General features: G+C 42.8%; 3 protein-coding genes, 3 non-coding genes and 1 pseudogene across 6 annotated transcripts; 3 read left to right on the top strand and 4 right to left on the bottom strand.

Moving 5' to 3' along the window:
• The first annotated feature begins 6,598 nt into the window (after positions 1-6,598).
• On the top strand, positions 6,599-7,587 carry LOC101119693 (uncharacterized; annotated as a pseudogene).
• A 174,975-nt stretch (positions 7,588-182,562) lies between these two features.
• TRNAW-CCA (transfer RNA tryptophan (anticodon CCA)) lies at positions 182,563-182,634 on the bottom strand. The gene has a single exon. It is a non-coding gene; the product is annotated as a tRNA-Trp (tRNA).
• A 70,033-nt stretch (positions 182,635-252,667) lies between these two features.
• On the top strand, positions 252,668-1,079,764 carry DSCAM (DS cell adhesion molecule). The gene is made up of 34 exons (XM_042237343.2): positions 252,668-252,851; positions 253,076-253,372; positions 404,584-404,901; positions 422,883-423,029; positions 743,111-743,257; positions 754,854-755,132; positions 760,521-760,796; positions 771,364-771,660; positions 772,398-772,673; positions 802,163-802,441; positions 821,935-822,054; positions 850,567-850,740; positions 921,537-921,733; positions 923,528-923,624; positions 924,358-924,486; positions 933,452-933,619; positions 943,660-943,730; positions 961,232-961,472; positions 963,115-963,261; positions 971,509-971,664; positions 981,578-981,711; positions 1,006,186-1,006,339; positions 1,009,838-1,009,955; positions 1,012,207-1,012,370; positions 1,014,051-1,014,149; positions 1,018,248-1,018,436; positions 1,020,081-1,020,371; positions 1,023,749-1,023,925; positions 1,036,791-1,036,821; positions 1,043,614-1,043,729; positions 1,048,601-1,048,750; positions 1,058,809-1,059,006; positions 1,060,503-1,060,805; positions 1,077,290-1,079,764. The coding sequence occupies exons 1-34, from the start codon at positions 252,668-252,670 to the stop codon at positions 1,077,640-1,077,642; spliced, it is 6,477 nt and encodes a 2,158-aa protein (XP_042093277.2). The 3' UTR covers positions 1,077,643-1,079,764.
• Positions 296,921-296,992, bottom strand: TRNAF-GAA (transfer RNA phenylalanine (anticodon GAA)). The gene has a single exon. It is a non-coding gene; the product is annotated as a tRNA-Phe (tRNA).
• Positions 491,263-492,055, bottom strand: LOC105604598 (mediator of RNA polymerase II transcription subunit 21). Its single transcript, XM_027960690.3, has one exon. It carries the CDS (start codon positions 492,031-492,033, stop codon positions 491,599-491,601), a length of 435 nt encoding a protein of 144 aa, XP_027816491.1. The 5' UTR covers positions 492,034-492,055; the 3' UTR covers positions 491,263-491,598.
• Positions 492,341-492,722, bottom strand: LOC114110401 (small ribosomal subunit protein eS1-like). The gene has a single exon (XM_060405787.1). It carries the CDS (start codon positions 492,694-492,696, stop codon positions 492,439-492,441), a length of 258 nt encoding a protein of 85 aa, XP_060261770.1. The 5' UTR covers positions 492,697-492,722; the 3' UTR covers positions 492,341-492,438.
• On the top strand, positions 554,506-554,608 carry LOC114111146 (U6 spliceosomal RNA). The gene has a single exon (XR_003587250.1). It is a non-coding gene; the product is annotated as a U6 spliceosomal RNA (small nuclear RNA).
• Positions 1,079,765-1,153,433: the final 73,669 nt, after the last annotated feature.

Below are 1,153,433 nucleotides of genomic sequence, written 5' to 3'. Positions count from 1 at the left end.
CATGGTGCCCAGAGGTGGTTAATTTTGCCTCCTAGGGCACATCTAGTAAGGTCTAGAGACACCGTGGGTTGTCAGATCTGGTGTGAATGAATGCCGTGATCCAGGTAGTAGAAATCAGGGATACTGCTAAATACCCTATAAGGCACAGTACCACCCCTCCATGCACACACACACACACACACACACAGCAAAAAAACTACCTGATTCCAGGTGGCCATGGTGCTGAGGCTAAGAAACCAGGATCAAGTCCCTAAAGTCCCCACACACTTCCTCTGGCATTATGAAAGATGTCTGGAGAGAAGCTGTGTGTGGAGAGGTATATGTTTGGCTGGGGCCTCCTGCAAATTTTTGCCTAGGAGATTGCAGTGTAATTAGATGGGGCATCCACATTCTGTTTGGGAAGAATAGGAAGAATTATCTTGTCATCACAGGACAATTATCCCGTGAATATTTTGGCAGCACATTATGTTTTGCTGTGTAATTGCAATTAACATGTAAGTGATCTAGGGCTTCTGGTGTGTGTCATTCCAATGCTGGGAAATATGTGACTAATGCTAGAGTGCTTGCACATATGTGTGACCCGTGATTGAGGAAGACCTGGCACAGGAGTCAGCCACACTGCGGGCTCTTACCTGTCCTCCGAGCTCCCACACAATCATGTTTTTAGATGAATTTTAGGTAGGAAGGTACAAAAGAGCTTTAAAGGAGTGGGAAATTATCCATGTTGAGGGCGGTCACGTGAATTTGTGATTTCTCTCTCTCTTAGATGCACTTTCAGGTTCAAAAGCGATTCTTTTGAAAGACCAGCACATTCTCGGTGGCAGGGAATAGTCTCTCTCGTATCAACAGGATACAGTTTCTCTTCTCTTAACTTTAAATGTTCCAATCTGGATTTAAAAAGAAAACTATTTTTATTTTAACCAACATAGATGTCATTTTCCATTAGTTCCTGGGAATGTACATTTTTCAGTAGCGCGTAGCTCTGATAGAGTTTCTGCCACTGTGTGCATTTCAGTATCTAAACAAAACAATAACCTCTACTCTGAATTTTCAATCATGAGATGCTAATTTTCTTCAATGAGTAAATTTTCAGAAAATGTTTTATGTTGAATTGAATTTGTCATTTGCAGCAGAAAACAGGGAAGTTGGAGTTGAGAGGGGCTTTGGCCAGGCCCTGGCCTGCTTGCTGAATCTAAGTGGAGTGTCCTGGAGTGATGGGTGTGCTCGACTCCCCGGGGGTAGCTGGTTTGTGCTAAACCTGGTTGCCCTGGCTCGCACATAGCTGAGACTCAGGCTGGTAGGGTCACTCCAGCTCTGTTTCCCATCCTTCTGGATCTAGGAACTCAGTTTCATCAGAACCTGTGGGGATCCTCAGGCCCTTAATTTTATTTACTCAATAAACCTGCACAAGCTGAATGTATAAACCCTTAGGCGAAGATGCTGGTTTCCAGCACTCTGGCTCTTCCAAGACGAATCAGTTATGGTATCCTGTCTCATCATCCATATACTCCAGCCTGGCTACCCTTCCCCCGCAACCAGCACAATCGTCTCCAGCCTGTCTGCAACCACCCACCCCGCCCACAAAACCAGCAGCAGCATCTCCAGCCTGTCTCCCCCTGCCTCCCCAGCCAGCAGCATTTCCTAGTCACCCAGGCACACTTGGCTTGATTCCTGATGCCAAAGGTCTTTGTCTGCTTTTATAATCAGACCCCAGATTGTTTTCACTATTTCTTTTATTTAAATTTTGTTGGAGTACAGCTGCTTTACAAAGTTGTGTTCATTTCTGCTGTACAGCAAAGTGAATCAGCTCTATGTATACAAACATCCCCTCCTTTCTGAATTTTCTTTCCATTTACTCACCACAGAGCACTGAGTTCCCTGTGCTCTGCAGTAGGTTCTCATTAATTATCTATTTGATACTTAGATATTGCATTGGTTATCTATGTTATACTTAGGTATCTCTTTGATCTAATGGCTATGTAGTTTTTAATGTTCACTTATATGCAGTGTATATATGTCAATCCCAATCTCCCAATTCATCCCACCCGTCTCCATTTTCCCCTTGGTGTCCATACATCTGTGTCCCTATTTCTGCTTCACAAATAGGTTTGAGACATGTTTGGACCTAGAGACCATCACACAGAGAGAAGTAAGTCAGAAAGAGGAAAACGAATGTCATATATTTACTATTTCTTTATTATGCCTCCTGCATCTACGCATTGTCTTTTGGTTCCCACAGCCTCGCATCCTAAGTCAGGTCTGGGCTGCTGCCATAAACTTGTTCCCAAGCCACCACACCCTGGATGCTAGCAGCCAGTTTCATCTTCTAAAGCACTGCTACTGCTGCTAAGTCACTTCAGTCATGTCCGACTCTGTGCGACCCCATAGACCGCAGCCCACCAGGCTCCCCCATCCCTGGGATTCTCCAGACAAGAACACTGGAGTGGGTTGCCATTTCCTTTTCCAATGCATGAAAGTGAAAAATGAAAGTGAAGTCACTCCGTCATGCCCTACCCTCAGCGACCCCATGGACTGCAGCCTACCAGGCTTCTCCGTCCATGGGATTTTCCAGGCAAGAGCACTGGAGTGGGGTGCCATTGCCTTCTCCATTCTAAAGCAGGGCACATGCAAAACAAAACAAGGGGAGAGCATTGTTTTCCGTGAGAATTCTGCATATATGAAAGAGATAATCATTATTTATTTTGCTATCATTATGGTTTTCAATATCAAGTTTTTAAAATCAAATCAAAATGGGTCACAGATCAGCTATACAGACCTTGCTATTACTAAGCACTGATATTTTTGTCCTTTAAAACATTTCAAAACATACACGCATTGTCTCCCCTGGCATACTTAAAGAATAGTTTGGCCAAAAAGAATTATTTGCACATAATTTTTAAACAATGTACAGAAAATACCTGCTAGAATTGTATAAGGTGACGTTTGTGCATGTATGTGAGTTTGATATGGTCTTTATGATACAGTTTTAGACTCAACATTCAAAAAATTAAGATCATGGTATTCTGTCCCATCACTTTGTGGCAAATAGATGGGGAAAAATTGAAAACAGGGGCAGATTTTATCTTCTTGGACTCCAAAGTCACTGAAGGTGGTGACCACACCCACAAAATTAAAAGACTCTTGCTCCTTGGAAGAAAAGCTATGACAAATTTAGACAGTATATTAAAAAGCAGACACATCTTTGCCTACAAAGGTCTGCATAATCAAAGCTATGGATTTTCCGGGAGTTGTGTACAGGTGTGAGAGTTGGACCATAAGAAAGGCTGAGTGCTGAAGAACTGATGCTTTCAAGTTGTGGTGCTGGAGAAGACTTGAGAGTCCCTTGGGCTGCAAGGAGATCAAACCAGTCAATCCTAAAGGAAATCAACCCTGAATATTCATTGGAAAGACTGATACTGAAGCTCCAATACTTTGGCCACCTGATGCAAAGAGCAGACTCATTGGAAAAGACCCTGATGCTGGGGAAAATTGAGGACAGGAGGAGAAGGTGGTGACAGAGGATGAGATGACTGGATGGCATTACTGATTTAATGGACATAAATTTCAGTGGGCTATGGGAGATAGTGAAGGACAGGGAAGCCTGGTGTGCGGCAGTCCATCAGGTTACAAAGAGTTGGATATGACTTAGTGACTGAACAACAACAATAAATACAATTTTATGGTCAAACAAAGGACCAAAAGTGAGGCCTCACTCTGAATCCATACCCTTTCTCCAGATCCACTTGTTAGCTTCTGCCACTCATCAGGTTTCCTGCATCCTGTCTAATTATGTTCCAGTCCTGCCATGTCCCTTCTGCACAATCATTTCAAAACAGATGCATCTGAGCTGGTAGTTTAATAATCTAGATAACAACATAGTTTATGAGGATCACTGATAATAGCTGCATATTTGGAATCCACACTGTGAATGTTTTCATTTTTAGAAACACATTATGTATTTTTCTTAACCAGTTGTGAACTAAGCACATGATCTTATTCTCTTCCCAAGGGCTGATTTTTTTTTTTTTCTCTTGTCACTACTTTTGCTTCCATCATCTGTCAAGACTCTGCTAGAGAAGCCTCTCTGGCTTGCTGTCCACATATTTGCGGTATTTCACCTGTGCCCCTTGCCTGCATCTGCTCAGGTTTCATCAATGATCGTGCACCTCATTCAGTGCTTATTGCATCAGGGGACTGATCCTATTGCTTCTGGGTTTATCTTGCATGTTCTAATTTTCAGAATTAAAAACATTCACAGTCCACTTTCTGTGCATGTGAAGTGGTTTTTGTAGATTGCCTTGTGCCTCCCTTCACCTCTGAGGAGGTGACATACCTGCTCATGGAGAGGCCACCCTGGTTATCCTGCTGATCTGGTTTGATGTAGTCACACTCTGATGGCTCAGTCAGTAAAGAATCTGCCTGCATGTACAAGATGTTGGAGACCCAGGTTTGACCCCTGGGTTGGGAAGATCCCCTGGAGCAGGAAATGGCAACCCACTCCATTACTCTTGCCTGGGAAATCCCATGGACAGAGATCCTGGCGGGCTACAGTTCGTGGGGTCACAAGAGTTGGACATAATTCACCTTGGCCCCACCCAGGAGAGCAGTGGGGATCATGGGTAGCTGGCTGTCTCATGGGGGATGGGAAAGCTGTCGCTGACCCTTCTAAGACTGACTACTCTGACCAGCCGCATCTTGAGTCATTTATTAATTTTGTTTTTAAAACATTCTAACTGGTAACTCTACTGTTCCACCCGAAGTTGGTGTAAAACTTTTATGAGGATAAAATTTTGGTATTCTTGAGAAAAGCACAACAGTTTTGATCAGGCTGCTATGAGCAGATAATAGATCAAAGATCTGGGTTGAACTCTGGCTTGGTTTTAATGCCATTAACAATAAATCAAGAATTTATAGAAGAAATATCTAACAGGTGCTTTGCAAATACATTGGAAAAGGAGTATCCATCCCCAGGAGCTAAATGGAATTTGCTCCACAAACCAGGTTACACAGACTAAATTCCTCCCCTGAGAGGCTAGCCCAGTCCCAGTGCATCATGGGTCGTGTAACAGACTCTGCTCCTCCCTTTCTATGAGCCCAGGTCCATTTTGACTCAATGTTGTTCCCAGGTGGTGCTAGTGATATTGAACCTGCTTGCCAATGCAGAAGACATAGCAATGCAAATTCGATCCCTGGATTGGGAGGATCCCCTGGAGGAGGAAATGGTAGCCTACTCCAGTATTCCATGGATGGAGGAGCCTGGCAGCCTGCAGTCCATGGGTTGCAAAAGAGGTGGACATGACTAAGCAATGGGTTTAATTATTAACCTACTAGTAAATAAGCTTCCCTGGTGGCTCAGACAGTAAAGAATCTGCATGCAATGCTTGAGACCTGGGTTTGATCCCTGGGTTAGAAAGATCCCCAGGAAGAGGGCATGGCAACCCACTCCAGTATTCTTGCCTGGAGAATCCCATGGACAGAGGAGCCTGGAGGGCTACAATCCATGGAGTCGCAAAGAGTCAGACACAACTGAGCCACTAAGCACAGCACAACAGTAGTAAATTATGTTTTTGAAATTATAGTAAACCTTGAGATAATATGGCAATTAAGATGAATTTAACCACAAACTAGTTACTTTTTAAATATTTAAGTAATTCTGTCTTACAGGTAGTAGACTGAAAGAGTACTTTATAGTTCTTTTATTTAAAGTAGGAAAAGGCAACCAATTCCAGTATTCTTGCCTGGAGAATCCCATGGACAGAGGAGCCTGGTGGGCTATAGTTCATAGGGTCATGAAGAGTCAGACACTACTAAAGTGACTTAGCACAATATATATTGCCAAACGTGACTATTATTTGAAATTGTTCAATTTTCATCCTAATGGAAATAAATCATTAAAACCAAGCCAAAATTTAAGATCCAATCCTTCCTTGTGCTTCAAAACATCTGAACTTGGGGCATTTCCCAGTGGCATTGGGTCTGGATGGGCTGTGAAGAGAATGGGTGATAGAACTGAAAGATTTGTTTTACAGATGTTTATCCCTTCGCTTTCGTAGGAATTATTGCTCAGTGTAGAATATTGTGAATGCAACAAAAATGTGAAGGGGCGGAACGTCACCAAAAACCCAACACCTTGAAACAACTTTTGTTGGCATTTTTGCATACTTCCATCCAGACTTTTTTCATACACTTTTTCCTTTTTTTAAACATAGTTAAGAACAAACACATGTAATAATTCTGACAGGCAGGAAGAGGGGGCAGAAAATAAGTACAATAAGGATAATGGAAATTCTGATATTTTATTTGATAAATATTTTTACAGATACAAGTTTAGAGAGGCCTCATTTAACATATGTTAAAATGAACAATATCTTTTTTAAAAAAATTTGGGACTGGGCCAGAGGACGCGAAGGTGCGAGAGGCTGCGCAGCGAACATTAGCGGCCGGGACGACAGGGCGCGGAACCTCCCCGCTCCCGACACCCAGACGGCTTGTGGCGCCAGAGGGCTCTTGAAGGGACGCAGCAAGGCCGCAGCGCGAAGTCTCTCACAGTCCGTTTAAAAGGATGGCCACGTTTGTCAAATTGTAATAGAAAACATTGATGAAACCGTATTACTACATGAAGCGAGGCAGGAAGAGGAGAACGAAAAACCTGAATCACCTCCAGAACAGCCTCCGCCCCGGACAAAAAAGCCAAAACCACCCGAAAAGGTGGTTATAAGCAATGAGCTGCAAGCAATAAAAATCCAGGCCTGGTGGCGGGGCACCCTGGTACGCAGGACGCTACTGCCTGCGGCTCTCAGAGCATGTGTTATTCAATACTGGGGGAAACAGAAGCTGGCAGAGCTGCTGGAGAAGAAACGACGGGCTATGCTGCAGTATTATGCTCGGGAAAAATGGGCAGTGGTCAGGCTACAGCCCTGGGTTCGCATGTGGGGCGTCCGGGTTCGTTACTGCCGTTTGCTCCATGCTGTCCGCATCATCCAAGTCTACTGGCGCTGGCATAATTGCCATACCCGCGGCATTTTTAGGGGCAGCTATGAACTCACAGCAAGCCAGCTAGGACTTGAGCTTGAGATCTTTCTGGGATCACACATCTGTCGGATTACAGACTGGATCCCCTTCCCATAAAGAACTGATCAGAAGACTGAACCTGATAATGACGATCTAGAGAAAGAGAGGAAAAGGAAGTTGCTTCTTGCAAAACAATGTCAGATAGCAAGGATGAAGGCGGCTGGGAAGATACAGGCCTGGTGGCGTGGAACCCTGGTACGTAGGACCCTGCTGGCAGCCGCCATCAGGGCCTGGATGATTCAGTGCTGGTGGAGAACAGTCCTGTGGAGGAAGTTGTATAAGCGACGGCAGAACTCACTGAAGATCTATATAATCCAGGAGCAGGCAGCAGTCAAGCTCCAGTCCTGGGTTCGCATGTGGCAGTGCCATCAACGTTACTGCCAAGTGTGCAACGCTGTATGCATACTACAAGCTCCAAAGAACTGTTTCACCTTTCAGACCAGTGATGTCTCACAGGCACAATACAGGGGTGCTTTCAACCGGCCAGAGTTCCATATTGAAATCCTATCAATCTAAGAGAATACTATAAGGTGGAGAACTGGCTCCACCACCCCAATAAATGTCTGACCAGGTTTTGTGTATTTCAGTGACTCTCTCAGGATGGGGACCCCAAAGATTCAAGCCCTGCCCCTCTTCTACTCAGAGAATACTTCAATATAGGTATCTCTCCCTCCTACCCCCACTCCCGCCCCTCAGTGCCTGTGGCCCCTATTTGGACCCACAGTAGCCATGTGCCGCTCTATCCAAATCAGCAACTGCTGCCTGAGGGTGACCTCATATATGCAGAGCCAGCTGTCCCATTCCACATCTCCATCATCAGCCTTGTCTCCTAAACTCGCAATTGGGAGGCATTGGGCTTCGTATTTCTGAAGACTCTGGGTACCTGCTCATATGAGAGTGAAGACATGCTACACACTCTCAGCCTGCCACTAGGACCCAGCGAGGACTGCACCCATCGGCTTTGTGTTTAGCAAGCTCCAGACAGAAGTCAGCCACTTGACTGGCTCTCCTGGGAACAGAGCAGCCCAAAGAAACCACAGGAGGTTGGCCTGAGTGATGACTGACACAGGTTTTGCAAGCTTCATGCTAATTTAGATTCAATTTTCTTTTTTAAAATTAATTTATTTGGCTGTGTTGGGTCTTAGTTGCAGCACATTATGGGGTCTTTGTTGTATCTGGATGCTATTTTCTTTGGGAAATAGCAGATACCATGATCTTAAGGAACCTCAGTACTGCCTCTACCCTCCCCCATCATTGCAAGCTTCTCAAGGGTGCTAAACACAAATAAGGCTCCCACTGATATCAAACACCTCCACTCTATGTATGACACCATTCTTAGTGACGTCCACATTGACTGCATGATGCCCCCATGCTTCTTGCCTCTCACCTGTGATTTTGACTTCCACCCTAGCTTAGTCATTCACTCCTGTGATTGCACTAAAGACCATTGTTTCTGAGGCTGTCTATGGGGAAGGACCATTTTTTTAAATGTTCAATCCATCGTAGGCCAATTATTTTGTAAAACAATCAAATTTTGATGAAAATAAATGGAAAAGCATATAGAAAAAAAAATTTGATTGCATTCTGAATGTGAGGAAGTGTTGCAAAAACTATCTTAAAATTAACTGAGGAAAACACAATGTCCAGATGAAGGGAAGTAAGTCAGAGCGTTTTGGATTGTACACTACCATTTGGAAAGATTTTTGGAGGATGTGCTCCAATATACATTAATTTATGTATATGTTTATCTATTAATATACATGTTAACTAAATTGTAATATGTTACTTTTATGTATAATCATTTTTACCCATCACATATATATATACATACATGTATATCTAATTATACACATGCAAGTATAATACATTTTACATTTATGCATATAAAATATGTAAAATACATATATAAAATATATTGTTATAGTTACATGTACATAATAGATATATCTATCTGATATAAGGAAATCAAACCAGTCAATCCTAAAGGAAATCAACGCTGAATATTCATTGAAAGGACTGATGCAGAAGCTGAAGCTCCAATACTTTGGCCACCAGATGAGAAGAGCCAAGTCATTGGAAAAGACCCTGATGCTGGGAAAGATTGAAGACAGGAGGAGAACGGGACGACAGAGGATGAGGTAGCGTGATGGCATCACCGACTCCATGGGCATGAGTTTGAGCAAATTCCGGGAGACAGTGAAGGACAGGGGAACTTGATATGCTGCAGTCCATGGGGTTGCAGAGGGCCAGACAGGACTGAGCAACTGAATAACAACAATGATAGCACAGCGCTTGATGGAAGAGCACACACTGGGCTTGCCGGAGACCCAGGCACTCCTGAATTTTCATCCACTCTTCAGGATGTACTGTGTGGGTGCTCTGAGAAAGAGCTCCTCCTTCCTGAGTCTACCTGGCTTCCTCTTTATTCCATCGCCAGCACTGGCCAGTGGCCAGCTTTTGTGGCCATTTATTTTTCCAGGAGGAGGAAGACTTCAGCAGTTTATAAGCGCTTCTCACCATGACAGGGAGCAGAGAACCACTGGGGTTTTTGGAAATGGGGATGCTGGGTAGTCAGCAGGTGCCTTCCTCAGCCAAATGATTTGCTCCAATTTGCCAGCTTCCTCGCTAGCATCCAAATTATGGTCCTCAGCAAAGCCACAAATGATCACATGTCATGGACAGTGAGGATTGGGAAGAATAGGAAACATCATTCTTGACTGTTGAAGAGCATGTGTGATCCCTGCTATTTTTTCTCAGTTACTTGGGATCGTGGGGACTTCCTCAACCTCCCTGAGAGGTAGTCACCCTGTAGCAGAGTCTTAAGGCATCATGGGGCTTCCTAGGTGATGCAGGGGTAAAGAATCTGCCTTCCATTGCAGGAGATGTGGGCTTGATCCCTGGGTCAGGAAGATCCCCTGGAAAAAGAGTTACAGTCCATGGGGTTGCAAAGAGTCAGACACAACTGAGCAACTGAACACACACACAAGAAATCTTAAGTATTATCTGATTACCCATCTCATTTGATGGAAGAGGAATTTGGATTTGAAGCTTGTCATAGTGGACTGTTGCCAACCAGGCTCCTCTGTCCACGGAATTCTACAGCCAAGACTACTGGAGTGGGTAGCAATTCCCTTCCCCAGGGGGTCTTCCTGACTCAGGGATCGAACTCAGGTCCTGCACTGCAGGCAGATTCTTTATCATCTGAGCCACCAGGGAAGCTCCAGTGAGTTAGTAGGAGAAACCAACCTCACGATTCACTCATCCTCTGTTTCCTTATCTGCACGATGGCACAATGGGAAGAAAATTGGAGGTACTTTGCATGACACGTCAGAATTAATAAACCAATCTATGGAGAGATGATCCCTCCTAAACCAGGACTAGAATCCAGAATTCCTAAGTAAGTCATGATCCTGGTGCTTCCTAGAAGCTGAAGCTGGGGCATTGCCCATCTGTCCAAGGCTATAAGCTTGACCAGAGGTCTGGGAAATGCTGCTCGCAGTTTGTAATAACATATGGCACTATCTTTCTAAAAATCACATTTTCCCATTTGGTTTCTATCTGTACAGTCATTTGTAAGAGCCCTGAATTCAGAGGCAATAATGCCCTGTGTGAGTTATGTAAGTCAGTACAAAAATTTCCTATCAGTGAGATAGGAACGAAAAGTCTCTGTGTAATAAACAAAAAGTATTGTGTATAATTTCCCACTGGTCTTTTTTGTTAATTGGGCTCTTACTGTTGAAGCCTTTAATGTAGAGAATAAATGAATAACTGACTTTTATGCACAGCCTCCTTTCATTATGTTCAAGGGTTCAAAATTGAAAATGAACTATTTTTAGATCTTACATGATGATATAAAAGATTGTTTATTGCTGGTAATGCAGGAAGCAAATTGCATTTCTACTTGCCTGGTTTTTCTGTGGAGGCTTGAACGAGCTCCCGTTCTTGCTGATTCATTAATTATGGTCCCAAATGACTCAAGTAAAGTCTGATGATTTTTAAACATGGAAAATTGTTCTCAAACGTTTCTAGTACAATTCAAGTTCAGGTCCTGCTTTGGCCAATCAGGACGATGGTTCTTAGAAAAATTAAAATGTTTGTACGTGAGCCCTGTCTGGGAAGAGGAACATGGGATATTATGTCAAAAGGAAGGGGTAAGTCATCATGATGGTTTTTGCCCCAAAGGCTGGTGCTTTGCATCCTCTTTCCCTCCTCCTTCTCCTTCAAGTCCCAACTTCCTCTTCAACTTTTTTTTCCTCTCTCTCTCCTTCTGATTCATGCTCCAATATTACAACTCTCTTTTTTAAAAATGTGGCCAATGTCATGGAATGTCACCCAGTGGTTCTTGAACTTCTGGTATCTGATGTGAATGAAATAGAAATAGCATCCAGAAAACAACCATGAAGTTGTGTGTGAATGCTAAGTTGCTTCAGTCTTGTCCAACTCTTTGTAACCCTATGGACCATAGCCTGCCAGCCTCCTCTGTCCACAGGATTCTCCAGGCAAGAATACTGGAGACGGTTGCCATCTTCTTCTCCAGAGGATCTTTCTGAACCAGGGATCGAACCCATGTCTCCTGCATTTCCCATATTGCAGGCAGATTCTTTACCACTGAGCCACAGGGGAAGCCCATGAACTCATCAACCTCTTACAGTGAATTTTATTTAATTTATCACAATAGCTTCTACACATTATACATTTAAAAAACATTATGGATAAACATGCAAAGAATTATTTTTCCACTTGTGGGCTAAGGACATCTCACAATACAGCTGTAGTTGCCCACAGATTGGGAACCAATGAAGTCATGGTACTTGAATTTCCCTTTGTTTATCCATTAACTGTTTCAGTTCAGTTCAGTTCAGTTCAGTGGCTCAGTCGTGTCCAATTCTTTGCGACCCCATGAACCACAGCATGCCAGGCCTCCCTGTCCATCACCAAATCCTGGAGTCCACCCAAACCCATGTCCATTGAGTTAGTGATGCCATCCAACCATCTCATCCTCTGTTGTCCCCTTCTTCTTCTGCCCTCAATCTTTCTCAGCATCAGGGTCTTTTCTAGTGAGTCAGCTCTTCGCATCAGGTGACCAGAGTATTGGAGTTTCAGCTTCAGCAGCAGTCCTTCCAATGAATATTCAGGACTGATCTTCTTTAGGATTGACTGGTTGGATTTCCTTGCAGTCCAAGGGACTCTCAAGAGTCTCCTCTAACACCACAGTTCAAAAGCATCAATTCTTCAGTGCTCAGCTTTCTTTATAGTCCAACTCTCACGTCCATACATGACCACTGGAAAAATTATAGCCTTGACTCGATGGACCTTTGTTGACAAACTAATGTCTCTGCTTTTTAATATGCTGTCTACTTGCTGCCAGTGATGTGCTGGGCACTGTGGGCAAACATAGACAGGAAGTAATTCTTGCCTTCGGGAGGACACATGGGGGTCAATGAGAGGCTGCGTGGGGCAGGGCCTGTGCTGGTATCCTTCTCCCAGCGCTTAGTAGCTTTGTGACTCTGGGCAAGTTGGTTCACCTCTTTGTATGCCAGTTTTCTCACCCATGAAGTAGAGATAAGATTAGTAGCCTCCTTCACTGGACTGTGAGGCTCTCCTGGTGGCTCAGATGGTAAAGAATCTGCCTGCAATGCAGGAGACCTGGGTTTAATCCCTGGGTTGAGAAGATCCCCTGGAGAAGGGAATGGCTACCCACTCTGGTATTCTTGCCTAGAGAATGCCATGGATAGAGGAGCCTGGCAAGTTACAGTCCATGGGGTCACAAAGAGTTGGACACGACTGAGTGATAAACACTTTCACCTTCATTGGATTGTGGCAGGAATTAAATGAGTGACAGCTCATGAAGAGTTGTGAGGTGACTGGTGCATAAGCGCTAAGTGATGCCATTATATTTGTACATAGGTGTGGCCATGGGTCCAGCCACTGCCCCCCACCCCAGCTCCCCCAGCCTGAGCGGGGGATACCAGGATCTCACTGTCAGAACTATGCTAGCTCTTAGCCTTCTTAGCAGGATGTGTCCCTCCAGGTCTTCTGGAAAGCAGGTGCCAAGGTGGAATAGGAAGTCCAAAGATTTGCTGGGAAGTCAAGGAGGAGCAGGGTGGAGGGGGGAAGCCTCAGATTGTGATGCTGAGCGACACTTGTAAAGCCAAGGAAGGAGCAAAGAGGAAGGGTGGGAAGAGCCTCAGATTGCCCTGCCCCGCTGAGAAAGCTCAGTGTTGCTGGAGTAGCCCTGGCGAGCTTGGCATCAGGTAATGGCTGAGGTGGTCCTGAAGGTGATGCAGCTGGAGGTCAGCTGCTCCCAGCTCCTCGTGGGAGGTTCTTCCGGCAGGAAGGTCTGAGCAGCACATCTCCAAGGTGGCTCCCAGGACCCTCGGCCTTCCCTTGAGTCTCCAGGAACTTTCCTAGAAAGTCTTAGGGTATGTGGCGGTGAGGGGAGGAAAGTCTGCCCAAGGCTCCTGTCCCAGCCCCATCCCCTTCAGCTCCCTGTTGCCTGGGGGAGTGGGGATGCCTCTGCCCAGGAGCTGGCTTTTCACTGTCTCAGCCACATGGGCACCTGCTCTGGTCCTGGGCCTCCAGGGCGCTCCTGGCGCCCAAAGTCTCCATGAACAAGTGTCTCGTGGGCACAGCTCTCTCAGCTCTAGTCTAGCCCCTCTGCTCAAGCCCAGTCCTTCATATGGTGCAGGAATGGCCACTACCCCCATAGCCTCCTCCTCTCCATCCCATCTCCTCTCTCCTCCAGATGCCCCCTGGGAAAGCAGGTGAGCAGGCCCACTTGCTCTCCACTTGCTTCTCTACACAACCCCTGAGCCCTATATGCCAGCTCAGCAGTGCTCATGGGTCACCAGCTCTCAGGCAGTCACCTGGTGGGGCTCAGTGAAGGTGCCCCAACCATCGAGGAGCCCCAGAGTTCCAGGGAAAGCTTCCCTGCCAAGGGACCCCTTCCCGAAGGACAGGCAGCAGACGGAGGCAGGTGACTCCAGGAGATGACCTGCAGGGGCCACGGATGAAACCTCTTCTGTCCCTTTACTTCTGTGGAGCATGTGGCCATCCCAGCCTTGGTTTCTAGGGAACAGAGAAGGCATTGCTACAGCGAGAAGGAAGCCACTAGTTGAGATTCTCCTGGACAAAGGCTTGCAACTCAAAGAACAAAAAGGCCATTTTTGATGCACATTTTCTTTGGTTTCTCTGAGGCAGGTGTTGGCACTACCTGGTGGGAACAGGCAACACAGCCCAGTAGGTGTTTTTCTAGCTGTTGCTAGGAGCTCAGTGGTCCTCAGGCTTGGGGTGCCTGGAGGGCTTGCTAAAAACTCAGGTAGCTTGGCCACCTTCCAGACTTCCTCAGGCAGTGGGTGTGGGGTGGGAACCAGCAATGGCCTTCTTAAATTCCCAAGTGAGGCTGCAACTGCTGCTCCAGGGACTACACTTTGAGAAGCACCATGTACACCGTATCCCAGTCTTTCTACATCCTGACTCTCTGAAAATACTGCTTCCCTGATGACACCAAAATGTTACTACTTCTTTGGCGAGGGCTGGTGGTTACCAATTTATGATGAGCTTCTTGGACTATTTCATGAAGACACCCTCTTTTTTTACCCAACTATCTTGGGGCTTCCCTTGTAACTCAGTCAGTAAAGAATCTGCCTGCAATGCAGGAGATCTGGGTTTGATTCCTGCGTCAGGAAGATCCCCTGGAGAAAGAAATGGCAACCCACTCCAGTATTCTTGCCTGGGAAATCTCATGGACAGAGGAGCCTGGCGGGGTACAATCCATGAGGTCACAAGAGTCAGACACACCTTAGCAACTAAACCACCACCATTCCTTTCTTGGTCAGTGTAGGCAACTTAATGTTCTTATGTTAGAACATAACAGTGAAGGTCTTTATTCTCTCTCTTTTTTTAAAAAATTAATTCTTCTTGGAGTATAGTTGCTTTACAATGCTGTGTTAGTTTCTGTTGTACAGAAAAATGAATCAGCTATTCATATACACATGTCTCCTCATTCTTTGGATTTCTTTCCCATCACAAAGCACTGAGTAGAGTTCCCTGTGCTACACGTAGGTTCACATTAGTTATCCGTTTTATACTTAGCAGTGTATATATGTCAATTGCAGTGTATATATGTCAATTGCAGTGTATATATGTCAATAGTAGTACTGTAAATGTCAATCCCAATCTTCCAGTCTCTCCCACGCCGACTTTCCCCCCTTGATGCCCATACATTTATGCTCTACATCTGTGTCTCTATTTCTGTTTTGCAGGTAAGGTTATTTATACCACTTATTTCCCATTTTGTCAAATTTTATGTGCTTCTTTGTATTTGCCTCTGGATTCAAGGTGCTGGCTGATTGATTCGAAGTGATCAAGCCTTCCCAGTCCCCCATGTTTGGAGTCCCCAGTTGCACTCCTTTTCCTTAAAACGGCCAAGTCCATCAATTTGCTGGTCAAGACACAGGAAATGAGATGGTCAAGTTCACTCTGTGTTGGATAAGACTTAAAGTTTCATTTATCTGGTCCAGGAGTCCATTGTATATCTGCCAAGGTGCAGGCAAAGTTCCATTCTCGCCTTTTCACAGCCCCAGTCCTGCCACCCCTTTCTAGAAGGCACAGCTCCTAATTTGAAGGGTCAGAGTTGTGGTCAGAGTACTATTCTTTGGTTAAATCCTTCAAGTGCAAAGAACACCCTCTCAGTGTCTGAGCAGTAAGCTTTTTGGATATCAAAACACCTCAGTCCCCCCAAACAGCAATAAGATTCTTTCTGTTGTTTCTAATGAGAAAGTGAAGTTATTTCTGGAACTGAATGGAAGGTTTCATTCAAAACTGCTGCTGAGTTGGCATCATGAAAGATTGACCATCCACTCCATAACCTTCTGTTCTCCCATACAGCCTAGAACTTCCCGTGGCGATGGAGATACATTTCAGAAGCGACGTGAGGGATGGGAATCGTTTAGCCTTATTCAGAGCCTTTTCTGTGCCACGTTTTTTGGTTTCCAAATAAGAGGAAGTCAAGCAGAATAGGGCTTCCAGGTGTGCCCTGCATTTCAGAAAGCTGCCAGCAGGTGGGAGAGGAGCCGTGTGGCTCCGGGCGGAGTTGAGGACTGCAGACAGCCCTGAGCAGAGCGTCAGGCTGCTCTCGGCCAAACAAACCGCTTTAGGACGCAGTGAGCTATCGCAACACGTAAGTGCAGCGTGCTGACTTCACGGTGGGCTCTCCCACCCTGCAACCTCGCACCCTGCCTGCTGGGCGCCTGAAGCCATCTTGTGGCTCTGACTGCCAGCCTCTGACCATCGGCATCGCGGGAACATCCATCCATCCGTAGGCAGGTCCATTGGCTGTCTCCCTGAGCCTCCCCTTCTGCCACCCCACCTGTTTTTTTTCCAAAACAGTTTCTCTTTTTGCTCACCCCACTTCTGTCCATATTCCATCCTACTTCTGCCTTCATTAAAATTTAAACACCAAATATATGTAAAATAGTACACCTGCCTTCAGGAGGTGAAATGGCTAATTTTTTCTTTGTACCTGCTTGTGCTCAGATAGAATGGTTATGAAAGGACTCTGAGCCAGACCAAAGACATCAGATAAATGCCAGCATAAGCAATTAAAATGCACCGAGTCGGAGAGGTACCCAGCGGCGCTGCCCTAGTTAGGGGTCTATCTGGGGCTCAATTATAAAGACGCTTTATGAGAGGCTGGTCATCGTTACTCATTCTGGGCTGCAATAATTGGGCACAGTTTCACATCCTTAGAATTTCTCTAATTCTGCAAATGCTATTTGTCTTTTAGAAACATGCGGTTTAAAATAGCCATTTATTCTGGTATAGGGGCATGAAGTCCCTATAGCACGAATTTAAAAATTCCTGCTCAGAGATGTCCCTCATTCTTCCTGAAACTTGCCTCTCTGCCTCCCTGCCCTCTCCTGCTCCCTCCACCTGTCCCCCTCCCCAAGTGAGTGATTCTGTGCAAGCAGACCAGGAGCTAGAGTTTGCACAATTAGAATTGCACAATTACCTGTCTATATACACAGAAATTGCTTTTTTTAAAAATAAAAATGTTTTTCTGTGTGAATTAGACTTCATTATATTAAACTTCATGCCAAGAGCTGTCTCATTGGAAAAGACTCTGATGCTGGGAGGGATTGGAGGCAGGAGGAGAAGGGCACGACAGAGGATGAGATGGCTGGATGGCATCACTGACTCGATGGACGTGAGTGAGTGAACTCTGGGAGTTGGTGATGGACAGGGAGGCCTGGCGTGCTGCGATTCATGGGGTCGCAAAGAGTCGGACACGACTGAGCGACTGAACTGAACTGAACTGAACTGATATTAAACTTCAACTTTATTATAGCTAAACTTCTTATTCCTTTTTGTGGATGACTCATGTTAAGGATTTATAGCTTTTATTTATTTATTTAAAATTATTATTTTTGCATTGTAACCACACCATACTGCATGTGGGATCTTGGAGACAGGAATGGCAACTCACTCCAGTGTTCTTGCCTGGGAAATCCTATGGGCAGTGGAGCCTGGCAGGAGTCTCCCAGTCCATGGGATCGTAGAGTCAGACACAGCTTAGCGGTTAAAACAAAACATTTTTATTTTTTGGCCACACTGCACTGCATGTGGGATCTTGCTTACCTGACCAGGGATTGAACCAGTGGCCCCTGCAGTGGAAGCATGAGTCTTAATTGCTGGACTGCACGGGAAGTCCCTATAGCACTTTTGACCATGTTAAATAGAGGACCAGTAAGGAGATGTGATGGAGAAGGTAATAGCACCCTACTCCAGTACTCTTGCCTGGAGAATCCCATGGACGGAGGAGCCTGGTAGGCTGCAGTCCATGAGGTCGCGGAGAGTTGGACACAACTGAGGGACTTCTCTTTCATGCATTGGAGAAGGAAATGGCAACCCGCTCCAGTGTTCTTGCCTGGAGAATCCCAGGGACTGGGGAGCCTGGTGGGCTGCCGTCGAGGGGTCGCACAGAGTTGGACACAACTGAAGCGACTTAGCAGCAGCAGCAGTGAGGAGGTGTGAACAAATTTTCAACTTGTGGCAGGTCAAATATTTGAAGGATATTACTCTCTTCTTCCAACACAATGTTTGGAGAAATGCAAAGGCAGGTGGGAAATCAGGGTCTATGTTAGCCTCTGCAGCTGTTACAGGAGAGGGTGCTTGGGCGGAAGCAGCTTTCTGTCTGGGTTTCTCCATCTGCTCGGCTTTATCTTGCACCTTCTCCATTTGATTTCCTAAGCCTCACTCACCTGCTTGTGAAACTCCAGACGCTGTGTCCACCTGCAGGCAGCCTTCTCTCTGTGCATTCTTTTCACTTTTGCTTTCTGATTTTTGCTTTACTACCTCTACATGTCCCCATTCTCCAGGTATTTTTCTAACTTCTATTTTCCCTTTATTTTTATCATTTGATATTAATAAACACCTAAGTTAAGTTGTAGAGCAGAAGTTACCACCTCCACGAAGCTTTTTTTCTACCCCCACAGGGTGGAATTTACAGCTGATTATCTCCTGGGGCATTTACCCTTTATAACTACCCATGTCTTCTTGAGAAATTGTAGCTCCTTGGGTCAATAAGCTGTTTGCCTCATGGAAATTCCACAGGGTAGACTGAAGGATTTTATTTTAAAATAAAATTTTTTAAAAAGAGGAAGAAAAAAGAAACTTTCACAGCTTCATGAGAGAAACGAGAGTGGCCCCACTGAAAACAGAGGCAAGAAAAGCTATGACCAACCTAGATAGTGTATTAAAAAGGAGAGACATCAAGGTCTGTATAGTCAAAGCTATGATTTTTCCAGTAGTCATGTACAGATGTGAGAGTTGGATCATAAAGAAGGCTGAGAATAGAAGAATTGTTGCTTTTGAATTGTGGTGCTAGAGAAGACTCTTGGACTGAAAGGAGATCAAACCAGTCAATCCTAAAGGAAATCAACCTTGAATATTCATTGGAAGGACTAATGCTGAAGCTCCAATACTTTGGCCACCAGATGGGAAGAGCCAGCTCATTGGAAAAGACCCTGATTCTGGGAAAGATTGAGGGCAGGAGGAGAAGGGAATGACAGAGAATGAGATGATTGGATGGCATCACCAACTCAATGGACATGAGTTTGAGCAAACTCTGGAAGATGGTGAAGGACAGGGAAGCCTGGTGTGCTGCAGTCCAGGGGTCACAAAGAGTCGGACATGACTTAGTGATTGAACAACAGCAAATTAATAAGAAACTGGGTTCCTGAAGCATGAAAGTGCCCTCCACCGGAGGCAGGCTTCTCTTTGTCAGGGGAAGAGAAAGGTCAGTGGAGAGTCCCCAGGGCATCATGCTCATTGGCATATGTCTCATCCAGAAGCTTCAGCTATTGATTCTTGGCCATTTGTCTTTCCACAGAGTCCCTCTGGGGTGATCATCATCCACTTGGGGGCCACAGGGTCATGTGTGTATATCCTCAAGGATGTTACTACTGAACCATGGTGATGAGACTGGCATCTTGGGGAAATACACAAACCCAGCAGGAGAAAGGAGAGGTGTGGGTTGCTGGTGTGCTGACATCTGTGAGGGCAATCAGAAGGTACTGATCTCATGCTCTCTCAGACACTCAGATCCAGGCAAATGAGAAAGAAACCCAGGTGTTAGTACTTTTGGAAATCAGTGTGGGTCTTTCTTCTGTGCAGTCATGGTTGAAAAGCAATGGATTAGATAAATGAATGGAGCTGAATGAAGCTTAGGACAGAGGTGGAGGTTGATGACATGGTTAAAACTCAGTGAGAGCAGGCAGAGGGAGCAAGGGAGTGGCCACTGACAGATGAGTGGGACCAACCAATCCTGAAGGGTAGAAAGAAGGAAAGGAGTTATTTTGGGGAACATCAACAGAGAACAAGGGTTTTCCTTGTGGCTCAGCAGTAAAGGGCCCGCCTGCCAATGCAGGAGACTTGAGTGCGATCCCTGAATCAGGAAGATCCTCTGGAGTAGGAAATGGCAACTCACTCCAGTATGCTCACCTAGGAAACCCTATGAACAGAGGAGCCTGGAGGGCTACAGTCTATGGGGTCACAAGGACATGACTTAGTGACTAAACAGCAGCAACAAAACATCAGAGCAGTAGAGAACCAAGGGGAGGTAGCAGCATCCTGATCCAGAAAGGGAGACCTACAGCTTCCATGGTAGTTGTTGCCATGAATACATGTGCAAAACACCTATGTATGAACTTGAACCACCTGGTCAAGTAAACACACCAACCTTTCCTACTGTGTGCTGCTTGCTGCCCCCGGGCCAGGGAGAAACACAGCCCCATGTCATTTGCGAGGAATGGCCATTCTATCTTATTGATCATGTGACATTATTTAACTAAAGGACCTCCTGCAGAGAGATGGCTTTCATTCAGTGAAAAATGAATGGCAGAGTACCAAATGAAGTGGAAAATCAAATATTTAAGTTCTGGGTAATAACCCTGAAGGAAGGAATGTGGCAGAAGACATTTATTAGAGGAAGATATTTTGTTTGTAATTAGATAGGCTGAATAGTTATTATTTTTAAGACTATAAGAATGTTAGGTGGAACAGATATTTTTTATGGCTCCATTTCTTTTATTGACAATAATTCTAGAATCATGGCTACTTGGTTTTTAATCAGTGCCTGCTTGGCTTGGAGAAGTCAGAGTTTTCATCTTCCCAGACCTGCCCAGATGTGTGTAACTTTAACTTTGAACAAGATAAGCTCATGAAGAGACTTTATTCTTTCCTTCTACTGTCTGATATGCCATTCCCCTTATCCCTCCTCTTGGCTGAAATCTTGAGCAGCTCAATAACTCCTTAAAAATCTCTGTTGGATAGTAAAAAGGAGTTCTAGACAATTTTAGACCCCTAAATAGGACTGTGAAGAAGGCTGAGTGCCGAAGAATTGATGCTTTTGAACTGTGGTGTTGGAGAAGACTCTTGAGAGTCCCTTGGACTACAAGGAGGTCCAACCAGTCCATTCTGAAGGAGATCAGCCCTGGGTGTTCTTTTGGAAGGAATGATGCTAAAGCTGAAACTCCAGTACTTTGGCCACCTCATGTGAAGTGTTGACTCACTGGAAAAGACTCTGATGTTGGGAGGGATTGGGGGCAGGAGGAGAAGGGCACGACCGAGGATGAGATGGCTGAATGGCATCACGGACTCGATGGACATGAGTCCGAGTGGATTCTGGGAGTTGGTGATGGACAGGGAGGCCTGGCGTGCTGCGATTCATGGGATCTCAAAGAGTCGGACACGACTGAGCGACTGAACTGAACTGAACTGAAAATAGTCTTGGCTCAGTATTTAAAATGTCAAATATAGTTCAGTAGCCAAAACTCCACACGGCATTGAAAGCTGAAGTTTCTCCTCTTCCTGATTGGAATACCATAAGATGGAAGCCCTGCGAGGATAGAGGGTTCAGACAATTTTTCCAATTCCCCACTCTGGTCATTTTGTAAAAAGGTATCTAGCAATTTATTTATTTAAAATATCTATTCTTTTATTTATTTATTTGCCTGCCTCAGGTCCTAGTTGCAGCATGTGGGATCTTTTGTGGCAGCTTGTAGGTGGGTTTAGTTGTTGCTAGGCACGTGGGATATTAGTTCCCTGGCCAGGGATCAAACTTATGTCCCCTGCATTGCAAGGTAGATTCTGTCTGCTGTGCTAAGTTACTTCCTTCAGTCATGGGCAGCTCTTTGCAACCCCATGGACTGTAGCCAGCCAGGCTCCTCTGTCCATGGGATTCTCCAGGTAAGAATACTGGAGTGAGTTGCCATGCCCTCCTCCAGGAGATCTTCCCAACCCAGGGATCGAACCCAAATGTCTCACGTCTCCTGCATTGGCAGCAGGTTCTTTACCGCTAGCTCCATCTGGAAAGCTCAGTTCAGTTCAGTTCATTTCAGTCGCTCAGTCGTGTCCAACTCTTTGTGACCCCATGGACTGCAGTACGCCAGGCCTCCCTGTCCATCACCAACTCCTGGAGTTTACTCAAACTCATGTCCATTGAGTCGGTGATGCCATCCAACCATCTCATCTTCTGTCATCCTCTTCTCCTCCCACCTTCAATCTTTCCCAGCATCAGAGTCTTTTCCAATGAGTCAGTTCTTCGCACCAGGTAGCCAAAGTATTGGAGTTTCAGTTTCAGCATCAGTCCTTCCAATGAATATTCAGGATTGATTTCCTTTAGGATGGACTGGTTGGATCTCCTCACAGTCCAAGGGACTCTCAAGAGTCTTCTCCAACACCACAATTCAAAAGCATCAATTCTTCAGTGCTCAGCTTTCTTCACAGTCCAACTCTCACATCCAATACATGACTACTGAAAAAACATAGCCTTGACTAGACAGACCTTTATTGGCAAAGTAATGTCTCTGCTTTTTAATATGCTGTCTAGGTTGGTCTTAACTTTTCTTTCAAGGAGCAAGCATCTTTTAATTTCATGGCAGTAGTCACCATCCGTAGTGTTTTTAGAGCCCCCCAAATTAAGTCTTTCACTGTTTCCACTGTTTCCCCATCTATTTGCCATGAAGTGATAGGACCAGATGCCATGATCTTAGTTTTCTTAACATTGAGTTTTAAGCCAGCTTTTTCACTCTCCTCTTTCACTTTCATCAAAAGGCTCTTTAGTTCTTTGTGTTCTGCTCTAAGTGTGGTGTCATCAGCATATCTGAAGTTACTGATATTTCTCTCAGCAATCTTGATTCCAGCTTGTACTTCATCCAGTCCAGCATTTCTCATGATATACTCTGCATATATGTTAAATAAGCAGGGTGACAATATACAGCCTTGACGTATATTCTACTTTTTTTAATTGGAGGATAAATGCTTTACAATGTTATGTTAGTTTCTGTTGTACAACAACATGAATCAACTGTGAGTATACATATATCCCCACCCTTTTGAGTCTCCCTACCACCCCACCCCCATCCCACCCCTCTAGTTCATGAGAGTGGGGCGAATTGAGAGAGTAGGATTGATATGTGTATACTACCGTGTGTAAATAGATAGCTCGTGGGAATCTTCTTGATAACACAGGGAGCTCAGCATGGTGCTCTGTGATGGAAGGTGAATTCTTAACCACTGGACCCCCAGGACAGTCTCTCTCCCTCTGGTCTTCTGCAGCCTTCCCAGTCCCACCTCCCTGGCCCCTTCAGGGTTAGGGCTGAGACAGAGGGGGTAAAGGGAGGACGTGGGAGTCAATGACTGCTGTGGTTAAACTGGTATAGCCACTGTGGAGAATAGTGTGGAGATTCCTTCAAAACCTGGGAATAGACAGGAGAACAAGCTGGCAGAGGAGTAGGTGGATGTGGAGTACATCTCTTTCCACAGATACACCAGGAATACACCTTCAAACACAGAAGTACATGCAGAACACCAGCTGAGAGTGGACAGGAGTACCTGACTGAGGGGGAAGGAATATATAGAAGCATGCAAAACTTGGTGGGATGAAGGAACTAGGGAGAAAAACAGGAGTGTTAGCAGGACTGGATCTGCCCTTGGCAGGTAGGGGAACTGAAGCAAGGGTCCGATCCCCACATCAGGGCAATTGTCTGAGTCAGAGGAGAAACATTTAAGGCTGAGGGTGAAACAGCTGGTCTGTAGCAGCTTAAGTGGAATGAGAATCAGACAGTCCTTGCTTCAGCCATACATACCCCAGACAGGGATGCTGGTCCCCTGGAAGGTGCAGTGGCTGAGAGCTGGAGTTTAGGGATTGTGGAGAAATCCCAGGGTGAGGGCTGCTGTTGACTGCAGAGAGATGGCTCAAGGGGATGTGAGGAGGAGATTGTGGTGGAAAATGCCTGTGGAGGAAAGCCAGTCAGCAGTGGAAGCAAGGTGATACTGATGAGTCATATGTAGGGGGTGGAGCCATCACCATAGCCTCTCTCCCCCCACACGCCAGCATTGGCAGCTGAACAATAGAGAGGCTGGACCATCAAATGCTTGATGCACTGAACCACAGAGCAGGAACCCACCCAGGGTGCTCCTTCAAGGGACCGATGAGCTGATCTACAGAGTAGGACCCCAGCTAGGGGGGCCCCTCTATGTGCCTGATATGCTGAAAACAAAGATGGACTCCAGGCAAGGAAGCCCTGTAAGTGCCTGAATGGGTGAATCTATAGAGAAAGACTGGCCAAAGAGGCCTTCTGATTGCCAGCTATAAGAGGCTGGCTAAAACACTCTGATAGGGCCATAACTCCTGCAGTGGAGGCAGTCCATGTCCCTGCACACTTGGTGCCACCAGGGTCGCCTCAAGCCAAGCAGCTGTGCTACCTTCTTGCTCATCTCTCACTGGGGCAGAGCTGCCACAGGGAAAAAAATCTTGCATCTATGTGCGCAGGGTCACTTTGGTAGTGTCCGACTCTTTGCAACCCAGTAGACTGTGGCCTGCCAGGCTTCTCTGTCAGGGAGTGGGGTTCTCCAGGCAAAAGTACTGGGGTGTAATGGTCAATACTGGTTGCCATACCCTTCTAGAGCACTATATTTCCTGCTGCCCCAGCAGCCAACTCCCCTGAGTACCTGGTGCTGCCAGAACCCCTGCAATCCAAGCAGCTGCACCACCTCCACACCTGGCCCTCACAGGGGCAAACCCAAGTCCTCCAGGGCAGCCTCAGGAGCAAACTCCAGTGGACAATCCACATGCAGAGGTGGAAGTGAAACCACAATTGAAATCTAGTGGCAGTGTGGCTAAGGAAGACCCAAAACCTTCCCGCCAGCTGTACAAGCTGCAGATTAAATCCACGCAATCAACTAGGCAGACTCTATCTCTATGGAATATATAAAAGGTCACTGAAAGCTCCAACAAAAGAAAACACACTAGTTTTGATAGCTGTGGACACTGGAGGCAAGAACACACAGGAGTAGGACCAGGTTAGAATCTGAGCTGCCACTACAGCAGGTCCAGAGATCAGCACGGTGTACCGGCCCTGAGCGCCCTGTCTCATGCATCGAACCTGGATTGTCGATGATCTATTTCACATATGGTAATATACATGTTTCAATGCTATTCTCTGAAATCATCCCACCCTCGCCTTCTCCCACAGAGTCCAAAAGTCTGTTTTTTACATCTGTGTTTCTTTTGCTGTCTCACATATAGGGTCATTGTTACCATCTTTTTAAATTCCACATATATATATGTGTTAATATACTGTATTGGTGTTTTTCTTTCTGACTTACCTCACTCTGTACAATAGGCTCCAGTTTCATCCACCTCATTAGAACTGATTCAAATGCATTCTTTTTAACAGCTGGGTAATATTCCATTGTGTATATGTAGCACAGCTTTCTTATCCATTCGTCTGCTGATGGAAATCTAGGATGCTTCCATGTCCCAGCTATTGTAAACAGTGCTGTGATGAACACTGAGGTACATGTGTCTCTTTCAATTCTGGTTTCCTCTGTGTATATGCCCAGCAGTGGGATTACTGGGTCATATGACAGTTCTATTTCCAGTTTGTTAAGAAGTCTCCACACTGTTCTCCATAGTGGCTGTACTAGTTTGCATTCCTACCAACAGTGTAAGAGGGCTCCCTTTTCTCTGCACACTCTCCAGCATTTATTGTTTGTAGACTTTTTGATAGCAGCCATTCTGACTGGCATGAGATGGTACCTCATTGTGGTTTTATTTTGCATTTCTCTGATAATGAGTGATGTTGAGCATTTTTCATGTGTTTGTTAGCCATCTGTACATCTTCTTTGGAGAAATGTCTATTTAGTTCTTTTGCCCATTTTTTGATTGGGTCATTTATCTTTCTGGTATTTAGCTGCATGAGCTGTTTGTATATTTTTGAGACTAATTCTTTGTCAGTTGCTTCGTTTGATATTATTTTCTTCCACTCTGAAGGCTGTCTTTTCACCTTGCTTATAGTTTCTTTCATCATGCAAAAGCTTTTAAGTTTAACTAGGTCCCATTTGTTTATTTTTGCTTTTATTTCCATTACTCTAAGAGGTGGGTCATAGAGGATCCTGCTGTGATTTATGTCAGAGAGTGTTTTGCTTACGTTTTCCTCTAGGAGTTTTATAATTTCTGGTCTTACATTTAGATCTTTAATCCATTTTGAATGTATTTTTGTGTATGGTGTTAGAAAGTGTTCTAGAGTCATTCTTTTACAAGTGGTTGACTAGTTTTCCCAGCACCACTTGTTAAAGAGATTGTCCTTTCTCCATTGTATATTCTTGCCTCCTTTGTCAAAGATAAGGTGTCTGTAGGTGCATGGATTTATCTATGGGCTTTCTATTTTGTTCCATTGATCTATATTTCTGTCTTTGTGCCAGTACCGTATTGTCTTGATGACTGTAGCTTTGTAGTAGAGACTGAAGTCAGGCAGGGTTTATTCCTCCAGTTCCATTCTTCTTTCTCAAGATTGCTTTGGCTATTCGAGGTTTTTTGTATTTCCATACAAATTGTGAAATTATTTGTTCTAGTTCTCTGAAAAATGTCATTGGTAGCTTGATAGGGATTGCATTGAATCTATAGATTGCTTTGGGTAGTATATTCATTTTTACTATATTGATTCTTCCGATCCATGAATATGGTATATTTCTCCATCCATTTGTGTTATCTTTGATTTCTTTCATCAGTGTTTTATAGTTTTCTATATAGGTCTTTTGTTTCTTTAGGTAGATTTATTCTTAAGTATTTTATTCTTTTTGTCGCAATGATGAATGGAATTGTTTTTTAAAATTTCTCTTTCTGTTTTCTCATTGTTAGTGTATAGGAATGCAAGGGATTTCTGTCTGTTAATTTTATATTCTATAACTTTACTATATTCATTGATTAGCTCTAGTAATTTTCTGGTGTTGTTGTTAGGGTTTTCTATGTAGAGGTTCATGTCATCTGCAAACAGTCAGAGTTTTACTTCTTTTCCAATCTGGATTCCTTTTATTTCTTTTTCTTTTCTGATTGCTGTGGCTAAAACTTTCAAAACTGTGTTGAATAGTAGAGGTGAGAGTGTGCATCCTTGTCTTGTTTCTGACTTTAGGGGAAATGCTTTCAATTTTTCACCATTGAGGATAATGTTTGCTCTGGGTTTATTATATATGGCTTTTATTTTGTTGAGGTATGTTCCTTCTATCCCTGTTTTCTGGAGGGTTTTTATCATAAATTGATGTTGAATTTTGTCAAAGGCTTTCTCTGCATCTATTGAGATAATCATATGATTTTTATCTTTCAATTTGTTAATGTGGTATATCACATTAATTGATTTGTGAATATTGAAAAATCCTTGCATCCCTGGGATACAACCCACTTGGTCATGATGTATGATCTTTTTAATATGTTGTTGGATTCTGTTTGCTAGAATTTTGTTAAGGAGTTTTGCATCTATGTTCATCAGTGATATTGGCCTGTGGTTTTCTTTTTTTATGGCATCCTTGTCTGGTTTTGATATTAGGGTCATTGAATGAGTTTGGCAGTTTACTTTCCTCTGCAATTTCCTGGAAAAGTTTGAGTAGGATGGATGTTAGCTCTTCTCTAAATTTTTGGTAGACTTCACCTGGGAAGCCATCTGGTCCTGGGCTTTTATTTGTTGGAAGATTTTTGATTACAGTTTTGATTTCTGTGCTTGTGATGGATCTTTTAAGATTTTCTATTTCTTCCTGGTTCAGTTTTGGAAAGTTATACTTGTCTAAGAATTCGTCCATCTCTACCAAGTTGTCTGTTTTATTTGTATATAGTTGCTGATAGTAGTCTCTTATGACCCTTTGTATTTCCATGTTGTTTGTTGTGATTTCTCCATTTTCATTTCTAATTTTGTTGATTTGATTCTTTCCCCTTTTTTTTCTTGATGGGTCTGGCTAATGGTTTGTCTATTTTATTTATCTCCTCAAAGAACCAGCTTTTAGTTTTGTTGATTTTTGCTATAGTCTCCTTTGTTTCTTTTTAATTTATTTCTGCCCTAATTTTTATGATTTCTTTGCTTCCACTAACCCTGGGGCTTCATTTCTTCTTTTTCTAGTTGCTTTAGGTGTAAAGTTAGGTTATTTATTTGATTTTTCTCTTGTTTATTAAGGTAAGCTTGTATGGCTATGAACCTTCCCCTTAGTACTGCTCTTACTGAATCCCATAGGTTTTGGATTGTTGTGTTTTCATTTTCATTCGTTTCTATGCATATTTTGATTTAGTTTTTGATTTCTGCTGTGATTTGTTGGTTATTCAGAAGCATGTTGTTTAGCCTCTATGTGTTTGTATTTTTAATATTTTTTTCCTGTAGTTGACATCTAATCTTCCTGCAATCTTACCATGATCAGAAAAGATGCTTGAAATTTCAATTTTTTGAATTTACCAAGGCTAGATTTGTGGCCCAGGATGTTATCTATCTTGGAGAAGGTCCGTGTGCCCTTGAGAATTGTGAAATTGATTGTTTTGGGGTGAAATGTCCTATAGATATCAATTAGGTCTAACTGGTTCATTGTATCATTTAAAGTTTGTGTTTCCTTGCTAATTTTCTATTTAGTTGATCTATCCATAGGTGTGAGGGAAGTATTAAAGTGTCCCACTATTATTGTGTTACTGTTAATTCCCCCTTTCATACTTGTTAGCATTTGCTTTACATATTGCAGTGCTCCTATGTTGGGTGCATATATATTTATAATTGTTATATCTTCTTGTTGGATTGATCCTTTGATTGTTATGTAGTGTCCTTCTTTGTCTCTTCATGGCCTTTATTTCAAAATCAATTTTATCTGATATGAGTATTGCAACTCCTGCTTTCTTTTGGTCTCCATTTGCATGAAATATCTTTTCCAGCCCTTCACTTTCAGTCTGTATGTGTCCCTTGTTTTGAGGTAGGTCTCTTGTAGACAGCATATATAGGGGTCTGTTTTTGTATCCATTCAGCCAGTCTTTGTATTTTGGTTGGGGCATTCAACCCATTTACATTTAAGGTAATTATTGGTAAGTATGACCTCATTGCCATTTACTTTGTTGTTCTGGGTTCGAGTTTATAAACCTTTTCTGTGTTTCCTGTCTAGAGAAGATCCTTTAGCATTTGGTGGTGCTGAATTCTCTCAGCTTTTGCTTGTCTGTAAAGATTCTGATTTCTCCTTCATATTTGAATGAGATCCTTGCTGGGTACAGTAATCTGGGTTGTAGGTTTTTCTCTTTCATCACTTTAAGTATGTCCTGCTTTCCCTTCTGGCCAGAAGAGTTTCTTTTGAAAGGTCAACTGTTATCCTTACAGGAATCCCCTTATGTGTTATTTGTTGCTTTCCCCTTGCTGCTTTTAATATTTGCTCTTTGTGTTTGATTTTCATTAATTTGATTAATAGGTGTCTTGGGGTGTTTTGCCTTGAGTTTATCCTGTTTGGGACCCTCTGGGTTTTTTGGACTTGGGTGGCTATTTCCTCCCCCATTTTAGGGAAGTTTTCAACTATTATCTCAAGTATTTTCTCATGACCTTTCTTTTTGTCTTCTACTTCTGGGACTCCTATGAGTCGAATGTTGGGGGCATTTAACATTGTCCCAGAAGTCTCTGAGGTTGTCCTCATTTCTTTTAAGTCTTTTTTCTTTTTTCCTCTCTGCTTCATTTATTTCCACCACTCTATCTTCCACCTCACTTATCCTATCTTCTGCCTCAGTTATTCTACTGTTGGTTCCTTCCAGAGTGCTTTTGATCTCGGTTATTTCATTATCTGTTATTGACTGACTCTTTTTTATTTCTTCTAGGACCTTGTTAAACATTTCTTGCCTCTTCTCAATCCTTGTCTCTAGTCTATTTATCTGTAACTCCATTTTGTTTTGACGGTTTGGGATCATCTTTACTATCATTATTCTGAATTCTTTTTCAGGTAGACTCCCTATCTCCTCTTTTGTTTGGTTTGGTGGGCATTTATCATGCTCCTTTACCTGCTGAATATTTCTCTGCCTTTTCATTTTGTTTAGATTGCTCTGTTTGGGGTGGCCTTTCTGTATTCTGGGTTTGTGGTCCCTCTTTATTGTGGAAGTTCCTCCCTGTAGATAGGGTTGGACGAGTGGCTTGTCAAGGTTTCCTGGTTAGGGAAGCTTGCTTCGGTGTTCTGGTGGGTGGAGCTGGATCTCTTCTCTCTGGAGTGCAATGAAGTGTCCAATAGTGAGTTTTGAGGTGTCTTTGGGTTTGGTGTGACTTTGGGCAGCCTGTATTTTGATGCTCAGGGCTATGTTCCTGCACTGCTGGAGAATTAGTGTGGTATGTCTTGCTCTGGAACTTGTTGGCTCTTGGGTGGAGCTTGGTTTCAGTGTAAGTATGGAGGCTTTTGGATGAGCTCTTGTCGATTAATGTTCCTTGGAGTCAGGAGCTCTCTGGTGTTCTCAAGTTTTGGATTTAAGCCTCCCCCCTCTGGCTTTCAGTCTTATACTTACAGTAGCCTCAAGACTTCTCCATCCATATATCACTGGTGATAAAGTGAAAGTGAAGTTATTCAGTCGTGTCTGACTCTTTGTGACCCCATGGACTGTAGCCTACCAGGCTTCTCCATCCATGGGATTTTCCAGGCAAGAGCAGTGGAGTGGGTTGCCATTTCCTTCCCCAAGGGATCTTCCCAACCCAGGGATCGAACCCAGGTCTCCTGCATTGCAGGCAGACGCTTTACTACCTGAGCCACCAGGGAAGCCCGCTGATGATAAAACATCTAGGTTAATGGTGAAACAATTCTCCACAGTGAGGGACACCCAGAGGTTCACAGAGTTACATGGAGAAGAGAAGGGGGAGGAGGGAGATAGAGGTGACCAGGAGGAGAAGAGGGGCAGTCAAAAGGGGAGAGACCAATCTAGCTAGTAATCAGTTCCCTAAGTGTTCTCCACAGCCTGGAACACCCAGAGAGACTCACAGAGTTAAGTGGGGGGGGGGGGGGGGGGGGGGGGAGGAGATAGAGGTGACCTGGGGGAAAACAGGGAGAGTCAAAAGGGGAGAGAGCAATCAAGCCAGTAATCACACCCCTAAGTAAAAATGGGTACTGAAGATTAGATTCTTAAAGGTACAAAATTAATAACAAATAACAAAGAGCAAAGATTAAAAATCTAGAGTAGAGGTTAAACTCTCAAAAATACAATATTAAAAATATAAAACAAGATCAACCACAAAAATTATAAAAATATATATGTGAAATTTGCTTTAAAAATAGGGTCTTTTTTTGCAAGGTAATAGTAGGCTATAAAAGTGAAAATTAAAGGAGTAATAAAGAACTTAAAATTTAAAAATGATAATAGTAAAAATATGTCTAGGAATTCCTCTGGAGCTGTTGAGAGCAGTGTGGGATCAGTTCAGTTTCAGATAGTTCCTTGTTCCAGCTTATACTTCTCAAGGTCTATAGGCCCCTTCCAATGCTTAGTCAATGCTAACTACAGGGTTTTAATCTGTTGTACCTGTCACTTCCAGAGTGGCTCCCTCTTCTTTTTTATTTTAGCTTCCTCTGTTTGCAAGTCTCTTCAGTGTCGAATTTCCATCCTGATACAGGGGGTAAAGGTAGTCACTTATTTAGGCTCACTTGTTCAGTTGTGCTGTGGGGAGGGAGGGACACTGCAAACAAATATCACTGACATGTGTGGGGAGTGCTTGAGTGTCTGGTCCACTATGGGTTTGTCCCCACTCACGGTGTGTGTGCTTTCCTGGTCTACACTGCGCAGCCTCCAGGTTGCTCTGTAGGGGAACTGTCCAAAGCAGGCCCTGGGTTGCATGTACTTCCCAGGTCTAAGCTGCTCAGGTTCAGGTTCTAGTGTACTCCACAAAGGCACAGACTCAGTTGGGCCTGCATTTTGTGCCCTTCCCAGGTCTGAGGAGTTCAGGCGACCAGGTGCTTGGCAAGCACACGATCCCAGGTGTATGGTGCATCTTATCACCTCCCAGGTCCCGACCACTCAGTTTCCTGGGTGCATCACAAGAGCGCCATCTCACGTGTTCCGTGTGTCTCCTCTGGTGGCCTGAGCTCAGACTGCAACCCTCCTGGAAGATGTCAACCATCCAGGATCCCAGGAAGACTTGGTTAGCAGTCTTGGGAGCCTGTTCACAGTTTGATGGAGGATGCAGTCTCTGGGGCAAAGACTGCGTCTTGCCTCTGGCTCTGGTTGTCACCTGCCTGCCTCTCTGCCTCTGGCGGGGGGAGGGGCTGGTCCAAAGCCAGCTAGCTCTCCTTTGGTATTCAGTCAATCCGTTGTTCTGTGAGCTGGCCAGGCTGTGCCTTAAGTTAGAGCTTTACGCAGGAAAATTCTCTCTCTCTTCTTTTCCCCCTATCTCTCTGACTATCCCACAGTTTGGGTTGCTATCTCAGGTTAGTTCCTCCTGATTGTCCTCAGGGCATTCAGGCCCAGTCCTTACCCTAAGCATGCAACCCGCACCTCCCCTGCTCGCTGGTGGAAGACATGAGCATGTGGGCTATTTCTCCGCTGGGAGTTGTGGTTAAGGCACGTATTCTGTGGGTTTTGTTTCGTTTTTTTTTTTTTTTTTACCCTCCCTGTTATGTTGCCCTCTGAGATTCCAAAACTCCCCACAGACCCACTGGTGAGAGGGTTTCCTGGTGTTTGGACATTTCTCCTTCACGGCCCCCTCCCCGAGCCAGGTTTCCATCCCTAACTCTTTTGTCTCTCTTTTTATCTTTTATATTTTGTCCTACCTCCTTTTGTAATGCCCAAGTCGCAAAATCTCCCAATGACCACCAGGGAGCCGGTATCCGATGCAAAAGCAAGAGAGTTTTTATTACCAAGCTCGAGCTGGGGCTCCCACCGATACTGACGCAGCAGCTATAGGGAGGAGCCCTGAGCTCTGGGTTACATTGCTTATATAGGGTATTATCGCGCGAAAAATTCGAAAAACGGGTGTCTCCGGGTCTGATTGGTCACCTTCTGGTGAAGGGTTAGGTGTTGAGTTCTGATTGGTTCTCCTTTCCCGGGCTTGATTCGAATTTCCCGGGCTGGCCAAGGGTTCTGATTGGTTTGCAGGTGGTGGGGTGAGGTCAGGGAATTTCCAAAGGCTCTTTTCCTGGAAGCTTACAAAATGGAGTAGCTTTGATTCTTCACTTTCAAAGAGAATGGACTACCTTTCTGGGTGCCTGGTGTCCTCCGCCAGCGTTCAGAGGTTGTTTTGTGGAAGTTGCTCAGCATTCAAATGATCTTTTGATGAATTTGTGAGGGAGAAAGTGGTCTCACTGTCCTATTCCTCCACCATCTTAGGACCACCCCCGCTCCCCCCACCCATTTATTATTCTTATGTTTTGACTTGTTCTGTAGATTCTTTTGGATTTTTTTCTTTTTGTTGTTTTCCCCTCTTTTGTAGTTGTCGATTTTATTGGCACTATGAAATCTAATTAAGCTTTTGAGTTTTTTTTTTTTCTCAATCACTTTTTTTATTGTTGTAAACCTCTGCCTCTACGTTGGGCTTTTGCAGTTCTGTGGAGATTTCCTTTATCTTCTCTCTCTCTTTTTAATTTTTAAAACCTATTATTAGTTTTTCTACATTTATTCCTTTACTTGCTTTTCCTACTATTCTTTTCGCCTTGCTTAATCTTTAATGTGTATATAAATTTGTTCATACTCTACTTAACTTTGCATATCTATCCTTTCTTTCTTTCCTTTCCTCTCAATATATTTGTTAGTTTTATTTTCATTGCTCTATTCCCCAGTTGGCACCTTGCTTTAGTTTTGTTTTCCAGTTTGTGCTTTACCCAGCCTTATTCTGGTAGATATAATTTTTGGTTTCCTTTGTTCTTTTGTTCGCCAGACCAACCTATTGTACTTTATTTTTGTTGGACTGTTTTGGTTTTGCTTATGGGTGTATATGAATATGTGTATATTCAATCACACTTTTTATTGCTGTTATAAATCTCTGCCTCTATGTTGAGCTTTTGTAGATTTATGGAGTTTCCCCCTCCTTTTTTCTTTATTCTTCCATCTTTCTCTTTTCTATTTTATAACTTTAATTTTTAACTTTTTTAAACCTATTATATTTTTTCTACATTTATTCCTTTGTTTGCCTTCCTTCCTGTTCTTTTCCCCTTGCAGTTACTCTTTAATGTATATAAATCTTCTTCATCTATCTCTATTAACTTTGCATATCTATTCTTTCTTTCCTTTCCTCTCAACATATTTGTTAGTTTCCATTGCTTTATTCCCCACTTGGCATCTTGTTTTAGTTTTATTTTCCAGTTTGTGTTTTAGTTAGTTTTGTTCTTAACTGGTAAATATAAATTTTTATTTCCTTGGTTTACTGGGTCAATCTACTGTTTTTTGTTGGTCTCTTTTGACTTTGCTCATGGGTATATATGTGTATATTTCATTATTTTAATTATTATTTGTTTAATTTTGTAACTACCATTTGTTGGGGGTTCATCTTTGGCTTCTCATTTTTGGATATTTGTTTTAATCTCACTTAATGCCGTAACAAACCCCTTGTGGAATCTTTGTTCCTGACCATAGATCAAGCCTGAGCCTTTGGGGTGGGAGTGCTGACTCCAAGACCCTAGACTACCAAAGAAAACCCTAGGGAGTATCAAATAGTGAGAACTCACACAGAGGAAGCCACTTAAATACAAGACCACCCAACCATCAGCAGCATCCTGTGCAGGATGCCTCATCTAAACAACAAACAAAACAAAAATGCAAAATTAATAATCAGCAGACAGGGTTACCACCTCACTCAGTTTTGCCCATCAGAGGAAAGACAAACAAACAAACAAAAACTCAGCATAAATCTCACCCTCTATGAAGTTTACACAAACCACTGGACCAACCTTCAGAGGGCAGAAACCGAAAGGAAAAAAGAATTCAACCTTGAAGCCTGAGAAAAGGAGACCTCAAACACAATAAATTTTAAAAAATAATGAAGACGCAGAGAGATACTACACAAATGAAGGAACAAACTAGAAACACAGAAGTCCAAATAAATGAAGAGGAAATAGGAAACTCCCTGAAAGAGAATTCAGAATAATGATGATAAAGATGATAAAAAACCTTGAAAACAAAATGGAAAAAATGCAAGAATAAATTAAAAAACACCTCAAAGAATTAAAGAATAAACATACAGAGACAAGCAACACAATTACTGAAATTAAAAATACTCTCAGTTCAGTTCAGTTGCTCAGTCATGTCCGACTCTTTGCGACCCCATGAATCGCAGCACACCAGGCCTCCCTGTCTATCACCAACTCCCGGAGTTCACTCAGACTCACGTCCATCAAGTCCATGATGCCATCCAGCCATCTCATCCTCTGTTGTCCCCTTCTTCTCCTGCCCCTAATCCCTCCCAGCATCAGAGTCTTTTCCAATGAGTTAATTCTTCACATGAGGTGGCCAAAGTGCTGGAGTTTCAGCTTCAGCATAATTTCCTCCAAAGAAATCCCAGGGCTGATCCCCTTCAGAATGGACTGGTTGGATCTCCTTGCAGTCCAAGGGACTCTCAAGAGTATTCTCCAACCCCACAGTTCAAAAGCATCAATTCTTCAGCGCTCAGCTTTCTTCACAGTCCAACTCTCACATCCATACATGACCACAGGATAAACCATAGCCTTGATTAGACGGACCTTCGTTGGCAAAGTAATGTCTCTGCTTTTGAATATGCTATGTAGGTTGGTCATAACTTTTCTTCCAAGGAGTAAGCGTCTTTTAATTTCATGGCTGCAGTCACCATCTGCAGTGATTTTCTAAAAGGAATCAATAGCAGAATATCTGAATCAGAAGAACCAAACACACCAAAATTTGAATTATAGGGATCCCAGAGGAAGAAGAGAAAAAGAAAGGGTATGAGAAAAATTTTGAAGACATTATAGGTGAAAATTTCCCCAACATGGAAAAGGAAATAATCAAGTCCAAGAGGCACAAAGAGTCCCATACAGGATAAACCCAGGGAGAAACACACCAAGACACACACTAATCAAACTAACAAAGACTAAACGCAAAGAAAGAATATTAAAAGCAGCAAGGGAGAAGCAATAAGTGACATGCAATGGAAACCCCATATGCTTAACAGCTGATCTCTCAGCAGAAACTCCGCAGGCCAGAAGGGAATGACAGGATATATTTAAAGTACTGAAATGGAAAAATCTACAACCAAGATTACTGTACCCAGCAAGGATCTCATTCAAAATTAACAGAGAAATAAAAAGCTTTTGAGACAAGCAAAAGTGAAGAGAATTCAGTACCACCAAACTAGCTTTACAACAAATATTAAATGGACTTATACAAGAGAAGAAAAAAGATCTACAAAATCAACCCCAAACAATTAAGAAAATGGCAATAGGAACATATATATTAATAATTAGTTTAAATGTAAATGGATTAAATGTTCCAACCAAAAGACACAGACTGGCTGAATGGATACAAAAACAAGACCCATATATATGCTGTCTATAAGAAACCCTCTTCAGACCTCAAGACACATATAGACTGAAAGTGAGAGGATGGAAAAATATATTCCATGCAAATAGGAAGCAAAAGAAAGCTGGAGCAGCAATCCTCATATCAGACAAAACAGACATTAAAATAAAGAAGGTTACAAGAGATGAGGGAGAACACCACATAATGATCAAAGGCTCAATCCAAGAGAAAGACATAACAACTGTAAATATCTATGCACCCAACATAAGAGCACCTCAATACATAAGACAAACACTAACAGACATAAAAGGGGAAATGGACAGTAACACAATAATAGTGGGAGACTTTAACACCTCACCCACACCAAGGACAGGTCATCAAAAAAGAAACTTAAAAAGGAAAACACATGTTTTAAATGATACATTAGATGAGATGGATCTCATTGATATCTTCAGGATGTTTCATCCAAATGCAGAAGAATACACCTTCTTCTCAAGTGCACATGGAACATTCTCCAGAATAGACCACATCTTGGGTCACAAATCAAACCTCACTAAATTTAGAAAAATTTGAATCATATCAAACATCTTCTCTGACCACAATACTGTGAGACTACATATCAATTAAAAGAAAAAACTGTAAGAAACACAAAAGTGGAGATTAAGCAACATATTTCTAAATAACCAACAGGTTACTAAAGAAATCAAAAGGGAAATCAAAAAATTTCTAGAAACAAATGACAATGAAAACATGACAACTCAAAACCTGTGAGATGCAGCAAAAGCAGTTCTAAGAGATATATTTATAGCAATACAGTCCTACCTCAAGAAACACGAAACACATTGAATAGATAACCTAAGTGTACACCTAAAACAATTGGAAAAAGAAGAACAAAAACCCCCCAAAATTAGTAGGAGGAAAGATATCATAAATATCTGAGCAGAAATAAATGAAAAAGAAATTAAAGAAATAATAGTAAAGATTAATAAAACTAAAAGCTGGTTCTTTGAGAAGATAAAATTGACAAAGCTTTAGCCAGACTCATCAATAAAAAAAGAGAGAAGAATCAAATCAAGAAAATTAGAAATGAAAAAGGAGAGGTTACAACAGTTACTGCAGAAATACAAAGTTTTATGAGACTATTATGAACAACTATATGGCAATAAAATGGATAAGCTGGAAGAAATGGACAGATTCTTAGAAAAGTTCAATCTTCTAAGAATGAACCAGGAAGAAATAGAAATTATGAATGACCCAGTTATAAGCACTGAAATTAAAGCTGTGGTCAAAAATCCCCCCAAAAACAAATGCCCAGGACCAGATGGCTTTACAGGTGAATTCTATCAAACATTTAGAGAAGAGCTAATGCCTATCCTTCTAAAACCCTTTCAAAAAATCGCAGAGGAAGGAACACCTCCAAACTCATTCTACAAGGCCACCATCACCTTAATACCAAAACCAGACAAAGACAACACACAAAAAAGAAAACTACAGGCCAATATCACTGAAGAACATAGATGCAAAAATCGTCAATGAAATTTTAGCAAACAGAATTCAGCAACACATCAAAAAGCTCATATACCATGATCATGTTGGGTTTATTCCAAGGATGCAAGGATTCTTCAATATATGCAAAACAAACAATGTGATATCCCATATTAATAAACTGAAAGATAAAAATCATATGATAATCTCAATATATGCAGAAAAAGCCTTTGACAAAATTCAGCATCCATTTATGATTAAAACTCTTCAAAAAAATGGGCATAAAAGGACCCTACCTCAACATAATAAAGGCCAAATATGATAAGCCTACAGCAAGAAGAAAGTAGGGGAAACCGCTAGACCATTCAAATATGACCTAAATCAAATCCCTTATGATTATACAGTGGAAGTGAGAAATAGATTTAAGGGCCTAGATCTGATAGATAGAGTGCCTGATGAACTATGGACTGAGGTTCATGACATTGTACAGGAGACAGGGATCAAGACCATCCCCATGGAATAGAAATGCGAAAAAGCAAAATGACTGTCTGGGGAGGCCTTACAAATAGCTGTGAAAAGAAGAGAGGCGAAAAGCAAAGGAGAAAAGGAAAGATATAAGCATCTGAATGCAGAGTTCCAAAGAATAGCAAGGAGAGATAAGAAAGCCTTCTTCAGCAATCAATGCAAAGAAATAGAGGAAAAGAACAGAATGGGAAAGACTAGAGATCTCTTCAAGAAAATTAGAGATACCAAGGGAACATTTCATGTAAGGATGGGTTCGATAAAGGACAGAAATGGTATGGACCTAACAGAAGCAGAAGATATTAAGAAGAGGTGGCAAGAATACACAGAACTGTACAAAAAAGATCTTCACGACCCAGATAATCATGATGATGTGATCACTCATCTAGAGCCAGACATCTTGGAATGTGAAGTCAAGTGGGCCTTAGAAAGCATCACTACGAACAAAGCTAGTGGAGGTGATGGAATTCCAGCTGAGCTGTTTCAAATCCTGAAAGATGATGCTGTGAAAGTGCTGCACTCAATATGCCAGCAAATTTGGAAAACTCAGCAGTGGCCACAGGCCTGGAAAAGGTCAGTTTTCATTCCAATTCCAAAGAAAGGCAATGCAATAGAATGCTCAAACTACTGCACAATTGCAGTCATCTCACATGCTAGTAAAGTAATGCTCAAAATTCTCCAAGCCAGGCTTCAGCAATACGTGAACCATGAACTCCCTGATGTTCAAGCTGGTTTTAGAAAAGGCAGAGGAACCAGAGATCAAATTGCCAACATCCGCTGGATCATCGAAAAAGCAAGAGAGTTCCAGAAAAACATCTATCTCTGCTTTATTGACTATACCAATGCTTTTGACTGTGTGGATCACAATAAACTGTGGAAAGTTCTGAAAGAGATGGGAATACAGACCACCTGACCTGCCTCTTGAGAAATCTGTATACAGGTCAGGAAGCAACAGTTTGAACTGGACATGGAACAACAGACTGGTTCCAAATAGGAAAAGGAGTACGTCAAGGCTGTATATTGTCACCCTGCTTATTTAACTTCTATGCAGAGTACATCATGAGAAACACTGGACTGGAAAAAACACAAGCTGGAATCAAGATTGCCAGGAGAAATATCAATAACCTCAGATATGCAGATGACACAACCTCATGGCAGAAAGTGAAGAGGAGCTTAAAAGCCTCTTGATGAAAGTGAAAGAGGAGAGCGAAAAAGTTGGCTTAAAGCTCAACATTCAGAAAACGAAGATCATGGTATCCAGTCCCATCACTTCATGGGAAATAGATGGGAAACAGTGGAAACAGTGTCAGACTTTATTTTTTCGGCCCCCAAATCACTGCAGATGGTGACTGCAGCCATGAAATTAAAAGACGCTTACTCCTTGGAAGAAAAGTTATGACCAACCTACATAGCATATTCAAAAGCAGAGACATTACTTTGCCAACGAAGGTCCGTCTAGTCAAGGCTATGGTTTATCCTGTGGTCATGTATGGATGTGAGAGTTGGTCTGTGAAGAAGGCTGAGCACCGAAGAATTGATGCTTTTGAACTGTGGTGTTGGAGAAGACTCTTGAGAGTCCCTTGGACTGCAAGGAGATCCAACCAGTCCATTCTGAAGGAGATCAGCCCTGGGATTTCTTTGGAAGGAATGATGCTAAAGCTGAAACTCCAGTACTTTGGCCACCTCATGTGAGGAATTGAGTCATTGGAAAAGACTCTGATGCTGGGAGGGACTAGGGGCAGCAGGAGAAGGGGACGACCAAGGATGAGATGGCTGGATGGCATCACTGACTCGATGGACATGAGTCTGAGTGATCTCCGGGAGATGGTGATGAACAGGGAGGCCTGGTGTTCTGCGATTCATGGGGTCGTAAAGAGTCGGACACGACTGAGCGGCTGAACTGAACTGAACTGAACAGCAAACCTTATTCTCAATGGTGAAAAACTGAAAGAATTCCCCCTAAGATCAGGAACAAGACCAGGTGTCCACATGCACCACTATTATCCAACATAGTCTGGAAGTCCTAGCTACAGCAATCAGAGAAGAAAAGAAAAGGAATCCAGATTGGAAAAGAAGAAGTAAAGCTCTCACTGTTTTCACATGACATGATACTGTGCATGGAAAACCCTAAAGATAGTATTAGAAAATTGCTAGAGCTAATCAGTGAATTTAGCAAAGTTGCAGGATACAAAATCAATGCACAGAAATCACTTAAATTTCTATATACTAACAATGAAAAATCAGAAAGAAAAGTTAAGGAATCAATCCCATTCATCATTGCAACAAAAATAACTAAATATCTAGGAATAAACTTACCTAAGGAGACAAAAGAACTGTACACAGAAAATTATAAGATACTAATGAAAGAAATCAAAGATAACATAAACAGATGGAGAGATATTCCATGTTCCTGGGTAGGAAGAATCAGTATTGTGAAAATGACTATACTACCAAACACAAGCTACAGATTCCATGTGATCCCTGTCGAATTACCAATGGCATTTTTCACAGAACTAGACTAGAACAAAAAATTTCACAATTCTTATGGAAACACAAAAGACCCTGAATAGCCAAAACAGTCTTGAGAAAGAAGAATGGAGCTGGAGAAATGAACCTTCCTGACTTCAGATTATACTACAAAGCTTCAGTCACCAAGACAGTATGGTACTGGCCCCCAAACAGAAATATAGACCAATGGAACAAGACAGAAAGCCCAGAAATAAACCCATGCCCCTATGGGTATCTGATTTTTGACAAAGGAGGCAAGAATATACAAGAGGGCAAATACAGCCTCTTCAATAAGTGGTTCTGGGAAAACTGAACAGTGACATGTAAAAGAATGAAATTAGAACACTTCCTAACACCGTACACAAAGATACACTCAACATGGATTAAAGACCTAAATGTAAGACCAGAGACTATAAAACTCTTAGAGGAAAACATACATAGGCAGAACACTCGATGACATAAATCAAAGCGAGATCCCCTATGACACACCTCCTAGAGTTATGGAAATAAAAACAAAAGTAAACAAGTGGGACCTGATTCAACTTAAAAGCTTTTGCACAGCAAAGGAAACTATAAGCAAGGTGAAAAGACAACCCTCAGAAAGGGAGGAAATAATAGCAAATGATACAACTGACAAAGGACGAATTTCCAAAATATACAAGCAGCTCATACAACTCAATGCCAGAAAAACCAACAACCCAAAAAAGTGGGAAAAAGACCTAAATAGTCATTTCTCCAAAGAAGATATACAGATGGCTAACAAACACATGAAAATATGTTCAACATCGTTCATTATTAGAGAAATGCAAATCAAAACTACAATGAGATGTTACTCCACACTGGCCATCATCAAAAAGTCTACAAACAATAAATGCTGGAGAGGGTGTGGAGAAAAGGGAATGCTCTTTCACTGTTGGTGGGAATGTAAACTGATACAGCCACTATGGAAGACAGTATGGAGATTCTTTAAAAAACTAGGAATAAAACCACCATATGACCCAGCAATATGCCCCCACTTCTAGGCAGATACCCTGAGAAAACCAAAATTGAAAAAGACACATGTTTCTTATTGTTCATTGCAGTGCTATTTACAACAGCTAGAACGTGGAAGTAACCTAGATGTCCATCGACAAATGAATGGATAAAGAAGTTGTGGTATATATATACAATGGAATATTGCTGCTAAGTCACTTCAGTCGTCTCCGACTCTGTGCAACCCCGTAGACGGCAGCCCACCAGGCTCCGCCGTCCCTGGGATTCTCCAGGCAAGAATACTGGAGTGGGTTGCCATTTCCTTCTCCAACGCATGAAAGTGAAAAGTGAAAGGGAATTTGCTCAGTTGTGTCCGACCCTTAGCATGGACTGCAGCCTACCAGACCCCTCCATCCATGGGATTTTCCAGGCAAGAGTACTGGAGTGGGGTGCCATTGCCTTCTCCACAACAGAATATTACTCAGCCCTAAAAAGGAACATATTTGAGCCAGTTCTGATGAGGTGGATGAACCTAGAACCTGTTATACAGAGTGAAGTGAATCAGAAAGAGAAAGATAAATATTGTATTACAATGCATATATGGAGAAGGAAATGGCAACCCACTCCAGTATTCTTGCCTGCAGAATCCTGTGTGGACAGAGGAGCCTGGTGGGCTGCTGTCCATGGGGTCGCATAGAGTCAGACACAACTGAAGTGATTTAGCAGCAGCAGCAACGCATATATATGGAATCTAGAAGAATGGTACTGAAGAATTTATTTGCAGGGCAGCAGTGGAGAAACAGACACAGAGAATAGACTTATGGACATGGGGAAAGGGGAGGACAGGGTGAGATGTATGGAAAGAGTAACATGGAAACTTATATTACCATATGTAAAATAGATAGCCAATGGGAATTTGCTGTATGGCCCAGGAAACTCAAACAGGGGCTCTGTATCAATCTCAAGAGGTGGGATGGGCAGGATATGGTAGGGAGGTTCAAAAAGGAGGGGATATATGTATACCTATGGCTGATTCATGTTGAGGTTTGATAGAAAACAACAAAATTTTGTAAAGCAATTATCCTTCAATTAAAAAAAGTAAATTAAAAAAAGAAAAGGGTATAGAACTGCCATATCACCCAGCAATCCCACTGCTGGGCATATACCCCAAGGAAACCAGAATTGAAGATTCTGGTTGTGCACCAGATATGTATCATATGTACATATCTGAAGATATATACCCCAATGTTCATTGCAGCACTATTTACAATAGTACTTTGCTTATTTAACTTCTATGCAGACTATATCATGGGAAATGCTGGGCTGGATGAAGCACAAGCTAAAATCAAGATTTCTGGGAGAAATATCAATAATCTCAGATATGCTGATGATACCAGCCTTATGGCAGAAAGCAAAGAAGAACTAAAGAGTGTCTTGAAAGTGAAAGAGTAGAGTGGAAAAGCTGGCTTAAAACTCAACATTCAAAAAATGAAGATCATGGCATCCGGTCCCATCACTTCATGGCAAATAGATGGGGAAACAATGGAAACAGTGAGAGACTTTATTTTGGGGGGCTCCAAAAACACTACAGATGGTGACTGCAGCCATGAAATTAAAAAACGCTTGCTCCTTGGGAGAAAAGCTATGACCAACCTAGATAGCATATTAAAAAGCAGAGACATTATTTTGTCAACAAAGGTCCGTCTAGTCAAAGCTATGACTTTTCCAGTAGACATGTATGGATGTGACAGTTGGACTATAATGAAAGCTGAGCGCTGAAGAATTAATGCTTTTGAACTGTGGTGTTGGAGAAGGCTCTTGAGAGTCCAAGGGACTGAAAGGAGATCCAACAAGTCCATCCTAAAGGAGATCAGTCCTGAATATTCTTTGGAAGGACTGATGCTGAAGCTGAAACTCCAATACTTTGGCCACCTGATGTGATGAACTGACTCATTGGAAAAGACCCTGATGCTGGGAAAGATTGAAGGTAGGAGGAGAAGGGGACAACAGAGGATGAAATGGCTGGATAGCATTACTGACTCAATGGACATGAGTTTGAGCAAGCTCCAGGGGTTGGAGTAGGACAGGAAACCCCTTCATTCCATCGGGTGCCATAGACCCCGACGTGACTGAGCGACTGAAGTGAGCTGAACTGAAGAGATGGGAGCAATCTAGATGTCCATTAACAGATGAATGGATAAGGAAGTTGTGGTACATATACACAATGGAATATTACTCAGCTATAAGAAGGAACATATTTGAGTAAGTTCTAATGAGCTGGATGAACCTGGAGCCTATTATACAGAGTGAAGTAAGTCAGAAAGAGAAAGACACATACTGTATATTAATGCATATAATGGAATTTAGCAAGATGATACTGATGATGCAGGTTAGCAAAGGAGACACATATTAAGAACAGACTTTTGGACTCAGTGGGAGAAGGTGAGGGTGGGATAATTTGAGAGAATAGCACTGAAACTTGTACATTACCATATGTAAAACAGATGACCAGTGCAAGTTAGATGCATGAAGCAGGGCACCCAAAGTCAGTGCTCTGGGACAACCCAGGGGAATGGGATGGGGAGGGAGGTGGGAGGAGGTTTGGGATGGGGGAGACATATGTATACCTGTGGCCGATTTTGTTGAATCGGTAAAAACCATCACAATATTGTAAAGTAATTATTCACCAATTAATTAATTTTAAAAAATGACCACAATGGTGGTGATGAGGTTTGGGTGTTTCCTGGGCCTCACGTATGGTGACTGCTGACGCTTCCCCTCGAAGGTGTTCCTTTCCACTGGGAACATCCACGTGTGGATCCTATGTTGTGGGCACTGGCTGTCACTCAGGAACTTCCCCTCAGCTTCTGCATCCCATAGAATCCCTCCACCCTCTTTCTGCTGAGCTTGTCTCACCCCTGACCAGAGGCACTTCTGGGTGTTGTTGTTTAGTCCCTCAATCATGTCCAACTCTTTGCAGCCACATGGACTGCAGCATGTCAGGTTTCCTTATCCTTCACTATCTCCCAGAGTTTGCTTAAACTCATGTCCATTGAGTTGGTGATGCCATCCAACCATCTCACCCTCTATCACTCCTTTCTCCTGCCCTCAATCTTTCCCAGCATCAGGGTCTTTTCCAGTAAGTCGTCTCTTCACATCAGGTGGCCGAAGCATTGGAGCTTCAGCTTCAGCATCAGTCCTTCCAATGAATATTTAGGGTTGATGATTTCCTTTAGGATTGACTAGTTTGATGGTCCAGTCCTTGCAGTCCAAGGGCTCTCAAGAGTTCTCTAGTACCAGTTTAAAGGCATCAATTCTTCAGTGCTGATCAATTTCAGTCACTTTAAAAGATGCTACTCAGTGCCCTGACTCTACCCTTGGACCCTAAGCAACTTGGTACTACCTGTGACTGTCCTACTGGGGCCAGATGATACATGTCCCAGCTTCATTGTGCCTCAGGTGGGCAGTGTCTCTGTGGCTCCTTAGCAGGTGTGAGCCACAGGTGCTTACAAAAGGAAGCTGTTCACTACTTCCGGCTCTTTGGCTGCCTTCCCTTTCCTGGATAACTTCCTCACTTTCTTATAAGGAACCTCCGCAGTCGCCTCCTGTGTAGACACCTGCTCTCAGATCTGTGTCCAGGGGGAAGTCACCAGGAGGATACCTGAGAGGAAGCACAGCTACTCTCCCTTTGATGGATGCGTAATTGGCTCCCACCATCACCACTGCTGTTTGTTTAGCCGCCAAGCCCAGCCATAGCCTCTCACTCCCACTGTTCCCAGTCACTGGGTCTTTCGGATCCTTCAGTTCCAAAGGACACCTGATAAGATCTCTGAGAGGTCCCCTGGGATCCTGCACTGGACTCTGAATCATATGATGGCACAGTCTCCCACCCCTTCCTCATAGAGGGTGAGATAGAAAGAAACCACAGCCATGCAAAAATCTCTCCCAAATGAATCTCTTTAGAGCAGAGCTTTTGGTTTTGGGTGCAAGATGCATTTGTTCTTCAGCATCTTTTTCAAGGCCCCGTAGGTACTAGCCCCTCACTTTAGAATAGTGGGTTGGAGGCACCTGCAGTTTTGAGCTTTATCCAGTTTTAACCCGCTGTTGTCAATGTGAGTGCTCAGTGCTATAGAGGGGCTCCAAGGACAGGAGGAGGTGAGAGCATTGTGAAGGTGGGGCCTTGGTTGCCTCCTGGGCACCTGTGACAAGGAGATGCTCCATCAGTGATGTTAGTGGAAAGTACTCTTGTGTGCTCAGACTTTAGAGGTCAGCTCTGTGGTCAGTACTGCACTAGTCAGGGTTCCCAAGGAGATACATATCTATATCCCTCTATGTATGTATCTGTGTCTCAAACTCCCCACCTATGTATTTCTGTATGTATCTATGTCTCTACCTACCTGTGTATCTACCTGTCTACCTATGCGTCTATCTGCATATATATCTGGGCTTCCCCTGTGGCTCAGCAGGAAAGAATCTGCTTGCAATGCAGGAGACGTGGATTTGATCCCTGGGCTGGGAAGATCCCCTGGAGGAGGAAAAGGCAATCCACTCCAGTGTTCTTGCCAGGATAATCCCATGGACAGAGGAGCCTGGCAGGCTACTGTCCATAGGGTTGCAAAGAGTCAGACATGACTGAAGCAACTTAGCATTCAGGTACCTGTGTATCTATCTGCCTACTGATGTATCTATTTATCTATGTATGTACCTATATATGTACCTGTCTACCTACCTATGTATCTGTCTACCTGTTATGTATGTATGAATGTATCTATCTATGTATCTATCTGTCTACCTATGTATCTTTCTGTAGGTCTGTATCTATGAATCTATCTATGTATCTGTAGCTCTATGTCTATCCATCTATCTATCTATGTATCTTTCTCCTTCTATCACAGAGTTATTACAAGGGTTCTGCTCATATGATTATGGAGGCTGCCAAGTCCCAAATCTGTAGGCCCAATATCCCAGTGTGAGTCTGAAGGCTGGGAGCTGCTGTAGAACCAGGAAGAGCTTAGAAGCAGTGAGGCAGGACAATGTGCTTTCTCAGGGAAAGGTTTTGGCTTCCAACAGATTGAACAAGGCCCACCCACCCTGGGGAGGGCAATCGGCTTTACTCCATCTGGTGATTCAAATGTTGATCTCATCCAGAAACACTTACAGATACACCCAGAATATTGTTTGAGCAGACAACTGGGCATATCATGATCCAGTCATATTGACACAGAAAATTAACCATTGCAGCTACCAAATTAAGAAAAAAGAACTCAGCAGGTTTTAGAATCATTGACAAATGTTTAAAATCTTGATCAAACTTCTATGAGAGTTTGAAGACAGTAGAGGAGAGACATTCGACTATATTTAGAACTTTCTTGTGTTTGCTCACTGAATGTTGCCAATCAACTTGTGCGGTGAGAAATATTATTTGCAGTATATCAAGGAGGAAGCTGATGCTCAGAGAGGTGAAGGAACTCACCCAAGCCCACGTGAACAGTGATCTGTGAAGAGGACAGGATGAGGCAGATGGCGTCTGGAAATTTACCATCAGAAACTAAGAATTTTGGAAGAAGGACTTATTGTCTTTACAGAGCAAAGTTCACGTGCAGCTATATTATGATCCACATATTGGTTTAGTTTCCTAGGGCTGGAATAACAAATTACTATTAATTGGATTCTTTAAGACAACAGGTATTCTCTTACAGTTCAGGCCAGAGCTCCAAAATGAAGGTGTCAGCAGGGCCACATTCTCTCTGAAGGCTCCAGGGAAAGAGCCATTTCTGCTTCTTCCTACATTGTGGCCAGTGTGCCAGCATTCCCTGGCATGTAGGTGCATCACCTCAACCATGTGGTGTTCTCCCTGTGTGTCTGCACCTTATTCTCCCTCTGCATCTGGGTTCAAATCTGCATCTTCTTAGAAGGACACCAGTCACTGAATTTAGGGCTCACCCCAAACCAGAATGACCTTGTCTTGACTTGATTACATCTGCAAAGAGCCTATTTCCAAGTAAGGTCACATTCACAAGGACCAGGGGGTTAGGACTTCAAGTCTTTGGGGTGATGAAATTCTGCCCACTGTACCCACTAACAGGCACTTTCCCTTTGAGTTAGGATTTCCTGTTGGAGGAGACTGGACAGGGCTGTGTGGTTTGAAGCCACAGTGCCAAGGGTCATGGAGCCAGATTTCTGGGAAAAGGCATGGGAGCTGTAGGTTCCTTTTTGGTTTCCCGGGACACTCCTGGGATTACTTGTACACATAGTACAAGTGATGACCACCAACACCTTGCCTGTCATTTTATCTTTGTCTGTTTCACAGTTTTCCCCAGATACAACCCTGGACAAAAAAGCCCCACATGTGTGACATTGAAATTCTTCCCTGTACACTTACTATATTAAAAACTGTTTAGTTTGGGATTGACGTGTACACACTGCTGTATTTAAAATAGATAACCAAAAAGAATTTCCTGTATAGCACAGGGAACTCTGTTCAGTAATCTATAATAACCTAAATGGGAAAATAATTTGAAAAATTATATTATATATATATATATATATATATATATATATATATATATATATAGCTGTACACTTTGCTGTACACCTAAAACTAAAGTAACATTGCTAATCAACCATGCTACAATATAAAATAAAAAATTTTAAATTATCTTCCAAATTAATAATCCAATTTAGGAAAACTTCAAATATTTTAGAGTTGGAGCTGTCCTAAGAGGAAAATTTAGGGAGTGGAGTAAGAATTCTCCAAACTAGAAAGCCATAATTTTTCTAATTGTGAACTAAGGAGTGAAGCTTGTCAGATCTGTCTTAACTTGAACTCCATCCTTCTGTGTCAACCCATCCTGACAAGAAGTGCTACATCTCATAGACCCTGTTCACACTGTTTTTAAGACATCTCCTATCCCTTAATAGCTGGAATGAACAAACACATTCTGGAGAAATTATAAAAAGCTATGAGCAATGAATACAGAGTTCACCTCTTTTGGTACAAATAAGGCAAAATGATAGGATATCCAAAGAGGAACTCCCCAGGTCATTAGGTGCCCAATATGCTACTGGAGATCAGTGGAGAAATAACTCCAAAAAAAGAAGGGATGGAGCCAAAGCAAAAACAATACCCAGCTGTTGATGTGACTGGTGATAGAAGCAAGATCCAGTGCTGTAAAGACCAATATTGCATAGGAACCTGGAATGTCAGGCCCATGAATCAAGGCAAATTGGAAGTGGTCAAACAAGAGATGGCAAGGGTGAACATCGACATTCTAGGAATCAGCGAACTAAAATGGACTGGAATGGGTGAATTTAACTCAGATGACCATTATGTCTACTACTGCGGGCAGGAATCCCTCAGAAGAAATGGAGTAGCCATTGTGGTTAATGAAAGAGTCCGAAATGCAGTACTTGGATGCAGTCTCAAAAACGACAGAATGATCTCTGTTCGTTTCCAAGGCAAACCATTCAATATCACCATAATCCAAGTCTATGCCCCAACCAGTAATGCTGAAGAAACTGAAGTTGAACGGTTTCATGAAGACCTACAAGACCTTTTAGAACTAATACCCCAAAAAGATGTCCTTTTCATTATAGGGTACTGGAATGCAAAAGTAGGAAGTCAAGAAACACCTAGAGTAACAGGCAAATTTGGCCTCGGAATAAGGAATGAAGCAGGCCAAAGACTAATAGAGTTTTGCCAAGAAAATGCACTGGTCATAGCAAACACCCTCTTCCCACAACACAAGAGAAGACTCTACACATGGACATCACCAGATGGTCAACACCGAAATCAGATTGATTATATTATTTGTATCCAAAGATGGAGAAGCTCTATACAGTCAACAAAAACAAGACCAGGAGCTGACTGTGGCTCAGATCATGAACTCCTTATTACCAAATTCAGACTTAAATTGAAGAAAGTAGGGAAAACCACTAGACCATTCAGGTATGACCTAAATCAAATCCCTTATGATTATACAGTGGAAGTGAGAAATAGATTTAAGGGCCTAGATCTGATAGATAGAGTGCCTGATGAACTATGGACTGAGGTTTGTGACATTGTACATGAGACACGGATCAAGACCATCCTCATGGAAAAGAAATGCAAAAAAGCAAAATGGCTGTCTGGGGAGGCCTTACAAATAGCTGTGAAAAGAAGAGAAGCAAAAAGCCAAGGAGAAATGGAAAGATATAAGCATCTGAATGCAGAGTTCCAAAGAATAGCAAGAAGAGATAAGAAAGCCTTCTTCAGTGATCAATGCAAAGAAATAGAGGAAAAGAACAGAATGGGAAAGACTAGAGATCTCTTCAAGAAAATTAGAGATACCAAGGGAACATTTCATGCAAAGATGGGCTCGATAAAGGACAGAAATGGTATGGACCTAACAGAAGCAGAAGATATTAAGAAGAGGTGGCAAGAATACACAGAAGAAGTGTACAAAAAAGATCTCCACGACCCAGATAATCATGATGATATAATCACTCATCTAGAGCCAGACATCTTGGAATGTGAAGTCAAGTGGGCCTTAGAAAGCATCACTATGAACAAAGCTAGTGGAGGTGATGGAATTCCAGCTGAGCTGTTTCAAATCCTGAAAGATGATGCTGTGAAAGTGCTGCACTCAATATGCCAGCAAATTTGGAAAACTCAGCAGTGGCCACAGGACTGGAAAATGTCAGTTTTCATTCCAATTCCAAAGAAAGGCAATGCTAAAGAATGCCCAAACTACTGCACAATTGCACTCATCTCACATGCTAGTAAAGTAATGCTCAAAATTCTCCAAGCCAGGCTTCAGCAATATGTGAACCGTGAACTCCCTGATGTTCAAGCTGGTTTTAGAAAAGGCAGAGGAACCAGAGATCAAATTGCCAACATACTCTGGATCATGGAAAAAGCAAGAGAGTTCCAGAAAAACATCAATTTCTGCTTTATTGACTATGCCAAAGCCTTTGACTATGTGGATCACAATAAACTGTGGAAAATTCTGAAAGAGATGGGAATACCAGACCACCTAACCTGCCTCTTGAGAAATCTGTATGCAGGTCAGGAAGCAACAGCTAGAACTGGACATGGAACAACAGGCTGGTTCCAAATAGGAAAAGGAGTACGTCAAGGCTGTATATTGTCACCCTGCTTATTTAACTTCTATGCAGAGTACATCATGAGAAACACTGGACTGGAAGAAACACAAGCTGGAATCAAGATTGCCAGGAGAAATATCAATAACCTCAGATATGCAGATGACACCACCCTTATGGCAGAAAGTGAAGAGGAACTCAAAAGCCTCTTGATGAAAGTGAAAGGGGAGAGCAAAAAAGTTGGCTTAAAGCTCAGCATTCAGAAAACAAAGATCATGGCATCTGGTCCCATCACTTCATGGCAAATAGATGGGGAAACAGTAGAAACAGTGTCAGACTTTATGTTTTGGGGCCCCAAAATCACTGCAGATGGTGACTGCAGCCATGAAATTAAAAGAAGCTTACTCCTTGGAAGAAAAGTTATGACCAACCTAGATAGCATATTCAAAAGCAGAGACATTACTTTGCCAACTAAGATCCGTCTAGTCAAGGCTATGGTTTTCCTGTGGTCATGTATGGATGTGAGAATTGGTGTGAAGAAGGCTGAGCGCTGAAGAATTGATGCTTTTGAACTGTGGTGTTGGAGAAGACTCTTGAGAGTCCCTTGGACTGCAAGGAGATCCAACCGGTCCATTCTGAAGGAGATCAACCCTGGGATTTCCTTGGAAGGAATGATGCTAACGCTGAAGCTCCAGCACTTTGGCCACCTCATGCAAAGAGTTGACTCATTGGAAAAGACTCTGATGCTGGGAGGGATTGACGGCAGGAGGAGAAGGGGACGACCGAGCATGAGATGGCTGGATGGCATCACGGACTTGATGGACGTGAGTCTGAGTGAACTCCGGGAGATGGTGATGGACAGGGGGGCCTGGCGTGCTGCGATTCATGGGGTCGCAAAGAGTCGGACACGACTGAGCGACTAAACTGAACTGATACTCAAGGCTATACAAAATCTGGGTGATTAAGAATAAGATGTGGTTAGATCACCTTTATTAAGTTTTTTTTTTTCTTGTCTATATTTTCTCTGGAAACATTTCCTTTAGGATAAGTACCAGATCTTTAAAATGTATTGCCTAAAGGTAAGTGTTGGAAAGTTTTCAATAATTCAAAATACAGGTGTATGATGGAATCAGGTTTGAAAACTGCACAACCTTCATTTGGGAGCATCTGTGGAGTTCTGCTGTGCTGATTGCAAGGGTCAAGGATAAAAACAAATGGGGTTACCAAGATTCTTGGTGCTTTAGGTGGGAGATAAGAATGAAGTAGTTCATCTCTGTATACTCCTAAGGCGTATACAGACAGGATGATCCTGTAAGGTATTATTATTTTGAATGAAGTGTAGTTTCTAGGACTACAATCTTGCTTTTCCTCATTTTGCCAAAATATGAAAATGGCTCTATTGTATTAATTGAAATTCCATGGTATAAATAAGATTTTTTCCTCTTTCACAGCTTTTGCTCATTATTAAACTTGTCAAGACCACTTCTCATTTTTATCAATTCATTTTGAAATTTTCAGTAAAGTAGACAGTAAACCATCTGTATCCATAGGAGCAGCCTCTTCAGTTTCAACCAAGCTCATATTGAAAACTACAGAGAAAAATAAAGTTCCAGAAAGCAAAACTTGAATTGGCTCCTCCTTGGCAACTATTTACATGGCATTTACATTGTATTTACAACTATTTACCTAGCATTTACATTGAATTAAGTGTTACAAGCAATCTGTTGTTGTTGTTCAGTCACCCAGTCCTGTCGGACTCTTTTCAACCCTATGGACTGTAGCACATCAGGCTTCCCTGTCCTTCACCATCTCCCAGAGCTGCTCAAACTCATATTCATTGAGATGTTGATGCCATCCACCATCTTGTCCTCTGTCATCCCCTTCTCCTTCCACCATCAATCTTTCCCAGCATCAGGGCCTTTTCTAATGAGTCAGCTCTTTGTATCAGGTGGCCAAAGTATTGGAACTTCAGTTTTAGCATGAGTCTTTCCAAAGAATATTCAGGATTGATTTCCCTAAGGGTTGACTGGCTTGATCTCCTAGCAGTCCAAGGGACTTTCAAGAGTCTTTTCCAACACCACAGTTCAAAAGCATCAATTCTTTGGTGCTCAACCTTCTCTATGGTCCAATTCTCACATCCATACCTGACTATGTGGGAGGATGTGCATAGGGTATGTGCAAACAGAATACCATTTACATAAGGAACTTGAGCATCCATGAATTTTGGCACCCCAAGGGTGCCAATCCTGGATCCAGCTCCTTGTAGATACCAAGGGATGTTTATACAAATAGGTAGCTATTAGATGTTTAGACTACAGAAGTACCCTATATCGGAGAAGGCAATGGCACCCCAGTCCAGTACTCTTGCCTGGAAAATCCCATGGATGGTGGAGCCTAGTAGGCTGCAGTCCATGGGGTCGCAAAGAGTCAGACACAACTGAGCGACTTCCCTTTCACTTTTCACTTTCATGCATTGCAGAAGGAAATGACAGCCCACTCCAGTGTTCTTGCCTGGAGAATCCCAGGGACAGGAGAGCCTGGTGGGCTGCCATCTATGAGGTCACACAGAGTCGAACATGAATGAATTGACGCAGCAGCAGCAGCAGCAGCAGCAGCAGCAGCAGCAGCAGCAGCACCCTATATACAAACGAGTTCCATTCCAAGAGTCCAATTTCTTCATAAATCCAAGAAAGTTAGCTGAGATACCCAACTAACACAATCATCTATATAGTACTGTACTGTAATAATAGGTTTATAATACTTAGCACACAAATTATACATAAAAAGTAAATGAACACACAAAATAAAGAAAACATTTTCAATCTTACAGCACAGTACCATCAAAAGTATAGTATAGAAATACAAAGGCTGGATCAAGTGAACAGACAAGAAGAGTTACAGACTGGAGGAGGGACAGGAGGTGGGAGATGGTAGAGCTGAAGGGTCATCAGCAGTAGGAGACAGAGGGCAAACTGCCATTTTATTCACACCTGACATTGATGGAACACACGTTCAGATCTTTGACAGTTCACACTTTCAGGTTTGTATGTAGGGGACCTACTGCATTGCTTGCTACAACTTATGGAACATCAACCCATGTTGGGGATTTAGGTTGGTTGTTGGTAGCTCTGGAAACAAAACAAGGACATTTCAAGTATCTCCTTACAGATCCTTCTTAGCACAAGGATCACCTTGGAACCCACGGCGCTGTGTGCTTGGAAACATTCATTCCTACCTAGGACTGGAGGTCGTGTGGAAAGAGAAGTGCTAGAGCTTGCAGCTCCTTCCTTCAACCCAAGTCCTGAGACTTTTCAGGGCTGGAATCCAAGATACTCACATTGACCCACATCTGCTCACAACATGCCATATCCAAGCTGGAGTGTGAACACTTCCCTTTCTGATTTATCTTTTCCCCCCATGTTTTATCACCAAGTGTAAAACTTAGACATGGCCAGTCAGAAGCAGCCAGGGCTTCCCAGGCTAGTGGTAAAGAACCTTCCTGCCAATGCAGGAGACAAGAGAAAAGTGGGTTCAGTCCCTAGGTTGGGAAGATACCCTGGAGCGGGAAATGGCAACCCCACTGTGGCATTCTGGCCATGAACAGAGGAGCTGGTAGTCTACAGTTCACGGGGTTGCAAGGAGTCAGACATAACCAAAGTGACTTAGGACACACACATACACAGCCAGAAGCATAAATGAAGTGATGTGACAATGTGGGGGTGGTCAGCCACCAGGTGTGCAGATGTTTCATGGGGGAGGAGAAGGTGTGACAAGAGCTGTCCCCTTAGATGCCTGGTGGAGCTTCAGGGGCATGGGCAGGGGTCTTGGGGGATAACGATCACTTCTCACTCTGCTCTAAGAAGTAGCAGCCGTGTGATGTTGGATGAAGCACATCTTCTCTCTGGGGTTCAGCTCCCTCATCTGCAAAATAAATAATGGGAGAAGACACCTCACCCAACAGGGTTATCACAGTATCAAGTGGAGGATGGGAAGCAGAGGAACTGAACAGGGTATCAACCCATGAGAAGTCACAATCATATCATGGCAGTGGTAGTCTGCATATCATGCCCAACTCTCTGTGATCCCCTGGACTGTAGCCCTCCAGGCTCCTCTGTCCATGGGATTCTCCAGGCAAGAATACTGGAGTGGGTTGCCATTTCCTTCTCCAGGGGATCTTCCAGACCCAGGGATCTAACCCAGGTCTCCCACATTGCAGATGGATTCCTCTCCATCTGAGCCACCAGGAAAGTCCAATCACATCATGTGCATCTAACAAAGTTCCTGGTATGTAATGGATACTTTTAAAAAAGACTGTGGAATTAATTCAGAATGAATAAATGAAGGGTTACAGGGAGGAGTTCAGAGACCAGAGCTGGAGGAGGGTATTTCTAGGTTCAAGGTTCACTGCTGAAGTAGGAAAGAAAACAGGATATGTAATTTCACCTGTATTTATAAGGCAGATACTGTTTTCAGAGCTTTGTGCTGGGCAAGTTGGGAGAGAGGTGAGCTTTGTGAAACATGGAAACTACATTTCAGCTGGCAGTCTTCAGCCACCTCTGAGAAAAGGAGGTGAAAACATAAGTCACAGTTTTATGTGTATATATGTGAGACTGTTCTGTTGTTCAGCTGCTAAGTCATGTCCAACTATCTGCGACCCTGTAGACTGTAGCATGCCAGGCTCCTCTGTCCTCCTCTATCTCTAAGAGTGTGTTAAGATTCATGTCCATTGAGTTGGTGATGCCATCTAAGCATTTCATCCTCTGCCTCCCCCTTCTCCTTTTGCCTTCAATCTTTCCCAGCATCAGAGTTTTCTCCAAAGAGTCGGCTCTTCACATCAGGTGGCCAAAGTACTGGAGCTTCAGCCACAGCCTTCCCAGTGAATATTCAGGGTTGATTTCCTTTAGAATTGGCTGGTTTGATCTCCTTGCTGTCCAAGGGATTCTCAAGAGTCTTCTCCAATACCATAATTCGAAAGCATCAAGCCTGTACTTCTGGTCTATTTGTATTTGAGCCATTACTGAAGTGTCTCAATTAATATACTTCTATACTTCTACTTGAAATGCGGTGTGTAAGTCCTCCCACTTCCTGCTTCCATATGGTCTTGACTCTTCTAGGTCCTACATACTCCTATGTTTGTTTTAGAATCACATTGTTAAATTCCACCAAAAAACCTGTTGGAATTTTGGATGGTATTAGGTTGATTTCATAGATCAGCTTAGGGGGTGGAGAAGAGCTGTCATGACAATATCAGCTTCCCTATTTGTGATCACAATCTATTTTTCCATTAAGTTGTCTTCTTTCATTTCTTAGTAATATATTTTTACTTTCACAATGGTGATCACACACAGACTTTGGCAGAATTATTCCTAGGTATTTATTTTTTGGATGCTATTGTGAAAAGTATTTTTTTTAATTTACTTTAAGATTATGTGTCACTTTAGAAGCCTTTCTGGTAGCTTCCATGATGGCTCAGATGGTAAAGAATCTGCTTGCAATGCAGGAGACCTGAGTTCAATCCCTGTGTCAGGAAGATCCCCTGAAACAGGGCATGGCAACCCACTCCAGTATTCCTGCCTGGAGAATTCCATGGAAAGAGGAGCCTGGCAGGCTACAATTTATGGGGTTACAAAGACTTGGACACAACTGAATGACTAACACTTTTACTTTAGAAGCCTCAGCTTGAGTTCAGACTCTCCCATTTACTAGCTGTGTGTCTGGGGACACTTGCCCTTACCTGCCTCAGTTTCCTCATCTATAACTGGAGTTGTAACAGTTCCTCCATTACCATATTATTGAGCGAATCACCTAGGAGTGCCAGACCAAGATATTCTCCAAAGCTGCCTGGATGATGTAATACCTTGGGTAAGTTGGTTGTAGGCCTTTTGGGGGTTCAAAGTTTGTGAAAATTCAGTAAGTATTAGCGTCTTTCTTGGAGAAGGCAATGGCAACCCACTCCAGTACTCTTGCCTGGAAAATCCCATGGACGGAGGAGCCTGGTAGGCTGCAGTCCATGGGGTCGCTAAGAGTCGGACATGACTGAAGCGATTTAGCAGCAGCAGCAGCAGCAGCGTCTTTCTAGATGTGCATTCATGCAAGCCACTTCAGTCGTGTCTGACTCTTTGTGACTTCATGGACTGTAGTCCGTCAGGCTCCTCTATCCATGGGAATCTCCAGGCAAGAATACTGGAGTGAGTTGCTATGCCCTCCTCCAGGGGATCTTCCTGAGCCAGGTATTGAACCTCTCATTTCTTATGTCTCCTGTATTGGCAGATGGGTTCTTTACCACTAGTGCCATCTGCGAAGCCCTTTTTCCAAATATTCTCTTGTAAAGCCTTTTTTTTTTTTAATTTCTGCAAGAGAAACAAACCATCAGATTTTTAAAGTGAGAGAATTCCTGAAAGATGAGTGGATCTATATTGTTGTCAAAGTTTTCACAATTTGGAGGAGGCAAACACTTTTCCATTTTGTATTTTTGCAATTCCTAGCAAGGACACCATTGAGAGCTCAATGGAGACCTTTTGCAGAAGCCTTCTGTCTCATGACCACCATTTAGGACCACTTAGTGCCTAAATGTACCAGGCCAGTGTTCTGCATGAGTTATTTGCTAAGTAGATGGTTTCCTTTTCATCATAGGAATTGAAACTCCAACACCCTGAAGGGGACTGGAACATGTGAGTCGACAGTGGCCCACAAAGCCAGGGAAATAGTCTGAGAGGCTGTTCTTTCTGGTATGTCTTTGATTATGGAAAATCAGCTTCCTGCAAACACGTGCATCTGCTCAGTGCTCAGCTGGCCACTTTGATGGCCCATTGCCCATATTTTTAAGTCTGTTGGGGGTCCTTGCTTCCCCACCCCCTATCTTTAAATGTCCTTTAGGCTTTCACTTGTGTGGATCATTTGGGGGAGTCAGTCCATTGAGGGGATGGTGGACTAAAATCCACCTTTCTGTCTCCCAGAGATGTCCTTTCCCTGTCCACATGGACACCTGCATTCCCATGAAAGTGCCCATCTTCACGGCTGGGGAAGACAGGGTACTTGGTGTACTCCTTTCCCAGTTTTGAAACAGTTCATTGCTCCATGTCCAGTTCTAACTGTTGCTTCTTGACCTGCATATTGGTTTCTCAGAACACAGGGAAGGTGGTCTGGTATTCCTATCTATTGAAGAATTTTCCATAGTTTGTTATGGTCCACTAGTCAAAGGCTTTAGAACAGTCAATGAAGCAGAAGTAGATGTTTTTCTGGAATTCCCTGCTTTTTCTATGATCCAACCAATATTGGTAATTTGATCTCTGGTTCCTTTGCCTTTTCTAAATCCAGCATGTACATCTGGAAGTTCTTGGTTCACATACTGATGAAGCCCAGCTTGAAAGAACAATATTGCTTAGGAACCTGGAATGCTAGGTGTATGAATCAAGGTAAACAGGACATGGTCAAGCAAGAGATGGCAAGAGCAAACATCGAGATTTTAGGAATCAGTGAACTAAAATGGACAGGAATGAACAAATTTAATTCAGATGATGATTATATCTACTGCTGTGGGCAAAAATCCCTTAGAAGAAATGGAGTAGCCCTCATTGTTAACAAAAAAGTCTGAAATGCAGTAGTTGGATACAGTCTCAAAAATGACATAATTCCATACCTAAATGCTTACAAATGTAACCTCTTTGGGTATGTTTGGCCCTCTCTGTTTACCATATGACCAGCAATCCCACTACTGGGCATATACCCTGAGAAAACCTTAATTGAAAAAGACACATGCATCCCAATGCTCACTGCAGCACTATTTATAATAGATAGGACATGGAGGCAACCTAGATACCCATCAACAGATGGATGGATGAAGAAGTTGTGGTACATATATACAATGGAATATTACTCAGCCATAAAAAGGAACACATTTCAGTCAGTTCTAGTGAGGAGGATGAATTTGAAAGTGAAAGTGAAAGTCACTCAGTCATGTCTGACTCTTTGCAACTCCATCCATGGAATTCTCCAGGTCAGAATACTGGAGTGGGTAGCCTTTTCCTTCTCCAGGAGATCTTCCCAACCCAGAGATGGAATGCAGGTCTCCCACATTCCAGGTGGATTCTTTACCAGCTGAGTCACAAGGGAAGCTCATAAAAAGGAGTACATTTCAGTCAGTTCTAGTGAGGCAGATGAACTTAGAGTCCATTATGTAGAGTGAAGTAAGTCAGAAAGAGAAAAACAAATACCGTATATTAACACATATATAAGGAATCTGGAAAAATGGTACTGATGAATATTTGCAGGGCAGTAATAGGTACAAAGATATCGAGAACAGATTTTGGAGACAGTGGGGGGAAGGAATGGGGTCAAATTGAGAGAGTAGCATTCAAACATATGCACTACCATATGTAGAATAGATAGCAAATCAGAAGTTGCTGTATAACACAGGAAGCTCAACCAGGTGCTCTGCGACAACCCAGAGCTGTGGGATGGGGTGAGGTGTGGGCAGGAGGTTCAAGAGGCAGGGGACATATGTATACTTATGGCTGATTCACATTGTTGTACGGCAGAAGCCAACACAATATTATAAAGCAATTATGCTCCAATTAAAAAAATAATAATCTGTAAACCCTTCTATAGAAAGAAGGATTATATTCCCAGAGCTTCTCCCCACCCCATACTTTTTAATCAGATGGGCTTCCCAGGTAGCTCTAGTGTTAAAAAAGCCACCTGCCAATGCAGGAGACAACAGGTTCCATCCCTGGGCCGGGAAGATTCCTGGAGAAGGAAATGGCAACCCACTCCACTACTTTTGCCTGGAGAATAACATGGACAGTAGAGCTTGGCAGGCTACAGTCCATGGGGTCACAAAGAGTCAGACATGACTGAGCACCTGACTGCATTTTAATCAGATGCTATGTGGCAAATACATGAGATGTTCTATTCTCTCGTACTGGCGATACTTGGAAAGCTAGAATCACTTCAACTTCTTATTTTCTTAAAAAAAAAAAAAACCCAAAACTTAAAAAGCCTTCATCTCAGTTTACACCCACAAAGTTAAATTTTAAATCAGAGTCAGATTATCAACGTTCACCCAGAGGATTGAAGCAGAGTCATTAAATCTTATTACAAAGCCAAGTGCAGAAAGTAATTGCACATATTTGTAAGTAGCTTAGAATTGATTAAAAATGCATAAAGAAAAGCTGCAAAATTCTCCACAGGCCCAAGAATGCTACCCCCTCAGGGAGACCATTACAGCTGCTCATTCTCTGAGTACCCTTCATGGTTTCCCTGTGAACGGGCAGGAGGGCGGGCTCCTCGCTGGTCAGTTCTTTGGAGCAGAGGCTGTGGCAGGCTGGAGAGGTCACTATGGCTTGGCCAGCCCAGGAGGAATGGAATTTGTATTCTTTTCAGGAAGCATTGAGGAAAGTCATCATTATACTGAAATGAAAAGTCATTCCCAGCGCATTGTCCCCACCTCAGACTGCATTTCTGCAGGGTAACCTGTACTACAGGGAGGGTTGGAAAAGGAAAAAGCAGACCAAATATTAAAGGGGATTCTGGGAGCATCCACTCAGACGCAGGGGGCAAGGGCAGCAGATGAGCTGATATTTTTAGTGAGATTTCAGCTAATTTCTAAGAACATCCACTGATATTTGTCTTCCCTGCTTACAATCTCTTGGAAATCACTTCATGCAGCCTCCAGTCAATCATTAGGTTGGTTTGGGGCCAGTCACACACGAACCACTGTGATTGGCTCTTGAGGGTGAATGATGATTTCATTCAACAAACTTTTCATAAAACACCTGTCATGGTGGCGCTAGTGGTAAAGACCGCGCCTGCCAAGGCAGGAGGCATAAGAGACGCGGATTCGATCCCTGCATCAGGAAGATGCCCTGGAGGAGGGCATGGCAACCCACTCCAGTACTCTTGCCTGAAGAATCCCATGGACAGAGGAGACTGGCGGGCTACAGTCTATAGGGTCGCAAAGAGTCGGACACGACTGCAGCGACATAGCATGCACACACCTGGGTCAAGCAGGGCTTCCGCGGTGGCTCAGTTACTAAAGAATTCACCTGTAATGCAGCAGACCGCCTGCAGTGCAGGAGACCTGGGCTCAGACCCTGGGTCGGAAAGATCCCCTGGAGAAGGAAATGGCAACCCACTCCAGTATTCTTGCCTGGGCAATCCCATGGACAGAGGAGCCTGGTGGGCTTACGGTCCATGGAGTTGCCAAGAGTCGGACTTGACTTAGCGGCTAAACCACCACCATAGTTCGAGAACTGTTCAAAGTGTAGAGAAACAGTCCCAACCTCAAGAAGTGAGTATTCTGGGGGAAGGAGGGATGTATTCTATCAGTGGATGTGGGTACATGGCCCCACAAATGATTATGGGATTCTTTAGGCAAGCATACTGGAGTGGATAGCCATTCCCTTCTCCAAGGGATCTTCCTGACCCAGAGATTGAACCGGGGTTTCCCACAGTGTAGGCGAACTCTTCACCATCTGAACCACCAGGAAAGACTAACAATAACAACAACAAAAAGCAATAACAAAAGACATCTGCATCTCAGCGGCTGACACATCAGGGTTTCTCTCCTCCCTCCCTCTCCCTTCTCTTCCTCATTCTTTCTTCCCTCACTCTCTCTTTCTCTCTTTTATCTTTTTTGTACAAACACATATGAAGCACTCACCATGGGGCAGACATTCTGCTAGGTGCCAGCAACACAATGTTAGCAGCCCATTTCTTAGTAACTCATGGCCTGTGCTCTAGACTTTCCCCTTGGAATAAATTCTAAATAGAAGGTTACCTGAACTATTTGGCCTCACTTTTATTTTTATTTCTTCTTTTTAAAAGAAACGCATATTGAAATGAATATTAGAAACCCTGTGAGTATGGCTGGAGGAAATTTTCTGAACTAAACCTACTCCTGAAAACAACACCCAGATCAAGAAGTGAAGCATGTTATTCACCCCAAAATCCTTATTTTTGCTCGCCCCCCCAAGCATTACTCCCAAACATTACTTTGGCCATCTGATGCAAAGAGCTGACTCATTTGAAAAGACCCTGATGGTGGGAAAGATTGAAGGTGGGAGGAGAAGGGGATGAGATGGTTGGATGGCATCACCGACTCAATGGACATGACTTTGGGTAAACTCTGGGAGTTGGTGATGGACAGGGAGGCCTGGCGTGCTGGGGTTCGTGGGATTGCAAAGGGTCGGAAACAACTGAGTGACTGAACTGAACTGAATCATTACTGCCCCTAAATAATGCTATAGATGACGGTTCTTTTTTTTTTTTTTTTTGACCTTTATAAATACAGTTATACAATTTACAAAAGAGGATTACAAAGTACATTTGACTGCATATTGATTTTTTTTAAATGACTACATAGATCCTGATGCATCTAGGTATGGTTTTAGATATGATATTCTTTATTAAAACATAGTTATTTTTAAAGTATATATATATATTTAATTTTTTAAGTCTTTTTTGAATTTGTTACAGTATAACTTCTATTTTATGTTTTGTTTTTTGGCTGCAAGTCATGTGGAATTTTAGCTCCCTGGCCAGGGATTGAGCCCACATCTCCTTCATTGGAAGGTGAAGCCTTAACCCCTGGACCACCAGGGAAGTCTCAGTACCACATGGCTGCTGACGTCACAGCTAATGGTAGACACACCACCTCCATCAGATTTCCTTTGACTAATGCAAAAGCCATGTTTACCCAGAGTGTGATTCAAGGTCTCCACCTCTGGAATCCCACCTTCTCTTCCTTCTCTGCCCTTTTCTATTCTTTTTTTTTTTTTCCCCTAGCAACTCACATTTGTAACCAATTTAGAATATTACATTAGAAATCATACCTAGGTGCATTCAGGAATATTTAGTCATTTCCTAAAAGCAGCATACAGTCAAATATATGGTTAGAGCATGCTGATGACTCTCTCTCACTAGCCGCAGAAGGTAAATTCCCTTGAACAAGGACCAAATCCCCAGTCTATTTTGTAAGCTACCTGCCACCCTCCCTCCCCCGTAGTCCCATGCTTGACCCCAGTGGTAACCTAAGAAAATGTTGCTGAGTGGAATCTTCTGATTGTATTTGAGTTTTTGAATAATTACATAAATCACATTCATTTTGGGGGAGTTAATGACTTCAAATAGTGGCTTCCACTCCAGAATGAGAGGCTGAGAACCTGTGTTTCTTTTCTCTTCTCAAAATCCTATTAAAATGAGAGTTGGGGAATGATAAGTGATTTAGCTTATAACCATAAAGAGGATGGGAGGGAAACCATCATTGATGGACAGCTTTCCATACGTTTTCCAAAGACAAAGGCAGGTGAAGTAATAGTGATGGAGAAGTCGGGGAGGAAGGTCCAGAGGGGACTGTAACAGGGAGAGACCCCAAAGGCCCATCTGTTCACATGCCCAGTGGGATCCATGGAGCTTTTGAACTCCCAGATGCTTTTGAGAGTGGGAGTGAGACATGGGAGGATCAATCAGGACTTGCGCCCAGACAAGCCCCTTCATAGACTTTGAGGACAGAACAGCCAATAGGCAGATGTTTACCCCTCAGGCAAAAAAGCAAAGGATTCTTCCCTAAAGCAAATTGAACAAATTGTCTGAGAAAAAGCAGAGCTGCCAGTGAGGGCTGCTGCCCCAAAGCAATGCATCCTGGTCTGGCTTGTTTCCATCCTACTCTAGCTGGAGCGGAACCTTCCAGAGGAGGGGCCTCGTTTACAGACCCCAAGATCACTGCCATTGCAGTGTTTTAAAATATGAGTGGACAACAAGGGCTCAAGGGCACTTGAGAGGATTAACTAAGAAAGGCAAAGAGAAGCAAGAAAAAGAAAATGACCCCAAAGAAAGCAAATAATTCAAGAAATAAAAGTGTACTTTGAAAAATCCTAATGGGTGTCCTCAGAGAGATTTGAGACGGTATGAAATCCATAATACATAAACAGGATTTTAAAAAGATGTCTAGAGAACAAGAATGGTCCCTCGTTGAGCAAAGAAAAGTCTTCAAACTGAAAAATTCGACAGAAAGTTTAACAATGAAATCAAGGAACTCTCTTACAAGAGAGATTCTAAAGTTTATAAAGTGGAACAAAAACAGAATGAGACGGATACAGAAATGTGTGCAAGCACCTAAGTGACAGGAGAAAATGAACTTACCGTTACCAAGGAGAAGGGATACTTAGGGACTGTGGGATGGACATGTACACACCACTATATTTAAAATGGATAACCAACAAGGACTTAATGTATAGCACATGGAACTCTGCTCAATGTTATGGGGTAGCCTGGATATGAAGGGGGTCTGAGGGAGAACAGATACATGTATATGTATGGCTGAGTCCCTTTGCTGTTCACTTGAAAATATCATAATCTTGTTAATTGGCCATACCCCAATACAACATGTTTTAGGTGTTAAAAAATTAAAATTAAAAACAAAGAAATATGTACAGGCACCTAAATGACAAGAGACCAACAAAGACAAATTAAAAGGCCAACAGATGAGAGAAACTAAAGAAAGCACAAGGGAATCAGGTTTTGAAGGAATATTAGAAGATAATTTCCTAGAGCTGAAGAAGGTAGGTCCTTGGACTGAAATGACCGTCTGATCCTACCATTAAGCAGGAGAAAAATGACATTGAAATGCATTTTTATGAAAGATCGAAATATGCCAATTAATAGAAGATTCTGAAATCCTCCAGAGAGTAGGAACTGTCCACTTACAAAGGATCTTAGTCAGTCTCCTGGTGGAATTCTTACAAGCTTAATGTCACAAGACAAGGAGGAATGTCTTCTAAGTTCTGAGATAAATGATATACAGCCTAGAATTCTATGTGCAATAAAATTACCAACTAAGTATGAAGGCAGATTATGAAAGAATCTAGAAATTTTATTTTCAAGACAACCTTGGTGACAAGGCTATTCAAGGATATGTTCCAGCAAAAGAAGGAAGTAAACCAGAAAAGGAAGACTTAAAGTCCAAGAAGAATAGATTTTTACGAAGATGGCAGCTCTGCAACAAAACTAGAGAGAGATTATTGATTGTTACCTTTTAGAACTGGAAACTAATCACAATAGGGGTCACAGAACAAAACACATGTACTATTAATCCCGATATTGAAAAAACAACAGTTTTTAGCAGTCTGGAAAGGGTTTAAACCTGGATTAAAAATTAATCTCCTTTTCCTTGGCTTTCCTCCTTAATATTCCCGAGTAAGAAGCTCAGTGTATTCTGAACACTGCATTTTCTTGGATGCTTCCATGGCATACCAGTAACAAGGATACATGTCCAGAACATCCCCACTTCCTAAGAGCTTCAGTTCCAGTCGGAAAATAATGAACAGGCTTCCGTTTGGCACATGTCCTGCCCTGCCACCCTCAGGTCATGTCCAAGGTGACTATCTTCAGGGATCAGTCTGGCTTGTCTATTTCCTTTTCATTTTAACTGTTTTCTACCCGTGCAGCCTTTCTGGCCTGTGGCTGTACTTCTGCTGAATGCTGCATTCCCTGTGCACCTGTGTGGTGATGGCTTCATATCCACAGTACAGAACTGTCCCCCAACATAGTGGAGAGACACGGACCCTAGGAAGAACTCAACCCCTATATTTGGCTTTAGCCTTGGAGTGTCACTGACACTGTGCTGTATTTATTCACCCTGGCCTGGCTTTCTTTTGAGAGAATGTCACATTCAGAATGAAAACCAATGCAGATGATGATCCAGGTGTCTTTGCTGATGGGTACAGTTGTATTCCTGCAGTTGGATATTGCAAGTGGGTAGAGGTCCCTGAATTTGCCTTCCTCCATATTTTATTTGTCTGCCTTATTAAGTGCCCTTTCTTGATATCTGAGACTAGTTTTCACTTTGATTAAACAGCTATAAATGCCTATAGCACAAAGCATCACACCCATAGTGTCTATTTTTTAAAGGGAGTAAACATGGGCCTCTCTAAATTCCTCCACCCAGATCCCCTAGAGGGGACCTGTCTCAGCTTGTTCAACCTCCCTCAACAGGACATGATGATGGTGAGAGTGTGGGGGAAGATGCGGGGTCAAAAACCTGATGGGACACTTTGACCCTGGGGAGAAAGGGCTATCTCCTCTCAGTGATACAGGTATCTCCCCTTCCTCCAACAGGAAAGCCTGGGTCAGCCTGGTTAGTGCTCCACAAAGCTGAGAGGGCTCAGAACCTGGAGCAGCACTCCCCTGTGTCTCCCTGGCATCAGGGACCAGCATGGAGTGAGCAAGGGATGAGGATGTTGAGAAGAGGAGGTAAAGACTGGGGCGTGGGGGGCGGGGTGGGCAGAGTGTGGCCTGTGCCCCCTGACATGCATGCATTACACTGTTGTCATTGTTGACATTCTTTTAAGACATATTTACGGATCAGTGCTATGAGAGGAGGTGACAGCCTAGCAGAGGAGATACGATGCATGCAGGGAGCACATGGTCAGAGCTGGGTTTCCCTAAGATGAGTCTAACATGGTGGGTGAAGTCGGCTGGACTTAGGAAGAGATGGAGGAAGCCAAGTGGCCATTGACATCAGGCAGGTGAGGAAGGAAGAGGTGTGAGGGGCTGTTGAGGCGGCACCCAGGGGACTTGGATGGGGTCTGGACATTGGGAGTGAGGGAAAGGGAAGCAGGTGATTTAGACATGTAGCAGGGGCCCCGACATAAATGGAGAGAGCAACAGAGCAGGTCTGAGAAAGGAAATGAAGATGGGTGCACACAATTCTACTGCATGTTTTTGCTTTTGTTTTTTCACATTTAATTTGCAAAATATGCATGTTCATTGTAGAAAGAAAAACACTTCATAAATACAGCCAGTTGCTCTGCAGGAAAGGCAGCTCTCCTCTGTGTTGGGTGTGTATCCCCTGGGCATTTTTCTCCTCTTGTTCTGAAACTTCCTACCCCCACCTTCCGAAGCATTTCTGCCATGGAAGCACGTCTGACTCTGAGGGGGGCTGCTCCCCGCATTCTCCCCCATGCTTGCCTATAACACCTCTTCTCTCTACTCAGCCACCTCTGCCAGCAACCTGCTTGGCATCTCAGCTCTCATTTCTGAAGCTCTGGGGCTCTGGCTGGCATCCTGACCACTCTCCAAGGTCAGCAGCACACAGGGCTATGCCCAGAGAGGACATTTGCTTACCGCTCTGTGGGTGCCTCACTGTCCTGCTGCCCAGGAGCCAAACAACACTGAGTCATTCCTTGACTCAGCTTTCTTAATGGAAGCCACCTGTGGGTGTGTGACTGCATGTATGTGCTTATAATGAGTTTGGAAACATTTCAAATAGAATCTCACACACACACACACACAAACAAGCATCACACAAGCTCCTAGGAAAAGACTTCAGGTCCCTAAATGCCCAGATCTCAGACAAGGCAGGGTGCAAACATTGTACATTACACTCAAGCAAAATGATGTTATTTCTCTTCCCTACAGTGTCTGAGTCTCTTTTCTAGTCACAGGGCTGAGGCTGTCTGTCTCTACCTCACTGTCAGAGCATGATCATTTATATGGAGGCACAGTTCTCATTTTCATATCGTCTCCTCTTTGTACCAACAGTACATGGTGGGAGAAATAGGGAGACTAGAACTGTTTCTCGTCTACTTAGGGGTACAGCAGGTCTGGGCCAAACAATAGGATCTTTACCAGCTTTTGGTAAAGAAGGAAGAAAAAATTGCTTTCTCCAACTGATGAGATTTACTACATGAGATTTTAGTTGGAGGGCTGATGCTTGGTGAGTCCTATTATTAAGAGAATTAATCATGGCGGCTGGAAGTCAGATGGTGATGATGGTGATGATGACGGTGACCCAGCTGGTGTCTAAGAACGGAGTTAAGGACGCAGCCTTTCTGAGTTTGTTAGGAACACATTTCTCTCCTGCTTCTGGCAGTGACCATCAGTGTAATAAAGGGAAGCCAAAAACATGTCTCTTTTCTCTTACCTATTATTATAGTTTATAGGCTTGTTCTAAAAAGGCTCATTAGAGCCACTAATTTTTTTGAACATTAAAGAGTTTAAATGTTTCCTTTTTATAAAAGCAATGCTTTTTAAGTGAAAAAAAAAATCAGAAAAATAAAGACAAACAACACTCATTACCTCCCCCGTTCTCAGCCCCTCTGGTTTATGTAATTTTCAGCTTTTATGCACACACGCATGGGCATGCTCAGTCACTTCAGTTGTGTCTGACTCTTTGTGACCTAGAACGGTAGCCCACCAGGCTCCTCTGGCCGTGAGATTCTCAAGGCAAGTATGCTGGAGTGGGTTGCCATGCCCTCCTCCAGTGGATCTTCCCAATCCAGGGGTAAACCCCATGGCTCCTGTGGCTCCTGAATTGCAGGCAGATTCTTAACCACTGAGCCATCGGGGAAGCCCTTTCACATACACAGAAATCGCTAAGAATTGCATCATGCCGTCTATGGGGTCGCGCAGAGTCGGACACGACTGAAGTGACTTAGCAGCAGCAGCAGCAGAACTTTTTCAACTGCTTTTTCACTGAAATTTGGAACACTGATGTCCCTGAATTGCTGGTATCTGCACTCATCTTAGGAGTATTCTGTCAATTTCTTTTGATAGCAGAATTGAAGGTCTCTAGTTTGATATTTAGTTTGTCAATGTGAGAAATGAATTAATAAGTATTACTGTACACTGAAGTGAAACTACGAATGATCCAGCTGTAAATTCTGTTTTGACTTTAAGTATCAAAATAATGAATGAGAGAAAAATAAGATAGTTGGTGCAGCATGCATGCATGTGCTCGGGGGGAAGTCTGCGTCCTTAGGTAAATCATTTACTTTCCACTTTCACCAGGTCTAATTACCAGTTACCTGGCAGCCTTGCGTTCTCTGGGAGTTGGAGGGGGTGCCACAGGGAGGTGCCTTTCAGACTGTATTGTGATGTTCACATTCTAGAAACCTATGGTCAGGTTTTTCTCTATATGAGATGCAGTTGAATACACTCTTTGCCCTTCAGCCAAAATCCCAGTGCTTTCCAACCTAGAATGAAGCAGGCATGCCTTCATGAAAAATCACGACCTCAGTGGAGACTCTCAGCACTGGTCCCCTAACCTTCACAACCGATGGACCGCAGTTGTATGGTAGAGCTCACCCTAATGATATCTCTAGAAGCCAGAGGTTTCCAAGGCAACTGAAGTGATAACCAGTCCCTCAGAACGAAGTGTCACACACAGACCCATGAACCGGAGAGAATAATGGATGTGATTGGGAGATGGGTGGAAGACCCCCCAGGAGACCTCTTTTCCTGCCTTTCCCCATACTAGAGGTGGGCTAGCATTAGCGCCTTCCTGACTCCCTTTCTCCTCAATTTCTCACCTCCATGCTGTTGGGGCTTCTTATGAATTCCACCTGACATCCTCAGCTAGGGAGCATCCCACGGACAAACCCTGTCCATTCCACTTTTCCCTGCTGCTCTACTCCTCCAGTAAAGATCGAGGCTGCCCTGGAAGTACTACTACACTGAGGGCGGTGGAGGGCAAATATCCACTGATGAAATATTCTTGACAATATTTTGCATAACTAAGTGATTTCCATAGACAGGCTGTGTTATCCAGAATTGGCCAATGACTGTAATTCCTTGGGAGTTCCCATCTAGCCTTGATAGTTAGAGACTAGGTTGAGAATGATGAGCTGAGAAGGATGGCACTGTGACCAACTAGTGGTGTCTGCCCGGTGGGTAGGAAGGGAGCTGGTGATGGGCAAGCCCAGCACATGCTGACCTGTCTTTCGTCGAATTGCAAATATCAGATGGTAGGGAGGCTGTGGGGTAGAAACAACACACAAACAGAAACAACAACAGTTGAGGGGCTCTGTGAGCTCCCTGCATGTAAGTGTCCTTGTTTGCACACCCGTTTCAAAGCTCTTCTCTTGCACGAGTGCTCAGGCACTTAGTCGTGTCGACTCTTGGTGACCTCATGAACTGTGGTCTACTAGGCGCCTCTGTCCTGGGATTTCCTAAGAAGAATACTGGAGTGGGTTACCATGCCCTCCTCCAGGGGATCTTCCTACCCAGGGATCTAACCTGCATGTGCTGTGTTTCCTACATTGCAGGTGGATTCTTACAGTTGAGTCAGCGGAGAAGCTCACCCTTCTCTTACTACACATTTTACATCATCAAAGTCCCAGGGAAAATTGACAATTCAGATGGTAAAGAAAAACAGAACAAACTTTTTTGTTCGTAGTTGTCTCCACGACTCTGTGACTCTCCAAGTCGCAGTTGTCTCCATGACTCACATCTACATGGATATGTTGGTCTGAAAAGGATGGCTTTTTCTTATTTCTGATCATCTTGATTGTCCCCTGAAGTCTTAAGAAAGCACCTTCTACAACTTGAAAAGTAGTGTCCTCTTGCTTTGGAGGAATGAATGGCTTTATGATAATGGCCTACGTCCTCTTCAAAGTTTACTACTCGGCACTTCCAGCAGTTAAAAATCCACCTGCCAGTGCAGGGAACATGGGTTCGATCCCTGGTGAGGGAACTAAGATGCCACGTGTCTCAGGGCAACTAAGCCCACATGCCTCACCTACTGAACCTCAGCACCAGAGCAAAAGATCCCCCAGGATTCAATAACATTCCATGTGCCTCAACTAAGACCCGACACAGCCAAATAAATAAATATTTTTTAAAAGTCTGCTTCCCATTTTCACAGACAGGGAAAGACAGGGCCTGGAAGACAGGGCCAGACATCCACCCAATCAGAATTACCTGTGACTTCTAGGATACAGTCTATTAGAAGCTTAAAACTATCCTCAAATTTCATTCTTATTTAGTTATACTTCTGCCAAAAATGGAGCATGGCCCTGATGAATACTAACTGCATTTCAAGAGTATCTGATTTGGGATGAAAAATTGAGAGTGTAGAGAGGTATAATCAACTCTGAAGATGGATGGAGGAAAGGACATTTCTTCTGTGTCTAAATGGGGTGACAGTGAGCCCCCATGAATGAGGCGCCCATGCAGTGAGCAAGGGAGGGTCCTTTGTACACTTTTCCCCTGATTACTCAGGACGCTAGTTCCTTATTGCTGTTGTAACAACTACAGTCCTAGTTGCTTGAAATAACACACAATATTTACAGTTTTTAGGTCAGAAGTCCTGAAATTAGATGGTATTTTTAGGGACACAGGTAGGGTTTGTTTTTATCATAAAAGAAAACAAGAACTCCTCAGAGATGTTGACAAAGGAAGGGAATATTTCACACTCAGAGAATAGACACCAGGGCATGAAATGAATGAGTGTTTTGCCTCCAGACCAGTCCCTCTCTTCTCCAAGAGCAGAGATGAGAAGCAGACAGCTGAAGCAAACAAGCAATTCTGTAAAACAAAGACTTAGGAACCCTGTAAATATGGTTAAAATCTAGGTCTGATTCCTTCCAAAGTCTCAAAGGTAGACTTTGCCTTTTCCAGCTTCTAGAAGTTTCCTGCATTTCTTACCTCATGGGCCTTTCCTCCATCCTTAAGGACAACAGCATAGCACCATCCAGGCTGTCTCCCATCTCCTACGTGGACCTCTGTTTCCACCAGCACATCTCTCTGGATCTCTGATCCTCCTGCCTCCTTCTTATAAGTCTCATCATGATTAGATTGAGCCCAGCTCAGATAACCTGGCTTCCCACATGGCACTAGTGGTAAAGAATCCACTTGCCAATGCAGGAGATGTAAGATATTCAGGTTCAGTTCGTGGGTTACGAAGATCCCCTGGAGGAGGGCATGGCAACCCACTCAAGTGTTCTTGCCTGGAGAATCCCAGGGATGGGGGAGCCTGCCATCTATGGGGTTGCGCAGAGTCAGACATGACTGAAGCAACTTAGCAGCAGCAGCAGTCTTCAGTTCCAGGGTCTGTTTGTTTCCATTTCTTTGAGGCCAAATCTAAGAACTGTGGCAGCTTATCTCATGGCTACAGTCTGGCCATCATGTAGTTAACTGTTTGTACCTGGTGGGGGTTTCAGCTCACAGACATGGCTCTGAATATTATCTATAGCTCTTGAGGAGGAACTAAAGGTCCTTGACTATGCTTACTGATGAAACTGTTATTACTTTGTCTGGTTTGACGGCTTTCCTTTTACTCTGCATCTTCTCATTTCTCTGATTAAACTTATTCACAAAATTTTTTCTGCAGATGAAAGGCAGGTGGAGTCCATGGTGAGGAAGGACCAGAGAGTTCTGCTCTATTTCACTGGCTTTTCATGGGTAAAGGCAACTAGACCTTTATGAACAAAACCAGCACTCTCAAGACCTCTGATTCTCACAGGTGTGTTTTTCCAATTATAGCTCTTGGAAATATTTGCATGACCTGCTAGCTGTCCTGCTTCAAAAAGAGCTGATGGTGCTTCCCCAGGTTTTTGTTTTGTTTTGTTTTGTTTTGTTTTGTTTTGTTTTTCAGAATTCCACTTCTGATGTGGAGAGGTCTAATCTGAAAGTTCTGTGAACTGATCCCAGCAGAGGGCAGGGCTATTGATTTTGTGCTCTGGTATGCTTTTTCCTTTCTCAGAGCTTAAGTCACTTTCAACAAACACTGAGAGAGGTTTGATTACCTCTGGAAACAGAGGGTTCAGATATGTAATCAGAATTTAGCTGGAAGTAAAGGCTAAAGCCTGAGTTTGACCCAGGCTAGTGCAGGCGGGCTCAGTCATGTCCAACTCTTTTGCAACCTTGTGGACTGTAGCACACCAGGCTCCTCTGTCCATGGGATTTCCCAGGCAAGAATTCTGTAGTGGGTTGTCATTTCCTACTCCAGGGAATCTTCCCGATCCAGGGATTGAACTGACATCTCCTGTGTTCCCTCCATTAGCAGGTGAATTCTTTACCTTCACATTGCCTAGGAAGCCCTGAGTCTGACCCATAGTAGATTTTCAAACACTGGGAAATGCTGGTGAAGACTGGAGAAAATGAAAATTTGGATCTCCTCTCTGGGTCGATCGCACTATGCAAAATTGCCAGCTTAAGGGCTTACTGTGGGCTTCCCAGGTGTCGCTAGCAGTAAAGAACCTGCCTGCCAGTGCAGGAGACATGAGATGCAAGTTCGATCCCTGGGTCTGGAAGATCCCATGGAGAAGGGCAGGGTAACCCACTCCAGTATTCTTGCCTGTAGAATCCTGTGGACAGAGAATCCTGGCGCCTGCAGTCCATAGGGTCGCACAGAGTTGGACATGACTGAAGAGACTTAGCACACATGCAAGGTTTTACTTTGTTTTCAGAATTTATTATTTTTGGAACATCACTCATAAGGTTTATGTAAAGTAAATATGTGATTAACTTATTCATAATGATTTTATTTTCAAGAATGCCTTGCTGTTATCCACCAGAACAACACACTGCCATAAACATGGTGAGAGGTGCAGGCCAGAGGGAATGATCAGGACTTGACCATTTATTTCCTAAATTCTCCTGCCCCAGTAACAGGAAATGTCCACCTCAGCCTCTCATTCCAGTGGCAGGGCTACCCATTCCCACCTTCAATGTGAGGTCAAAGGATTCCTCAAGACAGTCACATCTTTCTGCTGATGGCTAAGCTATTTTCCAAGAATTCTGGCAGTGTTCTCTCTTTTCCCACTTGACCGTGGCTATTCACTTTTCACACTTGAAGATCTATGGAAACTTAAATTTCCAAATAAAGCCCAGGAAAGAGTCCCTGGTTTGTAGCACTGTTATCTGTCTCATAGCATCAGACATGCCCTTCCCTTGGTTGTTCATGAACTCTTTGAGAGCAAACCAATAAGTTGCTATTGAATAAGTTTTTCTTAAATATTTTTATTAAATGAAGCTAGCAATAATAATAACTTCCCTTTCTTTTTCTCCTATTTTCCTCCTCAGCCCTCTCACCTGACCCTCCTCCTCATTCCTAACATTTCTTAAGCATTAGCTACACGGCAGATGCAGGGCGTAGTGCTTTATGTATTTCAAAAGTTAAGAAATTTCCCCAGTGCTCTGGTGCTTAAGATGCCAAGCTTCCATTGAAGGGGCTGTAAGTTCAACCCCTGATCTGGGAGGTAAGATCCCACATGCCTTATGACACAGAAATTTTAAAAAAAAATTAACTTTGAGGTATAATTTACATGTAGTAAAAGTAAAACCTTTTGAAATACATGTTTCAAGAGTTTTAATGACTTTATAGTCATATAACAACCACAATCATGTCATAGAACATCTCATCACTCTAAAAATTCCCCTTTTATCTATTTGCAATACAGGCAGCCAATGATTTGTTTTCTGTTACCATAAATTAGTTTTGCTTTTCTAGAACATCATGGGTCTGGAATCATCATTATGCATTCTTTGGGGTTTGATTCTTTTGCTTAGCATATTTTTGAGAGTCATCCATGCAGTTGCATGTATCAATAATTAATTCCTTCCCTCTCTTCTTCTTCTTCTTCTTTTTTTTTTTTTTTACTGAACTGTATCTATTTTGTGGATATGTTATAGTTGATTTACCCCTTCACCTATTTTCAACAGTTGGCCTGTTTCCTGTCTTGGGCTGCTTTATCTATAATAAAGCTGGTATGAACATCCATGTACAAGTTTTTATGTGGATGTCTATTTTCATTGGGATAAACACTTAGGACTGAAAGTGTGGGTTGCATGATAAGTGTATGTATAATTTTCTTATTTTCTTCAAATATTGAAAAAAATATAGCCATTATTTTTTAAAATATTTTTTCCTCATTATATTTCTGGCTTCTCTTATTTTTCTAGAACTCCAATGATCTTTATGTTAGAATGATATGATTATTGATGATATCTTGATATAATCTCCCACTCTACTGAAGCTTTTTTTTTCTGATTTTTTCCCTCTAGAGTTTGAGTAGATTGTATTGCTGTCTTCAAGTTTATTGACCTTGCTTCTTGTGTTCTGCAGTATCTAATTTACTGTTTCCTTTATTTATTTAGTGAAATTTTAATTTCAGATACTGTATTTTTAAAATTTCTAAAAGTTTCACTTGGTCTTTTATTTATATTTTTATTTTGCACACAATATTCATGTTTTACTTTAAATCCTTAAACATATTTATAGTATTTATAGTAACTTTTTAATGAATTTTCTGCTCATGTTGTTATTTTTTGATCTGTTTCTATTGATAGATTCTTTATTTTGGTTCTTGATTGCATTTTTCAGCTCTTCTATATGTCAGTAATCTTTTAATTGTGTTTTATGCTATTGAGCACTGAGTTTTGTTGCTTTTTAAAAGAGAACATTGACATTTATTCTAGTTAATAGTGAAGTTACTTGTAAATTTGCTTGATCTTTTCAAGTTCTTTTAAAAAAGATTATGTCATGGGTGAAAGTAGCCTATTTTTGGAGCTGGTTTATCCCCCCTACTAAGATGAAGCCCTTCTGATGTCTGTAAGGAATGCCCTATATATGTAATGAACAGCTATTGCCTGGTGGGTACCTGAATAATTTCCAGTCATGAGTGAACTCTGGAAATTTTTGAGCCTATGGTTACCAAAAATCCACATCCCAATTCTGAAGAAGTGTAGCGCTAAAGAATGTTTTAAAACCATCAGGACCATTGCACTCATTTCCCACGCTAGTAAGGTCATGCTTAAAATCTTATATGCTGGCTTCAGTATTATACGAACCAATGTCCAAGCTGGATTTAGAAAAGGCAGCAGAACCAGAGATCAAACTGCACCATTAAGAAAGGAAAGGAATTCCAGAAAAACATCTACCTCTGTTTCAGGAAACATCACTTCATGGGAAATAGATGGGGGAACAGTGGAAACACTGTCAGACTTTATTTTGGGGGGCTCCAGAATCACTGCAGATGGTGACTGCAGCCATGAAATTAAAAGACGCTTACTCCTTGGAAGGAAAGTTATGACCAACCTAGATAGCATATTCAAAAGCAGAGACATTACTTTGCCAACAAAGGTCCGTCTAGTCAAGGATATGGTTTCTCCAGTGGTCATGTATGGACGTGAGAGTTGGACTGTGAAGAAAGCTGAGTGCCAAAGAATGGATGCTTTTGAACTGTGGTGTTGGAGAAGACTCTGGAGAGTCCCTTGGACTACAAGGAGATCCAACCAGTCCATCCTAAAGGAGATCAGTCCTGGGTGTTCATTGGAAAGACTGATCCTAAAGCTGAAATTCCAGTACTTTGGCCACCTCATGTGAAGAGTTGACTCACTGGAAAAGACCCTGATGCTGGGAGGGATTGGGGCCAGGAGAAGGGGACAGCAGTGGATGATATGGCTGGATGGTATCACTGACTCGATGGACATGAGTTTGGGTGGACTCTGGGAGTTGGTGATGGACAGGGAGGCCTGGCAGGCTGCAATTCATGGGGTCGCAAAGAGTTGGACACGACTGAGTGACTGAACTGAACTGAATTGTTTCATTGACTTTGCTAAAGCCTTTGACTGTGTAGATCATAACAAACTGTAGAAAGCTCTTAAAGAGATGGGAATACCAGGCCATTTTATCTGTCTCCTGAGAAACCTGTATGCAGGTCAAGAAGCAACAATTGGAACCCTGTATGGAAAAACTGATTGGTTCAAGATTGAGGAAGGAGTACCACAGGGCTATCTGTTGTCACCCTTTTTGTTTAACCCATATGCTGAAAACATCATGAGAAATGTTGGGCTGAATGAGTTACAAGCTGGAATCAAGACAGGCAAGAGAAACATCAACAGCCTCAGATATGAGGATGATACCACTCTAATGGCAGAAAGCAAAGAGGAATTAAAGAGGCTATTGATGAGGGTGAAGGAGAAGAGTGAAAGAGGCAGCTTAAAAGTAAACATTTAAAAAACTAAGGTCATGTCATCTGGCCCCATTACTTCACAGCAAATAGGAAGGGAAAATGTAGAAGTAGTGACATATTTCCTCTTCTTGGGCTCTAAAATCACTGGATGATGACTACACCCATGAAATCAGAAGGCAATTGCTTCTTGACAGAAAAGCTGCAACAAATCTAGACAGTGTGTTGAAAAGCAGAGATGTTACTCTGCAGACAAAGGTCCATACAGTCAAGGCTATGGTCTTCCCAGTGGTCATATACAGTTGTGAGAGCTGGGCTGTAAAGAAGGCAGAGCACCAAAGAATTGACACCGTTGAACTGTGTTGCTGGAGAAGACTCCTGAAAGTCCCTTGGACAGCAAGGAGATCAAACCAGTCAATCTTAAGGGAAATCCACCCTGAATATTTGTTGGAAAGACTGATGCTGAAGCTGAAGCTCCAGTATTTTGGTCATCTGATGTGAACAGCCAACTCATTGGAAAAGTCCCTGATGCTGGGAAAGATTGAGGGCAGAAGGCAAAGAGGGAGTCATAGGATGAGCAGGCTAGATGGTATCACTGATACAATGGACATGAACTTGGGCAGAGGAACCAGAGATCAAATGGCCAACTTCCATTGGATCATAGAAAGAGCAAGAGAATTCCAGAAAAACATCTACTTCTTCTTCATTCAGTATGTTAAAGCCTTTGACTGTGGACCACAGCAAACTGGAAAATTCTTCAAGAGATGGGCATACCAAACCATAGCTTTATCTGTATGGACCTGATTGATGATATCACTTAGCTAACCATCACTTAGCTTTGTAAGTGATTCATTCATTCATTCAGCAAACACTGATCATTTTGCTCCAAGCAAGAAAGCACACATGGTCCTTGTGCTTATTCTTTGTGTGTGTGTCTTTTATTCCCTTTCTTTTTTTAAAAAAATTATGGATGTGTCATGACATATGTGTCATGTCATAAAAAATTATGGGATCTTACTTCCCTAACCAGGGATGGACTCTATACCACTTGCACTGTAAGTGCAGAGTCGTAACCATTGAAGTTAACGTGGAGTCCCTGTACTTACTTATTCTATGCGCAATTTCATGGTAATATGCAATAGACTGTTTGGTATATTGTCAAAAATAAAGATTTGTTTAGTTGATATCTATATACAATTGATGTCATAAAGGTCATTGTTCGTGTTGATGGGGGCCATCAGCCTCCTTCCCTGCTCTGTGTACTTCTAGAGGGTTCCTGGCTCATCGTTGTGTGGCTTTGACTTGGTTACTTCCCATGACAGGAACCTTGTTATCACAGAAAGCACTTTCACATCCCATTTTGGACTCTAGTTAACTGCAAAGTCCCCAGCCAGGAAATTAAATGGATACTAGGCTGATGAAAAAGTATAGAGATTTTTCTGCAGAAGAGAAAGGGCATAGGGATCTTGGAAGCCACAAAGATAGACTTCATTTATCATTTTTCTCAGGGCTCAAGGGTTCTTTATCCTCAAGCCTTCTGAGTCCCTCTCTCTGTGTCCTTGCTCAGCAGCTAGATGACAGCTTGTCAGAGATGCTTGCAAAGAATTCACGTATGCTGAGAGAGTAGTGAGCTGGTGCCTGGCAGGGTGACCTCTGAGATTCTTCTGACTTCTGGGTTGCTTCAGCTGGAGTTTTCTTTTTCCACTTCTCTTCAGAAGCTTTGTTACAGCCAGATCCAAACAAGTATAAAAGGCTAATCCCTGAAAATATACCATCCAACACGTTTTGTTTTCTTGCTAGAATTTATGAAAGGTTTATTTATGAAGGGTCTTTGCAATATATGATTCAATTGTATCTGGCCTGATTCTACATTTTTCTTCTCAGATTTCTGAATCTTTGCTTCCACTCTTACATTCTACTGTATGCAGTTGATCTGGAATCTCAGAGCAACAAGACTGTTCTCAGCAGCGAAGTCCCTAGAAATCCATGCCTCCATGTTTCCATTTTTCTCAGGCATTGCTAGTGGTAAAGAACCTGCCTGCCAATGCAGGAGATGTAAGAGATGTGAGTTCCATTCCTGGGTCAGGAAGATCCCCTGGAGGAGGGCATGGCAACCCACTCCAGTATTCTTGCCTGGAGAGTCCCACGGACAGAGGAGCCTGGGGGGGGGGGGGGGGGGGGCAGTGGTCCATAGTGTCACAAAGAGTCAGACAACTGAAGGGACTTTGCATGGATGCATGAATATTTCCACTTGGGCCTTGGACACATAGTCAGGAAACAGGGTCTACTGTATAGGTGCTGTGTTTGCTACCTGAGAAGTTTCTTATGAAAGTTGCATTAATTTTAATAAAGCATTTTCATTTACTTTGGAGAAAATAACAAAAATATCTAATTAAAAATCAGGAATAAAATTACCCTGTGAATAACATTCCTTTATCACAGAGATTTCAGGCTTTGAATAACCTTGTTAATTCAATTCAGTGATGTGCCTGGGCCAGCTGAGCTGATGCCTAATCCAAGGAGACAATGGGGTAAATTGGATTGCCAGGAGCTAAACTCACTTCCTGCTATGCTGGCCTCCTCCCTCAGAGCACAGCAGATGATGCAAGACCCTTGGCTTTAGCCATAAATAGACCACCTGCTCAGCTAACAGAAAAATATATTTTAAAGGTTTGTGGGTATGAGCCTTCAGAATAAAATACTATTATAGATTCCTTTTCATGCAAATATTTCAAATGAAATGTAGGAGACAAAAATATTGATTGCTAAGACTGAAGCACAGTTGTGTCTCTGCTGTACCTAATGGTCAAACTTAATTCAGTTGTCTAGCTGGACTAGTCACTATGCCTAATTTGCAAGTCTCTAGTGAAGGATTTTCTATCAGCAAATCTATCAGCAATCCTGGTAGAAAGTCCAGAATTCTGACCTTTAAATGGTATTATGCAGCAATTATATTAAAGAAGACTAAGCTACCCTCTATGGTCTTGTTACTCAAATGTTTTGGTCAATACACATTCTTAACATTCATCTAATTAATGCACAATCAAAATACTTAGTATGATAAAAAATGTGGTGCTATGTTCTGATACTTGGAATGCATGACCTTTGTATGGTTAGAAAGTTAGTTTCCCCATTATTATTTTTTCTGCTTAATGTAACTACTTTGGCTGTTTGCACCTCTCATTAGCCATACATACATTGTAGTCCTCAAAATCAAGTAATTGATTCTGTAAGAAATTCTCTTGACATGGTCTTGCATGAATAGTATTAATTATTTTTGCTTTACATTCTTCACCTCAAGCCACATTCTGACCTCCTATCTTTTCTTTTTTTCTCTAAAGATTTAGCCCTGTACAAGAAAACAGATTGGCTTTTTGAGGGGAAAGACAACTTTGAAGATCGTCCAGATGATTATTTTTAATTTTTTTTCACTTTAAAATCTTATTGTAAAACATAGGAAATCCAGTTCAGTTCAGTTCAGTTGCTCAGTTATGTCCAACTCTTTGCGACCCTATGAACTGCAGCACACCAGGCTTCCCTGTCCATCACCAATTCCCAGAGCTTGCTCAAACTCATGTCTGTTGAGTCGGTGATGCCATCCAACCGTCTCATCCTCTGTCATCTCCTTCTCCTCCTGCCTTCAATCTTTCCCAGCATCAGGGTCTTTTCCAATGAGCCAGTTCTTGGCAAAGAACTGTCAGGTGGCCAAAGTATTAGAGTTTCAGCTTCAGCATCAGTCCTTCCAATGAATATTCAGGACTGATTTTTTTTTTTAGGATTGACTGGTTTGATCTTGCAGTCCAAGGGACTCTAAGGAGCTTTCTCCAATACCACAGTTCAAAAGCATCAATTCTTCAGCACTCAGCTTTCTTTACAGGAAATCCAGAAAGCCACACAAAACACAAAACTAATTAAACTTTGTTTAATTAGTCACCATAATGAAAAGAAATGGAATATTTCCTGCCATACTGTAACAGAATAACAGAGAAGAGTCAATTTTGACTCTTCCTTGCTAGATACATTTCTTTGACTTCTTTTGTTATTATAATCACACATAATGGCTGAGAATCCTGCCTCTCTGCCTGACTATTAAACTAAAGTAACTTTGTTCAGAACCCTGTCCATCTGCAGATGGTAGCAAGGAAGAAATTAACACATCCCCTAATCTTGTCATTCTTGGAGATATTTGCAAGATTAAATGGTCATTTTACTTGTATCCTCATTCCCCTCCATCTCTGATCCATAAAAGAACCTGGCATTCAGACCCCGACAAGATGGTTATTTTGAGACATTAGTCTGCCATCTTCTAGGTCATCCAGCTTTCTGGAGAAAGTCACATCCCTTGCCTCAACATCTCATATGTCTCTCAAATTCATTAGCCTGTCATGTGGCAAGCTGGGCAAGCATGGACTCAGTAACAATCTCAGTAAACAAAGATGTCACAGCCATCAGCAATTACAGCAACCACGGTTGGTGAGCTGGTGAGCCTGAAGACAATCAGTAAGAAGAGCACCTGCTATCTGGCAGCCACCAGACGGCAGCCACCAGACGGCAGCCAATACTTGCAGTGAGCCCTGAGGAACTCAGGATGTGAAAACACAGAATTCTGGCCCCAGATAGCTGAGGTGCATGTCAAAGGAAGGATTTCAGTGGGCCCACACTCTTGCATCTTCCCAAACATAGAAAAGACCTCACTTCTTTGAGTTATCTGGTTTTCTTTCATTAAAAATCATCTTTTGATGTTCTGACTACCTACTCTTTGTTGCAAAACTTCTATATAATCTGAATCTTTCTCTCACCTCCTTGGAGTACTTCCTCAGAGCTATCTGAAACACTCCCTCCTGGGCTGCTGTCCTCATTTTGCCCTAAGCAAAACTTAACTTCCAATTCTCATGTTATCCAAAGATGTTTGAACAATGGGGACACACTTGTAGCTGATATCCAGATCAAAAGTGGCCCCATTCCATCCACACAGACTCTTCTCCGTGTGTACTTTTTCCATGGCAGCACCCCCCCCCCACAAAGTAGTCCACTATTCTGACTTTTATGACAACTTCCTTCCAATTTTTTTAAAGTTTAATCTCCAACTGTGTCTCCCTAAATAGAATTGCTTAGTTTCATCTATTTTTTCCCCTAATTTGACAGTTTCTTACATATCTTTTAATTTACAACCTTCCTAATGAATCTGTCTGCCAATACAGAAGACACAAGAGACATGGGTTCGACTTCTGAGTTGGGAAGATCCCTTGGAGGAGATAATGGCAACCCACTCCAATTTTCTTGGAAATTTCCTTGGACAGGAGAGCCTGTTGGGCTACAGTCAATGGGGTTGCGAAAGAGTAGGACATGACTTAAACAACTGAGCACACACCTGATGGAAATATAGCCAGCCCTCTGCCTCTGAGGATGTGGAACCAACCTGAGGGCCAACTGTAGGGCACTTGAGCATCCTTGGATTTGAACACTGGAGGAAGATTTTGCATGCACAGAGCCTGTTTTGAGCGTTATTAACTTGAAGATAGCACTGGGCAGGTTGTAGTCTTTATTTTCTACTATTGTTTTATTGTTTTGGGGCATGGTGCAAAGAACATGTTTTAAGGGCCAAATAACATATTTTGGGGGTTATTAACTCACTGAACTCACTGGGCAGGGCATAGGTCCCATTGTCACCATTGTTTTATTGTTTTGGGGGTATGTCTCCTGCTTCTGTTACATGGTTTTGTTGCTAAGCAAGTTTGCTTGATTTTATTGTTAAGCAACCAATCTGACTTATATTATTTATGAGTCAAGCAGGCCCATATTGTTGCAGAATTTTCCCATTACTTTCTTGAGTGATCATTAGTCTTACTGTGGTCTCCTCAATCCCTCTAAAGCTCTTTCTCTATCTACAATTCCTTAATGGGGTATCTAAGCTAACTGTTTTATCATTCGATTCTGTCCCTATCACTTTCATCAGAAGACAAATGATACCTGGTTATCTTTATATATATATATATATATATATATATATATATATATACACACATATATACATACATACATATATACATATATACATATATATACATATATACATATACACATACATATATATATATATATATATATACACACACACACATACATGTAGTCATTGATGCTCATTGCCTCACTCTGTTAATTCTCGTTTGTTTTGTGATGGGAGCGATTTGCATGTTGGTGATTTCCTTTACATTTGTTAAAAGGAATATCTTTATAAGGGAGACTTCTTCACATCTACTATCTGGATGCTCAGTAGCTTTGTTCATATAGAAACAGCAATAACTGTTGTGTGTTCTTTTTAAACAGCTTTCAATATTTGCTTTACCTTTCCTCATTATTTTCCAGTTTTTAAAATAATTAATTGATTTTCTATCATTTTCCAAAGGTGACCAGTAGTTTTTAAAATAATCTGTAATTATATGAAAGAAGGGATATAAATATATTTGATAAGTTTTAATCCCTGTTTTTGGCTAATGAAAACTTCTGCAACTTGTCCTTCATTTGACATCATTCTAGTAATTTTTAGTGCCACCATACTTTTTGATGAGAGAAATATTTTAAGCTTTTTCCAGTGCATGTCTTGTCCCAAACTTGAAATCGTCCATTTCTATAAGAAATATTTTATTTTAATGGATAATGTTATTTCCAATAACAAAGCAATAATCTGGTTTGAGGGATGCTGATGTTATTGGAGTCAGTCATTCTTTCAAAGACTCTCAGTGTTTTTAATAAAAGCATGTGTGCTATGTGCATATAGACACACACATACATATATTCTTTTAAAATTTATCTACATATTGTTTTTTGCACTGGGTTCTCATTGCTATGTGTGAGCTTTATCTGGTTGTGGCAAGTAGGGGCTAATGTTTGCTCTGGTACCCAGGCTTTTCATTGTGGTGGCTGCTCTTGTTGCAGAGCACAGTCTCTAGGTGGGCGGGTTGCAGCACTTGGGCTCAGCAGTTGCAGTGTTTGGCTCTAGAGCATGTGGGTTTCAGTAGTTGTAGCACATAGGCTCAGTAGTTGTGGTGCATGGTCTTAGTTGCTCCGAAGTATGCGGAATCTTCCCAGGACAGGAATCAAACCCGTGTTCCTTGCATTGGCAGGCAGATTCCTATCCACTGCACCACCAGAGAAGTCCAGTCTTTATAAGTACATATGGACAAAGTTATGACCAACCTAGATAGCATATTCAAAAGCAGAGACATTACTGTGCCAACAAAGATCCGTCTAGTCAGTTCAGTTCAGTTCAGTCACTCAGTTGTGTCCGACTCTTTGCCACCCCATGAATCGCAGCACGCCAGGCCTCCCTGTCCATCACCAACTCCTGGAGTTCACTCAGACTCGCGTCCATGGAGTCCGTGATGCCATCCAGCCATCTCATCCTCGGTCGTCCCTTCTTCTCCTGCCCCCAATCCCTCCCAGCATTAAAGTCTTTTCCAATGAGCCAACTCTTCACATGAGGTGGCCAAAGTACTGGAGTTTCAGGTTTAGCATCATTCCTTCCAAAGAAATTCCAAAAAAAAAAAAAGAAAAGAAATTCCAGGGCTGATCTCCTTCTGAATGGACTGGTTGGATCTCCTTGCAGTCCAAGGGACTCTCAAGAGTCTTCTCCAACACCACAGTTCAAAAGTATCAATTCTTCGGCGCTCAGCCTTCTTCACAGTCCATCTCTCACATCCATACGTAACTACTGGAAAAACCATAGCCTTGACTAGACGGACCTTAGTCAGCAAAGTAATTTTTTCCAGTAGTCATGTGTGGATGTGAGAGTTTGACTGTGAAGAAAGTTGAGCACTGAAGAATTGATGCTTTTGAACTGTGGTGTTGGAGAAGACTCTTGAGAGTCCCTTGGCCTTGGGCTGCAAGGAGATCCAATCAGTCCATTCTAAAGGAGATCAGTCCTGGGTGTTCTTTGGAAGGGCTGATGCTAAAGCTGAAACTCCAATACTTTGGCTACCTCATGCAAAGAGTTGACTCACTGGAAAAGATTCTGATGCTGGGAGAGATTGGGGCAGGAGGAGAAGGGGACAACAGAGGATGAGATGGCTGGATGGCATCACCAGCTCAATAGACATGAGTTTGGGTGAACTCCGGGAGTTGGTTTTGGACAGGGAGGCCTGATGTGCTGCAATTCATGGGGTTGCAAAGAGTCGGACATGACTGAGCAACTGAACTGACTGACTGAACTGACACTTCCAATTGAAAATAAAACTACAGCATATTCTTCCCCTGCCTTCTGCCTCCTAAGTTGTTTTAGTCGTCTGACTCTTTGAGACCCGGTTTACTATAGCCCACCTGGTTCCTCTGTCCCTGGGATTCTCCATGTAAGAATATTGGAAAGGGTTGCCATTTCCTTCTCCAAGAGAATCTTCCTGACCCAGGAATCAAACCCAGGTCTCATTTGTCTCCTTCAATGGCAGGCAAGTTCTTTGCCACTGGTGCTAACTGGCAGGCCTATTTTCTTGCCATATGATCTGGCAATTCCCTCTTTGGTATTTACCCAAAGGAGCTGAGAACTTATGTCCACACAAAAACCTGCAACTGGGTATTTATTGCAACTTAGTTCATAATTCGGAGAAGGCAATGGCACCCCACTCTAGTACTCTTGCCTGGAAAATCCCATAGATGGAGGAACCTGGTAGCCTACAGTCCATGGGGTTGCTAAGAGTTGGACACGACTGAGTAACTTCACTTTCACTTTTCACTTTCATGAATTGGAGAAGGAAATGGCAACCCACTCCAGTGTTCTTGCCTGGAGAATCCCAGGGATGGGGGAGCCTGATGGGCTGTCGTCTATGGGGTCGCACAGAGTCGGACGCTACTAAAGCGACTTAGCAGCAGCAGCAACAGTTCATAACTGCCAAAACTTGAAATCAATCAAGATGTCCTTCAACCAGTGTATAGTACATAAGACTATGAAATGGACTAAGAGATGCCCTAAAAAGAAATGTGCTATCAAGTCATGAAAAGACATGGAGAAAAGGTAAACATATATTACTAAGTAACCAAAACTAATCTGAAAAGGCTACATCCTGTGTGATTACAACTAAATGAGACACTCTAGAAAAAGAAAACTATGGAGACAGTAAAAAGATCAATAGTTGCTAGGGGCTGGAAGAAGAGGGATGAAAAGCTACACCACAGAGGACTTTTAGGGTAGGGAAATACTCTGTATGATACTACAGAGACCGATGCATGTCATTATATATTTGTCGAAATCTATAGAGCATACACCAAGAGTGAGCCATATGATAAACTATGGGCTCTGGGAGATAAAGATGTGTCGTTGTGGATCTATCAATAGTAAGAAACATATCTTGATAGTGGGGGATGCTGATGATGGGAGAGGCTGGGCATGTTGAGGGGGCATCTCTGTACTTTCTGCTCAGTTTTTCTGTGAACCTAAAACTGCTCTAAAAACAAAACCTTAACAAAAATATGAACAAATCATAAAGACACTTGCTCCTAGAAAGGCTAGCTATGACAAACCTAGACAGCATGTTAAAAAGCAGAAACATCAATTTTCCCACAAAGGTCCAAATAATCAAAGCTATGGTTTCTCCAGTAGTCATGTATAGATGTGAGAGTTGGACCAGAAAGAAGGTTGAGCACAAAAGAATTAATGCAATCGAACTGTGGTGCTGGAGAAGACCCTTGAGAGTCTACAAGGAGATCAAAAAAGTCAATCCTAAAGGAAGTCAACTCTGAATATTCATTGGAAGGACTGATGATGAAGATGAAGTTCCAATACTTTGGCCACCTGATGTGAAGAGTTAACTCATTGGAAAAGACTCTGATGCTGGGAGAGCAGGAGGAGAAGGGGATGACAGAATGAGATGGTTGGATGGCATCACCAACTCAATGGACATGAGTTTGAGCAAACTCTGGGAGATAGTGAAGGACAGGGAAGCTTGGTGTGCTGCAGTCCATGTTGTCACAAAGAGTTGGACATGACTTACTGACTGAAGAACAAATTATAAGTAAACTACAGGGAGAGGCCCTAACCTCTCCTATACTACATCTGTCTCTCCTTTCTCCAAAACTGAGAATCCTGGCTCTCAATGACAAACAGGATGACAGGCATAAAATGCCCATAATTGCATGTTTATTCATCCCACTTTTTACACACAGAGTTCTCAGAATAGCAATACCAATACTATCATCACCAATATGATTACTGGATGTTGTAAACATCTTGCTTTCATGGCTGCCCCTATTTTTCTATGGTACTAGATCTCCGTTGTCAGAACATGTAGCCATCATACTACCTTCTTGCTTTTCATTCACACTGAGACTTAATCATAGAAGTAACTATATGATCACCACCAGTGCTTATATCAGCATCTTAGAGTCATTTTGGTTTTTTGAGGTCATTACCTTAGAAAGTACCAAAAGAGGGCTCATGAGTGATGATAGCAATTTCTCTGTGCTTTTTTATATTTGAAAGTCAGTTTGTTTGACTATTAGGCTTTGATTCACATTTTCTTTCATATTTTTGTACTGTAGTTATTTTTGAGTTGTTTTCTCTTATAGATTACTATAAGATAGTGAAGATAGTTCCCTGTGCTATACAATAGATTCTTGTTGGTTATCTATCGTCTCTTGCAGTGTAGGTGGACTCTTTACCTTCTGAGCCACCAACAAAGCTCATTTTATATGTAGTTGTGCCTATATGTTAATTCCAACCTCCTAATATACCCACCTCTTCCCCATTTGGTAACTATAGATTTTTCTATGTCTGTGAGTCTATTTCTGTTTCCTAAATATGTTCCTTTTTTTTTTTCTTTTTAGATTCCACATACCAGACATATCATAAAGAGACTTGTCTTTGTCCGGCTTATTTCTTTCATATTTTAAATGTTAGTCTATTTCTTATGGTATAAACCATTCCTGCCAAATCTCCTGTTATTGATTCTACTTCCCCCCTTACAGTGATCTTGCTCTTTTGCCCAGATACCTGTTCATTTCCTTTAAGTTCAGTAGTGTTACTAGCATGTATCTTGGTCATTCTGGGTCAGTATTGTCAAATACGCGGTGTCTTTTTCAATCTGTAGCTTCCATGTGTAGTGTGTGAATGTAATTGTTTTGCAGACATATTTTTATGCGCATAATTAATTCTCAGCATTTTATTGTACAGTAGAATGGATTCTGGAATTCTGCAACCAAGTTTGGGGAAGATTGCAGAACAAGGCTCATCAAACCACAGCCTGTAGACTGAATGCATACAACTTCCTGTTTCCTCGTGGCCCACAATCTAAGAGCAGTTTTTATATTTTAAATAATTAAATTTTAAATTGTTGCCTAAGTTCCTACATAATATCCTCCATTTTGCCTCACGATGCTCAAAGCCTAAAACATTTACTATCCGACTTTTAAGAAAAAGTACGTAGACCCCTTTTTCTAAAAGGACCATTGCAATAAATGAGGGAAAGTGCCCAGAAGACAAGATGAGGCCCATCCAACCATGACCTGTCCCCGACACTGTAGGCCTGTGTGTCTTGGTTCCTTGTGCCTTAGACAAACTCTGCTAGAGCTTCCTATAGAAACCGTAGTCCTGTCTCTCTCTCTACCTCTCTGGATGCTCCTCTCCCTGAGGGGGTCCATGAGTTAGTTCACATTAAAAAGCTCCCTGGGAAATGTGACTCATTCAGATAATTTTTCATCTTTATAGGGAATAATGACTTTAAGACAAAGGAATTGGTATTTGATTTTTAATACCTAGATTCAGCCTGTGTGTGTGTGTGTGTGTGTGTGTGTGTGTGTGTGTATAAGTGTGTGGTGTGGTTGTGTGTGGTCTCTGTGTGTGTGTGTATGTGGTGCATATGTAGGATGTGTGTGGCTTCTGTGTGTGTGCATGTAGTATTTATATGTGTGTATGGTGTGTGTGTATGTCTGTTTTTGTGCGTGTGGTATGTGTATGTGTGTTTCTGTGTGTGGTTATGAGGTGTATGTGTGTGTGGAGTGTGTGGTATGTGTGTATATGTGTGATGTGTTTGTGTGTGCAAATAGTATGTATATGGGTATGTGGTGTGTGTGTATGTATATGTTTCTGTGTGCTTGGTATCTGGGAGCTTCTGTGTATGTGTTTGTGGTATGTGGTGTGTGTGTGTTTGTGTTTGGCGGTAATGGTGTGGCAGACCGGGCCTTTCCTTAGCCTCTGATGTGCATGGTGGCTTTTTCCTGGATTCACCATGGGAACTGGTCTATGGATCTCACTGGTGGTTCTAAATCTTACCCAATATCCCCCTGGAAGAGCAGGCCTGGGTGGCAGGTGTTCTGGAAGAAGGTAGGGGCAAAGGCTCTTTCTCACCCCGACCTGTAACTCACTTCCGTCTCCCAGACTCAGCCAAGGGCCCTCAGGGCACCAGGATATAGGCCTCAGGGTCTGCCACGGTTTTTTTGAGTAAGCCCTGAGTAAATGGAAAGTTAGATCATGTTCTTGGATAGAAAGACATAATCTTATAAAAATACTGATTATTTCAAATGAGAATCTCAAGAGGATTTGGGGGGAATAGAATTAAATAATAATATGGGGGGGGGGGAGCCTAAAAAGAATTAGAACACTAGTGAGAGAAAATTTATATTTTAGAGTCATCAAATCAATATTGTTTTAACATACCAACAGATGAATTAATGTAATAGAATAGAGAATCTGAAAGTCAATTCTAATAAAATATAGGGAAATTTAATTTATGGTAAAGGTAGAATTGACATTTATTTGAAAAATTCAACTTACTTGAAAAGTGATGCTGGCACAAATGTACTGGTTGTCTGCCTGGAAAAAAAATAACTCTTATGTCAGGCCATATCCCTAAATAAATTGCAGATAGATTAAGGAAATATGATTTTGAAAACTCGAAGTAGTAAAAGTAGTTCTAAGGGTAAGGTGATTTTGTTAACAAAATGGAAAAGTCACAAAGTAATACATAACACATATACATCTATATAGACACGCATATGGTAGGAAGATGTCATGCTGTGGTTGTTCAGCTGCTAAGCTGTGCCTGACTCTTTGCAACCCCATGGACTGTAGTCCACCAGTCTCATCTGTCCATGGGATTTCCCAGGCAAGAATACTGGAGTAGGCTGCCATTTCCTTCTCCAGGGGGATCTTCCTGACCCAGGGATTGAACCCAAGTCCCTTGTGTCTACTGCATTACAGGCAGGTTCTTTACCATTGAGCCGCTGGGGAAGCCCAGAAGATTCCACAGACAAAACAAAAAGATGAATTCATTGTTTTGGAAAATGTATTTGCAATGGGAATGATAAATAAAACCTTTAATGTCAAAAATAACAAGAAGAAAGGGAGCAGCACAGCAGAAAAATGCACTAAAGGTGAACAGGCAGACTGGAGACTCAGTCCCCGGAGGCATGGGTGGCGCAGACTGTGGAGGGAAATGTCGCTTCCCACCTCAGGGACTCCTGTGCTCCGACCCATGCTCCTCTTTACCCTCCTCATGTGGGTGCTGGGTTCCCCCTCCACACCCTGCCCTGCCCAGAAGCTCCTGCATTTCCTCAGAGTCCCCTCCCGGAGTCTGCCCTGCATCCCAGCCAGGTCTCCCCACCTTCACCTCACAGCTGTTGCATTTTCCTGCAAAACTTGTGGATGAAAAATCTGCTTCAGATTCCATATATATATGGTATTGACTGACGTATATATACTATCATGCATAATTTAGACAGCTAGTGTGAAACTGCTGTATAACACAGGGAGCATAGCTTGGTGCTCTGAGATGACCTGGAGGGGTGGGATGGGAGGGGGAAGGAGGTTCAAGAAGAAAGGGATATATACAATTATAACTGATTCATGTTGTTGTCTGGCAGAAACCAACACAAAAGCAATTATCCTCCAACTAAAAAAATAAGCTGCTTTTAAAACAGGAAGAACTGGCAGCCATGTGCCTACACCCCAATGGCTGCACATGCCTTCATGAAGTTTCTGAGTGCTCCCTCCCCACCCATACCCCAGGTCCCTGTCTGGCCTGTGGGCATTTGAGCTTGAAACCATAGAATCTGGCCTCTCACATGCTCTGGGCCCTCTGCAGTTTGTCTTGGTTTAGAGTCTGCTCTATTAGATTGGCCCTGAGGTTTTTGGAATGACACTACTGTGGGCATTGACTGTACTTGAAGCTAAGTTTGCTTTGATGGTTTCTACGGTTTCTACCTTTAGACTCAGTGGATCTGGTTCCTGGATTCCCAGGTCCTGAAAATGCGAGTTCTATGGTCTATACCTACATATCATCTCTATCTATCTATCTATTTATATATCTATCTGCCTATCTATATTTATATCTATCTACCTGTCTATCATGTATCTGTCTCTATCATCCATCCATATCTATCTGTTATCTAATTATAACATTATGATTTATAAATAAATAAATAAATAAATAAATATATATATATATATATATATATATATTTGGCCATTCAAGACCCTTGGAATTTCCAGTGTTGAGAATGACAAAGGTGTCTCTTCTTACGTTAATGAAGTGACTTTTGGACCCCTCATTAACATAACAAGAGACATCTTCCCATGCCTGCTCTCTGCATCTCTTCCATCTGACTGTTCCTAAGTTGCATCCTTTTATAATAAACCAGTAATCTAGTAAGTAAAATGTTTTCTGAGTTCTGCTCCAGAAAATTAATGGAACCCAAGAAAGATGCTGGGAAAGACTGAAGCAGGAGAAGGGGACAACAGAGGATGAGATGGTTGGATGGCATCACTGATTCAATGGACAAGAGTTTGAGCGAGCTCCTGGAGATGGTGAAGGTCAGGGAAGCCTGGTGTGCTGTAGTTCATGGGGTCACAAAGAGTCAGACACAACTGAGCAACTGAACAACAACAGCAAGAAAGGGTCCGTGGAAACCTCTTTTCTGTCTGTCCCTCAGAAGCACAGGAGATAAGTTGGACCATCGATTGACACCTGAATGGGTGGGACCATTTCCTGTGACAGAGCCCTTAACCTGTGGGATCCAATGAAATCTCTGAGTAGATGGTCTCAGAACTGAGTTGAATTGAATTAAGTTGTAGGACACCTCACCGGTGTCATACAATTGCTTCTTGTGAGTGTGGGGAGCCTTGCTTCTTACACTGGAATTGGTGACAGGATCTATTTATTATCTATCCTCTGTCTATGCATCATCAGTCTATCTATTTGTATACACATATATTTACATGTGAAGAGGAACTAAAAAGCCTCTTGATGAAAGTGAAAGAGGAGAGTGAAAAAGTTAGCTTAAAGTTCAACATTCAGAAAATGAAGATCATGGCATCCGGTCCCATCACTTCATGGGAAATAGATGGGGAAACAGTGGAAACACTGTCAGACTTTATTTTTGGGGGCTCCAAAATCACTGCAGATGGTGATTGCAGTCATGAAATTAAAAGATGCTTACTCCTTGGAAGAAAAGTTATGACCAACCTAGACAGCATATTCAAAAGCAGAGACATTACTTTGCCAACGAAGGTCCGTCTAGTCAAGGCTATGGTTTATTCCAGTGGTCATGTATGGATGTGAGAGTTGGACTGTGAAGAAAGCTGAGTGCCGAAGAATTGATGCTTTTGAACTGTGGTGTTGGAGAAGACTCTTGAGGGTCCCTTGGACTGCAAGGAGATCCAACCAGTCCATTCTGAAGGAGATCAGCCCTGGGATTTCTTTGGAAGGAATGATGCTAAAGCTGAAGCTCCAGTACTTTGGCCACCTCATGCGAAGAGTTGACTCATTGGAAAAGACTCTGATGCTGGGAGGGACTGGGGGCAGGAGGAGAAGGGGACGACAGAGGATGAGATGGCTGGATGGCATCACGGACCCGATGGAAGCGAGTCTGAGTGAACTCCGGGAGTTGGTGATGGACTGGGAGGCCTGGCATGCTGCGATTCATGGGGTCGCAAAGAGTCAGACATGACTGAGCGACTAAACTGAACTGATGCTTCATGTACACAGCAACATTTGTGTATCCTGCATATGAATATATGTATGTATGTGTATACATATACACATATGTGGGCTATACATGTATTTTTACATTTAATACATGTGTACAAACATATTCTTTCTCACATGTATATCTGTGGATCTCCATCTCTACCTATAGTGTGCTGCAGTCCATGGGGGTTACAAAGAGCTGGACATGACTTAGCAACTGAACAATTAAAAACCAACAGTAGTTTGTATGCTGTTTTATTCTCAGGAACTAGGATCTGATTCTCCTAAGCTGCAGACTCTCCTGTAGTTTATTTAGGGGATGCATTCTTCCCTCCTCCACTTTCTCTCTGATTTGGGGCCAGCCCTCCAGAGCCTCACTGTGAATCCCCAGTGGGCCTCAGTGGACCTCCATACCTGCTAGTTCTTCAGAGGGGCTCCAGTCTCATTGGCTCTTATGGGAAAAAAAAAATCCTTGGGCTCATTTTTTTTTTTTAAAAAGCTTCTTTTTCTTATGATATATGACCTGTCAAGCTTAATATTCCTTATCTGCAAAAAAAATTAGAAACACTTTTGAGGTAAGCCACTTAAAACATATGTATTTATTTTTTAATTATAAGATTTTAATCAAGCTTTCAAGTCTGTTGTTTAGATGCAGAAGCCTTATCACATTGGGCTTAGATTTCATCAGAAATACACTGGCAACAAGACAGGACTGATAGGCTTGCATTTCAGACTCCATTGTCTCTGGGATCTGGCTGGTATTTTGGCCACATCTGCAAGATACCTTGGCCTGACTCACTCATTCCTAATTCTTCTCTCTCAAAAGAAGTTTCAATGGGGCCATTTTCTGTATTTGTAGATGCCTGATGAACTGCCTCCTTCAGTTTTTCTAGATCCTCCTGTCAGCTGATTGGAGGTGTCCGTCATCCAGTCAACTCTTGATATAATTTGCAGGCTTGACTCAAGGAAGTGGCTATTTCCCCAGTCTTCTCTTTTTGAAACCCTCCCAGAGACAGTGGTTTTCATCATCTCAAAACCAGCCACCCAGCCTGGTGGCCCCACTCGCTAAGAGTCTCATAGCAGTGTTGCACCAAATGGCAGGTTTCTGGAATGAAGCTGAGCTGGCTGATTCACTGCTGCAGGTGAAGAGAAAGGACTTCATGAAATTCTGCCAGCATCCATGGGTGGGGATGTGGAGGCTTCCTGCTGGGAACCCTGCAGGTTTGCCCTGCTGAAGCAGAGATGGCCCCTCTAGCACTTTCTGTTTCTTTAGTTGCTCTTTTCTGCTGCATGTGTGCAATCTGAACCCTGCCTGTGTTTGTTCCTGCTGCTGACCCAGATAGTGGTCGTAATGGTGATGTACAAGTACAGCTCAGGTCTCATCTTGAGCTGGAAGAGCTACTGTTGCAGTGAAAAGGAAGAAAAGGGGAATGAGTTTATCTTTTCTTTCCTGAGAACAAAGAAGATGGAGAGAATAGTGAGCAGACCTCACTGCTAATTTTCACTTTAACTGTTGCTGATTAGGAACAGGACAGATTTTCTCTTCTTGGGCTCCAAAATCACTGTGAATGGTGACTGCAACCATGAAATTAGAAGATGCTTTTTCCTTGGAAGAAAAGCTATAGTAAACCTGGACAGCATATTAAAAAGCAAAGACATCACTTTGCTGACAAAGGTCTGTATAGTCAAAGCTATAGTTTTTACAGTAGTCATGTATGGATGGATGTGAGTTGGATCATAAAGAAGGCTGAACACCAAAGAATTAATTTTTTCTAATTGTGGTGTTGGAAAAGACTCATGAGAGTCCCCTGGACAAAAAAGAGATCAAACCAGTCAATACTGAGGAAAATTAACCCTGTATACTCATTGGAAGGACTGATGCTGAAGCTGAAGCTCCAATGCTTTGGTCACCTGATGAAAACAGCTGACTCATTGGAAAAGAACCTGATGCTGGGAAAGATTGAAGGCAAGAGTAGAAGGGGGTGCAGAGGATGAGATAGTTGGATGCCATCACCAATTCAATGGACATGAACTTGGGTGAACTCCGAGATGGTGAGCAACATGAAGGCCTGGTGTGCTGCAGTCCATGGAGTTGCAAAGAGTTGGACATGACTTAGCAACTGGAAAACAACAACAATCTGTTGTCTATAACTAAGCTTGCTGTTCTGCCCCCTAGCTCTTCGAGAGCTACATTCTGCACTTATTATCCTTTATGCTAATCACATCCTATATCTGGTGCTCAACTTTATAGCACTCTCTTTGCAAACCATTCCTGTAGTTCCTCTCTTTTCGAATTATAGAAAGAAGACCACAGCGTGATATACAAATAACAATGGCCCCAACCAATGGGCTACCTAACACCAGCCTATGACTGTTTTTGAAACAATGCAAGAGAAGAAGGATACAAGATACTTAAACCTTTGTTCCTCATCACCAACCCCTGACTGTAAGCCCTCATCTTATATAATCCCCTAGATTCCTCATGGAAGAGAGGGCACAGTTCTTGAGGCACAAGCCTGCTGAATCTCTCCTCTAATAAGGATTAAAGTCAGTTTCTATTTCCTCTAAATTCTCTCTCTGTATTTTTTTATTCAGCTTTGGCAGGCAGAGAAAGCCAAGACTTTGGTAGCATTGCTACTGCTTTCAACTCTGATAGAGATGTATTTGTTCATACACATGACAACTGAGCACATAGAGTCCCTGAAAATCTCAGTACCTGGCCATGGCAGGGTGAAGTTTGTTCCCGAGGCTGCCTACCTCCCAGTCAGGGTGATCCCTGTAGCAGAGAGCATCCCCTATGGCCTGGGGTAACACTGGTCTTTCCCCTACTGGCTGGGTGCTTCCCTCTCAGCATCTCTACATTTTTTTTTTTTTCTATAGAACATAGATGATAAAGTACCTCTTCATAGGATTGGTGAAGCTGTAATGAATTTATACATCTAGGCTCTTGGAAAGGAATTCAACACATCAGTGCCACGTAAAGATAGATGTCTTCCTGTCAGGAAGAGAATGTTTCCTAGGGAGAAACCAAGCTGATAATTTTTTTAAGGGTTTGTTAAATAAATGTTCATTTTTTTCTATTCTATGTTTTCCATTTTTTTGTTCTTTTTTAGAACTGTAATCTAGATTTTAATTGTTCACAGTTCCTATTTTTCACACCCCCATGTCCAGATTATAAGCACATGCATCATACATTTTTATGAGTTCTTGTGTGTCTCATCCTTGTGAATGGAGACCAACTTCTCACGGTAGTTACACTGCATTTTGGCAAGATGTCTCTTTAGAGAGACAACCCTTGTTTTTACAGGGAGCACACAAATTCCAGTGACAAGGGATGTCAGAACCAGGTAGCCATGTGCTCATCATCTCCAATTTGGACCTTAATGCTCACCTTGTGTTTAAGACCCTGCAGGGGCCTCTTAGAGTCTGTGAGACCACCTCCAAGGACCATGGCTCTTGTGTTCCTCACCCCCTCCACACCTCCTAATCTATGCTGGGCATCCACTCTTGGAGTGGACCCAGGAGCCCAGGCAGATAATGAGAAGTTTTCATTGTATCTCTTGTTTGCCCAGGCTCTCTGGGATGTTGACTTAAGAAAATAGTCACAACTTAAAAGTTAAGAGTTATGTTTTATCTGGTGGGAATTTTTTAGGACTTCAAGCCTGGGAGACAGCATCTCAAGTAACCCTGAGAGAACGGTTTTGTAGAGGTAGGAAAAGGAGTCAGACTATATAGAAGATAGCAACAAAAGGAGCAGGTAGCCTGAACATCAAAGATTAAGGAAAACCAGACATCTTAAATTAAAACATTGAGTGCTCTTCTATGTATGAGAAGGTGCAAACCTCTGGGCTCTCTCATATGCTCCCTTTCATATGCATCTCAGCTATCTGGGACCAGCATCCTGTTTCCTGGTTTATTCAAATTCCTCATTTCCTTGCCCACTGTTCAGTTCAGTGCAGTTCAGACGCTCCATCATGTCCGACTCTTTGCAACCCCATGAATCACAGCACGTCAGGCCTCCCTGTCTATCACTAACTCCCGGAGTTCACTCAGACTCGCTTCCATCAAGTCAGTGATGGCATCCAGCCATCTCATCCTCTGTCGTCCCCTTCTCCTCCAGCCCCCAACCCCTCCCAGCATCAGAGTCTTTTCCAATGAGTCAACTCTTTGCATGAGGTGGCCAAAGTACTGGAGCGTCAGCTTTTGCATCTTTCCTTCCAAAGAAATCCCAGGGTTGATCTCCTTCGAATGGACTGGTTGGATCTCCTTGCAGTCCAAGGGACTCTCAAGAGTCTTCTCCAACACCACAGTTCAAACGCATCAATTCTTCGGCGCTCAGCCTTCTTCACAGTCCAATTCTCACATCCATACATGACTACTGGAAAACCATAGCCTTGACTAGACGGACCTTAGTCGGCAAAGTAATGTCTCTGCTTTTGAATATGCTATCTAGGTTGGTCATAACTTTTCTTCCAAGGAGTGAGCATCTTTTAATTTCATGGCTGCAATCACCATCTGCAGTGATTTTGGAGACCCAAAAAATAAAGCCTGACACTGTTTCCACTGTTTCCCCATCTATTTCCCATGAAGTGATGGGACCGGATGCCATGATCTTCATTTTCTGAATGTTGAGCTTTATGCCAATGTTTTCACTCTCCTCTTTCACTTTCATCAAGAGGCTTTTGAGTTCCTCTTCACTTTCTGCCATAAGGGTATTGTCATCTGCATATCTGAGGTTATTGATATTTCTCCCGGCAATCTTGATTGCAGCTTTTGTTTCTTCCAGTCCAGCGTTTCTCATGATGTACTCTGCGTAGAAGTTAAATAAGCAAGGTGACACTATACAGCCTTGATGTGCTCCTTTTCCTGTTTGGAACCAGTCTATTGTTCCATGCCCAGTTCTAACTGTTGCTTCCTGGCCTGCATACAGATTTCTCAAGAGGCAGGTTAGGTGGTCTGGTATTCCCATCTCTCTCAGAATTTTCCACAGTTGATTGTGATCCACACAGTCAAAGGCTTTGGCATAGTCAATAAAGCAGAAATTGATGTTTTTCTGGAACTCTCCTGCTTTTTCCATGATCCAGCGAACGTTGGCAATTTGATCTCTGGTTCCTCTGCCTTTTCTAAAACCACCTTGAATATCAGGAAGTTCATGGTTCACATATTGCTGAAGCCTGGCTTGGAGAATTTTGAGCATTACTTTACTAGCATGTGAGATGAGTGCAATTGTGCGGTAGTTTGAGCATTCTTTGGCATTGCCTTTCTTTGGAATTGGAATGAAAACTGACCTTTTCCGGTCCTGTGGCCACTGCTGAGTTTTCCAAATTTGCTGGCATATTGAGTGCAGAACTTTCACAGCATCATCTTCCAGGATTTGAAATAACTCTACTGGAATTCCATCACCTCCACTAGCTTTGTTCGTAGTAATGCTTTCTAAGGCCCACTTGACTTCACATTCCAGGATGTCTGGCTCTAGATGAGTGATCACACCATCGTGATTATCCAGGTCTTGAAGATCCTTTTTGTAGAGTTCTTCCATGTATTCTTGCCATCTCTTCTTAATATCTTCTGCTTCTGTTAGGTCCATACCATTTCTGTCCTTTATCAAGCCCATCTTTGCATGAAATGTTCCCTTGGTATCTCTAATTTTCTTGAAGAGATCTCTAGTCTTTCCCATTCTGCTCTTTTCCTCTATTTCTTTGCATTGATCACTGAAGAAGGCTTTCTTATCTCTTGTTGCTATTCTTTGGAACTCTGCATTCAGATGCTTATATCTTTCCATTTCTCCTTGGCTTTTTGCTTCTCTTCTTTTCACAGCTATTTTTAAGGCTTCCCCAGACAGCAATTTTGCTTTTTTGCATTTCTTTTTCATGGGGATGGTCTTGATCCCTGTCTCCTGTACAATGTCACGAATCTCAGTCCATAGTTCATCAGGCACTCTCTATCAGATCTAGGCCCTTAAATCTATTCCTCACTTCCACTGTATAATCATAAAGGATTTGATTTAGGTCATACCTAAATGGTCTAGTGGTTTTCCCTGCTTTCTTCAATTTCAGTCTGAATTTGGCAATAAGAAGTTCATGATCTGAGCCACAGTCAGCTCCTGGTCTTTTTTTGTTGACTGTATAGAGCTTCTCCATCTTTTGCTGCAGAGGATATAATCAATCTGATTTCAGTGTTGACCATCTGGTGATGTCCATGTGTAGAGTCTTCTCTTGTGTTGTTGGAAGAGGGTGTTTGGTATGACCAGTGCATTTTCTTGGGAAAACTCTATTAGTCTTTGCCCTGCTTCATTCCATATTCCAAGGCCAAATTTTCCTGTTACTCCAGGTGTTTCTTGACTTCCTACTTTTGCATTCCAGTCCCCTATAATGAAAAGGACATCTTTTTGGGGTGTTAGTTCTAAAAGGTCTTGTAGTACGGAGTGGCAGATGATTACCTGATAACCGGCACTGTTCATCTGTTTTGGAAGCCCTCGGGGCTCAGAAATTCACATTTGGAGGACTAAGATCACTGATGGCTGTGACATCCTTGTGTATTGATATGGCAGAAAGTACTCCATTTCACTGGGACTTTGGACTCTCCAGGCCTCCTCTGGGGGTCATATCAACATGCCTCCACTTGTACTGCGTGTTGTTATGGAATGAACTATGTCCTCTACAAAATTCATACATCAGGACCTATCTGAAATATGGTTAAGGTAAATGATGTCATTTAGGGTGGGCCCTAGTCCAATATGATCTAAATATCTTTATAAGAAGAGACGAGGACACAGACACACACAGATGGAAGAGCCTGTGAAGACACAGGGAAAAGACAGCCACCTGCAAGCCCAGCAGTGAACCTCAGAAGAAACCAACCTTACAGACATTTGGAGCTCAGACTTCTGGCCGCTGGGAATGTGAACCCACACATCTCTGTTCTTTAAGCTGCCCTGTCGGTAGAGCTTTGTTATGGCAGCCATAAGGCAGCATTAAAAGCAAGGTATCTAGTCAGTTTTGATTCTCTCTCATCCTGGGTGAGCAGATGGAGCAGTTAGCAAACCTTTTCTCTGGCTTTGTCTTGAATAACGTATTTTTAGGGAGAGCTTGGGAAAGACAGAGGATGCATTCAGGACAGCCTCATATTATTTTTACATTGAGTGCTTCCCCTCCCTCCATTCTAAATTGAATAACAACAATCCCTAAGTACAATCCCATTTAAATGGATGGTATGTACGTTTTAATAAGAAAAATAGTATTTTATTCATAATTAAGCATTTTTACTGTTGTATTTTGAGAAAACTGAGGGTGGTTGGTAATCAGAGTTCTGGCAATAAATTGTAAGACTCCTCATTGAATTCAAAAGAAATAGCTCTTTAGTTGGCATCTTTTTGCCTTACATCCTGTCTTATGAGAATGAATTAAGCAGAGGAAATATGTGTACAAAAAAGTACTTGAGGTAAGAAGAAAAGTTTGTTTTAACACTCACAGCTTTTTTAAGAAACCACATGCAGTATCATGCTAATCTATTTCATCTGAGGAACAAAATACCCTTCGATAAAATATCTCACTGGTTTCTCTTGAAATCTTACTGTATTTTCATGCTGCGTGCATGTTCAAACATCTTTCTATGGCATTGCTTCCCAGACATTCTGTGGCTTTGGACAAGGATGGAAAACAGATGACATCCAGCTCTCAAAGCTCTTGTAGTGACAACCACAGGCCTGCACACTCAGTATAGGTCTTTAACAAGTGTGCTCACATCTGGTTGGTACACAAACAAGTTTAGGGCAAAGTTCACTTGCTTACTTCCTTGAATACACTGAACAGTGAAACTGCAGCCCAAATAACATAGTGGTGTGCTGCTGCTGCTGCTGCTGCTAAGTCACTTCAGTCGTGTCCAACTCTGTGTGACCCCATAGACGGCAGCCCACCAGGCTCCCCCATCCCTGGGATTCTCCAGGCAAGAACACTGGAGTGGGTTGCTGTTTCCTTCTCCAATGCATGAAAGTGAAAAGTGAAAGTGAAGTTGCTCAGTCGTGTCCGACCTCAGCGACCCCATGGACTGCAGCCTTCCAGGCTCCTCCTTCCATGGGATTTTCCAGGCAGAAGTACTAGAGTGGGGTGCCAATGCCTTCTCTGACATGGTGGTGTAAGCCTTGTTATACATATGATGAAACATCATTAAATCTAGTTGCCCTTAGAAGCCCAGCCTCCTAGTCCAGCCCTCCTTTAGTCCTCCATTAAAATATACACCACACACTGTTTGCAATAGCCAAGACATGGAAACAATCTAATTGCCCATTGACAGAGGAATGGGTAAAGAATATGCATAAATATACAATGGAACATTGTTCATCCATAGAAAAGAATGAAATTGTGTCATTTGCAGCAAGGGCTTCCCAGGTGGCTCAGTGGTAAAGAATCTGCCTGCCAATGCAGGAGATGTAGGTTTGATCCCTGGGTCTGGAAGATCCCTTGGAAGAGGAAGTGGCAACCCACTCTAGTGTTCTTGCTGGGGAAATCTCATGGAGAGAGGAGTCTGGCTGGTTATAGTCCCTGGGATCGCAAAACAGTTGGACACGACTGAGAAACTGGGCACGAGCATGAGCATGGATGGACCTAGAGAGGATCATACTAGGTGACGTAAGAGAAAGATGTGCACCATATGGTATCACTTATATGTTGAACCTAAAAAAAGTGATACACATGAACTAATTTACAAAACAGAAATAGACTCACAGACACAGAAAACAAGATTATGGTTACTAAAGGGGAAAGTGGAAGGCATAAACTAGGAATTTGGGGTTAAAATATACACAGTGTTATATATAAAATAAATAACCAACCAAGACCTACTGTATAGCACAGGGAACTATATTCAATATCTTATAATGACCTATAGAGAATGAGAATGTAAGAAAAGGAATATATATGTGTGTGTGTGTGTATAATTGAATCACTGTGCTGTACACCTGAAGTTAATGCCACACTGTAAATCAAATATACTTCAATGAAAAAGTAATTAAAAAACTCATAAAATATATACACCACAGAGTGATGGTCCCCAGCTCTAAACCCCTCAGAGACCCTCTCTTGCACAAAGAATGAAGTTCAAAGTCCTCACTAGAGCCAAGGAGGTCTTGCAAGATTTACAACATTAATCTTTTCTTTAAAAAAATTTATTTATTTTTAATTGATTGATGATTGGTTTACAACATTGGTTTGATTTCTGCCTTATATCAATATGAATTAACCATAGGTGTACATATGTCCTTTCTCTCTTGAATCTCCCTCCTACCTTTTGCACATTCCCACCTCTCTAGGTTATTACAGAGCCCCCATTTGATTTCCTGGACTCATACAGCAAATCCCCATTGGCTATTTACATATGTTAGTATATATGCATCCACACTACTCTCTCCACTTATCTCACCCTCTCCCTTTTCTCCCCCACCCTTGTCCATAAGTCTATTCTCTATGCCTGCATCTCCATTGCTGCTCTGCAAACAGATCTTGACCCACCCTATTTATCCTCAATGTATGTGGTTCCAAAGACCACTGAGGGTTTTCAAAAGATTCCAAGCCCTTTCCAGCTTCAGACTTGTCCCATCAATAGAATGGAGAGGCAGCTCCAACTTCCAATGTGAATCATGAGTCCTGTTCAGCTATGTCTTGGTGTCCATTCTTTTCCCTTATGGCTCCTGTCTTGTTATGAAAATGCAGTTTTTTAATATGGTCAGGCAGCATCTATCTTACCCTTAAAACTGTAAGTTCCACAGGAAAGTCATCTTATATAGTTTGTACATTGTTTTCCTATGAACTAATGTCCCTCCTTACAGACTCACTAGTTTTTGAAAAAAGTGAATTAATGAAGGACAGAGCTATTGCCCAACACCTATTGTTATTTTCATGAAAATGTATACAGATTTCCTGAGCTTTTCTTCTTCAGGAAAAGAATGCTATCTTGGGATATTCCATATTTTGCTAATTGACATTCATTAGCAGCTGGAAATGAATTTTTAAACAGTTTGAACTTGAGGACATGTTCACCACAGAGTAGAGGAAATTACTCCTTAGTGGTCGTAAAGGAGGTCTGCTACTAATTGGGTCTTATGCAGTTCGTTTGACCTTGGGCAATTGTGAATTTTCCTTACATGCAAATGAGCTAGCTTAGATACCCTTTCCTGGCCCTGACCTTGACATTTGATGAGACCATAAACAACTGTAATAGGATGTAGAATGCACTATATTTGTGTGAGTATTTAATAGTTTACAAAGTGGAAGTTTTGATTTGTGCATATATTCCAGAAAGGAAAGTGTTCTCCTGCATACCTCATTATAATTAATCCTCATCTTAGCTTTCAGGGCTTCCCAGGTGGTTCAATGGTAAAGAATCTACCTGCCAATGTAGGAGACTCATGTTCAATCCTTGGGTTGGGAAGATCCCCCAGAGCAGGAAATGGCAACCCACTCCAGGACTCTTGCCTGGGAAATACCATGGGCAGAGGAGACTGGCAGGCTACTGTCTATGGAGTCACAAAAGAGTCAGACAACTTAGCCACTCAACAACAACTAGTGTCTTTCAACCAGGCTGTCCACTGCCAACCACAAACTCCTTATTGGTTTACTCCAGGGTCTATGCTCTACAAACCCAGAGTCCAATCTTGTCTAGTATCTGTTCTTGTATAACTTGGGAGCTAAGAATGTTTTTCTTAGATCTTCAATTGGTTACAAAAAACTCATCAAAGGAAAACTGTTGAGATACATGAAAATTAGATGAAATTCAAATTTCAGTATCCATAAATACACTCCACTGGAGCATGGCCACTGCTTTTTGTTTGTTTACTTGTTGTCTACGGCTTGTTCTACAATGACAGAGCTGAGTAGTGGTGACATTGATCTATATTTCTTTCTCTGTGCCAGTACCATACTGTCTTGATGACTGTGGCTTTGTAGTAGACCCTGAAGTCAGGCAGGTTGGTTCTTCTAGTTCCATTCTTCTTTCTCAAGATTGCTTTGGCTATTTGAGGTTTTTTTGTATTTCCATACAAATTGTGAAATTATTTGTTCTAGTTCTCTGAAAAATATCGTTGGTAGCTTGATAGGGATTGCATTGAATCTATAGATTGTTTTGGGTAGTATACTTATTTTCACTATATTGATTCTTCTGATCCATGAACACAGTATATTTCTCCATCTATTTGTGTCCTCTTTGATTTCTTTCAACAGTGTTTTGCAGTTTTCTACATATAGGTCTTTTGTTTCTTTATGTAGATATATTCCTAATTATTTTATTATTTTTGTGGCAATGGTGAAAGGAATTGTTTCCCTAATTTCACTTTCTGTTTTCTCATTGTTAGTGTATAGCAATGCAAGGGATTTCTGTGTGTTGATTTTATATCCTGCAGCTTTACTATACTCATTGATTAGCTCTAGTAATTTTCTGGTGGAGTCTTTAGGGTTTTCTATGTAGAGGATCATGTCATCTGCAAACAGAGAGTTTTACTTCTTTTCCAATCTGAATTCCTTTTATCTCTTTTTCTGCTCTGATTGCTGTGGCCAAAACTTCCAAAACTATGTTGAACAGTAGTGGTGAGAGTGGGCACCCTTGTCTTGTTCCTGACTTTAGGGGAAATGCTTTCAATTTTTCACCATTAAGAATATTGTTTGCTGTGGGTTTGTCATATATAGCTTTTATTATGTTGAGATATGTTCTTTCTATGCCTGCTTTCTGGAGGGTTTTTTTTTTTTATCATAAATGGATACTGAATTTTGTCAAAGGCTTTCTCTGCATCTATTGAGATAATCATATGGCTTTTATTTTTCAATTTGTTAACGTGGTGTATTACATTGATTGATTTGCAGATATTGAAGAATCCTTGCATCCCTGGGATAAAGCCCACTTGGTCATGATGTATGATCTTTTTAATATGTTGTTGGATTCTGTTTGCTAGAATTTTGTTAAGCATTTTTGCATCTATGTTCATCAGTGATATTGGCCTGTAGTTTTCTTTTTTTGTGGCATCTTTGTCAGGTTTTGGTATCAGAGTGATGGTGGCTTCATAGAATGAGTTTGGAAGTTTACCTTCCTCTGCAATTTTCTGGAAGAATTTGAGTAGGATAGGTGTTAGCTCTTCTTCAATACGTTTTTATTGAGTGAAAAATGGAGTATCTCCTGCCATATCGGTAAACTACGATGTTACATTCATCAGTGATTGTAGCCCTCCAGTGTGTTTTTGAGCCCTAAGGGTACCCAGGAAAGAGAAGAATATCTGTGATCTAACAACCATCAGGACCACAACCACTCCCTAAGGTGAGCCCCAATGGAGCTCAGGATGTGAAAAACACAAGATACTGGCCCCAGATAGCTGAGATACATATGAAAGGAATGATTTCAGTGAGCCCAGACTCTTCTCATAAATAGAAACTTGCTAAATCCTTAACTGGGGTTATCTAGTGTTCTGTAATTAACAATAATCTCTTGATTTTCAGACTACCTACCCTTTGTTGTAAAGTTTCTATATAACCTGGCTCCTCCCCTCACCTCCTCAGAGCAGTTCTTTCAGAGTCACTTGAGATGTTGCCTCCCAGGCCTGAAGTCCTAGAAATTCCCACCAAATGGAACATATACACAGTGGAATATTACTCAGCTATTAAAAAGAATGTATTTGAGTCAGTTCTAATGAGGTGGTTGAAACTGGAGCCTATTATATAGAGTGAAGTAAGTCAGAAAGAAAAACAATACAGTATATTAACACATATATATGGAATTTAGAAAGATGGTAATGATGACCCTGTATATGAGACAGCAGAAGAGACATAGATATAAAGAATAGACTTTGGGATTCTGTGGGAGAAGGCAAGGGTGGGATTGAAACCGTTTGTATCACGTTGGGACTTGAATCCGCATGACTGGGACTCAAATCCAGCCAAAACCTGCTTGGGACTTGAACCCACGTGACTTGGACTCAAACCCAGCCAAAACCCAGGGTACCTGGTTTCAGGACCTAATGAAGCTCAGGTTCTTGATGTTTCATTGCAGAAAGAATTCAGTGAGAAACAAAGTGATAGCTAAGAAGTGGATTTATTCAGATACAGCGAGAGGCACACTCCACTAACAGAGTGTGGGCCATTGCAGAGGGCGAGTAAGGCCTTGAAATTTGGTGTGGTTACTTTTCATAGGCTGGGTAATTTCATATGCTAATGAGTGGGAAGATTATTCCAACTACTTTGGGGAAGGAGTGAAGATTTCTAGGATCTGGGCCACTGCTCACTCCTTGGTTTTTAATAGTGTCTAGGAACTGTCATGGAATCTCTGGATGTGTCATTTCACTTGCTGATTGAGGATCAAGGTCTAGTCTTATCTGCCATCTTGGTCCCATTTGATTCTAATCGGTTTTGCATTGTGTCCTTGGGCTATGTCATGCTTTCAATAGTTGTGCCCTGCCCTTTTCCCTCCTGCTACAGGATGATTTGAGAGAATAGCACTGAAACATGTATATTACCTTATGTGAAGTAGGTGACCAGTCCAAGCTTGATGCATTAAACAGGGCACTCATAGCTGGTACATTGAGACTGTCAGGCGAGTGTATTCTCTTTGGTTCTGTCTTGTCACAACAAAGATTTGAAGTGACAGACATTAAAGCCCTCAACACGTCACAGCTCTTGGGTCTTCGACAAACCATGTTATAGACCTTAGACAAATCAGTGTTACAGCTCTATTTTATTTAGAAATTAGCAGAAGATTCCATCCTCAAAGCGTGAGGGCATGCCAACCCAAAGACGTGAAGAGAAGAGGGTGGAGGAGTGCGCCAGCACGTGGGAGAGAGTGTGCCAGTGCGCGGGAGAGAGTGTGTGTGTGAGAGAGAGCTCTTTGGCTCCTCTTTTTATATGTTTTTCATCCCCCTGGGCTTGCCCTATGCAAATTGGGCTAGCCAGGAGTGCTGTTTGTTCTACCTGAAGTCCTCTCTCAGGTCCTCGGACCTTCCTTTGACTTTCCTTTGTTCTATTTTCGCAGGCTTTTCCCTTCCTTGTCTTTTAGCCACCACCATTTTGGACTCCTGTTTCCTATTCTAACTACCTAACAGGACAACTCAGAGGGATGGGTTGGGGAGGGAACTGGGAGGGTTGTTTGGGACAGGGGGACATATGTACACCTGTGGCTGATTCATGTCAATGTATGGCAAAAACTACCACAATATTGTAAAGTAATTAGCCTCCAATTAAAATAAATTAATTGATTAAAAGAAAAAACATAACTCTCAACTTTTAGGGTGATTGTATCAAAAGTAATACAATTAACATCCCCGTGCACAGTTGTTAGAGCTTAAAACTGATCAAGGGTTCGTTATACAATATATGATTGCCATTATTATTTACATTCTGCTCTGTTAGGTTTTTGTTACAACCTTGTGTATATTGTCACCCTGCTTATTTAACTTCTATGCAGAGTACATCATGAGAAACACTGGGCTGGAAGAAGCACAAGCTGGAATCAAGATTGCTGGGAAAAATATCAATAACCTCAGATATGCAGATGACACCACCCCTAAGGCAGAAAGTGAAGAGAAACTCAAAAGCCTCTTGATGAAAGTGAAAGAGGAAAGTGAGAAAGTTGGCTTAAAGCTCAACATTCAGAAAACGAAGATGATGGCATCCGGTCCCATCACTTCATGGGAAATAGATGGGGAAACAGGAGAAACAGTGGCAGACTTTATTTTTTGCGGCTTCAAAATCACTGCAGATGGTGATTGCAGCCATGAAACTAAAAGACGCTTACTTCTTAGAAGGAAAGTTATGACCAACCTAGATAGCATATTCAAAAGCAGAGACATTACTTTGCCAACAAAGGTCCGTCTAGTCAAGGCTATGGTTTATCCTGTGGTCATGTATGGATGTGAGAGTTGGACTGTGAAGAAAGCTGAGCACCAAAGAATTGAAGCTTTTGGACTGTGGTGTTTGAGAAGACTCTTGAGAGTCCCTTGGACTGCAAGGAGATCCAACCAGTCCATTCTAAAGGAGATCGGTCCTGGGTGTTCATTGGAAGGACTGATGCTAAAGCTGAAACTCCAATACTTTGGCCACCTCATGTGAAGAGTTGACTCACTGGAAAAGACCCTGATGCTGGGAGGGATTGGGGGCAGAGGAGAAGGGGATGACAGAGGATGAGATGGCTGGATGGCATCACTGACTCAATGAACATGAGTTTGAGTAAGTCCGGGAGTTGGTGATGGACAGGGAGGCCTGGTGTGCTGCAATTAATGGGGTCACAAAGAGTCCGACACGACTTAGCAATTGAACTGAACTGTGTATATTATAAACAGAAATTTATTACCAGAAAATTTTAAAAAATGACATATCATGAAATTTTTCATTTCTAAAAGATCTGCCCAGAATGATTCACCTTGTTGAGTATCAGATCAAATAATACAAAAACAATAATAATTTAAAAAGAGGAAATAATACCCACAGGACTTTAAAAAAATGTTGCCAGAAAATGTAGAGTCTGCTCTTTCAGGGAAAAGTGCAGTGAAACATGGTGTATTTATAATAGATGTTCTGTCCCTTGCACAGAGGTGTCTGCTACACGGCCTGCCACACTCTAATGAAATACCAGAATGCTTTAATAAGACATGTACAAAGTTTCAAATAAATACATTAAGTGCAAAAATAGTTGTTGGTATCTACTCAAACTCAGGTGTTTCATATTCACTTATGTAACAAATCATCAGCCACAGGTGTTAGTTTTCTGTGACAATCCCCCAGTCAGTAATGTGATACCTCATGTATAGCTAAATCATTTTGCTCTTCACCTGAAACACTGTCAACTGTACTTCAATAAATGTATATATTAAGATAAAAAATAATATAATATCTTCATCCAGAATCTGAATTAAAATCTAGATCTATTGGTCCTATCAGTTAGTCAGTTCAGTTGCTCAGTCATGTCCAACTCTTTGCGACCCTATGGGCTGTAGCACGCCAGGCTTCCCTGTTCATCACCAACTCCCAGAGCATGCCCATCGAGTTGGTGATGCCACCCAACACTCGTATCTTCTGTCATCCCCTTCTCCTCCTGCCTTCAATTTTTCACAATACCAACATCGTTTCTGAGGAGTCAGTTCCTCACATCAGGTGGTCAAAGTATTGGAGCATCAGCTTTAGCATCAGTCCTTCCAATGAATATTTAGGACTGATTTCCTTTAGGATTGACCATTCCTCCATAATGGATAAGTAGCTCCAGAATAGGCTTGAGTGTAAGTCACCTTCACTAAATACTGATTCCACATGTCTGCCAACACCTAGGCCTTTCTGGGGAATTTTGGATGATGTCAATCACATGTGAAGAGTGGGCTCCAATGCCCAGCCATTGGAACATTTCAAGCCCAGTAGCTGCTGATGCTGCAGGACACCTTCTTTGCAACTAAGGATGTGTTTACAACTCAGTGCTGCTAAAATTACCCATTTAGAAAGTCTTTTTCTTAAGATTTCCCTTGGGTAAGCCTGAGGGGCAAAGTAATTTTGAACCTAAAGGCCCACAGTGTACACTACCTTGTAATGGAAATAATGTCAGCTTAACTACTCAGGGCCTCTGGACTCAAAATTGAGCTAAGGATGCCATTAAGAGACTGTTTTTTGAATAATGGCTAGTGCTTATAAACCACAAATACTGTATACAGTGGATAAAACTTTTGATGATCATCAGCTAAACAACTCTCAATCAATAAAATCAATCAATATAATTTTTCTCATCTTGATATCCAACTTGAAAGTAAGCTTGAGCTTTTTTTTTTTTTTTTTGCCTCATGGATTGTAGCCCACCAGGCTCCTCTGTCCTTGCAATTCTCTAGGCAAGAATACTGGAGTGGGTTGCCATTCCCTTTTCCAGGGGATCTTCTAGACTCAGAGACCAAACCTGGGTCTCCTGCGCTGCAGGCAGATTCTTTATCATCTGAGCCACCAGGGAAGCCCCCATAAATAAGTAAATATACATATATCCAGGCCTTTCAGTTTCTGCTTCAAAATGTTAAGAGCTTGAAAGTCATTACAGTAATCTTTGTAAGACACAGCTCAAAAAGCTGAAAATCAACAACTTTTTGGACCTATCGTAGAACTGACATTGAAGGAAAACTGACACTCCAGACAGAATTATGTAGAGATACAGCCACTACAATCTACTTACCTGGAGCGAATTCACTGGAGCCATTCACGCTTAAACGGTCATTTTGATGAAATGTGGAGTCTGAGTATGGACTTATTACTAGGGTAAGGAACACCTGGGAGTAGCAGTCTTTGGGAACCCCCACGCTTTTGATAGTGTACTGCCAGGAACACCATCTAGATCTCTCTTTGAAGAGCAGAGGTTCTCCTGTGTCCCTGACCAGAAGAGGGGCCAGGTAACTACTCTGAAATAGTCCCCAGGCATTCTCCTAAACCAAGGCCAACTCAGCATAGGAAAGGTTTATCAGAACCTTATCCCAACACAGAGGAAAGGAAATGTCTCATCCTGGCTCCCTTTAACCTTCTTGTCTCACAGAAGGGGTGAGAAAGCTAAGAAATACTTGAAACAATCACAGTTCAGGAGCACGAGCCCACTAAAGTACCAAGACTTAAATCATAATATTTTATAACACTTCCTCTCCCCATCTTTCCACATCAACATGGTGCCCAAGTGACACTAGTTGTAAAGAATCTACCTGCCAACGCAGGAGACATAAAAGAGACTTGGGTTCAATCCCTGGATTGGAAAGATCTCCTGGAGGAGGGCATAGCAACCCACTCGAGTACTCTTGCCTGGAGAATCCCATGGACAGAGGAGCCTGGAGGGCTACCATCCATAGGGTCACAAAGAGTCAGATACAAATGAAGTGACTGAGCATGCTTGGAGCTAAAGATTGTAACACGCAGATGAAAGTTCTTAGGGAAGCACTAACATGTAGTAGAGATGTTAGATGTTTAGTGCTATGAACTGAGTACATTTATTGTAGCTCCAGCTCCTTTGTATTAACAGTAAACAACTGTGATCATAATATTTCCTTTGAACTAAAAAGTCAATACATCTCAGAATTTGGAAAAATAGATAAAATATCCATTATGCCTCCACATTGATAAGTTCAGTCCAGTTCAGTCGCTCAGTCACGTCCAACTCTTTGCAACCCCATGAATCACAGCACGCCAGGCCTCCCTGTCCATCACCATCTCCCAGAGTTCACTCAGACTCACGTCCATCGAGTCCGTGATGCCATCCAGCCATCTCATCCTCTGTCGTCCCCTTCTCCTCCTGCCCCCAATCCCTCCCAGCATCAGATCTTTTCCAATGAGTCAACTCTTCACATGAGGTGGCCAAAGTACTGGAGCTTCAGCTTTAGCATCATTCCTTCCAAAGAAATCCCAGGGCTGATCTCCTTCAGAATGGACTGGTTGGATCTCCTTGCAGTCCAAGGGACTCTCAAGAGTCTTCTCCAACACCACAGTTCAAAAGCATCAGTTCTTCGGTGCTCAGCCTTCTTCACAGTCCAACTCTCACATCCATACGTGACCACAGGATAAACCATAGCCTTGACTAGACGGACCTTTGTTGGCAAAGGAATGTCTCTGCTTTTGAATATGCTATCTAGGTTGCTCATAACTTTTCTTCCAAGGAGTAAGCGTCTTTTAATTTCATGGCTGCCATCACCATCTGCAGTGATTTTGGAGCCCCCAAAAATAAAGTCTGACACTGTTTCCACTGTTTCTCCATCTATTTCCCATGAAGTGATGGGACCAGATGCCATGATCTTCCTTTTCTGAATGTTGAGCTTTAAGCCAACTTTTTCACTCTCCTCTTTCACTTTCATCAAGAGGCTTTTGAGTTCCTCTTCACTTTCTGCCATAAGGGTGATGTCATCTGCATATCTGAGGTTATTGATATTTCTCCCAGAAATCTTGATTCCAGCTTGTGTTTCTTCCAGCCCAGCATTTCTCATGATGTACTCTGCATATAAATTAAATAAGCAGGGTGACAATATACAGCCTTGACGTACTCCTTTTCCTATTTGGAACCAGTCTGTTGTTCTGTGTCCAGTTCTAACTGTTGCTTCCTGACCTGCATACAGATTTCTCAAGAGGCAGGTTAGGTGGTCTTGTATTCAGAAGTTTTCCACAGTTTCTTGTGATCCACGCAGTCAAAGGCTTTGGCATAGTCAATAAAGCAGAAATTGATGTTTTTCTGGAACTCTCTTGCTTTTTCCATGATCCAGCGGATGTTGGCAATTTGATCTCTGGTTCCTCTGCCTTTTCTAAAACCAGCTTGAACATCAGGGAGTTCACGGTTCACGTATTACTGAAGCCTGGCTCGGAGAATTTTGAGCATTACTTTACTAGCATGTGAGATGAGTGCAATTGTGCGGTAGTTTGAGCATTCTTTGGCATTGCCTTTCTTTGGAATTGGAATGAAAACTGACCTTTTCCAGTCCTGTGGCCACTGCTGAGTTTTCCAAATTTGCTGGCATATTGAGTGCAGAACTTTCACAGCATCATCTTTCAGGATTTGAAACAACTCAACTGGAATTCCATCACCTCCACTAGCTTTGTTCATAGTGATGCTTTCTAAGGCCCACTTGACTTCACATTCCAAGATATCTGGCTCTAGATGAGTGATCACATCTTCATGATTATCTGGGTCGTGAAGATCTTTTTGGTACAGTTCTTCCATGTATTCTTGCCACCTCTTCTTAATATCTTCTGCTTCTGTTAGGTCCATACCATTTCTGTCCTTTATCGAGCCCATCTTTGCATGAAATGTTACACTTTAAAAAATATTTAGCTTTATTTACTTAACATGCTGGGTCTTTGTTGTGGTACTCAGGATTGGCACGTGGGATGCAGTTCCCCCACCAGGGGTCAAAGTTGGGCCCTCTGCACTGGTAGCGTGGAATCTTAGCCACTAGACCACCAGTGAGGTCCTTACAAAACACTTTAAAAACACTTTTAAAAGTTCTTTTCCTCATCATTCCAATCTGGGCCAGATGAATCTATATAAAATGACATCAACATGCAAGAGAAAGGAACTGTATTTATTTAATTCAAGTGTTCTAATAGCCAGTCTCAGCTGCTTTATGTTGAAGATCAGAAGACAAGAAAAAGAGAAGTAGAACACCCTTGATGGTTTCCTCAAGGAAAGCAGAAATTACAGGATTTTCCCAATGTAGCTCTTTTCAGAGGAAAATGAGTTTCGTCAAAGAGGTTTGTAAAAGCATACATCAGGATATATAGATATCCAGATCCTCTGATATTCACATGCATCTTGTAAAACATTCCATAGTTTGGAATACTTCTTTTGCAAAACATATTTTCCCCTCAAAATGCCCCTAGCGGGGGTTCATGACATGAATATTTCGGAAACATTGCCAGGATGTGTGGTCCATGACAAGCAAGGAAGATGATTTTAAATAGGAAAGGAGACCCTTGGGACTCTGACTGAGAAGGGATAGAATCACTGAAGTTCTTCCTAAGAAAAGCAGTGAAGGCTAAAAAGAATCTGTTCTGATGTCTTAGCTTGCACTGCACTCCTCTCCACTGCAGCAGACATGTCCTGTCCAGCCCCCAGCTGGCCAGATTCCACATGTGTGCTTGGGGCAGAAAGGAGAAGGCTGGTTTTATTTGCACTGACATATGGTGGTTTTATTCTCAGAATATTCTGGTCTCCAAAGGGTCATGTGAGGTTTAAAGCAATATTTTGTTGTTGTTCAGTCAATAAGTCACGTTCAGTTCTTTGTGACCCCATGGACTGCAGCACACCAGGCTTCCCCATCCTTCACCATCTCCTGGAGTTTGCTCAAACTCAAGTTCATTGAGTCCGTGATGCCATCCAACCATCTCATCCTCTGTCACCCCCTTCTCCTCTTGCCCTCAATCTTTCTCAGCATCAGGGTCTTTTCCAATGAATTGGTTCTTGGCATCAGGTGGCTAAAGTATTCAAATTACTCACGTGGTCAAATTAAGAAAAGATAGCTCCCCAAGAATCACACCCAGTCTCTGCTCTGAGGTGACAAACTCCTCAGAGGTTCTTTGCTTTTATTTCTCTCTGTTACATTAGATAACCCTTTTCTCTGATCTCTTATTCTCAGTGTTTTCACCAATAAAAATCTGTAGACAACCCTTTGTGCAGATCTGCTTTACAGCCCACTTTTCACACTTGGTCTCATTTCATCCTTGCAGCGTCATTTTATGGGTGAGCAAATGGAGACTTCCAGATATTTGGTTGCTAGAAAGTGGTGTCTGGAGGCTCACATTCACATGCTGTGATTGTGGAACCAGTTAGTCTTGATTATTGGACATGCTCACCAGCTCCTCTTCAGGGCTGTAGGAAGTCGCTTCTGTCCTCTGCCCTGTCCATCCCTTTTAAAGGGGGCACCTACATGAGCTTGTTTCTGCCACTGTTGGTAAACTAGGCAAAACCTGTCTATTCTCGAGCTAATGAATATCTTCTAAGGACTCCCTCCACTGTTATACATCACCTTTCCCATCCTGTATTATGATCACATTAAAATTCTACAGGTTAAAGGGAAATAAAGTCATTTAAAGGGAAATATCAAGAACATTGTCTATTCTTTTCTTTTCATTCTAGTGAAAGAGTTATTAGTATTTGTGGTGTATATGTGTGTGGTGTGTGTGTGATGAAGGTATGGTGTGTGTGCACATTATGGGGGCTGTGCGTGTGTGTGGTATGTATGTATGTGGTATGTGTATGTGAAGTGTGTATGGTGTGTATGCACATTGATGTGTGTGCAAGTACGTGTGTATAGTGTGCTCTGTGTGTGCACTTTTACTTTCTCTTCCCAAGGTGAGGGCAGGAAGCTTTAACAGAACAGCTCGCATATATAGGAAAATTGAGCAGAGTACAGTGAAAGAGTGCTGGAGAATTTATTTGGCGTTCTCTTCCTCAAATAAATAATGCACAGGGTGTGTTTTCATCTTGCTCCAGAGTTAAAAATGATAGTTCAGATCCTCTTTTAATCACTGGTGGAAAATTTTTTTCCTGCAAGTAACAAGGATGCATACAAATTCAATCCAGGATTGTGTAAATGAAAATACAACTTGTCTCTTTATATCAGAAAAATATGTCAAATGTGCCACTAATCTTCAGATATTTCAAATAGAATAAACACACTCAATAAAAGCTACAGATTAAATAAGTTAATTCCTGTACTATTAAATCCGGAGAAGGCAATGGCACCCCAGTCCAGTGCTCTTGCCTGGAAAATCCCATGGATGGAGGAGCCTGGTAGGCTGCAGTCCATGGGGTCGCTAAGATTCTGACACGACTGAGCGACTTCACTTTGACTTTTCACTTTCATGCATTGGAGAAGGAAATGGCAACCCACTCCAGTGTTCTTGCCTGGAGAATCCCAGGGACGGGGGAGCCTGGTGGGCTGCCATCTATGGGGTTGCACAGAGTCAGACACGACTGAAGCGACTTAGCAGCAGCAGCAGCAGCAGCAGTACTATTAAATAGAAGAGATTGAGATTCTGAAATGGAGACCTGAAGAAAGAAGAAAAAGGAAGATGAATTCAACTTTGAAGCTTGCTTAAGTTCCACAGTTTAGGTCAGTTCAGTTCAGTAGCTCAGTCGTGTCTGACTCTGCGACCCCATGAATCGCAGCACACCAGGCCTTCCTGTCCATCACCAACTCCCGGAGTTCACTCAAACTCACATCCATCGAGTCGGTGATGCCATCATCCTCTGTTGTCCCCTTCTCCTCCTGCCCCCAATCCCTCCCAGCATCAGGGTCTTTTCCAGTGAGTCAACTCTTCACATGAGGTGGCCAAAGTACTGGAGTTTCAGCGTTAGCATCAGTCCTTCCAAAGAAATCCCAGGGTTGATCTCCTTCGAATGGACTGGTTGGATCTCCTTGCAGTCCAAGGGACTCTCAAGAATCTTCTCCAACACCACAGTTCAAAAGCATCAATTCTTCGGCACTCAGCTTTCTTCAAAGTCCAACTCTCACATCCATACATTACTGGAAAAATCATAGCCTTGACTAGATGGACCTTTGTTGGCAAAGTAATGTCTCTGCTTTTGAATATGCTATCTAGGTTGGTCATAATTTTTCTTCCAAGGAATAAGCATCTTTTAATTTCATGGCTGCAATCACCATCTGCAGTGATTTTGGAGCCCCCCAAAATAAAGTCTGACAGTGTTTCCACTGTTTCCCCATCTATTTCCCATGAGGTGATGGGATGTAACATAAATAGCCAACAGGAATTTGCTGTATGGATCAGGAATCTCATACAGGGGCTCTGTATCAGTCTAGAGGGGTGGGATGGGGAGGGAGATGGGAGGGAGGTTAAAAAGGCAGGAGATATACATATACCTATGGCTGATTCATGTTGAGGCTTGACAGAAAACAACACAATTCTGTAAAGCAATTACTCTACCATTAAAAAAAAAGAAATATGCAGAAGGAACATTTGAACATAATCGAAAGAATTTTTAAATGAATAACAAACACCGAACTACAGATCCGGGAAGTTCAGAGAACACAAAATAGGATAAATACCCATCCCTCAAAAAAAAAAAAAAAAAAAGAACAGAAAACCATACCAAATCACACCAGGTTCAAATGACAGAAAACCCATAGAAAGAGAAAATCTCCCAAAAAGCCAGAGAAAGGGGAAAATTACCAGAGTGGGAAATTCACTTATCCTTGGAGCAATTTCTCATTGTAGCAAAGAATGAGGCTTTTTTTTCCAAAGAATAAAACTAAAGCAAAGGTTAAGAACTACAAAATAATAGGAAATATCCTGATTCCTAGTCGAAAACAATGTAAGCAAAAGAGTGTGACATGATATACCAAATTTTTTGAAAGATGTAAAGAATCAACTTGGAGAAGAAAATGGCCACCTACTCCAGTATTCTTTCTGGGAAATCCCACGGACAGAGAAGCCTGGTGGGCTACAGTCCATGGGGTCCCCAAAGAGTCAGACATGACTTAGTGACTAAACAGCAGAAAGAATCAACTTAGAATCCTATACAAGCAATTTATCCTTTAAAAGTGACAGATAGGGATCACATGTACACCTGTGGTGGATTCATGTCAATGTATGGCAAAACCAATATAGTATTATAAAGTAAAAATAAAAAGTTTAAAAAAAAAGTGACAGATAGGATAGGATATTTCATATGATTCAAAAGAGTCACAAACACTACATATTTAGATGTTGTCCTGCCTGGGAAGGGCACCTAGGAATGTTATAGCCATTTGGTACACAAAAGAAGAGATGACCTTGATGAAATACAGCATACAAAGAAGGGTAGGAATGAAGGTGTGGTTGCAGCACTGACTACTCTCTGCATGAAATAGCTCTAAGTTTGGATTCATGCTCTGTAAAATATTTTCTGTCAATTGATTCAATTGAGCTAGAGTGTGCTTGAGATTGAAGACTTCCTTACTAATACGTTTTTCTAATTTTTTCTAAACATTTTTCCATTTTAATGATTTAAAGTAACTTCAAAAGTTATTCTTCGGTTTATTTTTGAGTTCTCTAAATCTCAAGTTGCATCTGAAACCAACTGGCTCTACTGCTTCGACAATAAAACCTCTCCTCTAAACGCAACTTTGTTTCTATTACATTTTGATGTTTATCCATCTCATTATTAAAAGCTATTTTTATTATTTAGGATTCTGTGTGTCTATCATATATGTATATATATTTAAATGCTTATGTTTGAGTTTTTTTTTTTAATGTATTGATAACACATTTCAGTCTCACTGAATCCTGGTTTAAAAAAATTGTAGCCTGTACAATTATTGTTTTTGATAATTAAAGATATTTTGTTTGTTGCCTAATATATGATTAACAGTTTGTGCCATGAATATATTTAATTAATAATCATAAAGTTCAATGCCTTTTTTTAAATGAAAGAAAAATGGAGACTTTTTCAGGCCTACAAAGACCAAATGAATACATGGATGGTAAATCTGCCCCCCAAGACGTGTTAAAATAAGTCATTCAGGAAGGAGAAAAATGATGCAAGCCAGAACCTGGAATCAACATAACCAAAGAGTGTTGTGAGGAAAAAATAAAGAATAAAATCATGTATTTTTATTTTAATTATTCTGAAAGATGACTTTATATAAAGCAATATTAGAACAATTTATTGAGTGTATATAGCCCAGGGAACTTGACTTGATACTCTGTAATGACCTATCTGGGGAAAAAAATCTGAAAATAAATAGATATATGCATGTGTGCATGCTAAGTTGCTTCAGTCATGTCTGACTCAGTTAAACCCTGTGGACCATAGCCCACCAGGCTCCTCTGTACCTGGGATTCTCTGGGCAAGAACACTGAAGTGGGTTGCCATGCCCTCCTTCAGGATACCTTACCAACCCAGGGATCAAACCCAGGTCTACTATGTCTCCTGCAACGGCAGGCAGGTTATCACCAAGGCCACCTGGGAAGCCCAAATATATGTAAACATATAACTAATTCACTTTGCTGTACAGCAGAAACTATCTCAATAGTGTAAATCAACTGTTCAGTTCAGTTCAGTTCAGTTCAGTCACTCAGTCGTGTCCGACTCTTTGCGACCCCATGAATCGCAGCACACCAGGCCTCCCTGTCCATCACCATCTCCCAGAGTTCACTCAGACTCGTGTCCTTCGAGTCAGTGATGTCATCCAGCCATCTCATCCTCTGTCATCCCCTTCTCCTCCTGCCCCCAATCCCTCCCAGCATCAGAGGCTTTTCCAATGAGTCAACTCTTCGCATGAGGTGGCCAAAGTATTGGAGTTTCAGCCTCAGCATCAGTCCTTCCAATGAACACCCAGGACCGATCTCCTTCAGAATGGACTGGTTGGATCTCCCTGCAGTCCAAGGGACTCTCAAGAGTCTTCTTCAACACCACAGTTCAAAAGCATCAATTCTTCAGTGCTCAGCTTTCTTCACAGTCCAACTCTCACATCCATACATGACCACAGGAAAAACCATAGCCTTGACTAGATGGACCTTTGTTGGCAAAGTAATGTCTCTGCTTTTGAATATGCTCTCTAGGTTGGTCATAACTTTCCTTCCAAGGAGTAAGCGTCTTTTAATTTCATGGTTGCAGTCACCATCTGCAGTGATTTTGGAGCCCCCAAAAAATAAAGTCTGACAGTGTTTCCACTGTTTCCCCATCTATTTGCCATGAAGTGATTGGACTAGCATGCCATGATCGAATGCTGAGCTTTAAGCCAACTTTCTCACTCTCCTCTTTCACTTTCATTAAGAGGCTTTTTAGCTCCTCTTCACTTTCTGCCATAAGGGTGGAGTCATCTGCATATCTGAGGTTATTGATATTTCTACCAGCAATCTCAGTTCCAGCTTGTGCTTCTTGCAGCCCAGCATTTCTCATGATATTCTCTGCATAGAAGTTAAATAAGCAGGGTGACAGTATACAGCCTTGACGTACTCCTTTTCCTATTTGGAACCAGTCTGTTGTTCCATGCCCAGTTCTAACTGTTGCTTCCTGACCTGCAACTGTACTCCAATAAAAATTAATTCAAACAAACAGAAAACAACCTTAACTCTTACCTCCTATAACAACCTAGTATGAAAATTAATCTGAAATACAACTAAATGAAAAAAAGAAACTTATTAAATTTCTATAAAATAAGACAAGAGGATATCTTCTTGACCTTTGCATAATATCTTCTTGACCTTTATATGTGACTCAAAATACTAACCATAAAGAGATTTTGATCCATTGGATTAATTAAGTTGTGCCAATCAAAAGATACCATAAAAAAGAGTGAAAGGACAAATGGATTAGAAGAAAATATTTTCAGTACTTACATTTGACTAATGCCTCATATTCCAAATATTTAAAGCAATTCTAAAACTATAAGACAAGAAAAGGACAACCCATTTCTTCATGGGCAAAAGAACAGAGTAGCCACTTGTCAAAAGAGTACATTCAAAGTCTATTAGACATACTGAAACATGCCCAATGTCATTGTTTATCAAGCAAATACAAAGAAAGAACACAATGAGACATCATTACATGCCCACCAGAATGGAATAAATTTGTGGAAGTTTTTTTAATGAATCTTGGTCCTTAGTTCAATTTCTTGTAGCATCCCAGAAAACCCTAAGTAAGATGTATATGCATGTGTGTTGGCAGGCGTGGGAGTGGAGGTGCAATTAATCTCCACAATTGCAAAATGAATTTTGGCATTTGGAAATTAATCATACAAACTGAAAAATATAAATACAAGAAATTTCTTTGAACTTAAAACTTCATTTCCCTAAAGGAATATAGGAGCCATATTTCTTACCTTTTAAAGCAGCAAATTTGAGTTTTCTACTAAGGTTCACATTGGGTAAGAATGTGTTTCCAGAACTCAAATTTTAGCCCTGAAGTTCTCAATAATATTTGTCTGGTCTTCCTGAGATTTTTTTGTTCCCCAGTCTTTCTTACTGTAATTATTTCCAAATGGAGTTTATTACTGCCACGTTAGATACTGGTCTTGCGGAACTTAAGCAAACTTCAAAGCTCAACATTCAGAAAACGAAGATCATGGCACCTGGTCCCATCATTTCATGGGAAATAGATGGGAAAACAGTGGAAACAGTGTCAGACTTTATTTTTTGGGCTCCAAAATCACTGCAGATGGTGATTGCAGCCATGAAATTAAAAGACGCTTACTCCTTGGAAGAAAAGTTATGACCAACCTAGATAGCATATTCAAAAGCAGACATTACTCTGCCAACTAAGGTCCATCTAGTCAAGGCTATGGTTTTTCCTGTGGTCATGTATGGATGTGAGAGTTGGATTGTGAAGAAAGCTGAGCACTGAAGAATTGATGCTTTTGAACTGTGGTGTTGGAGAAGACTCTTGAGAGTCCCTTGGACTGCAAGGAGATCCAACCAGTCCATTCTGAAGCAGATCAGCCCTGGGATTTCTTTGGAAGGACTGATGCTAACGCTGAAACTCCAGTACTTTGGCCACCTCATGCAAAGAGTTGACTCATTGGAAAAGACCCTGATGCTGGGAGGGATTGGGGGCAGAAGGAGAAGGGGACAGCAGAGGATGATGGCATCACTGGCTCGATGAACATGAGTCTGAGTGAACTCCGGGAGTTGATGGTGGACAGGGAGGCCTGGCGTGCTGCGATTCATGGGGTCTCAGAGAGTTGGACATGACTGAGTGACTGAACGGAACTGAACTGAATGTAAATTTCCATTTTGGTCTCTCCATACATCTCACCCTCTCCTCCCCTCTCCCCATGTCCATAAGTCTATTCTCTGTGTCTGTTTCTCCACTGCTGCTCTGTAAATAAATTCTTCAGTACCATTTTTCTAGATTCCATGTATATGCATTAGAATACAATATTTATCTTTCTCTTTCTGACTCACTTCACTCTGTATAATAGATTCTATGTTCATCCACCTCATTAGAACTGACTATTTCAAATGTGTTCCTGTTAATGGCTGAGTAATATTCCATTGTGTGTATGTACCACAACTTCTTTATCCATTCATCTAGGTTGCTTCCATGCTCTAGCTATTGTAAATAGTGCTTCAATGAACAATGGACACGTGTCTTTTTCAGTTTTGGTTTCCTCAGGGTATATGCCTAGGAGTGGGATTGCTGGGTCATATGATGGTTTTATTCCTAGTTTTTAAAGGAATCTCCATACCATCTTCCACAGTGGCAGTGTCAATTTACATTCCCACCAACAGTGAAAGAGCATTCCCTTTTTCTACACCCTCTCCAGTATTTGTTGTTTGTAGATTTTTTCATGATTGCCATTCTGACCGGTACGATGTGATATCTCATGGTAGTTTTGATCTGCATTTCTCTAATAATGAGCGATGTTGAGCATCTTTTCAGTCTGTTTGTTAGCCATCTGTATGTCTTCTTTGGAGAAATGTCTGTTTAGGTCTTTACCCCACTTTTTGATTGGATTGCTTGTTTTTCTTGCATTGAGTTGTATGAGCTTCTTGATATTTTGGAAATTAACCCTTTGTCAATTGTATCATTTACTATTACTTTCTCCCATTCTGAGGGTTGTCTTTTCACCTTGCTTATAGTTTCCTTTGTTGTGCAAAAGCTTTCAAATTTAATCAGGTCCCACTTGTTTACTTTTGTTATTATTTCTGTTACTCTAGGAGGTTGGTCATAGAGGATCTTGCTTTGATTTATGTCATCGAGTGTTCTGCCTATGTTTTCCTCTAAGAGTTTTATGGTTTCTGGTCTTACATTTAGCTCTTTAATCCATTTTGAGTTTATCTTTGTGTATGGTGTTAGGAAGTGTTATAATTTCATTCTTTTACGTGGAGCTGTCCAGTTTTCCCAGCACCATTTATTGAAGAGGCTGTCTTTGCCCCATTGTATATTTTTGCCTCCTTTCTCAAAAATAAGGTACTCATAGGTGCATGGGTTTATTTCCGGGCTTTCTATCTTGTTCCAATTGTCTATAGTTCTGTTTTTGTGCCAGTACCATATTGTCTTGATGACTGTAGCTTTGTAGTATAATCTGAAGTTAGGAAGGTTGATTCCTCCAGGTCCATTCTTCTTTCTCAAGACTGTTTTGACTATTCAGGGTCTTTTGTGTTTCCGTATGAATTGTGAAATTTTTCGTTTTGTTCTGTGAAAAATGCCATTGGTAATTTGACAGGGATCACATTGAATCTGTAGATTGTGTTTGATAGTATAGCCATTTTCACAATATTGATTCTTCCTAACCAAGAACATGGAGTATCTCTCCATCTGTTTATGTTGTCTTTGATTTCTTTCACTAGTGTCATAATTTTCTGTGTACAGCTCTTTTGTCTCCTTAGGTATGTTTATCTTAGACATTTAATTCTTTTTGTTGAGATGGTTAATGGGATTGATTCCTTAATTTCTCTTTCAGATTTTTCATTGTTGGTATATAGAAGTGCAAGTGATTTCTGTGTATTGATTTTGTATCCTGCAACTTTGCTAAATTCACAGATTAGCTCTAATAATTTTCTGATGCAATCTTTAGGGTTTTCTATGTACAGTATCATGTCATTTGCAAGCAGTGATGCACATTTCTTGTTTTCTTTTTGTGGTGTATCAATTGAACATATGCTACACCTTTCAAATTGTCTCACCATTTAGGGATGTTCTGCTTCTTCCTCTGGCCCCCACCCCCCAATATCTTTTTCCTCTGTATTTCAGTTTAAGAAGCTTTTACTTACCTGTCTTCAAGTTCACTAGTACCTTTGCTATGTAGCACCAATGGATCAACCCATCAAAATGGCCTTAATATCTCTTATGGTGTTCTGAATTTCTAACATTTTTCTTTTGATTCTTTCTTAGGGTTTCCAACTCTGCTCACATTACTAATCCTTTCTTACTTGCCTGCCATTTCTCTCAGAGACATTAACATAGGAGTCATAGTTATTTTAAATTTGTGGTCTGACAATTCCAACATTTATGTCATATATAGTTATTCTTTGGTACCCATTGTGTACCAAAGTTGTTCTTTGGTATCCAAAAGGCTCCACAGATACCAAAATCTCTGGGTGCTCAGTTCCTTATATGTTGGGCTGGCCAAAAAGTTCATTTGGGTTGTTAGTAAGATGTTACGGAAAAAATCCAAACAGAATTTTTGGCCAACCCTAGAAAGTGGCATAATACAGTAAATACAGTTGGTCCTTTATATTCATGGGTTTGACATCCATAAACGCAGAGGGCCAACTATACACCTCTGGTTCTGATGCTTGCTTTGTCTTTTCAGGGTTTGCTTTTTCATGCTTTGTTGCATGTTTTACAATTTTTTTGTTGAAGGCTGGTTGTTCCCAGTCAACAGGAACTATAGTAAATAGGACTATGATGCTGGGTTTTGTGTTCATCTGGCCAGAAGTTATAGGATATTTGCTCTTGCTATCAGGGCCAGAGGCTTCCTATTCCTTCTGCATCATTTGTTTTCTTTCCCCCTGTTGACTTCAGATACCTGTACCCCCACCACACATAAAATCTGCATTCTGCACCTCTTTTAGCTATAATCCAGTGTTTTTCATACTAGATCACTGATGGTAATGAGGGGGAAAACTCTAAGTCATTCAGTCATGTCCAACTCTTTGCAACTGCTTAGACTGTAGCCTGCCAGGCTCCTCTGTCCATGGATTTCTCCAGGCAAGAATCAACTGGACTGGGTTACCATTCCCTTCTCCAGGGGATCTTCCCAACCCAGGGATCAAACCTGGGTCTCCTGTACTGCAGGTGGATTCTTACCATCTGAGCCAGCAAGAAAGGCCAGTGAAGAGGAAGGGGAAGCATTTTATAACATTGTGATTAAATCTCAGTGTTTTAGTGAGTCATGTCTCTGGGCTGTGACTTTCACAAAAGCTTTTGCATTAGCTTAGCTTTTTTGTTGTTAGCTTAGTTGTTGTTCTTGCTTCCCACTCTCTTCCTTGGATGAAGCATTTCTAACCTACTTCTTTGAAGCTTTGACCCCTGATGAGAGCATCGTTTCCCCCATAGGTGAGATTGGAAGTCTCATCTAAGTCTCATATGCATGAGACTTGATTGGATGGATTGGACTTTCTGCTGCTGGGATAAGGTTCTGGGAAGTTCTTCTGTACTGGAGAGTAGCCCTCTGCTGTGGAGAAGTAACTTACTGTATTTCACAATGACTGATGCTGATGCTGAAGCTCCGGTACTTTGGCCACCTGCTGTGAAGAACTGACTCCTTAGAGAAGACCCTGATGCTGGGAAAAATTGAAGGCAGGAGGAGAAGGGGATATCAGAAGACAAGATGACCGGATGGTATCACCAACTCAATGGACATGAATTTGAGCAAACTCCAGGAGATAGTGAAGGACTGGGAGCCTGGTGTGCTGCAGTCCATGGGGTCACAAAGAGTCAGGCATGACTGAATGACTGAACAACAGAAACCTTTCCCCTACCAGAGCTGGGAACACTTTCCGCAAATCCTCACCACAAAAACGACTTGTGATTTCTAGAAGCAAAGCCTATGAGTATCTGGGGCCTCCTTCCGGAGTTTCTCATTCTTGTGCTGGCTTACCCTGAAGCCTCTAGCAATTTATTAAAATTCACATTTAAACTTCTTACCAGTTTAGGGCTTTGGTGGCTTCTGCCCCAGATAAGCAGATATTAACAATGATTCACTGTATTTGGCTGTGTCTCCAAAATCTGTGGTGATGTTTTATCCTGTGACCTCAATTTTCTGAGGCATTCAAGTAAAGTTATTAATTTTTACTATGTTCAGATTTTTCTCAGACTTCCAAGCTCTTTACATGTGAGAGCTGAAATCAAACACCTCTAATTTTTAAATAACCTCTTTTTGGCTATTGGTCAAAATAGATGTTTAATGGTATTTTTTTATATCCCAGGCTTTGCATATAAATAAATCAAATGGTCTAGATAAAATTTTTCATCAGTGAGGTCTCCTCTCTCTTGTGGTCATATAGGATGAGGGGCTGATCACCTCCATCCAACCAAGATTATCTTGGTCTGAATGGGTGCTCGGTTGTGTCTGACTCTTTGTGACCCCAGGGGCTGTAGCCCACCGGGCTCCTCTGTCCATGGTGTTTCCAAGGAAAGAATCCTGGAGAGGGCTGCTGTTTCCTCCTCAGGAGAGCTTCCCAGCCCAGGAATCAACCTGATTCTCTTTTGTCTCCTGCACTGGGAGGTGGGTTCTTTACCACTAGCCACCAAGGAAGCCTATTTTGGTCTCTGAATTTCGATTTTAGCAAGATTTGCTTTGCATCTGGTAAGTCCCTGTTTTTAGTGTGAATCTCCTAGATTTTTGCTTTGTCTCCTCATGCCGGAATGTTCTGTTCTTCAGAGAGTGAGTTTACCTCTTGAATATTTCACTTTAAAGTTGTGTCCGACTCTTTGCAACCCCATGGACTGTAGCCCACCAGGCTCCTCTGTCCATGGGATTTTCTAGGCAAGAGTACTGGAGTGGGTTGCCATTTCCTTCTCCAGGGGATCTTCCAGACCCAGGGATCGAACCCAGGTCTCCCACACTGCAGGCAAACGCTTCATCATCTGAGCCACCAGGGAAGCCCTATTTCACTTTATACAAGGTCAAAACTCTACCTATTGTTTTGATCTATCATTGGGGCCTAACAGGTGGTGCTGGCAGCAAAGAACCCAACTGCCAATGCAAGAGGTTTAAGAGATGTCTGTTCAACCCCTGGGTTGAGAATATACCCTAGAGGAGGGCATGGCAACCCACTCCAGTATTCTTGCCTGGAGAATTTCATGAACAGAGGAGCCTGTCAGGCTGCATTCATGGAGCCACAGAGAGTCAGACACGACTGAAGCAACTTAGCATGCACACACATCTTTTTCCAGGCCTCCTCCTTCTCATGGGATGTTGTCTCCTAAGGGAGCCTCAGGGAGAATTCACTCTGCTTCAATGCCAAGCTCCCTCATCAGGTATGCCTTTCCTAGGTGTGTAACTGGAAACTCTCTGTTTTCTCAGCTCTGGATGCTTTGCCCTTCAGAGTTTTTGAGCATAACCCTCCCCTTGCCCAGGTTGAAACATGGTTAATGCTTTGAGAGAGCTACTAGATTTGTGTTAGTTTCAAAGCTTCCCTTCCTTGGACTGCTCTGGGGATTCATTGGTTAAGAATCTGCCTGCCAATGAAGAGAATGGATTTGATCCCTGATCCAGGAAGATCCCACAGGAGCAACTAAGCTTGTGTGGCACAACTACTGAGCCTGAGCTTTAGAGCCTGGGAGCTACAACTGCTGAAGCCGGTGTGCCTAGAGTCCATACCCTGCAACAAGAGAAGCCACTGCAAAGAGAAGCCTGAGCACAGCAACTAGAGAAAGCCCCTGCTTGCTGCAACTAGAGAAAGCCCGAGGGCAACAACCAAGACCCAGCACAGCCAGAAATAGATAAATAAAAGAATTTTTTCTTAAGCTTCTCCTTCTGATGGGACTTGGGTCTCTTGAGCATATACACAACTTATATGAAGTTGAAGTCTGTCTTTGCGTCTAGGTTCCCCAGTTTCCAGCAGAGTTCAGCAAATATCTTATGGGGAAGATGTTCTTGTTTGAAATTTCTACTATATTCGAATCCATCATTCCATCCCAGAGTGACTGCCTAAAGTCTACCAGTAACATCCGTCAATTTGGGCCAAGCCTGATCCTCAACTCATGTCTAGAACTGGCAAATATGCCAAGAGATGCTAGAGTCAGTAATAACCATCTTATCAAGGAGGAACTATGCCTCTGGTGGGAATTTACTTCTTCTAGTCTTCAGTACTTCCTTAGCTCAGTTCAGCTCACTTCAGTTTCTCAGTCATGTCCAACTCTTTGCAACCCCATGGACTGTAGCACACCAGGCTTCCCTGTCCATCACCAACTCCGAGTCTACCCAAACTCATGTTCATTGAGTCAGTGATGCCATCCAATCATCTCATCCTCTGTTGTCCCCTTCTCCTCCCGCCCTCAATCTTTCCCAGCATCAGGGTCTTTTCAAATGAGTCATCTCTTCGAATCAGGTGGCCAAAGTATTGGGGTTTCAGCTTCACCATCAATCCTTCCAATGAATAGTCAGGACTGATCTCCTTTAGGATGGATTTGTTGGATCTCCTTGCAGTCCAAGGGATTCTCAAGAGTTTTCTCCAACACCACAGTTCAAAAGCATCAGTTCTTCGGTGCTCAGCTCTCTTTATGGTCCAACTCTCACATCCATACATAACTACTGGAAAAACCATAGCCTTGACTAGATGGATTTTTGTTGGCAAAGTAATGTCTCTACTTTTTAATATGCTGTCTAGGTTGGTCATAACTTTCCTTCCAAAGAGCAAGCATCTTTTAATTTCATGGCTGCAGTCACCATCTGCAGTGATTTTGGAGCCCCCCAAAAATAAAGTCTGACACTGTTTCCACTGTTTCTCCATCTATTTGCCATGAAGTGACAGGATAAGATGCCATGATCTTAGTTTCCTGAATGTTGAGCTTTAAGCCAACTTTCTCACTCTCCTCTTTCACTTTCATTAAGAGCCTCTTTAGTTCTTCTTCACTTTCTGCCATAAGGGTTGTGTCATCTGCATATCTGAGGTTATTGATATTTCTCCCAGCAATCTTGATTCCATCTTGTGCTTCATCCAGTGCAGTATTTCTCATGATGTACTCTGCATATAAGTTAAATAAGCAGGGTGACAATATACAGCCTTGACGTGCTCCTTTCCCAATTTGGTCCCAAGTTGGAACCATGTCTGGTTCTAACTGTTGTTTCTTGACTTGCATACAGATTTCTCAGGAGCCAGGTCAGGTTGTTTGGTATTCCCATCTCTTGAAGAATTTTCCACAGTTTCTTGTGATCCACACAGTCAAAGGCATTGGCATAGTCAATAAAGCAAAAATAGATGTTTTTTTCTGGAACTCTCTTGCTTTTTTGATGATCCAGCGAATGTTGGCAATTTGATCTCTGGTTCCTCTGCCTTTTCTAAAACCAGCTTGAACATCAGGGAGTTCACGGTTCATGTATTGTTGAAGCCTGCCTTGGAGAATTTTGAGCATTACTTTTCTAGCATGTGAGATGAGTGCAATTGTGCGGTAGTTTGAGCATTCTTTGGCATTGCCTTTCTTTGGGATTGGAATGAAAACTGACCTTTTCCAGTCCTGTGGCCACTGCTGAGTTTTGAAAATTTGCTGGCATATTGAGTGCAGCACTTTCACAGCATCATTTTTTAGGATTTGAAATAGCTCAACTAGAATTCCATCACCTCCACTAGCTTTGTTCGTAGTGATGCTTCCTAAGGCCCGCTTGACTTCACATTCCAGGATGTCTGGCTCTAGGTGAGTGATCACACCTTTGTGATTATCTGGGTTGTGAAGATCGTTTTTGTACAGTTCTGTGTATTCTTGCTACCTCTTCTAAATATCTTCTGCTTCTGTTAGGTCCTTACCATTTCTGTCCTTTATTGCTTAGCTCACTGACCCCTTAAAAATATGAGCTGGATAACTTATCCAGCTTTAAAAAATTTTTGTATTGTTAGTATAGTTCCATCGTGTCTTACTATATTTACCTAGAATCAGAAGCCATAGAATGTCACTTTTAACAAGAACAATTAGAATTCTTTTATTTTGCCTTTTCCTGCAATATATCATCTCTAGTAGCAGATCTCAGAACAGCTAACGAATCCTCAGCTATTGGCTCATCAAGTTAGCAGGGGATATGCAATCATGCCACGTTTGGTGTTGGATTGTCAAGAAAAGAGGAATGCAACATTTGTGTTTCAAACTTTGAAAAGTTTAATAAACATCTACATGGCTATGGTTCTTATGGGCATTAAAGGAGACACAGTAGAGGGGAATTCAGCATCCATAAAGAAGAGAAGGAAACACGACAGGAAAAATTGCACAATATTACATGGAGCAGAAGAAAACTGGGGTATCCTGTGGGGTGCTTTAATTAGAGCCAGAAAATTGAAATTTCTTTAGAAACAACACAGAGAACAGAAAGCATCCAGGGTAGATTCACGAAGGACCACTTAGAGGTATGCCAAAAATATTATACTGGAAATGGTAAACTGGGGAGAGAAACTCAAAAAATAAAAGGAAAAAGAAAAATTCACTTCAACGAAAAAATCCTCAAAATATTTCAACATTCTATACTGCCAATTAGGTCATCATGCTGCAGAAGACCCAAAAGACCATCACATTAATTTCTCAGCATCTTTGGCAAGGATGTGAATTGTTAGGTACTTGTGAAAACAGAAACAGTCTATGCGGATTCAGCTTGGTTGGATGACAAGATAGATAGTGAGAGAGGGGATGGGGAAGGATGGTAGGAGTCTTTGAATGCAAATAGATCGTTGTGCATTTTGGGTTGAAATGACTGCCTCTTCAAAATATGGAGGTGTGTTATACACATGCATTTGTGGTGTGTGTGTGTGTGTGTGCACTAAGGCAAAGGCTAAAGAATTGTATGCCATGGAGAAGGCAATGGCACCCCACTCCAGTACTCTTGCCTGGAAAATCCCATGGATGGAGGAGCCTGGTGGGCTGCAGTCCATGGGGTTGCTAAGAGTTGGACATGACTGACTTCACTTTCACTCTCCACTTTCATGCATTGGAGAAGGAAATGGCAACCCACTCCAGTGTTCTTGCCTGGAGAATCTCAGGGACGGGACAGCCTGGTGGGCTGCCGTCTATGGGGTCGCACAGAGTAGGACACGACTGAAGCGACTTAGCAGCAGCAGCAGCAAGTGTTACTTGTAGATACAGAAGCTGTCTTTCAAAACACAAATGAGAACAGATCATCTGACACACGTGTTTGTATATTAAGGGGTCCCAAGGGACAGAGCATCTGAAGTCTGTAACAATGTCCTGGAAAAGTCAAAGCATGGGGGCTGCCATGTTGAAACAGTACAGAGAAAGTGGATTCTGATATCAGAAGTGAAAGTGTTAGTTGCTCAGTTGGTGTCTGACCTTTGCAATCTCCTGGACTGTAGCCTGCCCCCCTCTGACACCCTCACCCAGGGTCCTCTATCCATGGGATTCTCCAGGCAAGAATGCTGGAGTGGGTAGACATTCCCTTCTTCAGGGGATCTTCTTGACCCAGGGATTGAACCTGGGTCTCCTGCATTGACAGGTAGATTCTTTACCATCTGAGCCACCAGAGAAGGCCTTGTGGGTTCATATTCAGACACCACACTTAACAGATGGATAAAAATGAGGAAATACTTAACCTTTCTGAGATGCAGCCTCCTTGTGTGTAGAGTGAGGATAACATCCACCTCACTTGTCTGCAAAACAGAAGCAGGCTCATAGGCATAGAGAATAGACCTGTGGCCAACAGGGAGTGCATCAGGGAGGAAAGGATGGGAGAAAGGAATTAGCTGATGTAAACCATTATATATAGGATGGATAAACAGCAAGGTCCTACTGCATAGCCCAAGGAATTGTATTCAGTATCCTGTGATAAACTGTAAAGGAAAATAATATAAAAAAGAATGTATATATGTGTATAACTGAGTTACTTTACTGTACAGCAGAGACTGGCACAACCTTGTAAATCAACTATACTTCACTGAAAAAAATTAAATAAAAAAAAAAGAATTTATGATGCCTTGGTGCAGTGGCAAATAATCTACCTGCAGGAGATACAGAAGCTGCAGGTTCAAATTCCTAGGACAGGAAGATCCCCTGGAATAGAAAAGGACAACTCACTCCAGTACTCTTGCCTGGAACATTCCATGGACAGAGGAGCCTGGCGAGCTACAGTCCATCGGGTCATAAAGAGTCGGACATGACTGAGTAACTGAACACACACACACAAGTTAAAAAAATACCTAATAATTTTTTTAAAATAAAAAATGTAAGGGGAAAAGTGTAAAAATGTAACATGCAAAGAGGAGGCAAAACAAATAACAAATGACTACAGTGAGAATAAGAAGAAAACAAAGGAAAGAAAGAAAACAAAGAAAGCAAAGGTCATAGTGGGCCACCAGCTAGACACGCATCATCATTCAAGGGCTTGCTAAGGAACAGACAGTAATGGGGGATGGGGGATGGGGAGATGCAGCAATTCCAATTTGTGCAATAAGGTTAAATAACTCTTGGCAGAGTGGAATGGCGGTGGGCAGTGAAAGTCAGGAGGAAGAGACATTATTAGCTCAGAACCCAGTGCTTCCAGGAAGTGAGAAAGGTGGCTACTTCCTCCTTGACAAGGGTCACTGTACAGAGAAGTTTAGAATGTAACTCACATTTGCTTCTATGGTTGGAAGGCTTCTTCCTCCTTCATTGTTTAGCCTTTGGCCCTGGCATGATTTGGCTTGCTGAGTATCTCTTAATTCAATTTACCTGATGAAGGAGACCTTTTGTGGTTAGTCAAACAGTGGATGAGGACAGAATTGGGAAGCACATAGGTGAGATGGAACAAACCACTTTTCCTGAGAAGAATTCTAAGGAGAATCCAAAAGAAATTAGTGCGGATGAAGGAAGGACTGATCTTCAGACTATCTGGAATAGAAGGTTCTGGGTGTGATGTGCACAAATACTAAGTTTAGGACTTTAGGTTCTGCCCAGGGATGGAAAAATGAGGAGTCAGCGTGATTCTGGGTTTCCTGCCACTGAAATTTATTGTGCAACAAAAGGTTATAATGCAGCATTTTAATTTATGGTTTCTGCAGTGGTTGGACTTTATTCCCCTCATCCCAGTATCATGCTGTAAGTCAAAGTGATGGTTTTGTTGTTGTTTAGTCACAGTCTTGTCTGACTGTTTTGCAACCCCATGGACGGTAGCCTGCCAGGTTCCTCTGTTCATAGTATTTCCTAGGCAAGAGTACTGGAGTGGGCTGTAATTTCCCTCTCCAGAGGATCTTCCTGACATGTGTCTCCTGAACTGACAGACAGATTCTTTACCACTGAGTCACCAGAAAAGCCCTATAGGTCTGTACGGTCAAAGTCATGGTTTTTCCAGTAATCATGTATAGATGTGAGAGTTGGTCCATATAGAAGGCTGAGCACCAAAGAACTCATGCTTTTGAACTGCGGTGCTGGAGAAGACTCTTAAGGGTCACTTGACTTCAAGGAGATCAAACTAGTTAATCCTAAAGGAAATCAACCCTAAATATTCATTGGTAGGACTGATGCTGAAACTAAAGCTCTGATATTTTGGCCACCTGATGCAAAGAGTCGACTCACTGGAAAATACTCTAACACTGGGAAATACTGAAGGCAGGAGGAGAAGGGATGACAAGGGATGAGATGATCAGAAAGCATCACCAAGTAACTTACTGGACAAGAATTTGAGCAACCTCAGGGAAACAGTGGACGACAGAGGAGCCTGGCATGGCTACAGTCCTTGGTTTCTCAAAGAGTTGGACATGAGTTAGCAACTCAGCAACGATAAGATGCTATTCCCTCCCATGAGAACACTAATGCAGGGTAACCTGCTACATAGAAAAGCAGAGGGCTATCCTGCAGTTCACTTTTTTCTCCTTAGCATTTCCTTCAATGGTGAATAATCAGAATTGCTGCAAGGTGATGGTAACAGCCTCTCCTTTGAACAGTTGCAGGGGAGCCATGCAGGGGAGAAACACTGAGTCTTCTCTATCTTATTCTCTCCTGCAGTGGACAGATCCTAGGGTGATTCCCTGTGATCCCTGTCTCATGCCTTTGTGAAATCCGCTCCTGTTGAGTTTGGTCAGGATCTTGCTCTTCACCAGAAGTACATGGTTCCTATGGTTGATTCATGTTAAGGTTTGACAGAAAACAGCAAAATTCTATAAGGCAATTCTCCTTCAATAAAAAAATTAATTAAAAAAACTACATGAAATGCTAAAAAAAAAAAAAAGTACGTGGTAAAGGTGTTAAGATATCTCTCCTGTGATTACATTGTATCAGACTTTATTTGACTAGTGACTGACCCTCACTCTCCTGCAGGTCATATTGGAGAAACAATATGCCATGTGGTGCACAGATTAGGAGAAGGGCTCCTTGGTGGGAATCTGTGAGCACCTGTAGGAGCTATGGACAGCCTTCAGCCTATAGCCATCAGGAATTCTGTGGAAGCTTCAAAGTGAATTCCTCCTCAGTCTAGCTTCCAGATGAGAGCATAGCCCAGCTGACAGCTTGATGTCAGCTTTGTGAGATCCCTGAGCAAGGAACTCAGGTAAGTTGTGCTTGGAAATCCTGAACAACAGAAACTGAGATAATGAATGGGTATTGTTTTAAGCCACTAAGTTGTTAACTTGTTATGCAACCTAGAAAACCATCACACCTCCCCAGGCCATATTCTGCTTGGGGATTTTGACAGCTTTGTGGTGAGAACCCTTGAAACCTTGGATGATGGTATCCAGCTCAGCATCTTTCAGGCTGTCTACAGTGGCAGGGATGAGCCACTACCCATGATGGTATGACCTTCTGAAACACATCTTTAATCTTGAAACACAGCTACAATCAGTGCATATACAGTAGGCAAAGCTTAATGAACAGAGGATGAGATGGTGGATGGTATCACTGACTCAGTGGACACGAGTTTGAGCAAACTCTTGGAGATACTGAAGAACAGGGAAGCCTGGGATGCTGCAGTCTTTGGGGTCACAAAGAGTCAGACATGACTGAGTGACTGAACAATGAACACAATGCTTCCTTTCTGCATGGATTCACCTGTTTTCTGATCCTCCTGTTCTTGTCAGATCCTGGTTTAAGAAACTCAGCAAAAACATTAATGGTGAAGACAAGAAACTGCCCAAACTCTGGAATCCAGTGGAGGAGAGGAGTGTTTAGATAAATAACCTCACTTTAAGGCACATCTGTGGTGTAAGAATGAAACAAATTGAAGAAAATATAAGATGCTTTTGTATTCATTCCTCTCTCAGCATCTTCTCGATGGTTTTAACCTCATTTTCTAAGGGACTAGGCTTCTGGCCCTTCTATACTCACTTGCCCTCTCTTGAGCTGATTTCTCTGACCATTCCCCGATGTTCTAAAACAGGAGTCATAAATGGACCTCATTACCGATGCTAAAGCTGGCTGGCTTTTACGGCATTCTCAAACGCTATGCATTCTGCTTTCTAAATGTTTTGATACCCAGGGGTGCTCATTCTGCAAAATTTTGTGTTCAACTAATCTAGGTGTCTGTGGCATCTGTATCCTTTTCCTGTCACAGTGGTCTTCCTTTTCCATCCAGGAATCTGATGTCTTCTTCTCTGTCAAATGCTGAACTCAAGGAAAGCATCTTCATGCCAGCCATTTGTCTCATGTGCTATTTCAGGTCGACCTACATGTCTGTGATAATCTTCCCAGGGGTATTGGTAGATGAAGTTTCATCACTGTAGGTTGAAAGACTTGGTTACCATTTACATGCATAACATATGGGAATGTCTAGGAAGACCTCTTCAGACTAGAAAGAAATACTCCAATTTGCTGATTGCCTAGTCACTCAATTGACTTTTTGCAACCCCATGGACTGTAGCCCACGAGGCTCCTCAGTCCATGGGATTCTCCAGGCAAGAACAATGGATTGCCATTTTCTTCTCCATCAATTTGCTGATTGCGTAAGACCAACTCCTCCAGTTTCACCCATGACTACCATGTGAAAACACACTTACCCTGTCACTTGTGCATGAGTGGTTCTCAACCAGAGCAATTTTGCCCCCTCCTGGGAATTTGACAAAGTTTTTTGTTGTCACAACTTAGGAGTGGGATTCTTTCTATTGGCATCTGTCCTACAATAAACAAAACACCCTCCACACAAAGAATTATCCAGCCCCAATTCTTAGCCATGGAATTAAAAGACATTTGCTCCTTGGAAGGAAAATTGACAAATCTAGACAGCATATTAAAAAGCAGAGACCTCACTTTGCTGACAAAAGCCTGCATAGTCAAAGCAATGGTTTTTCCGGTAGTCATGTAGGGATGTGAGAGCTGAAACATAAAGTTGGCTGGGCACTGAAGAATTGGTGCTTTTGAATTGTTGTGTTGAAGAAGACTCTTGAGAGTACCTGGGACAGCAAAGAGGTCAAGCCAGTCAATCCTAAAGGAAAACAGTTCCGAAGATTCATTGAAAAGACTGATGCTGGAGCTGAAGCTCTAATGCTTTGTCCACCTGATTCAAAGAGTCAATTCAATGGAAAAGACCCTGATGCTTGGAAAGATTGAAGGCAAAAGTAGAAAGGGGCAGCAGAGGATGAGATGGTTAGATAGCATCACCTACTCAATTGACATGAATTTGAGCAAACTACGGGACATATGGAGGACAGGGCCTGGACTGGTGCGCTATAGTCCATAGGGTTGCAAAGAGTTAGATATGACTGAGTGACTGAACAATAACAGCAACAACAACAATCGTTAGCTGTGCTGAGGTTGAGAATCTCTTACCTAACAGACTCACATTCAACTCCATATATTTGGCAAAGAAAACAACAATGATAACAAAAATTGATTAAGTGAGAATTCCCTCCATATATCCCATTCTTTTCCTTCAAGCTGGTGAAGCTCAAAGAGAAAGAAAGTATGTGCTGTTTTTCCTTTTGAGTTGCTGTTAGGTTTTAATATTCATTTTTATTAACTTTATCCTGAATAGCCACACGAGGTTCTCTGGATAAGTGACAGATGATCATTATTTCTGAAAGCAAAAAATGACCTCACCTCGATTCTTATCCCTGGGGTGTTGTGATGACAACCAGGCCAAATGTCCTACGCACACACATTTCTAAGTCTGTATCTAAATGAAGAGTGAATTTTCTCTCCTCCTGTACAGGAGAAAGAGGCAGTTGCCTTCCCTTCTCTCCTAAAGGAGGAAGGGGAAAATCTTTGCTGCTTGAAGATGGGAGAGAAAGGGCCTTTGGTTCTCATTCTAACCTTTTGGAGTGTAAATGCATCCCTTCCAGGGTCAGGTGAGCCCTGGTGTCCAGCTTTTATGACTTGGAGATGTTTCCAAGTTCCAAGGCTTCATTTCTTCCTTGAAAGGTTCTCTCAAGTCTCTCTTGAGCTGTGAATTAACTTCCCAAGGCTTACTCTAAACCCAGGGCCCCCAACTTGCAGACAAATTTATCCAAAAAGCCCCAAAACCGCATGTGCATGCTCAGTTTTTGTCTGACTCTATCTGCGACCCCATGCACTGCAGCTCACCAGAGTCCTCTGTCTGGAATTTTCCAGGCAAGAATACTAGAGTGGTTGCCATTTCTACCTTCAGGGCATCTTCCTGACTCAGGGATGGGACCCGCATTTCCTGCATTGCAGGCAGATTCTTTACCACTGAGCCACCTTGGAAGCCCTCCTACCATTGTACAGATGGTATATTTACAGTTTAGAAAGAGCCTGGTAGAGTTCAATATCCACACCCAAAAGATTATGTCAGGGTGGAAATCTGTTCCTACAGGTAGCTAGTGGTAGGTACACTTGTAAATGCCCCTGGAATCAGTCTCAAGGGAGCTACCACTTGCACCCGAGAGACTAGCATCTGTGTGTTCCCATCAAGACAGCCCCAACCAGGGAGGATATCTCCTTTTCCTGGATGCTTTGTGCCTTTGCTGTAGACACAGCCAGCTTCTCTGTTCTTCCTGGCAGTCAAGGACAGTCGTAGTATGCTCTTTGCATTCAGAGATTACTAAAAGCAGTGTTAAAATTAAGGCAAAGTTTTTCTATGATTCCTTCCAACTGCACAATACGGGGGGTCAATGTGTTCTAAATTATTTCCCAGGGGTGGGGGAAATAGAGCTGTAAGTCACTAGTAAATCCATAGAATAGAAGAGACTGAATAGCAGATACCAAGAAGCAGGTGTTTATTAAATAAAACTTGAAGGTGAAACATATTAAATGTATGACTCACACCCTGTTTCAGACATTTAAGTATTCACTGGTGAGAACTGATGATAAGAAATCAGAAGCTGAGCTTGGATTCTCATCCACACTGAGCCTCCCCAGTGAGAAGGGCCATTCAGTCTGAGACCATTTTTCAGGAGGTTGGTGACAAGCAGGTTGTCAGAGTCTAACCTTAATGCCAAGTCCCCTAATGGCAGTAAATTGTAAAGATTAGCTACCAACCACTCTATCCTGTGATTTTATCATGCAACAAGAAACACATTCTGGATGTTTTAAAGCAATTGTTGCTGTTGTTCAGTTGCTAAGTCATGTCTGACTCTGCAGCCCCATGGACTTCACAGCACACCAGGCTCCTCTGTCCTCCACTTTCTCCCGAAGTTTGCTTAAATTAATGTCCATTGAGTAGGCTATAGTATCTAATCATCTCATCCTGTGCTACCTCCTTCTCCTCCTGTCTTCAATCTTTCCCAGCATTGGAGTGTTTTCCAATGAGTTGGCTCTTTGCATCATGTGGCCAAAGTACTGGAGCTTCAGCTTCAGCATCAGTCCTTCCAGTGAAAATTCAGGGTTGATTTCCTTTAGGATTGACTGTTTTGATCTCTTTCCCATCCAAAGGACTCTCAAGAGTCTTCTCCAACACCACAGTTTGAAAGCATCAATTTTTCTGCACTCAACCTTCTTTATGGTCCAACTCTCACATCTGTACATGACTACTAGAAAAACCATGGTTTGACTATGTGGACTTTTGTTGACAAAGTAATGTCTCTGCTTTATAATATAGTGTCTATTTTTGTCATAGCTTTCCTTCCAAGGAGCAATTTAATTTAAAGCAATAAGTAGATATTTTCTGAGTGGGTTCCATTTACCCTGAAGCACAGCTGTCATCCAAAGGTGCCCATTGAGTGTGTAATTGTCCTCTGACTACATGAGTTAATATAACCCTGTCCTGCCTCCTGGGAGCTTCCAATCTGTAACAGACAGAAAAACTACTGAAAAAAAAATGGTGCATCTGCCCTGGGATTTATTTCAACCAGAAAACTTTGTTTTAGGATGGAGGGTGAGATGTATCTCTGAAAACATGTAGTAGACTAATGTTTCTCTTTCTCTAAGAGCAGCTCAGACATGGCCTAATCTGACGTCACTATTGGGTGAGATGCCCTCAAGATTCTTAGATTCCACCCCAGATAAACTAACTGCACTTGGGACTCAGGCTGAGAAGATTGTCAAGGCAGGCAGCCAAGGAAGCTCCTCTGTGGTATGGTCACTGGTCTTCTCTCAAAGTCCCCAGGGTAAAGCCAAGTCATGTTTGCAACAGTTGAGTATATGGTAGACTTGGGAAAAGTCTACAAAAGGGTACACTATCCTCTTTGATCTCAGGAGAGATCAACCACCTGCATGTAAATAAGCATAAATGTCTTCAGTGACAGCCTCTGAGCTCATTGATTGAGTAATTGTCAGGGAGGGTTGACCAGATGGCTCTGGGGATGAGCCTATGTATAAGACAGATACAGTGTCTCTCTCACAGAGTTTATAATTCAATGGAGAAAAAAGAACCTGAAAGATGATGGCAGCCACAGTGAGTCATGTGCATGTAAGGGAAGGGCTCAGCTAGCTTCAGGGTTCATGGACAGTCTTCCCAAGCAAGCACTGTCAGGACAGAAATAGCAGGGTGGAGCAAGCTGGTCAAGCAGATAGCCTTCAGGGCAGCTGCTGCTCAGGGACCTGTTCGGCACAGTGAGGGACACAGAGCCATGAGGGGCTTTTCAGGTAAAATAGCTGAGGATTTATTCTTTTGTTCCCTACAGTCAGGGAAATCATGATACCCCTCCCACTGCAACCATGGAGACCGGTTTATGGGAGGCAGTGTTTGTTGTTGTTTTTTAATTTCCCCTCCTTCCCTCCCTTCCTCCTCTCCTTCCCGCCTTCTTTCTTCTCTCCCTTCTTCTCTTCCTTCCTCCCTCTCCATCTTTCTCTTCCTCCCTCCCTCCTTCTTTCTTCCTTCCTCCTTTTCTTCCTTCCTTGCCTCCCTCCCTTCTTTCATCTTTTTTTTTTTTTTGTAGAAAACATCGGCGTAACCCATTCCCACCTGTCAGGAATCATCCCTCTGGACTTTCAGTTCCTGCCCAGAACTGTTTGGCAACTGGACATCCTGCAGGAGAATCAGAGGTGGGAAAGCAAAGAGACTGAACATTTGTTACCTAAGGAAGAAGCCAGCAGTCAGGTGAGAGAGATTGATAGCTCCCACCAGAAACACCCTCCAGTTGTATATGTATTTTTTATCTGCTCTCGGAAAACTATATTTATTATTGATCCTTGAGGTCTATTTGGCCCTGGTCTACTAATTCTTGTGCACTCTGTAAAGCCTGATGACTCAGCCCTTTATGGCTCATAAAGGATGAAATCTGGGACTGCTGAGCTGGTGTGGGAGCCACTGAGCTGGTGTCTAGGGAGGCAAAGCTGTCCTTGATACAAAATGGTACCTGGATCGGACAGTACAGTCTGGTTCTTCTTCCATTACATGCCCCCAACACAGGTTTACTGGAAAGAGAACATGAGGTAAGATGGCTTCGCTCCTCCTCTTTCTCTGAGATGTTTGGTTTGTGAACATGGAGCCTGGCCAGGCTCGGTGCCCACCTGCAGATAAGGGAGGAAGACCTGCAGCCCTGGTAAGGAGAGCAGGACATCTCTGGAGGCACTCAGTGCAGAGGGTCAGGTGAAACTAGCTACGACCCCACTTCACAATGACTCATTAATTAAGGGGTGAAAAATAGGTCAGATTTCCATTTTTGAGGGGCGTGCAGAAATTCAATACTATGCAAATCAGAATTTTGTACAACAAAACAGTATTTTTCCATGTAAGTTTGGTTGGACAGTTGTGGTAATATAAGTGCTATTAGCGAGTACACTCTCTTAGCCCTGGGGTATGACTTAATGGTCCCAGGTACACAAAATTTCAATCATTTAGTGAGCTTTTTTTTTTTTAAGAAAAGCGAATGTGGGCCATTATTGCTATGGCCCTACATTCATGCTGGCATGCTTTGCAAGAAATCTCATTGCATTATTTATTTCAGAGTCAAAGTGCTTACTTTATAGAGAAGGTAAAATTTCACCTGTAGGAAAATTGGCACAATTTCTTATTTTAACATCCTCAGTGCCAAGCATTAAAAAAGGCCCTTTCTGTTCGGGTAATTTTCCACAACAGGAACTTTAAATTATTTACAGCTTCTCTTATCTGAAACCAGAGGAAACACACCGCTTTCCATGCCACGATTTATACTGTGAACTGTTTGTAGGAAAAAAAAGGTTGAGGGGGGCTGGGCAGTAAATTACAGATGTGAGCAAGAATCAGAGAAAGAACAAAGGATTTTCACAAAACCATGGTATCTTTCTCTTGTGGAAGCCGAGGTGGGTCTAAGGGACCCTGGGAGGGCAGGGAACAGCAAGATAGATAGAAATTGCCTTGTTTTGGGGAGCTTCTGCAGTGTTTCCCAAATAAGTAACAGTGAATGACCAAAAGCTGGAATGAAATGAGCAAAACCTGGGGGGGTAATTGGAGGGAGTGCTTGACAGTGACCTTGATCCCTGGGTCAGGAAGATCCCCTGGAGTAGGAAATGTCAACAGTTCCATGAGCAGAGAAGCCTAGTGGGCTACAGTCATTCACAAAGTCTCACATGACCAGGCACGAGTTCTAGCTAGCTAGACCAGGGCTCAGGTTGTAGCAATAAGGCTTGGCTGTGACTTATGGGAAATGCCAGCAAAGTATACTGGTGGACAGAGCATCTGTGTTTCTGCAGAGGCCAGAGGCATTTTCCCTTCCTCCCTTCTCAGCCTTCAGCCTTCCTCAGCCTTCTTACCACACTCCCTTCCTACTGAATTGCGCTGTCCTGAAGGCATCCTCTGAATAGTGTTGCCAGATGTTCCGGGTCTTGGTCCCCTCCTCTGATTAAGTCACATCTTGGTTTTGAACTGATCTCCTGTCAGTTTAATTAGTGAGGGTGAGTCCATTGAGCCTGATTTTCTGGACCTGTATGTTCAGAATCACACCTTACAACTGAGAGAGGAGACTCTCTGCAGTTCTCCTGTGCCCTCCTTCTGCTTCTATTAATTGACCCAGTTCAACTAAACACAACAGTAACAACAGGGGTTTATACCGATTAAGCTGCATTATGATGAGTATGAAAAGGATTGTCTCCCTTGATTCTTAGCCCAATGAAATACATAGACTAATACACATTTTGCAGCTAGAGAAATTGAAGTTCCCACAGGTAGGGAGAGGTGTTAGCAGGATTTACATGAGACACCTGCCTGCAGAAAACAACTTCCCCACTTCAGAAACCACCTGTGATGCCAAGGAGCAAGTGAGCCTTCCTCGCTGGACCTCATCATGTGTTTGATGTCATTCAGGAGGCTTTGCCTCACTATCCATTTAACCCATTATTACCAACTGTGATACTATTGTTAATAACAGAACATGTATTGCTGTGCTGTGCTACGTCACGTCTGACTCTGTGATCCCATGGACTGAAGCCTGCCAGGCTCCTCTGTCCATGGAATTTCCCAGGAAAGAATACTGGAGTAGGTGTCCATTTCCCCCTCCAGGGGATTTCTTGATTAGTGATCAAATCCACGTCTCCTGCATCTCCTGCTTTGGCAGGTGGATTCTTTACCACTGAGCCACTTGGGAAACCTGAACATTTATTGAGTATGTTATCATTTTCAGAATGTTTCCTTATCATGCTCTCTTTTGAACCTCACAACAGGAGCAGGACAAATGTTTTCACATTCTTTTATGGGAGAATAGCATAACTCACGGAGAAGGCAATGGCAACCCACTCCAGTACTCTGGCCTGGAAAATCCCATGGATGGAGGAGCCTGGGAGGCTGTAGTCCATGGGGTCGTGAAGAGCCGGACACCACTGAGCGACTTCACTTTCACTTTTCACTTTCATGCATTGGAGAAGGAAATGGCAACACACTCCAGTGTTCTTACTTGGAGAATCCCAGGGATGGGGGAGCCTGGTGGGCTGCTGTCTCTGGGGTCACACAGAGTCAGACACGACTGAAGCAACTTAGCAGCAGCAGCAGCAGCAGAATAACTCAGGAGTGTATGCCTAATGTTACCTGCCAAATGAGCAAAGGATGAAACAGAGCCCTCTGATCATGAGGCCTGAGCATGTTGCCCTCCCTCATAAGCCCACTATACCTCTCCTGTTCCAAGACTTCTGTTTCCAATCACAACAGTCATTCATTCAATTTTGGCAACAATGAGTGTCAGGGTGTCAGGGCTTCAGGTGAGGGGACCACAGTGATGGGCAGCCAGGGAGCGGAAGGGCTCATATTATCTTTTCATTTCTGTGACAGTCTACACCCCAACCAGGAGACATGCTAGGACTCAGGGCAAGGAAGATTTGAGTCTTGAAAAAAAGTTGCCCCTAAGAAGGCTGGGCACAATCTCCTAGCGACTGTGCTGGGGGAGAGCAGAGCGATTCTTTAATCAGAGAAGGACTGATACAGAAGACCCATCCCATGAAGTCAAAGGCAGTGTACAGACTGGCAAATGGTGAGGAGAAGCAAAAAGCAAAGGGGAGATAAGTGCCACGTGCTTGAGCAACAGGAGCTTCACTGTGATTGCTGTTGTGATAAGAGAATCTTTGTCTAAATAACAGCTGTTTAGACATAGGGTGGAATGAAGAAACAGCTTGGGAGGCCTTGGAGGTCCTGCCAATAGTGAACTTTGGAGTCATCAGAATTCTACTGCATTACATTCTGGATCTGCAATCTGGACCAAGGAGCTTATTCCTCTTTGCTCCAAGTTGTCCAACTGAAAAACAGGAATAATACTTCATTCATGGCAATGTTCTGAGAATTAAATGTGATGCCATACACAGACAGCCTCACAGAGGATCTAGCACACGCTGGAGCATCAGTCCATGCGATTACCTGTCTTTCTTGTCTCTTCTTCCACACCGTGAATGAGGACCATGGCTCCATCTCATGGGATAAATGACTTAGTCCAAACCCAACAGTTGGCATGTTCAGAAATCTGCCTAGTAGTGATCCAGTCCAGGCCAGGAGAAATATATCTTTCCTTTGGGAAGCTTCTGATCTTCATTGGATGGGGAGAAGCATATCCTAAAATAACTAAACCACATTCGGTCCACAGGGTCACAAAGAGTCAGACACGACTGAGCGATTCACACGTTCGTATATAAACTGAATCACTTTGTTGTACACCTGAAACTAACACAATTTATAAATTAACTATACTTCAATAAACAAATGGTTTTAAAAAAGAACTCACCTCGTTCTAGATAACTAATCAATAATAAACTACCATAAAAGCACTTTAAGAGAAAAGCAAGAAAAAAATGTCAGGTCAAGAGCACTCAGCAGAAGAAAGCTGTCATAGAACAGATCAAAATTGAGGCTGAGCCCATTTTCAGCAAGATGAAGATACTGATAATATTAATTTAGTTATGAAATGCTGATATTAATTTAGTTATCAGTATCTAGCAATGTGGGGCTTCCCAGGTGGTGCTAGTGGTAAAGAACCCAACTGCCAATGCAGGTAGTTCTAAGAGACGTGGGTTTGATCCCTGAGTTGGGAAGATCCTCTAGAGAAGGGCACAGCAACCCATTCTAGTATTCTTGCCTGGAGAATCCCATGGACAGAAGAGCCTGACAGGCTACAGTCCATGGGGTCACAAAGAGTCAGACACGAATGAAACAACTTAGCAGGCACACATGCACATTAAGCCATGTAAAGTAAAATAAACAAACAAGCAGAAAAAAGAGAGATATAAGAGCTCAGGGGAAGATAGCAAGAGAGAGAAGGTGAGACATGAAAGTGATACAGTGCGGAGTGTAAACCGAACTTACGCCGTTTCCAGGGTTTACAGGTGTTACCAGCGGGAGAACTGGCTTGCTGGGGGAATGCATCACCACAGTCGAAGCAGAACTGCCTCCAACCGATATTTAAATTACACCGGAGCATAGATAGACAAGAAAATCTTACTTTTTAAAACACTGAAACAAACATAACTTTGTCATCAAAGGTAAAAAAAAAAAAAAAAAAAGAAATAGTATGCCAAACAGAAACCATGGGCGAGTCTCACTGAGTGACATTAAACAACACATTGGAAAAAAAGAACACCATGAGAGTTCTATTTGCATAATGTAGAATTCCTACAATATTAGGAAATCTTTCAGCAATAATTCACCACGTTAATAGAGCAAAAGAGAAAAGGTTTATAACCCTCTTCTTGGATGCTGAAAAAACAGTAAATTCAACATCTAAATTATTAACAAGAAAAAATACACCTCCTCATCAGTCTGAAATATATCCAACTTAAGACATAGCAGCCAAATGCCATTTGTGATCTCTGATTATTTCTTGCCACAAAAGCAATTTGGGGATCAATTGGACATATTTGAAAATGAACTAGCTATTATAATGATTAATTTTATTTTGGATAATGATTTGTGTCTATTAAAAATCTTAATTTTTTGACAATCCATGATTTCTGTAATTTATTTTATTAATAAAAAAATTGAAAATATATCTTTATTTTTCTGGTCACACCACACGGCATGTGGGATCTTGGTTCCCAGACCAGAGATCAAACCCATATCCCCAACAGTGGAAGCATGGAGTCTTAACCACTGGACTGCCAGGAAAGTTCCTACAATTTACTTTAAATCATTCAGATACAGATAGATATAGATAATGTGTGTGTATGTGTGTGAGGCAATTCAGATAGAATGCTAACAACTGTTGAATCTAGGTTCTTGCATTTATGTTTATTGTACCATACTTTCTAAATTTCTGTATGTTTTAAAATTTTTATGATAAAATATTTTTAAAATATTCATCTCAATCCAAAAGATATTCAGTGCTTTACAGGAAAATGTTGAGAGTATTCCCATATAATCAGTAATAAGACAAAAGAATATTAAATATTACCACTCATTTATTTTAATCTGGACCTAATGGTCAATTAAATTAGAGGGGAAAAAGAAATAAGGATGGAAGTAACACTTTTTACTATGGAAAAAATTGGAAAGCCAAAAGGAAACAGTTGAAAAGCAATAAGTAAAAAATAAGAGAATCCAGAAAATGTCAGAATAGAGCTGTTAATATTCAAGTATCAGTTGCCATCTTATAAACAGCATAGAGAGGTTACAGTGGAAGAGAAAGACCATTTATGACATTAACATGACATAATCGGGGATAAGCTTACCAAGAAATGGTTATCATCATGATGAAGAAAATGCTAAAACACTGTGAAAGGACAAGACAGAAGACAGAAAAATATACTCCATGCTGAAACAGAACTCAGCTTTATAGAGTTGTCTATTTTCCCTTAGTTAATCTATACATTTATTATCACCAGAAAAAAAAAAAAACTTAGTAGCAATTTTTAGAAGGGAGGAATAAACAATCTTTCTGAAAAAAACTTTCAAATAAAATTGCAATATTAAATCAATGTGATGCTCATATTAAAAAAGATAGATAATTGGGAAAGAACCTCATGCATGCTTACATGCTCAGTCCTGTCCAACTGTCTGCAACCCTCTGAACTGTAGCCCACCAGGCTCCTCTATCCATGGGATTTCCCAGGCAAGAATACTGGACTGGGTTGCCATTTCCTCTTCCATGGGATCGTTCTGACCCAGGGATTGAACCTGTCTCCTGCCGTCTCCTGCACTGGCAGGCAGATTCTTCACCACTGAGCCACCTGGGAAGCACAAAGAACCTCATGTTCAGTGGCTCAGTCACGTCCGACTCTTTGCAACCCCATGCACTGCAGTACGCCGGGCCTCCCTGTCTTTCACCATCTCCCAGTGTTTGCTCAAACTCATGTCCATTGAGTTGGTGATATCATCCAACCATCTCGTCCTCTGCCATCTGCTTCTCCTCCTGCCTTCAATCTTTCCCATCATCAAAGTCTTTTCCAATAAGTCCACTCTACACATCAGGTGGCTGAAGTATTAGACCTTAAGATTTAGCATCAGCCTTTCCAACTAATATTCAGGACTGATTTCTTTTAGGATTGACCTGTTTGATCTCCTTTCAGTTCAAGGGACTCTCAAGAGTCTTCTCCAACACCACAGCTCAAAGGCATCAGTTCTGCAGAGCTCAGCCTTCTTTATGGTCCAATTCTCATATCCATACGTGGCTACTGGAAAAACCATTTCTTTGACTATATGCACCTTTGTCAGTAAAGTAATGTCTCTGCTTTTAAACATGCTGTCTAGGTTTGTCATCGCTTTCCTTCCAAAGAGCAAGTGTCTTTTTATTTCATGGCTTCAGTCATCATTTGCAGTGATTTTGGAGCCCAAGAAAATAAAATCTGCTACTGTTTCCATTGTTTCCCCATCTACTTGCTATGACGTGATGGGACTGGATGCTATGATCTTAGTTTTCTGAATGTTGAGTTTTATGCCAGCTTTTTCACTCTTTCACTTTCATAAAGAAACTCTTCAGTTCCTCTTGGCTTTCTGCCATAAGGGTGGTGTCATCTGTGTTCCTGAGGTTATTGATATTTCTCCCGGCAATCTTGATTCCAGCTTATGCTTCATCCAACCTGGCATTTTGCATGATGTACTCTGCATATAAGTTAAATAAGCAGGGTGGCAATATACAGCCTTGATGTACTCCTTCCCCAGTTTGGAACCAGTCTTTTGTTCCATGTCCAGTTCTCACTATTGCTTCTTGAGCTGCATACAGGTTTCTCAGGAGGTAGGTCAGGTGGTGTGGTACTCCCATCTCTTGAAGAATTTTCTACAGTTTGTTGTGATCCACACAGTCAAAGCATAGTCAATGAAGTTGAAGTAGATGTTTTTCTGGGATTCTCTTGCTTTTTCTATGATCCAACAGATGTTGGTAGTTTGATCTCTGGTTCCTCTGCCTTTTCTAAATCCAGCTTGAACTTCTGGAAGTTCTTGGTTCGTACTCACACCAAATTAGATATAAGAATTTAAAGATGATGTTTTAAGTTAGAGAGAAAAATGTTAATTAATAAGTAAGGACTATGGAAATAACTATACAGTTTTCAGAAAAATGATTTGTAGAAAGAAAATGTTAAATAGCTTAACTATAAACATACAAAATAGAAACAATGAAAACACTGAAAGAAAATGAAAATGAGGAACTTCTCTATAAGTATTACACATGAGTTTGGTAAATTTGACTACATAAAGCCCTGAATTGGGAAGCATTTAACAAACAAATTCAAAAATCAAATGGCAATCTTGAAAAAAATTTTGCAATTTTTATCATGATCAAAGTGTTACTTATTCTAACAAACCAATGAAAAAATGCCTACCATAAAATAGACACTGCATAAGGGATAGAGTTTCCACCCTTCCTCCCAACATGAATATAAACTTCTGAACATGTGGAAATGTATTCCTTCTCACTTAATTTAAGAAAGTTGCAGATTGAAACTATATTGCAATTCTGTTGTTCATCAACCAAATTGACATGGATCTTCCAACTGTGGTCCTAGAGAAGACTCTTGAGAGTCCCTTGGACAGCACAGAGATCAAACCAGTCAATGATAAGGGAAGTCAACCCTGAATACTCAGTTTTTCTAATGAACTGAGGCTGAAGCTGAAGTTCCAATACTTTGGTCAACTGATGTGAAGAGCCGACTCACTGGAAAAGACCTTGATGCAGGGTAAGGCTGAGGGCAAGAGGAGAAGGAGGGCAAAAGAGGATGAGATAGTTGGAGGTCATCACAGACTTGATGGACATGAGTTTGAGCAAACTCTGGGAGAGGGTGACGGATGTGGAAGCTTGGTGTGCTGCAATCCATGGGGTCGCAAAGAGCTGGACATGACTTAGCAACTGAAAAAGAACAACAAAAGCAATACCACTTGTTGGGGGAAATAGGAGGAAAGACACAGGCTCTCTTTTCTCTGGGAATTATCACTTGGCACATCTTCTGAAGCAAATTTGGTAATATTGATGACAAATTTTAACTGTGTTTAATTATGTTTACTATATATCAATAATATTACTAATAATATATTACTGTTAAATATTTATAATATTTACTTATAAAATAGAAGTACAGCTTTCCTTTGACTTGGAAATTTCCTCTTCTAGTCATTCATCACATACATAAATTCCTTGTAAGGCCTTGTAAGATATTTTTATAGAAAGCTGGTAAGAAAAATAAGAAACAAACAAACCCTAAATATCTTATTCAGGAAACAGGTAAATTAGGTGACACATTCATTTAGTGCCAGCAGTTAAAAAGGATGAGGTAAGTCTTTGATACTGACATTGAAACATCTCCAAAATAAATATAATGTGGAAAAAAATCAAGAATACCGTGTTCAGGAGGCTCTTCTGTGTAGAATTTTCTTTCCCACGATTTTTTTTTTTTGCATAAAAGCACAGATAAATTCCATTTCTGTGAGGATGAGCCTATAGCTGGTAATGATGCTTGCCTCTGGAGTAAGGCTGTGAAAAGGTGATTGGGGAGAAACTTACATCCTCCTGTATAATGTTTTTATATGAAGTTGTTTTTAATCATTTGCATATATTTTTTATCCCTGGTGGCTCAGTGGGTAAAGAATTGGCCTGCAATGCAGGACACATGGGTTTGATCTGTAGGTCAGGAAGAGCCCCTGGAGAAGGCAATGACAACCCATTCCAGTATTCCTACCTGGAGAATTGCATGGATAGAGGAGCCTGGTGGGCTACAGTTCATGGGGTCGCAAAGAGTCAGACATGACTGAATGACTAACACTGTCACTTTCATTTTTTATCCAAATTGTGAACGTCATGTTGACAATAGTAACTAAGAGAGCAGACACAAGCGTTTACTGTGTGCTGGGCGTGGCTCTAATTGCTTCAGAGACGTCAGCTCATGCCATCCTCACCAGAGCCTCAGGAGATAGGAACGTTATAGATGCTGAAACACACTGCAAGGAGCACAGCTTGGTAAGTGAGCAGCAGCACTGGATACCTTCCAGCCATTTGCCTCCGAGTTTCCATCCTATCGATGTTTCTGGAGGAAACCCTTGCAGAATGGGAGTTCTTCTATGGTTGCTGATACAGATAAGAAAGAGGGTACAGGTTATGGAATGGAAGTGTCCAAGAGGTGTGAGGAGATGGGGTCCAGGACCAAGACAGAGATCGATCTGATTCAGGAGGAAGGACCCCTCTCTTTGGAGAAGGATCTGGTAGAGACTGGGGCTGTCAGCGCAGGATTTAATGCTGATGTCAGATGTTTTAATGTCAGTACCAGAGACTTACCTCATCCTTTACACTGCTCCCACCAGATGAATGTGTCCTAATGGATTTACAGGTTTCTTAATGTAAGTATTTAGGGTTTGCTAATTTTTCTATTTTGTTATATTTTTACTACATTTTATGTATTATACATCACAATCCTAAAGGAAATCAGTCCTGAATATTAATTGGAAGGACTGATGTTGAAACTGAAGCTCCAACATTTTAGCCACCTGATGTGAAGAGTCAATTCATTGGAAAAGACCCTCATGCTGGGAAAGATTGAGGGCAGAGGAAGAAGGGGGTGACAGAGGATGAGATGGTTGGATGGCGTCACCAACTCAATGGATATGAATTTGAGCAAACTCCAGGAGATAGTGAAGGACAGGGGAGCATGGCATGCTGTAATCCATGGGGTCACAATGAGTTGGACATGACTTAGCAACTGAACAACAACAACAAATATTTTTATTTATGTTTTGCATAATATATAATCACATAATTCATATTGATGTGATTGCATGGAATCAGTAGTGAAAGAGGTGGTTCAAAAACTTGAAGACTTGCCCTGCAAATCAAAATCACATGAGATAATCAATCAGGATGGCTAGAATCCAAAAGACAGACAGTAACAGGTATTGGTTAGGATGTAGAAAAATTGTAGCCCTCATTCACTGCAGGTGGGAATGTAACTGCAGGCACTTTGAAAACAATCTGTCAAAGCTTTAAGTGCCTAAATGAAGTTACCAAGTGCATGGTTGGTGACTAAGTGCTAAGTGACTTCAGTGGTGTCCACTCTTTGCAATCCTATGGACTATAGCCTTTCAGGCTCCTCTGTCCATGGGACTCTCTAGGCAAGAATACTGGAGTAGGTTGCCATGCCTTTCTCCAGATCTTCCCAACCCAGGGATCAAACCCGAGTCTTTGACATCTCCTGTGCTGACAGGTGGGTTCTTTACCACTAGCACCACCTGGGAAGCCCCACAGTTATCATGTGACCCAGCAATTCCATTCCTAGGTGTATATCCAAGATAAATAAAACTATATGTCCACATGAAACTCTGTGCAAGAATATTTATAGCAGCTTCCCCTCCCCCCATAATAGCCAAAAAAAGTAAAAATAAGGCAAATATCCATCACTAATACATGGATAAATAAAGTGTGGTTTATTCATACCGTGGAATATTATTCTGCCTTTAAAAGGAAAGACACTGACACATGGTACAAAATGGATGAATCTTGAAAGCATTCTGCTGAGTGAAGAGAGTCACAAATGCTGCATGTTATATGATCTCACTATTATGAAGTGTCCAGAATGGGCAAATATTTAAATACTTAGCATAGATTCTTAGTGGCCTAGGCTGTGGATGGGATAAGGGGTAAATGGGGAGTGGGTGCTTAATGGGTCCAAGGTTTCTTTTCAGGGAGATGAAAATGTTCTATGATGGACTGAGGTGATGGTTGCCCATGCCCAACTCTGTGAATATACTAAAACCATTGAACTGTATACTTCCAAGGACAAATTGTATGGCATGTGAACTGCATCTCCGCAAGCAACTCTGGTTTCTCTGTGAAACAGACAAAAGAGGTTGTCTCCTAGAACCCAGGGTAGGCAGTGAGGAGCTGTTTCAAGTGAAAAGTGAAAGTGAAGCCGCTTCAGTCATGTTTGACTCTTTGCAACACCATAAACTGTAGCCCACCAGGCTCCTCTGTTTATGAGATTTTCCAGGCAAGAATACTGGAGTGGGTTGCCATTTCCTTCTCCAAGGGATCTTCTAGACCCAGGGATAGAACCTGGTTCTCCCGCATTGCAGCCAGAATCTTGACGATCTGAGCCACCAGGAGCAGCCTTAAGGAGACAGGCAAAGGTGTGAAACAGCTGCTATGGGGCTAAGCAATGCCTGAGAAGGCCCCCAGGGCTGCTGGCTGCTGGATCAGATGACATTAGCATCCCAGAGCTCGTGGCCACAGCAATCATTGCAGGTATGCTGTTTCTCCAGCATTCAAGGTACAGGTGCGCCCTCCTAGATGAAACTCCAACAACGCAGATTTCCTCTTCACTTGCTGAACATTGGGTGTCCCCTCAACTGGGTGGAGCCCAGCCTGGGGTACCACACCCTGAGGACACAGTCATCGCCATTCCCAGTGTCCCCTAGGGTGACGTACCCCTGAATCTGCCCATCAGCTCAGTCTTTCCCAGTGGAAATCACCATAGTTTAAAAAAATACACTGTGCCCTGATTTTGCTCCTGGAACTGTGCAGCCAGTGGGCATAGATCTCTTTAAATTTCCACAGCAAGAGGCGTGTTGTTACAGTCACTATGTGGATGATGGACCGAGACTCAGGCATGGGTGACCTGCTCAGACCCCTGCACCTGCAGTCTGGAGTGGAGGGTGAGTTTGGTCTTGCTCCTGGTTGGTAGGGTTTCCACGGTTCCGTGCCCCCTCTTCATGATTTCAATGGGTACTTACTGACCACCCCCCCACCATGTGCCATGCTCCTGGCTGGGAGGTGAGAATGTAGAGATGACTTTAAGGAATTTGCAAAGCAGACAGGAGACCTGGTCCTCCCACGTGGCACTCATCATGACAGAGTGTCTGCACAGGAAGCAAGACAATTTCCTGTGGCTGTTTGACTTGGAGAATGTTTTGACACATGCGTTTTGATGTCATGGTTTGGGTCATGAGTTGGGTCACAATGCCCCTGTCTACGTGTAAAAACTGCTTGCAACAGGTGTTCCTGGGCCTGACCATATCCCTGACTCCTGCCCTTGCCAAAAGGTTTTTCCACTTTCTATAGCAGCATTTCTATAGCCTGCCATTCTTTTCTCCCTGGAAGGTATTGCTTTTATGATCAGAAGAGTAATAAGGATTTTTAAAAACTTTATTAGAACTAGACTCTCTTCCAAGGAATGTCAGCCTAGTCGCCCCAAATCATTTTTAAAGGAATTTATGATATTAAATTCATTACCAAGAGTATAGAAAGGACATTTGATTGTTTTTGAGGATTTCCTGCCACATCTAGACTCAGTAAAGAATAATTTTGTGGCACAAATTTTCTTTCCTTCTTATTCTCCAGGCTCAGTGGCTAATGTGTCAGCATTTAGTCAGTTAAAAAAAAAAAAAAAGTGAGTACAGTTGTGAAGCCAAGGCAAAGCAAGGTTTACAGTTCTGCTTTTAATAATGTTTGTTTTTAGATGCTACATTTTTACAATTTTTAGATGATTCATTTTACAATGCCTGTAAAATTCAGAAGAGAATGCGAGATTTCCTCCAGATCTGTCCTCCAGCTCACTTCCCTTGAGGCAGCTGTGCTGTGCTCAGTCGCTCAGTCATGTCTGACTCCTTATGACCCCATGGACTGTAGCCCGCCAGGCTCTTCTGTCCGTGGGATTCTCTGGGCAAGAATACTGGAGTGGGTTGCCATTTCTTCCACCGGGGGTTAGGCAGCTGAGGTTACCAGAATCCTGCCAGAGCTGTTATACACATATACAAACAAGACATTTAGATGTGAACACATATACATATACATATACACACATACATATACATATATTATGTATATACATATATATTGCAAAGTTTCATGCTTTGCTTTCATGTTTTATCCTGACTCCTGTTAAAATAAATGATCTTCCTACAAACTGACATAAACTAATCTAAGATGCTTTGATAATAAGACACCCTATTATTTTATGTGCCATTTTATGTGTTTTTAACAAAGAAAAGATACAGAAGTATTGATTACAAAACTCATTTCAATTTCCAAGATGCATCTTCAAAAATTGATAAAATACATCATATTGTCACTCAAGGCTGTAGGGTAAACTCCCAGGAGTAGGACTGCAAGTTTAAAGTGTAGACTTATTTGTAACTTTTAAAAACTTAACTGTGTCCACCAAGGCACTCCCTGTCCATTTACAACTGAACAACCCAGTAAATGAAAATGCACCATTTCCTCAAATTCAGTGTTGTAAACAAAGGCAAAAAATTTCCTCAAATTCAGTGTGTTGTAAACAAAGGCAAAAAATCATTTTTCAACATAATAGAGCAAAAAATGGTATATAAGTATAGTTTCATTTTGTCCTTTTTTTTTTATAAGCGGTGACGTATTTCACTGAAGAGCTAACGCTGGAGATTTTGTTTTATTTTGTTTTCTGAGAACTTTTTTATAATCTTTGCTCATTTTCTCATTGATTTGTGGCTTTTCATTTGGCTTTATAGTGCTTTTTCTATTTTCAGGAATTTGGTCCCTTGTCATATGAGCTGCAAACTTTAAGAATTTTCCATTTTGATTATGGTGTTTTGTTGGCAGATAAAAAAAATCTTTATCTTCTCTCATGACTTCTAGATTTATTATCTTACTTACAGAAGCCTTTGAACTTTAAGATAATTCCATTCATCCATACTTATGATATTTTTATCATTCCTATTTTTTTAAATATAGAATTTGTTTTGATTTATGGTTTTAACTATAGATTCATTTTTTTTCCCTGAATGGCTGTAAGTTTTCCCCTGTGATATGAAATGTCCACTCTAAACATATAATAAAGTTCCACATGTGTCTGGATCTATTCTTGGAATCCTCTCAGGTTCTTACTTGCATTCTCCCTGAAATCTTGTATCTTTCTACTGGATTCTATCCACTGGATTTTGGAATCGAACAGTGGTTTTGTTTTGTTTTTGTTTTCCCGGAAAATAATACCCTTCCTCAACCCTACACTGAGCCACATCTGAGACTACCCTTTTTCACCTTTGTATTACCAAATTTCTAGAAAGAAGAAAATTACACTTTCTGTTTCTTTTTCCTGACTTTTGGTTGGCTCTTCAGTTCTCTGCAACCTGGATCCCACCCAACATTGCAATGAAATAGTTATTAAAGCCATCAATGGGGTTTCCAGGTGGCTCTAGTGGTAAAGAACCCGCAGGAGACATAAGAACCATGGGTTTGACCCCTGGTTCATGAAGATCCCCTGGAGGAGGGCATGGCAACCCACTCCAGTATTCTTGCCTGGAGAATCCCATGGACAGAGGAGCCTGGGGGCTACAGTCCATAGGGTCAGGCAGAGTCAGACTCGACTGAAGCAGCACACACACACAGAGACATCAAAAACCTCAGGTTCTCGTCTTCTATCTCTTGGGAGCTTTCAATGCTGCTGACTTTCTGCCGCAGCATCTGTTCTCAGCCTCTTTAGCACCATATCTGGGTTTCCTCTCATCCCTTGGGTGAACAACCTTCTATTTAATTTGTAGGCGTGTCCTTATCTGGCCATTGAAGGTAGCATTTCAAGGTTGGGACTTAGCTCTTCTTTTTTCACTGTATACTCTCTCCCTAGGGAAGCTCTCCTGCATCCGCAGCTGCTTTTCATATAGAAGCCGATGACTCACGCCTTTATTTCTCCATCCTTGCCTTTCCTCTGTGCTCCAGATGCATGTATCCAATTATTGACTGGGCATCTCCACTTGGATGTTTTGTTGACATGTCTGATACTAATTTCATGAGCCCAACCCTTACCTCCCTGTCCAAGCTGGAGTGATTCTCTGCTGTGCTTCTTTTCTCAGTCACAGACCATCTACCTATGCAACCCAAGCTTCTAGCATCATTGCTGTAAGCATTCTCTCTATGCTATTTGTGTGACAGTGTTGACTCCTATTGACTTGCGACAGCTGATGGCTAAATTTTCGAGAATCTTGTGAGCTGATTTTTAAGTATCAAATTATAAAAACTAAATGATTAAAAATTAAATGATATTAATGTACAAGTAAATAAAACTAAGCAAAGGTAATAAATAGTCAAAACCATCATTTCTGATTTTCCTATACTTTACTATTATCTGTGGCCTTGAGATTATTGTGGTTCACCTGTAGTCCCTGCATGGAAAGCCTATCCAGCCTGTATCCCTTCCCCACACTGCCTACAGTGATGTCACATTGGATCTTGAAATCCGCCATGGTGAGGATAGCTTAGCCATGGAAATTGGCAAATGTTACCAATTGGAGCTTGATTAAGCTTGACTCCTCCTCCTCTCCATGCTGGAGTGATTCTCTAAGTTTAAGAGAGAACTGCGGGAAATGTATTAACATTTAAACTTGATAGTATGTCGTGTCTTTAGCCATGATGGTGAGAATAACTTCAAATTTTGAAAAAGTAGCCTCTGTTCAAAATTATTAACCCATTCAGCAAAGAAATAGGTCAGGTCATTGACCAATGAGTGAATTCTTCCACACATCTTCATTATCTCACTTTGTTTCTCTTATAAACCAATATTCAGGTCAGAAATTTTATCAGTTAGAACACAGTGTCTCTCTCTATATAAGAGTTCTACCAAAATAGATAAAAACATATTGTAAGAATCAACTTGCTATGTGGAATGTAGAACCCATTTGCTATGTGGAATTAACAATAAAGAATATTATATATGTTATAATTATTTGTAAATTGTGTCCTTTTGTCCTTTATGAGAGGAAAATTCACTACTTTAATCATTACCATTCTCGAACAGTTTACTGTGTTAAGCCAATCTCCACTCTTACTGCCCTCCCCCCACCCAATCTTTCTAAAGTCCAGATGTGATCACCAATTAATACTTTATACAGGAATTTATGGGCTTTCCTGGTGGCTCAGACAGTAAAGAATCTGCCTGCAATGCAAGAGACCCGGGTTTGATCCCTGGATCAGGAAGATCCCCTGGAGGAGGAAATGGAAACTCACTCCAGTATTCTTGCCTGGGAAATCCTGTGGACAGAGGAGCCTGGTGGGCTCCAGTCCACGGGGTCAGAAAGAGTTGTACACAACTTAGCAACAAGGCATGCGTACACACACATGTATAGTTACATACCATTGCTCCAGGAACCTGCTCTAGCTCTGCCCTGCTGTCACCTCTGAAGCCAGCTGCTCCATCCGACTTGACCTTGGCCACAGGTCTCCCCAACTCCAGCTTTCCCTGTTCTCTCTTCGCAGTTCCCACTCAGACATTGAGAACCCAGCCCGGGTGAAAGCTTCGGGCTTATCGTTGGCTTGGGAAAAGAATTTTAATAAAATGCTGGCACCTTATTCTTGTTTCAAATAAAATGTGTTACCCAACAGTGATTGCTAGAGGGGAAATGTCTTGCGTGAACAAAAATGTCCTTGAAAGTGCACGTATTTTAAACTAAGGAGATGACATTATCTTGTGCTGCATGATGACTGTCAGAAGTCGTGTCTTATGCAAGTGAGCTTCTCTTTCAGGCTGTTCCTCTTGCTGCTGGAGGAGGAACCAAGGCCGGCAAACTGGGGATTGTCTTGCCTGGTGAGAGGTGGGGCCTTCTCTCCACAGTGGCTGAGAAGGTATCTTCTTTTTCTATTGTTGCTGTAACAAATTACCATACACTCAGCAGCTTATGACACAAATCTATTTTATAGTAAGTCCCCTACATATGGATGAGTTTCATGGCAAGAGCATATTTGGAAGTCCAGTTTGTTCATAAGTCCAACAAACTTAGCCTAGTTACCCAACTAACACATCAGCTATATAGTACTGTATGGTAATAGGTTTATAAAACTTTTCATACAAATAAAAACAAACACAAAACATAAAGAAAACATTTTCAATCTTACAATACAGTACCTTGAAAAGTCCAGTAGTCTAGTACAACAGCTGGCATACAGGGGTTGGCATCGAATGAACAAGCAAGAAGAGGTACTGATTGGAGGAGGGAGAAGTGGGAGATGGTAGAGCTGAAGGGTCATCAGCAATAGGAGATGGAGGGCAAGATGCAGTTTCACTCATGCTTGACATTGATGGAACGCAAGTTCAAATTTTTGAAAGTTCGCAACTTGAAGGCTTGTGAATAGGGGACTTACTGTAATTCACATTTCTATGGATCAGAAATCCATAGCATGGCTGGATTCTCTTTTTCAGGCTCCGCAAAACCAAAATCAGGATGTTGGCCAGACTGTGTTTATATCTGGAGTCTGTGTGGAAGAGGGAAAGAAGTGCTACAAGGCTGTATATTGTCATCCTGCTTATTTAACTTTTATGCCGAGCACATCGTATGAAATGCCAAGTTGGATGAATCACAAGCTGGAATCAAGATTGCTGGGAGAAATATCAATAACCTCAGATATGCAGATAATACCACTGTAATGTAGCAAGTGAAGAAAAACTAAAGAACTTCTTGATCAGGGTGAAAGACAAGAGTGATAAAGCTGGCTTAAAACTCAGCATTAAAAAAACTAAGATCATGGCATCTGGTCCCATCACTTCATGGCAAATAGAAGGGGGAAAAGTGAAAGCAGTTACAGATTTTATTTTCTTGGGCTCCAAAATCACTGAGGATGGTGAATGCATTCATGAAATTAAAAGACACTTGCTCCTTGGAAGAAAAGCTATGACAAACCTAGACAGTGTGTTAAAATGCAGAGACATCACTTTGCCAACAAAGGTCTGTATAGTCAAAACAATGGTTTTTCCAGTAGTCATATGAATGTGAGGCTGAATGAGTGTGAAGAACTGATGCTTTCAAATGTAGTGCTGGAGAAGACTTTTGAGAGTCCCTTGACTGCAAGGAGATCAAACTAGTCCTAAAGGAAATTAACCCTGAATATTCATTGGAAGGACTGATGCTGAACCTGAAGCTCCAATATTTTGGCCACCTGATGTGAAGAGTTGACTCATTGGAAGAGACCCTGATGTTGGGAAAGATTGAAGACAAAAGGAGAAAGGAGTGGCAAGGAATGAGATGCTTGGATAATATCACTGACTCAATGGACATTAATTTGAGCAAGCTCCAGGAGAAAGGGAAAACAGAGGAATGTGGCGTGCTGAAGTCCATGGGGTTGCAAAGAGTTGGACATGACTGAGTGACTGAACAACAACAACTGCGAGAGAATCCTCTTCCAGGTTTACTCAAATAGGAAAATTCTATTTCATGCATTTCTAGGACAGAAGTCCCCATTTCCTCACTGGCTGGTGGTCAGTCTTCCTTAATTTCTAGAGGCTTTCCTAGAGGCTCGTGTCTCCTACCTGTTCAAAGCCAGCAGTGGCCTATTGAATACTTCTCAGGTTTCAAGTCTCTCCACCTTCCCCTTCTGCCTTTTTAAAGAGCTCATGTGATTACCCAGATAGCCCATCATAATCTTTCTATCTTAAGGCCACTTTATTAGTAGCCTTAATTCCATCTGAAAAGTATGTAACATATTCAGTCATAACACCAGCGGTCAAAGTCATGGGGACCAAAATTCTGCCTATCACCGTCTGTCCTCTGGTTTCCAAGATCCATGCCCATCCCTCATGCTTCCAAAAGCCCCCAAGGCTCATCTGGTCACAGCATCAACTCAAAGTCCCCAAATCTCATCTAAATCTCATCCTTTCTAAAGTACCAGAGTTCACCGTCTGAAGCAAGTGCAGATGAGTAACCCATTAAGGGCATAATTCCTCCCAACTTACAGATATGTGTGTCTTGCCCCCAAGATACAGCCAAGGGACAGGTGTAGGTTACCAGTTGTTCTAAGACATCAGTTGTTCTAAGTGGTGGGAAATGGAGGGTTAGAAGAATACATCAATCCAAAGCAGTTTTAAAATTCAGCCAGGCAAACTCAATAAGATTTCAAGGACTTGGAATAATTTTCCATGACTTTCAGTTCTGCCTCTGGACTCTCAGTTTTATACTGAGCCATCTCTCTTTTCTCAAGAAAGGTAGCATCACTTTCAGCTGAATTGTTTTATTAACCTGCTTCCTGCCAGTAAGATTGGGGGTGGAGGGTGGGGATGAGGATGAGAGTGGGCAGGACAGGAAGGCTGCCCAATAGCCTCCTTTTGTTTCATCCTCTATCCCTTTTGTTCCAAACTAGTAGTGCTTCCACTCATGAAATTATTCAGAACATTGTGGGCCTCCTGGGAATGTCCCGGGGGTTCATTCCAGTGGACAAAAGACCAGGTCACGAATCCCTCATCCTAAAAATGCTATTATCATCATAAAATTATTACCATTGAATTTGCTATTTAGGGTGTTTTCTTTAGAAAACTTTTAGTCCTTAAGTCACGAAGTGAGAGGAGAGCACAGGTATTCATTTGTCATAAGCAAACTTGATCTCTGGAAATCTGATTTAAGGAGAATAATAGAAGGGAAGTAATGTGATTCCCTTTACTCTTGTAGCTTACCGAATCTGGATACTATTGAAGCCTCAGCCTCTGCAGAAGATTTGCTATTTGTTTTCTACAACCAGGAGTCATTTCCTGTTATGAAAAACAATTTTATAAAATATCACTCACAAGTCTATTTTGAGAGCCACTGGTTGAAGATAAATAATAAAATATTACATATATAAATGAGATAGACAGGAAGTATACGCATTCCTGGTTGGCTCTTGAATGGATATTCTGGAATTTAAATTGAGTAACCACTGAGATATTCGTTCAAACACAGAAGATCATAAATGACAAACAGCAAACTGAAAGTGACTTAATGTCAAAGAAATACACAGCTATTATTAAACATAGAGCGTCGTTGGAAAAGCCCCTGATGCTGGGAAAGATTGAGGGCAGAAGGAGAAGGGGGCAACAGAGGATGAGATGGTTGGTTGGATAGCATCACTGACTCAGTGGACATGAGTTTGAGCAAGCTCTGGAAGACAGTGAAGGACAGAGAAGCCTGGCGTGCTGCTCTTCATGGGGTCACAAAGAGTCGGACACGACTTAGTGACTGAACAACAACAGCAAAAATTTAACAGAGGAATTAATAGAAAATCAAGACCTTTAAGAGGAAAACAGAAAAAGATTATAGAAACATTTTGTTTGGGGGTACCAAACATAGGGGCCACTGTTGAAAGCAATGTTTTAGAGGGAGTCTAACTTTCTGTCTGTGAACTTTAATCAGAATTTTTGAGGGTGAAGAAGATTTGAGAAGAATATCATTGGAAGATTAATAAAATATAAGCCAAAAATAGGAAAACTACAAGAATAAGTGGAGAAGGCAATGGCATCCCACTCCAATACTCTTGCCTGGAAAATCCCATGGACGGAGGAGCCTGGTGGGCTGCAGTCCATGGGGTCGCGAAGAGCCGGACATGACTGAGCGACTTCACTTTCACTTTTCACTTTCATGCATTAGAGAAGGAAATGGCAACCCACTCCAGTGTTCTTGCCTGGAGAATCCCAGGGATAGTGGAGCCTGATGGGCTGCCGTCTATGGGGTCGCACAGAGTTGGACACAACTGAAGCGACTTAGCAGCAGCAGCAAGAATAAGTGTTAGGATAACAAACTAGTAACTGTATATATGTGTGTGCAAGCACATGTGTGCATACAAATATACATGTGTGAAATGAAATGTTTTCTGTTTTATGCTCTATCAGTATACAAGCCTTTTCCAAATGCAAATTTCTGAGCTGAGGTGAAACAAAGTCAGCTATTTAGAAGCCATCAGCTATTTCTTCCCCTGTAAGCTCCAAGGAGGGCTACTTTGGTGGCTCAAATGGTAAAGAATCCGCCTGCAATATGACTTGGGAGACTTGGGTTCGATCCCTGGCTTGGGAAGATCCCCTGGACGAGGGCATGGCAACCCATTCCAGTATTTTCACCTGGACAATACCCATGGACAGGGGAGCCTGGCGGACTACAGTCCATGGGGTTGCAAAGACTTGGACATAACTGAGCAACTAAGCACAGCACACATGCACACACACATATGTAGGCACAAATACATGCAACCTCCACATGTTTGATTCTGCCATTGTTCTCAGGTACTTGAACTGAAATCTGAGTGCAGCCACAAAATAATAGGAAAAGTCCATCATTTGTCAAGTTGGATATTTATCATTACATTTCAAGAATCAGGGAAGGCTTTGAATTAAAGCCCAAGGACCAAAGGGTGAGATGAATGGGGAGAGTATCATGGAAGCGTATACACGAACATATGTAACTAGATAGCCAATGGGAATTTGCTGTATGACTCAGGAAACTCAAACTGGCCCTCTGTAATAACCCAGAGGGGTGGGAATCGGTAGGAGGTGGGAGGGAGGTTCAAGAAGGAGGGCCATATGTACACCTATGGTTAATTCACATTGGTGTATGATGGAAATCAAACCACTATTGTAAAACAATCATCAATCTCCTAAAAATAAATAAATATTTTTAAAAAAGAAAATAAGGACGATACACTTAAGGATCTCACTCACATCATTTAATCCTAAAATCCATAGCGATTTTCATAAAGAAATAACTACCCAATTTTCAGAGTGCAATGCCAAATTAAAATGCAAGACTTCTTATTCAAATTGTTAAGAATTTCAAAATGGCATTAATCTAATTTCAGGGTCCTTCTAACCTTGGAACCCTTTGTAGCCTCACAGATCACACACACTATTTGTATAATAATAGAGCTTTATGGAGTGTGTATTTTACAACCCTCAATTCACAAATGAGGAAGTATAAATTCAGAAAGCTTAAGTGGTTCACCAATGATCACAGAAGTTTTGGAGATGGGACATCCTAGGTTTCAAACTTCAAAATAAAATTTGTGTTGCTTTTTAAAATATTTGTGATGACATCCTATAACTAAATAAAATTTGTAACTAAAAACAGAAAAGGAAACATAACTGAAAGGTTTTCAAAAATTGTTGATAATATCTAAAATATGGAACAGAGTTATTAATTATCCAATGAATAGTGTAATGTTTACATAACCTTGTGAATGTACTTAATGCCACTCAGTTGTACACTTAAAATGTAGATTTTATGCTATGTATGTTCTAACATAATAAATTTCTCTCTGTGTATGTAACTGAATGAACATTTTGCCCAACGCTCTGTGTGTGTGTGTATGTGTGTGTGTGTGTGTGTGTGTGTGTGTGTGTATGTGTGTAATCTACACATAGCCTAGTTATGTTTCTCTGGAGAACTTCAACTATAACACCCCAGGATCTCTATATTTAAAATAACAAAAATAAAATCAACTTTCAAGACCCCCCCCCAAAAAAAAATAAAGCCCCCAGGACCATCCCAAAGGTGAGAATTCCTGAGATCCTGATATTATTGACAGAGGTTCCCAGCCTTGGTGATAGATGACCTTGGAAAGTCCTGTGTCAATTGGACTGGGGCATGAATATTTCTTGTCAGCATAAGAAAAGATAACTTTTCTGAATTACTTATTTATCAGTTTATGTGGGGAAAAAATGCAGTTGACAGAGTGAAATGGGTCTCTAGCACCTTTCCTTCCCCCAGCCCACTGGGGAGATTTCTTTTTAAGTGTACTGGGAGGAGGGCCAGTCGTCAGGGGTCCAGACGCTCCGCATCACTTCACACAGGACAGAGAAAGGAATTAGTTGGCATAGAGGGCAAGGAGAAGGAGAAAAGGGGCAAGTGGGCAGTGTTAAGAGGATTGAGGGGAGGTGGTGGAGACAAATCAGAGACGTTGTACTGCTGGACATCTGAGAGATACCTTGTGTGGGGGGCACATGGTGACCCCCAAAAGATATGTCGAACAGAAACCTGGAGATGTGAACTTTTTGGGAAAAAGTATCTTTGAGCATGTAATTAAGAGTCTCAGATGAGATCATGCTGATTTGGAGTGGACCTAAATGAATGGCAAGGGTCATTACCAGAGAAGAGAAGGGAAGAAAAGAGATGAGGAGATGATAATGGTGAAGATGGTATGAAGAAGGGGTGGAAATCAGGGTGATTTGACTATAAATAAAAGAACACCAAGGATTAGCACAGCCACAAGAAACTAGAAGATGGGTAAGGAATGACTTCTCCCTCAGAACCCAGAAGAAACCAACTCTGGGATACCCTGATTTCAGACCTCTGGCCTGGAGACTTGTGAGAAAATATGTTCCTCTTGTTGTAAGCCGCCAGGTTTGTGGGAAATTATCACTGTGGCTGCAGGAACCTCATAAATCATGAAGCATGGGCTCAGGGGGAGGGGAGAGTGAGAGAGAAAGACAAAGGAGGGAGGGAGAAGAAGCAAAGAACTGAAAAAGACATTTCCCCCTTTAAAGGGTTTTAGTAAATACATTTCCCTTCAATATTTTTAATTCATTTAATACAAGTTTCTTAAGTTCCTACTCTGCGCTTGGGATCACTCCAGACTCTTAGGATTCCAGAATCGATAAAAGAGTTACCAAAACCCTTGGTCCCGTGGAAGTTACACTTTATTTGAATATCACATTGTCCTAAAATGAGGACCAAAACATACATCTCTGTATGAGTTAGACATGTTCCTGCCCCACTGTCCTCTGACTCGCCATCAGCCTCGATTCTGGCAGTGTCCAAAGTCTTCCTTAGAGATGTCAACTACATATGGTAACTGTTTTTAGTGTCTTAAGGAGCCTCCATCCTATTCTCTTTAAAAAGTTAAAAATAGAATCACCATATTATCCACCAATCCTGCTCCTTGGTATGTATTTTAAAAAGGTGAAATACAGGCACCTCAGTGTTCATAGCAGCACTGTTTGCAATAGCCAAGACATGGAAGCAATCTAAGTTTCCATCAACAGATGAATGGATAAAGAAGATGTTGTACATATATACAATGGAATGCTACTCAGGCATAGGCAAGAATGATATTTTGCCATTTGCAGTATCATGGATAGAACTAGAGATTATACTAAGTGAAATAAGTCAGATAAACATTGTGTGATATTACTTATATGTGGGTCTAAAAATGATACAAATGAGCATATTTACAAAACAGAAATAGACTCACAGACATAGAATACAAACTTATGGTTACTAAAGGTGAAAAGTGGGGAGGGATGAATTGGGAGTTTGGGATTAGCAGATATAAACTGCTGCTGCTGCTGCTGCTGCTAAGTCGCTTCAGTTGTGTCCTACTCTGTGCGATCCCATAGACCGCAGCCCCCCAGGCTCCCCCGTCCCTGGGATTCTCCAGGCAAGAACACTGGAGTGGGTTGCCATTTCCTTCTCCAATGCATGAAAGTGAAAAGGGAAATGGAAGTCGCTCAGTCGTGTCCGACTCTTAGCGACCCCATAGACTGCAGCCTACCAGGCTCCTCCACCCATGGGATTTTCCGGGCAAGAGTACTGGAGTGGGGTGCCATTGCCTTCTCCCAGATACAAACTACTATATATAAAATAGATAAACAACAGGGACTAACTGTATAGCACAGGGAACTATATTCAGTATCTTGTAATAACCAGAAAAGAATCTGAAAAAGTATATATATACATATATATATATACATATATTTGTATATAACTGAATCACTTTGTTGTACACCTGAAACATTGTAAATCAAGTATACTTCAATTAGAATTTCTTCAAAGACGTAAATTGCCTTCCAATAATTTTCTGGATGGTAGGATGGCATCACTGACTCAATGGACATGAGTTTGAGCAAACTCTGGGAGACAGTGAAGGACAAGGAAGCCTGGCATGCTGCAGTCCATGAGGTCGCAAAGAATTTCACACAACTTAGCAACTGAACAACAATTTTTCTGGTAACAAGCCTGGGGAGTCTTTGATGTTGTCACCATGTACAGATGGTCCTTCAGGCAGAAACAAGAGGTTCTGGTTTTATATGCTATATATTCAGCTATTTTTGGAGCAGACCTACAACAACTTGCCCTCCACAAAGGCTACTATTCAATAAACCCTGTATTGTTTTGTATATATACCCCATAAGGCAGAAAGGGTTCAAAGGAACCAATAGGCATTGCCCCATCACCTGGGGAATCTGAATCATAACAACTGAGATAATACAATAAGATTCTGATGCTGAGTCATTTATCTCTCTGCATCTCATGCTCAACTATTAGTCTCTCTTCATCTGTAGAAACAGATTTTCTGTAAGAATCAAGCTTACAGGCCTCTGCTTTCCCCTGGTGGACATCCATGTTTAGAGGATTCTGATTCTCTTTTAGAAATGCTCTTCAGTAAATCTGATTCACCCTAGAGCAGAGAGCACCTGCCTGCCCTAGGAAGCCTTAACTTGCCTGGCAAAGAGGAGAGCCACATCTTAGAGAGTTTCAATAACAGCACAGATGATACACTCAGGATAAGGCCATCAAAGCATCATCACATGTGGTATGAAACTGGAGTATTACATACTTTATTGGGCAGTCTTATTTTATATTTTTTATCTGTAAAAGCAGATACTGCATGCAAGAATATTAATTAAAATTTTATCCCATGGATAAATGATTCTTTATATCTTCCAGTTTTAATTGAGTTTATTTTCATTCATCCAGCAATTATTTCTTAAATTCCTACTCTGCACCAAACTTGTCTGAGCTGGTGGATCAGATCTTCCCTGTAGTTCATATGGTAAAGAAACTGCCTACAATGCAGGAGACCTGGGTTCGACCCCTGGGTCAGGAAGAACCTCTGGAGAAGGGAATGGCAATCCTCTCCAGTATTTTTGCCTGGAGAATCCCATGGACAGAGGAGCCTGGCAGGTTACAGTTGGTGGGGTGGCGAAGAGTAGGACATGACAGCGACTAGCACTACTATTACTGTTTTTCCTGGCTTGATTTGTATGTCAGAACTCATTGTTTCTCTTTTTCTGTTTTGGTAGATGGCCTCATTTGGTTTTCTGTTTATTGAGAAGTGTATTGTTAACATCTGAATTCACCTCTTCCACTTTGCTAGATCAACATCAGTAATGATTGTGATTCTAAGAGGTCAAGCTGATTCAATCTATTAAAATGTTAACCTGCTTGCCAATTTCAGTGCCAACAGATTTTAAATCACTCATATAAAAAGGGTTAAATGTGACAAGAAAAATAGAAAACCCAGGTACATTGTGCCCATCAATGACCTTGGGAACCTGTTATGAAATCTTTTCAATTTTGAAAGGATAAAATAAATGGCTGGAAAGAGACATTTAAAAATCATATGCAGTTCTAACAATATAGTCAGCCAACTAATTGGGGCCTGTTTGAGGTAATGATCTAAACTGACATCCATCTCCGAGGCATCCGTCAGCATTAACAATGGTGACATTGTGTGTTCACGGGACCCGCAAGGTTGTGATGTGAAAATTATCCTTCATTTGGCTCCTTCAACCCCGATTCCAAAATGAACCCTTCGAGAAATATTTGCTTAAGACTGAGGTTTCAAAATAAAGCAAATGTGCTTTTAAAAAATCAAAAGAAGTTAGAGATGATGGTTTTACCAGAGCAAATGAGTTAGGTAGAGTTAGGTATAATTTTCAACTAAACAAGGTTAGTTTCAGGAGAGTCACCAACAGGAGTTTTAAAAAGTTAAACAAAGCACACTAATGCCATGGAATTCCACACTGGCTGCCCAGTGATGAAATGAAGGTACAGGCTCAGAGAGGACCAGCTCAGAACAGTAATAAATGACTTATTAAGACCAAGGGAAATGAAAAGATTCAGAATACACTTACAGTTTTTAAAGGAATGTCATGGGTTTTGACCAAAATTGCTTAATATCACTAGAAAAAGCTAAATTTTCATAAGGTCTTCTAAAGGAAGATGAAATCAAGAACTGGACAATATAGGTCAAGGGGAGCAACTCTCTGAAGTAAAAACAAAAGTTGTACCTGTGGAGAAATGTCTATTTAGATCTTCTGCCCATTTTTTGATTCCTGGTGGCTCAGATGGTAAATAATCTGCCTGTAATGCAGGAGACCAGGTTTAATCCCTAGGTGGGGAATATCCTCTGGAGAAGGGAATGGCAACCCACTCCAGTGTTCTGGCCTGGAGAATTCCATGGACAGAGGAGCCTGGTGGGCTATAGTTTGTGGGGTCACAAAGAGTTAGAGTCCACTGAGTGACTAACACTTTCACTTTAATATTGAGTCTTTTTTTTTTTTAATACTGAGTCTTATAAATTGTTTGTATATTTTGGAGATTAATCCATTGGTGGTCCTGTCATTTGCGAGTACTTTCTCCCATTCCATAGGTTAACTTCTCATTTTGATTATAGTTTCCTTTGCTGTGCAAAAAGATGAGTTAAGATGAATTAAGTCCTATTTGTTTATTTTTGTTTTTATTTCTCTTACTCCAAAAGATGGATCTAAAAAGATTTTGCTGTAATTTATGTCAAAGAGTGTTCTGCCTGTGTGTTCCCCTAGGAATTTTAGAGTGTTTGGTCTTACATTTAGGTCTTTAACCCATTTTGAGTTTATTTTTGTGTATGATGTTAGAGTGTTCTAATTTCATTCTTTTACACACAGCTATCCAGTTTTCCCAGCACCAATTATTGAAGAGACTGTCTTTTCTCCATTGTATGTTCTTACCTCTTTTGTCATAGATTTATTGACCATAGGTTTATTTCTGGGCTTTCCAACCTGTTCCATTGATCTATATTTTTGTTTTTGTGCCAGTATTATTTTGATTTCTGTAACTTTGATATCAAAGCAAAAACAGAAATCGGTTTGCCCAAGGTATCGGGATTAACCAGTATCACTGGGTGATGGCCTCATCACACACAACAGCTGGCTGGATCTTCGTGGCAGTACTATTATTGCAAGTTCAGTCTGAGCATGTAGTATTTTCTTAATAGCCACACAAAAGTCATGCTCTTCAACCAGGAATTCAAAGACTCCTCAGTCTAGCCTCGTGTCACCTGTGATCTTGGATTCTTCTAGCATGTACACTACTGATTGATGAGTCCTTTCCTCTTTCCTTTCCTTGCTTTTTGCTGTCCTGTCTTTTCTCACCACTCCCCACCCCCCCAAAAGTTATTAAGACCATGAGCCCTTGGCTTATATTAAGCCTGGAATCCCCTCTAGCTTCCCTGTTGTTAAAGGCCTCTACTTGTTTCCCCATGGCTTAAATTCAAGGCTTAAAACAGCAAAAATTAGGAACATATATACAATGGAATATTACTAAGTCATTAAAAAGAATGAAATAATGCCATCTGCAGGAACATGGATGGATCTAGCGATTGTCATAATGAGTGAAGTAAGTCAGACAGAAAAGGAGAAATATCATATGACACTCCTTATATCTAAAAGGGAATCTAAAAAGAAATTATGCAAATGAACTTATTTAGAAAACATAAACAGACTCACAGACTTAGAGAAAAACTTATGGTTGCCAGGTTGGGGGGCTGAGAAGAAATAGGGAGTTTGGGATGGACGTGTACACACCGCTACATTTAAGCAACATAACCAACAAGGACCTCCTGTATAGCACAGGCAAGTCTGCTCAATGTTATGTGGCAGTCTGAAAGAAAGGCTGGAGAAGGCAATGGCACCCCACTCCAGTACTCTTGCCTGGAAAATCCCATGGATGGAGAAGCCTGGTAGGCTGCAGTCCATGGGGTCGCTAAGAGTCGGACATGACTGAGTGACTTCCTTTTCACCTTTCACTTTCATGCATTGGAGAAGGAAATGGCAACCCACTCCAGTGTTCTTGTCTGGAGAATCCCAGGGATGGGGGAGCCTGGTGGGCTGCTATCTATGGGGTCGCACAGAGAAAGAAAGGCCAGTTTGAGGGAGAATGGATACATGTATATGTTTGGCTGAGTCCCTTTACTGTTCACCTGAAACCATCACAACATTGCTAATCATTTATCCCCCATTGCAAAATAAAAAGCTAAAATTAAATTTCAAAAATATAAAATATATCCAGATCTTAAAAAAAAAGCACAAAATACATTCTCCTGTGACTCTGGAGGTCAGAAGTCCAAAGTGGGTCTCACAGAGCTCATTTTGGAGATGCCTGGGAAGAATCTGTTCATTTGCTATTATGGATTGAATGTTTGTGTCCCCCCAAAATTCATATGCTGAAATCAGTCCCCAGTGTGACAGTTGTTTGGAGGTAGGGCTTTGGAGGTAATTAGTTTATGAAGATGGAGCCCTCATGACTGGGATCAATGGCCTTACAAAAGGGACCACAGAAAGCTCTCTAGTTCCTTCTGCCAGGTGAGAACTCCTGGAAGTCCACCATCTGCAGCTTGAAACTGACCAAACTGGCAGACTGGTTTCAAACTTCCTGCCTCCGGGACTGTGAGAAATAAATGCCTGTTGTTTAAGCCACTGGGTCTGTGGTATCGTGTTATAGAAGCTCAGACTAAGTCACTTGCCTTTCTCAGCTTCTAGAAGTTGCCCACAGTCTTTGGCTTGTGGTCCCTTCTTGGAACACCCTGACCTCTGCTTGTCATCACGCCTTCCACTGTCCCCCTGGTGTCCTTCCTCTAACTTTCCTAGAGACCCTCATGTTTACACTGGACTCATCCAGATAATCCAGGTGTTCTCCCCATTACAAGATCTTGAACTTATCCAACCTGCGCATTCTTTCACCATGAAAAGAAACATATCAACCAGCTCTGGGGATAGGGTGTTCCATTCGGCCCACGGCAGGGCTCACTAAATTCTCCATCATGAGGTCTGTCCTATCTCCTGCAACCCAGCGGTGTTCCCCTCACTGCTCGGCTCCTCCAGCTGTGGTGATCAGATGGTTTTAGTCATTGACTTGTTTGAGGTTTGCAGCACTCACGATGTGCTGGACGCCCCCCCCACCCCCCCACACCACTCTGCTGTCAGGTTCCCTCCTTTGACTTTCTGATCTCTGCTCCCTAACATAATGATGCTGACCTCATCACCAGGCTTCCAGGACTGTCAGCTGGCTTCAGGATAAGTTCCTGTAGTGGAAGGAAAGGGGAAGCCAGGGCGATTCCCACCTCCCCTCTGGGTTGGAGGAGCTCCAGGCATGATCTGCTCAACCTCCGTGGTTTCCCTCCTGCTACTGGCCCCACTTCCTCTTCTCTTTCCCCTCCTAGTCCCTCCAGCCCCTCTGGTGCCTGGGGTTTCCTTGTATTGCTCATTCATGAGTTGCCTTAATTCTCTTCCCTTCTTTCAATTTTTCCAAACATCTCTGTGTTTAATTCAATGAATTATATCCCCTCTATTTAATCAGCGGATAGGGATTTTGCTTTCCCAGCGAGTCCCTAACAGATAAGCCATTTTAGCAGGATGAGAGAGGTGGAGATGAGACCTCACTGCATCTGTGCTCTCAGAGGCTGATGACACAGCTGATGATGCATGGGAGCAAGCGGCGTCCTGTGATACAGGATGAAGCATTCGCAAGATCCTGGGGACACAGAGATGGGTTCTTCTAGAGACATTAAGCTTAATGTCAATTTGGTTTGGAAGGATGGGGAGAATGTAGAACAATAAGGAGGGGAAAGGACATTTCAGGAGGGGCAGAGGAATTTGCAGAAGAGACTTTAAAAGTACAGAGCCTAAAAGTTGAGAGTTATGTGCTATTCACAGGAATGTTTAGGACTTTAAGCCTGGCAGACAGCATCTCAAATGACCCTGAGAGAACTGCTCCAAGGAGGCAAGGGGAGGAGCCAGGTCATATAGATGTTTTGCAACAAAGGGCAAGCAATCTGAACATCAAAAATTATTGTTAATGAAAGAAAACCAGATAAGCCAAGTTAAGGAATTTAGTGCTTTTCCATGTACGGGAACATGCAAGAGTCAGGGCTCGCTGAAATCTTTCCTTTGATATGCATCTCAGCTATCTTGGAGAAGGAAATGGCAGCCCATTCCAGTATCCTTGCCTGGAAATTCTCTTGGACAGAGGAGCCTGGTGGACTGCAGTCCATGGAGTCACAAAGAGTTGGTCACAACTGAGCGACTAACACACTTCAGCTATCTGGGGCCAATATTCTGTTTTCACCTTCTGAGCTTTTTCAGGGCTCACCATAGGGAGTGGCTGCAGTCTTATGACTGCTAGATTACAGCTTCTTTCCTTCCTGAGTTCCCTTAGGACACACAGGCTCACCTTAGGGGCTGTGGCTGCTGATGACTATGACATGCTTGTTTACTGGTATGACAGGAAATATTCCATTTCCCGTGGGGCAAGGGGCAGCTGGAGGTGGAGAGTAGCCCAGTGTGACTTGGGGTTGAGGGAGGGAGGGTACACACAAACTCCCTAGTGAGGGAGGGGAAAGGAAAGGACAGAGAAAGGTGGGTGGGACTGGGTACCAGTTTCCACTAACCAGATTGTTTAAGACAACAGAAGTGTATTGTGTCTCATCCCTGAATGCTGGAGGAACCCTATCGAGGTGTCAGCAGTGCTGTGCTGTCTGAAAGCTCTTTCATCTTCTGATGTTTTTCCCAACCATCCTTACTTCATTGCCTGTACATGCATCACTCCAGTCTCTGCCTCTATTGGCTCATAGCATCCCCCAGTGTGTATCTCTGTCTTTGCCCAAATTTTCCTCTTTTTATAAGGAATTTTTGTTGTTGTTCAGTTGCTAAGTCATGTCTGGCTCTTTGTGATCCCATGGATGGCATCATACCAGTCTTCCCTGTCCTTCACCATCTCCCAAACTTTGCTCAAACTCATGTTCATTGAGTCAGTGATACTATCCAAATATCTCAACCTCTGTCATCCCCTTCTTCATTCCCTTCTCATGCCTTCAGTCTTTCCCAGCATCAGGGTCTTTTCCAGTGAGTCAGCTCTTTGCATCAGGTGGCCAAAGCATTGGATCTTCAGCTTCAACATCAGTCATTCCAACGAATATTCAGGGTTTATTTCTTGGATTGACTGGTTTGATCTCCCTGCTGTCCATGGGACTCTCTAGATCTTCTCCAGCACCACAGTTCAAAGACATCAATTCCTAGTGCTCAGCACTTTTTATTGTCCAGCTCTCACATCTATACATGACTAGTGGGAAAACCACAGCTATGACTATGCAGACCTTTGTTGGCAAAGTAATGTCTCTGCTTTTTAATATTCTTTCAGATTTGTCATAGCTTTTCTTCCAAGGATTAAGAGTCTTTTAATTTCATGGCTGCAGGCACCACCTGCAGTGATTTTGGAGCCCAAGATAAGGATTTAGGGTCCACCCTAATCCAGTCTGATGTGAATGGATGACTCATCAGAAAAGTCCCTGAAGCTGGAAAAGGTTGAGGGCAGAAGGAAGAGAGGGCATCAGAGGATGAGGTGGCTGGACAGCATCACTGATGCAATGAACATGAACTGGGGCAAATTCTGGGAGATGGTGAGGGACAGGGAGGCCTGGTGTGCTGCAGTCTGGGGTCACAAAGAGTTGGGTACTACTGGAAAGCTGAAAAACAACGAAAACTAATCCAGTCCAACCTCATCCTAATTTGATGACATCTTCAAAGACCCTATTTCCAATAACACTTTCAAGTATGAGGGTTAGGGCTTTATGTATTTGGGAGGAACTTGACAGCCCATCACAGGCTGGTTAATGGAGAGCCCTCAGTGCCATGCTGAGGTGTGTATGTTTGATGACCTGCTGAGATTTCAGCTGGAGAGTGATACAAGGGGACTCCTATAACTAGTACATTTTCATGAGCATTTACAGCAAACTCATGCTCCTCTTTATTAACAAAAGCAAAAGAAAAATAGCAATGTGCCCAAACCCACATTTCCATGTGTTTGTTTTCCCTTTAGGAGAGAAGTGACCCACACCTGCTATCCTCCTGTCCCCACCCCATCCTCTCTCCAACCTGCTGAAATATAGATTCTGTTCCCACCTCTCCCACTAGCTCTCTGTGCCACCCTCATCATTTTTGCGTCTCTTTACTGATGGCACTGGGTGCTGAGGGCTTCCCAGGTGGCACTAGTGGTAAAGAACCTGCCTGTCAATGCAGGAGAAATAAGATGTGAGTTTAATCCCATGGGTTGGGAAGATCCCATGGAGAAGGGCCTGGCAACCCATGCCTGTATTGTATCCTGAGAATCCCATGGACAGAGGAGCCTGGCAGGCTACAGTCCATAGGGTCATAAGGAATCAGACACACTGAAGTGACTTAACATGTTCTGGGAAATGGCACTGCCCACCTGTCCTGCAACTCAACGTCTCCAAAACAGACTATTTGCCTCTCCAGCCTGTTCCTCATCTCCAGTCCCCTTGGGCAATGACCCCTCAAGGCCTCCAGCTTTCACACCAGCTTGAGAGTTACCTTTTTGCCTTCCTCTCACTCATGCAACATCGCCACCATTCCAAAATACCCTCTGGATTGTAGCAATTGTTCCTAAATGATTCCCAGACCCTAAAATGCTCATAGCAGCCACAGCAATCATCGGAATGTGAATCTGTCATGTGATTCTTCTACTTGAACCTCTGCTTGCCTCCAGTTGCCTACAAGATACACACTGGCTCCTAGAGCTGTGAGCAGACCCCATGGGCCTGGACCTGGCTGTTTTTATTTCTCACCAGGTAGGAAGTATGTCGCCAAGTGTTGGCTCACATAAATACTATGCTATACACACTGTTGTTGTTGTTATTATTCTTTAGTTGTCTCAGTCACATCTGACTCTTCGCAACTCTATGAAATGTAACCCCACCAGGCTCCTCTGTCCATGGGATTTCCCAGGCAAGAATACCGGTGCTTGTCACTCAGTCATGGCTGACTCTTTCCAACCCCATGGGCTGTAGCCCACCATGCTCTTCTGTCCATGGAATTTTCCAGGCAAGAATACTGGAGTGGGTTGCCATTTCCTTCTTCAGGAGGAAAACTGAACCCACATCTCCTGAATTGGCAGGTGGATTCTTTACCACTGAGCAACCTGGGAAGCCCCACCATACTCACATTTCTGTCCCATAAAATATGCTGCTTTCTTCTCTTCCTACAAGATCGTTGTGCAACAGAGAAATTCTTCTTCCCTGTTCGCCTAGCCAGTGCCTGCACATTCCATTTTAATAAGGCCTTAAGCAGAGAGAACGTGTAAACAGCGGAATACTATAATTATCTTTCCATAACTACCTACTCTCCCTCCCTCCAATTCTCTTCACTTAGGACAAAACCCAGGTGGCTCCTCTCCCAACATCACAGGACCAAGCAGACATGAATGCAGAACCAGCAGTTAGTTTACATCCATCATGCACCCTGAGAGGCCTTTTCCTCAGTGATGGGAGCATTTCAGACACTTGTCAGACCCCAAATGTAGGGGGCAGAATTGGCTGTTCAAATAACTCTTTGATTTCCAAGCCAAGAAGAGATACTTTACACAAATGACAGAAAACACAGGTTCCTTTACATCAAAGTCCTGTGCCATTCAGCATGGATCTGACCATCTATGGAGGGTTTGTTTAAACAGAATCCACTCCTAAGAGCACATCCCACTGAAATTCATTAATTTATATTTGGGGGAGACCAATAGTATCAGTGGGCTTCCCAGGTGGTGCAGTGGTAAAGAATGCGCTTGCTGATGCAGAAGATCCAGGAGACACTGGTTTGATCCTTGGGTTGGGAAGATCCTCTGGAGGAGGAAATGGCAACCCACTCCAGTATTCTTGCCTAGGAAATCCCATGGACACAGGAACTTGGTGTGATACGTTCTATGGGATCACAAAGAGTCAAATATGGCTGAACATGCATGCACATAAATGCATAATAGCATCAATGCTGAGAAGGGCCATCACCTGATGCAACCACTCCACTCTCTGCAGACAAGAACAGATGGGAGCAGAGAAAGGAGATGCCTCACCCAAGGTGGTCTGGCTCCGCAAAGGACTGGAGACACAGCCGTGCTGGTCTCAAGCCCCATCCTGGCATTTCTTTCACAGGCACCTGGTCTCTCTGATGACACTCCCCACTCTCAGCATAGTCTAGGGAAGAAAAAGTCAAAGGAGATTGAGATGTGGACCTGATGAGCTGCTCACTGGCTCTGAGATCCTGGGGAAGATGCTTGTCTAAAATGCCAGGTTTCCATTCTGTATCGTGTATAGGTATCTCTTTCCCAACCATCTCAAGCGGTCTGTGCATTCGTCTGTCCTGATATTTATGCATCATCTTGCCAAGTCTTGGGCATTGTGCTGTGTGCAGTAATACTGGGCCAAAAAAGAATGTGATCTCAGCCTGAGCCCCCAGCATAGCGTTTCTCTAACTTTGCCCCTCACGGCTTCATGACACCTCAGAATCTCTTGACACCCACAGAAGTGCTGTGGGCAAGGGTTCCTGTCACTGCTGCTGGTAGGGAGAGGCCGGCCTGGGCTCTGACGTCAGGTCCCGCTGCATGGGCTTCCAGGTGCCTCTGTCCCCTGCTGCTGCGATACTAGGTATCTTCGTCTGTTGCTGTTCAGTGTCCCAGTTGTGTTCGACTCTTTGTGAACCCACGGTCTACTGGGGCTTAAAAAGCAGACATTTATTTTATCAGAGGGCTGAAGGCTGGAAATCCAAGATCAAAATGCAGGTGGACTAGGCTTCTGATGAGGCCTCTCTTCCTGGTTTACCGACAGCTACCCTCTCCCCGTATCCTCATCTGGCCTTTCCTCAATTCATGTGAGCACCTGGTGTCTCTTCTTATATGGACATTCGTCCTATTTGTATGGGCTTTCCCGGTGGTTCAGTGTTAAAGAACCTGCCTGCAATGTAGGAGATGTGCAGACATGGGCTCCCTGGCTGGGAAGATCTCCTGGAGAAGGGAATGGCTACCCAATCCAGTATTCTTGCCTGGAGAATTCTATGGGCAGAGGAGTTGGGCAGGCTACAGTCCATGGAGTTGAAAAGAGTCAGACATGACTGAAGACATGACTTAGCAACTAAACAACAACTACTTAGGAACTAAACAACAACAACAACAAATCTTAGCTCGTCAAAGTCACTCCGTGTCCTTGTTTATCCTTAATTACCTTCTCTGAGGCCCCATCTGCAAATACAGCCACACTGGGGGTTAGGACTTCAATGTATGAATTTGGGGAGTGCTTCACAAACCAAAGGTCAGTGGTGGACTCTATTTGATGTTGTTAATGTTCTTTCGCTGACCAGTTTGCTGGTAATGCACATCCTGTATTTTTGACATTCCCAGAAAAATAAATGGCTCTTTTAGGCTTTATTTTTATTTGTTCAGATGAGTGGGGAATCAATCTTTGACACATTGAACTTTTCTTTTTGAAATGAATGTTACTGCCAGAATACTAGAGTGGGGAGCCTTTCCCTTCTCCAGGGGATCTTCCCAACACAGGATTCGAACTGGGGTTTCCTGCATTGAAGGTGATTCTTTACCAACTGAGCTATCAGGGAAAGCCATTCAGTTCAGTTCAGTTCAGTTCAGTCACTCAGTCGTGCCTGACTCTTTGTGACCCCATGAATTGCAGCACGCCAGGCCTCCCTGTCCATCACCAACTCCCGGAGTTCACTCACACTCACGTCTGTTGATTCGGTGATGCCATTCAGCCATCTCATCTTCTGTTGTCCCTTCTCCTCCTGCCCCAATCCCTCTCAGCATCAGAGTCTTTTCCAATGAGTCATCTCTTCACATGAGGTGTCCAGAGTATTGGAATTTCAGCTTTAGCATCAGTCCTTCCAATGAACACCCAGGATTGATCTCCTTCAGAATGGACTGGTTGGATCTCCTTGCAGTCCAAGGGACTCTCAAGAGTCTTCTCAAACACCACAGTCCAAAAGCTTCAATTCTTTGGTGCTCAGCTTTCTTCACAGTCCAACTCTCACATCCATACATGACTACTGGAAAAGCCATAGCCTTGACTAGATGGACCTTTGTTGGCAAAGTAATGTCTCTGCTTTTGAATATGCTGTCTAGGTTGGTCATAACTTTCCTTCTAAGGAGTAAGCATCTTTTAATTTCATGGCTGCAGTCACCATCTGCAGTGATTTTGCAGCCCAAAAAAGTAAAGTCTGGCACTGTTTCCACTGTTTCCCCTGTTTCCCCATCTATTTCCCATGAAGTGATGGGACCAGATGCCATGATCTTCCTTTTCTGAATGTTGAGCTTTAAGCCAACTTTTTCACTCTCCTCTTTCACCATCATCAAGAGGCTTTTTAGTTCCTCTTCATTTTCTGCCATAAGGGTGGTGTCATCTGCATATCTGAGGTTATTGATATTTCTCCCAGGAATCTTGATTCCAGTTTGTGCTTCTTCCAGTCCAGTGTTTCTCATGATGTACTCTGCATATAAATTAAATAAGCAGGGTGACAATATAGCCTTGACCCCAACCAGTAATGCTGAAGAAGCTGAAGTTGAACAGTTCTATGAAGACCTACAAGACCTTTTAGAACTAACACCCAAAAAAGATGTCCTTTTCATTATAGGGGACTGGAATGCAAAAGTAGGAAGGCAATAAACACTAGTGAGAAATAGATTTAAAGGTCTAGATCTGATAGATAGAGTGCCTGATGAAATATGGATGGAGGTTCATGACATTGTACAGGAGACAGGGATCAAGACCATCCCCATGGAAAAGAAATGCAAAAGAGCAAAATGGCTGTCTGGCGAGGCCTTACAAATAGCTGTGAAAAGGGTAGCCCATTACTACCCTTCAGTTCACTAAATCAACATGGGTCAGGGTTGTGACAACATGGCTGGTTACCTACTGACATCCTCCTCTTCCTCCAAGCTGTAGGAACTTCAGGTTAGTTGGGCCCATCCTGTCCTGATGAAAGTCTCCATTTTTCAGTTTGCCTTGCAGAGTGGAAGTGCTGACTCCCACTGCAGATCCTGGTTGAAAGTTCAACTACAAAACATACTTTGGCAAATCAAAAGTGGACCAGGAGGGAGAGAATGAAAAATAATGGTGATCACAGATAGGGATAAAACATGCTTATAAAGTGAAATTCACAATGAACTATATATATAACTAGTTTTTAATGTCCATTCATGTGGATTTAAAACTAGACAACAATGGTAAGCCAAAATCACTGTGAATGGTGACTGCAGGGTACCAGAGAAGACTCTTAAGGGTCCTTTGGACTGCAAGGAGATCAAACCAGTCAATCCTAAGGAAAAGCAACTCAGAATATTCATTGAAGGGACTGTTGCTGAAGCTGAACCTCCAATCCCTTGGCCACCTGATGCGAAGAGCTGACTCACTGGAAAAGACCCAGATGCTGGGAAAAATTGAGGGCAGGAGGAGAAGGGAGTGACAGAGGATGAGATGGTTGGATGGCATCATCTACTCAATGGACATGAGTTTGAGCAAACTCTGGGAGATAGTGGAGGAGAGGGAGGCCTGGCCTGCAGTTGTTCATGGGGTTGCAAAGAGTCGAACACAACTTAGAGACTGAACAACAACAACAATGGTCAGAAAAAAGGATCTTCATCTCATTGAGGGATTTGCTAGATATACTGAGAAAGGAAAAGCTTTATATTCTGCTAGAGTTATAATCAAGTTTGTACATTAACAATTTAAGATTAAAAACCAAAGCACAGAAAATAATATATAATTTCCTAACCAATGGAACTAAGTGCTGGTGAAGAAAAATATAGAAATCAATTCAACCAAAAGCAGGTATGGAGAAAAAGTAAAGCAAAGGAAAAGTGCATGATCACAGAAAATAAGATGGAAGTAATAAATCAAAATATGTCACAGTAAATGTTAGGTTGAATGAGATGGGATTGCTAGTGTTTAGGTAAGAATATTTGCATATTGGTAATTACATGCGGTTTAAAGACTAAGAGTTTTGCCAAGAAGATGCACTGGCCATAGCAAACACCCTCTTCCAACAACACAAGAGAAGACTCTACACACGGACATCACCAGATGGTCAACACCGAAATCAGATTGATTATATTCTTTGCAGCCAAAGATGGAGAAGGTCTGTACAGTCAACAAAAACAAGCCCAGGAGCTGACTATGGCTCAGATCATGAACTCCTTATTACCAAATTCAGACTCAAATAGAAGAAAGTAGGGAAAACCACTAGACCATTCAGGTATGACCTAAATCAAATCCCTTATGATTATACAGTGGAAGTGAGAAATAGATTTAAGGGCCTAGATCTGATAGATAGAGTGCCTGATGAACTGTGGACGGAGGTTCGTGACATTGTACAGGAGACAGGGATCAAGAAAATCCCCATGAAAAAGAAATGCAAAAAAGCAAAATAGCTGTCTGGGGAGGCCTTGCAAATAGCTGTGAAAAGAAGAGAGGCGAAAAGCAAAGGAGAAAAGGAAAGATATAAGCATCTGAATGCAGAGTTCCAAAGAATAGCAAGAAGAGATAAGAAAGCCTTCTTCAGCAATCAATGCAAAGAAATAGAGGAAAACAACAGAATGGGAAAGACTAGAGATCTCTTCAAGAAAATTAGAGATACCAAGGGAACATTTCATGCAAAGATGGGCTTGATACAGGACAGAAATGGTAACAGAAGCAGAAGATATCAGGAAGAGGTGGCAAGAATACACGGAATAACTGTACAAAAAAGATCTCCACGACCCAGATAATCATGATGATGTGATCACTAATCTAGAGCCAGACATCTTGGAATGTGAAGTCAAGTGGGCCTTAGAAAGCATCACTATGAACAAAGCTAGTGGAGGTGATGGAATTCCAGTTGAGCTGTTTCAAATCCTGAAAGTGCTGCACTCAATATACCAGCAAATTTGGAAAACTCAGCAGTGGCCACAGGACTGGAAAAGGTCAGTTTTCATTCCAATTCCAAAGAAAGGCAATGCCAAAGAATGCTCAAACTACCGCACAATTGCACTCATCTCACATGTTGATAAAGTAATGCTCAAAATTCTCCAAGCCAGGCTTCAGCAATACATTAACCGTGAACTCCTTGATGTTCAAGCTGGTTTTAGAAAAGGCAGAGGAACCAGAGATCAAATTGCCAACATCTGCTGGATCATGGAAAAAGCAAGAGAGTTCCAGAAAAACATTTATTTCTGCTTTATTGACTATGCCAAAGCCTTTGACTGTGTGGATCACAACAAACTGTGGAAAATTCTGAAAGAGATGGGAATACCAGACCACCTAACCTGCTTCTTGAGAAATCTGTATGCAGGTCAGGAAGCAATAGTTAGAACTGGACATGGAACAACAGACTGGTTCCAAATAGGAAAAGGAGTACGTCAAGGCTGTATATTGTCACCCTGCTTATTTAACTTCTATGCAGAGTACATCATGAGAAATGCTGGACTGGAAGAAACACAAGCTGAAATCAAGATTGCTGGGAGAAATATCAATAACCTCAGATATGCAGATGACACCACCCTTATGGCAGAAAGTGAAGAGGAGCTAAAAAGCCTCTTGATGAAAGTGAAAGAGGAGAGCAAAAAAGTTGGCTTAAAGCTCGACATTCAGAAAACAAAGATCATGGCATCCGGTCCCATCACTTCATGGGAAATAGATGGGGAAACAGGGGAAACAGTGTCAGAATTTATTTTTTGGGCTCCAAAATCACTGCAGATGGTGACTGCAGCCATGGAATTAAAACATGCTTACTCCTTGGAAGAAAAGTTATGACCAACCTAGATAGCATATTCAAAAGCAGAGACATTACTTTGCCGACTAAGGTCCGTCTAGTCAAGGCTATGGTTTTTCCTGTGGTCACGTATGGATGTGAGAGTCAGACTGTGAAGAAGGCTGAGCGCCCAAGAATTGATGCGTTTGAACTGTGGTGTTGGAGAAGACTCTTGAGAGTCCCTTGGACTGCAAGGAGATCCAATCAGTCCATTCTGAAGGAGATCAGCCCTGGGATTTCTTTGGAAGGAATGATGCTAAAGCTGAAACTCCAGTACTTTGGCTACCTCATGGAAAGAGTTGACTCATTGGAAAAGACTCTGATGCTGGGAGTTATTGGGCACAGGAGGAGAAGGGAACGACAGAGGATGAGATGGCTGGATGGCATCACGGACTCGATGGACGTGAGTCTGAGTGAACTCTGGGAGATGGTGATGGACAGGGAGGCCTGGTGTGCTGCGATTCATGGGGTCGCAAAGAGTCGGACACGACTGAGTGACTGAACTGAACTAACTTTTTATAAGCAGGATTGTATTTCCTTATTAAATGACAACAAATAAGGGGATGGACTTTTGAAAAATCAACTACATGAACGGTGAAAAGGGGCAGACTTAGAATGTGGGAGAAAGACCGAAAGCAATGCTGAATGAAATCTACAACAGTAAGGAGGATTCTTTACTGACTGAGCCACCAGTGTAGCCCTGATAGAACAGTTAATATGAACCAAAGGAAGCTGATGTAGCTGGAGTTACATCCCCAAAATAGAACTTAAGGTGAAAAGCACCAGTAGGGGTGAAGAGCGATGAACTAAGGCTAAACCAAACATTTTCCTCCAGAGAACATGCAACGATTACAAACCTGTACATGTCTGACAAACATCTGGGTTCCAATGTATGAAAAGGACAAACTATAAAACTGATTCACTCAATCATCTATCTCAAAAATTACAAAAGCAAGTTGACATATGAGCAATCTTAGGAAATTTAACGCAACTCTATCAGAAACCAGTAGAATAAACAGAAACAATTGCAATATTATTAAATATAAAAATACCATTTACGCAGTGGCTGAATATTTGCTGAAGCTGAAGCTCCAATACTTTGGCCACCCAGGTAGGAAGAGCTGACTCTTTGGAAAAAAATCTGATCTGGGAAAATCTGAAGGCAAAAGGGGAAGGGGTTGGCAGAGGATGAGATGGTTAGGTAGTATCACTGACTCAATGGACATGAATTTGAGCAAACTTTGGGAGACAGCGAAGGACAGAGGAGATGAGCGTGCTGCAGTCCATGGGGTCATAGAGTCAGACATGACTTAGCAACTGAACAGTGACAGCGACAAATAATCCTGCACTTAAAAATACACATTTTTAAGAGAATAAACATTCTTTTCAAGTTCATGTTGAACATTGACAAAAATAGTGATGTGTTAGATCATAAAGAAAAGTCTTCAACAAATAACAAATAATTAATTGCATTTAGGTTATGATGGAATAAAATTAAATTAGTGGAATAGAAACTTTTTACAAAACTGTATAGATAGTTGATGCAACAATAGCTCCCAAGTACACTAACTGGCAGTGCATTTGGAGGGAACATAGACCATTTTAAGATGCTTGAACCTCACAGTTCATTAAATCAACCTGAATCACACAGAGGCACCAGGTGGAAAAAGGGTTAGCTAACACAGTTCTGAGCAGATATGAGCAGTGAGCTTCCTGACCCCTGGACTCCTCGGTGTCCTGAGTCCTGTCTCTCTTCTGCCACATCAGCCTTCCCCAAGGGCATGACCATGAGAGCTAAAATTGAGGTCTGAGCATGACGCTCACTCAGTAGAAGGTTGCCTTGGTCACTGTCCCATCCCTGCTCCATTGGCAGGAATAAGGAGGCCTGGCTTAGCTGTGGCTCACTAGTAGTCTGCTGAGAAGCTGTGATTTTCATGTGTTTCTTTGGCAGAGCAGAGGAACCATGAAGAGGCCATAATGGGTGTCTCTGATGACTGGCTAGGTCTGGGGGAGACACAGTCACCAGTCCAGAGGTTAATGCCCATGACCTGTTTTCCATCCCTCTCCTTCTGTTAACTATGATCTTCTTTATTACTGTATATTTTAAGAATTTGTCCTACCTAACCATGACATGTCTTATTCGCTACTAATGTACTTTATATATTTAAGGTATCTTATCAACTTTCCCTGTTTCACAAGCTTCTTCATTATCTACATTTAATCCACTCTGGTTTCACTCTATCTCATAAATAGCTTACTTGAGATCTACGCTTAAGGGTAAGGTAAGGTAAGGTGAAGCTCAGTCGTGTCTGACTCTTTGCGACCCCGTGGACTGTAACCTACTAGGCTTCTCCATCCATGGGATTCTCCAGGCAAGAATACTGGAGTGGATTTCCATTTCCTTCTCCAGGGGATCTTCCCGACCCAGGGATCGAACCTGGGTCTTCCGCATTGGAGGCAGATGCTTTAACCTCTGAGCCACCAGGGAAGTATATCTCATAAAAAGTTCTGTATGATCTCCAGGGCACCTGAATTACCTTCTTTGCATGAAATGTTTGTTCCCTTTGTAGCTCTAATTTTCTCGAAGAGATCTCTAGTCTTCCCCATTCTATTGTTTTCCTCTATTTCTTTACATTGATCACTGAGGAAGGCTTTCTTATCTCTCCTTGCTATTCTTTGGAACTCTGTATTCAAATGGGCATATCTTTCCCTTTCTCCTTTGCTTAACTTCTCTTCTATTCACAGCTATTTGTAAAGCCTCCTCAGACAACCATTTTGTCTTTTTGCATTTCATTTTCTTGGGAATGGTCTTGATCCCTGCCTCCTGTACAGTGTCACAAACCTCCGTCCATAGTTCTTCAGGCACTGTGTCTATCATATCTAATCCCTTGAATATATTTCTCACTTCCACTGTATAATCGTAAGGGATTTGATTTAGGTCAGACCTGAATGGTCTAGCGGTTTTCCCTACTTTCTTCAATTTCAGTCTGAATTTGTCAGTAAGGAGTTCACGATCTGAGCCACATTCATTCAGCTCCTGGTCTTGTTTTTGCTGACTGTATAGAGTTTCTCCATCTTTGGCTGCAAAGAATATAATGAATCTGATTTCGGTACTGACCATCTGGTGATGTCCATGTGTAGAGTTGTCTTCTCTTGTGTTGTTAGAAGAGGTATTTGCTATGACCAGTGTGTTCACTTGGCAAAACTCTGTTAGCCTTTGACCTGCTTCATTTTGTACTCCAAGGCCAAATTTGCCTGTTACTCCAGGTATTTCTCGACTTTCTACTTTTGCATTCCAGTCCCCTATAATGAAAAAGACATCTTTTTTGAGTTTTAATTCTAGAAGGTCTTGTAGGTCTTGATAGAACTGTTCAGCTTCTTCAGCATTAATGGTCAGGGCATAGACTTGGATTACTGTGATATTGAATGGTTTGCCTTGGAAACGAACAGACATCATTCTGTCATTTTTGAGATTGCATCCAAGTACTGCATTTTGGACTCTTTTGTTGACTACGATGGCCACTCCATTTCTTCTAAGGGATTCTTGCCCACACTAGTAAATATAATGGTCATCTGAGTTAAATTCACCATCACCAGTCACATCCACAACTGGGTGCTGTTTTTGCTTTGGCTCCATCTCTTCATTCTTTCTGGAGTTATTTCTCCACAGATCTCCAGGAGCATATTGGGCACCTACCGACCTGAAGAGTTCATCTTTCACTGTCATATCTCACCTTTTCATACTGTTCATGGGGTTCTCAAGGCAAGAATACTTATGGTTTGCCATTCCCTGCTCCAGTGGACCACATTTTGTCAGAACACTCCACCTATCTATCTTCTATTCCTAAGTAGGAATAATTAATTAATACTCATCATTCAATCTCGAAGTGCTCTTTTCATTTTGTTCTTTGAGCCAAGCTAGGAAATTGGCTAAGAGTGACTTTTTTATTTGGAGGGCAGAGGTCCAGTGTGGGGAGGGGATGTTGGGCAAAAAACATAGCTACTACTGCCAACTTCAGGAGGTAATTTTTAACTGGTTAGAAGAACAAAATCTGTTTAAATCAAGAACTCAGACCATGCACTGGAGAGAGATTGCATTTTCATAAGCCTTGTCCCCCGAAGCGTATGTTAATCTTTTCGTATGTGGAGCATTTAGGATTTTCAGTAATTAAAAGAAAGCTCAGAGCCAGACATTTACTTGAGGAGCCCCGAGAGACTTCGGCTCCAGGTTCCATATAAGCCCTGTGGCACTTGGTAAAACCTCCAATATACTGGTTTAAACTGGGCATTTTGGATACATTTGGTGGTAAGCACTGGTAGCTTCATGCCGGGAGCCAGCGTGAGGAATTCCACCCGTGACAAGGTCATGTGGCAGAGCTCTGATGGGAAGGCTAATCAGACCTCAGGTTTTCCCCCTGGAATTCCCTGAGCATCCACCCTCCAAAAATAAGAATCTGCCTGCTTTTCCATTCAGGGCTTTAGTCTTCTGCATTTGAAAGAGTGTTTCAATCCAAAAACCCCTCTGATGGCTTTCTAGCCTGCCTGCAGGACTCGAACAGCTGCGTATGTGATTGTTTGAGGCCTCCTGACCGCAGGAGGCACAGGAAGCTTAAAACGTCCTAGGAATGTAGGGGCTTCCGAGGAGTCAAAATCATTAGAATAGGACTGATTAAAAGTTTCATTTGTTGAGTCAATACTTGCTGCCAAATTTTCATATCCTTTATTTTTAGATATAGTTGGTATATAGAAAAACAAGTAGTAGACCTGGTATTAGCAACATTAGATCTTTGAGTTAAGTACCTTCTTTGTTATAACCCACTGCACCTTTGTTCTATAGAGATGTAACTTTAATGCTTTAAGGAGATGCAGATTAAAGAAAAACACTTCAGGGGAAACGAAATTAACATCCATTAAGGAAGAGAGCCAAAAAGTGTTAACAAGCCTCCTGGCCAGAAGATAATGTAAATCAACTGAGACCTTTTGTATACAAAAATGATATACAGAAAGGGTCAGGACTGCTGCCCCCGCGTGACTCTGTATCTTCCATTATGTAAAATTTAGGGTATATAAACACCTTTTAAATAATAAAGTTGGAGGGGGTTTTTGCACAAGTCTGGCCTCCCCCCTGTCGATTTTTTCTCTGGCTTCCTCCCTCTCCTTTTCAAGCTGATCCCTTGGAACGTGGAGGCTCACTGTGTCTACTTACTTGTCCTGGCTTCTAAGATCCGTAAGAGAGAGAGCCCAAGGCAGGGAACTCTCCGATATTCAAACGGGCGCCGGCGGCCTAACGTAGACGGTGCAAGCTCCTTGTCTGGAGCTTTATTGGTTTTCCACGTAACCCAAGTTAATCAGCCTCTTCTCTCCACTTAATCTTCCTACTACACTATTTCTTCCTAATCCAATCTTATATTAATAAATAAATAAGTCCTTCCTCGCCGACTCCGTCCACCCTTCGAATTCCCTGGATCCACCGGGGCTGGACCCCTGCAGCTTCAGTGCAGTTGGAATGAATAAATAAAGACCGATGACAGGTGGGAAGAAAGAGGGATGGGCTGGTCTCAGGTACAACCCCTCAGAGGAACATGTTTCCCTAGGTTATTTACTTGAGCTGCCGGTGGTCCTGGCAGGTCAGAGTCCAGCAGCATCTCTGCTCTGGTCTCGGTCAGCCCCCTGCTGCTGCCCCATTTCTCCACTCCAGCCTGTGTCATTCCCAGTGAGAGCTGGAAGGCACTCCCTGGTCCCACACAGGATGCCAGCACTCAGTGCCTTCTGCCTCTCCTCCCAGCGTTTGTGACCAAACAGCCTCTGTATCTTGCCACCTTTCTTTATTTCTCCTCCCGGGTTTGCTTTTTCTGAATGTTTCTAATCAATGGAATTTATGGGGTCACAATTCTCCAGGCTAAGTGGGAATTTCCTCCCCTCAACCCAACACCACATTTGAAAAGGGGACATTTTCCCCAGCTGCAATTCACAGAATGTTTGCATTTGGCCTTGACGTTCCTGGCTCATCTGTCTTTCAAAGCCTTCTAGTGTGAAAGTTTGAAAGAGCATACACGGTTGTCAGCTTTAAAAATGCACAACATGAGAGTTGCAAGTTAAGTTTTGTTATTTCAGTCTTTCAGTCGCTAAGTCATGTCTGACTCTTTGCAACCCCGTGAAGTGCAGCATTCCAGGCTTCCCTGTCCTTCACCATCTCCCAGAGCTTCCTCAAACTCATGTCATCAAGTTGGTGATGCCATCCAGCCATCTCATCCTCTTTTGGGGCAAAATGATGACTATAGCATGTCAGATAGTGCCAAGAAACCACTCCAAATTGAAAGTGGGGAGTACATGCAATCAAGCATATATTTTTTCAGATTTCTGCTAGTCTCCTGAAGCTTTCTGCTAGTCACGAGGAACAGCCATCATCAAGAGTTTTGGTGCTTTTCTAGGTTGGAGGAGATACAAGAACTGTGCTCATAAAATCGGCTTATGAAAATATCTGTCTAAAGACCTGTTCTGACAATTTCCCCCAGAGCACAGAGGGCCTTTTTTTTGGTCTCCATCCTGAACTCCTTCCAGGGGATATTGAAGGTCAGCAGCTGCAGCAGCTCATGAATTAATCTTTGTAGAGTTAGATGGCAAGCACCCATGGCAAGTGCAAATTTGCAGCTGTCTGGTAGTCACCCAGATACTCTCTGAAGCTAAAGGACGGAGTATGAATTGAAGTGCACTATGCATCCCTGCAAATAGGCGCCTCTCATGGGCAGGGCAGTCCCAAGGTGACTGTACCACTAGTAATGAACCAAGCTCCCCACTAGCAGCTGCGCCTTGAGTTCATGCTCACCCTGGAGTCTCCTTGGATTCATAACAGGCTGTGTATTTATGCAGAAAGGATTGGGTGACAAGCAAGTGTGCTCCCTTCAAAGCTAACACTGTGCATGTCAATTATACCTCTTCTCTCAGGAAATCGACAAGGTGAGCCATCATCAGTCGCTGGTCAGAACTCACAGACTGAGTGTCAGGCCATGGCAGCCACAGAGCTCCTCCTTGGGTCCTCCTGACTGTGTAAACCTTTTCTTCCCAATGAACATAAGTGAGTCGCCCTCCTTACAGCAAAATGAAGCAATTGGTCTCTTTACCTGATACCAAAGGAAAATTGAGGCAAAGAGGGAAAAAATTAGAATGGCAAACACTCTTCAGAGCCCCAGAGCAAGAAACATATATACTTTTTGCATTTTCTAGAGACATGCAAAGCCATTTCTGAACTTTAAAAATTGTGCATCCATTTGGAATAATTGAAACTGAAATGTGAGGGTCGTTACATTCACTAATACAGTTACAATGGGATGAACTGCTTCTCAGAGGAACTGCCAATCGAACTGCTGTATTTAATAACTTGAATACTGAAGTTTCCCCAGGCGAGGAGACAGTTTTGCCACCAACTGGGGGATTTTTTCCCCTCCTCTTACTCCTTTCTCCTATGGTGGCCTGGCTGTGGTCCAAGCCCTCTGGAGATCTCAGCCAACAGGAGGAACCCCTGCTCAGCTGTTTCCCAGGAGAGCCAGTCGCTGAGTGTGGAGGAGACAAAAAGGATAGGAAGCCCTAGTCCCATTTTATTCCCAAGCAGTGACGGCTCAATTTCTCATAATCCATGGGAATGAAATGTGCATGGCTGCCACACATGGAGAGCAGGATGAGGAATCGTTAGGTCTTGGTCTACAAATAAAATCATCAGGAAAAGCTCTGAACCCAGTTTCCCTGGGGGTCATAGAAAGGTCACCATGATGACATATTTGGACCCACTTGGTTAACATGAAAAATTTCATTGAAGAGGGGAGGCGGATGAGAATGAGTCTGGAAATTAGGGCAAAACTGCTAATTCTAGGCTTCTCTGGTGGCTCAGTGGTAAAGAATCCACCTGCCAATGCAGAAAACATGGGTTCAATTCCTGATCCAAGAAGATCCCACATGCCACGGAGCAACTAAGCCCTTGCACCTCAACTATGAAGCCTGCTCGCTAGAGCCTGGGAGCTGCAGCAAGAGAAGCTACTGCAGTGAGAAGCCTGTACGCAGCAACTAGAGCGTAGCCCCCACTCTCTGCAACTAGAGAAAGGCCACGTGACAACAAAGGCCCAGTACAGTCAAAAATAAATAAAATTATTTTAAAAAACTACTAATTCCAACATGAGCAATGGGGTCTCCTCCTTGCTGTAGTCTGCTGGCTTTAGTAAGGATGATGGCCAGCCTACCCAAAGCCCAGGACCCATTAACACTTCTGCCATAGTTTTGTTTACAGAGTTGCAATCCAACATGCCTGCTGATCCATTAATCAGGGGTGACAGTGACCCAGGGCTTGAGCCACACATGAGGGGTGGTGCCTAATGGGAAAAGACATGCCTCTAGAGCAGTGTGAGGAGGACCCTCAGGGTGTGAAATGCTGAGCCAATGGCTGAGCTTGAGCTTCCATTTCATAAGAATCTTCTTAAAGTCTGTGTCTTAACCCCTTTGGGCAGCTGTAATGAAATACCATAGACTGGGTATACACAGTGCTTATACACACAGACATTTAATGTTCATGGTTCCAGAGACGTGAAGCCAGAGAACAAGGTGACAACAGGGTTGAGGGGGCCTCATCTGGGTCCCAGACATCTCACTGTGTCCTCACATAGTGGAATGGTTGAGGGTGCCCTCGGGTCTCTTTTACAAGAGATCTGAGCCCATTTGTGAGGGCTTCACCCTCACAACCTCCTACCTGTATGCGTGGTCAGTTGTTCAGTCATGTCCAACTCATTTTGACGCTATGGAACGACTCTATGGGAGCTGCCAGGCTCCTCTGTCCATGGGATTCGCCAGGCAAGAATACTGGAGTGTATTGCCATTTCCTTCTCCATGGGATCTTCCTGATCCAGGGATTGAACTCAAGTCTCTTATGTCTCCTGCATTGGCAGGTGGGTTCTTACCACTAGCACCACCTGAGTATCACCTCCCAAAGGCCCCACCTCCTAAGACCATCACATTGGGTGTTCAGTTCAGTCGCTCATTCATGTTCGACTCTTTGCGACCCCATGAATTGCAGCACACCAGGCCTCCCTGTCCATCACCATCTCCCAGAGTTGACTCAAACTCATGTCCATCGAGTCGGTGATGCCATCCAGCCATCTCATCCTCTGTCATCCCCTTCTCCCCCTGCCCCCAATCCCTCCCAGCATCAGAGTCTTTTCCAATGAGTCAACTCTTTGCATGAAGTGGCCAAAGTACTGGAGTTTCAGCTTTAGCATCAGTTCTTCCAAAGAACACCCAGGACCGATCGATCTCTCTTAGAATGGACTGATTGGATCTCCTTGCGGTGCAAGCGACTCTCAAGAGTCTTCTCCAATATCACAGTTCAAAAGCATCAATTCTTCGGTGCTCAGCTTTCTTCACAGTCCAACTCTCACATCCATACATAACCACAGGAAAAACCATAGCCTTGACTAGACGGACCTTTGTTGGCAAAGTAATGTCTCTGCTTTTGAATATGCTATGTAGGTTGGTCATAACTTTCCTTCCAAGGAGTAAGCGTCTTTTAATTTCATGGCTGCAATCACCATCTGCAGTGATTTTGAAGCCCCCAGAAATAAAGTCTGACACTGTTTCCACTGTTTCTCCATGTATTTCCCATGAAGTGATGAGACCAGATGACATGATCTTCGTTTTCTGAATGTTGATCTTTAAGCCAACATTTTTACTCTCTTCTTTCACCTTCATCAAGAGACTTTTTAGTTCCTCCTCATTTTCTGCTATAAGGCTGGTGACATCTGCTTATCTGAGATTATTGATATTTCTCCCAGCAATCTTGATTCCTGCTTGTGCTTCATCCAGCCCAACATTTCTCATGATGTACTATGCATATAAGTTAAATAAGCAGATGACAGTATACGGCCTTGATGTACTCCTTTTCCTATTTGGAACCAGTCTGTTGTTCCATGCCCAGTTCTAACTATTGCTTCCTGACCTGCGTATAGGTTTCTCAAGAGGCAGGTCAGGTAGTCTGGTATTCTCATCTCTCAGAATTTTCCAGTTTCTTGTGAACATTGGGTATTAGGAGTTCAACAGATGGATTGTGACGGGACACATTCTGGCTATCTCAGTCTGAGTTTACTATTATCACCAAAAACTCATGTTATTTTCCTACCAAATGTTAAAACTATTTCCTTTTCTTAATCCTACATCCACTTTCTCTTATTTTCATCTTTGACCACATCAGAGTGAAAATTGATGGCTGGAAAAACCATTTCATTTGGTAAGACAGTTTAATAGTTTTATTTCTGCAGTACCTTACTTTGTAACAAGTCAATGAAGAAATAAGAATAACTTATTGCTATAAGAATAACTTGTTAGTATAACTTGTTAGAAGCTCAGGTGTGGAGTTTGCTAGTATAAACAATCTTGCTGGTGAGAATAGGAAAGACACAGGTGTCTTCTGAGCTGGTTGCTCTTGATCTATCTATCCATCCCCTGGGGGTGTTCTCTGCTAAACGTGGCTGACCTCAGTGGCTGAATACACCCAGTGCCCTTACCCTCTAGCTTCTGATGGGGTCAGCAAGGGGAAGCTGGGGCAGAAGACCTGCCGGTGCAAGGGGAGAGAGATTTGGAAATTGTTTCCCATGTTAGTCTCTGGGCCCGTGGTATCCTTTTGGTCTGCTGTGTCTCAGGAAACGGTCCTCTCATTGCACTTTCTCCCCAGAGACCTCTGGGAAGCAGCTGAAGCCATTTCAACCTCTCACCTTTTTTAAGGATTAATTTTATTGGAGCACAGCTGATTTACAATGTTGTATCAGTTTCAGGTGTACGGCATAGTAAATCACATATATCCACTCTTTTTTAGATTTTATTTTCATATAGATCATTATAAATTATTGAGTAGAATCCCCTGTCCATGCAGTAGGTTCTTATTAGGTTTCTATTGATATTTTCTATATAATAGTTTGCATAGCTCTTGATGGGAGAGGGACGTCCAGTTGTTGTTGTAGAGTCTCTCAGTCATGTCTCCTTGTGACACCATGGATGGCAGCATGCCAGGCTTCCTGGTCCATCACCATCTCCCAGAGTTTGCTCAAACTCATGTTCATTGAGCTGGTGATGTCATACAACCATCTCATCCTCTGTCACCCCTTTCTCTCCCTGTCCTCAACCTTTCCCAGCCTCAGGGTCTTTTCCAACGAGTTGGCGCTTCACATCACACGGCCAAAGTATTGTTTGTAGCTTCTGCTTCAGCATCAGTCCTTCCAATGAATATTCAGGACTGATTTCCTTTAGGATTGACTGGTTTGATCTTCTTGCTGTCCAAGGGACTCCCAAGAGTATTCTCTGGCATCACATTTCAAAAGCATCAGTTCTTTGGCACTCAGCTTTCTTTACGGTCTAGCTCTCGCATCTGTACATGGCTACTGGAAAAACCATAGCTTGACTGTGTGGGCCTCTGTCAGCAAAGTGATGTCTCTTTTTTTAATATGCTGTTGAGCTTTACTTCCAAGGAGCAAGTGTCTTAATTTCATGGCTGTGGTCACCATCTGCAGTGATTTTGGAGCCCAAGAAAATTAAGTCTGTCACCGTTTCCATTTTCCCCAATAATCTATTTGCCATGAAGTGATGGGACTGGATGTCCATCCCTGTAATAGTGTGTACAGGTCTTGGTGGTGGAGGGACTTTCAGTAAAAGAGCTAATCCCTTCTGCAAAGTCTGCATCAGGTGCTAAGCAGAGAGTGCATTAATTGCATGCCTCCATTTGTTTCTTACTCACAACAATCCTTTTTTGATCCAGGCCATTTAACAGAGGGGAAAGTTGAGGCACAAACCCAAGGTCTCCAACCACAGCCCACATCTAACTATATCTAAATTTCCCCTATTTAGAGTTTTTTCACTTCCTGATTTTTTTCAGTAAAATTTTTCCTTTTTTTTGGTATCCATTAATAGCTAAATGAGCACCATTTGAAATATTGAGTATGGTAAATTACTTAACTCATATCATTAAAATAAAAATCCTCGTCATTTGCTTAATTTCACAATTTTATTAATATTTAGTCACTTGATTTGGTCATTTACTTAATTTCACAATATTAATATTTTTTGAATTAAATTTGCCAAATGACTCCACTTCATTTTTGACAGCACAACTAGTAAATACTGAATATTATAAACAAATAATATGGTACCATTTCTACATTTCATGGAGATGGGTGATTAAAAAGTAGTTATACAAAGTTCAAATGAAGCAGATTCAAAATATTACATGAAAACTCTTTTGGATATGCCATGTATACGTCAAACTTTCTCATATGTTTTGTTAGTATAATTTGTTACAATTATTTTTTACATGTAAATTGATCAATCACAATTGTTTTCAATTCTGGATTCTTATTTGAATTTGTTAGTTATATTAAAATGATGGCTTTAAGTTGCTTTTACATAAGTAGTCTTCACTGAACCTCGAACATCGTGTATCCAAAACCAACACAAACAGGAAGTGAAAACTCCCCAGTCCTGTCTATAAATATGTTCTTGCTTTTAAACTCATCTGAACTGAGAACTTATCACCAAAATATGCCACAGCAGAGCCAGAAATGAGACATGTGTACTTCAGCTTTTAGACCTTCCATTAAACAGAATTTATATAATAGATTTATTTCTCTCAACTGTAACATTTTGTAACTTTTTTATTATAGTAAAACATATGTAATAAAACACCATTTAAACCACTTTCAGGTGATAAGTTCATTGACATTAAGTGCATGCACCGTCCATCCCAGAACGTTTTCATTTCTCCCACTGAAATTACGTACCCCGTGTAGCAGTCTTTGTGACGTTGATTCTGCCTTCAGTGTGGTGCCTCCTATAAGAGCCAGTGTCGTGAAAGCAGCTCCACCAACTACTCACCCACCTTGTTGACAACGCATCAACACCAGCAGCCAAGATCATGGCTCTTTAATGAGCCAATAGAGAACCCATGATGCTGGGAAAAGACCCTGATGCAGGGAAGGATTGAAGGCAAAAGGAGAAGAGGGAGGCAGAGGATGAGATTGTTAGATAGCATCATAGACTCAATGGACACGAACTTGAGCAAACTCTGGGAGATAGTGGAGAATAGGGAAGCCTGGCATGCTTCAGTCCATGGGGTTGCAGAATCAGACATGACTTAGTAGCTGAACAACAACAACAACAAAAGAACCCATGATCTCCATAATGCCCTGTCAATCAGCACTCTGGATGCAGTTGTCCAACCAGCTACAAGCCCTCTAATTACCTCCACCTTCTCCTCACAGCTCTCTGCTATAGTCATAAGAACAGCACATCTTTGTCAAAAGGATCTGCTGGAGATCCCCCTAACATCCAACCTAACATCCCCCTGTGATCTTGGTCCCTGAGACCTGACAGAAGTTACCCTGATCTAACAGTCTTGCTTTTTTTTTTTTTTTTTTTGAAGGATGCTTTTGGCAGGACTTTCTCTTCATTATCCTCTGCTGGCTCTTAATGATCATCTTTTGCTGGTAAACACACCGGCAATACTTGTGTGTGTCCAGCATGTTCCTTTGGTTCGTCAAGGGAATCAGTCTAAGTCCATGTGGTAAAACAGCAGGTGTGGTTCAGCCTCATCTATCGAATCAAGTTCCCAGCACCTGCCACCTCCTCCAGCACTGGCTGCCCACTGCCTGGCATGGCCTGCCCATCAATACCCTTCATCACCTGATACCCTCCGTGAGGGCTGCCCATCAGTCCCTTAGAGACCTCCAGATCCTCCCAGGTGCCACCTCCTCTGCAATTATTCTGTGACAGCATTCCTTTATTTTTTAGATTTTTTTTTATGCATCATATGGCATGTGGGATCTTCGTTTCCAGACCAGGGATCAGACCCATGCCCCTGCAATGGAAGCATTGAGCCTTAACCACTGGGCAACCAGGGAACTCCCTGTGACAGTATTCATCCTGAATTTTCCTATCAACTCCGATTCATCTTTTCTAAACCAAATACATCTGACTCATCTTCATAAAACCCACAGCTTGCCAGACATTGTTCTAGGCTCTTTAAACCCTCATACCAATCTTTTGAGCGAAGTACTATTTATTTCCTACATTTTCAGATGTGGAATTGATAAAGAAAAGGGGAAGTAACTTGCCCAGGAACTGGGAGGCTGTCACGCTCTTAGCCCAGTGCTCTGCTGAGGCTCCTGAACAAACCCGTTCTTTCTTGGCATATGTATGAAAAGCCCCTCTTCTTTTCTTACAGCTTCTGAGACATAATTGTTAGCATCACTGATAAGCCAGTGATGTATTGGATGTTCTTGTTTAGATGAGTGGGACTTCCATCAAATGCTCACACATTGGAAACCCCCAAGACCATCGCTATACAAAGATACAGATGGTGCTTCCCAGAGACCGGTTACAGGAGAGTCCCTTTTCATTCTCATTCACATGATCTTCAGGGAAGTTCCTGCCATTATAATTTTAGATCAAAGACATGAGTAGTCTTATTTTGAAAGATGTGAATACTTTCTTTTAAAGTCTGCAAATCAAAAGTACAATGAAGTATCACCTCACACAAGTCAGAATGGTTTCATCAAATATTCCATAAACAATAAATATTGGAGAGGATGTGGAGAGAAGGGAATCCTCCTACATTGTTGATGAGAATGTAAATTGGTGCAGCCACTTTGGAGAACAGTATGGAGGTTCCTTGAAAAACTAAAACCAGAGCTAACATATGACTCTACCAGAAGGCAGAATGCCAAAGAACTGAAGCCTTCCAACTGCGGTGCTGGAGAAGACTCCTGAAAGTCCCCTGGATTGCAAGGAGATCAAACCGGTCAATCTTAAGGGAGAGCAACCCTGAATATCCACTGGAAGGACTGAAGCTGAAGCTGAAGCTCTAGTATTTTGGTCATCTGATACAAACAGATGACTCATTGAAAAAGCTCCTGATGCTGGGAAAGATTGAGAGCAGAAGGAGAAGAGGGCATCAGAAGATGAGATGGCTGGACAGCGTCACTGATACAATGAACGTGAACTTGGGCAAACTCTGAGAGATGGTGATGGACAGGGAGGCCTCGAATGCTGCAGTCCATGGAGTTGCAAAGAGTTGGACACGACTGGGTGACTGAACAACAATGACCCTACAATCCCACTTCCGGGCATATACCCAGAGAAAAACACGGTCCGAAAGGATACATGCACCCCAATATTCATTGCAGTGCTGTTTACAATAGCCAAGAAATGGAAGCAAACTAAATGTCCATCAACAGAGGAATGGATAAAGAAAATGTGTGCATATATGCAATGGAATATTATTCAGGCATCAGATGGAATGAAATTGTGCCATTTATGGAGACACAGATGGACCTAGAGACTGTCAGACAGAGTGAAGTGAGTCAGAAAGAGGAAAATGAATACTGTGCATTAACACATATAGGTGGAATCTAGAAAAATGGTATAGACCATCTTATTTGCAAAGCAGAGGTAGACACACAGACACAGAGAACAAATACCAAGGGGGAAGGGTGGGAGGAGCTGAGAGACTGGGATTGACGTATATACACTACTGATACTCTGTCTAAAATAGATAACTAATGAGAACCTACTGTACAGCTCAGGGCACTCAGTGCTCTGTGGCGACTTAAATGAGAAGGAAATCCACAAAAGAGGGAATACATGTATATAAATGGGCTCCCCTGGTAGCTCAGCTGGTAAAGAATCTGCCTTCAATGCAGGAGACCCCAATTTGATTCCTGGGTCTGTAAGATATGCTGGAGAAGGGATAGGCTACCCACTCCTGGCTGATTCACTTTGCTATACAGCAGAAACTAACACAACCTTAAAAGACGAATGCAGAATATTGATTCCAGGGATAATAGGTCACATAAAAATAAAAGCGTTTATTTTGCTTTTAGAGGTGGGGAAGGAATGTTACCTCAACAAGATATAGAAATCATTAGAGAGATTAGGCATGAATGACACATGCTTTAGGGCTCAAAAACAAAGCTATGATATGTCATTGGGATAAAAATTTTGAGGATGTATCTTAGATGAGCTTTACTGAAAAAAGCACCTTCTCTGCAAACAAAAATCAAGAAGTCACAAAAAGCTTGGCTTTCTTGTTTGTTCTCCCTTATATTCTACGCCTTTGTGTGGGTTTGTCCGCTTAGAGGTACAAATACATGATCACCGCAATACTCAAATACTCAAAACTCTCCTTCAATGAGTCCCTGTGGAGCAGAACTAAATGCAACTGGCTCATCAGCACCCTCGAAGCAGGTCCTGGCTACAGAGCATTGCTCAGCTCTAAGTTGTTGATTATAGTATCTCTCCACCTTGGTTCTGCTCGGCTTGGTGGTAACTCACTGATCTACTTTCCAGGTCCCTGATTCCTTTTTGCTAATATAAGGTGTTGTTGTTGTTGTTGTTGTTCAGTCATTAAGTCCTGTCTGACTCTTTGTGACCCCATGAAATGCAGCACGCCAGGCCTCCCTGTCCGGCCCTATCTCCCAAAGTTTGCCCAAGTTCATGTCCATTGCGTTGGTGATGCCATCCAATCATCTCATCCTCTGTCACCCTCTTCTCCTTTGTCTTCAATCTTTCCCAGCATCAAGATCTTTTCCAATGAGTCCATTGCTGGCTTCAAGTTAAATCTAAGGAAAGGTTCAACAGCAAAGTTAATGTGTGAGCTTGCCCTCCATGTGTATGGCCCATATGGGTACCGAATAGGGAGAGGTTAGCATGGATGTTGAACTTCTCTCTGGGGCAGCTGAAGACAGCTGGACAGGTCAAATCTCAACTGACTTTTCTATGATGTCATCTGTCAATAGCAGGTCTATTCCCAACATGTTCTGAACATGCTTCACTTGGGTGAGTGCTCATAGCATCTCTCTTCCCGAGCGAGCAGTGTAAGCATGGCAGCCTCTGCACACTAGCCTTCTCTACTCACTCTGTTCCCTCTGCTCAGGACTTTTGGACAGAACCAAGCTGCCCTCCACTTCCTTCCTCCTATAGGCATGAAGTTTCACATGGAATGACCAGTATTATTGAGAATCGTAGAGAATACATTATAGCCTCTGATGTTCGCCAAGCACTCACCACGCCCCAAGCTGTTCTGAACACTCTCAGGGAACAGACTCACTTCATGCTCTCAGCAAGTCTGTGAGGCCAGGCATCAATCAGGCTTGCTTGGGATGGCGGTGATGGCGAGGTTGGTGTTCTCATGCCCCCACAGCAACCGAGCACTTGATTCTTCAGAGGCAGCTTGGAAGCCCTGGCACATCTCCAGACCTGTCCTGAGCTAATGCCCACACAGCTGCCTTGACTGATGCCTAGCCTGATGCTGAGCAGCTTGTGACCCCATGATGGACAGAATCTAACTGGATCCCTCAGGCAGAAAGGTGGACAGTGGGTCTTGGGGCTCTGCCCCTATGGAGTAGGGGAGAACTTGGGGGGCAATGAGCTGCTGAATGTCAACACACGGGGTCCAGAATTCTGAGGTCCTGCTGTTATCTCCACTGTACAGTGAGGAAACTGAGGCACCAGAGGTCAACTCACTTGTTTTGTGCAGCATTGTTCGGCTCATGAGGGTCATTCGAGATGCTCCCAACCACCGCAGCTGTGCAACCTATCTGCCAATTGGCACCTGAGCCAGCTGTGCGGCAAGGGCATCAGCAGGCCACCTTGATTGACCCTCAGGGCAGCTGACGAGGGAGACAGCAGAGACCAGAGGCTGTGGTTGTCCCCCTGGGAAGGGCCAGCAGTGGTGCTTGGAGTGACACAGAGGGAGGAGCTGGACCACGTCCTTCTTCCCTCGGGGCTGACTCTACAGAAGGAGGCTGGACCAAGATTGTCAAGAAGGTGCGTCTGGGTCAGAAGGGTGCTTGGCATGAGCCCCAGAAGCAGCTGAGGTGAGTCACAAGGCGTGTCCAGCAGAGATCTCCTGGCTGGTGAGGGTGGCGGACGTGTGGTGAAGGTTCCAGAGAAAACTATGAAAGCAGCCAAAAGAAAGCTGGTATTTGAGCATCTGCCGTGATGAAGGCCCATGGACAGCACCGGCTGACTCGGGAGACAGCCTCGGGTCTCCAGCTAACCCTCTTCCTTCCTTCTCAGTCCTGGGGGTCTCAGCGAGGAGGCAATGAGAGGGTGGTCAAAACATGAAGAGATACCTTATGTTTCCCTTGTGGATTTTCAAACCTAAGTCACAGCTGAACTGTGGGAAAATCAATGAGATACTGAAATTTAGAATTAGACTAGATTGAGTTTTTAGTATCCAAGATGGAGGTCTCACAAATACCTGACATTGATGAGAAAGGCTGTGGGTCTGTCTGAGACATTGTCCAACTCTGGTACAGAGACTTAAAAGTAGGAGATCATAGTGGGTTAAAAATAAGCCTATTTCCTGACTATGTATTTTCCACATTCAGCCCCTTCCAGAAACTGGCATCATCACACAGACATCATCAACCTTGATCCTCATTTTACAGGCAAGAAAACTGAGGATTAAAAGCATCAGCTGATTTACTTGACATGGGGTCATGAACCTGAAACAAACAAAAACCTAGGCAAGCAAACACATGTCACTGGGTTAATACAGTTAGGTTTGATGGAGAAAGGCCGCCTGAGATTGCATGTACTGTTGATTTCTCCTGAGAGAGTCTGTTCCTGTCTACATGTTAGACACTTGGCTATGATATTGCCATAAAATTCTAAGGAAGCAATTATATCAGCATTTAATAAAAAACTGGTGTGTAATCAATGAATCATTAATATTCTAGCAAGGTAGCCACGAAGAGGGATATTTGGTAAAGAATCCAAGTTTAAGGTATGATTAATGCTTGAATCTGACATTGATCTATTCAGAAAGGCATGGAAAGTAGTATTTTATTACTTGGCATGAGAAGGGACTCGACTGAAATGACAGAACTGGGAGATCAATAGTCCCTTGGGGATCAATGAGCAGTTAGGGAATAAAAAGAAAGCTGGTGAAAATGACAGGAGTGGAAAGACCATTGTCCCAGACTCCGTTCCACCCAGGATGATGGCTCAAGTCAACAGCCAGTGCACCTGGCATTTTGATGCTTGGAATCCAGAAAACAATGTTATGGTAAGTAAAGTTCTTTCATTCGCTGAGAATAAAAACATATCCTTAGATTGATAGCATCTGAAGGTTAACTAACTTTTGCTTTTATTCAACCTTTTTTTATTCAAAGAATAATAAGCATTTATTTTTATTTTAGAGGTGGGAAAGGAATGCTACCTTAACAATACATGGAAATTATTAGAGATTAGGCATAAATAACACATAATTTAGGGTTCAAAAATAAAGCTAGGACATGTCATTGGGATAAAAAGTTTTGAGGATGTATCTTAGATGAACTTTATTGAAAAAAGCAGATTTTTTTCTCTACAAGCAAAAAATCAAGGAATCACAAAAAGCTTGTTTGTTTTCCCTTACATTCTAGGCCCTTATATAGGTTTGTCCATCTTAGAGCCAGACCCAGCTGCAGCAATAATTTGGTTCTGATTCAATTGAAATGTTTGCCTCCAGCTCCTGGGTGTTTATGCCTGCAGGGCCCTTGTATCTGCATATGGCTTTAACGTTCATATACGCACAATTACTATTATTGTCTTGATTGTTGCCACCATGATCACCATCATCTTCACTACACTGTAACTTACTCCTTCCTCCCAGAATATTTACAGTTCTTTCATAATCAAATTAAGTTAATTCTGGAAGTCCTATAATTTTACCCCATGGAACATCCTGAATCATTGGGAAAAAACACTGATGGTGGGAAAGATTGAGAGCAAGAGGAGAAGGGGGCAACAGAGGATGAGATGGTTGGATGGCATCACTGACTCAATGGGCATGAATTGTTTGAGCAAACTCAGGAAGATAGTGAAGGACAGGGGAGCCTGGCATGCTGCAGTTCATGGGTCATAAAGAGTCAGACATGACTTAGTGACTGAATAATGAACAATAACATGCTTACAATCTCTAAGCAGAGCCAACCCAAAAAGTTCTATAATGCCCACAGATTAAATTTACATGAAAATACAATATGGTGTAATAAAATTGCATGGATTGGGACTCTTTTATAAATGAAATATAGGAAGGATAGTGTGGAATAGTCGAGTGAAAAACTGCATATTAGCTTCAAGATACCATTATGTTCCTTTTTAAAATCTAGCTTTGTATATTTGAATCCATTTGCCTACTAAAAAGATAAAAGATAAATTTTGCCCATGTCTTTGGGCAAAAATTTCTAAATTGGAGTAAAATTTAACTAATTACTATTAAATAAATGCGTACCAATGATTCATAGTTCTGCACCTCAGGCCATTAAGAAAGATTTAAGGCAGGTCAAAATGGCACTTTCCTTGCCTCTAACCCACAGCATTACACAGCGATCGTAAAACATTGGTTGTACCGTCAGCGGGGATATGGTCCCTTCTGGCCTGAGACCCCGGAGAGCTCTGGCAAGTGATGCTAGTGAAAGATCGAGGCTGATTCAATTTTCTTTGACATAAGATCCCAAGCAAAAATGGGGGCACAGAAGTTATTTTCCAAGGTAAAACATAAAGATTTGTTAGAATATCCAAAGTGCTTATGACTTGTTCCAGTACAGTAATGACATAGATGTAAAAAACACAAGGGAAGGAACAGAATAGAACCGGGTGAACTTGCCATTCAGTGTTTACTATTTGATAGAACAGTTATTTTGTGGCTTATGGGTTTTAGTGCATTTTGCTTCCAAATCAAATAGAAGCTGTTTTCAATTCTTCACACAATCCTTTTCTCCTTTACGGAGACAGACCTCTTAAAAATAGAGTGGGTGGCTGACCTGAAATGAATGGGGTCACAAGTAAGGTATATGGTGATGATTCTAGAGTCATTATCCGGCCAATAAAATGCTAATGCACATTACTTTCAAGACATATTTAAGGATGTAATTACTTGGCAGTGGTGAATTATAAGATAATCGTTGTGATCAGTTTAGATAGGAACAGGATAAAAATCTTTGATGCTAATATTACATCATTCAGGAGCCTAAAATATCTTCTTGAATCATTTAAAATAAAACTAAATCACTTTAATTACATGTCCGCATATTAATACTTTGAACTAAATATTTTCAAGTGTGAAAATCATTAATAATGAATACATCTCTTCAAATAAATTTTATTTGTATTATTTTAAAATATTTAATTAATTAATTTGGCTGCACCAGGTCTTCATTGTGGCATGTAGGATCTTTAGTTGCTGCATGTGGGATCTAGTTCCCTTGAAGGAGGAAACAGACAGAACAGGCTCCATCTTGAAAGTGGACTCCATTTTGGGCTGGACTGTGAACTTTGAGCTATATGCACAGTATCTATGGAAACAACATACCAACTGGAAAACCAGGCACTGGAAGAAAGAGCTACAGGGCTTGTACCTAGACTCTCTGGGGCCTAAAAGAATACCCTAATTATCTGTGTAACCAAATAGAATCATACATTCTATTGTGCTTATTGGGGAACTTATATGCAGAGTACATCATGAGAAACGCTGGGCTGGAAGAAGCACAAGCTGGAATCAAGATTGCCCGGAGAAATAGCAATAACCTCAGATATGCAGATGACACTACCCTTATGGCAGAAAGTGAAGAGGAATTCAAAAGCCTCTTGATGAAAGTGAAAGAGGAGAGTGAAAAAGTTGGCTTAAAGCTCAACATTCAGAAAACAAAGATCATGGCATCTGGTCCCATAACTTCATGGGAAATAGATAGGGAAACAGTGGAAACAGTCTCAGACTTTATTTTTTGGGCTCCAAAATCACTGCAGATGGTGATTGCAGCCATGAAATTAAAAGACGCTTACTCCTTGGAAGAAAAGTTACAACCAACCTAGATAGCATATTGAAAAGCAGAGAGATTACTTTGCCAACAAAGTTCTGTCTAATCAAGGCTACGGTTTTTCCTGTGGTCATGTATGGATGTGAGAGTTGGACTGAAAAGAAAGCTGATTGCTGAAGAATTGATGCTTTTGAACTGTGGTGTTGGAGAAGACTCTTGGGAGTCCCTTGGACTGCAAGGAGATCCAACCAGTCCATTCTGAAGGAGATCAGCCCTGGGATAATTCTTTGGAGGGAATGATGCTGAAGCTGAAACTCCAGTACTTTGGCCACCTCATGTGAAGAGTTGACTCATTGGAAAAGACTCTGATGCTGGGAGGGATTGGGGGCAGGAAGAGAAGGGGATGACAGAGGATGAGATGGCTGGATGGCATCATTGACTCGATGGATGTGAGTCTGAGTGAACTCTGGGAGTTGGTGATGGACAGGGAGGCCTGACGTACTGCAATTCATGGGGTTGCAAAGAATCGGACACGACTGAGTGACTGAACTGAACTGAACTTGTTGCAGCCATGCGTTCTGGGAAACAAACTCACTCAGAAGGACAATGCAGATAGTGGAGTGCAGTTTATTACACCAGCAGGCCCAAGGCAGAGTCTCCTCTTAGCCAAGGACCCTGACCAGCATTTGTGAAAATCTTTTATACCCCATGTGTACGTGTCTGAACCCACCATCCCAAATTCCCTGAGATGTACATAAACCAAGGAAAATACAATCCCCCAAACCCCATCATTCTCGTGCTATGTGCTCATGTGCTCAAACAGTCAAATAATTAGCCAATAGTCAATAAACCCGAAGTTACACTCCGACTGATACAGAAACATTTATGGCCTGTCTGGAGAAAGGGGTGATTAGTGTATGTTTTCTCTTAGGCAATGAGTAACCTAGATATGATCTTCAAGGTTCCCCTGTCTAGAGGGGGTCTTATCCTTCTGTTGTTTTCATAGGCACTAAACACAGAGTTCAGAGTCCATTGGAAAGGTGGCCGAGCATGATCAGCATGAACAGGCCCAAGATGGAATCTAGGCCCTATGAATTCCTTCTTCAAACTGACAGGCCTATTGATAATTGTCCACTGTTAATGACCTAGGCTTAAGGCATATGAATCATGGGTTAACTTTCTTTTTTTTTTTTTTTTCCAATTAGTATTATTTATTTATTTATTTATTTTACTTTATTTTACTTTACAATACTGTATTGGTTTTGCCATACATTGACATGAATCCACCACGGGTGTACATGCGATCCCAAACATGAACCCCCCTCCCACCTCCCTCCCCATAACATCTCTCTGGGTCATCACCATGCACCAGCCGCAAGCATGCTGTATCCTGCGTCGGACATAGACTGGCGATTTGATTCTTACATGATAGTATACATGTTACAATGCCATTCTCCCAAATCATCCCACCCTCTCCCTCTCCGTCTGAGTCCAAAAGTCCATTATACACATCTGTGTCTTTTTTGCTGTCTTGCATACAGGGTCGTCATTGCCATCTTTCTAAATTCCATATATATGTGTTAGTATACTGTATTGGTGTTTTTCTTTCTGGCTTACTTCACTCTGTATAATCGCCTCCAGTTTCATCCATCTCATCAGAACTGATTCAAATGTATTCTTTTTAACAGCTGAGTAATACTCCACTGTGTATATGTACCACAGCTTTCCTTGTATCTTTCTTTTCCTTTGTTTAGACTAGTTTCAGGGAATTTGGGTTTGGGCACAGACACATAGGGTATATAAGGTTTTCACAAAAAGTGTTCAGGGTCCTCTGCCGTGGGCCCACTGGTGTAATAAACTGCACTCCACTATCTGCATTATCCTTCTGAATAAGTTTGTTTTCCAGAACGTGTGGCTAGAACACCCTGACCAGTGATCGAACCCCAGGTCTCATGCATTAGGAGCATGGAGTCTAAGCCACCAGATCATCAGGGAAGGCCCACAGGTAGGAATTTACACTTCCATTATGACACATCAAAATCTTCAACCTTGAAGAGCACCAATATTTTAAACATAACAAGCTTATTATCCAACTTCCTTTAAACATGAACTGTCTGTTGGCCATTAAAAAAAAAAAATCTCTTCACTATGAAAACTGGTGTCCAGAGTAATGACCATGAAGCTGAATAACCAGAGAAAACTGGTTCAGTTTGACTTTGAGGGCTTTGACCTGATTTCTGGATTCTTCTCCCAGGATGGTTAGTGTCTGTGAGTGTGTGTGTGTCTGTGTGTGTCTGTGTGTCTGTGTGTTTCCTTCACTCAGAGCTTAAGTGCCTTTTCCTTTCCCAAAAAAAGTTCTGCTTTTAAACCAATAAGTGCATATGCTTAAGGAGGTGTGCAGGTGTAGCTGAGATCTATTACTACTTGCAGGCAGAAGTTCAAATCCCAGAAATGAAATACCATTGAAGAAGTTCTAGGCACCACTGAATTGTTGGGAAAACATTTGTTCTTGCATCTCTGAAGCCATGTTATATAAACTGCTGTCTCAAGTTGGAAGTGTCCTTGGAATCATACAGACCAAACTGTATTCAAATGGTTCGGACTTAAGGTGTTTTGGTGCAGTTTCTTGCATTTAAAGGGCTCCCTGCATAGCTCAGTCAGTAAAGCAGCTTGCATGTAAAAAGCAGTGATCTTCTCCTATAGGATAATATTTTTTAAAAAATCTGCAGCGGGGAAGCACCAAGCATCATGATAAATCTTGTTGCATCTGTTCTGTCACTTAAGCAAACTCTTGAATACATCTGGATCCTGCTGCCCCCTCCTCCCCCCGAACCCCCTACTCTTCTTGGATCCACTCAAGTCCTTAACCTTCAGTAGCTTTTTTTTTTTTTTTTTTACCCTGCCATGTAGCATACAAGATCTTAGTTCCCTGACCAGGGATTGAACTCACACCCCTGCAGTGGAAGCACAGAGTCTTAACCTCTGGACCATCAGGGAAGTACCTCCAATGACATTTCAGAACCTTTCCTGCCACAGTGATACTTAACTCTTTATCTCCATGATGTTGTGGTCCATGCTAGAGTTAGAAAAGAATTTCCAGATGTAAGGCAGAATGAGAGGAGAATACTTTTAGAGTGGAAGACTTACACCAGCTAGTAGCTAATTTTTACAGCCTCAAGACAGAGAAAATTCTTACTGGAAGGGTGGCATTAGGTGATTGGTTAGGATGCTATAGGGTGAGTATTCTACATAATACGGGGGTCAGGGAACTGGCTGGTTTACATCTGGAGGTTCATGGCAGCAGTTGGAAAGGAGTTTGGGTCAGTTCAAAGATTTTAGCCCTGTGACCTTGGAAAGGGCTCCACACCGGTGACCTTTGTAGGGCTCCACATTTGAGAGCATTAATTTTTTGGTTAATACAATAGTTCAGGGGTCTGCAAACTACAACCCAGCCACAAAATGGTTTAAACATTAAGTGGTTGGGAAAATACAGAAGAGGGATATTTGTGACATGAGAAAGTTATTTGAAATTTAGATTGGAACACAGTTACGCCTGTTCCTTTCCATGTTATCTTTGGTTGCCTTTGTGTTCCTCATGCAGAGCTGAGGAGTTGAGACTGTGGTCATAAGATCTAAAATAGTTACCATGAGGTCCTTTCAGACAAAGTTTGCCGACCTTGTCCTCCGTCATCACTCGCAGCCCACGGCTTCACCATCTCAGTTCATGCCTCGAACTGTAACTGAGCTTCTCCCATACTGAAAAGCATCAACAGAGTATCGGCTTTAGTCTAGGTTGATTTGAAGCCTAAGAAGGGATTCCCAAGAGAAAAGAGGGGATGATTCATTAGCGGATAACATAGATTCGAGTAAATATTGGAAATTTTAGTTAAAGCAGTAAATAATACCAGACTGCAACTGTCGGTAAGGAATCTGCCTGCAATGCAGGAGACCCGGGTTCAATCGCTGGGTTGGGGAGATCCCCTGGAGAGGGAAACAGCAACCCACTCCAGTATTCTTGCCTGGAGATCCTTGGACAGAAGAGCCTGGCAGGCTACAGTTCTTGGGGTTGTAAGAGTCAGAAATGACTTAGCAACTAAACCACCACATGATATAAACTCTACAAGTATCTCATTTAATCATCACTGTGTTATAGGAAAAAAATGAATTCTTGCTCCATCTTAGATCTGTTTCTTTTACCTTAACCTTTGCTTCCCATTGTTTTGTTCACTAAAAGAATGCTGTCCATACATAATGGTCTGCCTTAGGGAACCCTGCCCCTCTGCCTGAATGTTAAACCAAATTGCCTTTGTTCAGGACTATGTCCATCTGTGGATGGCTAAAGGAAGGAAGAAATTAACACATCCCCACCCTGAGGCTTACTGATTCTAGGAGATATTTGTAAGATTAATAGCCTTTTTTTTTACTTTATTTCTTCACACCCTCCCTTCTATAAAAGAACCTGGAATCCAGACCCAAATAAAGTGGTTATTTTGAGACATTGGCACTCCCTGGTGGTTCAGACAGTAAAGAATCTGCCTGCAATACAGAAGATCCAGGTACAGTCCCTAAGTCAAAAAGATCCCCTGGAGAAGGGAATGGCAACTCACTGGAATATTCTTGCCTGGAGAATTCCATGGACAGAGGATCCTGGTGGGCTACAGTCCATGGGGTCGCAAGAGTCTGACACAACTGAGCAGCTAACACTTTCACTTTCTCTCGAGACATGAGTCAGCCATCTTCAGGGTCAGCCAGCTTTCCATATTCCTTGCCTCAACACCTTGCCTCTCAGCCTGTGGCATGGAGAGCAGAGTGAGCTTGGACTCAGCAACAACTTCAGTCCAATTGATGGGACATATTTTAATACCCATTTTACAGTTAAGAAAACTCAGATACATATTGGTTAAGGGATTTCTAAGGGTCAGCTAGTTAAGGAAACAGCCTTGGAAAGAAATCCATCAGACACTATAGACCACGGTCTTAGCCATGTTGCAGTGAAAAGGAAAAAAGAGGAATGAGTTTTCTCTTTCCCTTTCCTGAGAACAAAGATAAAGAGAACAGGGAGCAGTCCTGAACATTCCTGGATTTTTCCCTTTGACTGCTCTTAACTCGGAATGTTTATAACTAGGTTTGCTTTCCTGCCCCCCCTAACTCTGCAGGAGCTACACTTCACAGCTATTTTCCTCTGACACTATGCTAGATACATCCTGTATCTGGTATTTACTCTTACAACACCCTTCCCCTTGTAGTTACATATCAGAAAGAAGGCTGCAGAGCCACTGAACTGCCAGACTCAATCAGTGGGTTACTGACTCCAGTTTATGACTGTCTTTGAAAAATTGCAAGACGAAGAAATCAAAATCTTATCACCTTTGTTCCTCATTGCTGACTCCTGACTGCAAGCCCTTGCCTTATTAAGCCCTAGACTGCTCATGGCACCCCACTTCAGTACTCTTGCCAGGAAAATCCCATAGACGGAGGAGCCTGGTGGGCTGTAGTCCATGGGGTTGAGAAGAGTCAGACACAACTTAGCAACTTCACTTTCACTTTTCACTTTCATGCATTGGAGAAGGAAATGGCAACCCACTCCAGTGTTCTTGCCTGGAGAATCCCAGGGACGGGGGAGCCTGGTAGGCTACTGTCTATGGGGTCACACAGAGTCAGACAAGACTGAAGCGACTTAGCAGCAGCAGCAGCAGACTGCTCATGGAGGGAGGAGTCTTCAGGCATGAGCCTACCAAATTCCCCTCTCTGCTGGCTGAGAATATAAAAATATAATTTTTTAAGCTGTTACATATTAAATGCTTTACATATTAAATAAGATCTTAAATGGAAGAAGTGTTACAGATCTATCTGAAAAAAAAATAGGAAAAAGTCTAAGTTCAGAATGCTTATTTTTACCAACAATGAAACAAAACATTCTACTGTTACTGCATCTGTCCATACACAATAATCTGACTGGATTAAGAAAAAGGTTAAATTTGGTGACATTGCCTGACACCCAGTTCTGATCTTTTGTCCTTTGATGATATTGATATTGTAGATGCAACATGTGGGAGGTCAAGCATGAGAGAAGAGTGTCCAGGAGGGTTCTGACCACTGTTTCTACCTGAGCTTGCAAAGAGGCTGATTTCTGCTCATGGTTGGGGGGGGGGAGGTGTTCCAGCTGCTATGAGTCATGCCATCCTTTTCAATGGTGGAGAAGTATTTGAGGGGCAAAAGAATATGATCTTGTACCTCTAAAGCTGTGTTACAGAACTTGCTGACCCATGCTGAAAATGTCCCTGAAATCATAAAGACTGAATTGGATTCAAATGGTTTAGATGTCAGGTGTCTTAGCATAGTTTCTTGTATTTAGAAAACAGCAATTTCCTCATACAGGAAGATAATGCTTTATTGACGGATGTTTATGGAAATGCTTCCCAGGCCAACCTGAGATTTGCAGCCCAAAAGAACAAGGGAGAGCTTGGAGAGAAGTCAACCAAATATCTAAAATCTGAGAGGAAAGACAAGTGAAGGGCCACTCAGGAGGTGACTTTAAGATTGTCCCCAAGGTTACCAAGGTCCTTTTATGGACAATAATGCCTGTTCCAGAATTTCACTGAATATATGGGTGCAAATTGTTACAATGAGCTGGGGGAGGAATGAAAGGCTTGAACATTTTTTTTTTTTCCTATAAGAAAAGGTTTGTTAAAGACTGAACTGATCACACACAAAAGGTCATGTAATTTGCCTTGAGCAACCCACTCCAGTACTCTTGCCTGGAAAATCCCATGGACGGAGGAGCCTGGTAGGCTGCAGTCCATGGGGTCGCTAAGGGTCGGACAGGACTGAGCAAATTCACTTTCACTTTTCATTTTCACGCTATGGAGAAGGAAATGGCAACCCACTCCAGTGTTCTCACCTAGAGAATCCCAAGGATAGGGGAGCCTGGTGGGCTGCCGTCTATGGGGTCACACAGAGTTGGACACGACTGAAGTGACTTAGCAGTAGCAGTTAAAGAAATATATTGTCATCTTTTTAAGAACTGAGACAATATATCTAAAATCTGCTAACAAGTGTGAAAAGGAACAAGCAGAGGGTTCATGAAATGGAAATGTAACAACTTTGAAGTCTTCTGTTTATTCTACCCTTGCACATGAGTTTGATGGTTGGGACTGGTTAGTTAGACTGGTGGTTCTTTTTCTTCAAATATTTGGTCATTTTTCCTGGCTTATGACACTTTTGTCCCTTAAATATTTTACTATTTTTATTATTTAAAAAAGTAATATAGGTACTTGGAGTAGGTTAAAGTTAAAAACAATAATCAACAATATGTGTTAGCAATAACAAATAATTTTTAAAAATTTGGATGTAACACAAATGGTCTTCAGCCCAGATTCTCTCCCAGGGGAGGAAAGACTTAAAGAAAAGGTTAAAATCAAGAGGGGAAATGGCAGGAGATCCCAGTTTGATAAATGGGAAGACAAAGAATAAATTTCCATGTCCCCAGTACCTCCCAGTTCACCCTCCTCAGATCACAAGAAACACCATCAATCTGGTGCCCAATCCCCAGGAGAATTCAGGAGCTACAGACACTTTCCTGGGTATCCAGGCAACCATACAACCCAGTCCATCCCAGGTCAACAGGTCATGTCTGTGGCATCTTGGCCACCAGGTGGTGCTCGACTGCACAAAGGACCCACATGGATTGGGCCAAGTACCCTGACCTCCAGTAAGGGCAGGCTCACCCTGGCCATTCATATATACATACATACATACATACATACATACATACATACATATATATATATATATATATATATGCAATTTGCTCAGTCGTGTCCAACTCTCTGCAACCCCATGGACACTAGCCCTCCAGGCTCCTCTGTTCATGGGCTTCTCCATGCAAGAACACTGGAGTGGGTTGCCATTTCCTTTTCCAGGGGATCTTCCAGACCCAGGGATAGAACCCCGGTCTCCCACATTGCAGGTGGATTCTTTACCAGCTGAGCTACCAGGGGAATCTGTCACCCTCATGACATGACTTATTTTTAATAGCACTTTTTTTTTTTCAGTGCCATTTTACTCTAGCATCTCTGGCTTTAAAAAATAAATAAATAAATAACATATCTTTACCCCTTCCTGTCCCCAACTTGCACTACTGAGAAACTATTTTCAATTTTTAAAAGGTTTTTTTTTTCCCTTTTCTGGTGTTTACCTCCATTTTTTGAATGCAGTAAACTTGATTTCATTGTGATTTCTTCATTTCATTCTTGAAGAAGTTATCTACTGGCTTCACACTATGGATGATGGAGTTACAGAATGATGAAATTCATCCATTACACTTCTTTCTTCTACCAAGTAAGAAGGCACTTCTCCTCCCTGCCCTTCTAATATACTAGTGTGCTGACTTTACTCCAGTACTCTTGCCAGGAAAATCCCATGGACAGAGGAGCCTGGTAGGCTGCGGTCCATGGGGTCGCGAAGAGTCGGACAGGACTGAGTGACTTCCCTTTCACTTTTCACTTTCATGCATTGGAGAAGGAAATGGCAACCTACTCCAGTGTTCTTGCCTGGAGAATCCCAGGGATGGGGGAGCCTGGTGGGCTGCTGTCTATGGGGTCACACGGAGTGGGACATGACTGAAGTGACTTAGCAGCAGCAGCTGACTTCAGGTCAATTCATTTTCAGCATTTTTGTGATCACTGAGCACAGTTGGCCAGTAGAGTCCTGCAATTTTATTTCCTTTCTTGTACAAATTTTGCTATTCCTGAGGGTATCAAGTGCTTCCTTTCTTCCTCTGGCTTTGTATTCTATGTAACTATCATTTTTGGTCCTACACATGCAAACAGAACTATCAGTCTTTCCATTCATTCAGACACATCACGTAGTCTGTTATCATCTACAAATTTTTTTCTTAGAGTCCTCATTCTTGCTCTCTGTGCCCTGCCCCAGTGTGGACTGGTTGCACTTGATAATGATCGACAGCTCTCCTCCTGGGACCCTGCTTCTCAGTCCTCCTGCCTCTGCCTGTCTCTCTTAGGGATCCCTGCCTTCTTAGGGAGCGTGTGGGGGGATATCTTTCTCTTCCATGCTTCATGACTTAGTTTTGGTGAAGTAAGTCTTCAACTAGTTTTATGAGAAAGGATTCATGGAAGGTGACATTTTAGAGATGTTTATCTTTTTTCTACCCTACACGTAGAAGGTTGATGAATAGGCCAGGGTAAACTAGCCATTCCTCTTCTTCGGGTTTTTAGACTTTGCTTCTCTGTGTTCTAGCATTATTATTGAGAAATATGATGCCCTTCTCAACCATGATCTTTAATGGGAAAGATTTTAGGAAACTTTTAGGATATTTTCCTTCTTCCTAGGGGTCAGAAATTTCATAATGAAGTGTTTGGGAATCCTTTATTTATTTTGGTTTAAAGGTCTACTCCAGGTTTATCTCTTTTTTTTTTATACATATACATGTATCTGTTCTTTTTTCAAATTCTTTTCCCATTTAGGTTCTTTCAGAGCACTGAGCAGAGCTTCCTGTGCTATATAGTAGGTCTTTGTTGGTTATCTGTTTTAAATATAGCAGTGTGTACATTTTAGTTATGGGTATTCAAAGTACCTTTGTGTTCCCAAAGCACATGTCCTTCAGTTCTTGGAAATTTTCTTGAATAATTTTCTTGATAATATGTTTTCTCTCCACAGACTTGATTCTCTTTTTCAGAAGCTCTTATAATTCAGCCATTGGCTCCCTTTGATTCATGTTCTAGCTTTTTTTTCTTCTTCTGCATTCCATCCTTTTTCTTTGGGGGAAACTACCTGACAACTTTATTTTCCAATAATTTTATTGATTTTTTTTTAAAATTTCTGCTCTCATATTTTCACTTTTCCAGAGCTCATTTTTATGTAAGTAATTATTTTCACATCATGACATATCTGTTTCATGGTTGAAAATGGTTTGGTTATTTCTCAAGGGTCATTAATCATAAGACTTTCCTTATACTTAGTCTGGGCTTTTCTTAAAATGTATGTCGTTCCTTGGATGTACATTTATATTTCAGAAAGTGAACCAAAGTCGTTAATAGGAAAACTACATATCATGTGCATAAGTTGGGAGGAAGAGCTTGTTAATTAGCAGGCTTCTCTCTAGGCTTTTCCACTGGGGAGCCCTGCCCCCTCACCAAATGCCAGCATCTGTGGATCTTTTCTCCTATGAAAATCACTTCCCCAAAGAGCAATCTGTGGTTTCATGGAGGGAGTGGAGGTTGCAGGCACAGGTGGCGGAAGCTTGGCTGCCTACATTCTGTAGTCTGAGCAAGGAGAAGGGAGGCACTCCACTCTCAACTGAATTCCTTTTTGTTCCCTGACAACCTAACCCCATCCAGTTTTCCAGGGTTTCTAATACTGCTTCCAGATGCTCTCTGGAGGTCTGTCCAAGTCTCCTGCCAGGATCTTCTGGGAGACGACTGTGGAGGGGGTCACCTGGGTTACCACCTCTCCTTGAAGACTCCCCTTCAGAGCACCTGGTACCTCCAGGACCCTCAGTCTTTCCAGGTTCCTAAAGCCCAACCTGGAAAAAACCCTGACACTGGGAAAGATTGAGGGCAAGAGGAAAAGAGGGCGACAGACAATGAGATGGTTGGATGGCATCACTGACTCAATGGATATGAGTTTGAGCAACCTCTGGGAGATGGTAAAAGATAGGAAAGCCTGGTGCTGCAAAGAATCAGACATGACTGAGCAACTGAACAACGAAACCCAACCTCTTTGCCTCTCATGGATCCCTCCCCACAGACAAAGCTTTCAGCTTCTTCTAGAGTCAAGTCAACACACAAACTGCCCTCTCAAGGCTTTTCAAGCTAAATTGGCATTTTCCACACATGGTCATCTCCCCTCCCATCCTCTCTGTCTTTTGGGGCTCAATGAAGATCCCCTGGAGGAGGGCATGGCAACCCACTCCAGTATTCTTGCCTGGTGAATCCCATGGACAGAGGAGCCTGGCAGGCTACAGTCCAGGGGGTTGCACAGAGTAAGACACGACTGAGCGACATTCTGTCACTGGAGTCAGCTTCCTAGGGGGAGCTTGTGTCTGGCTCTCCATGGTTAACTGGAAACCCTCTAGCTTCTAGGAAGCGTTGTCTATTATTAGACCATTAGGGAATGACCCACAAAGGATTTAGAAAGTGTTTCCTACACAGTTTAGGGCATGTGAGGACAATACGGGCAGCCACCGAGGGTAACAGGGGCCTTATCTATACCTACCTGCAGCTGGAAAGACATGAGCGAGCCTCGTTCCTCAAGCGCTTGCTTATTAGCCTACAAATCAGTTCTCCAAGCCTGTTTCCTCTGCTGGAGAATGAGCCCAGTCTACTAATATAACACCTCCCTCACACAGCTATCCCAGGAGGAGGAGCAGCTCTCTGAAAAGCAGGAAGTGTCACAGGTAATTTGATCACCTGTTGGCTCGTTTATGAGTGCAGTATAATATCTCTTTAGTTTTATTAAAAAAAAAAAAAAAAACAGACGCCATCAACAATGACGTAAGACTAGCTTTCCATGAAGGACCGGGAATATAGGTAGGCAGGCCAGTCCACTGTTTCGTTTTCCGGGTTGAACGGACTCCATCCCCGGGGTTCCTGCCTCCCTCCCTCTCCGGAGGCTGGGCTGAGCTTTAAGGCTGCAGAGCGCCCCAGCGGCCAGAGGCAGGGGAGTTGGGGGTGGGGGGGTCCCCGCTCGCCTCCGCTCCGCTCGCTCCTCGCCCGCCCGCCCGCCTCCCAGCCAGGGAAGGTTAGCGAGGGATCAATGTGATTCAGGCCGCAGGAGAGGAAAAGATGAGCCTGCCCGCCCGCCTGCTGCCTGGATGCGGAGGCTGAGGGCCGGCGCACGGGAGGCCGCTTGCTGCGCAGTCGGGGCGCCGGGCGCCCGGGATGAGCTCACGCCCGCGTGTGCGGCTCGGTCCACCTGCCGACCTGCCGGCGGCCCCCTGAGCTGACGGCGCACCTGGGCTGCAGCCCCGCCGGCCCGCTCTGGCCGCAGCGTTGGGCGCGGCGCCCGGGAGCAGGTGTGCAGGAGCGCGGCGCGCGGCGAGCGCAGCCCTCGCCCCGGAGCCCGGCCGCGCCGCGTGCCCGGGCGGCTCGGCAGCAGCGGCGGCGGCGGGCGGGCGGCGGCTCCCGGGCGGGTGGCGAGCGAGCGGAGCCGGGCGGAGCGCGGGGGGCGAGGCCGGCGCGGCCCTAGCGGGCGGAGCTTCACTCAGGTGAGCGGCTGGTGCCCTGCTGCTGTTGCTCCTTTTCGATCTCTGCTAATTAAAAGGATCCACAAACAGACCCCCGAGCATCTAAGCAGGATTTCAGCGATGAACCCCTCTTTTGTGTTGGCAGGTGATAAACTGCAAACAACTATGCCATTTTCAAGCTGGTTGCACCAGTAAAGCTGCAGCTTCGTCGGACTTTCACTAAGTGGGCCTTTATGTCCTCAACACTCTGGTTCCCCACAGTCCTCTCTCAGAATGTTTCAGCAGAGTCTCCACTTGCTGCCAAGTTCCTCCTCGCTGTGGTTCCTAGTGATGGATGGATTCCGGGGCTGTGCTAAGAAGTTGCTCAGTCCTGTCCAACTCTGCGACCTCATGGACTGTAGCCCACCAGGCTCCTCTCTCTGTCCATGGAATTCTCCTGGCCAGAATACTGGAGTGGGTTGCCATGCCCTCCTCTAGGGGATCTCCCCGACCCAGGGATCGAACCACGGTCTCCTGCATTGCAGGCAGATTCTTTACCACTGAGCCATCAGGGAAGCCCCCAAATGTAATTGCCGTGCTCAACTGTGTTTTGTTGAAAAAGCTTAGAGTAGTCTGTCAGGGGCCCGTATAGCGAGGTCTGTGCCCCACCTGGCTTAAATTAGGGGTGACCACCACCCATCGCTGTTTTACCTTTGCAGTTGATTTGGGAGTTTCCTGGATGAGTTTTCTCCTGACAGAACAGGAAGTGAAATGGACTCTTACTCATCTTTCTCGCCTAATGTTGGTCTTTCATGGAACCCAGGATGCTGTAGGCTTGAGTTCTTCCGTATCTGTTCTTCTGTTGGGGAAAGGGATCCAGGTGAACCTGTTGTTTCAAGGGTTGGGCAGGACACGACCACCTCGCTCTACTGGCTGGCTTGGGTCTTCTCCTTGCACAGTCCCCATGCTCTTTCCCTACTAATATCTGGGCACAATCCTGCTGTTTCCTGCCTGTGCCCCGGTCAGAGAAGAGGTAGGGGTTCATCCTCATTCAAAAGCTGGCTCCTGTACGTGAGACCTGTCTGCCCTAAATTACTTGTACTCTCTCCTGGAGATGCATAATGGTGTTGTTGCTGTTCAGCTGCTCTGTTGTGTCTGACTCTGCGACCCCGTGGACTGCCACACACCAGGCTTCCCTGTCCATCACCATCTCCTAGAGTTTGCTCAAACTCATGTCCATTGTGTCAGTGATGCTATCTCATCCTCTGCCTCCCCCTTCTCCATTTGACTTCCATCTTTCCCAGCATCAGGGTCTTCTTCCCATCAGGAGGCCAGAATATTGGAGCTTCAGCTTTAGCATCAGTCCTTCCAATGCATATTTCAGGGCTGATTTCCTTTAGGTTTGACTGGTTTCATCTCCTTACAGTCCAAGGGACTCTCAAGAGGATAGTGATAATTGTTCTGTAACTCATATGTCTTTATTACCTATGTTTTTCCTACTAAGGACCAGCAATGGCAGACCTCCAACCCTGCCTGAAGATCTACCCTGGGCTGCTGCCCTGTGACTGATTTGATCCACACACGGGCCTTCAGAGACAGATAATATTCTCACAAGATACAGGTCCACTAGCGTTTTTGGACACACACACTCAAGGTCACACAGCAGTGGATCTGAGCACATGTCATGTAAGAGAGGAGCTTACAGATTAAGCTTCCAAAATCATCCCTGACCCTCATCCATTGCTCATGGGTATGTAAAATTGTGCAACCACCTTGGACAGTGTTAAAACGCCTCAGAAATTTTAAAATGGAATTACCGTATGACCTAGCCGTTCCATGCCTAGGTATTAAAGTGAAATGCAAAGACTCTCCACGCAAACAAATGTGTACATGAATATTCATAGCAGCATTATTCATAATGTCCATCAACTGATGATTGGATAAATAAAATATGGGACATTAACACAATGAAATATTATTCAGCCACAGAAAGGAATGACTTATAACACACACTACAACTTGAACAGACCTTGAAAATGCTGTGCTAAGTGAAAGAAACCAATCATAAATAACCCTATACTGCAAGATTTCATTTATATGAAATGTCCAGAATTGGCATATCCATAGAGAAGGTGGGTAGAAAGGTACTTGCCCAGGGCTGGGGGGTCAGGGGCAGTGGTAGTGGAGGAATGGGCATGAGGTTTCTTTCTGGGGTGACCAACATCTTATAAAATTGGATTTGGTGATGGTTGCATAACTCTGTGAATCGTAACAAGCTACTGAAATGCATGATTTAAACGGGTTGAATGTGGGATATGTGAATTCTCTCTATTGTATTGGATCTGTGGGTGATCTGGCTGCGACATCTGTCATCCCATGATCGCCAGGGTTGGTTGGACTGATCTTCCTCCCTCATCACTCCATGTGCGTCCCTCCTGAAGCTGTGTGCTCCATCCAAGAGGACGACCTTCCCAGATAGAGGAGGACTATTCCCTGGTCAAGGTTATACAAGTGGCTGCACTTCCCTGGTAGAACCTCCAAACAAGCTCTTGGGATTCATTTGTAGGAGGACATTGGATGGTCAAGCTTCCAAGACTCCAGCTTACATCCAAATAAGGTGTTGCATGTGGCACTCTGCCTTTCTTTAAATCTCTTAAAAATTAATTTATTTATTTTAATTGGAAGCTAATTACTTTACAATATTGTGGTGGCTTTTGCCATACATTGACATGAATCAGCCACAGGTGTACATGTGTCCCCCATCCCAAACCCCCTCCCAACTCTCTCCCCATCCCACCCCTCTCCCCATCCCACCCCTCTAGGTTGTCCTAGTCCACTGGCTTTGAGTGCCCTGTTTCATGCATTGAACTTGGACTGGTGATCTATTTCATATATGGTAATATACATGTTTCAATGTTGTTCTCTCAAATCATCCCACCCTCACCTTCTCCCACAGAGTCCAAAGTGTGTTCTTTATATCTGTGTTCTCTTTTGCTGTCTTGCAAATAGGGTCATTATTACCATCTTTCTAAATTCCATGAAACGTGAAAAGTGAAAGTGAAGTCACTCAGTTGTAACCAACACTTTTCCACCCCATGGACTATAGACTGCTAGGCTCCTCCATCTGTCGAATTTTCCAGGCAAGAATACTGGAGTGGGTTGCCATTGCCTTCTCCAGGGGATCTTCCCAACACAGGATCTTACTGGGTCTTCCCGACCCAGAAATCAAACCAGGGTCTCCCGCAATGCAGGCAGACTCTTTACCGTCTGAGCCACTAGGGGCTCCATGTGTTAATATACTGTACTGGTGTTCTTCTTTCTTTCTTTTTCTTAATTTTTATTTTTTAAAATTTATTTATTTTAATAGGAGGCTAATTACTTTACAATATTGTAGCGGTTTTGCCATACATTGACATGAATCAGCCATGGGTGTACATGCATTCCCCATTCTGAACCCGCCTCCCACCTCCCTCCTCATCCCATCCCTCTGGGTCATCCCAGTGCACCAGCCCTGAGCACCCTGTCTCATGCATTGAACCTGGACTGGCGAATTGTTTCACATATGGTAATATACACGTTTCAATACTTTTCTCTCAAATCATCCCACCCTCGCCTTCTCCCACAGAGTTCAAAAGACTGTTCTATACATATGTGTCTCTTATGCTGCCTCACATATAGGGTTATCGTTACCATTTTTCTAAATTCTATATATATGCATTAGTATATTATATTGGTGTTTTTCTTTCTGGCTTATTTCACTCTGTATAATAGGCTCCAGTTTCATCCACCTCATTAGAACTGATTCAAATGTATTCTTTTAATGGCTGAATAATACTCCATTGTGTATATGTAAAAGGAGTATGTCAAGGCTGTATATTGTCACCCTGCTTATTTAACTTATATGCAGAGTACATCATGAGAAACACTGGACTGGAAGAAACACAAGCTGGAATCAAGATTGCCAGGAGAAATATCAATAACCTTAGATATGCAGATGACACCACCCTTATGGCAGAAAGTGAAGAGGAATTAAAAAGCCTCTTGATGAAAGTGAAAGAGGAGAGTGAAAAAGTTGTCTTAAAGCTCAACATTCAGAAAAGGAAGATCATGGCATCTGGTCCCATCACTTCATGGGAAATAGATGGGGAAACAGTGGAAACAGTGTCAGACTTTACTTTTTTGGGCTCCAAAATCACTGCAGATGGTGACTGTAGCCATGAAATTAAAAGACACTTACTCCTTGGAAGAAAAGTTATGACCAACCTAGATAGCATATTCAAAAGCAGAGACATTACTCTGCCGACTAAGGTCCGTCTAGTCAAGGCTATGGTTTTTCCAGTGGTCATGTATGGATGTGAGAGTTGGACTGTGAAGAAGGCTGAGCCCCGAAGAATTGATGCTTTTGGACTGTGGTGTTGGAGAAGACTCTTGAGAGTCCCTTGGACTGCAAAGAGATCCAACCAGTCCATTCTGAAGGAGATCAGCCCTGGGATTTTTTTTGAAAAGAATGATGCTAAAGCTGAAACTCCAGTACTTTGGCCACCTCATGAGAAGAGTTGACTCATTGGAAAAGACTCTGATGCTGGGAGGGATTGGTGGCAGGAGGAGAAGGGGACGACAGAGGATGAGATGGCTGGATGGCATCACCGACTCGATGGACATGAGTGTGAGTGAACTCCGGGAGATGGTGATGGACAGGGAGGCCTGGCGTGCTGTGATTCATGGGGTTGCAGAGTCAGACACGACTGAGCAACTGAACTGAACTGAACTGAACCACAGCTTTTTTATCCATTGTCTGCCAATGGACATGTAGCTTGCTTCCATGTCCTAGCTATTGCAAACAGTGCTGTGATGAACATTGGGGTCCACGTGTCTCTTTCAGTTCTGGTTTCCTCAGTGTGTATGCCCAGCAGTGGGATTGCTGGGTCATATGACAGATTTATTTCCAGTTTTTCAAGGAATCTCCATGCTGTTCTCCATAATGGCTGTACTAGTTTGCATTCCCACCAACAGTGTCAGAGGGTTCCCTTTTCTCTGCACCCTCTCCAGCATTTATTGTTTGTAGATTTTTTGATAACAGCCATTCTGACTGGCATGAGATGGTACCTCATTGTGGTTTTGATTTGCATTTCTCTGATAAGGAGTGATGTTGAGTATCTTTTCATGTGTTTGTTTGTCTTCTTTGGGGAAATGTCTATTTAGTTCTTTGGCCCATTTTTTGATTGGGTCATTTATTTTTCTGATATTGAACTACATGAGCTGTTTGTATATCTTTGAGATTAATTGTCAGTTGCTTCATTTGCTACTATTTCCTCCCACTCTGAAGGCTGTCTTTTAACCTTGCTTATAGTTTCCTTCATTGTGTAAAATCTTTTAAGTTTAATTAGGTCCCATTTGTTTATTTTTGCTTTTATTTCCATTACTCTGGGAGGTGGGTCATAGAGGATCTTGCTGTGATTTTATGTCAGAGAGTGTTTTGCCTATGCTTTCTTCTAGGAGTTTTATAGTTTCTGGTCATACATTTAGATCTTTAATCCATTTTGAGTTTATTTTTGTGTATGGTGTTAGAAAGTGTTCTAGTTTCATTGTTATACAGGTGGCTGACCAGTTTTCCCAGCGCCACTTGTTAAAGAGTTTGTCTTTTCTCCATTGTATATTTTGCCTCCTTGTCAAAGATAAGGTGTCCATAGGTGTGTGGGTTTATCTCTGGGCTTTCTATTTTGTTCCATTGATCTATATTTCTGTCTTTGTGCCAGTACCATACTGTCCTGATGACTGTAGCTTTGTAGTATAGTCTGAAGTCAGTCTGTTCTTTCTCAAGTTTGCTTTGGCTATTCAAGTTTTGTGTTTTTTTTTTTTTTTAATTTCCATACAAATTGTGAAATTGTTTGTTCTAGTTCTGTGAAAAATGCCATTGGTAGGTTGATAGGGAAGGCATTGAATCCATAGATTGCTTTGGGTAATACACTCATTTTTACTATATTTAAAAAAAATCATCACTGTAGATCACAGTCACTTACGTATAAGGGATTTAGAGCTGGAGAAAAATACTTGTCGTTAAGAGTGAGGAGCAAAAAGAACTTGCCCTTTTGTAATCTTAGAGTCATTATTATTTTTGAGGATTTATTGATGCATAGACTAAGGATTTGAAAAAAATGTAATCATTCTTTCCAAAATAAAATATTAATCTATATTTGCACAGATGAGCAATAACCAACCCACACCCTTTGTTCTCTGTTTTGGTTCAATGAAGGAACAAATCATTGCTTTCTAGAGCACCATGGAATAAAAACTTAATTATTTGAAAATATTTTGACCTATATAATTTAAACATTAATATACAAAGCATATTTTTTCTATTTCTAATTCATAATAATAAAAACAGAATTAATAACAATAGCCTGATATTCCTATGAAAGTGTTAGTCACCTAGTCATGTCCAACTCTGTGATTTCATGGCCTGTAGCCCACCAGTCTCCTCTGTCCATGGCATTTTCTGAGCAAGAATACTGGAGTGTGTTGCCATTCCCTTCTCCAGTGGATCTTCCCAACCCAGGGATTGAACCTGTGTCCCCTGCATTGCAGGCAGATTCTTTACTATCTGAGCCACCAGGGTGGTCTTGGGACTGAGAGGTGGAGCTACAAAGGGAAAACAAGCAAAGTCAGACCCTTTCTCTGTTAATTATCTGTGTCTGGTGATGGGAAATATATCCAGAGAGGGGTCACTGCCTGAAGAGTTGGAGATCTGGATTGGGGCCCAAGAGACCCAGGTTTGATCTTCAGCTCTGACCGCAGCTGGCAGTCATCTCCAAGGGCTGAGCCCTTCTCAGTTCCCATTATCACCTACATACAAGAGCCGGGCAGTTGGAGATTTTCTTTGAGATGGTGCACGTGAAGGCAGTTTAACCCCAAGCCATATTTGATTGTCCACAGTGGATGTTTTGGTGAATGAGGCCAGACTAGATACTTCCCGTGACTTTAACACTGAGCACAGTACTAATGGGGACAGTGGGGTGGCGAGGGCTGGCTATGATGTCCTCTCCATTCTCCACCAGTGTCCTCTGGGCAGGCTGTGACCCTCCTATACCTTGTAGGTCCCACCTCCATCCTTCAGCTTTAGGAGAAAAGTAGGTATTTTCTGAGTGTACCAAGTCTCCAGCACTGTATCAGGAATATATCCATCCAGTCACTCCAGCCATCCAGCTTCTGTTGATAACAGAAGCTATATCTGTAATTTCATAAGGGATTAGGTGGGGCCCTGCCCAGAAGTAATACAGTCTTAATAGTGAGAAGTTAAAAGGAATCAAATCTTAACTTTATTTGTTCAAGGATCAGTTATTAAATATTCATCAAGTGCAGGCCTTCCAGCTTCTATGGGGAGATGAAGATAAGAGGCTTATACTGGCATCCTTGCTAGGAGCTAGTGGTTCAAGCTCATGCCCCCCAGGTTGAGTTTGGGTGTCTAAACCTGGTCAGTGGGGTCACGGGCTGGGCATCTTGTCTACACATCAGTGTCGGTAGCTGTGCGACTTTGGGCAAGTTCTGTAACTTTTCCAAATTTGGGATTCCTAACTGATAAAAATGGGGACAGACTCCTCACCGCCTCCTAGGCATTAGGGAGGACCCTTGTATAGAGCTTCAGGTGGGAGGGGCAAGAGGTGCTCAGGAAAGACTTGCTATTCTTGAGTGTGATTCAGGCATGTAAACCCTCCATGGATCCCAGAACATGAGGTGGGTCAAAGGAAAGCAGGTGGGATGTGTGGGCACACCGAGAAGGCTCCAGGTCTCAGCCTGGGTATGGGGAGGTGACATCTGAATTGGCTCCAGTGTGTGGAAGGTGAGCTCTCCCCAGGTAAGGGGTCCAGCATGATGTGCTCAGTTTTAAATAAATGTAACGAGATGTAATTCATATATCATGCAATTCATGCATCTAAAGTGTATAATTCAAAGGTTTTTAGCTTATTCACCCGAGATAGACAGATATCAGCACATCTAATTTTAGGACATTTTTGTCAACCACCCTCCCCCCGCTGGCAAAAGAAACTTAAATTCCCTTTATTGCACCTCCCCCAGCCATAGGCAACCACTAATATATCCTTTATCTCTATGAGGGGCTTCACTGGTGGCTCAGATGGTAAAGAATCTGCCTGTAACATAGGAGACGTGGGTTTGATCCCTGGGTCTGGAAGATCCCCTGGAGAAGGGCATGGCAATCCACTCTAGTATTCTTGCCTGGAGAATTGCATGGAAAGAGAAGCCAGAGGGCTATGGTCTCTGGAGTCACAGAAAGTCAGAGACTTGCCTAGTCTGGTTATTTCAAATAAATGGAGTTGCACGATATGTGGTTCTTTGTAACCAGCTTCTTTCACTTAACATAGTATTTTTAAGATTCATTTATATTGATCATCAATACTTCCTTCCTTTTTATTTCAGAATAACATTTCATTGTATCAACATACCATATTTTCTTTACTCATCAGTTGATATACATTAGAATTGTTTCATTTTTTGGCTATTATGACTAATACTTCTGAAATATTCATATACAAATTTTTTATGTGGAAGTAAGTTTTAATTTCTCTTGAGTAGGTTCCTAGGAGTGAAATCGCTAGATCGTATGGTTAACATCTTAATTCTATGCTTAACATCTTAAAAAAATGACAAGTTGTTTTACAAAATGACTGTACTGTTTCACATTTCTAGCAACAGTGAATGAGAGTTTCAGTTTCTTCAAATCCTTTCAGGCATTTGTTATCTGATACTTTGTGAAGCAGCTTCTCGTTGAGGTTTTGATTTCTGTTTCCCTGATGACTAATGACACTGAGTGGTTTTTCATGTGTTATTGGCCAACTGCATATCTTCTTTGGAGGAATGTGTAATTAGATCCCATTATTTTAATTGAAATATTTGTTTTTTAATCTTTGTGCTATAAGAGTTTTCACTCTGTCCCGGATATAAGTGGTTTATCCAATATATGATTTGGAAATGGGTTGTGTTTTCACTTTCTTGATGTATCATTTGCAGCAAAAAAAAAAAAAAAAAGCACTTTTAATTTTGATACAGTGTGATTTATGCATTTTTCTTTTGTCACTTGTGCTTTTGATTTTGTGTATAATAAGACTTGCAAATTTACAAAGATTTACTCCCATCTTTTTTTCTAGGAGTTTTATAGATGTGCTCTCACATTTACATCTGTGGTTCATTTGAGTTAGTTTTCATGCGTGGTGTGAGGAAGGAGCCCAATTTCAATCTTTTGCATGTGGGCATCCAGTTATCTCAACACTTTGTTGAAAAGATGGGGGTATTCTTTCCTCCTTGAATTGTCTTAGCATTCTTGTTGAAATTAACTCACTCAAAATTAAAAGGTTTACTTCTGGACTCTCATTTCTGTTCCGTTCATTTCCAGACTACACTATCTTGATAACTGTAGCTTTGCAGTAAGTTTTCCCCTCCTAGTTTTATTGAGATATAATTTGGCATATAACATTGTGCCCAGTATTCTTGCTTGAAAAATTCCATGGACAGAGGAACCTGGCACGCTACAGTCTGTGGGGTTGCACAGAGTCAGATACAAGTGAGCACATGTGAATGCATTGTACAAGTTTAAGTGTACAACATAATGACTTGATATATGTATGTGCTGTGAAATGATTACCATAGTAAGTTTAGTTAAGATCTATCAACCGCACATAGTCATATATATATTTTTTCCTTTCAGTGAGGACTTTTAAAATCTATTCTTATCATAGTCAGTTATGGAATTAGAAAGTGTGAGTCCTCCAACTTTATTCTTCCTTTTCAATATTGTTTTGACCATTTTCCTTTCTATTTGTTTTGAATTTTAGGACTAATTTAGTAATTTCTATAGAAAACCATCTAGTATTTGCAAAGGGATTACACTGAATCTGTAGATCAATTTAGGAAGTATTGTCATCTTAATAATATACTTTGGAGAAAAGGCAGCCTCTTCAATAAATGGTGTTAGGAAAAGTAATAGTCACATGAAAAATAATTAAACTGGATTACTTTCTCACACCTTATACAAAAATAAACTCATAAGGGAGTTATGGAATTATGACTTTAACTCATATAAAGACAAATGTAAGACCCGAAACAATGAAACTTCCAGAAGAAACTAGTGGCAGTATGCACTTTGACATTGGTCTCAGCAATATTTTTTTAATGTCTCCTCAGGCAAAGGAAACAAAGCAAAAATAAACAAATGAGACAACATCAAACTAAAAAGCATTTTTACAGCAAAGGAAGCTATCAATGAGGAAAAAAGTTTGCCTACTGAATAGGAAAAGACATTTGCAAATGACATAGCCAATAAGGGATTTACATCCACAATATACAAAGGACTTAAAAATATACAAAGAACTCAACATAAAAAAATTTAAAAACAGTAAGAGAATCTGAATAGTTTTCTAAACACATCTCAACAGGCACATGAAAAGATGCTCGATCATCTGGGAAATGCAAATTAAATCAATAAAGATATCACTTCACACACGTCAGAATTGCTGTTATCAAAAAGATGGCAAACAACTAATGTTGGTGAGAATATGGAGAAAAGGGAAACTTTGTATACTGTTCGTGTAAAAATAAATAGATGCAGCTATTATGGAAACTGTAGGAAAATTTTCCAAAATATTCAAAATCGAACTATCATACAACCCAGCAATTCCTCTTTTGGGTATTTATCTGAAGCAAACAAAAACACTAATTGGGAGAGATATATATATACCCCTAAGTTCATTACAGTATTATTTAAGTTGCCAAGATATGGACACCATTTAAGTACCCAACAATAGTTGAATGGATAAGAAAATGTGGCGGGGTGTGTGTGTGTGTGTGTGTGTGTGTGTGTGTAGCATATTAACCATAAAAAGAATGAAATTTTGCCATTTGCAACGATATGGACGGACCTAAAGGATATTATGCTAAGTGGGAAAAGTCAGAGAAAGACAAATACGGTATGATTTCACTTAAATGTGGAATCTAAAAACTACAACAAATAAACAAACATAATAAGATGAAATAATTATAGATACAGAGATCAAGATACAAGATCCCTTCCTTACTGGGAAGGTAAGGAGGGGAGTTAAGAGAAACAGGTGAGGTTAAGAGGTACCAACATCTACTTACAAGATAATTGAGTCAATGGTATCAAATGTACAGCATGCGGAATATAGTTAATAACAATATGTTTATATGATGACAGATGGTAACTAGAACTATCATCATGTGTGTGCTGAGTCACTCAGTTGTGGCTGACACTTTGCAACCTCATGGACTGTAGCCCAGTGTCCTCTGTCCATGGGATTTTCCAGGCAAGTATACTAGAGTGGGTTGTCATGCCCTCCTCGAGGGGATCCTCTCAACCTACCAGTTGAACCCAGGTCTCCCGCATTGCAGGCGGAATCTTTACTGTCTGAGCTACAGGAAGTCCACAGAAACTGTATTCCATGCTGTGCTAAAAGGTTTCAGCCATATCCGACTCTGCAACCCAGTAGACTGTTGCCTGCCAGGCTCCTCTGTCCATGGGATTCTCCAGGCAAGAATACTGGAGTGGTTTGCCACGCCCTCCTCTTGGGGATCTTCCTGACCCAGGGATGGAACCCCTGTGTCTCTTACTTTTCCTGCATAGGCAGGAGGGCTCTTAACCACTAGCACCACCTGGGAAGCCCAGAAACTAACATGCTATGCACCAGGAACTAATGTCAATTATACTTCAAAAACAAACATACTCATAGAAAAACGGATCAGATTTGCTATGAGAGGGGTACAAGGAGGGAGAATTGCCTGAAGGTGTTCAAAAGGTACAAAATTTCATACCGATGAATAAATACTGATAAGAAGAATCAGTGTTAGAAATGTAATGTACATGATAAATATAAGTAACACTAGTAACACTGCTGTATGTTATATATGAAAGTTGTTAAGAAGTATATCCTTAGAGTTTTCACCACAAGGAAAAATGGTTTTCTTTTCTTTTATTTTGTTTAATATGTGACATGATGGATGTTCACTTGACTTATTGTGTAAACAAGTCATGATGTAGGTAAGTCAAATCATTATGCTTAAAATTCTACAAAGCTTTATGTCAATCATATCTCAATAAAACTTAAACTGAAAGGGAAACAATAAAACTATTGAATACAATGTTTAAAAATGTCTTCAGCTTGTGTCATTCATAAAAATATGCCATCAAAGAAATATCCCATAGTTTTTCTCCAAAAAAACTCAATATTGTCTTCTAATCTATAAACTTGAGATTTTTTCATTTAATTTTCTCAACTTTTTTTAGCAATGTTTCATAGTTTCTAGAACACATATTTTTAATTTCTTTCATTAAATATATTTCCAAATATTGATATTTCATGCTTCTTGGTGCTATTATAAAAGCACCAAGAAAGAATTCCTTTCTTAAAATTGTGTTCAGGTTGTTTATCAAAATTGTATAGAGCGACAATTGAGTTTTATATATTTACCTTTATCTTGCATCCTTCCTCAAACTGTTTACTTGTTCTAATAATTTTATGGTGAATGTCTCAGGATTTTCTATATACAAGATTGTCTCATTTGCAAAGAGAGATAGTTTTGTGTCTTCCTTTCCGGTCTGGATGTCTTGTATTTCCTTTCTTGCCCAATTTCCTGGATAAGAGCTTCCATTCAACATTGAATAGAAATGGTGAGAACAAACTTCCTTTCCACTTTCTTGATCTTGGGGAGGAAGCTATTCAGTTTTCCACCATTAATTCTGGTGTCAGCTATGGGTTTTCTGTAGACGCCCTTTATCATACTGAGAAAGTTTTCTTCTGTTCCTAGTTTGCTGAGTGCTTTTATTACAAAAGAGTTCTGAATTCTGTGAAATACTATCTCTGCATGTTTTAAGATGATCCTGTGGTTTTTTGGTCCTTTATTCTATTGACATGTGTTACATTAATTGATTTTCAGATGTTAAACCATCTCGCCTCTTAGTCCAAACGCTGTTTGTTCATGATGTACACTTTCTTGTTGTCTTTAGGTTGCCAGATTCATTTTCCAGCATGTGGGTGAAGATTTTTGCATCTGTATTCGTAAGCAATATTGGTCTATAGTTTTCTCATGATACCTTTGGCTGATTTTAGTACATTGGCCTAATGTAATGAAATGTAAGATGTTCTCTTTACTTCCAAGCTTTGGAAGTTTATGAAAAACTGGTATTAGTTATTTTCTAAATGTTTGGTAGAATTCACTAGGGAAGTCATCTGGGCCTAAATATTTTTTGTGGGTTTTAATTGCTAATTCAGATTTTCTGTTTCTTTTTGAGTCAGTTTCAGGAGTTTGTATTCTTCTAGGAATTTACCCTTTTCAGGTAAGTTATATATACAATTTACCAGCACATATTTTTTTCATAGTGTGTCTGTGGTGTCACTCCTAGCTATTAGCCTCCAGTAATTGCAAGCTGATTGCTCTATTGTTTTAACAACACTCTAGGGCATAACTTACTCCATGGGCATGCTAATTTGCTTCAGTCCTGTCTGACTCTGTGACGCTATGGACTGTACCCAACCAGGCTCCTCTGTCCATGGGATTCACCAGGCAAGAATACTGGAGTGGGTCACCATTTCCTCCTCCAGGAGATCTTCTTGACGCACAGATCGAACCACCTTTATCTTAAGTCTGCATTGGCAGGCGGGTCCTTTACTACCAACACCACCTGGGAACCCCAAATTACTCCACAGTCTGAGCCAATGAAAGTCAGACCCCTTTGCAGGGGTGTTATTTGAAGCCGGTCTTTGAGGCTCCTTCTGACCGTGGAATGGCTCGTCCTAGACTCTTCCCATATTTTCTCTCTGTTAAACTTCCAGTTTGTCTTCTGTTTCAGTCGCTGCTATCTTGAAGCTGTTAGTTCCATGCTCTTCTTAATTGTTTGCTAACACAATCTCTCTTGTTTTAGCCACTTTACCCTGTGGGTTGAAGTTTCCTATACTCCATTCCAAATGAAGCAAGTGCCCTTAGGGATACCTGTGGAGCTCTCTGTTTTTACAACCTGTCTCTGCCCCTGGGAAGAGCTTCTGTGATACTGCTCTGGAGCTGGGAGTGGGAATGGTGGCCTGCTCATCCTGGAGTCACTCCAAGGTTTCAAACTCCTTAATTATGAGAGTTCCTTGGACTGCAAGCGATCAAACGAGTCAATCCTAAAGGAAATCAGTCCTGAATATTCTTTGGAAGGACTGATGCTGTAGCTGAAACTCCAGTACTTTGGCCATCTGATGCAAAGAACTGACTCATTGGGAAAGACCCTGGTGCTGGGAAAGACTGAAGGCTGGAGGAGAAGGGGATGACAGAGGATGAGATGGTTGGATGGCATCACTGACTAAATGGACATGAGTTTGAGGAAGCTCCAGGAGTTGGTGATGGACAGGGAAGCCTGGTGTGCTGCAGTCTATGGGGTCCTTACTGAGTGACTGAACTGAATTATGAGTGGGGTGTGGAGCAGGAGTATTAGCTTCTGGTATTCTTGTTACTGAGTCCAAGCTAACTCTGCTTGCTACACGATAGGCCAATAAATCTGAGAGATGAGGGCTTGAGACAAGGAAGGGAGTTTATTCAGAGAGTTGGCTGACCAAGAAGATGGCAACCTCAAAATAGTGCCTCAAAATAACCATCTTGTCAGGGCCTGGTTGCCAAGTTCTTCTATGGATCAGAGATGGGGGAGGAGAGGAAACAGAGTAAAAAGACTACTCAGTCCTTGCAAATATCCCCTAGAGTCTCGGGCAGGGAATGTGTTACTTTCACTTCCTTACAGTCCTCCACAGGTGGGCTCAGGTTATCTTCCTGAGGCAGCCCATCCTATATGCTTACAGTAACAAGAAGAGAAGGGGGAGACAAAGGATAAGGTGGTTGGATGGCACTACTGACTCAATGGACTAGAGTTTGAGCAAACTCAGGGCGATAGTGAAGGACAGAAGCCTGGCGTGCTGCAGTCCATGGGGTTGCAAAGAGTCGGACAAAACCTAGCGAATGAACAGCAACAATAGCGAAAGTGGTAAGATGGGAGAGTTACAGAAGCGGATCAGCATGAATTCAGAGTTAACCCTTCCAGGTCACCTTCTCAGCTTGCTTCTCCTAGTGTGGAATCTTCCTCCAACAAGAGAGGTGGGTGAAGGTAGTTAGGACCCAGTATTCTCAGCCTGCTATGCCAGCAAGGGGTAGCACTTCTAGCCTATGAGTTGGGGCTCAGTGGAGGCGGGAGCCCCAGACAACTTGGCAACACTTGTCTGGAAGAGAACTGTGGAGCCCTACACCAAGGTCACAGACGTGGGCCCTGTACAGAATAAAAGTCTCTGGAACTGACTGACCCTCATAGCAACTGCTGCCATGAGCCTCTGGATCTAAACATGCCAGTTCCCTGACCCAATATTAGGTAAAAGGCCTACTCTATTATACGCCCTATAGCATCCTAACCAATCACCTAATGCCACCATTCCAGTAGGAATTTTCTCTGTCTTGAGCCTATAAAAATTGACCACTAGCCTATGAAAGGGTTTAGTTCTCCCATGAGCCAGCCTGCTGTTCTAACAGCATTTTGCACACTAATGAATTCTATTCTTTTCTCTTTCTGCCTCATTTCTGGAAATTCTTTCCCAACCTACATGTGGACCACAAGAACTTCTGCTACATAGACCTGGGGGAAAGGGAGTGAGAAATGTCTGTGATTTCCTTGTCCTGGGGAGGAACTGTAGCTTTGGGATGAGAATTGAGGGAAGTGGGAGCCTTGTGTCTTTATTTATTTATTTATTTATTTGCTTTAATTGATTTAGTTTTTAAGTGCTTGAAGGATAAGTGCTTTACAGAATTTTGTTGTTTTCTGTCAAATCTCAACATGAATCAGCCATAGGTATGATTATATAGGTATACATATATGTATACATAGGTATACATATATCCCCTCCCTTTTGAACCTCCCTCCCATCTCCCTCCCATCCCACCTCTCTAGGTTGATACAGAGCCCCTGTTTGAGTTTCCTGAGCCATACAGCAAATTCCCATTGGCTGTCTATTTTACACAAGGTAATGTAAGTTTCCATGGTACTCTTTCCATACATTTCACCCTCTCCTCCCCTTTCCCCATGTCCATAAATCTATTCTCTATGTCTGTTTCTCCATTACTGCCCTGTAACTAAATTCTTCAGTACCGTTTTTCTAGATTCTGTCTATATGCGTTAAAATATGATATTTATCTTTCTCTTTCTGACTTACTTCACTCTGTATAATAGATTCCAGGTTCATCCACCTCATTAGAACTGACTCAAATGCATTCCTTTTTATGGCTGAGTAATACTCCATTGTGTATATGTACCAGAATTTCTTTATCCATTCATCTGCCGATGGACATCTAGGTTGCTTCCATGTTCTAGCTATTATAAATAGTGCTGCAATGAACAATGGGATACATGTATCTTTTCCAATTTTGGTTTTCTCAGAGCCTTGTGTTTTTGGTTGTATTTGCCTGGAGTAGAGCTTCTGTCACACTGAGGTGGGAGTTGGGTGGAGAGGGAGTAGGTTATGGCTCAGATGTTTCAAAAACACTCATTGTTCTTATTGAGATTTAGTACGTTTTCTGAGATAAATGTTGCTCTCTTTGCTGTATGCCTTTAGAATGATTTCTAGAGAGTCAATTTCTTAAAATATAACTTTCATTAATTATGATTATCTCTTTGGGGAGAAGGTCCATGTAGCTCAACATGCCACCCTTTCAGAAATGTTTCTTTATATGCTACTATTCATTTTTGGTTATATTTTAGACATTTCTGTTTTAAAATTTTTTCTCAGAGTTATATATGTACTTATTTTGAAGTTACATAGTTTACTTGGGGCTTCCCAGCTGGCTCAGTGATAAAGAACCTGCCTAACAATGCAACAGATATGCATTGCAAGAAACATGGGTTTGATCCCTGAGGAAGGAAATGTCAACCCACTCCTGTATTCTTGCCTGGGAAATCCCATGGACAGAGGAGGCTGGCGGGCTACAGTCTGCAGGGTCTCAGAGTCACACTCGACTGAGCACATTCAGTTTGCTAGGTTTGCTACAGAATCAGCATCCCATTGTCTCTTTCCTAAGCACTGGAAAAACAATCACTTTCAATTCTTTAATTGACTTAAAAATGATCTCTTTGTTTAGGAATAACAGGTTTGCATAATAACATTTTTTTTTCCATTCTGGTTTGGGCCATGATTTATTACCTTCTCATGATTGGGGCTTCCCCTGGTGGCTCAGATGGTAAAGAATCTGCCTGCAGGAGACCTGGGTTCCATCTCTGGGTTGGGAAGATCCCCCAGAGAAGGGAAAGGCAGCGCACTCCAGTATTCTTGCCTGGAGAATCCCATGGACAGAGGAGCCTGGTGGGCTATAGTCCATGGAGTTGCAAAGATGCGAACACCACTGAGCAACTAACACGTTCACTTTACTTTCATGATAGATGATGCTTGGTCTCCATTTAATTCTAACATTTCCGCATACACCAGTGCTTCTGTCTGGCCCCTTTCAAGACAATTGTCATGTTGATTAGACCAATATCCCATGTTTTATTTACTGTACCCTGGCCTTCTTCTCACCTCTCTGTGCAGGCAGTGGTTTGGGGCCATGTCTGTCTGATTCGCCAACACATTCCATGTGTCTAGTATCAGGCCCAGAACACAGCAAGCAACCTCAGTTTACACTGATTGAAGGAATGAGTTTTCCCTAATACCTCTTCATTGCCTTTCCTGGAGGGCTGGAGTTGTCTTTGGGTTTGTAAAGCATCCTGTGACCTTAGGTCTGCCTGGACAGGATGTCCTGAACCTCCCCTTCCACCACACTTGCTACAACTTGGTTCCCACTCTGCCTCCTGGACCACCAGCAGTGGATGAGGGAACTGCCCTTGACTGCAGTTGTTACCACCCACCTGCCTATTGGAATCATCTGGAGAACTTAGGAAATGCCAGAGCCTTGACCCACTCCAGTCCAATCTCCCAAGGGAATTCTAACGTGAAAATCACAAACTTTAACCTACTTATACTTGTTTTAAGTAGAAAAGTAACTAATCTGGATTCCTGACTCCTGCAGGTGGATATACATGAATATGGTGGGGAGTGGATGTGGCAGCAGCTGGTCCCAGACACCAAACAGTAGAGTTCTCCCAAATGCAACTAAGCACAGGGACAAGTGTACAAGTGCACTAAGTAGACTGTGGTGTTCATAATGATGGGCTTTGATCCTTAGCAAGATTCGTTTATGCTCCATATGGGTTCCTTAAGGACATAGGGACTTCCCTGGTGGTCCAGTGGCTAAGATTCCATGCTCCCAATGCAGGGGGCCCGGGTTCCATCCCTGGTCAGGGAACTAGCTCCCACGTTCTGCACTTAAGAGTACACATGCCACAAGGAAGCTCAAAGATCCCACATGCTGCAACTAAGACCCAGTGCAGCCAAAGAAATCAGTTTAAATAAAAATTTAATAAATAAATAATTTAAATTATCAGTGCCAACATTTCTGATGTACCAGATGCAGTTCTGAGCAGAGATGGTTCTTTATTTAAGCGTCACAAGAACCTTACCAGTGATAATCTGTTGATATTCCCATTTTGCAGATGAGGAAACTGAGGCCTTGAGAGAAAGAGTGAGTTGCTAAAGATCCCAATACTAGTAAGTGGAGGGATGAGTTGTGGCCCTGATTGTCCAACTCTAAAGTGAAAATGTTCATCTTTATTTGAGCAAGTTCCTTTTGTTCACAAAAAAAGACAACTTTGTTGGAAAAATGAAGAACACATTATTGTATGTTAGCGTTACCATGTTCAGTTCAGTTCAGTCACTCAGTTGTGTCCGACTCTTTGCGACCCCATGAATCACAGCACACCAGGCCTCCCTGGCCCAGGCCTCCCTGTCCATCACCAACTCCCAGAGTTTATCCAAACTCATGTCCATTGAGTCCGTGATGCCATCCAGCATCTCATCCTCTGTTGTCCCCTTCTCATCCTGCCCCTAATCCCTCTCAGCATCAGGGAGGGATGAGTCAACTCTTCTCATCAGGTGGCCAAAGTATTGGAGTTTCAGCTTCAACATCAGTCCTTCCAATGAACACCCAGGACTAATCTCCTTTAGGATGGACTGGTTGGATCTCCTTGCAGTCCAAAGGACTCTCAAGAGTCTTCTTCAACACCACAGTTCAAAAGCATCAGTTCTTCGGTGCTCAGCTTTCTTCACAGTTCAGCTCTCACATTCATACATAACCACTGGGAAAACCATAGCCCTGACTAGACAGACCTTTGTTGGCAAAGTAATGTCCTTGCTTTTGAATATGCTATCTAGGTTGTTCATAACTTTCCTTCCAAGGAGTAAACATCTTTTAATTCCATGGCTGCAATCACCATTTGAAGTGATTTTGGAGGCCCCAAAATAAAGTCTGACACTATTTCCACTGTTTCCCCATCCATTTCCCATGAAGTGATGGGACCAGATGCTATGATCTTCCTTTTCTGAATGTTGAGCTTTAAGCCAACTTTTTCACTCTCCTCTTTCACTTTCATCAAGAGGCTCTTTATTCTTCTTCACTTTCTGCCATAAGGGTGGTGTCATCTGCATATCTGAGGTTATTGATATTTCTCCTGGCAATCTTGATTCCAGCTTGTGCTTCTTCCAGCCCAGCATTTCTCTTGATGTACTCTGCAGAGAAGTTAAATAAGCAGGGTGACAATATATAGCCTTGATGTACTCCTTTTCCTATTTGAGACCAGTCTGTTGTTCCATGTCCAGTTCTAACTGTTGCTTCCTGACCTGCATATAGGTTTCTCACGAGGCAGGTCAGGCGGTCTGGTATTCCCATCTCTTTCAGAATTTTCTACAGTTGATTGTGATCCACACAGTCAAAGGCTTTGGCATAGCCAATAAAGCAGAAATAGATGTTTTTCTGGAACTCTCTTGCTTTTTCGATGATCCAGTGGATGTTGGCAATTTGATCTCTGGTTACCATGTTAGTGAACCTTAAATGTTTCCTTAAATATTGCCCACAGAGGGACTTTCCTGGTGGTCCAGTGGTTGAGACTCTGTGCTTCAACTGCAGGGACCAAGGGTTTGAAACCTGGATGGGGAATGAAAACCCCACATGCTGTGGCCAAAAAAATAAATTAAATTAAATTAAAATACTATACAAGTTTCCCATAGGAATAAACTGGATTGTGGTTGACAAGTATAACATTTTCAATACTTTAAAAAATTTCATTCAAAGCACTTTAGTGGATAAAGAAAAATAAACTGATTCTAATGTGTCTTACTGTTTTGCACCTTGTAAACTGAGGTAGATCCATACAAGGACTGTATTTGCTGGATTTTCGCAGCCTGATTAACAGTGAACAACAGGAATGTGCTGTTTTACCCATCTCCCCGCTCTGCCTATTCTGAGGCTTCCTCACTGAGTGCCTGTCCGAGACAAGATACTCTTTGCGAGCTGGGCTGGTCCCCATTTTGGCCTCCCTTTCCTCCATGGTGAGTTCAGATCAATCACTTTTATAAGCCAATTCTCATAAAAGTCTGTGAATAAGGAAAGGGGGAACCTGTAGTGTTAGATTAATATTTCTCTTGTGGTACCAATAAGGTCATTCTGAATAACTGCTTGCAGGTAAATACAAAGCTTTGCACGTTCTCTGCAAGCTCTGTTTTCTCCTCTAAGATGGGTCATTGCAGTGTCTTCTGGGAAGCCCAAAGATAGAAAAGAAAAACTGAGTAGAAGAGCATTTTATATTCATCCACACTTCTTCAAGTAGTTGATTAGGGAAACCCCAGCTAAGGGCTGACTGGGTGTGGGGCTTAGTGTGGAAAGATACTGTATTCAACAGGGAGTTCTTAGGAGATCATATCTTCAGCCAGATGATGCTCTGAGGTCCTATTAGTTGGGAGTATGGTGGCTCCCTGCATGGAGCAAAGAATTTTACAATCAGCCATCTTCACTCTAAAAGGCAAGGATAAGAACTAATTTTGCATTTTATCTTTCACTGATTGAAAGAAGACTTACTGAGTCTTAAAGTTGACTTCCTTGGCATTTGATTGACCAAGATTACAGTTTGAGTGCAGTTTGAGTGCTGGAGAAGGTTTAAATTGATACTGGGCTGATTAAGACACACAAATGAAACCTTCAGAGTACAAATCGATGAGGAATCACTAACTGATTCACTGGTTCATTGTTTATTGAATCAAATATACTGCTCACATCCCTTGTATGCTATGCTATGCTAAGTCGCTTCAGTTTTGTCCAACATTGCAACCCCATGAGCTGCAGTCCACCAGGCTCCTCTGTCCATTGGATTCTCCAGGCAAGAATACTGGAGTGTGTTGCCATGTTACTCAAGCTTCACTCTCAGTCAGGGCTTCTTGGAGTGGAGAGGGAGCTCAGAAACCTGAACAAATTAGAGGATGAGGGATCTGAAAAGGTGAGGAGGTACCAGTATTTTCACAGTAATAAAAAGATCAGATGATTTTTGACTTGCTAGTTATGTTTTATTATATGCTTTCAAATAGCATCCATAAACATTAATTTAGATTTCCATGGTGCAAAAGCACACAGACATTTAAATAATACTTAAAATTTATACAAAATAACAAAGAGCCTTAAGACACTGTAGATGGTTGAAGGAACGAGTTTTTCACTTTTCTGCTGATTAATGAATGGGGAGAGAGGAAGAAATGTATGTTACATTTAAGGAAATGCCTGTCCTGTTCAGTAATGCAAAATCTGTATCAGTTTGTTGTTTGTTTGTTTTGCATTGAGTCTACTATGAAGAATGAAAGCTTAGATGTTTCAAGAAAAGCTCTCCAGCTCTAGGTTCATCAAGCACTGTCCAGTGTAACTTCTGCAATAATGGAAACCCTTTCAACTCACCTCTAAATATAAACAGCCACGTGTGGCCAGTGGTAGAGATACTGGTTGTGACGTATTGGACAGAAATATAGATAATGATTTCTTAAAGCTCATTGATATCTTTTTATGATGATAACTTTTAATCGAAAAAGTGCATGTATGCATAATAAAATGAAATAGAAGTATCAAAACCCATCTATTTGAGGGAAAATACTATTTCATGGGGGCTTCCCTGGTGGCTCAGACGGTAAAGCGTCTGCCTGCAATGAGGGAGAGCTGGGTTCGATCCCTGGGTCGGGAAGATCCCCTGGAGAAGGAAATGGCAACCCACTCCAGTATTCTTGCCTGGAAAATCTCATGGATGGAGCCTGGTAGGCTACAATCCATGGGGTCGCAAAGACTTGGACATGACTGAACGACTTCACTTCACTTCACTATTTCATGAAATTATGCACCCATCCCATGTTTTGGTAGCTCAAATGGTAAAGAATCTGCCTGCAATGTGGGAGTCCTGGATTCAATCCCTGCGTCGGGAAGATTCCATGGAAAAAGAAATTGCAACCCACTCTAGTATTTTTTTGTGCAGAATTCCAAGGAGGAGACTGGCAGGCTATAGTCCATGGGATTGCAAAGAGTTGGACATAACTGAGGGACTAACACTTTCTTTTTTTTTTAATTTTTATTTTTACTTTATTTTACTTTACAATACTGTATTTGTTTTGCCATACATTGACATGAATCCACCACAAGTGTACATGCATTCCCAAACATGAACCCCCCTCCCACCGCCCTCCCCATAACATCCCTCTGGATCATCCCCGTGCACCAGCCCCAAGCATGCTGTATCCTGCATCGGACATAGACTGGCAATTCGATTCTTACATGATAGTATACATGTTTCAATGCCATTCTCCCAAATCATCCCACCCTCTCCCTCTCCCTCTGAGTCCAAAAGTCCGCTATACACATCTGTGTCTTTTTTGCTGTCTTGCATACAGGGTCATCATTGCCATCTTTCTAAATTCCATATATATGTGTTAGTATCCTGTATTGGTGTTTTTCTTTCTGGCTTACCTCACTCTGTATAATCGGCTCCAGTTTCATCCATCTCATCAGAACTGATTCAAATGTATTCTTTTTAACGGCTGAGTAATACTCCATTGTGTATATGTACCACAGTTTTCTTATATGATCCACCTCCCAGAATTCTGGAAATAAAAGCAAAAATAAACAAATGGGATCTAATTAAAATTAAAAGCTTCTGCACAACAAAGGAAAATATAAGCAAGGTGAAAAGATAGCCTTCTGAATGGGAGAAAATAATAGCAAATGAAGCAACTGACAAACAACTGATCCCAAAAATATACAAGCAACTTATGCAGCTCAATTCCAGAAAAATAAAGGACCCAATCAAAAAATGGGCCAAAGAACTAAATAGACATTTCTCCAAAGAAGACATATGGATGGCTAACAAACACATGAAAAGATGCTCAACATCACTCATTATCAGAGAAATGCAAATCAAAACCACAATGAGGTACCACTTCACACCAGTCAGAATGTCTGCGATCCAAAAATCTGCAAACAATAAATGCTGGAGAGGGTGTGAAGAAAAGGGAACCCTCCTACACTGTTGGTGGGAATGCAAACTAGTACAGCCACTATGGAGAACAGTGTGGAGATTCCTTAAAAAATTGCAAATAGAACTGCCTTATGACCCAGCAATCCCACTGCTGGGCATACACACCGAGGAAACCAGAATTGAAAGAGACACATGTACCCCAATGTTCATCGCAGCACTGTTTATAATAGCCAGGACATGGAAACAACCTAGATGTCCACCAGCAGATGAATGGATAAGAAAGCTGTGGCACATATACACAAGGGACTAACACTTTCATTTTTTCACTTTTCATGTCCTACTCCACTCCCCCTTCTGAGATGCAACATTGGTTAATAGCTTCTCTCCTCTCCCCATGAGTTGTCTAGCCATGTATAATTGAGTAAACATATATGCATTTCACTATATAAGTGGGCACATCAAATACCCACCATTTCCCCTACCTTACTTCTTTCATTTCAAAACATCCAGGAATCTTGAACTCTAAAGCCTCTTCATATTTTTAAATGACTACATAATACTCCGTTATCTCGATGCACCATTACTTATTTGACCGGTCCCCAATAATGGATATTTTGGTTTTTTACTTCCACTTCTATATAGCAAACATAACTTGAATGATCATCCATTCACCTACATCTTTGCATACTATGTTCTTGTGGCTGGTATTTTCCAGAAGAGCATAATAAATTGCATGAGAAGATGACTCTCAAAGACAAGACCAGGATACAGATCAGTTAGGACTGAATGTTCTCCTCCTTGATTTGCTCTCAGAAACAAACCAGTGAGCAGTTTCCCTCTGAAGGGTGGGATGCTGGCTGTCAGTACCTCAAGAGAAGTTGTTCCGTTATGTTCACTAATGTATCCCATGTACCCTTATTCCTAGCCAGTATCAGGAATTTAATAAATATTTGTGAAGTGAATGGGTAAATATCCTAGCTTTAGATCGTATTTTGAGGTTTCTCACCTACTTTGGAAAGGATCTGATGAAGATTGAATGGGTAACCTTCCTCATAGATAGAAAAACTATTGATAACTCATTGTTGTTCAATCACTCAGTTATGTCCGACTCTTTGCCACCCCAAAGGCTTCCCTGTCCTTCACTATCTTCTGAAGACTGCTCAAACTCATGTCCACAGAGTCAGTGATGCCATCCAGCCATCTCATCCTCTGTCATCCCCTTCTCCTCCTGCCTTCATTCTTTCCCAACATCCCAGTCTTTTCCAGTGAGTCGGCTCTTCAAATCAGGTTGCCAAAGTATTAGAGCTTCGCTTCAGCATCAGTCCTGAATATTCAGGACTGATTTCCTTCAGGATTAACTGATTTGATCTCCTTGCTATCCAAAGGACTCTCAAGAGTCTTCTCCAGCATCAGTTTGAAAGCATTAACATCAAATATTATTTATTTTTAATTGATTCATATTCAACCCTGGAATAACATCCAACACTGTGCTTAGAGTAGTGGCACTGAAGAAGTTAAAATGTTGTGACCTGTTCTTCAGAACTTTCCTTCAAATTTGATAGAGCTACAAAGAAATTGGTATAGATATAGGTGTCACTGCCCATTTGTGAGCTGAGTTTTTGCAGGTTGCTCCTTTGGGTTCTTGGTGCAGAGGACTAGTCCTCGGCCACCCGTGACGCTTCTGCAAGCTGAAGCACTGCACTGTGGCACAGAAGGGGAGGCCGAGGTTGTGTGGCTGGTCTTGGGCAAGGTCTCCAGGTGGATTTGAACTTGGCCTTCTCTTTCTCTCATTCCAATGTCTTCACCCACTGCAGATCTTCACAAACACTCTGTGCCCTTTCTTCTATAGACACGCAATCTCTCTCCCACTCCCCTAAACCAAAACTTGCACCTTGAAGCCCTGGACACAGCACCCTCCCCTCTTTTTTCTGTCACCTCTTCTGGGTTTGCCTTCTGATCCCTCTCTACCCCATGGCTCAGCCTTCTTTAGGAGAGTGGGGGGAGTGAACAGGATAAGACTTGCTACTTTTTAGGGGCCTTTATGATATGAAAAGGTAAAAATGGAGTCTGATTCAATACGTTATCTGAGCAATGGGAGCATTGCCCTTAGACAAAGTTTAAGTCTCATATCCAGAAGGGTTTCCAGAAAAAGTGGACAAGCAGGAGAAGTAACCAACAGTGTGGGAGAACAGGCCCTTGAGCCCACAGGTGTGGAGGAAACTGGGCTCCCATCTGATCTCTGTGAGGTAGGTCCTTCAGAAACCATCACAACAGTGTAAAGAAATTACCCTCCAATTTGAAAAAAAAAACTAATTTTTTTAAAGTCAGGAGGAAAAGAGATGAGAAAATACTATTCCCCAATTAAAAAAAAAATATATATATATATTTTAATTAGGAGAAAAGGAGATGAGAAAGCACTGCCCTCTAGGCCAGTATATGCCCTCTAAGGTATCATGGTATGGTACATCCCCCACATACAAAAGATTCTGTTTTGAGAGCACGTTCACGAGTTCAACTTTGTTCATAAGTTGAACAAAGTTAGCCTAGACACCCAACTAACACAACTGGCTATGTAGTACTCTACTGTAATAGGTAGAGTATTTTTCACACAAATAATATGCTATAAAACACAAAATAAAACATCTTTTATCTTAAGTACAGTACATTGAAAAGTACAGTAGCCCAGTACACCAGCTGGCATGCAGGGGCTGGCAAAGGGTGAAGAGTAAAGAACAGTTACCGACTGGAGCAGGGAGAGGATGAGGGAGATGCTAGAGCTTCAGGGTCATCAGCTGCATCTGACAGAGGGCAAGAGATGGAGGAGATGGACGAGGGCCAGCTGTAATGCCACTCACACCTGATATTGATGTCACAGGTTCTGGTTCCTTCCTGGAACTAGATGCATGTTTGCATCTTCGAAAGTTCTCAGCTTGAAGGTTTGTGTAGGAGACTTGTATGTACGTGGACTTCCTAGCTGGTTCAGTGGTAAAGAATCTGCCTGTCAATGCAGGAGATCCAGTTTCCATCACTGAGTTGGGAAGAACCCCTGCAGGAGGAAATGGTACCCTACACCAGTACTTTTGCTGGAAAATTCCTCTGGTAAAGCAGTCGGCTGGGCTCCAGTCCATGGGGTCACAAAGAGTTGGACACAATGGAGTGACTGAGCAGAGCAGCGTGAATGTAGGAGGCTAACTGTACTCAGACCTTGTCAGGCTTCCAAATGTCCTTTATTTTATGGTGAGTGAGTGAGTGAGTGAAGTCGCTCAGCATGTCCAACTCTTTGCGACCCCATGGACTGTAGCCTACCAGGCTCTTCCATCCATAGGATTCTCCAGGCAAGAATACTGGAGTGGGTTACCATTTCCTTCTCCAGGGGATCTTCCCGACCCAGGGATCAAACCTGGATCTTCCGCATTGGAGGCAGACACTTTAACTCTGAGCCACCAGTTTCATCTTCAGTTCAGTTCAGTTCAATTCAGTCGCTCAGTCGTGTCCAACTCTTTGCGACCCCATGAATTGCAGCACGCAGGGCCTCCCTGTCCATCACCATCTCCCGGAGTTCACTCAGATTCACGTTCATCGAGTCTGTGATGCCATCCAGCCATCTCATCCTCGGTCGTCCCCTTCTCCTCCTGCCCCCAATCCCTCCCAGCATCAGAGTCTTTTCCAATGAGTCAACTCTTCGCATGAGGTGGCCAAAGTACTGGAGTTTCAGCTTTAGCATCATTCCTTCCAAAGAAATCCCAGGGTTGATCTCCTTCAGAATGGACTGGTTGGATCTCCTTGTAGTCCAAGGGACTCTCAAGAGTCTTCTCCAACACCACAGTCCAAAAGCGTCAATTCTTCAGTGCTCAGCCTTCTTCACAGTCCAACTCTCACATCCATACATGACCACAGGAAAAACCATAGCCTTGACTAGATGGACCTTAGTTGGCAAAGTAATATCTCTGCTTTTGAATATACTATCTAGGTTGATCATAACTTTTCTTCCAAGGAGTAAGCGTCTTTTAATTTCATGGCTGCAGTCACCATCTGCAGTGATTTTGGAGCCCCAAAAAATAAAGTCTGACACTTTCTACTGTTTCCCCATCTATTTCCCATGAAGTGATGGGACCGGATGCCATGATCTTCGTTTTCTGAATGTTGAGCTTTCTACTACGTAGATAACAAAAATTTTCATTTTGACATTTATATTTTACATACATGAGCTCATGTAATACATACTGTCTTCTCTAAATCAACCTTTTCTTAATTTCTTTGAGTTATTTTTTCTTTTTTCTCCCACTCTTCCCACTTCAACTCCATGAGTAACAAACATTTGTGTTGGGATTGGGGGCATCGTTTTCATAGCATTGCAAGATTGCTTACAAACAGAGGGTTTCTGTCGTTTTTTCTGTTACTGAGACATTCTGCATCTTGCTTTTCTCAATTAAATATGGTGGAAATGTCTTTACATCACTGATTTTGTTATTATCATTTTTTATTATTTTTACATCATCACTGCTATTTTACTGTTGTAGTTCAGCTGCTCAGTTATGTCCCAGTCTCTGTGACCCCATGGACGTCAGCATGCCAGGCTTCCCTGTCCATCTCTCAGAGCTTGTTCAAACCCATGTCCATTGAGTCAGTGGTGGCATCCAACCATCTTGTCCTCTGTCGTCCCCTTCTTATCCTACCTTAAATCTTTCCCAGCATCAGGGTCTTTTCTAATGAGTTAGCTCTTCTCATTAGGTGGCCAAAGTATAGGAGCTTTTCTCAGAATCAGTCCTTCTAATGAATATTCAGGACTGATTTCATTTAGGATTGGCTGGTTTGATCTCGTTCCAGTCCAAGGGACTCTCAAGAGTCTCATTCAATACCACAGCTCCAAAGCATCAATTCTTTAGAGTTCAGCCTTCTTCATGGTCCAACTCGCACATCCATACATGACCACTGGAAAAACCATAGCTAGATGGACCTTTATTGGCAAAGTAATTTCTCTGCTTTTTAATATGCTCTCTAGGTTGGTCATAGCTTTTCTTCCAAGAAGCAAGGGTCTTTTAATTTCATGGCTGCAGTCACCATCTGCAGTGATTCTGTTGCAATATTTTTGCATTCTAAATTTCATTCAATATCCCTTATTGATGGGCAATTAAGTATTGGTTCTTTTTACCTCAGTAGGAGAGATTCACAAGAGCAGAATTGCTAAGTGGAAGGAGAAGTATATTTTTTTCATTTTTTAAAAATACATAGTGTCAGAATCTATTAAAAATAAAGAAAGCTACAGAAGCATCACATTGCCATCAGTAACATCTGAAAGTGCCCTTTCTCCCTGCATCTTGCCAACGTTAGAATCTCCGTTTCCTTTTATCCTTTTGATCTGATGGTGATAAGCACTCTCTCGTTGGTATTTAAACTTACATTCTGTTGCCTACTAATGGTAGTTAAGCAACCACTCAGGTTAACTGGCTATGTTCTCTTCTTCTGTGAAGTGTCAAATTGAAATCCTGAGCCCATTGTCCTATTGGATTGATTGACTTTTTGTTATCCATTGTAAATGTTCAGACATTAGGCCTTTACCTGTCCTGCCTGTGTCCCCAGACCAACCCGCATTTGTCCTCCACCCTTTTCTTGATATTTTGCAGTTCAAAGCATGCACTTTTCTAGGTGCTTTACAAGACTGCCTCATCTAATCATCTCTGTGGCTCTGCGGCATGTGCTGTGTGTCCTCTCACTTCAATTGTGTCCAACTTTTTGCAACCCTATAGACTGTAGTCCTCCAGGGTCCTCTGTACATGGGATTCTCCAGGCAAGAATACTGTGTCCTCCTCCAGGGGATCTTCCCAACCAAGGGATTGAACTCACAAATCATTATGTCTTGTGCATTGGCAGGCTGGTTCTTTACCACTAGTGCCCCCTGGGAAGCCTGATCCTGTGGCATTGGCAGGATTAATAGAGCAGTCTTTGAGGCCAGAAGCTAAGCCACCCCCAGGACCATGCAGCTCATTGCTGGTGCCAAGGCCTGAGTCCACAGTCCCCATCTGTATCACATCCACCTGGGCACTCAAGGGGTCCCCCCAGCCTTTCCCACTGGTGTTTGGTCCCTTGTCCTCCCTGCCCACTATTCCCCCAGTAATGATGGGACCCTCTTGGCCATTCCATCTCTCTCCAGTGGTGTCTGGTGTGCAGTCCATGGGGCCCCAGGGCTGAGCTGTGGCTGGAGACTCAGGGCTCACTCGTGACCCGAGCATCTTTCCCTAAGGCTGCTCTTAAGGCTGCGCGGGGTCACGTTCCATGACATCAAAGATCTATGCTAGACCCAGAAGGGTTCCTTCCCCTCATTCAGAGCTGAAGCACCTTCTACAGTGAGGTGTAAATCACAGCAGCCTGTAATTCTTACCTAGCCAGAAATTCTGTGTGAACACTAGTCTTTCAAGAGGGGGCTGTTTGTCTCCCCTGGTTTCAGGCCCCTGGTCAGACCTACAAGGGATGTTCCTGGATCCCACAGGATCCACAGTTCTGCTCACGCATCTCCCCTCTCCTGCCAGTCCCTCCCTGGCCTCCCTCTCCCCTCGGCTCGAATCCCAGTGGGCTGCCGTGATCAGCACTCTCCACACAGGCCTATGTTTCCCTTTGAAGTGTTCTCTGCTTCTAAAATGTATTTGATGTGAACCCCGCCTCGCCCTTCTCTTACAATCCAAATCCCCAGACTCAGTAACTGTCTTCATTTGAAAATAATGGTTAGTGTGCCATTAGCAAGCTGCCTACCCAGTGGGGAGTAAGAGAATATTTATTTTGATGAATTGTTTATGCACATTGAGACTATTTGACAGGTAGGAAGTTCGTTTTTCCCGCATCGGCTGGGTGTCCTTTGGCTATTCTGGTGTTTTAGTCTCCTGGAAAGTGAAACGGAGGAGCTGGAGCTGAGGGTCCATGAAGTTTTGCCTTCTCTGAAGTTTCTCTTGAACATCTAGTCTTTCTTTTCCATCACTCAGCAGCTGGTCATTGAGCACTTACTATGTGCTATTAAGCATTGCTGTGGGTGTGGTGAGCATCATAGTCACAGCTTTCACAGAGTTAGGGGGCCTGTGAGTAAACACATGTATTTCTGTGGAGAAATAAAGCTCAGGGGACAAATAGTGACAGGGGAGAAATGTTATGTGTGTGGAAAGTTGTTAGGAAAAGCCTCTCTGAGGAGAAGACTTTGAAGTTGGGAGTGATGGCAGTAGGAGGGAGCCGTGGGGGCATCCAAGGGAAATGTGTTTTATGTGCAGGATGGCAATGTGCTGGTTGTGTTTAAGAAAAATCAAGGATGCCAGTGCTGTGTGTGCAACTGAGAAAGAAGCAGGAACCCAATGGACAGAGTGGAGGTGAGGGTGATGGCGGTGGTGGGGGTAGGGTGGTGATGAGCCTTCAGACCAAGGGCCATGGTGGGAGGGCAGTGGGAGGACTTTAAATTCTATGCTGTGAAAGATCAGAAGGCAGTGGAGAATTTTGAATGGGGCTTCCTATAATCTGTGTGCATCTGTGCCTATGTGTGTGTCTGTGTGTGTGTGTGTGTATTAAAAGATCATGCTGGCTGCATATTGAGAACAGACTATGGATATGAGAGTAGAAATGGAAGCAACACGAAAAGCCTCGGAGAGATGATGGTTAGTAAACCATCTTTGTAAACACAGGCATCCCGATGGACCCCTAGGAGTGGTCTTGGAGTTCTCAGTACCTCTCACTACCTCCTTCCTACCTCTCACCGCTTCCTTCCTATTTCTCATCACTTCCTTCCTACTTCTCCCTACTTCCTGCCTGTCTCTCGCCATTTTCTGCATTTCTCTAACCACCTCCTGCCTCTCACCACTTCCAACCTGCCTCTCATCATTTCCTGCCTGTCTTTAACCACTTCCTGTCTGTCTCTCACTATTTCCTGCTTGTCTCTCACAACTTCCTGCCTGTCTCTCACCACTCCCCCGCCCCCATTTCCTGTCTCTTACCTGTCTCTTCCTGTCTCTTACCGCTTCCTATCTGTCTCTCATCACTTCCTGCTTATCTCTCACCACCTCCTACCTCTGACCGCTTCCTGCCTCTCTCACCCTTTCCTGCCTGTCTTTAACCACTTCCTACCACTGTCTCTCATTTTCTGCTTACCTCTTCCTGATTATCTCTCAGTACCTCCCGCCTGTCTCTCACCAACCCCCTCCCTATCTCACCCCATGATGTTTAGAGGAGACCCACCTATATAGGCCTGGGAGAGCTGTGCTTGGACTCAGGCTAAGCTCTCTGACTGGTTAGGCTATAGTGCAAACTTCTGGGCCTCTCTGATTTGAGCTTCCCTGTTTGAAGAATGGGAAAGACAGTAACAGCCCTTGTCTCACAGACAAGAATTTTAACTGAATATAGAACTGGATGCACCAGTGCTGAGGAGATAAAGAACCACCAAGCTGATAGCGACAGCAACTATCATCACCATTAGTAGGATTTCTGACTGATCATCTCACCTTTTAAATATCTCCTTATATTATACCATACAAATGTCTTCATCCCAAGGCCATGGCTTTCATCAGGTCTTACTCATTTCCCCTCTGGATTCAGGGTAATTCTCTAAGTGTCTTCCTGTGTCCTTCTTGAGACCCTCAGGCCATTTTCCAATGTACCTCTAAAGGAATGTTTGCAAAACAAATCTAATTTGTCTTACTTCCTGCTTAGTACCATCAAAGCTTCCTTTTGCCTTCAGTATGAAGTCCAAAACCTCATCTTACCAATTCTTCCATTCCTGTCCCGTTTCCTATTACACCTAATCCACCCACCCCCAATTTCTCTCTCTCTCTCTCTCTCTCTCTCTCTCTCTCTCTCACACACACACACACACATACACACACACATATCAGCTGGCTGAGTTAGATGTGCTGATTATAAAGTCCCCATTACAGAGTTTTTCTGATCAATTGGTTTTAACTTCTCTGAATCCTCCACTGAATTGTGAGATCAGTAGGAACTGTGTTATAGTCTCTATGCAGTCCAGTGTATAAAGGGCACTAATCTTCAGTGTACAACTTGATGAATGTTTATATATGTATGTATTCTTGTAACTTCCAACCAGACATTGCCAGACACAGAACATTTCAAGCAGCCCAGGGGCTCCCTACTGCCCTTCCCCAACCAGACTTATTCACTGTTAAGCTCCCAGGAATTGTTAGAACAACTTGGAGGTGGCAGGCATCTCCAGACATGTGTTGAGGGTCTCCATCAGTTTACTGGAGGAAGAAATGGATTGGCCATTGCTGTCAGTCTTGATCATCTCTGCCCTTTGTAGTTCTGAGGCCAGAGGTGTAATAGTGCCTGATTTCAACTTAATCAAAGCACTAGCAGCCAAAATGAAGCTTTATCAAGTAATAAGTTTACTCAAAATGCTTCTGCAGGTCCGCTTGTACACAGTAATGATTCTGTGTAGCTGTTCTCTGTGTAATATTTATCTCAGAAAATTCTCACATCTTAATCATCTCAATAATCAAGAAGAGCAGACATAATTATCTCAATTTCCAAGGGGGGAAACTGAGACTTCAGGGTGAAGTTTGAACTTCTGCTTTGGTCACATGCTCCACAAATGGACCTCAGGTCCACAAGGTGAAAGTGAGAGGTGGGGCGTAAGAGAGGTCCCCATCTAACTCCTGTTCTTTTCTCTAGGAAACCCTTCTCATGCCTTTTGTCTTTTGATTTTGGAACCTGTTACAGCTTGAAATGGGTCTTTTCCAAAGGTATTGAAAGCCTAAGCCCCAGTATCTTGATGTGACCTTGTTTGGAAATAGGTTCATTGCAGGATGGTGAGGGACAGGGAGGCCTGGGATGCTGAAGTCCATGGGGTCACAAAGAGCTACTACTTGGCAACTGAACAACAACAACTTGCACATGTAATCAGTTAAGATAAGGTCACACCAGAGTTCAGTGAGTCCCTCTTGAATATTACTGCTGTCCCTCTAAGAAGAAGGGAAGAGACACAGAGATGTGCAGAGGGAGAAGTTTAAGCAAAGGCAGAGCCTGGAGTGAGGTATGTGCAAGCTGGGGAATGCTAAGGACTTCTGGCACCATCAGAATCTAGGAGAGGCCTGGAAGGATTCAGCCTTGCAGATTTCAGAAGTGTAGCCCTGCCCACCCCTTGATTTTGGACTTCTGTCCTCCAGGACTAACAGTGCACATCTGTTCTGTCGAGTCATCTAGTATGTGGGGCTCATTTCAGTAGCTCAAGGACGCTATCACAGCTTCCATTTGGGCAACTGTGTATCCTCTTGGTCAGAATGACCTCCATGCACCAGAAAGGGGGAGAACCACCTCTCTTTGACGGCTCTCTTTACTCATCCCTGTCTCCTCCTTTAGAACTCAGCTCAATGCTACTATTTCCGAAATGCTCTTCTTGATCCAACAGAAAACAGAGGAACCTCAGACCATGTAATTAGAATGATTATGCTCCCCAAATGAGTATTATTTCTTATTTAGTATCATTCAAGTGGACACAAAAGCAGCTTCTTTGACTTTCTCTCTCTTCTGCTGAGAAGGCTGACCCAGAGCAGGAGGAGGACAGAGTGTGTATGTGTAGGGGCTTGTATGTTAAGTTATTTTAGTTCTGACTCTTTGTGACTCCATGGACTGTAGTCCGCCAGGCTCCTCTATCCATGATATTCTCCAGGCAAGAATACTGGAGTAGGTTGCCATGCCCTCCTCCAAAGTATCTTCCCTGACCCAAGGATTGAACCCATATATCTTATGTCTCTTGCACTGGCAGGCAAGAGACATTTACCACCTGACCTGAGAAGTCCATGTGTAGGGTCAAGGTTAACTCCATGGGGTATGGCTTCAGGCCAAAAGTTGGTCTTCAGGAGGCCATAAATTACATTAATTGGGAATACTGAGAAGAATCACATTGTTGGAGAAGGACATCCAGAGGACCCCACAGTTCATTTACCTCTAAGCTAGACCCAGGCAATCAGATGCTCTTTCTCTCCAGCCCCTCATCTCATGCCCTTTTTGTGCTAAGAGGTGCTTCAAGGATGTAACCTTGAGAAAGAAAGGTGTTGAGACCATCAGGATAGGATATGTGATTGAACCCCATCAAAGCCTCTGTTGTTATAAACTCAAGATTCTGGGGGTGGGTGCAAAGATGTATCCAAGACAAGCCTCCTATGTAAGTTCCTTTGCTTATTACACCTGCCACCTACATTCTGATGTGGCTGACTTTGCCTTCTGTTTCTCTTGTCCTCCATGTACTGGCATGCATGCTCAGTTGCTTCAGTGGTGTCCAACTCTTTGTGACCCCATGGACTGTAGCCCACCAGGATCCTCTGTCCATCGGATTTCCCAGGCAAGAATACTGGAGTGGGTTGCTATTTCCTTTCTCCAGGGGATCTTCCCTGCCCAGGGATTGAACTGGTATCTCCTGTGTCTCCTGCATTGGCAGGCAGATTCTTTACCGCTGAGCCACTGGAGAAGCATGTTTGGAGTCAGTGTCAAATCTCACCCAGGGAACTCCTAAGGAGATTCCTGCCAACACACATTAAGTGTATTTGATGAAATTGGCTTCTCCTGATGGCTGTTTTATCAGGGTAGAATGCCCCCTTCCCTTGACTCAGTTTTACTTGTTGACATCTTAACATGCTCAGCTATATTACCCTTTCCTCCAAAAGACTTCCCCAAGGGTGAGCATGAGGCATTTATGCGTATGTATCGCAGAGCAGGCTCCACCTTCTCCCTGCATCAGAGCTCTGCCTTCCATTCCATTTGTACTCACTGAGTGTGCGCATGTGACAGGCACTGTGTTGGCTTAGGGGACAGCTTCTGGAACAGAAGAAATGTAGTGTCTAAGCCTATGGAGCTCACAGTTTTGTGGGATGTAAGGTATTTTTTTTTAATTTTTTATTTTTTTTTGGCTGTGCTGGGTCTTGCCACATGGGCTTTTCTGCAGTTGTGGCGAGTAGGGGCTATTTATTCTAGTTGTGGTGCACCGGCTTCTCATTGCAGTGGCTTCTCCCTAGAGCTCAAGGCTCTAGGGTGCTTAAGCTTCGGAAGTCCTAGCTTGTGGTCTCAGTAGCTGTGGCTTCTGGGCTCTAAAGCACTGACTTCATAGTTGTGGTGCATGGGCTTAGTTGCTCTGCAGCATGTGGGAGCTTCCCTGATCAGGGATGGAAACCTGTGTCTCCTGCACTGGGAGGCAGGTTCTTTACCACTGAGTCATCAGGGAAACCCTGAAGTGTGTTATGAAAACACTTGTGAAAAGAGAGCTTGGTGCTCTGTCAGGCTCATTCTTCACTGTTAACTCACTCAGTCTGCTGCAGATGCATTAGCTGGACAACCACAGAGGGTTGACTTCATGGAGTTTAGACCAATGTGTTATAAACCCTTTTGAGTTGGTGTCTTCTGTGTGGTGTCACTTATCAATAAAAGGAGACCAAGTTGTGTTCAAAAGCAAAGGATAGTAATATTCTTTGGTCAAAGAATGGAGAGATGGAAGCAAGTTCTAGAACACACACTTTCCCAGACAGGCTGGGGATGGGGCGTCTTTGCGGAGTTCTGGTCTGTGGAGGGAGGGGCGGAGGCATCTCTGGTCCTGCTCATGCCTGTTGCCCACAGCCCCATGCGGGTGCAGCATCTCTGCACACGGCCGTTTCTGCCATCTTGAATCGAGGTGCCATGTGCGGTGCTTCGGCAGTTCCCTGCTGGGAGCTCTAACCTGATGTGTTATTCACAAGGCCTCTGCACTGGGCACTCTGTCGGCCAGTTAAAACTAGACTGAACACAGAAGAGGTTTGAACTTATCTCCTACATGCCATCTTATTTTCCTCACGGGACCCCAATGGGATTTGCTGGTGACAGATACTCTTGCCCTGGGATCCCCCTTCCCAGAGAGGTCTGTTCTTGGGGTTAAATGCTCTGTGGTTGCCATCTTAAACATCTTTATCAATTTTAAAAAGCAATTTTATTCCTGAGCTTATGGCTCTCCCACCGTTCTGTCCTGTCACTTCCCGGAAAGGTTCTAGGCAGCGCATCAACCCCCCACCCCGTGATGCTCTTGGCCTTGATCAGCCTCCACCTCCCCATCTGGCAATCATTCCTACGTTCTGATCAGGAGACACTGGGTCATGTTGGAAGAGCAGGCTTGGGTCATGCTGACGCCCTTAGTCTACTGGTGGGGACTGGGTACCACACAGGGGGTGCTGAGGTTGGGCATTTGAATCAGCATAGTGTTTTAGGGTGCTCCTCCCCTAGGCCACCCTTGCTATGGCGTATTCCACATCGAACTTGACCAGGCTCCCCTCCCCCCCGCCGCCATGTAGATCTGTCATCAGACCTGCACAACTATAGGAGGTTTGAGTGCTGCCCAGCATGGAGATTGCAGTCCCTTTGGGGATCTCCTGTCTACCCCACACTGGGGCAACAACCTGCAGGAAAGGGAGGTGGACTTCCCCCTCTCTGCTCTGATGGGAGCACAGCCATGTGTCCAGTGAAGGGTGGCGGATATGGGCCACTGGAACTTCTCTGAGTCACATGCACTCAGCCGGGACTATTCCTGTGCCCAAGGGGGCGTGGCATTAAATAGCAAATAAAAAGCTTTATATTTATCTCTTTAAATAGCACCTTTTTCCTTTTGGTAAAAGAAGCCCTCTCCCCCCACTAACACCACCATTTTTATTTGGCACTAAACCTTGCAAATTATGTAGCCCGTCTTGCTCCCAAACTCAGTAATAACCATGGTTATCATTTATCACAGTGACCATGTGCTAGGAATATGTCATCAGATCTGCACAACTGTAGGAGCCAGGAACCTTGATAATTTCCATTCTGTATGAGGATGAGGCCCAAGCAATGTGCACAAGCCCCACCCAAGTCAGGCAAGTGGCCAAGCTGGGCTCTGACCCCCAGTGTGTCTAACCCCAGTGCTGGAGTGCCTGACTGCTAAGGCTGAGTGGAGCCTCACAGATGGCTGGGATGCAGTTAAGAATCTGTGAATTGAATGAATGGATAGAGGAGGTGGATGCAGGAATAGAAATCACCCCAGTACCTGCCTTCTTAGGCTGTGTTTAGGAGAGCCCAGAGTCTGAGCACCCGGGGCCTTTGAAGCCGGAGGACATTAGGGAGCGTGGCAGGGCGCAGGGCTGGGCTGGCGGTCCTGAGTGGGTGGCAGCACGTGACCACCTGCAGCTGCAGAGCGATGGCGAGTGAGCAGCATCACTGGCTCTGCTGGCCCTTCCTCATACACAGGGCCTGGCCATCTTGTGCCCAACTCTGGTAAAACACCATTTTGTTTCTGCCTCACCATCTGCTTCTCCTATTTTGTGAGCTGTTCTAGGTGTACTGAATTCCTGTTTGTGTTTGGAGGAGAGCATGGAGCTTAGGCAAAAGGTACACAGTGTCCAGGAAACCCAATTCATTTGCCACGGGACTGCCCTCCCCACCTCAAAGGCTCCTCCTCAGTCTTTCTTGCCTAGCCCCTGAAACTCTACCTTGGATCCTAAATTGAGTGCGTTCAAACCCTGTTGGTTGTTATTTTCCCAAGTGATGGAATATGGAAGCATGTCCTTTCTCAAGGTTTTATTTAAATATTATTATGACTTCAACCACTGTACAGAACATTCAGGAAATGTTGCCATATTGGCTTTTCACACTAAAGTAGAAGGGATTATATGTTTGGAATTACTCAGATTATCAGCAATTTTAATCAGATTTTTTTTTTTTTTTGGCACCATTCGGAGAGCAAAATTAGAATTGCCTGTGTTTGTAGTCTACTATGTATTTGAGATAATTAAAAATTAGCCCGTGAAACCATAGAGATCTTTATAGTAGCAGCAGGATTGGAAAGCTGCATTCCCCTTTAGGCAAATGAACTGGACTTTCATGACAGTAAATAACGAAAGCGAAATCCAGCTGCACATTTTATTAAAACTGCCACCGTTTCCTGGTCACCTCTGCTTATCTGGTAACCTTCTGGAAGAGTCACCTCTGGTCATATCTTATTAGCAACCGGCAAGAAAATAACTAAAAATAATCGGCTGTTGAAACGAGTATTTAAGCCTCGAAGATATGCATCCTGATGACTGTGCGTGACTGTGCGGTGGCTGCGCTCTCGCCGGTCCTGCCTCCAGTTCGGTTCCACTTCTCCGCTGCTGCTTTAAGACTGCAGAGCGCCCCAGCGGCCAGAGGCAGGGGAGGGGGGTCCCCGCTCGCCTCCGCTCCGCTCGCTCCTCGCCCGCCCGCCCGCCTCCCAGCCAGGGAAGGTTAGCGAGGGATCAATGTGATTCGGGCCGCAGGAGAGGAAAAGATGAGCCTGCCCGCCCGCCTGCTGCCTGGATGCGGAGGCTGAGGGCCGGCGCACGGGAGGCCGCTTGCTGCGCAGTCGGGGCGCCGGGCGCCCGGGATGAGCTCACGCCCGCGTGTGCGGCTCGGTCCACCTGCCGACCTGCCGGCGGCCCCCTGAGCTGACGGCGCACCTGGGCTGCAGCCCCGCCGGCCCGCTCTGGCCGCAGCGTTGGGCGCGGCGCCCGGGAGCAGGTGTGCAGGAGCGCGGCGCGCGGCGAGCGCAGCCCTCGCCCCGGAGCCCGGCCGCGCCGCGTGCCCGGGCGGCTCGGCAGCAGCGGCGGCGGCGGCGGCGGGCGGGCGGCGGCCCCCGGGCGGGTGGCGAGCGAGCGGAGCCGGGCGGAGCGCGTGGGGCGAGGCCGGCGCGGCGCTCGCGGGAGGCCGGGGAGCAGCAGGGGCATGTGGATACTGGCCCTCTCCTTGTTCCAGAGCTTCGCGAATGGTGAGCCTTTCGGTTTGTGATGAATTTCATTTCTTGGATGGACCGGGACGTGGGGGGAGTGGATGCATGGACGAAGTCTCTCCCTTTTCCTCCCCCACCAGGGTTGACATTTTCAGGCTTTTATTTTTAAGAAATATTATTTATATTTCTTGGGGGGAGGAGAGGAAGCAATGAAGAGAGACCGGGGGAAAAATTGCTCTGTAATCATTTAAAGGCGCTTACCTAGCAAAGTGACAGCTCGAGCTAACTCCTATACTAGCTAGCTGCCTCATTCAGAATAAACCAGGTTTGGTAATAAGAGAGACGGCAGGATGGCCACTTGGACACCTCACAGCCTCCAAGGGACATGGCATTCCAAGTGCAGGCAGGTGGAAGGGTCATTTCAGAGCGTCTGCCTTGAGATTCTAAGCTTTTTGAGCTTTTAAAACATGTGCTTTAATTCTGCTGCAATTCATTTCCAGCAGCAAGAGAAGCCTTTAAGAAAGATCTGTCCTTCTACCCGCCCCCGCACCCTCCCCCCACCCCCCAACCTTCTTGGTACTACAGAGTCCCCACCATCATTTATGTAAAAATATGCACTGATAAGCATTACATCATCTGAAATGTTGACAAATTCTGCAAAACACCTGTATAGTTGTAAAAATGAAATCCGTGAATATTGCAAACAGCATTCCTTTTCTTATACCGACCTGATATTTTATCTTGAAATGCTTTCTTCCTCGATATTTGAAAAGCTATTGCTCTTGACTGACTCAGATCCAATTAGCAAGTGTGACTGCACCTTCAGTTGCCTGTCACCGCGTAAATATGAACTCGCATGTATGAATGGCTTCCTCTCATTTGGGAACGAGAGGAAATTGTCATCATTTGGCATTGCCTGGGAGTAGCTACAGCTGAAATTCCCATTTCAAATTTCAGAACACAAATCTGCATAAAATGTATGACTTGCTGACAGTTAAAATTAAACCATTAAGCAGAATCCCCTACCCAGAAGGGAGGAAGTGGGAGGGAGGAGATAGAAGGAAAGAAAATCTCGCCCTTGTGAGAAAATACCAGAAGCCAAAGGGAGGCTGGAAGATTCTCCTGAAAGATGCACAGGGCAGCTCTGAGTGTCAGCTGCATTGAGGTGCATTTTCTTTGCCTACCAAGATAGTACTTAAAAAATCAACACACTGACAGGCCAGGGGAAATGCATAAACTTTGTAAAATTAAGGGGGAAAAAAGATGACTAAGAAAAGGTAAGACTGTGAGAAGGGAAGCCTGAAATTAACGTTAAGATGACACTTCACTCTCTAATATCACCTAAAGCAACGTGTTCAAAACTTTCATGTTGAGATTTCCTAGCAGGAAAGAATTGCAACAAGTTCTGACATGACACCCATCTTTCCCAGAGGGCACTATGCCTCCTCTGCAGCCTCGCGGGAATTTACCTAGGGGGATAGATCTGCCGGAGCTAATGTGTGGTGATGCATGAGGAAAGGCGGCCCTTTCTGCTGCTCTGCCAACATGAACTCAGGGAACACAGAGAAATGCTCACATACATGTTTCAGAGCCACAGAGCCCTGATGGCCTGTCTCACCTATCAGGGCGTACACCCCTGGGGTTCCCTAGAAAGGCCTGGGCTCTGGGATGAAACATCATTTCTACCCTATTGGGAAGAATGTATTCCAGGAGGAGCAAAGAGGTTGTGCTTCTGATTGTCAGTCAATTGGTATCTGTTCTACAGTTTGATACTTATATATGACAGAAATAGGTCTGGTACTGTTTCTGAGACAGAGATGCTGAGATGAGTGACTTTTTTTTTTAGAACCAGTTTTACTAAAATAATGAGCAAATTGTATAAAATCTCAAATAATCTACTTGGTGGACAATATGTACAAAGGCTATGTAAGTGCATTTATATTGAGTCTTATGAGCCTTGTCTTACACTTTTTTCAGGACCCTTAAAATTGATTAATAATCACCATTATTGATACTATAGTGAATACATGTGGATTTCACAATATGAGACATGGACTGCACGTGCAAATGAAAATTTTACTTTGCTGTATTACATGTTGTGATCCAGAAGGATATGGAATCTTCTATATAAAAATGGCCCTCTTTATAAGATGAGGCATTAAAAAAAAAACAAAAAAACAGGCCTGACTGTAGAGCTTTAGACTCTTTCATTTGTGGGGGGAACTAACTTTAAGGAGTTTCAAGGAATGATGTTCAATGCATACTGTAGAAAGGATCATAAAAATATATAGGCATGTCAAAATGAAATAAGAGTCCAGTTTGGAATGATGTTTGTTCATAGGACCATATTTCAAAATGTGAAATTAAATGGTTCTTACCTAACTGAATGAGACTTGAAAAACATTGAGTTTTTTTTTTTAATGACTGTCATTTTTTGGCCTACCTTAATTTAAAAAAATTCCTAAATGTGTGTGGTAAAAGATCTATGAATTCTAATAACCAGGACCGATTACTACTAGGCCTCAGACATCAAAATGTCTGACATGATAAAAAAAAAAAAACCTAGTTGTGAAAGATTATGCAGTTTGATATTTTAGGGTACTCATAAAATAAGCCCACAGTGTGTCTGCATGTTAACTATAGACAACAACATTTTTCCTACAGATGTAATGGAATGTACTTTTTTTTTTTTTTTTTTTTTTAGTGAAAGCATCATTGCTGAACAGGCTGCAGACAGTATTGGGGGTAAAACAGAGAACAGTCCCTTCATGGGTTAAACCCTTGAATGAATTACCTCACCTGATCAGGTGCAGTCATCATGCTTTAAAGCAGACAACTTGTCCCGAAATGTTCTGGAAATACTCGGAGGGAGCTTCAGCTACAGAGCTGGGGAAGGGGGAGTTCCTATATGTACAGATCCATCTCTCAACCTTTCCTTGGAATGGGATCACACTGCATTGTTTTATCACAGTTTCTCTGGGCTTTAACCCTGGTGAGAACATTCTAGTTTACGGTTCTTGTTAAAAGCATAGGTGGGCCTGCAGACAAGCAGAATAATGACTAATAAGCAGATTTATTAGTATAATACATTTTTGCGAGTACCCTTGTGTCTCTGTTGTTAGGGACACATATGTCCCTGACAGTATATTTTTTCCTGAGCCATGCGGTACTGGGCTTTGCCATTTTCAGGGAGCTTGTGGAGCTTAGAGAGGGTGGGTGCTGGGGAGAGAAGGGTGTTTGTCAAAGGGCAAGTGGGCACTGCAGAGCCTTTCAGCAGCCTCTGTCATCTCCACAGGGAATTATGGACCCAAAACTTGTATTTTATTTAAATTTAGGAGCAGGCATTTATGAGTGCAAATTCACCTTCAGGGTTTTAAGGTGATTTTTATTTATGTAAATATGTGGAAGTAAGGGAAAAAAAATGTTATCAGGTGAATACTTCCAGGGCTTCCTCCTCATTTCTCCCTCTCCTATTTTTATTAAGCAGATTTAAATTCTACCCCAGAATTATACGGTCCATAAAAAATTTCTAGGTCTCTTAAGCTTGTGTGCCCCTACAAGATGCCCTATGTAAGAAAACAAAATCCCATGCAGACCTTTATTAAATGCCAGCCAATCCTTCTCCACTTCTTACTCTCTCCTGGATGTCTCTTTGGTGTGACTGCAGTTTGGTGCTGCCTCGGAGACTCAGTGACTTACTGGGCAGAATTGGTAGGCTGATCCAGGAAATAATGGTGACCGAGGGGGGAGGGGAAACCTATCTAAATCCCTAATTCCTGGACCTCCAGGTAGCTGTCAGAGTGCTTTATCATTGATGTGTCTGAATGAGATGCGAGGAATATTTCCTAAGGAGACTCAGTGCAATGGGCCTTGAACCTTCATGTAAAGCAGAGAGGTTGTGCACGCGCGAGAAAAATAAATAGGGAAGGTCATTTTATAGAGGGAAACCTAAGACTACAGCAGGAAACTGGAAATTGATGTTGGAAAAAGAAAACGGTGGATCGTCCCAGTGGATGCATTTACAAAATCTACGGCATCCAGATTTCACAAAATGAGCTGAATTCTACGGCTGAGATTATGAATGCGCCTCATAAATAATTAATAGGCAGTGGAAATAATACAATTAGCATTAGGTAGGGCAGAGCAGTCGGCACGCCCCCGTGCCGGGTCTCAGGGGGGGTCTCGGCGGGGCAGCGGGGAGGCCCCCGGCGCTCGCTGGTGGACGCGGCGTCTGGGCATCTTCGCGGCACCGCGCTGCGCTCCTGCGGGCTCCGGGGACTGGCTGCACCGGCGGCCGGGGAAATGGGGAGATGGCGAGGTGGTGCTACCTGCATGTCAACTGTGTCCCTGCCACAGGACACTAGTGGGCGGCAAACCTCACAAGACTGGTGCGGACGCCTTCAGCCGAGCAGACGCAGGCTCCTCGCCGCCCCCGAGGCGCAGGGCTGAGCGCCGCGGCCGGAGCCTCTCCTCCCCGCGGCATCTTAAGTTCGCCTGGTCCAGCCTCAGCGGTCCGGAGTTCAGCCCAACGGGATCAACCGATGCGCGGGCTACGTCCGCGGCCGGCGAGGCAGGGTCCGCAGTCTTTGTTCCCAACGTTCCCCAGGAGGCCCGTAGCAATCTACTGAAACCCAGGAGGTGCAGAGAAGCGGGGAGGCGGTGTCCGGGGCTGGGAGGGGGGCCCGCGGAGGGCGCGCTCACTTCCCCCTCCCCTCCAGCTTGGCTGGGGAGCCGGGCCCGCGAGCGCCTCCTGTCGGCGGAGGTGGCCGCTCGGGCGCAGCCATGCGCCTGATTGGCTGACCTTCCAATGTCATTCCGGAGGCGTCTCCACCGCCTCTTCCCCCCTCCCCCCACACCCCCCACCTCCACCCCAGCTCGGGGTGCTGGGGACAGGGGTGAGCCCGGCGCGCCGCTCCTCTGCAGTCCGGCCATCCCTGCTGACCAGGGCTCCGAGCCCAGCGGCCGCCCCCCCCCGCCCCCCCTTGCTCCACCAGGCACACTGGGCATCACCTGTTCGCCTGGAACTGGGCATCACCTGTTAACTCTTCACAGTCCAGGGTACCCAGCACAGAAATTCTCATCTTATCTCTCCTACCCCTCCCGCATACTTATGTTCTGTTCCTTAATGTTTGCAAAATATGACAACATTCAGATCTGCACCCCCTTGCTGAATTTACCGGTTAAGTAAGATAAGACATGAGGATGGAAGGTTCTAGCAACTCGACTTGTACCCACTGTGCAGTTCTGAGTTCCTTCCGTCGGTGGCTCAAGGTCCACCCTCGCGGTGCGAAGGCTGCGCCACAGGGCTGGTGCTGATAACCGGTTTTGGGTTCAGAGGTTAGATAGCATCTGGTCAGGAGGTTCAGAAAGACTGAATTCAGAGACCTGCTCCCCCTCCCCCTCAAAATTAGATTCCTGCATTATCCTGTTTCCTGATACCTTGGGCATTTCCTTGATAGTGTCTAGGGTAATCTGTAACTCTTGTCTATTAGGTGCTTGGTTGGCTAGTGTCTGCCTCCCTCACTGGAATGCGAGATCCATAAACGAGGCTCCTACCATGTCAGCCTGTGTCCTTAGCACAGAGCAAAGTGCTTGCAGGGTGGCTACAAACAGATGTCCACCGACCAACAGAAAGAAGGGCGAGAGTGGTGGGCAGAGCTTCTCCCCTCCTCCGATCCCTCTTCCCTCCCGTCTGCCTCTCTCTAATGCCTCTGTCTGTCCTTCTTTGCTGTCCTTGTTTGCTTCGTCTCTCTCCGCGTCTCTAATTCTTCTGTATAAGCCACGATGAGAAATGCGCTAAAGCAGCAGTGTGGATTCCTTGGCTTCTGCCATCTTGTCTTATGTACTGACTCCCTGGCTTTAGAAATGTTTATTTTCTAAAACTGCTTCTGGGGCATTTTCTTCGCTTTTCCAAACTGGATTCACATTCGGAATATGGGATAGGGCCTCATCACAGTTACATACCAACGGTGTAATTACGTTAGGTGCTCTCTGTGACCTGGATTGGGTCAAGTGTCACAGAAAATAAGTCAATAAACGCATCGGACCCCTTGTTCTCCAGTGTACACGGCTAAGTGGCACGATTCAAACATCCTATTCGAGGTTTAAAGCCCTGTCGCATTCTGAAAGCCAGTCAGAAACATCAAACCGGCACATAAGTTTCCCTAGGGGTTCCTGGGAATTCATTTCTCCATCAAAGAGCCACCCAGGACATCAAAACGAAGCTCAGCTTCTTAGGCCATAATCGTCTTTTAAAAAAATCACATTACTGTTTTCTTAAGCATTCTATTGATGTATGGGTGTCTGTCTCATCACACTCTTTTTTTCTTATTTTGGAGCAGAACCAAATGTAAAAGTTGGTTCCTTTGTCAAAGTAACATGAAAGGAATATGATTTAACATTAAAATTGCAATTTGTATTCCAATACAAGAATCAAATTAGCTGTCCTGGAGATTACAGTATTTATCATTGTTAGACTTTTTTGGAGATCTGTCTTTATCCTATATTGATCAATACTTACAATTTAAAAAATCATTCATTTGGATTAATTTTTGGTCTTTAAGCCCCCTGTGTTATATAAATACATATCTTGGTGTAATGGAGAGGGATAAATGGGGCTGACAAGAAAGATGATGAGATAAGAAGAGGGAAGAGGCTACTACATAGAGAGAAAGGATGACAGGGATTAATGAATCTTGCCTGCATCCCTATTTAAGTTATTTTTACGCAGAAGACAGTGAGTAAGATTTAAGAGTGAGCAAGCAGTCCTATTTATAGAAAGCTGTTTTAAAATGCAGTAGCTGGAAAAGCGAAAGAATTGAAAACGTGAGATCACCTCCATAGGAAATGTGGGCTTCCCTTACCTTGCCAGCACCTTAGAGACTTTTTTTTTCTTTTGGAGGGGAAAATGAAGCACACCAACCCTTGCAGAAATATTGAGAAATTGCTTTGAACTCTGCAGAGTTCAAAGCATTTCTTGAAATGCTCTCAGGACTTAAGTCCATGTCAGACTTGGGAGGTGGGGGTGGGGAGCCAGTATCTGTATTATTTGGAAACTGAGCTTGGGTAGGTCTGAACAGAGGAATGAAGAGAAGGGAGCATGTTGACCTTGCAAGGCTGCTACAGGTGCTTACTTCACAGTGAGCATCGCCTGTCTTGAAGATGCTCAGCAGCAGAGGATAGGAGAGTAAGTCCGCATGCATGTTTAAAGGAGAGCGATTAAGAGAAGTGTTCACGTTTAGGATCTTGTGATTATTGCAGGCTCCTCTGTTAATCAGATATTACATTTTGGAGATTTAAAAAATTGCGGTATATACTCTTCTAATTGGCCAGTCCAGATGGGGTCGGCCGTGTCACACAGGCTGACTTGATAGACATTAACGTTCCCAGACAAAGACAAATGAACACACTTGCTCTTAGGAATGAGATAGTCTTCCTTACTCAGACTGCATTTATTCCAGATAATATTTTGGTTTTACTAGCCCCAAGTATACATTGTTTTCTATTAATGATAGAATCCTTGAATTTGTGTTGAAATGCTGCTGGTTTGTAGATAGGCTGAACATCTGAACAGAAGCCAGCGCTACCCCAGATTATGATACGTGAAAGGCATTATTATTATTTTTTTTAATTTTGTGAAGAAATGTCTATGCAGTGGGTTGTTTTGTAGCCCATCTTCCCAGACTGTGGAACCTTCCCAGGCATGTTTGATGAGGTGATAGAAAGAGGCTTGAATGAGTTCATTGCAGATTTTGGTTCATATGAGCCTTGCCTCTTTTAATATTAAAATGGTGAACCAGGGAACAATTTTAAGCTTGGCTTTACAGAAAACTTAAGGAAGTCTTTTTGTTGTCCACTGTGCATTAATATTAATACTAAACACAGTGAAGTTAGTTTATAGTTTTTTTTCCTGGATACCTGAATCTCAAATTATTGGATGCTTCTGGAAAACAACACTAGTGATAAATAACACTCTTAGTGAAGAGCCCGATGACCTCAGGGTCCCCAGGTGTCTTATGCATCCTCATGGACTAAGTGATGAAGCAGCCTCTGTGTGTGGCTGCTGGTTCATTGGATGCTGACCGAGATGGCCTATGTCAAGTGCTGCGGAGCTATGTCACTTGAAATGGCTGAAGGCAGTGGAGATTCTTGCCATTGATTCCTTTTCCTAATATTGAAGAAAGCATTGATTATTCTCATGAGACCTGTTTTATCACTCATCACAGGGACTTCAGGGCGATGGGAAATTTTTTACAATTATGTTGTAAGAGAAAGGCAAAGCATGAAGATAATTAGAAGCACAGCAATTTGCTGTGTTTTTAAATTTTACTTTTTTTTTTTTTTTTTTTAATGTAGACCTGAGCTCTATTGTGGAAGCCTTTGAGTAAACACATTTCTCATTAGGGAAACTTGAGACTCATTTCTTCTCTCCACTCTAGCCCCACTGTGGCATGATTTGATCTTGAGTTCCCATAAGACACCCCAAACCCCAAGTCCCAGTCTGCCTAATTACCATGTTTATTTCTTAATATCAGCTGTAGAGCATTTTTAATAACTGATTTGTAGCTGCCAGGATAGAAATAACAATGCCTTGTAATATTACCTGGGAGACTTCAGGAATGAACTGAAGACCCCAACAATAACAACCACAACTGACATTACTAGTGAAATGAGCAACTTGACTCCATAGACAGGGTACAGTAGTGTTTTTATCACCCTTCCTGGACCTTGTCACAGCTGGTTCCTGCAAAGGGTAGCCGTTTGTCTAGTTCTTCGGCCAGTGAAAGGAAATGTGTAAAACATATGAAATGCTCTCTCGTGTACAGAATTATTCTTTCATAAATGATTCAAGTTGGTAAATCCAAAGGTAGCAGGTGCCTCTGTGGTACCTTGACATGGGGGCAGAAGGTGAGGAGGGTGGTGAATTACCAGTCATGTGCATGCATATGTTATGACTCACCAAGATCAATAGCTATCAAATCTTTGGTGGCTACTGTTTTACAATAGGTTTGGTGGATACTTTTATGTAGAAACGAGGGTAGAAAATTTTGACCTAGAAGTGATCTTGGTATTTGTTTGGGGTAATTACTTTGATCAGTAGGTGGTGGTTCATCTATGTCCGATGAGATCTCATATCACCGACCACCACCCGCTCTAACTTGGAATCACAAGAGACTCTTTCTCCTTCTCCCACCCACACTGCCACATCACTCTGCCGCCCCATCACTGGCGATGGGAAGGTGAGAATATGCTGTAGACCTCTGTCTGGGGATATCAGGTTCCTGGAGGCCTTGCAAGTTAAGGTTTATGGGAAGACTGAGCATATGGAGGAAGGGACTCCCATATCCAGACAGCAGTTTTGTGAGTGGGGAGGAGAGAGCCACGCTGACCGGAAGCCAGTCTGTGGATGCCTTGAACCATGTTCCAGTTTATGGTGCCTCCAGGCCAGGATCAGGGCTGCTGGTTCTCAAAGTGCAAGTGGGCTGGGTCAGGGAGGAAGTTTGGGCATTTCCTAGATGGTTTTTCTCCCATGAGCCTCTCAGAGGAGACTGGTTTGTTGTTATCACGGCTGTTCACACAGTCAGTCGTGTCCGACTCTTTGTGACCCCAGGCACTGCAGCACTCCAGGCTTCCCTGTCCTTCACTGTCTTCCAGAGTTTGCTCAGATTCATGTCCTTTGAGTCGGTGATGCTATCCAACCATCTCATCCTCAGCCACCCCCTTCTCATCCTGCCCTCCGTCTTTCCCAGCATCAGGGTCTTTTACAATGAGATGGCTCTTCAAATCATGTGGCCAACATGTTGGAGCTTCAACTTCAGCATCAGCCTTTCCAATACTCAAGGTTGATTTCCTTTAGGGTTGACTGATTTGATCTCCTTGCAGTCTGCAGTTTGAAAAGCTCCTGAGGTCTAACTCTGATATGTGTTTTTGCCATTTTTCCCCCTCCCCCAGGGCACCTTCAACTTAACTATGTGTAAGGCTCATGTGATCTTTTGTGTAGCTGGTTGTATAGTTTCCAGCTCTGATCACTGGAGGGTCTGGTTCAATAGTTCTGGGGTGTGCAGGCTGAAGTCTCTGTGTTATTATTATCCGGGTGGTGAAACCCAACCCCAGAAAAGCATGCTTGGGAAGAGACTGCCCAACCCCTGATGGAGCTAGAGGGTCAGTCAGACAATAGCTAGAATGTTGACCTGATAAAGCTTCATGGCCCCCAGTGCACTGTTGGGGAGCTTTGTTTGTGAAGTGATTTACTGAGAGGGCATGCGTATGTGGGGCTGGGCTTCATTGATTCCCACAAAGATTTGGACAGCTTTGGGGAGAGTTACTCATGGGGGCTGGCAACAGGGAAGACCCTGAGTACAGGGACTTGTGATCCCAACCAGGGACTTCTAATTTAGATGCTAGTAGCTTGAGAATGCAGGTGGCAGTAGTGGTAAAGAACCCACCTGGCAGTGCAGGAGATGTAAGAGACGTAGGTTTGATCCCAGGGTCAGGAAAATCCCCTGGAGGAGGAAATGGCAACCCACTCCAGTATTTTTACCTGGAGAATCCCATGGACAGAGGCACCTTGCAGGCTACAGTCCATGGGGGTTACAGAGTCAAACACAGCTTAGCCTACAGGCAGCTTGAGAATCATCTGTATATGTATCTACTGTCTGTGCTTATTTGTGTCCAAATGTGTGTATGTGTGCATACGCATGTACATAATTTTTTCCTTATGGTTTTAGCACAGTTGATATCCAGGTTTATTGCTAGCATGTGCTATGCTGATGGACTTGGTTCTGTTCGTGTTTTCTCATACTGACCCTTCTTTGCTAGCAGCTGGAGTCCTGGCAGCTGGATTCCCACCTTTTGAGCCTAAATGTAACCGCTTTCAGTGATCTCCCAGCAAGAGATCAATGGTGGGAAACCATTTGGGTTATCATATTGAGAAAGCTTAAAAGATGCACCAGGGCCAGGCAGATTTGGGTCTGTTTGCAGTTTGAGGTTCTGCCTGCACCAACCTGGGAACATCACACATGCCTTCTTTCCCATATCAGGGCACAGAAACTCCTTCCAAAGCCAGGAATAAGGGACTTGGGGATCATTTGCTCATTGGGGTTTTCTTGACCTCTGCTCCCTTCTTTTAGGTAAATGACCCCACGTGGACTGTGTTTGTCATATGAAGTATTGTCGATAATGCTGGGTTGTCATGAAAAGAGAAAATGGCACATGAGGACATATATTCATTTTAGACCTTGTCATGTGTATGATAAAATTGAGGACAGTTATTAGTGGCAGAATAATCTTTTCAAAACTCCATGTCCTTGATTTTTTAACTAAAATAGACATGAACGTGTGCTGGAGAGAGGCCTCAATTCAGAACCTTTAAAAATAAATTTTTGTGTCCTGAGATCTTATTTTAGATAATATTAAAAATAACTTTCCCTCCTAGGCATCTGAAACAAGTTGGATGTTATAAACCTTGGGAGATTTTATTGTGATTCATGATAGAAATTATTCTTTCAGAGCAGCTGTTTTGATTTTTAGCTTTAGAAGAAAAGCAGTGTGAAAGACATTGTGGGCTGGAAAAAGTGTAATTTCTGCTTACTCATAAGTCCCTGAATTAGGGTAGACACTGCTTCTGTGCAACAAAGGGCTCCCGCACCTCTGTTCCTTTAAAAAGGAGGGAGGGCTTTAGGTTCAGAAGTCACAAGCTCTGCCAAGGGAGTTCATAGAAGAAGATATCTGTTTAAAATAGCTCACAATTCCTCTCTGATTTGGAGTTTTCACAGCCTCCACAGCTTGGACAGACTGCTCTCTTTTAAATTTTGTGCAGATGAGGTCAACCTTTTTCCATGTCTCCTCCATGGGAAAGGTCATAAATAAGTCTATCAGCAAGTTTAATAACTTTCAAGAGATTTCTCCAGTAATTGTAAATGGTTAAATCCTTTCTTTAGAAAAATTTAAGTGACAGATGGTGTGACTCAGATTTATTATTAGAACAAATCACCTTAACCCATAGGAAGTATTTATTACAGGCTTTAATAAGCGTTGGGTGTTTCTCCCTTAGGCTTCTAACATCTCTCCGTAAGAATAAACATGATTAGGTACCATCCGACTAATGGCCAAGGAAGTGCAATGAATCTATTGTAAGTGGAGATGCATTTGCAAGAACTGGAGGGGCCTTTTGTATTTATTCACTCATAATCATTTTCACCTCTCTCTCGCCCTCCTTAGATACTGGGAGCAAATAATCAGGGCTTTCATGAATACAGTGAGAGTGCAGGAAGAAAGTGATATTTCCCTGGGGTCTAGGGGCCTTCCCTGCCTCTGCTGATTAACTAAGTCACAGGTGGTTTGCCCTGACATTGATGAGTGGGGTACACTGATTTGGTCCCCCAGCTGCTCAGGACACACTGAAGTCCGAAAGCAAGGAATGGTGTTCTCTCAGCCTGGGAGGGTCCCCCGCCGGGGTTGCCTGTAGAAGCCTGCTGTGTCTTTCTAGAGATCCCTGGATGGGGAGAGGCTGGTATTTATAATTATTTTTTCCAAATTGCACAAGCATAGGTGTTATGAGTTATTATAAAACTCTAACCAGAGACAGCAGATATCAACTGCATGGAATTCTGTGGAATTTTTATTTTAGGCTCATTATTTTGGGCAGATGGGAATAAAAGACTCCTTCCCTCCTTTTATGATTTGATCATTTTTAATGCTCCTGACAAATTGTGTTCTTGAGTTAAATCAGCGTTCTAACCAGCGCAGTGTCACTCCCTCAGGGATATTGGGCAAAATCTGGAAACACTTTGAGTTGTCACAACTCTGGGGAGAAGGGGATGCCCCTGGCATCTGGAGGGTAGGCAGTGTCCTACAGTGGACAGGACCGCTTGCCCCCACCCCCATGACAGATAATTTTCCGGCCCAAGATGTCAACATGCAGAGGTTGAGGGGTACTAAGTTAAATAGTCTGGAGCCTCGCCTACAATGTAATATTGGTTTTGTGCTTTTCTATGGATGCTACGGCTTCCCGGGTGGCTCAGTGGTTATGAAGCCCCCTGTTGATGCAGGAGACCCTGGTGTGATGCCTGGGTTGGGAAAATCCCCTGGAGGAGGGCATTCTAACCCAGTCCAATATTCTTGCCTGGAGAATCCCATGGCCAGAGGAGCCTGGCAGGCTACAGTCCATAGGGTCACAGAGTCATACGTGCCTAGTGCCTAACCAACAGCATGAGTGCTAGTAGCATGCTGCAGAGAAAGAAAGATATTTCTTCTGCATCTCAGTTGTAATTCCTTTGGCTGCAAAAACCATAGCTGGTAATGCTTGCCATTGATTAAGCTTTATTTACTATTTTTTTAATGAGCAAAAGAGAAAAAAAACCCAAATCTCTGTGTCCCCTTCTTTTGTCAGTCACTAAGAATATGGGATGCCAAGGTGTTCCTGGCTTCCTCCAGCCATTTTCCTTTCACATGATTATGCTAATTAGTATTTGATCAGATGATTATATTATAATTCGATTAATCCTGTGTGCTAACCGCTCCAAATGCATTTTCTCTCTCGCCTGATTACTTCATGTCCGGAGAGCCCTAAGCCGCAGGCCGTGGAGCTCTGCTCTTCCTGGAGATGTGATCCTCTTTGTTGCCTGATGAAGGGAGTGGGGAAATTTTGTCACCTGCTCTCCCAGGCGGAGGCTGGACTGCAGAAGCGTCTGAGAAGTAGAAGCCCTGGTTAGAAATCGCCTGTTATGTGAGGACATTAGATGCAGAGAAACACGGAGGAGGAGGAAGCTGTGTGGCTTCAAAGGCCACCAGCCATTTTCTGGGGGGAGAGGGACTGCCCTGTTTGCATCTCTCTCTTTTTCATGTGTCCTGTGCACACAAGCTTTTGCTGTCTGTGGTGGTCCGGGAGGGGTGTCTCTGTGTTTATTTCAAGTGTGTATTTGCTTAAAGAAGGAGCCCACCATTTTGTTTTTCTCTGCTTTGTGTTTTAACAACATGGCTCAGGGTGTTGGTGAACTCATGAAGCCTGAGCTCACTTGGTTTGCTTTTCCAAGTGGGGTATTTTAGGTTGGGTGACTTTGAGGTCTGTTGAGTTAAATGCCTATGAAATGCTTTTTTGACATAAGGAAGTTTCAAATGTATGAGAAAGAATGTGAGTGAAAAGTATGGATGGTGGTGTTGTTATTAGTGGATTTCTACTCTATGGTGAGAGGTTAGCAGGGCTCATTTTTGCAGTTCAGTGGGCTTAGTAAGTTTCCCAGGTGGTACTAGTGATAAAGAACCTGCCTGGCAATGAATGCAGGAGATGTAAGAGGTGTGGGTTCAATCCCTCGGTTGGGACGATCCCCTGGAAAAGGAAATGGCAAACCTTCTCCGGTATTCTTGCCTGGAAAATCCCATGGACAGAGGAACTAGGTGGGCTACAGTCCATGGGGCTAGAAAGAGTCAGACACAAATAAGCACTGAGCTTAGTAATAATTGGATTTTTTCTTTATACTCTGTCACTTTTTTGCCCTTTCAGATCATTTCAGTTGCTCAGTCGTGTCCGACTCTGTGATCCCATGGACTGTAGCACACCAGGCTTCCCTGTCCATCACCGACTCCTGAAGCATGCTCAAACTCATGTCCATAGAGTCGGTGATGCCATCTAACCATCTCATCCTCTGTCATCCCCTTCTCCTTCTGCCTTCAATCTTTCCCAGCATCAGTCTTTTCCAGTGAGTCAGTTATTCACATCAGGTGGCCAAAGTATTAGAGTTTCAGCTTCAGCATCAGTCCTTCCACTGAATATTCAGGACTGATTTCCTTTAGGATAGACTGGTTGGATCGCTTTACAGTCCAAGGGACTTTCAAGCGTCTTCTCCAACACCACAGTTCAAAAGCATCAATTCTTCAGCACTCAGCTTTCTTTATAGTCCAACTCTCATGTCCATACATGACTACTGGAAAAACCATAGCTTTGGCTAGCTGAATCTTTGTTGGCAAAGTAATGTCTCTGCTTTTTAATAGCTGTCTAGGCTTGTCATAGTTTTTCTTCCAAGGATCAAGGGTCTTTTTATTTCATGGCTGCTGTTACCATCTGCAGTGATTTTGGAGCCTCCCAAAATAAAGTCTCACTGTTTCCATTGTTTCCCCATCTATTTGCCATGAAGTGATGGGACCAGATGCCATGATCTTCATTTTTTGAATGTTGAGTTTCAAGCCAACGTTTTCACTCTCCTCTTTCGTGTTCATCAAGAGGCTCATAGTTCTTCACTTTCTGCCATAAGGGTGGTGTCAACTGTGTATCTGAGGTTATTGATATTTCTCCCAGAAATCTTGGTTCCAACTTGTGCTTCATCCAGCCTGGCATTTTGCATGATATACTCAACATATAAGTTAAACAAGCAAGATGACAATATACAGCCTTGACCTACTGATTTCCCGATTTGGAACCAGTCTGTTGTTCCATGTCCAGTTCTAATTGTTGCTTCTTTACCTGCATACAGATTTCTCAAGAGGCAGGTCAGTTGGTCTGGTATTCCCATATCTTTAAATATTTTCCACAGTTTGTTGTTATCTACACAGTCAAAGGCTTTGGTGTAGTCAATAAAGCAGAAGTAGATGGTTTGTCCTTTGCGTTAGCATAATGGGATAGTCTGGTTACAAGAAAGGTGACTAGACTATGTATAGTTGTTTTTCCTATCAAATGGGTATGTGTTTTGATCTTGCTGGAACTTATGACATCTTTAAGAAGGGGCCACATGGTGATACTATACATCATTGGTTCCCTATACCTCCTCCTAAGAATTCTGGGCCATAAGAATTAATGACAATATAGGTAGCCAATACCTGCTTAAATTTTTACATCCTGCTACTCCAAAAATTGTGCCCATGTCATTTGAGAAATTAAAATCTCATGGTTTTCTTTGAAGAGAGAAATTCTGCTTGTGACTTCTGAACCCAGAGCCCTCCCTCCTTTTTAAAGGAACAGAGGTGCGGGAGGAAATTCACATTTATTGTTAAAAGGCAGAACAAAGACTAAGTCTGTGTCTGTTTACAAACTCACTCTGCCAAATGACCATCATTCATTCCAAACAGTCTAATGACTAAGTACTTTGAATCTCAGTTTTACGGAATTTGAGGCAAGAGTTTGGAGATATTGATCATTGGCCCGAGGTCAATGGGATCTGGTGTTCAAGGGCAGAATTTTGAGCTCCTGTCTTCTGAAGTCATAGATTTGTTTACTCCACATCACAAGCGTTCCCAAATCTTCCAAATAAATCCATACTACTATATTTTTTACTTTACAATATTATATTGATTTTGCCGTACATCAGCATGAATCAGCCACGAGTGTACACGTGTTCCCCATCCTGAACCCCCCTCCCACCTCCCTCTCCATACCATCCCTCTGGGTCATCCCAGTGCACCAGCCCCAAGCATCCTGTATCATGCATTGAACCTGGACTGGCGATTCATTTCGCATATGATATTATACATGTTTCAATGCCATTCTCCCAAATCATCCCACCCTCTCCCTCTCCCATAGAGTCCAAAAGACTGTTCTATACATCTGTGTCTCTTTTGCTGTCTCACATACAGGATTATCATTACCATATTTCTAAGTTCCATATATATGCGTTAGTATACTGTATTGGTGTTTTTCTTTCTGGCTTACTTCTGTATGATAGGCTCCAGTTTCATCCACCTCATCAGAACTGATTCAGATGTGTTCTTTTTAATGGCTGAGTATCAACTGTTTTTAAACTTTGAAGATGATGATGTTAAATTTGCTTTAAAGTTGAACGATAGTTGTTTTGAGAATGTGCATATCAACCTTTAAGAATCAGTGTGTAAATGAGGAAAACTCATTTAATTTTCCCTGTCAATCCCCATTCACTTATTTAAGTTAAGTAAGTAAGAGACAGGTTAATTAACATTTATCCACTTTGGTGGTAGAATTATGTCCTGGTATTATGTTCTATTGTTGGTGTGCTTAAGAGTGAAATTGGAGGAAGGTGACACTTATATTACATTCATTATATGGAGGGTCCTCCCCCGCCCTCTAAGTTAAATCAGGTGTCTGCCTTTAAGTATATTATATTTCATTTGTCCTCAACTGACCACAGTTTTCTCAATGTCAAAATTTTAGAATAAAAAGGATCTTGAAATTAGTAATTGGAGACTGAAATTGGTTGCGAGTTTTGTATCAGTTGAGGCTCTTATGAGGACACAAATCAATTTTGTGCCTACAGGTCTGAGTCTTATTGTTTGTGGCTGAATTATTTCACTGAAGTATCCACAGGGCACATATCTTGAAGAATTCAGAAAGCACTACTTAGTCTTACTTCTTGAGCTTGAATGGAAGTTCTTCTAATAAGAGTAATACCTATGTGTGCCTGCGTGTGTGTGTGTGTGCACGCCCTTGCACATGTGCCGTGTGGTGGTGACAGTCTTCTTGTTCTCTGACATTTAGATGATGTACAGACTAATTATGCGTACATGACGTGTTTACCCTCTATGGAGTGCACATGTGATGAAAATTGTCCAGCTCTCTGAGTTCTCAGAGCTTGGATGGCCCAAACTTTCCTTATCCTTAGTTGGTGGCTGTAAGGCCATGAAGCTCTGCTTATTGTCTGGATGACCTCCTCACATGACAAACACTGCCTGGGGTTCATTAGTATGAGGTTCTAGCAGAGTCATGGCCTGGATCCCCAATTAGACCTCTGGTTTGGAGTTGGCCTTCAATCCTATCTGCTAGCCATATCTTAAACCTTGGGTCATGGTCCCAAGGAGGACCTGACTGAAAATAGATGAAAAGATATTTGGTTATTGATTAAGTAACCTAAAGTTTATAATTATGATGAAGTCTACAGAGTCACTGTTTTATCGAGTGCTAGATGAACCTATCTGGTTATACTTACCAAGCTCTTACCATATGCCACGAACTGGGCTAAATGCTTTATTGTATCAGTGCAGTTCAGTTCTGTCGCTCGGTCGTGTCCGACTCTTTGCGACTCCATAGACCACAGCACACCAGGACTCCCTGTCCATTACCAACTCCCAGAGCTTGCTCAAACTCATGTCCATCGAGTTGGTGATGCCATCCACCATCTCATCCTCTGTCGTCCCATTCTCCTCCTGTCTTCAATCTTTCTCAACCTCAAAGTCTTTTCCAATGAGTCAATTCTTTGCATCAGATGGCTAAAGTATTGGTTCAGCATTAGTCCTTCCAATGAATATTCAGGTCTGATCTTTAGGATTGACTGGTTGGATCTTCTTGCAGTCCAAGGAACTCTAAAGTGTCTTCTCCAACACCACAGTTCAAAAGCATCAATTTTTTAGCACTCAGCTTTCTCTATGGTCCAATTCTCACATCCATACATGACTACTGTGAAAACCATAGCTTTGACTAGACAGATCTTTGTAGGCAAAGTAATGTCTCTGCTGTCTCTTTTTTTTTCTTTTATTTTTAATTTATTTTACTTTATAATACAGTATTGGTTTTTTTTTTAATTTTTAATTTTTTTATTTTTTAAATTTTAATATCTTTAATTCTTACATTCATTCCCAAACATGAACCCCCCTCCCACCTCCCTCCCCATAACATCTCTCTGGGTCATCCCCATGCAGCAGCCCCAAGCATGCTGCATCCTGCGTCAGACATAGACTGGCGATTCAATTCTTACATGATAGTATACATGTTAGAATGTCATTCTCCCAAATCATCCCACCCTCTCCCTCTCCCTCTGAGTCCAAAAGTCCGTTATACACATCTGTGTCTCTTTCCCTGTCTTGCATACTGGGTCGTCATTGCCATCTTCCTAAATTCCATATATATGTGTTAGTATACTGTATTGGTGTTTTTCTTTCTGGCTTACTTCACTCTGTATAATCGGCTCCAGTTTCATCCATCTCATCAGAACTGATTCAAATGAATTCTTTTTTACGGCTGAGTAATACTCCATTGTGTATATGTACAACATCTCTTATCCATTTATCTGCTGATGGACATCTAGGTTGTTTCCATGTCCTGGCTATTATAAACAGTGCTGCGATGAACATTGGGGTACATGTGTCTCTTTCAATTCTGGTTTCCTCGGTGTGTATGCCCAGCAGAGGGATTGCTGGGTCATAAGGCAGTTCTATTTGCAATTTTTTAAGGAATCTCCACACTGTTCTCCATAGTGGCTGTACTAGTTTGCATTCCCACCAACATTGTAGGAGGGTTCCCTTTTCTCCACACCCTCTCCAGCTTTTTTAATGTCTCTTTTTAATATGCTGTCTAGGTTTGTCATAGCTTTTCTTCCAAGGAGCAAGCATCTTTCAGTTTCAGGGCTGCAGTCACCATCTGCAGTGATTTTGGAGCCCAAGAAGTCTCTCACTGTTTCCGTTGTTTCCATCTATTTGCCATGAAGTGATGGGGCTGGATGCCATGATCTTAGTTTTTTGGATGTTGAGTTTTAAGCCAGCTTTTTCACTCTCCTTTTTCATATTCACCAAGAGGCTCTTCAGTTCCTCTTCACTTTCTGCCATAAGGGTGGTGTCTTCTGCATATCTGAGGTTATTAATATTTCTCCCAGCAATCTTGATTCTAGCTTGTGCTTCATCCAGCTTCGTTGTATAATCTCATTTAATCTTCAAGTGAGTCTTTGAGATAATTATTTACATTATCCTCATTTTATACTTGGGGGAAATCAAGTCTTACAAAGGTAAAGTGACTCCTCTAAAGCCATCATCATCGTCATCCCAGTCGCTCAGTTGTGTCCGACCCTTTGCGACCTCATGGACTGTAGACTGCAGGCTCCTCTGTTCATGGAATTTTCTGGGCAAGAATACTGGAGCAGGTTGCCATTTCCTTCTCTAGGGGGTCTTCTTGACTCAGGGGTCAACCCTACATCTCTTTTGTCTCCTGCATTGGCAGTTGGGTTCTTTACCACTGCAGCACCTCCAAAGCCATCTAAAGTCAGAGATTCAGCTAGTGGTAAAGGCAGGATTTGAACCTGTGCAGTTCCAGAACTTGAATGCTATACTGTCCTCATCAACTAATGAGCTCCTGATACCTGGGCTGGCTCCTGAGCCCACACACTCCTTAAAGAAGCTTTCTGGAGAGCTGGAAGTACGAGTTATCCCAGAGAGTGGGGATGGGCCAGAGAGCAAACAATGCTTTCTTCAGGTTTTTTTCTGAAGAAAGATGGAAGAATGTGGCAATGCAAGCACCGTTTTGGAAGTTTCAGAGCTGGTTTGTTCTAATCACAGCATTTCTAGAATCTCAACTCATTCTGAGAAGGGACGATCAGTCAGTAAAATGTGACCAAGCACCTACTACCCCCACTTTGTTGTGAAGCACAGATTACCCCACTTCCCAAGGTGCAGCCTGTGTCCCATGTCATGTGTCCATTGTGCCTGGATTAGACGTGAAGCACTCCAGATTTCCGTGGACAGAACAAGGTGGCTATGCCCTGTAGTGACCTCAGAACCTGTCCATGCATCACCTGACTGCTGCTATTGCTGTGTGTCTTCTCTCCAAAGTGTCCCCTCTACCCATTTCACATAAGTGCCCATGTCGGCCCCATCTCTCCTTGTGTTGGAGATGTTAAACTTCAGGAAGCCCCTGATGAAACCCAAGCCAGCCTATACACTGCCACGTCAGAGCAGCAGAGATCTCTGCTCAGCAGAAGCTCTGCACACTGCCTTTCTGATTGATCTCATTGTACGTTGTGACCACAAACCTCCAGTGAGCCCTTGGCTCTGCTCTCAGTCCCACTTGACCACCCTGTTGCTTCCTGTTCCTGTGGGAAGAAGATTTTACACCTTCTCCCTCCTCTGGAAGCCTCAGACCCTGCTTCCCTTTCCAGACTCTCAGTCGATGACCTCTTGTCTCTTATCAAGATATCAGGAGACCCGAGTGAGTTCCTTAGCATATGTCTTTCTTACCCCACACACTGAGGTGTCTGCACCTATACTGATGGCTCACCATCATTTTCACCCCATTGGAGAGGGAGAGATTCAGTTATGGGGATGACCCAACATTGACTCCTGGCCTGGACAGGTGAGATCGACAGCATTACTTTAGTCAGGGATAATCCGTACAGGGCCACATAGGGGTTGGACTTGCAAACAGAATGAACAGCAGGGGCTGCGGGAGGAGCTGTGTAGTATCACGAGGGTGGGGTGCCCCTGGTTCCTGTAAGGGGATGTGATTGGCTTGTTTGAATAGTTCTTGCAGGCTCGCAGGAAACTAAGCCTGATAGGAAAACGCAGACACTGTGCCCGATCCCTTGACAAGGAAGGTCATTTAGAGAGGAGTTTGTGAGAGCAGAGGGAAAGGGGGAGCCCGTGAGTGAGTCATTTGAGGCCCTCCCCATTTTGCCAGATGGCAGCACTGAGCTGTCTCAATATAAGGCTGAGACCTCTCCCCATGCCCAGAATCCCACCATCTCTCATCCATAGAAGGACTTTGCCTTCATGTTTGTGATCTCATTCTCAAGTATCTCCCCACTTTCCTCTCTTCCAGGTAACATACCACTGCCAGATGAGCTCTCCTGTAAATATACTAGCATGTAAAATATACTAACATACAAACCCCCTACTCTTGTCACAGTTTCTTCACCTTCCTCACTCTCTTACACTCTTTGTAGCAAAATCACTGGCGAGAGCTGCACGAGTTAACTGAGGTCTGGGATTCTGTTTTCCACTTCCAGTCTGTGGCAGATGGATGTGAAGTCCTAGAGGACACGCTGGGGACACAGGCTGCTCCACATGCTGCTCACCATGGGGGTTCAGCAGTCAGCGGAGTTGTCTGCACCCCAAGCACCGAGAACAGAGGGTACAGATCACACACTTGGAAGTTGCAGCGGCATCTCAGTTTCTATACTTGTCTGATTGCAGACAGGAGACGAGCAGCTGGTCTGTGCACAATTGGACTAGGGCTGTCTGAGTCCACTTTGTGTCTTCATCTCTCAGTGTCTCTTAAATACACCTGATCAGTGTCCTCTCTATGACTCTGTTGAATCTGCTTTTGACAAGGTCACCTATGACCTCTGTATTTCTAGTCTTCATCTTGTTCAACTACTGAGCAGCTTTCGACACCGCAGACTCTTTCCTTGAATCCTGGATATCGCGCTCTTTAGCTTTCCCTTCTGCCTCGCTAGTTTCTCCTCCTTGTTGTCTTTTCTAAATTCTCCTCTCTAGCTGAATGGTAAATGATTCAATACCCCAGGTCTCTGTCCTCAGCCCTCTCCTCTCCCCATCTCTCCCATCCACATTGCTTTCCTATCTACACTTACTCTCCATATGATTTAATTTAGGCTAAGACATTAAATCTGATGTATATGCTGATGACATCCATATTCATATCTTTATCAAAGACTTCCCCTCTGAGCTCTTAGAGGGCTTCAGCACTTCAAATCCAACTGCATACTCATCATTTCCTCTTACAGATTTTTGGGGTCTTTCAGACCCTAACCTGTCAACACAGAACTCCTTGATCCTTCTGCCCATACCTGCTCCTGTCTCAGTATTTGTCATCCAAGTTGAGCATCACTAGAGAACCACTGTTCAGGATGAAAACCTTGGAGCCATCCTTGATTACTTTGCTTCCTTTATATCTCACATCCAATCCCCCAGTACGTCCTAGTGACTCGACACTCAGAATAGGACCATTTCGTCCACCTCCATTTCAATTCAAGCTGGTCTTCTTGCTTGCCTGGTCTGGCCTCTGCAACAACCTGCCAACTCTTCTCTCTGTTTCCACCCCTGCTTTCAACAGTTGGGGGTCCATGAACTAGCCAGAGGGACCTCTTTGAATTTTAAATCAGGTCTTGTCACTCTTCTGCTCAAAGCCTGTAGGGATGCCCCATCACCCCTAAAATAAACTCAGCATCCAGTTGTATCCGACTCTTTCCAACCCCATGGACTGCAGCACTCCAGGCTTCCCCTGTCCTTCACCATCTCCTGGAGCTTGTTCCAACTCCTGTCAATTGAGTCAGTGATGCCATCCAACCATCTCATCCTCTGTCAACCCCTTTTCCTCCTGCTTTCAGTCTTTCCCAGCAGCAGAGTCTTTTATAATGAGTTGGCTCTTTGCATCAGATGGCCAAAGTATTGGAGCTTCAGCTTAAGTCCTTCAGTGAATAGTCAGGATTCATCCTTACTATCCTCTAAAGGGCCCTGGGTGGTTTGACTCTGGCTGGCCACACCACAACCCACCCCATTTCAGACACACTGGCCTTCTGGGTGTTTCTCCAGTATTATGAGCTTATCCTATATCAACAAGTTTCACTACTGCCCCCCCTTTTTTTTTAATTGGGGTATAGGTATTTTGCAGTGTTGTAGAGCAAAGTGAATCAGCTATATGTATACATATATCCCCTCCCTCCTGGGTCTCTCTCTCCCCTTCCCCGTCATACCCATCCAGGTCATCGCATAACACCAAACTGAGCTCCGTGTGCTATGCAGCAGCTTCCTTCTAGCTATCTGTCTTATACACAGTAGTGTATACATATCAATCCTAATTGCCCAGTTTATCCTACCTTCCCCTTGCCCCTCTGTGTCTACATATCCATTCACTGTATCTGTGTCACTATTTGTACCCTGCAGATAGGTTAATCTGTACCATTTTTCTAGAGTCCACATATATGAATTAATATACTATATCTGTTTTTCTCTTTCTGACTTGCTTCACTCTGTATGACAGACTCTAGGTCCATCCACATCTCTGCAAATGACCCAGTTCTGTTCCTTTTAATGGCTAAGTAATATTCCATTGAATGTGTGTACCGCATCTCTATCCACTCCTCTGTCGATGGACGTTTAGGTTGCTTCCATGTCCTGGCTATTATAAATTCACTCACTGCTCTTCCTTCCTGGAAAGTTCTACCCTAGGCCTTTTATGCTCTGTTTTCTTATTTCACTCAGGTTTCTGCCCAAATATCACCTGCTAAGAGAGGCCTCCCATTTAGTCTAAAATAAAGTGGCCTCCTTGTTAATTCTATTTCTCCTTGTTGTGCTTTGTATTTCTTCATAGTGGCTGTAACTATTGGAATAACATGGTGATTTGTTTATCATCTTATGGGTTGTGGTCACTTGGAAGAGTTACTAAAAAATTCAGGTGCCCAGTGTGTATTTACTGAATAAATAATTAAGTATTGAAATGCTGTCTGGAAGGGTGTGACTCTTATGGACCTGAAGTCATTGCTCTTTCCATAATTCTGCTTTTATTTTTCTCCTGATGGACTCACAGTTTGTCCTGGTATGCCAGGTTTTCTTCACGTGGAAGATCTGGACCTGTGTATTGATTGAAGGGTCAACCAGCCTAGCATTTTCAGCTCTGACCCATTCCTAGAGGTATATCAAAAAGAATACCTTGATTTAAAAAAATCTAAAAAATCTTCATCAAATAACTATGTAATTGTGGAAATATGTGTATTTTGAGAAATATGAAATATCTGGTTCAGCAATTTTCTAGGTATTTACTGAGCACCTATTATGTGCACTAAACTCTAAGCTCCATGAAATCAGAGATTCTGTGTCATTCATCACAGTATCTCCAGATTCTCGAATAGGGCTTGGCATGTAAGTTACTCCATAAACATTTGCTGAATGAATACATGATGAAACATCATTAAACTGAGGACTATGCAAGAAACGGGCCATTTCCTGTTTCATAGGCCATGGCAAAGTCCCAAGGAAGATAGAACAAACTCACAACTATAAGTCACAGCTGGACTTGACAGTGATTGCCATGCAGGACCCACAGATAAATTTCTGGAGCATGTATGGAAGCAGATACAATTTCTGATTTTTTGTAAAAGGCCTCAAAGAGAAGGTTTCAAAACTGTACTTTTAAGGATGTGTATGTGTTTGATTGGACAAGTGGACAGCAAAGAGACTAGCCAGAGTCAAAGTGAGGAGCAGGGAGATTCCTGAATGTGGTTTGGTGGGGCAGGGGAGGGGGTCGCTCTTCTAGAATTGTTACCTCATAGTGGCAGATACATCTAAGAATGGGGTAGGGAGCAGAATATGAATGCATTTGAATTCAAGTTAATTTAATATACTTTTTTTTAAAATTTTATTGGGAGATAGTTATTTTACAATATTGTGTCAGTTTCAGCTGTACAGCAAAGTGAATCATCAATACACACACACACACACACACACACACACACACATTTGGATTTCTTTCCCATTCAGGTCATGCCATGTAAGGTTTCAGAGAAGGCAATGGCACCCCAGTCCAGTACTCTTGCCTGGAAAATCCCATGGACGGAAGAGCCTGGTGGGCTGCAGTCCATGTGGTCGCTAAGAGTCGGACACGACTGAGCAACTTCACTTTCATGTTTCACTTTCATGCATTGGAGAAGGCAATGGCAACCCACTCCAGTGTTCTTGCCTGGAGAATCCCAGGGACGGGGGAGCCTGGTGGGCTGCCGTCTCTGGGGTCGCACAGAGTCGGACATGACTGAAGCGCTCAGCAGCAGCAGCAGCACGTAAGGTTTATGTGTTGAATCCATGATCCCCATATTGATCTCCATATCATGCGAGCAACCGATGCTGAATTTCAGTTGTAGCACCTGGGGAGGTTTGTGGAGTAGAGAGACGGGATGGACATGTGACCAAACATAGCCTATTTCAGTGCTGCAGGAAGGAGTCTCACTGCCAGGACAGTGGTGGATGACCGGGTGCCAGTAGAGGGGGGAGGTAAGAGGGAGATGGATGGGGAGAAACTAGCCTCAACTACAAGTAAAGTCAGGGCTAGATCATCCCCACGGAAGCATCTCACTACATGAACTTACTAAACTAAAGGCATGAATAGCTTCATAGCCATGAGGACCCTGGTGGGGCTACAGTCCATGGGATCACAAAGAGTTGGATATAACTGAGCAACTGAGCACAATACAGCCTTAATTAACTCCTATACTACTCTCTTTCAGTCCTTTTCTTCTTGAGACCCTGTGAAATCTGCCTGTCTGCAAACTGTGTGTCAGAATGGAATCATTGACAGGGAATTTTATTGTCATTGATAAGAGCCATTCTGTAGCTTAGATATCACAGTATAACCTCAGAGACGCTGAAAACTGGATCACAATCAGAGGGCATACCCCCAAGAGATTAACTAATCAGCTTAAATCAACAAATAACTATTAATAAAAAACCTTAATTTCTTCTAATTTTTATATATCTTTGCAAAGTAAGCATATAAAAATTTAAAATTGATGGTAAATTTGGGTTAAGTTTCCACTGTAGCAATCACAATCTATTATTTTATAGATAATTGAGCTAAACTTTGGTTCCCTTTAGTGAGAACCTGTTTGGGTTCTAAAATCACCAGAAAAGGCAGAATGAAGATTTTTAATTTCTGTTGACAATATAATTAAATTAACCTTAGCATGCAACAGTTGAAAATGTCATTGCCTGAAGATCCATTTTCTCTTATTTATACACCATGCTCCATAGAACTATAGGGTGGGGTTAAAAAATGTAAATTAAAAACTATTCCATGCTGTGAGTTTCTAAAATCTCACCCTTCTTAAACTAGTCAAATTTAGATTTAGCAGAATCTAAATTAGTCGCCCAGGTAGTGTTCGTGGTATAAAACCTGCCTGCCAGTGCAGGAGATGTAAGAGACACAGGTTCGATCCCTTGGTTGGGAAGATGCTCCTCCAGGAAAGATGCTCTAGTAGCAACCCACTCCAGTATTGTTGCCTGGAGAATCCCATGGACAGAACAGCCAGGCTGGCTATAGTCCATAGGGTCGCAAAGAGTCAGATAGGACTGAAGTGACTTAGAACAGCATGAGTTAGTATAACTTCGACCTCAAAATAACCTATGACTCAGTTCTTATTAATATTCTCGGTCTCACTTTAAAGTGTGTGTGCAACTTATAGGGTTTCTTTTATGATTTACTTCTTATTCTCATCTCCTTTTATTTCTTCCTTTCTGTCTTCAACCTCCACACTGGCTCATATACATACTCAATCTATGTGTCTTTACATAAGCATTATTTTTTATGTTTATTAAAATATCCTTGCTCTTGTATTTACTGATGAAGAGTTGTGTTTCAAAACTGAAGACTGAGACGAGGAGTAAGATTAAAGGGTTGTGATCATGACTGGTTGGTATTATCTACAGTGGCTGATCATTAGTGACTGTTAGCAGCATCACTAAGGACTGATTATAAAACCAGCGGAAACTCACCAAGGAGCTTTCTGAGAAGGAGAATGTTTCTTAATTAACCTGAAAATATTTACTGTGCTTATTTTATGCCCTTTGGGGAATATGGAATAAGAATAAAGATTTATGTCCTTAAAGTATTGGCTATTTAATTGGGAAATAATGACATATACAAGTACAAGGAAATAAGATCTTTTAAAATTTAAGGTATTATGAACGAATAAAATAAAGAGATAAACTAGGTAATCTAATTTAGTTAAATTAAAAAGTGCGTTACTCATGGTTCACAAAAGGCATTTAATTTAAAAAGAGAAGAAGGAGCAAGCTTTGTTAGCTGATACCAAGGAAGACTTCCTGGAAGAGGAGCAGCTTCAGCAGACTCCTAGAGGTCATAAATCACTGTTGGACAGCAATTTGAGGAATAGGGGTAGGTGCTGTGTGTGTGTGTGTGTGTGTGTGTGTGTGTGTGTGTGTGTGTGTGAATGTGTTTGTGTGTGTGAATGTGTTTGTGTATAGACATGTGTGCAACTTGCGAGTTTGGAAACAGAGGTCAGTACTATAAATCTGGAGACTGATCCATGGGTCTATAGGAGGCTGAGGAGCTAACTTCAGGCTGTGGAAAGAAGCTTTCAGACTCTCAGAGCAAGGCTTAGTGGGAGAAATTCACTTTTTAACTTTATGGTGAGGTGTTTAGAAATAGTCCGAGGCACTTCTACAGAAGTCATGCTTGTGGCAACCAGCTGTGGTCTGGAGGTTGCAGTGACTGTTGCTATTTTAAGCCCCAGAATTGGCACTAAATTTCAAAAACATGGGCTTCCCTGATAGCTCAGTTGGTAAAGAATCTGCCTGCAATTCAGGAGAGCCCAGACTGATTCCTAGAACGGGAAGATCCACTGGAGAAGGGATAGGCTACCCACTCCAGTATTCTTGGGCTTCCCTGGTGGCTCAGCTGGTAAAGAATCTGCCTGCAATGTGGGAGACCTGGTTCAGTCCCTGGGTTTGGAAGATCCCCTGGAGAAGGGAAAGGCTATCTACTCCAGTATTCTGGCCTAGAGAATTCCGTGGACTATATAGTCCATGGGGTCACAAAGAGTCAGGCACAGCTGAGTGACTTTCACTTTCACAAACATGTAAAGAGTTTTAGTTCAGGCAGGAAAAGATGACAGTGAGTTCCTCGTCAGTTACAAATGAATGAAATGAAGAGATTTACAAGAGGTAATTTTTATGACCTCTTAGTATTCTAACACTAGCCATGTTTTATGATTTCCATAATTATCTTAAATATGTCTCATAGACCTTGATGTGTGAACACACAGAGTTCACGACACAGATACAGTAAGTAAAGGCAAAATCTGTGCTAAGATCATTTAACCAGAAGAGGACCCTATCCACCTATGTGAGGAGTGTCATGGAAAAAATGATCTTTATTAAGCTAAATTATAACTTAGTCAGGTGGCTCAGGCAGTAAAGAATCTGTCTGCAATGTAGAAGACCCAGGTTTGATCCCTGGGTCAGGAAGATCCCCTTGAGAAGTGACTGGCTACCCACTCTAGTATTCTTGACAGTAAAGTTCCATGGACAGAGGAGCCTGGCTGGCTACAATCCATGGGGTCACAAAAGAGTCAGACATGACTTAGCGACTAACACTCATCACTTTCATAACCTAGTCACGTTTAGTGTTACCTGAGATCTTCACAGCAATTCTTTTAGTGAGCAAATAGGATTTACAGTTTAGGCCTCTGTCTTCTAAAGGCTCAACATCTTTTAGCTTTCTTAGCCACGCATCTGAATGTCTGGGAGATTTTCTGCTGTTTCCCTTCAATTAATGTAGACTCGTTTCCTAAACCGCAACCTCCATTTCTTACTCCATATTTTCACTTTTTAAAAAGAATGATTCTCCTACAGAGTGAAGTCAGTCAGAAAGAGAAAGATAAATATTGTGTATTGACACATATATGTGGAGTCTAGACATGGTACAGATGATCTTATTTACAAAGCAGAAATGGAGACACAGATGTACACACACCAGGAGGGAAGAGGGGATGGAATGAATTGGGAGATTGGGATTGGCATATATGTACTACTATGTATTAATTAGGTAACTAATGAGAATCTACTGTATAGCCCAGGAAACGCTACTTATTGCTCTGCAGTGACCTACATGGGGGAGGAAATGCAAGAAAGAGGGATATATATGTAAACATATAAATGATTCACTTTGCTGTATGGCAGAAACTAATACAACATTGTAAAGCAACTGTATTCCAGTAAAAAATTAATTTAAAAAAGAATGATTCTACTTTTTAAATTTCTACTGTATGACTCACTGAATGGTGTTTTAGAAAGATACTTTGAAAGTGAAATAAAAGAATGATTGGGAAGTGGGGTGGTGAATATTTAGTGGGGCTATTGACGTAGTAACCACTGCCATGAGAAGATGAACACTTAGACTGAGTAGGGCTCATGCAAGGGAGAAACAAAGATAAAAGTGAAAATGTCCCAATTGATAGGGCATAAAAGTAAGAAATGATGACTTGACATATCCACAGAGTAAAGATAATTTAAGAAATTGGAGTATACTCATACGCCACACTGGGCTAAAGATATTTGCTAATGAAATTATTGATAGATTTGAAGCAATTTACTAAGTTAAAGGCATAATGAAATGTACGTAATCTGCAGAGAAGTTAGATCCCTTGGAGAAGGGAATGGCCTCCCCTGGAGAAGGAAACACTCCAATATTCTTGCCTGGAGAATTCCACGGACAGAGGAGCCTGGCGGGCTACAGTCCATGGGGTTGTAAAGAGTCATATGTGACTTAGCGACTAAACAACAAGAACAGCAGCAACAACGGAGAAGTCACTGTTTAATCAAGAGATTAACTCAAACCTCTGAGGTCACTGATATTTACAATGGGAAGAACATGGGCTCCAGCCATATTGTGCCGCTTACTCTTGTTTTTTCCTTTCTTTATCTTTGCTCATGGTTCTGTGGCTTAACTTTTAAGATGATGTTTTGCTTTTTCTTGATACGCCTTATGACTCTAATATTTTATCCAAGTTCCCTTATATTTCTGGTCACATGCAGGGAGCTTCATTTATCCATCCTAATGCATGTTATCTTCCTTCACAAATTTCACCTTCCACAAATATGCACCTTAGCACATTTCTGACAATGACACCCTACTTTTGGGGGATTAAGGCTTCAGAACCTTCAAACCATGGACTGTTAGTAACAGAAAGGACTTTGACAATCACCTGTCAAACTATAGTGTGAGAGATGAGAGGGGAGAGAGATGTAAACTGACCGCTTTCAAAAAAATGCAGTAGGATTCGGCCAGAGCTAGGCTTCAAACCAAGCTGATCTGCCTCCAACCTCTAGGTAGTTTCCATTGTGCCAGATGCATGAAAAGAGAGGAGAGGAGAAGACACTGGGAAGAAACAGTTAGGTCAAAACACCTCTGTCTACACATGCGATCTTGTGTGATCTTTCCTGACAGAGTGGCTCACTACGATCTCCTTGGTCAACTGCAGTGGATTTGGTATAATAGAAGATTGTGAGAATTAGCAATTATGTAGCATTGGCTCCGTGTTTTATTTATTTATTTTTACAGAATTTTGCTACCTTTTGTCTTGTTGATGTTAGTTTCTTAACTGATTTTCATACTTAATGCATTGCTTGAGTTTTCACAAATAAAATATTTTTTAATTAATGTTTTGTTGGAGTAAGAGTCAGACATGCCTGAGCGACTGAACAACATCAAAATAGTTGCTTTACAAACTTATGTTCGCTTCTGCTGTAAAGTGAAAGCAAAGTGAAGCAGTTATATGTATACAAATATCCCCTCTTTTTTCGGATTTCCTTTCCTTTTAGGTCACCAGAGCATCAAGTAGAGTTCCCTTTGTTATAATGTAGGTTCCCATTAGCTATCTATTTTATAGTAACAATGGTAATAGTCATGTCTGACTCTGCAACCCCACAGACTGTAGCCCACCAGGCTCCTCTGTCCATGGAATTTCCCAGGCAAGAATATTGGAGTGGGTTGCCATTTTTTTCTCCAGGGGAATCTTCCTGATCCAGGGATCGAACCTGCGTCTATTGGGCCTCCTGCATTGGCAGGCAGATTCTTTACCACTAGTGCCACCTGGGAAGCTCCAGTAGGTTCTCATTAGCTATCTATTTTATACATAGTATCAATAGCATATATAAATTCTTGGCTTAATGGATGCTAAATAAGACTGCTAACTGGATGCACGTACACAGTTATTACCTTGTTTGGTCCTCGCATTTTTCTCCTGGGTTTTGTGAAGGTCCAAGAAGATGTCCTGGTGACCAGATTTTACTTCCCTGTTTGGGAGGGATTAGCACAGAGTTGGAAATTGCTCGTCCCTGGGTGCAGCCAACACACAGTCCTGGCTCCAGGCGATCTGTGTTCAATTATGATAAAATGTTAAATTAGCTGAAAGACAATTTTTCTGGTTACTTGAGTCTGCCTTTTGGACTCCATTAATTGTTCACTCATTAAATTGTTTACATTAGCCCTTTTCAACTAGTCCTAATCATCAGCTTTCAGACACCTCTCTGCTATTCCTCATTTAGGTTTTCTTGGATAGGTAGCCCTGGCTGCTGGTAAAGAATCCACACACAGAAGGTGCTCAGTGTTAAATGAAGTGGGGATGGAAGGAGAAGGATGGTGCATATTCAATTGCAAGCCCCTGATTTCCTTTCCTGCTTCAATGGGAAAAGTTGCATTTGTACTTCAGTTCTAAATTTTATTCTACATCCAGAAAAAAAGTGTTTTCTTTTAAAATAATTGGTCATTTAAAAATAACAATGTCTCATTCCAAAGAAGGTCTATTTTCATTTTTGGTTCAGCCGTGTTTTTTTTTTTTTTTTTGTTACATAAATTCAGTGCTATCTTAGACTTTATCATTTCTTCTAAAAGTGATGTTTTAGAATGAAGAATGTTTCCAATGCTTTGCCACAGTTAACTCACTGCAGTCCTGGTGAATTGGAGAAGCGTGTATGAAGCTGGAAATTTGTTTCTAGATCTACAGTTAACCTGGGCTATTCTCAGAGTAAATCATTCTGCTCCTTTTGGAGCATGGAAGGAACATGTTACTTGGCTTTCTATCTTTCTTTCTTTCTTTTAAAGGAAAATCAGTGCTTGGCTTGGGGAGGGTTTGCATGCATGCATGCAGCTCCCCCCCCACCCCTACCCCCACCCCCATTGCCACCCCGCTTGCAGGGACTGACTGCTGCTTTATTGCAGTGTAGGCCTGGGAGCATTCGTCACCAGGAGGTTTGTGAAGTGATGAACTGTGCGGTATTATACTCCTTTTACCTTCTTCCCTCTCATATAAATGATGACAAATTGCCTGGCTGTAAATTTGAAAGTCCCTAAATGGCATTTTTGTCAAAGCCTTTAGAACAAAATGCTTACTCGGAGAGATTTTTAAGTCTTGGGAGACAGGGTGGCAGGGAGCAGGCCTAATTATTATGCATCATGACACAATGCATTATGCATCATGCTTGCTTTTCTGCTCTTTAAACACTTGTTATGGATGATGAAACTAATTTAAATGGACAAACAGGGCGCGCTCCTGCACATTTTCCCTGTGATGTCATATTTTTCTTCCAGGGGGTTTTCATCTCCAACTCCCATAGAAACCCCTCAAACATGCACATTTTAATAAGACACTTTAATAATTAGCTTCGAGATAATTGTCAGTCGAGGGAAAATAACCTTTTATCAAAGGTGCCTTGAAAGTGGCGTGTTCACAGATGAAACAAGTGATCTCATTTGCATCTATGCTCGCTTCCCTTTCCTCCTGGCATTTATATGGAATAAGATACTGCAAGTGGGGAAGAGAGTAAAGGAGGAAAAGTGTGGGTGTGGAAGGGGAAGCCAGAGCTGTCAAATTGTTAAGACAAATGGGGCTTAGAGAATCCTAATTAAACCTGAAATTGCTGAGAAATAGGAAGTATGTATTCCTAATTGTTGGCACCAAGAAAAAAAAATCTAATTTACTGCATATCTTTAAATAAAGATAACCCATTATTTGGCTTAGGAGATTTCAATCCTTACCTCTTGCAGAAGAGAGTGCAGAGACTTTCAGTGCTGTGAAATTCACCTTCAGTGTTCAGCGTGAGATATAATAGAGAAGCTCAGAAAGCAGTAGTGCCGGAAAATATTTATAGATTTTGGGGTTTGTATTTCCTTCTCCTGGATGTATTCTCATTATATCTTGGGAAAGTTTTGGTATGTTTGAGCCCTTGAAAGTATAGCATTGGAAAAGCAAAATGAATGCAAGTGTATATTCTCAAGACTCAAGGTATCTATTCTTAAGAAAGAAGTTTGCTCTGCAGGCAACCCTGTCATGCTGCTTTCAGAGAAACACAGTGCTATCTGCTGGCTTAGCACTTTAGTATCCAGGATGGTGCTGAGGGTCTCTGGTGTAGATGATTCTGTCACCTCTGCCTGGTTCTCCTGTCATGATGATCAACACCCCCTCTTTACCCCAAAATTTTTTTTTTTATTTCAGAGCCAGTAAAAACTTCCAACATCTTGATATCCTGAATTCATCATCACACAATTTGGGTGCAGAGTTAAGGACAAACCATAGTCATTTTTTTTTTTTTCACTTTAAGCCACACTACCACTCTCTCTGTAGGCTTTTGGCTTCCATTTATTTAAAAATACACATTTATAACTAATGAGAACCTACTGTATAACCCAGGGAACTCTACTCAATGCTTGACCTAAATGGGGAGGAAATCTAAAAAAGAGAGGATATCAGTTCAGTTCAGTCTCTCAGTTGTGTCTGACTCTTTGTGACCCCATGGACTATAGCACACCAGGCTCTCATCTTCTCAGGTAAAGAACCCACCTGCCAATGTAGGAAATGCAGAAGATGTGGTTTTGATCCCTGGGTTGGGAAGATCCCCTGGAGAAGAACATGGCAACTCTAGTATTCTTGCCTGGAGAATTCCATGGACAGGGGAGCCCTGTGGGCTACAGTCCAGAGTCACAAAAAGTTGGACACAACTGAAGCAACTTAGCATGCATGCAGGCAAAAGTGTTCAGTGCATTTGTAAACCCTGACAACTCTGTTTCTATAAATCAGCAAACACTGTGGAAATGGGGAAAATCCTTCTGTGGCATTAAGTTTGCTGTGCAGCTCTTGGGTCAATTTTAATGTAGTCACTCAACAAATAGTTCTTGAGCTCCTGTAGTGAATCAGGCTCTGTTCCAGGTATAGGGAGTAAATGGGGAAAAAAGGCCTGGCATGTGTCTGTGTGGACATAATCCTAATGAAGGAATCAGACAATAGACAAATAAATAAATTTGAGTCAGAGTTTACAATGAAAGTTGGCCTCTGTTCCAGGCACTATGAAATTTGCTGAGTACCTATAAAAAACTGAGGAGAGAAAAAATACCAGCCAAGAATCGATGAAAACCTTTTCATCAGTTCAGTGTGATACTGATGGCTGCTTTGAGATGTCAGAGCATCCTTTTCAGATTTTGGAGTGCCTATGAATCACTGCAGATGGTGATTGCTGCCATGAAATTAAAAGACGCTTACTCCTTGGAAGAAAAGTTATGATCAACCTAGATAGCATATTCAAAAGCAGGGACATTACTTTGCCAACATAGGTCCATCTAGTCAAGGCTATGGTTTTTCCAGTGGTCATGTATGGATGTGAGAGTTGGACTGTGAAGAAAGCTGAGCACCGAAGAATTGATGCTTTTGAACTGTGGTGTTGGAGAAGACTATTGAGAGTCCCTTGGACTGCAAGGAGATCCAACCAGTCCATTCTGAAGGAGATCAGCCCTGGGTGTTCTTTGGAAGGACTGATGCTAAAGCTGAAACTCCAGTATTTTGGCCACCTCATGCTAAGAGTTGCCTCATTGGTAAAGACTCTGATGCTGGGAGGGATTGAGGGCAGGAGGAGAAGGGGACAACTGAGGATGAGATGGCTGGATGGCATCATGGCCTCAATGGACGTGAGTCTGAGTAAACTCCGGGAGTTGTTGATGGACAGGGAGGCCTGGTGTGCTGCAATTCATGGGGTGGCAAAGAGTCAGACACGACTGAACGACTGAACTGAACTGAAAGATTTGATGAATCAGGCCTGCCCCGCCACCCTGTCTTCATGTGCCACTTATTTAGATTGATGCCCATATGTTCAATCTACTGGACTTCCGTTCTCTTGACCAACCATAGTCTTTAGGTCAAAGAGATTTGGCTTCAGATTGGATTATTTCATTGTCTAGTGTTCTATGGAACGAAATAGTATTTCATTTCTGCTGGTTTGACCATCATCTTTATTATACTTTTTAGTGTATATTTGGCTACATTTTCATACAGATTTGCTCTTTGTTTATTACTTCACTTTCTGTTATCCTCTTTTCTCTATTTTTGTACTTCAAAGTCGGATTCCTCTAAAAATATGTCAACATTAATTGGCCCCATGTTCTTACCTTGTATTCACTCAACACCCAATCCGCCTACACCAATCAGCCCTTTCCCTTCAGTCAGTCTATTGCAAAGTCACCAGTGGCTTCCTGCTACATGTAGTGGGCCGTTCTCCATCCTCACAGTCATGTTCAACACCAGTGGCCTCTCTTTCCTCATTGCAACAGTCTCTTCCTTTGGCTTCCAGCTTCTCTTACTCTTCTGCTTTCTCATGTTTTTTTCTGGTCTCTATCTCATTCCACTTTGCCAGCTCATGTACAGCCTTTCGGTGTTAGAATTTCTTAATGGTCAGGCCCAGCCTCTCACCTGTCTTTATTCTCTGCTCTTTCCGTGGATGGTAACATGCATGCCCATTGCTTACTGCGTCTAGCTCTAACCGAGTTTCAGTTGACTAGATGTATCCACTTGGAACTCTCAAAGTCACTTCTCAAGCTAATTATTGTTCAGTCGTCACTCAAGTAGTGTCCAACTCTTTGCAACCCCATGGACTGCAGCACACTAGGCCTCCCTGTCCTTCACTATCTCCTCGAGTTTGCTCAAATTCATGTCCATTGAGTCAGTGATGCTGCAGTTAAATAAATAAATAAATAAATAAAGCGTCACTCCCTATTTAGTCAATTACATTTTCCATAGACACCGTAAAGCCTTTTCTTGATCTATGGTTCTTCTCCCTGTAAGCCGTGTCTTCTATTCTCCAGTACTAGGAAAGTGGGGGACAGAGAAGGGATGCTCTGTTTTCACTGGAGTGCTGATGCTTCAAGTGGAGAACATAGTGAGTCATATCCAAGACCAAGTGGACTTGTAGGGACCCAGAGGCCTCTCCTGTGTGAGACACTATATGAGTGATCAGGAAGCCTACTCTGTGTGGCTCAGCATGAAGAGCTAGGTGGCAGATACAGATTTCTCAAGATGAGAAAGTAAGGCAGGCTTGAGAGTGACCCACAGCTGAGCTGGTTGCCCTCTGGTCCACAGGCTCTCTGTCTCTCTCAGGTGCACTGACTTCATCCTCCCTGTCTACTCTTGACCTCCCTTCTTCTCTTCTCTTTCCTGGACCCTCCTCTCTCTTCTTGACCCACCAGCTCTGCCGCAATTTCAAGCCCCCTTCCCAGTTCCTATAGAAGAGATTCTGTCCTTGTTTAGGCTCGTTTTGCGGTGAAATTGAAGTCTTGTTATGTTTTTTTCTTCATGATTCATGTTGGTGAATTTGTGGCAACAACTAAGTGAATTAAAACTCAACAAGCATTATTAAGCTCTTGGTAAGTATCAGATACTTTAGTGCATGAAGCCAGGATTTATTTATGAAGAGTAAAAGTTTTAAAACAGAAATGCTCACTTAAAGTGCTGGCTCTCTAAAATGCAGAGCTGCTGATTTTGGGATTCTGGCTGATATATAATGTTATGGAACCGACCTTGAGTCCACTTGTGCAAATTACCATAAAATCAGTCTACTAACATGGTGTTTATTACAGGGTGAAGCAAGAAGAATGGGCAGTTTATGCTCAGAAGAACTCAGCTCCCTGCTGGCTTTCAGGGAAGAGTTTTTTTTAAGTCAGTATAGGGGTGAGCATTGTACGGGGCCTGGTCAGCTCTTAGACATTCTTCTGATGGATTGCTGGTGAGGTAATAGGGTGGTACTTAGGAGTCAAGATGATCAACCTTGGGCTTCCCTGTGGCTCAGGTTACAGCATCTGCCTGCAATACAGGAGACCATCCAGAATGCAAGAGATACAGGTTTGATCCCTGGGTCAGTAAAGTCCCCTGGAGAAGGAAATGGCAGCCCACTCCAGTATTCTCTAGAATCCCATGGACAGAGGGACCTGGTAGGCTACAATCCATGGGGTCGCAAATAGTCAGACATGACTTAGTGACTGAACAACAGCAAGCCCTCCTGAGTGCAGTCCTGGGGGTGTGCGATCCCACTCAGGGACTTGTGATGGGTCCAGTCCCAGCTTCATCAGAACCCATCACAAATTCATGAGTGGGATTCTCTGTTCTTCCGTGTCCCACGAGCAGAAGCACAGTAACACTTCGACTAAACTTAAAAGCAGCTTCAGCTGTCTTCTTTGTCCACATGCTCAGCCATGTGGGGTGTAATCTGACAGCTTTAGCAGAGGAGCCAGCAGCCTCTGGCATTGTGGAGTGGGGACGGATGGCTGCCCCTTCTGGAGCGCCACCGTCATCTGGCTCGAAATCAGGAAGTGGCACACATTCACTGCTGCTGTATTTTTTCCCCCAAAGACAGACTTGCTGGGGCTTTTAGCTAAATGTCATATCTGCTTCTCACACCCACGTCATCACCCTTTCCTGCATCACCTACATGGGGATGCTGAGGGGAAGCATTTTGTGAAAACTTTTTTTTTTTATAAAGCATTCTTTTGATGTCCAGAAAAATGCCTTTTTAAACTTTCACTGGAGTTCAATTCAACAAATAATTATTGTGTGCTCACTGTAGTCAAGAGACTCTGCTGTGGATATAACAAAAATGAAAATGCCAGATGGCAAGAAGCACTAGTCTCAATGGGGACACAGACACGCATCAGTTGACTATAGTCCAAGGCAAGGTGGGGTCTGTACTGGGTAATCACAAAGCTCATTTTATTGGCCATTTATCTACTTTTTAATTGTATTTTAATTTAATTATATTGTTAGCATCTTTTTTTGAGGCATAATTTACATAGCACATGACTCTCTTGTTTTAAGTACAATTCACTGATTTTTAGTAAGTTTATAGAGTTGTGCCTACCCTGGTGGCTCAGAGGTTAAAGCGCCTGCCTGCAATGTGGGAGACCTGGGTTCCATCCTTGGGTCGGGAAGATCCCCTGGAGAAGGAAATGGCAAGCCACTCCAGTATTCTTGCCTGGAGAATCCCATGGACGGAGGAGCCTGGAGGGCTAGAGTCCACGGGGTCGCAAAGAGTCGGACACGATTTCACTTTCACTTTCACAAACACCGCCACAGTCCAACTTTAGAAATATTTTAGTAAAGCATTTCTCCACCACCCAAAAGTATTTATCATGTTTATTTGCATTCACTCCACATCCCCACCCTCAGCCCCCAGGCTTGGGCAACAACCTCTACTCAACTTTTTTTTTTTTTAATTGAAAACATTCTTTATTGAAGTATAGTTGATTTACAATGTTGTGTTAGTTTCAGGCATTGTGTTTCAAAGTGTTTCACTTATTTATATGTGTATCACACATATATAATAAATATATATATTCTTTTCCATTATAGGTGGTTGTTCAGTTGCTAAATCATATCTGACTCTTTGCCACCCCCATGAACTTCAGCAGCCCAGGCTTCCCTGTCCTTCACTATCTCCTGCAATTTGCTCAAACTCAGGTCCACTCAGTTGGTGATGCCATCCAACCATCTCATCCTCTGTTGCCTCTTTCATTACAGATTGTTACAGGATATTGAATACAGTTCCCTGGGCTATACAGTTAGGTCCTTGTTGTTAATCTGCTTTATATATCATCGTGTGTATATGTTAATCCTCAACTCCTAATTTATCCCTCTCCTCCTTCGCTTTGGTGACCAGAAGTTTGTTTTCTCTGTTTGTGAGTTCTATTCTCCTGCTTTTATAGAGACGTCTTTTCTGTGTATTTCACACAATGTATGGTCTACTGACTGGTTTCTCTCGCAAACGATAGTGTTTCTAGAGTTCCTCCGTTCCGTAGCACACACCAACCCTTCATTCCTTTCTGTTGCCAAATATATTCTATCATACGGACGAGCCACACGTTGTTTACTCACTCTCCAGTTGATGGACATTTGGATGGTTTCCGCTTTTGGCTATGAATAATACTGCTATGAAAATCTGTGTACAAGTTTTTGTGTGGAGATGTATTTTCATTTCTCTTGGGTCTGTACCGAGGAGCAGACATGCTGTGTCACGTGATAAGCTTATGTGCACCTTTTTAAGAAGCCATCAAACTGTTTCCAAAATAGAGGCACCACGTTACATTCGCACCAGCTGTGTTGTAAGGGTTTCAGTGTCTTCACATCCTTGTCAACACTGATACTGTTTATCTTATCTATTATAGCCATTCTGCTAACTGCTACTGCTAAGTCACTTCAGTCGTGTCCGACTCTGTGCAACCCCATAGAGGGCAGCCCACCTGGCTCCCCCGTCCCTGGGATTCTCCAGGCAAGAACACTGGAGTGGGGTGCCATTTCCTTCTCCAGTGCATGAAAGTGAAACGTGAAAGTCAAGTTGCTCAGGTGTGTCCGACTCTTAGCGACCCCATGGACTGTAGCCCACCAGGCTCCTCCATCCATGGGATTTTCCAGGCAAGAGTACTGGAGTGGGGTGCCATTCTACTGGGTGTGAAATGGTATCTCAGGATGGTTTTAATTTGCATTTCCCTAAAGACATACTGTTGAATATCTTTTCATGTGCTTACTAGCTATTTTTATATATATTTTAGGTAGATGTCCCTTCAAATCTTTTGCTTATTTTTTCCTATTTTAAAAATCGGGATATAGTTGCTTTGCAATGTTGTGTTACTTTCTGCTGTACAATGAAGTGAATAGCTATATGTATACATATCTCCCTCCTTCTTGAGTTCTCCCTCCCAACTCCTCCATCCCACTCCTCTGGTCTAGGGAGAGGACTGAAATTTTCCAAGGGGTGTTCACAGGAGAACTGTCCCCCAGAGAGTGTAAGGGTGGGAGCACCAAGAACCTGCGATTAGGTTGACAGTAGTTAAGGGCAATCAAAAAACCAAGGACATAGCACAACACTGTAAGTCAACTATATCCCAATAAAAATGAAAAAAAAAAAAAGGAAAAAGAAAAAAGATCAAGGACAAGAACCAGTTCCCTAGTAGCCATCAAAAGGCTCAGAAGGCCGACCTGAAAGGAGGCAGATATGAGAACCTGTGTTTGGACTACAGGCTTGTAGGACATAGACATTTTCATATATAAAGGAATTTGGACTCCATAGGGTTATGTGGTCAACAGAGTTCAATAATAATAAACCACTAATAAAATATTTATGATGCTTTTCATTATATATTACTTTGGGTCTGCTATGCAAGACTAATTTCTTATGAAGATGAAACTAATTGGAATCTAGCCCTCAAATCTATTTATACATATCCTAGCACTCATAAATTTTTTGGACTTTATGACTGTCAAAATGAAGGATGAGTTTTGACTACCTCTGGAATTTGGAAATGAATGATGTCACTTTTTACTCAAGGTCATCCAAAGCTATTTGTGCAGCAATTCTACATGTGTAATATGTAAGCTAGAATGCAACTTTCAATATCAATCAGGTTATCCACTAGGTAAACTTGGAGAAATGAGTATGTTGTTGTTTAGTTGCTAAGTTGTGTCCAGCTCTTTGCAACCCATGGACTGAAGCACACCAGGCTTCCCTGTCCTCCACCATCTCCCAAGTTTGCTCAAACTCTTGTCCATTGAGTTGGTGGTGCCAACCAACCATCTTATCCTTTGTTACCCCCTTGTCCTCCTGCCCTCAATCTTTCACAGTATCCAGCATCAGGGTCTTTTCCAATGAGTCAGCTGTTCATATCAGGTGGCCAGAGTCTTGGAGCTTTAGCTATAGCATCAGTCCTTCCAATGAATATTCAGGATTGATTTTCTTTGGGATTGACTGAGTTTGATCTCAAACTGGGAGAAATGAGTGTGTGTTGGTTAATGTGTACTGATTGAGCATCTGCTGGGTGCCAGGCACTGGAGGAATCGGGTACCACTGACATGGTCCCTGTCTTTGTGGAGCTAATTAAAGAGATACATCAGTAATGGCAGCAATGTGGAGTGTGTCATTGGCAGAGGAGATTGCACACTGGGAGTGCACAGTGGAGCATTTAGTCAGGCCTGTGGGTCAGGTGGAGCACAAGGACCAGCTTCAGTTGTGGCGAGGCTGAATGTTTGGAGAAAAGGTCAGAGGGCAGGAGTACTGAGGATGAAGATATACCAGGCAGAATCCCTACAGGAAGTAGATGGTGCTCATGGATGAGAAAATTCCAGGAGTGTGTAATAAAGGCACTGTTTTTGAAGGTGTGGGCTGGATGTCAGGAGAGCACAAAGGCTGAGCAGTGCCCCGAGTCCTGTGATGATTGCCTTGTCACTGTCCGTAAGCCTGGTAGGCTCAGGCGAGGATGTAGTGGGTCCCAGCACCTAGAAGGAGAGGCCCACTTCCCAGGAGGAGTGATTTTTGGTTGGAAAATGCAGCAAGCTAAGGAAACCCATCAGGAAATGAGCCGGGGATTAGTGACTGCCTTGACTCTCCTCCCTTCCTCTGATCTTCTGTGGGGGTTCCCACTGCCCTGAGCCTGCAGAAGTCAGAGGGTGTGGGCAGCTTGGTGATGTCCTCAGGACTGGTCAGACTCATGGGCCAGGAAACAGGGTGAACAGGGGAGGTGGACGAGCAAACAGAAGGGATCATCCCAGAGAAAGAAGAATGACACAGACTGGACTGGAGAAGTAGATGGGGGCCTGTTAGAAAGAGATGGCTGGCTCAAATTAAGGTTAAGTTTTGTTCAAAAGCCTTTGGGCAGTTATTAAAGTATTTAAGCAAAGGAGTCATGTGATCATGTTATTTTCGGAAGATAAGGTGGTATCAGAGTAGAAAATGGATTTCAGGGGAGCGAGATGGGTTCTCAGAGGCCATTAGGAGGTCATTACCACTCCCAGGAGAAAGGATGGGAGTTTGGACTGCCAAGCAGTGCAGCTGGGGAAAAGGAGCCAATTCGAGGTGTGTTTGAGGGAGTCTACTGTGGAAGGCTGGGTGGATGTGCTTTTCCCTGATGCAGGGGCCACTGGAGTTGGAGCAGTTTAGGGGTGAGCAAGGAGAAAGCATAGGATCAGGTGTGGCCCTGATCAGTGTGAGATGCTGTGAATGCATCTGAGTGGAAGAGTAGATGTGGAGCTCAGAGCACAGGCTTGGGTCAAGCTGGTGGAGAGCTGGTTGATATACCTGATATACCGTCATCTGGGCCAGGGCATGGCCAGCACCTCTAAGAGCAAGTGTACAGTAAGATGGGAGAAGAGCCAGAGTGAGAATCCTGGGGAACACCAACATTTTGGGATCCAGCCCAGAAATATGACTCAGAAAAGGAAAATGAGAAGCAGTGGCCATCAATGGCAAAATGTCAAGAGGATGGGGACAGGAAGCACCTTGGGGTGAGAGGTGGAGCGACTGGGGAAGAAGAGACCAGCCTGGATGCTGGCGTCTCCTCAGTGCAGGTTTACTGGGAATGGGGAGAAATGGGTCAGTAGCGGGAGGTGATGGGATCCAGGGGGAACCCTGCTCAGTGAGGGGCCAGAGCTTATGGAAATGGTGAGAATCGGTGACCACTGAGTAGATGGGGACCCAGGAGGGATCAGGTAGCAGGAGAAAGGCTGGACTGGAAGAAGCCTCACTCCCCTGCAGAAAGCCTCCTCCCCAGGCTTTCTTACCCTCGGGAAGAAGAGCCTTTGTGCTTATGTTTCAAGAAGGTTGGCAGACTTTGGGTTTTTCTGACACTGAACCAGACTCAGCATCAGCAAGGCCACCTCCACACTCTGATCTTCACACCCCATCTCGCTGTGGACAGAACTGGAGGAGGGCCTAGTGTAACACATCAGTGTCTCCATCCCAACCCAAGTGAGGGAAGGAGGGACCTGATCCTGGAGTGTTTGGAGACTTGGGGATGGTAGTGAGATGAGTAAAGGCATTTTTTCACTCTTTTCTCCTCCTTTTTCTGAAGAGAGAGGTCAGATCGGCTCCTGAGTGTGAGGGGCCTGAGGCTTGGGATGTTAGAAAAGGTGAAAAGACCATGACCTTTACTGGGATGGAGCCTAGGTAGGTAAGTGCCTGTGTGTTTGTGGTGGTGGTTTAGTCACTAATTTGTGTCCGACTCTTGTGACCCCATGGACTGTAGCCCACCAGGCTTCTCTGTCCCTGGCATTTCCCAGGCATGAATATTGGAGTGGGGTGCCATTTCCTTCTCCAGGGAATTTTCCCAACCCAGGGATCGAACCTGGGTCTCCTGCATTTCAGGCAGATTCTTTACCACTGAGTCACAGGGAAGCCCGGACCCCGTGTTTACTGTGACACAGATCCTCCCATCTGTGTGATTTTCTCCAGTGAAACTGAAGGGTCCAGATACGGGCTTCCATTCTCCCCTTCCTCTCTCCCTTCCTTCCCAATCTCTCCAAGTCGGAGTTCAGTGTTTTTGTCTTATTTTTCATTTCAGTAAGTAGTTACACTACTAATTACCAGCTTCCCAAACAACTCAGTGGTTCCATGATCGCAGACACACAAATGTGTCACCTTTCCAGATGATGAGGAGAAAGAGAAGGGGCAGCCTGGAGGCCCGCCGTGGGTCACTTGTGAGTGTGGCAGTGGTAGGACATTTCCATCTTGGGGGTGATCAGCCTTGTCGCATGACCCTGCTGCATTAAGGAACCTGAAGGCCCCATGTTTGCCTTTACAGATTTTCAGTCACCTCCACTGACGGCTGTAGTCAGCCTCTGTTGTTTCCTCTGGCCTTGTGTGGGCGATCGGAGTGGCACGCTTGACAGGGGGCGTTCTCTTCCTTTCACTGCCTTCTTGGCAGACACAGGCCACACGGAGGCAAAGGCATCATTTGCATTTTTTAAGCAGGAGCCACTGATCACATCTGTATCTGCCAGATGGCAGTTGTGCTGTAATTGTTCTTAAAAACATACTTGTTTTCAGCTGTGCATCCCTTCTTGGAGACTTGGGGAAACAACAGGAAGTTCAAGAATGAGTATTTCTTTTCCTCTCAGAAGCCCACTTATCTGACTTACTTTCAATTTAGTGCTTCTGAAGATAATCATAGTGTGTCAGGACTTTGAAACATCAATAAAAATGTACTGAGTTGCTGCTCTAAGAAGAGGAATTCTGTGGGCTGGGACTTCTTTACGCCCAGAACCTCTGAATATTTTCTTATGTGGCCAAAGAGATTTTGCAAATGTATATATTTATTTTTTATTCATTTTTAATTGGGGGATGATTGCTTTACAATATTGTGATGGTTTCTGCCATACATCAACATGAATCAACCATAGGCATACATATGTCCCCTCCCTCCTGAACCTTCCTCCCATGCCCCACCCCATCCTACCCCTCTAGGATATCACAGAGCACCAGGTTTGAGCTCTCTGTATCATACAGCAAATTCCCACTGGTTACCTATTTTACATATGATGATATATTTATTTCCATGTCGCTCTCTCAATTCATCCCAACCTCTCCTTCCTCCACTATGTCCACTAGTCTGTATCTCTATTCAGTTCAGTTCAGTTCAGTTGCTCAGTCGTATCCGACTCTTTGTGACCCCATGAATCACAGCACGCCAGGCCTCCCTGTTCATCACCAACTCCCGGAGTTCACCCAAACTCATGTCCATTGAGTTGGTGATGCCATCCAGCCATCTCATCCTCTGTCGTCCCCTTCTCCTCCTGCCCCCAATCCCTCCCAGCATCAGGGTCTTTTCCAATGAGTCAACTCTTTGCATGAGGTGGCCAAAGTACTGGAGTTTCAGCTTCAGCATCAGTCCTTCCAATGAACACCCAGGACTGATCTCCTTTAGGATGGACTGGTTGGATCTCCTTGCAGTCCAAGGGACTCTCAAGAGTCTTCTCCAACACCACAGTTCAAAAGCATCAATTCTTCGGCGCTCAGCTTTCTTCACAGTCCAACTCTCACATCCATACTACCCTGCAAATACTTTCATCCATCCTTCTAGATTCCACACACATATATATATATATATATGCATTAATATACACTATTTGTTTTTCTCTTTCTGACTTACTTCACTCTTTACAATAGGTGCTAGGTTCATCCAGCTAATTAGAGTTGACTCAAATGTGTTCCCTTTTATGCCTAATATTCCATTATGTATACATACCACAGATTTATCAGTTCATCTCTCGATGGATACTTAGGTTGCTTCCATGTTCTAGATATTATAAATAGTGCTGTAATGAACATTGGCGTACATGTGTCTTTTTCAATTATGGTTTCCTCAAGGTACAGATGGCTAATAAACACATGAAAAGATGCTCAACATGGCTCATTATTAGAGAAATGCAAATCTAAACTGCAATGAGGAGTCACCTTACACCAGTCAGAATGGCCATCATGAAAAAGTCTACGAATAAATGCTGGAGAGGATGTGCAGAAAAGGGAACCTTTTGCACTGTTGATGGGAATGTAAATTGATACAGCCGCTATGAAGAACAGTATGCTGCTGCTGCTGCTAAGTCGCTTCAGTCGTGTCCGACTCTGTGCGACCCCATAGATGGCAGCCCACCAGGCTCCCCCATCCCTGGGATTCTCCAGGCAAGAACACTGGAGTGGGTTGCCATTTCATTCTCCAATGCATGAAAGTGAAAAGTAAAAGTGAAGTCGCTCCGTCGTGTCTGACTCTTAGCGACCCCATGGACTGCAGCCTACCAAGCTCCTCTGTCCATGGGATTTTCAGTATAGAGATTCCTTTAAAAACTAGGAATAGAACTGCTAAGTCACTTGAGTCATGTCTGACTCTTTGTGACACTATGGACTGTAGTCTGCCAGGCTTCTGTGTCCATGGGATTCTCCAGGCAAGAATACTGGAGTGGGTTGCCATGCCCTCCTCCAGGGAATTTGTCTAACCTAGGGAATCTAACCTGAGTCTCCTGTGGCTCCTGCAGGCAGATTCTTTACTGCTGAGCCATGGAGGAAGCCCAGGAATAGAACTACCCTTTGATACAACAAACCTAATAGATCCTTCTGAGAGGAAGTGGGGAGACCAGTGGGGCAGTAGGAGATGTGAAGACAAAGCAAAAGATTAGAGTGATGCAAGGAAGGGATCACAAGCCAAGGAACGTTAGCAGCCCCAAGAAGCTGAAAAGTTCCAGGAGATAGATTGCCACCTGCCCCCCACCCCCACCCCGTGGAGCCTCCAGAGAAAGCTCGGGGCTGCTGACACCTTGACCTTAGTCCTGTGAAACATTAGTCTTAGACTTCTGGTCTCTACAACTATAAGAGAATACATTTGAGTTGTTTTAAGTCACCAAATTTGTGTTAGGTCATGACAGTAATGAGACACTGATATTGTAGGGTAGTTTATTTTGAGATTGTTTTCCTCGTGTTTTACTGATCAGTTACCCTGATGGCGTCCCTGGTGGCTCAGAGGTGAAACTGTCTGCCTGCAATGCAGGAGACATGGGTTCGATCCCTGGGTTGGGAAGATCCCTTGGAGAAGGAAATGGCAACCCACTCTAGTATTCGTGCCTGGAGAATCCCATGGACGGAGGGGTCTGGCGGGCTACAGTCCGTGGGGTCGCAAAGAGTCGGACACGACTGAGCGACTTCACTTTTTCACCCTGATGGTTGGCTTTCATGTGAGAGGATGGGGGGATGATGCATGCAGTAAACTTGAGTTGATGTGTTAGCTCTCATCTCAACCTACTGACAGTGTGGAATCAGTTGGTGAGGAGGTATCACCCAATCTAAAACCCAGCAGTCTGGTCCTGTCAAGCAGCTCAGTCCAGAACAGAGCAGGCGTTTTGGCAAGACTGTCACTGATGTGGTAAACACAGATTCTGAATGAAGCACAAGGAACCTCCTACTGGTCCAGCTTTCTCCTTATATTTATGAATCAACATTGTCCTTTGCCTACAAACACAGCTCCTGATGAATGTCAGCCTAGGGTAAAGACACTCTTCTAAGATACTATCTCACTTTACTCTTGAAAGCAACATACCTCAATGGCTTAGGCTATAACTTTATAAGATTGAGAAGAGTATCTCTCACACTTAGCTAAAATCTTTTCTCTAAATGGTTCTAGTTTTAAACCCTTTAAAATTTTTCACAATGTTTGTTATCATTTTTCAAATTGAAAAACAACATAAAATGAATGTAAATTTTGTTAAATATTTGTGCACAAGTCAAAAAGACAAGAAAACACTTCTAGTTCTACAATGTAGAGATATATACTGTTAATATTTGGGGATATCTCTTTTAAATATTCATCTTATCTGATTTTTTTTTTTACTGTTTTCTGAACATTTTCCGACATCAATATGTATTCTTCTAAAATTTTTTAATGGTTCAGTTCAGTTCAGTCACTCAGTTGTGTCTGACTCTTTGCGACTCCATGGACTGCAGCACGCCAGGCCTCCCGGTCCATCACCACCTCCCAGAGTGTGCTCAAATTCATGTCCAGTGAGTCGGTGATGCCATCCAACCATCTTATCCTCTGTCATTCCCTTCTCCTCCCACCTTCAATCTTTCTCAGCATCAGAGTCTTTTCAAATGAGTCAATTCTTCACATTAGGTGGCCCAAGTATTGGAGTTTCAGCTTCAGCATCAGTACTTCCAATGAATATTCAGAACTGATTTCCTTTAGGATGGACTGGTTGGATCTCCTTGCAGTCCAAGGGACTCTCAAGAGCCTTCTCCAACACCACAGTTCAAAAGCATCAATTCTTCGGTGCAAGGCTTTCTTTATAGTCCAACACTCACATAGCATTCTGTTTTATTATATGTAAATATATGTCCACAATTTATTAGCCAATTCCCCTGTTGTGCATTTAGGTTATTTTTGGAATTTTATTGCTGCCTATTCATGTGCTTTGCCCATTTCTTTTTTTTTTTTTTTTTTGCTGTTTTATTTGAAAAATAAGTTTACTATCTTTCTGTTGTTGTGTATTAGGGTTATTAATTTTTTAACAGGATGTAAAAGTTTGAAACTCATTGCATTCTAATTTTGTTTATGGGACACCTCTTTGGAATATAAATATTACTAAATTTTATGTACTCTAAAATATTTGCCTTTCCTTTTTGGGTGCATCTATGGTGATTTCTATTCTCTATGATTTACGAATTGATTTTCTTCAATTCTGATGTTATACTAGATTTTTTAAAAAAATATAAATTTATTTAGATTTTAATCAGCTTCTCCTTTTAGATCAAATACAGCATTTCTTCTTTGTGGTGCAGCCATAATATTTCTAATCCTTAACCAGCCACTCAGTTCATTCCTATGTTAAGAATAGTTTCTTTTCCCCCTTAGCATATTTTTGACCTAAAACTCCTCAATTGGCTAATTTGATTGTTTGACCATATAATCTCATCCTTTAGCAGCTCCAGGCTGATAAATACATAAGGATCAGTATAATGTGAGTTTGTGAATGTGCACATATTTATAAGTGAATTAGATACCTATGAAGAGTCATTTGCATATAATAAAGGGTCTTCTTTTTCCCCTGCACAATAATGAGAGAGAAAATCTCAGTGTATGACTCTCATTTCCCACATTAAAGTGATGTTCTGTACTCTCAAGAACATAAACTGATAAATTAGAAAAAAATCAGATTCTTCCAATTGCACTAAAATTTGAAGAAAAAGAAATGATTTCTTTCTAACAAGGCAGGAAAGAAAAACAAGTTGAACAAGCTCTGGGCTTCCGGAATTTCCCATTCAGCTCTTTCTCTGCTTATGTTCCAAACAATTGCATAAAAGCAATCCTAAACAAATGTTTATAGAGGCTGCACTCTGAAATACTGTTAATGAATTCTACATAACAAGCACACTCTTTCCCCCGGCTGTTTGAATTTAAAGTATACATTTTGCAGTAATTTTGATGACTTCATTTTGAAACGGTTCTTAACAGACAGTTTGGAAATGTCTCATGTCATGAATTTATTCATAAACCAGCCTGTCAAAAACCTTAGCTTTCACAGGGGACAAACTGTCTCAGATGTGTGGGTAGTTGTTCCACCTGAATTATCCACCATCTTGAAAGGTCATTACTCATTTCCATGTCTACTTGGATACTCTTGCTCACCGTGACTGGTTTTAGGGCCATGTGGAGAGGAGACCGTGATACTGAGTTCTGCAGCACTGGGTATGGGCTATGCTGTTGCTGCTGCTAAGTCACTTCAGTCGTGTCCGACTCTGTGCGACCCCATAGACGGCAGCCCATCAGGCTCCCCTGTCCCTGGGATTCTCCAAGCAAGAACACTGGAGTGGGTTGCCATTTCCTTCTTCAATGCATGAAAGTGAAAAGTGAAAGTGAAGTCGCTCAGTCGTGTTGGACTCTTAGCGACCTCATGGACTGCAGCCTACCAGGCTCCTCCGTCCATGGGATTTCCCAGGCAAGAGTACTGAAGTGGGGTGCCATTGCCTTCTCTGGGGTATGGGCTATGTTCCTCTACTAATTATGATGATAGCTTTGTGTTTGGGAAGCTATGGTGTTTACTGTTGTGGTAATGATCACTGTCATTCATCAAAAGGGTGATAAACCAATAATGGGATCTTGGAACGGGAGAGAAAAGAAAAGTGTGATATGTCATTTTTTCACATGCTGACAGCCACTAATGAGGACTGATAGGATCTAATGTTTATTTGTTCAGTAAACAAGCTACTGGGTTGTGAACAAGAGGTCAGTATAGCCAGGAGTGAGTGTGAGCTGCTCCATCAAAGAGCATTGTTTAGTGTCTAGAGCAAGTCCTAGAAAGTCTTAAAATAATGATAGTACAGCACATAGGTCCTCCCCCTCTAATTCCTAGAAAAACAAGTAGATGCTTGTGCATTTCCAGTTCATGGCCCTGGACCTTGTCCTGTCCTGAAGCTAGATAGTCATGCAGATGGGTTAAACCAGCACATCTCATATGTAGTGATTCTGTTATAATACAGATCCTGGAGTGGTGGGCTGAGATTCTGCATATCTAACCAACTTCCAGAACTTGTAGGACCGAACTTGCAGGAAGGAGGGGACAAAGCCCAACAGAAGTAGACTTGGGGTATCTTCTAATAATAGGGCATGAGCTTAAGAGAACAGAAGATTGTGATGGATGAACATGTAGGCTCTGGCTGTGAATCTTGGCTTGGCCATTGCTAAGTTCTGAGTAGTAACCATGAACCCCAAAGTCTTGCATGGTGTGTTGGGTTGAATGTTGGCTACAGCTCTGCTCCCCTAGGGCCCACCCAGAGGCAGTGTTACTTGGGGCAGGCCATTTCCCCCAGACCTTTTGGGAACCTTCTAAAACTTCTGCTTGGATTTGCATACTTCATGCCTGCTCACTTGCCATTATCTGCCATAGCATGTCACCTCTCCAAGCCTGATGTCAGTAGACAGGGCAGCTGACTCCTCCCGCAGGGTGGCAGACGGGGAAGTATCATCCTCTACAGGAAAGGAGCCGAAGTGTTAGGATAAGAACAGTCTCTTAGAAGCCGCTCAGCTGCTGTGTACTCTTGTTACCTTCAGAGGGTTGTTTTTACGATTGAATAAGCTGAGGTGGATAGGACATGGCACCTCTCATAAGAGAAGCTCAGTAAATGTTTGTAATTGTACTTGATATTGCTTTTGTTCTTATACCCCACCCTGATCCTCATGGTCAAGTTACTGTATCTTCCAGGCCAAGGAAAGTCCCTATCCTTTCCTGCTGGGACACCTGGAACTTGTGGAGGCCCACTGTGGACCAAGCAATCAGATCACTTGAAGTGTTGTCAGTTAGGCACTTGCTTGTATGCAGTTCTAGGTTATTGACACAGTCAGTTATTTCTGAATCATTCTAGGCAGTGGCTGAATCTTCCTGTCCGTCATACTGTCTGTGTTTTTGGCTTGAGTTTCACATTACTTGATTATTCTATTCTCTGTATTTTGTTTTTGACCCATTCTTTGATCATGTATTCTACAGATATTTGTTGAGTATCCAAGTATATCAGACATTCTGTGAGCAGCAAAGACATACTTGTTGTATATCAAGGGGCCTACTGTTGAATAAGGTCTTACATGTAAGCCCTGGTTTGTCACTATCCAGTTGCCAAGTACTAGTGGATGAAGCTTGGAGAAGGCAATGGCAACCCACTCCAGTACTCTTGCCTGGAAAATCCCATGGGTGGAGGAGCCTGGTAGGCTGCAGTCCATGGGGTTGCTAAGAGTTGGACATGACTGAGCGACTTCACTTTTACTTTTCACTTTCATGCATTGGAGAAGGAAATGGCAACCCACTCCAGTGTTCTTGCCTGGAGAATCCCAGAGACGGTGGAGCCTGGTGGGCTGCCGTCTGTGGGGTCGCACAGAGTCAGACACGACTGAAGCGACTGAGCAGCAGCAGCAGCAGTGGATGAAGCTGCAGAGGTAGGACTCAGTCTGAATAAATGGGAATCTGGGAAGCTTGAGCATATCCATTGAGTCAAAGGGTAACTTTATAGGTTTGTGAGCAGAGCAGGTGCATTACGTGGGCATTAGGGGGAAAGAGTGGGTAGTATGTACATGTATTGGCTGTAGGGTTTTCCAGTGGCTGGGAACTTGGTGGAGGAAGAGATTATCAGGGTGTTATATGGAGCAATGGTGGAATGAACAAGGCTGGGACAGTATGTGTGTCCAGGAGCAGATGCCATAATGAGAAAGAGGAAACATGAGCAGGCAGATGGTTAGGTGGGAGGAAATGATGCATTCAGTTTGGTCCTGAGTTTGTGCTGCAAGAGAGATATCCAGATAGAGATGCTGGAAAAAAAGTTTTAGATAATATTTAGACCGGTTAACCAGATCAATTAGTTACATGTTCAGTCACTTCAGTCATGTCCTACTCTGTGTGACCCTATGGACTATAGCCCACCAGGCTCCTTTGTCCATGGGATCTCTCAGGCAAGAAGAGTAGAGTGGGTTGCCGTTTACTTTTCCAGGGGATCTTCCCAACGCAGGGACTGAACCCATGTCTCTTAGGTCTCCTGCGTTGGCAGGCTGGCTCTTTACCAGTAGTGCCACCTGCTAGTGGTGTCAGCTAGTTGAGGATCTACTCTGTAACACATGTGAAATGTATGTTAATCTTATCAGTCTTAACTCAAGTAAGAATGCAGACCAAAGCATACACAGTCCTTAAATGATGAAGAATGAGATCTTTGTTAATACAATAATTCATCTTACCAGGTGGGTAACTTTTTTTAAATTTGACTAAAAATAGGCATGATCTATTTATGAATCTCTTTTTGGAGCACTGTATTATAAAACAAAGTAAATGTGTTAAATTTAACTGTGATTTAAATTCATGTAGCCTCAGTCCCCTGGGACCAATGAAACACAAGAAGTGCAGAAAAAAAACAGTCATTTCTGTTGTTGCTTAATGATAGGAAAGATTTGAAAATCAAACACATTGAGTTAGCCTCACTGTGCAGCAAGGAACAAAACCGAATTAATTATAAATAAGATGAATAAATAATTTAAACCTATCACTTATTGCCTTTTTATTGCTCAACACTTGAAAAATTATTTCAATTAGAAACTTAAATTCAGTTTGATAGACGATGAAGAGTATGCAGTCCAAGATAAATGTAAATCCCTTTGTGATATAAAAATTTGATTTTGCAGTATGAGGTCTATTAAAAAGAAATTAATAATCTCCAGAAGAAAGAGGTAGTGCCAAGAAAGGTTGGCCTTTTCTCACAGAATATTGCTTATTTTAAGAGGAGAAAATCCGTAAGATTATTACAGAGATTTTCTTTTTAAATCAAAACCATAAAACTAACAACCAACTTCCTGAACAAACCAAAAAAAAAAAAAAACCACTCAATACACATTTGTTTCTTTGGATTTTGTATTAAAATCGTAGAATATATATGCTACTTTTATTTCACATGATCTTGATTTGTCTTCCAATCCCAAAGAAATAATTTGGATTTTTTTTTCTGTGTCTCTGTGTGCTTATTGGTCCCATAAAACACCGCAGAGCCCTCACCCCTTTGTTGCACCTACAAAGTGAGGGATTTGTTTGTCTGGCTGGTGCCACACTGGATCTTATCCAAGACAAGAGTGTCCTAGACAAGCTGCTAATTCTCTAGGCTTTCATATTCTGGTTCCTCAAAGCCCTCCTTCTGTCTGTCATCCCTGATAGATGCAGTTGATTGATGAGAGCACTGTATTTATTAATTTGATCTGAAACTTCAGAGTCCTTCTCAGCACAGGACCCCAGGCAGTCATGGCTAGTGGACCAGAACAGTTTCATGTGGCATGAAACCTACTTGTCTTCTGACTGGGGATCTGAAGAATTAAGAATTTGGTAACATCTATCTGGCATATTGGGGCTTCCCAGGTGGCTCATTGGTAAAGAATCCACCTGCAAATGCAGGAGACAAGGGTTCGATCCCTGGGTCAAGAGGATATGGCAACCCACTTCGGTATTCTTCCTGGGAAATCCCATGGACAGAGGACCCTGGTGGGCTACAATCCATGGGGTCACAAAGAGTCGAGCACAACTTAGCTACTAAACAGCAACAACAACAAATCTGGCATATTAGCTGTGTGTCTGATTTCTTATAGATGCAAACATCTATTAACTGAGCTTTCAGTTCAGGCTGTAGAAATGAGTTCTTTCTACTCTATATGTGGAAATTAAAGGCCAGAGGTAAATGTTGAAGGAAATTGACACACATGCCTTACCTTCTGAAACTCTGTGTCCATCTGAAGGAAGTAAAGGTGTGCAGCTGTCTCTCTGCCCCTCATCCCAAAGCCAACAGAATTCTCATCACCCAACAGAAAGCAAAGGCAGAACAAGTGAACACTAGCTGAGCCACTGATGCTTGCCCAAGCAGTTTTCAATGAATGTCGAAAGTTTCCAGAAATTCTATAGCAGAGATTGAAAACAGCTGTGTTGTGTTTGGCCAGTGGGGGGTTTATTTCTTTAATTTGCCCATTTGTGGGGCCTCTACTCCAGACGTCACAGGCTCCACCACTGCCCTGTCTTGATCCTGGAAATGTCTGAAGACAACTGACTCTGACACACTGACTCCTTCATCCTTCCCACTTTGGACTGGAATGTGCCCTCCCAAAATCCATAAGGTGAAGCTCTAAGCCCACAATGTGACTATATTCAAGAGAAGGGCTTTAGGTGGGCGTGCTCTACTGTGTCAGACTAAGCCGCTCGTTCACATGTGACTCTTTGCAACCCCGTGGACTGTAGCCCACCAGGCTCCTCTGTCCACGGGATTCTCCAGGCAAGAATACTGGAGTGGGTTAGGGAGGTTATTAAGGTCAAGTGAAGTCGTAAGGGTGGGGCCCTAATCCTAAAGAACTGGTGTCCTTATAAGAAGAGGGAGAGACACCAGGAATGCCCATGCTCAGTGAAGAGGCCATGTGAGGACAGTGAGAAGGTGGCCACCCACGAGCCATGGGGAGAGGTCTCAAGAGAAACCAGACCTGATGGTGCTTTGATCTTGAACTTCCTGCCTCCAGAACTGTGAGAAGTAAATATCTGTGTTCAAGCCTCCCTTGACTGCTTCGTCACTCAGTCGTGTCTCTTTGTGACCTCATGGATTATACCCTGCCAAGCTCCTCTGCCCATCGAATTTTCCAGGCAAGAGTACTGGATTGGGTTGCCATTTTCTTCTCCAGGGGGTCTTCCTTGCCCAGGGGTCAAACCCATGTCTCTTACATAAGCCGCTCAGTCTATGGTGTTTATTCAGACACCTCCCCTACTCCTAAAAATGTGGATGAAACAGCAGAAATCTCTGATCAGAGCTGTGGGGTGGAGTTGGGGGAGACCCACACCAGTGTGCTCTGCCTCTGAGGGACTCCTTAGACTTCTTGTTTCTCTTCTTTTCTGAGAGTCCAATGAACCAGCTTGATACCTGAGCAGGCAGAGTCATACCTGAAAGTCTGAAGGACCTGGGGCTTCTTGCAAGACATTTGACTTTATTTTTTTGAAAGGGTGACAGCAGTTTTTACTTTGGACATTTGGCAAGGGAGATGGAAAAGATACAGCATTAAAAGTAATTGCTGCCCACTTCCCCTTGCCTCCCCCTGCTGAGCAGTCTCCTGTGTTGGACAGGAATTTACTGACTTGAGGCTTCCTGGGGAGGCATAGGCCAAAATGAACTCAAAGTTAGGGAACCCAGAAAAGAAAGCTGAGAGCTGCTGAGAGCTCTGATAGAGGGGAGCTGCTGATAGAGAAGATGGATCCTTCTTGAAAAGGAGATAGTAGAACCCAGGTGGCTACTGGAGATGGAGTGTCTAGAGGACTTGGAATATGATGGAAGAGTGTTTGGTCAGCAGCTATGTGTGTGTGTGTGTGTTGGGGGTTGTAATGGAGAATGAGGACTCTACATTTTTTGGACTTTATAAAACAGGCCTAATTGTCTTCTGGCATACTCCCAGAGACATCCATAAAGCCTCAATCTTACCCTTTCGTGCTATTTTTTTAAAAAATGTACTGTGCTCTGCCTAATATCATGGATGAGACCGTATTAGAGGCTTTGCACAATACACATGTGTATGTATATATTTGTATTAATGTAAACATAACATACATACAAACATATGTGGAGATATATATATATGTATATATCAGCCATTTCAGTCATTCAGTCATGTTCCACGGGGTCTATCTGTGGCTTCATGGACTCCAGCACTGCAGGCTTCCCTGTCCATCACCAACTCTGTGAACTTGCTCAAACTCATGTCCATCAAGTCAGTGATGCTATCCAACCATTTCATCCTCTGTCACCCCTTCTCCTCCTGCCTTCAGTCTTTCCCAGCACCAGGGTCTTTTCCAATGAGTCAGTTCTTTGCATCAGGTGGCCAAAGTATTGGAGCTTCAGCTTCAGCTTCAACATCAGTTGTTCCAATCAATATTCAGGACTGATTTCCTTTAGGATTGACTGTTTGGATCTCAGTTGCCATAGTTGCACCAATCATGTTAAAGGTCAAGTCGTCATGTGCCTTCATTGTAACAGGAGTCTATGGTGCATCAGTCCTTCCAATCAATATTCAGGACTGATTTCCTTTAGGATTGACTGTTTTGGAAGTCCATAGCATCTTTGAGCATAAAATGTGCTCAGCTTTTTAGTTATGCTGTCTAAGTTTGTCATAGCTTTTCTTCCAAGGAGCAAGCGTCTTTTAATTTCATGGCTTCAGTCACCATCTGCAGTGATTTTGGAGCCCAATAAAATAGTCTCTCACTGTTTCCATTATTTCCCCATCTATTTTCCATGAAGTGGTGGGACCAGATGCCATGATCTTAGTTGTTTGAATGTTGAGTTTTAAGTCAGCTTTTTCACTCTCTTCTTTCACTTATATCAGGAGGCTCATTAGTGCCTCTTCACTTTCTGCCATAAGGGTGGTGTCATCTGCATGTCTGAGGTTATTGATATTTCTCCTGGCAATCATACTCCTTTCCCAATTTGGAACCAGTCCATTGTTCCATGTCCAGTTCTAATTGTTGCTTCTTGACTTTCATACAGCTTCCTTAGGAGGCAGGTAAGGTGGTCTGGTATTTCTGAGTCTCTAAGAATTTTCCACAGTTTGTTGTGATTCACACATTCAAAGGCTTTGGCATAGTCAATAAAGCAAAAGTAGATGTTTTTCTGGAATTCTCTTGCTTTTTCTATGATCAGACAGATGTTGGCCATTTGATCTCTGGTTCCCCTGCCTTTTCTAAATCCAGCTTGAACATCTGAAAGTTATCTGTTCACATACTGTTGAAGCCTCACTTGAAGAATTTTGAGCATTACTTTGCTAGCATGTGAGATGAGTGCAGCTGTGCGGTAGTTTGAATATTCTTTAGCATTGCCTTTCTTTGGGATTGAAGTGAAAATTGATCTTTCCCGGTCCTGTGGCCACAGCTGACTTCCAAATTTGCTGGCATATATATATTGGCTTTCCAGGTAGCACTAGTTTTGGTAGAACTGGCCTACCAATGCAGGAGACATAAGAGACGTGGATTTGATCCCTGGGTTGTGAATATTGCCTGGAAAAGGGCATGGCAACCCATTCCTGTATGCTTGCCTGGAGAATCCCATGGACAGAGGAGCCTGGCAGGCTACATATAACTTAGGAACTAAACAACAATTGTATAAAATGCTTTTGGTTTAGAACAGGCTTAATAATGAATAAGATTTGACCAATATTCTTTTAGGCAAGACCCAAAGAAGTGACTTCCACATTTTTAATTGCAGACAATTTCTTCCTTCATTCACAGTTTCTGTCATCAAGTAACTTTGACTCCATGCAGACATTGGTCTTTTGTTAGCAGATCATCATTACTTTTCAGGAGGAAATACTTGCCTTTGCCAGGTCAATGTATTTCACTAACTTCATTTATGTGAAGAACCTATTTTTATCCACAGAGATACTGTTGCTCTTAAACTTATAAGGAAGGAGAGAGGACAAAGCCATAAGGGGTCAGCCTAATAAAGACAATTATTATATTACAGGGCTTCCCAGGTGGCTCAGTGGTAAAGAATCCGCCTGCCATTGCAGGAGACATAAGAGACAAGGGTTCGATCCCTGAATCGGGGAGATCCCCTGAAAGAGGGCATGGCAACCCACTCCAATATTCTTGCCTGGGGAATCCCATGGACAGAGGATCCTGATGGGCTACCGTCCATGGAGTTGCAAAGAGTCGGATAGGACTGAGCATGCACATGATATTACAATCAAATCAACTGAGAGCGCATATGCTGTGTACGCGTCCTAGGGCGGCTGCAGCAAAGCACCAGAGACTGGGAGCTGAGAACACACAACTCACTCTCTCACAGTCTGGAGGCCAGAAGTCTGAGGTCAAGGTGTGGGCAGGGCTGACTCCTTCTGAGGCTTCGAGGAAGACTGTCCCCGCTCTGCCTCAGCCTCTGGGCTCTGCTGATGACTTTAGTGACCCGCACCCCCACAGCCTATAGATTCTGCCTTCATCATTACAATGAGCACTTCCTGTGTGCATGTTTCTGTGTCCACATGTCCACTTCGTATAAGGACACCAGTCATGTTGGATTAGGGGCCCCCTAATCCAGACCCCACTTTAGTCTGACCTTGTCTTAACTAATTACATCTGCAACAGTTCTGCTTCCAAACAAGGTCACGTTCTGAGTTTCTGAGGGTTAGGACTACAACACAGGATTTTGAGGGGACGCAATCCAGCCCACAGCACAGGCTGATCTACATACCTTTGTTTATTCACCCAGTTGTGTCTGGCTCTTTGTGAGCCCTTGGACTGTAGCCCACCAGACTCCTCTGTCCAAGGGATTTCCCAATTAAGAATGGGTTTCCATTTCCTTCTCCAGGAGATCTTTCTAGCTCAGGGACTGAACCTGCATCTCTTGCATTGGCAGATGGAGTCTTTACCACTGAGCCACCTGGGAAACTCGATCCAGGTACCTCAGTTCAGTTCAGTTGCTCAGTCGTGTCCGACTTTTTGCGACCCCATGAATCACAGCATGCCAGGCCTCCCTGTCAATCACCAACTCCCAGAATTCACTCAAACTCATGTCTGTCGAGTTGGAGATGCCATCCAGCCATCTCATCCCCTGTTATCCCCTTCTCCTCCTGCCCCCAATCCCTCCCAGCATCAGGGTCTTTTCCAGCGAGTCAACTCTTCGCATGAGGTGGCCAGCGTATTGGAGTTTCAGCTTCAGCATCAGTCCTTCCAATGAACACCCAGGACTGATCTCCTTCAGGATGGATTGGTTGAATCTCCTTGCAGCCCAAGGGACTCTCAAGAGTCTTCTCTAACACCACAGTTTAAAAGCATCAATTATTCAGCACTCAGCTTTCTTCATAGTCCAACTCTCACATCCATACATGACCACTGGAAAAACCATAGCTTTGACTAGATGGATCTTTGTTGGCAAAGTAATATCACTGCTTTTCAATATGCTATCTAGGTTGGTCATAATTGTACTCATCTCACACACTAGTAAAGTAATGCTCAAAATTCTCCAAACCAGGCTTCAGCAATATGTGAACCGTGAACTTCCAGATGTTCAAGATGGATTTAGAAAAGGCAGAGGAACCAGAGATCAAATTGCCAACATTCGCTGGATCATCCAAAAAGCAAGAGAGTTCCAGAAAAACATCTATATCTGCTTTATTGACTATGCCAAAGCCTTGTGTGGGTCACAAGAAACTGTGGAAAATTCTGAAAGAGATGGGAATACAGACCACCTGACCTGCCTCTTGAGAAACCTATATGCAGGTCAGGATGCAACAGTTAGAACTGGACATGGAACAATAGACTGGTTCCAAATAGGAAAAGGAGTACGTCAAGGCTATATATTGTCACCCTGCTTATTTAACTTATATGCAGAGTACATCATGAGAAACGCTGGCCTGGAAGAAGCACAAGCTGGAATCAAGATTGCCAGAGAAATATCAATAACCTCAGATATGCAGATGATACCAGCCTTATGGCAGAAAGTGAAAAGGAACTAAAAAGCCTCTTGATGAAAGTGAAAGAGGAGAGTGAAAAAGTTGGCTTAAAGCTCAACATTCAGAAAATGAAGATCATGGCATCTAGTCCCATCACTTCATGGGAAATAGATGGGTAAACAGTGGAAACAGTGTCAGACTATGTTTTTGGGCTCCGAAATCACTGCAGATGGTGATTACAGACATGAAATTAAAAGATGCTTACTCCTTGGAAGGAAAGTTATGACCAACCTAGGTAGCATATTCAAAAGCAGAGATATTACTTTGCCTAACAGCTATTAAATAAGAATCCTCTAGAAATCTAAAGAAAATCCAGTGGGCCTCAAATGAAATGAGCACCTATGTTCCCTTTTTGAGTGTGGTGTTGAAGGAGGTGTTCTTCAGTCCCCTCAACTTGAGCGCTGTGAAGATGGAGGGGCAGAATGGGCTTGGGAAGCATGATCGAGGGTCAAGTCAGTCCATGCCTACAGTTCTGTGCTTCACATCCCTGGTGCTTGGGGTTGGGAGTAAGACAGTGTGAAGGGAAGCACATTCATTCATAGCCTCTTAGGAGTAGGATAAGAACCATTTCACCGTATCCTGACTGTAAGAACAAAAATGATATATTTTGATGTTTCATTATCCTATTTATTATGCAAATAACTCTTGGCAATGTGAAATGTGACTACTTAAGAGGATGTTGTCAGAGGATTACAGGTTATCTATTTTCCTCTTCAATTTATTAGAACCTCTTGGGAGATAGATATAAACCAGCCTGCCCTCCATGCATCTGAGTGAGTGCTCGTAAAGGCCTTTGCTTCCATCATCAGGCAGTCACTGCGGAGTGTATTTCCATAGAGATATTTTCCTCATTACATGAAGCGTGAAGTGCGTGTTCTGAGCAAATAACAAATATGAATAGAATAGTCACTAGAAATTTTTATAAATTCTTAAGTTTTTTGTTATAGTATATCCTATAGCATCACAGACATCTTCAGTGCTTTATTGCACAAGAGACCACATACTCACATGTGTACATGTAAACATACATATACCCGTGCGTGATTATTCTCTTCAAAAGTCAACCAACCCCAATTTCCTATTCCAGTGATCAGAATAACAGGGTGATATATATATAAGCATCAGAAAGCCTCAGTGGAAATCATTTAAACAAATTTATTCCATAGCATTTTGTTTAAATGTCAAGCACATAGAAGGATGATGAATTCTGAAGGTAATTCTCTTGTAGAGAGCAAGTAAGTCATCAAGGCTAGTATTGGTTCCATTGTGTAAGAAAAACTGGAGTTCTCATTCGAGTCTATGAGAAAAGTCACCTATGATAAGCTCACTAAAGGTAAACATGTACATACTGGGGGGAGGGGGTTTAAATAAGAAGTTTGAGGCTTCTCTGAGTTCTGGATGCTCAGTCATGTCTGCCTCTTTCTGGCACCATGACCCGCCAGGCTCCAATGCCTATGGAATTTTCCAGGCAAGAATACTGGAGTGGGGTGCCATTTCCTACTCCAGTGAGTTCAGGATAGTGGTTTATGAATCTTTTAAATTAGGAGCTTGGGATTAACCTACACATATGACTACTGTATATAAAATAGATAACCAACAAGACCTGCTGCTTAGCACAGGGAGTTGTCATCAACATTGTGTAATAACGTAATAACTTATAATAGAAAATAACCTGAAAAAGAAAAAAATATGTAATATGTGTGCATGTGCACGCTCAGCACTCAGACATGTCCGATTCTTTGTGACCCCATGGACTGCAGCCTGTTAGGCTCCTTTGTCCATGGGATTCTCCAGGTAAGACTAATGGAGTGGGTTGTCATTTCCTCCTCCAGGGGATCTTCCCAACCTAGGGAACCACCCGTGTCTCTTGCATCGCCTGCATTAGCAGGCAGATTCTTACCACTGCGCCACCTGGGAAGCATATATGATATATATATATATATGTGCTGAATATGTATATATTATATATAAACTGAATCACTTTGCTGTACACCTGTAACTAACACAGCATTGTAAATCAACTATACTCCAATAAAAATAAATCAATTAAAAAAAAGACATTGGGAAGTAATAAGGATTGTCCATTCCTCTCCTGAACTTTAAAAGCAAAGGCTCAGCCTTCCTTGGTATGTACACACAAGACCTACTCATGCTGAACTGGCAGAGGCACCAATCGGAACCATGCAAACTGTGTGCTGGGTCAGGCTCCTGGCACCAAGGCTGAGAATGAACATCTGACTTTAAGAAATGGAGCAGAAACATTAATCTACTCTTCTGCATCATGTGTGACATTGTAATTACCTAGGCAGCTTATCAGGACATAATGAAGCAGCTGCTACGATTATGGAATTTTGTCCCACTTATTTACAAAGCTGCACAGATACTTAAATACTATCTTTGTTGCATCTAGCATGCTTAGATTCTAGAGCAGGTGTTAACCTTGATTTATTGTCCAACTCAGACAATCACTCCATCAATGTCAGTTTTTGTTTGGAGCCAAAGAAAACTTTGAGTTTTCCTCTAAAGCGTGATTCATTTTTCTCTCAGTCTGTCTTTTGTCTTTAGCTGTTAGTTATCTTTCCTCATCTTCCTGATCATTTTAATGATTCTCTGGTTTCATTTTATCTTCTCAATATATCATCAAAATATCTCTTCTGCCAGCAGCCTTCCAACAGATGAGTGTATAGTATTCTCTAATTATCCCAAAGGATAAGATGAAGTATTTATAGCAAAATACATTTTCCAAGTCCTTAGCAATATTTTATCATTATTTCAACTTTCATGAGTGCCAACTACGTATGGAGCAATGACATTAAAATATTAATATTTTTCTAGTAGAAATTCTTGACTTGGACTATGATTGCTAAGTAGGAAACCATTCATTTAGTGTTAAATATAAAACTATGGCACTATTTAATTGTTGTTGTTTAGTCAATAAGTCATGTCTGATTCTTTTGCAATCCCATGGACTGTAGTCCCCCAGCCTCCTCTGACTGTGGGATTTCCCAGGAAAGAATACTGGAGTAAGTTCCAGGAAGGAAATAGAAACCTTCCTTTGATTCCCACCCCAGGGATCAAATTCATATCTCCTGCCTTGGAGGGCAGATTCTTTACTAATAAGCCACCAGGGAAGCCCTCTTAATTATTACATTATACCATAAATAGTGTAAAATAGGTAAATTGCTAAATTAATTTTTGATTGAATACATGTACTCCTATTAATCTGGGTTAAATTAAAAGTTGGATTGTGGCTGTAGATTTATACCAGCATAAACACCTCTATACGTTTTTACAGTAGAAGAGTTGTTATATTAAAGCACAGCCCACACATGGTATTCTCTGAAGAGTTAAGATATTGTGGATCCAAACCACTCAAAATTGGTAGAACACTGAAGTTTGGAGAAAGGGGTTAAAATAGCTATTGTCAGAAATTTACTTAATGTTCCTAACTCTAGGGCAAGTTGAGACAGTAACCAGTGATTCAAGCTCAAAATGAAATAGAAGAGATGGAGCAATCTGGTAAAAGGTGTCTTAGGTTCTGCGGGCCTGTAATTGTGCTTCCATTTTTCCTGGGATTACAGAGATTCAGTACCTCCTGTAGTGAAGCTGTAAGTTCTTTGTGTCAAAAATCAAAGTTACACTTTTATCTAAATAAAGAACCAAATTTATTTACAAACAAAGTAAATTAGGATAAGCAGAGTCATGTCCCTAATTGAATTCTCCTGATGTCCTTCTAGAAGAAAAAGAAATGCGTGTAGATTGAACATTTATTTATTTATTATTTAAAAATGTTAACTGGAGGATAATTACAATATTGCATTAGTTTCTGCTGTACAACGTCATGAGTCAGCTGTATGTACACATATATTCCCTCCCTCTCAAGCTTCCTCCGCCACTCCCGCATCCCACCCCTCCAGGCCATCACTGAGCACTGAGCTGAGCTCCCTGTGCCCTACAGCGGCTTCCCGGCTGGCTGGCTATTTCACACGTGGTAGCGTATATATTTCAATGTTACTCTCTCATTTGTCCCATCCTCTCCTTCTCCCCCTGTATCCACAAGACCATTCTGTATGTCTACAGTTCTCTTCCTGCCCTGGGAATCTGTTCATCAGTATCATTTCTCTAGACTCTCTATATATGCCTCAATATAGGATACTTATTTTTCTCTTTCTGACTTACTTCACTCAGAACACAGAAATACGGATCTGGAAAAATTTGAGAGGTGTTTGTGTACCAATGTTTTCTCAGTGAAGAGCATGTACTCATTTCAGAACTAAACACATTTCGGTAATTGTGAACATTTAAGGAATTCTTGGAAGGGAGGTGAAGAAAGTGAAAGGCATTTTTGATTCTGGTGTTAATTTGCTTGGGTGTTATACACAGAGATAGAGTTTCCTGGAGGGCAAGACAAATCCTTACCTCGGGGTCAGCTTTGTCAGTCGGCGGAGGGCTCTTCCCACCTGCTTCCATGCCAAAATGTCTATTTTCCTGTGATTTCTTCTCCTACTTCAGGTTTGCTGTCAATGATCATTTTAAACACATCTCCTCAGCATAAACTTGTGGAGGGAGTGGAGAAAATGAATATTTTAGAGTTATTTTCCCTCATATATTCTGGACTTGACCTTGAATTCTGATCTTTCCATTCTTCTAAGTCTCTCCGTGGCTATTGTATTCTATCACACTATGCTTGAAAGGCATCATTGAGTGTTAAGTGATTTTAGGTTATCTGGGCTTCCTTGGCGGCTTAGCTGGTAAAGAATCCACCTGCAATATGGGAGACCCCAGTTCAATTCCTGGGTCAGGGAGATCCACTGGAGAATGGATAGGCTACCTAGTCCAATATTCTTGGGCTTCCCTGGTGGCTCAGCTGGTGAAGAATCTGCCTACAATATGGAAGACCTGGGTTGAGTAGATCATAATTTTAGGTTGAGTAGATCATAATTGTAAATGTGAAGTGCCTCATGTTACATTGAACTGCTTCTTGGCAGATAGTAGGAACTCAAACAGGTGTGGAGGGGTGAATACTACTTAAAGCATGTGCATAAACCATGAATGGATGAATCCCTGTGAGGGGCCACCATATAATTTTAAACAATACAAGCATTTTGACACTATAAGGTGCTTGACTCTTCACTTGAGAAATGGTATAAAGTATAAGCTGCAAGCCTGATATGAGCAAAAAGTTCAGAAGTCCACTGTGTGTCTGGACGAGGCCACATGTGATTATTATGTTATATATGGTAGTGGCATGTCAGTATAGAGAAAGATACTTTGAACGGGTATAACTGATGTTCTGGGCCGCCCAGGTGGTTCAGTAGCTCAGAATCTGCCAGTGCAGGAGACCCCGGTTCAATCCTTGGGTTGGGAAGATGCCCTGGAGGAGGAAATGGCAACCAACTCCAGTATTCTTGCCTGAGAAATCCTATGGAGAGAGGAGCCTGGCTGGCTACAGTCCATGGGGTCATAAAAGAGTTGGATACGACTTAGATACTAAACAACAACCACCACTGATGTCCCAGGTCTGAAGGAAACACTTAAACTGTTTTGTGACCCCCTGAGTTGCTGAAATGCAAGGCACCCATTTAGAGTGTGTTTTTCTTTTTTTGGCTGCATTGGGTAGCCTGTGGGATTTTTCTTTAACGAGGAATCCAAACCTGTCCCCCTTGCATTGGGAGCGTGGGGTCTTAAACACTGGACTGCTGGGAAAGTCCCACCCATTTAAAATAGGACATCACATTTGATAGTACACTGACCTCACCCCACTGGGGGCTTCTTTGCCTGGAGTAGGGGTAACCAGCCAATCTTAAAGGAAATCAACCCTGAGTACTCATTGGAAGGACTGATGCTGAAGCTGGAGCTCTAATGTTTTGGTCACTTGATGCAAAGAACTGACTCATTAGAAAACACCCTGATGCTGGGAAAGATTGAAGGCAAAAGGAGAAGAGAGTGACCAGAGATTGAGAAGGTTGGATGGCATTACTGATGCAATGGACATGAACCTGGGCAAACTCCGGGAGATGGTGAGGGACAGGGAAGCCTGGCATGCTGCAGTCATGGGGTACACAGCAGCATGTACCCTATGGGGTTGCAAAGAGTCAGGCACAGCTGGAAACTGAACAACAACAACAAGGGGTTTGACACACTTTGGGAAGTATTGGGTTTTTATCAAAGACTTTCCCAATCATTTAATGGACTAGTCCTATATGACCTTTACAAAATAGAAAGATGCTTTGCCTATGTTGGGGGAAGGTCAGTGATCACATATGTTTAAAAAACTGGTACAAATTTCTAACTGAATCAGTGGGCTGTGGAATCAAAACTGGCAGCGTCAGAGTCACTTGGGAACTTTCTAGAAACACAGAGTCTGCTTGATTAGAACTCCAGGTTCTAATCCCAGGTGGTAAGTTTTTAGCTGTGACATCTTGGAAAAATCACATAGCTTCAGATTCTAGGACTTCCCTGGTGGCTCAGTGGTAAAGTATCTGCCTGCAGTGCAGGAGATCTGGGTTCAATCCCTGAGTCAGGAAGATTCCCTAGAGAAGGGAATGGCAACCCACTCCGGTATTCTTGCCTGGAGAATCCGAGGACAGAGGAGCCTGGTGGGCTGCAGTTCATGGGGTGGCAGAGTCAGACATGATGAGTGACTTTTACTTCATTTCAGATTCCCAATTTGAAAAATGAGAAGAATAATTTCTAATTTTTCATTTTGTCTGAGAGTTAAATATGCACTGTTGTCTGGAATGCACTTTAGGAAAAGCATCTTAGAGTAGTTCTTCTCTAAATTTGATGTGCATACAGATCGCCTGGGGCTTATGTTGAAGTGCAGGTCCTGAATTCATTTGGTTCAGGGTTGGCTCAAGACCCTATGTTTCTAGGGAGCTCCCAAGTGACTCTGATGCTACCAGCTCATGGACCTCCTTATAGGGAGTAAGGACTCAGAGCATGTAGATATTGTAACTTTACATGTGAAATTTTTATCTAAGTGATTTTCTTAGATGAAATAATCCTATATCAGCCATAAGGACAGAATGTCAGCTACATGGAAGACATATGGGGAATGGGGGAGAGAAGAGACACACTGGGAGCAGTGTTTTGTGTGAGGCTTTGGTGAGATGACTGTCTCCACCCTTCTAGACGATGCCCTCTGAGAAGAGAGACATGTTACTTTTCTCACCGTTGTGTCCCTGGTACTCAGAGCTGTTCCTGGCGTCACATAGGCATGTCAGTGCATAGCTAATGACTGAATAAGTGAGTGAACGAATGAATGTGAGGACTCCAAGTCTGTTGTTCTTTTCCTGGATGTCTCAGATGCCATGCCCCAGAGGTTGGGGAGAGCTAGATTATGTTGTTCAGTTACTCAGTCGTGTCTGACTCTTTGCAACCCCATGGACTGCAACACGCCAGGCTTCCTTCTCTTTCACCATCTCCTGGAGCTTGCTCAAACTCATGTCCATTGAGACGGTGATGCCATCCAGCCATCTTATATCCTGCCGTCCCCTTCTCCTGCCTTCAATCTTTCCCAGCATCAGGGTCTTTTCCAATGAGTCAGCTCTTCACATCAGGTGGCCAAAGTACTGGAGCTTCAGTTTCAGCATAGTCCTTCCAAAGACTATTCAGGGTTGATCTCCTTTAGGATGGACTAGTTTGACCTCCTTGCAGTCCAAGGGACTCTCAAGAGTCTTCTCCAGCACCACAGTTCAAAAGCATAAGTTCTTCAGCACTCAGCTTTCTTTATGGTCCAACTCTTACATCCACATGTGACTATAGTCAAACCATAGATTTGACTGTAGGTACCTTTGTTGGCAAGGTAATGTCTCTGCTTTTTAATACACTGTCTAGGTTTGTCATAGCTTTTCTTCCAAGGGGCAAGCGTCTTTCTTTTCTTTTCTTTCTTTTTTTTTTTTTTTTTGTGGCTGCAGTCACCTCTGCAGTGATTTTGGAGCCCAAGAAAATAAAGTCTGTCATTGTTTCTGTTGTTTCCCCATCTATTTGCTGTGAAGTGATGGGATTGGATGCTGTGATCATAGTTTTTTGAATGTTGAGTTTTAAGCCAACTTAGCCTCTTTAGCGCTTTGCTTTCTGCCCTAAGTGTGGTATCAAACATACAAAAACATTACTTCTCTATATCACTTCCCCAGTGACTCAGCAGTTCGAAGAGTCAGACACAACGGAGCAAACACGCTGCACTGTAAATCATTTACTTACAGTATTTTTTGTTTTCTGTCAGTAAAGTCTTTTCTATTAGTAATATTCTTCTAATTAGAGTGCTGCCCTGCAGAAGCCATACCTGCATCTTCTTTCAGACATCTTTATGAACCCCAGAAACAGGTTGGACAAGGAAAGCAGTTTTCTATGAGAGAAATTCCAGTGAGCTCAGGGTAGGCTCACGGGTGGGTCCAACTATTTCTTCACTTACAGCCCCTCAAGATTTCTGCACGAGAGCATTCTCTTATTGGCAGTTGATCTCAGCTTCTGGGGGACAGGACACAATCAGCTGGGCAGGTCCTCAAATGCAGATTTCCTGCAGACTTCTCCAAAGTGTGAGGTAGGCTCCTATTTACAGCTTTGCACTTCTCCAAAAATAGTTGATGTCTGTGGCTCAAAGCAAATTGCATTGCCCTGATGTAGCACAGAGGCTTCCCTAGTGGCTCAGATGGTAAAGAATCTGCCTGCAGTGTAGGAGACCCAGGTGTGATCACTGGTTGGGAAGATTCCCTGGTGTAGGAAATGGCAACCCACTTCAGTAGTCTTGCCTGGGAAATCCCATGGACAGAGGAGCCTGGTGAGTTATAGTCCATGGGGTTGCAAAGAGTTGGACACAACTGAGCGACTAACACAATGCAGCCTACACACAACGTAACTGTATTTCTGCTGTAATTGTGTTGCCCTCTACTCCCCTTAAAATTTTTAGTGCAGAATCATTCCATTTGGTTGGAAACTATCTTTCTGTGTATTGAGACCTCATGAACCAGAGGACTAAATGGTGAACTTTGAGTAACCAAATCATCGAATTAATAAAATATGCCATGACACGCACTCGTCTAGAAGGACTGGTGGTTAGGTCACTAAGTCATGTCCGCCTCTTGCGACCCCATGGACTGTAACCCACCAGGCTCCTCTGTCCGTGGGATTTCTTAGACAAGAATACTGGAGTGGTTGCCATTTCCTTCTCCAGGAAATCTTCCTGACCCAGGGATCAAACCTGCTTCTCCTGCTTTGGCAAGTCAATTCTTTACCACGGAGCCATCAGGGAAGCCTTAGATTGCTGCATGCATTATTACAATTGCATATGCTGTTCCTGGTCAGAATTGGAGAAGGCAGTGACCACCCCTCTTATGTGGTGAGTCAACCCCAGACTTTGGGTAGATTAGCTCCCTGACTGCGATGGGGAGCAGTGTAGGAGTCTCAGCAGTCTCTGATCCCTTCACTGCTGTTACTGATTTGGGCTTTCTCTGAGGCCTGTCTTCATTCCTTCTTTTTTCCTACCCTAATTTGGTTGCACTGTTTTTCTGGAGGATGGGGAACAATCCCAATAAAACCACAAACTGGCTACCTCCCTTAGGGGTTTAGATCATGAGCTCTGTGGTCTGAACTTTGTGTGTTCCATGAAGGAAGATGGCTTTATGGCTGCAGTGGTCGGGCTTGGGGTCATAACCTTAATGCATGACCTACCTGGATTATCAACCAGAATGTACTGTACAAAATATGTGAAAAGTGCCTCTACTGAGTTATTTTTAAACCCTGATAATAACTCAAGGCATAAGTGTTTAACAGCCTATTTTGTTTTTGCAGAATTTAACTAAATGGATCATTTAAATGTGACCTTAGAAATATACCAATATTGTATAGCACCTTTAGTATATATTGTTGTTGTTGCTCAATATTGTATATTGTTTAGTATATGTTGCTGTTACTCAGTCACTAAGTCATGTCTAGCTCTGTAACCTCATGGACTGCAGCATGCCAGGCTTCCCCGTACTTCACTATCTCCTGGAGTTGCTCAGATCCAGGTCCATTGAGTTGGTGATGCTATCTAACCATCTCATCCTCTGCCACCCCCTTGTCCTTTTGCCTTAAGTCTTTCCCAGCATCAGGGTCTTTTCCAATGAGTCAGCTCTTCCCATCAGGTGGCCAAAGTATTGGAGTTTCAACTTCTACATCAGCCCTTCCAATGAATAGACAGGGTTGATTTCCTTTAGGCTTGACTGGTTTGATCTCCTTGTATTCCAGGGGACTCTCAAGATTCTTCTCCAGCACCACAATTCAATTTGATTCATATAAATTCCATGTATTAGTTTGCTAGGGCTGCCATAACAGAGTGCCACAGACTCGGTGACTTCAATGACAGAAACCTATTAATTCACATTTCTGGAGGCTGGGAGACTGAGATCAAAACATTGGCAAAGGTGGTTTCTCCTGAGGCCTCCATCTTGGTCTTACAGGTGGCCATCTTCCCCGTGTCCTCACCTGGTCATCTCTCTGTGTGTTTGGGTCCTAATCTCTTTTTGTAAGGCCACCAGTCATATTGGATTAGGGCCCAGCCAGTGAGCTCATTTTAATTGCCTCTTTAAAGGCTGTGTCTTCAAAAAGTTACATTCTAAGGCACTAGGTGGCGGGTAGGAAGGGGCAAGGGCGGGGGTCAGGACTTCAACACATAAATTTGAAGGAAGGACACAAATCAGCCGATCATTTTCCACATATTTGGCTTTTTAGTGCCTGAAATGTTAAGACAGAAAAATGAATTGTTGCTACAAAGAAGCAGTTAGATTAGTGGACCTAAACAATGTTTCTTTGGACTGTTCCTATTTGTCAAATTCAACACAATCATTTTGGGGAAAAGTCTTCACTGTGTAGGTCAGAACCTGAATACAGGCTCCTGGAACTCACTCCTCAAGGTAGGAGATTTGCTCCTTCTTTGGGATCATGAAAGTAATCCCTTTACCAGTTGACTGTTATTTCCTCCTCTGGGTGAAACTATTAAAGGCCCACAAGGTGCTGGAAACAGGTTACCTGGCTTGCTGTTCCCATTAGCATTCCCAGCCCTTAGTCATCTCCAAATTTCTTTCAACATAGCAGTTGAAAGATGACTGATAGTCTCCTCCTGGTTACCTTGGGAAGGTGGTTCCATATTGAAGGGCTTCTTGTGAATACACAGGAAAACCAAGTTGTTATAAACTCAAGTCATGCGCTTGGGTTTTTCTTTGTTCTCCTTTCCTTCGCTGCCCTCGGCTCTTTAATCTCCCTTCAAAGAGAAAAAGAAATCTACTGTGTGTCTCTTGTTTCAGCCTGTGACATTAACGTTTGAAGATGGAAGCCAGTGTTTCATTTTTGCAAATCTAAAGAACATTTTCTAAGCTCAGTCTTTCCAAGTAAGACAGGCAATCCATCCAAAAGATGATAAAACAGAGCCCTCTGTTCTTCAGTGCCCTTTTCCTCCAAGCAGCCCAAATGGTGGCAGGGGAAAGATAAATCTTTCCCATACCACACTCACACAGGTAGGTGGTAGCGAATTTGTAGTTTGATCTTCTCCTATTTTGCCATTTTTCCAACTCTGTTGGATTAATGCAGGTATTTGATATAAATGGTACATGATGCAGATTTAAGCTGAGACCTCTGGTTTCTTACATAAGAAATGGCAGATGGATGGCAGAAGTCACTTGGAAGTCTTCCTAGGCTGATTTTTTTGGTGTGTTGGACAGAGTTCCATAATTATCCACTGAATAGGCCCAAGTCCCACTTGAGGTGGATGAGTGGCAGCTGTGATCAGAGACACTTAGGTCATTTTGTGTATAGATGTAAGACCCCAAATTACTCAGGAGACATCACAGCCTAGTTAGGGAGCTAGGATCCTGGAGTCCCTGCCGTGCTTGACTTCAAATCCTGGTACATTACTAAGGAACAACTTAATGGAAGTTACTGAATCTCTGGCTCAAGCCTCCCATCTGTAAAAGAAGGTTAATAATAATGTTACTTTGTAGGACTGTTATGATGATTAAAAGAATAAATGTAGGGCTTTCCTGGTGGCTCAGTAGTAAAGAATCTGCCTGCCAATGCAGGGGACATGGGTTCGATCTCTGATCCAGGAAGATCCCACACGGTACTGAGCAGCTAAGCCCGTGCACCACAGCTACTAAGCCTGTGCTCTGGAGCCCGGGAGCCATAACTGCTGAGCCCACATTCTACAGCTACTAAAGCCCATGGGCCCTAGATCCCATGTTCCACAATGAGGGAAGCCACAGCAGTGAGAAGTCTGTGTACCGCAACTAGAGAGAAGCCCTGCTCACTGCAACTTGAGAAAGCCCACGTGCAGCAGTGAAGACCCCGTATAGCAAAGAATGAGTAAATTATAAAAAAAGAAAGTAAAGGTATAAGACACTTAGAGTAGTACTTGGCACATGGAAGGGCTACATAAGTGTTGGCCTCTGCTACCCTTTCCTGTTGGCATAGTGCCTCACCTTGAAGCTCCAGACTGTCCAGAGCACTCTGGTGCTCATATAAGGGGTATGTGGCATGTCCTGTAAGAAAGGATGGTTCTTATCAATGTTTCTTGACGTGTGGTGATTACCTTTTGGGAATTTACCCCCTGCAAGTAATGAACCTGGTCACTTCTCACCGAAGTTTGTACCCTTAGGGGATTGGCATCCCCATCCCCTACCTGGATAAACGTGGCTGGTGTCATTAAAAAAACACACACACACACATTAAAATAATGCAATCAGAGCTCAGCTCTAAGTTTGCATGAGTACACAGATGCTTCTTAAATTTTACTAACACTGCAGTGAAATTAGGGCTTCCCTGGTGGCCCAGATGGTAAAGAATCTACCTGCAACTCAGGAGACTCGGGTTCGATTCCTGGGTCAGGAAGGTCCCTGGGCGAATGTAATGACTACCCACTCTAGTATTCTTGCCTGGAGAATTCCATGGACAGAGGTACAGTCCATGGGGTCACAAAGAGTCAGACATGACTGAGCGACTAACACTATCGGTACAGAGAAATTAAATTGGAGATGAGAGCTGGGGTTAGATGGCTCAGTGGGGCTGGGTCCAAAACCTCTTTCCTCCAAGCATTAATGCACTAAGTGAAGCTCAGCGATGTTACAGGGCCAGAAACTAACAACTAGGCAGGAGGGAATGGATGCCTTCATCAACCTGGGTCCTCTTCAGGTGAGGGGAGAAAATCAGTATCAGGGAGTATCCTGACCCTAGCTTTCACTCCTGCCCCAGGCAGAAGGGTCAGGGGTGTTGAGTGGGCAAAGTTTTGAAAAATCTCCAGGTTATCGACATCGCCATCACCATTCGTACTATATCTGGGGAGAAGGAGATCAGTTTTGAGTTGAGAGGCCACATGAAGCTGATACAAATGCAGGCTGCATTTGTTAAAGATGCCTGTTAAATGTGAATTACAGATAAACAATGGATTCTCTTTCAATCTAAGTATTTCCCCAGTGATCCCCAGTGATGCATGGGATATCACATTGGTTTCCAAGGCTGCCCTAATAAAGCATCCCAGTCTGTGTTGTCTAAGCAACAGAGATTTATCCTCTGACAGTTCCAGAATTCCAGGAGTCAGAGGTCAAAGTGTCATCTGTCTGGGTTCCTTAAGAGGGTTTTGTGCTTCTTCCCTGGCTTTTAGGAGCCCCAATTCAGTTCACTTCAGTTCAATCACTCAGCCATGTCTGACAGTTTGCGACCCCATGAACTGCAGCACGCCAGGCCTCCCTGTCCATCACCAACTCCCGGAGTTCACTCAGACTCACATCCATCGAGTCAGTGATGCCATCCAGCCATCTCATCCTCTGTTGTCCCCTTCTCCTTCTGCCCCCAATCCCTTCTAGCATCAGAGTCTTTTCCAATGAGTCAACTCTTCGCATGAGGTGGCCAAAGTACTGGAGTTTCAGCTTTAGCATCATTCCTTCCAAAGAAATCCCAGGGCTGATCTCCTTCAGAATAGACTGGTTGGATCTCCTTGCAGTCCAAGGGACTCTCAAGAGTCTTCTCCAACACCACAGTCCAAAAGCATCAATTCTTTGGCACTCAGCCTTCTTCACAGTCCAACTCTCACATCCATACATGACCATTGGAAAAACCATAGCCATGACTAGACGGATCTTAGTCGGCAAAGCCCTGGATGTTCCTTATCTTGTCACTGCATCCCCCCAGACTTCCATGCTGTTCTCCCCCTGTGTGTGGCTGTATCCACATTCCCCCTTGCAACAGGACCCCAGTCATAAAGGATTGGGGCTTCCCAGGTGGCGCAGTGGTAAAGATTACACCTACCAATGGAGGAGACACAAGAGATGCAGGTTCGATCCCTGTGTCAGAAAGATCCCCTGGAGAGGGAAATGGCAACCCACTCCAGTATTCTTGCCTGGAGAATCCCATGGACAGAGGAGCCTGGCAGGTTGCAGTCCATGGGATCACAAATAACTGGACATGACTGAGTGACTGAACACCGTCCTATAGGATTAGGGGCTACCCTCCTTCAGTCTGGCCTCATCTTAACCAATTGCATCTGCAGTGACCCTGTTTCCAAACAAGGTCCCATTCTGAGATGAGGACTCAACATGGTAGCTCTGACGGTAAAGCATCTGCCTGCAGTGTGGGAACCCCAGGTTCTATCCCTGGTTTTGGAAGATCCCCTGGAGGAGAGAATGGCTACCCATTCCAGTATTCTTGCTTGGAGAATTCCACGGACAGAGGAGCCTGGTGGGCTACAGTCCGTGGGGTCGCAGAGTTGCACATGACTGAGCAAATAACACTTTCCCTTTCTGTGAATTTAGGGTGATGCAATTCAGTCTGTAACAAGCATTCTTATATTTGAAACATATTTATTATTTACCCAAAATTCAAATTTAACTGGGTCACGTATTTTTATTTGCTAAATCTGGGAACCCTTGGGGGAGATTTGATTACCTACTGACGCTTGGAGAATCTGAAACCTTTTTACCACCTCAAAGCCCTGAGGGAAAAACCACTACAAACTTTTTTTTTTTTTTCTAATAGGCTTGTGGGAAAGAGAAGAAGGGATGTGGATCACTGTAATTGACCATAATTAATTGCATCCAGTGATAAAGAAGCACTCAGCAGAAGGTGTTGGCAGGAGGCCTATGGCTCAGGGGCAAAGGGCCACAAAACATCTTCCTGAAATCCTTTCTCTTCACTGCAAGATAACTGGGCCTAAGTGAAAAGTGTGCTCAGTTGTTCAGTCTTTGTGACCCCATGGACTATAGCCCTCCAGGCTCCTCTGTCCAAGGAATTCTCCAGGCAAAAATACTGGAGTGGGTAGCCATTCCCTTCTGCAGGGGATCTTCCCAACCCAGGGATTCTTTACTGTCTGAGTCACCAGGGTAGTCCAACTGTACCCAAACCTGTGACTTTCTCTTTCCTTTTTCCACTCAGAGAAGTAAAGATGAGGAGGCTTTGGGGATCAATAAGGGGCTTGTCATTTTTGGCACCAAGTTTCCAGTCACATGTTGGGGAGAATTATATGAATTTGGTACTCACCCCTCTCCCACACAAGAGGGCTATGCCCTTGAGTAGGTGGAGTGAACCTGGGGCCAGGTTACAAGAGAAAAGCAGAAACTGGGGCTTTGGGTCCTAGGTTCTTATGACCACTTCTGGAGACCAGCACCCAAAACAACCTCCGTCCTACAGGTAGAAAATGACCTCAGCTACCGACAAATATATGGAAGGCAAACCACTTGAATTCAAATCAGGTTTTCTGAAAGGAAGATGGGTATGTTTCAGTTAAAGTTGGAGAAGACTCAGGAGAAATTTATCTACATCACACAGAGAGTGAACAGAAAGTTGTACTTGAGATGCCCTAGTTAAATGTGATGCGTATAAAAAGAAATTGCATAGGAGGTATGCACAAACAATTATAGAAAGAAAAGCAAAGAAACATAACATGCATATGAAAAATAGATATATGAGAAATCCATTTTGGAATAAAAATTTTCTGAAAGAGAAGAGAAGCCAGTATTTTGTTTGTAATAGAAGTTTTAGTCATACGAAGTCAAATGAAAGAAAAATTTAAGAATGTTGATAAAAGAAGAAATTAATTTAAAAAATGTAATTGTGATGGTTGTGGTTTAGTCACTAATTTGTGTCCTACTTTTGCGACTCCATGGACTGTAGCTTAAAGGGCTCCTCTGTCCATGGGATTCTCCAGGCAAGAGTACTGGAGTGGTTTGCCATTTCCTTCTCCAGGGGATCTTCCCGACCCAGGAATCGAACCTGGGTCTCCTGCATTGCAGGCAGATTCTTCACCGACTGAGCTATGAGGGAAGCAAAAAAGTAATTATGCCTATTAAAAACAGGATAAAAACTAAACTAACCATCTTTCCAAACTAATAATTAAGACTTAGGAAGAAAAACAGATACTTAGGAAAACTAAGTCATTTGGATGACACATGATAGGTATAGTATTTGTTGTGTGAATAGAACAAATACCTAAGATAATCACAAAAATAAATCAACTACAGATAAGTATAAGCACAGAAGGGACAGGAAGGCCTGGCGTGCTTCCGTCCATGGGGTCACAAAGAGTCAGGCATGACTGGGCAACTGAACAACAACAATAAATAAAGACATAGGGGGCTTCCCTATTGGCTCAGATGGTGAAGAATCTGCCTGCACTGCGAGACACCTGGGTTTAATTCCTGGGTCAGGAAGATCCCCTGGAGAAGGGAATGGCTACCCACTCCATTATTCTTGCCTGGAGAATCCCATAGACAGAGGAGCCTGACAGGCTACTGTCCATTTGGTAACAAAGAGTCGGACAGGACTGAACTACTAACACACACCCACACACATAAAGACAGAGGGCATGCAACAACCGTAGGAAGTTAATACCACTGGGAAAATAGCAAATGGTCAAAGCTAGATAAAGTATGCACACAAATGAAAAAGAAATCCTAAAAAGAAAGAAGATCTGGATGTAGCCTAGAACAGCGCTCACTCATGGTCGCTACTCAATAAACATATGACCAATTAAGAGAGAACTAATGGATACTGCTTGAAATCACTAATGAAGTAATAAAATGTTAACATTAACACAATTATAAATGTAACCAGTAGAACTAAAACTAAACATAAAGCTTCAAAATTAATACAAAATGCACACAACCAAACAGCATCAATCACAGGCAAACGAATAATGATGACAATGGTGGACACACTGGGTGCTTATTTAACCTGCTGTGTTCTAGCTGCTTATAGTGCAGTGTATTCTATTCATATCGATATTTTCTATATAAGAATACCCAGGTAGAGAGGCATGTGGCTTACGCTTAAGTAGAAGCTTCCCAGGTGGTGCTAGTGGTAAAAAACTCACCTGCCAATGCAGGAGACTCAAGGGACATGGGTTCCAACCCTGGGCCTGGAAGATGCCCTGGAGAAGGAAATGGTGTTCCTCAGTATTGGTATGATATTCAGTATGATATTCAATATTCTGGCCTGAAAAATCACATGGGCAGAGGACCCTGGAGGGCTACAGTCCATGGGGTCACAAAGAGTCGGACACAACTGAGCACACACTGAGCTTGGAATCACACCCAGTAAACGGAAGCAGTATGATTTGATCAGAGTCTAGTCCTTTTAGGAGAAAACAGAAACGTTTCTAAAAGAGGAACTATGAAGTGGGAATTGAATGATTTGTATCTATTATTCAGCTTGTCTTAGGTGTGGACCAGTTAATGGGATAGAAGTATGTTTAGAAATAGGTCCAAACACATGTGGGGATTTCTCATACAGGCGGCTCAAATTGGCAAGGGAAGGAAGAATCTTCAGTGAATGAAGTTGGTTCAACAATGTGATTATGATTTAGGGAAAAAAACATATATAGCTGAGTCTGTACCTTGCTTCTCAAACAAAAATGAATTGTAACTGAAATAAATATTTCTATCTAAAATGTTAACCAAAAAAGTGCTAGAAAAATGTTTGTGTTAAAAAATATATTGTAGTGGGGAAAAACTCACTAGTCAGAGCAAAACACTACAAGACTACCTACAATTTAATAAGTATTATGAAATCCTAGGTGGCGCTAGTGGTAACGCATCTGCCTGTCAATTCAGGAGATGTAGGAGCACCCCACTCCAGTACTCTTGCCTGGAAAATCCCATGGAAGGTGGAGCCTGGAAGGCTGCAGTCCATGGGGTCGCTGAGGGTCAGACACAACTGAGCAACTTCACTTTCACTTTTCACTTTCATGCATTGGAGAAGGAAATGGCAACCCACTCCAGTGTTCTTGCCTGGAGAATCCCAGGGACGGGGGAGCCTGGTGGGTTACCGTCGATGGGGTCGCACAGAGTCGGACACGACTGAAGCGACTTAGCAGCAGCAGCAGCAAGAGATGTGAGTTAGATCCCTGGGTTACAAAGATCCCTTGGAGGAGGGCATGGCAACCACTCCAGTATTCTTTCCTGGAGAATCCTATGGACAGAGGAGACTGGCAGGCCACAGTTTATAGGGCTGTGCAGGGTCGGACACAACCGAAGTGACTTAGCACACACACATGCATAAGATCACTGTGCACATGTAATTCTGGGAAAATATTCCTAAAATAACATGGGAGACATATAACAAAGGGATAATTGTATTCTTTTATAAGGAATGCTTAGAATGAATAAGACCAAGATGAATAACCCCCTAGAAAAATGAGCAAAGCACATGGACATGCAGATACCCAAGACACAATCTGAATGTCCAGTAAGGACATGAAAAATGGACTCAGCTCCTCTTGTAGTTAAAGAATCGGAAATCAAAACAATAATATCATACCCTGTTTTATCTTCCAAATGGGCAAATATGGAAATGTACCACTGCAGTAATCTAGGTACGGGAACCAGTGTTCCACGCTGCCCGCTTCTGGTGGGAGTTTTGTTGGAGCAACCTTGCAGGAGGCAGTGTCTCTCAAAATTCAAAATGGAAACACACAATAAATTGTCTACTTGGAATTTACTCTATGATATTCTCATACAAGAAATATAAATAACAATATTCATGCAGCAAATATTGGTAATACAAAATAGGATACAACCATATCATATTCATGTAGTGAATATTGGTAATACAAAATAGGAAACAATTATATCATATCATAAAATAAAATGTCATATTGCCACTAAAAAGATCTGTGCACATTTTCCATTCTCCCCCAAACTCCCCTCCCATCCAGGCTGCCACATAACACTGAGCAGAATTCCATGTGCTATACAGGAGGCCCTTGTTGTTTATCCATTTTAAATATAGCAATGTGTGCATGTCCATCCCAAACTCTCTAACTATCCCTTCCCCTGCTTTATCCCCCTGGTGAACATAAGTTCATTCTCTTAAGTCTGTGAGTTTTTTTCTGTTTTGTAAATAAGTTCATTTGTATCGTTTCCTTTTGGATTCCACATAGAAGGGATGTCATATGATATTTCTCCTCCTCTGTCTGACTGACTTCACTCAATACGATAATCTCTAGGTCCACCAATGTTGCTGCAAATGGTGTCATTGCTTATTTTTAATGGCTGAGTAATATTCCATTGTATATATGTACCATATCTTCTTTATCCATTCCTCTGTGGATGGACATCTAGGTGGCTTCCATGTCTTGGCTGTTGTAAACAGTGCTGCAGTGAACACTGGGGTGCGTGTATCCTTTTGGATCATGTTTTTCTCTGGATATATACTCAGGACTGTGATTGCAGGTTGGGTGCGTAAAGGCACATTTTTGCTCTTAATTTATACCTTTCTGAACTTTAAAAAAGTTTTGCTATAACATTAGAAAAAAATAAGCTATCAATTAAAAAAAATTGAATGAATGGGTTTGACTGGAGAAGCCTGGGGATGGTTACAGTCCATAGGGTTGCAAAGAGTTGGACACAAATGAAGTGACTTAGCATGAGTTAAGAGGTTTGGGGTTCATCTGTGCTTGTTGAAGATGACATTGTCTCTAGTGGTGACCAAGAATGGTAGTTTGTGCCCCATCAAGGCTCTGCCTCTCTGTTCAGTCCAGAGTCCTCCTCAGCAGTGATTCGATGATCATGCTGTAGAGCCTAAAAATCAAATCCGTCTCCTCCAGCCACAGACAAGGATTCAGGAGATTTGTTCTCGCTAGCATCTGCTACATCTGCTCCTGGATGATGGGTGCAGATCTTTGTTGAACTCTTTCCTCTGTTTAATTATGCAAGCATCCTTTCTTTAGTGTGATCTCACAGTGTAGTCAGCCCTGTGTTCAAAATAGAAACCCTGGAGTTTCCTGATACCACACACTCATAAATTCGATGGATTTTCCTCTCAAATGTTTTCTCAAGTTTTCTTTACTAGTCATTGTGGTGCCTGTCTTGGGGGATGCCATCACTGACTCGATGGACGTGAGTCTGAGTGAACTCCGGGAGTTGGTGATGGACAGGGAGGCCTGGCGTGCTGCAATTCATGGGGTGGCAAAGAGCCAGACACGACTGAGCGACTGAACTGAACTGAACTGATATATAAAGTGGATAACTAAGAAGGACATACTGTATAGCACAAAGAACTCTATTCATTACTCTGCAATGACTTATATGAGAAAATAATCGAAAAGAGTGGATATATGTGTATGTACACTTGAAACTAATACATTGTAAATCAACTATACTCCAATACAAATTGTTTTTAAAAGATGAGTTAGTGATGAATACAACCAGTATTTGTTATTATTTGAAGTAACAAGACTACCAGGCACAGCAGTTTTTAGCTGGAGCCTAAATGTAGCAATGACTAACTGGAGATAAATTTGATTCCTACTTGTAACGCCGATTCACCCTAGGAGGTGTGCATGCTCAGTCGTCCAGTCATGTCCAATTGTTTGCAACCCCTTAGACTGCAGCGCCCCCCTCCACCCCCCAGGCTCCTCTGTCTATGGAGTTTTCCAGGCAAGAATACTGGAGTGGGTTGCCATTTCCTACTCCAGGGGCTCTTCCCGACCCAGGGATCGGATCTGTGTCTCTTGCACTGGCAGGTAAATTCTTTACCACTGAGCCACCAGGGAAGTCCACCCCAGGATGATGCTGTACTTATTCTGTCTGCTCTCTAGTTTCCCCTAATAATTATCTTTAGGTTATCGGTAGGATATATATTAAATACTATATACAATAGTTGGTATATATAACTTGGAAATAGGTGGTTCCTAAAATTATAAATGGTAAATCAAATCATGAAAACCACCTTACCTTTACAAGTTTTTGTGGTCAAGATGTTGCATGTCAGTTTCTAAAGCTCATCACAAGGTCAGAGTCCACATGGGTCGTCCCTCTGCTGATGATGGGAAAACCCTACAGACTCTGGAGTCAGAACAACTTGGGTGTAAAGCCAGATTCCACTACTTACAAGCTGTGTGAAATGTCCCCCTCTGACTGTTTCCTCAACATTAAAATGGAGGTAATGGTGTCTGTCTGTGATTCTGTTACAGTTGAAGAAAAGTGAAAATGAAAGTGTTAGTTGCTCAGTCCGATGCAACTCTCTGTGACTCCATGGACTGTAGCCTGCTGGGCTCCTCCGTCCATGGAATTCTCCTGGAGAGAATACTGGAGTGGTTGCCGTGACATTCCCCAGGGAATCTTCCTGACCCAGGGATTGAACCTGGGTCTCCTGCATTGCAGGCAGATTCTTTACTGTCTGAGCCACCAGGGAAGCCTGTAATTGAAGAGATGGTGTATATAAAGTCCCAAGCACATAAGAATGCTCACTAAAGGTGAGATCCCAATGTTGTGTGAATGAAGGCACACTTACGGGTTTGATCTGACCATCAGTTATCTTTGTCTTCCCCCTCCCTTCCGTATGGACATGGGTGTATATGTAAATCGTAGTCATCTATTTGAAAGAAAAGCCCAGCCCCCTCTCCTTCACTGCACACTGGCCACAGGGGCATTTTTCTATTCCTGGCCATGTCCATTGAGTCCCACTGGGCAGCCTTCCCTGCTGTCTCTCTGGCGCTCCTCCTCCAGGTCAATCAATTCCTGGCTCAAAGAGACCTTCACTGACTACACACTGTGAAGTCACTGCCATTAACTCATCTGCCTTATTTTCCTCAGGATATTGTATCTGAAATTATGATTTCTTGATTTACTTTTTAGTCCCCTCCACACATGGAACAGTAGATGCATGAGGGGATTTTTCTGTTTCATTCCCTCTAGAGAAAGGACTGATGGTGAAGCTCCAATACTTTGGCCACCTGATGCAAAGACTCAACTCATTGGAAAAGACCCTACTGCTGGGAAAGATAGAGGGCAAAAGGAGAAAGGAACAGCAGAAGATGAGATGGCTGGATGGCATCACTGACTCAATGGACATGAGTTTAAGCAAACTCCAGGAGACAGTGGAGGACAGGGAAGCCTGGTGTGCTGCAGTTCATGGGGTCACAGAGTCAGACACTACTTAACGACTGAACAAACAACCCTCTATGAATGAGAACAGTGCCTGTCCTTGGTAAATTGCAACAGGAACTTTAACAAAATATTGATAAATATGTAGCAGTATTCAAGTATGCAAACTTCCCGCAGGGAAACTTGACAATACATATTAAATATTACTAATACTGGCGTCTGTTTGACCTCAAAATTTTTCTTCCTTGGAATTTATTCCATGGACGTAATTTAAGATATCCTCAAAAAGTTAAATTTAATATGCTTATCATCACTCACTCAGGTTACTGCGATAACAGCCTGACATGTAGTCTTTCATCTCTCCTTTCTCCTTTTGCATATTTCAACCAAGAATATCTTTTCCTCCTTTTAAAAAAAAATCCTATGAAAACGATCACGCTCAGAAGTTAGTCTTCATACCTGAAAACAATAGTTTGGCCTCTTAAACTAGGGTTGTGATTATTCAGTTGCTAAGTCATGTCCAGTTGGTTTTGACGCCATGGATTACAGCACACCAGGCTGCCTGCCCTTCATCATCTCCTGGAATTTGCTCAAACTCATGTCCATCGAGTTGGTGTTGCATCCAACCATCTCATCTTCTGCTGTCCCTTCTCCTTTTGCCCTCTATCTTTCCCAGCATTGGAGTCTTTTCCAGTGAATCAAGCTCTTCCCATCAGGTGGCTGAAGTATTGGAGCTTCACTTTCCAGCATCAGTCCTTTCAATGAATATTCGGGGTTGATTAAGCTAGGTCAGGAGTATCCAAACTCAGGTGTAGTCTGCTTGCATTCATTGTGATGACTGATTATTGGATTTCTTTCTCTTGTCTTGCTTTTTGACTTTATTGTATTTATACTTCGACCTTTATTTCTTTGTTGAATGAATTTTTCTTTTTTTGTCCTACGTATTTAGGACTTGTGTTTTCTATTTTTACCATGTGCATTTAAATTAGCAAAAATTTACAGTCAAGTAAGAACCTAGCCACCTTCCCCCATGGGAAAAACAAAAAAAAACAGAACAAAACACGTGTGAACTGTTGGTGAACTGTTTCCATCCACCCAGTATTCCTCGCTTGAAGCCTGATGCCTGATGTGATGGTGTTAGGAGGCAGGGCCTTTGGGAGGTGATGCGGTCATGAGGGTGGAGCCCTCACAAATGGGATTAATGCCCTTATAAAGGAATGCCAGAGAGCTCCCTCACCTTTTCCACCAAGTGAGGGTACAGGGAGAAGGTGCCTTCCATAAACCAGAAGGAGAGCCCTCACCAGACACTGAGTGCTGGTTCCTTGCCCTTCCAACCTCCAGGACTATGGGAAACAAAGTTTCTGTGGTTCATAAGCCACCTGGTCTGTGGTCTGCTGGAGACAGGTTTGGAGCCACATTGATTCTGATTACCCATCTCAAGATGTGCGTGCCGTTGTTTTGTTTTTTTAATCCAGAAATTAGGCATTATCTTATTAGGACCTGACTCAGATGATATTTATTTGGATTTGCATATAGTTTTGTTTCATTTGTTCATTCCTGCTTGGATCTCAGACCATCCTTGTGGGATCATTGTTCCTTTTTCTTGAAGTATGTTCTTTAGAGTTTCCTTTATATCTGGTCTCTTTGGAGTATACTCTCTAAGTTTCTCTTATCTCTAACTGTTCTTATTTCTCCTTTTCATGAAAGAGTCTTTTGCCGGCTACATATTTCTACATGGACTGTTATTTCCTTTCTACCCTTTGAAGGTAATACATCCCTGTCTCTGGATTTGATGGGAATAGTTGGGATGTCAGCTCTCATTTAAATTGTTTCCTTTTTATAGATCATTTGCCCTTTTTTTCTCTAGCTGCAGTTAATATCTTCTCCTTGTATTTGAGTTCTGTAATTTTTTATCCAAGTGTGCTTAAACATGATTTTTAAAATCTAACCTTTGCCTTTTATGTAACTTAGTATATTGAGCTTTGTGTGTGTGTGGGGGGGGGAGGTTGGTCCATGTTTACGTCAGTCCAAAAAATTTTACTGTTATTTTATTTCTTCTCTTTCATTTTTTACATTCCTGAGGTTCCAGTTAGATGTACATCTGATCTTTTCATTCAGATCTTCATTTCTGTTACTATCTCTCATAGTTTCCATTATTTTCCTATTTCTTACAAATAAATTTTCTTCTAGAATTCCCTGCTGAGTATTTATTAGAGATGATGATGGCGATAATTTGCTTTCTTCCATTTTCTGAATTATGTCTCGTTCAGGGTTTGCATTTTCGTGTGTATTTCTCTCAGTCTTTCTCTTTTACCATGAGAGCATGCCTTGACTATCTGGTGGACATTGACTGTCTATTCATATTGAAGGTTGAGCACGTGCAAAGGGGAAGTGGGAGCTGTGAGTAAGTGGTCAGGGCTCGTGGAACAAGCATCTCTGCTCTCTGCTCAGAGGGATCTGCTCTTCTGAATCTGTTGACATCTTCTGATTGTTAATCACTCCATTTTGTTGGCCATAATGGTCTATTTTTCCTTTTTCTTAGTCTATTTGCTCTTATTTGAAGGAAGCTTTGGCAGAGAAGAGGGAATGTGAATTGACTTATTCTGACATCTTGAATTAAAACCCCAGTGTGATTTTTTTTAAAAAAAGAATACTCGTCTCATCATATTAACCTCTTGCTTAAAGCATGCAGATTGCCCGTAGAACAAAGACGAGGATCCTTACCTCAGTTCCATAAACCTCCGGATAGCTTTCTCCCCAGATGGACTTTCAGCCTGGTTTTAAATTAAGCTCCACCCTGATTCCAGTACCCTTTCTGCTTCCTTTAGTGTTTCAGGAATTTGCATGCGTCTTATTCTCTCTGTCCAAAAGACCTTTTTCTCCTTATGGTCCTCTCAACCCCTGACTCCAGAATAGATAAAATTACCCTCATAAATGGCCTCATAACATCATATATCCTTTATAGCATATTATCAGAGATGTACTTTTACTTTTGTTTCTGTGATCATGTGGTTAAATCTACCTCATCCATAAATATAAGCACCATAATAATTATATATGACTTTGCTCCCTGCTTTACTCCCTGGTCTCCACTAAGTGAGCAAATGCATAAAGAATATAGGTGGATAGTAGTAACAAAGGACCTTGGGAGGGCTACCTCAGCCTGATTTTTTTGAGGCCATTTAGAAGATGTGAGCTTACTGAGTGATCATGGCAAAATGTTCTACTAAACTGAGTCTCAGACTTCATCTGAGACAGGGCTTCCCAGGTGGCACAATGGTAAAGGGCACCTGCCAAAGCAGGAGATGCCAGACACACAGATTAGATCCCTGGGTCAGGAAGATCCCCTGGAGGAGGTATTCTTGCCTGGGAAAATTCCATGGACAGAGGAGCCCGGCGGGCTCATAGGGTCCTACATGACTGAATACACACATACATGTTAAAAGACACAAAAATATTAAGTAATGGTTAATGTGGCTTGCAGCATAAACATGCTTTATGTGTAAGGTTTTGGGACATATTTGGACTCATTTTATCGCCCTAACTTGATGGGATATTCTGTTGGCTCATTTCAGTGCACTGGAATAAGACTGACTCATGTCACTGCAAAGGACGAGAGTTTACTGTAGAATACCCATTGGAAGTGAACATGTTAAGATCCTCAGCTACACGACTATGTATCAGGGAAGAAAAGGAATTGTTGCGCAAGTGGACCATCCGTGGGCTAGAAGGCTGCTGAGGCTCCCGGCGGTCCCAGAGCCCACGTCGTCTCGCTGGCCCCTTGTGCGCATGCGCAGGGCTGCACTCGGTGCTCTGTGCAGGCTGTGCTCTGGTTCCCACTGTTCACTCAGAGGTTATGGGCATGGCTGCTTTCACCTGCACGCCTCCGACTTCACTGCCCATTGTGAAGTATGCCTGTTCTTTCTCTTTATCACTTTGATGCTCTTTGACTCTCTATTTTTTATTAGAGTCTCAGAGAGAAAGAATAGAACATGACAGGGCTCTCGCCATCAGCAAGTCCCGGGCTGACGTCTTTGTAGGGTATGGTGTAAAAGCACAGTTGCCTGAAGGGGCTCTGGGAGTCTCTCCTGCCTGCCGGACAGAGTCTCAGTTGGCACTTCTCCCAGTGTGTGTATGGGGGCCCGGGCCATGCTCAAACCAATTTTAGCCTCCTGTGGGACCAATGGCTTCCTTCCTATTGGGGGTGCACCTGATCCCAGCTTCCAGTGCATCCCCAAGGCTCCGAGGTGCTGGCATCCAGCCTCCCCAAACAACTGCTGCAAACAGCTGGCAGCCAACAGGCCCACCCTTGGGCCCCTCTCACCTGCTTCTCCCCTTGCATGCATGATTGCTCTTATACTTGCATTAATAGAAGAACAGCAGCATGGAGGGGACCTCCCTGGAATTCACAGCCTCACTGCATGTCCATCAGAGCATGCTAGCTCAACATACCTTCCTGTGGAGTCAGACTGAAGATGGGGGACCCATGCCTTCTCTTGCTAACCCTGGGTTGGAGGTACTTTGCTCCATTGTCTTAGTTTTGGTGTAGTGGGTTGAAGTGCCCCCAGAATTTGTGTCTGCCTAGAACCTCAGGACATGGGACCTTGTTTGAAAATAGGATCTCTGGACCTAGGAAAAATCTAGAGATGCAGCCATCATGGCCTGAGGGTGGAGTCTAAATCTGATAGCTTATGTAGAGGGAAAGCAGAGGGAGTTTTGGACCCAGAGACACAGAGAGAGGAAGCTGTGTGAAAAGGGTGGTAGATATTGGGAGAATGCAGCCGCATGCCAGGGGCTTCCAAGGATGGCTGGCAAACACCAGGAGCCAGGAAAGGCATGGAAATTCCTTCCTCAAGCCTCCAGAAAATACCTACCCTGCCTGCACCCTAATTCCAGACTTCTGCTCTCCAGGCTGTGAGAGAGTTACTTGCTATTGTTTTAACCTTCTCTCCCACCTCCTAGTTTGTGGTCACTTGTCACAGCAGCCTGGGGAACCTACTGCAGTTGGTTCTAGTAGCAGAATGGGAGAAGGGGATTCGTGGGGCTTGCAGGGCTATGAGAGGGGCCAGGTGAGTCAGGGATGGTTTCAGCTGGAGACTGGACTCAACTTGACCTCACAGGAGAGCTCTGGAGCACAGTGTCTTTCTGCAGGACTCATGTCCCCTGTAGCAGGGGCAGCACTCTTTGAAGCCTGGGTTCACCAGTTACTGACTGGGCTGCCGGGAGGAGTGGGGTGAGCTGGTTCTCCTTTGCAAAGGATTTCCTGGGGCAGGGGGAGGAGTGAGGTCCTGTGAGAGGCATGAGGTGCTAACACTTGGAGCCGCTAGGAGACAGGTGAACCAGCTTGGGAAAGGGGCCCGGTGCTGGGTAGCACAGCTTCTTGTATGCCAGTTGTTGTTCAGTCGCCAACTCATGTCTGACTCCTTACTGCACCATGGACTGCAGCACACCAGGCTTCCCTGTCCTCCACCATCTCCTGGAGCTTGCTCAAACTCATGTCCATTGAGTCAGTGATGCCATCCAGCCATCTCATCCTCTGTCACCCACTTCTCCTCCTTCCCTCAATCTTCCCCAGCATCAGGGTCATTTCTAATGAGTCAGCTCTTCTCTTCAGATGGCCAAAGTATTGGAGTCTCAGCTTCAGCATCAGTCTTTCCAATGAATAGTCAGGGTTGATTTTTCTTTAGGATTGACTGGTATGGTTTCCACTGATCTCCCACAGACTCTCAAGAGTATTCTCCAGCATCACAATTAGAAAGCATCCATTCTTTGGCACTTAGCCTTCTTTATGATCCAACTCCCACATCCTTACACGACTCCTGGAAAAACCATAGCTTTGAGTAGATGGACCTTTGTCGACAAAGTGATGTGTCTGCTTTTAATATGTTGTCTAGGCTTGTCATGGTTTTTCTTCCATGGAGCAAGCGTCTTTTAATTTTCGGGCTGCAGTCACCGTCCACCCAAGAAAATAAAATCTGACACTGTTTTCCACTTTTTCCCCATCTATTTGCCAAGAAGAGATGAGACTATGCCAGTGCTTCTTGATCCCAATCAGGTGAGGCTGTGGAAGTCCTTGTTGGTCCTGTTGCGTGATGAGTGGTGACCACTTTGCACGGCAGGAGACACCCACATGGGAACTATGTTGCGCAGCTCCTCAGATGCCCACCACTCCTCCAGTTCTCTGCAACTGGGATGAGGGAGGGGAGTCACATGATGCAGAGAAGTGCAGGGGACTTGGCTGGAGATGCCCTGGGGGAGGGGCAGAGCTGTGGCAAGGGAGCACTGAGGCAGTCTCAGGAACTGGGGGAGCTCCATACGGAAGCAGGACCAGCTGATGGTGTGGGATGTGGATCTGAAGCACATTTACCTTAGAAGAAGGAGACAGGCGATAAGCACTGCGCTGTTCTTTCATCCCATCACTCACAAAACATTTCATAACAAAAAATGAGGAATGGACTTTGTGTTGACACAACAGGACATAGTATCAGTTCTTATAAAAATTCTGTATGACTTCCAATCCATCTTATTTTGCGGTTACCAGCTCATGTGGAAAGAATGAATATTTTTTCCATGGCCTCTTTCCCATTAACATGGTCACATTTTATTAAATAATAAAGAGCATGCACGTAAAGATGACAACATAAGCTCCAGTCTCTGATAGTTCTTCCTCTTCATTGGGTGCAACATATGCATTTTCTGTGGAAATAAAATGGGCATGTAAAATGAAGTCACCTGGCCATCTTAGACTGTGTTTTCCCTGTTCCTCCATGGAAATGCCTTTCCAAATCAAAACTAGTTTTTGATGCAGTAATGATGGCATCAGAAATCAAACTGGCATTCGAATTTTACCCAAGTAACTGATAACAAAAATGTATTGTTCTGGCTTCCCCGTCATATCTTCATGCTTTCTTTAGCTTGTGCTTGATTCACTTAGAGGCGCAGTTTGAATAGAAAAGAACCAGGCACCGAGGGACAGTGGTGGCAGGCATAGCAAGTGCTGGTGTAGCTTCCGTCAGCCATGGGGGCAGGGGATCTGGCAGAACGAGGGTTAAGGAGGCTCCCTGTCTCAGCCAGTATTGGTGCCAAGAGGTAACTTATTCATGGTCCCAGGGAGCAGCACGGCACGCATCTTCAAGGAGCTCTGCTTTCAGAACTCCAGCTTTCAGAAAAATTGCAAAAGGCACGCTGTTCTTTGAGATGCCCTTCAGTCCTTCCAGTTCCCGGTACTGCCTGCACCCCCATCTAGTCGTCTCTGTCTCAGTTCATAACGGCATCATGACAGCAGCTGAGCGGGCATGGAGGTCCTTGAAGGACACACAGCCCAGCATGTGCTCAAAGAGCTCCTGGAAAATGAGCCACGTGGTTCTCCTACTGATGAAAACTCCTTTCTCATCACAGCCCCTCTGTCCCTGCTGTACTCTGTACACCTTGCCAGCCGGTTTCCTCTTGCATCAGGCCTAAAGTCTCCATCCACCCACGTGCCCACCCTGTTTCCCTGGCGACTGTGCAGCCACACAGCCAAGGAGAGATGTCGCCCTCACCCCATCCCGGGCAGCCTTGTGTGTATTCCATTCGCCTCCCTTCAAAGGCTGCTTTTCCCTGCTAAATCTTCCTGAGAGTTTCCAGAAGAAAAGGCTTCCCAGGTCCTCGTGTGCACCTCAATTTGGCTGCTTTTTGCCTCTTCTTTTATTTTTTACACTGAAACTATGCCTCCAACATGTTTATTGTGCTTTATCAGCTTTTAGTAACTCTGAAAAAGGTTTCCTAATTTGATGTTCAATCTCTTAAGTCATGTCTGACTCTTTGCGACCCCATGGACTGCAGCACTCCAGGCTTCCCTGTCCTTCACTGTCTCCTGGGGTTTGCTCAAACTCGCATCCATTGAGTCAGTGATGCTATCTAACCATCTCATCCTCTGTTACTCCCTTCTACTTTTGCCTTCAGTCTTTCCCAGCATCAGGATCTTTCCAGTGAAGTGGCTCTTTGCATCTGGTGGCCAAAGTATTGGGGCTTCAGCTTCAGTGTCAGTCCTTCCAATGAATATTCAGGACTGATTTCCTTTAGGATTGACTGTTTTGATCTCCTTGCAGTTCAAGGGACTCTCAAGAGTCTTCTTCAACACCACAGCTCAGAAGCATCAATTCTTTGGTGCTCAGGCTTACATATTTCAGGGGTTGAAGCTGTGTTCCATTTCTTATCAGCTCTATGGCCTGGGCAGCTTACCTAACAGTTCTGTGCCTCAGTTTTCCCATCCAGAGAGTGGGGAAAAGGATATACACCACCTCCTATAGGGCTGCTGTGAGAATTTGTGAGTTTGTGAGTACAAAAGGTTCCGAGCAGCATCTGGCCAGTTGCAGGTATTGAGTGTTAGCTATTATTTCTTCTCCTGAATACCCAGCCATGCTACCCAACCCAGAAGATGCATAGGGCTTCATGGCCTAATTGGCCAGACCAGTGACTGACAACACCATATGCTGATTTCATGCATGGAGAAAACTCAAATAATGAGTTTTTTAAAAATATTTATTTATTTGGCTGTATCAGGTCTTAGTTGCAGCATGCAGGATCTCTGACCTTTGTTGTGGCTTGTGGAATTTAGCTCCCTGACCAGGGGTCGAGCCTGGGCCCCCTGCATTGGGAACGAGGAATCTTAGCCACTGGACTACTAGAGAAATCCCAGTAACAAGTTCTTATGGGCAAATTCTGAAGTTGGTGCAGGGTAATTCCAGGAAGAGGTACTTACATGTAAACTAACAGTCTCATCGGACTGGAGCTGTGAGCCTCAATGCAATGTCTTACACTGTGACCCTAATCTGCCAGCAGAGAAAAGAGATGGTGAAAAGGTGTGGAAAGCCGATGCAAACTTTGGTTCTCACCTTTCAGCAAATATGAGGAAAAACTGGAAAATTGGAAGGAATAGAGTGTTTTTGTTTTGTGATAAAAAGACCAGTAAGTAAACATTCACTATTATGTTAGGAAGGTGATGGGTATAATTTAGATGGAGTTTCTTGGTTTGACTTGGGGAAGAGCTCTGGGTTCCACTCAGCTAAACACAAGGCTGTGAGACCATGTCTCTAGGGGTGAGTGAAGGGGGCTTACCTAGGACTTGCGGGTCTTTGCAGGGGTGTTATTCAGTCTCTCAGTTGTGTCCCACTTTTTTTGACCCCATGGACTGCAGCACGCCAGGCTTCCCTGTCCTTCACCATCTCCCAGAGATTGCTCAGATGCATGTCTATTGAGTTGGTGATGTCATCCAACCATATCATCCTCTGTTGCCCCCTTCTCCTCCTTCTTTCAATCCTTCCCAGCATCAAGGTCTTTTCTAAGGAGCTGGCTCTTTGCATCAGGTAGCCAAAGTTGGAGCTTCAGCTTCAGCATCAGTCCTTCCAATGAATAGTCAGGACTGATTTCCTTTAGTATTGGCTAGTTTGATCTTCTTGAAGTCCAAGGGACTCTCAAGAGTCTTCTCCAACACCACAGTTCAAAAGCATCAATTCTTAAGTGCTCAGCATTCTTTATAGTCCCCCTGTCACATCCATACATGACCACTGGAAAAACCATAGCTTTGACTAGATGGACCTTGGTTGGCAAAGTAACGTCTCTGCTTTTTAACATGCTATCTAGGTTGGTCATAGCTTTTCTTCCAAGGAGCAAGTGCCTTTTCATTGCATGGCTGCAGTCACCATCTGGAGTGATTTTGGAGCTGAAGAAAATAGAGTCTGTCATTATTTCCATTGTTTCCAATCTATTTGCCATAAAGTGATGGGACAGGATCCCATGATCTTCAATTTTTGAATGTTGAGTTTTAAGCCAGCTCTTTCACCTTCATCGAAAGATTCTTTAGTTTCTCTTTGATTCCTCCCATAAGGGTGGTGTCATCTACATATCCGAGGTTATTGATAGTTCTCCTAGCAATCTTGATTCCATTGAAGAGACAGACAAAGGAGAAAAGGAACAGTATACCCATATGAATGCAGAATTCCAAAGAATAGCAAGAAGAGATAAGAAAGCCTTCCTCAGTGATCAATGCGAAGAAAGAGGAAAACAATAGAATGGGAAAGTCTAGATATCCCTTCAAGAAAATTAGAGATACCAAGGGAACATTTCATGCAAAGATGGGCACAATAAAGGATAGAAATGGTATGGACTTAACAGAAGCAGAAGATATTAAGAAGAGGTGGCAAGAATACACAGAAGAACTATACAAAACAGATCTTCATGAGCCAGATACCCACCATGGTGTGAACACTCACCTGGAGCCAGACATCCTGGAAAGTGAAGTCAAGTGGGCCTTAGGAAGCATAACTACAAACAAAGCTAGTGGAGGTGATGGAATTCCAGATGAGCTATTTCAAATCCTAAAAGATGATGCTTTGAAAGTGCTGTGCTCAATATAGCAGCAAATTTGGAAAACTCAGCAGTGGCCACAGGACTGGAAAAGGTCAGTTTTCATTCTCAAAGAAAGACAATGCCAAAGAATGCTCAAACTACCACACAGTTGCACTCATCTCACACGCTAGCAAAGTAATGCTCAAAATTCTCCAAGCCAGGCTTCAGCAATACGTGAACTGTGAACTTCCATATGTTCAAGCTGGATTTAGAAAAGGCAGAGGAACTAGAGATCAAATTGCCAACATCCCTGGGATCATCAAAAAAGCAAGAGAGTTCCAGAAAAACATCTACTTCTGCTTCATGACTACACCAAAGCCTTTGACTGTGTGGATCACAACAAACTGTGGAAAATTCTTCAAGAGATGGGAATACTAGACCACCTGACCTGTCTCCTGAGAAATATGTATGCAGGTCAGGAAGCAACAGTTAGAACTGAACATGGAACAACAGACTGGTTCCAAATAGGAAAAGGAGTACGTCAAGGCTGTATATTGTCACCCTGATTATTTAACTTCTATGCAGGGTACATCATGAGAAATGCTAGGCTGGATGAAGCACAAGCTAGAATCAAGATTGTCTGGAGAAATATCAGTAACCTCAGATATGCAGATGGCACCACCCTTATGGCAGAAAGTGAAGAGGAACTAAAGAGATTCTTGATGAAAGTGAAAGAGGAGAGTGAAAATGTTGGCTTAAAGCTCAGCATTCAGAAAACTGAGATCATGGCATCTGGTCCCATCACTTCATGGCAATTAGATGGGGAAACAATGGAAACAGTGACAGACTATTTTTGGGGGCTCCAAAATCACTCCAGATGGTGACTGTAGCCTTGAAATTAAAAGACGCTTGCTCCTTGGAAGAAAAGCTATGACCTAGGCAGCATATTAAAAAGCAGAGATGCTGCTTTGCCAACCAAGGTCCATCTAGTCAAAGATATGGTTTTTCCAGTGGTCATGTATGGATGTGAGAGTTGGACTATAAAGAAAGCTGCATGCCGAAGAATTGATGCTTTTGAACTGTGGTGTTGGAGAAGACTCTTGAGAGTCCCTTGGACTGCAAGGAGATCCAGCCAGTCCATCCTAAAGGAAATCAGTTCTGACTATTCATTGGAAGGACTGATGCTGAAGCTGAAACTCCAATATTTTGGCCACCTGATACGAAGAACTGACTCATTTGAAAAGACCCTGATGCTGGGAAAGATTGCAGGATAAGAAGGGGACGGCAGAGGCTGAGATGGTTGGATGGCATTACCATTCAATGTACATGAGTTTGAGTAAGCTCCAGGATTTGGTTCTGTACAGGGAAGCCTGGCATGCTGTGGTTCATGGGGTCGCAAAGAGTTGGACACAACTGAGCGACTGAACTGAACTGAATCTTGACTTCAGCTTATTCTTCATCCAACCCTGCCTTTCCCACATCTGTAGCGTTTTCACTGCCTGACATGTGCTGCTTACACTCATCTTCTGTGCTCTGGAGATACAGGACTCACCCTCTTCTGCTCCATTGAGGCAGCACAATTGGCCAGTTTTCATAACTGATGTCCTTTGATCGTGTCACCAGAGTGTTCACATTCCCTAAGAAAAGAATGGAGTTTGAGTATTTAATATGCTACACCATCTTCTCTAGAACTGCTCTGAAAGTTCAAATCATGAAGAATATTTATAGAGAAGCAAGCAGTTTATCACAGAGATGTAAATGTCACTCTGTTCTGGAATGCTGTGGGTTTTGGGGAGGTTGCATCTGACACTCACGGTCACTCAAAGCCTTAGATGGGGCTATAGAGGGCAGGGGCAGGATCCCTGAGTGTCTAACATGGACAGTCAGGTGAGTTAACATGAACAAGTATCCCCAACTACCCTGGAGAAATGGGTCTAATTTTATAGCCCCCAAACACTTCACCTTGACATTGAAGGAGGTCTTTAACTGCTATATTTAATGCCAGTCTCTCTGATAATGTCTCCCTAAAGATAACTTCAGCTGTATCACTCATAGACTTCCACTTCCTTTTCCAAAGAAAAAAAGCAGTTTTCTTCACTGTCCATGCGTGTGTGTGTTCTCAGTCACTCCGTTATGTCCAACTCTTTGCAACCCTATGTATGATAGCACACCAGGCTTCTCTGTCTATGGGATTTTCCAAGCAAGAATAATGATGTGGGTTGCCGTTTCCTCCTCCAGGGGATCTTTCTGACCCATGTCTCCTGCATCTCTTACATTGGCAGGCAGATTCTTTATCACTGAGCTACCTGGGAAGCCCCTATTCACCATAAGCTCCTCCATACTCCCAGGTCATGCTCAACGTTCAGTGCTCTCAACTTCTGTCCCTGATGAGCTGTGGCTTCATTGATTATAAGCAACAAGTTCCTTGGGAAGCCTGCTTTTACTGTGAAACACTTAGAATCTGGTGATCAAAGTGCATCAGGGCTTCTAGCAGCAGATGGGTTTCTAAATTTACCAGGGAAAGACCTTGGCATGATGTTTGATGAAACTTCTGAACACCTGGAGGTGGAAATTGTGTTCAATGAGAATAAACTCAGGTCAAGTTCATTCATTAAGCCTAGATGCTGGCTGGTCACTAGTTTTGTCCTTACTGGTTATGCCCTGAAAGAATTGTCAGTAGAGATGGAGAACAATCATTTCTGTTGGTGGAAGAAAAGATGATGTAATTGTGGCAAGCATTAGATTAGATAATGCCCATAAAATTTGGATGTTTGCATAAACATACAGGACAAATGTAAGTTATGATGTGCTCAGAAAGATCACACTGCAGCCCCCTGGGGAGTGTCACCATAAAACAATGGGGCAGGTGAGTGGGCCCCCCTTAGTGGCCCCTATCTGTAATCTGGTTGCAGAGTGGCTTGGGGTGACCTGTTTTCTTTAGTGAAGTCAAAGCCTATGTGTTAAAAGCCTGGATGAATCTGCAGAATAACTTTTACATTGTTTACTGTTATTAGTCAACATTGGAATATATTATGAATACCTTTCCACTTAATCATGCTTTATTTTCCTTGACTGAGTTTTTTCCTTTTTGCCCATGTTACCAAGCCTCTGCATGTGTAGAAAAAATAAATATGTGATCAATTTTTTTGTAAAACCACACACGCATACACACAAGGAGAGAGAGAAGGAGAGAGGGAGGGGAAAAGACAAGGGGGCTGGGGAGGGAGGGGGAGGCAAGCGAGGTACCACGGATCTTAATTGGCAGACTGGCACCATCCAGTGACTGTGGGTTCTGGCACTGAGACAACCCCAAATGTCAGTCGGGGCCGCCATCAGCAGAACTGGCAGTTCATCCCGCCAATTAGCCATGATGGACCAAACATGAGCAAGGCTGAAATTAATACCAAGTGGTCATTTGCATCTGAAATTTGCCAGGAGCCCTTGTCAGATTTCCAGTCCTGAGGTCGCTGTTCTGAATGTCAGCTAGCCGATACTTTAAGGACTGTTTATTTTCCCTCATGCACATCCCTTGCATTTTCCCTCCCATCCTAGCTGCAGAAGCTTCTTTATGTATGTCATCCTAAAGGTCACCCTTCTCTGGCTGAGAAAGAAAACAGGCATCAGGTGAAACAGGCCTGTGCCAGGGGCGTCAGGCGTGCAGTGGGTGGGGGCAGAGAGCACGGATCATCCCCGCACAGCAGCCGCTCCTTGTCCAGGACCTGCTTTGTGCTTGGCCATGCGCTTGGCTCAAAGGGATCTGCACCCCGAGTTACTGGCAGGCTTCTCAATGCCCTAGTTTTTGCCCTATTCTATCCGCAAATACAACTCCATCCCCTGTATCTCATACTGAAGAGTTATTATGGAAGTACACCTACAGTCTGAAGGCAGTTGCAGTTACTCACGTATGATAATAGAAATAGGAATGCATACTGCTTTTCTCAGAGTAGAATTCTTTAAAATTTTATGTTTTATTTTTCTGGACTCACCCCTCCCACCGAGCACCTAACATATTTTTTAGTTGATAATGAAATATCTTTGAGAATTACTTTCCTTTCCCTCTCCAGTGCTCCCCGCCAGATCAGTTTTTCATATCCCTCAGTTGAGTATCTTAAAATAGAGAGTGAAAGAATTGAGGGTTTTATTACTGTTTTTGTTTTAAAAAATTCACAATGGTGATCAAAACTTGGAAACTGTTGTTTCAGGAAGGTTTTCAAGGCTGTTTTTCTATTTGATGCCTCACCTGTGATAACTTTTCTGGCAATAAAAATCATATGGAAAAAGAATTTGCAGTGACCCACTTTATAAGTGATATCAAGCCTTAATGTTCATATCGAAGTATTGTTACACAGTCTCTCACTGGTCACTTTATCACGTGTTACCTTCCGTTAGGTTTAGGAATGTCATGGATCAGATATGCTGTTCTGGTATGTGTTTAATTCTTTGATATATATGAAAGAATGTATCTACATTGAGTATACAACCACATATACTCAATGCATATACTATGAGAGGGATATACTGTGTTATTTTTATGTATGGGGAAAATTGGGAGAATTTCACATGGCTTTGCAAACTCATCCTAACAGTTCATTATTTTTAACAAGTAGCAATCTTACCAGTAGCGTTTTCTCGCTGTAGATTTAATTAGTCTTTTTCCCCCTCCCTTTCGCTCCTTGACAGAGCGGAGCGGAGGGAAACGGCGGCAATTTGAAACCTTGTTAGAAATTTATGAAGTGCTAAAATGTTTCATTCCCAGAGGCTGCCTTGCAGCTGTCACTGGATTGCGCTCACTGCCGGCCTCCCCGCGGTCTGGGGAAGGCGGGCTGGAGATGGGCTGCGCATGCGTGCACGCAGTTGCCTAAATGATGCGCTGGGTAATGAGCTCTGTGGGGAGGGAAGCTAATTATATTATTTCCCCCATAATTGACCAGTAAGTAATTCCCCATAATTGGTATGTAAGATGAGAAATGAGAGGCCATTTGACGTTTAAGACCCTTCGCTGGCTTTAAAAAACACACTGGAAGCACAGTGAGAGGGGTCAGCTTTGGGCGTGGACATCAAAATTTTCAACACCCATAGTTCTGGTGGCCTCCAGCAGATACTTAGCCTATTTCTAGTAAAATGACCCTGAACTAATTTCTTCTGAAGCAAATCCCTTCCAGAACATCCCACATGCATGCTCAGTTGCTTTAATTGTGTCTGACTCTTTGTGACACCATGGACTGTAGCCCACCAGGCTCCTTTGTCCTGGGAATTCTCCAGTCAAGGATACTGGACTGGGTTGCAATTTTTAGTGTGAAATATTTCTGGTGGCACAGAACTTTCTGGCAGATTCTTTTTTTTTTTTTTCCTTTCTTTTAAATCTTACTTTCAGCATACTAGTTCAGTTCAGTTCAGTTGCTCAATCATGTCAGACTCCTTGTGACCCCACGGACTGCAGCGCACCAGGCTTCCCTGGACAGCAGCAAATTCCAAAGCTTACTAAGACTCATGTCCAATGAGTCAGTGATGCCAACCAATCATCTCATCCTCTGTCATCCCCTTCTCCTCCTGCCTTCAATCTTTCCTAGCATCAGGGTCTTTTCAAATGAGTCAGTTCTTCGAATCAGATGGCCAGCTTGGAGCTTCAGCCAGCGTCAGTCCTTTCAATGATTATTCAGGACTGATTTCCTTTAGTATGGACTGGTTGTATCTCCTTGCAGTCCAAGGGACTCTCAAGAGTCTTCTCCAACACCACAGTTCAAAAGAATCAATTCTTCAGTGCTCAGCATTCTTTATAGTCTAACTCTCACATCCATACATGACCACTGGAAAAACCATAGCTTTGTCTAGATTGACCTTGGTTGGCAAAGTAACATCTCTGCTTTTTAATATGCTGTCTATGTTTATCATAGCTTTTCTTCCAAGGAGCAAGCGTCTTTTAATTTCAAGGCTGTGGTCACTATCTGCAGTGGTTTTGGAGCCCAAGAAAGTAAAGTCTGTCACTGTTTCCACTGTTTCCCATCTATTTCCCATGAAGTGATAGGACCAGATGCCATGATCTTAGTTTTCTGAATGTTGAAGTTTAAGCCAACTTTTTCACTCTCCTCTTTCACTTTCATCAAGAGGCTCTTTATTCTTCTTCACTTTCTGCCATAAGGGAGGTGTCATCTGCATATCTGAGGTTATTGATATTTATCCCGGCAATCGTGATTCCAGCTTGTGCTTCATCCAGCCAGGCATTTCATATGATACACTCTGCATATAAATTAGATAATCAGGGTGACAATATATACCCCTGACATACTCCTTTCCTGATTCAGAAGCAGTCTGTTATTCCATATCCAGTTCTAACTGTTGCTTTTTGACCTGCATACAGATTTCTCGGGAGGCAGGTCAGCTGGTCTGGTATTCCCATATCTTTAAGAATTTTCCACAGTTTGTTGTGCTCCACATAAAGACTTTGGCATAGTCAATGAAGCAGAAGTAGATGTTTTTCTAATGTTGGCAATTTGATCTCTTGTTCCTCTGCCTTTTCTAAATCCAGCTTGAACATCTGGAAGTTCACGGTTCACACACTGTTTAAGCCAGGCTTGGAGAATTTTGAGCATTACTTTGCTAGCGTGTGAGATGAGTGCAACTGTATGGTAGTTTGAGCATTCTTTGGCATTGTCTTTCTTTGAGGTTGGGATGAAAATTGACCTATTCCAGTCCTGTGGCCACTGCTGAGTTTTCCAAATTTGCTGGCATATTGAGTGCAGCACTTTCAAAGCATCATCTTTTAGGATTTGAAATAGCTCAACTGGAATTCCATCACCTCCTCTAGCTTTGTTTGTAGTGATGCTTTCTAAGGCCCCGTTGGCTTCACTTTCCAGGATGTCTGGCTCTAGGTGAGTGATCACACCATCGTGATTATCTGGGTCATGAAGCTCTTTTTTGTACAGTTCTCTTGTGTATTCTTGCCACCTCTTCTTAATATCTTCTGCTTCTGTTAGGTCCATACTTTTTCTGTCCTTTATTGTACCCATCTTTGCATGAAATGTTCCCTTGGTATCTCTGATTTTCTTGACGTGATCTCTAGCCTTTCCCAATCTATTGTTCTCCTCTATTTCTTCACATTGATCACTGAGGAAAGCTTTCTTATCTCTCCTTGCTATTCTTTGGAACTCTGCATTCAAATGGGTATACCTTTTCCTTTTCTCCTTTGCCTTTAGCTTATCTTCTTTCTCAGCTATTTGTAAGGCCTCCCCAGACAGCCATTTTGCCTTTTTGCATTTTTTTTTCCTTGGGGATAGTCTTGATCTCTGCCTCCTATACAATGTCATGAACCTTCATGCATAGTTCTTCAGGCACTGTGTCTATCAGATCTAATCCCATGCATCTATTTCTCACTTCCACTGTATAATTGTAAGGGATTTGATTTAGGTCATACCTGAATGGTCTAGTGGTTTTCCCTACTTTCTTCAATTTCAGTCTGAATTTGGCAATAAGAAGTTCATGATCTGAGCCACAGTCAGCTCCTGGTCTTGTTTTTGCTGACTGTATAGAGCTTCTTCATCTTTGGCTGCAAAGAATATAATCAATCTGATATCGGTGTTGACCATCTGGTGATGTCCATGTGTAGAGTCTTCTCTTGTGTTGTTGGAAGAGGGCATTTGCTACAACCAGTGTGTTCTCTTGGCAAAACTATATTAGCCTTGTCCTGCTTCATTTTGTACTCCATGGCCAAATGTGCCTGTTACTCCAAGTATCTCTTGACTTCCTACTTTTGCTTTCCCATCCCCTATAATGAAAAGGATATCTTTGGGGGGGGTGTTAGTTCTAGAAGATATTGTAGGACATCATAGAACTGTTCAACTTCAGCTTCTTCAGCATTACTGGTTGGGGCATAGACTTGGATTACCGTGAGACTGAAATGTTTGCCTTGGAAGTGAACAGAGATCATTCTGTTGTTTTTGAGGTTGCTTCCGAGTACTGCATTTAGGACTCTTTTGTTGACTATGATGGCCACTCCATTTCCTCCAAGGGATTCTTGCCTACAGTGGTAGATATAATGGTCATCTGAGTTAACTCACCCATTCCAGTCCATTTTAGTTCACTGATTTCTAAAATGTTGATATTCACTCTTGTCATCTTTTGTTTGATCACTTCCAGTTTTCCTTGTTCATAGACCTAAGATTCCAGGTTCCTTGGACTGCAAGGAGATCCAAACTGTCCATTCTGAAGGAGATCAACCCTGGGATTTCTTTGGAAGGAATGATGCTAAAGCTGAAGCTCCAGTACTTTGGCCACCTCATGTGAAGAGTTGACTCACTGGAAAAGACTCTGATGCCGGGAGGGATTGAGGGCAGGAGGAGAAGGGGACGACCAAGGATGAGATGGCTGGATGGCATCATGGACTCAATGGATGTGAGTCTTGAGTGAACTCCAGGAGATGGTGATGGACAGGGAGGCCTGGTGTGCTGCGATTCATGGGGTCGACACAACTGAGCAACTGAACTGAACTGAACTGAACTGAACTGATGCAATATTGTTCTTTACAGCATCGGACTTTACTTCCATCACCAGTCCCATCCACAGCTGGGGGCTATTTTTGCTTTGGCTCCGTCTCTTCATTCTTTCTGGAGTTATTTCTCCACTGATCTCCAGTAGCATATTGGGAGCCTACCCACCTGGGGAGTTCATCTTTCAGTGTCTTATCTTTTGCCTTTTCATACTGTTCATGGGGTTTTCAAGGCAAGAATACTAAGTGGTTTGCCATTCCCTTCTCCAGTGGACCACATTCTGTCAGACCTCTCCACCATGACCCATCCATCTTGGGTGGCCCTACATGGCATGGCTCATAGTTTCATTGAGTTAGACGAGGCTGTGGTCCATGTGATCAGTTTGGTTAGTTTTCTATGATTGTGCTTTTCATTCTGTCTGCCCTCTGATGGTTAAGGATAAGAAGCTTCCTGATGGAAGAGACTGACTGAGGAGGAAATTGGGTCTTGTTCTGATGGAAGGGGCCATGCTCAGTAAATCTTTAATCCAATTTTCTGTTGATGGGCGTGGCTGTGTTCCCTCCCTGTTGTTTGACTTGAGGCCAAACTATGGCGGGGGTAAGGAGCATACTGGGGACCTCCTTCAAAAGGTCCTGTGCGTGCACTGTTGCACTCAGTACCCCTGACCCTGAAGCAGGACGCTAGGCAGCAGTGTACCAGGACACTAGCAAATTAGTTTTACCATCTGCATTCATGTGCTGCTGCTGCTGCTAAGTCGCTTCAGTCGTGTCCGACTCTGTGCGACCCCATAGACGGCAGCCCACCAGGCTCCCCTGTCCCTGGGATTCTCAGGCAAGAACACTGGAGTGGGTTGCCATTTCCTTCTCCAATGCATGAAAGTGAAAAGTGAAAGTGAAGTCGCTCAGTCGTGTCCGACTCTTAGCGACCCCATGGACTGCAGCCTACCAGGCTCCTCCGTCCAAGGGATTTGCTAGGGCTGTAGTAACAAGCATTGCAAGCTGGGTGACTTTAGCAGAAGACATTCCAGGTGCTGGATTTTTAGGAGGACTGAGGAAGCAGAATATGCTCCATGCCTCCTTGCCTTGTAGATATAGAGGAGACCTGTGTGTGTCTATGTCCTTTTTTATAAGATAAAATCTTATTGGATTAGAGTCCACCCCATGAGCTCATTTTACCTTGATAACTTCTGAAAAAATGCTGTGTTTAAGTAAGGTCACTTTCTGACCTTATAGGGGTTATGAAAGTGAAGCCGCTCAGTCATGTCAGACTCTTTGGGACCCTGTGGACTGTAGCCTACCAAGCTCCTTGGTCCATGGGATTTTCCAGGCAAGAGTACTGAAGTGGGTTGCCATTTCCTTATCTACGGGATCTTCCTGACCCAGGGATCGAACCCATATCTCCTGCATTGCAGGCCAATGCTTTGCTGTCTGAGCCACCAGGGAAGCTAGGGGATATGAAAGGACACAGTTTAGTTCACACATTATCCATTGGTTTATCCAATAACTACATGTCAAATAACCATCAAGGACAAAGTCCTGTGAGATACACAACTATAGAAGATACAGTTCCTGCCCTGTGGGTCCACAGGGCCTTCTGTGGGCCATGGCACTTAGGGTATTGTATGTGTGTGTGTGCGTGCTAAGTTGCTTCAGCTGTGTCCTACTGTTTGCAACCCTATGGAATATAGCCCGCCACATTTCTCTGTCTTGGGGTTCTCCAGGCAAGAATACTTGAGTGGATTGCCGTGCTCTCCCCTAGTGGATATTCCCAAGCCAGAGATCAAACCTATATCTCATGTCTCCTACATGACAGGAAGATTCTGTACCACTAAGTCACCAGGCAAGACCCCCTATGGGTATTGTGCTGGACCCCAAATGCCCATGTTCTAATCCTGGAACCTGTGAATATGCTACCTTACAAGACAATGAAGCCTTTGCACGTGGAGGTCAGTTAAGAAACTTGCATGAGGAGATTACCTAGGTGAGCCCAATGTAACCACACAGGAAAGTAGGAGGGAGGAAGAGAATGAGAGAAGAAGAGAGAGGGAAGAGATTGAAGAGGGGGCCACAAGCCAAGGACAGTGGGCAAAGACAAGGAAGCAATTCTCCTTCACATCTTAGGAAGGAGCATAGCTCTGCCCACTCATGTGATCTTCTAACCTCTAGAACTGTAAGGTAATAAGTCTGTGTTATTTAAAGCCACTAAATATGTGATGGGCTTCCCTGGTGACACCAGTGGTAAAGAACCCATTTCCCAGTACAGGAGATGTAAGAGACACAGGTTTGATCCTGGGTCAGGAAGATCCCCTGGAGAAGGGCATGGCAACTCATTCCAGGAATTCCAGAGAATTCCTGTGGGCAGAAGAGCCTGATAGGCTACAGTCCATAAGGTCCCAATGAGCTGAACACGACTGAGTGACTTAGCACACATACAAATAGGTGGTGAATTGTTACAACAGCAAATAGGAAACTAATGCAGGTACCAAGCTGGTAGGCTTGGAGCCAGAGCTGTACTTGGGTTTAACAAAGTTGCACAGAGTAATGAATGATAAAGCCCACCACCTGGAAGGAGGATGGAAAAAGCCTAATGCTTGACTTAGAGTTGCTCACTAACAATTTTCAAGTCCACACCCCCACCTAGGTTCTACTCAATTAAGATCCTACACCAGCTTGTTCCATAGGGGGGTGGCAGGTTACAGATAGAATGAAGTGAAGTGAAGTGAAGTCACCCAGTCGTGTCCAATTCTTTGCAACCCCGTGGACTGTAGCCCACCAGGCTTCTCTGTCGGTCCATGGGATATTCCAGGCAAGAGTACTGGGGTGGGTTGCCATTTCCTTCTCCATAGAATCTCCACAGATAGAATGGAGACATTGAAACCGGGAAGGTAGACATTCAGCAGTGATTCCTACATCACGAGAGGGAAAGAAGTACCAAGTACCAAGTACCAAGTACCTGAGTACCAAGCTGTGATCCAGGAATCTCAAGATTTTAAATTAGTCCTTCCATCTGTTTTGAAGCCCAGCCCAGAGCCCCCCAGTCGGTCTGTCTGTCTGTCTGTCTATCTTTCTCTTTCTCTGTCTCCACACACACTTACTGGTGCTGGTGATTGACTTGACTGTGTCTTGGGGAACCCTGTTGTAACTAAGCTGTGGCTCCAGTGGGAGGATGAAGGGGTGGATGGGATGGGCAGTTGGGGGGTTAGGCACAGCAGGTGGAGGTGCAGGAGAGCTGGGGTGCCAACATAGGCACAGTTGGTGCAGATCCCTTGAGACCCTGTGTGGAAGTCACATGAAGCTCCAGGAAGTGGAGCCAGGCAAGGCACCAGGCAAGGCAGCCAGGCCAAGCACTGGCCAGTGGGGATGCAGTGGGTCACAGGGAACCTCTGCAGCCAAATGTCAGCTGTGGTAACTTCCCAGGCGCTGGCCTGTGGCAAAGCAGTGATCCTGCTGATGGCTTTGGGTGTCTGTAAGTGACAATTTTTAACTCCACGAATGGGCTGCAGCTGACGCCTCCATGGTCTGGTGGAAAGAGCCTTGTCTCTGGGCAGGACTGACTAGGAAGCAAATCTCAATTACGCTCCATATGATCCATGGATTTCTGTGTAGGTTACAGGCCTCTTCAGCCTCAGTTTCCTTATCTTTAAAATGTGGATGGCCTTGTAATATTTGGAGCAGTATTGAGGCAAGGATCAGTGGAATAGATGAATGTAGAAGGATCAGATGTGGTGCCTGATTCTCAGTGGGGTTCAGAAAGGTGAGTGCTGCCTCTCACTTCCTCCTTTCTACGGGCTGTGGAGGGGGATGGCTGCATTCCTTTCTTGGACAGTGATGCTGAGATGCAGCGGGGGCAGGAGAAGGTGGTGCTAAAAGCAAATACCCCACGCTGTGCTGTGTATTGGCCGCCCCCAGCGAGCATCTCAGAGATGGGAGAGAGAGAGGGATTGTGGGCACACTTTGACCACTTGCATTTGAATCTGAATTAACTGGCTCGCATGCTTTTATGGGCTTCCTGGGTGGTGCGAGAGGTAAAGAACCCAACTGCCAGTGCAGGAGGCATAAGAGACGTAGGTTCGATCCCTGGGTCAGAAAGATCCCCTGGAGGAGGGCATGGCAATCCCCTCCAGTATTCTTGCCTGGGAAATCCCATGGACAGAGGAGCCTGGTGGGCTACAGTCCATAGGGTCGCAAAGAGTCGGACATGACTGAAGTGACTCAGCATGCATGCACACATGTTCTCACAGCAAAAGCTCTGGGATCCACTGACAACCAACCCCACAGTCTGAGAATAGGACCAGACCTGTGTCGAAGAAGGCATAGAAGTGTCTTCTCAGCTCAACTCCCCATTGACAGGAGTGTTAACCTACAGCACATTCCCATGGTGGCCTCACTTATAAGAGAAAGAGCCTGAGACAGATGGGTCAGCATGTACTATCATTATCATGGTTATTTATCAGTGATTGAAAGGGCATGGAGGGGACACACACTTTAAATGTTGTTCAGCTGATTCTTTTCTTCAGGTGTCAAAAAGACATAAACCAATCCATAGAGACTCCTAAGTACCATGAGAAACCCAGAGGAGTGTTGGCCACAAGGCTGCCATGATGTTGGAAGAATCAGGGGATGCTGAGGGGTCTTGATTGATGGGGTTTTGGGGAGTGGTGGGAGGTGAAATGGGACACACAGGATAGAATTAGAATAAGAGACAATTTGAAAGGCTCTGAGGAGTGTGGAATTGAGCCTGGGCAATTAATTCTCATTCCAGGAAGACTCAGCACCCAGGAGATGGGACGGGGCAAAGGCAGAGACCTGGGCTGGGAGGAGCTGCGGTGATTTCTCCTGCCTCCCCTACTCTCCTCACCTTTCTCTGCCCCTTCTCTCTTGCACGTGATTCTGTCCCCCATCCCACACCTCATACCCCTACACGCTTTCAGGCAAGGGAACACCACAAGTGCATCAGAGTTCTTGGTTTAGGGGTAAGTTAGTAACTAGGACAAGTGTTTGGTGGGTGCAGGCCAGATGAAGAGCTGCAGATCAGATGCCTGCCTTCACATCACCCACTAAGGTAGGACAGAGTCTTAACCTCTAAAGAAGCCCATTTCTCCTGAACTTCTGCCAGATGTGTCTTGGTTGGAAGAGAGACAAGACCACTTGAGATATAAAGGTTCTTTTAGGAGCTGAGCTAGCACTTCTTTCCCAAGGTAACCAAGGTGGCTTTCCTAGTTCTCAACCAGGCAAGCAGCTGACTGCAAAGCCAGTTGTTGTTATTGTTCAGTTGCTCATTCCTGTCCCATGGACTGCAGCACTCCAGGCTTCCCTGTCCTTCATCAGCTCCTGGAGTTTGCTCAGACTCATGTCCATTGAGTCAGTGATGCCATCCAATCATCTCATCCTCTGTTGTTTCTTCTCCTTCTGTGACCTTTGACCAACGTTTCTGTGCCTTAGTTTTCTTGTGTATAAAATGGGGATAAAAATACCTCCTTTTTAGGGATATGGGTGGTAAGCAATGAGTTAAAATAGGAAAGTGTGTCTTGAGTGCAGTACTTAGCACATTTCAGCTGCTAAAATAAGTGGCATCTGTTTTAATTAACGTCTTGGTTTGTTCTTGAACTCACCTGTCTGCTAATGTCTATATGGTCTGTGTGAGTGTGTGTGTGGGATGGGGGGTGTCACCTCCACACCATTTCTAGGACACAGGGGAGCCTGTGGGACCCCAGCTCTCCTCTGCCACATCCTCTCATCCCACCATGTCCATCCTCTCCTCCGTGGTCTCTCAAGGGAGTGTTTCCAGTAACCTGGACAGTGGTGGTTTAGTCACTCAGTCATGTCCAACTCTTGTGACCCCATGGACTGTGACCTGCTAGGCGCCTCTGTCCAAGAGATTGTCCAGGCAAGACTATTGGAGTGGGTTGCCACTTCTTTCTCCTGGGGATCTTCCCGACCCAGGAATTGAACCTGGGTCTCCTGCATGGCAGGGGTACTTTTTACTGACTCAGCTCTGTCATTTCCAATCAGCGCCCCACACTGCACCTCAGGAACCTGGGCAGCAGCTCCCCTCAGTCTTATCCCCAGCAAGTCTCCCTGTGGGATCCAGCCTGCTGTGTCATCCTGGTCTCTCTTCCACGTGGCAGGAACTCTGAGGTCATGTTCTTACTGCCCCCAAAACCATGTCCTATGACTACACTCCATTCTCACATCTCCAAACTCCTTTGTCCTTCGTACTGGACAAGGATTTGGGGAATTTAGAAAATCCTTTTCCCTCTCAATCACTCCCTCATAAAGCCACAGACTCAAGAAACCAAGTCAGAAACTCAAAGCTGAGCCGTGACCCCTCATTCTCGAAGAATCTGTGTTCACTGATGCATCTGCACAGAAGTCACTGCTCAGTGTGAAAAGAAGCCACAGGATCATTAGGAAATGGAGATGCTTGCTTTTGTAGCAGGCACTGTGGGGACCAGCCCAGGCCCCCTCAGTCCCGAGCATCCCCGTGGCCAGCAGGGGCCAGACTTTGCCTGAGATTCTCCTTGATCAACTGTAGAGCCTGGGGACTGACTCCTAGCAGCAGCCCCCTGCCGATGACTGCCAGGGGTTGGGGATGAGTACCTGGACCTCTCAAGTGGACTGATGTGCTGTGGTTCTACGCTGACTCTCAGGATGGCCAAAGATTCAGCTGTGGTTGCTTGTAGTGGTGACTGGCTTGATAACTCAGCCTTTCCTGGCCATCTTCCCCCGCCTGTCTTATTTGCTCCATTTCCTGCCTTTATTTCCTGAAAGCACTTCCCAAATAAACTGCTTTCCTTGCATCCCTGTCTCGGGGTCTTCTAGGGCAATCCAGAGGGAGGACTGCCTCCATTGCAAGTGTTTCGGGATGTGCTTGTTGACACAGTGGAGGGTGGCTTGGAGAAGTGACAGAGAGGAGGCTCCTGCGGTCCTGGAGGAGGGCCCTGCTTGGTCAGTGGGTGGTGATGCAATCAGGAGAATGGGTAGTGGCAAGGTCAGTGGAAGGACAGAGCCTCAGTCCAAGGTGTCTGAGAAGACACTGGTGCTTCCACCTGGGCAGAGCACAGGAGGAGCTGGTCTGATGGGGAGGAAGATTTGGCCACTCTCCCTTCCAATCTCTGTTGCTGCCACGGCTGCAGACTCACTGCCCGCAGGAACCGGAAGAAATGTCAAACACTCAGATGGCCTCTTTCACTTTGCAGATGGAAATTTGAAGTGCAGGGAGTCTCAGTAGCAAACTCAAGGTCACAAAGCTCACAGGTGTAGAACCATGAGTGTGAAGGTTGACCAGCCCGACTCTGCTGCAAGGGCAGTGTAGATTGTTGGCTGTCTTAATTCACTCTACAAAGACTCATTAAATTTTTTTTTTTTTTTTTTTTTTTTTACTTCTTGGCTCTTCAGTTGTCTTCCGTATACATGTTAGGTATGTGTCGCCATTAGGCTGATCTATAGCCTTATTTCTGTAGTAGAAAAGGGATTTAAATAAGGCATTTGAGATGACTGTACTCATCTTAAGGTTATTTAAAAACAATTATTACCCTTAGTTGGAAGTGTTACCTCAGGCTGTGGATAGTAATGTGCACCTCGCAATCCAATTAGTTTATAAATGGATTAATATATTTCTTGACCAATTTCTTTGCTTTAAATTCAGTGTAACAGGACAGAGGGACCTGACAGGCTATAGTCCATGGGGTCACAAGAGTTGTGTCCATGGACACGGCCTAAGGACTCAACAGCAACATATGACAGGTCTAAAGAGTGTCAGTTGTATCTGTTTGTACTTTGTATAAATGTGTTGCCTCATCTTTAAGTAGATTTATTCATCTTCTTCCCTCATTGGGCTTCCTGGATGGTGCTAGTGGTAAAGATCCCATCTGCCAACGCAGGAGACATCAGGGACACAGTCCCTGGGTTGGGGAGATCCTCTGGAGTAGGGCATGGCTGTCCACTCCAGTATTCTTGCCTGGAGAATCCCATGAACAGAGGAGCCTGGTGGGCTACAGTCCCTAGGGGTTGCACAGAGTCAGACTCGACTGAAGCAATTTATCATGCCCGCACTTCCCTCATTAGATGTCACTTCATTTATTTTTGCTTCCTAAACTTCCCTTCTTCATTTACTTAATTACTTACCATCTACCTATCTATCATCTATCAATCATCTATCATTTATGTACCAAACTGTCATTTCTATCTGTCACCTAATTTATCTCCTTGAACTTATTCACAGGGCTTCATTTGAACATTTGTGTCTTTATCTAATGTTATAGGGCTTCCGGATAGCTCAAACGGTAAAGAAACTGCCTGCAGTGCGCAAGACCTGGGTTCCATCCCTGGGTCAGGAAGATCCCCTGGAGAAGGTCATGACAACCCACTCCAGTATTCTTGCCTGGAGAATCAGATGGACAGAAGAGCCTGGTGGGCTACAGTCCATGGGCTTGCAATGAATCAGACACGACTGAACGACTAACACTTTCACTTTCTTCCAGTGTTGCAACAATATTTTTAAAATAACCACATGCTTTTTTACAGTTCAGTGCAGTGCTCAGTTGTGGCTGACTCTTTGTGACCCCATGGACTGCAGCACGCCAGGCTTCCAACTCCCAGAGCTTACTCAAACTCAAGTCCATCGAGTCAGTGATGCCATCCAACTGTCTCATTCATCCTCTGTCCTCCCCTTCTCCTTCTGCCTTCAATCTTTGCCAGCACCAGGGTCTTTTCAAATGAATCAGTTCCTCATATCAGGTGACCAAAGTATTGGAGTTTCAGCTTCAGCATCAGTCCTTCCAATGAGAATTCAGGGCTGACTTCCTTTAGAATGAACTGGATGGATCTCCTTGCAGTCCAAAGGACACTCAAGAATCTTCCCCAACACTACAGTTCAAATGCATCAATACTTCCGCTCTCAGCTTTCTCTGTAGTCCAAATCTCACATCCATACATGACTACTGGAAAACCCATAGCTTTGACTAGATGAAGCTTTGTCAGCAAAGTAATGTCTCTACTTTTTAATATGCTATCTAGGTTTATCATAGCTTTCCTTCCAAGGGGCAAGCATCTTTTAATTTCATGGCTTCAGTCACCATCTGCAGTGATTTTGGAGCCCCCCCAAATAAAGTCTGTCACTGTTTCCATTGTTTCTCCATCTGTTTGCCGTGAAGTGATGGGACTGGATGCCATGATCTTAGTTTTCTGAATGTTGAGTTTTAAGCCAACTTTTTCACTCTCCTCTTTCACGTTCATCAAGAGTCTCTTTAGTTCTTCACTTTCTGCCATAAGGGTGGTGTCATCTGAGGTTATTAATATTTCTCCCGATCATCTTGATTCCAGCTTGTGCTTCAGCCAGCCTGGCATTTCGCATGATGTACCCTGCATGGAAGTTAAATAAGCAGGGTGACACTATGCAGCCTTGATGTATTCCTTTCCCAATTTGGAACTAGGCTGTTGTTCTGTATCCAGTTCTAACTGTTGCTTCTTGATGTGCATACAGATTTCTCAGGAGGCAGGTCAGGTGGTCTGGTATTCCCATATCTTTAAGTATTTTCCACAGTTTGTTGTATCCACATAAAGATTTTGGCATAGTCACTGAAATAGAAGTAGATGTTGTTCTGGAACTCTCTTGCTTTTTTGATGATCCAACAGATGTTGACAACTTGATCTCTGGTTCCTCTGCCTTTTCTAAATACAGCTTGAACATCTGGAAGTTCACGATTCACCTATTGTTTAAGCCTGGCTTGGAGAATTTTGAGCATTACTTTGCTAGCGTGTGAGATGAGTGCAACTGTGCAGTAGTTTGAGCATTCTTTAGCATTGTCTTTCTTTGGGATTGGAATGAAAACTAACCTTTTCCAGTCCTGTGGCCACTGCTGAGTTTTCCAAATTTGCTGGCATACTGAGTGCAGCCCTTTAATGGCATCATCTTTTAGGATTTGAAATAACTCAACTGGAATTCCATCACCTCCACTAGCTTTGTTTGTAGTAATGTTTCCTAAGGCCCACCTGACTTTGCATTCCAGGATGTCTGGCTCTAGGTGAGTGATCACACCATCGTGATTATCTGGGTCATGAAGATCTTTTTTGTACAGTTCTTCTGTGTATTTCTGCCACCTCTTCTTAATATCTTCTGCTTCTGTCAGGTCCATACCGTTTCTTTCCTTTATTGTGACTATCTTTACATGAAATGTTCCCTTGGTACCTCTAATTTTCTTGATGAGATCTCTAGTCTTTCCCAATCTGTTGTTTTCTTCTATTTCTTCGCATTGATCACTGAGGAAGTCTTTAGTATATCTCCTCGCTCTGCCTTGGAACTCTGATTTCAAACTCTGGTTTCTCACCTAGTGTTGCAAATGTTTTTGGTTTTCAGGCCAAGTTGTTAGATGTCAGTGGAGCCACAGGTAATTTTCCCGAGGAAGAACACTTGGTGGAATCTTTGCCTTGCATGCAGTTTTCAGCTGTGAAAGGCTGTGAGAACCCTTTTGTGTGAGTGTGTGTGTGTGTGTGTGTGTGTAGGGGGTTGCTGGTGGTTGGGGGTGGCTGCTCTCAGGCAGGAGGGAGAGCTGAGCTGGCAGTTGAGAGCAGGATTGGGTGCAGCAGGGAGGAAGCATCCTCTCTTGAGAAAGTCTTGGGGAATCCAGTCTCCTTTATTGATATAAATCCTCATGTAAATTCAAAGGGAAAGTAATTCTTTGAGCTCTTAATGGGAATACGGTTGAATACTGTTGTGGGTTGGCAGTCCCTTCTCCAGGGGGTCTTCCCCCACCCAGGGATTGAACCTGGTCTCCTGCATTGCAGGCAGATTCTTTACCATCTAAGCCACCAGGGAAGCTCTGAAATGATGTATGCATGTGCATTTGCTAAGTTGCTTCAGTTGTGTCCAATTATTTGTGACCCTATGGACTGCAGCCTGCCAGGCTCCTCTGTCCATTGGATTCTCCAGGCAAAAATACTGGAGTAGACTGCCATTTTCTTCTCCAGATAAACCTTCATACCACTAGGTAAAACTTTGTGGTTTGTGTAATATGTCAGTAGTTTTTTTTTTTTTTTCCCCCCATTACCATGTACACAGTGCTGTCAGAGGATACAAAATCAGAAATAACCTTTACCTTCTTTTTGCCTTGATTTTTCCTAGAAGTCAGTCTCTTGGGTAAGTTTTGCCATCCAGCTGGGCTGTGCAACAAGAATAAGTAGATTGATTTTGCTGCACAGTGAGTTTGTAATATGGCCAAGTCAGCAGAAGAGAGCATTGTATCCACGACAGGACCATATTTGTAATCCCATATTATGAATATTGGATCCCAAAAAGGCAATGTGGTCTGGTGTGCTCTAAATGGTTTTTCTTGCCTTTTTTTTTTAAAACATTTGGTATATTAACAAAATAAAAGCACATAGGGAACCCTTGCCAAAGTTAAGAAGCTGAAGAGCGTCCTTGAATATTCCCCATGTGCTCCTTCCCAGTCACATGCCCTCCCCCAGAGGGAACCTCACTCTTGAATTTGATGTTAGTTAATCCTTGATTTTCTTTGTAGTTGTGCCAACCTATGTTTGTAGCCCTAAGTAATATCGTGCTAAGATGTGCATGCTCTTGAACTTTGTGTAATTAGAATCACAGAGGAGGTGTTCTTCTGGGACTGGCTTTGTTCTCAACATTATTGCTTTGAGATTTATCCACGATGATGAGTGTACTTTGTTCATCCATTCAACAAATAATTGCTTGTGCAGTTGCTGTGCACATTGATTCTAGGTCTGGAGATAGGCGGCAAGCAAAACAGGCAAGTCCACGTCCCAAGGTAGCTTCTTTCTGGTGCCTGAAGGGATGAGGGCAGTAAAAATGGAATATGTAGCTTATTAGATTATAGTTAGTATAAGGGGAAAACTAAGCAAGTGAAGGATAATTTTATAGGGGATATGAGTTTCAGGTGAGGGGACATTTGCATGGAAACCCTTACCCCAGGAATGGTAAGGAAGAAGGTCAGGGTGTTGCTGATGAACATGAGGTTCTTTCTTTGCGGGAAAGAATTTGGAGATGAAGCAGAGATGTTAAGAAAGTAAAGTGACACATTTGAGTCTGTTCTAAGGAGGTGGATGAACAGAGTGAAGTAAGTCAGAAAGTAGAAAAACAAATTTTGTGTATTAAATATATATATATATGGAATCTAGAAAGATGTTACTGATAAACCTATTTGCAAGGCAGCAGTGGAGACACAGACATAGAGAGCAGACTTGTGGACATGGGGGGCTGGGTAGGGGAGGGAAGGAGAGAGGAGCATGAAAACTACACACTACCAAATGTAAAATAGATAGCCACTGGGAATTTGCTGTTTGACTCAGGGAGCTCAGGACTTTCCAGGTGGCACTAGAGATAAAGAAACTGCCTAACAATGCAGGAGACATAAGAGATTCAGGTTTGACCCCTGGGTTGGAAAGATCCCCTAGAGGAGGACACGCAACCCACTCCAGTATTCTTGCCTGGAGAATCCCATGGATAGAGGAGCCTGGTGGGCTATAGTCTGTAGGGTCACAGAGTCAGACATGACTGAAGCAACTTAGCACTCAGACTTGTAGGGAGCTCAACCTGGTGCTCTGTGACAACTTGAGGGGTGGGATGGAGTTGGGGGTGGAAGGAAAGAAGGAGGTTCAGAGGGGACATAGTATACCTATGGCTGATTCATATTGATGTATGGCAGAAACCAACTCAACATTGTAAACCAATTATCCTTCAATTGAAAATAAAGAATTAAAAATACATTTATACACATTAAAATAAAGTGAGAGTTTACTTAAGTAGAGATACACTCTCAGAAGGACAGCAGGCAGACAGGTTGCTTTAAAGAAGTGTCATGGGTCAGCACTTAATGAATGCTTCTTATCTGTTCAGTTCAGTTCAGTTCAGTTCAGTCGCTCAGCCGAGTCCTACTCTTTGCGACCCCATGAATCGCAGCACGCCAGGCCTCCCTGTCCATCACCATCTCCCGGAGTTCACCGAGACCCACGTCCATCGAGTCCGTGATGCCATCCAGCCATCTCATTCTTGGTCGTCCCCTTCTCCTCCTGCCCCCAATCCCTCCCAGCATCAGAGTGTTTTCCAATGAGTCAACTCTTCGCATGAGGTGGGCAAAGTACTGGAGTTTCAGCTTTAGCATCGTTCCCTCCAGAGAAATTCCAGGGTTGATCTCCTTCAGAATGGACTATTTGGATCTCCTTGCAGTCCAAGGGACTCTCAAGAGTCTTCTCCAACACCACAGTTCAAAAGTATCAATTCTTCAGCGCTCAGCCTTCTTCACAGTCCAGCTCTCACATCCATACATGACCACAGGAAAAACCATAGCCTTGACTAGATGGACCTTAGTCGGCAAAGTAATGTCTCTGCTTTTGAATATGCTATCTAGGTTGATCATAACTTTTCTTCCAAGGAGTAAGCGTCTTTTTATTTCATGGCTGCAGTCACCATCTGCAGTGATTCTGGAGCCCAAAAAAATAAAGTCTGACACTGTTTCCACTGTTTCCCATCTATTTCCCATAAAGTGGTGGGACTGGATGCCATGATCTTCGTTTTCTGAATGTTGAGCTTTAGGCCAACTTGTTCGCTCTCCTCTTTCACTTTCATCAAGAGGCTTTTTAGCTCCTCTTCACTTTCTGCCAAAAGGGTGGTGTCATCTGCATATCTGAGGTTATTGATATTTCTCCCGGCAATCTTGATTCCAGCTTGTGTTTCTTCCAGTCCAGCATTTCTCATGATGTACTCTGCATATAAGTTAAATAAGCAGGGTGACAATATACAGCCTCGACGGACTCCTTTTCTTATTTGGAACCAGTCTGTTGTTCCATGTGCAGTTCTAACTGTTGCTTCCTGTCCTACATTAGGCTAATCTTATTACAGTGAGGGAACAGTGCTGAGAAGGTTACATTTGGACTTAGGAGATTCCTGCCTCGCCCCACCTTTCTTTGTCTGTTACTTGGACTCTTATCACCCAAAATGTGTAGTTTCTGGTCAGTCTGGAGGTCCCTGCCTTCCTCTCTCTGTCTGTGGACCCCCCGTGTCTACAAGATTCATGATTTCCTGCCACCTGGCCCCCGCCCCCATTTCTCTGCTTAGACCTAGCTGCCTGCCTGCTGTAACAATACGGACATCCGTGCAACTGACTTCATGCTGGATCTGGTTCTTTAACCTTTGCTTCCCACTGCTTTGGTTCACTAAAAGCCTACTGTCTTTACGTAATGGCTTGCCTTGGGGAACCCTGCCCCTCTATCTGAATATTAAACCAAAGTGCCTTTGTTCAGGGACCTGCCCTGTCCACCTGTGGAGGATGGGAAGGAAGAAATGAAAAATCCCCTCTGAGGCTTGCCATTCTAGGAGATATTTGCAAGATTAATGGCCTTTTTACTGTATTTCCTTACCCCCACCCCCACCTTGTGCTCAGTCACATCTGACTGTGACCCTATTGACTATAGCCCACCAGGCTTCTCTGTCCCTGAAATTTTCCAGGCAGGAATACTGGAGTGAGTTGCCATTTCCTACTCCAGGGGATCTTCTGGATCCAGGGAGTCTCTTGCATGTCCTGCATTGGCAGGCAGATTCTTTACCATTGTGTCACCTGGGAAGTCCCACTTCTCCCCATCTCTGTTCTATAAAACAAACTGGTGTCCAGATCCCCTTAAGATGGTTATTTTGAAACATTAGTCTGCCATCTTCTCCATCAGCTGGCATTCTGAATATAGTCAGATTCCTTGTCTCAACCCCTGTTCTCGGATTTAATGACCTGTCCTGCAGTAAGAATAGTGAGCTTGGACTTGGTAATAGAACTTCCTAGGTAGAGAAAACAGGAAGCACCAAAGCCTTGCAGCAGTGTTGCCTCTGATGTGTTTCAAGTACCACCTAAGGAGGCCACTGTGGAGACGGCGTGAGCAAAGCAGGTGCAGGAGGAGAGGAGGATGGAAAGAGAGTGGGAGGTGTTGGAGGAGAGTGGCCTTCATTCTGTGACCAGAGTTGTGACCAGATTCCTCCATCCATTGCCTGGCACCCACGGGCCAAGCAGGAGTCACTGCAGTGATGCTCAGGAGGGATGATGCAGCTGTAGTTTTGAGCATTAAGGTTGAGCATTAAGGTTTTCTGATGAATTGGATTTGCAGCTTCTGATCAGAGGGAAACCAGGCATAATCGATAGTGTCAAACATTCCTGCCGGGGTGACATGCAGGCCACAGTGATGTCTACAAGAGCAGTGGGGACAGAAACTAGCTTAGGACGTGAGAACAGGAAGCTGCAGGGGAAAGTAAAACCAAGGAAGAATTTGAGATGTGAAGATAAGACGGGAGCGGGAACCTCACAGGGCTTAATATGCCATCAGGAATGATCTAGTAGAGAAAGGGAATTTAATGATTTGGAAAAGAAAAGGAAAGTTTTGTTTCTGTGAGATGCCTACTAATGCCTTTATCCCATTCATTATTGGGTCATTTACCTTCTTCCTCTCTCCTTGTAGTTTATTATAGATTCTTTATTCAGATTCTTTGTTAGGAACATGGTTATGGATGCTGTAAATATCTTCCTGTTTGTGCTTTATATTTCACCTTTTTGTTGTTTTTCTTGATGAATAGGTGATCATAGATTTAAAAGTTTTAATTAGTGTTTTATGTTTTAAAAAAATGTGTTCCTACTACACATTTTCCATTTTTTTTCTAGAATAGTTTGTATTGACTTGCATTTTATTAAGTCCTTAATTCATCTGGAACTGATTTCTGTAGGGTGAGAGATAGGGATTGAGTTTCATTTGCTTCCATATGGTACCATATAGTCCTGCCATCATTTACTGAATGTTTCCTCTTTTCCCTTCTTCTCTCCTGCACAGAGCAGGTCTCTTCTGCTTCCTCATTATTCTGGAGACCCACTGGCCCATTCCCGCCCCAGCACCACACTGGTTTAATGACCATGGTTTATCTTTAAGGCTTGGTATCAGTTAGAGTGAGTCCTTGCTGTTCTTAGCTCTTCAGACTTTTGTGTAAATTTCGGAGTAAGATCAAGTTTCTCAGACACAGATGAGGATGAGCATGTGTAAGGTGTCAAATTATTGTTAATTTGTTATTTTTTATTGGACTTTCTTTTAAACTATGGATTAGACTTAGGGAATGTTGCCCTCTTTATGGGCCTTCCCCAGTGGCTCACTGATAAAGAATCCACTTGCAATGCCAGAGACGCAGGAGACCAGGTTTGATCCCTGGATCAGGAAGATCTCCTGGGGAAGGAAATGGCAACCCACTCCAGTATTCCTGCTTGGAAAATCCCATGGACAGAGCAGGCCAGCAGGCTACAGTCTGTGGGGCTGCAAGGAGTCAAACACGACTGAAGCGACTTAGCACCTAGCACATAGCCCTCTTTATATCGCAAAGACAAAGTTTGAGGGATTTTCAGTGAAAGTTCCTCAGAGTCAGGGCTTCTGAGAGATGCTAAAACATTCTAACCACATAGAAACATAGTATCTGAGAAAGTCTCTGTGCCATGAAAAAATTTTACCAATATAAGTATAAATTATAAAATAAATTTTATAAAATTTTATTTATAACAAGTGAAATTTATTTGTTATTCTTTAGAATAAGTTTTCTTTATCTCAGATTTTACTTTTGATATAAATTGGGTTTTTTCCTTATATGAGCAGTCCTCACTGCATTTTTATGGGGGTTGCTCGTATTTTGGGGGAATGGGAATGCAACCTTTCCAGCAGGTTAACCCCTCATATTATGTCAGGGTAGGGAATAAGTAAAAAATAATATAGTTTGTGGAGAAAATTCTCTCATTTTCTGGGACTTGTAAAGACCTTATTTGTTCCAGGTGACAGGTTCCAAGTGGGATAAAAGGCCATTATTTGTGAGAAATGGCAGTTCAAATACAGCAAAGTTGCTGCCAGGAGTTGATGATGCAGAAACAATTTCTTTGGGTCATGACGGTACTGAATGGGGAATTATTAATGGCATTTAACCCTGTTCATTGCTGTATGAACAGTGGCTGTGGGACCACCCACCACATTCATCTCTGGGGTGGGCTGCCCTTTGTAGGTTGCTGTAAAAGCAGTCTGCTCTATGGCTCTTCAGAAGTGGTTGCTTTTGACACTCTGCTTTCAGGCCATGAAGACCATTAGTTGGTCACTTGCAATGCTCCAATCAGAGCAGAATTTTAAATTTCAAAGAAAAACCTTCCTGCAGGGTTGATGATGGTTTAGTCATTGTGTCTGACTCTTTGCAGTCCCATGACTGTAGCCTGGCAGGCTCCTCTGTCCATGGGGTTCTCCAGGCAAGAATACTGGAGTGGGTTGCCATTTCCTCCTCCAGGGGGTCTTCCTGACCCACAGATCAAACCCATAGCTCCTGAGTAGCAGGTAGATACTTTACCACTGAGCCACCAGGGAAACCTTTGGTGATATTAAGTGTTAATTTTTCAGTGGAAGGTACCTTTTGGAAATTGTAGTTATGAGTCAAACAGGAGTGGGTTCAAACTCTGACCATGGGTGATTTACAGGACATTACTTAACCTTTTCTATATTTGATTTTCTTCATATTGAAAACTGAAATTTGGTGGTCCAGTGGTTAGGACTTGGGGCTCTCACTGCCGAGGGCCTGCGTTCAATCCCTGGTCAGGGAACTGAGATCCCACAAGCTGTGTGGAATTGCCGAAAATAAATAGATAGATAAATGAATAAGAAAAGAAAAAGAAAAGAGGTGATGGTGATGATAAGTGATTTTGATGATGAAGACAGTGATAACGATGGTGATGGTGATGGTGATGGTGAGAGCCCCTTTCTCCTGTGACTGCAGTGGGGTTGAGACCTAGTCCATGTAAAGTAACAAGCACAGAGCCTGGACTGTTTTGGGGGTGCCTTTAACTTCTCTCCCAAACCTTCCACTCTATTCTTCCGGGTTTTGTTTATTTGGGTATATTAGCAGCTCTATGGGCTTTCTTGGAGGCTCAGTGGTAAAGGATCCACCTGCCAATTCAGGGGACACAGGAGATGCATGTTCGATCCCTGGGTCAGGAAGACACCCTGGAGGAGGACATGGCAACCCACCCCAGTATTCTTGCTGAGAAAATCCCGTGGGCAGAGGAGCCTGGTGGACTATGGTCCATGCATCGCTAAAAGTCAGATATGACAAGTGACTGAGCATGCACGCATACTAGTTTTATATTGCTGCTGCATCAAATATTAATAACTATAGTCTTTGTGGTTTAAAACACCTTTATTCTCATATAGTGTCTGAAATCAGGTTCACGGAGTGAAAAGCAGTGTCAGGAGGACTGTGTTCCCTCTAGAAGCTACAGGAGAACATTCATCCTCTTGTCTTTACTTTCCCTAGAGCTGCATTCCTTGGCTACTAGCTCCTTCCCCAGCCTTTAAAGGCCCCAGGATAGCCTCATTTTTCACTGGTCTCCTTGTTTTCTGTATTGTATCTCTGCACCTCTCTGTGAAGACACCTGTGATTACGTCTATGCCCACCTGGATTATTTAGGATAATCTCACCATCTCAGTGTAATCACATCTGCAAAGTTCTTGTTGCTACATAAGAAAAGGTTTGCTGGTTCCAGGGCTTAAGACCTTTATATCTTTTGGGACCATTATTCAGCCTACCACAGTAAGAATGGCTTCCCAGGTGGCGCTAGTGTGAAAGAACCTGCCTGCTGTGCAGCAGACAGAAGAGACGTGGGTTTGATCCCTGGGTCAGGAAGATTCCCTGGAGGAGAGCATGGCAACCCATTTCAGTATTCTTGCCTGGGAAATCCCATGGAGAGAAGTGCTTGGTGAGCTAGAGTCTGTGGGGTCTCACAGAGTTGGACATGACTGAAGTGACTTAGCACACGTGCACAGTTCTTACTGTAAGTACTTACTAAAGTAAGTTCAAAATGCAAACACTCTATAATGGCCCCAGTTCATTATAAAACCATGCTCAGCAAAGTCATATTTGACATCATGTCCCTTGTCAATTAAAAAATGTGGTGATTATTCCTAACAGAGTGATAAGAAATCAATTTGCTGGCCTGGATCCTGCTGGGACTTTCTGGGAAGCTGGTCACAGTGCCAAGAGTAGAGGCCAAAGCTGCTTGGAAATTAGTATATAGTCTACATCTTTTGGTGCCAAGATTAACCTGGGCTGTGACCTCAGATGCTATGTGTGTTTACCGGTTGTATATAAAGGTATGAGGCATATTCTCAGACAGTAAAGAATCTGCCTGTAATTCAGGAGACGTGGGTTCAATCCCTGGGTTGGGAAGATCCCCTGGAGAAGGGAATGGCTACCCACTCCAGTATTCTTACCTGAAGAATTCCATGGACAGAGGAGCCTGGTGGACTACAGTCCATAGAGTTGCAAAGAGTTGGACATGACTGAGTGACTAACTTTCATGAAGTTATGCAGTGCACAAACTGTGTGGCTGTAAATGGTGGACTCTTTGATGTCAGCTAGACTGTAAACTCTAGAAATGCATGGCCCAGAACCTGGTACAGAACACTTTTTCAGGGAAACAAAAACATGAAAGGTGGATATATTCAACCCAAGAACCACCAAATAAATCCATATCTGTTGCCCAAAAGGGTCATTTCTCAGCATTGGCCACACATCAGAATCACCTGAGAAAGATCTTTAAGAAGAAGGTTCTAAGGGGATTCCCTGGTGGCTCAGTGGATAAGTATCTGTTTGATAATGCAGGGGACATGGGCTTGATCCCTGATCTGGGAAGATCCCACATACCATGGAACAACTAAGCCTGTGTACCACAAGTACTGAGCCCCTATTCTAGAGCTCGTGCTCCACAAAGAGAAGCGACTGCAAAGAGAAGTCTGCCTGCTGCAGTGAAGAGTAGCCCCTGCTTGCCACAACTAGAGAAAGCCCAGGTGAGGAACAAAGACCCAGCACAGCCAAAAATAAAAGCTGGCTTAAACCTCAACATTCAGAAAACAAAGATAATGGCATCCGGTCCCATCACTTCATGGGAAGCAGATGGGGAAACAGTAGAAACAGTGTCAGACTTTATATTTTGGGGCTCCAAAATCACTACAGATGGTGATTGCAGCCATGAAATTAAAAGACGCTTACTCCTTGGAAGAAAAGTTATGACCAACCTAGATAGCATATTCAAAAGCAGAGACATTACTTTGCCGACTAAGGTCCATCTAGTCAAGGCTATGGTTTTTCCAGCAGTCATGTATGGATGTGAGAGTTGGACTGCGAAGAAAGCTGAGCACCAGATAATTGATGCTTTTGAACTGTGGTGTTGGAGAAGACTCTTGAGAGTCCCTTGAACTGCAAGGAGATCCAACCAGTCCATTCTGAAGGAGATCAGCCCTGGGATTTCTTTGGAAGGACTGATGCTAAAGCTGAAACTCCAGTACTTTGGCCACCTCATGCGAAGAGTTGACTCATTGGAAAAGACTCTGATTTTGGGAGGGATTGGAGGCAGGAGGAGAAGGGGACGACAGAGGATGAGATGGTTGGATGGCATCGCTAACTCGATGGACGTGAGTCTGAGTGAACTCCGGGAGATGGTGATGGACAGGGAGGCCTGGCGTGCTGCGATTCATGGGGTCGCAAAGAGTCGGACATGACTGAGCGACTGAACTGAACCGATATTTAAAAGAAGGCTCTGGGGCTGGAATCTGGCTTTCCTCCACTGGCATTTTCCACCATGATCTTCTTCCTTATACCCTCTAAAGCCACCTCTCCACAGTCATCAGCAGCCCTTGCCCTGTGTTTGCTCCACAATCACTCCAGCTCCCAGCCACTGCGCCTTCTAGGGGAACCGCGTTCCTGTCCGGGGTATGTATGGCTGCGGCAGGGAGTGTCTGATTCTCATTCCATTTAGGCTGCCACAGATCAGCTGTTTCGCTCTTAACCTTGAATGTTTCTCCTCTGACTCAGACAGTTGCCCCAAAGTGAGGATCAGACCCCTGATTCAGTTCCCTCTGCGGGTCCAGTCTGACTAACACTCCTGTTTCTCCCCCTAGTTCCTTTGTCCTACCGAGTTGTGCGTGGTTCTATATATTCTTTTTGTCTGGTCAGGTACTCCTGTCAGGAGTATAAGGAGGTATAAGGAGAGTATACTCCTCTCATCTGGTGTTCTGCATGCACTTCTGTGTCTGAAGGTGTATTCCTGATGTATCTGTGGAGGGAGATGTATTCCACGTCCACCTACTCCTCTGCCAGCTTGTTCTGTCTGGGGCTGGACTCTGTTCACAGTGCTTCAGACTTATTTGGTCTGGGTGGAGCCATGGTATTACTGTTTTAAAGAAGTATCCCAGGTGACTTCTCTGCAGCTAGGCAGCTAATCGTTGGTCTAGCGTAGTGGTTTTCAAACATCAGTATCTATTAAAATCACCTGGAGGGCTCATGGAAACAGGTTTTCTGATTCCACTGGGCTGGGATTGAGGACTGAGACACACATTCTAAGAAGCTCCCAGGTCAGACTGATGCTGTTAGTGCGGGGACTTTACTTTGAGAACCACTGCTCTGGAGGATAGTAGGTAAGTCTGTTTGATGGGCATTAGGGCAAATAGTTCAGGCACCACTCTGGAAGTGTGTGTGTGTGTGTGTGTGTGTGTGGGCGCGCGCGCGTGTGCGTGCATGCCGATACAAAAGATATTATGCACCCATTTTAAATATCTAATTTTATTCTTTCTATCCAACATCCTTTCAAGGTAGGCATGTTTAACCTTCAGTTTTTAGCTGACAAACTAGAAAAGCAGGGAGGTGAGTTTTGTTTGAGTCATGCTTTTCAGAATGTCACAAAGTCACAGCCTCCAGGAGATGAGTGACATTTTCAGTATTTTGCACTCGTCTTCATTTCCAATTTCTGATCACGGTGCATGCCCTGACCTTGGTGACCACTCAGAGAGTCCTGAGAGCTTATCCTAGGCCCCCTCCCTGTAGGGCACAGGTAGCTGCTTAGTCAAACTGTGTTGAATCCACTTGGATAGAGACACTGCACACTGACTAACCTAGATTTGGGAACTGACACCGATTTGAGATTTGATGAGCTTAGCGTAGTTCTCAGCTTCTGATAATTTTGACTTGGACCTTGTAAAACAAAAGAGACTTTTTTTCTTCAGGACCATATGGCTGTCTCAAGGCTTCTGGGCAAAATTACAAAGGGGTCATTCCTTGCTGGCCGTCCTTGCTGTTCTTGTGAGCCATCCACCCATTTCCAGTGTTCCTACCACCCCAAAATCTGTGGTCTCCAGTCTCCCTTGCTTGGGTCAGAAACCAGGACTCCGTCCAGGTGGATCCCGATATACCTTTCTTCCAACCACTGTATCCAAACTATCTACTCGAAACGCACAGCATGTGTGCATTCTCAGTCGTGTCCAGCTCTTTGTGACCCCATGGACTGTAGCCCGCCAGGCTCCTCTGTCCATGGGATTTTCCAGGCAAGAATACTGGAGTGGGTTGCTGTTTCATACTCCAACAGCAGCTCTCAGAAACACATAGCGGCACTCAGTTAATGCAGAAGATTCTATGATGAAAGTGATTTGCACTCAGATGCAAATAACGGAAGTATTTCTGTGCATTCCATGGATTCTCCATGGAGGTCTTGAATTTTAAAGAGGAGCTTGTAATGACGCTCGCATATAGGACTATATTGCTTTAGGGAACACCCATGGACAGCAAAACTCTGTGGACAGTTTCCTGACCTCCTCACCTGAACTGCCCTTAGTTTGGTGAGGATTAAATACAGTATTTTGTCTTTCTGACTGCCCATCCTCTCCACTCCTTTGAAAGGCAGTTGCATTGAGGCATATCATACTTTGGTTGGTCAGGCTTAAAGTGAACTGTGAATATTTGAAACCTTACATCTCAAATCTGGTAGAAGGTAGAAACTCCTTCTGCATCAGTTTTTTTTCCTCCTTACAAGGACTTGACAGAGCACCAGTTTAGGTCTTCCAAGTAGTTGCTTTGAAGGGTTGTTGACTATGGGGGTTTCATCTGCTCACAGGCCAGTGTTCCCACAGTTCTTGGGCAAGAGACTAGTCAGTGCTTGCTCTTGGTTGAAACGTTGACAGGAGGAAGCCTCACTCGCATCTTTCTTGAGAAACATTTCCACCTGTGACATCAGGCTTGTTGAAAATCACATCTGAAAACTGTAGGGTAAAGTGTAAAAAAAGCAACCAAGACTAAACTGCCTGCCAGAGTTAGGTTTGCTTTGCTGGAGAAAGCTGTAATTTACAGATTTTAAGTGACGCGGTGACTGTGGGAAATAAAAGCTACATTTTGTCCTCCACGTTTCCGACTGAGTCATGTCCCTCACCCCAAATTCTTACACAGAAGCTCTAACTCCCAGAATCTCAGAGTGTGACTGGACTTGGAGATGGGGCCTTTCAAGAGATGAGTAAGCTGCAGTGAGGTCCTTAGTGCGTGCATGTGTGCGGGCTAATTCGCTTCAGTTGTGCCCGACTCTTTGCGACCTTATGGGCTTGTAGCCCACCAGGCTCTGATTCAATATCATGGTGTCCTTATACAATGAAGAGTTTAGGGTGCAGGCACTCACAAAAGGAAGACCCTCCGTGGACACAGGCAGGAGGCAGCCAACTACAGTCCCAGGAGAGAGGCTTCAGAAGAAATGAGCCCTGGTGACCCCTAAACATGTAGGTTATTACAAGATATTAAATAGAGTTTTCCTTGCTGTATATCCTTGTTGTTTATTTTATACACAGCAGTGTGTCTCTCTTAATCTTAACCTCCTAATTTATCTATTCCCTGACCCCACTATCTCCTTTGCTAACTGTAAGTTTGTTTTCTATGTCTGGTGGTGCTATCTCTGTTTTGTAAATAAGTTCATTTGTATCTTTTTTTTTTTTTTTTTTAGATTCCACATACGAGTGATATCATATGATATTTGTCTTTCTCTGTTTGACTTACTTCACTTAGTATGATACTTTCCAGGTCTATAGATGTTGCTGCCAATGGCATTATTTCATTCTTTCTATGGCTGAGTAGTATTGCTTTGGATACATGTACCGCATCTTCTTTAGCCATCCATCTGTGGATTAGGCTGTTTTCATGTCTTGGCTGTTGTGAATAGCGCTGCTGTGAACAGAGGGGTGTGTGCATCTTTGACGATCCGCATCCTAATGAAGATATAAAACTGTGGTGACTGACCATGTGCTACTTGCCCACGCCGTTCTGAGTGCTCCTCCGTGCTGGCCACTTAGTGATCATAATAACCCTGTGAAATCAGTTCTGTAATCTTAAAGTTGTAGAAAGAGAGACACCCAGAAGGCCACTACCTTTCCCATAATCATATTGTTAGAGTGTGGTGGGGCCAAGATGGAAACCTGGGTAGTCTAGTCTAGTTCTAGAGTGTTCTTCACCATCGCTGTTTGAGGTCTTGTAGGGGGAATCAGGGTGTGTGTGTGTGTGTGTGTGTGTGTGTGTGTGTGTGTGTGTGTGTGTGTGTGTGTGTGTGTCTTCAAACATGGGGAGGGAAGGAAAGAGGGAGGGAGAAAGATCTAGAAATAAACACCTGCTGGTAAGAGCCATTCATCAATACTATTGGATTCATTAAAACACAGCAATTTTTAGTCAGGTGGCTATATTAGTATAAGAATTGATGGCTCAGACAGTAAAGAATCCACCTGCAATGCAGGAGTTGCAAGAGATGTGAGTTCAATCCCTGGGTTGGGAAGATCCCCTGGAGGAGGAAATGACAACCCACTCCAGTATTCTTGCTTGGGAAATTCCATGGACAGAGGAGCCTGCCAGGCTATAGTCCATAGGGTTGCAGAGATTTGGACATGACTGAGCACATTTTCTCTATTATGGCTACTGTTTTTATACTAATAGTAGTATTTATCCTTAATAAAACATTTTATTGGCCAGGAAAAAAAACACTAAAATGCATATTTATTTATATAACTGTGTCAGTTATATTCAGTCCCATTTTAATTATAACTTAATTGAGGCTTGGCTAAGTTCTTTTCTCCTGAGTCCCATTGCTGTTAGGCTACACAGAGACCCAGCAGAGCAGAACAGCAATAGAATTGCCCCAGAAAATGTCAGCAAGAGGTTGGTGAGTCCAGTACTGTCAGGGGAAGCAAACAGACAATCACACAATCACACAGTTGGGAGAAGGCTGCTGCAGGCTCTCTGGTCCCAATGAGTCCAGACTTTCAGGTCATTGGAAGGGGACCTAGACTCACTCCTCCTCATGACTTAGCACCACCAGACCTCTTAATAGCTGTTGACCCAAGATGTGGAGCTTGCTGAGCTTTCAAATGCAAACTTCTCCTGTGGCCGGGTAAAGTGTTGATTTAATAAGCATGTGATCCTATGATATATTAACACATCATTTCTGCTTTAAAGTGAAATAAAAACCTGTCTTTATAAATAATAGATAGAATTCAAGAAATCCTTTAATGAAATCCTCTGTTGGTAAGATGAGACTTTAGAATAACAGAAAATATCTTTTATAGTCTTAACTCTAATAATGCTAAACTATTTGTTATAGCTTTCTTTTTCTACATTTAAGCTTGTTTTTCTACTTGAAACCACAGTGAAATCACAATTGTGCTTTTTGCTTAACATGATATCTTAAATCTATAGTATTTCATATCTAATTTTAAGTATGTTTTATAAACTATATATATATGTATATATATTTACATATAAACTTTGTTGCTCACCTGCATCTGACTCTTTGTGACCCTATGGATTGTGGCCCCCCAAGACTCCTCAGTCCTTGGGATTTCCCAGGCAAGAATACTGGAGTGGGTTGCCATTTTTTTCTCCAGTGGACCTTCCCCATCCAGGGATAGAACCCATGTCTCCTGCATTAGCAAGTGGATTCTTTACCATCTGAGCCACCAGGGAAGAAGGAGGGTAGAGGGTGCGTCTATTCATTCCCTGTACAGTTTACATTTTCATATGGCATTCTTGAAGAAATAAGATATTAACTGAAAAGATGGTCCTGGAAAATCAAATGGGAACCAACTGTATTCCAAAAGTGGAAGGAAGGGCTTAATTGAATTCTCAGAGAAACTTCTGGTGGTACTTTGTGTGCAGATTTTGCAAACTATTCTATTTACATTCAAAGAGATAGAGCTGGCTCACACTGAAATAAGGTGAAAAGAAAGTGCAATGATTTATATACTGCTCAGACCTTGGAAGGAAGGAAGGACATTTGTTCTCAGGAGTCTGGTCTCTGGCACTGTATATTAAAAAGACCTTTTGCCATAGTGGTTATTGAACATTTAAAAAACATCATTTTTTGAAATTTAAGTTTTTATTAAGATTAGTTTCAGATTCATTACTTAATGATTTTATGTATATATATGAAATGATATATTTGAAATGATCACCACAATAAATCTAGTTAACATCCATTACCATATAGAGTTACACCTTTTTTTTAATTGAAAAATACTTTAAAGGTTCTTCTAGAGTATACCTACAGTCTGGTCTCTTCAGAAGCTATCAAAACCAAGAGCCTCTAATGAGGGTTGCCTTGGATTGGAGATCCTTGGTTTCATCTTCAGATCACTTTCAGAATCACTTGGGGCTACACAGGTCTCCAGATGACCTCAAGTCAGTGCACATCTAATACAATTCTCCCCAAGTTTAATCTCTTCATCACTTATTAAGTGCTCACATTTGGAGAATTTAAGGCCTGTCATATATTTCAGGTTCGAGGGTAATGGATGTTGGTATTCAAAGGAAGCCAATGAAACATCAGAGTTGGTTGGTGGTGCCAATGCCAAAGAATGCTCAAACTACCGCAAAATTGCACTCCTCTCACACGCTAGCAAAGTAATGCTCAAAATTCTCCAAGCCAGGCTTCAACAATACATGAACTATGAATTTCCAGATGTTCAAGCTGGATTTAGAAAAGGCAGAGGAACCAGAGATCAAATTGCCAACATCCGCTGGATCCTCAAAAAAGCAAGAGAGTTCCAGAAAAACATCTATTTCTACTTTATTGACTATGCCACAGCCTTTGACTGTGTGGATCACAGTAAACTGTGGAAAATTCTTAAAGAGGTGGGAATACCAGATCACCTGATCTGCCACTTGAGAAACCTGTATGCAGGTCAGGAAGCAACAGTTAGAACTGGACATGGAACAGCAGACAGGTTCCAAATAGGAAAAGGAGTACGTCAAGGCTGTATATTGTCACCCTGCTTATTTAACTTATATGCAGAGTACATCATGAGACACACTGGGCTGGATGAAGCACAAGATGGAATCAAGATTGCTGGGAGAGAGATATCAGTAACCTCAGATATGCAGATGACATCACCCTTATGGCAGAAAGTGAAGAAGAACTAAAGAACCTCTTGATGAAAGTGAAAGAAGAGAGTGGAAAACAAAGATCATGGCATCCAGTCCCATCACTTCATGGCAAATAGATGGGGAAACAATGGAAACAATGAAAGACTATTTTGGGGGGCTCCAAAATCACTGCAGATGGTGACTGCAGCCATGAAATTAAAAGATGGTTACTCCTTGGAAGAAAAGTTATGACCAACCTAGATAGCATATTCAAAAGCAGAGACATTACTTTGCCGACTAAGGTCCATCTAGTCAAGGCTATGGTTTTTCCTGTGGTCATGTATGGATGTGAGAGTTGGACTGTGAAGAAGGCGGAGCGCCGAAGAATCAATGCTTTTGAACTGTGGTGTTGGAGAAGACTCTTGAGAGTCCCTTGGACTACAACGAGATCCAACCAGTCCATTCTGAAGGAGATCAACCCTGAGATTTCTTTGGAGGGAATGATGCTGAAGCTGAAACTCCAGTACTTTGGCCACCTCATGCAAAGAGTTGACTCATTGGAAAAAACTCTGATGATGCTGGGAGGGATTGGGGGCAGGAGGAGAAGGGGACGACCAAGGATGGGATGGCTGGATGGCATCACGGACTCGATGGACATGAGTCTGAGTGAACTCCGGGAGTTGGTGATGGACAGGGAGGCCTGGCGTGCTGCGATTCATGGGGTCACAAAGAGTCAGACACGACTGAGCAACTGAACTGAACTGAACTGAAAATCACTGCAGATGGTGATGGCAGCCATGAAATTAAAAGACGCTTACTCCTTGGGAGAAAAGTTATGACCAACCTAGATAGCATATTCAAGAGCAGAGACATTACTTTGCCAACTAAGGTCCATCTAGTCAAGTCTATCGTTTTTCCTGTGGTCATGTATGGATGTGAGAGTTGGACTATAAATAAAGCTGCATGCTCAAGAATTGATGCTTTTGAATTGTGGGGTTGGAGAAGACTCTTGAGGATCCCTTGCACTGCAAGGAAATTCAGCCAGTCCATCCTAAAGGAAATCAGTCCTGGGTGTTCCTTGGAGGGGCTGATGTTGAAGCTGAAACTCCAAATCTTTGGCCACCTGATGCGAAGAGCTGACTCATTTGAAAAGACCCTGATGCTGGGAGGGATTGGGGGCAGGAGGAGAAGGGGATGACAGAGGATGGGATGGTTGGATGGCATCACTGACTCAATGGACATGAGTCTGAGTGAACTCCAGGAGTTGGTGATGGACAGGGAGGCCTGGCATGATGCAGTCCATGGGGTCACAAAGAGTCCAACATGACTGAGTGACTGAACTGAATGAAACATCCTGGTTTTCTTTCCACACTTGGAACCAGTTAGGAGAGAGAACCAAATAGAGAGATAGCAGGTCAAAATACCATCTTTTTATGATGGAGTTAGTCTCAGCTTGAACTCCAGAAACAGGCCAAGCTGCCCCCTGCTCCATTCACCACACAGAGGACAGCAGACCTAAAGGACGTGTTCCCTGCAGGCAGGCAGACAGACGCCAGAAGGAGAAAGGAAAAAAAGAAGGTGTGCTACTTTCTTCTCCCAGACTCACCTCTTGTCTGTGGTGAAGGAGGGAAGGACAGATAGTTTGTGGGTCTTATACTCCAGAGCACAGGTTCTCAACTGTGGGACTACTGATATTTGGGGCAGAGGGTTGTTCATTACAGGGGCTTCTGCTGGGCATCCTAGGATGTTCAGCAGTACCTCTGGCCTCTACTCACTGGATACCATCCCACCGCCTCCTAGTTGGCATAATCAGCAGTCTCTTGTTTTTGTTTAGTCACTCAGTCCTGTCTGACTCTTCGCGACCCCATGGACTGCAACAGGCCAGACTCCTCTGTCCTCTGCTATCTCCAGGAATTTGCTCAAACTCATGTCCATCGAGTTGTTGATACCATCCAACAATTTCATCCTCTGTCACCCTCTTCTCCTGCCTTCAATCTTTCCCAGCACCGAGGTCTTTTCTAGTGAATCGGCTTTTTGCAGGAGGTGGCCAAGTATTGGAGCTTCAGCATCAGTCCTTCCAAAGAATATTCAGGGTTGATTTCTTTTAGGATTGACTGGTTTGATCTGCTTGCTGTCCAAGGGAATCTCAAGAGTCTTCTCTAGCACCACAATTTGAAATCAACAATTCTTCAGCTCTCAGACTTCTTTATGGTCCAACTCTCGTAAACATACATGACTACTGGAGAAACCATAGCTTTGACTCTGTGGACTCTTGTTGGCAAAGTGATATCTCTGCTTTTTAATATGTTGTCTAGATTTATTATAGCAACAGTCTCTAAGCATTGCCAAATGTTCCATGAAGAGCAAAACTGCCTCCAGTAGAGAACAATTTCTTCAATACAAGAACCCTCCAGATGAAAGAAGAGCCCTTGAGTGGGGAGTAAACCTGCCAAATATACTCCCAGCAGCATCTTCCCCAGTCCTCCTCCTGATCCCAGCAGGCAGGACCCACTGCCGCCCTCTGCTCCATCCCATGTTCTCCAGCTTCCCTTCTTACAATTACTGTGACCTGAGGATGATTGTGAATACAGCAGCTACCTGTCTTTGTATTTCCTGAGCACCTACCTGTGTCCTTTACTTCTCCCAATGTCTGCATGGCCCTTGGCATAGAAGAGTCTTGTGTGCATGTGGTGGTACTGGTTTTAGAGAATTTTTTTCTGATATTGGAAGAAAAATGAATGTGACTATTTTCCCAGAGATACTTTTAGCTATCAATGTATTTCCCCCTAATTGTTTTATGCATTAATCCAAGCCACCAAATGCATAGATCTTACCCAGCACAAGACAGCAGGGACTCTTTAAAAGGTGGAAGGAGTAGCAAGTGGCTGTCATGGCTGAGGTCCTAGCTCCAATCACAATCCTAGTACAAGGTATCATTAAATAATGATAATTGCCATACAGATTGCCTTCTTAGTTTTTGCATGCATCCTAAGTCATTTCAGTCATGTCCAACTCTTGATGATTCTATGGACTATAGCCCACCAGGCTCCTCTGTCCAAGGGCTTCTCTAGGCAAGAATACTGGAGTGGGTTGTCATGCTGTCCTCCAGGGGATCTTCCCAACCCAGAGACCAAACCTGCATCTCCTGTGTCTCCCGCATTGGCAGGTGGATCCCTGGTAGCTTATGTGGTAAAGAATCTGCCTACAATGCAGGAGACCCTGGTTCAATTCCAGGGTTAGGAAGATCTGCTGGAGAAGGCATAGGCTACCCACCCCAGTATTCCTGGGCTTCCATGGTGTCTTAGCTGGTAAAGAATCTGCCTGCAATGCGGGAGACCTGGGTTTGATCTCTGGTTTGGGAAGATCCCCTGGAGATGGGAATGGCTACTTATTCTAGTATTCTGGCCTGGAGAATTCCATGAACTGTATAGTCCATGGGGTTGCAAAGAGTTGGACACGACTGAGCAATATTCGCTATTTACTTTTCTTTATAATTAGTGCCACATGGAAGCCTCTCAAAAAGTGTTTTTAATATATCATTCCTATGCCTTTTCTTGGATTCAAGCTATGAACTTCCAGTTATATGAAACACGTAGGTAATTAGTACCAGTTTATGGGTAAATGCTAACTTATTTTGTACAGCATGCTCACTTGAAATTCTATCAATAATTGTGTAAATTTTTTCAGAAATCATGGCTAATATGTAATTAATTCAGTTCAATTCAGTTCAGTCGCTCAGTTGTGTCCGACTCTTTGCGACCCCATGAATCATAGCACGCCAGGCCTCCCTGTCCAGCACCAACTCCCGGAGTTCACCCAAACTCATGTCCATCGAGTTGGTGATGCCATCCAGCCATCTCATCCTCTGTCGTCCCCTTCTCCTCCTGCCCCCAATCCCTCCCAGCATCAGAGTCTTTTCCAATGAGTCAGCTCGTCTCATGAGGTGGCCAAAGTACTGGAGTTTCAGTTTTAGCATCAGTCCTTCCAAAGAACACCCAGGACTGATCTCCTTTACAATGGACTGGTTGGATCTCTTTGCAGTCCAAGGGATCTCAACAGTCTTCTTCAACACCACAGTTCAAAAGTATCAATTCTTTGGTGCTCAGCTTTCTTCACAGTCCAACTTTCACATCCATACATGACCACTGGAAAAACCATAGCCATGACTAGACAGACCTTTGTTGGCAAAGTAATGTCTCTGCTTTTTAATATGCTATCTAAGTTGGTCATAAGTTTCCTTCCAAGGAATAAGCGTCTTTTAATTTCATGGCTGCAGTCACCATCTGCAGTGATTTTGGAGCCCCAGAAAATAAAGTCTGACACTGTTTCCACTGTTTCCCATCTATTTCCCATGAAATGATGGGACCGGATGCCATGATCTTAGTTTTCTGAATGTTGAGGTTTAAGCCAACTTTTTTCACTCTCCTCTCTCACTTTCATCAAGAGGCTTTTTAGTTCCTCTTCACTTTCTGCCGTAAGGGTGGTGTCATCTGCATATCTGAGGTTATTGATACTTCTCCTGGCAATCTTGATTCCAGCTTGTGCTTCTTCCAGCCCAGCGTTTCTCATGATGTATTCTGTATATAAGTTAAATAAGCAGGGTGACAATATACAGCCTTGACATACTCCTTTTCCTATTTGGAACCAGTCTGTTGTTCCATGTCCAGTTCTAACTGTTGCTTCCTGACCTGCATATAGGTTTCTCAAGAGGCAGGTCAGGCGGTCTGGTATTCCTATTTCTTACAGAATTTTCCACAGTTTATTGTGATCCACACAGTCAAAGGCTTTGGCATAGTCAGTAAAGCAGAAATAGATGTTTTTCTGGAACTCTCTTGCTTTTTCGAGGACCCAGCAGATGTTGGCAATTTGATCTCTGGTTCCTCTGCCTTTTCTAAAACCAGCTTGAACATCTGGAAGTTCACAGTACATGTATTGCTGACAAGACCTTTATTCACATTACTCAGAAAAGGAGCTTCCAAGGGAATTAGGTTATAAAATCAGCATGTCTATTTCCAAGGCTGAGAAATATGCATGACTTTTGTTATTTCATGCTTCTTAGTAAAAAGGTGTTTTGTAATCCAGACATTGTCCAATCAACCCTCATGGCCCTCAGCTGCATCAGTATAACATTCCCCTCTGAAACACTGCAGCCTCAAAGTTAGGCAGTTCTATTCGTCAGAATATTCTGCCACTCATGGAGGCAAACATCTGCCTGCTTTTAACTTTGCTCTTGAGGGTTTGGACTCCTAGAGTACATTTCATCTTCTTACTCATAGCAGTCATTGCAGAATCCTCAGCATCCTTTTATCACAGTGGTTTCAAATTTTCGTTTTCTCATGCCTCCATCATCTTTGTTTCCTTCGGATATGGGCCAAAGTGTGTCTTTGCCAAAACCCCATGTTGAAGCCTTAACCTTCAGATTTTCAGCATTTGACTGTATTGGAGATGGATCCTTTAAAGGGCCAGTTAAGTTAAAGTGAGGTCTTAGTTTGAGGCTCTAATCTAATGTGACTGGTGTCCTTTTAAGAAGAGGAAATTTGGATGCAGAGAGCGCAGGGGTGCACACGCACAGTGGGATGGCCACATGAGGACACAGTGAGAAGACCGTTATCCACAAACCAAGGAGGGAGACCTCGGGAGAAAACAACCCTGCCGTCAACTTAATTTTGGACTTCAACCTCCAGAACTGTCGGAAAATAAAATTCTGTTGCTCAAGCTATCCGGTCTGTGATATTTTGTTATAGCAGCCTAAGCAGACTGATACATCCTGTCCCCACCAGCCCCCTGCATCCCCCATGAGTGTAGCTTGTCATGTCCTGGCTCACGTTCTCTCTGTGTGATAAGGGCACCTGCCACGTGAGCTGATGGGGTTGCAGGAAACAATGGATGGGCTAGGCATGGTACTAAATGAATGCTCCTCTTATTAATATGATTCTCTTGATCATTCCTATCATTATATGATCTTTGGTTAAGTAAGTAAGGAATTGTCATGTAAGACAAGTTTTGTGCCAGTCTAATTCCACTTCAACATTTCTGTAAAATTGACTTTGACCCTTTCCCAAATACCTCTTATAAGATTCTTGCTTGGAGCTCCATCAGTGTGTTCTTACAGTCTTTACTGAAATTTAGCATGTTGCCTTTGGCATTCTTCTAATTTACTGGCCTCTTATATTGCAAATAAATGATTCAAAAACAGTTAAATTATTTTAAGTGCATAGACATTCTTGTGATGATCACTTGGGATCATGGTGTTACTTTCTATTGGCTAAAACTTGTCTAATGGTAATAGAATTTGCTTTATACCATTTCCTCATGATATCTGTGTTGGGGTTCAGTAATCATGCGTGAGTTTCATGCACTGTGTTTTCAGTATGATACTGTAGTCATCCCACAAAGTGCAAATGAAGGCATCACTGATTTAGAAGCTGGTGTTGAGTCTGATCTTCGCCTCCAGTCTCCTCTCCTGAACCTTCTTTCCAGTAGCTCACACCAGGTTATTCTGTCTGTAGAGACAGTCATAATGTGATGAAGAGTATGCCAGGCCTGTGGTCCTGGGGCATCCTTGGATAAGTTGTGTGATCATTATTTCCTCCCTATGAACCATTTGTTGTGGTTTAGTCACTAAGCCGTGTTGATTCTTTGTAACCCCATGGACTATATAGCTCACCAGGCTCCTCTGTCCATGAAGACTTTCCCAGGCAAATTTTTCTAGGGTTGCCATTTCCTTCTCCAGGTAGTGTCCTGACTCAGGGATTGAACCCACATCTCTTGCATTGGCAGGCAGATTCTTTATCACTGAACCACCTGGGAAGCCCTGTGATCCATTTAGGTTAGAGCTATTTTGTCTTTACAAATATGATTTGGATTTTTTTTTTTTTTTTTTTGGCAAACACTGGAAAACGCTATGACTGGCACTGTGTCATACTCCCTCTTGGGAATGAGTGGTACCACATTGGTTTAATTTAAAACATTCCAGTAATCACTTTCAGATGTTATAACTCAATTTGATTTTCAGAAGTTATCATGAAGGGAATATTTTAAAAGTCTTACTCCTTTCCATTTAAAAGTGCTCTGCAGAGTTAATTTGGCAACTGTCTGCCACCCATTCCAACCCCAGCCTCCTAGAAAGGATATGCCTCTAGGACATTTCTGCAAATGAAGTGTCAAATCCAAATCTAGTCAAGTTTCCAATGTGGAATAATAGGCTCTATTTTGTGACCTTCTTCTGTGCCCCAGGGGGTATGTGGGCCCATTACACAGCTGGCGGGTATATATTAGCTTTATTAGGAAAGGGACTTTGAGTGCAGCGAAGCCCAAGCTGAGTTTCATAGGTTCTGGGGTTATTAATGGTGCAGTCTGGTTGCCTTGAGAATGTCCAAACCCCACTATGTTATGAATATTTACAAGCAAGGAGAATGTGATTCTCCGCTTTTTAGAAAAGTTTCTGTGACTCAGTGAATCCATTCTACTGTGATAGGCAAACAGTCAAAATAAATGCGTTCCAACTGAGATTCGGTCCCTTAAGGGCAAAACTTCTTGCAATTGTACATGAGCATTAATGCTACCATGTATTTTGAACAGGCTACATTTTTACCATGGATTTGGACCTAGAGGATGTCTTTAGGAAAAAAAAAAAACCAACAGTCTGAAAATTGTGTTTTCTGGTTTGGTTGTTCCAATCCTTAATCATAGTTTTAATTTTCAGAAGAAGGACTCTATGGTCAATTATCAGGATTTTCTAGGAAAAAAAAAGAAAAGGAAAAGAAAAAAGAAATAAGAGCTGTAATCAAAGACATTTCAGTCACAGAGTTTTCTTTTTTTCATGTTTTGTTCAGTTCTGGTCTAAGGATACCATTCCTGATCCTCTATCTAAAGGTAAAAGATTAGAAAGATGAAAGATGACAAAGACTTTGAAATGAAGCCTGAGAAATGCAGTGTACCTAGCCAAGCACAGCTTATTATGAGCATCATCAACCGTTATTTTGCAGTGATGTCTAGATCAAAGGTAGCTAACTTGGGAATCTCGACCCTTAAGGAATTGAACTCAGAATTGTAGACACCCTTACCTCCCTTCAGAGGAGAAAGCCCAGATGAGCCTCTTGTTCTCAGAGGGGTCTGAGCTCAAACACAATCCTTGTTTCAGTGACTCCTGAATCATACCCTATGTCTCTCCCTCACTACACGGTTCAAAGTTCACGTGGTTTCTTATCCCTCATGTGAACATCGCAATAATAGCCACCTATGAGCTTTGTTTTGAGGATTTGTGAAATTTTGTATTAAACAACTTAGCATAGTCCCAGCACATAATACATATTCAGCAAATGTTAGTTCTTCAATTATATCCCAAATGAAAGCAAGAATAATAGATTTAAACTAAATTTAAAGTTTAATAATGTACTTGGTGACGCGGTTTTGCTTGAAATGAGACTAGCAAGCTGCTGGAGAGATTACAGTAGTGTCATGCATAGATGCAGGGGGCACGCAGTCATCTTTGTACGCACAGCGTGAGATCCTGGGTAACCAGCCTCCTTCCCCTCTCTGTGCCTCTGTCTTCTGAAAGCAACAAACACTCTGGTGACTTACTGAAACAGTGGTGGGAGAGAATGCTTTGGACTTAAATCCATCCACTGTCTACCCTTCAGGAACTAAAATGTTAAAGGGAAGGAGAGAGAGACAGACAATAAAAAGTATTGTAAATAAGTACATGATGCAGGATACCAGGTGACATGCTGCAGAGAAAAAGCAAATAAGGACCCCCGGAATACTCACTGTGGTGGCGGCAGGGCCACTTAAATAAGACAGTGGGAGCAAACCTCGTGGCCTGGGAGACGGCTCAGCAAAGCCTTGAAAAGGGAGTGGGTGAGCCAGGTTGGGAAGAGCCATCCTGGGAAGAGGGAGAGGGATGCTTAAAGGCCCAGAGATCAGAGCTCATGGAGATGCTCTTGATGACAAGAAGGTCATGTGGCTAGAGTGGAGTGAGCGAGGGAGAGGAGCAGGGATTCACATCAGGGGAAGTGCGCTCATGGGTCACAGAGCAAGATTGGCTTTCATGTGAGAGACTGGGGGCCCTGGATGATTCTCAGCAAAGGAGAGAGAGGACCTGATGTGTTTCCCTGGATCACTTTGGCTGATGGATAGAGCGTATGGGGAGGGGCGATGGTGGAGGTGGAAAGCTCCTTGGGGAGGTAATCCAGGGGAGAGAGGATGGTGACTCGGACCAGGGAGGTGGCAGAAGAGATGACAAGTAGGTGACTCTGAGTCTGTTTTGAAGGTGCATCTAAAGGACTTCCTGATACAGTGAATAAAAAACACCAGAGAAAAGGGGTATTGGGGAGGAGCCTGAGTATTTGCTCGGAGCAGCTAAGAATGGATTGCCATTAGCTCCTTTATTTAAAAACTATTATTTTATAGATACATATTTTTGTATGTACCTTGGGTAGTTCTGATATCTCTTTCTGAAATCTTCAGGCTTAGATAGCTATTTAACTTATTGTTTGGACTATGAATACCTTCCCTTCCTACCTTCTGCTCTTTTTTCCATATAATGGTATTACTCTTTGGGGTTAAATCAATATTTGGGGTTTGCACTATTGTAACTTTGTAAATATTTATACATAGCTCAGCTACAGCTGAGCCACACAGCATATTATGAACGCTTTCTGTTGTAGCTTTGAGCGTCCCCTGGGATTAATAATTGCTTACTTTTTTGTTTACTTAGTTTTCACAGTTTGTATAACTAATTTATCCCCCCAAATTCTCCAACAGGACAGAGTACTGCTTTAAATACATTCAGATACATCAGGGTCTTTTTTTTTTCCTTTAATTGATTTTTATTGGAGTATAGTTGTTTTACAATGTAGTGTTAGTTTATATTGCACAGCAAAATGAATCAGCACACATATACCCACCCCCCGTTTTGGTCTTCCTTCCCCTCGAGTCTCCACAGTTAGATGATTTTTTTTTTCTTCAAAGCATATTTCTGGGAGCCTCCTTTCTTCATTAATCTGATCTACTTTCCGCTATCCAGTTGCTGTCTTGGTATCTTTCAGAGTTACTCTGGAAACTCCTTTCTGTTTCTCATCACCTGTGTCTGAGCCCCCATTTCCTCTCTGTCATATGCTCCTCTTTCCTGGTTTGCTGCCTTTTTATTCATCTCCCAGAAGCTTTTTGAATAGGGTACATGAGAGGTAGAAGTTTTGACTTTGCATTGTCTAAAAAGGTCTTCGTTCACTTGCTTAATACTCTGGGTGTAGTATTCTAGGTCAGTCCCCCTTCTTTTGCTATAAATGGTCACACTGAGGAGAAGGGCTGGCCCTTGGCCTCCATACTGATCAGTCGTAGAGCATAACAGCAGGTTCCAACTGTGGAGAAGCCCCAGGAGGAAGGCACTTTTTGTCCCAAAGAAATGCCCTTTCTACCTCAAGGGAGACTGACCTGAGTTGTATTTAAGTGTCCACTGCATTGTCTATGTACTCAGTGCTGTGTAAGCCGATGGATTACAGGGATGACAGTGTCCCTCTGCTGCATTTGAGGAACTAGTATTTAGCAATGAGCAAAGTCACACTGATGAGCAATATCTTGATGAAGTAAAAGCAGAAAGTGCAAGAATGGATTAGCTGGTATGAAAGAAGAACAGGAACTATGAAGTCAAGGGGACTCTATGTAATGTTCCCCAAAATTCTATGGGAAGATAGAGGAGTGTTATTCTACCTGAAACCCAGACACAGGTTTTGTTTTTTGTTTTTTTTTTGTTTTTTTGTTTTTGTTTTTTTTCCCATCACTGCTCTGGAGAGAGCAGGCATTCATGGCAGGACAAAATAACTGAACATCTATGTTCGATCACTGTTCACCCACCCTGCCTCTGAAGCTCCATCAGAATGATAGTGAGGGAATATTAACATAATCCTCAGGATAAAGAGGAAGAGAGCTAAAGTGATGGCAGTCATAAGACGCCGACGGTGGTAGATGACTGGTCCCTTACTTAATACCCTAGAGAGAACTCAAGGAATCACCTAGTGAAGGGAGAAAATGACTCAGGCTGATGAGCTGGAGGAGTGAGACTAGACTAGAATCAATTCTCTAACAGCCTTTCTAATTCCAAAGATTGTTGCCACTTACAACTCAGGGTACATTTGCCATTGTGAGACTATGCATTTTAGTACTGAAACACAAAGTAAAACCCATACACTATCTGAAAAAAAAAATTACCTTAAAAATTAGACTTATACAAGTCCTTAGACCAGAGCAAAATGGAAAGTTGGATGCCTCTGAGCATGGTGAAATTCTAGCAAAAGAAAATGATTCTGAATATGGCCATAGCGAAGAGATTAACTAGGAAGAACATGTATATTTTTATCATTTCACTTCATTGCTTTCACTCAACACTGAAGCTTGAAGTTTCTTGCAGGACTTAGACTTTACGTTTTTCTGTTGAGGTACCATTGCTGTCTCTGACTTTAATTCACTTTGCTCTTTGAAAATTCTTTTAAAATTTTTCCTATTTTATTTTTTAATTTTTCTTTTACATTGAGGTATAGCTGATTAACAATGTTGTGTTAGTTTTAGGTGTATAGCAAAGTGACTCCGTTATACCCTTTTAGGTTGGTACAGAATATTGAACAGTGTTCCTGTGCTAGACAATAGGTCCTTGTTGGTTGTCTATTTTAAATATAGTAGTGTGTGTTAATTCCATATTCTCAATTTATTTTGTTCTTTATTCATAGCAAAGGTGACTCATTAGGCTTCAGTGAATTTCAGTCTTTCCTTCCCATAAATAGTCTGATCTTATTATTGCTTTGCTATTTTGTTTCTAGTTCATATTGCTATATTTTTGGACATTCTCCTTTTGTAATTTTTCCCCTCTCTCCAAGCCTTTTAATCTGCAGGAAGCAAGTCTGTTATTATTATGATATCAGCTCCATTTCCCACTCTCTTTTTCTGATGGTTTTCTTAATTTATAATTCCCTATGGGACTCTGCACTTAACGTTCATTCTTTGTTAATTGGCTCTATTTTTGTTCCCATTTTTTTGTGCACCCTGATCCTAAGGAATTATTTACATCATTTTGGTTTATCCATGTGCTGCTTCTGATCGTGAATCCAAGAAAGCATTCTGCTTCTTTCAAATCATTCACCTCGTTCATGCCTCTTGAAAGCTTTGAGCTTAAAATGTAAATGTTGGAGAATAGCAAACTACATACATATTATTCATTACAGAGTCTGTATTCTTCTCTGAAACTGTGCACTTAACTGCCAGCAATGTTACTGAGGGTGACTTTCATCCATCTGAAGGGACAGAGAGACTTCATCTCTGAAATGAATTCCCTAGACACACATGGAACTAATTCTCTAGAAGGATATTGCAAACAATACATAGACATTTTATGGGTAAAATGCTAACATTTTTTCTTATTTCTTTTCTCTAGAGATTTGTAAAACATATAGTAAAATTGAGCTTCTTTTCTTCCTTACTGCAAAATCAGCACACATATTGGATAAAAAGAACATTCTTAGAGTGGCTAACATCTCATACATGTGTTCTTTTTATAATATCTGAGAGATTCTTTTTTATCAGTCACTAATTCTTATTGTCTCTAGGCATCTTTATAATGGAATTTAGATTATAATAGATGATGCGTATGAAATAAAAAATAAATATATTTTTCTAAAAGGAATCTTTTAGCTATATGTGATATCAAAACCATAATATTTTAGCATTTATTTAGTCGATAAAAATATGAGGGCTTCTCTTATGTACTAGTCAGCACATTAAGTACTAAGGAACAAGGCTGCATACCCGGTATGCAGTGCCTGTCTTGTAGATTTCAATAGAGTTGGGGACATACATCGAACACTAAAATGAGACTGTTAAATGAAGCAGGAAGCTGAGAGGTGGAGCATGGAGTCTAGTATAGGAGGCAGAAGACCAGGAGTAAATCCTGAGGGACTGATGTTTAAGCTGAGGGTGAAGGATGTAAAGTATTCCAGCAAGGCATTCAGTATTCGTGTTGGTCCTGAGGTGGGAATGGACTTGGGGACTTAAGACACTGAGGAGACTGGCATGGCAGGACCCTAGGAAGCCATCAGCGTTACTAAGTTTGGATTTTTTCTATGCACCGTTTGTTAATATCAAAATATACAAGAAGGCAGATAAAATCTCAACTGAAAAGCATAAATACATCAACCCAGTGGCAGTCAGCACTAAAAAGAAGGAAACCTAGTCCTCAGTTCTCCTTTTAGATTTGATATTCCCCTCCCTGATTCTAGTGGAATTGCTTTATGTACCATGAAGTTTTTATAGATACATAAACATTTCAGATTGTTAATGTATTCTTGATGAGCTGATCACTTTACCATTAGAAAATAGCTATCCTAGCAATATCTCTTTTCCTAAAATCTATTTTGATATTACTGTAGTTACTCAGCTTTCTTTTGAGTGGTATTATTATGGTATATTTTTTTTATCCTTTTACTTTTAATCCACTTGTTTCCTTGTATTTAAAAAGGGGTTCTCTTGGATTAAATATAGTTAAATCTTAAATTTTTCATCCAATCTGACAATTTCTGCCTTTTAATTGGAGTGTTTAGGCCATTTATATTTAATGCAAACAGCAATTTGGTTAGATTTAAGCATACCACCTTGATAATTACTTCCTATTTATTTCATCTATTCTTCTTTTTTTTTCTTTTTTTCTTATTTCTTTTAGGATTAATGAAACTATTTTGATGATCAGTTTATCTACATTAATGGTTTAATATCTAATTTTTTTATTTTTGAAGTATTTGCTTTAGGGTTTACAATATAAATCTTTACACTGACATGGTCTATTTTCAAATAATAATACAAAGCAATGTGTAGTAAAAGAAACCGAAACAGTAGACTTTCATTTTCCTCCTCCCACCTGCCTTTGAGCCAATATTGTCATTCATTTTATTTCTCCATATATGTTGTAATCCCAAAACACATTATCATCAGTTTTGCTTTAAACAGTAAATTGTCTTTTGATCATTTTTTTAAGTGAAGATTCTTTTTTTTTAATATTTACCCATATGTTTATCATTTTTGGCACTCTTCATTTTTTTGAGAAGTCAAAAATGTCTGTTTGGTATTGTTTTACTTTTGTCTGAAAGAATTCCTTTAACTTTCCTTGTACTGCTGACCTACTGTATGCTGTTCCTTAATATTTGAATGTCTGAAAAACTCATTATTTTATCTTCATTTATTATTTTTTATTGGGAATGTAATTTTAGATTGTAAGGTGTTTTCCATTTTAAATAATACTTTTTTTCTCTAGTTCCTCTGGCTTGCATTGTTTCTGAAAAGTCTGACATATTCTTCCCTTTGTTTCTCCACATTATATATATTTTTCAAAATGCCTGCCTTTAATAATTTTTCTCTTTATTAATAGCTTTCAGCTATATAATTTTTATGTGTTGTGGTATGATTTTCTTTGTGTTTCTTCTGTTTGATATTCATTGAGCTTTTGGGATATTTGGCGTTCTGGAATTATTAAATTTTGAAATAATAATTATTAAATTTTTTGGTGATTTCCTCCTTCTGGAACTCCAATTATGCATATATTAGGTCACAAGATATTGTCCCATATCTCACTAATTTTATGTTTATTGTTTTAAACATTTTTTTCTTTGTTTTTCCATTTGTATAATTTCTATTAGTTTGCCTTCTGATTTGTTGACGTTTTCTTCTCCAAGGTCTAATCTGCTATTAATTACGTTTGCTTGTATTTCATTTTTTGTACTGTATTTCTCATCTCAAGAGGTTTCATTTTGGCTAGTTTTATGTTGTCCATTTCTCTCATCAGTATGCTTTCCTTTATTATCTTGATGATGCCGAGGGAACAGCCATTCTAGTCATTTCAATGCCCATACCTGCTGATACCGTCACCTGCCATCTCTGTGTCTGCTTCTAGTGAATAATTTTACTTCTGATAATGGGTCATATTCTCCTGCTTGTTTCCAATTTTTACCAGATGTCAGATATTGTAAATAGTGCATTTACACATTAGACGTTAAACGTTACAGATATTGTAAACATTACATCAAAACTGCTGGGTTTGGTTTCTTTTCATTAACCAGCATTGAAATTTGTTCATTGTGCAGTTAAGTTCCTTGGGTTCAACTTGATTCCTTCTGGAATCCATCCCTTTTAAACATTTTTTGTGATTAATTTGGCTCCTAGTAGTGATGAAATATACTTTTGAGTGCTCTGTCTGATACCTCGTATACTAGTTCTTTCCTCTCTGGTTGGAACATGAACTAACCCCTCCTCTATGCTGGAATTCCCTTTCCATGTAACTTCCTTCTCTTTGCTTTCTTTTTAAAAATTTATTTTCTGATTAGAGTATGATTGCTTTACAATGTTGTGCAGTTTCTGCTGTACAATAATGTGAATCAGCTATGTTGCTGTTGTTCAGTCTCTGAGTAATGTCCGACTCTTTGTGGCCTCATGGACTGCAGCATATCAGGCTCCTCTGTCCTCCACTGTCTCCTGGATTTGTCAAATTCTTGTCCATTGAGTCAGCAATGCTATCTAACCATCTCACCTTCTGCTGCCCTCTTCTCCTTTTACCTTCCATCTTTCCCAGCATCAGTGTCTCTTCCAATGAGTTGGCTCTTTGAATCAGGTGGCAAAGTACTGGAGCTTCAGCTTCAGCATCAGTCCTTCTAATGAATATTCAGAGTTGATTTCCTTTCGGATTGACTGGTTAGATCTCTTAGCATCAATTCTTTGACGTTCAGGCTTCTTTATGGTCCAACTGTCACATCTGTACATGACTACCGGAAAAACCATAGCTTTGACTATATTGACTATATCGGCAAAGTGGTATCTCTGCTTTTTAATAAGCTGTCTATTAGATGAACTAGCCCCTCCCCTATGTGAGGTTCAGGGGTTTTCCACCTGCTCCTTTCTAGTGTTTCTTAACCAGCATCAGTAGTTTAATCACACACATGTAAGTGTCAGTCCAAACGTAAGACTCATCAAAGGGAACTTTCTCCAGTTCTCTGGGATTCCCTCTCCATGCAACTTCCTTCTCTTTGCTTTTCAAATCCAGGGTGTTTGTCCTCCTCAGGCCCAACTCAGAAATTCTACCAAGTTCTATTTAGATTTCCTTCCTTTTGGGATGACTTGGGAACCATCTCCAGGCTTTACCCTGGAGAAGGAAATGGCAACCCACTCCAGTATACTTGCCTGGAGGATTCCATGGACAGAGGAGCCCAGTGGGCTCCAGGCCATGGGGTCACACAGAGTCAGACATAACTGAGTGACTAACACTTTGATTTCCAGGCTTTAAGCTGACTGCTAGTGGGACATAGCTCATTTCTTTCCTTCTTTTAGAACTTACTGTTTTGTATTGCCTGAATGTTTACTTACAAGAGGGTAAATCTAGTTCCTGTTTTGCTTTGTTTTTTCATGGACAGAGACAGAATTTTATATTTTTAAGTTCTATGTCACTGTGAAGTTTTATCCAGTTCTTATTCATGAGGACAGTGACATTGTATCTTCAGTGATGGGGAACAGATAGAATGATTGAAATATATTAGAGTTAAATGAAGAATTGCTCTAACATATGAGTGTATTTTATAACCTAACTTGGGGTTATTTCGTAGACTTTTGGAATGCTTTCCCAGTCACTCTGAGACCATCTATTTATCTGCTTTCAGGTTGTCTGATCAAGATGACACTAAATTTCAAAGCACTTGTGCTAATGTGAAAATAGTCTAGAGTCCAGGAATCAGCTAAGGGTTATGCTTTCTATGTAATATTTACTGAAGGCTTAGGTAGCTTCCTTTTCATTTTGGAAGACCTTTATCAAAGCAGTTCATTCTACTAAGCACATCCAATCACATCTTCCTGTGAAAACAATAGAAGCATTTTGGTCTTAAATGGCATTTCTATTCAAAATAAATATACCCAGTTTGCTAATCTAATGGTCTGTTTTGGTTTTCATGTTTTCTGATCTCTGTGAAGCAGCTGACACTATTGAAAACTGCTGGTTGACTTTTCAAAATGTTGTCTTTTGTTTGTAGGGCATCATTCTCACTAGGATTTGGGCTACTAAGCTCATACTTTATTCTTTATCTTCATGATGGTTCTTTCTTTCCCCATTTGTTTGAAATATTGTTTTAATTGAAGTACAGAATACATACAGAGAAGTGTGCATATTCACAGAGTACAGCTTAATGAAATTTTCATGAGCTAAATTCATCAGTGTTCCCAGCAGCCAGGTCAAGAAAATGAAGAGAGCCAGCAGTCTGGATAGACCCTCATCTCATTTCTATTCTGTCTGTCCACCCTACCCCATGAATCATCACTATCTTGAGTCTTAACATCATGGATGATTTTTTTTTCTATTTTATGCTTGATATGAATAGAATAATAAGTTATGCACTCTCATTGTATCTGCTTTCCTTCAACATTATGGTTGTGAGATTCACAACCGTTTTGTTCGTAATGGTTCATTCTTATTTTTGTTTAGTTATTTGATGTCCAAATGTGTAACAATACACTCATCCAGTTTTTATTATTGATTAGGCTTTCCAGATTGTGCTAGTGGTAAAGATCTGCCTGCCAATGCAGGAGATGCAAGAGATGGCAGGTTCCATTCCTGGGTCAGAAGAAACCTGGAGTAAGAAGTGGCAACCCACTCCAGTATTCTTGCCTGGAAAATTCCAGAGACAGAGAAGCCTGGTGGGCTACAGTCCTCGGGGCCACAAAGAGTTGGACATGACTGAGTGTCCAACTGCTGGTTGATTGTATCTGAGTGGTTTCCAGTTTGGGACTCACAAATAGTACTGCTGTGAATGCAATGTTTATTTTTTATGAGTGTGTGTGTAGATTTCTGTTGGATAAATACCTATGAACTGAATTGTTGAGTCATGGGGTATGCATAGGTTTAGCTATAGCAGTTACTGATGAATAGTTTCCACAATAATTTTACCAGTTTACATTTCCACCTGCAATGTCTGTGTTTTGTGTTGCCTCACACCTTTGAGACACTCGTTATAATCTGTCTTTTCTGTTTTAGTCATTCAGTTATATGTGTATTGGTAAGCCCTATGCTTTTAATTTACATTTCCATGATGACTATTGCCATTGAGTATTTTTTCATGTGTTTATTGGCCGTTTATATATTGGCCTTTATGAAGTGAGCATCCAAGTCTTTTGCCCATTTTTAATTTAGATTATTTTTTTATTGTTGACTTGCAGGAGTTCATTATGTATTTTGGTGCAAGTCCATGGTCAGATATCCATTGCTCACTTTTTATATATTAACTATCCCTGAGAATCCATCTCTGGTTTTTGTCTCTTCTTGTTCTTCACCTTGGTATACAGTGGTAGCTGGCATCTTCTCACTTCCCTCCTGCCTTTGATAACTCAGTGTCCTGCTGTGTCTATGCCTTCTGCCTAGAATCTTCTTTTCCTTCCCCTTTAAGAAACTACCTTCATCTTTCCCACATTGGGTTAGTTTCTCTATCATTTATGAGTCTGTAGCACACTGTTGATAATCCCTGATGGTTCAGTGACAAAGAACTTGCCTGCTAATGCGGGAGACTCAGGTTCAATCCCTAGGTCAAGAAGATACCTTGGAGAAGGAAATGGCAACCCACTCTAGTATTCTTGCCTGGGAAATCCCGTGGACAGAGGAACCTGGTGGGCTACACTGTCTATGGGGTCACAAAAGAGTTGGACAAGACTTTGCAACTAAACAACAAGAAAAATAATTATCACTGATCTTGTTTAATGACCTTGCAGCCCTCTAGACCAGAAATTCCTAGAGAACAGTGGCATGACTCCTGCAAATGTGTGTGACTGTGACCTTGCATGAGGCCTGGCAAGAGCAGATGCTCAGTAAATACTGTTGCATGCGTGGATGGTTGTGTCATTGCACCCTGTAAAGTTTCTTCCACGTTACTTCTTTCACTTTGCCATATTTGAATTTTAAAGAGAGCAATATTGACTTAATTTTCTTTTAAGTGAAACATTCTCCTTTATGTTTGTCATTGGAGTCTTGATTATACCATCTGTTATAACTGTATAAAATATGGGAAATCTGCAAATGAAAAAACAATTCTCCAAAGCTCCTTCCTTTACTACCCTTAGAGTTTACACCCCATGATTTTATACCTTGAATCTCACAGCAAGATTCTGCCAAGTGTTTTGCTGAGTGCTAATAAACTGCAATTATTTTCAAAGAACTTTTTTTCTTTCTCTCTCTCTCTCCCTCACACACACACACACACACACACACACACACACACACACACACACACACACACAGACACCACATTAAGATTGCCTGTGTCCTTATTGGAGGGAGCAAACATTACTGTGTATAAAGTGTATACTGCTGCTTCTAAGTTGCTTCAGTCATGTCCAACTCTGTGCGACCCCAGAGATGGCAGCCCACCAGGCTCCCCTGTCCCTGGGATTCTCCAGGGGAGAACACTAGAGTGGGTTGCCATTTCCTTCTCCAATGCATCAAAGTGAAAAGTGAAAGTGAAGTTGCTCAGTTGTGTCCGGCTCTTAGCGACCTCATGTACTACAGCCCTCCAGGCTCCTCCATCCATGGGATTTTCCAGGCAAGAGTACTGGAGTAGGTTGCTATTGCCTTCTCCATAAAGCAGCACTCCATAAATAAAGTACTACTATTTAAGCAGATGGATGGGCCCTTGGATGAAAGAAATAAAAGCTGTTGGAATGTAGTTTGGATTTTCTTTTGCCTGTGGCCATACGACGTGTATCTTAGAAAGCAAGTTTGTGTTACATTATTAAACCCAGTGGTGTGAAATAGAAAGACTCAAGTGGAATATCTAAAAAATGTAAGGAGAAGTGACAGTAATCCCCCAGAGGTCACTTATCTCTTTAACTGCGAGGATTAAACATTTAATTTGCATTTTCTCAAAGCCATTTAAATAATTTCATAAGCTGCCTCTTGGAATGTGGCTTATAGTAGAAAATATACATTTAATTAAGAAATATTTCTTACATGCATTCACATTTTCAAAGACTGCTATTCTTCACAAGGCAACTTTTATGACACAAAAGAGTAAATTCAAATATGACTAAATTTTACTTGGTTTGAATCACCTACAATTCAGTTGACAGAGGAGTAATGTGGGTAGTGAAAGAAAGAATTGGGGTGGAATTAATTAGCCTCAAGAGTGACAGTTACCTCGTTCCTAACAATATGTTTGGGGTGATGTCAGTTTCCTAAAAAGCTCAAACTCACAGTGCTACTATCAGCATTTTCATTTGAGTTGGAAGCTGCAATGTTTAGCTACTAACTGTGCTTCTGGTCTGAGCCAATTACTTAGTTAGCAATAGCTTCCATATTCTGCTTTACCGAGTATTGTTAAGACTTTAGGTATGGGTGGGAGAGAAAACCATCAAATCGTTACTACTTGCCGAACACCTCTTCCTTCCTCTCTTTGGGTAAATCTGTCCCTTTATGCTGTATTTTTCTCTGCCATCTCTTGATGAATGGTGTTCACGCTGCTGCCTGCTCAGAGACAGCCAGCACTGACTATGGCCAGACTTCTGGTTACTGCTGGTGACAGTGACCTAGAGAAAGCAGGTGGGTCTCAAGGAACACATGTGGAGGATGGCAAATCTCAGGCACAGAGCTTTCCCAAGATTTGCCTTTGAACAATAAGGGCAGTTGAGTAATGAAATAAAATCTTCATCACGGAGCCTGAGTTCTGGTTCTGCAATCTCCTACCCTGAGTGCTCCAGGGACAACCTCTCTGAGTCTCCACCTCATCTTCTGTGGAGCAGAGCCTGGTCTAACCTGGCAGGGTTATTGTACACAGGAGTAAATGAAATAACACCTCAGTCTCATAATATTGCCTGATATGGCAGGAGCACTCGGCAAATATTATTCTCATCTCTGCCCAGTGAGGTTAATTCTCAGTATATAACCTCATGTGAAGAGTTGACTCATTGGAAAAGACTCTGATGCTGGGAGGGATTGGAGGCACGAGGAGAAGGGGATGACAGAGGATGAGATATGGCTGGATGGTATCACTGACTCGACGGACGTGAGTCTGAGTGAACTCCGGGAGTTGGTGATGGACAGGGAGGCCTGGCATGCTGCGATTCATGGGGTCGCAAAGAGTCGGACACGACTGAGCGACTGAACTGAACTGAACTGAGGGCTTCTTTGGGCTTCCCTGGTAGCTCAGCTAGCAAAGAATCTGCCTACAATGCAGGAAACCCTGGTTTGATTCCTGTGTCAGAAAGATCCCCTGGAGAAAGGATAGGCTACCCACTCTAATATTCTTGGGCTTCCCTGGTGGCTCAAATGTTAAAGGCTCTGCCTGCAATGTGGGAGACCTAGGTTCAATCCCTGGATTGGGACGATCCCCTGGAGAAGGGCATGGCAACCCACTTCAATAGTCTTGCCTGGAGAATCCCTATGGACAGAGGAGCTTGGCAGGCTGTAGTCCCTGGGGTCACAAAGAGTCGGACATGACTGAGTGACTAAGCGTAGCACAGGGCTCCTTTACTGTCTTGTGAACTGGTGACAGAGTATGCATTTGTTTTTAGAAGGCCGCACAGAAACATAAATGTCTGAGAAGTGGGTCTTCATTGCACTTGTACATCTTTTGTTTAATTTTTGGATTCTAGAAGTTGGATTTTTTTTGCTTCATGGAGAGAACACTCCACAGCTGTCAATGAGTACAATGTAGTCTCTCAATAAATTCCTGGAAACCTTTGCAGACATTTTATTTGCAGGAATTAAAACAGAAACAAGTGAAGCAACCCGAGTCAGGGAACTAGTTTAGAAAATCATCTTATATTAAATGTGCATACACCTATAACTTACAGTCTGCTCTCTCTGTCCACAGTTCATCTATATCCAAAGATCCAACCAACCAAGGATGGTATAACACTGTAGTATTTCCTATTGAAAAGTGCCTGTGTATAAGCGGACTCACCCAGTTCATATTAGTGTTGTTCAGAGTCATCTGTACTTATGAAGCCTGAAACATGACATTATGTGTATGAAAGTGTTAAGAGTATGAAGCAGAGTCTGTAACAACTGCCTGTTTCATGTGTGCATATTATGACATAGTTTAACCCTATAGGCTGTAGGTGGATGGACCAGAAGAGTCAGTGAAACAGAATCTGCCATAGGCTGGTGGAATTGAATGATGCTTTGGTCAAAGTTCTCTTTACTATTGCAACATATTTTCAACAAAAACAAAAAATCGCATTGTTGATTGGATTGGATTTTCAGAAAACAAACTGGCCTTTCCAAAATGCTTTACATCCAGATCTTCAATTTTAATTTTAAAAATTTGTGACTAATTTCATTCAAAATTAGTTCTCAATGTACGCTTTCAACCAGAGCAATTTGATTCTAGCAACCGGATCTAGTGATTCACTCATGTAGCTTCTCCTTATAAAACCCCCATGGCTTGTTTTGTTCTGTGCCCTAGGCAATAGTGTGAGCAAATTATGGCTTTCTTTCTTGAGCTTTACATTCTAGACAGGTCAACAAACAACAAATGAATACAAAACCCAAAATAAATTCCAATAGTGGTTAGTACCATGGAGACAGAATAGGGCTCTGGACACGGGGCTGAAAAGTCACCTATTCAAAGTTTAAGTTCCAGGTTAACTTAATTTGTGTTGTGCTTCCCACGTGACAAAGTGGTAAAGAACCCACCTGTCAATGCAGGAGATGCAGGAGACACGGGTTGGATCCCTGGGTCTGGAGGATCCCCTGGAGTCAGAAATGGCAACCCTCTCCAGTATTCTTGCCTGAAAAATTCCATGGACAGAGGAGCTGGTGGGCTACAGTCCGTGGGGTTGCAGAGTTGGACACCACTGAGCACATCCACAACTTAATTTGTGAACAAACTGTGAAATGAAGCTGGTACCTCTCTGTGGTAGGCTGAGCAATTTTGAACGATTAAGTTTCGAGTCTTGTGACTATTTCTCCAAATAACCTCTTGTGGCCAGGTTGACCCGTCAATATGTTGATATTCTATGTTGAAAGATAAGCGCACAAGGTGCACTTTTCTGACACACTCTTGTGTTGTCTCCTTGCAGTTTTCAGTGAGGACCTTCACTCCAGCCTCTACTTTGTCAATGCATCTCTGCAAGAGGTAGTGTTTGCGAGCACCACGGGGACCCTGGTGCCCTGCCCCGCAGCAGGGATCCCTCCTGTGTCTCTCAGATGGTACCTAGCGACGGGCGAGGAGATCTACGATGTCCCCGGAATCCGCCACGTCCACCCCAACGGCACTCTCCAGATTTTCCCCTTCCCTCCTTCAAGCTTTAGTACCTTAATCCATGATAATACTTACTATTGCACAGCTGAAAATCCTTCAGGGAAAATTAGAAGTCAGGATGTCCACATCAAGGCTGGTGAGTACAGCTCCTCCAACTTTATCCCTTCTCTGCCTGCTGGGGGTCTGGGAGGGCAATGATAAGTACTAGGATGCCATCAGCTGGGAACTGGTGAAAATCCTGTCATTAGTTCATTATTTTGATGGATGCTTTGAGATGTCAAAGTGCCTTAAATGAAAACGCTGGAATTAATCGTTTTAGTTTTAATTAATTGCTAGAAAAATTAATGGTTCTTTCTCCCAGTGAAACAAACACATGAATACTGTAAATATCACCTTTAGCTTCTTGTTTTTATGAGACAGTTTTCTTGAGATTCAACATTTTGCTGTTTGAATAACATGTATGTCAAAAGTGTTTGGGATTCTCAGGTAAAGAACCCACCTGCCAATGTAGGAAATGCAGAAGATGTGGTTTTGATCCCTGGCTTGGGAAGATCCCCTGGAGAAGAACATGGCAACTCTAGTATTCTTGCCTGGAGAATTCCATGGACAGAGGAGCCCGGTGGGCTACAGTCCAGAGTCACAAAGAGTTGGACACAACTGAAGCAACTTAGCATGCATGCAGGCAAAAGTGTTCAGTGCATTTGTAAACCGTGACAACTCTGTTTCTATAAATCAGCAAACACTGTGGAAATGGGGAAAATCCTTCTGTGGCATTATGTTTGCTGTGCAGCTCTTGGGTCAGTTTTAATGTAGTCACTCAACAAATAGTCCTTGAGCTCCTGTAGTGAATCAGGCTCTGTTTCAGGTACAGGGAGTAGATGGGGAAAAAAGGCCTTGCGTGTGTTTACATGGACATAATCCTAATGAAAGAGTCAGACAATGGACAAATAAATAAATTTGAGTCAGAGTTTACAATGAAAGTTGGCCTCTGTTCTAGGCACTATGAAATTTGCTGAGTACGTGTAAAAAACTGAGGAGAGAAAAAATGCCAGCCAAGAATCGATGAAAACCTTTTCATCAGTTCAGTGTGATACTGATGGCTGCTTTGAGATGTCAGAGCATCTTTTTCAGAGTTTGGAGTGCCTATGTTGCTGGAACTAAAACTTGAATTAGTGATATCAAGTTGCAAAAGTCAAAATGATAACCTAGACTTGTATTTTGACCAACTGATACAGTAACTGAAACTTGAGTGTCTCCAAGTCATTGTTCCCCATTCCCCTTTCTGCTCCTTCCCCCACACTCTCTCTCAGAGTGAAAGGTTGTTGTTGAATCACAACGCCGGGATTCTTGGCCCCTGGAGGAGAAGAATTCAATCGGGGCCAGAGACAAGGCTTGATCGCTCAGAGCTTTTGTGTAATAAAGTTTTATTAAAGTATAAAGGAGATAGAGAAAGCTTCTGACATAGGCATCAGAAGAGGGTAGAAAGAGTACCCACTTGTTAGTGTTAGCAATGAAATTATATACTCTCCAGTAAATCCAAAGAATGTCTGGATATTGTAAAGACCTTACCAGACCTACTCCCATAATTTACATTTTAAGATAACAGAATTAGCCAGAAGGTTTAATCCAGAGACTGTCCTCAGACAGAATACATTGTTGTTATATAATCCTTGTAAAGAGCAGGTCTCCTCCCATAATTTACAGAATTAGCCAGAAGGTTTAATCCAGAGACTGTCCTCAGACAGAATACATTGTTGTTATATAATCCTTGTAAAGAGCAGGTCTCCTCCCATAATTTACAGAATTAGCCAGAAGGTTTAATCCAGAGACTGTCCGCAGGCAGAATACATTGTTGTTATATAATCCTAAGGAATGCAGAGAAGAAAAAAGTTTGTCCTTTCTTCCTCCTTGAGAATTCCAGACCCCTCTCTCCTTGGGGACCCCTAGACTTCTTATCAACCTGCCCAGGAAATGACTCTCTCAAGAGGCAGAGGGTGGAGGTAGAGGATAGCAAGACAAGAGGACAAGGAACTTAACTGGAATAAAGCCATAGCATCAATGTTTATTGTCAGTGAAACAGCATTAGTCTAATATTCTTATATTTCATGTGAAATACAAAAGGCTCTTTAAACAGTTTTGACTGCATCACATGTTGCTGGAATGTTATCAGTAAATTAACCCTGAATTGATAATGTTCCTTTCAACATCATACTATATATTTTTTTAAATTGTCATAGCTACCAGCCAAACCAGGAATATAGCCTGAGGTTCACAGACATCAGAAGTTGTACAGACAGGACATATTGTGTCATTCTATAGGTATAATCAAGCCCGGAAAAACACACACACAGCTAGACTCCAGTTACCAAGCAGTGTTTTCTTTTTGTTTTTGAAGCCTAGCCTTTCAAATTCTATGGCAGTCTGGCACAGCATAATGACGAATAGATGAGAATGTGACTTTGATGATTGTCTTACACACCAGATAGCTGGGAGAACTTTGTAATAATTTCTGCAGCAAGTGTGAAGGTGAGATTTGAAGACATCATAACATGAGCACAATGTGAAATGTTTCTGAATTTCTGCGTATGATCTCTTTGATGTGAGCAATCAGACATTAGACTGACTCATCCTGCTAGCTACTCATTTCCCGGCTATATTTTGATCTCCATGACACGCTCGTGAATTCCAAGATGTGCACAAAAATGCACTTCAGAAAGGAAGAAAAATTGGCTTTAATCAAAAGATATGAAAAATTGATATCCCAAATAATTAAAATGAAGCAAATGAAATTTGTATAGCAACTTCTAAACCTGACAAATAGGGAGACATAGCGAAGGCCTTTTACCTGGCAGGCTAACAAGTTTAATGATGTGTCATAAAAATGTATTTATAAACTACAAAGTACCACTTAGAGTAAAATCTGGAACTTCAAACAGCTGTACTTGTCTGTGTTAATCTACTTCTGTCTTGGGTTTCCTGTCAGATGAAAGAATTAAATGCTTACTTCTGTTTTAACTGCTATTCTCTACATTTGTCACAGGACTGATTGTTTTTGCACTACCATGTAGGTTTTACAGGGATGGAAATTCCATCATCTTATCCGGCATCTAAGCTATGTTCCCACTTCCAGGGAGTTACATGATGGCTGTTTGTGCGCTGGTATTCTTGACATCTGAAGCCACAGAAGCACATGATGTCTGTGTCAGTTTGAACTTACAAGATGGGCGTTTTGTTGTCCAAATGAGATTTCCTTTCTCACTTATTACGAACACATTATGGTACAGAAGGTGATACCTGGTGAAGGATGCACTTGCTAATTCAGGAGATGCAGGAGACATGGGTTTGATTACTGAGTCAGCAGTATCCTCTGGAGGAGGAAGTGGAAACCCACTAAAATGTTCTTGCCTGGGAAATCCCAAGGACAGAGGAGTCTGGCAGGCTACAGTCCAGGGGGGTTGCAAAGAGGCAGACATGACTGAATGACTGAGCGTGGATGCACAATGGTGGTAATAGTCTGTTAGATTGTTAACTGGCTGTTGGACAGTCTGGTGTCACCATTTTTATGTCGATGCTGTTCAGAAGGGCAGGGGAGGGATACGTATGTTCCACAGAGATGACTGTGTAGCAGATCTGAGCAGGATGAGCTTTGACTCAGGGGGACCTGCCTGCGAATCAGTTCAGTTCAGTTCAGTTGCTCAGTCTTGTCCGACTCTTTGGGACCCTGTGGACCCCAGCACACCGGGCTTCCCTGTCCCATCACCAGCTCCCGGAGCTTGCTCAAATTCATGTCCATCGAGTCAGTGATGCCATACAACCATCTCATCCTCTGTCGTCCCCTTTTCCTCCAGCCTTTAATCTTTCCCAGCATCGGGGTCTCTTCTAATGAATCAGTTCTTCACATTAGGTGGCCAAAATATTGGAGTTTCAGCTTCAGCATCAGTCCTTCCAATGAATATTCAGGACTGATTTCCTGTGTATCGGGTCATCCTAAATGTCTGAGTGTCCCTCTAGATTGACACTGGGATTTTCTGGAATAATCCATTAGGTAAATGGTCTCATAATCTCTCCTTTGTAAGTACAAGGAATTCTTATTCTTAACAGTTTTCACTGACTTTGTCTTAGGTTTGACTGTCAGCAAAACAAGGAAGTTTCATCCATCATGTCTTCTTAATCAGCTGTCCTAGTTCTCCTTCACATAAAACACTTTCTTGTCCCTTTGTCCTAGGGACTGAAATGCAGATGGGTTATGTGAAGCACTGCTTCTCTGCCCATGCTGTATTTCTACTTAGCAAATAGTTATCAGCTATATGACCTTGGGCAAGTCAAAAAATTTCTAGTGACTATTTTCTCCTTAGTAGACTGTGGTTAATAACATTTGACTGGGGCTTCTGCTTATAGCTGAAATGGAATAGCAGAGACCAAATTTACCCTTTATCTGAAACAACAAGAGCACACAGACAAAAATCAAATCATCAAACATATCAATCTAATTAAAAGAAAATATCAAAAGAAAGCTGGAGTAACTATGTTAATATCAAAGTATATTTCAGAGCAAAGAATATTACCAAGGCTAAAGAGGGTCATTATGTAAAAAAGGTCAGTTAGTTGAGTATGACTATTATAAATTTTATTTACCTATAAGATAACTTCAAAATACATGAAGTAAAAATTGTTAGAGCTGGCAGAAGAAATAGGCAAGTCAATATTTATAGCTGGAGATTTTAATAATCCTCTGTTAATAACTGGCAGAAAAAGACAGAAAATGAGCAAGAACAAAGAATACTTATATGACACTGCTAATCAACTTGACCCAATTGACATTTAAATATAGAACATTCCATCTAAGGATAGCACAATACACATTCTCTTTAAGAACACACAGATATTTACTAAAATCATAGTATGAATGAAACAAATTTCAGATGAATTTCTAAAAATATTAGTCATATGAAGTATGTTCTTTGACTACAATGGAAGTAAATTAGAATCACTAAGATCTCTGGGAAGTCTCCAAATATTTGGATACTAAAATAACATGCTTCTAAATGGTGTCAAATAAAAAAACAAATGATAAATGAGAAAGTATTTTGAACTGTATAAAAATGAAAGTACAGTATCTAATAATTTGAGGAATGCCACTAAAACAATGTTTAGGGGGAAAAATAAGTTCTAAAAACTTACATTAGCAATGAAAAATGATCTCAAATAGCAATCACTAAAAAATGATCTTAACTTCAGAAAAATGAATACATTAAAACCAATATAAGCAAAAAGAAAATAATAAAGATCAGAGTGGAAAATAATGTATTATAAAATGGGGGAAATCTATGAAGCAAAAAGTTGTTTCTTTGAGAAAGATCAGTAAAATCAATACATTGATAAGCTGACTAGACTGAAGAGCAAATGAGAGCAAAGACAAATTATCAGGAATGAGAGAGATTGCTTTTATATATATATATATATATATATATATATATATTCGTCTAGTCAAGGCTATGGTTTTTCCAGTGGTCATGTATGGATGTGAGAGTTGGACTGTGAAGAAAGCTGAGCGCCCAAGAATTGATGTTTTTGAACTGTGGTGTTGGATAAGACTCTTGAGAGTCCCTTGGACTGCAAGGAGATCCAACCAGTCCATCCTAAAGGAGATCAGTCCTGGGTGTTCTTTGGAAAGACTGATGCTGAAGCTGAAACTCCAATACTTTGGCCACTTCATGTGAAGAGTTGACTCATTGGAAAAGATCCTGATGCTGGGAGGGATTGTGAGGCAGGAGGAGAAGGGGACAGCAGAGGATGAGATGGCTGGATGGCATCACCGACTCAATGGACATAAGTTTGGGTAAACTCCGGGAGTTGGTGATGGACAGGGAGGCCTGGCTTGCTGCAATTCATGGGGTCGCAAAAAGTTGGACACAACTGAGCGACTGAACTAAACTGATGGGACCAGATGCCATAATCTTTGTTTTTGAATGTTGAGTTTTAAGCCAGCTTTTTCACTCTCTTCTTTCACTTTCATCAAGAGGCTTTCTAGTTCCTATTTGTTCTCTTCCATAAGGGTGGTGTCATCTGCATATCTGAGGTTATTGATATTTCTCATGACAATCTTGATTCCAGCTTGAACTTTATCCAGCCCGGCATTTCACATGATGTACTCTGCCGCCACTGCTGCTGCTGCTAAGTTGCTTCAGTCATGTCCGACTCTGTGCAACCACATGGATGGCAGCCCACCAAACTCCCCCATCCCTGGGATTCTCCAGGCAAGAACACTGGAGTGGTTTGCCATTTCCTTCTCCAATGCATGAAAGTGAAAAGGGAAAGTGAAGTCACTCAGTCGTGTCCGACTCTTAGCGACCTCATGGACTGCAGCCTACCAGACTCCTCCGTCCATGGGATTTTCCAGGCAAGAGTACTGGAGTGGGGTGCCATTGCCTTCTCCAATGTACTCTGCATAGAAGTTAAATAAGCAGCGTGACAATATACAGCCTTGATGTACCCCCTTCCCAATTTAGAACCATTCCGTTTTTCCATGTCCACTTTTCACTATTGCTTCTTGACCTGCATTCAAATTTCTCAGGAGGCAGGTAAAGTGGTCTGGTATTCCCATCTCTAAGAATTTTCCTGCTTGTTGTGATCCACACAGTCAAAGGCTTTAGCATTGTCAATGAAGCAGAAGTAGATATTTTTCTGGAACTCTCTTGCTTTTTCCATGATCCAACAGATGTTGGCAATTTGATCCCTGGTTCCTCTGCCTTTTCTAAATCCAGCTTGAACATCTGGAAGCTCATGGTTCATATACTGTTGAAGCTTGACTTGGAGAATTTTGAGTATTACTTTACTAGCATGTGAGATGAGTGCAATTTTGCAGTAGTTTGAACATTCCTTGGCATTGCCTTTCTTTGGGATTGGAATGAAAACTGACTTTTTCTAGTCCTGTGGCCACTGCTGAGTTTTCTAAATTTGCTGGCATATTTAGTACAACATCTTTGGAACCAGTAAGTGAGTTAGTTTATCAATATGGTGGTATATAAGACCAACACACACACAAACACACAAAACACACACAGTCAGATTGCAAATAGAAAAAAATATGCTCTGTATAATAGCACCAAAACCTAGGAATACTTAGGAATAAGCATAATGTTAAGTGTGAAAGACACACTAAAAATTACAAAATAGTTCTGAGAAAAGTGAAAGGAGAGAAAAAGCTGTTTTGTTGAGTCAGAGAATATGGTATTGTTCAATGTCCTTTCTCTCCAAAATGATCTATAGAATCTATACAACCCAAGTGAAAACCCAGTGGCCTTTCTTTATAACAAATATAAACTAATGAGTTGATTCTAAAATTTTTGTTGAAATTTCAAAGGACCTAGGAGAGGTAGTTGAGATGACTCAAGCACATTTACATTTATTGTGCACTTTATATCTAATCTAATGACATGGCTGACCTGATAGGAGGCAGTGGTCTGTGTTCCAGATGTTGGGGACCCCCCATATAGATACTCTGTATATTTAAAATTAAAAACAATGACCAGACCAAGTGTAAGTGAGAATACACAGCACCTAGCTCTATCAGAAATTCATGGTGGGAATATAAATAATACAGGCTCTTAGGAATAACAATTTGATAGTTTCTTCAAAGCTGTTATATATATCCCATCCATTTGATACTTAGGTATTTACGCAAAGCACAAAGAGTTTTAAAAGAATGTTCACAGCAGCCTTATTTGATAAATGAGTAACCAAATTGTTATTTATCCACACAAGGGAATGCAAAATAATGAATTATTCATAAGACAATAGCAGGGAGGAATCTCAAAATAGTTATACTGAATAGAAGAAGCCAGGTGAGAATATATGTCCCATATGATTTCATTTACATAAAATTCTGAAAACATGCAGACTAATCTTCAATAATGGTTGCCTGTAAAGAGGATGGGAAGGAGGGATTACATGGGAAAATAAGTCAACTTTTGGATGACGGATTTGTTTTTATCTTGGTTATGGTAGTGACTTTGTAGGTGTATACATATGGTAAAACATCAACAAACGTGCAGCCTGTGTGTGTGCTCAGCTGCTTCAGTCCTGTCTGACTCTTTGCCATGCTATGGATTGAAGCCCACCAGGCTTCTCAGTCTGTGGGATTCTCCAGACAAGAGTACTACAGTGGGATGCCATGTCCTCCTCCCGGGGATCTTCCCAACCCAGGGGTTGAACCTGAGTCTCCTACATTACAGGCAGATTCTTTACCACTGAGCCACCAGGGAAGCCCCATGCAGCTTGCAGAAAGTCAATTATCTCATACAAAGTTGTTTTAAGAAAAAGCCAGTGATAGCACATTTCCGATGTATTAGAGTTGTCTTGATGTTCACATAACAGAAGCTAGTAATAACTGCTCATATGGTGGGCATCTCTATACCTCTCTGCCCAGCCCACAATAACCCCCTTAATTGTCTCTTGCATCATCATTATAGAAAATGGTCCTGAATCCCTGGTAACAGATGATTGTACTAAGCGAGGGCGGTTAACCAAGTTAGTCTATTAGTTCCTGTGTCCTCTGAAATTGAAACTGAAATCTTGAGAGAGAGATTTCGAGAATGTGGGGTAGATAACGTTTCATCATCCATGTGACCCAGAAAAGGAGAGGAAGACTATTTGTGGGAATAGAGAAGGATGAAGTCTGGATCAAGCGATACAGGCTGTGATACTCTTCCTAAGGCCCACTTGCAGGTACCAGAGCTCTTACTCTCTTCAGAAAATGTTTTCTGTTTCAACTCAAGGCAGCTCAAACAGGCTTCTCCCACCAGCAGTCAGAGAGACTCAATAAATAGATTGTGTGCTAGACATTGTGCAGAGTCCTCTAAGCTGCACAACCATGTGGAGTAGATGCTTTTTCCATCTTCAGATGAAGGAAATAGAAGCCTCTGTGAACCTGTTGTTGGCTGTTTGCAGGGGTTGTGGTTGGGAGGGCAGTTTAGCTAAACAGCGCTGGGCTGGTATCTCACAGTCTCCAGAACATTTTGTGCTCATTCTCACCTTTTCTTTGCTGCCTATTTCCTCTCTGCCTCCTAAGTCCCTCCGGTCCTTCAGGGCCAACTCAAGGCTCAGGTTCCCTGATTCCCTAGACTCCTGTTACTGTTGGTCATTTTCAGACCCATGCATAGTCTGACTGTTTTCTTCTAGTTGTTCTGTCATGTGAATTTTCTTCTTTTCTTCAGCTAATTATTCTATACAGTGTGGGGATTTCCTTACTCCCTGAGCACTGCTTGACATGAGGGTGTGTACTATATGTAACTGATAATTTGAGGCATCTCCCAATTTAGGTAATCAGCTACAAAATAGAAGGAAAAAAAAACCCAATTTTCATAAAAGTGATACAGTGCCTTAGGGTTACATTGTACCTCTGATAACCATTTCCCCAACAGGAAAGACATCAGGCACAACCCCTTCTACCTCCCAAAGTCCTCTGGTGTTCCCAAGAAATCCAACACAGGGGCATTTGTTTGTGTTTTGCCTCTTCAGACCCAGGGATCAAAGGGGTTAGGAGTAGTCTGAATCCAGCCTTCAGGAAAGGACCTGCCTTCCTTGGCAATGTTCAGTTCTCCAAACTTTCTCCTTAATCCCCTCTACCCCATCTTCCACCATCCTCTGATTCTTTCATAGACATATTGGGATCAGGGCTGACTTCACGGGATGGGGCCAGCCACACAGGGCCCGGTTCTGAGGGCCTTGTCCTCAAGCTTAGAGCTCTGCTGTTGCTGTCTTGAAATATAAATGTTTTTCTCTTTCCATTTCTGGGGGAAGTGTTTTGGGGCCATGGGACATGCTCCTGAGGCTTGTAGGGAGTTTAAGCTATGTTTCAGCTTTTGTAGGGTCCCACCCCTTGCCACCCTCTGGGATGGGTTCTCAGCCACCTCTCCTGAAGTTCTTGGTGCCCCAGTCCCCATTTTGCCTCCACCTCCCTAGCCACACCCAATGACCCTTGCTGCCCCTGTGATCCCTGGTATGCTGAACCTTTCCCAACCTCTTCCTCATTGCCCTGTCAAGCAAACACTGGAATCCTGCCTCCTGGTGGAAGCCTGGACAAGTGTGGGTGGAGTGAGTGCATACACTCTGAAGTGTGATGGAGCCTGTCTCTGCCCCAGCAGGCAGCACCACAGTGCATTAGCAAGTAACTCGCTGAGGGTGAGCCTCTTGTCCACCTCCCATCCAGAAACCAAGAGTGTCCAGACACTGAGATTGCAGTCCCTTAGGCATCATTTTTCCACTGTGGGTTGGGGCACCATGGGTATGGGAAGGGGAGATTACCTTTCTCATCCCTGGCTGTGACATGGTGCCTCAACCCAACAACTGGCAGGAAGCTGGCCCTGCAGCTGGTGGGCTGTGTGTGCTGAGTCATGGAGTGGGTTCTGGGAGCCTATAAGCATCTTTACTTGACCATCAATGATCCCTGCATCCCAGCGAGTGCAAAGTAAGTAGAAAAAAAGTTGAGCGCAAGACCATAGAAGAAAGAAAGCGTTTTATATTTTATTAATGTTGTTTAGTCACTAAGTCATATCTAACTCCTTGTGAACCCGTTGACTATAGCCTGCCAGGCTCCTCTGTCCATGGAATTTTCCAGGCAAGAATACTGGGATGGGTTGCCATTTCCTTCTCCAGGGGATCTTCCTGACCCAGGGATTGAACCTACATCTGCTGCATTGGCAGGTGGATTATTATCAGCCACCTGGGAAGCTCTTATTTTATTCATATGTTTAACTTTTCCCTTCTTTCTAAATAAGGGCCTTGGATTTTCATCTTGCTCTAGGCCCCACAAATTATGTAGCTGGCCCCCTGTGGTTAAATTAATCTTCATAGATTAATGAAGGGTATGGGGTTCTTCCTTATTTACTAATTATTTGCATTTAAAGGGTTTTCCACTTTAAAGAATGAATTCTAACATTGAGGGTTGGATTAACGCACATTAGCTGTGTGGTCCCTTGCTCCGTGTATGTGCCTGGTTTTGCCCCAAAGTCATATCACTATAGATCCTCTCTCTCTGACCCTGCTATGATATTACATTTTAGGGAAGGATTTTACAGCTTGTAGAGTGACCAAGGGACACTGAACTGACTGTAGTGGATGCTGTTGAGAGTCAGATCCCCCAGGTCTTCAGGCTTGTGGCTGAGAACTTGGATTTACAGTTTTCAGAGCACTGCATATGCCCTGGCACTCCTGAACACAGAGAGTGGAAAGGGCCTGGTAATGCAATGCTCTTGGGCCCTTGGAACCAGCCCCAGGCTGTCAGAATACAAAGTCCTAGCTCCTGGCATGAGGTGGAGTGGCTCTGAGGTATAAGTTATGTTCAGAATTTCCCTCTTCTCAGGGTCTGCTCCTGGGAAGATCCCAACCTAGGACACAAAGCACAATACTTGAGTAACACCACCTTGTAAAGGACACACCAATCATGTTTAAAGCAATAATTACTTTTTGCCAGTTTTGGGTTTCTTGCCTAGTTTCTGTTATACAGTCAACCCTCAGTATACTTGGGTTCCAGATCTTCAGATGGGGAGGGCTGAGTGTACTATGTCATATTATCAATATATAAGAGATTTGAGCATCCATGGAATGTGGTATCTGCAGAGGTTGGGGTCCAAGAACCAATCTGGTGCAGATATTTAAGAATGACCATGGTTAGCGGTAGTTGGATGTAGATTGAAGACTGCTGCTGATGCTGCTAAGTTGCGACAGTTGTGTCCGACTCTGTGCGACCCCAGAGACGGCAGCCCACCAGGCTCCCCTGTCCCTGGGATTTTCCAGGCAAGAACACTGGAGTGGGTTGCCATTTCCTTCTCCAATGCATGAAAGTGAAAAGTGAAAGTGAAGTCGCTCAGTCGTGTCCGACTCTACACAAATCTCTTGGGAGGGTTATGATGTCCTCAGAAGAATTTTATTCTACCATAAGAGGTATGTCCCAATAGATAAGCATGACCTTGTAAATTATGGTCTCCCCAGAAACAAACATATTTCCATTAATATGACAGAGCTCTCTAATGAAAACCCAAGTCACTTTTTTTGAAACAATAGATAATGGCTATACATTCAAATGTTAATGCATGTATTATCTACAGTAAGGTTAGAAAGACTTTCAAAAGGGAAGCTCTGTTTTTTTCTATATTAATTCATCAAGTAGTTAGTAGAAATGCCTTAGTGTATGCCAAGCATTGTTAAATGTTCTAAGATAGTTTTGTAAAAGACTGGATGCATGGTCTGTGCTTGCGGAGTGAATAATCTAGTGAGGGGAGTGGAGAATTTCCTTCCATGTCCCATTCTCTCTGAGCTGGATGGGCTTCAATGCACCATAGTTACGTCCCTGCTTTGAAAAGGTACATCCCTGGGTCTGGCTTGGGATATGGGGAGGAGGCAGAATCACAGAAATTGTAAACTGTGAAGGCTGCAGTGGTCGTGATGCTAGTGAGGCCTCTGGCGAGCTCAGAGAAGAAGGCGCTCCATGGTACTATGTGGGTTCCATGAACGAGGGGATCCAGGAGATGACTGTGGGTAATAACAGAGAAGGTGCCCAGCTGGTCACTCTTAAGTTGTGGTTCCAGTAATGCAGCGTCATGCATAAGTGCATGCCTGGAGGGAAGACCCTTCCATCTCTCCCTGGGCATGTTCCTTGTCCCTGCCCTTTCCTGTCTGAGACTCCTTTCCTTGATTTCCATTAGAAATTCCCCCACCATTTGTTCACCACTTGTTGCCATTTGTTTATTGAAGCTTTGGGGAGATGGAGTGATTTTGCAGTTTAGAAACAGACATCAGCAGACACCCAAACTTAAATTTGACTCTTACAGCTTCTTAGGTGACCCCATACTTGGGATAATGGATTCTTTCTGCGGGCTTTTTGCCACCCTGTCCAGTCCCCCGTTCTCTTCTGTTCTCTGCTCATTTTCCTATTTTCTGTCTTGTACTCTCCCACTGAGACCAGATTCTCATTCATTGATGAGTTTGATGAATTCATCTGTTGTCTCTTTCCAATTTATGATTTTAGACTTCCTCTCTTCCAAGAGGGCTATTTATCAAGGCGTTTTTCTGTACAAAGTCAGTTTCCTACCCTGTGTATAGCAGTGACATTTCTGAGGTCAGGCCCTCGGGTACTCTGAATGATTGCCCAGTGAACCCCCTGCAGGTGTGGCACTACCACCTGGACCATCACATCACACCACACAAAGAGTGCAGAAGATGCCTAAGCTTCTGACAATCTCTCTGGTTTGGGATAGGAATGAAAAAATTCTCAAGTTAGGAAAATATTAAATGTTAATACTAAAAAGCAAGACTGGGAGCTATCCTCTTGTGAATTCTCTTAATAATGACTTTTACTGTTGTTGTCACTAAGCCACGTCTGACTCTTGGGACTCCATGGACTAGAGCCCTCCAGGCTCCTCTGTCCATGAGATTTCCCAGGCAAGAATACTGGAGTGGGTTGCCATTTCCTTCTGCAGGACATCTTCCCGACCCAGGGATCAAACCCTCATCTTTGGCTTGGCAGGTGGATTCTCTACCACTGAGCCACCAGAGAAGCCCTGATAATGACACTCTAATACTAAAAGCCTTAGCATATCGCAGAGCTAGCACTAATCTTAAAAGCGCTTCTTCTAGAGCATTGCTTACAACTGCCTATTAGGAGATTTCCCTTCACACTCATTCTCAAAGCTGTCAGTATATTTATTTCTTTTGAAGTTAATTTCCTGGCCAGTTTTCTTGACTCAGACTTGTCCAATAAATGACTAAAACTTTAAGAGAGCTAATTGAAGGGTAAGATAAGTTGTCTCTATAGATATCTTAGAAAAATCATAGACTTCACAGAATTCAGAATTTGAATCTTGCTATCCCAACCCCCTCATTTTAAATGTGAGGAAATAAAACTCTGGAGAAGTAAGGCTTTCACCCAGGTTTACAGACGTGGAAGGAGGCATAACCTGGATTAGACACACTGAAGTCTCCTTATCCTGGAGGCAGGGGTCTTCTGGACAGATGGGAGATGGTGTGGATCCAAGTAGCTTTATCCAAACTCTTCACAGCAGGCACGGTTCTGGGAGCTTTATCAACATTAACTGTTTGAGTCATCACCATTGACTTACTTGGTAGATATTTTTTATCAAAATTATCATTAAATGGATATGAAGAGAACTTGCTCACTGTAAAGTGGTAGGGCCTGGATTTGAACCTGGGCAGTTGGGCTTGCAGGGTGGGCACTGGCCCCCAGCACCCCTTCTTCTGGCCTAGACAGCTAGCTTGTGGAAGTCCCCTGAGCTTTCACTGGGCCATGTCTGTTGTTGGGAGTGCCTGGTCAGGCTCCATTATCAGCATCCTTGCCTAAGTGACAGGAAGCAGAACCATCATTTCCCAAACTGCTTTGCCACTGTCAGAAATTCACTTGCAAAGAGTTATTATAATTATCACATAGTTTTAAGGATTCCCAGGAGAGGTTGCCTTTTTTGATTTTTTAAAAAATTCTTTCTGTTCATAGTCTGAAATTTTTTTCCTTGTTCCTCACAGGACATGGAAGTTTCCTATCATTATAACTCCAGTTTAAGAAACTACTTCCCTTTTTTTAAAAAAAATGTAGTGGTATGGCTGCTTTCCAGGTGGCTCAGTAAAAATCTGCCTACCAATGCAGGAGAAGTGAGTTCCATCCTTGTGTGAGGAAGATCCCCTAGGGAAGGGAATGGCAACCCACTCTAGTATTCTTGCCTGGAGAATTCCATGGATAGAGGAGACTGCGAGGCTACAGTCCATGGAGTTGCAAAGAGTCAGACATGAAACTGAGCAACTAACATTTTCACTTTCACTTGTATCATTTTCTTAATTAGATTCCACTACAAGCATCATCATATGATATTTCCCTTTCTCTCTGACTTACTCAGTATGACAATCTTTAGGTCTATCCATGGATAACCAACAAGGACCTACTGTATAGCAAAGGGAACTCTCCTCAATATTCTATAACAGCATAACTGGGAAAAGAATTTGAAAAAAAATAGATTCATGCATATTTTTGGCTGAGCCTCTTTGTTGTGCACTTGAAAGTAATAAAAGATTGTTAATCAACTATACTCCAATGTTAAGAAAACAAAGCAAAATGAACAAAAACTACTCACATCTGGGTACATTTAGAGGTTAGATAAACTGGTTTTCTTTTCATGTACAGTAATGAGAAAATTTATTAAATGCTTTATAGATTATAACATTTAAAAGTTCAGCAAAGCTCTAAACATTTAGAGTTTTTAAGACTTATAACCTTTTAGTTTTGAAACTTTAAAAAAATCATTTGAAGAATCAGTAAGTAAACACTCTGAAAAAGGAAGAAAACAGTATCAAGATTCAATTACAGATATTCACAGATTTTGTTCTTTTGCCTTCAAGAGCCAGCAAATAATAATTTCTCATAAACAAGGTTATGCCTTTAAGTGTCTTTGGTCCTATTCATTTCTTCACACCATATATATATACCTACCCACACATATCACTTGAAACTTCTTCTAATCTGCCTTAACTAGAAGATAACTGAATGGACAGACTGCTTGAAATAAAGACACACGAGAAGTGCTACGACTAAGTTAACACAATAAGAAGGAATCCAGGAAACTAAATGAACACCATCTCCTCCTGCCACTACCATTATCCAGTGAAAGATCATGAACACTTGAACTAGGGGAGCAGCAGGAGTGTGGGAGACAATCCGCAGGCCATGCAACTGATTGCATTTGAGGGAACAAGGAGAAGGACAGAGCGCAAGAAAAGATCCAGGTGTTGTTTGTAGAAGAAAAATTGCTGCAGAAAGGAGAAAATGCTAGCTTAATTGGCTCAACATCACTTATAATTAACAACAAATACGCAATGCCATAATTAATAATTGATAAATACACATCTAAACAAGATACTTTTTCTTAACAAACAAGTTGGTTAACACCCATTATTGGTGAGCATGTGGTGAACTCCTTCACACTGTTGAAAGGAAGGTAAATAACAGAACCTTTAAAGAGGAAAATTTTCAAAATTAAAAATATAAACACATTTTGGCCCAGCAATTCTAATTCTAGGAATTGTTGATAATAATATGCTCCAAAACCAACCAACCAAGATAAATGCATACTAATGTTCATGATCAGTTATTCATAACAGTAAATAACTAAAAACAACTTTACATATTCATTCAGGGAGAATTATTTAAAGCCATTATGATATACCTTGTCAACGGACTCTTAGGCAGATGTTTAACAGAACATAGGAAGACTGGATTAAGTTAAGGGGAAAAAAAGCAAGGCTCCTATTTTTATATATTACCGTTTGTGTGAATTTTTGAAAGTCCACATGTACACACATCTGTGTACACACAGATATTATTCTGGTATTGTCATAAATATTTTTCTGGTAGACAACGTGAGAAACTTAGCAATGGCTATCTCGGAGGAAGACAATATGGCGGAGGAGCAGGTGGAGGGGGCGTACTCCTCTCTCCACGCATGCGTCAGGAATACCTCTTCAGATGCAGAGGATCTCACAGAGCACCCGCTGAGAGTGGGCAGGAGTCCCTGACCGCCCAAAAGGAATATACAGATCCACACAGAACTCGGTCTTCCCTGTGGATGTGGAAGCATGAGATGACGTGGGACTTGCTCAGTAACACATGTGTACAGCCTGGAAGTTTAGGGGAATTTCCCCTATGCTGGGTAATCCTTTGACCCTTGAGAGAAGCAGCAGGTAAATCCTCTTAAGATCCTTCTGTCTTGAAGGCCAATCCTGAGATATAAATGTGTCTGTAACCTCTTGGTGGGTCAAGTGTACGAAAAAGTCAAGCAATCAGTGACGCTTGATACCAAGCAAAAGTCAGCTTGATAATTGACGCTTCTTCCATTGCTGCCTAGGAGAAGGCAATGGCACCCCACTCCAGTACTCTTGCCTGGAAAATCCCATGGACGGAGGAGCCTGGTAGGCTGCAGTCCATGGGGTCGCTGAGTCAGACATGACTGAGCGACTCCCCTTTCACTTTTCACTTTCATGCATTGGAGAAGGAAATGGCAACCCACTCCAGTGTTCTTGCCTGGAGAATCCCAGGGACGGGGGAGCCTGGTGGGCTGCCCTCTATGGGGTCGCACGGAGTCGGACACGACTGACGCAACTTAGCAGCAGCAGCCGTTGCTGCCTCACTCTCATTTTCCCTCACTCCTGCTTCTCCTCGGTTATGTTTTCTGATATAATGGTAGCACACAGCCTTTGCTTTCTGGGGGTTAAAGATAAGAGGGTTTGCAGCTATGAAACTTTGACCTACTATATTCATCTTCCCAACACCAGAGGAATTTGCTGAAGGATGAAGCCAACATAGGTGGGTGAGGATATACTAATCACAAAGAAAAGGAGCTGGGCTCACTGGATTATGTCAATGCTTGGCAATTCCAGACTCCAGTTTCATGAAATAATATAATTTCTTACTGTCTCAGTCAAGTAAGTAATTGTACATGCTGTCAATTTCAACTGAAAGGATACTACCTATATCTTGTTTAATATTTCAATCATTATTTGTGATTTCTCCCATTACTTTTAATTCCATTTAATTCCACAATGGGAAACAATTGTGAGATTAAACAAATATCTACCTTTTTTTCTTGGCTTCGAAAAAAAAAAAAAAAAAAAGCAACGTCTTTCCATAAGAGGCCAGGGAAGGATACTTTCAATAATGGTTTTATTTTGTGTGTGACAGTAATATATATTTAAGAATATAATTCTTACAGAGAATTTATTTAAGAAGTCTTTACACTATGGGTGTATCTTTAATAATTTCTAGGGATCAACCACCCTTCTTGAAAAGATTCCCTTGATGTGTTTAACAATCAGTGTGGCAAACAACTCAATTAAGATAAACTGTTCTTAGATATACACATGCCCTTTAGTTCTTAATGTAGTTTATTATTAAGAGACTGAAAGTCTTTTAAGACATGAAATACAGGTTTCTTAATTTTTTTTCCAGTAAATATTATACTTGATGCAGTTGATATGTGAAAGATACAGTGAGTATATTCAGATGAGATCGTCTGAGAATGAGCCTGTGTGTGTGACCAGGGTCCTCTTCTTACCTTCCAGTTTTACGGGAGCCCTATACAGTCCGTGTGGAGGACCAGAAAACCATGAGAGGCAATGTCGCGGTCTTCAAGTGCATTATCCCCTCCTCGGTGGAGGCCTACATCGCCGTGGTCTCATGGGAGAAAGACACCGTGTCACTCATCTCAGGTAGGGCGTGGGCTTCCTCGGGCCAGGGGGCGCCAGGCTCTCCTGCGCACAGCTCCTTCTGGATAACGAATCGGGTCTCCATGTATTCGCGCACTGTAATGAAGAATGTATATGCTTCGAGTTGACGCTGTTTTAGATTAAACGTGGTATCAGTGTTTTCTTTCGGTTTGTATGGCTGGATTCATAGGCTCCAGTGAATTGACTGATGGATAGAAATTTGTTCCGTGCATTATGTGTGTAGTCACTGAGTTACTTTTGGTTTCCAAGTTACCAAGGAAACATTTTGGTTTCATTTCTGCTCCTGGGAATAGAAATAGAGGATTGTTGTTATCTGTGAGAAACCTCAGAACTGATATCCTTATATTCTCTGTAATCTGGAAAATGGAAATCCTGATTTTACGCTATTCTCAGCCTTTCAAGTGTCTTCAGAGTCATGTGATATCTCTGGCCTCTTAAAGATTTTATTTGGGATATGTAGTCAGTGGCTGAAATACATACAGATAGATAGGTAGATAGATAGATATGTACATAAATAGCTTACTGGTTTACTTTTGGTATTTAGAAAAGATACCACTGAAATCTAACTTTGAAGACATTGTGGTTCTTCTTTTCTCATGGTTTTTAAGCTGAGTTCTTGCGCCTGGCAACTTAATTGGAAAGCCATGCAGAACTTGGCTCAGTTTTCCTGTGTTGCACATCTTTGGATAATGCCTGTTAGATGCTTTTGGAAAACCGTCGTGATGAGCATTGAATGTGACATAATGGGTTATAAATGATTGGTTTTCTTTACATGTCCTTGTGCACACGTGCGTGAGTGCATGCCCACGCACACATTCTAATGTCACTATTGAATACCACCAACTTTGTGTCAGTTTATAGAGATAGGAAACTGGAGCTAAACCCCCATGGTGAAAGAGCGTTTGTGTTACTTGTTTTATTGATTTGCCAGATAGTATAGGTTACTATTACCACTAGGATCATTAACAAATCATTAAACTAGTACAAACTCCAAATCAAAAATTTAATTTTTCATTTTTATCATGTATTACAGTGAACTCTAGGGGATAATTGATATTTTTGGCTTTCTTTAATATTATCTGATAGTGAATTTAAAGTCCCTCACACTTCACTGAACAATAAATTCCTTGCTAGTGTGTTTATTAATCATAGTAATTTGTTAACTTACAGTATTGAAAAAAATACTGAGTTTAAGACTTAAATGTGATTGCAATAATCAGAATAGAGACTCACCTGTACAGTTTTATTTGCTAATTTTGATTGTTTAAAGATCTTAACTGCTTTACTTTAGAGGTCATTTTAGTTTCTTGACCACAGATGGAGAAGCTTGATGACAAGTTAGTCTGGCTGAGCCCCAAATTGGAGTCAGGAACATTCAGATGTACATGGCAAGGGTTTGTGGGTTCAGGGAAGGGGAGAAATTGGTGTGATGTATGGAACCTCCCACACTCGAGGGCCTAAGCTCAGGGATCCCCTACCACCTTATAGCCACCATCAAATGCGCAACCTCAGCGTCTGCCCTAGAAGAGGAAGAGAGCCAGGGAGAGTGACAAGCTGCCTTTAAGCGCTTCTCCTTGGAGGTGACAGATGTTGCTTCTGTTACATTTATTTGATGAAGCAAGTCACACAGCCATGTCTGAATTTAATGGGGCATGTGGCTGAAAGGAGAGAACTGGAAATCTCGGTGAGAAATAGAAATACCTACCATGAGGTTATATATCTATATCTATGCTCAGTCACCAAGTCATGTCCAACTCTTTGCAACCCCATGGACTGTAGCCCGCCAGGCTCCTCTGTCCATTGAATTTTCCAAGCAAGCATGCTACAATGGGTTGCCATTTCCTCCTCAAATCTGTATCTATATCTGTGTCTATATAAACATCTATATCTATTCTTATGTTTCCCAGATACCTTTAATTAATGGTACGCTTTCATTCATGTTTCACCTTTTTGTAATCTATGTGAAGAGACTTTTTTCTTCTGCCAACATGGTGCCTAATGAAACTAAAATGAGAGGAGTTTTATATCTGGTGAGTGGAGGGGATGCTGACATGCATATAACCCCTAGTGCAGTGAGGTCAGGGGTGGGTCAGAGGGGGCTGGTGGGGCTGCCTTGAGATAGCTCAGAGCTGAGAGCAGTCAGGAGAGAGTGAAGCAGCTGTGCAGGTGGAGCCCTGTCCATCCACCATGGTGATGTTTGGGAGCCACTGCTCAGCCCCATGGGGCCAGAGTACCCCTAGGGGAAGCAGAGTAGCAAAGGTCTGCTGTTAACAGGTGAGTCTTGGGGCTCAAGGCTGGGTCTCTTGGGAAATCTTGGCTAATTTAAATGGGTATCTATTGTCCAGGCATTTCTTTGAAATGAAAAAGAAATTTAAGATGGGTATATTCCTATAAAAATAAACAAAATGGCTTCTATTGGCACAACATACTAATCTTGCCCTTCATCTTGGGTAAATAAGGCTGAAAGAATAAGGCTGGGTTACATCCTTTCAGGGGTGAGTATACCACCCAAGGTCTATCAGCATTTCCACGGGAGCGGCATGGTGTCATTGGCCATTTCTACCGTGGTGTCACTCCTGGAGTGGGGCTTAGAAACCCACTCCAGTATTCTTGCCTGAAGAATCCCATAGACCAAGGAGCCTGGTGTGCTATGGTCCATGGGGTTGCAGAGTTGAACACAATGGAAGTGACTTAGCACGTGCGCATGTTCCATGGTGTCGCTAGCTTCATGCACATGAGGTCATACACCAATTTCTTCCCAGGGGAGGTCTGAGTTGGCCCAAATGTGGACTCAGGGATCAAGGTGCACCTTTTTGTTGTGTGAGTTCGTTATGTCACTGATGTTAAGAATGTAAATGAGTTCATTAATATTTTGATCAGTCTTTGAAAGGAATTCAGTTATAGGCTGAATGTTTGCATCCTGCCCCCCACTCCAAATCCACGTTGAAGTCCTCACCTGCTGAGATGGTGTTAGGAGGGGAGGCCTTTGGAAGGTGATTAGGGTTAGGTGAGGTCCTGAGGGATTGGATCCCCCCCATGGTGGGATTAATGACCTTGTAAGAGGAGAATGGAACTCTTTTGCAACACGTGAACACAGGGTGTGAAGGTGGCTGTCTGCATCCCAGAAACCAAGAGGGCCCTCACCACCCCCCAACCATGCCAGCACTCTAACCTCCAACTTCCCATGTCCGGAACTGTCAAGAGTAAATATCTGTTTTTGACATTTTGTGTACTTTGTTATAGCAGCAGAGCTGAGACAGGTGGCAAGAAGGAATCTCAGTCTCCCTGGGGAGGAAGGTGCCTTGTATCCGATGCTGCTTTATCCTCTGCTCTGTGGTCTACCTGGGCTCCTCACCTGAGCCACAGGACACCCCGTGGTTGACCTTGACCCTCAGACTCTGGCACAGTGAAAGATGAAAGTGAAAGCGTTAGTCACTCATTTGTGTCCGATCCTGTGGACTGTAACCCACCAGGTTCCTCTATGCATAGGATTCTCCAGGCAAGAATACTGACTGCAGCCCGTTGCATTGCCCTTCTCCGGGGGATCTTCCTGACCCAGGGTTGGAACCTGGGTCTCCCGCATTGCAGGTAGATTCTTTACCATCTGAGCCACCAGAGAAGACCCCAAAAGCATGCACCCAACATGGGGCTCAAAACCAGGACCCTGATGAGAGGCTAGCAATTGTGTGGAGAGAAAAAAATCTCAGCCACATACCTGGCATGTAGTGTCCTCTTTTAATATGATGGTTCTTGTCTTACTGCCTTTCTGAAATAAGCCAGGAAAAGCAAGCGTGATGAGGTCTGAAGGCATTTTTAAAGCACCCTTATCACTTCTCATCCTCTAAGCAAAAATGAGAGCCTTTGACTATCAGATATGAATGTAGCCCAATAAAAATGTACTCGGAGGAGGGATGGGCTTCAGGGGGTATTGTTGATATGAAGATGGATATGTAGGACCCCGCTGGAGAAAGACAATATCCGCAACTCTGTGTCCAGGTTTCACTCAATAGCCTGTTGTGAATTTCTTCCTGGCTAGGGAGGCTGGCAGTCAGAGAGCCCAGCACTCTACGTCTGTTTCCTCTGATAAAATTTTGAAAATCTCACTGGGGGTTTAGCCACATTAACATCAAAGACACAGCCCAAGGGTAACCGGATTTGGAAAATTGAAAGAGCAAACATGTTACTGTTCCCCCATTCCTGGAGAATCTGCCTCCCTCTTTTGCATTGGCCTGATATTTCCCATCTGAACACCTCTGTTAGTGATGGCTCAAGGAGAATTTCATCTCTGAGGATCAATGAGTTTAAGTCCAAGGATGATTATCTTCTTCCTGTATTTAGAGTAAAAGTGAACAATTTTCTGCCCACATTAAATATCAAAGGATGTCAGCCTAGCACTTCGCATGAAAAACGTGTGTTGTGGGTTTCGGCTGCTGTCTTTGGGTCTGGTCGTCACAGATAAGGCAGGGCTGTGCTTTAAGGAGCATCGCCCGCCCGAGTTCCCCGCCCCCAGCCCCACCGCGGAGATGGCTTTGGCTTGTGGGAAGCTCAGGGGAGAGATTACTGTTCCGTGTGGCAGGTGAGAGCTGTGGGCCCCTATGTGGGCAACCATTACATGAACAGACACTTTTGAATCATTTTGCCTGGGGAGACATGGAAGGTTTCACAAAAGAAGTGATCGTTTAAGACAGTCTTTGCATTTTAGTATGCGGAAAATAATTATATTGTATATATGAGGCCTGAAGGTTGTCTTAAGAACACTTCAGCAAGCTTAAAACTAAAAGCAGATTTGATGTGATATGTTTTCATTTGGACTTTCTTTTAGGCTTCCCTCCTGGCTCAGCTGGTAAAGAATCTGCCTGCAGTGCAGGAGACCTGGGTTTGATCCCTGGGTTGGGAAGATCCCCTGGAGAAGGGAAAGGCTATCCACTCCAGTATTCTAGCCTGGAGAATTCCATGGACTGTTTAGTCCATGGAGTCACAAAGAGTTGGACACGACTGAGCAACTTTCACTTTCTTTTAGATGGAGAGAGGCACAGAGCTGTTGGGGGCAGGAATAGTGATGCTGCAGTGGGTGGTGTGTTTGCCTGCTCCGTTCTGCTCCTGTCACACAGAGCTCTGCGAGCCTGTGGCCCCTCTTTCTAAGGTGCTTACATTTTAATTTGACTTCTAGTCACTGGGCATTTTCAAGGCATTCTCTTAGATCGTTCTTTGTGTTGCCATGGCGATGAGACTCAGTTCTGCCCTCAAGGTGCTTATGAGCAAAAGGAATCAGATCAACATCAAAATGATATAAGGAGTAGACCTATAGTCATTTGAAAGCTTTGTCTTTGATTTTTAAGGTACCAGAGAGTTGCAGAACTAAGAAGCATTTCTTTAACACTCATTAAAAGTAAATTTATAGGGCCAAATGGAAACTGTAAGAGAAATATCTTTATATCTATCTATCCACTCATCCATTCCACTACCTATCTATTATCTATATTGATCTTCAGCACATAGGAGCCTTATTTCAAACACTGGAAATTATTCTTAGCGCCAAGAAGTATGCAGCAAACTGGAATTGAAAGGGTGGCTGTTTTTGTTCAGTCACTAAGTTGTGTCTGACTCTGCGACTCCATGGACTACAGCTGCCAGACTTCCCTGTTCTTCACTGTCTCCCAGAGTTTGCTCAGATTCGGGTCCATTGAGTGGGTGATGCTATCTAGCCATCTCATCCTCTGCCACTCCCTTCTCTTTTTACCTTCAATCTTTCCCAGCATCAAGGTCTTTTAGAATGAATTGGTGCTTTGCATCAGGTGGCCAAAGTATTGGAGCTTCAGCTTCAGCATCAGTCCTTCCAGTGAATATTTAGGAATATTCAAAGAGTGGGGAGATGTAATATTTTCACTGTGCTGTATTTTGGGGATCAGGCTAACTGAAAAATATATTCCACGTGAAAGTTGACCAGAAGGGAAGGTCCTGTTCTCTTTCTTTTTAAAAGCCATTAATTGATTATAACTTTGCCTTTTAAGTCAGTTGCTCACTAAATTAGTTTTTACATGTTATTCTACTGCCACCTGGAAGTAATTAAAACCCAGGTTGTTTACAGATCTGGAGAAAGCTCACATAACGTGAGGCTGGACGTCGTACTGATGACGTACACAAGCCTGGCTTTCTAAAAATGACCCAGTAATCAGACCCTAAAAGACTCAGAATAAACAGGGAGCCTTCTGATAGTCATCATGAAGAAGACAAATTCCCACACTCAGAATTAGAAACTGTACTTTGTAGATCGTATCCTGAAACAATTAAAAAATATGTTTCTGACTTCTGAACTACTGAGAGAGAGTGTGTGACTCATGCGATAGGCATGTTAACATAATATTTAAACAAACAAAAAGAGAAACAAGAAAGTTTGGTACCAAATTTAGCCCAGAGCGTCTGTGGAGTATGTTTGTGTGAGGGTGTGTGTGTGAGGGTGTGTGTGTGTGAGGATGTGTGTGTGTGTGAGGGTGTGTGTGTGAGGGGTGTGTGTGTGTGTGAGGGTGTGTGTGAGTGTGTGTGTGAGGGTGTGTGTGTGTGTGAGGGTGTGTGAGGGTGTGAGGGTGTGTGAGGGTATGTGTGTGTATGTGTGAGGGTGTGTGTGTGAGGGGTGTGTGTGTATGTGTGAGGGTGTGTGAGGGTGTGTGTGTATGTATGTGAGGATGTGTGTGTATGTGTGAGGGTGTGTGTGTGAGGGGTGTGTGTGTGTGTGTGTGTGAGGGTGTGTGTGTGAGGGTGGGTGTGGGTGTGTGTGTGTAAGATCCCTGGTCTGCTATGATGGCATGAGTCATTAGGTCAGCCAACAGTACCCCCTGCTTTCCTACTCTGAGTGTTACCAGGAGAATATGGTTTCCAATTACAACTCTGACACTGATTCTCTGGGAAACACTGGGCAACTGCCTCTTTCTCTTGCTGCAGCTTCCTCATGGGATAAAGGTTGGTTTCAGTGGTTCCCCTTACAATACAATAGCAGAATACTAAAATTGCAAATTAAATAATCTCCTTCTGAGCCAACTACTGTCTAAGTTATTTTTCTTCATCTTAGATTTAATCTCATAGAATTTTAATTTGATGTGTGTGTCAAGGGTTCAGTTATTTACTGGGAAGACTCCCAAGACCCTGCAGCCAGGCCTTCTGTTCTCACTGCTGAGGTTTTTCCCACCATGAAAGGGTGCAGAGCACAATCAGCATAGGGAAAAGGCACCCGGGGAGAAATCGGAAGGAAACCAGGTATAAGCTTCCTAGAGTTCATTCTCCCTGGAGTCATAGGGTATGCGCTTATTCCCCCAGCAAAGAGCAGTGATGGATATGAAATGCTGTCTATCAGGAAGCTCATTAAAGACTTGCTATCCACAGTTTTTACTGGGGTGGGGGGGCTTGTCACATAGGCATGTTCCTGGTATGTCCCCAGATTCCACAGTCCTAGAAGGAAAGCAGGTGTTCAGCATAAGCAGTATTTTTACATTTTAGGCACAGTGAGCCACTCTTATCCACTGTGGGAGTAGTAACCCTTCTGGAATTCTCCAAGGGTAGCAGCCTCAGACCAACTGTGTTAACTCTTCTCTTACAAGGCAGCTTCTTCAATGATGGTGCCTTGCCATTTTCACTTGTTTTCTCATTCAACCATCACTTTTCAAATATGCCCAGTACCAAAGGCTGGAAGAACCACACGAATAAGACATACTCTGAGGACTTTATCACCTCCTACTCATATTTCACAGCCTATAGATAGATCTCACCCCAAATTCTTTAATATCTCCAAGCACATTGACCCAGATTCTTTCCTGGCTCCACTTGAATGTCAATATAGTTTCATTTTATGCTCAGCTATTAGCGATCGCCTGCCTGTTCTCCTCTCTATCTGTTATTTTGGTTCTCTCTAGACTTCAGAAACAGATGGTAAACCTAGTCATTCAGATGTCATTTGGACCCAAGTGCATTTTCTGGTCTCTTGCTCATTTGTGAAGTTTCATTTCAGCAAAATTGAAGAGACTAACAGGATCGTTCATGAAATATTATCAGGCAGTGATGACAATAAATAAGATTGTTTTTATTATCACTATAATCAAGTTAAACCAGATGTCATTAATTGAAATTTGCTGAGCAATGTGCCATAGTATAAGAAAGTAGGATTCAAGATTTCCAAACATAGTTTTTGACTCAGAATAAGAAAAATAAAAGTGAGGTCACTTCAATCGTGTCCAACTCTTTGCGACCCCATGGACTGTAGCCTGCCCAGTCTCCTCCATCCATGGGATTTTCCAGGCAAGAATACTGGAGTGGGGTGCCATTTCCTTCTCCAGGGGATCTTCCCAACCCAGGGATTGAACCTGGTTCTCCTGCATTGCAGGCAGATTCTTTACTATCTGAGTCACCAGGGAATTCCTTCAGAATAAGAGATCAATGTGAAATCAAGACCGAGACCTGAGATAAACATGAATAATGCTGGACTCTTCATGCTGCGTCCTCTTATGTACTGGGCGAGTCCAAGTGGATGAAGGTCCCTCACTTGGTATGTTTGTGACAGGAGCTCCAAGCAGAGGCACCATGCTTGTCTGCCCTTTCTGGTTTAACTTCCGGGCAGATGGGGCAGGACAGTAAAACTTCCAGCATCCCAGACTTCTTCCCTCCTCAGCATCCCCATCAGCAGCAGAATCCCCCAGTTCAGAGAGTTGCATCATGGTCTTTTCCCTCCCTGAGCCTGCTGAGCCTGGCTGACCATTCACACCAATTAATTTTGACTACCCTTCACTGTCTCTCCAGATCTTTGGATATTTCTGTCATTCTTTTCCGTGTTGTTGAAAGGGGCTTCCGAGCTTTTCCTAGTTCTTGGGCTCCCCACTCCCAGCCTCTTGTGGATCTGCTCTCTAATGTTCAAAAAATAATATCTTTTACAACATTGTGTCTGAAACCAGCTCTCTCCCGTGACCTCTCCTACCTCAAACATTGGATTCATTGTGGGTTTTTTTTCTTCTGTTTGTTTCCAGTCTACTCCCGACCAGTGCTGTGGTCACGACCCCCCTGACTTTTCTAGGACCTGTTTCCATCTGTTTTCTCCACTGTGGCCTCTGCCATCACCTCTTCAGTGATTACTGTATGTCTTATGACACAGGTGCTCAGCTCCCCCAATTTTTTTTTAATTTTAATTTTTTAATTTTTAAAATTTTTATTTTTACTTTATTTTACTTTTACAATACTGTATTGGTTTTGCCATACATCGACATGAATCCACTATGGGTGTACATGACTTCCCAATCCTGAACCCACCTCCCACCTCCCACCCCATATCATCTCTCTGAATCATCCCCGTGCACCAGCCCCAAGCATCCTGTATCCTGTATCGAACCTAGACTGGCGATTCATTTCTTACATGATAGTATACATGTTTCAGTGCCATTCTCCCAAATCATCCCACCCTGTCCATCTCCCTCAGAGTCCAAAAGTCCGTTCTATACATCTTTGTCTCTTTTGCTGTCTTGCATACAGGGTTATCATTACCATCTTCTAAATTCCATATATATGTGTTAGTATACTGTATTGGTGTTTTTCTTTCTACTTACTTCACTCTGTATAATCGGCTCCAGTTTCATCCATCTCATTAGAACTGATTCAAATGTATTCTTTTTAATGGCTGAGTAATACTCCATTGTGTATATGTACCACAGCTTTCTTATCCATTCATCTGCTGATGGACATCTAGGTTGTTTCCATGTCCTGGCTATTATAAACAGTGCTGTGATGAACATTGGGGTACATGTGTCTCCTTCAACTCTGGTTTCCTTGGTGTGTATGCCCAGCAGTGGGATTGCTCCTTTGCTAGCTTCCATATCATAATGAAGGATAGGGAAACCTGGTGTGCTACAGTCCACGGGGTCGCAAAGTGTTGGACACAACCTAGCCACTGAACAACAACAACAACAACGCTTTCATTTATTCATTTTTTCCCTGGAAAATTTGCTAAAAGAATAGTCTATACTCATCATTATTCTTAATCTGTAGTGATTTGGTCTATGCCCCTTACGTTCTACTGAAGCTTACCTTGTCAAGGTTCCTCAAGGCTTCCTAATATGTGTCTCTTGGTGAGACATTCTCTCTGACCTCCTCCACTGGCCGCCCCTCTACACAGCCATGGGGAACTTTCTCCTGTCTGTTTCTTCACTTTCTCTTTCCGTGAGTTCACATCTTTTCTTCCCTGCTCAGAAATGTGAATAGACCCCCAAACTCAGTCCTCACCACCTCCCTTTCTCAGTCTTCACTTTCTCTATTTTTCATTTCATCCCTTTGCCAGACGTCATCCATCGCTTCTGCAGATCCTGACTTTGGATCTGTCTTCTCTTCTGGGATTGATCAATTCCAATCTCTGCCTGCTCCCTTCCTGCCACTTCCAGAAGAACATAACTAACGTAGAACTAAACTTTCCCCCCAATCATGAGTGAATTTACCTTTACATTACTCTTTTATTTTGATAAGAACTATTAGTTTCCAAACAGTCACTGCCTTGGTGGCTTAAAATAACAGGAATTTGCTCTGTCACAGTTGAGGAATCCAGAAGTCCAAGGTCAAGGTGTCAGGAAGTCCGTGCTCTCTGAGACATCTAGGGGAGCAGTTGTTCCATGGGTCTCTCCCAGGTTTGGTGCTTCCTGCTGTCCTTGGTGTTCCTTAGCTTATGGACACACACTCCACTCTCTGTCTCTGTCATCACTTGGCTTCCTATGTGTGTGACTCTGTGTCTCTTCTCTGTTTATAAGGACACCAGTTATGTTGAATTAAGGGCCCACCTACTCCAGTATGACCGCTTTTTGAAAAATTCCATCTGCAATGACCCTATTTCCAAATAAGGTTACATTCTGAGCTCCCAGGAAGGGTATGAATTTGGGGAGAACATTGTTCGACCCAAAACATTAACAAATCATTTTAATTTTTTTTTACTCTCTCTCTCCTATTCTACATCTTTCTATTTCCTGCTTGACCCATAATAGACAACTGATAAATACTTATTAAAGAGGATCCTTAAACACATTTTTTTTAAAGGAAGGAAACAAAATCAGAAAGTCTCAGGGTATGGCAAGAGGTGCCAGCACCCAGCAGTTCCTGGGCTGCCCCCAGCCCCGCTCCAGCCGAGTCAGAGTGCCAGCTGGCAGCTGCCCACTTCCCCCCAGCTGCCTCTCCTTCAGCTTTGAGGAGCTCACACTCACAATCACGCTGGGCTGGGGGCCAGGATGGGACAGAATCAAGGTGGTCCTGGGCCAAGACACCAGGCCTCTAGGGAAACTGCTTGATTTGCATTTTCAGATCACGCTATGGACAGAATTGTGTCCCTCACACCCAAATGCAAAAGTTCTAATCCCCATGTGTCTGTATCTGGAAATGGGGTCTATAGATGGTAAGTAAGGTTGGATGAGGTGGTAAGCGTTGAGCCCTTATCCCTTAGGACTGTGGCTGTGTAAGAGAAGAGACCTGGTGTCCACGGTGAGAAAGGAAAAGATCTCACCAGACCTTGATCTTGCTGGGATCCTCGTCTTGGACGTCCAGCCTCCAGAATTATGAGAAATAGACATGTGCTGGTTAAGCCACTGAGTCTGTGGTGTTGTGTTAGGGCAGCCCAATCTAACACAAATAATATATACATAAACTCAGTTTCTGAATTTAATTCTGCAATTCTTGAGCTCCAAGTGTTACTGTACTTCCCTACTCAACTTTTTGGGTTGTGTGGTACTGCATAGGGCTTTCCCTGTGGTTCAGTGGTAAAAAAAATCCGCCTGCCAGGGCAGGAGACACAAGAGACATGGGTTCGATTCCTGGGTGGGGAAGATTCCCTGTAATAGGAAATGGCAACCCACTTCAGTATTCTTGCCTGAGAATTCCGTGGACCGAGGAGTCTGGCAGCCTACAGTCTATGGGCTTGCAGTGAGTTGGACACGAGTGAGCATTCTTAGGATACTGTATCAGTTCAGTTCACTTCAGCCTCTCAGTCGTGTCCGACTCTTTGCAACCCCATGAATCGCAGCACGCCAGACCTCCCTGTTCATTACCAACTCCCGCAGTTCACTCAGACTCGCGTCCATCGAGTCAGTGATGCCATCCAGCCATCTCATCCTCTACTGGTCACCGTGTTATACAGGATACTGTATAACATGTATATAATACCATATCACACATATGAAGCAATCTGATGATTCAGTGAGCACTCCTATTTTCAATGAATGATACAGTTTTCATGTGCAGTGGATTATTTGACATCTCAGAGTCCCGTGTTTCCCTTCTCTTAAAGAAACTGAGTCCTTTATTAATAGAAAAATGAAGAATACAATGCCCCCTTATCCATAGGGGATACAATCCAAGACCTCCAGTGGATGCCTGAAACTGTGGAGTGTACCAAGCCCTATATATGCTGTATTTTTCCTATTCATAGCTACTTTTGATACAGTTTAACTGATAAATTGGCACAGTAAGAGAATATCTGAATTGCCAGTATCACTATTCTTGCTTTGGGGCCTTTATTAAGCAAAATAAAGTTTCTTAGAACCAAGAGGGTTCCTAAGTGACAGAGCAGTGTGTAGCTTGTTCCATGTGGGTACGCCGGACAGAGGGATGAGTCACATCCCATATGGGATGGAGCAGGTGGGGCGGAATTTCACCATGCTACTGACAACAGTGCACAGTTGAAAAGTTATGAATTATTTATTTCTGAAATTTTCCACTTAATGTTTTTGGACTGCAGTTGATAGCGGGTAACTGAAACCTTAGAGAGCCAAACCATGGATAAGTGGGGTTGATTCTAAACCTCCCAAATGACTAGCAGTCTGAAAATTTACACGCAGTACAATCTTTTTTCCGTAAATACCCCAAGTTCCAAAGTCAGTTCCAAGGGAACTGTAGTTTCATTCGATGAACTTAGTAGTGAAACATCTACAACCAAGCTGTATTTGGACAATTGCATTGACTGTGCTGTGTCCATGTGTCGGGAAGTAGAAAGAATATTCACAAAATATTTCAGGCTGTTTAGTTTCTGGAATATTGTGAGGATGCCTAGTATTGCCCATTCAGAACTGGGCTGTATAAAGATGGTGGCGCAGTTGGTAAAGAATCTGCCTGCCGTTGCAGGAGATGTAGGTTCCATCTCTGGGTCAGGAAGATCCCTGGAGGAGGAAATGACAGTATTCTTGCCTGGGAAATCCCATGGACAGAGGAGCCTGGCGGGCTAGAGAGTCAGACAGGACTGAGCAACTGAGCATGTGCATGCGTGCGCGTGCACACACACACACACACACACACACCCTCACACACACACACACACAGATTGAAAGTCTCAGCATGCATTGCTGTGCAGGAGGGCATAGCTGTGATGTTCTTTTCAGAGAAGCTGATAAGCATACACAGTAATTAAGGAAATATGAACTTCCTAACATCTCTCAATAGGGCCACATGCTCTTCCAGAGAAAGTTTCAGGCTTCTGTTCACCTTCCATTTTGCAGTCCGCATGAGGGCTTGAGTTTAAACTCGGAGAGACCAGGCTTTGAATCTCAGTTTCACAGCTGTGAGAGCTTCATTAATTAATTGCCTCTCTGTGGGATTGAACACAGTGTTTTTATAAAGACTGGAAATGCCAGGAAGGGTGTTCCATGAATTATACATTTTTAGCCAGTTCTCACTCTCTGGTTGTACACTCGGCTCTCTCATCAGAGGTTGCAAGGATGGAGTCTGAAGCCATCAGCCGCTTTCAGGTTCCAGATCCATCCTGGACCAAGCTGTGTGACCTTGGGTTTATCACACTGTCTTTCTATATCTCAACTTCCTCAATGATAACATGGGGACAACAATAAAATGTTGTAACATTTCAATGATTTAATACATGTAATGTACTTAGAACAGTGGTTGACATAAAATTTGGCATTATTACTGTTGTCATTATTATCTCTTCTCTGTCTAAAGTGTTCCTGCTGCAGAAACTGGGTGGTCAGAACCCATGCCATAGTCCAAGGCAAATAAGACATTCCTTACATGGAGCTTGTTAGGGATGGGAACAGAAGTAATTCTATTTAAAATTGTTAAAATACAAGGCATCCTGAAGAAAAAGAAAAGTGAAAATGTTAGCTGCTCAGTGAACTCTAGCCCTCCAGGCTCTGCTCTCCATGGGGTTTCCCAGGCAAGAATACTGGAGTGGGGTGTCATTCCCTTCCCAACCCACGGATCAAATCCAGATCTCCTGCATTGCAGGCAGATTCTTCACCATCTGAGCCACCAGGGAATCCTGAAGAAGTTGCAGGTAAATGATCTGAAATCTTCCAAATTCAAAGCATTAGAGTGCTACCAAGTAGTCACATTGGATTTTATCAAAATAAACAACTCTTTATTAAACGTTTTCTTAAACAAAAATTTGGTGACATAAAATAAGCAACAAACTAGAATGTTAATAATCCTATTTTTTGCCTTAACCATCAGAAATAAATCAGAATATATGCTTATAGGAAGGGTTTGGACTTAGATTAAAATATTTGGGTTATTAAATAGCTAAAAGTATAACTCAGGTTCTATCTGATGACTTCACCTCATAGGTCAGTATTCTCATCAGCCCCTTTTACCGGTGAAGAAACTGAGGCACAAGGATTTCTGTAATTCCTACCTTGCAATTCTCTTTCTCTAAAAGATAGAGGTTTTGCATTAAAAGAAACCTTCTTTCAGTCCATAGTCCGTAAATGCATAATAGTCAACACAAGTTGTCAACTGCCTGACACACAACTTCAGCAGCCTTAACTTGAGAGCAGGAACTTGTGTAAGCAAATAAAACATGTTCAGATATGGCACGATCCAAACCAGGCTTAGCTTTCTGGACGTTTAATCTATCTAGAGCATTTTATTGCAGTTTGAGGACAATAAACCTAGTATTCTTTGAAATAGTATTACACATCTACAGAAAAATCAAAATAGATGAAATTGAATAGGATAAAAAACAATTTTCTTAATTTCAATTTTATTTAGAACTGGCCTGGGACTTCCTTGACAGTCCAGTGGTTAAGAACTGCACCTTCCAATATGGGGGTGTGGGTTTGATCCCTGGTGGGAGAGCTGAGATGCCACATGCCTCCTGGCCAAAAACAAAACAAAACAAAACAAAGCATAAAAGCAGAAACAATATTGTAACAAATTCAATAAAGACTTTAAAATGGTCCACATCATAAAAAGGAAATCATTTGAGTCAGTTTTAATGAGGTGGATGAACCTAGAACCTATTATACAGAGAGAAGTAAGTCAGAAAGAGAAAGATAAACATCATATTCTAACACATATATATGGAATCTAGAAAAATGGTACTGAAGAATTTATTTACAGGGCAACAATGGAGAAACAGACATAGAGAATACACTTATGGACATGGGGAGAGTGGAGGAGAGGGTGAGATGTATCATGGAAACTTACATTATCATATGTAAAGTAGATAGCCAATGGGAATATGCTGTATGGCTCAGGAAACTCAAACAGGGGCTCTGTATCAACCTAGAGGGGTGGGATGGGAGGCAGATGGGAAGCAGGTTCAAAAAGGAGGGGATATATGCATATCTATAGCTGATTCATGTTGAGGTTTGACAGAAAACAACAAAATTCTGTAAAGCAGTTATCCTTCAATAAAAAATAAATTAATTTAAATAAATAAATAAATAGGCCCTTCCCATTGACTTCAAGTATGGTTTACAATGCCTGATACATGTTGTTGTTTAGTCTCTAAGTCACGTATGCCTCTTTGGGACCAAATGGACTGTAGCCTGCTGGGTTCCCCTGTCCATGGGATTTCCCAGGTAAGAATACTAGAGTGCATAGCCATTTCCTTCTCCAGGGGATCTTCCCGACCCAGGGATCTAACATGCATCTCGTGCATCGGCCGAAAGATTCTTTGCCACTGAGCCACCAGGGAAGCCTGCCTGTTAAACAGTAGGAGTTTAATAAATATTTGTTGAATGAATATCAGATGAGCAACTTTTCCATCAAAGTGGTGGTGCTATTCCCTTTTGAATTATTCTTAACGCTTTATGGAGAGATCTTACTTTCCTATACATTATTTTCTTCTTCTGCTAAGAACAACCTTATATCAGCCTCTTCACCCAAGGCAGAGTGTCTGGGCAGGCACATCACAGGTAACCCTGGAGTTCTCAGCTCACTTCTGCACATAGATATCCAAATTTCCAGTATTTAGTAGTCTCAAAGCAAAAGCTGTCTCCTTTTATTTTCATGAAATGATTTTATTTTTGTAACAGCCTTACAATTTTATATTGCAGTATCTCCTGAAGAAGGGCATGGCAATCCACTCCAGTATTTTTGCCTGGAAAATCCCATGGACAGCGGAGCCTGGCAGGCTATAGTCCATAGGGTTGCAAAGAGTTGGACATGACTGCAATGACTTCAGTTGTTTTTGTTAGCACGCATCTGTTAAAATATAGCACAGTATAAGTCAATAAAAATCCTTATTTCAAGATATTTAGAGGCGTTTTATAGCATTTGTTGATGCACTGGGTCCACAGTCAAGACATTGTTCTTGAGACATCACCTTTTTTTTGTTCATTTGAAGTGGGCACACACCCTGGTGTGCACAGAGTGTCAGCTCTTTATGGCTGTTGTGTGTGGGTGTGCCTGTTTCAAATAGGTATCAGTGTGCTCCACGAATTTATGATGCTGCCCCCCAAACTGTAGAATTTCTGAGTGGAAGAGTTTCAGTATCTTTCTGACCTTGACAGTGGCGCCCTGGAAAGGTCACATGGTGAGCAGTAGGAACAGTAGTCCTTAGCCAGGGGCCCCCCTACATGAGCCAGGATGAGGATGTGAATGCTGCCTGGACCATTCTTCCAGATCCATCATGGGATCAGGTTTCTCATCTGAAAATGGTGTATTGGAAGAGGAAAGAGTCATCTGGGCAGCTAGTGGCAAAGAGGGCTCAAACCTGGGATTTTGGGTGGCTGTTTTGGCACAAGTGATTTTAAATTCCTTCCTTGCTGTCATCTAAGCATTGCATAAGCATATGCATAAGATATTGCTTTTAAAGTTGCCATTAAAAATTATATGACCCATTTAAAAAGGGCACAGATGAGATAGAGGCACAAGGAAATAACTTGCTTAAAGTGAATAGATTTACCTTGTTGAAGAACAAGCAAAGACTAATGGGGCACTTTTAATTATTGATTTAAAAGAAATTCATTGAAAACTGTATAACTTGAATCATTTTGAAACAGACCTAAAATTCTGAGTTTCTAAGTCTTGTTTCAGTATCAAATATTTAAAATGCATTTTGCATTTTGATGCAAATAATATGTTGTATGTCTGGGAATGTTTAGTGGTGGTTTCAGAAAAGAAAAACCATATATATATACACATACACATATATGTATGTATATATATGTATTCTATTAATAGAAATGTCCTTAGATCAATGTTTCTTGACCTTTTTTTGGATCAGGGATGTGCTGAGGAGATAATGAAGACTATAGAACAGTGGATCCACAGGAAAACACGTTAGCACCCAAACCTGCATTAATTCCAGGCCTTTTCCCTTCCCTTCAGCCTCACCACCCGTTTGCACCCTCTCAACCCCATCGTCCTCCCCGTGACCTAGATTAACTAGGCATTCATACCACCTGCAGTAGAGATGTTAGGTAGCCTCTTTTTCTGTCTCTCTGCTCACCCCTCTCTTTTTGAATTCAGTTTTATATGGAAAACTGCAGCCTTCCTCTTTGTCTGATGTCTTATTTGTCCTTGCTCCTTCGGTCCCATCTGTTCCATGTACATTTCCCCCTTCTGTGCCCTGTGCATTGTACCAGTAACTTTCACTGCAATTGTTCTTGTACCCGGAAGAGCAAGGGGTTTTTATAAGAAGCCTTCATCAAGTCATTTTCAAACTGCAGATGATATTAAGAGAGAAAGGCCATACTGAGTACCCCCCTCCATAATTAGATGGTGAAATTTTTAGTTCTTGGCACTGTTATCTGTTCAAATTGAAACCCTATCATTGAAAAAACCAAATGAACTTGAAACTGCAGAGGGCCATTTCCCAAAAGGGAAGGCAGCCAGACGCTAGCCCTCCGTGGGGAGCCAGAGCACACGCTGTCTACACGCACGTGACATGATTCCACAGCTCCCATCTCTGAGTTAAGTCATTTGCTGGAAGGGAAAATTATCCTAGGATTCAGGATCTTTAAAAAATGGTCTGTATGACAGGTCACTCCATGAATCACCAGATGCTGAGGAAAAGTATATTTCAGGCTTCCTTCCTCCCCGTGTGCTCAGTCGTGCTGACTCTCTGTGATGCCGTGGGCTACAGCCCGCCACGTATCTCTGTCCATGGAATTCGCCAGGCAAGAATACTGGAGTGGGTTGCCATTTTCTCCTCCTTATGACAAGTTACTCCATGAACAACCAAATATTGAAGAAAAGCATATTTCAGGCTTGCGGGTAATTTTTAGATGATTCGCAGAGTTCGTTCGGGGCTCATAAACTGCGCATTATTTTCTGTGAATCTGTGTCCCGGTCATTCCTTCTTCTGTTGAATTCTACTGGATCTATTGTCATTAAATGAAAAGACATACGAATGTATGTTTCAATCACTTCCTCTTCTGCTGAATTCTAACCTTCCCATCACTCATTGAGGGACATATAAACATCCTGTTATGGTCAAGCAAGCCTTCAGTGATTCTGCAGTGAGCGGTTTCCATGGAACTCTGAGTCAGTTTTAGATGTGAGATGTAGAACCTCTGGTTTCTTTGAGGTCTGATGCACACTCTTCACTGGACTCCTTACATGATTTATTCATGTCTTGAACATGTGAATCCAGATTTATTTCCCCGAATTGCTTGCTCTTGTTTACTGGGTTTGATTTGTTGGGGGGGGGGGGGAAGATGAATACGTACACTTTGGCTTCTCTGCATATCATATAAATCTTTCACATTTTACAAAAGATAAATATATATGTGTTCCTCTCCTCCTTTATGAAAATTACCACATGTTTATGAATACCTTTGACTTTTATTGAAATTTTAAAAAGTTGTAGATAGTAAGTTCAGGCATCATTATTAATCTTCTATGTAAGACAGCACAAGAGACACAGATGTATAGAACAGTCTTTTGGACTCTGTGGGAGAGGGTGAGGTGGGATGATTTGGGAGAATGGCATTGAAACACGTATAATATCATATATGAAATGAATCGCCAGTCCAGGTTCTATGCATGATACTGGATGCTTGGGGCTGGTGCACTGAGATGACCCAGAGGGATGGTATGGAGAGGGAGGAGGGAAGGGGGTTCAGGATGGGGAACACATGTATACCTGTGGTGGATTCATGTTGATGTATGGCAAAACCAATACAATATTGTAAAGTAATCAACCTCCAATTAAAATAAATAGATTTATATTAAAATCCCCCAAAAAATAAAAATAAAAAACCAAAGGAAACCATAAAGAAAAATCTTCTAAAGAAAAATAATGAAGCTGAAAAACTAATTTCATGTATTTAAAACCTATACTGATTACACATTCATCACTAATCTCAAGTCTTTTTTATCTATTTTCTGTACATGGGGAAAAATATATCCAAAGTTGCTTTTGTTTTGGGATCTTTTAATAACAATAAGCTGGAATTCCCAGGTGGTTCAGTGGTCAAGAATCCACCTGCCAATGCAGGAGACACAGGAGATTTGATCCCTGGGTTTGATCCCTGGGTAAAGAAGATCACTTGGAGGAGGAAATGGCCACCCACTCCAGTATTCTTGCCTGGAGAACCCCATGGACAGAGGGGCTACAGTCCATGGGGCTGCAAACAGTCAGATATGACTTAGCAACTAAGCATGAGCATAAGCACACCATGAGGATTAAGCTACATTTTATTAATAGTGGCTATTGATTTATAGATCTTTTATGTATGTCCTTTGGAAATAGTTATCCAGGAGGGCCTATAGACATGGGGTTTAGGATATTTCTGTTTTGAATGGTCTACTACACTGAGATAGAATGAATGTCTGGTGTTTTAAACCCCATGAGTAACAGCAGAAGTATTAACGGTGATGAGATTCAGAGCCTACACAAAGCTTCAGTAAAATTTTTTGTATATATCAGGTTATTACATAGGATCCCAAATCCAGTTTTGCAGAGAAATTTATTAATAACTACTCTATGAAACACGAATTTAAAGAATAATGGGAAAAAAGAGCAATTTAGAGTGGACTTTTCCCTTTAATTTAAATTTGGGGTATTTACCTTTAGTCTCAAATCCTTTTTAAAAAGAATTAGGTGGGACAGAAACTGTAAATTAGGGACAGTTATCTGAACTTGGTTGTAGAAGGGAAGTCATTGAAGTTGAGGTCCTGGAAGAGGAACTGCATGCATATTGGACAGAAATGAAGGAAAAGTAGAAGGAGAAAGGGAAAGCAAGTAGGCCACATGTGTACACTTCATTCTCTGCTCCCGTATTCTCTCTGACGACTGCATGATTTATTCAAAGATTTATTGATTTTCTTCTCTGCTCTAGCCTGCTGACCTGCTTTTGCTGACAGGTTTGTGTGCCCCAAACCAATCTGACACTCATGAGTATAAGTCCCCGTGGTCTGCAGCAAATATTTTATATCTAGTCCTTATCAACAAGAAGTGAACACAAGAAGAGAGCCATTGGCACACCTTCCTTTAATGTGCCGTGAAAGGAATTCAGAGATGCCACCCTGGAACAGATGTGAATGTGTGTGTGTGTGTGTGTGTGTGTGTGTGTGTGTGTGTGTGTGTTTATGTATGTATAAATGTTAGAGTGGAAGTTGTGGCTGTTTTTACTCTTAGTACCAGACTTTAAGTGATACTTAGTTCTGTAAAAACACCCTATGAGATCTGTGGTTTGCTTCAGGTTAATTCAGTGATCCCCTAAAAGAGATCAGTCCTGGGTGTTCCTTGGAGGGACTGATGCTGAAGCTGAAACTCCAATACTTTGGCCACGTCATGTGAAGAGTTGACTCACTGGAAAAGACTCTGATGCTGGGAGGGATTGGGGGCAGGAGGAAAAGGGGACGACAGAGGATGAGATGGCTGGATGGCATCACCAACTCGATGGATATGAGTTTGGGTGGACTCCAGGAGTTGGTGATGGACAGGGAGGCCTGGCATGCTGCAATTCATGGGGTCGCAAAAAGTCAGACAGTTCAGTTGACTGAGCGACTGAACTGAACTTAACTGAATTGAATTCAGTGCATGGGGATGGGGTTCAGCAGGACTTGACCAGTGTTGAAATAGATGATGGATACAAGCAGGTTCCTTATTCTTATTTTTGTATTTTGTGTATATTTAAAATATTCTATAAGGAAACATTGAAGAATGCACACCTGCATAACACACCATGATCATTTTTTATTTGAACCTTCAGAGCACACGGTTCAACACGAGCAATTGGCACATCAAGCCAGGAGTAGGCAGATTATGAATGTCATATATTAAAAATTAATGCTATATTAAATGAAGTGTTGTTTTCCTGCTGGTTATGAGCTCAGAAATTCTGGTACAAGACTAGAGCCATAAAAATGTCCTTTAAATCAGTGCTGCTTCTCCAAGTTGAGGGTATTCCCTCTCAGTTAATAAAATGGAATATTTTTAACCAGCATTTTTTCAAGCTGAGTCCATGGGAGGGGCTAAGAAAACAGGGAAAAGGTCATGTTGGTTCTGGGTTCAGAATTTTTAGAAAGTAATGTGTTAAACAGTAGCAACACAGTTCTTTACTTTGGAACCAGGGCAGTACAATGAATGGATGCTCAGTTGTGTCTGACTCTGTGAGTCTGTGGACTGTAGCCCACCAGGCTCCCCTGTCCATGGAATTTTTCAGGCAAGAACACTGGAGTGTGTTACCATTTCCTCCTCCAGGGGATCTTCCCTACTCAGGGATTAAAGCCACATCTCTTGTGTCTCCTGCACTGCACATGGATTCTTTACCACTGAACCACCTGGGAGGCCCATTTTGGAACCATGTACCATAAATTCATGTTGATTGTTATTTTTATTAACTTTTTTATTTTCTTAGATAGCCCATGATACTCCTTTGGATACAACTTGGGAAACAATGCTTTAGAATTTTAGGCAACTAAGTTCAGTTCAGTCGCTCAGTTGTGTCCAACTCTTTTTGACCCCATGGACTACAGCATGCCAGGCTTCTCTGTCCATCACCAACTCCCTGATCTTGCTCAAACTCATGTCCATTGAGTCCGTGATGCCATCTAATCATCTCATCCTCTGTCAACCCCTTCTTCTCCTGCCTTCAATCTTTCCCAGCATCAGAGTCTTTTCCAATGAGTCAGTTCTTTGCATCAGGTAGCCAAAGTATTGGAGCTTCAGCTTCAGCATCAGTCCTTCCAATGAATATTCAGGACTAATTTCCTTTAGGATTGACTGGTTTGATCTTCTTGCAGTCCATGGGACTCTCAAGAGTCTTCTCCAACACCACAGTTCAAAAGTATCAATTCTTTGGTGGTGCTCAGTTTTCTTTGTGGTCTGCCTCTCATATCCATACATGACCACTGGAAAAACCATAGCTTTGACTAGAAGGACCTTTGTTGGGAAAGTAATGTCTCTGCTTTTAAATATGCTGTCTAGATTTGTCATAGCTTTTCTTCCGAGGAGCAAGTGTTTTTCAGTTTCATGGCTGCAGTCACCATCTGCAGTGATTTTGGAGCTCAGAAAATAAAGTCTGTCACTGTTTCCATTGTTTCCCCATCTATTTGCCATGAAGTGATGGGACCAAATGCCATGATCTTCGTTCTTTGAATGTTGAGTTTTAAGCCAGTTTTTCACCCTCCTCTTTCACTTTCATCAAGATGCTCTTCAGTTCCTCTTCATTTCTGCCCTAAGAGTGGTGCCATCTGCATATCTGAGGTTATTGATATTTCTCCCAGCAATCTTGATTCCAGCCTGTGCTTCTTCCTGCCCGGCATTTCGCATGATGTACTCTGCATATAAGTTAAATAAGCAGGGTCACAATATACAGCCTTGACATACTTCTTTCCCAATTTGGAACCTGTCCATTGTTCCATGTCCAGTTCTAACTGTTGCTTCTTGACCTGCATACAGATTTCTCAGGAGGCAGGTAAGGTGGTCTGGCATTCCCCATTCTTTTAAAGTTTTCCACGGTTTGTTGTGATCCACACAGTCAAAGGCTTTGGCATAGTCAATAAAGCAGAAGTAGATGTTTTGTGGAACTTTTTCTATGATTCAAGATTTTTGCAATTTGATCTCTGTTTCCTCTGCCTTTTCTAAATCCAAGTTGAACATCTAGAAGTTCTAGTTCATGTACTGTTGAAGCCTCGCTTGGAGAATTTTGAGCATTACTTTGCTAGCATGTGAGATGAGTGCAGTTGTGCACTAGTTTGAAAATTCATAGGCAACTAAAGGTTATTTATATAACAGTAGCATTTTTAAGCCTTATTTTACGTTCAGTGACTGAAGATTAAGCATGAACTCAGTGTTTTCATAGGAACAAACATCACTTACGGGTAGAACAAATCTGAAAATTCTACTTTTCTAAAATCTAATTTATAGGTCTTTGGGGTTTTATTAGATTCAGATCCTGGTTTGTACCTTTTTGGGCATCATTTTTATTGTTATGACTGTACAACAAGATACCGGCTTGCTGAGTCCAGAATGGCCAAGAATAGAGTGAGCAGGAAGGCTAAGCAAAAGAAAACCCGTCATGTGTGGGCACTCAGGAGGCAAAGACTCCTTAGAGGGCTGAGCTTGGAGAGGAAGGGCTGGGATGTGGGCAAGGTGTCAGTAAATGGAAGGACCTGCTCAGACCAGTAAGGGAGGATGCAGGGATAACGGAAAACGGTTGAATCATGGGACGACGTGGCCATGGTTACTGTAGAGAGAACAGCGTTGCATGGAGGACAGAACAGATCATTGAGTAAGTAATTGCAAGACACATTGGAGACTTGGCCACAGCAGTAGATTTGGGGAGAGAGGAATGAGGACAGATTTAGGAAATGTTTTTAGATGATTTGGTACACTGGGTAAACCGGATGTGAGCATGAAAGAATGTTGAGCACCAGCAATGACTCAGGTTTTTGCCTTAAGGAATTTAGTCAATGGTGGTTAACTGGTGGCAGAACATTATTATTTAATCTTATTAATCAGAAGTTTATCAGAAATAGCTTTAACAATAGGACAAGCCCTTAGGAAGTCTCTTCTTGACGGGCATGAGAGAGGAGTGCTTTTGGCCCAGTAATCTCACTAAAATTATTTCTGAAGCTGGCTTTGCACAGACATTCAGAGGACACTCAAGTACTGCCTCTGACCTTCACTCACAGTGCTTTCCTGTTCTCTTTCACTGGGGGCTTGATCTGACTGCCTCTGACTCTTCCTCACCACTGACCTCAGTACATTCTCTTCACTGATTTCAGGTTAGTCAAGAAAGTGAGTATTTGAGACAAGAAGGGAGATGGTGGCCTCTGTTCTCAGTTGCCCCAGCCTGAAAAGTCTGGATGCAACAGCTGATGACTTATTGTTCACTGTTTCATTTGCTTCATTGCTTTAAGCTGAATGTAGTGATGCTCAGGGATTCCCTGGTAGCTCAGCTAATAAAGAATCCTCCTGCATTGCAGGAGATTCCGGAGACCCTTTCTGCTCTTGTGTCTGAATGTGGTTTCTCAAAGGGCTGTCTTTTGTTCCCCATACTTGTCTGTGTTCAATTTCCAAGGAACTTTCAGATCATCTAACTTTAATTCATCTTTAAAAGTTTGAAGTAGTTTTTTTTGTTTCACCCATAGTCATCTCCTTCCTTATTGCTGTTTAGTGAGTAGAGACTGTTTTCTTAATCCCTCCAGCTACCTTCTTTAGCGTTTTCTTCTTTAGAAAAACTCTTAACCTCTCCTTATAAGTTTCACAGTTTCCAAACTTTAGGTCATTTTCTTTGCTCACTTTGATCTCCTTCCAAATATTCCTCCATTAAAAACAGTGCATACATTTTCTTCTAAAATCATGCAGTGAGGAAAGTGAACTTTTATCTCTTCAAGAAAGTAAATGTGGTGAAAGGCTATAATTGAGTTTCTTCGGAGAAACGATGGGGTTAATTTTCTAATTAGAACATATATATTAATCCTTTTCAACCTGTTTCACACTTCTGCATTGAGGAGTAATGTTTTTAGAGCCTTCTTATTTCTACTTTCAAATCAGGATGCATTTTCTCATAATGGAAGGGTGCTGTTACTTGATGAAGTCTGCTAATCTCTTTTGTGCAAGTTACATGAAAAATATGTGTTTGACTTGTCTCTATTTGGTCTCACTTGTGTTTTGAGTAGGAATGCGTGGTTGTCTTTGCAAAGGTAACTGGAGACGAATTTTTTAAAAATAAGTTGTTGAAGGGATATTTGTACACCCATGTTCATAGCAGCATTATTTGCAGCACCCAAGGTGGGAAGCAATCCAACGTCCACCAACAGAGGACTGAATAAACAAAATATGCCATACACATGCAAGAGAATATCATTCAGGCTTAAAGTTAAAAAAAAAATAAAGAAATTCTAACACATGCAACATGAGTTAACTTTGAGGACATTGTGCTGAGTGAAATAAGCCAGTCACCAAACGGTAAATACTGTATGGTTCCACTTATGTGAGGTACCCGGTGTAGTCATAGACACACAAAGTATAATGGAGGGGGCCAGGGACTTGGGGAAGGTGAGAAATCGGGTTTAATTGATACAGAGTTTCAGTTTTGCAAGAAGAAAAACTTCTGGAGTTTGGACACACGATAGTGGGAATATACTTAAAATCACTGAACCCTATTCTTAAAAGTAGTTAAGATGGTTGAGTTTTATATAATATGTGAAAGTGTTAGTCTCTCAGTCATGTCTGACTCTTTTGGACCTCTTGGACTGTAGCCTGCTAGGCTCCTCTGTCCATGGGATTTCCCAGGCAAGAATGCTGGAGTGAGTTGCCATTCCCTTCTCCTGGGGATCTTCTTGAACCAGGGATCAAACTCGTGTCTCCTACTTTGCAGGCAGATTCTGTCCCATCTGAGCCACTATGTATTTAACCACAATTAAACTTTCAAAAGGTAAATTATTGCACCTTTTCCCTTTAAATAGCTTCATGAGAAAATTGATTTTGTTCTTAAAAACCTGGATGAGCTGTCTTTAAATAGCATTGCATGTGTAACATTGTATTTTACAAATAGCTTCAAAACTCATCATAAGAATTACCTTTTCCTAGTATTTTTTAAAAGAATATAATTGGTGATACTGAATCTGGATTTTTAAAAATTATTGCCATGAGTAGATTTGAAAATTGTAATACCATTTGGGGAAAATATGATAGTAATTTTGCTAGTCTTTATTTTCTTTAACACTATGGTTGGCTAAATGATACATAAAAGGTACACAAACCACAAGAAAGCAAGCGTTTGGATCTGTTTGGTTAGTACCTAGAATAGTCACTGGGGCATAGTATAAGCTCAGTGCACATGCGTTTATTGAGTGCACATCCAGGCTATCTGTGTACTAAATGCCACTTGAGCGTTTGGTCTGTAGAATCGTGGATTCCTCAACAAGGCACAGGGCACTTCTAGATACTAGGACCCTTCCTTTTGTTCATTTATCACATAATTACTCACCAGGGAGCTTTTGGTTGCTAAGCATTTTGTATTTCAAAGTAAATAATTTGAGCAGATCACAGATGAAAATGCTCCAAAACATAGAGTTAGAGAAACTGGCCCATTGTCTCAATATAAATACGTAACAGTACTGACAGTTCTGGACACTAAGTTTGTTGTTATTTTAGCTACTGAGTTGTGTCTGAATATTTGGGATCCAATGGACTGTAGACTGCCAGGCTTCTCTGTCCAGGTAAGAATACTGGAGTGGGTTGCCATTCTGTCCTCCAGGGTATCTTCCCGACCCTGGGATCGAACCTGTGTCTTCTGCATCGGCAGGTGGATTCTTTACCACTCAGCTACCAGGGAAGCCCAGACACTAAATTAGGCAGTACTTATTTAGTGAGCACCTACTCTGCACAAACCCTGTCTGCAACATTGCCTCATGTTAGCCCCAAATTTCATCCTGTAATTTTACTTTTTTTCTCATCACCGCCTTTTGGTGGGATTATCCTAGAAAAAGGAAGTAGGGTCCTTTGGTCTCTCTGAGTGGTTTGGAGGAAGCTGTATCTTACATTCAATTTGCTATGCAGGTGCTAGTTTCTGAAAGTGATGTGACAGGCAGCCGTCTGTAACACGGCCTACTAATTCAACCGATGAAGTTTTATCTTCTAATTTCCCAGAACAGTGTTCATTAAACCAGATGAATGTGAATCACCCAGGGAGGGTCCAGGTAAAACAGATTCTGATTCGGGAGTTCAGGACGGGGTCTGAGACTCAGCATTTCTGATAGGCTCGCAGGTGCTACCAGATCTGCTGGTCCAAGGGCTGCACTGTGGCTGCACGACTGTAGGTTCTAGGCCCTGGTGTGCACAGTTGTAGGTTCTCAGCCCTGGCTGTACCAGTAAACACCTGGGTAGATTTTTGTAAACACTGATGCCTTGTTCTTTGAAGTTCACTTTTGTTGATCTGGGCATTCATGTGTTTAAAAGTTCTCAAATTAGTTTAGTGTGCTTCAGGTGCTGAAGACCACTGCCCTGGACAAACATGACTGGATATTGTCTATAATCATGACACTGAATCCACCGGTGGGATTTAGGCAATGGCGCCCCACTCCAGTACTCTTGCTGGAAAATCCCATGGATGGAGGAGCCTCGTAGGCTGCAGTCCATGGGGTTACTGAGAGTCAGACATGACTGAGCGACTTCACTTTCACTTTTCACTTTCATGAATTGGAGAAGGAAATGGCAACCCACTCCAGTGTTCTTACCTGGAGAATCCCAGGGATGGGGGAGCCTGGTGGGCTGCTGTCTATGGGGTTGCACAGAGTCGGACACAACTGAAGCAACTTAGCAGCAGCAGCAGCAGTGTCTTATAGAGAGGCTTTCCTGGTGGCTCTGCAGGAAAGAATCTGCCTGTCAATGCAGGAGCCACAGGAGACGTGAGTTTGACTCCTGGGTGGGGAAGATCCCCTGGAGGAGGAAATGGCAACCCACTCCAGTATTCTTGCTTGCAGAATCCCATGGACAGAGGAGCCTGGTGGGCTACAGTCCATGGGGTCTCAAAGAGTCAGCACAACTTAATAACTAAGCATGCAATGTCTTCTAGGGATTCAAAGAAAGCTAGAGGAATTGTCCGCAGGCACTGATGCTAAGAAATGTGTTGGCTGGGCAAGTGAGTGATTATTTGCAGACATTATAGCTTATGGTCAGTGACTTGATCCCGGGGCAGTGGTCTAGTGCTACAGCCCTAGTCCATCAATATCCCCAAACATGCGAGTCATTGGATGGTGCTGTTGTTGGGAGAGGAGGAGAAAGAGGCCTTGTACACCCGAATAAAAACTGGGAGAGGCATGGGAAAGAAGGCGGTGGAAAAATGTTTACATCTATGATACATAGATGATAGATGGATGGATGATGGACATGATACTGACCCAGGGTTCTTGGCCTCCTAAACAATGGAAATTGACTAGAGGCCAGACCAGAAATTCAGGCGAGGCTTCAGTGGGGCCCTTGCTGCAAAATGGGGAGCAAGAACAAACAACAGGTTCCCTTGTTTGCTCACCAGGTGGGGGGTACGCTTGTTCCTTATGTGGGATAAAGGGAGTAGTGTGTCCGGGGGTCAAGCTAGAGGGGGGCTTGGGTGGTTTGCCCACCCCTCAGGTGGTGTTGAGTGCAAGAGACATGCACAGCGCCTGCTTTCTCTCCCAAGACACTGTTTTTCCTCCATGCTCTTCAGAAGCGGAAGCTGAGTGTTTTGTATAGTTTCTTAGTATTTTGTTACTCAAGGAGAGGTATGTCCAGGTGCAAGCATTGCAGCACCACAGCAAAGGGCCCCAGGTTGCAGCCTGTCTCGGATGGATAGATAAATGGATAGAAAGATAGAAGGCAGGAAGGAGACACACCGAAGATGAACCACTCAGAATGGAGAAGCATAGATCACCAGTAGCTTTTGAGGGACTGAAGTTGGAGAGGCATAGTTGGGCACTATGGATACAAAGTTGCAATGAACATTCAGCTAAGCACGCAAGCCTTTTTGTATAATGATGTGTTTAAGTAGTGCAAAGAGAAGCAAAGGCTTACCCAACTCCTCCTGGATAGAAATCTCTTTCTCTGCTAAAGACTGCTTTTCAGACACTGTCCCATTGCTCCTGAGCCATGATGGATGCTCAGAGAATCCTGACCTCACTGTATAGATGGGGAGGGGAGCACACATTTTTCCAGCTGAGCAGAAAGCACTGTTTGACTTTCTTCTAAGGCAGTATTTTTACTGCAGTGTGAGACCTGCGCAAGAAGTAACTTTCATGGGGCTTGATCTTCCCAATCATGTTGGTGTGCGCATGTCTCTGTTGGGAACGTCTTCTAGGGCAGGCCTGCTTCTTAGGACTTCCCAGGTAGCTCAGATGGTAAAGAATCTGCCTGCCAATGTAGGAGCTGCCTGAGACAAGAGTTCAATCCCTGGGTGGGGAAGATCCCATGGAGGAGGGCATGGCAACCCACTCCAGTATTCTTGCCTGGAGAATCCCATTCACAGAGGGGTCTGGTGGGCTACACTCCGTGGGGTTGCAAAGAGCTGGGCACAGCTGGAGTGACTTAGCCCATGCCTTGGTGCACATCACTATCAAGTAGCCTGCGAGGTCCTGGCTTCTGATTCTTGGGCTCTTTGGTTAGTTTTGAGTCTCTGTGTTTAATCCTAGTGACATCTGGCCCCTTGCAGCAGACTGTGAGAGTAGAGAGATAGAGAGGTGCCCGGGGCAGGAGTGCTGATGGCCTCTGTGACTCAAGGACAGAGGAACAGTCAAACACCCACCACGGACTTCCCCATTTTTGGAAAATGAACCATTCCTCATGAAGGCATGTGTGTCCTGACTGTGTGCAGAGGGAGCAATGGCTTTGCAGAGGGAGGAAGTGTGGGTAAGGTCAGATGGGAGAGGGTCTGGGTCATAGCAGGGCAGTGTCACACAGGGGTTGAGCACAGACACGTCTGCAACTCTGCCTCCAGGGATCCAGGCTCTGCAGCAGCCCTGCTCTGTGATCCTGGCCCAGTGTCTTGGCCTCTCTGGCCCTCAGTTTTCTCCTCTGGAACATAAGGATGATAACCACCCTTTGGTGTGCGCATGCTAAGTCACTCAGTCATGTCTGACTCTTTATGACTCCCTGAATGGTAGCACGCCAGGCTCCTCTGTGGGATTCTTCAGGCAAGAATACTGGGTTGCCACTTCCTCCTCCAGGGGATCTTCCCGACCCAGGGACTGAACCCTCGTCTCTTACGTCTCCTGTTTTGGCAGTGGTTTCTTTACCATTAGCACCATCTGGGAAGCCCACCACTCCTTTGTTTTAAGGATTAGATGATCTTTTGCACAGAAAGTACTCATGTCCTGTTGTATCACGCATGGTGTATGAACAGCACCTTCCTTATGATCTGTGTGCTTTACTGTGGCCATCCACAGTCAGTCTGGTGTGAGGATGAGGGGCGGAAGAAAAGCATCTTCCTCTCTTACCTGGCCATTTCCAGGTGGGACTGGTCCTGCCAAGTCACCATGGGATGACTAGAGGTCCCCACCAAGGAGAGGCAGCCAGCTGCATAAGCGTGTGCCATCCTGGGTTGGTCCTCAGGCAGGTGTGAACTAGGGAGAAGCAGGGGCTGACCCTGCTTCTCATCACCTGTAGGCCAAAAGAACAGGTGTCGTGAGATTATCACACAAGGCCGTGGCAGGGGTCTAACCATCCTTCTGCGAGCTCCCATCTGAGGCTCCACAACCAGCATCATGGCCAACAAAGCGCACTGTCTTTTGGAGAGAACAGGCTGCAGATGGTAGTCAGCACTTACTCAGGGGTTCTTTCAGCAGGATGTAGTCATGAGCTGGGCAGCACGTGGATGCAGGATGAGGTTCAGCGTGGCAAGGGCCAGGGGTGTCCAGGCTTCTGCACTCATCAGCCTGTGGTCCCAGGAAGGCCTCAGATATTCATGCAGATAACTCTGGTCATGATATTCAGACATGCTGGCAATGAGAAGAGGGTGGGACTTGTAAGAGGGATTCTTGGGGACCAGCCTCGGGGAGTCCAGGGACATGTCTGCGACAGACAGTCCTTTAGATCAGTGAGAGATGAGGTGGAGCAGGGACATACTGGGCAGAGGAGCAAGGGAGAGGCTGAGGCCCGTGCTGACAGTGGCCAGGAGCCTGCCCTGGCCTGAGAAGGAGGGGACGGCCCATTCTTGTCCCCTGAGTCAGTCCTATCACCTTGTTTCTGCTTAGGTACTTCGCATCAGTCTTTCTCCCCCCAGGATATTCTGTCCCCAAGGATTCACCTGACCTTGCTGGTCACGTCTTCCCACTCATGTGATGACTCAGACACACTTACCCAGAAGGCTCCTCTGGCACCCTCTCTGCACCCACCCCCTCCTCGCACCCAGCTGCACTCCCAGTTTCTTCACAGCGGTTGCCACCAGCTGAGGTTCTGGGGTTCTGTTGTGCCTTTGGTTGCTCAGAACAACAGCATCTGAAAGTAGGTCCTTTGTTGAGTCTGGCGCTGCTCCCTGCGTTTAGAAAATTCCATGGCATGTAATGCTGTTGTTGATTTGCTAAGTCATGTCCGACTCCTTGCGACCCCATGGACTGCAGCAGATTAGGCTTCCCTGTCCTTCTCTTTCTCCAGGAGTTTGCTCAAATTCATGTCCATTGAGTCGGTGATGCCATCCAACCCTCTCATCCTCTGTCCTCCCCTTCTCCTCCTGCCTTCAGTCTTGCCCAGCATTAGGGCCTTTTCCAATGAGTTGGCTCTTCACATCAGGTGGCCAAGCTATTGGAGCTTCAATGTCAGCATCAGTCCTGCCAATGAATATTCAGGGGTGATTTACTTTAGGATTGACAGGTTTGGTCTCCTTGCAGTCCAAGGGACTTTCAAGAGTCATCTTCAGCACCACAATTTGAAAGTCCTTGGGAGCTCAGCCTTCTTCGTGGTCCAACTCTCACATCCATAACTGACTACTGGAGAAAACATAGCTTTGACTATGTGGACCTTTGTCAGCAAGGTGATGTTTCTGCTTTTTAATATGCTCTCTAGGTTTGTCTTTACTACCAAAGAGCCAGCGTCTTTTGAGTTCATGGCTACAGTCACCATCTGCAGTGATTTTCAAGCACAGGAAAATAAAATACGTTGCTGCTTCCCCTTTTTGCCTATCTGCCATGAAGTGATGGGACTGGATGGCATGATCTTTGTTTTTTGAATGATGAATTTTGAGCCAGCTTTTTCAGTCTTCTCTTTCACCCTCATTAAGAGGCTGTTCAGTACCTCTTCCCTTTCTACCATCAGAGTGGTATCATCAGCATATCTGAAATTGATATTTCTCCTGGCAATCTTGATTCCAGCTTATGCTTCATCCAGCCTGGCATTTAGAATGATGTATTCTGTATATCAGTTAAATAAGTAGGGTGACAGTATGAAGCCTCGACATACTCCTTTCCCAATTTGGAACCAGTCCATTGTTCCATGTCCAGTTCCAACTGTTGCTTCTTGACCTGCATACAGGTTTCTCAGGGGATAGGTAAGGTGGTCTGGTATTCCCATCTCCTTAAGAATTTTCCACAGTTAGTTGTGATTCATGCAGTCAAAGGCTTTAGCATAGTCAATAAAGTAGAAGTGGATGTTTTTCTGGAATTCCCTTGTTTTCTGGGAGGAAGGAATGGCAAACAACTCCAGTATTCTTACCGAGAGAATCCCATGAATAGTATGAAAAGGCACATAGTGGGAATACCCTATTTATCAAATAAGAGACATTGGTTTCTTTTCCATTATGGCCAAAGTTTCACTAATAAAACAACCTAAAAGACTCCTTCACTCACAGGTCAAATACACAGTACAAGTTTGCAACTCGATTCTGGGCACAGATGGCTCACTCTGCCTATATTGATAGTTGACAGAGATCACCTGTTTGGGGTCCTTGAGCTTGGGAAGCAGCTGGAATGGATGGGCAGGAACTGAGAGGGAGAACTTTGCTCTCTTACCCTGCTTGCTGTCTCAGTGTTTTTATCAGCATACCTTTGCACCCCAGGATGTTTCATGGGCAATCACTGGCTGCTCTCCTAGCAAATATGCAAACACCTTCTCTCCAGAGGGTGAGTGTTGTCAGGAATGGGGCATCCTCTCTCAAGACCACCACCGTGCAGATCCCTGTCACTTCAGTTCAGTTCCTTTCAGTGGATCAGTCATGTCCAACTCTTCGCAACCCAATGGACTGCAGCCTGCCAGGCTTCCCTGTCCATCACCAACTTCCGGAGTATACTCAAACTCATGTCCATTGAGTCGGTGATGCCATCCAAACGTCTCATCCTCTGTCATCCCCTTCTCAAGCCTTCAATCTTTCCCAGCATCAGGATCCTGTCAAATGAGTCAGTTCTTTGCATCAGGTGGCCAAAGTATTGGAGTTTCAGCTTCAGCATCAGTCCTTCCGATGAATATTCAGGACTGATTTCCTTCAGGATTGACTGGTTGGATCTCCTTGGAGTCCAAGGGACTTCTCCAACACCACAGTTCAAAAACATCAATTGTTCAGCACTCAGCTTCCTTTATAGTCCAAATCTCAGATCCATACATGACTACTGGAAAAACCATAGCTTTGACTAGAAGAACCTTTGTTGGCAAACTAATGTCTCTATTTTTAATATGCTGTCTAGGTTGGTCATAGCTTTTCTTCCAAGGAGTAAGCGTCCTTTAATTTCATGGGTGCAGTCACAATCTGAAATGATTTTGGAGCTCAAAAATATAAAGTCTGTTACTGTTTCCACTGTTTCCCCCATCTATTTGCCGTGAAGTGATGGTACCAGATACTATGATCTTAGTTTTCTGAATGTTGAGGTTTTTTTTTTTTTTTTACATTTATTTTTTATTTATTTATTTTTATTTTTTTATTTTTTTAATTTTAAAATCTTTAATTCTTACATGCGTTCCCAAACATGAACCCCCTCCCACCTCCCTCCCCATAACATCTCTCTGGGTCATCCCCATGCACCAGCCCCAAGCATGCTGTATCCTGCGTCAGACATAGACTGGCGATTCAATTCTTACATGATAGTATACATGTTAGATTGCCATTTGGAATGAATGTTGAGTTTTAAGCCAACTTTTTCACTCTCCTCTTTCACTTTTATCAAGAGGCTCTTTAGTTCTTCTTTGGTTTATGCCATAAGGGTGGTGTCATCTGCATATCTGAGGTTATTGATATTTCTCCCAGCAATCTTGATTCCACCTGTGCTTCAGCCCAACATTTCTCATGAGGCACTCTGCACATGAGTTAAATAAGCAGTGTGACAATATACAGGCTTGACATACTCCTTTTCCTATTTGGAACCAGTCTGTTGTTCCATGTCTTGTTCTACTGTTGTTTTCTGATCTTGACAGATTTCTCAAGAACGTGGTAAGGTGGACTGGTATTCCTACCTCTTTCAGAATTTTCCATAGTTTGTTGTGATCCACACAGTCGTAGGGTTTGGCATACTCAATAAAACAGAAGTAGATGTTTTTCTGGAACTCTCTTGTTTTTTTGATGATCCCAGGGATGTTGACAATTTGATCTCTGGTTCCTCTGACTTTTCTAAATCTAGCTTGAACATATGGAAGTTCACAGTTCATGTACTGTTTAAGCCTGGCTTGGAGAATTTTGAGCATTACTTTGCTATCATGTGAGATGAGTGCAATTGTGCAGTAGTTTGAGCACTTTTTGGCATTGCCTTTCTTTGGAACTGGAATGAAAACTGACCATTTCCAGTCCTGTGGCCACTGCTGAGTTTTCCAAATTTGTTGGCATATTGAGTGCAGCACTTTCACAGCATCATCTTTTAGGATTTGAAATAGCTCAACTGGAATTCCATCACCTCCACTAGCTTTGATCGTAATGATGCTTCCTAAGGCCCACCTGACTTTGCATTCCAGGATGTCTGGCTCTAGGTAAGTGATCACACCATGGTGGTTATCTGGATCATGAAGATTTTTTGTATAGTTCTTCGGTGTATTCTTGCCATCTCTTCTTAATATCTTCTGCTTCTGTTAGGTCCATACCATTTCTGTCCTTTATCGTGGCTGTCTTTGCGTGGAATCTTCCCTCAGTATCTCTAATTTTCTTAAAGAGATCTCTAGTCTTTCCCATTGTATTGTTTTCCTCTATTTCTTGGCATTGATCACTGAGGAAGACTTTCTTATCTCTCTTTGCTATTCTCTGGAACTCTGCATTCAGATGCTTATATCTTTCCTTTTCTCCTTTCCTTTTCACTCCTCTTCTTTTCACAGCTATTTGTAAGGCCTCCTCAGACAACCATTTTGCCTTTTTGTATTTCTTTTTCTTGGAGATGGTCTTGATCCCTGTTTCCTGTACAATGTACGAACCTCTGTCCATAGTTCATTAGGCACTCTGTCTATCAAATCTAATCCCTTGAATTTATTTGTCACTCCCACTGTATAATTGTAAGGGATTTCATTTACGTCATACCTGAATGGTCTAGTGGTTTTCCCTACTTTCTTCGATTTAAATCTGAATTTGGCAGTAAGGAATCAGCAAACTAAAATGGACTGGAATGGTTGAATGTAAAACCCTTATATCTACTACTGTGGGCAAGAATCCCATAGAAGAAATGGAGTAGCCATCATGGTCAACAAAAGCATCAGAACTGCAGTACTTGGATGCAGTCTCAAAAATGACAGAATGATCTCTGTTCATTTCCAAGGCAAACCATTCAATATCACAGTAATCCAAGTCTATGCCTCTACCAGTAATCCTGAAGAAGTTGAAGTTGAATGGTTCTATCAAGACCTTCTAGAACTAACACCCAAAAAAGATGTCCTCTTCTTTCTAAGGGACTGGAATACAAAAGTAGGAGGTCAAGAAATGCCTGAAGTAACAGGCAAGTTTGACCTTGGAATACAGAATGAAGCAGGACAAAGGCTAACAGAGTTCTGCCAAGAGAACGCACTGGTCATAGCAAACACTGTCTTCCAACAACACAAGAGAAGACTCTACACATGGACATCACCAGATGGTCAATACCAAAATCAGATTGATTCTATTCTTTGCAGCCAAAAATGGAGAAGCTCTACACAGTCAGCAAAATCAAGACTTGGAGCTGACTGTGGCTCAGATCATAAACTCCTTATTGCCAAATTCAGACTAAAATGAAAGAAAGTAGGTCCCTGCCAGTCTGAACCCAATGATTTCCACCAGTTTCCCTGGAGGCAGATGTGCAGTCCAAGTAATCAGCACCTTATTATGTAGGGAAACAGGCAGGAACCTGCTTCCTCAATGATTGACAATGTAGAAAAGCAAACCCATGAGGAAAAAACACACATTGGGATGGCAATGACTGCACAGGGAGGGACCTAGACCTTTGTAAATATGGCGCAAAACCTCAGAGTCATCATTGAAGGGCTGCCCTTATCCCTCCCTCGAAAGCACAGATTTCCCAGACCTCACAGCTGGCTCTGTGTTAATGTGCTGGATACAGATGTGTGCCACAGCCTGTAAAAAGGACCCACTGTGTCATCTCAGTCTGTGGACTAGCAGGCACTTGCAGGTGAGGATAGACAGTTAAGAATGGGAAGGCAGGATATGTGTATATGAATATATCATTTGTGCTTCACTGCAGCCTGCCAGTGTTTGGGCAGATGGGCATCTGAATACATATTTAACAGCATGTTATAAACTTATACTTCAGAAGCAATGTGCTTTACTTATCTTGCTAACAATAAGGTGAGTTTAGGATTTGGACATTCATTTGCATTGGTTGGGACTCTTTGATGATGAGTGACAAGTAAGAACCAGAAAAAAAAATGTTACTGGATCACATAATTAAAAATTACAGGAGTCATCACCTTCAGGTCTGACTGGATCAAGGTGTACATGTAATCTCTACCAGGGGCGCATCTCAGTTTTGCTCAGTCTTGCTGTATTGGGGTTTCCTGCAGGTTAGACTTGCCCCTCTGCAGGCCAGGAATAGCACATTGTTCACCACCAGAAGCAGCTTGGCAACGGGGCGGGGGGGGAGGAGGGGGGCAGAGTTCTCTTTCTCCATGCTAGCTGAGGTGGGCTCATGTCACATACCCATCTATGAAGCAGTCACTCTATATAGGGATGTGGTGGTTGTAAACTTTGTCTCACACCAGAGATGGATGGCTCCTCCCAGGAAGGCCCAGGGGCTCTTACCTTAAGGGGGATGTGGATGCCTTGAGTCAAAAATGACAGATTTGTCCATCAGCCAGCCTTTAAGGTGGCAGAAGAGTGTCAGCCATGTAGATTCCATGTTGTGTGGGACTGACCCATGCATGGTGGGGTGGCCCTGGAACACTCATGCCAGTGGTACACACACACACACACACACACACACACACACACAGACACACACAGACACACACACACAGACACACACAGACACACAGACACACACACCGTTGACACCCAAAGGAAGCCCTTGCAGCTCGTCCAGAGCCTCTGTAAAGCTGGACTTCTGATGAGCATCTGAGCACTCACCCCTGTCTATTGTTTCTAAATTTACTTCCATTTTTGGAAGGGAGGATTGGAAGGGAGGTAACCAATCCCAGTGGTATATTTTGAGGGAAAGCAGAGCCTGGTGAAGCCTGTGCCTGACACCCAGTCTCCAAAGGTGCACTTGGAGGTCAGATTGGGAGCTGGAATTGACTTCAGGCCATAGTACAATACTCTCATGTCTGCTCTCAGAGGCAAATACACCATGGTCTACATAAATCAGGGAACTCAGTATGGTTAAAGAAAGCACATATTTAGATCGTGATATCTGTCAGGATAATAATTTCGATAGGAAAAAGATCTATAAAGAAGGAAAATTTTTATAGAATTGAAGGATACAAGGTAGCCAGGATTATACCTTTTATGGAAGAAATATTAGCAGCAAACTTCCTTTAGACATTTATTTCTCATATAGTTGCTAACGTTCATAGATTCTAATGCTTTCTCTCTAATTCTAACGTTTCTATTCACAAAATTTTTTAACCACTTAGCACCTTCAGTCTTGTTACTTTCAGGGCGTCTTTTTAACCCTTATCATTCACTAATCCCCATGGTTATATGATTTTTTATGCTCTAATCCTATGGGTACAATAAGTGCCTTGAAAAAAACCCTTGATAGGAATATCCTAAATCATGAAAAATCTCAATTTTATAGTTTTATTACTTCAAGTGCTTATTTACTATCTTGTTTACATTGACATATCAAGGAAGGACTCTTGTTTAAAGAAATAGGCCTAGTTTTGGAAAATAAAATCAAACATCTCTGTTTTTTTGTTGCCTAATCTCTTTGCACTTGATAATACTCTGATATTTTTGCATAATTTGAGTGTATATCCTTTTGTTAGGGAAATTATGTTATCAGTGTAAATGCCATTAAAAGCAAATAAATAGATCAAATGCCATTCTCATCTGTACTAAGAAAACTTAAGTTTGTTTTATAGTCCTGCTGCTTCTGCTGGTAAGTTGCTTCAGTTGTGTCCGACTTTGTGTGACCCCATGGCCTGTAGCCTACCAGGCTCCTCCGTTGATGGGCAAGAACACTGGAGTGGGGTGCCATTGCCTTCTCCATTTTATAGTCCTGCTGCTGCTGCTGCTAAGTCGCTTCAGTTGTGTCCGACTTTGTGTGACCCCATGGACTGCAGCCCACCAGGCTCCTCCGTCCATGGGATTCTCCAGGCAAGAACACTGGAGTGGGTTGCCATTTCCCTCTCCAATGCATGAAAGTGAAAAGTGAAAGTGAAGTTGCTCAGTCGTGTCCAACTCTTAGTGACCCCATGGACTGCCGCCTACCAGGCTCCTCCATCCATGGGATTTTCCAGGCAAGAGTACTGGAGTGGGTTGCCATTGCCTTCTCCATTTATAGTCCTAATAAGACACAAAAATAATGTATCATAAGTTTTTAATTATGAAAACTTTAGAACAGGCATTTCTCTCAGTATTTGCCCTCATCTTGTTCTATGTCTGGCAAAATTTTTTTATGAAAATTATTTTTTTGAAGTGAATGTTGAAAGAATAAGTGTATTTTAAGTGAAAAGGACAGAGAATAATAAGACAAGCCCTTAAAGCTAACAGAGACATTTATACTTTGGCAAATTTCATTCACTTTTTTCATAAATAATGTTAGAAAAAAACAAAGTCCCACCTACATTTTCTGTGCATATTTTTGATGCCTTTACTATCTATTTGTGAGACCACAAAGCAGAGAAGCTGTTGCTCGGTGAATATAAGTGATATCATATATATAAGTGATGTCATGTATGTTATGGTTAATCTTTAGGTGTCTTTTAAATCATTTCTCCAGATTTTCCCTTTTTGTCTACAGAACCTGTGCACCAAAATATCCTGCTTCCTAAAACCTCAGGGTCAAGGGTTGGTGAGGCTGGGGCTTGCAGATGTAATCAGGGTTGAGAAGTGGCTCTCCTTGGACTCAACTAAACTGGGCTATGACATTAACCCAAAGGAGAGAGAGGATGATGCCAGATCTTACTGTGGTAATTCTGCCCTGGTTTCTCCTTGCAGTAGAGCAAGCTGCTTTTTTAAAAGTTAGGTATTGAGTGGTACATTCCTTTCCTCATAAAGGTTCTCTCATTGGTGGTTTGGCTTTGACTCCAGGTCTTTTTCTGGTCACTTTGACCATTAAGGACATTTCATGTCAGAGGTGTTTCCCAGGTCAGTGGATACTACACACTCTCAGCTCTTATCCAGACCTTGGAAGCCAAATGTATTTTAGGATTCCTCGCATTTTAGACAGACAATGCTATGCATGTTCTGAATGCTTCCTATACCCCTGGTGGACCATGGAAAAGTATTGCTTCAATATTTCTGCAGCAGGACTTTGGAATTTTCATTCTGAGTAGGGGGTAAACAAGGTCTAAATAGAGTACTCTGTCCATTTTGGGTGAACCATGAAAATTCTTGTTCTATTTTCAGAGAATTTTGAATTTTGAAATTGCAGATAAGGGGCTGTAGATGATGATGACGATGATGATTTAAATGCATACACTGTCTGGACAGTTGATAGCATCACCTCCTGCTTTTCAGCACTGACTCAGATCCTTCCCTCCCTCTCTCCCTCCCTCTCTTTCCTTCCTTCTTCTTTCCTCTCTTCCTCCCCCCCCTTTTTTTTCTCTCTTCCTCTCTTTGCTTACTTCATTAAGATTGGGAGAGAGGTGACCTTGTACTAAGGACTCAGATTTCCAAGCCACTCAGACCTTTGGACACATTCTGCTTCTGCTCCTCACTGCCTGCCTGGCCATTGTTCCATATCACCCTCAGTGCTATTTTCCTGAGATGATCGTCATATCCACTTATTCCTCAAGTGTGATATTTTGTGAAGACACAAGAAGGTGATGGGTGTGATGGCTCCCAGGGCATAGCTAGTGCTCAGTGAATGACGCTGGCGATTACCGCTGCTGTTGTTATCACTCCTTACAACATCACTCCGCATTTGCTCTTCCTTTTTAAACAGTAGATTTATTCACATGAATTTGTGTGTCTGTGTGTGTGTGAAATACATTTGGTCTTTGCTTACATGCAAATTATTTGACCATACCTGCTTGCAAATAGCATCCATTGTAGTTTAAATGTTATCTGAGGGGTGTTGCACACAGCCATGCTTGCCCACGTATAGACTGCTGTTCCCTGTGAGTTGTAGTTGGATAGATAGTTAAACAGACATGGATGATAAATAAATAAATAGATAGATGTGGATGATAGGAAGATGGACAGATAGAGATGGATGATGGATAGGTGGATAGATAGATAGAGACACATAGACAGAAATTTTCATCAGAACCCCAAATTGTGGACATGAACCAACAAGAGATTCTGAATTTACTATGGGTCAGAGCACACCAGAGAATCTTCCCAATAGAGTGAATGGAAGAATTCATCTTATTCATGTTATTTCCTTACTTGGAAACCATAGCCCTGCCAGTGTAATTGGCTCAGTTTTTTATCAACTATTAGACATGTGGGGCTTCCCAGGTGGCGCTAATGGTAAAGAACCTGACTGCCAATATAGGAGATATAAGAAACACAAGTTAGATCCCTGGGTCAGGAAGATCCCCTGGAGGAGGGCATAGCAACCCACTCCAGTATTCCTGCCTGGAGAGTCCCCTGGATCGAGGAGCCTGGCGGGCTACAGTCCATAGGCTCTCACAGAGTTGGGCACGCCTGAAGTGACTTATCATGCATGTACGCAGACATATATTTTTGATCCCCAAATATATGGCAGATCTCTGTAGGCAAATCGATTCTTATCATTTATTACTGAAGGCCCTCAATCCTGGTTATTTCAAGATGCTTCACCTCTTCTCCAAAGGAGCTCTTAGGATTTCGAGCTGATTATTGCAGACGCTTAAAGACAAAGCCTCATTTGGCCTATTATTGAACAGGTGGGATATGCATGTAGTTTTTGCAACTTTCTATTTGTCTCAGTAACTAAAATTTGTATTGTCTTTAGGACTAATATCTTAAATTCATAATTTTATTCGATTCTTTATTCACCAGATTGAATATTATGGTTAATTATGAGTACATAATGACACCCTGTCTGTGACTGGCACTTCGGTTTTTCTGGGTAAATAGAGTTCCTCTTGATCTGATTTTAGTTCTCTCACTCCCTCCCCCAACCTCCCCCCTGCCCCCCGCCCAGTTCCCTTTCACTTGTGTTTCTCCGCACACACTGCAGGGGTGTCTCCAGGGGACCTAATCTCCTTGTTCATGTTTCAGACTTGAAAGTGGTATTCAAATGCAGCCGTATTTTACAGATTGGCAATTTTGATGTAATTAAGCTTCATGAATATGAAGATTTTTGTCGAATTCCCCCATGCCCCATGGTAAGAATTCGAAATGAAACTCCTTCTCAGCTCACTGTGACCGGTACATGTCCACTGGGTTCAAGGGCAGCCTCGTGTTTACTCATACGAAGTGCAAACCATGGATTAGTTCATTTTAACCTTGTCAGAAGCAGCCTGAGAAGCACATTTGTCCAGAGGGCTCAACAAAACACAACGAGAAGGTCTGTGTCTTCCTGGATCCAGGGTCTTTCGGGAATGAAATGCTACTCTGTGAACTTGAGCAGGGATGACATTTGTGGAATTGCCTTTGCTATGTTTTCTTCTGCTGTGATTGGCTTTGTCCCGCGAAATCTCAGAAGGAGCCAAGTTCTCTGTAACTGGATTGGGCTTTTTCCTCCCTTCAGGGCTCTGGTGCAGCTCCTGGTAGGAAAGCTTTGCCTGACCAACCTGACCCACCCAGCAGCATCTTCTGCACTGGAGATGATTGCTGGTTTGTCCTTGATATTTTATTTTCTTTTGGAAATAGATAATCATTCAAAACTCAAAAGTATTTTTTAAAGTATGCAGAGGAAATTCCAGTCCCAACCCAAGCCCTTCACCCCTCTATTCCCAGGTCTGCATACCCGCTTTCAAATCCACACCTGATGTTATTCATTTGTTGTTCTTCCAGAAATTCTCTGTGTGTAAGCAAATGAGTAAAAATGGATCACTTGTTTTTTTATTGGAGTCTAATCACTTTATGATGTTGTGTTAGTTTCTGCTGTAAATCAAGGTGCATCAGCCATATGTGTACATATATCCCCTCCTTCTTGAACTCCCTCCCCTCGCCCCCGTCCCCCTCCTCTCGGCCATCACAGAGCGCTGCGCTGGGCTCCCCGTGTTGCACAGCAGCCTCCCACTAGCCATCTGGCTTACACAGAGCAGTGTGTTGCACAGAGCAGTGCTGCCCTCCATTCGTCCCACCTCCTCCTTCCCCCAGTGTGTCCACAGGTTTTTTTTTCTACATCTGCGTCTCTATTCCTGCCCCGAAATCGGTCCATCTGTACCATTGTTCTAGATTCTATATATATGCCCTGGTATATGATATTTGTTTTTCTCTTTCTGACTTACTTCACTCCCTATGACAGACACATGGAGCACTCTAATCCAGCCCTCACATTCTAGCAGATCCGTTTCTGCCTGTCAGTGTGGAACTAGTGGCTGTGTAGCTTCAGGATAAGTCTTCTGAGCAGGAATGTGGTTATTCCTATTTTGTGCAGCTTTCTGGCTCTCAGCTGAAAAGAAGACCTTGGATTGGCTCCATTTGACTGTCTTTTTATTTTTCAATTTGAAAGTCACTGGAACTAGCCCTCCGATGTTGCCATTAACTCCTTTCACAATTGTCAGTGAAAATGGCCCGAATAATTAGGCCAAGGAAGAATCGCATCTTAAGGGCTAATTATTGATGCATTCTTCCTGTCAGCCTGAAAGTTACCTCTGGGGATGGAGATTAGGCCCCTGAGTGAACACAGCTCATCGCTAAGCTTCAGTCTACCCAAGGTCACCAGAAGGTGATTTTATATACTCCTCTATGACCCAGAAAGAGAGCAAATCTTGCACAGAACTTTCTAATAATAAAGATTTAGCTAAAATAGGCATTTGAAAATTTTTTTCTAAATATAATCAAGCAAATATTTTAATTTTTTAAATAGTTGCTTTTGTGTTTCTTGTAAGTCGCTCTATCCTGTCTAACTCTCTGTGACCCCAAGGTCTGTAGCCTGCCAGGCTCCTCTGTCCATGGAATTCTCCAGGCAAGAATACTGGAGTGGGCTGCCATTTCCTCCTCCAGGGCATCTTTCCAACCCAGGAATCAAACTTGGGTCTCCTGCATTGCGGGCAGATTCTTTACCATCTGAGCCAATAGGAAAGCCCCTGCTTTTTGTATAGATAGGCACAAAATGACTAGCATGCCATACTTGCATCAAAAGCTAATATAGATACAGTTGACCTTATTAGTCTTTGTTTAATGAACAAATTGATATGTTCCCAGTTTTGATCCACATTAGTTGAGATATGCTACAAGAGGACACATCTGCCACCACACCCGTACTTAAGCTGCCCTGATAGAATTCTGTTGGTTTCTATTTCTTGCTTTCCTTGCTACAGGCCTGAAATCAGTAGGCATGACCATTTCTGTCCGCATGTCATATGTAATTAAACTCCAGCCTTTAAACTGCCAACATCAAAGATGGTTAGGAAGAAAAATTATATTATTGCAATTCATTGTCTTGAGGTAGCGGCCACAACAAAAGTGAGGGCAGACATGTGGCAGAGAGAGCACAAAAATTATCCATCTTGTTCTTTAAACAAGAAAAACATAGCAGGCTTGTACCCACATACACTTATATTGAAGCATCTAATTGCGCATCCTGGCTTCTCCCTATCAGCTTGGGGTCAGAGTAAGTAACTAACACAATGCTCCTTGACAGTGCAGCCACTAGCAGAGCAAGTGACAGTAGCGCTGGCTGTTGTGCAACAGGGCGGGGCTACATTGTTTGCAAAAATAGATTCTACATTAGGATTTTGAAGGGACTCGTGAGGAACCTGAAAGTCATTAGCATTTGTATTTGAACATAATGTAGACATTTCAAGACAGACAGAATGTGGGCTCTAAAAGGGTGTAGAGGAGGGGACAAAAAGAAATGAGAGTGCTGATTTAGCTTCCTGAAGCTGGGACTAAGAGATATGCCTGATTCTTGAACATCTCGTTTCTGGAAGAATGTCTGCCAGTGTGCTGTCTGCCTTGGTGCCCGACGCATGCAGACGGACACAGGCTTGGGCTTCTGAGGCTCTAAGCCTGACTATAATGACTCAAAGTAATCTGACTCTATTATTCTTCCATAATTGGTTGCAGTTTTTACCCAGAAGAAAGAATACGTGTGGGCATGCTCAGTTGCACCCGACCCTTTGTGGCATCATGGACTGTAGCCGGCCAGGCTCCTCTCTCTCCCCAGGCGAACTCTTTACCATCTGAGCCACAAGTGCCTCGTGTGGCACTAATGGTAAAGAAACTGCTTGCCAATGCAGGAGACCAGGGTTCAATCCCTGTGTTGGGAAGATGTCCTGGACAAGGGCATGGCAGCCCTCTCCAGGATTCTTGCCTGGAGAATCGCATGGACAGAGGAGCCTGGCGGGCTACAGTCTATGGGGTCACAAAGAGGCAGACATGACTGAAGTCACTTATCATGGACTCTACCTTTGTTCTTCTTAAAGAGGAAAACATTTCCCCAGTGCCCTCAGAAGATTTCCCCTTTTTATCTTCTTGGTAGAGTTGAGTCACATGCCCACCTCCAGACCAACCACTGGCAGATGGAATTAGTTTTAGTGTGTTTGACTTAAACATAATTCACCCACTAAAAAAATATAGTGATATTTGCTTCAGAACTGAATCAAAATATCTCTTGGGTAATCAACCAACTATTCCTGCTGTAGAAAAGATGTGGAGTATAATACACTGCAGTCCTGGTTACGCTGAGGTAGAAGTGGGTTCCCAGTGCTAAGAGGATTTATGTCTTTAAATGAATGAGTAACTTTATTTTAACTTCATAACAGCCTTCAGGTTGGAAGAAGCAAGGGAGTTGCTCTTACAAATGTGTAAATCAGAGGAGTGGGAAATCACTGATGAGATGATACAGACAAGACATGAGCAGATATTTAGGATTTGTCTGCTTTTCAAATGATAACCAAGACTTGTCAGTTCTTAGAGCAGTTCATTGGGCTTCCCAGGTGGTGCTAACAGTAGAGAACCTGTCTCCCAATGCAGATGTGAGAGACGTGGATTCGAAAGTCTGTATAATCAAAGCTATGATTTTTCCAATAGCCACGTACGGATGTTGGACCCTAAGTGTGGAAGAACTGATGCTTTCGAACTGTGGTGCTAGAGAAGACTCTTGAGAGTCCCTTGGACAGCAAGGAGATCAGGAAATCAACCCTGACTATTTATTGGCAGGACTGATGCTGAAGCTGAAACTCTGAGACTTTGGCCACCTGATGCGAAGAGCCACCTCATTGGAAAAGACCCTGATGCTGGGATAGATTGAGGGCAGGAGAAGCGGGCAGAATGAGATGATTAGATAGCATCACTGATTCAGTGATAACAATTTGAGCAAACTCCAGGAGATAGTGAAGAACAGGTAAGCCTGGCGTGCTGCAGGCTGTGGGGTCACAAAGAGTCGGACATGACTTCCTGACTGAAACAATAATAGCACAGTTCAAGGCCAGGTGTCAAAATCGTCAAGGGACTGGACAAAGAGGTGTGACACTGTGAACCATTTAGGAGGCTCAAAATAAATGTATTTCATAGACTTCTGCACCCCCACAGCTGCCCCACAGCCAGCCATGCTGCCCAGGAGAGTCTGGGCTCTTCCTCCAGGCCAGGCTTGTGCTCTGGCTCCTGAGCTGGACAGTCAGTTTTGGGAACTGCCTACCTCAGCCTAGGAAAGCTCCTGAACCAAGCCCCTGCCTGACCCACTCCCCTTTGAATGATGTTCTGGCACATTCAAGGCTGTCTCCTTGGGGCTGGGATGCTGATGCAGGTGAGAAGGGCTTAAACACCTCCACCACTGGGAAGTGGATGAACATCCTCACTTATGTCTGAGCCAAAAAGCGCTAAGAGAGTGATAAGTGGAAATGTTGCCTCAAGCATTGGGCGAAATGTGAGGAGTAGATGGGAACTGATTAGAGATGCTTGGGAGAAAATGAAGCCTTCCCCAAAGAGAAGGGTGTTGTTTTTGATATTTGACCTCTGGAAGCGGTTCAGTTCCAAAGGAGACAGAGGAAGTCATCACTCATGGTTCCATGGCACCCATAACGTGGTCAGTGATGGCTCCCCATTCCTCTCCTCCTCCATCCCCCTCACCAAGAAGCTGGACCCTATCCTGCTAGAGCCCCACTTTCTCCATCAAAGCGGCTGCCTCTCCAGATAGGTACCTGGGGGGGGACCCCACTTCCCTTTCCACATCTCTTTCCAGAAGCTGATACGCACAGGTGGAACTACAGGGCAGGCAAAGTGAAGTGCAAAGAGAACTGGTGCCAACCAACCCAGAGAGGGGCCAGCCTCACCTGCAGTGATTGTGGGTCCATCATTCCTGCACAGCTTCTCAGTCTGGTGCCTTCACCGGGGCTCGTTACCCCTCAAACTTCTTCCTTGACCATCTCTAACATGGAACCCCCAGGTCACATGGTTTTTAACCACTGCTTACCACTGTCCTCATTCCCAGATTATCACATTGAGGTTTCATTGCCAGGGCGAAAAGGATCATCTATTCAGAGCAAGTATTTTGCTGATCCACAACAGTGTAACATTATCTGTGGTTAAATATTCTTTTAAAATTCTTTTTAAAATTCTTAAAAATTCTTCTTTTAAATTTCTGTTTACAGAAATAGTCTAAACAGAAAACAGAAATAGTAAATAGCAATAGTCTACTTATTGAGACTACAAAGAGTCTAATGGCATTGCCAGCAGAGGATGCAAAAGTGGTGAGGAAGTAGGAATGGGGCTGTCTTGGATGGGGACGGATATGGAGGTGAGGAGCAGGGCATGTAGGATGCCCCTGCTGTTAGGGGGCAGGGTGTCCAGAGGTGGGAGAGGCAGGTGAGCTGGGGTTGGAGCAGAGATACCAGTCTTTAAGTCCTGGTAATGTGGAGTGTGGCTGGCATCTGGGGGCATACCCAGGCCGACTCCTCCTCTGCAGCCAGGTGCAGGGGCTGAATTACTGTCGACTTTAGGGGTGATGAGTGACTTGGGGCGATGAAAGCATGTGATGCCCAGTCATGGCTCAGCGAGGGGTACCATTCGGCTCAGGACAGCCTGGGCAAAGGAACCATCATGCTGGCAGTTTCTAAAATCAGACGTATAGGGATAATTTGGTAAGCAATGTGTTCTATGACTCCGGTCACCTGATGAAAACTTCTAGTGTGCATTTGTGTTTGTGTGTGCAGACATGTGTGTGTGTGTGTGTGTATGTTGTATGTTCTGTCACTCAGGGTGACCCCGTGGACTGTAGCCCACCAGGTTTCTCTGTCCATGGGATTTCCCAGGCAAGAATACCGGAATGGGTTGCTATTTTTCTCCTCTGTGTCTCCTGCATTGGCAGGCAGATTCTTTACCAATAGCACCACCTGGAAAGCCTGTGTGTACTCTGGGAGTAGGTGATGGACAGGGAGGCCTGGTGTGCTGTGATTCATGGGGTCGCAAAGAGTCGGACACGACTGAACGACTGAACTGAACTGGTGTATATATATATATATATATACACACACACACACAAATAGAGCAAAAGGTTGGAGAAAGCTTTTAAATTTTTGCCTTAATTAATGATCAAGATAATCATGCAAGTTGTTGAGTATTTTTAATGTTGTGCCTAGAAGTATGTGCAGTGTGGTAGTTACCGAATCTGTCGTACTACTTTTTCAAAATCCTAATTTTTAACTGTTACAAGAATGTGCAGTATACCAGTTTGCCATCTTTGTTTTTCCATATATTTTTCTTGTCAATCTGCACATGTTCCCTTGCATGCACGAACTGAACTCTCTTTATTTCTCCAGCTTGCATCAGTGCCTTCCCCTCCCCCATGTAGTACATTACTGCCCAGCCTACATTGTGTGGGCACTTTCAATGTGCAGGATGCTTGAGTGGGTCATTCCAGGACCTCTGGACATTTGGAAGCAGCTGGATGGTATTCAGTGTCTTGTTTTTCATGCAAATGAATGGAATCATATAAATCAGCCACATTTGGTTAGTGTTGAAAGCCTTTTTTGAGTGTCTGAGTCATAAAATGACAGACAGATGTCGCTTACTATAATCTGATGAATTTTGAAGGTAAACAGTGATAGAAGCAGTATTTTGAATGGACATAGTTTCTCAAGCAATTTGTAGTTTATATTCTAGCTATACTGAAATTTCTGTCTTATAACTTATGCTGTTAAATCTACGTCTTATCTCTAGAAATGTTGCCATTTTAGATTTGAAAGAAAGAAAAGTGAAGTCACTCAGTTGTGTCTAACTCTTTGTGACCCCATGAATTGTAGCCTATCAGGCTCCTCCATCCATGGGATTTTCAAGGCAAGAATACTAAAGTGGGTTACCATACCCTCCTCCAGGGGATCGTCCTAACCCAGGGGAAGATCCACTTTAGATAGGAGAACCAGATCTTGAACTGTGGTTTAGGTAATGGAATTTCTTGGACAGTAGTAACATTTATTTAATAATAATTGAAACATAAAATTCACCATATTACATCAATTGTTACTTTGTGTCATTAATCTAAGACCAATGTTTAATCAGATATTTTGAACTATTCAATTTAGAACATTTAATAGGCTATTTTTATAATTATTTTCTTAAATATGCCTGATGGAGAAACACTAGAGAAGATTCAAAACCACTTTGCATAAATAGGATATAAATAAAATGCTTCCCTAATAGCTCAGTTGGTAAAGAATCCTCCTGCAATGCAGGCGACCTCAGTTTGATTCCTGGGTCAGGAAGATGTGCTGGAGAAGGGATAGGCTACTCGCTCCAGGACTCTTGGGCTTCCACTGTGGTTCAGCTGGTAAAGAATCTGCCTGCAATGTGGGAGACCTGGGTTCGATGCCTGGGTTGAGAAGATTCCCTGGAGAAGGGAAAGGCTACCCACTTCAGTATTCTGGCCTGGACAATTCCAGGGACTGTAAAGTCCATGGGGTCGCAAAGAGTCAGACAGGACTGAGCAACTTTCACTTTGACTTTCACTGTGGACTGTAGCCCGGCAGGCTCCTCTGTCCATGGAGTTTTCCTGGCAAGAATACTGGAGAGGGTTGCCATTCCCTTCTCCAGGGGATCTTCCTGATGCAAGGATTGACCCAGGATCTCCTGAGGCTTCTGCATCGCAGGCGGTTCTTTACTGCTGAGCCACTATGCTTAGGTAGCACATTAAATCATCAAAATCGCGAGAAATGATGCTGATTGTTATTCCCGTGCCTGGAAACATTTTCCTTAATTGCCCTAACTTCCAGGACATCAAACAACTACCACAGAGGGAAGAAAAGAGAAATATTAGGGAGAAAAGGTGCAGGAAGAGAGCATAAATTCTTCATGAAAGAGTCCATTAGACTGTAATCCTAGGAAAATGTCATCGATTTGACAGCTCCCAGTGTGCGCATCTGCGGCCAGACCTGAAGCTGGAACAAAATGAGTCTTTTCTTTTTTCTTTCATTTCCTGTGTCTGTATTTGTACAATGGAATAAGAGTATGAGGGTGTGATTTCTGGTACTTCAAAAATAATTTTTAAACCTTGCAGCTTTATCTTTTAATCCATTTTTAAGAGAAAAAAATATTGTAAATTCCCTTAGATTTTAAATTATGCGTCTCATTTTTTCATGTTCCAAGCTTTTCATGTTTTGTATATGCTAATGAGAGGCCTAATTGCAGATAATTTGCCTCGATCTTTCCCCAGATGCTACTTGCTGAAGTGAGAAACATTGTAAATTCTGAGTTTGGCTTTACACTCTTATTAGAAAGGGTTAGTTCATTCATCCATTTAGAAAGCATTTATTGAGCACATACTACATACTGGCTTTTCTCACTCTGTCAAACTGGAACCTCCAATTGGATTTCTCCAACCACATTCATTTTGAATCTCTGTCTTGGCCCAGTGAGATCAGAATCTCAGACCTGGATTTTGGGAACCCAGGAGTTCAAGAAAGTCCACATGATTCTTAATTTTCTCACTTTATTCTTTTTTTTAGTTTTATTAAAAAATTAGTTTATATAGGTTTAAGGTACACAGCATGATGGTTTGAATTATATATATTGTGAAATGATTACCACAATAGGTTTAGATAATATCCACCATCTTTGTTGTTGTTCAGTTGTGTCCAACTCTGTGTGATGTCATGGACTGCAGCACACCAGGCTTCCCTGTGCTTCAATAACACTAGGAGCTTGCACAAACTGACATCCATCGAGTCACATATGCCATCCAACCATCTCATCTTCTGTCATCCCCTTCTCCTCCCGCCTTCAATCTTTCCCAGCATCAGTATGTTTTCTGTTGAGTCGGCACTTTGCATCAGGTGGCCAAAGTGTTGGAGCTTCAGCTTCAGCATAAGTCCTTCCAATAAATATTCAGGGTCGATTTCCTTTAGGATCGACTGGTTTGATCTCCTTGCTAACTAGGGACTCTCAAGAATCTTCTCCAACACCACAGTTCAAAAGCATCAATTCTTCAGTCTTCAGCTTTCTTTATGGCCCAGTTCTCACATCTGTGTATGATTACTAGAAAAGCCATAGCTTTGACTAGATGGAACTTTGTCAGAAAAGTGAATTCTCTACTTTTTAATACGATGCCTAGGCTTGTCATTCAGTTCAGACTTAAACTGAAGATAGTAGGGAAAACCACTAGACCATTCAGGTATGACCTAAATCAAATCCCTATGATTATACAGTGGAAGTGAGAAATAGATTTAAGGGACTAGATCTAATAGATATAGTGCCTGATGAACTATGGATGGAGGTTCATGACATTGTACAGGGGACAGGGATCAAGACCATCCCCATGGAAAAAAATGCAAAAAAGCAAAATGGCTGTCTGGGGAGGCCTTACAAATAGCTGTGAAAAGAAGAGAAGTGAAAAGCAAAGGAGAAAAGGAAAGATATAAGCATCTGAATGCAGAGTTCCAAAGAATAGCAAAGAGAGAAAAGAAAGCCTTCCTCAGCGATCAATGCAAGGAAATAGAGGAAAACAACAGAGCAGGAAAGACTATAGATCTCTTCAAGAAAATTAAGACACCAAGGGAACATTTCATGTAAGGATGGGCTCTATAAAGGATAGAAATGGTATGGACCTAACAGAAGCAGAAGATACTAAGAAGAGGTGGCAAGAATACACAGAACTTACAAAAAAGATCTTCACGACCAAGATAACGACGGTGGTGTGATCACTCACCTAGAGCCAGACATCCTGGAGTGTGAAGTCAAGTGGGCCTTAGAAAGCATCACTATGAACAAAGCTAGTGGAGGTGATGGAATTCCAGTTGACCTATTTCAAATCCTGAAAGTTGATGCTGTGAAAGTGCTGCACTCAATATGCCAGAAAATTTGGAAAAGTCAGCAGTGGCCACAGGACTGGAAAAGGTCAGTTTACATTCCAATCCCAAAGAAAGGCAATGCCAAAGAATGCTCAAACTACTGCATAATTGCACTCATCTCACACGCTAGTAAAGTAATACTCAAAATTCTCTAAGCCAGGCTTCAACAATACGTGAACTGTGAACTCCCAGATGTTCAAGCTGGTTTTAGAAAAGGCAGAGGAACCAGAGATCAAATTGCCAACATCCACTGGATCATGGAAAAAGCAAGGGAGTTCCAGAAAACATCTATTTCTGCTTTATTGACTATGCCAAAGCCTTTGACTGTGTGGATCACAAGAAACTGGAAAATTCTGAAAGAGATGGGAATACCAGACCACCTGACCTGCCTCTTGAGAAACGTATATGCAGGTCAGGAAGCGCCAGTTAGAACTGGACATGGAACAGCAGACAGGTTCCAAATAGGAAAAGGAGTATGTCAAGGCTGTATATTGTCACCCTGCTTATTTAACTTATATGCAGAGTACATCATGAGAAATGCTGGACTGGAAGAAGCACAAGTTGGAATCACGATTGCCGGGAGAAATATCAATAACCTCAGATATGCAGATGACACCACCCTTTTGGCAGAAAGTGAAGAGGAACTCAAGGGCCTCTTGATAAAAGTGAAAGAGGAGAGTGAAAAAGTTGGCTTAAACCTCAACATTCAGAAAACGAAGATCATGGCATCAGGTCCCATCACTTCATGGGAAATAGATGGGAAACAGTGGAAACAGTGTCAGACTTTATTTTTTGGGGCTCCAAAATCACTGCAGATGGTGATTGCAGCCGTGAAATTAAAAGATGCTTACTCCTTGGAAGGAAAGTTATGACCAACCTAGATAGCATATTGAAAAGCAGAGACATGACTTTGCCAACAAAGGTCCGTCTAGTCAAGGCTCTGGTTTTTCCAGTGGTCATGTATGGATGTGAGAGTTGGACTGTGAAGAAAGCTGAGCGCCAAAGAATTGATGGTTTTGAACTGTGGTGTTGGAGAAGACTCTTGAGAGTCCCTTGGACTGCAAGGAGATCCAACCAGTCCATTCTGAAGGAGATCAGTCCTGGGTGTTCTTTGGAAGGAATGATGCTAAAGCTGAAATTCCAGTACTTTGGCCGCCACCTCGTGCAAAGAGTTGACTCATTGGAAAAGACTCTGATGCTGGGAGGGATTGGGGACAGGAGGAGAAGGGGACGACAGAGGATGAGATGGCTGAATGGCATCACTGACTCTATGGACAGGAGTTTGAGTGAACTCCGGAAGCTAGTGATGGACAGGGAGGCCTGGCGTGCTGCGATTCATGGGGTCGCCAAGAGTTGGACATGACTGAGCAACTGAACTGAACTGAACTGAGGCTTGTCATAGCTTTTCTTCCAAGGAGCAATCATCTTTTAATTTCAAGGCTGTAGTGACCATCTGCAATGATTTTGGAGCCCCCCAAAATATAGTTTGTCACTGTTTCCATTGGTTCCCCATCCATTTGCCATGAAATGATGGGAACAGATGACATGATCTTCATTTTCTGAATGTTGAGTTTTAAGCCAGCTTTTCCACTCTCCTCTTCACTTTTATGAAGAGGCTCTTTAGTTCCTCTTTCCTTCTGCCATAAAGGTGGTAATATCTGCATTTCTGAGTTTATTGATATTTCTCCTGGCAATCTTGATTCCAGCTTGTGCCTCATCCAGCCCAGCATTTTGCATGATGTACTCTGTTTATAAGTTAAATAAGCAGGCTGAAAATATACAACCTTGAAGTACTCCTTTCCCAATTTAGAACCAGTGTGTTGTTCCCATGTCCAGTTCTGTTGCTTCTTGACCTGCATAAAGGTTTCTCAGGAGGCAGGTCAGGTGGTCTGGTATGCCCATCTCTTTAAGAATTTTCCAGTTTTGATGCACACAGTCAAAGCTTTAGTGTAGTCCATGAATCAGAAGTAGATGTTTTATCTGGAACTCTCTTGCTACTTTTATGATCCAACAGATGTTGGCAATTTGATCTCTGATTCTTCTGCCTTTTCTAAATCCAGCTTCTACATCTGGCAGTTCTTGGTTCATTTACTGCTTGAAGCCTAATTGGAAGGATTTTGAGCATTACCTTGCTAGCATGTGAAATGAATGCAATTGTGTGGTCGTTTGAGCATTCTTTGAAATTGCCCTCCTTCGGGATTGGAGTGAAAACTGACCTTTTCTAGTCCTGTGGCCACTGCTGAGTTTTCCAAATTTCCAGCAGGCATATTGAGTGCAGCACTTTCACAGCATCCTCTTTTAGGATTTGAAATAGCTCAGCTGGAACAATCAGTTCCACTAGCTTTTGTTGTAGTGATGCTTCCTAAGGCCAACTTGGCTTCACACCACAGGGTGTCTGGCTCTAGGTGAGTGATCACACCTTCATGGTTCAGTTCAGTTCAGTTGCTCAGTCGTGTCCAACTCTTTGCGACCTCATGGACTGCAGCACATCAGGCCTCCCTGTCCATCACCAATCCCCAGAGTTTACTCAACTCATATCCATTGAGTCAGTGATGCCATCCAACCATTTCATTCTCTGTTGTCCCCTTCTCCTCCCATCTTCAATCTTTCCAAACATCAGGGTCTTTTCAAATGAGTCAGTTCTTTGCATCAGGTGGCCAGAGTATTGGAGTTTCAGCTTCAGCATCAGTCCTTCCAAGGAATATTCAGGACTGATTTCCTCTGTGATGGACTGTTTGGATCTCCTTGCAGTCCAAGGGACTCTCAAGAGTCTTCTCCAACACCACAATTCAAAAGCATCAATTCTTCAGCTCTCAACTTCCTTTATAGTCCTAATCTCACATCCATATATGACTACTGGAAAAACCATAGCCTTGATTAGATGGACATTTGTTGGCAAAGTAATGTCTCTGCTTTTTAATATGCTGTCTACGTTGATCATAGAAGGCATCTTTCAATTTCATGGCTGAAGTCACGATCTCCAGTGATTCTTGAGCCCAAAATAATACAATCTGTCACTGCTTCCACTGTTTCCCTATCTGTTAGCCATGAAGTGATGGAAACAGATGCCATGATCTTAGTTTCTGAATGTTGAGTTTTTAGCCAACATTTTCACTCTCCTCTTTCACTTTCATCAAGATTCTCTTTAGTTTTTTCTTCGCTTTCTGCCATAGGGGTGGTGTCGTCTGCATGTCTGAGGTTATTGGTATATGATTCCAGCTTATGCTTCATCCAGCCCAGGGTTTCTCATGATGCACTCTGCGTATAAGTTAAATAAGCAGGGTGATAGTATACAGCCTTGACATACTCTTTTCCTGATTTGGAACCAGTCTGTTGTTCCATGTCCAGTTCTAACTGTTGCTTCCTGACCTACATACACATTTCTCAAGAGCCTCGTCAGGTGGTCTGGTATTCCCATCTCTTTCAGAATTTTCCACAGTTTATTGTGATCCACACAGTCAAAGACTTTGGCATAGTCAATAAAGCAGAAATAGATGTTTTTCTGGAAGTCTCTTGCTTTTTGATAATCCAGTGGGTGTTGGCAATTTGATCTCTGGTTCCTCTGCCTTTTCTAAAACCAGCATGAACATTTGGAGTCTCACGGTTCACATACTGTTGAGATCTGGCTTGGAGAATTTTGAGCATTACTTTACTAGCATGTGAGATGAGTGCAAATGTGCGGTAGTTTGAGTATTCTTTGGCATTGCCTTTCTTTGGGATTGGAATGTAAACTGACCTTTTCCAGTCCTGTGGCCACTGCTGAGCTTTCCAAATTTGCTGGCATATTGAGTGCAGCACTTTCACAGCATCAACTTTTAGAATTTGAAATAGGTCAGCTGAAATTCCATCACCTCCACTAGCTTTGTTCATTGTGATGCTTCCTAAGGCCCACTTGACTTCACATTCCAAGATGTCTGGCTCTAGGTGAGTGATCACACCATTGTGATTTTCTGAGTCATTAAGATCTTTTTTGTATAGTTCTGTGTATTCTTGCCATCCATCTTCTTATATGGATACAATTGTGAAATGAAATGTTTTCTGCTTTATGCTCTACCAGTAAACAGTTCTTTTCCCAATGCAAGTTTCTGAGCCCTGGTAAAGCAAAGATAGCTGTCTAGAAGCCATTAGCTCTTTCCTTCCAGGTAAGCACTCAGGAGCTCAGGGGGTTGGGAAGGATGTAGGAGGAACAGTAATCTTTTAACATTCAGATTACCTGAGCCTTCCTGCAAACTAGTATATAGCCTGACTCCTCCCCTCGTCCTTTGAGTCAGCTCTCTTGTGGTCACCTGAGATACTGTCTCCCAGGCTGCAGTCCTAAGATTCCCAACAGTTCTCCTTGGGATGAGCAGTCATAGGATCTACTTTCCCAGCATGTTTCCTATACATCACACAGCAGTTGTAAGTATTTAGTCATCATGTTGCGTTTATACCCCTAGGACTTATTTATCTTCCAACTGGAAGTTTGTGCCTTTTGACCACCTTCCTCTCACCCTCCTCCCCACAATGAGCCTCATGTTCACTGTAGAGCAGATGTGGATGAAGTGGACCATATGTCAGGTCAGCTCATGCTGTAACAACAAAATGGGACAGAGTAGGTGGCTTAAACAGCAGAAATTTATTTTCTCACTGTCATGGAGGCTGGAAGTCCAAGATCAAGGTGTGGGCTGGGTTGGTTTCTCCTGAGACCTTCTCCTTGGCTTCTCACTTCACCATCACATGGTCTTCCATCTGTGAGTGCACCACTGGCATCTCTCCATATGTCTGTATTTCCTCTTCTTATTAGGACAGAAGTCGGAATGTGTTGGGACCCACTCTAACAGCCCTATTTTAACTCAATTACCTCTTTGAATATCCCAGCTGCAGTCACATTCTGAAGTACGGAGAAGGGATAGAAATGGAGGGGAGTGAAAAAATTCAGCCTGTAACCGGGCATAAGAGCCCACCGTTGGCTGCAATAGGCCAGTTAGCTGAGTCTCAGCCATTCCGAGCCAGTGTTTCCCAGTCTGCTCTGTTAAAGCTTCAGGTGTTCTGTGAGTATAATTTTCTCGCTTTAAATCATCACAGCTCAGTTAAGGCTCTGAGAAGTCCTCCAAAGGGGACTAGTGTAACTGAATCTAACCCAGGGTATCCCAAGATTATTGAATCATGGTGCTCCAATGTTTGCAAAATTCCTAAACAAAGTGAAACAAGAGGTCAGTGTCGTGAAGAAAGGCCACCCAAGTGTGAGTTACAAGTGGGACTGACAACTTGCTTTACCAAGTTCAAGATATTGGAACATATTAAGTGTCTACTACTTGCCTACTAGTTGCAGGCAGTAGCCATCATGCAAATCCAACTCACACCAACATGGCCTGCAGTCAGGAACAGCTATCTTCTATTACACGCCATAGTTTCTCCCTCCATCCACCCATCTATCCATCCACTTGTTTTTCAGTGGCTAAATCATGTCCAACTCTTGGATACCCCAGGGACTTCAACAGGCCAGGCTCCCCTGTCCTTCACTATGTCCTGGAGTGTGCTCAAATTCATGTCCTTTGAGTCAGTGGTGCTATCTAAACATCTCATCCTCTGTCACACCCTTCACCTTTTCCCCTCAGTCTTGCCCAGCATCAGGGTCTTTACCAATAAGTCAGCTCTTCACATCAGGTGGCTAAAGTATTGGAGCTTCAGCATCAGTCCTTCAGTGAATATTCAGGGTTGATTTCCTTTAGGATGGGGCTTCCCTTGTAGCTCAGCTGGTAAGAACCCTCCTGCAAAGCAGGGGACCTGGGTTCGATCCCTGGGTTGGGAAGGTCCCCTGGAGAAGGGAAAGGCTACCCACTTCAGTATTCTGACCTGGACAATTCCATGGACTAGGCTTGATCTCCTTGCAGTCCAAGGGACTCTCAAGAGTCTACTGCAGCACCACAGTTCAAAAGCATCAATTCTTTAGTACGCAGCTTTCTTTATAGTCCAACTCTGACGTCCATACATGACTACTGGAAAACCTATAGCTTTGACTATATAGACTGTTGGCAAAGTGATGTCTATGCTTTTTAATATGCTATCTAGGTTTGTCATAGCTTTCCTTCCAAAGAACAAGTGTCTTTTAATTTCATGCCTGCAGTCATCATCCACAGGGGTTTTGGGGCCCAAGGAAACAATATCTGTCACTGCTTCCTCATTTCCCCCTCCCTATGTGCTTCCAAATGATGAGACTAGATCCCATGATCTTAGTTTTTTGAATGTTGAGTTTTAAGCCAACTTATCCACTCTTGTCTTCCACTCTCATAAAGAGGCTCTTTAGTTCCTCTTCACTTTCTGCCATTAGAGTGTTGTCATCTGCCTATCTGTTCAGTTCAGTCTCTCAGTTGTGTCTGACTCTTTGCAACCCTATGAACTGCAGCACGCCAGGCTTCCCTGTCCATCACCAGCTCCCAGAGCCTGCTCAAACTCATGTCCCTCGAGTCAGTGATGCCATCTAACTATCTTCTCTGTTGTTCCCTTCTCCTCCTGCCTTTAATCTTTCCCAGCATCATAGTCTTTTCCAATGAGTTGGCTCTTTGCATCAGGTGGCCAAAGTTTTGGAGCTTCAGCTTCAAGTATCAGTCCTTCCAATGAATATTCAGGACTGATTTCATTTAGGATTGACTAATTTCATCTCCTTGCTGTCCAAGAGGTTGTTGATATTTCTTCTGGCAATCTTGATTCCAGCTTGTGATTCATTCAACCCGGCATTTCACATGATGTACTCTGCACAGAATTTAAATAAGCAGGGTGACAAAATATAGCCTTGATGTACTCCTTTCCCAATTTAGGAGTTCCATGTCCAGTTCTAACTGTTCCTTCTTGACCTGCCCACAGATTTCTCAGGAGGCAGGTCAGGTGGCCTTGTATGCCCATCTCTTTAAGAATTTTCCAGTTTTGGTGCACACAGTCAAAGGATTTAGTTTAGTCAATGAAGCAGAATTAGATGTTTTTCTGGACCTCTCTTGCTTTTCTTATGGTCCAACAGATGTTGGCAATTTGGTCTCTGGTTCCTCTGCCTTTTCTAAATCCAGCTTGTACACCCGGCAATTTATGTTCCCAGTACTGTTGAAGTCTAGCTTGAAAGATTTTGAGCATTACCTTGCTAGCATGTGAAATGAGTGAAATTGTATGGTAGTTTGAACGTTCTTTGCTCTTCTTTGGGATTGGATTTGCTCTTCTTTGCTCTTCATTGCTCTTCTTTGGGATTGGCGTGAAAACTGACCTTTTCTAGTCCTGTGGCCACTGCTGAGTTTTCTAAATTTGCTGGCATATTGAGTGCAGCACTTTCACACCATCATCTTTTAGAATCTGAAACAGCTCAGCTGGAATTCCATCACCTCCTTCTGTATCCATCCAGTGGAATGCACTTTATTGTACTCCTGATTCTGTGCTCTGTGCTAGAACACAACACAGCCTAGTCTCTGCAGTCTCGGAGTCCCGATTCTGTTCTTTCCCACACACTCTGAACGTCTCATCAGGTAATGAAGGAAAGAGAGAAAGTGCACGCTGACTGAAACACATGAGTTTCATGCAGCGCCTTCCCTCGTGTGTTGTTAAGAGTGGATACCTCACATGAAGACAGGCTTTCTCCTCCCCAAGTTGTGGGGTTTCTTGTCCCTGTTTTCTCCTTACATGAGTGCAATGAAGCAGTGAGGATTATCTGAGTATATTTCTTTGTGAAAGTAGAAATGCTTTCCTAAATTTCCTTTTACCTACTATTAAAAAATGTAAAAGTTCTTAGTGGCTTATCTAGTGTTTGCATCACTGTCTGGGGTGTGTGTGTGTGTGTCTGGTGTTGGGGGGACATGTATTTTGTGGTGGGGGGTGTATCTGTGTGTTTGTATGTTTTGGAGTGTATATGTGTTTGTATATATAGGGAGTATATTTGTGTGTTTGTATGTGTGTGGTGTGTGTGTGTCTGCATATGCTTTGTGTGGTATGTGTATATGGTGTGTGGTAGATGTATGATGTGTATGTGATGTGTGTGTGCATGTAGTATGTGTGGTACATATGTGGGGTGTATTTTGTGCAGTGTGTATGGCGTGTCTATGGTGTGTGTGTGGTATGTGGCAAATGGTGTGTTGCATATGTATGTGTATGTATATATGTGTGGTAAGTGTGTGGTGTGTGTATATGACATTTGGTATATGTGTGGTGTGTGTATATGTGTGTGTGGTGCGTGTATATCTGATGTGTGTGTGCTATGTTTGCATGTGCAGATGTGTATATGGTATATGTGTGTGATGTGTATGTATGGTGTGTGCTATGTGTGTATAGTGTGTTTGCATGTCTGCTGTGTATATGTGTGATGTGTGGAGTGAGTATATGGTATGTGTTATGTGTGTGGTGTATATATGGTGTGTGTGTCTGCATATGGTGTGTGTATATGGTATGTGATGTGTGTGTGGTGAGTGTGTGGTGTATGTGGTATATGTGTGGTATGCAGATGGCGTGTGTGTCTGTGTGTGGTACATGTATTTGTACATGGTCTGTGGTATATGTGTGGGTATGTGTATGGTATATATGTCTGTGTGTGGTGTGTGTATGTGGTATATGTGTGGTATGCAGATGGCGTGTGTGTCTGTGTGTGGTATATGTATTTGTACATGGTCTGTGGTATATGTGTGGGTATGTGTATGGTATATATGTCTGTGTGTGGTGTGTGTATGTGGTATATGTGTGGTATGCAGATGGCGTGTGTGTCTGTGTGTGGTATATGTATTTGTACATGGTCTGTGGTATATGTGTGGGTATGTGTATGGTATATATGTCTGTGTGTGGTGTGTGTATGTGGTATATGTGTGGTATGCAGATGGCGTGTGTGTCTGTGTGTGGTATATGTATTTGTACACGGTCTGTGGTATATGTGTGGGTATGTGTATGGTATATATGTCTGTGTGTGGTGTGTGTATATGTGTCATGTGTTATATGCTGCATGTGTGTCTGGTGTATGTGGTGTGCATATGGTATATACATGGCTGCATGTGTTGCGTGTATATGATGTGCGATGTGTGCATATGGTGTGTGTGTGTCTGCCTGTGGTGTGTGTGTGTATATGGTGTGTGGTATATGTGTGTGGTGTGTATATAAGGTGTGTGTGTGTCAGGGGGTGGTGAGGACCGAGAAAGGAGAGCTCTCTGATTCTGCTCTTTCCCTCCTTCCTTTCTCTGTGCTTTCTGAGGTTTTGACACCACCCTTGGCAGTCGGCCCAGCACACGGAGCGTGTGAGCTGGCCTCCTGCTCACAGCCTGTGATTCCTGGGCTCCCTTAGCCTCCATAGCCAGCTTCCTGGGTCACCCACTGCCCCCGAAGGTTCCCACTCACACACACCACCCTGGCTGTCCAATACGCACCTGACTTTCTTACCAGCTTCCTATTACTTCCTCTCTCAGTATGTTTATGGATACAATTTTGTGACCCAGTTTATACATATACGCAGGTAAGGTGGCAACACAATTGCCGTCTTTCCTGGATCACAGGAAGCTGTGGATCAGGGGGCAGAGGGCTAGGGCTCTACCACAGTAAGGGGCAGAGGCGAGGGTCACCCCTGGCTGTTCTCAGGGCTGCATGTGGTCACTGCAGCATCACTACTGGGTTCTGAGCATCACCTGCTTTGTCGGGGAGAAAGCCAGACACGCAGACACTGCGGCATCACCTACGGGAGAAAGGCCCTCTTGCCTCCCTAGCTCCCCTCCAGCTCCGCCCCGCCCACGTTTTCTGCTCCTGCGCTTCCCTCTCCAGGGCTGCTCCGAGGTGAGGTGGTTTTCTCCAGCTGCACACTCACCCTGCTTTGCATTCTGCACCCCAGTCCAGCACCATCTGAGGCTCATTAAGGAAACTAATCAATTCCATGCATCGCACCAGCACAGCAGATTACCGCACAGGCAGGGCCATTAGCGGGTCCGTGCATTAACACTTGGCATTTCCATGAATCAATATGCGGCCCTTGTAGAACAGAGCCTATTTATTTTTTTTGTTTTCTTCCATTAAGAAAAACTGAGGCCAAACATCACTTCTCAGATATTTCCAAGTGTGTCTTTTAGGAAGGAGGAACAGCATTTTTTTTTTTTTCCTGCAAAATCATGCGTTTGTATGGGCCAATTGTAGACCGTTAATGGCTTTTATTAATATTTCTCCTGGGACTGACTGTGTCATCCATGGGTAGAATTTGGACTCCATCCTCAGGAATCATGGTTCACAATTTTTTTTTGAAGCATCGGAGGGAATCATAGGAGTGGTGCACGTGTCATTTTACTCACAGGGACCTACTTTAAAATGGATTCTATGTTTAATATTGGCTGAAATCTATGTGCAGTGAATGAAATTTCTATATGCGCTCTTTTCTCATTAATATTTCTTTAAAACTAGTGCAAGTTTCTAGCCTACATAAATTAATGAATAACACCAGTTAGGAAACATGGTGGCTGAAAATGATTTCAAGTATATTCCCCCCACTGGTATTATCAATACTGCTTATGCCTTGTCAGCAAGTAAAATGTAAATGTTATGTGATCTTAGAATTGGTGAGATTTATTTACAGGGCTTCAGAGGGAAGTTTTAGTAGGCAGCTCTTACTCTCATTGTTTCCCACACAATGTATATGAAATTATTTTACAAGGTTGGGAGGGGAAATAAACTTCTCTTCCTAAAAACCAGGAAAACGATAGCAATGATCTGTTTCTACAGTAATTCCTTTATTCTGGGCAAAGGTGAATTTCTGCTCTACTTGGTCACTGGCACGAAAGGAATACAGATGAGGGAAAAGGAGGCTTTTGTAAGAGAACAAGTCAGTATTTGTGGCCTGTGATGATCCAAATAATCAGTAAGCTTGGAAATTCCCTGCTGAAGAGCTATCACAGAACCGAAGGCTGACTCAAGATTTCTTGAGAACGCTGGTATCCTTTCAACAGAATCTAAAATGAGAGCTCCGGCAAGACAGATCGAGGAAAAGGGCCTCTTTCTATTTTTTAAAAATACCCAACATTCATGGTTTTCATATTTTCCTAGCCTGTAATTACTCTTAATCAAAGTACAACAAATAGTAAACAGTAAAAATGAAATAAATGTGGTGACAGTTTGCCAATAACGAGAAGAAAATGTTCCATCTGTCTAGCCGCGAGTGAAATGGGTGTAATTACTGCTCATTTTTCTCGTAATTGCTGAGTTATTAGTTTAAAGCTTACACCCAACTGGTGAACAGTGAGTACTGCCCGTTCCCTAATTATAGCTCTGCTTTGCCGAGCTTGAATCAGAGAAGGCGAGAGTGGGGAAAGCGATCTGAATTAACCCTGACAGCATGCAGAGAATGGTGACTGGCTATTTAATTTGAATTTTATAAACTCCGGGTGCCTGTGCCACCCAAATATTAAACTACAGAGCTTGTCATTCTGTTTCAGATTATGTTTTATTTTTTAATGAATCATCTTGAATCCATTTCCAGTGATGAACTTGGGAGGCGGTTTTTGCTGGAAACCATCCAAGCCGACCACCACCCTTTAAATCATATTTGTTAAAGTGACACACAGTTTATTTGTACCCAGGGCTCTAGGAGTGGTTATGTTCCTATCTTTTGATCAAGGAACTTCCTTTAGGAAGTTTAGGATTACATACAGGTAGTCTGACTGACAGTACAGAGTACACAGCAGGGAAAGTATAAAAAAGAAGCATCTTCTTTAATCATTTCTGTCTGGGGCATGTTAAAGCATTCAGGCAAATATAGCTGCAATTTATTTATTTCCCTAATACATGATCTTATCTCTGAGGTTCACTTAAATTAAGAAAGACCGTTCTTATCAGAATGAAGACTATAGATGCCTTTGCCTATGACTGTTTTAGCAAGAGTAGACATTTCTGGGGTAATTTTATTTGGATCTTTTTCTTTGGGCTGCATGCAGGCCTGTAGCTCCCTTCAGACCAAGACAGTGTTTGTAAAACGAAGGTGGGCTCTATTATGCACTGAACCCTACTCTGGGGGTATTCCTAACAAAACCTGGGTTTGCAGCACACCTGGATCTAAGAACTCTGGTGACAGGAACGCCTGTAGAAAGGCATAGTCACCAGCCACGGGGTATTTGTCGAATGAGACAGTGTAAAATGAAGTCGTGGAATCCTAGATTAAAACAGTTGGATTGGAGTGATTTTTTTTTCCCCCTGGCAAATCAAGTCATTTGAGGTACAGAAGAGGAGACAGTGAAAATATAGCATTTTATTTCTCTGAGCCTAAATGATGCAAGACATTTTTCTATGCTAGAGAGGTTATTATAAAAATAATAATTATGGCAAAACTTAGTGCAGGATATTCGCTGGTGTAAACCTTACACTTTCAAAAAGGGGAGATGAAGGAAGGTCTTAGTCGTTATTGGATAACCTAGAATCAGAGTCAAAGTCATTACCATTCCTAGCTGCAGAAGCAGCAAATTCCTCCCTGCTTCCTTCTCTCTCTGAAAGAGCAAGGTGCAGAAGAGAGAGCATATTTAACCTCCTGGTTGAGATAAGCTGGTGAAAATCATGGAACTGTATTTAAAAAATCTTCCTTCTAAGCCCCTGAGAACTGCAGCATCCCAGAGTTTTTTGAGCTGCGCATAAATGTCTTTGCTGCCAGGGATCACGGACGCATTATGCATAATCCTTTGGTTGTGCTCACCAGCTGGGGAACAGAGATAGTGAGTGCTGGGGGTTTTCAGCTTTAAAAACGGTGCCCATGCTTCACCCAAAAGCAGAGAAATGGAATGAGTATTTGCATAATCTATCCAGAGTTCCCTCGGTTTCTTTCAATCTTCTTATCATGTTTTTTAAAAAATCTATTAAGAGAATATTAGAACAAAATGCATTTTCCTCTTCAGAGAATTTATTTCGCCTCTGTTTTCAGGTCCTATAGGGCTTTTATTTGCTTTATTTATTTATTTTATGCAAGGCTTTGTCTTTTTTTTTTTAATTTGTTCCCACCATTTTCTATTTGCATCAACAGCACATGTATAGGTCAGTTCTTTTGACGTGGAAACTTAGTTCTGAGCTGCCATAAAATTATTGTCTAAAAAGATCCCCAATAAAGTGAAGTGTGAACATTGTGGTACCTTAAATCCTGGGAGGGAAACAGAAAAATGAAAAATTCACAGTGTCAATGGCTTCTTAATTCTATGTTGATTTCTGTCATTTACTCATAAAAGAAAATTTGGTGAAGTGGGTTCTTGTGTACTTGAAAGGACTACTCCTGGGTCATCCTACACTCACACACACACAGACACACACAGACAACATACACAATTGCACACACACAGACACACAGTCACACAGATACATACATGATCACATACACACTCACTCACTCACAGATACACTCAGGTACACAAACTGAGACACACACACACTGGTACACAGCCTCTGATGTATCAATAATAAGCCTTCTTTCCAAAGTCTGTGCTGCTAAGACCAGCTGGCCAATCTGCCTCCCTGTCTCCCTCTTTCTTTCTCAGTTGGATTATTTTCATTAGCTCTACTTTTAATTTCTTCCCTTTGTGCTATGCTCTGCTAAGTCGCTTCAGTCATGTCTGACTCGTTGCGACCCCATGGACTGTAGCCCTCTAGGCTCCTCTGTCCATGGGGATTCTCTCGGCAAGGATACTGGAGTGGGTTGCCACGCCCTCCTCCAGGGAATATTCCAAACCCAGGGATCGAACCCACGTTTCTTACGTCTCCTGCATTGGTAGGTGGGTTCTCTACCACCAACTCCACCTTTAACTCCTGGCAATTGTCAGCCTGGATCGTCTACTGAAACCATGTTGTTGAGAGTCACCCACAACCATTTCGTTCTGAAAGGCCACGGTCGTCCCCTCTGGACCCCACCCTGGCATCTGGTGCTGCTGTCCTGGCCTCTCCTACTAAGAGCCCTGTGCCTCACTCTCCTCTGTTTCTCTCCCTTTTCTTTATTCACCCCTTTCTCTCCTGTGGATGGAATTCCTCTTGGTTTTTCTGCCCTGGCTGCCCCCTTTATCTGTTCCCCTTCTTCCTTAAATTATGACCTCATACAAGCTATCCCCAAATGCATTCATTCTTTCATTCCACAGATGCATTCTGAGACCCTCCTGTGTGCTGGGTGCTGTCTCAGGGACTGGGGATATGATATATATTGTGCTCAGTCACTCAGTCATATCCCTGACTCTTTGTGAACTCATGGACTGTAGCCTGCCCCACCCCCCCAGCCTCCTCTCTCCATGGGATTTTTCAGGCAAGAATTCTGGAGAGGATTGCCATTTCCTACTCCAGGATCTCTTTCCAACCCAGGGATTGAACCCACATCTCCTGTGTCTTGTACACTGGCAGATATATTATTTTACCACTGAACCACTTGTGAATTGGGGATGATAGGACAATTTTAAAAAGGTAAAAATTCCTGTCTTAATGAAGCCTGAATTCCAATGGGAGAATAAAACAGAAGTATTGAGGTAAACGTGTAAAATATGATACATTTGCTAATAATAAACCAAGAAAGGGTAAGAATTTGGGGCTGTTAAACACTATCTCAGGGAGATAGTAAAGGACAGGGAAGCCTGGCATGCTGCAGACCATGGGGTCACAAAGAGTCGGGCATGACTGAGCGACTGAACAACAACAAAGCACTTTAAATTGGGTGGTTGGTGAGGATGTTTTGGAGAGGTGATAGCAGAGCAGCAGTCTGACAGGGAAGATGCTAATACATTTGGAGGAAGAGCCATCCAGGCAGATAGAACCTTGTGTGTGAAAGTGGAAAATTAGTGCCATTGCCTTCCCTGATCGCTCAGTTGGTAAAGAACCCACCTGCAATGCAGGACACCCAGGTTCGATTCCTGGGTTGGGAAGATCTCCTGGAGGAGGGAACGGCTACCCACTCTAGTATTCTGGCCTAGATAATTCCATGGACTGTATAATCCATGGGATCACAAAGAGTAGGACACAACTGAGAGACTTTCACTTTCAAAAGAAGCCACAGTACACCCTGAGCTGGAAGTGAAGACCCCAAGAGCCAAAGTTCATGTTGCTGTCAGGAAGTCCCCCTGCCCACGGGGCAATGCGTGGAGAGCGAACGCCATGGTCATGGGCAGATGAGCATGCTGGCCATTCTCCAGTAAACTTTAAAGAGACATGCTTACATGATGTATCTTTGAGATTATTTTGAAGGACTATATCCCAATGTACTGCAGCAAAAATAGCTACAAACGTATTTTAATCTTTAAAAATTAGTGTATGTTCCTGGATCAAGAAAGTGAGTGAGTGAAGTCACTCAGTCATGTCCAACTCTTTGTGACCCCGTGGACTGTAGCCTACCATGCTCCTCTGTTCATGGGATTTTCCAAGCAATACTACTGGAGTAGGTTGCCATTTCCTTCTCCAGGGGATCTTCCTGACCCAAGAATCGAACCCAGGTCTCCCTCATTGTAGGCAGATGCTTTACCATCTGAGCCACCAGGAAAGAAAAAGAAATGGCAAATCCATCATGTCCATCCTTTGACAGAAAGCATGCTTGTTTCCTGTCTCTTTGAGTCCCACACACCCGAACGTCTTATTCTGTTCAACACTTGCTTCCACAACTCACCTAGCCCCTCATGGCCTTGCTCTATTTCTCAAATTATCCCCACATTGCGCTTATGTCACTCTTCTAACCAATGCCCTTTATGTTGTTGTTGTTTAGTTGCTAAGTTGTGTCCAGCTCTTTGTGACTCCATGGACTGCAGCATGCCAGGTTTCTCTGTCCTCCAGTATCTTCCAGAGTTTGCTCAAACTCATGTCCATTGAGTCAGTGATGCTATCTAACCATCTCATCTTCTGCTGCCCCTTTGCCTTTTGCCTTCAGTCTTTCCCAGCATCAGGGTCTTTTCCAAAGAGTCGGCTCTTCCCATCAGGTGGCCAGAGTATTGGAGCTTCAGCTCAGCATCAGTCCTTCCAATGAATATTCAGGGTTGATTTCCTTTAGGATTGACTAACTTTTTTTTTTTTAACCACAAATAAAATCTTCTATTTGTCACCATTAAGAGTCAGCCTTTTAAGCTGATTCTTGGACTGGTGGCTTGTATCCATCAGCTTGTTCAACTTTAGCACCTGTCTTATCCCCAGTAGCTTTTCTAGAACTACTACCTTCACCATGTAGCTCCACGAATTTTCCCAATTCAAACTTGGGCTTCTTCAGCATTTTTACTTTTCTTTCTTTTTTTTTTTTTTTTTTTACAGTACATCTGTTTATTAATTATATTATGAACATTAATGCAATATTGGCCTCGATAATTTCACTCAGATAATAAAAAATAGTGGCATAGTGACAGTTTTAAAGCTGGTTCATTCATGATTTTACAGGCTTATTTATTAAGAGTGAAAACAGAAGACTATTTAAAATAGATGAAAAGATAACATGTGTCATAGTGCTCAATGCTTCTGAAACTGTTGGTAAGGCTTACACCTAAATCTGATGCAGAATTCCTACTGGCATTGAAACAGTTCTTCCTCACCCGCAGTATGTATACACTGGTGCTATGAGTCTGGAAGAGACTGGCTATGGGTGCCGCTTCTCGTCTTTAGCTGGGACTGTGCAATATCAGCAAGAGCGCTCTGTATCTTTTCCAGAAGCATGTCCCCTCGGTAGACAACATCCTCCAGACTGGTAGCAGCCTCGTGGTTTTCCTCTTCAAGCTTATATAAGCTAGCAGCCTGTAAAGCAGCTGTAGATTCTTCACTGGGTAAGGAATCTATCAGAACATCAATGTCTTTTGCTGTTCGTGCAATCAGCGCTGCAAAAAGCTGGGCATATTCTTCTGTAGGGTTAGCCGGCTGATCTTTGTTAATGGCTGTCTGAATATTACTAAAGGAGGCAGGAGGGCCACACTGCTGCAGCACTCCAATGGCGTTACAAAACTGATCCGCAAGCGAGTTCACAGCGTCCTGCAGCTGCGTGAGCCGATCCGCCATGTTCCTCCCGCAAACAAAGAGCTACTTTTCTAACAAAGACATCATGGAGTGGATAAATCGATTGGCAAGCCTTTTCTATGTCTTTTCCGGTGCTATCTGGAATCAATTTATTGACCACCTCTCTCAAGTCATCTGTCTGCACCTCTCGGGTCTTGCTTTCCATCGTCTTGCGGATCTGGTACCCCTGCTGGTTCTGGGCGTAAGAGGTCTTCCGAATCTGATTGTTGCGCTTTTTAGTAAAACCCACACAGAAGAGATGAAGCAAGTAACCATCCGTAGTCTTGACGTCAACGTGAGCTTTAATCATGGTCTGCCATTTTTTGACCATGGAGCACATTTTGTCACGGGTAAGATCCATACCATGAAAATTAGTCAGGCAGTTTTTGCCCTGAACATCCTCAGTAGTTAGCTTGAATTTCTAAATGTTACTTCATCATTCTGCAGGTCAGCAAGACTCACTTTAAAAACACGACCTTTGAGGCCATCAGACGTGATTTTGGTTCCTTGAGTTCTCGTGACCAGTGTTTTCCCAATATTCCTTATATGGAACATAGCTGGTGCTTTCACATCATACCAATCTTTTTTAGAAAATGGGTCAACCACTTTCTTCTTGGCTCCCTTTTTGCCTCTTTTCATAAGGCACTTGTTCTTGCCGACCACCATGGTGCCACTCAGAGAGCCAAAAGGGCTAGGATTGATTACTTTAATCTTGTTGTCCAAGGGATTCTCAAGGCTCTTCAGCACCACTGTTTGAAAGCCCTTTATAGGTTGTGATCTTATCCCCAGTTTCTAGCCACCCCCTCCTTTCTTCCCTGTGTATGCACTGCCCGGATAGAAAAATCTGCATGTGTGTTTCCTGAGGAAGTAATGTTGGATGCACTGGCTTTAAACTAATACATTAACATTCACATGTTTCTTTCTCTTGGCATTTGCCATGTAATTGTTTGAGATTTTTGCATATCTTATCTTGTTGTTATTTTACTGATTGCTAATTTGATTTATTCACAAGCTATCTGCCCAACTTAGGAATTTCCAGGACATGTTGAGAGTGAAGAGTGAGGGAAGATATTTGGAACTCTAATTGCACTGTTGCATCTGAGCTGTGGTGAGTGTGAATAATATCCATGTGTCAAGTACCACACACTCAGACGTGACCTGAAATGGGTATTGCTGTCTGATTGGGTGGTCACCCCCTGCCTCCTAGGACTACCAGGATTTGATTGGGTGGGATACGGTTCCTCTATTACCATATGAGATGCTATAGAAAAAATCAGTTCGGACTGCCACTCCCCTCTTCTGAAACCCAAGCATCACATTCAGAGTTGGAATCTATTAAAGTAACTGTGATTCAGCATTTACTTTTATTCTCTGGTGTTGTATTCATTGTGTGTTGCTCAGTCATGTCCTACTCTTTGTGACCCAATGGGGTGCAGCCTGCCCGGCTTCTCTGTCCTTGGAATTTTCCAAGCAAGAATACTGGAGTGGGTTGCCATTCCCTTCTCCAGGAGATCTTCTTGACCCAGGGATTGAACCTTGGCCTCCTGCATTGGCAGGCAAACTCTTTACCATCTGAGCCACCTACCTGTGAACATATACGGGCTTCCCCAGTGGCTCAGCAGTAAAGAATCTGCTTTCAATGCAGGAGGTGCGGGTTTGATCCCTGGGTTAGGAAGATCTCTTAGAGAAGGAAATGGCAACCCACTCCAGTATTCTTTCCTGGAAAATTCGATGGTCAGCCTGGCAGGCTGCAATCCACTGAGTCACAAAGAGTTGGATAAGCCTGAGCACACACTAAGAATATATATATATTATTTGTTTTATATGTATGTACATATATAACACAATTATTTAATAGATGCACACACATGTACATGTCCATATACATGTCTTGCATGTACATGTGTGTCTACATGTATAAGACAGCCCTTTTGCACAAGTGTATATGTGTAAAAGATCCGGCAGAGTAGGGACTGTTATTCTTACCATTTTACAGACAGAATCTCTGCTTGCTGAGGGGCCCTGTCCACTCGGTGGGGACCCCCAGCCCACAGAGATCAGATTTCACCTCACTTCATCAGAGTGGACAATTCTGATGGATCAGTACATAAGCAGGTAGTTTTTTTCTCTCCAGTTGTGCCTGTGGACTCTTAATTGACTGCGGCCATAGGGAAACATGTCTTTCTAATCAACGCTTGCATATAGTCCTGAGGTGGTTCCTGGTGAAGAGATAGAAGGGAAGGCGCAGTGCTGCCTGCTCTGGGCGCTCAGTCCCCTCCCCAGACCCCGTGCCCTCTGCTCTCACATGCCAGGTCAGGGCCTTGAGGGTCTCTTCACTTGCTGAAAGAGCTCCATGGCCTTTCCCTGGTTAATAATTACAGTCTTACATGTACCCCATTGTTTACTGCAGCACTGCTTACAATAGCTAGGGCATGGAAGTAAACTAGGTGTCCATCAACAGATGAGTGGGTAAGGAAGTTGTGGTACATATACACAATGGAATATTACTCAGCCATAAAAAAGAATGCATGTGAGTCAGTTCTAATGACGTGGATGATCCCAGAGCCTATTATATGGAGTGAAGTAAGTCAGAAAGAGAGAAATAAAGAGCATGTATTCACACATATATATGGAATCTAGACAGATGGCACTGATGAGCCTATTTGCAGGGCAGCAGACGAGACACAGACATAAGGAAAGGACTTGACGCAGTGGGGCGAGGAGAGGGCAGGGTGAATGGCGAGAGCAGGATGGAGACTTATCCACCACCATACGTAAAACAGAGAGCCAGTGCAACTATGCTGCATGACTCGAGGAACTCAAACCCGGGTTCTGTGACAACCTAGAAGGATGGCATGTTGTGAGAGGCAGGAGGAAGGACCAAGAGGAAGGGGACATGTGTGTTTCTATGGCTGATTCATGTTGATGTATGGCAGAAACCAGCACAGTGTTGTAAAGCAACTATCCTTCAATTAAAAATTAATTTTAAAGAAACAAGAAAAGCTACAGTCTTATACTGTCATTCATCATGTTTTTGTGTTATAGTCAGTTCACCATGTAAGACTTAAAAGAAATGATATTTAATGTGCTTTTTCTGATTAACCCAAAAATAACTAAGCTTTTCTGCCCTTACTTACATATTCCACTCCACTTATCTGGGTAAATATTTACTGAGTGCCTAATATATGACAGTATATGTTAGGGTCCAGAGATGCTCATGGTTTTTACAGTCCAAGAGATACTTAAATTAAGGCTACTAGCCCCATGATAGTGGATATCACAGTTCTGTGAACATCACCATTTGTGTCTTTGAGCCCAGCTCTGACAGATGAAAAGGTGCCAAGCAGGAGGACAGAAAAGGAAGGACATGGGAATGTCAGGGCTATGCCTTATGCAGACTCATGGGACCAGAAGAGCGTGTGTGTGTGTGTGTGTGTGTGTGTGCGTGTGTGTGTGTGCGCACGCGTGTGTGTGTGCACAGGTGCAATATATGCACAGTGACATATTTATTCACTCTTTGCTTCAAAGCTATTTTTGAGCACTCACTTTATACAGCACGGCCTCATGTTAAACTTAGTTCCTCTCTTCAAGGGGATCAGAATTAAGTAGGTGGAAAAATAGATATGGTCACAAACTATAAAATAAAATTCTGAGGCAACAGTATGGGAGAGGAGAGTAATAAAACCACTCGAGAAGTTCGTATGCCCCCACTGTCAGGCAGCAGGGATGTGTCAGAAAATGCTACGGTGAGCTGGGCCTTAATCTCTGCCCGAATCCTACAGCCCTGCTCCTAGACGCTGACTTTCCCTTCCTTGCCATACTTCCTAACCGCCTCACTCTGGCTCACTTTCTGGGTTATAGTCTCAGTGCTACTTGACTCTCTCAGTATAAATTAATTTCATTAGAATGTTGCCTTATTAATTTACTTCTAGCCTCTGGCATCACTTGTCTATGGAGTGAACTGTTGGGTCACATCAGAATCTGCTTTAACGAATGTGTTTCTAAAAGGGATTTTATCTCAGTATCGAATCTCAGACTTTATAGGAGCTACATCCCTTTCTGTACATTTCTTATGGTTTCTATATAAACCACTAATTTAATATTTACGACATTCTACAGATCACATCCAAGTTAGGGCTGTACTATTTAGGAATCTCCAAAGTGTATGAAAGCTTGGTGTTTTAGAAAAGAACACCAATTCCAGTTTTTTTGTTCAGACTGGCAGCAGCGCGTGGTTGCATACTGCATTCATTCTCCTTTCTTTGCTCTAAGGTGAGAGTGGTGTGGATGCAGACTCCTCTTATTTTAAAACCTGGAAGACGAAACGTGACTGAAAGAGTTACTTGCGTTTTCAAGCCCCTGGAAAGAGAAACAGAAAACATGAAGAGCAGTGATCTTTCTATGCACTGAAGACGACTTTGTCATTTTACTTCTCAATAGATACAACTTTCCTTTCAACATGTAATAAATAACAAGAGAGCCAGGAGTCTTGCAATAAAGTATTGTTACATACTATTTTCCTGGAGGGGTTTCCCAGGTGGCACAGTGGTAAAGAACCTGTCTGCCAGTGTAGGAGATGTGGGTTTGATCCCTGGGTCAGGAAGATTCCCTGGAGTAGGAAATGGCAGTATTCTTGCCTGGGAAATCCCACGGCCACAGGAGCCTTGTGGGCTACAATCCAAGGGGTTGCAAAGAGTCAGACATGACCGAGCACAAGCTTGGGAGAGGGTGAGGGTGGCGCTTGGCAGAGACCTCGTTACTCAGGACTGTTTGGAAGGCAGGCGGGGCCCTGGTTTCATTGTTGAGAGTCCGAGCAGGGCTAAGATGCTGCTGTGCCTGTGATGGGAGAAGAGGGGATGGATAAAGGCTTGGGGTAGATATTGTGCCTGAGATATGTTGCTAAAGGAACAATGGAGCCACTGCGATGCTTCCTGCTTTTGAGGCTGAGTGGCCAGGTCTCAAAGCCAGGGATGCATTGAGGAGAGAGGATTGGTGAAAGAGCCATGGGTGTGTCCAGGCCATCTTGGCTCTCAGGCGGCCTAGATGGGGCAGCTGTAGTGAGGAAAGCACCCTCCATCCCACCTCCTCACTTGGGCTTATGGGCTGCTTGTGAGGTGAGGGGGTGCCCACAGGGGATGCTCCAGTGGGTCCCAGCTCAGCGGGTGGCACGGAGTATCCCTCCTCGCCAGTGGATGACTGCTGTGAGTGCTGCTGCTGATGGAGCCCCCTTGACTACTGGAGGCTCAGCTGGCTCCTACGCTGGCCTTGGGCATGGGCAGTGGAGGTCTCCCAGACAGTTGGACCATGCCCGTCCAGGCACCGTTCACTCGGTCTGCCCTTCAGCTGCTCCTGGCTTTCCTGCTTCTTGAACAAGCTCCCTAAGGAGGTTGTTCACAGCATCTGGAGCCACATTCCATCTGATAACCCCTCTCTCTCCCTTTCCTTGCTCCTTTCCTCTCTCTCTCCTGCTCTCAACCTCCTTTGAATCTTGTGAACTGCTTTCTCTACATCTTCATTTATTTACAGGATGATAAATATAACTGTAGCCAGCCATAGGCAAATTCTTATCAGTGGGCTACAATAGCTGACTTGTTTGGGGGTGATTATATCTATAATTTCTGCCCTCTTATGTCCAAAAGGCCTGCAAAGCCTGGCTATTGCAGCCACGGGGTCTTGCCCAGAGCCCTTCCATCAGCACCAGCGTCAGCAGTTCGGGAAGCCAGCACAGCTCCTTGGAGGCTCCAGGCATGGGCAGGGAGCTGCCCTTGCAAGCTCAGACCTGTAAAGGGAGCCCACTTCCACTGCATGAACGTGCTTCCAAAGGCGTGCTCTTGTAGAACCTTCCAGCACACAGGGAAGCAGGCTGGGCTAGCGTCCCTGTTTTATGAGCAAAATATCAAGGTGCAGGGAGTTTGAAGACCTGCCCATGGCTGCTATGAGAGTGTTAGAGCCAGGGCACCGCCAACCCTTTATTTTCCCTTCTGCATCAGAAGCCAGCATGTCACATTAGACTGGGAGGCCTTCTGGAGGGTGAGGTGCCCACAGTGGCTAGAGGATCACAGGCTGTTACTGAGTCCATTTCTGGTTTGGACTGGGAGGATAACTGATAGCTTCCCTGGTATTCTCAGTTCTGAAATGCTAGTATCCAGATGCATTCAGCTAAACATGGAAAACTGCCTAAACTGTGTCCGAGTGAACACAGTAGTTATCTGTTCAAATGACAGATTCTCATGTGTTAACTCCTTCTTATCAACCTCATCCCTATTGGGCAGGAGAGAAGGCAAAGGAAGAAACAGTCCTGGGAAGTAGTATCGGGGTCGCAAAGGTACTGAATACCTTGGAGGAAAACAGCAAGTCCTCCATGTGAGTCATCTGAGTACCACCGTGGGCTCAAAAGCCATGCCCAGCAAAGATGATGTTTTATTTTGAAGAAATAAAAATGTTGATGAGCGAGGCATGGAAATAATTTACTAGAGGGAATCTGAAAGTTGGAAAAGGGAATACGAGTGAGTAGAGCAGGTAAGTAATGGGTTTAATTATCCAGTGTGGTAATTGGGCAGGAGGAGTCACACAGGATGGAGCAGACAGAGGAGGTGGTGAGGGGAGCTCAAGGGACGGTATTGACCCACAGGCTGATGGAGGAAGGGCAGAGGCTTTGGAGTCATATGGAGGGGATGTAGGGGATGTCCAGAGATGTACCTATAAAATAATTACAAGTGGCTTGGCGGAAACTTGTGAGTCCAGAAAGCTCAATGCTGGCATACAAACTTTTTACTTAATAATTTGGTATATTTAATGGCTATAACTACTAAAGATTTTGGGGTGAAATTTATGGTATCTGATTTTGGAAAATGACAATACTTTTACTCTCCAGATTTACGACAAAGATGCTGTAACTCTCAGAGTCTTTCTTTTGTCAGCCCCTTGACCTGGGTTCTCTGCAGGGTCTTCTCTCCCTGGTCAGCCTTTAAAGCCCATTCTTTTTATCTGACTTCCTGGACTTGCTGCCTCCCCAGGACTCATTAGATCTGATTCCTGTTTTTGATCCCACAGATGATCAGAGACCAAGGTGTCCTCCACATTTCTCAACTGAATGTGTTCCAAGAGCCCTAGTTCAAGATCAAGTTATATTATAATAATCTGTCCACTTTGGGGTAATATTCCACCACGTGCATGCATACTCAGTCACTTCAGTTATGCCTGACTCTGTGACCCTATGGACTGTAACCCACCAGGCTCCTCTGTTCATGGGATTCTCCAGGCAAGAATACTGGAGTGGGTTGCCATGCCCTCCTTCAGGGGATCTTCCCACTCCAGGGATCTAACCCGCATCTCCTGCAGTGCGGGTGGATTGTTTACTCACTGAGCCACTTGGGAAGCCCAACGCTCCACCACATCAGTGACCAAAACAAGCCACATGGACAGTACTGATATCACTAGACTATGGCTGTGCAATCTTCCCCAGAGGAGTTCTGACGGGCTGCATTGCCTGGATATACAGTCTGCCCACGAGATACACAGTTACTCATTTCCATTAGACACAGCCCCTTCTGAAGCAATAAACTCTGTTAATTTTATTTCAACTTAATTTTGACTTTTCCAGAATCAAAGGACTCGGGAGATTTATATGGGTAATCTCATTTCATTCCAGGAATGTTTGGCCCATGGTTCTCAACCTCTGGGCCTTTGTGTGGAGGTAGAGATTGAATTATTTCAAAGAGAAAGCAGTGCCATATATATGCTAGTACTTCCCACAGACTAAGTCATATGATATAGACACAGAGATGGATAGATGGATGGATGCTGGGAAATAATGAGGGCAGGAGGAGAAGGGGTGGCAGAAGATGAGATGATTGGATGGCATCACTGACTCAATGGACATGAGTCTGAGCAAACTCTGGGAGATGGTGATGGACAGGGCCTGGTGTGCTGCAGCCCATGGGGTCGCAGAGTAGGACGTGACTTAGCAACTGAATGACAACAACAGATAGACAGGCAGATAAAGTACTTAATATATGTCAATGACTGTTCTAAGTGTTTTATACATGTTTACTCAAGAATCAGCAAACTTTTTCTATAGTGGGAAAGATCCTAAGCATTTTTTGCTTTGTGGGCCATGAAATCCTTGTCATAACTGCGTAAGACTCTGCCATCCCTGTGTAAAAGCAGCTGCATACAGTAAATTCCTATGAGCATGTCTATGTCCTAATACGGATTTGTTTATAAAAATGACCTGGCTTTACTCATGGGCTGCAGTTCGTTGACCCCTGTATTAACTTATTTTTTCTTCTGATAATCCTAATATTACCTTCATTTTATAGTTAAAGGAGATGAGGCTCACAGAGGTGCCCTTATAAGAGGTGCTCTTATTAGAGGTCACCTAGCTGCAAAGTGGGAGAGTCACACGGGGAACAGAGCAGCCTGTTCAGGGTCCACGTTCCTCACAATGAGGATACATTGCTTCTCTGGTGGTGATGTCCTGGTGTATTCAGATTGACTGCTGAAACATAGATCAGAAAAAGGGGGATTGGCTCCCCAGATATTTAATAGCTTGGCCATTTTATGGTTGATCCCTCTCACCATCCAAGACACACATTCAGCTTTCATCATGCTGAGGTTCTGTGCCGTGTTTAACCACACTGGATATAAAACTAGATAATACACTAATACAAAGTGATAAAAATGTACCATCTCATGATTTCTGGCATTCACTTACATACAACTCGGGGTATGGTCAAGTTTCTTATTTGTGCCCCAGCCCCAACCGGGGGTGGGGGCTCAGTTGCTCAGTTGTGTCTGACTCTTTGCAACCCCATAGACTGTAGCCCACCAGGCTCCTCTGTTCATGGAATTCTCCAGGCAAGAGTTCTGGAGTCGGAGTCCATTCCATTCTTCAGGGGATCTTCCCCACCCAGGGATCGAAACCGGGTCTCCTGCATTGCAGGCAGATGCTTTACCATCTGAGTCACTAGGGAAGCCCTCCACCCGGGTAGAATAAAAGGTAAAAAGCACAGCAGAGAGACTCTGTCCGAGGATGAGGAAAGTCACTGTGGTCACAGGGTGGGAAACAGCGGACTTTACGTTCAAAGGGCTGAATCCCAGTGATGGTCACTGTCTCACCCTGTGACCATGCACACGTCACCCTGCTTCTTTCTCCATATCTGAGTGTTCTCTGAAAGGTGGAGGTAAGATATCCACTTACAGACTTGCTGTGAAAAATGTTCAGTCGCGCTGTTGTGTCTGACTCTTTATGACCCCATGGACTACAGCATGCCAGGCTTCCCTTTCCTGTACTATCTAGTGAAGACAAGTGTTGGGAGAGTTGTAACACTCTATAGCTATAGGGCAAAGAACCACTGCCAGCCCTAATGGTCAGAGTAGGGTTTTTGCTGTAATTTTAGGTGACTGGAGTGTGGTTGATGGCCTTTGGAGAAAGAAGGTTCTAAACATATGCAGACTGCAGTTGAGAGTCATTTGGCTGAGAGAGATGGTCCAGACTAGAGCAATAGAAAGAGTTTTTATTTTATTCCAAGTTCAGTGGAAAGTCAATGAAGGATTTTAACCTATCAGATCATGGCATGATATTGGATAAAAGAGGTCACTCACTCTAATGGTTTTCTTCATTGAAGGAGTAAATTGTATGGGAGGAAACGTGGATGCAGAGAGGCAAGCTTGGGGGCTCTTTTAAATCTCCCATAGTCATGTGGACTGAAGATGGAAGTAAATAGACAGGCCTGAGACACATGTTGGAGGCAGAAGGAATGACGTCTGCAGAAGGCAATGTTGAGGCGGGCTGAGAGCGAGGAAGCAGCGTAGAGGCAGGAGGATGGGCAAATCAAGAATGAGTCCTGTGTTGAGGAAATGAATGAATGGAACTCCCAGTTTTAGAGAGGAAGAATGATCTCTGGGCAGGTTGAGTTTCAAATATAATAGACCTTCACAATGAAGAGCCAGAGGGGCAGGTGGGTATGTGAGTTTCATCTTGCTGCATAAAGCTGTGAGTTGTCAGCCATGTAGTTGTATCTAAAATAATTGCTTGAATGAGATACTCTAAGGAGAAAGGACAAGAGAACTCTGGGAGGACTCATGATAACGCTCACAGCTGGAGATCAGGTAAAGGAGGAGGAGAGCTCTCTGAAGTGCCTGATAGATTAGGAGGAAGGGTAGGAATGTAAGGGAGTCTTGGACATCAAGAGAAGAATGGTTGGGTGGCGTTCACTGTATCAGATGCTTCTGAAATGTGAAGATGAGATCCATGAAGTGTTCGCAGGGTTTGGCACCATCAAAATGGTCAGAGATCTGGACAAGGGCCATCTCTGCAGAGTTGTGGACAGAAACCTTCTTGCAGAGGTTGAAGGTGAGTGGCTGGTGACACTGTGCAGATGAGTATGTGATTTACTCCTTTGAAAAAGTCTGCTTGTGCAGGAGAAGCAATAAGTGGGGCCACAGTAAAGGAGAATGTTTAGTAAAAGAAATTGTGGTTTCTTGTTATGTGTTTATGTGTTTTTTGTAAAGATGAGATATAGCAAGCATGTTTCATGATGGGCACAGTGATCCAATAGAGGGTGGGATACTGACGAGAAAGAAAAAACAGACACCAGGGAGAGAAAAAAACACAAGGAATGAGAGCTTCAAGAAAGCCAGGTGGTGAGGCTGCAGAGCTCCAGCGCAGGATCAGCTTGGAGAACGTAATGGGTTGGGTGCAGAGCTGAGTGTGATTCTAACTGAGGAAGTTCAGGTGAAGTTTCTGCTTAGACAAAGGGTGGAGAGGGGAGGATTATGAGAGCTTTTAGGAGAGAAGACAGAGATGAGAAACTTAAAATCACACCTCAGGGAGATGGAAAGAAGCCTGCTAGACAGAGAGTTGTGTTGAGTGCCTGTTCCCTGTGAGGAAGGCTCATGGAGACCTGGATTCTGGAGAACTTGAGTCTAATTGTGCTGTGCATTACAGTGCATCTTTCTGTAACATCTTTCTCTTATTCCCCAATATTTTTCTATTTTCCTTTGAGAACCTGGATAAAGTCGGACTCCATGAATTTCTCTGTGGTTTTTTACTCCTATGTTAATTTTATTGAGGGTCTTATATCTATTGAATTTCATAAACATCTCTCATTTTTCCAGGTTACACATTCCTCTTTCAGAAATTATGTAAATGTTCATTTGTCAAATTGGGACACTTAAAAATAATGACTTCAAATTTTACTTAACTTCAAGATTTATATGGTATTTGCATATCTTATAATAAGACTATATTTAATATATGTCCAAACAACAGCAACTAACATAAATATACTTTTAGATTATAAAACTTATGTAACATATAATCAAAGATTATTTTTTCTACTTTACTTATAAAATGATTGGTATAAATAAATTGGGAAAATTGATTTATTCTACCTTCTCATCTTTTCCAAAATATGTTAGAGATATTTCACAATTTGCACTTGGCTGAACATTTGGCAACCATGAATGTATGTGTATACAAAGATTTCTTCTTTTCTAAACTGAGAGTATCTAAACTAATTTTCTAATTTCCTGGGAATATCTGTTAGAGTCAATAATGTCAGTGAACCAGACTTGGGTCCTCTTGCTCACATACAGTAAAGCTAATCTACTGATACCAGGACATGGCGAAGGAACGTGCAGCTTTATTGTAAAGACCAGTACAAGGAGAAGGGCTGGCTTGTGCTCAGACCTCTCAAACTGCCCAAAGGGTTTCAGCAAAGCATTTTTAAAGGTCAGGTGAGGTGGGGGGTGGGGGTGGCCCAGGGTATATGGAATCAGCCCGTGCACAAGTCTCTGATTGGCTGATGGTGAGGTAACAGGGCAGGGTCACAAGGGTCCTGGCTCATGATCACCAAGTCATTAATTTCTTCCATTTGGTGGTAGTTTTAGCATCTGTAACACAATTCAGGAAGTATACCTCAGGATACTATTATCTAGGAACTTCAGAGAGGAGCTACAGGAGAGGATATGGGGGAGGGGTCTGTCCTGGGAAGGGAAGGTTCCATATAGTGCCCTGCTCAGTTACAACAAGAAACAATGGAGAATGTTTAAGATCTGGTTTCTTAACAACTTTGAAGTATGTAGTATGGTAATGTCAATATAAAAACACAGGTAGGACTATAACCATTTTTCTGGCTAATGTTATGGTGGATAGCATATTGCAGTTATAAATGTATGAAAACAATCTATGGTACACATTAAACTTACACATTCTAAAGGAGATCAGTCCTGGGTGTTCTTTGGAAGGACTGATGCTAAAGCTGAAACTCCAATACTTTGGTTACCTCATGCGAAGAGTTGACTCATTGGAAGACTCTGATGCTGGAAGGGATTGGGGGCAGGAGGAGAAGGGGACAACAGAGGATGAGATGGCTGGATGGCGTCACTGACTCGATGGACGTATGGCGTCACTGACTCGATGGACGTGAGTTTGAGTGAACTCCGGGAGTTGGTGATGGACAGGGAGGCCTGGCGTGCTACAGTTCATGGGGTTGCAAAGAGTCGGACCCAAATGAGTGACTGAACTGAACTAAACTGAAGCTTATACAGTGTTGTTGTTTAATTGCTAAGTCCTGTTTTACTCTTTGTGACCCCAAGGACTGTAACCTGCCAGACTTCTCTGTCTGTGGGATTTCCCAGGCAAGAATACTAGAGTGGATTGACATTCCCTCCTCCAGGGGATCTGCCTGACCCAGGGATGGAATCCCAATCTCTCCGGCATTCTCAGACTGGTTAGGTGGGTTCTTTACCACTGACCTACCAGGGAAGCCCAAACTTATACAATTTTCAGTTATATCTCAATAAAAATAAGCTGGTAAATTAATATAGTTCTGATCACAAATTAAACAATAAATATTAGCAATTTTTTTTTTAAAAAAAGAGCTAATGAAGGTAAATTATAGCCAAAAAAAAAAAAAAAAAAGGCAAACTAGTAACTTCCTCAGGTACCCTGGCCCTTCTGGCCCTGAGGCCGGAAGGGCCTCACACATGCACAAGCACCTTAACCCTCCTGGTGAGCCAGTTTTAAGGACACAAAAACACTGGTACTGACTTTCACCTTCTCTAGGTTTCCTTCTTTTCTTGGGAAGAACGTTCTGTCCTCCAGGAGACCTTGCTTCAAAACATCATTAGTGCATCACGTGGCTCAGGTCACCACCACTGCATCTGGAGATGAGGCTGTTTATTTCTATACTTTATGAAATCCTGTGCCTCCATTCTAAGGATCTGAGGAGTCGGGGGAAAGAAAAAAAAAAAAGGCAAGCTTTTTTTTTTTCCCCTTCAATCTGGCTATCTTACAGCCCTGCTGAGGACATACTACTTAAGGTAGATATTCAGATAAGACAGGTCTGAAGAAAGCTTTTATATCTCTGAGCCTTATTCTTCCTTTTCCTGCATGTGTTGTTTTGCCAGAAGCTAGTTGAGAGTCAGTCCTGGTTTTTTTCACTGTAGCCCAATGATACAGGCAAGGACAATTTTCTATGTTAGCAAAGTGGGAAGTGAACGGCTAAGGGGTGATGTGAGGTCCCGGCAGGGAGGTGATGAACCCAGGGTCCCAGCAGAATGCTAATGTATGTTGTGGTCCTAGGCAGGCAGCCCTGGTGAGATAAGTCGGAATGTGTATGTATGTTCAGAATTTGGGGGCCCCAGGTCACGCTTGAGGCCTAGCTCCACTTACTGGAAAATAAGCAAGTCTTCCAAGAGTGAGCTCATTTGAAAAATCTTGTGCTTTAAAAGATTCTTCCTGGAGACCACCCCTTGGATTGGGGCATGAACGGTAAGCATTACTATCTAATCAGATCTGAGTGAGCTTCTGGTGGCCTATAATTTCTAGTGCTGATGTCTTCAGCAACAAAAAACAAAAACAAAACTACCCACTCTCCCCAGGCAAGTGTTTTCTCATGACCACATATTTACATACTAAAGTGTATTCTGGAGGAGGAGGAAGATGAAAAAATGATTGCAGAGTTCACCCTTTGAATCTGCAGCTGCTTTCAAAAGGCCCCTGTTTCAAAGGTGGGTCCTCTACGTCCTTCTGTTTGCAAAACCACACGTAGACACTCTATTTATTTAGTTTCTTATTTGAAAAGAAGCTTTCCTTCTGCCTTAGAAGAAGCTCATTACAGACAGATTTCACCTTTCTGTTGGAAAAGATGTCTTCTTGAAATGAAAATGTATGAATGTTAGATCCATAGCGTGTAGCTTCCGGGCTATCCTTTTGATCCAGTTCCGAATGCATTTGTTAAAAAGCCACTTTATTGATTTTTTTAAGCTGCTTTTTGCCCTGTTTGGAGCATTTTTACATATGCACATCACAATTTTTGCTACATCAAAATGCTTAATAAGTTCAATGCACTCACGAAATAGCATACAAAACAGAGAGACTTTTCTCTATAAAGATTTCTGCCACTTAACCTCCAGTACGAAAGTTGTTTTTAATGTGCTTCCTCTGAATAGCTTCAGAATATTTTATGCAGTCTTCAGTGAGAGAGCCAGCCCAGGTCCACCTTCAGATCTCCTTTTCAGAAAGCAGTGTGCTGTGGATAAAGGGGAATTTGACAGAGCAAGTATAGGCATCTGATATCCATTCTGTTGGATAAAAGTCAGTTTCCTTCAATTATTCATTTAATTGGTTACATTTGTGGGTGGCAGTTCATTGTTGTTCACTCACTAAGTTGTGTTTGACTCTTTACAACCCCATGGATTACAGCCCGCCAGGCTCCTCTGTTCTCCACTGTCTCCCACAGTCTGCTCAAATTCATGTCCATTGAGTCTGTGAAGCTAGCTAACCATCATATCCTCTGCTGCCCCCTTCTCCTTTTGCTTTCAATCTTTCCCAGCATCAGGGTCTTTTCCAGTGAGTCGGCTCTTCAAATCAGGTGGCCCAAGTACTGGAGCTTCAGCGTCAGTCCTTTTAATGAATATTCAGGGTTGATTTCCTTTAGGATTGACTGGTTTGATCTCCTTGCTGTCCAAGGGAGTCTCAAGAGTCTCCTTCAGCACCACAATTCAAAAGCATCAGTGCTTCAGCTCTCAGCCTTCTTTATGGTCCCACTCTCACATCCATATGAAAACCATAGCTTTGACTATGCAGACCTTTGTTGGCAATGTGATGTCTCTGCTTTTTAGTACGCTGTCTGTGTTTCTCACAGCTTTCCTTCTAAGGAGCAAGCATCTTTTAATTTCATAAAACTCATTTCATTTCAGTTATTCATTTAATTGGTTACATTTGTGTGTGGCACTAGCTTCCAGAAAAGTATTGACAGTATTTAATGTACATGAAGATAGCTATTAATTTAATAATAAATGGAAATTTAGCCAGGTAACTAAGGTGATGGTTCTTTATTAGGTCCAATTATAATACAAGGAGTAAGCACATTGCAACCTTTAATGTTGGCTTTTTTTTTCCTTTTCTTTTCCTTTTTTGGTTTTGGATACATACAAGTCAGTGTTAAGTGCTTTTAATTCTAACAGATATTTCCTGAGGACAGGTGTTGAGCCAGCTCAATCAAAAGCACTGCCTGAAAGGCAAAGCGGGGTCTGTTCTAGTCCTGACTTCAAGTCACAGGAAGCCCAAAGGCGCCCAGTGTGGGCTGTTCCAGGAACCTTCAAATACCCTTAGGGTTAGGGACTTTTCTGTTAGAAGACTCCTCATGCAGATATAAAAATGAACATATGCTGAAGATTTCATGTAGCTTATTCAAATGAGGGAGCTGAAAAGATGTTGTGACCATTTTAAAAGAGAAACATTTGAAACAGAAACATTTATCCATCAGCGATATTGAAATACATATGTGGATGGGGGCAGAACTGGCTTTTCCTTGGGGAGTGGGGAGTAGGGAGAGGCATCATTAAACCCCTACCAAATGGGGCAGAATTTGTGTAAATATCAGTTACCTGCAAACTACAGGATTGTAGAGTAGCTCAAAGACAATGACGTCCAAAATCAGATCATCTCTGCAGGTCTCTACAGTTTTCGACTCAAGTACACATGTTTTTCCACACCTCCAGCAGAGTGGCTGACACACAAATGCCATTATTTTATTTTATTTTATTTTTTTACTTTAAAGGTGGGAAATCATCCTCATGTAGGGGACCAAGTGAAGGTCAAAGGGTAAGAAGTGAGAAGCAAGGTGATGACTGTGGGTTCCCAGGGGTGTTTCTGGGAACATACATGAACTTTAGACTAAATTCAGCTATTGGGTATTTAAAAATCCTAGTCCTGTGTAGAGATCTTTTTCATGGTGGTGGTAAGTGACGTATGAAGTGACTTTCCAGTTTCTTACACTTTCCCCTTCCTGTCCTATTTCTGTGGCTGATCCGTGGCTCCACTCAGTGCCAGCCCTGACTCCCTTCCCAGTTCTCCTCTTTGTGCATCAAACTCTGCATTAAAGCAGTTCTTTAAAGCATTTGGAGGCATCTCTGTGTCCTGTGTGTGTGTGTTAGTTGCTCAGTCATGTCTGATTCTTTGCAACTCCATGGACTATAGACCTCCAGGCTCCTCTGTCCATAAGATTCTCCAGGCAAGAATACTAGAGTGGGTAGCCATTCCCTTCTTCAGGGATCATCCTCACCTTGATCTAACCAAGGTCTCCTGCATCTCAGGCAGATTCTTTACGAGCTGAGCCACCAGGGAAGCCCCTCTATGTACTACCTCCAAATAAATTTACCAAATACATTTAATGCAAAAGCAAGATGGAGACAGATACTTGGTAAGGGAGGAATCTGGAAAGTTGAGCTCTGGTGGAAACCGTAACTCCAGCGAACACCTGCCCCTCCTGGTCAGCAAAAACCAGCATACAGGAAACAGAGGGCTCAGCAGCCAGGGCCCCATTAATATGTTCTGTAAATCAGAGCTTCTGACCACAAGATCCTCTGTTCTGTCATGGGGAAGTTATGGTTCTCTAAGGTGTCCATTTTCTTGCTGTTTTCCTCAGTTGCTGCAAAGAATTGAGCCCCCTTCTGGTAGCAGGTTGACATGTCGCCTGGAACAGATTTTATGAAAGGATCTTCGTAGCTGCATCTTGAACAGGGAAGGCTGAAATGAGGGAGAAGAGATCCAGAGAATGTTGGGTATGAGGCAACATACACTATTTGTTACTAATTGTAAGCTCACCTCAACATCCCTGGCTCCATTATTGCAGTCAAGCTGTTTTTTTCTTTTTAAAATTTATGGAAGTATAATGAGCATAGAATACAATTCATTGTTTTTAAGTTTACTTCTGCAAATTTTGACAAATGCATAGAGTCAAATACCCTTTGCCATGATCAGATGTAGTTCAGTTCAGTTCAGTTCAGTTGTGTCCTAATCTTTGCGACCCCATGAACCGCAGCATGCCAGGCCTCCCTGTCCATCTCCAACTCCTGGAGTTCACCCAAACCCATGTCCATCCAGTCAGTGATGCCATCCAGCCATCTCATCCTCTGTCGTCCCCTTCTCCTCCTGCCCTCAATCTTTCCCAGCATCAGGGTCTTTTCAAATGAGTCAGCTCTTCGCATCAGGTGGCCAAAGTATTGAAGTGTCAGCTTCAACATCACAGTCCTTCCAATGAATACTGATGACTGATTGACATCAACTCCCCCAAACACCCAGACATCTTCTGTAGTCAGCTTCCTCTCAGCTTCTTTCCATCCCCTGTCCCTCCAAAAAACCCAACTCTGGTAGCCTTTTGAGTCTGACTTCTCTCACTTGCACTTGAGGTTATCAATATAGCCATTATAAACATTCACTGACAGAGTTTATGTGAACATTGTTTTTCTTTCAGGTGAGTGAATACCTCAGAGCCCCACTTCAGAGTTGCATGGTATTAATAAGTAAATATGTAACTTTATTAAGACCTGTCAAATTGTTTCCAAAACGGCTAATTCATTTTGAGTCCCCCTAGCAGTGTCTGAGAAACCTAGTTCCTCTGTATTGTCAGAGCCTCACCAGCACTTGGTATTGTTGAATTTCTTCCTTCCTCCCTCCCCCTCCCTTCTTCCCTTCTCTCCTCTGTTCCTCCCCTTTCTCTCTGTCATTCTGAAAGGTGTCATAGTGTTGTCAGATGTGATTTAAATTGACTAATTTAAATGCCCTAATGCCTAATATGTTGGACCTTCCCCCATGTACTTACTCGCTATCTGTGCCTTTATCAAGGTGTCTGTTCGAATATTTTGGCTGGGGTTACTTTACACCAGTTCTCTGTTTCAGATTTTATCTTTCACACACACCCACACACATTACGTCTTGAAACTGTGGACTAGCATATTTATGATGCTTGTGGATGTGACGGGAAAACAAGCTTCTGGAATAAATTATTTTGTAGATCATGTAGGAGTAGACATTAAGGTGATAATCAGCAGAAGCTGTCACTAGGAATAAGTTATGCTAAGGGGACCTGGTTTCCTTTTGGTCTGATGAGTTAAATTGTATATTAGAATAATTTAATAGGTGCGATATTTTATATCATACTTGCAAGCCAAATGGAGAACTGTGAACTGCATAATAATAAAATTAGAGTGAATTCTATTTTTTTTTTTAAAAAAACATTACCCCTAAAACATTGATTCTTTTTAAGTCTGTCTACCTGGAGGGATGTTCTTAACCTGATGTAATTTACTAACCTATAATGTTCAAATTAGGTAATTCAGAATGTATGAAGGGCTCTGTAGATTGCATCTGGCAGAGCACAAATGTGCAGGAAAGACTGGGGCAGAGTAAACCCAGATGGGCGGCTGTCAGTTTCTAGTCCTCTCTCCCACAACCCCTTTGCTCCTCACGCGTGCAGGGTGGCGCATGCTCAGGACGCACCCCTCCCAGCTCATCCCACCCCCTGCATCACCCCTTCCAGCCTCCTCCCCTCCTTTATCAGGCCAAGCCCAGTGCACGCTCCATAATGCCAAAGACCACAGAGGGTTCATAGCTGGAGTTCATCGGGTAACTAAAAACAGTTTCCTCTTCCTTTAGATTCATGAACATGAAGCTCACATTCTGAGACATCAAGAAGCCCATTGCTCTTATGAGCACTGATTAGCAGGTTTCTTCTTACCAGAGATGTTCCTTGAAACACGGTCCTTTCCTTTCTTAAGGCAGTGTCGTATTTCAATCAGTCTTAATTAAGCTCTTATTTCAGGAGAAAGAACTGTGAGTAAAGAAAACTTCCTTACAACAATTCTGCATTAGCTATCTATTTTACACATGGTAATGCAAATATTTCAAAGCTACTCTCTCAGTTTGCCCTACCGTCTCCTTTCCCCCACTGTGTCCATAAGTCTGTTCTCTGCGTCTGAGTCTCTATTCCTGTGCTGAAAATAGGTTCATCAGTGCCATTTTTTTTTCTAGATTCCGTATATTTGCAAGAATACATGATATTTGTTTTACTCTTTCTGACTTACTTCACTCTGTATAACAGGCTCTAGGTTCATCCACCTCATTAGAACTGACTCAAATTCATTGCTTTTTATGGCTGAGTAATATTCCATTGTATATATATGTACCACAGCTTCTTTATCCATTAATCTGTCGATGGATATCTAGATTTGTTGCTATATAGCTCAGGAGTTCAGCTTGGTCCTCTGTGACAATCTAGAGGGGTGGGATGGAGTGGGAGGGAGTTTCATGAAGGAGGGGATATGTGTATGCCAATGGCCGATTCATGTTGATAATTAGCAGAAACCAACACAAAATTTGAAAGCAATCATCCTCCAACTAAAAACAAATAACTTTTAAAAAGAAAAGAAAATTTCCTTGAGAAAGCAGAGGTATACTTCTGTTGCTCTTGACTCTTCACTGTAATGCAGGCAGCTACACTGATGAAAGCTCTGATGGTGAGGAGTGCCCTGGGACTTTGCATCTGAATGCCCTTCCTCTTTCTGAAAACTTGTCTGTCCTGTGAGTGCAGGTGGGAGGAGACACAGCAGATGCTGAGTCAGCAGACTCTCAGTTTTTCAGATGAGCTTGTAGTCGCTATGGTGACCCTCAGCCAGGGGTGGTTTTACCCTAGGACTCCTGTGACAATGTCAGCAGTCATTTTTGATGGTCCTAACTGAGAGGCAGCTAGTGACACCCAGAAGACAGAGGACAGATTCTACTAAACATCCCATAATGAGCAGAACATCCCACAACAAAGAGTCACCAGGGCCAAAGAGTCTACGCTGCAGAGACTAGGAAGCTGCTCAAGTTGCAATACCCGGGAGCCCATGAGGTCAAGTAGAGACCTGGTCCAGTGACACCCTGGACATTGGATATCCAGGGCAGACATAGCATCAGGGCCTGGGCATCTCCAGTGTCCAGCGCTGCTATTCGCGGGGGCTGGGAGGGGGCAGGCTGTAACCTCTGGTGTTCAAGGATGTGAGCAGTAGCAGCAGTCCACTCTGCAGCTTTCTTTTGTCCTGGGCCTTGACCTGTCTTTGGGCTTTGTCTGTTTTTGGTATCCTGTGACCACGGTCAAGGTCAGTAACTCCGGACTCAGGGGCAGGTTATTATAGTAAAAGAATATACTGCAGACTCGCTACAGGGAAAGGATGCATTGGACAGAGTGTGGAGAAGACCAGCCCTGGCTTCCATAGCCCTCCTGTGTGATCGCCCAGGACACACTGTCCCTGTAGCCGTGTACTGTGTGCCTCGTGCCAAGTGTCCCAGGTCAGGGAAGCCCTCTTGCGTCTTGGGGTCCATAGCTTTTGGGGGTCTGGTCATGTGGGAAAGTACCACCAGAAAGAAACATTGGTGACCACCTTGAATCATAATGTTGGTGCTGCTGCTAAGTCGCTTCAGTCATGTCCGACTCTGTGCGACCCCAGAGACGGCAGCCCACCAGGCTCCCCCGTCCCTGGGATTCTCCAGGCAAGAACACTGGAGTGGGTTGCCATTTCCTTCTCCAGTGAATGAAAGTGAAAAGTGAAAGTGAAGTCGTTCAGTCGTGTCTGACCCTCAGCGACCCCAGGGACTACAGCCTTCCAGGCTCCTCTGTCCATGGGATTTTCCAGGCAAGAGTACTGGAGTGGCGTGCCATTGCCTTCTCCGAATATTGGTGCAAAACCACTCAAATAAACTGGCAGTGAGGCTGGAGTCTGGGCAGTGGACGCTGCTCAAGTTCCCTGTGAATCTCAGCGGGGCAGATGCCCGTCCACGTGGTATTCTTTTCTCCTTGGCCAAGACCAAGCTTGACAGTTTAGGAAGACCTTTTCTTCATATGCAGGAGGAGTAATTTGTTCCCCAGATTTTGATTATGTCACACTTATTCCTTTTCTAATTATCCCTTATTTGTTCAATATAAGATAATAAATTCTGACAAACAATCAGTGAAAGGGCATTGTGATGTGCTTCATTTTAACTGGCTTGGCTCTTTTTTTTTCTTCTCTGCTAAATTATAGCCCATCAACATGAGGTTCCCTGTAGTGAGCAGCTAATAATGTGCCCAGGTGCAGTCAATTTTACTTCCTAAATAAGAAATAATAGCTACAAATCCCCTGAATGTGAAATGCAAGAGTGGGCCGCAGCGTCTCTTCTCAGTGGTGCCAGACGCTAGGGCGAGTTTCACATCCTGATCTCCATTCTAACAATTTTCCTTTAAAAATGTGATTGTGTTTAATTACACTGATGAATTAGAAACTATGACCTTCACTGACACACTGAAACTTTTACAAACTTTTGAGAACTCTCATTTCATTTGGCATTACATTTAACACACACAGACACAAAGCTTTAAAAAATTAGTAGATGTGGGTGGACCTATAGTCTATCATACAGAGTGAAGTAAGTCAGAAAGAGAAAAACACATATTGTTTATTAATACATATATGTAGAATCCAGAAAAATGCTATAGATGAACCTCTTTGCAGGGTAGGAATAGTGACACAGACAGAGAATGGATGTGTCGACATGGGACGAAGGGGAGGGTGGGACAAATTGGGAGTCAGGGGTTAAGATATATACGCTACCATCTTTCAAAATAGATAGCTGGTGGAAACCTGCTGTATAGCACAGAGAGCACAGCTCAGTGTGCTGTGATGACCTAGAGGGGTGGGATGGGGGTAGATAAGAGGGAGATAGGTTCAAGAGGGAGGGGATATATATCAGTTCAGTTCAGTCACTCAATCATGTCTGACTCTTTGCAACCCCATGGACTGCAGCATGCCAGGCTTCCCTGTCCATCACCAACTCCTGGAGCTTGCGCAAACTCATGTTATTGAGTCAGTGATGCCATCCAACCATCTCATCCTCTGCCTTCGCCTTCTCCTCTTGCCTTCAATCTTTCCCAGCATCAGAGTCTTTTCAAATGAGTCAGTTCTTTGCATCAGGTGGCCAAAGTATTAGAGTTTCAGCAACAGTCCTTCCAATGAATATTCAGAACTGATTTCCTTTAGGATTGACTGGTTCTATCTCCTTGCAGTCCAAGGGACTCTAAAGAGTCTTCTCTAACACCACAGTTCAAAAGCATCAATTCTTTGGTGCTCAGCTTTCTTTATGGTCCAACTTTCACATCCATACATGACTACTGGAAAAACCATAGCTTCGACCAAACAGACCTTTGAGGACAAAGTAATGTCTCTGTTTTTTAATACACTGTCTAGGTTTGTCATAGCTTTTCTTCCAAGGAGCAAGCATCTTTTGAGTTCATGGCTGCATATATATACATGTAGTTGATTCACTTCATTGTACAGCAGAAACTAATAGATCATTGTAAAGCAATTATATTCCAGTAAAATATTGGAATGTAAAACTACTATGGATAGATACAAATTAAAGTGTCACTGTTAAATGACCCAATGAACCAATATTCTATTACATTTATTTTCCAAAATGGTGCTAGGAGTTGTCTTTGCCTTCGTGTACCAGTTTCAGACACACAGACCCAATGGAAGGTCAGTTGTTGGGAACTCTTTCCTCTTTTCCCGCATCACCGTTAATAATACTCATTTCTGCCTAAAGCATTTCTAGTGGTTTGTAATTAGCTATGAGGTGAAGGTAAATGTTTTGGATTACTAGATTACTAGTAATCTGGATTTTTTCTAGATTACTTTTGTTATTTCTTGAGTGACAGATTTTATTTTCTTGGGCTCCAAAATCACTGAAGACAGTGACTGCAGCCATGAAATTAAAAGACACTTGCTCCTTGGAAGAAAAGCTATGACAAATCTAGACAGCATATTAAAAAGCAGAGACATCATTCTGCTGACAAAAGTTCGTATCGTTAAAGTTATGGTTTTTCCAGTAGTCATGTATCATAAAAAAGTCTGAGCACTGAAGAACTGGGTGCTTTCAAATTGTGATGCTGGAGAAGACTCTTGAGTCTCTTGGATTCCAGGGGATCAAACCAGTCAATCCTAAAGCGAATCAACCCTGAATATTCATTGCGAGGACTGGTGATGAAGCTGAAGCTCCAATTCTCTGGGCAGCAAATGTGATGAAGAGACCCTGATGCTGGGAAAGATTGAGGGCAGGGGGAGAAGGGGGCAACAGAGGATGAGATGGTTACATAGCACCACCAACACGATAGACATGAATCTGAGCAACCTCCCAAGAGGTAGTGAAAGGTAGAAGAGCCTGACATGCTGTAGTCCATGGGGTCACAAAGAGTTGGACACAACTTAGTGACTGAACAACAACAGGCCAGTCCAACTCTGAGTGTATAGTTTCCAATAAACCCAAATCTCCTATTTCTAAGGATACATTGACAGGCATCTTTAGCTTCATCTACGACCATCTGCCAGGGCTTGCCCGATGGCGGCTGTAAATAATCTGCCTGTAGTACAGGAGCCACAGTAGCCGTGGGTTCAATCCCTGGGTCGGGAAGATCCCCTGGAGGAGGGCATGGCAACCCACTCCAGTATTCTTGCCTAGAGAATCCCATGGACAGAGGAGCCTGGCAGGCTACAGTCCATAGGGTCGCAAAGAGTCAGACACAATTGAAGTGACTTAGCATGGCAAGGCATGACCATCTGCCACACAATTTCTGTGTTATTTTCATGACCAAGTGGCCAAGCACTCCTGAGATCCCTGAAAACATGGAGAAAGTAGCAAAGGAAAGAGAGTTAGACCTCTTAGAGGAAAGCAAATGTGAAGAAAATGATACATGTTGCTGCATCTCCCCTGCTCACCAAGGCAGGCAGGCTTTCCAGTTCTACCTCCTCAGTTCAGTTCAGTTCAGTAGCTCAGTAGTGGCCTATTCTTTGCAACCCCATGGACTGCAGCATGCCAGGTCTCCCTGTCCATCACCAGCTCCCAGAGTTTACTCAAACTCATGTCCATTGAGTCGGTGATGCCATCCAACCATCTCATCCTCTGTCATCCCCTTCTCCTGCCTTCAATCTTTCCCAGCCATCAGGGTCTTTTCAAATGAGTCAGTTCTTCGCATGAGGTGGCCAAAATATTGTAGTTTCAGCTTCAGCACCAGTCCTTCCAATGAATATTCAGGACTGATTTCCTTTAGGATGGTCTGGTTGGATCTCCTTGCAGTTCAAGGGATTCTCAAGAGTCTTCTCCAACACCACAGTTTAAAGGCATCAATTATCTGATGCTCCTCAGTGGGACTTATTCCAACCAGTTCCCTCCATATCCATGGCCACATTCTGACTCAGCTACCAGTGTCCTTGTTCCCTTGTAGAACACACCTTACTGCAGCCAAAGGGATATAAAAAACCACCCAGTCATCCACTGCTGTGTAACAAACAACTCTAAAGTAGGTGGTTTAAAGTAACTACCATTCACTTTGCTCATGATCATGAGACTTGCGTGGAACTCAGTTGCTCAGCTCACCTCTGTTCTGAGATGCGTGGGCCTCAGCTGTGATCGCATGAATGGCCAGTAGAATGGAAATCTGTCCTCTCCTTGTGGGGCAAGGCTGATTTGGGGGCTCTTAGAGAAGGTTTTCTAGATGGCACTAGTGATTAAAGAATCCACCTGCTAATGCAGAAGCAGGTTTGATCCCTGGGTGGGGAAGACCCCCTGGAGGAGGGAATGGCACCCCACGCCAGTATCCTTGCCTGAAAAATTCCATGGACAGAGGAACCTGACCTGCTATAGTCCATGTGGTCACAAAGAGTCAGACACGACTGAGTCCCTGAGTGCACGCACAGAGAAAATTCTTATTCATGGGCCAACCTCTCTCTTACTTTCTCTTCAGCTTATTTCTTTTTGTCCCCTGCACATCGTACCTGAGTATGGCTTCCTCACAGTGGTTACAGTATTCCCCAAGACCAGGGGGACTGAAAGGCTTCTTAAGACCTGAAGTTGGGAACCCTAGAATTTCACGGCCACCTAATTTTCTTGGTCAAGCAGGTCAGTAAGGCCGACTTGGATTCAAAGAGAGAGGAATCAGATCCCAACTCTCAATGAGCAGTGCAGCAAAGAATGTGAGCTGTCTTTAATTTCTCACAGAACACTTCGGCTCATGTCACTGTCTGACTTACACCCCTCCCAGTCTTCCCATTGTCTTTCAGATCAAACCTAACACCGTTCAGCAGTACAGTGCCTGTTCCTGCTGACCAGCGTCTTCTCGGGGTGGGTTCTCCTCAACTCTGCTCTCTAAGCTTCAACATCCCACCCTACATCACCTCAAACTAGAATGGTTCTTCCTACTTCATCATCTCCTGTCTGTGCCCAAGCCCCTTTCAGGTCAACACTGAAATGCCACTCATAGGGGACACCTTCATTGGCCTTGGGTGCAGTCACACCCCTCTGTCACACCCTTTCCCAGCACTCAATGTTATTAAACAATTAGTCACATGGTTTAGTGCTTGTATTTCTCGCTGGACTGAAAGCCTCATGAAGGCAGTGTTGTTAATGCTGTTCAATACGATATATTTCTACAGCATCCAGCACAAAATAACCATTTATCAAATCAGTTAGCATCACATTAGCGGAAATCCAGAAACAGCTCTTATACGTGCATCTTCAGTTACACCAGTTTTGTGAAACGGTCGTCTCCTTGCACTATTCAGTGTGGTGTCCGTGGGCACATGTCCTGCTGCCTGGAACACTTCATGTGTCTGAAGAGGAGGGCGGTAAGTGTGAACCACATGCTGTACGTCAAAGACGCAGCACAACAAAAGTGAGTTTATCTCATTTATAATATATGTTACATGCTGAAATGATAACAGTTTCGGTATACTGGGTTAATGAACTATATTATTAAAATGAAATTCATCTGTCTCTTTTTCCATTTTTAATGTAACTGTCTTAAAAATCTAAAATCACATACATGGTTCTCCTTTGAGGCTCACATCGTATTTCTGTTGAGCTCTGCTGCTCTAGACAGAGGCTTAGTGGTGATGTGTGCCTGAAGAAATGCTGCAAACTGTCATGCTTTGGAATGTTTGTAATGAACATATCAAGGGCACTGAGAAGTCTTGCGAGAGACACCTGTTTACTCTACGCTAGTGTTTCTTGAAGTGATTTGGCCTTCCACGGGATCCTTTTTCTTTTCAGCACTTTGTGTGTTCATCTTCCATGAAACGTACATAGGCGAACATTGTTAGGTACCTGCCTCCAAGATGCCTGCAGTTGAAGTCACAGGCAAGGTGCATTCAGGAGTGAATCTCACTATGGAAATTAGGAGCAAAGCCTTCTTGTTGGGAGCTTGTTGTTGTTGTTCAAGCTGCCCAGTCTTGTCCGTCTCTGCAGCCCCGTGGACAGCAGCATGCCAGGCCTCCCGGTCCCTGACCAACTCCTGGAGTTTGTCCAGGTTCATGTTCATTGCATTTGCGATGCCGTCCAGCCATCTCATCCTCTGATGCCCTCTTCTCCTTCTGCCCTTGATCTTTCCCAGCATTGGGGACTTTTCCAATAAGTTGTCTGTTCACATCAGATGATCAAAATACTAGAGATTCAGCTTCAGCATCAGTCCTTTCAGTGAATATTTAGGGATTATCTCTCTTAATATTGACTGGTTTGATATCCTTACTGTCCAAGGGACTTTAGGAGACTTCTCCAGCACCACAGTTCAAAGGCGTCAATTCTTTGGCATTCCTCTTTCTTTTTGGTCCAGCTCTTACAACTGTACGTGACCACTGGGAAGACCATAGCCTTGACTATATGGATATTGGTCAGCAGAGTAATGTCTCTGCTTTTCTTCACACTGTCTAGGTTTGTCATTGCTTTCCTGCCAAGAAGCAATCATCTTCTGATTTCATGGCTGCAGTCACCATTTGCAGTGGTTTTGGAGCCCAAGAAGAGGAAATCTCTCATTACTTCCACTTTTCGCCTTCTATTTGCTGTGCAGTAATGGAACCTAATGGAGAAGGAAATGGCAACCCACTCCAGTGCTCTTGCCTGGAGAATCCCAGGGACTGGGGAGCCTGGTAGGCTGCCGTCTATGGGGTCGCACAGAGTTGGACACGACTGAAGTGACTTAGCAATGGAACCTGCCATAGTCTTAGGTTATTTTTTTTTTTAATATTTAGTCATAAGCTGGCTCTTTCACTCTCTTCCTTCACCCTCATCAAGAGGCCCTTTAGTTACTCTTCACTTTCTGCCATTAGAGTGATATCGCCCATTTCTGTGAGATTGTTGATGTTGCTCCCACCTATCTTGATTCCGACTTGTAACTCATCCAGCCCGGCATTTCTCATGATGTTCTCATCGTATAGATTAAACAAGCAGGGTGAGGGGGAAACATATAGGAGAGATTCGAGGACTCTCCCAGAGTTGTACAGTCCTTTACATAAAGTAAACACACGTGATTCCCTGGGTGCTGGAAGTCACATCTGTCTGAGATGGTCAGAGCTTTGCCAGGGCTTTGGACTACCTACACTGGGCCCTTCACAGGAGTCTGGACTCTTTCTTAGTTTGCTTCATTTCTCTGGTTTGCTGAAGAGGCGTATCAAGGTAGGATGCAACTTCAGGTGTACATTGTGTGTGGAGAGATGTGTGTCCAAGAGGTGGGCTGAGGAGGGAAGAATGTATAGACTGTGTCACAGTCAAAGCACCATGTCATCCTGCAGGTCCCTGCCAAAATGTGAGTCTTTTATTCTTTCTGCCAGAAATGGTGGGTCTTTCCTTACCAGGCATTCCAGATTTTGCTCTTGATTGAAAGACAAGAGATATAAATGTGCCATTTCTCAACATAGAATCCTCAGGATTGCCCTCTGGACTGGGTCCTGAGCCTTGTTTTTGTTTTAAAGGTGATTAGTCCTCATGAAAGATTTCTGGTGCCTCTTGATCCTGGGAAATGGTCCATCTTCCATAAGGAAGGATTGTAGCTTCTTATAAATTAATTCCATTTTCACCATGACCCTCTTTGATAGACCATTACCAGAATCATCTTGATATAGGAGCCCTGAGAGAGAAGAATTCTAATCAGAGCTTGAGGTCATCTTGGCATTCTCATCGCCTTCCGCACATCCTGGGACTAACTTTCCCAGGTAAGTTCTGCCGATCTTCATTGTCAAAGACAGTGCTGGGCTCTGTAATTAGCTCGTAATTCCAATAAAATCTTTCCATTTTAGAGCTCTCTGTCCTTCCATTCAACACTTCCAATGTCATTCTATGTCCCCTTCTTCAACAAAGCTCTCTACTTTCCAAATCATCTTCCTTTTCTCCAAGGTCAGGCTCTCCTCCCCACTGGGTGATTAGAAATAATGTTGCATTGTGTTATTCTACACAGAGCAGAGATACAAACCATTTTCTCTGAGCATAAATCTTATTTGTCATCCTTACTACAAATCATAGATAACCCTAGGCCAAGTGTCATCACATATAAGAAGGAAGAAATCTAGGCAGAATACAACAAAAAGGTATGAATTGATAAAACTAGCCAGGTGTTTTATCTTCTGTATGCTTAGTCATGCAGTCATGCCTGATTCTTTGCAGTCTTTTGAACTGAAGCCTGCCAGGCTCCTCTGTCCATGGGATTTTTCAGGCAAGAAGCCTGGAGTGGGTTGCCATTTCCTCCTCCAGGGGATCTTCCCAACCTAGGGATCAAACCCACATCTCCTGTGTCTCCCGCATTGGCAGATGGATTCTTTTCCACTGAGCCATTGGGGAAGCCTGTTTTATCTTGCTTCAGTATCAATTTTATGCGAACAGTTTTGCTTCTTCTAGTATTGAAAATTCCATATGATATACACATTTTAACTCTTTCTAGACCCAGTTGGGAAGGAAATTCTGATATAGAAAACTGAAGCAGTTCATTACATTTAAAATATTTTACACAAAAAGAACGTGAGGATTGCAGTGGGTGCGTAAAAACAATGGGGGAAAAGAGGTGGGGAAAAAGGTGCCCTTATAACCAAAAAATGCTGTATTATTCAATAAAATTCCAAACAACTAATTTTTTAATTAAGTCAATGTATAGTTGATTTACAGTGTCATGTTATTTTCAGGTATACAGCAAAATGATTCAGATATGTGTATACACACACACACACACACACACACATATTATATAAACAACGCCTTTTCAAGTCCTTTTCCATTTTAGGTTATTACAAGGTATTGAATATAGTTCCTTATGTCATATAGTAGGATCTTGTTGTTTAACAAATTTAACTTCTTAATATATGAATTTATTGTTTAACTTTGCCAACAAGTAAAGTAAATCAATATTTCCCAGATTACGTTCCACTAAACATTTCTCTGGCAGAATTTGGAATTTGTGCATTTGAGTATGGACTTTGATGGTCAGCAGACTTAAAAATTCTTCAAAGGAGAGGTGTCTCATTGAAAAAGAGGGCCAGGCAGAAATCTCTCAGTAAAAGTGCTGAGAGTTTTTATAGTTGAAGACCCTGTTGTATTTTTTCTAACCTGCTTTTCTAAAACAATTTATTTGGAGCTACATCTCTTACTTTTCCTCCAAGTACCAGTTTAGGAAAGGCTAATTACTAGGATCATGGCATCTGGTCCCATCACTTCATGGGAAATAGATGGGGAAACAGTGTCAGACTTTATTTTGGGGGCTCTAAAATCACTGCAGATGGTGACTGCAGCCATGAAATTAAAAGACATTTACTCTTTGGAAGGAAAGTTATGACCAACCTAGATAGCATATTGAAAAGCAGAGACATTACTTTGCCAACAAAGGTCCGTCTAGTCAAGGCTATGGTTTTTCCAGTGGTCATGTATGGATGTGAGAGTTGGACTATAAAGAAAGCTGAGCCCAAAGAATTGATGCTTTTGAACTGTGGTGTTGGAGGAGACTCTTGAGAGTCCCTTGGACTTCAAGGAGATCCAACCAGTCCATCCTAAAGGAGATCAGTCCTGGGTGTTCATTGGAAGGAAAGATGCTGAAGCTGAAACTCCAATACTTTGGCCACCTCATGCGAACAGTTGACTCATTGGAAAACACTCTGATGCTGGGAGGGATTGTGGGCAGGAGGAGAAGGGGATGACAGGGGATGAGATGGCTGGATGGCATCACGGACTCGATGGATATGAGTCCGAGTGAACTCCGGGAGTTGGTGATGGACAGGGAGGCCTGGCGTGCTGGGATTCATGGGGTCTCAAAGAGTCAGGCACGACTGAGCGACTGAACTGAACTGAATTTATATACTGATACCTGATTTGGAATAGAGTGATTCTTTTTTGTTACTTCGCTTAGCAGACCCCATCATTCCTCCTTAATTTTATCAAATGCATTTAATCACAGAATATTTTGTTCATTGCACCTTCAAAGATATTTTTGAAAACTAGTCTTCATATGTAAGTCCATTAAAAAATAGTTCTAGTAAGTTCCCAAATTATAGCAGTGATATATAAGGTGGCTTCACCAGGTTTTTAGGACCATTCATGTTCTGCTGTCAATATGAACATATTTCAGTGGAGTTCACCACTGATGATATGCAGTTTTTATTCAGCCTTTTCTGACTCTTAGAGTTGTCAAGTCTCTTTTGAAGACTCAAAGAATCCTTCTATCTCCTGCACCCTCCGCCACCCCCACGTTGAAAGCTCCGTGTTTCTCACTGCCTCTTCACCGTCAGCTCCATCAGGTTCCCCCATCCCTTTGCACCACTTCCTGCTGCCGCTGGGACAGAGAACAGACCCACAGACCTGCCAGAGTCCTACTATTGTAAGCCTTCACTTATTTTCATTTTGACCCTAAACAGTTTCACATTGCTTTCTAGTAAGCTGAAATCCCTGGAAAAATGAAACATTTTCTAGACCAATTAGGAATTAAGCACATTTAAGTTGCACAGGGAAGTCAGAGTCAAATAACTTGAATCACATCTCTTTTTTTGAAGATGTTCTTTGCAGACTTCCTATAACTGACTGGAACCATTGATCTTGCTGTGATTTTGCAGCACAAACATAACTGTGGTTGTTTTATTATTTCTTCACTAATTAAGTGAAATATAATTGTGCTTTTAGGGAAATTTTTTTTAAATTATGGAATTTGTTGATTTTAAAAGGCTACGAATGTAAGCCTGGGGATTATTGATATCAGCGGAAGAAAATGACACAGTGCCCAGGACTAAATTCAGAGCAGGGAGATTTTAATTCCATGGAGGCTAAAGGGTACATCTAATGGAAGCTGTGAACTGTCCCAGAGAAGTGACCTACTTGGCAGCTCTAACTTGTATCATACTCGGCCATCCCTGGCTAAGTGATCTTTGCCAAGTTCTTTAATTCCCAGGCATTCTTGCAGTAAAACTGTGGGTAGGCCTAGAATGGAGGACAAGTTCAGCCAAGATCCAGGTTCAGCAGCTAGAATACTTGTGCTTGATCTACACAGTGTTGCCTTGTGTGATCATAAGGGTACCAGTATGCAATCTAGACTTTCAGCTCCTCTTGAGAAACTGTGGATCTGGCGATGTAGGCTCTGACTCCCAGCTGGCCAGGCTCTCGTGCGCTCCCCTGGAGTTCATCAATGTCTCACCATCCCTGGGTGAACCTCATACTCAGACAAAGAAGCAGTCAGTCACCATTTATATTTATGATGTGCTGCTGATTCCCTATAGTAATTAGGAAGGATTAAGTGATGTGTAGCATAAACATTTCTATGCAAAGTTAAATATTTGTTTCAAGGACATGAGATACAGCATATTTTTTCAACATAAATAAGATTTATACAGTTTTCACACAACAGTAGGATACAAATTCTCTTCAAGTGCCCATAGACTATAAACTAGAAGACAATGGAACATCCAGGGACAAAAAGCAAGGTGTAAAAATTTCATGGTCTAAAGGTATTGAAATCATACAGAGTTTGTTCTTTTGGCACTGTGGATTTATGTTAGAAATGAATATCAAAAGATATTTGAAAATAACTCACATAGTTTCAAGTGCAGTGTGACATTTACCAGGACAGACTTAGCCACTGAAAGCCTCAATAAAGTTAGAAGGCTGAAAAACCACAGAGAGTGATTGCAGAAAAGAAAGAATTTAAATGAGAAACTAATATCAAAATAAGAAATTAATATCAAAGATACTTTAAAAACTCCATGTATTTGGAAATTAAATATCCTCTTTTAAGTGATGGGAGTATCTAAGGAGCCATAATGAGGAAAATTAGAAAATATTGTACCAGAATAAAAATGAAAAGAGAACTTTTCAGAGAATTTACCAGGATTTGTTGCATGCAACTGAAGCTGCTCAATGCAAGTAAATACAATGTGGAATCTTAATAGGATATGAAAACATATAATGGCCACTAGCATAACATTTTGTGAAATTTGAATAAAGTCTGCACTTTAGTAATAATACTGGGAACATAGAGAATAAGTGTTTAATATATAACTCGAGTCTTTTTTTTTTTTTCACTTAAAATCTTGTTCATTTTGCTCATGTTTGCATCATCTTGTCCCTTGGTGGCATTTCAATTTGTGGTCCTTAGTCTAAAGCAGGGGCTACAAACCATGGCCCAGAGGCCAAAATTCAGCTCACCACTGGTTGTTGTAAATAAATGTTTATTGGGTGCGGTCATGCTCATTTATTTGCATATTGTCTATAGATGCTTTCACATTCCAGCTTCGGATTTGAGTAGCAGCAATGCCGTATATTGCAAAGCCAAAGCTCTGCTACTGGAGCCTTTACAGGAAAAGTGTGCTGACTTTGACTTTCACCCCTGACATGTAGCAAGCTTGGAAGTTACTATTTATGCCCTCACAACAAGAAAAAAGCTGACCAAACTGAAAGTCAATGACTTTTCTTAGATTCTTCAGAGAATTGAGGTCACAACCACTCTGAAATCTGGAGAGGTGGCCCAAACAGGGAATGACAGCCAAGTCCAGCTTCCTGAAAACAGAACAGGCAGGAATATTGAAATGGTAAGTTCGGCAAATTGCTGGGGACTAAGGGTGGGTGACTTGAGAGTTAAAATTTCCTCGGAGCTGCCCCCAGACTTTCCTGGGCTTTACCTTTAGCAACTTCATCATGTTCACAAATGAAGACCAAAGAAAACCCCCTTCTATTTTGAGCAAATAGAGAGTAACCATCTGAAATAAGTCCAGTGCATTCTCCATCACCAAACTACCTTCCAAGGGGAATTACTTCACCAGAGGCTTCTCTGACCCAGGAAAGAGCAGTTAGACACAGCAGTTCCTTCTAGCTTTCCTCGCTCTTTTTTTTTAAATTGCATTTATTTATTTGTCTTTGGCTGTGCTTCATTGCTGCTCGGGTTTTTCTCTAGCTGTAGGGACTGGGGGCTCCTCTCTGGTTGTGGTATATGGGCTTCTCACTGCGGCGGCTTCGCCTGTTGTGCGTCACTGGCTCTAGGGCATGCAGGCGTCAACAGCTGCAGTTCCCAGGCTCTAGAGCACAGGGCCAACAGCCGTGGCACACAGGCTGAGTAGCGCTGTGGCACGTGGGATCTTCCCAGACGAGGGACTGAACCTGTGTCTCCTGCATTGGCAGACGGATTCTTTACCACTGAGTCATGAGGGAAGTCATAACTTTGCTCTTAATTCACATAAAAGAGGTAAAATGTTTTTAAAAGGCAAAAAAAAAAAAAAAAGCTTCTGAAGGTCATAACCTGAGGACTCAGAGACACTAAAATTATGAGATTTAATCCTGTGTGCTGTGCTTAGTCGCTCAGTCATGTCTGACTCTTTGCGACACTGTGGACTATGGTCCACCAGGCTTCTCTGTCCAGGCAATAATACATGCCTTCCTCCAGGGGATCTTCCCAACCCAGGGACCGAACCCAAGTCTCCTGCATTGCAGGTGGATTCTTTACTGTCTGAGGCACCAGGGAAGCCCATATGAGATTTAATCATAAGATTATAGAATCTTCCCCTTCCTAACAGCTTCACATCGCATCCACAGAACTCTAAAATAGTATCACTGTAACAGAGAGCAGTGGGACACAGTCTGTGTCCAGGAAGGAATTTCTAAGGCAATACAAAAAATAGAAGAAAGATATTAGAGGAAATCGACACAGCTGGCATCTACAGCTATACCAAACATTAAGTACAACCCGATCCTCACCAGACTCATAAAAATTCACACTAAAAGACTAATTAGCCCAGCTTCTATCACTCTATGTAACATGTCCGTCTGTCAATACAAAGAGTAAAAGACAAGTAAAAACACATATGAAGAGACAAAACAAAAGTCAACACTAGACTCAAGTATGACATAGAGATTAAAAATAACAGAATGGAATTTAAAATAACTATGACTAGTATGTTGATCATGGAAAGGGTAGATGACATTTAAGAACAGATGGGCAATGTAAGCAGAGAGAAGAATAGTCTAAGGAAGAATTAAAAGGGCCATATTAGAAATAAAACCAATGTAATAAAATTAAAGAATGCTTTTGGTGAGCTCATTAGTAGACCGGATACAATCAAGAAATAATCAGTGAGCTTCAGGTTATGTCAATAGAAACTTCACAAACTTAAAGGCAAAGTGAAAAAGCAAGAATATCTATGAAATGTGGGAAACTTGCAAAATGTATAACATCGGCACAATGTGAATACCAGAAAGAGAGCAAAGAGGAATAAAAGCAGAAGATATATTTAAAGAAATGATAGCTGAGAATTTTCCAAAATTAATGGCAGATACAGATGCAAACGTCTCAGAGAAAGCCATGCAAGATACTCAAAAATTCGACACCTAATCAGGTCATATTTAAACTTCAGGAAATGAAAGAAAATGAGGAAACGCTGCAAGAAGCCATAGGGGAAGAAAATCTTACCTGTAAAGGAACTAGGATAATAATTATAATGGACTTTCTGCCACAAATTGTATAAGCAAAAACATGCAGTGAAATATAAAGTGTATTGAAACAAATAAACCAAAAATACCAGTATAGAATTCGACATCTATTGTAATGATTTTTCAAACATGGAGCAGAAATATATTCTTAGATAAACAAAAACGGAGTGACTTTATCCCCAGTAATCCTGCCTTATAGAAAATACTAAAATAGGTTACTTGGCAAGAGGGAAAATGACATATATCAGAAACTTGGATCCACTTTAAGAAAGGAGAAGCAGTATGGAATAAAGATATACTTCTACATAGCACATGAATCACAGAAAAAGTATTAAAATAATTTTAAAAATATTTTGAACTCAATTAGAATGAAGCTAAAACATGAAGTTGTGGGATGCAACGAAAGCATTGCTTTAACATAAACTAATAGAATCAAATGCATGTATTAGAGGAGAAAAAAAAATTTAGAATCAGTCATGTAAGCTTCCACCTTAGGAAAATAGAGAAAGAAGTGACATATAAGCCTAAGACAAGAAAAGAATAAATAAATAAATAGAGAGCAAGAAGCCAAAAGAAATAAGATCAACCAAACTAAAACCTAGTTATTTGAAGAGATCAATAAAATTAGTATACATCTATCTAGGTTAACAAGAAAAAAGAAAACACAAATTATTAATAATAGAAATAGAAGAGGGCCATCACTAATGATCCTATGATCATTGAAATGATGATAAAGGAATATTATGAAAATACATATGTCCACAAATTTGATAACTTGGATTAAATGAACTGATTCTTGGAGACAAACTCCCAAAATTCTGCAAGCAAAAATTGATAATCTGAATAGGGTTGTATCTATTAAAGAAACTGAGTCAATAATTAATAGCCTTCCAAAAAAGATGACATGAGATCCAGATGGTTTCTCTTGTGAATTTTACCAGTTCTCTACAGTTTCTTCCTATAAATAGAAATAGAAGATATGTTGGTTTTTTTTTTCCTTCCCTCTTATGAGAGCAGTTCAGTTCAGTTCAATCACTCAGTCGTGTCCGACTCTTTGCAACCCCATGATTCGCAGCATGCCAGGCCTTCCTGTCCATCACCAACTCCTGGAGTTCACTCAGATTCACCTCTGTCAAGTCAGTGATGCCATCCAGCCATCTCATCCTCGGTCGTCCTCTTCTCCTCCTGCCCCCAATCCCTCCCAGCATCAGTCTTTTCCAATGAGTCAACTCTTTGCATGAGGTGGCCAAAGTACTGGAGTTTCAGCTTTAGCATCATTCCTTCCAAAGAAATTCCAGGTCTGATCTCCTTCAGAATGGATTGGTTGGATCTCCTTGCAGTCCAAGGGACTCTCAAGTGTCTTCTCCAACACCACAGTTCAAAAGCATCAATTCTTCAGTGCTCAGCTTTCTTCACAGTCCAGCTCTCACATCCATACATGACTACTGGAAAAACCATAGCCTTGACTAGACGGACCTTAGTCGGCAAAGTAATGTCTCTGCTTTTGAATATGCTATCTAGGTTGGTCATAACTTTTCTTCCAAGGAGTAAGCATCTTGTAATTTCATGGCTGCAGTCACTATCTGCAGTGATTTTGGAGCCCCCAAAAATAAACTCTGACACTGTTTCCACTGTTTCCCCATCTATTTCCCATGAAGTGATGGGACCAGATGCCATGATCTTCATTTTCTGAATGTTGAGCTTTAAGCCAACTTTTTCACTCTCCTCTTTCACTTTCATCAAGAGGCTTTTTAGCTCCTCTTCACTTTCTGCCATAAGGGTGGTGTCATCTGCGTATCTGAGGTTATTGATATTTTTCCTGGCAATCTTGATTCCAGCTTGTGTTTCTTCCAGTCCAGCGTTTCTCATGATGTACTCTGCATAGAAGTTAAATAAGCAGGGTGCAGTATTACCTTAATACCAATACCAGATAAAGACATTACAAGAAAACTACAGAACCACTCCCCTGAACATAGATGCAAAGCTTCGCAGTGAAATGCTAGTAGATCTAATCAAACAATGTACACAGTGGCCAAGTGGGCTTAATGGAGAAAGGTTCATGGCTGCCAACCAAGACTGGCAAATCTTTTTTTAAAACTTACCTTTTACAAATTAGTAGAATTTATTTATACAACAGTTGTAGATTCATAGTAAAGGAGAGTCAATAACACAGATTCCCCATGCACTGCTCATTACCTTTTCCTACAGTTTCCCTATTAACATCTTGCCTCAATGAGGTTAATTTTCATTTGCTTGTAGAGGATGTTTTTACAAGAAGTCAAGCTTCCATGTAAAAAACACAAGGCCATTGTATATTGAACATTGATATTGGAAAGTAGATTATTTTGATTTGCCTTGTCTAGCATTTACACTTGAGACATGCCAGTGACATCTGATCAGGCAGAAGGTAGTTTAAGCCAGCAAAAGAGTTTAGAAATGACTGCCTATATACCTTCCATTTGTTGTCAGTGCTTATTATTTATTAAAGGAGCATTGTATGACATGGAGGAAGATTCTTCAAATACGTCAGATTATTGGTATTGGTAAAAAAAAGAAATTATATATAATCTGGAAGAGCTTTCATTACAAAGAGAATGATAAGGTATTTTGTTTTAAGGGCAAGATGAATACAGAAGGCAATGTTATTTATTTTAATTAGAGCCTCACATGGACTCACCTACTATCTTGGGATGGATTCTGGAACACTAAGGGACCTGAGCCACTATGTATATATTTGTATGAAAAATTCAAGAAATGAGGCATGCATTTTATCTTTTGAGCTATTTTAGTTTATCCTAAAGAGTGATCTTTAGCTATGAAACTGTAATACAAACTGGGCCTTAAATCACAGGAAAAGCATTCTATTTCCCTTAAAATGTGTCTGAATAGAGTTCAGTAGTTTTTCTTAATATGTAAATTTGCTATCATCTGGGTTGTTTTGAAGGATTAATGTTCAAGAATGCTTTCTTGCTGCAAGGAATTGCCACAATTCTGTATTCTGTTTTCTTCCATTGCTGTTGCTTTTTTTTCTAAGATATTTACTTGTAAAGCCTACAACGTATTTACTTTTTCCAACCTTTCAAGGAAAGACATTTGGCTCCTCATGCTATAGAACTCTGAACAGTCAAAAGTTTCCTTCTTTTTATCTGAACAGAATAAATGAATAACTGAAAAACACAATAAACTCTTTGACCAAGATTGAGCATCAGAGGCTTATAAGTAGCCTCAGATTTATCAACCTCCACCCAACAGTGAAATCAGAATATTGGTTATAATATGCTTTAAAATCAGTACTTTCTAAAAGATTGTCATTTAGGGGAAGAAATTTTGTATTTGCAAGTATGTATCAGGGTTTCCCAGGTGACTCAGTTGTAAAGAATCTGCCTTTCAATGCAGGAGACACGGGTTCTCTCCCTGGGCCAGGAAGATCCCCTGCAGAAGGAAATGGCAACCCATTCCATTATTCTTGCCTGGAAAGTCCTATGGACAGAGGAGCCTGGTGGGTTACAGTCCATGGGATTGCACAAGAGTTGGACATAACTTAGTAACTAAACAACAGCAAGAAAATTATGTGTCAGGAAGTTTGATAGTATTGCCAATTCTGTGGATATAAAATTGTTTTTCTAGAACACCCCCTTTATAGGTGGTAGTACATATTCTTATGGAGCAAGCAAGTTTGCTGTGTTGATTTATCAATATTTTTGCTCACACACACTATTTCAAGCCTTTCCATCCTACAGGGCTAGAAAACTACTGCAGGGACCGCAGTTTACTCAGAGTGCTCCCCCTCTTTGGACTTTGTCCAAGGTGAAGCCAGAAGCCAGCTGGGAAATAAGAAAAAGGCCACACACACAACACAGAACAAAGAGGCCACAATTTACTGCAGCAATCAGGGTGACACTAGACACCAGGAAACTCCATCCTGACCACAGCATCAATTAACTTTGGCGAAAAACTTTATCATCAGTCACACTAGTGTCCTAGGACTGTTGTGATGTTGCAATATGCTTGCTTCCTCTTTTTTTCCTCCTCTCCTTTATTTTGAAAAAATGTGTTGTCAGAACTTTCCTTTCACTATAACATTAAGCAGAATTTGCATCTGGTCCCCTTGTGAACCAGAATGAACATGGTTGACTTGTGCCTCCTCTTTTTGGTTGATAATTTTCCTTTCTTTAAAGAGTTGGCAGGAGAAGCAATGAATTAAACGTGAGCTGTTCTGATAAGCAAAATATTAAAGCTTTCCTCTCAAAGGAAGAAACCTTTTCACTTAAGAAGTACCTATCATTTTACAGATTGTATGGATTAAATGGAAGTAAACTAGAAAGTAACAAATGTTAGTTTCTTCTGGATCAAAAAGGTTTTCTAGTGACTATCCCTATATAAATATTTACACATATGTGGGTGTGTGCATCTGAATAATTTTCATCTTGTCAACAGCTCAATCTATTTTGAATAACCTCATTACAAATAGATCAAAACAACACCATGTTGTTATGCTGAAATCATATTTAATCAAAGTCAGGGGTCTTTTAACAGCAAGGAGGAAATTTCACATATGTTCAACAGTGTATTCAGACCGCCTCCAGGAGAAAGTTTATACCAAATTCCAAGGGAGAAAAAACAAAAAGTATGGCTCTAGTTGTTTATAGTGAAAATAAGTTATCAGGAAGGATAAATTGTGTATGTTGGGGGAGAGTGGTTCTGAAGAACATATTGACTTTCTGTGCAGTTTTGATCTTTTCAACAGTTCATTCATATTCCTAGCCACACAGCACCTGCATGCAGGGGCAGTCTGGCTGTGCCTTCAGCAGCCTGAGCCAGCAGCATGCCTTTCAGGGGAGATGAATCTTTAAAACCCCAATATGTGCCTTTCCTCAGAAACTTCTTAATGCAGAGAAGGCAAACATAATTATCCACTTCTCTGTTCATCTATTGTGATGAAACTACCATGAGCCCCGTGCTGTCCCAGATTACCTTTTTATTGTTTATTTTTATTTGTCTTTTAAATTTAATTTCTTACTGGAGTGCAGTTACTTTGCAGTGTTCTGTTAGTTTCTGCTGTGTAGCTAAGTGAATCAGCTTTATTTTGTTTTTGTTGTTCAGTCACTAAGTCAAGTCCAACTCTGTGGGGCCCCGTGGACTGCAGCACGCCAGGCTTCCCTGTCCTTCACCATCTCCCGGAGCTTGCTCAAACTCATGTCCATTGAGTCGGTGATGCCATCCAACCATCTCAACCATCCCAACCCTCCATTGGATCTCTGCCTACAGAAAGGAAAGACTGACGATGGAAAAGTGTGGTCTATATAGTTAGAATGGGCTCCTGATCCTGGTTCTGCCTTTCACTAACCAGTGATCTTGGACAAAACACAACCCTTTATGTTTCTCTCCCCAGAGCCATGACACTGAATGATGCTTTCAGGTCTTTGCACACAGTTTCATAATATTGAAGTACCTCACGTGAAGGTGGGGATGGGAAGGCTGGTAGGTGAGGCTACCATATCAGGATGACATAAGTCTAGGAATTTGTGCTTCATCCCATGGGCCAATGATTTTTAAAAGTATTAATAGCAGCGACCTAAAGTAATATAGCTAAAAGCTCTTTGTGTGAAATTCCAATATAAGTACCTTCCCTGGTGGCTCAGATGGTAAAGCATCTTTCTACAATGCGGGAGACCCGGGTTCGATCCCTGGGTTGGAAAGATCCTCTGGAGAAGGAAATGGCAATCCATTCCAGTACTATTGCCTAGAAAATCCCATGGACAGAGGAGCCTGGTAGGCTACAGTCCATGGGGTCGCAAAAAGTCGGACATGACTGAGCAACTTCACTTACTCACTCAAAGTAATATAGCTAAAAGCTTTTTTTGTGAAATTCCAATATAAATACATATATATATATATACATATATATATATATATACACCCACACACACACACACACACTCTAACACACATATTCAGTATGGTGTAAATTAATAAAAAAGTTTCTAAGGCAGTTCCAAACTTCATTTTTGAGAGGAAAATTTTTCTTTGTCCTAATTTTACACAATTCAGGACCTCTTTTGCTTCTTCCAACATTTAAATTAGACAGATGTATTTTGCATGTTCCCAAACCCTATTTCAATTCAGTCACTAATACATTGTCTGCTGTTCATTGACTCAACAAATATTTACCAAGTGCCTCTGGGGCATTCCTATGAAGGCTCACAATGATTGGGACAGAAATATACATACTGAGATTTGTGCTTTTGTAGGAGCCACAATCTGTGAGAAAGACAACAAATGTATGTGTGATCTAGGAGGATACTGACAGACGTGCTGAAGGAAATGACCCAGGGGACTGGTAGAACATGATAGAAGAGATGGTAAGAGTTCTCTAAGGGTTCTTTGGGCAAGCGAGACTTTAGTAAAGACCTGAATGAGAAGGCAGAAGCCAGGCAGAGGGAACAGCATCAGGAACACCCCCTCATAAGAAACAGGGAACCTCTGAAGCCAGCAGAGACACAGAGGCAGGAAGGAGCCCAATCCGCTTGAAGAACAGAGAGAATGGTTGTTTCAGAGAGTACAGGTGAGGAGGAGGTCGGCTGTAGGTGAAGTGAGAGAGAACAGAGGGGAGAAATGAAGCCAAGCCTTGCAGGCCAAAGGGAGCAATGCCCATTTTATTTTAATTGCAGAAGGAAGCCATTGCCCCAAACCAAGTCAGTTTTCTCCCCCCCTTTTTTTTTTCTTTTGCCAATTTGAATCTCTTCAGCTTAGTAAAAATGTCATTAAGATGCACAAGCCTATGCAACCGTGTGACTTTGATAGACAAGTAGCTAATGGGGTTTCTTTGTCCATCACCTATAAAGATGGTGATTTCTAGCTTTTTGGAATAACTCTATCTTGACTTGGGAAAAGTATCAGAACACCTTGGGGAACCAGCATATTCTAAGGCTAATTTCTTGCCTGAAAAAAGTATACCATTTGCATATATGAAGGTCAGATTAAAAATACAAAATTATGTTTGGTGCTAAAACTCTATTGGGATATTATCCCTTTCCTGGAAGATGTGGGCCTTCTTCTTAAATGGAGCATATGTAGCAATTCTGAATGCCACTGGGTACCTGGGCTGTGGGAAAGGGTCCTAGTAGAGTAAGGTAGGAGTCAGGCCCTGCCACTTCTTTGCTATGCTTTCTTGGGCAAACTATGCAATTCATATGGCATGCAATTATCTCATTTGTAAAATGGGGCTGATATCTGTTTCACAGATATATTAGGAGGATTCAATAAGCTGACCAATAGGGAAATGATTGGTAAGCTCTTTAAATGGCATAGAAATTCAAGGCATCTTCTCCAAATTCCCTGGGCCATTCATACTGTCAATGCATACTTGGCATATGATTAAGGGATTGCAATGGAAATCATTAAATTAAATTCAGTATGTCCCCACCACAGCTATGTACACATCCCTGGAAGGACTTGGGGGTCCATGACTCAGAGGTGATGACTCACCGGGTTCTTTCTGAACTCATCTGGAATAGAATTCCTCCAGGGTTCTCAATCCTGCCCACACTTTCCTTCTCACAGCGTAATTTATACTCTCACGTCAGACCTTCTGTGTGTTTCAAATGTTTATAATACTGCAGTGAAATTCAAGTTAAATGATATTTTCCAACTTCAATCAAATGAATATGTGGACCCTCATGGTAAGGAGGCTTGGAACAAACCAGCATTGTGTGTTGAGGTAGCATGTGGGTTGCTAAGTTCATTGTTGCTATGGCGGTTATGTTGTTGTTATTGTTGTTCAGTTGCTAAGTTGTGTTTGGCTCTTTGGACCCCATGGACCGAAGCATGCCAGGCTCCTCTGTCCTCTACTATTTCCCAGAGTTTGCTGTCCATGATTTGTTTCATGTCCATTGAGTTGGTGATACTATCTATCCATCCCATCCTCTGCTGCCCTCTTCTCCTTTTTCCTTCAATCATTCCCAGCTTCAGGGTCTTTTCCAATGAATTGGCTTTTTGTACCAGAGGCCAGAGTATTGGAGCTTCAGCTTCAGCCTCAGTCCTTCCATTGAATATTCAGGATTGATTTCCTTTAGGATTGACCGGTTTGATCTTCTTGTCCAAGGGACTCTCAAGAGTCTTCCCCAGCACCACACTTCAAAAACATCAGTTCTTCAATGCTCAGCCTTCTTTATGATATAACACTCACATCCGTACATGACTACTGGAAAAACCATAGCTTTGACTTATATGGACCTTTGTCAACAAAATGATGTCTTTGCTTTTAAATATGCTGTCTACTTTTGTCATAACTTTCCTTCCAGAGAGCAAGCGTCTTGTAATTTTGTGGCTGCAGTCACCACCCGCAGTGATTTTGGTGGTTATAGCTGTTGCTTATTTTTGGTGTCATGGAAACAGATTTACTGTGCTTCCAAATCCTTTCCTCACCAGAAGGAAGATTTGTGTTTTCTTTTATTCCATCCTTTATCCCGTCTCCCTGACGGGAGGTTTTAGATGATTATTAAAGTTAGTAATCATGGTGAACCTCGAGAGGGTTGTCTTTTGTTTCTGCATGTGAATTTAGTCAGCTGAAATCCTGACCCTGTCTACATTTGCTTTTCTTAATATGTTGCAGTTGTGTTTTTTTCTCCCTGCAAACATCATTGGTTGGAATCAGGCTTTCAGCTAATTCCCTAACAGGGGTGTGAGGAGGAATCTTTGTATCACAGACTTTTCCTTTTGCTACCTATGTGAGATGTCAGTCATCAGGAGAAGCTTTGTCACCGTAGACTGGGTGTAGAATGAACCAGACAGAAAGTGGAAGTCCAAAGCCGAGCATTTTATCGCCTCCTCCAGCCCCAGGTGTATGTGAGGAACCTTCGCCTCCCTGGGCACTGTCCCCTTATCAGGACCAGAGGGTCACTGGACTGGAAGATGGTCACGCCTTTTTTCCAGTTATTGTACTGCTTGTCAAAACCCTGGAATTCTATTTATTCATATCACACTTGTGAAATTGAGGGTAGTGTCAAAGAATTTACAAAGTCAGAGAACTCTTTATGTGGGACACCCCTGGCAGTCCACTGATTAAGAATCTGCCTCACAATGCAGGAGGCATGGGTTTGATGCCTTGTCAGGGAACTAAGATCCCACATGAAGCAGAGCAACTAAGCCCATGAGCCACAACTAGAGAGAAGCCCACGTGGGAAACAAAAGATCTGGCATGCTGCAATTAAGACTTGATGCAAATAAATAAATATTTTAAGAAAATCTTCCTCTAAAAGATAATTCTTTATGTGAAAGGGGTATTGAAAAAAATGGAAGATGTGCCCCAAACTTTTCTCCAAGCCTGAGAAAATCCAGGGCTCAACTCTCACTCCGCCCTTGGTTGTCTCCTCCTGAAAGCCCCTCAGGGCCCTGGCTCCAGCACCCAGCCGCATCTCTCCCACCGTGCTTCCTTTCTGAGCACGATCATACCTGGGGGCCAGGATGTGTCTCTGTGTTTATCCTCTCTGGAGGGGAAAAAGCTCCTGGAGGACAGAGATCTGCCTGGCTTCGCTCTCTGCTGCTGTGTCCCCAGCACCCCGATGGTGAGTGCACAAAGCAAGCACTCAGATTAAATAAGAAGAATGATGACTTCTTATTGATCATATTCCCCATACTGTACATTTGATACCATTAATTTACTTGTTTAGTAACTGAAAGTTTGCACCTCTTAATCTCTCTCCCCTCTACTCTCTTTTAAGATAACTTTCTGAACTGATTCAGATTCATTTCCACCTCCTCATGACAAGCTGTGTAGAATACATCTTTCAGAGGCAGAAATGAGGAAAGAGAAGGACCCTGGCCCCGACCCAGGGTAACTGGATGGCTTGGATAAGAAATGGACACTCCAAGTTGTTTGCTTATCTAAGAAATGAGACTTATAGTGTTTGTGCAGAACTCTTGATTGTAGCACAACGTTCAAAAAGTTATCTTAAAAGAGAGAAGTAGGGGGGATGAGAGAAATAGGTGAGGGAGATTAAGAGGCACAGACTTTCAGTTACTAAATAAGTAAAACAATGGTATGAAATGTACAGTATGGGGAATATGATCAAAAATCATGTAATACCTTTGTATGGTAACTTCCCTGGTGGTAAAAGGATCTGCCTACAATGAGGGAGACCCAGGTTCGATCCCTGGGTTGGGAAGATTCCCCTGGAGAAGGAAATGGCAACCCACTCCAGTACTCTTGCCTGGAAAATCTCATGGATGGAGGAGCCTGGTGGGCTGCAGTTCATGGGGTCACAGAGAGTCGGACACGACTGAGTGACTTCACTTCACCTTTGTATGGTGACGTATGATAGCTAGACTTATCATGGTGATTTCTTTGAAATGTAAGAGAAGTATTGTCCATGTATTGTGCATCAGGAGCTAACAGGGTTCAATTAAAAGCCAGCAAACAAACAAACTCATAGAAAAAGAGATCAGATTTGTGGTTCCCATAGGCAGAAGTTGGGGGAGGAGTGGGAGGTAGATGAAGACGGTCAAAGTTATAAACTCCAATTGTAGAATAATAAACCATTTGTTCTTGTTTAGTCACTAAAGTCATGTCTGACTCTTGTGAGATCCTGTGGACTGCAGCCCACCAGGCTTCTCTGTCCATGGGATTTCCCAGGCAAGAATACTGGAATGGGTTGCCATTTCTTTCTTCAAGGGATCTTCCCAACCCAGGGATCCTACCCACATCTGCATTGGCAGGTGGAATCTTTATGACTGAGCCAGATGTTAAGCCAGAATCCTAAGTACTAGGAATGCAACGTATAGCATGATTAATATAAGTAACTCTGCTCTATGTTATATCTGAAAGTTGTTAAGAGAGTAAATCAGAGTTCTTATCACAAATTTCTTTTTCTCTTTCTTTTACTTTGTACTTGTATGAAATGATGGATATTCTGTAAACTTAATTATTCATGATGCATGTGAGTCAAATCATTATGCTGTATACCTTAAACATAATAAATTGTATCTCAATAAAAAAGGGAGGGAAAAGTTAATAACTATAAGAATTTTTGTTTTAAAAAAGGTAAAACACAAGGTATGGCCTCTTGCTAGTTTTGCCATAGTTTTGACTTTGAGACATGTTATTCAGAATAATGGCAAGTGATACATTACAGCCCCAGCACTGTGTTGAGCCTTTAAATCTGTCATCTCATTTACTCTTCTCGGTGATTCTGTGATGACAGGGCTATTCTTCCCACCACTTTATGTATGAGAAATCTGAGAGTGTAGTTAACTTCCTTGGTGCTCACAGAGGCTTCAGATTTATCAGCGAGGATCAAATCCCCTCCTCAGTGCACTGGGTGGAAGTCCTGAAGACATCTGTGAATGCTGAATGTGCCCAAGTCTGGGTAGAGAGGGGTTCCAACGGTGGAGCATCACTGAGGGGATTTTGGAAACTCACCTTCTCCAAAGTGTCATTGTCCAACATTCTGTTAATATTCTTTGTGTATACATCTCCTGGAGAAGGGAAATGGCAACCCACTCCAATGTTCTAGCGTGAAGAATTCCATGGACAGAGGAGCCTGGTGGGCTCCAGTCCATAGGGTCACGACAAGTCAGACATGACTGAGTGACCAACTTTCACTTTCTTTTCATATTCCTGAGTAAACTTCAGACACAGTATAAGAATCCAGGCATTTGACCCCAGGTATGACCTTTCCATTAGGCACGGAAACTGATTCGTCTTGAGTCTACTTCTTAGGTGCCCTGGGGCTTCAGATCACTCTTGTGGCTACCTTAAAAAACAGCAGAAACTGCTTACCAATCCCCATGCATTCAACTCTGGGAAAGAGGAATTCATGTTTAGAGTTATTTTTGATTCCTGAAATAGGCTGGTGGATAGAGGGAAAGGGTGTGTTAATTTATAGTGGTGGATTAAAAATAGGCACAGTCCACTGGTACAGACATTTTGCCACTATTATCCAGACATAGGCCACCAGAGGACAAAAGAATATAATGTATCCATTATTTTTAAAATAGTGATGAAAATGGTTTTAAGATGATTATAGGTACTGGGTTCCAAGCTCTGTACATCATCATTTTCACACATTTGATAACATCATATTCATTTTTAAAGATGATTTCAAGAATTATAAGCTTGTGTTTTAAAAAAAATTTTTTTCTTAGATGAGATACCTTATGTCTGAAAAGGATGGTAATCCATTATTGTTTACTTTTTCATTTTGTTTGGTGAGAAGCATGAATAAAACATTAATTGTACTGGGTTGATTGCCAAAATATCAAAATCATATTTTTGGAGATGAGAGCTTCAGGTTAGATTGCTGTTTCTTCATTGATTATTCCCATGGAAAAAGTGAATTGTTGATAGATTACAATTCCGTTGTGAATAATCATTATTTTCATAGTCTTTGAAAAATGGTTCAGAGAAGTGGAGAGGGCTACAACAGCAGGGCTGTGATGTGTTGCATGAGATAACTTGCCAGAGTCTTTTTGTTTTTCCATGTAAATAGCCTTGAGTTTCTATTTATTAAGATGGAAAATCTGACTCTTGAAAGTAAGACTCCAGAATCATAATAATTGACTGTGATTTCTTTTCCTTCACATAAATGGTTTCACTTTCTTATTTATGAGAATAAAGTTTTTCTTCTTCATCCTTGGTGAAGATAATTTCCTTTGTTCTGATGCAGTTATTTTTCTTTTCAAATATTTTCTACATGTAGAATAGAACAAATTTGGATAGCACTCCTGGAAAAAAAATTATTATTGTTTTGTTTAGATTATGGGAGAATGAAAGATTAGACTATGAGCATTCTATACTGTAATTACATATATTAAATTATTATTTTTTACTTTTCTAATCAAATATTTTATCAATCATTTTTTATGAACCTTTCTTAAAACAAAAGTAAGGAGTCTCCATGATTCCAACAGGGAGAAGTCTATTGTTCTAAAAATGGCAATTTCACTACAATTTTGCTTTATCACCACTAGCTGAAATTTATGACATCCATCAATGCTTATAAAAACTTTTCCCATCCTGATCCATATGTAGGATTAATTACAAACATATTCCTTCTTTTAAAGATTTTGTGACCAGTGTAGATATTGACCAGGTGATATTCATAAAGTAATTTTTCCTGAACATGTGACGATGTATAATGTCATGAGGTTATGTGGTGCACTTGAAGGAGGGGAGACAGAGGTGAAATGGCCCTTGCCTCTCCCCAGGGTGGTCAAGCGATCCCCAGAGTCCCTGGTGTGGATCTGAGGTGTAGAGATCAGGGATGATGTGAGTCCTGGCCCGACAGCCAGACACAGTGTCACTTGCTCACCAGGCAAGAGGAGAAGGGAAAGGCTTGTCAGTGTTTTCTGAGCAGGAGTCTGTGTTTTCATTTTTCCTTGTATCAGTTTTGCAAAGGCTCTGAGTACCTGGACCCCTAGCATCCCAGTAAATGGAAGCAGGTGAAAACAAGGATTTGTGAAATCGTAGCTGTGTGGGCAGTGCTGCACCAGGATCAGCTCTTTGTGCTCCAGAATCAAATGATTGACTGTTGGCGGGGATTGAAATGCGCTCGCTGAGCTTGGGGGCTTTGATCTTTGCCAAATCCACTGAGACAGCTGAAATTTCATGGAAAGGTGACAAGGATTTCCTAAACCAAATGCAAATAGATGTTTAACTTTCAACTCCAGCTCAGGCCCCAAAATCTTTGCAAATGCATGAAAGAAAACCCTGGTTTGTAAATCAGAGAATGTTGTGTGTGGTTTTTTTTAACAGAACATTGCTATTTGAATGGTCTTAAATTCCAGCCTCTTAAAAAATTTTTAGTCATTATATCACTGATGAGTCTTATGAGATTTCAATAATAGATGTGTGTTATGTAGAGATAATGTTATTTGGTGGCCTTATTAGAATTGGGGAAAGACATACCAAACGGCAAATTTAGTTTTCTGTGATAAAGACTGTGGACTTTCATTCTTTTGGTAATCCAGCCAGTTATGGATTATATATTCTCTTTTTTCTTTAATTAACTGATGCAAATAAAATATTGTATGAAACAATAAACACAGAAAACATTTTCCAACATGAATACATAATATAATTAACCTATACTTATGAACATCTCATTTAAAAAATCTGTGTGTTGATTAGCATTTATGTTAGGAAAAATGTGTAGTGTTAAGAGTTACAGCCCACATTTTGTCATGAAAATTACGTGCTTTTGACTCAGACATGGCCCTCACTTTCTGATCAGAAAAGAATGTGTGGGTAAAAATTAGATGATTTCAAGGTAATTTCCAGTTAAAAGTCTATGATCTGTGACCTTTTTTGTACCCTTTCCACTGGATCCTTGTTTCATTGATGAGGTTATTACAGGTTTTGTTATTATTAATTTCCTCCCAGAGATATTATTCTCTTTGTATATGTTGTTAGTCACTCAGCTATGTCTTACTCTTTGCAACCCAATGAACTGAAGCCTGCCAGGCTCCTCTGTCAACGGAATTCTCCAGGCAAAAATACTGGAGTGAGTTGCCATTTCTTCCTCAAGGGGATCTTCCTAACCCTGGGACTGAATCTGGGTCTCCTCCACTGCAGACAGATTCTTTACCATCTAAGCCACCAGGGAAGCTTATTATTTAGGTTTTTTTTTTTAAATTAAGTAAAATTATTTTATTAGATTTTTTTTTAATTTTGGCAAAGGTGTGTCCCTTAATGAACCCCTGAACCACTCATCTGCTCTTTTAAATTTTCGTGCGGTGGAACCAGTGCCTGGTTTCTCTTTGCATTATAATAGATATCATGTGATGTGGACGCTGCCCTGATGGAGTCTTTTCTGTCATTTAGTGCCCAGCCTTCCCCTGTAGTTTAATTTTATGATTGGAATCTGGGATTGTCAGTTACAGAAATTTGCGTCAGAAACAAATTGAGGACTGTGTCGATACTGAGAGACCAGGCTCCTTCTGCAGTGGTCAGTGGATCCCCATGAAAGCCAGGCTCCAAGCCTGGGTCTTTGCACGCTCTCTGCCTTCCTGGTAGGTATCTACTGCTGTGCTGCTGGGAATGCCTGACTACACCCCCCGTGTGCGCTGGGTCTTTCTGCATCAGCTAGAAGCTGGTGGCAAATGCAGACTCTCAGGCCTTGCCCCAGACCTCTTGCATCAGAGCCCACCCTCTAACAACCTCAGGTGATTCTGACCCTCACTCACGTTAGAGAATCTGATCTAAAGCCCCCTTGTCCTTCGATGGACCTTTTGCCAGGAGTTTCTGAGTGTTTCCTCCTAGATGCACCTTTGTTACTCTCCTTAGCCAGCTTTGCCTCTGGGATGTTGAACAGCCAGACACGACCCTCTCATTTCATCCATCACTACTGATGATAAGTGCGTGGGGTTGTTTTCCTTTTGTAACCAAGTCCAGGCCTGCTCTGAACATCGCACGGCAGGCCAATGAATCCAAGAAATGAGGCGTTGAGGATAGGAAGAGACTTTATTTGAGAGGCCAGGAGACTGAGAAGATGGGCTAGCCCCTCAAAATAACCATCTTATCAGGGTCTGGATGCCAGGAGGTTTTATAGATCAGAGGTGGGGGGAGGTGAGGAAGCAAAGTGAAAAGGCTGTTACTCTTGCAAACATCTCCCAGAATGGCAAACCTCAGGCAGGGGATGTATTACTTTCTTCCTTCCTGACATCCACAAGCTACAGGGCTCCAAACAAAGGCAGCTTTAGCTTAACAGTCAGGCAGAGGGGCAGAATTCTCTGAGGCAGGCCATTCATATGATTATAATAACTAAAGCAATGAAAAGCACATCAAAGAAACAGTTCCAACATGGAGTCAGAATTGGCTTCCTCCCTTCAACACTTTTACTATTAGACAAGGAAAAACAAACCCTCTCTGACATCATCCATGTTCCTTGCCACTGTAATGACATACTGAAAAAGAAACGTATTAGTACTCATAATTTTTTGAACATAGGTCTTGGTGAGCATTTTTCTTTAACATGTAATAGAATTTCCTCATTGATCTAATGGGTTCCGGTACTTCCCATTTCTCTGTTCCTTTTTGTCTTCTTAAACCTATGAATCATCAGAGTCATCAAAATGGATTTTGACCATTCAGATTCACAGTTCCCACCTCTAGAGTATCGCTTGGACCACAGGACCCCAGAGATGGTTACCTGTGAAAACATTCTCCAGGGTTTCTGATGATGTGTGCAGAGTCTAGTGATGGGGCCTGTTGAGCTGGCTCTGCAGAGCCCCTTTCTCTTCTTTGAGTGATAGGTATGGAGTGAGAGCTAGTTATGCTGATGGATGTAGAAATGCTTTACAAACTGCCCAGGTTCCTCACATCACCATGGCACCCTTTGCTTTTTCCTTATATCCAGCAATTCTTGCTAATTACTCAGTTCCATGCTTTTCCCAAGCATCTCCCAGCACTTCTGTGATGGGAGTTGATTTCAGGCCTTGTCATTTTACACTCCAGTTTCATGTCTGAAGCAAAATCCAAACTGTCTTCCATCTGACCTGCAGGCAGATTTGCAAATATTTGTAATTTGTTTATTTCCCAGGCCTGACCAGTGACCTCTAACTCACATGTAGTTCTTTGAGTTGAGGCTGCTGATGTCGCCATCCTGCTCTGTCTTAAACTAAACCCTCACATCATATCCAGGAAAGGAACCAACAGGAAGGTCCATGGGAATATGATCAGATTTCCTGGGCTCCTTGTCTTACAGATTTCAACATGACACTCATAGGCCATGGGGATCAAGTTATAGGTCTTTCTCTGCCTGATATAGAATTGCTTTTCCTTTCAGTTTTCTTGAGGCGTAATTCCATCCACACCAGCAATTTTGCCCCATTCTTAACATGGATTAATCTTGCCTTTCAAAACACAGAAACTCTTTGATCACTAAATGTACCCCCTTTGATCTTTTGCTATTCTTTTCTTGCCAAATTCAGAGTGATACTTAATGGTCAAACTCTGAAATGCTGAGCACTCAGTTTGAACATGAGTGCACAAATGTGATGACTTTGTTGATGTGGGCCCCAAACGTTGCTGCACTATAGACAGTCCCTTGTCACCATATTATGTGGGTCTGTGGTTTTCCCAGTGGTCATGTATGGATGTGAGAGCTGGACTGTGAAGAAGGCTGAGTGCTGAAAAATTGATGCTTTTGAACTGTGGTGTTGAAGAAGACTCTTGAGAGTCCCTTGGACTGCAAGGAGATCCAACCAGTCCATTCTGAAGGAGATCAGCCCTAGGATTTCTTTGGAAGGACTGATGCTAAAGCTGAAACTCCAGTACTTCGGCCACCTCGTGCAAAGAGTTGACTCATTGGAAAAGACTCTGATGCTGGGAGCGACTGGGGGCAGGAGGAGAAGGGGACGACGGAGGGTGAGATGGCTGGATGGCATCACGGACTCAATGGACATGAGTCTGAGTGACCTCCGAGAGCTGGTGATGGACAGGGAGGGCTGGCGTGCTGCGATTCATAGGGTCACAAAGAGTCAGACATGACTCAGCGACTGAACTGAACTGATGGGCACCTTTAAGAATGAAATAGAGGTGGAACTATGAGGTGATGAGAACATTGGGGATTTTTCTGTTGTTTTTTTTTTTTTTTTAAGTTGATGATGTTCTTTCACAAATGGAATGATTTGTTTCTGTTTCAAGAAGACACTTGTGCTGATGGACCATGACCAGGTTCATGGGTTACACAGCATCACACTGAGTAAGAAGACAAGGGCCACGTCAGCCAACATTTCTAGAATTTGGCTTCATCATCTGCAAGACAAGGTGACACACAGAGGATACTCGATATCCTGCCTTCTCCCTATATGAGGACTCATTACACAGGTACATGAGCACAGTTCTTCTGAGATGATCCAGTTAGTATGTTGGTTTCCTTAAAAATTTAGAAAAGACTCAAGGAATTTCCTTAGAGCCAGTGGGCTGATCAAAAGAAAGTTCACATTTTTGAAAACACAGGATGTGATACTGACTTAGCCATTGAAAGGAATGAAATCATGTCATTTGCCCTCTGCAATACAGAGTGAAGTAAGTCAGAAAGAGACAAATATTGTCTATTAACATATATATGGGGAGGCTTGAAAGAAGGTACAGGTGAAACTATTTGCAAATCGGAAATGGAAACACAGACATGGAAAATAAGCATATAAACACTAAGAGAAGAAGGGAGAGGTGGGATGAATTGGGAGATTGGGATTAATATATCTACAGTATTGATACTATGTATAAAAGAGATAACTGAGAATCTACTGTAGAGCACAGGGAACTTTACTCAGTGCTTTTGGTGACCTAAATGGGAAGGAAATCAAAAAAGAGGGGATATATGTACACATGTAGCTGTTTCACTGCTGTACAGCAGAAACTAACACAGCATTTTAAAGCATATATACCCCAATTAAAAAAAAGAGATACTGTGAGACTGTGTACTGTAATGTTCTTCAGCTACACAGTTTTGTATGGCGGTGACTGTATTTTGTTTTGATGATTGTATAGCCAGAAGGTAAGTTAAGAATCCAAAACCCTAATACTGAAAAATATGTTTTCTAACCAATCTATGAAATGCCATTTTTTGAACCACCTGTATGAGAGTGGTGGTGGGAATAGTAAGTTACAAACAGCAATATGGTTGGGAGAAGTTTTTAAAAATTAAAAAATACAGGTATTCGCTCCCTCTTTGTTCTTTTCTGTTTGCTGCTGCCTGTTCCTCTGGCTGGTCTCAGGGTCCTCAGCGTTGCAGTGATGTTGGGAGCTGACCACCGGGGACTGCTGAGCTAGGTGTCATGTGTCAGGAGGAAGGGAGGACAAGAAGTGCCTACTTCCTCCACTGGCCCTGCCTGGAAGAATTTTCCTGTCTGAGGGTTCGTTTGTGGCCTTTAGTTCCAAAAGTTGATATGCCACAAATGAGAGTCAAATTGCCAAACAGGAAATCAATGGAAATCAAACCCACTCTGGAATTGTTAGTATAATCTGTTCTCAACCTAGAAACCAGTGAGGACTGTGCAGGGCACAGTATGTACTTGCCCTAAATAGCCTTTTATTTCACTGACTGGACCCATTACATGCCATCACTTTCCATTTATAAAACAGGTCCCTTGGAAAATACAGTACTGGTTTCACAGGCATCCTTTTATGATTCCATCTTCTGCTTTCCTGAATTCTTAAGTGGACTTTCTGCAATAGTTCACCTACAGTCAGTTGTCCTTGGTCTTTTCTTTTTCTATTGCCTTCTAAAATTTTGTAGTAAATTTAAATTTTCCCTTCTGTTCATGAATTTAATAGTCTGCTCCACTGTTCAGAGATCAGTATACCATCTATATTAATGTCACCTCTAAGTTTACTTAAGGACAATCACTCTGATATACCTATTACTCTGTCTCACCCAAGGCTCTGCTCTCTTGTGTGTTTTTCCAAATCTAGAGTACTTCGTTTTAAATGCCAACATTTTGCTTTCAGGCAGGCAAGGCTCAAAAACCATCTCAACTTCTAGTAAGTGTTAATGAATAAGGCCTCATGTTATCTAACCAGAGTTTCATTTTCTGCGGATCTTATCTTTAGGTACAGGAGACGTGTGCAGAATCCCAATGACTGGAAATCTCTGAAATATTCATTATGTGTTCCATATCTGTTTTCCACATTGCTCTCTCTCCTGTGCTCAGTGGTGCATTTTAATACTGTCTGGGTATTGTTACTGAGGTTATATGTGCACTACAGGTATGTTTATGACATATAACCTAGCAGTGTTTCATTCTTGCTCCTTCTTGCTGGAAATATTAGCTTGGTTTCTGAATCTGAAGTGTGCATGCAACAGAGAGAGTATATGTTTCTTTGTGTCTTTTATACTTTGTGTGTTCTATATTTTGGCTCTTAAAAATACCTATAAGCTGACAGTCATGTGAACACATTTGATTTAAGTGCATTTTGATGTCTCCTTTTTGAATAACATTCTCATTATTTAAGCTCAATTTTGCATGCTGGTTCATCTCTTTTCACTGATACTTGATATAAAGATTTTGATTTAGATATGAACTCAGCCATAGGGATATACACATCGGAACTGGCTTTTGAATGAGTTACTTTGTGAGTTTTTATTACATATAATCCCCAAGACTATCAAGCCAATCCAAGGAGGGCTTAAACAGGTACCATTAAAAACAGGAATTATGACCATAATCCTAAGCCACAGAATGACATTTATCTAAAGTAATTACCTTGTGATCCAAACACATTTCAGTAGTATTTGTTAATCATGCAAGCATATGGGATCAGGGAATTAAAAATAAGAAGCAAATCAAATAAATGTGACTTTGAAAGTGAAATATATACTTGAGTTACTAGTTTATATTTTTAAAGGAAAAATTAAAAGAAATACATTTTACTAATAGGAAAAGGTCATTGTTAAGCTTTAACAGAGAATGAAACTAATTTAGTATTAGCTATGAATTACCAATTTGAATATCTTTCCATATGTTTCAAGGTGAAATCTGTGTGTGAAACCTGAATGCTCCAGTGCTAAGGGGGCCCATTTAATACCAGGAAAATATCCCATGCCAGGTGGACAAAGCTAGAAATTCACCTTTTGGAAAGAGTGAAGGGAAGCTTAAATGGTGATCTGCCACTTCTTCATGTCTCTCTCCTCATTCCAGCTCCCCCGCACACACACGTGGGGGAAACCACGAAAGTAGCTGCAGTTTTAGGATAAGTTTTGAACTGGTACCTGAGTTTGAGACACAGTTTCCCCACTAATTAGGTGGGCAATCGTGACTGTGCTATTTGAGGTCCTCGAGCATCTGTTTCCACACCTGTAATACAGGGATGACAGCCTCCCTGCTGAAAGAGGAAAGATATAAACAGCTGCTATGTAGGCGCTTCTGGCTCAGAGCTTGACATGAAGTCCCATAACCTAGTTGGCTTTGAGCAGTAGCAGTGCCCGTATCTAGCAGAAAGTGCCCTCTGGGTGTTGAGGAACACTAGACTTTCTGTCCTCACCCCAGTAGGCTGCAGGGCCCACCTTGAGCTTTAAGAAAAGACCAAAGTGTTGCCTTCTTCATTTAAAGGATTCTCTTACGATTTAAAAGGACTAGAACTTTGGGATTAGCAGATGCAAACTATTATATAATGGATGGATAAGCAATGAGGTCACAAGCAACTATATTCAATATCCTGTGATAAAGCATAATGGAGAAGAATATGAAAAAGAGTGTTTCTGTATAGCTTAGTCACTTTGCTATATAGCAGAAATTAAGCACAACATTGTAAATCAACTATACTGCAATAAAATTTAAAAAATTAAATGAAAACTAAAAAAATGAAGTTGTTAAAAAAGTACATCAAAGAAAATACCAAAATTCTGAGTGAACACTATAGGAGAGATATGTTCAGGGACATCAGGGACAAGAGCATGTACTCAGTATTATTAATATTAGAAACACTGTAATTTAAACCACTATAGAATGCAATATGGGGCTTCCCAGATGGTGCTAGTGGTAAAGAACCTGCCTACCAATGCAGAAGACTCGAGTTTGATCCCTGGGTTGGGAAGATCCCCTGGAGAAGGGCATAGGAACCCATTCCATTATTTTTCCCTGGAGAATCCCACGGACGAGGAGCCTGGTAGGTTACAGTCCATAGGGTCACAAAGAGTCGGACATGACTGAAGCAACTTAATACACACACGCAGGCAGAATGTAATAAAATATTTCACAGACCATCAGAATTAAAAATAAAAAGACTATCAATAAAAAAAGAACTCAGTTTAGCCATAGTCTTGTCTTCTTCCTCATTCCTGTTTATTATTTGTACTTGTTGAGATTTTTTTCCCTATAGGATTGGTCTTTTTAGTAATATAACTTCCATTTCATTTTACTTTTTTGTTTTGTATTTCGTGTCTTCTTTCCAATTTCTTTAAGTTTACTTCATTCTTCTAGTTTATGGAATTGATTTTTGGCTGACTTGTTTCCAATCCTTCTCTCTTTTAAAAGGAAATGCATTTCAAGCATAAACTTCTCTCAAATGAGCACTGTAGCTACATTCCACAAGACATTTTTAAAAAATACACCATTGTTTATTTTTAGTAGGTCATTTAAGCACATTTATATTTCCTTGAATTTCTGGCATATTTGGTGTTTTCCTTTTATCAGTGTTGTTGATTCATCTTCTGCCCTATCGAGCTTTCCTGCTGTTTGTTTGATTGCTAGTGCTGCCTCCATTTCTTCTATTGGTGTGGAAGTTATAGCTTCTACTACTTCTCTGTGTTGCATTTTGGGTGATTCATCATCTCAGCTTTTTCTTCACTCTTCCTCTTTCTTCTATGTCTAGTCTGAGGTTTGTTTGTTTGTTGTTTGTTTGGGGTCAGTCTTAGAGGATTTTCTGTTCTCAGTTTTTAGAGGATTCTAGGACTCTTATTTGGTACAAGAGTGAAAATACGGTGATCAGGGTGGTGAGGGAGCTCCAAGTTGTAGAGAGAACAGAGAAGTTAAAAGAAATAGAGAAAAGAAAAAAAAAGGCATTTTAAATCAGAATTCTGGAAGAAGACAGTTGGAGAGGCAATCATTTGAAGAGATAAAGTCTGAAGGAGAACTTCCCTGGGAGCCCAGTGCTTAAGAACCCACCTGCAAATGCAGGGATTCAGTTCAGTCTCTCAGTCATGTCCGACTTTTTGTCACCCCGTGGGCTGCAGCACGCCAGGCTTCTCTGTCCATCACCAACTCCTAGAGCTTGCTCAAACTCATGTCCATCAGGCTGGTAATGTCATCCAACCATCTTGTCCTCTGTCATCTCCTTCTCCTCCTGCCTTCAACCTTTCCCAGCATCAGCATCTTTTCCAATGAGTCAGTTCTTCCTATCACGTGGCCAAAGTATTGGAGCTTCAGCTTCAGCATTAGTCCTTCCAATGAATATTCAGGACTGATTTCCTTTAGGATTGACTGGTCTGATCTCCTTGCAGTATAAGGGACTCCCAAGAATCTTCTCCAACAAACGCAAGGGACACAGGTTCAAAACATGTGCCATAGAATTCTCTAGGCAAGAATACTAGAGTGTGTAGCCATTCCCATCTCAGGGGGTCTTCCTGACTTAGGGGTTGAACCCATGTCTCCTTCATTGCAGGCTGATTCTTTACTGTCTGAGCCACCAGGGAAGCCCTTATTTATCTATTCTTTAAGTGGTATTTAGTCTATTCATATTTAATGTCATCATCAACATAGCTTGTATTTAGATCTTTCATCTTGATATATGTTTCTCTTTTTAATATCCTGCCTTATTTTAGGTGACCAAGTAATTATTTAATTTCTATTAACTCTTTAAGTATACATTTTTGTATTATTTTGAGTGTCACTAGAAATTACAATATGTATCTTTAACTTGCCACAGTTCAATTTCCAATTATGCCATCAAACTCTTTGCAAGATGTAGGGATGCCGTGATTATATACATAATTCTACTTATTCCGCTCCTACTCCTGTGCTCTTTATTCCTCTGCTTTGAATGAATGTAGCCTAAATCAGTATTTGTTATATATGTATTACATAAGCATAGATATGTGTCTGTACACAAAAATATGTACATATTAAAAATAAATAAATCTCTTATTTTTACCCATATATTTCACTTTCTATGGTTTTCTGTGTTTTTTTTTCCTTCTGCAGACTTGAACTTTTTTCTGAAATTGTATATTGTTCCCTGAAGAAATTCTTTTAGCATTTCTTTTTTTTTTCTATTTTAAGTTTTATTTTATTTATTTTTTAAATTTAAATTTATTTATTTTAATTGGAGGCTAATTACTTTACAGTATTGTATTGGGTTTGCCATACATCAACATGAATCCCCCATGGGTGTACACGTGTTCCCAGTCCTGAACCCCGCTCCCCCCTCCCTCCTCATACCATCCATCTGGGTCATTCCAGTGCACCAGTCCCAAACATCCAGTATCCTGCATCGAACCTAGACTGGCGATTCGTTTCTTATATGATACTATACATGTTTCAATGCCATTCTCGCAAATCATCCCACCCTCTCCCTTTCCCACAGAGTCCAAAAGACTGTTCTATACATCTATGTCTCTTTTGCTGTCTCACATACAGGGTTATTGTTACCATCTTTCTAAATTCTGTATATATGCATTAGTATACTGTATTGGTGTTTTTCTTTCTGGCTTACTTCACTCTGTATAATCGGCTCCAGTTTCATCTACCTCATTAGAACTGATTCAAATGTATTCTTTTCAATGGCTGAGTAATACTCCATTGTGTATATGTACCACAGCCTTCTTATCCATTCATCTGCTGATGGACAGCTAGGTTGCTTCCATGTCCTGGCTATTATAAACAGTGCTGCGATGAACATTGGGGTACATGTGTCTCTTTCAATTCTGGTTTCCTCGGTGTATATGCCCAGAAGTGGGACTGCTGGGTCATAAGGTAGTTCTATTTCTAGTTTTTTAAGGAATCTCCACACTGTTCTCCATAGTGGCTGTACTAGTTTGCATTCCCACCAACAATATAAGAGGGTTCCCTTTTCTCCACACCTTCTCCAGCATTTATTGCTTGCAGATTTTTGGATCACAGCCATTCTGACTGGTGTGAAGTGGTACCTCATTGTGGTTTTGATTTGCATTTCTCTAATAATGAGTGATGTTGAGCATCTTTTCATGTGTTTGTTAGCCATCTGTATGTCTTCTTTGGAGAAATGTCTATTTAGTTCTTTGGCCCATTTTTTTGATTGGGTCATTTATTTTTCTGGAATTGAGCTGCAGGAGTTGCTTGTATATTTTTGAGATTAGTTGTTTGTCAGTTGCTTCATTTGCTATTATTTTCTCCCAAACCAAACCCTAAAGACTCCACCAGAAAATTACTAGAGCTAATCAATGAATATAGTAAAGTTGCAGGATATAAAATCAACACACAGAAATCCCTTGCATTCCTATACACTAATAATGAGAAAGTAGAAAAAGGAATTAAGGGAATAATTCCATTCACGATTGCAGCAAAAAGAATAAAATACTTAGGAATATATCTACCTAAAGAAACTAAAGACCTATATTTAGAAAACTATAAAACACTGGTGAAAGAAATCAAAGAGGACACTAATAGATGGAGAAATATACCATGTTCATGGATCAGAAGAATCAATATAGTGAAAATGAGTACACTACCCAAAGCAATCTATAGATTCAGTACAATCCCTATCAAGCTACCAGTGGTATTTTTCACAGAGCTAGAATAAATAATTTCATAATTTGTATGAAAATAAAAAAAAACCTCGAATAGCCAAAGCAATCTTGACAAAGAAGAATGGAACTGGAGGAATCAACCTGCCTGACTTCAGGCTCTACTACAAAGCCATAGTTACCAAGACAGAATTATAGATCAATGGAACAAAATAGGAAGCCCAGAAATAAATCCATACACCTCTGGACACCTTATCTTCAACAAAGGAGGCAAGAATATACAATGGATTAAAGACAATCTCTTTAATAAGTGGTGCTTGGAAAACTGGCAAACCACTTGTAAAAGAATGAAACTTGATCACTTTCTAACACCATACAGAAAAATAAACTCAAATGGATTAAAGATCTAAACATAAGACCAGAAACTATAAAACTCCTAGAGGAGAACATAGGCAAAACACTCTATGACATAAATCACAGCAGGATCCTCTATAACCCACCTCCCAGAATACTGGAAATAAAAGCAAAAATAAACACATGGGACCTAATTAAAGTTAAAAGCTTCTGCACAACAAAGTAGACTATAAGCAAGGTCAAAAGACAGCCTTTGGAATGGGAGAAAATAATAGCAAATGAAGCATTTCTTATACTACAGATTTTCTGGCTACAAAATCTGAAGTTTCCTTTGACTGAAATTGTCTTAATCTAGCTTCCATTTTTGATGTAAACTTTGGTAAGATATAAAATTTTATATAAACAGCTTTTTTTAAATTGTATTTTTGAAAACTTTATTTCACACTGAGGAATTCAGTCTTCACTCTTTTCATGCTTTCCTTACATATGACCTGGCTGGGTTTTTTTGTTGTTGTTTTGTTTATTTTTGGCTATTTAAGGTTTTCTTTCCAGTTTTGGTTTTTAGCAGTTTGCCTCTGATGCTGTAGGTGTGACTTTTAAATTACTTTTTAAAGGCTTATCATGTCGTTTGCTGAGCTTCTTGGATATGTATATTGACATATTCCATCAATTTCAAATTTAGTAACTTGTGTCTTAAAATAATTTTTATCCTATATCTTTCTTCTCCCCTTTGGGGATTTCAATTATTTATATGTTTTGATCATATATTATATGTCTTGGGTATTTTGGTTTTTTTTTTTTACTTTTTTATTTGCTATTCTATTATCAATATAGTGTCTATTGACTTGCCTTTGATTTCTCTGATTCTTTTCTCTGTCCAGTCTGCTAATAAGCTCATCAACTGCATTTTCCCCTCTGACATCACATAATTCCGTCATGATAGTTCCATTTCATTTTCTTTTTTTACTGTTTCCACTTATGTGGAAAGTCTTTATCTGCTTATACTTGTAATCCACATCTTCCTCTAGATCTTTCATCATAAATTCTTTGGAATCCCTGAGTGATAATTCTAACATCTGAGTCATTGCCATATTTGTTTCTATGAACTGTTTCCTCTTTTAAATATAGTCCTCTTTTCTCACTTCTTTGTGTATCTTGTGTTTTTTGTTTGTTTGTTTGTTTTTGTTTTTTACACTGAACATTGTGATGGGATAAGGCATGTCCACCTCCTGAGAGGGACATGCCCCATGAATTTGATGGTTTGAGACTGAGTTAATCTAATGGGTAGCTGAGCTGTCCCTGGACTCTGTTGTGAAGTTAGAATTTTAAGTTAGACTCAGTTCACCACTGAATTTTACACATTGTGGAGGTGGGGTTGGGACTTTGCCTTCAGAAGGCTTGGGGTCTGAGCACCAGTCAGACTCTTTAGATCTCTTTGTGCATCACAAGGCCAGCTACGAGCTTTCCAAACCATGGCAATGCTGTTTCTGCTTTGCAGCCTGCCTGCCAGCATTTTGAGTTTCTGGTGCATTCTCTTTGCTCTCTAGACCCATTCGTAGCTTTATGCACCTAGGGCATCTCTTTCTGCCTTAGGGTATGGCCTTCTCAGCCTTTGTACTTGGTGAATGTCCAGGGATTTTGTAGGGATTCATCTCAGTCCTCCTGTTCTTCTCCCAGCTTTCAGCATTTACTATATTGCTAAATATATTCTTGCCTTCTTAATTTCCTACCATAAATTTCCCTTTTTGTTTTTATTAATTACATATTAATAAACAAATATTCTATATTATTAGTATTATATTTACATTTATGACATCTTCCTATATTGATATCTTAAATGCAATTTGGGGGGAAAAAGGAGGCATAAAAAACAAAGAAGCCTGCTTGCTTTGGCAGCACATATACTAAAATTGGAACAATACGGAGACTATTTGCACAGCTCCTGCACAAGGATGACACACAAGTTTGTGAGGTGTTCCATATTTTTAATTGACCCACAGATACAGAAAACAAACTTATGGTTACCAAAGGGGAAAGTGGGGGAGGGATAAATTAGAGGTCTGGGATTAACATATACACACTGCTGCTGCTGCTGCTGCTAAGTTGCTTCAGTCGTGTCTGACTTTGTGCAACCCCATAGACGGCATCCCAGTCAAATAGAAAACCAGCAAGTACCTACTGTATAGCATCAGAGCTATATAATTGAACTGTATTTGATATTTTGTAGTAATCTATAAGGGAAAATAATCTGAAAAAGATATATATATATATACACATACACACACACACACACACACACGTATATACATTTGACTCTCTTTGCTCTACTCCTGAAACTAACACAATATTGTAAATCAACTATACTTCAATAAGAAAAACAAAAGAAAAGAAGAAGCAAATAAATATTGGAAGAAAAATCCCCCAATTCTATAAACCTTACCTAAATAGATAATTTCTCATACTTAAGTTTGGAAATGAAGTTATATAGCTCTGGTTCAAGGTGAATTATCAGTGAGGGTCCACTAGAGAAACAGAACCAGTCAGAGATAGATGGATAGATGACAGAGATGGATTTCAAGGGATTAGCTCACACGATTATGCAGTTGTGGTGAGACTGAAATCCATAAGACAAGCCACCAGGACAGGGTGGATGCTCTGGGGCAGGGCAGGATTTCATTTTCAGGGAACGCTCTTTTCAGCTGTAAGTTCTTTCATCTGTCTAGATGGTGCTTACCCAGATTATCTGGGGTAATCTCTTTTACTTAAAGTCAATTGGTTGTGGGTGTTCATCACATGTATAAAATGACCTTCACAGCAACAGCTGCAGTGGTGTTTGACTGAGTGTCTGGGTGCTACACCTAGCTCTAGGTTGACACGTAAAACTGGCTATCACAGTAGGTAAGGGCATATCCTGAGGCTGAAGCTGAAGCTCCAGTACTTCGGTCACCTGATGCAAAGAGCTGATTAATGGAAATGACCCTGATGCTGGGCAAGATTGAGGGCAGAAGAAGGAGGGGGCAACAGAGGATAAGATGGCTGAAGGGCATCACTGACTCAATGGACTTGAGTTTCAGCAAACTCCAGGTGATAGTGAAGAACAGAGAAGCCTGGCGTGCCACAGTCCATGGGGTCACAAAGGGTTGGGCATATTCTACAAGGCAGTACAGTATGTAGTAAGGAGTAAATATTAAGGAAGAAAATAGATGCAAGTGAGAAAATGAAAGGGTTCCTAACTGTTAATCATCCCACAGAAATGCAGGCTGGGTGTCCTCGACAGTGCCCGGGTCTGTCATTCAAGCAACCTTTCCGTGTATCACAATGTTCCTTTCTTATAAGTCTGAGAGGAACCCTACTAAACAGGGGATTAAATATTCAGTCTGGGTTCAGGTGTCAGCTGCTTCTGGGATTTTCTGAGAGACCCAGCTCCCCAGCACCTGGAGACTCCCAGGCCCACGGGAAGCCCCTTCTGTCAGGGTGAGAAGCCTCCCTCAAATGCAGCCCTTATGCTCACAGAAAGGGGGCTGCTTCCAGCTGGCCCACTGCCCAGGTTGCCCTGAGTGAACTGGGGCCCCTCTCAGATCATTCTGCTCATTGCACCCCAGCAGTCTTCAGGGGATACATCAAAATTTTCACAGAAGACATTTTGTTTGGCAAGATAAGGTTATTTGGTCACAGTCCTTTTTTCCCCACTACCTTTCTGTATTTACGAAAGTTTTTACAATGCAAATATATTAATTTTATAATAAAAAACAATACAATAGCATTTTTCATTTTTAAATTTTATTTATTTTATTATTGGTGTCTAATTGCTTTACAATGTTGAGTTAGTGTCTGCTGTACAACAAAGTGAATCAGCTAAACATGTACATATATTCAGGTTTCCCAGGTGGTACTAGTGGTAAATAACCTACCTGCAAATGCAGGAGACATGGGTTTGATCCCTGGATAGGGACAATCCTCTGGAGGAGGGCATGGCAACCCACTCCAGTATTCTTTCCTGGAGAATCCCATGGACAGAGGAGCCTGGTGGGCTATAGTCCACGAAGTCACAAAGAGCTGGGCCTGACTGAGGTGACTTAGCATTCACATACATACATCTCCCCCCTCTTGAACCTGCCTCCCACCTCCTACCCCTCCATCCCACCCCTGTAGGTCATCACAGAGCCTGGAGATGAGCTCTCTGTGCTATACAGCAGCTTCCCAATGGATCTGTGTTTTACAAATGGTAGTGTAATATATGTCAATGCTTCTCTCTCAGTTTGTCCCACCCTCTCCTTCCCTTCCTGTGGAAATTAGTTTATATTCTGTAAGGAAGAAACTAGGATTGCTATCGCTGTTTTCCTTTTCCATGTCTTCACCTATAATTACCATAAGCATCTTTCTAATATAGCCTGGAGGATCTGTGTGGTAGAGTGGTCTATGAGGACAAAAAAGGATTCCCTAAAACCTGGGATAAGCCCCCATTTTTAGGAAATGGGAGAGTTTGTACATTCAGAATGTTGGGAATGGTGACTCTAAATTCATTGGCTTTTTTTCAAGTAGACCAGCCAATCTTTAAAAAGAAAATGTGAATCATATCCTAAAACACTTTGTGCCTTAATAAAATTAGCTCAGTAACTTTGCTAATATGGTCTCTCTGCTCATATTACTTGATGAGAAAGTATCTGATTGGAATAAAATTTAGATAAAACATTCTGGCACATAAAGAATAACTGGAAAGGGAAAGAAGCAGGTGGTACACATACATTCTATATCCATTGCTGAATGCTTTAGTCAAAAATAGTTTATACATGAGAAGTGGAAGAGATGACCAAACAGAAAAAAATATTAGGCAGCACTACCAGGAATATGGAAACAGAGCAGGACCTTGTGGGGCATTCAGGACAGAAGCCTCGCTCCCTGCCTTGTCCTCTGATTGCCTTTTATCTGGAGAAAGACTTTATCCAAAGGATAAGGTTAATCAGAGATATAAGAAGATGCAGAAACAAAGGAAAAGCGAACAGTGCAGAATAATAATAGTTCAGTCATTAAGCCAGGTCAAGGACCTTTAGTTGCTCCTCAAGGGCTACAGATAATTTCCTGAGCCAAGGCCTCTGAGCTGTCTTAGAGAGACTGAAACCCCCACCAGGTGGAAAAAGTTAACTGCATGATGGCCAGACGGTGGCCATGATACAAGCTGCCACAATTCCAAGAAATGGCTTTGAAGAAATGGGAACAAACCGACCCTGGAACTAACTGTACTGAGAACAATCAAGGTGACGCTGGTCAGACCACTGATGACCAATTTCAAGATGACTGTCAGAGATGACTGTGCTGTTTCTGCATGTAGCCCACCTCTCTCTGCCTATACCCCCTGAAACACTCCTTGAAAAGCTCTTGCCCACTGATGGCAGAGGGAAAGTGGACTTTGGACATGAGTCCACCTTCTCTCCCAGTGGCCAGCCTCCAGAGTAAAGCTACTTTTCCTTTCTACCAACACTTGCCTCTCAAGTATCAGCTTTTTGAGCCATAAGCAGCCAGACCAGGGTTCAGGAACAATACTAGATCAAGAGGTATAGTCTTTAAGAGAAAAAAAATTCTCTTAGAAAGTAACCAAAAATATCCCAAAGGCTGAATTTTAATGTTTTTCATACCAGTGTTTCTGATCATTTTCAAGTCAATTCAACAAGTAATATTCATACCTGACCCTAATGTGTCCAGGAATAGTGATACAGTAGTAATCAGAACATACTAACGCTTGCCCTTGTAGAGCTAATGTTCCAGTGAGAAGAGAGATGATGGACATAAAAAGTCAGTCACAAAGTATGCTAAAGTGATAATTAAGATAGGGCTGGGGAGTTGTGGAGTGTGATGTAAAGTGAGAGTTATTGTAAGAGACAAAAAATATCCTACTTGATCCATTCCTTAAAGTGGGTCCTGTTTGGTGTAGCCTAGTTCATGACGGGTAACTGGTGAAACTGGCTCCTATTTCTTGAGACTTAGTCTGAGTTCTCTGGTTCAATGTTAAGAGAAACTGAGGAGAGAATTCTGTGGACTTGTCACTCCACAGCAGACTCTGTTTTTCTTGTAATTTGATGGGAGTAGGAAGAGTAGAAACAGGAGTCCTAGTTATGTCTTAGCAATGAACACGTGGCCGTTAAGAAGTGAGCTGGCGTGTGCAAAGTGAGTGTAGTCAATGGGTGCTGAAATATCAGGATCCTCGCATGAGTGACCCCAAAGCCAGGGCCAATTTACCCCTAGTATAACAGGCACAGTATCTAGGGCCACAATCATTTTAAAAGCCCGTGAAGATGTTTTAGTGGCTCTTCAAATCAGAAGAAAAAAATGAAAACAATCCCGTCCAGATTTCATTTGTCTTTATATTTCTAGTCATAAAACATAATTTTAAGCAATTTTTATGGAGGAAAGACCTATGAATGTCTTAATGTCGCCCTTCCGATAGCCCTGTGCCCTTCAGAATAACAGCCCTCCCTCTGTTTTATTTGTATTGAGAGAATTTCTCCTCACGGAAGGAAAGATGCTTATTCATTTGGAATGGGGACATCAACCCACACCTGAGCCCATCCTCCCTCTGTGCCATAAAGAGATGCTCAGCAAAGAACTTCAGAAGTGAACATCTTTCAGTATTATCTCGTAAATATAGGGTCCCAGCTTTGCAAAGCTTCTAGAGAAATAACAACATCTAGGGAGGAACATGAGTTTTCTATTGTAATTGCAATCTTATTTTATTTTATTTTTTTGTTTATTTTTAATTTATTTTTAAATTGGTTTTGACATACATTGACCTGAATCCCCCATGGGTGTACATGTGATCCCAACATGAACCCCCCTCCCACCTCCCTCCCCACAACATCCCTCTGGGTCATCCCCATGCACCAGCCCCAAGCATGCTGTATCCTGCATCAGACATAGACTGGTGATTCGATTCTTACATGATAGTATACATGTTTCAATGCCATTCTCCCAAATCATCCCACCCTCTCCCTCTCCCTCTGAGTCCCAAAGTCCGCTATACACATCTGTATCTTTTTTGCTGTCTTGCATACAGGGTCATCATTGCCATCTTTCTAAATTCCATATATATGTGTTAGTATACTATATTGATGTTTTTCTTGCTGGCTTACTTCACTCTGTATAATCGGCTCCGGTTTCATCCATCTCAACAGAACTGATTCAAATGTATTCTTTTTAACGGCTGAGTAATATTCCATTGTATATATGTACCACAGCTTTCTTATCCATTCATCTGCTGACGGACATCTAGGTTGTTTCCATGTCCTAGCTATTATAAACAGTGCTGCGATGAACATTGGGGTACATGTGTCTCTTTCAATTCTGGTTTCCTCAGTGTGTATGCCCAGCAGTGGGATTGCTGGGTCATATGGCAGTTCTATTTGCAATTTTTTTTAAGGAATCTAATTAACAATATTAAATTACAAACAGCATTTCATTTAAACAAAATGTATATTCAGAATTTCCCAGACACATTTATTATGCAAAATTAATTTTAATATGAATTGGAAAAAGTATTGTGAGTTCAATCTTCATGATGGAGAGTATGTTTTCAGAGGTTGTTTGGGGGAGGAAACTTCTGTTCCATTAAGAATTTGTTCCATCAAAAATGTCTGTAAGCTTTTCAGAAGGGTGGGCAGAAATGTAGCATTTAGATAAACCAACTGTCATTTTGGATCAGTGTTTTTAAATATTCTTCATAGTGTGATTTTATATTAGAGAGAAATGCATTTAAAAGGACAGAGAGAGATGCCTATAGAGATGCAAGGAGAGCATGACTGTGCTCATTTCCCCACTAGGTAACACTGTGATATGATCGTTGTGCAGTTGCTAAGCTGCCCCTGACTCTTTTTGACTCCATGGACTGCAGCATGCAAGGCTTCCCTGTCCTTCACTATCTTCTGGAGTTTGCTGAAATTCATGTCCATTGAGTCGGTGATGCCATTTAACCATCTCATCCTCTGTGCTTTCTCTTCTCCTTTTGCTTTCAAAATCTTTCCCAGCATCAGGGACTTTTCCAATGAGTTGGCTCTTCACATCAGGTGGCCAAAGTACTGGAGCTTCAGCTTCAGCAACAGTCCAGAGCTGTGATGCATATCACTTAAATGAATGAGTAAACAAGTAAATTGACAAATACATGAAGGGATAACTGAGTTAATAAATGAGTGAATACTCCCATGAAAGACATAATGAGTAAATGAATGGATGAAAGCTTGAGTGAGTGACAGAATTCTTGATGAATGAATGGATAAACAAATGAGTAGATGTCTGTGTTAGTGGTGATGTGATTTTCTTTTCTCTTTAGCTGACTTTTTTTCCAGAGAAATGTGGCATCAACCTCACTGAATGTTTCAAACAGTGATTTTGTTTTAAAAGCATTCTGTGCCACATGATGCATAGGCCTTGGACTAAAGAAGGAACAGCAAATAATTTGGAACTCAGCTGAAGATAAATTTGCTAAATCCAGTCCATGGTAAATTCAAATCACCCTAGAGCAGTGAAGAATGTGTTGGACGGGGGGCAGTTTGGTGGAAAGCCAATCTGTGACGAACTCAGGCCTGAGAACCAGCACTTACCTAGAGAGCCTTCTGCTGTTCAAGTGTAGCGGAGGCTCACAGGCCCAGCTATTGCTATCTTTTAATGCAGAGCAGCTTACGTGGGATTCCCTCGATTACGTTATTAAGATTCCATCCTGTTACTTCTCATCTCTCCCCTTCTCTGTGTGATGAAGTGTGAAACGTATGCTGGGCTGTGGCATCCTGCCACCTTCTCAGGAAACGTTCCCAGACAGGACTGGCTCTTCCTGAGCCGCCGTTTCCCAGAGTCGACGGTGCCAAATGCAACTGCGCTGTCTCCTGAAGCACATGCTTACGGCAGGCTAATTGGAAAACCCTGAACCATGAAATTTAGGACAATAGTAACATATGTGGAAGTGAGAAAGGGATGAAAGCTAAATGATCCATTTAGCAGAGGGGAAATAGAACTCGGTTTCAGTTGGGACTTCAGTGTCTACACTTTCAGCTTGAGAACTCACATTTTAGTTTTATCTATGTGCCTCTTTTCATGAAGCTCCTGTTGGCTGGTGTGTCAAATTTACATGGTGGTGCTAGTGTTAAAGAATCCACCTGCCAATGCAGGAGACACAAGAGACTTGGGTTCCATCCCTGGTTTGGGAGGATCCCCTGGAGGAGGGCATGGTGACCCACTCCAATATTCTCGCTTGGAGAATCCCCCTGGACAGAGGAGCCAGGTATGCTGCAGACCACAGGGTTGCAAAGAGTCGGAATCGACTTAGTGACTGAAAAACAATAAAGCTTACACATCTACATGAAAGGTTGTAGGTGTGTGTGTGTCAAGGGGAACAAGCATGTGTGGAACTGGCAGGAGGTGGAATGTTTTCCATCTCTTAACATTGAATCTTGCCTTTTAATGTAATGGTAACAAAAAATGTAAAGTGGAGCCAGGAGCCTGTCCACGATGCAGAAATCAGGCTGCTGATTTTATACATGTTGAAGACATCTTCAAAAGACTGATGGCAAACATATGGTTGTGGATAATTCAGAAGTCATTCACATGTAGGGACAGTGATCGAGCTTTGTGGAAATAATTCCTATCCAAATCTGATATGTTATTTATCCTGCTGTTACTTATCCTGTCCCATAAGTCATATGGGACTTATCTCTATGGCAACAGTGCCCTAAGACTTCTCCATAACACACCAACATCTCAGCATTGTTTTTTTGGGGATTGATGTCCATCGAATGGCTGAAAACCTGAGTGATCTGGAGCCAGATCCAAGGCCTAGGACCCTGCTCTGACCACTGAGAGTGTTTATCATGTACCTACAGACCACTTCTTTTTCTCTTCAGAAGGGTAGAACCTTATCTTTGTTCTGTTCTCCAGTTTCAGTGCCTTCTCATCTAACGGCCCGAGATGCTAGGAAACTCTCAGGTGATACACACCTCACTTGCCACATGGCTCATCCAGACACAGATACCCTGCATCCCTGGGCACTAGAACATCTCTGGCCGGGAGAAGAAGCTGTGCCTTGGTTGGCAGAGAAGAGTACAGTCCTTGGACACAGTACCTGTGTCTGTACTTGTAGTTTTGGTAACATTATTACCTTCAAGTATTATTGAAAAGGCGCCACCTTGGAGTAATGTGCTCAGGGAAAGTAACATCTTCCCAGTGCTCTGTAACCCTGCCTCTCTCCCGTCCAGCTTCCAGGTACCCACTCAGGAAGCACAGAAAGGAACCAGGTCAATATGGTACACCATGTAGGCACACTGATTTCCTTGTTGTTGCTGTTCAGTCACTAAGTCGTGTCCAGTTCTTTGCAACCCCATGGCCTGAAGTACATCAGGCTTCCCTGTCCTTCATTATCTCCTTGAATTTGCTCAAACTCATGTCCATTGAGTTGGTGATGCTATCCAACCACCTCATCCTCTGTTGCCCCCTTCTTCTGCCCACAATCTTTCCCAGCATCAGGATGTTTTCCAATGAGTCAGTTCTTCCCATCAGGTGGCCAAAGTATTGGAGCTTCAGCTTCAGCATCAGTCTTTCCAATGAATATTCCTTTAGGATGACTGGTTTGATCTCCTTGCAATCCAAGGGACTCTCAAGAGTCTTCTCCAGCACCACAGGTCAAAAGCATCAATTCTTCAGCACTCAGACTTCTTTATGGTCCAACGCTCACACCCATACATGACTACTGGAAAAACCATAGCTTTGACTAGATGGACTTTTGTTGGCAAAGTCATGGCTCTGCTTTTTAATACATCTCTGGTTTCCTTAAGGTCAAGTAAATTCTCATGCTAATTCTGTAGTGGAGTAAGCTTGTATCTATTATGGATACAGTGTTGTTTCATACATTTTAAAGTCAGGCACAAAACTTCAAGAAGTGTGGGGCTCATGGCAGCACTGTTGGCTCTCCCCTTGTCCAGTTCCTGGCATATTTCAGAGCTGCAAGTCTCCTATGGTGCCTCAACCTTTTATGTCTCTCTCTCTCTCTCTCTCTCTCTCTCTCTCTCTCTCCCCCTCCCCCTCCTGCCAAAGCCAGCCATCTTCTTTTCCCTCTGTATTAGGGCATCTTCTTCTTCAGCCCTCCATCCCCCTGCTTTTCAGCTTCCACCTGCCCCAGGTCTGCTGAGAGTCTTCAGAAGTCATTGATCCATGCGTCTTCTATTCACAGGCCATCCAGAGCACAGCCCTCCCCTCAGGCCAGGCTCAGGCCCAAACAGATGTGGCCAAGGAGGTGAGTCACATAGGACAAAGCATGGTCCTTCATAAGGAAGACCTGGAGTGGGGAGGTGCATTTCTGAGCTTCTCATACACAGAGAGGCTATGGGCAGTTTCCCCTTTTCCCTCTTGTGGGACCATTTCTCTCTCTGGGTCCTAGGAAGGTTTTAGTATCACCCCTCCTTTCACTGCCAACAGAAAGGCTCTAGGTCCTACCCTTAAAGAAGCCCTGAGGGCCAAGTGCACACAGCCAGACATGCACTGACTGTTGATGCATGCCCATCAAGCTCCTGATGGGCAGGTACCTCTAAGTCATCCACACAGCAGTCCCTGTAATTAGGACGGGCCTACAGAAGGGAGGAAAGTGGTTCTTTTTTTGTTTGTTTGTTTGTTTTTAGAGGAAAGTGGTTCTAAATGCCCTGTTCTGTAGGAGGTGGAGCTGGGTGTGGTGTGGGGAGGTACCCGGTGCCATCCCCAAGGATCCCAAAAATAGGACAAAGCAAAGCCTGAAATGCTGATAGAAAAGCGTCAGGAGGAAGAGGGTAGTGGGAGATGCACTGAATAAATAAAGCAGCTTTGCTCTTCAGTCTAGCTTATTTCCATGTGAAATCGGAACTGTTTCCTCAAACTTACTTACTCAGCATCCTTGAAGAACATAGGTGAGACAAATTTACCATCATTTACATTTCTGTTCTTCTTGGGAAAAGTCATGCTTTATATATATATATACATATATATATATATATATATATACATATATATACATATATATACATATACATACACACACACATATATACATATATATACACACACACAGATATATATATATATGTGTGTGTATATATATATATATATATATATATATATATATATATATATATTTTTCCCCCTGCAGATGGTCTGTTTTTACCCTAAAGCCCTTTGTTTCTAATGTGTGCTTCCCTATGCCAAAAATATTTTATGGTGATTTCTTTGTCCATGTTTGGGAAGTCTGTCCAAATGCATATCTTATGGTCATCGTTAACATTTAAAAAGCAGGGCAAAGAGGAGGTGTCACATTGAGGGATGGCAAGGCTGAGGCTTAGGGGGAGTTCTGGTCCTCCTCTCATGCAGTGACCCAGCCTTAAAGCCACAGCTTCAGCTCCTCCTCCTACCTCCCAACTTCTCCATTAAGAAACTCTTTTTGCCTTGGTTTTCCTGCTTTTGTACCTCTGCTTCTAAACATGCCACTGAAAACTGCCAGTTACTATATCAGTTATAGGTATCCATCCACTAAGAAGTTTTATGCTGTGTATGTTATATACTCTTTTTCAAAATCAAGGTAATGTCATTGAGCTTTGTAGAAGTTTGCCAGTTTTTAGATCGGTCTTTCATTGCTTCTCTATCATGTGTTAAGATCGCGTGGTCTCCAGTGACTACTGTCCTAGTCACCCAGGGACAGAAAAGTAATTGGCATGCATCACTTTCAGTGCGAAAACCTGGACAGTCCTGGGCAAACCCAGGAGGTTCATCACCCTCTAAGTGGTCCTGGTTTACAAGAATACCCTGGCAGAATACCTTTGGAGATGCAATAGTTCTCCCTGACAGTGGGTTCTTCTGCTCTATGGGAGCTTTGCGTGGGGAGAAGTCAGCCAGCCTTATTGTCTGTCAGCCCCTGCCTCCATCAGCCAGACTTTGAACATGCTTTCTCATAGCATCTCTCTCCCGTCCATTGATTTTCTGCATGTAGTCTGCAGACATCCCACTGCTGTTACTTACACAGTCATCTTTCTAGGGCAGTGTGCTATAAAGAATGAGGTTCTGAGTTTATCTCAATGAGGGGTCACTTCCCTTCACCCATTTCAGGCTGTGGAGGTGACCTCAGCAGTACTGAGTATAAGACAGAGGCTTCAGCTTCACACACTCAGACACACAGTGTAGCGTTGTGTTTCAGATCTATGTAATTTTGTGTAATTATGTTCAATTGCTCACTCAATCTCTGATGACTTTCTAATGAGCTGTTATTTTCAGAGGTGGTGGAAAAATCAGTTCAGGAAGAGATGATGATGTGAGGGAAATAAATAGGGAAGTGACTGGTGAGGCAGGATGAGAGGTAAACACCACACTCAGCTTCCTCTGAGCAAGTGCTGTCAGGGGATGGGGCAGTACGCGATGGTGAGGGGACCTGGAGAAGAAAAAGATGGTGCAAAGAAGTAGAACATACCCCTCATAAAGAGAGGCCAGCATGTGGGGAACTTCAGTCAAATAGACAGATGGCTAGGTTGAAGAAGTCAAAAAAGTCTTTTTTTATTTATACTTTAGAGCAGTTTTAGGTTCACTAAAAGTTGAGACAAAGGTACAGAGAGTTCCCATATGTTCTCTGCTCCTATATTTGCACAGTTGCTCACCCCTCCCACCATCAGCAGGACTTCCCTGGTGGCTCAGATGGTAAAGAATCTGCCTGCGATGTGGGAGACCCAGGTTTGATCCCTGGGTTGGGAAGTTTCCTTGGAGAAGGGAATGGTGATCCACCTCAGTATTCTTGCCTGGAAAATTCCATGGACAGAGGAGCCTGGCGGGCTACAGCCCATGGGGTCGCAAAGAGTCAGACATTACTGAGCAACTTTCACTCACTTACTTACTCACTCACACTCCTGCCATCAAGATCCCCACCAGAGTGATGCATTCACTACAATCAATGAACCTACATCAGGTCATCACCATCATCCAGAGCACATAGTTTACACTGGGGTTCACTCTTGGTGTTCTACATTCTATGGATCTGAAAGACTGTACAATAACATGTTTATACCATTATAGTACCATAAGAATAGTTTCAGTGCCCTAAAATTCTATAATTTCTCCCATTTCAGCCCTCTCTTCCTTCACCCCTCAAAGCTGACAAGCATCAGACTTTGCCGTCTCCATAATTTGGCCTTTTCCAGAGTGTCATATAGTTGAACTCATACAGCATAGAGTCTCTTAAGATTGTTTTCTTTCACTTAATAATATGCATTTAAGTTCCTTCTATGTCTTTTCATGACTTGATACTTTCCTTTTCATCACTAAATAATATCCCATTGCTTGGATGTACCATAGTTCATTTATCCCTTCTCCGAAGGATATCTTGATTGCTTTCAAGTTTGGCACTTATGATTGAAGTCACTTTAAAATACTGAAAAATACTTAAACAGTTTAGAAAGTGAAATATTCTAGACATTGTTTAAAATTTTGAAACATACACAAAGCACCCCCCTCTGCACCCAATCTAGGCTCCCTTAGTACTTTTGCTACCAGTTCCGTTATTTCCTGAAGCAATTTTAGTAACTACCTGTACGTGCATTCTCATCTTCAAAAATGGAAACAACTACTTTGTCCATTTGCTTTTGTCATTATTATGTTTCGTGAAAGTCGTTGTGAGATCTGGGATTGAACCAAGTTTTGAAAAAGAGAGAGAAAAGAAAACCATCTCCCTGTGAAAAACCTGTGCAAATCCCACATTTTATTAAGTTGTAAACCATTTGAAGAAAAGTCAGAGGAAATAGATGAAATGGCATGTTATTTCACCAAACTAAAGTAGAAGGGTAACCATATACATTGTCTACAATGGGAGTTCTGAAAGCAGTGATCTGTCACTGTGTAAACAGAGTTAGCTGAAAGACTCAAACAAAAAGAATGTGGCTTATGTTCTTCCTAAGAACTTTCTACCCATGAGACAATGATGGAATGGCATGTATTCAACATATGCATGTGAACACATATTTTGAAGGTTATACTTTCTAGGGATTTTCGTACTCTGAAGAGAACTGTTGCATGTGGGATACATTGCCCCCAGGGGCTGCTGGGTGCTTGCATATTTAGTCTGAACCAATGGCTTGCCATCATTGGCTGGTGATAATCACCTTTAGATCAGGTCATTAGATGCATGGGGAAATGAGAAGCACACCACCTAGGCTTTAGCCCAGTCCCTTATTAACTCAACGGCAGGCAGTGGTGGTTCAGAGGTTAAGGCATCTGCCTGCAATGTTGGAGACCTGGGTGTGATCCCTGGGTCAGGAAGATCCTCTGGGGAAGGAAATGGCAACCCACTCCAGTATTCTTGCCTGGAGAATCCCATGGATGGAGGAGCCTGGTGGGCTATAGTCCACGGGGTCGCAAAGAGTTGGATACGACTGAGCGACTTCACTTTCACTTTATTAACTCAATATCTGTATCCTGAACTATTATACTATTATACAGTTCAGTTTACAGCTGGCAATATCAGAGTTGACAATTTCAGGTTTTTCTTTCCTCACATTAACAATCCATGCATGCAACATCCTTCCTTATGTTGAGGCCGTGTATGTGGACTGCCTGTGATTTTTACCACTTAATTTTTACATATTCTCATCCTACTATCCTAAGGGCAATACTGAATGAAAATTTGGAAAAAGTGTTGCATTAAAAAAGAAAAAAGACAGAAAATTTTGAGAGCACAAAGACAACCTTCATAAGGAATCAAAATGCTGAACTATCTTCGTGCTGTTTCATTTCAATAGACATAGTAATAAGATGAGCTTTGTATGACTTGTGTGTCCTGGATCATTGATATTTTATACTTGCAAATTTTTGTCTGTTGTGTGAATGACACCATCAGGCTCCAGAACTACAATGTGAACTTGTAGTGAGTACTGTCTCTGCACCCTCAAGGTGGGTGTTTTCATCATCTTTTATGTGCACTTCCTACTGATAACCTGCAACATGAACTCGCGATGCCATCTATATTTTACATAGTATATAAATGAGAAGAACAAGAACCAAGAATTTGAGGTGAATTCTTGAACATTTGACCCTTGAACAACACAGGTTTGAATTGTGTGGATCCATGTAAACATGGATGTTTCCAATAGTAAATACTACAATCCTGGGCTTTCCTGGTGGCTCAGATAATAAAAAATCTTCCTGCAGTGTGGAAGACCTGGGTTTGATCCCTGGATCCAGAAGATCCCCTGGAGAAGGGGATGGCTACCCACTCCAGTATTCTTGCCTGGAGAATCCCATAGACAGAGGAGCCTGTTGGGCTACACTCTCTATGATTAGTTGACTCTGAAGATATGGACACGCAGATCCAGAGGGCCAATTATAAATTACACTCGAGTTTTGGATCACACAAATGGTCAGGATTCCTAAAGTCACATTGTTCAAGGGTCAACTGTATGTTTTTCTTATTCTCTTAGCTATGAACTGATTTGTCAAGTGGGCCACAGGAGAAAAAAAGGGGAAATAATAGTAATTAAGAATTTTTCAGTAGGGTTTCCAAAAACTGTTAGTTCAAACGAATATATCTATATTTGTTTCGATGGTGTGAGGTTGAAGACAAATTTATTTCTTGACTAAATACTTATGCTCAAGAGACAAGGGTAACATATTGTCAGTTGTTGTCTTTATGAAAATAAAATGATGGATGGACCTAGGGATTATCATACTAAGTCAGACGTAGAAAGACAAATATTATATGATATCACTTATGTGTGGAATCAAAAAATGTTACGAATAAACATATTTGCAAAAGAGGAACAGACAGAGATAGGAAACATGGTTACAAAAGGGGACTTGGTGGGGATAAATTAGGAGTTTGGGATTAACAGATATATTCTATTCTATGTAAAATAAACAACAAGGTTTTACTTTATAGCACAGGGAACAATCTCAATATCTTGTAATATGGAAAAGAATCTAAAAAAGAATACATGTACGTATGTATATATTACTGAATTACTCGACTGCATACCTGAAATTAACACAATATTGTAAATCAACTGTAGTTCAATTTAAAAAGAAAGAGAAAATGACACCACTTCTGAAAGTAATATTTGAGTTAGCTTAATTGATAGAGCGGTAGAGAGGGCTGCTTCCCTATAACATCTGGTTTATAATCCCATAGGGAAAAACTCCTCCAGAGAAAGGATGGCAGTGGGAATCCTCAAAATTAGCCAGTGGGGCAGCCAGAAACCAGGTCATTTTTTATTCAGTGCTGCAGAAATGCTGCAGAGGAAACTGGGGATTCCTGGGGCAGCAGCTGAGCCTTGAACTCCACAGACCCCAGCTCAACCACCGAGCTGACAGTACTTAGTAGCTGTCATCTCAGGCTCACATCTACTCAGAGGACAGCCAGTATTTATTTCTGGATACAACAAACCCTCCCCAACATCACTGCAGGATTTACCTTGCCAGTAAGTCGTGGTCAGGCTGCACATTATTTCTTAGGGAAAGCAGGAGAAGGTGGGGAGGGGGCTACCTGGAGGAGAGCTTCGCTCACCTTGAGGTGATCTGGTCTGCCTTGAGCAGCGTTAGGGAAGTGTGCGTCTCAAGGGCTTCCCAGGGGGCGCTAGTGGTAAAGAACCCGCCTGCTGATGCTGGAGACCTAAGAGATGCAGGTTTGATTCCTGATTGGGAAGATCCCCTGGAGGAGGGCGTGGCAACCCACTCCAGTATTCTTGCCTGGAGGATCCCCATGGACAGAGGAGCCTGGTGGGTTACAGTCCATAGGGTCACAAAGAGCTGGACACGACTGAGAGACTGAGCGCGCACGCATGTGCTTCTCGAAGTGAAAGTGCTGGGTGCACAGGTTTCAGCAAAATTAAGATTGAACTTTTAACATCTTTGAAACGTTGATTTTTCAAAGTGTTAATAATCACCCAGTGAGGTCTAAAAATGCAAACCCGAGAATCTGCTCAACTCCCAACATGTGCGCCTGCACGCACGCACACACACATGCAGAGAATCTTAGAAAAAGACTAGGAACGTGGAGCCAAGTTTCCCATTTGAAATTTTGAGACCCTTGCCCTTCATCCTTTCTGCTGTTTAGTATTGATTTCTTTTTTCAGAAACAATTGCATCTTATTGACCATTATACACACACACGCACACACCTGTATGTCAGTGTGTCCTGTCACGTCCGACTCTGTCGCCCCGTGGACTATGCTGCTACTGCTAAGTTGCATCGTCGTGTCCGACTCTGTGTGACCCCAGAGACAGCAGCCCACCAGGCTCCCCCGTCCCTGGGATTCTCCAGGCAAGAACACTGGAGTGGGTTGCCGTTTCCTTCTCCAATGCATGAAAGTGAAAAGTCAAAGTGAAGTCACTCAGTCATGTCCGACTCTTCGCGACCCCATGGACTGCAGCCTACCAGCCTCCTCCATCCATGGGATTTTCCAGGCAAGAGTACTGGAGTAGGGTGCCATTGTCTTCTCTCCATGGACTATAGCCTGCCAGGTTCCTCTGACTATGGAATGTATGTTGGTACATATATATTTATATCTTTTCTGAAAGATGTATAAATGGTATCTTTTGATAGGTCAGCAGTGTGTACTGCTTTAAAAATTCTATTACAAAATCTGCAATGCATATGTTCAATTAGTTGTCATTATTTTTTATTTTTAACTGGAGGACAATGGCTTTGCAATGTTGTGTTGGTTTCTGCTGTGTGAACCAGCCGTAAGTATACATGTGTCCCCTCCGCCTTGAGCCTCCCTCCCACCCATCCCCCATCCCGCCTCTCCAGGCCATCGCAGAGCACTGAGCCCAGCTCCCTGTGCGGTGCAGCAGCTTCCCACCAGCGATTATTTACACGTGGTAGTGTGTGGATGTCAGTTCTGATCTCTCAGTTCATCCCACCCTCTCTTTCTCCCACTGCGTCCACAAGTTTGTTCCCTACATCTGCATCTCTATTCCTTCCCGGCGAATGTATTCATCAGTACCATTTTTCTGGACTCGATATATGTGTTAATATACAATATTTGTTTTCTCTGTTTTTATCATTTTAATAAATCTTTTCTTCTCATTCATTTTCTTCTGACATGTCATTTAAAGACTATAGAGTTTTTTTTCTTTATCTTACAAATTTCTTGTTTTAAAATGGCTTTTTCTATTGATAGATTTTCTTGGTTCTTACAAGAAATGAAATATACTGTAACATTTACCTCATTTTTCTTCCCCTGACCTGCCCCAGTAAAGAATACTGACCAGACACTCACTTTGCCATCTCCAGCAAAGCATGGTGTTACTTAGTTATTTGTTTATAATTATGATGAGCCTCTGATTCTAAATATCATTTTGGAATCCAGATCTACTAAGGTTCTGTTTCACTTAAGAAGAGATGAATTTGCTCTTAGAGATTGACAAAACTGGATCCTGTGAGGTGCTCAAAATATGAAGGCATTTCTCCTAGCTTCTTATTCTGCTTATAGTCACTTGCTGTCACTTGTATTGTCCTCAACTATCAGAATTTATTCTCCCAATATTTGTGACTTTTTTGCTTTGCTTAATCACATCTCTTACCTTTATGTTTTAAAGTTTTCCACTTTAAATGAGGTTTCTTATAAGGTTTATTGGAGTGACATAGATTGAATGCAGGTGTCCTTTAATCAGGGACTGTTTTATGTACATAATAAAAGTGATTTCTGCCTGCTTATCAGACCTATGAATGGGCTCATAAATTCACTTTATCCTGGCTTCCCTAGTGAAGGACATTTCTCCACAGGCTGCCAAAAAACAATCAAGGTTTACTTTTCCAAAGCCTATAAAATAACCAGGCTGGTTTTTGAAAAAGAGTGAAAACTTTGTAGAAATAGCATCAAAATTGTCTATTGTCTCACAGTTTAGAGAGAGATAAAGGACCATTTCTTTAAAATTAAATGTAAAGAAGAAACCTGCCAATATTTGTTTTATTGCTGCTTAAGCTGTGACGAAAACCTTCAATGTTTCTGTCTTGCTATAAATGAGACACACCTGGTGAGACCCAGACAACTTGGGGGTCAGTTTATAGGCTAGCTCTTCTTTACTGGCAAACACAGGGTCCACCTCATGCTTCCAACTGACCTTCTGGGTAGGACTCTGTACTTGATAAACACAATTAACTTAGATTATTTTAGTGATAACTAATAAAGGAACAGTTAAGCAATAATATCTTTTTCTAAGTGATAGAAATACGTGATGGAGAGTTTCTGAGATGGAGGAAGGAAGGGGCATTTATTTGTCTAATGATCCTCAGATACTAGTCATTTAGGTTGACTTAAATCATCTGTACAAAGACACAAGGTCTTTTATATATATATATATATATATATATATATATATATATATATATATATATAAAGTAATTATATAACATATCTCTATATATGGGGCTTCCCCAGTAGCTCAGCTTATAAAGGATCCACCTGGTTTGCAGGAGACCCCGGTTTGATTCCTGGGTCAGGAAGATCCCCTGAAGAAGGCATAGGCTACTCACTCCAGCATTCAGGCATTCCCAAACATGATAACATCTTTCTGGTCATCCCCATGCACCAGCCCCAAGCATGCTGCATCCTGCGTCAGACATAGACTGGCGATTCAATTCACATGATAGTATACATGTTAGAATGTCTCTTTCCCTGTCTTGCATACATGTGTTAGTATACTGTATTCACTCCAGCATTCTTGTCCTTCCCTGATAAGCACTCACTCATCGATTGATTGATTCCCGCACTTACCAACCATTTATTGATGGCTTTCTTGTTCTAGGATGTATGCTTAGTGTTAGGTATGAGCTTCCCCAGTGGCTCAGTCCGAGAAGGAGCCTGCTTTTAACAGGCTGCAATGCAGGAGACACAGGAGACACGGGTTTGATTCGTGGGTCCTGGAGGAGGAAATGGCAACCCACTCCAGCATTCTTGCTTGAAAAATCCCATGACAGAGAAGCCTGGAAATCTATTTCCAAAAAATTGCAGAGTCAGATGTGACTGAGCAACTAAACACATGTGCACACACGTGGAAAAATAGTTGATATTGTCCTTAAGATACAGTGTGAATAGAGGGAACTGAAAAGTAAGTACACATTTCAGTGCAATGTGTTACGTGATCAGTTTCAATATGATATGGTAATTGTTACAAAAGCTATGAGCCATCTATGGGAGCTGAGAGATGACAGTATCCTACAGAAAGTTACCAAAATACATATTACATTTCACATATAGTTTGGTCTGCCATCTTCCAAGTACACCTAAAGCTAGAAATATTGTAATTTTTAAAACCACGATTCGGTGGAACATTATGAGGCGAGTATGTGTCTCCATATGGGAGTGGAGTAACCATTTTTTTATACTTTTCTATTTATCTTTTTCATTCGACACCATATACTATTAACCAGATGACTGTCAAAACTGGTGTGATTTCCCCAGGACTGTCCACATAATGAGAGACCTGAGGGGTCCTGAGGGGCTGGGTTCACATAGGGGCATCATCCTACATGGAACTGACCAGGAGCAGAGGTGCCCACAGTCAGAGACAGACTCCAAAGCACATTAAATCATGCCATTTTCTCACGTTTATAAGAATGAAAGCTACCCTTTCCCGTGAATCTTCTACCTAAATAAGACTTCAGCACAAAATGGACCAGTTCAGCTTGCAGTTATGTCCTAGAACTTTGAAAATTGGTTCAAAAATAACAATTTGTCACCACAAAAAACACTCTAACACTCAAAGTTTGAGAATGAAAAACCACACTTCTACAGATGACAAGATGACAGGCACCCCTCCTGAGGGATGTTGGAATTTTCTTGGTTTCCTCCTAGGTTAGTTCTGCCACTTGCTGTGGCCCACACAAGTCAGGTGACCTGCTGGGTCTCAGTTGTATCAAGTGTTAAATGAGGAAATTGAGCTGAGAGATCTCTCAGGAACATTTCATATCTAATAGTCTTGCCTCAGTGGCACTACAACTGTGCCTTAGAATGGTTAAAAAAGAATTCAGAAGAAAAAACAAAAATACAGGTTGAACTGGATTTGAAAATTGAAATAGACATTGCTGGCAACTGTTTGCAATATACTCTTGGGTGAAAACCAGTGTCTTGAGAACGAAGGAGAGATGTTTCCATGTCTTACCGCAGAACTTGGTTGGAAGAGGAAAGATTGATTAGAGAAGAACTGACTATGGGTTTGGTGTAACAATGGGCTTTCCTGGTGGCTCAGGTGGTAAAGTGTTTGCCTGCAATGCAGGAGACCCAGGTTTGATTGCTGGATTGGGAAGATCCCCTGGAGAAGGAGATGGCAATCCACTCCAGCACTCTTGCCTGGAAAATCCCATGGATGGAGGAGCCTGATAGGCTACAGTCCATGGGGTCGCAAAGAGTGGGACACGACTGAGTGACTTCACTTTCACTTGATTTAATAATATAAAAGTGAAAGTGAGAGTGTTAGTCATTCAGTGGTGTCCAACTCTTTTGACCCTCTGGCTGTAGCATGCCAGGCTCTTCTGTCCATGGAATTCTCCAGGCAAGCATACTGGAGTGGGTAGCCATTTCCTTCTCCAGGAGATCTTCCCAACCCAGGGATTGAACCTGGGTCACCTGCGTGGCAGGTGGACTCTCTGTCATTTGAGCCACCAGGGAAGCCCCTATTTTATTTGTTTGCAGAGAGTTAAGCAAAATGTGTATTTTCTTAGGTTGCAAGTTATAAAGGGGACGCCCCACCACATACAGCTCCCAAATCTTGTACATCAAATGTGTCTTTCATACAATAATCTAACAGAAGCCACAGCAGACTTCTATAATGTCAACATCAGCTTTTCCATATGAAATGCATCTTTGAATAAGATACTGCTATTGTCTGGGTCTCTAGAATCCCCTGGAAATTCTCAGAAGCACAACAGTGCATATGCCCTTTCTGAGGTCATAAAGATAAGCCCTCTAGTACTTTCATAACAGCATCACTCAGATTATATCAACAAAAACTCTTGATGGAGTTTTAAAAAAAGAAATGTTGGGATGTGTGCTGTTTCTTCTTTTATTTTTAAGCTCCACCAATAGAGACCGTTGTAAGAGGCTTTGTTTTTTAATCCCAGCTGGTTGTTAAAAGATTTGTTGTTTTACAATTAAGTGCAGATGGTTTTGAGCAGTAATCAGATAAACAATGATGCAATTTAGGGATGGTTCAATTTCCGGGTTGGATTTGCATCCTAATCCTAGACTTAAAAAAAAAATTAGAAAACATTTCCAGATGATCTTAATGTTCTTTTATGACCATCATCCCTGCAGTACCTTAAGCAAAGGAAAGAATGCCCATTATTAAGTTGGATGAAGAGAAAACTTTTTAAGAACACTGCATATCATTGTATTCTCTAGACTAACGTGGCACAAATCATAGTGAAATTAGTTCACAAAGGTAGGCAAAAGGTGAAAATGCATCAAGATTGTGTACGTGCTGATTTCTCTAGATTAAAAAAGAATGAAAGAATTTTCCCACAGTAAATAGGGCTGACATGGTCAGCCCTATTAGATTTAAATATATTTTGAGATCTGGTTCCAATGGAAAGTAGATGAACCTTTGGCAGCGGCACACAGGTGGAGTCACTGAGATGGAATATTAGATTGTGGAAGAAGAAATATTTCTAACACAGAGGATTTCAAGTAAAGGGGTGGATGTGCTGAAGGGGAGTCATAGGGTGATGTACATGGGGTACTCGGTGAACCTCTCTTTCTCAGAAAGGTGAGTTTCCACATACGTTAGGGTTGAGAAATGTCCTATGCTAAAGCCCACACATCCCCAGCTCAAACAGTAAAGATTCTGCCTGCAATGCAGGAGACCTGGGTTCAGTCCCTGGGTTGGGAAGATCCCCTGGAGAACGGAATGGCTCCTCACTCCAGTATTCTTGCTTGGAGAATTCCATGGACTGAGGAGCCTGGTGGGCTACAGTCCATGGGGTCACAAAGGGTCAGACACTACTGAGTGACTAACACTTTCACTTTCTTTCACACATCCCAACCCTTAATGTACATCTGAGGATTCATCTCCCACAATGGGTGGGTCTGAAATGTGATTCTTCTGTATTTCTTTTTGAAAGATTTATTTATTTATTTTTGGCCATGCTGAGTTTTCATTGCTGTCTGAAGGCTTTTCTCTAGTTATGGTGTGCAGGGACTACTCTGAGTTGTGGTTCATGGGCTTCTCATTGCCGTCGCTTCTCTTGTTGCAGCTCATGGATTCCGTAGTTGTGGCACATGACCTTATTTGCCCTGTGGCACGTGGCATCTTCCCAGAGCAGGGATTGAACCCATGTCCCCTGCATTGGCAGGTGGATTCTTTACCACTGGACCACCAGGGCAGCCCTCTTCTGTCTTTCTCTGGGGAAGTTTTGCTTCCTATTTGGTTAGTTCTCTTTCCACGTTTGGAGCCTCGAGGTTCCTCCAAGGACAAGAGGGTGACATCAGGTTACTGGAGCTGTGTAGCTCTGGTACATTTCTTGTCAGCTTTGCCTCTCAATCTCACAGGACAGCTAAATAAGAATCGTCCTTTCAAAGCTGATGTGAAATGCTCTTGCATAATGCAACTTTCACATGCAGAGAAAACACAGGTGGAGCCAGCTCAGCCCTTGTTCACACATGTCCCCCCATGGACTGTGTCCTCTGGTGGAGTCAGAGTGTGTGTTCATGCACAGTCTCTTGGTCGGATCTGACTCTTTGTGACCCCATGGACTGTAGCCCGTCAGGCTCCTCTGTCCGTGGGATTCTCCAGGCAAGAATACTGGAGTGAGTTGCCATTTCCTTCTCCAGGGGTTCTTCCTGACCCAGGGATCAAACCTGCGTCTCCTGCATCTCCTGCATCAGCAGGTGGATTCTTTACCGCTGAGCCACCTGGGAATACCTGGGATCATTGGCAGGCTGCAAATATGGATGTAGAACTTCCTTGCCCCCACGATTTCATTTCTTATTCAAAATATTCCAAGTGGTCAAAGTTTTGGTCTGAGTGCATTTTGTCTAAAAATTTAACTTTACCTTTTACCAGAGCTTAGCTTGGACCTACCTGGAAGTCCTGGTAAATTTTCTTGTGAATTCTCACTCTTTAAAGAGTTTCAAATTAAAAGAAACAGAAGGAATCTCCTACACACTGGTGTGACTGACATAATTCTAAGGTGACCTTCAAAGACCCGAGTCTGAGTATGATTTCCTCCCACCCAGTGTGGGAGGAACCTCCAAGGGTCATAAGATCCTGCTCCTGTGATTATGTTACATTCTGTGGCTAAAGGGATTTCATAACTGTGATTGAGGTCACAAATAAGCTGACCTTAGGTAGGGAGATTACCAGGGTGAGCCTGACCTTTAAATTTGCATGAGAGGTCAGAGCATGAGAAGAAATTGAGGGGAGGGGCCACATGGCAAGAAATATGGGTGACCTCTAGGAGCTGAGACGGGTCTCTAGTTGACAGCCAGCAAGAAAATAGAGGCCCCCAAACCTCTAGAGACTGAATTCGGCCAACAATAAGAATGAGCTTGGGGGTGGTTTTCCGCATAACCTCCCCATGAGAGACCAGCTTGGCTGACCCCTTGATTTCAGCCTGTGACCTCCTGAGCAATAGGAAACTCATACAGCAGTAGGTAACTGAACTGTTTTATTTCTCTGATGAGGTATTTCATCTCCACCCTCTCTACACTGATATGTGATGCTAAGGCTGGGGTTCTGCAAACCCCCTTCTCTTTTACCAGCTGCTCTGTTGGACTCTGACATTCGGGGCCACTTGGGTTGCCTGGAAGGCTGGCAGAGAGGTAAGAGGCAAATTCTCACCCATCCTCTCCTCTTTCTGCCAGTAGAACTCAAATGTTGCCCAGCAATGGAGGATGGGTCTGATTATAGGAAGAGGGACCCCTTCCAGAGCCTGAGAGTGAGCTCCTGTCTAACACTCAGAAATGAATTGTCCGAGGAGACACATGTGCTGACAAAGCAAGTGACTTTTTTGGCAAGGAGCACCGAGGCAGAGATCAGGAGGGTAAGGGAGCCCAGGAGAACTGCTCTGCCATGTGGCTTGCAGTCATGGGATTTATGGAGATGAGGTTAGTTTCTGGGTTGTCTGACCGATCATTCTGACCCAGGGTCCTTCCTGGTGGTGCATGTATTGCTCAGCCAAGATGGATGCCAGTGAGGAAGATTCTGGGAGTTTGGTAGGATACACAGAATGGAGTCTCCTTTTGACCTTTCCTGAACTCTTCCAGTTGGTGGTGACTTATTACTTCCATGTTCCTTAGCAGGACCTCCTGTAGTAAATTATGCAAATAGCTACTATGGTGCCTGGCCAGGGTGGGGGGTTTCAATCAGTGTTTCCTCTAACAGGTTGGCTACAGAAATGATGGGAGACTGTCACTTAAGACCTCCACTTACCCTACGTAGCTGTTCTCTGCTCTCTTCATCAGCATAGCTGCGCAACTTTTTTTTTTTTTTTTTTTAAAATCTCAAAGTAGATGATCAAAGAAGCTTCTGGAATCTTCTGGAATGAAAACTTAATACCTTAGCCTGCATGGAGCTCAGTCAACACCTTAGGAGCATTCTGCCACTTGGTTTAGTTAAAAATGAAACTGATGCCTCTTTCATTTTTTTTTTTTTTTTGTATTTTTGAAAAACAAGACAATAAAAGCGGTTTTCATGTTTTATCCCATTTCAACCTTGAATGGCTTTTACTGGATTTTTAACTCTCTGGACTACTTTTGCATAAAATTTCAATGTGTACTACCTGTAAATCTGTCCTCCACATCCCAAATCCCTGTCTACTTAAGGGTTGTTGTTGTTGTTGTTGTTGTTGTTGTTTTTCAGTCTGAGTCCTATCTGACTCTTTGCAACTCCATGGATTGCAGCAAGCCAGGCTCCTCTGTCCTTCACTATCTCCCAGAGTTTGTTCAAACTCATGTCCACGGAGTCGATTATACCATCCAACCATCTCATCCCCCTTCTCCTTCTGTCCTCAATCTTTCCTAGTATAGGAGTCTTTTCCATATGCTCTTTGCATCAAATGGCCAAAGTATTGGCACTTCAGCTTCAGCAACAGTCCTTCCAATGAGTATTCAGGGTAGATTTCCTTTAGGACTGACTGGTTTGATGTCGTTGCTGTGCAAAGGACTCCCAAGAGTCTTCTCCAACACCACAGTTCAAAAGCACTGTGGTTTGGAAGAAAGAGCAAGTAATAGTTTAATTATCATTATGCAGGAAGCAAAGAAGCTGGGACACATCCTTTCAATTCCACTTCATTCAACTCAGTACATTGAGAAAGGATTTTAAGAGAAGGCCCTCTTTTGGTGTTAGAGTTAAATGACTGCTTTAATAAAGTTGGAAGTGGTTTCACGCGCTTGCTTCTACTATTGAGTTCTTTCTCAGAACTCAAATTCAGAAAAGGAGATACAAATTTAATATATATTTTAAGATATATTATCTGTAACATATATACATACATCTGTAATGTATATATATTGCCTGAAACATATATTATATGCTACTGGATTATTATATGTGCGTTCCAATAGATTTTTGTTTTTTGTTTCCGATGGGAAATTAATTGCCCCAGGAGCCTGAATTGCACACGCCTCATTACCAGTCATCCACAGTCTCAAAGCAGAGCAGGAAATCAGATGCGTGCGCTTTAAACCCAGCCCGTTTGGAATTTACTTACTTAGTTAAAGATCATCACCAAGCAGAAGCCCCTTGGGAGGAGTCGCTGGCTCATTGGGCCCCATGGGGAGGGCGGTAATTAAACTCTGAAGGCAGCACTGATGTTCGGCTAAAAGCTTGTCTTTAAATAGTAATACACTCGCGTTGTAAAGTGGTAGGCCCTCGGGTGGCTGTTGACACAGTGTGAGGAGCTGGCACTTTTTTCTATAAAAGCCAAATTGAAGAAACTGTTATGAGCTCATCTGCATAAAGCAATAGGATTCCGCCCGAGGGTGCAAGAGACGGGGAGTGATTAGCCAACCGACTCTCCGTGCTCCTCCGCGGCTCCGCTAACACGCCAGCCACTTATCACTAAAAAAATTGCAGACACCATATGGCAGGCTGCCTGTGCCTGGCGCCCTTGGCTGATGACACGCAGAGGAATTCCTCCTGACTCGGGGGGCTTGGGCACCCTGCGTGTCTTCAGAGGAGATGTGTGGGGGGTCTTCCCCCTGCCCTGCCTGCCTTCCCATGGAGGACTTTCAGGGTTCCCAGACTGACACTGAGTCTGCTCCCAGGATTTAATGCCCGGTTGAAGGAGACTGCCCTGGGCCCACTGCTGGCAGAACAGAGGGAGGGGGCAGCCTTTAGAAAGGGACCCCGTGGTAAGGTGACCATCCTTTAGAAATGGGAAAGGGACCTGCCCTCCACTTGGATGGGTTTCTTCTCACTTGTGCCCCAGGAGTCGGGAGGGTCTGCCTTCCTCCTGCTCAGCTCCCACCCCCTTTCTTTCCCTTTAAAACATACTTTGTACTCTGTCTCTCAATTTTCTGTGCTCCATTAATTATGCAAACCTCTTTTGCTTCAATGTGTAAACAGTGCATTAAAGTTTTAACCTTGAGGAGAATGGTTTTCATGTGGTCTGACAGCTGCATCCCAGGGCTGTGAAGAGGAGATGGCTGTGCTGGACTTCTAGGGAACTCACTTTCAGGTATCTCCAAGTGCTGGGTGTGGGCTCCGAGTAGCTTCTGGGCTGATAGGATTTGGAGCCACCATTTCCTGTTAACCTCAGTGTCTGGATTAAGACCTTTCTAACATTAGGGGCTTGAGAAGGAAGAGCAGCACGGGGAGGTGGGGGGCGGGGGGGGGGCGGGGCGGGGGCGGGGCCTGCGGCGGGGAGGGAATCTGCAGCCAAAGGGATTACAGAGATGGCCAGAGGGTGGCTGCTGCTTCCTTCTGAGCTGGATCTTCGCCCCAAGGACAGTGAGGCCACCTCCTCCCTGCGATGGGTGGGGTGGGGACAGAGGATGGTAGAGAACACTTCCTATTATTATTATTATTATTATTTTATTAACATTTGGCTGTGCTGCTCAGCATGTAGGATACTAGTTCCCCAACCAGGGATCGAAGTCATGCTCCCTGCAGTGGACGCTTGGAGTCCTAACCACTGAACTGCCAGGGCAATCCCACACACTGCTATATTTAAAATGGATAACCAACAAGGACCGACGTGTATAGCACAGGGAACTCTGTTCAGTACTCTGTAATGACCTAAATGGGAAAAGAATTTGAGAAAGAATAGATACAAGCATACGTTTAACTGAATCACTTTGTTCTACACGTGAAACTATCCCAAAATTGTTAATCAACTCTTTTGTTATTGTTCAGTCACTAAGTCGTGTCTCTTTGTCACCCCCTGAACTACATGGCTTCCCTGGTAGCTCAGCTGGTAAAAAAATCCACTTGCAATGCAGGAGACACGGGTTCAATTCCTGGGTTAGGAAGATCCCCTGGAGAAAGGATAGGCTACCCACTCCAGCATTCTTGGGATACCCTGGTGGCTCAGCTCGTAAAGAATCTGCCTGCAATGGGGGAGACCTGGGTTCAGTCCCTGGGTTGGGAAGATCCCCAGGAGAAGGGAAAGGTTATCCACTCCAGTATTCTGACCTGGAGAATTCCATGGACTGTATAGTCCATGGGGTCACAGAGTTGGACACTTTACCACTGAGCCACTGGGGAAGCCCATAATAAACTGTACTCCAACATAAAATAAAAAGTTAAATACACACACACACACACACATGTATATTTAAGAGAAAAGAAAAACAGATCCCTTCCTGATCAAGAGTTGACCTGTTTGGGGCACCATTTTGGTTGCTTTGCATGGTCTTAAACAGCGAAATTTGGATGGGGGTGACTAGGGTCTCAAGAAATGCTGTCCAGTCAACCCCAGAACTAGATATCAGCCTTCTTAATGTATCCCCCCGACCTCACCACAGCCCTGACCATTGGAACAGAGCCCCCTTTTCACCGGTCCTGTCCCAGAAAGGCGCTGTGGTGAGGGCAGGGACAGGACTTCCTGTCCAAGTTCTGCACTTCTATTTGACTAGATAGGTTTTAGGGTGAGCCCAGCAGTAACTTGATCCCCATAAACACTAACTAAGTCACAGATCCAGCTTTAGGAAATGTCATCTATAGACTTTTCAAGAAGTAGTCCAAGTTATCACTTTTTAAATAAATGGACTGCATCTCAAAGTAATAAAAGCAATGTAAAAACCAAAGGTCACTTGAGGCCTGAGGGTGGACTGGAGAGACTTCTATTTGCTTTCATCCCTGTGCTCAAGGGGACTAGATCCTGTGTTCTGTATTCATGTCCCATCATCCATGTGTGGAAATTGAGGCTCATCGTAGCCACTTGTCCAGGGTCTAAAGGTCTGACTGGTGGTGACATTAAACCCAGAACTATCTCAGACAAAGCTCATAGTCTGTTGTCCACTTTGGTTTTGCTCTGGCCTGAGTTTGCCCAGGGAACTGGTGAAGCCCCCTACCTGAAAGGGGCCCTTTCGCAGACACCTCCCCTGGGGTAGACCCAGCAAAGGGCTACCTCCAACTGTACTGAGTTCACTGCTCTCAGAAGCCGCTCCCTGCTGCCTCCATGGTTTCCCACCAAGTGTCTCCTCTGTAGATCCTTGAAGTTCCTTTTCCCCAGGACATGGACTTTCCTAACCCACTGTGAAAGTGAAAGTGTTAGTCACTCAGTTGTGTCCAACTCTTTCTGGCCCTATGGACTGTAGTACACCAGGCTCCTCTCTATGGAATTCTCCAGGCAAGAATACTGGAGTGGATTGCCATTTCCTTCTCCAGGGGGTCTTCCTGACTCAGGGATCGTATACACATCTCCTGCATTGCAGGATGGTTCTTCACTGTCTGAGCCACCAGGGCAGCCCTTACACACTGGCCCTCCTCAAATGCCTGTGTCATGAAAGAGGCAGGGTTCTTCATATGAGGTTTATGCAGGGAGTCTTGTGAAGGAAGGTGGAAGCCCATTCTAGGCTGGGCCATAGGCACTGCATCACATGATTTCAGATTCATGACCATCTCATTACTGATATTCTGTTCTTAGTCACTCAGTTGTGTCCGACTATTTGTGACCCCGAGGACCATGGCCCACCAGACTCCTCTGTCTGTGAATTTCCCAAGCAAGAATACTGGAGTGGGTTGCCGTTTCCTTCTTTCCCACCCAGGGATCTAACCCAGGTCTTCTACTTGACAGCCAGATTCTTTTCTCCAGGGGATCTTCCCAACCCAGGGGTCGAACCCAGGTCTCTCGCATTGCAGGCTGATTCTTTACCAGCTGAACCACCAGGGAAGCCCATTACTGATATTAGGATCTTCATTTATGGAAGAGGGAGTAAAGGCTTAGCAAGGATGGGAAATCCTCCAAGGTCATGTACCAGCAGGAGAGACTGAGGCTGGAGCCAACTCTCTGCCCCAAACCCCTTGGCTTGCCACCCAGGTCATTGTTCTCCTTTACCTGGCTGTGTGGGGATGGCAGGGGTAGGTGGAGGGGCTGAGACTATTGCAGTAGACAAATAGGAACAAACGTCCTGAAACACCATTAACTGCTCGAAGTACATGTGTTGGTTCCAAAGTGTTTGTAGTGTCATTGGGAAGTTCCCGAAGCCATCTGCTCCCTGCCATGGCCCTTCACTCCCTCATGCAGTGAACACGCAAAGCTGATGTCTGATGCTGCTCAGGGCAACTCTGCAGCCCAGCTTGCAGAAGGACGAGCCCTTCACGCATCATCTCACACAGTTCCCACAGCCCCTGGTGTCACAGTCAGAGCCATTCTGCAGCTCAGGGAATGCAGGCTCCCCGGGTGTAAATGGCAGGTGCCAAGGCCATGCTTCTGGTCACTGCTCTCAGCCTCTTTGGCTTTTCACGTGCTTTGGGCTTTTATAAAATTTTGAAACAGCAGCTTGGGAATAATAGGTGGAAGTTAGAAGTGAGGCTTTTCCATTTGCTAGGGCACCTGTATTGGTGAAGTTCCAGAAATCACTGGGCTTAATCATCTCACTGAAGGATCTCAGAGAAGAAATGTTTCCCCAGATTCGTGAAGATTAGCAAATACATAGTGGGTTCGTGGAGTAGGGAGTGACAACACACTCCAGTATTCTTGCCTGAAAAATTTGATGGACAAAGCAGCCTGATGGGCTACAGTCCATGGGGTCACAAAGGGTCAGAAACACCTGAGTAAATGAGCATGCATGCATTTAACCTGCCCCACATTGTGCCTTGTTTTACATCTTTTTAGTTAAATGATAATGCATACATGGCTGAGTTTCCTTATTTAGAAAAAAATTGATACTTGCCTCTCAAGTTCAATTTGACTGTCAAACGCAAACTGAAAGATATTTTTCATTTGGAAAATTTGCCTGATGGATTAACCACAACAATGATAATAATGGCTACCATATTATTTTCCTGGGGTTGCCCTAACATATTAGCACAAACTGGGAGGCTTGAAGCAGCAGAAACATATGCTGTCATAGATGTAAAGCCTAGGAATCTGAGATCAAGGTGCCACAGGGCTGCGCTCCCTCTGAAAGCTCTCAGAAGGAGTACTTCCTGACTCTTGCCTCATGTTCCTTGATTTCTACACACATTATCTCATCTCTGCTCCATCATCTCATGGTTTTAGGATTAAATTAATCCTTAAAAAAATGCATGATGTCTGTCTCAAAACAATAAAAACAACCTATAAGCCAAAAGACATTGGAGGCCTCCTCATCTTTTTGTTGTGAAAGTGTTGGTTGCTCAGTTGTGTCCGACGTTTTTCAGCTTCATGGATGCCAAGCTCCTCTGTCCATGGAATACTCCAGGCAAGAATAGTGGAGGGGGTTGCCATTTCCTTCTCCGGGGGATCTTCCTGACCCAGAGATCGAACCTGGGTCTCCTTCACTGCAGGCAGACTCTTTACCGTCTGGTCAGCACTGTACACAGCGAATGTGTGTGGTAGTGGCTCAGCCATCTCCAGCTCTTTGCAATCCAGGGACTGGAGCCCATCAGGCTCCTCTGTCCAGGGAATTCTTTAGTCAAGAATATTGGAGTGTGTTGCCATTTCCTTCTCCAGCACACAATATATAGAAGATGTATAAATAGGAGACATTCTGGCTGGACTGAAACACATTTTCCCTGCCATAGTCCCACTTCTAAGAGAACGCTCATCACCCTGACTGCATCCATCCAGCTTCCACATTATGTGGGAGAAGACTCCTGGCCAACACCTGCTCCTTGTGACATTCTTAACTCTAAGTATTTTCTTTTATTACAGCTTCAAGTTTGCATTAGTAGGCCATTTCCAATGGTGTTTATAAGTGGCATTTTAACTTTTCTCTTTTGAGATTAAATATTTATTTTTGAAACATTCTATAGATGTTGAATAATCAAGTCGTTCTTTGAAAATCAAAGAACATGAGACAAATGGTCTCAATAAGTAAGAAAGGAAGCAAAAATGCTGTGTGTTTTTAGAAAAGTGGCTTCCTTTGTTAAATCTTTGAGCTTCTGAGCCTTATTTCCACCTTCTTTTGTGGGTTCTGCTTGTCTTTTTCTTTGTTTCCAGTTGCTGAGCTCTGCAGGTGGCATTCTTCTTGAGTATCTCAGATACAGCCTGACTCTAAACAGGTTCCTCCCTCTTTAAGAGGCTTGCTTAGGGCTTCCCAGGTGGCTCAGCTGTAAAGAATCTGCCTGCAATGCAGAGATGTAGGAGACCCAGGTTCGATCCCTGGGTGGGGTGGAAAAGATCCCCTGGAGAAAGAAATGGCAACCCACTGCAGTATTCTTCCTGGGAAAATTCCCTGGACAGAGGAGTCTCATGGGCTAAAGTCCAAGGGGCTGCAAAGAGTCAGACATGACTGAGCACTTCAGGACCACAGCTATACACTGACTCTGTCTGTTGTGACATCTACCGGTCCGAATTTGGATTTACCTTTGTTTACTTACTTTCTATGATTTTCAGAGCAGTAAATATTGCTGAATTTGAGTACATTTCTTCAGTTTGTCTGGACATCAGAACATTAGAAAAATAATTCTTCCTTGAGGGTGGTCTTACTGTTTCATTTATTAAGGTTCATTTAAGTAGATTTAATGGAACCCCACTCCAGTACTCTTGCCTGGAAAATCCCATAGAGGGAGGAGCCTGGTAGGCTGTAGTCCATGGGGTCTCGAAGAGTCAGACATGACTGAGCGACTTCACTTTCACTTTTCACTTTCATGCATTGGAGAAGGAAATGGCGACCCACTCCAGTGTTCTTGCCTGGAGAATCCCAGGGACAGGAGAGCCTGGTGGGCTGCCATCTATGGGGTCGCACAGAGTTGGACACGACTGAAGCGACTCAGCAGCAGCAGCAGCAGCAGCAATATGCTTCAAGTTGCAAAACATTGGCCTCAAGTCTTATAATACATGTATATCTATATCTGAAAACTCACAGGTTTGCAGATGTTAGCCCAAAATACCTTTCCTCGTTACTATGTCTTGATTTTTAAAAATTTCTAGCTCTCAGTACTCTCTTACTTCTCAATAGATTGAAAAATCCATATAGGGTCTGCCTCAGATAGAGACCCTATAAGAAAGGAATGTCCATTCCTATAAATCATAGAAACCCACTGTCTCAGAATGATGAGCACGTGTCAGTGTTTCCTAACAGATATGTTTAAAATTGTAGCTCTGGAAAAGACTTCTATTCATTTAATTAGCAAGAAACTAACTTTCAATTAATTAAATAAACTAGACCAAAATAAATGGTATGAACATAATCTATTGATGATGACAGCTTTTGAGGAGGGTCATTTTTACAATTCTTTTCTTAAAAAAAACTTGAATTTGAGCTTTTCAGTGCATTTTGGCATATTTAGAACATTACCTGATACTTATGAGAATGGGCCTTATTCTGTTTGTAAATTCACCTTCCACATAGAGTCCCTTTGAAAGATATGCTTAAAAGCATCTGTTACTACAGCATGGTGTGGAGTAAATATTGAAACAGGCTCCACTGTGGACACGTCTGGGTTGGTTAGTCTGCAGCAATGTGAATTGCCTTTTCCTTCTTAAAAATGTACACATACTCGTTTTGTAAAATGTGAAAACATAGATCAACAAAAATAAAAATAAGGATGAGCAGTACAAATGACATTCATGATATTTTGATGTACAGAGACTTCAGCTGTATCAAGGGTATGTTGATAGGCAGCTTCATTTTCTTCTCTCATTTGCAACATATAGTGCATGTGTTAATACGATGTTTGCTCTCTGTGGTTGGGTGGCTGGCTCAGTATTATTTGTTGGTGGAATGATGTGGATAAAACTGGACTGGAATGCATCCAAGAAGGAACAGGATGGAAAAAAGATGGACGTTTTAGGGCATCTTGACATAAAGCAATGGAGAAAAAGTAGGACTGAAGGGCAGATTATTTCTTTTTGTCACTGTTTATTATCAATATTTTTCCTGATTTATGTTTTTTAAGTTTTTGTGTCCTATCTAGAAAATTTTATTTGTGGCTCCTCGACTAAGCTTCGGACAACTGGGGAGGATATAAGTCATATTTGATGAGAATAGAACACACAAAGAAGGCAAAACATGGTTGTGGTACCCCAGAAGCTCACTCTGTCATATGAGGGGGATAAAGGAACGGACTCTAATTCAGATCGACGGGAAGGAGATTGTGTGCATGTGAAAGGGAGTCTGTTAGTCCCACGGGAGGAGGAGAGAGAAATTGGTTCACTCTGGAAAAATCAATGGAAGCTTCTTAAGGAATTGCGGTTTGATCTATATTCTACTTTCTCGAGAATCTAAATGAACCCTAATTAATGTTTAGTGAATGAATTAGTGGGTAAAGGGAGTTTCGCTTTTCTGTTTTCAGTTGTGCATGTAAAGAGGAAGTAAGCAGGCATCAGTGGTAGAAGGAACAGCCCATGAGCTTGACAGCTGATGGTTAGTCAATATTTGTTAAGGATTCGTGAATTCCAATGAGGATATCGAGGATGGAGCATATCTGAAAGTAAAGCATCTTTAAATATATAATGCATCGCAATATAAAAACATTTAGCTATTTCAACTGAAATTGTAGGTGATAGGGGCATAAGGAGGATGTCTTTTTATCATGTTTTTTCCATAGTAGCTAAGAAAAAACGGGACTACTAAAATATTTGTAAAAAATGTTTTTTTAGTAATAGGGTCATTAGACAAAAATGAGACACACGAGGACTGCTCTGGATTATGTCCAGATACAGAGAATATGCCTTAATCTCAATATAGATACCTATACTGTGTTTTTCCTTTTTCAAAAAAATTCAGGAATGTTTTTAAAATTTTATCACGACCTCTCTCGTCACTCTGTGGAAAGCAGAGAAGAAGGAAAGAAACAGCAGCTGTGTTCCCATTGTGATACTAATGTTTGGTGATTTTCCCGTATTCCACTTTGCTGTGATTCTGTTTTATTTGCAAATGCTCATAGGCTGGCAAACCTTTTTTTTTTTTTTTTTAATTTTCTATTTTTTAATTGAAGTTCAGTAATGTGTTTCTTGGAGCAATGAAGTGCTTCCTTCTTTGAAATCCCATTATTTTTAAGAGTTAATCTCAGAGAAACTCTGGTTGATCCCAAGGATATCTGCTGTCCAGCCTGCCTGGCACTCTCACCCCAGGCTCTTCCCTGGAGACCCCTAAGGCTTCTCTGAAAGACACTGGGCTCCTGGTGTTGGCTCTGGGGCTCTGAAACCCACACTGGCTCCCTCCTAGTCCCCAGTCCTGGTCTATAAAGTGTCTGGATTTCTTTTCATCCTATAAAGTGCTAGTCTTTCTCTTTAGCATATAAACTAATTTGTGTTAATGCCATCTTCATCCTCCACTACTTTATTTTGTGTCAGAGAAATGGAGCCCAGAGAAACAGATCTCAGCCTTGCTTGGGTATGAACTAGCTGAACAGTTCATTAGGATGCAGGGTGCTGTCCGGTGTCTCCCTCGGGGCCTATGCCCTGCTCCCCTTTCTAATTTAGCAAGTCTGTGTGAGGGGCCATCAGGTCCGATTTGAAAACAATATCTCTGATGATTTTAATAGCAGGTGATCCAAAGAGCAAACTTGGAGGGGAAAAAAAAGCAGAAAAATAAAATCAAATCCTTACTCTGGAATTCACAGAATGGCAAACACAGAAAGGAAGCAGTGTTAAAGCAAAGTTCAGTTCATGCTTATGAACTGTCCCATTTTAGGTTTGGGCCTGATTTTAAAGAATCTGCTTGCAATCCAGGAGACATAGGAGACACATGTTTGATACCTGGCTCAGGAAAATCCCCTGGAGGAGGAAATGGCAACCCACTCCAGTGTTCTTGTCTGGAGAAGCTCATGGACAGAGGAACCTGGTGGGCTACAGTCTGTGGGGTGGTGAAGAGTCAGACATCACTAAGAGACCCGGCATGCATGCACTTAGCGCCAAAACGGAGAAATGAGAATTCTTCATTAAGATGGAACCTTTCCCAAGGGTGATTTAAAGCTTGGACATTTTATAGTTTGGGGTTGTTCTAACAACTATTGTGATTGGGGAGGCTGCACACTTTGGGGTGGCCAACAGCTCATGCTTCTGTAAGACAGCACTGGATTGATGAAGCTGACCCGGCTGCATTTCGTGTCCCACTGCGTCACCGTTCTTTGGCATTTGTTTGGGGTTAAGTAGGGATCCCATCATCTCTCTAAACTGAAAGTGAAGGATCACTAAAACCTGGTCTCCTTATGAACCTATGGTCACTCAGAGTAGAAAACAAGGGGCTCTGAGGGGAGCGTGGCCCAAGGTTGGAGGCTTGCCCCCACATTATTTGTTAAGCAGACCTTTTTGAACCTGAGGGGCAGCTCCTGTTCTGCCTTAGTGATAGCCAAGCCTTCCGTCTGTCCCTTCTTTTCATTCCCTTGCTCACCAACTCATTCAACCAAATTAGCATTTATTGAACACTCTGTCTGAGGTCCAAATATGAATACCCCTCTGGGCCCCACTTCAAGGAGTTCTGAAGCCACATGGAAGACAGAGGAGAAATGTGTTTAATGCAGCATGTGCTAGGGGAATGCATTGGTTAGCACCAGCTGCTGTAACCAAATACCATAACCTAGATGATTTAAACTATAGAATCGTGTTCTCTCACAGGGCTGGATGTGCAAGACCAAGGTGTGGACTGAGTTGGTTCCTTCTGAGGCTGAGGGAGACCCTGCCCCCTGTCCCTTTCTTAGCTTCTGGTGGTTTTCTGGTAATCTTTGGTGGTCCTTGGCTTATAGAAACATCACTCCAAACTCTGCCTTCATCCTCACATGGAGTATGCCCACCCCACTTTCTCCGATCACATTTTCAACCATCTTATTTCCAAATCAGGGTCTGAGATACTGGGGATTAGAAATACCACCTTTACTCAACATGACTTGGTCAATATGTGTATAAAATGGAACAGAGGTGGGGAGAAAGGGAGGGAGAGAGAGGGGAGCAGGGAGTGAGAAAGTCAGAACAGACAGATTTGTGTGTGGATTATTATTGCATCTATCCTTGCAAACACTTCTGGAAATTGTCAGAGCTTTTGAAAAACTGTGCGAAACCTAAAACTTTTCGTTAACTGGGGGCAGATCTAATGTCACAAGGAAAAATTAACAGAAGAGAACACTCCTTGTTAAAGACTGCATTGCCCTGCCTCTCATTCCCATGTTGAAAATAATTCCTCTCTGCCTCCCTTCCTCTCTCTAAGCACTTTGTGCATTGAGAGATGGATGAAGTGACTTAAATATATATGTACATAAGATTATGCTGTCTGCTTACAACCATCTAATGGCTTTCATTAGAAGAAAAGCCAAAGTTCCCAACAGTTCTGTCTTCAGTGCCTGCGAATAAACTGAGATGTGCTTCCTCTCTTCGGACTTGCTGGTAGCCTTTAGCGCCATCGGCCTCGTCATCCATTTCTGTTGTTTGTTCTCTGCCTCCCCTCACTGGAAGGACCCCTTTTCTAGGGGCTGTTTGGGTGGCTGCTCAGAACCCAACCCGTGGAGCAGCTCTTTCACAGAGTGCGTTTGCAAAAGCAGTTGTGAATGTTGTGTGAGTGAGTGAACAAAGAGAAACGGAGGAATGTGTGTCAACAGGTGGCCTGTGACCTCCCGGGATGGAGGTTGTACAGAAAGTGTTCGTAGTTCATTTATTAATTGCAGAACACATTTCTGGCCTGTGTAGTGGGCCCGTGAATTCCTTTCTCAGGGCTTCGGTTTCTTCATCTGAGAAATGGGGACAGTAATTGTCCTAGCCTCACAGGATCATTGCAAGGCTTCAATAGTTAATACTGCAAAGCTGTAAGTCACTAGGTTCAGTGAGAAGAGCCAACTTAATGGATCTTAACATCTTTATTCCTTTTCTATTTATTTTGAGGTTTTCTGTCAAGGACATGCATTCCCTTTATGATCAGAAAGATCATATGCTGTTATATGTAAAGGATGTTGCCTAAGAGACTGGTTCTGGGACCCATTTGCACCAGGGAACTTTGTCACCAAAGATACAAGAAGATATGGATGGACCAGAGCTCCTGAGTCCCCTGCCGCTCCCCTCATGACAAGATGGCAGATGTATCAGAGCTATAGTTGGCATTTCCTGCACCATGACATTCTGTTTCCCCATGCATAAGCTTTTTAATTTAATTTATTTTTAATTGGAGGATAATTATGTTGTTATAATCATGTTGTTTACGTTACTATGTTGGTTTCTGCTATATATCAGCATGAATCAGCCTTAGGTGTATATATGGCTCCTCCCTCTTGACCCTCCCTCTCACCTCCCACCCCATCCCACCCCTTTAGGTTGTCACCGAGCACAGGTTTGCGCTCCCTGCTTCGTGCAGCACATTTATACTGGCTATCTGATGTTACATGTGGTGAGGTATATGTTTCCAAGCTACTCTCTTGATTTGCCCCTCTCTCCTCCCCTCGGTGTCTACACATCTGTTCTCTATGTGTCTGTCCCTATTGCTGCCCTACATATAGGTTCAACTTTCTAGATTCCATAAATATGCATTAATGTATGATATTTGTTTTTCTCTTCCTTACTTACTTCACTCCGTCTAATAGGCTCTGGGTTCATCCTCCTTATTAGAACTGAGTCAAATGTGTTCCTTTGTATGGCTGAGTAATATTCTATTGTGGATATTTGCCACAACTTTTTTACCCATACATCTGTCAGTGAACATCGAGGTTGCTTCCATGTCCTGGCTATTGTAAATACTGCTGTGATGAACACTGGGGTATGTGTGTCTTTTTCAATTATGGTTTCCTCAGGGTATATGCTGGAGAAGGAAATAGCAACCCACTCCAGTACTCTTGCCTGGAAAATCCCATGGATGGAGGTGGAAGAGCCCGGTAGGCTACAGTCCATGTGGTCGCGAAGAGTCAGACATGACTGAACGACTTCGCTTTCACTTTTCACTTTCATGCATTGGAGAAGGAAATGGCAACCCACTCCAGTGTTCTTGCCTAGAAAAATCCCAGGGACGGGGGAACCTGGTGGGCTGCCATCTATGAGGTCGCACAGAGTCGGACATGACTGAAACAACTTAGCAGCAGCAGAAGCAGCAGCCAGTACTCTTGCCTGGAAAATCCCATGGATGGAGGAGCCTGGTAGGCTACAGTCCATGGGGTCGTGAAGAGTCAGACATGACTGAGTGACGTCACTTTCACTTTTCACTTTCATGCATTGGAGAAGGAAATGGCAACCCACTCCAGTGTTCTTGCCTGGAGAATCCCAGGGATGGGGGAGCCTTGTGGGCTGCCATCTATGGGGTCGCACAGAGTCGGTCACGACTGAAGTGACTTAGCAGCAGCGGCAGCAGGGTATATGCCCAGTAGTAGGGTTGTTGGGTCATATGATAGTTTTCTTCCTAGATTTTAAGAGGTCTCCATACTGTTCTCCATAGTGGATATATCAACTTTCATTCCCACCAACAGTGTAAAAGTTTTCAAAAAACATTTATTATCGCTTTTAACCATCAAAACAATCCTGGTGGAACACTATACCTTTTTGGGGGGTAAGGTAAGGTAAGGTAAGTCGCTCAGTCGTATCTGACTCTTTGCGACCCCATGGACTGTAGCCTACCAGGTTCCTCTGTCCGTGGGATTTTCCAGGCAGGAATACTGGAGTGGGTTGCCATTTCCTTCTCCAGGAGATCTTCCCAACTCAGGGACTGAACCCAGGTCTCCCGCGTTGTAGGCAGACGCTTTACCATCTGAGCCACCAGGGAAGTCAAGTTAATGTGAAATCTTGAGTCTCGTATTTTTGCCCCATATCAATCATATCACTAGAAGTGGCTGAAATAAATGCCAAGGGATGCAAGTTCAGTTCCAGGATTCCTGCGTGAGACTGCCTCCTTTCAGCCACAACTTTTTCTGATAAATCTCCCCAGAGCTGTATCCAGACCATGAAAAGTGGGATTCTGCTACAGACCAGTCCTGCAACAAATCTCTGGAGCAGAGAACTCATTTGCTACTGACATTGAGGTTTCCTGTTGATCACTTGAGTCTGGTGGCATCTCTATGTGGCTCCTTGGTGCCTTACACATGTATCTCCAGCCAGTCCCACTAGACCTCGAGCTCCTCAAGGTCAGCAACTGGCTTTTACACATCCCTATGTCCTACATACCCACTACCATCTAGTACATAGTAGATTCTCAACTGAAGTATGTTAAGGACTGAAATCAATGCATTTTTGAAAAATACATTCTCATACCTAAAGTTAACTGAATTTGCACAGTATTATGATGCTAATACGTTGTCCTATGACCCGCCCCCCGCCCCCATCAAACGTCATAAATCTTAAGTCCTGATGAACAAAATGCAGAAGGAAAGTGGTAAGGAGACTAATGATTATTAAACTGTAACCAGCACTGGCAGGTCCTTGCCAGGAACTCAGCACATGTCACCACTGCTGATCCTCACCCTGATCCTGTTCTTGTTTTTGCCTGACTGCATGGATGAGAACATAAGTCTAGAGAAATTATTTTCTCAGGTTCCTACATGTTATAATGAGAAGAGTAAACATTGTCTCAGCATTTACTCTGTGAGAAGTACTGTTCTGAGTCTTAGAATGGATTCTCTTTTTTAATTCTCTCATTAAACTTTAGGATAGGTAGTATCGTTATATCCATTCCACAAACAAGAATGATTAGGCACAGAGAATGTCAGTAAATAAGCAGATTAGATGGGAATAAATGGTAGGCCAGTGTTAAAACCCAGTGACTTGATATTAAGGGCTTCTCAGGTGTTTCAGTGGTAAAGAACCCACCTGCCGGTGCAGGAGATGCGGGAGACATGGGTTTGATCCTTGGATTGGGAAGATCCCCTGGAGAAGGAAATGACAACCCACCCTGGTATTCATGAGCTTCCCTGGTGGCTCAGTAGTCAAGAATTCACGAGCCAGTGCAGGAGACTCAGATTCTATCTCTGGGTCAGGAAGATTCCCTGGAGGAGGAAATGGCGACCACTCCAGTTTCCATGCACAGAAGAACCTGGTCGGCTATAGTCCATGGGGTCACAAAGATTTGGACACAACTAAGCAACTGAGCATGCACCACTTTGTATCAAAAAGAAAGCTGTGGTACATATACACAATGGAGTATCACTCAGCCATTAAAAAGAATACATTTGAATCAGTTCGAATGAGGTGGATGAAACTAGAGCCCATTATACACAGTGAAGTAAGCCAGAAAGAAAAACACCAATACAGTATACTAATGCATATATATGGAATTTAGAAAGATGGTAACAATAACCCTGTATGCGAGATAGCAAAAAAGACACAGATGTATAAAACAGTCTTTTGGACTCTGTGGGAGAGGGAGAGGGTGGGATGATTTGGGAGAATGGCATTGTAACATGTATACTATCATATAAGAAACAAATTGTCAGTCCAGTTTCGATGCAGGATACAGGATGCTTGGGGCTGGTGCACTGGGATGACCCAAAGGGATGGTATGGGGAGCGAGGAGGGAGGGGGGTTCAGGATGGGGAACATGTGTATACCTGTGGTGGATTCATGTTGATGTATGTCAAAACCAATACATATTGTAAAGTAATTAGCCCCCAATTAAAATAAATAAGTTAAAAATAAATAAATAAAAAATTAAAAAAATTGGAAAAAAAGTTATACTTTTAATGCTGACCCCCGACTTGGGAAGCTGGGCCAAACCCTGGTATATCAAACACAAAAGTCCATCCTCTTCCTCCAAAGTAGAGCTCCCTTTTTCTTATCCTTTATCCCCACGTAAGTTCAGAGACTCAGTTAAAATGCTGTGATCGCTCCAAAGGTGACTCTGGGAGATCATTACATCCATACATTATGTGATAACATGCTGAACGTTACTTCCAAATCAAAGGATGACAAATGATAAATAAAATTAAAATAATATAGAAAATGATATGGGCCAATTACCTTGTACAGAAGTAGTGAGTAACATGATGAATAAATTAAAAATGCAAATCACATCTAAATAATTGTCCTGGATAATAAACAAGATTAATGCTATTAAAATGTAAAGAGGATTGGTCAAGGCAGTAACTCACGAAAGATGTTCATAAAAATGAACACCTGATGATACATGGCATCACGCTGTGAAGGAAATGAGAAGGCTGGGGACGTCTCTGCAGGAGTTCAGGTTACCTGTGTATTTGATCACCTTGAATACTCTCATGACGCTGGAGGCCACTTCAGCTATATTTGAGATGCATGCCTTTTCTAGTTGATCTTCCTATTTTTTCCTTTTTCTTATAAACTAGGGAAGGTAAAACCGTGACTTTCTTCTGAACTGTCACAAATGACATTTACATTTTTCCCTGTGGAAACTACTCGAAATAATTAATATCCAAGAATATAATCTTTATACAACTACTTTGCTCCTAGGGAAATTCGAAGGTTAGAAAATGTCAAAAGGAATCTGAATTGATTTTGCCACCTGGGGTCAAATTTTCTATTCTCGTTATAAAAGTCAATTTTCATAAAAAAATCACCTACCATAACTTGGGAATATCCTAATTTCAATGGATAAAAAAAGCATATGGTTGTCTGTTTAAAGTTTTATTTTAATATGGAGGGTCGACATTAAAAATTTATCCACTATTTTTATAAACTTCTGGTCTTTCATAGGAATAAGGTAAAAGCGAAGTCATTCAAGTGAATTTTAAAATACTGAGCCACTTTAAATTCGAGTCATACCTAAAATGCACCAAGTATGGGTAACAGAAGGTTTATCAAAAACAATCAGAAGGACTCTTTTTAGGAAACATGTTTCAAGAATTTAACTTCTATGAAGTCAGAGCATTGTGAGTGATGATATCCTATAATCACCTAAAAATAGATACTTAGGGGCTGTTTTTGTACTGTGGTGGAGGAAGGGAGAGATAGATAGTTAGATGGGTGAATGGGTGAGAGGGTGGGTAGATAGATAAATGGGCAGGTGGGTGGATGGATGGGGAGGTGGGTGGGGAAGTGGTTAGGGGGATAAATGGATGAATAGATGGATACGAAAATGAGGTTCAGTTCAGTCGCTCAGTCGTGTCCGACTCTTTGTGACCCCATGCATCGCAGCACGCCAGGCCTCCCTGTCCATCACCAACTCCCGGAGTTCACTCAAACTCACGTCCATCAAATCGGTGATGCCATCCAGCCATCTCATCCTCTGTCATCCTCTTCTCCTCCAGTCCCCAATCCCTCCCAGCATCAGGGTATTTTCCAGTGAGTCAACTCTTCCAATGAGGTGGCCAAAGTAGAAAATGATTCATTTCTTTGAGCAATACTTGTATTAATACATTGGTTAATTTTCATACTTCAGGTCTTTAATTAGGAAAATGGAGAAAGAGAACCAATTTTTAAATAGAAATAGAATATATAAAGTATTATATGTCTGTATGTGTATAGGACAGCTCAACAAAAGTGACTTTTCCATGCATTCACACATGTGTGGATCTAACCACACACCCAGGCAAGAGATGAGGGTAGTTTTGATCATTATAAAGGGATGATAATGAGGTACCATTGTGTTTACCACATCTTGAAACAATCTTAACTTCCTCAAAGTTCCTGCTTACTCAGCTTCCCCGCCCTTGCCATCCAGCTGTAAGTGCTCTTTTCCTGTCCTCCTAATAAAGTCAATCAAATCAAACAGCATCTTTGTTTTAATACATGAGCACACCCAGACTTAGATCTGACACCATCATTGACTGAAGCTTTCATGATGGTCCTTAGGGCACTGTGAGATATCCACCTGCCCTTGGACTTTGCCTCTGGTCACTCTCTCCTTGGCTTACCACACGGTTCCAGTTATAGTTGTCTCAAAAGATGTTTCCTTGGCTCACATGGTAAAGAATCCACCTGCCAATGTAAGAGACCCGGGTTTGATCCCTGGGTTGGAAAGATCCCCTGGAGGGGGAAATGGCAACCCAATCCAGTATGCTTGCCTGGAGAATTCCTTGGACAGAGGAGCCTAGGGGGCTTCAGTCAATGGGGTCTCCAAGAGTTGGACATGACTGAGTGACTTTCACTTTCTTTTTGGCTGAGAAAACTCTCCTCTAGGTAACCACAAGTGCTCAGGCTGTTTTCCTCTGGGTCTCTGCTCCCGTGCCCCCTTATCTAGACGGCCAGATCTTCCATCCATAACGACATGTCTTGCATCCATCACCCTTATCCTCCTTTCAAGGTGACGACCTTGATTTTTTTTATGAAAACTATTGGCCACTGTATTTAAAATCAGGATTGGATGGACGTTTCTTATGACTCTTCGTTTTTCTTTGTGACAGTTAGTGCGGCCCCACCTACTCCATGCATGCTGATTTTTGTCAGTGACCCGTGTCCCGATGTCTAGGGAGTACTCTCTGCTCATTCAGTGATGTGTCCCTGGACCCTGGAATGGACCCAGAGTGATTTCTGCCTCAAAAGAGTTGAGAGAATTTACTTTGGGAGGAGGGGTGAGACTAACCATTAGTTTTACTAGAAATCAGCAGCTATCTACCCTGAAATTTGCTAGAGTTTCAGCTTCACAGATAATTCTTGGTTTTTCTTTATAAATCATCCCACCAGTAGGAATTTTAAAGGAATTTCTTTATGTTAAATATTTAAGACAACCTCTTATATATAAAGCTAAAAACAGACATTGATTTGAAACTATTTAATTTATATGAATTTTTCCTTAAGCAGTGATAAGAGTGTTAAAAAGTTTATTAAAACTTAAGGCAAAAATTCTTAAGTTTTTGAAAATGTTTGCCTTGGACAGATGGCAGCTGTTTAAATTCCAGGGCTCTGGAGTCCAAAAGCGTGGTCGGCCCCCAGCTCTGCCTCCTTGTGGCATGGAATGATGGCCGCAATAAGTTTAGTGAATATTGTCTCAAATAGATTAAAAAAAAATAGTGTTTTCATTTTTGTGATGAGGACACTTAGGATATACTCTCTTAACAGTTTTTATATATAATATACAGCAGCATTAATTCTATTAATCATGTACATTATATCTCTGTCTGTATTGATCTTATAACTGGAAGTTTGTACCTTTTGACTGCCTTCATCCACCCTCCACCTCTGGCAACCAGTCTGATTTTTTTTTTAAATGAGTTTGTTTGCTTTTCACATATTATTGACCTACAACACCATGTTAGTTCCTGTTAACAACCTAGTGATTCAATGCTTCTATATATTTCAAAATGGTGACCACAATTTATCTAGTTATAATCGGTCACCATACAAAGACATTATATAGATATTGACTATGGTCCCCACACTGTATAATTCATATCTGTGGCTCATTTATTTTGCAGCTGTAACTTTGTACCTCTTAATATCCCTCACCTGTTTCTGTTTTTCCCCAAATGTTCTCTGGGAACATTTTAATATCAAAAAGAAATTATATATATATGTATATATAATATACATATATATATGTAAAAATAAAAGATCACCATATAGTCCAGTTGTTTTTAAACTTGGCTGCTCATTAAAAACATATCTGGAGCTTTTGGAGACAAAAATAGCAATACCTAGTTATTTGTATTTTTCAAAAAATAATTTTGATATGCATCTGGATTTTAAAAAGTGATGACAAGTTTTTCTATTAAATGGTAGTATCTAGTTTGTTTCACTTCTTCTGTTTCATATTCAGTGCTCCCATTTCATTTAGTTTGTTTTCCAATTTTTCCATCTCTTCTTCTTTTTTGATCTTCTTTCTCAAGCTTTTATAAAGCACAGTAGAAAAGCTTTTGTATACATATAGATAAATAATATGTATTATATATATTTTTTAGGCAACTTATGAATTTTTGCCTACTAAAACATTTATGACATTTTGATTCCACTTGTTTGACTTAGTATGAATAGAATGCTAGATTTCTAATTAAAAGATAGAAATGCAGCAATTAGCAAAGGTTTACTGTATAGCACAGGGAACTGTAGTCAATATCTTGTAATAACCTATAATGGAAAATAATTTCAAAAATTATATATGTATATATGTACAACTGAATCACTTTTATCTGCACCTGAAATATTGTGTCAACCATAGTTCAGTAAAATGTATATATTAAGAAAAAAATTTTTTTAAGAAACTATTTTAGGTTATTTGCTGTTTTATTGATAGTTAGGCTTTTAAAGGAAGGATGTGGGATAATTCAGAATTTTCTTACCATGACATGCAAAGGGAAAGAGGGCTTACATTCAATGTAAAAGCAATCAGAGGAACCACCTAAAATCAGAGCTCCCAATAAATAAATTGCAGACAACTGGCCAACTCAAGCAGTAAAGATTCTTGATGATAGAAAGCATTTCTTGCTTACAAACAAAAGTCAGATGAAGAACAGAGAGCTTAAATATGTACATGACTCAAAAAGAAGAAGGGAAGGGTCAATTCCGGAAAAAGAACAATTATTTTGTAAAGATCTTTGTCAGGAAGAATCAGGGACTGTGTGTCTGGTTAGGCCTCTCTGGGGGGCAATGTGGAGCTGGACCAGAGAGTGATTGAGAAGTGGCCTGAGGCCTTTGGAAGGAACGTTCAAGTCTTATTTCATCCTCGTTGTGAGGCATCTTTTGAAAATAAACAGCACCCTCAGAGTTAAAACAATATACCTGTAATATAGAAAATGTTTCTTCAAAGAATTACGGGGACCACTGGGGAATAAGAAATGGCAAGTCTGTTTCCATAATCTTTATTGCCTCTTAGAACTCTGTTTCTAGGTGCGTAAAGGGTCTTAGCTTTGTAAAGGGGAGAATGAGGGGTACCAGAGGAATGGGTGGCCAAGGGCCATCCTAATACTCTGATGTTTTATAGTAAAAGAAAGATTTTCTTGAAGAAGAAAGGGAAGTTATGAAGGTTGTTGTGAACAGTCTTTCCACACTTAAAAAAAACATGCATACAACACTCTTAAAGCTCTTTTGTGTCTAAAGGGCTAAAAAGCTCAGAAATTTACCTTGAACGTTTCTTGTCCAATCAGATTATGGTTTAAGTAGGAGCCGATGTAAAATAACCATTGATGGAAGTGGCCACCAGTCTCTGAGGATCAAGATGGAGACTTTGACGAACTCAGTAACCAAGTAGTAAGAAGATCCCTGTGCCTTCAAAAGGCTTTGAAAGGATTCAAAACTTCTGACTCAGTGTCCTTCCTAATCCACACAAGCAGATATTAGAACTTGGAGCGAAATTTTTCCCAGCATAATTCGTATTCCATAGCAAAAGCTACTTGCGGCCACAAAGAACCCCCACTGTGTTCTGTAATCCATACAGCAATCCATTGATAAATGACAAACTCCAGCATGCAGTCCCTTGGGGGCTTTCCTGGTGGTCGAGTGGTTAAGAATCTGCCTGCCAATGCAGGGACATGGGTGTGATCCCTGATCCGGGAAGATCCCACATACCTGGGGGCTGCTAAGCCTGTGCACCACAACTCCTGAAGCCCACGAGACCTAGAGCCCGTGCTCAGCAATAAGAGAGGCCGTTGCACTGAGAGCGCTGCAACCCCTGCTCGCCACAGCTAGAGAAAGCCCGCTCAGCAGTGATGACTCAGCACGGCAAAAAGGAAATACCTAAATAAAATAAAATACGGTGTCTTAAAACGATTGCTACTGGTTTGGCTTGTGCTCCTCCTGTGGGCTGGCAGTTTAGTTGGGCTCAGCTGGGCTCAGTGACGAGTCTGGGATCAGTGCTGGTCAGGAAGGTGGCCCTGCTTTTGAGGTTGGCCAGTTGTATGTTGGGGTGACAGAGGGACTTGGGCCCATTGTCTTGTCATCCAGGCAACCATCCTGGGTTGTGCACTGGCCTCTTGGCAGAGCTCAGACATGTGCTCAGGACCTGACTCCCTGCTGTGACATGGTGACCTCTACCAAGTTCCATAGGTCAGTGTAGATGCACGGTCACCTCTGTGGTTCTCTCCAGACTGCCCCCAAGTCAGGTCAGCCGGGTTCCTGCCACTGCTCAACTTGTCCTCATTGTCTCCGATGCTCTAGATCCCACTTGCCTGCCATACTGACTCTTAACCTGAGCCTCTCCTGGAAGATGTCTCATCTCCTCCTTGGCTGGCAAAGGGAGGGCAATGGAAGGATCCTGTTAATGTTCTCATCAGGTCATCACAAGAACAGAGTTCCTAGTGCTGGGATTCCCATCAGCCTGAATTAGCCAAGCCGGAGTGGGTGAGATTGTTTTGGGGCAGTTGTGCTTCCCTGGAAGGTGTGTTGTTTGCTGAGTCATACACACACCCTCCCCTCTGCATTCAGGTCTCTCCTGAAAAAGCCTGGCCCCTGCCAACTGCCCAGAGGGCTGTGGGTGAGCAGCACCTGACCCTCAGGGAATGGCAACTCTGCACTGGGGGATCCTTTTCCATCTTAGGTGTTGATGGGGTCCCTTTAAGGCCGGGATCCCCCAGAAACAGACCCCATGACAAGGAATTGTGGACAAACAGTTGATTTCAGAGGCAGTGTCGGAAAATAGCCTATGGAATTGGGGAAGGGAGACAGGCAATGGGAGTGGTCAATAAACCAGTGCTGTCCAACAGGACTGCCCTTTGTAGAAGGGCTCAGGCCCACCTGGGAACCCTAAGAGACCTGGCTGAGCATGCTTCCAAGTGATCGGACCTGAGGCATGAGAAGCCTGGTGTCTAGACTGAGGACTGCTCTTGGGGACTCTGAGCCCCAGTGCTCCCCGTCCTGTTTGCTGGCTGGAGAAGGCTGCAGCTGAGGGTGCAGGTGTTTCTAGCAGGCGCGCTCTTGGGTGGAGTTAGAAAAGGGGGGTCTCAAGGCCTCAGGTGAACTTTGTGAGGCCATATACCCAGAAACAGAATCTGTCTGACTTTAGAGTCCTTGTGCATTTTCACTGGACGAGGCACCATTCCATCCAGAGAACATGTAATTTTCAGAAAGGGAAAGAGGACCAGAGTAGCAGAGAGAGCTGGGGAAGGGCAGTGAGCACGAAGGGCTGAGGGCTGGGGAGTGGACTAGTGGACATCACAGAAATGGAGAGCAATGTGGCAACGGGAGTGAAGAGGAAATGGTGATCAATGAGTAGCTGGACTGCTGGAGCCAAGACACTGGCATTTCCTCTGTGCACAGAAGGCCTGCTGATGAAAGCCAAACTCACTCTGAAAAGTTATTGTTTTAATATCGTAGCAAAGCACCAATAGCATCCAGAGAGGACTTATCAGCAATGGATAATTGTGCTTCTTACCCAGATAATGTTTTTTTCATGTTGGTTTGGGGCCTGTAACACAAAGCTGTGCATTCTGTGATGTATGGTGATGGTGGTATGTGCATGGCCCCCCACCCCCTACACTGCCGGTCTCTGTCGGCATCTGTTTTCACCTGGTCCTAATCGCACCCCTGCCCACTGCTGGACAGAAAAGAGGGAGCTGTGCTCTGGGCCCCAAACCCTGGAGACACCGCATCCCTCTTCATTCAGTTTCTTGTTCCCAGGTTTATTTATCTGATACTCTGTTTATTTTATGTATGCTAAGTTGTGTCCAAATCTATTGCAACCCCATGGACTGTACTCTATGAAATAAATATATCACAAATAAAGATCTGCTTTAAAAAACAGTATTTAAAAATACAAGTGTGTGTGTGTGTGTGTGTGTGTGTGTGTGTGTGTGTGTGTGTGCACTCAGTTGCTCAGTTGTGTCTGAATCTTTGTGACCCTTTGGACCGTAGCCGTTAGGCTTCTCTATCCACGGGATTTTTCAGGCAAGAATACTGGAACAGGTTGTTATTTCCTCCTCCAGAGGATCTTCCCAACCCAGGCATCGAACCTTCTTATGTCTTATGTCCCCTTCATTGGCAGGTGGATTCCTTAGCACTGTGACACCTGGGAAACCCCCAAACACAAGTAGTGCATAAATATTTATTTGTACATTTATGATGAACTTTTCAGAGCCCTCTCTAGCATACAATTGGTATCGACATCATGTGAATCAAGCAGAATGTATTTAAATTTCACAGGCGTGTGCATTTTAACATAATGAATTTATTTCAAAAATTACCTTTCCACTTCTCTATCCAATTGTATAAAAAGCATCCCCTGAGCCTGTATCACCTTTCACCAGAAAACTCAGCCAAAAAAATGAATGAATTTGTTTGCTAGTTCAGATTCTTTGCTTAGCTGACATCACATACCAAGAGTTTGTACTGATTGTTAGTCACACACAGAGACACATAGAGATGAAAAATCTTAACTCTAGGTAAAAATGCTTGTATATGCGTAGAAACACTTAAAGTTATATGTAATATTACTTTTCCCATTATGCAAGCTTGAGTTCTTTATGAATCAAACCAGAGAAAGGATTTCTCTGTGCAGACTAAACATAAACTGACTTGCGCTTCAGTGTTCATTGTTCGTTGAGTGTTATCTTTTTGTTGATTTACCGACTTCGTGCTCATGTGACAGTTACACTTGGATTCTTCCCTCCCAACCCTGATTACCAGGCTGTCCCTAACTTGGGCGGCTGAGTGGCAATATGTATGGAGAGCAGATGAAAGAAAACAAGGACATTTCTCCACTGCCAGCTACTGGCATCTGAGCCCTTGACAAACACCCTCTTCAGATACAGAGTATTATGCTATCCTAAAGCAAAATGCGTTTACTCATGACCAACGCTAGAAGTCAGCTCTTTCCTTTTCAAGGGAAAATGACTGTCATGCACCAGCAAGGGTTCCTGAACTGCAGTTTGAAAAGACTGACCATGTAGGACTCTCCGCTTTCTAAACGGAGGCACTGGAACCCAAAGTGATAACGTGACTTAGATTTAGTTATCGATATTTATTGTTTTCAAAGGGGAAAATCAAATTAATGAAAGCATTGAAAATGACATCGCGTTCTTATGAAATACATTTTGTAGGATTGGCGCTTGATGATAGCGAACATCAAATCTGACTTCCCTGTCCAGCAAAATGAACTGTAATCAAGTGGAACAAATTGCATCTCTCTCCTCTCTTCTCATTGATTTAGGTTAGCATGTGGTCACAGGGCTGTGATAGGCTTTGTTCGCCCAACTCTGATCTGCACTCCGGCTCAACACCAGCTTTCTCTCTGCTGACTGACGAGCATTGTGCGCGTGTGCTAAGTCACTTCAGTTGTGTCCGACTCTTTGTGACCCCATGGACTGTAGCCTGCCAGGCTCCTCTGCCCATGGGATTCTCCAGGCAAGAATACCGGAGTGAGTTGCTGTTTCCTCCTCCAGGGGACCTTCCTGATCAGAAGATCGAGCCTGCATCTCCCGTGGCTCCTGCTTTGTAGGCGGGTTCATTACCACTGAACCACCAGGGAAATATTGCCTTGCTTTAATCCAGAGTTCCAGCTCCCTCTTCACTTCAATAAACACATTCCCGTGGAGAGGACACACTGTGTGCCTACTTTTGTTCTAGAGGAGGGAAGGGTTTCTCAGCCTCAGCACTAGAGGTTTTGAGCTGGATGATCCTTTGTTCGGGGGCGGGGGGCGGAGAGGAGGGCTGTCCTCTGGTTTTAGGACACCACGCAGCACCCCCGGCCTCTACCCACTAGATGTCAGTATCATCCAGTCTCCCGATTCCAGTCGTGACTAAAAGTAGCCCCAAATATTTACCAAATATCCTCTGAAGGGCAAAATCGCCCCCAGTCGAAAACCACTGTTCTAGATGCAGTCGGGACTGTGGGGTCTACACAGAGAGAAGCTGATTCTGGAGTCTCTTGCAATCTGATTTTATTAGAGTCTGTTAGAAGCTAACAAACAGAGCCCATTTCAGCTTGGTTAGCATGTGCTAACACAAATGTCATTATGTGCCGTGCTTTATATACACACGATAGGCTCTTTCATCATTTTCAGTTCAGTGTTGGTGTCCCCCACCTCCTTAGAAACCCGTAAAAGTATAAGGCTTTTAAATTTTTGTCAGCAGTGTTAGATTTTGAAACACTTTCATAGAAAATGTATTTGCTGGAACCTAGTGACATCCATTTAGCTTTACACACACACACACACACACACACACACACACACACACACACATGGTTGCAGTTGGTTGTAGCTGTGTTCGTGCTCAGCAGCATCTAACTCTTTGTGATCCCATGGGCCGTAGCCTACCAGGTTCCTCTGTCCATGAAAATTCTTCAGACAAGAAGACTGGAGTAGGCTGCCATTTCCTTCTCCAGGGGATCTTTCTGACCCTGGTATCCTGACCCACGTGAATCCTTTACTACCATGCCACCAGGGAAACTTATATATATATATATACACACACACACATATATATATATATACATACATATATATATATATATATATATATAGAGAGAGAGAGAGAGAGAGAGTTGACTCATTGGAAAAGACTCTGTTGCTGGGAGGGATTGGGGGCAGGAGGAGAAGGGGACGACAGAGCATGAGATGGCTGGATGGCATCACGGACTTGATGGACGTGAGTCTGAGTGACCTCCGGGAGTTGGTGATGGACAGGGAGGCCTGGCATGCTGCGATTCATGGGGTCACAAAGAGTTGGACACGACTGAGTGACTGAACTGAACTGAACTGATATATATATACCTACACACAGTTGCTTCAATTGTGTCTGACTCTTTGTGACACTATGACTGTAACCTGCCAAGGTCCTCTGTCATGGGATTCTCGAGGCAAGAATATTGGAGTGAGTTGCCATGCCCTCCTCTGAGGGATCTTCTCGACCCAGAGATCGAATCCAAGTCTCCTGCATCTGCATTGGAGGTGGATTCTTTTCCATTGAGCCACTGGAGAAGCCCATATAGAAAGAGAGGAGGAGAAAGAATGACTTTAAGAATTGGCTCATGTGATCATGGGACTGACAACTCAAGCAGGATTTGCAATTACAGTCTTTAAAATAAAATTTTTAGGTGCATTTATTCTTTTTTTAAACATTTATGTGTTTGGCTTCACTGGGTCTTAGTTACAGCATGTGAACTCTTTAGTTGCAGTGTGTGGGATCTTGTTCTCCACCAGGGATTGAACCCGGGCCCCCTGCACTGGGAGCATGGAGTCTTAGCCACTGGACCAGCAGGGAAGTCCCTGTGCTACCGTCTTAAGTAAGAATTTCTTCTCTGGATAACTCAAAGTTTTCTCTAAAAGCCTTCAACTGACCAGATAAAATCCACCTATCGCATCAAGGATGCTCTCCTTACAATAAAGTCAACTGTAAATGTTCATCACATCTACAAAATACCTTCACAGCAACCTCTGGATTTGCATTTGATGAAGTAACTGGGTACTGGAGTCTGGGCACACTGGCATAAAACTAACCACCACATATAGACACTTATCTAGGAGGGATAAAATGAGAAGCAACCAGAACATAGTCTTGAATTATCAGATTCATAAATAGCATGATGCATGGATTTTCTTCCTAAAATTCGATGATGTATCCTCTCATAGACATTTTAGGAGGTGATGGTATGTAGTTAAGGGCGCAGCTTCAGTGTCAACACACATGAAACGCTCTGCAAGGCTGTGTAACCAACTGGCTGCCCCAGGTCAGCTGATGACTGAGCTTGTGCCTCATTCATGACTTGGGCCTCTGGTGTGTCTTACATATGGTCGGACACCAGGGTGATGTCCTTCCATGCTGTGGGTTCGCTAGAATGCACACACAGAGATTCCTACTGAATTGGAGAGCCTGTTGTTCACACCATATCCAGCAACACCACTGTTGTGGTTCTACACCCTTTCCTGGGTCTCTGCATGATGGGTGTGCCCTCTCTCTGCATGAAGTACTAGAATCTCTGGGAACCACGCAGAGTTCATCAGCCCAGGGCTGGGCCAGCAGAGCGTGGGTCCCAGAGGCCAGGTCTGAAGGCTGAGGCTGGGACCATGTGATGTGCATGACCAAGCAGGTGGTAATTTAAGGTGAGGCCAGTGGGCTGGACCGAGGCCAAAAGCAGGATCAGGCTGGTAGCTACAACTCCCCAGTGACAGGGACTGGAGGCCAGGTCCCGTGGCAGGGATAGCAGGCCTCAGACCAGCCTCCTCCTGTCTCAGAACTAAGCTTGGGCCAGCACAGGCCTGCAGGCCCAGAGAGGCACCAGGGAACCGCAACCCAGGGCACACGAAGGTCACCTTGGTTCCTTTCTAGGCCCCTAGTTATGTGCTATTCTTACGCTCTAGGCCCTATTTTCTTGTGTTTAAATTGTGATATTTTTGTTCAGGTACCCTGCAGAATGGGCTCATAATTAGGGCCCATTAAGACTGAGAACAGAACATGAGCCTCCCGGGTTCAGCGATCATCTGAGTGGCATGACAGTGGAGGGACCAGACCCCTAAGGAGGCTATGTGGCAGCCCTGTGAACACCGGTTAGAGGCTGGAAGAGAAAACAAGGCACTTTGATGAGCTACTGTCTAATGAAACAAAGAAAGGGGGAGATTTGGACTCTAAAGCAGTCGTGTGTGTGAACGTGGAAAAGCCGACTGGACTTCGGCGCTGTAGGGCGCTGCCTGCCGAGCCCCCCATCTCTGTTTTCTTCCTGGGGCGAATGTTTCTTTCCTTTCTGACCCCTGCCTGATTGCAGATGGAGATGCATTTTGACAGAACCAGGAAGAGTTGTCCTATTTCCATGGTAACGTCAATTCCCATTCTGCAGGTATATCGGCGGCCACTTAGGCCACTGACTAAATGAAGGCTCCTGAAGGTTCTGTGCGTTTCCGTGCCGGCCAAAAATAACTTGGCGTCCACCATTTCTCCCAGCTCCACGGCGGGAGGCATTAACCTAGGATGCCAACTGTCAGCTCCGTTCCTGTCTTCCTGGTAAAGAGGAAGAACCAGGCACTGGGAGCGTGGGGGGAGGGGCGCCAGCCAGGGGGCTGCCACGCTGTCTCCGTGGTCTCCGGAATTGCTGAATGGAACATGAAATATATTCTAAATTGTTCACCCCAGGGGCACCAGATAATTTGTATTTCAGCACAAGTATTATAATTACGTAGTTTAGAGTTAGAATTAATTAGCATTTGGGAAAGTAGTGATAAAACCAAGCAGTTATTAAAAAATTAATTTTAATAGAAGTCAGTTTGGAGAGTCTTGCTTTTCTTTTGTAAGTTTTTTTTTTTTTTCTTTTTGACAGTGAGGGGAGATGAAAGGATAACACAATTCAGTGATCCTGTAATCAGCCTAAAAAGGATAACCAGCTTTATCACTGGGTGTTTCCACTGGGTGTTAAAAAATCCAAGTCAACAGTGTACATGCCAAGCACTTTTCAAAATAAACCCAGGATTAGGGCAGTGCTTGAGGGTTTTTTGTGGTGGAAAAAAAATGTTAATGTTCAAAAAAATGACCTTGTTGCCAAATATATGGGTCTTGTCAACCTTATTGATGTTAAACATAGTCAACAATAGCTTCATCTATTTCTCTAGACCCATGGGGTACTTAAGAGTCATTAGACACGACTTGAAGCATAATTTCTTTTTTGTTTGTTTACATACACTTTTTGGGGGGTGGGAGCTGCACCATGTGACATGAAGGATCTTAGCTCCCTGACCAGGGGTTGAACCTGTGCCCCCCTCTTTCAAAGCACGGGGTCTTAACCACTGGACTGCCAGAGAAGTTCCTGAAGCATAATTTTTAAAGTCAGCAAACACTCTGTATGTGTGTCCTAGTTGTAAGGAGCGCCTGGGAATAAGCAAAATACTCTTTGCCCTCATGAAGCTCTTTCTCTGTTTAGTTCCTTGAAGTGACAAGTCAGAAAGGGAAAGGGAAGTCGCTCAGTCGTGTCCTACTCTTCACGACCCCATGGACTGCAGCCTACCAGGCTCCTCCGTCCATGGGATTCTCCAATTAAGGAAAAGCATTTTAACCTGTGATTGGAGTTTTGTGACAATACCATTTATAAGTTATTAAATTCAAAGGCATTTACAGTTGAATCTGAATTTTCTAAAATTGGCCATTGTCCTGTAATACGTAAAAGTCTGTCTTTATTCTTAGAAGATAATGTTAACTGTTTAGGGGCAAAGTCACATCATCTGTGTGACTTACTTTTAAATTATAGAACAGCAGCAAAAACAGTAATGTTTGCTATTAGAGATAGAAAAAGAGGAAGCGTTGCTGACCAAGTGGCACCCTGTTACCAAGTGGCAGGGCTCAGTGAGAAGTATGCTGCACATGAAACCATCATTTTTTGTGTTTCTTTCTGTTTTTTCAAAATTATAAGTTAAAAAGTAATGGAGTATATAGCTAATGAAATAAATGATCATTTAAAAAATAACAGACATAGCGAATAGACTTATGGACATGAGGAGAGGGGAGGAGAAGCTGAGATGTTCGGAAAGAGTAACATGGAAACTTACATTAGCAGGAAACTCACACAGGGGCTCTGTATCAATCTAGAGGGGTAGGATAGGGAGGGAGATGGGAGGGAGGTTTAAAAGGGAGGGGATATATGTATACCTATGGCTGATTCATATTGAGGTTTGACAGAAAACAGCAAAAGTCTGTAAAGCAATTATCCTTCAATTAAAAAATATTTAAAAATTTTGAAATACCATTAAAAACTGTTGCTTTAGAAATGGTACTACTTGCAATCATGTGATATTTTCAGAGAAGGTTATTTCCTATTTCAGAATGGTAGAACAGTTTCTGCTATATTATATGAGAACTAGGGGAGGGATGCAATTGTTAAGTATTGAAATTCTAGATTTTAATAAAGTCTGAGAACTCACTCTTTAAGGAAAAAATACCAATAAATTCAGCACATGGCCTCTTCTTAAAAACACTGTTTCATCCTTCTTCCCCTGTCCCTTCACAAACCATGTACCACTGTTCTGGAATCAGATGACCAAGTGACCCACTGGACATCTTTTCACTGAAATCATAGCTATTCCCCCTCAGAGGGCTCATGGAGAAGGACACCTGGGGTTTGATAAGCTCTATCCGTCAATCCATTTAGGGATGGTTTAATAACCACTGGTATTAAACACACATCACATGTTTACATCACGTTTCCTAGTACAAGAGAGGAAAAAAGAATGAAAGCAAATTGCTCTCAAACCCCTTGGTGCCTTATAAAGAAAAAAAAAACTGCTTTCATATTCAACTGAATGTTGGTAAGTTTTAATCTTCTTTACAGTGTTAGAAAGTGCCACAGAGTATTAGAGTATGCACTGATGCAACCTGGGCTGTCTTGACTGTTGTTTATTGAAATCTCTACCAGTTTTATGCAATGTCAAGAGGAGAAAACAAACATACAGGAATGCCATGCTGTTTTAAGCTCTGATTTTCTATTAGGTTGGAGCCTGTGGCATTTTCTTAACGAATCCAGAGTTCTATCAATGACCTATGGTTTAAGAGGAGTAAGTGTGAGGTGGTCAAATTAATGAGACAACCGTGTTCACTTTCCTTGAGACGGTGAAGTCCTGCACTGCTGCCCGAGTCTGTGACGCCATAGGTGGGAGGAAGGCGATTTGGGAATTGTAAATAGAGCAGACAGGATAGCAGTGAAGGCAGAGAGCTCTGCAGTGAAGGCAGAGAGCTCTCAGTTGGCCCTCCAGGAGTGAGGAGTAAGGTTGACCATATTTGTTGGATTTTCTTTGTGCTTGCCACTGTTTCTCAGATCATTTCAGAAGGCTTGCTTTTATTTTTTCAAAACCTTTTTTTTTAAATTTTTTTTTTTTTTTTAAGAAAAATGCGTGCCTGCTGGCTCGTGCCCAGCTGACGCCTGTCTTTGCTTACACACTTGTTCCCGGGTTGCCATATGGATTCTGTACACAGGCTCTTACGGCTTGGTTACCTCACAGTTTTGAGACTAAAGCCTCCAGAATTTACGGACTGTCTTTCTGTTTCCTCTTCCAATCTGTGATCTGGTTCCTGGAGAACAGTAGGAATATTTTTGACTGCACTTATGTTTTCTTCATTGTCACACACATTTTATGATTTTTAAATTCTGCTTTTAAATATGCTATTTCTCTTGTATTATCTCTATTTTTTTTACACACACATATGCCTGGTTTGGTCCTTAGATTGTTATTTGTTTCTGAGATGGGTTTAATTCCCCTAACCAGAGTGGATCCTGCACTCTGATGTCAATAGCCTGCATATGTGTTTGGGGGCAGCAATTTGACTCCTGTCTCAACAAGGTGTCCTGAGGCACCCACCTCTTTTCATCCTGGGGCAAACAGCATCTTAGAGACGGTGTGTTGTCTGAGTGAGAAGTCCTCACTGGTTCCTCCAATGCTCCATGTTCTTTGTTGTTGAGAACTACACCTCTCTGCACAGGATGGATTTTAGTAGTGTTAATGGCAGACAGAAGAATAGACAAAGAGAGAAAATGAGCTGGGTAAGTAGAGAAGGATGCCAGGAAGACAGACAGGAGTGAGAGATGAAAGGAAGAGGTGCTGAGCAAAGGTAGAAGAGAGGGATGTGGGAACAATTCTTGCTTGTTAGAAGTTTTGGAGGAAATGGGCAAGCACTGGGGAGGCTGGAAGCTCTCGGGTCCCTTCCCTGCTGGTCTGAGAGCTGCCATCAGGACTGTGGTTGTGCTGAGAATGGGTGTAATGGACAGATGCTACCCAAGCATGAACAGGGAGGTTAGGGCGCTATTTCTCCTAAAGTGTGTAGCTGTAAAATAGTATAAATTCAGTTGACAAAGATAAAATATGGGGGCCTTCCTGGTGGTCCAGGGGCTAGGACTCTTGCTCCAAATACAGGGGTCCTGGATTCTATACCTGATCAAGGAACTAAATCCCACACTTGGTGCTGTTCAGTCACTTAGTCGTGTCCAACTCTTTGTGACCCCCATGGACTGCAACATGCCAGGCTTCCCTGTCCTTCACCATTTCCCGGAGTTTGCTCAAACTCATGTCCATTGAATCAATGCTACTTGCTGCAACTAAAAGATCTTATGTGCTGAAACTAAGATCTGGTATAGCCAAATAAATATATATTGTTTTTAAGTTTAAAAAAAGATGAAATAGGCAGTGAGATTTAAGGATGATATGCAAAAGTACAGGCTAACAAATGGATGACAATTTCCGTTTCTAATTAACCAAGTAGCCAGTAGCTGATGCTTCCCTAAAAATGTGCCATTATAGGAAACCTGAGATCTACTTGCCCTTGGTGGAGTAAGATGACCATGGAATTATGCAACTTGAAGTACATTCTCCTCTCCCCATTGTCCTACAGCTCTTGAAGGTCATTAGACTTCACCATCTCTGACAGCTGGGGCTCCGGAACAGCACACCATGCCCATATTTGCAACAGCTTACAGTAATAGGCGTAAGCATGCGTGGAGTCTGCCGTGCACAGCAGGTAGCCACACTGGGCAGGTGTTCCTGTTTGTGAAATGATAGAAATGAAGAGAAATAGACTCAGTCATTTTTGTAAGATAGAGCAGAATTCATTCAAGATAGAATGGATGCATGAATTTCTTCTCATCTGCAGTCACTGGATCAAGTTTCATTGGAAGGAAAACTGTTAGGTTGATGCTCTTGTCCAAACACATAGTCTCTTAGTGCAAAACTTTGTGACCTGCTTGTCTCCCTCTTCTCATTGCAGAGAATGCGTTTCTGTGTGCAAGTGTTTTCCTCAGAAACTAAACATCAAATCTGGTACCTTTTATTTTTTTAAAAATAATTTATGGAGATAGAGTTGATTTCCAGTGTGTTAGTTTCAGGCGTACAGCAAAGTGATTCAGTATATATATATATATATATATATATATAACCATATTCTTTCCCCTTTTAGGCTACTAGAAATCCCAAACTTCTAATCTTCTAATTCATCCCTCTTCTCCTTTCCCCTTTGGAAGCCATGTGTTTCTTTTTTTTGTCCGTGGGTCTATTTCTGTTATGGATATAAGTTCAGTTGTACCATTTTTTAAAATTCCACATGTAAGTGATACCATATGATATTTGTATTTCTCTCTCTGACTTTCTTCACTTAGTATGATAATCTCCAGGTTCATTCATATTGCTGCAAATGGTATTACTTCATTTTTCATAGCTGAGTAGTAGTCCATTATTATATATAGACCACATCTTCTTTATCCATTCATCTGTCAGTCAGCGTCTTGGCTCCTGTAAACAATGCTGCTATGATCACTGGAGTGTATGTTTCTTTTCAAATTATGATTTTCTTCAGATTTATGCCCAAATCTGGTGCCTTGAAGTTGGTGATGGGGCTGCTAATGGTTGGTGGTGAAGTGTGGCTTATTTTGTGGAGGTGCAAGATCATAATTTTATCCAGTGAAGAATTATAAAATTCATAGACTCACGGAAATGTTTGTTAGCAACATTATGAAATTTTCCATTCTAGCTTTGTTTTGCTTCACAATGTACGTATGAAAGTTTTAGAACCTTACAAAGTGTGAAGATACTGCGCCTGGTCCTTATCCTTGCTTTTTAATGTGATTTGATGTGATCCTTTCATGGAGTCCTCACTAACCAACTGCCGTATTGCTGCCTATTGCCCAGGTCCACTCTGGGTCAGGTCCTCCCTGTCAAGCTGAACCCTCCGAGTTACTAGAATCTGTCACGAGGGTGTCCCAGGGCCCCTGGGAAACAAGGGGCAGGTCCCCACCTCTGAAGCGGGTGAAGTGAGATGCTGTTGCTGTTGTTCAGTCACTCCGTTGTATCTGACTCTTTGTGACCCCATGACTGCAGCACACCAGGTTTCCCCATCCTTCACTATCTCCTGGAGTTTGCTCAAACTCACATCCATTGAGTGGGTGATGCCATCCAACCATCTCATCCTCTGCCACCACCTTCTTCTTGTGCCTTCAACTTGCCTAGCATCAGCATCTTTTCCAATGAGTCAGCTCTTCCCATCAGGTGGTCAAAGGACTGGAGCTTCAGCATCAGCATCAGTCCTTCCAATGAATATTCAGGATTGATTTCCTTCAGAACTGACTGGTTTGGTCTCCTTGCAGTCCAGGGGACTCTCAAGAGTCTTCTCCAGCACCACAGCTCAAAAACATTCATCCTCTCAGAGTGAAAAATAAAAAATCTAATGTGTTTAGTAGGCCTCAGCCTGCTAGCGAGGTTCTGCCTGTTATTGTCTTTAATGTCAGAGAGAGGCAGTTTTGGTAGAAGACCCTTTGATTATCGGGAGAGTACTAGGAAATGGTGGAGAGATGTGACATGGGCATCAGGGGCTTGACCATGCATTCTCCTTTTAAACTCTGCTTGGTGCGGTTTTTTCTTGGAATCTATGGTTGCAAATAACTATGCTCTAGAAAACTGAGTCCAGAGAAAGCTTTTCCCTTCCCTGTGTAGCACATACCTCTGGGAGAGCCACAGCAACTTCCAAAAACAGGCTGCATTTGGGGGCTGTGGGCAGAAATGACTCTCAATAAGGACAAACGAGGCAGTCATCAGGCAGCTCACTCCTGTCAGGTCCTGACTTAGAGTTGTTTTTACTGCATTCTTAAGAGTCAGTAAACAAACTGTTCTTCAGAAGTGCTTTGTTTTCCCATCATTCTTCCTATCAAAATGTTTTTCTGCCCATCTAAATGTCAAGCTATTTGGTTAGCATATTTTAATTTGATTTAAATCAACCTAATGTTTTGGATCTTTTTACCATTACTAGTTTGAATTTAGCTATTATAGAGTTTATTCTAATCATAGAAAGTCAACTTTGGGGGTGTTTTACCTTCCCTCTTGAGTTATAACTAGCATGTTCAGCAGGTAAAGAATTATCCTGCAATGCAGGAGACCTAGAAGATGTGGGTTTGATCCCTGGTTGGAAAGATCCCCTGGAGGAGGAAATGGCAACCCACTCCAGTATTCTTGCCTGGGCAATCCCATGGGCAGAGGAACCTGGCAGGGTCTGTGGGGTGTCACAGAGTTGGGCATAACTGAGGATGCATGCAAATTTCCATTTAAAGTGTGGATGAAGTGTAAAGCTCAACATATTCCATTTGATCAGTTTCATTATTTTCCAAAAGTTACACAAGCAATGCTTCTGTGGTTTCACAAATTGAATAATTTAATCAATTGTATAGGAAGTACCCAAAACTACCAGTCTCCTTGCCTTCCTGATCCTCTGATCTGTGTCCCATCACACTTCTCTCTACATCCACACTGAATATCATCTCTCAACTTGGAATTGTTTCACTTTAGCAAACAAAACAAAGCAAAATATCAAGTTTACTAATTTTTTCAAAACTGCATTTAGCAAAATATCTGTTTCTGATCATAAAGTTCCAGGAACTGGTGCTTTTGTAGAGCGGCTATGTAAGCAGGCATCATCAACACCAAACAAGAGGTACTTCCGTAGTGGGCCAGTGTTCAAGACTGCCTTCTAATGCAGCAATGTGGGTTCAATCCCTGGTTGGGGGGCTAAGATCCCACATGCCTCGTGGCCAAAACACCAAAACATAAAACATAAAAAAAAAAATATTGTAACAAATTCAATAAAGGCCTTAGAAAATGGCCCACATCAAGAAAAAAAAATTGAAAAATCTCTGAAAGTGTGAGGAAGAAAGGAAAGGGTTGAGGGATACAGAGAAAGCTGCTACCTAAAGCTGTGCCTTGTACAGCTCTAACAATCTGTAAATGCAAGTTATTTTTAAAAATGGGAAAATGCACATCAGAAGTACATGAGTTAGCCTCTATATAAAGACAGCAGCGTATATGTAAATATGTGATTACTGTTTGCCATCCTTGATCATATAGAAGAGCTGCTTGCTTTAATGATGAAGACTATTTTCTTAAATCATTACCTACTATTAATAATGGTTGCTGTTATTTAAAAAAAAAACAGCAGTGTAACACCTTTGATATAAATTATTTACGTTTGTGGTTAATGTTTTAGTAACAGTAGGGTAAAATATATGTTTTGCTTCTTTGATTACTACAAGGTCAACATTTTTCATGTTATATTTGGGTTAATATTTTATCAATAATACATGTTTTCCCTCTTGGACAGTTACCACTTCCTTAAGCCGTATCAACAGACTCAGCAGTTCGGTGAGCATACATGGTATCAGGAATATGGAAAGGCAGTCTTTGATTCTCGAATCCTGCTTACCACATCTTATTTGAACTTTGTTATCAGACAAACTTATCAGACTTTGTTTGAACCGCTTCGTTTTCCCAGTTAAGTGAGAGGGAGCAAATAAATGACCAAATAACCTGATTCTTTCAACTTTCCTTTAGAAAGTCCGTGAGTCACCAGTTTCCATGGCGCTTTTCATGTTTATCAGGGAAGCCCAGGGCAGTCGTGGGTTCTAGAACATGGTGTCAAACCTTCCAACCAAGAATCTCATTAGCTGGTGTGCTCATTCTTTATTGCTTGTCTGAAAAATCAGATGCCGTAGGTGTTGCCACTGCCCAGTACTCAGGAGCCTGGCTGTTGAAAATCACAGTGGAGGAGAAGCCTTGACTGTGTTCATTTGTCTTGGAGATTAATAGGGTAGTTTATAAAATTGGTTACATATTTTTGAAATGCAAGCATGCAGTGCTTGAGTTACAAAGCTTTCCCAGTAAACCTTTAAAGAATCTTAAAAGAAGCACAAGCTAGTTAAGAGTATTATATTAAATTGATACTTAACAGTGGATAATTTTCTAATTTTTTTAATGGTTCTTTATATCATTTTAAACATTTTTCTGAATGAAAATGAGCCAAAGATAGCTACTTTGCTCATTTCATAGACACACTTTGATGAAGGAGTGTTTGATAACAGACATAGAGTTATTGGGGAAGTGTTAGAAGCCGAGAATGCTGTGATCACCACACACAGAAACACTGGCTATGGGATTTTAAGTGAGGGGCACTGCATGTCACCATCATTAAGAACTCCCTGCGTGATCCTATGTGATGAGCTAAGATTCCCCAAAGAGCAATTTCATCAGCAGGTTTGAAGCTCCGAGTTTCTGACAGCCACCTTGTTCCTTAGCAACAGCCTATTCTGTTGGTAACGTGAGGCTTCCTGTAAACAGGTGGGGAAATTAAAGAGAAAACTAATCATAGCATTAGCCGTTTAGAGGTGTTCTCTGGAACTCCAGGAGACAGAGTTTACAGAAGCAACAAGTGGTGGCAAAGGGATTGAGTAAGGTCTGAGAGAGAGAATTTTTTCTTAGAATTTACCAGACTTTTTCTCAGAATATTATGACTGAATTCTGAGCATCTCTAGACTTTCCTAGTTGAATAGTAAATAAACCAGTTAAAAATAACTGGAAGGAAGAGTCAGCCTGTGAGAATCCTACGGGAAAAGATAATAGTTCTTTCCCTCTGTTACCTTCGCAGTTAAATGACGAAACATTATGATTTGAAAACTGAGATGATATTCTGACAATTTCTGGACTCAGTTGCCCCTAACGGTTTGGGTCTAGATGTTCTCTGTGATTGTGCATGCTTGCCAAGTCACTTAAGTTGTGTCACGATTCTTTGCGACCTCATAGACTCCCCAGGAGACCGCCCCCAGGCTCCTCTGTCCATGGGATTCGCCAGACAAGAATAATGGAGTGGGTTGCCATTTCCTTTTCCAGGGGATCTTCCTGACCCAGGGATTGAACCCACATATCTCACATCTGTCTCCTGTGTGGAGTGATAGATTCTTGGCAAGTGGGTTCTTTACGACTAGCGCCACCTGGGACGCCCATGATTGATATTGGGCTAAATCCATTTCCACGGGTTCCTCTAAGGCATTTCTTTTTTAAATTGGAGTTATAATTCCTTTGCAATGTTGTGTTAGTTTCTGCTGTACAACAAAGTGAATCGGCTATACACATATCCCTAACTCTGTCAATTCATTCCACCCTCCCCTTCCCCCAGCCCGTGTCCACATTCCACTCTCTATGTTTGCATTTCTGTTCCCACCTGCAAATAGGTTCATCTGTACCATTTTTCTAGATTCCATATATATGCATTAATACACAGTATCTATTTTTCTCTTTCTGACTTACTTTACTCTATATGACAGACTCAGGGTCCATCCATGTCCCTACCAATGATCCAAGTTCACTCTTTTTTATGGCTGAGTAATGCTCTTGACAAGGTTGCCGCAAAGCTTTCCTGGTATGTCAACTACCTGTGAAATGAGTAAACAGGGTTTGAGAGGCAGTTGCAACCACAAAACCAAATCTTGAACTGGGTTTTAACTTCCAGCTGGCACAAGCCTCAGTGTTAACTGGAATCATCTGAGTCACATGGCATCAGAAAACCACATAAACACTCTTGGGTGTCTCCTTCAGAGGAAGCCTTGAAAGCCAGTATGACATATATTGATAACTTCTACTGGATTTTATATTTAAATAATGTCATTTTTCTAACCATAAAATAATACATGTTTCCTTTTAGAGAGTTTAAAAACTATAGAGAAATATTTCAGTTCAGTTCAGGCGCTCAGTCTTGTCAGACTCTGTGAGACCCCATGGACTGCAGCATACCAGTCCCCCAGTCCATCACCAACTCCTGGAGTTTACTCAAACTCACGTCTGTTGAGTCAGTGATGCCATCCAACCATCTCATCCTCTGTCATCCCCTTCTCCTCCTGCCTTCAATCTTTCCCAGCATCAGGGTCTTTTCAAATGAGTCATTTGTTTTCATCAGGTGGCCAAAGTATTGGAGTTTCAGCTTCAGTATCAGTCCTTTCAATGAAGATTCAGGACTGATTTCCTTTAGGATGGACTGGTTGGTTCTCCTTGCAGTCCAAGGGACTCTCAAGAGTCTTCTCCAACACCACAGTTCAAAAGCATCAATTCTTCAGCTCTCAGATTTCTTTATGGTCCAACTCTCATATCCATACATGACTACCTAGCCTTGACTAGGTGGAATAGTTAGAGAAATATTGAGAGGAAAATAAAAAGCACTTTTAGGAAGTCCTAATTCCAAGAGGGGATTCAGATTCATATAGAACACAGTGTGGAGGATGGCCTTGAACCTGGGCAGCTCAGGGATCTGAATCTCCACTACCAATGATGGGCTGTACTCTGTGAGTTTTTCCATAGCCTTTCTGTAGTTTTTCTTTTTCTTTACAAAATTAGCATTGAGTGGTATTGCCAGTGTAAAGCTTGCTTTTTTTCCATCTTTTTTTTAATTTATAGGAGAGATTTATTTGAAGAAATATTACAACATATAAAAGCACCATAAGGCCTTAACTTCCGCTCGTATAGTGGTATATTTGTTATGGGCTTCTCTGGTGGCTCAGTTGGTAAAGAGTCCTCCTGTAATACAGGAGGCCCAGGTTCAGTCCCTGGGTCAGGAAGATCCCCTGGAGAAGGAAATGGCAACCCACTCCAGTATTCTTATCTGCTAAGTCTCTTGGATGGAGGAGCCTGGTGGGCTACAGTCTATGGGTTAAAAGAGTAAAAACTTTCAGATCCAGAATGGACAAAGTACTAGACAAGGAATGGACAAAGCCTTCGCTGATATGAAGCTCTTCTCTGAAATTTGCCTGTCAACTAATTTGACTCAATGATCAAACTGTGCAATACTTTTTTTTTTTTTAATCGCTGAATGTAATGCCTATTGGCATTTCACATCAAGAATTCTGTTTGCTTTGAGAGGTAAACTTCACATGAGGAAGGGCTGAGAACAAGAAAAGTGTTGGGACTTGAGAGGAAGCAGTGAAGGTTGCAAGCAGGGCTGGAGGCTTCCTGTCCAGCTCTGAGTCCTTGTGGCCATCACCATGGCTATGACCTAAGTCCTGGCGTCCACCTGGCCTAGGCGTCAGCCTGCTTGCCCTCTCTTCTTCTCTTTCCTTTCCTCCTTATTCCATTCCTGGGACACATGAGCTTCTGAAGCTGACCAGACCCCACAGGGAGGGGAGAAGTCTAGGTCCTGTGGGTTTATTACGAGATGCACTGAAGAGCTCCTGATGAGACACTCAGCAGCTGTTACGAAATACCCAATAGAAGTTTTCCTTTCGAAGCATGAAAGAGAAGTCCTACTAGTCAATGAGCCAGTGGCAGTGTTAAACTGCAGTTATAACCAATGATAACCAGTCCACAGTAGCAATGAATCAATGTGCAGTTCTGAGCTGAATTTCGGTGTGTCAACTTGGGTTCCTAGTTAGACAGGGAAGATATATTCCGGTTTTTACCACAAAGCAAGCAGAACTAGACCTTGATCTTTGTGCTCTGAAAAATCCAGAGACGATGGTGCATGGTAAGTTGCTTCAGTCATGTCTGACTCTTTGAGACCCTATGGCCCATAGCCCACCAGGTTCCTCTGTCCATGGGATTCTCCAGAAGAATACTGGAGTGGGTGGCCATTTCCTCCTCCAGGGGAATTTCCTGACCCAGGGATTGAGCCCTCTTCTCTTTTGTCTCTGGCATTGGCAGGCGGGTTCTTTACCACCAGTGCCACCTGGGAAACCCCAGAGGCAATAGAATCCGGATTAAATCATTCAGTTAAAGAGATCCATCATCAATGACTTAATGATTCAGATTCCAGCTCTTCAGTGTATTTTAATCTCAGGGAGTTCTTGTAGCAACCTGCGGAAGGTACCGGAGCAGAAAAGCAATGAGTGTGGATAGAGTACATTAAGTCCAATGCATATGAACCTTCAAGTTGCAAACTTTCAAAGATGCAAAGCTGGCCCTGTATGCTACCTGTTGAACTGTACTACTGTACTTTCCAAGGTACTGTACTGTAAGATTAAAAGCATTCTTTCTTTTGTGTATTTGATTGTTTTATGTAATATGTGTGTGAAAAGTATGATAAACCGATTATAGTATAGCATATATAGCCATTTGTGTTAGTGGGGTGCCTAGGCTAACCTTATCAGATTTAGGAACCTACTCAGAACAGAGCTCCTCTATATGCTATTGTATATATATCCTCTATATGCTATCATATATATCGTATATGCTATATTACTATCGTCGGTGTTCCCTATAGAGCTCTGCCACTTGCTCACTGCCTTATTCTGGCTATAGCAGGGGAAACATGTCACTCTCGTCATACATGTATGTTAATAATTAGGTCTTGCTTTTAAGATTTTTTTTTTTTGGATGTGGGCCATTTTTAAGGATTTATTGAATTTGTTACAATATCTGGGCTTCCCAGGTGATTCCAGTGGTAAAGAATCTGTCTGTCAATACAGCAAATGCAAGAGGTACAGATTTGACCTGGGTCAAGGAAGATCCCCTGTGGAAAGAAATGGCAACCCACTCCAGTATTCTTGCATGGAAAATTCTCACTGCAACTAGAGTAAAGCCCACGCAGCAATGAATACCCAGCAAAGCCAAAAATAAAATCATTTTGGGGATATGTGTATACCTATGGCTGATTCATGTTTAGGTTTGACAGAAAAGAGCAAAATTCTGTAAAGCAATTATCCTTCAATAAAAATAAATTAATTAAAAAAGGCACCTATAAAAAAAATGTCTATGAGTATATGTAGTAGAAAAATGACTTCCAAAGATGCTCCTGTTCTAATCTCCAGGACCTGTGAATATTTTATGTGACGTGACTAGAGGAATTAAGATTGCTCATCAGCTGTGCTTGACAGGAGATTACCCTGGATTTCTGTGAATACTGTATTGCAACTTTGATGAATCAAAGCATCACTTATACTTTGAATGATGGTCATTGCTGAGTCTTTGTTAATTTAAATACTTTAGTGTGACATGAAAATATATCTTGAGAGATGATTTTTCAGAGTCTCGTTTCCTAGAACCATAGAAACATAACTGAGCCGACATCTAATTGGTATAAGTAAGTGCTTTGAAATTACAACTCTTATTTCTTGGTGGCATGTTTATCATGAATGGAAATGCCCTAATTGTGCTCAGAAGTAGAAGTAGCATTTTTCACATTCTGCTTGTGGTAGAGCCCGACTTTCAATAAAAGGAGAAATATTTCATGAAAGATACAAAAGTAGCCCTCACTAGCTAACCCTCATGACTCCAGTGCCAGAGAATAGGTCATGGAGAAAAGTCATATCATCTGCACAGGTGAAGATGAGCAAAAGCAGAAATATTACTGAAGCCAGAACATGGAGCACAGTCTCTAAACTCTTCTTCTGCACCAGGTCTTGAGTATTTAGAGACTGTGTTCCATTTTCTGGAATGGGTTACCTAACCTCTTCAATAAAAACACAGAAATACATAGTCAATGAGAGTGAATTTAAGTCTTGACCCCCTAAAATAAAAGCTCAAGAGTGACTGAGATTTTTTCCATTGCTTGCTTATCATTTCACAATGATTCAAGGATCTCAAAGAAGCCTTCTTTGATAATACCGTGCCAGCAAGTGGATGTCTGCTCTCTTATGGAGGAGAAGGGGGTGACAGAGGATGAGATGGTTGGATGGAATCACCGACTCGACAGACATGAGTTTGAGCAAGTTCCATGAGTTGGTGATGGACAGGGAAGCCTGGCGTTCTGCAGTCCATGGGGTTGCAAAGACATGACTGACTGAACTGATGGGCAGGTAGCTCAAACCTCCACTGCTTTCTTCTCCCACACATCTTAACCTAACACCACAAAACTCAACAATTATAGACTCTTTAGGATTTCACAGAAAAGATATCAAATTGAAAATCTATGCAGTTGCAGTGAATTTTGAATTTTCTTTAATCTTGAACTTAAGGAAGCCTAGTGATAGGCAGAGAGATTTTGAGCCTTCCTACCATTTCTCAGAACAACCTGGCTAATTCAGTCTGGACCACAAGGGACTTAACCTGTGTAAAGGGTTGAATTATATCCCCTCACCAATGCACATGTGAAGTCCTAACCCCCAGAACCTCAGGATGGGAACTTACTTGGATACACGGTCATTGCAGATATAATTAGTTACATTAAAATGCAGTCCTACTGGGGTAGGCTGGAGCCCTAATCCAAAATGACTGTTGTCCTTGTACAAAGGAGAAATTTGAACCCATGCACACATACATGGGTTTCCAGCATGGCTCTAGTGATAAGGAACCTCCTACCAAAGCAGAAGACATAACAGACCTGGGTTCGAACCCTGGGTTGGGATGATGCCTTGGAGGAGGGATGGCAACCCAGTCCTATCCCAGTGGACAGAGGTGCAAAGAGGTGGACACAACTGAAGTGGATTACCATGCACGCACACACCTACACACAGCCAGGGAGAGCATCATGTGAAGACTGGAGTTACACTGCCTCAAGGCACAGAACTACCAGAATTCAGTGGAGAAGTCTAGACCGAATCCTTTCTACAGCCTTCAAAGGAAGCAAAGCCCCACTGACACCTTAACCTCTGACTTCTGGCCTTGAGAACTGCTGCTCAAGCCTCTCAGTTTGCAGTTCATCATTAAGGCATTCCCAGCAAACCAACATCATCCCTTTAACATGCTCCAGACAAATTCATCCCTCAAGTGCTCAACCAGTTCAGACGTGAGTCATCTCATCCTATAAAAAAGGAGGAGAGGCATGGCATCTTGTGCAGTAGTGAATTCTAACATCTCTGTGAGTCATTTCACTTGTCTGGATCTCAGGTTTTACTCAACTGCTTTTTGAAAAGGTTTAGCTTTGAAATCTTTCCATTTATCTTCCCCTAAGGGCAACATAACATAAATTTCCAGAGGGCTTGAGATTTGCCCAAAGCAGCCTGCCATTAGCTTAAACTTGTATTAAATCATGAAAATTCATGTGGATTTTTATTCTTCATCACATTACATGTGTTTGGTTCAATAATAAGTAATATTTGAAATCATTGATTTTTAGGTGACATTGAAGAATTAATGTTATGGACTTTGCTCTCCCCTAGATTCATATTCCTTGATCCACACGCGCATTTTCTAATGACTGGGCTTCTGCGAGAGAACTTGGGGCTGCATTGTCTATAGTCCCTTCCAGCCCTCAAGCCCTAGACTACGAGGTCTGTTCATGTCTCTGTCTCCCCGCATGAATGCCCCATCTAACTTGGTCTTTGTGGCTGTCAAATTTTACACTCCCAGAATAAGTTAATAGAACAGTCTTTTGGACTCTTTGGGAGATGCAGAGGGTGGGATGATTTGGGAGAATGGCATTGAAACATGTATAATATCATATATGAAACGAATCGCCAGTCCAGGTTTGATGCATGGTACTGGATGCTTGGGGCTGGTGCACTGAGACGACCCAGAGGGATGGTACGGGGAGGGAGGAGGGAGAGGGGTTCGGGATGGGGAACACATGTATACCTGTGGCGGATTCATGTTGATGTGTATGGAAAACCAATACAATATTGTAAAGTAATTAACCTCCAATTAAAATAAATAAATTTATATTTTAAAAAATATATAAATTTAAAATACCACTCATATTTTAAAACACCACTATTTCACTGGATTGTATGAAAAATAAGTGTCTAAGTGATATATGTATCTGTGGGCCAGCTCCCTACTAGGGCACTTTCATAATGGCCTGTTGCTTCACGGATCCCTTTGTTGTGTGTGCAAGAAAAGATGGCAATCAGGAAAAAAAAAAAAAAAAAAGCCTGAGGTTGGACCCTGTGATCATATACCACTGACTTCCCGCATGAGGAAGCTTGTGACGGAATCACTGACAGCCAGAGCCCCGCTGCCCAGCCTCACATCACCGTGAGGGAAGAGCTCCCCTTGGCGTCAGGCAGCCCCACTGACCCTGCTTATCGCTTGCACTTGGTCTCCCAACATGGCCAGTCTTCTGCTCCGTAAAATTGTGCACAGAGTCCCTCACCGGTCTACTCTGAAGAGTTAATGCGATAACACATGCCAAATATTTTTTTATGAAGTCCAAAAGGCTTGTGTGGCTGTCATGAATTATTATTTGGTGCATTTATCAGCCAAAAAAAAAAAAAGAGCAAGGAAAGAAAGATAGAAAGTGACCTCTGAATAAATAAACAATAGAATGCCCGTGTTCCTGCAAGAAACAAGATCACAAGTCCTGTATTTATAGAATATTTAAGGAGATTTCTTCAGAAAATACAGAAATCGAATATTTGGTACAAGAGAAGAAAAAACTAACAAGCTGTGTCTTGTCTTGAGACTTTCTGTCCTACCGTCTCTTCTCCTTCCTGCTCCTCCTCAGTGCTGCTGCAGTCCTTTTGTCAAAAATTGTGCTCAGCACTTCACCTCCAGCTCAGAAACTTGGGTGACTCCTTTCTATGCATCCAGTTGGTTTTCAAGAAATATTGCTCTATTTAATTGAATTCCTGCTCCTTTGACCCAATTGTCTTAGATGTGATTGGGAGAAAGGCAACAGAGGTACAAAGTTAAATTCCCTAATTATTTCTCCACAATTTCCCAGAGATTGGCAGGCATATTGCCTAAGGCCTGTCCCACACAGTAAAGAAGACAAATACCTTGCCAGTCGGTGGAGTCTAAATCAAGAGCTGGGGTGTTTTGTCTAGAGTTGGCCTGGGTTGAAAGGTTCTAGCTTCTATCATCCTATTGGCAGTGGAGTTGTAGATTCTTTGTTTTAATTTGAGAGTCTGAGCAAGGCGGTAAAGAGATTACTTGGTCTTATCAAAATTTTTCAACCCTAATCAACCGTTGTATTTGGAATTACTTATGTGGCTGAATGAGGATTTCTTAGCAGCTTCCTCTGCATCTTACATACTGTGTTTTAAGCCACTGCACTATTCATATGACCACATAGATGGATATATTCATTTCTTCTCAACCTTTTTATAGTTTGTAAATATCCAAATGTTTATTTCAGTGTGGTCTGTTTTCTAGTTTAGGACAATTTGGGTGAGTTCATCTAATGCTGAGTTAGTTGCTGTTGTTGCTCAGTCATGTGCAACTCTTTGTGACTTGATGGATTGTGGCTTGCCAGGCCCCTCTGTTCATGGGATTCTCCAGGCAAGTATACTGGAGTGGGTTGCCATTTCCTTCTCCAGCGGACCTTCCCAAGCCAGGGATCAAACCCATGTCTCCTACAACTCTCCTGTGCTGCAGGCAGATTCTTTACTGTTGAACCACTTATTCCCACCTGATTTTTGGAGGAATTGTTACCCATCCTGCATGATGTTATGTGTAGCTTCAGCCCTTTTACTTTTAAGGAATGAGGTGCTTACCACGTTGTTAAAATGGGAAACTCTCTTGTATTCTGATTCCTCTCTCCTCTAAGATATCTTAGGACAGGGGTCCCCAAACTCTGGGATCTAATGCCTGATGATCTGAGGTGGAACTGATGTAATAATCATAGAAATAAAGTGCACAGTAAATGTAATGTGCTTAAACCATGACAAAACCATCACCCAACTGGTCCACGGAAAAATCGTTTCCCATGAAGCGGGTCTCTTGTGCCAAAAGAATTGGGGACTCCAGCTTAGGGCATCCTGTGGATTCTAAAATTCTATTTGAGAATTATAATACTGTATATTCTCCTTTTAATTTTGATAAATTTCTCATATACTGGTGCTGGATACATATAAAATGTCATGTATTATAGGTATGCATAATCTTAAGGTATAATTTCCTGCAGATCTGCTAATAAATTCTGAACGATAGTAGATACCATTGTGTATTGATTATCTCACTGACTTATGTAACAGTGTCTGTCCAGTCTTACCAAAAAACGTGCTCAAAACACCTTCCTGTAAAGGAGAGGGAGTCTAGACCTATAACTCTGGTCACTCTATCAGGAGCCAATCACTATGCCTAGTTCTTTACATACATCACTTTGTTTAGTCTTCGCAGGAGTCTTGCAGAGCAGGTGATGCTATCCCCAGTTTTTTCATTGAACGTTTTCATCAAACTAAGGGTCACTAAGGTAATCTTTCCTAAATCACTGAGGTAGGTATGGTGTGGTCAGAACATTCATATAAAACTGATATTAGTGGTCCATGTGATGATAATAGTTGATATTTCCTGAACACCCCACTGTGAAGAAGGCATTGTGCTAAGCATTTAGACAACTGATATTAATTCAATGTTGTTATTAGTCTCAGTTTACAAATGAAAAAACTGAGGCTATGCAAGATTAAGTCTCATGCAGAATTTAAGCCCCGATCTAATGCAAAAACCCATGTTTTTTATATTATGTGATCTGCCATATGTCCAACTATTATGAGCTTATTGAGTGACACAACAAGGATACTCTCCTTTGGAAATCTAATGCTTCATATTTTATGATTGCAGTGGTTTGAAAACTCAAGGCACTTCGATAGATCACGTTAGCCTTTCTCAGTGTTAGCTGGAAATGTAAATTAGAGATGAGCTTCTGTTTGGTGACACAAATGTGTGCAAAGGCAAATGTACACAACTTCTATGGAAAGCAAATATCCTAATTATCGTGAAATATGAGTTTCTTCGAGCAAGTGTTTAATGTTGAATTTTTGTTGAGAGAAAATATACATACATACATATATATATATACACATAGAAAATAATGCTAATTGTGGTAAACTTTGAAAGTATGGCTTGAATCATTTAACCATGTTCAGTCACCGACCATAAATTAGTGACATGATCACTGGAGAATGGCCCATTGAAACGATTTCAGGTGTGTCCCAGATCATGGGAATGATAGCTTTCTAATTAAAACATGCATGGTTCTCTTCTGACCATGTGAGGCTGCACAGCTGAGGGTTTGCTGTTCTGGTTCTCTCTTCTGTGTTCCTGTGATGTTACCCTGTGCATTTGAGAGGTCTCTGTTAAGCAATGTTAAACCATCTGGCTTGGGAGCCTCATCCTGTGCCTGTCTGAGTCTGCCTGCCCTGTGTGGGTGGTGAAGGTGACCCTCTCTGGTCTCCGATGGTAAGCACTTGAAGGAAATTTACAGTCTGCTATGAAAAGACACAATCAAAGGCCAGGGATCAGAAGATGTAGAAGCCATCTGCTCTGAGGGTGGAAGGTGAGCCTTGTGCTTAATTATTCCTTTTAGTTTATTTTTTATATAATTGGCTCTCACCGACCTATATTACTCTGCAAAGCAATACAAATCAAAGCAAACCAATTTCTTAACTTACGCTGATCTCCGTCATGTATAATATGCACCTACTCATATAAGTAAAATTTATCAACAACCCTGAAGCACTAGAATAACATGTTTTCCCTAAACAATGAAAAAACAGCTTGCTTTTTGTCAAAAGACATTTACTGCATGCCTGTTGTATACCAGGTCCATTCCCAGGTGGTGTTAGTGGTAAAGAATCCACCTGCCAATTCAGGAGACACAAGAGACTCAGGTTCGATCCCTGATTCGGGAATATCCCCTGGAAGAGGGTAAAGTAACCCACTCCAGTATTCTTGTCTGGGAAATCCCATGGTCAGAGGAGCCTGGTGGGCTAGAGTCCACACACAGGGTTGCAAAAGAGCCGAACATGACTGAGCAATGGAATATGTATTATAGACCAGTCACTGGGCGGGACGTCTGGGATGGTTTCTTCCTTTCTCGTTTTCCATCTTGGGCTGCGTTCCATCTTAGTTGTAGCACTGGGCTTCTCTACTTGGACCGCAAGGGCTTTGTTGCCCTGTGGCATGTGGGATCTTAGTTCCCCCTCCAGAGACTGAACCTGCTTTCCTTGCACTGGAAGGCAGATTCTTAACCACTGGACCACCAGGGAAGTCTTATGGGATACTTGAGTGAACAAGATGGACCAAAAAAAAAAAAAATCTCCCAAATGGGATGTTTGTTGCAGGGAGGGGCTCCTACTTAAACATCATAAATACACAAATTCTGTCCTGGGTTAGATGGTGACAAGAGCCATGGAGGAAGGAAACATGGAGAGCAGAGGAAGAACCATAGTGTCAGAGCAGCAGTACTGAATGGGAACAGGCCTCACTGAGAAAGTTGCAGATGAGGAAATTCATAAAGGGAAGAGGTCGCTGTTGAAATGTGCTTGGGCCAAGACCTGAACAGAGCCAAGAGCAAAGGTCTTAGGGCACGGGTGTGACTGGGGTGTTGAAACAGCAGAGCTCATGTGGAGGCAGGGTGATATGAACAGGGGAGAGGTCACAGGGCTGGGGCATCTCAAAGAGGAAATGAGGAGTCGAGTCTCATGGGCACCAAAGTCCTGTAGGGTCTTCAAGGCTTGGGAGCCACTGCAGGAATTCTAGCAGAGGACATGACTTCTGCTTTAGGAGCGTCAGTGGCTACTGAGTTGAGAAAAGACAGTGGGGGCAGAGAGGGCACAGACTAAAATCAGGAGACCCATGCACAAGCTTGGCAGGAGACCCTGGCAGTGAAAGACTGTGACTGAGAGCAGCGGAGGTGGGCAGAGGGATCACATTCTGGATGGGTTTTGCAGGTGGAGTGAATAGGATTTGTTGATGACCTGGATGTGAGCTGTGGGAAAAAGATCAATCTGCAGTAACTCTCCAGTGTTTTAGATCATTAACTATCCGGGTGCAAAATAGATTTTAACTGGAAAATACAGGTCCTTGTAAAGAGAATTACATTCTAAATGTGCATAATCCCAGGATTAAGGCAAACAGTATGGAGTCAAGAGGAAAACAAAGAAAGGAAATAACAGGTGTACCAGGTAAAGAAGGCTGAGTGCTGAAGAGTTGCTTTTGAATTGTGGTGCTGGAGAGGACTCTTAGAAGTCTGTTAGACAGCAAGGAGATCAAACCACTCAATCCTAAAGAAAATCAATCCTGAATATTCATTGGAAACACAGATGTTAAAGCTGAAACCCCAGTATTTTGGTCATCTGATGTGAAGAACTGATTCATTGGAAAAGACACTGACGCTGGAAAAGATTGAAGGCAGGAGGAGAAGTGGGAGACAGAGGACGAGATAGTTAGATAGCATCACCAACTCAATGGACGTGAATTTGAGCAAACTCAAGGAGATAGTTGAGGACAGAGGAGTGTGGCCTACCTTGCAAGTCCATGGGGTTGCAAAGAGTTGGACATAACTCAGTCACTGAACAACAATAGGTGCATCACTAGTAAGAGTTCATTTACTCTGTGTGACCTCACTGTGGTGTTCAGGGGGGATGGGTTACTTCCAGTTTGTATGTGAAGAATTTGAGGCAGAGATCTCTAGGCCTTTTCTCAAGAATCAGGTGTGAGGGACTTCCTCGGTGGTCCAGTGGCCAAGACTCCACCTTCCAGTGTAGTGGAGTACAGGTTTGATTCCCGATCGGGGAGTAAAATTCAAAAGGACTTTAAAAATGATCCAAAGGAAAAAAAAATCTCAAAAAAGAGTGAGGTGGAGGTAAAGCAAGGGCAGGCAGAGGGAAGTGGGGTCCTAGGACATCCGTGCCCCTCCCCTCTTCCCTTCTCTCATCTCTACCTGGCTTCTCAGACCAGGAGCACAGCAGTAAATTATGGGCTGCGAAATGGGAAGAACTAAGATATAAAGATCCAGGTAACACTGTTACGTTGTGTGACCATGGGAAGTGAAAACTAAAAATGTCCAGATGCTAATTATAGATTCAGATTTTTCTAATAAGCTGCATTTATTGTGAGCAATATGATATTTAGCAAATTGGACAGACCTACACAATCTCACATTGTATCCTGGCTAAAAATAGTTCATCTTTCCTTCCATTTCCAAAATTTAGGAGATGAACCTGTTTTTCCCTTTCCATGTCTTTCTTGGCATTACTTTTTTTAGAAGCACAGATCAAGAGTGGTGTCCTGTGATTTTTATCAGTTACAGATGAGGATAGCATAGTGTGCTGGGTCGCATGTGATATTCCTCACACACAGCCAGTGAAGCTCTCAACTTTGTTTCTAGTTTCTGTGAGTTCTCCTGAAGTAGCTCTGTTGCCTTTTGGTGGAGAAATACTAGAATTTAAGTTGTATCTGCTAGGATGCTTCTGGAAATGAAGCCAAGGGAAAATAAACCATTTTATTTATCTTTGGAGGAGCATCGGAGTTGGAGCAGAGAATCATAAAATTAAGGGGTTCCTTTTCACTTTTCAGGATTCAGTTAGGATAATTCTCCCTCGCCTACCCCCAGGTTAGAGGTTTCCAGCTGTCATCCTTGAACATGTTACCTACCAGGTAAGATAACCTTGTCCTCCTTAATCAATAGAAAGTGATCAGTGGCCAGACAAGAAATTCAGGCAAAGGCTTTATTGGGGCCCAGGGGAGTGAGAACAAGCAACAGGTTTTCTGAGAGGGCGCTGTGATCAGTGGCCAGACAAGAAATTCAGGCAAAGGCTTTATTGGGGCCCAGGGGAGTGAGAACAAGGTTTTCTGAGAGGGCGCTAAGCTAGTTCCTTCTATGGTTTTATGGGCTGAGGGTAGGGGTGTGTCCAGGGTCAGGCCAGAGGGGTGCCTTAGGGATTTTGCCCACAGCTTTGGGGGTGTTGTGTGCAGGGGGCATGCTCAGTACCCTGCTTCGCTTTTGCCCCCTACACTCTTGTTTTTGCTCCAAGAGCCTCCAAAGTGACAGTTGGGTTTTTTGGTCTCTTCTTTTGGGTCCAAAATTTGTCCCAGCTTCACATGCGTGCATTTTTAGTCCCATACAGTTTCTTTGAATTTTGTTGCTGGAAGAGAGGGTCCCTGGTCCCAAGTCCCAGGTCTCAGCCTGTCTCAAATGAGGCTCTCACCAGGCGGCGTCCTGAGTGGGGTAATTCACATTTACCCCCTTCTCTGCAGGGGAGGTTTCTCCTCTTTCCCGACTGGTGCTTGTGTTGTTCAGTGTTCAACACACACACTGAAAAGGTGTTGAACACTGAACAGAGTGTTCAGAAAGTTGAACAAAGAAGCCAGAAAAGGATAAAAAGCTCATGTGTATGCCTACATGTGTGGGAAATGACTACAGTCCTGTCTGACTCTGTAGCCCATTAAGCTCCTCTGTCCATGGAATTTCCCAGGCAAGAATTCTGGTGTGGGTTGCCATGCCCTCCTCCAGAGAATCTTCCGGACCTAGGTATCGGACCCGAGTCTCGTGTCTCCTGCCTAGGAAGGTGGTTCTTTATCCCTAGCACCACCTGGGAAGCAAAAAAAAAAAAAAAAAAAAAGCTCATTCCTCCTCTCACTTTAGAGCTGAAGATTTTTTCATTAAAACTATCAGACGATTGGGTGCTAAAAGAGAACCCTGGACTTGATTGAGTCTTCCAATAGAAGTTCACAGAGACCCAGCACCGTCCTCCTTTATCCTCCGGTGTGGGGAGGAGCCCTGACCTCCTCCACGGAGACTTCTCAGTCTCTCTGGCTCCATTCCAGCCATATCATCCCTCCGTGTGGACATAAGAGTATCTGCAGTGGTGGGGAGAGAGTTCTGCCATGGGTGCTGGAAATTCCAATGCATTTGAGTGTTTCTGACTCAGGTCAGCCAGCCACTGCTACTGCTCTGGGTGCAGAGAATGAAAAGGCTTTGATTAATCTAGTCTTAACTCAAAGTCTGCTACTTGGACCAGGAGCATCAGCATCAGTGGAGAGCTTATTAGAAAAGGTCATAACCTCTGCGCCATCCCAGACTTGCTGAATCCATCTGAAAAGGTGCCCAGGGGGCTCACATGGGATGTGCTTAAGCATTTGCGAAGTGTGGATCCAGACTGTATGTGAACAAAAAGGTACATGAACTCCACTGAGATATGTGAGAGCAGCCCCTCTGCTCACTACAATTCTCCTGTCTCCCCCATGCTGCTCATCTCAGAAAACAGGAAACCAGCCATTAATCCCAGGGCTGAAAGCCTAGATAACCTCTCTGGAAAGCCCCTCGCAGCAGCTCTGCAGTTTCTCTAGAGTATTCCAGCTGCCCATGCTCACGGCACCTAGCTCCCTACCAGATCACTCACCTTCTCACCAGCTTCTTTGCCTCCCCTCTTGCTCCTGTGCAGTGGATTTCCCTGCCCCACAGTCATGCCGATTTTGCTAAAATCCTAATCTGTGCATGTCATCTCTGCTGAGAAGCCTTGAGTGACTCTCCGCTGCTCCCGGGGTAAATCCACACTGCTGGGTTTGGTTTCCCAGTCCCTCCGGTAGATCCCTCCAGCCTCACTTCCTGTGAAACGCATGGCTCCTTACCTTGGTGAGGTCTCCCAACTGCTAGCACGCTTACCTTCCACCTGTGAACAAGAGAGAAAGAGGGAAGGAAGGAGGGCAAGGGGAGCGAGAGGTGGAGAGATACCTCCACGTCCCAGAGGTCATACAGCTAGCCCACACAAAATTGAGAACCAGAAATTAAACAGAAGACCCATGAAAGGCTAAATTTGAAAGAACTGAGCCTTTGTGCTGAAGACGCTGCACTTCTAGCTCGTGGGAGTTCCTCACGGTCTTACCTCTTCTGTTTCACAAATCTCTCACCTCCTGCCTACCTGCTGTTCGTGCCTGTTAGGAACAGAAAGCAGTTGCTATAGGCCAGCACTGAGGCCATGACACCAGGGGCCAAGGGGAAGGCACTGAGGAAAGAGAGAAATACTTGAGGAGCTAAGCAGGCGCTCATAGAAGCCCCCAGGGGGGCCACTGCCCCCTCAGACATCCTCTGATGCCAGCTCATCTCAAGCATCTATGATGGCTGGTGCAGGTCACAGGACTGCAAGCTTGTGCCAATTAGGGGACGCGGCAGCAGGAGAGGGGTACTGCCCAGCTTCCTAGAACATTACTTGTACTCCATGGAAATTCCAAGTGTTCATTTTTCAAAAAAAATTTATTGGAATAGAGTTGATTTACAATATTGTGTTATATTTTGCTATACGGCCAAGTGAATCAGTTATATTCCACTGATCATTTATATTCCACATATATATTACATACATCCACATAGATATCCACATAGATATCACATATGTATCCACATAGATATATTCCACATATATGTCCACTGATCAGTTATACTCCACATATTCATGCTTTATTAGATTTTTTTCCCATATAAGTCTTAATACCAAGTGTTAGTTTTAATGCTAAAATACTGCTAGGGGATTTTCCTAGTGGTTCAGTGGCTAAGACTCTGTGTTCCCAATGCAGGGGCCCTGGGTTTGATCCCTGGTCAGGGAACTAGATCCTGAATGCTGGAACTAAGACATGGCTTGGTCAGATAAATAAATAAATATTAAAATGCTGCTATATTATCAAATACAATGTGTGTGTGTGTGTGTGTGTGTGTGTGTATGTGTTAAGTTGCTTCAGTCATGGCCAACTCTGTGATAATATGGACCAGAGCCCACCAGGCTCCTCTGTCCATGGGATTCTCCAGGCAAGAATACCCAAGTGGGTTGCTATGGTCTCTCTCAGGGGATCTCCCTGACGCAGGGAACAAACCCTCATCACTTATGTCTCCCGCACTGGCAGACAAATTCTTTACCACTAGCGCCAACTGGGAAGCCCATAGAATACAATATCTGTGTACATTTCAAGGTTAAAGCCTCAAGTTTAAAGTATCATTTTTCAAAGTTGCGAGTCCCTGTACGTTACCATCCCAGAACCCAAAGTAAAGCCAAGAAATGATGGTAACCTTATGTCAGTAGTGTTCTGGGGAAATTGTGTGTCATGCTTGATATCACACCAGATAGAGGAAGGGCAATAGCTTCAAGAAGTGTCAAAGCCAGCAGGAAGAGCAAAAACCTGCCAACAAGCACTATTAAAGATTTTTTTTTTTTTTTTAGGAAGTCAAATCCTAATTCTCATGCAAACATAAAATGAAGCTAAATCAAAAATTTTATAACTTATTGATGAGGAGATGGGTAATATATTGCAGCTGGTTCAGTTGAACATTTGACTTACAGGGTTTGTATTCTCTACAGGACATAAGGTGTTTGCCTTGCCGTGAACGGAAATCCTTTGCATTGTTACAGATAGGAAATGTTTGCCTTGCTCTGTGTTTTCTATTATTAAATAGTTAACTTCTATGTCTATGGAGTTATAAACAGCCTAGTTAAAGAAAAGCAAAAGTGAAGATTAATGAACTTGGTAAGGACACTCAATGCCCACTTTATGATTTTTTGCCCATTTCATTTTCCCACAATTTTTCCTGACAACTTACTTTGGACTTTGCAGGTTGGAAGACTGTTGGGGATTAGAAAACCTGGGGTGGAGTTGGGATTTTCTTTTAACTTTTTTGGTTTTATTTTTGACTGTGCTTCATGAAGACTGGGTCTTCATTGCTGGGTGCCGGCTTTCTCCAGTTGCAGTGAGCAGGGGCTGTTCTGTAGTTGAGCTGTGCAGGTATCTCATTGTTGCAGAGCATGGGTTCTAGGCACTTGGGATTCAGTAATTGTGAAGCTTCATTGCCCTGTGGTGTGTGGGATCTTCCTGGACCAGGGATTGAACCTGTGTCTCCTATACTGGCAGGTGGATTTTTAACCACTGGACCATCAGGAAAGTCTAGTTGGGATATTAATCAAAAGCAAGAACAATACCTAATCTTTCATCCACTTAGAGCCCACCTACACCATCGATTTAACAATTCATACTTATTAGCCAGTAGCACAGCTGTTGAGATTAAAATAGCTTTGTTGTTGTTATTCAGTCCCTGGGGCGTGTCTGACCCTTTGAGACCAGGTGGACTGCAGACTTCCCCGTTTTTCACTATCACTCAGTTTTTTCAAACTCATGTCCATTGAATCGACGACACCATCCAACCATCTCATTTTCTGTCTCCCCTTTTTCCTCATGCCCTCAATCTTTCTCAGCATCAGGGTCTTTTCCAGTCAGGTGGCCAAAATATTGGAGCTTCAGCTTCAGCATCAGTCCTTCCAATGAATATTCAGGGTTGATTTCCTTTAGGATTGACTGCTTTGATCTCCTTGCTGTCTAAGGGACTCTCAAGAGTCTTGTCCAACACCATAATTCAAAAACAGCATTGGGTTGCTCAGCTTTCTTTATGGGCCAACTCTTATATCCATACATGACTACTGGAAAAACCATAGCTTTGACTATATAGGCCTTTGTCAGCAAAGTGATATCTCTACTTTTTAATACACTGTCTAGGTTTGTCAAAGCTTTCCTTCCAAAGAGCAAGTGTCTTAACCTCATGGCTGTATCCACAGTCCACAGTGATTTTGAAGCCTAAGAAAAGAAAATCTATCACTGTTTCCACTTTTTACCCTTCTATTTGCCATGAAGTGATGGGTCTGGGTGCCATGATCTTAGATGATCTTAGGTTTTTGAATGTTGACTTTCAAGCCAGCTTTTTCACCTTCCTCTTTCACCCTCATCAAGAGGCTCTTTAGTTCCTCTTCACTTTCTGCCATTAAGAGTGGTCCCATCTGCCTATCTGAGATTGTTGATGTTTCTCCTGGCAATCTTGATTCCAGTTTGTGAGGCATCCAGCTTAACATTTCACATGATGTACTCTGCATTGAAGTTAAATAGCCAGAGTGACAATATACAGCCTTGGTGGTTGGTGGTTTAGTCACTAAATCGTGTCTGACTCTGTAGCTACAGGCTCTTCTGTCCATGGAATTCTCCAGGCAAGAATACTGTAGTGGGTTGCCGTTTCCTTCTCTAATACAGCCTTGACATAGCTTAATTCCTGAAAAAATTAAAAGTGCTCACTCAGTGTCTTGATAGGGAATGAAATGATAGATATTTGATGCTTAAACTTTCCATTTAAACTTTAATAAAAGAAGTAGAGTCATGGGAATTCTTTTCACAGCAAGTCTTACCAGTTATCAAGACTTATCTTTGTACTGGGGCAACCAAGGCCCAATTAAGAATTTCTACTTAGCAACCCACTCCAGTTTTCTTGCCTGGAGAATCCCATGGACAGAGGAGCCTGGTGGGCTAGAATTCATAGTGTTGAATAGAGTTGGATACAAATGAAGGGACTAAGCACTCTACTGTTAACATGATGAGGAAACCATGGACACATCCCTACCCAGCCCAGAGATGAGACTCTGTCAGTGGAAAAGTAGTCATCTAGGTTTATTCATGGATATTTGTAATTGCTAAGTGAATTTAATAAAACTATGTCTGATAAACAGCTTAAGCAGTTTTATTGTATATGTTTATAATATGCCTCTATCATACAGAAAATAACAGGTGTTATTAAAGAGAAAAGTGTCATAGTTATTTAAATGCAGGAAAACATCATAGCTTGCCACACCATACACCCTCCCCACCCCTGCCGCCCGCCAAAAAAAAAAAAAAAAAAAAAACTGCTTTGAAAAATAGCTAGTAAGCGAATTTCCATTGTAATTTCTTGTCAAAGTGTTCAGGCCAATAACATTAAAAGCAAGATCAGCTTAACCCTTAAATCAATTCATTGCCCATTTAGCTTGATTTTCTCTTCAAATGAAAAAGAAAACCCTATAATGATATTTTAAATGACTAAAACTACGTTTATCCACAACTGGTTCCTAATAAATGTTTAATCTTCCATTTCGACTTTGCGAATAGAATCAACATAAAATCTCAGACTGGTGAAATGCTTTTCAAAAATTTTAAATAGAGATTTTCTATTTTCTAAGTAACACAAAATCAGTGGGAGCTGCGCTTTTGTGTGCCTATATGCACATGCTTGCTTACTTACCCACTAACTGTATTTCATTAATGTTTCTCACTTTCTAGAAATTAAGGAAAATCACTTGTGTTTTTTTTTTAATTAGTCACAACTAATTGGTTGTCAGATTTTATGAGAGGTTTTTCACTGACACAGCCAATCAGTATATAAAAAGCAAGTCAGATATATTTTTGAAAATAATTAAATCTGCCGTACAGCCACTCTGCCTTAATTACATGTTCACAATCAGGCAGGCCTTGTGTCAGGAGCCTCCCTGATTGCATTCTGTGTATTATCACCTCATTTTCAAGCACATCTGTTGGAAGCAAGCCACCCTGTGCCTCACTTCTCCCCTATTTTACACCTAGGAAAGTGCTGAGGCAGAGTGCTAAGTATTATAAATTGTCTTGCTAAAATTCCTTGGGAAAAATCACAGGGGCTTCACATATAATATACTAAGTCCCCTATATACAAACATGTTTGGTTTTAAGACCGTGATCCTACATCTAACAAAGTTAGCTGAGGCGTTCAACTAACACAATCGGATATATAATACTGTATTGTAATAGGTTTACAATACTTTTCACACTAATAATACATAAAAAAACAAAAACAAAAAATAAAGACAACACTTTTAATCTTACAGTAGAGACTTGAAAACTTGTACCAACTACATCCCCACTGCTTTTGCTCTTGCTTCCAGACATCCTGGACTTGAAATAAAGATACTGCAGTCTTATACTCTATAAATTCCTGTTCAGTTAAAGTACAGCCACTTGCAGAGGATGAACGCATCTGATAATGTACACCAGACGTGAGAACTAACATGTCATTCATGATGTAAATACATGTTCATATCTTTGAAAGTTTGCACCTTGAAGATTCATACATAGAGGATTTACAGTATAAACAAAGGGAATCAAAATTTCTAGAATCAAAGTATTTATTGCACTCCTCTGTGAGGGCCCCATCTCTGGGAATATGTTACCTTTAGGTAGGTCTAATTCCTTTTTTGTAATTTTAATTTTTATCATTTTTAATATAAATTTATTTTAATTGTAGGCTAATTACTTTACAATATTGTATTGGTTTTGCTATATGCCAGTATGAATCTGCCACAGGTGTACACGCGTTCCCCATCCTGAATCCCCCTCCCACCTCCCTCCCCGTACCATCCCTCTGGGTCATCCCTCTAATTCCTTTTGAAATGACTCTATAGAATGGGAAGATGTAGTGATTTTTCTGGTCTTGATTCTCAAAGCCGATGAAGTTTCCTTTTAGTTCAGTTTTAAAAACATGAAATTGTTTCAAGTGATGCTCATGTCGTAGGGAGGAAAAATTCTGAAAAACTCTCTACTTCACCTTTTTTTAAAAAAAGTTGACCCTAGAGAACACGAAGGAGATAAGTCAGGTGTGAAGTATTAACATCTGTTGTTGTTCAGTCCCTAAATTGAGTCCGACTCTTTGTGACCCCTGTAGCCTGTCAGGCTCCTCTGTCCACAGAATTCTCCAAGTAAGAGTATTAGAATAGGTTGCCATTCCCTTCTCCAGGGGATCTCCCCAATCCAGGGATCGAACCAGGGTCTGCTTCATTGCAGGCAGATTCTTTACTGTCTGAGCCACCAGGGAGGTCCTGGAATTTGCTCAAATTCATGTCCATCGAGTCGGTGACGCCATCCAGCCATCTCATCCTCTGCTGCCCTCTCTTCCTTCTGCCTTCCATCTTTCCCAGTATCAGGGTCTTTTCCAATGAGTCAGCTCTTTGCATCAGGTGGCCAAAGTATTGGAGTTTCAGCTTCAGCATCAGTTCTTCCAATGAACATTCAGGACTGCTTTCCTCTAGGATTGACTGGTTTGATCTCTTTGCAGTCCAAGGGACTCTCTAGAGTCTTCTCCAACACTAGAGTTCAAAAGCATTGACTCTTCGATGTTCAGTCTTTTTATGGTCCAATGCTCATGTCCATACATGACTACAGGAAAAACTGTAGTTTTGACTAGATGGACTTTTGTCAGCGAAGTAATGTCTCTGCTTTTTAATAAGTTGTCTAGGTTTGTTCTTTTGTTTTAACGTTTCTTCCAAGAAGGAAGCATCTTTTAATTTCATTAATATCTGTACGTGCAATAAAAGAATTAGTTTTATTAGTTTGGGAGTTAATAAGTCTGTGTTTTAAATGTGTTCAAAGAAAACACGTCTGATTCAGTTGTTTTTCTGTTGCTATAAGGGCATAAAAGTAGATGTCAAGTAGAGAAGGGGGTTCAGCGGTAGAGAATCTGCCTGCCAAGCAGGAGATACAAGAGATTGATTTGATCCATGGATCAGGAAGATCCCCTGGAGGAAGAAAGGGCAACCCAATCCAGTAATCTTGCCTGGAAAATTCCATGTACAGAAGAGCCTGTTGGTCTACAATCTATGAGGTCACAAAGAGTCGAACATGACTGAGCACACACACACACACACACACACACACACAAACACACAGAAGGTGCTTCATGGAGTAGATTAAGTATACAGTCATTATATTTGGAATGCTGGTTAGCATGGCTGCATTGTCGAATCATGAAATGTGAGGAAGAAATTCACTTAGGTGAATAAAGAGGTGAGGAATGATTTTCATTTCTATGCAACAATATGCACGGAAGGGTGGCGTTGTACCATTTCCATGTATAAGTAAATGAGACACAATCTCATAAGAAGGAGAGAGACCCAGAGGGGTGGTGTTGCCCTCACAGTAATGATAGTGACTTAGCAGGTTTCCAGATTGCTTGTGTTTTGCTCAGCTGGAGACTGTATGGACTATGTGGGCTGAGGGGGAACAGCCTTGTGTCAGTAGCCAGCTCAGTGGCTTGTGTTCCTGCCCTGCCCTTCACTTGCCTGTGGCCTCATAAGTTGTTCTGCCCCTCATCAGCTGCCTCCTTCCTTCCAGGATGCCCGATATGTGTCCTGTTGGCCTCTGGGAGGGAGTAGCTCGTCATGATGACACCTGCCCCCCTCCTCAACCCAAATTCTAACCAAGCTCCAAGTCTCTGCTATAGGTGAATTAGGACAATGCTTATATTGTCATAATTTACTGTTTGTACCAGTGAATGTGGTTCTGGCTTTATTGTGCATTTCAAAAAACAGAAGGAAATTATAGTTTTGTAGCATTGTTTGAATTATTTTTTGGCCCTTCCACCGGGTACTGAAGAATGTTGGTCTTGGGTACATTTCATGTTTCTGAGCAAGGACTTTGCTCCCATGGACTTTCTTTCTTTTTTAGTCAATGAATCTATTTTATTCATTTTTTCCCCATGAACTTTCTACCATAAGTGGCTTCTGTCACAGAAGCTTCTGTGAGAAGAGCTAAAATTGAATGTAACAGCTTTAAGATCATTTTTTTTTCTAGATGAATAGACATTGTTAATTCTTTTCTGAAACAATATATTTGGTAGATTGACCAAAACAGATTTCCTGTTGCATCAAAGAGAAAATATATAAATATTAATATTCTGAGAGTGTTCTGTCCTTGACCCAATAGTATCTCTCGGGGCTAGTTATCCAAAGTCTTAATGGGGATTAGTCATGGTCTTCCTGGTGTACATACTTGTATATATTGTTGCTTTAAAATTCTGCACTCAGTATAAGGAACATAATTCTGTAATATTAATGCATGCTAGCACTGGGTCTTACATTAATAGCCTTCAGCAACAACAGAGCCAAGTTTCTGCCATCAAAATGATATGCATTACATATTTAGACATTTTTTAATTGAGCTATGCTTGATTCACAATAGTGTTAGCTTCACCTGTACTCTTTGCTGTACGCAAAGTTGTACACAACTTTGTTGATTACACCCATCACAAATTATTTTTCAGATTCTTTTCCAGTGTAGGTTATTGTGATATATTGAATATAGTTTCATGTGCTATACAATAGGTCTTTGTTGTTTATCTATTTTATAAACAGTAGTGTGTATACACTAATTCCATACTTCTAAGTCATTCTTCCCCCAACCCTTCCTCTTTGGTAAGTTCATTTTCTATATCTCTAAGTCTGTTTCTGTTTTGTAAATAATTTCATTTATATTATTTTTTAGATTCCACATATAAGTGATACCATATAATAATTGTCTTTCTATGTCTGATTTACTTTGCTTAGCAAGATAATTACTAGGTCCATCCACGTTGCTACAAATGGCATTACTGTGTTCTTTTTGTGGTTGAGTAATATTCCATTGTGTGTATGTACCATGTCTGTTTTATCTAGTCATCTGTCATGGACACTTAGTTTGCTCCCATTTCTTGGTTGTTGTAAATAGCGCTGCAATGAACACTGCTGCTGCTGCTAAGTCACTTCAGTCGTGTCCGACTCTATGACCCCATAGACGGCAGCCCACCAGGCTCCCCCGTCCCTGGGATTCTCCAGGCAAGGACGCTGGAGTGGGTTGCCATTTCCTTTTTCAGTGCATGAAAGTGAAAAGTGAATGTGAAGTCGCTCAGTTGTATCCGACTCCTAGCAACCCCATGGACTGCAGCGCACCAGGCTCCTCCATCCATGGGATTTTCCAGGCAAGAGTACTGGAGTGGGGTGCCATTGCCTTCTCCAATGAACACTGGAGACATCTTTTAATATGGAATGTATGTGAGAAATAATTTCTACAATGGTTTAAAATTCATCTTAACCATGCCTCCAGTGTTTAGAAAACAAAGTATGTGATATTTCTAAATATAGTCTCTATTTGTTATGCATAGAATTTAACTTAATGTAGGTGAGCCTGTGGGCTGACTCCATCAATCTCTAACATGTTATTTGCTCACACAGAATTTAGATTTTTAAAGGGAGGGACTCTGGGAGAAGAAGATCAATAACCCCAAAAGGATTTCAGAAATGCTCTGTCTTCTCCTTCCATATTATTTTTCCTCCTATGGGTGAAGTTCCACCTAGATAAAAATAATATCTCCTTTTCTAAACAGGAACATAAACCTAGGCATGAGAAAATGCACTCCCTCTGAACGTCCCTCAAGTTTGCTTCCCAGTGGTTACTTGCATCTATCATATTTATTTGACCTTCATAAACACACTTAAAATCTTTTTTGGTTCGTTAGATAAGAACACGAACACTTTAGTTTGATGAAGTTATTAATAAGTTATTCTCAATCAACATTTTATAAATATTTGTGACCATCATCACCGTCAATATGATCATTATAAATTGATTACTATGCCAGGCTCTTTGTGCACTTTGCACACATTACCTCAATATTAATATTTAACCCTCATAACCACCCAAGGAAATTTCTTTTTTTAAATTTTTTTAAATTTTTTTAATTTTAAAATCTTTAATTCTTACATGTGTTCCCAAACATGAACCCCCCTCCCACCTCCCTCCCCATAACATCTCTCTGGGTCATCCCCATGCACCAGCCCCAAGCATGCTGTATCCTGCGTCAGACATAGACTGGCGATTCGATTCTTACATGATAGTATACATGTTAGAATGAGAAATGGTCCTAGTCCACATCAGGAATGGATGACTGAGCTGGAGTTCCAGCTCAGAGCTGACTGGCCTTTCTCACACTACATTCTTCCTTAAAATTATCGGTACATCTTGACTTTGTTGTTGTTGTTTAGTTGCTAAGTTGTGTCCAACTCTTTTTTAACCCCATGGACTAGTCTCCTCTGTCTATGGGATTTCCCAGACGTGAATACTGGAGTGGGTTGGCATTTCCTTTTCCAGGGGATCATCCCAACCCAGGGGTTGAACCCAGCTCTCTTCCTTAGCAGGTGAATACTTTGAAAGTGAAAGTTGCTCAATCGTGTCCAACTCTTTGCAACTCCATGGACTATACAATCCATGGAATTCTCCAGGCCAGAATACCAGAGTGGGTGGCTGTTCCCTTCTCCAGGGGATCTCCCCAGCCCAGAGACTGAATCCAGCTCTCTTCCTTGGCAGGTGAATACTTTGAAAGTGAAAGTGAAAGTTGCTCGATTGTGTCCAACTCTTTGCAACCCCATAGACTAGACAATCCTTGGGATTCTCCAGGCCAGAATACCAGAGTGGGTAGCTGTTCCCTTCTCCAGGGGATCTTCTCAACCCAGGGACTGAACCCAGGTCTTCTGCACTGCGGGCAGATGCTTTACCAGCTGAGCCACCAGGGAAGCCCACCACTGATCATATCTTGACTAGGGCTTCCCAAGTGGCACTAGTGATAAAGAACCCACCTGCCAATGCAGGAGATGCAAGAGACATGGATTTGATTCCTGGATCGGGAAGATCCCCTGGAGAAGGGAACAACAAGTTACCCCAGTATTCTTGTCTGGAGAATCCCATGGACAGAGGAGTCTGGTGGGCCGCGGTCCATAGGGTCACAAAGAGTCAGACTTGGCAGAAGTGACTTCTCTTGCGCGCACACGTCTTTACTAAGTGCCTTCAAATGGAGAGGCTCCCATAGAAATACAGGGATGTTTTCAATAATGTTCCTTCTCCTGTGAGGTTTCTAGTCTAGCTGGTGAGTGAAGCAGAATTTGCACAAAGATGAACCATGACGGGAGAATAAAGTAGCCTAGAGTATTAAATAATTAATAACATACAAGCAGTTTGCATCCCTTACACAATGAGGAATGGAATGAAAGGCCAAGGAAACTAGAAACTACCCAAACTGCATAGCTGGACAGTTTTGCTTGCAAAGGTAAACACATTTATTAAGGTACATGTTGGTAATTTGACTGAAGACAATGTAATTCAGATAATAACTAGACTAAGATGAAGGTGACAGAAAGTACCTGACTTTGGTCTACAGTCATTGGCAAGGGGTAGGGGCCAGTCCCATTCCAGGAGAAGCCTCCCTGCCACGTCTAATTAGAGTTTTACCATAGAAAGCATCTCACTAGCCCAGTTAACCTTGAAAGATGGGATGTACCACCCTCGCGGCCTTCTGCAGGGCACTGATCTGAATGTTAAGTCGCAAGTCTAGGCAGAGTTTGAAGGGTTAAACCCAAAAACTCAGGAGAGCACCAGAAGGACAGGCTGAAGTGCTCCCGCCCCAGGAAAGGGAAATGTGACTTCATTGCTCACAGCCGGCTGGATGAGAGTGTACGCCTTGCTGCTAGACAAGCTTCTGAGAGTCTCAGACGCTCCGCACAATCCAGGATGGAGGACAGGAGCTGTCTGTTTGGGATGATGGGCGATATTGTTTTTTGCAGAACTGCCTATGTTCAAATGATCTTGAGAGCCTGCAGAACCTTTGCAGGTTGTTGGGCCACTTACTGTTGACTCACCTGCTCTGGTGTCTGCAGGAGCCAGGCTTCCTGGGGGTCTCCTCGCAGAGACTCTCAGAGGACATGTCATGAGTGATGTTTCCCTTTGTCTCTGATGGACTTGGACCCCCATCCTCACTCACAGGCACACATGTATGCAGACTCACACACTGTCCCCCACTCTGTCCCTGCCTGCACAAGCCTTAAGGTCATCATTATTTATTATGTCTGGGGGAATGCTGCCATCGCCCGTGACAACCATGATTAATGATAATGTGCAAACCTGAGGTAATTTGCTGACATATTAGATCTTTGTGAGGCACCAGAATGGAAGCAGCATTTTTCAAACTCTGCTCTGCCGGAGCCCCAGGGGCTGTGCTGGCTGCCGGGGGGAGGGGAGGGCAGCAGCTCCCGAAGCTGCTGCTCCATTTTTAGTTATGTGTTTATTTGTTTATCATTATTGTTAATTTTTTAGATGAAGAACAGTAAGTGTGTTCTACTAAAAAAAAAAAAATGTTAGAAAACAATGAGATAGAAGAGTCTGTGCTGAAAGGGGCATACCAAGGGTATTCTTGGACCATTTTCTGGAACCTTCTAGATCTGTCTTTATGTGTTTTCAATTTGATAATTATCTATATTTATTTGCATGTAGTTTGTTATTTAGTTGCTCAGTTGTGTCCAATGCTTTGCAACTCCATGGGTTGTAGCCCACCAGGCTCCTCTGCCCATGGGATTTCCTAGGTGAGAATGCTAGAGTGGGTTGCTATTTCCTCCTCCAGGGAATATTCCACACCCAGGGATAAAACCCACTTCTCTTGCATTGACAGGCAGATTCTTTACCACCAAGCTACCTTGAATCTACCCTATCATTTATAGTTACTGATTATTTTCAGGGGTAGATACCCAGTAAGCTTCATAAGGAATTCCAACATTTATCACCTTCACATTGCGCATTTGATATAACCTTAATCATCATCCAAAAGGAATATGTCCCTCTTGGGCCTCCCTCATAGCTCAGTTGATAAAGAATCCACCTGCAATGCAGGAGACCCCGGTTCAATTCCTGGGTTGGGAAAATCCGCTGGAGAAGGGATAGGCTACCCACTTCGGTGTTCTTGGGCTTCCCTTGTGGCTCAGCTGGTAAAGAATTTGCCTGCAATGTGGGAGACATTGGTTCGATCCCTGGGTTGGGAAGATCCCCTGGAGAAGGGAAAGGCTACCCATTCCAGTATTCTGGTCTGGAGAATTTCATTGACTATATAGTCCATGGGGTCGCAAAGAGTCGGACACAGTTGAGCAACTTTCACTTTCACTTCCATGCACGCAGGTCAAGAGGTCTTTCTATTTCAGTCTGGCCAATAAGTTCATAGCCATTAACTGAGAGGGCCTTGCAGTTCTTGCCAGAATATAAACTGAGTGACGATGGCTGCTTTTTAGCAAGGTCCCTGCCAGTTTGGTGAATTGCCTCTTGATTCCTCCCAAATGGCACTGATGTTTCTGATCAAATAAATTTGTGCTGCATGTGAACTGTCTTGTTTGCTGGGAAGTAAGTTCACCCACCAACAGGGCTGACCTGGACGACCTTTGCAACTAAAATATCAAGGCTCTTCTGTGTTTGTGCTAATGAGCCCGGGAAACTGTGCTTTCTCTTCTCCTTTCCTGCTTCATGGAGTTGCTTGCTGCTCTGCAGCAAGCTTCTGCATTGCGTACACAGACCCAGGGAGAGGTAGCATTCCCAAACTCTTAAAGGAGACAGACTAGGAGACACACAGAGTAACTGTTTTGAGAAATGAGTACCAGTTACTCTTTTTTTTTTTTAAACAAAAAAACACTTTAACACAACTTCAGAAATAAACCACCTCCTCTGAAAGAAACTCACACATGAAACAGACCAAATCAACTATTCTTGTGTTTGATTTTGAACTCTGCAGTATCAATTTTGACTCTCTAAGTTCCCATGTGTGTGTGTTTGGCGGGGGGATGCACATTCACTTCAGTCGTATCTGACTCTTTGTGACCTCATGAGCTGTAGCCTGTCAGGCTCCTCTGTCCATCGGAATCCTCCTGGCAAAAATACTGGAGTGGGTTGCCATGCCCTCCTCCAGGGGATCTTCATGACCCAGGGGTCGAACCTGTGTCTCTTAAGTCTCCTGCATTGGCAGGCAAGTTCTTTACCACTAGCACCACCTAGTAATTAACAATCCAAGATAAAATTATTTCAAAATGAAGTTTTATCCCTCTCTCTCTCTTTTTCCTTTTAGGAAACAATATGGCCAGTACCACAAGATGCGTGTGTATCTCTATTTAACTGAGACAAATTTATGACAATTAGAACTGGTAGATTGAAAGATGATTATTTCCCCAAAGTTTTCTTCAGTTTTAAAAAGTGATTTATTCAGGATAACTTTAAATAACTCTTCCTGAATTTAAAATATGATTCAATATGAAAAAAATAACTTCACAGCCATCTCCTCAGGAACATGTGTTTTGAGATGTGATGTAATCTTATGTTCTAAATTTAAGAATTGAAGGGTGAAGTGTCCCCATTCTCCATATTTATGCACAGACACACCATTTCTTTGACACGTCTAAGTGACAAATAGATGTCACTTTGTCTAAGTGACATCACAGAACTAAAAGCTGCCACAGTGAGCCCAGGGTCAGAGCGTGAGTTCCAGGCCAGCTTCATCACTGGACAGTCTCTTCACTGCTCTGATGTTTCCCTCCTGGTAGAATGATGGAGCAGGACTTCTCCCTCTCAGCAAAGGTCTGATGTGGCCACAGCTTCATGGAGAGTGGAGCTGGGTTACTAAGAGTAAAGGCTGGCTCCACAGCTACTCAGCCCTGTGCCCTTGGGCAGGTGGTCTACAGTGTAGACTCAGTGCCAGGGTTCCCAGCCTCCAGGATCTAATGCCTGATCGTCTGAGATTGAAATGATACAATAATAGAAATAAAGTGCACAATAAATGGAATGCTCTTCAATCATCCTGAAAACATACACCTCTCATCCCACCATCAGTGGAAAAATTGTCTTCCATAAAACCAGTCCCCAGTGCCGAAAGAGGTGGGTGTTGCTGGCATGGTTCATCTCCATTGTCCATTTCCCCATCAATGAAGCAAGGGAAAAACAGAGCCCTGCTGATCAGGTCGCTGTGGGGGATTCAGTGATTTCATCCCAGCCCGTCCCTTAGAACTGGGACCTTAGTACCACTCCATGCATACTTAGTTGCTATCTTTTCTTTTCTTTTCTTTTTAAGCCCTGGGGAAAGAATCACTGTAAATCTAATGTCTTTTCTGTCCCTAACCAGCCGGTACCCAAAGAGGTAGATTCTCCTCAACTGTGAAATGAGGGAAGATCCAAAACCATCCTGACCTTATTAATCAGCTTGCCTCTGCCTAATGGGAGCTCCTTTCTCTGGTTTGTAAACTGACTATTTTCTCTGCCTATGAAGTCAGAACTTAAGGAGTAAAGTGCTGCCCAGTAGTAAATAATTAAGCAAATATATTTGTGCTAAAATATACAACAAAAATTTCAAATAGTAACCTAAATTGATATATTTTAAAATTCTATAGACATTCAGTTAACCTGAAAAAAAAAAAACAAACCTGAACTTTAAATAATTATAAAGAGAAAGTAAAGCATTTCCTTGGATAGGATAACTTGCTACTAAGTGATCAGCATTTGTGTTGATGACAGTGAACCTCTGAAAAGAAAGTTGCCAGGGGTGGATGTTTCCCAGTTACACCTTACCCCATGATGCATTAAGAAAAGAAATGGCTAGAGAAAACCGAATATGATGACTAGAGTCTAGGTATGAAAACCCATAAAATATCCATAATGAAAATAAAGTTGCTAAACAGAACCAAAATGACCCAATGCTTACTTTTTTTGTATATAGCATTCCAAACCTGCCAGTTTAAGACTCTGATTTCTTTGTTGCTGCTGTTGCTGCTGCTAAGTCACTTCCGTCGTGTCCGACTCTGTGCGACCCCATAGACGGTAGCCCACCAGGCTCCTCCGTCCCTGGGATTCTCCAGGCAAGAACACTGGAGTGGGTTGCCATTTCCTTCTCTGGATTTCTTTGTTAGCCTTGAATTAATTATATTGATTTAAAAAACACAACACTGATCAAACTTCATGACTCCGAGTAACCTTAGTACTGTGTTTGGAATGTGAACAACACCTCCTCACCAAAAAAAAAAAGAAAAAGAAAGAAGCACATGAATGGGAGACTGAGCTTCAGTGTTACTTTGGAGTTGACCCAATGGAGATGGGGTGGTATAAAGCTCTCAAACCAACTTCAACAAGCCAATCTTGCCCAGGTGAGGAAGCTGCTAAATAGCACAGGTGGCTCTGAGGTGGTACTATTGTAAGCCTACCCCTGTCACCCACTGCAGGATTCAAGGCTCCTGGATATTCTCCTTGCATTACTTTTTCCTATAAAGCAAACTTTAGGAAAAGAGTGATTGGCCAGGTGGCAGTGGTCAGGCTCTCTCGCCCTACATTTTGTGAGTGATGATTGTGTAACACTGAGATCACTTACAGCACTGAGCATGCGTGTCATGAGGTACTCACTTGGCCACGGGCTACTTTTGTTCTGTAAGCATTATGGGGTCCACCTGGAAAGCCCTTGCGGGTGTGTTGGGGTGGGTAATGGTATGTCTGTTGCTGCCACGGCCACCACCAGAGAACAAACATGTCTGCAGCTCCTGCAACTCCTCACATTTTCTTCCAGCCTCTAAGCGCATGCCTTGCCTACCCTGGGTTTTGCCAACAGTGTCATACAGCAAGGCGGTTGGCATTGTCAGCAGGATTCCCAGCAGGTGGAGGAGCCTGAGGCTCCAATGGATGGAGGAAGCCAGTGGCCACCGCATAGCATGTGGAACCTAGTGACTGAGGTCCTCTCTGCATGGGCCCCTGTGGAAGACTGGGAGGCAGTGGATGGGTCCCAGGATAGCATTGAAAAGGTGTTAGAGGCAGTGAGCTCCCCTTTGCCGAACAAGGCAGCCCTGACTGCTGCTGGCAGCGTGGGCTGGATTTTCCTGACTGCCCTGAAGGTGAATATCAAGCCCTACACGATGCAGAGCAAGTGTGCAATGTGCAGAGATGCTTGGAAGAACTAGCTCAGTGTATAGTGGTATTAGAGCAAGAACTGCGTGACCCTGAAGAACCCAGCATCTCTGATAGCGAGGTGGTAAGGGAACGTTATGAGACTAACAAACGTTATAAGACTGTGGGTCCCCGCTTGTTAGCAAGGCCCGTTGTGCAGCAGCAGGACAGGGCTGAGGAGGTGTGGATGCTCTGGAAGGCCAAAGAGAAGACAAACAGGACAGACTCTGCAGTCAGGATGAAATGCATGAAGGCTGGCATCGTGCAAGGACTAAGCCTAGTGGAGAGAGAGAAGAAAGGGAAAGGGAAAGGGAAACCATAGAGCTGGGCCAGGGCCTGCCGAACCCATCCCTGTGGAGCCCTGAGGAGTCCACTGAGACTGCAGAGAGCCAGAAATGTCACTCAGGATGGCAAGTGAAGTGCAGAAAATACAAGGACCTGAGCTTCAGAGTGGTGGACAATGAGAGGGAAACCATCACTGTGCTTGGAGCCAGTCAGACATCCATCCTTTGAGCTTCTACTTTGGCCTGATGAGTGGAGGGGAGAAGGCAGTGGCACCCCACTCCAGTACTCTTGCCTGGAAAATCCCATGGATGGAGGAGCCTGGTAGGCTGCAGTCCATGGGGTCGCTAGGAGTCAGACACGACTGAGCGACTTCACTTTCACTTTTCACTTTCCGGCATTGGAGAAGGAAATGGCAACCCACTCTAGGGTTCTTGCCTGGAGAATCCCATGGACGGGGGAGCCTGGTGGGTTGTCGTGTATGGGGTCGTAGAGTCGGACACAACTGAAGTGACTTCGCAGCAGCGGCAGCAATGAGTGGAGGATCCTCCAGAAGATGCCGCATGCTTTACAGGTGGCATGTGGGACACCATTTTGAACAATTCCCCGTCCACCTCTTTTGATTCCTTAACTGCTACCTCGATGTTGGCAAGCTTGGGAGAAGTAGAGGGATGGCAGCCAGCAGAGGGTGTTCGAAGTGTGAAGATCCCAAAGCAGGGCCAAGCTGGTGAAGGCTCCTACTGGGTAAGGAGAATGCAAATGCAGGCTGGTGGCTGACAGTGGGAGCTGACAGAAGCAAAACTGATAAAACAGCCCAATGCTCTGCTCCTGGAGCAATGGAGGCAAGGGCAGCAGTTTACCAAGTGTGGGACGCACCCACAGCAAGAGATACAGGCAGTCCAGTTAGAAGATTACATGACGCCCACGATGTTCCTTCGGATGCCCTTTCATGCTTTGAAATACTGTAAAGGCTGTGTCCTTACCCTTGGAAATTGTATGGCTCTCTGTGTGGAGGTAAACTGTAAAGTCTGTGTCTCATGCTGTGCTACTAACCTGGTTCTCTTGCGGACTTAGAACAATATGAACCAGAGCTTATAAAGCATTTGGAATCACATGGGTGGGCTGTGAAGGCCTCAAAAATCCCCCCTTTCAAGGGGTGGGCCTGGCACCTGTGGAGGGTTTAAATCCCACAGGAGTGGAGTTGCCTGTGTGGAGGCCCTCCTGCAATCTCACAGGGACAGACTGTGGGCTGGACTTGGCCTTGGGAGATAAAGGCACTCCACATGTGGTAGGTGGCTCTTCTTTTCCCATGAGAGCAAGGACTGCATCAGGAGTTCCAGGTGCTACCTGGCACTGGGTTTTGCTACGTGTTGGGGATGTAACTATTTGTTTTTGTAGCATCTACTGCCATTGCAAGATGTAAATCCAAGGGCCAGTGTTACTCGCCAAGGAAATGTCATAGAAGATGGACTACACATAGCTTGTGAGGCGAGAGACCCTGAAGGGGATGGAACATAGGGAAAAAGCAATTGGCCAGCTGGTGTTGGACAGTCTATCTCACCCCACGTTTTGTAAAGAATGATTATGTAACAGATCACTTCGAGAAGTGAGCATGCGCGTCGTGAGGCACTGGCTTGGCCACCGGCTACTTTTGTTCAGTAAGCATAAATAAGCTCCACCTAGAAAGCCCTTGCCAGTGTGTTGGGCTGTGTTACCTTAGGTCTGCTGCGGCCACCGCCCCCGCCCCCACCATTAGGGAATGCGCCTATGGCTGCTCACATTTTCTTCCAGCCTCTTAGCGGGCACCTTGCCTCCCCTGGGCTCAGTGAACAGTGAGCTACAGCAAGACAGACACATGAAGCTAATGGCCTAATAGAGTTCCTGGTTAATCATATTTACTAAATTTTTATTGTTTGAGCAACTCTCTGTACAGAACTTTTCCTTTTGTAGCCAAACCTGAAATAAACAAAATATATAACTTCACTATGTTATGAGTTATAACATTTATAGCAAGCATGTCATTGTTAGGTAAAAGACAAAAGATAGATGTCCTATAAAATATTCAGGAAACAGGAATGATTATTAAAAAGTGAGAAACCCCTATAAGCCTATGCCCCAGAGATGAACAATTTTAAACTTGTTGGAATAGATTTAGCTAAATTTTTCTCCTATGGTAATATAAGATTTTGCTTTTTTCCCCTACTGAACCTCTTTTAAAAAAATATTTATGTCTTACTTGTTTGGCTGGGCTGGGTCTTAGTTGCAGCATGTGGGATCTAGCTCCCTGACCAGGGACCAAACCCAGGATCCCTGAATTGGGACTGTGGAGTCTTAGCTACGGGACCACCAGGGAACTCCTTGAACCTATTAAAACACTTTTGCATAGCATATATTTGCTTCATTCGCACTTTTAATCAAACATTATATGTAAATAATTTTAATCCCTCCATTTCCCTCCACAAAGGCCATCCCTTGCATCAGTTTTTACTAGCCCTTTTGCTGTTCACTTTAAAAGTTCTTTAATTGTAAATTTACTTTAAAATGATTGCCTCCTTTAAATTTCTTCCTACTTTAATAAGCTTCTAGGTCCTATTCATGTATCTACTGATTTCCTGTTACAGTAGATCAGAAGCTTAGTCAGATATCCTGTATTCCCATGTACTTGTCTCGGTTTTTAGTCAAATCCATTATAACCATATAAATACCATGAACCACTGAGGCAGGTAGTGTACCATAATCACATTTTCCCTTTTTGCCATTTTTAAAAATTATTAGTTTTTGGAGTAGAGTTGCTTGCAATGTTGTGTTTAGTTTCTACTGTACAGCAAAGTGAGTCAGCTATACATAAAAAGATACTCCCTCTTTCTTTGATTTCCTTCCCTTTTAGGTGTCAGCATTGATGAGAGTTCCCTGTGCTATACAGGAGATTCTCATTAGTTAGTTAGTTCTTTCTTTTAGTTAGTTATTTCTTATAGCATCAATCGTATGGGTTTCCCAGGTGGTACTAGTGGTAAAGAACCCACCTACCAGTGAAGGAGACACACGGAACACAGTTCAGTCCCTGGGTTGGGAAGATCCCCTGGAGAAGGGCATGGCAACCCGCTCCAGTGTTCTTGCCTGGAGAATCCCATGGACAGAGGTCCTGGGAGCCTGCTGGTCTGTGATCCATAGGGTGGCAAAGAGCTGGACACGACTGAAGCGACTTAGCACGCGCGCACCCTTCAGTAGTGTGTATATGAAGCGACTTAGCAGCGTGCACCCGTCAATGGTGCGTATATGAAGCGACTTAGCAGCGCGCACCCGTCAATGGTGCGTATATGAAGCGACTTAGCACGGGCGCACCCGTCAATGGTGCGTATATGTTAATCTCAGCCCCCTTCCTCTTCTTTGTGTCCATATGTTTGTTGCCCCATCTGTGTCTCTGTTTTGCAGATAAGATCACGGATACCTTTTTTCTAGATTCCACATACATGGGTTATTTTATGATATTTGTTTTTCTCCATCTGCTTTACTTCGTTTTGTATGACAGTCTGGGTCCATCCACCATTTTTGCTTGAAACAGCTAAGACTTCCACACTTCGCAGCTCTGAACAGTGTTCTACACAGCCATGTGCGCCAGGTAACTCGTCAGTTCTAGAGCTCCCCCAGCCCCCGCCCCCGGCTGCCAGTCTGAAGTGGCCGCCCCCTGCATAGCCCCAGCCCCTCTGTGTGACTCTCACTATTCCTTACATTTCTCCCTGGTGTTGGGTTTCCCAAGTCCTATATCTTCCTCTCAGTTCTCCTTCTTCCTCTTCCATCCAGTCACTTCTGAGAAAGGGTGCCTGAGATCTACATTCACAGGGCGGCAAGGAGAGGGTGGGACAAATTGAGAGTATCATTGACATATATATATAGTACCATGTGTAAAATAGACAGCTAGTGGGAAGCCGCTGTAGAGAGCAGGGATCTCAGCTCAGCGCTCTGTGATAACCTAGAGGGGTGGGGTGGGGGTGCGGTAGGCGGGAGATCCAAGAGGGAGGGGATATATGTATACACACAGCTGATTTTGGAGAAAATGGTATTTGTTTTCTTCTTGTTTCTCTTCTCTCTTCCTCTTCATCCTTTCTTTCTCAATCTCTTTCTGTGTCTCTGATATGTAATTATATTTTTAACTAGCTTCCTACTCTTGGGGCTTTCATCTTATCCCTTCATTTTCATTATTATAAACATTGCTAGTAAAAAAAAGTCCAATATTTGAGCATATCTCTTTCCACACACATTTTACAATATGCCATCATTTTCCAAATTGCCCTCCAAAATATAAGTTTCATGTCTAACAAGTTTGTGTAAGAGTAATGGCTCTTCTCTTACTCTTTTCAACATTAAGCACTATCTCTTTTATCGTTTTCAGTTTGACAGGCAAATTAATTTCATGCCATCTTTCATTGTGAATATATGCCTTTGGAAAGCAATATATTTCTGAAAGTAGAACATTCATTCTTTCACGGAAATGGTCATATGACAATTCCTACTGATAAAGACAAATGGTAAAAAATTTAAATAAATTTGTGGATAAAGATCAATTAAATATTTAAGTAATTATGAATTCCCTGTGGCTCAGCGGGAAAGAATCTGCCTGTAATGCAAGAAATTCAGGAAACATGAATTCGATCCCTGGGTCAGGAAGATCCACTGGAGGATTAAATGGTGACCCACTCCAATATTTTCCTGGGAAATCCCATGGACAGAGGAGCCCGGCAGGCTACACTCCATGGGGTTGCAGTGTCAGACACAACGGAGCGACTAAACATAGCACAGCACAATTATGAATTAAATGTGCGTGTATGTGTGTACAGAGATAGTATGTTAGGTTAAGAAACATATCAAAAAATTCTGCTGTATCTTTGTGTCAATAACATCTTACATTTAAACTTGAATGTTGTTTTCTATCCCCTTTATTAATTTTTTAAATGCAGGTAAAGTACCAATGACCAAAATGTGAGAGCCCCCTGGTGGTGAAAGTGGTGAAAGTGCCTTTAGACACAGAGACTAGGATGTTTATCCTTGGCTTAAATTCTAAATCCATGAGATCCAGGTATTTTAAAGTTCCTGGAAATATAGGGGGCAAAGTTAATAAAAAGATTAATGACATTAACTTAAAATTTTAAAGTTTTCAAATGTATCTTCATTAGGGAAAATTATGGTTTTTGGAGGTGATAAAGAGCTAAGTTCAATCGAGTTCTTATGAGTGTCCCTGGAAACTGCAGAAATCAAACCTATATGTCAGGTCACAGAGGAGTTATGATGCGTTTGGAGCCTTGATGACCACTCTCAGCAATTTAAAAACCCTTTGAGAAGGTCTCCAAGAAATTGCTGTCATTTTGCCTTGAAGAAAGTGAGAATATGCAAGCTGGAGAAGATAGGAAGTGTGTCAGTTATTTGCAAGGGTCAGAAGGGCTTTGTAATAGTGATATTTGTAATAGTGTAGTATCTGTAATAGTGTAATATTTGTGCAAATATTTGTACAAATAGTATAATATTTGTAATAGTGGTTCCCTTCCACACCTGGACAGCAAAGGCATAAACAGAAGCTGAGAGTAGGGAGAGCAGTTTCAGGTCCATATAAGGAGGAACTTACAATTTTTTAAATTAGTTTTTATTGGAGTGTAGTTGCTTTACAATGTTCTATTAGTTTCCGCTGTACAGAAGTCAGTGAGCTCTATGTATGCTTATGGCTCTCTTTTTTGGATTTCCTTCCCACTTAGGTCATCACAGAGCACTGAGTAGAGTTCCCTGTGCTATGAAGTAGGTTTTCATTAGTTAGCTATTTTATAGATAGTATCAGTAGTGTATAGATGTCAATCCCAATGGCCAATTCATCTCCCTCTTTTCCCCATACTTTTGTTCTCTGTATCTCTATTTCTGTTTTGCAAAACACATCATGTATCCCATTTTTCTAAATTCCTCATATATGCATTGATATATTAAATTTGTTTTTCTCTTTCTGGCTTACTTCACGCTGTATGACAGTCTGTAGGTCCATTCGTGTCTCTTCACATAACCCCATTTCATTCCTTTTTAATGGTTGACTAATATTCCATAGAACTTACTATTAAAAACATTATTTTAAAAATGGAGAGGGCTGCCCTGTCAGGTAGTGAGTCCCCCATCTCTGTGAGCATTCAAGCATAAGATGGAGACCTGCTGGTCAGAATTGCCACAGAGGGGACTCAGGTTTTCAGGGAATGGCATGAACTACAGTATACCCTTCTCACCCTCCAGCCCTGAAATTGTGTGTGTTTCTAATCAATAGTCATGTGGGTGATGGTGAGGACATTAGAGGCTGTTGCTTAAATCAAAGTGTTTCAAGAATGAAAGGTGGTGTCAGGGCAGAGGTGGCCCTAGGTTGGGGTGAGTGAATGTTATTTGTCTCAAGTCCCAGGAGGGTTTTGCCTTATTTCCAAAAGGACGAATGCACACTTGTGATTCCCAGCAACCCTCCAGTCGTGAGCAGTGAATCTGGGCTCACAGATGGGGTGCTGCATATGTCTGTGGGATGCTGGCGTTTCTTTTTGAGTAACATTGCCATTTATGTTGCACCCTTGTGACCACATCTGCATATTTCAGTTTTTTTGAGATTTTTGCTGGCATGATTCTGCCACTCAAAACAGCAAGGACATGTTCCTCTTCTATTTCTATGCTTTAAAAAACAAACAGACCTTGGAATTTGACACTCTTGCAGAAAATATTGTGTTTTTCTTAACACACATGCTTATAATCAGACAAGCTGTCAGAAGAAAGGGTCATTTCCTTACTATTCAAGGCTCCTCTGTTATGCTCTTGGAAGACAGAATATAAGACACAATTTCTAGGATTGATCTATATTGATTTGAATGGGTTATTTTCCTGATACCTCCTACACTGGAACATTCTGATTCAACTGGCCTAGCGTGCATTGGGATTTTTTATAAAAACCCTGGTGATTTCAACATTCTGTAAGTTGGGGGCCCCTGACCAGCCTCAACCAACAGCCACATGAGGATAATAGTTCTCAGACAAGCACTACCTCAGAATTACTTAGAAGGCTTATTAAATCAGACTGTGGGCCACCATTCTCAGAGGAGCTGATTCCAGGTGTCTGAAAAGGAGTCCAAGAATTTGCTTTTGTAACCGGTTCTCAGATGACCCTACTGCTGGTGTGGGGATGACACGTGAGCAGCACTGGACTCAGCTGAGAGAAGCTCTGGGTAGAGTCGCAGGTGACGTGGCTGGAATCCCATTCAGTCCCTGTGTGACGTCTTACAGAAACATGCGGGAAGGGAATTCCAAGAGCAGTGAAGAGGTTTTAAATCCCACCCTGCTCCCTCCTGCCTTCTTCTCTGCCTCTGGTCCTTCTCCTCTTATCCACTGTACTAACTTCCTGTTGCTGCTCTAACAACTTCGCACAACCTAAGTGACTTAAGACAACACAAAGTAACTGACTTACAGCTGTGGGTGCCAGAGGTCCAGTGGGCTAAGCGGGTCTCACTGGGCTAAAATCAAGGAGTCGGCAGGGATGTGTCTCTTTCTGGAGGCTCCAGAGGAGAAACAGATTTCTTGCCTTTTATAGCTTCTGTGGACTACTTGCTCAGGGCCCCTTGTGTCTTCAAAGCTGAAAATGGCTGGTCAAGTTTTTCTGACATCATTTCATGCAGACATTGACTCTCCCAGCTCTCACTGTCAATTTCAAGGATGCTTGTCGTTACGTTGGGCCTATCTGAATCATGCAGGGTAATCTTCCTACTTTAAGATCAGCTGATTTATCCACAGATTCTGCAGCTTACAGATGTGAACATCTTTGGGAATGATGTTCGACTATCACATCTTCCTAACTAGAGGGCCAGAATGCTTGAGTGTGAAGCCAGCGCTACAAATGCAGAGCTGGGTGGGTGGACCTGGGGCACATTATTGAACTTCTCTAAACTGCTGAAAGTCCAGGACTTAATGTAATTACTCACAGTATTAAGACGGGCTTAAATATTTCAGTATTTAATTAGATAGATGAATAGATGGATAGATAGATAAATAATGTCAGATCCTGGGAAAGGGATTTTAGAAAATCTCAGCTATTATGATTGCTGTGTAGTTGTCAATGGTTTTATTAAGAGTTATACTGCTTTGCCTGCAGTCACCCAGTTCCTCACTTCATAGGCAAACACTGTTACCAGTTCATTGGATGGTCTTTCAAAGATGTTCTATGCATTTTCAAACATATGCAGATATATAATTTATTTGCACAAGCAGGAAACTATAACTTATGCTTTCCTGAGTAATACTTTAATTCACGCCAGATTCCTCTTTCTTTAAATGGCTATGTGGTTTCTGTTTCATGAGTATACTTCAGTTTACTTAGCCAGGCCTTTATTGATGAGCATTACGTGTTGTTCAGTTCTTTTATAATTATGAACAGGGCTAAACTAATATTCTTAAAAGTTAATAAGCTTGAAGGTACCCTATATATCTGTTACATATATGCCAAGAAGTGAAACTTCCAAATCAAAGGTTAAAATTGTGTTGTATATTGTTAAATTATGTCTCGAGATCTTTTCTCCACTTAATTTCCATCCGTGCTGTGTGGTTATGTCCACACATTCTTGGCTGACTCATGTTCTCAGCATTTTCGTTTCTGCCACTCTGATAGGTGAAAACAGTATCTCAAGAATTTCATAAGCATCTCTCATGAGTGAATAAAGCATCATTTCATATAGTCCTTCACACTCATATTTCCTTTTCAGTTAACCATCAATTTATATTCCTCATCCATTTTTCTTTTGGGTGGTTGATTTTTTTCTTTAATAATTGATTTATAGGATCTCATCACAGTTTGACAAACTCTTTTTTTCATATTATGAACTATGGATTTTTTTTACTTTCTTTGCTTTTGCCTTACAAAAATATTTAGTTTATGTGGCTGAATCCATGAACTGTTTTATGACATCACACTGTTGTATCGTACTTAGAAAGATATCCCTCATTTTAGGTTATATGAAACCTTTTATCCATTTTTCTTCTAACTACATTATTTTGTATTGTTTAAATCCCTGGAACTTGTTTTAATTGATGAGTTGGGTAGTATGCACTTTCATTTTTTTCCCCCAGAAGTTCTAGTTATCTTAACATCATTTACTGAAGAATTGATTTTCTTTCTATTGATCTCTGATGCTATTTTTGTCACACACTGAATTTTTTTTAATTTATTTGTCTTCTGGTCTCTCTTTTCTGTTCTGTTCTTCTATCTATTCATGCACCCTGTTACATTCTTGAAATATGTTTCAATATCTGGTACATCTATTTCTGCCTTATCTACTAATTTTTTGAAGATTTTTTTTTTCTGGATGATTTTGCATGTTTGCCTTAGAATCAGATTATCTAAGAAAATATCTGTTTGGTATTTCATTATTGTGGTCTGAATGTATAGATTAATTCAAGAAGTGCCCTTCTTAGGGTATTAATAGTTCTTATATTAAATAGGATCTGCCATTCCACTTATTCAAATGTCCTTTTGTATATCTGAGAAGCATTTCCGAATGTTGTCATATGGCTGTGTGTGTGTGTTTGCTTAGCTATGTCCTACTGCTTGCGACCCTATGGACGCAGCCTGCCAGGCTCCTCTGTCCATGGGATTTCCCAGGCGAGAGTACTGGAGTGGGGTGCCATTGCCTTCTTCAGGGGATCTTCCCGACCCAGGGATCTTCCCGACCCAGGGATCAAACCTGAATCTACTGCACTGGCAGGCAGATCCTTTACCACAGAACCACCTAGAAAGCCCGCTTTTATTGCATTTAATCTTTTTTCTTCTTATGAGTAGGATCTTGGTTACAAAAGGGTGGTTGTTTGTGAATCCTTAGGCAGTCTATTTTTACCCTTTACCCAGTCACTTCACAGAATTATCTTTACCGTTTGTAATGCTTTTTCAATTGAGACTCGTGAATTTTTTAGTTTTGCAGTTATATCGTGTGCAAATAGTATTTCCATCTTCACTTTCAGGGTGCATGGTTCTACTTTCCTTCTTTTACGGATTTGTGTTATGGCATTTAATTTTATCACTATCTTAGATTCAGCCCCCATTTTCATTTCTAATTTTGTAAGTTTGTTCTCTTGCTTATTTTAACCAACCATTTATGTATTTTGTTAGTTATTTTAAAATGTTAGATCTATCTCATAGTTCTAGTATCAATTTGCCTTCTAATACATTGATCCTTGTATTTGTTTTTATTAATTGGATGCTTATTTATTTAGCTCCTTTATTTTTTTTCAAGCTTTAAACTTTTCATTTTGTATTGGGATACAGCCGATTAACAATGGTGTGATAGTTTCAGGTGAACAGTGAAGAGACTCAGCCATACATATGCATGGGTCCATTCTTCCCCAGACTCCCCTCCCATCCAGGCTGGCACATAACACTGAAGCAGAGTTCCCTGTGCTATACAGTAGGCCCTTGTTGGCTATCCATTTTAAATATATCAGTGTGTACAAGACCTTTCCAAGCACCATGCCAGTCTCTTCCCCTGGCAACCATAAGTTGGTTTTCTAAGTCTGAGAGTCTCTTTCTGTTCTGCAAGTAAGTTCATTTGTATATTTTGATCCTTTATTTTTACTTATATGGGTGTGCAAAGCTATACATTTTCTTCCAAGTGTTGTTTCTGGAATATTATATGGGTTCCAACACTAACTATATTTGTTAACATTGTTTCTAGATAATCTCTAATCTCCATTTTGGTTCCTTTTGTGACTCTCAAGAGCAAATTCGACTTGAGAATTCTTATTTAATTGTAGTTTTGTCATATTGATTTCAGAGAAAGTTCTGATTTGCATCATTTCCACTTTGAAAAATTTAAAGAACTTTTCTTTGTGGCCTAATATTAGTATGTCCTCAAGATTGGAGATTTTTTCCCTTGGATACGGAAAGTCAGTAAATGACATATATGTTGTTGTCATTGCTGTTTAGTCTCTTGAGTCATGTCCGACTCTTTTGCAGACCTCATGGACTGTAGCCTGCTAGGCTTCTCCGATCATGGGATTTCCCAGGCAAGAACACGAATGGGTTGTCGTTTCCTTCTCCAGGGGATTTTTCAGACCCAGAGATTGAACCCACATCTCCTGCATTGGCACTGAGCCACCAGGGAAACCCTACATTACATCTATAGTTGTAGTTGTAGTTAAGTCACTAAGTCATGTCCTACCCTTTGCGACCCCGTGGACTGTAGACCACCAGGGTCGTCTTTGACTATGTGGTTTAAATCTTTATTTTCGTCATTGTTTGTGTATTGATATGTTTGATCAGTCATGGCCTGATAGAGGTAAAGTCTACTGCTACTAGTGTATTTTTGCCTATTTGTCTTTTATTTTCTTACTTTGTGAATTTTGATGTGATATTTTCATTATGTGTGTGTGTGTGTGTATTTATATACACCTCATATCTTTGTCACAGATTATGCCTTTCGCTATTATAAAGAGCCATTCTTTCTCCATCCTGTCTACTAAAGAGCATGACTGATGCCATTTCTTTGTTTGTGTTTGCCTGATATGCCCTCCACATCTTTAATCACCAGTATCTTGAATCACCTTAAAAGAATCATCAAAAGGGTATATAATTAAATTTTTGATCCATTCTGAGAGTGAGTTGAGCATATTTCTGTTGTGTGATGTCGTACTCTCTGTTGTGCTTTCTCTTTTCATGGCTTCTTTAGTTCATCCCTCCCCCTCCTTGGGCATCCCCAGGGCCTCAGCAGTAAAGAACCCACCTGCAATGTAGGAGACTTGCAGGAGACACAGGTTCAATCCCTGGGTCAGGAAGATCCCCTGGAGTAGGAACTGTATTTTCAGTATTCTTGCCTGGAAAATCCCAGGGACAGAGGAGCCTGGTTATAGTACATGGGGTTGAAAAGAGTTGGACGTGGCTGAGCATGCAGGCAGGATCCCGTCCTGGGTGTCTGTTATTTGTTTTATGTCATGGAATGTTGATGGGCTGTTTTTCTTTCTTGTCATGGCTTACATGTAATGACAAATGTTTCTGAGATTCTTGATCTTTTTTTTCTAAAGAAATAATCAAGCCTTCCACAAAGACGTATGATGAAAGTATGAAGTATCCTGAGAATGCCACCCTTCAGTTGTACTTGATTGTATTTACATGAGTTCCTCTGGCATTTACATTTATATCTTAATTAATTGCTGTATCACCATGAAAGGATCTGTATCTTATCCTTGATTATAAACATTACCTACTCTCTTCCTTCTCCTATGAATTTTATTATAGTAATTCTGAATTGCCATCCTTTTATAACAATTGATTTCTGTCCTATGATTTTGACAGTTGCTTTGCTCCACCATGTCCAGAGAGATGGGGATATAAATGAGCATGGTGCCAGACCAGCTCTGGAGACATTCTCCCCACCAGCACACCATCACATTAGCAAAGTTTGTGATGAATTAAGCCATAGGTAGTTCTTCCTCTAAGCATAATTCCCCTCTTTTGAGAAGGATGCTTTGTTGGTTGTGACTAAGTTGCTACAAATATCTTTTCACGGTCACTTCCACGTTTCCATTTGTTTTGCTCTGCCTTTGAAAGATGCTTCCCAGGTGGCGCTAATGATAAAGAACCTGCAAACCAATGCATAAGACTTAAGAGATGCAGGTTCAATCCCTGGGTTGGGAAGATCCACTGGAAAAGGATATGGCAACCCACCCCAATATTCTTGCCTGGAGAATTCCAGGGACAGAGGAGCCTGGCAGACTACAGCCCATGGAGTCACAGAATTACACATGACTGAGAGATTAACACTCTTATTTTTAGGAGAGCTTTATTCTCCTCTGTGTAATGTCTTTATCATTGCTTATTGCTCTTTTTTTCAGTTTTATTCCTACCTTTCTAAAGGTGAGAAGTTTGGACAATTGGAAATTGGGTGCTTTATTCAGAGCATCTTGACAGAAAACTTGAGCATACGTATTTGCCTTTCATCCTTCTGACAGTCCTTCAAAGTGGGCATTGGTGTCCTCATTTTACAGATGAACAAAGGAAACTCAGGGAGATCACATACCATGGCCAAGGTTACACGGCAAATACACAGCAGAGGTGAATTCCTTGCACCCTCCACCACTTCCATCTGCACCTCTCATAACTGGGAACAGAACCCAAATGCAGAAGGGAAACAGCCCTCAGAACACAGTGAGAGCTTTGACATTTGAAACAGATTAGAGAAAACAGAAAATTGCCCTTATTTATCACGAGCAGGCTTCTCCATGGTGACAGACTGTCTAATTGGCTCATATGTATCTTTCCATTTCAGGATATGATCATGCTTTGCTGCTGCTAAGTCGCTTCAGTCGTGCCCGACTCTGTGCCACCCCATAGATGGCAGCCCACCAGGCTCCCCCGTCCCTGGGATTCTCCAGGCAAGAACACTGAAGTGGGTTGCCATTTCCTTCTCCAATGATCATGCTCAGTAGTACACAATTATCTTGATCCCAACTGGGCAGGGATTTGGGGCCACTTACATACCATGTTGCTGCATTGGGTCCCTGCAGGAGAATGGAGTGGCTTTTTGTGTGACATGAAGAGTCCCAAGGGCTGCCTCCCTATTTACTGTACTTACGCACAAGGAATGTCTTTGCTTGCCTGGAAAACCCTATGGACAGAGGACCCTGTCTGGCTAGAGTCCATGGGATGGCAAAGAGTTGGATACAACCTAATGACTGAGCAGGCAGCTCTCACCTCTTTGCAAATTCAAACAACGGTTTTACTTCTTAAGTCTTACTAGTAAGTAATCACTTCATCTCCTGATCGTTTCCATTAGGATAATTTTACAAAGCTGTTTTCTCTTCATACAGCCTCAGTGCTTCAAGTGTTTTAAATTATAGTAAAAATGTTTCTTAATCAGATGTGATCCTTTCTTAAAGAGTTGTAGTATTTTTTGATGTTCTGCATTTACTTGTTTCTCATTATCATCAACAATAGTAAATGTTTATTGACATCCTATCAAGCTATGCGCAGATGAATGGCATATTTCTCCTTCTGATGTCCTGGATCAGGGGATGGGCAGTGGTCCCCAAAGATGGCTGAGAGAAGATTGGTTCCAATGCAGCTTTCTGCAGTAACTGTGAAAATGCGAAGGAAAACGCACATTTTGTTGTTGCAGGCATTTTTGTTCAGTGAGGGCGTAAAGTCATTTGCCAGTCAAACTACAAAATCCGCCAGAATTGTAGCCATCAGCTGTCAGCGTGACCTTTTCTAGTGTAATGTGCCATGGCCTTTTATGTCACACGAAGACAATATGACAGAACCGTGCGATGCTTTTCCAGGAAGTCTCCCACCCTCCTTATCTTCCCAAGAAAGAATATATTCTGAAAGAGCATGTTTATCGCACGTCAGTCCCAGGAGCTCAGAAAACAGCTAGAAGTCCTATACACTGGGATTTATTTTATGCAGTTTTATTCATCATTGGGTGACAGTTGCGTGAGTATGGATACACCATACATCCACACACTCACACAGTCCACAATGTTCAGAAGCGGAGGTAGCATCTTTCCGTCTCCTGGTAGAAAAAGAAACATCAGAACTCATTTTACATGTCATTCTGAATTCAGTAGGAATTATCTAATTGTTTGTAATTGAACAACTGAGACCTTAACTACTAATTTCAGCCCCTGCCAGAATCTTGCAGATTTATTCCTTTTTCCTGTATAGAATGTAATGTTTGGCACAAATCCTAGTTCAGATGTCCCTTGCTGTTGCATTGCTATTAGCCTGAATAGAAAACAGTTTGCATCATCTATCAAAAAAAAAAAAAAATCTGAATATCCAGTTTCTTCTTTTCTGCTGAGAGAACTCTCTCCTGTCTCAATATCCCACCTAACCTGGAAACATCCCCCTCTTTACCTGCACATGAATGTCACATTGTGTACTTCATGGAAACAAAATATGAAATCTTGCTCTACACCAATAACCAGATAAGGTCTGTACTCTGTATAGTACTAGTCTGTTATTAGAATAACATTGAAACTTATTTAAAAAATAAAAATATGTTAACATGGTAAAACAAAAATTGTACATAGTAACTGCATGTGTCTGGCTCTTGGAGACCCCATGAATTGTAGCCTCTGCCCATGGAATTCTGCAGGCAAAAATACTGGAGTGGGTAGCCATTCTGTTCTCCAGATTTACCACACTATTGACTTATTATTCTGTAGAGCTCAATCATAACATGTTTAAAAATACAAACAAGCAGAAATCAAATAATATATTTAATTTTATTTCTATCTTTTAAGGATGGGTGTAATTGCTTTAGATATTATAGATATAGCCATTTTATCTAAAACTATGGTGATTTAGAGCGTTAATAAAAGCAGACAAGTTAAATATATAATTGTGGGAATTCCTATGAGGAGGGAAATGGCAGGAGAGAAAAATGTACATTTTGTCATTGTAGGCATTTTGTAGCAGAAATAGCTTCAGTGAGGTCTGCAGAGGGGCAGATATTCCAGGAGTGGGTGATGGCAGCAATCTGGACAGAAGGGAGGTTTCCCACAACAGCTGCTGGTGTTCCTTCTCTTCATGGAGTCTGACTTACTGGCATGGTCTCTAGATCACTCTGTTACTCGTTTCTCCAGCATCAAGAGCAGTTTGTACTGGGCACCTTTTCTGTTTAAGAATGAGCCAGGAGTCTAACTGAAGCCACTGGGCCCCCTGCTCTGACCCTGGCTGTGTCTGCAGGTTCCCCTCTGGGTACCCCAGCTCTAACTCTGTCAGTTCCACCCCCACTCACTACTTTCAAGGTCCCCAGATCACCAATCTCTTCTTTGACTCAGGGTCTTCACAAGTGTTGCTCCGTCTCTTCCCCTCCAAGGCCTTCTTGGTCTAACCAAAGCTCTTCCACTCAGCTTTTAGGTTTCAAAGAGAAAGAGTTGGTAGTCTGCTCTAGCCCATCATTTTCCTGCTTGCCAGGACTGTGACCTTTAATTTTGCAATAATCTACTTGGGTACACCATGACTCCCTGATTGAAGACTAAGCTCCATGAGGGCCGCCACAGGTCTATTCTGTTCACCAAGAGCCCGGAATGTGCCTGAGTGGGTTTGCCAACCTTACCTGCCAGGAGCTCTGCCCTGTGTCCCACTCCCCCTGGTCTCCAATCATGTCCCTCAAAGCCATCTCCAGCCAGCCAGTCTTGGCCTGCTCGATTGTTGATTTATCCTACCCATCTGACCAAGGGTCATCAAACACGCACAGAGGGTGTGCTAAGATGTGCTCTTGGCCACAGTAAGCTTTATGTGACTTCCCAGTAAACTAATATGATGTTAACAGGATACTCAGTGTTTCTCTAAAGATGAAAGGCAAAGTCAAAGAGATATGTATAAAACTGAAGAAAATTGTACTCGATGTTGTTTGCAAGGTGTTTGAAACATGTAAGCTATGGAGTGAAATCAGCTGTCAACCCACACTTGGGACCCCTCACAGAGGTTCCTGAATTTGTGAGAAAACTGCTTTGGTCCAAGCTTGCAGCCATGAGAGCAGATGGGCACCTTGGCTCCTTGGCTGTTTTAACCTCTTTGGCCTTTAAGTAAAATGGAGATGTCTGAGTTTCTTATTTACCACAAAAGAAATAACACCGTAAAAATTTTCTTGAGAGCAATTCACATAAAACAAATACATGAAGCTTTTTAAAATCCTGTTTAATCCTGTCATAATCATTATCAGTTAAGAAATCTAAAGGGTTGAGCCTCAAAATAGTCAGCTAGATAATACCAGTGACCTTGATAAGCAGTCTTTGTTGAATGTCAGTACCCATTATTTGAAATATTAAATAATCTTTCAGGAGTCTTACAAAAAGCTGTATTTAGCTAGGAGGTAATCTTGGTGCCATTTCTCAGTGCCTCTTAGGTAATAGGGTCCCAAGCAGGAATACAAAACTGTGTCCTATTTAACCTTTGTTCCCAGACCTAAAGATGTTTTGCTATGACAGTAATACCCAGGCAAGTTGATGTTTCACTAAAAAATGTATAAGCAATTTCAATACATTTAGGTATTCTCCAATACGAAAACCAGTTCCTAGACCAATGGGAGATCTTTGCACAGAAGGTAAGAGTCCAGTGCTGTGCATTCTGTGAGAACTGCACAATCTGAATCATTTGAGAAAATGAGAATATGCTTCTCGTGCCAGGAAAAATCATGCATGTTTTATACAGTCATAGTCACAAAGTACTGGGTAGGCCAAACAGTTCATTTAGAGTTTCCTATACTATCTCACTGAAAAACTCAAACTTTGGGGCCACCATAGTTACTATGTAATGAGGGTTACCTGAAGGAGATGGGAATCCTTCCAAGCAAGGGTTAAGTTAACTAACATCCAGAAAGCAGCCTACACAATGCTCAAGCCTAACTGGATTTTTACAGGATATTCTGAGGGAATTGGTGGTTGCCAGATTTATACATAACCTCATGTGCCAGAAACATAGTTTTGTGTCTCCGTTGTTGTTGTTCAGTTGCTGTTGTGTCCAACTCTTTGTGACCCGAGAGACTGCAGCACACCAGGCTCCCCTGTCCTTTACTATCTCCCAGAGTTTGCTCAAATTCATGTCCACTGAGTCATTGATGCCATCCAACCATCTTATCCTCTGTCATCCCCTTCTCCTCCTGCCCTCAATCTTTCCCAGCATCAGGGTCTTTTCCAATGAGCTGGTTCTTCACATCAGTGGCCAAAGTGTTAGAGCTTCAGCATCAGTCCTTCTGATGAATATCAGTGTTGATTGCCTTTAGGATTGACTGGTTTGGTCTCCTTGCTGTCCAAGGGGCTCTCAAAATAGGTAAGGAGAAACAACGATAAGAAAGGATTTTGCACTGAACTGTAGGCTCTTTCCAAGTATTTTATTATTTGTCTAATATTCCTGTACACATGACTAGCTACAGACCCCATAGCTAAGATACCTTTATGCAACACTATTAACTACTTATCAAAAGAGGGGTTCCATTTTGCCTTTGAAATCACATGGAAGACCAGTGGCAAATTGAATAACTTGCCTGAAAGATGGAATTTTACATTTAGATACTCAAAGATGGGAAATTGGGCAAACTTGTTTACCTGTTATGGCATTTCAAAGAAGTGAGCCAAAGTGGGGTGACCCAGGGCCCTTGGTAGACCCAGGCATGGGGACAAAGGGAAGAAACCAGGTGCTGAGAATTTCAATAGGGGGTATCAGGTTTGGCTGCCAGCTTTCAAGCAAGAAAAGTGTGCACAGTAGAGAGTGGCCTCTCGAAGAAGCTGCCTGTTCTGGATGCTTTCTGAGACAGACAGCTCCAAAGTAGACAGGTGGGGAGATGGTGCAAGAGAGATATATTCATAATAAGCAAACCTAAGAAAGTTTTGCATTATGATCACTTATCAAACATACAGCATTATTTGAGGACTCTCTTGCATTCTGTTGTTTCTAGTAATTTTCCAAGGATGCTGTGACATGTGTGATGGAAAGTGTTAGTTGCTCAGTTGTGTCTGACTCTTTAGGACCCCATGCCTCTGTCCATAGAATTCTTCAGAATACTGGAGTGGGTGGTCCTTCCCTTCTCCAGAGATCTTCCCGACCCAGCGATTGAACCTGGGTCTCCTGCGTTGCAGGCAGATTCTTTATCATCTGAGCCACCAGGAAAGCCATGTGAATGCCCATTTATTGGGAGGAAACTGATGTGAAGTAAATTTCTCATGGGCCCCTTGCTATTACAGAAAAGAGAAAGATCTAGACTTTCTGCCCTGAGGAAGGATTCTGCCCTCCCCTTGGGCTGCTTCTCACATTTGCAAACCAATTATATTGTAATCCTGCAGGCTGCTGATGGAAAACTAAACGCCTGGTGAAATAAATGTTTAGTGCAGTGTATGTGATTAGTTCTCTTTTTCTTGGAGACCATTTCAGGTTGTAAGTGCGATTTGAGATGCTCATCAAACCATAAGAGGACAAGAATCCATTCACAGAACAGAGGTAAAGAGATGGACTGGAGGCAGACATGGAATCCTGAGCTGATGAGATCATTAGATACATCTGCTATGGGTTAGCACACCTGGGTTGGTCAACTCAAGGGTCATGAGCTGGTCTAGGGGAGCAATGGCAATATGGCTCTGGTCACAAGATACCTTATGGGATATTTTATGAGTTGGAGTACCATGTGTAGAGTAAAACTATGGCTACACCAAGCACATTTTTAGGAGAAGTGGTGCTGATTTGGGGGGAATCCACAAGGAGTGTCATAAAGATCCTAAACTGTAACCGTCAGCCCTATGGAGAGAAATGACACAATCAGATAGACTCTGTGTAGGGGTTAGAAAAATATTCAAGGATTGAGGTTTCAAAGCAACAGAGAGAGAGGTAATCGTAGCACCAAATTATATCACTGCCATGATACTTTTCTGTGGTTCAGTCACTAAGTCGTGTCTGACTCTGCAACTCCATGGGCTGTAAGACACCAGTCTTCCGTGTCCTTCACCACCTCCTGGAGTTTGCTCAAAACTCATGTCCATTGAGTCAGTGATGCCATCCAACCATCTCATCAGGTACACAAAGTATTGGAGTTTCAGCTTCAGCATCGGTCCTTCCAATGTATATTCAGGGATGATTTCCTTTAGGATTGACTGGTTTGATCTCCTTGCTATCGAGGGGATTCTCAAGAGTCTTCTCCAGCACCACTGTTTGAAAGAGAAACTATTTGTGTTGGACTTTTATCAACTTCTAGGCATTTTGAGTCAGGCTTTAGGTGTGTTAAGAATTCTCCCTCTTTCTCTCCTGTAGAATCTCCTTAGGATTGAGTGGGATGAGGTATCCTTGATTCCTCCATGAAGCTATGAGAGTATATGATTCCAAGAATTAAGTGTGAGACTTGGAAAGTGATTTGGGATGACAAATTAAGCAGTGAAAACAGAACCTGATTCACATAAGTCATCAGTCTTGGAACAGATCGATCTTTGTGTTATATTTGTGTATGAGCTGAGCTGCTCATAGCATAGCCCAGAGGCCAGCACACAATGAGGACTGTGGGCTTTCCAAGTGGAAATCAGAGGAAACTCTGAGAACAACTATAGAGCTTTGATGGAGAAACATGGGGGAGAGAAAGGGAGAGGAGAATAGGGCAGAGTGAGGCACACGTACGTAAGGGATATGGACAGTACTGTCCAAGGCTTGGAGCAAAGATCCATGCTAATCCAGAATCTTCCATCACACAGTCAGGAAAGGCACCATGAATCAGGAGACCTACTTTCCTCTCTTCTGTACTTTGGAGCAAGTTACAGTACTTTGAGCCTCAACGTTTTCATCTCCAGATGAGAAGATCAGGTCCAGATGATTATTTCCTATTTAGTTGTTGAACATATTATGCTATAACTCAACATTTTTTTTTAAGGGATTGTGTATTAGTCAGCTCAGTTTGCAATAATGTAGTGTAACAAATAGCCTCTAATTTGAAAAACATTAATCTTTCTTGATTTTGAGTTTCCTGGCTGGCTGAATGTTGGCTGACCTCAGAAGGTTAGGCTGCACTGGGCTTGCCTCTGCTTATCAGATTGGGCCACACTGGTCCCACTCATCCGTACATTTCTCAGGAACGGAATAATGATGGATTGACCACAATTTAGTATCCTGAGTCTCCAAATTTAATAATTGATCCTCCCATAAGCATATTTTAATATATTTTAAAGTTGAGAAAGGAAAGAATAGTTAGTGTAGATATTGCAAAGACATAGAAAAAAAAAGAAAAGGCAGTAGTTTTTCTCTAATAGAATATAATACATGGTTTCTTATCTTAAGGAAACCTCAATCTATGCAAAGTCAAAGTGTTTTATTCCTTCATTCAGTTCATCTAAATTCTCAATGAAAATATTAGGTTAGTAGACAAAAATCTTAACACAAAAATCTATGTATCAACTTTATAAAGTGAATAGGAATATAAGTATGATACAGAGCCACTGTAAATCTGGAAAATTAATTAAAACATAGAGGTGTTTCATACTGTCCTCACCTGTAATCAAAAAAATGGGACTGATGTCAGACAGAGAAATGGTACCCATCTTCCATCTGCTGGTATTTGTTATTAAGACATTACATTTCCTACTTCTTGATTTTGCCAGCAAAACTAGGACGGCTCAAATGAAAAGTCATCAATGGATAATGTTATTTTACTTTTTAAAGAATGGACATTTTGGTAAAGATATAAACCTGGACTTTATTGTGATGTGTAGTGGAAACCTGGGCAGCTGGCTTCCTGAATGGGACACAAACGCAAACACAGACCCCTCCCAGGAGGGGAACCTGTTATCCAACTGTGGTTCCAACACTCTAACTTACAATGAGGCCATATGGACATTTTCTTTAATCAGAGCTGTTACAATATTGCCAGAAATGAAATGTCGCCGAAATAAAGGATCTTCAATAGCTTACTGATCCTTCATTATACTGTAAATCCATACACCAAGCGAGGAACATTCTGTGGATTTATGCCGATAGCAATACAAATTTTAATTAAAACCATGTTCAAAATTTTTATTCTGGAACAAGTTATCAGTTTATATTGGTATAATAAGTTGATCAAGGGAAGTGGGTAAATTAGCCAATACTCAGAATATCTATACAGTTTTCCAGTTGTTAATATAGATTTCCATCATTAACAGCACCAGGCAACCTATAGATGTGTGAACAGACATAAAGAAAGAAAAACGGCAGCGCTGATTATGCATCTCGGCATTTCACCACCTATTAGATACACAACTAGAAATTGTGCTCCAGCTGCTATTTTTATGTACTTTTGTTTCACGCATGCACTCACACATGAACCAGTCAGAAAAGTAGGAGTTCATAGTTGTATTTTGTATGTTTTCTTGCATCAAAGAGTATGTATGCCATTGGGGGAGTCTAGACGTTAATCAAAATTAACTCAAGGATTTTAATGTATTTTATTCATTTAAAAATGTAATATATACACAGTACATGACAATTTTTGACAACCTGGGAGATAGAAATTAGTAAAGTAAATAATAAAACAGAATAGAATTGTTGTAATGCTACCAAGCTAAGGTGGAAACTATTACCATAATGGTCTTTTGCATTTTTTTTCATGTATGCATATACATGGATATAAAAATTCTACACAAGCATATTTTACATATATATTTTGAATGGAGTCATACATTATCTAAAATTTTATAATGCACTGTTTTATTACTCAACAATATGTTATGAATCACGTCTCTCTATTAATAAATACAGCTGTATCAGAATTCAGTTATTCTGCAAAATATTTTTGGTCTCTTTAGAAGTGTCCTCTCTGTGGTAGGAGGCTAAACATTTCATGCCGGGACATTCCCCAAATTTATCTTCATGTGCTTCTGAGTTATAAGGCTATTTTTAGATCCATTACCTATAATTGATACAGAAGCACTTTGAATTGGCACAAAAGTGAACTTAAAAATTCTACAGTTTTGGTGGTGGGACAGAATAGGGAACCCAGAAATAGGCCCCATACACATATGCCCAGTTGATTTTTGACAAAGATGCAGAAGAAGTTCAATGGAAATAAGATCATCTTTTGTTTTGTTTTCAGTAAATTGTACTAGAACAATCAGACATCCATAGGCAAAAAATAATGAACCTCCTATCTCATACAAAAGCTAACTCAAAATGGATCACAGGCATTTTGTTTAACACATAATCCCAACTAAACCAAGCAAAAAAGTAGAGGAAATGAAAGCCTGAAAGGAATTTACAAATCACCTAGCAGCTAGCTTGTGCTCCAAACCCAACAATTATGAACAGGAAAATGATGGCTCACCGGGCATCCTTCCAGCCAAGTTGCTCTCCTTCAGATCAGCAGCTATACAGCAAGGTCACCAGAACACCATAGCACCTTGTGCCTCAGCCAGTAAATCTAAGAACTGGAGTAATCTCACCTAATCGCCTGCATAATGAAAAGATCTCCTCTGTGCCCTTGACATTCTATTATATCTGATCCATCCCATTACTGGAGAGCTTTTGAGAGCATCATCAGGGAACATGTGGGTCTTTAGAGATAGATAACCCCAAGGTCAGGGCTTCCCAGGTGGCTCAGTGGTAAAAAATCTCCCTGCTAATACAGGAGATGTGGATTTGATCCCTGGGTTGGGAAGATCTCCTGGAGAAGGAAATGGCAACCCACTCCAGTGTTCTTGCCTGGGAAAACCCATGGACAGAGGAGCCTGGTGGGCGACAGTCCATGCAAAAAATAGGACATGACTGGGAAATTGAACAACGGCAACACCAGGGGCAAAGTCTCTTTCTTCCTCTTCTACTAACCCCTGTTTACTCACGAGCATGATTTTCACATGAAAATTGTGAAAACACATTGCTGATTTTCAGCATTATGAGAAAATAAGCTGATAATCTGTAACTGGAATAGGTCTCGTAGAAACTCTTGATACTGGTAAGATCTCCAGAAAATCCTGGTGTGATACCACATCAAGTATTTCTTCTGACATCTAGCATGTTGCTGGTAATCAATATAAGTTTATTGAGAATAATAAATAATTATGCAAATCCAAAGTGTTTGCACTTCTTCATGCACAGGGCATATTGGAATCACTTTTGTAATTATAATTAAGGTGTTATTCTGTTTAATTATTTCCACTCAATGGCCTGATTAGGAAAATTGCTCACATTTGTTTTCCTTGCATAATGTGCCATTAGGGGGACGATTACTGAAGAGTCTGTGCCCCCAACCTTCAGCTGAGCTTCCATCCAGAAGTGAGCATGAGCTCACCAGCATCCAGAAGATTGAATTCAGCTGCAGATTCAAATAATCTTTCTTTTTGTTTTGTTTTTCAAAAACACTCTGGTCAACCCAAGACACTATTTCACACATGTGGATGTTTTCCTATTTATTTTAATCCCAGTTTTCAGCATGTTGACTTTCTCTCTCCGCCTACCTGTTGTCTATTCACACGTGCTCTGGCTCTGTGTTGGCCAACCAGATGGAGATTTCTTCCTCCATGTGTCCATCAGCGTGACTGTAAATATATCCTCTCCTGGTAGACTTGGCGAGGCAGTAAGATTTGAGAATATGTGTGCCCTGCCACAAAATTCCAACATGTGGGCAAATAGTCTTGACAAGGGAAGTAGTGATGAAGTGGTTGGTAAGGAAAGGAATAGAATTCCGTGGACTGAGTAACGTAGTAGTTAGGACCAGAATCCATGGGGAGGCTGGAATGAGAAAACCAGTTAGGAAGCAGCAGGGGCAGGGGGCCAGTATGCCCTGAATGTCACTGACTTCTCCCTCGTGAAGCCTTGTGGCCTTGACCCAGATGACATCATCCAGCCCTTTGTCCAGTTCAGTGCCTGGAGCAAAGGAGGGGAAGGAAAGATGAATCCTGGTTCCTTCACCAGTCCACAGTGTGAGTGAGCAAGCTTCTCAACGTTTCCCTTCTTTGATTGATCATTGGACTTTAGGAAAATAGTCTTCCAAGAAAAATGAAAGCATGGACAGGAGCTGGAGACGGGGGTGGTCACAGCAGGAGCAGCATCCGGCGGGGCAGGCGCCAGGCTTGCTCCGTTGGTCCACACAGCACCTTGAGCAGCCAGCGCCTCCCACACCACCTGCGCTCATCTTATTCTTGATGGGTGCTCTCAGAAAGGAGCGGGTGTGATTGATTTTTTCTTATATTTGCAATGTGCTGATGCTCATACTGCCATGCCCGACTCTTTGCGACCCCGTGGACTGTAGCTCACCAGGCTCCTCTGTCCATGGGATTCTCCAGGCAAGAATATTGAAGTTTCCATTTCCTCCTCCAGGGGATCTTCTCAACCCAGGGACTGAACCAGCATCTCCTGCATTACGGGCAGATTCTTTACTGCTGAACCACCGGGAAAGCCCATAAGGTGTTGGTAATTAGAGGCAAATAGAAAACATGTAGCAGTCTAGCAGACACTTTGCGTCGCATAACTAGGAAAGAAGTGTGAACAAGTAGGGCACACGTGGCTGGGTTAGGAGAGCAGGCTTTGTGTTCTGACAGTTGGGTGCAAATCCCAGTCAGCAGCTTTGGAACTCAGAGCTCCAGTTGAGCAACTTAACCCTCAGAGCCTCAGTTTCCTCATCCATATAACAGAGATGATCAAACCTCAACTACAGTGTTTCTGTAAGATTTAGTAAGTCTATGGGTATTACAATGAATCCTGTCATTATTTATCTTTGCCATACCTACCTATAAGAAGGGCGTGGCAACCCTTTCCAGTATTCTTGCCTGGAGAATCTCATGGACGGAGGAGCCTGGTAGGTTACAGTCCATGGGGCTGCAAAGAGTTGGACACAACTGAAGCAACTGAGCAGTCACGCATGCATGCACATCCTACCCATAGCTCCTTTTCTAGCTTCGCTAATGGAAAAGGGCTTTCTGCATTAAGGTTAAATAACTAACTTTGCCCTGGATCCTCATAAGCTGAGTAATTCCTCCCCCCCAAAATATCGACATCCTAAATTGCAGGAACCTGTGGACATCACATTATATGGGAAAGGAGACTTTGTAGATGTGATTAGGTTAATGGTTTTGAGATGTGCAAAATTCTCCTGGATTATGAGGGCCCCTGAATATAATCACAGGGGTCCCTATATGAGGGAGACAAGAGACTCTACGAGCGAGGCAGTGGCGTGAGGATGTGAGCAGGCAGGAGTGATGGTCCGGGAGCCAGGGAGGGTCACAGCATCTGGAGTGTGGAGAGACAAGGAGCAGTGTCTCCCTGGGAGCTTCCAGGGGAGAACAGCCCTGCCCACAACTTGATTCTAAACGTCTGGTCTTCAGAGCTATAAGAGAACAAATGTGTGTTGTTTTAAACCAGGAGAAGGGAATGGTAACTCACTCCAGTGGTTTCAGTAGTCGTGGAACACAGTCTTAGTCGCTTTATGGCATGTAGGATCTTCCCAGACCAGGAATCGAACTGGTCTCTCCTGCAGTGACAGGTGGATTCTTTACCACTGAGCCACCAGAGAAACCCAAGAAATATGTTTTAAGGGCTATCTCATGCTGCAAAGGTATCTGCACATGAGCAATGTTCCAGATGTACTTATGCATGCATACACATTTTTAAAGTAGAATAGTTACATTTTAACTTCACAACTTTTGCAACACACTATTATTTTTTTAATATTAGTGTATTTATTAAAGTGGAAAACTGTCCTTTGCTCTTTATGAAAGCAGTGGGAAACAAGTGAAATATAAGATTTTGTTTGCAATATTTCTCTACATTTTTATTAAAGTATTTCCTCTCCACCTGCCCCTACAACTCTCCACTCTTGGATCCTTGCCCATAATATTAATAGTAGATAGTGCCATTGTTAATTTTATTTTGTCACTGACTATGGGCCAGATGGAGGTCTTTGAATTGTGCATACATCTTTTCAGGTATGACTCCTGCTGGGAGCTGAGCCACCACTGATTCTGAGGCTGACGAGGCTCCTCTGTGGCACCCCAGTGTCTTTGTAGCGCTGGATCTCTTGGTGTGCAAGCTCAGTTGTGTCAGTCTCTTTGCCGTCCACCAGGCTCCTCTGTCCATGGGGATTCTTCAGGCAAGAATACTAGAGTGGGTTTCCATCCCCTCCTCCAGGGGATCTTCCCAACCCAGAAATCAAACCCAAATTTCCTCCGTCTCCTGCATTGCATGTGGATTCTTTACCCACTGAGCTACCTGGAAAGCCCCATTTCAAGCTTAGTTGCTAATGTTCCCCATGGAGTGGTCTCCTGCACAAACGTCCTTATTCAAAACACGGGCTGTAGCTAGCACTTCATTAAAATTTCTTGTGCTCCATGTCGCATGGCTCAGGGATATTTATTCTTGTACATTTCTGAAATGGAGAAATGTGTATTCTGTTTACATATGTTCTCTCTCTCTTGTCTTAAGGGTAATGAATCAATTAAACTTTAGTGATTTTCCTTTAATAAGAATGTGTCCACAATATTTCTATTTAAAATTCTGTTCAGCAGAGACAAAATCGGGAGCAGATACCCACTTGATAGAAAATGCTTTCTGATATTGACACATGATTCTGCCTGGCAAAGTCAGAAAAGGGTAAATAAATTACCCAGGCAATACCTGCTATGCCCTCTGGACTTTTATGCCTTGTTAGTGTCTAAGGTTACAGAAAAAAGAAATGGAACACTGGGGTTGCCACGGAGACACCCAAGCCCTGTCAACACCTCTCACTCTAATAGCGACAAATGGTACTTATTACATCAGGACTAATTTCATCGGATTCTGATCAGATGAAGATACTTAACCTTTCCTGATAAAATTGTGTCGGTATGATTACTTAGTTAAAGACCTTATTAGACATCAGTATCTGTGTTTATAGATGCACATTTTATTGAGGTTTATTATACATTATATTGATGGGGCTATATTGGAAAAACCTGCAGTGAGGTTATGGCTGCCTTATTTGGGGAAAAAATATGAGATTTTTGCAAATTGTAACTAAAAATCCTAAATAAAATATATAAAGTTTAAAAAATAAGGCTTTGCATTAAGCCTTTTAAAATAAGGCTTTCTATCAATGCACATGAAATTAAAATAGCCAGATACATCAAGTACCTTATGGGCTTTTAGGTCCTATGCCCTCTAGGCTAGTCATCTTGGATTAAAGCCCACCTTACTGACCCCATCTCAATTTAATTAATTGTATCTGTAAAAATCTCATCTCTAGATGAGGTCACATTTTTGGACACTGTGTATTAGGTCTTTTTAAATTTATTTTTTAATTAGAGGAAAATGAGTTTACAATATTGTGTTGATTTCTTCTGTACAACAATGCAAATCAGTCATATGAGATAATATATGATATTTGTTTTTCTCTTTACTTCACTCTGTATAGTAGGCCCTAGATTCATCCACCTCACTATCACTGACTTAAAGTCATTCCTTCTTATGGCTGAGTAATGTTCCATTGTATACATGTACCACGTCTTCTTTATCCATTGATTTGTCAGTGAACATTTAGGTTTCTTCTATGTCTTGGCTATTGTCAATACTGCTGCAATGAACATTGGGGTACATGGGTTTCATAGAATTGTAATTTTTTTCAGGGTATATGCCTGGAACTCGGGTTTCTCAATCATATGGTAGATTTATTACTAATTTTCTAAGCAATCTCCATACTGTTCTCCATAAGGGCTATAGCTGGATTAAGATTTCAACATTAGAATGTTGAGGGGAAAATTCAACCTCTAACAATATTTACACTAAGGTTCAAACCTATGATGTCCTCTGTTATCTCAATTCTACAGATTTCTGATCCTCCCTGCAGCAAACAGTTCCGTGAAGTTCAATTTCATTGCTTCAGTCCGTCAGGATGTCAGTTTTTTGCATCTGTTTTAAAATTGAGGTATAGCTGCTTTACAATACTCTATTAGTTTTGGGTGTACAGCATAGCGATTCCATATTTTTATAGATTCAGTTCAGTTCAGTCATTCAGTCATGTCCGACCCTTTGCAACCCCATGAACTGCAGCATGCCAGGCCTCCCTGTCCAACACCAACTCCTGGAGTCCACCCAAACCCATGTCCCTTGAGTCAGTGATGCCATCCAACCATCTCATCCTTTGTCATCTTCTTTTCCTCCTGCCCTCAATCTTTCCCAGCATCAGAGTCTTTTCCAATGGGTCAGCTCTTCATATCAGGTGGCAAAAGTATTAGAGTTTCAGCTTCAACATCAGTCCTTCCAATGAACACCCAGAACTGATTTCCTTTAGGATGGACTTGTTGGATCTCCTTGCAGTCCAAGGGACTCTCAAGAGTCTTCTCCAACACCACAGTTCAAAAGCATCAATTCTTCTGCATTCAACTTTCTTTATACTCCAACTCTCACATCCATACATGACCACAGGAGAAACCATAGCCTTGACTAGACAGACCTTTGTTGACAAAGTAATATCTCTGCTTTTTAATATGCTGCCTAAGTTGGTCATAACTTTCCTTCCAAGGAGTAAGCGTCTTTTAATTTCATGGCTGCAATCACCATCTGCAGTGATTTTGGAGCCCAAAAAACTAAAGTGTGACAATGTTTCCCCATCTATTTGCCATGAAATAATGGAACTGGATGCCATGATCTGAGTTTTCTGAATGTTGAGCTTTAAGCCAACTTTTTCACTCTCCTCTTTCACTTTCATCAAGAGGCTTTTTAGCTCCTCTTCACTTTCTGCCATAAGGGTGGTGTCATCTGCATATCTGAGGTTATTGCTATTTCTCCCGGCAATCTTGATTCCAGCTTGTGTTTCTTCCAGCCCAGCGTTTCTTATGATGTACTCTGCATATAAGTTGAATAAGCAGGGTGACAATATACAGCCTTGACGGACTCCTTTTCCTATTTGGAACCACTCTGTTGTTCCATGTCCAGTTCTAACTGTTGCTTCCTGACCTGCATATAGGTTTCTCAAGAGGCAGGTCAGGTGGTCTGATATTCCCATCTCTTTCAGAATTTTCCACAGTTTATTGTGATCCACACAGTCAAAGGCTTTGGCATAGTCAATAAAGCAGAAATAAATATTTTTCTGGAACACTATTGCTTTTACGATGATCCAGCGGATGTTGGCAATTTGATCTCTGGTTCCTCTGCCTTTTCTAAAACCAGCTTGAACATCTGGAAGTTCACGGTTCACATATTGCTGAAGCCTGGCTTAGAGAATTTTAAGTATCACTTTACTAGCATGTGAGATGAGAGCAATTGTGCAGTAGTTTGAGCATTCTTTGGCATTGCCTTTCTTTGGGATTGGAATGAAAACTGACCTTTTCCAGTCCCGTGGCCACTGCTTAGTTTTCCAAATTTGCTGACATACTGAGTGCAGCACTTTCACAGCATCATCTTTTAGGATTTGAAATAGCTCAACTGGAATTCCATCACCTCCACTAGCTTTGTTCATAGTGATGCTTCCTAAGGCCCACTTGACTTCACATTCCAGGATGTCTGGCTATAGGTGAGTGATCACACCATCGTGATTATCTGGGTTGTGAAGATCTTTTTGTACAGTTCTTCTGTGAATTCTTGCCACCTCTTCTTAATATCTTCTGCTACTTTTAGGTCCCTACCATTTCTTTCCTTTATTGAGTCCATCTTTGTATGAAATATTCCCTTGGTATCTCTAATTTTCTTGAAGAGATTCTAGTCTTTCCCATTCTGTTCTTTTCCTCTATTTCTTTGCATTAATCGCTGAGGAAGGCTTTCTTATCTCTCCTTGCTATTCTTTGGAACTCTGCATTCAGATGCTTATATCTTTCCTTTTCTCCATTGCTTTTGCTTCTCTTCTTCTCACAGCCATTTGTAAGGCCTCCTCAGAGAGCCATTTTGGTTTTTTGCATTTCTTTTTCCTGTGGATGGTCTTGATTCCTGTCTCCTGTACAATGTCATGAACCTCCATCCATAGTTCATCAGGCACTCTGTCTATCAGATCTAGTCCCTTAAATCTACTTCTCACTTCCTCTGTATAGTCATAAGGGATTTGATTTAGGTCATACCTGAATGGTCTAGTGGTTTTCCCCACTTTCTTTAATTTCAGTCTGCATTTGGCAATAAGGAGTTCATGATCTGAGCCACAGTCAGCTCCTGGTCTTGTTTGTGCTGACTGTATAGAGCTTCTCCATCTTTGGCTGCAAAGAATATAATCAGTCTGAATTCGACATCGATCATCTGGTGATGTCCATGTGTAGAGTCATCTCTTGTGTTGTTGGAAGAGGGTGTTTGCTATGACCAGTGCATTCTCTTGGCAGAACTCTATTGGCCTTTGCCCTGCTTCATTCTGTACTCCAAGGCTAAATTTGCCTGTACTCCATGTGTTTCTTGACTTCCTACTTTTGCATTCCAGTCCCCTATAATGAAAAGGACATCTTTTTTGGGTGTTAGTTCTAGAAGATCTTCTACGTCTTCATAGAACTTTTCAACTTCAGCTTCTTCAGCATTACTGGTCGTGGTGTAGACTTGGATTACCGTGATATTGAATAGTTTGCCTTGGAAATGAACAGAGATCATTGTTTTATAGATTATTCTCTCTTTAAAGTTATTAGAAAATAATGTCTTATTTCTCTGTGCTGTACACTATATCCTTCATATCTGTGTTGCTTTCCATCTTAAAAAACCCACAAAACCCATAAATGTAATACTTCCCATTTTAGCAAATTTAAAAGCATTTGAAAAGGACAAAGTAAACAAAGTCACAGACCCTCAATCACAGTTCTTGAGACAGTCAAGTCCATACACACGATTGCCAGTTTCTTTCCAGTTCTTCTTATACACGCAGAATTATTCTAAAATGAGAACTGGAATTTTTGCATATGATTGGTTAACCAGCTTACTCTACTGATTCCTATACTGTGATTAATTCATCAGATTATTCAATATTCTTGAAAACATGAGTTTCATTGAGTTATGAAGTCATTATAATTGGTCTCCTATTGTTTAGTTGTAGCTGTTCAGTCGCTAAGCCATGTATGACTCTTTGCAACCCTTTGGACTCAGCACACCAGGCTTCCCTGTCCTTCACCGTCTCCTGGAGTTTGCTCAAACTCATGTCCATTGAGTCGATGATGCCATCCAACCATGTTGTCCTCTATCGTCTGCTTCTCCAGTCTTTCCCAGCATCAGGGTCTTTTCCATCCAGTTAGCTCTTAGCATCAGGTGGCCAAAGTATTAGAGCTGCAGCTTCAGCATCAGTCCTTCCAATGAATATTTAAGGTTGATTTCCTTTAGGACTGTTTAGTGCTTAATGGTTTTGCTGTGTTCAGTTTCATTCTTTATGATGTCCTTCTTTTGTATCTGAACTTTTGTACATGACTTTGTTTTCATGCCCACTTTTATTCTAGGGATTTGAAAGGCATGCATTTAACACGTATTCTAATAATGCTTTCAAATTTTAAATAGCTATATACAAATGTATTTTCTTCATAATAAATACCAATAATAAAAAGGATCTATGTGTTTTTGGGTGTGAAGTGAATGATCTAGTGTGCTTTTAATTTTGTTATTCTCTTCCTGCCAGTGCCTTCTTTGGATAGCACCAGTCGTAGACTTAACATGTTGATGATACTAACAAAATTGTTTAGTCATTTTAATTTTTTAGGTTTTATCATAGTATAGTTGCTGGCGGGCTATAGTCCATGGGGTTGCAAAAGTTGGACACTGAGTGACTAAACCACCAGACAGTTGCTGTACAATGTTGCGTTAATTTCTGTTGTGCAACAAACTGAGTAAGCTTTACACTTACATATACCCTCTCTTTTTATATTTCCTTCCCTTTTAGGTAAGCATACCTACAATAACATATATTTTGACCTAATTTATATTTAACAGGGAAAGATTGAGGGCAAGAGAAGAAGAGGACAACAGAGGATGAGATGGTTGGATAGCATCACAGGCTCAGTGGACATGAATTTCATCAAACTCCAGGAGATAGTGAAGGACAGAGGAACGTGGTGTGCTTCAGTCCATGGGGTTGCAGAGTCTGACACAACTTAGTCACTGAAAAACAATAGCAACAGAGAACTTGTTTTTAATCAACCTGTATAATTAGAAAACAATTCAAAATATCTTTAATATGTGTTGTTGCTGCTGCTGCTAAGTCGCTTCCATCGTGTCTGACTCTGTGCGACCCCATAGATGGCAGCCCACCAAGCTCCCCCGTCCCTCCAGGCAAGAACACTGGAGTGGGTTGCCAATTCCTGCTCCAATGCATGAAAGTGAAAAGTGAAAGTGAAGTCACTCAGTTGTGTCTGACCCTTAGCGACACCATGGACTGCAGCCTACAAGTGGCTCCTCCACCCGTGGGATAATAATTTTTTTTTTTTTTTCAGTAGCCTCACCTGATACCTGAAACTTCATGAGCTCTGTCTGAAAGCCCTGGATTGTGATCTCCTGTATATTTTTTAAATTTTTGCTTTTAAAATTCTCAGTTACTGAGATTTACGACCAAACGAGGTTAGATGTTCATGCCTACGTCTATCAATCTTCCAACTTTCACTTTTGTCAGTGAAATTTTTAAACTTTTTTTATCCCACTTAGTTGTATGCGATGTTTTATCTTCTATTCACAATTTTTAGTTCAATAATTGTGTTTTTGGCTCCCCTCAATCCGTTTATCTCCCAGCTTGTCCCTTCATTCCAGCAGGTTGTTCTTATTTCATGTATTCAATGCCTTCTCTGTCTACGTTGGTTAATAATTAGACATTTTCTAAAACCCTCTATTTTCCTACTGTTTGATGAAACTTTCATGTTCTTGAACTCCAGACCTGAAAGTCCTTAGCAAGAGAAGGCTTGTCTTCATTGAAAATAAATCTCATATTCTTGTGACTACAGTCACACACCAACTTCCTTGGAATGTTACAAAATTCTAGACCTGGCTATAGAACTACTATAAGAACTGAATTCACAGACTGTAGTTTATCTGAGCAGTTTCATCCTTAATTGGAGCTTCTGTCAAAAGTGACAGGTTGATTCAAACATAATCCCTTTTAACAGAATGTTTTCCTCATTGTTTGATAGTTTGGAGTAATTTCACTGATTCCTTTCCTCTGTTCAACTCTATTTTTTCTGCCTTCCCAACTGGACAATCTGCCAAAATCTGAGATGGATAGCACTGAAATCTGCCCAACACTCTTGATTGGTATCATTTGACCACTTCATGTTCACGGAGATGCTTTACTCTCTTCTAAACCCCTGTACTATGTCAGCAGTTATTCCCAAGGAAGTTCCCCACCTTTCATTGAGAAGCCTTTGTATGGAAGAAAGACAACAGGTAACCAAGCCAAAGATGTAGGTGTGAGTCTGCAGAGGACATCGACTCACTGAATAATTCTGGACAAAAATGTAATCATTGAAATCCTCACATTTCCCATTCGTACATGGAAATCATTATAAAGTGAAGTCGCTCAGTCGTGTCTGACTCTTTGTGACCCCATGGACTGTAGCCTGCTGGGCTCCTCTGTCCATGGAATTTCCCAGGCAAGGATACTGGAGTGGGTTGGCCATTTCCTTCTGCAGAGGGTCTTTCCAACCCAGGTATCAAACCCGGGTCTCCTGCACTGCAGGGAGACTCTACCATCTGAGCCACCAAGGAAGACCATCGTGGTAAAGGGTAGACATATTTTTAAGAATAAACAGAATATGGTATATGACAAGTGTGTTATGTTTCATTAGCATGACCATCCATGTCCATTATGTAGGTTGACTTAATTGACAGGGACTTTTCTTCAAAAATATTTGTAGTCTTTCTGTGGTTAATATTTATTAAGCACAATGATTGATTTTTGCTAAGTTAAATTGAAGTAAATACATCTTTTATGCCTAAAACCACAACAGAAGTATTTGGGTGGGTATTATAGGTAAAATTTCATCATCTGACAGTAAGAAGAAACTTGTTTTTATTTACTAAAATTATTTAGCTTAATTTGGACATATATATATATAGTTTTGTATATCTTTCTATTTGTTTTCTTCATCAAATATCATATCCAACATTATTTCAGACACTGTGGTTAACCTGTGGCCATATTTCTGAGATGAATTCTAATGTATTTTCTGTTACACTAAAAAGATTCACTTTTTTTTTGCAACATCTTTATAGTTATTAAAAATCACTTCTGTCTTCTGTCTTTATGTCTTGAAAATGGCTTTTAATAAAAAGACAAAGTCTGTGAAATATATTGGTAGAGAAAAATAAAAGCAAGCATAAAAACATAGATATCAATTCTTACAACTTTACAGTGCTGTTGAAAGAGAAATTTTAGGATGTTTCCTACTCAGTTAGGAATGTTTGTATAGGAATTGAAAATATGGATAGCAGTTAGGTGTGTAATCAGGGACCTGTACCACATCAAACCCACAACACCTTTACAGATGACAGACTCTTAGGTTGAAAAATCCTGAAGGAGCTTTATGCATTCAGAGTCCTTCACTTAGCACATGGAGTAGTAGCTAATTCCATGAGACATTCTTGAATTTTTAAATCATACAGCATTTTTTCACAAAATGTTCATTGAATAACAATATCTTAAATAGTATGTACATGACTCTTTCTAAAAACATTTTAAATTGAATCTGAAAGCATCTTGCTCTATAATCCGGCCACTAGAGAGTACTATAATACTGTACCTAGACATGAAAAATTATTGTAATTTTTCAATATAGCATCTTTATCACTTTCTTTCATTTTACTAATTCAATCAATCCAGTTGACGTTAAGATTCAATCCCTATAATTTACTTTGCAAAGAGCTGAATGTGATTTTCCTCTCAAGTCCTAAAAGAGCTTGCAAAGCTATAATTTTTCATTGTGATCTTACTTAGTCTTGAAATAGAAAGAGTATGTTTCAGTCCTATCTTCGTACTATATATGTCAGCTTATTTTAGCCCAACAACAGCATTTAAGCAAGAGATAATCAGAGGAATATGTTTTGTTTTTGAGATGTAAATTCAACAAACATTTGTAAAACCCCAAGAAGCAGCAGGCACAGGCTGTATCTGTGTGTCTCTACAAATAGTTACAATGCTTTTCCTTCCTTTGTTGATAAAGCACATGCATGCGGACAAAACATGACCTAGGACTGAACATGGTGGTCAAGAGATTGATGTAGACCAGGAGTTTGGGATGAGGAAGAAGCCTGCTCAGAGTAGGATCATTAGAAAGGCTCTGACATGGAACGGAGAAGTGGAAGGGAACCCATCCCTGAAGGACAGATAGGAATTAAAGAGCTATATCAAAGATGCAAGCGCAGAAACATGTCTAGCCAAAGCCAGACCTTTCAGGTTATATGTGAACTAGATTATATGTGCAGGTGGTCTTGTCACAAGAATATAGTTTGTGTGTCAGAGAAACTGGTGGCTTCTGGAGTGTGAATGGCCTCTCATGCCCAGTTTTACAAGTTTGAATGTATTCTTCATGAAGAAGTTCTCATACTTTTTTTTTTTCCACCTGAGAAGGAATACAAGTTATGAAACACACACATGTCCTTAGTAAAAGTGGGCAGGATTTTATAACTTAAATGTATATATGCAGTCCTGTGCTGTGTGCTTAGTCACTCAGTCATGTCCAGCCCTTTGTGAATGCTTTGACTGTAGCCACCAGGCTCCTCTGTCCATGGGGGCTCACCAGGCAAGAATCCTGGAGTCCATTGCCATGCCTTCCTCCTGAGGATCTTCCCAACCTGCGGATCTAACCCAGGTCTCCCACACCACAGGCAGATTCTTGAGCCACCAGGGAAGCCCAAATGTGTATGTGCACACACATAATTTTGTCAATTATACCTCTGTAAAGCTGTGAGGAAAGTGACACGGCTTTGTCGCATGGCTGTGCCCTTCTGGAGGTGGGGATGGGTGGAGGTGTGCATAGGAGTTGTGCTGGGGTGAGAATAGAGAGAGGACGTGGCTTTGAGAGTGTGAGCAGGTCCCCCAAGTGCGTGTCACCTGTTCACAAGGGAGCATCTGTGAAGGGTGCCCTGTGGAGATTTATTTGCAACCACAGGGATGTGGGATGTGTGCAAATCAGAGCTCATCTCTTCCTCTGGGTTCTGGAGTACTCCCTGTCCAGGCCTGGGCCAGTTCCCTTAGTCCTTTCAGGACTCTGCACCTCTGTTCTGGTAGTCATCACAGCCTCTCAGTCGGAACACCCCACTAAACTGAGCTCTTTGCAACCTCTGGTCTGTCTCCCCAGCATCCTACACTGTGACCATCCAATCCTGGGACATTCTTTCATTTCTCTAGCATTTACCCACTCCAGTATTCTTGCCTGGAGAAGCCTATGGACAGAGGAGCCTGATGGGCTACAGTCTATGGGGTTGCAAAGAGTCGGATATGACTGAAGTGACTGAACACAGCATTTATTCATTTCCTCCTCATGAAACTTATTTTATGAACCACACTTGCAGCATCAACAGTCTAACTGTGATGCTACCACTTCTTGCAGAGTTCTGTTAAGGAGACCATAGATGACAACACCTTTTATATTCAGGCATGTTACACTGCTATTTTACACTTGATTTTGAGTTAAAAATCCATTTATCTTTTCTCTTTTATAATAACTATTATAAAATCATGTCTACTTCCTTAAATTATAAATGCAAAGCCTTTGGTTAAAATTATTTCTGATGATAATGTTGCAAAGGCTTTGGTTAAAATTATTTCTGATGATAATGTTTAGTATTAATATTAATAAGTTTCATTGAGTGTCTAAACATATGCATAACATGTCCAAATCGGATTGTAGGTGATTTCTTTTCTCCTGAATAGTTCTTTCCTTTGCCTGACTATTGCCTTGTGTCTGTTGACTCGATTCTGGAAAGAGTATCAGGTATATAACACAAATCCTGCTAGTCTGTAACTGCGGAGATATTTTTATTAAGGGTAAGAAAATATCCAATCAGATACTCATGAATAGCTATATGCTGAATAAAGCTGCTGCTGCTGCTAAGTCGCGTCAGTCGTGTCCGACTCTGTGCGACCCCATAGATGGCAGCCAACCAGGCTCCCCCATCCCTGGGATCCTCCAGGCAAGAACACTGGAGTGGGTTGCCATTTCCTTCTCCAATGCATGAAAGTGAAAAGTGAAAGGGAAGTCGCTCAGTCACGTCTGACTCAGCGACCCCATGGACTGCAGCCTACCAGGCTCCTCCGTCCATGGGATTTTCCAGGCAAGAGTACTGGAGTGGGGTGCCATTGCCTTCTCCGGCTAAATAAAGCTAGAACCATTAAATATCTCTTCCTTCTTTTGTCTCGTCTCAACAAATCTCTTTAGCTGTTAGGCCTGGTGATTTTCCAGTGCTTTATCAGAACACTTTGGAGCCTTAGGCAGGTTTCTGTTGGCAAGTGCACAACTTCTTCAAGATCTTCTCTGCCCTGTGATGATGATAATCTCTGATTTTCAAGACATGCTTATGTTGCTAACTGGGCCAGTACATTTCAAACTGCAGGTTGCAACCCACTGTTGAGTGTGAAACACATATAGTATGTCAAGATAGGCATTAAATAAAAAGATATAGAAAAGGATGGGCTAGATACCTCGGAGTGCATCTCAAGTACAAAAAGTATGAAAATTTTGCATCCCCAGAAGAGTTCTGGATATCTCACCTCCTCGCCAATGCATTTTAATTTTTGCTCTTCCGGAAGTATGTAGTATATCTAATTATGATTTCATTTTGTAGTTCCTGATAATAACACGAATTACCCTTTAATATACTACTGGCCATTCATCTATCTTCTTTGATGAAGTATCTTTTTAGGTATTTTAGATAGGAACTTTCATGGTGGTCCAACAATTAAGACTACTCTTTCACTGCAGGGAAGTGTAAATTCAGTCCCTGATCAGGGAAGTAAGATCCCACAGGCTATGCGGCATGGCCAAAAAATACATATATATATATATATATTTTTTTTTTTGTTTTCCATTGGGAAAGATATTTGTCTTCTTACTATTGATTCTAATAGTTCTTTATATATTCTCGATATCAACCTTTACCAGAAACATGCTTTGTAAATATTTCTCTTAAGGTACAATTAACTTTTTGTATTTAATAGTGATTTTGGAAGAGAAGAGGTATTTAATTGTGATGAAATTTGTTTTACCATTTTTTAAAATTTTATAGGTTATTTTCCGTTCTTAATAAAATATCTTCACCTAAGTTGCTGTAATTATCTTCAGTGTTCTCTTCTAGAAGTTTCTTAGTTTCAACCTTCCATCTAGGTCTGCATTAAATTCTCTGTATGGTCTGAGGTCATAGAGAAGGCCAAGTTTTGGCGTCTGTATATCTCAGTTATCCTGCATATGGATAGTCACATCTTTCCACGCTATTTTCTCAATTTTTTTTTCTTTCCCATTAAATTTCCTAGGTATACTTGTACTTAGTTATTCTGTTGTATACAATTCTTTGCGACCTCTGGACTGTAGCCCTTCAGGCTTCTTTGTCCTTGAGATTCTCCAGGCAAGAGTACTGGAGTGGGTTGCCATTTCCTTCTCCAGGGAATCTTCCGCACCCAGGGATTGAACCCCTGTCTCCTGCATTGGAGGTGGATTCTTTAACATCTGGGCTACCAGGGAAGCCCCCGAGGTACACTGGTAAAAGTCAATTGATCGTGTATGTCATTTGTTTGGGACTCTAGCTCCACTGACCTGTATTTTTTTTTTTTTTACACTGAGAATATATTATCTTGATCACACAACTCTATAATTAGTCTATATCCTGCAACTTTGTTCTTATTAAAAGTTGTTTCAGATCTCCATCTTTTGAATTTCTTTGCACGTTTTAAAATTAGTTTGTCACCAGTCTTCTGGGACTATGATTAGAATTGTGTTAAGTTTAAGAATAAAGGAAGAATTAACATCTAAAATATTGAATCCTCTAACCCATGATAATGATTAAATCCTCCATTTATTTTAGTCTACTTTCATTTCTCTCATATATATTTTACAGATATTTCTTGTATAGGTCTTGTGTATTTAAAATATTTTGCTTAAATGTGTCCTATCATTTGTTCTAAGTGGTCTTGTTTTCACATTTCAACTTGTAATTGTTGGTAGTATATATAGAAATACAATTTTTTGGTATATTAGTTTTGTAAGCTTGTTAAACTCTCTCTCTCTCTCTCTTTTTTTTTTTTTTTTTTTGGTTCTGATGTCTCCTCTTGTAAGTTACTTGAATTTTTTTTTTTTTTTTAGGTAGACAGTCATGTTGCCTATGCATATAGCTTTGCTTCTTGCTTTCCAATCTGCATGCATTGTATTTGCTTGTCTTTATTTCATCCTCTTTTCTGGGAATTTGTTCACTGTGTCGAAAATTCTATATTGACATTTTTCTTTCAGAACTTTACAGATGTTACTCAATTGTCCGTGGCTTGTATAGGAAATCCATTGTCATTTTCATATTCCTTCCTATATTATGTTAACTCTGGCTCTTTTAAATATTTTTTATTGCTGGATTTCAGCATTTAAGTAACTGGTGTGTTTTGGTGTTATTTTCTTCACGCGTCCTTTAGATTCATTGAACTTAGATCTATGATTTTATCACCTCACGAAAAATTGAATTGTTTATTTTAATATTGCCTTCAAGTATTCTTTCTTCAAATTATTTTCCTGCTTTATCTCTGCTCTTCCCTGTCTGGGTCTCTAATCACATATATTCTGTAGTGTCAATGTTGTCCCACAGACCGTTAATGCTTTTTTTCACTTTTTTCTCTCCATATGTATGCAAGTTTGAAGAGTCTTACTATGGTTTCAAGTTCACTGATGGGTTATTCTGCATTGTCCAATGTGCTGTTAATTCCCATCTAGTGATAATTTTTCATTTCAGATATTCTGTTTCTCATCCCATTAAGTTTCAGTTCCATGTATATGATATAGTTTATAATTTCTCTCCTTGTTTTTCCTTCTACCTTTTTGAACAAATAGAATGCATTTATAATCATTTTAATGTCTTTAGCTGTGAATTTCTTCAGGGAAGCCACTTCTTGGACTCTTAATATTCCTGCTTTTGACATGTTTAGTAATTTTTTTTATGGGATGCCAGACACTAGGAATTTGATGCTGTTGAGTGCTGGATTCTTGGTTTTCTTTAAATATCATTGAAATTGTTTTCTGATATTCCATTGAGTTACTTGGCATTACTATGCTTTCATTAAGCCTTGGTCTACATAATTACAGGTGACAGTTGATTTGGCCCCCTTACTAAGGAGATACAAATGCATTTCTGTGGTCGGCTTGCTCGCCTCTGTGGTCAGGTGTCAGCTCCCTCTGGATAGTGAAGACACAGACTGTTCCCAGCTCCACGTGAGCTCCAGTGACCTTTCCACTTATTCCATCTCATGGTTCTTTCCCAGCCTTGGGTCATTTTCTCAGTCACAGTCACAGCAAAATTGTGAACAGTAGACTAGGGGGAACCTCTCTGCAGAACTGGGAATCTGATGCCTTCTCATTCATTTTGTGTTGGTCTCCGAGTATTGATCATGAGGCTCTGAGCTGGGAGCGCCTGGGGCACTCATTTTGGTCTGTGTTGCTTGAGGCTTTGCCCTGACCAGTGCCAGTGTTGTAGCTGGACCATTCCTTGTGAGTCTTATTATGATTGCAGGACGCCCTCAGCAACGACTATCAGGGAACTCTATAAAAACGAAGTTTATTACTCATGGGTTCTGGGGGGTTCATGCCATGTCCAGGGCCACATAGAGAGGTTGCAGGTAGAGAGAGTGAGAGCATGGAGCTGGGATTTAGCCTTCATTAGGGTCTAAAGTGGGGTGCTTAGAGTTTTGTGGTTCACTATTGATGAATTTAAAGCATGAGAGTGGGAATTGGACACAACAGGTCACTCAAGTGGTCCACTGTCCAGGTCACTCAGGACTCCCTTAAAGAGGAACTTTCTGGGTGGGGTGGCTGGGCTTTTAATCTAGTTGTATAGCTGATTATATGTGTATACTGAGATGGATGTCTTCGAATTGGATACAGGTTAATGTTAGGCACTTATGCGACAGAAAAAAAGAACTGTCAAGCAGTTGTACTCATTACTACAGCATCCTCCTCTTGTAGATTCTAGATGTCTTGGCCACCTCAAGATTATGTGCTCTTCATGCAGAGGGGAGACCATCAGGCTGTTGGTTCCTGCCTTGTGGCCTGGAACCTCTGTCCAGGCAGCAGGCTCGGGAAGTCAAGCGATCACTACATTTGGTTTCTTCTTCTCAGGGTCATTCTGTTATGCTCCCTGACTTCCCAGTCCTTTATTTATCTTGTCCATTTCTCAAGTATTTAAGTTGAAAGGGTAAATATGGACTCTCTTGCTCCATCACAGCAGAATGTGAAAATGATTATTATATAATTTAGCATTTTAAAAGTCCAGCTCACTTTCTAAAAAAACTTTTTAATGCTAAAGCTCTCAATATCCTACAGCTAAAAGTAGCAACAGTATTTTCTATAGAATTGTTTATATGAATGGACATTTGGAAGTAGCATTTAAGTCCATGCTGTCTTCTTTCGTGGCTCAGTGGTAAAGAATCTGCCTGCAATGCAGGAAATGAGCTAGACTCAGGTTTGATCCCTGGGTTGGGAAGATCCCCTGGAGGAGGAAATGGCAACCAACTTCAGTACTGTTGCCTGGAAATTCTTATGGACAGAGGAGCCTGGCAGACTACGGTCCACTGTGTTGCAGAGTCAGACACAACTGAGCCACAGAGCACACATACACATTTAAATCCATACTAAAGCATTTCAATGACTCTTCATGTTGCCATGTTTTTTCCTCCATGAGCATTAATATTGGGCCATACACTGTTACTAAAGAAATACTAAGTGATTTCTCAAAGAAAAATGTAACTGCAAATCACCTAAAGATTCAGATAGATCAGATGGTAATATTCAAATCCTACTCACAAATCACCAAAAATGGGCTATTTTGAAGTGCTCTCTGGTAGAGAACAAATGCCTCATTAATGAAAACCCACATCAGCTAAGAACACTAGTCATGTCATTTAAAATCATGATTGACATCACGGGGCACTAGGCATGCTGTGTTACACGCATAAGTGAACACTTCGATGTGCCGTCATTCTGCTGTGTTACAGGGAGAGACCCTGTACACATTCTCCTGGATGAATAAATAGGCTCAAGGAGGGAAATGCAGAGCAAGCTGATGTGCAGAAACAAAGCCTACTGCATACTCATCTTCTTAAACCCTAGGACAAAAGACACCTTCCGGAAGAACTAGCTCCAATTTAAGAATGTTATGTCAGAACTAGAAGATATTTAATTTTCAGTTCATCACTGTTGCTCATTACATGGGTCCCCAAAACTGAGCCTTATACTCAGAGGTGGCCTCTTATCATCTTTCACTCTGAGACCTAGGGCTTTTTCTGCCAAATATCCCATAACCAGCATTTTCCTTCATGATAGTAGTACGTAGATTTTAGTAATTGTTAATATAGTCCCTGAAAGCACACAGTTCACATCGTTTTAATTGTTTTTAACGCTGACTTGAATCCTTCTAAGTTTCCTGTCCACTTAGCCTATCATATACCTTCAAACTTAATACCCTTTCTTTCTCACCACTCACACCACTGATGAAAATTGCCAGTGCTAGCTGAGTCTTTTATTATTTCTCTTATTTAATATATTCTTTATTAACATTTCTTTATTTTTTGTCATTTATTCTCATGTCAGGCAATTGAATGTTACAGGCCACAGACTGCCCTACGTCCCAGACAAAGGTGGACCAGTGTTTTCTGGTATCATTGTTGTTCTTAACAACTCATTGGGCACAAAGCCATCAAGCAGCCAGAGAGTCTTGTAAAGAACAGGACTCCTTTAATGGGATCCTTGAAAGATACTGTGGCACCTTTGTGTGGTCCATGTGGACCTTTCGTAGCTAGAAAGGTCGAGTCAGTTATTAATAGATGCTTAGAATGTGCTGAGTGCTCAGTTGCTCAGTTGTGCTTGGCTCTGCAACCCCATGGACTGCAGCCTGCCAGGCTCCTCTGTCCGTGGAATTTTCCAGGCAAAAATGCTAGAGTGGGTTGCTCTTTCCTCCTCCAGGGGATCTTCCCAACCCAGGGATTGAACCCACATCCCCTGAGTCTCCCGCATTGGCAGGTGGATTCTTTACCATTGTGCCACCTGGAAAGTCCAAGCTTAGGAAATGACCTGAAACTTAGTGCCTGAGATAAACATCGTTTCCTATCTCACATTTCTTTGGGACAGGTTAGCAGGGGTAGGGAGGGCAGCTTGGCCCTGCTCCACGTGTTTCTAGCTGGACTCCAGCTGTAGCATCAAAGCTGATCTTCCCCTGTTTAGAGCCTCAGAAAGGGCAACCCAGCTGGCCAGGCTTGCTGATATGTGGGGCCTTTCTCATTCTCCCTATGACCTTTGTGTTTATACAGAATGGTTCATGCTCCGGAATCACCCCTCTGTATGGCCTCTTGTCATTAGGGTGGCTGAGACACCTTCCTGTGGCTGCTGGATTCTACCTGAGCCAGATGAAGGCCATAAGAGCTCTCATAAACTCCCACAACATCACCTATGTGTCATTTGCTTGGCCAAACAAGTCACAGGGTCATCCAAACTTATGGGGTGGACTCATAGTCCCTACCCCTTGAATCTCAGATTTGAGGCAGAGTCATATCACAAAAGAGTGCTGACACAGACTGGAGTAATTTACTGGGGACTATTTTGAACAAAGATGGCTAAGCCATAGCCCAAGGCTGCACCAGTGATTATAATTCCTCCTCCAGGGATCTTCCCTACCCGGGATCAAGCCCATATCTCCTTGTATCTCCTGCAATGGCAGGCAGGTTCTTTACCACTTGAGCCACCTGGGAAGGCCAGTAACCTAATATATAAGTACAAACAATGTTTCAAAGGCAGTGAAGTCTTTGGGGGGCCGCACAGTGAGGCATGGTGGGAATCTTAGTTCCTGGACCAGGGATCAAACCTGTGCCCCCAGCAGTGGAAGCTCAAAGCCTTAACCGCTGGACCGCCAGGGAAGTCCCAAAGGCAGTGAAGATTCTGTTCTGTTTCCCACGTGTCACGTACAGGCGCTTGTCTCCTACAACTCGGAAGGTTTTTTCCAGGCTCCTCTTGATCTTAGAGAAGGCAATGGCACCCCACTCCAGTACTCTTGCCTGGAAAATCCCATGGACGGAGGAGCCTGGTAGGCTATAGTCCATGGGGTGGCTAAGACTCGGACACGACTGAGCAACTCCACTTTCACCTTTCACTTTCATGCATTAGAGAAGGAAATGGCAACCCACTCCAGTGTTCTTGCCTGGAGAGTCCCAGGGATGGAGGAGCCTGGTGGGCAGCCATCTATGGGATCACACAGAATTGGTCACGACTGAAGTGACTTAGCAGCAGCATCAGCAGCCTCTTGATCTAAATTACAGTCAGGGCTAAAATAACATTCCATTCAACCAGTGTGGTTGTGTGTACTGGGTATACCTGCAGACCTCACCAATACTAGTCATTCTAGGAAAGAGGACCCATTCATTGAATAATAGTGGAAATTAACATGAAGGAAACTTCATCAGGAAAACACACTGAAGAGCCTTTCTTAAACAGTGACAAAATGATAAGCTCCAGTCAAGGAGAGACCGCATCTTCCTCTGTTCAACCTTCTGCTCCCAATCTCTGGAACAGAACCTGGTGCATACAACTCAGTTGCATTTGACACTTTGCAACTTCATGGACTGTAGCCCACCAGGCTTATGGAAATTTCCACGGCAAGAGTACTGGATTGGGTTGCCATTTCCTTCTTTGGGGAACCTTCTTGACCCAGGGATCAAAACCTTGTTTCCTGAGTTTCCTGCATTGGCAGATTCCTTACCACTAGCGCCACCTGGGAAGCCCAGAGCCTGCATAAGGGACCCTATTTGTTGAATGGAGTTTAAGGAACAGTAGGACTTTCTAAAGAGGATATCTAAATGTTGGTTTAAATGAAGTACAATTCATGGAGCAGATGTCTAGACACACAGCAGACGTATGGAAAATCCACGCTGTCTGAAAGGACCTGTGCCAAATTGAAGAAGCACCCTGTTTCCCAGGAAACACTCTCAGCCTTGTGCTCAACCTCCTGTCTGCAGTCCTCAAGAGGCCACGTGAGGGCACAAGTGTCCCTAAGTAGTCGAGAGTCCCTGTCCTAGGAACTCATTTGAAAATTTTCATCCATTGTCATGGACTTCATCTAAAATCTTTGATTTAACAGGTCTTCAACCAGAAAATCTGAAAGATTATGCTAAATTTGATGTCTAAATCCTTTCTGTTTTGCTAGTCATGTGCATTTTCAGAGCATTTTGCCAGTGAAAGTGTTTAGCAGTAGCATTTGTTTATGGAAGAGATGAATCCCTTGAAGTGAACCCTCCGTGAGATAGCTGTCAAGTGATATGTTGTAAACTTGTGTTCACGGAGATAGGAAAAGTGTCAGATAGAAGTCTGAGATGAGAGGAAATTGCATGAGAAAGTGAAGTCCATCTCAGAGCTTTTCCACTTTTGTTTGTATGGTACTATAGACTGAAGGTTTATGCCACCTTCTCCCCACAATCCATATGTTGAAACCCGATGCCCAATGTGATGATATTGGGAGGCAGGGCCTCTGGGAGGTGATAAGGTCACGAGGATGGAGCTCTCACAAATGGGATCAGTGCCCTTATAAAAGAGACCCCAGGGAGCTCCCTGCCCCTACCTCCACATGAGGACTCAGCAAGCTGAGTGTGAATCAAGGGTCAGACTTTCACCAGGCACCAAATCTGTATGTGCCTTGATCTTGGCTATCTACCCCTAGAACTGTGAGAAATAATTAATGTTGTTCACAAGGCACTCAGTCTATGATATTTTTGTTATTTTGTGTTGTTTTGTTGTTCGATCACTCAGTCCTATCTGACATTTAGCGACCCCATGGACTGCAGCACAAGAGGCCCTTCTGTCCTCCATTATTTCCCACAGTTTGCTCAAATTCTTGTCCATTGAGTTGGTGATGCCATCCAACCATCTCATCTTCTGTGGCCCCCTTATTCTCCTGCCCTCAATCTTTCCCAGCATCAGAACTTTTTCCAATGAGTTAGCTCTTCAAATCAAGTAGCCAAAGTATGGAGCTTCAGCGTTAGCATCAGTCCTTCCAATGAATATTCAGAGTTGGTTTCCTTTAGGACTGACTAGTTTTATCTCCTTGCTGTCCAAGGGACTCTCAAGAGTCTTCTCCAGCACCACAGTTTTAAAAGCATTAATTCTTTGGCACTCAGCCTTCTTTATGGTTCAACTCTCACATGTCCATACGTGACTATTGGAAAATCCATGGCTTTGACTATATGGACCTTTGTTGTCAAAGTGATGTCTCTGCTTTTAATACGCTGTCTAGGTTTGCCATAGCTTTTCTTCCAAGGAGCAAGCATCTTTGAGTTTCATGGCTGCAGTCCCTGTTCACAGTGATTTTGGAGCCCAAGAAAATAAAATCTATCATTGTTTCCACTTTTTCCCCTTGTATTTGCCATGAAATGATGGGCCTGGATGCTGTGATCTTAATTTTTGAAAGTTGAGTTTCAAGCCAGCTTTGTCACTGTCCTCTTTCATCCTCATCAAGAGGGTCTTTAGTTCCTCGTCATTTTCTGCGATTAGAGTGGTATCATCTGCATGTGTGAGACTTTTTTTTTTTTTTTTGCTTTGTTATAACAATCTGAAAGGACTGGGGGCCTTAGGGAACTAAATTAGACAACTATGGCACAACTTGGCACAATGCTTACCAGGTGATTCAGTACATTGTAACCCTGTTGATGATGTTGAAGTTAATATTATGAAAATAGAAATGCCTGAAAATAAAATTCATATTATTTTCTGAAATATTTTATTAGTCATATTTTCTGAGCACTTAAAACTGTAACTGCTATAACCTTGAAAAATGTTCAAGAAAACATCCAGTACTCAAGCTTATTAAAGAGCATAATGTCCTCATTAGCCTTCAAGTCCAAGACCCCTCATCATCATTATAGGTGCCAGTAGATTTTGCTGGAGTTTGTGATTGGTATTTTTGTGACAAAATTTAGTATCTTGATAAGTTTAGGGGGGCATGCATGCATGTATGTGTGTATGTGTGTGTGTGTGCGCGCCTGCTGATGATAATGCTGATCAGGGTCACAGCATGAAGCTAATGTCACTGTGGAAGGCGGATGGTACCTGGGGTGACCCCCTGTTGGCTGGCAAGCCATCTTCTCTATGGCTCTCAGTGTATTCACTACAACAGACCAGCATCTCTCATGGAAGGACCAGGTTGCACAGGGCACAGTTTGGTGAACTCCAGATCTGATTTTTTAGATACCTAATTTCAGTGAGAATTGTAATGAGCTTGCCTTTAATTTATTCTTTGGAAATTATGTAGACTTACTAATCACTTAGACTTTAAAATTTTCATAACCTTATGTTACTCTATAAATGCACCTTCTCTGTTAGTGTATGCCAGTTCTTTGATACAATTTTCTTTTTGTTAAAGCAGGCGTTCTATCTAACCTTAACATTTTTATTTTTCATTACGGTTTTTTTAATGGGTCTCAAATTCTGTGATAGATTTTTGTCAAGTTGTTTCCAGTAAAAAGTACTAATTTTAAAAACTGATAACTTAAAACTACCATACCACAGAACAAATGGTCCACAAAACATTCTCCTTTCTTTCTGAAGGGTTTTTTTTTTTTTTTTAATGCACTATTACCATTAACCAGTCTTTTACTATTAAACTTAAATGGCCAGTTGAGACAAGTTGTTCTGAGGCCCTTCTTCCACCACTGACTAAGACTGGAGTGGCAGGTGTTCAGGATAATATTCATTTAGCCTTCAGAGTTTTCTGAGTAGACTTGGTGACCTTGCCAGCTCCAGCTGCCTTCTTGTCCACTGCTTTAATGACACCCTAGAGTTACTTCCATTCTGATCACTTGGTTGTTGATCCACATTATGCATCAGTGTGTGCTTGACTGGTTCAGCTCAGTCACTCAGTCATGTCCGACTCTTTGCAAGCCCATGGGCTGCAGCATGCCCGGCTTCGCTGTCCATCACCAACTCTCGGAGCTTGCTTAACCTCATGTCTGTCAAGTTGGTGATGCCATCCAACCATCTCATCCTCTGTCGTCCCCTTTTCCTCCTGCCTTCAATCTTTTCCAGCATCAGGGCCTTTTCCAGTGAGTCAGTTCTTCACATCAGGTGGCCAAAGTACTGGAGTTTCAGCTTCAGCATCAGTCCTTCCAATGAATATTCAGGACTGATTTCTTCAGGATTGACTGGTTTGATCTTGCAGTCCAAGGGATTTTCAAGAGTCTTCTCCAACACCACAGTTCAAAAGCATCAATTCTTCAGCACTCAGCTTTCATTATGTTCCAATTCTCACATCCATACATGACCACTGGAAAAACATAACATTGACTAAACGGACCACAAGTGGATCTTCATGGGCAAAATAATGTCTCTGTTTTTTAATATGCTATCTAGATCAGTCATAGCTTTTCTTCCAGGGAGCAAGCATCTTTTAATTTCATGGCTGCAGTCACCATTTGCAGTGATTTTGGAGCCCAAGAAAATAAAGTCTCTCACAGTTTCCAGTGTTTCCCGATTGATTTGCCATGAAGTAATGGGACCAGGTGCCATGGTCTTAGTTTTCTGAATGTTGAGTTGTAAGCCAGCTTTTTCACTTTCCTTTTCACTTTCATCAAGAGGCTCTTTAGTTCCTCTTCACTTTCTGCCATAAGGTGGTGTCATCTGCATATCTGAGGTTATTGATATTTCTCCTGGAAATCTTGATTCCAGCTTGTGCTTCATCCAGCCCAGCATTTCACGTGATGTACTCTGCATCTGTTATATAGGCAGGGTGACAATACACAGCCTTGACATACTCCTTTCCCAATCTGTCACCAGTCCGTTGTTCCATGTGTGCTTGATGGAAATAACAAAATGGTGGACACATTATGAGAACTTCCTGTTTTCCCAGGCAATTGGAGGAGAAGGGCAGATGGTTAATGGGCCATGATAGCGTAGTACTATGATATCGTAGGACTTCCCTGGTGGCTCACTGGTGAAGAATCTGCCTGTCAATGTAGAAAACCCTGATTGGCTCCCTGGGTTGGGAAGATCCCCTGGAGGTGAAATAGCAACCCACTCTAGTAATCTTGCCTGGACAATCTCATGGACATGGGAGCCTGTTGGGCTACAGTCAATGGAGTTGCAAAGAATTGGACATGACTAAAGTGCTAGGAGTCAGACACGACTGAGCAACTTCACTTTCACTTTTCACTTTCATGCATTGGAGAAGGAAATGGCAACCCACTCCAATGTTCTTGCCTAGAGGATCCCAGGGACAGGGGAGCCTGGTGGGCTGCTGTCTATGGGGTCACACAGAGTCGGACATGACTGAAGCGACTTAGCATCAAAGCAGCTTAGCATGTACCCCTGCACTGTACATTGACCTTAGAACTTTCCCCTTAAATAGTTATACAAACAAATGGACAAAGACAATGTCAATACTGAGGTAATTCCATTAAAAAAAGAAAGGAATTTTTGAGGTAATTCCTTTTTTTTACTTATAGGAGCCACAGTCTGTCTAACCTCAGGTAAAGAAAAACAGTATCATTTAGAAATACACAAATATTTTACTGTCTTTGGAAAATAGTCTTTCCTGTATTTAAAATTATTTCATATTTAAGCCGCTTAGAGATTTTCTTCCTCTCAAAGCTCAGATACTTTTTACGATAATCTGAATCACCTAAAACCACTTCTTAGGAATCAAGTATCATCTGTTTTGTTGTTCAGTCGCTCAGTCATGTCCAACTCTTTGCAGTCTCATGGACTGCAGTATGCCAGGCTTCCCTGTCCTTCACTATCTCCTGGAGTTTGCTGAAACTCATGTCCATTGAGTTGGTGATGCCATCCAACCATCTCATCCTCTGTCATCCCCTTCTCCTTCTGCCTTCAATCTTTCCCAGCATCAGGGTCTTTTCCAGTGAGTCGGCTCTTTGCATCAGGTGGCCAAAGGATTGGAGCTTCAGCTTCAACATTAGTCCTTCCAATGACTGATCCAAAATCATCTGTTCTAGAAAGAATAAAATGTACATGACCATTAATAAATCTAATGGTTCCCTGCCAACAACACAGGGAGTTTAATGATGCAGGCTATTGGGCTGTTCTCTAGCACTGCTCTGTTCTGGCTGTGTAACATACTGCCAGCGAGGCTGGATGGCCTCACTAGAAAGAACCAGGAAAGCTAGTGGAAGGGGCTCTCGTAGACCATCAGGTCAGCATTCTCCAGATGGAGACTGGGCAGGCTTGGGAGGCATAGCCTTAGAAAGTGCTGGGCTTCATCCTCCACAACATAACCCTGAGGGAGTGTGGCCAGGAATATACCATCTTGGCTACTCTTGTATCTTCTAAACATGATACAATCCTGCTGCAGTCATGAGGTAGCAAAGACTTAGTGATTAAACAGCAAAAAGTCTTTGCTACCTCATGACTGCAGCAGGCCAGGCTTCCCCGTCCTTCTCTATCTCTAAGAGTTTGCGAAAGTTCATGTCCATTGAGTTGGTGATGCTATCTGACCATCTCATCCTATAGCACTCGTTAAACAGTTATGCCAGAAAGCAACAGTTTTCAATATGTGGCCCTGGAGGCCTGAGTTTCTCCAAGATACTTGTCTGGTTCTGAAAAATAATGCTAACATATTGTTTCCCTTCTTCACTATTTTGATATCTGCTGTGATGGGTGTTTGATGCCTCAGTACAAATCAAGACCTGGAAAACAGTTGCACTCAAATTGTATAAGTATTGTACAATATGCTCGCCTTCACACACTCACAGGGAAAAAAAAAGAATGCCCTTTCTGTAGCCATAAAAATATTAATTTTTTATATCTCAATCCTTGAATACATGACTTCTTAATAACCTGTGAAGACCTGGGAAATACACATAAAGTACTTTGACAGTGTACATCAGTAAGATGGTTATCTCAAAAAGAAACTGTCTGAATTATCTTTTCTTTTGTGAAACACCACTTTTGCTTAAAAGGAAAATGGCTGGGAAAACTGTGATCAACCAGATTATAGATATTTAGAAGACATTTTCTTTAAAAAGAACCAAGGTGAGTCTGTCGCTTCAAGGGAAACAACTGACAGTATTTGTTCAATGGTAGATTTGAATGTTTGAGCAAAAATTAAAATTCTGGAAAACTTCTATTCAACATCCTGTGCTTGAAACCTTCCCAGTAATTTAAAGATTTTTCTGATGAGATCAATGATGATATTCACAATGATTATTTTTGATATTTTATATTGAAATGCATCAGCATTGAAAAGATCTGCATGATTCAGTGAACTAATACTCCGAAAACGACTGATGCGTGATCTTACCAAAGCCATGCTTCAGAAACAGATCTGTCCAAAGTTTAAGCAGGACTTTGAACAAAGGATTTTCATGTAGTAGGGTAAGAAAAGATCATTGCAGCTAGTCTTTGTAAAATTACCGAAGAAGAATATCCATAATTACCGAAACTTTTGAAGTCTTCCTTCCTGTTCTCTCTACATACGTGTGGAGCCCAATTTTCTTGAAATATTTGACATACTTCCATCAAAACCGCACATCACAAGAGCCTGAATGTAGCAGCCAACAAGAGACCAGGCAGCTTCCTATTAAGGCAGAGATGACAAAGATTTATAAACATGGAGACAGTGTCACTCCCCTCCCCATTTTTAAAAATTATAGTTATTTTTCACTAAGTATGTTTATTTATATTAACATATAATGGGTCACTATTTTATCTTTATTTTGTCGTTGTTTAGTTGGTAAGTCATGTCTGAATCTTTGTAACCCTATGGACTGTAAGCCTGCCAGGCCCCTCTGTTATTGGGATTCTTCAGGCAAGAATACTAGAGTGGTTGACATTTCCTTCTCCAGGGCATCTTCCCAACCCAGGGGTCGATCCCAAGTCTCCTGGCAGATTGTTTACTGCTGAACCATGGGGAAAGCCTTCATCTTTATAAGTATTAATAGATATTTCAAAATCTTTTAAAATGTAAGCCACACTGAATATTAATACCTAAATAAATCACATAACCAAAGGCCTTTTGAGGTCCTCAGTCATTTATGAGAGTCTGGTGCTCTATGACAGCCTAGAAGGGTGTGTGTGGGAGGGAGGATGGAAGGGAGGTTCCAGAGGGAGGAGATCTCAGTTTGATCCCTGGCTCGGGAAGATCCCCTGGAGACAGGAATGGCAGCCCATTCCAGTATTCTTGCCTAGAGAATGCCATGGACAGGGAACCTGGTGGGCTACAGTTCATGGGGTCACAAATACCCCATGAGTGACTTAAAAAATAGCTCATTCACATTGTTGTATGGCAGAAACCAACACAACTTTGTAAAGCCATTGTACTCCAGTTAAAAATAAATTGCAAAATAATTTGTGAAATGTGAGACCTCTTACAGTAAGGTATTGGAGGCAGGTCACTCCGGAGTAGAGGGAGAATGATGAAATTGGGGGACATTCAGTCTACAGTGCCTTCTTCCATCACAGCAGATTGACTGGTGCCTGTTTTTCATCTGAAATTCTATATAAAATTCCAATGGAAGACTCCATTCCACATCAGTACGTCATTTAGAAATACATTCTTTGGACCAGAGAAATTCAGAGGTAGAAAAAAACGAAATCAGTTCTTCCTTTCACTTGTCATGTCAAGCAAAAAACATGAGTCTCATTATTTTACCTGCTTCTTAAGGGTAGTGTGAGCTTTATGTGAGTCAATGCTTGTAACAACTTCAAACATTCTCGTCACTACTAAGTTTATGTAGGTGCCTGTTAAATAAACAGAAATGAATAAATAGCCACAAGTGACGACACATTTGCAGATCACATTGCAAGCAAAAAACTAGGTTGAAGTGACCCTTGACACCAGAGATTCAGGAAGTTTGTCCAACTCAGGTTCAGGGAGGACACCTTTAGATTTCTGGGTTCCAGTGGACACTCTCTTTAAGTGTCCCACTTCTGAAACACAGTGAAATATGAAGATTATAAAAATACAAGCTGATCATCTAGCAAATACATAAGAAATAAATGGCCCAAACTCTCCAGTTTGCATGGATAGGTTCACTCAAGAGCTGTACACCATTTAGAAACTAAAAGTGACTGAGAAACCCCTTTCCACCCACACCTCCAAAGTCATGAAAATACCTACTTGTCGGTAGGGTTTTTGGACTCCCATTTGGCTGCATCATTCCTACCTCAAGCCCTGAGTGTTTACTGTGGAGATAGGGGAAAAAAAAACAAAAAACAAAAAAACAGCACTGCTTTTCCTGATAAGAAACTCCTAAGCTCACAGAGCAGATCTCAATATGCTGTATGTTATGTTAGTCACTCAGTTGTGTTTGACTCTTGTCCATGGGATTCTCCAGGGAAGAATACCAGAGTGGATTGCCATTCCCTTCTCCAGGAGATCTTCCCGATGCAGGGATCAAACCTGGGTCTCTTGCATTGCAGGCAGACACTTTACCATCTGGGCCACCAGGGAAATCACATATGTTCTGTATGCCCAATTCCAAAATAGGGGGAAGGAGAAAGTGGAATGAATTGAGAAAGTAGCCTTGACGTTTATACACCACCATGTGTAAAACAGATAACTAGCAAGAAGCTGATGCATAACACTGGCAGCTCAGCTTGGTGTTCTGTGATTACCTTAAGGGATTGGATCTGGAGGTGGAAGGGAGGCTCCACAGGGAGGGGATATATGTATACTTATGGCTGATCCACACTGTTGTACAGCAGAAGTGAACACAGTATCTTAAAGCAGTTATCCTCCACTTAAAAAAAAAAAAAAAGTGAACATAGGAGGCAGAGCATGGATGTTAGAGTCCTAAAGATGTACCTTAAATCCAGCTCTAACAATTTTTTAGCTGTGTGACCGAGACAAGTTATTTACCATTTTAAACGTGGGATGGACAATTAATAGTGTTCTGACATTTTAGGAAGAGGAAATAAATGATGAGCTTTAGAGCTTAAGAGAGAAATGTGTGTTGGGAATCATTTGGAGTCAACTGCGAAAGAGGTGTAGGTTGTAGGTTAGCATTGGGAGTAAGATCAAGTTTTAGGGTAACCCTGAACTTTGCTAAGAAGCGCTGAGGGACCATTAAAATTGAGTCACTTTTTAAAATCTCTGAAGGAAAGTGACACGTCACCTATAAGTGTGATTCTCTAGACTGCTTGTAGCCCCCATACAAGGGAATTCGGACAAGTATTTTCAGCAACAGCTAGCTGAATGCAAATATCCTCAGTGAGGCATTGCATGTGACACCTTGTAAACTGACCTTGTTACAAAACTATTAAGTTGCTGCTCTCCCGGTAGTCGAATAACTAGTGCTGGTCACGGTGGAGATAGGAGAGGCAGGATATGCAGCGCTCATGCACCAGTATTCGCCTCGTGAGACCTAAGACCACTGCAAGCTAAGTGTTTTACACATGATGAGCAGCAAGTTCTGGAACACTCCAAAGAACACAGAAGGCAAGTTCCTTCTAGCCACTGAATTCTCTATTCTTCCTCACCCAATGGAAACAACCACAACAAATCCACACCTTTCTTATTTTGGAATTTACTCTTACTACAGTGAATTAATTCAGTCGCTCAGTTGTGTCCAACTCTTTGTGACCCCATGGACTCCAGCACGCCAAACCTCCCTGTCCATCACCAGCTCCCAGAGTTTATCCAAACTCATCTCCACTGAGTCAGTGATGCCATGAAACCATCTCATCCTCTGTTATCCCCTTCCCCTCCTGCCTTCAATCTTTGCCAGCATTAGGGTCTTTTCAAATGACTCAGCTTTTGGCATCAAAGTATTGGAGTTTCACCTTCAATATCAGTCCTTCCAGTGAATACCCAGGAATGATATCCTTTAGAATGAAGAGATTGGATCTCCTTGCAGTTCAAGGGACTCTCAAGAGTCTTCTCCAACACCACAGTTCAAAAGCATCATTTCTTTTGTGCTCAACTTTCTTTATACTCAAACTCTCACATCCATACATGACCACTGGAAAAAACAAAGCCTGACTAGATGGACCTTTGTTGACAAAGTAATGTCTCTGCTTTTGAATATGCTATCTAGGTTGGTCATAACTTTCCTTCCAAGGAGTAAGCGTCTTTTAATTTCATGGCTGCAGTCACCATCTGCAGTGATTTTGGAGCCCAAAAAAATAAAGTCTGCCACTGTTTCCACTGTTTCCCATCTATTTCCCATGAAGTGATGGGACCAGATGCCATGATCTTATTTAAGCCAACTTTTTCACTCTCCTCTTTCACTTTCATCAAGAGGCTCTTTAGTTCCTCTTCACTTTCTGCCATAAGGGTGGTGTCATCTGCATATCTGAGGTTATTGATATTTCTCCCAACAATCTTGATTCTAGCTTGTGCTTCTTCCAGCCCAGCATTTCTCGTGATGTACTCTGCATATAAGTTAAATAAGCAGGGTGACAATATACAGCTTGATGAACTCCTTTTCCTATTTGGAACCAGTCTGTTGTTCCATGTCCAGTTCTAACTTTTCCTTCCTGACCTGCATATAGATTTCTCAAGAGGCAGGTCAGGTGGTCTGGTATGCCCATCTCTTTCAGAATTTTCCACAGTTTATTGTGATCCACACAAGCAAAGGCTTTGGCATAGTCAATAAAGCAGAAATAGATGTTTTTCTGGAACTCTCTTGCTTTTTCCATGATCCAGCAGATGTTGACAATTTGATCTCTGGTTCCTCTGCCTTTTCTTAAACCAGCTTGAACATCAGGGAGTTCACAGTTCACATATTGCTGAAGTCTGGCTTGGAGAATTTTGAGCATTACTTTACTAGCGTGTGAGATGAGTTTAATTATGTGGTAGTTTGACCATTCTTTGGCATTGCCTTTCTTTGGGATTGGAATGAAAACTGACCTTTTCCAGTCCAGGTCTTCAGTAGGCCACTGCTGAGTTTTCCAAATTTGCTGGCATATTGAGTGCAGCCCTTTCACAGCATCATCTTTTAGGATTTGAAATAACTTACTGGAATTCCATCACCTCCACTAGCTTTGTTGGTAGTGATGCTTTCTAAGGCCCACTTGACTTCACATTCCAGGATGTCTGTCTCTAGGTGAGTGATCACACCATCATGATTATCTGGGTCATGAAGATATTTTTTGTATAGTTCTTCCATGTATTCTTGCCACCTCTTCTTAATATCTTCTGCTTCTGTCAGGTCCATAACATTTTTCTCCTTTACTGGGCCCATCTTTGCATGAAATGTTCCCTTGGTATCTCTAATATTCTTGAAGAGATCTCTAGTCTTCCCCATTCTATTATTGTCCTCTATTTCTTTACACTGATCACTGAAGAAGGCTTCTTATCTCTCCTTGCTACTCTTTGGAACTCTGCATTCAGATGCTTATATCTTTCCTTTTCTCCTTTGCTTTTCACCTCTCTTCTTTTCACAGCTATTTGTAAGGCCTCCTCAGAGAGCCATTTTGCTTTTTGCATTTCTTTTTCATGGGGATGGTCTTGATCCCTGTCTCCTGTACAATGTCACGAACCTCCATCCATAGTTCATCAAGCACTCTATCAGATCTAGTCCCTTAAATCTACTTCTCACTTCCACTGTATAATCATAAGGGATTTGATTTATGTCATACCTGAATGGTCTAGTGGTTTTCTCCACTTTCTTCAGTTTCAGTCTGCATTTGGCAATAAGGAGTTCATGATCTGAGCCACAGTCAGCTCCCAGTCTTGTTTGTGCTGACTGTATAGAGCTTCTCCATCTTTGGCTGCAAAGAATATAGTCAATCTGGTTTCAGTGCCGACCATCTGGTGATGTCCATGTGTAGTGTAGTCTTCTCTTGTGTTGTTGGAAGAGGGTGTTTGCTATAACCAGTGTGTTCTCTTGGCAAAACTCTGTTAGCCTTTGCCCTGCTTCATTCCGCATTCCAAGGCCAAATTTGTCTGTTACTCCAGGTGTTTCTTGACTTCCTACTTTTGCATTCCAGTCCCCTATAATGAAAAGGACATCTTTTTTGGTTTTTAGTTCTAAAAGGTCCTGTAGGTCTTCACAGAACCGTTCAACTTCAGCTTCTTCAGCATTACTGATTGGGGCATAGACTTGGATAACTGTGATAGTGAATGGTTTGCCTTGGAGACGAACAGAGATCATTCTGTCGTTTTTGAGATTGCATCCAAGTACTGCATTTCAGAGGCTTCCCTGGTGGCTCAGACGGTAAAGCGTCTGCCTGCAGTGTGGGAGACCCAGGTTCGATCCCTGGGTTAGGAAGATCCCCTAGAGAAGGAAATGGCAACCCACTCCAGTACTCTTGCCTGGAAAACTCCATGGACTGAGAGGCTCCTCAGAGCCTGGTAGGCTACAGTCCATGGGGTCGCAAAGAGTCGGACATGACTGAGCAACTTCACTTTCACTTCACTGCATTTCAGACCATTTTGTTGACTGTGATGGCTACCCCACTTATTCTAAGGGATTCCTGCCTACAGTAGTAGATATAATGGTTATCTGCATTAAATTCACCCATTCCAGTCCATTTTAGTATGCTGATTTCTAGAATTCATTCTTCATTCACTCTTGCCATCTCCTGTTTGACCACTTCCAATTTGCCTTGATTCATGGATCTAACATTCCAGGTTCCTATGCAATATTGCTCTTTATAGCATCAGACCTTGCTTTTATCACCAGTCACATCCACAACTGGGTGTTGTTTTTGCTTTGGCTCCATCCCTTCATTCTTTCTGGAGTTATTTCTCCACTGATCTCCAGGAGCATATTGGGCACCTACTGACCTGGGGAGTTCCTCTTTCAGTGCCATTTTTGCCTTTTCATACTGTTCATGGGGTTCTCAAGGCAAGAATACTGAAGTGGTTTGCCATTCCCTCCTCCAGTGGACCACATTTTGTCAGAACTCTCCACCAGGACCCATCCGTCTTGGGTGGCCCTACCCGGCATGGCTCAGTTTCATGGAGTTAGACAAGGCTGTGGTCCATGTGATCAGATGGCTAGTTTTCTGTGATTGTGGTTTCAGTCTGCCTGCCCTTTGATGCCCTCTCTCAGCGCCTACTGTCTTACTTGGGTTTCTCTTACCTTGGACATGGGGTATCTTCTCTCAGCTGCTCACTGCTCCAGCACCGCCCTAACTAAATTCAGCTAGAGAGGTGGCAAAATTACCAAAAAAAAAAAAAAAGGCAACCCCCCCCCCTTTATCTGTGATTTGTTCTGGGTGATATTCAGTGAAATTTGGTTACACTATTGTTTGCAGTAGACATTCTTTTCACATATTTATGTGAACTAAAGTATTTTCAATTTGAATTAAATTTGATTCTTTTATGATGCAGTAGCAATGAAGATTAAAATAAACATAAGCCCTCCAGTAAGCTGAAATATAACATATTTAGATGCAGGAAGTTAATGCCATCAATGCTATTCTGAGTCATAAGGAGTTACCCTGGAATTGAAGCCTTGATGAGGTTCATTTACATACGCACAGGCTGCAAGACACAACTTTCTCTCCACTAATGGTTTTGAAAGGGCTTCAGAGAGTCTCTTGGTAATCAGGATTGACATCCTGAATTGATGGCTGATGGAGAGTAAGGACCAAGGCACAGAGTGATCTCAGGGACTTTTAATAAGACTTGGCAAGTGATCAGGACACACAGTCAATCACAGGGTAATGCTAATACCCTCCTTCCCATCTATTCTCTAAAAGGGGCCTTGAGAAAAATTGATAAATAAAATGAAACCACATACATAAAGAACCTTAATAGAATTTTCTGTACGGAGAGTGGGACTTTTGTAAAATTGCTTTATTTTCTGTTTTGTGTGTGTGTTCATCCATACAAAGAGAAAACAAACTAATAGCAAGATCTTGATATTTCTGACTTTTTTTCCTTTTTTTCCCCTTAGTTTTGAAGCATTTGAAGCCTAGTTTTTAGCTTTGAAAGCAAAGAGAAATGCCTTGCAAAGGCAACTTTGCACAGATATCTCTAAACTGTATTCTTGTACCAGTCTAACTTCAGTGGTCCTCAAATATGAGCTTACATACTACTCTCAACCTTTCCAGTTTAAAGTAGAGGAGAATGTCACAATCTTCAGGTAGAAAAACTTGCTTCATTTTAAAGCCAGGTACCGAAAAGGCTGAATTTTTGAAGAGAAAAATTTCTTGTCTTCAAATCTGACTTTCATTTTCTTTCATGAAAATAAACACATAATAAAAAATAATATTCCAGAATAACCTTTTTTCATGTTAGGAATACAGAACTGTATCAAAGAATTCCTGCAACCAGCCAAGAAAGGAAAAGGAGAATGAAGTTCAAATATAATATACAGCTATTTATTATTGGAGTTAAGAGTTCTCATAAAAATCTTACAAGTCTTTCAGCAAATTAACTAACTGGACTCAGTAACTCATGTCAACTATAATAATAAACATTCTTTGTCTCTTTCTGCCAATTCAATCATGTAAAAGTTATCTTAAGGACTTCCCATTTGGCTCAATGGTAAAGAATCCTCCTGCAGTGTAGGAAACCTAGGAGACACCAGTTCGATCCCTGGGTTGGGAAAATCCCTGGAGAAGGAAATGGCAACCCACTCCAGTATTTTGCTTGGGAAATCCCATGGGCAGAGGAGCCTCGTGGGCTACAGTCCATGGGGTCACAAAGAGTCGGATACAACTGAGCGACTAAACACACACAAAAATTCTTATTCTACTTTTCTTTTAAATTTGCACTAGAGTCCTTTTTGGAAATAAGTCATACATATATTAAAGGTTCTAGAATTCACCAAATTTTAAAGTCCTTCCAGTCTAGGATAGCTTATCAATCCTAGTCTCCCCCTGGTTCTTCCCAATTACACACACACACACACAAACCCAACTGTGAACTGCTGCAACTTTGGCCCTACAGTTCTGTGTTGAAAATCCCTTCTCCCCCTTCTTTCGGGTGAAATTTGTCTATTTTTCAAACATTCGGCATAAGGTAGAGAATTCTGTCCTCCCTTCTGTAGTGAAGAGGTGGCTTTGGGTCCTTCTGTGCTCTCTCTCCTGGAAATACTTCTCCGTGAGCAAGGGGTTTGGATTACTTCACATGTATCCCCACCTCCTCCTGGCTTCCTGCTGGGCTGACTCTGAAGCAAAGCTCCCTTCTCAGATTCCTTTGTTCCAGGGCTCTGGAAGTGGTCAGGATGCTATCAGATGCAGTGGCATGGTGCGGGTCCATGTTCTATCATATTTTCATCTTATAACCTTATAAAATCTTATCACTTTATAAAAGCCATCTTGATCTTTTCCTGGCATAGTGAAAAGAGAGTGGCATGAGGGTTGGGCAAACCAGGGTCTTATGACTGTAATTCTCAAGTCATATGACTTCCTGGATCTTGAGACTCCTCATTCAGCTCCAGAGAGGGTTGGAGGGACTAGCTTAGATGACATGCAAAATGCCTGTAGGTAGTAATTAGGAATGATCACTGCTTTATCTTTGTCTCCTCTTGTGTGCATAAGCATTCTAAGTGAGGCAGACAGCATGGATTTACGGCAGTATATAAACTCTAAGATTGCCATTGTGTTAAACCACTCAACAACTGTATTGTAGAATTTATGTCTTAACTATTCTGAAGAGACATCAATTTAATGTCTTTTGAAAAACATTATAGGTTTTGCCTCAGAAACTTTAGGGAACTAATCAAGGAAATAATTAGAAATACAGATAAAAATCTATGAAAGAGTTTTATTTTATTTTAATTATAGTAGTGAAATACTAGAAGCACCTAGGATAGGTTAATTAAATTATTGTATATCCATTCAATGGATTGTTGCACAGTATTAAAAAGATGTATTGAAACACTTTGATGACAGGAAATCATTCATGATTTAGTAACATTCATACAGTATGTATTGATTCCACACATAATAAAAATATCATGTAAAATAAACTGAATGAAAATCTATTTAAAGAGCAATTTAATATTGATTATCTGAATATACATACATAGAAAAACATATAGAAGTAAACACAGAGCGTGTTAATAGAGGTCAGTTTTTGGTCAGCTGTAGTAACTATCCCTTCTACCTTGAAAACAGAATTATGAGGGATTTATATATATTTTTTTCTTTTAATTTGTCTTTTTTCAGAATTTTCACAAACTATATTTGTAACAAAAGTCATTTTTAAAAACCTTATAAAAGTGAAAATATGGATTTCTGTATACTGAGATATTTAAATATATGCTTATAAACATATACATTTAATAGTGTTTCTCACTAGCTAGAGGTGTTTTTTTTGTTTTTTTGTGTGTGTTTTTTTTTTTTTTTTTTGTATTTTCTCCTCCTATAAAATAAAAGCTCCTGAGGGCCTGGAGTATGTCTTTTCATGTTTAAATTCCAGCTCAGTTCTTGGTAGAAATTCATTCATTTTTCACCTTTCCTACTAATGTTTATTGAGTGGTGCTTTGTGCAAGATGCCTCATGCTTGGTTCTCAGAAGCTCCTGTGTTGGTGGGGAGTAAACACCAGGTTCTTAAGGGGTGGCTTTGAGAAGTGTGCAACACTGGGAAATCAGTGCCTTCTCTCAGCTGTGTTTCTCTGACTTTGAACTCTTCAGATTTGAGGGTGTTTTAAACTTTTCATCCAAGAAGACTCTACGGGTCTCGTGAAGTCAGCATAGAGAACGACCCATCAGTGTGCACACAGTGCGCATTAAAAGCAGGCTTGCCTTGGACTCAAGGAGCCAGAGTTTGAGTGATGCTTAACCAATACACTGCTGTCCATTCTGTACATATTTTTCATCGCATCTCTCTTTTTAATGCTCATTTTGGGGTAGGAGATTTTATTATCATTTGAATGTTTGTATTTTCAAATATTTTTTCTTTATTAAGAATCGAATTGCTTCTGGCAGAGCTATGTGCTTCCGGCAGTGCTGACTTTGCTTTTTCACCTGTGTCTCCTTTGAAAGAATCTTTCTGAGTTATAACCATTGCTTCTGAAGCTGTAGTCACTCTATTGCTGCTCTTCAGGCCTTTGTGGAAAGCATCTTTCAGCTGCATCTCATAGAGCCTGGCAGGAGCCCAGGGAAGAAACTCAGTGCTCAGAGTAGACCCAGAGGTTTCTCTGCCTCACACACGATTGTTCTTTCCCAGCTGAATGATAGGTGCATAGCATTATTCTCCATCCTGGAATTTAGGATGGTATAAGAATTTGAGATGTTATAAGAATTGGTGTTTTATCCTTCATGTGACTCTGAGGAATACTTAAATTCATATAATCTTTATTTTTTAAGTTTTATTGGAGTAATTTCTAAGAAAATAGTTGCCAATTTATGTTGTATAGGAGTATTACTTTTTATTTATTTATTTATTTATTTTAGGAGTATTACTCTTTAATCCACTTTTTCTGTAACTGTTTCAAAATACATTTCATTTTAAGAAGGTATGAATTATAGATGAACCTCTGATCTGATTATCTTAGGCTTTTTTGTAGGTGTTAGCATTTCCCAAATATTTATCAAATGCTGTTCCCTTTTAACACACACTAGGAGAGTCAATGATTTTTAAAGACTTGATAAATGTTATAACTATTTATTGCTTACTGTTTTTTTAATATTAGTGCTAATAGGATTACATGGTCAAGAGCCATAGAGGATTATTCAACTGGGAAGTCCTCTCTATTCAGTGTTGAAGTAAGAGATTTGAGAATGTATTAAGTGTTTGAGGAGGATATATATTGAGTAGAATAATCATGGAGAGAATGAGTGGAATGAAACAGTACTTCTTAAAAGACTGATAAGGAAGTACAGAATCAACCTCAGATGGTTGTTTAATATGTGTTGGTTCCCACAGCTCAAACCCCTTCTACACCCGCTATGCCCCTGGAATGGAAGGAGGAAGGGACCAGTCAAACTCCTTTTCTTTATGGATAAAGAAACTGTGGTACATATACACCATGGAACATTACTCAGCCATAAAAAGGGACAAATTTGAGTCTGTTCTATTGAGATGGATGAATTGAGAGCCTGTTACAGAGTGAAATAAGTTAAAAAGAGAAAAACAAATATTGTATATTAACGCATATATACGGAATCTAGAACAATGATCCTGATGAACCTATTTGCAAGGACAAGAATGGAGACGCAGACATAGAGAACAGACTTATGGATACAGCAGGGGAAGGAGAGGGTGGGACAAACGGAGAGTATCATAGCATGGAAATATATACATTACTATATGGAAGCCTGGTGTGCTTCAGCCCATGGGGTCACAAAGAGTCGGACACGACTGAGCTGACTGATGTAAAAATACATAGCCAGGGGGAATTTGCTGTATGATGCAGTGAGCTCAACCCAGGGCTCTGTGACAACCTAGAGGGATGGGATGGGCTGGGAGGTGGAGGGAGGCTCAAGAGGGAGGGGACATATGTAAACCTATGGCTGATTCATGTTGATGTGTGGCAGAAAACAACACAACATTGTACAGCAATCATCCTCCAATTAAAAATAAATTTAATAATTCCTTTCATCCGTCCGTGTGATCCAGCATCTCATCCCAATGCCTAGTATATGGAAATCACATTAACATACTAGACTCAGAGTGACATTATGGAGCTAGCCACTCTTCACATTTTTATGATAAGGAAGTTCAATACAAGCAGTGGAATGATATACTCCTCCCTATATTGTCAGATAGACACGACTGAGCTACTGAACAATAACATATTGTCAGAAGGAAGCATTTCTTGAATGAACGTGGCTGATGTTACATGGGCTGCAGTGGGAGATGCCCACACGCACCAGTTCATAAGGCACGTGCAGTCTGGAGATGTCCTGCCCTTGACATTGTATTTATTCTCACACTTGTCCAGAGGAAGCTCCAAGTGGGACGCAAACACTGGAAAGAGCCATACATTTTAGCAGGAGCTGACAAAATTAAAAATGTTTCCCCCGAAAGGAAGGAAAATTAGAATGCTTTGTAGTTGTACTTTTAAATCACTTGCAGGCTTGCACATTATCTCATTTGATTAGACTGAGTCTGAGGTTCTTTCATGTTCTCACTGATCTGTGCTTTTTTTTAATAATTTGGATTAATAACTGTGACATTCTAATCTCCAAGAGGAGAGGGGCACATTGCCTAAAATTAAGCTTCTTTCAAGATTTCTGTGGTTTGTGTTTATGTTCCCAAAGACTTTTCTCAAGCTTTTAAATTTTCTACTGGAGTATAGCCAATTAACAATGTTATGATAGCGTCTCGTGAATAGTAAAGGGACCCAGTCATACACATACATGTATCTATTTTCCCCCAAACTCCCCTCCCATCCAGGCTGCCACACAACACTTAACAGACTTCATTGTACAGGTCACTGTTGGTTATCCATTTTAAATATAGCTGTGTGTACATGTCCATCCCCAACTCCCCAACTATCCCTCCCCCTATTCTTCCCCCTGGCCACCATAAGTTTGTTCTCTGAGTCTGTGAGACTGTTTTGAAAATAAGTTCATTTGTATCATTTCTTTTTAGATTCTGCATATAAGGGATGTCATACAATATTTCTCCTTGTCTGTCTGACTTGCTTCACACAGCATGGCAAGCTCTAGGTCCATCCACATTGCTGAAAATGGCCTTATTTAGTTCTTTTTAATGGTCAAGTGACATTCCATTGTGTCTATGCACACCACATCTTCTTTTTCCGTTCCTCTGGTGATGGAGGTTTATATTGCTTCCGTGTCTTGGCTATTGTGAATAGTGCTGCAATGAACGTTTGGGTGCACCCATACACTTTTAAATACAGAATTGGCTTCCTATTTAAAGCTCATCTGGAGGGAGAAAATGAACATTATTACCCATTCTATTAGCCACGATATGTCCCCAGAGTGACAGCCTCTGCTCATGCATGAACACAGCTTACGTGACAGCGGCTGCAGAGGCAACTGGAGCTTCATGGATCATGCCCCAGACTCTAGTGATTCCACGCACCTAACTCATCACATTTGAAACATATATCTTATCATCTTTTTGAGTAATAAAGCTATTTTCTTAGGAGAAGCTCTCTCCCTAGCTCTCCTCTCTTGCAAACAACTGTAGATACAGTTTGCTCACTTTGATGTTAGCATTTTTCTGCATGAGGTAGGCAGATGATGAGCAGCTTTGAGATGCTATTATAAGTTCAGTTGTGTCCCCCACATGATATATGAAAGCCCACACCCCTAGTAATTCAGAATGTGACCTTATTTGAAAACAGCTGTAATTAGTTAAATTAATATGAGGTAAGACTGGAGTACAGTGGCTCCTTTATTCAATATGACCCGTATCCTTGAGGAATTTGGATACAGACACAGAGGGAACATGGCCACATGAAGACAGAGATAGAGGCTTGAGAAATGTGAACGTAAGGCAAGGATGCACAGGGCTACCAGAGCCTAAGGTATGCGAGAAAGGACCCCTGCCTGTCTAGAGTCCTTCAAGGGAGTATGGCCTGCCAACAAGCTGGCTTCACACTACTGGTCTCCAGAAATGTGAGAGAAGACATTTCTGTGTTTTAAGTCAGTTTCTGTGGTTTAAAGCAGTTTGGGTTTTTTTTTTAATGTATTCTTTACGGCATCCCTAAGAAATTAATTCAGATGCCATAATGAAAGACAAAGCCAAAGGCAAAACACGAAAAAGGTTTCACTGGCAGCCAACTCTTCAAAAAGACTTTCCATCTCCTAATTGTGAATTATTCAAGTCTTTTTTTTTTTTTTTTTGGTACCTGTCAGTTTGAAACCCAAGATTGTCATCTATCTCTTGGTTGGCTATTGCAGATCCTTCTCAAACTGTTTCTGTCTAGCCGATGACTGACATATTGCACATTCTCTGTGTGCACTGGAGAAAAACAGGAAGGAAAATTGAACGTTCCACTGAGGATTGCGATTAGGCTCACACACCTCGGGAGAGGATATGAATGTGCAACTGGGCAAGAGAAGTAACAGGGAACTGGACTATGCAAAGTTAAACTGAACCAGCATCAGTCTCTGCCTCTCATGTCCAGACAACTTCCTGTCCAAGAGGTTTCACAGGGCCAGGAGAAAGAGTCACATGATGACAAGCTGGCAGGTGGGGTTTACTGTCATCAGTGATGTGCAATAATGATCTTCCAGACAGCGGTCACACGGTCTGTCCTCCTCCAAGGATTCATTCCCTCTTACTTACTTTCCTCAGCTGCACACAGCATGTGCTGTCTTCAACGTTCTTAGAAAATCTCTGTCCTCAAGTTTTCTCTCACATGTTGAGTGAGCATTGTGATAATGTGTGTGGTGACTGTTGAATAGGAAACAGTGCAGGCAACAAAGCGGCGTGTACATAAAGAAGACATTTTACTGTTCAGCTGCTAAGTTACGTCTGACTCTTTGCAACCCCATGGTCTGCAGCACCCCAGGCCTCCCCATCCTTCACTATTTCTCAGAGCTTGCTCAAACTCATGTCCATTGAGTCAAGGTGCCCACCAACCAGCTCATCCTCTGTTGCCCCCTCCTCCTCCAGCCTTCAGTCCTTTCCAGTATCAGGGTCTTTTCCAAAGAGTTGGCTCCTCAAATCAGGTGGCCAAAATACTGGAGTTCCCACTTCAGCATCAGTCCTTCCAGTGAATATTAAGGGTTGATTTCCTTTAGGATTGACTGGTTTGATCTCCTTGCTGTCCAAGGGACTCTCAAGAGTCTTCTCCAGACATAAAATTCGAAAGCATCAATTTTTTGGCATTCAACCTTCTTTATGGTCCAGCGTTCACATCCATACATGACTAGTGGAAAAAACATAGATGTGACTGTGTGGACCTTTGTTGGCAAAGTGATGTCTCTGCTTTTTAATACACTGTGTAGGTTTATCATAGTTTTTCTTCCAGGAGTCTTTTAATTTCATGGCTACGGTCATTGTCCACAGTGATTTTGGAGCCCAAGACAATAAAATCTGCCAATGTTTCCATTTTTCCTTATCTATTTGCCATGAAGTGATGGGACTGGATGCCATGATCTTAGTTTTGTGAATGTTGAGTTTTAAGCCAGCTTTTCACTCTCCTCTTTCACTTTCATCAAGAGGATCTTCAGTTCTTTTGAGTGCTTATCCCAGGAATTACAACAGGATGTATTTTCTTTTTAGAACAAGAATTATAGTTCCTTTCATTAATCTAAGTTGCTTGAGTCTATAATTCTTTAGCTATGCTTTCCATGATCAGATCCTTGTCAGCTTGGTTCATATGGTTACAGTGATTGGGAGAATTTAACAAAGAATCTTGAAAATATATCTGGAATGTATCAGTGCTAAAAATATAGGATGAATTGATTTGTATAATCTTTTATAAAATTTGTTATATTCAATGAAAATTTCTGAAATGGGCAGAAAAAAATGGTGGACACTAATCAGATGTCTTTTTTATGACTTTAGCTTTTTCCTTATGGCCCTCATTTATGCCATTTCTCTTCATAAAATACTGGTTATTGTAAAAGGATATTCTCTAATTAAAATTTAATATCAAGAAATGAAAGAAAGATGGCTTCAGTGTAGACATTTATAATGACTTTATTAATCCTTGCTCAAATGACAAGTTGAAGTTTTCCCAGCATGATATGAGAATAATTTATCAGAAGATATCAAAATGAGTAAAATGTTAGTTAAAACCCTTTCATCCTCTGTATCAAGAAGAGAGCAAATTATCTTAAAACAAATGACTTTTTATTCGTCCTATTTAAAGGAATATCCTGCTTTTGCTACATATGTGTTGAATTAGATGGTGCCTCAGACGATAAAGAAGCTGCCTGCCATGTGGAAGGCCTGGGTTTGATTCCTGACTCAGGAAGATCCCCTGGAGAAGGAAACGGCAACCCACTCCAGTATTCTTGCCTGGAGAATTCCATGGACAGAGGAGCCTGGTGGGCTACAGTCCATGAGGTTGCAAAGTGTTAGACATGACTTAGTGACTAAACCACCACCACCATCAACTTTCCTTCGGGTGCACATATAATGTACACATATGATAGACCCACCTCATACAGAATGGCACGTCATGTCAGAATACCCCGCCTCGTAGGACACACCTCCCACATTAAAGGCTCTTCTTGTCCAGTGTTCTGCTGCTGCTAAGTCACTTCAGTCGTGTCCGACTCTGTGCAGCCCCATAGACGGCAGCCCACCAGGCTCATCTTTCCATGGGATTTTCCAGCCAAGAATACTGGGGTGTGTTACCATTCCCTTCTCCAGGGAGACTTTATTTTACTATATTAATCTCCCCAACTGTGTCTAATATAAACATTTCTATCAAGGGTTTTGCCTTTCTGGTCATTCTATTTCTTTTTCTTTTCCTCTAATTTATCTGTCTTTTTTGACACCAGTCTGTTCCTCTATCTCTTTCCTAATTCAGTTGTTTTTCTTTTTTAAAAGTTTTACTTAATTTCTCTAAACAAAAGCAAAACCAAAAAACCCTACAGAAGCAGCTCTCCTATTTCTCCCATTGCTGCCCCTTCCTCTTGCAATCAACAAACTGTTCTCTGAATCTATGAGGTTGGTTTTGGTTTTGTTATGTGTTCTTTCTAGATTTCACATGTAAGAGAGATTATACAGTATTTGTCTTTGTCTGACTTATTTCAGTGAGCGTAATGCCATTGAGATCTACCCATGTTGTTGGCAATGGTAAATTTCCTTCTTTGTGTTCAATAGGTAAATAGTAGATTTAAATTTCTGGAAACATTTCAAAAACACTTATTGAATAATCTATATTCAGATACTCCATTATCTGAGGTCTGAGTGTTTCTTCTGACTTTTAGGGTAAATTGTTCCCCAATATGTTAGAAGGTGGGCTTGCCATGTGGTGCTAGTGGTAAAGAATCCACTTGCCAATGCAGGAGATATAAGAGATGCAGGTTAGATCCTAGATTGGGAAGATCCCCTGGAGAAGGGCATGATAGCCCACTCCAGTATTCTTGCCTGCAGAATCCCATGGACAAAGGAGACTGGGGGGCTACAGTCCACAGGGTCGCACAGAGTCGGACACAACTGAAGTGACTTAGCACACATGCGTGCATGTTCAGTGGTTCTGAACTGGGGGCTCAAGACTGGAAAGAAGGGATTGGGCTTCATCTGTAAACATACTGGTGGCTCAGTTCTCCAGGGAACCTCTACCTGTGTTCTGTCAGAAGCTTTCGGAAACTGGGTCACTATATGTTCATTTCTGGGCATGAGATTTCTTAGACCCTGCAGAATGTAAATCAAAAGGCAAAACCTGAGGAAGACTGGTACTATGGCTATATATATATATATATATGTGTGTGTGTGTGTGTGTGTGTGTGTGTATATATATATATATGTGTGTGTGTGTATATATATATATATATATATATATATATATATATATATAGTTTGTTTCGTTTTGTTTTCCACCCAGAGCTGGGGCAGAAAGAAGCACGAGTGTTTACTGAGAATTATTTTGTCCAGCACTTCAGTGACTTTACAGTTTTCTGCAGGGGTTTTCTCAGCTTATGTAGAACTAAAGTCTTCTTTTTTTCCCCTCATTTCTCCCTTGAAGAGATGCGTCCCCCAGCTCCCACAACATCTTGGGCTCTTTCCTCTAAGTGTCCACTTCCTTCTCCATTTCGAGAACCCTAAGGATTTTCCTCACTCGAGAACTCTACCCTCATTTAAAGTATGTTTGTTATCTTCATATCCAGAATTTAAGTTTTTTATACCTGCAAGGATTTTTTAATAATTAATATTTTATGTCATCAGAAATGAAAGTTGCTATAGTCCAAGTTTGGCTTAAAATCGTATTAAACTATTTGGGGGAAAAATGGGGAAATGAGAGGCCAAATAACAGAAATCCATGACAGAAATGCCCAAAACCAATCCAAGGCAGAGTTTTACCTCACTATTCTAAAAGAAAATACATAGATAGCTGAGATCAAATCAGTCAGTCCTAAGGAAAATCAACCCTGAATATTCACTGGAAGGACTGATGCTAAAGCTGGATCTCCTTTACTTTGGCCACCTGATGTGAAGAGCCAACTCGTTGGAAAATACCTTGATGCTGGGAAAGATTGAGGGCAGAAAGTGAAGGGGGCAGCAAAGGATGAGATGTTTGGATGGTATCACTGACCCAAAAGACAGGAGTTTGAGCAAACTCTTGGAGATGGTAAAGGACAGGGAAGCCTAGCATGCTGCAGTCCACGGGGTTGCAAATAGTCTGACACAGCTTAGCGACTGAAGAACAACAGCAGCGTAACAAAAATAAGATTAAAAACCACAAAGCATAAGAAATATGTGTGGATTTGAGAAAAATAATGGCTCACACTATAAATGGAAAAGGAATTTTGACAGGACACCGTTGAAAAATAGAATTCTTCTGCTCCACAGTTTCTGTCAGAGCCTAAGCTGGAGTAAACACAGAAATTGATTATAGATTAACAAAGCAAAAACTGTGTGTCATTAATGAGGAAGTTTTGAAATGGCAAAAATTGCACGAGAATTCACTGTTTCATTTCCAAGAGGATTTTTCACACCACATGTGTGTTCAAGTCCTGTCCGGCAGGTCACGCTGTGGGGCTTCAGACGGACCAGCAGGGGTACTGAGCCTCTCCCCGCAGTGGCCAAACGTGGGCAGCAGCTCGAAAGCCTGGCCCAGGAGTCCTCGGCACCACGCCAGTCTTTCTGCAGTGAATCGTTCTCATTTATGTTCACAGTAAGGCTCACAGTAAAATTTCCTTCAGCCAAAGTCTCCGAATCTGAAAATCTGGAGCAGTTTATGTTCCTAAATGTGTTTTCCCTTTAATTTTCCCGAGGAGGTTGCAAGACCCATTGAGTTGATTTGCAATGAAAAGTGCATATATTTTATTCAAGTGTTTATTCTTTTTCAGGGGCCTTATTTCATTTATATTTGCCTGGGCAGTGGCTTGAGGCAAAATAAAATAAAAGCGCTGCGGTAAGTTCCACAAAACTGACTCTGCGGTAGGTGCGTTAATGGTGTGTGGAATGGCTTTTACATAGCCATGTGCATTAACGCTTATCCAGACACTTGCAATGTGGTGGTGAGAGCTGAATACACTCCAAACTTCTTGTTGCCCCTGACAGCCCTGCCGGGAAAGGGACTCTGCTCTGCAAAGCTCTGCTGTCTGATATTGACAGCAATATCCTGTCAGTCCAAAGAAGCCCCCTACCCAAGCTATGAATCATTTTACCCTCTTTTTTTTAACAATTGGAATTATTTTATTTTTTATTTTATTTATTTATTTATTTATTTTTTAACACTTGGAATTATTTTATTACTTGAAATATTCAAGTTCATTTTTCTGATGAAGATGTATCAATCTTATAAATGTATGCAGGCAGCGCTAGTGGTAATGAATCTGCCTGCCAGTGCAGGAGACAGAGAGATGTGGGTTCAATCAGCATTAGAGAAGATCCCCTGGAAGAGGGCATAGCAACCTACTCTAGCATTTTTGCCTGGAAAACCCCATGGACAGAGGAGCATGGCGGGCTACAGTCCATAGAGTCACAAGGAGCTGGACATGACTGAAGTGACTTAGAATGCACACGCCATGCTTTTGAAGGAAAAACAAAGCTACTGTTAGGAGGAAGAGGCATTGCAAAAGTAGCAAGCTTTGCTCTGAAGCTTTGCTTCAGTGGTCCTGTGAGTGCAAATCACCCAGCCAGAGCAGTGACTCATGGTGTGCCAAGCCAGGTCATCAGAAGCGCATAGGAATGCAGGGGATCCAGGAAAGCAAAACCCCAAACCTCTTACTCCAATAAATATATATCAAGGTAGGCTTCCCTAATAGCTCAGTTAGTAAAGAATCTGCCTGCAATGCAGGAGACTCCAGTTCAATTCCCATGTTGGGAAGATCCACTGGAGAAGGGATAGACTACCCACTCCAGTATTCTTGGGCTTCCCTTGTGGGTCAGCTGGTAAAGAATCCGCCAGTAATGTGGGAGATTTGGGTTCGATCCCTGGGTTGGGAGGATCTCCTGGAGAAAGGAAAGGCCACCCACTCCAGTATCCTGGCGTGGAGAATTCCATGGACTGTATAGTCCACGGGGTCACAAAGAGTCAGATATAACTGAGCGAGTTTCATTTCCACTTTCAGGTCGACCTGTTAGTGAGACTCACACATGTGCACCAAGGAAAACTTGTCAAAGTTTGGGGAACCTTTTTGGTTAACAGTGAATTGTTGACATCTGCTTTAAAGTCCATCAGTGTTAAATGAATGGACTGATGTTCATTTGACTGGTATTTAATGAGTAACTGTTACGTATGTGTCTTGCACCGTTCTGACTGCTGGGGCTACAGTGAAAGTCTCTCAATCGTGTCTGACTCTTTGCAACCCCATGAGCTATACAGTTCATGGAATTCTTTCCTATAATCTATGTTTTCTGTATCAGGCAGACTAACTTTATGATTAATATTCACTTGTGTTTCACCAACAAACCCAGGGTTTTCAGTTTCGCTTGGGTCCATATGATAAGAAACAGAAAAAGCTAATCATTTGGAGCTGATGTGCTTTGCTTTGCTCTTTCTTCACTGACTTTTTTTTTTCTGTTTGAACATGTTGCCTTTTCTTATTCTAATATTTTAAAATTAATTAATTTATTTTAATCGGAGGCTAATTACTTTACAATATTGTGGTGGCTTTTTCCATATATCAGCATGAATCAGCCATGGGTGTACTTGTGTCTAGCATGGAGAACAGTGTGGAGATTCCTTAAAAAACTGGAGACAGAACTGCCATACAACCCAGCAATCCCACTGCTGGGCATACACACTGAGGAAACCAGAACTGAAAGAGACACATGAACCTCATTCTACTATTTTTATTGGAGTATAATTCTTTCCAATGTTGCATTCATTTCTGCCGTACAGTGAAGTGAATCAGCCATATGTCTACACACACCCACTCCCTCTTCGACTTCCCGCCACACCCTGCGATCCTACCCCTCTCTGTTATCACAGAACACTGAGCTGAGCGCCCTGTACTATACATAGCTTCCCACTAGTTGGCTGTTTTACACGCGGTAGCGACTTAGCAGCAGCAGCAGCAGTGTATATTTGTCAATTCTAATCAGTTCGTCCCACCCTCCGCTTCCTCCGCACCCTGGCTGTGTCCATTTTCTGCGTCTCTATTCTAGCCCTGAAAACAGGTTACCTGTACCGTGTTTCTAGATTCCACATGTATGTGCTTACACGCGGTCTTTATTTTTCTCTTTTTGACTTCGTCATTTGTAGAGATGTGGATGGACCTAGAGTCTGTCATATGGAGTGGACATGTTGCTTTTTAATCAGCACACAGCCTCTACTAGGACAGATGACCAACATGAAATATGCAGTCCCTTGCAGCCTCAGCACTGGGAATCCTGGGACAGGAAATGATGTGGATTCACCCCTTCTGAACATGAGTTAACCTGATACAACAAGCAGACCGGGTGATGCTGTTTTCTGTATCTTTCCTACCATTTCTAAGGGGCCAGTTTTATTCCCAGAAGTCCAAAATGTGTCACCCAGGACCCTGGTGTCACACCCCAGGCCCCTCCTTCCTAGCCAAGGTTTCCTTCTTCAGCCATTCGGTGCCTCCCCAAAGCACGGGAGTCACCTTTGACCCCATCCCTTTGCCTCCTCCTAGCATCCAGGCCAATTCTATATCCTGTTAACTCTATTTTCAAAATGCATCTTATTTCAGTTACTTCCACATGATCCGATAGTTTTTTTTGCACGTTTTGTTTTTGGTCTTCAGCACTCCACCTTCCATCCACCATGCCTCATCTGAAATGCACCCTCCACTGAAACCCCGCCTCTCAGACACCCTTGTCTAGACAGCAGTTCTCTATCTAGACTCAACCTTATTGTCTTAATTCTCCCAAGGACGCTTTTCACATTTTTTTCTTTTTTGTCCATTTGTCCTTTTGTCTCTCTCTCCATCTAAAATACTTGCTCCTTGAGGTTAGGAGCCCAAACTGTTGTGTTCATCATGTAAATGAATAAATATAAGTTTTATAAGATTCATTGGCTCTTTAAAAATTTTTCTTCAAAAATAAAATTCTGTTCTTTCCAAGGATTTATCTTTTAAAGAACTAGAAATCTAACTAGAGGAAAGATTAATGGCAGACTCCAATATCTGCTCAAGAGCGCGGATCTGATCATTAACAGCCTAAATGGGGTAATTAGGTATACAGTCGTAATGCAGCACACAGGCTTAAATTAGCAGTGTGTAATTGAACTTCATTTAACTGCAGGAGAATTTCACTGACAGAATTTTATTTACATAAGAAAAATGTCTTCATGAGATTGCTTTGAGAGAATTTAGACACGTATCTGCCAAATCACTCCTTGTTTACCCAGTCCAGCCCAGGGCTGCTGGCTTACTCCTGATGCCTGTGTGTGGAGGGATCATCACTCTTTATGGCCAAGTTGGCTTCCAGGCAGCTCAAAGTCCAAGCTGGGGCTTCACAATTTTCTTTTCTTTTTAAACTTTTTATTTTATATTGGCGTATAATGGATCAGCACTGTTGTGTTAGTTTCTGGTGTATAGTACAGTGATTCAATTATACATATACATGGAGCCATTCTTTTTCAAATTCCTCCCCCAGTTAGGTTGTTACAGAATATTGAACAGAGTTCCCTGTGCTATACAGTAGGTCCTTGCTGGATCAGTTCAGTTCAGTCGCTCACTTGTGTCCGACTCTTTGCAATCCCATGAATCACAGCACGCCAGGCCTCCCTGTCCATCACCAACTCCCAGAGTTCACTCAAAGGGATGCCATCCAGCCATCCTCTGTCATCCCCTTCTCCTCCTGCCCCAAACCCCTCCCAGCATCAGGGTCTTTTCCAGTGAGTCAACTCTTCGCATGATGTGACCAAAGTATTGGAGTTTCAGCTTCAGCATCAGTCCCTCCAATGAACACCCAGGACTGACCTCCTTTAGGATGGACTGGTTGGACCTCCTTGCAGTCCAAGGGACTCTCAAGAGTCTTCTCCAACACCGCAGTTCAAAAGCATCAATTCTTCGGCGCTCAGCTTTCTTCACAGTCCAGCTCTCACATCCATACATCTACTTTAAATGTAGCAGTGTGTACATGTCCATCCTAAACTCCCTAACTATCCCTTCTGTGCCACCCTTCCAGCTTGGTAACCATGTTTCTTCTCCAAGAAAATGTTTCTGTTTTGTAAATCAATTCATTTCTCTTTTTTTTTTCTGCTTCTGCATATAAGCAATATCACAGTATTCCTCTTTCTCTTAATACTTTTGTATCTAGATATGTTGGTACTTTCAAAAACATAGCAGGCTCCAACAATATGATGCCTTATTGTACTGAGCTTATTTTGAGGGAAAAAATCAAAATATGAATGTCATCAAACTTAACATTCAGTGTTGTGAAAGGTAGGGAGACAGGAAGTAATTCAGGCAGACCTGGAGTTCACCTTGTCTTTGGAGAGGCTGAGGGTGTTTGGGGGAAGCACCACGAGCACGTAGATAACCAGTTAGATCGAATGCAGTTAGGTGTCAAGTTGTGTGTTACAAAGCAGCTCAGGAAGATGAGGAGAGCCTCAATACAGTGGAGTGAACTGTGGGGTTAGTGCTCCAGAGTAGGAGGATTTCAAAGACCAGGGTGAATATTGAGAGCCTCTCTTTCTGCTTTTAAGCATGCACACATGTGATCATCGGCTTAGGACACCTGCGTTACCATTTGACAGGTGTACTGCCCCAGTCAAACTTCCCATCTGGCACTGTCCCCAGAGTGGGCCAGCATGTGGCTGGGCACTTGGCGCCAGAGGCAAAGTGAGAGCCCCCTGGGGCTCGCCACACTCCCCCCACCCACCTCACTGGGTCAGTGAAAAAACACAGTCAGAATAGCGATATTTCACACATGTGATCAGGTGAAAAGCCAGACAAAACAGGTCATCTTTTGACATATTTGTTGTGTTAGTTCCTCTGCTGCTGCTGCTGCTAAGTCGCTTCAGTCGTGTCTGACTCTGTGCGACCCCACAGATGGCAGCCCACCAGGCTCCCCCATCCCTGGGATTCTCCAGGCAAGAACACTGGAGTGGGTTGCCATTTCCTTCTCCAATGCATGAAAGTGAAAAGTGAAAGTGAAATCACTCAGTCTTGTCCAACTCTTAGCGACCCCATGGACTGCAGCCTACCAGGATCCTCTGTCCATGGGATTTTCCAGGCAAGAGTACTGGAGTGGGTTGCCATTGCCTTCTCCACTTCCTTATTCTCCTGCCCTTAATTTTTCCCAGCATCAGGATCTTTTCCAGTGAGTTGGCTCTTCCCATCAGGTGGCTAGAGTATTGAAGCTTAAGCTTCAGCATCAGTCCTTACAATGAATATTCAGGGTTGATTTCAATTAGGATTGATTGGTTTGATCTTCTCACTGTCCAAGGGATTCTCAAGAGTCTTCTCCAGCACCAAAGTCTGAAAGCATCAATTTTTTTGGCACTTAGCCTTCTTTATGGTCCAGCTCTCACATCTATACATGGCTGCTGGAAAAACCATAGTTTTGGCTCTATGGATATTTGTCAGCAAAATTATGTCTCTGCTCTTTAACATGCTGTCCAGATTTGTCATAGCTTTTCTTCCAAGGAGCAATTGTCTTTTAATTTCATGGGTGCAGTCACTGTCCACAGTGATTTTGGAGCCAAGAAAAAGAATCCATCACTGTGTCCACTTTTTCCCCATCTATTTCCCCCTCTGAGTAATGGGACCAGATGCCATGATCTTAGTTTTTTGAATGTCGAGTTTTCAGCCAGCTGTTTCACTCTCTTCTTTCATGCTCATCAAGAGGCCCTTTAGTTCCTCTTTGCTTTCTGCCTTTAGAGTGGTATTATCTGCATATCTGAGATTGTTGATATTTCTCCTGGCAATCTTGATTCCAGCTTGTGCTTCATCCAGCCTGGCATTTCACATGATGTACTCAACTGCAGGAGATGGTGATGGACAGGGAGGCCTGGTGTGCTGCAATTCATGGGGTCGCAAAGAGTCGGACATGACTGAGCGACTGAACGGAGCTGAACTCTGTATATAACATTATGTAATGTTCTGTAATTGCTTTATGTTATGTGCTAGAGATCTTTCCAGTTACTATACATAGATTCTATATTGGCCATACTCTCTTAAATGGCTGAGCAGTAAAGATGCCCTCTAGTGCATTGATCCATTTGTCCTTGATTGAACTTTAGGCTTTTTTCAATTCTTTATTTTTTAAACAATGCTTCAGTGTGCTTTTTGTGCAGATGTTGATGTGTGCACATAGATGTGTACACGATGTGTGTATGAGTGTCCCCATAGGATAGAGTCTTTGATGGGGAGAAGCTGGATCAGAATGTATGCAAGTCTTACATTTTAAGTATGCCAGTATATTGCCAAGAAAGTGAAAAGGCTTCACCAATTTATATACTTACCAATGGGTGTTCATTTCCCTACACACTTGCTAAGACTGCTGCTGCTGCTACTAAGTCACTTCAGTCATGTCCAACTCTGTGCGACCCCAGAGATGGGAGGCCACCAGGCTCCCCCGTCCCTGGGATTCTCCAGGCAAGAACACTGGAGTGGGTTGCCATTTCCTTCTCCAATGCATGAAAGTGAAAAGTGAAAGTGAAGTCGCTCAGTTGTGTCTGACTCCTAGCGACCCCATGGACTGCAGCCTACCAGGCTCCTCTGTCCATGGGATTTTCCAGGCAAGAGTACTGGAGTGACTACATATTATCAAACACTTTATTTATTTCTCTAATTTCCTGGGTGAAAAATAGCATCTTGTTTGAATCTTCATTGACTTGGTAATGTTTTACCTAAATTCTGATCATAAATTATTTAAAATACAATTTAATTTGTAAAAAATTGACACTTTTGCCATTTGAGTTACTTAATCCTGGAATTTGATATGCTTCCACATTTATCCAGGTCTTCCCTTATCCCCTTTGGTGATGACTTGTTCTTTAAATTCATTTTATAAATTACTAGCTGTTTGTAATATTTACTAGCTAAATATTTAATATTTTTATTGATCTAGGAGGTTGGATGATTTATCATTATTTTATTGCCAGTTACAACTGTTCTAGAGCACTTTTCTCAAGCAGGAATTTCCATGGACATTCTTATTTAATATCACAATATTCCCAAGAAGGAAATAGTGCCTCATTGCCCAGATAAGGGGCTTCCCAGGTGGCTCAGACAGTAAAGAACCTGCCAGCAATGCAGGAGACACAGGTCATATGAGTTTGGTCCTTGGGTCGGGAAGATCCCCTGGGGGAGGATATGACAACCCACTCCAGTATTCTTGTCTGGAGAATCTCCTGGACAGAGGAGCCTGGTGAGTTATTACAGTCCATAGAGTCCCAAAGAGTCAGACGTGACTGAGCAACTAAGGAAACTGAGGCTCTGTTGGGCTCTCCTTGTACCCTCTGTCACACTGATAGGAAGTCGCAGTACTGAGATGTGTGTATTATTCTTCTGGAAGTCCTCTCCCATCCCTGCCCACCACCAGTTTTTATCACTATATGCCTTCCTGGGTCTCACTCTTCTTTCTTTTGCTGTGTCTTTTGCTGGCTCTCTTCCCTTGCTTCCCTGCTGGAGGGTAATAGAGCATCAGTTCCCGTAAAGGATCCCTCGACATGCAGAGCTTGGTCCCCAAAGCTCTGCCTCCAGCTCCACTGGTGTTATCCATGCTGTCACCCAGCATGCTCAGGACTGAACTCCTGTCTTCCCTGAAGAAAAGAAACCCTTGCCGAACTTCTCTGCTGCGTCACTGCCTCCACACTTTCATCGGACCCTTAGATCCAGTGCTCGGCATGCTCCTCTCCCTCCAAGTTCTGTGGATCCTTTAGTTTGCATGTATTTCTCTGAGTGTCACGCATTTCCTCCCACAGCTGTCCCTGTGCTTGGCCCAGGCCTTCCTGCTCATGCTCTGGAGTAGGGAGCGTGGTTGGTGAGGGCGTGCGTTCCCATCCCCATCACCAGGGTATCATGCTGCCTGCGGTGGTGCTTCCAGAGCTGTGCATACAAGCGGTTACCTCCACCTGGTCCTCACTATTTTCATCTGTGAACATGGGAAAAATAAGAGACCCTGCATTGTGCAGGGTTTGTATGAAGCAAATGAATCAAAACGTATGATGTTTGAGCCTCGGTGGCTCACTGAACTAAGAGGACCTAGAGGCTCTGATTAGAATTAGGACTCGTAATCAGCCATGTCTGCAGCCACATTTCTCCTGTTTATAAACACAACCATTCCACTGGGTAGAGAGCTTCCCTGGTGGGTCAGGTGGTAAAGAATCTGCCTGCAATGAAGGAGACTAGGGTTCAATCCCTGGGTTGGAAGATCTCCTGGAGAAGGGAATGGCAACCCACTTCAGTATTCTTGCCTGGAGAATTCAATGGACAGGGAAGCCTGGCAGGCTACAGTCCTTGAAGTTGCAAAGAGTTGGACACGGTGAGAAAGTAACGCCTCTATCTTCACTTCGTTCCACCGTTAGAGCCCACCCTGCTGCAGGATGACCCCATCTTAACTAGTGACATCTGCAGTGATCCAGTTTCCAAATAAGGTCACCTTCTGAGATCCTAGGGGTTACGACTTAACTCATGAATTTTGGCCTTCGGGCTTCCCAGGTGGCTCAGTTGGTAAACAGCCTGCCTGTAATGAAGAAGACCCAGGTTCAATCCCTGGGTCAGGAAGATCACCTGGAGAAAGAAAGAGCAACTTATTCCACCCTCGTTGCCTGGGAAATTCTATGGAAAGAGGAGCCTGGTGGACTACAGTCCATGGCATCTCAAGAGTTGGACAAGACCTAGCAACCAAACCACCACCATGAATTTTGGAAGGAACACCAAAACAACTGTTTGGATATCTTCTCATAAAGGGCAGTTACTCTCTCTGTCATGTGTGTTAGTTGCTCAGTCATGCCCAACTCTTTGCCACCCTATGGACTGTAGCCCACCAGGCCCCTCTGTCCATGTAATTTTCCAGGCAAGAATACTGGAGTGGGTTGCCATGCCCTCTTCTAGGAGATCTTTCCAACCCAGGGATCAAACCCACGTCTCCCACATTGCAGGCAGATTCTTTACTGTCTGAGCCACTGGTGAAGCTTCTGTCTCATATGTGAAGCTTTTAACATAATTTTGTTAAACAGTAGTTTTTATCAGGCCACTCAATTGCTCTCCAGGCAAGAATACTGGAGAGGGTCACCATGCCCTCCTCCAGGGGGTTTTCCTGACCCAGGGATTGGACCCACATCTCTTTTGTCTCCTGCATTGGCAGGCAGGTCCTTTACCACGAGGGCCACTTGGAAAGCCCAACTTCTGTTTCAGTTAATGCTAATTTATCCTCCAAAATTAAGAAGTATAAGATATTCACTCAGAAGCTCATCTCATTTCTAGCACTATATATTCTTAGAACTTGGATTTTAATCTTGTGTTCCTTTCGTTTTTCAGAAACTGTTATAAATACTGTTTAGGAGAAAGCTCCATTTCATTACACAGCATGGATGTCAATTGGAGGTGACAGGCACAGCTGATAAAAGTTTCATTGTGTTGTGCTACCAGTTGGCATCTTATTAGAAAAACCATCTGTTCTTTTAATTACTATTAACTCAGTTGAGATTGCAATAGCAAAAAAAAACCCAAAAAACCCTGAAGATATATTTCCAACTAAGTGAAAAATCAAACATACTTTTAAAATCTTCCTGAAAATAATATTGTCTCTATTGAAGATCTAACACCCTGACTGTATGGGAAAAGGCCAGAGAATGTTATAAAAGAATAATTAACATAAAAATCTTAAAATATGCTCATTTTCATGTAAGAATACATTATGGTCATTCCTAGAGGGGAAAATACTCTTTTATGTATTATACATAAGGAAGTTTCTTGTTGAAAGCTAAAGAGAAGAATTTTAGCTTTCTTTCTTTTTACCCAGACTTAAGAAGAGATGTTTTGTATACAACTCATGGTGGATGTGGAGAAGGTAATGGCACCCCACTCCAGTGCTCTTGCCTGGAAGATACCATGGATGGAGGAGCCTGGTGGGCTGCAGTCCATAGGGTCGTGAAGAGTCAGACACGACTGAATGACTTCACTTTCACTTTTTACTTTCATGCGTTGGAGAAGGAAATGGCAACCCACACCAGTGTTCTCGCCTGGAGAATCCCAGGGACGGGGGAGCCTGGTGGGCTGCCGTCTCTGGGGTCGCACAGAGGCGGACACGACTGAAGCGACTTAGCAGCAGCGGCAGCATGGTGGATGGGTTTCATCCATTCATCTCATGAGCAAATATTTTCAGGCAGCACAGCAAAGGACTCCTCTGTGTTATGGAGGTGAAAAGTTGATGAAAACAATTCAAGTTCCTGCTGTTCTAGTTAGAGGAGTGTTAAAGCAATCTCAAACACATTCAAGATGACTTCATGTAGATATGATACAGTCAAGTGCTCGGAGCATGAGTGACCATGTATCATGGATGTGGTTCACCTGGGATGACACTCCTGCAAAGTTACCTTGGGAACTGAGGCCAGACTGATGGGAAGGAACCAGGCAGATGGAGCTCTGGGCTTAGGGACCTTGAGGTGGAGTGGTTAGAAGAAGAACATTTCAGAGCAGAGCATAGGAGAGAGAGAGAGAGAGTGCATGAATAACACGGCCACACCTAAACCCTTGTGTAACCATGAATAACTGGGTTTAGTGGGACCACATCAGGACGCAGAATGGTCTGATGGCAAATGTACTGTTGGTAGCAGGGGTGGAGACAGAGCATTAGGAGGCTGGGATCTTTCGAACTGGTGGTGCCCGGAGAGGCAAGTGGATGATTCAGAATATAGTTTAAAATAAGGAACAGAAGGAAATTCTGGTGGAAGATATATGCAGGGTGAAGAATGATTAATTTGGACAACTTCAGAATGTGTCTCTTATGTTCCGATACTGGCAAACATGCTAGGGAATTGTTACTGTTGTTGTTCAGTTGCTAGGTTGTATCTGACTCCTTGCAACCCCATGGACTGAAGCACACCAAGCTCCTCTGTCCACTATTTCTCAGAGTTCACTCAAGTTCATGTCATTTAAGTCTGTGATGCCGTCCAACCATCTCATCCTCTGTCACCCCTTTCTTTTTCCTGCCCTCAGTCTTTCCTAGCATCAGGGTTTTTTCCAATGAGTTGGCTCTTCACATCTGGTGGCCAAAGTATTGGAGCTTCAGCTTCAGCATCAGTCCTTCCAATGAATATTCAGGGTTGATTTCCTGTAGGATTGACTGGTTTGATCTTGCTGTCCAAGGGACTTTCAAGAGTCTTCTCCAGCACCACAGTTTGAAAACATCAATTTTTTGGTGCTCAGCCTTCTTTATGGTCCGACTCTCACATCTGTACATGACTACTGGAAAAACCATAGCTTTGACCAAATGGACCTGTGTTCATAAAATGATGTCTCTGCCTTTTAATATGCTGTCTCAGTTTGTCATAACTTTCCTCCCAAGGAGCAAACATGACAGCGGATATTATTATTCAAATAACATCACCATGATGTTAGAGCAGGTCTCTGAGTTTCCATCTACTCTGGGTCTGTACATGTGTCTACTCTTTTCTTTACCATCTTTTCATCACTTAGTGTGCTGACATGAGAACTCTTCTACACGGGCAGTAAGTTCTGACCTTTTTCATTTTTGTTTTGGTTGTGCCGCACAGCACTTGGGATCTCAGGTCCCGGACGAGGGATAGAACACCCCCTCTCCCGCCCCCTTGCTGTGGTAGTGCGGAGTCTTAACCACTGGACCACCAGGGAGTCTGTGTCTGTCTACTCTCTCTCTCTGGTTTCTCTCTAATCCTTTCTACTGCAGAAAGGACTTCTGAAGACAGTATCGTCACAGCCTCTTCCTCCCCAGAGCCCCTTCCTCACTCAGGCATGTAAAGGCCCTTTCTGGGTCTTGTTTATATCTTTCTACCCCTGTTAGTTTTATTGGTCCTAGTGTGATTAGATTGGCTAGTTTTCTGTGATTATGGCTTCAGTCTGTCTGCCCTCTGATACCCTCTTGCAACACCTACCGTCTTACTTGGGTTTCTCTTACCTTGGATGTGGGGTATCTCTTCACAGCTGTTCCAGCAAACCGCAGCTGCTGCTCCTTACGTTGGATAAGGGGTATCTCCTCACTGCCGCCCCTCCTGACCTCGAACGTGGAGTAGCTCCTCTAGGCCCTCCTGCACCCTCGCAGCCACCACTCCTTGGACGTGGTGTGGCTCCTCCCAGCCACCGCCCCTGACCTCAGTGCTCTGTTGTGTGACGCTGGCTCACATAGTGTCGGGAAACATTTTGTCTGGCTCACATAGTGTCGGGAAACACTTGGAGCTGTGGTGACCCAGCTCCAAATAGCAGAATTCTGATGTCAGATGCGCCATGGTCATTTTCACTTGTGTGTTTTTTCTAACACATGAGGATTCCTCACATGAAGAGTCAGGAGTGAGCCCTACTGTGTAAGTGGATATGGACTCTTTCTTCACTGTTTCTTTAGGCAGGCCTGATGGCCTTGGGCAGCACTGGGTACACCTGATGACTGGCCTCTCCTGGAAGATCAGCTGAGTAAAACACATGACATTTACTTTTGTAGTGACCACCTTTAAAATTTTTTTAATTGGAGGATAATTACTGTGCAGTGGAGGGCTGGTTTCTGCTATATAACAACACGAATCAGCCATAATTGTGTATGTGTATGTACATATATATGTATGTTTATATATATACATATATATATCCCCTCTCCAATATCTCAACTGGATATATATACCCCCTTTCTCTTGAGCCTCTACTTATATGTGTATGTACATATGTGTGTGTATTACATATATAGCCCCTCTCTAGTATCTCAATTGGATATATATATCCGCTCTCTCTTGAGCCTCCCTTCCCACCCCATCCTACCCCTCTAGGTCATCACAGAGCACTGAGCTGTGCTCCCTGTGGTATACAGCTGCTTCCCACTAGCTGTCTATTTTACACATGGTAGCATATATATTTTTTTATTAGTCCATGGAGTTCTCTAGGCCAGAATACTGGAGTGGGTAGCCTTTCCCTTCTCCAGGGGATCTTCCCAACCCAGGGATCGAACCCAGGTCTCCCGCATTGCAGGCAGATTCTTTACCAGCTGAGCCACAAGGGAAGCAAAATGGGCTCGATAAAGGACAGAAATGGTATGGACCTAACAGGAGCAGAAGATATTAAGAAGAGGTGGCAAGAATACACGGAAGAACTGTACAAAAAAGATCTCCATGACCCAGATAATCATGATGATGTGATCACTAATCTAGAGCCAGACATCTTGGAAAGTGAAGTCAAGTGGGCCTTAGAAAGCATCACTACAAACAAAGCTAGTGGAGGTAGTGGAATTCCAGTTGAGCTCTTTCAAATCCTGAAAGATGATGCTGTGAAAGTGCCACTCTCAATATGCCAGCAAATTTGGAAAACTCAGCAGTGGCCACAGGACTAGAAAAGGTCAGTTTTCATTCCAATTCCAAAGAAAGGCAACGCCAAAGAATGCTCAAAGTACCTCACAATTGCACTCATCTCACATGCTAGTAAAGTAATGCTCAAAATTCTCCAAGCCAGGCTTCAGCAATACGTGAACCATGAACTCCCTGATGTTCAAGCTGGTTTTAGAAAAGGCAGAGGAACCAGGGATCAAATTGCCAGCATCCGCTGGATCATGGAAAGAGCAAGAGAGTTCCAGAAAAACATCTATTTCGGCTTTATTGACTATGACAAAGCCTTTGACTATGTGGATCACAATAAACTGTGGAAAATTCTGAAAGAGATGGGAATACCAGACCACCTAACCTGCCTCTTGAGAAATCTGTATGCAGGACAGGAAGCAACAGTTAGAACTGGACATGGAACAACAGACTGGTTCCAAATAGGAAAAGGAGTACGTCAAGGCTGTATATTGTCACCCTGCTTATTTAACTTATATGCAGAGTACATCATGAAAAATGCGGGGCTGGAAGAAACACAAGCTGGAATCAAGATTGCCAGGAGAAATATCAATCACCTCAGATATGCAGATGACACCACCCTTATGGCAGAAAGTGAAGAGGAACTAAAAGCCTCTTGATGAAAAGTGAAAAGAGGAGAGTGAAAAAGTTGGCTTAAAGCTCAACATTCAGAACACAAAGATCACGGCATCCGGTCCCATCACTTCATGGGAAATAGATGGGGAAACAGTGGAAACAGTGTCAGACTTTATTTTGGGGGGCTCCAAAATCACTGCAGATGGTGACTGCAGCCATGAAATTAAAAGACGCTTACTCCTTGGGAGAAAAGTTATGATCAACCTAGATAGTATATTCAAAAGCAGAGACATTACTTTGCCGACTAAGGTCCATCTAGTCAAGGCTATGGTTTTTCCTGTGGTCATGTATGGATGTGAGAGTTGGACTGTGAAGAATTTCTTTGGCTGAGCACCAAAGAATTGATGCTTTTGAGCTGTGGTGTTGGAGAAGACTCTTGAGAGTCCCTTGGACTGCAAGGAGATCCAACCAGTCCATTCTGAAGGAGCTCAACCCTGGGATTTCTTTGGAAGGAATGATGCTAAAGCTGAAACTCCAGTACATGGCCACCTGAGGTGAAGAGTTGACTCATTGGAAAAGACTCTGATGCTGGGAGGGATTTGGGGCAGGAGGAGAAAGGGACAACAGAGGATGAGATGGCCGGATGGCATCACAGACTCAATGGACATGAGTCTGAGTGAACTCTGGGAGATGGCGATGAACAGGGAGGCCTGGTGTGCTGCGATTCATGGGGTTGCAAAGAGTTGGACACGACTGAGCGACTGAACTGAACTGAACTGAGCATATATATGCGAAGAAGGCAATGGCACCCCACTACAGTACTCTTGCCTGGAAAATCCCATGGATGGAGGCGCCTGGTGGGCTGCAATTCATGGGGTCGCTAAGAGTCGGACACGATCGAGCGACTTCACTTTCACCTTTCACTTTCCTGCATTGAAGAAGGAAATGGCAACCTACTCCAGTGTTCTTGCCTGGAGAATCCCAGGGATGGGGGAGTCTGGTGGGCTGCCGTCTCTGGGGTCACACAGAGTCGGACACGACTGAAGCGACTTAGCAGCAGCAGCAGCATATATATGGGCTTCCCCGGTGGCTCAGATGGTAAAGAATCCACTTGCCAGTGCAGGAGACCCCAGTTCGATCATCCCTGGGTCGGGAAGATCCTCTGGAAAAGGGAATGGCTACGTGCTCCAGTATTCTTGCCTGGAGAATCGCATGGAGAGAGGAGTCTGGTGGGCTACAGTCCATGGGGCTGCACAGAGCTGGACACGACTGAGCGACTAACAGTCAGTGCTACTCTCGGTTCTTCCCACTGTCTCTTCTGTAGCCATCATTTTAGTGCATGGCTATCTTTGGATGGAATCTATGTGTTAACCTCATCTTCAATAGTAGAACAAAGAGTGATTCACCATCTCTGTTTCATAGATGAACTATCCAAAGCTTAAAAAGTAGACTGGATTGTCAAAGGTCACACAAAGTGATATTGACAAATTTAGAATTCAGATCCATTGGATTCCCACTCTCAGAATTTTTTTTCCTCCACAATGAGGAATCTCTCCAGGTGTTTGAACTTGTTACTCTTAGTACCAGGGAAAGACCTTTTAACTTTGTAACAACAGGGGAAAAACATTAGCTAAGTAGATTGAGCAAGCAATAATAAAGGGTGTATGGGTGTTAGTCATTGAATTGTGTCCAACTCTTTGTGACCCCGTGGACTGTAGCCCGCCAGACTCCTCTGTCCATGGTATTCTCCAGGCAAGAATACTGGAATGGGTTGCTATTCCCTTCTCCATGGGATCTTCCTGACCCAGGGATTGAATCCGGGTCTCCCATATCGCAGGTAGATTTTTTACCACCTGAGCCACCAGGCAAGTCCTTGATAAAGGGTACTAGAACATATGCAGTTATTTGTGTCTAAATTCCCCAAGGAGGAAAGCCAGCATTTATCACCAAACTTGAATTTATCCTTGTGTATTCAGTTTGGTGATACATACTGACTTTCCCCCTTTGGTAACTGATAGTTTCTTTCATCCCAGTGAGATGATGATTATAATCCAGTCTCTTCCCTCCAATCCTGTTATCGCATCAGATGCCATGACTCTGCCCCTGAGACTCAGATCTGTTTAGACTATAAGCTCCCTGAAGGCGGAGGCTGTGTCTCATTCCTTTTTGTGTTCTCAGAACCTGGACAGTGTTGTCCCAGGGAATGGATGCACGTCTCAGCTCTGGTTTCTACTCACCCAGAACACATGGCCCACCATAGAATCAGCTCCCACTTGCTCCCTTCAGGACGACATGCATGCTGGCTGGCTGCAGCTCACAGTTTGGCAAACTGGATTCCTAGGAACTGTTGCTGTTTCTCTGCTTCTGATGCTGCCAGAAACCCAAAAGGCATGGTGCTGAGCCTCAGAATGTGCCATCTGCTGGGAGTTCACCACTCAGCACCGTGACAGGAAGGTGTGGCTGTAGGGCTACTACCCTGAGAATTCCTACAGCATTCCCAATCATGCCACTGCCCCATTTTCTTTGATAGTTTTGATCTTGGCTGGCCTCAGCCTGCAGCAGCTTGGAGTGGGGCTTCAGTTTCCCCGCCAAAGAGACTGAGTTCAGGTCCTGGTGACGAGATCACCAATCCTAGCCACTGGACCAGTGGTCAGTGACCAGGCCCTCACCCTTTGGCTTTGCAGAAGAAGTATTCCCACAAAGATGGAAAGTAGTGAAACAAGTAAAGTATTTATTGGGAGGAAAAATAGTATAGTATATGTGGATAGATAGATGGGCTGACCCAGAAAAAGAGAGACACTGAGTTGCACCCTTGTGGCAGTTTGTATTTCTTTTATGGGGTATTTCTTCTGGGTTTCCTCTGATTGGTCATTTCAGTTTGCCTGGTTCACAGTCCATATTTGGTGCATCTCAGAGCCCTCCCATGTGTGCACACGCATCTCAGCGAAGAGGGATTGAAAAGGCTTATGGGTAGTTAGGATCGCTTGGCACCATTCCCCTTTGACCCCTAGGAGCCTTTCTGCACTCGTATAGTCAGGGAAATAAGAAATAAGAGAAATAAGTGGTCTGGGCAAGGCCCAGTTGCCTCTCCTTACTGTGCTGCTGTTCTTATTCTGGGGTTTCAGTCCACAGGAAATAAATCTCCTATCACTCTACCCTGGGGCCCCTCATCTACCTCCCACCTCAGTTTTACATTTCTGGATAGAACTAGTCCACTAGCCCCTGTGCTGAGCATAATAGCAAGGCTGGTACTAAGCTATGAGTTTTCTTCACTGGTATTAACACACCAACTCATGCCCAATAAATACGAGAGACCTGTGCCAGCACTCAATTGAAACCCATTTCTTCTGGGTGTATGCAAAGTTCTAAGAGCTTTGGTATGTCTGGTTTCTCCCTCTCAGCACACATCCTGAGTGTGTCCACAGTGATTCTGTCAGCAGAGAGAGGTGACAGCTCAGAGCCTGGTAGTAAAGAAGTGTGTGTTTGTGCGTGCTAAGTCACTTCAGTCTTGTCCAACTCTTTGTGATCCTATGGACCCTAGCCCACCAGGCTCCTCTGTCCAAGGGATTCTCCAGGCAAGAATACTGGAGTGTCTTGCTGTGCCCTTCTCCAGGGCATCTTCCTGATCCAGGGATTGAACCCTCACCTCCTTTATGTCTCCTGCCTTGGAGGTGAATTCTTTATCACCAGTGCTACCTGGGAAACCCAGAGGGAACAGATGAACTATTAAAGACAGCACTGGGGACTTGAACTCCTGGACCATTCAGTGAATGTTGAGAAGCCAAGATAACTTCTGATATATCCCTTTAATAACTGAGCAGTGTGGCTCAATAATCTCCAACTGCAATCATGACCCTAAATCCAAAAATAATTCACGATTGTTCAGTTGACTGCTTCGCAGTATGTTTAACATGACAAAAAGTGTAGACTATATTTTAGTAGTGTTTATATGTAAAGTGCTAATAATTTTCCAAGGAAAATAAAATTACCTTCAAAAGTTTGGCTTTGTACAGTTGTATGTTACCAGACAGTTCTGAGTAGTAAAGGTGTGTGTGTGTGTGTGTGTGTGTAGAGAGAGAGAGAGAGACTGTGTGTGTAGTTTATTGCTGTTAATATTTTGTGTTTTAATATTTGCCTATTTTAACAGAAGCACATTCTTCCATCTCATTTAAGGCTGTGAACAATTTCATTTATTCCATATGATACAAAATCCTCTGCTGATGTAAAGCAGAAAGTGGAGTGCATTGAAAAGCAAGGGGATGGTTGAGAAGATTCCTGTCACCATGAAACCAAGACACCTGGTGTCCTAGTGACATACCCTATGCCTCATTGTCCCATAGCTATGTCCTCATTATCCCAAGATATTCCCGTATCTTGGGAGTTTAGGCTGAACCCCAGGACTCTGGGTCTTTGTGGTCCTCTCCTAATCAGATTCTTCTATTCTTCATTTTTATTTTAGGCTTTAAAATATTGATCAGTTTGGTGATGGGTTTCAATGAGAAATAAAGGGTTCTACAGAGATGGTTCAAATTACCATGGGAATTCAGCCAGCTCCTTCTTCCTTCCCTGTGAATATCTCAGAAAATGTTTCACACCAACAAGGTTCCCAATTCTCTGAAACACCATGTCTTTAGAGAGTCTATTTAGCATGCTAAGTGGATAAAAAGGAGTCAGCTATTCCAGGAGCAAAGTGAGTGATTAAATTAAATGTACCTGGAGAGTAGAGCCCTCTTAGGAATCAGCGGAGTAATGAACGCAGGTTGCTGCTTCTGCATCCCTGAGCATCTTCTGATACTCAGAGGAGCCGTGCACACGAGGCTCCCCTTACATGTCACCACTGCTGATGGCCTGTCAATTCTAGTGGAAAGACTCCGTCTTAGAGTGGTGACAGGAGTTAATATAGTAGCTTTTTGTCCCTTGTTTCTGTCTTTCACTTTGTACTTTAAAGTAACTGGTTGTTAAAGCATTATGTAAGTATGCAAAATATATTGACAGGAAAAACAAATGTTTCAATTATGCACAATATATACTGGTAAGACCTGTTTGGCATGTGATGACAGATGACAAGTGGTAATTTTAGTTGCTGCTTTCAGGGGGAGCATAAAGCAAAAGTATCTAAAATATATATCATTCCCTTTTTCAGCTATTCTAATGTTTAGCATATTTATAGCATATTTTAAAATGAGTAACTAATATAACTGTTAAAAAAATAAATTTATCACTTAAAGGTATTTTATCCTTTAGTAGTTAATTGGTGTTCTTCTGGAAAGCTTATGCTGGATCAGTGTTTGTTTTATAATTTTTTAAATTCATGTCCATTGACTTGCTTTCATATTGTGTAAAAGCAATAAGCTGTTTTTACTTTATCTGACAGTTGATCTATGAATAATTTATAGTTCTTATAAGAAGTAACCATGGGATGGCTGTGAGAATTGTGTTCACAGCTTAAATATTTGAGACCTAAAAGTAATGAAGTCAGGACTTCTGGCAAGTTCTGATTAAACCAAAGGCAGTTTCAAATGAACCTAAGGAAAACAAACAGTTGGAAAGGATGTGAATTTTTGTCATTTTGGTCTTTTCCCAAAGAAGCAAAATCACATAACCTTTCGAGTAGAATTGCATCAGATGCAGAAATTTTCCATAGGCAAGACTAACAGTGGTATACAAGAAGTTGAGTCTCCCACCATGTAAGTGCTGGAGCTCACCTAGGAATGTACTCCTTTGCTTTTATTTGGTGTACACAAAACTTATCACTGAACACTGAAAACTTATCTTTAGATATTTACATATCTTTAGATGTTTTAACATTAATTAGATATTAATTAGTTAAAGACATTACATATCTTTAGGTATTTTTGAAGGAAAGAGTCATCTTTATTCTCCTTCAAGCAACAATGATGCTTGATCTCTTAATGCTGGCCATTTCTATTCAAATTGAGTTACAGAGGCAAAACCCACAGGTCACAGAGAGCACATTGTGTCCAGTGTTGAAATGCAGGAGGAAGAGGTGGGTATCACTTTTCTCTCCCTGAGGTGAAAATGCTATCATCAATAATTTCAGTAGTAATCAGAAAATAGCAGAGCTCTCTAAAACACTGCATATAGGAAGAATTGATCTTTATCCTAGAATATAGATGGAAGTGTTGGTTATCACTGAGGAAATAAGAAGTCTTTCCTGGGAAGGTTGTGGAATATATCATTGTTCTATAGTCTAACATGTTTATGCATTTATTGAAACACTTGAAATACTTACATGATGTAGAAATTTATAAAAGAAAATGAATACTCATTTAATTTGTCATATTCTGAGAGAAAAGTGATGGCAAAGAAAATCTGCTAAATTAGCAACATACCAATTATATGCCAACTTTCTTGCTCCTAAATAAATACATGACCTAAAAAATTAATTCATGAGGCTAAGCTTTTCAAGTAAGTATTTATTCTGTAGTATACCCACTAAAACCCCTTAATTTAGGATAAAGAATTAATATAGCCTGAACCCTTAAAGTAATACACACACAAACGCTAACACACACACACACACACACACACACACACACACACACACACACACACACACATCTATTATTTGCCTTCATATGAGTTTCCTTCAGGTGAAGAAACTCTATTCCGTGACTTTGTATGACTGGGTTGCTTCTGTTCTGTTTTAATGGGGTCATCGTTTTCTTCTATTTTAGGATCTAGATTTCTCATCACATCCACGGGCGCCTTGTATATTAAAGATGTACAAAATGAAGATGGATTGTATAACTACCGCTGTGTCACGCGGCACAGATACACCGGGGAGACCAGGCAAAGTAACAGCGCTAGACTTTTTGTATCAGGTAAAAACTCATCGGCACTGAGATTTCCGTTTCTGTTTTCTTTTGTTAGTGCTCTGGGATGACTCCACTAAAACCGTGGAACTCACAAATAAAATGAAGTCTGTATTTCTGTCCCAAAATATTCTAACAACTTGAGGGTTTTTTAAATTAAAAAAAAAAAAAAGAAAGAAAGAAAGGAAGAAAAACTTTACCCAATACAGTACAATGCAAATATGGATATCTCACCTACTGGAAAATTCCAAATTTCTTTGACCCTATATTATTACTACTTTGTTGACAATTCCTCCTCTCGCTATTGTTGTATGTTATGACATTGGTGATGCCAATTAGCGCCACAGTGCTTTCTACCCTGCAGAGCTCTCAGGGAGCAGGATGTGGTCCTTGGAACACACCTCTGTTCCCCATCTAGCAGTTATGGAGAAATTATCCACATTGGCCTAGAAGGGTGGGTTTGGTGGGGGGTTGGGGGAGACACAAGAGGGAGGGAATATATGTATATTTATGGAAAATTCATGGTGTTGTATGGTGGAAGCCAACACAAAAATGTAAATCAATTATCCTCCAATGAAAATTTAAAAATGTAATATTCTATGCCCATTGGTTTAATACAGCTCCTTTTTGAACACTATCTTACACATTTTTAAATATAGCATATACATTATAAAGTGAGTATAATGATAATAATCATTATTAGTGAGTATAATAATAATGAGATTTTGATATGTATATCGATTTGCAAATAAGCACTCAATTGAATGACTAAGAACTTTCTACATTATATATATATTTTTTACCAATTGGTCAAAATAAAACAAAATCATGGAAATAAAAAAAAAATTAAAAAATAAAGTTAAAGAAATAGGCATGGCCTTCCAGGATCATTCTCAAGTGAAGGAAACCCCAAAACAGGTTATTCCACTTTCATAAATATGTCAGTTTGTGCCTCTTTTAATGGGAGTTATACTTTGAGAAGATATTGACCTTTTGCAGAATCTTTACAGTTGGCTTGCTGTTGATCCATCAGTCAAACAAATCAGCAATACATTTACACGGGATTGCATTAGTGCTCCGTGCAGAGGTTTAGAAGTATGAAATGACCATCTCAGTATTAGAAATCAAATGTAAAATATATGACTTTTGCTCTTATAGTTTTAGAATGTAAAATTGATCCCTGCAGTGAATAGTAATTTTATTTGTTGTGATGTTTTGTGTGGGAGACATGGTAACAAGTTTTCAAGTGCTGGAGTAATTAGAACAATGTCACCTAACACCCACATATTGCCCTTGATAATGCTCTATCTGAATTCCTCTTCCCCATTTACATCCTTAAAATAGCCAATGCTCACCTGTCTTTTAAGGTTTAAGACAAACATAAGTCATAATTAATTGATTTTTCCCCCCTCTGAACTTGAAAATAGTCTATCTTTACCTGTTCTTTTTCATATCAGTTGTTACTTTATCTCTTGTGTTATTAGTTATGGCTTGTTGCCTCTGTTAATGGTAAGAATAATCAGTACAATAAAAAAAATATGCTTGTTTGTACGCCCATGGTAGATTCATGTTGATGTATGGCAGAACCAATACAATATTGTAAAGTAATTAGCCTCCAATTAAAATAAATACATTTAAATTAAAAAAAGAAAGAAAAGTGAGAACCCAGCTCTATGGCCCTTAAAACATCTTAAAATTATGGAGGTGGCGGGACTTTGTAAGTTACCCAGTCAAAGAGTCGGAATTTGTTTTAAAATAAATAAATAAAATGCCTAGCAAATAAACCTAAAAATATGTGCTAGAAATTCTTGCAAAAATATCCTAACATATTTGCTTGTTGCTTTAAACCTAGCTCTTGACAGCTGTCCGAAAACTCCTGGACAGGGTGTGCACAGTACACACGCCAGAGAACATAACAGAGCAGGGAAGTGAAAGAGCACCTTCTGGTGTGAAATAAGCAGGGTCTTTGATAAGAAGACCAGCCAGCCCTCAAAGTTTCCCTCTGCTTCAGAAGCCCTATCCTCCAACCAACCAGACTTGTATTATTGAAAAATAAAACTTCAAAAATTAAAAAAAAAATTAAAATTAAAATGTTGAGAAAATAAATTATAAAATGAGTAGCCTCTATTATCTGTTCCATGGTGTTGTTAATAATAGGCTTTCCTGATAGCTCAGTTGGTAAAGAATCTGCCTGCAATGCAGGAGACCCCGGTTCAATTCCTGGGTCAGGAAGATCCCGTGGAGAAGGGATAGGCCACCCACTCCTGTATTCTTGAGCTTCCCTCTGGCTCAGCTGGTAAAGAGTCAGCACGCAATGCAGGAGTCCTGGGTTTTATCCCTGGTTTGGGAAGATTCCTTGGAGAAGGGAAAGGCTATCCATTCCAGTATTCTGCCCTGTAGAATTCCATGGACTGTATAGTCCATGGAGTCGCAAAGCCTCAGACATGAGCGACTTTCACTTACACAGTGCCTTTAATAAGAGCACAATGGTATATTTCTTCAGAATATCCTTGGAGAGGTCTTTTACGATTGAAGAGGAACTTTTTCACGACAATACTGAAGTAAGAAAGGTAACAGTCTCGGAGGAATGGTGGCATGGATCTGGGTATAAGATGCAACTGAGCTTAGCAAAAAGAAGCAGATATGTATTTCTCCATTGAGATAATGTGAATCAAGTGATGATAATCTCAGGAGGCCATTTTTCTCTGAAGTGAAACCTGGAAAAAAATAAAATAAAACCTTAAAAAAAAAAAAAGGTGAGAAAACAGAAAGAATAGCCTTGTTTATCTCTAGATCATTAAGTGCTGATTTCTCAGAGTTGAAAAGGCAAATTTGCTTTTCTTAATCACAAGCTTAATTATTATTTTTTAAATAATGTTTCACTAATGTTTCAAAAATAGGCAGCAGGACTCATGAGCATTGATCGGGTCACCACAGAAGCGATGAGAGTCCATGAGATTGCCTCATGAGCATTTGTGCAGATCAGTAAGAAGCATCAGAGCAGAAACTAGCAAAGGAACATCATACACTTGAATACCAGCAAAGAAGAAGAGAGGGGATAAGACTGAACATTTGGGGTTAACAGTGGTAGTTGTAAGAAGGGAGAAGTCAGCAGAGTCACACAGACTCAAAAGGCTCTTAAGAGAGTCTACTGCTTATGGCAAATAGCTTGTGACATTTTGGTCAAAGAAATTTCAGTACAGTAGTTGAGGGAGGAAATAGTTGATGCTAGAACTTGGGAACATAGACACTGAGTGCAAATTACCTAGAGTTTAAGCTTTGAAGGATAACAGAAAATTATTTAATTTTAAATTAGATCTAAATTTTTAATAAATATAAACATGGGGTTTGCTAGTGGGGTTATGCTAGTAACAAGGTTTTTAATGATTCCAAATTCTTCCTGGAGTGGAAACAGACTCAATAGGATAACAAAAGAAAAAGAATGTGGATGACATTTTCAGCAAAAGTAGGTGACAGGGATCCTCAGAAACTCTTAAACATGTGGGGCTGTAGATAAACCACTGGCAACAGCAGGTCCAATGTAAGAGAAGCTGGTAGAGGGGGAATGCCTATTGAGATTACTGTATAGTCACAGAAATGCAAAATAGCCAACAAATTGTTGTTTTTGTTCTGTTGCTAAGTCCTGTCAGATTCTTTACAACCCCATAGACTGTAGCATGCCGGTCTTCCTGTCCTTTACTATCTCCCAGATTGTGCTCAAACTTATGTCCATTGTGTCAATGATGCCATCCAACCATCTCATCCTCTGTTGCCCCCTTCTCCTCTGGCCCTCAGTCTTTCCCAACATCAGGGTCTTTCCCAGTGAGCTGGTTCTTCATATCACGTGGCCAAGGTATTGGAGATTCAGCTTCAACATGATTTCTTCCAATGAATAGTCAAGGTTGATTTCCTTTAGGATTGACTGGTTTGATCCCCTTGCTGTCCGAGGGGCTGTCAAGAGTCTTCTCCAGTACAATTCAAAAGCATTAATTCTTCACCACTTGGCCTTCTTTATGATCCAATTCTCACATCTGCACATGACTACTGGAAAAACCATACTGTTGACCATAGGAAACTTTGTTAGCATATGCTCATCTCCAAAAAGCACCGGAGGACTATTTCTTTATGGAAACCTGGGAAAATGTGTTTGAGGATATTCACAAAACTTTGATAGCCCTGTGCAAGCTCTGAGTTGAAGATGAGTATAAAAGGCTGTGACATCACATAGTTAAGTGGTAGTCTAACTCCTTGTGTATCTCAGCAAATACTACTTTCAGAAGAAGAGAGATTCACCCTGAGGGAAACTGCTGGATTTAGGAATCAAATTGAGCCAGAGTAAAAAACTAAATGGAAAGAGAGAAGGTGTTTCCATTGAAAAGGTCCAGAAGCAATGGGCAACCAATAACAACTAGCAATTCTACTACCCAGAAAATAGTCTCTTTTAAATATTATGCCGTAATAACAGGGACCATGGTTCCTTGAAATAATGATCACTTATTGGTTTGGGACAGGAAACATGTAAGATGAGGCTGAAATATAAATAGGGTCTTGCCAAAATTATATATAAATAATATATATATATGTATTAATATTAAGGCATGCATAGGTGTGTATATGTGTGCATACATATATACTTACATAATGTACATGTACAAATATATAATTGTTTTCATATATATTTACATGTACACATGTCCATATACATTAAATAATAACAAAAGCAATAATAATAATAATCGTATTGATCTGCTAAGTCGCTTTAGTCGTGTCTGACTCTGTGCAACCCCATAGATGGCAGCCCACCAGGCTCCCCCGTCCCTGGGATTCTCCAGGCAAGAACACTGGAGTGGGTTGCCATTTCCTTCTCCAATGCATGAAAGGGAAAAGTGAAAGTGAAGTCACTCAGTCGTGTCCGACTCTTAGCGACTCCATGGACTGCAGCCTACCAGGCTCCTCTGTCCATGGGATTTTCCAGGCAAGAGTACTGGAGTGGGGTGCCATTGCCTTCACCAAATCATATTGGTCTACTTAGTGGTAACTAGGGCAGACAACAACTCTTGACTTTGATAACTAGTCATTATAGAGAACAATGACAATTCTCCCTGTCTTTCCTACAAGTACTATGTATTTTACGATAACCAAACAACCCTAGTTCAGGAAGAAAAGTTCTTATTTACAGAATAATCATATCTGTTGAATGTGAAAATAATAAGAAAATATTAAAATTGTGATTTTCAACCCTTAGTAAAATAATTCAGGCAAACGTCATCTGAATTTGCTTATCAATTTTAGCCTCCTTGAGTTTGGCATGCAACTCATATAGCCTCATTATATAGATGCGAAGGGAATGACAAAAGGTTGAGCTTGATCTAACCAATCCATCAGAACTAAATTCCAGTCATAAGAAAAAAATGGCAATAGAGGAACAGGCTAAATGACAGCATAAAGAAAGATATTAAAAATGTGGGATTTCCTATGCAATAATGTATCTGTTTCTTCAATAAACCAGAGACATGAGAGGGAATAGAAGAGAGGCTGCTCTGAATTAAAAGAGTCAAGAACCATAACAATTAAGATCACTGGTAAGGGGGTGTGGCAAAGATAATGGAGTAGGAAGATCCTAAGCTACTTCTTCCCATGGACACACCAAAAATACTACTATTTATAGAGGAAATATCAATTATAATTACTTGAAGACATGCAGAAAAATTTTCCACAATTAAAAATATAAAGAAGGAACCACAAAAACATGGGTAGGAGGTGCAGGGACATGACAAACTCCCAGAGAGGCAACCCTCAAAGGAAAAAATCAAAATTGCAAAAGTTCTCCCCAAGGAGCAAGGGGTCTGAGCCCAACATCAAGCTTCTTAGTCTTGGAGTTCTTCACCAGGAAGATGAAACCTCCAGAATGCCTGGCTTTGAAAGCCAGTGGGGCTTATGTATGGGAGAGTTGGAGGGCTATAAAATAGATACTTCACTCTTAAAGACTCATCAAAATGTCACATGCTCCAAGACCCAGTACAGAGGCAATCATTTGAAAGTAGCCTGGATCAGACCCACTTGCTAATTTTGGAAAGCCTCCTGGAGAGGCAGTAACTAACTGGAACTGCCCCAGGATATAGACAACAGTTTAGTCGCTAAGTTGTGTCCAGCATTTTGCAACCCCATGGACAGCAGCATGCCAGGCTTCTCTGTCCTTTACCGTCTCCCATAGTCTGCTCAAATTCATGTCCATTGAGTCGGTGATGCTATCTAACCATCTCATCCTCTGCTTCCCCTTTCTCCTTTTGCTTCAACCTTTCTCATCATTAGGGTCTTTTCCAATGAGTTGGTTCTTCACATCAGATAGCCAAAGTATTGGCACTTCAGGTTCTTCATCAGCCCTTCCAATAAATATTCAGGGTTTATTTCCTTTAGGATTGACTGGTTTGATTTTCTTTCAGCCTAAGGAACTCTCAAAGAGTCTTCTCAAGCACCATAGTTCTTTATGGTCCAACCCTCACATCCATACATGACTACTGGAAAAGCTATTGCTTTGACTATGCAGACTTTGTTAGCAAAGTGATGTCTTTGCTTTTTAATACTTTGTCTAAGTCTATCATGGCTTTCCTTCCAAAAAACAAGCATCTTTTTAATTTCGTGGCTGCAGACACTATCCACAGTAATTTTGGAAGCCAACAAAATAAAATCTGTCACTACTTTTACATTTTCCCTTTCTATCTGTCATGAAGTAATGGGACTAAATGACGTATCTTGATTTTTTTCAATTTTATTAAATTTTAAATTTATTTATTTTAATTGGAGGCCAAGTACTTTACAATATTGTATTGGTTTTGCCATACATCAACATGAATCCGCCACAGGTTGTACACATGTTCCAATCCTGAACCCCCCTCCCACCTCCCTCCCCATACCATCCCTCTGGATCATCCCAGTGCACCAGCCCCAAGCATCCTGTATCCTGCATAGAACCTGGACTGGCGATTCAAGCCAGGTTTTTCACCAATGATATAGACATTGGTGGAAGCAATTTTGGAGAGCTCATTCTATCATGAGGACACTAGTCCTGGCAAGTGCCATTTTGGAGTCTTCCCTCTTGCTTATTAGTTTACCTGTCTATTAGACAATTTGACAGCAACCCCTGGACCAACACCATCCCAGGGCTAGAAGCCCATTGCATGGAAAACCAGCTCCCCAGCCCCAACCCCGCCACTAGTAGTGCAGCAGCCTCTACATGAAGCCGGGCCTGCCAGCCAACCAGGCTGGGGTCCATCTCTGCCTACCAGCCACTCTCAGTAGTCAGCCCACCACAGCTGAAGGGTCCCTGCAGTCCACTTAAGGGGCTCCCCTAGAGCACTTGGCTCTGGTAACCAGAGGAGAGTGTGCTGCTGGGCCCCATAACACATTTCCAATATAAGGCCACTTCCTCAAAATTGGGATATGTAAATGATATGTGTGTGTGTGTGTGTGTGTGTGTGTGTGTGTCTATATATATATATATATATGTATATAACAGAGATGTAAAAACAGAATTCAGCAAAATGAGGCAACTGAGGAATATTTTGCAAGTAAAAGAACAAGATAAAATTCCAGAAGAACTAAGGAGATAACAATCTCCCTAACAAAAAAATACAAGGTTAAGATCACAAAGGTGCTCAATGAACTTGAGAGAAGAATGGATGAACATGATGAGAAGTCTAATAGCAAGTTAGAAAACACAAGAACCAAACAGAGCTGAAGACTATGGTTACTAAACAGAAGAATACATTAGAAGGAATCAACAGTAGATTAGATTAAGCAGAGGAACAGATCAGTGAACTGGAAGACAGAGTAGTGGAAAACTCCTAAGTGGAACTGAAAACAGAAAAAGAAATTAAAATGAAGACAGTTTAAGAGAACTCAGGATAATCACACTTACTATCTTATACACTGTAGGGGTCTCAGAATGAAAAGAGAGGGAGAAAGGGGCAGAAAAATTATTGGAAGAAATAATAGCTCAACACTTCCCTAACCAGGGAATGTAAACAAGTATTCAGGTCCAGGAAGCAGAGGATCACTCTCACACACACACAAAGAGATGAACCAAAGAGATCCACACCAAGACACATTATAACTAAAATGGCAAAAATTAAAGATATAGAGAATGTTGAACATAGCAAGGAAAAAGGAACTACTTAAGTACGAAAGAACTCCCATGAGACTATCATCAACTGACTTTTCAGTAGAAACTTTGCAGGCCAGAAAGAAGAGTCATAATATATTTAAAGTGATGAAATAAAAATAAACAAAATAAGATTATTCCACAAAAGAGAGTTAAGAGTTTTACAGACAAGCAAAAATTAAAAGATTTCACCACCACTAAAACTGTTCCATCACTTCTTGGGAAACAGATAGGGAAACAGTGGAAACAGTGTCAGACTTTTTTTTTTTTGGCTCCAAAATCACTGCAGATGGTGACTGCAGCCATGAAATTAAAAGATGCTTACTCCTTGGAAGGAAAGTTATGACCAACCTAGATAGCATATTCAAAAGCAGAGACATTACTTTGCCAACAAAAGTCTGTCTAGTCAAGGCCTTGGTATTTCCTGTGGTCATGTATGGATGTGAGAGTTGGACTGTGAAGAAGGCTGAGCGCCAAAGAATTGATGCTTTTGAATTGTGGTGTCAGAGAAGACTCTTGAGAGTCCCTTGGACTGCAAGGAGATCCAACCAGTCCATTCTGAAGGAGATCAGCCCTGGGATTTCTTTGGAAGGAATGATGCTAAAGCTGAAGCTCCAGTATTTTGGCCACCTCATGCAAAGAGTTGACTCATTGGAAAAGACTCTGATGCTGGGAGGGATTGTGGGCAGGAGGAGAAGGGGACAACAGAGGATGAGATGGCTGGATGGCATCACTGACGATGGACGTGAGTCTGAGGGAACTCCAGGAGTTGGTGATGGACAGGGGGGTCTGGCGTGCTGCGATTCATGAGGTCACAGAGTCGCATGCAACTGAGCAACTGAACTGAACTGAACTGATATATGTATGTGTATATATATGTGTATATATATATATATATATATACACATATATATATACCTATATAAATCTATATAGAAGCCAAAATATATTTATTTACAAGCCAAAAATCTATACTGGGTACACGAGAAAAGAAAAATGAATCCAGCCATAATGTTAAAGATCATCATCAAATCACAAGGGAAGAGAGCAGAAAAAGCAAAATGAAAACTATGAAAACAAGAAAACAATGAACAAAATAGCAGTAAGTACATATCTGCCAATAATTACTTTAAATGTAAATGGACTAATGCTCTAATCAAAAGGTATACAGTGGCTGATTGGATTTAAAAAAACACACACATATATGCTGCCAACAAGAGAGTCATTTCAAATCTAAAGACACACACAGACTGAAAGTTAGGGGATGGAAACAGGTATTTGGTCAAATGGAAACAGAAGGTTGGTGTAGCAATACTTGTAGAGAAACATAGATTTTAAAACAAAGACTTTTGTGTTTTGTTAAAATATAGGAAAGAATATTACATGATGATAAAGGAATCAATCTGAAAGGAAAATATAGCAGTGGTAATTTCTATGCATTCAACATAGAAGTGTGTAACAGAATACTAGCAGACGTAATGGGAAATATTGACAGCAACACAATTATAGAAGCAGGTTTTAATGTCCCATCTACATCAATGAACAGATCATTCAAAAAGAAAATCAATAAGGAAGCATTCGCTGAGTGAAACTTTAGACAAAATGGACTAGATAGATAGATTCCTGATGCCCATTTCCAGTCAAATTCAATCCCGGCCGCAGGCAACTACTAATCTATTGGCTGTCTCTATAGATTTGTGTTTTCTGTGTTTTGTATAAATCAAGTTTGGTGATATGTGGCTTTATATCTGGCTTCTTTCATTTAGCCTAATCTTTTGAGGTCCATCCCTATTGTAACATGTCCATTCATATAGTAACATGTATCTTTTGTATTGCTGATTACTATGTATATATGTTCACATTTTGCTTATCCAGCTACTAAACAGTGGTCCTATTGTTTAGTATGAACTATTTCAACTTTTTAGCTCTTATGAATAATCCTGCTATGAACATTTGTGAAAAAGTGTTTGAGTCAACATGGGTTTTCCTTTGTCTAGGGTGGGTTCTTTCATTGACGCTCTGAACCTTGTGATGAACTGAAGTTTAACATTTTACAAAACTGCTAAAGTGTTTTCCAAAGTGGTTGCCCCATTTTACTTTCAAGTCAACAATGCATGAAAGTTTTACTTTCTTCTCCACATCCTCACAAGTACTTGCTGCTATGACGGTCTTTATTATAGATATCCTAGTAAGTGTGATGGAGAAGGCGATGGCACCCCACTCCAGTACTCTTGCCTGGAAAATCCCATGGACAGAGGAGCCTGGTAGGCTGTAGTCCATGGGGTTGCGAAGGGTCGGACACGACTGAGCGACTTCACTTTCACTTTTCACTTTCATGCATTGGAGAAGGAAATGGCAACCCACTCCAGTATTCTTGCCTGGAGAATCCCAGGGATGGGGGAGCCTGGTGGGCTGCCATCTCTGGGGTCGCACAGAGTCAGACACGACTGAAGCGACTTAGCAGCAGCAGCAGCAGTAAGTGTGAAGTAGTATCTCACTGTGGTTTTAATTTGCGTTACCCTAGTGGCTGGGCTTCCCAGGTGGCCCTGTGGCAAAGAATCCACATGCCAATGCAGGAGACATGTGTTTGATCCCTGGCTGGAGAAGAACCCCTGGAGAAGAAAACAGCAATCCACTCTAGTATCCTTGCTTGGGAAATCCCATGGACAGAGGAAACTGGTGGAATACAAACCATGGGGTCCCGAAAGAATCAGATACAACTTAGAAACTAAAAAACAGCAGCAACCATGGTGGCTAACAATACTGAACATCTTTCCATGTGCTTATCAATCATTTTTACATCTTCTTTGGTGATGTATCAGCTTCAACCTTTTGAAAATTTTGAGAGAGAAGAATGTATATGAATAGGGCTTTCTTTCTGTTCATATTTATGCATATATGTGTGTGTGTGTTTATGTGTGTGTGTGTGTACATACATGTGCTTCCCTGGTGGTTCAGTTCAGTTCAGTCACTCAGTTGTGTCAGACTCTTTGCAACCCTATGGACTGCAGCATGCCAGGCTTCCCTGTCCATTACCAACTCCCGGAGTTTACTCAAACTCATATCCATCACATAGGGGATGCCATCCAACCATCTCATCCTCTGTCATCCCCTTCTCCTCCCACCGTCAATCTTTCCAGCATCAGGGTCTTTTCCAATGAGTCAGTTCTTTGCATCAGGTGGCTGGTGGCTCAGATGGTAAAGAAGCTACCTGCAATGCAAGAGACCCGGGTTTGATCCCTGGATTGAAAGATCCCCTGGAGAAGGGAATGGCAATTCACTCCAGTATTATTGCCTGGAGAATTCCATGGACAGAGGAATCTTAAAGGTGTATTAATAATTGAAATCACACATAAAATTTTAAGTATATATGAGGTCCTATGATTCTAAATGACACATTAACTCCTTCACTGCATCTAAGAGTGTTTTCCTTTCCTTCTGCAGACCCAGCGAACTCAGCCCCATCCATACTGGATGGGTTTGATCATCGCAAAGCCATGGCAGGGCAGCGTGTGGAGCTACCTTGCAAAGCGCTTGGGCACCCTGAGCCAGATTACCGCTGGCTGAAGGACAACATGCCCCTGGAACTTTCTGGAAGGTTCCAGAAGACCATGACAGGGCTGCTTATTGAGAACACACGTCCCTCAGACTCAGGCAGCTATGTTTGTGAAGTGTCCAACAGATACGGAACTGCTAAGGTGATAGGCCGCCTGTACGTGAAACGTAAGTTGGATGGTAACTGGCAGTGGTGACGCTAGCTGCCAATGCTGGAGCTCCTGTTACAAGTGACCCCCTGGCTTTCTCTGTAGCTCCCATGAATCCTCACTCCATTTTAGCCCCATTTCACAGATGAGGAAATCAAGTCTTCAAATGCTGGAGGTTACTCCTTAGAAGGAAAGTTATGACCAACCTAGACAGCATATTGAAAAGCAGAGACATTACTTTGTCAACAAAGCTCTGTCTAGTCAAGGCTATGGTTTTTCCATTGGTCATGTATGGATGTGAGAGTTGGACTATAAAGAAAACTGATCACTGAAGAATTGATGCTTTTGAACTGTGGTGTCAGAGAAGACTCTTGAGAGTCCCTTGGACTGCAAGGAGATCCAACCAGTCCATCCTAAAGGAGATCAGCCCTGGGTGTTCATTGGAAGGACTGATGTTGAAGCTGAAACTCCAGTACTTTGGCCACCTGATGCGAAGAGCTGACTCATTGGAAAAGACTCTGATGCTGGGAAAGATTGAGGACAGGAGGAGAAGGGGATGACAGAGGATGAGATGGTTGGATGGCATCACCGACTCAATGGACATGGGTTTGAGTGAACTTCGGGAGTTGGTGATAGACAGGGAGGCCTGGCATGCTGCGGTTCATGAGGTCACAAAGAGTTGGACACGACTGAGCAACTGAACTGAACTGAAATGAACATAGCTGGAGAGTCTGGGGCCACAGTATCCAGCTCCAAGATAGCGTTACCTAGTTGTTGAATTCAGAATGGCCCACCTGTCTGCAAATCAATGGAGGGAGATAAGCAGGGTGGTGCTGTCAGCACAGGCAATGGAGATCAGATCAAAGGAGTTCCCTTGGCCAGTTGCCAGATTCTGCTCCAGGTTTCTAAATGGGGTTGTTATCACCTCTCTACAGGGCTGAATCTAGAGCTGTAATTATATGAAAATTGGACTTGGACTCAATATTAGAGATAATTTAGTCCAAGTATGGTGACTATAGCTTCCCTAGGGGTCAGTGGTAAAAAAAGTGAAGTGGAAGTTGCTCAGTCATATCTTGACTGTTTGCGATCTCATGGACTATACAGTCCATGGACTTCTCCAGGCCAGAATACTGAAGTAGGTAGCTTTTCCCTTCTCCAGGGGATCTTCCCAACCCAGGGATTAAACCCAGGTCTCCCACATTGCAAGTGGATTCTTTACCAGCTGAGGCACCAGGTAAGACCCGGTAGTAAAAGAACCTGCCTTCAATGCAAGAGAAGGCATTCTATCCTTGGGTTGGGAATATCCCTTGGAGAAGGAAATGGCAACCCACTCCAGTATTCCTGGCTGGGAAATCCCATGGACAGAGAAGTCTGGTGGACTACAGTCCATGAGTCACAAAGAATCAGACACAACTGAGGCACTAAATAACAATAACATGATGGATACATCTCATCTCTAACTGATCTGGAATGACCAATGTGAGGAAGATGATGAGAAGGAGGGTGAAGGCAGACACAGAGGAAGAAGGGATGTGATTGCAGGGGCACGCTCTCTAATCTAGTTATAAAGCCTTAATTTTATTCATGCAGAAACAAAATCAAACTGATTTTACTCAAGATCACAGGACCAGAAATGAGTGGTAGAACTTTGGTCAAAATATATGGCTCTTAGTTGCCAGTAGGATAATATATAAATTTGTATACATACAAATTTGATGAACTGAACAAACTGAATATGAGTCTGGCATTTAAAAGGAAGGCATTTTCTTATCCTGGCTTTTTTTCTAGCCTTATGCCTGTTTATGGAACCACCTCTTCAATGTCACCATGGATGTAGACAGCTTTAGCACAATACCAGCCCAAGAGAGTCCATTTGAAACAAATATCCCAAAGACTGCCTGGAACCAGCTGTCCAGACTGAGTCCTGCAAATGTTATTCGAATGTGTTTTGGGTGATTTTCGCTAGAAATGGAGGATAATGTCTGTGCAATTATATTTCTATGACTGAAGTGCCTTGTCGATGAAACAATGAAACATCGGACAGCTAGTGAGAATGACTCCAATGGGAGGTTCAAAATCACTTTTTGTGGCTCCTCAGTTTCTGCTGAATAAAATTTATATATTAAGATAGTGCGGAAAGCATGTCAAGAAAACCTGTAAGGTCACATTTCCCATCGTTTTGCTTCAAAAAACCCTACTTCCTGTGAAATCTAACTTCCTTCCTCCTACAAGCAGTTCCTTCCCTGCTGCTCCCTCCATATGGAAGATGATTTTCAGATACTTGGATGTCTAAAACTCCCCATCTTTCCAAGTCTAATGCAATGCCTCATTCCCCAGGTATTCCCCATTCCCCTCCTGTTTTCTGCTCAAAGCTCAGAATAGTTTATTGCTTTCTCTGTAAAGACATTTATCCTTGTCTACATTGTAAATTACCCTGATGCTGGGAAACATTGAGGGTAGTGGGAGAAGGGGGCAACAGAAGATGAGATGGTTGGATGGCATCACCGACTCAATGCACATGAATTTGAGCACACTCTGGGAGATAGTGAAGCACAGTTAAACCTGGTGTGTTGCATTTCATGGGGTTGCAAAGTGTTGGACATGACTGAGCAACTGAACAACAGTAACACATTGTAAAAGTTATCTGTAGGAAAGTCTTAACTCTGAATATGTTTTCCTGTTTGTATTTGTCAGCCTTGTCTGGAAAAGTTCCAGGTATGCCTCTGACACTCCCATCCTCCCTTCTGACTGGTCCTTACTTTGGTCTCTCTTTTCCAGGTGGAAATGATGCTCTTGGAAATTCAGAACATTCTCCTCTTTTATTTTTCTCTTTTGTTTTCTAGTTTCAAATTCCTCCCCTCTGAAAACAGCCCTGAATTTGCAGGCTAAGCCTCAGTCTCCTTGGATGTCAGATGAGAATATTTCCCAATTTTATATCAGATGCTTAGCAGGAGTATCCCAAACTGCTCTCTACCATCTCTGGCATGTAAATGGATCCTGTTATCCTAGACTCCTTCTACCCTCAAACCCTCCAAATGCAAGCTTTAAGCCCCAGATCCTCTTTGAGACTTCCCTTTCTAGGTCTAATTCCTGCCAAGAGATTGTATCTCAAGGTCTTTCTCAACTGTGCCCCCCAACCTCCACCCTGTCCTAAATTGAATTTTAACTGAGTCACAGCTAGACATCTGCAATGCCTCCTTGCTGACCAATTTTCCCACTATCATTTGTGTAACACGATATGATCAATCAATTCTCCTAAAAATGTGTTTACTCTGTTGCTCACTGGCTAAAAATTCTAGAAAGCTTTATTTAGTTCCCACATGTTGTTATTGTTGTTCAGTTGCCAAGTCTTATCTTACTCTCCATGACTCCACAGGCTACAGCGTGCCAGGTTGCCCTATCCCCACCATCTCTAGGAGTTTGCCGAAGTTCATGTCCACTGAATTGGTGAGGTCATCCAACCATCTCATCCTTTGTTGCCCTCTTCCCCTACTACCTTCAGTTCCCTCTGATTTGGTGCAAAATCTTGAGGTCTTCTATTGGACCCTTTGGGTTAGTATCTTCATTCCTATATTTTTCTTATGCATCCGAAGACTGAACTCTTTAAAGACTTCACAATGTGGTGACTAAGAAGTCAGTAATAACTGAGGCAAACAACTGATATCTGCCATTTACCTGTTGTGTGGACTTGGCTAAATTCATATCTCTGAATAACCCTTTCTTCTTCTGTAAAGTGGAGATAACATGAGACTTGCAGGACTGTGGGGAGACCGACTTAACTAAGGTGACTATGGAACATGCTAGTTGTACCACAAGTGTCTTTCATTTTCATCTTCACTTATGAGTTTATTGCTATTCTTGGCATAGAAATGTTCAACAAATGCTTATGGCATGAACTGGGTTCATTCATTGTTGAATGAAAACACAGAAAGTCATGGATGAGAGTTACCGCCTTGTCCAAAGCAGTTTGCCTCACTTTAAAGAAATAAAAAACTTTTCTCATGGTCACACATTCTACAGCAACCTGCTTCCTTGCAGCCCTGTGCTGTTGGCCATGGTTAAGCCACATAGAGGATATAAGTGAGTTTGTGTGTGTGAGACTGGCCCAAAGGAAACCCATCTGTTCCAAGTTAGGATGAGGCAGATAGATTTGAATATTCAAATATATCAGTCCTTGTTGGCTCAGCACATTGCAGATCTTACTGTCAGTGGGTTAATACTCACATTTACTGAGAAAGGAATCTGACCAACACCAGTCTATCTGCCATACAGTGAAAGAAGGCAAGAAAAAAAAGAAAAAGCCAACAGCAATGAGGGTGTTCCCAAACAAAATGAAATAGCACTGAAATAAGAACATGCAGAGTGTGGCCTTTTGTTTTTCAGGTTGCTTTTTAAAAATTGTTGCAACATCATTCCACACAAAAGCATTAGAAACATAACAATCTTAACACGAAGCTAAACAATTGAATATTTAAATAGAAAATCTGTATACATTGTCATTTACATGGTAAATGTCATTAACTGTTAAAAAGATGTTCTTTCTCAATCCCTCTGCTGCCTTAACTCTGGGAGTATTACAGGTAGAAGGCCTATCTAGTGCTATTTACAAGTACCAAATTAAGACCATATTGCTGTTCAGTTGCTCAGTTGTGTCCAACTCTTTGCAACCTCCTATACTGTAGCATGCCAGGCTTCCTTGTCCTTCACTATCTCCCAGAGTTTGCTCAGACTCTTGTCCATTGAGTCAATGATGCCATCCAGCCATCTCATCCTCTGTTGCCCTCTTCTGCTGCTGCTTTCAGTCTTTCCCAGCATCAGGATCTTTCCTAATAAATTGGCTGTTCACATCAGGTGGCCAAAGTATTGGAGCTTCAACTTCAGCATCAGTTCCTCCAGTGAATAGTCAGTGTTGATTTCCTTGCAGTCCAAGGGACTCTCAAGAGTCTTCTCCAGCACCACAGTTTGAAAGCATTGATTCTTTGGTGCTCAGCCTTCTTTATGGTCCAACTCTCACACTGGTAAATGACTGCTGGAAAAACCATAGCTTTGACTCTATGGACTTCTGTTGACAATGTGATGTCTCTGCTTTTTAATCTGCTGTCTAGGTTTGTCAAAGCTTTTCTTCCAAGGAGCAACTATCTTTTGCTTTCATGTCTGCAGTCACCATCCAAGCTAGTACAAAATTAAGACTGTATAATTACATAAATTCTATGAACTTAACAGCTCAATTTAATATCTTTCACTATTCAGTGCTCTGTATGAGGGAAAAACCTACCTTGACATATTGTCAAATGGCCAAAAATGCTTGTGAAGATACATTTGCCTTTTCAAAAGTCCATCATGTTGAAATATTCTCTACATGTGTGATGATTTTACCTTCTTTTTTTTCTCTTCCCCAAAACTCCAGAGCCACTGAAAGCTACCATCAGCCCCAGGAAAGTTAAAAGCAGTGTGGGCAGCCAGGTTTCCTTGTCCTGCAGCGTGACCGGAAGTGAGGACCAGGAACTCTCCTGGTACCGAAATGGTGAAATACTCAACCCTGGAAAAAATGTGAGGATCACAGGGATCAACCACGAAAACCTTATAATGGATCACATGGTCCGAAGTGACGGGGGAGCCTACCAGTGTTTTGTGCGCAAGGACAGGCTGTCCGCTCAAGACTTTGTGCAGGTGGTCCTTGAAGGTCAGTGGGCCTTGTTACAGGGTTCAGCTGAAAAAAAGAACCCAAACCCAGAGCACTCAAAAGCAAGAGCAAAGGGTGAAGCGGAGCTCATAACTGAGTTTTAAGATTTCTGTCTGATCAGCTAGTAACTCTCCTCTAATTTTCTAGCTCATTTGGCAAATAAAAGATTAATTTCTGATGAAGTGATCACTGTTTCTAGTAGAAGTAACATAAATAACATGATTTAACATAAAGTCAAGTAACATAAATGCTGCTTACTCAGTGTTTAAAGTTACTTGGCAAGATATGGACCAAAGAGACTTGAGACTGATGGATGGGTCGTGAATCCATTGTCCTCTTGACCAGGCTTTCTCAGGGCTGCTTAGCTGGGTGGGCTGCTGTATGCACTGTAGGATGCTGAGTGGAGTCTCACCTCTATCTGCTAAATGCTCGCAATGCCTCCTTCCAGTTATGACGAACAAGTGTCCTTTGGGGGAGCAAAATAGCCCCCCTCAAAGTTCATAAGCACAACCTTGGATGCAACACTTAGAGCAACATTTCAGCATAGTGTTTTGTGGACTGTAAAAATGGCATCTGGGTTGTAGAGTTGTCCCAGTTTGGGTCCCGAGAGTCACAGATTTAGGTGAATGGAATTTTTGAAGAGTTGCCTTGTGTTATCATAATGAGTTTTAGGCTTTTTTTTAACTGCCTACTGCTTACTTACATCTTCAAGCTTATCAATCAGCCAGGGAAAGACCCTGTCCAGGTAACATTCAAGCAAGAGATACGTTTATCACTAGATAATTTTTGAACTAGCTTTTATCTGTAAATTTGCATGTCTTGTTCGAAATTGTGCCATTATATATAATTTAAAATTCATCTGTTATCAACTGATTAGAATAACTACATGACTTTCATATAGCCTAAAGCAGGGGAAAAGAAAATCCATTTAATATGAAATAAGTTTAAATATCTCTTGATGCTAAGAGTCTATTTCTCATATTACTGTTTTAACCTCAGCTAATTTTTAAGAAGAAACGGGCTTAGGATAACATTCTTATTTTGATTCAAGCAGTTTCTTGCAGACAGTGAGCATTTTAAAGCACAGATGCAGGTAGCTGAAAGCACGGTACTCATATTAAAAGCCTGACGCTGTGTTTCCATACTTAAGTGCAGAAAGTAATCAATTTGCACAGAGCCGGTTTGCTAATGGCGATGCCCTGCAGTCCTCACATAGTCACTATTTTTAGATTCTTTGTAGAAAAGGGAGAGATTACCTGTCTAGGCCTTGTTACCTTGGAAACCACCTCGTGTGACCAAGAAAACCGAAGGAGCATATTGATAATCCATAATAATGTCAAAAGAGGTGAGGTTATCAGAGAGCGACAGCAAGAAAGATTTCAAAGACACTCCAGTCTCACTGGGAAAATAATGTCTGCTTTAATCTCCAAAAAAGCCTGTCGCTTGAATAAAAAGAGGGGTGAGAGGAGCCCACTGTGCCCACTCACAGATTTATTTGTTGCCTGTCAGTTTCTGTTCAGGACAAGAAGCTTCACTTATTTATTTATTTTTTTTCTCGTCTGAGAAATGGCAGTGCTAATGTCGCCAAAGAGAGCAGAAATGGAATTACAAACACATACCCAGTAACTGCCTTAAGATGGTGTCTAACTAGACTCTTGTTATGATGTAACATCCTGTAATTGCTATGAATTAACTGATTATAAAAACTCACAATGCTATCAACTAAGAATGGCCATGGATATAATGTAGAATTTTGGAATATTTCCTGTGAGGACAAAGAAACTGGAAAGGAAGTTTAAAGAAACTGGAACTAATAATTACAGGCTCAAGATCAGACCAGAACACCTAGAAAGTAGAATCATAAAAAAGAACAGGTCTTGTTTCTGGAAATTATGGAGTAGTATGTATCACACTAACCTGCGAGAAGATGAAAATAATGAACTTTGGGAAAAGCAAAATAATTTACAGACCCTATGGAAATACCCAAAAGCAGGCAGGAAGAATTTGACCTTTGAAAGAAGGGGGAAATATCAGTAATTTTCTACACAAATATCACATTTCCCCTGAGGATATTTTCCAGTGCTAGTGGGGTGGGGCTTCACAGCTGGTGCTAGTGGTAAAGAATCTTCCTGCCAACGTAGGAGACATAAGAGATAAGGGTTCGATCCTTGGGCCATGAAGATCCCCTGGAGAAGGAAATGGCAACCACTTCAGTATTCTTGCCTGAAGAATCCCATGGACAGAGGAGCCTGGCAGGTCCATAGAGTTGCAAAGAATTACACAAGACTGAGCACACACACACAGTCTTAATGAGATTGAAATGAATTTTTTTTTATTTATTGTTTTCAACTTTCAAAAACCCCATCAATATGCATGACTACATCTATCAAACATAGTTTTTAAAAGTTAAAACCAAATAAAGATATTTTCAATAAACAAAAGCTTGTGAAGAGCATGATGCCAGAAGTCCTGCATGCTAAGAAACAGTAAATGAAACCATTCATGATGAAGAAATGACATGAATCTGGAAATTCAGGTAGAAATAAAGTGCATGAAAAATGACAAATGTGTTGGTAACCATTTAGCAAAATTGTTTTCTCATATAATTTTTCTAAATCACTTCAGTTCAGTTGCTCAGTCATGTCCAACTCTGTGCGACCACATGACACAGCATGCCAGGCCTCCCTGTCCATCACCAACTCCCAGAGTTTACTCAAACTCATGTCCATTGAGTCAGTGATGCCAGCCCGCCATCTCATCCTCTGTTGTCCCATTCTCCTCTGGCCCTCAATCTTTCCCAGCATCAGGGTCTTTTCCAATGAGTCAGCTCTTTGCATCAGGTGGCCAAGTACTAGAGTTTCAGCTTCAGCATCAGTCCTTCCAATGAACACCCAGGACTGATCTCCTTTAGGATGGACTGGTTGGATCTCCTTGCAGTCCAAGGGACTCTCAAGAGTCTTCTCTGACACTACAGTTCAAAAGCATCAAATCTTCAGTGATCAGTTTTCTTTACAGTCCAACTCTCACATCCATACATGACCAATGGAAAACCATAGCCTTGACTAGACGCGCTTGTGTTGGCAAAGTAATGTCTCTGCTTTTCAATATGCTATCTAGGTTGGTCATAACTTTCCTTCCAAGAAGTAAGCGTCTTTTAATTTCATGGCTGCAATCACCATCTGCATTGATTTTGGAGCCCCCAAAAATAAAGTCTGACACTGTTTCCACTGTTTCCCCATCTATTTGCCATGAAGTGATGGGACCAGATGCCATGATCTTAGTTTGCTGAATGTTGAGCTTTAGGACAACTTTTTCACTCTCCTCTTTCACTTTCATCAAGAGGCTTTTTAGCTCCTCTTCACTTTCTGCCATAAGGGTGGTGTCATCTGCATATCTGAGGTGATTGATATTTCTCCTGGCAATCTTGATTCCAGCTTGTGCTTCTTCCAGCCCAGTGTTTCTCATGATGTACTCTGCGTATAAGTTAAATAAGCAGAGTGACAATATACAGCCTTGATGTACTCCTTTTCCTATTTGGAACCAGTCTGTTGTTCCATGTCCAGTTCTAACTGTTGCTTCCTGACCTGCATATAAGCTTCTCAAGAGGCAGGTCAGGTGGTCTGTATTCCCATCTCTTTCAGAATTTTCCACAGTTTATTGTGATCCACACAGTCAAAGGCTTTGGCATAGTCAATAAAGCAGAAATAGATGTTTTTCTGGAACTCTCTTGCTTTTTTGATGATCCAGCAAATGTTGGCAATTTGATCTCTGGTTCCTCTGCCATTTCTAAATCCAGCTTGAACATCTGGAAGTTCATGGTTCATGTATTGCTGAGGCCTGGCTTGGAGAATTTTGAGCATTACTTTACTAGCATGTGAGATGAGTGCAATTGTGCAGTAGTTTGAGCATTCTTTGGCATTGCCTTTCTTTGGAATTGGAATGAAAACTGACCTTTTCCAGTCTTGTGGCCACTGCTTAGTTTTCCAAATTTGCTGGCATATTGAGTGCAGCCTTTTCTCAGCATCATCTTTCAGGATTTGAAATAGCTCTGCTGGAATACCATCCTTCTTTGTTCGTAGTGATGCTTCCTAAGGCCCACTTGACTTCACATTCCAGGATGTCTGGCTCTAGGTGAGTGATCACACCATCATGATTATATGAGTTATTAAGATCTTTTTTTCTATAGTTCTTCTGTGTATTCTTGCCACATCTTCTTAATATCTTCTGCTTCTGTTAGATCCCTACCATTTCTTTCCTTTAATGAGCCCATGTTTGCCTGAAATGTTCCCTTGGTATATCTAATTTTCTTGAAGAGATCTCTAGTCTTTCCCATTCTATTGTTTTCCTCTATTTCTTTGCACTGATCACTGAAAAAGGCTTTCTTATATCTCCTTGCTGTTCTTTAGAACTCTGCATCCAAATGGGTGTATCTTTCCTTTTCTCCTTTGTTTTTCGCTTCTCTTATTTTTACAGCTATTTGTAAGGCCTCCTCAGACAGCCATTGTGCTTTTTCGCATTTCTTTCTCTTGGGGATGGTCTTGATTCCTGTCCTCTGTACAGTGTCACGAACCTCCATTCATAGTTCATCAAGCACTCTATCAGATCTAGTCCCTTAAATCTATTTCTCACTTCCACTGTATAGTCATGAGGGATTTGATTTAGGTCATACCTGAATGGTGTAGTGGTTTTCTCCACTTTCTTCAATTTCGGTCTTTGGCAATAAGGAGTTCATGATCTGAGCCACAGTCAGCTCCTGGTCTTGTTTTTGCTGACTGTATAGAGCTTCTCCATCTTTGGCTGCAAAGAATATAATCAATCTGATTTCAGTGTTGACCATCTGGTGATGTCCATGTGTAGAGTCTTCTTTTGTATTGTTGGAAGAGGATGTTTGCTATGAACAGTGCGTTCTCTTGGCATAACTCTATTAGCCTTTGTCCTGCTTCATTCTGTACTTCAAGGCCAAATTTGCCTGTTACTCTAGGTGTTTCTTGACTTCCTACTTTTGTATTTTTCTAAATAGCAACTGACAAATTATAACAGTACATCATTTTATTATAGTTTTTAGCATACATAAAATTATACAAAGTACAGAATATAAATTAATTTTTTGAGATTATCTATTGCAAGATTCCTCCATTTTATCTGAATAATTATAATTTTAACTTCTCATAGGTGTTTAAAACTATAAAATTTGCATATACACACTCATTAATATACATGTAATGAAAATGAAAAGGCAAATATGAAATGAGAGAAAATGTTTAGTACATACATTTATATATAATGTATAGTGTATATATATATATATATATATATATGTCTGACAAACATTATGTGTAATTTAATCTGACCTGAAAGTGTTTGTTGCTCAGTTGTGTCCAACTCTTTGCAACCCCATGGACTGTAGCCTGTCAGGCTCCTCTGTCCGCAGGATTTTCCAGGCAAGAATACTGGAATGGGTTCCCATTTCCTTCTCCAAGGGATCTTCCCAACCCAGGGATTGAATTCGAGTCTCCTTCATCGTAGGCAGACTCTTTACTGTCTGAGCCATCAAGGATGTAATCTGGTCTATATACATGTAAAAGTAAATTTGTACTGACTTGTATATATGTGTGTATATTCATCATATTCAGTTTGTATGTATATATTATACATATACAAGTATTCAGTAGACATAAAGAACTGCTACCAATCAATACCAAAGAAAAATAGTGTAACATAAAAATGGAAAAAAAAGATTTGAACAGACATTTCATGAAAGGAAATACACAAATGGCCAATAAACACACAAAAAAACCAATAGTACTTCCATAGCATTTGTCATGGAGAAGGCAATGGCACCCCACTCCAGTACTTTTGCCTGGAAAATCCCATGGACGGAGGAGCCTGGTGGGCTGCAGTCCATGGTGTCGCTGGGAGTCGGACACGACTGAGCGACTTCACTTTCACTTTTCACTTTCATGCATTGGAGAAGGAAATGGCAACCCACTCCAGTGTTCTTGCCTGGAGAATCCCAGGGATGGGGGAGCCTGGCGGACTGCCATCTCTGGGGTCGCACAGAGTCAGACACAACTGAAGTGACTTAGCAGCAGCAGCAGCAGCATTTGTCCAATAATGCAAAATCTGTATCTAATCACAAGGAAATAGCAAACTGGATTTGAACAACTGGCTACAAAGTAATTCTTCAAAAATGTCAAAGTCAAGAATTGAGTAGAAATTGGAGAATGTTACAGATTAAAAGAGACTAATGAGACACTGCAAATAAATGTAAGGTATGATAATGGTTGGACTGGGAAAAACAACTATAAGGGACATAACTGGTCAATAGACAGACTCTGCATTAGATAACACCACGGTTCCAAAGTTGCAGCTCCTAATTTTACTAACTGTACTCTGGTTGTGACAGAGTACATGTAGGGCACACACAAACATGATTGGAAGCCAAGAACAGGCTGAAGTCATGCATGGTGATAGAAATCTGAAGAGTGCACGTGATGCGTAGAGACTGCTGGAAAGAACCCCTGACAACATGCTGGGAGGTGGTAGAAATGACTCTTATCTCCTTCATTTTGTGCTTCAGTTCAGTTCAGTCGCTCAATCATGTCCGACTCTTTGCGACCCCATGAACTGCAGCACGCCAGGCTTCCCTGTCCATCGAGTCAGTGATGCCATCCAGCCGTCTCATCCTCTGTCGACCCCTTCTCCTCCTGCCCCCAATCCCTCCCAAAATCAGAGTCTTTTCCAATGAGTCAACTCTTCGCATGAGGTGGCCAAAGTACTCGAGTTTCAGCTTTAGCATCATTCCTTCCAATGAACACCCAGGACTGATCTCCTTTAGAATGGACTGGTTGGATCTCCTTGCAGTCCAAGGGACTCTCAAGAGTCTTCTCCAACACCACAGTTCAAAAGCATTAATTCTTCTGCACTCAGATTTCTTCACAGTCCAACTTTCACATCCATACATGACTACTAGAAAAACCATAGCCTTGACTAGATGGATCTTTATTGGCAAAGTAATGTCTCTGCTTTTGAAAAACCATAGCCTTGACTAGATGGACCTTTGTTGGCAAAGTAATGTCTCTGCTTTTGAATATGCTGTCTAGGTTGGTCATAACTTTCCTTCCAAGGAGTAAGCGTCTTTTCATTTCATGGCTGCACTCACCATCTGCAGTGATATTGGAGCCCAGAAAAATAAAATCTGACACTGTTTCCGCTGTTTCCCATCTATTTCCCATGACGTGATGGGACCAGATGCCATGATCTTCGTTTTCTGAATGTTGAGCTTTAAGCCAACCTTTTCACTCTCGTCTTTCACTTTCATCAAGAAGCTTTTTAGTTCTTCTTCACTTTCTACCATAAGGCTGGTGTTATCTGCATATCTGAGGTTATTGATATTTCTCCAGGCAATCTTGATTCCAGCTTGTGCTTCTTCTAGCCCAGAGTTTCTCATGATGTACTCTGCATAGAAGTTAAATAAGCAGGGTGACTATATACAGCCTTGTGCTTACATAGATGTATTTATTTAACAAAACTCATTCTGTGGGTACTCTTAAGATACATTTAGCTGTGGGTAAACTTTATCTACAAAAATAAAGGCATAAGTGAAGAAAACTTTCCCCAATAGATTTTAAAATAAAACTTGACAGTTCAATGCTTAGTGTAAAAATCAGTTGAAAGAAATTTATAGCTAAACACCTCCTGACAAAATATGTTGAGTTTAAGGTCAAATAAAATAACTTCAACATTTTCAAGCATCAACAATTGGTCATATACAAAGAATTATGATCGGAATGACATCTAACTTCTCTGTAAATTAAATGTAGAGCACATTGAAGTCATGTCTGCAGGGTTCTCAGGGCTAAAGTGCAGATTTTCTATGTTGATATTATGAAGTTATTTATGTCATCTTTGATAGTAAAAGAAAGATGTTTGTAACCTAAGAATCTGACCCTGAAAAAAATATACTTGAAAGCCTTCTTCAGCCTCCCAAAATGTGAGCTGGAATGAAGTTAAGATTCAGCAATTTGCAAATGAAAAGATGGTGCAACACTTACCTTCAGTAATGGAATTGCAAGAGAGCTTTAGAATTTTTTTTCTGTTTTTTTAAAATAATTTATTTTTTATTGAAGGATAATTGCTTTACAGAATTTTGCTGTTTTCTGTCAAACCTCAACATGAATCAGCCATAGGTATATATAAATCCCCTCCCTTTTGTTTCTAACTTTTCTTTTGCTTATCTATGCTTTCAAATTTTCAGCAGTGAATACATGTAATTGTTATAACTTAAATCAAAAAGTTAAAAAAAATCTGTTAATCATTAACGTTCAATTTGTACCAATTTAAAAAAATATATCTCCACCATCAAGGTTTATTACTAGACACAGAAATCCAGTTGCACGTGATCATAGTGCTGTCAAAATGATATATTTATGCCTGGAAAAAAAAAAGTGTCACAATGTTGATTTATATGCCTAAAGCTGGGAGATCCATTGGTAACTTTCCATTCTTTTGACTTTCACACATTTTCTCTAATATGTGTGTATCACTCTAATGTGTATGTGCTCAGTTGTATAGTCGTGTCAACTCTTCTTGACCCCATAGACTATAGCCGCCAGGCTTCTCTGGCCATGGATTTATCCAGGCAAGAATCCTGGAGTGTGTTGCCATTTCCTCCTCCAGGGGATCTTCCCGACCCAGGGATTGTACCTGTGTCTCTTGCATCTCCTGCATCAGCAGCAGATTATTTACCACTAGTGCCACCTGGGAGGCCCTGTATCTCTCTAATGGAGGCCTAATATACATGAAAAAAATGCATTTGTTGTTACTAGCATATAACTTTGGGCTTCTCTGGTAGTTCAGCTGGTAAAAAAGCTGCCTGCAATGCAGGAGACCTGGGTTCAATACCTGGGCTGGGAAGATCCCCTGGAGGAGGGCATGACATCCCACTCCAGTATTCTTGTTTGGAGAATCCCGATGGACAGAGGAGCTTGGCAGGCTACAGTCCATGAGCTCACAAAGGTCGTACATGACTGAGTGACTAAGCACAGGACAGCACATAGAATATAACCTTAAGGAGGTATTCTAATACATGATTTAAAAAAATAATGGAATATGAAAATTTGGTCTTTGTCAAAAACATTGGAAATTTCTGTGGAAACATTCCTAAGATTAATCTCCTTGTTTTCCTGGGACGGTCATGAGTTGTGTCTGTTCTCCTAGTATCAGTTTTATTCTCAGAAGTATCCCAGATAAATTAATGACCACCTTACTTACAGTGAGCTTCCCCTGGTGGCTCGGATGGTAAAGCGTCTGCCTGCAATGCGGGAGACCCTGGTCCAATCCCTGGGTGGGGAAGATCTCCTGGAGAAAGAAATGGCAACCCACTCCAGTACTCTTGCCTGGAGAATCCCACAGACAGGGGGCCTGGTAGGCTACAGTCCATGGGGTTGCAAAGACTCAGGCATGACTGAGTGACTTCACTTTTCACTTTAGTTATAATACTTACAGAATCTAAAGTATGACAGAAATAAACTTATCCATGAATCAGGAACAGACTCACAGGCATAGAGAACAGACTGGTGGTTGCCACAGGGAAGGAGAGTCGGAGAGGGATGGATTGGGAGTTCAGGATTAGCAGATACAAAGTATTGATCAGTACATAAAGGGTGGATTCAATTGGCATGAGTTTGAGCAAACTCTGGGAGACAGTGAAAGACAGGGCAGCCTGGTGTGCTGCAGTCCCCGTGGTCGCAAAGAGCTGGATATGACTGAGCGCCTGAACAACAACAAATAGGATGGATAAACAGTGAAGTCCTACTGTATAGTCCCGGGAACTATACTCAGTATCCTGTGATAAGCAACAATGGAAAAGAATCTGAAAAATAACATATGTATGTATAACTGAATCACTTTGCTGTAGAGCAGAAACTAATAAATCAACTATGCTTCAGTAAAATAACATTTTTAAAAAAGAAAGAAAAGATACTTATGGAGACATTTAATAATACTGAAAGGGCCCAACTTGATATAGCTTTTACACAGGGCCTTCATGAAAATTCACATTCAGTTATCATTATTTATCATTAAAACTATAAAAGATGATTCCTTATGAGAAAATGACAGAGAAATAAATAAGCAATGTCTTAGTTCTTTCTTCCTCTAAACAGTTCCCCATTGAGCAATCCCTAATTAACTGGGAGGAAGTAGAAAGCTAAATTAGCCATGGAGGTGGGTGAATTTCCTCTGTTTGCAACTTTGGGTGGGGACCTCACAGTTCGGAATTATAAACTTCTTGGGAGATGACATTCTCTATCATGAACATCTGAGTTGCATGATTATGACAATCAAGAAATAGAGGAGAGAGAGATTAAAGCTAGCTAAGTCTCCATTTACTTATTTTGAAACTGAAGTGTTGTCCTACGCGGAACTTAGCTTTATCAATAAAACCAGTCTTTTGAGGGGCGTTTGATAGCCACTCCACCCACCCTCTGATCATCCAATAGACATACTCGGAAGTCCTTTAATTATGCATATGTGCCACTTCCATGCGTGGTTTGTCTTCCTGCAGATGGAACTCCCAAAATCATTTCCGCCTTTAGTGAGAAGGTGGTGAGTCCAGCCGAGGCCGTGTCCCTGATGTGCAACGTGAAGGGAACGCCACTGCCCACGATCACGTGGACCCTGGACGACGACCCCATCCTCAAGGGCGGCAGCCACCGCATCAGCCAGATGATCACGTCGGAGGGCAACGTGGTCAGCTACCTGAACATCTCCAGCTCTCAGGTCCGCGACGGGGGTGTCTATCGCTGCACGGCCAACAACTCTGCGGGCGTCGTCCTCTACCAGGCTCGAATAAACGTAAGAGGTGCTTGTCGAATCAACTCCTCAAAAAACACACATGACTCATTGTAGCGGAGAAGGAGGTTTCTGCATGCACCGAGCCCAGTCTTGGAATGCCAGACCGGATTAATGTCGCTTCCTTGTCTCCTGCCCTCTTGCTTCCCACTGAGGAATGGCAGTGACCGGATCACTGCTGGAAATGGCATTTTGGTTTCCTTAGTCAGCTTGTTCTCTTGTTTTACTCTTAAACTTGTCCTCTGGAGCTTTCTTTTCCTGGTTTATGCTCTGCATGCTCTCTCCTTCCTCCTCTTCTGTTCTACGACATTCTTCATGTACGTGGTACTTACCTTACATTCATAGTGCAACATGGCATAACCTCCATCCTCACAATCTATTTTACAGAGAGTTAAGCAGCTGAATTGCTAACAGCATCTCACCAGCTGAATATGATTGTTCAGTGAAGCTTGTTACTTTTTATTGATTAAATTGCCTTTTAGCCTATAATTCAAAATGTTTTAAATAGAAGTAGTTGATAATTAGCACTCGTTCAATTCATTGGAAGGCAATGAAATGAAAAGGAAAAGGAAAAAAAAAAAAACCTTCTTAGTGGAAAATGCCAAATGCAGAAAAAAATTGCTGAATTGAAAAAGATGTCCTTCCATGAAAACAAATACATTTTTAAACTCAAGGAAAAGTGTACTCATTTCCACACATAAAATGTACCCTTAAATTATTTTCAAGAGTTTCTCTGTGTCTCTCCAGGGCCTGCAAGCATTCGACCAATGAAAAATATCACAGCAATAGCGGGGCGGGACACATACATTCACTGTCGTGTGATTGGCTATCCGTATTACTCCATCAAATGGTACAAGAACTCGAATCTGCTTCCTTTCAACCACCGCCAAGTGGCATTTGAGAATAATGGAACCCTAAAACTCTCCGATGTGCAGAAGGAAGTTGACGAGGGGGAGTACACCTGCAACGTGCTAGTCCAGCCCCAACTTTCCACCAGCCAGAGTGTCCACGTGACTGTCAAAGGTAAGGCTGTGCCCTCTGTCCCCACCCAAGTCACCATTGCTAAGTTTGTCCACCAAGAGTGAAATAATCTGAAAACCTGCATGTTCAGAATGAAGAATGATAAAGTGTATTAGATGTTCTGTTCTCTTCGCCAGTGCATCCTCACCGGACTGATGGTTAAGATAGTCTTCTTTCCACATGAATTTTTGGCTTGGTTTTCCAGAGGATGTGTGTTTTGATAATATCATAGAAAAAAACACATCATATCTAGTTGTCTGACAAATCATTATAAAACACTTAGCTTTGTTTTTCTACAGTCTCCTAAAAGTAAGTTCTTTTAGAATCCACCTGGAAGAGATTTTGTGCAATGCATAAAGACTTCACACAAAATAAATGAGCAGATCAAAGCAAAAACATAGGAATGAAATGAATGGACAACCCCACAGAAAATTTTCTAGACTTTTATATTTTTCTTTACATCATGACGTCATGATGTGGACAGTCATGAAATCTAACCATCAGGATGAATTTTGGTGATTATGTAACTCAACACCAGCCTCCTTGTCATGCAGTTAAGCTGCATGTCTGAGCTGCCCAGTTACCCCCCTAGGTACCAACAACTGTCTTTTAGTGTCTTGGCTGCAAAACTTCATAGGTTTTTTATGGTCCTCCCCAGCCATTTTTTTCTCACAAATCCTGTTAGTTTATCTATTTAGGGACACCTATAAATTCTCATACACACACGTACTCTCACATAATGTAATGTATTATTTGGTGTATGTTGTGCAACATATGGTTCCCCTTGTGTCTCCATGGTAAAGAATCTACCTGCCAATGCAGGAGACATGGGTTTGATCCCTGGCCCAGGAAGATCCCTTGGAGAAGGAAATGGCAAGCCACTCCAGTATTCTTGCCTGGATGGACAGAGGAACCTGGTGAATTACAGTCCATGGAGTTCACAAACATTCAAACGTGACTTGGCGACTGAACAAAAACAACAGTGTAATGTATTTATATTAATACATGTACATATACCTGCACATGAATAATTTTGAATTTTTAAACAACTGCATATCTTAAGAGTTTTCTCAAATCATTAGAAATTCTTGGCAAGCCATAGCTGCAGGAAACTTCATTTTGTGATTTATTTCTTGACTCATGATGAATGGAATATCTACTCTATGTCCAGCAGGTCAATACCTTAGAAAATAAATCCTATTTGATGGCTAAGAATTTTCCCCAGAAGAAATCAACCCCAGGGATAAAAAGAAACCAAGCAAAGAATTTGATAGGGAGGATGCAGGGGCGGGCCAGATGGAAGGAGGCTGTGAGCTGTGACAATCAGATCAGGGAGACAAGAAGCAGAATGCCCTCCCAATAAAGATGATGTAAAACTAAAGACATCTATCAAACTTTGTTGGTGTTCAGTCACTCAGTCTTGTTTGACTCTTTGCAACCCCACAGACTACAGCACTCCAGGTCTCCCTGCCTTCACCCTCTCCTAGAGTTTGCTCAGACTCACGTCCATAGAGTCGGTGATGCCACGCAACTGTTTCATTCTCTGTCATCCTTCTCCTCCTGTCTTCCATCTTTCAGAGCATGAGGGTCTTTTCCAATGAGTTGGCTGTTCACACCAGGTGGCCAAATTATTGGAGCTTTGACTTCAGCATCAGTCCTTTCAATGAGTATTCAGAGTTGATTTCCTTTAGGATTGACTGGTTTGATCTCCTTGCACTTTAGGGGACTCTGAAACTTACCACAGCCAAATGATCAAAGCCAGAGTCATTCCTGGCTGTCTCTAATGACAGCAGAGTAGATGACAAAGTAGATGTGCCCATGGACCCTGCCATAGGAAAATATCACACACTAACAAAAATTTTATTAGAAAGACTTTAAACAATGGGCTTACCAAGAAGCTGGGAATACAAAACTTGCTAAAGAAATCTGTGTCCCACTGGAATTCATTCATCGTAGGTTAACATTTTGTGCACACGTCTGGGCAGAGGGGTATTCCCAGGTGGCTCAGTGGTAAAGAACCTGCCTGCCAGTGCAGGAGTCTCAGGAGATGCAGGTTCAGTCCCTGGATCAGGAAGATCCCCTGTAGGAGGAAATGGCAACTCACTCCAGTATTCTTGCCTGGAGAATCTGACGGACAGAGGAACCTGGAGGGCTATAGTCTATAGGGTTGCAAAGAGTCGACTATGGCTGAGTGACGGAGCATGTGGCCGAGGAGAGAGTATATGTTCTTGTTGTCCCATCACTAAGCCACGTCTGACTCTTTGGGACCTCTTGGACTGCAGCATCCCAGGCTTCCCTGTATTTCACTCTCTTCCTGAGTTTGGTCAAATTCATGTTCACTGAGCAGGTGATGCTATCTAACCATCTCATTCTCTGCCACCTCTTTCTCCTCTTGCCTTTATACTTTTTGTTTATTGTTGCTTCAGAACATGCTTTCTTATATTTCAGGGAGCAATGTCTAAACTAAATACAATTCTGTCTATTAATACTACAGTATATCCCCCTTTTATTGAATTTTATTTTTGTGTAAACAAATAAAATGATGAAGCCTGCTTATACCTCTTAGGGCTTCCCAGGGAAAAAATAATAAATTCTGGTTTCCTTTATGTCAACCTAGGGCTTACTTCTTAGAAGTAGTCGTATTCACATTCATTGCCCTCTCACAAAGATATTTAAAATAATTCAAGATACCACTTGCTTTTCTTGCTTAAGATGATATCTGACTTTCAGCATTTGGTAACAGTTAGTAAATTAATGATTTTAGCCTTTCTTCAGATGTCAGTAGAAAGGTTGTAACCAAATTAACTTCTGAGCATTTAAATAGGAATTTTAAAATGTTTTGAAATGAAATATGTAAATTAAATCACACTCCAGTGGTCAGGTTTGTAGTCCATCAAAGCTTTTAAAAACTAGTAACCTTTGCTCTTTTCAATTATGATGAGTTACGATAAGAGAGAGAGAAGGAATCGATTGAATTACAGGAAAAGACTGAGGTTTCTGACTTTCCCTGTAGATCAGGACTGGAAGAGTCTTTCTCATTTTATTCATGTATATACAGCTCCATTACCTTTGCAGTTAAACTGCACGGTGAATATTATTGTATTCAGATAATTTTAGAGGAGCAAATATGATACCTAAAAATTTGGCTTCATTTGGAAATGGGCCCAATTGTTTCCACTAATAATGCTGAAAAGTGTAAACCAAACCATTTTTATCTTACGTCCCAGAGGTTCTCCTCTAACACTGAATAGAGTAGTGTGTGTGTGAGTGAGTACGTGGCTGTGAATGTGTGTGTGTGTTTACATGACACTGGCAGCAATACTGTTTTTCAATCATATCTTTTTTTTGCCTTTTTCCTTCCTTCATTTATATTGTATCATATGATTGGAAAAACAATTTTAAAAACCTCAGAAACCAATATAAATAGCATTAATCATTAATAATGCCTGAGACTTAAGTTCTAAAATACATTAACGAGAAGCTTGGGGCTTCACTGCTCGCTCAGTGATAAAGAATCCACCTGCCAGTGTACGTGACCTAGGTTCAATCCCTGGTTTGGGAGGATCTCCTGGAGAAGGAAATGGCAACCCACTCCAGTATTCTTGCCTAGAGAATCCTATGGACAAAGGAGCCTGGTGGGCAACAGTCCATGGGTTCACAGAGTTGGACACGACTAAGCGGCTAAACCTCCACAATTTTGCTGCCTTCAAACATGCAGGGAGAAATGAAAGTCAGAATCCCTTCTTTCACTCCATTTCAGTTTAACAAGCAGTGTTATATTTAACACATTTCAAAGCTTTTCTTGCCCCGTTTTAGGTGCCACATTGAATTTGAACAGTGCCTAATTGAGTGTTCTAATTGCTAGGGACCAACACTGCCAGAAAGTTAATTGGCTGCTAGGTAAAAATGTCACCTTCTATTTGTATTTATGTAAAACTTTGTCATTTACAAAACACTTTTATAATTGTAACCTTAATTAATACTCACAGTGACTCTGTAATGTAGGTAAAACATCAGCAGAGAAAGAGAATAGGAGAGAGCAGGGAACTTGCTCAGAGTTGCCTGGTAATGTATTCAAGACTCGAATACACATCTCTACTTTCCAGTTAGCACTCCACAGTGTGTTACCGAAAAGTAATTCACATTGCAGTGGGAAGCTAGGATTAATGTGAGGAGACATTAAGTCAAAAAACCTAGAAAGAAAGCTATTTTAAAAGCTGAGAAAGAATATTATTTTAGAAGTAAGGGGCATGTGATACGTGGCACCTAATTTAAGAGAGAAAGATAATTAATTAAATTGAAGCGATGAAAGAGAAGAAATGGACTTGGTGAGGGAGGGTGAGTAAGAACCAGAAATGACTCCAGAAGTTCTAGCCTGGATGATGGAAAAGTGAATAGAGGGAGTCTGAAATGGTCATGGCTTGGGAAAGTCTTATGAAGAGAAAGGTGTAGGGTCACATGCCTGGGGACCATGATTTTGGATTCTGACTGGGGGGACTTTGAAATATGGGTTTGGTGAGTGGGCTGATATGAGTACATCTTTCCTTTTCTCCTTTGCCTTTTGCTTCTCTTCTTATCACGCTATTTGAAAGGCCTCCTCAGACAACCATTTTGCCTTTTTGTATTTCTTTTTCTTGGAGATGGTCTTGATCCCTGGCTCCTGTACAATGCTACGAACCTCCATCCATAGTTCTTCAGGCACTCTGCCTATCAGACCTAATCCCTTAAATCTATTTCTCACTACCACTGTGCAGTCATAAGGGATTTGATTTAGGTCATACCTGAAAGGTCTAGCGGTTTTCTCCACTTTCTTCAATTTCAGCCTGAATTTGGCAATAAGGGCTTCATAATGTGAGCCACAGTCAGCTCCCAGTCTTGTTTTTGCTGGCTGTACAGAACTTCTCCATCTTTGGCTGCAAAGAATATAATAGAGTTAATACAGTTTTGCCAAGAGAATGCACTGGTCATAGCAAACACCCTCTTCCAACAACACAAGACAAGACTCTACACATGGACATCACCAGATGGTCATCACCGAAATCAGATTGATTGTATTCTTTACAGCCAAGATGGAAAAGCTCTAAACAGTCAGCAAAAACAAGACCAGGAGCTGACCGTGGCTCAGATCATGAACTCCTTATTTCCAATGTCAGACGTAAATTGAAGAAAGTAAGGAAAACCACTAGACCATTCAGTTCAGTTCAGTTCAATTAGGTTGCACAGTCATGTCCTACTCTTTGTGACCCCATGAATCGCAGCACGCCAGGCCTCCCTGTCCATCACCAACTCCCGGAGTTCCCTTAGACTCACGTCCATTGAGTCAGTGATGCCATCTAGCCATCTCATCCTCAGTTGTCCTGTTCTCCTCCTGCCCCCAATCCCTCCCAGCATCAGAGTATTTTCCAATGAGTCAGCTCTTCGCATGAGGTGGCCAAAGTACTGGAGTTTCAGCTTTAGCATCATTCCTTCCAAAGAAATTCCAGGGTTGGGCTCCTTCAGAATGGACTGGTTGGATCTCCTTGCTGTCCAAGGCACTCTCAAGAGTCTTCTCCAACACCACAGTTCAAAAGCATCAATTCTTTGGCACTCAGCTTTTTTCACAGTCCAACTCTCACATCCGTACATGACCACAGGAAAAACCATAGCCTTGACTAGACGGACATTTGTTGACAAAGTAATGTCTCTGCTTTTGAATATGCTATCTAGGTTGGTCATAACCTTCCTTCCAAGGAGTAAGCGTCTTTTAATTTCATGGCTGCAGTCACCATCTGTAGTGATTTTGGAGCCCAGAAAAATAAAGTCTGACACTGTTTCCACTGTTTCCCCATCTATTTCCCATGGAGTGATGGGACCGGATGCCATGATATTTGTTTTCTGAATGTTGAGCTTTAAGCCAACTTTTTCACTCTCCTCTCTCTCTCCTCACTCTCTTCAAGAGGCTTTTTAGTTCCTCTTCACATCTGCTTATCTGAGGTTATTGATATTTCTCCTGGCAATCTTGATTCCAGCTTGTGCTTCTCCCAGCCCAGTGTTTCTCATGATGTACTCTGCATATAAGTTAAATAAGCAGGGTGACAATATACAGCCTTGACATACTCCTTTTCCTATTTGGAACCAGTCTGTTGTTCCATGTCCAGTTCTAACTGTTGCTTCCTGACCTACATACAGGTTTCTCAAGGCATGACCTAAATCAAATCCCTTATGATTTTACAGTCAAAGGGAAAACTAGATTTAAGGGACTAGATCTGATAGACAGAGTGCCTGATGAACTATGGACAGAGGTTCGTGACATTGTACAGGAGACAGGGATCAAGGTGATCCCATGGAAAGGAAATGCAAAAACGCAAAATGGCTGTCTGGGGAGGCCTTACAAATAGCTGTGAAAAGAAGAGAAGTGAAAAGCAAAGGAGAAAAGGAAAGATATAAGCATCTGAATGCAGAGTTCCAAAGAATAGCAAGAAGAGATAAGAAAGCCTTCTTTAGCGATCAATGCAAAGAAATAGAGGAAAACAACAGAATAGGAAAGACTAGAGATCTCTTCAAGAAAATCAGAGATACCAAGGGAACATTTCATGCAAACATGGGCTCAATAAAGGACAGAAAAGGCAAGGACCTAACAGAAGCAGAAGATATTAAGAAGAGGTGGCAAGAATACACAGAAAAACTGTACAAAAAAGATCTTCATGACCCAGATAATCACAATGGTTTGATCACTCACCTAGAGCCAGACATCCTGGAATGTGAAGTGAAATGGGCCTTAGAAAGCATCACTATGAACAAAGCTAGTGGAGGTGATGGAATTCCAGTTGAGCTGTTTCAAATCCTGAAAGATGATGCTGTGAAAGTGCTGCACTCAATATGCCAGCAAATTTGGAAAACTCAGCAGTGGCCACAGGACTGGAAAAGGTCAGTTTTCATTACAATCCCAAAGATAGGCAATGCCAAAGAATGCTCAAACTACCGCACAATTACACTCATCTCACACGCTAGTAAAGTAATGCTCAAAATTCTTCAAGGTAAGCTTCAGCAATATGTGAACTGTGAACTTCCAGATGTTCAAGCTGGTTTGAGAAAAGGCAGAGGAACCAGAGATCAAAATGCTAATATCCGCTGGATCATCGAAAAAGCAAGAAAGTTCCAGAAAAACATCTATTTCTGCTTTATTGACTATGCCAAAGCCTTTGACTGTGTGGATCACAATCAACTGTGGAAAGTTCTTCAAGATATGGGAATACAGACCACCTGACCTGCCTCTTGAGAAACCTATATGCAGGTCAGGAAGCAACATTTTGAACTGGACATGGAACAACAGACTGGTTCCAAATAGGAAAAAGAGTACGTTGAGGCTGTATATTGTCACCATGCTTATTTAACTTATATGCAGAGTACATCATGAGAAACACTGGGCTGGAAGAAGCACAAGCTGGAATCAAGATTGCTGGGAGAAAAATCAATAATCTCAGATATGCAGATGACACCACCCTTATGGCAGAAAGTGAAGAGGAACTAAAAAGCCTCTTGATGAAAGTGAAAGAGGAGAGCTTAATGCTCAACATTCAGAAAACGAAGATCATGGCATCCGGTCCCATCACTTCATGGGAAATGGATGGGGAAACAGTGGAAACAGTGTCAGACTTTATTTTTGGGGGCTCCAAAATCACTACAGATGGTGACTGCAGCCTTGAAATAAAAGACGCTTGCTCCTTAGGAAAAGCTTTATAACCAACCTAGACAGCATATTAAAAAGCAGAGGCATTACTTTGCCAACAAATGTCCATCTAGTCAAAGCTGTGATTTTTCCAGTGGTCATGTATGGATGTCAGAGTTGGAATATAAATAAAGCTGAGTGCCAAAGAATTGATGCTTTTGAAGCGGTGTTGGAGAAGGCTCTTGAGATTCTTTTGGACTGCCAGGAGATCCAACCAGTCCATCTGAAAGGAAATCAGTCCTGAATATTGGTTGGAAGAACTGATGCTGAAGCTGAAACTCCAATACTTTGGGCACCTGATGCGAAAAACTGACTCATTTGAAAAGATCCTGATGCTAGGAAAGACTGAAGGTTAGAGAAGGGGACGACAGAGGATGAGATGGCTGGATGGCATCGCTGACTCAATGGACATGAGTTTGAGTAAACTCTGGGAGTTGGTGATGGACAGGGAGGCCTGGTGTCCTGCAGGCCATGGGGCTGCAAAGAGTTGGACATGACTCTGTGAATAAACTATAATGAGGTAAAATGGAGATGGCAGAAATGCAGCAAAAGCAGTCACAGTATTTAGTCCTTGATATTTTATTTTATTTATATTTGTAGCATTTTCCAGTTGTTATTTGAGACAGATTTTTGTCGTGCCCTGCTTCATTCACATTGATGGAAGAACCTGGTGTCACTTGCAGCCTTTCCAACTCATGGTAGCGACCTCTTTGTTCTGTTGCCTACCAGACACACTCTTCTATAGGATCTGGCCTAAAGATCTGATCTGATTTCACTGCAGGTTTTGGTCATAGGCTGTGTCTTCTCTGCTTTGTGACTCTAGTCATCTCACACAGCTGCTGTTGGTGCAGTTGGGGAAATGCATGCCCCATTAAAAATGGTGCTGAGAATGGGTCTGCCCTCCCCCATCTCTCAGTGAACAGCCAGGAGCATAGTCTAAGGACAGCATCAAAGACTCCTGACAGCTACTGTCACTTGGCCCAGGCAGAGCTGCTGCTGTGTCCGCAGAAACAGCCTTGGCTGTGTCACCCATCGCACACTTTGTGACTGACGTTTGCTCATTTGCCATTCCAGCCAGGGAACCCTCAAGCTCCAGCAGCTTCCAAACCCAACCCTCTCAGGGAAGAAAAGGCTCTCCCTCTTTGTCACTTACGCTTTCTTCCATTCTCTCTCTGGCTACTGCAGTCGTTTATAATGTTATTCATAGAAAACAACGACGTTTCGGGGTCATTTTTCTCTTTTCGATTCCTCATTTACCATTGGGCAATGTTTCATTTAAGGGCTTATTTGCTAGGGTCTTGTGTGACCATAAATTTTAGTCATTTGCAAAACTCTTATATTGATTTTCAGCAACTACTTAGAGAGTGTATAGTTTCTATTGTGAATAATACAAGAGAGAATAGATCTGATGTGGAAACATAAGGAAAATATAGTAAGTATGTAACACTGTTGTGTTAATTTATGATTTCAAATGGGAACTTCTCTTTGTTAATGTAGCATCTTAGTGTGGCAAAAGAAGCCCGATTAAGTGGGAATTTTCACCATCCCTCTTTTTAAACTACCAAAGAAGCGCTCAATTTTTAATGTGCTTAAAAGTGAAAAGTGAAAGTCGCTCAGTGATGTCCGACTCTTTGCTACCTCGAGGACAGTACACGGGATTCTCCAGGCCAGAATACTGGAGTGGGTAGTCGTTCCCTTCTCCAGGGGATCATCCCAACCCAGAGATCGAATCCAGGTCTCCCTTACTGCAGGTGGATTCTTTACCAACTCAGCTACCAAGGAAGCCCTTAACTTAAGTGGCTGTGTTTATTCACCTAACTTGAGGATTCATGCTCTCAAGCTTCCACAGAAGAGAAGTTCTTTACTTTGGTTGGGATGTCAAAATTGAGCTCCACACTTATCCGGAGTGCTTGATTCAAACAGGTTTGTCCTGGAGGTAGTTTGCTCTGAAATTTTTTTCTTCCATTCTGGAAAATGAAGCTGGGTACTTCTCTTTATTTAGGGAAATACTTCTTTTTTTTAACAAATAATATCTCAAATTGCTTTCCTCTAAGTAAAGGAAAAGAAAAAGAACACATTTTTAATTTTCTATGAAGTCAAACAATGCAAATTTTTACCCAGTTGAAGTTAAAATTGTAGGAGAAATAATGTTTTGCAATACTTGCTATGCCTGTTAGATGTGAGAACTTCAAGAGGAGACTTAAGTAGAGATAGAAAGGAAAAAAAATGACAAGAAAATTACTTATACTTTCTTTGCTTTACACATAGTCAGTCTCTCTGTAAGTTTATACCTATGTATGTGCACACATACACAAACTCAGAAAAAAGACTTTGAGAGTGTTTAAGTGATAATGCTTTGATAACATTTTAAATCAGAAAGAACAACTCTCAGTTATTCAAAGTCATTCAATATGGACTTCCACAGACACAGTAATTGTCAAAAGTTTAACAGAATTTTGTAGTTTATTTACATGTAATATGTGACATAAATATATGTGTGTATTACATTTATTTATAAATGTAAAGATATTATAAAGTATTTGTATGTGCTAAAATCTTGTATAAGCTTTTTTATATTATTTTCATTTTGTATTATAAGCATTTTGGATATTCATTTGTAGATGGACATAAATAAGTATATAAAATGTATGCCTGCTGTTGCTGCTGCTGCTAAGTTGCTTCAGTCGTGTCCGACTCTGCCACCCCATAGACGGCAGCCCACCAGGCTCCCCCGTCCCTGAGATTCTCCAGGCAAGAACACTGGAGTAGGTTGCCATTTCCTTCTCCAATGCATGAAAGTGAAAAGTGAAAGTGAAGTCACTCAGTCGTGTCCGACTCTTCACGACCCCATGGACTGCAGCCTACCAGGCTCCTCTGTCCATGGGATTTTCCAGGCAAGAGCACTGGAGTGGGATGCCATTGCCTTCTCCAAAATGTATGCCTACATATATATGAAAAGATGATACAAGGATAGAACCTTAGGAATATAAATAACTTAAGGTTCATGTACACCAGCATCCCATGTGATACTCAACCTGGCCTTCAACTGTACTCAAATTTTTCCAGATTGTCTGCACAAGATCCCTGCAGTGCCCCCAGTGAACTCTTAGTCCATTCTGATTCTGCTTGGCCTTGATGATCAGACATTTTTTCCTCCTGTTGAATGCAAATCTGTCTTCTCTAGTTCTTCCCTTTCTTTCTAGTCCCATTGTTTTGCTCTGGGACAGCTTGGAAAACTTTCCCCTTCCCTGTAGAAACTACCTAAAGGGGGGAAGTAGGGAGCCACTGCCCTGCTATCTCTAACATCCTTGTTGGTTCAACAAGCCCAGAAACGAGTTTCCTCTGCAAGTACACGCAAAAGTGTCAATATGCTTTCACAGAAACACAGCTCTCTTGGAATGGTCTGATGTCTGAAAGAGGGAAAGGAGAGGACCACCTCTACCCTGAAGACAAGACTTTGTTGAAACCCAAGTCCCCACTGTTCAGACATGCCTTTGGGCTCACAAACAGACACCCAGGTGCCAACTGGCCAGATGGGAACTTCATTCTGTTTTGTCAGTATTTGGTTTATTTCACACCTTTCTCATCAGTTCATACAGATTCCCTATTTTGTTGTACCTTTTAAAAAAAGAACTGTTCACAAGTTCTGGTATTATTCTTCCCTATTTCATGTGCAGAGTCTGTCCATTGACCAGTTATGTCCCTTACAGCTGTTTTTCCCAGTCCAACCATTATCATACCTTACATTTATTTGCGGTGTCTCATTAGTCTCTTTTAATCTGTAATATTCTTCAGTTTCTACTCAGTTCTTGACTTTGACATTTTTGAAGAATTACTTTGTAGCCAGTTGTTCAAATCCAGTTTGCTATTTCCTTGTGATTAGATACAGATTTTGCATTATTGGACAAATGCTATGGAAGTACTATTGTTTTTTGTGTGTGTTTATAGGCCATTTGTGTATTTCCTTTCATGATATGTCTGTTCAAATCTTTTGTTGCATTTTTATGTTACACTATTTTTCTTTGGTATTGATTGGTAGCAGTTCTTTATGTCTACTGAATACATGTATATGTATAATATATACATACAAACCGAATATGATGAATATGCACACATATACACAAGTCGGTACAAATTTACTTTTACATGTATATGGACCAGATTACATCCCTGGTGGCTCAGACAGTAAAGAGTCTGCCTGCGATGAAGGAGACCCAAGTTCAATCCCTGGGTTGGGAAGATCCCTTGGAGAAGGAAATGGGAACCCATTCCCTGTGTGTGTCTGTGTGTGTGTGTGTGTGTGTGTGTGTGTGTATGTGCGCATAATATAGATAGGCTTTTGATGCATGTTTAATACAAAAATGTTTATTTGAAATAATTTTATGTCAATAGTTGTTTTAGTCAGGTTATTTTATATTTTCCATTTAGTCCCTATTTCCTGTTATCTCTCTTGACTTTGCACCGAAGGGGATCGCTCAAGTACAGATAATGGTCATAAATATGCTGCAGTCATATCTCCGAGCACATGAATGTCCTTGTACTCACTATTCAATTCAGTGAAAGAATTTATTGATTTCTTAAAGAAAGAGCCAGTTGCTCATAATATGTATTGATCTGGAAAATAAAAACCTTGTTTCTGTAGAACTGAATCTTCCAAGTTGTCTACAAGTGAAAAAAAGAAAAACTTGGATGATTTCACTCTGTCTTCCATTCAAAGAAGCAGAACTTGTCAATTCAGGAAACCGTCTTGTCTGAGCCACATCAGCAGGACATAGAGACTCAGAGAATGGCCCTGGTGCAGGGACATGCAGTTGGCTGGAAGTATGGATGGGGATGGTCTATATATTTAGCCTGGCATACATTATGCTGATGTGAATACTGAGTGGATGGAATATAGACAGATCTTTCGTTGGTCTATTTTCAGGCATTTCACAATATTCTTTCTTCATTAAATCACTAATTAAATGCCCTGGAATTTGCCAAAATAATTTCATTGACTTAGAGCTTTGTTGAAATACCTTAATTACCTTTATTATATCCTGGTCTTCTCGATGACATGTTTCATACAAATACAGCCAGTTGAAGTCAGGTATGATTAATATCCAGGCTTCTAAAGAAGGATGACATTTCCTAAGTCAAGGTCATGAAAAATACTTCTCATGTAAACACATTGTAATTACTAGCAATTCTTGTAAAGAAGCTAATTGGGAAAAGAAGATAAGCTTTAAAAATGAATGCTAGTGGTTTTGTGAATCTTGGCCATCCCTGTCATTGAGCCTGACCGTCATCACTTCTAGTTGGAGTCTTTGGCTTGGCCTGCCTTGATAGTCTATATGAATAAAAATAAGTACAATCCATCTGGATATATCTTTTCCACTTGGATTTGTAGAACATGAGATATGTTTCATCTTATTGATGCCATTGTGATTCAAATGGTTTTTCTTTAAATGTTAGAGATGCAAATTAATTTGGGTTAATCAGAAAACTACTTAGTTTTATTACCAAGTCTCTATATAAACATGTTATTGCCTGCAACCAGGGGAAAAGTAATCTGCTTATAGCCTCAGTTCAAGGTGACTCTAATTGTTGAATATGGAAATCCTCATGAATTCTGAAGTTGTACATCACTTAAAAATGTTAAAGATAGTGTTTCAACAGAATCTGTGTGTGCGTGCTGAGTCGCTTAGTCATGTCAGACTCTTTGTGACCCCATGGACTGTAGCCTGAGAGGCTTCTCTGTCCCTGGGATTCCCCAGGCAAGAATACTGCAGTGGGTTGCCATTTCCTCCTCCAGAAGATCTTCCCAATCCAAGGACTGAGCCCACATCTTCTGTGTCTTCTGCACTGGTAGGTAGATTCTTTATCACTGGGCCCCTGGGAAGCCCTTCAACATAACATAATTATGGGTAAAAACACCTTCTATGAAAATCCTTGAAGAAATGTCTCATATGGTTGACAAGAGTACAGGTGATCCATTTTTCTTGAAAGTGCTTTGCAAGGAGATGCTATCATGTTTCCCATAGCTCATGTTAGTGTTTTATTCCTCCACATTTCAAGTCGTTTGTCTTTTCTCTTTGTATCTAATACATATCTTTCCAGCGCATGGAAACAATAGTTCTTGTTACTCATCATTTTATTTCTACATTATGCCTTAAGGATTTTTCCCCTAAAATATTTTAAGTATATTTTCCACCATGGACTTATTCAGTAATTTTAAACATTTTATTAGTTCCTCTTACTTTTCTACTTATGTTATCATATTTATGCCTCTATAGTTCTCACAATCTGGTAATCCAAAATAGACATGCTACATAAGAATGACCTTGTTTAAACATCACAGTACACGAGTTTGATACTCTTATCACTGATTTATTCCAAAGTTACACTAATCTGATATTAACTGTGCTATTTGACTGGGTTGTATTTATGAACCCTACCTTTGCTACAGCTTCATCTACTGGAAACCCATTATCCAGTGTATGCAGTATGTGTATGTGCTTGCGTGTGTGTGTGTGTGTGTGTGTGTGTGTGATTTATTTTAATATTTGCCAGGTTTTCTTGTATTTTTGTGGCACAGTGGTAAAGAATCTGCCTGCCAATGCAGGATATGCAAGAAACATAGGTTTCATCTCTGGTGGGTCAGGAAGATCCTCTGGAGTAGGAAATGGCAACCCACTGCAGTATTCTTGCCTGGAAAGTTCCATGGACAGAGGAGTCTGGCAGGCTGCAGTCCAAGGGGTCACAAACAGTTGAACGTGACTGAGCACACACACAGAGTCTTGTATTTTTTTTAATATAAATTTATTTATTTTAATTGGAGGCTAATTATTTTACAATATTGTATTGGTTTTGCCATACATCAGCATGAATCCGCCACGGGTGTACATGTGTTCCCCATCCTGAACCCCCCTCCCTCCTCCCTCCCAGTACCATCCCTCTGGGTCATCTCAGTGCACCAGCCCCAAGCATCCTGTATCATGCATCGAACCTGGACTGGCGATTCATTTCATATATGATATTATACATGTTTCAATGCCATTCTCCCAAATCATCCCACTCTCTCCCTCTCCCACAGAGTCCAAAAGACTGTTCTATACATCTGTGTCTCTTTTGCTGTCTTGCATACAGAGTTATCATTACCGTCTTTCTAAATTCCATATATATGTGTTCAGTTCAGTTCAGTCGCTCAGTCGTGTCCGATTCTTTGCGACCCCATGAATCGCAGCACACCAGGCCTCCCTGTCCATCGCCAACTCCCGGAGTTCACTCAAACTCACGTCCATCGAGTCAGTGATGCTATCCAGCCATCTCATCCTCTGTCGTCCCCTTCTCCTCCTGCCCCCAATCCCTCCCAGCATCAGAGTCTTTTCCAATGAGTCAACTTTCCACATGAGGTGGCCAAAGTACTGGAGCTTCAGCTTTAGCATCATTTCTTCCAAAGAAATCCCAGGGTTGATCTCCTTCAAAATGGACTGGTTGGATCTCCTTGCAGTCCAAGGGACTCTCAAGAGTCTTCTCCAATACCAGGGTTCAAAAGCATCAATTCTTTGGCGCTCAGCCTTCTTCACAGTCCAACTCTCACATCCATACATGACTACTGGAAAAACCATAGCCTTGACTAGACGGACCTTAGTCAGCAAAGTAATGTCTCTGCTTTTGAATATGCTGTCTAGGTTGGTCATAACTTTTCTTCCAAGGAGTAAGTGTCTTTTAATTTCATGGCTGCAGTCACCATCTGCAGTGATTTTGGAGCCCCCCAAAATAAAATCTGACAGTGTTTCCACTATTTCCCCATCTATTTCCCATGAAGTGATGGGACCGGATGCCATGATCTTTGTTTTCTGAATGTTGCATTAGTATAGTGTATTGGTGTTTTTCTTTCTGGCTTACTTCACTCTGTATAATAGGCTCCAGTTTCATCCACCTCATTAGAACTGATTCAAATGTATTCTTTTTAATGGCTGAGTAATACTCCATTGTGTATATGTACCACAGCTTCCTTATCCATTCATCTGCTGATGGACATCTAGGTTGCTTCCATGTCCTGGCTGTTATAAACAGTGCTACAATGAACATTGGGGTACAGGTGTCTCTTTCAATTCTGGTTTCCTTGGTGTGTATGCCCAGTAGTGGGATTGCTGGGTCATAAGGCAGTTCTATTTCCAGTTTTTTAAGGACTCTCCACACTGTTCTCCATAATGGCTGTGCTAGTTTGCATTCCCACCAACAGTGTAAGAGAGTTCCCTTTCTCCACACCCTCTCCAGTGTTTATTGGTTGTAGACTTTTGGATCACAGCCATTCTGACTGGTGTGAAATGGTACCTCATTGTGGTTTTGAGTTGCATTTCTCTGATAATGAATGATGTTGAGCATCTTTTCGTGTGTTTGTTAGCCATCTGTATGTCTTCTTTGGAGAAATGTCTGTTTAGTTATTTGGACAATTTTTTGATTGGGTCATTTATTTTTCTGGAATTGAGATGCAGGGGTTGCTTGTATATTTTTTGAGATTAGTCTTTTGTCAGTTGCTTCATTTGCTATTACTTTCTCCCATTCTGAAGGCTGTGTTTTCACCTTGCTTATAGTTTTCTTTGTTGTGCAGAAGCTTTTAATTTTAATTAGGTCCCATTTGTTTATTTTTGCTTTTATTTCCAGTATTCTGGGAGATGGGTCATAGGGGATGCTGCTGTGATTTATGTCAGAGAGTGTTTTGCCTATGTTCTCCTCTAGGAGTTTTATAATTTCTGGTCTTACGTTTAGATCTTTAATCCATTTTGAGTTTATTTTTGTGTATGGTGTTAGAAAGTGTTCTAGTTTCATTCTTTTACACGTGGTTGACCAGTTTTCCCAGCACCACTTGTTAAAGAGATTGTCTTTTCTCCATTGTATATTCTTGCCTCCTTTGTCAAAGATAAGGTGTCCGTAGGTGCATGGCTTCATCTCTGGGCTTTGTATTTTGTTCCATTGATCTATATTTCTGTCTTTGTGCCAGTACCATACTGTCTTGATGACTGTGGCTCTGTAGTAGAGCCTGAAGTCAGGCAGGTTGATTCCTCCAGTTCCATTCTTTCTTAAGATTGCATGGTCTTCCCACATGGCTCAGTGGTAAAGAATCTGCCTGCCAATGCAAGAGTCTTGTATTTTTAAGTTAAGTCTTCCAGGATTTCTGGAGTTCTAATTCAGCTGTTGGCATTGAGTTCTTCCTCATTTCTTGCTATTTGATATATATATTTACTGAGCGCATTAATATGCATAACCCCAAAGACAAAGTTCAGTTTGGAACACTGTCTGAACTTGGGACAGGCAAATGAGCAAGACAAACAAGTGAATAAGCAGGCTTTTTTTAAGGTAATGAGCAGCAAAAGATGTCAACTATCTTTCCCCTGCTTTTGTCATCCCTTTTCTGTTCTGCAGAATAAGAGGAAAATACTGATAATCACATACAGCTGGGTCTTATTAAAAGAGAACCCAGCACACATGATTCCCCCAATGACAGTCTAAAATGAATAAAAGTGATTTGGATGGATGGGTGGATGGACAGATGGATTGATGAATAAATGAATGGATGGATAGATAGATGGATGGCTGGATAGATGGATGGATGAAGTATACAGAGACGAGATTACAAACAGACCTGATTTTATTATGAAAAATAGATCAAATTTTCATTTCAGATGAAGCTTACTGTTACAGGTTGTGTTCTTCAGGGAACAGTATCTAAGGTGGAGTTAAGTGTGCAGGATGTTTACCAGGGAGTGTCCTTATTGAACCTGGGAAGGAGAGGCAAGGAGAAGGACTGGGCACAGGGAGAAGATGAGCTGTAATGCAGGCATGTGGCAGCCTCATCTGATTAAGCAGGAGTCTCTGGAGAAAGTGTTTCTTCAAAGTCATCCTGGGTTTGGGCAAAATTGCCATCTTCAGTCACTCATTGAATACAGGCCACCAAGGATCTCTGCAGCTGGGACATTTTTGAAGTGGCTGATGGCTGCTGGGTACCCCCTGAGGTCACTTGCAGAATCTGGGGCCCATGTCCTTAAAGGAACCTGGGCCACATGCCTTCATGTACTTCTCATCCTACCACTTATACAAATGTTAAACAGCTATAGATATGCATGATAAACACTTTTAGCTAAAGATGTTTTCATTAAATTGCTCCCCCTTTCTCTAATAACATCATCTAATACTTCAAATAAGAACTAAAGATTGTCACAGTGCATGACAGGATTGTAATTAGACTAGATCTTTGTCATCAAAATGTTTGATTCAAAGCATGTCTTTGATTTCTATTACTTCTTTAACGTGTTTATTATTCAGGTAATATCCGTGCATCTACTGTTAATGAGATCAAGTAATAATAAGATGATCACTGCTGACACAGGATTGGCGTCAGTGGGAGGACCGATAAGCATAATGCTGGGGGAGGGAGCAACTGCCTTGAGAAAGGGAGCACAAGATGAGAAACAGCATGTTTCAGCTAGCTGAGTAGAGAAATAAGAAAGTCACTGATTTCAGAACAGTGTCATCATTGAAATATATGGGAGCTATTTGGACAGCAGAGGAGATGGATATTTAGCTAGGTCTGGACAGAAAGTCTAGAATCAGAAGACAGTTTCCAAGAGAAATGGAGCTGAGTATCAGAGGGATGCACAGCTTGAAACAAAATCTCCAAGGAAGTAACAATTCAGTTGAGTTATAACACTTCAAGCTGGTTGGGGTGAAATGAGGCCTTGTGGGATTGGGGGGGACAGAAAGAGGGACAGGGTGCAGCCTTCACATTCACAGTCAATATCCCTGAACCAGAGGGTACTTGCTCTAGGCAAACCTTGAGAGACAGTATCCAGTCTTATAGCGTTCAGTGTCTCCTGCAGGATTCTGAAGGCAGTAACATGATTGAGGGAGAGATTTACAGGAGTGTCTTAGAAAAAGTAATCTGATTGAGGTATGTGAGATGGATTACAGTGCAGAAGGAAAAGAATGAGAAGACCAATTAGGACAGGATTGAAAAGTTTTCATAAAAGATGATGATAGTGTGCTCAGGAACAAAAGAGCCAGGTGCAAGGGATACTGAGAGATGGAATAACTAGACATCACAGCCCAGGGAGAGAGAGATGAAGGCAGGGAGATGAATAGCTAGGAATATCATATTCCATTGCATTCTACTCTATTCTGTATAACATTTATTTAATAACTTTTATTATTCTGAACTTCTTGCAGCTGGGAGATTTTGCTAGAGAATTGAAGGGGAGGCTTGAATGAAAGGGAAACAGGACACATTTGGGCTGGGATCTGAAATCCTCTGAGACATCCAGGTGAAGATCGTAGCAGACAACTGAACATGCAGTCAGGAAGCTTGAGAAGGAGTTTTGGGTGAAGAGGAAGATGAGGCAGTCCCTAGCGTGGAGCTGACACTTGGGAGGGAGGGTGTAGGTGAGACCATCAGAGAAATAGAGGGAGGGGGAGCGAGGCTGGGTCACCAAGGGATAGTGTCTCCTTTAGGGAGGGGCACAACCCACTCCAGTGTTCTTGCCTGGAAAATCCCATGGGCAGAGGGGCCTGGCGGGGGAGAGTCTATAGGTTGCAGAGAGTTGGATACAACTTAGAAACTAAGCAACTGAGTAAAATAAGGACCAAAATTCTACACAGAAAAAAATAATACGCATTAGGAGATAACACCAGAAAATGAAAGAGTTCCAACTCATTGGAAAAATTACAATATAACCTGAGAAAAGATGCATTTTATCATAGCAACATCTACAGCAGATGACGTTCTAACAACAGTAGGACAGGTTCACGGAGACCAGGGACAGTGGGGGTTCATCTCATGTGAGAATTGTGAAGTTCATGTTTGTGGTTTTGCATGTTTATTTTGATTGCAAATAGACAATTTCAAGTCAAGGCAGGTTTCTTGAATCTAGGACTTTCTGAAATTGGGATAAATGTGTATGATTTGGTCCCATTATTGTTTTCTGTCCATGAAGGAAAAGGTTTATCATTTAGAATGAAGCCAGAGCTAGTAACCTCTGAGACATCAGTTTACTGTTCTTGCTGTGACGCCTGTCTTAGACAGTTCTAAGCCTGACAGAGATTTGTGTCCTCCTTTGAGCATGCCTACAACAATTCACAGATGTGAACGTCTCTACATGCACCCAAGCCTCCTACTTAACTCGGCCACAGAAATTTAAATGTGATCATTTCAATTTCTGGCTAAACAATTAGCCTGTTTAATTAACCTGTTTAATTTTGTATGTTTTATGTGGTTTGGGCTGTTGCAAATATGCCCAAGACACAGCTCCCTGAAGGAAATTTAGAGATGGACCCTGAAGGCCGTTCTGCCCCCCAGATGGACATGCCTCTCTCCTTCTTTGCCCTTCCCACCCAGCAGTAGCCTCAGAGAACACTCTGCTGGCTCACTCCTGCTTTTTATTTCTAGGTCAGTGTTTGGGTGTCAGTTAATATCAGCACATGTTTCTGTGCACATCCAGAAGCTTCTGTTTACTTAGCACCTGCTGGCCCCGAGCAATGCCGTGCTCACTGCTGCATCAGACCCTCCCAGAGTTCTCTGCCCTGTGCCCTTCTCCTCTGGCAGGCATGAGCCGAGGACCTGGAGCCTAATTCGTGATGAGCCAGAAAGAGCTCTGGCAGCTGCTGACCCAGAAGTTGCCTGATTCAGTGTTTCTGATGGCCGTACCTGAGTAAGCAAGGCTGAAAGTGAAAGTGAAGTCACTCAGTCGTGTCCAACTCTTTGTGACCCCGTGGACTGTAGCCTACCAAGCTCCTCTGTCCATGGGGTTCTCCAGGCAAGAATACTGGAGTGGGTCGCCATTTCCTTCTCCAGGGGATCTTCCCGACCCAGGGATCGAACCTGGGTTTCCCACGTTGGAGGCAGACGCTCTAACATTTGAGCCACGAGGGAAGCCTAGCAAGGCTAGGTCTTGACTTTATCTCCCAAGGCTAGGTCTTGACTTTACCAGCAGGGGGAGAAATGGCTCAGTGGATCCTCAAGTTAGAAGTCCGGGGACCCTAGGACATGCAGCACGTAATATGTGTGCATGGAAAGTATTCGTTGTTGGGAGAACATGAATGCAAAGAGTAAAGTGATGGCTATAGTAATAGATATATTAGACAGTCTCAGAGGGTTTTGTAGACTGGATGAAAGGTCTTGGAAATTTTACTCTAGGACTCCTCAGAGGTTTTCAAGAGGGCTTTGCATTTCCAAACATTTTGCTGATGGATATGTGAGAAATGCTTTTCAGAGAGAATAAAATAATTGTTACTTTAGTACAGGTGCGAGATAAGAGAACTCTGGCAGCTGAGGTAGCAATGTATAGAAAGATTCTGATTCAAAAGAGATTTGGACACAGAGCATCAAGCTGAGCTGAGCTCCCTGCACTGTGCGTCAAGTCCCCACCATCTTTGTTTCACACAGGGCAGCGCACACACTTCCATTCCCACCTCCCAGTTCATCCCGCTCCCCCGACCCTCCCGTGTCCACCTGTGTTCTCTACATCTGCATCTCTGTTCCTGCCCTACAGATAGGTTCATCTGTACTATTTTTCTCGATTCCACATCTATGGTTGTTAATATAGGCTTGGATGAGGAGGAGGGTGGTCCAAGAGGGAGGGGATATATGTATACATACAGTTGGTTCACTTCATTGTACAACAGAGACTAACGCAACAGTGTAAGACAGTTATACCCCAATAAACAAAGATATTTAGACAAGAAAATCTTGAGGGATTTAGTGATTTATTAGCTGATAAGATTGAGAACAAGTCAGAAGTATGTGTGACTCTCACTTTCTAGATGGAGTGGCCAGCCAGTTGTGTACTGCTTAGTCTGTTCATTCTATTAGGTTATCAACTTCCTGGCCACTAGGCTAATCAGGCTGCATAGGGCCTCACCTTTATCCTTCCTGTCTCACCATCTTGTCATTGTTATGTCTTGAACCTATCTATCTCCCTTTTTATTCATCACTTTGGGATTGTCTTATGTGCAAAGTGTAAACACACCCGGGGTGCATCATCAGCCCTTAAAGGTATTTTCAAAAACTGTTGTGCAATCAAGATATATCAATATAAGGCCCTATGTATTCTACTAGTTGAGAAATAATAAAAAGATAAAAATCAATGTCTCCTGCCTCCTGGGTCATTCTGCTTAGGAAACAGCCCTGTACATAGATCTTTCTATTCACATGAGTCATACATTTCATTATAGAATCTTGAACACCAGGCTCTTGGGGTGGATGGAGAAAGACATTAATGGTGTTGTGTGAACAGAGTGGAGGATTGTGTCACACAGAGTCAGTGATCTAATTTTCTAGACTTGAGAGTACACTGTAAATTTGCAGAATTGGACAATAACCAGTCTTATAGGTAGACAGTCCGTTAAGCAATGTGGTCAACCCACAAGTCACACGTGTTCATCATCCTCACGGTTTTCAGGCCACAGCTTGTACCTGGACCGATGGTTTCTGGATGGTGTCAGAGCCCTGAGTCTACTTAGGTTCCAGGCATCCCTGGTGGGCATACAGACCCTGAAATGGGTGTGTAATTGGGACTGGACTCTCAGGGACCAGCCATGGGATTTGTATGCCCATAATGGGCAGTGTTAGGAGATGCGATTTTTGGAGATTTTATGAAACACATAACATGTTCTAAAAAAATAAAAAATAAAACCTTCTTAACAGTTGGGAAGAAAGGACTTGTTAAACAGAATAGAAAAGAGAGACGGGAAAATTAAAGTATCTGCAGCCATGACTCAGAAGACTTTGGCTTGAGGCAGTCTCTTTGAACAGTCTGCTACTGAGAGCTGTCAACCTGAGACTTTTGTATGGAGACTCATGGAGTTCAATTACCACCAGAAATGGAATGACAAAATGTGGATTTGATGGAATTATATATGGCAAAGGAAAAAGAGCCTTACATATCTCAGCGTGCATGTAATGCATTTGATTTTCCCAATGAATTATTGGCCTTGGGACAAAAAGAGGAAAAAAAAAAAAAAGGAAGAGGAGAGGAGGAAAGATGCTAAAGTGAGCTACCTCTGTGTACCACCTGGGCTCTGGGGCTGCATGTTACATAAAGCCCGCTGCTGACACTCTTATGAATTATTTCACCCTCAGTGTTTTACATGTGAAGAAATGGAATCAGAGAGTTAAAAAATGAAAATCTGGGTCAAGGACTTCTCTGGTGGTCTAGTGGTTAAGAACCCACCTCCCAGTGCAGGGGACACAAGTTCAGTCCCTAGTCCAGGAAGATTCCACTTGCCTTGAGACAGTGAAGCCCGTCCACCACAATTACTGAATCCCACGAGCCTAGAGCCCGTGCTCAGCAACAAGAGAAGCCCCCACAGTAAGAAGCCCATGCACCGTTCCTGGAGAGTAGGGGGCCTACTCTCACACAGCTGGAAGGAAGGGCCAGTGCAGCCAGAAATAAAATAAAGGGAAGAATGAATGAAAAAAGAAAACTGTATCAAGATAACACTGCTAAAACTACCCAAGATTGGCCACCACTCAGCTATGTTTCTTGTAATATCCTGTACTCTCCTCCAGATGGGGTTGGGGGAGAGAAGTAAAAATTGTTTTGTGTCCTCTGAAAAAGAATATACAGTTAATTTTTGAGGGGCAAGACACAGAAATATATTAGCCTGATTTCATGTTCTTGCTATGTGTTTAGAAAGAACAAGAGTCTACATTAACATTTAGTCTAAATTAACAGGGCATTCAACAGCTCTGCCTTAGAGAATGGAACCCACACCTTTATGTAGAATGAATCCACAAACCTGGTAAGAAGTGACCTTGAGCAGATATTTACAAACTTTACGTAGGAAGGATATGTGAAAACCTGCTGCAGGTTACATTCATAATTTCTGCTCCTATAATGTGACAGTGTTTCGTTATCAATAAGATTCAGAGAATTTACCTTAGAAAATGATGCAATGAATCTGATAAAGTAAGTGATGCGCCTAAAGCAGGTGATTTGACTTCACCAGAATAATTACAAGAGATTTAGAACCACTTGGTTTACTTTTTGCCTCCAATTTTATATCTTATAAATGAAAAATATAAAATATTGGACCCTTTCAAATATTTCTGAGCATTTTCTACAGCAGCCTTGAATTCATGGCTGAAGCAAAGGAGACAACATACGTAGTAAGAAGTGACATGTTTGACACATAGGTTTTTAAAATTTAATTTGCATTAAAAAAGTGCATCCCAATGTAATGTGGCAAGCGAAACAAGAAGTCACAAAGCTAATGTTAGCATTATTCTGGGAAAATGACTTTTCTCTCTAACTAACTGTTTCCTTTCATCATGTAAAATTTTAACTATCTTGGATAGCTTTTTTAAAAATAAATATGTTCAGAAATATTTTAGATATTACCTTTTCCCCATTTAATATATTAACGATAGCTTATGAGTCAAGAGTCTTAATTATGCACTACGGTATTGTATTAACTGCAGAAATGATGGCTGTTAGAGCAGGGTGCCCCAGCATAGACTCTGCGCCAGCTGCTCTGTGTGTTGGTTGCACCTGCTCTTTATATTTATGCTTCCTTTCTGCCTCACATTTGCCTTACCTATTGTGGCTTCTTACTGAGCCCTTGTCAATATGCCAATTCTCAGCATCCAGTTTAGAGCAAGAAATGAGATAATTAGAGTGCTACAAAAGTTTAAAATACAATGTTCAGAGTGAGGGATTGTCCTCTGAGTGACGTGAGTGAGGGTTAGTGCCTAGGCTTTCTTTTTTATTATTATTGACACGAAGAACCAACTCATTGGAAAAGACCCTGATGCTGGGAAAGACTGAGGGCAGGAGGGGAAGGGGATGACAGAGGACGAGATGGTTGGATGGCATCACCGATATAATGGACATGAGTTTGAGCAAGCTCCGGGAGATGGTGAAGGACAGGGAAGCCTAGTGTCCTGCAGTCCATGGGATTCCAAAAAGTGGAACAGGACTGAACGACTGAACAACAACAGTTGGAGTATAATTGCTTTACAATGTTGTGTTACTTTCTGCTGAACAATAGCATGAATCAGCCATATGTATACATATGTGCTTTCTCTCCTGGGCCAGCCTCCTGCCCCTGCACCCCAGCCATCACAGAGTACCGAGCAGAGCTCCCGGTGCTATATAGCAGCTTCCTACTGGCTATCTATTCTACACAGTGTGTGTGTGTGTGTGTGTGTGTGTGTGTGTGTGTGTGTGTGTGTGTGTATCCCACCTTACCCTCCTCTCCCCGAGTCACAAGTCCATCTTCTACATCAGTCTCTATTCCTGCCCTGCAAATTGGTTCATCTGTGCCATTTTTCTAGATTCCACAAATATGCATTACTATATGATACTTGGTTTTTCTCTTTCTGACTTCACTCTGTATGGAAGATTCTTGTTCCATCTACATCTCTACAAATGACAAAATCCTGCTCCTTGTTTATGGCTGAGTAATATTCCCGGGCTTTCTGACATTTGCTTTCACTGCTTTGGAATCTTTGTTTCCAGTAGTGTCACTTTATGGATAAACATTCTGAAATTTATTTCTGAAATTATAATTATATGTCCTAGAGTTCTATAAACCAATGAATTACAGATATTTTAGAATTATGGAAAGCATGAATTTTTAAAAATGGATTCTCCTGTAGCTACTTCTCTTTTTTTATAGCCAATTGATTTTTTTTATGTATCATGGTTTTTAATTCCTCAGAGAACTCATTACTACACATTTGTTCCTGCTTTTACTTATTTATTTATTTTTAAATTAATTTATTTATTTTAATCAGAGGCTAGTTACTTTATAATATTGTAGTGGTTTTTGCCATACATTGACATGAATCAGTCATGGGTATAGCTACTTCTTGCCTCCATCCTTTGAAAGTAATATTCACATGCCATTTTTCTATGCTGTGAGTTTCTTTTGCTATGAAGAAGACACTCCTGTATTTAATAAGTATTGACAGCCTACAGCCCATATTGTTTTCTTATTAAATAGATAGGTTGAAAGGTATCTATCTTATCTTTCTTCCTTGATCTGGGGTTAGCAAGTAAGTCCTTATCTATTTCCTTCCTCTCCCTATTATAACTGATAAGAAAGGTGGGGTCCTTTACCTTGTCCACGTGTTTCACTTAGGTGTTCCGTTCTTGTTGTTTTTGTTTTGTTTTGTTTTGTTTTTTTTCCCTTCAGGAAAGGCCTGGTGCAAGGCAACCAATTCAGGTACATGTGAAGTTCTGTTACCCCCTATGTTAACTCATTCACTGCTCATAGAAGCCCCCCCCACCCCCCGCCACTCCACCTTGTTTTACAGATAAGGAAGCTGAGGCACAGAGAGAGTGCTAATTGCTAAGTCGTGCAGGACTCATTGCCACTCCATGAATGGTAGCCTGTCAGGCTCCTCTGTCCATGGGATTTCCCAGGGTAGTGGAGTGGGTTGCCATTTCCTTCTCCAGACTAAAATGACACAGCTGGAATTAAACTCAGGGAGTCTGGCTCCAAAGTCCATTTACCTTAGAAAAATGATCTCCAGTTCAGATAAGAAGCACCCAGTCAACAGTGGGTGCCTAGGTTTGTCTGCGAAGACTCACGACTAGGTTTCTGTGTGTAAGAAACCAACGAATTGTCTTGGAAAATTACTGGCAAGCTAGTCTTCCCTAACAGCTTGCACCTGGAGAGTCCCTATGCTCACAGGATGTTTGGGAATAAATAAACTATAGTCTTTGTTGAGAAACATGGACTTTGGGTGGGAAGGGAGAAGAAGAATACTCTATGAGACTTAGGCAATGTCTGAGAAGATTGTAACCCCACAGTATTCAGCCGATGAGGAACTGGGGAGGGATCTGTGCTCCAGAGGGCAAAAGTGCTTGCTGGAATGTCCCAGGGGTGCCTGCCCACCAGACACCACATCGTTCGAGACCATCATTCAAAGTCTTGCTTTCATTGTGTAAAAACAAACAAAAAGAAACCAAAGAAGAGGAAATGTAGTTACTTTTTATTTTAAAGATGCCAGTTTATTACATGTTAATATTTACACATGGAATAGACATTTGTGACACTTGGGTCAAGATTTAGAGAAATACAAACACTCCTGGTACAGCTTGGCACTTTCCCCACCTCATGACGACCATGAACAAACGGCTGTAATTCAGCTTGATCTAAACAGGTTGTAGGCTGTCAGTGCTTATTAAATATGAGAATGTCTTCTTACAGCAGGGAAAATTTACAAGATAGAGAGTGTTAGTCATTCAGTCATGTCTGACTGTTTGCGACTTCATGGACTGTAGCCCGCCAGGCTCCTCTGTCCATGGAATTATTCAGGCAAGAATACTGGAGTGGGTGACCATTCCCTTCTCCAGGGGATCTTCCCAACCCAGGGATCAAAACTGGATACCTTGCACTGCAGGCAGATTCTTTACCATCTGAGCGACCAGGGAAGCCTGTACAGGATAAAGGGCTCCGTTTTTCAAGAACAGAGGCAAGGCTTAGCTACAGAGGAATCAGGGTGTAAAGAGAAAACAGAAACCAAATCCATACTACCTACATTTCTGAAATAGCACTAACTCAATGGTTTGTAATCACTGGGTAGAACCTGTCCTGAGATCTTTGTCTCTTAGTATCAGACCAACTTGTTGCAGACCCAGAGTTCTATTAATAACTTTACATTGAGTATCCACAGCAGTTTTGATACTGAAATGGCAACCCACTCCAGTGTTCTTGCCTGGAGAATCCCAGGGACGGGGGAGCCTGGTGGGCTGCCATCTATGGGGTCGCACAGAGTCGGACACAACTGAAGTGACTTAGCAGTAGCAGCAGCAGCATGCTTATCTGTACCTTTGGCTGTTTGTTTGTTTGCTTGCTTGTTTCTCTGGTAAGGTCTAACTTGAGCCACCTGCTTACTGATTCTGGCTGTATTTGCAGTTCTAACTTCCCACCTCCTCTAGAAGCATGTGTGTGTGTGTGTGTGTGTGTGTGTGTGTGTGTGTGTGTGTGTGTGTGTGTGTGTCCTTAGTCATGTCCAGCTCTGCAATCCTGTGGACTATAACCCACCAGGCTCCTCTGTCTGTAGGGATTCTCCTGGAAAAAATACTGGTGTGGGTTGCCATGCCTCCTCCAGAGGATCTTCCCAACCCAGGGATCAAACCCATACAGTAGTAGTAATAATAATATTAAATAACAGAAAAGCCACTGCTATACTTTGTTAACATCAGCAGCCTATGACGATGCATGCATGACAGCTGTACTGGGTTGAGATGGTATATCATGTTCATTGCTGTCTGACATACTGACATACAGTGCAATATTGAGCACATACTAGCTGCTCAAAACCCACTCCAGTGTTCTTGCCTGGAGAATCCCAGGGACGGGGGAGCCTGGTGGGCTGCCGTCTATGGGGTCGCACAGAGTCGGACACGACTGAAGCGACTTAGCAGCAGCAGCAGCAGCAGCAGCAGCAGCAGCAGATGCTCAAAAAACACTTCTTCAGTGAATGAATGAATGACTGGTTTCCATTCAGTTGTTTTTTAGCTGGATTCCTTACATCTCCCCTGAGTTGATAATGAAATGGAACTATGACTGATTTAATGAATAAATTCTGCAGACATCCTGCTATTTAATAATTTCATTTTGTGAAATCACCTAGCATAATAAGTGGCTTACATTAAGTTATTATGGGCTTAAAATAATAATCTATGAATAACTACCCCACAAGACTGATAGGAAGAGCACATTGTCAGCTTGCTCATGACCTCATGACCAATAAGTGATCAAAGTAGAATCCAAAATTGGCTCCTCTGGTGCCATTTTGACCATTTTATGATGCTGATACCCTGTGAGGCCATCTAGGAAGCTGCCAAGAAGAATGATCCTAAGTCAAGAGGGAAAAATAAGAATGTATTAGGGATATTAAATGAAAACAGAGCATTCCAGATGGAGTGTGGCTGTGTCCATGGCTGGCTGAGCTGAAGGTTATAACCTTATCTTCAGTAGGAGCACATCTCCTCAACTCAGAAAACTGACCACAGACCAGTTCATAATATAAGATCATGGGCAAGGAATGTGCAAAATTAAGGGGGTACAGAGTAAACTTAATGGACATGAATCTGAGCAAACTCCAGGAAGTAGAGAAGGACAGGGAACCCTCCATGCTATAGTCCATGGGGTCACGGAGAGTCGGACACAACTTACTGACTGACAGTAACAAGAACTGAGTAACTGCGATTATCCTAACATAAACATTTTAAATTAACCTTTGCTATTGGCTGGATATTGGATACTTTTAAAGTATTTAATAATAAAACTGAAATCTCTTTCTTCAGTAGACCTAAAGTATGTTTACTAAAAAGGCATGGAACAGATTGAAGGGAAAACAGTAATTGTAAAGTTAGTATTAGCAAGGCAGGAAAGAAATCTCCTGAACACATCATTTTTAAAAGCGTCCAAGAGAAAGCCAATCCCAAGGCCCTCTTTCAAGGCATTTACACTGAAAAATGCAGAACCTGAAGCATTTCCTTTTAAAAATGATTATTGAATTTAAAACATTTTTGTCAAAATAATGAGATTAAGTATATTTTCTGAAGTAGTAATACAAACTAATCCATGCTTATCATTTAGAACAATAAGAAAATTCAAAGAACAAGAGAGCCCTATTTCAAATCTTCTGCTAGTTCATATATTTGTATGCTGTAGCAGTGATTTGTATTGCTCTTTCGGTGTCATGCAAGAGGGTTAAAGAGAAGAGAATGTAGAGTAATAACAGTTCATTATCATCTTTCCTTTATTACCTTTTCTTTTCTTTCAGTTCCACCTTTTATCCAGCCTTTTGAGTTTCCAAGATTCTCCATTGGACAGCGGGTCTTCATCCCGTGCGTTGTGGTCTCAGGGGACTTACCCATCACCATCACCTGGCAGAAAGATGGCCGGCCAATCCCAGCAAGCCTCGGGGTGACCATTGACAACATTGACTTCACAAGCTCCTTAAGGATTTCCAATCTTTCCCTGATGCACAATGGGAATTATACCTGCATAGCCCGCAATGAGGCAGCAGCTGTGGAGCACCAAAGCCAGCTAATTGTGAGAGGTAAGGAGGGACTGCGGATGCATGCCATCTGTGCAGTCAAATTCTATAATGCTTGTCAATGGTGTTTCCTTGAAATATTAAAAGTAACTAGGATTCCCATTCAAACACACACACACACACACACACACACACACACACACACACACACACAGCTGTAGGAACCAACTATGAACTCCCCTAAACTCCAAACCAAGATTTAATTGATATTTACCTAAAATTTGAAGTTTCAAAAATTAACCAAGAAGAAATGTGTGGATGAAGATGTGGGGTCCATGGGATATATTTCTTGAAATAGAGCTTTTGTACATTAACCCAGTAATATAGGGATATTTGAGGCCCAAAAATCATGAGCACATGTTTTGTTGAATTTACCTTATAGCACTTTTTGTATTATCATTTAGACTGATGATTTTAAAAATAATATTTGTCAAAGCCATATATTACAGGTTTTCTAAAGTCAAAACGTATATGGTAGCTTTTGTATGTTTTTGCTTTCTAGTTTCTAAAATGTAGTTTTCTTTTCTTTCTCATTTCTGTTGAGCATTAAATCTCTCATTATTTGGGGAGGGTATTGAAACATCTATTAAATTAGTGAAGTATGGCAAAAATTTATGAAAAAATTGAAAGAAGGTAATTTAATTTCCAGAAAGTTTTTCTAGGGCTCTCAGGGAACCTGAAATGTAAGCTAAAGTCTCATTTCGCACCTCTGCCCAAATCTCCCAGTTCTCATTAAGGTTCACCTGCAAAATGAGAATCTAGTCTTCCCCCGTGTCTGTGGAGCATGGATGTTCTGTGATTTCATGATTCTTCTAGAGGTGTATGTGTTCATCTACCCATACAATACTCACCCACATTGCAGAAGTAATTGTATGAAATTAAAGATTTATATTAATGTTGACTATTTGCATTTTGGGGCTTCACAGGTGACACTAGTGTTAAAGTGAGTGAAAGTCTCTTAGTCGTGTCTGACTCTTTGTGACCCCATGGACGGTAGCCCACCAGGTTCCTCTGTCCATTGGATACTCCAGGCAAGAATACTGGAGAGGGTTACCATTCCCTTCTCCGGGGGATCTTTCTGACCCAGGGATTGAACTGAGGTCTCCTGCACTGCAGGCAGATTTTTTACCATCTAAGTCAAGAACCTGCCTGCCAATGCAGGATTTTAAAGTTCTCTAACACAGGGCTCTCATCATAGTTATCAAAAGGGATGGATTCCATTACCTTCAGGACAGTCAGTAGATCTGAGCAAACTCTTTCTCGAGCTGTAGATTCCCAAGTCCTTTCTCAGACCTTGCACCTGGTCTCCATGACAATTCTTCCTTTCTACTGAAAAGTAATGCCCATTCTGGCTACTTGGCAACAGAATAAAGTGAAGCATACTTAGAACTCATATGAAGAAACCAACTTTGTATTTGTGAAAAAGAGCTTCCTTGAGTAAATCAGAACATCTACCTTCAGTTAGATACAAACCAAAGGCACAAATGGCCTTATTAGTATACTAATAAAATTAGGAGCAATGACTTTTTCCCCAGTTTTGAAGATACATAAACATGGGAGCTGCTGCAATACTGCTTCCCAAATGCTTTCTTATGAGAAGAACTGACTCTCACTATCATTTGAAAGGTCAAAACAGGGAGTACATCAGCCTGACTCTGATATAATCTACTCTGAAGGATCCAGGTCAGAGAAGAGAAATGCTAGATGAACATGTACACGAGTGGTCTGTGAATCACTTGGCTTTGCAGGAAAGGCAAGTGAACTTTTTGACCAAGGCAAAAGTCAAGTGACCTGGAATTGAGCTCAGCCAATCAGGATAATGCAGTTGATTACAATCTGATTAGTGTTTCTCTGTGGCTGTTTTTAAAAATATGTTAAATAAGTTTCTTTGAAAATAACATTGAATCACTAGTTGGATAATATAGCCCTGAGAAAGAAGATGTGCTTCATAAAGTAGGTCAGTAGCTGGAGAAATAGTCAAGAAAGAAATGATGTGGGGCACTGGTTTTCAATCTGGACTTCACTATGAAATCTCCTGAGAGATTTAAGAAAACACTAATGACTATTTTCTAGTCCTAACTAAACACAAGATCCCATGGACTGTAGCCTACCACGCTCCTCCGTCCATGGGGTTTTCCAGGCAAGAGTACTGGAGTGGGTTGCCATTTCCTTCTCCAAACTAAACACAAGTAAATCACCATCTCTGGGAGCAGATCCATCTCCCAAATCTCTGGGGCATTATTATTTCTTTTTTTTTTTTTTAATTCAATACACAATGGAGTATTACTCAGCCATTAAAAAGAATACATTTGAATCAGTTCTAATGAGATGGATGAAACTCGAGCCGATTATACAGAGTGAAGTAAGCCAGAAAGAAAAACACCAGTGCAGTATACTGACACATATATGTGGAATTTAGAAAGATGGTAATGATGACCCTGTATGCGAGACAGCAAAAGAGACACAGATGTATAGAACGGACTTTTGGACTCTGAGGGAGAGGGAGAGGGTGGGATGATTTGGGAGAATGGCATTGAAACATGTATACTATCATGTAAGAAATGAAGTGCCAGTCTATGTTCGATACAGGATACAGGATGCGTGGGGCTGGTGCATGGGGATGATCCAGAGAGATGATATGGGGTGGGAAGTGGGAGGGGGATTCAGGATTGGGAGCTCGTATACACCCGTGGTGGATTCATGTGAATGTATGGCAAATCAATACAGTATTGTAAAGTAAAATAAAATAAAAACAACAAAAAAAACACACAAAAAAACAAAAATCATCTGTTAATGATTCTTGAATTTTGTCATATGTTTAAATTACCTAGGGAGCTTAAAAAAATGCCTGATGTCTAGGCTGAAGTCCAGATAAATCAACATCACTGGCAGGGTGGTAGGGGTGCCCCAAGCACCAGGAATTTGTAAAATTCCTAAGCCAGTTCTAAAATGCAGGGAAGTTTAAGTCCACGTACCCTAGGTAATTTGAATATACAACTACTTTAGAAGTCTATTTTGTTCTGTAAATGCAAAGAGAGGCCATTGGTGACTTTAAGTAAGCCAGCAGCATGACTTGATTTATGTTTTTTATCATCACACTAGCAGCTGTGTAAAGAATGGACTAGTCCAGAAAACAAAGATAGTAGGTAAGAAGCCGTTTCAGAAGTTGAGGCAAGATAGAAAGTGACTTGAGTGAAAGTAGTGGGTCAAGATAATGAGAAGCAGTTTTAATTTGCAATATGTTTTGGAGGCAGAGCAAACAAAACATGTATAAAGTGACTATAAGCAAGTGAGAGAGAAGATTCCTTAACTGGAGTACATATTTTGCCTAGTCAGGTAGATAAAAGTGTCTGCAGCAAAAGTTGAAAAGATCTAAGGAGTAGCAGTTGTCACAGGGAAATAACGATATGAGAACAACAAGACTGTCTAGACCCAAGGCATTCCAAAATTTAAGATTTCAGAATAAGAGGAGAAATCCACAAAGGAGACAGGAAGAAAAAGCAGTCACTGAAACAAAAGGAAATTCAGTGGATTGTGGGGCCCTGAAAGCAAAATAGCAAATAATCAGGAAAGATATGTAATAAAGAATATCATGTCCCACCAAAAGTAGAAAAAGAGGAAAACCAAGAATTGTTCATTGGGTTTGGGGGAAGGTGAACACTGGTTTGATCTTGCACAACAGGGTGGCTACAGTGAATGACTGATTAGTGGGGCCTGAAAAAAGAAAGGGAGGTAACTGAATATGTGGGAACTTGAGAAAATACACTTATTTTTATATTTTCAAGAATGTTGCTGGGGCAGGAGGCAGAGAAAATGGAAAGGAAGTTAGATATGGACATGGGACAAGGGAAGCTTACATACTAATGGGAATGAGCCAGTAGAGAGGAAAAACTGTATGTGGCAGGGCAAAGAAATTATTAGAGGATTCAGGTCCTTGACTTAGTTAATTGGGCTCTTTTACCAATGGAATATGTCCAAACTAATATAATAATAATAATCCTAGTAGGGCCCCATAAGGTAGAACCAACAGAAATGGTTGGAAATTTCAGACAGCCAGGTTTGGGGTCAAGTAACTTAAAAGATTTTTCCAGCGGTCATGTATGGATGTGAGAGTTGGACTGTGAAGAAAGCTGAGCGCTGAAGAATTGATGCTTTTGAACTGTGGTGTTGGAGAAGACTCTTGAGAGTCCCTTGGACTGCAAGGAGATCCAACCTGTCCATTCTGAAGGAGATCAGCCCTAGGATTTCTTTGGAAGAAATGATGCTAAAGCTGAAACTCCAGTACTCTGGCCACCTCATGCGAAGAGTTGACTTGTTGGAAAAGACTCTGATGCTGGGAGGGATTGGGGGCAGGAGGAGAAGGGGATGACAGAGGATGAGATGGCTGGATGGCATCACTGACTCGATGGACGTGAGTCTGAGTGAACTCCGGGAGATGGTGATGGACAGGGAGGCCTGGTGTGCTGCAATTCATGAGGTCGCAAAGAGTCGGACATGACTGAGTGACTGAACTGAACTGAACTGAACATAAGAGATAAATTTAAAAAGTCATCAGAGAGTAACACAATGGATTTATCCTCCTACCATGAACAATTATGAAAAGTGAAAGTGTTACTCACTCAGTCGTGTCCAACTCTTTGCAACCCTGTGAACAGTAGCCCCACAGGCTCCTCTGTCCCTGGGATTTCCCAGGCAGGAATACCGGAGTGGTTAGCCATTCCCTTCTCCAGGGAATCTTCTCAACGTAGGGCTCAAACCCAGGTCTCCTCCATTGCAGGCAGATTCTTTACTGTCTGAGTCACCAGGAAAGCCCATCAACAATTATAAAACTAGACAAAAATTTGTAAAGTAATCATTTTTCAGGCAGTGAAACACACAGTAGAGGGCTGTGTGGTTCTTGAAATAAATATGACATATTCCCCAAATGCACCCCAGATTTTTGCTTGGTGCACTTTCCAAACCATGACAGCAGGATGAAGAGCCTAAATGATAGTGACTTTTCAGGTGATGATAAACAAAGATTAACACTTAGAATTATTGAGGTGCTAGATATTTCAGGGCAGAGTACTAGGGAGTGGGGACCAGGTCAAAGAAAGATTTACTAGTATCTGTATAGGGTTTCCTTTGAGTCTTTAGCTAGGTACTACGCTTCACATGCTTAGGGTGAGACTTTATGAAACCTAGTAGAGAACAGCTACCAGGAAAATGTGACATGATTAAAGATTCCAAGAGTTATACAGTGCTGAGAAGTGTTGAATTTCTGACTAATCAGAGTAGAGAATACACAGGGAATTCAGTTGAAATCTCAGAGAAGCCACAACTAAAAGAGACCTAATCTAGTCCTGGAATAAGGGTTCTTCTAAACCCTCAAGGCTATTAGTTTTCTTGACAGGATAAACTTCTTCACCAGTAAATTAACTGTCTGCAGTCATAACATTTCACACCCTTAAAAGGAAGACAACAAAATCCAGACTATCAATACATAGCATATCCACAATGCCTTACATATATTTACTGGGTATGGGAAAAAATAGGAAAATGTGAGCCATAAATAAAAGAAAAAAGAAAGGAAACAACCTAATGAACATACAGAAGTTGGGATTAGAAGCAAGGTTTTAAAGTAGCTATCATAATCATTTTGCAACATTCAAATATGTGTGCCATGAGTGAATACATAGAGTCCCTTGGCCTACAAGATCAAACCATTCAATTCTGAATGAAATCAACCCTACGTATTCATTGGAAAGACGGATGCTGAAGCTGAAGCTCCAATACTTTGGCCACCTGCTGTGAAGAGTTGAAAAGACTCTGATGCTGGGAAAGATTGAAGGCAAAAGGAGAAAGGGGCAGCAGAGGATGAGATGGTTGGATAGCATCACAGACTCAATGGACATGAATTTGAGCAAACTCCAGGAGACAGTGAAGGACAGAAAAGCCTAAGTGCTACAGTCCATAGGGTCGCAAAGAGTCAGACATGACTTAGAAACTGAACAACAATCATAAACATTTTGAAAATTTCAAATGAAAAGATGTGTGCAATGAGTGAATACATAGGGAACACAGAAGAGAAGTGTAAACCATTAAAAAAAAAAAAAAGAACCAAAGGAAATTCTAGATCTGAAAAACACAGTACCTCATCCATTTCTGCTCTGCCCCTAGCACACAGCAGTTGGGGCAGAGAACTTTCTACCTGAATGACTAATTGCTGCCGTGAGTGACAGCCTTTCTTCTTGGATACCTAGATCAGGCAGCTGCTCTCAGAATTTCAAATCTTAGTTTGAATGGTCAAGTAGTTGAATTTCGTCACCACTTCAGCTAGATCACATTCCAGATAAGCTAAATAGATCTTTAGGTAAAATAAAGAATCTTATCACTTATTCTTGCCATTTAGAATAATGAGAGTTCCATATTGCAGACTGCAGACTTGCTAACTTTGGAGCATAATCTGTCCTTTGATTCGTGAAAAATATGCAAAAATAAGTTGGAGAAACAACACCCACATGAAAACAGCAAACAGTATTAGAGAATACTTATATGCATTTTTATTTCAATCTGTAACATCAGTTGGGGAATGTTTTTCTCTAAGAGGCTTTAAAGTTTTTGGTCTGAGATATAACTTGGGAAAAGTAGAACTAGAACAAAGACCTTGAAGACTTTGAAGCTGCCTTCTTGCAGCCAGGGTGGTTGCAAAGTCTCCAAGTGACAATGTCAAAGAGCAAAGCGAGCTATGATAAGGGAGAGCTCTGTGGCTTTGATAGAGACTTCATGGAAGAAGCAGGAACCATCAACTCTGATGTGTAAGTTGAGTTAGAAAGAAACTGAAAAACACAGTAACCCTGGAACTTTTAATAAGTAAACTAAAGTCCACGTTTCCGCTTGTTCATCTTCTATATGGCTTAGAAAAGGCAACTGAATTTCTGAGTCACAGTTTCCTCATCTGTATGATAGAAATTATGAGACATACTTCTTGGAGTTGCTGAGAGAATGGAATCAGATAACATCTATAAATGTCCTTACCACCCAGCTAGTTGCAGGGCTTTCCAGTTCCTCTTCCTTTAATGAATGAGTAGGAAGGAGGACAGAGGTGTTCAGGCATGTGTTTTGAGACCAGTAAGGGATAAACAGGACTAGCTAAGGCACAGGTGGTGCCATGATCAGAGTCAGACCACCTCTTGTTGCCATGACCAAGTACATGCTTGATGTGGGAAGTGATGGGGAACCTCAGAAGTCCTAGCATTGATTGCCCTTGGAAGTAGGAGATACATATGATATCAGTCAGTGGGCTGTGGCTCTGCAGATAAGAGAACCCAGCAAAGACCCCATGGCCTGTCAGTCTGACTCCCCAGACCCCCTCCCTGCTTCTCTGCCCTCTGTTTCCTTTCATCTCTATCAGGATCTGGAAACCCATTAGCTGTGCTATCTTAACTATATTCCTTAACCTATTTCTACTTACATTTTACTTCAATTTTCTTATTTGCAAAATGGGATAAGGGCTTCCTGGGTAGTGCTAGTGGTAAAGAATCTGCCTGCCAATGCAGGAGATGCAAGAGACACAGGTTTGATCCCTTGGTTGAGAAGATCCTCTGGAATAGGAAATGGCAACCCACTGCAGTATTCTTGCCTGGAGAATCCCACGGACAAAGGAGCCTGGCGGGCTACAGTCCATGGGGTCACAAATAGTCGGACACACCTGAGCAAAGCCAACAGGTGGTAACTCCCATTTGCTGCTCTTCTCCTGTTTCTCCTTTCCTTCCACTGATGTGTACGTGACTTTGGTACTGACTGAGGACATGTTACATGGAGGAGGCCAGATGGTAAACCCAAGCATCACGCAATTATTTAGAATAGTGGCCTACGGAATACAGTCAAAAAGGTAATAGTGCACTATACTTCTGAAGAAACTGCAGCAGTTGGGGATAAATTGTGTGTGGGAGGTGAGGTGATAACTGCAGCTGTAAAGCTGAGGTGTAGGATAAAAAGAAATGAGAGAAATGGAGTTAGAGGACTCAGTTCCTGCTTATTCCTCATACCAGAGCCTTATGGCTTTGGACCATTGTACAGCTTAGCACATTTTTGATAGGTTGGGTCACAGGGAAGATTTATGAAAGCTTAATTTAAAATAAATTAGCTGTTATCACAAGGGAAGTTAGAGGAAAAAACCCTTAGCACTTAGACATGTGCCCCATGGCTTACACTAGCAGTGGATAGATGATGACCCTAATGTCACACTCAGTTGGGTGACCTTGGTATTGGTGAAACCATTTTGAGGGAAAGGACTGGAATTAATGGCAAAACACACGCGCCCTTTGTTTCCTGTTATTGGCTCTGCATTACTGCAGGGCAAGCTGCCAATATTATGATTTCCTGTCTGTGACTCCAAAGGTCAGTCTTCTTACACTTCTTTATATCTTGTGATGAGTCTGTGTTTCTGCCTTTTAATAATGAGCCACCGCATAGTGAAACAAACACATTATCTAAAAAGCCCCTACTTGACCTTCATTTGGCAGGAAAAATAAAACTTGTAAAGGCCACTCTCTTGCTGCTATTTGTTAACCCAATTTTTGATGCCATATTCATGCTCTCATGTTGCTTCATTCATCCATTCATTTTGTTCCAAAACATACTTATTAAGCATTTATTTTATAAGATGTTTAATAAGACATACTCTGAGTGTGCCAAAGAATTGATGCTTTTGAACTATGGTGTTGGAGAAGACTCTTGACTTGACTTCAAGGAGATCAAACCAGTCAATCCTTAAGGAAATCAATCCTGAATATTCATTGGAAGGACTGATGCTGAAGCTGAAGCTCCAATACGTTGGCCACCTGATGCGAAGAACTGAATCATTGGAAAAGACCCTGATGCTGGGAAAGATTGAAGACAGGAGGAGAAGGGGACAATGGAGAATTAGATGGTTGGATGGCATCACTGACTCAATGGACCTGAATTTCAGATGGTGAAGGACAGGGTTCCCTGGCCTGCTGCAGTCCTTTGGGTTGCAAAGAGTCAGACACGACTAAGTGATTGAACAGCAACTGAGTGCTGGTTGTACAGGCTGGTCAATATGGGGAGACCCAATCCCTGCCTCACAGAAGTTAGTAACAACCTAAATGGGAAAATAATCTGAACAAGAATAGGTTTGTGGATATGCATAACTGGATCACTGTGCTGTACACCTGAACCTAACACAGTGTTGTTCAACAACTGTGTGTGTAGGCTTAGTCATTCAGTCATGCCCACCTCTTTGCAGCCCCATGGACTGTAGCCTGCCAGGCTCCTCTCTCCATGGGACTTTTCAAGCATGACTACTTGATTGGGTTGCCAGTTCCTTCTCCAAGACAACTATACTCCAGTGTAATATTAAGAAGTTAAAAAAAGACTTACATTCCAGTGCAGGAGAGAGGCAATGAACATACAGATGATGTCAGACATCTACCTGTGCTATGAAAAGTAAATCTTGGAAGGAGGGATGAGAGTGTTAAGAGAATGGAGTTTCAGGATGAACAGGGTAAGCCTTTCTTTTTTCATTTTTTTATTTTATATCCGAGTAGGGCCAATTAACAATGTTGTGATAGTTTCAGGTGGACAGCAAAGCAACTCAGCCATACACATACATGTTTCCATTTTCCCCCAAATTCCCCTCCCATCCAGGCTGCCACATAACATTGAGCAGAGTTCCCTGTGCTATATGGTGGACCTTGTTGGTTATCTATTTCAAATATAGCAGTGGATACATGTAGATTCCTAGCTCCCCAACTCTTCCCCCCAAAGAATGGACAGGGTAAGCCTTTCCGAAGAGACATTTGAAAAGAGACTTGACACAAGGGAGGGTTGAGTCACAGATCTCTCTGTAGGAATCCAGTTACAGGCAGAGAGGCAAACAAGTACCAACACCCTGAGGCAGGAGTGGGTTTTTTTGTTTGCAGAGGACAGCCAGAAACCAGTGTGCTCACCATTCAGTAGGAGAGGAGGGAGGAGCCAGGTCATCTATTCTGGGTGTTACACAAAGCCATTGGAGTCTAGTTTCCAGTGTCATAAATCTAACCTAGAGTTTTGATCAACTACTATCTTGATTAAATGCCATCCAGCAGAGAATGGCAATCTTTATTTGTACAGCACCGCCACCCTCCACTGCCACCGCAAGAGTAGCTTCCAGTTTTACCTTCAATAAAAAGAAATTCCCATCCTGTTGACAGCTAGGGAAACCTACAACCATTCTTTGGAAATATACAGCTACTTTGTTATTGTTGTTGTTTAGTTGTCAAGTCACGTCCATCTGTTTTGCAACCCCTTGGACGGTAGCCCACCAGGCACCTTTGTTCATGGGATTTTGCAGGCAAGTTTACTAAAGTGGGTTGCCAGTTCCTTCTCCAGGGGATTTTCCGGATCCAAGGATTGAACCTGTGTCTCCTCTATTGGCAGGCAGATTCTTCACCGCTAAGCCACCTGGGAAACCCATATGGCTATGGGTTGTTGTTATTCAGTCCCTCAGTCATGTCCACCTCTTCGTGACCCCATGGACTGCAGCACACCAGGTTTCCCTGTCCTTTACCATCTCCTGGAGCTTGCTCAAACTCATTTCCATTGAGTCAGTGATGCCATCCAACCATCTCATCCTCTGTTGTCCCCTTCTCCTCCTACCTTCAATCTTTCCCAGCATCAGGGTCTTTTCTAATGAGTTGGCACTTCCAATCAGGTAGCCAAAGTACTGGAGTTTCAGCTTCAGCATCAGTCCTTCCAGTGAATATTCAAGATTGATTTCCTTTATGATTGACTGGTTGGATTTCCTTGCAGTCTAAGGGACTCTCAAGAGTCTTTCCAGCACCACAGTTCAAAAGCATCAGTTCTTCAGTGCTAAGCCTTCTTTATGGTCCAGCTCTCATATCCATACATGACTACTGGAAAAACTATAACTTTGACTATATGGACCTTTACTGGCAAAGTCATGTCTCTGCTTTTTAATATACTGTGTAAGTTTGTCATAGCTTTTCTTCCAAGGAGCAAACATCTTTTAATTTCATGGCTGCAGTCACCATCTGCAGTGATTTTGGAGCCCAAGAAAATAAAGTCTGTCACCGTTTCCACTGTTTGCCTATACATAGCTATTTAGAAGCCATGAATTCCAGACATAAAACACTGGACTGTATCTAACACTGAGAAATACCTGCTCAATTACAAACAAGCTATCCCGCCTTTTAAAACAGAAAAATCATTCTTTCCCTTAATAAATAGACCAAAGCCAGTGATCATGTAAACAACCATCATTTTAAGCACCATGGGGAATCCTTTCCAAACTTCGGATACTGTCAGGCTACATGGATTGCATGACAGGACGGGGTATTTTAGAAAGTATACATCTAAAATTACTCCTTCTAGGAGGACAGGAGTAGTGTGCTTGCAATTATTGTTTCTTTTATTTATTTAAATTAATTGTTATTAGAGTATAGTTGCTTTAAAATGTTCTGTTAGTTTCTACTGTAAAGCAAAGTGATCCAGTTATCAGTTCAGTTCAGTCGCTCAGTCGTGTCCGACTCTTTGCGACCCCATGAATCGCAGCACACCAGGCCTCCCTGTCTATCACCATCTCCTGGAGTTCACTCAGACTCGCGTCCATCGAGTCAGTGATGCCATCCAGCCATCTCATCCTCGGTCATCCCCTTCTCCTCCTGCCCACAATCCCTCCCAGCATCAGAGAGTCTTTTCCAATGAGTCAGCTCTTCGCATGAGGTGGCCAAAGTACTGGAGCTTCAGCTTTAGCATCATTCCTTCCAAAGAAATCCCAGGGCTGATCTCCTTCAGAATGGACTGGTTGGATCTCCTTGCAGTCCAAGGGACTCTCAAGAGTCTTCTCCAACACCACAGTTCAAAAGCATCAATTCTCCAGTGCTCAGCCTTCTTCACAGTCCAACTCTCACATCCATACCTGACCACAGGAGAAACCATAGCCTTGACTAGATGGACCTTAGTCGGCAAAGTAATGTCTCTGCTTTTGAATATGCTATCTAGGTTGTTCATAACTTTTCTTCCAAGGAGTAAGCGTCTTTTAATTTCATGGCTGCAGTCACCATCTGCAGTGATTTTGGTGCCCCCCAAAATAAACACTGACACTATTTCCACTGTTTCCCATCTATTTCCCATGAAGTGATGGGACTGGATCTTCGCTTTCTGAATGTTGAGCTTTAAGTCAACTTTTTTGCTCTCCTCTTTCACTTTCATCAAGAGGCTTTTTAGCTCCTCTTCACTTTCTGCCATAAGGGTGGTGTCATCTGCATATCTGAGGTGATTGATATTTCTCCCAGCAATCTTGATTCCAGCTTGTGCTTCTTCCAGCCCAGCATTTCTCATGATGTACTCTGCATATAAGTTAAATAAGCAGGGTGACAATATACAGCCTTGACGTACTCCTTTCCTGATTTGGAACCAGTCTGTTGTTCCATGTCCAGTTCAAAATGTTGCTTCCTGACCTGCATACAGATTTCTCAAGAGGCAGGTCAGGCGGTCTGTATTCCCATCTCTTTCAGAATTTTCCACAGTTTATTGTGATCCACACAGTCAAAGGCTTTGGCATAGTCATAAAGCAGAAATAGATGTTTTTCTGGAACTCTCTTGCTTTTTCCATGATCCAGAGGATGTTGGCAATTTGATCTCTGGTTCCTCTGCCTTTTCTAAAACCAGCTTGAACATCAGGGAGCTCACGGTTCATGTATTGCTGAAGCCTGGCTTGGAGAATTTGAGCATTCCTTTACTAACATGTGAGATGAGTGCAATTGTGCGGTAGTTTGAGCAATCTTTTGCATTGCCTTTCTTTGGAATTGGAATGAAAACTGACCTTTTCCAGTCTTGTGGCCACTGCTGAGTTTTCCAAATTTGCTGGCATATTGAGTGCAGCCTTTTCTCAGCATCATCTTTCAGGATTTGAAACAGCTCAACTGGAATTCCATCACCTCCACTAGCTTTGTTCATAGTGATGCTTTCTAAGGCCCACTTGACTTCACATTCCAAGATGTCTGGCTCTAGATGTGTGATCACATCATCATGATTATCTGGGTCATGAAGATCTTTTTTGTACAGTTCTTCTGTGTATTCTTGCTACCTCTTCTTAATATCTTCTACTTCTGTTAGGTCCATACCATTTCTGTCCTTTATCGAGCCCATCTTTGCATGAAATGTTCCCTTGGTATCTCTAATTTTCTTGAAGAGATCTCTAGTCTTTCCCATTCTGTTGTTTTCCTCTATTTCTTTGCAATGATCACTGAAGAAGGCTTTCTTATCTCTTCTTGCTATTCTTTGGAACTCTGCATTCAGATGCTTATATCTTTCCTTTTCTCCTTTGCTTTTCACCTCTCTTCTTTTCACAGCTATTTGTAAGACTTCCCCAGACAGCCATTTTGCTTTTTTGCATTTCTTTTCTCCTCCCTTTTGGACTTCCTTCTCATTTAGGTCACCACAGAGCACTGGGTGGAGTTCCCTGTGCCCTACAAAATATTCTCATTACTTATCTATTTTATGCACAATATTAATAGTGTATATAGTCCAATCCCAATCTCACAGTTCCTTCCACCCCTGTGCCTTTTCCCTTTGGTATCCATACATCTGTTCTCTACATCTGTGTCTCTATTTCTCCTTTGCAAATAAGATCATCTATACCATTTTTCAGAGAAGGAAATGGCAACCCGCTCCAGTATTCTTGCCTAGAGAATCCTGGTGGGCTCCTCTTCATGGGGTCGCACAGAGTCGGACACAACTGAAGTGCCTTAGCATGCATGTATGCGTTGGAGAAGGACATGGCAACCCACTCCAGTACTCTTGCCTGGAGATTCCTAGGGATAGAGAAGCCTGGTGGGTTGCCATCTATGGGGTTGCACAGTCAGACACAGCTGAAGCGACTTAGCAGCAACAGCAGCAGACCATTTTTCTAGATTCCACACACATGTATTAATAGCCAGTGTTTGTTTTTCTCTTTCTGACTTACTTAACCTAAACATCCATCAACAGAAGAATGGAAAAATAAGATGTAGGACATATACACAAATGAATATTACTCAACCATTTAAAATGGAATAAAATTGGGTCATTTATAAGATGTTGATGGACCTAGAGAGTGCCATACAGAGTGTGCGTGCAATTATGACTCATAGAAATATATGGCAATGGTGGCCTGCATTGCCTTTTGGAGATGCGACATAATTATTTGCTTAAACCCATCCCTTCTACCTCTTTAATTACCCTCATCCCCACTGGAAAAGTCTCACTATTGGAAAGCCAACTATGTTGGCAGAAATGTTCATCACAAATAAAGCATTATGCAAATAAAAGGAAACCTATGTATGTATGTATGCATGTATGAGTGTATATATATATACACTCCCTGGAGAAGGAAATGGCAACCCACTCTAGTATTCTTGCCACTAGGGGATCTTCCCGACCCAGGGATCAAACCCAGGTCTCCCGTATTGTAGGCAGACGCTTTACCATCTGAGCTACCACGGAAGCCCATATATATATGATATGTATATATTATAAAGGAAGAAATGTCGTGGTCCCTCAGTCATGTCTGACTTTTTGTGACCCCCATGGACTGTATAGCCCGCCAGGCTCCTCTGTCCATAAACATTTATTCATATATATATGGCTTCCCAGATGATGCTAGTGGTAAAGAACCCACCTGCCAGTGCAGGAGACATAAGAGACTGGGTTTGATCTCTGAGTCAGGAAGATCCCCTAGAGGAGAAAAATGGCAACCCACTCCAGTATTCTTGCCTGGAAAATCCCATGGACAGAGAAGCCTGGCAGGTTACAGTCCGTAGTGTCACAAAGAGTCAGGAAAAACTAAACAATTTAGCATGCATAAACATATATATGTATATAAGTAAAACAGCTACTTAGGAGAATTATAATGTAGAAAATATAGAATCTTAAGTCTTTGTGTCCTAGCACTAGTTTAGGCCAAAAATCACAACAGTCTCAACAGCTTTGTAACTGTTCCACCTCCAGTTTTGTATCTCCTTGGCCAAAATCTTCCTACAGTTCCCTGTGCCTTCTTCCATCAGATGGTGTTTCCAGACCCATCCTACTCAGAGACCTTGTGCATCAAGGGTCTCTCTGATCTGAGTTGTTAACTGAGCCATGGTACTTTGGATAAGGTCTGTTTTCTAGTCTTTAAAACTGGAATCATAATTTCCATTCATTGCTTTGTCCATTCAGCAAACATTTGCAGAATATTTTCTGCCTTCCCACACTTGACTGTGTGCTGGGGTGTGACGGTCTGCAAGAAAAGGATGGTTCTTATTTTCCCAAGGATGCAGCCAGATGTGGGAGGCAGGAATTTAACCAAGCAACACCAAACTTCCGTGCCTATGACAGGGTAATGCAGGATGATTCTGGGGAGGCACCCAGGCTAAGTGAAATGAGCTGAGATGTAAATAATAATTATTGATAATTTGTTAAAGAAATACAGAAACCTATGTGAAAGACCCTGGAGAAGAGAATGGCAACCCACTCCAGTGTTCTGTCCTGGAGAATCCCATGGACAGAAGAGCCTAGCAGGTTACCATCTATGGGGTCACAAAGAGTTGGACATGACTGAAGCGACTTAGCATGCATGTGAAGAACCAGGGGGACCCAGAGGACAGGTAGAATAGGGTAAACCCTGCAAGAGAAGACTATCAAGAGATGCAGCTGGAGATTGAGGACCCAAGTCATAAGGAGCCTTCAAAGTATTCTAAGAGTTTGGATTATGTCCAGAAACAATGTGATGGAGTGATAATGTTAATCATAGAAGTCCCATCATGTGATTAGTGTCTCTGAAGGATTTTTCACCTGACTGTGTGCTGATTGCCTTCAAGTGAGCCAGAAGGTAGCAATATACCAGTTAGGAGTTGTTTCAGAAATCCAGATAAGAGCCAATTTTCACCTTGTGTCAGCTTAAATTCCTACTGAAAGCAGTGTTAGTCACAGGTTTGGCTGTAGATCCTTTATTCAACATGTAATTCCTGAAACCCAGAGTGAAAGAATGAAGGGAAATGAGATCAAGAAAGGAGGGGAAAAATCCATAAAAGTTGCTTTAATGAGCTAGTTGCTGCTGTGGTCAACTGGGGCTCATTCCTTCTGGAACCTTCCAAGGCATCACACAGAACCCATCACAGAAAGGTGATCTCTAGACCCATGGCATTATCTGAAACTCTTTCAGTCAGTTTAGTTCAGTTGCTCAGTCACGTCTGACTCTTTGTGACCCCATGGACTGCAGCACGCCAGGCTTCCCTGTCTATCACCAACTCCCAGAACTTGCTCAAACCCGTGTCCATTGAGTCGGTGATGCCATCCAACCATCTCATCCTCTGTCATCCCCATCTCCTCCTGCCTTCAATCTTTCCCAGCATCAAGGTCTTTTCTAATTAGTCAGCTCTTTGCATCAGGTGGCCAAAGTATTGGAGCTTCAGCTTCAGCATCAGTCCTTCCAGTGAATATTCAGGGATGATTTCCTTAAGGATCGACTGGTTTGCTTTCCTTGCTGTCCAAGGGACTCTCAAGAGTCTTCTCCAACACCACAGGTCAAAAACATCAATTCTTCATTGAGAATTCTTCGTTAGCGTGAGAACTCATTAGAAAAGGCAGAATCTTGGATCCTGCCTCAGACCTACTGAGTCAAAACTTCTAGGGACATGGCTCAGCAACTTGGATTTTAATCAATGCTTTGGGTGATTCTGATGCCTTCTGGTGTGAGAAGCACAGGTTAGAGTACAGCTCACGGTTGTCCCATAAGTTTGGAGGATGGAAAAACAGGACATTTATCCTGACGCCCATACCTCATTGGTGGGTGATCGTCTCCCAATTTTCTGGGTTGCACCCATGAAAGTGAGTGAGTGTTACATTAGAGGAGGCCCTGAGACAGCAGAGACTTCTTTCTTGGTGTGTTTCCATGGCAAAATGCATAGAGCTGTCCAGCCTGGGGTACTGAAACCAGATGGATGGAGACACTTCACCGCACATCCGGTCTATCCGTCATGACTAGGCCATGGCAGTGAAGAGGAAGAGAATCTGAGGATAGGTGACACATTTGCAGAGAAGGTCACTAGTACCTGATGTTGTTGCTGTTCTTTCGCTTGGTCGTGTCTGACTCTTTGTGACATCATGAACTGCAGTACGCCAGTCTTCGCTGCCCTGTACCTGATTCCAGGAGGTTAAAGAGAGCACACGAAAGAATTCTCAATTTTTGAGCCATTTCCATCTGTAATTGCCTTATACTTACAAGATGTCAGTGGTTATTTTCCATGTAAACCTCTTTGATAAGTTTTTAAATAACATTTCTTTGGGTTAGAACCAAGTTGAGGGGGGCAGGGATCATGGATCAGTGATAATTAAACATTCTTCCAGAGGAATTCCTCTGTCCATTTGATGAGGGATTCAGTGCTCTTAGCAAAATTTCAACCAAATAGACATAGAGTGTAGATGGTCATTTTTTTGCCTACCACCCTGGACAGAATGATTCTGACATGATGTCTTAAACTTTGCAGTCTACCCTTGTGATTGTTAGGTTAATTTTGCTAAAAATAAATTTGCTTTATAAAATCTCCAGCCTTTTGTTTTCCTAGAAAATTTTCTCACCATGAGACAGACATCCCTTATCACCTTATTTTAAGTATATTTAGATTGTATTGAGTACAATTGTCTCAGAATACCATCTAGTGAAGTAAAATTGCTCACTATGAAAAGACCTATTGGTTGTGCAAATATTTAATTTGCAGATTGGAAACTGTTAATAATATGTTAAAGCTGGACATACCTGTGTATACTAAATTAACCAACACTCCTACAACACTTTATATCTTCCAGGCACTAAGAATTATTATAATCTTAATCATATTATCCCCATACCAATTCTATAAAATGAACCCCCAGTTTACAGATGAGGAAATAAAAGCTAAGAAACATTTGACGACTTACACAAGATGACCCACCTAGAAGCAGCAAAGTTGGAGAGTGAACCCAGGTGTTTAGCCTTTGGCTCTGTGCTCTTAGCCGTCACCCTCTGCTGTTTTACTGAGAAACACAGCAATGAGTTCCATCTCTAGCTGCTTCCTGTCTTGATGTCAGTTCCACCTTCTTGGCTGTTTTATGGGTAAAGTAATGTTCACTATGGCTCATGCCATTGCAGTGTGCTTCTAAAATCCTAACCAACATAGACTCTAACCTTCTCCCTGGGCTTCCCAGGTGCCACTAGTGGTAAAGAATCTGCCTGCCAATGCAGGAGACAGAAGAGAAGTGGGTTCGATCCATGGGTCAGGAAGATCCCCTGGAGTAGGAAATGGCAACACACTCCAGTATTCTTGACAGGGAAATCCCATGGACAGAGGAGCCTGGCAGGCTACAGTGCGTGGGACCACAGAGAGTAGGATGTGACTGGAGGGATGAGGCACAAGCACAACCTTCTCCTCAGTCCATTTCTCGTGGTGGGTGGAATTCCTATATAACACATAAGCCCTCATTTCTGTCCCTAAATGAAGAACTCTGGAAATTGCAAAGCAGAGATTAACCTTATGAGGAATTGTGGAAAGAAGAGGAAGAATACCCACATTTGTTAAGTATCTAGTCAATGGTTGACATGATCCATGTCCTTTCATATAACCTTGTGACTGCCACATTAAAAACCCATCCTACGATTACCCACTAATCTGCTGAAAAAGATTTCTGGGTTCTAATACCTTTAGATGCTACCTCTCCTAGGAAAAATCTGTTTCTTCTATTTAAAAGAAGACTAGAGTAATCTAAAATCACAGTAACTTAACTCAAAACATTTGCTTTCTCTTGGCAGGTATGTTAAGCAGAGTACATGTGTATATTTTGCATAGGGATGGTGTTTTTTTTTTTTTCAGCATCTCACAAAACTCATCAAATAAGCAGTTACTTAATCTATATATTTTTAAAAATAGGTACTCTATAAAGTCATCTTGGCACCTCGATTCAACTGGCTTCCATAATCCTCGTTTGGCACAGAAGGCATATTGGTGTCAGGAATAATGGCCCATGTGTTTTCATCAGACTTTCAGAAAAAGTTCAATACCATGTTGTGTTCTTTATTGCCTTTAGGAAGAGCCTATTAATTCTCCCTTCATCTCCTGTTAGAGGCAGAATAGATACTCGATGCTTTAAACCTTTCACACCCAAGAGTGGATCCCTGATTTGCCGTAACACAAATCAAAAACAAAATGTCACATTCGCTTGGTTTAGTCAAACTGCCGCACTCCAGAATCCAGTGTCCCCCCAGTGCAAGTCAACTTCTGTCTGCATCAGGTCACTGATATAACAAGACAAATCACCTGCACTGGGATTAGGTCCTCTGATGGTTCCTAATTGCAAATCCTGTGCTTTATTTCCCCACATATGTAAAGCGTTCTTTGTACTTTCCCGTATGTTAAAATTCTTGAATTTCTTTAAATCACACCTTTGATAAGTTGCAGTGTTGTCTGAATTACTGCTGGCATTTCTCTCTTTTTCAGTTCCTCCCAAGTTTGTGGTTCAACCACGGGACCAGGACGGGATTTATGGCAAAGCTGTCATCCTCAATTGCTCAGCTGAGGGTTACCCTGTACCCACCATCGTGTGGAAATTCTCTAAAGGTATGAAGTCACTTGGTTTGCTTCTTATCTACAAAACATATGGTATATTCTATAGCAGCGGTCCCAGCTTTTTTGGCAGGAAGAACTGGTTTCGTGGAAGACAGTTTTTCCATGGACCGGGGAAGTGGTGCTGATGGTTTGGGATGACTCTAACTTGTTACATTTACTGTGCATTTGATTTCTACTACTGTTACATCAGCTCCACCTCAGGTCACCAGGACCCCTGTTTTAAAAGGCCAAAAATGAGCATTTCTTCCGAAGATGTTTCTCACAAATATATCCATCCTCACCTCCACCAAGTATGTCTATCCTTCATGTACATCCCTGGTAAACCACCCGAGTGTTTTCATTTGGGCCATGAAGTGTTGTTGTATCACAGGGCCATGGAAAGACCCTGTTGGGGAGGCAGGTTATTCATGCACACTGTTTCAGCACCTGTGGAAGCTCTCTGTTGACCGCCTATACTGGACAACAGTGATCTGCTTGGAGACCCCATACACATGGAGAAACAAATATAAACTGTCCGAATTACTCATTGTTGGAAATTGCTGCTGCTGCTAAGTTGCTTCAGTCATGTCTGACTCTGTGCAACCCCATAGACGGCAGCCCACGAGGCTCCCTTGTCCCTGGGATTCTCTAGGCAAGAACACTGGAGTGGGTTGCCATTTTCTTCTCCAGTGCATGAAAGTGAAAACTGAAAGTGAAGACACTCAGTCATGTCCGACTCTTAGCCATCCTATGGACTGCAGCCTACCAGGCTCCTCAGTCCATGGGATTTTCCAGGTAAGAGTACTGGCGTGGGTTGTCATTGCCTTCTCCGAAATTATTTCCCCAGTATTTAGATAAGTAAAGTTAGGTGGCTTTAGAAGGTTAAAATAGAACTACAGTTTGTTTTATTTACCTAGATAACATAGATATAAAGCATCACCTGGGTATTATCTTCTTAAAAACAAACTTTCACCCCTAATCATGCTTTCTCTTCAAAGGCACAGCATAATTTCCCCATATTAAGGTAACATTATAAACACTACGTAAATAAAAATGGGCAGTGTGGGAACTAAGGGGGGAACCATTCTAGACGTGGTAAAAATCTTTTCTGTCTATTTCATCACCTTCTCCAGGAAAGTTTCCTTAACTGTTTGCTGCTGCTGCTAAGTCACTTCAGTTGTTTCTGACTCTTTTAGACCATATGGACTGTAGCCCACCAGGCTTCTCATCCATGGGATTCTCCAGGCAAGAATACTGGAGTGAGTTGCTGTTTCCTTCTCCAGAGAATCTTCCTGGCCCAGGGATTGAACCTGATCTCCAGCATTGCAGCATTGTAGGCAGATGCTTTATCATCTGTGCCACCAGGGAAGCCCCTTTCCAGGAAGGTTTCCTTAACTATGCTTACAAATGTATTGGAAATTCCCTTTCCTTTCTCATTCACATGTCTTGATTCAGTAACTTATTTATTAAGCAGTTGAAGGCCAATATGTATCAATAAGATAAATAAGAAAACAACAACTAAATAAGTGAATAATGTCATTTTTTCCTAACAATCTAAGACTTAACATATGTAGCATATTGCGCTTTCTTAGAGTAACAATTGAAGAAAAGCAAATGACATTTTTGCAACATAGTCGGCTTAAATGTATTTCCTTTAGGGAGAAGGAGAAGTGGGAGGAAAGAGGGATAGGCACCATTTGGCTGGGGGTAGAATCAATTAAATTTGTTTAAATCCCTTAGGTTACTGCCCTGTAGCATGCCACATACATTGTCCATATGAAAAACAGTTTATCCCAGAATAAAATCCTGTTATTCAGAATATCTGCCCACATTCCTTTTTATTTGGGGCCATGCTTATAGCTGAATGTTGGATTACATGGTAACAAACAGCATATATTTGATTCAATGTAGTTTATGTAGATGTGCAGGGAGCTTACCAGGTGGCACAATGGTAAAGAATCCACCTGCCAATGCAGGAGACGCAGGAGACTCGAGTTCTTTCCCTTAGGAAGATCCCCTGGAGAAGGAAATGGCAACACATCCCACTATTCTTGCCTTGCCTGAAAAATCCCATGGACAGAGGAACCTGGTGCGCTACAGTCCATGGGGTAACAGAGAGTCGGACACGACTGAGCAACTGAGCACACAGCGCAAGATACCACGACCACACTGGAGGCCCTTGGTCTGAACTGGACCAGGACACACTGGAAGGCATCAGGGCAGTGTACACACTGCCCAGCAGGATGAGGCTGTGTGTGTCTTGCACCCTTGCCAGCTCGACAAAATCCTTTTCTCCCTAAACTTTACTTTGTGATGGGCGAATGTTTTAATTTACAAATGTACATTACTAATGATGTTTGCAACATTTTATCCTTTGTTTACAGATCATTTCTGTTTCCCCTTTGGGGAATTTCTTATTCATGTTACTTGCATACTTATCTCCATATCTCATTTATTTATAAGAAGGTTTTTCATAGATTAAATAACCCTGTGTCAGTTATGAGTGTTACAGACGTCATATGCCTTCCCATCACTGGTGTGCAAATTAAATTATAAAAGCCTTATCTTTGAACTTCATATACAATTTAAAATCATTGAAGAAAAATCAACAATTGCAGCAAACAATTTTTTTTTAAATTAAAACTCCCCTTTAAATACATCAACCAAAGATAATCAAAGATAAATACTATAAATGCTTTTACTTAGTTTTTCAGACCTGTCCCCTGGCAAATATACATATATAGATCTGTAGATAAACATATAATTTGGGGTCTTTAAAAAATTGCAAGCATATTCTTCTTCCTGACCCGTAATTTTTCTTCAGTTCACAATAGGCAATGAGTGTCTTTCCAGGGCAGCAAATATGGGTTCAAATGTGACTTTTTAATGTCTCTGTCGAGTTTACAGTCATACATCAATAAGTACATCTAAGTTCTCTTGCCTTTATTAGGACTAAATTCAGTGACTTAATGCCACATGGGTTTACTCCTTTCTCCAGCAGATCTTCCCGACCAAGGAATCGAACCGGGGTCTCCTGCATCACAGGCAGATTCTGAGCGGCCAGGAAAGCTGTATCATAAGAGGAGCCGGGTACAGCTAGGTCAGGAGTAGTTTTTCTCCCGTCAGTCATCAGGGACCCACGCTGTTAACATTTGTCTCTTCTGCCGTTCTTCCAAAGCATTGGCCACCGTTAAGCAATGGCCATTGAGGTCTGGTGGCCACTTCCGCATTTCCATGGAGAAGCAAGAGTACAGACAGAGGGCTGTCACAGCCACCTGAGTCAGTTCCCTCTAAGGACCTCTCCAGAATGTGTCATGAATTGCTTCTGCTCACATCTCACTGGTCTGTTTGCCCCTCACCAGTGGGTGTCTGCAGGCTGTGTTACAGCTACATATGGCCATCGTGACTGCAACCCTAGCTATTTCACTAAGTAAGAAGAGAAGGTAGAGGCTTGGCAACCAGGTGTGTCCAACACTACTGTTGGATATTGTGTTTGTTTTTTTCCAGTTGTTCACTATTATTAAAATGTCACAGTGACTTCCATCTCATTGATCTCTGTATATGTGTTTATTTTTTTCTCTGTGGATAAACTTCTATAAGTAGAATTACTGGTTCAAAGAGTAAGTAATTTCTATAGATTTCCATACGTATTGGCCACTGGTCATCATTTTGTTCATTTATACTCCTTCCTGCAGTTTATAGTACAGCCTGTTTCTTATGATGAAAATATTGCTACATATTATTATGCTTTTTTTAATATTTTCAATATAATGGGGAAGTTGTATATTATTATCATATTTATGCAAATGATAAAGATGTATCTTAAGAAAAATTTAGTCTTGCTTATGGAATGTGTTTCCCATAATCAAATAGTCACTAAGATCATAAGGTGCAGTTCCCCTATATGTGACCAACAAAAAAAAAAAGAAATGAAAAAAGAAAAAAAGTCCAAGGTGTTTCTCTGGGAGTTTCAACAGTTTAATCCTGAGGCTGCAGAATTCCAGCGTAAATTGCAGTGGTTTAAGGGCAGCTATTACAGAAATGAAACAGTCTTTGCTGAAAAATAATGTTATTACATTTTTGACCTTCGGTCTGGATACACAACATCTAAGATATTCACTTGTGTCTCCCAATTTTTTTATTTTTTATTTTATATGAACAAACAAAACCTCTTGTCTAAAGGAGATTTGGGCGGGGGGATCACGGTTTAATACTGTGGTGGGCCTCACCTGTGTGTCCAGAAATCCGTAGCTAAGCAAATGTATGTCATTTATTGTGGAGGAAATGGGTTTCAGTTGCTGTCCTGGGGACTGGGACATCCTCTTTTTAGCTCCTGAGGGGTGAAGAGGGGCTGCTGATGCAAGAGATAACTGATACTCCCGCCCGTGGGCTGCCTGGACATCTTTGCTCTGTAGTGTTAGTCACTCGGTCATATCCGACTCTGAGACTTCAAGGACCACAGCCTGCCAGGTTCCTCTGTCCATGGGATTCTCCAGCAAGAATAATGGAGTGGGTAGCCATGCCCTTCTCCAGGGGATCTTCTTGACCCAGGGATTAAATCCACGTCTCCTGTATTGCAGGCGGATTCTTTACTGTCCAAGCTCTCTGGCTGCCCACAAATAGGGTTGTGCTGACCTCCAGGGAAGCTTGGATTGTAGCAGGTTCCAAGGACAAGAGTCAGAACACATCTGGTGTAGGGGGTGAGAGAGCTGTCAGGAGTAATTTACATTAAAAATAGGGTTATCAGAGAAGGCCCCATAGGAAGGTAATGTTTGAGCAGAAACTTAGAAGAAACTGCAGACAAACCACGTGCACATCTGCAGGGGGAGCTCTGAAGGTCAAGGGACCAAAACCAACAACAGAAATGGGTTTGTACCTGGAATGTTCCAGAAGAATCAAGGAGGATACTGAAGCTGGGTCCTGTTGCTCACTGTGGGATGAGTGCAAAGAGGTTCTGGAGATTGCAGCAGGTCAGATGGGTGGTTTCAAAAGTGTGGTTTCAAAAGTGTGGTTTCACCTGGGGGCAGTGGGGTCAGCATCATCATGACAGCAGCGATCTCCTTTCTTCCACCACCTTGTGGACTCCAGAGCTATTGGAGTAATTAGGAGATGCCATGTGCTCTGTCTAGTATTTTCAAAGGACCCCACTGGGTCTGCTGTCATGTGGCATGGATGAGCTGTCAAGGAGGGACAGGTAGTTGATTTCTGAATTGATCTGGCTGGTGGACCAGATGTCGGAGAGAAAGGGAGTCGAACAGGATGGCTGGGTCTTTAAAAGTTGCGGAGGTGCCACTTCCTGAGACAGAGAATTGTCTGGGATCAATACTAGGAGTTCAATCCTCACTCTCAGTAGAGATGACCCAATTCCCAGTAGTATTAATATAAGCAATGATTCATTTTCCAAGTATGCTAATTATTTTAATCGGATACTTTCTCCAGGTCAGGTCTCATTCCTTCCATGTTCTGCTCAGCCACTGCATGCCCCACTCTGGCATCACCTCAGTTCTATGTGAAATCGAGCCCCTGTTCGTCGCTGGTCCATTAGCTATACACAGTTTTTCCAATGAGGAATATTCCAAGTTCTTTCTTCATAATGGCTTGCATCTCACCTTTTTGCACATAAAGTGAGTTTAGCTGGTGGGAGGTGGGAGCTTGTATTATTTCCCGAAAGGGAACAGAAGTTGCCTGATTTCCCCTAAGAAAGGACTTTCGAAGTCCAGGGCTTCCCTTATAGCTCAGTTGGTAAAGAATCTGACTGCAATGCAGGAGACCCAGGTTCGATTCCTGGGTTGGGAAGATTCTGTGGAGAAGGAAATTAACAACCCACTCCAGTATTCTTGCCTGGAGAATCCCGTGGACAGAGGAGCCTGGTGGGCTACAGTCCATAGAGTTGCAAAGAGATGGACATGACTGAAGCGACTAAGCACAGAAATGTATAGTCTATGCCCTGATGTTATCCATGTGGGGCCATAATCCCCCAGATGGGGCATGCCTGTTAAATATGTAGATTCAAATTATCTTTTATGTAAGAAAATTCATCTTGAATCATGTCTGTAATTATTTGTTTTCCTTTATGCTTTGCGTGTGTGTGTGTGTGTGTGTGTGTGTGTGTGTGTGTGTAACTTCAGAATTTATTTCAAGTTACAGAAAGTATACCAACTAAGATAATGGAATGAACAGATTTCACTCTCAGAGAAGATGATGAGAGTTACCTGACACCCATTTGAGTTGTTTAAGGATTAGTTAGGGTGCAGAAGTCATCTTTTTTGCAACATTTCAACAAAGTTATGGAATTATTTTCCAGATTTGTTGCCAGGTGTTTTTGGAAACCTTTTATGGTGTTTAGTAGATTTCTGTCCTTGGTCCTTTGAGATCAGGAAGTCCTGTCTGTTTAGGAGGCAGCACAGCAACCCGGGTCTCCACTATGATATCACTGGATCCCTTCCACCTGTCGTTCAGAGGCTGTCCCTTTCTCTCTGATTCTTTTTTTTTTTTAATTTTTATTTTTACTTTATTTTACTTTACAATACTGTATTGGTTTTGCCATACATTGACATGAATCCACCACAGGTGTACATGAGATTTTTTTTAACTTATTTAGCTTCCCATTTTGGGCTTTCCTTGTGGCTTAACTGCTAATAAATCCACCTGCAATGCGGGAGACCTCACACAACTGAGTGACTTTCATTTCAATTAACTCCCATTTTAATTTGCTTGATATTTTTTTCATGTCTGTTCTCTTGTCTTTCCCCCCACAAAATCTGTTCTCCTCTGTGCTCTCTCCAAATTTGCCTGTATTTTTGTGATTTTACTTTTTCCTTTCTTTCTCCAGTTCTGCTAGCTCATTTCCTTCTCTCTTGGGCTCCTGCTTCACAGACAAGTAGCTATTATATTCACAGATTTCATCTCTATCATGGCATTTTTCTGAGGAGATTTCTTTGCCTAATTTCTCTTTCTGTTTTATTCTTCCATCTTCCTCATAGTGTCCTTGCCAGATGCTAGCTTTCTAGCATCAATTGTGAAATGATTGCAATTGTACAGTAGCTTGAGCATTCTTTGGCAATGCCTTTCTTCAGGATTGCAATGAACACTGACCTTTTCCAGTTCTGTGGCCATTTCTGAGTTTTCCAAACTTACTTTTACAACATTATATTTTAGGATTTTAAGTAGCTCAGCTGGAATTCTACCACCCTCACTAGCTTTGTTTGTAGTAATATTTCCTAAGGCCCACTTGACTTCACACTCCAGGCAGTCTGGCTCTAGGTAAGTGACCACACCATCATGGTTGCGTGAGTGATTCAGACTTTTTCTATATAGATCTTCTGTATTCTTGCCAACTCTTCTTAATCTCCTCTGCTTCTGTTAGGTCCTTGCTGTTTCTGTCCTTTATTGTGCCCATCTGTGCATGGCATGTTCCCTTGGTATCTCAGATTCTCTTGAAGAAACCTCTGTTGTCATCATTATCATCATTGTTGTCATGGCTTCAGCTCACACGGTGAGCCAGTTGTCCTAAAATCGTTTATTAAATAGCCCACCTTTTATCACTATCTTGAAGTCCTTTATAGTCTATGGAAAAAATATGTCTGCTGAAGTCTGTTTTGTCCTTCCCTGCTTCCGCTGTTGGTCTGGCATCAGAACCATGCATACTAGATGTCTGTCACTTCCTACTACATGTTAATATCTCATATAAGACTCCTCCCCTCACTAATTTTCTTTTATCAAAAATGTCCTAGATTTATCATATGGATTTATATATGCATGTTTCTTCTAGCTGAATGTTAGGCTAATTTTGTCTAGTTTAAAAAAATATTCTGAAAAATCTGGGAGAATGTAAGCAATTTAAATGTTAGCATGGAGACGTTCAAGATCATTAAACTATTGAAACTTCCCAGACCATATCATGGATAGTCTTTGCATTTATTTAAATCTTTTTATGTCCATTATTATTTTATTGCTCTCTTACTATGGTGTGTGGCAGTGAGTATTTATAAGCTTCTGCTTACTGTTCACTTTGATCCTCTTTGGTTTTCTGGGTGGAACAGAATTACATCTAGAGCCATTGCTTCCTGACTCTCTGCAACTGTCCTTGTCTTTTTTCTCTAAGCAAGGGAAAAGTGGTCCTTAATTTGGGGGAATTCCTATTTTCCTCCACTCTCTAGCACATACAGAGGCTGCAATGCAATGGAATGCCCCCTCTTTCCTGCCTGTTTCTCTTGTTCCCTCCCTTTGCCCTTCCTTAGCTGTAGCATATCTGTTGTTCAGTCACTAAGTCATGTCTGACTCTGTGACCTCATGGACTGCAGCATGCCAGGCTTCACTGTCCTTCACTATCTCCTAGAGTTTGCTCAAACTCATGTCCATTGAGTCAGTGATGCCATCCAACCATCTCATCCCCTGTCACCCTCTTCTCCTCCTGCCCTAAGTCTTTCCCAGTATCAGGGTCTTTTCCAATGAGTCAGCTCTTCGCATCAGGTGGCCAAAGTATTGGAGCTTCAGCATCAGCCCTTCCAGTTTCCTTAAGGATTGTCTTGTTTGATCTCCTTGCTGTCCAAGGAACTTTCAAGAGTCTTCTCTAGAACCACAATTTGAAAACATCAATTCTTTGGCACTCAGCCTTCTTTATGGTCCAACTCTCCCATTCGTACATGACTACTGGAAAACCCATAACTCTGACTATACAGACCTTTGTCAACAAAGTGATGTCTCTGCTTTTTAATAGGCTATCTAGGGTTGTCATAGCTTTTCTTCCAGGGAACATGAGACCAAAGTTTCCTCAACTCCAATTTTCCCTGGAGACACCTAAGAACCCACTGCTATTTGGTGCACGATAATCTTGCTTTTGCTCAGGCATCTCCCTCTGTCCCCAAATGCTGTTGGAGGTTGCTCTTCTCTACTCATATGGTGCATTCTACCATGTGAATAAGGGACATCTTGGCTGTCCCTTACCTTCAGGTCCCAGAATTGTCCTCTTCTGCTTGGTGTCAACCCACCTGCCAAAACCCTCCCATCTGGCCTCAGACTCTTTTATTTTCTCTTTATTTTTAGAAATGTAAAAGCACACCTTTATTATCTCATGGTTTCTGTGAGTTAAGAGTCTGGGCACATCTTAGCTGGGTGCACTGTTTTGCAATCTGTCACAGAGTTACCATTGTTGGCCAGAGCTGTGTCTCATCTGAAGGTTCAACTGGGGGAGGATCTACTTGCAGGTTCAGATAGTGGTCAGCAGAAACTATAGACTTTTCATCAGGGCCCACAGGGACTTGAATCCTTTGTTTAGAAATCCACAGGAAAAACATCTGACACTGGCAACAGTTCTCTGGATATTTCTATGCAGTGTGTTCAGTTACTTGAAAGTGAAAGTGTTAGTCATTCAGTCATGTCTGACATTTTGCAACCCCATGGACTGTAGCCTGCCAGGCTCCTCTGTCCATGGAATTCTCCAGGCAAGAATACTGGGGTGGGTAAGCCATTCCCTTCTCCAGGGGATCTTTCCAACCCAGGGATGGAAACTGGGTCTCTCACATTGCAGGCAGACTCTAACATCTGAGCCACAAGTGAGGCTCGGTTCCTTACTGAGAAAACATATGTACTCAATACACTTGGTTAGACTGCTCAGGTGAGCACTCTGGAGCCTCCCCATACCCCAGGGCTTGCTCTGGAATGTCTCACCTTGTTCTTTCTCACACCTTGTCTCCCAAAGTCAAGGTGATATCAGGGGGCCCTCCACAGTCCCCAAGGCCTCTGTGTCCAAATGCCATGAAGAACCGGTAACATGAGACAAACTCAAGTTCTCAAGCATCTTGATTTTAGGACATGTTTGCTAGCAATGCATGTTCCAGACTTCCCTGATGAGTTGACCAAGGCCACCCCTTCCTCAGCAGTGGAGAGATCTAACCCCTCGCCCCAGAGATCCCCTGCTTTCCATTCAAAATATATGTCTTGATGGGGGCAAATAATGAAGAGACCCCTCACCACAAAAAACTCCCTTAAACAAGATGTTCCTCATTTCCCTTTTAGGAAAGCAGGAAATTTCCTACTGGAATGACTCAGTGTGGGGATAGGTTCTTATAGCCCAGCCAGGATTGTCCTCAGTTCTCTGGTTCCCAAAAGTTCCTTCTAAACTCTGGTCCCTTAATCCTGTTCACTGTACCCTTGGAGGTTTGACTCTGCTCCTGACCTCGGACTTGAGCCTCCTTCTTATTTTAGCCTCCAAGCATTTAGCTTCATTTCTTTACTCCCGTGGCCATGTACACTGTGTCTTGAATGCCAGCTCACAGCCTTTGCTCAGAACAAGTGTCACTTTCATACCCCTGTCCTGGAAATTGGCTCTCTGCCTTGATCATCTGCTTGGCCCTTGGACTTCTCATCCTGTCTCACCTCCCTGCCTGTCTGTCTGTCTAGCTGTCTGATTACTACCTAGAGCTTTAACCCTGCCTGCTCCCAGACTCACTGCCTCAGGTTAGGATGTGCCAAGTCTCCATTTCCATGTGTCCAACCTCTTTGGTCCATTGATTTCCTGGACCTGCAGGCATCCTGCTGGATTTTTCTAGCAGCACCTGCTCCAAACCCCTGCACCAGACTCATCAAGGCTATGTAATCACATTTGTCATCCAATACTCCTTGTATGCACTAACATGCAAATATGACAAGCTATATATCTTGAATGAATACAAAGAAAGATCTCAAAGAATCTAAGAAGAAAGTGACACCTCCCTGGGAAAAAAAGTGGTGAAAATAAACCCAACTTTAGGGTCAAGTGTGGTTCCTTCAAGTACAATAAATGCAGCTCTGCTTGTCTGTTCCAGGTAGAATCAATGGGTCTTATTGAACAATAATGAGTTCTTGGAAAAGGACGGTGCATGTTACTGAAAGGTAGGAGTCCAGCTGCTTGCCACTCAAAAGCCAATAAACAGGCCAGGTTGGTAGAAAGGAAAATTTTCTTTATTTCAGATGCCACCAGCTGGGGTGGGAAGAAGGCAGACATCTGTCCAAAGGTCAACTTCCCCCCAACCCCCACCATTGACAATCAGTGGGCAAGAGATTTATAGAATTTATAGACAGAAAAACGGGGCTCCAGGCAGAAACAGCACAGTCAGCTCTGACAGTCATCATGAAATTGGTCATCAATGGTCTGACCAGCATCATCTTGATTGTTTTAGGTACAATTAATCTTCAGTTTCAAAGGTGATGTGTTTTCAATTCTTTGAAGTCAATTCTTGGAATTGTGGCAGCTTATGTCATGGCTACAGTCTGGTCATCATGCAGTTAACTTCTTCTACCTAGTGGGGTATTCAGTATCTATAAGATAGCTCACAGGAGATGGCTCAGAAAATTATCTATAGCCCTTGAAGAAGGAAGTAAAGGTGCTTGACTTTGCTTAATGACTACATTATTATTATTTGGCCTCCTTTGATGACTGCTTTCCTTTGTTTCTTCGTGTTCTCATTTCTCTCATTAAACTTATTCTTTGGCTAAAGTTTTTTCAGACAAAATGCAGACTGAGGACTTGTGTGGAAAAGGACCATAGGGTCCTGGTCTGTTTCAAGCAGAACAGAGAGGATGAGTGGTCATTGTGTTGTCTTACTTTCTTCCTTTTTGGTAGAGTAAAACAACCAGGGATGGATAACTTCTGCCTTCCTCTATGCTATAGTAAGTGGAGTCTCTGGCTCTAGGACCTGCATCAAGACCACCATAGACCATTCTCCCTGAAGCCAACACCCAAGGAAGCTGCAATTACCCTGAGCCTTGGTAGAGTCACCAGGAAATTGGACTCTTGGTCGATCCTGTGCCTGCTTCTTTTTCTCTATTCCTCTGTCTTCCTTCTTTTTCATTGACTTTCCCCAGGAACTTTCTAACTTGTCCTATTGTGAATAGGAATAGCCACACGGAGGACAAATGTTTGGGGATCTCTTTCTCCAGGGAGATGGTAACTGAAAACCTCATACAATCAACACAGCTGCAGGGGTGCCTCACAGCCCACCATCCCAATACAAAGCTGTGATGGCATCAGCAAAATTCAGCCACTCAAACTTTATCCAGTGTCGCATATCCCTTCAGCTAGTACTGAGTCATGCAGTTCATGGTTCCATTTTCTGATAAGTGAGTGAGAGAACTATGTTCCATATTAAAAAAAAAAAAAGACACTTGCAGTTTAAATACAGGGTAAAAGTTATGAAATCAGCATGATAAACTAGTGGACCACCAAGTTCTAACAACCCTGGACAGGTACTAGTCACTTAAGTTCACTTGTTTTCATAGGATAAGATTCTTTAGGATAGACGTAACAAGATTGCCAGGAGAAATATCAATAACCTCAAATATGCAGATGACACCACCCTTATGGCAGAAAGTGAAGAGGAACTAAAAAGCCTCTTGATGAAAGTGAAAGAGGAGAGTGAAAATGTAGGTTTAAAGCTCAACATTCAGGAAACTATGATCATGGTATCCGGTCCCATCACTTCATGGGAAATAAATGGGGAAACAGTGGAAACAGTGGCTTACTTTATTTTTCTGGGCTCCAAAATCACTGCAGATAGTGATTGCAGCCTTGAAATTAAAAGATGCTTACTCCTTGGAAGGAAAGTTACGACCAACCTAGACAGCATATTGAAAAGCAGAGACATTACTTTGTCAAAGTAATGTCTAGTCAAGGCTATGGTTTTTCCAGTGGTCATGTATGGATGTGAGAGTTGGACTGTGAAGAAAACTGAGTGCCGAAGAATTGATGCTTTTGAACTGTGGTACTGGAGAAGACTCTTGAGAGTCCCTTGGACTGCAAGGAGATCCAACCAGTCCATCCTAAAGGAAATCAGTCCTGGGTGTTCATTGGAAGGACTGATGTTGAAGCTGAAATTCTAATACTTTGGCCACCTGATGCAAAGAGCTGACTCATTTGAAAAGACCCTGATGGATGACAGAGGATGAGATGGTTGGATGGCATCACTGACTCAATGGACATAGGTTTGGGTGGACTCTGGGAGTTGGACAGGGAGGCCTGGCATGCTGTGATTCATGGGGTCACAAAGAGTCAGACATGACTGAGCAACTGAACTGAACTGAACAAGATTAAGGTTTACAAAAGAAATGACCTTGACACTTTTGAATTATGATGCTGCAGAAGACTCTTGAGAGTCCCTAGGACAGCACAGAGATCAAACTAGTCAATCTTAAAGGAAATAAACTCTGAAAATTCATTGGAAGGATTGATACTAAAGCTGAAGCTCCAGTACTTTGGCCACCTGATGCGAAGAGCCGACCCATTGGAAAGGACCCTGGTGCTGGGAAAGATTAAAGGCAGGAGGAGAAGGGAGAGATGGAGGATGAGATGGTGAGATAGCATCACTGACTCAACAGACATGAATTTGAGCGAACTCTGGGAGACAGTGGAAGACAGAAGAGCCTGCCATGCTGCAGTCCATGGGGTCGCAAAGAGTCAGACAGGACTTAGTAACTTAACAACAGCAACAGCAACCTTGATGCTGTCCTAGTAAGGGTGTGATGTATCAGGAAGGAATTTAGTACAGTACATTAGATGCATGCATATTTTTAGAAGGAGGACAGGGAGTCAGCTGCCTTTCAGGAACTTAACAAACGTGGGAACCATTTGCAGTCCCCACTACCCTAGAATGAAGTGGTAATTTGTTCTGGGTTTGGATGTCTGGTGTCTACACATGCAGGGACTGGCTGCTTCTAAAGGAGAATTGTGATTTCTCCTTCCTTCCACTTTCCAAGGCATATTCAGGTGCCTCTCACTGATGAAATATAAACCAGAATCATGACAAGTAAGCCAAGAAAATTTTCTTCTCAGGCTTCCCATCCCTGGAATTTAGAGGAGAGTTTAGAAGTACAACAGTAGTGCTGATATAGACAGGCACTCTCTGATGCAAGCATAGAGACAAAACGTGATGTGAGCATTGTGTACCATATGGAAGCTTCTTTCTTTGGGTTTGGAAATAGTTCCCCAGCCTGAAATTGGACCCGTGTCTCAGAACTGTGCCTCTGTCCACTTTGGAGTTCTTCTCTGGAACAAGACTCCTAGAACCCAGCCCTCTGTCACCAATCAAGGGTTCCCTTCTCACAACCACACCTGAAACAGGTCCACCTGCTGTTCTTTGGGCACTTACTCTATTTATCCCATCCTCACCCCAACTTTGTGTCTACTCACTCCTTTCAACCCATCAACTCTTCTCAGAGCAGGAAAGCCCTCTCCCTGAGAAAGGAAAATAGGTCCTTTCCTCAGGAGAACACTGCTTTCTCCATACGGTCAAAAGGGACTATGCTCATTTTCACTATATTGATTCTTCCAATCCATGAACACGGTATATTTCTCCATATATCAGTGTCCTCTTTGATTTCTTTCACCTGTGTTTTATAGTTTTCTATATATAGGTCTTTTGATTCTTTAGGTTTTCCTAAGTATTTTATTCTTTTCTTTGCAATGGTGAATGGAATTGTTTCCTTAATTTCTCTTTCTATTTTCTCATTATTGGTGTATAGGAATGCAAGGGATTTCTGTGTGTTGATTTTATATCCTGCAACTTTACTATACTAATTGATTAGCTCTAGTAATTTTCTAGTGGAGTTTTTAGGGTTTTATATGTAGAGGATCATGTCATCTGCAAACAGTGAGCGTTTTACTTCTTCTTTTCCAATTTGGATTCCTTTTATTTCTTTTTCTGCTCTGATTACTATGGCCAAAACTTCCAAAACTATGTTGAATAGTAGCGGTGAAAGTGGGCACCCTTGTCTTGTTCCTGACTTTAGGGGAAATGCTTTCAATTTTTCACCATTGAGGATAATGTTTGCTGTGGGTTTGTCATATATAGCTTTTATTATGTTGAGGTATGTTCCTTCTATTCCTGCTTTCTTGAGGGTTTTTATCATAAATGGATGTTGAATTTTGTCAAAGGCTTTATCTGTATCTATTGAGGTAATCATATGTTTTTTATTTTTCAATTTATTAATATAGCATATTTCATTGATTGATTTGTGGATATTGAAGAATCCTTGCATCCCTGGGATAAAGCCCACTTGGTCATGATGTATGATCTTTTTAATATGTTGTTGGATTCTGTTTGCTAGAATTTTGTTAAGTACTTTTGCATCTATGTTCATCAGTGATATTGGCCTGTAGTTTTCTTTCTTTCTTTCTTTGTATTATTATTTTTTTCTGTGGCATCTTTGTCAGGATTTAGAATCAATATAGTGAAAATGAGTATACTACCCAAAGCAATCTATAGATTCAATGCTATCCATGTCAAGCTACCAACGGTATTTTTCACAGAGTTAGAACAAATAATCTCACAATTTGTATGGAAATACAAAAAACCTCGAATAGCCAAAGCAATCTTGAGAAAGAAGAATGGAACTGGAAGAATCAACCTTCCTGACTTCAGGCTCTACTACAAAGCCACAGTCATCAAGACATTATGGTACTGGCACAAAGACAGAAATATAGATCAATGGAACAAAATACAAAGCCCAGAGATAAATCCATGAAACTATAGACACCTTATCTCTGACAAAGGAGGCAAGAATATACAATGGATTAAAGACAATCTCTTTAACAAGTGGTGCTGGGAAAACTGGTCAACCACTTGTAAAAGAATGAAACTAGAACACTTTCTAACACCATACACAAAAATAAACTCAAAATGGATTAAAGATCTTAACATAAGACCAGAAACTATAAAACTCTTAGAGGAGAACATAGGCAAAACACTCTCAGACACAAATCACAGAAGCATCCTCTATGACCCACCTTCCAGTATATTGGAAATAAAAGCAAAAATAAACAAATTGGACCTAATTAAAATTAAACACTTCTGCACAACAAAGGAAACTATAAGCAAGGTGAAAAGACAGCCTTCAGAATGGGAGAAAATAATACCAAATGAAGCAACTGACAAAGAATTAATCTCAAAAATATACAAGCAACTCCTGCAGCTCAATTCCAGAAAAATAAATGACCCAATCAAAAAGTGGGCCAAAGAACTAAATAGACATTTCTCCAAAGGAGACATACAGATGGCTAACAAACACATGAAAAGATGCTCAACATCACTCATTATCAGAGAAATGCAAATCAAAACCACAATGAGGTACCATTTCACACCAGTCAGAATGGCTATGATCCAAAAGTCTACAAGCAATAAATGCTGGAGAGTGTGGAGACAAGGGAACTCTCTTATACTGTTGATGGGAATGCAAACAAGTACAGCCACTATGGAGAACAGTGTGGAGATTCCTTAAAAACTGGAATTAGAACTGCCTTATGACCCAGCAGTCCCACTACTGGGCATACACATCGAGGAAACCAGAATTGAAAGAGACACGTGTACCCCAATGTTCATCGTAGCAGTGTTTATAATAGCCAGGACATGGAAACAATCTAGATGTCCATCAGCAGATGAATGGATAAGAAAGCTGTGTTACATAAACACAATGGAATGTTACTCAGCCATTAAAAAGAATACATTTGAATCAGTTCTAATGAACTGGGTGAAACTGGAGCCTATTATACAGAGTGAAGTAAGCCAGAAAGAAAAACATCAATACAGTATACTAATGCATATATATGGATTTTAAAAAGAAAGTAATGATAACCCTGTATGCGAGACATCAAAAGAGGCACAGTATAGAACAGTCTTTTGGACTCTGTAGGAGAGGGAGAGGGTGGGATGATTTGGGAGAATGGCATTGAAACATGTATATTATCACAAGTGAAATGAATTGCCAGTCCAGGTTCGATGCATGATACAGGATGCTCGGGGCTGGTGCACTGTGATGACCCAGAGGGATGGGATGGGGAGGGAAGTGGGAGGGGGTTTCAGGATGGGGAATACATGTACACCCGTGGCAGATTCATGTCAATGTATGGCAAAACCAATACAATATTGTAAAGTAATTAGCCTCCAATTAAAATAAATATATATTAAAAAAAAAAAAAAGAAAGGGACTATGCTTTGATTCTTTGGTGCAAGAGAGAAATAACATACAGCCTGGTCATCTAGTGTGCAGCCTAGGGAGCAGAAAGCCATATCCTTCCTATTTTCTCCTACACGAAAATCATCTTTCACCTTCCAGGAAACTCTCTGAGTGTTTTCATTGACCAGCATCTTCTGGTTCCAGCATATGGGCACTGATGCCTACCTGCATTCATGCAGTCTTGTTCCCTTTTGTGTGAACAATCTATATGGCTTAGAAATGGGTTCTTCTTCCCATTTCATATATGATGATATCAAAGATGCAGACAGAATAAGCTAATACTTGCTCAAGGGCCCAGTTCCTAAGGATTCAGAGATACCATTAGAACTCAGTTCTGATTCTTGGTCAAATTGTCTCCCTATAGACCCGCAAAGACCTCAAAGGGAAGCAGAGATGAAACAAAGATGGTGTTTACTGCTGCCTTCAAAGCAGGATTACTTGGCAATACTTGGTTTCTCTTTTTCCTGTTTCCATCTCCTCAGTTCTTGAAAGTTCTGCTAGGCATAGCTTTTCAATAAATAAGAAGGGTCATGCAGTAGGAACATACCCAGTCATTCAATGTGTGCCTTACATAATGTGTGAACACTTTCTTTTCATGTAGTGGAGCACTAAAATGGTCCCCACTTGACCTCAACTAGCCACAGAAAACTGACCAAGTTTTAATTAATGATTTCTGATTTCTGTAAGTGTATCTTCTAGCTAATTACCCAAAGTGCTTATGTTATGCTAACAGGATTGCAGATTTTTGAAATAGAGTGTGCACTGCGTTAAATTTTGTTCTTTACAATAATGATGCATCTAAAGTCGATGAACTATAATTCTGTCAAATCGTGGCCCAAGTCCACTTTTCCTCTAATTGAACATGTGCTCACCGTTGGAACTGTTGTACATATGGTGGATGAATGGCTCTGTTTAGCATGACAACATTTATAAATGCTATATCCCATCAAGTTTGGTTCATTTTCTGATGAAAAAATGGTATTCAACTGCACTTATACGTTGTCTCTGTCTCCACTGGGATCTTTTAGTAGTGAAGAGACTGCTCTCAGTCCACATAGGAATTAATAGATAATCTTTTTCAGCTACTCAACTGAGAAAGCTTAGCAATGAAGCTGAATTTTATTGTAACTCTTTACTATAAATGGGTCAAATATTGTAAGTATTTCTCTGGTGAAAATTATTCAAGGAAAAGAAAACATTTGTGTTTTTGACATGAACAGTCGTATAAATTTCTCACATTCTATCCGCATTTTGATGTTTCAGGGCTTTGTAACACATTTTTATATAATTTATAAATTTCATAGCATTTTCAGATTTCCTGGTTTGCTGCCTTATGGATATATTTTTAAAATCCTACATTTGACTGAATTTTCAGCTTGTGTGTATTAGTCTAGATCTGGCTCCTAATTTGCAGTTAACTTTGAGAAAGGCAATGATAGCCTTTATAGATTTTTCAAACAGTTTACCAAAATTAAGCACATAAATAAAAATCAAAGGCTTTTTCCTCTGATTTTTAAGTATCAATAATATTTATCCTTACCATAATGAACACGTGATCCATAAGGAGTTTTATAATTTATGAATTTATAATTTTTGCACCTTAAAAGATGCAATAAACTTTTATAAGAAAAAGAAGGATGATCATTTCAATAAATGATGAAAAGGTAGCTGATAATATCCAAAATGCAATCCTGATTGAAACAACATGAAGAAAAATAAAGTTTTCTAAAAATAGGAATATAGAATCATTTTTAGGACTCAAAGTGCTTTGGCGAAAGAAGAAAAAGACAAAATCCAACAGTTCAGTTCAGTCCACTGAACTCTTTGCGACCGCATGGACTGCAGCATGCCAGGCTTCCCTGCACAGCACCAACTCCCAGAGCTTTCTCAAACTAATGTCCATCAAGTCGATCATGTCATCCAACCATCTCATCCTCTGTTGTCCCCTTCTCCTCCTACCTTCAATCTTTCCCACCATCAGGGTCTTTTCCAATGAATCAGTTCTTCACATCAGGTGGCCATATTATTGGAGTTTCAGTTTCAGCATCTGTTCTTCCAATGAATATTCAGTACTGATTTCCTTTTGGATGGACTGGTTTGATCTCCTTGCCACCCAAGGAACTCTCAAGAGTCTTCTTCAACACCACAGTTCAAAAGCATCAATTCTTCAGCACTCAGCTTTCTTTATACTCCAACTCTCACATCCATACATGACTACTGGAAAAACCATAGCCTTGACTAGACAGACTTTAGTTGGCAAAGTAATGTCTCTGCTTTTTAATATGCTGTCTAGGTTGGTCATAGCTTTTCTTCCAAGGAGCAAGCATCTTTTAATTTTATGGCTGTAGTCACCATCTGCAGTGATTTTGGAGCCCCCAAAATTAGTCTCTCACTGTTTCCATTGTTTCCCCATCTACTTGCCATGAAGTGATGAGATCTTCATTTTTTTAATGTTGAGTTTTAAGCCAGCTTTTTCACTCTATCTTTCACTTTCATCAAAATGTTCTTTAGTTCTTCACTTTCTGCCATAAATGTGGTATCATCTGCATATCTGAGGTTACTGATGTATCCAGTAGGTACATGAATATAGCAAAGAATATAAACATAATGTTCACCAAAAAAACAAGTACAAATTACTGATGCATTCATTAAAAGATGCTCAGTTATCTATAAGCATCCCTTCATAGATCATAGCCTTGTGGCAAAAGGGCTTGTGTAAGTCAGTGAAGCTATGACATGCAGGGCCTCCCAAGATGGTTGGGTCAGAGTGAAGAGTTCTGACGAAATGTAATCTACTGGTGGAGTAAAGGGTGAACCACTCCAGCATTCTTGCTACAATAACCCTGAATAATGTGAAAAAGCAAAAAGATATGACGCCAGGAGATGAGTTCCCCAGGTCAGAAGGTGTGAAATTAAAATATGCTTTCTCCTTGGAATGAAGGCTATGGCAAACCTAGACAGCATAATAAAAAACAGAGATGTCACTTTGCAACAAGGGTCTGTATAGTCAAAGCTATGGTTTTTTCAGTAGTGTATGGATGTGAGAGTTGGACCATAAAGAAGGCTGAGCACCAAAGAATTGATGCTTTCAAATTGTAGTTCTGAGAAGACTCTTAAGAGTCCCTTGGACAGCCAGGAAATCAAACCAGTCCATCCTAAAGGAAATCAGTCCTGAATATTCATTACAAGGACTGATGCTGAAGCTGAAATTCCAATCAGGTCACCTGATGCAAAGAACTGACACCTTGGAAAAGACCCTGATGCTGGAAATGATTGAAGATAAAAGGAGAAGGGGGTGGCAGAGGATGAGATGGTCATACAGCATCATTGACTTGATGGACACGAATTTGAGTAAATTCTGGGAGACACTGAAGGACAAGGGAGCCTGGTGTGCTGCAGTTCATAGAGTCTGAAAGAGTCAGACATGACTTAGTGACTGAATATCTATAAGCAAAGCAAAAAATAATACAAAAATTAGTAAAATCATGTAAATTAAAATAATGAGATAGATATCATATTGATAAGATCAAAAAGAGTAATAGTGCACATGTTTGAGGAAAAAAATGAACCCCAGCCAGTGGAGATAAAATAGCTCTATCTTTTACTAAGCAACTTAACAGTACAATTTAACACTTTAATATACAGAATTCCACTCCAGGGATTTACCAAAAAGCCTCCTTTTCACTATATCTTTCTATTGATGAGCTGATTGATAAGCAGAGAGGTCCACTGAAACAAGGTCCTTGGTCTTGTGGAATAGGAAAGATGTAAAGTCAACTAGCACTAAATGATTAAATAATTAGAACAGAAATTAGAAAAAACAAGCAGCAATAGTGTGTACATGCTCTATGCCCTACCGTAGGTTAAGAACTTAAATATCTCTACCACCTTATGAAGGAGGATCTATGATTAATCCATTTTACAGGTAAGGAAACTGAGGAACTGAATGCCTTCCTGATTGCCTAGTTTCTCACAGTGTACTGGAGATTGCTTGTTGTGTAACATGTTACCCCTAAGCTTAGTGACTTAACAATGATAATGCATACTTACGATCTTCCGATTTCTCTGGGGCAGGAATCTGAGTACGGCTTAGTCGAGTCCTTAGATGAAGGTCTCTCAGCGCTGCAGTCAGGTTTCCGCCCAGGGATGCAGTCATCTCAGAGTTCAAGCCCACTTGTGTGGTTGCTGGCAGGATCCAGCTTCTCACAGAACTTTGTTTGAAGAAAACCCTCAAGGAAATCTTTCTACAGGGAAGCTTACAATATAACAGCTCACATTTCCCCAGAGTGAGGATTCTGACCTGAGAGAGAGAAACTGACAAAGAGGACACCACCTTTTGTAACCATAGGAAATTGCCCTGGATCCACCACATAGTGGATGCTTAGTAATTGGACAATAAACACTATTTTGTAAAGACAAAGCACAATTTTACATGTGCTTAAAGGAGAAAAGGTCAGCTTTCATTCCAATCCCAAAGAAGGGCTATGCCAAAGAATCTTCAAACTACTGCACAGTTGCACTCATTTCACATGCTAGCAGAGTAATGCTCAAAATCCTCCAAGTTAGGCTTCAACAGTACATGAACCAAGAACTTCCAGATGTGCAAGCTGGACTTAGCAAAGGAAGAGGAACCAGAGATCACATTGCCAGCAACCATTGGGTCATAGAAAAAGGAAGAGAATTCCAGAAAAATAACTAATTCTGCTTCATTGACTATGCTAAAGCCTTTGACTGTGGATCACAACAAACTGGAAAATTCTTAAACAGATAGGAATACCAGACCACCGTACCTGTCTCCTGCAAAACCTGTATGCATGTCAAGAAGAAACAGTTAGAACTGGACATGAAACAAAGGACTGGTTCCAAATTGGGAAAGGAGTACGTCAAGGCAGTATATTGTCACCCTGCTTATTTAACTTATATGCAGTGTATGTCATGCAAAATTCTGGTCTAGATGAAGTACAAACTGGAATCAAGATTGCCGGGAGAAATATCAATAACTTCAGATACATAGATGACACCACCCTTATGGCAGATATGTTCATTAATCATCAAACATCTGTTTAAATATTTTGTGAATATTCATATGAATTAAGTTTTAATTAATATTGTATGTGTTTCTGTTGTAATTTTGCATGTTATGCATTTTGATAATTTTTTTGTCTATTCCCAAGTAGTAAAAGGTGTAGGAATAAGAATAATTTTGTTAATTTCATCTTACTTTATGAAACAATCAGTAGCTGATACTGAAGAAAGTAACACTGAAAGTATTGGGTTGGCCAAAACATTTGTTTGCATTTTTCCATGACTATTGTATGACATCTTTCCAAACAAATTTTTTGGCAAACTCAACATTAAAAACTACTATAATGTTTTTTTCACCCCTGATTTTGAGTTCTTTATAAATAAGATGAATTAAAACCATTTATCTATTAGAATGATGTTATGAAATGCTGTCAAATCCACCACAGAAATCTCTTTCATACATTATATATGAGATAAAGAACTAAAGCAGATGTGTGAGTATTGTTAGTATATACCACTCCTCTAACTTTACATCCTTCCATATGGGCTTCCCTGATAGCTCAGTTGGTGAAGACTCTGCCTGCAAAGCAGGAGACCCCGGTTCGGTCCCTGGATTGGAAAGATCCGCTGGAGAAGGGATAGGCTACCCACACCAGTATTCTTGGCTTCCCTTGTGGCTCAGCTGGTAAAGAATCCACCTGCAATAAGGGAGACCTGGGTTTGAACCTGAGGTTGGGAAGATCCCCTGACAAAGGGAAAGGCTACCCACTCCAGTATTCTGGCCTGGAGAATTCCAAAGAGTCGGATATGACTGAGTCACTTTCACTTACATCCATATACTTTTTTTTTTTAAATCAGTAATACCTTTAAATCAGATGTCAGCGAACTGAACCACAAGTCAAATCCTGCTCAAAACCTGCTTTTGTAAATAAATGTTATTGAAACATGATTGTGCTGATTTATGCATTTGGCTTCCCCCATAGCTCAATGAGTAAAGAGTATGCCTCCAGTGCAGAAGACCTGGGTTCAATTACTGGGTTGGGCAGATCCCCTGGAGAAGGAAATGGCAACCCACTCCAGTATGCTTGCCTGGAGAATCCCATGGACAGAGGAGCCTAGCAGGCTACAGTCTATGGGGTCACAAGAGTCGGACATGACTGATCAACTAAGTACCCACACACACGTGTATTTTCTATCACTGCTTTCATGCTTCAGTGACAGAAATAAGGAATGTCACAGACTTGCAAACATAAAATATTTGTGACAGATTGCAAACCATAAAATATTTGTTATTTGGCCTTTTATAGAAAAATATTTCCAATCACTGAAAATATTGAAAATTTCTATCCATGAATATAGTATAATGAATGCTCCATCTCCGTTTATTTAGGTCTTCTATAATTGTTAGCAACAACTTTTGCAGTTTTCAGTAGGCCAATCTTGCGCTTATCTTGTTAAAATATATCTCTAAATATTTCATGCTTTAATTCAACATTTTTGCTTTTTAAAAAATTTCAGTTTCCAATCGCCTGTTACATATATAGATATAATTAGCTTTAAATTTTATGTTTTGATGTGTCCATGTGTTCTATGACTTTGCTAAAGTCACTTATTTTTCTAGCAACTTTTTTATAGGCACTTTTGATCATCTATAAATAATTCTGTTATCCATGAGGGAAGGCAGTTCCATTCTTCTTTTCTAATATATGTGCACTTTATTTCTTTCACTTTTTCTATTGCTCTTGCTAGAATCTTCAGAATGATCTTGAATAAAAAGGTCAAGACCAGAACTCCTTGTATCTTTCTTGATCTTTGGTGGAAAATAATTTAGTTTTTACAATTGAGTAAAAAAAAAAAATGATGCTAGTTGTGACTTTTTGCAAATCTTTTCTCAAGTTATTCCATTTTACAACTAGTTTACTATGAGATTTTTATCAGGGTCTTATCAGATTGCTGAATTCTAGAAAATATTTTTTATTCTTTCTTTGTATCCATTCAAATAATCATATTGTGCTTTTTTGTTGGTCTGTTGATATGAAGAATTTCATTAACTAATCTTTGAATTTAAACCAACCTTGCATTCCTAGATTAAATTTCACTTGGTCATGACATATTTTTTTTAATATGTTGATAAACCTAACTTGCTAATGTTGGGTTAAGGATTTTTATGTCTGAGTTCGTTGTGGATTTTGATCAGTAATTCTAAGGTATTTATTTGATTTTGGTATCAAGATGATGTTGGCCTCATAAAATCAATGATAAAGTACACCTTCCTCTTGTATTTTCTGAAAGACTTCATGTAAAATTGGTATTTTTTTTTCTTTCAATGTTAGCTAACCTCACTACTGAAGCTGTCTCAGCTTTAAATATTCTTGTGGGATATTTAATTTAACAATAAATTAAATGTATTTGTAGCTACGGGACTATTAAGGTTATCTAATTTTTCCAGACTGTTCTTTGAGAGTTTGTTTTGTCCCAGAAATTTATTATTTAATATAACTTTTCAAATTTATTGGCACAAAATTATTCCCAATGTTCTATTATCCTCTTAATTCAAGTAAGGGCTGCAGTGATAGCCTCTTTCATGGTAGTTATTTGTAGCTTATATCTCTCCTTTCTTCTTGATCAGTCCTGACAGAGGTTTATCTATCATATTTTTTTTAAAAAACTATATTTTTGTTTTATTGATTTTTTTCTTTAGTTTTTTTTCTATTTTCTTATTTCATTGATTTCAGTTTTCCTCTCTATTAATTTCCTTATTTCTCCTAACTTTGGATTTCATTTGCTCTTTTTGAAGAGCTTCTGAAGGAGGATCACTGATGTGTGATCTTTTTTCTTTTCCAATACAAACATTAATGCTACAAACTTCCATCTAAGTGCTGCTTTTAACTGCATTCCATGCATTTTGATATATTGTATTTACATTCTTATTCAACTCAAAAATATATGTATATATATATATATATATATATATATATATCTTCTAATTATTTTGGTGATTTCTTTTTTGACTCATGAGTTATTTAGAATTACATTGTTTAATTTTCAAATATTTGAGGTTTTTCCCAGATACATTTCTGTTATTGATCTCAATGTTAGTTTTTCTGTGGAACTAGAACATCAGTTCAGTTCAGTTCAGTCACTCAGTTGTGTCCAACTCTTTGCAATCCCATGAACCACAGCACACCAGGCCTCCCTGTCCATCACCAACTCCCAGAGTTCATCCAAACCCATGTCCATTGAATCGGTGATGCCATCCAACCGTCTCATCCTCTGGCATCAACCTTCTCCTTCTGCCCTCAATCTTTCCTAGCAGCAGGGTCTTTTCAAATGAGTCAGCTCTCCACATCAGGTGGCCGAAGTATTGGAGTTTCAGCTTCAACATCAGTCCTACCAATGAACACCCAGGACTGATCTGTTTTAGGATAGACTGGTTGGATCTCCTTGCAGTCCAAGGGACTCTCAAGAGTCTTTTCCAACACCATAGGTCAAAAGCATCAATTCTTCAGGGCTCAGTTTTCTTTATAGTCCAACTCTCACATCCATACATGACCACTGGAAAAACCATGACTAGATGGACCTTTGTTGGCAAAGTAATGTCTCTGCTTTTCAATATGCTGTCTAGGTTGGTCATAACTTTCCTTCCAAGGAGTAAGCATCTTTTAATTTCATGGCTGCAATCACCATCTGCAGTGATTTTGGAGCCCCAAAAAATAAAGTCAGCCACTGTTTCCACTGTTTCCCCATCTATTTGCCATGATATGTTGGGACCGGATGCCATGCTCATAGTTTTCTGAATGTTGAAATTTAAGCCAACTTTTTCACTCTCCTCTTTCACTTTCATCAAGAGGCTCTTTAGTTCCTCTTCATTTTCTGCCATAAGGGTGGTATCATCTGCATATCTGAGGTTATTGATATTTCTCCTATCAATCTTGATTCCAGCTTGTGCTTCGTCCAGCCCAGGATTTCTCATGATGTACTCTGCATATGTTAAATAAGCAGGGTGACGGTATATAGCCTTGACATACTCCTTTTCCTATTTGTTGTTCCATGCCCAGTTCTAACTGTTGCTTCCTGACCTGCATACAGGTTTCTGAAAAGGCAGGTCAGGTGGTCTGGTATGCCCATCTCTTTCAGAATTTTCCACAGTTTATTGTGATCCACACAGTCAAAGGCTTTGGCATAGTCAATAAAGCAGAAATAGATGTTTTTTCTGGAACTAGAACATAATCTGTATTAATTTATCTGATAACATCTATTGAACTTTTTATTATGGCTCAAAATACTGTCTGTCTGGGTAACTGTTCCATGTGTACTCAAAACCAGCATGGAATCTGCTGTTCTAGGATGTAGAGTTCTATAAATCTCAGTTCAGTCAAAGTGATTGATAGTGATATTAAAGTCAACTGTATTTCAAATATTATTTCTTCTGCCCCTATCTTCTCTCTTTGAGACTGTCACTACCCAATGTTAGAATATTTGATATTGTTCTACAGCTCTAGGACATCCTATTCTGTCTTTTTCACTCTTTTGCACTTTTTGTTTTAATTTGGATAATTTCTGTTGGCCTAGCTTCAGGTTCATTAATTATTTTCGCTACTGTATTCAATCTGCTGACTAGATTAAGGAATTCCTTACATCTAATATTGTAGAAATGTTGTTTCTACCATTTTATTTATCTGTCTTTTTCTTTTGTATGGTTTTAATGTTCTTTTTGAATCCCTTACCTGTCTATGGTTATTAGTCATAGTTGTCATAAAGTTCTTATTCAATAGCTTCATACTAAGCTTTCAAGACTGTTGATGATTTCCTCTCTGGTCCTTTTTGCTTGCTTATTTCTTTTTTTTTTTTGTATCTTACAACATTTTATTACCTTATAATACTCTGATGCATAAAAGAGTAGAAACTGAATTGGGCTATGCTTATTTCCAGTTCTTTACTTCTTCCGGCTTGTATGTCCAGGATCTTGTCCTTTCACTCTCTACCAAACATGAGATTGTTTACATATGCCATAGCTCCTTATAGGATATTTTAAATTCTTTGTGACTAACTTTACCCAGTTGCCTGTGACTTCTGCTCTGTGATTCACTCCAAGAAAAGTATGATTTTGTAGATTAACAATCTCCCTTTGGTGGTTAGAATGGAAGTGATATTCTTTTGTGTCTTTCTCCATCCTTTTCAGAAATGGAATTCTGTTTTTTAAATTTGATCTCATTCATGTATCTTCTTTAGAAGTTCTCTTTTGGTAGAACCTACCTGCTTTAGTGATGCTGCTTGCCTTTCAGATTCATTGTAGAGGTCCCCTTAGATACATAGTTAACTTCCTTTGTTTCTTTGGTGGAGCTGATACAGAGAAGAGAAGGCACAACAGGAGTCTCTGCTACTGTGACCTGAAGGACACCAATAAGTAAATGATGAGTTACAGGGGAAACTACAGGAAGAAGTGTATCCCCTCTCGTTTCATTTCCCCATATACAAAGTCTGAAGTTTCCCACATGAGTGTGTGACCTCCCACCTGTTCAGGTCCCACGTAGGTTCTGGGCACACAGAAACCAGCAGCTCTTCTCTAGAACACATATTTAGCCCATGCTTCGGGCTTTCTCTAGAAAGATGGAGTTGTCTTCCCCTGTGGGTATTCTCCCCGAATCTTCAGATTCAGATCAGAATATAAGAGAAACCCTATTAGCCTTTCAAGGCCTAGACCACAACCTCCTAAGTCCCAGAATGGCAAAAAGCAACATAGTAGTATCATCTGATTCATCCAACTACTGTTTTCCCAGAAACCTCCCTTATCTTCTGTTTTATTATTTCTAAGTTTATTTTTCAAAATAGTTTCATATGGATCTTTTATCTGGATCACATTTATGATCATAGCATAGACATCTGGGCTATATCTCCTTGAATGCAAGCACTTTAAGGTGTTTTAATTTTGCTCTGTCTTAGTGCAATGATCTAACATTTATTTAATAACATTAAATGGTATTAATAGTACATTGTATTTCTAGACCACACTTAGAAGGGAAGTCTGTGATATTGGTATTCACCTTGTAGTCTCAGATGTGTGCATCATGGGAAGTCTTCAAATGTCCTCCCCCTGAAGCACTCTTGTTTACATTCATTTTAAGTCCCTAGGAACACAACAAATTAAGTTGGTTACACACAAGATGTCTACTTCTGTAGTCATTCTACTGTGATTCCTGTGAATAATTTATCAACCAGTTAAGGCTCATCAAATCTGGCTTTTTATGTGGAAACTATCTGTAAGGTCTCTTACTGTTCATCTCAACGTTTGAAATGCTATCATTTTAAATAAACATGTCTCTCCCTAAACAAGAATTTCATTATCAGAAGAAAGAAAAAAAAAAAAATCCTGGCACGTCAGGTGCCTGTCCGCTAGGATGTCTGTTCAGCATCTGTCACCTCCCCTTTGTGGTCTGATGACCTTGAGTTTATTGTCTCCCTGTATTTACTCCTGTTGGCATCACCATTCCTCTTTATTTTATTTTATTCCAGGTGCTGGGGTTCCCCAGTTCCAACCGATTGCCCTGAATGGCCGAATTCAGGTCCTCAGCAATGGGTCTCTGTTGATCAAGCACGTGGTGGAAGAAGACAGTGGCTACTACCTGTGCAAGGTCAGCAACGATGTGGGCGCGGACGTCAGCAAGTCCATGTACCTCACGGTGAAAAGTAAGGAAGACGAGCTCTTCATTTTACCTAAATAGGGCTCTGGGGCTTCCATTTTCAATGGTCTCCACGCGCACTGTTTAAAAACAAAGCAAAGCAAAATGTGGTTTGTTGCAGCTGGGGGGTTGATGCTTTCCTGTCTTAAACATACAGTTGAAGAGGATAGTAGAAGTCCAGCGACTGTCAGAATATGCAGAGTGTGCATCAGAATATGCGTCCAGGGCAGGGAACCCTGGGCTTCCCTCCCTCTGCTCCCCTGGCCATGGGTCCAGGCTCTGAGCAGTCCAGCAGATGAGTGGGTTGCTGCCTTTGGCACCCCGATTTCTCTCCTGTTGATTTTATCCTGGAAAAGCCTAGTGCATGGTCTCAGAGGTGTTCTTTTCAGAGGTCTCTTCATGCTTTTTGTCATTTGCAAGCTTGTCCACAGATTTCCTTCTTTAAGATCACTGTAAAATCAAGAAACTGGAAACCTCATTATCAACATACATCCCTACAAGAAGATAAAGCATGTAGGACTATACAGTGTATATACCATGTTGCTGACAGATCTTATAGGAAAGGGTGAAATTATTTTTATACTTTGGTCGCTAAACCACCAAAGAAAGGACATAAAGTAGACCAGCTTCTACTGAGCATTGCTCACTAGCAAATGGTTGTACATCTAGTTTACAGTGAATGGCTTACGTCTTTCTTCATTTATATGCTTTTCTACTGGATAGATTGAGATTTCTTCCTGACCACGAGCTTTAATCAGACTTCCTCTTGTTTATTTTAACTATGCTGTGTATAGGTTTTCAAGGATCTCTACCATATTATTTATTAGGAGATTGGACTTCACAGTGAATTTCAGTGCTATGTGTGAGAGAGACAGAGACTTAAAGACTAGCTACACAAAGTCTAGTATCCAGCCTATTTTACTAAGAGTTTATTCCACTTAATCTATTTTTTTCTAATACGACAATGAAAATATCAAGCTATCTATTGCTATACTTTTGTATCATGGACAGATTATAGTTCTGAAATAAGGTTGTTTTGAAATATTAATACATTGTGAACATATCAATACATAATTTGACTGCTAAATGTCATATTCTAGAGAAACTGATTTGCAATAATTAGAGAACAAAAAGTCACTTAAATCTAAAGTTGAAGTGGTAATTTTAAAAAATAATAAATTGATGAAATATGAAGGAAACTCAAGATTTGAGGACCAACATTGACCAATATTGATCCATCTTTCCCCAACAAAAAGAACATGTTTTGCATTGCTTTAACATTTTAAAAATTTTACATGCAAAAAATAGCATATTTTAATGAAAAATGATTCTATTTTCCAAAACAATAAGTGAGAACAGGAGCATCATTTTACATTTTTACAAATGCTTTTAAAACTTGGTTTTAGAAGACTGTTCAGTTCTGATATGTCTTTCTACATTTAGACTGTTAAAATATATTGTTCTGGTTGAATTAATAAAGAAAATTTAGCTTTGTACAGACATATTGCCAGAAAAGGAAAGAATATTTTAGTAGCTTTCTCAGATAATTGTGGATATTCTTCAGTGATTCTATACCAGAACTCAACCAGTCATTGTTTTCCAGAAAATAGTTGCCATGTGGAATCTGAAATAACATTAATGGATTTTCATAGTTGGTTACACTATTCCATTGGTCTTTCTTGCCCTTTAATTAGAAACTTTACACAATCACAATTTTGTAACACATGATGAAAGTGACAGTGAACATCACTTAGTTGTGTCCCGCTCTTTGTGACCCCATGCCCTATACAGTATACGTGCAGTACAGTACATTTCTCCAGGCCAGAATACTGGAGTGGGTAGCCATTCCCTTCTCCAGGGGATCTCCCCAACCCAGAGATTGACCCCAGGTCTCCCGCATTACAGGTGGATTCTTTACCAGCTGAGCCACAAGGGAAGCCTGTAACACACTATATTGGTCATTTTAAAACCATTGGCTCACTGAGTTACACCAGTCTAACAAATGTTTGACTGAGGCATTTCACTGGTGGTGGTGGTCATTCAGTGGCTAAGTTGCATCGCACGCTTTTCGACCCCTTAGACTATAGCCCACCAGGCTCCTCTGTCCATGGGATTTCCCAGGCAAGAATACTGGAATAGGCTACCATTTCCTTCTCTAGGGGATCTTCCTGCAAAAATCACATTCATTAATATTACCACTCATCTCCCGAGCAAGGTGTTTAAGAATAACATATTTTAAAAAAGTTTTTTTTTTCTATCCCACTCATACATATCTAGACTCTAATAGATACAGAACCCTCTGAAGGATGTAAATACACTCAACCATGGACCTTGCCTTTAATGAATGAAAGAATTTATGTTTTGAGAAAGGAGACAGCAAGGCAGGAGTAGAGCCTGCTAATCACAGTGCAAGGAAAAGAGTAAGGTGCACAGAGATGCCTAGGAGGACAGCACCATCATTTTGAGGAGATTAAGGAAAGTATCAGGGTGAAAAAATCTTTAAAAATGGGTAGAATTTGAAAATGCAGAAATTGAAGGTGTCCCCACATCTCTCTCCATACTTTTGATGCTGGTATTATAGTAGACATGTGACCACAAAGATGTCCACTTCCTCTTAATGGGCTTTCCTTCCTTGGGACCATCAGGCCTGAGTGTGGACAGCTCTCATCCAGCAGAGGGCACCCCTGTCAGGACAGAAGGTGGGACATCTGGAACACACAGTTTCCCATCCCCTGTAGAATCAGTGACTACAGAACAGCACCCAGGGTGCCACAGTTTAGTCCTGAAGGATGCAGTTCGAAAGATAGAGTTGTTGAGGGTAAACAGAGGCAAGGGAGGGAGAGAGAGAAGATATAAGAGATCAGAAGACTCAAAGTGAGAGGTGACTGTGTTTGAATGTTATACCGGGAGTGGAGGGGACCAGAGAAAAAAATTCACAGTAAGTGTTTGTTTGGCAAAGACAGATGTTCTTAGAGCTGGCCGATCTTGGTTTCTGTCTCTCAAACCATACAGACTATTAGCAGAGAGGTCCATTTATGAAATAATTCATTTCACCAGTTCTTGATAACCCTCGGGTAGCTTTGTACAAGCTTGAAGTCTGGAGGACAAGGGGATGACAGAGAATGAGATAATTGGATGGCATCACCAACTCAAAGGACATGAGTCTGAGCAAACCCCAAGAGACAGTAAAGGACACGGAAGCTTAGCATGCTGCAGTCCACGAGGTCGCAACGAGTCAGACATGACTGAGTGACTGAACAACAAGCTTTGTACATAATTTCAACTTCAGGCACCTGGTATCTTTAACCCTCTAAAAGCATAATGTTTAAACTCTGAAAAGAAAAAACATAATTTCATGAAGAGATGTAAAAGCACAGAGACAGAGGATATACAGTGACTCTGTTGCTCCAGTGATATCATTTAAACAAAAACAACAGCTAACAGACGGATGGCTTACACTTGTTCTTAATGTACTTGCTTAACAACACTATGAAGTCTGTAAACACTGACAGGTTTAGGCTCAGCACATGGTCATGGGAGACCTGCCAGTTGGTGTGTAGATAGTTTTTACCAGGAAAGCAGGAGGCAGTGGGAACGGAGGGCCTCCACTCTGGCCTGGCACAGTCAGAGTTGGTACCCAGCTGCCACGCAAGAGGATTGTACGTCCCTGCAGCCATGGCGGGATTATACCTGACACGCAGCAGAGAGGTTCTGGGCTCTTCTTATCTGATGCTACCCAGGCTTGCATCAGGCACGATTTCTTTAATGTTTCAAAAGAAACTGCACTGCCTTCAGTAAAAATATCAAGTATTCTCTCTTTTCTATAAGTCATTAAAAAAAAAAAAACTGGTCTGCAAATATTTTTAAATGCAATAGGACAGGGCTTTCTACCCAATCCGATTTGTCAGGAAATTAAGGCAGCTTCTCAGATGAACACTCCGGATGCCCAGGGAGGCTGGCGCTGGATTTTACATACACTTTAAAGACACGAATACTACTGCTAGAGCCTGGTGTGGAGGAGGACGCAGTGGATGCTGGGAACCAAGTCCTGGCGCAGATTGGGTTTCCTGTCTGGGAAGTTTTCTTACCACCGCTCCAATGATTTCAAAACCCACCAGTCTAATAATAAAGCAATTTTATGAGTGCCTCCCTGCTGGCTCCCATTTTGGAGTCAGACATAAAGAGGCCATGGGAAGGGAAGATAGTGGGCAACCACATTTGGAATCAAAGGTCATGAGGTAGAAAGCCATCGTGAGATAAAAAAATAATCAGTGCATATCCTTCCAGCTTTGTTGGTATTCCTGCTTCTGGTTCAACATTATCATCTCAATGCTGATTTATCATTTATGAAAGATCATCCCAGGGATAGGGACCCAAAACACCAGATAATGTTCAGGACTTTTGGCAAAAAGGACAGGGGAACTAGGCTTGACTTTGAATCAAATGTGGCCTCTGGTGACCACGCTACACCCCTCACCCCAGGACCATCAGGGGCTGCAGAAGTGTCTCCCACCCCCACATCAGGGACCACTTGGGATCTGGGGAATGTGGTCTTTCATGCTAAGATAACAATTCCTGAAGCTGTGGAATCTTTCAAGTGGAAGAGCTATCTTCTCAGGTGCCAAAATTGCAGCCTCCACTGTCCCAGGTTTCTGCCCCGGCCAATCTGAGCCTGTGTGCCTCCGGGAACACTGCTTTCCATGTGGATCTCTAGCCCACGATACCAGGCAGCTCTTCTTTCATCCACCACTCTCACAGGTCCCTTCTGATCCCCACACGCTGTGCAATAGAGCATCCCTCATCAAACAGGAGCAGGCGCTTCCCTGGAGAGTCTGTTACTCGTGGAATCCACCCTCCCCCATCTCTGGATCGCAGAGTCCACCCACAGGTTCCAGTTCCAAGCAGGTGCCCGGGTCCCATGCCATCTGATCTCCATGTTCCCAGAATGTAGGGACGCTTGAGTGTGCCTGCACCAACTCCGGTCAGACAGTCCCCAGGTCCTGGCTGTTTCTGGACAGTAACATGATTTGACCTCAGGCTACTTCTTGTCCTATTATTGCCAGAGTGGGTGTTGGGGTGGAATACAATATTTCATCACTCTACACCACCGCCCCAAATAGAATCTGTTCATATCCACCCTTGGACAGTCCATTCAACCCTGCAACTTCCTGCACTCATGCGCCACCTCAGGACCCACAGGTTCACCCATGAACACCTGCAGCCTTGCCCTGTGATGCTCTGGGGGGAGGAAGGTGCACTACCCCAGGCTGACCCCAGGGAGGTCATGTTGGCCTGAGGCCATCCCACAGGGCGCTCCCAGGTTCCCCTGGTCACTCTGAAAGGCCACGCTGTACTCCAAGCATAAGAGATGCAGGTTTGTGTTTTCTCTTTGTTTGGGGCTCACAGAAGTAGCAGACTCACATTTGAATACTCTGTTGTTCAGTCAATCAGTCATGTCTGACTCTTTGTGAACCCATGAACTGCAGCAGCCCAGGCTTGCTGTCCTTCACCATCTTCTGGACCATGCTCACATTCCTGTTGATGATTCTGTCCAACCATCTCATCCTCTGTCACCTCCTTCTCCTCCTGCGTTCAGTCTTTCCCAGCATCAGGGTCTTTTCCATTGAGTCGGCTCTTTGCATCAGGTGGCCAAAGGATTAGAGCTTCAGCATCAGTTCTTCCAATGAATATTCAGAGTTGATTTCCTTTAGAGTTGACTGGTTTAATCTCCTTACTGTCCAAGGGCCTATTTAAAATTTATGTTCCTTAAACTGTCAAGATAGCTTATGTGTGTCTTAGTCTAATGCTGCTGCTGCTGCTGCTAAGTCGCTTCAGTCGTGTCCGACTCTGTGCGACCCCATAGATGGCAGCCCTCCAGGCTCCCCCGTCCCTGGGATTCTCCAGGCAAGAACACTGGAGTGGGTTGCCACTTCCTTCTCCAATGCAGGAAAGTGAAGAGTGAAAGTGAAGTTGCTCAGTCGTGTCTGACTCTTAGCGACCCCATGGACTGTAGCCTACCAGGCTCCTCCGTCCATGGGATTTTCCAGGCAAGAGTACTGGAGTGGGGTGCCATTGCCTTCTCCCAGTCTAATGCTAATGCTGCTTTCCTTCTATTATTTTAATTCGGAGAGCTTCTAAATCAAACCTTCTGAACCTTGATTCCTGAGCCCTGGAGGACTGTGAATGAAGCCATGGGGTTATGCAGTCCCTTGAAACCATATGTAAAAATGTATGTGTTTATCTGGGGCAGGGGGTAGTGGAACATGTAGCCTTCATGATATCCTCAAAGGGATTTGTGATGCAAAAAAGGTCAGCATGACTTTTCTAGAAAATCAAAGCCCAGATGGCCTCAAATGAAGACTGTGTGTTGTACTTTTCAGGCAAATATCTCAGAACATCGGGCTGGAAGCTACAAGCCCACAACGATAGGGTCATGCAGGTGGAAGACGAATAAACAACCATGAACCCGTGGCAAACTAGCTATTATGGAAAACTAGGTTTTGGTATTTCTTTATCCAATGAAAGAGCACATCCACATTTGTAGTGCAGCCTTGGGGCTGGTGAAACATAAATAGATCAAAGGCATGTATAAACACCCTGCGATGTGTTTATACATCGTCAGGCTCCAGACCCGCTGCCTGGGTTCCGTCTGGTCCAGCCCAGCACGCTATGCAGGTGACTCACCCTCTCTCCAGGACTGTGAAACACGGAGACAGTGCACACACCTCTCTCTGTGGCTGCAGTGAACCATCACGTGTGAGGGCTCAGCCAGACACGTGGTTGGTGCAGGGTGAGGGCAGCTGTCGTTGAGCTGGAGGCTGTGACTACTGGTGTCATCATCATCATTCCTAAATTACACCCCCCAAGATGGATCAGTGCCTCCAACAGACCACAAGGTGTCCTGATTCAAAATCACCCAGTTTACACACTTTCCTAACTGTGGGGCCCATCTCCACAGTATCCAACACATACATGTATGTGCAGGCTCATAGCCCTTGCCCCTCCTATCTAAAGTCCAATTGACAAAAGCAACTTTGCTGCTTTCATGATGATGTCTGTGTCAGAAGCAGAGGATGGAGCAGAGCCTGAAAAAGGAAGCATGGAGAAGTGGAGGGACCTGTTAGCTGGCAGGACCCCCCGCCCCCGCCAAGTGGCTATATTGCCAATGGTGGGTGCTGGCTCCTGCCAGGGAGAGCAGCTGAACATTTGCATCTCACATCTTCACTGAGCCTGGAGTCCCACCAGCTGAAGGTTCTTGGTGTTAAGAGGGGATCTGTGAGATGGGAAGGCTACTAGAGCAACTACGATTTGTCACCAGCCTCAATTTCAGTTCCCCTCCTCTCTAAATATAAAGTGTTAAATTGTGTCCTCCTAAAAGTCATAGGTTGATGTCCTAACCCCAGTACCCTCAATTATAACCTTGTTTGGAAATAGGATTTTTAACAGATAAAATATGTAGAAGGACGTATTACTGGAGTCCTGTGGACCTCAGTCTAGTAGGACTGGTGTCACACAAAAAGGGGAAATTTGGACACAGACATGGAGGGAATCAGCCATCTGAAGATGAGACATTGGACTTGGGCTTCTTCGGCCAAGGGAAGCCAGCAGAGGCAGGAAGGATGCTTCCCTCAGTCCTTCAGAGAGAACACTGCCTTGCCCACACCTTGGTTTCAGACTCCTGGCTCCAAAACTGTAGCAGAATAGATTTCTGTTATTTAAGCCTCCAGTTTGTGGCACTTTTTAATGATATCCCTGCATGCACTGAGTGACAGTAGAGATGTTTGGCTAAGTCTTGTGTTTGACTCAGAGCAAACACAGCAGCTAGGTCACCTGCCCCAGCAGGTAAATCCCAACCTGTCTGAACAGGTGGATGTGAACTCTAGTCTGAACCAACCAAGGGCAGCCTATTCCCTTTGAGCATGATTGGTTTAAGGACGGGCATGTGACCAATTTTGGTCAATGAAATGTAGAAGAGATGTATGATCATTCTGAAAAGATTTATCTAGTCTTCATAGTAGACTCTGCACGAGATACACATCTTTTCATTCTTGACCCTATCTGGAGGTGACACCTTGATTCATGGTGACACTGGCATTTTCTTGAGGATAAAACCAATACATTAAGGAAGGTAGACTAAAAACAAAAAAAAAAGTCCTTGTTTTCCATTAGTAACCCTGTATACTTCCTAGCCACTTCCCCATAATTCATCGACCCTTTAAGTCCAACCCCTCTTTTTTTGTTAAAAGGATACATAAGCCCCTGAGTCTAGCCATTTCTTTGAGCTTCATTTTTTTTCCTGTGAACTCCTGTGCATGTAAAATTGAATAAAGTTGTGTGCTTTTTCTACTGTTAAAAAGAAAACCAGAAAAGTAGAGATTTGTCCCTAATCTGCATTTGCAATCTCCCCACCTCCGATTTCATCATTGTCTGAGAGGACCAGTTATTTGATGGCTTTGCTGTCTCAGCCAGTATGGGTCAGGGTATTCTCATTTACAGCTGGAAGCATCCAGACTAAATAGGAAGCAGACAGCAGGTCACGGGACTCAATTCCACCATCGCTGCTCCTCTCCCAGCAAGTCAGGCTGAGCACAACACCCCTGAGGGATGGAGGGGTCCTATTTGGGTTGAGCAACCCAGTCTAAACCAGAATTCATCAGCACGCTGCTCTGGGTTAGGGGAGCGGGGGTCTGCAAAGGACTGACAGCTGAGGGTCAGTGGCAAGCTGAGGACCTCGGGCACATCCCAGAGCGGGGGTCAGTCCCTGGTGGATGGAGAGTGAAGGACACCAACAGCATCTTTTCAATGTCACCAGACTAGTATTCCTCTGTGGGAAAGAACATGTGTTTTTCCTCCTTACTTCTTTTTCCTCCTTCTTCTGTTTGGGGGCACCCTTCCACTCAGCAGCTGAAGTTATTTTTGCCAGTTCGGGGTAGTCTGCTGTTTCAAGGTTTCTGGGGGTGGTGGTACCAGCACTCTGGGTCCTCAGTTATCCGTTGCCCTCCATACTGGCATCCACTGAGATGCCTGCAGACCCACCTGGTCACTGCCTAGCTGCCCACAGGAGCCCCTCTTGGTCACCCCGTGACCCTTTGCATTGTTTAGTCGTCATCCAAGATTTGGGCAGATAATATATGCAAATATTGGGACTTTCACTCTCTGTGACTCCCTTCTTTCTAGAATTTCCCTCTAATTTTCTAACTGCCTTGGCAGTCCTTAACTCTGCTCTCTGTAGATGAAGCTAATAGGCTTTTACTACTCATTCATACCCCAATTTAAATAGTTCCCTGATAAATAAATAAAACCGGACCAGTTTTATCACAAGCTCCACCAATTCATCTGGTCTGCCATTCGCCTTGTGAACAGGTGCATGGAAATAAGCTTATGGCAAGCGGAGGCTTGGAGGCTCCCCTGTGACAGTTAATACCACCTTGCATGCAGGTATCTGGGCTATAAGCTCACTTTTCTCCTGGGGACTCCCAGGTTTGACCTTCCTCGGGGACAATCTGAACAACTCATGTTAGGACATGTCCAAAGACAGTGCATGAGAACGCTGATGAACATTTGCAATGCAAGGGTGGGTCACGGAGGGGTGCCTGTGGCCACCAGGGCAGGGACCAGCCATCTGCTCTTTGCAGCTCCAGATGTGGCTGCATCAGAAAGACAGAGAGGGTGTGAGCAGTGGGCCTTTAAATATTTTCCCACTTATTTATGTAAATCCCCACATGCTTAGCCAAGTGATTCCAGCACATAAATGTTAGATGTTCCCATGTGTGCATCTGTCCATTTAGCTGTTGATTTTAGGGACTGTTATGGGGGAGCACAGGGGCTTCCAAGGTAACTTGGTGGTAAAGAATCTGCATATTAATGCAGGAGATAGAGGAGACGTGGGTTTGATCCCTGGTTTGGGAAGTTAGATCCCCTGGAGAAGGAAATGGCAACCCAGTCCTGTACTCTTGCCTGGGAAATCCCACGGACAAGGAGCCTGGAGGGCTACAGTCCATGGGGTCGCAAAGAGCAGGACAGGACTGAGTAGGCACACATGCGTGTTCTTCCATAAGATAGTCGCATCATGTTAAGTGGAGGTATGGCCCTGCTATATTGTCTTTTTCAGAGAATAAACATGGTGTAAAGAAGTGTGTGTGGTGCCAGGTTGGCCAGTGGTGAGCTGGTGACAGTTAATGTATGTCCACTTGGTTAGGCTATGGTGCCCAGTTTTGGTCAAACACCTGTCTAGATGATTCTAGGAAAGTATTTTTTGGGTGAGTTGTTGTTGTGCAGTTGCTAAGTTGTGACCAACTCTTTTCAACCCCATGGACTGTAGCACACCAAGTTTCCTTGTCCTTCACTATCTCCTGGAGATTCAAGTCCATTGAGTCAGTGATGCTATTGAACCATCTCATCCTCTGCTGCCCCCTTCTCCTCCTTCCCTCAATCTTTCCCAGCATCAGGGTCTTTCCAGGCTCTTCACATTAGGTGGCCAAACTATTGGAGCTTCAGCTTTAGCATCAGTCCTCCCAGTGAATATTCAGGGTTGATTTTCTTTAAGATTGACTGGTTTGATATCCTTGCTGTCCAAGGGATTCTGAAGTCTTCTCCAGCATCACAATGAGATTAACATTTGAATCAATAGACTCTAAGGAAAACAGATTACCCTCTATAGCAGCGATCCCCAACCTTTTCGGCACCAGGGACCAGTTTCATAGAAGAAAACTTTTCTCCTCAGACCAGGGAGGGAGTAAGGGACTGGTTTGGGGATGATTCTGGTATGTTACATTTATTGTGCATTTCATTTCTACCATTATTACACTGTGATATGTAATGAAATAAATATACAGTTCACCATAATGAAGAATCAATGGGAGCCCTGAGCTTGTTCACCTGAGCTCAGGTGGTAACGTGAGCAATGGAGAGTGGCTATAAATACAGGCGAAGGTTCACTCACTAGCCTGCTGCTCACCTCCTGCTGTGTGGCCTGGTTCCTAACAGGCCACCGACCAGTACCAGTCTGTGCCCTGGAGGTTAGGGACCCCTGCTCTATAATGTGAGTGGGCCTCATCCAATCAGTTGAAACTCCTTCACACCCTTCCCTGAGTCTACAGCCTGCCCGCTTCCGGCCTGCCCCCAGCCTTCATTATGATGACCCTGCTCCTCAAGACAAATTTACATATACCTCCATCTGATCAGGAGAAGGAAATGGCACCCCACTCCAGTACTCTTGCCTGGAAAATCCCATGGATGGAGGAGCCTGGTAGGCTACAGTCCATGAGGTCATGAAGAGTTGGACACAACTGAGTGACTTCACTTTCACTTTTCCCTTTCATGCATTGAAGGAAATGGCACCCCACTCTAGTATTCTTGCCTGGAGAATTCCAGGGACAGCCTGGTGGGCTTCTGTCTATGGGGTCGCAGAGTCGGACATGACTGAAGCAACTTAGCAGCAGCAGCCATCTGATCGGCTCCCTTTCCCAGAGGACCCTGATGAACAGACTTTGATGCTAGTGGCCGGCAGCCCAGGAAGGACTGGGTTTCCCCATCTGCCTGCAGCTCCACAACCACAATGTCTGCCTCCAGGAAGTCATCCATCCTGACAGGCTGTAAGTCTGACATCATTTATACAGAGTTAGAACCAAGGATGTTCTCAACAGGTCCTTGGGGTTTGCTGCCTTTTCATTTAGGACCCTATTTTAAAGGTAGAAATATGCATTAATACCTCCTGTATTTGGGTACAGGAAGCTGGCTGCAGAGCACTTGGAATTAGCACCTATGTGCTCAGTCATTCGGTCACGTTTGACTCTTTGCGACCCCACGGACTGTAGCCCGCCAGGCTCCTCTGTCCGTGGGACTATTCAGGCAAGAATGCTAGAGTGGGTTGCCATTTCCTCCTCCAGAGGATCTTCCCAACCCAGGGATGGAACCTGTATCTCTTGTGTCTCCTGCACTGGCAGGTGGGTTCTTTACCACTGAGGCACCTGGGAAGCCCCCACACTACACTTGGTCTTAGCGAGAAGGCTGGGGGAGGCCAGAAAGTAAGGACAGATGTAGAATTGGGGTGCAGCTGCAGGGGGCCCTCTGCTGACCCTAGGCGAGCTCTGAGGCTCATCCGGCCCTTCCGAGCTGTCTGGTGCTGAGAGGCTGCAGGCCTCGCCTCGGAGATGCCAGGGCCAGTACGCATGCTCACAACCCAGCCTCTCATTCGTTTACCACCCGAGTCTTGAACGTGCGGCCGTAGCCCTTCATGGAAGTAGTGCTTAATGACTTCCAGCAGCCTCCATGGCCATCACCTGTCAGGAATCTTTCAAATGTTCTCATTAGCTGTGAGGTTGGGAGCGCCAGCCTGACCCCGCGCAGCCCAGCGGCCAGTGGCCGAGCCATCACGGGCGCTGCAGCGGTGCCTGCCTGTGAGCGTAGCCCTCTCCCTGATCAGCAGCAGAGATAAAAGGAGGCCACGGTGAGGCTGGCTGGGGACTCAGCCCCTCTGGCTTGGCTCTTCTCAAGGAAATGTGACATGCTCGCATTGGGCACTGTGTTAGCGAGCCGTTCATCACACATGTCCATTCTGAGTATGGAGGTTTACAACTGTTATAAAGCAAACCACAGACGATGCACCGAGATAACGGAAATCTTATCTCCAGCTCACCCTAACAGTGCAACACACCTTCTCGTCTCTCTTTACACCTGCCATTCCCGCTTCCACCTGTCCTTCCTTAGCCTTGATGGTCTTCATCTCCTTTTTCGCAGGCATGCGTTTTTGTTATCATCCCTCAGTCGTTCAGTTGTGTCCGGCTCTGCAACCCCATGGACTGCCCCGTGCCAGGCCTCCCTGTCCCTCACTGTTTGCCGGAGTTTGCCCCCAACTTTTCCTTAAAACACCAAAACCTTTCACCTCTGTAGAAGTGTTTCAGAGATATAGACACAGGAATACTGCTGAGGTTCCCAGACGCTGACTGGATGAAGCTCAGAACAGAGACAGTGAAATCCTGGCCTTCCCTAGGTCATTCTGGCTGCCTGGCCCCTGGAATTAAAGAATCCTGCAGGCACATGCAGTCTCAGATTTAAATGCAAAGGTCAAGATGTCAAGGTCACTGTGAGTAGAGACTGCAAAATCAAGAGGTGACATTGTGCTTGGGCTTAAAAATCAACAAGGAGACCACAGCCTTCACCTGGATCAGCTCTGCCACAACTGAGACTTCCGACCCTTTGTTGCATGGAAGCCTCCTGACCCCAAGGCACAGTGCCAGTGGTCTGGCTCTGAGGGCCAACCTTGATACAGTCTTTGGAGGGATTGGGGTCTCCTGCCTGGGAGCTAGCACCACCTCTGGGTTCTGGCCCTGCAGACAGGCACTGTGGCCTTTCCCCACCTGGGGCTCCCGTCTCCATCTCCATCACGCCAGTGGCTGCACAGTCAACATCAGCTACTTCAAGCGTGGGTGCTCTGAAGCTGCAAAGCCAGCCTCCCAAGCTGCAAAGAAAGGTGCTATTGCACCCCTGCCCCTGGAGACCTGGCCCACTCCACCTTTCAGAGTGACAGCGAAATTCATGCACAGCCTATAGGAACCTCCTGCAGTATTGGTTCCTCCTTGTTCACAAAGCTGCAGACCCTCCATCCAGGAAGTCTGAAGTCGCCAGCAGTGAGGGACCCCACCTAGTCCCCTGGTCCTGCTTGAGGCTTCAACTCCCTCCAACAACCCAGTGAGAAGCTCATGTAGCTTTGATTTGAATGCCTCTATTGATGGAAAACTCACTATTTCTACAGGCTTCTTATTCCAATTGAAATATCATGAATATTTTTTATAATACTATGGTAGAATTCCTACATTGTTCTACAAAACATACTTAGATACTTTCAATATATGCTAATTTCCAACAGGGCTGCAGTTTGGGTTACTCACGCTGTTTGCAGTGTTTCAGATGAGAAAACTGATATCCTGAAAGTTAAGAGGAACTCAAGGTCATATATATAGACTGATCAACTGGTCCCGGTTTGCCTGAGAATTCCGGTGTTAGCCTTAAAAATTCAGTGTCCAGAGGACTCCTCCCACAGCAGGAAGTGAAGAGCTGAGGTTTACATCTTTGCCCTCCCAGACCACACGCACTCCTTATGCCTGCTTTTCTGGTTCTGCTCTTCAGAGTCTGAGTCACTGCTCCGTGCTTTCTCTCCACCTTAGGTTTTCCCAGCCCCCACATTCTGAGCAGGGCACACCTGGCCCAGAGTCACTAGGGCTGAACCCTCCTCCTAGTCAGACATCCAAAAGGTGGGTATGGAAGTCTTGCCCATGTTCAGTCACTCCCCCTGGACATTCTTCTTTTTTATATAATTTTTATTGATTGATTGATTGATTTTTGGTTGTGTTGGATGTTGGGTCTTGAGAACAGGCTTCTTGCTCCCGGTCTCCCCCGCCTCCTTGGTCTCAGTGCAGGCACCCGTGTCACCCTCCAGGCCGCCAAACAGCTCTCTGCCGGGTGGGGGCACCCGTTCCATCGGGCAGCAGTCTACTCAGTCCAGCCCCCTTGTGCTCTATCCATCCCACCCTCTCCAGCTAAGAAAGCATTCTAGCCCTTTCTAAGCCTTTTCCCTCCTGGATAAGCCCAGAGGATGGAGCCAGAACGGCCATAGAATTAACATCAGGACAACCCTGTATGTCAGCCCTGCACTCAGGCCCCACCCCAGGGGCCCCTGCTCCTTAGTGAGAGGAAGTGCTGGCATCTAGTTGAGGTCACGTGCTGGCACCCCACTCCAGTGCTCTTGCCTGGAGAATCCCATGGACAGAGGAGCCTGGGGGGTTGCAGTCCATGGGGTCGCTAAGAGTCCGACAAGACTTGAGCAGTCGCTCACTTTCACTTTCAGTTTTCACTTTCCATGCACTGGAGAAGGAAATGGCAACCCACTCCAGCGTTCTTGCCTGGAGAATCCCAGGGACGGGGAGCCTTGTGGGCTGCTGGCTATGGGGTCATACCGAGTCAGACATGACAGCAGCAGCAGCAGCAGCAGCAGAATCTCACCCAAGGTGTCAGAAGACCAACACGCTGTCTGTCGCCCAGAAACACTGCTCTGGCTTGCCAGCCAGCAGGGCTTCCCTGAACCCATGCGGGCAGCGAGGGAACCCCTTCCCTTCCGGCAGGGGAGCCAGGCGGGTGGGAGATTTGGGACATTCAGACAGCATGGTGCAGGTTCACCGGCTCTTGTCCTACCCCAGCATCTTGGCCAGACGAAGGTACTTACAGATCCCCGTGTTCAGCTACTTGGTCTTTTTATCATCTGCTCTGGAGAAGGCAATGGCAACCCACTCCAGTATTCTTGCCTGGAAAATCCCATGGACGGAGGAACCTGGTAGGCTACCGTCCACAGGGTCGCAAAGAGTCGGACACGACTGAGTGACTTCACTTTCTTTCTTTTGGGTCTTCATCGCTACACGGGCTTTTCTTTAGTTGCAGAAAGTGGGGACTACTCTCTAGCTGAGGTGCACAGGCTTCTCAAAGCAGTGACTTCTCTTGTTGCAGAGCGTGGGCTCTAGGGCACGAGAGCTTCAGTAGTTGTGGCCCGTGGACTCAGAAGTTGCGGTTTATGGGTTCTAAAGCACACGCTCAGTAATTGTGGTGCACAGGCTTAGTTGCCCCAAGGAATGTGTTATCTTCACGGATCAGGGATCAAACCTGTGTATCCTGAAGTGGCAAGTGGATTCTTTACCACTGAGCCACCAGGGGAGCCCTAGACATTCTTCTTGAATCTTTAAGGGAATAGGAACCTGGATCTCACGGGAGCTCGAAGACTGTTCTCCCTCCACCACCCCCATCCAACTCATGACTAGGTCATGTGACAGCAGAAAGCATCATGGGTCCGCCCAGTTTCAGAAGAATGAGGGGCTTGGAACCCATAGCAAACCCGAGGTGTACTTTCCCTGCTCAGTGAGGCTTACATACAGTGTCTTCTTTACCCCTTGACTCCTGGGATCAAGAGAAGGAAAATTTATGAGCTCTGCCTGCCCTGGCCATCCTTCCTGCCAGCACCAACATGGAGAGAGACACAGAAAGAGGCAGACCATGCTCAGGGCGCCTGGCAAAGTTTCCCTTGCCTGTTCCTTTCCCCACGGGTCTCCCTGCGGGAAGGGTGGAGGCGGGGGTCCACAGAGGCCACACAGATGCCCAGCAAACTACAATGAATCGGGCTACATTCTCAGCCATCCATAAAGAGCTCGGGTAAATCCTGCAAACATAAGGTTCCGGGATACTAGGCTTCCTCTTATTAGGATAATAGCCTCCCTATTGTCCTAATAAGGTCCTGTCATTGGATGGATAAGCAAGCTCCCAGGGCTGTTTACTGCCTGCTCCAACCATCAGCTCAGCTTTGATTTAAAGACATGCACTTTAATCACCCATCATGTGTCATCACCCTGACAGGCAGCTGCAGCCGCAAGACACAAACACCAATAAATCATGCTGAAAGTCGGGGCGGAGGGTGGGGGTGCGATCCTTTGTTGATTTTCCCTCCCAGCTATTCTGAAGCAGCTGGGCATCCTCAGGACAATGGGGCAGAAGGGAGTGGGCTGGAGGTAGCTGTGGAAGGCAGGAGCACCCCTCTTTCCCTCTCTTGGTTTCCCTCCCGTGGATTCCTGGTGCCTTGCCAGACTGTGAGGCTGAGCCCTTGGCCATCAGTGGATTGGACACTGCCTTGTGAAATAATTGCTAGGACGTGAGCTCTTCTGCATGCAAATCACAACAGCACTGAGCTTTCTTGCTTTTTTAAAACAGTGCTTCCGTCCACTCCTCTACTGGCTGCTGGAGAAAAGTGAGCCTGTTATAAAAGGCACATCTTATCACCCCCATGGCCTTTCTGCCTGCCTGACATCACCCCCACACGCCCCGCCCACCCCCACCAAAGCAGGTTCCCACCAGCGGGGGCTGTTCCTCCATCCCTGAAGCTTCGACATACAGACCTTTGATGGAGAACACCGTCAGTGGCTCTCATTCTTTCGGAGTTTATCTCTGAGACCCCACAGGACTGCATTCTGTAAAAGGAAATGCAAAATGGGAAAAGAAGGTTAAGAGAGTGACTAAACAGGAAATAGCTGATGGCTGCGCAGTTGTGAATTTTAATAACTTCTGCTGAAGCCATATGATAGGAGACATAGGCTTCTGGGCCCTGAGGAGAAAACAGTCAATTTCCACCTGACTATCTGTGAAGACATGGTCTCCCCATGCATTGTCTACGGTGAAATGCAGAATCCACGTGGACATGGAGGTGCCTTTGTTTTCTGTTTCCCTTTGGCTGGGCATCCTGGGGATAACAGGCCTAAAGGACCATCATAGATAGGAAAGGCACCCAGATCCCTGAGAGGTCCCTCCCTCGGCCCCTAGCACAGGTCACTGTCGCAGCCCTTCCTAGGACACGGGGGTGAGGGGCTGCCAGCCAGGGAGTTCACCCTGCACTCTCCAAAGTCATGGACTTTGATGCAGGAGCACAGGTGCAAGAGTGAAACATGTTCTAGAATCTTGAGAGGTACCATGTGCTGGGCAGGGCAGCCCATGCATCTTTTAGGTTCCAGCACTCAGAAAGCCCGTGCTCAAATCAGTGCAGTGTTGTCCTGGTCTGGAAATTCTGAACAGTTTTTACACAAGGGCCTCTGCATGCTCATTTTGCATTGATCCCTGCAAATGACATCTCCTGCTTACCGGTAACCCATGTGAAACCTGCCTTGGTAAAAATGCTCATTTCTTTTCTTCTCCACTGCCTGTCACTAGGTTAAAAAAGAAAACAAAGTGCATAAGAAAGTAGATTCTGTGCGTTTTTAAAACTTGAAGTATAGCGAAGTTTCAGATGTACAGCAGAGTGATTCCGTTTTATACACACACACGCTCATACCCAACTCTTTGTGACCCCATGGACTATACAGTCCTTGGAATTCTCCAGGCCAGAATACTGGAGTGGGTAGCCGTTCCCTTCTCCAAGGGGTCTTCCCAACCCACAATCCAGGTCTCCCACATTGCAGATGAATTCTTTACCAGCTGAGCCACAGGGGAAGCCCAAACACACACACACGCACGCACGCACGCACGCACACACACACACACACACACACACACACACACACACACACACACACCCAGCCTACTGGGTTACTTGCTTAGTTGTGTCTCACTCTTTGCAACCCTATGGACTAACAGGCTCCTCTGTCCAAGGGATTTCCAGGCAAGAATACTGGAGTGGGTTGCTATGCACTTCTCCAGGGGATCTTCCTAACCCAGGGATCAAACCTACATTTCCTGCATTGCTGGCATATTCTTTACCACTGACCCAGCAGGGAAGCCCCATTTAACTTTAATGACTTCATAAAAGCCTTGTATTCAAGTACACTCACATGGAGGGTTAAGGTTTCAATTTCAGCAGGACACAAACTTTCAACCCACAGCATACGGTGTAGGTGGTGGCAGCCGTGTAACCTTCTTGCCCAGTGTTCTTTTGAGGACCAGGTGGCCCTGTAACTGGTGTCTCAGATGGAGAGGCCTCTGCAGATGAATGCCTGAAGTTGAAAGGTGATGATTCAGATGGTAAAGAATCTTGTCTTCAATGCAGGAGATCGGGGTTCGATCCCTGGGACAGGAAGATCTCTTGGAGAAACAAATGGCCACCCACTCCAGTATTCTTGCCTGGAGAACTCCATGGACAGAGGAGCCTGGTGGGCTATAGTCCATGGTGCCGCAAAGAGTCAGACACGACTTAGCAACTAACACTTAGGCGAATACCAAACATCTTCAAAAGTGGCCAGCAAAAGAGCGTTTAAGATCACAGTAAAAATGTCTCAAACTTTTATGTTTCCTCCATTTGCAATTAGCAATTTTGGGGTGCTTAGTGGACTCTTTCAGAGCTGGATTAGGTGATGACCCTGCTACCTACACCACCTTCAGAGGAAAACTGTGATAGTAAATCTCATCCATCGTTCTAAATCAAACACCTTTCCAGGTTTCTTATAGGAATCTAGGCACTTATGCTCAGTTAAATAACTTGTTCCCAGTGTAATACAGCTACTTAATCTATTTCATTTAAAAAATTTTATTATAGTAAAAATTACATAATATAAAGCTTACTGTTTTAACCATATCTAACTGTACTATTCAATGACACTAAGTACTTTCACATTGTTTACAGTTTTTACCATCATCCTTCCCCCCAACCTTTCACCTTCCTAAACTGAAAGCCTGTCCCTATTAAACACTAACTCCCACCCCCCAACCCCGCAGCCCTACGCATCCACCACTGTACTTTCTGACTGTATGAATTTGGCTATTCTAGGTCTCTCATATAAAAGTGAAAAGAGAAAGTGAAGTTGCTCAGTCATGTTTCATGTCTGAATCTTTGCAACCCCATGGTGTAGGTTGCCAGGCTCCTCTGTCCATGGAATTTTCCAGGCAAGAGTACTGGAGTGGGTTGCCATTTTCTTCTGCAGGTGATCTTCCCAACCCAGGGATCCAACCTGGGTCTCCACATTGCAGGCATACATTTTACTGTCTGAAACACTAGGGGGCCAGGTCTCTCATATAAGTGGAATCAAACAGTATTGTCTGCCTAATCTATATTGAAATGCATTTTAAGGTTAACTTAATATGTCCTACAGACTGACTGACTATACCTTTTTTTTTCCCCTGGGCTATACCTTCAGTTCAACTCAGTTCAGTTGCTCAGTTGTGTCCGACTCTTTCCGACCCCATGGATTGCAGCACATCAGGCCTCCCTGTCCATCACCAACTGCTGGAGTTCACCCAAACTCATGTCCATTGAGTCGGTGATGCCATGCAACCATCTCATCCTCTGTCATCCCCTTCTCCTCCTGCCTTCAATCTTTCCAAGCAGCAGGGTCTTTTCCAATGAGTCAGCTCTTCGCATGAGGTGGCCAAAGTATTGGAGTTTCAGCTTCAATATCAGTCCTTCCAATGAACACCCAGGACTGATCTCCTTTAGGATGGACTGGTGGGATCTCCTTGCAGTCGAAGGGACTCTCAAGAGTCTTCTCCAACACCACAGTTCAAAAGCATCAATTCTTCTGTGCTCAGCTTTCTTTATAGTCCAACTCTCACATCCATACATGACTGCTGGAAAAACCATACTTTTGATGAGATGGACCTTTGTTGGCAAAGTAATGTCTCTGCTTTTTAATATGCTATACATTAGGTTCTCATTATTTGTCTATCTTATACACAGCGGTGTATACATGTCAATCCCAATCTCCCAATTCATCCCAACCCCCTTACCCCCTTGGACTCCATATGTTTGTTCTGTACATCTGTGTCTCTATTTCTTTTGTGCTAATAGATCCTATGTACTGTTCTAGATTCCACATAATCTGAATAGTATAATTCACCATAGGCTGGGAAAGGCATTGCATGCATTTTTTCTTCAATAAATTATTTTTATTAAAAATTTAGAAGGTGCCTCTTAGTTCAGTGTTGTTGTTTGATGATATTTAATATCCTGCACACAAAGTGACTCACTCACACCTCATAAGAAGGTATGTTTCCAAAACAGACCTACCTCTTCTCAATCTTGTGATCTAAAGCAGCATTGCTGCAGTCTTGAGTGTTCTTTATTATTATCTTCTCTTCCTGAGAAGTTCCAGCGTCAAAGATTCACTTCCCTGGTAGCTCAGTTGGTAAAGAATCTGCCTGCAATGCAGGAGTCCCCAGTTGACCCAGTTGCTGGGTCAGGAAGATCCACTGGAGAAGGGATAGGCTATCCAATCCAATATTCTTGGGCTTCCCTGGTGGCTCAGCTAGTAAAGAATCTGCCTACAATGCAGGAGACCTGGGTTTGATCCCTGAGCTGGGAAGATCCCCTGCAGAAGGGAAAGACTACCTAATCCAGTATTCTGGCCTAGAGAATTCCAAAAACTAGGTAGTCCATGGGGTCACAAAGAGTTGGACACAAACTGAGCAGCTTGCACTCTCTTCCTGAGAAGTTCCAAAGTCAAAGATTCTATTGTCAATATGTGTTGTTGTTATTTCTTCTCGCTTAGAAAAAAATCCCAAATTCTGTCTCCTTTCCTAGGTCCAAAATTATCTTCCAGTATCTTAAGGTATTTAGGGTTTTGACATCCTGAAATGTTGCTTATTCTTCTCCACAGAAAAGACCTTTGAAATGAACCTTCCAGAGGTGAGGGTAGTCAGTGAAAACCCACCATAATTGCCTGATTCCGCTCAGGACAAGTAACTGTTCTCCATCTCTGAAGTCATTCATGGGGAGAATTTAAGAGGTTACAAATTAGACAGTGGATGGCACATGCGATGAGTGTATTAGAATCCACTCTTTTCAGAGTGGGACGGCTGCTGCCTCTCATGTCAAGGGAAGCAGGAAAGTCACCCGGCATGGGGGCTCACATCACTGTCGGGGAGTCAGGTGAGAAGGGCACAGTCATTGTCTCACTTGAAAGTAGTAAGGTTCTAGAAAATCATGGAAAGGCTTTTGATTCCTCCCAGGTACTGTGCAGTCACCTCTGGTGGCTGTCACCCAAAAGAATAGTGGCACTCATTTAAAGCCGTGTAAAGCCAGCACGGTCGTCCCTGTGTATCTGTGGGGGGTTGGTTCCAGGACGCCCCACAGATACCAAACTCTATAGATGCTCAAGTCACTTATATAAAAAGATGTCATTTGTACTTATATAACCTACTATAACCCCCATATACTTTAAATCAGCTCTGGATTATATATAGTACCTAATACTATGTAAATACTCTTTAATTGTAATGTAAATGTAAATAATTACCTTGTGTCTTTGCATGCATTCTCAGTCATGTCAGACTCTTTGCAACCCTATGGACTGTAACCCTCCAGGCTCCTCTGTCCATGGGACTTCCCAGTCAAGAATACTGGAGTAGGTTGCCATTCCCTTCTCTGGGCAAGGCTTGGGTTGGCGGGGGAGTGGTATTCCCAACCCAGGGATAGAAGATGTGACTCTCGCATCTCCTGCATTGCAGGCAGATTCTTTGCTGTCTGAGCCACCAGTGAAGCCTTATTCCTAGGGTGTGCTAAGTCGCTTCAGTTGTGTCCGACTCTTTGTGACCCTATGGACTGTATCCTGCCAGGCTCCTCTGTCCATGGGATTCTCCAGGCAAGAATCCTGGAGTGGGTTGCCGTGTCCTCCCCAAGGGGATCTTCTCAACCAGGGATTGAACTTGCATCTCTTCTGTCTCCTGCATTGGCAGGTGGGTTCTTTACCACAAGTACCGCCTTATTCCCAGGGTCCCATCCAAACCTTCTCTGTGCTGTGTCCCCGTGACTGGGGCATTCCGTTCTTTAGTCATGGGCAACAGAGACCTAGGTTCTTCTTCCATACGCTTCTCCCACTGAAGTAAAACCCTACAGACTAGGAAGTTCTATAAAAGCATGAAACACGATAAACTAGCCGACACCCAGGAGACTCATCAGAATATGAAAGAACCAGAAAACCATGGGCTAAGGGGACCTAATAATAGCTCAGTGAGAAGCAAACAGAGGTTCCGCCATGTGGGCACTTTGGGAAGCACATTTGACTCATCAGATGTTGAGTCTTCACTTTGGGCCAGACCCTGGTCTCCCTGCTTGGAACACCACACAGGAAAAGGCAGCCTGCTGTCTGTCCTTGGGAAGCTGTTTCCAGAATGTGGGCAGGAAATGGGCAGCCAAGTGCCAGGTTTAGAGCCATTCTGTAATATATGCTGCTGTGCAGGAAGAATCTAGTTGTTTTATATTTAGATGTGCAGATTAGAGCACGTGTATGGAAGAGTGTTATTTTTAACTGCGATGTTCCCACCCTTGATGTACCACTTGATAATGGAGCCGCATTGGACTTCCTCACTTACACTTTGGTCATTTTTATTTTAGCAAAACAACCTTCCTTTTGAATAATGGAAAAATTACTCACTCATTAGCAAGCTTTTTCCTTACCCTTGTTGATGATACAAACATATGTTTACCACATTTAATGGGAGAGAGCTCTCTATGAAATGATGATGGCCTCTAGAGGGTGTAAATGGATCTGATTTTGTTCTTTTTTTCAAATACAAGCTGAATGCATCACCATTAACTTTTGTCTGCACTGTTGGGTGCTTACTCGCTCAGTCGTGTCCGACTCTTTGTGAACCCATGGACTGTAGCCCGCCAGGCTCTTCTGTCCATGGAATTCTCCAGGCAAAAAAACTGGAGTATTGTTGCCATGCCCTTCTCTAGGGAATCTTCCCAACCCAGGGACTGAACCAAGCTCTCCTGCATTGCAGGCAGATTCTTTACTGTCTGAGCCACCAGAGCTAAATTGGTTTGCAGATGAATGCATGTGAAGAAGTGACAAACGAAGGGGTTTTAGCTGTGAATGAGAAGTTGAGAGTTGCATGAAAGGTGGTATTTCACCCTCATAGTTAGGGGGCCATTTTCCTCCCTTCAAATGGTTCCTCCAAATGGGCTTAAGTCTATTCCCACCTCATTGACTGGCCTTTCTTGCTGAAGAGAGACAGGGTGGTTCAAGAGGTCAGAAAGAGTCCTACACAGACCTAAGTAGCAGCAATTTTTGTCTTAATGATTGGAATTTATGTAACATTCTTTTACAAAGAATTTCATTTATCTGTTTATATTTGGCTGTGCTGGGTCTCCTTGCTGTGTGAGCTTTTCTCTAGTTGCCGTGAGTGGAGGCTCCTCTCTGGTGTTGATGCACGGGCCTTTTATTGCAGAGGCTTCTCTTGTCGCACAGCGTGAGTTCTAGGGTGCTTAGGCTTCCGTAGCTGGGGCATGTGGCTCAGTAGCTGCAGCTCCCAGGCTCTAGAGCACAGGCTCAGTAGTTGTGGTGCAAGGGCTTAGTTGCTCTGCTGCATGTGGGATCTTCCTGAGCCAGGGATCAAACCCAGGTCTCCTGCATTGGCAGGTGGATTCCTTACCACTGAGCCACCAAGGAAGCCTATGAAACACTCTTTAAATTAAATATGAGAGAAGACAAATAGCTCCATATTTTTGCAAGCTTAACAGTTTTCAGTCTTGTGTTTTCCTACTTTGTAGGTAAAATCTGTTTCTTTGTAACTGCTCTTCCAGATGGTTACTGTGCAACATAGGCAAATGGGAGGCTGCAGAGTCTCTGGGTTCAAACAATGTGGCCAACATCCCACTGCCTCAGTGTGCTGATGGTGGCTGGCTCTGTAGAAAAAGACCTCCTGTGGCACAGTGATGGGACAACATACGTTCTGCTGACCATCGTCTCTCTTGCATGCAGTCTGTAGTGGATTCTTTAGCTACAGAGCCAGTAAATTATCCCTAACACTGTTGCATTGCTGAAAAGACTTGTTTCACATAAAAACAAAGAGAACTGGCACTGATTTCCAGCTTTGGAAACCTTAGTCGTGGTAGCTCGGTTGTTGTTCAGTCACTCAGTCATGGCCCATGCTTTGAGACCCCATGGGCGGTCTCATGCCAGACTTCCCTGGCCTTCACCATCTCCTGAAGGTTGCTCAAACTCAAGTCTGTTGAGTCGGTGATGCCATGAAACCATCTTGTCCTCTGTCGTCCCCTACTCCTTCTGCCTTCAATCTTTCCCAGCATCAGAGTCTTTTCCCATGAGTCGGCTCTTCACATCAGGTGGCCAAAATATTGGAGTTTCAGCTTCAGCATCAGTCCTTCCAATAAATATTCTAAGTTGATTTCCTTTAGGATTGGCTGGTTTGAGCTCCTTGCAGTCCAAGAGACTCTCAAGAGACTTCTCTAACACCACAGTTCAAAAGCATCAATTCTTTGGCAATCAGCCTTCTTTATGGTCCAACTCTCACATCCATACATGGCTACTGGAAAAACCATAGCTTTGACTAGATGGACCTTTGTTGGCAAAGTAATGTCTCTGCTTTTTAATAAGCTATCTAGGTTGGTCATAGCTTTTCTTCCAAGGAACAAGTGTCTTTTAATTTCATGTCTTCAGTCACCATCTGCAGTGATTTTGGAGCCCCCCAAAATAAAGTCTGTCACTGTTTCCACTGTTTCCCCATCTATTTGCCATGAAGTGATAGGACCAAATGGCATGATCTTAGTTTTCTGAATGTTGAGTTTTAAGCCAGCTTTTTCACTCTCCTTTTCACTTTCATCAAGAGGCTCTTTAGTTTTTCTTCACTCTCTGCCATAAGGGTGTTATCATCTGCATATCTGAGGTTATTGCTATTTCTCCCAGCAATCTTGATTCCAGCCTGTACTTCATCCAGTCCAGCATTTCTCATGATATACTCTGTATAGAAGTTAAATAAGAAAGGTGACAATATACAGTCTTGACATACTCCTTTCCTTTCCTGATTTGGAACCAGTCTGACTCATTTGAAAAGACCCTGATGTTGGGAAAGGTTGAGGGCAGGAAGAGAAGGGGACAACAGAGGATGAGATGGTTGGATGGCATCACGGACTCAATGGACATGGGTTTGGGTGGACTCCAGGAGTTGGTGATGGACAGGGAGACCGGGCGTGCTGTGCTTCATGGGGTCACAAAGAGTCGGACACGACTGAGCGATTGAACTGAACTGAACTAAGCTAAACTGTTGTTCCGTGTCCAGTCCTAACTGTTGCTTCTTGAACTGCATACAAATTTCTCAGGGGGCAGGTCAGGTGGTCTGGTATTTCAGAATTTTCCACAGTTTGTTGTGATCCACATAGTCAAACGCTTTGGCATAGTCAATAAAGCAGAAGTGAAGTGAAGTGAGGTGGCTCAGTCGTGTCCTACTCTTTGCAACCCCATGGACTGTACCCTACCAGGCTCCTCTGTCCATGGGATTTTCCAGGCAATAGTACTGGAGTAGATTGCCATTTCCTTCTCCAGGGGATCTTCCCCACCCAGGAATCGAACCCAGGTCTCCCGCATTGTAGACAGACGCTTTATCATCTGAGCCACCAGGGAAGTCCCAACAAAGCAGAAGTAGATGTTTTTTTTCTGGAACTCTTGCTTTTTTGATGATCCAGCGGACATTGGCTATTTGATCTCTGGTTCCTCTGCCTTTTTTAAAACCAGCTTGAACAACTGAAAGTTCACAGTTCATGTACTGTTGAAGCCTGGCTTGGAGAATTTTGAGCATCACTTTACTAGCATGTGAGATGAATGCAATTGTGCAGTAGTTTGAGCATTATTTGGCATTGCCTTTTTTTGATATTGGAATGAAAACTGACTTTTCCAGTCCCGTGGCCCCTGCTGAGTTTTCCAAGTTTGCTGGCATATTGAGTGCAGCACTTTCACAGCATCATCTTTCAGGATTTGAAACAGCTCAACTGGAATTCCATCACCTCCACTAGCTTTGTTCATAGTGATGCTTTCTAAGGCCCACTTGACTTCACATTCCAGGATGTCTGGCTCTAGGTGAGTGATCACATCATCATGATTATCTGGGTCATGAAGATCTTTTTTGTATAGTTCTTCTGTGTATTCTTGCCACCTCCTGTTAATATCTTCTGCTTCTGTTAGGTCCATACCATTTCTGTCCTTTATCAAGCCCATCTTTGCATGAAATGTTCCTCGGTATCTCTAATTTTCTTGAAGAGATCTCTAGTCTTTCCCATTCTATTGTTGTCCTCTATTTCTTTGCATTGCTGAGGAAGGCTTTCTTATCTCTTGTTGCTATTCTTTGGAACTCTGCATCCAAATGGGTATATCTTTCCACTTCTCCTTTGCCTTTCACTTCTTTTCTTTTCATAGATGTTTGTAAGGCCTCCTCAGACAACCGTTTTGCCTTTTTGCATTTCTTTTTCTTGGGGATGGTCTTGATCCCTGCCTCCTGTACGATGTCACAAACTTCCATCTATAGGTCTTCAGGCACTCTATCAGATATAATCTCTTAAATCTATTTGTCACTTCCACTGTATAATCATAAGGGATTTGATTTAGGTCATACCTGAATGGTCTAGTGATTTTCCCTACTTTCTTCAGTTTAAGTCTGAATTTGGCAATAAGGCATTCATGATCTGAGCCACAGTCAGCTCCCAGTCTTGCTTTTGCTGACTGTATAGAGCTTCTCCATCTTCGACTGCAAAGAATATAATCAGTCGATTTCAGTACTGACCATCTGGTGATGTCCATATGTAGAGTATTCTCTTGCATAGTTGGAAGAGGATGTTTGCTATGACCAATGTGTTCTCTTGGCAAAACTCTGTTAACCTTTGCCCTGTTCATTCTGTACTCCAAGGCCAAATTTGCCCATTACTCCATGAATTTCTTGACTTGCTACTTTTGCATTCCAGTCCCCTAAAATGAAAAGGACATCTTTTTTGGGTGTTAGTTCTAGAAGGTCTTGTAGGTCTTCACAGAACTGTTCAGTGTCAGCTTCTTCAGCGTTATTGGTCAGGGCATAGACTTGCATTACTGTGATATTGAATGGTGTATCTAATAGCGGGCACTGGGTATGCAGTGCATGAGGAGTCCTCCATGTTTTCTTCACAATGTACATTCTAAAGTGTAATGTTCATTTCTCCAAAACCTGCAAAAGGAGGAGACACCTCCCCTGGTGGGTGAGTCAGGGGGCCCTTGGGGCAAGAGGTGATGCTTTATAGCTACTAACTTCAGAATACCTATGTGATCTCAGGGTAGAATTGAAGCATTTACCATTTGGGGAAACACAATGGAATGAACTCAAGATAACCACCAGACATTTAGAAAACAATTTACCCTAAATGTTGTATAATATTATTCAAGTTGTTATTGTTGATCAGTCGCTAAGTTGTGTCTGACTCTTTGTGACCCCATGGACTGCAGCACACTAGGCTTCCCTGTTCTTCACTGTCTCCTGGGGTTTGCTCAAACTCATGTCCATTGAGTTGGTGATGCCATCCAACCATCTCAACCTCCATTGCCCTCTTCTCCTCTTGTCCTCAGTCTTTCCCAGTATCAGGTTTTTTCCCAATGTATCGGCTCTTCACATCAGGTGGCCAAAATATTGGAGTTTGAACCTCAGCATCAACCCTTCCACTGAATAATCCTTTGGGATTGACCAGTTTGATCTCCTTGCTATCCCAGGGCCTCTCAGGAGTCTTCTCCAGCACCACAATTCGAAAGCATCAATTCTTCAGTGCTCAGCCTTCTTTCGCTTCCCTGGTGGCTCAGTGGTAAAGAATCCACCTGCAGTGCAAGAGACCCAGGTTTGATCCCTGGGTCTGGAAGTTCCCCTAGAGAAGGAAATGGCAATGCACTCCAGTATTCTTGCCTGGAGAATCCCATAGACATAGGAGCCTGTTGGGCTCTAGTCCATGGGATCACAAAGAGTTGGGGACAACTGAGTGACTAAGCGCACACACATTATTGATGTCGTAGATACTCTTGGTGTATGTAGTGGAAATCTGGGGACCGTAAATCATCTTTCTTCAACAGATATCAGGGGCTCTGTCTTGATTCCTTGTATTTCTGATGAAATGTGGGTATAAAAGATAAATACATTGCAAAGTACCTGTGATTGTTTCCACAGAGGATCAAGTCTGTTTCCTATCTTCTTATTCACTTAAACCATTGGCTAAATCCAAAATGTAGGAGACTTTAAAATATGTATCTGTGTGTTACCAGATATACTCTCAGATGTCATTCAACCAAATCTTTTTTGAATCTGTGTTGCTGTTAAATAATGTATCAGCAATTAGTTAATGAAAGATTATATGCCTCAATTTCTTGGAGAGGAAGATAGACTGGATTATAGGATATTTAAAGAGATTTTCTTTTTCAATTAGAAAATATCCCTGTCATATTTGTATTTAGCCAAATGTTCTTTCATTACCTACAACAGATGTTGTTATGATGCTGTAGGTTATTTTGAGAAATTCACTTTGCTTCCTCACGATGCCTTCATTCTTTATTTATCTGAAATTTGGTAAAAGTATCAGCACAGCTCCCAAGACCCTGCAGCATGCAGGTTGGGGGTGTTCTGAACTTCCCATCTTTCATGCCTAGTCTGTCTGAGCAGGTGGAAGTGGAAATAAGAATTATCTGAGCATCATTTGTCTTAAGGAGGACTTTAAACATGTTCCCATAGCTGATGTCGTCTTCACATCCAAAACCCCTCTCATCATATGTAAGAGTAACCATTCCCTAATGCTGTGACTTTTAAAAATTTGACATTGAAAAGTTGCTTAGGCATTTTGTTAGTCCACACTGATAATCACTCCTGATGCCTTAGAAAAAAAGGGGGAAAATCCATTTTGATAGCTATATGGTGTCTCTGCATGTGTGTCTACCTCTAGTTGACCCTTGAACAACAAGTTTAAACTGTGCTGGTCCACTTACATGCAAATTTTTTTCAATAGTATATACTACGGTATTCCACAACCTATGGCTGTAGAGTTCCAGGTCTCAGAACCTCTGATATGGAGAGCAGACTGCAAAGTTAAACATGGACATTTACCTATGTGGGGGGTGGGCACCCCAACCCCCATGTAGTTCAAGTGTCAACTCTGCAACAGGTTAAGTGTGATAAGTTTCTGGTTGAGGATTTTTGAAAATACTTTTGTGATTATAAGGTGACCGTCCGTATCTCTTTGAGCCATTTTACCTGTTTTTATATGAAACTTACATATCATGAAGCAAGAGAGCTGGAAAAGTTTCTAAGAGCTGAAAATGGCATTTCTTTTAGGATGGAGCAGCTGGTATGAAAGTGGTGATGGTGACCCGTGAGATGAGGCTGAGTCTGAATTGGGCTCTGAGTACCAAGAGGAAGACAATACCCAGGTGTTACCCAGCATCCATCAGTAACACTGTTCTGGGCTCTGGGTACCAGGAGGAAGATGATATACCCAGGTGTTACCAGGTGTCCAGGGATGTACAGCCCAGGGCTCTCAGAAAGGCTGCCCAACTCTCTGCCTTGCTCTCAGCAAGGGCTTCCATTGTAGGGAGGGCAGGGGAGGACATGGAGACACTACCAGAAAGGCAGCAGCTTACCCAGGTAAGAAGGAGAACGTGATGACTAAGCAAGGCTGCGATATGGTGATGACTAAAGGGAGTACTGGAGGGCCAAGTGCTGGGGTGGGGATGAAAGGCTATCAAAGAATGGTCTCAGGGGTTAAAGTTTAGTTGAAGGTTTGACCCTTGTTCTAAGAAAATTCTATTAGGCTCTAAGCCTTGAAAGCACATCAAAACAGATTTAAAGCTTTTAAACCTTTTCGATTATATAGGACTCATCTCAAAATTTTGGGTCTTGGGATGGCTCTTAAAAATTTGTCCATCCAGGTTTGGTAGCGACATGGATGGACCTAGACATGATCATAGTCAGATGGAGAAAGGCAAATATCGTGTGATAGCAGATATGTAGGATCTAAAAACTGACACAAGTGAACTCCTTTACAAAACAGAAATAGACTCACCGACATAGAAAAAAATAGTCATGTGTGGGTGTGAGAGTTGGACTATAAAGAAAGCTGAGTGCTGAAGAATTGATGCTTTTGAACTATGGTGTTAGAGAAGACTCTTGAGAGTCCCTTGGACCACAAGGAGATCCAACCAGTCAATCCTAAAGGAAATCCTGAATATTCTTTGGAAGGACTGATGCTAAAACTCTAATATTTTGGCCATGTGATGCAAAGAATCGACTAATCAGAAAAAACCCTGATGCTGGGAAAGATTGAAGATGGGAGGAGAAGGGGACGACAGAGGACAAGATCATTGGATGGCGTCACTGACGCAATGGACATGAGTTTGAGTAGACTCTGAGAGTTGGTGATGGGCAGGGAAGCCTGGTGTGCTGCAGTCCATGGGGTCGCAAAGTGTGGGACATGACTGAGCAACTGAACTTAACTGAAAGGGGAAAGGAAAGAGATAAATTAGGAGTTTGGGATTAATAGCTACAAACTATTATATATAAAATAGATAACCAACAAGGCCCTACTGTATAGCATAGGGAACTATAGTCAATATCCTTCAAAACTATAATGGAAAAGAATCTGAAAAGGAAAAAGAAAAAAATATATGTATAGAAAATAAAAATCACCATGAAGCACACCTGAGACTGTAAGTCAACTATACCTAAATACAAAATTAAAATTGAAAAGTTAAAGTTAAAAAAATTATTGAGATCTCTGAAGAGTATTTGTTTATGTGAGTACGACTTGTCAGTATTTATTGTACTAGAAAGTCATCTGAGAAAACTTTTTAAAAATGAAGTGACAATAATAAACCCACAACATCGTATCATAAATAGGACTTTTAAATGAAAACTGTATTTTCCAAAATAAGCAAAAAAATTTCTTCGTGAGAAGGAAGGCATTGTTTTACATTTTGGAAAATCTCTTGAAACATGTGGCTTACAATGGGGCAGAGTAGCTGCTTCTGCCTTCAGTCTGCTGAAGTTTTGGTTCGAGTATGTGAAGAAAATACAGCTGCACACAGACAAGTGGAAAAGGGGAGCCTACTAACCTTTTAAGATAAACGTGGCTTTTCTTCTGATATGCCCCCAAAAGTCAACAAAAGGTAGTGTTTAAAGGTTAGTTGACATACAGAATCAGAAACCACATCAACGGCCTTTTCATACATTAAAATCTATCATTGTATTTTGCACTTTGAATGGATCATTTGTATATGTGGGAATTTTTAATGTAAAAAAACCCTCTATCCATGGATAGTTTATTGGAAAATATTGATTTTCTTAGGTGAATATTTTTAATGTTGAAACATTTCATTATACAATATGTTCTTTCATTGAAGTATAGTTGATTCACATTATTGTGTTAGTTTTAGGTGTATAGCAAAATTGTTTAGTTATATATACACACACATGTATGTGTACACATGTATGTATACATATGCACATATATGTGCACGTGTGTACATATATGTGTGCATACGTGTGTGTGTGTGTGTGTGTGTGTGTGTGTGTACATATGGCTTCTGGTGGCTCAAATGGTAAAGAATCTGTCTGCACTACAGGAGACCTGGGTTTTCTTTCCCACTGTGGTTCAGTCATGTCCAACTCTTTGCGACCCCATGGACTCAACAGTCCGTGGAGTTCTCTAAGCCAGAATACTGGAGTGGGTAGCCATTCCCTTCACCAGGGCATCTTCCCAACCCAGGGACTGAACCCAGGTCTACCCACATTGCAAGTGGATTCTTTACCATTTGAGCCACAGGGGAAGCCCAAGAATACTGGAGTGGGTAGCCTGTCCCTTCTCCAGGGGATCTTCTCAACCCAGGAATTGAACTGGAGTCTCCTGCATTACAGACGGATTCTTTACCAACTGAGCTATCAGCGAAGCCCATTGTGGTTTATAACAGGATATTGAATATAGTTCCTTGTGCTATACAATTGCTGTTTATCTATTTTATATACAATAGTTTGTATTTGCTAATCCCAAACTTCCTAATTCATCCCTTCCCCACCCCTTTTTCCTTTTGTTAAACATACATTTGTTTTCTATGTCTGTGAATTTGTCTCTGTTTCATAAATAAATTCATTTGTGTCATATTTTAGATTCTATATATAAGTGATATCAAATGGTATTTATCTTTCTCTTTCTGATTTAGTTCACTTAGTATGAATCATCTCTAAGTCCATCCATGTTGCTGCCAATGTCATTATCTCATTCTCTTAATGGTTGAGTAATATTTCACTGTATATATGTACCACATCTTGTTTTTTAATATACTTTTTAGCTGGAGGATAATTTCTTTACAGTGTTGCATTGGTTTCTGCCATACAACAGTGCAAATCAGTCATATATATATATATATCTCCTCTCCCTTTAGAGTCTCCCTCCCTCCCCACTCTCATCCCTCCCCTCTAGGTCATCACAAAGAACCAGGCTGGGCTTCCTGTGCTATAGAGCAGCTTCCCACCAGCTGTCTATTTTATGCATTATAGTGTGTATATATATATATGTATGCATCAGTGCTTCTCCCTCAATTCATCTTACTCTCTCATTCCCTTGCTGTGTCCACAAGTCTTTTCTCTACATCTGTATCTCCATTCCTTCCCAGAGAATAGGTTCATTAGTACTATTTATCTAGATTCCATATGTATGTGTTAATATACAATATTTGTTTTTCTCTTTCTGACTTACTTTGCTCTGTACAACAGGCTCTAGCTTCATTCACTTTACTAGAACTGACTCAAATCTGCTCCTTTTTATGGCTGAGTAATATTCCATTGTGTATATGTACCACACCTTCTTTATCCATCCATCTGCCAGTGAGCATTTAGATTGTTTCTGTGTTTGGCTATTGTGAATATTGCTGCTATGAACATAGGGGTACATGCATCTTTTTGAATTATAATTTTGTCCAGATATGTGCCCAGCATGGGATTGCTGGATCATATGGTAGCTCCATTTTTAGTTTTTGAGGAACCTGCACACTGTTCTCCAAAGCATTGTATCAATTCACATTCCCATTAAAAGGAGAGTTCCCTTTTCTCCACATCTTCTCCAGAATTTGTTATTTGTAGACTTTTTAATGATGGCCATTTTGACTTGTGTAAAGTGGCACCTCATTGTAGTTTTGCTTTGCATCTCTCTAACAATTAGTGATGTTGAGCATCTTTTCATGACCCTATTGCCATCTGTAAGTGTTTTTTGGAGAGCTGTCTATTTAAGTCTTCTGTCCATGTTTTTTTATTGTTGCTTGTTTTTGTTACTGAGTTGTATGAGTTGTTTCCATTCTATAGTACTTTTTAAAAGCATAGCTTCTAATATCACCACTATTCTCACCATAAAAGTATTTAGATATTGGGAAGATACATTAAGAATGTGGTGGAGAATATACATTTTCAAAAATATGATTTTGATTTGAAAGCTCAGTTTTTGTCATTGGCAACAGACACTCTCAGTTGTTTTCCTGGAAGTGATAATACTCACTTTTCATTTCGAGAAAGTCAAATACCCAAACTGTTGGTTTTTCCTTCAAGTGAACATGGTTTTCCATGACAAAGGCAGCTGATGAGCTCACAGCCAGCCCAGCACATACCCATCTTCCTTTTGAGCCCCAGCACACGTGTGCGCTGTGCATTCTTGCTGTTCCACCTCACAGACTATGGAAAAGATGAGTCCTCAAGGCAGGAGATGGGCAGAAGTGAAGTGCATCCTTTGCTTTCTCAAGGACATGCCAAGCAAAGCTGGCAGTTGATGCATTTGTTTTTGTCGCGAGTATGTGAAGGTGAAGAACAGGGACAGTGTGTCTGAGACTCCCACAGCCTTGAGTCCAACTAACGCCCCAGGAGGCTGTCCTGTGACCACTTTGGATCTGTCAGTCTTAAAGGCAAATACTGTCTAGTGTTATTTTGAAAATAGTTTTTAATTTTACAGATCCCTGAGAGATTCTCAGGGACTCTAGGTGCCTGCCAACCATATCTGGGGTCATCTGAGAACAGTGGATATAGAATAAATCTGATTATCTATGTATGATTTATACATATATATATATATGCAAATATATACATAGCTTACATACATATATATATTTTTTCATATATATATATATATATATATATATATATATATATATATATATGGCTTCCCTGTAGCTCAGCGGTGAAGAATCTAGCTGCAGTGCAGGAGCCGCAGAAGATGGGGGTTCAACCCCTGGGCTGGGAAGATTCCCTGTAGGAGGAAATGGCAACCCACTCCAGTATTCTTGCCTGGAGAATCCCATGGATAGAGGAGACTGGCAGGCTAATCTATAGGGTCGCTAAGAGTCGGACACAACTGAAGTGATTTAGCACTCGTACATATATACATACATACAGAGCTATGATGATATGAATACAAATATATACCTTTGTTTTCAGGTTATACAAATCTCAAATCTGAGATCCAGGCTGGATTTCAGTCTTCTGTGCAGGTTATAGTGGGGGAGGGGCCTGTTTACTACTCTCATGATATTAATGAGGCTGCCAACCTTTTGCAAAATAATGAACAGAGATATTTGAGTCAGACAAAAATGTAATGAAATACTGACATTCCTTCTCACCAGCTGTGTGAGTTGTATGTAGCGTGTGTCTGAATGTCTCTGAACCTCTGATTCTGCATCTGTGAAATGGGGTAGGACAAAATTAACTTTAGGATTGTTTGAAGACTAATGAGATTTTTAAAATTCATTATGATGGGACTTCAGAGGATGGGTTGTAAAAGAGGGCTGGTCCAGTCCAGGGTCCAGTGATGCAGAGACAAGTATGAACAAGACAATGGCCATCTTTCAGCTGGTTGGTGAGCAGGCCTGTGGTCAAAGGCTGCTCCTTTTCCTCTAGCTTTCTCTCTGCTTGCAAATAATCCTATCACATTGGGGTGCAGGGAAGAACTGGGTCCTCCATCTATTTTATTGGTCACAGAGCGCTCTTCGGGGAAGTCCCATATAACTCATGCCATTATTCCAATCCTTCCTCATAACTGTGTTGCTGTTGTTCAGTCACTAAGTTGTGTCTGACTCTTTGTGACCTCATGGCCTGTAACTGACAGTTGGACCATAAAGAAAGCTGAGTGCCAAAGAATTGATGCTCTTGAACTGTGGTGTTGGAGAAGACTCTTGAAAGTCCTTCGGACTGTAAGAAGATCAAACTAGTCAACCCTAAAGGAAATCAGTCCTGAATATTCATTGAAAGGACCAATGCTGATGCTGAAGCTGCAGTACTTTGTCCACCTGATGTGACGAACTGACTCTTTGGAAAAGACCCTGATGCTGGGAAAGTTTGAAGGCAGGAGGAGAAGGGGACAACAGAGGATGAGACAGTTGATGGTGTCACCGACTCAATGGACATGAGTTTGAGCAAGCTCCAGGAGTTGGTGATGGACAGGGAGGCCTGGCGTGCTGCAGTCCATGGGGTGGCAGAGTTGGACACAACTGAGCAACTGAACTGGCTTCCCTGACTCTCACTTATCACTGTGTGTCAACAAAATTACAGAGATTTTTAATTGAATTAAGAAGCATAGCTGGGGAGGTGGAGGGAGGTTCAAGAAGGAGGGGACATATGTATACTTACGGCTGATTCGTGTTGATGCATGGCAGAAACCAACACAATACTGTAAAGCAATCATCCTCCAATTAAAAATGAATAAGTTTATTTAAAAAAAAGAATGCTACTAAAAAAAAGAAGCATAAGAGTTTATCATAGCAGAGTTTGCATACCATCCAACTCCTTTATAATAATGTGTGTACCATGGAAAAAAGTAATTTTAATTAAAAGATGGAATTAGCTAATTTCCCTCTTGACTACCAAATGCCTTCACCTGAAACTCAGGCAGAGTGCACTCACCAATCTATTACAATATTTTTTGACCTGACAAAAGTGTCAGTTCAATTAATATTTTATTGTATCTTTCTTTTATATTTTCTTATTAAATCCAATGGTGTATAGAAAAAGCTGGCTTAAAAATCCGCATTCAAAAACTAAGATCATGGCATCCAGTCCCATTGCTTCATAAAAAATACATGGTGGGAGGGGAGTGGAAACAGTGGCAGATTTTATTTTCTTGGATTCCAAAATCACTGTGGACGGTGAGTGCGGTCATGAAATTAAAGATACTTGCTCCAAAGCTAGACAGTGTATGAAAAAGCAGAGACGTTATTTTGCCCACAAAGGTCCATTTGTGGTCCATCTAGTCGAAGCTATGGTTTTTCCAGTAGTCATGTATGCATGTGAGAGTTGGACCATAAAGAAGGCTGAGCACTGAAGACTGGATACTTTTGAACTGTGGTGCTTGAGAATACTCTTAAGAGTCCTTTGGACTGCAAGGAGATCACACCAGTCAATCCTAAAGAAAAATCAACCCTGAGTATTCATTGGAAGGACTGATGTTGAAGCTGAAGCTCCAGTACTTTGGTCACCTGATGTAAAGAGCTGACTCACTGGAAGAGACCCTGATGCTGGGAAAGATTGAAGGCACGAGGAGAAGGGGGTGGCAGAGGATGAGATTGCTGGGTGGTAGCACCACGTCAATGGACATGAGTTTGAGCAAGCTGGAGGAGATAGTGAAGCTCACCATGCTGCAGTCCATGGGGTCACAAAGATTCATACACGATTTAGTGACTGAACAATAACACATAGTCAGCTTATGTAAAACTTTTCTGATTCTTGACTTTACTGTTTTTAGCAAATAGCCCCTGAGAGCAGCAGATGGAGGAGGAAGGGATCTAGCTACACACAAGTATCAGCTCCATCTTGCCTGAGCACCTGGTACCTAACACCTACCTCCAGAATTCCAGGAGATGAGAGTGAAACACCAAGGGGATGCTGAAAGACAAATAAATGTTGCTCAGTCTCCCATGTCATAGATAAAAAATGGCTAAAAACTGAATCAGTCAAACTTTGTAAAGAGTTTATAACTCTTTCTTAGAAAAAATTTTAGTCATTAACTTTTAACTAAAATTAAAAATTTAGTCATTAACCAAGTGATTCCAGTTTCCTGTGTCTCATTATTAAATGTGACTAGGAGACTATAAAGAAAGCTGAGTACTGAAGAACTGATGTTTCTGAGCTATGGTATTGGAGAAGACACTTGAGAGTCCCTTGGACTGCAAGGAGATCAAAACAGTCAATCCTAAAGGAAATCAGACCTGAATACTCATTGGAAAGACTGATGCTGAAGCTGAAGCTTGAATACTTTGGCCACCTGATGTGAAGAACTGACACCTTGGAGGAGACCCTGATGGTGGGAAAGATTGTTGGCAGGAGGAGAAGGGAATGACAGAGGATGAGATGATTGGATGGCATTACCGACTCGATGGGCATGAGTCTGAGCAAGCTCTGGGAGTTGCTGATGGACAGGGAAGCCTGGCGTGCTGCAGTCCATGGCGTTGCAAAGAGTTGGATACGACTGGCTGCTGAACTGAACTGAGGAGACCAGGATACAGCAACATGATGATGATTCCCAGGAGTTTTAGTTCCATAGATGCATCAAGCTGGACTTCCGCAGAACTATAAAGTATCTTTTACGGAGGGAATGAAAATTTATGTCTGATCTGCACCAAGCACATCCAAAAAATATGATTTGGTTTATATAACTAAATAAAACAAAATTCAAAATACTGAAATTAGTATTTATTCACAAAAGATATGCTGTATATGAGGTAGAATATGACCCAGAAAGAATTTCACTTAATTTCACAATGTACTGAGCATTGACTTTTTTGCTTTTCTTTTTAAAAATTTTATTGAAATACAATTGATCTATAATGTTGTGTTAATTTCAGGTGTACTGTAAAGTGATTCAGTTATACATATATATATATATATATTCATTTTTAGATTCTTTTCTATTTTGTTATTATGAAATATGAGTATAGTTCCCTGTGCTATACAGCAGGTTCTTTTGGGTTATCTATTTTACATATAGTAGTGTGTATATTCTAATCCCAAACTCCTATTTAATCCTCTCCCCTCCAAGTATTGCCTTTCTTAATAAACATGAGGGGAAACAAAAAATTGATAATATGGAATGCTAGCGGAGATGCGCAAAGATATGTATTCTAATATACTGTTTGGCAGGAAAATGTCTTTAAGGCAGTTTGACATCATATAACAAAAGCCATAAATTTTTCATCTCTTTTGATCCACAATTTTCATCCTTAGTTATCCGTAGCAAAGAAATTTAAAAGTGTTGACAAAGATTTATGTAAAAAAGTCCACATAGCTCTTTATAATAATAAAAATTTATCTCTAAATAACCAAATTAAAGGGATGCTTTTTCAAAGTATTGTATCCACCTAAGTCATTATTATTTAAAAATTGTAAATGTGCCTGTGTGCTGTACTCAGTCGTGTCTGACTGTTTTCAACCCCTTGGGCTGTAGCCTGCCAGGCTCCTCTGTCCATGAAATTTTCCAGGCAAGAATACTGAAGTGAGTTGCCATTTCCTCTTCCAGGCGATCTTCTGACCCAAGGATCAGATCCACCTCTCCTGCTCGGAAGGTGGATTCTTTACAACTGTGCCACCTGGGAAGCCCTCTGTGTTTAGATAAGTTTTCTTAATGTAGATGAAAGTGATTTGTTATAGTTATTATTATTTTTAATATAAATGTATTTATTTTAATTGGAGGTTAATTACTTTACAATATTGTATTGGTTATAGTTAGACTTTTAAGAAGCAGAATTTGAAATGTGCATATGGTATGATCTTGCCAATGTGCAGAAAAGCATAGCAAAGATGAGGAGGAAATGTCAATGTTAAAAATGGTCAGATCTCTATGAATCACAGTTATAGGTCGTATTTTGTGCTTTGCTGTGGACTGAATGTTTACGTCACACCAAAATTCATATTTTGGTGCCCTAATCCCTATGTGATGGTATTTGGAGGTAGGAACTTTGGAAGATAATTGCTTTTAGGTGAGGTCCCAAGAGTGAGGCCCCCGTAGTGGAGTCAGTGTCCTTGTATGAAGAGGAGGAGGTCAGAGTTCAACCTCTCTCTGCTGTGAGAGGATGTAATGAGAATCTCAAGAAGAGAGACCTCACAGAACTTGCCGCTGCTGGCATCCTGATTTCAGGCTTCTAGTACCAGAAGTGGGAGAAACAATTTCCTCTTGTTTAAGTCACCCAGTCTGCCACATTTTGTTATGGCAGCCCATGCCGAACAAGACACCTTGACATTTCTCTGCATTTTCCAAATTTTCTACCTCAAGACTCTGTGAGTTTGCCATCAGGAAAAATTAATCAAGAGATATAATAAAATATTTATAAAATATATGTTCTGAGTTGTTGAATAGGGAGTAAACATGAAATGATGAAAATCTTCATAACATTTTCACAAAATGGCTAAGTGATGTCTTCTTTTAGAAAGTCAGGATGCATGAGAGAAATTTATCCACGGGTCCCTTGCCCAATGTAGAGGCGCATCATTGGTTACGGTCCACCTTTCAGACCCATGGGTCTTTGTTTTCCACTCAAGGAAACCGACTCTGAAAAATAAAGCAAAGGACATTCATTCTCGGCTGGGAAGAGACACTTGCCATTTACTTCTGCCAAGGTGTCTCATCTCTGCCACCATATTCTAGCAGGATGGCAGTTCCAGGCGAGAGTCCCTACCCCCATGCTGCTTCCTCATTTACAGGTCTCTCTGGTTGTTGGTGCTGGGGGCCCCTCATCACCCCGCTGGGGACCCTCTGGGATGTCTATAAGCAAAGGGCCATCTGACAGGCACAAAATTGTACTCTTCTATGACTAACTATTCAAGTGACTTCACTCATAGTCCCTTACCTCTAACTCTGTGTGTGGGCTTTTTTCTACATCACAGCTCACAATTCGGTGTTGGTAACTGGTTACAGACTAATACAAAGTGTTGACCATCAGTAGCTTCTGTGATTTCAAGCAAGATTCTCAAATTAGCAAACAGACTTTGCCTTCAGACATTTTAAAAAGTTTTTCAGGAAGCAACTGATTTCATTAAAAACAATTGGAATGGTTTTGATAGGAGGCTAAAAGAAATCATGGCTTTCCTTGACTTGCTTATGCTTATCATTTATTCTATGGAAGGAATATTGGGATGAAATGCTTGTTAATGGCTGAGTCCTTCTCTTGAGAGTCTAGACTACAAACATCCAAGTTAAAAAAGAAAAAGGAGAAGAAAGGGGATGGCTTTACCCTTTTGTAAAGCATATAGACAAATAATAGTAATTCATTATTTATTAGGTGTTTTTGCTTAGCCAGTTCTTAATCATCTGTGTGTTTGCACGCTCAGACGTGTCTGACTCTTTGAGACCCCCTGGACTCTAGTCCACCAGGCTCTTCTGTTCATGGAGTTTCCCAGACAAGAATACTGGAGTGGGTTGCTATTTCCTACTCTAGGGTATCTTCCCTACCCAGAGGTCAAACTCACATCTTTTTCATCTTCTGCATTTCCGAGCGTATTCTTTACCACTGCGCCACCTGGAAAGAGCTAAATATTCAATAAACTGCTGTGGCTTAAATATAAGATGAGATGGACTCCATCTCATTTTTTATAAGGAGGTTTGAAATCTTTACTCTGAGAATAAAATAAACAATATTAAACTAACTTTGTATTATATAGAGATTAGCTCGGGAGTTCATACTGCTCGAGGTGAAATGAGCACAGATCTCTGTTCTGTTTTTATAGCTCAAGGTCTGACCTGTTCATGCAAGTGTGAACCAGCTCTGTGCCCATGTAGTGCTAGGCAGTCACCCTCCCCTTTGTTGAGGTGGATGCCTTACTTACCCATATATGGAACAGCTACTCCTTGAACCCCCCGTTTGGTAGAAGGCTGTAAGGGCCAAGTGGAGTCAGAGCATTTCCTGGTTGGAAAGACCTTACAGCTCATCAGCTTGTGCAGATGAGCATGCAAACACTAGGAAGTGAGGCATCCCCACACGTTTCCCCACTGCTGTATCCAAACAATAAAACCTGCTAGAATAAAGCAGAAAGTAAAAGAAACAGAATGCTGAGGGAAGTCAGCATGTGGCTTTCAACCTTGGATGCATCAAATGGAACTACAAATCAGGAAGGGTAATGATAAATTTCTGTGCTTTTCCCTCCATTTTTCTATGAACTTTAAAGTACACTTAAAAATAAAGTCAAGAATGAAAAGGAAGGGAGGAAGGAAGTAGAGAGGTTATGGAAATCTTAAATAATGAAATCAGCAAGCTTAACAGAAGAATATCAGAGACTAAGGAGAAAGTCCATTTCAAACAAAAATAATCAAATCAAATGCATTACATGGGCTATGATGACGATGATGTGGAAAAAATTGGATGCTTGATTCCAGCTTAAAATTTGTAAACAGACTGTCACTTCCTTTATGTTAAATCTGCACACCTTGATCTGGCCCAGAAGGTCCTTCATGGCTGCCCCCAGGCCTCAGTCTTAACCCTTCTTGGCATTTTCTCTGCAGTCCAGTACAGGGAGCCACCTTTCGTGGCTCACAGGATCCACACTTTGCTCCTCTGTGCCTTTGAATGCCCTGTTCTCTCTGCCTTGGACACTTTACTCCCTCAGATAAAAGTTCCAGAATTTCAGTCTCATACAACAGTAGCTGCAGACACGTAGACTGCAGGTAAAATGCAGTTTATATGATGTTATAAGATGCTCAGTGAGCACTAAAGCTTACAAGGGGCATGTAACTTTGGAAATGTTCAACCCATTGCCTGATTTATGAGCAGACAGGTGTGCCTGTTGGGGCTTCCTAGGTGGCGCTAGTGGTAAAGAACCCGCTTGCCAGTGCAGGAGACAGACTGATCCCTGGGCCGGGAAGATCCCCTGAAGCAGGAAATGGCAACCCACTCCAGTAGTCTTGCCTGGAGAATCCTATGGACAGAGGAGCCTGGCAGGCTATAGTCCATGGGGTCGCAAAGTGTCAGACATGACTGAAACGACTTAACACAGATACATATATGTTTGCATGTTAAAAATGTGATGTCTTGCTACACACTTATTATCAACAAGAGCAGCAAAAAAATTTTCTTTAAATCAGTTATAATTCCACATGATGGGAAAAAAGTAGAGAGACTGGATCTCTCATGCAATGCTGGTAGAGATGTAAAATGATGCAACCACTCAGGCAAATAGTTGGCAATTTCTCATAAAACTAAGCAGGTACTTGCCACATGAGTGAGTAGTCACACTCTTGCATCTTCATCCCAGAGATAGGAGAACTTATGTTCCAAAAAAGACCTGTATTTGAGTGTTCATAGCAGCTCCATTTATCATAAGCCAAATTCTACAGAAAAGCCAAATGCCCTTCAAGAGATGAATGGTTGAGAAGTCTTGTTCATCCACACAATGGAATACTATGACTCAACAATAAAAAGAAATGAACTGTGGATACACGTAAAAACCTGGATGGAGCTTAAAGAGGTGCTTAGTGAAAATAGTTAATTTCAAAAAGTTACATTTATTCTCAAAATGATAAAACTGCAGCAGTGAAGAGCAATGTAATGGCTCAGTAAGAAGCTGCTGTGGCGCCAGGTGCAAATCCTTAGAGGTAACAACAGGTCTATTTTGTGGTGATGGAGTGACTCTCTGTGTTGACTATGTGTGCGTGTGTGCATACTAACTCGCTTCACTCGTGTCTGACTCTTTGTGGCCCTATGGACTGTAGCCTGTCAGCCTCCTTTGTCTGTGAAATTCTCCAGGCAAGAACGCTGGAGTGGGTTGCCATGGTCCTTAGAGAAACCCAATTATTTTTGCAACTCTCTGTGAGTCTATATTTGTTTCAGACTCCCTTTAATTCTATACAGATTAAGTGTGTGCATGCATATATATCAGAGAAGGCAATGGCACCGTACTCCGGTACTCTTGTCTGGAAAATCCCATGGACAGAGAAGCCTGGTAGGCTGCAGTCCATGGGGTCGCTAAGAGTTGGACATGACTGAGCGACTTCACGTTCACTTTTCATTTTCATGCATTGGAGAAGGAAATGGCAATCCACTCCAGTGTTCTTGCCTGGAGAATCCCAGGGACAGCGGAGCCTGGTGGGCTGCCGTCCATGGGGTTGCACAGAGTCGGACACGACTGAAGCGACTTAGCAGCAGCAGCAGCAGTAGCATGCATATATGTGCTCAGCCGTGTCCAATTCTTTGTGACCTTATGGACCACAGCCCGCCAGGCTCCTCTGTCCATGGGATACTCCAGTCAAGAATACTGGAGTGGGTTGCCATGCCCTCCTCTGGGGGACGCTCTGACCCAGGGATCAAACCCCTGGCTCCTGCATTGGCAGGCTGGTTCTTTACCACTAGCGTCACCTGGGAAGCCCTAAAAATTAAATACTTACTAGTAAATAATGCCCCAAAAGGTAGATCCAAAAGACAGAAAGACAGCAGATGGATATGTAAACTATGTGTGAACAGACGTTACAAAGTGGTGGAAGTTCAGAGAAGAGACGTCCTCGCCTTGGAGAGGTGAGGTCAGGGAAAGCTTTGTGGGGGGAAAAGGAATTATGCTTAATGTGGAAGGACGAGTGGAAGTCAGATTGGAGAACCAGAGAGAGCTCCCAGCAGGACAAGGCAACTTCCTGCCCCTGCCTGGGGAAGGAAGACTGAGTTCCCAGACCACACGTGGGATGGAGCAGTGGAGAAGCACACACATTGGGCTGCAGCGGCCTGTTCGGTTACCAGAAGAGTTTGTTGGTTACTGAAGCATAGGCTGCAGCAAGCATATGAAGCATCTGTGCAAATAAAGAGTAGACAGAAGCCACTGTAAACTGCAGGTGAGAAACCGTCATACTGAATTTTCGGCGGCATGTTTTTCAGTGCTGCTTCAGTGGCATTTTCGGAAGCTGAAGCTGGCAGGAACTTAGAACAGACTGGAGTGGGGAAGGAAAGGAAGGGGTTAGACAAAGCGATGAGAACACTACTGCAACAGCCCAGTACGGCATCCTCATTAAGGCTCGAAGTAAGGTGACGGTCGTGAGAGGGGAAAACACACATCTGATTTGATATGAGCATGGACCAAAAGGAACCAGGTCACTGATTGGCTGTGGGGACCTGGAATCCATCCGCGGTGGAGCCTCGGTTGTGAGGCTGCGGCCGGAGCTTTTAGAGGAGCGGGTGTCACATTTCATTTTGCCCGCATTGACAGGACGGAGTACCATCTCATCGGAAATACTTAGCTGACTTCCAGAGATGTGAGACTGTTCTGAAATTAGGGTGGATCAGGGCTTTATACTAAATCATCAAAACAGCCCAGGCAGATGAGATCTGCAAGGGAAAAGTGGACAAGAGAGCGGAGGATGAAAGAGAGAAGTGTGGAAGCTGTGCAGACGCACCGGATACAGTGTCTAGAAAGTAAGAAACAGTTCTTCACCTAGCCCTTCTACTTCTTTTTTTTTTTTTTTTTTTTCAAATCCGGCCATCATCCTCGACAGGTCCAGGCTTGGCTGCACACCTTGCATAACCCTCTCGCTCACCCTCCCCATGATTCCTTAACAAGCTCCTGCCAGGCTGTTGTCAAGGCAGAAGCAGGTACATTTCATCAGCCATAGCAACCAGCTCAGAGCATCCCAGATGTGGGAAGAGGAGGAGAAAATAATTCATTGTCCAAGTGGCTACACGCAGCCCCTCAGAGCCCACAGAACCTCATCTCTACAATTAATCCTGATTGCAACTTCTCAAAACTATTCCCTTCATTTGGCTGTCAGCGTCCTGTACTTAGAGCTCCCAGAAAGAGATCACAATCACTCAGACCTTGTCTTCGGGGCTGTTTGTTTTGAAGGCTTTTTCCTTATTTGGAGGTGGAGGGGTGCATCCCATCACCAGCACACAGTTCTTAGGTCTCCCTGGAGATCAGCACTGTCTGTTTCATGTTGCTACTTGTTTTTTAGTAAGAGGGTGAGAAGAGCAGGGAGGAGTGGGTGGATGGGATATTGTCCAGGCAGGAGGCTGCAGCTGCCTCCCCATCCCTGTGCCATGAGCCCCAAGGGAATTTTGTTGGGTGCTAAATCAGACCTGCTCAGGGGAACTTACCATGTGGTCTTACCATAATCAAGAGCTTCCCAATGGTAAAGAAGAGCTTCTCAATGGTAAAGAACCCACCTGCTAATGCAGGAGAGACACAGGTTCGATCCCTGGTCTGGGAAGATCACCTGGAAAAGGAAATAGCAACCCACTCCAGTATTCTTGCTTGGAAAATACCATGGATAGAGGAGCCTGGTGGGCTAGTCTATGGGGTCACAAAGAGTCAGACACGACTGAGCAAGCGCGACTACCACTAAATCAAAAGCCCCTTCACGTGAAAGGTGGAGAGAAAATGTTTCTTTTTTTCCCAGTTTCTCCCCACTGTTTGAGAATCCCTGGCCATTTTCCAATATGAAAGTATGCAGCAGTTTGAGCCTCTGAAAAAAGTGAGCTACATGTCTGAAGTGCCAGTTCAACAAGGGAGACTGTGCACCTAACCAGAAACCTTAGGGATGTGCCTCCAATTTGCCTGGATGATGCAGCTGTGGCCTGGTTTAGCCCAGCTGTGCAGCCCCTGGTCAAGTCCTCAGCCAGAGCTTAAAAATATTTGATTCACCTTTCTTCATGGGGTCACTGTGCTGCTCACATATGAACCTGGGCTACTTTAATGGACCCTTTAACGCAAGCCACTAAAATAATATTATTATATAAAAAAATACTTTGAAATTTTTGTTTATAAAAGTAAATGTGTTTATTAAAAGATTCAGACAAAACTGAAAGAAATAAAGTAGAATGTGACTTCTTACCCCAGTTAACATATTTACTATATTGTTAGATGTATATATATACAGAGCAGAGGGGTGAAGGGGGAGAGAAAGAGTATTTCATATATACAGTTTTTAAGAACAAAAAACAGTTGTGGTTTATAGGCCGTTTTGTCAGATTGATAATGTATTATTGATATTGGTACGGACTGAATTGAGAGAGGGTTGGATGGTATATCAACTCAATGGACAGGAGCTTGAGCAAACTCTGGGAGATGGTGGAGGACAGAGAAGCCTGACATGCTGCAGTCCATAGGGTCACAGAGAGTTGGACAGAACTTAGCAACTGAACAACAACATTCATATGTTCAAGTTCTAACCCACCATGTTTCTGTGTTACTTTAATGAAGTGTATGTGTGTGTGCTAAGTTGCTTCAACCCTCTCCGGCTCTTTGCAACTAACTCCATGGACTGTAGCCCATCAGGCTCCTCTGTTCATGATTCTCCAGGCAAGAATACTGGGGTGGGTTGTCGTGCCCTCCTCCAGGGGATCTTCCAGACCCAGGGATCAAACCCACGTCTCCCATGTTTCCTTCATTGGCAGCCAGGTTCTTTACCACTAACGCTATCTGGTAAGCCAACTTTAATGAAGTAATTGAGATTAAATAATATCATAAGAGTGGGATCTCGATCCAATCCAACTGGTGTTCTACAAGCAGAAAAGGCAAGAGGGATGTGTGTGCTCAGAGACAAGACCCTGGGAGGGCAGTGAGAAGGTGGCCAAATGCAGGCCATGGGGAAATCAAACCTATGGACACCCTGATCTCTGAATTCCAGCCTCCACAACTGTGACAAGAAAAAATGTGTGATAGCCCCAACAAACTAATATAGCTACCATTCTGGGATTTTATAATTTTCAGTGTTCTAAAGGCTGAACAACATTTCAGTCTGTGGTTATGCAATTACTTATTTAAATTATCATGAACATTTATGTTGTGCCTAAAGGTTTTTACTATAAATAAGGTTGCAAGGAGCATCCTTGCACATAAGCTGTGCACATACATCAAATCAATTATTAGGATAAAGTACAAGAAGGGAACTGCAGGGTAGAAGAGGTGCTGGTGCCAAATGGTGTCACAGGTGGCCAGACCAGCTTCCTCAAGAGGCTGTGCCAGCTGGCATTTCCATGGGCAGGATCTGAGAGCCTGGCCCCCATCTCCTCCCAAACTGGATATGTTCAGTCTATAACCTGCTTTGCGTTCACATAGGAAAAAACGATCACTCAATTTTATAACAGAAGAAGCTGAGTATCTTGATATTTGTTTATTAAAATTCCCAATTCTCCTTTTTAAATAACCTCTCTGTATCCTTTTTCATTTTTTCAAGATGCTTTGTTTTTCTTAATATTTAGAAGTCCTGTTATCACATGATAATCCTTCCTCTATAATATGTCACAGTATCTTTTCCAATTTAGCGTTTTCCTTTTCATTGTGTCTTGCTTAGCTGTTTGCTTGTTTATGGCCATATAGAATTCTTTAATTGTTATTTACAGAATTCTTAACTTTTCTTTCATTGTTTCTGGCTTACACACTTTGCACATTTTTTCTCCTTTCTCCAAGGTATTCACCTAAATTTGTTTTGAAAATGTTATAACTATCAGGGGGAAAGCAAGGGGAAAGAATGTGTGCAACCCACAATATATGGGGTAGCAAGATATTGGTTTAGCAATAAGAAATTGTGTTTTTACTTTTTTGATATAATACACCCAGATAGCTGCATGAGAGGGGTCAGCAGATGTTGTTTGGTGCTTGGGTCACCCATTCCTCTGGCCAGTGGGGTTGCCGGGCAGTAGCACCTCTATCTCATGGGTGCTGATGCTGGAGTCCCTCCCTGGAACTGCTGAGTCAGACACCCAGCTGAGCCCACGTATCTCTGCTTTCACCCGGCCTCTGCCTTGTACCGGAACAGCTCAAGTGTGATGAGCTGCTGCAGTCAGAGCTGCTCCACTGCACACGGGTTTCCCCAGAGCAGCTTCCAGAGGTTTAAATCTCACATCCTGTTGCTATCACTAGGGATACACCCACTCAGATGAGGGCGTTTTAGTTCTCGCCCCTACACACACACACACACACACACACACACACACCCCACCCTCCTTTCATCACAGGAAGCTGAATATGATGCTGTTAAGTATTCTGGAATATGCCTGGCTGAGAAATATTTAAAGATTTCCTATGCCTGTTTGGGAGAGAAGGCAATGGCAACCCACTCCAGTACTCTTGCCTGGAAAATCCCATGGATGGAGGAGCCTGGTAGGCTGCAGTCCATGGAGTCTCTAAGAGTCAGACATGACTGAGTGACTTCACTTTCACTTTTCACTTTCATGCATTGGAGAAGGAAATGGCAACCCACTCCAGTGTTCTTTCGTGGAGAATCCCAGGGTTGGGGGAGCCTCGTGGGCTGCCGTCTGTGGGGTCGCACAGAGTTGGACACGACTGAAGTGACTTAGCAGCAGCAGCATACCTGTTTGGGAGATTATCCAGGTGGCTCAGTGGTAAAGAATCCTTCTGCCAAAGCGGGAGACACGGGTTCGATCCCTGGGTTGAGAAGATACCCTGGAGGAGGAAATGGCATCCCACTCCAGTGTTCTTGCCTTGAGAATCCCACAGACAGAGGAACCTGGTGCGCTACAGTCCATGGGGTTGCAAAGAGCCAGACACGACTGAGCGACTAAGCAATAGCATACCTGTTTTGCATGTGGGAAAGGAGAAATAGACAATAAAAATATCCACTTAGGGAGACAATGAATTGGAGGCTTCATAAGGGAGATTTTTAAATATTTTAACATTATTTTTGTGGCTGTTTTGCTCAGACCCTGTGCTGTAAGAGACCCAGTCGGGGTGCCTAAGTGTGCGCTTACTTGCCTGGGTACACGGTGAATGAAACCTGCTGATGCTCCGGCATGCCTTGCTTGGCAGCGCTCCTTTCCATAGGAGCTGAGCCTTCCTAGTGGGTTCCTGCTTCATTTAGAGCCGTCAGTGCCTCAATTAGCGCCTGCTCTCCTGCTCTGGGAGGCACAGTTACATGTGTTGCTTCACAAGCCTCTGAAATCTAAAAACCCTCAGGGAGCTGCTGGGTCATAAAGTATCTTCTGATTAACAAGGAAGGCTATGTTCCAAGAACCCCTTGCGCCTTTCTGTTTCTTCCTTGGTAAGATTTATCAACTGCTATAAACAGGGGACACCAAATGATGCCACCTGGCACAGTGACAATGAAGATACCCATGCAAAGGTGCCAGGTGGCGGCTTCCTGACTTTATGCTTGGATCTGACGTTCCTAAGCCCAGGACACAAAGCCGGGGAAAGTGCTGATTTGAGGTATCTGAGGTGAGGGTGGGCAGTGGTGTGCACAGGCGTATGTGGGCCTGTGAGCACGTGTGCCTGGACCTATCCTGGCATTTGCTCACAAGCTAGGATTCAGTCTCCATTCCCTGGCATCATTAATCCTACAGCTCAGTACGTGAGGAGAATTCCCTCCTCTTCAAATTGAAAAGGCAAGGCAGGTTGTTTGGGCCCTGGCAAGGCTGGGAGGAACTGTGTTGCTTGCTCCTTCAGAAAACGCACTTTTCTGTCTGCAGAATCGCTGGTGCCATCTTGCACGTCCATCACCTCCCTATCGGTCACTGCTTCAGCACACCTAAAAAAATAGGACAGGAGACCATCTGAGTATTTTGAATATTTTCCTTTTTAAGAGAGAAAGCTCTTTAAAAAGAAAGATATATAATGTGTGTTTATTTTCTAACAGACGTTATTAAAAATGTACACCACCTTGACTTTCACATAAAATTCTGGAGAGAGAATTCAGGATCATTTTAAGGCTCCAAGGGCTCAGGAATTGTTCTCTCTGCCTCTAAGATACACGTGTACAGGCGTGCTCATGTACACACAGCCGTGCACATGTGTGTGATGCCTGCATGATTATACACGTGCACTCTGGCACTTACAGAAGAATGCACACACGTGTACATGATCTCAGGAACTCATGCACACACATACACACCTTTCTATCAACCTGTGGCGACCGTCCCTTTGAAAACCCCACCCAAAACCGTGATCTTGGAGAGTCAGCAGACTGTCACCCTATTCCTTTCATATTGAGTTAATGGAATTTGGCTCTTTTAAAAAAGCCTTTCTTTTTCTTTTCATCTATGATGTCAGCTTTCTAGACGATATGATGATACATATTATTTACCATTGGATAAATGGAAAAATCCATTATTTATCATTGGAAAAGACCCTGATGCTGGGAAAGATGGAGGGCAGGAGAAGAAGGGAGTGACAGAGGAGGGGGGATTGGATGGCATCACCAACTCAGTGGGCAAGAGTTTGAGTAAGCTCCAGGAGATGGTGAAGGACAGGGAAGCCTGGCATGCTGTAGTCCATGGGGTTGTAAAGAGTCAGACGTGACTTAGAAACTGAACAATTATTTACCAAATTTATTAATACTTCATTTAGAACCTACAAAGTGGAATTTACTTTGAAATGTGATTTTTTTAACCTGATTAACTTTTTTATTTATTTACTTTACAATACTGTATTGGTTTTGCCATACATCAACATGAATCTGCCGCGGGTGTACATGAGTTCCCAATCCTGAACCCCCCTCCCTCCTCCTTCCCCATACCATCTCTCTGGGTCATCCCCGTGCACTAGCCCCAGGCATCCTGTATCCTGCATCGAACCTAGACTGGCGATTCATTTCCTACATGATATTATACATGTTTCAATCCCATTCTCCCAGATCATCCCACCCTCTCCCTCTCCCACAGAGTCCAAAAGTCTGTTCTATACATCTGTGTCTCTTTTACTGTCTCGCATACAGGGTTATCATTACCATCTTTATGTGTTAGTATACTGTATTGGTGTTTTTCTTTCTGGCTTACTCTGTATAATTGGCTCCAGTTTCATCCATCTCATTAGAACTGATTCAAATGTATTCTTTTTAATGGCTGAGTAATACTCCATTGTGTATATGTACCACAGCTTTCTTATCCATTCATCTGCTGATGGACATCTAGGTTGTGTCCATGTCCTGGCTATTATAAACAGTACTATGATGAACATTGGGGTACATGTGTCTCTTTCAATTCTGGTTTCCTCAGTGTGTATGCCCAGTAGTGGGATTGCTGGGTCATAAGGCAGTTCTATTTCCAGTTTTTTAAGGAATCTCCACACTGTTCTCCATAGTGGTTGTACTAGTTTGCATTCCCACCAACATTGTTAAGAGGGTTCCCTTTTCTCCACACCCTCTCCAGCATTTATTGTTTGTAGACTTTTGGATCACAGCCATTCTGACTGGTGTGAAATGGTACCTCATTGTGGTCTCGATTTGCATTTCTCTGATAATGAGTGATGTAGAGCATCTTTTCATGTGTTTGTTAGCCATCTGTATGTCTTCTTTGGAGAAATGTCTGTTTAGTTCTTTGGCCCATTTTTTGATTGGGTCATTTATTTTTCTGGAATTGAGCTGCAGGAGTTGCTTGTATATTTTTGAGATTAGTTGTTTGTCAGTTGCTTCATTTGCTATTATTTTCTCCCATTCCGGAGGCTGTCTTTTCACCTTGCTTATATTTTCCTTTGTTGTGCAGAAGCTTTTAATTTTAATTAGACCCCATTTGTTTATTTTTGCTTTTATTTCCAGTATTCTGGGAGGTGGGTCATAGAGGATCCTGCTGTGGTTTATGTCGGAGAGTGTTTTGCCTATGTTTTCCCTACAGTGTGTTTAAATCTTTAAAATCTCTAAGATACCCTCATCCTAACAAACTGTTTTTGTTTTCCCCTCCTGGGCCTGGCCTACATATACATACATAGAAAAGCCCTTTAGCCTCGGTAGAATGTAAATCTAGTTGGGAAAACAAGTTCACAGATGCAAATATTAGCTGGAGGAAGATAACTGACATTCTACACCTGGCACAGTCTACAAAGGGCTTTTCATGTGTTTGATCTTTGCTGTGGGTCTGTGCTGAGGCAGCCATCACCATGGCACCCACTGAGGAATGGGCTTAGCGGGTAAACAGTCACCTCGGTGCACAGCCTGAGTATCGACAGAGCCAAAACTCAGAGGCTGCTCTTTTGATTTCAAATCCTGCACTTTCCCACAACACCTAGAAAAAGACTGAGTGGTTTTGGGGGGGAGTGAGGGATGAGGCCAAGAAGAGCTCTAAAGCAGTGGTTCTCAGCTGTGTACATTCCCCAGAGTCATGTGGAGCACTTGCTAGGACCACCAGCCCCAGAACTGGCATTTCTAGCAAGTTGCCAGGTCATGCTTCTGCTGCGAGTTCAGGGACCACCCTGTGTGTGTGTGTGTGTGTGTGTGTGTGTGTGCACGTGTGTACATGCACTAAGGCACTTTAGTCATGTCTGACTATGAGCCTATGAACTGTAGCCCACCAGGCTCCTGTCCATGGGATTCTCCACGCAAGAATACTGGAGTGGGTTGCCATGCCCTCCTCCAGGGGGTCTTCCCAACCTGTGTCTTTTGCATCTCCTGCACTGGCAGGCAGGCTGTTGACCACCAGTGCCACCTGGGGAGATATATGTAATGTATTTGTTTGACTGTGCCGCGTCTTCATTGCTGAGGGGGCTTTCCTCCAGTTGCAGTGAGCAGAGGCCACCCTTCGTCGCCTTGTGCACGCTTCTCATTGCGGTGGCTTCTCTTGCTGCAGAGCACAGACTCCAGAGCGTGGAGTCTTCAGTAGTTGCAGCTCCCAGGGCCTAGCGCACAGGCTCAGTAGTTGTGGTGCATGGCCTTACTTGCTCCTTGGCATGTGGGATCTTCCTGGATCAGGGATCGAACCTGAGTCCCCTGCATTGGCAGGTGGATTCTTTAACACTGAGTCACCAGGGAAGCCCAGGGGCCACTCTTGAAGAACCACTGTTGTCATCAAATGAATAACAAAAATTGACGGTTGGACTGTAAATGTGCACATCTATTTTTGAAAGCTGCTTGGCATTGTCTCATAAATTTAAAGATACATATATATATTGACTAGAAATTGTATTCCTCTAAATGTTCCCTAGAGAATTTCATGGATAAATGACTGTTATTCATGTACTAAAATTTTGATGCTCACATTGTGATGTCCAAATTCTGAACCCTCTCAAGTAAGTAAGCCATAAATATTCATGCAAAGAAATATTATACAGCAATGAGAATACCTGAAGCCTCCATATATATTATATACACATATATATATATGAGATGGTTGTGACATCACCAACTCAGTGGACATGAGTCTGAGCAAACTCCAGAAGACGCTGAAGGACAGAGAAGCTTGGCGTGCTGCAGTCCATGGGGTCGCAAAGAGTCGGACATGACTTGGTGATAAAAGTATAATACGTGTAGCAGATATCATGTAATCATAACAAAGAATGAAAGATGGAAGAGGGGAAATAACAGAGCATGACCTAGTATATGGACAGTTCAAAACCAGGCAAGACTTAACTCGGGCACTTAGAGATGTATACCCAAGGGGTATGACTATGTTAAAATTCAGGCTCCATCTCTATTGTGTGACTTGGAATGAACCATTCTATGCCTCAATTTCTGTGCTCACAAAATCAGGGTAATGATAGCATTTACCTCTTAGGGCTGCCGTAAAGATGTGATCAGTTGTTCAGTCATGTCCGACTCTTTGCAACTCCATGGACTGTAGCCCGCTAGGCTCCTCTGTCCATGGGATTTTACAGGCAAGAATCTTGGAGTGGATTGCCATTTTCTTTTCAAGCTGTAAAGATTAAAAGCTAAAAAAATGATTAACATAGGGCTTAATACATGTTAGCTATACTTAGCATCATTATTACATCAGGTATCTCTGAAAGAACTTTTTGTGTCCCTGAAACTAGCATAGTCAAATGACAAAGACATGCAAGGAAAAAAGATGATAATCAAATTAAATAAACCAAATATTATAACCAAATCCAGCTAACCAGCTTAATAAAAGCAAGTGTGCATTGTATGCAAGCAAATGGGAACGTCTCATTAGCAGCCAAATGAAGAAGTCCTGGGGGAAATGAATATGGACACAGGATGATGGCCAACTGGTTAAATGGCTTCAAGGAAAAAGCAAAATGAGAGAAATTGTAAAATACGGCAAGGATTTCAGAGTCCATGGCAGGATCGAAGTCATGGTCACTGACCTGTCTTGAGCAAGATTCTTCAAGAGGAGGAAGACCCTGGGAACCTCTGAAGATGGAGATGGCCTCAGCACAGCTGCCAGAATACCCTGCCCTGGATTCCAGGGAGCCCCAGGGTGGTAGACATGGCCACTGGTATCAACAGAATGAGGCTCAGGTCACCCCGGGAGTGTGAAAGTGGGAAATGGTTTATATTGTTCCCTTTGCCTCTCCCTGGAAAACAGCTGTATGGGAAGGAAGCCTCTGCCTAAAAGTTAGAACGTGGCTTTAGACAGAACTGTTCTGTGTTTCCATCCCTAAGCCAGGAAAACACTCTGATCTGGTTTCCATGGAAACCACTTGCCTCTCAAGAACCATATGTGAATATTTTAGAAGGAAGAAGTCTTGGCTGGGAGGGAACCCACCTCAATGCCCCCGCACAGGGCCGCTGGCAGCCTGAAATCCTCGCATGCAGTTGGTTAGACATTTGTATCACTTGTGGTCCTTTCCATGGGCCCTTGTTTTTCGGATCAATATTCTGGACATCACTTAATTTTTCATGATGACAGGGTCTGTTTTCTTACAATTTTTAATTTATGTTTTACTATCACTGTTGGCAAAAAAGTCTGCTTAATATTTTCTCTACTTAATTATTAGGAAGTTTTCTTATTTGACAGAGTGTAGAGTCTATATACGTGACCAGAAAGGCTTAAAAAAAAGGGGGGGGGGAAATGACTGCCTATCTCTATGTGAATTTGAGGGAAATACTATTTTTAATCTTTTGGTTAATGTTCATACTTGTCTTGCAAAATAACCCAACTTTAGGGACTTTGCTGGTGGTCCAGTGCTTAGGAATCTGCCTTGCAGTGCAGGGGATGGGGGTTCAATCCCTGGTCAGGGAACTAAGATCCCACTTGCCTAAAAGTAACTAAGCCTGAGTGCTGGACCTACTGAGCGCATGTGCCCTGGAGCCCACACACCACAATGAAGATCCTGCGTGCTACAACCAAGACCCATCAAAGCTAAATAAATAAATATTTTTAAATGAAAATTTTAAAAAAACAACATTCTTTCAATAAGGTAACTTGAAAACACATACAGAGTGAATGTAATACGAACCCTAAATGTCCTCTGTCTTTACCCTGACACATTTAATCAAGTCATGGGGCCCTGGCAAAGCTGCCAAGAAGTGGAGATGTTGTTATTCTTGTTAAAATTTAACATCAAACACAGCCCACTGTAGCTTGGAAACACGTATTTGATTAATGGTTATAATCAAAGTAACTTCATTATGTAAGCATAATAACCCAGCCGAGGAGATATTTTAGTATGTGCTAAGAACTTATTAATTCCTGGCTGGAGAAATCATTTTCTTGATGAGGATTAGCACTGCCCGGTAGGCAGTCTTCCTTGTTGAAACTTTTATGAACAATATGTATTTGGACAGGAGGCATTTCTGATTCTGCAGCAGAGATAATAGCACTCTGTGTTTCTTCAGGGCCTTTCTGAGGACACACTCAGTGGGTTCCATACACATAATCTCATTAATCCCCATCACAGCCTCGGGAGGCTGGAGGCCCCATTTTTCTTACAGATGAGGAAATGGAGACGCAGCTGAGAGGCAGGGACCCCAAACCAGGAGAAAGCCGCTCGGTCTTTGAACTTTGAAAAGAAGCAGAAAAAGAAGCAGGCACAGAATTGCAAACAATTTTCTCTAGCAAAGGGCAACAGACACTTTCAAGAATAATGCTCCATGTACCGGTGATCATAGCAGCCTTCTTCCCAGGAGCCAAAATGCAGAAACAACTTCATCGATGGATGAACGGATAAGCAAAATATTGTATCTACGCACAACAGAATATCATCCAGGCTTAAGAAGGAAGGAGAGTCTGACGCATGTTAAAACTCGGGTGAACCTCGAACACATTGTCACTGTTGCTTAATTGCTCAGTCATACCCAGCTCTTTTGCAACCCCGTGGACTGTGGCCCACCAGGCTCCCCTATCCATGGGACTTCCCACGCAGGAATACTGGAGTGAATTGCCCTCCAGGGGATCTTCCCGACTCAGGGATCGAACTGATGTCTCCTGCATTGGCAGGTGGGTTCTTTGCCACTGAGCCACCTGGGAAGCCCTTGAATACATTAAGCTAAGGGAAAGAAATCTGTCACAGAAGGACAAACATACTGTAAGATTCCACCTAGAGGACGTACTTGACACAGTCAAATTCACAAAGACAGAAAGTAGAATGGTGGGTGCCAGAGGCTGGGGAGCAGAGAATGGGGAGTTACTACTTCATGAGGACAGAGTTCAAGTTGAAGAAGATGGGAAAGTTCTGGAGATGGACGATGGTAAGGTTTGTACAATGGGGTGAATGCACTTAATGTTATTGGACTTATGGTTAAAATGATCAGTTTTATATGTTGTATACTTTGCTCCAATAAAGGAGAAGGATGGGGTGGAAGGGATAAATTGGGGGATTGGAATTGATGCATACACACTACTGTGTATAAATAAATAAGGACCTCCTGTATAGCACAGGGAACTCTACTCAATACTCTGTAATGACCTGTATGGGAAAAGCATCTTAAAAGAGGGGGTGTATGCATGTATGTGTGTGCATGTGTGCGTGTGCGCGTGTGCGTGTGTGTGTGTGTGATTCACTTTGCTGTACAGCAGAAACTAACACAGCATTGTAAATCAGTTGTACTCCAAGAAAAAAAATTTTTTAAAAGAAAAAGAGAAGAATCCTGAGGAGAACATGTGACCACGGGTTCCTCAGTCGCCCCAGGTAATGTAAGGATCAGAACCACAGTGACAGAGAAACATGACATCAGAGGTCCCCCTCTGTTGCCTTGGTAATGAGAAAAGTGGAGGCTGCTGGCTCCCGGTCCTGCTTCAAGGCTGCAGTTAGTGTGCCCCAACCTTGCCCCAGAGACTCAAGAGACCCCTCCCAGCTTCCTTACCCCTGAAGGTAACCAGGATATTCTTGTCTACCTGTCACAGCTGTGCCTTCCTAGGAGGCTGGGCGCTTATAGCATGGAGGGTTGGTGTCTGGAGTATGTGGTCAATCCCATGGCATGGGGTCGCCAGCTCCCAAGGGACCCTGCACTTAGGTTTCAGCTTCGTCAGCCACCATATTGAAGTTCTTAATAATTTTATCTTTATTTTTTCGATATTTGTTTATTTACTTTTGGCTGTGCTGGGTCCTCATTGCGGCACTAACTTTCTCTATTTGTGGCGAGCGAGGGCCGCTCTTCCTTGCGGTGCACGGGCTTCTCATTGCAGTGGCTTCTCTTGTTGTGGAGCACAGGCCCTAGGGTGAGCGGGCTCAGTAGTTGCGGTACACAGGCTGAGTCTCTGAAAGCTGCCTGGTGCAGCTGCCTGTGGAATGTGGAATCATGGCATGTGGAATCTTCCTGGATCAGGGATAGAACTCTTGTCCCCTGCCTTGCAGGTGGATTCTTAACCACTGAACCACTAGGGGATTCGATAATTTCATCTGTAAATGTGTGTTTTGTGATAAAGTTGAATGGAATAATGCAGCATGAACTGGGCACTTGAAATCTCCGCTCCTGAGTTCTCCTATCTGCCGCCGCCTCCCTGCCTCTCCAGGATGGAGGGTTGTCTCTAGTTGCGGCGAGCGAGGACTACTCTTCCTTGAGATGCACGGGCTTTTCATTGCAGTGGTCTCTCTTGTTGTGGAGCTCAACTATCTTCCTCTCAAGCCCTTGGCCCCAGGCCTCCCCTTTATTGCATCCACTCATTCATCGCTGCCATCCTCCGCCCTGTGAGGATCTGGGTGTGGGCTGGCATCTCCATGGAGAATATAAGGGTAGCCTCTCTGCTGGAGGCAGCTGCACCAGGCAGCTTTCAGAGAGCAATTCAGGGTACCTGGGGGTCACCCACCCAAGACGTGGGTGCAGTGGTCATTCTAATGGGAAGGGCACCTTGAGTTCGTAGGGTGCACATATGTGTTTGCAAGTCGCAAAGTGTGCCCTGGGAGCCTGGGAGGGCTGGCACAACAGTGAATATAAACCGTCATGGCACATGCGGAAAACGAGACTACAGAAGAAGGAAAAAGGGCTTCATAGTTGATCAGTTTACTGGCACCTTACTCCTGCTTTGTTAACAAAGGTCTACACATTTTCATTTTGCTTGGGAACCTACAATTGTGGAGCCTGTCCTGCTGGCCTCAATGATCAGATAGACAATAGGCTTGCAGGAGAGATGTTAGGGCCCTTATCTGTAGTTGAAGGAAGGGAACCACCAAGGACATCAGGGAAGTCTCCCCTGAACAGGCCCAGCCCCAGGTAGAGGGGCTTCCAAGGATGCTCTGATGCCCCTCCACCCAGCAGGTGGCATTCTGTGCCCTGTGGACCAGCCTCGGGGCCTCCACTGTGGTTGGGCAAAGAGCTTTGCCCTTGGGTCCAGAAGGCCTGGGTTCTCCTTCTGGGGCTTTCATTGACTTGTTGATGGCTTCAGACTCTAATTCTGTTTACCTGCTCTGATTCTGTTTCAGTGTGGGTACCTGGAATTAAGCACTCTCTTCTCTCCTGGGAACATGTGTATCACTGTGAGATCAGGGGTGTAAAAGTGATGTGAAACTTGAGAGGATACACAGGTTCAGGCATATGATTTTTTTAATTTTTTTTTAATTTCCCTGGGTCTTTGTTGCTGTGTGAGCTTTCTCTAGTTGCAGTGAACGGGGGTTACTCTTCATTGAGGTGTGTGGTCTTATTGCAATGGTTTCTCTTGTCACAGAGCACAGGTTCTAGGGCATGTGGGCATCTGTAGTTGTGATGCATGGACTCAGTTGCCTCACAGCGTGTGAAATCTTCCCGGACCAGGAATGGAACCCATGTCCCCTGCATTGGCAGGTGGATTCCTATCCACTGCGCCACCGGAGAAGTCCCAGATATATGATTCACTTCATGAGACTTAGCTTAGACCTGCTTAGCTTCTCCAGACCCTAGAGAAAGAAGGGGAAGAAGGGAAAGAAAAGGAAGGGCAAGATTCATCATCTTTGGAAGTAAAGATAATTTTACTGTATGACTTTTATGGTGATACTGATTTTTTTTTTATTCTTTTGTTTAAAAATTATTTATTTGGCTATGCTGGACCTCAGTTGTGGCATGGTGGGATCTTTAGCTTCAGCATGTGAGATCTTTTAGTTACAGTGGTCCAGGGGCTAAGACTCCAGCTTCCCAATGCTGAGAGCCTGGGTTCAATCCCTGGTCAAGGAACTAGATCCCACATGCCACGACTAAGGTGATACTGATTGTTTTCATCTTACTAGATGAAATAGAATTTTCGAAAAGGGAGTAGAAGAGGGTCAGAAAAGAGAAGGTTCTCATCTAGCCAGGTTTAACCCTCCAGTTCTATTTCCTTACTTATAAATAAAAAGGAAAGGACAAGATGTCAGAGATGAAATAAATACTGAAATTCTCTTATGTGTTAGTCTTAATTCGCTTCCCTTCAAAGTAGGTGTTTGGTGTCTGGTTCTCTTTGATCATCTGCATAGACATATGTTCGTATAAATTTAAATCCAATGAATCTGCCAGAAATGTTATTTCTATATCATTCACACGTATTTGTAGTATAAATTGGAGCCTACTAAAAATGGCACTTACAAATAAGTCTCAGGTCATTTCTACAGCCTGAGTTTCTATCCAGTGAGGTTGCTGTGTGTAGTGAATACATACAGATACAGTATACAGAAAATATCTCAGCACTGAGTCAGAATTCAGGAAAGTTAACTCTTGTTATTATGGGATGGTGACACAGAGAGGGAGAAGGAGAAAGAGGAAGAAAGAGGGATCCGATGAAAGGAAGGAAGCTAGACAGGCAGGAGAGAAGGAAGAAGGGAAGAGAAAAGGGACAGAGTGAAGGGGAGATTAGAAATAAAAAGGAGAGTGGGGAGGGAAGTGGGAGGAGTGTTCAGAATGGAGGGGACATATGTATACCTATGGGTGATTCATATTGATGTATGGGAAAAAATCACAATATTGTAAAGTAATTATCCTCTGCTTAAAATAAATTTTAAAATATTTTAAGGAAGTGAAAAGGGAAAGGGGAGGACAGTCAGAGCTGGAAAGGCCTTGGAGATCATCCGTTGAGCTTTTTCATTCAAGGCTGTATGTGAGGACCACTTGAAGAACTTTGAGTAAACCCATTCCTGTGCCCAGCCCCCCAGAGTCTCTGGTTCAGTTGGTCTAGGGTAGGGTCTGGGAGGCTTCCTCCATGGCTCAGCCATAAGTGCAGAAGACATGTGTTCAGTCTCCAGGCCAGGAAGAGCCCCTGGAGGAGGGCATGGCAATTCACTCCTGGATTTTTGCCTATAGAATCCCCATGGACAGAGGAGCCTGATCAGCTACAGTCTGTGGGGTCCCAAAGAGTTGAACATGACTGAAGCAACTGAGTACACATAGGGCCTGGGCACTGGTTTATTTTAAAAACCAGATGATTCCACTTCTAAGATGCACCCAGGATGAGAGTACCTTGTCCCATGCAGCTCACCCATAAATCAGGTGAGAACACCAAGGCCCAGGGCAGCCACCGTCTTGCCCGCTCACAGCAGCGTGTACACAGATGGCACAAGGTTGGAGCCCAGCCTCCTGGCTTCTGGTCCCCTTTCTCCCCTCCTCCTCTGAGAGGACCAGTGCTCTAACCCAAGGCAGCCAGACCCCAAGCCACAGCAGCAGGGTCCAGACTAAAGCACCTCCCAGGGGCTTCACCCTGAGCGGCAGAATTCCAGAAGGCAGCTGCCACGTTAATGCCTGATCTTTGCAACACGCACAGATTCATGTTTTCACTCAAGTCTATTTTATGTGTTCAGAGTAGTAAAAATCATGTGTTCAGTAAATTTTGATTGACTGGTGAAATAACAGTGAAAATAAATTTTGATTCAAATCTCTGAATGAAATGTTCATTGCAAAACACAGGCAGCGGGTATATGGCTGTTCAACTTTCTGTGTGTTTGAAAATGTTTATAGTCATGTGGTAGGAAGATGTAAATATATAGTTGAAGAAGTAGCTAAAGAAACAAAAAGAAGAAGTGGCTCATAGAATGTGTTCATGTCTCAGAGTATCTCCCTCCCTAGAACTCCCACCTGGAGACCCTAGTGTTCCTGCCTCAGGTTGGAGAAGCCTTGCTGCCTTGTTCTTGACCCCACACCCTCCTCTGCCACCTCTATTCTGACCATGTGGAGGGACTGAGGCATTTCCCAGGTTGCAGGTCAAATATGGGAGGTCATGGGTGTCCAGGAAGATTGGCCACCTCTATGGGAGTCATTATCTGTGATAATGATGGTTTTAGATAGAACAGGACTCCTGAAAGTCAGAAGCTTCCCAAGTGGCTCAGAGGTAAATATCTCCCTGCCAATGCAGGAGGTGCAGGAAATTCGGGTTTGATCCCTCAGTGGGGGAGATTGCCTGGAGGAGGTCATGACAACCCACTCCAGTAGTCTTGCCTGGGAAATCCCATGGACAGAGGAGACTGGTGGGCTACAGTCCATGGGATTGTAAAAGAGTCAGACATAACTTGGTGACTCAACAGCAACAACATGAAAGTCAGCTTCTGGTTGACTCTTGCATCTGGGCCTTTGACTCCCATTCTGCTTCTCTGGTTTTCTCTTTCTCTGTGAAATGCAGGGACTGAACCAGATGATCTTAACAGTCATGTTGTCTACTTGGGGCTTATCCAGGACACTTGGTATTTCCTTTTATTTCTTTCTCAGTGCTTTCAGCAGAGCTAAAGAAGGAAAAAAGAAATGAAATTGTATTAGGACTAGTTTTATATTACTGATAGAGTCATGAAAACAGAAGAGTAAAGTTTGAGAAATAACCTTTCATATCAGTGATGTATTAATATAATTTTTATTTTTATATATATCCTTGTGTTGAAAAATCAATGTGTATATCAATTTATTATTGAATTCCTGTCAAAACATGCAGTGATATGCTGTTCATATTTGAATAGTCATGTATGGATGTGAGAGTTGGACCATAAAGAAAGCTAAACACTGAAGAACTGATGCTTTCAAGCTGTGGTGCTGGAGAAGACTCTTGAGAGTCCCTTGGACAGCAAGGAGATCAAACTAGTCAATCCTAAAGGAAATCAACCTTGAATATTCATTGGAAAGACTGATGCTGAAGTTGAAGCTCCAATACTTTGGCCACATGATAGGAAGAGCCAACTCATTGGAAAAGACCCTGATGCTGGGAAAGACTGAAGGCAGGAGAAGGGTGCAACAGAGGATGAGATGGTTGGATGGCATCATTGACTCAATGGACCTGATTTTGAGCAAACTCCAGGAGTTAGTGAAGGACAGGGAAGCCTGGTATGCTGCAGTCCATGGGGTCACAAAGGGTCAGACACAACTGAGTGACTGAACATCAACAACAACTGTTACAAATAAGGTTGGTTATTGTGCTCAGTCACCCAGTCATGTCTGACTGTTTGCAACCCCTTGGACTGAAGACCACCAGGCTCCTCAGTCCATGGGATTCTCCAGGCAAGAATACGGGAGTGGATTGCCATGCCCTCCTCCAGGGGATCTTCCCAACCCAGGGATCAAACCGCGTCTCTTGCATTTCCTGCCTTGGCAGGATTCTTTACCACTAGCACCACCTGGTAAGCCCAAGTTTGATGATTGCTCTGAGGTAAATTCACACCTTCTCAGTGCTTCTGGAAAGATGGGAACACCCTTTGAAATCATTCACATCGTGGCACACCCTCCTATGTTGTATTCTGGTAAATTCTTAATTTTCAAACAACTAGCCGTTGGGAGAGGAGGAAGAGAAGAAAGCACCAGTTTCTAGCATTTGTGAGTTTGTCAGTTTCACTGGTATAAATCTTCCCACTTGGCCAATTTCAGACTAAGTAGACGGCATCCCTGGACCACAGAATTGATCTCTATGCACAGGCTCGGCCCTCCGTGGCTGTAGCAGCAGCTCCGCTGTACCGCTGTCTGTTTGCATGGCAAGGAAGTAGGTCAGATGAGCCTCCCTTAAACAGGAAGAATGCAGATCTGCTGAACATTAAGGTGCTGGTAGGCGATATTGTGGTTAATGAAGGAAATTTACAAACCAGTATATAATGAAGTACAACAGCTGTCTCTTTAATGGGTAATTTTGCAGGAGAAGCACCGGGCATGCAATCTTTGAACAAAGCCCTCTTGGTCTTGGTTTCCTTCTCTCCCACTAGCAAGGCAGCCTGGCCTCCCTTGGTTCTCAGCCCTGTTACCCCATCCATTCGTTATGCTTCAGAGACCCTTGCAGAGAGCCCTGCTCCACTGACATGCTGTCATCTCTCAGCACTGGTGACTGTGATGAGCGAAAAGGTCATGGCTTCAAACATTAGCATTGCAAAGAGATGTGAAAATGATCAGTCTCTTTAAAGGGCTGAGAATACTTGGGTGAGACAGAACAAGGGCTCGTCAGACCATTTCTGACCATGAATCAGAACTAAAATACCCATTTTGGTGGGGGCATTCCTCCGAAGGAGAAATATGAGTAAAAAGAGAAGATTTTTCGTGCAGGGTAAGATGGACAAATCATACACCGGAGGGTCAGGGTTTAGTCAAGGTACTTCTCCCATGTAGAAAGCAATAAAGCTTTTCATTAGTTGGAAAAGGAAAGGGCAGACAACAAGCAAGCCCTCTGAGCACAGTTGCATTTTCTTGGAGACCACTAATGTGTTCCTCTAGTTGGCACTTTCAAAGGGATAGGAAATTACATTCCAAGCAGACTCCAGCCTTCTGAATGCATTTGCTCCCTGTGTAGCAGCTCATGAGGTTGGACAGAAACCCTTATTCGGCATCTGTCTTCTGGTTCCTGTGGCCAGGGGTGGGGTTCCTTTGATTTTGACCAGAACACTTCTCCGCTGAGGGGGGCCAGGCTCGGCATGGCTTGGCAGAAGCTCAGTTACTGTACAGGAGACTGAACTTCACAGAGGTGCTCAGGTGGGTCACGCTCACGTCACTGAGGACTCCGGAGTTTACATCCGAGATCCTCTGTCCTGAAGAACCTTCACCTTCTCACTCGGTTGGATGACAATGCCGTTGGTCGAATTATTTAGTTCTCTGGAGATAACACAGAGGAATTCTGCCTGATCCTCGTTCCCATAAGGCAATGGCACCCCACTCCAGTACTCTTGCCTGGAAAATCCCACGGGCAGAGGAGCCTGGTAGGCTGCAGTCCATGGGGTTGTGAAGAGTCCAACATGACTGAGCGACTTCACTTTCACTTTTCACTTTCATGCATTGGAGAAGGAAATGGCAACCCACTCCAGTGTTCTTGCCTGGAGAATCCCAAGGACGGGGGAGCCTGGTGGGCTGCCATCTATGGGGTCGCACAGAGTCAGACACGACTGAAGCGACTTAGCACTAGCAGCCTTGGAATATAAAGTACTTAGAGCGGTAAAATAACCCAGACTTGAGAAGTGATCACACTCAATGTGTCTTCACAACAAATCTGTATTTTTTCATACCCTGCCATGTGACACGTTTCTTTGCCTTTTTTTCCCCCCTTATTTAGCAAATAGCATGCACTGAGAAATCCTCTGTGTGGCCTTTAGCAGCTCACCACACTGGGAGGCATTAGTGTGGATTAATTTCCAGAACACAGCTCTGCCGCTGGAGTCTCTCTACTCTGTGCTCAACAAAGGCGACTGTAGGAACTGCTTCTCTACAGGAGGGGCCGGGGGGCATATTCCAGTTGTTAAATTGTTTGTGGGCTTCCCTGATGGCTCAGACAGGAAAGAATCTGCCTGCAATGCAGGAGACCCAGGTTTGATCCCTGGGTCAGAAAGATTCTCTGGAGAAGGGAATAGCAACCCATTCCTATATACTTGCCTAGAGAATTCCAAGGACAGAGGAGACTGGTGGGGCTATAGTCCATGGGGTTGCAAAGAGCTAGACTTGACTGAACAACAAACACTTTTGTTTTTCATACTGTTAATAGAATAATTATTTCTCATTATTTAGGACGCTGTACAATGCAATGGCCAGCCTTAGACATCTAGTCCTCACTATCAATGTTTTCCCTTCTTCTGTTTTGAATCCAGGAAGCCAATAAAACAGTAAACCAAACCCTGATATATAACCTCTACAGACATGGATATGAGCTGACTCATTAACTTCTAAGTCCCACAGTGCCCCTGTAAGTCCATTCCACATTAACCCATCGTCTGCCTGAGATCCCGGACAAGCCCGCCCAGGACTCCAAATGCCTACAGCCCTGGACATTTCTGTTGGTCCCTACCCTCCACTACATTTAAGATGCAGAAGCCCCAGCCGGCACTCCACATCTCCCCACCTTAGTCCATCCCCTCACCCCCAGACATGCCCACATCTCAGCATCAGTCAGGATGAGGCCCGCAATCATCACTGCAGCCCCCATGAGGGGAAAGCAAAAGAGCCAGTCCCTGCTTTAAATTCACCCAGCAATTCCACTCTTGGGTATAGATCTGAGAAAAACAAAAGCACTAATTCAAAAAGATACATGCCCAATCTTCATAGCAGTGCTATTCACAACAGGGTATGGAAGCAACCTAAATGTCCACCAACAGATGGGTAGATAAAGAAGACGTGGCACATATATATACAATGGAATCCAACTGATCCATAAAAATAATGAAAATTTGCCATTTGCAGCAATATGGATGGACTTGGATGGCATTCTGCTAAGTGGAATAAGTCAGACAGAGAAGAACAAATACTCGATGATGTCACTTCTATGTGGAATCTAAAAAATACAACAAACTAGTGAACAAACCAAAAGAGACTCACAGATACAGAGAACAGACTAGTGGGGAGAGGAAAGGGAGAGGGGCAAGACGGGTAGGGGGTTAATAAGAGTTATTATGGGATTATATGAAATCATGTGCGTGAAACTTTTGAAAATTGTGAAGTGCTGTAGAATTTAAAGAATCTTTCACTCAATAAAATGTCTTGCCCCTCCCCCTTGACCCTAGAAAGCGAAGGCAATACTAAAATCCACTGAATTATACACTTGAAGCAAGTGAGTTTTGTGGTATGTTTATTGTACCTCATATATAGGTACAATATAATATAGTATACCGAGGTACAATAAACATACCACAAAGAAATAGAGGAAAACAACAGAATGTGAAAGACTAGAGATCTCTTCAAGAAAATTAGAGACACCAAGGGAACATTCCATGCAAAGATGGGCTTGATAAAGGACAGAAAAGGTATGGACCTAACAGAAGCAGAAGATATTAAGAAGAGGTGGCAAGAATACACAGAAGAACTATACAAAAAGATCTTCAGGACCAAGATGATCACGATGGTGTGATCATTCACCTAGAGCGAGACATCCTGGAATGTGAAGTCAAGTGGGCCTTAGAAAGCATCACTATGAACAAAGCTAGTGGAGGTGATGAAATTTCAGTCGAGCTATTTCAAATCCTGAAAGATGATGCTGTGGAAGTGCTGCACTCAGTATGCCAGCTAATTTGGAAAACTCAGCAGTGGCCACAGAACTGGAAAAGGCCAGTTTTCATCCCAATCCCAAAGAAAGGCAATGCCAAAGAATGTTCAAACTACCGCACGATTGCACTCATCTCATACACTAGCAAAGTCATGCTCAAAATTTTCCAAGCCAGGCTTCAGCAATACGTGACCCTTGAACTCCCTGATGTTCAAGCTGGTTTTAGAAAAGGCAGAGGAACCAGAGATCAAATTGCCAACATCTGCTGGATCATGGAAAAAGCAAGAGATTTCCAGAAAAACATCTATTTCTGCTTTATTGACTATGCCAAAGCCTTTGACTATGTGGATTACAAGAAACTGTGGAACGTTCTCAGAGAGATGGGAATAACAGACCACCTGACCTGCCTCTTGAGAAAAATGTGTGCAGGTCAGGAAACAACAGTTAGAACTGGACATGGAACAACAGACTGGTTCCAAATAGGAAAATGAGTACGTCAAGGCTGTATACTGTCACCCTGCTTATTTAACTTATATGCAGAGTACATCATGAGAAATGCTGGACTGGAAGAAACACAAGCTGGAATCAAGATTGCTGGGAGAAATATCAATAACCTCAGATATGCAGATGATACCACCCTTATGGCAGAAAGTGAAGAGGAGCTAAAAAGCCTCTTGATGGAAGTGAAAGAGGAGAGTGAAAAAGTTGGCTTAAAGCTCAACATTCAGAAAACTAAGATCATGACATCTGGTCCCATCACTTCATGGCAAATAGATGGGGAAACAGTGGAAACAGTGTCAGACTTTATTTTTGGGGGCTCCAAAATCACTGCAGATGGTGACTGCAGCCATGAAATTAAAAGACGCTTACTCCTTGGAAGAAAAGTTATGACCAACCTAGATAGCATATTCAAAAGCAGAGACATTACTTTGCCAACAAAGGTCTGTCTAGTCAAGGCTATGGTTTTCCAGTGGTCATGTATAGATGTGAGAGTTGGACTGTGAAGAAAGCTGAGCACTGAAGTGCTTTAAAACTGTGCTTTTAAACTGTGCTTTTAAACTGTGCTTTTAAACTGTGATGTTGGAGAAGACTCTTGAGAGTCCCTTGGACTGCAAGGAGATCCGACCAGTCCATTCTGAAGATCAACCCTGGGATTTCTTTGGAGGGAATGATGCTGAAGGTAAAACTCCAGTAATTTGGCCACCTCATGCGAAGAGTTGACTCATTGGAAAAGACCCTGATGCTGGGAGGGATTGAGGGCAGGAGGAGAAGGGGACGACAGAGGATGAGATGGCTGGATGGCATCATGGACTCGATGGACGTGAGTCTGAGTGAACTCCGGAAGATGATGATGGACAGGGAGGCCTGGCGTGCTGTGATTCATGGGGTCGCAAAGAGTCGGACGTGACTGAGCGACTGATCTGAACTGATACTGGTTAATAAAATTAAAAATTATCTTAAAATGGTTAGAGGGAAGGAGGGATCAAGACCAAAGTTTGGGGATGGTGGAGCAGTTCTGCTGCTTCTCAGACGCTCAGGAAGAGGAATCTCACCATGGTTGTGGGCAACTTTCTTTAAAATGTGGGCCTCATGGTGCTTCTTTTGCTCCATTCCCAGCCTGCCCACTCCACGTTGTGTTATCTCTGCCATATGCCTCCTGACTATAGAGAAACTCCACAGTGTAGGGTCTTCCGTGGGGGTCCAGGCTACAAAACTTGGAGATCTCTGCCTTGTTGTGTGTCTCAAACCACTCTAGCCGGCTACAGGGAGGACATGCCCTGGCATGTGCCAGTCTCAGGAGAAGGCACAGCATTTCTATGGTCAAGTGGCCAGGGAGAGGCTCTGGAGGGCCCTGAGGTGGGCGGCAAAGAATAGAGCATGAGCTTGACCTTATGAATGAGGGAGAGCCCTTTCTCCCATGATTGGGAAAATTAGGTAAGAAGTAGATAAAAAATACAAATTTGTTTTAGTTCTTTTTCAATTCCTGTTTGTTTTTCATATCTTCTTGTTCCTTTCTCATGTTTTGAAAATATCTTTAAACATTTTGTGCATTATAATTTCAAGGCCTGTATCTCATCATGCTGGCATCTGAAGCCCTTGGGGGCCTGATTCTCCATGAGTATAGATTGTTTTCTCACGCGTTTTACTATTTTTTTCTGTGAGCTCATGTTAGCAGAGATTCATCTGGGAGAATCCCAATGGGCCTGGGTGGAGATACCTCCTTCTAGAGTGTGTTTGTGTTTGCTTTTGCTGGATTCCTCAAGTCCATTTCCACACTAATTGTTCAGTGACTAAGTCATGTCCAACTCTGCCCCCCCATGGACTGCAGCACGCCAGGATTCCCTGTCTTCACTATCTCCTGGAGTTTGCACAAACTCACGCCCTTTGAGTCAGTGATGCTATCAACATCTCATCCTCTACTTCCCCCTTCTCATTTTGCCTTCAATCTCCCCACAATTGAAGGCTTTTCCAATGAGTCTGCTCTTCCAACTAGGGGGCCAAAGTATTGGAGCTTCAGCTTCAGCATCAATTCTCCCAATGAATATTCTGGGTTGAGTTCCTTTAGGGTTGACTGGTTTAATCTCCTTGCTATCCAAGAGACTCTCAGGAGTCTTCTCCAACACACTAGTTCAGCCACTCAGTGTCTGATTCTTTGTGACCCCAAGGACTGCAGCATGCCAGGCCTCCCTGTCCATCACCAACTCCCGAAGCTTGCTCAAACTCATGTCCATCGAGCAGGTGATGCCATCCAACCATCTCATCCTCTGTTGTCCCCTTCTCCTCCTGCCTTCAATCTTTCCAGCATCAGGATATTTTCCAATGAGTCAGTTCTTCCCATCAGGTGGCCAAAGTATTGGAGCTTCAGCTTCAGCATCAGTCCTTCCAATGAATATTCAGGAATGATTTCCATTAAGATTGACTGGTTTGATCTTGCAGTTCAAAGGATTCTCATGAGTCTTTTCCAATACCACGGTTCAAAAGCATCATTTCCTCAGTGCTCAGCTTTCTTTATAGTCCAATTCTCATATCCATACATAACTACTGGAAAAACCATAGCTTTGACTAGATGGACTATGTTGGCAAAGTAATGTCTCTAATTTTTAATATGCTGTCTAGTTTAGTCATAGCTTTTCTTCCAAAAAGCAAGTGTCTTTTAATTTCATGGCTGCAGTCACCATCTGCAATAATTTTGGCACCCAAGAAAGTGAAGTCTGTCACTGTTTCCATTGTTTCCCCATCTATTTACCATGAAGTGATGGGACCAGATGCCATGATCTTAGTTTTTTGAATGTTGAGTTTTAAGCCAGCTTTTTCACTCTCCTCTTTCACTTTCATCAAGAGGAATTTTGATATAGAGGGAGGGAACTTGACAAGTTTCACAAATAAAGTTTCCCATTCTCTCAATACATTGAGATGAGATTCCCTGCTTTAAACTTTGGGAGAAGTCTGGTTGTGAGGTCTGAAGAACTGTGGGTTAGGGATGCCAAGAGGTGATTTCAAGGATTGATTAGCCAATCGGTGGACTAAGAAGGTTTCAGAAATTCCCATAGTTGACAACGATAGTTGGAAATGTAGGTGATTATGGAAGTGAAAGTGAAGTCGCTCAGTCGTGTCCAACTCTTTGCGACCCCATGGACTGTAGCCCACCAGACTCCTCCGTCCTTGGGATTTTCCAGCAAGATACTGGAGTGGGTTGCCATTTCCTTCTCCAGGAGACCTTCCCAACCCAGGGATTGAACCCGGGTCTCCCACATTGTAGGCAGATGCTTTACCATCTGAGCCACCAGGGAAGTCGATTATGGAAGGAGGAGTGTAATTCTCAGCAGAAGCCCCTTTTCCTGTCTAATAAGCAAGTCACATCATTTTCTTGTGTGTTTTAGGGAACATAAGTTTACTTTCCACAGGGATTGGAAGAGTAAGACCCGCGCACCACACCCCTCCCCCCCAATAGGAAACCGCACAGCAATTTCTGCTTGGGGCTCATTGAGTCCAGTTTCATTTTTCTGCCACCCTTCCAACTCTTTTGATCATGATTCTTGCTCAACCAATACATTTCAAAGAAACATCTCAAATGCAATTGTGCCATGTATTATGGTGGGGAAACCGTGAACCCTGCTTTGCCGAATAAGTTGTGTCATTTTTGGATTTTCAGTTCCTGCGATGATTACATCCTACCCAAACACCACCCTGGCCACTCAGGGTCAAAAGAAGGAAATGAGCTGCACGGCCCACGGTGAGAAGCCCATCATAGTCCGCTGGGAGAAAGAGGACCGGATCATTAACCCTGAAATGGCCCGTTATCTCGTGTCCACCAAGGAGGTGGGGGAGGAGGTGATTTCTACTCTGCAGGTAAGAGCATGGCAAATAGGACAGATGAACACCTACTTTCACAGGCAGAATAATCCTGTCCTTTCACATAAGTGAGTGCATGTGGGGGAAAGCCACAAATCATCTTTTGAAATAGTTACAACGGGACTTCCCTTGGTATTCCAGTGGCTGAAACTTCGCCTTGCAATGCAGGGGGTGCTGGTTCAATCCGTGGTCGGAGACCTAAGATCCCACATGCCTCACAGCCAAGAAACCAAACAACTTTTTAATAAAAAGAACAAAACAAAAAACAAATTCAATAAAGGCTTTAAAAATGGTCCATGTCAAAAAAAAATCTTAAAAGAAACATATATGAAATACTATCTCTCTATATATAAAGGGATTCCACAGTAGCCTGCAAAAATAGTACTTTATCCTACATGTGATTAAGAGTGAAATTATTGCCAACATGGCAGGGAAACAAACTGTAATAATAATAAGAGAGAAATGGCATATTTTTTAATTTATTTTTTTATTGAAGGATAATTGATTTACAGAATTTTGTTGTTTTCTGTCAAACCTCAATGTGAATCAGCCATAGGTATACATATACCCCCTCCCTTTTGAACCTCCCTCCCGTCTCCTGCCCTGTCCCACCCCTCTAGGTTGATACAGAGCCCCTGTTTGAGTTTCCTGAGCCATAAAGCAAATTCCCATTGGTGATCTATTTTATATATGGTAATGTAAGTTCCTGTGTTACTCTTTCCATACATCTCACCCTTTCCTCCCCTCTCCCCAAGTCCATAAATCTACCCTCTATGTCTAGAGAAATAGCATCTTTTAATGACAGGTAATTCTGGAGAAATGACAGCCTACACTGTGCACTTTTTTTTAACTTCCTGAAAAAAAAAAGTCAGGAGGATTCTGCCACAGAAATATTATAAGGAAAATATTTTGCTTCTTGGGGGAAAACCCAGAGTAAAAAAGTATTGCAGTCTCTTAGAATTTTTAGCACTGCCGGTAGTTAGCTGAGTGGGGCTCAGCTTTTAATATGGGGGAGAAATGATGCTGTAAAACACACATGAGAAAAAAAAAAGAAAAGCCTCGTGTTTGAAGCATGCATATTGATTCACTCTCAGGTCCAATGTTGGAGTCCTGGGAGACCAAAACTTTATTGCAGTGTTTATAGATCTGTTTTGTTTAGGCAGGATTGCTCTGGCTGTTTTAAAAATCCACTATGAGATTTAACCAAAACTCCGCCCAATGACACTGTTTAAATATACACAAATATAGTATATGATGGTCTGATGGACACTCTGCCAGTGATGTAGAGAAACTTCATCAGCACGGGCTCTACTGGCTCATGAGAAATATTTTGGAAATTGTTTGCTAATTAAGGAAATTGCTAATTGTTGCTATTTAAGGAAATTGTCTTTTAGAGACAAACATACATATATCAATAATATGAAGAAGACATTTAATAAAACATTTCTCTCGACTTAAAAAATAATCCACTATGAGATTTTTTTTTTTAAGTGGGAGTATGTGGAATATATGTCAACCTGAACGTGACATCCTACATAAATTTCACATCCAGTTTAATGAGCTGGCAGCTGACATGGATCGTGTACACTGAATCTGTCCATCTGCACATTTACGATTGTGCTGAAATAATTTGTTCTCAGCTTTCTGTGTCCCTGTGTGTGAGTGTTTACATGTGTGCTTGGGGCTGGGAGGAGAGTGAGAGTAGAGAGACTTTGTAGCCAGGAGCCCTTTGAGTTGTTCTCTCTCTGCATTCCTCTGGGTAAGATGAATTTCTCTCTGCTTTACACATAGATTTTGCCAACAGTAAGAGAAGATTCTGGCTTCTTCTCCTGTCATGCTATCAATTCTTATGGGGAGGACCGTGGAATAATTCAGCTCACGGTGCAAGGTAGGACGGACAGAACCTAGGGGGAGAAACTCGGTGGTGTCAGGACAGTAAGTGTGTGCCCAGGCTTGGGTGTCCCAGTGGCCTCAGCTTGATACGTCATACTTGCAAGTCCTAAGAAGATGTTGAATCTGAACAAAGTTGGTGCTAAAGCTTCATTTTGCAGATCTCACGATTATACCAAGGTGCAGCCCCCAAACAGAGGGAGCATAGTCCATAAAGGAACTGGGTCAGCTGACTGGGCAGCCTGGACAGTGTGCCTTTCTTGTTCAAATTTAGGAATCATTAGATGTTCTGCCCCTGGAGGAGGGAAATGGCAACTCACTCCAGTATTCTTGCCTGGGAAATCCAATGGACAGAGGAGCCTGGCAGGCTACAGTCCGTGAGGTCGCAAAGACTCAGACACGACTGGGTAGCTAAACAACAACTAGATGATCTGAATGAGAGTTTCATATCTGGGGCCAAACTAGTTTCTGAGTTAATAGATCCCAAGCCAGACTGGAAGAGTGACATGTAAATCTTCAGCTTTATAAGTGCTGTGAAGATTGGCAAATTTGGAAAAATAAAATTGTTCCATCCTAAAATGTGATTAGGAAAAAAATACTTCCAGGTTAAAAAAAAAAAAGTCTGCCGTGTTGAATGCTGACAAAGCTTTTGTGAATCACTCGGGATTTTCACTAGCATCTTATGCCTGAACGATGTTCAAACTAACCCAGGTTTTCTGTTGACCATACAGAGCCCCCAGATCCTCCTGAAATTGAGATCAAAGACGTGAAGGCACGCACCATCACCCTCAGGTGGACCATGGGCTTTGACGGGAACAGCCCCATCACGGGCTATGACATTGAATGCAAAAATAAATCAGGTAAGTCCTTCATTTCCTCCAGCTGTACTTCCACTTCCAAAAGCTGTTTTATTGGTTGCCTTTTAATGTAAGCACAGCCTGGACTCCAGGAAATTCAGAGGGAGCCCTTTTCGCCAGTCTATCTCTTTCCTTGCGTGAAGCACACCCACCCTCATTTCTTTTGGTGGGAGTGATTTTGTGTTGAGATCTCTGTTGGGTCAGCCCTGCCTCTTTTCTCCTTAAACAAGCAGGACCTCAATCCTGCTCCCTCCCCGTGGGTCACTTTGGCACTGTCACCACCAAAGGGTGCACAGGCTGCTGCCAACCCAACCTGGCCACTGGCATTATTTTTCCCACCTCCCCATCTTCCCTCTGCTTCCCTTGTGTCCACATCCCTGAACACTGGCTGCGTTCAGTGTCCGTGGGCTGAGCTGAGCCATGGTGGTTTGTGCAGAGGGCCACATATTGCTGAGACAGCACTGACCCGGCAGGGACCTCCTGGACGTGCAGGCACAGGCTGGTGGCGCAGATGCAGCCAGGCACTCCTGTGCTTCCTCTGGGCAAGTGGCCAGCTCACCAAGAGCCCAGAAATAAGACAAACCAGCTGTCGGGACCACATCAGGCACGCCTGTTGATCATCTTAAAGTGACAATGACAGGGCCACTTCGGCCAAGGGGAGAGTACCACCACTGTGGCTCCAGGTCTGGACTTGGACACGAAAGGCATGAGGAATTAGAGCAGCATCAGCTCGCGAGGGTTTGATAGTCTCGCAGTCCAGGAAAGTGGCCTTGTGTCTCACTTTCTAGGCACCGTGCATCACTTCCCAGCGCACTGCCATGACGCAGTTACCCTGTGCGCTGAAGCTGGAGCAAAACATGAAGCTGGTGATGTGTGGAAAGGCAGGTCAGGTGGGCAGAAATGTTTCTGTAGGAGCAGGCAAGGGGCGGGGTGGGGCAAAGTGCGAGACTGGATGAAGAAGTTAAGTCCAGAAAAAGGTTAAGGGTGGGGGTTAAGGAAAAGAATTACTGAGGATGAAAACAGCTTGCATCAAACCAAGAACAGAGGTCATAGCAATAGTGCTTAAGGATGGCTAGAAGTCCTAGGTTAGAGATGCATAAGAAAAAATGTCAGAAGAGCCGTGGTGACCAGCTTGGTTCCCTGAGCCACAACCAGAGACCTGGAAGTGAGCTGGTGCTGCCATGGACCCTGAGAAAGCCTCCTGAGAGGAGCATGGTGGCTGTGGTCACACAGCCCCCTGGAAACCAGATCCCATGCAGGGGATGGATGTAGAGGGTGGCCAGGGAGCAAGCTAGGGCAGTGCTGAACCAGCAGGGATCTTTCAGAAATCAGTACCCACGGGCTTGCCCAGGGCCAAGGGCAGAGAGGAGGCCCTGCCTTCATTCTAAAGAAATACGAGCAGGATGGAACCAAAGATTGAGAAGTTCTGAGATCTGGGTCTTGAAGTCTCTTAGGTGAGGCAGGCATGTTCTTGCAGAGAACAAGCTGGAAACTGAGGGCAAGAATGAAAACTCAGCAGGAACACAGACGCACACAGTGGGGATACTCTGCAGAGTCTACAGAGAGAGGGACAGACACCCCACCCCAAGCCTCGCAGATCGGCGCTAATAGAATGACTGCAGGTCTGGGAGCTAGTGCCCACAAAGCCAGTCAGGGGAGCAGCTGCGTGCCTCTCTGTCTTCAGGGGATCGGTCATTTCCAGGTGCTCGTGATGACCCAGTGGTTCCTCAAGGGAGTTTGGGTTCAGCATGTCCCTGGCCCTCTTACCAGCTGTAAGCACCCCAGCCACCATCCTCCTCTGTGAAATGAGCAACCACAGCATCACCTGTGACAAGGGTTCCTCAAAGGCTGCCCTCCCATCCCTGGACCACACAGTTACCATGGTTACTCCCACCTGCTGCTCAGACCCCACTCCTCATTTGACCTCCACAGGGATGCACCCCAGGTCCACATTCAAGCCCATGCCTCCCTCTCACGTGCTGCTGCAGTCTCTCTCCTTTCCTTTCCTGGCAGATATGTGAACTCATATTTAACTGTGTGTCTATGTGTCTTTTTTAATTTATCAATATTTTCTTTTATTGAATCTGGGTTTTGACTCAAGTTAGAAAAATCGTTCTCTGCACTGTGGTCATAAAATAAATCAGCCTGTTTTCTTCTATCGTTTTGTGTTTCTTTCCCTCCCTTTTCTAAATTGAGATCTCCAATCCATTTGGAGTCTACTCTTGTGTACATTGGGAGAGATGGATCTGATTTTATCTTCTCCAGAAATGGGTCTTCTGTTGCCCCAACATCATTTATTAAAAATCCGCCTTCGTCCAGTGATTTCAGATGCCGCCTTTATCACATACTAAGTTTTCACATGTTGTTGTTCAGTCACAGTCGTGTCCACCTCTTTGTGACCCATGGCCTGCGGCATGTCTACCCTGTCTCCACCATCTTCTCAGAGTTTGTTCAGACTCAAGTCCATTGAGTTGGTGATGCCATCCAACCATCTCATCCTCTGCTGTCCCCCTTCCATATGTAATTGAGTCTATTTCTGGACTTTCCTATTCCATTGGTTTACCTATATACTAATGCAGCAGTACCAGACTGTTTTCATCATAGAGGCTTTATGTCTTAATATTTGGTAAGGCTAGTCTACCCTTGCAACTTTTCCCTCCCAGTGTTTTCTTAGCTTTCCATATATAATTTCAGGATCAACTCATTTAGCTCCATAAACACATGTTTTTGTTATTGTTAATGGTATCCCATTAAATTTATTAGTTAGACCGTATGACATTTTTATGATGTTGCTGTGGATTGAATTCCCACCCCTAAACTCTGATCAGATGACCTCCCTTGCATGGTTTGAAAACAGATGACACTCCTTAGTTTTCCATTTGCCAAGAAAAATAAAATATCCCAAGTTCCTTTGCGTGTTCCTCCTTGGACCATCACCTGGCCCTTCAGCTCCACTTGCCCCGTGGCAACACCCCAGGGGTCATCTGACTGGGCACAGGCACAAAGGAGCCATCACCTCCCTCATTTGGAACCTTTGACTTTCTTCATGTGGCCTGCGTCCTGCTGGTTTCTATGGCTGCCACATACTGGGTTCCTAGTGGCCACTGCTCTCTTCCAGGTGGACACCAAGATCTGCCTTCCATCCCCTTCCAGCATCTTGCCCCGTGTGCAAGGCCAGCCCATCGGCCTGCAGCCTACGGCGTCTACTCCAGCCTGCCATGTTCCTCACACCCCTTCTTGGATGCCTTTTCCCCGAGGCCTCACAAATCACTGCCTGGGCTTGGTGCCTTAGTTCCCCCCACCCCCCACCCCTGCGACCTTTCACATAAGGGCTCTCCTGCAAGGCTAAGACAGAGCAGAAGTGGCTTCCTCAGGTGCTGATCCTCCCTTCTCTCACCCAACACCATAGATCTCATCCTTCTCCGAGCCAGTTCTTCATTTTCTACCTTTTGCGTAATTTTGCCTCTCAGACTTTGGGTCACCCTCACTTATTCAAGCCTCTAACAACTCTTCTCCAAATGAAGTTCGCTACCTTAAATTTGTCCTTGATGATCTGCTGTCCTCCTGACTCAGGCCATATCCCCTTCAAGCTGGGCTCATCAACAAGCACCCAGTTCAACCACACTGCTCCTGGGGGCTCTCCCCAGTCTTCACTCGGGTGATAATTGGACTTTTAGAGGCAGAGACTCGACTCTGAGCCTCTGCATCCTCTTCACCCCTGATCTCTCTGGATCATGTCATAGAATCCTACCTCCTCAACAGATGCTTCTCACTTATTTTTTCTAAACCAAGGGACAATCTGACCCTGCACAGCTCTCTCACCTTTTGCTCCTACAAACCAGAGGACTTACGACAACTCTTAGCCAAGTTCCACCCCCACCCCGCCCCCCTGCACTTAGCCAAGCTCTCTGCACTGCTCCTCCTTATCAGGAAGTCAAGTCAGAAGCTCGTCAGAAGTCTTCCTCTAAGCACGTGAGACTTCCATCAGATTCCTAGAAAATTGAAATTGAGTCTCATTGGATATCCAGCAGAGACCTTGTGAAGGTCCCATGCTGCAGGAAGCTGTCCTAGAACTTGGGGATAACACAAGAGGGGTCAAATCCCAGCCTCACTTCTCAGCACCTCAACAACAGGGTCTGAGGTTCTTGACCTTCACAATGAAAATAAAAATCCCTGCTTCATGAGGATGTTGTCAGAATCCAATCAAAAATACATTCTGTCCAGATTCTAGCTGTGCAGCAGAATGACCCGGAGAGTTACTGTTCAGTCTCTCAGTGGTGTCCAATTCTTTCTGATCCCATGGGCTGCAGCATACCAGGCCTCCTTCCCTCACCATCTCCTGGAGTTTGCCCAAGTTCACGTTTATTGCATCAGTGATGCCATCCAGCCATTTCATACTCCGATGCCCTCTTCTACTTCTGCCCTCAATTTTTTCCAGCATCAGGGTCTTTTCCAATGAGTTGGCTGTTTACATCCATGTAACCAAACTATTGAAGCTTCAGCATCAGTCCTTCCAATGAGTATCCAGCATTGATTTCCTTTAAGATTGACTGGTTGTATCTCCTTGCAGTTCAAGGGACTCTCAAGAGTCTTCTCCAGCACCACAGTTTGAAGGCATCAGTTCCATGGCCCTCTGCCTTTTTTACCATCCAGTTCTCACAACTGTACATGACCCCTGGAAAGACCATAGTCTTGACTATACAGACCTTTGTTGGCAAGGTGATATATTTGCTTTTCAACACACTGTCTAGGTTTGTTATAGCTTTCAAGCCAAGAAGCAATTACTAACTCTTTAAACAATTAAATGCCTGATGCTAAGTCATGGATGGAGCCTCATGTGGTTCTAACCACATGAGGTTCTATAAGGATGCCAGTTTTAATGTCAGATGGTTCATTACCCAGTTTCATCACTTATTAGCTCTCTTAACCAGACCAGGTTGCTTACCCTCTCTGAGGCTTGTTTTTTTCCCGGGTAGGAATAGCACCATGAATCTCAGAGATGCCCTTGTGGCTCTCACAGGCTACAACCTCCCAGAGAGAGAGAGGCATTTTTTAAAGTACCACCCCCAGAGATTCTGACTGCATGGATGTGAAAGTGCAGTTGTCAGAAAGCTTTGAGTTGTTTCCGATGTGCCCACAAATATGGGGACTGCAGAAATCACCCTTGTAAAATGCCTAGCAGGGCACCCAACGAGCAGATGCCACTCTGAAACCTGAGTTCACCTTGCTTCTGGCTTTTCTTCACCCACCACCTTGACTTCTGCCCAAACCCAGCATCTGCTCTTCTACCCGAAGCTGAGCCCCGTGGTCCGCACCATGGAGATTCCCCTTCCCTCTAAGTTCAGGGCTGTTGGGTTGTTGTTCAGTTGTTAAGTTGTGTCTGACTCTTTGTGACCCCAAGGACTGCAGCATGGCAGGCTTCCCTGTCCTTCCCCATCTCCCAGTTTGCTCAGATTCATGTCCATTGAGTTGGTGATGCCATCCAACCATCTCATCCTCTGCTGCCCCCTTCTCCTCCTGGCTAGTGGCAGACCCAGAGAGCAATGCAGAAGGATCCCACAGAGACTGTTCTCTATGTACAGCTTCCATCAGGGGCCCTATTCTAAGTTTTCAGTCCTGTCTACACCCCAGAAATAGAGTTCCTCCCCTTTGGCCCCCTTGGACCCCAGAGGCAGCAACTCCCCACTCTTACAGGTTCTGGGAACCTCAGCATCTCCTACAGGTCCCTTTAGCCAAGCCCACATCTCAGTAAACAGACACCTTACAAACCATCTTTGTATGACTTATACAATCTCCTCGATGCTACTTGGGAGTCTAGAAACCACCCTCCGCTTCCTCCATTCATCAAGACCTGTAATCAATCCTCACAAGCATTTCATTCTTCAGCCTGCTCTTCCTGCTCATGTCCTTACCCCAAATCTCCCATCCATACTTGCATCCTCCAGCTCCATCACTAGGCATGCCTTTCTGCTCATGACATATTTCTCCTAAGAAGTATCTTTATTTTGTCTATCACGTATTCTTGCTAGTTTTATTTGTATTTCAATTTGCAGTTCCATCCTCAAGTGTCAGGATTTCCCTGGGGTCTGTTTTTAGTGCTCAGTGTGGTATTCTCAAGCACACTTTGTTTATAACCCACGACCAGTCCATGTGTACTTTGGCATCTGAGATCAGAAGTGGCATTTTTGGCCCCTTTCTCAGCTCTTCTCCTGGGTAGCCACACCCTGGTTGTGTTCTTCTTTTGTTGTCATATCACTTGCTAGAGTGTGTTTGGGAATTTCGCTAGACTTTCCTCTTTGTTCAGCTACTTTAAAATCCTTCAGGATAACACATGTGTTTCTCTTTCTCATCCTCTTGATCTTTACCTGAAAAGCCCACCCTGTAGTGTTTTGAACCATAGTCTAAGAGTTATGATCACTGACATCACCTTTTTCTTTTAAAGTCCAATCATTGCAAGAAAGAAGCTAAAAATACAGCCCCTTCTCCAAGGACCATGCACTTCCTGCCTGAGACCCCCACGTTGGTGACTCCCCAGGGGCTATTCACATGACTTCCCTGGCAGGAGAAGGAGACGGGCACTCACTATATCCCTGCAAGCTCTCAGCCATCTCCTAGACACACCTCAGGGAGTATGGCATGTTTCCATGGCTATGTCAGTTCCAGAAGGCTCCGTAATAGCCTAGGAAGAACCATCAAACCCTACAGGCGTCAGCTTCCTCCTGGGGCTGGTGAGCAACTGCCTCTGCGTCATGCAGGGCCTGGAGTTCCTCCCTATCATCCTAATTATCTTCTCCAGAAGACCTGACTTTCTTTTTGTGGGACAAGGCTCCTACTTATACATCAATCTGTTGGTATGAACCTCCTTCCCACCACTTGTCCTCTATTGAATCCCATTCTTCTGTTCTTCCATAATTTTTTATTTTTCAGCATCTTCTCTTCTTAAATTAATTTTTATTGGAGTATAGTTGATTTACAATGTTGTGTTAGTTTCTGTATACAGCAAAGTGAATCAGCTGTACGTGTACATATCGTTGCTCAGTCGCCAAGCCATGTCTGACTCTTCACAACCCCATGGACTGCAGCACACCAGGCTTCCCTGTTCCTCACATTCTCCCAGAGTTTACTCAAGTTCATGTCCATTGACTCGGTAGTGCCATCCAACCATCGTATCCTCAGTCACCCTCTTCTTCTGCCTTTAATCTTACCCATCTTCGGGATCTTCAATGAGCCAGCTCTTCTCATCAGAGTATTGGAGCTTCAGCTTCAGCATCAGTTCTTCCAAAGGGTACTGAGGGTCGATTTCCTTTAGGATTGACTGGTTGGATCTCCTTGCAGTCCAAGGGACTCTCAAGAGTCTTCTCCAGCACCACAGTTTGAAAGCATCAATTCTTCAGCGTTCTGCCTTCCTTACTGTCCAGCTCTCACACGCGTACATGTCTACTGGGAGCCTTGACTATGTGGACCTCTGTTGGCAAAGTGATTGCTTTTTAACACACTGTCTAGGTTTGTCATTGGATTTCTTTACATATAGGTCACCACAGAGCATTGAGTTCCTTGTGCTATACAGTAGGTTCTCATTAGTTATCTATTTTATACAAGGCATCAATCGTGTGTCTTCTCTTTCTCTGTCATGCCCGTCTCCCTTCAATCATTTGGACTCAAAAGGTACTGTTGCTTTCAGGAAATACCAGTAGCTAGTCTCCATACACTCCACTCCCTGTAAGAGCCCTCAGAGGAAGACTTGAAGCCACATATTCCCCCTACAAGTCCAGGAAATCTCTTGCACTTGCAGTGATCTTTGGTCAGAGTAGCCCTTGGAACTTCCATGGCCATCATTAATGTGGAAAAGGGCATGGGGTCATTCCCAGGACCCAGAGGTCTATTTGCCATGTATTTATTCCTCTAGGAAATATGCATTTATTATTTGCCAGGCTCGGTGCGAGCACTGGGCCTACAGCATTAAACATGGCCAGCATGGTCCGTGCCCTCACGGGGCTTAGAATTCAGCAGGAAACTCAGACTCTAGGTGCAATTCTTAAAATTCTGATGAGCTCAGCAGAGCAAATGCAAGAGGATCCTGGGATGGCCAGGGGGGCATGAGAGTATGCGTGCATTCTCTCTGCCACCATCTCAGGGGGATCTTGGTATTTCCACAACCACAATCATCTCCTGACCCCTCCCAATCCCGATCAGCACCTGCTCAAACTCTTTCTGAAATAAGAACTGTTCATCTATGTGTTCATCGTCGGTTGAAGCCCAAAAGCCAGCAGGTGCACACCATCGTGGATTCAATGACAACTCTTTGCAGAAGGCATGCCCTGTCTTTAAAATCAGCTGTGGTTGAAAATAATTCCTACAGTAAAGGATTGGAGACAAAAATGATTTCAAACCTTAGAACTGAAAAGTACACTGAATAACCAGTGCTTATGGGGGAGACAGATTAGTTTTTATGTATTTCATTTTTACCACCCTCCTTTTGGAGAACAAGGGGTCTGACACGGCTAAAGGCTTTGCTGGTTTTCATATACCTTTAAGAACTAGGGATTTTTTTTCTTTTTGGTGGAGGGCTGCTCAAACCATACTTTTTTTTTTTTTTTAAATCATCTTGTACTATGAGCGCTTGGAAGTAGCTGTTTTTCACTTTATTGGAATAAGCTTCCCCCGCTTCTATTTTCCTCTGTGATGTCTGCCAAGGAGTCTGTTGTGTTGCCTCGGACAAAACTCCCTGAAACCAGCTGCCTGCAGCCTTGTACCCCACAATGTGGGTGTTGAATGTTTAGTTTTGCATCTCCTCTGATGGCTAGCCCACCAGAATACTGGCAGCATTGCATTGAGAATTCACTTTGAGTTGTAACTTTTTTTCTTTCCTTCTTTCTTTTTTAAAAAATTCCTGCTTGTGAACTTTCAAAAGCAGAGGGAAAAAACTCATGTCTCTATCTCTTCTTTTTTGAAAAACAAAACCCAAAAGACTCCTGGGATTCTGCTCAGAGAACCAAAGACGTTTCCCCTCAGCTGAACTCGGCCACCATCATTGACATCCACCCTTCCTCCACCTACAGCATCCGCATGTACGCCAAGAACCGGATTGGCAAGAGTGAGCCTAGCAACGAGCTGTCCATCACCGCGGACGAGGCAGGTACGTCTGATGGGCAGGGGACCTCTGGGAGCGGGCTGGTGGGGCCCAGGTCGTTAATGCAAAGTCACAGCCATAATGAACGCTCTCTGTAGCTCCACGCCCATCAAAAACACAGACAGCACTCTCTGCCTGTTTGAAGGCACTGTTCTTCAAACAGGACTCAGGTCAAGGTTCTCACACCCAAGACTTAAAAGAAAGACATATGAGGCTAATGATCTGGTGAGATTTAAAGAACCCACGCTATTCTTACAGCCTTTTTGTCTGGATGCATGGAATCCAGGTTGACAGGAGAGCTGAGAGCCTGTCTTGCCCAAGTCCCTGTGCAGTCAGGGGAGAAAGGATCACTTAACTAGAAAATAGCTAGAATATTCTCTGTTTGGGGACTGGGGGAAGGTGGTACAGATAATTTTATTGACTGGAAACAACAATATTTCCATCATCAATGGTATTGCTGATTTTTCCTATGACAAAGTATTTCATGTTATGTTGAAAATGTCGAAGATTGAGATAGGCATTTTGAAGGCAAAACAGCACACAGGATCCTACCACCTAGAGTTATTGATGGATACGTGGATATCACACACTAAATTATTCATCACACATGCACGCGTGCACGCTCACCCACACAGACAGAGACACATACAGACACACAGCCTTCGATAGAGAAGCTTGCTCGTGGTCACCTGGGGTGGCAATAACCTGGTTGCAGAGGACTAAGCAATTGGGCAGTGGACGCCACCTGCCAGCCTGCCTCCTACAGAAGAGAAGGAAGCGAGCTGCCCTAGGGCTTCTCTGCAGAAGGAAAGGGAAAGAACCACAGCCTGGCTCATCTTTAGGGGGCGAAAGAGTATCCAGCCCCAAACCTAGATTTTCTTTTCCTGCCTGCACTCAAAACTGATCAGCCACCCTCAACTGCTGCAGGGAAGGTGGAAGCTTGGGCTCAGACCTTTGTTCTTGTCTCCAAGATTGAGGGGATCATCACCAAATGATGGACCTTCCACAAGAGGTCGCTGCGTCTTTCAACTGCAGTTGTTCTTGACTCTCTTCCTTCTCTGTTTTGTTGTTGTTTAGTCGCTAAGTACTGTGTGACTCTTTGAGACCCCATGGACTATAGCCTGCCAGCCTCCTCTGTCTATGGGGTTTCCCAGGCAAGAATACTGGAGTGGGTTGCCATTTCTTTCTCTAAGGGATCTTCCCCACCCAGGGATCAAAGCAGTGTCTCCTGCATTGCAGACAGGTTCTTTACCACTGAGCCACCAGTGAAGGCTCAGTTCTCTGTTACCCTCCCTAATTGCACTTTGAACAGACATCATTCATCTATACCTCTTAAAGACTTCCTAAAATTTGTAATCATGCCTTCCACCATTTATTTAATAAACCCCATATTGTTAGGTATGTCCGTTACTTTCTTTAATTGAAGTATAGTTGATTTACAATGTTGTGCTGATTTCAAGTGAACAGCAAATTGATTCAGTTATATATAGGCAGGCATATATACATATATATTCTTTTCCATTATAACTTATGACAAGATATTGAGAATAATTTCCTATGCTATACAGTAGGTCTTTACTATTTTACACATAGTAGTATGTAACTGTGAACCCCAAACTCATAGTTTACCTCCCCTCCTCTCTTCCTTTTTGTAACTGTAAGTCTTTTTTCTATGTCTGTGAGCCTGTTTCTGCTTGGTGAATAAATTTGTCTGTATCATTTTTAGATTCCATATATAAGCAATATCTATCTCTCTCTGACTTACTTCTCTTGGTACCATAATCTCCAGGTCCGTCCATGGTGCTGTAAATGGCATTGTCTTGTTCCTTCTTATGGCTGAGTAATATCCCATTTGCATATGCACCATGTCTTCTGTGTCCATTCCTCTGGTGATGGACAGTTAGGTTGCTTCCATGTCTTGGCTATTGTAAATAGTGCTGCTATGGTCACTGGGGTGTGTGTATCTTTTCAAATTAGAGTTTTAATCTTTTCCAGATATATTTCCAGGAGTGAGGATTCTGGATCATATGGCAACTCTGTTCTTTAGTTTTGTAAGAGACAACCCTACCGCTTTCCACAGTGTCTGCATCAATTTACATTCCCACCAACAATGTAGGAGGGTTCTCTTTATTCCACACCCTCTCCAACATTTATTATTTGTAGACATCTTGAGGCCATTCTGACTGGTATGAAGTGACATCTCATTGTAGTTTTGATTTGCATTTCTCTTCAAGTTTTCATTATCATAAATACTACTATAATGAGCATCATTTGATATATCCTGTGATATATCTTTTGCCATTTCCAACAATATGTTTTATGTTAAATTCCAAGAGGGATGAAAGCAAATGCCAAAATCTAACTCCTTTCTTATGCACAGTCAACATTGTCCTCAAGGAAATCAGTTAACATTTATTGTTTTTCCTGAACTGCACCTATGTATTCATTTTTCAACTCTGGAATACATCAGTTCTTGAAAAATCATTTTTAAGTGTGGGAGATAGGATAGCTTTGTGCTTCAGTCTGAGGGCGAGCCACTTCTAATGCTTGGAGATTCTCTCTGTGTGATTTCTCATCTGCAAGATTCACTTAATGATGTCTTTCTACTCCTCACCACAAATATGTTGGGTAATTGGAAAAAACCCTAATTTCTGAAAGTGCTTTGCACGGTTCTGAAATAAGTAGGAAATGAGTGTTAATAAGCTCCTACAAAAATAGAATCTTATTTAAATATTGATGTAAACAACACACTCACTTCCTGGAATTTCATCATGCTGGGGATTTAGGGAGAATAAGTCACCCCCAAAATGAAAGCTTTGGGTCAGGGCTGAGCCTTCTCCTTCCTCTGAGCCACTTCGTGGCCTTCTCAAGGCAGGGATGGTTTCCAGTGGTGCATTTTGCACCGTTTTCCCCATCACCATGACCGATGCAGGTGCTGTGGAGTTTTTTCTGCCATTTCCTCTGTGATCTCCCTGTAGCTGGCCGTTGCCATGGCAGTGCTTCTCTCTCCAGCCCAGGATGTCAGATGAACAGCTACTCCTGGTCACCTTTGTGCAGCCCACTCTCAGGCGTCTCTGCAGACAGATGAACACAGAGCGCCCCACCCCCTGGCTCCTGGGCTGACAGTTGGGGTTTCACCAGGCACCCCACAACTCATCATTCACTCTTCAAACTAGCTAAGGGAGGATGCGAGGGGAGGTCAGGCATGAGCGAAGAAAAGCTGCAAACCAGAACTTGCCTTGTCTTGCCGCATAGGTTTGCATGACTGAAATCAGAAAGCCATTTTCTTACATGTGACTCATGTAGAAAGGAGGGCAGCTCTCCTGACCAAAGCCTCCCTCTCCAGCTCTGCTTGGGCTGACGGGGCTTGTCCCTGCCACCTCCTGGAGGATCCCCAAAGGCACCTCTTTCAGGAGCTGCAGCCATCTCGAGAGAATATTTTCCAGCCCTATGGCCGTCTTTCCCTAAAGAAATGAGATCATCACTTAAGCAGTGAGAATCCCCAGATGGAAGCTTCTAGAAGCCATAGACCCGCTCATTTTTTTATGGTGATGCAGTGCCCAAGGGCTTCCCAGGTGGCGCTAGTGGTAAAGAATCTGTCTGCCAATCCAAGAGACACAGGTTAGACACGAGAGATGCAGGTTCGATCCTTGCATGGGGAAGATCTCTTGGAGGAGGGCATGGCAACCCACTCCAGTTTCCTTGCCTGGAGAATCCCATGGACAGAGGAGCTTGGCGGGCTCCAGTTCGTAGGGTCACAAAGAGTCAGACACGACTGAATCAACTTAGCACGCATGCAAGTGCCCAAGTCTAGGGCACCCAAGCATGCCTCTCACCACCCACTTGCTGAGGAAAGGAGCCCGTAAGGTGTAGGCCCAGGTCTCCCCTACCCCCTTACTACCTTGAAGCTACACCAGGCTCCTCGTGGCCCGAGCAGTGATGACCCTCCCTTCCTGCCGCCTCCTCGTCATGTGAGCTGCTCCTGCCCGTGTCTGGAGCCTGCTGAGGTCGTGCCTCCTGTTCTGTACAGTGCCTCCCCTCTGCTGTCAAATTACTTTCTTCTCCACATAGCAGTCTCCTGGCTTCATCCAGAGGCTTGGGTCTTATTTGCTTATGGGGCTGGGCTGAGTCACCCAGTGAGAGGCATTCCTGAACTTCTATCTCTGGTTCCTCACTGGAGAATTTACTAAGGGTCTACCATGTGCTGGGTCCAAAACTGGGCAGAGACCGGGGTGTAAAAATGGGCAAAGAAGGACTGAGGCACAATGACAGAGTCTGCAACACCATGCTCACCTCTGACAGAAGCAGCCTCGGGAATTCCCTGGCATCAGGAGGTTAGGAAAGGACACTCTAATTTCCAGGGGCACAGGTTCAATCCCTGGCAGGGGAACTAAGATCCCTCAAGCTGCCTGGTATGGCCAAAAAAAGAGAAGTAGCCTGGGTGAGCAGAACATTCTTTGCTGGGCATAGGAGACCAAGACAGAATTTAGTAAGAACCAAATAAATTGAAGAACAGTTGATACCTAAATGGGGAGAGGATGAATTCATTTAGTGACTATCAAATAAATAGCTTATTCCTTTAAATTATCATTCATTCAGCATGTATTATGTGCCACGTGCTGTTCTGGGCATCCGAGACACAACAATGAACAAATCAGCTTGTCCTGCCTTTGTGGGAAGGACCAAAAACAGACGTCCAGACCGGAGGCTACCGGGGACCACCATGGGTTTGACAGTTAGGAAGGGCCTGCCCACCTTGTATTTTCAGCCAAACAGAATTAGTGGGCTTCCTAGGTGGCGCTAGTGGTAAAGAATTATCATTTTTCACAGAAATTTGCACTTGTCATGGGGCTTTACCTGGGGCCCAGCAGTAAAGAATCCTCCTGCAATGCAGGAGATGTCAGCAGCGCAGGTTCGATCCCTGGGTTGGGAAGACCCCTTGGAGAAGGGATTGGCAATCCGCTCTAGTATTTTTGCCTGAGAAATCCCATGGACAAAGGAGCCTGGAGGGCTACAGTCCATGGAGTCACAAGTCAGACAGGACTAAGCATGCAGGCAGGACATAGCCTTGCCTAGAATAAACATTAGGAACTGTAAATATACTCTTCATTCATTACTCTTTTACAAATTGAATAGTTTCAGTTTCTATAAAAAAAAATGCAGCAACTATATATTTTGGAAAGTCACATTCATCAGTAATTCTTACCTCTAGCCTGCTCTTCCTGTAGGAATAAGGTAAATATTCTGGTTTAAAAAAAAACAGAAGAAAAAATTATTCTTTCTAGTTTTAGTTCAATTTCAATTCAAGACTGTTAAATAAATTCTTAAATGTTAAATGTCAACACAATTTTCAAATATAGTTAAATCAGTGGATACCTAATGGTTAGTCTTCAATCATGTCAGCACTGGGAATTCAGTCTGCCTTGGATTCTAATTTTATGAAATTGTCCTTTTACAATGAGATGAGGATCCATGAAAAAAAAATTACAGCTTTGTAAGGAAAGCACTAAAATTCTGGAAGCAGACTAATTTTTTATATCATTTTTTAAAATTGTATTTTATTGAAGCATAGTTGATTTATTTGTTGTTTAGTCATTCAGTCTTGTGTGACTCTTTTGTGACCCCATGGACTGTAGGCCACCACCTCCTCTGTCTGTGGGATTTCCCAGGCAAGAATACTGGAGTGGGTTGCCATTTTCTTCTCCAGCATCATTTTTTATATCATTTTTAAAGGGCTTGTCTTAGATGTTTTAGAAACTTAAAGTAGAAAATTCAGCACCCAAACAAAAGCTCTTCCTAATTATATTGGGCAAAGCTCTAATGTGTGTAAAATTCTTTCAGTCTCTGCCTTTAATATAGATCCTGCTAAGTCGCTTCAGTCATGTCCGACTCTGTGGGACCCCATAGATGGCAGCCCACCAGGCTCCCCTGTCCCTGGGATTCTCCAGGCAAGAACACTGGCGTGGGTTACCATTTCCTTCTCCAATGCATGAAAGAGAAAAGTGAAAGTGAAGTTGCTCAGTCGTGTCCAACTCTTCGCCACCCCATGGACTGCAGCCTACCAGGGTCCTCCGTCCATGGGATTTTCCAGGCGAGAGTACTGGAGTGGGATGACTGTATTTAAGAGAGGAGAGATCTGAATCCTTTCACGTCAGAGACTAAGCAGACTAATAAATAAATTACTAACAAACCACAGAAGTCTTGATAGACTAAGCCAAAAAGGCTTTGTGTCCTGTATAAACTGTCAGGTCTCTGGGGCTTCAGGCTTCCAGCTGATGCAAGTGGTAAAGAACCTGCCTGCCAATAGGAGACGGAAAAGAGATGCAGGTTTGATCCCTGGGTCAGGAAGACCCCATGGAGGAGGAAATGGCCACCCACTCCAGTATTCTTTCCTGGAGAATCCCATGGACAGAGGAGCCTGGCAAAAGACCAAGCATACATACACACACACACGAAACCTCCCTGGTGGTCCAGTGGTTAAGACTCCATGCTTCCAAAGCAGGGGATGTGGGTTCCATCCCTGGCTGGGGAAGTAAGATCCCACATGCTATGCCATGGGATGAAAAAAAAAAAAAAAATGTCGGGTCTGTCCTGGATACAGGGATTATCCCATGTCCCCAGATCACTTCACAGGGAACTTCTTAAAATGCCAAGACCAGACTGAAAACGCAAAATGCCCCAAGTTCACACTTAATGTTTTCTGATAGAATCAAGGGCATTTTTAAACACTCTCCTAGTGACTTTGTTTTTGATTATGAATATATCTCAACAAGAAAATAACAGCTGACTATTGCCAACCAACCTGTTGAAAAGGCTACAACAAAGGACAAAGAATCCAGAATGGGAGGTACTCTGCACTGCCTCTGATTCTTAACCAGCAGTCTCCATGTTCAGTCTGACTTTGCACAATTAAATTAAAATAATCAAGCCTCAGTGTAGCCGTCAGACCTCAAAATAATTTTTTTCAAGGATTTTTATGCATGCACCACGTGCTTCTTGCTGACCACAGAACTTCTCTGTGTTTAAGAGAAATCTCTTCCATGTGCTTTCATTGCATCTGATATGGAAATATTCCTGCAGAAAGGGCTGGTTTTCTTTATTACTAGTACAACATGGGAAGCCCCTCACCCTGGGTATAGAAATTAACTTCAGCATTAGCACTGTCTTTGCGCTAAAGAATCAATAAATCCTAGAGGCTGCAGGACCCTGAGAAAACTCACTGTCCCTGTGACCTACTAGGGAGAGAGAAGAGTGCCCTGGGTTTCAGGATCCACACAGCACTGCACCGATCAAAGCAAGGACTCACTCTAGACTTGGTTGCTAAGACCACACAGCTTTGATTGAGTCTGTTAGGAAAAGAGGGAAAGACTGATATGCAGATGTATGCCCGAGCCTGCTGTGACAGGTTCCCAAGCCGAAGCGGGGGCTCCTGGGCCCAGGCAGGAAACTGGTGGAGGGAAAAGGCGGGCTCCAACCTGCCTGGGGGGGCAGTCCTGTTTAGGTTTCCCCTGAGAAGGTGGACACAGCTGGGACGCCAGGTGCAGGGAGGTTGGGGTGCGCGGAAGAGGAAGGCAGGACAAGGATGTGCAAAGTTATTGTGAGGAACGAAAAGTCTGAAGCTCTGAAGGGTGCCACGTCCCCTTTAAAGAGGTAAAGTGAAGACCAGAACTAATGTTTAGGAACAGAATTGAAAGCTGGTGTCAGGCATCATTGCTGGGCTGGAGGGGGTGATTCAAGGACAGAGGCTGTGTCCCCAGCGAGGACGGAGACCTGGTGAGTAGATTTCTGGGAGAGCTTCCGAGCGGAAGGGAGCAGCCTGCAGGCCCAACTGTCTACCGGCTTCTAGTAAATGTTTCCAGCTGCTGAGCAGACACCTCCATACAATAGCCCCTCTTCTCTTCACATATATATTCCTAACATGCAATGAAGCATCTTTCCTAGAAAACTGGCTTCCTTTCTTCGCCCCTTTGGGTTAGCATTCTCCCCGAGTCCTGCCATCCCCGACTGTGGAATGAAAGTGAAAAAGAAAGTGTCAGTCGTTCAGTCGTGTCCGACTCTTTGCAACTCCATGGATTGTAGCCCATCAGGCTCCTCTGTCCATGGGATTTCCCAAGCAAGAACACTGGATTGGGTTGCTATTTCCTTCTCCCAGTGATTGAACCTGCATTCAGTTGAATTGAACTCCTGAGCCTCCTGCATTGCGGGCAGATTCTTTACTGTCTGAACCACCAGGGAACTTAGTAACAATCCCAGCACCCACTTCTTCCCACCTGTTGCCACTGTTTATCCCCAGTTCCTCCAGTGGCATTTCTCCTGCAAGCATCAGTGGTCTCATAAAGCCTCAATTGAGACAGGGTGTGACAGTTCCATTGCACATTATCCTCATCAGTGAAACTACCCCCACTGGTGGGTCAGTGCTCTCGTGCACCGGGTACACCCTTTTCCACAGGCTATTGCAACAGTCCAAGCCTCTATTGTGTTCCTGGCACCCACCACTCTTCCCCTGACTTTGTCCCTTATGATTTTGGTGAAAAGAGAGACAATCTGATTTGAACATGCTTTCTTTAAGGAGCAAATATACCTGGGTGTTCACTCACCCTGCTTCTCTGCCCACTGGGTTCTCTTCCTCTCATCCCAGAGGTGCTTGCCTTATGCCCCCCTCTCTCCAACACCCCCCCTCTTGCTCTGTCCTCTTGCTAATCTCCTGGGACCTTGTTCTTTCAAGTATACCTTTTCTTTTTGCAATTTGAATTTCTCCTTTGATGTGCTCCATAAAAACACCCAGTGAGAATAATCATCATTACTGCTTATATGTTCTAAGCATCATAACCCAGACATACATTTTATCATCCCATTATACAGAGAAGGAAAAATTGTCAGAAAAACTGTCACCTGCAAAGGTGCAGAAAAATTGTCACCTGCAAAACACCTTCAAGTTACTAAGCAAGGGAGCCAGAATTTGAACTCAGGCAGAAAGATTCAAGCGCCCATCAACTTAGCAGCTGCACTGTGGCATCACTCAAAACTTCTTTCTCGGTTAAATGGAAAACATGTTTCTGCTAAAATGACCTTATTCTGTCCCCTTCCTCTTCTTTCCAAACCTTCAGTCTTGTTTCGGTTCCCTATTTTTGATTTCTCATCTCCCAGTGCTCCTCACTTTTCTGCAGACTGGCATCTCCACATCCACAGAAATGGCCCGTTCACAGCTCAGCAGTGGTTGTAAAGCTATCTTCCCAACAATAGGTGGTCACCAGTGGGGTCTCTCCCTGCTGACCCCTGGGTTCCCTTTTGCCTCCACTTCTCTGAAGACACTTGAGTGTGTGCTGTGTTATAACCTCAGCTCCCGTGTGCTCAGCCCATTGTTCTGATCAGACTGCAAACTCCCGCTGACAAGGCCATCTCCTCTAAGCTTTACACTGTGTATGTAATACAGGGTAGATTCCTAGTACAGAGTGATCAACTGTGCATGGCAGGCGATTGGCACCCCTATCACCACTGGATATAGGTTGGTGTGAATTGCGTGTTTTTTTTTTTTTTTTTCTCTTCCACTCCAATCTGCCCTCTGTGGCTACTGCCCCAGGTTAGTAAGTTTTCTCTTGGAAAGAGTGGAGAATTAAAACCATCAAAGAGAATCAGAGGCAGAAGACTCCTTTTTTTCCCTCCCCAAGTAGTTTGAGTCTCCTGAGGTGCTCCAATGCATATCACTAAACAGCGTCTCCAAAAGAACCAGAGGGATCTTCGTAGCCACTATAGACTTTGATCAAAGAAATGTTTCACCACTTTCTGTTTTTACTAGTGTATTAGCTTATGGTTTATTCATCAAGTTGTCAAAGACAAGGTGAGGAAGAATACAAAGATGTGTGTCGAAGTTCACTCTTTCTAGAAGCGAGTGAGCGCCGGGTGACTGTTGTGCACAGTGATTCGGCAAAATTGATTTTCCCACGAAAGCTGCTGTGGCCCTTCTTCTGGCCCTGAGTCCTGTTATGTGGGTTTCAGTCCACGCTGGAACCCATCTCTAACTGACCTGTGGGTTTTGGTCTTTCCAGCTCCTGACGGCCCTCCTCAGGAAGTCCACCTGGAGCCCATCTCTTCCCAGAGCATCAGGGTCACCTGGAAGGTAAACCCAGCAAGCACACATCCTCCTGGCACTTTCTCTGTGGGGGTGGCGGGGAGAGCCTTCATTCACATTAAGTATTATGGTGCCAAGGCATGCACACTTTTTTAACGTTTATTTTATATTGGAGTATGGTTGATTTCCTGGGCTTCCCCGCTGGCTGGGCAGTAAAGAATCTACTTGCGATGTAGAAGACATGGGTTCAATCGCTGGGTTGGAAAGATCCCCTGGAGGAGGGTATGGCAATCCGCTCCAGTAGTCTTGTCTGGAGAATCCCATGGACAGAGGAATCTGGTGGGCTACAGTACATGGTGTCACAAAGAGTCAGACACGCCTGACCCAACGAGCATGCATGCATAGTTGATTTATAATGTTGTGTTCGTTTCCGGTGTACAGCAAGTGATTCACTCACATGTAGGAAACTTTTGTTTTGCAAAGTTAGATTAAATACCTTTTTTACTAAAATCCAGTCTTTGGATTTATGGCAGATTCTGTGTTTACAGATTGTAGTTCTTGAACCATATTTTCAGTCTCTGAATCGTGATTGGATCCTGAGTGCTGGTCTTCATGCAAATCGAAAACAGATAGGCTAGGCGTGACCACACTCATGAATTTCATCCCAGTGAAAACATACCCTAAATGCCAAATCACGGGCTGTGTGGTAGACAGTTTGCCAAGTGGCAAAGAGGAGAGCGGTCCTGGTCGTGCCCCTAGCTGGCGGTGGCCTCGAGCATGCCCAGGGAGAGGAGCGCTGGGCCAGCTGCCGGCTGAGGCAGTGGTCCCCCGGCATGGCCAGCAGATATCGACTGCCTGCCGGTGAGCTCATTGCCAGCTGCTGGGATGGAAAGTCTGGGCCACAGTATAAACAACCATACCATCGGCATGCTTCTTCCTCTGGCATACATGGTTTTCACAGCCAAACTCTCATTGAAGCAAGCAGCGTTGACCGATGTTCTGGCCTGAACTCATCACAAACTAGCATGCTGGGCAGCGCTGCCCCTGGGAGCCTGCAGTCACTGAGGGGCTGGGTGAATTGGCTTGGTTAATAAGTCACGCCCTCCGTGTGACTCGGAGCTGACCCCCTTCCTTCCAATTCCACTTTATCTAGAATGCCGTGGCTGGGTCAACAAGTCTGCAAAGCCGCACTTCCTTTTCCGCTTCTGGATTCTGATGTTGCGCTTTGCACTTTTCTCGTTTGCTTCTTCCCGCTTTCCTCACCCTCTTTCCTGTGCTCTCCCTTAGAGAAAGTAACAGCCGCAGTGAGGTCTTTAACGCACACACCTCTCGTCCCCCTCATCTATTGCACCTCTTGCTGTGTCTTTTTTTCTTTTCTTCTGGCATCAGCCGTTTCATAAAATGACTAGCCTCTATAATACTACTACTAATCAAGGATTTTCATGGCTGGAATGGATGCCACCTTGGATGTAAACACACATCAGTGTGGCCAGCCCCTTTGTGTTGGCTTTTTACAGGCTTGGCCACTGAGCTGTCATCCCTGTGGGCAGCACACTGTCTGTTCAACTGCTCAGACAGGGCAGGCCGAGCCAGGTGGGAGGGGGCTGAGGGTCTTTGTGAGGACGTCCGCCAGCTGTGAGCATCACTCGCCTGGTGATGAAAGGCACTCAGCAGGCCCCAGCCCCCCACACAGCCCGGCCCTGTTGCAAAGCGAATGCTGACTCACTCTGTCTTGCGTTCAAGCCTGGGAACTTTCCCTCACCAGCCCTCCGCATTCTCTTGCATTTTGACACTGAAAAGATGAGCTATTACAGCGGGCCCTAGAGCTTTCTCTGTCCTGCAGGAGAGAAGTATCTGTCCCCAGAGCTCTTATAACTAAAAATAGAAACTTCAGAGGCTTGAAAAGGTATTGTATCCCTTCTGTCTCTATAGAGAAGCAGCAGGAAAAGTCAGTAGGTTGCAGTTAAATGTCTTCTGAATGTCAAAAGGATGAACAAGTTTGGGCTATTGAAAGGAGGCCTTGCCTGCCTTAGACTGAACCAGCCGCACTGTCCTGTTCATGGAACCTTGATTTATTCCAAGGTGGCCGGCTGCAGACAGAGATGCGGTGATTGAACCACTGCGTGGGGGAGGGGCTGCCCGCCGAGCTGTCATTTCACACTGGCCTGATTGTGTCATGCAAGTGCGTCACCAATTCAGTCTAACTGTAGGCAATACTAAGTGATCCAAAGTACCATGTGTTGCATAAAATAAGCCTTGATTTTATGGTATCAAAGCTCCAGATTTACATTTTGTGTAAAGAGGCTGATAGGAGGGACTTCCCCTGGCCGTCCTGTGGTTAAGACTTCACTTTCCAATGCAGGGGGTACCGGTTCGATCGCTGGTCAGGGAGCTGAGATCCCATATGCTGCACAGCCAAAAAAACCAAAGCTTAAAAAACAGAAACAATATTGTAAGAAGTTTTAAAAAGACTTTAAAAATGGTCCACATCAAAACAGAAAAAAAAAATCTTAAAAAAGAGGCTAAGAGAAAAGGAGGAGGAAGAAGGAAGGAAAGAAAAAGAGAGACATTGTATTAACTGAAGGTGTGTTAGTTGCTCAGAGGAAAGAACAGCTCCAGGCTTTAGGGAGGAATATAGCCAGTTTAGACATTAAACCTCCTGAAGGTCAATGGTAAGCACACAGGAAGATGCCCAAGAACTTGCCTGTGTAATGGAAGATGAAGAAAATCCCATGGACAGAGGAGCCCGCCAGGCTCCAGTCCATGAGGTTGCAAAGAGTTGGATGCAACTTAGCGACCAAACAACAGCAACAATCTGAAAAATACTTTTAACTCTATAGAGTGCCTTATCTCCATAATTCCAACAAATCAAGGTATCATTACAACCTAGTATATATTTCAGAGATGATCTCTTACAGGGGAAAATGGCTTAGTTTGTCATTTAAAAACAAAACTGCCTTATTGCCAATGACCTTCATAGCAACGCTATAATAAACAGCAGAGGCCACTTGACTTCTACATCCAGTGCAGCAGTAAAGAATCTGCCTGCCAATGCAGGAGACGCAAGAGACGCCGGTTCGATCCCTGGGTCAGGAAGATCCCCTGGAGAAATAAATGGCAACCCACTCCAGCATTCTTGCCTAGAGAATCCCATGGACAGAGGAGCCTGGTGAGCTACAGTCCATGGGGTCACAAAGAGTCAGATACAACTGAGTGACTGAGCACATACCCAATGTGGCAGGGAACTGCCCAAGATCTGAGGGCTCCTGACTGTCCAGTGGAGGCCCCCCGCCTCTCTTGGCTATCTGACTCTGCCGGCTAGGCTTATAGCAACAGATGTGCTAATGTATGTGAAATGCCAAGATTGTGCTTGTGCATGGAAAGGGTCAACAAACCTTTCAGCACCTTCCAGCCTCATGTTATAAATGTAACTAGCCCCACTAAAGTTAAAGGAAATAAAGTAACCTGTCCACTTTTACCTATTACCCCTTTCTTTTCAAATTGTAAAATTAACCTTGACATAACTGGGCATTAAGTTGACCTCCTTGCTTCCGCAGTCAGTCAGAGGAAATTCAAGAGTGGCCTTGGAATTAGTTTTACTTAATTTTTAAGCCCTCACTTTAATTTTTAACTCTCTCCTTAAGCTGTGAAAAATTACAAAATTTGAATTTCTTTTATGAAGTGATCAATTGGTTCTAGAGTTGGATTTTCAGCATTTTTTGACCAACATGCCTGACAAATATTTAAGGAATTGTCAGCCCTTCTCATATTGATAAGTTTAACCTCTTCCCCTATAACGAGAGAAGAAAAATCCAAACTGATTTAAAAATGTCTTGATCATCCACATAACATAGGGCTGTTCTCTCAACCTCTTTCAATCCCCTTACCTCTCCGAGGGGAGAGGGCATGTTTTGTTGTTCTTTATGTTTCCAGTAGCAGCACAGTAAATATTTGTTAAGTAAACACATGGACTTCTCATTGTTCACCTCCACGTTAAAATATGCATGTCAGGAGGGGGTCCCTTTCCTTTGGAAAACTCTGGATGCCCTAAAAAGCCCTACATGACTACGTTAACATCTTACTTTTTTGCACATATATAAAATATACAGATGCCCTTCACAAAACCACTCATTGCTTATTTGCTTTATTTGGGGTATACTCTGCCCCTCTACCCACCTCCCAACTGGATCAGCCCTCTTGGTTTAGCCATGTGATTGGTCTTTTCCTAGAAGTTCAATTCTCTACCCCAAAACAGAGCTGCCAACCTGCCTGCCCCAAGGGTCCTGGCTGGCCTCCCAGCCTAAGCAGGCAATCCTCTTAGTGCCCAGCCTCAAAGGGCAGTGAGCAGATGCTGGCCAGCTTCACAAAGGCTGCTGAGCCGCCAAGAGTGTGGGATACCAGCCCACACCTGGGCATGCTGGGAAGACAGGTTGGCTGATTCACAGCCCAGGAGGCTTGTCTCTGTCCAGTCTGTCTCAGTGAAAAGGCCCTCTCGGCTCATTTGCCCTGACAGGACATCAGCTGAACTTGAACCAAGGGCTCAAATCAGGGCCAACTCCATTCATCAGCTGGCAGTCCTTTCAGATGGTGTCTTTTGAAGGTTTCACTTGGAGCCTGGATGAACCTGGCATAGTACAAGACACCTAAGGACAGACACTTTTCTTGTTCTGTTTCAGAACAGTTAGCTCATAAACAAGTTACTGACTGTTAGGTCACAATAAACTTGGAGGTAAGGGTGATATTTGTGCATTGATTGTTGGAATGTATGATCAAAAATGCAATTAAGAGTAGTAAATAGGAACATCGAGGTTGGAATCAAAAGAGAATTTTGGATATTAACTAGTGACCAGTCATAGGTCTTTATTTATATCAGCATCACATTTTACAAGTGGATTGGCTTCCAAAGTTTGGACATTAAGGTAAAAATTGCTTATGACAGGATAATATTAAAATTTATTTGATTGTGTGTTGAGTACCCTAGGCATGTTACCAGTGAAACCTTGGTGTCATACATGTGTGAATATTTAATATTTGCAGTGAAAATAAGGCTTTCCAGGTGCCGCTGGTGGTAAAGAACCCGCCTGCCAATGCAGGAGACACAGGAGATGTGGGTTCGATTCCTAGGTTGAGAAGATCCCCTGGAGTAGGAAATGGCAACCCATTCCAGTATTCCTACCTGCAGAATCCTGTGGAAAGAGGAGCCTGGCAGGCTACAGTCTATGAATCACGAAGAGTTGACTGAAGCAACTTGCATGCATGTGAAAATAAAGAGCATATGTAAAAATATAACTGGACAGGATTTTATTACATTACATATAAAATATGATTAGCATTAGGTTAAATGTATCTATGGCAGGTAAATTACAGATAAGAAGAATATTCTGATACAGCATGAAAAGTACTAGATTAGACTTCAAAATAATTAGATATTATTCCCATCTCCACATTTAGGAGAAATGATCTTGAACAAGTAACTTGATTTGTAATTTCTGAAGCTTGAACCCTTCCATTAGGTCCAATCTGTGTCTCCTTTTCATTATGTCATAGACAGATAGACAACAGCACATTGTAGCCTTATCTGTAATCATCACTCTGTGCTGCCTAATTCCATTCATTCCCTTCTGTTCTGCAAAGATCAAAAAGAGGGTTCTTGGGGATCTGAAAAACTGGGGAATGCACAGCTGTTGGTTCTTAACTAAATAGTCCGTTGCAAGCAAGGCCAGTGCTGAACCATTTCATGATTTTTTAGTGATGACAACAGTGGTTCTCAGATTTGAGCATGCTCAGAACCCTGGGGAGGGCTTGTCAACACACAGACCAGTAGCCACCTCCCTGCAGTGTGTGTTTCTGACATCAGCAGGTCTGGGTGGGGTCCCAGCTTTTCCCTAGCTCCCCCACATTCCTACTGTTCCCCCCAACTCCCCCAAAATTCCTGCGGACCCCTCCCTAAAGTTCCCCATCCCCCAGCCCTGGGTCATTTCTTATACCTTCACCAGGCCCAGCCGGGTCCACTGCCGCCTTCTTGGGAATCCCCCTGCTCCCATTGGGAAAAGGCACCTCTCACTTTTCCCTTCTGTGCCAACAGCCCCCTGTGCCAACCTTCAATGCTGCCAGCGTCACACTCCCTTTTAATCACAATTCACTGTACGTCTCTCTTACCCACGGTGCCTTATACAGAAGAGACGCCAGCTCCTGGTGGTTACATTTAATGCATCCGTTCACTGAGCAAGTTATGGAATTTATGCTGTTTATATTGAGGAGCAATGAGAGGGACTGGAGGAAGCACACGGAGATGAAAGACTGTCTCCACTTCTGTAATAAAAGGGAAATAAGGACAGGTGACATTTTAAGTGAATCTGCGGGAAGCTGAAGGAAATGTTTTCAGTCATGTTTTAACTGAGTCACTCGACATGCTGGCTTGATGTAGTGTTCCAAGTGTGGGATTCTGCAGTGGAGGCCTTGGGCTCCCCAGGCAAGAAGCTGGATCTTGACTTCCAGGATGGTCCACTCACCCACCAGCAGTGAGCAGGTGGAGGGGAGCATGCTGGAAACAGGACCTGGCCAGTGGTTTTCTGAACCTGAGATGCCACTTCTAATCCGTCACATCCATGCTGGTGGTGCTGTGAGCATTTGCCCATCCCTGATTTTCCCATCTCTGTAAGGAGCGGAAACTCTGCCACAGGCAGTTTTCAGGCTGATTCTGGTGGACACGTGAAATACAGGCACTTGCGAACCACAGGAATAAATTGACATGGGGCTCCTGTTGTCATGGAGATCAAAAGAGACAGTTTCTTAAAGAAAGTGGGGGTTGGGAGGGATTTGGAGACTGGAGAAAGGGCTTCTGGGAAGATGAAAGAAGGCTGTTTAGGGAGACCACAGGAGGAAAAAAACAAACTGTCAAGGCTGGAAGGAGAGAGAGAGTGCCATAGAAGGCAGATAAATGAGACAAATGAAAAGAGGTCTGGATCGTTCCTGATGCAAAGGTGAAGGAAAGGAAGAGGAAAATTCAACACAGGAAAATAATGAGTTCTCACAAGAGAAACAGCAGTGTAGAGGTAAAGACTTCTTTTGGAATTGCAGTGCATTCGAAGGGATTTGAGACACCATAAAGCCAGAACACTCAGACATCAAAGCCTTCTGTAAACAGCAGCATCTTCCTGCCTGCAGAGACACTCAGATTCCTGGATTCTTGATTGTGGGGTGAAGGGAGCCCTCCGCTTTAGGCTGTTTGTTTGGTTGTTCCAGTCACTTATTTTCTAAAGTCTTCCTTTGAGAGGGCTGGTTGCCAGGAGAGGTTTGCTATAAATCCATTGGCCTGTCTTCAAGGATCCTTATTATAAACTTGTATAAACCACTGACTGGCTGACAAGTGAATAGCCCTTCTGGAATCCTTATTTTAAGCAGGAAACAAAAATTGACAACATTTTCCAGATAAATTAGCTCTTCAGAAGCTATTTTCTTCCCTGATATGGCCTAGGAAATGACATCACTTCAGTTTAGTCTCTCAGTCATGTCTGACTCTTTGCGACCCCATGAATCGCAGCACGCCAGCCCTCCCTGTCCATCACCAACTCCCGGAGTTCACTCAGATTCACATCCATTGAGTCAGTGATGCCATCCAGCCATCTCATCCTCTGTAATCCCCTCCTTCTCCTGCCCCTAATCGCTCCCAGCATCAAAGTCTTTCCAATGACTCAACTCTTTGCATGAGGTGGCCAAAGTACTGGAGTTTCACCTTCAGCATCATTCCTTCCAAAGAAATCCCAGGGTTGATCTCCTTCAGAATGGACTAGTTGGATCTCCTTGCAGTCCAAGAGACTCTCAAGAGTCTTCTCCAACACCACAGTTCAAAAGCATCAATTCTTCGGTGCTCAGCCTTCTTCACAGTACAACTCTCGCATTCATACATGACCACTGGAAAACCATAGCCTTGACTAGATGGACCTTTGATGACAAAGTAATGCCTCTGCTTTTGAATATGCTATCTAGGTTGGTCATAACTTTCCCTCTAAGGAGTAAGCGTCTTTTAATTTCATGGCTGCAGTCACCATCTGCAGTGATTTTGGAGCTCCCCAAAATAAAGTCCAACACTGTTTCCACTGTTTCCCCATCTATTTCTCATGAAGTGATGGGACCGGATGCCATGACCTTTATTTTCTGAATGTTGAGCTTTAAGCCAACTTTTTCACTCTCCTCTTTCACTTTCATCAAGAAGCTTTTTAGTTCCTCTTCACTTTCTGCCATAAGGGTGGTGTCATCTGCATATCTGAAGTTATTGATATTTCTCCCAGCAATAAGGAAATAACATGGACCCCTCCAAATCCTGCTCAGATGGTAAAGAATCTGCCTGCAATATGGGAGACCCGGGTTCAATCCCTGGGTTGGGAAGATCCCCTGGAGAAGGAAAAGACAGCCTACTTCAGTATTCTTGCCTGGAGAATCCTCATGGACAGAGGAGCCTGGTGGGCTACAGTCCATGGAGTCACAAAGAGTGGGACATGACTGAGCAACTAACACTTTCACGTTCCTTCAAATCTTGCCTGGCTCTCCCATCTTGATGGATTGGCCACCAGTGTTACATATCAGCATGGAAGCCAGGTCTCAACTTGCACCCATGTGTCCAGACTGGGACACACTGCCTAAGAATTCCCTCTGAACTGGCTGATCCAGGCCTTTGTTAAATAGCTGTGTCATGGGTCTGGTGTCTAGGCACCTCCTCTGCTTTTATACCCTCCTCATTCCCACCACTTACTTAAATTCAGCAAGATATAAACCTTCACCTAAGGTCATTTTTACCCATCACTTTTTTAGACCTCATAAATGCTCAGGTGATCAAATCAGTCAATCCTAAAGGAAGTCAACTCTGAATCTTCATTGGAAGGACTGATGCTGAAGCTGAAGTTTCAATACTTTGGCCACTTGATGGTGAAAAGCTGACTCATTGGAAAAGACCCTAATGCTGGGAAAGATTGGGGGCAGGAAAAGAAGGGGGTTACAGAGGATGAGATGGTTAGATGGCATCAATGACTTGATGGATGGATGTGAGAGTTGGACCATAAAGAAATGAGTGCTGATGAATTGATGCTTTTGAACTGTGATGTTGGAAAAGACTCTTGAGAGTCCCTTGGACTGCAAGGAGATCCAACCAGTCCATTCTTGAGGAAATCAGTACTGATAATTCATTGGAGAGACTGATGCTGAAGCTCCAACACTTTGGCTACCAAAGTATTGGTGAAGAGCTGACTCACTGGAAAAGACCCTGATGCTGGGAATGATTGAAGGCAGGAGAAGGGGACAACAAGGATGAGATGGTTAGATGGCATCACCAACTCGATGGACATGAGTCTGAGCAAACTCCAGGAGCTGGTGATGGGCAGGGAGGTGTGGTATGCTGCAGTCCATGGAGTCGCAAAAAGTTGGACATGAATGAGTGACTGAACTGAACTGAACTCTGCTTACAAGTTAAATAAGGAGGGTGGCAATATACACCCTTGACATAGTCCTTTCCCAGTTTGCAACCAGTCTATTGCTCCATGCCTGGTCCTAACTGTTGCTTCTTGACCTGCATGCAGGTTTCACAGGAGGCAGATAAGATGTCTTATATTCCCATCTCATAAGAATTTTCCACAGCTTGTTGTGATATACACAGTCAAAGGCTTTAGCATAGTCAGTGAAGCAGAAGATGTTTTTCTGGAATTCTCTTGCTTTTTCTACCATCCAATGGATGTTGGCAATTTGATCTTTGGTTCCTCTGCCTTTTCTAAATCCAACTTGAATATTTGGAAGTTCTCAGTTCACATACTGTTGAAGCCTAGCTTGGCAAATTTTGAGAATTACTTTGAGAGCATATGAAATGAATGCAATTGTGCAGTAGGTTGAACATTCTTTGGCATTGTCCTTCTTTGGGATTGGAATGAACACTGACTTTTTCCAGTCCTGTGGCCACCACTGAGTTTTCTAAATTTGCTAGCATATTGAGTGCAGTACTTTAAAAGCATCATCTTTTAGGATTTGAAATAGCTTAGCTGGGATTTCATCTAGCTTTGTTCATAGTGATTTTTCCTAAGGCCCACTTGACTTCTCACTCCAAGATGTCTGGCTCTAGGTGAATGATCACACCATCATGGTTACGAGTTGATGGTGGATGAAGTGAAAAGTGACAGTTGCTTAGTTGTGTCCAACTCTTTGTGACCCCATGGAATGTAGCCCACCAGGCTCCTCTGTCCATGGGATTCTCCAGGCAAGAAGAGTAGGGTTGGCTGCCATTTTCTTCTCCAAGAGATCATCCCAACCCAGGAATCAAACCTGGGTCTCCCTCATTGCAAGAGGACTCTACCACCTGAGCCACCTTATGCAATATTGATGGTGGGTGGGAGAGTGCTGGTGGAGGACAGAGAATGGAGAGGACTCCTGGGGTGGAGGCAGTCACAGGAGGCTCCCCAAGGAGTTAGAAGTTGAGCTGGCCATGGGATGAGTCAAGTTTGGACAGTAGGAAAAAGGAAGAAATGCGTTCTCTGATGGGGACTTCCATGAGACGGGAAAGTGTAAGAGAGCTGGGATCCCCATGCTTACTCAAGTGCTTGAGGATCCGAGGGGAATGGACATCCGGGGATGTTAGTCTGGAAACACTGCCATGGGGCTCAGAACTTAACAGCAGGCACTGCTGAGACTGAGGGAGAATAAGGGCATGATCAAAGTGGCTTCTTAGAAATCTGTCTTCTCCAGTATCTTGCAACCCAGATTCAAACGTGTTTCAGGACCCCTACCTGATTCTTTCTTCCATGTTTCTTCCTGTGCTGTGCTTAGTCGCTCAGTAGTATCTGACTCTTTTGTGACCGCATGGACTGTAGCCCACCAGGCTCCTCTGTCCATGGGATTCTCCAGGCAAGAGTACTGGACTGGGTTGCCATGCCTTCCTCCAAGGGATCTTCCCAACCTAGGTATGGAAACCAGATCTCCCACACTGCAGGCAGATTCTTTACCATCTGACCTACCAGGGAAGCCCTGCTGCTGCTGCGGCTGCTGCTGCTGCTGCTGCTAAGTCGCTTCAGTCGTGTCCGACTCTATGATCCCATAGACGGCAGCCCATCAGGCTCCACCGTCCCTGGGATTCTCCAGGCAAGAACACTGGAGTGGGTTGCCATTTCCTTCTCCAATGCAGGAAAGTGAAAAGTGAAAGTGAAGTCACTGAGTCGTGTCCAACTCTCAGCAACCCCATGGACGGTAGCCCACCAGGCTCGTCCGTCCATGGGATTTTCCAGGCAAGCGTACTGGAGTGGGGTGCCATTGCCTTCTCCGAGGGAAGACCTACTGTCTTCCTATTCCACAAACAATTGTTTTTGAGCCATTTACTCAACTGTTCTTTGAGGCTATTTAACAGCCCTAGAAGGGTATCCTAAAAAGTGTCTTCCCATTTGAATGCCTTCTTTTCACATGCCAGCCAACCATCTCACTTTATTTCAAGTAGACACATGCTCCAGGAAGTCATGTTTCAGTATCATCCAAAATAGTTTTTAAAGTAAGGGATATTACATTATGACCCAACTTGTCTTAGGATGATATGAAACTGTTGCTGCTGCTGCTAAGTCATTTCAGTTGTGTCCGACTCTGTGCGACCCCATAGACAGTAGCCCACCAGGCTTCCCCATCCCTGGGATTCTCCAGGCACGGACACTGGAGTGGGTTGCCATTTCCTTCTCCGATGCATGAAAGTGAAATCGCTCACTCATGTCTGACTCCTCGAGACCCCATGGACTGTAGCCTACCAGGCTCCTCCATCCATGGGATTTTCCAGACAAGAGTACTGGAGTGGGGCGCCATTGCCTTCTCCAGATATGAAACCTACCACCAGACAAATGATTGAAGTTCCTTTTTGGGTTCACACTCCCTGCCCTCACCCCACCATGGCTTGTTGCCCATACAGCTTAGAGAGTCACTTTCAAAACACTTTGGAACTTGCATCAGAACCCCTAAAATGTACGATTATAGTGTATAAAATTCCTGCATTTATGGACTTTTAAAAGACATCTGGTGTTTCTCAATATGAATATAAACCCTCAAGGATTTCTTAAGGTTAACACATCCCTAAGTGTAAATCTGACTAGTTAGCCTACAAATTAATAATAGAACTTAAACTTTGACTATGGTAGTTATAATTTCCACTTATTTTTGCACATGAAAACATAATACTTTCTCTTTGTGTGATTTGTTAAATTTTTCTTTGATTAAATTTTTTTGTTTCATGTAACTTTATAAACCTAATTATCAAGCTTTGCAAAAAGGAGAGAATTTATTGGGGCTGAGTGGTGGAAATTAAAGACAACTCATGGGAAAACCTGGGTTAGAATTCCAACTCTGCATTTACCTTGAGGAATATGTTTTTAACCTCTTTGACCTTTAGTTTCTTCCTCTGTAAGAAGAAGAATGATACTTCTTGGGGTTGTGACAATAAGCAGTGATAGATGGATAGATGAATAGATAGATAATCTCACTTATTACACTGATTGGGAAAATCACAGTCTCAGTTGGTGAAGATGACAGAGATGATGGAATGGAGGAGATGGTGGAAGGACAGAGGTAACTAGCTGCAGTGATGTTGGCTCTGAGTCAGTGACAGGTGATGATGGTCATGATGATGCTGATGGTGATGTGGATGTCAGTGGTAATGGCAATGGAAGTTTTGGAGGTGCAGCAGTGATTTATGGTGGAGGTAGTGATAAGAATGGTTGTAAACGTGGGAGAGATGGAGGCAGCATTGGGTAATGGTGGTGGAGGTGGTGGTGATGTTGGTACCCATGGTAGCAATGTTGGTAGTGATGGTCTTGATGCTTTCAATGGACGTGGTGGCAGTGATGAAGGTGGTGATCGTGATGGTGATGGAGGTGGTGATGCTGGTGATGAGGTGGTGGCAGTGATGAGTGGTGATGATGGAGCATGGAGTAACAGAGGTGGTTAGAAGTTGTGGTGTTCACGCTGATAGTAGTGATGGTGATGATGACGATTCAGTGGTCCAGGTGGTGATTCTAGATTGGTGGTGGTTACTGTGGTCATGGTGAGAGGAAGCTATTGTTGTAATTGAATTAGAAAGAGAAATAACCTAGAGGCAATTTTAGCACACTAGCTTTTATTAAAATTGCTTTATGGGGATAAAGTTAGCACACCATCACAGTCACTGTTTTAAGGTTACGATTCCATGGTTTTTTAGTATGCTTACAGAGGTACACATCCATTACCAGAATCTAAATTTATTAAAATTTCATTCCCCACCACAAAACCCATACCTGTTAGTAGTCACTCCCCATCCCCCCACGCAACCTTCCTAGATGGTTTTCAGAGCCTCTGGAGGCCTGCGAGCTGTAGAATCAGAAGTGCATGATTCATTTGTAAGAAAAATCCATCACTTCTTTCTCAGGTGTGACAGTTCCTTCTGCATGATAACTAGAGATTGTACTAAAGCCCTGAAAGAAAAGACATCAGCTCACTTCAAATATATACCTTCAAATGTATACCCTCAAATAACTCAACTGTACCTGTTCAACATATATCTCTTCAAAATCAGAATATTCAGAAACCTGGAGGAGAATTCTCTCCTTGGTTATCTGTGATAAACACAGTCCCTTAAGTTAGTTACCACATCTGAAAAAATAACAACAAATAATGCTATCTCATTAACAGTCAGTTGAAACAGAACTCCTTGAGATAAGACACCCATCCACTTCTGGGACTTCAGTCCAATAAACAAACTTAAACAAATGCACTGTATCACCAAGGTTAATTTGTGGTAGGAAATAAGGAACAAGAAACAATATCCCTTGCAATGGAAAAATGGTTCAATAAAACATGGCACATGGAAACAACCTAGATGTCCATCAGCAGATGAATGGATAAGAAAGCTGTGGTACATATACACAATGGAGTATTACTCAGCCGTTAAAAGAATTCATTTGAATCAGTTCTGATGAGATGGATGAAACTGGAGCCGATTATACAGAGTGAAGTCAGCCAGAAAGAAAAACACCAATACAGTATACTAACACATATATATGGAATTTAGGAAGATGGCAATGACGACCCTGTATGCAAGACAGGGAAAGAGACACAGATGTGTATAACGGACTTTTGGACACAGAGGGAGAGGGAGAGGGTGGGATGATTTGGGAGAATGACATTCTAACATGTATACTATCATGTGAATTGAATCGCCAGTCTATGTCTGACGCAGGATGCAGCATGCTTGGGGCTGGTGCATGGGGATGACCCAGAAAGATGTTATGGGGAGGGAGGTGGGAGGGGTTCATGTTTGGGAATGCATGTAAGAATTAAAGATTTTAAAATTAAAAAAAAAAAAAAAACATGGCATATGATTTTTAAAGACCATAAACATGAAATATGATCATAATAGCCTATTAAATGAAAAAAATCAGACACCAAACTGCAGAGTATGAAGACGACCATGTGGGAAACAAAAATTTCAACTTTGCTTAGAGAGATAGGAATGTTATCAAAATTTGAATAGCAATTACACAGGAAGGTTGGCGATATACTTTTAGTATTATAAAAAATATTTTCTACAAGATATTTTGCAGAAGAACCTAATAAGCAAAAATAACCTTCCTGCTGCTGCTGCTGCTAAGTCGCTTCAGTCGTGTCCGACTCTGTGCGACCCCAGAGACGGATTCTCCGGGCAAGAACACTGGAGTGGGTTGCCATTTCCTTCACTGCTGCAGAATTAGCAGGACTAAAATGTATTTCTATGAAGAATGTAAAGAATGTTATATTTATTCTATACAAAATATTTAAACTCAACAGGACAAAAACCTCTGTATTGTCTTTCATATACTTAAGCTAGTTAGAGTGTGTTTTCACCCATGGAGAGAGAAAAAAGGAAGATATCTCCACCTATCTGTGCATCCAGATCACAGGTGTGATTAATCCCCCTAAATCCAAGAAGGGAAATGTCAGCCAGCAGGGCCCTCTGCTTATAGAAGATTCGGCAGAACTGGGTGCTCTGTGTAAACACTCTCTTGTGGGTATTTACCTCCTACCTGATCAGACTCCACAGCTCCTGTCCTGGGATCCAGACTCAGCATCTTAGGGAGCCTTAAATTGTCATATTGAAAAATTAGAATACTTACAAATTAAAAAAAAAATTCTTCACATTTGGCTAAGTGATATATGAAAAAGCTATGTGAAATAGGAAGAATGTCTTTGTTTTATATTTGATTTATCCGTGGCTTTTGGAGGGATATTAATTTTATTAATTGGTTAAATTGTTAATTGGTTAATTGGTTAAGCAATTGAGGTAAAACAAATTCCAGGTAATGGAAGTCTCAAAATCGGAAATCTTTAGATGTGATTTTTAGCAAAGCGAAGAGCAAGATGAAAAGCTGTGATCGATGCAAAACAGGAAAGCACAGACATCCGCTTCGGATGAAAAAGGTGTGAGCTTTTACATCAAGGTCTGTAAGTTCCAACTTGACTGCAGAAGTGATGGTTTCTAGGGCTGTTTTTTTGATATCTATTTGGACTGTGTAAATGCATGAAACCCAATGGGCTGTTGAGAAAAACAGTGGGATCCAAGAAAACAATAAATGAGGAAATGTGCTTGGAAAAAAGATGGGATTTTACTGCTCTTGTGTAACTCAGACAAAGTCCTAAAGACAGCAGAGACATTCATTCCATGAGGAAGCCAGCATGATGAGCAGTCCACAGAAGTTTGCTGAATCTGTACTGCTGTCTGCTCATGAACTTCTTCCTGTCGGTTGTCCAGGGCGATCCCCCAGGCCTGCCCCGCCCGACTGCCCCCTCCCCGGGGCAGATCCACCTTGTCTGTTCTCTGTCTGCCATTCCTCACCCCTGTGCATTCCTCGTCTCTCTCCACTGTCCATCCTTGCTACTCAGTCTCTCTCTCACCCTACGCCCTCCCCCCTTTCCGGAGCCCTGGCCGTCCTTCCAGGCCCGCCTGCGGTCAGCATCTTCTGACTGCTTCAGACCGCTCTCACTTCACCACTTTCTGGACGCCTGCTAGCCTCCTGTCCACTGCCACAGACTTGGGTACTTCAGATTTCTCTACAGCTTCCTAAGTGTTTGTTTCCTCTCTCCAGCGGGGCTGTAGACATTTTCAGGGCTGAGAAAGCTTTTCAGAGGCCTGAGAGATCCACAGCTTGTACTGAAATACATGCACACGCACAGACACATTCACACACATACACATATATGCTCATACATATGCACACACAGACATAATACAGATATATACACGCATACTCACACATATACCCATATAGCTGTTGATTGTCTGAAAACTTATAATACCTTTGTCACTATAGAGCATCACTTTGATGTTGTTCTTAAAACATACTTGAAAATAGTCTGGATTCTTAAAAATAAATAAATAAATTCAACATAGCAGTGAAAACTGTTCTATCTTCTACTAGACTGACCCCTTTATCCTTTTCAGAGAGAAGCTAGCTCCAGCCTTCCCTTGCCCAGCTTAAATCACCATAAAATGATTCCAGAGTGACTCAGACCTTAATAAAAGAGATTTGCCTTCTTGCCAGGGGTGGACTCCCGTTCACATTCAGCTTTCAACCTGGAAACACGTTTATTCTGGAATATTCCATTAGAGTGTAAGCTCCATGCAGGCAGGGACCTTTTTTAAAAAATCACTTCCGTTCTCCAGTGCCGGGGACCATGTAGCAGAGTGGAGCTCAGTCGGTTTTGCTCGGTGAACACATGAACATCAGTCTCACGAGAAGATGGTTGATGGAGGCTGAGGTGCCGCAAACTCAATCTGTCTTTTAAAACTCTACCACCACTTAGAGAAGCCAGCAGCCCAGCAGCTTGACAGAGGGCCTGGGTGCCCAGGCACTGCAGTGGACTCTTCTCCTATCTCTGCTGTTTGCGTGACCTCCTGTGTCCGTGAGGGTCCCGAGGTGCTGTGTCCCAGGCGGTGGCGAGGGCCAGGTGTATCCATGCAAGTGAAGGCAGAGCGCCTGGCCACAAGCATCCTCTAGGAATGAGTTGGCTGCTATAGCTGCTATTATTACTGCCATATCTGTATGATTTTCATACTTACTCAATTTCATTTTTGTCTCCCTAAGATATAGGCAGGCGCTGGTTTATCTCCTGTCCCACCTCAAGTATTTTTCTGTATATATTATTTTTTTCAATCAGAATAAAGTTGCTTTATAATGTCATGTTAGTTTCTACTGTACAATAGTGTGAATCAGCTACATGGGTACATATATCCCCTCCCTCTTGAACCTCTCTGCCCCCTTCCCAACCCTCTAGGTCATCATAGGGCACGGAGCTGAGCTCCCTGTGATATACAGCAGCTTCCACTAGCTCTCTATTTATCTATCTGTATATGTCAATGCTACTCTCTCGATTCATCCTACCCTCTCATTCCGTCCTGTGTCTATATGTTCATTTTCTGTGGCAGCATCTCTATTCCTGTCCTGCAAACAGATGCATCTGTACCAATTTTTTTTTTAGATTCCACATATATGCGTTAATATATGGTATTTGTTCTTCTCTTTCCTGCTTAGGCTCCCAAGAAACATTTGCAAAATGGGATTATCCGTGGCTACCAGATTGGTTACCGGGAGTACAGCACCGGCGGCAACTTCCAATTCAACATCATCAGTATCGACACCACGGGGGACAGTGAGATTTACACCCTGGACAACCTCAACAAGTTCACCCAGTATGGCCTGGTGGTGCAGGCCTGCAACCGGGCCGGGACGGGGCCTTCTTCTCAGGAAATCATCACCACCACCCTCGAGGACGGTAGGTGCCTGGCCCCCTGCAGGCTGTGCAGGGGCGATGTCAGCCTGGCCGGCTGGGACCGGGGCTTTCTTCCAGCGGGAAGCGTGTCCTAATTAACTCGCAGGCTGCCTGGATTCGGCGCCCTGGATGCATCTTGATGGAAAAGCCAAATCCACTCCCTTTTCAGCATCTTTCTCCTGCATTTCAAGCCCAAGAGGGGGACTTCTGCCAAGTGAATCCAAGCCTCTCCCTATGACTGCAGCCGTCTGGGCACAATGTAGAAATTCGATTTTCTAAAAATTTCTCATAAGTCAGCGTTAAGGAGGGCTTCACCCCCCTCTCTCTCTTTCTTCTTTTTTAATCATTGCTTTTTATTTTCAAGCATTCTAAGACCAGAGAACGGACATGAGCAGGCTTCCGGGAGCAAATCTCACGGTGACCGCACGCCCCCTAGTGGCCAAAAGGAATTACTATACACTCCCACGTTGACAGCCTAAAAGCTCACATTCTCCCGCAGTGCATGAAAATCAGGGTGTCTACATGGCTGATTCATGTCAATGTATGGCAAAACCCACTACAATATTGTAAAGTAATTAGCCTCCAATTAAAATAAGTAAATTTAAAAAAGAGAAAATCAGGGTGTCTAGAAGCATCATCGTTCAGGTGCAGAGGCCAAACACCAAGATAGCTGTAGCAGGAGGTGGCAGATTTTCCTGAAGAAGGCTGGCATGGCAGTTACCTCTTGTGCTTTGAGAACACAAGTGGTAACTTGCATCTATAATTTCTGACCTTAAGAACAACTGGAAAAAAAAAAAAACTCCTGACCATTTTTATAGGGAGAGCTAGTAAATGGAAATCCAGGATTTTCTTTCCATCTTCATAGTCCTTGCAGTTGTGGTTAGACAGGCCTCTGGGTTTGCATTTGATGTTTATTTTTCATTGATGTTTATGATTCAGTCACTATTTTCCCCCCTTTCCCAGTAATGATGTTTAAGGTTTGCATAAACTCGATGTGAAATATCCTTCTAGCCTCTATCCTAGCGCATTTTCTCTTTCCTCTGATGGGTGGTCTAGGGTTGAAAGGGGCACTGCTGGGGTTGGAGCAGTAAGTGCAACATGTCTGCTTTTGAGCTTTTAATTCACACTCCAGACATTGCTCAGCACCAGGGGACTTACTGTATTGTTGTTGATGTTCAGTTGCTAAGTCTTATCTGACTCTTTGCCACCCCATGGACTGCAGCACTTCAGGCTCCTCTGTCCTCAGCTATCTCCTGGAGTTTGCTGAAATTCATGTCTATTGAGTCGGTGATGCCATCTAACCACCTCATCTTCACAGTAGTTTGCCAGAATGTTGGGGAAATAAGCCAGACCAGCAATGGTCTTTAATTCATGCAATAGGGTCAGAAGTGTTCTCAACTCTCTAAGCCAGGGGCGAGCTGCTTGAAACTGAAGCAGTTATCCTGCAAAGAGAGACACTGGAAGTCTTATGAAGTCATTGTATTTTACCGAGTTATCCTATTTGTACAGGAAAGTGGTACTCATTTTCCCCCTTAATTTGGGGGATTGAGTGCAATTTTTTTTCTTTTGCTTGCACTTTTGAAATATTAAACTCATGTTGCTTATCCAGTATCAGTTTTTATAGAGTCTAATTATCTCATTTCAGTGCCCAGTTACCCCCCCGAAAATGTCCAAGCCATAGCAACATCACCAGAAAGCATATCAATATCCTGGTCCACGCTTTCCAAGGAAGCCTTGAATGGAATTCTCCAGGGGTTCAGAGTCATTTACTGGGCCAACCTCATGGATGGAGGTAAGAGGATTAAACGACGGATAATGGAATTTGTACCTGCCCCCTCCTGCCCTGGGATTCGGTACAGGCTGGGCACTTCTTTATCTCTGACTACTTTCCTCCTTCCTCACACTGTTCTGTTCCTGTCTCATATCTGACATTTTAACAGGTGTGGACAGCTGCTTAAAACACTGGTGCTGGTGTTTTAGTCCCTAAATCATGTCCGATTCTTTTATGACCTCATGGACTGTAGCATGCCAGGCTCCTCTGTCCATGGGATTTTCCAGGCAAGAATCCTGGAGTGGGTAGCCATTCCCTTCTGCAGTTGATCTCCTCGACCCAGGTATCAAGCCTGTGTCTCCAGCATTGCAGGCGGATTCGTTACTGCTGAGCCACCCAGGAAGCCCTTTTAAAACATCATATACTTTCCAAATTTGAAGGATAGGAGGGGGTGGCTGGCACTTGGGATATCTAGGAATAGAAGTGTTTTCCTAATTATGAGTATCTATGTCAAGCCTCTGCAGGCAGCACCAAAACCTTGATCTGTATCTAGAAAGTTCTACGTGACGTGTGTCCTAAAAGACTGACCCCTTCCTGTTCCTGACAGGACTCAGTAGGGAAAGTCCGTGAGCTCCTGTAGTTGAACTGGAAGGGGTTTAGGAAGGATACTGGAACCAGAGGGTATTATTATCCCCGCGAGGTTTTGGCTCCTTTTTCTTTTTTTCCCCTCCTCCATCCTCTCTTTCTTCATTCTTCTTCTTTCTTTCTTTCTTTCTTTTCCTTCTTTGCTTTCAAGTTGTAGGACAAAATCCTCCTGTTTAGGGGCAGGATGTAGCACAAGAGAGGGTCAGCTCGGAGGATAGCAAGACTGGGGCTCCAAGTGTCTCAGCAGAACATGGCTCTGTTTCTCCACTTGCAGAGGGTAGGTGCCCCTGAGCCAGGCTGAGCCCCACTCCACGAGCAGGACAGGCTCACCCTGAACTACAACCCCTAACGGGAAAGGCCCTGCTCTCTGCTTGTGGACCAAGGCTGGGGCCTCCCATGCCTGCACCCTTCCCCAGGCCCTATTTACAGCCTCCTTCCATCACCCCCAGCTCCCAAGGTGCCTCCCCACCCTTGTCTGGGGCTTCTTTCAGCCCTTCTGATGGTCCCAGTCGAGGTCCCTGGAGCACCTCCCACTCCTGCTCAGGCCCACCTGGGTCTGCTCTGACGACCCAGGTAAACAGAACATACTGGGCCTCAGAGGCTGCAGAGATCTGCTCTTGTGCTCAGTAGCTCAGTTGTGTCCGACTATGACCCCATGGACTGTAGCCCGCAGGTTCCTCTATCCATAGCATTTCCCAGGCAGGAATACTGGAGCGGGTTGCCATGGTGCGAGAATAAAGGATGGATGACACCTCAGCAAAGGCAGCTTAATAAATGTGCTAAGTACACAGCTGGATCTGAGGCTGACTGAGCTGTTTATGTCTGTAACCAGACTTGCATCTCAGAGCTGAGGATCAGCCCCAGTTCTTCCTGGAGTCCAGGGTAGCACTTTGCACAGCGCCAGCAGGGGGAGACATTGCTTCACCTTCTGAGCATCTTCTCAGTGTGAAGCTCCTGCCGGACGCTGAGGATGCAGCTCCTCTCAGATGGATGCTCTAGTCTAGTGAGACGGGAAGGATGCTCTGAAAAGAGAACCACGAGCCCAGTGGTTCTCTGGGCACAGACAGCCCCACCGAGGGACGGAGTTAAACAGATGACTCACTTCACTTCATCCCCCAAAAAGGGCTTTAACAATCCCATGGACGTCGAGTATGTTATTTAGTTGCTCAGCTGTGTCCAGCTCATTATGACACCATGGACTGTAGCTCTTCTGTCCATGGGATTCTCCAGACAAGAATCCTGGAGTTGGTTACCGTTTCCTTCTCGAGGGTATCTTCCTGACCCAGGGATCAAGCCCATGTCTTCTGCATTGGCAGACGAATTCTTTACCATCTGATCTTCCAGGGAGGCCCAAGATGTAAAGTACAGCGTTAAAAAAATTGCAAATTATCTATTTTACTGACATAGTGCCGTAATATATCATTTCTTGTTCTGATTCTAATCCTCATGTTGAGTCAGATTAAATTAAACACCCTAATGGACATACCTGAAGTTAAATTATACTAAGATTGTTCCTTTTTTGTTCTTTTTGGAAATATTTCCATAATCCAGTGCTGACTATTCATCATATTTTCCCATTTCTCATATTTGCTAATTGTGCCTATTACCATCTTATTTCTATGATGGATGATGTGGTTAGTATGGTCTAGTCAACAATATATTTCAAAGCTTTAAAAACTTGAATATTTAAAAATTAAAGACTTTGAATAAAGGATGCTTGGAAATGCATATAGTTTCTAAAAATACTTCTACTCCTTCTATGAAGACCAAGGTGATGTGATTTAGTGCCTAATGTATAAGTTCTACACTTAATCTCCAAAAGAAAAAAACTCTCAGAAATGTAAGCCTGCTATGAGCAGCCACATTTTATCTGTTACCCCTGAGAGCTAACATTTGGGAATTAGCAGGGAATGTCATGGAATTCATAGATTCTCCTTCACGAACTCCTGAGACTGTGGCTCTGAGGTACCCACAGACACAGAACACATAGTGTTTGTGTAAAGGTTACACCTGCTAAGCTTGAGAACACACCACACACACACTCACGCTCAGGCAGGCTGAGAAAGACATTGTTACTACCCCTGTGTTTAGTATTTTCCCCAAATACTTTCAAAAATATGCATAAAAAAACATTTTCTTCTTGCTAATATGACCAGATAAAACAAAAATGGTTAAGTCACTTGCTAGGACAGTTAAATATACAATATGTCCATGAAATTTCTGAGTATTTTATCATCTGAAAGTCAAAGAATTTTGAAGACAGAAGCAGCTTCTCTGAGATTTTTGGGAAACTGGTCCCATTTCATCTGAATCCAACTGCTTTTCAACCCTCCTCTCTTTCTTCCAGACAAAATAGACAGATTCTGAATCAGAGCAACACTTAGCTGCCAAACTGGGCTTTTGGTGTGATGCTAGCAAGTAAGGGAGATGGGCGGGGGGAGTTATTTCCACCTGGTTTTGATTTCTTCCTGAAAACCCTTTAAGAACCAGGGAGGGTATAAATAAACACATAAAAAGTATTTTGCTTTAAAACATAAAGTTTAAAAAAACTTTTGTACTATAAATAGTATGGTTTATGAATTTCTTTTTCTGTATTCATTTTATATTGTTTTACTCATGACTTCAACTGAACACTATTCTTGCCATATATTTTTAAAATGTATTTTATTGAAGTATAGTTGATGTACAATGTTGTGTTAATCTCCATTGTACAGTCCCATATACATATTTGTAAATTACTCCACTGGCACTGAAAAGTAATTGATAGAAATTGACGTTTAAGCCATAAAGAAGATCGGGAGCTTAATCGAACAACAGATGAAGCGCGCTGTTTGCATTTGGCTTTTTTCATAATTCACCTTTTTACTTCTTCCACATGGGCTGGTCAGGAAAATGCCCTTGAAACAGAGGGAATGAGGTGTTTCTGTGGTTGATTCAGGGGCTCTGGGGATTTTTAAAAATGCTTGGGGGTAATTTTAAATAGGGGTTTGGACTGCAGGCCTATTCATGGTTCGTGATAAATTCAGTCACCCAAATAATGTGGACCCCAGTATGAGTCAACATCCAAACACTAATTCCAATTAGTGTGGTAATTCATGATCCGGTGTATTGAAAAGATCAGAGTACCCCACTTTGCCCTTCTCCTCTTAACTCTTCTCTTCTGCATCACGGTATCTCACCCAGAAACAGCCAGCCCCTTCGCGGCATGCCTTCCCTGGGCTATAATTAGAGGTCATATTTCCCCTGTGACATAGAGACCCTGGGCCCTTCATAAAGATAAAAACGAAAAACTTAAAACCAGAGGTCATATGATGTAGTATGGTTTTCATAACTAGCCCGGCACACAGCCCCCAGGAGCCCCTTTCCTGAGTTGCATTACGTTTTCCCTGATTGTGTGAGTGTGTGTGTATGACTTTGGTTGTTGTTCAGTCACTTAGTCATATCCACCTCTTTGCAAACCCATGGACTATAGCACGCCAGGCTTTTCTGTCCTTCACCATCTCTTGGAGCTTGCTCAAACTCATGTCCAACGAGTCGGTGATGCCATCCAACCATCTCATCCCCTTCTCCTCCTGCCTTCATCCTTTCCTAGCAGCAGGGCCTTTTCCAGTGAGTCAGCTCTTCTCATCAGGTAGCCAAAGTATTGGAGCTTCAGTTTCAGCATCAGTACTTACAATGAATATTCAGAGTTGATTTCCTTTAGGATTGACTGGTTTGATCTCCTTGCAATCCAAAGGACTCTCAACACCATGGTTCAAAAGCACCAATTCTTTGGCACTCAGCCTTCCTTATGGTCCAACTCTCACATCCATAATGACTACTGGAAAAACCATAGCTTGGACTATACAGACCTTTGTCAGCAAAGTAATGTCTCTGTCTTAATATGCTGCCTAGGTTTGTCACTGGAGAAGGAAATGGAAACCCACTCCAGTACTACTGCTTGGAAAATCCTGTGGACAGAGGAGCCTGGTAGGCTGCAGCCCATGGGGTCCCAAAAGCTGGACATGACTGAGACTTCACTCACTTTCAGTTTAGTTCAGTTCAGTTCAGTTGCTCAGTCATGTCCCAATCTTTGCGACCCCATGAACCACAGCACACCAGGCCTCCCTGTCCATCACCAACTCCTGGCTGCTGCTGCTAAGTCACTTCAGTCAGGTCCCACTCTGTGCGACCCCATAGATGGCAGCCCAACAGGCTCCCCAGTCCCTGGGATTCTCCAGGCAAGAACACTGGAGTGGGTTGCCATTTCCTTCTCCAACGCATGAAAGTGAAAAGTGAAAGTAAAGTCGCTCAGTTGTGTCCAACTCTCAGTGACCCCATGGACTGCAGCCCACCAGGCTCCTCCATCCATGGGATTTTCCAGGCAAGAGTACTGGAGTGGGGTGCCATCACCTTCTCCGACCAACTCCCAGAGTTCACCCAAACCCATGTCCATTGACTCGGTGATGCCATCCAACCATCTCATCCTCTGTTGTCCCCTTCTTCTCCTGTCCTCAGTCTTTCCCAGCATGAGAGTCTTTTCCAATGAGTTAGCTCTTCGCATCAGGTGGCCAAAGGATTGGAGTTTCAGCTTCAACATCAGTCCTTCCAGTGAATACCCAGGACTGATCTCCTTTAGGATGGACTGGTTGGATCTCCTTGCAGTCCAAGGGAGGACTCTCAAGAGTCTTCTCCAACACCACAGTTCGAAAGCATCAATTCTTCTATGCTCAGCTTTCTTCACAGTACAACTCTCACATCCATATATGACCACTGGAAAAACCATAGCCTTTAGGTTTATCATAGCTTTTCTTCCAAGGAGCAAGAGTCTTTTAATTTTGTGACTGCAGTCACCATCTGCAGTGATTTTGGAGCCCAGGAAAATGAAGTCCATCACTGTTTCCATTGTTTCCTCAGTCATTTGCCATGAAGTGGTGGGACTGGATGCCATGTCTTCCGTTTTTTGAATATTGAGTTTTAAGCCAAGTTTTTCACTCTCCTCTTTCACCTTCATCAAGAGGTTCTTTAGTTCCCCTTCACTTTCTGCCATAGGGTGGTGTTATCTGCATATCTGAGGTTACTGATGTTTCTCCTGGCAATCTTGATTCCAACTTGTCCTTCACCCAGCCTCCCATTTCTCACGATGTACTCTGCATATAAGTTGAATAAGCAGGGTGACAATATTCAGCCTTGATGTACTCCTTTCCCTATTTGGAGCCAGTCTGTTTTTCTACGTCTGGTTCTAACTGTTGCTTGTTGACCTGCATACTGGTTTCTCAGGACGCAGTTTAGGTGGTCTGGTATTCCATCTCTTTAAGAATTTTCCACAGTTTGTTGTGATCCACAAAGTCAAAGGCTTTATTTAGCATAGTCAGTGAAGCAGATGTAGATGTTTTTCTGGAATTCCCTTGCTTTTTCTACCATCCAACAGATGTTGGCAATTTGATCTCTGGTTCCTCTGCCTTTTCTCAACCCAGCTTGAACATCTGGAAGTTCTTGGTTCATATACTATTGAAGCCTGGGTTGGAGAATTTTGAACATTACTTTGGCAGCATGTGAAATGCGTGCAATTGTGCGGTAGTTTGAACATTCTTTGGCATTGCCCTTCTTTGGCATAATCTTTGTCACAATATAAAAGTTCCTAAATCTGGAAAGATCTTGAGGAGAACTATACTTGCATTTTATTTCATAAGCATTTGAGTTATGCTACTCCCACTGACCTATATTATCTATGTTCAGGAAAATGAAAATTATAAATGAAGAGTGTAATGGAAAGAGGTCAGATGGCCACCTAGGAAAGACTGTTCTTTCACAGGAAAGCATTTCTAACCCATCTGAGGGTAATGATTGTCAACTTTCCAAGTGCACGGGGACCACACAGGAGCAAATATTCTTCTCATTTTCACTAGCCATCTGCTGTGACTTCTCAATTGTGGCCCTTGGAAGTCTGCTGCTGGCTGTAGCCCCCAGGAGACACTGGACCTCAGGCATCTTTGGGGGGCTACACCCTGGCTCTGCTCTCCCCCCAGCAAAGCATCCTGCCTCCAGAACTTGCCCATGAGCTGCTCATGATGGAAACAGACCATGGGCTCCTACTGGGTCCGGGGCCATGCCTGAGACCCATTGTTTCTCCCCTCCCATCACAACGGTCATCAAACATTAGGGGTCCCTGGCATGGGAGTGACAAACCTCGACTACCGCCTGCTTTATTTGAAATTCAGCTTTCCTACTATGTCCACTTCAGCCCTGATATCACCTTTTGATGACAAAAGGTAAACACAGACATTCATAGTCACCATAACCACAAAATAACTGACCACTAATCTCCGAACGTCCATACAACATGCTAGGAGGATGAGAGAGAAGAACAAAGAGCAAGAAGGTAAAACCAGGCTGGCAGAAATCCAGTTCCTCCGGCCAACATGCATCTACCCAGGGTCCTCAGGGAGTAGCTGAGAGTGTGGACCTTGGGCATATGGCCACACCATATGCGGTGCCACAGCCCACACTCTCAGCCTTTACGTTCAGATCCGTGACCTGGCAAAGACATTGAGCCTCTCTCTGCCTCAGTTTCCCCTCCTGTAAAAGGAACAGCCAGTGGAAACAAAAGGATATTCGTCTTGAGTGAATGAATTAGCATGGGAACCCAGTGCAGGCCACCTTAGGAGCAACGTGGCGTGTCAGCTGTGTTTCCTGAGGCCAGAGAAAGCGAGAGACACTGTGGGACAGCTTGTTGTGAGTGTTGCGTGCACTGTGGGCACATCATGTGCAGAGATGACCAGACACCAAGGAGGTCTCCTTCCTGGCCCATCTCCCACCCCCATTCTTAGTAAACCAGCCCACCAGGCACAGGGGTCAGGCTGCACCAAACATTCCACAAATGACCACTTGCCCTAAAGGTGGGCAGCCCTTTGGCTCCTCTCTCCTCCTCCAGCTCCTCTGCCAATGGCTCATTTCTAAATCCAGACCACCCCTGCCGGTATTTCCCAAGGCCCTGTGAGTTTTCTCAAGCTGCCATGCGTCATGGGCTTCAGGCAGGCCAGCATGAAGTTCCATCTTTGCATGTCATTATCTGATCCCGCTGCAGAACACAAAGCATTTTTAGCTGATGACGCGTTCCTGACACATCAGCCTGCCATGTGGGCAAGGGGTTCACTCCAGGTGATAGGAGGAGTGTGCAGGGCTACCGCAGTTTAAGTTAGGTGCTAGAAAACACATGTACCTTAAAGGAGTCTGCTTATGTTAACCAGAAAACTAAGCTCGACTTGTAGAAGCTTCTTAATGAGCAGTTAGAAGTATCTCTATGCAGTGAGACTACGTGGTCCTGGCTTCCTGGGGCCAGTGTGCAGGGAACACTGCTGGGTTACTCCTGCTTGGGGACAGTTCCGGACGGGCCTGTTGGCATTGGGTTTATAACACTTAACTGGACTGAACTGCTGTTTTCCAGACCTCTTTTCTTCCTGGCACTCTGTGGCAATTTGGTGCAGATGTTTTTCAAGAGACCGCAGAGGGTCAGTATCTCACGAAGGCTGTGCCCACACCCCTGAGTGATTTCAGGGAGTGATTGATGGGGGCCCAGCACCAGGCAGCAATAAGAACATGCCAACAGCCATGGTAACATGCTTGTGTTTTCTTGTCCTCCAGAGCTGGGCGAGATTAAAAACGTCACCACCACACAGCCCTCCCTAGAGCTGGATGGGCTGGAGAAATACACCAACTACAGCATCCAGGTGCTGGCCTTTACCCGGGCTGGAGACGGCGTCCGGAGCGAGCAGATCTTCACCCGGACCAAAGAGGATGGTGAGCACGGGGGCAGGTTGTGGGGGGCTCAGGTCCCATCTGAACCTCCAGGAGACAAACAGAAGGCTCATGCCACATGGCAACATTCCCAGGAAGGAGCCATTGTCAGAAAGGCTAGGTCAGAGGGTTAATTCACCCACCGATTCCTGACGTGGCTCCTTGAAAACTCTTTGTTGCCCTCCTAGAATATTCCAGCATGATTCAGACCACACTTCCGGTGTCACCTTTGTTTGATTACCCATTGTTTCTCTCTTCCACTATAACTTTTCATTCTTTTCTGGGGAGCCACGTGGGAAGTTGCTTCAGTTGTGTCCGACTCTGTGCAACCCCATGGACTGTAGCCCACCAGGCTCTGCTGTCTGTGAGATTCTCCAGGCAAGAATACTGGAGTGGGTTGCCATGCCCTGCTCCAGGAGATCTTCTCTACCCAGGGATCAAACCCACGTCTCTTACATCTCCTGCATTGGCAGGCAGATTCTTTACCACTAGAGCCACCTGGGATGCCCATTAGAACAATTTCAGTGACTCTTCAGCTATCAGTGTAAGCTCTGACCAATTCCATCTCTCCACTTAAAAATTATGTGATAATCTACATCATCCTGTTGGAGTAACATTAAAATAAGCCCTCAATTGAGAATTTCATGTTAATTTTTAAAAATTTCTTACAAGGGTTTTTGGGGCTTCCTTCATAGCTCAGCTGGTAAAGAATCCGCCTGCAATGCAGGAGACCCCAGGTTGATTCCTAGGCTGGGAAGATCCCCTGGAGAAGGGAAAGGCTACCCACTCCAATATTCGGGCTGGAGAATTCCATGGACTGTATAGTCCATGGAGTCACAAAGAGTTGGACACACCTGAGCGACTTTCACTTTTACAAAGGTTTATGATAATTTAGTAAAATTTTAATTATAGCACATTTCTCAGATCACTAATCTTACCATTCCATGCAGTTTGGACTTGTTATATGGCTGTTTCCCAATCTGACAAAAACTGTATGGCAAATCATTTTTTATTTTAAGGGAAAGCCTGGGGTGCCTTATCCAAGATGTGCTGAAGAATAATTTGACTTCTGATACATACTATAGCTGAAGAAGGAAATAGCAACCCACTCCAGTATGCTTCCCTAGGAAATCCCATGGACAGAGGAGCCTGGCGGGCTACAGTCCATGGAGGTCACAAAGAGCCAGATACTACTGAGCGATGAAGCATGAGCAAACATATTATAGCAATAGTAAAAAAGCAGTTTCCACCTTAATAAAGGAAGGGGCAACTGATGTCAAATTGATACCTGTGTGGAACTTTCCAGATTGGAGTTCAGAATTACACCAGAGCCAGGGTTGAGATGCAACCACTATACCTAAATTTTGTGCTGTTTTGGCTCCACAATTTTTTTTTTTTTTTTGCTTCTTTCAAGCCTAAGTTCCCTAGGAAGCTGGTCAGGGCAGGGGTGGAAGAGCTATTTGTTCACTGCTCATGACTGCCTATGTATGGGCAGAGTAGATGTCCTTTACTGTGTGTGTGTGTGTGAGTGTGTGTGTGTGTGTGTGTGTGTGTGTTCAGTCACTCAGTCATGTCCAACTTTCCGTGGCCCTATGGGCTATAGCCCACCAGGGTCCTCTGCCCATGGGATTCTCCAGGTAAGAATACTGGAGTGGGTTGCCATGCCTTCCCCTAGGGGATCTTCCCAACCCAAAGACTGAACCCGCATCTCTTGTGTCTCCTGCATTGGCAGGCGGGTTCTTTACCACTAGCGCCACCTGGGAAGCCCAATGTCCTTTGCTACCTAGAATATAAGCATGCTGCTGCTTTGCCCCATGACTGTCCTGTGGGAACAGGCTAGGGACATGCACTTGGAGGCCTGGAGACACTCTCCCCTTCAGCTTGTCTGTCTCCTAAGGACACTCCCCTGATGTTCACAGCACCTCTCTCTGCTCTCCCCTCAGGGAACCGAGCCCTGCCCTTGAAGCAGCCTATCCATCCACCCTTCCACCATCATCTTCACTAGCCCTTCTTGCATTCTAGTTCCTGCACACAGATTAAACCTCATCACCCCCAATCTTTCTAGTACACACGAGTAATTATTCCCAGTTATAGGCAGGTCCCAGTCATCTTGCTCAGTTATTGGATTCTTTAGGGAAATCTGAGGCATCACCGACTCGATGGACATGAGTCTGGGTAAACTCCAGGAGTTGGTGATGGAGAGGGAGGCCTGGAGTGCTGCGATTCATGGGGTCGCAAAGAGTCAGACATGACTGAGTGACTGAACTGAACTGAAGGTCAAAATACCATGCCATTAGGAAGTCACAGGTTCAAAGAGATGTCTGCAAAGCTACATCCTGAGTGAATAATTTAATTCTTTAAATTATTATTTGAATAATTTAATTCTTTAAATTATTATTTAAATAATTTAATTTTAAATACATTTAAATTTAAAATTTAAAACACAATAAATTTTAAAAATTAAAAATAAACTTTAAATTTAAAATAATTTTTAAAATTTTTACTTATTTATTCATTTGCCTGTGCTGGGTTTCAGTTGCAGCACACACTACCTTTTAGCTGAAGCATGTGGGCTTTAGTTCCCTGACCAGAGATCGAACCCAGGCCCTCTGCATTGAAAGTGTGGGGTCTCAGCCACCGGACTACCAGGGAAGTCCCTAATTTTTTAAATGCAGTAAACAAAGAGTCTCATCAAGATGTTTGCTATGCCACCTGCTGCCCAGGGGACTTAGGCACCTTATCACACTTTCTCTGAACTGAACCATCTTCATGTACCAAATTTCCATGTCAATCAGACTGCAGAGAATTAAAATCTAGAAAGTGAATTGATGTGTGCAAACATCACCTAGCTTGACACATAGTGGGACAGTTCCTGACACTAGACATTTGATTATTTGATCTCCACTCCTTCAGAGCGAGGGTGGAACTGTCTTTTGCATTGCTAAGCAATAACACAGATGTCACTAGAATTAGTATTTAAAGAACAAATTGATTGGCAACATGAATTTTGACACCTGCATTTTTCAGAAGAAAGTACAGAAATCCAGTGAAAGGGGAAGCCTCTCCACTGCTCCCTCATTGGGATCAGTTTTTAATTACTCCTCCAAATTTAGAAATCATCATAGAGTTCTATCTCAAAGCTTGGCCCTGAGACCCAAAGTCTAATTTTTAAATCAATTATTCCCTTCTTTCATATCCAGTGCTAATAATAAGGGGAGATGCAATTGATTGTGGAAGGTCCTGCCTCAGGTATATCAGTTACCCCAGGAAGGAGTCAGGAATTCCACTTGTGGTAGTGAGTGGATAAAGAGTAGCGCAAAACCGAGGGTCAATATTTACTTGAGATAAACCATTAGCATGTTCAAAAAGAAGCAGAGTAGAGACTGGGGGAAAGGAGAGAAAAATTGGTATAACAATAAGCCTATCTCCCAGAATCACACAAAAAACTCACCGGTCTAGAAATGGTGAAGAATTGTGCCAGCCATGGATGTGAATTGGAGCAAAAAGAAGGCTGAGTGCTGAACAATTGATGTTTTTGAACTATGGTGCTGAAGAAGACTCTTGAGAGTCCCTTGGACTGCAAGGAGATCAAACCAGCCAATCCTAAAGGAAATCAACCCTGAATAGTCATTGGAAGGACCGATGCTGAAGCTGAAGCTCCAATACTTTGGCCACCAGATGCAAAGAACTGACTCCTTGAAAAAGACCCTGATGCTGGGAAAGATTGAGAGCAGGAGGAGAAGGGAATGACAGAGGATGAGATGGTTGGATGGCATCACCGACTCAATGGACATGAGTTTGAGCAAACTCTGGGAGTTGGTGATGGACATGGAAGCCTGGTGTACTGCAGTCCATGGGGTTGCAAAGAGTTGGACATAACTGAGCAACTAAACTGGACTGAACTGAACTGAAGTAGTTTATCAGTGTCTATAAAGATTCTTGGAGAAGGCAATGGCAACGCACTCCAGTACTCTTGCCTAGAAGATCCCATGGGTGGAGGAGCCTGGTAGGCTGCAGTCCATGGGGTCGCTAAAAGTTGGACACGACTGAGTGACGTCACTTTCACTTTTCACTTTCATGCACTGGAGAATGAAATGGCAACCTACTGCAGTGTTTTCGCCTGGAGAATGCCAGGGATGGGGGAGCCTGGTGGGCCGCCATCTATGGGGTTGCACAGAGTTGGACATGACTGAAGCAACTTAGCAGCAGCATAAAGATTCTTGGTCATATTCTCCAAGAATATGGAAATCCTTCATATACATCTGTGATGTAGACTGTTGGACACATTATTGGGCCCATAGACAAGTCTCAGATACATCAGGACCGTAGACATGGTCTGTGGATACATTCTTGAGATCTGGAAGAATTGCTTACATTTCAGATTCTCATCCCAATGTTCAGTGAGAACTGTTCAGTCAATGAGAACTTGCATTTTTATTATTGCTTCAAGACCACAAAAGATTACTTGTGGATCTAGCTTTCTGGTTCTGAACACAAGACAACTAATTCTGAATTCTAAAATGTTTGTGAAATCCTAATACCATTTTATTTGCTTGAGATTGTAATCTGAGCAAAGCCATGGAGAAACAGAATACACACAAACACAATCTAATAATTTTCCAATTATTTTCATGCTGCATGCATAAGGTAATTCGGCCTTGATCCTTTTCTGCAAAGTAAACATTGCACGTGTATAAATAGAGATGGTTTAATATTTACTGAACGCATCACAGTGCACAGAGCTCTGTGAACTGACGTGTGGGAAGGTCAACAGGAGCTGTGATATGTGGTCTTTGGTCCCTCCTGCGTGGTTAACAATCTCATTGTTAGGACATCTGAAAGTGGAGCTAAGAGAAAGAGAGAAAGCAACAGAATCAGGATATGTCTGAGTCCTCTGGCCATTCCTATCTTGAGCCATGCATCCCCTGGACGGCACGGATGGTGTGTTCTCGGATGATAGAGTAACTGCACTTTGGTTTACCTTAGAAGTGATAGACTCTGTGTGTGTGTGTGCATGTGTGTGTGCGCATGTGTGTGTGTGTGCGTGTGTGTGTGTGTATTTGTCTAGCCACCAGCAGTGCCGCCCTTCAGGAAACACAGAAGGCTTTGTATCAGCCCTGCTCCAGAGTCCTGCTGCAGCTGGCAGGGTTGGGATTTGCTCTGTGCCGTAGTCACACACACAGCCACACAGTAGACCAGGACATCCCAGGAGGCCTTCCACCCTATGGGCATCAAAACTCCCTGCACCATGGGGATCCTCACACGGGCTCCTGGGGCCCCCAGAGGTGTCCAGGGTGATCAGGAAGCCCTTGGGGGACTCCCTGCTCTGCTTCAGGAAGAGCCCCTCCGCTTCCATCATGTTACACATGGGTCTCCCACATGATACTTTAAAGGCTGTTTGGAAACCACAGCTCTTGTGAGAGCAAAGGCCAGACGTCCTGGAGTGGTGTGAGGATACTCCCATCGTGGGTGTGTCCCTGCAGCCCTGCGTCTCCTGCTCATGGCTCAGAGAAGCCACGTGGAGCTCTGGCTCCAGTGGGCCCAGGTGTGCTGGTGGGTCACATGCACACACAGGTGCACACATAACACACATCACACACACACATGACACACATGCACACACACAGTACATGCATACGACATGCACAATGCACAGATGCTTACACTATACGTAACACACCACACATACCACATACACATACACCACACAAATATGCAATATGTACAAACACACACACCACAGTCGTGTACTTACACTATGCATACCACACACACTCCACACACATCATGTACACATGCATGACAAGCATGCACATGTACACAATACACACACACCACAAGCCACACTCACCAAACACATGCACACATAAACAGTGCATACACACCACAAACCACACATACCAGACACATACATACAGGCACTCACACGACACATACCATCCGCACCACACATACCACATACACACACATGACACATGTGCACACACACTATAAACACACATTACACATACAGCACACACCCCGTGTATCATATACACCACAGACACACAAACACACCGTTTGCATAATACACATGCAGACATACTATACACTCACATTTCACACATCACACAAATCGCAAAGCACATCACATACATAAATACTACACACACCAGACAAGCCATAAACCACACACACACACACACATGCACAACCCTGCCTATGGCTGATCATTGAGGCCAGAAAGAGGATGATGATAAAAATGAAGTTGATCAAAGTGTCTGTAAGATTCTTAGACTTCTGTCTTACTTCAAATCAAGGCAGTATTTTTACAGAGCCATAACATTGATGTTTCACATTAAGATACACTATTAGATGGCTGGACTATATGGATGCATTTTCTATGTTGTACAGCAAATCCTCAAAACCTTAAAATACAAATTCGTTATCTGACCATTTCCTGGGGTCAGGAGTCCAGGTACCGTTGTCTGAGTACCCCCAACTCAGGACCTCACAGGCTGAAATCACCATGGGTACTGGGCCTGGAGTCTCACTTGAGGTTAGGTCCTCACCCAAGTTCACTGGTGTGCATGCTTAGCCATATCCAACTCTTTGTGACACTATGGACCGTAGCCTGCCAGGCTCCTCTCTATCTCCAGGCAAGAATGAGAAAGAGGGAAAGTCACTCAGTTGTGTCCGACTCTTTGCGACGCCATAGACTATACAGACCATGGAATTCTCCAGGCCAGAATATGGGAGTGGGTGGCCTTTCCCTTCTCCAGGGGATCTTCCCAACCCAGAGATCGATCCCAGGTCTCCCACATTACAGGTGGATTCTTTACCAGCTGAGTCACAAGGGAAGCCCAAGAATACTGAAGTGGGTAGCCTATCCTTTCTCCAGGGGATCTTCCTGACCCAGGAATCAAACCAGGCTCTCCTGCATTCCAGACAAATTCTTTACCAACTGAGCTATGAGGGAAGCCCCACACAAGAATCGTGGAGTAGATTTCTATCCTCTCCTCCAGGGCATCTTCACAGCCTAGGGATCAAACCCACATCTCTTATGTCTCCTGCATTGGCAGGCAGGTTCTCTACCTGCTGAGCCACCTAGGAAGCCCAAGCTCACTGGTGTTGAGCAGAATCCATTTCATGTGACCTCAGGGCTGAGACCATCTTCTTGGCTCCAAGAGGCCGTGCCCCCATCCCTGTCACATGGCCCAGCAGGGTCTCATGATCATGTGGTCACAGTGGGGCAGCTCGCCCCTCATCACCCACAGGACCTTGTCTCTACAGTTCCAACCCCTGTCTGACCTCTAGATCCTCTTTTAAGCTGCTCATCTGATTAGGTCTGGCCCACCCAAGGTACTCCCCTTTCAATTAACTTAAAGCCAGCTGTTTGTGTCCTTAATATATCTGCAAAATCCCTTCACGTTTGCACAGTATATAACCTGATTTTGAGAATGATCCATCCATCACAGTGACAGGTACCACCCACATGGAGGGGGAAGTAATTAGGCAGGTGTGTACATCAGGGGGTGAGAATCTTGGGCACTGTCTTAGAACCCTGCCTGCCACACTGAGCTCATTTAGAAAGTCTGCTTGGAGGACCTCATATGTTCCAGATACTGGCCAGGGCCCTGGAGATAGAGTAGACCACAGGGTGACCTGGTGAGGTTTGCAGACTGATGGGGGAATCAGATATTTACCAGTCACTCCTGAGTGGGTTTACAACCCCAAGTCTCATGAAGAAGAGTCTTCAGAGAACCCCGGAGCCCTAACCTCATCAAAGCTGGTGGCAGAGAAGGCTTTCTTGAGAAAGTGGGAGTTAGCAGAAGATGAGTGATGAGTAAGTGTTGTCAAGGACGAGGTGGAGGGTGGGAAGTGACCCCAGGCAAGAGGAGCCTAAGGCTATCGGTCATCATGTGTCAATGACCTGATGTGGGAGATGCACCCCACATCTGGCGACCTAAAATAGGGTCCAGTTCTAAGGAATGACATAGAGCCAGGAAGAAAGCCCAGTATCTGACTGGATTTGTCCACATGGAGGTTTAAAGGGCAACTTTACATGTCCACTGACAGGCAGTGAGGAGGGAAGAGAAATTCTAGTTTTGGCTCTTGCAACCAAGAAGATGGCTGTGCCATTCCCTGCGCTAGGGGAGGAGGGAGGCATCAGAGAGAAGGTGGTGAACTGTTTGGAAAAGGATAGTTCTAAGGTTTGTGAGTCAAGAGTGGAAATGCTGGGGTGATCGGATGTTTGTTAGATGTGTGAGCTCTACGAGCACCTTGCTGCAGAGAGGAGGTCCAGGTGCTTACTCTGCAACAAGAGAAACTACAGCAATGAGAAACCTGTGCACCACAAGTAGAGAAAGCCCACACACAGCAACAAAGATCCAGCACAGCCAAAATAAATAAATAAATAAAATGTTTAGCTGACTGAAAGGAAACATCAGGGAGGAAGGGCATTCAGGCTAAGTTGGCCTCACTGGAATTTTGCAGAAGGCAAATAAGGATGATCAGATAGTACCTAGGGGTGACAGAGAATGGACACTTAGATCAGATATCAAAGGTGATCAGACTTTGTGGGAATTTCAAGTGTAGTATGGCAGCTTCCCAGGTGGAGCAGCAGTGAAGAATCTGTCTGCAGTGCAGGAGATGCAGGAGACACGGATTCAATCCCCGAGTCAGGAAAATCCCCTGGAAGAGGAAACGGCAACCCATTCCAGTATTCTTGCCTGGGAAATCCCATGGACACAGGAGCCTGGCAGGCTTCATACAGTCCCTGGGGTCACAAAGAGTCGGACATGACTGAGTGACTGAGCACACTGGCTAAACTGAATGAGCAGGATTCTTGTTGAAGTGAGCTCTCAGGGGACATGGCCAAGAATAGGGCTTATGCAGTTCTCAGATCACTGGTCCGAGAGACATTGTGTCAGCACCCAGGGTGGCTATAGCAATGTCCCTCAGACTGGGGGCCCAACAGCAGGAATGTGTCCTCTCACGGTTCTGGAGGCCGGAAGGTCAAGGTCAAGGTCAAGTTGTAGCCAGCGTCTGTTCCTCCCGAGGGCTGGGAGGGAGCACAGCTCCCCGGCTTGTAGGGCATCTTCTCCCTGTGTCTTTGCATCATTTCCCCCTGCCACGGCCTCTCTGTGTCCGCACCTCCTTTTTCACAAAGACACCAGCCTTTGTGTCTTTCACAAAGACACTGGGTCAGGGCTCCCCCAAATGACCCCACTTTAACTTGATTGTCTCTGTAAAGATACCATCTCCAGATAAGGTCACTTTCTGGGGCAGTACAGTTAGAGCTTCAACATGTGGGTGTCAACTGGGAAAAAAAAAGCACAATGTGAGAATTGTGAATTAAGTTTTATTTGTGGCATAATGAGGACTATATCTCGGGAGACATGTTTTCAGATAGCTCTGAGAAACCACCCCAAAGAAGTAGGGGGATGGCCAGTGTATATGTGATTTTTGTGAAGGAGTTACTCACAATCAAACATATGTTTTGGCAGAGACTCACTGCTGGTCATAAGGAGCAGATCACCATGAAAGATTTTAGTGCTTTTCTAGATATGAGGAGAGGCAAGAAGTGGGCTCATAAAATCTGCTTTATCTGAAGACTCGTTCTGCCCATTCTTCCCAGAGCACAGAGGGCCGCATTCCTGATTTCCACATTGAACTCCTTTCCAGGGGTGTTGAAAGTCAGAGGTTGCAGTGGCCATGATTTAATCCTTGTAGAGGTGGATCGGCAGGTACCAGTTTGTAGTTTGCACAGGTTTGGGGGGGACACAATTCAGACTCCAACACTGACTCCTGAAGAGCACAGCAGAGAGCGTGGCCAGGCCAGTGGGGTCCTATGGGGTAGGGGGACAGAGTTGGGTGCAGCATTGGGGGAGGGGGAAGGACCCTCATCTTGTGACTAAATATCCTCCTTTTCCAGTTCCAGGCCCCCCTGCCGGGGTCAAGGCGGCAGCGGCCTCCGCCTCCATGGTCTTCGTGTCGTGGCTACCGCCACTCAAGCTGAACGGCGTCATCCGAAAGTACACAGTCTTCTGCTCACACCCCTACCCCACAGTAAGTTTGTAAACCACCCCGTTCCTTTCAAGCACCTTCCAGAAACAAGCCTCAGTCTCCCATCTGGGTCATCCTCCTTTTGTTTCCACCTACTTGGGTCTTCCCAGTGGTTTTATTTTTCTCTCTGCTGTCTCCACATACAAAGCAAGGTTCTCATTACCACCTCATTTGAAAATAGACTTCTGAATCCTTCCAAGGGACACAATTGTTTGGAATTATTGTTTATTGGGTGAGTTCCCACAAAACTGCCAGCTGGCTTATCAGAATCAAAACCCAGAAGGCTTCATTGATAGCCAGTGGGCAACGCCTATTGATTTTGCTGTTGCACTTGTCTTCAAATGCCTCCCCCACCTGCTTTCCACTTCCCACCTTGCTTTCCTTCCCTGCCCATTTCCCGCTGAGACTTAGCAGCAGACAAAACCCTGTTGTCCTAGAAATGAGGGACTTTATCAACAATCTGTGACCCTCCCAAGGACAGTGTGTTTCTGTGTGTGTGTATGCACCCACACGTGCTCAGTTGCTAAATCACGTCCAACTCTCTGTGACCCCATGGACTGCAGCCCACCAGACTCCTCTGTCCATGGAATTCTCCAGGCAAGAATGCTGGAGTGAGCTGTCATGCCCTTTCCCAACCCAGCCATCCAACCTCTACCACTTGAGTCTCCTGTACTGACAGGCAGGTTCTTTACCACAAGGGCCACTTGGGAAGCCCCCAAGGACAATAGTTAGCTTCATTCATTGTGGAAGAATTAAAAGTTAGAGTACTTAATATTTCAAAGTGCAGTATTTATTTTCATTAATATCATCACTGAATAATACTTACAGAGTTAAACTATTTGTTAAACAAACAATAAAAAATTGAATATCCAAGAAGGACATCATAAAGAAAACAAAAAAATGGTTCATCAAATTGATGATGTCTTCACAGAAATGTTTATGGCCTTTCCTGAGGTAGGCACTATATCCAGTCCATCCTTCTATCTCCCAGCTCCTGGCATAAAACTTGACCTGCATAGCCATTCAAGTGCTTGTGGAATGAATATGCAAATTAAGTTTGGCTTCATTGTGGTAAAATATTATAACATAAAATGTACCTTTTCTAAGTGTTTGGTTCAGTGGCATTAAGTCCATTCACATTGCTGGGCAACCATCCCCAGCATCCATCTCCAGAATTCTTTTCATCTTCCCAAACTGAAACTCTGTCCCCATTAAGCACCAGCTCCCCACTTCTCCTCCCCTGGGCCCTGGCAACCACCCCAAGTCTGTGTATATTAGTCGCTCAGTAATGTCCTACTCTTTGCAACCCCAAGGACTGTAGCCCAGCAGGCTCCTCTGCCCATGGGATTTCCTAGGCAAGAATACTGGAGTTGGTTGCCATTCCTTCTTGAGGGGATCTTCCCAACCCAAGAAAGTCTAGGACTCTCTTACATATCAGCAGCATCAGATAGTGTTTCTTTCTGTGCCTGGCTTATCTTACTGAGTGTGTTCGAGGTGAATCCACGCTGTAACATGTGTCAGAATTTCCTTCCTTTTAAAGACTAAATAGCATTCCTGAACTAATTTAGTAATTAATTTTTAATTAAAATGGCATGTTTTCCCAAGTCTGGCATCTAAATGGGTCCAGAGGCCTGGTGGCCCCCTAAAAAGTGAGGTTGATTAACAGTGGGGAGCCAGGGGGAGAGTGGGGCTGAGGCTCACAGGGGCTCTTCTCTCACTGAAAATTATCAATTGTACGTTCCGCTGTTTATACATCAAGAGCAGCACCTCTGGAGTTAAAGTGGAGACTTAGAAGTAATATGCTCACAGTTGGGTTTCAGAACTTGTGTGACTTCCTTATTTGGTTGCAAACATGCTATTAATTCTCACCTGCTGAATCCTGCCTCACATCCTGCCATCAAAGTCTGGAGATACAGAGCAGCGTAGATGACAACAGTGGGTGGCCCCGTTCCTCTGCTCAGAGGCCAAGCCCTGAGGGCCCTGTGCAGGTTCATCAGCCCTGACATAGCATCACATTCACCAAAGAGATGCTAACTTATTGCTGAAAGCGTGTCCACACTTCACTAGCATTCGAAGGGCTTTTTTTTTTTTTTTTCATTTATTTTTTTATTGGAGGATAATTGCTTTACAGTATTGTGTTAGTTTCTGCAGTACAACAACATGAATTGGCCATATGTATACATATATTCCCTCCCTCTTGAGCCTCCCTCCATCCCACCCCTCTAAGTTATCACAAAGCACTGAGCTGGGCTCCCCGTGTCGTACAGCAGCTTCCCACTGGCTATCTGTTTGCACAAGGTAGCATATATGTGTCAAAGCTACTCTCTCAATGTGGGGTTTCTTTATTTTTATTCAGTCATTCCTTCGTCTATTTGCCATAGGACTCACAATTACTATTTGACTCCAACAAACTAGAGAGAAACCAGAAAGGTATAGGGACAACCAGCAGCTCACTCTCATCTGTCTTCCCAATTGACTCTTTACGTCTAAACTAAAAGCCCCCAGCTGGCTTATTTGGAATTAGTTCTGAGTGACTGAGGCTTTGCTGAGCAAGCTCACATCTGTGGACCTAGGGTGCCGTGTTAGTCCTCATCCTCCCAGCCTACAAATTTCATCCTATAAAAAGGAGTTACTAGCCTGATCTCATAATGGAAAAGTCTATAAGATGGAATATAAATGATTTGCCCAGGGATTTCCAGTCTCTCCCTGCACAGAATAATGGGATTCAACCTCCCAAAACCTTCTCAACAAGAGCCTTCCAAAAATTACAGTAGTGAGATCAAGCCAATCATAAAAGGTGGGAAATGCAATCAACTTTTCACCCCGCTGACGTCTTCCGACCACTATCGGGCGTCTCTGGCTGTCTTTTGCTCTGCTATGTGCTCAGTCGTATCTGACTCTTTGCAACCTCATGGACTGTAGCCCACCAGTCTCCTCTGTCCATGGGATTCTCCAGGCAAGAATACTGGGGTGGGTCGCCATTTCTCCCTCCAGGGAAACTTCCCAGGGGTTGAACCCACACCTCTTGCATCTCTTGCACTGGTAGGCTAATTCTTTACCACTTGTGCCACCTAGGAAGCCTGTGCTATCTGCATGCATGGTAAGTCATTTGGGGCTTCCCCTGTGGCTCAGGTGGTAAAGAATCTGCCTGCAATGTGGGAGGTCTGGGTTCAATCCCTGGGCTGGGAAGATTTCCTGGAGAAGGGAAAGGCTACCCACTCTAGTATTCTGGCCTGGAGAATTCCATGGACTGTATAGTCCCGGCGGTCACAAAGATTCAGACATGACTGAGTGACTTTCACTAAGTCATTTCAGTCATGTTCAACTCTTTTTTACCCCATGGACTGTAGCCCACCAGGCTCCTCTGTCCATGAGATTCTCTAGGCAAGAATGGACCATATTGAAAAAAAAAACAAACACTGTTGATCTAGAAGTACAGTTATCACCGAGGTGCCTATGGTCTCCTGGGAAGTGCCACTTATTAAGCTTCTGGGAAAGCCCAGAACCCCAGAGCTGTCCTCAATAATGAAAAGTAATCAGAATCAGTTTTCTTCCATCTCTAGAGCCTCACTGCTACTCGTCTATTTCAAACACCATTTAAGACCATGAGGTCTATTTTTAATAGACTTTATTTTTTACAGCCGTTTTAGGTTGACAGCAAAATTGAGTGTGAGATGCAGAGATTTCTCATATGAGACCTATTTTTAAAATAATACCATTACAAGGAAAGATCAGAGAGAACTAATGCAAGTCTTCAGAAGTGAAGAATTGAAAAATTCCCTCTACTAGTCTGTGCGTTCCCATGGAGTGAATAAGAAACTATAAATTACTAGAAGGGGGGATTTTTTTTCCCCGTCTTTAGTTTCTGCAATTTAATTTTAAGTCAGAAAACTGGATGCTATCAATTTTCTGAGGCTTTTGCGTTTCTGCCTATGTAGCCAAAGAAACACAAGAGGGCAGTCCTACTTCTCTATATTTTCCCTGCTCATGTATCCGATTTTTTTTTTTCTTTGAAATGACTTCATAGTCAAATGTAGAACATGGGAGGATAAATTAGGACACAGCATACTCTGTAATTTAATCTTCTTTATAAGAGTCGCTCGGCTAACCTCCTTAACAGATGTAGATTTTCTCTGAAGGTCCTCGATTCATCCCCCTTCCTTGTGGAAGGGCTTTGTTAAAAGACACAGGCTCTTTCCCCTAATACGTGAAATGCCTTGTCTGATTATAGGCATTTGTTTCATGGTGTTCTCTCAGGTCAGCTTAGTAAAAAAGCATAATAATATGAAACTCTGTGTGTTGCCAGACAAGACACTGTAAATTTGTCTCAAGACTGATTGCCTAAAAGTGGTGCTTGGTAAACATTAATCTCATTGTAGGGGGCTAGTTGATGCCATGAGACATCCACCTCCCCAGTCAGAGCAAAATCTCAAAGTCTGTTTGATTCAGGAATTCATCCATATCATTTTGGGACCGTGGTTATTATTTTAGTATATAATGGTTTGGATGACCAATTCATGCTCTATGAGGAGTGATGGAAATCTGAAGACGTGAACTAGCCTTGTAAGGTCCCAGGTAGAAAGGAGCTAACCTGGACTTCCTCTCTAATAATGCTCCCCATTTAAAAGCAGACTGTGAGAAGGGTTATATATTACAGAAGCACGAGGATGTAGACATTGTCTATTTTGCAGTGCTAAGCTGATGGATGTAGAAATGTGAAATTAGATAGCCCGAACTTTTTGTTGCTCAGTTGCATCTGACTCTTTGCATCCTCATGGGCTGTAGCCTGCCTGGCTCCTGTGTCCATGGTATTTTTCAGGCAAGAATATTGAAGTGGGTTGTCATTTCCTTCTGCAGGGGAAACTTCTCATTGATGAAGAATAAAAATCAGAAAGCCTAAACATTATATCAATGAGCTGTGATCCACCTCAGTTATTCCAGTTTCAGATAATGTTGCTAGCCAGTTCCTGCATGTCAGAAGGCTCAGTAGATGTTTCTGGATGAGCCAGTGAGACTTGTAGCAGCTGACTCTCCTCCGTGTACCCCACACCTCAGAATTAAGCAAATCTTCAGGGAAGCAAGAACATAACTTCCAGCAGGTCCAGACAACATTCAAATCAAGGTAGCAGGTGTATGGAGTTTCAGCTTCAATATCAGTCCTTCCAATGAATATCCAGGACTGATCTCCTTTAGGATGGACTGATTGGATCTCCTTGCAACCAAGGGACTCTCAAGAGTCTTCTCCAACACCACTATATCAAAAAGAAAAAAAAAAAGCATCAGTTCTTCGGCTCTCAGCTTTTTTTATAGTCCAACATTCACATCCATACATGATCACTGGGAAAACCATAGCCTTGACTAGACAGACCTTTGTTGTCAAAGTAATGCCTCCGCTTATTAATATGCTGTATAGGTTGGTCATAACTTTCCTTCCAAGGAGTAAGCATCTTTTAATTTCATGGCTGCAGTCACCATCTGCAGTGATTTTGGAGCCCCCAAAAATAAAGTCAGCCACTGTTTCCACTGTTTCCCCATCTATTTGCCGTGAAGTGATGGGACTGGATGTCATGATCTTAGTTTTCTGAATGTTAAGCTTTAAGCCAACTTTTTCACTCTCCTCTTTCACTTGCATCAAGAGGCTCTTTAGTTCTTCTTCACTTTCTGCCATAAGGATGGTGTCATCTGCATATCTGAGGTTATTGATATTTCTCCTGGCAATCTTGATTCCAGCTTGTGCTTCTTCCAGCCCAGCGTTTCTCATGATGTACTCTGCATATAAGTTAAATAAGCAGGGTGACAATATACAGCCTTGACATACTCCTTTCCCAATTTGGAACCAGTCTGTTGTTCCATGTCCAGTTCTAACTGTTTCTTCCTGACCTGCATACAGGTTTCTCAAGAGGCAAGTCAGGTGGTCTGGTATTCCCATCTCTTGAAGAATGTTCCACAGTTTCTTGTGATCCACACAGTCAAAGGCTTTGGCATAGTCAATAAAGCAGAAATAGATGTTTTGCTGGAACTCTCTTGCTTTTTTGATGATCCAGCAGATGCTGGCAATTTGATCTCTGGTTCCTCTGCCTTTTCTAAAACCAGCTTGAACATCTGGAAGTTCATGATTCACATATTGCTGAAGCCTGGCTTGGAGAATTTTAAGCATTACTTTACTATCACGTGAGATGAGTGCAATTGTGCGGTAGTTTGAGCATTCTTTGGCATTGCCTTTCTCTGGGATTGGAATGAAAACTGACCTTTTCCAGTGCTGTGGCCACTGCTGAGTTTTCCAAATTTGCTGGCATATTGAGTGCAGCACTTTCACAGCATCATCTTTCAGGATTTGAAATAGCTCTACTGGGATTCCATCAGCTCCACCAGCTTTGTTCGCAGTGATGCTTCCTGAGGCCCACTTGACTTCCCACTCCAGGATGTCTGGCTCTAGGCAAGTGATCACACCATCGGGATAATCCGGGTTGCGAGCTATGTGCTAAATGTATGCTCAGTTGCTGAGTCATGTCCGGCTCTTTTGTGAATCCCTGGGCTATAGCCCAGCAGGCTCCTCTGTCAGTGGGATTCTCCAAGCAAAAATACTGAAGTAGGTTGCTATTCCTCCTCCAGGGGGATCGTCCCAACCCAGGAATCAAACCCACATCTCTTACATCTCCTGCATGAGCAAGCAGACTCTTTACCCCCAAGCCACCTGGAAAACGCATTGTGTCAAATGCTGTCTGCCTGAAGTTTTCCAACTTGTTTCCTCATGACTCACAATCAGAAATGTATTTTATGATCACACTCCAGTACACACACAGACACACACACAAAACCAAAGCCTTGTAAACAACACTTCACTTACTACACACAATGCACTGTGATATTCTCTGGTATTTTCTGTTCTATGGGGGTTTTTCTCTTATTTTTAAAACAGTTGCTAGATCTGCTAAATTGCTTCTATGGCCTACATTTTTAAAAATACTGCTTTTCATCAGTTCATTCCTACGATGACCTTATGCAAGAGGGGATGTTATTATTCTCTTCTTCGTACTGGTACTGACATGCGGACTGCGCAGGGCACGGCTTAGCAAGGTTAAGACAGGGGCTGCAGCCCGAGGGAGCAGGACCCGGATTCTCCACCCTGACAGCTTACTGCCTTCCCCAGAGAAGTAGGCTCCGTTTCTCTTCAGCATCCCCAGCACTGATTTTTAGCTCCTCTTTGGCATAATCGTAATCTCTTACATCATTTTTAGATGGGCATACCTGGGCTCCCATAGTACTGTGTCAGTTTCTTAAGTACAGGGACCACTGTTAGTCATTGTTATACCCTGGAAATCCCAATATGATGGTGAAATAGTGGGTATTCGGCAAATGCTATGTTGAATTAAATCTTCTGGATGATGGCTATGAGTCATCCAATAGAGGTTAAATTGAATAATGAAGTTTCTGCTTAATAAGGCAGGGAAAGTGTGTTAAATACTTTGGGATTCTTTCCATCCCAGAAGGATTTAGACAGAACGCCTGCACTTTTGAATCACTGACATGGAAATCATTCTTCCATAGTTCCAGCTACATGACCTGCTGCTGGACATCTTTTCTTTTTTTTTTCTATAATAGCAAAGCTGAAAATTATGGAGATACCAGAAGTCACTTGGACTTCCTGGTGGCACTGGTGGTAAAGAACTCATCTGCCAATGCAGGAGACATGGGAGATGAGGGTTCGATCCCTGGGTTGGGAAGAACCCCTGGAGTAGGAAATGCAACCCACATATAAGTATTCTTGTCTGGAGAATCCCATGGATGGAGGAGCCTGGCGGGCTATAGTCCACGGGATCACAAAGAGTCAGACAGGACTGAAGTGACTTAGCACGCACAGAAGTCATCCAAAGAGTACACAGTCGTGTTCTTCATTTGTGTGTACACGCTAAGTGCATGAAACACCTAAGTGTTTCTAAGGAAGCTCAAGAATATACTTCCCCAAATTTCTATAAAATTTTTATAAATTGTATAAAAAAGAGCTAATTTTCAAATGCTTAGATGTTGGTCTGTCTTAAGGAAACCTTTTCTAGTTTTTTCCCCCGGGCATATGATTGTACTTATGGTGCTGATTGCTAGAGTAAAATTTGGTTAGTCACAAGAGCATCAGTTCAATGCAGTTGCTCAGTCATGTCTGATTCTTTGTGACCCCATGGACTGCGGCACGCCTCCCGGAACTTGCTCAAACTCATGTTCCATTGAGTCGATGATGCCATCCAACCATCTTATCCTCTGTCGTCCCCTTCTCCTCCTGCCTTCAATCTTTCACAGCATCAGGGTCTTTTCCAGTGAGTTAGTTCTTCACATCAGGTGGCCAAAGTATTGGAGTTTCAGCTTCAGCATAGCGTCTAATCCGTGCCTGCCACCCAGAAGTGTGACAAAGACCTGCTGGCACGTGATTAACTGCATATGTATTTGTGAAACACAGGGCTTCCCAGGTGGTGCTACTGGTAAGGAAACCACCTGCCAATGTGAAAGACATAAGAGATGCAGTTTCCATCCCTGGGTCAGGTAGATCCCCTGGAGGAGGGCATGGCAGCCCACTCCAGTACTCTTGCCTAGAGAATCCCGTGGACAGAGCCTGGTGGGACGCCAGTTCAGTATTTCATGGCCAGTTCTGATGAAATATATTCTAAATCTACTTTACACTTTTTATGCTGCAATTTACATATATTTATTGGACTCCAAGTCTTTGAAGAGTGAGGGGAAGAATATGTTATGTTTTATAATCTGATTCTTTAAAAAAGATAAACAATGATCTGGTTCTTTCTATTCTCAATGAACCAGCCAATAACTACTCAATATTTGTTAGGTCCATATAATTTAAAAAAAAAATCACCATCAGTTGTCCTTCAGTTATATCAGGCATCAATCAGGTGAAATTGTCCAGTTTCTCTAACTGATCAAAATGCAAGATCTTCCCAGGTCTCCCACATTGCAGGCAGATTCTTTACCAGCTGAGCCACCAGGTAAGCCCAAGAATACTAGAGTGGGTAGCCTATCCCTTCACCAGCAGATCTTCCCAACCCAGGAATCAAACCTGGGTCTCCTGCATTGCAGGCAGATTCTTTACCAACTGGTGGTAAAGAAGGTTAAACTGGTGGCTCAGAGGTTAACGTGTCTGCTTGCAATGCGGGAGACCTGGGTTCGATCCCTGGGTCGGGAAGATTCCTTGGAGAAGGAAATGGCAACCCACTCCAGTCTTCTTGCCTGGAGAATCCCATGGACAGAGGAGCCTGGTGGGCTACAGTTCACGTGGTCGCAAAGAGTCGGACACGACTGAGCAACTTCTGTTTCTTTACCGACTGAGCTGTGAGGGAAGCCCAACACATATGTTAATAAGATAGGGCAAAAGCTTGACCTTTAAAATCCTGAACCTGATTTTGTACTTTATTGAACAGAGGAAAATAGAAGCACATATTCAAATGGAATTTCTGTACAGAAGCAAGCCCTGAAATTCGCTTTTCAAGCCCAGTCTCACAAGATTGCCTGCCCAGTTTTGCAGATAAATTGCCAGTACACATACTGGCTTTAAGCTGCAGTTCATTCAGAGTAGACAGTGGTGTAAGCTTCCTCATTGCCTCTTACCTCTACTTGAGTAGCCATAGATGAAAATGCCTTTTTGATCAACTAGCTTTTGGAGCTTTCAAAAGATTCCAGCTTTGAAAACAGATCATCTTTTTTACTTGGCCTGATACAGACATGGGTTGCTATTTTAGGAAATAAATGGCTTTAAATCTTTTTCAATTAAGAATGGCTATTCTTTCCCAAAACTGTATTTTGTACCTCTATTATGTGTATCCCTGAGAAGAGCACGTCTCACAATTTCTTTCTCATATGTGAAAAGTTATATAATCCTAAACCAGTTCTTTTGTGTAAAATTCATTGAATAGGTGATAGCAATCAAGTTAATAAAGCACTTTTACAGAGAGATAATTTTTATGGCAGATAGTACAACAGTGGGAAAGGAATGAGCCAAAATTATAGTAAATGGAGGTGATTTTGTTAAAAAGAGTGAGGAATACAAGAATCCTGTAATGTCTGTCTGGTTATTGAGATGATGCCTGGATTTTAAACAATAGCATGGAGAAACTACTGTCTTTATTGCTTTTTCTGGGTATCAACTGTAATTCACTTCCAAAACATTGTAACAATAATGTTTATATATGGGAGACCCAACATTAAAATAGTTTATGCTTGGAACTCTTTTTTAAAAGTAGTCAAAACCATTTACATAATAGCCAATCAAGTGATCTTGGTAAAGTACACAGAAAACCGCCAAAACTGACTGATGGAGAACAAGTAGCTTTAATGTGCTATTATTTCAGTGAGAATTGATCATCTTAGTCTATTTCTTTAAGAAGATCTTTGTGAAATATTATCTTCTTCTAGAGATGAAAATAGTGAAATAAAATGGAAATCAGATCAAAATGTATTATATATAGAAATTTTAAAGAGAGGCAAATCTTAAATTGATCCAACTATTTATTCTTTATGTAATCCAGGATATTGCTCTGTCACTAAACAGAAAGATTTATATGCTCTGAAAGAGTCATTGCCCTATAATTAAAAGAGCTATCGTTTTGTTTATTCTGCTTTGAGGGAGGTTTTTTTTTTTTTTAATCACTTCTGTGAACATTCTATCTACAAAATCAGAGCATTCAATTTTTTAAAATCGGAGGTTAATAATTAGATGTTAAAGCTTTTTAAAGCACCATACTTCTTTGATGGAATTAGTGTTTCAGTAAAAAGTTAATTGAAAATTTTTAAAGTGGAATTCTTTTTATATCCATCAGAATTGCTGACTAATTTGATCTGAATAGTCTGCAACTCTATAGGCATTCTCTACACATTTTTTTCTGTTGTATTCAAATAAATTCTAGGTCATTATTAAAGTCACTAAGACAACAGAAACTTCCTCAGTCGATTCCAATGAGTGTTTAGAAGGTCCCCAAACTGCAGTACTCTGACCTAGGATCCCTGGGAGATAAGTGGAGGGGTAGGAAAGACAAGGCCCTTCTCAGAGTGCCTGAAGCATCCATGGCAGAGTGACAATAAGAACATGCAAGACTATAATCCGAAGAGTACTCTAGGATTGGCCACATGCTAGGGCACAGGGCAAGCCTCAGTAAATTTAAGAGTATAGAAATTATTTCAAGCATCTTTTCTGACCACACCTACATGAAACTAGAAATAAACCACAGAAAAGAAATGCAAAAAAAAAATGATTACATGGAGACTAATTCAAAGGGCAATAAAGATAAGGACCATAATGGATGTATGTAGGGCTTCCCTGGTGGTTAAGCAGTGAAGAATCTGCCTGCAGTGCAGGAGATATGAGTTTGATCCCTGGGTCGGGAAGATGCCCTGGAGAGGGAAATGGAAATACACTCTAGTATTCTTGCCTGGGGAATCCCATGGACAGAGGAGCCTGGTGGGCTACAGTCCATGGGCTCACAAAGAGCTGGGCGCTACTGAGTGATGAAGCCACCACCACCAAACAAAGAGTGAATATGACACCTGATTGAGGAGATTAAAGAAGGCTTTATGAGGCTTTACAAATTCGTCCATCGAGCTAAATAATGTAAGAGATTTGGAAATGGATTCAGCCATTATTGGGTCAACATCCAGTTTTATAGAAATTACTAAAGAGCATTTAAAGTAGCTCATTATGGCTAATTTTATTTTCCAGTTAAATAGTTTCTTAGACACAAAAGGAAAATTAATACAACAGCATGTGGCTCAGCTGGTAAAGAATCCGCCTGCAATGCGGGAGACCTGGGTTCAATCCCTGGGTTGAGAAGATCCACTGGAGAAGGGAAGGGCTACCCACTCCAGCATTCTGGCCTGGAGAATTCCCTGGACTATACAGTCCATGGGGTGGCAAAGAGTCGGACATGACTGAGCGACTTTCACTTTTACTTTCACATGGAGAAGGAAGTAGCAACTCATTCCAGTTTTCTTGCCTGTGAAATCCCATGGACAGAGGAGCCTGGCAGGCTACAGTTCATGGGGATGCAAAGAATTGAACATGAGTAAGTGACTTAGCACATCCCATGACAAGAATAATTTGGGAGTGAAAATAGGTCTGGAAGACACTGTTCCTAGGCTTTTCATGGGGTGATATTGAAGCACCAGGATAAGACCAACCTTCCAAGCTTCCCATTCTTTTGAGGAGGATACTGTCAGGTTCCTCAGAAATGCATGACTCTACCCACCAGACCCAAAACCATAACACAGGAAGGCTGAACACTGGAAATATGAGCTGTCTGACTTGGGTGTCAAAAAGTGAATTAGCTGCATTTTCCACTCTGGGTACATTGTTGCTGTATTTTCCACCCTGGGTACAAGTTTAGAGATGCAAATATGTCATACGCCTTGCTAAAAACTTGATAAAAATATATTTTTGAATCAAACGCATGAAATTTACATTTATTTTCCAGGGCATTTTATAAATATGAACCCATGCCCTTGACTCTGACAGGGATGATTTTTGGAAGGGAATTCAAATGATTTTACTTCCAGGTTTTAGTAGGAGTGTGTCAGATCCCTTATTTTAATGAACCCTCCAATTTGCCAAACCATGATTATATCTTGTCCCTTGAGGAGCAAACTTATCTTGTGTGGGTGTGTGCTAAGTTGCTTCAGTTGTTTCCAACTCTTTGTGGCCCTATGGACTATAGCCGCCAGGCTTCTCTGTCCATGGGATTCTCCAAGCAAGAATACAGGAGTGGGTTGCAATGCCATCCTCCAGGGGATCTTCCCAACCCAGGGATCAAACCTGCGTCTCTTATGTCTATTTTGGCAGGTGAGTTCTTTACTGCTAGTGCCACCTAGAAAGCCCCCCTGATACAAAGGAATAAAACGCCATAAATGTCTGTGAACTCAAGCTCAACAGCTATTTATGAGCTTTTATTATCACTAGGCATGATATTAAGAGCATTTGCAGAGCCCAAAGAAGAAATCTGTAGTCCAGCAAGCTTATATGACTGACCCCAGGTGTCCTATACCTATTGTCAAGCCTCATCACAGATTTCCATACATATCAGCCTCTATATGGTCTTCCCTGGTGGCTCAGAGGTAAAGAGTCCACCTACAATACAGGAGACATGGGTTCGATCCCTGGGCCGGGTAGATCTGCTAGAGAAGGAAACACCAACCCATGCCAGTATTCTTGCCAGAGAAATCCCATGGACAGAGGAGCCTGGTGGGCTACAATCCATGGGATCGCAAAAGAGTTGGATATTACTTAGCGACTAAACAACACCAACAACAGCCTCCATACTTGCAATGCAGTAGAGTTGGCATAACAGCCTACCTCCCACAGCAAAAACCCATGAACATTCCATTTATAAGCACTATATCTGCAACAGCTCAAAAGAGAAAATACTTGTACATGTTATAATTTAAGTGTGGGTCCCAAAATAATATCAAAGTCTTCCCTCAAGAAAGCTATGGATTGCCCTTGCTACATGACACCAGCTAAAGAGAAGAACCCTGCTTTTCTTATTTAACCATCTCTCATGGACTAAGAACTATATAACTTCACTGTCACTTCAAAGATTTCAATGGAGAGTGATTACCTAATAATCAACATCAGGTTAAATGGTTTCTGATATAATCAGCATGCTTAAATAGTTTTTAGATGAGAAAACAGGTTTTTTTTTCCTCAGTAGCTAATAGGAATTTATGATGGGCTTGGAATAATTGGCCAGCCCAATCTACAGATGCTCTGTCTGCTCCATCATGCTGGCATAGACCACAGTTAAAAATGAGTTGCAGGCTGCTATATTTACAGTATATAACCAACAAGAACCTGCTGTCTAGCACATGGATCTCTTCTCAGTGTAATATGGCAGCCTGGATGGGAGGGAGTTTGGGGAGAATGGATACATGTATACATTTGGCTGAGTCCCTTTGCTGTTTACCTAAAACCATCACAACACTGTTAATAGGTTATATCCCAATACAAAATAAAAAAAGTTTAAAAACAAAAATGAACTGTGGAACAAAACTTCCTGTGAAGAGCCAAGCCTATACAAGTCATATACCTGGCATCGGAGCTTTCTGAATATTGATTGGTTTTGTATGTCTACAGGTCATAATGTAACACTACTCTTCCCTTAAAACAAATGTTTAGCCCAATTACAGTCATCCACTCAGGATTAATTCATGTTTTATTTTGGGGGATAATCACATCTTCTAGAATGGCTAATATCTCTGTCCTAACTGAAAATGATGACATTAGAAAGTTAAAGATTTACCAGAAAGAAAATTAAATGGTTAGATATTTAAATATAGAGAAAAGTGTCTTTCTACCCCCCCCCCAATTTCTCCTTTTGCCAGATTTGATTCATTCATCCCTAAGAGTCTGTGTTTCCTTATGGTACAATTTCCTGTCCTGTTGCCCACAGCAGAGTGAAGCTCTACTATGGTTTTTTCTATTCTATTTTTCTATTCTATCCCTCTGCGTTCATTTAATGCTTCAAAATTTGTGAAAGATTAGCCTGGTTGAAGTATCAGGAAAAATATGGAAATGAAATAAATCCTTCTCACTGAACATTCCTGGCATTTAGGAGGTAGCATCATATAACGGAATAAAGGTAGAAATTAGCAAGTCAGCTTAAACATGATTTAATCCTCATGTTGGAAAATCTGGCATCCAATAAAAATAAAATTAAGGAAATATTAATAGAATCAACATTATTATACACTATGTAGAATGTTAAGGAAAACTTTTCATAAGGAAGTAATAGTCATCTTCCCTTTTTCTCAGAACAATCATTTTTGGCTGAGCATTAACGGAAAGGATTTAAACAACTAGATTAGCTTCACTATGATGAATGAGTTTCCAATTAATCTTTTTCCCATATAGCTCTTTTTCTCTTACCTGTTGCCACCTCTTGAACATGTTAGCAATGGTTGAATTATGCACCATGTAGTCAGGAAGATCGCTGGAGAAGGGATAGGCTACCCACTCCAGTTTTCTTGGGCTTCCCTTGTGGTTCAGCTGGTAAAGAATCTGCCTGCAATGCAGGAGACCTGGGTTCGAACCCTGGGTTGGGAAGATCCTCCGGAGAAGGGAAAGGCCACCCACTCCAGTACTCTGGTCTGGAAAATTCCAAGGACTACAGTTCATGGGGTCGCAAAGAGTTGGACACAACTGAGCAACTTTCGCTTTCATGGACAAGTAATCCTGGAGAAGGAAATGGCAACCCACTCTGGTATTTTTGCCTAAAGAATCCATGTACAGAGGAGCCTGGTGGGCTATAGTCCATGGGGTCGCAAAGGGTTGGATATGATTGAAAGACTAACAAGAACAAGGTGGATAAGTAAAGGGTTTACCCAGTGGCTCAGCAGTAAAGAATCTGCCTGCAGTGAGACAGACTTGCAGGAGATGCGATTTCAATCCCTGGGTTGGGAAGATCCCCTGGAGATGGAAAATGCAATCCACTCCAGTACTCTTGCCTAGAAATCCCCATGGACAGGAGAGCCTGGAGGGCTACAGTCCATGGAGTTGCAAAGAGTCAGACATGACTGAGAGACTAAAAGACAACACCAATGGATAAATAATGCTGTTTAAGACAAACATCATATAATTTTCAGTAAACCTCTTTATTGGAGACATCTCACACCTATGAGCATCTCTCTGGAGATGTCTGCCTTGCTTCCCTCTAAGGGACCATATGTGAGCATCCTTAACCAACAACCTGCAAATGACAGCTAGTTCCAGCACAGCCTTCTCTCCTCTGTGAGCTGAGTTAGCATTTAATCTTCTCAGGTGTGACTCACCAGTCTCTAAGGTGAGCTCACAGGCCTCTACAATCCATAGGTGGGAATGCACACAGACATCCGTCAGCAAAAATATCCTATTCTTGACTCAGCTTCTTATGAGACTCAGAGGTAAATGGCCATCAAAACATTACAATCAGAAAGCCCTGGGTAGGTGGTCTCACATTTTTGTAAGGCAAGAAAGTACTGGTGTCTTTGGAATTATTCTCACCTCTTAAGGATGTTGCTTAAAACTTCATGAAAACAAGAAAAGTTACATTTAATATCGTTACATATATATGTGTGTGTGTGTGTGTGTGTGTGTGTGTGTGTGTGTGTGTGTGTACAAAGAAAATGAATTGCTGCTTTAATTGTTTAAATTGTTCAGTCAATTTTCTGCTTGCCCTTCTACTGAGACCAAAAAATTGTGCCCAATTATGGAAGTCATCAGGGCAGCATAGTGGCAGTATCTATGTAACCAATTTCCCCAAGTAACCAGCAGGAACCCCAAAGTAGCTTGACTCTTTTTTTCTATCCTAATCTATAGAGAAAAATCATTCCAACTGGGGGGAAGTTTTTATGCATAAACCTTCTTTGTTTCAACTTTTAGTTAATCATCTATGTAAATGGTACAACAAATATTGCTACATAAGAAGTCATAATTTTATCATTGATTTTAGCCTCATGTTTAGCTATAGCTCATGTTTCAGGTAAAAATTCAATGAATAAAGACCAATTGTACGTTATAGACAGGGGAGTGATTGAGTTTTAACTGAAGACTATGTATTCTTCACAGAAGATTTTGTAAATATATTCTAATGCTCTGTTGATGCTGAGTGTTCAGTAGAAACAATTGTTATAATTTGCACATCATAAGCTTCATATAATTAATTTGGCAACAGCATAGCCTTCAAACATTGCAGAACACAAGCGTACACACAGTTTGGGGATCGTCTCTTTGGTTTTCCAGGAAACAAGCCAAATTCCCTCCGAACTTCTAGAGGGATTCATTTTTTCCCATGATTTTCTAAAGAGGAATCAGGCTGGTGTGTGGCAGGGGGGTGGTGGGTGGGTGGGGTGCTGGGTGGGGGCGGTGGGTGGATAAAGGGACAAGTGGAGCACAGATGCGCACATGCACCCTCGCGTGCAGGCACCTCTGAGCACTCTGTGCAAGAGACATATGGTCTCCTTTACTCCTCTGACACAAGGTACCTGTATGTCAAATAGTTGACAAGGGGAAATTCTCTGACACTGCTTTTTATTGAGGGAACATGGCTTTGATGACAATTAGGAGGTATACTGTTGGCTCAGTAGTAAAGATTCTGCCTGCAACGCAGGAGACTTGGGTTGGATCCCTGGGTTGGGAAGACCCCCTGGAGAAGTAAATGACACCCACTCCAGTATTCTTTCCTGGAGAATCCCAGGGACAGAGGAGCCCTGCGGGCTACAGTCCATGGGATCACAAAAGTGTCAGACGCAACTTAGTGACTAAACAACAAAACCAAAATAGCAAACATCCGTGTCCCCGGTGTGACTGCAGAGCTGGGATTGCAGCTTACGCAGCCTCCTGACCTACATAAAGTTTACTTAACAGCTCACAAGGGTAGAAGTCAACCCTTCCTGGGTTGGCTTGCTTGTAATTGGCAGCATGGCATGGGAAAAACAGCGCTGCACTTGGATCGAAAGTACTGAACTTGAGCCTCTGCTCACCGATGTCTGGCATTGTGACCTCAGGGAGTCGCTTCCTCTGTACCTCAGTTTCCTTGCAATATGGTTAGGCTAAGAATTTTCCAAATTGTTAAGTCCTAGTTCCTTTTTGCTTCCCAATTCTTTCTTCAATTGATGTCTGTTTTCTCCGTTTTCCTACCACTGTCTGTAGGAACTAATACTTCGTTTAGAAATATCTTTGGCTAGACATTCAGTTTCATCATTCGCAGACCACAGTTCAGCCAGCTTCTTTGCCGCTTTGCAACAAGGTTACCTTTTCTCCATTGCCCAGCATGTTCCTGATATCTATCCACTGAAATAGCCTTTAACATCCCCATTTCTACCAGCCTCCTGTTCATGACTATTTATGTGTTCTCTGAGAAGACTGAGGCTTCCCCCCCAGGTCTCCTCTTTTCTTTCTGAGCTTTCATCGGAATCAGCCTTACCACTTGCTTCATGGCAATCTCAACTTGTTCTAGCATCACCCTCAAAACTCCTCCAGACTCTACCCAGCTCAAAGCCACCTCCACATGTTTAGGTGTTTGTTACAGCAGCACCTCATTTCTCAGTGCTAAGTTCTATATTGGTCTTATGTCTGGACTGCTGCTTTGTAATTAAATTCCTAGATGCTTAAGATTTCTATGTTCTTTTGATGAATTGATCCCTTTATCACTATAAAATTACTTTCTTTATCACTGGTAATATTCTCTGCTCATAAATCTACTTCATTTGATGTTAAAAAAAAAAACCACTCCAACTTTCTTTTGATTGATGTTAGCCTGAGATAGAGAAGGAAATGGCAACCTACTCCAGCTTTCTTGCCTGGGTAATCCCATGGACAGAGGAGCATTGTGAGCTACAGTCCATAGGGTCGCAAAAAGTCAGACGTGACTTAGCAACTAAACAGCGAAAAAAAAAAAAAAATACAGCCTGGGATAGCTTTTCTGTCCTTTTATTTTTAACCTAATTGTATTTTTATGCTTGAAAAACATTTCTTCTTGGCGGCATGTAGTTAGATATTGCTTTCATATCCAGTCTCAAAATCTTTCCCTTTAATTAGGATTTTAGAGCATTAGCACTTAATATAAGTATAGTTACATGGACACAGGTTTAAACCTACAATCTTGCTACATTTTTAGTTTCCTATTTGTTTCCCTTTTATTCTTCTTTGGCCTTCTTTAGAGCAACTGAATATTTTTTATAATTCCATTTTATTTTTTGTTGACTCATTGCTTTCACTGTACTCTTATTTTGTAACTTCAATGGCTTCTTTGGAATTAATACGCACTCCTTTAACTTTACCTGGTGACCCACCAGGACTTTCCTGGTGGCTCAGATGGTAAAGAATCCTCCTGCAATGCGGGAAACCTGGGTTCAATCCTTGGGTTGAGGAGATCCCCTGTAGAAGGGAATGGCTACCCACTCCAGTATTCTGGCCTGGAAAAGTCCATGGACTATATATTCCATGGGGTGGCAAAAAGTTGGACATGACTGAGAGACTTTCACTTTCCTTTAACTTTCTACACTGTACTTTCAAGTGATATTAAGCACTTCACTGATAGTTTGAAACCTTACAGTAGTATGCTTCCATTATGCTCCCTTGCTAACATTTGAACAGTTGTTCACGTACATTTCACTCTTATATGTTTCCCACACTACATTGTTATCTTTTTCATTGTTTTCTTCTAATTTTCTTGAAATATCATGGACATACCACACTGTGTAAGTTTAAGGTGTACAGCATACTGATTTGACTTACACACATCATGAGCTACAGTAAGGTTAGTGAACCTCTATCATCTCATATAGATATAAAACTAAGAAATAGAAAAAAATTTTCCTTGTGATGAGAATTCTTAGGATTTACTCTCTTGATTTTCATAATATAACATACAGCAGTGTTAATTTTATTTGTCATGTTGTATATTACATCCCTAGTACTTATTTATCTTTTTAAAAAAATTTATTGGAGTATATCTGTTTTATAATGTGCTGGTTTCAGGTGTATGAATCAGGAAAGTGAATCAGTTATACATATATCAACACATATATCCATTCATTCTTTAGATTTTCCCCAGATAGTCCTGCTGCTGCTGCTAAGTCACTTCAGTTGTGTCCGACTCTGTGTGATAGTCCAGTGCAGAGTATTAAGTAGAATCCCCTGTGTTCTATAGCAGGTTCTTATTAGTTGTCTATGTTATGTATAATAGTGTGTATATGTCAGTCCCAATCTCTCCATTTATTTCCCCCTGTAATCATAAGTTTGGTTTCTACTTTTGTGACTGTACTTCTGTTTTGTAAATAAATTCATTTTTACTCTTTTATAAGATTCTACATATAACCAATACCATATGATACTTGTCTTTCTGTATCTGACTTACTTCACTCAACATGACAGTCATTAGGTCCATCCATATTGCTGTAAACGGCATTATTTTCTGCTTGTTTATGGCCGAGTAGTATTCCATGATATATATATGTACCACATTTTTTTATCCATTCCTCTGTTGTTAGACATTAAGGTTGCTTCCATGTCCTGGAAGAGTGTGCTTTCAATATATGACTTAAGGGAAGATATTCGGACTAAAATTGTTTTTGACAAGACTGGCTGACATCCTTCCTTTTTTCAACTTTTTATTTTATATTGGACTATAGCGAATTACTTCCCTGGTAGCTCAGACGGTAGTGTCTGCCTACAATTCGGAAAACCCGGGTTCAGTCCCTGGGTCAGGAAGATTCTCTGAAGAAGGAAATGGCAACACACTCCAGTACTCTTGCCTGGAAAATCCCATGGATGGAGGAGCATGGTAGGCTACAGCCCGTGGGGTCGCAAAGAGCCGGACACGACTGAGTGACGTCACTTTCACTTTCATAGCCAATTAACAATGCTGTGGTAGTTTCAGGCGCACAGCAGAGCAGCTCAGCCACACATGTACAGTATCCATTCTCCTCCAACTGCCCCCATCCAAGCTGCCACATAGCATCACGCAGAGTTCCCTGTGCCATGCAGTAGGTCGTTGATGGCTGTCCATTTTAAATGCAGCAGTGTGTACATGTGGATCCCAAATTCCCTAACTAGCCCCCCCATTCTCTCTGCCCCCAGCGGCCATAAGGTCATTCTCTAAGTCTGTGAGTCTGTTTCTGTTTTATAAATAAGATATATTAATAGATAAAACAGAGACAAAACTTTATTTGTATCATTCCTCTTCAGATTCCACATATAAGAGATCTGACATCTTTGTCTTTGTTCTTAATGTATCTAACGTTTTTTCTCTAGCTCCTTTTAAGACCGTCTTCTTAATTAGATTATGATGTGCCTTGGCATGGTTTTATTCATATTTTGTAGCTGGATTTTATTTAGATTTTGGGCTTTCTGGGCTTATAGTTTTCATCAAATTGCAAAAAATTTTAACCAGTATTTCTTAAAACCCCTTTTTCTGTCCTACATCCTTTAGTGATTCCGACTACATATATGTTAAGCTGCTTGATGTTGCTCCATGGCTCATTAATGCTGTGTTAAATTTTGTATTCTCTTTTATCTCTGTGCTTCATCTAGTAATATAACTTCAAGTTTGCTAACCCTTTTTTTCCTGCAAGATCTAATCTACTATTAATCTAATCCAGTATATAATTCTTGTCACATATTATAATTTCATCTCAAGTTTGATTTTGGTCTTTTTATATCATTCATGTATATGTTTAGGCTTTTAATATCTATAGTTATAATGCAACTATAATACAATTATAAAAGTTTTAATGCCCTTGTCTGTAAAATCTTTGTCAATTATAGGTCAGTTTTGATTGATTAAATTATATTGTCTGTACGAGTCTTGCTTTTTGTTGTTTCTTTGCATTTTTGGAATTTTTTTAAAGTTTTTTTTATTATTTATTTTATCGAAGTATAATGGTGTGTTAATTTCTGCTGCACAGCATCGATTCAATCATGCATTTTTTTTTTATGTCTTTCCATTGCAACTCATCATGGGGTATTGAATACAGTCCCCATGTTATCATCACAGGGTATTGGATACAGTCCCCATGTTGTCATCACAGGGTGTTGAATACAGTCCCCATGTTATCATTACAGGGTGTTGAATACAGTCCCCATGTTATCATTACAGGGTATTGAATACAGTCCCCATGTTATCTTCACAGGGTATCGAATACAGTCCTCATGTTATCTTCACAGGGTATCGAATACAGTCCCCATGTTATCTTCACAGGGTATCGAATACAGTCCCCATGTTATCTTCACAGGGTGTTGAATACAGTCCCCGTGTTATCATCACAGGGTGTTGAATACAGTCCCCGTGTTATCTTCACAGGGTGTTGAATACAGTCCCCGTGTTATCTTCACAGGGTGTTGAATACAGTCCCCGAGTTATCTTCACAGGGTGTTGAATACAGTCCCCGTGTTATACAGTAGCGCTGTGTTGCTTTCCCATGCTGTGTACACCAGCTTGCCTCTGCTAATCCCAAACTCCCAATCCACCCTCCCCTACCCTCTGTCCCCTGGTAACCCCAAGTCTGTTCTCTATGTCTGTGATTCTGATAGCATATCATATTTGTCTTTCACTTTCTGACTTAGTATGATCATCTCTAGGTCCATCCATTTCAACAGGTTTTTCTGTTTTGGTTATAGTTCACATACCATGAAATCCATGCTTTTATTGTATACAATTCAGTGACTTTTAGAGTATTTAGAGTGTTGTACAGCCCCTATTTCTATCTAATTTTAGAACATTCATCATCCCCCAAATAACCCATGCCCAATATTAATCTATCCCCATTCTTCCCCTCTTCTATCCTGCCCTGGGAAACCATTAATCTACTTTCTGTTATTATGGATTTGCCTATTCTGAACATTTCATACAAGATAATCACATTAATCTCATATGACAATCATATTAATCTAATATGATGTAGCCTAATATGATAATCTAAGCATAATGATCTGGTAAATAGTTTGTTGTGATTGGCTTCTTTCACTAAGCACAGTGTTTTCATGATTTATAGAAGTTAAGATGTATCAGTGCTTCATTTCTTTCTATTGTCGAATATTTCTCCATTTTCTTTATCTATTCAGTAGTTGCTACATAGTTGGGTTATTCATATCTAGAAAACTTGTATTGGATGCCAAATATCATGTCTTTTACCTTATTGGATTTTTTTATCCCTATAAAATGTATAGGTCTTTTTGACTTTTCTCCATGGATGCAGTTATTTGGTGATGGTTTGATCTTTATGAATCTTGAGTTTAATAATTGTAAAGCAATAGCTTCCCAGGTGGCGCCTAGTGGTAAAGAACCCACCTCCCCATGCAGGAGACATAAGAGACATGGATTCTACCCCTGGATTGGAAGATCCCCTGGAGGAGGGCATGGCAACCCACTCCAGTATTCTTGCCTGGAGAATCCCATGGACAGAGGAGCCTGGCGGGCTACAGTCCATAGGGTCACAGAGTCGGACACGACTGAAGTGACTTAGCATGCATGCCGGTAGGCAACACAAGAACACTGTTCGATCCAGGGCTAATTATCCCCCACCATCAAGACCCTATGCACAATATCCAATGGCCCATCGATCCTGAGGGCTTCCTGTCTGGCTGGTGGGAACAGGCACTATTTCCAGCCTTGTGGGAAAGCTGAGCACTAGAACCTCCAATCCTTTCCAGTGGTTCTTTCCTTGGCCTCAGAGAGCTTTCTCATATGCACATATCTGCTCAGCTAAGATCCAAGAGCAACCCTCTCAAAATTCCCCACAAAGTTTTCTTCATAGTGTACTACATTTTCTTAGTGTTTTCATAGTGTATACAGTGTTCTTCCTGTGTACTCCAGCCCCCTCCTGGGCTCTCAGCTCTGTCTCCTCGACTCAGGGAAGCTGCTGGTCTTCTCCTTGGTTCCCTTCTCAATGCCTTGGCCTGAAAATGCTCACAAAACTGTAACAACCCTGCAGCTGTAGGCTTCACCTCATTTATTTCCCATATCTCAGGGAAGAAATCACTGTCCTTCCTCACCTGATGTGCAATGCCTTTGAAACTGTTGTTCCACCTATTTTGTGTGTTCTTTGGTTGTCTCAGGTAGGGTGATCCCTCTTGTTCTTGGTATTCCATCCCAGCTGAAAACAGATGTGTCATGACCCATATTTAAAGGGTTAAATTACCCCTTGTTGTTGTTCAGCTGCTAAGTCCTGTCTGACTCTTTGCGACCCCATGGACTGCAGCATGCCAGGCTGCTCTGTCCTTCACCATCTCCTGGATTTTGCTGAGACTGATGTCCATTGAGTCGATGATGCTGTCTAATCCTCTCATCTTCTGTTGCCCGAATTTCCTTTTGCCTTCAATCCTTCCCAGCATCAGAGTCCTTTCCAATAAGTCAACTCTTCACATCAGATGGCCAAAGTATTGGAGTTCCAGCTTCAGCATCAGTCCTTCCAATGAATATTCAGGGTTGATTTCCTTTAAGATTGACAGGCTTGAGCTCCTTGCTGTCCAAGGGAAACACAAGAGGCTTCTCCAGCACCACAGTTTGAAAGCATTAATTCTTTGGTGTTCAGCCTTCTTTATGGTCCAACTCACATCTGTACACACCTACAGGAAAAATCATAGCTTTGGCTACATGGACCTTTGTTGGCAAAGTGATATCTTTGCTTTCTAATATGCTGTCTAGGTTTGTCATAGCTGTCCTTCCAAGGAGCAAGGGTCTTTGAATTTCATGGCTGCATTCACCATTTGAGTGATTTTGGAGCCCAGGAAAATAAAATCTGTCACTGCTTCCACTTTTTAACTCTTGGTGGCTGTCAAAGCTGCAGCATTGAGACATGCAGACTATGTAGAAATTGTAAGCCCCAGCTTTTAGAGAAGGACGAAGGTGGCTTTTGTTTCTCCTAACAGATAACATGTTGATAACCGTTCCTTTAGGAGATTCACTTGTGCCATTGCCTCCTTGAATGTGGGAACATTTATGTCTCCTCTCACAGGTGATCAGCGAGTTTGAAGCCTCTCCTGACTCATTTTCCTACAGAATTCCTAACCTGAGTCGGAATCGTCAGTATAGCGTCTGGGTGGTGGCCGTGACCTCAGCCGGCAGAGGCAACAGCAGTGAAATCATTACCGTGGAGCCTGTTGCTAAAGGTGGGTGGCATGCTGCAGGAAGGGCCTTATTTCCCACTGCAGTCATACTGGCTTTACACCTCTGTTCTCTTTGAAATAAAGCTGATAATGCCCTACAAATCAAGTAAACCAGAATACCACGTGTTACCCATTTCAGCCCAAGAAATGGGTCACTGCTAGCTGGCACTGGGCTTTTGTGCCAAACGGAAAACCACCTCCTATGGAAGAGCAGCTTAACAATTGCCAGTGTCTCAGGAGAAATTAGGAAAAGGAGCCCCCATCCATCTCTTAGAGTGAAAATCGCTACATTACTGCTTCCCAAGCAAGTTCTACCATCTTCAAAATCAGGTATCATGCTTCTTAAAGAGAAATGTCTATTTTTTGGTCTATGAGATTTAAAACCTGACAACTGTAAGAAAATCATTAGTTCTTCTTAAATTGATGTTAAAGTGAAAGTTGCTCAGTCGTGTCCAGCTCTTTGTGACCCCATGGACTGTAACCTGTCAACATCCTCTTTCCATGGAATTCTCCAGGCCAGAATACTGGAGTGGATTACCATTTCCTTCTCCAGGGGATCTCCTAGATCCAGAGATTGAACCTGGGTTTCCTGCATTGCAGACAGATTCTTTACCACCTGAGCCACCAGGGAAGCTATTGACAGAATGCTATAAAGACCTTAGGTAACAAAATGAAGTTTGTTTTAGGAACAAAAAGTTCCACAAAGTGGATGTAATATCTTCACATTAAGATGTTATACTGGCCCTAAAAAACACATATAGACACAGAATATTCTTATTTGACTTCTGGTAATTGCTGCTGCACAGTGTTCAGAGTCCCCATAAATTAGCCCTCGTCAATGAACAAATGTATTTACCTCACAATTCCAAGCCAACCAGAGATGCTCCTGACTCTAGAATATACCACACTGGAAATGTAGTACTCATAAGGCTTCCAGGTGCCTGAAAGAGAAAACAAACCTTCCAAGATTCCAGCTTCTCGCTCTTAACTAGGGTTCACCCAGAGTTGGAGATGATGATAGAGCTGAGAGTTCCAGAAAGGAGCTGAGCTAGGGATTGCCTCTAGGGTGGTGCAGGCATCCAGAGGGCTGGCACCACCCAGGAGCCCCAGACCCTGGCAAACTATAAACCATAATGGTCAAAAGGTCCAAGCTGGACAGATGGGGCTGCCCAAAGGTGAAAGAGACAGGTACGGCTTATGTTGTAATTGTTGGGAGGTCAAGGGAGGCTGGCAGATCCGCTCTAAAATCCAGGGTTAGGTTCAGGAAGAGGGCTGAGGCTTTGGTACAAGGAGGAGCAGAATGCAACCACAGACCCAGTCCTGGAGAAATGGTGTCCTGGGAGGGAGCCCAGGGTCAGGGGGCAGCACAGAGCTCAGGCCATGTAGCTAGATCACCACAGGAACTGGGAAGGACATCCAGGTTGCTGGGGAGGCACAGTGTCTGATTAGAATCACCTGAGGTCCTCATTCAAATCCAGCCTCCTGAAGAGCCCCCCTGAGATCCGCTGAATCACAGAGCCAGAGGAGGAATCTGCATTTTTTCACCAAAGATCCTACGTGATTCTCTTGCCTGCTCCAGTTTGCTTAGTCTTAGAATTTCACAGTGGGATCCTATACATGCCAACTGCCACCAACAGGCATTAACTCTAGAAACCGGGGGTGTTGGGCTTGAAGATGAAGTGGTTTTAGCCAGTGCTTTCACAAAATGCTGGTGGAAAAGCACTCCTAAGTCCTGGAATGAATTTTAGGAGTTAGAGTCAACATATTAAAGAACTGAAATGAACAGAATGGAATGAAGTCAAGGAATCTAGACTAGGCTCGAAAAAAAAGTAGAAAATATCAGAATACATGGCACAGTGAGCATTCATGTGTAGAACCTTATTTTCATTCACACGCAGATAACATATGTGCAGTTTCTGGAATTCCAACATAAAATGTATATTTTTACAGGGGGAGGGGGCTACCGGAAAGCTTAAAAGCCCCACCTCTAGCTGAGTTTCCCTAATCAACCCCCATTTTGCCGCATGAACATTCCTCCTCATATAAAAGGGTGGTCTGAAAGGTATGAAAAGGGCCAGCCTTCCAGTGTCAGAAATCCAGTGCCGCCTGCCTAGGATATTTTTGTTACCATGATGGAAAATCAGAAATTTCAATTACTGAAAAAACGTTCCACGGTGACAAGGTCTCCTCGCTGGGCCACCTCTGAAAGCACTCCCCTCAGGAGGAAAAGCCACAGTTTCCTTTGCGGGCAGAGCATGTTGCTTCAAGCATGTGGATGGGTTTTGCTGTAACATTTGCTGCATAAAATAGACTCTGCCTCTGAGCCCACTGGCACGTCCTTGCTCTCTGCTCTGGCCTCCAGTGCTCAAAACAATAAAAGTTGTTGCTCAAAAGTCAGAGTTGTCTGCTAGTTCATAATGACTTGTGTTCTAGACCAGGGTGACTCCTTTTGAATTGGCTCCAGGAACTTCACCTTTCCTCAAATTCCAGTACTTTCCTGAGGAGCTTGTCCCCCATGTCCATTGGTCAATCTCAACTCTCAAACCCAAAATGGTGCAAGGGTCCCATCTTTTTGAGTCCAGAATCAGATTGGAACAGCCTCTGCCTCTAGATGGACTGAGCTTCTGGAGGGAGCATCCCAGAAACCAGGGTCCCAGGGTATAGCAGAGGCTAAGCAGATCATTTTGCCTCTGGAGGATTCATCTCTTGGTGCCTCTGCCAGCTTTTGTGTCTCACCCAAGAAGGTGATGCTAGGAACCTGTCAGTACAGGGCCCCTCCGGCATCCAAGGAGGTCCCTGCAAACAGGGCTGCCCTGGGCTTTTCCCTCCCCCCACCCCCATGTTCTTTGGCTGCTTTGGGACTGTCCCAGTGCCCGATGCCCCCAGGAGAAGCTTTTGTTCCAGCATCTGAATCACTGTCCCAAACAAATAGTGATACTTCGAGAGAGGTCACTCTGGAATTTTTCCCTTAACGTTTATTTCCTTTAACGTTCGTGCTGAAGATCAAGCTGATATAAAAAAGCTGGGAAAGTACCACAAAACTGATAAACAGAAGTCGTTTCAGTTTTACCTCTTCCTGTCTTGGGGCTTTATGTTTTGTTTTGTCTCTTCTCTCAGATATTAAACGTATATTTTAATGTGCAGTTTGGGGTGGTGAGATAAATTGCTTAATAAAGTGCTCCGAAAAATAATTGGGCACACAGAAAGCACAGCTTGGAGCTGCTAGGCTTATGAAGTTGCACGTATTTAATTTGGGATCACCGTGTCTAATTGATACAAGGGGAGAAAATATCACAGTAGGGATGTTCAGCAGTTCATATGTTCGTACAATGAAAATCCCTTAGACACACTCTGATACAAGGACTAGTGTTGAGAAGTGTGACATTGATTGGCAGGGTTGCGCTCACCTTTGGGGGGTGTCACTGGTTTAGGGAAGGTCATCTTGGCCTCTGTAGACGAATCCATAGAGTCACTGCGCTTCTGCTCTGTTTGGTGGTCCAGCTCCCGCACGAATCCTGACCTTCAGTGGCACGGTGACTACTCCCTGGATGAAAGACATTGCCTTGCCTTGTAAAGCTGTTGGGGACCCCTCTCCTGCCGTAAAGTGGATGAAAGACAGGTAACCAGTAACTCAATGTATGCCCTCAATAAAACTCTAGGAGAGTGCTTCGGACACACTGTGCTGGGTCTCATGGTATAACGTTGTAGATTTACACTCGTGAAAGCTCCAGGAAAACTACCCAGTCTTCTGCAATAGAGAGGAAGCTGGTTGAGGGTGATGTGGGAGGAATCTCAGCTTTAGTACTAAAAGGATCTGATCTATCATGTCAATTCCCTTAAAACTCTTAGCTTTAAGTTCATGACAATGCTCCCGAGGAAAATAGTTTAGCCAACTGAATAATTTCTGTGTAAATTTTCTGTACCTTATCATGAAAATCCCTTATATATCTGAGATGAACATACCCAAGGAGACTGGAGACTTACGCTTATCTCTTCTCCTTCCAAGACAATGGGCCAACCAACCCTAATTGAAATGCTCTGAGAAATAGCTTTAAGAAATGGAATACATTGTCGTTATTGTTGTTCAGTTCCTAAGTCATGTCAGACTCTGCGACCTCACAGACTGCAACAGGCTACTCTTTCCTGTCCTTCACTGTCTCCCAGTTTGCTCAAACTCATGTCCATTGAATTGGTGATGCCATCCAACCATCCCATCCTCTGTCACCCCCTTCTCCCACCCTCACTCTTTCCCAGCATCAGGGTCTTTTCAAATGAGTCAGTTCTTCACAACAGGTGGCCAAAGTACTGGAGTTTCAGCTTCAGCATCAGTCTTTCCTATGAATATTCAGGCTGATTTCCTTTAGGATTAACTGGTTTGATCTCCTTGCTGTCCAAGGGACTCTCAAGGGTCTTCTCCATCACCACAATTCAAAAGCAGCAGTTCTTCAGCACTTGTCCTTCTTTACGGTCCTTTTGATTTCTTTATGGAATACATTAGGACTTTGCTAAGAATTAAAGATTTTAAAATTTTAAAAAAATAAATAAATAAATTTGTAGTTAAAAAAAATTTAAAAAAAAAACAACCTGGTTTTCCATGCTCGGTAGGAATTATTGAAATAATGACAGCTGAGATGGAAGGGAGAAAGTGGATGAAATAGGTTCCATTCATGTAACTTTTTAAAGTACTTTATTCAGAGAAATAAATTAAGATATAAATAAAGGGCTGAGCATTCACTGATGAACCTAGAGATTTGAGATTTGAGATTGAGAAGAGTCCTTATTTCCAAACAAAGGCACTTCAAAGACATAAACTATTAAAATGATAGTCTTGGTATATGTGTGCTAAGTCACTGAATCATGTCTGACTCTTTGCAGCCCCATGGACTATAACCTACCAGGCTCCTCAGTCCATGGGATTCTCCAGGCAAGAACACTGGAGTGGGTTGCCATGCCCTCCTCAGTGACTACTTGCTCATCTCTTTTAATGTCAGTTAAGGAAATAAGCCAGCTCCCAAGTTAAGTGGCGTCCACCAGATGTGGGGATGGCCCTAGATGACTGGGCAATCCCCTCTCCCTGTGGCCAAGGCTAAGAAATCGCCAAGGAGTTCTCTTTATACCAGGGTTGGCTCATCTCCCTCTTGGCACACTACAGTTCATTTCTGTTGCCACAGTCATTAACAACTGCAATTTTCCATGAATCTACAAGCCACCCCAAAAGTTAATTTGTCCCAATATGATCTGGTCAAAATGGTATCTTCCCACAGAACCAATCTCGTTTGGGATATGGCAAGCATTGACCTATGTCAGGAGCCAGAAGCCACACAGACCTCCACCCAGACTTCTCTTCAACACAGCATTTTGTACGAATAATCAAACTCAGCTGTGTGACTGTTTTCATCATATAATCATGATTTCAGTCAATTCAATTCAGTTCAGTCGCTCAGTTGTGTCCAACTCTTTGCGACCCCATGAATCACAGCACATCAGGCCTCCCTGTCCATCACCAACTCCTGGAGTTCACTCAGACTCACGTCCATCGAGTCAGTGATGCCATCCAGCCATCTCATCCTCTGTCGTCCCCTTTTCCTCCTGCCCCCAATCCCTCCCAGCATCAGAGTCTTTTCCAATGAGTCAACTCTTCACATGAGGTGGCCAAAGTACTGGAGTTTCAGCTTTAGCATCATTCCTTCCAAAGAACACCCAGGGCTGATCTCCTTTAGAATGGACTGGTTGGATCATGGTTTAGTCCTTACTTAATATAATATTCCGAATGGGTTGTCTGTGTCGGAGGGTGTTTATGCTTTTCCCCAACCTCAGCTGACTTAGATTGTAATTTCTTTAATCTGCGCCTTTTTCTTCCTGTGAGGTAGTAACGGGACCCCCAGCCTGGTAACGATTGATGGGCGGAGAAGCGTCTTCAGCAATGGCAGCTTTGTCATCCGCACTGTGAAGGCAGAGGACTCTGGCTATTACAGCTGTATCGCCAATAACAACTGGGGGTCGGATGAAATTATCTTAAATTTACAAGTACAAGGTACCACGTCTGGGGGTTCTTCTTAATGCTACTTTTTGTATGTATGCCTATGTGCAAAGAATGAAAGTGAGAAAATTTAAAAATCAGCCTTTGTATGGAACTAATTGCTACTTTCATATAACAAAAGCATAGATGTTCATTTTGGAGACTAGATTTAAACAAATCAAGGTAAAAAAAAAAAAGCATTCATAACCTGAGAGCTAACACTGTTTCCATGTTTTCATATGAAAACCTAGTCTCATCTGTCTTTATGTGTGCATCGCTGAGAAAGCCCTTCCTAATAACATGCTAATTGCACAATTTATTCCACACGTATATAAGCATCACCCAAAAAATACCAGCAAGAAATAATTCCAAATTGAGATGCTTTATGAATGTTAATTAACTCACTAGTCATATGCAATGTATATTAAAAGGACACTAGCTAAAACTCTATAGGGCATTCATGTTTAATTATGTATTTAATACAGTGTATGTAATATTTTTTTACTTCATACTCCAAAAGTACATGACAAATTTAAGACTGCTGGATTAAAAGCATGCATAAAATCCCAAATGGCTGCTGATTGGGTTCAAATTTGGATGCACAGTGATATTTTATTAGTAGAAAAATCAAAGTGTATACGTTTCCAGATGTGTTATTACATCAATAATTAATATAGTGTTAACAATATTGTCACATTAAATTAATCACATTAATTTGTGTTATCATATTAATAAATCACAGAAGGCTTGATAAAAAATAAAATAAATGTTGCCCTTAGTGAGAGGGAAGGGAAGGAGAACTATTTTTTTCAATAATGTAAAATTGGCCTGGAATTTCAAGTAACTTGAAGTTGGGATAATTTCAGGGCATTTTTCAGAGATAGACACTGTGTTATAACTGTAAAGAGATGAATCTATTTTTCATGGCTTTGGGTTAATACCAGGCTTCTCTCAGAGGAAAAGAGCAGGACATTTTATGAGAAGCTTTCTGTATAATTTTGATAATCTTACTCCAAATTTCTTCAGTATTTCTGTCCAGAGAGCTAATCCAAGATATTACTAAGGCTCGTTGATAAGAAGTATGTATTCTTCGAACCTTATGTGACAGTTCAATTGTGTGTACTGCCACTCAGTGGTGCACTTATGATTTCAGTGGAGAGTGTGTGTGTGTGTGTGTGTGTGTGTGTGTGTGTGTGTGTGTGTGTGTGTGTTGCCTCTTGGAAGGGTGGGTCAAATACTGGAAATTTTTGCAGTTTTTTTCTCACTAGCTACACTTACCCTCCCCCTTTCATATAGCTGAGAACAGAAAAGCTAAGTGGGTGACATTTGTCTTCATCATTTGAATCATGGCTGAAATTCAGAGCAAAATAATGCATGTATCTGTAGTAAGTTCACAGAAGGTTTTAATGAATGATAAGCCACTCAGATACTCAAGGAACTGGCGAGGGAATGAAGAAATAAATCCAAGTAGAAATGGGGTTGAATTTCTTTAAAGAATAGAATCATTCTCTTCTATCTCTTTAGCCCAAGATATCAACTAAATAGACATTTTGACAGACATGAATTGCATATTTTGTCAACCTGAAACATTTACTTAATAAATGGCTGTTAAAAATCATTTGGTAAATGACTGTTAAAGAAGGCTGAAGATGTGAACAACTAATTCTTGTTTTCTAAAAACTGCTTCCTCTCTAGTTCCACCAGATCAGCCTCGGCTCACAGTTTCAAAAACCACCTCTTCTTCCATCACCCTCTCATGGCTCCCTGGGGACAATGGAGGCAGTTCTATCAGAGGTAAGAAGAAAGAGGTTGCCTGCAATGGTTGATTACTTGACATTATCCACAAGTTGGTAAGTGACACGTTTTTATCAAATAATTATCATGTGTTAGTTTATTTCTCCCCCAAACTCATCATATAATGAATTCTTCCATTACCTATACACACACCCCAAAAAACACACATCTATCTTTATAGTATTTGTTGTCACTCACTCATTCATCCAAGGAAATCCATTCACAGAATCAGTACCATGCATCTAATCTGAGTGAAATATTAACACATGCCAAGAAAGACCATGAGTATGAGCAAACTCCAGGAGAGAGTGAAGGACAGGGAAGCCTGGCGTGCTTCGGTCTATGGGGTCACAGACAGTTGGACATGACTTAGCAATTGAACAACAGCAATAAATAAAGAAAAAACAAATGCAGTGCCTCTCCCCTAAGAGGCTACATTGCGTTTCTTCCCCTTGTTGTCAACACTGCTTCTTCTGTTCAGATACTCATTCCTTCAGTTGAGTAACCACAGTGACTGTTCTGATTTACAATGGACTAAAAGATGGGAGTGACCTAGTTCCACAAATCTTTTGCAATCAGGAGTAGAAAAGAATAAGGGTATTTAAATGGAAGGAAGGGGCTTCCCTGGTGGCTCAGAGGGTAAAGAATCTGCCTGCAGTGTGGGAGACCTGGGTTCAATCCCTGGGTTGGGACGATCCCCTGGAGAAGGAAATGGCAACCCACACCAGTATTCCTGCCTGGAGAATCCCATGGACAGTGGAGCCTGGCAGGTTACAGTCCATGGGGTCACAAAGAGTCAGACATGAATGAGTGAGTAACACGTCCACTTTCACAAGCTGAAGGAATGAGCTAGCCTGATGATTCCAGCCTCAATAGGATTGGGAGAACATTCTGCGCAATATGTGGACCAAGCAGAGAGAAAGAACCCAGAGGAGCAACTGCAGATGCATGAGATGAAGGAGCAAGTGACAAAGAGAAAAGGGGTCCTAGAGCAGCTGGGAGAGGTTGGAGGATAGATTTCTGCAGGCAGAGGACAACCTTCTTCTGAGAGAGGAGGAAGGTGAAGAGACAACTGGACAAGCAGAGCCATTTTAGAGCAAAGCCAGTGGCGTCTGGAGCCAGCTCATTTCAGCACATGATAGCAAGTTGCCGCTCCTCTTCCCAGCTTTGCCCTCAATAATCACAGCCAGGTCAGCGATATTTGCATACCACCAGAATGAAAAATGCTACCCAGAGGGGCTTTTCTTTTTTCAAGAGCCAATTGTTAAATATTGATTAGTGTTCTACTGGGCAAAGGGGAGGATCTTTCCCTGTTGTAGGGAAGAAAAAGGTGATATTATTTTTTTTAAATGGTTGGATGATTAGGGGAGAGGATGTGTTTGTGGGTTTGAGGAGCGTGGGTAAAATCTGTAACAGATGCCAAAGGAAATGTACAGGAAGTCATTAATGGGGAAGCAAAGCCATTGCCGAGAGGAACAAGGCCCCAGCTGCAGGGAAACTGCGCAGATTGCAGGGGTCACAGTCATCACAGGTTAGTGACTTGCTCAAGAGGTGCTGGGCCAGCTGCACAGGGAGGAGAAGCACGGTTACCAAAGCTGGTGACTGGCAGGGTAAGTGTGGCCAGGACTCACCAGAGTGAGTGAAACCAGGCTTCTGGTTAAGATGGTCTACCAGAGGTTCTAAGCTGGGTGGAGAACCTTTAAAAAATGGGGCACCAGTGGAGGAGTCTGAGGAACCCTAGGACTCAAGGCTCAAATGACACAAAGTCTTGGATCTGGAGGGGCTTCTCTGGTGGCTCAGATAGTAAAGAATCTGCCTGCAATGCAGAAGACTCAGGTTCAATCCCTGGGTTGGGAAGAGTCCCTGGAGAAGAGAAGCATCCCACTCCGGTATGCTTGCCTGGAGAATCGCATGGACAGAGGAAGTGTGAATTCATGGGAGAAGAATTACAGGAAGGGCATGGAGTGGAAGGTCTTAGAGATGGAGCCAATTTCAGTAATGAAGAGTTTCCAAGCAAAGATGACCAGAAATCCTTGAAATACAGTGGGGGCCAAAGCCATTGACATGGGGGTTCCCATGGCCAGTGGTTAGAAAAGCTTCCTAGAAGTGGTTTAGATGGAGGACATGAGAAGGAAAGCACAAGCCCCATGATGCATGGGGCACCAAGGAGTAGTGAAGTTAGGATATGACGGTGGAAGCTAGACCCAGATCCATCACTCACCTGTCCAGTGCTGAGTGCAGGTCAGGAACAGGAAGGGGAAAACAAAGCTAAGGAAAGAGGAGGGGCCCCAAGGCTGCCGGGGCCAGAGGGCAGGGAAGGAGGACGCAATAGAGATGGTGCTGACGATGGCCGCAGAAGGAGGAGTCAGAGACAGGTGACCTCATGTGAGACGCATGGAAAACACTGACTTCTGGCAGCTTGGGGTTCACAGGCTCTGTGGTGCGGAGGTGAGAAGTGCTTTCTTACTGGTGTTAAAATGGAGTTCCGTGGGCAGGAGAGAAGATGGCAGCATGCTGCTATAAGGACACCACGCATCAAGCAGGCTCCTGGGCTGTCTGGGTGTGAAGGCTTAGGAGACAAGGGCAGAGCAGACAGGACATATTTGCCCCAGGAAGGTGGATGGGGTGGCAGGGATGAAGGCTGCAACAGGGGTGGGGGTTGTCTCCATGGTCACAGGGGCCCAGGAGCACAGGCTTCAGAGTCTGACAGTGGGATGTGAATCCTGCTGGTAAGACCCAAGTGTGATCACCTAACCTCTCTGGACCTCAGTGTCTTGGTCAGTGCTCTGGAGATGTTAATTACTAATGTGCAAGGTTATGTGAGGTGGTGTGAGTAACAGGCTGTGGATAATGCCCGACACAGTGATTGTGGACTGAGCAGAGTTGACTGAGGAGAGTCCTACCCCTTTTGATAGCTCACCCCTTCTCCAAAACTCTGGTTCTCTATAAAACCAAATATATATTATATATAATGTGAAAGTGTGACAGTGTTAGTAGCTCAGTCTTATCTGGCTCTCTGAGTCTCCAGGACAGTAGCCCACCAGGCTCCTCTGTCCTTGGGATTCTCCAGGCAAGAACACTGAGTGGGTTGCTGCTGCTGCTAAGTCGCTTCAGTCGTGTCCGACTCTGTGTGACCCCATAGATGGCAGCCCACCAGTCTCCTCCATCCCTGGGATTCTCTAGGCAAGAACACTGGAGTGGGTTGCCATTTCCTTCTCCAATACCTGAAAGTGAAAAGTGAAAGTGAAGCCGCTCAGTCATGTACGACTCTTAGTGACTCCATGGACTGCAGCCTACCAGGCTCCTCCGTCCATGGGATTTTCCAGGCAAGAGTACTGGAGTGGGGTGCCATCGCCTTCTCCATTGAACCACCAGGAGGGTATTATAAAAATATTTATATATCAATATATATTTAATAAATAATATATAATATAAATATATTGATATATAATATATTATATATAAATAATATATATTAATATATATTGAATATATAACATATATTTATATATGGGGGCTTCACTGGTGGCTCAGACTATAAAGAATCTGCCTATAATGCAGGAGACCTGGGTTCAATCCCTGGGTTGGAAAATCCCCTGGAGGAGGGCATGGCAACCTACTCCAGTATTCTTGCCTGGAGAATTCCATGGACAGAGGAGCCTGATGAGCTATAGTCCATAGGGTCAGAGAGAATCAGACACAACTGAAGTGGCTTAGCATGCCTGCACGTAATATATATAATATATAAAAATAGCCCAGCTTCAGACTACACCTGTTCCTAAGGATTGGGCTCATGTGCTCTGAAGATCGGATATTTAGAGATCGGGTTTCCAGTTACACCTTTTAAAGAGAATGGGCAGAACGTGGTTTTAACTTCATTACAATCTCCAGCACTCCCACCATTGTAGCATCTGGTGTAGCCTAAATATCTCATAATCAATATGTCATCCCAGCACTTCTCCCAGTTGGGATTTAGTGTCCTGGAGCTCAATTATTCTCTTCTGAAGATATACAGTTCTGAGAACTCACCCTGCACACAATCCAAACATTCGAGGGAAAGCAAGTAATGTTCCCGTGACTGCCTCTTGTTTTCCGAAGGATATATACTGCAGTACTCCGAGGACAACAGTGAGCAGTGGGGGAGTTTTCCCATCAGCCCCAGTGAACGCTCCTACCGCCTGGAAAACCTGAAGTGTGGGACTTGGTACAAGTTCACTCTCACTGCACAGAACGGAGTGGGACCCGGGCGCATAAGTGAGATCATAGAAGCAAAAACATTGGGCAAAGGTATGTAAGACTTCTGTTGTTTCTAGAAATCCTCTGTCTTTCAGATCAAAGTTGGGTGGGGACGCCAGATTGGAGTCACAAAAGACCACATCATGGATCTGTGAGCTTGAATGTTGTTACGCCTGGATGGGTCTGGCAGTGTTTCAGCATACTGAAAGAGATGGCTGGTCTTTATAAAATAGTCTGATTCTCTTTTTTTAATTATTTCATTGGCACTTTAAAAGAAGAGTGTCCGCAGACATAAAAAACAAGCTTGTGGTCACCAAAGGGGAAAGGTGGAAAGGAGGACTAAATTGGGAGTTTGGATTTAACAGATACACACTATTGTGTATAAAATAGATCATCAACAAGGACCTACTGTAGAGCACATGGAACTGTACTCACTATTTTGTAATGACCTAAAAGGGAAAAGAATCTTAAAAGAATATATATATATATATATATATATATATATATACACACACACACACACACACACAGACATACACATATGTATAACTGAATCACTTTGCTCTATACTTGAAACCAATGCAACATTGTATATAACTATACTTCAATAAAAATGTTTTTTTTTTAAATGTCATTTGAAAATCAAGGGCTTTGGTGCCAACAGTGCTACTCCGTTCCCAGGCTGAGTAGCCATGAAGTGTGACCTTTGCCCTCTTACCTTCTCCTAAGGTGACCTCCTCCCTTGTCACCTCCTCTCTTCTATTTATAACCATCATGTTGCCTCATAGACTCTGCTTTCCAGGTGAGAAGTCACTGGGGTTGACTGTTAACCTTCAGTGTGAGTTGGTTTTTCCTCTGAAAGGTGGACCTTCAGGGAGGTGAACCCCAGGGCAGTGATGTTCAGAGGTGAAATATGCAGCCTGGAACGAGCAGTGGGAGGGAGGGACAGAGCTGCACGTGAGTGTAGGTGAGGAGGTGAAGAGAGGGTCTTTGCAGGTTTCCTCCCGCTAACTCTCATCCAGTGGCATGGACCACATGACAGGCATGCCAGACATCAGCAGGCGAGGGTGTCATTTGGATGCAGTGCTGAGTTTTGGATAACACACACCAGGGCTCAGATGATGAAGTGCTGACTTCTGCAGAAATATACCCGTTGGGTCCCTGGGTTCCAGTACAAGGCGCTTGGACAGCAAGGGTGCTGTGGGTACTTCCCACATCTGAGTCTGCCTTCTCTTGGGCCAGGTCCATGAATGGCCACATAAGCCCAGCACATGACAGTGGTTCCTTCAAAACTACTCAAGGAGGAGGAATCCCTCAAAGCTACCTGAGAGGCTGTGTCCTGGGCTGACATCCTAAGTTTTGTCCACCAAATAAAACAAACAAACAAACAACAAAAAAAAAAAAACACTCAAGGAAACACATACCTGAGAACAGAATTGTTCTTCAGGGAAATCTAAGATTCACAAAGATAACCGCTACCCACCCAATGTTCCCTTTCATTCCTAGATTATTTTGGCTGGGACAGCCTGTTGGTTCATAAGATCCTGGTAAAGAGTGGACAGGTAGCAAGTAGCCTGTGACCCAGACTTGGACTGAGCCCCTCGCCTATGGGGAAGCAGTCTAAGGCAGTGTGGGATGACCTTGGTGACCTTCACTCACACACCCTGTGGCCTGGCCCCTATGCCTTTTCTGCAGAGCCCCAGTTCTCGAAGGAGCAGGAGCTCTTCGCTAGCATCAATACCACACGTGTGCGGCTCAACCTCATCGGCTGGAATGACGGTGGCTGCCCCATCACCTCCTTCACACTCGAGTACAGACCCTTCGGGACCACAGTCTGGACCACAGCCCAGCGAACCTCCCTCTCCAAGTCCTACATCCTGTACGACCTGCAGGAGGCCACGTGGTATGAGCTACAGATGAGGGTGTGCAACAGCGCGGGCTGCGCAGAGAAACAGACCAACTTCGCCACGCTCAACTACGATGGCAGTAAGCTGGCCCTGGCCTCCCGCTTGCATCTCGGGACACGTGCACAAACTCGCTGTCCCTCTCCCATTCGACATCCATCCTCGGCGCAGTGTGACCTGTGCCCGCAGATCCCCTTAAGCTTGGGGGCCGTCCAGTCTGCTCCCCGCAGGGCTCCCTAGACCAGGTACCCATGTGCCCATGGCTGAGTTCCAGGAAGGAGGGACTGAGGCCCGGGGACCCTCACCAGGCAGTCAGGGTGCAGGAGTGACTTCTCTTCGGGCTGAAGGTTTCTCTGCACGTGGTTGGTGCTTGGTCATGACTGTGAGCTAACACTGCTTTTGTTGTCTTCCTCCCCTCCGCCCACCCCATCCCAAACCACATGACAGCTTTCTTTTTCCTCTCATTTAGCCCTTAAATTGCATGTTCAAAAGCAGTTTTCCATAAGTGAAGGCACTTATGTTAGTCTCTGAGAAGAAACAGAGGCACAGATAGAGATAGAATAATGTCATAGGATGGTAGTGGGCATGCACACACATGCACTTACATGCACACATTCGTAGGCTCACACGCACACAAACATGCAATTGGCAAGGGGTTTCTGAAAACCAGGCAAGGTGTCTCGTGATGATTAGTTGACCGAAAATAAGAGAAAGACATTTTTCTCCTTTTTTTCCTACAACTAGTATTGTGAGCCATTTATTGATGTTGAACAAATGTCAAGCCCAGTGAAGCTAAAGACAGTCTGATGTTGATGGTTCTGCAGTCAGGGAATTTCAGACAGTCCTAACTAGAAGCACGTTGAGCTGATTTTTGCAGCTTTGCAGCAGTGGTCCACTCTGGGAAAGGCAGTGGCTGAATTAGGTGCTGTGCTTATTTGTAAAAACAGTCTCCACTGGTTAGATAATTTGGAGCTGTGGGCTCAGCTCCCTCAGAGCCCCCGTCCAGTGTCTACCCACCAGGCCAGACCACGGTGCTGGGTGACTTACCCAGAAAGTCTGTGCTTGAGCAAACAGCCCCACTATATTCTTCACTGGAAAGGCTAAGGGGTGTCCTCTCCTGTGCTTGTGTGCATTCAGGATCTTGCCTTAATTATAGCCCTGGCAGGAACTTCCTTGGAGTACTGGTTATCCTGTCCTAAGAAAAGAGAGTCCATAAACCCAAGGAGCCTGGAACATGACCAGAGGATGCTCTGAAGGTGATGTGGACTCCGCTCCTCCCTTAGCCATTTTCTCCTGGTCAGTCTTGACCAGCCCTGGGCTTGTTCCTCCCACCCTGGCACACTGTAAACCCACCCTGGAATTTCCTGCACAAATTCCTCCTCAGCCACAGCACAGGCTTGCCCCCAGCATTGCAGGCCTGGGTGGGGTGAAGGCAAGAAGGTGCCTATGTGGGAGTCCTGCGGCTGGTGATACCAGCCTGGGCCCCCACCGTCAAGGCCCCTGATCCAGCTCCCAGAAGTGAGGCTTCTCAGAAGCCCTGCTCCTCCTGGGCCACATCACTCTAATCTCCTGGCCTCAATCAGCAATGACTGCACTTCAAGAGGTTCCATCACAGAGCATCAGCCCATAGAGCAGCACGTCTGACCTGCTTTCTCCTCCAACTCTGTTTCATTCTTTGATCTGACAAACTAAAGGGCTTTGATGCTGACCAGACATTTTCCCTAGCGTTTAAAGGCTCCCCAAAGTCCTTTGCTAGCAGGGTACACATTTGAGCAGAAAGTACATTTCTTGCTTTAGACGATGGATGTCCACTAATTGCCTTTCGATCATACCGCTCTGGCACCCAGCCTCACTGTAATCTGTGTGGTCCAGCGTGCACAGCTTCAAGGTGCACGTTGTTGATAGGCTTACAGCTAATCATTTAATTAGCAACCTCTCACATGCAGCATTTGAAACTGTCATTCTTACTTACAAAGTGCTCTGCAGACTTTAAATGGTTATTTTCTAAAAGAAATATCCTCACTTTATCCGAGATCTCAGATTAGAATCATGAAAAACGTCCTACATGTAAAATGTTCTGAAATCTGAGATGATTGTATTACACTAGAAAGAAAAATGCATATGTCTATTTTCCTTGAAAAAGGTTACATATTTCTTTGAACCAAGCTTTGTGGATATATAGCTTTAATATCTCTTGTGTCATTTCTGCCTGAAGAATTTTTTTTTTCATTTGGGAGAAAACAAACATTGATGATTAGCTTTCTGGCTGTACTAGTCAGATTTCAGATTCTTCTGGTTTGGGGGGTTTTTTTGGACTCTTTCTTCTGCCATTCCCTCCGCCAGGTGTTTATACTGGTCCTGTGTCATCTTGGTTTTGCAGACACATCCTCACCTGCCCTCACCCTTTTGTGCCTCTTACCTGAGTTCTGAGCATTTGCAGACCTGGGGCTCCAGCCAAAACTGGAGTTTTTAAGTTGGAAGAATGATATTATTGGCCTTAGCAGACAGCATAGGGGCCTGGTGTTCTGTATCCCTGCTCTACTCACTAAATGCAGGACAAAGACGCTTTTTGTTCAAAGGGAAATTATATTATTTTTGCATTATTTTTCCTAAATTACTGACTTCGTGGCCCTTGTTTTACATGGAAAATACACAAGACCGGAGCATCTTTTCATAGTGGTGGATGCCAAAATGCAAGCTCCATAAAAGGGGATGCCTGTGTTTGAATCTCTGGACCCATTTTGTTCAGCCTCTCAGCAGAAGGCAGCTTAAAGCAGCTCAGAGTTCAGACTGCTTAAGTGTTTCCTTGTAATTCTAAATAATCTGAATTTCAGGGCATTATAAGGGTCAATAAATAGCTTGCTTTAGAGACCTGATGGCTTCTCTTTGAAAAGTTGATTTTGTTCTGATGTCCTGAAACGAGACTTTTAAAAGTAGATTTGGTCTTACATCCATGATAAAAAAGCAATGAAATAACCAAAGAAAAGAGATTTTCAGTGCCTTTAAGCAGGTTTATCTGGTACAGTCTCCCCAAAGCCTGCCTTCTGTCCACTTGCCAAACCCATTGTTCCTTCTTTGATGTGCAATTTTTCAAACAGCCACTCTCAATTGTGTCCTGGGTGACATTCAACTCCAGGTAAATGCATGTGACTTTTCAAAGCACCCAGCCTGGATATTATGCTTTCAAGTGTCAACACCCAGCATGTTACCAGTGAAGGCCCTTCCAAAGAAATGGGCTTTGTCCTTTGCGCAGACTCTAGTTCCATTTCTGTAGAGTAAGCATAGGAGGGAAGTGAGTGAGTAAAGAAATTAGCAAGGACCTAGATGAAGAGTTCCTTCCATCTTCATCTCCGTGGACGCCCTCGGATCACTCGCGCGGTTCTTATAACCCATCATCCCTAAAAACTCCGCCATACTGTCGTCATTAACAGCCACCTAACATCATGACCCTGTTTTCAGGTACAATCCCCCCACTCATTAAGTCAGTTGTCCAAAGCGATGAAGGGCTGACAACCAACGAGGGGCTCAAGATGCTGGTGACCATCTCCTGTATCCTGGTGGGGGTCCTGATGCTGTTTGTGCTCCTGCTGGTGGTTCGGAGGAGGAGGCGTGAGCAGAGGCTGAAGCGGCTGAGAGGTGAGCTGAGGCTCGGCCGTCCCCCCCCGCACAGCGGGACCAACAGCTAGCTGGGGGGATCTCACCCCACGAATGCCTTTCCCTCTCTGGGCTAGATCCCCAGGCTGCCTGGTTCTGTGACCTGTGATATTCCTTGAGCAGGGTGTCAGGGCCTCACAGGCAAGTCATACAAAAGTTACTACTCAGAAACTGGGTGAAAGCCAACCTCTTTCAAGTGTCCTAAATCCTAACTTGTCAGTAGGGCAGACCAAGAGAATGACTTTCCCATGGGTTTGCCAACAACCACTCTTTAATTTTCAGTCTCTGCAGCAATGCCACCAATTACAGCCTCCTTTAAAAAGACCTGTCTGATGGACTCTGGAAATGAGAACTGTTTTATTGCTAGGAAGAGGAAATTGAGGGTTTATGGTCCCGGGAAAGCATTGTGAGGCAGAAAACACACGCTTTCCTGAATTAGAAATTGGAGCCGAATTCTGGTGTAAGAGTTTCGCTTTAACTAATAGAAAATAAAATAATAGATGATAATAACTTGGGCCAAATGAGAGCCATTGTCAGCAGCACCATTATTACAATGTCCAGCTCTGTAGATTCTGTGCACCGGAGCTATTTCCAGGTCCTGTGCAACAGCCCTACTGGCTCTGGCTCTGTGGTGTGAGGACAATGAGTTCTTTCAAATACAAAGCCCTGGACAGGACAGAGTTCTCTGTGTCCCTCCTCTTTACCTGTTAGAATATTGAGTAAATCCAAGTTTCAGTAGAATGCATATACAGGCTGCTTGCACTTTAGTGTCAGTGCAGTGAGGGGAATGCAGCATCCCCTGTGTTCTTCAAATTTGCATTTGAAAGACAAGCCTGAAAGCTCTGTCCTTAAGATGTCTGGGGATATCCCCAAGCCCTGCTGATAGATCTGGACGTTGACCTCTTGTGTAATTAACCATAGACCAGTTAGATCAGTGGGACGGGGGATATTTCCACCTGTCTTCTTGTAGCCAGGGCATCCTCTTGATATAGCTCTGTTAGGTAGTTAGTATAGGAAACAGGAGTCCAAAATGGAGGTGGCTAAAAGACAAGGAAGGGAAAAGCCTGAGAAAATAGAACAAGGGAAGGTCAGAGGACGGTCCGAGGACCTGAGTGAGGACCTCAGGTAGAACAAACAGCGCTCCTGGCTAGCCCAATTTGCATAGGGCAGGCCCGGGGGAGGGAAAAACATATACAAAGAGGACCCAAAGCGCCGTCTCTCTCTCTGTCTCTCTCCTGCACGCTGCCATGCTCCCCCACTCTCTTCTCTTCGCGTCTTTGGGTCAGCATGCCCTCACGCCTCAAGGATGGATTCTCTTGCTACTTTCTAAATAAAATAGAGCTGTAACACTGATTTGTCTAAGAGCTATAACATGGTCTGTCCAAGACCCAAGAGCTGGGACGTGCCGAGGGCTTTAATGTGGGTCACTCTAAATCTTTGTTGTGACGAGACAGAACCGAGGAGCACACGCTCACCTGACAGTAAGCACAAAACAGGAAGCAGTTAATTGCAACTGAGGAGGAAAGGGGGTGCCATTTATGAGAACAGCATCACAAAAACATTGTATTGCCTAATCTATTGAGAAATTCAGTATCAGGTGTGCTGTATTGGATTCTGTTCACAAGTGTTCATCATTAAAATACGAAAAGGACTTTTTTTAAAAAAATAAGTTTTTAGTTAATTATTTTTGGCTGTGCTGGGTGTTCATTGTTGCATGGGCTTTTTTCTAGTTGTGGTGAGTAGAGGCTACTCTCTGGTTGTGGTACAAGGGCTTCTCATTGCAGTGGCTTCTCTTGTTGTGGAACACAGGCTCAATAGTTGCAGCTCCCAGGCTCTAGAGCACAGGCTCAGTAGCTGTGGTGCACGTGGCTTAGCTGCTCTGCAACATGTGGGATCTTCCCAGACCAGGGATCAAACTTGTATCTCCTGTATCAGCAGATGGATTCTTTACCACTGACCACCAGGAAAGCCTCCAAAAGGACTTTTTAAACCACCGTCACCCTTTTTTTTTAACCAAAAACAGAAACCCATATCCTGGCCTGAGGGGCATTGTCATTGAGGTACCAAGGCTGTCTGTTCTTGTTGCACCGAGACAGATTGAACTGGCTGCATTTAGAAGACTAGAAATTGTCCATATAACATTCTTAAAAACCAACAGTAACACTTTCTCATCCATCATTCCTGTTTGATCACAAGGGTTTACCTACAAATGTGTTAAAGACTAAATCCCTCTCAGCATCTGCCCCCTGCCTCTGCTAAATTTACCTTTTCTTTTCGCCCTGGCCCCCGTTGCTTCCTTTCACCTCCCCAGCTATTGTCTAACTTTCCTCTTCTATTTAACAACTTGAACACCCCAACCTCGCTCTTCTCTGCCAAGAGCAAGAAAAAGATGCTAAAGCTGTTGCATATTCTTCCTGGTGCATTTGAGTCAGACCGGTGGCAGGTGGGATGTCCTTTCTTTTTGTTCTTCACAGTCCCTTGTAATTTCATTATTGCCTTGCAAGGACTCTGTCTAGAAAATATCCTGGGCTGGCATTTTTATTGTTGGCACCTCCGCCGTCCCACACCACTGTTTTGTCACTGGTCTCGGTACAGAGAGCGCCTCATCACATCCTCAAGTCCAGCCTTTCATTCCTCGGAAATGAGTTTGTTTTCTTTGTGCTGGAGCAGAGAGAGAGACCTAACACAAAGGTTTCAGCAGGGGCAGGAAATAAGTGCTGTGGCAAAGATGTATTCATGGGAGATGCTGAGGAGCAAAGAATCCCAGAGAAGTAGCTGGCAGGGCACAAAGGTATCTGCAGTCTTGCATTTTACTTGCCTAATAAAAGCTTCCAAGTCAAGAGTTTGAGGAGAGGGCAGGAAGAAGGGAAAATGATCAGATACCTCATTCCATAGCCTTCCAAATGGCAGGTTTTACTTTGGATACACTAAGATATTCAGTTCAACACATTCTCGTTGATTATCTTCCATGGACCAGATGCAATATTTTTTAAAACCAACTGTAAAATTTTCTTATTAACCATTTCTATTTGATCACAAGAATTTGTCCAGGTCCTGGAGAGAAAAGAAAGGTTACTAAGATTCTGTCCCAGGATAATGGAAGCTGATACCCTAGTGGCAGTCAGCAAAGGCTTACGTGGGATATGCTCGTCTTTCTATACCATTGAAAAATGTGCCGTAAAAGGGCAGAGTGAGTGACTAGGGCTATTGGGAGAATCAGTGAAAGGCCAGAAAAGAAAGTGAAAGTGTTAGTTGCTCAGTCATGTCCAACTCTTTGCAGCCCCATGGACTATAGCCCACCAGGCTCCTTGGTCCATGGGATTCTCCAGGCAAGAATACTGGATTGGGTTGCCATCCCTCCCCCAGGGTGTTTTCTTGACTCAGGGATGAAACCCAGGTCTCCTGCATTGCAGTCAGATTCTTCACCAACTGAGTCACATGGGAAGCCCAAAAGGCCAGACCCTGCCCCTCAAAGATCTGTCTTTTAGGTTTGAAGGGCCCTTGAACTGGTATGTTAATTAATAATACAACATGTTTCCCATTCACTTGTGGGAGGAAACTAGAGCCACAGAGTTTAAGGTAGTAGGTGCCCATCTATTAAACAGAGCCCATTAGTAGAATCATTCAGTTACTACCTGACCCACATAAGGCACAGATCATGTCCCTGGGTTAGAATGAGTTCAAATATATTTACAGATTGAATGGCTTCATACAATATTTTATTGTGTAAAATAAGGACATGTCTAATAATAGGTCAGTATTTCCTGAGCAACTACTCTTCAGGATCAAAACTGGAAATAGGAAAATTTGGATTATAGGAAGATACTGCAGGGGTTCCTAATGAACACTGTAGATCAACTCCATGCCATTGACCTTGTTTGATTGCTATATGCTGCTCAGTGTTTATAAGTAGGTTTGTTTCACTGTATCGACAAGCAACCTAGTTAGATAACGCACCATAACGTGCTTTATGTAAATTTTTTTTAAAAAAGAAAGAAAGAAAATGGGACTCAAGCAGTTTAGCCAACCTATATTCTTCCTTCCTGAGTGAATTACTAATTTTAGAGCCTAACGACCTCCTAAAGTCTAAATTGTCTTCAAGTGCTACCTTTTTTTAAAAATCTATAACCTTATCCACAAGTTCAGAAGCCACATTTTGCTTTAAATGATGCCCTGATTTTTTCCTATTGCTAGCTCCTTTGAAGTGCAAGGTTATAGAATAAATCACTGGCTGGGCCCAAGATCCCAGCAGTGCCAAATTATAAAAATTTGATTCCAATGTCAAGTAATCAAGGCCAGGGTCACTAAAAGCTTCCCCTCTTAGTATGAGTTTACCCAAGAGGGTGCAAAGTACCCAACCAGCATGGGTCAACTGGCAGTGCCAAGCCAAAAAGCTGCTTCCAACGTTTCAAATAAGCTAAAGATAAAAATCAGTGGATGACGTAAAATCTGACCTTCTTCCCTTGAACAGAAGCGTATTTATTATTTGAAACATGGTTTCAAATGGATTAATAGTTTAAAGCCGATTAGTTCCGGAAGACCATTCCTAAAGAGAATGTGGCCTTTGGTCATCCACAGGCACGGCTGAAGGGGTGGGCCATGGCTGTTCTAATATTCCATTTATCTGCTCTGCAAATATCTGAGCTAAATCTCTCCTCTGTAAAACCAACACTTAGCTTGAACTCTGATAATCTAAAGGAAGAAAAGTGTGCATCTGGGAGCTCAAAGACACTTGGACTCAAGGTAGACGTGTATAAAGGTGGCCAGGATGCACTGAGTCATATGCGTGCAAATAGAGTGGTGGGTGGGCCCCCCAGAGACGTCACTGCCCAACTAATGAATGTCCCAGTGGGGGCTGAGATGGGATCAGAAGTCTGAAACTGTAGTTCTCAGCTTTGCATCTTCTTCCTTCTTCGTTCCTTTTTGTTTTCTTTCTTTTTGGCCTTTTGACCTTCATTTCTTAAAAATCACCCTTTCAAAGCTTCAAGTGTGTTATGGCAGAACTAAATTTTTAAAAAGGGTTTCTTTATCTTACAGTGGGAAAGCACAGCAATAGAGGGAAGGTAACAGAGCCAGGCCAGTGGCAGCCACGGAGCGAGGGATGTGGGGATGCCCACAGGGGTGGGCAGGGTGCAGGCAGGAGCAGGAGGGAGCCAGGTGGTCTCAACCCAGGGCTTTGCCCTGCCTGTGGGTTCTATTTTGTCCGTTTTTGTATTCAGTTTTCTGAGATGGCAAGAATATATGGTCGTCTTTTCTGGGTTATGTATTTTGTCATGGCTTTGGAATCAGCTTTCATTTGACTAAATGATTGGGGGTCCTTTTTGCGAGCCTATAAAAATGTGAATGGAGGTTTTAGAGCCCTTGGGAAAATAGCTGCTTTATGAGCTCCCTCTCAATTCCGCAGAAAAGCAGGGGTTGTTGTGAGGGAGCTTGGAAGTAAAAGCTTTTGAGAGGTGGTAAAGCAGGGGAAGGGGCTTCCCAGGTGGCACCCACTAAGTAAAGAACACGCCTGCCAATGGAGGAGATGTTAAGTGATGTGGTTCCGCCTCTGGGTTGGGAAGATCCCCTGGAGGAGGGCAGGGCACCCCACCCCAGTATTCTTGCCTGGAGAATCCCATGGACAGAGGTGCCTGGTGGATTACTGTCCATAGGGTTGCACAGATTTGGACACGACTGAAGCAGTTTAGCAGGCTCGCAAAGCGGGGGGAAATCTGCTGCTATCAAGTTGGTTTTGTGTTTGGGAGGCGTGTGCACGTGATTGCCCTGGAGAGGTATGAAGCAAAGCAAATTCCATTCACTTAACTAGGACCTTGGGGATGGAAGTGTGACGATGTGCCTATGAATGAGAGTCCTCTATTTGAAAGAAACATTAGGGACTTCCCTGGCAGTCCTGTGCTTAAAGACTTTGACTTTCAATGCAGGGGAGGCAGGTTCCATTCCTGATCAGGGAACTAAGACCCCACATGTCTTGTGGCCAAGAAACCAAAACATAAAAAAAGAAGCAATATTTTATTAATAACAAATTCAATAAAGTCTTTAAAAATGGTCCGCATCAAAAAAAGTCCTTAAAAAATAAAATAAACATTAGAGCATGTACTCAGGACTAGCACAGCTGCAGCGCTGGAGGCCTGTGCTGCCTCATTGATAAGAACACCTAACCCAAGTACAGACCCCTCGGGAGGGATGGTTCACAAAGAACAGGGAACGGAGGAACCACCCTGTGATGCTTTTACCCAGCTGGGATGCCTCTTCCAGAAAACTGACTGAATCACGATTAATTGACAGAGTGCTAGCATTTTCCATGCTTTCTTCTTCCTTTTTCCATAAGTTTTTATACTGTCCTGCTTTAGTCTCTTAATAGCTGTGCAAATAGGTGTGAATAAACTTGACATCTTGACACTGTTGTGCTCTATTTTGCTGACATGAAAACTGAAGGGAACTTGAAAACCACGCATCAGTTAGGTAGGGACTAGCAGGAGAGCTGAGATCACTTTTTTCTACCCAATCCTTTCTCCATGACACTTCTTCAGTTTTGGAACATTCAGAAAACAAATAGTCTGTCACATCCATATTAAGCTATCTTAAAAAGATATGTCAAAGAAACATGGAATTAAACACAATCAGTGTATTAACACAGAATCAATAATGACTTTATCATTTTATTTTTCCCCATGAAAGATATTTGGTTTGTTCATTTCTCATCTCTATATTCATTACTACCCAGGCCCCCCTATATTTAAAGAAAAAGGATTCCTTTTTGCTTGCCTGTCCTTAACCTACTGCCCTTCTCTCCACTTCTTTTCCCCTCTGAATTCTTGGAAGACTCTTTGACAGTTAACTACAGCATGTCTCACAAGCTCCTCTGAATCCTGTCTCACTGCTCGCCCAACCCCTCAAATGAAAATGCTCTCCTAAAGGCAGGGGGTCACTTACCTTAAGATCCCCAAATTCTCCTTTCAGCTATCATCTTCCGGCCCTCTTTGCACATCCAGAGTGTTACCACATGTAATTTTTTGAAACATTTTTTTTTCCCCATCATTGAGCATCACTAGGAAAGCCTGGTAATGTGTCTCCATCATCTCCTAGACTGAAAGATGAAGGGAAGAGCACAGAGCCAATGACGGATATAGAGAAACAGCCAGGGCTTTAGAAAGGTGTCAAAAAGTCTAAATCTCAGACTGAGCTGAAATTTGTGGGGGGAAAAAAGTGGCAGACAACACAAAAGAGCGTGGAGCTGTGTTGGGAAAGAAGAAAAAGAAGGCTTGAGATGATGTTCTCATCTTAACAGATGGCAGGTAGAAGAAGACGGACTCAGCATCTGTTTTACTTTGGTGTGAACCAAGAGAAGTGCTATTCAGACCAGAAAATGTGAAAAAAGAATTATAGAAAAAGAAGGAAGGATGAGGGGGATTTTGAGAAAGGAAGGGAGGGAGGGATGGGAGGAAGGAAAAGAAAAAAGGATAACTCGAGTTGTTGAGAAAATCATCAAAGCCCCTGATTACTTAAATTGATTTACTCTTTCAAAACCTCCTATGTGCTGGTGATTTCGGGAGGACTGGAAAGGATACTGCCTAAAGTCATCTTCCTAACTCCTTGCTAGTAGATCAGGCAAGCCAGGCTTACAACAAACTATTACACAGGACCCCAGATGATGAGAACCAGACTGTGGGCACCAGCTGATGCAGTGATAATCCCCAAGAGGGACGTTTTCTCTCATTGGAAAGATTAGCAAAGGTGTTGTGTGGTTCCTCTCCATTGTTGTTGTCCAGTCACTCAGTCGTGTCTGACTCTTTGCGACCCCATAGACTGCAGCACGTCAGGCTTCCTGTCCTCCACTCTCTCCCAGAATCTGCTCAAACTCACGTCTATTGAGTCGGTGATGCCATCTCTAACCATTTCATCCTCTGTCACTGTCTTCTCCTCCTGTCCTGAATCTTTCCCATCTTCAGGGTCTTTTCCAATGAGTCAGCTCTTTGCATCAGGTGGCCAAAGCATTGCAAAACCCTCCCCAAAATTTTTTTAAGATTCTGAACAAAATGTTTTCAGACATAATCCCAAGGACCTTTGTACATCATCTTTGAACAATCAGATTAGAGGTATTAGGAAGTATACTCCATACCCATTTTCGAAAAATAGTAAGTTCTAGAAACTGTAGATTGAAGTAAATTAGTTTAGGTTATAGGATAGTTTGTGAGCATCAGAGGACATGATAGGGATCAGCCACAGCCTGGACAAATCCTATTTGCACCTTGACACGGTTGATAGAGAAGAGAGGACCAGGTTACAGCACTGGGCTGAAATACAGGCGAGCTAAGCTGATTTCTGAGATGGCATAAATCCAGGTGGGAGCTAATGTAGTAAAGGATGAAAGGCTAAAACCAAGAAGATAAAATTTAATAGGGATAATTCGAAAGTATCCAATATAAGTTGTGAAAATTCATTTACATAACATATAATGAGCATTGTGTTCCCAACAGTGGGTAAGAGACTAGCAAAAAAAATTACCAGTTTCTGGGCTCAGCCTCATTTAATAAAGGACAATAAGAAATCACAGGTCTTCCACAGAAGAGAGTCTCAAGTGGAAAATTACCTAGAAATTCTGCCATCTGAGGAGTGATTGAGAAAATTAGAGAATTCAGCCCAAAAACAGAGAACACTGAAGCCAAGCTAACTCGGACATGCCAGCTACCTGGAAATATTCAAATGGCTTCTCAGTGGTTCCAGAAGGTGCCTTTCTTATAGCCAAGGAGAAATTACATCAAGGGATTTCAACACAAGAATAGGAAGGTGTTTTTCATAAGGAATTGTATCCTCAGGAAAAGACTGTGTGACTTTACCGTACCAGAGGCTGGAGATAAAGACAAAAGGGCCATTAGACAGACAGCGTGAAACCAGGAAGTCGTGATGCAAAGTGCCAAGACTGAGCTGAACAGGTGTGGAGATGCTAGACAGGTGCAAAGGTCCTCAGAAGCCCAGGGAACCAGAACGCCAGCGTCACCTGCTGGGTCGGGAGGGTGTACAGAGCAAGTCATGTCTGGGGGGAGGGTGGGGCAAGGGCTTGGAAGAACAAAATCATGGGCGCTCTTGGCAGAGAATGCAAGAACAGAAAACTCAGAGAGGTTTGGCGGTTCAAAATAAGGGGGAACCGAGCTAGAAAGACAACTAGGTCCAGCACGGGAGGCTGGTACCCTGAGCTGAGGGGTCCTATTGGCAAGGAGTCTTCTTTGAGAATTTCAGAGTACAGATGTGACCAAGTGAGGGGTGTGACTTAGAGCCATTTCTGTCCTTTCTGCTGTGGGCAGACTGCTTAGAGGGCGGAGAGTCTGGAGCTGGGCAGACCAAAGAGGGAGATGCTGATGAGGAAATGAGAATTGAAGTGGGGAGACAGAAAAAGCCAAAGTCCTAGGGAGACTGATGTGTTGAGTGGGGAGCCCTCAACAGACATGGAAGCCAGGTCAGTGATGGAGGAGATGTCGGCACCGTCCGGTCAGCAAAGGTATTGTCTTCCCTGGGGCTGCTGTTGGCCCCAGCTCATTGTAGCATCTGTCCAGGGCACTGTGGAAGGGATTCAGACATTTATTAGAGGAGGATTTGAAAAGTCTGTGATGCTCTTAAGATACCATGACTCCATGATTTTTAAAATATTCTCTTAATTTGTCCCACATCCCCTTCTTGCCCCTAAAGAGGAGAGTGTCCAGAGTTCTTCCTTTTCTTCTCCCCACCCCCTGCATGAACTGAAGACCCAGAACCCATAATATTCTTGACATCTCTCCCAACTGGCTTCCAAATCAGCACCCCTCCACACACAATTTACTTTAATACATTAAAGGACTCGATATCTTTGAAGCCAGGCATCTCAGCCTGCAACCAAATTGCTGTTTCCTTGCTTCCTGAAGGAGCTCAGAATCCACAACTGGCTCCTTCTGTGCCCTGGAGCATTCTCCCTGTTAGTGTGTACCCTCTTTAAGGTGATATCAGCCTTACTTCCTCTCCAACTGACCCAGCCAGAGAGTACCCTCCAGGGTGTGTCCCTTGGTCAGCTTTCATGAGGAATGCTCTCCTCTGTGTAACCCTAAGGATATAACTTGTGTCTCCCTCTATGGATAAAGGGCTTCCCTGGGGGCTCAGATGGTAAAGAATCCACCTGCCATGCAGGAGACCTGGGTCCAATCCCTGGGTCAGAAAGATCCTCTGGAGAAGGGAATGGCTACCCACTCCAGTATATAAAGCTTTGAGGATAATGATTTTAAAAGAGTTTGTATTAACAGACACTAGTTATGATTTCCTGCTCAGCTGCAGCAAATGACTGAATGTATCTGGATCCCAGTTTCCTGATTTCTGAAGGAGGGCTCAGAAATTCCCAGGCAGATGGGTATAAAGGGGACGTGGGCTGGCAGTCCTAAGTAATCCGGGTTCCTAGCATGTGACCCTAGTCCACTTGATCCCACCCCCAGGACACATTCATGCCTGGTCCCTGATGCCAGCTGTGTCATCCAGACGTGGGCTGGCAGTCCTAAGTAATCCGGGTTCCTAGCACATGACCCTAGTCCACTTGGTCCCACCCCCAGGACACATTCATGCCTGGTCCCTGATGCCAGCTGTGTTATCCAGACTCTCCACCAGCTTCATACTCCACCAGCTCTCAGCTTCCTCAAGGGGGCTCAGAGAAGAAGTGAGTTTCCATGAATATAATGTTGCTCACAGTTTCAGATGAGTCAGAAGGAGGAAATAGTAGTCAAGATAGACAGAGAAAGGGATCCACTGTAAGGTGATGAGCATAGGGAAGGGTAGACCAAAGAGGCTTTGGGTACCAAAGCCTGTGGATGAAGCTGCCTATTAATTGTAGACACAGAAATTTTGCTTTGGAGCTTGTCAGTACCAGAGGACTTCTATCCCCACTGGTTGGAAGCTGTCTTTCCTTGGCACATTGATAGGGAAAAAAAAAATCACAGGAGAGAAAGCTGTGGTGATTCACTTCAGGAATAGAAAAAGAATAATGATGGTGTCAGAACAAGGACCGCAGATCCATCCTGAAGACGTTTGAGTCTGAGTTCCCTTCACATTGTGAGCTGACGTGCAGCATTTTACTCTTTGGAATTCCAGCCTCTTTTTAGAGCATTGAACTAGCCAGTGCTTGGTTGTTCCATCGAGCTAATTAATCCCAAGCTTCTGGCACCTTATATATGTGTATATGTATATTTACTTTGCAAGTGTTAAATCATTCAGGAAGAGAAGAAGCTTATCTTGTCTTTGCAGATAAATGTAAAGCCACAAGATGGGAAATTCAGTGCTGCTTTGCCTTCTTTGCTTTGCCATATGGATGGGGTGAAGGGAGCTGTTTCACTTCCCAGACTGAACCCATCTGTGCACAAGCCCGGGGCCTCCTTGTAGGTGGGACCTGGCATCGCTGACTTGAAGAGCAGTGCTTTGGTGCACAGGATGACTGCCTGTGTATGGCTATTCCTGCGACTGTCCGTCCACACCTCCCAGTTACAGCATCCTGCTCCCTGACACAAAAGCGACTGCATTCAAGGGTCAGCCCCCAAACACCAAAAAGCTCCAACAAATGAATTGCTTCACTCACACTCAGAGTCAGCTGAATCCATTCCCAGAAAGTTCCATTCATTGAACATTTAACATCAAAGCTTTTTAAAGAAAATTGAAAGAAAAATATGAAGACCCTTGTGTTCTTAAAAAGGAAGCATTCATTTTTTTGCCAGGACAAAAATGTGTAAAAGGAACAAATTATATTTTAAGGGAAATTAGAATTTCAAAATGAAGCCATCCAAAAAGTTTTTTTTTTTTTAATTTACATCATTTTTATGCAGGATTTCTTTTATCAGGAGTGGTAACTGTAAGGCCCGACCCCAGGGGCCATGATGGGCCGCCCCTCCTTTCCCTCCCACCGGCGGGGGAAATCCCTAACGGAAGGAGCCTCCCAGATCCCAGGGACCAATGACAGCACACTTCGCCAGCTAAAGCTGCCCCACCCCAGCCACGTAGAAGGACCTATCAGCCCTCGCTGCCCAGGCCTGGCAACCTATCCGAACCCCCTTCCATTAACCTGACCATCCCTCAATGAACGTACATAAGCCACCTCCAACACGGTCTGGGCACGGACCTCCTCAACCTGCCTCGTTTGGGTCCGGGAACCCCGCCCAGGAGCGCTTCCCCATTAAAAGCCTGTTAGACACTCTTTTGGTGTCCTGGTCGTCTTTACCTAACAGTAACCAGGTCTTGGTAAACAGTGTCCTCAGTGGGAAGAAATTTTTAAAAGTTTCATTTCTGAGTTTGAAATAAACATCTAGGTTTCCAGACATAGTGATATGCAGTGTATATAATTCTTTGATCAACCAAACAGATGCATAGCTCTCTAATAATTACTTAAGAGATCATAAGCTGTTTCATTTTAATAACAAAAAGAATGGAATTTGTACTATATAATGAATTTTAAGGTGTTCGTTTTCTGACTTCTGGAAATAAAGTTAGTTTTTGAAAAGTGACAGATGAATAGTGTGAAGTCACTCAGTCATGCCTGACTCGTAGCAACCCCATGGACTGCAGCCCACCAGGCTCCTCCATCCATGGGTTTTTCCAGGCAAGAGTACTTGAGTGGGTTGCCATTGCCTTTATCACATATCTTAGAATTTTTGTGGCTATTTATATGTGCCTCATTTAGAAGAAATAAGGAATCCATAAAAGTTTCAGTTATTAGTAGTGATCTCAATATACAATTACATTTTTAAATGGCTATTGTTATCTGATTCTGTAGAATATTTGTCAGTAAAGCTTAAGTGAATGTTAGTGAGTTGTTTATCTTGTACTAATATTAGCTTTCTTTCCCCAGATGCAAAGAGTTTAGCTGAAATGCTCATGAGGTAAGAAAAAGATCTAGTATCCTAAATATCATGTTTAAAAGAGCAACTTCCAACTTGTTTTGATGATTTCTTTTTGTTTAATGACAGTCTTGATAATCCATTTTCTATCTGACATACAGTTTTCATTCTAGGAAACTAAATATCCATGTAATGCCTAGTTGGAGTAGATACCAAGTAATGCGCTGTTATGCACACTGTAGGTAGTCATCTTATTGGCTAGACTCAACCAATAGAATATTTCCCATTAACCTGAGAATAAGGAGACACATTATAAGTATCAATAAGAAGTTTTGGTTTTGCTTCCACCAAATATGCCACCTTGAGGTCAAGCCTTCCTAACATTAGCCAGGTGAGAAGGAATCCACAAAAGGAAATGGGTTCAAATTGATGGGCTGCCCAATAAAAACTCTCTTTGCCCTCACCTCCCATGGCTTCTTCAGCACCCCCTCCAGCAGAGCACCCACCAACTTCTGCTGCAAATGTCTGTTTAGTCTGGCCTCAGAGGCCACAACCTGTCTCATCACTGAGTTAGGAGAAACCAGCACTATAATTGTTCCACTCATAGCTGTTGCATAGATGAACAACTAGGCATAACTGAATAAGAGCATGTTCATAACTGTACAAGCCACTCCAATATTTGCACTGTCTATAATAAAAATTTAAACCAAAAGCAACAGGAGGATAATCAGTGTCTAAGAACCAGGTAAGAAGAATGTCAGGGGAATTCTCTGACAGTCTGGTGGTTAGGAGTCAGCACTTTCACTGCCTGGGGCCTGGGTTTGATCCCTGATGAAGAAACTAAGATCCTGCAAGGAACAACCAAAATGAAAAAAGGAAAAGAAAAACTTCAGGGCCCCGATGGTGACTCTGATATTGTCATTCTAGGATGACTAATGTAGAAGATAAAAACAATGGGATATAAGATCTCTTCCCAGACCCTACCCCACCACAGTTGGCTTTAATTTCCTCCCTTACCCTTCCATATCAAAGTAGTACTTTTTTTATCATTCACAAAGAGACGTGTCCATAGCAGTATCCTGAAGACCTAAGACAGAGGTTGACTACCATTGACCCATGGATTTACATTTCTCACAGACACCTTTGTTTGCCTATGCTGTGTTTTAAAACAATATGAGTTGTTAGTAACAGATAATGAAAGACTCAAGGATGACTCTGGAATCTTTGGTGTGAGCAGTTAGATAAACATTGGTGCCATATGCCAAGATTAGGATGATAGATTTGGTGTATGGACCTTTTTAATGTAGAGCAAAGGAAGGGGATATTGATCAGAATGAAAGGACTTGCATGGATCATGTTGAACTGAGGATGCTTTTTAAGCTTCCAGTAAAGCTGGTAGCACCAATCTGGAGCTCAGAGTAGAGCTCAGAGATTCAAATGGCCTGTAAAATGTCTCCTTCATCTGTCTAATCCCATCACACTAGATCAAACTTGCATGAGAAGATTATGAAAAGCTGTATGAAGTGTCTTGGGCCCAGGCTTTTGTGCAAGCCCGTCCTTGCTGGCTGGTGGTCACAGGGAAGGCTGCCAGACACGTGTGCACTTGTGCTGAGCAGATCTGACAAAATATCTGGAGAACAAGCCAGAGTCATTCGGTTTATAATAAGTATCTAATACAGTGAGTTATAATGCAGTCTTACAAATATGAAATTGTTGATGACATTTAAAAGTCAAGACATTTCACACAAAACTGCAGCTTTCTGGCTTCTCTTGGAAGTGCTCTGAGCACACTAGTCACAGCCTCAATAACCACGGCTGTCTGCACCTGCCTTTGATGCCCCTTTAGAGTGGGTGTGATCTGCTCAACCCAGGGGCCCGTCCCTGTCTCCAGCCCAGTCCACCTCACTGATCTGTGCCCTAGCCTGGTGCTTGCAGCTGTGTGTCCTCCCAGATAGCTTCTGGCCGCTTCCCTCATCATCTCCTAGACCATCGACCTTGCCCAAAGCCCAGGTCCCTAGGGGGAGGTCTGCATTTCCTGACAAGTGCAACATTTGTTCCATTAGCCTGATGTGGTGGTAGCTTCTCTGCTGTGTTCTCTCCCTCATGAATCCAGGTAAGACGTCAGAAAACATCTTCTTCCTTCTTTGTTAATAGGGGCAGTTACCATGAAAGAAAGACCACCTGTTGATAAGAACAGGAATCAGTAATGATATTAGCAGGTGACAGTTGCCAACATGAAATTAGGAATATTAAAACTAGTAATTACTCCCACTTAAGATATTTAAGGTAGTTTTCTCCCAAAGGATGAAAGTGATTGAAAAGGAGGAGAATTTCCAAGCTCCTCACATAGGTGGATTTTTATGGGATTAATTTAGAAGTAAAAGCAATGAGGGAGGGGATAAATATATATATATATACATATATATATATATATAATTATGACTGATTTTTGTAGTCACACAGCAGAAACCAACAAAACTAAAGCAATTATCACCCAATTAAAAAAATTAAAAAAGAAACATTCAATAATAAATGATTGAACCAGAGCACACAGCAGAAACCAACACAACTAAAGCAATTATCACCCAATTAAAAAAATTAAAAAGAAACGTTCAATAATAAATGATTGAACCAGAGGACCAGAATATATTTCATCATGGCTCATCTTGGGGGAAAAAGAAACAAACAATCAACCATTCTAGGCCAAGTGCCTGTGCCCAGAACTTATTTATATTTTACGTAGATGTATCACAGCCTATCTGATTTTTCTTGGACAATAGTTATTGAAACACATGTTTATGAATTAAATGGAAATAATACATTGGTTGATAAATCAAAAAAAGCAATGTTTTATTCTTGAAGGGTCAATTTAACCTAAGGTTGGCAGGTTAACAGGTCAAGCAACAAAAGACCTTGTCCCCTGCCTGGTCAGGTTAGGGCCAACCACATTCCAAACGTGGCCCTGGGAGTCTAGGAAGGTCAGATTCATTGGCACAGAGAAGCCTGCAGAATCGCTGTCCCCTGTCTTCACCACTTCTTTCTCTCAGAAGGTGAGGACTGAGCAGCCTGGGACATAGAATCACAGACCTAAGTTCTAGATGCTGCCACTGGCTGGTTTTGTGCCCTGCTTCTCTCATCTGAAAACAACTGTTGGAATCAGTTCCTAGCTGTATCATCCTGTGATCCAGGTGAATGCACATTTACCGTCCATTCACACTCCTTAAGGAAGGATCTACAGATTTCAGTGACGCCGGCTGTCCCAGAGCCAGGCAGGTGCAACTGCACGACAAACACAGACAACCTGGACCCCACTCTGGGGGCACCCCTGCCCCCACATGCTGCCACCTGCCATTGCTGGTTCACATGCCTCTGGACCTTCATCCATGTCGCCCAAGCAAGTCACCTGGTAGGGGAAAGAGAAGGGAGAGGTCACCCAGCGTGCACAGATAGAAAGGGTTTTCCTTTTCTAGGACTAGGCAAGAAAAATGTTTTTCAAGCATACCAGCCTTCTCAAAGGTGAGACTGGCTTGCCCTAAGGCACTAAGTAACACGTAGTTAGTGTCCAGAGACCAGTATTAATAAGAAAGCTACTTGTGGGCAGTGAAGGTTTCAGATTGAGAGTTCAAGTTAGCTTAGTTTTTTTATGTTTGTATGTTTATTTGTTGTTGTTCAGTCACTAAGTCATGTCTGACTCTTTGCAACCCCATGAACTGCAGCACGCTAGGCTCCCATGTCCTTCACTATCTCCTGAAGTTTGCTCAAACTCATGTCCATTGAGCTGGTGATGCAATGTAACCGTCTTATCCTCTGCTGCCCCCTTCTCCTCCTGCCCTCAATCTTTCCCAGCATCAAGGTCTTTTCCAATGAGTTGGCTCTTCACATCAGGTTGCTAAAGTACTGGAGCTTCAGCTTCAGCAACAGTGAAAATGCTCACCCAGCTATTACAATGAGATATATCCTGATATCTTTACAGTTACTTTATACTTATGGAACTCTCCATATCAAATTTTTGGGAGGAAGGGAGTTGCTATGCAAACATTGTTATTAGTTTTTTTTTTTTTCCCAAAGCTTAAGAAAATATTGACTTTATGAAGTTGTAGCAGTTGCACATAATTTATTGGCTGAGCCCAGAAATACCATCCACCAGGAACCAGCTTCAGCCCTCTGTCACTTTAATCAGACAGCCAGATGGCAAATGGATGGCAGATGATTATATTTCAATAATAACTAGCTAATATATTTAGCATGATCCCATATCATATAAAAGAGGCAATTTTGCTTCCACCGTAAAAACATTCAGATCTTTTTTCAGATTACAAATGAAGTTTCTTTAATTAGCTTTTTTTAAAAAAAGGTTTGCTGCTATTCTAATGACCAATTTTTATAGCTTAGGGAAATCAACCTTCATATAACAATAGATCCTAGAATATGGCAGCACAGATTAAGATAAAGAAGCAACTTGCTTGAGATCTAATAACCTTTTTGGATTGAGGAGGATGTTATTGGCTGTAAAGTACAGGCTTCTGAAGGTGCGACTCAGCTCCCATTGTGTCCAAGCATTATTCATTCAACAACCTTCAACAAATATTAATTGAGCACCTACTTCAGTCACATACTGTCCCAAGTTTCAGGGCTATACAGGGGACAGAAGAGATGAAAATGCCCTTTAGGAAGCTTATAGTCCATTGGCAGAGACACCTTATAAATAACTCATTCAAACACCTGCTAGGAAGTTGTAAGTGCTGAGGAGACAAAATTAAGTGGAGAATGGGGAGTTCCCACAGCGGGGCCAGCTGGTTCCTCTGAAAAGATGGATGGAGAGGGGCACTACCCGCCTTTGGGCCAGGGGAATGTGTCCCAGCAAAGGAAACAGCAAGCGCAAAGGGAGGAGAGACAATTAGACTTTGAATCTTAAGGTTTATGGGGCCATTTTCCCATCTTCCTGCCGCAAGGCTTGGCAGCTTAGTCTTGCGGTGAAGGGGCATTCGCCTCCAGCTTTGATCGTCCATGTTCACAAAGTTCAGTCATATTCTAAGCCCTTGTGCCAATTGCAGTGGACCACAGCAGTGATGTCACTGGCCTCCTGTGTCAAGCAGACCCCTCATTGTTAAGTATAGCTGTGCGGATTCCTAGCTGTTCATTGAGCAGCCGCTGACTGCCTCATCACTATTCATGAGGAGCAGAAGGAACTAGCTCACACTTCTATTTTTGGTGCAAGGACAAGCTCTGGTCCCTCGTGAAGTTTCAAAACAGATCTCAGATATTCACAGAGGAGGAGTTCCCCATATGTTTTTGTGGAAATAGAGCTGATCTGACGTAACCACAGACCCCCGAGTCACCAATGCTCTTCATTTTGTACAAGGATCTGAATCTTTGCTTTAAATATACACACAAATAAAGTGAGAACTTGGTTAGGTAAATAATTTAAAACCGTTTATAGACCGTGCGAAAAATTCAGGCCAAAACGTTTGAATTTGGGCTCTGCGTAATTAGCATGGTCTAGCTACATAACCCAGTTACTCATCTGAAGAGGAAAAAATCTGGTTCAAGATCAAGTCCTAGGAGGGCTGCTGCCCCTTTCAAAGCAGCTGTTTTCATGCGCTGTTTTGTTTACACCCAAAGGAAGAAAGAGCCATTGTAAAATATTCAGAATATTAACATGGACCTCTGAATGCAAACATGTAAAGGGCTTCTTGAGTGAATTTGACCTTCGGATTATTAACATTCATCAACCACATGGTTCAAGAGCGGATGAGTCCTCATGGTCGAGGAAGAATCTGGGACTCCTGGTGAATGGTTGGTTGAAGCTAAAAGCATTTGAGATTTCAGTACAGATGCACCTTTATTGTCCCCTATTACGTGTAATTAACAGCGGGTAAACCATCAAGAGTGTGCCAAGCACCACAAATCTCTCAAAACAGAATTTGGCAGTAAATGAGCTAGATTTAGGGACACCATAGATTATCACATTGATTTAATTAACTGACTGGTTGCTACTTTCTGGAGGGTATTTCAGAATATATTTTTAAATCTACTTGATTCTTATAATTCTGTAAAGATTGAACAACCATTTTTCTAATGTGGATTGCCAATTAAAGCTTTTATTGACTTTTTTGTATTTTTGTCCAACATACAGATTTTTTTTTTTTTTCACTATGAGCTGTAACTGAACTTGATTACACCATGCAGCTTTACTGCCTATTTTCATTTACTTTCAGAAGACAGCTCACTCTAAGAGCAATTTTCTGGTACACAAATTTTGAGATAAATTCTTATAGTAATTGCTTTTTTTTTTCTCTTCTAAAATGTAATTGGATTCAGAAAACTAAACTATTGTCAGGAAAGCTAACAAGGTTTATGATTTGTTACTAGAACAACAAAAAAAGTGACTCCAGGTAGAAAACAAATTCACCAGTAAAACCCCATCCAGGGAATAACCAGTACACATGTTTTCCCCCTTGCCATCTTTAGAATATTACATGTCTAACCAATGAAAATGTTGTTGATTTAAGAATGTTTCTGTATGTATATTTTGTTTGGTTTTTACACAAGAAATGGGAAATTCCAAAGTAAGTTTCTACTAATAGTTGTAGAATCAGCCTCTACTGACAGTTGATATTTTCTGAACCTCACAACTGACTGCTGAAACTTAATATTAATAAATATCATTTGCATATTAATAAATATCATTTGCATGAAGGAGAAAAAACCATCATGTGCTCCTTTCCCTCCCCTCCCCACCAGCATTCACGTAATTAGATAATAAGTCTAGTTGGTGTACCTAATGTAACACTGAACAAATTCATTAATGTATCCCCCTTATTTTATTCCCAGTAAAAATACCCGGACTTCAGACACCTTGAGCAAGCAGCAGCAAACCCTGAGGATGCATATTGACATACCCAGGGCTCAGCTCTTGATTGAAGAGAGAGACACAATGGAGACCATTGGTAAGGTGTCCTGTTTGCTGCTTTACACAATGTGGCTGCTACAGCCATGCCCTCTCTGCCTAAACCCTGAGCCACTGAAAATACTAGATATGGGAACATCTTGAATGTTACATGAACAAACAAGTTAGTGGATAGACAACTGTTATTGAGAATAATATGTACCAGCAAATATGGGGGAAATGAACTTAGATAAACCACAGAGTTCACCTGAGAGAACCCCAGCTGTGACCCAAGTTCGATCTTTCCTTGAGAGGCTGTCAATGCCACTCCAAAGAAAGAACATCTGTAATCAAGCAAGCCACGACAGGCTGCACACTAAGACCCCATCTTGGAAACCCACTTTCTGAGCTCCTCCTCAACTCCACTAAGGACTTTATTAAAGAAAACGTTTAAATTCTGCAAATGTCTTCGCACAGGGCATCTTTCTCCATCCCTTGGCACACCATAGATATCCTGTGATGGTCTCTTTCTCATGGATTTGGGAAAGTCCCAGTTCCCCCATTCCATGATCACAAACAGACACCTGCAGAACTTCAGCCCCTGTCTGCCCTGAACCCAGGTGTCTCGACTCCTTCTGGCCTTTTTCTACTCTAAGTCCTCGGTCCACGCAGCCTGCTTAGATGGTTCTATTTATTCCAGAATCAGACGCCTCATAGTTCCATTGCTGCATCAGAAGAATAGCTAACATTTATTAAGAGCTCGCTGGGCTTCCCTGGTGGCTCAGTGGTAAAGAATCCCCAGTTTCAATCCCTGAGTTGGGAAGATCCCCTGGAAAAGGAAATGGCAACACACTCCAGTATTCTTGCCTGGAAAATTCCATGACCAGAGGAGCCTGGCAGGCTACAGTCCATGGGGTCACAATAGAGATGGACATGACTAAGCATACAGAGAGAACAGGGAAATATGGGCAAACAAGTCGAGCCCCTGATCTTGCCCCTAGAGTCTCCCTAAACACATGAGGCTCCCTTCTGAAGTTTACTGGTTAGGTCCTTGTGTCACTCAGACGTGTCTGACTCTTTGCAACCCTATGGGCTGTAGCCCACCAGGCTCCTCTGTCCATGGGATTCTCGAGGCAAGAATACTGGAGTGGGTTGCCTTGATCCTTGCTGCTAAGTCTGCTAAGTCGCTTCAGTCGTTTCTGACTCTGTGCGACCCCATAGACGGCAGCCCACCAGGCTCCAGTGTCTCTGGGATTCTCCAGGCAAGAACACTCGAGTGGGTTGCCATTTCCTTCTCCAGTGCATGAAAGTGAAAAGTGAAAGTGAAGTTGCTCAGCCGTGTCCGACTCTTAGTGACCCCATGGACTGCAGCCTACCAGGCTCCTCCGTCCATGGGATTTTCCAGGCAAAAGTACTGGAGTGGGGTGCCATTGTCCTTAGAGCATCCCAATTATCCTGGGTTGTTTAAATATGGCTATTAAATCCTTGGGCTTCCCAGGTGGTGCTAGTGGTAAAGAATCCGCCTGCCAGTGCAGGAGACACAGGAGATGTGGGTTTGATCCCTGGGTCAGGAAGATCCCCTGGAGAAGGAAATGGCAGCCCACTCCAGTATTCTTGCCTGGGAAATCTCATGGACAGAGGAGCCTGGTGGGCTACAGTCCATGGGGTCACAGAGAGTTGAACATGTCTCGGTCACTAAACAACAATAAGAATAACTAAGATCTCTTTAAACATCTCATCCTTCATATGTACTTTATGTGCATTATTTAACTCATTCCTCTCAATGCACATAGGAAAACTCCTTAGGAACAGGGAGGTTGAGAAGTTCTGTAGCTTGAAGGTCACACAGACAGGAGCAGAACCAGAGCAGAGCCACCTCCTGGCCCCCTGCCTCACCTTCAGTGGGTGTCACCTGCTTCCATATCAACAAGGCTACCTCCCAGAACCCCTTGCCTTAGAAGTATGGCTGGACCCCGCTGGCATCCATGGAAACAGACTCTGTGGCAAGTTTCCTAGGCTGCCCCTTTTCAAACTTCACTCTGTGTTTGTTCTGGAAGATGTTTGTTGGCATTCCATCCCAGGACAACCCTTCTCTGTGGTTTGACTAAAGCGACCCACCTCCTGGCATGGACCCTTGATCCCTCCTGCCAGGAAGACAGTTTTAACAGGCCAGAACCCTCCAGAGCCCCTTGTCCCCACCCTGCCCTGTATTGTCTCTAATAGAAGAGCAGAAATATCTAACCTCGTGGCTCCTAATTCTGAGGCCTGGGCTGCCGTTGCTGGATTCAAGGTTGCTTCAGGAATAACAGCACTTAACACAGCTTGGTCAAGTCCAAGGTGGTGGCCCTCAATCAAATACTGCCATGTTGTCTGAGGACCCATCCTGAAGTACCTGAGATTTCATCCGTTGGCTCAGATCAGGCAAGGCTCCGTGTGTGGCTTCTCATGACCTTTCCTATATGGAATCTCTTTTATCAAACCTAGGGAATTGAGCTCTAAAACTAAGATTTCCTTAAAATAGATAATTAACAAGGGCCTACTATATAGCACAGGCAACTGCTCATAACTCTGTAATTACCCTCACAGGAAAAGAATCTGAAAAGGAGTAGATATGTGTATATAAGTAAATCACTTTGCTGTACACCTGAAGCTAGCTATTATAAATCAACTATACTCCAAGATAAAATAAAAATTAAATTTAAGGCAAATCCCTAAGATTTCCTTTCAAACATCAGTTCAGAAATGAAACTGTAACTCCTTTGACTTTATAATACAATTACGACATTTGCTAACTATTCCTCACTAGACTTAATAATTTTACCTCCGGCTGATAAAATAGGTCACTGGGCGGATCCTGGGAGTGGTGTGTCAACTCCCAGTAGCTGGTCACTGCCGACCCAACAGCAGAGAAAAGTCTGCCTGTCGCTTCTGTACACAGCAATGACCCTTCGCCCGAGATGCACCATAATTGTGGCAGGATCATCCATCACCAAGAGTCGTTTACCTCCCAGTGGCACCTGACAGTTGGTCGATGGCGTTTTCTAATTATTGGGGATGTAGAGACGTGATGCTTTCAAGCGCTCTGGGCTCTGCCTACAAGGATCTGATATGGGAGTGCCATTAATTTCTAGCTGGAATGGATGGCCAACCTCAAAAACAGACAGGCACTTGAAATGCCCCAGCCCTGCAGGTCCTCTGTGTGATCTAAGCAGGTCTGTGTGCTAGAAGCCATAGCACAGTGTTGGGGATCTAAACAGAGGTAGGTGTGGGGCCTCTGGTGCCGGTCCAGTCGTAAGAACCTGTCTCCGGGGGAAGGCAGCCTGTTAGAGGGTGGAGGGGTGGCTGCTGAGTCCTGGCTCCCGTTGCAGCACCAGCCTGGCTACGCCGCACGCTGGGTGCCACCAACCTCCTGGCAGTCCTTCCGAGGTTTTTCTGCCAAGAAATCTTATTCTGACTTCAAGAGGTTTTCCCCTCCTGCCAGAGCCTGAGTAATTTGATTTTTGTAAGGTTCATTCTGTTCAGAGCCTTTTTTGGACACAGACGTCTAGCTGTGTTGTTTATGACTTTCCCATTACCATTCCATGTCGAGGCTGCTGCGACATGGTCCTGGCTGACTAATAAATGCATAGGAACATCACTCCAACCCACGGTACCTGAAAATGTATGAAAAATCCAAATACCCTAGTCAAAATATCCCTCGAAGTGAAAAAAAAAACTCTTAGGAAAATGAGAAAATTATTACCACAACAAAGTAATGAAAATCTGAGACAGACCACCAGTGACACACATCCTGACCACCTGCCCCTCCTCCCAAAGCATGAAATGCTCTGAATCCATCTGTGTCCGGGCTTCCCTAACCTTCAAGTGTCTGAACCAGTAGGATCTGGGAAGTGAGTCATTTTGAGAAGTCAATTACAGAATGCGTGAGAGTCCCTGGAGCTCGGGAGACGTGGGAAGGCAAGGCATATTCCCCAGAACAGTTTTGATTTCCCCAAAATCAAGGAATCAGGACACCAAGAAGACTGGCCCTTCTCTTCCCCTCCCCCCACACCCATCCTGAACATTCACCATCACCCCAGGACAGACCACCACAGAGCACTTTTTCTTGTACCACAAACAGAGCTTATTTACAATAGCAGCCCCATTCCTCTGCAATACTGACAAGGCTGGTGGTGTCTCAGGCGAGCTTTTGACAAACACATAAACCCCAAACTCTGTTAAGTGGACAGCCACCCTATAGGCATCCCCAGATCAGTGTGTGCTTAATGAGAAGAAACCAGGAGAGAAAGGAAGCCTTTCTCCATGGTCATTCTCTTTAAGACATGCTCCTTAAAGTAGGAAAACCTATTTTTTGCATCCTAGAGTCATTCTAATTCAGTGCTTGAATATTTTTTTGTTTTTGCTGGTTGAGATGAGGTTCTTGTTGCTGTTGCTATTAACAATAAAGTGGAATCTGGGGAGGGGGGTGCAGCGGGGAATGGTACAGATGAGCCTATTTCCAGGGAAGGAGTAGAGAGCCAGGCATAAAGAACAGACATGTAGACACAGAGTCGGGAAGGGGAGGGTGGGACAGACTGGGAGAGCAGGATTGACATACACACACTGCCAAGTGTAAGATAGACAGCTAGTAGGAGCCTGCTGTGCAGCACGGGAAGCTCAGCTCACTGCTCTGCGATGACGCAGAGGGGTGGGATGGGGTGATGGGACGGAGGTCCAAGAGGGAGGAGATATATGTATACATGTAGCTTCACTTCACTGTATGCTTCACGGTACAGCAGAAACTAACAACATTGTAAAGAATTTATACTTCCATGAAAATTTTAAAATTAAAAAAATAATAATAATCATGCAAGTACTAAGGAGAGAGGTGGCCAGGAAGTCCCTAACTGGGGATAACCGTGTCTGATTTCCTGTATCTCCACTGTTCTGCAGACGATCGCTCCACAGTCCTGTTGACGGATGCTGACTTCGGAGAGGCGGCGAAACAGAAGTCCCTGACAGTGACGCACACGGTCCATTACCAATCGGTGTCGCAGGCCACGGGGCCCTTAGTGGATGTTTCAGACGCTCGGCCAGGAACGAGTGAGTGGGTCAAACATCATTTAAACCGTGTAGGTGTGGTCAGTGCTGAGAAGGCATCCGTGGTCCATCCCTATGCAGTAAAGCGTGGGGCTTCTTAATGCTCTGCCTAACAAACAGATATGTGTAATGATGTCTTTGACTGGGAGACTGAGTTGTATTGTTTGATCTTAGCTGTCATTAAAATTGTGTCGGCTGAGGGACTTCCTTTGTGGTCCAGGGGTTAAGACTATGCATTCCAGTGCAGGGGTGCAGATGTGATTCCTGGTCGGGGAGCTAAGATTCTACATGCCTTGTGGCTAAATATCCAAAATATAAAACAGAAACAATAATGTAACAGACTTAACAAAAGCTTTAAAAATGCTCCAAATCAAGGAAATCTTTAAAAAGTTATATCAACTAAAGCCAGCAACTCTTGGTTTACTATGAAAGTGTTAGAAATTTCAGGTCAACTTATTAATTTTTTTTTTAATTTAGACAACACAGGGAAAGAAGAAATTGGCTAACCTTAGTGAGCATCTGCTCTGTGCTAGGGTTGGGATAAAAAGATTGATGTCATATTTTTATCTTTACAACAACCCTGCAAGGTAGCTACTTACACAGCAGCTCTCAGAGCCCCCATTTTATGAGTGAGGAAACAGCCCCAAATTGTACACATACTGTATAGAAAAACCCAGATTGAGCTGTGGGTCTGTCTGTCCTCCAAGCTTATGCTTTTCTCCTGAACCACTGTTTGAAAAAAACATAATTCTGTTTAATATAGGGATTGTGTTTGGTTTAATTATTAATATTTGACTTCATGTTATATGGAAATTAATTACTGCAATGAAATTAAATCCCCTAGTATGTATCTAAAGCTTATTAATTAGATATTCTGGTTCCTTCATAATTGAAATTGTTTGGATGCCCCGATTACTATCTTTGCAGAAGCTTTGATGTCTAGCTTTTAAATCATTAATCACTCTCTTTGCAGAAATTTACATTCTCCAAGTAGAGTGCTATAATTAGAAAAATAAATATTACAATGTAAAAAGCTATTTTTTATAATGTCTGACTTGTAAAGCATTTGTGAAATGTACTGAGCTTCATGAAGCAAACTGGTTGATTCCTAAATAACATCACACTATGCAGGAAAACAGTGCTAGCTGTTACTAAAATTCACTTGAAAAAAATATTTTCAAGAACATTCTAGAAGAGTCTTTGATTCCTCCTCTCTATGTCACCTCACATCCTTCCTTCTCTGATGATATGAGTACTTTCTGAAGACATGAGTGAGGATCAGCTTTGTGAAGAAATATTTAGGACTAAGAGACTTGCTTTTAAAAATTGCTCTTGGGTCCTTGACATTTTCCCCAGCTACAAACTTTTCCATCACAATCCTCCCTAGCCTGCTTCTGGCGACTTCAGGACTCTACACTGCATGGACAGCTTTCTGAACCACTTCAGTCAGTCCAGTTGCTCAGTCGTGTACAACTCTTTGTGACTCCATGGACTGTAGCATGCCAGGCCTGCTTGTCCATCATCAACTCCCAGAGTCTATTCAAACTCACGTCCATTGAGTTGGTGACGCCATCCAACAATCTCATCCTCTGTCTTTCCCTTCTCCTCCTGCCCTCAATCTTTCCCAGCATCAGGGTCTTTTCCAATGGGTCAGTTCTTCACACCAGGTGAAAGTATTGGAGTTTCAGCTCCAAAGTATTGGAGTTTCAGCTTCAGCATTAGTTCTTCCAATGAATATTCAGGACTGATTTCCTTTAGGATGGACTGGTTGGACCTCCTTGCAGTCCAAGGGACTCTCAAGAGCCCTCTCCAACACCACAGTTCAAAAGCATCAATTCTTTGACACTCAGCTTTCTTTATAGTCCAACTCTCATATCCATACATGACTACTAGAAAAACCAGTAGTCTAGCTTTGACTAGACGGACCTTTGTTGGCAAAGTAATGCCTCTGCTTTTTAATATGCTGTCTAGGTTGGGCATAACTTTTCTTCCAAGGAGCAAGCATCTTTTAATTTCATGGCTGCAGTCACCATCTGCAGTGATTCTAGAACCCCCAAAAATAAAGTCTTCCACTATTTCCATTGTTTCTCATCTAGTTGCCACGAATTGATGGGACCAGATGCCATGATCTTAGTTTTCTGAATGTTGAGTTTTAAGCCAGCTTTTTCACTCTCCTCTTTCACTTTCATCAAGAGGCTCTTTAGTTCTTCTATGCTTTCTGCCATAAGGATGGTGTCATCTGCATATCTGATGTTATTGATATTTCTCTGGTGATCTTGATTCCAGCTTGTGTTTCATCCAGCCCAGTATGTCTCATGATGTACTCTGCATGTAAGTTAAATAAGCAGGGTGGCAATATACAGCCTTGATGGACTCCTTTCCCAATTTGGAACCAGTCTCTTGTTCCATGTCCAGGTCTAACTGTTGTTTCTTGGCCTGTGTACAGATTTCTCAAGAGGCAGGTCAGGTGGTCTGGTATTCCCATCTCTTTCAGAATTTTCCACAGTTTCTTGTGATCCACACAGTCAAAGGCTTTGGCATAGTCAACAAAGCAGAAATAGATGTTTTTCTGGAACTCCCTTGCTTTTTCCATGATCCAGCAGATGTTGGCAATTTTATCTCTGGTTCCTCTGCCTTTTCTAGGGCTTTTTAACTTAGGGCTCTTCAGCCCCAGAAAGGTTGTAGACCCCAGGGACTTCCATTCGTGGATCCCTGGTCTCAGCAAGTCCTTGTTAATGGAGACCTGAGGAGGAGGGTAGGAAAGAGGGACGGGACACAGGACGTTGCCCCAGGAAGTGGCTCCCAGTCTTCCGTATGCATCAGAATGACCCCGGGTGCCAGTTTAAAATACTCATTCCAGGCCTCCACCCCCAGGGATTCTGAGCTGCTTTGTCTAGGGTGGAGCCAGGGACTCTACATTATAACAACCACTCTGGGTGATTCTGACGCTGATTGTCTGGACTGATTCTTGAGAAACACTTCCCCACGTGTTAGATGTGAACCTGGAGTGCAGAGGAGGTATCTACCATGGCTCTGTGGTGCAGGAGCCCCAAGCCTGTCAGGCTCGTGGCACAGCATCCTCCCTGCTCACCAGGAGAAAAGAACCAGCATTTCCAGCTCCCTGTCAATGCTCAACTGGCAGAGATGCACAAGGGCTGGGCATCAAAGGTTACGACCGGAGAGGAGGACAGTGCAACTAAGGCACAGGGGGCCTGCTAGCTGCTCAGTCAGCCCAAGAGGAGGGAAGGCTGACCTGACGGCTTTCAGAATATCCACACAAACCTGCATCAGAGGCACTAGCAGAAGCTCCGCCAAGTGAGAGGGCAGTGGCAGGCAAGAGGCTGGTGGAAGGGGCGATGTGGAAGCTGGTGGAAGGGGCACAGTGGTGTCTCTCATGGCCTCATGGCTTTCACGGTGTAGGCACAGTGAGGGAGCATTAAGGATTCCTTCATTCAACTCAGAAGAATTTGTGAAGATGTTAGTTACTTCACATGTGGCCCAGTGCTCAGGGATGGGGGTGCATCGTAAGGTACAGAAAGACTTTCACTTCCTCTGAGTGGAGGAAGTCAATGTGAAACAAGGAATGAAAGCATTTTGCATTTATCAGTAAGTCTTCCTCAGTGATCAATGAAAAGAAACAGAGGAAAACAATAGAATGGGAAAGACTAGAGATCACTTCAAGAAAATCAGAGGTACCAACGGAACATTTCATGTGAAGATGGGCAGAATAAAGGACAGAAATGGTATGGACCTAACAGAGGCAGAAGATATTAAGAAGAGGTGGCAAGAATACACAGAATTATACAAAAAAGATCATCACGACCCAGATAACCACGATGGTGGGATCATTTACCTAGAGCCAGACATCCTGGAATGTGAAGTGTAGTGGGCCTTAGGAAGCATCACTACGAACAAAGCTAGTGGAGGTAATGGATTTCCAGTTGAGCTACTTCAAATCCTAAAAGATGATGCTGTGAAAGTGCTGCACTCAATATGCCAGAAAATTTGGAAAACTCAGCAGTGGCCACAGGACTGGAAAAGGTCAGTTTTCATTCCAATCCCAAAGAAAGGCAATGCCAAAGAATGTTCAAACTACCGCACAATTGCACTCATCTCACATGCTAGTAGAGTAATGCTCAAAATTCTCCAAGCCAGGCTTCAGCAATACATGAGCCATGAACTTTCAGATGTTCAAGCTGGATTTATAAAAGGCAGAGGAACCAGAGATCAAATTTCTAACATCTGTTGGATCATTGACAAAGCAAGAGAGTTCCAGAAAAACATGTACTTCTTCTTTGTTGACTATGCCAAAGCCTTTGACTGTGTGGATCACAAGAAACTGTGGAAAATTCTGAAAGAGATGGGAATACCAGACCACCTGACCTGCCTCTTGATAAACCTGTATGCAGGCCAAGAAGCAACAGTTAGAACTGGACATGGAACAACAGACTGGTTCCAGATTGGGAAAGGAGTCCGTCAAGGCTGTATATTGTCACCCTGCTTATTTAACTTACATGCAGAGTACATCATGAGACATACTGGGCTGGATGAAACACAAGCTGGAATCAAGATCACCAGAGAAATATCAATAACCTCAGATATGGCAGAAAGTAAAGAGGAACTAAAGAGTCTCTTGATGAAAGTGAAAGAGTAGAGTGAAAAAGCTGGTTTAAAACTCAGCATTCAGAAAACTAAGATCATGGCATCTGGTCCCATCAATTCGTGGCAACTAGATGGGAAACGATGGAAATAGTGGAAGACTTTATTTTTGGGGGTTCTAGAATCACTGCAGATGGTGACTGCAGCCATGAAATTAAAAGATGCTTGCTCCTTGGAAGAAAAGTTATGCCCAACCTAGACAGCATATTAAAAAGCAGAGGCATTACTTTGCCAACAAGGTCCGTCTAGTCAAAGCTAGACTACTGGTTTTTCTAGTAGTCATGTATGGATATGAGAGTTGGACTATAAAGAAAGCTGAGTGTCAAAGAATTGATGCTTTTGAACTGTGGTGTTGGAGAAGACTCTTGAGAGTCCCTTGGACTGCAAGGAGATCCAACCAATCCATTCTGAAGGAGATCAGCCCTGGGTGTTCATTGGAAGGACTGATGCTAAAGCTGAAACTCCAATACTTTGGCCACCTCATGCGAAGAGTTGACTCATTGGAAAAGATTCTGATGCTGGGAGGGATTGGGGGCAGGAGTAGGAGGGGATGACAGAGGATGAAATGACTGGATAGCATCACTGACTCGATGGACGTGAGTCTGAGTAAACTCCAAGAGTTGGTGATGGACAGGGAGGCCTGGCGTGCTGCGATTCATGTGGTCACAAAGAGTCAGACACGACTGAGCAAGTGAACTGAGCTGAACTGAAGGTAGCTCGAATGGTAAAGAATCTACCTGCAATGCAGAAGACCTGGGCTCGATCCCTGGGTTGGGAAGATTCCCTGGTGAAGGACATGACATTCCACTCCAGTAGTCTTGCCTGGAGAATTCCATGGACAGAGGAACCTAGGAGGCTACAGTCCCTAGAGTCGCAACTGAACAAGTAACACTTTCTTTTTCTCCAGAGTTCTTATTACTTTGGGAAACCTGAATACACTTTTTTACTTACAAGAGTGCAAGGGTACAAAGATGTGTGATCACTGTAAGCTATCACCCGGGTTTGTTTTGTCATATTTACCTGGACATCATGCATCCAATGTCACTCATTCTTTCATGCAAAGAGTATTCACCAAGCAGCTCAGGCACATGCAGGGCTGGACTGGTAGTCAAATAAGACATGTCCCCCTGCACCCCTCACCTCTGTCTCCCCTAGTTACTACCAGTCGATGCCTTTCTGCATTCCTGGCATTCTCCGGCATCTTATGCTGTTGTTTTTGTTCCATTGCTAAGTTGTGTCCAATTCTTTGTGACCCCTGGCAACAACCTAGGCTCCCCTGTCCGACATCTAGTTCTGTGATTTTTCATGGCTATTTCCTGTCAAGTTCTCTAAAGTGAATTTCTAGTCTTCCTGGTCCACCTACCAAATTTCCCATCATCATCTTCATTAGACAGGATGCTCTCCATCCCTGGTCAAGTGTTTGTCACTCAGGAATCATGGGTTCAGTCACAGGTTGGTTGATTCCTCCCACATGCCTGCAGTTCACTAGCTGGTTAATCTCACTCACATCTCTCGACAGTGTTGATGGTGGGTGAGGTCATCACCCTAGTCCCAGAGAGGAAGGCAGTGGGTACTTGATGAGGTCACAGCCCTCAAGGAGTAATGCTGGACCAGTCTCAGAGGAGCTCACCCCCAAACCCCACTCTCAACCCCTCTACACTGCCTCTAAGCAGAGACGATGCTTCCAATAGGACCTCTAGGAAGGAAAGTCACTTCCCATATATATATATAAAATAAGAAGACTTTACAACATGGATTGAATCTTTCCTGTTGTGACTAAAAAAAAAAAAAATGTGCCACACTCCCTCACCTATGCTGGTACTCAACATACAGTGGAAAAGTACCTGATGGGGATGAAGAATCTAGTGTGTGAATCATAAATATTTATTCATTAAATGATAGGAATATTCAGCCCCCTCCTCATTCCATCCTCTCTATGAGACAACTGGTAGATTCATCCTACAAAGCCGAGGCCTCAGCATCGGAAAGAGACAAAAACCAGTGGCAGGGAGTAAAAGCCGATTAATCCCACAATTGCAGTCCACATGGCATGTTTTATAACCCTATTATCCGCCAAATCCTCTCTTATCCCAAGTTCAAGATAATTAAAATAATTTGATTCAATGGGCAGAAGCTTAATAATTCCAGTTCAGACCTTATGTTGAAAGGCCAAGAGTTATTTATATCACTTACACCCTATCATTGATTGCTTAGCAAGCATGGTACCTCATCACTGGAATTTATTTATAATGTTGAGGTCCCAGATAAACTACTTTCCATGCAGAGGCAGTAAACCCCAACATTTATTTGGTTAATAGATTAACTAGGAAGATGTACGAAGGAGATTACTGAGTGGAACCCAAGTAAGGTTTTTGTTACCTTAGAAACTATCTTACAGAAAAGTTCAGTTCAGGTCAGAAAACCTGATGATTAAAAAATGTGTCAACCCCTCTGTAGTATTCTACAGAGTAGTATTCTCTGTAGTATACAGAGACAAATTTGCCCATAGGATGCTTGCTTAGAGCAGGACAAACTGCAGTTCAAAAAGTAATATCATGACCTATATTCCCAATATTATCAGGCCACTGGTAAAGCTGTCTTCATCTAGCAAAAAAAAAAAAAGTGATAATGAACAAAATTAACTGGAAAAGACCTGCTTGAATAGTGCAACGTGACCATGGAACTTTCCAGATAGAGTGATCTCACTGGTGAAAGTGGTCTGTGGGAGTGAAGGTTTATCTCTGGCCCACTGTTGGTGGGTGAGCTTGGCAGGAGGAAGCTCACAGGTGTGGGGTTTGGGGAGTTTGAGGAAATTGTGTCCTGGAAGTGAGACTCTCAATCTGACCCCTTTTTCCATAAGCATCCACACTAGGAGTAAACCTGATCCGTAGCTGCACCAACAAGCAGTTTAAAGAATAAAAATAAGAACCCTCAAAACTTATGTAAGGGACTGGGTAATTTTCTGGAAAAGATTCATTAGCATTTAAATAACAAGCTCCACTATTTAAGCTCCACTTATCACGTTGACAGTGCCTAGGAGACATGCAGCCTCCTACCCAGGAGAAGATTTTTCTGTCTCTTTGAGGACCTCTCTCCTAGCATTTAGGCAGAGAAACCCAATTATCATTCATACCTTTCTGTCCAGAGAGCTTGGCGCTCCAGCATAACTCATTTACATTCTAATCAAGGTCCCCCAAATCCTCCAATAAAGTCGTCTGTGGAATTTTGCAAGTAACGGATGAAATGTGTCTGAAAATCAATGCCTCAGAGAATTATGCACCAAGACGGAGCATTTTGATGATCCAGGAAATCTTAAAATATATCGACCGAGCTGCCATCTTTATGCTTCTCTGCAATGTTGTAGAATGATGGATTAGATTCCAAGTTTGATAACTGGAAACTGGCAAAAAGGAAAATCCCCCACTTTATTTTTTTTAATTTAAACGTATTTATTTTAATTAGAGGTGAATTACTTTACAATATTGTATTGGGTTTGCCATACATCATTTTAAAAGAAAGTCATTTCACCGCTCTCAAGTGTCATGCCCCATGACCCAGCATGGAATTATAAACGAGCTGGTGTCACACAGACACAGTGGCTGACTCTTAGGAGTCTGGCTGAGGACATGCTTGGCCAAGTAATGGGCAGTCTTGGACTGACAGGTGGGGTCTTAAGTTCTGTTCTTATCACTTAATAGCTGTATCACTTCTCTCTGAGCTTCCATCGCCTCAAATGTAAAGTGACTCTGGGCTGCACGTATTCATCCTATTCATCCAAGGTAGTCTGTGTCCAGAGATCACGGCGGGCTCTCAGTTAATTTTGGATGACCCCAGGATGTATGCCCTTACTCTGTCCTGCAGAGACTTGGAAGCTCAGGAGCATTATGAGGCCATGTCATCAGGCCACAGGTTGTCCCTCTGTTTTTTGCTCTTTAGAAAGTGCTCCATTAGTAATAAGCAGTCATCACAGATGGCAGTGTAGAGAGGTAGCCAGATCATTTTTGAAATAGAACTGCCTAAAATTCCTCTTTGAAAAGCAGAGAATTCAAAAATGGAGAGGGACCCTATGTTGCCTTCAGGATGGAGCCCCAGAAAAATCATGCCAGTAACTGGGCCTCTCCATTTTCCACAGAATTCCAGTGTCCAACACTCTGTGCTGTTGAACCATCTTTGAGCTAAGAGTTGAGCTAACAACTCAGTCTACCTACTTGACCTCTTGCCTCTGTTCCCAGACTTAGAGATGATGAAACCCACCTGGCTTCAGCCTGTGTGTCCATAAATCTCTGTGTTTCTGAAGATGGCAGAGCCGGAACCTCCGAACATGCATGAACCCTTTGTTCTTTCTCCACATGGAATCACCCAAGTCTTTGTCAGAGTTCAGACAATCACGTTGAAGAGATACTGCCATATGCAAAGGGATAAGAGAATGTTTGGACAAAAAATGGATCTTCCCTCTTCCCCTGCTCTAGAGCATTGCAATTTAGTTGAGGAACAACAGTCATACTTGAGGCAGTGAGTTAATATTAGACAGCAATCTATACAGGAGACCCTTGCTTCCCCTGCTTCCTTTCCTAGAGCTGCTGTTAAAAACATGTCACAAACTGCTTTTTTTTTTTTTTTTTTTTGAGTGGCTTTAAAGAACCAGAATTTATGTTCTCACAGTCCCACTAGCAACAGGTCCAAAATCAAGGTGTCAGCAGGCCACACCCACTCTGAAGCTGGTAGGGGAGGACCTTTCCTTACCCCTTCCCAGTGTGTGGTGATGGTCTCCGAGCTCCTCAATCCAGCTGTGGCCCTTGATCTCTACCTCCATCACCCTCTCCTCCTTGTCTGTCTCCTTGTCTTGTAAGGACACCAGTTATGTTAGCTCCAGAAGGCACCCTACTCCAGTCTGGCCTCATCTGAACTAATAGCAAAAGCAGTGACCCTACTTCTAAATACAATCACCAGCTCAGGATGTGGACGTATGAATCTCTTTGAGGGGACAGAGTTCAACCTACAAGAATACCTGGAGGTAATACTGCAGCAAGGAAGCCCAATTAGAGCATACGTGGTCCAACTCTCTCCTTTTACAGAAGGTAGTGATTCTTAGGAAGTTTAAGTGATATGAGGGGTGTCATGAAACTATTACGAGCCCAGAGCAAGACTTAAATTCATAACTCCTGAGTCCAAATCTGATGTTTTTTCTCTACAGGGATTGTTTAAGTGCTTAAGTATCACACAAGTGTTTCAGACCCTAGGGGAAAGGAAACCAGTGCTCCAGACAGGGCAATCAGGGAGAGCTTCCTGGAGGCAGCATGAGTGGATCATAGAGCTGAATTGGGAGCACCCCACTCCACACCTTGATCACAGCTGATCACCCTCCCAAAGACAAACATAGACTTTGTTCTCGTTCTTCCCAGATCCCACCACCAGGAGGAATGCCAAGGCTGGGCCCACTGCGAGGAACCGGTACGCCAGCCAGTGGACCCTCAACAGACCCCACCCCACCGTTTCAACACACACCCTCACCACTGACTGGAGGCTGCCAACGCCCAGGGCCGCAGGCTCAATGGACAAGGAGAGTGACAGCTACAGTGTCAGCCCCTCACAAGACACAGGTAGGGCCTGACTGCCTCCTCCTCCCTGAATGAGCAGGACTACCCTCTGAGTTTCAGGGCCCTACCTGTGCCCTTTCAAGGTCACTTTCAACTTGCTGGACCATTGACCTGACAGATACCGATGAAGCTGTACGTCCTTGGCCAAATCTAGGGTCTAGCAAAGTCCGCCAAGCAAAACCAAAGGAATCTATGTTGCAGGCATCTCGAATCTCAGACTCACATTGCTCCCTCTGCCCTTCACTCCTGCCATGCTGAGAGAAACACAGAAGTTTCTAAGTGTTCTACCATGATTACAATCACCCCGATTATACCTTGAGGGTGTGTGGCCCACTCCCATCTCCGGGATTAAGACTGAACTTGGAGTTGCATGACAAGGTCACAGTACCCTGGATGGGGAACATGGCTGGTCCATTTGACAGTGAAACAGGGCTTGATTGTCTGTGCCATTCGCCAAGAGCTCACCCTAGAGGGAAGACAGAGCCTAAGAATAGCACTGGGTTGCCCACCCTCCCTCCAATCTAAAATTTTGAAAAGAAATTCTATCTAAACTTAATAGCTGTAGGAAATTTTCATACTCATTTTCTTTTGTTCTGGATGATATACTTCAAAAATAGTCTTCCAGAGGTGGAGCATCACCACGTACATTTATTTTTGTGGCAGTTATTTCTCTTACAAGAACCTCAGAGTTCCACTGAGGTGACTTCAGAACTTTTGAGTGGGTTTAAAATGTAGAGCGTCCTCTTACCCAAGATGTACCTTTCTGGAGGGTCTCTGGTCCCCATAAAGGGTGAGCCTCAAACACAGTGGATGTGCCCCAGGGTTCAGCTACGATTCTGCCTAGTAACCAGTTCCATGCAGTTACACGTTCATTTCTGAGGATTGGCCTGTATTCCTGCCCCACGGAGGCCAGAGGAGTAGAACACAGAGCTCAGATCATTCCCGACAATGAAAGTGTCACTGTGGCCCAGGAAGACTTGCGGAGCAGGAAGGGGTGCTGCTGTTCATGCATATTGCATTCCCAGCTGTCTTGAATCCGCCTGCAATGCAGGAGACATGGGTTTGATCCCTGAGTCGGGAAGATCTGCTGGAGGAGGAAATGGTGACCCACTCCAGTATTCTTGCCTGGAGAGTCCCATGGACAGAGGAGCCTGGTGGGCTACAGTCCATGGAATCCCAAGGAGTCAGACATGATTGAGCAACAAGCCAGCTGTCTTAACTAAAAGCAGAAGTTTCAAGGGGAGGTATTACTGATCTATGGCAATGTCCCATACTGGGGACAGGTGCCTCCAGCAAGTCAGTTGAAACCCTGAAGCCACATGGCTGAGGCTCATGAAGGTGGCCTCACAGTGACAAAGGCAATCCTCAGATAAAGACCCAGGACTCCTGCCTGGCTGCCCAGTGATGGGGAGAACCAGCCACAGGCCCCCGTCACCACCCGATCAGTGCAGACTCCCAGTGACGACTCATCATCTTGTTTTCTCTTTTTCATGGCACAGATCGAGCGCGAAGCAGCATGGTCTCCACAGAAAGTGCCTCCTCCACTTATGAAGAACTGGCCAGGGCCTACGAGCATGCCAAGATGGAAGAGCAGCTGAGGCATGCCAAGTTCACCATCACGGAGTGCTTCATCTCAGACACATCGTCCGAGCAGTTGACGGCAGGGACAAACGAGTACACAGACAGTCTGACCTCCAGCACCCCTTCGGAGTCAGGGATCTGCAGGTTCACTGCCTCTCCCCCCAAACCTCAGGATGGAGGACGAGTGATGAACATGGCAGTTCCAAAGGCACATCGGCCAGGTGAGACAAGACATGCCTGGACCAGTGTCGGGGAAGCACGTCTTCCCAAGACACACTCTTCCACTGTGAAAGCCTTGTTGGTGTTTACACTAGTCTTCTATTTATTGATTGCTGAATCATGTACCACCCCAAAGCCTAGAGGCTTACAGCAACAATGATCATTTATTTCATGTATGAATCTGAAACTGAGTCAGAGCTTGGTTGGGACATGCATATCCATTCCAGCCATGTCCATGGGGAAGCCCAGTTAGGATGAAGAAGACATGTTCAGTCACTATCCTGGAGGGTGAGTTCTGGCCATGTCCTCCCAACATAGGTTTCTTCATAATCTGGCTTGTGCTTCCTCCTGTCTAAGAGCCAGTGTCCCAAGAGATGGAGAGTGGAAATAGCCATTTCCTTAAGCCTGGGCCTGGAAACTGACGCAGCACTTCTGCCATATATACTGTCAGTCAGTCAAGTGACCACAAAGCTCTGGGAGCCCAGGGTCTAAGAAGGGAGCTCTCCGCTGCTTGAGAAGTATTGAAAATTGGGGGTGAGAGTTTCAGAAGGAGAGCAGTCTTACCAGTGAGCCAGCCTCTGCAACTTGGCTTCACTGAGTTGCCCAAAATGACAGTAAATGGCTGGTATCAGGTTGGCAATACATTCGTGTCTGCCTTGAGCAGTATAGTCAGTAGAAGCTGCAAACCCTGAGGCCTGCAGGGCCTGGCAGATCCTGTGAATGAGTGAAGAGGGTGAGGAGCAGAGCAAAGGGAGGGATAGAGACATGGAGAACTCAAGAGTTCAGTGACTGTAGAGGAAAAGGACTCCAGCAAACTCCTGCCAACTGATCCCGAGTGGAAATGCGGGCTGTAAGAGGAGATTCTCAAAAGGAGACAGATATTTTGGTTTTATATGGAGACTCACAGTTTTCAAGTGTTTGCTCAGATTTGTGCAGATCATCATACAGAGCAAATAAAACACATCTTTAGACTGCCTCCAAACCACGGCAACCGGTTGCAGTTCTCATCTGAAAAATCCTTTTTCCTTTTTCACCCTGAAGTTCCTGTCTATAGATTTGACTTTGTGCACTGGCTAATCCATTCTTGTTGAACCCAGTTTTATTTTTCATTTTCCTATTTTCTAAGTGACTATATTGGTTCTCTTTCAAAAATGTATATCCACTTTAAATCACCACGATTCCTTTGGGCTTTTCAGCAGAAGGCCAGGCTGAAAAAAGCTTTATAAATGCATAAAATATATATAAAATAAAAATTGTCTATCCAGCAACTAATCTCCCAAACCGAGTCAAGATCCACACCAGCTGACTATCAAGAATGATGGCTTCATTTATTTCTGTGCTGTCTACCTCCTCAGGGAGAAGATGTTCTCGGTGGGTGATTTTATCCAAAGGACTTTTTGTTGCTGGCATTTATTTGCAAGGCAGATGCAAGTGTAGGATAAATATCATGACTCTTTTGAGGCTGTACAGCTTGAGATTGAGGAAGACAGGAGAGGAGAAAAATGAGCCTCTGGGCTTTTGTTTAGTCTTGCTGAGCTGCCGTGGGCTCACCTGTAAAATGGGAATGACATAGACGCCCACTGTCTGGGCTTTGTGTAAGCTGTGTGTCGCCTGAGGCAGATGTCAGCAGCAGTAGTGGTCACTCGGGTCTTGCCTGGTTGACGTGCCATTAGGGCTCCCATAGGGACCCCAGTGAAGGTCTCAGGATGAGGTGCTGCCCCCGACCCCTTCCTTGGTTTATTTTCTCTTCTATGGCCATTGATTCCTGGAGAGCATCCACCTCATTTGTGTGTCACCCAGTTCTACTGTACACTGTGACCCAAGTGGGACTTCTCAGGAATTCAAGGATGGTTCAATATAAAATCATTAATATTAACAGAATTGGGGGGGGTGGTGGATACATGATCATTCAAGGCGGAGAAAGCATTTGACAAAACCCAACATTTTTCTAAAAAAATATAAGAACACTCCACAAACTAAGAATAAAGGAGAATTCCTTCAACTTGAGAAAGGGCATCTATGTGAAACAGCTAACATCATACTCAATGGTAAAAAGTCGAATACTATTTCCTTAAGATCAGGAATAAGATGGAGATGTCTGCTCTCACCACTTCTGCTTAATATTGCATTGTAATTTCTAGTAAGGCAAATTAAGAAAATGGCATCCATATTTGGCCGATAAAAGTAGAGCCGTGGCAAAGATTCCGCCTGCCAATACAGGAGATGCAAGAGATGCAGATTCTATCCCTGGGTCGGGAAGATCCCCTGGAGAAGGAAATGGCACCCACTCCAGTATTTGAGTAGCCTGGCATGCTAAGTCTATGGGGCCGCAAAGAGTCCGGCACAACTTGAGCAGCAGTTAAGAACTACACACTCCCATCTGAGACACACACCACACTTCCCCTTGCATACAGCGAGCCCCCGGAGGAGCACTAAGTATGTGTGCAGGTCTTGAAATAGTTTAAGGTTTGTGTTTTGTTGATGACTTGTTTCAGTGTTTTTTGACTCATATGAAAACATGTTTGAACTGTTTTCATGAAATTGTTCCCTGGATCCATCAGAACAATTGAAAAAACCTAGAGAAGGTACTATTTTCTGAATATATACACTATTTATATATTGTTTTTTAATCTCACTTTTTAAATTAATTATTTATTTATTTATCTGGCTGTTGGGTCTCAGTTGTGGCAAGTGGGTCTTCCTTGCATCAGGTGAGATCTTTTGTTGAGGCTCATGGACTCTCTAGCTGTGGCATTCAGGCTTAGTAGTTAACAGCACTCAGGCTTAGTTGCTCCACTTCATGGGATCTTCATTCCCTGACCAGGAATCAAACCCACATTCCCTGTATTACAAGGTGGATTCTTAACCCACTGGACCCCCAGGGGAGTCCCTTACTATACTGTTTAGGCTAAAATGATTTTGTAACTTTAGGTATGAATAAGCTTTTAAATTCACCTGAATTCTAACATCCACAAACTGTGTTGTCCACTCTAGATGCCAAAATTATTATTGAACATTTGATATGCTTTTAGAAAAATATGTCATCCTCTGGAAGCCTTCCTGTATCTCCTTTATAATGAAACTAAATTAAACACTGGGCACAAAACCCAAAGTTACAATGTAGTATCCTGCTGACTGGAGACTGTCAAAATTACCAGTTCCTTGAGTAGGTCTTTCAAACCAAATTATTTACCTGTGTTCCCTCGTGTTTCTGAATGCTTATTAATCATCCAGGTCTCTGGATATCTGTTTCTTTGCCATCAGTTCTTTTTTGATGAGCTTTTTTTTTTTTCTCTCTCTCTCTCCATTTATAACCCCAAGCTTTTAAGTTCTTTACAAATCAGGATTAAGTTAAATAAATTTGGCCAGACTGTGGCTACAGGAAAATAGGAAACATGTCTTAGTTACCTTCATTTTCCCCCCAGTGCCTATCAGATATCTGACAACATAAAGTGTTCAAGAAATATTTTCAATTGACTTAATTAATTGAATATATACTCCTATCACTGTTGATGTATAGTAGGTGCTTAAGAAATGTCATTGAATGAATTAATATATGATGATTGTGATGATGAAAAGATTTGCCAATTGGTTCAAATATTACAACTGTTAGAAATTATTAGTAAAATAAAAGAGTACATTTAAGTCTACTCCATCTTCCAGCCTAACTTTAAACAAAGTGATTTATTTTCTAATCTTGTTCTTAAGATTAGAAACTCTCTTCCACCAATGGGGGTAGTTCCCAATGAAATGTGGACAGCTACTACCAAGTCAGTTATCAAAATCTAGTTTTAGATTTTTAACACATCTGAACTTTGAATTTGCTGCCTTTTTAGGACTTGTGTACTTAAAATCAAATGCAAGTTTTGTAACTTTGGTTTTCTTCAATAAGGCATGGCTATTTCCATCTTTGGGGCTGCCCTGGTGGCTCAGATGGTAAAGAATCTGCCCGCAATGCAGGAGACCTGGGTTCAATCCCTGGGTCAGGAAGATTCCCTGGAGGAGGGCATGGCTACCCACTCCAGTATTCTTGCCTGGAAAATTTCATGGACAGAGGAGCCTGGTGGGCTACAGTCCATGGGGTCGCAAAGAGTCGGACATGGCTGCGTGACTAACACACATTTACACTTTAAAAACAAAGCTAACAAACCTTCTGTTTCCCGAGAAGCAGCTGGAAAGTTTAACAGTGTCTTTTCCTCTTGGTCAAGGTGGCTCTCATACTTCGGTTACAGTACCGATTTTTGGTTTCAGGTAGCACCTGGAGCCAGTTTCTGACTTTCTTGGATTCCTGCTGCTGCTTTATTCATGATGCATATCCTGTGCAGTCAAGAGATTCCACTGCAGGAAGCTACTTAAATCAATTTAAAGTTTCACACTTGCAACCTAATACAACCTGGCCCCGCCAGCAGCAGGGGCAGGACCCCCACACTCCTTCTGATGGACAGGTGGACACCAGGGCTCCAGCCTTGAATGTCTGTATCTCCCTGACTGGCTCCCTGACCCTGCTCCTCCGCCGCAATAAATGCAGTGGAAGTTTTCTGATTGGAAATGGCCACTGCCTGCCTCCAACTTGCTGGCTCTTAGAGTAAACAGTTATATGAAGCAGTTTGGGGGTCTTAGTTTTAGGTTCTATTCCTCCCATACCTCATGCTTTCCTGAGTGTGTGTGTGTTTAACAAAAGAGAAGAGTGTGGAGTGAGAGGCAGGGTTCCCACCTGAAAGACCAGCCAGCTTCTGCTCAGGTCACATCCCCTGCAAAGGCTGGCCTTGTTCCCAGCTGTTGCTGTGTGCACATGTAGCCATGTCCCTGCGTGTGCATACACACACACGCACACACACACACATACGAGGCTTGAGGTCCCAGCCTCCATCCTTCTAGAGGTAGCCTTGCTCTTTCCCACCCAACCTCCCCACCTCCCTCCTTTCCTCCAGCCTGTATTTTCTGGCATCCACTCCACAACTGGTCCTGCTTTCAGAGTGAGGGATACACCCCAGTGTAGGGGGTCCCTGAGGGTGTCATGTGGGAGGTCCCTGAGGGGTCACATGGGAGCTGGAGCTGCCTTTGACCCTCATGGACCCTTCCCCACTAGGGCCTCTGAATGCCCTTACAGCGAGTTCCCAGCTCACCTATCCTGTAAGCAGATTTTCCAATCCTGCTTTTTATCCAGAACTACTCTATTTCAGAAGGACCATGAGCACAGACAAACTTAAAGCTCCACTTCATACCTCAGTGTGGTTTTGAAAAGTTCGCCAGCAAGTAGGAGGGTCACAATAATGATGAGCCCTTAAAAATGCATGAAGCCTCCTAGGTACAAGCCAAGAATGGTAACAGAATCTGCAGGCGGGACCTCTGGTATCCAGCTCACATTACTTATTTAGAGTTGTTCCTGGTTGCCGTTTGGGAGTGAAGATTCATTTACCAAGAGGGGTTTGTTTACGAGTTTTCATTACCACTGCAACATTAATATTAAACTGGAAAAGTGTTAGATCTGGTCGGGCTTGGATGTGGGCAGACTACATACTCCCCTTTGTAAGGAGCTCTTTGATGCTGTAGTATCCTTGCAAGTCTGTGTGGTTTTTAAGTGAAATTGCCAGAAGTCAAGGTACGCATCCTTGGCTTCTTACTTTTGCATCAGTCTCCAGCTCCATCCAAGCACAGACATCAAACCTTGTTAGAGCTTGATGAAAGTTCCTTTTGATGTGTCCCCAGAGGAGACTGGAGCCCACAGGGAGCTTGCTTCACTGTCATTCTGCATGAGTTTTTTGTGAAAGTGTGCACATGTTCTCACACTTGCTAACGAATAAAGAATTGTCCAGCAGGGAGAAGAAAGCTATTGGAACGTGTCTTGGAGTTCCAGGCTCCCCCTAAATGCATTCATTTGTCCCTTTTTTATCCCTAAACTTCTATTTCAAAAGTGCTTGACCAGTTTTCACAGATGAGATAGTTCAGAGCATAAGAAAGACTCTTTTAAGATTCAAGATTTTCATTGGAAACAATCAGGCGCATTTCCTTTGTATGCATGTATGCTGAGTTGCTTCAGTTGTGCCCAACTCTTTGTGAACCACTGGGCTGTAGCCCACCAGGCTCCACTGTTGATGGGATTCTCCAGGTAAGAAGACTGGAGTGGGTTGTCATGCTCTCCTCCAGGGGATCTTCCCAACCCAGGGATTGAACCTGCATCTCTTGTATCTCCTGCATTGGCAGGTGGGTTCTTTACCATTATCGCCACCTGAGAAGCCCTTCCCTTATATAAGTAAGAGTTAAAGCTCGCAGGGGTCACAGAACTACTTGAGTAGACGCAGTATTTCAAGGCAGGATTTCAGCCCGCTCTCACGCATACCTGCCCATGGCTCTGAGCTCCCACCTCTTCAGGGCCAGTCTGACATAGACCTTCTGATTGCTGGTCCATCAGGCACATCCCTTACTTTTCTCCATGACAAACTGAGGCTGTAATTCCTTGTGGAGTAGGAGGGACAGAGGAGTACAGTTCCTTATTCTGATTGAATCCAATGCTTTAAAAGCAAAATTAGGGCTTCCCAGATGGCACAATGGTAAAGAATCCACCTGCCAGTGCAGACGATGCAGGAGAGGCAGGTTCCGTCCTGCGTTGGGAATATCGCCTGGAGAAGGATTGGCAACCCAGTCCAGTATTCTTCCCTGGAGAATTCCATAGACAGAGGAGCTGGTGAGCTACAGTCCATGGGGTCACAGAGTCAGACGCAACTGAGTGACTGAGCACAGAATAAAACTGAAGTGAAGTAAGGACCCCTTGGAATTCAGAGCTTGGACCGTTTAAGCTAGGGCTCCTCAACAGCAGTGCCGTTAACATCTGGGGTTGGGTGAAGCTTTGTGGCCGGGACCAGCCTGGCCATGGCAGGATGCTGAGCATCCCTGGCCTTGGGCTAGAAGCCAGTAGCAGATGCCCTACCAACCAAGACACCTCCAGAAGGCTTCAGGGATTGCTGTGTGTGCCCTGGAGGGCAAAATGACCCTCAGCTGAGAACCACTGCTCTCAACTGTAGACTTTATTTTCCTAGGGTGTGTGTGGCAAGTGGCCAGAACCCTATCACAGCCAGATTCACAGAGTTCAAGTCCATTACAGAGTTCCTGAGTTGGTCCATTCTCGTTCTGTGCTGGGAATGACTTTGTCATTTTCTTCCAAAGTTAAAGTGCGTTCAAACATCGCCTGTGAGTCTAAACAGATAGAGAAGGTTCAGGAGGTTTTGCTTTCCTGATAGGCAGCTGTGGGGTGTGGGGGGTGAGGGAGTGTCCTGGTTTTCAGCTAAAAAGAGGCAAGTTTAACATAGCAGTTTTCACACAGTGGGGCCAAGCAGGGCTGAAGGCCCCGGGGTGGTGGATGACACTCTCTGAGCTCACATCTGCTGATGGATGTTAGGATGGATCACTGTGCTGGCTTGCAGCCCATGGCCAGGAGTTATCTGCACACCACTGAGCAGAGTTAACTACCGAGAGAGAAATGGATGCCAACTTATTTAGTCTGAACTTTTGGGGATGTTGGTGGCACCGACCCCTGAGGGCAGTGATGAGAGGATGAGAAATGGCCCATTATGTCAAATAATAAGGCATAACTTGGAAATAATGGCTAAATCACCTCTCATCCTTCAGGGCATGAGTTGGCGCAGCGCCTGGGCTGGCGGTGGGGAGGGCAGGGATGAAGGGCGCGGCTCAACACCCAGGTATCACAGAGGCCCCCATGCAGGTGGACTGTCGAGGGTCGAGGGCCAGCTCACAGCTGCAGTCATAACCCAGACGCCTTTGCCACTGTCCTGTGACTCACTGTCCCCTGACCTTGACCTTTCTCTGTACGTGGCTCTGTGTCTCTCACAGTCATCTCTCCGGGTCCTATGTCTCCATGACATCCATCTGCTTCCCTCTGGCCGTGTTCCTCTGACCCCCTCCTCCCTGCCTCTCTCCCTTTCTCTGTCTCTCTGCCCCCATCTCTCTGTCTCTCTCTCCCCATCTCTCTGCTTCTCTCTGTCTCTGTCTGTCTCTCCTCTACCCTGCCCTTCTCGTTCCCACCTCACCCCCGCCCTGCCCCATCCATCTCAGCACCATGTTGACCAGGCTGGCTGGGCAGCTCGGTGTTTCTTCCCACTCATCTCACCTCCTTCCCCACTCTCCCGCCTCCACGACTCTGACACAAGGGCCATCATCCTCCTAAGGAGCAGAGCACAGGGCGTGACCTTCCAGGGAGCACAGACATACAATTAGAACCCATGAAAGCCAGTGGGTGGAGGCAGCCCTCACGGACTCAGACCCTAGGACCATCTTTGGGTTCCCACTGAGTTTTGGGGACTAGCTTACCTGAATCAGGTGATTGGGGATATGCTAGAAGAGATGGAATTGCAGGCAGACAGGTGAGCAGGGCAGGGAGGGAAGGAAGAGGAAGGTGGGCAGGAAGGGAGCTCTGGGGTCCCCGGGTCCTTCCCTACAGTCTTCACCGGGCTCTCGCCGGACTCTGCCCTTTTCTCCTATAGCCGCAACGTTGCCTTTCAATATGCAGCCTCCGCTCTGATACACTCCCATCTCTGTCCTCTTGTCACACATGCACACACACACACACACAGATACACATGCACATACAGACACACATGCATGCGCACACACACACACACACACACACACACACACACACACTCCCTCTGTCTCCCCTGGAAGCCGGTCAGCCTGGCTCCTGCTCTGCACTCAGCTACCTCCTAACCCCCTCCCGCCTGCGCTCACTGTGCTCTACTCCCCACCCCTATGCCTTTTATTTTCTGGATGAAACTTGCAACATGTGTGCTAAGTCGCTTTAGTCCTGCCCCACTCCCTGCAACCCTATGGTCTGTAGCCCACTGGTAGGCTCCTCTGTCCATGGGATTCTTCACCTGGGAAGCAACGGAAACCAAGCAGGAAAGAGAGAGTGGGAAAGTGGAGAGGTGGCCAGAGGAGAGCCAAGAGGGGAAGTTATAACCAAAGAAATGAACGTGAGCCCCACGCTCCTGGTTTCCCGGAATCTCCCCCGACCCAGGCTGGGCAGCAGGGGTCTTTGGGTGCCCACTGGGCAGACCCTGCTTCCCCAGGGAGCAGGGGACCAGGGACAAGTGACCGGCTTGGCCTCAGCAGAGAAAGATGGATGACAGGACAGCCCACCGAAGGCACACCTTGGGGACAGTGGAAACCACAAGCATATTGGCTACTGTTACTGACCATTAAAAAGAAAGTCCCTCCTGTCTTTGGTGGAAGGGGCAGAGCCTATCCCACATGGCAGAAATGTTCAGAGAGGCATCCTGTGAGGCTCCCAGCCCATCCCAGCTGGGAATACCCTGTGTTTGGACCCTGTGACCTCTAACAAATCGCCACAGGCTGGATGGCTCAGAAGGACAGATGTACTCTCTCACAGTTCTGGAGGCCAGAAGGCTGAGATCAAGGTGTCAATGGGGTTGTACTCCCTCAGGAATTTCAAGGAATAATCTGTTCCTTGTCTCTTCTGGCTTTCGGAGGCTCAAGGTGTTCCTCTGCTCGTGGTCCCATCAGTCCAATCTCTGCCTTCTCCCTTTTTTGTCCCTCAGATTCTCCTCTATTTTCTTTTTTTTTCCATAGGGACACATGTTTTTGCACTAGGGCTACGCAGGGGGCGCTAGTGGTAAAGAACCCACCTGCCAATGCAGGAGACCAAAGAGATGCAGGTTTGATCCCTAAGTCAGGAAGATCCCCTGGAGGAAGGCATGGCAACCCACTCCAGTATTCTTGCCTGGGAAATCCCATGGACAGAGGAGCCTTGAGGGCTATAGTCCACAGCTGAAGCAACTGAGCATGCATGCACAGAGTAGCTGGATTTGGGGCCCACCTTAAATTCAGGTGATCTCATCTCAAGATCCTTTACTGAATTGCAACAAAATCCTTTCTCCAAATCAGGTCACATTCCTGGACGCTGAGGGTTGGCATATGGACCTGTCTTTGGGGGGACACTAGTCAACCCACAAAAGACAGAAACTAAAGTAAAAGAAGAGTTCTCGATTCATTCACCTGGCTGATTTCCAGCCCTGTAACTTCAGACTCTCTGGGAAGGGAGACATCTGACAATAAAACTTTCACCTGTATTATCTCATTAAACCCTCCTTCCAGCACTCTACGGTGGATTCAGCTCTTATTCCTGTTTTATGAATAAGAAAACTGAGCCCAGACTTAAGTCTTTCAGATTAAATGCAGACAGTGTCATCCAGGGGCTTTCCAAGTGGCTCTAACAGTAAAGAATCTGCCTGCAATGGGGGAGACCAGGATTCAACACCTGGGTGGTTTGTAGCTCTAGTGGTACCAATGCAGGAGACATAAGAGATGCAGGTTCAATCTCTGGGTGGGGAAGATCCCCTGGAGAAGGAAATGGCAACCCAATCCAGTATTCTTGCCTGGAGAATCCCACGGACAGAGGAGCCTGGAGGGCTACAGTCCTCACAAAGAGTTGGACATGACTGAGCAACTGAGCACCATGTTATTCAGACTTTCACCCTTAATCACCACCATTAGAAACGTCATTTAGTTCCTCCCACATGAAACAGGTGGATGGAGAGTCCGGGATCAAGGAAAGCAGCTGTGTAGGTGTCTAGATTGTCAGGACGGTTTCACATTCTGCTTCTCTCCAAGTGCTTGGTTGTCCATACATCTATAGATATCTGCAGAACCTAAGAGATGGATGGACAGTTAGAGAATCCAGCTTCCTAACTGGTGCTGGGACTAGACCCTGGAGAAGGGAATGGCAACCTACTCCAATATTCTTGCCTGGGAAATCCCATGGTCAGAGGAGCTTGGCAAGCTGCACAGTCCAGGGGGTCACAAAAGAGTCGGACATGTCCTAATGAGTAAACAACAAACAACTGGGACTAGCACAAGCGGTGGGATTTTAGTGGCCATAAAGCATCTTTAATAAACAGCACTCCCCATGATCACTCTGGTGCTTTCTTCCACATCAGTGCATGAATTATTAAGAGAGCTCATTTGCAGCATTCACACAGTTGAAAGAGCTACTTTACGTGCTAATCAGAAAACACACACTGTCGAAAGGCGTTAATGAGAGCATCATACAACTTAATCAAGCTTTTGCCTGAAAAACTGGATCTTTCAGAGATATTGACTATTCAGCGATGCTTGGCAGGCCTGCAAGAAGCCAACAAGAAGCCCTTGTACCTGGTGCTGAGCTGTTTTCATTATGAAGGATTTCCAATTCTCACCATGCTTTTCCAGCTACCTCATTCCTTCCATCTAAAGCGGGAACCTCTGCAGGCAGGGGGCAGGTATCGAGGGCTTTGTCTTTTGATTTCAGACACATTCGTTCCACATAATCAAGCTCATGAGCATCCCCACAATCCGGCTGGGACTAAGATGCTAATACTTTTTAGGAATTTAATAAGCCCGTTCATTCAGTGGGGAGTTGCTGAGATGGAGACCCATTCCTGAATCTGTGACAACGCACTGCAAATATGCCAAGCACTCGAGATTCAGTTGGGTCACAGAAGCAGCATAAGGCACTCTTGACCTACATTTTAAAAGAAACGTGGAGGTAAATGCCTTCCACAATTTCTCAGCGTTTGAACAAAATGTTTTAAAAATAATATTAGTTATGTAAATAAATGAAAGAGTCAAGTAAATCCAATGTGTTTATTGGACTCTTGGAATAAAGACAGATGATCACTTTCAGGAAATTGGGTATATTAAAATTTCAAAATTAGTTCATTAGGGTATGTTGATTCACATGCAAAAAAACTATTTTTCATGCTACAAAGAAATTGTTCCAGTTTTTTTTTTTAATGACATAAAACATAAAAGCTCTGTTAATGCTTTCGTGATGGTGTGGTAGTGGTGTGAAGTTGCTCAGTCATGTCTGACTCTTTGCAACCCCATGGACTTTAGCCTACCAAGCTCCTCTGTCCATGGGATTTTCCAGGCGATAGTACTGGAGTGGATTGCCATTTCCTTCTCCATTCTCATTCTTTCTGGAGTTATTTCTCCACTGATCTCCAGTAGCATATTGGGCACCTGCTGACCTGGGTAGTTCCGCTTTCAGTATCCTGTCATGTTGCCTTTTCATATTGTTCATGGGGTTCTCAAGGCAAGAATACTGAAGTGGTTTGCCATGCCCTCTCCAGTGGACCACATTGGGTCAGACCTCTCCACCATGCTCACCCGTCTTGGGTGGCCCCACAGGGCATGGCTTAGTTTCATTGAGTTAGACAAGGCTGTGGTAGTTAGACAAGGCTTTCGTGATATTTGTTTACAATAATTAGCCCACAATAGAAAAGGTTGAATAATACATCCACAACCATAAAAGAAGACAGAGAATTTTCAATACCGCCATCAAAAAAGGCACTAGGGACATATGGTTTTATTTTTTTTCTTAATTAAATAGTTTTATTTTTCAGGACTAAAGCTGATACACAGCTAGATATATCTTAAACATTAGGGTCTATAACAGTAAAATTCATGCCACCATTTTTTCTAAGTCAAAGTCCAGATACATCAAGTCACCAAAACCCATTTCACAAGAATGCCAAATTACATCATTTGTTTCTCTAAGAGTGTCGTGGACAATTTATTGTCAAGAATTTATTATTGGGCTTTCCTTTGATCCAGTTCACTGTATGAAGCTAGCACTGAATTACAAGTACCTTGACTTCAGTAAGCCAAATCCAAGGTGTCCTGGGGCTGTTTTAGTGGAATACAGACTAAAAATATTAATGAGATCATATATAATTACTCACTGTCACTTCATGAGATCCTGAAAAAGCCAATGGGAAAATGCTAAGTGGATTCTTGCTTCAAAAATACCAAATAACATAACAGTGTAATGCAAGGACTCAGAAATCAACTCGGTAAATTTCCCAGAAATAAGGTCATCATATCTCTTATCCTGGGGGAACAAAGCTTAAGGAAACCCAAAGCATTTTGAAAATCCTTATGCTCATTTATACTGTGCAAAATGAATTTTCCAGTAATTTTTCAGCCTGTCTTGCTTTTGTTTCTAGTTCTCCTAACCATTGAGCAGTCTCTCCCTGATGTTTAAATGGTTTTTCTCTTTCAGTGAGTAAACCTCAATTTCAAAGATTTTGGGATTTACGTGGGTGGGTGTGTGTGTGTGTGTGGCGGGGGTGGGGGCAGGGGTTGTGAATGTGTTCTCAGTCTTGTTTGACTCTTTGCAACTCTATGGACTGTAGCCCACCAGGCTCCTCTGGGGTTTAAGTCACTGTCTAATTGCACACACCTCACTTCTTTGTCAGCACCACAACCAGCTCACAGCAGCCCTGCTGGACACAGGAAGCTCCAGACAAGGGGTTGGCTGAGGAAGGCATGGAAAGCTGGGAATATTTTGAAGCAAAAAAAAAGCAAGAATTGCCAATGATTTTCGATTCAGAAAGTTAAGGAATGACTTATGGCTTAGATATGTAACTAAGATCTCCCCTGCGGTGTCCCCAGCCTCATCAAACTCAGCAAGTCTGAAACAAAACCCACGATCTTTTCCCAGCAAAATGTGATTTTTCTCCTAGGCAGTTTTTTTTGCAATGAATGAATGATCCTGCTGTCTGCCCAGGTTTCCTGATCTTGACACTTGGAAGGGAGTCATCCCTGACTCTTCCTCCTTTTTCACCTGTCCCACCTGTGGTCATTTCCAGAGCCCTCTCCTTGAGCCTCTTCCACATTTCACAATCACATGCACTCTCATTTCCCTTTGGTGCTCAGCCCACCTTCACCTGCGCATTCTCCCACCTGGTCTCTCAGCTCCAGGACTGCCTGCCCCCAGGCCATTTTCTAACCAGAGTTGCTCACCAGGTATGCCATAAAGGAGTTACAGGTGAGCCTCTCACCCCTAGTGTGGCCAGGGAAAGCCCACTGCACTCATCCCGGTGTGTTGTACAAATATCCCTTGTCTGTTTGCTTTTCAAAGTGAGAACAATCGGAAGCACTAGGCTACACAATGAACACTGTTCCTAAACTGCCAACAGATCAGATCCAGGCTTCAGTCCAACTCAGACCCAGAGGATGTAGTTTGCAAAGCATATCTAGTGACTGGGCTGAAACTGTGCTCATGCATTTAGGAAACCTACAAGATATATTAAAGATTTGAACTAGGGTCATGAAGATAGGACCAACAATGAGTCAACAGATAGAAGTAGAATTAATTTCAAGTAGAATTAACCTGGGTAGGAGGTATCAATATCTGAGGTTTCAAGCATCAATTTCTGGTAAGATGAGGATGACATTTAAAATGATTGGGCACAAAGGAGAAAGTGGCCTTTGGAAATGAGTCTGGGAATAGGGGCTGGCCTTCATAAACTGGGTTTATAGACTGTGGCATTTAAAATTCATAATGGACAGTCATGTGGAAATATTTAGCAAAGCATCTAAAATTCAAGTCTAGGGCTCAAGAGAGAGTGAGCAAAAGGAAAAGATGGATGTGAGAGCTATTCATAATGAGATTAGATGAGGGCTGAGCCCCAAAGAGAGGACTGAGCTCAGGCCACTGAAGAAACCCTGTACTTGAAGATGGATGGAGGATAGGGTCCAGGAAAGGACTGACAAGTGTCAGTCAGAGGTGCAAGAATTGCTCTGGGAAAGCACAGTGACATGGAAGCTGAGAGTTCTGTGAACAGAAAGATCAACTGCATGAGGTGTTGTTGGTTCTATAGAAGGAAGCAGTGATAAGAGGTGCTAAGAAGAAGCCATGGAACATGACAATTAGAGGCACAGTCCAACTTTCAAAGAACAATTGCTATAGTTGATGGTGATGGTAGCTGTGCCAGTTCAGATTTTCCAAAAAGCAGATGCCAAGGCAGATTATATATGCAATGGATTTCAGGAGGCATTCTTGCAAAGAATAAAGAGATAAACAAGAAGCAGTGTCACCAAGCTCAGGTTCAGCTTCCCACTGCTCAAGAATCCAACATGAAGAGACAGGTGTTGGCCAAAGAAAAGATAGCTTTATTGAGGAAGCTGGCAAACCTGGGGAGAAAGTGGACTCATGTCCCAAAGAACCAAATCCCCAAACCCCAGGTTTTGCTCAGAGATTATACAGAAAGAAAGAGGAAGGGTCTACATGCTGAAGAGAGGATTTGGGATGCATAATCAGCTTAGGGACATTCTTCTGTGGTTGGTGGTGAGGTCACAGGAAATCAACATCATCAACCTTCTAACTGGTCAGGGATTTATGTGCTTGTGATCAGTGTAAAATTAACCTCTTCTACCTGATGGGGGTTTCAATATCTGCAAAACAGCTCAAAGGATACAGCTGAAAATATTATCTATAGCCCTTGAGGAAGAAGTAAAGGTCCTTTTCTTTGATTATTGGCTAAACTGTTATTATTTTGTCTTGCTTGAATGTTGTTCTTTGTTTCTGTATTTTATTTCTCTGACTAAATTTATTCTTTGGAATTTGGGCAAGGCCATGAAAGCTAAAGTTTTTCTACAAATAAGAGGCAGGCAGAGGACATGGCCAGGGTGTGTTGCAGGAAGGCCTCATAGGGTCCTGCTCAGTTACAGCAGAGCAGGCAAAGAGAGTCCACAGACTAAGACGCAGGCGTGCCACCTGTCAGAGGAGAAGGGGAATGAGGAGGTGGGCATGGAGAGTCTCAGCTGCAGCCCAGCAATGGGGAAGCCCTGAGCAAATCTCTCACTGGGAAACCCCAAATCGACAGGATTAGTCATCAAGAGAACCTGTGGTCTCAGGCAGTGCTGGGAGCAAGCCAGAAGGTGACCTCAGTGTCTAGGGAGAGGGGAGAAGTTGGACTCTTCAGTTGGATTCTCCCTGCAGCAGGTTCTCTTGAAGAGGGTTGTTTCCCTGGCACCATAGAAGTGAAAGTGAGTGGTCCTGAGAAGGAAGTAGTAACCCTGATACTCAGTCTTAGCTGTTCTCCTCTCTCTACGTGGCACTGACTGAAACAGAAAGACACAAGCAGTTTAGCAGGCAGGCAAAGCCCGGTAAGGAGGCCATGTACTCTGGGATTTCCACCAAAAGCAATCATAGAAACCAGTAGCTAAATGACAGCCAAGGTCACATAATTCCATGGAGGTGCTGAGACGCCATCATTCTTTGCTCAGCAGCCCTGCCTCTCTCTTCAAGCCTCGCACTCTCCTAAGCACTGCCCACTGTGTCCAGGGTTTGGTCTGTCACCATTTATACTCAGCGTGCACTGCTACCTTTAGCCTAAGTTTTTCTTTCAAAGTACCTTGAGATTTCTGTTTCTCTGGTTAAGTACGACTTTTATGGCTCAAGTCAACAAGTTGTACAAAAGCCAGCTCTCCTTGTGTCTGGTGGAGGGTCGGGGGATGAAGATGATGCCTTTGTAGGAATTCTGACCAAGGGTCTTGGGAAAGGCACCTGGAGGGCGTGGTGACAGTCACCTCTACACCCTGAGTGGCCCATCACATATGCACAGGGTCACCAGGTATCTATAGACCAAGTTGAAGAGCCCACCTAATCCTCTGCATTTCCTTCCAGGTGACCTCATCCACTTGCCTCCATACCTTCGAATGGACTTCTTGTTGAACCGAAGTGGTCCAGGCACAAGCAGGGACCCGAGCTTAGGGCAGGCGTGCTTGGAGCCCCAGAAAAGTCGGACCCTGAAACGCCCCCCAGTCCTTGAGCCCATCCCCATGGAGGCAGCCTCCTCCACGGCCTCCACGAGGGAGGGACAGCAGTGGCAGCAGGGGGCTGTGGCCACATTACCTCAGCGCGAGGGGGCAGAGCTGGGACAGGCAGCCAAGATGAGCAGCTCCCAGGAATCGCTGCTGGACTCACGGGGCCATTTGAAAGGCAACAATCCCTACGCCAAATCCTACACCCTGGTATAACCAACAGCATGACTGGACAGCGGTTGTAAATACGGTTTAACAAAGTCAATCAAAGCTACCTTTTTTTTACGGAATTCCAATATTTATAATGAAAGAAAATTGCCAAAATATATTAAAAAAAAAGAGAGAGAGAAAATGCTGGAAAAAAAAAAAAAACCCCACAGACAGTGCAAAGACTCTCCTGCTTTTTTTCTGTCTGAGTGTGAGATCCATCTGTCTGGGCATCTGATTTTTTGGGAAAGAAGTCCAGTTTTATGATCTTCACGGGCTATTGCATTTTTACTGATTTTCTACAAAGTGCATGGGGGACTCATTCAACCTTCTGACCAGAAGTTCTATCACACAAGATTCAAAAGGAAAAAAAAGAAAAAAAAAACAGGAAAAAAAAAATTAACCCTCTTTGTGAATTTAAAAGGAACCTTGATTTGGGGGCCGGGGAAATGTTCGTCATGTTTGCACATCTTTCTTTCCCATTAGAAACTGGGTCCCCGATTTGACCTCCTTCTGTTGTTACTTAGAATGAGTACCGTCAGTGAAGGGGTGGGGGGAATCAATGTTTTGGTTTTCGTTTTGGTTTATTTTTTTTTAGTTTAATGAGACACTCTTTGCATTTTGTCTAAGCGAAATAAAAAAGAAAGGTGGTCTGCCTTTATTTTGATGTCTGTTTCTCTTGTCTCCTACTGGTCGCTGGATCCTCCTTCCTAGGGAGGCTTGAGTTTACAAACACCAGGGCTGGACCCAGAACCCAATTGAATAAACTAGAGTGGATTCCAAGACTCTGATCTCTGCAGGACAGTGGGGAAGAACACAGAAGATGCAGTGAGTCTGAGTATTCATGAGGGGCTGGCCAGGAATGCTGAGCTTCCTCACATGCTCTGCTCTCTACCTTCCAACGATACTTGGCCCTTCCAGTTTGGACCAGGGGTCAGCAAACTATGACCTGCAGGACAAATCCAGTGCACTGCTGTTTTTACAAATAGAGTTTTATTGGAAGACAATCATTCACACTGCTTGCATTTTGTCTATGGAGGTTTCATGTCATGATAGCAGAGTTGAGCAGTTACAACAGAGATGGTATGGCCTGCAAAGCTGGAACTGTTCACCATCTGACTGTTCATAGGAAAAGTTTGCAGACCCTCACTCTGGAGTCCCACGGGTGGCCCCAGCTCACTGGAGGAAGGAATATTGGAGCAGGAGGGGGCCAACCCTCAGGGACCTGTGCTGTCACCACCATGACCAGTATCTAATTGTGCAGTAGAACAACTTAGTGTCTGTTCCTCTGACTCTCTCCTCTGCACTCAGAGAAAACAAGTCCAAGAGTAAGTGGTGCTCTGCTGAAATCTAACTCTTTTCCTTCCTCTCAGTTTAAATTATTTACCGCGTAGTTCATCCCAATAGAACACATACTCTAGAATAGTATGAACCATTTTCTTCTTATAGTACACTTTAGAAAGAACCCCCAACACACACATTTCCCACACCAGATTCTCTTAGGTCTCATGTCAAAGGGTAGGCATTGACCAGAAAATTTGGTCAAATGCTGGTGACTGCTCAGTTGCCCAGGTAGCAGACTGCACAAATACCTTCCCTCCCTTTAGAGTCTCTACAGGCTCCCCTAAAGCCACCACCCTAGGCTGGTGCCAGCCATTGCCATCTGGAAACATGTTCAGGAATTTCTTTCCTGTTATCCCTCCCTCTGTCCTTCCGTTCCTCCCTTCCTTGCTTCACTTCTTCTTTTCCAACATTCCTTCCTTCCACTTATTTTCCAAGCAGGCCCATTTGCCTACGTAGGTTCAGCAACACTGAGTGTCTGCAGAACAGGTCAAGGACATGCCAGGACCACCTGCTGGTCCTGATATTAGGTGACTCCCTGGATGCGAATTGTTTTATTCTTGCTGTGGCTTCAGACTTTAATCCGTGTTGACAGCTTATTGTTTTCATCCTCACAGGCTCTCACAGACTGCTTTCTTTTATACAAAGAAATGAAATGTTACTTTCTGGGAAGAAAAATTAAAGTTCTATCTTTCATCAACCTAAAACTTACTATATTTCCCCAAACTGAGAAATTTGCCTTTAAAAAAAAATTATCTCAAATTGTGGAAAAATAAAAAATTTCACACCATGTCTGTCTCTGGAATGGATTGTTTTCAATAATACTACCTTGAAAATGCTCATTAAAATGAGTTCAACACATAAGCACTGTATCAAAAAGTAGTCCACCCTATCCCTCAGGTAGAGGCGTGGTTTTGTGTGTGTTTGTTTTTTTAATGTTTGTTAGAGTATAGTTGTTTTACAATGCTCTGGTAGTTTCTGCTCTATAGCAAAGTGAATCAGCTATATGTGTATATACATCCCCTCTTTTTTGGATTTCCTTCCCATTTAGGTCACCACAGAGCATTGAATGGAGTGTGCTATACAGTAGGTTCTCATCAGTTATCTATTTTATATGTAGTAATGTGCATGAGGCCTGGTATTAATATCTACAAAGAGATCCAGCTTAAAGGGGTCTCTGTGCATTGTCCATTACTGAGAGTAATGATCATTTTCCCCTGGACCTCTGCCCATCTCTAATCTATAATGCCTTCCTGAGGTCATCTTTATTAGCCTAAAAATCTTAAACGTTAAGTCGTGTCTGACTCTTTATAACTCCATGGACTGTAACCCACCAGGCTTCCCTGACCATGGGATTCTCCACGCAAGAATACTGGAGTGGGTTGCCATTTCCTTCTCCAGGATATCTTCCTGACCTAGGGATTGAACCCAGGCCTCTAGCACCGCAGGCAGATTCTTTACCACTGAGTCACCAGGGAAGCCCTCTATCCTCTCTATCCATCTCTTTATCATCTTCACCTGCCTCCACCATTTACTTTATTTGCCATGGTTACTGTTCATTACTCCTGTCTTGTCCCATTGGAGTGTCAGCTCCACAAGGTCAGAACTCTTTCTTCTGTTCATTGCGTCCCGAGTTCTCAAAACAGAAGAAGCTGGCCCATAGTAGGCATCCTGTATTTGTTGAAATTGGAAAAAAAAATGATGGGGGTAAGCTCAGGGTTCCTCAGCTGTGACACAAAACCCTTGGGTGTACAGGGTCCACCCTGCTGCTCTGTGTCACCCCATGGGCCTAGCAGGATGGGGGTAGAGATAGCAGTGGGACTGATGGGGAACATGGCATTCATGCTGACTTCTGGGTCATGAGGAATGTCACGCTGTGTCTTCCATGGAACCATGGAGGCCAGCTCATCACTTTTCAAGTATGAGGAAAGCTGAGCCTCTCTAGGATTCTCAACACTAATCAGACCTGGGCGGCACCACCCCTCCTCCACTGTCTGGCAGGACCCGTTACAGCTTAGACTTCTGGTTGTGATCCACTCACTCATGAGTTGTTTTTTTGTTTTGTTTTGTTTTGTTTTGTTACAGTTTGATGGTACCTTTTTTTCTTTCCTCTTTTCAATCTCTCACTTAAAAAAAAGAAAAAAGAAAAAACAAGAAAAAAATTTGGGAAAGGTGATTTCAAGCACATGACAAAGAGTGCCTGTTTCATCTCCCTAGACAAGCTTGACAAAGCCAGAGCACTCTTTGTGTCCCCAAAACTTCAAACCAGCTGTAGGGAGAAAAGGCAATGTTTATACCCTCTGGCAACGCGCCTCCCCAGAGAGGGCTGTGCTCTGCCTCAAAGAGATAGCCCTTCCTCAAGAAGAAAACAATTGGGACATACATTCATGTGTGTGTCAGAGAAGATGCTCAGAAGGGGCCAGAGCCAGGGCCTGGACCACCGCCTGGGTGGGTACCGGATCTGCCCAGGTATCATGATCAGAGGGGAAGCAGCATTTCCAGCCATGCTGTGTGCGGATGCTGGGGTTCTGCTCTCAATTTCTCATCTTCTGAGGTTTCCCTAAGGGCTCAGTGCCTCCCAAAGTAGAGGGGACCTGGTCTTGCCCCTCTATGGAAAAATACTTAATCAGTCTATGAAAAAGATGCTTCCTGTTTCTAGATATGAAATTACAAGTATCACATAAGGTTGTGACTGCTGAGCTGAAGAAGTGATGGCTGTGTGCTGATCCTGCATCCAGCCCCTGGGGAGGTGGAAAATGAGGACCCTTACCCTGAGCAAGAGTACAAGTCCTGTGCTCACACTTGGCACTGCACACATCAAACATACCCCGTATACCACATCAACAACCTCCAGCATCTGTCTCCCTTCCAAGGTGAGAGGTTGCTCTGCTACTGTCCAGGAAGGTGACTTGGTGACAATCCCAAGAGATGCTCTCTGCTCTTGCAAAGCCAAGGACAAGCCAGGTAAAGATGCATACATCAGAAATGCTTGTATTTCAATGAAATGTTAGCCCAATACTGTACCTTTTCTTCTGGTGGCTTAGCCGCCTGACAAGAGAACATTCCTGCTGCACAGAAACTACTCGTCTCTTTTAAGCTCTTTCCTGATCTTCACCTTGGTGGATCTTAGAGGAAGATATTCAGCCCACTCATGGGGCAAGAGTTAACCCTCACCATCAGGTTGCTGACATTTCCTTTAGGAATAAGAATCTTTTATATCAAGCTAAGAGTAATGAAGATGCTTCCAACAAAGTCTCTGATAGCCCCCAGGAAGAGGACTTTCTTATGGCTTGAAGCCAACTGGAAAACCCTCCAGAGTTCATCCATGTCAAACACTGTGCTCAAGATATACTTGTCTGCCGACCTCATGCACCATTATGCCTGATATGGTAAACTGTGTTTATTTAATTATGTCAAATCATAAGAGAATTTAGGGTCGACCAGTCACGTGATTTAACAGCAAGAACACTGCCTTGACAGATTTGTCTTTGACACTAACCCTTCTGGGAAGTCACTGGGAGATCTCGTGCTTGACCATCTGGTGCTTGATCTTCTGGTTGACTTGATTGGACCAGAAGATCCCTCAAGCCCTTCTGGTTCAGCAACCAGCTAATCATTTCAATGTCAACCTCATAGCTGAGCTCCTCAGAAGTGTGTGTGAGGGTGAGGGCTGCAGCTCTCGTGCACTTTTTTATACCCCTTTAGAGGTGTCAGAGAAAAACGGTAAATGTTTTTAAATGATGCTTATGAAGTGGATTTGGGTGTGCAGATGTGCCATAGAATGTAAACAACAACAACAACAAAATGATGCTTTAAGTGTCCATTCCCAGGTTGTTGTTATTCAATCTTGCCCAGCATCAGGGTCTTCACACCAGGTGGCCAAAGTATTGGAGCTTCGGCTTCGCCATCAGTCTTTCCAATGAATATTCAAGATTGATTTCCTTTAGGATTGACTGGTTTGATCTCCTTGCAGTCCAAGGGACTCTCAAGAGTCTTCTCCAGAATAGCAGTTTGAAAGCATCAATTCTTTAGCACTCAGCCTTCTTTATAGTTCAATTCTCACATCCATACATGACCACTGGAAAACCCATACCTTTGACTATATGCACCTTTGTTGGCAAAGAAATATCTTTGCTTTTTAATACACTGTCTAGTTTTGTTGTTGAACCCAGGTACAGGACAGATTTTAAGCTTTTTAAATTCAGCTAATTGTGTGTTGGGGCTTTATTTTCAGGGAAGGGGAAAGTGAAAAAACAATCCAGTTATTTGAAGGTTTCAAAGTCATAGAGACCTCACTGCACGCTACATAAAATCTCACATTCTGGTGTTGAAAAGACCAACCTTCCCTCAGGCCCTTCTAAATAAAAGCTTCTCTTGAGGTAGGCTCTTTATAAACATCCTGATCGGCAGAGTTCTAAATTTGTGCTGGTGACCCTTGTGAGAGTCAGTAGGAAAGTGATTTTTGTCGTTGTTGCCATGGTGGGGAAAAAGGCTGGTGGTCTGTCTTTGGTGAGCATGGTAGCAGTCACTCCATCCGCCAGGCCACTGCTGCTGCTGCTAAGTCACTTCAGTCATGTCTGACTCTGTGCGACCCCATGGACTGCAGCCTACCAGGTTCCTCCGTCCATGGGATTTCCCAGGCGAGAGTACTGGAGCGGGGTGCCATTGCCTTCTCCACCCCAGGCCGCTAGTCCTCCTTAATACCTAGACTGACGGGTACATCACACCCCATACCTGCAGACATGTGAGCCAAGGTGGAGCAGCTGAGGCTCCCATGAGGCCAGTAGCTCTGACACTGACCCAGCTCTGCATGGAGCAGGTAAACCCTTCAGAATCGCCTCCAGATCCCGACCCATCTCTCACTCGCTCTCAGCAGGCAGACAACCAGGAAGCAGAGGCTGTCGAGGAGCTGTGACTTCCTTTTCCTGTGTGCAGCCCAAACTATTTACAAGAGCCTTACCCCCTCACTCATATTGGGTTGACCAAAAAGTTCATTTTGGTTTTTCTGTAATATCTTAGGAAAACACCCAAATGAACTTTTTTTTTGCAAACTCAATATTTCCTTTCATATTCATGTGCAAAAATTTTCAATTCTTTCCCATTGAGGAAAATGAAATCTCTCCTGCTTCCACTCATTGTAGACACCGCCCCCTCCCCCCACCAAATGCACCTCTTGCAGATGCCTGCTCTTGCTCTCTCATCACCTTTTCCTCCCATCGCCTGAAGCTGCTCTCCTGGAGGACAGAGATGACTTTCTTGTGGCCAGATCCCTTGGACCCTTGCCAGCCCTCATCCAGTCAACCTCTTCTGAAGCCTTGGAGAAACGGTCTTCTTCCCAGTTTCTGTTCTTTGCCTCTTTGGGTGAATTCTTCTCAGTGACATTGGTAAAGTCCTCTTTCTCCAAATCTCCTTTGAAATATGTCTGTTCCTGGAGTTCCACCCTCACTCTTGGGCATTTATTTGTCATCCTGGGCAGTTTCAGTATCTCATCTGCCATCCCAAGCATGAGTTCTTACCTGTGGTCTGCTGATTCCCAGAGGCATGTTTTTTTCCAGCTGCACTTTTGCCCTGAGCATCATCCACATCCACAGCTTCTCTGTTTGGATGTTCCATGTGAACCTCAAGCTCCACCCACATGACACTGATGCCCATGTGTGGCCCCACTGCTCCCAGCTCCCCACCTGTCCATTCCCTACCCTAACCCTAACACATGGCTCTACCAGCCCACCCAAAATGCGTCCTCTCCCCGCGCTCACTAAGTCTGTCTCTTATTGGCTCACACTTTCCCCTCAGCTTCCTATTCTCTCTCCTGCTCTAATTCAGAGCTTCCTTCATATGGGTTGCTGCAATGATGCCTGAACTTGGTCTTGGGATCCAGTAGTGAGCATTCTCCAACCTTACCCTCTATGCCAGGGCTAAATGAGTTTTCCTACCATAAAGTTTTCATTGAGTTACTTATTGCTTAACATCTTTCCATGATTTTCATTCCCTTAAGTAAAATATTTGCACTCTTCAATTCGCCATGTAAGACTAGTCTTGATCTGGTTCCTGTCTAGACAGATGAGACTACTCTGTCATCTCCATCAACAGCCCTTATTCACATCTCTCTCTCTGTCTTTGTCTCTCTATCTCTCTCTCACACACACAGTGTTTTCACCAGTCTTCAATATTCGCATTCACTTTTTTGCCCTCATGACCTGTTCCTTTATCTAGATCATCAAACCCCCAAGTCATAAATCTGAATAATCTTGCTCAGATTTCTAAGCTCAGTTCAGAGGTCACCTCCAATGAGGTAATAGTCCTTCCTTCTTACTCACACACTTAAGGCCAGGAAGAGACTTGGGCTCCATGACCCTGGAAGTGCCTGTCTTTGCCTCTGTCATGGCACCTCCCACTTTGACCTATAAGAATGTGCTTAGAATCAGCCTCTCCCTGAGGCTGTGAAATGTGAGAGTGCAGGAACCAGGTCTGTAATCCAGACCTGCCTACACTTCACTCAGATATCCTCAGATTCCTTTGACTCAGTCCCCTCTCCCATCTCTTGACTTCAAGTGTCCATGCATGTGACCCTTTTGAGAAGAATTCCCTTTGGCTGCCAAAGCAACTTTGCCCATAAGTAAAGGGAGTTTATGGCCCAGGAGTGAAGCAGCCTTTAGCCAGCCCCTGACTGGTGTGTGCATGCATGCTAAGTTGCTTCAATCATGTCCAATGCAGTGAGATTTATAGACCGTAGCCCACCAGGCTCCTCTGTCCATGGTATTCTCCAGGCTAGAATGCTGGATTGGGTTGCCAAGCCCTCCTCCAAGGGATCTTAATCTTCCTGACCCAGGGATCAAACCTGCATTTCTCACATCTCCTGCATTAGCAGGTGGGTTCTTACCACTAGTGCCACCTGGGAGGCCCAGGACTGGTGCCATAGCATGGAATCCAAGCCCCCTTGCCCAACTGCAGGGCAACCACTCTGCTGAGCTTCACCTTATTGTCCATTTCTCTGTGAGAGACAATTCTAAGCCATGAACTTTGCCTGAAGTTGGGTCCTGTTGCCACCTGCCTTCCTTTTCACTGGCCTGGAGAAAGTAGCCGTTGTGAGCAGGATTAGCACACATCACTCTGCCTCTCCTGCTCCAGTGCCGTGGCTCAGGCAACCTCTAAGAGCTCACAGAGTAACACATGTAGCAATGCAGGGTCCCACAGAACAAAGTGCTGTCTAGACCCAAGAGACTCCCTTACAGCAAAGCCTGTGTGACATTGGGCACTTGCTGATGGGAGCTACAGGTCCTGCTATACCCAGAATCTCCCAGATGCATGACAATGGCATCTTAAAGATACAGCTAAGATGCTGGCTGGGAGATGACAGCTCATGAGGCTAGGGTTCTGTGCTTCAGGAGACAGCATGTGTTTAAAACCAACAGCCATCATACAGTGCTAAGTCCCCAGTGGTAAGGTATATGGATCCAGAAACAAAAGTGTAGGAGCAAGAGACTTCACTCACCATCCCCTCACCAAGGACTCACAAAGAAACCTGTGATTTCATTCCCAGAACTTTGTTGGGTGGGTCTAGCGACCCCAGGGAACAAGGAGGAAATGTTTCCACCAAGAGACACAGTGAAAGTCACATTAAACTGCAAGCAGCAGCTGTTTGTCCATCCATTCTGAATTCTTTCTGACCACAGGTCAGGATCACAATGAAAGAGTTGGAAGAGTTGCTGGCAGGAATCAATTCCCTTTGTCATCACCAGGAGGCAGGTGTTCTTCATAACAGGTATAGAAGGGAGCATGTTAGGTACCCACATGATTCCCTGGGGTATCTCTTGGTGTCCCTCACCCATTTTTAACAGTGCCTGAATCTGAGTGGTAAAGAATCCCCCTGTCAATGCAGGAGACAAAAAAGGACATGGGTATGATCCCTGAATCATAAAGATCCGCTGGAGGAGGAAATGACAACCCACTCCAGTATTCTTGCCTAGAGAATCCCATGGACAGAGAAGCCTGGAGGGTCACAGTCCATGGGTGGCAAAGAGTCAGATATGATGACTATGCATGCATGCACTGAGCCTACAACAAGCTAGTAATCAAGGGCTCCATCCACTCAGGGATGAGGGTCCTGGTGACCTCATCAAATAAGCAGCCTGGACCGGCAGGAAGGTGAAGAGAATCTAGAATGAATGCCAGAGGAAAGAGATGCTGAACATCAGACGCAGGATCAGCTGGAGCGGAAGGAGCTGCAGTCTGTCCCACTCACTCTCCTTTTAGAGGGTTTCATACAGAAACTGAAATCAACTAAAATCCTGCTTATTTAACTTATATGCAGAGTACATCATGCAAAATGCTGGGATGGATGAAGCACAAGCTGGAATCAAGATTTCTGGGAGAAATATCAATAACCTCAGAAATGCAGATGATACCACCCTTATGGCAGAAGCAAAGAGGAACTAAAGAGCCTCATGATGAAAGTGAAAGAGGAGAATGAAAGATCTTGCTTAAAACTCAACATTCAAAAGAACTAAGATTATGGCATTCCATCCATCCCATCACTTCATGGCAAAAAGATGGGGAAACAATGGAAACAGTGACAGACTTTATTTTCTTGGTCTCTAAAATCACTGTGGACAGTGACTGCAGCCATGACATTAAAAGATGCCTGCTCCTTGGAAGAAAAGCTATGATAAACCTAGACGGTGTATTAAAAAAGCAGAGACATTACTTTGCCTACAAAGGTCTGTATAGTCAAACCATAGCTTGTCCAGCAGTCATGTATGGATATGAAACTTGGACCATAAAGAAGGCTGAGCCCCAAAGAATTGATGCTTATGAACTGTGGTATTGGAGAAGACTCTTGAAATTCCCTTGGACTGCAAGATCAAGCCAGTCAACCCTAAAGGAATTCAATCTTGAATATTCATTGGAGCAACTGATGCTGAGGCTGAAGCTCCAATACTTTGGCCACATGATGGCAAAGAGGTGACTCATTGGAAAAGACCCTAATGCTGGGAAAGATTGAAGGCAGGAGGAGAAGGGGGTTGGCAGAGGATGAGATGGTTGGATGGCATCACTGACTCAGTGCACATGAGTTTGAGCAAATTCCAGGAGATAGTGAAAGACTAGGAAGCCTGGTGTGTTAGAATTCAAAGATTTGGATTTCAAAGAGTTGGACATAACTAAGTGACTGAACAACAACAATAAAATCTTGAGAAACCAGGACAGGACAGAATGATCTCAATGTGAGTAGATATAAGCAGAGCAATGTTGGCCCATAGTTGGCCCTGATGATGTCCCACCCAACCCCACAAATCCCTTGGTACTCTTTCATGTGCCCCTCCCCCAGTTTCTGGGTGCTTTTCTTTTAATGGCAGCACCTGTAACTTTGGAGGCCCCAATGGTAACGAGTCTGACTCCCAAGCAGGAGATGCAAGAGATGCGGGTTCAATCCCTGGGTCAGGAAGATCCCCTGGAGGAGGAAATGGCAACCCTTTCCAGTATTTTTGCCTAGAAAATCCCATGAACAGAGGAGCCTGGCAGGCTACAGTCCCTGAGGTGGCAAAGAGTCAGACATGACTGAGCGACTGAGCACAAAGCACACAACTTTCCTGAATGGGCTGCTCTGGAGACACTGGCATTGCATTTCCTACAAGCTCAGAGGTACCTGGAGGGATGGTAGCCAGTGGCTGACAAGAGCAGGGGCTCCCCCTCCTCCACATGGAGGAAAACCTGGCCACCATTTATGTCCTACAGCTAGGACTTTGCAGATACCACATCCTGACTTCTTTCTCTTACCAAACATTTCTCTCTCCTTTCCTCTCTGCTTTCTTCTGAGAGTACTTTGACAAGTTATGAAAGTTATTCTTCATTCTACCACTTTTTCTACTCCAAGAACCTAGAATGTATTAGACTTTCAATAAATATTTGACAATAAATAATTATTAAGAGTAGCTATCATTACAAATGGTGATACCTCATTTCTTAATTTCCTTATTAAGATGTATCATTATCTTCCTTGTAAATCATGTTAAGAACGCTCTGGAGAGATGTTTATTGAAAATGGTCTAAATTTCTCAATGGACGGTACAAGTAAATCTCAGCCAAAAGTAAATGAGAAACTGTAAGATTAAATCTTGAAATGCAAAATGCTTTTCTGCACTCTAAGGGGGACATGAGCCAGCCTGGGGGTTTACTTTGCAGCTGTTCATGAGCCAAAGAGGAGGTGAATGGAACCAGCATAAGAGCCCCCTGATACTGAGCCTGACACACAGCCAGTGAAGCTTGCTCTGGATTGAGCCCTTTCTCCCAGACCCTCTTTGAGATGAAAAACTGGCAGGATGCTGCTTGAGAAGGCACCCCAGTGAAGGATCTTTTCATCTAAATTGACAGGCTTGGGAAAGAGGTAAAATAGTCTGTGCTTTGAAGCCAAGAAGAGGAAAGTCATTTGGTTTCTTCAGTGCGGTTGAACTCAACTAGGAAACATCCAAATTTAGCACTATCTTTGATGACAAAATCCTTTCCAGGTTTCTAACCTAATGAGGATTAACATTTGGACCAGCAGCAAGGGCTTTCAGAGATTGAAGATGAGATATTTATAGGTCTCACAATACAAGTGGAACCTTTGACACCATTTCCTGAAATTTGAGTTTGGCTTCCTTTGAAGTCTCCTTTGTGACATCCCACTTTGTGGCTGATTCATCCTTCTAGCTCCCTGCTAAGAAGAACCCAGTGTTTTTAACACCTGGGGCCAGAGACTGTTGACTTGAGCTGAGCACAGCATTTCAAAAAGAGAGTTGGGGGTGGGGAAAAAAGGCATTTCACAGAAAGTTAATATGAGTTAGCGTTTGGACCAAAAATAATACACATGGGAGAAGATGTTTCATTAAAACCCACCTCATTGTATAGATGGAAACCACTGGCTACCCTAAACACACACCATACCTGCATCTTTTCATCAAGTAGATAATCTTGAGACTTAACAGAATGGCTCACAGGGGGATTACTGGCTTTTCTTCAGTCATTCCAAGGATTTTTGCAGAGACTTACCCATGTGCATGCATCCTGCAGGAAAATTGAATCTAAGTGGCAAACAGTGAAAACTAGGGATTTCCCTGGCAGTCTGGTGGTCAAGACTTTGCCTTCCGATGTAGGGGACACTGGTTTGATCCCTGGTCAGGGAACTAAGATCCCGCATGCTGCAGGGCAACAAAACCTGTGGGTCACAACTACTGAGACCACCCGTCACAACTATAGAGTCTGAACAGCACAACAAAATAGCGACATGATGCAATGAAGATCCTGCAATCCACAACAAAACCTGGTGCAGCCTAATAACTAAATATTTTTTGAAATTATTTTTAAATAAGAGTGTGAAATTTGGAGTCAGATTACTAGCTTCCTATCTAGACTGTTCCATGGATAAGCTTGTAACTTTGGGCCCCTGTGAACAATGGGCTGACTCCAGGGAACAGTTAGCCCTCCGTCGTACAAGAAACAAGACCTGCTGGCAACCTGTGCAAACTTGGAAGTGGTTCTTCTCCAGCGGAGCGTTCAGATGAGACCCAGCCCTATTCAAGAGCTTTGCTGCAGCCTCGTGAGACCTCAAAGCAGAGAACTCAGCAACGTCATATCCAAACCCCTGACTCACCAAAACTGTGAGATAATAAACATGTATTGTTCTCAGCAGCTAAGCATGGGGTCACATGTTATGCAGTATTGGGTAGCTCATACATATGTTAAGAAGCCTCAGATGCATAAAGATGTGGTTATTCTATTTCTCCATAACTGAACACAGCCTCCATTTCAATTAACGAACAAAAATAAAAACTCAATTCAAAGAAATGGATCCCTTCCATTTCCTGTTGGGTGTGTTCAGTTCAGCTCAGTTCAGTTGCTCAGTCATTTTTGACTCTTTGTGACCCCATGAACTGCAGCACACCAGGCCTCCCTGTCCATCACCAGCTCCCAGAGCCTACCCAAACTCATGTCCATTGAGTCAGTGATACTATCCAACTATCTATCCTCTGTCGTCCCCTTCTCCTCCTGCCCTCAATCTTTCCCAGCATCAGGGTCTTTTCAAATGAGTCAGCTCTTCCCATCAGGTAGCCAAAGTATTGGAGTTTCAGCTTGAACATCAGTCCTTCCAATGCAGGACTGATATCCTTTAGGATGGACTGGTTGGATCTCCTTGCAGTCCAAGGGACTCTCAAGAATCTTCTCCAACACCACAGTTTAAAAGCATCAATTCTTCGACCCTCAGCTTTCTCTAGAGTCCAACTCTCACATCCATAAATGACAACTGGAAAAACCATAGCCTGACTAGATGGACCTCTGTTGGCAAAGTAATGTCTCTGTTTTTGAATATGCTCTCTAGGTTGGTCATAACTTTCCTTCCAAGGAGCAAGAGTCTTTTAATTTCATGGCTGCAGTCACCATCTGCAGTGATTTTGGAGCCCAGAAAAATCAGCCACTGTTTCTGATTGTTTCCCCATCTATTTGCCATCAAGTGATGGAGCAGAAGCCATGATCTTAGTTTTCTGAATGTTGAGCTTTAAGCCAGCTTTTCCTCTCTCCTCTTTCACTTTCATCAAGAGGTTCTTTAGTTCTTCTTCACTTTCTGCTGTAAGGGTGGTGTCATCTGCATATGTGAGGTTATTGATATTTCTCCCAGCAATCTTGACTCCAGCTTGTGTTTCCTCCAGCCCAGCATTTCTCATGATGTACTCTGCATAGAAGTTAAATAAGCAGGGTGACAATATACAGACTTGACGTACTCCTTCTCCTATTTGGAACCAGTCTGTTGTTTCATGTCCAGTTCTAACTGTTGCTTCCTGATCTGCATATAGGTTTCTCAGGAGGCAAGTCAGGTGGTCTGGTATTCCCTCCTATTTCAGAATTTTCCACAGTTTCTTGTGATCTACACAGTCAAAGGCTATGGCATGGTCAATAAAGCAGAAATAGATGTTTTCTGGAACTCTCTTGCTTTTTTGATGATCCAGCATATGTTGGCAATTTGATCTCTGGTTCCTCTGCCTTTTCTAAAACCAGCTTGAACATCTGGAAGTTCATGGTTCGCATATTGCTGAAGCCTGGCTTGGAGAACTTTGAGCATTACTTTACTAGTTTGTGAAATGAGTACAACTGTGTGGTATTTCGAGCATTCTTTGGCATTTCCTTTCTTTGGGATTGGAATGAAAACTGACCTTTTCCAGTGCTGTGGCCACTGCTGAGTTTTCCAAATTTGCTGGCATATTGAGTGCAGCATTTTCACAGCATCATCTTTTAGGATTTGAAATAGCTCAGCTGGAATTCCATCACCTCCACTAGCTTTGTTGATAGTGATGCTTCCTAAGTCCCACTTGACTTCACATTCCAGGATGTCTGGCTATAGGTGAGTGATCACACCATCGTGGTTATCTGGGTCATGAAGATCTTTTTTGTACAGTTCTTCTGTGTATTCTTGCCACCTCTTCTTAATATCTTCTGCTTCTGTCAGGTCCATAACATTTCTCTCCTTTACTGTGCCCATCTTTGCATGAAATGTTCCCTTGGTATCTCTAATATTCTTGAAGTGATCTCTAGACTTTCCCATTCTATTGTTTTCCTCTATTTCTCTGCATTGATCTCTGAGGAAGGCTTTCTTATCTCTCCTTGTCATTCTTTGGAACTCTGCATTCGAATGGGTATATCTTCTCTTTTCTCCTTTGCTTTTCACTTCCCTTCTTTTTGCAGCTATTTGTAAGGCCTCCTCAGACATCCATTTTGCTCTTTTGCATTTCTTTTTCTTGGGGATGGTCTTGATCCCTGTCTTCTATACAATGTCAGGAAACCTCCATTCATAGTTCATCAGGCAGTCTGTCTATCAGATCTAGTCCCTTAAATCTATTTCTCACTTCCTCTGTATAATCATAAGGGATTTGATTTAGGTCATACCTGAATGGTCTAGTGGTTTTCCCCACTTTCTTCAATTTAAGTCTGAATTTAGCAATAAGGAGTTCATGATCTGAGCCACAGTCAGCTCCCAGTCTTGTGTTTGTTGACTGTATAGAGCTTCTCCATCTTTGGCTGCAAAGAATATAATCAGTCTGATTTTAGTGTTGACCATCTGGTGTCGTCCATGTGTAGAGTCTTCTCCTGTGTTGTTTCAAGAGGGTGTTTGCTATGACCAGTGCATTCTCTTGGCAAAACTCTATTAGCCTTTGCCCTGCTTCATTCCATATTCCAAGGCCACATTTGCCTGTTACTCCAGGTGTTTCTTGACTTCCTGCTTTTGCATTCCAGTCCCCTATAATGAAAAGGACATTTTTTGGGGGTGTTAGTTCTAAAAGGTCTTGTAGGTCTTCATAGAACCATTCAACTTCAGCTTCTTCAGTGTTACTCATCAGGGCATAGACTTGGATTACCTTGATATTGAATGGTTTGCCTTGGAAATGAACAGAGATCATTCTGTCATTTTTGAGATTGCATCCAAGTACTGCATTTTGGACTCTTTTGTTGGCTATGCTGGCTACTCCATTTCTTCAAAGGGATTCCTGCCCAAAATAGTAGATATAATGGTCATCTGAGTTAAATTCACCCATCTCAGTCCATTTTAGTTTGCTGATTCTTAGAATGTCAATGTTCACTCTTGCCATCTCCTGTTTGACCACTTCCTGCACGGCGCAGGGGTGGCAAGCAGTGACTGCAGTGCAGGGGCAGCACAGGGGCATCGAGTGGCAGAGAGGAGATACCCCACGTCCAAGGTCAGGAACGGTGGGCGTGAGGAGATACCCCCCTTTAAGGTAAGAGAAAGCCAAGTAGGACGGTAGGTGCTGAGAGAGGGCATCAGAGGGCAGACAGACTGAAACCGCAATCACAGAAAACTAGCCAATCTGATCACATGGACCACAGCCTTGTCTAACTCAATGAAACTAGGCCATGCCATGCGTGGCCACCCAAGATGGATGGGTTATGGTGGAGAGATCTGACAGAATGTGGTCCACCGGAGAAGGGGATGGCAAACCACTTCAGTATTCTTGCCTTGAGAACCCCATGAACAGTTTGAAAAGGCAGAAAGATAGGACACTGAAAGATGAACTCCCCAGGTCAGTAGGTGCCCAATATGCTACTGAAGATCAGTGGAGAAATAACTCCAGAAAGAATGAAGGGATGGAGCCAAAGCAAAAACAACACCCAGCTGTGGATGTGACTGGTGATAGAAGCAAGGTCTGATGCTGTAAAGAGCAATATTGCATAGGAACCTGGAATGTTAGGTCCATGTTGGGTGTGAGTATTTTTCTATATGGAGGCCTCCCTCCTGCCCTTCTCTTCTTCCTGTCTTGATGACAACTGAAGTTCTGGGAGAGGGTTCTAAGGAACACACACATGGTTCAGGACAAGCTGCCTGGGGTGAGGGCCGGCCTCCAGCCACTGCTGCAACCTCCATGGGCTTTGAGTATTCCCTAACAGTCATGGCTAAAGTCTGTGGTCCTGCCATGGTGGCTATACCTTCCCCCGTCATTACCTCCTGGGCACTCTGGTCCCCCTGTGAGGGACCTGGAGACTACCTTGGAACTGTCCAAACACCTCCATCAACTTTAGGTCATCAGCTACCACAGGGCCATCTGCTCTGGCCCCATCCTGAGAAGCGTGCAGTGTTCCTAGACCATGTTTATGGGGTTCCTCAAACTTCTGCTTGCCTCTTCTGCTTGCCTCAACTCCTCTTAGAGTTGAGGATCCAGTCCCCTACCAACACCTCTGTTCTAACCTCATGGTCTCCACAGCACCTTGCTTGTTGAGTCCTTCTTTCCCTTTGTAAGTATTGAAGAGCTGCCCTTACATTATATTCTGTGTCTTCTCCAGAACGCTGGCTTATTTTATACTCTTTGGACTCAGCCCGCTAAGCTTTCTCACCAAAACTCACAAATCCTTTTGTCCCTCAACAAAGCCCAGCTCTTGTATATCAAAAAACCCCTTGGTTTTTAGACTGTTATCGTTGCAGAGGCTTTCAAAAGCCAGCTTTGGAACTCAAAGCCAAGAATGTGGTCTTTGTTCTAGGCATTATGATCCCTTCCCTTGAGACCTGGGAGACAGAAAGCTGCCTGGGAAGTTGGGAGGCAATGAGGCGAAAATATAAAGATGATCATTTGCTACACTGACCAGAGTAACAGGCTCTGAGGATATAGTGAGTGGATTATGTTCCCTCCAAAAATATGTTGAAATCCAACCCTGGTACCTATTAATGTGACCTTATTTCAAAACAGACTTTTTGCAGCTGCAATCAAATTAAGATGAAGTCCTATTCAATTCAGGTGGGCTGTGCTTCCTTACAAGAAAAAAGACATACACATAGGACAAACAGCCATGAAGTGTGGGAAACACAAGCCAAGGAATGCCAAGGATTATCAGCATCATCAGAAACTAGGAAAAGACAAAGAGAGATTCTCTCCTGGAGCCTTTGGAGGGAGCATGGCCCTACTCTGACACCTTGCTTTCAAACTTCAGAACTATGCAAGGATAAATTTCTGTTGTTTGAAGCCACTCACTTGATGTAGCTTGTCGTGGCAGCCTTAGGACACTAATATAGACAGCTACACAGGGACTGGTTTCCACCATGAAATGATGCCCACTCCACCTTTCTTCCAAAATCCGTGAGCATATCAGTTATTATCCTTCATAGACAAGTGGGTAAACAGCCATCCAGTCTTGATTTAAGCAAGAAAGAAATTTCTTTGACTCAAGCAGAAATTCGAAGACTCGATCTCTTTAGCTTCAGGAATGGCTGGATCCAGGTGCTCAGTGTTACTGTCACCCTGCAGCTTCCTCTCTTCTCCTCTTGCCCTTCATCCTTCCAAACTCAACCTTCCACCTGGGCTATTTATGCTCCCCTTTGTTACTTCTTTGCTACTGTTTCCCAACAGGTATCCTTCCTCTTTCACTGTTCAGCCAATCAACCACATAATTTTCATCCTGAAACCTCATTAGATGAACTAGTGTTGCACAGTGGTTAGGAGCACAAATTCTTGGCAGTTGTGCCTCTTTAGCTCTCTGCTCTTGGGCACGTTATTGATCTCTCTGAACCTTATTTGTAAAACGGAGATAACAAAAGTACCTCATAATGTCACTTTGAAAATCAAGTTGAAAAACATTTAGTAAGCACAGTTCAGTTAGTTAATACGCACTAAAGGTGATGATCAGGGTCTGACACGGAGGAAGTGCTGTGTTTTTGCCCCTATCTGTAGAAGTAGTAGCATATTAGGCAAAGTTCCTTTAAATTAATTGTGAAACAGTTCAAAGCAAGCCTATGACATAGAGTTGCCATCCCCAGAAGTTATACGAAATGAAGAAAGAAAAGCTCAGAGAGGTTTAGTATCTTATCCAAGATCACCAAGTTAGCAATGAGTGTGGCCAAGATTCCAAAAGTAGGTTTCCATTTCCAAGTGTAGAGATTCATCACTATGTATCCCATCTCTTTCTTTACTTCGGTTTTCCTCTGCCGCAACCAAAATACTCACATCTCCCTTGTCCTAAAAATCTCCTCCCCTCCCCGCTGCTGAGAGCTGAATGTCCCCTGCAAGCCCCAAAGTGCCCATCATCTGCCTTCACTTGTCTTTACTAGGATCTCATAGAAGCAAGAGGCTGACACTCAACATTCCCATAGTTCCAACCCTCACTTACATCATAACCCTTTACAATCTTGTTCTCTTTCTGGCATCCTTCCCAAAATGTTCTCTTGAAAATCAGCCAACTGTCAAATGGAATGGCCTTCTTAAGGTCCAGCCTTCCTGACCACCCTGTAGAAGGGGGCCTGTTATCCATCCATACTCCCTTTGAGTTGTCCTATCCTCCTGGCTCCCCCAGTGTCTAGGTCTATGCAAGCTGCCTAAACAAAACATCACAGACTGGGGTCTTAAACAACAGATCTCATGGTTCTAGGGTCTCCCCTGGAGGCTCAGTCAGCAAAGAATTTGCCTGCAATACAAGAGACCCAGGTTCCATCCCTGGGTCGAGAAGGTCCCCTGGAGGAGGGCATGGCAATCTACTCCAGTATTCTTGCCTGGAAAACCCCATGGACAGAGGCGTCTGGAGGGCTACAGTCCAGGGGTCTCAAAAGTTGGACACAGTGACTAAACCATCACCAGTTCAAGGTCCCATAGCTTCAGTTCTTGACGAGGCCTCTTTTCCGGACTTGTGGATGGCAGCCGTCTTGCTGTGCCTCACACGGCCTTTCCTAGTGATTCCACACAGTCTGGAGGCTGGTTTCTCTTTCTTCCCTTTCCCAGTTCCCTTTCCCTCCTCCTCCTCCCCCTCTTCTCCTTATCCTTGTCTTTCTTCTTTTTCTTCTTCTTCTCCAACAGTGCTAACCCATCAGGGGGGCTCCCCTCTTATGACTTCATCTAAACCTAATTATCTCCCAAAGGCCCCACCTCCAAATACCATCCTACTGGGAGTAAAGGTTTCTACATATGGCTGTGGGGGGACAAGGACATTCAGTCCATAATGCTAAACTCTGCACTGCTCTCATTTGCCATCTGGGATCCTGAAGGGTTGTGTAACATGTGTGCCCTCTGTCCCTCGCCAGCCCACAGCCTCTCCAGTTAGAAGTAGAGGCTGCCATTTCTCCAAAGCCATCAGGTCAATTGGAAAGAAATAAGAAAGATGTCACGTTCTTAATATCCCAGGGTTTTCTTTTTCCTTTTTTAAGCCATAGCCCAAAGGAAAGATAATAAGATTTTTTAAATACTTGTCTCTCCTAAGAGGGAGAAATATTCTTTTTAGACCAGAAAAGAAAGGGATAAAGGAAAAGAATTCAGTGCACACAAGGTCTCTGAGAACAAGCCAGGGACCCAGCCCATTACAAACCCTGGGAGAAGGAGACAAGGAAACCTCTGATAGGTTTGAGGACCCAAGAGTCAAGGAGACCCGGGGCCCCTGGGCATCAGGACAGGTGGGAGTAGGCGTCTGCATGGGATGTTGAAGCCAAGGGCACAAGGCAGGCTCACAGAGAGCCCAACCAGTGATAGCACACAGAGGATCAGATGCAGTGTGGAAGAGGGGTCCTTGTCTGAGGGCCAGGCCCGGGCCCCAACAGCCCATGCAGCTGCAAAGGAGGCTGCCACCTACTGATGCCCAATTTCCCCCACCCCCACTGCCAGATCACCACTACGCTAGTCTCTGGAGTGATGTGTTCCCTTCTGAAGAGGAGGGGAGTAGGAAAGGGACCTGAGTGTTCACTGTGTTTACCTAAGCCCCCCCGGGTGTAAAGGATCCACGTGCCAGTGCAAGAGACTCATGTTCAAACCCTCTGGGTCAGGAAGACACCCTAGAGAATGAAATGGCAATCCACTCCATTCTTGCCAGGAGAATTCTTGCCCTTTGGCTGAATGGAGATCAAACCAGTGAATCCTAAAAGTAACCAAGCCTGGATATTCATTAGAAAGACAGGTATTGAAGCTGAACCTCTAATACTTTAGCTACCTGATGCAAAGAGCTAACTCATTGGAAAAAAAACCCTGATACTGGGAAAAGTTGAAGGCAAAAGGAGAAGGGAGTGGCAAAGGATGAGATGGTTGGATGACATCACAGGCTCAATGGACATGGGCTTGAGCAAACTCAGGGAGACAGTGAAGGACAGGTAAACCTGGTATGCTGCAGTCCATGGGGTTGCCAAGAGTCGCACATGACTTAGAGACTGAACAATTCATTGTGTTTGTGTTGAATTAAGGGAACCACATTCCTACTTCTTGCAGAAAGGGTCCTCTAAGGAGGACGTAAGTTCCAAGACCCATGCTTTGACCCCTGCAGTCCTAGAAGCCAGTTAAATAGTCCCTGCAGGGCGTGGCCCTTGTGTCTGGGGCTGGCGCTGAAGCCCCACAAGGAGGCAGTGGGGAAGGGAAGGTGGGTACCAGGCAGAGTCGGGGGAGAGGTGGGAAAGGCCCAGGACAGTGGGTCCACACACAAGCGGGAGCAGACCACAGGACCTGCTAGAACACGGATGCCTCACTGCCTTGGAAGGGCAGCGTTTCTATGGGGGGGTCAGTCTCCTGGCACCTGACACTGGTCCCGTGGGACGACAGCAGCATGTCTGTCATACCCACTCCCAGCCCCCGGAGGAGGGGACACACCAGCTAGGCAGGGCCTCATGGGAGTTAAGCCTGGGGATAGAGTGAACACCCAGGGCTGTGGGAGGGGGCTTTGGGGTATCAAGAGAGGGAGTTCCATTGGGAGACTGTGGTCAGCCTGTTTGAATAATTCTGCAGGCTTGTAGAGAACTGAAACCTACAGCCTACAAAAAGTAGGCCCTGGCCTGGTCTTCATAATGGGTCAGTGGTTTGGCCAGGGGACTTAATTAGTAGGAGCAGTATGGGGAGGGGAACTTGCAGGTGGGCCATCAGAGGCCTGCCTGTGTCTCGCAGGTGTGGGGACACATGTCGTTTAGGCCTTGCACCAGTCTCTGGCACCTCTGAGCCTCAGACTTCAGTGACAGGCATGGAGGTGTCTTGCCTGAGATGCTGGCATCTTTGTCATGAAGCTAAGCCTGTCCTGCCCAGGTAGAGTCAGAGAGACAGCCTGCCCTCAGGAAGAGACACCAGCTGTGCCCCTCAGCCCAGCCAATGATGAGAATGATGAGCACAACAGTGCTGATACCTGGACCCTGGGCACTGACCACCTGAGGGCTGAAGGACCGTGATTGCTGCTTCTTCATCACCTCCAAAGTGTTAGTCACTTGGTTGTGTCCAACTCTTAGCAATCCCATGGACTATAGCCCATGAGGCTCCTCTGTCCTTAGGATTCTTGAAACGAGAATTCTAGAGTGGGTAGCCATTGCTTTCTCCAGGGGATCATCTCAACCCGAAGATTGAACCCAAGTCTCCTGCTTTGCAGGCAGATTCTTTACCATCTGAACCACCAAAACCTTCCACAAATGCCCTGTGGCCCACTGTACCTAACCCTGTGCAGGGAGAGGAATTCTGGGGAATGTAGTTCTAGCTTGGCCAAATCCACTGTTGAAGCCACCACAGGATCCATGATTCCTGCCAGGCCCAGAGCAAGTTCCATATCCTCCTAGGGGGAGGCTTTTCTGACTGTCTTAGCCAAAAATGGCCTGTGTATCATCTGAGTTTCCAAATACCCTCCCCTTCTCTAATATTGCTGCTCATTTTGTGCTAGATAACTAGTCATGATTACCTACTAGTCCCCTAATAGTGATAATTAAGCCACTGTTTGTCAAGTCTCATCCTCTGTCACTTTTAATCCTCCGAACAGCCCAGAAATCAAGGATGAAAGTCCCCATTTCCAGGTGAAAAACCACGACTCAAGAAAAGTGAGAAACTCCCCGGAGCTGGGATGAGAAGAAGCATCTGCAATGCTGAGAATCAAATCCAGTCTGATTGGTTCTGCCCCATCTCCTCAACCAGCTCTGTCACCTGATGGGTGGGACTGTGCTTTATTTAAAAAAAATTTCATAGCAGCTAGCTCTGTAGCTTAGACAGGAAAGGAACACCCTTTGGATCCATGCAAATCATTTTCCCAGGTGTGAAACAAAGGACCCATTTTTATAGGGACAAGTCACCAAATTCTCATATCACCACACAGGTATTGTTACTGGTGGGCCCTCCCTATTTACACAACCTAAAGCTATTCTTAGGGCACTTCCCACAGGTCAGCATCTGGCCCCCTGACCAAGCCTCAGGCTCCCTGCACCCTGTTTTGTGCACACGGCCCCTCATTGGTTATGCTAACATTTTAGGAGGAAATAGGCTGCAGACAGTCACTTGACTAAGGGCAGAGATTATAAGCATTCAGTTCAGTTCAGTTCAGTTCCTCAGTCATGTCTGACTCTTTGTGACCCCATGGACTGTAGTATGACAGGCTTCCCTGTCCTTCACAAACTCCCAAAGCTTGCTCAAACTCATGCCCATAGAGTCAGTGATGCCATCCAGCCATCTTATCCTCTGTCATCCCCTTCTCCTCCTGCCTTCAATCCTTCCCTTCAATCAGGGTCTTTTCCAATGAGCCAGTTCTTTGCCCCAGGTAGCCAAAGTATTGGAGTTTCAGCTTCAGCATCAGTTCTTCTAATGAATATTCAGGGTTGATTTCCTTCATGATTATAAGCATAGAAGGTGAGATTTCAGGCAGCTAGAATTCCCCATTTTCTGTTGATGGGTGGGGCTGAGTTCCTTCCCTGTTGTTTGGCCTGAGGCCAAATTATAATAAGGGTAATGAAGACAATGGCAACCTCCTTCAAAGGGATTTGTCCATGCACTGTTGTATTCAGTGCCCTGACTCTGCAGCAAGCCACTGTTGACCCATGCCTCTGCCAGAGGCTCCTGGACACTAACAGGCAAGTCTGGCTCAGTCTCTTATCAGGACACTGTTTCTTTCTCCTGACTCCTGGTGCACACAAGGTTTTGTTTGTGTCCTCCAAGAGTCTGTTTCCCCAGTCCTATGGAAGTTCTGTAATCAAATCCCACTGGCCTCCAAAGTCAAATTCCCTGGGGGGTTCTCAGTCCCTTTGCCAGATCCCCAGGTTGGGAAATCTGTTGTGGGTCCTAGAATTTTCTTAACAGTGAGAGAATTTCTTTTGCTATAATTGTTCTACAGTTTCTGGGTCATCTGCACCAGGGCTCTATGGTGGGGCTAATGGTGACCTCCTCCAAGAAGACTTATGCCACATGCTGGATGACCCAGGTCTGCTGTAGTCAGAGCTCCTGCCCTTACAGAAGGCCACTGCTGGCCCAAGCCCCTGCAGGAGACACTCAAATGCTCAAAAGCAGGTCTGGCTCAGTCTCTGCAGGTTCTCTGGGTACTGGTGTGCGCAAGGTTTTGTTTGAGCCCTTCGAACATCTCTGGCATGTATGGGGTTTAATTCTAAACATGAGTTCTCACCTCCTACTGTCTTGCTTGGTCGTCTCCTTTGCTCTTGGACGTAGGGGATCTTTTTTGGTGGGTCACCTCCTACTGTCTTGCTGGGTCGTCTCTTTTGCTCTTGGACGTGGGGGATCTGTTTTGGTGGGATCCAACATGCTTCTGTCAATTGTCCAGCAGCAAGTTGCAATTTTGGAGTTCTCACAGGAGACAGTGAGTGTGTGTCCTTCTACTCCTCCATCTTGAGCAGCCCCGCCCATCAGAACAAGACCCAGATTCACCCAAAGTCAGTCTCTCCCATCAGGAAGCTTCCATAAGCCTCTTACCCTGATCCATCAGAGGGGCAGAGAGAATGAAAACTACAGTCACAGAAAACTAACCAAACCGATCACATGGACCACAACCTTGTCTAATTCAATGAAACCATGAGCCATGCTGTGTGGAGCCACCCAAGATGGATGGGTCATAGTGGAGGGTTCTGACATAAACGTGGTCCACTGGAGAAGGGAATGGCAAACCACTTCAGCATTCTTGCCTTGAGAACCCCATGAACAGTAGGAAAAGGGGAAAAGAGGACACTGAAAGATGAACTCCCCAAGTTGGTAGGTGCCCAATATTGCTACTGGAGAAGAATGGAGAAATAACTCCAGAAAGAATGAAGAGACAGAGCCAAAGCAAAAACAATGCCCAGTCATATATGTGACTGATGATGGAAGTCCGATGCTGTAAAGAACAATAGGAACCTGGAATGTTAGGTCCATGAATCAGGTAGATTGGAAATGGTCAACAGGAGATGGCAAGAGTGAGCATTGACATTTTAGAAATCAGTGAACTAAAATGGACTGGAATGGGCAAATTTAATTCAGATGACCATTATATCTACTACTGTAGGCAAGAATCCCTGAGAAGAAATTGAGTAGCCCTCATATTTGGAAAAAAGCGTCTGAAATGCAGTACTTGGGTGCAATCTCAAAAACAACAGAATGATCTCTGTTCATTTCCAAAGCAAACCATGCAATATCAGAGTAATCCAAGTCTATGGCCCAACTCCTAATGCTGAAGAAGCTGAACGGTTCTATGAAGACCTACAAGATCTTCCAGAACTAACATGCAAAAAAAGATGTCCTTTTCATCATATAGGACTGGAATGCAAAAGTAGTAAGTCAAGAGATAGCTGGAGTAACAGGAGAGTTTGGCCTTGTAGTACAAAATGAAGCAGGGCAAAGTCTACCAGAGTTTTGCCAAAAGAACACACTGGTCATAGCAAATATCCTCTTCCAACAACACAAGAGGTGGCTCTACACATGGACATCACCAGATGATCAATACTGAAATCAGATTGTAAACAATCTTTGCAGCCAAAGTTGGAGAAGCTCTATACAGTCATTTTAAAAAAAGACTGGGAGCTGACTATAGCTCAGACCATGAACTCCTTATTGCTAAATTCAGACTGAAATTGTAGAAAGTAGGGAAAACCATTAAACCACTCAGGTATGACCTAAATCAAATCCCTTATGATTATACAGTGAAAGTGACAAATAAATATCACACAATTGCACTCATCTCACACGTTAGCAAAATAATGCTCAAAATTCTCCAAACCAGGCTTCAACAGTACATGAGCCAAGAACTTTCAGATGTTCAAGCAGGATTTAGAAAATGCAGAAGAACCAAGGATCAAATTGCCAACATCTGTTGGATCATCGACAAAGCAAGAGAGTTCCAAAAAAATATCTACTTCTGCTTTATTGACTATGCCAAAACCTTTGACTGTGTGGATCACAACAAACTGTGGAAAATTCTTCAAGAGATGGGAATACCAAACCACCTTATCTGCCTCCTGAGAAATCTATATGCAGCTCAAGAAGCAACAGTTAGAACTGGACATGGAACAACAGACTGATTCCAAATTGGGAAAGGAGTACATCAAGGCTGTATATTGTCACCCTGCTTATTTAACTTCTATGCAGAGTACATCACGCAAAATGCTGAGCTGGAAGAAACACAAGCTGGAATCAAGATTGCCGGGAGAAATATCAATAACCTCAGGTATGCTGATGGCACCACCCTTCTGGCAGAAAGTGAAGAAGAACTAAAGAGTCTCTTGATATAAGTGAAAGGAGAGTGAAAAACTTGGCTTAAAACTAAACATTAAAAAATCTAAGATCATGGCATCCAGTCCCATCACTTCATGGCAAATAGATGGGCAAACAATGTAAAGAGTGAGAGACTTTATTTTGGGGGGCTCCAAAATCACTACAGTTGATGACTACAGCCATGAAATTAAAAAATGCTTGCTACTTGGAAGAAAAGCTATGACCAACCTATACAGCATGTTAAAAAGAAGAGACTACTTTGCCAACAAAGGTCCATCTAGTCAAAGTTATGGCTTTTCTGATAGTCATGTATGGATGTGAGAGTTGGACTCCAAAGAAAGCTGAGTGCCAAAGAATTGATGCTTTTGAACTGTGGTGTTGGAGAAGACTCTTGAGAGTCCCTTGGACTGCAAGGAGCTCCAACCAGTCAGTCCTAAAGGAAGCCAGTCCTGAATATTCATTGGAAGGACTGAAGCTGAAATTTCAGTACTTTGGCCACCCGGTGCAAAGAACTGATTCTTTGGAAAATCCTATGATGCTGGGAAAGATTGAAGGCAGGAGGAGAAGGGGATGACAAAGGATGAGATGATTGGATAGCATCATCGACTCGATGGACATGAGTTTGAGCAAGCTCCGGGAGTTGGTGACGGACAGGGAAAGCCTGGCATGCTGCAGTCCATGAAGTCGCAAAGAGTTGGACAAGACTCAAGGGCTGAACTGAACTGAGAATTCCCCATATCCCTCCCAGGACTGCTCTGGCTCCCAATCTCCTTCACAGATCTTAGGAGCAACGTGCTTAGTCACTACATCATGTTCTACTCTTTATGACGCTATGGACTGTAGCCCACCAGACTCCTCCATCCATCAATTCTCCAGGCAAGAACACTGGAGTGGGTTGCCATTCCCTTCTCTAGGGGATCTTCCTGACCCAGGGATCGAACCGATGTCTCCTGCCTTGCAGGCAGGTTCTTTACCACTGAGCCACCAGAGAAGCCCAGTAGAAAAGATATCCATGCCAATTTTATTGAGGAAGGAATAGATGATGAAAGGTTTCCCAGAACCTGGGCTGATGAGGTCTGGAAATGCCTACCTTCCTTGCTTTGGAGGGTGTATGGCTGTTTGCAGTACCAGCTCCCTGCTGCAGAAAAGGCTGTACCCAGACACATCCCTGGGAGTCAATAAAGCCTTTGTGGTTGTTGTTATCTTCCTGAAAGATTTAAAGGTTTATTATAAGAAGGAAAATAAATCTGATGCTGTAAGCAATTTCAAGACTCTTCTATGAAGAGAAAAATTTTCTCACGGTAGTAAGCAATGGCTGTTTCTAATTAAAGTTTCACTGCTAATGTTTCATGACCTTCAAGTAAGTATTCAAGTTGATATTTTCAACTGAAGAATCCTTTTGAGTTGAGGCCCAAATAAGCAATTTGTGGAAGGTTAGATTTGTTTTGTCCAAATGTCTCCTGGTTAATGGAGATTTTTTTTATGTCTTTAAATTTTTTCCCCTTTTTATCTTTGGTCTGGGTTCGATTAAGCTCTCTTCAAGGCTGGCATGCCCACTGCTACCTCTTCTAACCACTCAAGACTCTTGGTCCTCCGTATTCAAGGTTCCACTGTCACTCCCTACACAGGCTCCATTGCAGAGGTGGAGCTCATGGCATTATGGGTACCATGAGAGGTCACAGGGCTGTTACCATACCCTTGTTCCTTCCTACAGACTCAAGTGAGGAGTCAGTCTACATCTACAGATATCAACAAGGATAACTTTATGGAAACCTTACGAAATACTCTCATAAAAATGAGTAATAATAAAAAGAATCAAATTAATGTTACATGTGAAAATATTGCATGTACCAATGTCAGGGTTTTCTTTTTAAACCATCATCATCAGTATTTTGAAATGCACATTAATATTGTTGTTCAGTCCTTAAGTCATGTCCAACTCTTTGAAAAACCATAAATTGCAGCATGCCAGGCTTGCCTATCCTTCGCTATCTCCCCGAGTTTGATTAAACTCATGTCCATTGAGTCAGTGATGCCATCCAACTGTCTCATCCTCTGTCACCCCTTTCTCCCCTTGCCCGCAATCTTTCCCAGCATCAGGGTCTTTTCCAATGATTCAGCTTTTCACATCAGGTGGCCAAAGTATTGGAGCCTCAGCATCAATCCTTCCAGTGAGTATTCAGGACTGATTTCCTTTAAGATTGACTGATTTGATCTTCTTGCAGTCCAAGGGACTCTCAAGAGTCTTCTCCAGCACCACAGTTTGAAAACATCAACAAGCCTTTTTCATAGTCCAATTCTCACGTCTGTACATGACTACTGGAAAAACCATAGCTCTGACTATACAGACCTTTGTCAGCAAAGTATGTCTCTACTTTTTAATAGCTTTCTAGGTTTGTCAGCTTTTCATCAAAGGAGCAAGTATCTTTTAATTTCACTGCTACAGTCACCACCCACAATGATTTTGGAGTCCAAGAAAAAAAAAAATCTGTCACTGTTTCCATTGTTTCCCCATCTACTTGCCATGAAGTGATGGTACTGGATGCCATGATCTTCATTTTTTGAATGTTGAGTTTTAAGCCAGCTTTTTCACTCTCCTCTTTCACCTTCATCAAAAATTCTTTAGTTCCTCTTTGCTTTCTGCCATTAAAGTGGTATCCGCATGACCGAGGTTGTATGATACAGCAACAAAATTTGGACGTTTGTTATACAAATGAAAGTCACCATAAGTGACTTAATTGCAAAACCATGAAACAGTAACAGTTGACCTTGTCCTCCCCCCAGCTCTGGGCAATGCAGGCAGGAGACTTTTGATAACTAGGGCCCATATCCCTTCTCTATGGATACCAGGTGATGGGTGGCCTTGTGAAAACACTGAAATCAAATGAGTAGACCAAAGTCACAGCTGCTAATAAGCTGCCCAGTGAAGATTGGAATCCATGTCTGAATGACTCTGACTTTTGTTTTTCTCCATTCAAAAGCCAGAGGGGATTATAGAATCCAGCCAATTAAATGATGAGGAAAAAACCAAAGCCATTCCTGGGAAGCAACAGTCGAGAATGTGGCTGTTATGTGGAATTTGCACTGGTTGGGGGATGGGGAGTGAGTGGAAGAAATTGCTCTTAGTCAATTTAGGGACCTCTGCCTTATCAAGGGTAATAGGTGTCTAATTTGTGAAAACTGTGTTTTAAAGCCAGTATCTGGATCAATAATTTCTGAATGGATGATGGCTTTGCTGCCATTGTTTTCTTTTCTTTTCTTTTCTTTTTTTTTTTTTTTAGCCAGAACACAAGTAGTTGCCCATCTGATGGAGTTCAGTGAAGGGCCAGGAAGAGGAGTAGGGAAATCACAGAACTAGATGAGGGGAAGGAAAGAGTCACTCAGGTTTCCCAACACTTGTGTGTGTGTGTGTGTGTGTGTGTGTGTGTGTGTGTGCGCGCTCAGTCATGTCTGACTCCTTTTGACCCCATGAACTGTAACCCGTCAGGCTTTTCTGTCCATGGAATTTTCCAGGCAAGAAAATTGGAGCGCATTGCCATTTCCTCCTCCAGGGGATCTTCCCAACCCAGGGATCGAACCCAGGTCTCTTGTGTCTCCTGCACTAGCAGGCAGATTCTTTACCACTGAGTCACCTAGGAAGCAACTTCCCAATACTTAAGAGAGTGCTGACCTGAGGTCAGTACCAGAACCAGACTGTTTTCACGACCACATGGGAGTTCTGGGTTATATTAACAGGTTCCAGTTAATGTTTCCCACTTATTAAACTCTAAACACATTTTCTACAGTGTGGTTTTGGTTTTTCTCTGCCATTTCCTTGGACGTCTCCACAAGACACTGTTGAAGACCCTTTCCAGGAAGACTAAAGGAGTCGCAGAACAGGAGACCTTGGCTACCACGTACAGGTTCTGAATGTCAGAATAGGTAGGTCAGGGACATCTCCCTCACCAGTGCATTTGAAGTGGGCATACCTTCGGTTGGAACTAACAAAGGTCATACATTTGCCCACAAAATGAAATAGAAGAGATAGAGTTATCTATTAATCATGGATTTCTTCAAATATATTGATGTTTGCCAGATAAAAAAGGATTCAAGGAAATGCCTGAATGATCCAAGCTTCTAAAACTAGTTTGAGCTGCTGTTCTTCCCAATAAATCAAGAGCTATTTTTAAATACGTACCAAATTTTTGGCATTTTCTAGTCAATTAAAAGGAGAATATAAATCTTTCAGATGATGTGATTCTCACCTTCAAATATTTTACCATCTGGTTAGAGAAACAAAACCAATACAGTCAACAGATAAAAATAAGACAAAACAGATTAAACTTAGTGCCAAATTAAGTATCCAGGGAGAAGGACAATAAAGTCAGCCTAAACTCAAGAGGCTTCCAGGAGGTGGTTATGTCCGTCTTAGAAGGAGGCAGATGGAGAGTGCAAAGAGGGTGTGTGAAAGGAAAGTATTAGAAGAAAGGGGAAAGTGGTACATGGGATGTTTTCTCATCTTTTTTTTAAACAAAAGATATGTTCATACTTTGGGCTTTCCAGGTGGCACTAGTGGTAAAGAGCCCACTTGTCAATGCAGGAGGCATAAGAGACATGGGTTCAGTTCCTGGGTGGAAAAGGTCCCCTGAAGGAGTGCGTGGCAACCCACTCCAATATTTTTGCCTGTAGAATCTGGGCTACAGTCCATAGCATCACAACTAAGGGAACAAACGGTCAGACACGACTGAAGCAACTTAGCATGCACACACACGTGTTCATACTGTATTAGTTTTATATAAGAGATAGAAACAACAAAAAATCAAAACAACAGTAGAGCAAATTATTTAAAAGGAATAGCCATCAAGCAACACTACTGACACAAAGCAAATATTATTTTAATTTTTTTCAAATTAATGTCAATAGCTTAGATATGGAACTATTAGCAGAAGAACTAGGATTCCATCCCCTGCATGGTTCTTGAAGTGAAAGTGAGTCGCTCAGTCCTGTCTGACTCTTTGTGATCCCAATATAGTCCATGGAATTCTCTAGGCCAGAATACTGGGGTGGGTAGCCTATCCCTTCTCCAGAGGATCTTCCCAACCCAGGAATCAAACCAGGGTCTCTGGTGTTGCAGGTGGATTCTTTACCAGCTGAGCTATTTCTTATTTCCCCCTTAATTTGGCAATAATGCCTTATACACTGTAGACTCATGGTGAAAACTGATGGAGAAGAGGCTGTGGTTTAACTTTTAGGCTAAACTGAAATGCTTTTCCAGAAAAATACTCGAGGAGGGAAGACATTTGCATATAAGTTCATCTAATTATCAACTGGCCTTGTGAAGCCTCAAAATTAACCATTTGCCTGGAGAATCCCATGGACAGAGGAGCCTGGTGGGCTACAGTTCATAGCATCATGAATAAGGTAACAAAGGGTCAGACACGACAGAAGCAACTTAGCATGCATGCACACAGGTTCATACTGGATTAGTTCTACAGCAAATATCTAATGGAACTTTAGCAATTTCACTGATTTTTAGAACTTTCACTGGCAGCAAACTCCACTTATTAATTAGACTCACAAACACACTCACATTTCTTTTTCTCCTTTTAGAATCATTTACCTGTTAATGTTATCAAATTCTCTAAACTTTTATTATTTGGGTAAGTAATCAGTGTGACTTGGGACAATAATCTATGTATTTTTCTTGTCCTTAAAATGAGCACATCAGCCTTACAAATTTCTGTGGGAAGCAGGTTTATATTATATAGAGTGTGTTTCCAGTCAAAAGTGATGGTGAAGATTAAAAAATATGGGGTTCACATGAGGGTGACCCTCTGCAACCAGTCAGCAGGTTCAACCGAAAGCTTCCCTCTGCCTCCTGAGGAGTCTGTGGGCTTCACTGCACCAGCTCTGCCCTCGGGTCCCACTGACTTTTTCAGGGTCTGGAGAGGAGCCCATGGGTGCTTCCATGAACACAGCGCCTCCCCCACCCCACACCTCCTGGCAGGATACAGTCCACAGGGTCTCAAAAAGTTGGACAAGACCCTGGAGATCTCTTGAGGGTCTTCCAGATGTCAACTACACATTGACACTTGCCATGGACACTTGCCAGCTACCTCTACAAGTATGGAATCATGTGCTGCTGCAGCTGCTGAACTTTAACACTCCCTGAAGAGAGTTCAGGGTGGAAAGGAGAAATGAGACACTCTGTGCTCAGGGAAGAACTGGCAGGACAGGTCTTCAGATAATTAGATATTTTCAGGTGCCAATTTTATGAGCCCAGTTCTTATATCTCTTCATATAGAGAAAAACACTAAAATCTTTCATGATGATGTCTGCTCCTGTGACTGGCAGAAACCTTCTGGAAAAATACATGCTTGATTGCATGTACCCACTTCACCAAAATCTCACATATATACTGACCATCCTGCCTGCTTCTTTGGAGCAGTTTCTCAGAGCTATCTGAAACACTGTCTCCCAGGATGCTGTCCTCATTTTGTGCCCAAATAAAACTTAACTTGCAATTCTCGCATTGTGTAATTTTTTTAAGTTGACACCACCTGACAATACACCCCAGGAAGGACCACGTATTGGTATCCTCAGCTTAAGGACAGCATGAGTCAGTCATCATCAGCCAGAGAGGCAACAATAACCAACAGAGCAGAGTGTAATCTCACCTAGCCAACCAACCCAGGAAGCACTTGCTCTTTTTGTCAACCTTTTTACCCCATCCTCAGAGGACACAGTGCTGAGAAGAGAAAGGAGGGAGGAGGAAGTTGAGGAGAAGATGTAGCCTGCTCTATGAGGAGAAGAGAGACTTTAACCAAAGTTGACAGGGATGTTTGCAAAGGAACAACAGGGAATCTCAGGGACCAGAGGGAGACAGTTTGAAGACCCAAAGGGACAGAGATTCTGTCCAAGAACCAACTCAAGGAGCTGCTCCTAGGAGGAAGGGAGAGTACACACTAGAAGAGTTGGGAAAAGCAGAGACTGGAAAAAAATAAAACTGCAGACTTCCTGTTCATGGTCCAAGGAGCAGACACTTCATAAGAAGCCAAGTCCACTGGCATCTGAGTCAATGAATATGTTCCAACTGTCCAAAATTAGAATTTTCAACTTGTACATAAACCTATGGCTCAAGTTTACTGGTGTTTCTCATCAAGGAATAAGAACAAGTACATAGAAATCATTAACTGAATAGTAGGAGCCGAAGACACATAATTCATGACGCTATTTTTTCCCTACTGTGGCCCTAAGAAGTTCTAAAGCATGTGTTGATCATCAAATCGTGTCCAACTCTTTGCAACCTCATGGACTGTAGCCTGCCAGCCTCCTCTGTCCGTGGAATTCTTCAGGCAAGAATACTGGAGTGGATAGCCATTCCCTTCTCCAGGGGAATCTTCCCTACCCAGGGATGGAACCAGGGTCTCCTGCATTGCAAGTGGATTCTTTACCATCTGAGCCACTGCCTGCAAAGCAGGAGACTAGGGTGTGATCCTGGGTTGGGAAGATCCCCTGGAGAAGGGAGTGGTTACCCACTCCAGTATTCTTGCCTGGGAAAATCCCATGGACAGAGGATCCTGGCAGGCTACAGTCCATGGTGTCAAGAAGAGTTGGACACTACTGAGTGACAAACACATGGGCAAGAAGTTCTAAAGAGACAACAAAAGCCATTTTCTCTTTTTTACAGCAACCTGCATTTCAGTTGGGTTAAAAAGATAATCATGATGATGTGATCACTAATCTAGAGACAGACATCTTGGAATGTGAAGTCAAGTGGGCCTTAGAAAGCATCACTATGAACAAAGCTAGTAGAGGTGATGGAATTCCAGTTGAGCTGTTTCAAATCCTGAAAGATGATGCTGTGAAAGTGCTGCACTCAATATGCAAGAAAATTTGGAAAACTCAGCAGTGGCCACAGGACCAGAAAAGGTCAGTTTTCATTCCAATCCCAAAGAAAGGCAATGCAAAAGAATGCTCAAACTACCACACAATTGCACTCATCTCACATGCTAGTAAAGTCATGCTCAAAATTCTCCAAGCCAGGCTTCAGCAATACATGAACCGTGAACTCCCTGATGTTCAAGCTCCTTTTAGAAGAGGCAGAGAAACCACAGATCAAATTGCCAACATCCGCTGGATCATGGAAAAGCAAGAGAATTCCAGAAAAACATCTATTTCTGCTTTATTGACTATGCCAAAGCCTTTGACTGTGTGGATCACAATAAACTGTGGAAAATTCTTCAAGAGATGGGAATACCAGACCACTTGACCTGCCTCTGGAGAAATCTGTATGCAGGTCAGGAAGCAACAGTTTGAACTGGACATGGAATAACAGACTGGTTCCAAATAGGAAAAGGAGTGTGTCAAGGCTGTATATTGTCACCCTGCTTATTTAACTTATATGCAGGGAACATCATGAGAAACGCTGGGTTGGAAGAAACACAAGCTGGAATCAAGATTGCCGGGAGAAATATCAATAACCTCAGATATGCAGATGATACCACCCTTATGGCAGAAAGTGAAGAGGAACTAAAAAGCCCCTTGGTGAAAGTGAAAGAGGAGAGTGAAAAAGTTGGCTTCAAGCTCAGCATTCAGAAAACGAAGATCATGGCATCTGGTCCCATCACTTCATGGGAAATAGATGGGAAACAGTAGAAACAGTGTCAGACTTTATTTTGGGGGGCTCCAAAATCACTGCAGATGATGACTGCAGCCATGAAAATAAAAGACGCTTACTCCTTGGAAGAAAAGTTATGACCAATCTAGATAGTATATTCAAAAGCAGAGACATTACTTTGCCGACTAAGGTTCGTCTAGTCAAGGCTATGGTTTTTCCTGTGGTCATGTATGGTTGTGATTGTTGGACTGTGAAGAAGGCTGAGCGCCAAAGAATTGATGCTTTTGAACTGTGGTGTTGGAGAAGACTCTTGAGAGTCCCTTGGACTGCAAGGAGATCCAACCAGTCCATTCTGAAGGAGATCAACCCTGGGATTTCTTTAGAAGGAATGATGCTAAAGCTGAAACTCCAGTACTTTGGCCACCTCATGAGAAGAGTTGACTCATTGGAAAAGACTCTGATGCTGGGAGGGATTGGGGGCAGGAGGAGAAGGGGACGACAGAGGATGAGATGGCTGGATGGCATGACGGACTCGATGGACGTGAGTCTGAGTGAACTCCGGGAGATGGTGATGGACAGGAAGGACTGGCATGCTGCAGTTCATGGGGTCGCAAAGAGTCAGACACAACTGAGCGACTGAACTGAACTGAACTGAACTGAACTGAAAAGTCTCTCACAATGGTTGTTTTGGCAAACACTACTTTTACCTAACAAAGACACATGAAATGTATATGCAAAAAGCCATATTTACATAAAGAAGCATCCTTTAAACTCAACTACTTGCTACAAAGTAGGTTTTAAGACCTACCATTTCAGTTATTATGATGGTGGGAGAATTACTTGAATGGAGGCAGAGCCCATGGGGGAATAGCCCAAGTAGTTCAAAAGTCTCAATTATCTATTTTTTTAAAAGTTCATATGAAATTGTTAAGCTCTTTAGAATTATTTTTCAGTTTTATTTTATCTTTTATGCCTAAAATTGCCATTCATACAATAATGCCCCGGCACCTTGAAAACTTTAATGAGTGTGTTCAAGGCCCCATTGTGAATGCCATTCACATTAGTCCCCAATAAATTGCTCCAAGGGTCTTGCTATTTCTTTTGGTAAAGAGCAAAGGGGAGCCTTTCTTATGAGAACTATGTCCTCCTGATCTTCCACTTCACCATGCAAGAAGCAAAGTAAAAGGAGTCAAGTTGCTTTGCTCAAGGTCATGAAGCAAGCAAATCCAAACGTGGTATGGACATCCTCTTGGTCTTCTGGTGAGTGCAGCGTCCACACAGATGGCGTCCTAACATGGTGGGCCATGTGATGGGAACATCTCCATCACCTTTATTCCTCCAATGTCAAGTGTACAGGGAAACCATGCAGATGGGGTTTCCTCTTTGGGGGCTGTGTCTCTAGACCATAGACAATCAGGTTCTAAAAGTGAATCAACTGCCTAAGGTTTTCAGTTTTTGCTTTATGAAGCTTTTCAACTCCCAGTGAAAGCTAAAGAACACTGTTAACAAGACCTCAGTTCTTTTTGCTTTACTGTTTAATTTCAGGGTTAACTCTGCTCATACATGCACAGAAACACAGGTATATCTTTTACCAGCCTTCTGTGTTACAAAGCACAGCTGTGGTCTGAGTGAGTCTGAAGTGGAGGACTTTGGTCTTTCCAGTTCTGATGGAAACTCTCTGGGGATCAGCCAGCTTGGTAGTTGTCTTTGGGGCGTGTAACCTGACCACTACAAACCAAAATCCATTCCAAATTTTATTTATTTATCCCAATCAAGAAAGAAGCAGGACCACTGCAAACTCAACCTCAAAAGCCCAAGCACAGATAACTTTCAGGTTTTTTTTTTTTTTGGAAGACTTTACATTCTTGTAACAAAGCTTCTAAAAGCCAAGAAATAAATGGGTACCTGTGAAGGTGATGGAGTGTCCTGAGCTGACTTGTGTCCTTTGAGAAAATGTGCTGAAGTCCCAACCCCAAAACACCTGAACAGGTGATCTTACTTGAAAGTAGGGCTTTTGCAGATGTCATTAAGTTCGGATACAGTTTCACAGAATCAGAGTAGATCCTAAATTTAGTGACCAGTATCCTTTTAAGGAAAGCAACCTTTGGACACCAAAACATGGGAAGAACACCATGTAATGATTGAGGCAGATATGGGAGAAATGTAGCTACAACGCAGAGAATGCCAACTATCAACAGCCACCACCAGCAACTGGGAAGAGGTTAAAAAAAAAAAAAGGTTCTACTCAGAATCTCAGAAAGAGCATCAGCTTCCCAATATCTTAATATCAGACTTCCAGCCTCCAGAACTGTGAGTGAGTTAATATCTGTTGTTTAAACCACCCAATTTGTGACAGCAGCATAAGGAAGTTAACACAAGATGCCATAGGGTCGGAGCTTCCCTTGTGGCTCAGCTGGTAAAGAATTCGCCTGCAATGCAGGAGACCTGGGTTCAGTCCCTGGGTTGGGAAGATCCCTGAAGAAGTATTCTGGCCTGGCGAATTCCATGGACTGTATAGTCAATGGGCTCACAAAGAGTCAGACACAATTGGGTGACTTTCATTCATTCATTCATTCCATAGGGTCTAGGTTATTGTATGTTGATTGGTTGAAGTTTTCTCATTAAAAAACACACATTTCAGAGGCTTCAAGGTTTCCTGACGTCTCCATTCTCCCTCTCTGAAACTCAGAAAGGAGGGAAAATATGATCTCATGAACACCTTCCATCTGCGCAGTCATTCAGCCATGTCCAACTCTTTGTGACCCCATGGATTGTAACCCACCAGGCTCCTGCATCCATGGGATTCTCTAGTCAATAATACTAGAGTGGGTTGCCATTTCCTACTCCAGGGGATCTTCCCTAGCCAGGGATCAAACCTGTGTCTCTTCACATTTCCTGCATTGGCAGCAGATTCTTTATCACTGTGCCACCTGGGGAAGATACCCTCAAGGCTGCCAGTGTCTCATCTAGAAAGAGAAACAACATTTGGACCCACCAAGCCCACTACACATCTGGGTCCTGGACACAGGGCTTCCCTGGCTTCTGCTTGGTCAACAGAAGAACTAGCCAAAGACATGAAGATTTTGAAAACCCATTATATACTTCAGGGCAGCAATGGATAATGAAAAAATCACATCAAACAAAACTCCTTGAAAGCTTTTGCAGGAGAAACACATCAGAGTACAGACACTGAAATTGCATTGACAGATGTCTCCAAATTTGGTCAACCCAGATAGAGCATGGCTAGAAATCAGAACATAGGGCCAAGAGTCAGAAATGTTGGCTGTTCTCTATTTCTGTCTCCTTGCTGCTTCGCAGAGCATCTATCTGTGAGTCATCCTAGGCTATGTGGACTCCAGTATCCCCAGTATAACTACTTCTGAGTCCCCAGTGCATTGTTACCAGATTATCATGAAGTGTTTATGGAACCCAAGGAGCACGCTGGACTAAAGCAATGAGAAGTCCACAGAAACGGGGGTGAAGAAAAGCATGTTCTGAATATTTGGGTCTTTAAAACTCCCACGCCTGTATTTCAAGTGAGCAGATGCTGAGGGGAATAATGATGGTGAATATGACATTGAGTCTGAGCAGCCACCCTGGAATAATTGTTATTAATAGTCATGCTCGAACTCCAACCCTGGAACATCCCTCACCTGGGCCGGATTCTGGCTGCTTGCATAGCTCTGAGCATCCCAAAACCTCATCCCAAACGCCAAGCACTTGTAGCAGTCTGGCTCAACTTTGTGGAAAACATTAACCAATAAAAGCAAAACAACTCTGAGACAACTTCAAAACTGGAAGTAGAGCTCACCTGTTAAAAATCTGGGAGGAAGCAATGATGTCTTTTAGGGTTCCACATTGCCAGGGACCCAATGAGGTCAGAGCAAAGATGGAAATATAAGTTGCCCCTCTTGGAGAAGAAAGAGCTCATAGAAAGGGAGGATCTGCTGGGGCTAATTCATGTCAGCCTGAGATGATAACAGAAACCAAAATAATGGCCAAATGTTGTTATGGGTTAAACTGTGGGCTCCCCTCAAAATGACATGGAGACCCAATTCCCAGGACCACAGAATGAACTTCATTTGGAGACAGAATCTTTATAGAGGTAATCAAAGTGAAAGGAGGTCAGTTGTTGTTGTTCAATCGCTCAGCCATGTCTGACTCTGTGATCCCATGGACTGCAGCATGCCAGGCTTTCCCGTCCTTCACTATCTCCTAGAGTTTGTTCAGGTTCATGCCCATTGAGTTGCTGATGCCATTCAGTCATCTCATTTTCTGCCACCCCCTTCTCCTTTTGCCTTCATTCTTTCCCAGCATTAGGGTCTTTTCCAATGAGTCGGCTCTTCGCATCAGGTGGCCAAAATATTGGAGCTTCAGTTTCAGCATCAGTTCTATCAATAAATATTCAGGGTTGATTTCCTAAAGGATTGAATTCATACTAGATTCCAGTATGGCTTATGTCCTTATGAAAACTGGAAATTTGGGCACAGATAGTCCAGAGTCAGACACCACTGAGCAACTAAGCAAGCATGCAAGCAAGACACATAGGAAGACAGTGGATCTGCAGGCAGAAGACTGGCGTCTATGAGGCAACAAGACAGACCTGGGATGGATCTTTCCCTCATAGCATTAAAGGAGCCAACTCTACCCATACCTTGATATTGGACTTCCCATCTCCTGAACTGAGAGAGAATACATTTCTGCTGTTTAAGCTACTGAGTCTGGTACTTTGTTACTAGGATTTTGCTTTGTTATCAAGCTAATACAAATGTCGCCTCCAAAACCCTCAATTAATTCCATTAACCAGAATGATTTTTCTGTTTTCTATTTTTAGGAGGAAAAAGAAACCACAAGAAAACTAGTCAGTATCGTTGATTGAGTCTGTTCTATTCTTATACCTAGTGCATATTCTACCACGCATGTTCTGAGCGCTGTGTAAACATGAAGTCATGGATTCCACAGGGTACCTCCAGGAGGCAAGAGTGATTATCATTATCTCCAGTCTGTGGCTAAGGAAAATGAAGCCTGGAGAGGCCAAGGGACATGCTCAAGGTCACAAACATAGGATGAAAACCCAGCAGCAGCCCTAACACCATTGATCTTGACCACAGGGCTATACTGCCTCTCTTAAACTCCCATCCTCTGGGATGGCAGGAGACAGAGGAGGTGGGCACAGTGTCACCTCCGCAGCAGCTTGAGGATGCCTGAGAGGGCATGTGAGGCTAGGTGTGCAGGTTAGGGATAGAGGCATATGGCCATTCTGACTTCTCAGGTGGCAGCCCTTCTGCCACATGTGAGCCCCATTTTCTTTACACCTCTTTGTGCAGCTGTTCAACTGATGCCCAGGGTGTTTACTGGCTGTGCACCTTGTTCACAGGTCCTGACCTCTGAGCCTTTGTTTTCACATCTACCGTCAATGAAATAACACATGTGAAATATTCAGCCTAGTGCCTGGCATGTAGGAATTGTTGTTTAATCACTAAGTTGTGTCCAACTCTTTTGCAACCCCCTGGATTGTAACCCACCAGGCTCCTCTGTCCATGGGAATTCCCAGGCACATAGGAAACCTTAATCCATTTTAAATTCATTATGATTCTTATCACTAATTACTATTAATGAATGATGACAAGCATACCAGTTGCTACAGGTGACCTCAGACACCACATGCTTTATCTGAAAAGCAGACATGTGTCTAGAGGCCAGTAGATGAACACGACGGCATATCTTTGTCTGCTTCAGAGAGCTCTGTCCTTCAGAGGAATGTCGAGGGACACGTTTTCATCATAAAAGCCAGAAGCTCTGTTTTGACCCAAAGATCTTTAGGCTACCACCAAAAATCTCTACTCTTGGACACCACCCATATCCACAGCCCACTGAGATTCTAAGACTCACTTAGGCAGGAAATAGAGAAAAGTAAATTATAGGCATTCTCAATGCCCTTTCCCCCTTACTACTTGTTATATGTTGAATTGCAGTCCTATATTGAAATCCTAAGCCCCAGTACCTCGCCATAGGACTTTATTTGGAACTAGAGTCACTGCAGATTGAATTAGTTAAGATGAGATCATACTAGAGTAGGGAGGCCTCTGTTCCAGGATAACTGGTGTCCTTACAAAAGGGGGAGATTTGGACACAGACATGTGCACAATGAAGAAGAAGGTGGAGTCAGAGCTACAGATCACTGCCTTAAACTCGAACTCTTACTGAAGGGATGAAAGCTCTACAACAATATTTAAGAGGCAAAACAGGAGGAATTGGGTGAAGAAGAGAGAAGAATCAGAATTACCCACAGGTTTATTGAAAGAACATTGACTCCATAAAATGATATATTGATATGAGGAAGAAGAGGATTTTTAGCAGGGGAATGTTTGTGTTTGGGTATATTAATCTGAGGTGCCAGATGCCTCGAGAGCCAGGAATCAGCTGTGTTTCAGAGTTTGAAGCCAGAGAAATCCAGGCTGGAAATGGGATTTGAGCATCAACATCTTATAGTCCAACCTCATTTGAAAATTTGGAATGGGAGGATCATCCAGAGAAATACATAAAGTGAAAGCAGAAGAGGCAATGCTTTCATGGAAAGATTGGAGAAGAAGGATCAAAGAGCAAAAGAGAGAACAGTAAATGAGATACTAGGGGATTCAGGACAGGGATTCTAGGGGATGGACAGGGAGGCCTGGTGTGCTGCAGTCCACAGGGTCACAAAGAGCTGGACACGAGCCGCTGAACTGAACTTAGGGGATCCAGGAGAACAAATGACCCAATAGCCAAGGGATAGAGTTTCTGAAAGAAAGAACAACAAGAGGGTGAAAGCCAACAAATAGGCTGAGAGAGGAACTGGAGGAACATAGCAACATATGGACCACCAGAAAGCCTGCCTTCAGACAAGGGTCATGTATTGAGACCCAGGTATGGTGTGACTACGATATTTGGAGGGGCCCAAGTATTACAGGAGAGCTAGGCTTTTATTTCCCATCTAAATGAAAGTGCGCCAATCAGTTAGATGCTGATTCATGTTTCAAAATCTCCATAGAGGATTTAAGGAGATAGTTTGTTTTTCAGTCGCTCAGTCATGTCCCACTCCTTATGACCCTTTGGACTGTAGCATGCCAGGCTTCTCTGTCCTTCACCAACTCCCAGAGTTCACTCAGACTCACGTCCATCGAGTCCGTCATGCCATCCAGCCATCTCATCCTCTGTTGTCCCCTTCTCCTCCTGCCCCCAATCCCTCCCAGCATCAGAGTCTTTTCCAGTGAGTCAACTCTTCGTATGAGGTGACCGAAGTACTGGAGTTTCAGCTTTAGCATCATTCCTTCCAAAGAAGTCCCAGGGCTGATATCCTTCAGAATGGATTAGTTGGATCTCCTTGGAGTCCAAGGGACTCTCAAGAGTCTTCTCCAACACCACAGTTCAAAAGCATCAATTCTTCGGTGCTCAGCTTGCTTCACAGTCTAACTCTCACATCCATACATGACCACAGGAAAAAACATAGCCTTGACTAGATGGACTTTAGTCGGCAAAGTAATGTCTCTGCTTTTGAATATGCTATCTAGGTTGGTCATAACTTTTCTTCCAAGGAGTAAGCGTCTTTAAATTTTACTGTCTCCTAGACTTGCTCAAATTCACGTCCATTGAGTCAGTGATGCCATCCAACCATCTCATCTTCTGTTGTCCTCTTCTCCTCCTGCCTTCAATCTTTCCCAGCATCAGGGTCTATTCTGCTGAGTTCATTTTTCCCATCAGGTGGCCAAAGTATTGGAACTTCAACTTCAGAATCAGTTCTTCCGATGAATATTCAGGACTGATTTACTCTAGGACTGACTGGTTTGATCTCCTTGCAGTCCAAGGGATTCTCAAGAGTCTTCTCCAACATCACAGCTTAAAAGCATCAGTTCTTCAGTGCTCAGCCTTCTTTATGGTCCAACTCTCACATCCTCATAGGTTTAACTAGTCAGACCTTTGTTGGCAAAGTAATGTCTCTGCTTTTGAATATGCTGTCTAGGTTAGTCATAGCTTTTCTTCCAAGGAGCAAGCGTCTTTTAATTTCATGGCTGCAGTCATCATCTGTAGTGATTTTGGAGCCAAAGAAAATAAAGTCTCTCACTGTTTCTATTGTTTCCCCATCTATTTGCCACCAAGTGATGGGACCGGATGCCATGATCTTAGTTTTCTGAATAAAGTTTTAAGCCAGATTTTTCACTCTCCTCTTCCACTTTCATCAATAGTCTCTTTAACTCCTCTTCACTTTCTGCCATAAGGGTAGTGTCATCTTCATATCTGAGGTTATTGATATTTCTTCTGGCAATTTTTGTTCCAGTGTGTGCTTCATCCAACCTGGCATTCCACATGATATACTCTGCATAGAAGTTAAATAAGCAGGGTAAAAATATACAACCTTGACATACTCCTTTCCCAATTTTGAACCAGATCATTGTTCCCATTAAGGTTCTTCAATGTTTCCATCTGTGACTTGTCTTTGTTAGGGGACTAGACACTGACCAGTTCTCTTTTTGCTATAGCTTTTCTTATGACTAAGGGGATGGTTGGTGTGAAAGTGAGGTCAGGAAACACACAGTAATCTTGAGAAAAAATTTGATAAGAAGGGAGGAATAGAAATAGGACCAAGAAGAATGACAACAAGGAACCATGTTTTTAAACTTGCTTGCAAACAGACCCTTGTAACTCGGGAATGGGGGAAAGACTGAGGGTGAACTGAGTTGAAAGCAGAGACAGCACTAAATGCCCACAGAGTAGGCTATACTGTGACTCCCAACACTTGCTAAGAATAACAGTCTTTTGTTTGATGGCTGCTGGACCACAGTGGGTCAATCTGAAATATCTAAGTAAATTAACAATCACCGATTGCACAGGATGCTCTGTTTAAGAACAAAGCCGTGGCTCATAGCTGAAAAGATCTCCAGAACTGGCCCTGGTTGTGGAGGGAGAACTCCACCCATGGTGATGTTCCCTTCCTGGGTCAGGTGGCCTCCAAGGGCTGGCTTCTACAGGGTACAGGGGCCTCACCCTTAACCTTGACTTTAGAGGACTCTGAGGGCTCAGATCATGAACTCCTTGTTGCCAAATTCAGACTTAAATTGATGAAAGTAGGGAAAACCACTAGACCATTCAGGTATGACCTAAATCAAATCCCTTCTGACTATACAGTGGAAGTGAGAAATAGATTTAAGGGCTTAGATCTGATAGATAGAGTGCCTGACGAACTATGGACAGAGATTCATGACATTGTACAAGAGACAGGGATCAAGACCATCCTCATGGAAAAGAAATGCAAAAAAGCAAAATGGCTGTCTGAGGAGGCCTTACAAATAACTGTGAAAAGAAGAGAAGAGAAAAGCAGAGGAGAAAAGGAAAAATATAAGGATCTGAATGTAGAGTTCCAAAGAATAGCAAGGAGAGATAAGAAAGCCTACCTCAGAGATCAATGCAAAGAAATAGAGGAAAACAACAGAATGGGAAAGACTAGAAATCTCTTCAAGAAGATACCAAGGGAACATTTCATGCAAAGATGGGCTCAATCAAAGACAGAAATGGTATGGACCTAACAGAGGCAGAAGATATTAAGAAGAGGTGGCAAGAATACACAGAAGAACTGTACAAAAAAGATCTTCATGACCAAGATAATCACAATGGTGTGATCACTCACCTAGAGCCAGACATCCTGGAGTGTGAAGTCAAGTGGGCCTTAGAAAGCATCACTACAAACAAAGCTAGTGGAGGTGATGGAATTCCAGGTGAGCTATTTCAAATCCTGAAAGATGATGCAGTGAAATTGCTGCAAGCAATATGCCAGCAAATTTGGAAAACTCAGCAGTGGCCACAGGACTGGAAAAGGTCAGTTTTCATTCCAATCCCAAAGAAAGGCAATGCCAAAGAATGCTCAAACTACAGCATAATTGCATAATTACTTTACTCACATGCTAGTAAAGTATTGCTCAAAATTCTCCAAGCCAGGCTTCAGCAATACGTGAACTGTGAACTTCCAGATGTTCAAGCTGGTTTTAGAAAAGGCAGAGGAACCAGAGATCAAATTGCCAACATCTGCTGGATGATGGAAAAAGCAAGAGAGTTCCAGAAAAACATCTATTTCTGCTTTATTGACTATGCCAAAGCCTTTGACTGTGTGGAAAATTCTGAGAGAGATGGACATACCAGACCATCTGACCTGCCTCTTGAGAAACCTATATGCAGGTCAGGAAGCAACAGTTAGAACTGGACATGGGACAACAGACTGGTTCAAAATAAGAAAAGGAGTACGTCAAGGCTGTATATTGTCACCCTGCTTATTTAACTTATATGCAGAATACATCATGAGAAACGCTGGGCTGGAAGAAGCACAAGCTGGAATCAAGATTGCTGGGAGAAATATCAATAACCTCAGATACTCAGATGATACCACCCGTGTGGCAGAAAGTGAAGAGGGACTAAAAAGCCCCTCGATGAAAGCGAAAGAGGAGAGTGAAAAAGTTGGCTTAAAACTCAACATTCAGAAAACTAAGATCATGGCATCTGGTCCCTTCACTTCATGGCAAATAGATGGGGAAACAGTGGAAACTGTCAGATTTTATTTTGGGGGGCTCCAAAATCACTGCAGATGGTAATTGCAGCCATGAAGTTAAAAGACACTTACTCCTTGGAAGGAAAGTTATGACCAACTTAGAAAGCATATTCAAAAGCAGAGACATTACTTTGCCAAGAAAAGTCCATCTAGTCAAGGCTATGGTTTTTCCAGTGGTCATGTATGGATATGAGAGTTGGACTGTGAAGAAAGCTGAGTACTGAAGAATTGATGCTTTTGAACTGTAGTGTTGGAGAAGACTCTTGAGAGTCTCTTGGACTGCAAGGAGATCCAACCAGTCCATCCTAAAGGAGATCAGTCCTGGGCGTTCATTGGAAGTACTGATGTTCAAGCTGAAACTCACTTTGGCCACCTCATGTGAAGAGTTGACTCATTGGAAAAGACTCTGATGCTGAGAGGGATTGGGGGCAGGAGGAGAAGGGGATGACAGAGTATGAGTTGGCTGGATGGCATCACCTGCTCGATGGACATGAGTTTGAATAAACTCTGAGAGTTGGTGGTGGACAGAGAGGCCTGGCATGCTGCGATTCATGGGGCCGCAAAGAGTCGGACACGACTGAGCAACTGAAATGAACTGTACTGAACTGAACTGAGGGCACCCCAGTTCCAGAGCTCCCCACCTTGACTAAGGCCTTTCTTGCAACTTCAGCTCAGCTCAGCATCTCCCTATGCCCAGGTCTGTCCCCTTCTCCCTTACAGGGGATGTTCCCCAGAACTGTTCCCCAGTGAGCCTCCTGCCCTGCATCTCACCATCAGATCTGGTGCTGGGTGATTCCTCAGATGCTAAAGTGTAATATTCTCAATGGGAGGACAGCAAGTTGGTGAAGTGGAATAGAATGAGATTATGACATTCATTTTAGAGCTTTGTTTTAGTTCTGATATAGATAAGAATGGAGAAGATACTGTTAATTTCTGAGGGAGCTTTTGAAGAAAGAAAATCTGTATTATCCATTTGGATGAGCAAGTTATCAGTTATGAAATAGCTTGTCAGCTCAGGAGGTCTTTGGTGCATCCCACCACATGCCAGCTCTGGGATAGGTGCTGAGTGAAGGGGGAATGACCACCACTAGGTCAGGCGTCTGAGTTCACTTTGGGCATCACTGTCAGAGAAATTTGGAGGTCAGTTCAGAATTCCAGTGACTTCTGCCTATCCTGCAGACACTTCCATCCTGTCTCAAAGCTTCTGTGGAGGGATCCTCTGTAGACATTCCTATGACTTCCTTTGCAGAGACTTAGCAATGAACTTGTAAGTTGGCCACCCATGGTTTTGTTATCAATCCAGGTTCTTAGACTCCTTAATCAATAGAAATTGATAAGAGGCCAGATGAGAAATTCAGGCAAGACTTTCTTAGGATTTGTGTTTAGCACATAGGAGCAAAAACAAGTAAGAGGCGCCCTCACTGGCTCCCTGAAGTAGAGATGAGCTGGTCCCTTAAATGTGGGGGCGGGGCCAGGGGTCTGGCAGGAGGCGTGGCCTAAGGGAGGTCTGCCCACCCTCTTGGTGGTGCTGTGTGCAGGGATCACTCCGAGTTCTCAACACCTCAGAAGTGGGAGTTACATTTTTGGTCTTTTTGAATCTTCTTGTTCATTATTTTCCCCAACTACACATGCATGCAGTTTTTTCCAGTCCTTCATGGTTTCTTTGTATTTTGCTGCTTGAGGTGACATTTGTCTCGATGTGAGCTCTGCAACAAAGGATCCCAGGTCCCAGCCTGTCTCAGTTTGTCAACACGGGAAGACCCTAAGCAGAAGTCCACCAGAGGCAATCTAAGTGTGCACTCTGGGGTGGGGTGCAGTGGTGTCTATTGTACTCGTGGAAAACGCGATGCATCAGGAAGCAGGTGAGGTTCATTCTCGTTCTGGCTCAACCACTGAGGAGCTGTGTCACTGCCAGCTGGAACAGACATTTAACCAACTTTGGACCTCATTTTTCTTACTTGTAATGTGAGTTTTGGGGGACTAGAGAACCCCTACTTTCCTTACTAGTTCTACGAGACTCTTATATTTGGAATTTCAACTGTGAAGGTTGGTGGATACCCCCGTGAGTCCCCAGAGTCTCCTTTTCCCCACGGCTGCTGAGGCTGTTGGTGGCTGCAGGGTCCCAGGGTGTCCAGCTGATGAGTGTTCCTTCCCCGTAGTCCCCATGACAGGTCAGTGGGCTGCTGGGATCATGGAGCCTCACCCTCTGCCTCTGCCTACCCATGGAAAAGTATCTCAAAAGCTAGCCACAGAGTTATAGTGGCTGGCAGTCAAGGGATGTGCCAAGCTGGTTACTGCCTGAACTTGGAGCAGGGAAGACTGGCTGCCACATTTCAGGGGTGTGTGGTCTGCCTGCAGGAGGCCCAGTCCTTCTCCACCCCTTCCTGCTCCTTCTTCTTCCTCAGAGGCAATCACTTTCTCCCTCAGTGGGGTGAGGATCTAAGGCTCAGAGACTTGGAGAGTTTCAGCTCTCACAGGAGTTCCCAGACTTTCTGTGGATGTAGACTTCCCTGAGGGTTTCTTTCCCACCCCTACCTACTCCACCCAGTCACATGGTCATCACTTGAAAGATGTATCAGCTGAAAAAGAGATCATATTCCAAGCAGAGATGCCTCAAATGTCCCAGGTTGGGTACCCGTGGGAATGGGGAGACCATCAAAGACCTCAGGGACAAGCAGATCTTCCATCACGGGTACCAGAGGAGAAAAGCTGGGTGGGACCGGTGTGTATGTTGGATGAGACAGAATTATACACCTCTAATTACAATGAGGGGGACCAGGCACCTGCTGCGAGGCCCTGGGGACAGATGGGAGAATACTCTGAGTCAGGGGATTCAAGGGGCTTCCTTTGGTGGGGGACGGGGTTGCAGAAAGAGGAACTAGATGGGGCAACTCAGATTAGGAACCAATGTGGGTGAGGGTCAGAGGGGAAAAGTGCAGTATGTGTGTCTGGGCAGTGTGTGGTGTGTGTGTGTGTGGTATGTGTGTGCATACGTTGATGTGTGACATGAAGTGTGTGTGCGCAATGTACATGTATTATGTGTATAGGAGCCGGTCAGAGCTACGGCTGGCAAGGTCAGAGTGAACTTGATCATGGAGGAACAGGGCTTTTCACTGAAAGACAGGATTGCAACTTATGGGACCACAGACATTTCTGAGCAGAGGAATGAGGCCCCATCGATCCGATCGATGCTTCTGAGAGACAGAGTGGCAGCAGGCGGATGGATGAATGGCGGGGCAGGAAGCCAGTGGGGTGATACTCCAGGCTGTAGTGGGGAGAGCCTAATCTGGGCATGGTATCTGGGGGTCAATTGGAGGAGAGGCGATGAGAGAAACCAGACAGACAGGGCACTCCAAAATCCAGAAAAACGAAGTCTGTGACCGGTAAAGGAGGGACAGATTGAGTCTGGAGAACTGGGTGGGTTACAGCAATATGATGCCAGCGTCCAGTGGAGAAGATGGCAGAGGAAAGCAGGGAGTCTTAACTTTAAGGGGTGACAGAGACAGAGGAGCCCTGGCATTTAAAGCCTGCGTTAACATCTGAAGGACTAGAGTTGAACCTAAACTCTATCAGTTCTGTTCAGTTGCTCTGTCGTGTCTGACTCTTTGTAACCCCATGAACCACAGCATGCCAGGCCCCCCTGTCCATCACCAACTGCCAGAGTCTACCCAAACCCATGTCCATTGAGTCGGTGATGCCATCCAACCATCTCACCCTCTGTCTTCCCCTTCTCCTCCTGCCCTCAATCTTTCCCAGCATCAGGGTCTTTCCACTAACCTCTTGGCTACTTACAGTCTCACTTTTCTTCCAGCTCTTCACATGCAAAATGGGAGATGTTCAAGGATGTACCTCAAGACCACTCGCACATCATTCAAATCAGCCCTTGAACAACGGCTGATCCAGGTACACACTCACTGTCATTCCTGCTTTGGGAAGAGCCTCAGGGACCACTTTAAAATCTGATGAAATCTGTGTATTCCCCCCGACCCTTCGCCCACTACAAAAATGCACATGGACCTCCTGTAGCCATCCCTGGATTCCAAAAGCACTCATGGATCCAGGTTACAAAGGTCCACTGTCCGTGGGGATGTCCTGTCCTCCAAGCATTTAGAACCAGAGGTCTGGAACTCCAGAGACTAGTCCAGTCCAGAGCAGAGTGCTTGGGAGTCAACAGCACATTTTTGTACACACTTGAGAGCATAAGAGATGACCCCAGGGAACAGGAAGTGTCCCAAGCTGGGCAGGAGCTCAGAAGAATTCACTCCATGGACAATGCAAGGGGCCAGCAAAGTGAAGAAGACAAAACCCCTCAAAGCAAAGAACTTCACACAGCCCTGGACCACCCAAATTTTAGTCCTTGCTAGGTCATGTTGGGGCTTCCCTGTTGGCTCAGTGGTAAAGAATCTGCTTGCCAATGCAGGAGGCATGGGTTGGATCCTTGGATCATGAAGATCCCCTAGAGAAGGAAATAACAACCCACTCCAGTGTTCTTGCCTGGAGAATCTCAGGGACGGGGGAACCTGGTGGGCTGCTGTCTATGGGGTCGCACAGAGTCAGACACGACTGAAGCGACTTAGCAGCAGCAGCAGCAGGTCATGTTGGGGTTTTCCTGGTGGTGCAATGGTAAAGAATCCACTTGCCAATGCAGGAGGCTTGGGTTGGATCCCTGGGTCATGAAGATCCCCTAGAGAAGGAAATGGCAACCCACTCCAGTATTCTTGCCTGGGAAATCCCATGGACAAAGGAGCTTGGCAGGCTACAGTCCATGGAGTCCAAAAAGAGTCAGACACAACTTAGGGACTAAACCACCACCACCACCAGATCACGTCAGGAGTGCAAACCAACACGATGAAAGCTTGCAAGCAATCATTTCAACTTTTCACTGAACTACACTGTGCCATCAGATCCTTCTGTCTTATTTAAAGGCTGAATTTTTTCTAGCTTGTTTCTCCAGCTGTTCAATTTAAATTTGTGCCTTTGTGTCCTCTCTAGAAATTATGTTTCCCAAACTATGGTTCATATTTAGAAATAAGATTATTTTTATGATTTATGAATTTATTTATGAGATGTTTTACAAGCATAGGAAAATAGCATGCAGTTATATACTTTTAGCAAATTGACTTTATATTGAAAAGAACAAAAATGACAGGAAACTGTGGGGAGTCTGGAAAATCCCATGCATGTGATCCTCAGATTTGGGGAGATTCCAGTGGGTGTGGTTGGTGGACAGAGAGCGATGGTCCTATGCATTAGTTCTTCTGCTCCACTTTGGGCCTCAGTTTCAGAGAACAAACTGGGAAGGAAGGAAAGATAGAGGACGAGATGAAGGAAGAAAGTAAGGAAGGAAAGAAGGAAGCAAGAGGAAAGAAGAATGGATGGAAGGAAGGGAAAGATGAGGCAGGAAGAAGAGATGATATAGAGAAGCAGGGGATGAAGACATCTGTTTACAAGCCTTGGACTCAGTTCGATATTGAGATTTGTGGGGTTACCTCAGCACCAAATTTCAAGTTGGTGTCCATGAGGGTTTTTTAAAAATAATTTATTTATTTTTGGTTGAACGTTTCATTGCTGCAAGGTCTTTTTCTAGCTGTGGCAAGTGGGGGCTACTCTTGGTTGCCGTGCGCAGGCTTCTCATTGCGGTGGCTTCTTTTGTGTGGCACAGGCTCTAAAGCATAGGTTCAGTAGTTTGGGCACACCAGCTTAGTTGCTCCATGGCATGTGGGATCTTCCAGGACCAGGTTTTGAACCTATGTTCCCTACATTGGCAGGCAGATTCTTCTCCACTGTACCGCTAGGGAAGACTACCATGAGTTTTTAGTTTTGCTGTTCTAGTTGCTCGGTGTGTTCTTAGTGAATTTAGGGAGTTTCCAAAACCATGCTGTCCCTCTTCCATCTTTTTCTTTGTATCTTCTTCGACAAACATTTTCAGGATGGTTTGGTGATAGAAGTAAGCGCCACTGTTAATTAGACATCCTTCCTGGACACATCCTGGTAAACTCTTCATTAAAACCTACAGAAAATCTAGGGACCACTGTTTATTACTCTATGCATCTCCAGTGGCACAGAAGGGGATGCAGCATTGAAAATCAGACACTGATGAGTGAATAAAAAGGTATTTTGGTCCTGAATCTCAGTCTGAAGTTTAAGATAAACGCCCACAGTACAACCTGTACCTCTGTGTCTTGACACTTCAAACAAGAGTGAGTAATGACTGCCTTATCCACCTTGAGAACAAGAACCCAATCTTAACCATATTTTCATCCCTGACACAAAGACATAATTTTTTAATCTATTAATTAAGTGGAAGAAAAATGCTTAAGTTCTGAGGTTCATCAACTGAAAGTCCTATGAAATACTTTCTTTGTAGCACAAAATCCAGGCAGCCTATATTGAGTTCAATTGAGTTCAATCATCAACAGCCAATGATTGAATCAATCATGCCTGTGTAATCAAACCTCCATAAAAAACAGCTAGACAATGAGGTTCAGAGAACTTCAAGGTTGAGGGACACATCAAGATGCTGGAGAGGCAATGAGCCTGGAGAGGACATGGAAGCTCCATGTATCCCTCCCCTCCCTACCACAACACACCCTGTTCTGTGCCACTCTTCCAGGGGGATGTCTCTGACTCCTTTATAATAAAACAGTAACAGTAAGCAAGGCATACCCGGTGGCACTTGTGGTAAAGAACCCTCCTGCCAACACAGGAGACATGAGAGATGTGGGTTCAATCCCTGGGCCAGGAAGATCCCCTGGGGAAGGAAATGACTATCCACTCTAGTATTCTTGCCTGGAGAATCCCATGGGCAGAGGAGCCTGGTGAGCTATAGTCCATGGGGTCACAAAGAATTGAACATGACTGAAGTGATTTAGTGCACACAGAATAGTAAGCGAAGTGGTTTTCTGATACCCATGATTCATTCTAGAAAATGATTGAAATGGAAAGGGAAAGGAATCTGTGGGAACCCCAGCTTCATAGACAAGGGCTGTGAGCATGGCTTAATAAATATATTTGGTCTTTATCCTTTCTTGGCATAAGATCCTAAAACCCTTGGAATGTCCTGAATGATGGGAGTGTATTTTGTTATTCATAAGAAGCCCCTGCTTTTTAATATGCTGTCTAGGTTTGTCATAGCTTTTCTTCCAAGGAGCAAGCATCTTTTAATTTCATGGCTGCAGTCACCATTTGCACTGATTTTGGAATCCAAAAAACTACAGTCTCCCACTATTTCCATTGTTTCCCCATCTATTTGCCATGAAGTGATGGGACTGGATGCCATGATCTTGTTTTCTGAACGCTGAGTTTTAAGCCAACTTTTTCACTCTCCTGTTTCACTTGCATCAAGAGGCTCTTTAGTTCTTCTTTACTTTCAGCCATGAGGGTGGTGTCATCTGCATATCTGAGGTTATTGATATTTCTCCCGGCAATCTTGATTCCAGCTTGTGCTTCCTCCAGTCCAGCATTTCTCATGATGTTCTCTGCATATAAGTTAAATAAGTAGAGTGACAATATACAGCCTTGATGTACTCCTTTCCCAATTTGGAGCCAGTCTGTTGTTCCATGTCCAGTTCTAACTTGATTCTTTACCTGCATACAGATTTCTCAGGAGGCAGGTCAGGTGGTCTGGTACACCCATCTCGAAGAATTTTCCACAGTTTGTTGTGATCCACACAGTCAAAGGCTTTGGCATAGTCAATAAAGCAGAAGTAGATGTTTTTCTGTAACTCTCACTTTTTCAGTGATTCAATAGATGTTGGCAATTTGATCTCTGGTTCCTCTAACTTTTCTAAATCCAGCTTGAACACCTGGAATTTCACAGTGCATGTCCTGTTGAAGTCTTCTTGGAGAATTTTGAGTATTACTTTGCTAGCGTGTGAGATGAGTGCAACTGTGCAGTACTTTGAGCATTCTTTGGCATAGCCTTTCTTTGGGATTGGAATAAAAATTGACCTTTTCAAGTCCTGTGGCCTCTGCTGAGTTTTCCAAATTTGCTGGCATATTGAGTGCAGCACTTTCACAGCATCATCTTTCAGGATTCGAAATAGCTGAGCTGGAATTTCATCACCTCCACTAGCTTTGTTCGTAGTGATGTTTCCTCAGGCCCACTTGACTTCACAGTCTAAGATGTCTGGCTCCAGGTGAGTTATCACACGATTGTGGTTAAAAGATGCTTGCTCCTTGGGAGAAAAGTTATGACTAACCTAGACAGCATATTAAAAAGCAGAGACATTACTTTGCAGTAAAAGTCTGTCTAGTAAAAGCTATGGTTTTTCCAGTAGTCATGTATGGATGTGAGAGTTGGACTACAAAGAAAGCTGAACATCAAAGAATTGATACTTTTGAACTGTGGTATTAGAGAAGACTCTTGAGAGTCCCTTGGGCTGCAAGGAGATCCAACCAGTCCATCCTAAAGGAAATCAGTCCTGAATATTGATTGGAAGGACTGATGCTGAAGCTGAAACTCCAATACTTTGGCCACCTGATGGGAAGAGCTGACTCATCTGGAAAGACCCTGATGCTGGGAAAGATTGAAGGTAGGAGGAGACGGGGCTGACAGAGGATGAGATGGTTGAATGGCATCACTGACTCGATGGACATGAGTTTGAGTAAGCTCCAGGAGTTGGTGATGTACAGGGAAGCCTAGTGTGCTGCAGTCCATGGGGTTGCACAGAGTCAGACACAACTGAGTGACTGAACCGAACTGAAGAAGCCGCTTTTGATCAAATGGAGTTTATGCTAATGAGGTGACTTAGGGTGGAGGCGCTAGGTGGCCTCTGATGGGGCTAGTCACCAGAAAGACCAAGGGATGAGAGTGTTGGAACTGAGCCCCCTACATAGACTTCCAGAAAAGGGGAAGTGTGGCTGGAGACTGAGCTCTAAAAACTCTTGTTGAACAGTAAGATTTGATGAGCTTCTGGGTGAGGAGAACATCCGTATGGGATGCTGCAAAAGTGGCAAAACCAGAGTCATCAGGGAAGTTCAGCACAAACCTCACAGTACAAAGCTCAGCCCTGTGCTTCTCCTCCATTCAGCTGTTCTTAAGTTGAATACTCTATAATAAGTCAAGAAACAAGTGAGTCTCTTAGCCTTTTGAGCCTTCTAGCAAATTACAGACCTATGGAAGGAGTCTTAGGAACCCTCGAAGGACAGCTAGTCAGTCCAAGGACAGGCAATCTGGGCTTCGGATTGGCATCTGAAGTGGAGGGAGTCTTGGGGGCTGACCCCTGTGAGGTCTCTGCTAATCCTAAGTATCAGTGACAAAATTCAATTGAACTATAGCACATTCCACTGGTGTCCTCAGAAAACTGAGGGATTGCTTGGTGTGAAAACCTACATGACTGGCATCAGAAGTGTTGTGAGTAAAAACAGTTCAAGCATCCTGGAGAGATCTGTGTGTACACAGGACGAGAAGGGGATGACAGAGGATGGGACGGTTGGATGACATCACCAACTCAATGGCCGTGAGTTTGAGAAACCTCCAAGAGATAGTGAAGGACAGGGAAGGCTGGGTTGCTTCAGCCCATGGTGTGGCAAAGAGTTGGACATGACTGAGCAAGTGGCAACAACAAACCCCAAAGTTTTGCATTTGTAGGCAAAATATGAAGGGGTCAGTCTCCATGTGACTGAGTTTTTTATGATGAAAACTCCTGGGGGAATCACTGTGCTCAATTATGTGAGATGTATTTTCACATCTAGGATGTTTCAGTTCTCCATTGAGTGAGTGAAGTTGCTCAGTCATGTCCGATTCTTTGCGACCCCAAGGACTGTAGCCTATCAGGCTCCTCTGTCCATGGGATTTTCCAGGCAAGAGTACTGGAGTGGGTTGCCATTTCCTTCTCCAGGGGATCTTCCCAACCCAGTTCTCCATTAAGATCCTAGAATTCTGCTCTTTTTTTTTTTTTTTTTCATTTTATCATTAGGATTTTTGAATCGGTTTTTTTTGTTTTTGTTTTTGTTTTTTTTTTTTTGAAGTGGTTTTTTGAGTGTTGCACTGAGATGGATTTTTACTGCAGGGCATTATCATGGTCTAAGTAAGAATTAGACAAAATTGACCCTGAAAGGGATCTGGTCCAACGTCTATACTTCAGATACAAAGACTTTGAAGCTCATAATTGGAGGCCTTTCAACAATTCAGCAAACTGAAACCATACACATTGGACTGGGGTTTAAGCCCCCCATATTTCACTGAGATTGCACACCTGGTCTCAGGACCTGCTGAAGTTCTTTATGTCTTAGTGCAGAACGAATTCAGCAAGAGGCAAAGTGATAGGTTAAAAGTGCATTTATTGAGAGAGATACACACTCCCCAGATAGAGTGTGGGCCATCTCAGAAGGTCAGAAGCCCCAGCATAAGGATTGTTAGTTTTTACAAAGCTCAGTTACTTCATAGGCTAATGAGTGGGAGGACTGTTCCAACTATTTGGGGGAAGGGGAGGGGATTTCCAGGAATTGGGTCACTACCCTCTTCTTGGCCTTATATGGTTGGCCTCCAAACTGTCCTGGCTCCTGTGAGTGTGTCACTTATATGATAAGGTATCACAATGAGCACATAATGAGGTTCAAGGTCCACTGGAAGTTGAATCCTTCACCATTTTGGACCTAGTTGGTTCTAACCAGTTTATGTCCCAATCTCAACAGCCATGTCATTCTTTTAAAGGTTGTGCCATGCTCCCTTCCCTCCTATTTCAACACTAGTTTATGGCAGAACCAGACTTAAGACTCAGGCAGCCTGACTCTCAGTCCAGGTAATCTTATTTAAGACTGTGAGCAAGTGAGTGATAGTCTCTCAGTCAGGTCTGACTCCCTGCAACCCCATGGACTGTAGCCTGCCAGGCTCCTCTGTCCATGGAATTCTCCAGGCAAGAATACTGAAGTGGGTTGCCATTTCCTTCTCCAGGGGATCTTTCTGACCCAGGGATTGAATACAGATCTGCTGCATTGCGTGCAGATTCTTTACCATCTAAGCCATCAGGGAAACCTATTTAAGACTGTAACTCTCAGTTAAAAAGAAAAACAGAAAACAGTGTAATTCTTAAGGAATTGCTGTGATTGAAAAAACAAAAAGAAAGAAAAGCACTTTTTCCAGACAAGCAGTAAGCAGAGACTATGATATTTAACGTGTTGATTTCAAGGGAAGGCTGGTAGGTCAAGACATATTTCTTAAAATCCTCATTGAAAACTGGAAAATTAACAAGTTATTGCTTTTTTCTTCAGAATTCTTTCCTTCTGCTTTATCTGATTATGAAAAACAGACAGCTTTCACTTCTATACATTTTGATATCTACATACTTAATTAGGCTCAATGACAATAGTTCTGATCTATACTATTCAGTTCAGTTCAGTTCAGTCACTCAGTCATGTCCGACTCTTTGCGACCCCATGGACTGCAGCACGCCAGGCCTCCCTGTCCATCACCAACTCCCGGAGGTAACCCAAACTCATGCGCATTGAGTCGATGATGCCATTCAGCCATCTCATCCTCTGTTGTCCCCTTCTTCTCTTTCCCTCAATCTTCCCCAGCATCAGGGTCTTTTCCAATGAGTCAGCTCTTCGAATCAGGTGGCCAAAGTATTGGAGTTTCAGCTTGAACATCAGTCCTTCCAATGAACACCCAGGACTGATCTCCTTTAGAATGGACTGGTCCATACAACAGGGACCTCCAAGATTTTCTGCAAAGTGTCTCTCTTATTTGAAGGACCTAGTTAATGTGTTGTAAGTATTCGATTCTTTATACTGAAGCTTTTCAGATTGGGCTCCTATATTGTTAACTGAATAACAGTAAACGAAAACCAGAGCAGTTAATGGTCGGAATAAAACTGGTAAACACATCTAGATGTTTGAAAGCTCAGCAGATGTGGTGTAGGGGGCAGTGTAGGTGAAGGAGAAAAGATGGCTTTCTTTAATTCCCTTAATGGATGTGGCAATTTGTTTCTTCTAGTCAAGAATCAGCATAAATTAGTTGCCTATAACAATGGCCAGCCATCGGAATTAATTCTTGGTTACCATGTACTTATTTCCTAAATGGAAAATATCTATTAGCATGAATATTCAAGTGGTACTGCAGGCCATTAAAACTCCATTTGTTCTACAAATAGAGCACTCGATAATTTTGGACCCAGCCTCTTTTAAGTAGCATCAACAGAAACTAGATCTTCAAAATCAGTCTTTTAGTTCACAATAAGAGACAGGATTGTATCCATTTGCTGGAAGACTTAGCCTGTAGAGCTGAGAATTTCATCTCAATTTCTTCCTTATTTCTCAGGATCATTAGACTCTGCACTGTATCATAAATTCCAATTTTATGTTAGCAGTCAGTGGAGCCCGGACCAAATTGGTTGTTTCCTGGGACTTAGTGGAGTGGCCATTTGGAAATGGTCAGTGTGTTTCTCAAACTCTGCCAAAAATTTTATAGCTTCAAAAAATTGCTTCTGCCAACAGAAGCTTTGTGCTGCAATAGACAAAGGAAATTCACTGCCAGCCATAGAGTTCAGAATGTAAAAAGATTGAACCCCTGGAGAAAGGGCACAGATTTTCCAAGTGGGCTATAAAGCCATTACAATGGATTTCCTTTTGTGAAATTTTCCTCTGTTGTGATATGGTTATCATTTTCTAAGAAGAGTTTACCTAGGAGAGGTGGGGAAGAAGAAGGAAAAATGGATCTCTCTGATAGCTAGAGGAAAAGCATGGGTTAATCACAGTGCACTCCTCCCCTGGGACTCAGAAAGAAGGATATTCCCCACCCTTTACAGTCAATATGTGAATTAATAAAATGTATGGATCTTCAGTCTTCAACATCAGGCAAGCATGAAGGTGTGCCTGATTATGAAGGAGGGAGCAGTCCTTAGAAGTTTGTCAAAGGAGCACCCCATACAATTTGGAATATGGCTGTGACGTCTGTACTCCCACCCCAGTGGCCTTTCTCATCTCATCTTCCAAAACACCTGCCAATAAAGTGGGATTTTTCTCAAGAAGAGCCATAGATATTTTATGCTAAAACATCTACCTGAAAGGAACCAGCCACACAAACACAACAGTGATGATCACGATCACGGAGTGCCTTGTACACCCCGGGAACTGTGCTAGGAGTTTATGCATGGTATTGCTTTACATTTAATCTGCATAGGATGCTACTCTCCATACTTAGATGAAGAACTGAGGCTAAGATAAGTCAAGAGACTTCTTCCAAGTCAGGCATAACCAGAAAATGACTTAGCTTGTATTTGCACTTTCCTCAGTACTCTTGCCTGGCAAATCCCATGGACGGAGGGACCTGATAGGCTGCAGTCCATGGGGTCGCTAGGAGTCAGACGTGACTGAGCAACTTCACTTTCACTTTTCACTTTCATCCATTGGAGAAGGAAATGGCAACCCACTCCAGTGTTCTTGCCTGGAGAATCCCAGGGATGGGGTAGCCTGGTGGGCTGCCATCTCTGGAGTCGCACAGAGTTGACACGACTGAAGCGACTTAGCAGCAGCAGCAGTCTCACTCCAAAGACAAGAGTCTCTTTTTTAAAAAAAAAAAAAAATGTGATACTGTCCTGAAAAAAAGGAAGCCCAGCGTGCTGCAGTCCATGGGGTCACAGAGTCAGACACGACTGAGCAACTGAACTGAACTGTCCTGAAGAAAATGAAAATAATGATGGCATCACTTTGCTGTTTCTCACTAAGGAAGATAACACTCATGTGAGTAAATATCCAACAGGTGAGCTCCACGGATAATACGAGCAGAGATTTAAATCTGAACAAAATACAGACAAAGCCTAATGGCCACCACTCATTTCTTCATTTATCACGCCTTTATTGAGTGCCTGTTACCTGTCAGACACTGAGGATAGGAACTGGATATTCCATCCCCAACAATGAACATGAAAGACAAGGCCCCATCCCCATGAAAGCTTCGTTCTTGAAAGGAATGTGGAAGCAAAAAAAAAACAAATAAATATACATCCTGATTTCGGGTCAGGATGGATCGTTATGGCTTTACTTTGGATCAGCTCTGAGACAAGTCCACTGTAAGTGAGGATCCCCAAGGCCAGGATGATAGACCCATAGAAGACTGCTAGGTCTCTGGCTGGGCCAGTCATATTCATTGACATCCAGGAATAGAAAAGCTCCAGAATGTATCAATAGTTCATCTTACGAGAGGAGTTGCATCCTCACAGTGTCTTGTTGCAAAGCCTCCCTTTGATTCTAAGCACCCTTTTCCCCTCGGTTGGGCTCTTTCCCTGTGTTCTGTGCTATTGTGGTTGCTACACTCTTCCATCTGCTTCTCTCAACCTTCCCCTTAGTCTTCCTGTCCTCACCCCTCCCCATCTTCTCATTAGTCCCTGCTGACCCTGATCCTCTTAACAGGGGAGTGTGGGCTGCTCTGCCAGCCCCTCCCATCCCATCAGAATTAACAGCAGTAGCAAGTCCACATCCTGGGGTTTGAAGGACAAGGAGCAGTCCCCTCTGATCTCAAAGGCCTCGCTCATTCATTCTCAAGGAAGCTAAAATGCCATTATTTGAGTCTAATTCTTAGGGATTTTTACCTCATCAAAACCCTTTTGTAAAGTGAAAAATTGTCTGAGTGGTACCACCTAATTCAAGGTTTGCTCCCAAGTCCCAATTTTTATGTGCTAATACAAAAATGCCTTTTTATTCAGTTCATGGGATTCTCATGGCAAGTATACTGGAACAGTTTGCCATTCCCTCCTCCAGTGGATCATGTGTTTTCAAAACTCTCCACTATGACCCATTCATCTTGGGTAGCCCTGCCTGCAGGGCATGGCTTATAGCTTCATTGGGTTATGCAATCCCCTTTGCCACCACAAGGGAGTGATCCATGAAGGGGACAATAAAGAAGGCAGAGCACCCAAAAACTGATATTTTCAAACTGTGGTGCTGGAGAAGACTTTTGAGAGCCCCTTGGACAGCAAGGAATTCAACCATAAATACTGATTGGAAGGACTTGTGCTGAAGCTAAAGCTCCAATACTTTGGCCACTTGATATGAAGAACCTACTTATTGGAAAAGACCCTGATGCTGGGAAACACTGAGGGCAGGAGGAGAAGTGGGAAACAGAGGAAGAGATGGTTGAATGGCATCACTGACTCAGTGGACATGAGTTTGAGCAAACTCCGGGAGAGAGTGGAAGACAGGGGAGCCTGGCGTGCTGCAGTCTATGGGGTAGCAAAGACTCAGACATGAGTTAGCGATTGAACAACAATAAAGAAACTAAGGTATTGCGTGGGGCTAAGACAACTCTGTGGAGCCTGGTGGGCTGCCGTCTATGGGGTCGCGACACGACTGAAGCGACTTAGCAGCAGCAGCAGCAAGACAACTCTGACCCCAACCGGTTTTCTGTCAGTTCTTCAGGAAACCCACATGCCATTGACTGACATGAACCTTGTGGGCCTGTAAAGCTTCCCAGTTTTCAGAAATTCTGTATTAAAATGCTGCTTACTTAACATGGTAAAAGGTTTAGTAGATATTAGTATTCCAAACATAACATTCAGCAAAATACCAAGAACCTATAGGCATGAAATTCCATGTAGGTCCCTGAAAGCAAGATGCAGAATATAGGGTGGGGGACAAGGCAGGAGGCATGTGAAACAAAGGTCTCCTATGAATGTTTTTTGTCACAAACTCATGCACACACATACACACATAGCAAAAGGCTTTTAAACCCAAAACCATGCCTTCCATTCTCTCCAAGAGCTGAACGTGCCTTTATGATGGTTCCATAGTTTTTAATGACTCACAAAAACCTATGAATCTTTAATAAGCAATTGATGCATTGAGCCCAGATGCAAGCTCCCTGGGAGATATTTACCGAGGCTGTTGTTAGGTTTTCCTAATTAGACGCTCTGGAGTACAGACCTCCCGCTTGTGCCATGCCTCTTTTATGTGAAATCACCCCACAAATTCAGTTCAACTGGCACTTCTGTTTATCCACAGACCATCAGCAGAAGTTAGCTGAAATAATTTAAAAAGGCAGCTATGTGCTCCTGGCAAAAAAATGAAAAATTTTAAAAAAAATCAGCATTTCATGGCTTTCAGCTAGACTAAGCTAAAAATATATGGGGATGCAGCAATTTCCTTCAGTTTGAAGTTGACTGTACATGTTATCTCAAGGCAGCAAGATCCTGGGGAAGGGTCTCCAGAGTCAGGAGCACTTTGGGTGGAAGGATAGGGACACCAAGAGCAGTTGTGTGGTTTGACTCCATGGATATCCCAGGGGCTGTACATACAGGGCTGAAAAGAAGGGGACCCTCTCCTGGGAGAGGAAGTACATTCTTCGGGGTGTATTAAAGGAGATGCTCCAGGCTAGATGTGGCCCGAATGGCAGATGTTCTGGGTTCATGCCTTCAGACAGACATAGGATGCTGGCCAAACCCTGGGCCATCTGTACTCACCGCCACAGTGTATTTGAGAAAAAAACAGGATTCTTGAATGTTGGGGTAACAAACTCATCAGTAAATGGAACATTCTAGAAACCCACTCAGTCATGCATTCTATTGGATTTTTTTAAAGCACACACGCTAAATAACAAATCTGAATAATTATATAGATAATGGTCACCAAAAGAATAGAAAATTTTGTATCCAAAGACATACTTAGAAATAAGGTCACAAGCAAGGCTGCAGAAAAGCCTAGGTCCCCCAGGGAGGTCCAGAAGCTAAAGGGTAGTTGTAAAATAAAAGGATGTCAAGTTGACATGTGCAGCAGGGGACTTTCCAGTGGTTAAGACTGCACCTTCCAATGCAGGGGGTATGGGTTTGATTCCCAGTCTGGGAGTTAAGATCTCACAGCCCTGTCAGCCAAAACATAAAACAGAATTGATATTGTAATGAATTCAATAAATATTTTTTAAATGGTCCATCAAAAAAAAAAAAGAAAAGAAAAAGAAAGAAAGAAATGTGTGGCTTGACCAAAAAATGTAAGGAAGTTAAAGTCTATTTCAAGTGACCCAAAAAACTGAGGGGCAAGCGTTCCCACTGATGACCAGAATTGACCATTGTTTTCCATGCAGTTTCAGCCAGGGAATTCAGCAGGAAGTCTCAGTGGTACAGTTAATCCACAAATGGATTTTCAGTGGCCTATAATATCAGACCCAACATTTACCCTTTCACTTCTTCAGGGATTCTTAGTACGTCTTTGTGAGTCTTGGAGGCTAATCTCTTTCTCTGAGTTATCTCAGCAGAGGCCCTGACCCACAGTGAAATAGCTTCTATATCAAAGTCCCAGAAATGCTTGGAAGAATGGGAATGTGAAAGTGAAAGTCTCTCAGTCGTGTTCGACTCTTTGTGATCCCATGGACTGTAGCCTACCAGGCTCCTCCATCCATGGAATTTTCCTAGCAAGAGCACTGGAGTGGGTTACCATTTCCTTCTCCAGGGGGTCTCCCTGACACAGGGATTAAACCCAAGTCTCCCGCATTGCGGGCAGATGCTTTACCATCTGAGCCACCAAGAATGAGAGATAGTCTTAAAAGAGGGAACAAATACTTTGCAAAAAAAGTATACCCCAAATCAATCAATCCTAAAGGAAATAAACCCTAAATATTCATTGGAAGGACTGATGCTGAAGCTGAAACTCCAATACTTTGGCCACCTGATGCGAAGAGCCAGCTCATTGGAAAAGACCCTGATGCTGGGAAAGATTGAGAGCAGGAGGAAAAGGAGGCAACAGAAGATGAGATGATTAGATAGTATTACGGACTCAATGGACATGAGTCTGAGCAAACTCTGGGTGACAGTGCTCCCCTGGTGGTTCAGATGGTAAAGAATCCACCTGCAGTATGGGAGACCTGAGTTTGATCCCTGGGTTGGGAAGATGCCCTGGAGAAGGAAATGGCAACCCACTCCAGTATTTTTGCCTGGAGAATCCCATGGATAGAGGAGCCTGGAGGGCTATAGCCCACAGGATCACAAAGCCTTGGACATGACTGAACAACTAAGCACAGCACAGCTGGGAGACAGTGAAGGACAGGGAAGCCTGGTGTGCTGCAGTTCATGGGACTGCGAAGAGCCGGACCCGGCACAACTTAGCCACTGAACAACAATAATATTGTTATTAGAAATAAAGAGACCATGACTTCCAACTCTTTGATTGCTCAGTCACTAAGTCATGTCCAACTCCTTTTCACCCTATGGACTATAGCCCGCAAGGCTCCTCTGCCCATGGAATTTTCCAGGTAAGAATACTGGAGTGGGTTGCCATCTCCTCCATTTCGTCTTTTTAAAGGAACATTACTTGACAAATTAACTTTCAACTTGATTTTTGAGAGCCTGGTATACCGTCAGTTAAAAGGTCATCTACCCTGGCTATTGGAGAAGGAAATGCCAGCCCACTCCAGTATTCTTGCCTGGAGAATCCCACAGACAGAAAAGCCTGGAGGGCTACAGTCTATGGGGTCTCAAAGAGTCAGACATGTCTGAGTAACTAAACAGCAACCCTGCCTATGCCAGTCTGTAGCAAATGTCTCCACATAAAAGGCTTTCTCAGCATTTCCAATATTTTGTTTGCACAGATAAAAGCTGTTTTAGAACACAAAGGTCATATTTTTAGCAAAATATCTTTTAAAAGGAGGCATGCTGAGTGTCTTTTTTTTTTTTTTTAATGAAACCATCCAGAATGGATTGAGAAAAACCTTCAAATGGGCAGTAGATGGATGACGACTTGGGAAAGCCCCTTTCCCTAAACCTCTTTGGCACAAGTAAAAAGCTGCCATCTTTGACCATTGCCTGGAAAGTTGATTTGGGTTTTCTCTTCTCTTAAGCATGACAGCACCCACTTATGGTGGACCTACTGTGTACCTGGCACTTTCCCTTGCTCAGTTCCTAACTTTCATAGCAAGCCTGGGAAATAGATCCTCCATTCGACAGAGGAAACAATGAGGCTTGCAGATATTGAATCACTTGCTGGGTTGCAGACACAAAAGATGACACCAGACTCTTCTGACTCCTATACCCCTGGCTCAGAATTCCCCACTAGAACCACTAGAGTTGGTCCATTGCATGAACTAAATCTGGTGAAGATTTATTCCACCCAACTAGCTGAGTACTGAATATTAACGAATAACAAAAAATTTTCAAAAAAGAGGAAAAATGAGAACTTGGCCACTAGGAACTATTGATCTAGAGTTCCCCTGTATGAGCTGCAGAATGACCAAAACCAGGTTCAAGCCTTAACTCTAAGCCTCATTTTTTCTATCTGAAAATCAGGGTGGTAATAATAACAGTAATTGCCTCAAAGAGTTGTGAGGATCAAATGCATCTGTGCCTAGGAGGGTAATGCATACACAGCATTCAGCTCAGTGCCAACAAGTAAGAGCTTACTTAATGAATGCTAGTTATTCCTCAGCAGTAAATGTCACAAGTAAAGATTCATTCATTTGGTCCTACAAACTTTAACATCTTTGCAAGCTCACGGTAATAAATACAAATAGCTCTGCAGAGCTTGCATTCAAGCCATTCTCAGCCTTAATGACCCTGACAAACCTTAGTTGACCACCAACAAGAATAAGACTAAATGGCTCTGGGAGAGAGGAAGAGGCAATGTGGGATAGAAAGTAGGGGAGGGGAGGAGGCAGATGGGAGTGTTGGAAAGGCAGGGAGGTGAATGCCTATGGCTAATCTCCCATTTCACAATTTTACCAGGAAATTTTACCAGTTCCTGGCCAGCCTAGGAACTACCTACTATTTTTAAAATCTGGACACTTCCATGCTGTTGATAATGAAGATAATAAAATAACAATAAAAGACAATGTTTGCCAAGTGTTTATTACAAGACCACTTCAGTGCTAAGAGTATGTGTGTGTATGTGTGTGCGTGTGTGTGTATGCTCAGTTATGCCCGACTCTTTGCGATTCCATGGACTATAGCCTGCCAGTTTCCTCTGTCCATCGAATTTTCTAGACAAGAATACTGGAGTGGGTCCCCATTTCCTATTCCAAGGGATCTTCTGGACTCAGGAATCAAGCCCGAATCTCCTCCATTGGTAAGGGGATTATTTTCTAGTGCGGCCCCTGGGAATCCCCTAGTGCTAAGTGGCTCCATAATAAATATAATGTTCCTGTCATTGGTATTAATGCTGATTCCATTCTTTTCAAATTACATTTGTTCATGACTCAGTTGCAGCACAGCAGTGAATAGCATTGGGGGTTTTGCTTACCAGGATTCTGAATACAACTCCTCTGGAGTGGAAATCCCCAAATTGTGTGACTCTTGGTGGACAGCCAGACTTGGGGTGCCACCCTGACTGCTGCTGAGTGGGTGTATAACCTCTACCCAGCCAATAAGAACCTCCTGGCCGAGTCTCTGCAACCAGGAGGGTAACCCAAAAACGCCAGGATGGTAGGGAAAATTGCTCGCAGTGGCTGCCACACAAAGTCAGATATCAGGATGGTCTCTGCCCCCAAGGCATGTCAGTACTGGCATTTGGTGTCCAGGAGGGGCCACAGTGCCAGCAACAATGACCATCCTGGAGGACCCTTGGCTCCAGCCTTGCTGCTCAGTCTTCCTGGGTCATTGTTCTTTTTTTTTTTTTTTTTTAGCTTTTTATTTTTTAAATTTTAATATCTTTAATTCTTACATGCGTTCCCAAACATGAACCCCCCTCCCACCTCCCTCCCCATAATATCTCTCTGGGTCATCCCCATGCACCAGCCCCAAGCATGCTGCATCCTGCGTCAGACATAGACTGGCGATTCAATTCTTACATGATAGTATACATGTTAGAATGTCATTCTCCCAAATCATCCCACCCTCTCCCTCTCCCTCTGAGTCCAAAGGTCCGTTATACACATCTGTGTCTCTTTCCCTGTCTTGCATACAGGGTCGTCATTGCCATCTTCCTAAATTCCATATATATGTGTTAGTATACTGTATTGGTGTTTTTCTTTCTGGCTTACTTCACTCTGTATAATCGGCTCCAGTTTCATCCATCTCATCAGAACTGATTCAAATGAATTCTTCTTTACGGCTGAGTAATACTCCATTGTGTATATGTACCACAGCTTTCTTATCCATTCATCTGCTGATGGACATCTAGGTTGTTTCCATGTCCTGGCTATTATAAACAGTGCTGCGATGAACATTGGGGTACATGTGTCTCTTTCAATTCTGGTTTCCTCGGTGTGTATGCCCAGCAGTGGGATTGCTGGGTCATAAGGTAGTTCTATTTGCAATTTTTTAAGGAATCTCCACACTGTTCTTCATAGTGGCTGTACTAGTTTGCATTCCCACCAACAGTGTAGGAGGGTTCCCTTTTCTCCACACCCTCTCCAGCATTTATTGCTTGCAGATTTTTGGATCGCAGCCATTCTGACTGGTGTGAAGTGGTACCTCATTGTGGTTTTGATTTGCATTTCTCTAATAATGAGTGAAGTTGAGCATCTTTTCATGTGTTTGTTAGCCATCCGTATGTCTTCTTTGGAGAAATGTCTATTTAGTTCTTTGGCCCATTTTTTGATTGGGTCGTTTATTTTTCTGGAATGGGTCATTGTTCTTTCTCTGAGTCAAATTCTGCAGCCTTTCTTTCAGTTCTGGGAGCTTCCTAGAGATTTTGAAAATTCCTCTGTGCTTCCTAGAGATTTTGAAAATTCATTCACTGAGTAAATGGCCCTCAAGGTTGGGAAATGAATATGGTACAATGTGGGCCAACAATGCCTAGTGATGTAAGTCACACAGATGTTTGTTTCCCCATCCAATGGCTCCCTGACTATTTACATTTTACGTGAGCATCTGTATTATTAACATATATTCCTTCATTCAACAAAAATACCGCGGAGAGCCTCCTCTGTGCTAGTTCTAGATGATGGCATGTCTTTGAACAAAGAACTGAAGCCTGAGATTTATGTAAGTCTCCATCAGCAATTAAAGGATCTGCTGTATTTCACAGAGCCAGCTTTTGGTGAGACAAATTAGAAACTCATTCAAGGACACAGAGGACTAACTATAAGTGAGACAGTTAAATCTCCATTCCATGTCTGTGATTCAAAAGTCCTATTTTTTGAAACTTCATTATAATAATTGATTCGAGTGACAAAATAGATGGATTTTGGCTGTATATCGAACCGTCAGCAAGGGCTTTATGAAGAGAGAGGTGCAAATTCATTCAGTCCTTGGTCTCCATGATCAAGAAAACATTCAGCTACTGTAGAGAACAGTGCCAGCCAGAGATGAGCAAGAAATTTAGGTTTTCATTTAAGGAAATATATACTTGCTATGGGCTTCCCTGCTGGCTCAGTGGTAAAGGATCTACCTGCAAATGCAGGAGCCACAGGTTTGATCCCCAGGTTGGGAGGATCCCCTGGAGAAGGAAATGGCAACCCATTCCAATATTCTAGCCTGGGAAATCCCAAGGACAGAGGAGACTGGTGGGTGACAGTCCATGGGGTCACAAATAGTCGAGCAAGACTTAGCAACTAAAAAACAGCATACTATATCTCTTAGCCTGATTCAGTCATCAGGTGTGAGGAAAAAGCGGAAACTTCCTTCCATTCCATTCAGCTTCTTTTCAGTCCAATATAACTGTGCTTGATGAAGATGAATGAGATGCAGAAGTGACCACAGAGGAGGTTCTTGCCCAGAAGAACATAACACACCAGCAGTCAGTCTGCTGTCCTAGAAACGCAGCTGTTGACGTGGCGATGGGCTGACTTTGGCGTTCTCCCTCCCACGGCCCTTTCTGTGCCCTCTGCTGTTGCCTTGGGTCAGGAGGCAGATTAGACATCACAGGATTGTTCCCTATAGGATCCCTTTCTGCTGGGATGATGCAGCAGAACCAGGCCATCAACCCTCAGCTTTTGAGTTCAAAGATACTCTTTGCAGCTCACTGGAGAAAGTATAGCTGACAATAAAATCTTTTTGAGTCACAGAAGCTACAATCCTGAAGGATCCAGGGATACACATTCTATACCATAAACAACAAATTTCGAAAAAATTTAGAATAAAGTGAGAGCCAATGTTTGCTGCCCCGTAGAAGAATGTTTGATCACCCACAGGCTGGGATGAAAGAGAACAGAAAAGGATGTCTGGCAGGGGTCAGTGGGTATCCTGAAAAAAGGATCCAGGCTCATCTGTCCTCTGGATTCAAGTCAAGCAGGGAGGGGGTGTGACAGTTAACATTACATGTCAACTTGGCTAGGTCAGGGTGTCTAGTCAAGTGATTAAACATCAGCCTAGGTGATGCTCTGAAGGCATTTTGTAGCTGTAAATAAGATTTAAACTAGTAGACTTTGAGTAAAGCAGATTATCCTCCATAATGTGGGTGGGTCTTGCCCATTTAGTTGAAGACCATAAGAACAAAGACTGAGCTTTGCCACAGGGGAAGGAATTCAGCTGGAGACTGAAACATAGAATTCCTGCCTAAGATTCCTGCCTTCTGCCTTGTGCAGCTTGAACTTAGGACTGAGACATCACTAGTTAAAAGAATTTCTAGCCTGTTGGCCTGACTTATAGATTTCACACTTACCAGTCCTCACAATGAAACAGTTCCTTAGAATAAATCTCTCTCACTCTCCCCTCTCTCAATAGAAAGGCAGATAGATGAGAGGGAAAAGGAAATGGCAACCCACTCCAGTATTCTTGCCTGGAAAATTCCATGGACGGAGGAGCCAGGCGTGCTACAGTGCACGGGGTCCCAAAGAGTCAGACTAGTCACTAACAGCTGAGTCACTAACACTTTCACATTCAAGGCCTTGAAGCTTCCAACACCCCACCCGCCACCCCCAATTAACCTCAGAATTCTTAGCCCTGGATAACTGGCAGCTCCATGTTAGTCTTAACCTTCATTGAAAAGCGAGTGACTGGTTGGAAGACTGACAAGCTAACCAAACGTTTAATACATACCAGTATTTAATACATACCAGAGCCTCATGACAAAAGGGATAATGAGACTGGGGACGTGTCTTTTTAAATGTTATCTGCTGAAACTTCTGAAATTGATGCTTTTATAGAGAAATATAAACTGTAGAGTTGAATCGTGGTTTATGAAAAGGAACAAAATGGACCAAGATTGGCAGTCTTTGCTGATCTCTTCAGTTCAGTTCAGTTCAGTTCAGTTCAGTCCAGCCACTCAGTCATGTCTGAGTCTTTGCAACCCCATGAATCGCAGCACACCAGGTCATGCTGTCCATCACCAACTCCCAGAGTTCACTCAAACTCACTTCCATTGAGTCGGTGATGCCATCTAGCCATCTCATCCTCTGTCGTCCCCTTCTCCTCCTGCCCCCAATCCCTCCCAGCATCAGAGTCTTTTCCAATGACTCAACTCTTCACATGAGGTGGCCAAAGTACTAGAGTTTCCGCTTTAGCATCAGTCCTTCCAAAGAACACCCAGGACTAATCTTTAGAATGGACTGGTTGGATCTCCTTGCAGTCCAAGGGACTCTCAAGAGTCTTCCCCAACACCACAGTTCAAAAGCATCAATTCTTCGGAGCTCAGCCTTCTTCACAGTCCAACTCTCACATCCATACATGACTACTGGAAAAACTATAGCCTTGACTAAACCGACCTTAGTCAGCAAAGTAATGTCTCTGCTTTTGAATATGCTATCTAGGTTGGTCATAACTTTTCTTCCAAGGAGTAAGCATCTTTTAATTTCATGGCTGTAATCACCATCTGCAGTGATTTTGGAGCCTCCCGAAATAAAGCCTGACACTGTTTCTACTGTTTCCCCATCTATTTCCCATGAAGTGATGGGACCGGATGCCATGACCTTCGTTTTCTGAATGTTGAGCTTTAAGCCAACATTTTCGCTCTCCTCTTTCACTTTCATCAAGAGGCTTTTTAGTTCCTCTTCACTTTCTGCATTAGGGTGGTGTCATCTGCATATCTGAGGTTATTGGTATTTCTCCCGGCAATCTTGATTCCAGCTTGTGCTTCCTCCAGCCCAGCGTTTCTCATGATGTAATCTGCATAGAGATTAAATAAGCAGGATGACAATATACAGCCTTGACATACACCTTTTCCTATTTGGAACCAGTCTGTTGTTCCATGTCCAGTTCTAACTGTTGCTTCCTAACCTGCATATAGGTTTCTCAAGAGGCAGATCAGGTGGTCTGGTATTCCCATCTCTTTCAGAATTTTCCACAGTTTCTTGTGATCCATACAGTCAAAGGCTTTGGCATAGTCAATAAAGCAGAAATAGATGTTTTTCTGGAACTCTCTTGCTTTTTCCATGATCCAGAGGATGTTGGCAATTTGATCTCTGGTTCCTCTGCCTTTTCTAAAACCAACTTGAACATCAGGAAGTTCATGGTTCCTGTATTGCTGAAGCCTGGCTTGGAGAATTTTGAGCATTACTTTACTAGCATATGAGATGAGTGCAATTGTGCAATAGTTTGAGCATTCTTTGGCATTGCTTTTCTTTGGGATTGGAATGAAGACTGACCTTTTCCAGTCCTGTGGCCACTGCTGAGTTTTCCAAATTTGCTGGCATAATGAGTGCAGCACTTTCACAGCATCATCTTTCAGGATTTGAAACAGCTCAACTGGAATTCCATCACCTCTACGAGCTTTGTTTGTAGTGATGCTTCCTAAGTCCCACTTGACTTCACATTCCAGGATGCTTGGCCCTAGGTGAGTGATCACACCATTGTGATTATCTTGGTTGTGAAAATCTTTTTTGTACAGTTCTTCCGTGTATTCTTGCCACCTCTTCTTAATATCTTCTGTTTCTTTTAGGTCCATACCATTCCTATCCTTTATCAAGCCCATCTTTGCATGAAATGTTCCCTTGGTATCTCTAATTTTCTTGAAGAGATCTCTAGTCTTCCCCATTCTGTTGTTTTCCTCTATTTCTTTGCATTGATTGCTAAGGAAGGCTTTCTTATCTCTTCTTGGTATTCTTTGGATATACCTGATCTCTTAGGAATACCTTTTCTGGAGAAAAGTTCACATGAAGTGCAATAAGCTTGTAAAGGTAAATAGTTATTGATATTGGGGGTAACATAAAGAATTATGATTATAAGTATAAACTGACTGGCAGCTTTTATTTCAGTATTAGCACAGTGTCTAGCCAGTGTTGGAGTCCATATATTATTTCATTTCAACGGGATGAAATGTTAAATAAACTCAGAATGAAAATTTAAAAGAAAAGAGAGAGAGAGAGAGAGACCTTATTAATTCTATTTCTTTGAAAAACCATGACCAATATAAGGACTGTGGTGACAGATGCCACCTTCCCACCTGGAAGTTTGGGGACTCAAGAGCAAAGGCAATTTGTGCCTTAATTCTTACCTCAGGACCAACATCTGCAGCTTTCCACCCACTCCAGGGGAGTGTGATGCAAAGAATTGACAGCTGGGGCAGAGTTCTTCACAAGAAAGAGTGTCTGTCTGTCATAGTCAGAGTTCTCTTGAGAAACAGAATCAGTAGACCAATAGGAAGGAGAAGGGTGAGAGAGAGAGAGAAGTTTGAAATTATAAGATTTGGTTCATGTGGTTATGGAGGTTAAATTTCCATCATCTAATGTCTGTAAGCTGGGAGACCAGGAAATCTGATGGTGTAAGTCTGTTTCAGGCTAAATGATTCAGGAAGGAGGCCACTGGTGTAAGTCCTGGCATCCAAAGTCCAGAGAAAGGGGGGAGCTGATGTCATGGGCAGAAGACAGTTGTCTCTGCTCCAGAAGAGAGAGAACTTGCCCTTCCTCCATCTTTGTTCTATCTGAGCCCTCAACTGGAGTGGAAGAGGCCCACCCACACTGGAGTTATGGATGAGTCTTCTAATTCAAATGCTAATCCTTTCCAGAAACACCCTCACAAACACACCCTGAAATAATGTTTCAGCTGTCTGGGCATCCCTGAGCCCCGTCAATCAATACATAAAATTAACTATTGCATCCTTCTTGCTAGAATCACTCAGTAGATGCTGAAGGGGAGGTCAATGACACCTGCCAGGTAGAAAAATCTGGGTAGACCAGTGACTCTTCATGAAATGGGAGTGTGGATATCTCAGGAGCTCACAAGAACAGACAATGGCATCCAAGGACAAGACTTCCTCCTGTCAAGACTGTGGTACTTTCTAAACTCATAGCCCTTGAGTGAACTTGCCTTTCTGTGGGGAAGAAGAGGAACCCCTGGATTGCCAGAGGAACCCCTGAACTGGCTGTGCTTGTGTTTAATGAACCAGGACTCATTCATTTCCACCATTTAGTGGGAACTTAAGATAAACACATTGGAGAAGGAAATGGCAACCCACTCCAGTGTTCTTGCCTGGAGAATCCCAGGGATGGGGGAGCCTGGCGGGCTGCCATCTATGGGGTCGCACAGAGTCGGACACAACTGAAGCAACTTAGCAACAGCAGCAGTAGCAGCAGCAGCAGGGTAAACACATATGAAATAAGGTTGCATTTTGGGTGCCTGAATTTGAGGACTGAGACATGATTTCTGCAGAAGCTTGAATACTAACATGGTAAATTCTGCATCTTCATTCAGGAAAGTTAGAAAATATTATTTGTAATAAGTCATGGTGTTTTTAAGCCTAGAGTCAATATACTCATGGAGAGCACTCAAGTCCAATAATGATAGGGATATATTCTATTGTGTGTTTTCACTTTGATGCTAACTCTTAAAAGTATTAAATATAAGCTGAGATTTTAGATATGCAGGTTTGGCTCTTGATCTGCAATATTATTAGACCAGGCTGCAATCAAAAGATGACCAAATGTGGCTTTCTTGACATTAGAGAAGTCATTTCTGGTCTAAGCTATTTTTTGATCTAAGCCTGGTCACAGTGCTTGCCCTTGAACAAGTCTCAGTAATTCATGAACAGCAAAATGGAGGAACAAACTACTATTATAAGGCAAGCAAAGTAACAATAGCGAAGATAATACATCAGTTGTAAAGACTCCCAGTTCTGTTTCAATGGTAAAGATTAGCCTGGAGCTCAACCACAAGATCAAGTGGAAACAAAACAAACATGGTGTTGACCTCATCTGACACTCCTAACTTCAGTCAGCTAAGGCTTGGACTCTGTTGACTGCTAAAATCCCCTCCTGAGTATGCACATACCCTTAGCTTAAAACTTCCCCAATTTTGTCGTTCTGGGAGACACAGCTTTGGGGAAGATTCCCCTTATTCTCCTTATTTGTTGCAAGTAATAAATCCTTCCTTCTCCCACCTTTGGCTTGGTTGTGTCTTTGGCTTGATGCTACTGAGAAAGGAACCAGTTTTCAGGTGTCAACTACAAATTGACACTTGCCAAGAGCATTGCCAACGACTGAACAACGAAGGCATTTCCATCTGCCTGTGTGGAGACTGAAGCCTGTGGTGCTTCAGCTGTTGACCTTCTGCACCTCCCCAGGTACTGCAGGGTGGAAAGAGGCACTCTATAATGCCTCCTCAGACAACCATTCGCCTTTTTGAATGTCTTTTTCTTGGGGATGGTTTTGATCGGCACCTCCTGTACAATGTCGCAAACCTCCATTCATAGTTCTTCAGGCACTCTGGCTATCAGATCTAATCCCTTGAATCTCTTTGCCACTTCTACTGTATAATTGTAAGGGATTTGATTTAGGTCATACCTGAAAGGTCTAGTGATTTTCCCTACTTTATTCAATTTAAGTCTGAATTTAGCAATGAGTTCATGATCTGAGCCACAGTCAGCTCCCAGTCTTGTTTTTGCTGACTGTATAAACTTTTCCATCTTCAGCTGCAGAGAATATAATCAATATGATTTCAGTATCGACCATCTGGTGATGTCCATGTGTAGAGTTGTCTTTTGTGTTGTTGGAAGAGGGTGTTTGCTATGACCAGTGTATTCTCTCGGCAAAACTCTGTTAGCCTTTACCCTGCTTCACTTTGTACTCCAAAACCAAATTTGCCTGTTACTTCAGGTATTTCTTGACTTCCTATTTTTGCATTCCAGTCCCCTATGATGAAAAGGACATCTTTTTGGGGTGTTAGTTCTAGAAGGTCTTGTAGCTCTTCGTAGAACCATTCAACTTCAGCTTCTTCGGCATTATTAGTTGGGGCATAGACTTGGATTACTGTAATATTCAATGGTTTGCCTTGGAAACGAACAGAGATCATTCTGTCAATTTTTTTTTTAAGATTACATCCAAGTACTGTATTTTGTACTCTTTTGTTGACTATGAGGGCTACTCCAATTTTTCTAAGGGATTCTTGCCCACAGTAGTAGATATAATGGTCATCTGAACTAAATTCATCCATTCCAGTCCACTTTACTTCATTGATTTCTAAAACATCAGTGTTCACTCTTGCCATCTCCCATTGACCACTTCCAATTTAACTTGCTTCATGGACCAAATTTTCCAGGTTCCTATGCAATATTGTTCTTTACAGCATCAATCTTTACTTCCATCATCAGTCACATCCGCAACTGGGCATTGTTTTTGCTTTGGCTCTATCTCTTCATTCTTTCTGGAATTATTTCTCCACTTTTCTCCAATAGTATATTGGGCACCTACTGACCTAGGGAGTTCATCTTTCAGTGTCATATCTTTTTGCATTTTCATACTGTTCATGGGGTTCTCAAAGCAAGAATACTGAAGTTGTTTGCCATTCCCTTCTCCAGTGGACCACGTTTTGTCCGAACTCTCCATCATAATCCAGCCATCTTGGGTAGCCCAACATGGTATGTCTCATAGTTTCATTGAGTTAGACAAGGCTGTGATCCATGTGATAAGTTTGGTTAGTTTCTGTGATTGTGGTTTTCATTCAGTCTACCCTCTGATGGACAAGGATAAGAGGCTTGTGGAAGCTTTTTGAGGGGAGGGACTGGCTGTGGGGGAATCTGGGTCTTATTCTGATGGGTGGGGCCATGCCCAATAAATCTTTAATCTAATTTTATGTTGATGGGTGGAGCTGTGTTCCCTTCCTGTTGTTTGGCCTGAAGCCAAACTACGGTAGGGGTAATGGCAGTAACCACCTTCAAAAGAACTTATGCCAGCGCTGTTGTGTTCAGTGCCCCTGACCTGCGGCAGGCCACTGTAGACTCACACCTCCACCAGAGACTCCTGGACACTCACAGGCAAGTCTGGGTCAATTTCTTGTGGGGTCATTGCTCCTTTCTCCTGGGTCCTGGTGCCCAAAGGGTTTCGTTTGTGCCCTCCAAGAGTCTGTTTCCCCAGTCCTGTGGAAGTTCTGTAATCAAACCTCACTGACTTCTAAAGTCAAATTTTCTGGTGGTACTCAGTCCCTTTGCCAGACCTCCAGGTTGGGAAATCTGTTGTGGGTCCTAGAATTCTCATAACAATGTGAGAATTTCTTTGGTATAATTGTTCTCCAGTTTGTGGGTTATCTGCTCAGGAGCTCTATGGTGGGGCTAATAGTGACCTCCTCCAAGAGGACTTACACCACACGTCATGCTTCCCAGGTCTGCTGAAGCCAGAGCCCCTGCCCCTGCAGCAGGTCAC

Source organism: Ovis aries, chromosome 1, assembly GCF_016772045.2.
Source record: "Ovis aries strain OAR_USU_Benz2616 breed Rambouillet chromosome 1, ARS-UI_Ramb_v3.0, whole genome shotgun sequence".
Classification (NCBI taxonomy): Eukaryota; Metazoa; Chordata; class Mammalia; order Artiodactyla; family Bovidae; genus Ovis; species Ovis aries.
Note: the sequence above shows the minus strand (reverse complement) of the source record. Positions and strands in the feature narration are given on the sequence as shown.

What these genes read in the sequence shown, in the direction of transcription:
- DSCAM (XM_042237343.2), top strand. Translation starts at nt 252,668, where the DNA reads ATGACTGTGCGTGACTGTGCGGTGGCTGCGCTCTCGCCGGTCCTGCCT. An exon ending in AGGTGATTTCTACTCTGCAG is followed by an intron (nt 921,734 to 923,527) that starts GTAAGAGCATGG and finishes CTTTACACATAG; the next exon opens with ATTTTGCCAACAGTAAGAGA. An exon ending in AGACACAATGGAGACCATTG is followed by an intron (nt 1,043,730 to 1,048,600) that starts GTAAGGTGTCCT and finishes ACTGTTCTGCAG; the next exon opens with ACGATCGCTCCACAGTCCTG.
- LOC105604598 (XM_027960690.3), bottom strand. Translation starts at nt 492,033, where the DNA reads ATGGCGGATCGGCTCACGCAGCTGCAGGACGCTGTGAACTCGCTTGCG.
- LOC114110401 (XM_060405787.1), bottom strand. Translation starts at nt 492,696, where the DNA reads ATGGTGGTCGGCAAGAACAAGTGCCTTATGAAAAGAGGCAAAAAGGGA.